This window comes from Fonsecaea erecta (assembly GCF_001651985.1).
Source record: "Fonsecaea erecta strain CBS 125763 chromosome Unknown Scaff12, whole genome shotgun sequence".
Taxonomy (NCBI): Eukaryota; Fungi; Ascomycota; class Eurotiomycetes; order Chaetothyriales; family Herpotrichiellaceae; genus Fonsecaea; species Fonsecaea erecta.
In genome coordinates this window covers 1-1,013,449 of record NW_017387255.1, presented here as the reverse complement: position 1 = coordinate 1,013,449, position 1,013,449 = coordinate 1, and the positions used below count along the sequence as shown (strand labels likewise).

General features: G+C 53.2%; 360 protein-coding genes across 360 annotated transcripts; 182 read left to right on the top strand and 178 right to left on the bottom strand.

Moving 5' to 3' along the window:
• Positions 1–143: 143 nt before the first annotated feature.
• Positions 144–2,234, bottom strand: AYL99_10928 (hypothetical protein; the record flags this gene model as incomplete). The annotated part of the gene is given in 5 exon segments (XM_018842434.1): positions 144–282; positions 296–841; positions 895–1,709; positions 1,772–2,115; positions 2,174–2,234. 5 exon segments carry the CDS (start codon positions 2,232–2,234, stop codon positions 144–146), a joined length of 1,905 nt encoding a protein of 634 aa, XP_018688595.1.
• Positions 2,235–3,379: 1,145 nt separating this feature from the next.
• AYL99_10927 (hypothetical protein) lies at positions 3,380–7,615 on the bottom strand (the record flags this gene model as incomplete). The annotated part of the gene is made up of 1 exon (XM_018842433.1): positions 3,380–7,615. The coding sequence occupies one exon, from the start codon at positions 7,613–7,615 to the stop codon at positions 3,380–3,382; it is 4,236 nt and encodes a 1,411-aa protein (XP_018688594.1).
• A 342-nt stretch (positions 7,616–7,957) lies between these two features.
• AYL99_10926 (hypothetical protein) lies at positions 7,958–10,075 on the top strand (the record flags this gene model as incomplete). The annotated part of the gene is made up of 1 exon (XM_018842432.1): positions 7,958–10,075. One exon carries the CDS (start codon positions 7,958–7,960, stop codon positions 10,073–10,075), a length of 2,118 nt encoding a protein of 705 aa, XP_018688593.1.
• A 3,933-nt stretch (positions 10,076–14,008) lies between these two features.
• On the top strand, positions 14,009–15,579 carry AYL99_10925 (hypothetical protein; the record flags this gene model as incomplete). The annotated part of the gene is made up of 2 exons (XM_018842431.1): positions 14,009–15,295; positions 15,349–15,579. The coding sequence occupies 2 exons, from the start codon at positions 14,009–14,011 to the stop codon at positions 15,577–15,579; spliced, it is 1,518 nt and encodes a 505-aa protein (XP_018688592.1).
• A 2,403-nt stretch (positions 15,580–17,982) lies between these two features.
• On the top strand, positions 17,983–18,848 carry AYL99_10924 (hypothetical protein; the record flags this gene model as incomplete). The annotated part of the gene is made up of 4 exons (XM_018842430.1): positions 17,983–18,124; positions 18,217–18,417; positions 18,621–18,746; positions 18,796–18,848. The coding sequence occupies 4 exons, from the start codon at positions 17,983–17,985 to the stop codon at positions 18,846–18,848; spliced, it is 522 nt and encodes a 173-aa protein (XP_018688591.1).
• Positions 18,849–20,783: 1,935 nt separating this feature from the next.
• On the top strand, positions 20,784–22,769 carry AYL99_10923 (hypothetical protein; the record flags this gene model as incomplete). The annotated part of the gene is made up of 5 exons (XM_018842429.1): positions 20,784–20,846; positions 20,923–21,362; positions 21,419–22,323; positions 22,375–22,714; positions 22,763–22,769. 5 exons carry the CDS (start codon positions 20,784–20,786, stop codon positions 22,767–22,769), a joined length of 1,755 nt encoding a protein of 584 aa, XP_018688590.1.
• Positions 22,770–23,785: 1,016 nt separating this feature from the next.
• Positions 23,786–25,300, top strand: AYL99_10922 (hypothetical protein; the record flags this gene model as incomplete). Its single annotated transcript, XM_018842428.1, has 1 exon — positions 23,786–25,300. One exon carries the CDS (start codon positions 23,786–23,788, stop codon positions 25,298–25,300), a length of 1,515 nt encoding a protein of 504 aa, XP_018688589.1.
• A 1,506-nt stretch (positions 25,301–26,806) lies between these two features.
• Positions 26,807–29,194, bottom strand: AYL99_10921 (6-phosphofructokinase; the record flags this gene model as incomplete). The annotated part of the gene is made up of 1 exon (XM_018842427.1): positions 26,807–29,194. The coding sequence occupies one exon, from the start codon at positions 29,192–29,194 to the stop codon at positions 26,807–26,809; it is 2,388 nt and encodes a 795-aa protein (XP_018688588.1).
• Positions 29,195–29,881: 687 nt separating this feature from the next.
• On the top strand, positions 29,882–31,854 carry AYL99_10920 (hypothetical protein; the record flags this gene model as incomplete). The annotated part of the gene is made up of 2 exons (XM_018842426.1): positions 29,882–30,156; positions 30,204–31,854. The coding sequence occupies 2 exons, from the start codon at positions 29,882–29,884 to the stop codon at positions 31,852–31,854; spliced, it is 1,926 nt and encodes a 641-aa protein (XP_018688587.1).
• A 1,386-nt stretch (positions 31,855–33,240) lies between these two features.
• On the top strand, positions 33,241–34,742 carry AYL99_10919 (hypothetical protein; the record flags this gene model as incomplete). The annotated part of the gene is made up of 2 exons (XM_018842425.1): positions 33,241–33,596; positions 33,662–34,742. The coding sequence occupies 2 exons, from the start codon at positions 33,241–33,243 to the stop codon at positions 34,740–34,742; spliced, it is 1,437 nt and encodes a 478-aa protein (XP_018688586.1).
• Positions 34,743–35,157: 415 nt separating this feature from the next.
• Positions 35,158–36,273, top strand: AYL99_10918 (hypothetical protein; the record flags this gene model as incomplete). The annotated part of the gene is made up of 1 exon (XM_018842424.1): positions 35,158–36,273. One exon carries the CDS (start codon positions 35,158–35,160, stop codon positions 36,271–36,273), a length of 1,116 nt encoding a protein of 371 aa, XP_018688585.1.
• Positions 36,274–37,048: 775 nt separating this feature from the next.
• On the top strand, positions 37,049–38,263 carry AYL99_10917 (hypothetical protein; the record flags this gene model as incomplete). The annotated part of the gene is made up of 2 exons (XM_018842423.1): positions 37,049–37,118; positions 37,170–38,263. 2 exons carry the CDS (start codon positions 37,049–37,051, stop codon positions 38,261–38,263), a joined length of 1,164 nt encoding a protein of 387 aa, XP_018688584.1.
• A 612-nt stretch (positions 38,264–38,875) lies between these two features.
• AYL99_10916 (hypothetical protein) lies at positions 38,876–41,808 on the top strand (the record flags this gene model as incomplete). Its single annotated transcript, XM_018842422.1, has 3 exons — positions 38,876–39,662; positions 39,716–41,661; positions 41,725–41,808. The coding sequence occupies 3 exons, from the start codon at positions 38,876–38,878 to the stop codon at positions 41,806–41,808; spliced, it is 2,817 nt and encodes a 938-aa protein (XP_018688583.1).
• Positions 41,809–42,066: 258 nt separating this feature from the next.
• On the bottom strand, positions 42,067–43,062 carry AYL99_10915 (YggS family pyridoxal phosphate enzyme; the record flags this gene model as incomplete). Its single annotated transcript, XM_018842421.1, has 1 exon — positions 42,067–43,062. The coding sequence occupies one exon, from the start codon at positions 43,060–43,062 to the stop codon at positions 42,067–42,069; it is 996 nt and encodes a 331-aa protein (XP_018688582.1).
• A 485-nt stretch (positions 43,063–43,547) lies between these two features.
• AYL99_10914 (hypothetical protein) lies at positions 43,548–46,927 on the bottom strand (the record flags this gene model as incomplete). The annotated part of the gene is made up of 2 exons (XM_018842420.1): positions 43,548–43,608; positions 43,668–46,927. The coding sequence occupies 2 exons, from the start codon at positions 46,925–46,927 to the stop codon at positions 43,548–43,550; spliced, it is 3,321 nt and encodes a 1,106-aa protein (XP_018688581.1).
• An 821-nt stretch (positions 46,928–47,748) lies between these two features.
• Positions 47,749–49,443, bottom strand: AYL99_10913 (isocitrate lyase; the record flags this gene model as incomplete). Its single annotated transcript, XM_018842419.1, has 1 exon — positions 47,749–49,443. The coding sequence occupies one exon, from the start codon at positions 49,441–49,443 to the stop codon at positions 47,749–47,751; it is 1,695 nt and encodes a 564-aa protein (XP_018688580.1).
• A 731-nt stretch (positions 49,444–50,174) lies between these two features.
• On the top strand, positions 50,175–51,581 carry AYL99_10912 (2-methylcitrate synthase, mitochondrial; the record flags this gene model as incomplete). The annotated part of the gene is made up of 1 exon (XM_018842418.1): positions 50,175–51,581. One exon carries the CDS (start codon positions 50,175–50,177, stop codon positions 51,579–51,581), a length of 1,407 nt encoding a protein of 468 aa, XP_018688579.1.
• Positions 51,582–51,972: 391 nt separating this feature from the next.
• On the bottom strand, positions 51,973–53,373 carry AYL99_10911 (hypothetical protein; the record flags this gene model as incomplete). The annotated part of the gene is made up of 1 exon (XM_018842417.1): positions 51,973–53,373. One exon carries the CDS (start codon positions 53,371–53,373, stop codon positions 51,973–51,975), a length of 1,401 nt encoding a protein of 466 aa, XP_018688578.1.
• A 1,275-nt stretch (positions 53,374–54,648) lies between these two features.
• On the top strand, positions 54,649–57,370 carry AYL99_10910 (hypothetical protein; the record flags this gene model as incomplete). The annotated part of the gene is made up of 3 exons (XM_018842416.1): positions 54,649–55,026; positions 55,075–55,596; positions 55,643–57,370. The coding sequence occupies 3 exons, from the start codon at positions 54,649–54,651 to the stop codon at positions 57,368–57,370; spliced, it is 2,628 nt and encodes an 875-aa protein (XP_018688577.1).
• A 430-nt stretch (positions 57,371–57,800) lies between these two features.
• On the bottom strand, positions 57,801–59,113 carry AYL99_10909 (hypothetical protein; the record flags this gene model as incomplete). The annotated part of the gene is made up of 5 exons (XM_018842415.1): positions 57,801–57,899; positions 57,973–58,341; positions 58,394–58,453; positions 58,507–58,905; positions 58,976–59,113. 5 exons carry the CDS (start codon positions 59,111–59,113, stop codon positions 57,801–57,803), a joined length of 1,065 nt encoding a protein of 354 aa, XP_018688576.1.
• A 955-nt stretch (positions 59,114–60,068) lies between these two features.
• Positions 60,069–61,058, top strand: AYL99_10908 (hypothetical protein; the record flags this gene model as incomplete). Its single annotated transcript, XM_018842414.1, has 2 exons — positions 60,069–60,206; positions 60,303–61,058. 2 exons carry the CDS (start codon positions 60,069–60,071, stop codon positions 61,056–61,058), a joined length of 894 nt encoding a protein of 297 aa, XP_018688575.1.
• A 1,384-nt stretch (positions 61,059–62,442) lies between these two features.
• On the top strand, positions 62,443–64,180 carry AYL99_10907 (hypothetical protein; the record flags this gene model as incomplete). The annotated part of the gene is made up of 3 exons (XM_018842413.1): positions 62,443–62,736; positions 62,811–63,775; positions 63,847–64,180. 3 exons carry the CDS (start codon positions 62,443–62,445, stop codon positions 64,178–64,180), a joined length of 1,593 nt encoding a protein of 530 aa, XP_018688574.1.
• A 641-nt stretch (positions 64,181–64,821) lies between these two features.
• Positions 64,822–66,720, bottom strand: AYL99_10906 (hypothetical protein; the record flags this gene model as incomplete). The annotated part of the gene is made up of 6 exons (XM_018842412.1): positions 64,822–65,207; positions 65,262–65,367; positions 65,415–65,607; positions 65,775–66,142; positions 66,196–66,491; positions 66,552–66,720. The coding sequence occupies 6 exons, from the start codon at positions 66,718–66,720 to the stop codon at positions 64,822–64,824; spliced, it is 1,518 nt and encodes a 505-aa protein (XP_018688573.1).
• Positions 66,721–67,072: 352 nt separating this feature from the next.
• On the top strand, positions 67,073–67,445 carry AYL99_10905 (hypothetical protein; the record flags this gene model as incomplete). Its single annotated transcript, XM_018842411.1, has 2 exons — positions 67,073–67,127; positions 67,186–67,445. 2 exons carry the CDS (start codon positions 67,073–67,075, stop codon positions 67,443–67,445), a joined length of 315 nt encoding a protein of 104 aa, XP_018688572.1.
• A 365-nt stretch (positions 67,446–67,810) lies between these two features.
• Positions 67,811–68,845, top strand: AYL99_10904 (hypothetical protein; the record flags this gene model as incomplete). Its single annotated transcript, XM_018842410.1, has 1 exon — positions 67,811–68,845. The coding sequence occupies one exon, from the start codon at positions 67,811–67,813 to the stop codon at positions 68,843–68,845; it is 1,035 nt and encodes a 344-aa protein (XP_018688571.1).
• Positions 68,846–69,138: 293 nt separating this feature from the next.
• On the top strand, positions 69,139–70,791 carry AYL99_10903 (hypothetical protein; the record flags this gene model as incomplete). Its single annotated transcript, XM_018842409.1, has 1 exon — positions 69,139–70,791. The coding sequence occupies one exon, from the start codon at positions 69,139–69,141 to the stop codon at positions 70,789–70,791; it is 1,653 nt and encodes a 550-aa protein (XP_018688570.1).
• An 880-nt stretch (positions 70,792–71,671) lies between these two features.
• On the top strand, positions 71,672–73,387 carry AYL99_10902 (hypothetical protein; the record flags this gene model as incomplete). The annotated part of the gene is made up of 1 exon (XM_018842408.1): positions 71,672–73,387. The coding sequence occupies one exon, from the start codon at positions 71,672–71,674 to the stop codon at positions 73,385–73,387; it is 1,716 nt and encodes a 571-aa protein (XP_018688569.1).
• A 1,472-nt stretch (positions 73,388–74,859) lies between these two features.
• Positions 74,860–77,422, top strand: AYL99_10901 (hypothetical protein; the record flags this gene model as incomplete). Its single annotated transcript, XM_018842407.1, has 7 exons — positions 74,860–75,031; positions 75,082–75,286; positions 75,348–75,454; positions 75,515–76,449; positions 76,500–76,591; positions 76,642–76,967; positions 77,058–77,422. The coding sequence occupies 7 exons, from the start codon at positions 74,860–74,862 to the stop codon at positions 77,420–77,422; spliced, it is 2,202 nt and encodes a 733-aa protein (XP_018688568.1).
• Positions 77,423–78,227: 805 nt separating this feature from the next.
• Positions 78,228–79,859, bottom strand: AYL99_10900 (hypothetical protein; the record flags this gene model as incomplete). Its single annotated transcript, XM_018842406.1, has 4 exons — positions 78,228–78,424; positions 78,477–78,578; positions 78,627–79,787; positions 79,835–79,859. The coding sequence occupies 4 exons, from the start codon at positions 79,857–79,859 to the stop codon at positions 78,228–78,230; spliced, it is 1,485 nt and encodes a 494-aa protein (XP_018688567.1).
• Positions 79,860–80,539: 680 nt separating this feature from the next.
• Positions 80,540–82,630, top strand: AYL99_10899 (hypothetical protein; the record flags this gene model as incomplete). The annotated part of the gene is made up of 1 exon (XM_018842405.1): positions 80,540–82,630. One exon carries the CDS (start codon positions 80,540–80,542, stop codon positions 82,628–82,630), a length of 2,091 nt encoding a protein of 696 aa, XP_018688566.1.
• A 152-nt stretch (positions 82,631–82,782) lies between these two features.
• Positions 82,783–84,083, bottom strand: AYL99_10898 (hypothetical protein; the record flags this gene model as incomplete). Its single annotated transcript, XM_018842404.1, has 4 exons — positions 82,783–82,893; positions 82,972–83,373; positions 83,447–83,684; positions 83,791–84,083. The coding sequence occupies 4 exons, from the start codon at positions 84,081–84,083 to the stop codon at positions 82,783–82,785; spliced, it is 1,044 nt and encodes a 347-aa protein (XP_018688565.1).
• Positions 84,084–85,747: 1,664 nt separating this feature from the next.
• AYL99_10897 (hypothetical protein) lies at positions 85,748–87,935 on the bottom strand (the record flags this gene model as incomplete). The annotated part of the gene is made up of 3 exons (XM_018842403.1): positions 85,748–85,904; positions 85,961–87,085; positions 87,148–87,935. 3 exons carry the CDS (start codon positions 87,933–87,935, stop codon positions 85,748–85,750), a joined length of 2,070 nt encoding a protein of 689 aa, XP_018688564.1.
• Positions 87,936–88,596: 661 nt separating this feature from the next.
• Positions 88,597–90,633, bottom strand: AYL99_10896 (hypothetical protein; the record flags this gene model as incomplete). Its single annotated transcript, XM_018842402.1, has 8 exons — positions 88,597–88,896; positions 88,947–89,315; positions 89,367–89,551; positions 89,612–89,685; positions 89,743–89,804; positions 89,858–90,187; positions 90,241–90,470; positions 90,525–90,633. 8 exons carry the CDS (start codon positions 90,631–90,633, stop codon positions 88,597–88,599), a joined length of 1,659 nt encoding a protein of 552 aa, XP_018688563.1.
• Positions 90,634–91,096: 463 nt separating this feature from the next.
• AYL99_10895 (hypothetical protein) lies at positions 91,097–93,053 on the top strand (the record flags this gene model as incomplete). The annotated part of the gene is made up of 5 exons (XM_018842401.1): positions 91,097–91,505; positions 91,557–92,421; positions 92,471–92,592; positions 92,642–92,790; positions 92,838–93,053. The coding sequence occupies 5 exons, from the start codon at positions 91,097–91,099 to the stop codon at positions 93,051–93,053; spliced, it is 1,761 nt and encodes a 586-aa protein (XP_018688562.1).
• Positions 93,054–93,148: 95 nt separating this feature from the next.
• AYL99_10894 (hypothetical protein) lies at positions 93,149–93,985 on the bottom strand (the record flags this gene model as incomplete). Its single annotated transcript, XM_018842400.1, has 3 exons — positions 93,149–93,613; positions 93,666–93,725; positions 93,788–93,985. 3 exons carry the CDS (start codon positions 93,983–93,985, stop codon positions 93,149–93,151), a joined length of 723 nt encoding a protein of 240 aa, XP_018688561.1.
• A 388-nt stretch (positions 93,986–94,373) lies between these two features.
• AYL99_10893 (hypothetical protein) lies at positions 94,374–96,526 on the top strand (the record flags this gene model as incomplete). Its single annotated transcript, XM_018842399.1, has 6 exons — positions 94,374–94,671; positions 94,726–95,426; positions 95,479–95,792; positions 95,845–96,163; positions 96,222–96,456; positions 96,519–96,526. 6 exons carry the CDS (start codon positions 94,374–94,376, stop codon positions 96,524–96,526), a joined length of 1,875 nt encoding a protein of 624 aa, XP_018688560.1.
• Positions 96,527–97,334: 808 nt separating this feature from the next.
• On the top strand, positions 97,335–99,107 carry AYL99_10892 (hypothetical protein; the record flags this gene model as incomplete). The annotated part of the gene is made up of 2 exons (XM_018842398.1): positions 97,335–98,012; positions 98,070–99,107. 2 exons carry the CDS (start codon positions 97,335–97,337, stop codon positions 99,105–99,107), a joined length of 1,716 nt encoding a protein of 571 aa, XP_018688559.1.
• A 4,027-nt stretch (positions 99,108–103,134) lies between these two features.
• AYL99_10891 (hypothetical protein) lies at positions 103,135–104,187 on the bottom strand (the record flags this gene model as incomplete). Its single annotated transcript, XM_018842397.1, has 3 exons — positions 103,135–103,397; positions 103,458–103,758; positions 103,813–104,187. 3 exons carry the CDS (start codon positions 104,185–104,187, stop codon positions 103,135–103,137), a joined length of 939 nt encoding a protein of 312 aa, XP_018688558.1.
• Positions 104,188–106,274: 2,087 nt separating this feature from the next.
• On the top strand, positions 106,275–106,931 carry AYL99_10890 (hypothetical protein; the record flags this gene model as incomplete). The annotated part of the gene is made up of 4 exons (XM_018842396.1): positions 106,275–106,550; positions 106,617–106,811; positions 106,863–106,871; positions 106,929–106,931. 4 exons carry the CDS (start codon positions 106,275–106,277, stop codon positions 106,929–106,931), a joined length of 483 nt encoding a protein of 160 aa, XP_018688557.1.
• Positions 106,932–116,294: 9,363 nt separating this feature from the next.
• On the bottom strand, positions 116,295–116,849 carry AYL99_10889 (hypothetical protein; the record flags this gene model as incomplete). The annotated part of the gene is made up of 1 exon (XM_018842395.1): positions 116,295–116,849. One exon carries the CDS (start codon positions 116,847–116,849, stop codon positions 116,295–116,297), a length of 555 nt encoding a protein of 184 aa, XP_018688556.1.
• Positions 116,850–120,592: 3,743 nt separating this feature from the next.
• AYL99_10888 (High-affinity glucose transporter) lies at positions 120,593–122,465 on the top strand (the record flags this gene model as incomplete). Its single annotated transcript, XM_018842394.1, has 4 exons — positions 120,593–120,859; positions 120,908–121,097; positions 121,154–121,732; positions 121,789–122,465. The coding sequence occupies 4 exons, from the start codon at positions 120,593–120,595 to the stop codon at positions 122,463–122,465; spliced, it is 1,713 nt and encodes a 570-aa protein (XP_018688555.1).
• A 1,958-nt stretch (positions 122,466–124,423) lies between these two features.
• On the top strand, positions 124,424–126,107 carry AYL99_10887 (hypothetical protein; the record flags this gene model as incomplete). The annotated part of the gene is made up of 2 exons (XM_018842393.1): positions 124,424–124,587; positions 124,643–126,107. 2 exons carry the CDS (start codon positions 124,424–124,426, stop codon positions 126,105–126,107), a joined length of 1,629 nt encoding a protein of 542 aa, XP_018688554.1.
• A 1,411-nt stretch (positions 126,108–127,518) lies between these two features.
• AYL99_10886 (hypothetical protein) lies at positions 127,519–128,985 on the top strand (the record flags this gene model as incomplete). The annotated part of the gene is made up of 1 exon (XM_018842392.1): positions 127,519–128,985. The coding sequence occupies one exon, from the start codon at positions 127,519–127,521 to the stop codon at positions 128,983–128,985; it is 1,467 nt and encodes a 488-aa protein (XP_018688553.1).
• A 5,556-nt stretch (positions 128,986–134,541) lies between these two features.
• On the bottom strand, positions 134,542–137,406 carry AYL99_10885 (hypothetical protein; the record flags this gene model as incomplete). The annotated part of the gene is made up of 3 exons (XM_018842391.1): positions 134,542–135,167; positions 135,235–137,012; positions 137,132–137,406. The coding sequence occupies 3 exons, from the start codon at positions 137,404–137,406 to the stop codon at positions 134,542–134,544; spliced, it is 2,679 nt and encodes an 892-aa protein (XP_018688552.1).
• A 1,576-nt stretch (positions 137,407–138,982) lies between these two features.
• On the bottom strand, positions 138,983–140,863 carry AYL99_10884 (hypothetical protein; the record flags this gene model as incomplete). The annotated part of the gene is made up of 1 exon (XM_018842390.1): positions 138,983–140,863. One exon carries the CDS (start codon positions 140,861–140,863, stop codon positions 138,983–138,985), a length of 1,881 nt encoding a protein of 626 aa, XP_018688551.1.
• An 823-nt stretch (positions 140,864–141,686) lies between these two features.
• AYL99_10883 (hypothetical protein) lies at positions 141,687–143,159 on the top strand (the record flags this gene model as incomplete). The annotated part of the gene is made up of 1 exon (XM_018842389.1): positions 141,687–143,159. The coding sequence occupies one exon, from the start codon at positions 141,687–141,689 to the stop codon at positions 143,157–143,159; it is 1,473 nt and encodes a 490-aa protein (XP_018688550.1).
• A 1,921-nt stretch (positions 143,160–145,080) lies between these two features.
• AYL99_10882 (hypothetical protein) lies at positions 145,081–146,694 on the top strand (the record flags this gene model as incomplete). The annotated part of the gene is made up of 2 exons (XM_018842388.1): positions 145,081–145,161; positions 145,240–146,694. 2 exons carry the CDS (start codon positions 145,081–145,083, stop codon positions 146,692–146,694), a joined length of 1,536 nt encoding a protein of 511 aa, XP_018688549.1.
• Positions 146,695–150,584: 3,890 nt separating this feature from the next.
• On the top strand, positions 150,585–152,789 carry AYL99_10881 (hypothetical protein; the record flags this gene model as incomplete). The annotated part of the gene is made up of 1 exon (XM_018842387.1): positions 150,585–152,789. The coding sequence occupies one exon, from the start codon at positions 150,585–150,587 to the stop codon at positions 152,787–152,789; it is 2,205 nt and encodes a 734-aa protein (XP_018688548.1).
• An 813-nt stretch (positions 152,790–153,602) lies between these two features.
• Positions 153,603–156,026, bottom strand: AYL99_10880 (hypothetical protein; the record flags this gene model as incomplete). Its single annotated transcript, XM_018842386.1, has 2 exons — positions 153,603–153,940; positions 153,992–156,026. 2 exons carry the CDS (start codon positions 156,024–156,026, stop codon positions 153,603–153,605), a joined length of 2,373 nt encoding a protein of 790 aa, XP_018688547.1.
• Positions 156,027–157,948: 1,922 nt separating this feature from the next.
• AYL99_10879 (succinate-semialdehyde dehydrogenase) lies at positions 157,949–159,442 on the bottom strand (the record flags this gene model as incomplete). The annotated part of the gene is made up of 1 exon (XM_018842385.1): positions 157,949–159,442. The coding sequence occupies one exon, from the start codon at positions 159,440–159,442 to the stop codon at positions 157,949–157,951; it is 1,494 nt and encodes a 497-aa protein (XP_018688546.1).
• Positions 159,443–160,005: 563 nt separating this feature from the next.
• On the top strand, positions 160,006–160,630 carry AYL99_10878 (hypothetical protein; the record flags this gene model as incomplete). The annotated part of the gene is made up of 2 exons (XM_018842384.1): positions 160,006–160,535; positions 160,627–160,630. 2 exons carry the CDS (start codon positions 160,006–160,008, stop codon positions 160,628–160,630), a joined length of 534 nt encoding a protein of 177 aa, XP_018688545.1.
• Positions 160,631–160,705: 75 nt separating this feature from the next.
• On the bottom strand, positions 160,706–161,957 carry AYL99_10877 (hypothetical protein; the record flags this gene model as incomplete). The annotated part of the gene is made up of 2 exons (XM_018842383.1): positions 160,706–160,944; positions 160,991–161,957. 2 exons carry the CDS (start codon positions 161,955–161,957, stop codon positions 160,706–160,708), a joined length of 1,206 nt encoding a protein of 401 aa, XP_018688544.1.
• A 254-nt stretch (positions 161,958–162,211) lies between these two features.
• AYL99_10876 (hypothetical protein) lies at positions 162,212–164,227 on the top strand (the record flags this gene model as incomplete). The annotated part of the gene is made up of 1 exon (XM_018842382.1): positions 162,212–164,227. One exon carries the CDS (start codon positions 162,212–162,214, stop codon positions 164,225–164,227), a length of 2,016 nt encoding a protein of 671 aa, XP_018688543.1.
• A 336-nt stretch (positions 164,228–164,563) lies between these two features.
• On the top strand, positions 164,564–166,767 carry AYL99_10875 (hypothetical protein; the record flags this gene model as incomplete). Its single annotated transcript, XM_018842381.1, has 2 exons — positions 164,564–164,635; positions 164,698–166,767. The coding sequence occupies 2 exons, from the start codon at positions 164,564–164,566 to the stop codon at positions 166,765–166,767; spliced, it is 2,142 nt and encodes a 713-aa protein (XP_018688542.1).
• A 919-nt stretch (positions 166,768–167,686) lies between these two features.
• On the bottom strand, positions 167,687–171,769 carry AYL99_10874 (hypothetical protein; the record flags this gene model as incomplete). The annotated part of the gene is made up of 1 exon (XM_018842380.1): positions 167,687–171,769. One exon carries the CDS (start codon positions 171,767–171,769, stop codon positions 167,687–167,689), a length of 4,083 nt encoding a protein of 1,360 aa, XP_018688541.1.
• Positions 171,770–172,679: 910 nt separating this feature from the next.
• AYL99_10873 (hypothetical protein) lies at positions 172,680–173,864 on the bottom strand (the record flags this gene model as incomplete). Its single annotated transcript, XM_018842379.1, has 1 exon — positions 172,680–173,864. One exon carries the CDS (start codon positions 173,862–173,864, stop codon positions 172,680–172,682), a length of 1,185 nt encoding a protein of 394 aa, XP_018688540.1.
• A 381-nt stretch (positions 173,865–174,245) lies between these two features.
• Positions 174,246–176,297, top strand: AYL99_10872 (hypothetical protein; the record flags this gene model as incomplete). The annotated part of the gene is made up of 1 exon (XM_018842378.1): positions 174,246–176,297. The coding sequence occupies one exon, from the start codon at positions 174,246–174,248 to the stop codon at positions 176,295–176,297; it is 2,052 nt and encodes a 683-aa protein (XP_018688539.1).
• A 1,135-nt stretch (positions 176,298–177,432) lies between these two features.
• AYL99_10871 (hypothetical protein) lies at positions 177,433–180,363 on the top strand (the record flags this gene model as incomplete). The annotated part of the gene is made up of 2 exons (XM_018842377.1): positions 177,433–177,507; positions 177,661–180,363. The coding sequence occupies 2 exons, from the start codon at positions 177,433–177,435 to the stop codon at positions 180,361–180,363; spliced, it is 2,778 nt and encodes a 925-aa protein (XP_018688538.1).
• Positions 180,364–182,052: 1,689 nt separating this feature from the next.
• Positions 182,053–182,686, bottom strand: AYL99_10870 (hypothetical protein; the record flags this gene model as incomplete). Its single annotated transcript, XM_018842376.1, has 2 exons — positions 182,053–182,122; positions 182,358–182,686. 2 exons carry the CDS (start codon positions 182,684–182,686, stop codon positions 182,053–182,055), a joined length of 399 nt encoding a protein of 132 aa, XP_018688537.1.
• A 1,024-nt stretch (positions 182,687–183,710) lies between these two features.
• On the bottom strand, positions 183,711–185,840 carry AYL99_10869 (hypothetical protein; the record flags this gene model as incomplete). The annotated part of the gene is made up of 1 exon (XM_018842375.1): positions 183,711–185,840. One exon carries the CDS (start codon positions 185,838–185,840, stop codon positions 183,711–183,713), a length of 2,130 nt encoding a protein of 709 aa, XP_018688536.1.
• Positions 185,841–191,326: 5,486 nt separating this feature from the next.
• Positions 191,327–193,653, top strand: AYL99_10868 (hypothetical protein; the record flags this gene model as incomplete). Its single annotated transcript, XM_018842374.1, has 2 exons — positions 191,327–191,389; positions 191,455–193,653. The coding sequence occupies 2 exons, from the start codon at positions 191,327–191,329 to the stop codon at positions 193,651–193,653; spliced, it is 2,262 nt and encodes a 753-aa protein (XP_018688535.1).
• A 583-nt stretch (positions 193,654–194,236) lies between these two features.
• On the top strand, positions 194,237–195,724 carry AYL99_10867 (hypothetical protein; the record flags this gene model as incomplete). Its single annotated transcript, XM_018842373.1, has 2 exons — positions 194,237–194,536; positions 194,588–195,724. The coding sequence occupies 2 exons, from the start codon at positions 194,237–194,239 to the stop codon at positions 195,722–195,724; spliced, it is 1,437 nt and encodes a 478-aa protein (XP_018688534.1).
• A 638-nt stretch (positions 195,725–196,362) lies between these two features.
• Positions 196,363–198,185, top strand: AYL99_10866 (hypothetical protein; the record flags this gene model as incomplete). Its single annotated transcript, XM_018842372.1, has 3 exons — positions 196,363–196,486; positions 196,846–197,192; positions 197,256–198,185. 3 exons carry the CDS (start codon positions 196,363–196,365, stop codon positions 198,183–198,185), a joined length of 1,401 nt encoding a protein of 466 aa, XP_018688533.1.
• Positions 198,186–199,432: 1,247 nt separating this feature from the next.
• AYL99_10865 (hypothetical protein) lies at positions 199,433–203,674 on the bottom strand (the record flags this gene model as incomplete). The annotated part of the gene is made up of 1 exon (XM_018842371.1): positions 199,433–203,674. One exon carries the CDS (start codon positions 203,672–203,674, stop codon positions 199,433–199,435), a length of 4,242 nt encoding a protein of 1,413 aa, XP_018688532.1.
• Positions 203,675–204,163: 489 nt separating this feature from the next.
• On the bottom strand, positions 204,164–205,017 carry AYL99_10864 (hypothetical protein; the record flags this gene model as incomplete). Its single annotated transcript, XM_018842370.1, has 3 exons — positions 204,164–204,472; positions 204,521–204,766; positions 204,826–205,017. The coding sequence occupies 3 exons, from the start codon at positions 205,015–205,017 to the stop codon at positions 204,164–204,166; spliced, it is 747 nt and encodes a 248-aa protein (XP_018688531.1).
• Positions 205,018–209,081: 4,064 nt separating this feature from the next.
• AYL99_10863 (hypothetical protein) lies at positions 209,082–211,538 on the bottom strand (the record flags this gene model as incomplete). The annotated part of the gene is made up of 1 exon (XM_018842369.1): positions 209,082–211,538. The coding sequence occupies one exon, from the start codon at positions 211,536–211,538 to the stop codon at positions 209,082–209,084; it is 2,457 nt and encodes an 818-aa protein (XP_018688530.1).
• A 598-nt stretch (positions 211,539–212,136) lies between these two features.
• Positions 212,137–213,330, top strand: AYL99_10862 (hypothetical protein; the record flags this gene model as incomplete). The annotated part of the gene is made up of 1 exon (XM_018842368.1): positions 212,137–213,330. The coding sequence occupies one exon, from the start codon at positions 212,137–212,139 to the stop codon at positions 213,328–213,330; it is 1,194 nt and encodes a 397-aa protein (XP_018688529.1).
• A 915-nt stretch (positions 213,331–214,245) lies between these two features.
• AYL99_10861 (hypothetical protein) lies at positions 214,246–215,355 on the top strand (the record flags this gene model as incomplete). The annotated part of the gene is made up of 1 exon (XM_018842367.1): positions 214,246–215,355. One exon carries the CDS (start codon positions 214,246–214,248, stop codon positions 215,353–215,355), a length of 1,110 nt encoding a protein of 369 aa, XP_018688528.1.
• Positions 215,356–215,860: 505 nt separating this feature from the next.
• Positions 215,861–219,709, top strand: AYL99_10860 (hypothetical protein; the record flags this gene model as incomplete). Its single annotated transcript, XM_018842366.1, has 3 exons — positions 215,861–216,344; positions 216,445–217,528; positions 217,582–219,709. The coding sequence occupies 3 exons, from the start codon at positions 215,861–215,863 to the stop codon at positions 219,707–219,709; spliced, it is 3,696 nt and encodes a 1,231-aa protein (XP_018688527.1).
• A 293-nt stretch (positions 219,710–220,002) lies between these two features.
• Positions 220,003–221,263, top strand: AYL99_10859 (hypothetical protein; the record flags this gene model as incomplete). Its single annotated transcript, XM_018842365.1, has 2 exons — positions 220,003–220,581; positions 220,643–221,263. The coding sequence occupies 2 exons, from the start codon at positions 220,003–220,005 to the stop codon at positions 221,261–221,263; spliced, it is 1,200 nt and encodes a 399-aa protein (XP_018688526.1).
• A 67-nt stretch (positions 221,264–221,330) lies between these two features.
• Positions 221,331–222,137, bottom strand: AYL99_10858 (hypothetical protein; the record flags this gene model as incomplete). Its single annotated transcript, XM_018842364.1, has 3 exons — positions 221,331–221,656; positions 221,721–221,997; positions 222,051–222,137. 3 exons carry the CDS (start codon positions 222,135–222,137, stop codon positions 221,331–221,333), a joined length of 690 nt encoding a protein of 229 aa, XP_018688525.1.
• A 946-nt stretch (positions 222,138–223,083) lies between these two features.
• Positions 223,084–224,618, top strand: AYL99_10857 (hypothetical protein; the record flags this gene model as incomplete). The annotated part of the gene is made up of 3 exons (XM_018842363.1): positions 223,084–223,961; positions 224,117–224,244; positions 224,386–224,618. The coding sequence occupies 3 exons, from the start codon at positions 223,084–223,086 to the stop codon at positions 224,616–224,618; spliced, it is 1,239 nt and encodes a 412-aa protein (XP_018688524.1).
• Positions 224,619–224,867: 249 nt separating this feature from the next.
• AYL99_10856 (hypothetical protein) lies at positions 224,868–225,953 on the bottom strand (the record flags this gene model as incomplete). The annotated part of the gene is made up of 1 exon (XM_018842362.1): positions 224,868–225,953. The coding sequence occupies one exon, from the start codon at positions 225,951–225,953 to the stop codon at positions 224,868–224,870; it is 1,086 nt and encodes a 361-aa protein (XP_018688523.1).
• A 1,237-nt stretch (positions 225,954–227,190) lies between these two features.
• Positions 227,191–228,465, top strand: AYL99_10855 (hypothetical protein; the record flags this gene model as incomplete). The annotated part of the gene is made up of 2 exons (XM_018842361.1): positions 227,191–227,463; positions 227,518–228,465. 2 exons carry the CDS (start codon positions 227,191–227,193, stop codon positions 228,463–228,465), a joined length of 1,221 nt encoding a protein of 406 aa, XP_018688522.1.
• A 928-nt stretch (positions 228,466–229,393) lies between these two features.
• On the top strand, positions 229,394–230,731 carry AYL99_10854 (hypothetical protein; the record flags this gene model as incomplete). The annotated part of the gene is made up of 2 exons (XM_018842360.1): positions 229,394–229,536; positions 229,588–230,731. The coding sequence occupies 2 exons, from the start codon at positions 229,394–229,396 to the stop codon at positions 230,729–230,731; spliced, it is 1,287 nt and encodes a 428-aa protein (XP_018688521.1).
• Positions 230,732–231,311: 580 nt separating this feature from the next.
• AYL99_10853 (hypothetical protein) lies at positions 231,312–232,070 on the top strand (the record flags this gene model as incomplete). The annotated part of the gene is made up of 1 exon (XM_018842359.1): positions 231,312–232,070. One exon carries the CDS (start codon positions 231,312–231,314, stop codon positions 232,068–232,070), a length of 759 nt encoding a protein of 252 aa, XP_018688520.1.
• Positions 232,071–232,296: 226 nt separating this feature from the next.
• Positions 232,297–232,608, bottom strand: AYL99_10852 (hypothetical protein; the record flags this gene model as incomplete). The annotated part of the gene is made up of 1 exon (XM_018842358.1): positions 232,297–232,608. One exon carries the CDS (start codon positions 232,606–232,608, stop codon positions 232,297–232,299), a length of 312 nt encoding a protein of 103 aa, XP_018688519.1.
• Positions 232,609–232,931: 323 nt separating this feature from the next.
• AYL99_10851 (hypothetical protein) lies at positions 232,932–234,889 on the bottom strand (the record flags this gene model as incomplete). Its single annotated transcript, XM_018842357.1, has 3 exons — positions 232,932–233,036; positions 233,096–233,718; positions 233,770–234,889. 3 exons carry the CDS (start codon positions 234,887–234,889, stop codon positions 232,932–232,934), a joined length of 1,848 nt encoding a protein of 615 aa, XP_018688518.1.
• Positions 234,890–239,453: 4,564 nt separating this feature from the next.
• AYL99_10850 (hypothetical protein) lies at positions 239,454–240,329 on the top strand (the record flags this gene model as incomplete). The annotated part of the gene is made up of 1 exon (XM_018842356.1): positions 239,454–240,329. The coding sequence occupies one exon, from the start codon at positions 239,454–239,456 to the stop codon at positions 240,327–240,329; it is 876 nt and encodes a 291-aa protein (XP_018688517.1).
• A 491-nt stretch (positions 240,330–240,820) lies between these two features.
• AYL99_10849 (hypothetical protein) lies at positions 240,821–241,869 on the bottom strand (the record flags this gene model as incomplete). The annotated part of the gene is made up of 3 exons (XM_018842355.1): positions 240,821–241,181; positions 241,264–241,509; positions 241,562–241,869. 3 exons carry the CDS (start codon positions 241,867–241,869, stop codon positions 240,821–240,823), a joined length of 915 nt encoding a protein of 304 aa, XP_018688516.1.
• Positions 241,870–242,866: 997 nt separating this feature from the next.
• Positions 242,867–245,548, top strand: AYL99_10848 (hypothetical protein; the record flags this gene model as incomplete). Its single annotated transcript, XM_018842354.1, has 6 exons — positions 242,867–242,959; positions 243,064–243,748; positions 243,811–244,009; positions 244,069–244,588; positions 244,657–245,128; positions 245,226–245,548. The coding sequence occupies 6 exons, from the start codon at positions 242,867–242,869 to the stop codon at positions 245,546–245,548; spliced, it is 2,292 nt and encodes a 763-aa protein (XP_018688515.1).
• Positions 245,549–245,989: 441 nt separating this feature from the next.
• On the bottom strand, positions 245,990–246,639 carry AYL99_10847 (hypothetical protein; the record flags this gene model as incomplete). The annotated part of the gene is made up of 2 exons (XM_018842353.1): positions 245,990–246,436; positions 246,598–246,639. 2 exons carry the CDS (start codon positions 246,637–246,639, stop codon positions 245,990–245,992), a joined length of 489 nt encoding a protein of 162 aa, XP_018688514.1.
• Positions 246,640–247,432: 793 nt separating this feature from the next.
• Positions 247,433–248,809, bottom strand: AYL99_10846 (hypothetical protein; the record flags this gene model as incomplete). Its single annotated transcript, XM_018842352.1, has 1 exon — positions 247,433–248,809. The coding sequence occupies one exon, from the start codon at positions 248,807–248,809 to the stop codon at positions 247,433–247,435; it is 1,377 nt and encodes a 458-aa protein (XP_018688513.1).
• A 646-nt stretch (positions 248,810–249,455) lies between these two features.
• AYL99_10845 (hypothetical protein) lies at positions 249,456–250,097 on the bottom strand (the record flags this gene model as incomplete). The annotated part of the gene is made up of 1 exon (XM_018842351.1): positions 249,456–250,097. One exon carries the CDS (start codon positions 250,095–250,097, stop codon positions 249,456–249,458), a length of 642 nt encoding a protein of 213 aa, XP_018688512.1.
• Positions 250,098–250,963: 866 nt separating this feature from the next.
• Positions 250,964–254,116, bottom strand: AYL99_10844 (hypothetical protein; the record flags this gene model as incomplete). The annotated part of the gene is made up of 1 exon (XM_018842350.1): positions 250,964–254,116. The coding sequence occupies one exon, from the start codon at positions 254,114–254,116 to the stop codon at positions 250,964–250,966; it is 3,153 nt and encodes a 1,050-aa protein (XP_018688511.1).
• A 525-nt stretch (positions 254,117–254,641) lies between these two features.
• On the bottom strand, positions 254,642–255,547 carry AYL99_10843 (hypothetical protein; the record flags this gene model as incomplete). Its single annotated transcript, XM_018842349.1, has 1 exon — positions 254,642–255,547. One exon carries the CDS (start codon positions 255,545–255,547, stop codon positions 254,642–254,644), a length of 906 nt encoding a protein of 301 aa, XP_018688510.1.
• Positions 255,548–256,761: 1,214 nt separating this feature from the next.
• Positions 256,762–258,252, bottom strand: AYL99_10842 (hypothetical protein; the record flags this gene model as incomplete). Its single annotated transcript, XM_018842348.1, has 1 exon — positions 256,762–258,252. The coding sequence occupies one exon, from the start codon at positions 258,250–258,252 to the stop codon at positions 256,762–256,764; it is 1,491 nt and encodes a 496-aa protein (XP_018688509.1).
• A 750-nt stretch (positions 258,253–259,002) lies between these two features.
• Positions 259,003–260,091, bottom strand: AYL99_10841 (hypothetical protein; the record flags this gene model as incomplete). Its single annotated transcript, XM_018842347.1, has 1 exon — positions 259,003–260,091. One exon carries the CDS (start codon positions 260,089–260,091, stop codon positions 259,003–259,005), a length of 1,089 nt encoding a protein of 362 aa, XP_018688508.1.
• A 213-nt stretch (positions 260,092–260,304) lies between these two features.
• Positions 260,305–260,940, top strand: AYL99_10840 (hypothetical protein; the record flags this gene model as incomplete). Its single annotated transcript, XM_018842346.1, has 1 exon — positions 260,305–260,940. The coding sequence occupies one exon, from the start codon at positions 260,305–260,307 to the stop codon at positions 260,938–260,940; it is 636 nt and encodes a 211-aa protein (XP_018688507.1).
• A 2,190-nt stretch (positions 260,941–263,130) lies between these two features.
• On the top strand, positions 263,131–265,085 carry AYL99_10839 (hypothetical protein; the record flags this gene model as incomplete). The annotated part of the gene is made up of 7 exons (XM_018842345.1): positions 263,131–263,356; positions 263,410–263,633; positions 263,684–263,723; positions 263,782–263,813; positions 263,874–264,223; positions 264,280–264,750; positions 264,818–265,085. The coding sequence occupies 7 exons, from the start codon at positions 263,131–263,133 to the stop codon at positions 265,083–265,085; spliced, it is 1,611 nt and encodes a 536-aa protein (XP_018688506.1).
• Positions 265,086–265,665: 580 nt separating this feature from the next.
• AYL99_10838 (hypothetical protein) lies at positions 265,666–266,509 on the top strand (the record flags this gene model as incomplete). Its single annotated transcript, XM_018842344.1, has 2 exons — positions 265,666–266,211; positions 266,267–266,509. 2 exons carry the CDS (start codon positions 265,666–265,668, stop codon positions 266,507–266,509), a joined length of 789 nt encoding a protein of 262 aa, XP_018688505.1.
• A 1,028-nt stretch (positions 266,510–267,537) lies between these two features.
• Positions 267,538–268,608, top strand: AYL99_10837 (hypothetical protein; the record flags this gene model as incomplete). Its single annotated transcript, XM_018842343.1, has 1 exon — positions 267,538–268,608. One exon carries the CDS (start codon positions 267,538–267,540, stop codon positions 268,606–268,608), a length of 1,071 nt encoding a protein of 356 aa, XP_018688504.1.
• Positions 268,609–276,008: 7,400 nt separating this feature from the next.
• Positions 276,009–276,894, bottom strand: AYL99_10836 (hypothetical protein; the record flags this gene model as incomplete). Its single annotated transcript, XM_018842342.1, has 2 exons — positions 276,009–276,816; positions 276,866–276,894. The coding sequence occupies 2 exons, from the start codon at positions 276,892–276,894 to the stop codon at positions 276,009–276,011; spliced, it is 837 nt and encodes a 278-aa protein (XP_018688503.1).
• A 4,371-nt stretch (positions 276,895–281,265) lies between these two features.
• Positions 281,266–282,273, top strand: AYL99_10835 (hypothetical protein; the record flags this gene model as incomplete). Its single annotated transcript, XM_018842341.1, has 2 exons — positions 281,266–281,385; positions 281,452–282,273. The coding sequence occupies 2 exons, from the start codon at positions 281,266–281,268 to the stop codon at positions 282,271–282,273; spliced, it is 942 nt and encodes a 313-aa protein (XP_018688502.1).
• A 351-nt stretch (positions 282,274–282,624) lies between these two features.
• AYL99_10834 (hypothetical protein) lies at positions 282,625–284,290 on the top strand (the record flags this gene model as incomplete). Its single annotated transcript, XM_018842340.1, has 2 exons — positions 282,625–282,662; positions 282,721–284,290. 2 exons carry the CDS (start codon positions 282,625–282,627, stop codon positions 284,288–284,290), a joined length of 1,608 nt encoding a protein of 535 aa, XP_018688501.1.
• Positions 284,291–285,989: 1,699 nt separating this feature from the next.
• AYL99_10833 (hypothetical protein) lies at positions 285,990–288,094 on the bottom strand (the record flags this gene model as incomplete). The annotated part of the gene is made up of 10 exons (XM_018842339.1): positions 285,990–286,182; positions 286,262–286,367; positions 286,427–286,608; positions 286,654–286,721; positions 286,767–287,161; positions 287,215–287,319; positions 287,423–287,444; positions 287,526–287,563; positions 287,616–287,807; positions 287,863–288,094. The coding sequence occupies 10 exons, from the start codon at positions 288,092–288,094 to the stop codon at positions 285,990–285,992; spliced, it is 1,533 nt and encodes a 510-aa protein (XP_018688500.1).
• A 584-nt stretch (positions 288,095–288,678) lies between these two features.
• Positions 288,679–293,446, top strand: AYL99_10832 (hypothetical protein; the record flags this gene model as incomplete). The annotated part of the gene is made up of 9 exons (XM_018842338.1): positions 288,679–288,771; positions 288,825–289,202; positions 289,275–289,768; positions 289,815–290,740; positions 291,084–291,094; positions 291,373–292,301; positions 292,352–292,429; positions 292,480–292,726; positions 292,772–293,446. The coding sequence occupies 9 exons, from the start codon at positions 288,679–288,681 to the stop codon at positions 293,444–293,446; spliced, it is 3,831 nt and encodes a 1,276-aa protein (XP_018688499.1).
• Positions 293,447–293,859: 413 nt separating this feature from the next.
• AYL99_10831 (hypothetical protein) lies at positions 293,860–295,271 on the top strand (the record flags this gene model as incomplete). The annotated part of the gene is made up of 2 exons (XM_018842337.1): positions 293,860–294,718; positions 294,796–295,271. 2 exons carry the CDS (start codon positions 293,860–293,862, stop codon positions 295,269–295,271), a joined length of 1,335 nt encoding a protein of 444 aa, XP_018688498.1.
• Positions 295,272–295,808: 537 nt separating this feature from the next.
• On the top strand, positions 295,809–296,342 carry AYL99_10830 (hypothetical protein; the record flags this gene model as incomplete). The annotated part of the gene is made up of 1 exon (XM_018842336.1): positions 295,809–296,342. One exon carries the CDS (start codon positions 295,809–295,811, stop codon positions 296,340–296,342), a length of 534 nt encoding a protein of 177 aa, XP_018688497.1.
• A 1,192-nt stretch (positions 296,343–297,534) lies between these two features.
• AYL99_10829 (hypothetical protein) lies at positions 297,535–298,412 on the top strand (the record flags this gene model as incomplete). Its single annotated transcript, XM_018842335.1, has 2 exons — positions 297,535–297,694; positions 297,745–298,412. 2 exons carry the CDS (start codon positions 297,535–297,537, stop codon positions 298,410–298,412), a joined length of 828 nt encoding a protein of 275 aa, XP_018688496.1.
• Positions 298,413–298,901: 489 nt separating this feature from the next.
• On the top strand, positions 298,902–300,461 carry AYL99_10828 (hypothetical protein; the record flags this gene model as incomplete). Its single annotated transcript, XM_018842334.1, has 2 exons — positions 298,902–299,018; positions 299,076–300,461. The coding sequence occupies 2 exons, from the start codon at positions 298,902–298,904 to the stop codon at positions 300,459–300,461; spliced, it is 1,503 nt and encodes a 500-aa protein (XP_018688495.1).
• Positions 300,462–301,579: 1,118 nt separating this feature from the next.
• On the bottom strand, positions 301,580–303,553 carry AYL99_10827 (hypothetical protein; the record flags this gene model as incomplete). The annotated part of the gene is made up of 3 exons (XM_018842333.1): positions 301,580–302,694; positions 302,746–302,792; positions 302,850–303,553. 3 exons carry the CDS (start codon positions 303,551–303,553, stop codon positions 301,580–301,582), a joined length of 1,866 nt encoding a protein of 621 aa, XP_018688494.1.
• Positions 303,554–304,158: 605 nt separating this feature from the next.
• On the bottom strand, positions 304,159–305,970 carry AYL99_10826 (hypothetical protein; the record flags this gene model as incomplete). Its single annotated transcript, XM_018842332.1, has 1 exon — positions 304,159–305,970. One exon carries the CDS (start codon positions 305,968–305,970, stop codon positions 304,159–304,161), a length of 1,812 nt encoding a protein of 603 aa, XP_018688493.1.
• Positions 305,971–306,816: 846 nt separating this feature from the next.
• AYL99_10825 (hypothetical protein) lies at positions 306,817–307,606 on the bottom strand (the record flags this gene model as incomplete). The annotated part of the gene is made up of 2 exons (XM_018842331.1): positions 306,817–307,232; positions 307,285–307,606. The coding sequence occupies 2 exons, from the start codon at positions 307,604–307,606 to the stop codon at positions 306,817–306,819; spliced, it is 738 nt and encodes a 245-aa protein (XP_018688492.1).
• A 1,385-nt stretch (positions 307,607–308,991) lies between these two features.
• Positions 308,992–310,902, bottom strand: AYL99_10824 (hypothetical protein; the record flags this gene model as incomplete). Its single annotated transcript, XM_018842330.1, has 2 exons — positions 308,992–309,465; positions 309,556–310,902. 2 exons carry the CDS (start codon positions 310,900–310,902, stop codon positions 308,992–308,994), a joined length of 1,821 nt encoding a protein of 606 aa, XP_018688491.1.
• Positions 310,903–311,518: 616 nt separating this feature from the next.
• On the top strand, positions 311,519–313,060 carry AYL99_10823 (hypothetical protein; the record flags this gene model as incomplete). The annotated part of the gene is made up of 2 exons (XM_018842329.1): positions 311,519–311,977; positions 312,035–313,060. 2 exons carry the CDS (start codon positions 311,519–311,521, stop codon positions 313,058–313,060), a joined length of 1,485 nt encoding a protein of 494 aa, XP_018688490.1.
• A 659-nt stretch (positions 313,061–313,719) lies between these two features.
• AYL99_10822 (hypothetical protein) lies at positions 313,720–315,810 on the top strand (the record flags this gene model as incomplete). The annotated part of the gene is made up of 1 exon (XM_018842328.1): positions 313,720–315,810. The coding sequence occupies one exon, from the start codon at positions 313,720–313,722 to the stop codon at positions 315,808–315,810; it is 2,091 nt and encodes a 696-aa protein (XP_018688489.1).
• Positions 315,811–316,043: 233 nt separating this feature from the next.
• On the bottom strand, positions 316,044–316,560 carry AYL99_10821 (hypothetical protein; the record flags this gene model as incomplete). Its single annotated transcript, XM_018842327.1, has 2 exons — positions 316,044–316,466; positions 316,525–316,560. The coding sequence occupies 2 exons, from the start codon at positions 316,558–316,560 to the stop codon at positions 316,044–316,046; spliced, it is 459 nt and encodes a 152-aa protein (XP_018688488.1).
• Positions 316,561–317,205: 645 nt separating this feature from the next.
• Positions 317,206–317,718, top strand: AYL99_10820 (hypothetical protein; the record flags this gene model as incomplete). The annotated part of the gene is made up of 1 exon (XM_018842326.1): positions 317,206–317,718. The coding sequence occupies one exon, from the start codon at positions 317,206–317,208 to the stop codon at positions 317,716–317,718; it is 513 nt and encodes a 170-aa protein (XP_018688487.1).
• Positions 317,719–319,529: 1,811 nt separating this feature from the next.
• AYL99_10819 (hypothetical protein) lies at positions 319,530–323,059 on the bottom strand (the record flags this gene model as incomplete). The annotated part of the gene is made up of 2 exons (XM_018842325.1): positions 319,530–322,851; positions 322,920–323,059. The coding sequence occupies 2 exons, from the start codon at positions 323,057–323,059 to the stop codon at positions 319,530–319,532; spliced, it is 3,462 nt and encodes a 1,153-aa protein (XP_018688486.1).
• Positions 323,060–323,767: 708 nt separating this feature from the next.
• On the bottom strand, positions 323,768–326,207 carry AYL99_10818 (hypothetical protein; the record flags this gene model as incomplete). Its single annotated transcript, XM_018842324.1, has 2 exons — positions 323,768–324,403; positions 324,459–326,207. 2 exons carry the CDS (start codon positions 326,205–326,207, stop codon positions 323,768–323,770), a joined length of 2,385 nt encoding a protein of 794 aa, XP_018688485.1.
• Positions 326,208–326,697: 490 nt separating this feature from the next.
• AYL99_10817 (hypothetical protein) lies at positions 326,698–328,725 on the bottom strand (the record flags this gene model as incomplete). The annotated part of the gene is made up of 1 exon (XM_018842323.1): positions 326,698–328,725. One exon carries the CDS (start codon positions 328,723–328,725, stop codon positions 326,698–326,700), a length of 2,028 nt encoding a protein of 675 aa, XP_018688484.1.
• A 1,587-nt stretch (positions 328,726–330,312) lies between these two features.
• AYL99_10816 (hypothetical protein) lies at positions 330,313–331,717 on the bottom strand (the record flags this gene model as incomplete). The annotated part of the gene is made up of 2 exons (XM_018842322.1): positions 330,313–331,375; positions 331,467–331,717. The coding sequence occupies 2 exons, from the start codon at positions 331,715–331,717 to the stop codon at positions 330,313–330,315; spliced, it is 1,314 nt and encodes a 437-aa protein (XP_018688483.1).
• Positions 331,718–332,182: 465 nt separating this feature from the next.
• On the bottom strand, positions 332,183–333,881 carry AYL99_10815 (hypothetical protein; the record flags this gene model as incomplete). The annotated part of the gene is made up of 3 exons (XM_018842321.1): positions 332,183–332,706; positions 332,761–333,049; positions 333,099–333,881. The coding sequence occupies 3 exons, from the start codon at positions 333,879–333,881 to the stop codon at positions 332,183–332,185; spliced, it is 1,596 nt and encodes a 531-aa protein (XP_018688482.1).
• A 903-nt stretch (positions 333,882–334,784) lies between these two features.
• Positions 334,785–336,026, bottom strand: AYL99_10814 (aryl-alcohol dehydrogenase; the record flags this gene model as incomplete). Its single annotated transcript, XM_018842320.1, has 3 exons — positions 334,785–334,931; positions 334,990–335,786; positions 335,837–336,026. The coding sequence occupies 3 exons, from the start codon at positions 336,024–336,026 to the stop codon at positions 334,785–334,787; spliced, it is 1,134 nt and encodes a 377-aa protein (XP_018688481.1).
• A 2,315-nt stretch (positions 336,027–338,341) lies between these two features.
• AYL99_10813 (hypothetical protein) lies at positions 338,342–339,505 on the top strand (the record flags this gene model as incomplete). Its single annotated transcript, XM_018842319.1, has 3 exons — positions 338,342–338,555; positions 338,605–339,380; positions 339,461–339,505. The coding sequence occupies 3 exons, from the start codon at positions 338,342–338,344 to the stop codon at positions 339,503–339,505; spliced, it is 1,035 nt and encodes a 344-aa protein (XP_018688480.1).
• A 678-nt stretch (positions 339,506–340,183) lies between these two features.
• AYL99_10812 (hypothetical protein) lies at positions 340,184–340,837 on the bottom strand (the record flags this gene model as incomplete). The annotated part of the gene is made up of 1 exon (XM_018842318.1): positions 340,184–340,837. One exon carries the CDS (start codon positions 340,835–340,837, stop codon positions 340,184–340,186), a length of 654 nt encoding a protein of 217 aa, XP_018688479.1.
• A 1,285-nt stretch (positions 340,838–342,122) lies between these two features.
• On the bottom strand, positions 342,123–343,300 carry AYL99_10811 (hypothetical protein; the record flags this gene model as incomplete). The annotated part of the gene is made up of 3 exons (XM_018842317.1): positions 342,123–342,509; positions 342,567–342,771; positions 342,822–343,300. 3 exons carry the CDS (start codon positions 343,298–343,300, stop codon positions 342,123–342,125), a joined length of 1,071 nt encoding a protein of 356 aa, XP_018688478.1.
• Positions 343,301–344,225: 925 nt separating this feature from the next.
• On the top strand, positions 344,226–344,849 carry AYL99_10810 (hypothetical protein; the record flags this gene model as incomplete). The annotated part of the gene is made up of 1 exon (XM_018842316.1): positions 344,226–344,849. One exon carries the CDS (start codon positions 344,226–344,228, stop codon positions 344,847–344,849), a length of 624 nt encoding a protein of 207 aa, XP_018688477.1.
• A 493-nt stretch (positions 344,850–345,342) lies between these two features.
• Positions 345,343–346,591, top strand: AYL99_10809 (1-aminocyclopropane-1-carboxylate deaminase; the record flags this gene model as incomplete). Its single annotated transcript, XM_018842315.1, has 2 exons — positions 345,343–345,852; positions 346,025–346,591. The coding sequence occupies 2 exons, from the start codon at positions 345,343–345,345 to the stop codon at positions 346,589–346,591; spliced, it is 1,077 nt and encodes a 358-aa protein (XP_018688476.1).
• A 616-nt stretch (positions 346,592–347,207) lies between these two features.
• On the bottom strand, positions 347,208–347,951 carry AYL99_10808 (hypothetical protein; the record flags this gene model as incomplete). The annotated part of the gene is made up of 1 exon (XM_018842314.1): positions 347,208–347,951. The coding sequence occupies one exon, from the start codon at positions 347,949–347,951 to the stop codon at positions 347,208–347,210; it is 744 nt and encodes a 247-aa protein (XP_018688475.1).
• Positions 347,952–348,598: 647 nt separating this feature from the next.
• On the bottom strand, positions 348,599–351,389 carry AYL99_10807 (hypothetical protein; the record flags this gene model as incomplete). Its single annotated transcript, XM_018842313.1, has 4 exons — positions 348,599–349,767; positions 349,828–351,173; positions 351,239–351,265; positions 351,322–351,389. 4 exons carry the CDS (start codon positions 351,387–351,389, stop codon positions 348,599–348,601), a joined length of 2,610 nt encoding a protein of 869 aa, XP_018688474.1.
• Positions 351,390–352,536: 1,147 nt separating this feature from the next.
• AYL99_10806 (hypothetical protein) lies at positions 352,537–353,301 on the top strand (the record flags this gene model as incomplete). The annotated part of the gene is made up of 1 exon (XM_018842312.1): positions 352,537–353,301. One exon carries the CDS (start codon positions 352,537–352,539, stop codon positions 353,299–353,301), a length of 765 nt encoding a protein of 254 aa, XP_018688473.1.
• A 2,095-nt stretch (positions 353,302–355,396) lies between these two features.
• AYL99_10805 (hypothetical protein) lies at positions 355,397–356,449 on the top strand (the record flags this gene model as incomplete). Its single annotated transcript, XM_018842311.1, has 1 exon — positions 355,397–356,449. The coding sequence occupies one exon, from the start codon at positions 355,397–355,399 to the stop codon at positions 356,447–356,449; it is 1,053 nt and encodes a 350-aa protein (XP_018688472.1).
• Positions 356,450–357,752: 1,303 nt separating this feature from the next.
• On the bottom strand, positions 357,753–359,411 carry AYL99_10804 (hypothetical protein; the record flags this gene model as incomplete). The annotated part of the gene is made up of 2 exons (XM_018842310.1): positions 357,753–358,796; positions 358,854–359,411. The coding sequence occupies 2 exons, from the start codon at positions 359,409–359,411 to the stop codon at positions 357,753–357,755; spliced, it is 1,602 nt and encodes a 533-aa protein (XP_018688471.1).
• A 1,972-nt stretch (positions 359,412–361,383) lies between these two features.
• AYL99_10803 (hypothetical protein) lies at positions 361,384–362,433 on the bottom strand (the record flags this gene model as incomplete). The annotated part of the gene is made up of 1 exon (XM_018842309.1): positions 361,384–362,433. The coding sequence occupies one exon, from the start codon at positions 362,431–362,433 to the stop codon at positions 361,384–361,386; it is 1,050 nt and encodes a 349-aa protein (XP_018688470.1).
• A 1,486-nt stretch (positions 362,434–363,919) lies between these two features.
• On the top strand, positions 363,920–365,876 carry AYL99_10802 (bifunctional purine biosynthesis protein ADE17; the record flags this gene model as incomplete). Its single annotated transcript, XM_018842308.1, has 3 exons — positions 363,920–363,956; positions 363,998–364,124; positions 364,178–365,876. 3 exons carry the CDS (start codon positions 363,920–363,922, stop codon positions 365,874–365,876), a joined length of 1,863 nt encoding a protein of 620 aa, XP_018688469.1.
• A 749-nt stretch (positions 365,877–366,625) lies between these two features.
• AYL99_10801 (hypothetical protein) lies at positions 366,626–368,203 on the top strand (the record flags this gene model as incomplete). Its single annotated transcript, XM_018842307.1, has 1 exon — positions 366,626–368,203. One exon carries the CDS (start codon positions 366,626–366,628, stop codon positions 368,201–368,203), a length of 1,578 nt encoding a protein of 525 aa, XP_018688468.1.
• A 313-nt stretch (positions 368,204–368,516) lies between these two features.
• AYL99_10800 (hypothetical protein) lies at positions 368,517–369,913 on the bottom strand (the record flags this gene model as incomplete). The annotated part of the gene is made up of 2 exons (XM_018842306.1): positions 368,517–369,282; positions 369,471–369,913. The coding sequence occupies 2 exons, from the start codon at positions 369,911–369,913 to the stop codon at positions 368,517–368,519; spliced, it is 1,209 nt and encodes a 402-aa protein (XP_018688467.1).
• A 513-nt stretch (positions 369,914–370,426) lies between these two features.
• Positions 370,427–371,866, bottom strand: AYL99_10799 (mevalonate kinase; the record flags this gene model as incomplete). The annotated part of the gene is made up of 1 exon (XM_018842305.1): positions 370,427–371,866. One exon carries the CDS (start codon positions 371,864–371,866, stop codon positions 370,427–370,429), a length of 1,440 nt encoding a protein of 479 aa, XP_018688466.1.
• Positions 371,867–372,369: 503 nt separating this feature from the next.
• Positions 372,370–373,731, bottom strand: AYL99_10798 (hypothetical protein; the record flags this gene model as incomplete). The annotated part of the gene is made up of 1 exon (XM_018842304.1): positions 372,370–373,731. One exon carries the CDS (start codon positions 373,729–373,731, stop codon positions 372,370–372,372), a length of 1,362 nt encoding a protein of 453 aa, XP_018688465.1.
• Positions 373,732–374,197: 466 nt separating this feature from the next.
• AYL99_10797 (hypothetical protein) lies at positions 374,198–378,523 on the top strand (the record flags this gene model as incomplete). The annotated part of the gene is made up of 1 exon (XM_018842303.1): positions 374,198–378,523. One exon carries the CDS (start codon positions 374,198–374,200, stop codon positions 378,521–378,523), a length of 4,326 nt encoding a protein of 1,441 aa, XP_018688464.1.
• Positions 378,524–379,089: 566 nt separating this feature from the next.
• AYL99_10796 (hypothetical protein) lies at positions 379,090–380,036 on the top strand (the record flags this gene model as incomplete). The annotated part of the gene is made up of 4 exons (XM_018842302.1): positions 379,090–379,162; positions 379,385–379,457; positions 379,645–379,803; positions 379,895–380,036. The coding sequence occupies 4 exons, from the start codon at positions 379,090–379,092 to the stop codon at positions 380,034–380,036; spliced, it is 447 nt and encodes a 148-aa protein (XP_018688463.1).
• Positions 380,037–381,427: 1,391 nt separating this feature from the next.
• AYL99_10795 (hypothetical protein) lies at positions 381,428–381,934 on the bottom strand (the record flags this gene model as incomplete). Its single annotated transcript, XM_018842301.1, has 2 exons — positions 381,428–381,574; positions 381,788–381,934. The coding sequence occupies 2 exons, from the start codon at positions 381,932–381,934 to the stop codon at positions 381,428–381,430; spliced, it is 294 nt and encodes a 97-aa protein (XP_018688462.1).
• A 1,459-nt stretch (positions 381,935–383,393) lies between these two features.
• On the bottom strand, positions 383,394–387,307 carry AYL99_10794 (pyruvate carboxylase; the record flags this gene model as incomplete). Its single annotated transcript, XM_018842300.1, has 3 exons — positions 383,394–384,794; positions 385,045–385,100; positions 385,153–387,307. 3 exons carry the CDS (start codon positions 387,305–387,307, stop codon positions 383,394–383,396), a joined length of 3,612 nt encoding a protein of 1,203 aa, XP_018688461.1.
• Positions 387,308–388,844: 1,537 nt separating this feature from the next.
• Positions 388,845–394,357, bottom strand: AYL99_10793 (hypothetical protein; the record flags this gene model as incomplete). The annotated part of the gene is made up of 6 exons (XM_018842299.1): positions 388,845–389,201; positions 389,253–391,267; positions 391,459–394,042; positions 394,097–394,123; positions 394,249–394,269; positions 394,322–394,357. 6 exons carry the CDS (start codon positions 394,355–394,357, stop codon positions 388,845–388,847), a joined length of 5,040 nt encoding a protein of 1,679 aa, XP_018688460.1.
• An 894-nt stretch (positions 394,358–395,251) lies between these two features.
• Positions 395,252–395,944, top strand: AYL99_10792 (hypothetical protein; the record flags this gene model as incomplete). The annotated part of the gene is made up of 1 exon (XM_018842298.1): positions 395,252–395,944. The coding sequence occupies one exon, from the start codon at positions 395,252–395,254 to the stop codon at positions 395,942–395,944; it is 693 nt and encodes a 230-aa protein (XP_018688459.1).
• Positions 395,945–396,121: 177 nt separating this feature from the next.
• AYL99_10791 (hypothetical protein) lies at positions 396,122–397,657 on the bottom strand (the record flags this gene model as incomplete). The annotated part of the gene is made up of 1 exon (XM_018842297.1): positions 396,122–397,657. One exon carries the CDS (start codon positions 397,655–397,657, stop codon positions 396,122–396,124), a length of 1,536 nt encoding a protein of 511 aa, XP_018688458.1.
• Positions 397,658–398,339: 682 nt separating this feature from the next.
• AYL99_10790 (hypothetical protein) lies at positions 398,340–402,713 on the top strand (the record flags this gene model as incomplete). The annotated part of the gene is made up of 3 exons (XM_018842296.1): positions 398,340–398,380; positions 398,460–398,579; positions 398,675–402,713. 3 exons carry the CDS (start codon positions 398,340–398,342, stop codon positions 402,711–402,713), a joined length of 4,200 nt encoding a protein of 1,399 aa, XP_018688457.1.
• Positions 402,714–403,340: 627 nt separating this feature from the next.
• AYL99_10789 (hypothetical protein) lies at positions 403,341–404,854 on the bottom strand (the record flags this gene model as incomplete). The annotated part of the gene is made up of 2 exons (XM_018842295.1): positions 403,341–404,530; positions 404,593–404,854. 2 exons carry the CDS (start codon positions 404,852–404,854, stop codon positions 403,341–403,343), a joined length of 1,452 nt encoding a protein of 483 aa, XP_018688456.1.
• A 431-nt stretch (positions 404,855–405,285) lies between these two features.
• AYL99_10788 (hypothetical protein) lies at positions 405,286–406,200 on the bottom strand (the record flags this gene model as incomplete). Its single annotated transcript, XM_018842294.1, has 3 exons — positions 405,286–405,829; positions 405,879–406,125; positions 406,179–406,200. 3 exons carry the CDS (start codon positions 406,198–406,200, stop codon positions 405,286–405,288), a joined length of 813 nt encoding a protein of 270 aa, XP_018688455.1.
• A 353-nt stretch (positions 406,201–406,553) lies between these two features.
• Positions 406,554–408,302, top strand: AYL99_10787 (hypothetical protein; the record flags this gene model as incomplete). The annotated part of the gene is made up of 1 exon (XM_018842293.1): positions 406,554–408,302. One exon carries the CDS (start codon positions 406,554–406,556, stop codon positions 408,300–408,302), a length of 1,749 nt encoding a protein of 582 aa, XP_018688454.1.
• Positions 408,303–409,174: 872 nt separating this feature from the next.
• On the top strand, positions 409,175–410,911 carry AYL99_10786 (hypothetical protein; the record flags this gene model as incomplete). The annotated part of the gene is made up of 2 exons (XM_018842292.1): positions 409,175–410,140; positions 410,195–410,911. 2 exons carry the CDS (start codon positions 409,175–409,177, stop codon positions 410,909–410,911), a joined length of 1,683 nt encoding a protein of 560 aa, XP_018688453.1.
• A 1,539-nt stretch (positions 410,912–412,450) lies between these two features.
• On the top strand, positions 412,451–413,179 carry AYL99_10785 (hypothetical protein; the record flags this gene model as incomplete). The annotated part of the gene is made up of 1 exon (XM_018842291.1): positions 412,451–413,179. The coding sequence occupies one exon, from the start codon at positions 412,451–412,453 to the stop codon at positions 413,177–413,179; it is 729 nt and encodes a 242-aa protein (XP_018688452.1).
• A 711-nt stretch (positions 413,180–413,890) lies between these two features.
• AYL99_10784 (hypothetical protein) lies at positions 413,891–416,242 on the top strand (the record flags this gene model as incomplete). Its single annotated transcript, XM_018842290.1, has 1 exon — positions 413,891–416,242. The coding sequence occupies one exon, from the start codon at positions 413,891–413,893 to the stop codon at positions 416,240–416,242; it is 2,352 nt and encodes a 783-aa protein (XP_018688451.1).
• Positions 416,243–416,937: 695 nt separating this feature from the next.
• On the top strand, positions 416,938–418,582 carry AYL99_10783 (hypothetical protein; the record flags this gene model as incomplete). Its single annotated transcript, XM_018842289.1, has 2 exons — positions 416,938–418,246; positions 418,461–418,582. 2 exons carry the CDS (start codon positions 416,938–416,940, stop codon positions 418,580–418,582), a joined length of 1,431 nt encoding a protein of 476 aa, XP_018688450.1.
• A 1,441-nt stretch (positions 418,583–420,023) lies between these two features.
• AYL99_10782 (hypothetical protein) lies at positions 420,024–421,046 on the bottom strand (the record flags this gene model as incomplete). Its single annotated transcript, XM_018842288.1, has 2 exons — positions 420,024–420,422; positions 420,462–421,046. 2 exons carry the CDS (start codon positions 421,044–421,046, stop codon positions 420,024–420,026), a joined length of 984 nt encoding a protein of 327 aa, XP_018688449.1.
• Positions 421,047–421,466: 420 nt separating this feature from the next.
• On the top strand, positions 421,467–422,066 carry AYL99_10781 (hypothetical protein; the record flags this gene model as incomplete). The annotated part of the gene is made up of 1 exon (XM_018842287.1): positions 421,467–422,066. The coding sequence occupies one exon, from the start codon at positions 421,467–421,469 to the stop codon at positions 422,064–422,066; it is 600 nt and encodes a 199-aa protein (XP_018688448.1).
• Positions 422,067–422,994: 928 nt separating this feature from the next.
• On the bottom strand, positions 422,995–423,828 carry AYL99_10780 (hypothetical protein; the record flags this gene model as incomplete). Its single annotated transcript, XM_018842286.1, has 1 exon — positions 422,995–423,828. The coding sequence occupies one exon, from the start codon at positions 423,826–423,828 to the stop codon at positions 422,995–422,997; it is 834 nt and encodes a 277-aa protein (XP_018688447.1).
• A 522-nt stretch (positions 423,829–424,350) lies between these two features.
• On the top strand, positions 424,351–425,322 carry AYL99_10779 (hypothetical protein; the record flags this gene model as incomplete). The annotated part of the gene is made up of 1 exon (XM_018842285.1): positions 424,351–425,322. One exon carries the CDS (start codon positions 424,351–424,353, stop codon positions 425,320–425,322), a length of 972 nt encoding a protein of 323 aa, XP_018688446.1.
• A 513-nt stretch (positions 425,323–425,835) lies between these two features.
• Positions 425,836–426,584, bottom strand: AYL99_10778 (ER membrane protein SH3; the record flags this gene model as incomplete). The annotated part of the gene is made up of 2 exons (XM_018842284.1): positions 425,836–426,479; positions 426,545–426,584. The coding sequence occupies 2 exons, from the start codon at positions 426,582–426,584 to the stop codon at positions 425,836–425,838; spliced, it is 684 nt and encodes a 227-aa protein (XP_018688445.1).
• Positions 426,585–429,392: 2,808 nt separating this feature from the next.
• On the top strand, positions 429,393–429,914 carry AYL99_10777 (hypothetical protein; the record flags this gene model as incomplete). The annotated part of the gene is made up of 1 exon (XM_018842283.1): positions 429,393–429,914. One exon carries the CDS (start codon positions 429,393–429,395, stop codon positions 429,912–429,914), a length of 522 nt encoding a protein of 173 aa, XP_018688444.1.
• Positions 429,915–433,743: 3,829 nt separating this feature from the next.
• Positions 433,744–434,565, bottom strand: AYL99_10776 (hypothetical protein; the record flags this gene model as incomplete). The annotated part of the gene is made up of 1 exon (XM_018842282.1): positions 433,744–434,565. One exon carries the CDS (start codon positions 434,563–434,565, stop codon positions 433,744–433,746), a length of 822 nt encoding a protein of 273 aa, XP_018688443.1.
• A 4,073-nt stretch (positions 434,566–438,638) lies between these two features.
• On the top strand, positions 438,639–439,915 carry AYL99_10775 (biotin synthase; the record flags this gene model as incomplete). The annotated part of the gene is made up of 2 exons (XM_018842281.1): positions 438,639–438,878; positions 438,935–439,915. 2 exons carry the CDS (start codon positions 438,639–438,641, stop codon positions 439,913–439,915), a joined length of 1,221 nt encoding a protein of 406 aa, XP_018688442.1.
• Positions 439,916–440,299: 384 nt separating this feature from the next.
• On the bottom strand, positions 440,300–440,803 carry AYL99_10774 (hypothetical protein; the record flags this gene model as incomplete). The annotated part of the gene is made up of 2 exons (XM_018842280.1): positions 440,300–440,664; positions 440,761–440,803. 2 exons carry the CDS (start codon positions 440,801–440,803, stop codon positions 440,300–440,302), a joined length of 408 nt encoding a protein of 135 aa, XP_018688441.1.
• A 294-nt stretch (positions 440,804–441,097) lies between these two features.
• Positions 441,098–442,701, top strand: AYL99_10773 (hypothetical protein; the record flags this gene model as incomplete). The annotated part of the gene is made up of 4 exons (XM_018842279.1): positions 441,098–441,136; positions 441,213–441,395; positions 441,458–442,204; positions 442,252–442,701. 4 exons carry the CDS (start codon positions 441,098–441,100, stop codon positions 442,699–442,701), a joined length of 1,419 nt encoding a protein of 472 aa, XP_018688440.1.
• Positions 442,702–443,850: 1,149 nt separating this feature from the next.
• On the top strand, positions 443,851–444,792 carry AYL99_10772 (hypothetical protein; the record flags this gene model as incomplete). The annotated part of the gene is made up of 2 exons (XM_018842278.1): positions 443,851–444,677; positions 444,735–444,792. 2 exons carry the CDS (start codon positions 443,851–443,853, stop codon positions 444,790–444,792), a joined length of 885 nt encoding a protein of 294 aa, XP_018688439.1.
• Positions 444,793–445,884: 1,092 nt separating this feature from the next.
• Positions 445,885–447,693, top strand: AYL99_10771 (hypothetical protein; the record flags this gene model as incomplete). Its single annotated transcript, XM_018842277.1, has 1 exon — positions 445,885–447,693. The coding sequence occupies one exon, from the start codon at positions 445,885–445,887 to the stop codon at positions 447,691–447,693; it is 1,809 nt and encodes a 602-aa protein (XP_018688438.1).
• Positions 447,694–448,396: 703 nt separating this feature from the next.
• Positions 448,397–449,428, top strand: AYL99_10770 (hypothetical protein; the record flags this gene model as incomplete). The annotated part of the gene is made up of 2 exons (XM_018842276.1): positions 448,397–449,072; positions 449,400–449,428. 2 exons carry the CDS (start codon positions 448,397–448,399, stop codon positions 449,426–449,428), a joined length of 705 nt encoding a protein of 234 aa, XP_018688437.1.
• A 971-nt stretch (positions 449,429–450,399) lies between these two features.
• On the bottom strand, positions 450,400–452,628 carry AYL99_10769 (hypothetical protein; the record flags this gene model as incomplete). The annotated part of the gene is made up of 1 exon (XM_018842275.1): positions 450,400–452,628. One exon carries the CDS (start codon positions 452,626–452,628, stop codon positions 450,400–450,402), a length of 2,229 nt encoding a protein of 742 aa, XP_018688436.1.
• Positions 452,629–453,952: 1,324 nt separating this feature from the next.
• Positions 453,953–455,300, bottom strand: AYL99_10768 (hypothetical protein; the record flags this gene model as incomplete). The annotated part of the gene is made up of 8 exons (XM_018842274.1): positions 453,953–454,009; positions 454,070–454,203; positions 454,254–454,381; positions 454,434–454,722; positions 454,772–454,923; positions 454,985–455,050; positions 455,104–455,152; positions 455,210–455,300. The coding sequence occupies 8 exons, from the start codon at positions 455,298–455,300 to the stop codon at positions 453,953–453,955; spliced, it is 966 nt and encodes a 321-aa protein (XP_018688435.1).
• A 1,024-nt stretch (positions 455,301–456,324) lies between these two features.
• Positions 456,325–457,119, top strand: AYL99_10767 (hypothetical protein; the record flags this gene model as incomplete). The annotated part of the gene is made up of 1 exon (XM_018842273.1): positions 456,325–457,119. One exon carries the CDS (start codon positions 456,325–456,327, stop codon positions 457,117–457,119), a length of 795 nt encoding a protein of 264 aa, XP_018688434.1.
• A 282-nt stretch (positions 457,120–457,401) lies between these two features.
• Positions 457,402–458,426, bottom strand: AYL99_10766 (hypothetical protein; the record flags this gene model as incomplete). Its single annotated transcript, XM_018842272.1, has 4 exons — positions 457,402–457,764; positions 457,889–458,041; positions 458,212–458,225; positions 458,339–458,426. The coding sequence occupies 4 exons, from the start codon at positions 458,424–458,426 to the stop codon at positions 457,402–457,404; spliced, it is 618 nt and encodes a 205-aa protein (XP_018688433.1).
• A 958-nt stretch (positions 458,427–459,384) lies between these two features.
• On the bottom strand, positions 459,385–461,518 carry AYL99_10765 (hypothetical protein; the record flags this gene model as incomplete). Its single annotated transcript, XM_018842271.1, has 2 exons — positions 459,385–461,039; positions 461,104–461,518. The coding sequence occupies 2 exons, from the start codon at positions 461,516–461,518 to the stop codon at positions 459,385–459,387; spliced, it is 2,070 nt and encodes a 689-aa protein (XP_018688432.1).
• Positions 461,519–462,170: 652 nt separating this feature from the next.
• AYL99_10764 (hypothetical protein) lies at positions 462,171–464,003 on the bottom strand (the record flags this gene model as incomplete). The annotated part of the gene is made up of 3 exons (XM_018842270.1): positions 462,171–463,148; positions 463,270–463,773; positions 463,830–464,003. 3 exons carry the CDS (start codon positions 464,001–464,003, stop codon positions 462,171–462,173), a joined length of 1,656 nt encoding a protein of 551 aa, XP_018688431.1.
• Positions 464,004–465,908: 1,905 nt separating this feature from the next.
• On the bottom strand, positions 465,909–466,265 carry AYL99_10763 (hypothetical protein; the record flags this gene model as incomplete). The annotated part of the gene is made up of 1 exon (XM_018842269.1): positions 465,909–466,265. The coding sequence occupies one exon, from the start codon at positions 466,263–466,265 to the stop codon at positions 465,909–465,911; it is 357 nt and encodes a 118-aa protein (XP_018688430.1).
• Positions 466,266–467,280: 1,015 nt separating this feature from the next.
• Positions 467,281–468,444, bottom strand: AYL99_10762 (14-3-3 family protein epsilon; the record flags this gene model as incomplete). The annotated part of the gene is made up of 6 exons (XM_018842268.1): positions 467,281–467,643; positions 467,699–467,786; positions 467,842–468,116; positions 468,176–468,254; positions 468,308–468,315; positions 468,433–468,444. The coding sequence occupies 6 exons, from the start codon at positions 468,442–468,444 to the stop codon at positions 467,281–467,283; spliced, it is 825 nt and encodes a 274-aa protein (XP_018688429.1).
• Positions 468,445–469,471: 1,027 nt separating this feature from the next.
• Positions 469,472–472,665, top strand: AYL99_10761 (calcium-translocating P-type ATPase, SERCA-type; the record flags this gene model as incomplete). The annotated part of the gene is made up of 3 exons (XM_018842267.1): positions 469,472–469,589; positions 469,650–469,807; positions 469,858–472,665. 3 exons carry the CDS (start codon positions 469,472–469,474, stop codon positions 472,663–472,665), a joined length of 3,084 nt encoding a protein of 1,027 aa, XP_018688428.1.
• A 1,130-nt stretch (positions 472,666–473,795) lies between these two features.
• AYL99_10760 (hypothetical protein) lies at positions 473,796–476,107 on the bottom strand (the record flags this gene model as incomplete). The annotated part of the gene is made up of 3 exons (XM_018842266.1): positions 473,796–474,295; positions 474,350–474,956; positions 475,025–476,107. The coding sequence occupies 3 exons, from the start codon at positions 476,105–476,107 to the stop codon at positions 473,796–473,798; spliced, it is 2,190 nt and encodes a 729-aa protein (XP_018688427.1).
• A 436-nt stretch (positions 476,108–476,543) lies between these two features.
• Positions 476,544–477,887, top strand: AYL99_10759 (hypothetical protein; the record flags this gene model as incomplete). Its single annotated transcript, XM_018842265.1, has 1 exon — positions 476,544–477,887. The coding sequence occupies one exon, from the start codon at positions 476,544–476,546 to the stop codon at positions 477,885–477,887; it is 1,344 nt and encodes a 447-aa protein (XP_018688426.1).
• A 544-nt stretch (positions 477,888–478,431) lies between these two features.
• AYL99_10758 (hypothetical protein) lies at positions 478,432–482,005 on the bottom strand (the record flags this gene model as incomplete). The annotated part of the gene is made up of 5 exons (XM_018842264.1): positions 478,432–479,620; positions 479,653–480,069; positions 480,924–481,500; positions 481,559–481,844; positions 481,898–482,005. The coding sequence occupies 5 exons, from the start codon at positions 482,003–482,005 to the stop codon at positions 478,432–478,434; spliced, it is 2,577 nt and encodes an 858-aa protein (XP_018688425.1).
• Positions 482,006–484,281: 2,276 nt separating this feature from the next.
• Positions 484,282–486,375, top strand: AYL99_10757 (hypothetical protein; the record flags this gene model as incomplete). Its single annotated transcript, XM_018842263.1, has 2 exons — positions 484,282–485,447; positions 485,499–486,375. The coding sequence occupies 2 exons, from the start codon at positions 484,282–484,284 to the stop codon at positions 486,373–486,375; spliced, it is 2,043 nt and encodes a 680-aa protein (XP_018688424.1).
• An 866-nt stretch (positions 486,376–487,241) lies between these two features.
• AYL99_10756 (hypothetical protein) lies at positions 487,242–488,033 on the bottom strand (the record flags this gene model as incomplete). The annotated part of the gene is made up of 2 exons (XM_018842262.1): positions 487,242–487,872; positions 487,945–488,033. 2 exons carry the CDS (start codon positions 488,031–488,033, stop codon positions 487,242–487,244), a joined length of 720 nt encoding a protein of 239 aa, XP_018688423.1.
• A 1,412-nt stretch (positions 488,034–489,445) lies between these two features.
• AYL99_10755 (hypothetical protein) lies at positions 489,446–490,705 on the top strand (the record flags this gene model as incomplete). The annotated part of the gene is made up of 2 exons (XM_018842261.1): positions 489,446–489,857; positions 489,906–490,705. 2 exons carry the CDS (start codon positions 489,446–489,448, stop codon positions 490,703–490,705), a joined length of 1,212 nt encoding a protein of 403 aa, XP_018688422.1.
• Positions 490,706–492,580: 1,875 nt separating this feature from the next.
• AYL99_10754 (hypothetical protein) lies at positions 492,581–493,259 on the bottom strand (the record flags this gene model as incomplete). The annotated part of the gene is made up of 2 exons (XM_018842260.1): positions 492,581–492,849; positions 492,965–493,259. The coding sequence occupies 2 exons, from the start codon at positions 493,257–493,259 to the stop codon at positions 492,581–492,583; spliced, it is 564 nt and encodes a 187-aa protein (XP_018688421.1).
• A 974-nt stretch (positions 493,260–494,233) lies between these two features.
• Positions 494,234–494,728, top strand: AYL99_10753 (hypothetical protein; the record flags this gene model as incomplete). Its single annotated transcript, XM_018842259.1, has 3 exons — positions 494,234–494,538; positions 494,600–494,651; positions 494,705–494,728. The coding sequence occupies 3 exons, from the start codon at positions 494,234–494,236 to the stop codon at positions 494,726–494,728; spliced, it is 381 nt and encodes a 126-aa protein (XP_018688420.1).
• A 4,370-nt stretch (positions 494,729–499,098) lies between these two features.
• AYL99_10752 (hypothetical protein) lies at positions 499,099–499,480 on the top strand (the record flags this gene model as incomplete). Its single annotated transcript, XM_018842258.1, has 2 exons — positions 499,099–499,312; positions 499,371–499,480. The coding sequence occupies 2 exons, from the start codon at positions 499,099–499,101 to the stop codon at positions 499,478–499,480; spliced, it is 324 nt and encodes a 107-aa protein (XP_018688419.1).
• A 1,021-nt stretch (positions 499,481–500,501) lies between these two features.
• On the bottom strand, positions 500,502–501,287 carry AYL99_10751 (hypothetical protein; the record flags this gene model as incomplete). The annotated part of the gene is made up of 1 exon (XM_018842257.1): positions 500,502–501,287. The coding sequence occupies one exon, from the start codon at positions 501,285–501,287 to the stop codon at positions 500,502–500,504; it is 786 nt and encodes a 261-aa protein (XP_018688418.1).
• A 674-nt stretch (positions 501,288–501,961) lies between these two features.
• AYL99_10750 (hypothetical protein) lies at positions 501,962–503,945 on the top strand (the record flags this gene model as incomplete). Its single annotated transcript, XM_018842256.1, has 5 exons — positions 501,962–502,394; positions 502,454–502,767; positions 502,829–502,909; positions 502,966–503,609; positions 503,714–503,945. 5 exons carry the CDS (start codon positions 501,962–501,964, stop codon positions 503,943–503,945), a joined length of 1,704 nt encoding a protein of 567 aa, XP_018688417.1.
• Positions 503,946–504,062: 117 nt separating this feature from the next.
• Positions 504,063–504,596, top strand: AYL99_10749 (hypothetical protein; the record flags this gene model as incomplete). Its single annotated transcript, XM_018842255.1, has 1 exon — positions 504,063–504,596. One exon carries the CDS (start codon positions 504,063–504,065, stop codon positions 504,594–504,596), a length of 534 nt encoding a protein of 177 aa, XP_018688416.1.
• A 1,275-nt stretch (positions 504,597–505,871) lies between these two features.
• Positions 505,872–507,412, top strand: AYL99_10748 (hypothetical protein; the record flags this gene model as incomplete). The annotated part of the gene is made up of 3 exons (XM_018842254.1): positions 505,872–506,179; positions 506,242–506,860; positions 506,912–507,412. The coding sequence occupies 3 exons, from the start codon at positions 505,872–505,874 to the stop codon at positions 507,410–507,412; spliced, it is 1,428 nt and encodes a 475-aa protein (XP_018688415.1).
• Positions 507,413–508,374: 962 nt separating this feature from the next.
• On the top strand, positions 508,375–509,340 carry AYL99_10747 (hypothetical protein; the record flags this gene model as incomplete). The annotated part of the gene is made up of 2 exons (XM_018842253.1): positions 508,375–508,384; positions 508,694–509,340. 2 exons carry the CDS (start codon positions 508,375–508,377, stop codon positions 509,338–509,340), a joined length of 657 nt encoding a protein of 218 aa, XP_018688414.1.
• A 979-nt stretch (positions 509,341–510,319) lies between these two features.
• On the bottom strand, positions 510,320–511,999 carry AYL99_10746 (hypothetical protein; the record flags this gene model as incomplete). Its single annotated transcript, XM_018842252.1, has 1 exon — positions 510,320–511,999. One exon carries the CDS (start codon positions 511,997–511,999, stop codon positions 510,320–510,322), a length of 1,680 nt encoding a protein of 559 aa, XP_018688413.1.
• Positions 512,000–512,785: 786 nt separating this feature from the next.
• On the bottom strand, positions 512,786–513,787 carry AYL99_10745 (hypothetical protein; the record flags this gene model as incomplete). The annotated part of the gene is made up of 5 exons (XM_018842251.1): positions 512,786–512,956; positions 513,024–513,122; positions 513,220–513,542; positions 513,598–513,673; positions 513,722–513,787. The coding sequence occupies 5 exons, from the start codon at positions 513,785–513,787 to the stop codon at positions 512,786–512,788; spliced, it is 735 nt and encodes a 244-aa protein (XP_018688412.1).
• Positions 513,788–514,358: 571 nt separating this feature from the next.
• On the bottom strand, positions 514,359–514,833 carry AYL99_10744 (hypothetical protein; the record flags this gene model as incomplete). The annotated part of the gene is made up of 5 exons (XM_018842250.1): positions 514,359–514,379; positions 514,433–514,449; positions 514,505–514,582; positions 514,633–514,714; positions 514,771–514,833. The coding sequence occupies 5 exons, from the start codon at positions 514,831–514,833 to the stop codon at positions 514,359–514,361; spliced, it is 261 nt and encodes an 86-aa protein (XP_018688411.1).
• Positions 514,834–515,518: 685 nt separating this feature from the next.
• On the top strand, positions 515,519–519,322 carry AYL99_10743 (hypothetical protein; the record flags this gene model as incomplete). Its single annotated transcript, XM_018842249.1, has 1 exon — positions 515,519–519,322. One exon carries the CDS (start codon positions 515,519–515,521, stop codon positions 519,320–519,322), a length of 3,804 nt encoding a protein of 1,267 aa, XP_018688410.1.
• A 1,045-nt stretch (positions 519,323–520,367) lies between these two features.
• Positions 520,368–521,818, top strand: AYL99_10742 (hypothetical protein; the record flags this gene model as incomplete). The annotated part of the gene is made up of 4 exons (XM_018842248.1): positions 520,368–520,518; positions 520,588–520,849; positions 521,047–521,480; positions 521,580–521,818. The coding sequence occupies 4 exons, from the start codon at positions 520,368–520,370 to the stop codon at positions 521,816–521,818; spliced, it is 1,086 nt and encodes a 361-aa protein (XP_018688409.1).
• Positions 521,819–523,616: 1,798 nt separating this feature from the next.
• Positions 523,617–524,612, bottom strand: AYL99_10741 (hypothetical protein; the record flags this gene model as incomplete). Its single annotated transcript, XM_018842247.1, has 3 exons — positions 523,617–524,167; positions 524,223–524,464; positions 524,542–524,612. 3 exons carry the CDS (start codon positions 524,610–524,612, stop codon positions 523,617–523,619), a joined length of 864 nt encoding a protein of 287 aa, XP_018688408.1.
• A 1,094-nt stretch (positions 524,613–525,706) lies between these two features.
• Positions 525,707–527,333, bottom strand: AYL99_10740 (hypothetical protein; the record flags this gene model as incomplete). The annotated part of the gene is made up of 3 exons (XM_018842246.1): positions 525,707–526,342; positions 526,391–526,857; positions 526,910–527,333. 3 exons carry the CDS (start codon positions 527,331–527,333, stop codon positions 525,707–525,709), a joined length of 1,527 nt encoding a protein of 508 aa, XP_018688407.1.
• Positions 527,334–528,577: 1,244 nt separating this feature from the next.
• On the bottom strand, positions 528,578–529,909 carry AYL99_10739 (hypothetical protein; the record flags this gene model as incomplete). Its single annotated transcript, XM_018842245.1, has 3 exons — positions 528,578–529,299; positions 529,356–529,653; positions 529,709–529,909. The coding sequence occupies 3 exons, from the start codon at positions 529,907–529,909 to the stop codon at positions 528,578–528,580; spliced, it is 1,221 nt and encodes a 406-aa protein (XP_018688406.1).
• A 592-nt stretch (positions 529,910–530,501) lies between these two features.
• Positions 530,502–531,843, bottom strand: AYL99_10738 (pyruvate dehydrogenase complex dihydrolipoamide acetyltransferase; the record flags this gene model as incomplete). The annotated part of the gene is made up of 2 exons (XM_018842244.1): positions 530,502–531,614; positions 531,667–531,843. The coding sequence occupies 2 exons, from the start codon at positions 531,841–531,843 to the stop codon at positions 530,502–530,504; spliced, it is 1,290 nt and encodes a 429-aa protein (XP_018688405.1).
• Positions 531,844–532,845: 1,002 nt separating this feature from the next.
• Positions 532,846–538,999, top strand: AYL99_10737 (hypothetical protein; the record flags this gene model as incomplete). Its single annotated transcript, XM_018842243.1, has 2 exons — positions 532,846–538,523; positions 538,579–538,999. The coding sequence occupies 2 exons, from the start codon at positions 532,846–532,848 to the stop codon at positions 538,997–538,999; spliced, it is 6,099 nt and encodes a 2,032-aa protein (XP_018688404.1).
• An 802-nt stretch (positions 539,000–539,801) lies between these two features.
• AYL99_10736 (hypothetical protein) lies at positions 539,802–542,069 on the bottom strand (the record flags this gene model as incomplete). Its single annotated transcript, XM_018842242.1, has 6 exons — positions 539,802–540,756; positions 540,895–541,104; positions 541,298–541,407; positions 541,551–541,626; positions 541,748–541,795; positions 541,990–542,069. 6 exons carry the CDS (start codon positions 542,067–542,069, stop codon positions 539,802–539,804), a joined length of 1,479 nt encoding a protein of 492 aa, XP_018688403.1.
• A 1,343-nt stretch (positions 542,070–543,412) lies between these two features.
• Positions 543,413–544,932, bottom strand: AYL99_10735 (hypothetical protein; the record flags this gene model as incomplete). Its single annotated transcript, XM_018842241.1, has 4 exons — positions 543,413–543,852; positions 543,913–544,023; positions 544,089–544,429; positions 544,502–544,932. The coding sequence occupies 4 exons, from the start codon at positions 544,930–544,932 to the stop codon at positions 543,413–543,415; spliced, it is 1,323 nt and encodes a 440-aa protein (XP_018688402.1).
• A 674-nt stretch (positions 544,933–545,606) lies between these two features.
• On the bottom strand, positions 545,607–546,814 carry AYL99_10734 (hypothetical protein; the record flags this gene model as incomplete). The annotated part of the gene is made up of 3 exons (XM_018842240.1): positions 545,607–546,342; positions 546,403–546,645; positions 546,738–546,814. 3 exons carry the CDS (start codon positions 546,812–546,814, stop codon positions 545,607–545,609), a joined length of 1,056 nt encoding a protein of 351 aa, XP_018688401.1.
• Positions 546,815–547,947: 1,133 nt separating this feature from the next.
• AYL99_10733 (hypothetical protein) lies at positions 547,948–549,036 on the top strand (the record flags this gene model as incomplete). Its single annotated transcript, XM_018842239.1, has 1 exon — positions 547,948–549,036. The coding sequence occupies one exon, from the start codon at positions 547,948–547,950 to the stop codon at positions 549,034–549,036; it is 1,089 nt and encodes a 362-aa protein (XP_018688400.1).
• Positions 549,037–550,284: 1,248 nt separating this feature from the next.
• Positions 550,285–552,221, bottom strand: AYL99_10732 (hypothetical protein; the record flags this gene model as incomplete). The annotated part of the gene is made up of 6 exons (XM_018842238.1): positions 550,285–550,927; positions 551,001–551,577; positions 551,638–551,742; positions 551,808–551,940; positions 552,012–552,083; positions 552,138–552,221. The coding sequence occupies 6 exons, from the start codon at positions 552,219–552,221 to the stop codon at positions 550,285–550,287; spliced, it is 1,614 nt and encodes a 537-aa protein (XP_018688399.1).
• Positions 552,222–552,754: 533 nt separating this feature from the next.
• Positions 552,755–554,200, top strand: AYL99_10731 (hypothetical protein; the record flags this gene model as incomplete). The annotated part of the gene is made up of 1 exon (XM_018842237.1): positions 552,755–554,200. One exon carries the CDS (start codon positions 552,755–552,757, stop codon positions 554,198–554,200), a length of 1,446 nt encoding a protein of 481 aa, XP_018688398.1.
• A 6,431-nt stretch (positions 554,201–560,631) lies between these two features.
• Positions 560,632–562,287, bottom strand: AYL99_10730 (hypothetical protein; the record flags this gene model as incomplete). The annotated part of the gene is made up of 2 exons (XM_018842236.1): positions 560,632–560,666; positions 560,721–562,287. 2 exons carry the CDS (start codon positions 562,285–562,287, stop codon positions 560,632–560,634), a joined length of 1,602 nt encoding a protein of 533 aa, XP_018688397.1.
• Positions 562,288–562,808: 521 nt separating this feature from the next.
• AYL99_10729 (hypothetical protein) lies at positions 562,809–563,646 on the top strand (the record flags this gene model as incomplete). Its single annotated transcript, XM_018842235.1, has 2 exons — positions 562,809–562,904; positions 562,972–563,646. The coding sequence occupies 2 exons, from the start codon at positions 562,809–562,811 to the stop codon at positions 563,644–563,646; spliced, it is 771 nt and encodes a 256-aa protein (XP_018688396.1).
• A 633-nt stretch (positions 563,647–564,279) lies between these two features.
• Positions 564,280–566,918, top strand: AYL99_10728 (hypothetical protein; the record flags this gene model as incomplete). The annotated part of the gene is made up of 3 exons (XM_018842234.1): positions 564,280–564,307; positions 564,366–565,083; positions 565,139–566,918. 3 exons carry the CDS (start codon positions 564,280–564,282, stop codon positions 566,916–566,918), a joined length of 2,526 nt encoding a protein of 841 aa, XP_018688395.1.
• A 999-nt stretch (positions 566,919–567,917) lies between these two features.
• Positions 567,918–570,992, bottom strand: AYL99_10727 (hypothetical protein; the record flags this gene model as incomplete). The annotated part of the gene is made up of 1 exon (XM_018842233.1): positions 567,918–570,992. The coding sequence occupies one exon, from the start codon at positions 570,990–570,992 to the stop codon at positions 567,918–567,920; it is 3,075 nt and encodes a 1,024-aa protein (XP_018688394.1).
• Positions 570,993–571,782: 790 nt separating this feature from the next.
• Positions 571,783–572,721, bottom strand: AYL99_10726 (hypothetical protein; the record flags this gene model as incomplete). The annotated part of the gene is made up of 1 exon (XM_018842232.1): positions 571,783–572,721. The coding sequence occupies one exon, from the start codon at positions 572,719–572,721 to the stop codon at positions 571,783–571,785; it is 939 nt and encodes a 312-aa protein (XP_018688393.1).
• A 1,636-nt stretch (positions 572,722–574,357) lies between these two features.
• On the bottom strand, positions 574,358–577,024 carry AYL99_10725 (hypothetical protein; the record flags this gene model as incomplete). The annotated part of the gene is made up of 2 exons (XM_018842231.1): positions 574,358–575,037; positions 575,086–577,024. The coding sequence occupies 2 exons, from the start codon at positions 577,022–577,024 to the stop codon at positions 574,358–574,360; spliced, it is 2,619 nt and encodes an 872-aa protein (XP_018688392.1).
• A 2,258-nt stretch (positions 577,025–579,282) lies between these two features.
• On the top strand, positions 579,283–579,715 carry AYL99_10724 (hypothetical protein; the record flags this gene model as incomplete). Its single annotated transcript, XM_018842230.1, has 2 exons — positions 579,283–579,631; positions 579,690–579,715. 2 exons carry the CDS (start codon positions 579,283–579,285, stop codon positions 579,713–579,715), a joined length of 375 nt encoding a protein of 124 aa, XP_018688391.1.
• A 339-nt stretch (positions 579,716–580,054) lies between these two features.
• AYL99_10723 (hypothetical protein) lies at positions 580,055–581,275 on the bottom strand (the record flags this gene model as incomplete). The annotated part of the gene is made up of 1 exon (XM_018842229.1): positions 580,055–581,275. The coding sequence occupies one exon, from the start codon at positions 581,273–581,275 to the stop codon at positions 580,055–580,057; it is 1,221 nt and encodes a 406-aa protein (XP_018688390.1).
• A 1,118-nt stretch (positions 581,276–582,393) lies between these two features.
• AYL99_10722 (hypothetical protein) lies at positions 582,394–585,214 on the top strand (the record flags this gene model as incomplete). The annotated part of the gene is made up of 2 exons (XM_018842228.1): positions 582,394–583,972; positions 584,004–585,214. The coding sequence occupies 2 exons, from the start codon at positions 582,394–582,396 to the stop codon at positions 585,212–585,214; spliced, it is 2,790 nt and encodes a 929-aa protein (XP_018688389.1).
• A 984-nt stretch (positions 585,215–586,198) lies between these two features.
• AYL99_10721 (hypothetical protein) lies at positions 586,199–589,500 on the top strand (the record flags this gene model as incomplete). The annotated part of the gene is made up of 7 exons (XM_018842227.1): positions 586,199–586,247; positions 586,342–586,398; positions 586,455–586,642; positions 586,697–589,059; positions 589,115–589,161; positions 589,215–589,298; positions 589,349–589,500. 7 exons carry the CDS (start codon positions 586,199–586,201, stop codon positions 589,498–589,500), a joined length of 2,940 nt encoding a protein of 979 aa, XP_018688388.1.
• A 295-nt stretch (positions 589,501–589,795) lies between these two features.
• AYL99_10720 (hypothetical protein) lies at positions 589,796–590,989 on the bottom strand (the record flags this gene model as incomplete). Its single annotated transcript, XM_018842226.1, has 1 exon — positions 589,796–590,989. One exon carries the CDS (start codon positions 590,987–590,989, stop codon positions 589,796–589,798), a length of 1,194 nt encoding a protein of 397 aa, XP_018688387.1.
• Positions 590,990–591,457: 468 nt separating this feature from the next.
• AYL99_10719 (hypothetical protein) lies at positions 591,458–592,454 on the top strand (the record flags this gene model as incomplete). The annotated part of the gene is made up of 2 exons (XM_018842225.1): positions 591,458–591,637; positions 591,699–592,454. The coding sequence occupies 2 exons, from the start codon at positions 591,458–591,460 to the stop codon at positions 592,452–592,454; spliced, it is 936 nt and encodes a 311-aa protein (XP_018688386.1).
• A 930-nt stretch (positions 592,455–593,384) lies between these two features.
• On the top strand, positions 593,385–595,461 carry AYL99_10718 (dihydroxy-acid dehydratase; the record flags this gene model as incomplete). The annotated part of the gene is made up of 3 exons (XM_018842224.1): positions 593,385–593,960; positions 594,019–594,173; positions 594,225–595,461. The coding sequence occupies 3 exons, from the start codon at positions 593,385–593,387 to the stop codon at positions 595,459–595,461; spliced, it is 1,968 nt and encodes a 655-aa protein (XP_018688385.1).
• A 111-nt stretch (positions 595,462–595,572) lies between these two features.
• On the bottom strand, positions 595,573–596,253 carry AYL99_10717 (hypothetical protein; the record flags this gene model as incomplete). Its single annotated transcript, XM_018842223.1, has 1 exon — positions 595,573–596,253. The coding sequence occupies one exon, from the start codon at positions 596,251–596,253 to the stop codon at positions 595,573–595,575; it is 681 nt and encodes a 226-aa protein (XP_018688384.1).
• A 998-nt stretch (positions 596,254–597,251) lies between these two features.
• Positions 597,252–598,256, top strand: AYL99_10716 (hypothetical protein; the record flags this gene model as incomplete). The annotated part of the gene is made up of 2 exons (XM_018842222.1): positions 597,252–597,302; positions 597,387–598,256. The coding sequence occupies 2 exons, from the start codon at positions 597,252–597,254 to the stop codon at positions 598,254–598,256; spliced, it is 921 nt and encodes a 306-aa protein (XP_018688383.1).
• A 536-nt stretch (positions 598,257–598,792) lies between these two features.
• AYL99_10715 (hypothetical protein) lies at positions 598,793–601,334 on the bottom strand (the record flags this gene model as incomplete). Its single annotated transcript, XM_018842221.1, has 10 exons — positions 598,793–598,923; positions 599,044–599,272; positions 599,343–599,593; positions 599,718–599,756; positions 599,835–599,903; positions 599,980–600,076; positions 600,151–600,327; positions 600,410–600,513; positions 600,572–600,592; positions 600,656–601,334. The coding sequence occupies 10 exons, from the start codon at positions 601,332–601,334 to the stop codon at positions 598,793–598,795; spliced, it is 1,797 nt and encodes a 598-aa protein (XP_018688382.1).
• A 659-nt stretch (positions 601,335–601,993) lies between these two features.
• Positions 601,994–604,021, top strand: AYL99_10714 (hypothetical protein; the record flags this gene model as incomplete). Its single annotated transcript, XM_018842220.1, has 9 exons — positions 601,994–602,182; positions 602,253–602,393; positions 602,471–602,716; positions 602,791–602,819; positions 602,881–602,959; positions 603,032–603,357; positions 603,423–603,676; positions 603,738–603,817; positions 603,881–604,021. 9 exons carry the CDS (start codon positions 601,994–601,996, stop codon positions 604,019–604,021), a joined length of 1,485 nt encoding a protein of 494 aa, XP_018688381.1.
• Positions 604,022–604,543: 522 nt separating this feature from the next.
• On the bottom strand, positions 604,544–605,760 carry AYL99_10713 (hypothetical protein; the record flags this gene model as incomplete). The annotated part of the gene is made up of 4 exons (XM_018842219.1): positions 604,544–604,819; positions 604,945–605,056; positions 605,112–605,343; positions 605,484–605,760. 4 exons carry the CDS (start codon positions 605,758–605,760, stop codon positions 604,544–604,546), a joined length of 897 nt encoding a protein of 298 aa, XP_018688380.1.
• A 637-nt stretch (positions 605,761–606,397) lies between these two features.
• Positions 606,398–611,087, top strand: AYL99_10712 (hypothetical protein; the record flags this gene model as incomplete). Its single annotated transcript, XM_018842218.1, has 5 exons — positions 606,398–607,835; positions 608,670–608,745; positions 608,799–609,054; positions 609,126–609,733; positions 609,809–611,087. The coding sequence occupies 5 exons, from the start codon at positions 606,398–606,400 to the stop codon at positions 611,085–611,087; spliced, it is 3,657 nt and encodes a 1,218-aa protein (XP_018688379.1).
• Positions 611,088–611,567: 480 nt separating this feature from the next.
• AYL99_10711 (hypothetical protein) lies at positions 611,568–612,344 on the bottom strand (the record flags this gene model as incomplete). Its single annotated transcript, XM_018842217.1, has 1 exon — positions 611,568–612,344. The coding sequence occupies one exon, from the start codon at positions 612,342–612,344 to the stop codon at positions 611,568–611,570; it is 777 nt and encodes a 258-aa protein (XP_018688378.1).
• Positions 612,345–613,251: 907 nt separating this feature from the next.
• AYL99_10710 (eukaryotic translation initiation factor 2 subunit gamma) lies at positions 613,252–614,793 on the top strand (the record flags this gene model as incomplete). The annotated part of the gene is made up of 1 exon (XM_018842216.1): positions 613,252–614,793. The coding sequence occupies one exon, from the start codon at positions 613,252–613,254 to the stop codon at positions 614,791–614,793; it is 1,542 nt and encodes a 513-aa protein (XP_018688377.1).
• Positions 614,794–616,245: 1,452 nt separating this feature from the next.
• Positions 616,246–619,656, bottom strand: AYL99_10709 (hypothetical protein; the record flags this gene model as incomplete). The annotated part of the gene is made up of 2 exons (XM_018842215.1): positions 616,246–619,414; positions 619,469–619,656. The coding sequence occupies 2 exons, from the start codon at positions 619,654–619,656 to the stop codon at positions 616,246–616,248; spliced, it is 3,357 nt and encodes a 1,118-aa protein (XP_018688376.1).
• Positions 619,657–619,963: 307 nt separating this feature from the next.
• AYL99_10708 (hypothetical protein) lies at positions 619,964–621,817 on the bottom strand (the record flags this gene model as incomplete). Its single annotated transcript, XM_018842214.1, has 1 exon — positions 619,964–621,817. The coding sequence occupies one exon, from the start codon at positions 621,815–621,817 to the stop codon at positions 619,964–619,966; it is 1,854 nt and encodes a 617-aa protein (XP_018688375.1).
• Positions 621,818–622,469: 652 nt separating this feature from the next.
• On the top strand, positions 622,470–623,501 carry AYL99_10707 (hypothetical protein; the record flags this gene model as incomplete). Its single annotated transcript, XM_018842213.1, has 3 exons — positions 622,470–623,000; positions 623,107–623,197; positions 623,287–623,501. 3 exons carry the CDS (start codon positions 622,470–622,472, stop codon positions 623,499–623,501), a joined length of 837 nt encoding a protein of 278 aa, XP_018688374.1.
• Positions 623,502–623,736: 235 nt separating this feature from the next.
• AYL99_10706 (hypothetical protein) lies at positions 623,737–628,077 on the bottom strand (the record flags this gene model as incomplete). The annotated part of the gene is made up of 3 exons (XM_018842212.1): positions 623,737–626,811; positions 626,859–627,063; positions 627,176–628,077. The coding sequence occupies 3 exons, from the start codon at positions 628,075–628,077 to the stop codon at positions 623,737–623,739; spliced, it is 4,182 nt and encodes a 1,393-aa protein (XP_018688373.1).
• A 356-nt stretch (positions 628,078–628,433) lies between these two features.
• Positions 628,434–628,904, bottom strand: AYL99_10705 (hypothetical protein; the record flags this gene model as incomplete). The annotated part of the gene is made up of 1 exon (XM_018842211.1): positions 628,434–628,904. One exon carries the CDS (start codon positions 628,902–628,904, stop codon positions 628,434–628,436), a length of 471 nt encoding a protein of 156 aa, XP_018688372.1.
• Positions 628,905–629,601: 697 nt separating this feature from the next.
• On the top strand, positions 629,602–631,995 carry AYL99_10704 (hypothetical protein; the record flags this gene model as incomplete). Its single annotated transcript, XM_018842210.1, has 1 exon — positions 629,602–631,995. The coding sequence occupies one exon, from the start codon at positions 629,602–629,604 to the stop codon at positions 631,993–631,995; it is 2,394 nt and encodes a 797-aa protein (XP_018688371.1).
• Positions 631,996–633,098: 1,103 nt separating this feature from the next.
• Positions 633,099–634,493, top strand: AYL99_10703 (hypothetical protein; the record flags this gene model as incomplete). Its single annotated transcript, XM_018842209.1, has 2 exons — positions 633,099–633,591; positions 633,649–634,493. The coding sequence occupies 2 exons, from the start codon at positions 633,099–633,101 to the stop codon at positions 634,491–634,493; spliced, it is 1,338 nt and encodes a 445-aa protein (XP_018688370.1).
• A 329-nt stretch (positions 634,494–634,822) lies between these two features.
• AYL99_10702 (hypothetical protein) lies at positions 634,823–637,132 on the bottom strand (the record flags this gene model as incomplete). The annotated part of the gene is made up of 4 exons (XM_018842208.1): positions 634,823–635,227; positions 635,347–636,263; positions 636,324–636,973; positions 637,077–637,132. 4 exons carry the CDS (start codon positions 637,130–637,132, stop codon positions 634,823–634,825), a joined length of 2,028 nt encoding a protein of 675 aa, XP_018688369.1.
• A 304-nt stretch (positions 637,133–637,436) lies between these two features.
• Positions 637,437–639,107, bottom strand: AYL99_10701 (hypothetical protein; the record flags this gene model as incomplete). Its single annotated transcript, XM_018842207.1, has 2 exons — positions 637,437–638,047; positions 638,099–639,107. The coding sequence occupies 2 exons, from the start codon at positions 639,105–639,107 to the stop codon at positions 637,437–637,439; spliced, it is 1,620 nt and encodes a 539-aa protein (XP_018688368.1).
• Positions 639,108–639,555: 448 nt separating this feature from the next.
• AYL99_10700 (hypothetical protein) lies at positions 639,556–641,588 on the top strand (the record flags this gene model as incomplete). The annotated part of the gene is made up of 4 exons (XM_018842206.1): positions 639,556–640,213; positions 640,267–640,306; positions 640,363–641,072; positions 641,164–641,588. 4 exons carry the CDS (start codon positions 639,556–639,558, stop codon positions 641,586–641,588), a joined length of 1,833 nt encoding a protein of 610 aa, XP_018688367.1.
• Positions 641,589–642,666: 1,078 nt separating this feature from the next.
• On the top strand, positions 642,667–644,532 carry AYL99_10699 (hypothetical protein; the record flags this gene model as incomplete). The annotated part of the gene is made up of 1 exon (XM_018842205.1): positions 642,667–644,532. One exon carries the CDS (start codon positions 642,667–642,669, stop codon positions 644,530–644,532), a length of 1,866 nt encoding a protein of 621 aa, XP_018688366.1.
• Positions 644,533–645,130: 598 nt separating this feature from the next.
• Positions 645,131–646,219, top strand: AYL99_10698 (hypothetical protein; the record flags this gene model as incomplete). The annotated part of the gene is made up of 2 exons (XM_018842204.1): positions 645,131–645,874; positions 645,932–646,219. 2 exons carry the CDS (start codon positions 645,131–645,133, stop codon positions 646,217–646,219), a joined length of 1,032 nt encoding a protein of 343 aa, XP_018688365.1.
• Positions 646,220–646,278: 59 nt separating this feature from the next.
• AYL99_10697 (hypothetical protein) lies at positions 646,279–646,836 on the bottom strand (the record flags this gene model as incomplete). Its single annotated transcript, XM_018842203.1, has 1 exon — positions 646,279–646,836. One exon carries the CDS (start codon positions 646,834–646,836, stop codon positions 646,279–646,281), a length of 558 nt encoding a protein of 185 aa, XP_018688364.1.
• A 968-nt stretch (positions 646,837–647,804) lies between these two features.
• AYL99_10696 (hypothetical protein) lies at positions 647,805–649,606 on the top strand (the record flags this gene model as incomplete). Its single annotated transcript, XM_018842202.1, has 3 exons — positions 647,805–647,825; positions 647,884–648,006; positions 648,110–649,606. The coding sequence occupies 3 exons, from the start codon at positions 647,805–647,807 to the stop codon at positions 649,604–649,606; spliced, it is 1,641 nt and encodes a 546-aa protein (XP_018688363.1).
• A 1,087-nt stretch (positions 649,607–650,693) lies between these two features.
• Positions 650,694–654,266, top strand: AYL99_10695 (hypothetical protein; the record flags this gene model as incomplete). The annotated part of the gene is made up of 1 exon (XM_018842201.1): positions 650,694–654,266. The coding sequence occupies one exon, from the start codon at positions 650,694–650,696 to the stop codon at positions 654,264–654,266; it is 3,573 nt and encodes a 1,190-aa protein (XP_018688362.1).
• A 925-nt stretch (positions 654,267–655,191) lies between these two features.
• AYL99_10694 (T-complex protein 1 subunit beta) lies at positions 655,192–656,787 on the bottom strand (the record flags this gene model as incomplete). The annotated part of the gene is made up of 1 exon (XM_018842200.1): positions 655,192–656,787. The coding sequence occupies one exon, from the start codon at positions 656,785–656,787 to the stop codon at positions 655,192–655,194; it is 1,596 nt and encodes a 531-aa protein (XP_018688361.1).
• Positions 656,788–658,677: 1,890 nt separating this feature from the next.
• On the top strand, positions 658,678–661,200 carry AYL99_10693 (hypothetical protein; the record flags this gene model as incomplete). Its single annotated transcript, XM_018842199.1, has 4 exons — positions 658,678–658,713; positions 658,842–659,207; positions 659,265–659,491; positions 659,538–661,200. The coding sequence occupies 4 exons, from the start codon at positions 658,678–658,680 to the stop codon at positions 661,198–661,200; spliced, it is 2,292 nt and encodes a 763-aa protein (XP_018688360.1).
• A 295-nt stretch (positions 661,201–661,495) lies between these two features.
• AYL99_10692 (hypothetical protein) lies at positions 661,496–663,238 on the top strand (the record flags this gene model as incomplete). Its single annotated transcript, XM_018842198.1, has 1 exon — positions 661,496–663,238. The coding sequence occupies one exon, from the start codon at positions 661,496–661,498 to the stop codon at positions 663,236–663,238; it is 1,743 nt and encodes a 580-aa protein (XP_018688359.1).
• Positions 663,239–663,501: 263 nt separating this feature from the next.
• Positions 663,502–664,854, top strand: AYL99_10691 (hypothetical protein; the record flags this gene model as incomplete). Its single annotated transcript, XM_018842197.1, has 1 exon — positions 663,502–664,854. The coding sequence occupies one exon, from the start codon at positions 663,502–663,504 to the stop codon at positions 664,852–664,854; it is 1,353 nt and encodes a 450-aa protein (XP_018688358.1).
• Positions 664,855–665,182: 328 nt separating this feature from the next.
• Positions 665,183–666,013, top strand: AYL99_10690 (60S ribosomal protein L36; the record flags this gene model as incomplete). The annotated part of the gene is made up of 3 exons (XM_018842196.1): positions 665,183–665,239; positions 665,496–665,678; positions 665,930–666,013. The coding sequence occupies 3 exons, from the start codon at positions 665,183–665,185 to the stop codon at positions 666,011–666,013; spliced, it is 324 nt and encodes a 107-aa protein (XP_018688357.1).
• A 1,313-nt stretch (positions 666,014–667,326) lies between these two features.
• On the bottom strand, positions 667,327–668,880 carry AYL99_10689 (hypothetical protein; the record flags this gene model as incomplete). The annotated part of the gene is made up of 1 exon (XM_018842195.1): positions 667,327–668,880. The coding sequence occupies one exon, from the start codon at positions 668,878–668,880 to the stop codon at positions 667,327–667,329; it is 1,554 nt and encodes a 517-aa protein (XP_018688356.1).
• Positions 668,881–669,583: 703 nt separating this feature from the next.
• Positions 669,584–670,900, top strand: AYL99_10688 (hypothetical protein; the record flags this gene model as incomplete). Its single annotated transcript, XM_018842194.1, has 1 exon — positions 669,584–670,900. One exon carries the CDS (start codon positions 669,584–669,586, stop codon positions 670,898–670,900), a length of 1,317 nt encoding a protein of 438 aa, XP_018688355.1.
• Positions 670,901–670,944: 44 nt separating this feature from the next.
• AYL99_10687 (hypothetical protein) lies at positions 670,945–671,706 on the bottom strand (the record flags this gene model as incomplete). The annotated part of the gene is made up of 1 exon (XM_018842193.1): positions 670,945–671,706. One exon carries the CDS (start codon positions 671,704–671,706, stop codon positions 670,945–670,947), a length of 762 nt encoding a protein of 253 aa, XP_018688354.1.
• A 1,375-nt stretch (positions 671,707–673,081) lies between these two features.
• Positions 673,082–673,719, top strand: AYL99_10686 (hypothetical protein; the record flags this gene model as incomplete). Its single annotated transcript, XM_018842192.1, has 2 exons — positions 673,082–673,528; positions 673,618–673,719. 2 exons carry the CDS (start codon positions 673,082–673,084, stop codon positions 673,717–673,719), a joined length of 549 nt encoding a protein of 182 aa, XP_018688353.1.
• Positions 673,720–674,555: 836 nt separating this feature from the next.
• Positions 674,556–676,257, bottom strand: AYL99_10685 (hypothetical protein; the record flags this gene model as incomplete). The annotated part of the gene is made up of 4 exons (XM_018842191.1): positions 674,556–674,675; positions 674,730–675,698; positions 675,775–675,971; positions 676,035–676,257. The coding sequence occupies 4 exons, from the start codon at positions 676,255–676,257 to the stop codon at positions 674,556–674,558; spliced, it is 1,509 nt and encodes a 502-aa protein (XP_018688352.1).
• Positions 676,258–677,439: 1,182 nt separating this feature from the next.
• Positions 677,440–678,591, top strand: AYL99_10684 (hypothetical protein; the record flags this gene model as incomplete). The annotated part of the gene is made up of 3 exons (XM_018842190.1): positions 677,440–677,710; positions 677,768–678,509; positions 678,561–678,591. 3 exons carry the CDS (start codon positions 677,440–677,442, stop codon positions 678,589–678,591), a joined length of 1,044 nt encoding a protein of 347 aa, XP_018688351.1.
• Positions 678,592–679,074: 483 nt separating this feature from the next.
• On the top strand, positions 679,075–679,425 carry AYL99_10683 (U6 snRNA-associated Sm-like protein LSm6; the record flags this gene model as incomplete). The annotated part of the gene is made up of 1 exon (XM_018842189.1): positions 679,075–679,425. One exon carries the CDS (start codon positions 679,075–679,077, stop codon positions 679,423–679,425), a length of 351 nt encoding a protein of 116 aa, XP_018688350.1.
• Positions 679,426–679,797: 372 nt separating this feature from the next.
• On the bottom strand, positions 679,798–680,843 carry AYL99_10682 (hypothetical protein; the record flags this gene model as incomplete). The annotated part of the gene is made up of 4 exons (XM_018842188.1): positions 679,798–680,228; positions 680,284–680,369; positions 680,428–680,438; positions 680,490–680,843. 4 exons carry the CDS (start codon positions 680,841–680,843, stop codon positions 679,798–679,800), a joined length of 882 nt encoding a protein of 293 aa, XP_018688349.1.
• A 277-nt stretch (positions 680,844–681,120) lies between these two features.
• Positions 681,121–682,366, top strand: AYL99_10681 (S-methyl-5-thioribose-1-phosphate isomerase; the record flags this gene model as incomplete). The annotated part of the gene is made up of 2 exons (XM_018842187.1): positions 681,121–681,683; positions 681,742–682,366. 2 exons carry the CDS (start codon positions 681,121–681,123, stop codon positions 682,364–682,366), a joined length of 1,188 nt encoding a protein of 395 aa, XP_018688348.1.
• Positions 682,367–682,601: 235 nt separating this feature from the next.
• On the bottom strand, positions 682,602–682,996 carry AYL99_10680 (hypothetical protein; the record flags this gene model as incomplete). Its single annotated transcript, XM_018842186.1, has 3 exons — positions 682,602–682,740; positions 682,792–682,811; positions 682,892–682,996. 3 exons carry the CDS (start codon positions 682,994–682,996, stop codon positions 682,602–682,604), a joined length of 264 nt encoding a protein of 87 aa, XP_018688347.1.
• A 3,671-nt stretch (positions 682,997–686,667) lies between these two features.
• Positions 686,668–688,460, top strand: AYL99_10679 (hypothetical protein; the record flags this gene model as incomplete). Its single annotated transcript, XM_018842185.1, has 3 exons — positions 686,668–686,783; positions 686,839–686,872; positions 686,931–688,460. 3 exons carry the CDS (start codon positions 686,668–686,670, stop codon positions 688,458–688,460), a joined length of 1,680 nt encoding a protein of 559 aa, XP_018688346.1.
• A 1,088-nt stretch (positions 688,461–689,548) lies between these two features.
• Positions 689,549–689,953, bottom strand: AYL99_10678 (hypothetical protein; the record flags this gene model as incomplete). Its single annotated transcript, XM_018842184.1, has 1 exon — positions 689,549–689,953. The coding sequence occupies one exon, from the start codon at positions 689,951–689,953 to the stop codon at positions 689,549–689,551; it is 405 nt and encodes a 134-aa protein (XP_018688345.1).
• Positions 689,954–690,212: 259 nt separating this feature from the next.
• On the top strand, positions 690,213–691,581 carry AYL99_10677 (hypothetical protein; the record flags this gene model as incomplete). Its single annotated transcript, XM_018842183.1, has 4 exons — positions 690,213–690,532; positions 690,593–690,876; positions 690,924–691,388; positions 691,451–691,581. The coding sequence occupies 4 exons, from the start codon at positions 690,213–690,215 to the stop codon at positions 691,579–691,581; spliced, it is 1,200 nt and encodes a 399-aa protein (XP_018688344.1).
• Positions 691,582–692,106: 525 nt separating this feature from the next.
• AYL99_10676 (hypothetical protein) lies at positions 692,107–693,605 on the top strand (the record flags this gene model as incomplete). The annotated part of the gene is made up of 2 exons (XM_018842182.1): positions 692,107–692,525; positions 692,576–693,605. 2 exons carry the CDS (start codon positions 692,107–692,109, stop codon positions 693,603–693,605), a joined length of 1,449 nt encoding a protein of 482 aa, XP_018688343.1.
• A 536-nt stretch (positions 693,606–694,141) lies between these two features.
• Positions 694,142–694,651, top strand: AYL99_10675 (hypothetical protein; the record flags this gene model as incomplete). Its single annotated transcript, XM_018842181.1, has 2 exons — positions 694,142–694,297; positions 694,535–694,651. The coding sequence occupies 2 exons, from the start codon at positions 694,142–694,144 to the stop codon at positions 694,649–694,651; spliced, it is 273 nt and encodes a 90-aa protein (XP_018688342.1).
• A 315-nt stretch (positions 694,652–694,966) lies between these two features.
• On the bottom strand, positions 694,967–695,913 carry AYL99_10674 (hypothetical protein; the record flags this gene model as incomplete). Its single annotated transcript, XM_018842180.1, has 2 exons — positions 694,967–695,564; positions 695,741–695,913. 2 exons carry the CDS (start codon positions 695,911–695,913, stop codon positions 694,967–694,969), a joined length of 771 nt encoding a protein of 256 aa, XP_018688341.1.
• A 265-nt stretch (positions 695,914–696,178) lies between these two features.
• Positions 696,179–700,222, top strand: AYL99_10673 (hypothetical protein; the record flags this gene model as incomplete). Its single annotated transcript, XM_018842179.1, has 1 exon — positions 696,179–700,222. The coding sequence occupies one exon, from the start codon at positions 696,179–696,181 to the stop codon at positions 700,220–700,222; it is 4,044 nt and encodes a 1,347-aa protein (XP_018688340.1).
• A 1,088-nt stretch (positions 700,223–701,310) lies between these two features.
• On the bottom strand, positions 701,311–703,358 carry AYL99_10672 (hypothetical protein; the record flags this gene model as incomplete). The annotated part of the gene is made up of 4 exons (XM_018842178.1): positions 701,311–702,184; positions 702,251–702,616; positions 702,692–702,908; positions 702,989–703,358. The coding sequence occupies 4 exons, from the start codon at positions 703,356–703,358 to the stop codon at positions 701,311–701,313; spliced, it is 1,827 nt and encodes a 608-aa protein (XP_018688339.1).
• A 750-nt stretch (positions 703,359–704,108) lies between these two features.
• On the top strand, positions 704,109–705,135 carry AYL99_10671 (thioredoxin; the record flags this gene model as incomplete). The annotated part of the gene is made up of 2 exons (XM_018842177.1): positions 704,109–704,622; positions 704,690–705,135. 2 exons carry the CDS (start codon positions 704,109–704,111, stop codon positions 705,133–705,135), a joined length of 960 nt encoding a protein of 319 aa, XP_018688338.1.
• A 7,781-nt stretch (positions 705,136–712,916) lies between these two features.
• AYL99_10670 (hypothetical protein) lies at positions 712,917–714,749 on the top strand (the record flags this gene model as incomplete). Its single annotated transcript, XM_018842176.1, has 2 exons — positions 712,917–713,454; positions 713,524–714,749. The coding sequence occupies 2 exons, from the start codon at positions 712,917–712,919 to the stop codon at positions 714,747–714,749; spliced, it is 1,764 nt and encodes a 587-aa protein (XP_018688337.1).
• Positions 714,750–719,751: 5,002 nt separating this feature from the next.
• On the bottom strand, positions 719,752–722,364 carry AYL99_10669 (hypothetical protein; the record flags this gene model as incomplete). Its single annotated transcript, XM_018842175.1, has 1 exon — positions 719,752–722,364. The coding sequence occupies one exon, from the start codon at positions 722,362–722,364 to the stop codon at positions 719,752–719,754; it is 2,613 nt and encodes an 870-aa protein (XP_018688336.1).
• A 422-nt stretch (positions 722,365–722,786) lies between these two features.
• Positions 722,787–723,925, bottom strand: AYL99_10668 (acyl-CoA thioesterase II; the record flags this gene model as incomplete). The annotated part of the gene is made up of 3 exons (XM_018842174.1): positions 722,787–722,825; positions 722,886–723,785; positions 723,851–723,925. 3 exons carry the CDS (start codon positions 723,923–723,925, stop codon positions 722,787–722,789), a joined length of 1,014 nt encoding a protein of 337 aa, XP_018688335.1.
• A 1,281-nt stretch (positions 723,926–725,206) lies between these two features.
• AYL99_10667 (hypothetical protein) lies at positions 725,207–726,532 on the bottom strand (the record flags this gene model as incomplete). Its single annotated transcript, XM_018842173.1, has 1 exon — positions 725,207–726,532. The coding sequence occupies one exon, from the start codon at positions 726,530–726,532 to the stop codon at positions 725,207–725,209; it is 1,326 nt and encodes a 441-aa protein (XP_018688334.1).
• Positions 726,533–727,630: 1,098 nt separating this feature from the next.
• AYL99_10666 (hypothetical protein) lies at positions 727,631–728,895 on the top strand (the record flags this gene model as incomplete). The annotated part of the gene is made up of 4 exons (XM_018842172.1): positions 727,631–727,685; positions 727,770–728,017; positions 728,165–728,445; positions 728,601–728,895. The coding sequence occupies 4 exons, from the start codon at positions 727,631–727,633 to the stop codon at positions 728,893–728,895; spliced, it is 879 nt and encodes a 292-aa protein (XP_018688333.1).
• Positions 728,896–729,241: 346 nt separating this feature from the next.
• On the bottom strand, positions 729,242–730,590 carry AYL99_10665 (hypothetical protein; the record flags this gene model as incomplete). Its single annotated transcript, XM_018842171.1, has 3 exons — positions 729,242–729,398; positions 729,498–730,251; positions 730,422–730,590. The coding sequence occupies 3 exons, from the start codon at positions 730,588–730,590 to the stop codon at positions 729,242–729,244; spliced, it is 1,080 nt and encodes a 359-aa protein (XP_018688332.1).
• A 618-nt stretch (positions 730,591–731,208) lies between these two features.
• AYL99_10664 (hypothetical protein) lies at positions 731,209–732,242 on the top strand (the record flags this gene model as incomplete). The annotated part of the gene is made up of 4 exons (XM_018842170.1): positions 731,209–731,225; positions 731,272–731,663; positions 731,724–731,793; positions 731,894–732,242. 4 exons carry the CDS (start codon positions 731,209–731,211, stop codon positions 732,240–732,242), a joined length of 828 nt encoding a protein of 275 aa, XP_018688331.1.
• A 1,001-nt stretch (positions 732,243–733,243) lies between these two features.
• Positions 733,244–733,618, top strand: AYL99_10663 (hypothetical protein; the record flags this gene model as incomplete). The annotated part of the gene is made up of 2 exons (XM_018842169.1): positions 733,244–733,436; positions 733,515–733,618. 2 exons carry the CDS (start codon positions 733,244–733,246, stop codon positions 733,616–733,618), a joined length of 297 nt encoding a protein of 98 aa, XP_018688330.1.
• A 1,361-nt stretch (positions 733,619–734,979) lies between these two features.
• On the top strand, positions 734,980–736,137 carry AYL99_10662 (hypothetical protein; the record flags this gene model as incomplete). The annotated part of the gene is made up of 3 exons (XM_018842168.1): positions 734,980–735,025; positions 735,112–735,452; positions 735,517–736,137. 3 exons carry the CDS (start codon positions 734,980–734,982, stop codon positions 736,135–736,137), a joined length of 1,008 nt encoding a protein of 335 aa, XP_018688329.1.
• Positions 736,138–736,939: 802 nt separating this feature from the next.
• AYL99_10661 (hypothetical protein) lies at positions 736,940–738,469 on the top strand (the record flags this gene model as incomplete). The annotated part of the gene is made up of 1 exon (XM_018842167.1): positions 736,940–738,469. One exon carries the CDS (start codon positions 736,940–736,942, stop codon positions 738,467–738,469), a length of 1,530 nt encoding a protein of 509 aa, XP_018688328.1.
• Positions 738,470–738,930: 461 nt separating this feature from the next.
• On the top strand, positions 738,931–741,202 carry AYL99_10660 (hypothetical protein; the record flags this gene model as incomplete). The annotated part of the gene is made up of 6 exons (XM_018842166.1): positions 738,931–739,001; positions 739,054–739,361; positions 739,414–739,814; positions 739,878–740,488; positions 740,546–741,067; positions 741,127–741,202. 6 exons carry the CDS (start codon positions 738,931–738,933, stop codon positions 741,200–741,202), a joined length of 1,989 nt encoding a protein of 662 aa, XP_018688327.1.
• A 120-nt stretch (positions 741,203–741,322) lies between these two features.
• Positions 741,323–742,153, bottom strand: AYL99_10659 (hypothetical protein; the record flags this gene model as incomplete). The annotated part of the gene is made up of 2 exons (XM_018842165.1): positions 741,323–741,930; positions 741,979–742,153. 2 exons carry the CDS (start codon positions 742,151–742,153, stop codon positions 741,323–741,325), a joined length of 783 nt encoding a protein of 260 aa, XP_018688326.1.
• A 943-nt stretch (positions 742,154–743,096) lies between these two features.
• Positions 743,097–744,948, top strand: AYL99_10658 (hypothetical protein; the record flags this gene model as incomplete). The annotated part of the gene is made up of 5 exons (XM_018842164.1): positions 743,097–743,231; positions 743,296–743,442; positions 743,507–743,717; positions 743,798–744,307; positions 744,383–744,948. 5 exons carry the CDS (start codon positions 743,097–743,099, stop codon positions 744,946–744,948), a joined length of 1,569 nt encoding a protein of 522 aa, XP_018688325.1.
• Positions 744,949–745,801: 853 nt separating this feature from the next.
• Positions 745,802–746,922, top strand: AYL99_10657 (hypothetical protein; the record flags this gene model as incomplete). The annotated part of the gene is made up of 2 exons (XM_018842163.1): positions 745,802–746,162; positions 746,381–746,922. The coding sequence occupies 2 exons, from the start codon at positions 745,802–745,804 to the stop codon at positions 746,920–746,922; spliced, it is 903 nt and encodes a 300-aa protein (XP_018688324.1).
• A 1,228-nt stretch (positions 746,923–748,150) lies between these two features.
• Positions 748,151–750,341, bottom strand: AYL99_10656 (hypothetical protein; the record flags this gene model as incomplete). Its single annotated transcript, XM_018842162.1, has 6 exons — positions 748,151–748,481; positions 748,601–748,851; positions 748,939–749,148; positions 749,258–749,503; positions 749,604–750,074; positions 750,138–750,341. 6 exons carry the CDS (start codon positions 750,339–750,341, stop codon positions 748,151–748,153), a joined length of 1,713 nt encoding a protein of 570 aa, XP_018688323.1.
• Positions 750,342–753,224: 2,883 nt separating this feature from the next.
• AYL99_10655 (hypothetical protein) lies at positions 753,225–754,051 on the bottom strand (the record flags this gene model as incomplete). Its single annotated transcript, XM_018842161.1, has 3 exons — positions 753,225–753,353; positions 753,418–753,624; positions 753,701–754,051. The coding sequence occupies 3 exons, from the start codon at positions 754,049–754,051 to the stop codon at positions 753,225–753,227; spliced, it is 687 nt and encodes a 228-aa protein (XP_018688322.1).
• A 760-nt stretch (positions 754,052–754,811) lies between these two features.
• Positions 754,812–756,170, top strand: AYL99_10654 (hypothetical protein; the record flags this gene model as incomplete). The annotated part of the gene is made up of 1 exon (XM_018842160.1): positions 754,812–756,170. One exon carries the CDS (start codon positions 754,812–754,814, stop codon positions 756,168–756,170), a length of 1,359 nt encoding a protein of 452 aa, XP_018688321.1.
• A 40-nt stretch (positions 756,171–756,210) lies between these two features.
• Positions 756,211–759,029, bottom strand: AYL99_10653 (hypothetical protein; the record flags this gene model as incomplete). The annotated part of the gene is made up of 3 exons (XM_018842159.1): positions 756,211–757,083; positions 757,232–757,795; positions 758,949–759,029. The coding sequence occupies 3 exons, from the start codon at positions 759,027–759,029 to the stop codon at positions 756,211–756,213; spliced, it is 1,518 nt and encodes a 505-aa protein (XP_018688320.1).
• An 816-nt stretch (positions 759,030–759,845) lies between these two features.
• On the bottom strand, positions 759,846–761,316 carry AYL99_10652 (hypothetical protein; the record flags this gene model as incomplete). The annotated part of the gene is made up of 3 exons (XM_018842158.1): positions 759,846–760,061; positions 760,119–761,216; positions 761,266–761,316. 3 exons carry the CDS (start codon positions 761,314–761,316, stop codon positions 759,846–759,848), a joined length of 1,365 nt encoding a protein of 454 aa, XP_018688319.1.
• Positions 761,317–766,480: 5,164 nt separating this feature from the next.
• AYL99_10651 (hypothetical protein) lies at positions 766,481–768,271 on the top strand (the record flags this gene model as incomplete). Its single annotated transcript, XM_018842157.1, has 1 exon — positions 766,481–768,271. One exon carries the CDS (start codon positions 766,481–766,483, stop codon positions 768,269–768,271), a length of 1,791 nt encoding a protein of 596 aa, XP_018688318.1.
• A 626-nt stretch (positions 768,272–768,897) lies between these two features.
• AYL99_10650 (putative membrane protein) lies at positions 768,898–769,725 on the bottom strand (the record flags this gene model as incomplete). The annotated part of the gene is made up of 4 exons (XM_018842156.1): positions 768,898–769,071; positions 769,129–769,284; positions 769,335–769,529; positions 769,582–769,725. The coding sequence occupies 4 exons, from the start codon at positions 769,723–769,725 to the stop codon at positions 768,898–768,900; spliced, it is 669 nt and encodes a 222-aa protein (XP_018688317.1).
• Positions 769,726–771,424: 1,699 nt separating this feature from the next.
• Positions 771,425–772,761, top strand: AYL99_10649 (hypothetical protein; the record flags this gene model as incomplete). The annotated part of the gene is made up of 4 exons (XM_018842155.1): positions 771,425–771,585; positions 771,682–771,880; positions 772,054–772,359; positions 772,522–772,761. 4 exons carry the CDS (start codon positions 771,425–771,427, stop codon positions 772,759–772,761), a joined length of 906 nt encoding a protein of 301 aa, XP_018688316.1.
• A 1,218-nt stretch (positions 772,762–773,979) lies between these two features.
• On the bottom strand, positions 773,980–775,677 carry AYL99_10648 (hypothetical protein; the record flags this gene model as incomplete). Its single annotated transcript, XM_018842154.1, has 1 exon — positions 773,980–775,677. The coding sequence occupies one exon, from the start codon at positions 775,675–775,677 to the stop codon at positions 773,980–773,982; it is 1,698 nt and encodes a 565-aa protein (XP_018688315.1).
• Positions 775,678–776,967: 1,290 nt separating this feature from the next.
• On the bottom strand, positions 776,968–778,962 carry AYL99_10647 (hypothetical protein; the record flags this gene model as incomplete). The annotated part of the gene is made up of 2 exons (XM_018842153.1): positions 776,968–778,853; positions 778,908–778,962. 2 exons carry the CDS (start codon positions 778,960–778,962, stop codon positions 776,968–776,970), a joined length of 1,941 nt encoding a protein of 646 aa, XP_018688314.1.
• Positions 778,963–779,944: 982 nt separating this feature from the next.
• Positions 779,945–780,904, bottom strand: AYL99_10646 (hypothetical protein; the record flags this gene model as incomplete). Its single annotated transcript, XM_018842152.1, has 1 exon — positions 779,945–780,904. The coding sequence occupies one exon, from the start codon at positions 780,902–780,904 to the stop codon at positions 779,945–779,947; it is 960 nt and encodes a 319-aa protein (XP_018688313.1).
• A 705-nt stretch (positions 780,905–781,609) lies between these two features.
• AYL99_10645 (diphthamide biosynthesis protein 2) lies at positions 781,610–783,346 on the bottom strand (the record flags this gene model as incomplete). The annotated part of the gene is made up of 1 exon (XM_018842151.1): positions 781,610–783,346. The coding sequence occupies one exon, from the start codon at positions 783,344–783,346 to the stop codon at positions 781,610–781,612; it is 1,737 nt and encodes a 578-aa protein (XP_018688312.1).
• Positions 783,347–783,843: 497 nt separating this feature from the next.
• On the top strand, positions 783,844–784,371 carry AYL99_10644 (hypothetical protein; the record flags this gene model as incomplete). Its single annotated transcript, XM_018842150.1, has 2 exons — positions 783,844–784,035; positions 784,093–784,371. The coding sequence occupies 2 exons, from the start codon at positions 783,844–783,846 to the stop codon at positions 784,369–784,371; spliced, it is 471 nt and encodes a 156-aa protein (XP_018688311.1).
• Positions 784,372–784,758: 387 nt separating this feature from the next.
• Positions 784,759–785,856, top strand: AYL99_10643 (hypothetical protein; the record flags this gene model as incomplete). The annotated part of the gene is made up of 1 exon (XM_018842149.1): positions 784,759–785,856. The coding sequence occupies one exon, from the start codon at positions 784,759–784,761 to the stop codon at positions 785,854–785,856; it is 1,098 nt and encodes a 365-aa protein (XP_018688310.1).
• A 367-nt stretch (positions 785,857–786,223) lies between these two features.
• Positions 786,224–787,993, bottom strand: AYL99_10642 (hypothetical protein; the record flags this gene model as incomplete). The annotated part of the gene is made up of 5 exons (XM_018842148.1): positions 786,224–786,982; positions 787,047–787,195; positions 787,259–787,368; positions 787,431–787,627; positions 787,688–787,993. 5 exons carry the CDS (start codon positions 787,991–787,993, stop codon positions 786,224–786,226), a joined length of 1,521 nt encoding a protein of 506 aa, XP_018688309.1.
• Positions 787,994–788,454: 461 nt separating this feature from the next.
• On the top strand, positions 788,455–789,789 carry AYL99_10641 (hypothetical protein; the record flags this gene model as incomplete). Its single annotated transcript, XM_018842147.1, has 1 exon — positions 788,455–789,789. The coding sequence occupies one exon, from the start codon at positions 788,455–788,457 to the stop codon at positions 789,787–789,789; it is 1,335 nt and encodes a 444-aa protein (XP_018688308.1).
• Positions 789,790–790,369: 580 nt separating this feature from the next.
• On the top strand, positions 790,370–791,554 carry AYL99_10640 (hypothetical protein; the record flags this gene model as incomplete). The annotated part of the gene is made up of 1 exon (XM_018842146.1): positions 790,370–791,554. The coding sequence occupies one exon, from the start codon at positions 790,370–790,372 to the stop codon at positions 791,552–791,554; it is 1,185 nt and encodes a 394-aa protein (XP_018688307.1).
• A 519-nt stretch (positions 791,555–792,073) lies between these two features.
• AYL99_10639 (hypothetical protein) lies at positions 792,074–792,445 on the bottom strand (the record flags this gene model as incomplete). The annotated part of the gene is made up of 2 exons (XM_018842145.1): positions 792,074–792,378; positions 792,415–792,445. The coding sequence occupies 2 exons, from the start codon at positions 792,443–792,445 to the stop codon at positions 792,074–792,076; spliced, it is 336 nt and encodes a 111-aa protein (XP_018688306.1).
• Positions 792,446–796,369: 3,924 nt separating this feature from the next.
• AYL99_10638 (hypothetical protein) lies at positions 796,370–798,560 on the bottom strand (the record flags this gene model as incomplete). The annotated part of the gene is made up of 3 exons (XM_018842144.1): positions 796,370–798,132; positions 798,195–798,401; positions 798,470–798,560. The coding sequence occupies 3 exons, from the start codon at positions 798,558–798,560 to the stop codon at positions 796,370–796,372; spliced, it is 2,061 nt and encodes a 686-aa protein (XP_018688305.1).
• A 5,038-nt stretch (positions 798,561–803,598) lies between these two features.
• On the top strand, positions 803,599–805,692 carry AYL99_10637 (hypothetical protein; the record flags this gene model as incomplete). The annotated part of the gene is made up of 1 exon (XM_018842143.1): positions 803,599–805,692. The coding sequence occupies one exon, from the start codon at positions 803,599–803,601 to the stop codon at positions 805,690–805,692; it is 2,094 nt and encodes a 697-aa protein (XP_018688304.1).
• Positions 805,693–808,639: 2,947 nt separating this feature from the next.
• Positions 808,640–809,455, top strand: AYL99_10636 (hypothetical protein; the record flags this gene model as incomplete). The annotated part of the gene is made up of 1 exon (XM_018842142.1): positions 808,640–809,455. One exon carries the CDS (start codon positions 808,640–808,642, stop codon positions 809,453–809,455), a length of 816 nt encoding a protein of 271 aa, XP_018688303.1.
• A 602-nt stretch (positions 809,456–810,057) lies between these two features.
• On the bottom strand, positions 810,058–811,071 carry AYL99_10635 (hypothetical protein; the record flags this gene model as incomplete). The annotated part of the gene is made up of 1 exon (XM_018842141.1): positions 810,058–811,071. One exon carries the CDS (start codon positions 811,069–811,071, stop codon positions 810,058–810,060), a length of 1,014 nt encoding a protein of 337 aa, XP_018688302.1.
• A 985-nt stretch (positions 811,072–812,056) lies between these two features.
• Positions 812,057–813,862, bottom strand: AYL99_10634 (hypothetical protein; the record flags this gene model as incomplete). The annotated part of the gene is made up of 1 exon (XM_018842140.1): positions 812,057–813,862. One exon carries the CDS (start codon positions 813,860–813,862, stop codon positions 812,057–812,059), a length of 1,806 nt encoding a protein of 601 aa, XP_018688301.1.
• Positions 813,863–814,356: 494 nt separating this feature from the next.
• Positions 814,357–814,982, top strand: AYL99_10633 (hypothetical protein; the record flags this gene model as incomplete). Its single annotated transcript, XM_018842139.1, has 2 exons — positions 814,357–814,703; positions 814,781–814,982. The coding sequence occupies 2 exons, from the start codon at positions 814,357–814,359 to the stop codon at positions 814,980–814,982; spliced, it is 549 nt and encodes a 182-aa protein (XP_018688300.1).
• A 394-nt stretch (positions 814,983–815,376) lies between these two features.
• AYL99_10632 (hypothetical protein) lies at positions 815,377–816,844 on the bottom strand (the record flags this gene model as incomplete). The annotated part of the gene is made up of 2 exons (XM_018842138.1): positions 815,377–815,581; positions 815,643–816,844. 2 exons carry the CDS (start codon positions 816,842–816,844, stop codon positions 815,377–815,379), a joined length of 1,407 nt encoding a protein of 468 aa, XP_018688299.1.
• Positions 816,845–817,246: 402 nt separating this feature from the next.
• Positions 817,247–818,711, top strand: AYL99_10631 (hypothetical protein; the record flags this gene model as incomplete). The annotated part of the gene is made up of 2 exons (XM_018842137.1): positions 817,247–818,261; positions 818,356–818,711. The coding sequence occupies 2 exons, from the start codon at positions 817,247–817,249 to the stop codon at positions 818,709–818,711; spliced, it is 1,371 nt and encodes a 456-aa protein (XP_018688298.1).
• Positions 818,712–818,799: 88 nt separating this feature from the next.
• AYL99_10630 (hypothetical protein) lies at positions 818,800–821,793 on the bottom strand (the record flags this gene model as incomplete). The annotated part of the gene is made up of 1 exon (XM_018842136.1): positions 818,800–821,793. One exon carries the CDS (start codon positions 821,791–821,793, stop codon positions 818,800–818,802), a length of 2,994 nt encoding a protein of 997 aa, XP_018688297.1.
• A 1,562-nt stretch (positions 821,794–823,355) lies between these two features.
• On the bottom strand, positions 823,356–825,095 carry AYL99_10629 (hypothetical protein; the record flags this gene model as incomplete). The annotated part of the gene is made up of 2 exons (XM_018842135.1): positions 823,356–823,844; positions 823,899–825,095. 2 exons carry the CDS (start codon positions 825,093–825,095, stop codon positions 823,356–823,358), a joined length of 1,686 nt encoding a protein of 561 aa, XP_018688296.1.
• A 1,052-nt stretch (positions 825,096–826,147) lies between these two features.
• On the bottom strand, positions 826,148–828,247 carry AYL99_10628 (hypothetical protein; the record flags this gene model as incomplete). The annotated part of the gene is made up of 6 exons (XM_018842134.1): positions 826,148–826,701; positions 826,773–826,869; positions 826,947–827,263; positions 827,333–827,685; positions 827,826–827,967; positions 828,031–828,247. The coding sequence occupies 6 exons, from the start codon at positions 828,245–828,247 to the stop codon at positions 826,148–826,150; spliced, it is 1,680 nt and encodes a 559-aa protein (XP_018688295.1).
• Positions 828,248–829,047: 800 nt separating this feature from the next.
• On the bottom strand, positions 829,048–830,918 carry AYL99_10627 (hypothetical protein; the record flags this gene model as incomplete). Its single annotated transcript, XM_018842133.1, has 7 exons — positions 829,048–829,342; positions 829,410–829,655; positions 829,710–830,083; positions 830,133–830,267; positions 830,321–830,427; positions 830,464–830,625; positions 830,693–830,918. 7 exons carry the CDS (start codon positions 830,916–830,918, stop codon positions 829,048–829,050), a joined length of 1,545 nt encoding a protein of 514 aa, XP_018688294.1.
• A 444-nt stretch (positions 830,919–831,362) lies between these two features.
• On the top strand, positions 831,363–832,889 carry AYL99_10626 (hypothetical protein; the record flags this gene model as incomplete). Its single annotated transcript, XM_018842132.1, has 1 exon — positions 831,363–832,889. The coding sequence occupies one exon, from the start codon at positions 831,363–831,365 to the stop codon at positions 832,887–832,889; it is 1,527 nt and encodes a 508-aa protein (XP_018688293.1).
• Positions 832,890–835,158: 2,269 nt separating this feature from the next.
• Positions 835,159–836,313, bottom strand: AYL99_10625 (hypothetical protein; the record flags this gene model as incomplete). Its single annotated transcript, XM_018842131.1, has 5 exons — positions 835,159–835,454; positions 835,541–835,682; positions 835,736–835,814; positions 835,938–836,216; positions 836,297–836,313. The coding sequence occupies 5 exons, from the start codon at positions 836,311–836,313 to the stop codon at positions 835,159–835,161; spliced, it is 813 nt and encodes a 270-aa protein (XP_018688292.1).
• A 1,275-nt stretch (positions 836,314–837,588) lies between these two features.
• AYL99_10624 (hypothetical protein) lies at positions 837,589–839,078 on the bottom strand (the record flags this gene model as incomplete). Its single annotated transcript, XM_018842130.1, has 2 exons — positions 837,589–838,492; positions 838,609–839,078. The coding sequence occupies 2 exons, from the start codon at positions 839,076–839,078 to the stop codon at positions 837,589–837,591; spliced, it is 1,374 nt and encodes a 457-aa protein (XP_018688291.1).
• Positions 839,079–839,984: 906 nt separating this feature from the next.
• On the bottom strand, positions 839,985–841,883 carry AYL99_10623 (hypothetical protein; the record flags this gene model as incomplete). The annotated part of the gene is made up of 3 exons (XM_018842129.1): positions 839,985–840,869; positions 840,950–841,034; positions 841,090–841,883. 3 exons carry the CDS (start codon positions 841,881–841,883, stop codon positions 839,985–839,987), a joined length of 1,764 nt encoding a protein of 587 aa, XP_018688290.1.
• A 1,682-nt stretch (positions 841,884–843,565) lies between these two features.
• On the top strand, positions 843,566–844,045 carry AYL99_10622 (hypothetical protein; the record flags this gene model as incomplete). The annotated part of the gene is made up of 3 exons (XM_018842128.1): positions 843,566–843,568; positions 843,678–843,807; positions 843,930–844,045. 3 exons carry the CDS (start codon positions 843,566–843,568, stop codon positions 844,043–844,045), a joined length of 249 nt encoding a protein of 82 aa, XP_018688289.1.
• Positions 844,046–844,412: 367 nt separating this feature from the next.
• Positions 844,413–850,337, bottom strand: AYL99_10621 (hypothetical protein; the record flags this gene model as incomplete). The annotated part of the gene is made up of 2 exons (XM_018842127.1): positions 844,413–850,272; positions 850,330–850,337. 2 exons carry the CDS (start codon positions 850,335–850,337, stop codon positions 844,413–844,415), a joined length of 5,868 nt encoding a protein of 1,955 aa, XP_018688288.1.
• A 959-nt stretch (positions 850,338–851,296) lies between these two features.
• Positions 851,297–855,284, top strand: AYL99_10620 (hypothetical protein; the record flags this gene model as incomplete). Its single annotated transcript, XM_018842126.1, has 10 exons — positions 851,297–851,730; positions 851,789–853,049; positions 853,100–853,114; positions 853,165–853,338; positions 853,402–853,807; positions 853,855–854,072; positions 854,131–854,176; positions 854,236–854,732; positions 854,795–854,906; positions 854,980–855,284. 10 exons carry the CDS (start codon positions 851,297–851,299, stop codon positions 855,282–855,284), a joined length of 3,468 nt encoding a protein of 1,155 aa, XP_018688287.1.
• A 747-nt stretch (positions 855,285–856,031) lies between these two features.
• Positions 856,032–858,602, bottom strand: AYL99_10619 (3-O-alpha-D-mannopyranosyl-alpha-D- mannopyranose xylosylphosphotransferase; the record flags this gene model as incomplete). Its single annotated transcript, XM_018842125.1, has 4 exons — positions 856,032–857,000; positions 857,067–857,222; positions 857,297–857,694; positions 857,792–858,602. The coding sequence occupies 4 exons, from the start codon at positions 858,600–858,602 to the stop codon at positions 856,032–856,034; spliced, it is 2,334 nt and encodes a 777-aa protein (XP_018688286.1).
• A 1,291-nt stretch (positions 858,603–859,893) lies between these two features.
• On the top strand, positions 859,894–861,137 carry AYL99_10618 (hypothetical protein; the record flags this gene model as incomplete). The annotated part of the gene is made up of 3 exons (XM_018842124.1): positions 859,894–859,981; positions 860,046–860,250; positions 860,333–861,137. The coding sequence occupies 3 exons, from the start codon at positions 859,894–859,896 to the stop codon at positions 861,135–861,137; spliced, it is 1,098 nt and encodes a 365-aa protein (XP_018688285.1).
• A 570-nt stretch (positions 861,138–861,707) lies between these two features.
• AYL99_10617 (hypothetical protein) lies at positions 861,708–862,884 on the bottom strand (the record flags this gene model as incomplete). Its single annotated transcript, XM_018842123.1, has 2 exons — positions 861,708–861,916; positions 861,981–862,884. 2 exons carry the CDS (start codon positions 862,882–862,884, stop codon positions 861,708–861,710), a joined length of 1,113 nt encoding a protein of 370 aa, XP_018688284.1.
• Positions 862,885–864,150: 1,266 nt separating this feature from the next.
• On the top strand, positions 864,151–865,460 carry AYL99_10616 (hypothetical protein; the record flags this gene model as incomplete). Its single annotated transcript, XM_018842122.1, has 2 exons — positions 864,151–864,540; positions 864,609–865,460. 2 exons carry the CDS (start codon positions 864,151–864,153, stop codon positions 865,458–865,460), a joined length of 1,242 nt encoding a protein of 413 aa, XP_018688283.1.
• Positions 865,461–867,186: 1,726 nt separating this feature from the next.
• Positions 867,187–868,180, bottom strand: AYL99_10615 (hypothetical protein; the record flags this gene model as incomplete). The annotated part of the gene is made up of 2 exons (XM_018842121.1): positions 867,187–867,581; positions 867,646–868,180. 2 exons carry the CDS (start codon positions 868,178–868,180, stop codon positions 867,187–867,189), a joined length of 930 nt encoding a protein of 309 aa, XP_018688282.1.
• Positions 868,181–871,335: 3,155 nt separating this feature from the next.
• Positions 871,336–874,689, top strand: AYL99_10614 (hypothetical protein; the record flags this gene model as incomplete). The annotated part of the gene is made up of 4 exons (XM_018842120.1): positions 871,336–871,462; positions 872,374–872,543; positions 872,595–873,891; positions 873,941–874,689. 4 exons carry the CDS (start codon positions 871,336–871,338, stop codon positions 874,687–874,689), a joined length of 2,343 nt encoding a protein of 780 aa, XP_018688281.1.
• An 814-nt stretch (positions 874,690–875,503) lies between these two features.
• On the bottom strand, positions 875,504–877,231 carry AYL99_10613 (hypothetical protein; the record flags this gene model as incomplete). Its single annotated transcript, XM_018842119.1, has 2 exons — positions 875,504–877,077; positions 877,147–877,231. 2 exons carry the CDS (start codon positions 877,229–877,231, stop codon positions 875,504–875,506), a joined length of 1,659 nt encoding a protein of 552 aa, XP_018688280.1.
• Positions 877,232–878,961: 1,730 nt separating this feature from the next.
• AYL99_10612 (hypothetical protein) lies at positions 878,962–880,700 on the top strand (the record flags this gene model as incomplete). The annotated part of the gene is made up of 2 exons (XM_018842118.1): positions 878,962–879,129; positions 879,189–880,700. 2 exons carry the CDS (start codon positions 878,962–878,964, stop codon positions 880,698–880,700), a joined length of 1,680 nt encoding a protein of 559 aa, XP_018688279.1.
• A 1,384-nt stretch (positions 880,701–882,084) lies between these two features.
• Positions 882,085–883,650, bottom strand: AYL99_10611 (hypothetical protein; the record flags this gene model as incomplete). Its single annotated transcript, XM_018842117.1, has 1 exon — positions 882,085–883,650. The coding sequence occupies one exon, from the start codon at positions 883,648–883,650 to the stop codon at positions 882,085–882,087; it is 1,566 nt and encodes a 521-aa protein (XP_018688278.1).
• A 2,663-nt stretch (positions 883,651–886,313) lies between these two features.
• Positions 886,314–887,405, bottom strand: AYL99_10610 (hypothetical protein; the record flags this gene model as incomplete). Its single annotated transcript, XM_018842116.1, has 2 exons — positions 886,314–887,274; positions 887,383–887,405. 2 exons carry the CDS (start codon positions 887,403–887,405, stop codon positions 886,314–886,316), a joined length of 984 nt encoding a protein of 327 aa, XP_018688277.1.
• Positions 887,406–888,263: 858 nt separating this feature from the next.
• AYL99_10609 (hypothetical protein) lies at positions 888,264–889,975 on the top strand (the record flags this gene model as incomplete). Its single annotated transcript, XM_018842115.1, has 3 exons — positions 888,264–889,121; positions 889,183–889,380; positions 889,493–889,975. 3 exons carry the CDS (start codon positions 888,264–888,266, stop codon positions 889,973–889,975), a joined length of 1,539 nt encoding a protein of 512 aa, XP_018688276.1.
• Positions 889,976–891,154: 1,179 nt separating this feature from the next.
• AYL99_10608 (hypothetical protein) lies at positions 891,155–893,044 on the top strand (the record flags this gene model as incomplete). The annotated part of the gene is made up of 2 exons (XM_018842114.1): positions 891,155–891,661; positions 891,746–893,044. The coding sequence occupies 2 exons, from the start codon at positions 891,155–891,157 to the stop codon at positions 893,042–893,044; spliced, it is 1,806 nt and encodes a 601-aa protein (XP_018688275.1).
• Positions 893,045–893,692: 648 nt separating this feature from the next.
• On the top strand, positions 893,693–894,277 carry AYL99_10607 (hypothetical protein; the record flags this gene model as incomplete). The annotated part of the gene is made up of 1 exon (XM_018842113.1): positions 893,693–894,277. The coding sequence occupies one exon, from the start codon at positions 893,693–893,695 to the stop codon at positions 894,275–894,277; it is 585 nt and encodes a 194-aa protein (XP_018688274.1).
• Positions 894,278–894,535: 258 nt separating this feature from the next.
• AYL99_10606 (hypothetical protein) lies at positions 894,536–895,321 on the bottom strand (the record flags this gene model as incomplete). The annotated part of the gene is made up of 1 exon (XM_018842112.1): positions 894,536–895,321. The coding sequence occupies one exon, from the start codon at positions 895,319–895,321 to the stop codon at positions 894,536–894,538; it is 786 nt and encodes a 261-aa protein (XP_018688273.1).
• Positions 895,322–895,945: 624 nt separating this feature from the next.
• AYL99_10605 (hypothetical protein) lies at positions 895,946–897,457 on the top strand (the record flags this gene model as incomplete). Its single annotated transcript, XM_018842111.1, has 1 exon — positions 895,946–897,457. One exon carries the CDS (start codon positions 895,946–895,948, stop codon positions 897,455–897,457), a length of 1,512 nt encoding a protein of 503 aa, XP_018688272.1.
• Positions 897,458–898,094: 637 nt separating this feature from the next.
• On the top strand, positions 898,095–899,149 carry AYL99_10604 (hypothetical protein; the record flags this gene model as incomplete). Its single annotated transcript, XM_018842110.1, has 2 exons — positions 898,095–899,014; positions 899,074–899,149. The coding sequence occupies 2 exons, from the start codon at positions 898,095–898,097 to the stop codon at positions 899,147–899,149; spliced, it is 996 nt and encodes a 331-aa protein (XP_018688271.1).
• Positions 899,150–900,252: 1,103 nt separating this feature from the next.
• Positions 900,253–901,047, bottom strand: AYL99_10603 (hypothetical protein; the record flags this gene model as incomplete). Its single annotated transcript, XM_018842109.1, has 3 exons — positions 900,253–900,305; positions 900,607–900,735; positions 900,984–901,047. The coding sequence occupies 3 exons, from the start codon at positions 901,045–901,047 to the stop codon at positions 900,253–900,255; spliced, it is 246 nt and encodes an 81-aa protein (XP_018688270.1).
• A 416-nt stretch (positions 901,048–901,463) lies between these two features.
• On the bottom strand, positions 901,464–903,014 carry AYL99_10602 (hypothetical protein; the record flags this gene model as incomplete). The annotated part of the gene is made up of 2 exons (XM_018842108.1): positions 901,464–902,820; positions 902,878–903,014. The coding sequence occupies 2 exons, from the start codon at positions 903,012–903,014 to the stop codon at positions 901,464–901,466; spliced, it is 1,494 nt and encodes a 497-aa protein (XP_018688269.1).
• Positions 903,015–903,591: 577 nt separating this feature from the next.
• Positions 903,592–904,443, top strand: AYL99_10601 (proteasome subunit beta type-3; the record flags this gene model as incomplete). The annotated part of the gene is made up of 4 exons (XM_018842107.1): positions 903,592–903,594; positions 903,654–903,672; positions 903,728–904,182; positions 904,300–904,443. 4 exons carry the CDS (start codon positions 903,592–903,594, stop codon positions 904,441–904,443), a joined length of 621 nt encoding a protein of 206 aa, XP_018688268.1.
• Positions 904,444–905,053: 610 nt separating this feature from the next.
• AYL99_10600 (hypothetical protein) lies at positions 905,054–908,144 on the bottom strand (the record flags this gene model as incomplete). Its single annotated transcript, XM_018842106.1, has 5 exons — positions 905,054–906,968; positions 907,020–907,342; positions 907,396–907,572; positions 907,684–907,959; positions 908,013–908,144. 5 exons carry the CDS (start codon positions 908,142–908,144, stop codon positions 905,054–905,056), a joined length of 2,823 nt encoding a protein of 940 aa, XP_018688267.1.
• A 390-nt stretch (positions 908,145–908,534) lies between these two features.
• Positions 908,535–909,048, bottom strand: AYL99_10599 (hypothetical protein; the record flags this gene model as incomplete). Its single annotated transcript, XM_018842105.1, has 4 exons — positions 908,535–908,576; positions 908,630–908,657; positions 908,791–908,898; positions 908,960–909,048. 4 exons carry the CDS (start codon positions 909,046–909,048, stop codon positions 908,535–908,537), a joined length of 267 nt encoding a protein of 88 aa, XP_018688266.1.
• Positions 909,049–911,123: 2,075 nt separating this feature from the next.
• AYL99_10598 (hypothetical protein) lies at positions 911,124–912,459 on the top strand (the record flags this gene model as incomplete). Its single annotated transcript, XM_018842104.1, has 3 exons — positions 911,124–911,494; positions 911,579–911,942; positions 912,028–912,459. 3 exons carry the CDS (start codon positions 911,124–911,126, stop codon positions 912,457–912,459), a joined length of 1,167 nt encoding a protein of 388 aa, XP_018688265.1.
• A 1,324-nt stretch (positions 912,460–913,783) lies between these two features.
• Positions 913,784–917,707, bottom strand: AYL99_10597 (hypothetical protein; the record flags this gene model as incomplete). The annotated part of the gene is made up of 1 exon (XM_018842103.1): positions 913,784–917,707. One exon carries the CDS (start codon positions 917,705–917,707, stop codon positions 913,784–913,786), a length of 3,924 nt encoding a protein of 1,307 aa, XP_018688264.1.
• Positions 917,708–917,975: 268 nt separating this feature from the next.
• AYL99_10596 (hypothetical protein) lies at positions 917,976–919,352 on the bottom strand (the record flags this gene model as incomplete). The annotated part of the gene is made up of 5 exons (XM_018842102.1): positions 917,976–918,090; positions 918,152–918,766; positions 918,828–919,060; positions 919,139–919,149; positions 919,214–919,352. The coding sequence occupies 5 exons, from the start codon at positions 919,350–919,352 to the stop codon at positions 917,976–917,978; spliced, it is 1,113 nt and encodes a 370-aa protein (XP_018688263.1).
• A 1,021-nt stretch (positions 919,353–920,373) lies between these two features.
• Positions 920,374–921,213, bottom strand: AYL99_10595 (hypothetical protein; the record flags this gene model as incomplete). The annotated part of the gene is made up of 1 exon (XM_018842101.1): positions 920,374–921,213. The coding sequence occupies one exon, from the start codon at positions 921,211–921,213 to the stop codon at positions 920,374–920,376; it is 840 nt and encodes a 279-aa protein (XP_018688262.1).
• Positions 921,214–925,726: 4,513 nt separating this feature from the next.
• On the top strand, positions 925,727–926,083 carry AYL99_10594 (hypothetical protein; the record flags this gene model as incomplete). Its single annotated transcript, XM_018842100.1, has 1 exon — positions 925,727–926,083. The coding sequence occupies one exon, from the start codon at positions 925,727–925,729 to the stop codon at positions 926,081–926,083; it is 357 nt and encodes a 118-aa protein (XP_018688261.1).
• A 1,846-nt stretch (positions 926,084–927,929) lies between these two features.
• AYL99_10593 (hypothetical protein) lies at positions 927,930–928,607 on the top strand (the record flags this gene model as incomplete). Its single annotated transcript, XM_018842099.1, has 2 exons — positions 927,930–928,004; positions 928,080–928,607. The coding sequence occupies 2 exons, from the start codon at positions 927,930–927,932 to the stop codon at positions 928,605–928,607; spliced, it is 603 nt and encodes a 200-aa protein (XP_018688260.1).
• Positions 928,608–929,518: 911 nt separating this feature from the next.
• AYL99_10592 (hypothetical protein) lies at positions 929,519–931,540 on the bottom strand (the record flags this gene model as incomplete). The annotated part of the gene is made up of 5 exons (XM_018842098.1): positions 929,519–929,676; positions 929,844–930,880; positions 930,937–931,024; positions 931,080–931,259; positions 931,318–931,540. 5 exons carry the CDS (start codon positions 931,538–931,540, stop codon positions 929,519–929,521), a joined length of 1,686 nt encoding a protein of 561 aa, XP_018688259.1.
• A 1,694-nt stretch (positions 931,541–933,234) lies between these two features.
• Positions 933,235–935,724, top strand: AYL99_10591 (hypothetical protein; the record flags this gene model as incomplete). The annotated part of the gene is made up of 1 exon (XM_018842097.1): positions 933,235–935,724. One exon carries the CDS (start codon positions 933,235–933,237, stop codon positions 935,722–935,724), a length of 2,490 nt encoding a protein of 829 aa, XP_018688258.1.
• Positions 935,725–939,612: 3,888 nt separating this feature from the next.
• Positions 939,613–941,523, top strand: AYL99_10590 (hypothetical protein; the record flags this gene model as incomplete). The annotated part of the gene is made up of 1 exon (XM_018842096.1): positions 939,613–941,523. One exon carries the CDS (start codon positions 939,613–939,615, stop codon positions 941,521–941,523), a length of 1,911 nt encoding a protein of 636 aa, XP_018688257.1.
• An 866-nt stretch (positions 941,524–942,389) lies between these two features.
• AYL99_10589 (hypothetical protein) lies at positions 942,390–943,421 on the bottom strand (the record flags this gene model as incomplete). The annotated part of the gene is made up of 3 exons (XM_018842095.1): positions 942,390–942,625; positions 942,704–942,759; positions 942,868–943,421. 3 exons carry the CDS (start codon positions 943,419–943,421, stop codon positions 942,390–942,392), a joined length of 846 nt encoding a protein of 281 aa, XP_018688256.1.
• A 1,489-nt stretch (positions 943,422–944,910) lies between these two features.
• On the top strand, positions 944,911–946,170 carry AYL99_10588 (hypothetical protein; the record flags this gene model as incomplete). Its single annotated transcript, XM_018842094.1, has 1 exon — positions 944,911–946,170. The coding sequence occupies one exon, from the start codon at positions 944,911–944,913 to the stop codon at positions 946,168–946,170; it is 1,260 nt and encodes a 419-aa protein (XP_018688255.1).
• Positions 946,171–947,626: 1,456 nt separating this feature from the next.
• On the bottom strand, positions 947,627–948,334 carry AYL99_10587 (hypothetical protein; the record flags this gene model as incomplete). Its single annotated transcript, XM_018842093.1, has 1 exon — positions 947,627–948,334. One exon carries the CDS (start codon positions 948,332–948,334, stop codon positions 947,627–947,629), a length of 708 nt encoding a protein of 235 aa, XP_018688254.1.
• A 3,115-nt stretch (positions 948,335–951,449) lies between these two features.
• AYL99_10586 (hypothetical protein) lies at positions 951,450–953,199 on the top strand (the record flags this gene model as incomplete). The annotated part of the gene is made up of 4 exons (XM_018842092.1): positions 951,450–951,578; positions 951,634–951,704; positions 951,759–952,333; positions 952,400–953,199. 4 exons carry the CDS (start codon positions 951,450–951,452, stop codon positions 953,197–953,199), a joined length of 1,575 nt encoding a protein of 524 aa, XP_018688253.1.
• Positions 953,200–953,815: 616 nt separating this feature from the next.
• AYL99_10585 (hypothetical protein) lies at positions 953,816–954,664 on the top strand (the record flags this gene model as incomplete). Its single annotated transcript, XM_018842091.1, has 1 exon — positions 953,816–954,664. The coding sequence occupies one exon, from the start codon at positions 953,816–953,818 to the stop codon at positions 954,662–954,664; it is 849 nt and encodes a 282-aa protein (XP_018688252.1).
• Positions 954,665–955,623: 959 nt separating this feature from the next.
• Positions 955,624–957,876, bottom strand: AYL99_10584 (hypothetical protein; the record flags this gene model as incomplete). Its single annotated transcript, XM_018842090.1, has 1 exon — positions 955,624–957,876. The coding sequence occupies one exon, from the start codon at positions 957,874–957,876 to the stop codon at positions 955,624–955,626; it is 2,253 nt and encodes a 750-aa protein (XP_018688251.1).
• A 1,463-nt stretch (positions 957,877–959,339) lies between these two features.
• On the top strand, positions 959,340–963,816 carry AYL99_10583 (hypothetical protein; the record flags this gene model as incomplete). Its single annotated transcript, XM_018842089.1, has 3 exons — positions 959,340–960,302; positions 960,354–960,867; positions 960,917–963,816. The coding sequence occupies 3 exons, from the start codon at positions 959,340–959,342 to the stop codon at positions 963,814–963,816; spliced, it is 4,377 nt and encodes a 1,458-aa protein (XP_018688250.1).
• Positions 963,817–965,101: 1,285 nt separating this feature from the next.
• On the top strand, positions 965,102–966,151 carry AYL99_10582 (hypothetical protein; the record flags this gene model as incomplete). Its single annotated transcript, XM_018842088.1, has 1 exon — positions 965,102–966,151. One exon carries the CDS (start codon positions 965,102–965,104, stop codon positions 966,149–966,151), a length of 1,050 nt encoding a protein of 349 aa, XP_018688249.1.
• Positions 966,152–966,376: 225 nt separating this feature from the next.
• Positions 966,377–971,210, bottom strand: AYL99_10581 (hypothetical protein; the record flags this gene model as incomplete). Its single annotated transcript, XM_018842087.1, has 7 exons — positions 966,377–966,694; positions 966,742–970,165; positions 970,216–970,452; positions 970,498–970,571; positions 970,669–970,812; positions 970,863–971,067; positions 971,125–971,210. 7 exons carry the CDS (start codon positions 971,208–971,210, stop codon positions 966,377–966,379), a joined length of 4,488 nt encoding a protein of 1,495 aa, XP_018688248.1.
• Positions 971,211–971,468: 258 nt separating this feature from the next.
• AYL99_10580 (hypothetical protein) lies at positions 971,469–972,584 on the bottom strand (the record flags this gene model as incomplete). Its single annotated transcript, XM_018842086.1, has 1 exon — positions 971,469–972,584. One exon carries the CDS (start codon positions 972,582–972,584, stop codon positions 971,469–971,471), a length of 1,116 nt encoding a protein of 371 aa, XP_018688247.1.
• Positions 972,585–973,017: 433 nt separating this feature from the next.
• AYL99_10579 (succinate dehydrogenase [ubiquinone] iron-sulfur subunit, mitochondrial) lies at positions 973,018–974,018 on the bottom strand (the record flags this gene model as incomplete). Its single annotated transcript, XM_018842085.1, has 3 exons — positions 973,018–973,341; positions 973,393–973,544; positions 973,601–974,018. The coding sequence occupies 3 exons, from the start codon at positions 974,016–974,018 to the stop codon at positions 973,018–973,020; spliced, it is 894 nt and encodes a 297-aa protein (XP_018688246.1).
• A 735-nt stretch (positions 974,019–974,753) lies between these two features.
• Positions 974,754–975,635, top strand: AYL99_10578 (hypothetical protein; the record flags this gene model as incomplete). Its single annotated transcript, XM_018842084.1, has 1 exon — positions 974,754–975,635. The coding sequence occupies one exon, from the start codon at positions 974,754–974,756 to the stop codon at positions 975,633–975,635; it is 882 nt and encodes a 293-aa protein (XP_018688245.1).
• A 2,157-nt stretch (positions 975,636–977,792) lies between these two features.
• On the top strand, positions 977,793–982,262 carry AYL99_10577 (hypothetical protein; the record flags this gene model as incomplete). Its single annotated transcript, XM_018842083.1, has 1 exon — positions 977,793–982,262. The coding sequence occupies one exon, from the start codon at positions 977,793–977,795 to the stop codon at positions 982,260–982,262; it is 4,470 nt and encodes a 1,489-aa protein (XP_018688244.1).
• Positions 982,263–983,116: 854 nt separating this feature from the next.
• AYL99_10576 (hypothetical protein) lies at positions 983,117–987,624 on the bottom strand (the record flags this gene model as incomplete). The annotated part of the gene is made up of 8 exons (XM_018842082.1): positions 983,117–983,361; positions 983,422–983,517; positions 983,578–984,152; positions 984,239–984,464; positions 984,530–984,944; positions 985,005–985,570; positions 985,627–987,347; positions 987,458–987,624. The coding sequence occupies 8 exons, from the start codon at positions 987,622–987,624 to the stop codon at positions 983,117–983,119; spliced, it is 4,011 nt and encodes a 1,336-aa protein (XP_018688243.1).
• Positions 987,625–989,174: 1,550 nt separating this feature from the next.
• On the bottom strand, positions 989,175–989,383 carry AYL99_10575 (hypothetical protein; the record flags this gene model as incomplete). Its single annotated transcript, XM_018842081.1, has 2 exons — positions 989,175–989,305; positions 989,353–989,383. The coding sequence occupies 2 exons, from the start codon at positions 989,381–989,383 to the stop codon at positions 989,175–989,177; spliced, it is 162 nt and encodes a 53-aa protein (XP_018688242.1).
• Positions 989,384–994,427: 5,044 nt separating this feature from the next.
• On the top strand, positions 994,428–994,898 carry AYL99_10574 (hypothetical protein; the record flags this gene model as incomplete). Its single annotated transcript, XM_018842080.1, has 1 exon — positions 994,428–994,898. The coding sequence occupies one exon, from the start codon at positions 994,428–994,430 to the stop codon at positions 994,896–994,898; it is 471 nt and encodes a 156-aa protein (XP_018688241.1).
• A 482-nt stretch (positions 994,899–995,380) lies between these two features.
• AYL99_10573 (hypothetical protein) lies at positions 995,381–996,783 on the bottom strand (the record flags this gene model as incomplete). The annotated part of the gene is made up of 2 exons (XM_018842079.1): positions 995,381–996,259; positions 996,595–996,783. The coding sequence occupies 2 exons, from the start codon at positions 996,781–996,783 to the stop codon at positions 995,381–995,383; spliced, it is 1,068 nt and encodes a 355-aa protein (XP_018688240.1).
• A 1,027-nt stretch (positions 996,784–997,810) lies between these two features.
• AYL99_10572 (isocitrate dehydrogenase [NAD] subunit 1, mitochondrial) lies at positions 997,811–999,239 on the bottom strand (the record flags this gene model as incomplete). The annotated part of the gene is made up of 5 exons (XM_018842078.1): positions 997,811–997,898; positions 997,950–998,853; positions 998,924–998,998; positions 999,064–999,127; positions 999,207–999,239. The coding sequence occupies 5 exons, from the start codon at positions 999,237–999,239 to the stop codon at positions 997,811–997,813; spliced, it is 1,164 nt and encodes a 387-aa protein (XP_018688239.1).
• A 409-nt stretch (positions 999,240–999,648) lies between these two features.
• On the bottom strand, positions 999,649–1,001,455 carry AYL99_10571 (hypothetical protein; the record flags this gene model as incomplete). Its single annotated transcript, XM_018842077.1, has 4 exons — positions 999,649–999,808; positions 999,861–1,000,308; positions 1,000,358–1,000,950; positions 1,001,004–1,001,455. 4 exons carry the CDS (start codon positions 1,001,453–1,001,455, stop codon positions 999,649–999,651), a joined length of 1,653 nt encoding a protein of 550 aa, XP_018688238.1.
• A 2,324-nt stretch (positions 1,001,456–1,003,779) lies between these two features.
• AYL99_10570 (hypothetical protein) lies at positions 1,003,780–1,007,835 on the bottom strand (the record flags this gene model as incomplete). Its single annotated transcript, XM_018842076.1, has 1 exon — positions 1,003,780–1,007,835. The coding sequence occupies one exon, from the start codon at positions 1,007,833–1,007,835 to the stop codon at positions 1,003,780–1,003,782; it is 4,056 nt and encodes a 1,351-aa protein (XP_018688237.1).
• A 1,719-nt stretch (positions 1,007,836–1,009,554) lies between these two features.
• On the bottom strand, positions 1,009,555–1,010,322 carry AYL99_10569 (hypothetical protein; the record flags this gene model as incomplete). The annotated part of the gene is made up of 1 exon (XM_018842075.1): positions 1,009,555–1,010,322. One exon carries the CDS (start codon positions 1,010,320–1,010,322, stop codon positions 1,009,555–1,009,557), a length of 768 nt encoding a protein of 255 aa, XP_018688236.1.
• Positions 1,010,323–1,013,449: the final 3,127 nt, after the last annotated feature.

Sequence of the window (1,013,449 nt, the reverse complement as noted above, 5' to 3'; positions counted from 1 at the left end):
GATTATAAGCTAGAGTCTTTCTACGGGAAATACGTCGAAATATTCGGCTAGAATTCGTACTAAGATTGATCCCGTAACCTTAATTTTATATATGTTTCGGTCAGAATTCACCGGAATATAGTAGCTAGAGATAGATAGATAGATTAGCATTCTCTATCTTTGCCTTCTGACCTATATTTAGAGCCGAGAAATATTAAGGTTCTCTCCTGAGTATCTTGTAGCTTCCCGCCCCTTCGACTTCCCACCAAGACCCAATTCCCGAATGAATATATCCGCTGCTTTCTCCCTTACTAACAGAGCGGTATTATTCGTATTTGCACCAACGTTCTCAGGGACGATACTCAGATCCGCCAGCTTCAAACCCTTTATGCCGTACACACTCAGGTTGGCATCCACAACACCTTTCTCCTCTCTTGGTGCCATCTTACATGTTCCTAACGAGTGCCAGGTAGTAGTGACGATCTTTCTGACATTCTCTTCAATAGCCTTATCATCCTCGGGCGTGTACTCGATACGTTTTGCGTCGTCAGCGACAGGGCCGTCCGCCTTTTCAACAATGGCGGCCTTCGAGCCTGGAGGGAACTTGGGGTGATCTGCTGCCAGCTCGCCACGGAAGATGTTCATGCGACGAAAGATCTCGCGTTGGGTTTTGTATGCCCAGATATGTTTCTTGACGTCAATGTTGTTGGGGTCTTTCAAATAGCCCACGTCGAAGTCAATAGGATCGGAGATGTTCGGCCCTGTGATGTGGATGTGCCCGCGCGAATATGGATAAGCCGTCCAATTAGCAATGGAAACATACTCGGAGTTATCTGGCAATGTAGCGTGATCGCCAAAGAAGCTATACCTGTGTCAGTACGATAGCCAAAAACGGTAGCGGACAGTCCCTCTTACCTCAAGTACATGGCAATAATCATTAGGGGCCTGTCAGGCGCATTCTTGAAATCTCGATCCCAGGCTCTCTTGAAGTCGGGTCCAAGAGCTTCAACTTCAGCCTCGGTGGGACGGAATTTGCCTGAAGCATCCATGGAGTTCCAACCCAGCTGCTTATTGTTTTTCCTGATCTCCTCTTGCACATTTAGTCGCCCATCCGCAAAGGCATTAATAGTCTCGTTCGGTGTCAGGCTGGTTCGATATGTGTACAGTGTGAGGTGATGGTCCTGGTAATCATTCCCCACACCGGGCAAGTCTTCGACGACTGGGACTCCGGCGCGTTTAAGAATTTTCGGGTCGCCAATCCCCGATCTCTCCAGAATCTGTGGTGTAGCATTCGCGCCGGCCGAGACAACGACCAATTTCGACGCGCGAGCGGTAAGTAGAGACTTCCCACGTGCAGCGGCTTGAAATTTGGGATTCGGCCGGTACTGGACCCCAACGGCTCTTTTATTATCATCAAGTAGGACTCTCACAACCTGGTTTTCCGTCAGGACATGCAGATTCGGATAGTGCCCGCTCTGAAGTTTCGGGTGAAGGAACCTGTGGGCGGCATCCTGGCGTCGTCCATCGGGGCCAACGTAGCGCAACCAACGCTCGGTACCGTTGTTAGAGTCAAGGTTTTGTAAATCTTTCAGTTCGTGGTAGCCAATTTTAGCGGCGGCTTCAATGAAATCATTTTCGGCGCGGGTTGCTCGGAAGGTGCCGCTGGAGATATTGACAGGGCCATTGTCGCCATGCAGCTCCTTTTCGCCTCGGCCATGATAGGTTTCAAACTGTGTGGGTTCTACAAGTTAGCTTAGATTCTGGAAAAGGATCGGGCCAGGGCGTTTCCTACCTTCTTCAAGAACGGCAATAGTTCTTTGGACGACCACCCTGGCGTCTTCCATGACTCAAGGTCAGATCGTTGAGCGCGGGTGTATACCATCCAATTAATACTACTTCCACCGCCCAAAGTGCCACCACTGGGAACGACAGGCTCCCTGTCCGCAAGCTGTGGTGCCCTGTTGCCTTTCCAGAAGAGTGTATATTTACTGTCAAGATTAAGATTCAGTGGGAAGAGAGCGGGTTGTACAATTTGAGGCACATTGTAGTTGTTCATGCCCTGCTCGATAACGAGAATCGACAATTTCGGATCTGCTTCTGCGAGACGAGAAGCAACCACGCACCCAGCCGTCCCTCCTGTTAGGCGGATTCGGTCAGCCAGTGTATTGTATCGTTATGATCTGGACGTGCTTACCCCCGGCCACGATTACGTCCACCTCCCGGAATTCTTCTGGTAATTCTGTAAACAAGCCCATGATGAGATGAACCCTTGGGGCTTCTGTTGGAATTTGCGTGAAAGCTTTTGTACTCGAAAATTTAACGGTGTGCAAACAAAGACCAGCGTTGCTGCGAGTGCGGTCTCACAGAAAGCAGAGGACAAGCGTTCCGCTGCTCTCCTCGAATATAAATATCTCACACTCCTCCCCTCTCTGTACCCCGCGCAGAAGGGGGACGAACCTCGGCGAGGAGAAAGAGCATTCCAATCACTCTGAGAGGCAACTTCGACATCGAATGGAGTTTCTTCACCAATAACCCCATAGCTGAGTTGTTGCCTTCCGTTACGCTCAGGGATCGACAGATAGAGGCTTGAAGAGGAGAAGGGCGACGTAAAGGTCCTCGACCCCGCGTCTCATAAGACCGCCGGCTGTACTCCGTATCCACCTCTGCTCATTTGGAGGACCAGGGGCGGGTCTTAGGCCAGTGAAATGGCGTACTAGTCTTGTTATGTGTAGATTGGTATGAGGAGATGCAGGCCCTAAACAATTTGGAGAGGGACTGTGAGCTGTCCCAGATCCTTGTTGATCTCGGCCTTCCGGGGCTGAATTAACGACTATGGTGGGATTGTCAGGTAAGCAAAGCTAAGGGTCGAACTGTCGCGGAGCAGACCCGAGCTGGAAGCTGGGCGGGTACAAACGAGTCTAGAATCTGAGGGCAGAGCTGGGTCTGGCTGGTAACAGACCAGCAACCCAAAAACTTCCCTTCCCCAATTCCTTGCATGAGGAAATGAACAGCCCCGGCCGGCATAGCTGTGGCCCTGCAGGCCTTTGGATCGAGTAAATGATGATCCTGTCCGTTGGAGAATTGACCATGACGTTCACAGATGGTTTTCGAGAGTCGGGGCTTTCCCATTTTCGGCAGCAACTAGCCAATGAGAAGCCACTTATCGGATGTAGGGAGAAGGAAGACAACCGAAGTCCTCCTTACGTGGAGTCGCCTTTCCAATGAGTGGCATAGTCTGACCCGGTTAGAGCCCTGTGATATTTACTCCAACCTCTCGGCTTAGATGCTTGTCATTTCCAACGGTGATTAGGCCACCCGCGGCCAAAGTCGTATTCCTGTTCTTGTTGTAGCATAACCACTGGGTATCTTGGGTCTCTCCGCCCCAACAGCTCCCTGACATTTAGACAATCTCATGCAACGGGTCCTCTTCTCCAACATCGGCGCCGAAACCCTCCGTCTCCTCGGCTGCATAGCCATCTTGCTCATCCTCCTCCATGTGCATTTTGACTAGTCCACCCAAAGCCTTGACTTTTGCCTGGGTCATTTCATATACATATTGGCCAAGGTGCTCTACACCTTCCATTTCCGATGTATTTTCTACTTCCTCCTCGAGTAGGCGAGTAGTGGGAAACATCTCCCCAGTCGTGACAACCAATTTATGCGGTCTTTCCGATAAGATAGTCATGGCAGGCCTCATCTCAAAGCAACTTGCAAAGAGCTCCTTTCGGCCGAGAATATACAATCCGAGTCTTGCACGCGACAGGGTGACCGTTAATCTCCTGATATCTCGGAGGTAACCCGGCGTCCGCGTCCTTGTCATGCTTACAATGACGTAGTCATTCTGCTCACCTTGGTACTTATCGACCGTAGTCACGGTCTTCGGCATTCCGAAAAGTGCGTTGTTTTTGCACCTGTGCTCCAGAACGTCACGGATCAACGCTCTTTGGCCAGCGTAGGTGGCGAGGATCGAGATGCTGTTAGGCGGGTATCCAAGGAGGCGCATGTACTGGTACAACGCCACTGCGTATTCAGCCTCGCCGAGATTCTGAACGAAATGTGGCGTGGGTTCACGTTCACCGGTCCCTTGATAGTCTGCGACATCAATGAACTGATAGTCATAGCGGAAGCCCGCGTTGGCGCGAGAAAATTCTGGCTTTGAGATGAGGTAAGGCAAATTCCCCAAATTATTGTAGCGCCATTTGAAGAGACTGGCAATCGAGGGGCGGCAACGACCTTGTTGGTCTAAATGGATCGTGGGCACACCAAGGCGGACGAGACGTAGAAAAAGGGATTGTTCGAAGTTGGCGTACTGGCGCAAAGCCAAGTTCTGGATGACGGGGGAGTTCTGAAGATGATCTCCTATGAGAATAATTCGCTTCAAGGGTACATCGCCAGTCTCAAGGTCCGCGTTTTGCATCGCGCATGGAATGAAGGTTTCGACTTCGGTGATTTGCGCCGCCTCTTCCATAATCAATGTATCGTAATGAAAGCCTAGTTCGGCAATTTCGGATCTCCTCATGGCCGCATGCGTTGATGTCATGGCAATGATTCGTGCCTCATTGACCAAGAGGTGGTTTGCTTGATCGCGACCAGCACGCAGGATCTCGAAAGGCCGGATCGATTCCAGCTCGGAGAAGATCTTATCAATATGATACTGACAGCCAGACGCGACTTCCCGTGCTTCCTCCATCGTAGCGCCGTGAGGAAACAGCGTCGCAACTGGCGCGTTGCTGAAGAATTTGTAAAAGGGGAACGAGCCGAGGACGGACTCGACAGTGGCATTTTCTGCGTTGGCGATATCCCAGAATCGTTGCCAAGCGGGTCTAATGAAAACCTGATTGAAATAGTCGGCAGTCTCGCACGAAGCGCCATGTGCTCCTTCGGCGCCAATTGAAGCTGCAAGACGACTCACTTCGGATAGATAGGACTGGCGATTCTCTAGGAAAGACTCCACTCGACCGTATTTACCGTAGGAAGCCTCTGACTCCAGGTCTTCCTCGCCATGACCCAATCGTAACAGATGGCGAGGGTCGATATCGAGGGCAATAATTTTCTGGAAAAGCTGGTTGAGTGCTTGATTGCTGTGAGCAACAAGTAAAATTCGTTCCGACGGAAAGTTGTGGTAAAGCAAATTAATGGTTTGTGTTGCAACGTCAGTCTTGCCCGTCCCAGGGGGCCCAACCACTATAGTAAGCCCAGGTTGCGTTCCAGATACAATTGCTTCTACCTGCTTTGCCGTGAAGCGGATTGCATTCTTCCGAGGAGCATCCATTGGATATGGTCCGGTGTTGCGGGGTTTGTAGGTCAATACTTTGACCGTAGATGAATCTTGCTCCATTTGATCGCGACGTCTCTTTTTGGGGTTCGCTGGGGGCTCGGCCATAGTGTTCATGGTGCGTTGAAGGACATAAGGCGGTTCGAGAGGAGTGGACCGACCAGCGGCGCCGGTTTCGATAGTCGTCCCCGGAAAACTGTCCAACAGATGCTGCCAATCAAGGAATGTATCCAAGTAGTCTATGGAGTCGATGTGGTTTGACAGCGACGGAAATGAAGCACTTCGTGGATCACCATACCCTAGGTATACTTCATGCAGCCATGAGGGGAGCACAGTTTCGGAGGAGACCAGAGCTTGGATAGTCTCCAGCACAGGTTTGAAGTTGTTTTCTCGCCCTTGTCTGCGAGCGATCACATTCATAGACGCGATTTCTGACACAACCTGGCCTGATTTCTGCTTGTCGATAGCGTAGGCGCTTGCGTCCAAGTCAAGCAGCAGACGCCTCCGTCTAGGCCTTGAAGTATATCCGTTTGTCTGCGAGTCTCTGAGAGCTCGCCCGTCATCGTCCAAGACCTGAACGACTTCAGCCGCTCTAAGACCGGTGAACAATATTTGTTGACCATCTTGGTCGCCAGTATGACCATTCGTAAGAAGTCGAGAATCGTTTCGAGCGTTAACCGCTAGGAGAAATACAACGTCATGGGGTTTAAGACTGTCCCATTCTCTTCTGATGCCGTCCGTGAGGCGGCTCACGTCCAATATCACTTCCACTCGCACAAAGCTGGGCTCGGGATGCCCAACTTTTGGAGCACCAACCTCAATGACAGCAGGCTCTGCAATCGGAAGAGACATTTTTGAGAACCCTTCAAATATTGTGCTGTTCCGTTCTCGGCCCATTTTCGGCTTCATTCGTTTCACAATGCTTTCCATGTCTTTTCTTATACCATAAAATGCTTCAGCCTGATAGAGCTGGAATGAGCGCCACATGAAGTCGCTAATGGTGAGATATTGCAGGTTCAACTTAGGAATCCCAAGTGGCCGGGAGCCATCATAGTGTTCGCTCCTCATCAAGGCTGGGTCATATAGTGAGGTTGCGGTAGGCAGTACGGCTAACTGGGTGACGACCTCTCGGAAATCTCTAGGCTTGGAGAAGGATGACAAGAGCATCTCCATCATAATTGCACGGGTCGCGACGATTCCGGCAACCGAGGGATAGCTAATTCGAAACCCAAGCTGCATACATAGGTCCTGCAATTCGCCGTCCGTTAACGTAGAAAAGTGAGACTGTAACTCGCTTCTTTTGTCGATGGACCCGAAGTTCGACAGTGCCAGGACTTTCAGCTTGTCCCCAAAGTGTTGGAGGGCCACTCGTTGCAGCTTCTCCAATGATTGATAATGTGCCCTACGCGAGCCATCATGTCTTTCTTCCGTGCCGCCCAGCTCGTCGATCGCAAAACTCTGAAAATGTTCGAGAAGACTGGTCAAGTCATGCAAGAGCACAGCATCCTCTCTTTCAAACAGTTTCGACGTTCGAATCACGGGGATGATGTTGACATCTTTCAACAGAGCGTTCGTGTACCGTCTGGTGGGCAATTGACTGGTCAGATCGATCAAGAATTCCAAAAACCGTTCACAATAGACCATCTCTTGAGAATGTGTCAACTTCGATGCGTTGAGTCTTCCAATGAAATCGATCAGCATCGTATACAGCCATGCTCGATCAAAGCGTAAGCGACTTTGAGTTTCGAGATCAGCTGCATCATATCTTCGCGCAGCTGCCCTCCATGCTTTCTTCCGCGCCGGATTTGCTTCGAGAAGTCTTTCCCTTGTTCTTTCGTCATGTATATTGTACCATATTGCGATCGACACAAGCGGGGCGCACTCTTTGCGGACCAGATCATTTTCGAGAGACTGAAATGCACCGAGCACAAAATGAAGCAGGGACAAGCGAGAAAACGCGGATAGAGAAGAGTCGAGGTTCAAGGAGAGGACTCGACGAAGCAGGTTCGAGAACTCTGCAGGCCGGCTGGTGAAGAGAAACCAGTCATGGAGTCGAGCCCGTTGCTTCACATTGAAGAAGACCGCGATGAGCAGGACATGGTGGTTGGAAGAGTCTGATGAAAAGGTCGGCCAAAGAAATCTTTCGAGAATCTGGTAATTCTCAAGAGTGGCGAGGGAGTGGAAGGCAAAGGAGTCTTGCTCGAGAGGATCCCAAATAGCTGACTTGATCACTTCTGGCTTGACCTTTGTAGGCGCATTGTCCCTGTCCCACCAGTACTTTTTAGCCAGCTCTTCCCACGGATTGATACAGTCTTCAGCCTGGATGCTGATGTCAGCTTGCACATCGAGGGCTAGAGCCATCGCCGGCCGCAGTTGAAGGCCCATTGACTGCGAAAACAACCGTGTTGTGGGAGCAAGAGAATGGTAAGGCCAAGTCCAACTGCGATTCCTGCGGAGTTTGCAACTGCGCCCAGACAAAATTAATTTCTCCGCAGAGCCGCAGCGCCTGACGCTTCAACCCGGCGCAGTAACAACATCACATTCCCACCGCTAATGCTTTCATGAAATTGACTTTCTAGTTTATTGACATACAAGCTCTTCCTCCGTTGAGGTCAGCGCCTTGGTGGCTTGCTTTCGATGTAAGCGATCAGGAGCGGTAACTCTCACTCCATCCTCTCACTCCTCCCTCTGCTCTGCGACAACATGGCTGCAACAAGCGTTTCCTCCGTCACGACATACAAATCCATGATTGAATCATGTATCAACAATCTTACTGGAGCGCGGATAGACGGTGATATAGACACGTACGTCCTCGAAACCGACTGTGCGGAGCTGCTGAACCAAATAAATGCGGTGCGCAAAGCGACCCTGCCCGAAGCGCTTCAGATACACAATGCTGCAGTCGAGACGGTCTGCCGCGACATCATCGTCGACACCGTCGCCACAGCCGACATCTCAGAACCAGCGTTCGCCCAGGTCTGGGTCCTCCTTGACGTTATTACCATCCTGTCTGACAACGAACTATGCGAACCTACTTTGGGTTTCTGGCTCGTCGAGGAGCTACTGGACAGTCAGACCATTGAGGGCTGCAGAAAAGTCTTTGACTATCTAGAATCACGCAGAGACAGGATGACGGCGAAACATTTCAAACAGAAGAACTTGGTCATTCTAAGATGTTGCAATGAGTTGCTCAGGAGGCTGTCGCGAGCTGAGGACACCGTCTTTTGCGGCCGCGTCTTCATCTTCCTCTTCCAGAGCTTTCCTCTCGGGGACAAGAGCTCGGTCAATTTACGTGGTGAATTCCACGTGGAGAATATCACTACCTTCGATCCGATGCCTGTCAAGTCAGAAGATGCTATTAAGCCGATGGAACTTGACACTGACACGCCACAAGCTACTTCTGGTGCCCATACCCCTGCCTCGAGTGCCCAGGTTCAGGATCCCGAGAAAGCAGCAAGAAGTACACCAGTCCATAAGACTTCCAAATCTGAATCTAAAGAGCAGCCCCCGGACCTCGACGCTTTATATCCCAAGTTCTGGTCTCTCCAATCCTTTTTTTCGTCCCCAACGAAGCTTTTCGACCCTGCCAACATGACTGCTTTCAAAGACGGCATAGCTCAGACGCTCTCCTGCTTCAAGTCAGTCTCGAATAGTTCCGGTTCTTCTACAAATCCTGCCGACTTGAAACGCGGTGTGAAGCGCAAGCGCCATGATGTTGATATGTCGTCCGCCTTGACTTCGACGTTTAATCCCAAATACCTGACAAACAGAGATTTGTTCGATCTCGAAATCCATGACATTGCTTTCCGGAGACACATCCTCGTACAAGCACTGATTATGCTCGACTTCCTGCTCAGCCTCTCGCCAGTCGCCAAAGCAAAATTCGAAGGGCTTACCAACAAGTCCGTGCTATACTCCTTCATCCTCTCCGAAGAAGATATCAAATGGGCATACTCAACTCGCTCTCAGATAGCTGCTTACCTACAACAAGGCGGAAACGGCAATGAAGGGAAATTCTACTACCGCATGGTTGACACGGTCTTGTCGCGAGACAAAAATTGGGTGCGATGGAAAGCTGAGAATTGTCCATCGATATCGCGTGACAGTGTCTCACCGCAGATCTATCTCGAATCGCGCGACACGCTAATGAAACTGACCGAGTCCGCGCGAACACCACTGGTCAACCCGCCTGGGGCAACCGACTTAGCATTCCTCTCGCGAATCGAACCTCTCGAGGCGCTCAAACATCCTTCAAAACGCCATCAGGTACCAAGTTTAGAGGAATATTATCGGGGCATTGAAAGGGATGACCTAGATATGGATTTCGCAATGACAGACGAGGAAAGGAAGGAAATTGAGGAGAGGAAAGCCGGGAAGGTCTGGAGGGCATTACGAGCCAGCAAGAATCGTTTCGTCATGTGCGAGAAAGTGCAGTACGGAAGCGACTTGAAGGCTTTGTTGACGGCAGACAACCTCGACGACCAAGGTGAAAAAGGTGGGGAGGTCGAAACGGAGGCGGTACCGAAGGAGAATGGAACTGTAGAGGGAACAGGCATTGGTGATGACCGTGCGGACACACAGTCACTACACGCCGAAGAGACAGACGCAGTGCCCGACATATCGCAGTCCACGAATCAGCCAGCAGCAGATCTACCAGAAGAAGTCACAGTGTCCAAAACCGAGGATGCGGAAATGATGGATATGCCTGACCCGGCCTCTGTCTCTGACACAACTGGCGAAACGGAGAAGGGGAGGAATGATATCGCCTCAGGCGATTTAGGTGGCGATGGTAGCGAGACGCATGAAGTGACGTCATTATAATCTAGAGGAAACTTGAAGTGCCCCGGAGTTCTTGCTCTGACATGGAAAAAGATACAACGAGATCTTCAGAAAAGATCGGCGGTCATTCCAAACGAGAATCATATCGAACCTTGCTTCATTGAGTAATAAGACTACAGTTCAGTCGCACCTAAGTGGTGATCGCTACCCAGTAAACTAGACTTGCCTGTTGTTCCACGCTTACGTCCCGCCGTGCACGCAGAACGCCTAATGAATAGTCTCAAACGCTCATAACGGTGCATGCACTGTCAACTCCATGCGAGAACCCAGTGGAAAACAGCTCTCCATCCACCAACATGCCCTAGAACACAAATTCAAAGCCATATGGAATCACTTTCGTCGGGGAGAAACTTCGTGCCTCATACCGATAGAAGCTTGGCGAAAGTTGTAGTCTCGAGCACCCTCTTCCAGCGCATAATAAAGAGCCACGGTCGCAGTCACATTTCCAAGCAGCAATTTGTGGCCCGTGAAATCCCAACACACCCTCAATCGTGAAGATACATTTCTTGGTAGGTCAGGAAGTTCACTTCATCTTCCCATATACCTCTCGCGTCCAGCTCTCCCCAGCCTTCTCCACAGATTCGTTGCCGGACATGCTCGCGAAGTTGGTCATGTTACCAAATCCTGAGTAAGGAGTGGTTGTCGGACGAAGGCAGTCATACCATTTGCCCTTTGGGTAGCAGATTGATGAGACTTGGTGGGGAGAGGGTTCAGGGATGGACGACGCGGTGCCGTTTGAGGAGACGGATGTGCGGCTTGCAGTAGACATTTCGTTGGTGTTGGTTGTGTAGGGTTTGCGGAGACCTTTCGAGCAATGTGAAGTGTAGCTTCTCAGATGTTCGTATACTGGGATCTATAACCAAGGTTTGGATTGGAATGCTTGTTCAATGCTTGTTTGGTGTGAAAGACCAGCCCCAGGTTCCCACACGGACTGGGTCCTCTTTATAACCAAGAAATCCGGGGTAAGGGGGGTCGATTCACAGGGCAGTGCGGCAAAAATTTCAGCTTGATCAGGCGAGCAGAAGGGTTTCTCAACTGTGCGATTGGTAAAGACGCAACGCCGCAGGCGCCATGGCGCCCCATGGCCTCATTGTACACCGCAGGGGTGACATCAGAGTTGATGAACTTAGGCAGTTGCATCAGTTTCCTCCATGATCACGAGCAACTGAAAATTCTGAAGGCGCTGAAACCTCGAGAGAGAATGCTAGAAGGCGTCAAAAAGATTGGATGTTGTCGCCAGGAAAGAATCAACTATGTGTCATGGAATGGTCGAAGGAGGAATGAATTACGTAGGAGAAAACAATGGCCGGAGAAAGGCAGAGAATTTTGCAAAAAGGCTGTGCCGCAGCCCTGCCGACGAGCCGTGGAAGTGCGGAGAAGGAGAATCTATTTTCCTGAACATGCCAGCAAAAAATTTTCACGCAGCAGATGTAACGTGACCTTCAACCGAAATTCCGCGCATTGATGGGATATTCGCTTCGGAGGCCGCCAAATTCCCACGAATGATGGCTTCACGTCGACCGGTCTGCGCGCAGTGTGAGTGCGGGGTAAGGCTATCCCCAGTACAGGAAAGGCGGGAGGAAGGGAGAGAAGGTGGCAGCTGGGGCATTGGGGCCTAATCTCCCGCCAGCAGGGAGTAACTCTTCCGGATCAGTACGGACACCAGCTCAATCTCACGCCCCGGGCTGACGATGGCGCCTCGTGTCGGTCTAAATACTGTGATTGTGATTGTAACGGTAGCTGCGGGTTTGTTTTCTTGACTTTCCGATAACGCGACAACTGTGCCGAGATCAAAAAGGGAAGGTGCGATAGGTCTACGCAGTACATAGTCGATTTCCGGCATGTGGCTGGGGGTTCCGGTATCAGTGTTGAGAAGCGAAACCCTGTGGAGCTCGACAGGTGAACCGAGGTCGCGGCCATTTGGGTTATGATCCCTTGCTTAGACACTTGTCAGACACGTGAAAACAGACCGGGAGGAATTCAAAGCCATCGTGAACCTCCTATTTCGAGAGCCTTCAGATTCGTTGATGTGGTCATACCGAGACACCCACACAATCTATGGAGAAGTGCTCCGCAGACCAGGGTTTGGGATCGTTGAGTCTGACCAACTCATGCGCGGCCCATCCAGGACACGGAAAAATTCTACGTGCAGAAGGCGTACTCAGTTCCAGGGCTGGGCAGTAGGGCCCAGGAATCAGCCATGGTTATCGAGCTGGGGCAAGGCTTCGAGCCTTGTCTGGGCAGGCTGAAATCCGGGGCGACTGTGAAAGAATACCAGGCTGACCAGAGGGAAAACTTGGAGATTGTGGAAGACATCAATCATTAAGTACCCATACGCGAAAGCACAGGTCGTCTATACAGTGGCCTTGGTGGTGGTGAGGCGGACGCGAGATGTAACGGTGAGTGGTGGCCAGCAGTTTTCGGAAGCCCGAGTTCGTAATCTGTGATCGATGGATGGCGACCTCAAATCCCTTTAATCTTCGTGTCCGTTTGGTAGCATTTGGTGCTGATGGGCTGATGAGCTGATGGATTGGCTTGTCCTCTTGTAGGGGGGCAATGACTTCGTTCGCCGTCGCCATTGGTCTCCCACTTAACCTTCTCGGAGGCAATATCTTTTGTGGGAAGGCCGTGCTTTAGCCTGGCCACTCAGTGGTGGCCTCCCTGGCCATTCTCCAAAGCCTTGTCCTGTCAGGGCCTGTCACGGCGCAACTCCCTTGGATGGTGTCTCGGTGTGTTGGGCTGCGCCCCCTCTTTTCTTTGCCGTGCAGTGGCACTGACTACTGGGTTGGCTTTCGCACCACACCTTGTCGTGCAGCCTCGGTAGATCTCTGCCCATTTGGATTCGAAGAGGCATGTTGCCATTTGGGCCTTGCCACTACTCGAGAGGTTGTGCAAATCTGTGGATGATAAGGGTGGCCGCCACTGTGGTTGATTTTTGCCCACAACGGCGGCGGGTTAGATTCGAGTTTTGGCTGTTAGAGGATAAGGTGATGGATGGATGGATTGCTGCAATCGCCAGGTGACTAGGGTAAACACGGAGAGAAAGACAGACATGGTGCATTGACACGTGCTTGCGAGCTTGGAGAAGGAGAAAAAAAGGTTGCTTTGGGGGGTCGTCGACGGGAGAGTCAGGCCCAGCCTGTAGTGACAATCCTGGGTGCTTCTTAGGTCTTTTACGAAGCCTGACTCGATAATGAACCAAGAGCCTGACCGAATGCCTGAGGCTGATTGCGAATGCGCGACGGCCACCTGCCCCCCCCTCTCCAAGGTGTCGAGTTACAGCGCCTCGTTCAGTGAAAAAGGGTCCCTCCGCAGCCTTATTTCAGGCTAAAGCCTTGTCCAGTTCCTAGCCTCCTCCCCCTCTACTATCTCATTTGCACACCTACTGCAGCATCCCCTCTCCGTTCGAATTCCTCTCACCCTCCCACCTTTTTTCTCTTCCTCTTTTCCCTACCAGAAACTGTTTGACTCTTATCGGTCACTTCACCCGGCGCAAATTCATCACATTTTTCACAACTCACCCCTGAAAAGAACCTCTTTCGCGCGAATTCTACTTCTCCATTTCCCTTTTTCCATCCTTCCTTCACCCACCGTCTTCTTGGCGCCCTCGCCACATTTTTTTGCAAGCTCGTATCTGATCCGAGCTTTGTCGGTCGCGGTACTGTCCATCTGCTGGAAATTTATCGAGGCATTCATCGATTTCATTGTCGCGCTCGACTGTGTCCGCCGTCGATCTCTGTCTTTGTCCGTCAGAAGATGTTCCACGCCGATTGAAACGCCACGGTGACCCGAGTCCCGGAAGCCTCGTCCCCTCGCGCCTTGTTGCCACGCCTCGTCGGTTGACTCGCTCAACTCCGCTTCTCAACCTCTCCAAGCTCACCCACCGAGAGTCACTCGGCAATTTTCCCATCCATCATGGCTACCGATGCAAACATCAATATCACCTCTGCGTCTCTGCGTGGAAGCCCGTCCGATCGCATTATCAAACCACGTCCCCGGAAGGACTCTTTACAGTCGATTTCGGGTTCAGATACTCACCCAGGGCGCGTAGTGAAGCCTCGTGCGCGCAAATCGCCAGGTTCTGGAGCTAAGAGGTCCGAACCAGCGAAGCGCAAATTTATCTGCTCGTTCTCCCACTACGGCTGCGACGTCGCTTTGAGCTCCAAGAACGAGTGGAAGCGGCATGTCTCCATTCAGCACCTTCAGCTGGGATTCTATCGCTGTGACGTCGGCTCATGCAACCCCGACCTGAACACCAATGTTCCCAATCACAAGCGAGTCTACAATGACTTCAACCGTAAGGATCTTTTCACCCAGCATCATCGACGCATGCACAAGCCAGAGACTGGCCCAGGCTCAGGCCCCATTGTACCCGGTAACGCCGGCGACAAGGACTGGAGAGCCTTCGAAGATAGCCTTGAAGAGGTCCGCAATCGCTGCTGGATGGAGAAGAGAAAACCTCCGCAGCGTAGTACCTGCGGCTTCTGTGGCAGGGTCTTTGAAGGCGACGGCAGTTGGAATGAGCGTATGGAGCACGTCGGAGGCCATTTCTCCCGTGACATTGTCGAAGCCAAGGAAGAACGAGAAGACGAAGATTTGACCAACTGGGCCCTTCAAGAGGGGATCATCAAAGACGCGGGTAATGGTCGCCATGTTCTTGTCGATCAGCCTCCCACCATCAGCGATAGACCTTACTCGTCCAGGGACCGGGATGTCGCCATGACGGACGCTCCGAGCTCCGATGGCCTCTCCCGCGATCCTGAACATTCCCCTTCGCTAAGTGCCTCGTCCCGAAGGCCAGAATCAGAAAGCAACTATCCCAAGCTCGATAGCCCCCGCGAAGCTCGACGACTAAGCAATACTATGAGCCCCAACGGAACACCTCGCGCCCCTTCCGTGCCATTGCTCCAGCCCGCACCTGGAAGCTCAGCTGCTGGACAAGCAATCGCTCCTGCGCTTGCAGCCGCCGCCCTTGGATCTGCCACAGTACCTGATTCGCCCGAGAGCAAGCTCCAACCTCCTCCAACACCCCCCGAACGACGTGGTTATAATCTCGCACCCCCCCCGCTGCAAGGAGCAAAAGGGGCCTCCGGCACTGTTGCTCAAGGTGATTCGGGGAGTGGGGATCGACTAGAAGATCTTATCAATCAGCTGATCAGACCCAAGCCTCCCAAGACGCATCGCCGCCTTACGTGGAAATGTGTGAGTCCGGCAATCATGAGCCCTTAGGCACTTGTACTAATCAAATTTGGCAGGATTGTAATTTGGAAATGTCGGTTGACATTGACGACGCAGACCGACAAGCCATTGAAAGCCTCCAAGACATCAGCATCATCTGCAGCAAAACATCGAATCCGTATCTGAAGGTCGCAAAGACTGGAAAGTATCACGTGGTTGCGTGCGACGAGCTTGCTGGATACATTTGGAAAAACTCGAAGCAGTCAGTCGAGCAACACAACCGTCCCAGCGAAGTCCCTGTCAGCTAGCGGAATATCCTTGCAGGCGCCTTTTTATTCGATACGGAATGGGACTCTATGCTGATATAGAAAACATGGGAAGCAAGATACGTTCTGTCGAGAGTTTACCAATTGCTGGACCACTCCTTGCGCAGGTCCCTTGACGTTTTCAGCATTGATTCCTCCTCCATAGGCGTCAACAACACGTCTTGTTCTACACAAAACACTGACATGTTGCACATTGAGGATCGGTTTATTGATGTGCAATTGGTCACGGGACTGAGATGGGCGCAGAGAGAATCGCCTCAAGGCTTTCCAACGCGAATATTACATACAGGTTTTATGTCTCTGGCACGAACTGGCGGAACAGTATGGATCTCTTTCTTTTGTGCACTTTGAGCAAAACAAGCTTACTAAGAGTGCCGGTACCCAGGATCACTTTCACTTCGTTTCCATATCCCAGGAGACCTGCTGAGCGTGCGTACTATCTTGCCACCAAGACACGAATGAATTGTTACGTTGCTTCAGATCCTGGTAAAGCATTTACCGTCTGTGATCGGCGAATGACTGTCGCCATCTTCTTTTGTGCCCTTCTGAGCCCTGACAAACCTCTTTGCGAGTCAACCTTATGATCCTCGTTCCATACAGCTCGGTTTCCATGACACAAACCACGAGCACCGGTGACGACGGGGGCGGCCGAGTATGTCGAAGTTGCTCCGATTTGGTGTTATGACGGATCTGGAGTTTGCAATGATAAGTTCAGTAGCCAGCTATTGAACTCCTCGAGCTATTCCATTCTGTTTCTGGCAAGGAGGAAGTGATATTTTGTGTGTTGTGCGAGGCAGGTGTAAGTGAAGATACGTAGACGACGAGCTGGGCTGAGAAACATCCTCATACATTATACTCGAGTATTAGCTGACTTTTCAAGATATAGCTATGGTATAAATTACATGGTAGAGGGCAGCTATTTTTCAAACTTGGCGAAATACATACCATCAGTAAAATGTCAGCCCTTGACCCTATAAACAACTATAGTGGGAACTCGCTACATTGCTGTCAATAACGACCAGCCAGACACCATAACAATCTCCTAAAGCGGCTCGATAAGCAGTGGATGCGAATGGCGAGGAGGGGTACGTATCGCCGCTCGACTTGCTCCAAGAGTCTGTCTCTCCCCGGGAAGTGTCGCCGCTTCACTCTCATAGGGCATTCTACAGTCCAAGCACAAAGCGTCAGAAAACCACCTGGTCAAATAACTCGCCGCAGAAGCATGACAGACTCCCAATACGTTCAAATGGAGACTAGAAAAACAACCGAACGGGGGCGGTAGACGTGCATTGGACGGGCCTGCGACTCGGGTGATGGGGAGAAGCCCAGGTCCCTTTTTCCATCTCGAGCTTTTCTAGCCACACGCTCAACCACGTTCCTTGTTCCTCCAAGATGCCACTCGGCATCCTCATACCTTTGCAACCCACTCATTATTCTGCCATTGCCTCTCCGGACAAATCGCAGTCAACAGATGCCACCATGCCCACAAGCACCCAGCAGCTCCCAGGCTGCGGACGAAGACTCCCTTCCGCAAAATGGCCTGCTCGAGCTCATTTCTCCCTCAGGAGATATCTTATCCCTCCCGATTTGCCATCTGAAGCCTCTTCCCAAATCTCACTTCTGAATAATGGCTCCAAATGAGACTTTCCTTTGTCTGCAAATATTCAGCGCAACACGCAACCCTGCACAGCGTCTCCTCCAGGCGGCACTCATCCTGAGCTAATCGAATTTAGCTACCTATGTGGTCGATCCCTATTCCGACTGGCAGTTGACCTGATCCAGCTCTGAGAACAGAACCTTTGCTCGGGACTGGCAGTTCAAGGCCCTGTCAGTGGGACCGGACCGGCGGCAATGTCCAGCCAGTCCAACTTCCTCGACACCACTGACTGGCCCCTACAAAAATCACCTCGACAGGATAGTATAACGTCGTTGGACTCCCCTTCAGATACTGCCAGTGTACATTTCCCAAATTTCAACCTGCCGCCCACCCCAGCGCTCTCAGGTCATGGTGATAGAAGTCGACAGTCAAGCTGTTCTTCAGAACAGATAGTTTACGTCCCGTTGAACAAGCCGGTCAATATGTATGTCCTCCTCCAACACTCGACCCATCAATGTGCGCCCTCCTTTACCCGTGCCTCTCTTTACTCTTATTGTGAAGCATTTGCTGACATATTTGTATCTTATCGATCAGCTCCTTCAGCAAGGGCAGCAAATTGTTCAAGATAAGATATTTGCAAATTCAACTTCGCAGAGATGTGACAGGTCACCTCAAGCAGATCGAGCTTAGTGACCCGGCTGGCCTCCAAACCACCTTTATGCACTCCTGTTAGTTGAACCTACCCTGCAAAGACTCAGTGCTGATAGTGGTTAGTCCCTGGCACAAAGATGCCCATTCCTCATCTCGAGACTCCCGTGACATCAAGCACCAGCCACATCTCCCGGGTATCATTTCTCGAGGAACAGAACGTGCGGATGGCGTCAACTTTGTTCCAAGCGCAGCCTTCGTATACATTCGAGACATGGGAGGGTACGTTGACACTTTTGGCTTCTTTTCGCGCCGTCTTGACTAGCTTGGTCAGAGTTCGAGTTGAATTGGGATGATTGCTGACCACTAATCAGACTGCATACGTTTTCAGGAAGCGCTGCTCAGCCAGACTGTTATCTTCACTGCGGGTATTGCAGAGGCAAAATCCAAAGGGAGAGGCGAAGAATGTATCAGCCAGAACCTGCGCATTCTCCGTTCGCGGACGGGGAGGCAGGTCATTCTCTTCTTTGCTAATTCACAGCGAAAAGAAAAGAAGCGGTACATCACTATTCCCCGTGAGTTAGCACCGAGCAGCCACTAAGTTGGAAGGGCCACCGGCACTGATGATCGCCTGCCTGATGAAGAGGACAAGTCAATTGACCATTGTGGTCATGGTTGATTGCCCACCCTCGATTCTGTCAGAGCCCTTGGAATTCTGCGAACCCAATTTTTGGGGCGCTCTACTTTATGATTGTTAAGTAGACTGACCAGTGGACAGTTGACTGCATCGATCAGATTGAACAGAGCAAAAAATCAGGCCGTCCGATGACTATTTCGTTACGACCGAATTTCGACTTGTTGACGCAGTTGAAGGCGCTCCACATTACCTTCCTTGATGATAACGGTATGAAGTTCTGTCTGTCCTTCCGTAACCTGACTAATGGCTCTTCTAGACCAAAAGAAGTTCTTCGGCCTGCTATGCCATGGTGTAGGCTTCCAGGGATGATAAGAGCGCCATCTAGACATGATGATGCACGAATTTACGTTATGAGAGAGTACGAGCGATCACGAAGATACCCGGTAATTACCTATACTTTGGGACGATTCGCTGTCCCAGCTGGATTATATAGATTGACATTGGCACCAACAACATGAAGACGTTGACAATAATACGGCGAGCATGGAAGTAGGAGTTTTGATTTAAAGGCTGAAGGCTTTGAAGGTTGTCCTACACCACGAGCGCTCGTACTACTACTGATATGGTGCCATTTTTAAATCAGAGACCTGGTGGGTAGCGTGGTAGACGAGTGGGTTTCCAAGTGTAAGCTGAGACCTGCGCTGATGGTAAGCTTCGGGCTGTTTTTCTGTCGACAAAGAGGGAGTCTGGCCTACTACCGCTACTCTTTTGCCAGGATGGAATCGGTGATCTTTGATGATTTGGATGTAAGCCAAACACTTTGCACTTACCGAGTCTCGAAACAGACAAGACGTGTAGTCTCTTATGCTTATTTGTACGGAGAAGACGGGGGACTCTACCGAGTACACGGAGAAGCAAATGTAGGACTACTGTCACCTTTCACGGAGCTTTCCCTTTTCGATATGCCTATGTCTGGTGCCTTATGGTTGTTGATAGATAAAAGGTGGACCTGCATCCCCAACACTGCATGCTTTTGTACCATTGGTGGTCCTTTGATAGAGCGGCTATCTCGTTTTCACTGTGTTCTCCTCGCTCGCTTTGCGCCAGGCTATAACATTGCTTTAGAACTTGGCTCGATGGACAACGGACCGGGGTGGATTAGACTCCGATTCTCCTAAAGCAGAACCTATTTGTCGACAAACGGAGGCGAGAAGTTCGGCGTGGGGGTTGGGACTAGTTCTGGGTTAATGGGTCGCGCAATTCCACTGAAAAAGGCGGGTTGGGAGAGGTGCATGATGCTGAGACTGGACAGTGTCAGGAGAGAGAGGATGGATTGTATTTTGGTGACCAAAGAAGAGAGGAGTCAGTGGAGGGGTCATGGCATCTGACGATCGAGTGACTCTAGGCCGTCGACCCCGGCTTGACCACATCCCACGTGCGTGAGGCTGTGGACGCTGAATGGGCCACAGTGCGGACGTCCAGATTGCGGCCCGTGATAGCACCTCGCCAAGGGTCCCCAAGGGTCAAAGGACCCAGAGCTACTGTCGACTCGCTCATCTTCTCGCTGTACGGCCTCTCCACCAATGCTCACCCCTCCAGCCATCTCCCCTTCACCAGTCACTTCCAGCTCTTATGGGATGATAGGATCTAGGTAGGGCTGCCTCCAAGCCTTCGGCAGAGACAATGCCGGCGGCCATGGGCTGCTGGTGCGTGGTAGCAACTTCGGATCTCTTTGGTGGCAGCCATCGATAATCCCTCTCCCCAGCAAGCTAGTGACTGATGGATTGAGCAAGTGGACATCACCTGGGCGTGGTAACTAGGGGAAGAGAGCTGTTTCTGTCTCCTGCATAAAGCATGGAGTGTTTCGTGTGTTCTGTGGTTCCACGCCCTGCACATTGCCCAATCTGAGAAGCACGTGAGGGAGAAAATTCACATCCCAGTACTACGAGTACAACTACTTACACGGGGCGTCCTAGGCTTCCCTGGCACACTAACTGGTGCCCATTTTGCTTGAGGTACTTCATATCCGGGTCCTCCTTGTTAGCAGTCAGAAGAAACTTCAGATATCCGTCTGCGCCATCCTTCTGGCAAATCCCTAACGGCTTCCCATTCCTTCCCTCCCCAAACAATCTTCCCTCTTAACCTTCTCATACTGCAACGGTGACCTCTTATAAACACGGATTTGCTGCTGCTAACCGTTCATACGGTCCTCGAATCATCTTCTGCGCCATGGACGGTTGACCCTCCCTCTTGACCCCCCGCTTTTAGCCCCATTCTGCTGCTAGAGCAAAGAAAAGCCTCACAATGGGACGCTGGCGTGGACGTCTCTATGCGACCGATCGCGCAAGAGACTTTGATCATGAGCGAGTACGTCTCACTTTGGCAAGGCCATGCGTTGACTTTGTGTGGAGAGGTATAGCCTGACATTTTCTTCGCCTTCTAGGACCGCCATGTCCGTGTACGCCAGATCTACGAGACCATCGACCGACAGCCTTTTCAATGGATTGTGGTCCTCGTGGCAGGAGTTGGCTTCTTGCTCGATGGTTTCTCCCTCTTTGCCGGAAACATCGCCCTTCCAATGATCTCCTATGTCTACTGGAATCAAGAAGTCTCGACCTACCGGTTGACCTGTATCAACATCGTCACCCTCGCCGGGACACTCATCGGTCAAGCGACATTTGGCTTCCTCGCCGATAAAAAAGGCCGAAAGACGATGTACGGTATTGAGTTGCTCCTGCTCATCGGTTCAACCTTGGGTGTGGTCATGAGCTCCGAAGGCTACAACGGAAGCATGAGCGTCTACGGTTGGTTAATCTGGTGGAGGCTCATGGTCGGAATAGGCGTGGGAGCGGATTATCCGCTCAGCGCAGTCATAACTGCAGAGTCAGTCGCCTTATCATTTTTACACCACAGCTTCAAGTCCAGCTGACATCTCTTAGGTTTGCCCCCACCAAACACCGAGCACGGATGATGGCTGGCGTCTTCTTCATGCAGCCACTTGGACAGATCATGGGCAATCTTATCTCACTGATCGTGGTCGCCATCTCCCGCCACTCGAAGAGGGACAATCTCCAGCGCTCCGTAGATATTATGTGGAGGTGGATTATTGGCATTGGCGTTGTACCAGGAGTGATCGCTCTCCTCTTCCGTTTCGCTATCCCGGAAACCCCGAGATTCCTGCTCGATATTGAGGACGACCCTGTCAAGGCTGAGTTTGACGCAACCCAGCTGTTCGGGGAAACATCCACGAACAACGAGCTGGAGATTGGGATGTGGTGCGATTCTCTCGAAGAGTCAAACCTATCACATCGGTCACTCGATGAACGTTCGGACGCCAGACCCTCGTTTGCTGTGACTCCGGCGCCTCTGGCCACCTTGAATTCATCCTGGAAGATTTCCAAGGCAGACATCAAGCAGTATTTCTGGACCGAAGGCAATTGGCGTACCTTGATGGCTGTATCAGTGTGCTGGCTTCTGTTGGACTTTGGATACTATGGCATTGGCCTTTCGAACCCCCAGTTTCTCGCGAAAACCTGGGGCAGTCTGCACATTGCCAGTGCCCAGCCCATCTGGAAAACAAACGATGACCCTAATACCGATATCTACGATATGTTCATGAAGACCTCGGTACAAGCACTTGTCGTCTTGAATATTGGAAGCTTTGCTGGAGGAATTCTGTGGATTCTTTCGGCGCCTCGGCTGAACAGGGTGTCTCTGCAAAAATACGGTTTCTTGGCTCTCGCGGCATTGTTTATTGCCTTGGGCACTGAATTCATTGTGGTCCAGCAAGAAGGGGCTTTGGCAATAACGCTGTACGTGATTGGACAATTCCTCTTCAATTTCGGTAAGCTACGCACAACGTCATCCCCAGCGCTGTGGCTGACGCTTTGAACAGGCCCGAACTCAACAACATACATCATCCCCGCCGAGCTGTTCCCGACTCGTTATCGATGTACTTGCCACGGTATTGCAGCGGCCTCTGGGAAACTCGGATCTATTTTGGTGCAGGTGTTCTCTTTTTACTATAAGTTTGGCTCCTCCTCACCTGGTGACAACCAAACGAAACGCTACGGCACGATTCTCGTAGTCTTCAGCGCATGTATGATTCTGGGGGCGGTGGTTACACATTTCTTCATCCCTGAGGTACAAGAAAAAGCAAAACGGGGCTCGATTTGGTCTGGAAGGAGTAAAACACTGGAAGAACTTGCACTCGGCCGCTGGGGAGAACACAGTGAGTCAGTGATTCGTTCCCGCCCCACGAGGAGTATTGATGGGCTATGAAGTTATTGACGTTGTTAATATTTTGTCTGTGTACAAATTGTGTGCCATGGCAATATTGGAGTTTGACGAGGTAATACGTGGTGACGTGCGGGTTTCACTATGCGACAGGACAACCTTGCATGAGGCATCTCGGGAAGCAAGCGAAGCAACTTTGGAAAGCAGCGTGCTCAATTGAGGAGCAGAGTGAATGTATTATATGTAGAAAATTATAGCATAGAAGAGAACGATATGGTCTAGATGAAAGATTCTTCTCTACAAATGCTTCCGCCTCTACTACAAACCCCTTACTCTCCCGGGCGGAGCGCATTTAGTCGAGGCAGTTGTCCCATCCATTCCTGCCTTTGGGATCTCTCTATTCTCGAGTTCCCGGGTTGTCCTTTAGCATCTCAGAAAATTTCTGAGTGAGCATTCTTGTGAAATGCAGAGACTGGTTCTCGAGGGACATTGCCAACCCCTAACGGAATGGGCTGTGGAGTTGATGGATAGCCGCTCATCAGGCCTCCTACCCAGTATGCTACTGCGTCAGCCGCATTCCGGGTTTGATGGGTCCGCACAGCTAACCCGTGCGAACAACGGCCATTGCCAACGACCTCTGTACACGCCTCAAAGAATACAGCTTATGACCTGCAGCCGTGTCAAATTCAGAGATGCCCAGTCTCGACTAGTATGAGGCTCGAGGAAGGCGGCTGAAGACGCACTTCCGGGTTGACAAAATTTCTCTCGTGTGATGTGTGGCAGAAAGTACCGGCCCCAAACTCTTAGACGAGGCTGTGCACGTCCCCTTGTCCGAGTTTCGTGTGAGTCACAAACAATGTCGAGATGGAACTAACTGCTGTATATCTAGAGGACCTTGTTAAGAAGAGCCGCATTCGGATTACCTTAATATCCAATTTCAACTCTTCCTTCTTTCTGTTCAAGGTGGCCTCCTAGAAGGGCTTCAATTCGCAGGACTTCGCATGCGTCGCCTACCGACAGAATATTGACGGATCTTCGGTAATTTGTGCCAATATCCCTGCTACAACGAGATGGGCGGCTCCGTCTTCAAACCCGAGGGTCTATCCACGCCACGCATGCCTCCCACAGTCTACAACTCGGTTCTCTCCCGCGCCGAGGAGCTCCTCCGGGTACACTTCAAGCTCGTGGGCCATGCGATCGAAGCCCCTGCCAAGTCCTCTTACGGAGATATCGACATCCTCGTGGCAGAGCCTTTCGTTCGAAATGTGACTGCTGGGCGTGAAGTTGGGCATTTCCTGGCAAATCTTCTGGGGGCCGAGAAATGGAAGAAAATGAGCGGTACATCCGCGTATCATTTTGCGCTGAAGTGGCCAGAGGAATTCGAAGATCTGCTCATGACCGAGGAACGAACGGTGCAAGTCCCTGGCGACAATGAACATCGTCCAAGAGAAGCCGGTGCGCAATTATCTGAACAGGAGGAGCAAGAGACAGCCTTTAAGGGAGACAAAGCCGACACCAACAACGTCGCTGCCAGTGTAGCTGCTACATCGCCCACTACAGTTGATAGTTGCACGGTCTCATCCTTACCCATGCGCCTTGGATCTACTCAAAAACATATCCAACTCGACGTCAGCATCATGCCTACCTCCGAATACTTCCGCTGGCACAGTTTCCTCCAAGCACACGGCGATCTCTGGCAAATGCTTGGAGGAGTCCTCCGGCGGTTCGGCATTACCCCTACCACAAGGGGACTATTTTTGCGGATAAAAGAAGTGGAAATGCATAACAAGGAGCAAGCGAGAGTCCTCATGAGCAATGACCCAGCTACGGTCCTGGAATTCTTGGGATTGGATAGAGAAAGGTATTGGCAAATGTTTGGGAGTTGGGAGGAATTAATGGACTACGTGGCAAGTTGCAGGTTTCATGACCCGGCACGCTGGAAAGATTGGCCCAAACATGACCAGAGATCAGAAGGTGAAACTAAAGAAGAAATTGACACAACGGCCGTGCTTCTGAAAGCAAATGACCGTCAGCGCGCCGCCAAACGACCGCTTTTCGCGTACTGGATCAAAGAATATCTTCCTGCTCACATCGACGAGCCACCAGGCAAGTCTGCACTCCTGACGAGGGAAGACGTCGTCGAAGACGCCAAGAATTATTTTGGTGTCGAATTTGCGAACAGGTTTGAAGCAAGGAAGAAGAAAATGGTCCGCCAGATCAAGGTGGACAAGTTGTGGGCTGATATAAGGAAGAGCTTGCCCGTGGAAGGGCCAGAGATTGGGTATGTCATGAAAGGGATGAAGAGAGAAATTGTGGGACATCGCGAAGAGCAACCGGCGGAGCTGGAAAAGCTTGAAGGGTCAGACGAAGTGAGGATGGCATATGAAGCAGGCAGATTTGATGATGTCCTGAAATGGGCAACGCTCAACTGGAACGAGCTTGGTCAGAGGCAGAAGAGGCTGGACCTGGAAATGAGCCGGGTCCATCTTTTGGAGAAACTCAATAGCGGTGGGCAGCAGAGGAAGGGGAATGGTAGGAAGATAGCACAGCAGGAAGCGTTATCTCCTTCATCTGCGCCTACATAGCATAGCCAATACCGTCAGGGTTGATTACCGCAAGGTCAACTCTTTTGCTATGTGTGACCGGGGAGGGCCAGGTACAACTACAGGTTGTTAGAGAAGTTGTTTGGCATCGTGTTCGATAGTAAAGTTTCTTTCCTCCGCCACAGAATGAGATGTGATAACAGGAACTTAACGTAAAAGGAAAACGGAAGTGGTTCTGAGGTGAAACATATCATGATATGGTCCGATGACATCTTGTAGCTATGTCGTCATTTGCCCGTGTGTTCTTTCTCTTCCAAAAGTACATTATTCTCTGACGCCGGTTGTGACTCGTATCTCTCGAAAGTTCTTATGCCGATTCCCCTGCCTCCAGCGGCAATGTCGATGTAGTAATTCATCCACGCTCACCAAAAAAGATGGCGAGTATTGTCCACGTGTGCGTTTAAAAACCACCTCATCTGTTTCTCTTCTTCTTTTTTTTTTGGTACATTCGAACTATGTCACAATAGGGTGAGCCGCTATGCCTTGGTTGTAAAGTCTGTCTCCGTCGGCAGTAGCCCCCCGTCTGCGGCCTTCTCACATGTGCAGCTTCCCGAACTCCTCTGGCCACACGCACATGTGGCGCCCGCGGGAGTGGCATTTTCAGTGGCAGCCCGGTCACAGGTACATTGGCCGGCAGGGCGGGCTCCTATGGATCAGAGAAAGCAGAATATATTAGTTCCCTTGTTGATGCGACAGATGCGAATTACGAACGCGGGTGATGGAGGGCAGACATACTGCATGAGCATCGAGGTCCCTGCAAGGTGTTCTCTTGATCCTTCTTTTCGCAGGTGCAGTGCATAGCGGAGGTTTTGCCGCACGAGCAGGTAGCCTTCTGAGCACAAACGCATTCGGCACTGCGGCCACAGCACGAGGTTGGTTTGACCATGGTTGTAAATCGGGGGTTTTATTTGTTGCGTTCGACAGGTTGTATGCTGGTTCACAGAAGCCGTTGCTACTGGATAGCAGGATGAACAGTCGCAGTCGCTGAGACAGGTGTACAGGTGATAGCTGTTCGAAACTCTTTCAGACCGCAGGTGGTCTTAGAGGGGTTTATATCTCTCGATGAATGACGTACCAAGACCAGGGATGACAATCGCTTGAGTAATGATTGGTGGGCCTTGCCCTTCGTGGGGCTATGTCAACCATTCACGGTCATTCCATTTGCAAAGCACGCCTTCGGTTTATCCATTTTCACGCATATCAAGCGAGACGCAGTGGGTGGTATGATCTTCCCGGTGATGGCCCATTCAGACGACCTACGGTAGAGTCCGTAAATAGCGTGGATACCGTGTCCCTTACCCAACTCGCCAAATCTTGCAATGTAAATATGGGTCATCTATTGATATTGTCTTAGCAGAGGCTCGCCACCGCCAGCCTCCTCGCGCAGGTACCAATCCATCAATCTAGCCCCCCGGAACCACCCATCTGTAGACCGCACTCATTCCCAGAAGACGTATGCTTTTGACGACCTCTCTTTGCTCCTTCCCATTAGACCTGCTTCGACAAAGTACGTTTCAGAGTCTCACCAGACAACGGCTTCCCACACTCCTCACAGCAGTCCGATAGCTTAGGTCGCCCACTGAGGATATCCACCGTCTCCTTCATAGATAGCCAGAATTCATCCCGAGGTCTTCTATCCACCCAATCGGTTCCTGTGGCCTCGAGTCCTGTTGCGCCCCCCATCGGGGTGAAGACAACTTCAGATCCTTGAATACCAATAACTGCTGCCGACAACGGATCATTTGCGATCCAGTCCCTTGACTTGCCGGTGAATCGGTCTTCGATATGCTGCATACACTTGATAGCCATTCGGAGGGCACGGATTCGATCCATAGGCGAAGGCTTGCCACCCTGCTGATAATGGCCAGGTACGGCTGCTCGAGATTCGAACCGACCTCGAGCTTCCTCTTTGATCATATCGGCAATGACTTGTGTCGTGTATGTGGTGCTAGCCCTCTCATTTCGAAGAATGATTTTACCTGCTCTCGATGCCCCTTGATCATTCTTGAAGTTCTCGCGCAGGAACTCGATGTCCCTGGCAATCATGTGAATATTGATCCCCTCTTCGGGGATGTATACCGCAAGTGCACCAACCGAGAGGCCTGCCATCGTGGCCAGATAGCCCGATCGGCCGCCTTGAGTCTCTATGACGAATACCCGCCGTCTCGAAGACGAAGCAGATTGCCGAATGGCGTCGCAGAATTGGATCAGTGTATTCAAGCATGTGTCGCTGCCGATGGAATATTCAGTACCTGGGACGTTGTTTGACACGGTCGCCGGCAGCACAACCAGAGGGATCTTGAAGACGTCATATTGGTCTCGTGCCTTTCTCAACTCACTTGCTGCCGTAAAAGCTTCAAACCCGCCAATGAGAAACAGTGCGTCAAATTTGTACAGCTCGAAACATTCTGCGGTTTTCTTCATATCCGCGCTTGGTAGACCACGGTTGGTGCCAATCTCAGAGCCACCCTCGTTAACCCAAGGGTCCACATCGAGCCACTTGCACTCACGGACGGACCCAAGCGGCTTGTCGTCATGGTGGCGTTGTAGACCTGGGAAGCCATTGTGTATCGCGATCGGAGTATGGCCTCGGGTCAAACAGTATGCAACAGCAGCGCGGGTTGCTGGGTTCATACCCCCGGCCGGAGCTCCGACGTGGATGATTGCGATTCTCAGCCTCTTCTCTTTAGGGAGGCGTAGGGCAGGGTGGTCAGTGGAAGTAGTGATAATATAACTGTTGTAATACTCCTTGAATTCGACGTCTCGAAGTTGCATGGCCTTGTCAAAGTCTTTAGCCGCGATAGCAGTACTGACCGACTTGGTCAAGGCCACTGTTTCCATCAGATTGGACCGCTCAATCTTGTTCTCTCGGATAGTTATGACCGGACTGGGTGTGTCTGGTGTAGCATCTAGAACAGCTTTCACCGCTTCCACGCCTTGTAGTGTCGACAGCCAACGGTCATAGAAACATGCATGGCCACCTCGTTGTGTGTGTCCAAGAACGGTGACGCGTGTGTCTAGCTTGAGCTTTTGGGTTAGAAGATCTTTGACTTGATTCGCGGTGATCCTGTTTAATTCCCGGTCGTGCGCACCCTCTGCAATGATCACAATTGACCTTCTCTTGCCTCTCCGTCTGTGAGTAGCGATGATATCACACATCTGATCTTCCCAACCGACACGGGGAGGTTTCTCTGGAATGAACACGTAGTCGGCCCCTGTGGCTATAGAAGCCATAAGTGCCAGCCAGCCACAATGGCGGCCCATGACTTCGATAACAAACCCGCGTTGATGGGAAGCGGCGGTGTCGAAAACGTCGTCGACCGCTGAGCAGATCCGCTCGAGTGAGGAGTAACATCCAATGGTGGCATCGGTGCCAGACATGTCGTTGTCAATGGAGCCAACTAGACCAACAATATTCAGGTGCTGGTAGGGATCAACTTCTCCCTGGGTCAGCTCCCCAGTTTCCACCAGCTCTTTGAGAAGACTCGGCCATTCTGCTCTGAATTTGTCAGCGCCAGTTAAGCTACCGTCACCACCGCAGATGACCAGGGCATCAATGCCTCGCTCGACCATATTCTTGGCAGCTTTCAAACGACCCCATCTCTCCATAAACGGCATGCACCTTGCAGTGCCAATGAGCGTTCCCCCTCGAGACAAGTATCCTCTCACATCTTCCCAGTGCATCTCTTTGATTAGATCTCCACCTTGGACCAACCCTTCGTAGCCTTCATAGATCGCATAGGACTCGCAGCCCATGTGAATAGACATTCGAACAACAGCTCGCACAGCACCGTTCATGCCAGGGGAGTCGCCTCCGCTGGTCATAACACCAATTCTGCGCTTCCTAGGAGGAGCTGGCACACCGGTGGCGGCCATTCTGCAGGCGATCGTAGGCAGTCAACACGATAGACTGGATGGTTGGGGTTCCAGACAGGGCTCGCGGGGGTCCGGTGAAAATTGATTGAGAGTTGCTTGAGGGAGGGGCAGAGTCACTTTAGGGTGCGGTTAAATGGGCTTGAGGAGGAAAAAGAAACTCGAGGGAATAAGGAAATCGTAGAGGTAATGATGAATTTGGAGATAATGCAGGAGTCTATCAGTAGATAGCACACGAAGTCTGTTGTGCCGAGCAGCAACTACAGCTGAGGTCGCAGAACGTCATTCGTGTATCACCAATGTTGCGCAGGCAAAACTAAGTCGGGCGGTGGGTGCCCGCAACGCCTAGCGCCCAAGGCTTCAGAAACCCCCACCGTGGCCGGATGAGCCGATAGGTTTTGAGGCATCGTCCTGGCGACGATAGTGGGGGGCAGAAGAAATGTTAGGTAAGGCCAGTCGCGCCCCAACTTTTCTCTAGGCTCCCTCAGGGTTTTGGACTTCCTTTTATTACAGCGACCCTGGGTTCACCATGCAGGATTTTCACCAATCAAACCACGCTTCTGCCACGCAACCCATAGATTCCTGTCATTTGATTCAGTAACGCCCTAGGCCTCATTTGCGAGTTTTCTCTGAACAACATCTAGTCGCAAGCTGCGAATGCTCGCCGTAGTTGACGCGGCATCAAGTGTAATGTCTGATTCGAACTCCATCAGCCTTTTGATCCCTCCCGAGTCCTCACCAAGACCTCAAAATCTGCAAACTCAGATCCAACAGATCATCGCACAAAAAGGGCATTTCCGCCATGTCACTGAACGTTCTCTTCTCGCCGAGATCCAGGGCAAAGCCGCTGTGCCAGACGCAACCCAAGCTGGCGAGGAACACGGGTCTCAAGGCGAAGAAGATTCTCCTGAGAAGCGCCAGGAGCGCGTTTGGAAGCGCAGGGATGAGATGCTGGAGCGTCTAAAGTAAGTCTCCTTGTAGTCTCTGCCTCTTCAGCATCTAAGCGCTACAGCTACGCACAAAACGAAGTCTTGTGCGCCCTGGACTTTGTGTCTTTCCTGATTTCTCAGCAGTCAGTTCCCGCTCAACATTCCATGTCGCCTGCTCTTCAACAAGCCGTTCCTGTGGGAACATTGGCCTCCCGAGTTCTCAAGGACAAGCCCGTGCCTGCTTCTACGAAACGGCGGCTGGCCTCTGTCTCTCAGGGTTGGAGGTCTGAGGGCTTCCAGTCCGCCTCGAAGAAGCTTGCCGCAGCTTCTGTTCGCCTTCAGAAAGAGGCAGAGCGCGAGGCAGAGTATTGGCACCAGGTTGCCGATCTGACTAGCAAAGGATGGCCGGTTTCGCGACTTCCGCGAGACCGGAAGGCCATTGGCGTACATTTCGGATTTGTCGAATCTGCGCCCCAATTCCGTGATCGAGGCTTTGCTCTTCTTCGCCAGGCAGATGATGGCTCGATCGTTCTGGACCGACAGATTGGACTCAAGCAGCGCAGGCGGCTGGGCGTATATGTCGTCCGAAACGGCGTTAAAACAGGCGTTTTCGACTTTCAACCCCATGGTCCGGTCAATGTGACAGAACTCAATCGAGACCTCAACAGCTACCGCAACGCCATTTTCGAAGAAGAGTTATTCTACGAGATATACCGCGAAGCCCGGCTTGTGGCCAACCAGGGTATTACTACGCGTTCGCAGAGCGTTGAGATTGACGTTGGTGGCAAATACCATTTGTTACTCGTGTCCTCCACTCAAACAGAGGATGTGCCATCTGCTAATGCTGAAGACAATTTGATAGCTCAACTTGTGGCAGTGTCTCTGCGTTTGTTGTTGGCTGCTGCCCATGAGCAGAACCTCACCAAGCGATCGCAAAAGTCGCTGCCAATGACCCTCAAAGCACGGCCGACCCCTGAGTACGCGCTGCTCCGACCTGTTTTAGCGCATCTGCGGCATCGTGCAGAAGCGGGGGCGTTTTGGGATAAGTGCAAAACATTACTCGGCGCCTTCAAACGAGCAAATCTACCGAATTCGGTGTCTGTGGAAGCCTCAAACACTGCCGTGTTCCAAGCCCTGAAGATTGACACGCCGAACACCATACTTTCAGACCTGATGTTGCCCGTGAAAACCTGCTTCAGAATACACATGACAGCAGGGCGAAGCTTGCAGATTGGGCTGGCCACGTTCCTTGGGCCACCTTTGTTTGGATCTCGCTATGAGATATCGTCGATCGATTTTGGATTTGTCACTATACCATTATCTCGGCACGAAACTAGCGATGAGGCGTTGCTATTTGTGAGACGCGTGTTGTCATTGGATCTCGTTGCGCACAGTGAGACACTGATCGTGGCGAAGCAATCCGTGACACGCTTGGAGTCGAACCAGAGCAAGCGAATAGGATGGACTGTCTCACATCCGCACAACGGCGAGCTGAGCCTGTATGATGCTCATGAAGCCATTGAGAAGCTACAGGTTACGGTGCAACCAGAAGTTATCGGCGTGAAACTGAGCCCAGCGAGAAGGAGAAGCAGATTTCAGAATATGGTGTGGTCCTGGACATCTACAGGATGTTCCAAGACAGAGGGGGCTGTAACCAACGTGGAATTGGATGTCACCTTTGACGGAGCCATAAAGGAAGCAATGAAGAGCAGCAGCCAAAGAACCGGGATCTAGTCCGCCCTCAACAGGCTGTGCCGTCGTTTAAGGCTTCGAGGAACTCCGCGTGCCAGACAAATGTATATTAGAGAGTTCCATTCAACGAAGGGCCCCAGGAACCCCATCGTGTGGGTCTGTAGCAGAAGACATGTTGACATGCAATGTTATGTATTCCGCTGGCTGCTTCGGAATGCGCCCGCCAACTGTCTCATTCCTGCACGTTCCCAGCTGCTACGCCTCCCTGACCATATCCAATATCACATCAATGTCCTTGTCTCCCTTCGCAAAGTTCACATGCTTTTCTTTGATCCTTAAAGCGAAGGGTGGTGCTGATATGGCAGACCAATCAAACTAAAGACCCCAGACAACCATAATTCGTTTATACAGCTCTCGTTCGCACTGTTCGGACCCGAGACTCAGCAAGGCGGAGATAACAACGGTTCTATTTCTGTAAACCCATACCCCGACAACAACTCCGTACTCCGTACTCCGCCAAATTTCTACTATCACGGAGTTGGCACATTTGTGAGCTCGTAATACGCTGGTAACTACCCCTGTCTTTTCGATATTCCCTCCTCAATGAATGACGATGTTCTTCCAAGTCCGCGGAAGCGACGACGGGTCGCCCGATCCTGCCAGGAATGCATACGAAGGAAAGTAAAATGTAACCGCTTGAAGCCGTGTGGTCATTGTGTTGTCTCCAAGAAACAATGTCGGTACGGTCACGAACTGGCTTTAACCAGCGCAATTGACAACGGGCACATTTTCGCCGGTCAAGATGACCATGGACGCGCTTCCATCTTACATGAACACGCAGCTTATTCTACTCCGCCCCAGGCTTCTGTTACTGCGATAGAAACCGCTCCCGTCTCCGACACATCTCGTCTGGCTGGGCGTTCGTGAGACGAACAACTCAATGCTCAGCTCCTTCGGGGTATTACAACGCCTTTCGACTTCAGCTCAACCATCCACGCCGGACTCGACGGCAATGTAACCGGTCCACGGGACGAAAGGATTTCCTTAAATAAATGCAGAGTATTTGGCCGGAGCCACTGGACAACCTCCACTCTTGAGGTACGTCGTTACACACCAGGCGCCCACCTACACATCGAGAACGATGGGCTAACATCCATTAAGCTTCAAAAGACAGCGGCTGTTCTGAATTCTGAAGTTGGAAATCCCTCGGACAATGAAATCCTTGCACGGCTAAAATGGGAGATTGGTTCTCTCCTTCAAAAATGCAAAGTCCTATCCAAAAGTATCAAATCCTCTCAACCAAGCAGGCGCCCCTCATTTATACAAGTGTATCCCCCGATCGCAAAAGAGTTCGCCGATCAGATGGTACACTTGTATATCACTCGATTTGAGTCTGTGTTTCGCATATTACATATTCCCTCATTTAGGATGGAATATGAGAAGTTTTGGAGCGACCCAGAAAATGTCGAAACCGTGCTTCGACAAAAGGTCCAGCTCGTTATCGCCATTGGAACGTCCATTCACCGAGGTACTATTAACAGAACAGATACCTGCTCAATGGTGCGTCAGTGGCTATACACCGCGCAGGAATGGCTGTCTGGGCCTCTGAAAAAGGATCGGATCAGCATCGCCAGTCTACAGGTGCAGTGTCTACTGATCCTGGCTCGACAGGTTCTTGCCGTGGGCGGGGATATCGTCTGGATATCGATGGGGACAGTTGTTCGGATGGCCATGCAAATGGGCCTTCACCGTGACCCGAAGCATTTCAAGGGGATGGGTATTCTGTAAGCTTTGGTGAAGTTGGACAGCGTATATTCCCATGACTGACTGGTATTGTTTCCTAAACCAGTGACGGAGAAGTTCGTCGAAGGCTCTGGGCCACCATCTTGGAACTGAATATCCAAGCGGCTTTGGATGCCGGAGTGCCACCTACTCTATCCTTAGGTGACTTTGATACCGAGGCTCCTTCCAACGTCAACGACAAGGACATTAATGAGCAGACTGAGACCCTCCTGGAGCGTCCCACAACGGCAACGGATTCATCCCTTCAGCGTTTCTTGTTTCAGTCTCTGCGCCCAAGGTTGGAAATCGCCCGTCGCCTGAACGGTATTACATACGCCCTGTCAGAAACATCATACAACGAGCTCGTCGCTCTGACCACCTCAATTACTAGAATTTGCCGAAACTGCGGTGCTCTTATCCCCAGAAATAACGATCCCGACATTGTCTCCTTCCACAGCAACTTTGCAGATCTTCTTCTCCGGCGCTTTCTACTTCACCTCCATCGGCCCCTTGCTGGCCGGGCCCGAAGTAATCCAATATATTATTTCTCCAGAAAGCTGAGCCTCGATGCCGCCATGGCCATACTGTCGCCAGTCTCCAAGAATGCGGAGTTCGCGCATCTCGTGCTCCAAGGAGCCGGGATATTCAAGAACCGAATGATCCACGCGTCCCTGGCTGTAGCGTCGGAGTTACTGATGGAAGTGGAAGAGCAAGGGCCGGGAGAGTACCACTTGTCTTCGCAGGAACCTTCTGGTTACAGAACGATGTTGATGGACGCGTTGAGAGAGGCGCTTCGGCAGTCCACCGAGCGGATCCGACTTGGAGAGACGAATGTCAAGCTCCATATGAAGTTGAGTATGGCTTTTCGTCAGACAGAAGTGGCAGGCGAGAATTCATCATTCATTCAACAGTTGGCCCAGAGCGCCAAAGAGAGCCTGGAAGCCTCCTACTCAATTATTCAGGAGCGAGCAACTTCTAACGGAGTTGACATGGAGTCTAGGGGAAACCCGGAAATGTCTGACGTCTTCGATCCCAATGACTTCGACCCAACGAACTTGACCTTTGGCTCCAATTTTAGCCTTGATGACCTATTTTTCATTCCCGCCGATTTTGATCTGGATGGCGTGGCTAGATCTGCTCATGTTTAAGGAGAAGGCAGTAGAACAGAAATAATGTCTTCATTTGCTATTCTGTCACACAGCTGTCCAGGATAGATAGTACTGAGTCTCCACTTCTATCTCAGTCCTGATCTTAGTCACTATGAGCATAACCCACATCGTTAGCACCAGTAGATCCGTTGGGGACTCGATGAATTCAAACATCAGATGATCCTGGCTTTGACTCAAATCCGCATCCCGCATTCAGACGCAGTTGCGCGGCGCGGATTTCGGTCGTAAGGCACATGTAAGTTTCCGGCACGTGGCGGTCATTGAATACGTGTGTATGTGTATGCTGTGCATAAGAAGCCATGAAGCACCAGCTTTTCCGGCCAGGATATTTCAATCAGCTTGCAAACAAGATACAATTCATTGCTCATCTCTCTACCAACGACCCTAATCAACGATGGCATCATCAGCCCTGCCCACCCATCACCGGGCCCTTGTGCTCGAAACCCTCGAAGGAGGCTTCTCGGTCAAAACCGTATCCACTCCCCAGCCTGATCCCGGTAGCGCCATCGTACGCATCCTCGAAGCTGGAGTGATCTCGTACCATCGCGAAATCTACAATGGAGAGCGTCACTATGATTTCCCAAAGCCGATCGTTGGGGGATCGAGTGCCATCGCCCGTATCGTCGCTGTAGGTCCAGATGCCGTGGTCCTGCAACCTGGTCAGCTCGTCTGGATGGACTGTGTGATTCGCGCTCGAGATAATCCGGACTCTCTATTTCTCACGGCTATTCATGAGGGTATGGACGCCGGAAGTCGGAAATTGAGCAGCGCTGTTTGGCGGGACGGAGCATTCGCCGAATATATGAAGGTACCGCTGGAAAACTGTATCCGGCTGGATGAAAATAGGCTGTGTGGAGAGCTGGGATACACCACCCGCGAGCTGATGTACATGATCTACTTGCTGGTGCCGTTCGGTGGACTTAGAGACATCCGGCTCGAGCCTGGCGAGACAGTCGTTGTGTGCCCTGCAACTGGAGGATTTGGGGGCGCGGGTGTGCAAGTCGCCATAACAATGGGTGCAAGGGTCATCGCCATGGGGAGGAATGAACAAGAGTTGGCCAGGTTGAAAGAGCATATCAAGAAAAGGAGCCCTGCGGCGAGCATTGAAACAGTCACGATGACAGGTGACTATGAAACCGACGTAGCTACGCTACAAGCTTTCGGGACCATCGACGCCGTGATCGACTTCACACCTCCTTTTGCGTGTAAGTCTTCCCATCTGAAAAGCGCGATTCGCTCGTTGCGGCGCGGGGGACGGTGCAGCATGATGGGCTATGTTGAAGATGTGATCAATTGGAACGTCATGGCTCTGAACATCACGATAAAGGGCAAGCTGATGTATGAGAGGGAGGACATGGTTTTGTTTGTGAAAATGTTGGAGCGAGGCTTGTTTCCTCGTGGAAAGGAGCTCGTAGACCCTAAGGTGTTCAAGATGGAAGAATGGAAGGAAGCGCTTGACGTCGCAGCGCAGTGGACAGGAATTGGCAAGACAGTTATGATTGAGCCTTGAGAGGTCGTAGGCTGGGTAGGCAGCGAAATCATCTTCATATGTATCACGGAGGAGTGATGTTCATCCTCAAATGCCTTTCCGTTGCTACTCGTGTGCAGTTATAGTATGTACCTTGTACAAGCAGTATATTTAATAGTAGAGAACCATATTAGGCAAGCTAGGGCGGCATCATTCTTGGCCAAATTTGGGCCGGGCCGACCGCCTGATCTACCGCTTGGCAGAAAATCAAACGTGACGTGCAACACGGTCAGTCTGTCAGCTGGTAACGGCCCCGACGTGTCCTATCAACGTCTATCACGGTTTCACCCAGTTTAATCCAACAGCATCTCTCTACACCCTTCCCCTTCAACCGTGATACTTCGGGCAGCCTGCAAACCGACAGGATGACAACCCGGTATCGAGTCGAGTGTTCGTCACCAATCTCATCTATCACGCAGCTGTCCCAAACACTTGCTAATAATGGGTAGATGCGCTGAAGGCAAGTCAAGCCCCTTTCTGCTCGACAGACTACGATCGTGCTGACTTTCCTACGACTGAAGACCCATCGCAGAGACCAACTGGTGCGTAAGTGACATTGTTGGATTTAGCCAGTTGCTGATTTCGAGCGGCTAGATTGAATGGATCAAGGTGAGCCAGCAATCGACAATTAGCGCACTCAGTGCACTCAGCATAATTCTCAACGCGTTTCTCCTAGGGTCTTCTTGCTGTTCCGTTCGTCCTCAACTCACAGCCAGCCGTCGAGTATGATGGCACCAATGGACAGAGCTTGGATACGATGGCGAGGTCAGCACAGCAACGATATGCCGAGATTTTTAGAGACGTCGAGGATTTGATACTCGATCATAGTTCGTTGCGAGCCTGGCAGACGAAAATGTTGACGAACTAACTCGGTGCAGTCAATCAGCAAGCTGTGTCGAATCCAAGGTCTAAACTGAATATGCTGGTGCCGACCATCTCTGCCTTTTTTACACCTCTTGCTCTAGAAGATGCTTTCCGCTATCAAGATGCGAAGCGCGCCATCTCGTCACGTCGTTTTGTCGCGCCTTCGTTCAATGACATCCGGCTGATCCTCAACACCGCCCAAGTGATGGCGATGATCCGGCCAAAGCCATACAGGCAATTGAAAACCAAGCTGAACCCCGGCCTCAAGCTTCTGACCTTCGATGGTGATGTCACATTGTATGAGGACGGTGCTTCTCTACATTCACCTGAGGCGAATCCCGTCATCTTACGACTCCTTCACTTTCTGGCCGAGGACGTCAAAATTGGGATCGTGACAGCCGCTGGATACATGCAACCCGAGCACTATTTCAATCGACTGTCTGGCCTCCTGCTAGCTGTCAAAGCTTCAACTAATCTTAGCGCTGCCCAAAAGTCCAATTTAATCATCATGGGCGGTGAATCGAATTTCCTCTTCGTGTTCGATGAAAAGGAGGAGCACTGCTTGCGGTATATCCATCGGCGAGAATGGATCTTGGATACTATGAAACATTGGTCGGAATCAGCCATCCAAGAACTTCTGAACGATGGCGAGTCTGCGTTCCAGTCGTGCATTCGCACGCTTCGTTTGCAGGCAAAGGTACTCCGGAAAGAACGAGCGGTTGGAATCTATGCAGCTGACCAGTCCAAAAAGCTCACCCGTGAACAACTTGAAGAGACTGTTCTGGTGGTTCAGCAGGTAGTGGAGACCTCGATCATCACAGCTAACTCTGCAAAACCGGCCCCTTATGCGGATATCCCTTTTACCGTCTTCAATGGAGGTGCCGACGTTTTCCTGGACATTGGGGACAAGTCACTGGGGGTACAATCATGTCAGAAATGGTTTGGAGGTATTCCACCGTCTAGCACGCTGCATGTCGGTGACCAGTTTCTGAGTGGAGGTGGCAATGACTTCAAGGCCAGAAGTGCATGCTGTTGTGCGTGGATTGCCAGTCCGGCAGAGACCGTGGCACTCTTGGACGAAATGATAGCTCTGGGAAAGGGCGAATAGGCGGTCTCTATTGGAGGTGGATGGTATGTTTTGAAACAGAGGCCGGGGTGGACAGGATGGAACATCGACTTGTTAGTCCTGAATGCATAGTAACTACCAATGTATGTGTGATGCGAATGATCACGCTGATCGGAGCGAAACCCCTCAAAAGCCCGACCACATTGACTATTAATGTGACAGACGGTGGCGGGCGAAGTGGTGGTAAGGGTGTTCAAGGTGAGGCTATTATTGATGGTGCTGCTGGCACCAACCCAGCACTTGGCGCTACTAAATTCGATCTGCGCAAGGGTTGTGGGTTCTTTTGAGGGGGCCAACTGCGGGTATAGCGGACGTGGACAACTTCTCATCCGCCATCTCAACACGAGGCTGTCTTTGCTCAGCAGTCTTATTCTCTTTGAAGACGGAGCATCATGAATGCTGACCCTACGTTCCTTTGACTACTGTGGATGATCACTGTGAAATGTGATCCCCTCCCTGAACAATGACCTGTTGATCAGACGGTTGCCCTCCGAAGTGACCCCCTGCGACCCTACCCTCCCGCAATCCCCTGCTGTATCCGGCGCATAGCCCTTGCGGCTTGCCTTGGATGCCGTCCATTTCTGACCCGTCATCATGTCGTCCATGCGAGGTCTTGTCCAGTTCATAGCCGACCTCCGAAACGCCCGGGCGAGAGAGCTGGAGGAGAAGCGAATCAACAAAGAGCTCGCCAACATCCGCCAGAAATTCAAGAGCGAGAAATTGGATGGCTATCAAAAGAAGAAATATGTCTGCAAGTTGCTTTACATCTACATCCAAGGATACAATGTCGACTTTGGGCACCTTGAAGCCGTCAACTTGATCTCCGCAACCAAATACTCCGAAAAGCAGATTGGGTATCTGGCCGTCACCCTATTTCTCCATGAACAGCACGAACTCCTACATTTGGTGGTCAATAGCATTCGTAAAGACCTGCTGGACTACAACGAGCTCAACAACTGCCTGGCCTTGCATGCTGTGGCCAATGTTGGCGGTCGAGAAATGGGCGAGGCCCTCAGCGCGGACGTCCATCGGCTATTGATCTCCCCAACCTCCAAATCCTTTGTCAAGAAGAAGGCAGCGTTGACACTGCTCCGTCTCTACCGCAAACACCCGGCCATAATACAGAGAGAGTGGGCAGAAAGAATAATATCGTTGATGGACGACCCTGACATGGGTGTGGTGCTTTCTGTTACTTCTCTCATCATGGCTCTGATCCAGGACAACCCGGAGGCGTATAAAGGGAGTTATGTGAAAGCTGCTCAGAGGTTGAGAAAGATCGTCATTGAGAACGACATCTCACCGGACTATCTGTACTACAAGGTTCCTTGTCCGTGGATTCAAGTCAAATTTTTGAAGTTGCTGCAATACTATCCTCGTTCTGGTGAGTACGACCGCATTTTCCCTGCTCATTGACCGCTCCTAACTTTAGAGCAGAAGATTCTCACGTCCGCGACATCATCCGCGAATCACTTCAGGCGGTCATGCAAGCAGCCACAGAGACGCCCAAGAATGTACAACAGAACAATGCTCAGAATGCCGTACTGTTTGAGGCCATCAACCTCCTCATCCACCTCGACACTGAGCACCAGCTCATGATGAATATTTCGTCCAAGCTGGGGAGATTTATCCAGTCACGCGAAACTAATGTGCGGTACTTGGGTCTGGATGCCATGACCCATTTTGCGGCCAGGACCGACACGCTCGATCCCATCAAACGACATCAAAGTATCATTATCGGTTCTTTACGAGATCGAGACATCAGCGTCCGCAGGAAGGGCTTGGATTTGTTGTACAGCATGTGCGACACTACCAATGCTCAACCCATTGTCAACGAACTGTTAAAGTACTTACAAACAGCGGACTTCTCGATACGCGAAGAGATGACTCTCAAAATCGCGATTCTGACGGAAAAGTACGCAACCGATGCTCAGTGGTACATTGATATCTCACTGAGACTGCTCGCTATGGCAGGCGATCATGTCAGCGACGAAGTCTGGCAACGCGTGGTCCAAATTGTCACCAATAACGAAGAACTGCAGCCCTATGCAGCACAACACATTTTTGACTATTTGAAAACCGACAATTGCCACGACACGCTTGTCAAGATTGGCGGTTACATCCTTGGAGAGTTTGGCCACCTAATAGCTGACAATAAAGGATGCAGCCCAATTGAGCAATTGATGGTGCTGCAAACAAAGATGATATCAGCACCCGACCCTACGAGGGCGTTGCTGTTGTCCACGTTCGTCAAATTCGTCAACCTTTTCCCGGAGATCAAGCCGCAGTTACTGCAGATGTTCCGATTCTATAGCCATTCGCCAGATTCAGAGCTGCAGCAGAGGGCATGCGAGTACCTGACAATTGCAACATTGCCAACGGACGACTTGCTGCGAACGATTTGTGACGAAATGCCCCCATTCTCTGAACGGGCCTCTATCCTCTTACAAAGACTGCACAAGAAGAGTGCAGGAATAAGTGAAAGAAGAACTTGGGTAGTTGGCGGCAAAGACGCCAATACCGACGAAAAGGAAGTTCTGCTGGCTCAACAAACGGGACTGAAGCGATCCTTTACCACCATTCTCAACGGGATGCCTTCGAATACCAATGGTGCTGCAGCCACACCGGCTCAGAATGGGACGAGCAGTGCAGCAAAGGACCTGGAAGGACTGGATATGAACGGCCACGGCAACGACGCGACGACTCCCATCCTCACCAGCGCGGCTCATCTTTCTCCAGATTGGGAGAAGGGTTATGACAGAATGTTTTTTGAAGACGAAGGTGTCTTGTACGAGGATCCACAGATTCAAGTCGGCATGAGGGGAGAATATCGTGGCCACCTTGGGGTGATCAAACTCTACTTTACTAATAAAGCCTCATTCCCAATTGGCTCCTTCACAACAACTCTGGACAACAAATCCGACCCCGGCCTCAAAATCGACATCAAAAGCCTCCCAGATACATCAGTCGGCGCAGACTCGCAAGTCCAACAGACCATGGTGTGTAATTCAATTGCCCCATTCTCCGAGGCACCCACGATCCGCATCTCGTATCTTGCTGGGGCCTTGCAGGGATATACTCTAAGACTGCCAATTCTGCCCCACCGATTCATGGATCCATCGGAGCTCTCGGCGGAGGATTTCTTCAAACGTTGGCGGCAAATTGGTGCCGGCCCCCTTGAGGCGCAAAGCACATTCGGTTTCCGCGATCCTTCCATGACGGTGATGGACAAGTATGTCCGCGAGGCTGTTGTAGGGTTCCGGTGGCGCCTCTTGGACAATGTTGATCCAAACCCCAAAAATATTGTGGGATGTGCGGTTCTGCAGCTGGAAAAGGGAAAGGTCGGATGTCTCCTCAGATTAGAGCCCAATCATCAGCAGAATGTATGATCCCCGGGTGGCCCCTCTCTTTGCGCATACAGAATCGAGACTGACCTATTCTCTTAGATGTTCCGCGCTACGATTCGTGCAACGCAGGAAAAGGTTCCTGAGATCCTATTGAACCTTTTGCGGGAACGGTTGAAATGTTAGAAAGGGCCACGGCTCATATCACCAACATCAGCATTACCAGGTATGGACACTCTGTCCTTTTGAGTACATGTCGCATGGTGTTCCGCGGCTTTGGCGGAGTGGACATGGCATGCATTATCCTTAAGGGGTGACATATAATCTGAGCATCTTCTTCCTGCCATCACATATCACGATGCCGTTCGTCCCCTTCCCGATGTGGCCATGAGTACACGCCCCTGTCCACAATGTTATGAGATTAAGCTCTCATATGATGTAATTTCACCTCTTTTCTTGTTCCGTCTGCTCTAGCACTTTAGCATCTTTTTTTGGCGGCCGCTCCCCAAATATCGTACTCCCTACCCTCACCTCACGACTCCCCAGTCTCACCGCGCTCTCAAAGTCTTCCGACATGCCCATACTGAGCTCTAGCTCATCTTTGTGTTGTAGACCAAGATCTGCGGCAAGTCGATCGCGGGCGGAGCGCAGCGTAATGAAATCCTCGTTTTCCGTTTCTGGGGTAGTCGCTTTCGACCGAGCGATAGCACCGATGGTCATGAGTCCTTGGAGGTGCAGGTTCGGACATCGCCCATCATCACGGATGAGTTTGGCCAGAGACAACAGCTCTGGCGAGTCTGGATCCAGCCCGCTCTTGGACTCTTCGCCGGATGTATTGACTTGTATGAAGACCCTCAACTTTTCCTCTAGGCCATTCTCGTCCACGATCTGTTGCCAGCGATCCCCATGTTCCTTCTTCAGTCTCTCATTCCTCTCCGCCCGGCCCTTGTTCAACAGATTCGCTTTCTTCTCGCTGTCCACGCTCTCTACCGCCCACAGGTTGTCCACGTCCCTCGCCACTGGCACGCACTTGTTCGATTGCAGCCCGCCAATGAAATGCCATCTGATCGTCTTGGGCAACAGTTTTGATTTCTCTACTAATTCTTGCACGTAGTTCTCTCCGAAATGGGCATGCGCTGCTGCTGGAGGGTTGGAGGAATCGCTAGATGTCTCGCTTGTGAGGGGCACGCCATCGTCGGACGCTGCTGGGCAGTGTAGGGCGAGAATATCCGAGGCCGGCTTCAGCTTCGACACGGCCACGATCCGGACGGGCACAGTAGCAGGCGCGGAGGGGCTTGTGTCTGGCGGGAAGGAGGAGCACCACGCCCCATGGACGCGTTGTCGGACGGAGGAGAGATTTTGTAAGAGGACGGATGCACGTTGCGGGTTTACGGTGATTTTCATGTCGGGTGGAACTGCCGTGCCGTTTGGGGAGCTCATGGTCGCATATACCAGGTTGCTTCAGTGTCTGTAGTGGTCAGCGTGGTGTAAAGGATCGCGCACAGGCTCTTTAGAAGGTGGGTCGGATAAGTCCATGACCATAATATAAATTTTGTTGTCTATACCGAATTCGACGTCATTGCTCCGATTGGGAGGGCGGGACTTGCACAAGCCATTCTGCGAAATATGAGCTTATTTTGCTATGAGGAACCTGTAATCAAAAGCGCTCGTTCATTAAAAAAAAAGGGTATCCTCGCTTGGTGCAGTCCCCTCTACCAACGTGATAAACCCATCTTTGCCGAGAGCGCCAACATATACAAAATCCAGGTCAACTTTGTAAATGCTACTTGGGTCGGAGTCTCTAGCCCAGTTTCCCACATGCCCAGTCTATCGTCTATCACCCATGAACGCGGACACACCCATAATATGTTCGAAAGTCGCATGAAATAACACCAACGCTATGAATCTCATCCGTCTCGTCACTCTTATTCGTCATCCGAGTCAGGTGGGTGAGGAGTCCCGGGAGGCTTGTTGAGCCATTCGATGCTTGAGGCAGGATAGTTAGCATGGATCACGATTCCGGGTTGTGCAGGGTCATAACTTACTGTCTCAGCCTTCTTCTCACCTCTCTCTCCTTCAATTGGGCCCTTGTCATCTTCTTTTTCTTCTTTGCCTTGAACTTCATCTCACTGTTGTCCTCTACTCCCGAGTTGACCGCGGAAGCGGTGGCACTGGATACCGCCGAGGAGCTGACATTGCTGGACCCTGGACGCGAGTCTTCGAATCGATTCAGGTCAATAGCAAGGTGGCCTTTGTGCGTCACTTTTCCATTGGCCACATGCCATTGTTCCGGACACAACGCTCCAACAAATTCCTCATTGTGACTGATCATAACAACGCCGCCCTTGTAATCACGAATAGCCACAGCTAGGCCTCCCAGTGAATCTCTATCCAAGAAATTGGTCGGTTCGTCGAGGACCAATAAGTGAGGGTTGTTCCACATGGCACCAGCCAGCACAACCTTGACCTTTTGGCCACCACTCAAACCCGAAATCTGGTTGTGATTTGCGATCTCGGGGTCTAATCCAACATCCTCAAAGTGCTTTGCAATCACCTTGGGTTCCAGGATGCGATAACCGAGGCCTTCCCGGGACGCCTCGTGATCATCAAACTCTTGAACCAGTTTCTGGAAGCCCCAGTCCAGCAGCGTCTCTCTCGAGACTTGTGTGTTAAATTTTGGGAGCATACCTCGCCATTTCACCTCGTATTGGAATGTCTTCTTGTATTTTTGTCGGCCAATCAAATTCTCGATCTGTCTGCCGCCCTTTCCATCCCCGAGGTCGATCCATTTGTCCATCTGCGCCTTATCCTCGTCAGTGAGCTGCCGTGTGGCTTTCATCAATACCTCTCGATCATCTCCATTGGCATATCTCCACTGTAGGTACTGATTTGGCGTTTTCTCCAAATGCATCTCGACGTGCTCTAAAGCATGTTGCTTAATGTATCCAATTCGCAAATTGGGATGCTTTTCCACCTTGCCCGTCTGGGGGATGGTTTCTCCCGTCAACAGCTTGATCAGGGTAGATTTTCCCGCACCGTTGGCACCGATAATGGCCACTCGAGATGACAGACTTAGTTGGCATGAAACGTCGGTCAAGCTAGGCTTTGACGCACCGGGATAAGTATAGCTAACGTTTGTCATTCGGATTATGGATCGAGTGGAGGACTTGACGCCGCTGAGGATGCCCGGAGGAGGGAATTTGAATTGCACCTGCGTGGCCGATAGTGTGTAGTAACTCTTGCCTTCGGGTTTGACCTTGACGAATGCGGCGAGATTGCCAGGATAATGGACCAACTTCTTGTTCTCGTAGTGGTAAATGTCCGTGCATACTGCGTCGAGGAAGCCAGAGTCATGGGAGACGATTAGAGAAGTGATTTCCGTGTGCTTCTGTAGATATTCCTCGAGCCACTTGACATTGGCCACATCCAGGTGATTGGTCGGTTCGTCGAGCAGGAGAACATCGGCTCGCATCAGCATAGCCCTTGCCAAAGCCAGCTTCATCTTCCAGCCTCCAGACAGAGAGCCCACCTTATGGGACTGTCGGCCCTCTGGACCAGCTGTAAAGCCAACTTCGCTCAGGACCTCTGAGATCCGCGCTTGCCCTTCCTTGGCTAATTCGGGATCCTTCGACACATACTCAAGAATGCTGATATCGGCATCTTCGCCTTGATTGTGCTCCACAAAGCATGTCTTGAGGACTTCCTTAGGTGGAAAGCCTTCCAGCTTCCCTTCTGCGATGCTCCGCATGAGTGTCGATTTTCCCGCGCCGTTTCGGCCGCATAGACCGTAGCGGTGCCCTTTCAAAAGTCGGAGGTTGGTGTGGGACAGCAATAGCATTCCACCATAAGCGAGAGAGAATTCTGCATTGACGATCTCAACCTCGTTTGGATCCTCCACAACAGGGGCGCCAAATTTCTTGTGGTCCTCCTGAACAAAATGCTTCTGCACAGCTTCGGCAACGGCTGTGCAAAGCTCATCTGGCAGCATGTACTTGAGATATGGACCTACTCGAGAAGGAATCCGCGAGAAGACGCGAGCGTTGACATCTTCTCTGACCATCTCCGAGACATAAGTCTGCCCGTATTTCCAGATTTGCATATCCTCCTTGGGCAGGCCACCTTGGGCGCGAATCTGGCTGTCAAGGACTTTGAGGACATCGTCTGTAGTGGTTCTGGCAATCTGGCCGTTGGCCACACCATCTTTGTCGTCGCCCATGGCCTTCTTCATGACATTCACGGCCCTAGTGGCCAATTCGCGGACCTCGGGAAGTGATGCATTGTCTTTAACTCTCTGCACGCCGGGCTGCAGCTTGGGTAGAAAAGTTCTAGCCTCCACTGGATCGTGCACGAGTTTGGTGAGATTCTCCACCACAACCACTGTCTGGCGAAGAACCTCCTGCGAGGTGCTTGGAGTATTCAGGGATCTCTCCAGCAGAGGGGTTAAGAGAGCGAGGACGGGTGAAGTGACGATGGCGACGAAGGTGGTCTGGGAAAGAGCGTGAATGGCTTTCTGAAGGGTCTGAGCAGACGGATTCTTCATAGTGTCGATGAGCAAGGGTATCCGAGGGGCCACATCGTCGTTCTGAAGCAAAGTCGTGAGCAAGGTCATGGTCTTTGTGGCGGCTTTGGCGACTTCAGCTTTGAGGTCGTGCATTCCACCCTCCACGATCGGAATGAGCTCCTTGAGCGTTTTACCCATGGACTCCCGCAGAACATCTTTGGCTTGTTCCTCCTCTTTCGTGCCTGTTCCGATCTGGGCCTTATCGGCCATCTTTCCCAGGAGAGTGTATGCGCCCACGGTGCCTTGCCATTTTCCGGTTGGTTTAGACAGATAAGATTGCAAAACTGGGAGGAGACCAGTAACCATAGCCTCCGGCGCGAGATTCTTGAACAGTTCATCGACAGCGTATTGGGCGGATTCGCGGACGGAAGAACCTTTGTCAGCCAAGCCATCAAGGACTAGGTTGAAGATGCCACCATCATGAACCAGAAAGACCACTTCGCTCAGCGGTTGCTCGCGGGGAAATCGCTCGAACATGGCCCCGAGGATGAACATGGCACTTTCCCGCTTGGCGCCATTCTTTTTGTCCGCAGCAGCCTTTTTTATCTCTGGAATGAGGTTGTATGAGAGCAGTCCTCGGATTCCCACGGACTGAATAAGGAGGTTTGTGAGCGCATAGGCCGCGTCGAGCGAAGTCTGTGCCGAGTTGGTGTCCACAATGGTCTTCAAAATGCTGTTGACTTCTTCAGGCGCTGGCGCGACTCCGGAAAAGTTCGACTTCGAGGGGACGATGGTCGTCGCCATTGCAGGAGACAAGGGAGGGCTTTCAAGGTGTGGCATTACTCTAAAGCCGAAATTCCGTGCAAGGCGGAACTCCAAATCTCACGAAGACAAAGAGAAAAAAAGACAGAGATCTCGAGTGTCGAAGAATTGACCGGTAAAAAGACGAGGGTGCCACTCCCTACTCTGCCGCAGCCCGAGAAGGTGTGGAGAGTGAATCATAGAGGAAATACACAAAACAAAAAAATCACATATCGCAAAATGATGAGGGGTCCGTTGGCGGAGGGCGCCAGCCTATGGGAGAAATCTGATCCAGCCTGCGCCCACCAGCCGCTGACTTCACTGGCTGCTTGGGAGGGCGAGAGGCAATTTTTCTTCAGCCTTATGGAAATTTTTCGGGGCACCAGAGGGGTTGCTAATCGATAAGCAATGGGCATCTGGGCGCCACTGGCATAGCTGAGAACCGCCTCCGTGACCAGTCTAACTCCGGGCGAGTGGATGACTAAGCAGGGCAATGGTTTATATGCTCGATGGGTGATACCTGGGAGAGACTGTCGTTGCCACTTGCACAAAAAATGATCTCAATTCCTCACGACACCTAGATGATAGCTTTTTGACTAGCATATATTTACAGTTGGAACGCCCTTTCCCCCCCATGAAAAAACATTTTGCTATCCAGATTCATGTCATCATGTGGCATTGTGGGACTTTTGGGTCGCAATCATTCAACGGGTGATCGTTGGCCGTCCTCGATGGGGAAATTGGCTGCTTCGTAAGCAGTGCTCGGTGGGACAAAGTATTCAAGGCAGATCGTGTTTCCTATCAGAGGATCAGGTCCCTGGAATTTAAAAACCCGCCTCCGTGTTGCCTTCGCCCATACTCCTGCTGGAACTGCTGCCACTTTGAATGGCACCGATAATCCCATCGATATATGGCGCTCCGCTCCACTTCTGGTGGGTGAGAACGTCAACACCAAGCTCCTTCTCCCGGCTCTGGACTAGCTTGACATATGCAAGCATTCCTTCTTCCTTGAAGCCTCGTGACAGCTCCGCGGTGATTGTGGCTGTGGAGTGGAGTCCGGCAAGGGATATCAGTTGAAGCACAAAGCCTTCCTTGGCAAGATCCCAGACGAATGACCTCAGCGAAGCATCGTCGAAGCCTTGACCCATCCAGTTGAACGACGGGCTCAAATTGTAGACGAGTTTCTTTCCAGGGTGCGCCTCACGGATCTCTCTGGCAAAACCGGCAGCTTTTGCCACGCTGGGGTCCGCTGTCTCCAGCCATAGAAGGTCTGCATAAGGAGCAAATTCAATGGCACGCTTGGTTGCTGCGGGGATGCCGGCTCGGTAATGGTAAAACCCTTCTCGAGTGCGAGGGACGTCGCAGGACCAAACCACGGGAGATTTGGTGTATTGAGACGCAAGTTTGCGGCGGGACGAGAGAGACATGTTGCGATCCGCCTTGGTTTTGGCGAGATACTCGGAGGCATCTCCACCCTCGGCTTTGATGTGAGCTTCAACCGCTTCATCAAAAGTGACAAGCTTATGTTTTTTGACCCAATCAGCCTCAAACTTGTCCACTACTGGTCCATCTGCGCCGTTGAGCTCCATCTCTTGAAGAACTTCGGCCAAAGGCTCCGTGTCCTCAGTCACGCCCAGGATATACTCGTGGTCTCGAACGTCAATGGCACTGGAGAGTAGTTTGCCGCTTTCTGAATCAGTTCGTGCAATGACGAGGTTCTCGCTGCCCATCATGTCCCACTGGAATCTTGCTGCGACGAGGCGGTTGATATGATCGCCCACAGGCACCAGCACTTTGCCGGCCAGATGGCCACATTTCTTGCCTCCATGAAGCTGATCCTCAAAATGCACTGCGGCAGCACCATTCTCAGCGAATAGCTTGGCCAGTTTGATGACGGCGGATAAACCGCCATGTCCGGTGTCACCGTCTGCGACAATTGGTCTCATGTAATCGATATAAGGCGTATTTTTTCGTTCTTCGGCAGTCATCTTCTGCCGCGTATCGAAGTGTTTCCGATCGTGAAGCTGTTGAGCTTTGAACAGTCTCTGAACTTGATTGGGAACCGTATTGTACGGATAATCGCCAAAGTCGGCGGACACTTCGTTGGTGGTGGTCAGGACGGATGAACAAGCCCAGCCCGATACATACAGGATCTCTTGGTTGGGCGCCTGCTGCGTCATCTGAACAGGATCAATTGCGCCCATTGTATGAACTGGCTTGCCCTCCGCTGCTCGCTCGGACAGCAAATTAAAGAGTTTCCTCGCCATGAGCGAGCTGGGATACACTTGTTGTAGCGTTCCTCGTTTGCTCACGACATCCTCCGGTCTGTATGGCCTCTTGATGCCTTTATATCTCGGCGATGCCCACCATGCTTTTACATCCTCCACTTGTTGTTTGAACAGGATATCCTCTGCGTCGCCGGCTTTGTCCTCCGTCGAGAGAAGTTGAAACGAGTCGGAGGGCAACGAAGTGGACACGGGCGGTTCGACAGAGGGCAAGGAGGACAAATATCGAGGCATAGCTGTAAAAAGAGGTCTCGATGCTGCTGTTCTTATCGTGGGTCCGGCTGCGAGCCGATCAAGGCTCCTGGGAAGTCGTCGAAGCATAGTTCTGTCGTTGTTTAATGACCTCTTCGAAACATTCCAAGATGTTGTGTAGAGGAGACGGCAAGCTGCGCTCCCATGAGTTATAGCATTAGAAAAGGCGCACCTCTATGAGCCCCACGGACACCAGCCCGAATTTGGTTTGTCAGGAACAATGCATCGATGGGTGTAGAAAGAATGATGTCGAGGGCTTTCAGAATATGGAGACAGGTAGCCTCTTGCGACTTCGGGCCGTCAAGCGAAGGGCTCCGGCAGGGAGCGTGGGTAGCTGTCGAGGAGAAATGGAAGGCTAGACAACTGGCACTAGCAACAGCCTCGGGAGTCGGTTAGGCTCGGAGCTTTTGCTGTTGCTGAGAAGCAGCTCACCGAAAATGCGCCTTTCGCTAGGACTCTAAAGTCTTGTCCTAACAACTGATTCGGACTTGACATTTTTGGTTCGAAGCTCAAAGCTCGTGCATGCCGCACTCTGGTCGACACTGATATCTTTCCACCTTCACATTCAGCGGCAGTCTGTGTTCACTGCTTCCCTCCGGCGTTGATATCTTTCCCCCCTTTGTCCATTGAAGTCGACGGACCCCGCACAGGCAGCCCGGTCTAAGCAACAAAAAAAAGAGACAGAACTGTGAACAAGAGGTTCATCCATCACAATGGCTACCACAACTAGGACAACCCAGCATGCCCTGAGAAGCCTTCGTGCTGCCTCTTCAACCCGCCCGTATGCGTCCTTCACCCTGCGTACGTACGCCTCCGCCGCCGAGCCCGACCTGAAGGCCACGCTCCTGTCCGTGATTCCCGAGAAGAGAGAATTGCTCAAGCAGGTCAAGAGCCACTCCGACAAGAAGATTGGCGACATCACCGTCGGCCAAGTCATCGGTGGGATGAGAACAATGAAGTCCATGGTTTGGGAGGGTAGCGTGTTGGATGCCAATGAAGGGATTCGTTTCCACGGCCGAACAATCGCCGATTGCCAGAAAGAGCTCCCCAAAGGTACCTCTGGCACCGAGATGCTGCCTGAAGCCATGTTCTGGCTCCTCTTGACCGGCAAAGTTCCTTCCACCTCTCAGGTCCGAGCTCTGTCGCGCGAATTGGCCCAAAAATCAGACCTCCCACCCCATGTCGTCTCCATGCTTCGCTCGTTCGACAAGAATGTTCATCCAATGACGCAGCTGTCATGCGCCGTTGCCGCTCTGAATACCGAGTCCAAATTTGCGAAGAAGTATGCCGAGGGTATGAACAAGGCGGACTACTGGGAGCCTACGTTCGATGACAGCATCAGCCTCCTTGCCAAGCTGCCTCGTGTGGCTGCGGCCATCTTTGACAAATCCGCTCTCGACATGCCCTTGGACATTGAGCAAGACTGGGCCTACAACTTCGCCAAACTTCTCGGGAAGGCTGGGAAGGAAAATGAAGGGTTCCAGGATTTGCTTCGTCTCTACCTTGCCCTTCACGGAGACCACGAGGGCGGCAATGTCTCGGCTCACGCCACTCACCTAGTTGGCTCCGCTCTTTCTGATCCGTTCTTGTCGTACTCTGCTGGCCTGCTAGGCCTTGCGGGACCTCTGCATGGACTAGCTGCCCAAGAGGTGCTCCGCTGGATTTTGAAGATGCAATCGCAAATCGGCGAGAATTTCTCTGACAAAGACGTCAAAGACTACCTCTGGGCTACCCTTCGTTCCGGTCAGGTTGTTCCGGGTTACGGTCACGGTGTGCTCCGGAAGCCTGATCCACGATTCAAGGCCTTGATCGACTTCGGCGACGCCCGTGAGGATATTGCAAACAACCCCGTGTATCGGCTGGTCAAGAAGAACAGCGAGATTGCCCCCGGCGTCCTCACTGAGCACGGCAAGACCAAGAACCCTCATCCCAATGTGGACAGTGCCTCAGGTGTCCTCTTCCACCATTATGGCTTCCAGGATCCCTTGTACTATACTGTCACCTTCGGAGTTAGTCGAGGCCTGGGTCCTTTGGCACAACTGATTTGGGATCGCGCCCTGGGCATGCCGATTGAACGACCGAAGAGTATTAATCTCGAAGGTCTCATGAAATTGGTGTAACTTTGTCTGTCTAGCAGGAGTCATTGTACATAAACTTACCTTGTCTACGTGGATGGATCGGCGTCCTCAGTCTGTACTATTCAGACAGCAGGGCGCTTCTCAAAATCATAGTAAAATTCTATATCAAATGCCTCGAACTGCCGTGTAACATTTTACTCTGGTGATGATCTTTTGGCGGAACAGTCTAACCTGGTTCCGGCATGCGTGTCCTGGACGACAACTCACTGGTCAAACTGCTGGTACTTCGAGCGATATGAAACGATCCACCTCAATGCCGCGAATAGCCACCAGACCACGACATTTCAATCTTTTTAAGGAAACTATCAACCAGCGAGATCCCATCCCAGTATCCGAACGTGTCCGTGACCTTCCCAGAGACTCTGGAACCCCGTCACTGACAACCATTATATCCCTGCTGCTGCCACATTTTCACACTCTTGACAGTCATTTCACCGCCGTTCTTCCAAGTTGGATACCACGCGTTGCGCGCATTCCAGAAATCCCTCTTCGCAGTCTGACCAGCGTCGACCCAGGGTTTGCCGTTTCTACCGTCTTCGAACCACCCGTTCGTACCGCCTACGGCGACGTTTAGAATGAGATAAAAGTCTTGGTCGAATGGTGTCGATGCACGATTGTATTTGGACCACGGATCCACAATGCGAGTACCGTTTTCGTCAGCCTGGGGGAAGTGGCCACGGCCCCAAAGTGGCTTGTCGAAGTTGGTGTACAGTACTTGCAGCAGACGCGTGTCGATGTAGGTGAAGATATATTTTTCAGACCATTCGAGTCCGAATGTGTGGAACTTTTTCGCGAAGGTCGTGTGCAAGGCGTTCCTCTTGACATTAGTCCGCCACCATGCATCATTGGCAGCGTCTGGGCCCCAATGCAGAGAGCTCGAAACGATGTTGTTGCCTCCTTGCGGATAAGTGTGGTTGTTGCCCCGAGACTCGACGATATCGATCTCTCCGGATTGCGGCCACAAACCATACGTGTCGTCGACAGGGAGCAACCATATTGCGGGCCATAACCAGTCGCCTTGGGGCAGCTTGGCTTCGACCTCAACTCGACCATATCTGATTGCTGCGCCTTTCTTGGTGTTGATCCGCCCAGACTTGACGGGGTTGACGATAGTGCCATTGGTGGTATTTGTGCCTGTGATGCAATTGCTCCAGACTGGCGAGGTGCATATACCACCAACCCGCAGATCAATCACGTTATTGGTCTCGATCAATCTGGGATCCTGCAGCGTCGGCTTGATGTAGAGCATCCCGTCTTTCACATACACATTCTCCTCTGTGACGGTGGTCTCCTCGAACTGGCCATTGCCGAAGCCCCCAACCTCAGCTTCTTTAGTCCAAATTTTGGAGTCAAATCCATTCGAGAAGTCTTCCACATACACTGGACAATACTTGTGATTGACCACGGTTTGGAGACCATCCCAGATGAGAAGGCCCGCAAGACCCAAGCCGATCGCAAGTCCAATTAGAGGGATGATTGTCACCCACTTCTCCCGAGGATCTTTGACCTTTGTCCACGGCCGCTCCACCTCTCCCTTCTTTACTCTCCGAGAGTGGAAGTATCTCTGATTCAGCGTGGATTGAGGGAGAGCTGCCGATGATGCCGCCCTTGAGGGGTCTCCAGAGGCATACGGGGTGAGAAAAGGATTGATGGCCTTCTCCTGTTGAGATCCACCGCTCGCAGTCGCCGATTCTGGGGAACCAGCCCGAGGCGTTGCATCGATGCTCGTCGCCGAGTCCGCTCGATAATAGCTTGGACGAGAGAAATGTGTCATGGTGAGAATGAAAAGCTTTGAGTTTGCGGTATTGGTCAGGTAAGAAGGTCGAGGTGAAGCTTTTGCGCTTTCTGGCGACGCAAAAGAGAACTGAAAGACTTAACGTATTGGAAGGTGTCATGCACAGAACTGTGCCATAAGAACAGATTTACCATCGATATTCTCATTTTGCAATGCTGATGAACGCGCGCTTCACGTCGGCGCAGAAAAAAATGGATCTGTCTCGGCTCTATTTGTTATATGTCTCACGAGTACCAACTACGATCGAACAGCGGATCAAGCATGTCGCTTCTTACCAGTCTCCCAATCTCTTGGATTGGACAGGAGCACTCCACCTTCTTATTACACAGCTATTTCTTCTCCACAGGATCGAAGGAGAGCTGTGCTTGTCGCCAACAAGGTAGAAATCAAGAAGCATAAACCTAATTCAGCAGTCTGCAGTCGGCGACAGGGATAGCCACTTCGTGTAGCAGGGTAACCCTCTATAATTACCGTCAAATGTCCCCTGCCCTGTCGGAAATGACACCATGCATAGGCTCTGGTCTGGCCAAATCCAGTCACGGAAGCGTGGTTTGCTGTTGGAGATGAGGCTGACTTAGACCGAAATAGGCATAGTGATCAGGGTCACTGTCTGAGGGACTTTGTCTGGGAATATGATCCATCAAGTTCCCCTGGACAACATCCCTTCCATTCTATTTCTCCCTGTTCACGATATTCCCAACTGTCTACCACCTGGATTGGTTAAGCATGATCCACGTCAGGGTTGTTCCCTTTCTGATTCTCTGGAGCTCCCCTATTTTGGGCGCCGGAAGATCCTATCTCGCTACCAAATATCGACCGGGCTAGTGACTGCTGTGCTGCGTATGCTTTTGATCATGTCTCATCGATATGACATGGCCCCAGTGGAAAAGCACCCAGGTAGGATCAGGATAGACAAGGGCTGTGGTGCGTCGAAAGCCAAATGTAGGTCTTTTCGCGTATGGCACCCTAAATTGTCCTTTCGATTTCTGCCGCCACTGTCTCTGCTGCGCTCATTTAGATATCACTATTTATGGTTGGCCCATCTCTGCGGACCCTATATGGTCCATCAAAATGCTTCACGGGAAGAAGGGACATACTTAAGACCCAGATTTATATTCAGCCTCTTTCTACTTACAAGTAAAGTTCATCTCAGCTCTGTCTGGCTCTCTACCTTAACACACCGCTCTCAGATCGGCAGTCTTCCTGATCCGAACGCTTATAGAAGAGCGTAGCTTTGCGGTTGGTGCCATGAATATGAATCAGAGATCAACGCAATGGACTATCTCCCCTCCATCAATCACCCGGCAAACCACTTCCGCCTCTATATCGCCTCCGACGGCTGGCTCCCCGATACCGGGCTTTCTTCGTTCTAATGACTCGCCTTCGCAAAGCGATGCCGCATCCATCGGCGGCAGGTCGACACGCAGTGTACGAAGCGCCCTCGAGGACATCAAACATGAGGTTATGGTGAACCATCTCTACCAGCAACAGTGTTCGCGCCTATGGGTCAGCGATGGAAGTGGAGAAATCGAAGGGGTAGTGCTTCGAAAATCTCGCGGCGTCTACCTTTCATGCCCCGCGGCCCTTCGAGATTCACACTTTGGAGAAGTTTGTGCCGAGCTCAATGTGCAGGTAGGATACGTCGCCTGGGCCCGTACAGTCTACTGATTTGAAAACCAGGTTGCCATGACGGTTAATTCGAGAGTCATCAAAACTTTCTTGGCTTGGGCTCCTGATGCTACAGACGTTCCTCTTACGAACGGCCTCCGAGTCCAGATCTTACCCACGATTGCCCACCTGCCTCGTGCACGGAAGTATCAATTCGCTGCATTCATCGCCGCCGACTCCTTGTTGGTTGTATGGGACGATGACCCTTCGAATATAATGAAGAGAGCGGCCTCGATCGAGTCAGAGTTGATGGAACTTGTGTGGCACACCGGCGAGGCGAGGGATGAGGAGGAAGTCACCAACGAAAAGAACCGGGCTTCTATCGCCTCTGTCGATTCCGAATCTGGGGAGCTACCACCCCAGGAACGTCCTACCAACTTGATGAACACAATACTAGTCGCATTTACTCTAATCATTGTTGTCACATTGCTTGGTTTAGCATGTCGGTCTTTGGCAACGGAAATCGCCGTGGATGGCTCATACATCCGTCTGGCTTTTGTCTCCTTGGTCCCTGTGCAGATATTCTTTACTTTGGTAAGTGATCATTCTTGGTTAAGCGGGATTACTGATAATTCCCTAGTTCTTCGCTCAGGTTATCGTCGGCTGCGTTGCACAATGCCTTGGACCTATACAACAAATGCAACTCAATTCAAAATACTTCTCAGCAAAATGCTCTCCTCGCCTACGTACGCAAATCTTGCCGCATGTGACTATTCAGTGTCCGGTTTACAAGGAAGGACTTGCCTCCGTGATTGCGCCGACGGTTAAGTCTATCAAGCAAGCTATCTCGACGTACGAGTTACAGGGGGGGACCGCAAACATGTTCATCAACGATGACGGCTTGCAGCTCATTGACGAAGAGCAACGGAAGGCACGGATTGACTTCTACCAAGACCACAATATCGGCTGGACTGCTCGTCCAAAACATGGCAGTGAAGGTTTCGTTCGCAAGGGCAAATTCAAAAAAGCCTCCAATATGAACTACGGGTTGATGCTGTCCTGCAAAGTCGAGGACAAGCTTCAAAGGTATCACCGCAATTCTGCCTGGACTCCGAACGACGAGTCCGAAGCTTACGATGAATGCCTGCGAGAGGTTCTCGATGAGACCCCACGCGCTTGGGCTGACGGTAACATTCGGATCGGAGACTACATCTTATTGATTGACAGCGACACCCGAGTGCCAGTAGACTGCTTATTGGATGCCGTGAGTGAGATGGAACAATCTCTGAATGTTGGGATCATGCAATTTGCATCCGGCGTCATGCAGGTTGTGCATACCTTCTTCGAGAATGGCATCACCTTCTTTACCAACCTCATCTACACGGCCATCGAATACACTGTTGCTAACGGCGACGTTGCACCTTTTGTGGGCCACAATGCTATCCTCCGTTGGAGCGCCATCCAGCAAGTCTCATACACGGATGAAGACGGCTACGAGAAATTTTGGTCCGAATCACATGTCAGCGAGGACTTCGATATGTCCTTGCGGCTTCAATGCGACGGTTATATCATCAGGCTGGCGTCCTGGGCCCATGGAGGCTTCAAGGAGGGTGTAAGTTTGACCGTGTATGACGAACTTGCTCGATGGGAAAAGTACGCATACGGTTGCAACGAGCTTCTCTTCCATCCGATGAGGAAGTGGATCTACAAAGGACCCTTCACAGAACTTTTCCGACGGTTTCTCTTCTCCAATATACGGTTCACCTCCAAGGTCACCATCATCAGTTATATTGGCACATACTACGCCATTGGTGCTGCGTGGATCATGACACTAGCCAACTACTTTGCCATCGGCTGGTTCAATGGCTACTTGGACAAATACTACATTGACAGTTGGAAAGTGTGGTTCAGCATCGTGATTGTCTTCAACGGCCTAGGGAATATCGCTCTTGCCGTTATGCGGTACCGCATCGGCCAGAAACCATTCATACCAGCTTTGCTGGAGAACTTCAAATGGATCATCATGCTCTCCATCTTCCTTGGGGGGCTTTCGCTCCACGTCTCCCAGGCTCTGCTGGCGCACATGTTCGAGGTCGACATGACATGGGGCGCCACCTCCAAAGAAGCGGAGTTTTCAAATTTCTTCATCGAGGTCCCCAAAGTGGTGAGAAAGTTCAAATTCAGCATTGCCTTTGCGCTCATCGGAATCGTCGGCATGGCCATCTTGGCCACGAATCCAGGGGGGTACATTCCGTTTGACTGGGTGATCGACGATTTCATTGCCATTTTGCCCATGAGTACGGTTACCGCGAGCCATCTCCTGTTGCCGATTGTATTGAATCCAGCGTTGATGACGTTCTCGTGGTGAGATAAAACGATCCAGGATTCTACAGGATTCTCCACGAGGCATTTGATCGCCCAAACGGTGGTTGTGATTTAAGGCATGTATTCTTGGGTTGGGCGGACAGATCGGACAATTGGGAAGGATAAGAAAGCTAAAACAACCCGGCTCCTTCGGGAATTAGCCAGGTTTTGGGCACCACTGCTATCTTCCTCGTATGACTAGACGGTCTTTGCCACACAGGATCTATTCATCATGCACTTAGCATTCGATATAGTCAGAGATCAAGGACAACATGTGACACCCCGACGTACCACATGACATCCCCTCCACATCCGCCACTTGAGAGAAATGCACGGCAGAGAAGGACGGTTTCCAGCTAATCAGGAGTGAGTTGGTGCATATATTTGGATTTTTAAATACTGCATCGAGGGGGCTAATCTTGATAGATCGCCTGTCACGAAACCTTGAGCACTGCCCTGCCGGCAAGCTTGCCAGCGACCATGAGGTCGATGTACTTGTCCAAATCCTCCAGGGTTCCCTTGGTCAGGATCGGCTGAAGAGAGAGAGACAGGAGTTAGTAAGATATGGACTCGACACTGCGGTAAGGTGGGTTCTTTTGGACTTACGCGAACCAAACCCCGAGCAGTGAAGTCCAGCGCTTCCTCAACATCCTTCAATGTACCCACGACGCTACCCACGATATTCAATTTCCTTAGGCACAACATTAGAGGAGGTGCTCCCGCGAGGACTGTAGGATCCTTGGGCAGGCCAACAGCAACCACGGTGCCGCCTGGGCGAAGCAGTCCGGGTGCAGAGGCGTACGCTTCCTTCGTAGCCGCAGTGACAATGACACCGTGGGCACCATACTTGGTAATCCTCATAACCTCCGCAGTAATGTCCTGGGTCTTTGTGAAGTCAATAAATTCCTCGGCACCCAGTCGTTTGCAAAGCTCGCGTTTCTCGTCCCCGCCATCAATTGCGATGATTCTCATGCCCTATATAACGTTGTGAGTCCCAGTGTGCGGATTACCATGTCCAAGATCATACCATAGCTTTGGCGTATTGTACTGCGAAATGGCCAAGACCGCCACCGGCTCCTGGAAGGACCTATATCGGGCTGGTGAGCAAGTTTTCAGATACTCCAACTGCTCAACACCTACTATCCACTGCCCGGGCTTCACGGCGCTTCGCTTGCAAGCCGTGTATGCCGTAACTCCGCCACACATGATAGGCCCGGCCTCCTCATCGGACACGCCTTCTGGAATGCGAGTGGTGTATCGTCCATCGCTGAGCGCGTATTGTTGGAATGTTCCAGCCTGGCTGAAACCAGAGTTTTTCTGATTCGGACAATGGAGCTCATCGACGCCGTTTGTGCAGAATTCGCATTCGCCACAAGTGCTCCAAACCCACTTGATACCGGCGCGATCTCCTACCTTCCATCGATGGTGCATGTCGTCGCCAACCGCAACGACAACGCCGGCTCCCTCGTGGCCGGCAATGCCTTTTGTGGCTGGCTGCATTGACACGCCAAATGTGGCCCATTCATCCTTGATCAAGGACTTGTCCGAAGCACAAAGACCAGTCCTACTTTCTTGTCAGACACGGAAAATTTGTTTGTGTAGGAAGAACCTGCCAGTTGATCTTGACTAGGATTTCTCCCGGTCCTGGCGTTGGCACTTCGACTTCTTTGACAGGAGCTTTCGAATCAGCTCCCTCGCCGACTTTGACCGCAGCCTTTTGTTGTTTGGGGATCGATACTGTCGTCATGGTGGTTGTTGCTCGCCGTCAATGATTCAAAGCAGGGGATCAGAGTGAGACTAAAGCACAGTCGAGGTTGATTTGCTGCTAGGGAAGAAGGCTGAGGGGAAGAACAAGGCAGCCTGAGGGGGAAGAAGATCAATTGAGGTCTTATAGCATCAAGCAAGCCTGCGATACATGTGATACAAGCGCCATCCTTTAGGCCTCGGGATGGTCCTCTGGCAGCTCGACTCGATGGGATAGAGTCACGCCCCGCAGATGCGGAAGCGCCTTCATTCGGTCGAGGCTTTTCAAAGGCGGGGTACACAGGCGGAGAACCTGATGAAAGAAAATGGCAATAGCGCTGGACTAACGCGTCGTCGACGGGTCTCACAGGGGCAGCATTTCGTAGCTCCCTTGTCCGAAGGAACCGAATGTCTTCCTAGTCATTGGCATGTAAACATCGCTTGCCGGCTACAGGAGCCGAATTGATATCTATGGGCTGCACTAGGCATAGAGCCCACTGTCAGAGGATGAAAGCGATTTGGACGCGGTAGTGGCTTGACCTTTTCGGAACGACAACCACTTCAATAGCATGGGGAGAGGTTGGTGCGATGTGGGGGATATAGCAATGTCCGCAGTTCAGAGAGGGGTGCAAGTGGGCGCAGTCGGGCGCAGGCTGCAAGGACTCCCAACCAGGCAAGTCAGCCGCGCGAGATGCGACTCTCCGCCAACGGAACATCACCGCGCTCTGAAACCACGTCACTAAACATCTAATGGACCGGCCACTGATTATTTCCTCTTTCCCCATCTCTGTCGGTTGAACGGGCGAACGGAGGACATATCGCTGCTGTGACAGCCCACCCTCCCAGATATCCTGCGTCCTGCTTTGCTCTGCTTCTTAGTTACCACCCAAAACCGAAGAGGGAAAGCCACTCATCACGCCACCCACCATGGTGCTCGCCGTAGGGATCCATGTTTCCCAATGTCGTCCGAAGTCTCCGGGTTGGCTGACGCGCTTGCTGCCCAGGCTGTTGGCCAGATCTGCTCGAATGCATCTATGTCCCATAACCTCGCACAATGCCAGAAGCTCGTGCAGAAAGCCGTGGCGGCCGGAGCAAAGGTAGGTGGGATGATCATCATTCTCGTCCAGGGCTTTTGGCTCTCCATCTCAACGGGGCCATCGACCTGATCCTTACCAGTGAAACGTTCTTTCTAGGCACTCTTCCTCCCTGAAGCCTCTGATTACATCGCCTCCTCTGCCGCTGAGTCGGTAGAGCTTTGTCAAGATGTCTCTCATAGCTCATTTGTTCGCGGTCTTCAACAAGCAGCTAGAGCTCATTCCTTACCTATCAATGTCGGAATCCACGAACCAACAGACCCACCTTCTAAAAGGATCCGTAACACCTTGATCTGGATCGATAAAGAGGGGGATATCGTACACAGATACCAGAAACTACACCTTTTTGACCTTGATCTTCGTCCAAGCGGACCGAGGCTGAAGGAGAGTGACTCGACAGAGCCCGGCCATGAGATTGTTTCACCATATGCTACATCAGTGGGCAAAATTGGTAGCTTGATTTGCTTTGACCTGCGATTCCCCGAGCCTGCACTCAGATTGCGTAGGGAGGGTGCCGATATATTGCTCTATCCGTCCGCATTCACCGTGCCAACCGGCAAACTCCACTGGGAGATCCTGCTGAGATGCCGAGCCATCGAGACTCAGAGCTGGGTTGTGGCTTCGGCGCAATGTGGTAGACACAACGGGAAGCGTGTGAGCTATGGTGATACTATCGTTGTTTCACCGAATGGCCAGGTTGCTGGGCGGCTGGACCACGTGGATGACATAGATAAGGAGGAGGAGCAGGCCCGGGAGCCAGATATCCTCACAGTTGACATTGATCTTGATACACTGAGAGACGTCAGACGAAGTATCCCTTTGCTTAGAAGGACTGACGTCTACCCGGAGATCTAGCAAGGTCGAATGCGATGCACATCTTAAATACTGAAGGAACTTGCCTCTGCCACCGAAAGTCCGGGTGTTGCGTCTGGAACCAGAGCCCGGCCACCAGACCTCCAAGCACATATCCCAGGGTTCATTCCCATCCTTATATACTACAACATCCTTGGGGCAGCCGAGGATAGGGCGAAAGGCCTTTATCTGCCGTCTGTTTTTGCCCCGCATTGCGAAGCGGTAATTTGTGTGCAAGACAACCAAGACAGGTAGGATTCAGGCATGTTGATACTTTTGCATCCGGCGCCAAACAATGGCATAGACACAAAGAATGACTTTGGCCACTATTCGAGGCAGCAAATGCCGCAGAGCATCGGTTTCCCTTGCTCAACCCGACACGTCGACGCTTCGTACCTGCAGCATTACCCATTTCCTTTTCTCTTGTTGGGATAATGGCTTCTGCTCGCGCTTGCTGTAGGCATCTTTTTTTGTAGCGTATAGAATACCTTCTCCTGGTGCCTATATACGCGTACATGAGTTATAAGCCCACACCATGAAGACGGAGATAGTGCCTCGAGGGTGCGTTGTACGTTGTACGTCGGGCGTCCCTCGGAGATTTCGTACAAAGATCTCAAATGCCCCTGCTAGCCACCGCACTCCTACATCATTCCTGCCTATCGTCGTTGGCTTGCGCAAAAGGTCACGAACACGTTGACTGCTGACGACGACACCTTGGTGGAAAAGTAGACGGGGAAATTCTGCTACCATGCCGGTTTCTCCGCGCGAATTGCAGCCCCAAACTACAACCACGAAGATGCGCCGAAATCACGCCCCGAAGACTCGCACAACTTGATCGACAGGATCTGGCTGGGCTTGCTGAAAGAGGAAACCATGGACCCCCGGTTCGAGACAGATTCAGTCATCTTGACCAGGGAAAACGACCGGATGCCGCCAAAGGAGGCATAAATGCCACTCGGGTAAGTGGCTTCTATCTTGATAACGAAAGCATCTCAGGGCTGAGAGAGACTCTGGTCGATTTTGCGCCAGTTGTTTCCTACAGAAGGCTCACAACCCTGCACAGAAGGCTGGAGCGCTAATTTACCCTTTTCGACAAATGGATTCCCACGATGGACCCTTTCTGCAGGAAGTTATCACATTTCTGGACGTCTCCAATGGTTGACCCCATTCATGAGTCCTCGTACATACCTCTTATTTGCCGTATTTCCGACAACGGAGCCTTTTAAATCCAGCGCCATGCGGCCGCTTGTTACCAAGCCAATATTTTTCTGGCACAATGTCCATTCTTGTCACTGTTCATGGTATTATAACAGTGTTCTGATGTCGATGTTCATCATGGTGGTGACCATCGTGCATACGACTTGACATTGGCGAAAGTTGTGACGAAATGGAAGGACACGAACGAGGAGCCATCCAAGCAGCGTTTGCCTCGGCTTCTTCGTCCACGCTTGACGACACTCTAGATATGGAAAAGCCATCGCTGCCTTTCGAGGCAAGGTCCGACGTACTGTCGCTTAAGGAACTCGACGAAGACAAACAGGTCGTTGTTCCAGAACATGCTAATTCAACTTCTGGGCCTCGCAATGACCTCGTCGACTTCGATGGCCCTAACGATCCAGAAAACCCCAAGAATTGGTCAAAGGCAAAACGATGGGGTATCACTATTTCAATGGGTCTTATGGTATGTTTACTGGACTTCCAACCGCAATGAATCCTTCTTCTGCGGAGATCGGATTGCTGATATGTTTGTGCAAGACTTTTGTGGTCACATTTGCAAGCTCGATCTATTCTGTTGCTATTCGTCCTGTCGCCGAAGAATACCACATAGGCGAAGTTCCGTCTACTCTCGGGGTATCCCTCTTCCTTCTTGGTTTCGTGTTTGGCCCCATCCTCTTTGGGCCATTGTCGGAAGTCTTTGGGCGCCGGGTACCTCTCTTTGTCGGATACCTCGTCTTCGCAGTCTTCCAGATTCCGGTGGCTGTTGCCCAGAACGTGGAAACGATCATGCTCGGTCGTTTCTTTGGGGGATTTGCCGCTGCAGCTCCATTGGCAGTCGTTGGAGGTGCCATGGCTGATATCTGGGGACCCATCGAAAGAGCGTATGGCATTTGCGTGTTTGCAGCCTCAGCCTTCACAGGACCCGTTGCTGGGCCCATCATTGGCGGCTTTGTTACACAGTCTTATCTCGGCTGGCGATGGACCGCTTGGATCACCTTGATTATGACCGCACTATTTGGGTGTATCGGCCTGGCCTTGATTCCCGAGACTTCCGCCTCGAGGATCCTACAGATGAAAGCTAAGCGACTGCGATACGAAACACAAAACTGGGCACTGCACGCCAAAGCGGACGAGAGTCGGGTGAATATAAAAACACTGACGACTATATATCTCGTTCGGCCTTTCGTCATGTTTGCCCAAGAACCGATCCTGGCCCTTATTACTGCCTACATGAGCTTCATCTACGGCATCTTGTATCTCCTCTTCGAGGCCTACCCCATCTCGTTCCAGGAACAACGAGGCTGGAATTCTGGAGTCGGGTCTCTTCCATTTGCCGCGTTTATTGTCGGCATTGCGATGGGGACAGGCATGATCGCCTACTCCACAAGGACCAACTTCACGAGCGCCTTCAAGAAACATGGCAAAGTCATTCCTGAAGAGCGGCTGCCGCCAATGATTATCGGAGCCGCGGTTCTTCCGATCGGTCTATTTTTATTTGCTTGGTAAGTAGCTGCCTCGCACTGTTTCTGCAATCAATATCCTGGTAAGCACATTGTTCGCTGATCTATGGCAGGACGTCTAATCCACACATCACCTGGGTTCCCCAAGTAATTGCTACAGCGCTTCTGGGCATGGGGTGCCTGGCGACTTTCTGGCAAGGCACCAACTTTATCATTGATTGCTACGGGTTCTATTCCAACAGTGCCATTGCCGTCAACACTTTCGTCAGGTCTATAGCCGGCGCAGGCTTTCCCCTGTTCGCCCCAGCCATGTACCACAATCTGGGGGTGCCTTGGGCAACTTCACTTTTGGCATTTCTCTGTGTCCTCTTCTTTCCGGTGCCGGTTCTCTTCTATATATACGGGGCTAAGATCAGGGAACGATCGAGGTTCAGGCCGGTCGGTTGATACTCAACTAAATCCATACACAATTCCTTTCTCTAGGAGGGGCGAACAACCAAAAAGTCTACGGTGGAGACAGCCTCACCACGCGATAACAAGAATTTCCCCGGTGATTCTCCAGAGCACGGACGATTCTGTCAAAGAAAGAGGCTCAGGGTAGGCAAAATGTGGGAGCGACACGGCCATTACAGCGCAATCCAGAGGATGCGGCGCTGGTCGTCTTGTATTACCAAGAAGGAATTGATGCAGAACGGGTCTAGCGTGCGAGTAGAGTACCCACGAATAGAGGTAATCGTCACTCAAGTTCGAGTAGCAACAGTGGCGAGCATGAGACACGGCGGCAAGATATAGATAGACTTAATTATGATGGGACAAACGTCGTACATATAATACAGGATTGCTCGATACTAATTTAATGGCAGTCATATTCGAAATTGGTGTCGAGTTGTGCTTAACAAGCCGTTACTCCTGGCCAACTGACCGTGAGCGATCAGCTCTATCGAACAGCTACAACGATTTCTCGCAATCCACCGCTTTCCTAGTCTCCAGTGTCCAGACCAGGGCAGATACTAAGAATAACTACAATACCTCGCCCTTACGGGCCTGAGGTTCTCTGGTCCATTATTGTTGCACCATGTTCCGCCCTTTCAAGCTTTAATCTCCATCTCGACGACTTCTGCATTCACCAGAGTCTTGTCAAGCCTGGCTCTCTCTTCGGCCGAGAGATGAGTGAGGTCGACAGCGATCTCATCGCCGAATTTCTTCCCGATTTCCTCCAGGGCGAGGCCTTTGGTCTCGGGATAGAACAGCGCCATGATTGTGGCTCCGAGCAACGGCACGATGATGAAGATTAGGTAGTATTTCCAGCCAATGTTGTTGAACGCGACAGGGGCACACATGGTGTAGATCAAGCTGAAAGCAAACAAGCCTGAGACGCTGAACCCGGCGCCCTGGGCACGGATTGAGGTCGGGAAGATCTCGGAAGAGTAAACGTAAGATGAGGCGTCCATTGAGCCACCGAAGAACGTTACAACTGGTTTGGAGTTAGTAGTCGAGGAGCAGGAATCACATTTTGAGGTAGACATACACAGGTAGAGGAAGAAGACGCCGAACCCATTCCCCACTCGGTTGTCGGTACCGCCATATCTTGCGAGGCAAGCAGTAAACCCAGCAACGGAGATGGCGCATCCGATCTAAAACATCAGTATCTGTTGTAGGGAAGGGATCACAAGTGGCAAACCTGTCCAACAACCATGATCGGGATCCGGCCGACCTTGTCAAGTAGAAGCGAATTGATAAAGTTCATGAAGGCTGCCCAGGTGTCCCAGAGAGCGTACAGCATAAGGGGCATTGCCCCGTACAGACTGAGCCCGTTGTAAAGAAGGACTTGGTAGTTGTTGATGACCAAACATCCCGTACTCTGGACCAGGCCACTGCTCAGTGTCAGCTATTGCCTCAGGTTCGAAGGCTGCAATTCACGAGAGATACTCGGCAAGGAGGCCAAATGCAATGAATGCGAACGACATCCATTTAATGTCAGGGTGATCTCGCAATAACCGATAGCGAACATGGGAAAGAAAACTTGTGCGAGAGTACTCACAGAAGGAGAAATCCAAAGAGCAGACGCTTTCGGTAAGATTTCCTGGAAAACAAGAGAATCCAGCCTTGGATCCAGCCTTGTCTCCAACCTTCGCGCTTCTCCAGATCCAATTGTTGACGGATTTGATACAGCTCTTCTCGGGCAATGGTGTCATCCTCATCTTCGGGGTGGTGGTGTAATCGTTTAAGGATTTCGAAACCTTGTTCTTGCATGTCGTTTGCGACCAGATATCGAGGCGACTCGGGAAGCCATGGAGACCCAAGTAGAAGGCAGAGTGGCGGAACAATTTGCAGTGCAAGGCAGAGACGCCACTGAGCCACTTGATTCTTCAAGAAATAACAACCGTAACCCGTCCATCCAGCTAGTCCCTGTGCCGTATGTGAGAAAGCGGTCTGAGAAAGGAATAGGCAAGAAGACTTACGTATCCGACGCAGAGAATGAACCCATGGCTGCCCACCATTCGCCCGCGGGAGTGGGCAGGAGACACCTCTGATTGATAGAGAGGAGTGATCACGTTGACCAAGCCCACGCCCACGCCCATCATGAAGCGGGCCACCAGGAACATAGCAATGTGAATAGATCCCGCCTGAAGGGCACCTGCAACAATACAAATACAGGCAGTGATTTGGATGGACCTCTTCCTGCCCACCCTGTCAGCCAGCCAGGTGATCAGATAGCAGCCTATGAATCCACCCCCTGCGAAGAGTCCATTGGTTGCTGCCAACAACAAGTCAGTCACATTTTGTAAAAGTCCATTTTGTTTTGCAAACTCCTCACCTCCAGTGATTCGGGAGCCTCCGCTTGACTTGATGTCGATGTTGAAGTACTGAAAGAAGGATGGCAGGCCGATGACGGCCCCAATGATTGCAGAGTTGTACCCATATGTCAGAGACCCGAAGGTCACGAAGAAGACAACGAGAAAATTGTACTTGTTTGCTGCACCCATTTTGAGAGTTCGCAAAACTGTTAATAGCTCTCCAGGCGAGTGTTCTGGGGTTTCATGCCGGGCTGCGGTCTTTATGCCAGCTTCTGCAGGGGCATGAGTGTGACTTCTGCAAACAGCTGTGGCTGCCCCGGGCTTCTCCAAGCAACGGCAGTTTTATAGCGCCTCATTTACCCCGAGGGAAAGGGGTATATTCGAAAAGACGACATTGGCAAGACATTTCACGAGGTTGGGGTATATGTGACCAGGATGTAATCCTGCAGCATTGTGACGCTTGATAAATAGTCATCCAAATCCGGGTCTTCAAATCCATCCGCTCCCTCTGTGCGATCCCACCTTACCTGGATTCCCCACAATGCCACACCTCCGCAAAGTTGGGGAAGGCGACGAAGAGAACTTTGGAATTGGAGGTGATAAGCTGGTATGTGCTCCGTACTCCATTCTTGGTCATAGTATGACTCTTGTTAGCGTTGGTAGGGGATCTGGGGATCCTGAGGTTCTTCATACAAATCGGCAGCGGCTCCAAAGGGCTGGCCCGGCAGATGTTCAATCACACCACATTGGTGTCTAAGCAGTTCGACACGTTCTTGAGTCTGACGAAGTACACCGAATGGGTCAGGCCAGGATCTGGGGAAGCTGCCTGGATTGTCAACAGCACGGAGCTCCTTAGGCTAGTGGGCTTGATCTGGGCTGGGCGAACTAAGGGTAGCATGCCGCCGGATGCCTGAGCTCGGGATTTTTGCGGGGCTACCTCAGACCGAGCACGCACAGGGTAAGCTCTCTTCAGCAATCCCCAAATAGAGCACGAGGGGTCGTCAAGGGAGAGGTTGAGGTGACAGGAGTGTCGAAATCGAGGTTGAGATTGAGTGTGGCTTAGTTGTAGCTCAAATACGATGATTGAACTTCAGGGCCCAACAGGTCACACAGTGCAGACTGGCCGTTGCCGCCTTGCCGCCCGAGCCGTCGAGTGTGACGTAATCAAGAGTGCGTGGTGCTTATGCGGTGTCTGATATCATTGAATTGCGGCCAGATGAGGGAGCGAATTTGATGGCTGCTTGTTGATGGCAGATGGGCGGTGGGTTAAAGAGCAGCAATGACGATCCATAAACATAATCCATGGGAGGAAGACACCAGCATCTCAGCCCTGGTATCTCTACCCTCGAGGGATCTGTCTCTGTTCGCTCGTGCTTCCGGCCCGGCTCGTCGTCCCGGCGACCCCGTAGCCATCCTCTTCACGGGCGCAGGCGGACCTCTTGCAATTTATGTCAAGGTTGAACAACATCTGTGTACGTTTGTCAGGACGCTCTTCTACGATAGGGCAGGCTATGACCTTAGCACGCTACCCTCCAATGTCGAGACTTTGACGGCCGAAGACGGGGCCAGGGACCTCGATGCGCTCCTCGACAAAATCGGCGTGCATCCACCGTATCTTCTCATCGGACATTCATACGGGGGAATCCCACTGCGAGAGTTCCTGCACCATCAACTGATCAAATATCGCCCAGCGAGAGCTACAGATGTCATTTCTGGAGCCGTGCTATATGACACCGGCAGCGAGCTAGAATGGGCATTGTTCCCGCGCATACCGAGTGCCGACCTTGTCACTGTGTCTCAGGACGTGGACTGGGAGAAGCTCACAAATCTCAGGGCCGAATCTGGCATGACCGACGAGGAATGGAATGCTGCGATCCAAGCGAGTATGCGGACAATAAAGGGCATTAGGAGGGAAGACACCCATGCGAGTGCAAGGACGTTGGCAGAGAAGCTGCAGTTGGAAAAGCACCCCTATGATGGGGGGATCTTGGCCGTGATCAGGTGTAATTCAGCGAGAGACTACGAAAAGATGTATGACGAGGGGGTGAGGTTGGGGGGTGGGACGCAGCAGGAGCGCCGCGGAGCGAGGCAGTTTATCGAGGAGTGGAAAATGTTTAACTATCAGATGGTGAAGGCACAGGTTGATCTGGTTGGGAGCACCATCAACGGCGGCATCTTGTTCAGGGAGCTGATGGACTGGGGGCATGACAGTCCCTTGAGGAAGCCTGAATTAGTGGGTGACGCTGTGCGATGGGTTCTTGCAGAGCTGAAGGGAAAGGGGATCGTAACAGTCGGCCCTGCACCTCTGAGATGAAGTTGAGAAAAGCTGCGTCTGCTGTCCACGTAAGCGTCGAGGCGTCTATCTGAGGAGTATTAGATCGTCATCCAATTGCATCCGATGCCCTAGTGGACCGAGGTTGAGTTAACGCCAATCAGTGTGCATAAGCTCAATCACTCAGGCACCCGCCAGATAAGATCCCAACAACGCACTCTGGCCCACTGATATTGATACATGTCGAAGACCATGAGTGTAATCAGGCGCCGGTCCATCTTCCTCGAAACCCAGTTCAGTGTCGTCTCGTTCGCCTTCGCTCAACAGTTGAACAAATGTGGCCTTTGCGGCCACTCCTTGTCCTGGCCCTGCTCATCCTCCCACGAGCCGCACAAACAATAGCATTGCCTGCCCACCAGCCGGTCGACGGCGACGATGACCAAGTCCGCAATGCAAACCATGTGTTCAACGCCATCCATTCTTCTATGCGACAATGGGGATCATCGATCCATCACAACGGCATGTCGTTTTTCCCAGCCCTAATTCCAGCTGGAACGCAGTTCTACCATGGCAACCCCAACAGGGAACCCGTTCAAGGGCTAGAATGGCTTGCATTCGAGCCCGAACATGCGATCAATTTTGCAAGAAGATTGTATTTGCCGCATGAGCCGGTGCACCCACAGGAGGGTAGAGAGGCAGAGTATGCCATCCTGCCCGATCCGCCTCTTGCAAAGCACGAAATTAGTTCCTATACGCTGAGGGAAGCACAGAACATACTGTCTCACAGGAGCCGGAGTCATGAACGCAAGCCCGAGAGGCCTCATGTCGAACCAGGCTGGCTCCACACTTATCGAACCAAAGAGATAACTCCGCTGCTCTACATCGACGGCACATCAGCCGGTAAATGTGATAAGGGCACCCTGGACTCGCAAGACATTCTGCTTCTCAATACTACGTCTGACGGTGGCGGCATGAGAGGGGAGAAACAACGAGCGCACGACCTTTGCAAACTAGCTCACGAGCGTTGGGAGGGCAAGATCAAGGGGTTCATTCGCATGGAGGCTGGTTTCGAGATCATCATGTGCTCCTTCTCTGCCACCTTGGATTTCGTGCAATCGGTGAGGGCCGGTCCATTTTCACCCGATTCAGGTACCGACGACAAAAGCTTCGGTTGGCAAGTGTGGAAATGGATCAAATTTGTTGCCGCTCGTTATGACGGCATTGGTGGTGGCAGAGTGAGACTAGACTATGACTATTTCGTGACGGCATACGCCTATGATCTCGATCTGTTCGATCGAGAGACCGACTTGCCAAGGTTGAAGGGCCTTTCAACCGCAGCTCTGGACCGAGTTCGACAAGATGTTGACAGTATGATAGAGCTATGGGATCCTCTCAGCACCCTCGATGACAAGATGTCTGTCGACTGGCAAAGTATTGCAGATATGGTGGTTGAGCGTTATGCAGGGCTTCTGGAGTATCTGCTGAGAGGCAGTTGGACAAGTGCCGAAGACCTTTTTGACGAGCTGAAGCTGATTTTGCGCGTGTTTGTTGACTCAGATGCGCGAAACACAACAGCGGAGGTGAATCGTTGTGTGGCCCAGTTCAACCCGGACGCTGATGCCTCTACCTCGATTGCGGGCCGCTCGATCCGGGCTGTGACGAAGAAGATCTGCGAGACTCTATTCGCAGCGCTCAACACGAACGTCACGCTATCGCAGTCCATGGAAAAATTGCGGTCGCTCACCGATTATCTCGACTGGTCGGTCTGGAAAAGGTGTCCTCACTGCGCGTTCAACGAGGTCTGTTTCATACCAATGTGGCCATTTGGCGCTGCGGAAGATCGGGAGCATCCACGTTGTAGGAATTCCAGTGAGCTGAGCGGAAGAACAGGTTACTGGGGGGATCCTCATTTCCACGAGATGGACGTTGAGATGAGACATCCCGCTGGGGCTTCAAATGAATTGGACAATTACTATCATGAATTGTAGTCCAAGCATGAACTTCTCGATGGCAACTACAATAGCGTATGTAAAAGGAGTCCCAGATTAGACAAGCACAGGGAAGCAGGTGTGCCTCAAATGCACGAGACAATGCTGAAGCATGGTAGTCGTAGCGGGGGAAGAAGTTGCATACTCCCTATCTATCTAGACCTGGATTAAAACCAACGTCGATTTCCTTTTATCAATTGGACGTAGACACATTCCCAAACGTCGAGAGGGTCTTCTTCATCTCTTCCCGGACGACTGATTCGGTGACATGACCATGGCAAAGTTCTTTTTAATGATTCGACGACCATCCCTGATAGAAGAGAAATTGTACCTGCCGACCTTGTTGTAAACGTTTGTGCGCCACCCGTAGACTCACTCATGTACTGTCCTGTCCGACCAGTTATTCTGGAAAGTCGCAGAGCTCGTTGAAGCTTTCATTAACCGCAGGTTCAGAAGGCACCCCGAGCTCAATTGGACAGGTAGCGAGTCAGAAGGACTTCGACCGAGGAGGGGATTTCGCGACGCTGGAGAGGTCAAGGGAGACGGTGGTAACAGAGGAGGCTTATGGAATGAGTGCAGGAGGAGCTGCGCAGCAGATAATGTGGTCAAGGAACAGATCGATGTCGACTGAGGTGCTCTATCCCAGGATGGGTTCGACACTGATGAACCAGGTTACAGGGCGAAGGAATGCCTGCGATTCACGTGCAACTGCAATTCGACGATGTCCAGGCACAGCCAATTGAGTGTTGAGTCGATGACTCCGTCCGCAATAACGCTTTTCCGAGCGAACCCCGCCAGCCATCTCGTGCTTGCGGTTCCTTGTCACTTCGTAACATCTGACCACTCGTAAAACAAATCACATTGACGTATTCTGGACGAGATGGCGGGTGATCGCTTTCAAGACGATATTCCAAGGGCTTCAGACTCGTATTTCAACCTGGGGTCGTTCACTCGACCCGTAAGCACAAACAACAAAGAAGTCCAAGTATGGTTTGACCGTGGTCTGGTTTGGAGCTACGCCTTCAACCACGAGGAATCCGCAGAATGCTTTCGAAAGGCTATCGCCCTGGATACAGGATGTGCCATGGCTTACTGGGGTCTGGCATACGCTCTGGGTCCTAACTACAATAAACCATGGCAATTTTTTGACGGAGAAGAGCTCGAGTCAACTGTGACTCAGACTCATACTGCTGTTCAGAAAGCGAAAGCCGAAGTCATCAACGGCACGGCGGTCGAAAAAGCCCTTATTGATGCCCTCGAATTCCGATATCCACGTGCGCAAGCAGCTGCTGATTGTTCTATCTGGAATCAACCGTACGCCGATGCCATGCAATCAGTGTATGAAGCATTCCCCGACGACCTTGATGTAGCAACGCTCTACGCCGACGCCTTGATGAATCTCACCCCTTGGAGACTCTGGGACTTATCCACCGGACGCCCAGCCACTGGAGCAAGGACGATAGAAGCTAAAGCCGTCCTTGATCACGCCTTAGCCTTGCAGGGTGGAATTCAACATCCCGGCGTGTTACACCTATACATACATCTGATGGAAATGTCCGGCAGCCCTGAGCTTGCTATGCCCGTAGCAGACCATTTGAGAGGGTTGATACCTGATGCCGGCCATCTACAGCATATGCCTACCCACCTTGACATACTTTGTGGCGACTATCGCCGAGCGATCGCTTCGAATACAGATGCAATCCGCGCGGATGAGAGATTTTTGGCTCGTGCCGGGGCGCTGAACTTCTACACCCTCTATCGATGCCATGATTATCATTTTCGCCTTTATGCTGCAATGTTTGCGGGCCAGTCAAAAATCGCATTACAAACTGCCGACTGGCTCGAAGCAACGGTCCCAGAAGAACTCCTTCGCGTCAAGTCCCCACCCATGGCCGATTGGCTCGAGGCCTTCCATGGGATGCGTGTTCACGCCTTAATTCGCTTCGGCTTGTGGCAAGAAATTCTTGAACTCTCTCTGCCCGACGATCAAGAGCTTTACTGCGTTACAACAGCCTTGATTCACTACGCAAAAGGTGTCGCCTTGGCGGCTACCGGAAACGTGGAGGAAGCAGAGAAGCAACGCGTCATCTTCGAAGAAGCAGTTTCGCGGGTGAAATCCAGTCGAACACTTTTCAACAATAACTGTCTCGACATTCTTGCAATTGCCCGATCAATGCTGGATGGTGAATTGGAATATAGACGGCGCAACTTCCATGCAGCGTTCCAACATCTCCGTAAATCTATTGCTCTCGATGACGCACTTCCGTACGATGAGCCTTGGGGGTGGATGCAGCCACCTCGACATGCTTATGGTGCTCTCTTGCTGGAACAAGGTCACCCTGAACTCGCCGTAGCGGTTTACAGTGCTGATCTGGGGTTTGACGACACGCTCCCACGCGCTCTTCGCCATCCGAACAATGTTTGGGCGCTCCGTGGATACTACGAATGTCTGATGAAGCTGGGCCGTATAGCAGAAGCTCGACTTATCAGACCCCAACTGACGCATGCCACAGCCATGGCAGATGTACCCATCAAATTTTCATGTTTCTGCCGGACAGACCATGCGGATGGGCCGGCGCAAGATCCTCCTGCCTGATCGAACGATAAAATCGGGCATATCCATTCAACCTGTTGGCGGGTTCTTCGCTTTCATTATGTTGATTCAGTTGCCCTAGAAAGCGCCAGAGAAAAATCGTACAACAACTCAATACGTCTCCCAAAATTTCACCTAACCCTCCCGAGATCATCTTTGGGCGCCGGGGTTTGGTCTCTGTATCCGAGCGGAAACGGAAATGTCAGGATATATGTTGCGGATTGCCGAGGACAAACGATGGAAAGAGGTTCCCTTTGTTTGCACTAGAATATGAATTTCCTCCCACTCATGTCTTCAGGGTCTACCTTCAGAAGCACGAGACCAGCCTCTGGTTACGTACAACGAGTTGTCGGACTATTGACCGGGCTGCTCTTTTGATTGAAATGGCTGTGGACTAATATCTCACCTGCGGCCCTTTAGGCCACGATCGAATACCTTTGGCGGGCAGCAGCCGATAACCGGCTTCGCCCGACAAAGATATAGAGCTCTGCTCGACTTCACCAAGCCCTGTGCTAACGCATCGACAACCCCAGGCTCTATCCTATTGACTCAACCAAGACTTGAAATGGGAGCAACCCAACTCCAGCGATGCCACGCTAGGTGTATTGTTGTATAAAGTCATGCGCATGACAGAGCATTGTGCCGACATTATGACTTCAGCACTTCTGAGAGACACGGTCTCCATGACACAGTGGTTCCACTAATATAACCGGATTTTATACAAACATTAGTAGTTCAACTGATAAAATTATCGAGTAAATCGAGGCTGAAATCTCGTCAGTTTGGTGAGGTTTCCATACAAATTGATTGCCAAGAAAAAAGGTGCCAAACGGACCGAAGGCGAGATAACCCGGAGAGAATCATTGGTCAGCGTTTGGGACGTCTTTTGCGCTTCATTTCTACATCTTTGAAGTGGGTTAGCACCTCCCTCCACGTTGAATAGTGCGAGATCTGTCTTACTCGTGTCGATGGATACAGATCGAAGCAATTCGTGGTGTAATTGCTGCATCCCTTTGTCGTCGACATGGGCTCATTTAATAACGGGGAACCTAGGTAATACCCAAGTACATAATCTTATGTTCGGGCTGGGGGTATTTCCGAAAGGGCTACCATATTCATGTCACTCACGAACATTGGGGCAACGGAGGATTGCCATTCGGTGCGGCGCCAGTGCTCTCCGCACCATCAGTCACCCGCCAGGAAGGGAAGGTCCTGATCAGTGAGCATTATGGGGGCAGCTGACGCCCACAAAATTCTCGTGGGGGCCCTTCTCCGCATCCCGCCCCTGACTGAGCGGGTTCCCATTTGCTAACTACTAATATCCCTACCAGTAAGGGTTCCCCGTCATTGGGGCTGGTGCTGTGTGTCGCCGCCGCTGCCGCCGCACTTATCTAAGCCGTCAACCCCTCCTAAATAACATTCCATAATTCTCTCCCAACGCTGAAACTCGCAGCATTTTGGCTGCGGTTACAACCATGGAAAACTTCCACGATTTGATCAGAAACCAGGCGCTCCTGTCTTCAGCCTGTATGAAGCAATCAGCAACTCCTACCGGCGCGTCTGGCACTCCAGAGAAGCGCTATCGTTGCAAGGACTGCGGCCAAAGCTTCTCTCGTGCTGAACACCTGAAGCGCCATCAAACCCGACGTGAGTTGCGACACAGAGGCTGCGCAACGCCGCTAACGTTTCTCGTCAAGATACCGGAGCGAAACCATTCTCCTGTGTCTTCTGCTCTCGAGACTTCTCGCGCAAGTACGATATTCGTGACTTCTGTATACCTCAAAGTCTTGCTGCTGACGCCGGAGAAGGGATCGCCTTCAAACGCATTACAGCCACTGTCAACGGCGTGGGGACAGAGATGTTCCCAACTCGATTCCTAAAGGCCGACGACCGCATGCCTGTGTGACGGTGACTACACTGGAAATAGCACCCAAATCATGCAATCGAGCTGACCTCTTGCAAGTGCATTTCCTCTAAAATCCGGTGTGACGGAGGCAGCCCTTGTGCACCGTGTAAGAAGAAACAAGTACAATGTCGCCAAAAACATACTGTGCGAGAAAAGTCGAGTAGGTACCCCGGCCTCCCGCATACGGAATACCCGGTTGGCGATGATGCTGATTATCCATGCAGTAGCAGAAAGACTGGGTCCCCTAGGCGACCGCGTGTCCATCCAAGCGCTCCTGAACGGCGGCACCGACACATTCACAGAGACCTTCAATCTGCCGCCCTGCGACGATCGGCAAAGAGGTTTGCAGTTCCATCAACAAAATGAGGAAGGGGAGGATGAGGAAAATGATGATGTTGAGCCAAAATCAGAAGACGAAAGTCCAGCTGCTTTCGACTTCTCCGGGATGTTTCAGACACCTATGGGGATTGACGATCAGTATCTGGATTTTTGGACAGGGCCTTTCGGAATGATTCACTCCCCCTCATATACTGATTTGCAGCTGGAACTTTACGACCCGGCGATGATATCGCCCGAGGCTCAGATTGGCTCCACACCCTCCAGCTCGACACAGCAGCCTTTGGATCAGGCGCAGTATATTTCAGCACTGAATATGGCCATCTACAACAAGCTATGGTGCCTTGCCTTGGATGAAAAGTCTCGTCAGGAACTGACCGCGTGCCTGAATTTCCTTTTGACCTCGGAGAAGATCCGCAAGTTCATCTCGCTTTACTTCCGTAATTGGCACCTGAACTGCCCCATCATTCATCGGCCGTCCTTTGATCCTTCCAAAGTCCCAGTTGGCTTGGTCATCAGCGTGGTCTTTATTGGGGCCATGTATTCAAAAGATCAGACAGAAAGGCTTGCCGCAAAGAGACTAGTCGATGTTGCGGAATTGGTGGTGTTCGATTCGGAAATTTTCTCCTCCGAGATTGAAGTCACTCGATCTATCCAAGGCGACTCGCTGCCGACACCTTCAGACTCGCTTCAACAGGACCGTGACTGGGAGATTTTCCAAGAGCTTCAGGCTGGCTATTTGATGGTCGTTGCCCAGTATTGGGGCGGCTCACGAGGGTCTAAACGAAGAGCCATGCAATCCCGGCTCGGAGATGTCATCAATGTTCGAAAATTCCTACCTGTGCTTAGATTGTTGCTTACCAGTATCTTCAGGTTGCACGGAGCATGCAGCTGCACCATGCACGTCATCGGCCGTCCGATCGCATCTCAGAAGTTGCTTGGCTACAAAAGGAGACGAAGATCCGGTATGTGGCTCAGCTTTGTCGCGGGTCTTTGCTGACTCCATCCACTGCAGAACAATATCAGTCATTGCATTACTTGACTGCGCTATGAGAATTTATTCAAACTATCCTTGCCGCATAACCCTCGGCGAGCTTGACAATGACCTTCCCTGCAAAGAAGCCATCTTCAGCTCACGGCACCCCTTTATGCAGGACGATTCTATCTTTGCACCAAGGTTGACAATGTCTCAAGCCTTTGCTCTCCTCTTTGATGGAAAAGCAAAGACTTCTGACTCAACGACCGCGTCACAGACAGATCCATCTGAAAATGGAACGTCCTTGGAAGAGACAGATGGCAGTTGCGATCTCACTATATTTGATTTGTTCATTCTCATCCACTGTAGGTCCTTCATCCGTTCTGTCCACCGTCCTGTCCTTCCTATCATTTGCGAGTACTGGTAAAGTAGCGGCAGGCTCACCTTTTTCGCAGTTCTGTACACATACGTACATTCCTGTGTAATGACGATGTCACTCAACCTACCTACGACAAACTTCGGTCGCCGGATCAACGGGGGAAAGTCTTCTAGTTTTGCAATGGGCCCAATGGCCCAAGAGATCAAGGGCGCTCTGGAAAGGTGGCGCCAACTGTGGGAAGTCATTCGCTCACAAACTTCAGATAAATCCCTGAAAGCTGAGGGCATGTACAGAAATGCGCTTCATTTCTGGGTCGTCCTTCAATTCATCATGGCCAAAGAGGAAGCAGTCGATGTTATCACCAGCATGGAAGTCAACTGCGATGACGCGCTAACGAAGCTCAAAGTCCTTTTTCAGAACGATAACGAGCAAGAACTGTAAAGAGAAGAATAATGTGAAATTACTATCAGAAATTATGGCCCGCTTAATGAGTCTCTTCTTGAAGTGATCGTCTGACATTACAAGTATTTGCCGTGTCACTCACCTCAACTTCTCTTAGGCAAGGCTTCAGGTGTATGACCTCCGCATATACCTGTGCCATTGGGCTGGGACAGACTCTTTCTAGGGCGCTACAACCTCAATGGGTTTGCTCTGCCGGTCGCCTGCGCAGTAGAGTATAGCTCTGTTTTAATCTCTTGCAAAAGTTCTGTGGTTGGCAATGGGGACCCTGACGCGAATAGAGGAACTCAGTGGGCCCATATGATGCAGCTATTACAGTCTTCACCCGGGAGAAACAAGGTATTTGATAGGTGCAGAGCCGCGGAGCCACCATCCAGTTGTCTGCTCTCGATAGCGAACTTCCACAACGTCTCGAGGGCAGGAAATGGGTGCTGTTGTTCTCTGTGTGGATACAGACAGTAATAGGAGGCGTTTCATTGGATATCGTTAAAGGTTTCAATATCGATGGTAAGTTTGGATTTACTATTGGCTGACTGTCGAGTGAGTGAGGTATCAGTTCACGTGACGCGAGCTATACCAAATGAGAGATGTACTTACCATAATTAGTCTAGTGGTAAGTACTAGTTTCCTCAGGACAACGACAACCGAAAATCAAACACTAGAAAATGGGATATTCCGAAAGAGATCCAGAAGAAGAGATATGAATTGAACAAGCATCGACTACAATTGTCATCCAGCAGTATGTCCGTTCCTAGAGGCATGGGGCCACTAGCAACTGCGTTCAGTCTCAGACCTTCTCGGCATGAACGGTAATACCACTCTTGGTGACTTGATCGAGCTCCTTCCCCGCGATCTCGCGCGCCCTTTCTGACGAGACGCATTGATATGTCTTGAATTGACCGCGTGGGACCTTGTTGACGAACATCTCGTCAATTTCTTCTAAGGAGCGTCCTTTTGTCTCCGGGATTAGGAAAAAGAAAAAGGCTGCGATCCGAAGTTAGCGCGAAGATTTCTCAAGAAGTTGAGAAATACCCACCAAATGCAATCGCGTTTGATCCGGCCCAGATATACCCGTACTTGGCGCCCCAGTTGAGATTGTTTGCATTCAGGAAATATGGTGTGCAGTACGAGATCAGCCCTGCAGAATATTCAGTCTCAGCTCGACGGTGGTTCCTGCCATACTCACAGTTGAAGAAATAGTTGATTCCAGTGCCCAGGCCGACGCTGAAAATTCGCAGACGTGAACTGACGAGCTCTCCCGCGATCGGCCAGGTAATCGTGCCGGTGAAGCCGTTGTAGAAGAAGCTGAACATCAATGCAAAGCCCACTAGGGCTTGACCAGCACTCTTCGAATGTCCAGCAAGGCTCAATAAGCCAATGACCAACATACAAATGCAGCATCCGGAAGCTCCAATCAAAAGCATGGTGCGGCGGCCAAACACTTTGTGCATGAGAAACATGCCGCACATTGCACCAATCAATCCGAGGCAATTCTGCAGAATGGTCGCTTGGAATGGCTTGTCAATGCCGGCCATTTGGTAGAAGAACGTGCTGTACGAAATGGTGAACCAGACTCCTGACGCTGCATGCGATACGATGGCTCCTGCTGCCAGGATAGTCCGTCGGCGATCGGTGCCCTTGAACATGTCTAAGGCCGATGTTGCTGATGCCAGCTCCTTTTCTTGGTCAATACCTCTTTGCATCTCGATGAACTCTTCGTTCAAGAGCTCAACTTTGAGTGATTTCCCTCTGAGACTCTCCAATGCTTTGCGCGCTTCTTCTGGCCTGTTGTGCAAAAGGAGCCACCGAGGCGACTCCGGTACAAAGAACATGAAGATGCTGAGCAAAAATGGGATGGCGAATAATGAAGCCAGTGGGATCCGATACGCCAATCTACTATGCAAGTTCTTGCTATAGTTGTCGGCAACGGCCCCGAGAATACTGCCGAGATTCACCCAAAATCCGAAGAACGACGCCAGGAATGCTCGATGCTGTGGAGGTGCCACCTCGACGGTATAGGTGTTGCTGTAGAGTATGAAAAACCCGTTTCCCAATCCAAGGAGAATCCTTCCGGCGTATAGACCTGCAAGACTGTTGACTCCGACCTGGACGCCGCATGCTACCATCGATACGACGGCCGCGACCCATATTGCCGGTTTGCGACCGAACCGATGGGAGAAGGGACCACCAAGAAGCACCGCGACAATAGTACCGACGTTAAGGAAGCTTGAAATCAGCTGCTGAGGCTTGGTGTTGATGTTCCATCCCGACTTGACCTTGGGGTCTTTGTAGCCAAAAACTTCGAGGAATCCAATCATGGCCTGGAAACCGGCGACGGCGGCAGTATCTGCGAAGTGGTCAGCGTCGTCCAGTGCCTTCTGGTGAAACACCCACCAAAGCCATATTGGCAATTTGCCATGCTGACCGCACAACAAATGAGCAGACATTTCCAATTGTCGATCAGATGGTTGTTTCTTCCTTCGCTGATCATCTTGACTTGGGGGACTGCAGTCCTCGCGGTATGACAAGATAGTATGCAAGACTTGGTGAATTCAGATGGCTTCCATTCGCTGAATATATTGATCCAACAGTCTGGAGCCATCAATCCGGGGTAAGATCGGACGCCAGGGGCATCGTCCCAGCCGCTTGAATTCCGAAGAGCATGGTCCGGAATCTCGCCGGTGGCTTCCATCTCGCCAATGGCACGACTTCTAAACAAAAACATCTCGCCTAGTGGCATTCTACCCTTCCTCCACTACGCGGACAGTCTCTAAACCGTGGGGCTTCTGGACCTCCATGCCTCCAACTTTCGCGGTTCCAGTGTGCTGGGTTCCAGGGGAGTCGTTGGAAGCGATTCTCATTCATGTGGGTTCAGCACCATTGAGCATTTCGGCAGTTGTACCGGGTCGCGGGGCATCTCGAATGCTTTCGGTAGTGCTGGGTTGAGGGATTGGAGTACGCAGGGGGTACAACGGCGCCTTATCCACCAACTGTATTGTGAGTCGCAGGTTGATATTTCGAGTTTACACCATTTTTGTCCGGCCACAACTCCTGCAACTGAAACTATCGAACCTCTTTGGTCATATCTCGAAAGCAACCATGGACCAGACCAGCCGACGGCCGATGAGTGCGTGCCAGAAAATACTGGTTCACCATGCACTCGGCCTTGAGACTCCGTACGTGGAACCGGGGACAGTCATTCGGGTTGCGCCAGATTGGTTTCTGGCATCTGAAGTTGCTTGGTTTGGCATGAACAAGAACTATGAGCGGATGGGACGACCTGGCATTCGCCGTAAAGACAGGTTCTGGCTAGCGGGAGACCATGTCGTGGATCCACGAGTCAATCACAGAGCTTACGAGAAGTCTCTCATTGAGGCCTGTGATCGGATTGCGGAAGAAATGGACCTTGGGGACAACTATGCCGGACATAACACCACGATCATGCATACCGAATACTATCGTTCCCGATGTCAACCGGGTATGCTTGTCGTCGGTGCCGACTCCCACACCTCTTCTGCTGGCGCGCTTGGGAGTCTCGCAATTGGCGTAGGGGCTACCGATATGATCTTGCAGCTCGTCACTGGTGAGACATATCTCGAGGTTCCAGAGATTGTCCGCATCAACTTCATCAACAGGCCACCTCTTGGGACCAGCGGTAAAGACGTTATCCTGGGAGTAATGCGTAAGCTCCGAAGGAACACTGTCGCAGCAGGTCGACTCGTCGAATACACAGGTGAAGGACTTCAGTATCTATCGTGCGATGCAAGATTTGCCATCGCAAACATGACGACCGAATTTGGCGGCATTGGTGCTTGTGTTGTCCCAGACGGGGTAACTATGCAATATATCCAACGTCGGAAGGATCCGCGACATAAATCAGACAGTTTGTATTTCCGGCCAGACGATGACGCGCAGTATGCTGAAACATTCGATGTGGATCTATCAGAATTGGAACACTTTATTGCGCTTTACCCATCTCCAGACAACGTCGTCCCTGTCTCAGAAGCAAAGGACCAGCTTCAAAACCTGCAAGGTGTCTTCATTGGAGCATGCACCACCACTGAAGAAGAGTTGATCCTGGCAGCATTAGTGTTAAAGGAGGCGATGTCTCAAGGCTTAAAACCCGAGGCGCCGGGCCTGCGCCGAGTGACTCCTGGATCCAACTCTATTATCAACAGGCTGAAAGAATTAAACCATCTCGAAGTTTATGAACAGGCCGGATTTGAGATTGGCGCGCCTGGATGTAGCTATTGCGTGGGTATGGGAGTCGACAAAGCTGGCAAAGGAGAGGTTTGGCTGTCCTCCCAGAACAGAAACTACCGTGATCGAATGGGCCCCGGGTCAATCGCCAATATTACTTCTGCAGCAACGGTAGCCGTCTCCAGCTTTTCGATGTCGCTGCAAAGCCCCACAGATATCCTTGGGAAGATCAATATGGCCGAGTTCGATGCCATGAGGAGATACGGCCCACAGGAAGCACGAAAATCGCCAGAATATGTCGAACCGGAGCTTCTCGCTTCCATCCCAGCGAAGGAGGATGCAGACCTCCCATCGAGAGAAGAGAAGCCGCCGCCATCGCTTCCCGAATCGATTCGAGGACGAGTACAGCGGTTTGGAGACAACGTTGACACCGACAGTATCATTCCGACAGACAAATGCCATTCGCACCTCACGCAAGAAGAGGTGGCTCGTGGTGCTTTTTGCTACACTCGACCAGAATTCTATGATCGTGCACAGGCCGGTGCCTCGATCGTCGTTGCCGAGAAGAGCTTCGGTTGTGGGTCTTCTCGAGAACAGGCTCCGAAGGCCTTGATGTGGTCAGGCATCAAAGCAGTGATTGCAAAGTCGTACGCCTTCATCTACCAGCGGAATCAAGTCAACAACGGCTTGATGGGAATCAAGCTCCAGGACGATGAGTTCTATCTGCTCGCTCAAGAAGGGGAGGAGGTAGAGATTGATGTTAAAAACCGACAAATCCATTGTAAAGGCCGGATCTGGAACTTCAGACTCGATCGTATTCAGGAACAACTGCTCGCCGAAGGTGGACTTATCAGTACATATGAGAGATATGGACCCAGCTTGTTCTCCAAGCTGCAGAGTCTGGATCAGAAGAGTGGCAAGTCTTCGCGAAATGCTCCCGAGGCTGGGCTTGTTGAGGAATCATCTAAATCTAGGTCACTTGAATGGTGAGGGACTGAAATAGAAGCATATCAACCCTCGCAAGAACACTACTCACAGTAGAGTACCCACGAATACATGTATATTCTTGTTACAACGTTACCAAGGGTGTTACAAGCCTGAAGCAAGCGCTGTCGTGGTCAAACAATCGACCCCGGGACGATTTAAGACGGATAATACTCAAGACCATACTCATTGGTCCCCTCTAGCGTGTGAATAGGCATCCCGGCCTTCTTCAAGCGCTCCAACTCTTGTCTCTTCATTTCCTCTTGCATCTGCATTGCAGTCGAATGTGTTAGTATGGTCTTGAATTGATGTTAAGACTACCATGAAAATACCCGAGGAGAGCGTACCTTTATCCTGCCGCCGGCACTGGGGAGCAGCTCTCTGGGTCCCGTGATCTTCCACTCCGGCAGTCCTTCTGGCCGACCAAGCTCCTTCAATGTTTTGGCTTCGACAAGGCTGTAGTCTCCGTCTGGACGGTTATAGTTGAATGGCTCTTTCAAGGCCACAGGGGGGTTTGTGATGATTCGGACGCTTCGAAGTAAATTCTTCGACGCCGAGTGCAGCATAAACGGATGTAAGAAATAAACGTCGCCCACTTGACCTGTGGCTTCGTGGAACGACTCGTCACGGCAGAGGCTAGGATCCTGTACCCAGGAGTTCCAGAGCTGGCGACGCAATGGGTTGGATTTGGGGATTTCAGGCGTGCCTCGAGGCGCCAGGTACGGTGTGGCCCCTTGTGGCAGCGAATACTACAACTCAAAGCTGTAAGAGGAACGCACAGAGTCCGAGAGGCCACCAAAGAATAAGAAACAGTACACATACCAATTTTTCCGCCACCAACTTGATCCCGTCCGTGCAGATGACGGTGCCTCCGCCTTTGGGCTTAATCTCGGTGAGCAGGGGAATCACCAAAAGGGCTTGCTCCGGGGAGTCGAGGAAGTGAGTGAACCAGTCTCCGTCGCAGTGCCAGTTGTCCAGTGATCTCATGTCCAGAGGATCAGTTTCTTTGTATTCGGGTTTGCCCAGGTTGGGAATGAAACCATCTTTCCAGAACTTGCACCTGTGGAAATATGAGCAAGTCAATTTAGGATTGTACATATGCTTCCTCGGCGTGTAGACCCTCGTTAACCTGGTCCGTCAGGCGGCTACCTGAGTGGAATACATACCAGTCAGCGACTCGATCCTCTCCGCCAACCAACTCACACATTGCTGCGTATGCTTTGGGCGCATGCTCCTTGACCGATATGACCGTGTGGCCGGGCATATTCAACTTCTCTGTTGGCCACGTCGACTTGTCGTCCGGAGATGCGCCGAGTCTCGTCCAAATGGAACTCGTCCACTTCTCTGCGAGTTCTTGGCTAAAACAGTTCTCAACCTTGATGAATCCATGTTCCATCCAATGCTGCTTCTGCTCCTCCGTCAAGGAGTAGTCAGTCCAATCACTGATCTTTCCAGGCATAGTTGCTTCGCTTTGGATTTGGAAAAAAGAGTCGATGCAGGAGTGTAATGCTTAAACAGACGTTCCAGTACCCAGTTATCTCGCCGGTGGAGATTGCCCATGGCAGATATATACGCTGGACGCCCTTCCTCGACTGAAGAGGACAAAGGCTATTACAAGCCGCCCGGGAATTAGCCTAATAAGCGGGCACGGGCAACCATGAGAACGAATGGTTTCTATTGTCTCGATGGATGTGTTCCCAACCGGCTTTCCTCGGGCTTACGGTCCATTGGCAGATGCTGTTTAATTTGCCGTCGGGACTAACATAATCCAATCAGTTGTTAACCGAGAGGTTCCTCTGACGAATGAGTATGGAGTACGGAGTACTAGGTATATATTCTTTCATCGCAGAAACTACTTGCAACATTCTCCTCGTGCCGCTCTCTGTCACGCAACCAACTTTCGGGGAACGAGGGCTACGTCTCCCCCCTCCGCTCTGGAGCCCGTCACTCGGAAGCATGTACTCTTCGGTCAACAAGCCGTATTCCTCTCGCAATGCCTATCGCTTAGTAGGCATGGTGCTCATGCGCCTTTATGTTTCGCTCCACCCATCCTTCAATCGACAAGTTCATTATCATGGCGCTGCGTACAATGATCCTCCTGGCTTTCATCAGAGTATATATAGCATCTGAGGTTCTCCGCGGATATTCGCAGTTTTTTAGGGGTGCATAAGGGCGTTGAAGCTGTCGCATGCTGGAGTAGATCGTTGTCCCTGTAACCGTTGACTTGTGACCAGCAGCAGGGGCCATTCCGGTGTGCTGACGACGGTGGTCTCTCCTTGCATTCATGCATTGATCACAATTTACACATGCATTTGCGCCCCTCCCCGAACGTATCGTCCACTTTTTTGATCTGAAGCAGTGAACTTCATCTATCTCGGGAAGTCGTTCTCTCTTATGGCCCCTCATTGTTTCCCAGGCTCCGTGTTGGCGTGTTCAGCTTCCGATTCGAGGATATTTTCTCTTCGGAGCTGATTCCGCTTCCCCAGGATGCGAAGAGTGCGTTCCCGCTCCAATTCAGTCATCTCGGCCCAATTATGGATCCTTGATAGCGTACCATCCGAGTTTATGACAAGTGGTCCCAGCGCATCAAGTTTGAATGTCTGTGATTGTTCTGTCGTAGATGAACTCCCTACATCTTGCGGGCCTGGTAGTGCAAGTGGTGTTGAAGAAATGTGACCTTCGTCCTTTTCTTTCGCAGATTGATTCTCTAAATGCTGTGGCTGATTCGATGTCATGGTTTAGCGGTCCAAGGGCCTTGTAATGAAGTTGTCTCTTTGGAGAAGAATGGAAAATTTGAGATGATTGTGATCGATGTAGCTTGACACGGAACTGGGTTCGTTTCACGTTTTCGACGAATATTATATGCAAGTCTTGGGCATTGCTATCGCCCCTGGTAGAAGCTTCCAGGCTCCACACGGGTCACTTTTGGAATATTCTCCAACTTTACCTCCGACACCGTGGATTTCAACCTGACGTAGGCGGCTAGGCAAGACACTACCTGGTTGGATGCCTAGTATTTATTAGGTTGCCAATCGGAGCTGATCCAGCCGTGACAGAGATAACATACGTCCAGTGCTTCAATCTATTCCCACCATGTGCCGTCTGGCATGCCACCCTCGATATCTATAATTTCGCCAAGATCTTCCCTGCATCACCGCTTTCCATAACAATCTCGTCGGTCTTGTAGTCAGGGTTAAATGTCTCCCTGTTCAAGGGATTCAGAACGTGGGCGCGATAGAAGAGGTCTTCATAGACTTTGCCATCGTGCCGCCCCAGTGCACTACAGCATGTTAGCGTGATTTCTAGGATCGTGGCAAGGAGGCTGGATTTACTGACCTGTCAAGCAAATAGTCCGGGATGGCCCACGCATCTACAAGCCGAACAGCGTGTGGCCTGATCCTTTCCATCAGCCCAAGCACTTTCGCAGGCAATTCATTTAATTCCTCTGAAGAGACTGCACCAGAGTTCTGAAACTCTCGAGCATCCGAATCCATGGTATGAAGGGCGAACAGTCGGAAGAGGTCCAGGAGAACAGAGCGTGTTGCCGAATCCAGAACGATATCTTTGTTGTGGCCGGCTACCGCTTGGTAGAAGTTCGATACCAGCATTGCCTGAGAGTGAGCCCGGCTCAGTTTGTGGAATTCGATGAGTAGGCTGTTCCAGGATCTCTTCTGTACCTCTCGGGCATCATATGCCCGGTATGCCATGCAGGACATGCGCCAATTGAAAGCATCCACAATGGACTGGTCGCTCTCCAGAACGTCGAGTTTCCGCGTGGGGGATTGGGCGGACAGATAAGTTTTGATATGCTCCTCAGTTTGACCCGACGGCTTGTCCTTCGGTGCGTGTATCTGCTCCTTTACTTTCTTGATGAGGTACCGTGCAACTTGCTGTGTGATCATCCAATTATCACCTTCCACCGTTGGCTTGGACAAATAGTCCGCGTTCAGCTGTACCAGGCCAGTACCTCCACCGAACCCGTGGCCACCCATTGAGCGTCGACAGACCTCAATTCCATCCGCCGCGAGTGTCGTGGCTAGGCTCTTGAGCCCGGCCGACGTACTGTGCAGCTCGGAGAGAGCGGCATGATCGATCGTGTCAATTGTGGTGTCATCTTTGCGTGTACGTTCGTACAGCTGCCGCATATAAGCACCTGAATAATGAAGGGCAAATGTTGTTGCTAACAGAGGCAGAATGCGTATTTGCACGGTGGTGTAATCGAGGACAGATGTCTCCAGTGGCTGAGTTGGCTTATCTTGGTCACGGAATTGGCGTCGAATCGACAGGTAGCGTACCGCCACCGTCACGGCTCGAGCCAGCACCAGACGCGCATTCATAACAATGACTGAACGTCCTCGAGTAAGCTGTCCATAAACCGAGGACGGATTCTTCGGCTTGGTGTATATGCCTGTTTGAGGGTCGAGGCGAGAGTGCCTGGACAACATGGCACTGTGCGGAATACTATTCACCTTGATTAGCCAGAGGTGCTTTGTTGAGACTCGAAATAGGGAAGTCTCTCCTACCGATGCTGGTTAAATAGGCAATATGCGTTGTCCATGGGAGCATATCCGTACTTTGGACCTATATCGCCGACAACGATACTATGAGGTGGCTGATGCGTCTTCAGATCGCGGATCTGAACAATGAAAGGATGCGGCCCGTATGACTTGTAGATCCCATTTTCGGGTAACATCAACTGAGCAACGACGACCGCATAATTGGCTGTGCGGCCGAGCGTACCGTTCCACCACTTGCTTGCTGTAATTGTGGGACTATGCAGGATGAACTCTTTCGTAGCCGAATCCCACCGTGCTTCAGTCTCTATCCCCCGAACATTGCTGCCATGGCCGAGTTCCGTCTGGGCATAGGCACCGATAATTTCCCATGCTGCTATCTTGGGCATCCAGTACGCCCTCTGCTCGTCGCTTGCCTGTTCGCGGACCGCAGCAGTGAAAAGCGATATATGAAGATGATATGGCTGGATGTCGTCCACGAGGTACTCCGCCATAAGGAAATCATCATCGTCCCAGCCGTGCTTGTCTTGGAGCTGTCTCATACGCTTTCCGCGGGCAAGCCCGAGCTTGTACCTGTCCGGTCGGGAAAGGTTTGCCTGGATTGACTTGGAAAATATCTTCTCTTTACCCAAGATGGTCAACACTCGTCCTTGGCGCTCGAGATATTCAGGCCCCATCAAATGCTCCGAGAGCTGCTGGATGTTAACGTTCGAGCGCTGGCGCTCGCTGTGAATGATCGTAGCGCCATCAGGGGCGGCGGGCTTGAGTCCAGCGCTGAAGTCACTAGGGGAATCCATGACCGGTCAAAAGTCTGTACGAAGTTGGAACTCTCCTTGTATTGTACTGAGAAAAAAAGGACTTTATCTTGACAAAAGTTTTCTGACCTGAAGGGAGCGACACCAATAGTAATATTGCAACGAAATTTATTGAACGCTCGTCGGACTCACCTGATACTGAGTATTGACTGTCTTTGTGGAGGTCCTGTCATGCCATGAGTATGGCAACCACCTGAGCAGAATACTATCTTCCGCTTTAGCAAAGGATTTCGCCGTGGGGTAATTACTTGAAGGCAATTTCACAAAAAGGGTAATGTCCGAGCCCAACGGGGTCAACGGCGCTAGGAATATCGCCTAGTCATCCAGGATAACGTGTGTCTTGTGATGCAGGGAAACGTCCAGTATGTGATCCATGTCATCAATGGGTAAGTTTTAGAATGGAGACCCTTGACACCGTCTCCAGGATTCCCCAAAGGTCGGCATTTGCTAAATTACTAGAATAGGCAGACTCCAACATTCGTCTGACTGCCGCATCTCTCAACGTTCCGGAGAATGACACTGTGTATTTATACAGCAGTGTCAATGCAAGCGTTCTCACAAGCTCCCTAGTTCCAGAGGGCGAAGGTTGTTACCTTCCAAACCTACTGTCGTGCTGCGCATGTAACTGAGGACGGGCGTATTTCTAAGCCTTTGCATCAGGAATCTCTTCAATGTGGCGGGGATCTTCCAGATCTAGAGCGCGTTTTTCTTCCAATGCTTTCTGTTCATGAAGACGAGCGAGATTGGCAGCTGAGATAGTACTGTGCTCTGCATCCTCGATGGCTCGTAGAGGCATAGCATGCCCCGTCTTTGTCTTGCGTCGTTTCGCCTCCCAGAGTAGCCACAGCGGTAAGCTTGCAAAGCTGATGATGGTAAAGGCTATGGTGGAGGATGCAGCGGCAAAGCCTGGCAAATACCAAGGAGCGTCCGTGCTCGGGAAAATCTGCGAGAGTTAGCACCCTTACCAGTGTTTTGACAGTGATTGCTCCTCACCTGAGGGCCGATAATACTTGCGATGGATAGCGAAGCTATGGCTGTAGCTCCACCAATAGCTTGCTCAGCTGCTCCGTATAAAGTTGACGTTCGGTACGCCAGGGCAGCGGGCTGCGCAATTGAGACCATATTTCCGAGGTACGCCAACCCATAAAGCTGGATCGGTGTCATGTCACCGAAGCTCTTTTGCGTTGCCACGTGGGTCCAGATGGCGAAGCACGGAATGGCCATGGCGGCTGGGATGATATAATGCCAGATTCTCTCACGCGTCCAGTCAGAGTGCCAGCTCCAGAAGGCATATACGACAATTGCCACGAAATACACCGACGAGCTGTATTCGTTGGCTTTCGTGCTGCTGAATTTGGCAAACTGTGACACTTAGCGAGAAGCTCTTGTGAAGCGGGATAGACAATTGTTTACCACTTTCAGGATCGTGGGCAAGAAGGTCCCAAGTGCCACCGCGACGATCAGTAAGCAAAGGTACGACACGAAGAAAACATAGGTCGACGGTCGAGACATGACGTTGAAGAAGGCGGGCCAGTCCCATGTAACGTCCGTCTTTCGCGTCGCCCCACGCCCGAAGCGATTGACAGCAATATAACGTTCTTGAAGTTGATGAATTGTTAACAAGCTATCTCCCATTAGATAGCCAGATCACAGCTTACCTCGCTCAGTCAGTGATTTCGAGTCTTCCGGAAAAGTAAGTAGTAGGAAGTGAATGGGTACTGCGCAGACAATGCTTCGCAACAGTCAGTATTGAGGCCGAAAGAGCCGAGTTTGGGGAATGAAAACTCACGGCATGGCTCCCTCGATTATGAATAACCAGCGCCAACTCTCCAGTCCGGCTTTTCCATTCAGCTTTTTTTAATCAGCTCTGCGTCTCGTAGCATGAACATATCTTAGTGACCTACGTGGTCAATGGCAACGGCCAGGAATCCTCCCACCCCAGAGGCAAGTGAGTTTGCAGCATGGAAGATACCAATCCGCCACGCTCGCTCATGGGGCTTGTACCAAAAAGAGAAGTACATGATCGAGGCTGGCACAACGCCAGACTCAGGAACTCCCAGGAAGAAGCGGGCGGCAAGCAAACCCGCTTTGCTGTGAACTGCGCCGATGCACATAACAATGGTGCCCCAGAGGATCATGATCACCGGAAAATAATACTTCCCAGAGAACCTCTTCATCAATAGATTCGATGGGATCAAGAGGACGGTGACCATGAAATAAGTGACAGATACGGCCTGCGTGTTTATCAGTGTCCATAAAGCTCGGAGATTATGTTGCAAATTCTTACCCAATTGAAATCTGCGCCCTCGAGATGCAGGGTCTCTTCAAAACTACTGGGTTTGCCAGCTTGGAGCACGTTGACGAATCCCATGTTCGCTCGATCGAGGTACGCGAGGAAGTAGATGATGCAGCAAGGGAACAGGACTCTGGCGTCAAGCTTTCTCACCAGCTTCCGCTCTTCGTCCTCGTCCCAGTCCTGGATCGCTGCGACATGCTCGATCCTATCTTGACTGCTTGCTATTAAGTGTTCGTTTCACTTTATCAACAGTCACGCGTTGCGAAGAGACCAACCGTGGCGGCCACCAGCGCGTTTGGGCCAGATAGCATTCCGCAGGCCCCAGCCTCCAATGTAGATGCCCTCAGCCTCGACGGCTGCCTTCGCAGCTTGCCAGCCAAGCATTGTCACAATGCTATTTGCGTCCGCGGTTTCTGTGCAACGAGAGGGAGTTTTGTTTCAGGTGACAATTGGGCAACAGTCGGTCAACCCCCTCATATAAGGTCCGGGGGCACATGGTGGATATACTATTCTCGTAGTCTCCATACGGGGCCCCAGATGCGCCGGATTTAGGAGAAACGCTGACGGGGTTTGACCGATTCGTAATTGTCTCCCCAACCTTGATGCAGGCCGGGGATTTCGTCTCGGGAATTTCCTGTCTAGGAGATTACAGTATCTCCAAGATAAATCGGCCCCTCATGAGGACGAACGACTTTGACATTGTTCTACGCCACAAGGCTGAAGATCGGAAGAAGGGCGAAAACCAAATGTTTCCTCGTTGATTATACCAAATTCCGAGACTACTTTTGATTTGTTCTCTGTACAAGTTCAACACTGACTGAAGACAGATTGGCACCACATCACGGTCATGTCAATACGTTCAGATGTTCTGGCAGAGTTATCCTCGGATGGTCGTTCAGCGGTCATTGTTGATCGTGCCAATTATCCGGATGATCGATCACAATGGGTACCAAAGCACCAAGGTCCAAATGTCTTTCCCAACTTCTTCCTGTTTGGCCGACTGTTGCGTTGGGCTTACAGACCCCATCTCGTTGCCGTGAAGGATATCACGTTCGGGTATACAGCCGACTACACTCAACTCTTGACGGATGTCCTCCATCTTCGAAATGTGTTGAGACAGACGCTGCCGGGTGATGTTGTCCAGAAGATCGATAGAGATGAAGAGGTCTTCATTAACCTCCTTGGTCCGGGCGGCTATGAATTTGTGGTGGGCTTTTTTGCCTTGATGGCGCTGGGTGCCGTCATAGTACCCATTTGTGAGTGATTTCCCAGGAACCTTGGCACCTGTATTGGCTAAAGAAATGTAGCCCCTGATCTTCCGACCAAGGAAGCAACATACTATGCTATCAAAGCAAGGTCTTCAGCAGTCCTTGTTGCACAGCGTAGCGTGCAGCTGGCCAAAGACCTCGAATCCGCGGTTCGCAAGCAGCAGAATGATGGTTTTTGCGCCATTCAGATCACTCCCCATATCATGCAGAAGCCTTTGGACCCAAGCCAAATTCAAATCTCTTCTGATCTATATTTTGACCTGAACAAGTCAGGCTTGGTTATTTTCACGTCGGGTACCAGCGGGCCCCCTAAAGGCGGGGTCAAGCGAAGAGGGTTCTTCTACGACGTGGCGGCTTCTTTCAGTGACCAACATGGTATCAAGGAAGGGGATATGGTATTACATGTGCTGCCTGTACATCACGCGACGGGAGTGACTGTTACTTTGATTCCCTTCCTATACTGTGGAGGGTGTATTGAGTTCCGAAGCGGTGGGTTCAACGTCGAATGGACGTGGGAGCGGATTCGGCAAGGGGGTCTAGCCTTCTTCTCGGGAGTGCCGACCATCTACATGCGCTTGATGGCATACTATGAACAGCGACTGTTAAAACTACCACCACAGCATTTGGAGGAATACGTTCAAGGCGTGAACGAAATCAGGGCTCTGCTGTGCGGCACTTCGGCATTGCCACGACCATTACAGCAGAAGTGGACGAAATTGAGAGGAGGGAGAGCGATATTAACACGCTATGGAGGTACAGAATTCGGAAATGCCTTTACGGTAACGCCGCGATCAGAAGGCGTACCAGATGGCTCTGTAGGAGAGAAGGCGCCCGGAGTTGACCTTAAACTTTCCAACGGTGACGAAGGAGAAGTGCTCATGCGAAGCCCAATCCTCTTTTCAAAGTACGCATTCTGTGCCGGCTCACATTTACCGGATCGCTGACGGATGCAGGTACTTGTTTGACAGGGAAGCGACGAGAAACGCTTTGGATGCTGATGGGTATTTCAAGACTGGCGACATCGCCCGCCGGGAAGGGAAGTACTACTTCATCCTGGGTCGAGCTTCCATCGACAGTAAGCAATCGTTTGAGATCCTCGCTACTACCACTGACTGGGCTCATAGTCATCAAAAGTGGTGGCTACAAAATCTCCGCCTTAGATATCGAACGAGAACTTCTAGGTCTTGATTACGTTGCCGAAGCAATGGTAGTCGGAGTTGAAGATGAGGAGTTTGGTCAAAGGGTTGCTGCCGCCCTAGTCCTGCAGCCAGATGTAAGTGCAGCCTTCTGAACTGTGCTCCAAAAGGCTGACCAGCGGAGGCACCCCGGAACTTGACCTTAGAAAGGGTTAGGCACGACTTGAGAGACACGCTGGCTGGATACAAGATGCCAACACTCCTGCGCGTCGTGGACGAGCTCAAGAAAAACGCTACAGGAAAGGTTATCAAGAAAGTGCTTGTCAAAGAACTGTTTCCTGCAGAAGGACATCCCAACATACAACGCTGGGACTCCAGAAAGCGGGAGAGCAAGATTTGAGCGGCCATACCTTCTCCGGGTTGGGCGAAATAAATTGGAGCAAGGTCCAATCGACGAGTTCAATCTCGTGAATGTGAACGTCGTTTGAGGGTTTTCTACAACTTTACTTTTGGCTCTCTAGATGTTTGCCTGGAATGGACATAGCTCACTGTTTGATAAGCAGAATGAGCTTGACCCCAAAGTTCGTTCCTCAGGAGCCCATAAACCCCCATTTTCGCCTTGACTTTCCATTTCTCGGCGATCTTGATCGCCTCGTCAAGCATCTTATCTGGCGGAGCAATCACATCCACAATCCCATCCTCAAATGCTTCCTTTCCAGTATACCTGTGTGCCTCCAGCAACACCTTTCTCGCAACCTTAGGTGCGAGTTTCAGCCGAATCAGTGAACCCATGCCGTCATGGTGCAGACCAGCATTCACAGGAGGCATTTGCCAAAACCCGCGCTGTGAGTTCATCACTCGGTAGTCATGAGCAAGAGTCAGAAGGCAAGCACCGCCCATAACGTGACCTGTTATGCACGCTACTGTCGGAAATGGAAAGTCGAGTATCGTGGCCAGAAGCTGGTTTTTGCGTTAGAAGCTTAGCTCCTGGACGACGCGAGCCTTCACTTACGGGATAAAAGCCGTCGCTTGACGCAAACATGTTGCCTTCTCGTTCGTCCAAGTCAAGTCCCTAGGACAATGTTAGAGCTTTGCAAGGTTTGAGCATATGTTGCTTTGTCCAGATTCGCTGACCGTGGTGAAGAATTTGGCGTCACTGCCCGTCAGTACCACCGCCCCTTCAGCATCCTGGCCTAGCTCCTTCTGAATCGAGTGGTATGCTCTGATAAGTTCTTGACAGCACGGAACATTGAGGCGGTTCTCAGGAGGTTTTCTTAACGTGATTATGAAGACGTCGCCTTGGCGCTCAACCGTGAGATACTGGTAGCCCATACTCTCGCAGCCTGGAAATTTCTGAAGACTCAAGTTATCTTCTTGGCTCCATATAGCTTTTGTAGTGTTTCTTTACGAAACCAATGGATGGTCTGCTAAAAGCCCACAGGAAGACAGGTTACCCAGTATCCCTCTTGTCGGTCCTTCGCTGTCGTGCGGAGAAGGTGAACACCGAAGCTGGAAAACGCCGGACGAGCCTGGAGATTACCATGCTTGGAAATTCCCGGCGCATGCGGAGAGAACGACTTGGTGACAAGACTCCATCTCACTAACCCAAAAGGTGAATATGACTTTCAAGTATAATACAACGCAACCAAGCGGATGAATTACATATTATCTTGATTTGGTGTCTGTGTAACCGGCAGTCCGAATTTAATCAGGCGCCAATATGTCTCGAAATATTCCAGTCCAGCCTAAAGATTCGGATTTCACATTATTCCTCTGGGGAGGCGAAGAAAAGCTAGAGAGAAGGAAAGCATTGCTAAATTTATTGATTGGCAATCCCATATTTGACAAGAAGCTTGTCACACCTCCATCGCTGGCACGCAAAGATGCGTGGACCCGTGCGGCGCTGCAGAGTCGTGAACTTATCAGACTCAAGTTCGAGAACAATTGGCCCCATCGCCATTTCATGGAAGCCATCAAAATGACAGACAACATGCTGCCCGTCCAGCCACAGTTTAGAAGTATATCCAGCGCTCTGGGCTCATATATCCTGGAAGATTAATGTGTGGCGTTAGTATTCATGTCAAACCTGGAGCGACAAATGTCGGACGAACAAAAGAAAATTTGGATCCCAAAAGCGGAGCGGTTCGAAATATTTGGCTCGTACTGTCAGACAGAGCTGGGCCATGGATCAAATGTCAAAGGCATTGAAACCACCGCTACTCTTGACCTTGAGACCGACGAATTCTTAATCAACTCGCCTACGATTAGTAGCACCAAATATTGGATCGGTGCCACCGGGGTTTGGGCTACTCACGGGATTGTTGTGGCTCGCCTGATCATCAGAGGAAAGGACTATGGCAATCATCTTTTCTTGGTTCAATTGCGCAATCTTGATACTCAGGAACTCATGCCTGGCTGTGAAATTTATGAGCTGGGCCCAAAGGCATTCCAGGGTATGCTGGGGACTGATAATGGTGCACTTCGATTTCACAATGTGCGCATTCCCCGGTCTCAAATGTTGGCAAGAAATGCGCAAGTGCTCAGGGACGGCTCGTACGTTCCTCCCAAGAATCTCAAGCACTCCTACGGATCGATGGTGACGGTACGTGCTCTCATGGCGGAGATCACTGGCTGGGACTTGCTGAAAGCCGTTGCTGTCGCCTATCACTACACCACTTTCAGGAAACAATTCTCGAAGAGCGGAAATGGGAGTGAAACTCCCGTCTTCGACTATGCGAGTGTGCGATATAGGTTGCTTCCACTTCTTGCCAAGGTAATGCCTGTTACCAACGAATGACAGTGTTTGATTGCTGACGCGCCTCAAGGCCACTGCACTTGTGGTTGTCGGGCAAGCTATCAAGCGCGCATACGATGACTATACCGCAAACTACTTAAGAACCGACGACACGTCTCAGCTAGAAGACCTCCATCTCCAAACTGTTGGTGCCAAAGTGTATTCCACTGAAATCACAGGTTACGGCGTGGAAACATGTCGAGTTGCTTGTGGCGGTCACGGTTACAGTGCTCTATCAGGGTTTGGCCGGATGTATGCCAATTCCATCAACGCGGTGACCTATGAGGGCGATAACTACGTTGTGGCACAACAAGTACCTAGGGCGATTCTAAAACATTTCAAGGCGTATTATGCTCTCTTTTGCGCCCTTCGAAGATTTGTTCTGACGGACCTACAGTGGAACCGAATCCTCCCTTCCATCGCTCTCATACCTTTCTTTTCTGCGCAGCAGCTCAACACCACAGCCACTGGGTGTCAAGTCGCCTTCACAGTGGCTCGAGCGTGATGCACAGAGATTTATTCTCGAACAGCGTCTCGTTGTGCTTGTACAGCAACACATCGAGGACACGAAGGCAGACCGGGATACCAGCTATGCATGCCATGCGCTGACAATGGCGCATGGTGATTTCGTATACTGGAAGGCATTCTGGCAAGTTGTTGATGCCATACCGAATGATGCAACATACAAGGAGCCGATGACAGCGTTGGCTCAACTGGTATGTTTATACTTTGTAAAAGATCCTAGAGTGATGCTAATTATCTACCCGCCACCAGTATTCCCTTTCTATCATGACATCGGCTCACACAGTGCTGTGTCCGCCCCTGTCTTTAACAGCGGATCAGCGGTCCTCACTGCGTTTGGCTTACGACACAATTATTATTGAAGTGGCAGAAAAGCACGCGCGAAATATCATGGACGCGTACGGCTTCACAGAGTTTGAGCTTGACAGTGCTCTAGCAAGAAGCGACCAGAATCCGTACGAGGCATTGCTGGACGGTGCCCGAAAAAGTGAGATGAATCATATGCAACATCTCTGGCCCATGATGGTGAATACTAGGCAAATGTGGAAGCAGTTTAAGCAGAGCACTGAGAGAGACGGAGCCAAGGCAAAACTGTAAGGATATTTGTTCTTTTAAAATTGCACTGTTAGTCGAGCTCATATGTAGGCACGCTTTGGGCATATTTTCCTGTCGCAAAGTGTTCGTGTGCGGTTTGATAGTAACAACTGCTTCGATATGAGATGAAGGCCAGAAAGATCGGGCGGATCGTCATGGTGTACCGAGTACCTCGTACATGCTCCACCCGAGGCTGCACCAATCCGCTTTTCTCCGCATTTTTACTTAGCTGAGATCCATTGTCATTCAAGTCTTATCTTTCTTTACATCTGTTTCCTATTTCCGCCGAGCACAAAGAAAATCGCGCCGCGATGATTCAGGTCAGTCTGTGAGACATGGCTACATTCAAAAGCTACGATCCGAGCTGTATAAGTACTCGTCCCCAACATGCCCGGGCATGTGAAGCCTGCTATGCTCGAAAAGGTGTAAAAAATTCCAACATGTCGAGCTTGGAGAAGTGCTGACGGCTCATAGTACGCTGTGATCTAAACGGCACCTCTGTTTCATGTTCAAACTGTGCTGAGCATGATATCCCTTGCAAGTAAGTGCCACATTGTTGTCCAGATAGACCAGAAATGAACCTCTCTTAGACCCCGTCTACGGCGGCGGAAAGAACACAGTCAGCAGCGACCACAAGCGGAGAAAAGAGCCAGAACCGAGAGCCATGCCTCGAGGTCAATATCAACTGCTGCTGATCGACAGACCAGTCGCCCAACACAAGACTGGAAGATATCCGCCTCGTCGCCACTACAGGACCGGGCTGACGCCGTCATGGCACCGCTTCTCTTCGTACATCATCGTGTCGCCGCCCCGAGCCCGACAGATCTAGTGGCAGCGGCTTCTTCCCCAAGAGTCGATGAATTCTACAACTCATCGTACCTGTCTCGGCGCGCGGTCCTGGGAGACGATTTTCCTGGGATCGATCATTCTCATGGAGGTCGCCATCTACACGAGCACACTCTAACCGACACCGACATGAAAGTCCTTGAGCTCTATAATGCCTTTGAACTTCCACCAATCCCTGTCCGTCAAACATTGTTCGAAGTATTCTACGACAGGTGCTGGACTTGGATGCCGGTTATTGATGATGGAATTGTCTCCGTCGACGCTTCTTCGAGAGTGACTTCGTTGCTGGTTCTGCAGGCGGTTCTGCTGGCTGCTGCCACAACCAAGCCTAAAAGTGATACTACCCTTCCTGCTCATCCACAATACCGCCGCATTAAAGCTATAATTGACACCGGTGCCGAGCGAAACCCACTCAATCTGCTTGCAGCATTATGCTTGGTGCAATTCTACGCGCCAGCCGCTCCGAAAGATATCTCCACCGACCATCCAAGATTTTGGGGCAACTATGCTCTTGGCCTTGCCCAGCAGATGGGCCTAAACATGAAGTCAACTCGGCGCAATAGTCAAGAGAGGCTCAGAAGAAGAATTTGGTGGACTTTATACGTACGTATCACGGACATATGAGCATGTTAAGTAACTAACACAAACTGTCTTGTATAGTCGAGAGACAGTATCATGTCATCTGCACATGGCCGCCCACGAATCATCAACCCCACAGACTGCGGGATTGAGCCCCCATCTATATACGACTTTCCGGACCCTAGTGATATTCGCGCGCAGATCTTTGTTTCTTATGTTGCTATCACGGAAATCCTATGTGATCTCTGCCAGTTGCTGACTCGGCAGAACGATCCCCCACCAGCAGAAAAGAACAAAGTAGGCCTTCGACTCCTGGAGTTTGTTCGATCGTTGCCCCTTGTCCTCCGACTTATCCAAGCAGATGGAACTGCAAAGCCATACCATTTCGACTTGGCTCAGTTACACGTGCACTTACTCACCACCATCATTATCCTCTACCGCCCGCGATCTATATTTCACATCGAACCAGCTAGCTCACCTGCTATCGTGGCATCAAATCTCAGCTTCCGCATCTTTGAGGCGATGGAGCTGCGGGGCCATACGTGTTCCCTGAGTTCTGGTTTTGCATGGCATTTACTTGTCACCGCCATTCCGCAACTCTCTTGTCTCGGAATTCCATCACTGCGGGAAGAATGCAAGGTTCACCTTGACACTCTTGAAGGCTGTCTTCGGACGCTAGCGTCTACCAGGCCCTCTGCAGCAAACAACTTACGCAATATCCAAGAAATTCGCAGGGTACTCGAAACCAGAGAACCACCTCCCATGCCGCGGCTCAGCACCAGCACATCGCTGGATACTTTGTCCTTCTCTCCTCTTGGACTGTTCGATCCTTATGGAGCGGACGTTCCAGAAAACTATCACCGTATTACTGCCGCGCTTGAACCCTCTGCAAGCAACATTTTGCGGAGTGGTCGCATAGCCGAAAGTGTACATTCTTCAGACCAAAACATGCCACATATGGTTTATGATCAAGCACAATCATTTACACCAACACCAAGCAACCTTGGTCCCGCAAACATAATGGACGACGTTCCGGACTTTGAACTGCTTGGTAGCAGTTTCCCCGAAGACGGCTGGATGCGGAATTGGGTCAATGAATTGCAATTCTTTAACGAATGAATCTGAAGACCCGTGGAAGAGAGAAATTAGTCACAGAACACCTAGGCGATATCTGAGATTATCTGGACTAACAATACAAGATTTTCATACTCGCTGCCTCTTCGCTTGCAAAGAAACGAATGCTGGTAACGACCATATGCCGCAATGACCGAAATTAAACATCTCGAGATAACACCGCAAGAGGTTTTACGGTTCATCAGGTAAAGCATCCATGCCCTGGACACTTGCTCCAAGTTCTTTACCGCCAACTACAGGCTTTCGGAGTCAATATGCAGGTTCACGTGGATGGTCTCCAACCCGTAGCAACTCTGACGACTCTGACGACTTTGGCGAGTCTGAAGACCCTGGAGAGTGTGACAAGTGTGACAATTGTGGTGACCATGACGAGTTTGGCGGACGAGGCAGTGTGTCTGTCAGAGATTGGTGATCGGGAATGGTTTCGCAGCTCTCGGGGACGTAGGGGACCCCACAGTAAGCGAGTTCAAGGGGATCAGGAGCCTACTCGGAACGCTGGATAATGCGCATCAGTTCGTCTTCCGTGGGATCAGGTGGATGAGATGCATGCTCGGGGTTCTCGGCTGGCCCAGTCGTCTGAGATCGTTTCCTATTCATCCCCCTCCAATTCCGCCTTGCATGGTGCAATCGATTTTTGATGAGGGCCTCCTGCTGTGTCTGGTCCAATGAGTGTCGCTCAAAGATGACCTTCGCTCGCTCCCGCATCTCGTTGTGTGCTAATACCATCTCATCCTCAGGGATCCCCGGCCAGTCGATTTGAGGGTCCGCCCAAAGTCTGTTTTTTTGGCACATCTGCTTGTTTACTTGCCTTGCGAAGGTCTACAAAATACGATTAGTGCAATCTCCTAGAGCCGCATGAGGCAGGGTGGTGCCAACGGTAAGATTGTTAAGTTCCTGCTCTGAAAGACCAGAGATACTTCGTATATCTTTGATTAATGTTTGTATGTTTATTGAGCGTGTCGCCATTGCACGGGCGGCGTCGAGATGTCGCCGTATGGGTGCTGTAAGGAAGGAAAGTTTTCGTGTCGTTGAAAGAACCGTGCCTAAGGCGGTGGAGACGGTTAAAAGTCGGTGACTAGAGTATGCAAGTGTGAAGTGTTTTCCTGTTCAGAACCTCCCTGCTGCCCAATGTGAGCAAAGGCTCAGCGAATGCTTGTGGCCAATCTTATTGTATCTAGCGACGTCTATGATTGGCCCCGTCCTCCTCGCAGCGACTGTATGTCTCTCACGCCAGCTGTCTTTCGCAGCGACCGTCTCTCCCATCCACCGCGTCTCGCACCGACTGCCTCTCATGTCTCTTACACTGAGAGGACGTGCTCGAATCCGTAATCCGGCTTCGCAGAAACATGGATTGTGCACAAAAATTGCTCGTCAGTACAGAGAGATCTTCCAGCAGATCTTCCAGCAGACGTATCCACTTCCATCATATTACCGACGATGAAGGGTTCCAGGATTTTAGAACCTACACACATGATGCATCTGCATCTGTTCAAAAACGTCGTGTTTTCTTTCATTATTTGGAAGCTTCCGTTGGTCCCGTCTCAGCTTCATTAACTGCTGGTTGTGGCCGTGGTAGAGGGCCTATTCTCATCCTCTGCCTATGTGAATTCATCTGGAAAACACTCAATCGATATAAACGTTCTAGTTTAACGACCCCTCAACCCGCTCCTTTGGCTTTCCTAATGCACCCGGAAGGCGTTTGTGACTGGTTGTGGAATCATATATCTTTGAGCATCGACTCCAGCCTCGTGCACATCGTTCGTCAGGTTGCCGGCCTGGCTGCTCGAAACACTGCTCGGAATAGCTAGCCCTTATCTCCGTGTACTTTCAAAATTTTCCATGACGAAAATTTCACCCGGTTACAGCTCTGTCCCCAGAGAACTCCTGAAGGGTTCTCCGCACTAATTGAGCGTGAGTGATTGCAGTGACGGCGGCAAAAATATAATAAGCTCTCCGTCGCACCAGTAACTCGATCACTAGCAGAACAGCTGATCCAAAATTACTATCAGCCTACTTCATCACAAGGGAAGGATGAAGAGCTGTGTGCGAATCGGTCAGCGAAACATACTGCAACGACGGCAACTGCCACATCAGCCACAAAGCCATATGCACCTGCCGATGGAGTCGAGTTGTCGCGCTCGCTAGGTCGGAGAGCGGCTCAAAGATGAGTTCTCGACTGCTCCCGCCGAAGACGGGTTGAGCAGCGATAACTTACGCATATCACAAGTCCATGAAGTGGATTCAAAAGCTTGGAGCGATGATTGGGAGCGGAGTATATGGGGAAATGGCGATTGTAGGGTAGTAGTGATCCTGAATGTTCTCTATGCTCAAAGTCTTTAGATTTCCAGCGTCAGGGCGATTAAGACTAAGTGTTCAAACGCACGAGGTGATAAAAGTTGTCGAGAAACATGATGCGGAGTTGTTCGACCCAAGGTGTTCTAGGAATCAAGGTAAGAGCTTTGTTTGTTTCGATAGGTCTACGTCGGAGTCATTGTTAACCCGCGAATGACATATAGCAACGATTGACCTCTGCATGAGGCGAAGTCCGGGGGTCGTCGACGGTCCTGGGACGTCGGATGCCAGTGCGGCCCAAACTGAACGTGCACAGCCTGCACCGATCACGATAATACGCAGCTGCGTCTCATGATTCAAGCAACATGGATGGTTCCAAATCTGGCCACGGTGCTGCGGAAAGCATTGGAGCATTTCCCAAGTCGAGCGAGCAATTCCACATCAAAGAGCTTAGACTGGCAGACGCTTCGTGATATATGTACGTAGAGCCATCCTGCTGCTACTGGCCCTTTTCGGGTGGTCGCTGGTCCGCACGAGGGGGTCTCGGCTAGTGGCAAATTTGGCGGGACTGGCCTCGCAGCGGGGCTTCCGGGTCACCAGAGACGCGGTCAGCAAACGCCTGTCTGTCCCTTTGATGTAGCTCTCTTACTTAGTTGCGAAGGGATCCAATAGGCTTGACTGAAGGTTACGAGTAACTCTCTTTTATTCAATCATTTGACTTGCTTGAGTGATTGGGACGTTCTACGGCCATTTAATCCAGCAGATTCTCGTCATTTAGCTGAAAGATCTAGATCCATCATTTTCTCGCTCCAGCCTCGAGCAAGACAAGATCTGGGGTGCTCCTCTGCATTGTTTGGGCCACTGTCGCTGCCATTGCGTGTTAAGACCACACTGCAAGGAAACATTGATTGATCGAATCCATGCTTCCATCGGCGTGTTCCCAAAAGAGCATGGATATGGGTTTTGCCCGTCGTAGCCTTGGAATGCCCTAGAGCAGCCGCAAAGTGCTAGGCTCGAAGGTTGAAGACTATCCCACAAGATACACAGATCCTGCCTTTTTCACTTGTAAATTTCATTCACCATGTGCATTACTCGTACCATTCTAGCTGGGGTCTCGTTTACTCAACACATTATCATAGCCTGGCCACACCAACACCGCTTAACTGACGTCCTGGTTTGACCGATGGGGTTAGTGATATACTCCTCCTTCTGGGGCCCCAGGTCAAAAAATGGAGGGGCTGACCCGACGGATGTCCGCCGGACAGGATCGGATAAATACGAAGAATCACCCGCTTGCCTCACATGTGCTCGCGAAGTTGCCTTTGAGGAGGTAGCCCGCAGAGGCTTCACATAATCAGGAAAGATCCCTGCATGACAACAACGGCTGCTATATTCGACAGTCGGTCTAGAAAAGGGAAACCAGCGAAGAATCGGAGAGAACGCAAAACTGCTAGCTAAGTTTCTGAAAGGATGTAAGTTTTTCAAGTAAGTTTTATGTTTAGTGATAGGTACTTCCCGTTCCTCATTCAACCCTCGTCCGCTGTGCTGTTCCATTAACATTGCGCCTATTTGCCCTCGTCCCTGCGCCAGATGATCTCATCGGCTTTTTAGAGCCTTGTATGTGTGTTTCATTTATGTTTTTGATCTGATTTGACCCTTCAGCACCGCTGCCCAATGTCTCCACCTCTCTGTCTGCGTGACCTGGAGGCTCTCTCAGCGTTCAGAGGTCTGGCAACGCAACGTTTGGTCGAGAGGTTGTCTTGGTCGGGGTAATAACCTGAGTCTCCAAGTCATCATAATCTTGACCAGGGTTGGCTGTTTTCCAGTCGAAGACTTCAAGAAGGAAGAAGAATGCTGCCGACAGTAAGGAGCCGAGAAACGGACCAATCCAGTAGATCCACTGGTAGTGCGGGAAGCTATGTGTGATAACATCGGGACCAAAAGCCCGAGCAGGGTTGATGCCAGCACCGGTATAGTAGATACCTGGCAGAAGTCAGCCACGTTGATCTTACTATTGTCACAAGAGGCAGGGCGCAGACTGACTGAAAAGATGGCCAATAAATAGAGCTATGCCAATGCCGATGGGGGCGAGGTAAGTTGCCTTGTGCTTGACGGCGGCGAGCATGATGACAGCAAAGTTGAGCTGGGTCGTTGCGAACATCTCGATGAACAGGCCCCGGGCAACGCTGGTGTCTCCCCCAAGTCTCACGTTCACCGCCATCGGTCCAGGCAATGTTGCAGATACAGCACCAGCTGCAGCGATTCCGCCTATAATTTGGGCAGGGAAGACCACCACGCAGCGTGAGGTAGGCACGGCACGAATGAGCCAAAGCGTCAAAGTCACCTGGCGGATTAGCCACAGCTATTGGAAGTATTTTGTTCGTATTTGCAAACCTACAGCCGGATTGAACATGCCGCCACTGACTCTGTAGAACAGCCAGACGTTAACAGCGAGGGATGACCCGAAGCCAAGGGCAATGAATACGATGGCCAAAAGGTTTGGCTCAGAGTTGGCATCCGCAGGTGGCGGAGTATTTGCAACCTGGGCGATGCCAAAGGCGAAAAAGAGGAAGAGAAAGGTTCCTGCGAGCTCTGACAAGAAGGCGGTAGTGTGATTTCTATGGGCATCACGTAGGAAGCCCATAGCTACGCCATTACTAGGCCTTCGAAAATGAGCCTTGAAGGACATGATGGTGAGGTCGAAAGATGTAGATTGTCGAGATAATGTCGGATGCATGGGTATCTGCGAGACAAGCTGCATTTGTAGGCTCATGTTTCGACTCTGTTGTCCTCCCCTCATCTCTTCTTTCCTGTCATGGCTCCCTACGTGTCGTCATTCGAGGAATATGCTTTAGGGAAGAACCAAAGCCGATCATGCGTTCTCTCACACCAAAAAGTATGCTTCACACATGTAGTCCTCCCAGTTGACATTGCTGACAGGATCCAGGAGGATCGAAGTATTGAGTTTACACCTAGCTCGGTCTTTCCCGGAACGAGCTTCTCGGCGCAGAATGCTGGCCATGAGAAGCCGTGACCGGCTGGCTGGTTGACATATCCCCACAGTGGCGAACCCGGTATCCAGACAGACATACCACACTTCTCAACTGGACAGTCTGATAATAATATGGCCAAGAGAGTGAAGAAACTTTACTGTCACAACATATCGGAATCCCCGGCACCAATACTTACATGCTCGAGCTCGGACCATCGCGAGACGAAAGTGAGCATGACCCAATTACCCGTGACTAAAAGTCCAGGTTGAGTAGGGCTGTTGGGCCAAAGTACGGAGTATTGTCTCCCAGTGAGATAACAGAGCTCTCGAGGGGACTAACGTAAAACTGAGACAGCTTTAGACAAGCTTTGAGGTAGCATTGATGAAGGCTGCGAAAAACATAGTATGACAGACCAGAGTGAACGTCTCGATTTACGCCCTCTAATCACATACATGTGCAGTCTCTGGTTTTGCCAGATTGCAGCTCGAGGCTGAAGCAAACTTCGTACGGCAGACCGGACAAGAAACTGGAATCCGGTTGAATGGTAGAGCCAACTGACCGCCAGATGTTGCTCCAGCCTTGAATTTCCCTTGAGCCTGCAGTTCTCTTCGGATCCATTCGTCGCAGCAGTTTTGGTGGAAGAAATGTGTACAACGTCGTAGTGTCCTTATGGAATCATCCAATTGAATTGTGTCAAGGCATATTGCGCTGTGGAAATAAGATCGTCATTAGCAATTTGTAACGGACACCAGTTCAATGCATTGCCTCTGAAAGACTCACCAGATTATCTCTTCTTCCGAGATTGATGAACAATCTGATCCAAGGACAGGAGCACTGACGAGGCCTTTCGAAGCCCGATACTCTCTCAGGCTAAGGGCACACGGCAGAGTAGCGAGAAATTCATCTTCCCATTCTTTCCGCTTTGTGAGTAGCTGGTTACGCTGCCGATTTTCCCGTCTGATTCTCAAGTACTCCCTCACACTGGACGCAGTCAGCCATGAATCCACACAGCGGTAGACAGATATCCGGATCGAGCCCTGGTGCGCTCGATATCTCACAGAACAGAGCAAATGCTTTTCGCTGAGCTTACCCAAGGCATAATAATATTACAACCAGAGTGATGGTGACGTATACTGGGACCAGGTTGCCTACGTGAGGGGCATCTCCTGAAGAGTCGTCCGTTGCGTTCATACTGTTCAGACCACCGCCCACATCTCCTCGTCTTGTGTGAATTCCGTACTTCAGAAAGTCGATGGGCGCCATTGTAGATCACTATAGGTTCCGGTAGATACATATCCTACTTCTGTGGTCTTCACAGCAGCTTCTAATACCTTTTCATTAATGGGAGACCGCAAGGGTCTCTGGTACAGCCTTTCGATAGCCACATTACAACCCTGGAGTGTGTCACCCACTTACGGCCACTCCAGGTCTCGATCAACTTCTTTTCCTCCATTTGCTATATTTGGCTCCTGTTCCCCGGATCTAGACGGGGTCGCCTACATAATTGAAACTCATTTGGTGTCTGTGCGCCGCAGAACTTCAGGAAAGCTACGTGATATTTAACTTTCGAGTGACTCGGACTGAGGCGGCAGAGCATTCGTGTTAGAGTACAGTGACTTTGAGCAACGTGGCCTCCCTCTTATTTTTCGTATAGCTTGTCAACGAGTATCGTATTATCTTTGCGATAGACTGGCTTTCGCATAAGATACCTCTCCTACCTTTTGCTCAGACAAAAGATCAAACAATTGCTTCTCGGCCTCGACCTCCCTTCCTGGCTCGGATTGCAATCTACTTTCCAGACCTTGAAATAACAAGGGCGATCATTCGTTCTTAAATAAGATAGTACGAGTACTCGACTCACTACATCATGGGTACAGGATCCCAGGTCGCTTCATTCTGTCTTCGCATCTGCGAAGTTGTCAGTGCCGCAATTGTTGCCGGTATACTCGGCTTCTACTTGCACCTTCTTGACGATGCTCACGCTCACGCGAATGGCCGAATCGTGTATACCATGGTGATTGCGGGTATCAGCATACTTGCAGCTCTGCTGTTGATGCCTCCCTTGAAATACTCTTTCTGGGCATTCCCACTCGACTTCGCATTGTTCATATGCTGGATCGTTTCCTTTGGATTGCTGGTCAATGTGAGTCTCTACTATGTGCTAATTGGTTGTGGCCAGTCGATCTGTTGTGCTCATACGTCTCAATAGCTCACATCGTCCGGAGGGTGCAATTCTCGGTGGTATTGGTCCAACTGGGGATACTACTGGGGACACTGGTACCGCGTAGTTCCCATTACTGGTACAAACGAAACTCTTGTTGGCACAGTCCACTGTGGCACGTGGAGGACCAGCAACGCTTTTATCTTCATAGGAGCTTTCCTTTGGCTGGGAAGTGGCCTTTGCGTATGTTATCGTTTCCCCATGCGCGCAAAGAATACTCTGACAGATTAACAGGGGCTCTACGTATGTACAAAGGATCGACCTGCCCACAGGGAAGAAGCTACAAGGCCCGAAATGCAGTGAGTGCCCAATTGCGATTGATAATACAGGTATCTTCCGCTTATTTGCTTGTAGGGACAAGACAACCGAAGCCTGAGACCAAACACGACTGAGAATCTCTTCTCAGCCTTTATGGCTCAAAATATTCTTGGACCTATACCATCTCATCCGCTGAAATAATGATTCAGTATTGGAGGGGAACCTTTAAGTCTCGTGTTTAAGTAACGAAATAACTTGTGTTGCACCTGGATCAGAGATGAGCTATTGCTTGTCCTAGTTCTTCGGAAACATAATTGAAAAGGAATCCATAGCAGTTTCAGCTGAAAGTCTTTCTGCATGCGAATTATTGTCACTCTTGGGCACAATAGACTAGAATGCTTCCTTGCCTGAGTCGCGTCCTCGAGTGTTAGCCTCAACATAAAATGTGCATGACGCCTGTCAGGTTTTTTTTTTTTAAAAAAAAAAAAATACTTTTGTGCTATCGACATATATAGTCTATCTGTTGGGCTGTTCCACGGTATTTGCGGCCGGAAAAGCGAGTGGCTCAAGGCTATGATGAACGGAATTTGCGGTGATCAATACGGGTATGATTTGGCCCGAAGGGTATGTCGAATATTGCTGATGAAAAGAATCTCTTCTAGCATAGATTTCTGGTGGTCGAGGAATGTGAAGGGCTGGCTTGGGCTCGGCGGATAGCAGCTCCTCACCAGTTTCGTCAAGTCTCATGGTAAGATCGTTGTCCCATGAAGGCTCTGTGTCCGAATGACTTGACAGAGTAGGCGGCGCATGGTGAGGAGTATTGTGGAGTTCAAAGAATGGAGAGAGGTGATCACCGTTTGGCGGAAATAAGATCCTATCTGTCGCTGGGGGTGCAAAAGTCTGATAGCACGGTCCGTCTTCAAACGGAACAACGTGATTGTCAAGGGGAGTTATTCTTGGGGAGTATGACGCTCTCTCGTACATGTCGCCTGGCTTTTCGTAGATATGCTGTCTGAAAGGCGCTACTAGGCCGGGATGGGGAGGGGAATAACTGTGACTCTCTTCCAGCACACCCAGCTGCTCCAAAATGTTATGGACTGAAGGAAGTCCATTCTGCGCATCAGGAGGAGAGTCGCTCGAAGGCCCACAGGCGAGCTGAGTACGCCTATAGAGCTCAAGAAGGCCGGACACAAGCCATTCCTGCTGTTGCAAGAGCATTTCCACGGAGCTGTGGTTTATCAGTCAAGCTCTCATCTACTGCAAAGATGACAGACCCTTTCGGATGCACGACGTTGCGATACTTCTTTGGCATGGCAAATGAGCAGACCGTGTCTTCGGCTTCACACCGGCTGCACGGTCTTCTCCCATCACACTGTGTCAAATGTCAGTTGAAGTAGAATCTGCAAATAGTCGTTGTCAAACCTTAGTCTTCTTCAACCTACACCTGTCACATGCTTTGAGTACGCGATTGGGGGATGTCTGCGAATGCTTCGGGTACCCCGGCGAGTAAGGAAGTCTCGACTTTCCATTCATCATAAGGGATCGAACCTGAACAGACAGAGGTTGCAGCACCGAATTCAAGTATTGAAGAAATGGAAGAACAATGGCGAGGTCGATCAATCGAGGGCTTAGCGCTCAAGGATAAGTAGGACAACACCTTTCAAGGATGCACGCCACCTTCGCAGGCCTAGACCAGGTGTGGGAGGGGTTGAGCCTCCAATCCCTCCAAAGATAAGAAGGAAAGAGCACAGCCTGCTCGTAATTATCCGAATTCCACCCAATTCGATACGGACGGCGACTGTGCCTCCCATCCTTTGCTTTGAGCCTAACCCGATGTACACCATGCTACCTGATAAGAGACTACGGAAGCTTGATCTGGACAGTACAGCATACCCACTGGGATCTAGAAGATAAGTGTACAATATACCGCCAGCAAATCGATAGGTACGTACCATTTCTCTTGAATCAGCTATGATCAGCGACTGTCTTGGAAAGCCTGTCTCCAAATCCAATGGATCCGGAGGAGTCTTCTCGTAGCCGCTCAGCGCAAGGCAAAAGTATATTTCATGGTGCATGTAATGCCAACCCTTGCCTGGCTTGGTGTGCTCATGGGGTCGACCAACGACAACTGGCGTAGCAGTTTTCAAGACGCCCTCCCTCAGACTTGGCTTCTTGTGGTGACATGACAACTGCCAGGCACCCTTTCGGCCGTGAACGCCTACACCTGCCCGTCGCTTCGACTCCGCTAGTCTGAGGCTATCCATCTGGGCTGACACCCAACGGGAAAGTAAGGTACAGCCGAACATCGCATACATCCCTGTGACGGCATTGGTCCAGCCAAAGTTTATTTTGGTAGCGCAATTGTCTGAAGCGGGGTTTCTGCGAATCTCTCATCCTGGCGGCCCGATTTGCCGTGGCTTCTTGCTTGGGAGTTTTATTGTGACGCCTCTTCTAGCGAAAGTTGCATCGCAACAAATGCTTGATCTATCACGTTGAATTATAGAGGTGGCGAAGAGAGGCGGATCATTTTTCCCTTATGATCTGTTTAGAGTTCTCACTACGAGATTGCTCATCGAACTGGCGTTCTCCGGCGCCTTCCTCCCTTGCACGGGCCACTTTCTGCATGGATCGGTACGTAATGACCGTATGATTGCGTGTCAGAGATCCTGGGATACCTATTGGTTCCTGTCCATGAATACTATCGATTCCCCTTCTTCAAGGTTGCTGCGTGTAGGTCACTTGCCGACAGGCGAGGCTCCTATCCTTTTATGTAAAATGGATCTTCGGAGCAGGGGTTCGGTCCACTATCCGCCTATAGTATAGAAGTTTGTGGACCCTCTAGGCGAGAAATCCTTCCACATCAGGCATATTCTGACCCATTCGAACAAATCATGTTCCCCATTCACGATTTTTGCGAGAAAGTAGCGCATTGGCTCGCATGCAGGCACCGCAAACCAATTCCCTTCCAGATCGATGGGCATGCTTTCTGTGAGCCTTTCCAGCGGTCTAATATGTGTAAAGATCAACTGTGTGTTTGATAGCATGGGAGATATCACCCACGATATTTGATTTCGAGGAGCATCTTTGGAAAGAGTTTCGTAGTGTTTTGAAATATTCAAGTCAGCTGATATTAGATTATTTTTGGCTTCTTAAAGCAAATTGTGTTTGAAGAATCGTACTTCTGAAAATGGTGGTTGAGGCACGTTAACCAAGTTCCGCTCAGTGCACGTCAAATGGAGACTTCCCCCTCAGCCATCAAACACCAGATCCAGCAGGTGTCAGCTCCAATAGGTCCTCTTGTCGTAAGAAAACGATCTTCACTGCCGGCTGATTCTGTCCGGCTTGAAGAACGAAAGATGAGCGGGTTTTTTGTCAAGAGGGGTACTTCATTTGGTCCAACAGCCAGAGGGAACAAAGTCTAGAGGTCACTCAGCTCCTCATTCAACAAACGGGAAGGATACCGGACTCCACACAGAGCCATGCAAGCGGTCGATGACTCGTCCCTTGCTTTCCAATCCCGCCTCATCCAGTACCCGAGCCCACAGTCCGATTTTGGTGGTGAGGGCTGCAACCACCGGGGCTACAGGTACGTAGCAAGACGTTATGCTGAAGTCATGCATTGCGTCGCAGATACCTAGATAAGATCGAGGTAGCGGGCTATAATTTTCAACATCACTAGATATCAAAAATGCCGTACGAGCTCTCGCGCAACAGAGATCACCAACACTGATAAACGAACGGGAATGTCGAGTAGGCCAATGCGTCCTCTTTCGAGTTGAGCTTATGTCTTCCAACCACGACAAATGTTTTTCAGCCAGCCACTGGCCTTCCGAGCTAACCGACCATGAGTTATACTTGACCGCAGTTTGCGAGAATAGCGCTCTCTATGTACTCCCGGATGGAGCATCAAGTCATCTCCCTGGCGATGTATCCGGATATCCATTCAGAAAACACGGCTTGCATCCACAGGGAATACAACAATAACGGGTAGATTTTTGAAACAGCACGATCTGTCTACCTTCGGAGTGTGGCAATATGGACCATGATGCCTGGCCTTTCCAGAAAACAGGCATTCATGGTCACAAAAGAGAGACCACTCCTGTCTACATGGCTTTGCGCCGCCAGTTACACCTCGAATGCTCAGGGTCTAAAGCACGCACCCAAATGACAGGAACCTGTGGCTCCATGACAATGATCCCAAAGAAGAAAGGGGCCAAGGATAACAGACAAGCGCACTCTCTCGTCGAACGAAGATATCGTAACCGAGTAAATAACAAGCTAAAGGAGCTCTATCACACCTTACACCAGGCGAATTCTCACCTGAACTTGCAAACCATGGCCTCGGAATGTCGTATCACAAGTGAGCCATCCGCCGGCATGAAAAAGTTCGAGGTGATCAACGATGTAATCGCCTATATTCACGAATCACAGATCAACTTTCGGCATATGGCCGACGAAATCCGCAGTCTCAGAAGCCAGCTTGGTCATTTGGAGGACAAGGGTACAGGTTGAACTATCATGGTACGTCTGCGATAGCATTCATTCGACAGGTTCACACAATTCGTACCTTGGCAGTCCCGGTTCTGTAGGTTGTATTCTTACAACCATCTCTGCTACGGTGACATTGTTGAATGTGGTGCCCGTCGTTGATAATCTCCCTGTTGATCACCCTTTTCAGATGCACCAAACGTACCGATCTCAATGTCAGTATCAGGCTCGCAAGCTGATTAGAGCAGCAGGGTTCCAGTTCAATACACATTGGAGAGGAAATCCCAGGGTTAGGGCTTATGATTCGTCCGTGCATCGCATTTACTGAACCACTTCCTGCCAATGCACCTACACCACCACAGAGCTTGACTGCTTACCCTGGCGGGGTATCATACGTTCGGCTCTTGCTTTCCGCGGAATGTCGAATGTCTAGACCTCTGCGAAGTGCGAGGGGATCTCTCTTATCTGGCGCAAATCTTTTCGCACGTGTGGATGGGAAAATGGCTCCCTTTGTAAATACTCGAAGCAACTCGGCTGCAGGCTTTTTTTCGTTGGCTGACGCCTAACATAGTTTCTCGAATTGCGCAACAGTCGCGGACGAAACGGGCGTGCATATTCTCTTCCTCATGCCTAACATGTTGCAACAGTGGGTTCGTGAATCTTTGATTATCAGCTAGCTGCTGGCTTGCATCGAAGAGAATCCAATCAGATCGTAATATCGACTCTTCGTTTTAAGCGAAGGATTGTTCCTGCTGAGCATTAGGAAGATCCGGCACTCGCCGATCGGACTGCCTCCACAACGCCCAACCCCTTGGTGGTTGGTTGGCCCGTCTTCTTATCCGTGCCAAAAAGGCGATCATCACAGCCTCCAGAGCTGAGTTGGTGGCACCCCTCCACAGCCCAAAGCATCCACTCACACTCCGTACATACCCCGCTCTCTGTTATGATTCACTAATGCAAGGCGGAGGTGGCGGAATATCACTCAAGAGGAGTAGCAGCCTTGGCCTCGCATGGATCATCTGCTTTGGCTTGGCAAATTCTGCTTCTCTTTCATGCGGAAGTGAGGAATCAGGTATTGTTTTTCACAGGTAGAGAGTATATGGGGGAGTTTTTTCCCTTACTTGGCCCTCGTGAATTCTAAAGAAGCGCAATATAGTCATGTTATAGCTGCATCATATCCCCCGTCGAGCAAGCTGAACACGGCCCGGAATCCCTCTGGGGTGCTGGTGGGCCAGCAAGCTCAGCTGCTCCATCACAGCTGCTCCTGTGGATATCAACAGGAACTCTACTTGGGTCGCCTAGCATGGACCATGAAGCTGTCGACAATGATTGGCAGACCGTTTGGGATGGAAATGGCAAAAGATGAGGTATTTGATCAACACTCGTCGGTTTCTTCGGCTCTTCACATGCCTCATAGCTCAATCCGTGCATGACCAACAGGATCAGTGGCCCGCGCGAAAGGTCATAACTGTGCTCGCTTCAGATTTGCCGTAGGCCATTCACCGGATAACCTCGGACACGACTTAACCTATATCAAGGCACTCACAATGGCGGTTTGCATTTCAGGGTCAGTAGGGGCTGAAGCTCTGCGGCAAATCCCGTTGCAGCATGTCCATGGTATGGTTCTCGTGCTGGGTGCATTCTAGAATTGCCATTCTGTAGGATGTGGTCTCCTTTGTTGACGCTGGGACGGAACTTCTTCGTCGCTTCAGAAGTCATGCACACAGCACGATAAAGTAGAGGTAGCACAGCCTTATTTTCCAGGCTGCTTTGTTGGTGGTGGGTAAGACGAAGGCAGTAAGGTGCCTTGACTGTTGGCACTGGAAGGTAATTATCGAGTTGAGGTTGTCAGTAGCATGTGCCAATTCGTTCTTGTAGTCCGGTCCCCGTCCCGGTCCCGTCTGCCGTCCAATAACATGCCCGAGAAAAAAGGAAGTTGTTGAACAGCATGCCGGCAATAGTTCTTTGCGACATTATTTTGATATGAAATGCCATGAGCAAGCAAGATGGAATACATAAATATGGTGTGTATACCATCTAAGTTGTACCTCAGTATCATCGTACATAGTTATATTTATCTCAACGATTCGCTTATGGGTAGCTGGACTCACATTTTCACTCACATTTAATCGAAAGCTCACCTTGTTCATGGACACATCTGGGAGAAGTGTACACAGCCAACCCCTGTTGCGGTCAACATAAATGAGATAGTCTGACCTCTCGAAATCTCGAGGATGTGGCCGAACTGTTTGATGAGTTCGGGGCGTTGCTTATTGTTTCCCTTTGTCTATGGCTTATGCGATAGCCAGAATTTTCTTGTCTCAGAGAGCATTCCGTTATGGCTTGAGCCCGGAGATGTTCTTATTCAACTGCCGAAGATCGCTTTGTGCCGGTCAGTCTACCGTGATCGAAAATCGTGACAATTCGAACACGCCGGCACTTGTTCACATAAGTGGTGATCAATATTCGAGCTTCGGAGATTTCCCTCGATCCAGTTCTTTCATGTACTCAGCGCGGTATGTATACTTGGGCTATTTGCGAAAATTTCTTCTAGGAGCATGAGAAACATGGTAGAAGTCGGATCACTGTTCGAGAGTCAGTTGCATATTACATAAGGCCAGCAATAGACGATAAATCCTTGCTCAAAAAGTGTATGCCGGCAAAACAGACTGGATGAGGCTATAGATCCAGTTGATCTGCCGCAGTAACCATGCGCTGGATGAAAACAAGGCAGAAATATCTTTAGTTGCAGAATCGCCTGCTTTTCACCGTGGTTTGGCTGCTTGTTTGCCTCAAACTTGGGACACTGAGAGCGACCACTCCCTGTCTAAGACCCCATGGGCATTGATTTCGCAAATGTAATCTTCCCTGGGATGGCGGGAACCCGTTGACTATAACGTCCCAGCTTTATCGCGACCAAGGCTAAGCAAGTCCTACTAAATTGCAGGTGTGACCGCTGATCGTGCAATCGCTTTATAGCCCAGGTAGTTGAGCTGTCAAAAAAATGGTAATGATGAGCTGCTGGCACCTGATGTCTGCTCGACGAAGAATGTCGCTTTTCGAGAGACTGTATTGGAGAAGGATGATAGTCCTGCTTCTGTAAACTTGGAGTCTCTAGTGGAAGCTCCGCCAGGCCTTACCATGAGATACGACCCCACCGATCGAAGAGTGCCATAGTACAGATGAAGACCAAAGTTCTTGGTGCTCTCAAGGAAGTTCGCCACAGATCACGTCGACCGTCACATCACCCCAGTCAATTACGCTAAAGATAAGAACGAAGGAGTCGAACTTATACCGTCTTAGATACTTTATTGAATGAGTTACCCCATTCTTCGCATCTCGAACTGAAGACTCGTTAGGCATAAGAGCGTCTGGGATTGTGACTGCACTGTGAGTCTTCGTCGGGTCCCAGACAATCCGAAAGATCTTATGTTTTGATCGCACGGCGTTGGCCAAAAGGCCGGCGATTGCTGATCAATCCCGTGAGCTCAACAGAGCTTTGAACATGCAGAGGAACAAGAATCACTGGTAGGGTCGAGAATATGGCATCCACAAATGGTGCACTAAAAGGCCGAGACCTCCGAGGAAGTGGAACGGGTTCACCATGTAGTCGACATAGCATATTCTTCCGGAGGGCATACCAGTACATCCTGCAAGCCAATCGAGAGTTCCTGTGAAATAGTCGCTGTGGGAAAAAGGAAGTCGCTTGGTGATATCTCGGTCCGCTGAGAAGGAACTAGAGTTGCGTCGAACGCCGAGACTTCTGCGAGACTTCTCCCCCCCCCCCCCCCCCCTGGTTTGGAACACGCTTCTGTAGGTCTTTATGAGGAACCAGCATTACCGCCAATACTCTGGGACGACTTTTAACTTGTTCGTAAGACCGTGTTATCGCCGCCATTGACGAGAAGTATTGTCACAGTCGAGGCGAGCTTAGAGTGGCAACATGATGGCATTTTGTTCTTGTGCTTGGATGGGACCGTAGTGCAGTGAACTGATAAGGAGCCGTTGAAAACGTCGAACTGGGCTGTTGAACTGGGTAGCAGTAGACACCTGGATGTAGCCATTCGCTTCCGTGGTTATGCTTTGCTACCGTGCAGGAGCATATTGGACAAGAAATATCGGAGTTGAGGTGTCAAGGCGAACGCAGGACAAGATATGCATCCAACTTGAGCAAGGAAAGAGCACTTGACACCTCGACGTTTGGCATGCTTTGTATTGGTGACCTTGCCGACTTGATATTCCGAGTCTCGCGCTGTCTTGCTATCTCATATCCTTTTGAATTTCTCGTTGTTTTCTTTTCATGTTCTTGACCATCGAGTAATCGGGAATCGAGACGGCAGTCTCGAATTGAGAGCAGGTATAAGGAAACGAGGATCAATCGAGGTTTGTCCCTGGAAGACTTAAGTGTCGCACATTGGGAGACGGTATCAATGAATTCACTGGTGAGAACGGTTGTGTAATACAAACAAAAGTCGTGATACTCTTGAAGTAAAGAGAGCACCGCTGGATGAAGTAGACTGCACAATTGTTTTCAAGCCAACCAGGCGGACAGCCATGTTGTGAGTGATGACTGCGCCGCAGGATACACGTCAATCTTCGCAACGGCCGGCACCCAGGTGGCCGGCACCGGTCGGCTTACCTAACGAGAGAAATTATCGCCGTCTGACTGGTTAAATGACACGCATCGTGTTTGGTGCGATATCCTTCTCGCCTTCTCGCCTTATCGAGGGCGAGCTTGTGAAGATCAAACAAACATATACGCGTATAGAACTACCGCCATTTACGGATGATCAGGACATGAAATGCTCTCTATATCCATCCCAAGACATGTCCCTGTCGGCCTGAGGAGTGTTTTCCGTCCCCAGATGTTTTCGAGGAAAGGCTATGGTGATTCTAAATTCTAAATGGCCCGTGGGGGTTCTATATTTTCTGCGGTCTCGGATCAATAAATAGAGACTTCGCGCCTGCAAGGAGTTTACCCTGACCATCCTCGATCCTGGCCTTAACCCATGTTTTCCTTCCCTGTCGCTCGACCGCCCACGAGCGGCAGAGCACCACAGAGGGTGTATCAATCGGTGCTTTATAGTCCACTGTCATGGTGGCTGTTGCGGGTGCAAAGCTCCCCGACACCATTGACGCCACAGTGCCTGTTATCTGATCTAAGATCAATGCGTTGAATCCTCCGTGCGCGCGACCTGACTTGCCGTCGATTCCAGAGCCCACAGACATGAGATAGCAGAATTCCCACGGAGTAATGGCGTCTGGTTCAGCCGTATGTCGTTTGAAATTGATCTGGGCGCGGATGGCGTCGGCCGTATAGAGGGTCTTTCTGAACATACTGTTGGAGACATCTTTGTTCAGGGGAATGTCGTTGCGTGATGGGTGCTGAAAAGGTACTTCGACAATAGAGATATCGGAGCTTAGAAGGCTCTTGCACCAGGGGATGTCAAAGTCGGGGTGAATTTCAGATATCATGATGCCGAATGTATCTTTTTCAAGCGTGTTCCAGTCTCGAGTCGAAGTTGTTCAGAGAAGTGATCCCGACTGTTGCCGAGACACCAGCAATTCCCTCTATTCCTAGGTACGCATTGCTGTAAAGCTAGGGCAGATATAAGGACAACTCGAAGCCCTGCCAGAGACTCAGACTTCGCCCAGCACGTTCTTGAATAACAAACAAGAAATAAAAAGCGATGGGAAGAGGACAGTACTTCTCAAGATACCGGATAACCGTCTCACAGCCCATCGACTACATTGAGCCTCGGTATTGTTGTGAGACCACAGCCCATTCCGCCTTGGCAGGTTTGCCATAGTTGTCCAATCTTTCCACAACCTCTCCTTCACTTGCCTACCACTTCACTGTTCACCAAGGCAAGCAGGAGGAAACATGAGCCTTGCAGCCCTTGGCACGATGAAATGGCTGCAATCAGCTCGCGAAACACCACTGAATCCGAGGAGTGTTCTACCTGCTGTGGGAGAGAGGATGGATGGCGGTTTCCTTTGTTTCCTGCTCAATGTTCTCACAAAAGGTAGCGATCCCTTGGCAAGCTTAAAAAGGAAGAGCAGAGAGAAAAGGAGCGTGCCTGAGTTTTGATCCTCAAACTGATATATGTCTACTTTGCACAGCAACTCATAGAAGCTCACTCAGAGCTGCCTGAGTTGGACGCGCAATGCCGAACGAAGGCACATCCACTCGGAGTCGGGTTATTTTCGACTGAGTTCGGCTTTCGAAAATCTCCCTGATAACTTTAGGGCAACTGCGCGGATAATGGAGCTACAATATTCAGAGCGACTGATGATTTACTGCACCGAAAGACAAGCGCATAAGTCGAACACCGCAGATCTCGCGCAGTTTGAATCAACAGGGGGAATAATTTCTGCTCCAAGACGGCACATGGGTATCCGAAGCTATGGGTACCGGCGTGAATATCTATCTATGTTGAAGTATAAAAGCTCTGTGAGTCAACGCAACTGCTTCACTCCACACGCTTGGATTCCCGCACCGAAGAGTGTCCTCGTCGCAGATCCCTGCCCACTCGCTTTACCTACAGGTAAACCACCGAGGCCCACTCCAAAGATCGAGTCCAGTCCGTCTAAGAGAAAGTCGCTGGCGCTGAAAGGATGAATGGCCTCGACTCGGCAATCGTGGAGACACGGCTGAGCCGCTGCCATCTTCCAAGAGCTGGAATGATGCCAAAAATAAGGTTCAGGACTTCGACACTGATGAGAGAGGTTCATCAGGGGCAATAAACTGAAAGCCATCACAGTCTAGTGACAAAACGCAGGCGGACTTCAGCGTCAATTGAGAAATGAGATCGCCGCTCTCCTCTTGTGTATTCATAAACAACACCGATTATACTGCGCTATTCGCCCCTTGTTTCATCGAGGTACGGTGTGGTTCTTGTGCTGATGCTTCTCGGCACGAGATTCTATCCTCATTTGGTTTATTCCAGTGATAGCACTGACCTCAGCACTCTCGTTCCATTCTTTGAAGTCTCTTCAAGAGATGGCAAAGGCAATCCTTGAACTCCGAGCCAGATTCAAGCTGAGTGCGAGTCAACCCACCACAACTCAGAGCCTTAGCCAAAGCGCGGCCGTGTCCAATCGAAGATATCCGATCATAAGCGAAAGTCTCACGCAACCCATCTACTACGCCTCCAATGGATTGAGCACAGTCTGTTATCCCTTGACTGCGGGTCGTCGGAGGTGTAGGCCGGGACAGAGAGATACTTTCTGCATCGAGGTCTCTACTACGATGATCGTTGAAGTCCATGCGAAATCCGCGACAGAATAGCGCCGAACCCTCCAGCAAGTCAGGGTCGAGCGTTCAATCTCATAAACAGCTCGGTGGATCGGATCAAAAGGCACTTGATTAAGGTATAGAGATGCGGAGACCTGAGGAACACCGTCAAAAATATCAGCAAGGCGTAGTGACAAAGGAGAACGGGACAGTGCGTCCAGGAGTCAGTGGGTGCCAACCACAATGCAGAAATCCGCCTCCCCTCTGCCACAGCTTCTCCAGAGGAAGCGACTGCCAACGCGTGGACGCTTGAACAGCTCACGTAACGCAAACAAACTGGGACACGGCTCTTCCCAACTCAGCCCCAGAGCCAAACGCCTACGTTTTCGGACATTGGTGTCCCTACGACCTTCTAGCCGCCGACCGGTTACCCTGGGTATCCATGAGCGGCCCTATCTGCTGCTAGACCTAAGATATCTATGAAGACATCCCTTTCAAACGCGTCGGCTAGGCGACTTCTTCGGAGCTCACCCATGAGAGAGCCCAGAGATGACGAGAAAAATGACCGAGGAAGGAGAAAACGTCTTTGGCCTAGACACCGAGCGAAGCAGGGGCTAGAAAATATGGCTTGCCCTATTAAACTAAAGATCTATGCTGTCCTTGTCGCTAGAAGATGAGAAACTCGACTAAAGGCACCGTCTCCAAGATTCGTCTTGGAGTTTTCATTCCTCTTGGACCGTTTGGATAAAAGCATCAATGAAGCCCACTCCAACTTTGGAGTAAACTTTCTCCCAGGAATCGCAAAATGCTCTGTTCCGCCGTATCAGGGATCGTGATGACAATTTTCAGTGCTTAAGCTCTCGCTGGCAACCGCTGAAGACGTATGTTGCTACTGTTGATCTCGGTATATTTTGCCCAGAAGAAGCCTAGTGGTGTTTGTTCATCAGTTTCTGGGGCCTCCTCAAATGACTCGTCGTCAATTCTGGAGAAATCAGCGGCATGTGTCCTGAGTGAACGGAGACACAACTGAGGCAGTGAGTTCTGTTCAGATTTTTTATAGCCTCCATCAGTCCCGAGTAATACGCTACTCTTAGCTGGTTCAAAGGTGAGGCCAATAAAGCATTACTGCGTCCTGCAGGCAGACTGAAATCTCCTCAATCAGACTTTCTGCAGGTTGTGGAATCCGAGCACCTGTAAGCACCAGGCCGGCAAAGGAAGCCTGCTAACCTAATTCCTGAGATTCCCGGTGATCACCACCAGCGATTCACATGCCGACCTTGAACACTATTAGATTATATATCATATTACCGTGTCGTTGGTGGCGAAAAACGAACCCCTTGGCTCGGAAGTTCTTGCCCAAAACTATATCGAGGACCTCGCGACCTCAGCAAAACAGGCAGCCACAGTGTTCAGACGATGACCCTGATTTGCCATGCGGCTTGCTAGGACACCATATCATCTTTGGTGGCGTGCTGCGTAATCTCCCGGACCATACGCGGAGTTTGAAGATAAGGAAGATAATTTCATCCACTGATTTGTTGTTGCCATAAGTCACGAATCCAAGTTTCTTGGGGAAGCTTCTTGGAGCTTGTTTGGGATTGTCATGGATACTGCGCACAATGGGACCTTCTAAGACATCGCCTAGATCTTCCCAAGATAGGGGGTGGGCACTAAGCACATGGTAGTTTTGGTGGGAGCCCCGCAATCGCCGTGGGGGCGCTAACATACCCCGGAAATTTTCCGGGGTATGAGATCCACCTTCCCCAGGTCATGCGTTTCGGTTTACTGATAATGAGCAGGCGTGGGCAGGTACAAGTAACACTTTGCATCGGCTCGATTTCGACAATCTTTCGGCTAGCACTAGACTAAACCAAGGCCCGAGGTAATGGTTCAAGCGGGGTTGAAATCATCCAAATATCCTTTGGTATCCCTTTGATTTCACGTCACAGTTCTGCTTGGCTGTTTCCCAACCATCACAACAATGGCGATCCGCAACACAACTTATGCCAGGGAAGTTCGGGCTGGCAAGGGGTTTGGACAGGACCGGCAATGGAACTGGAGGAACTTCTTGATCTGTTTCGCCATCGCTGGCTTTGGCCAGCTGGCGTTTGGATACCCTGCCTCGATCATTGGCGTCACTCTTGCCCAGCCGTCGTTCCTGACCTATATGAAGCTCATCGACGCAGAGACCGGAGAGTTGGCTCACGACGCCAACTCCCTGATCGGTGCCATGTCTGGCGTCTTCCAGGTGAGAAGCTCGCGATATCTTCAAGCATGGCTTCGCTGACACTTACAGGCCGGAGCCTTCCTGGGCATCATCATCGGAAGTTTCATCATGGACAAATGGGGACGTAAGGCAGGAACGGTTTTTTGCGCGATCATGAGTCTCATCGGCGGCGCCGGTCTGACTGGATCTGTCAACACGACCATGTTCATTATATTCCGCTTGATCGCCGGGGCTGGATCATGGGGATTCCTCGCGCTGAGTACGTTGTCCAAAACCATTCCCGGCTGGGTGCGTGCCACGCTCACTGCTCTCTAGCACCTGTCTATACGGCCGAACTGGCACCACCTAAGCTACGAGGGTTCTTTGTCGGCATGAACGGTATGGGCATTACCATAGGCTATTCGCTTGCCTCATACATGGGCCTGGCTTTCTACTACGTTCAGAATGACCCAGACGCGCAATGGCGAGGACCTCTTGGTCTGGCGCTCATTTTCCCGGCTCTCCAGCTGCTTGTCATTCTATGGGCACCAGAGTCTCCACGATATCTGTTGATGAAAGGCCGAGTCGAAGAGGCCCGCAAGATCGTCATGGATCTGCACCAAGTGCCCGGCGACCCAGACCAGGAATATGCTCGCGGCGAGTTCTACCAGATGCAGAAACAGGCAGAGTTCGATCGAACCCTCACCCCTACGTACCGTGCCATGTTCTTCAAAAAGTCATACCGGAAGCGCACGATCTTGGCTTGTGGCTTTGCTTTCATCGGACAGTCTACCGCTGTCCTGGTTATCAACAACTATGGTCCTACCCTGTACGCTGCTCTTGGATACGACACTCTGGATCAATTGAAGCTCCAGTGCGGATGGATCACGATGGGCACACCTGCCAATCTTCTCGGTAAGAGCAACGTGGAAGTCAATCAAGCCACATTCAAAACTAATCGCTTGCCACAGGTGCGGTAATCATGGACCGGGTGGGCCGCCGTGTTCTCATGCTAACGGGCGTGTTCGGTTGTTGTGCTTGTCTGATCATAGAGGCGGCTATCATTGCCACGTTCGCTAGCCCGATTCCCGCAACGCCCAATCTTCCCGCGCTGCGGGCAGGTGTCGCTATGTTCTACATATTCCTCTTGTTCTACGGATGCGGCATTGATGTTGCGGGCGTTGTCTTCTACAGCGAAATCTTCCCGAACCATCTCCGGGCCAAGGGTGTGGCAATGTCTATTGCTGCCGTTGCCCTGACCGATCTCGTCTACCTCCAAGTGACGGCGACGGCATTCGCGAACATTGGCTGGAAGTTCTTCCTCGTCTTCATCATCATCTCAGGCCTCGGTGGCATCGCCGCCTTCCTCCTGCTCCCCGAGACCAAGGGAGTGCCTCTGGAGGAAATAGCAGCTGTCTTTGGTGATACTGAGGAGGTGATGGTCTACTCAGAGGATATCCATATCGATCATCGCACGCACGACCTGGTTGTGGATGTACACACTGGCAACACGGTTGAGGGAGGTGGCGAAGAAACACTCCACAAGGTAGCGACAGAAGCAGGGGTGCCAGCCGGTACTACTAAACACGAGGCAGCGCATGTTGAGGGCTCTGAAGTGGTGACCCCGGTCGCTGAAAAGGAAGCCTAGCCAGATCCCCAGTCCCCAATGCGCGTCCCGGTGTAAGACAATTCTTGGTCAATCATGTGTATATACCACTCAAAACAATGGACTCACCCGTCCTGAAATTTGAACCTCCCAGAAAGCCCGCTTTCCGTTCCCCATTCTGAGAACCCGCAATTACACCCCCAACAGTGACTAAAGGTGGTGTTCGCTTCTGTGGCGGAAGTCCTGACTCCGGGGCGTGCCTTAGGGACCTAACCAACAGCTGTGAACCCCCACGATGGAGCCCCAGGTTTCAGCTTCCAGTCCACATCGCTCCAGACGGGCCCAGACCTGGAGCTAGTACTGTAGGCCGCCCTTCCAGTGGTCGCTGATGTTCAAGTCGCCTGACGAAGCGCTCATGGCAGCCACGGTGGCCACTATGCTGGATGCGAGAGAGTGTGATCCGAGGTTAAACGAATTCATAACATCCGAGCGAAAGCGTTAGTGAGTTCGCCGAGACCATCCTTTCCAGAGAGAGGCGATTTCAAGTACGAATACGGCGATGAATGATAACCGTCTCGCCCAAAGTTCTGGTTTCTGGCTTAAAGTTTGTACAGCGCCACGAAGCCGGACTATCTCCGCTAGTACTTTTGTCGTCGAGTCAGTCGTGAACTCCAAGGAAGTGTCGCGGCCGGCCAATGGATTTACATAACAACGACTGGGAATTCCGTCTAAGTGCTAGGTCATCAGTTGGATGGGTGGTATGGAAGAGTACATTATCTAATATCTCTCTTCTGGCAAAATCCACCGTTTATCAGACAGCAGACGAGATAAGGTGATAGAAAGTGGGCTCAGTTTGAGCTATCAGAGGGGTTTCTCCAGTGCTACCTCCTCGATGCGGGAGGTTTCCGCCCACTGGTTTCTCGAGGCTCAATGGTTTGCTTCTTCAGAGTTTACAAGCGTCGGGGAGGCTCGAAGTGATTCGAGTCATTCGTGGGGACGGGACCGCCGTCTTCGTGCATTGCTCTCACCCTATCTATCGACCTCCTTGTTCTTGGGACATCTTTTTCTTGTCCTTGTCTCCCTGACAGAGAGTCAATTCGAAGTTGGTGATAAGGTGGCGTTGGCCCTGGCCGGTGATGAAAAACATCAATCCTTCCCCTCTCTGAAGGCCAGCCACAAGAGTCACCTTCGTCCAAATTATTGACAGTAGCCACTTGTAGCCATTCTTTGGAGCAAACCTTCTTACATATTCTCCTCTTATGACAGAGGCTTATCCGTACACTCAGAAACGAGAGACACGCGCAGCAAGGTCTGTCAGCGCCATGCGAGAACCCCGTAGCTTGCTTGGCCAAAGTACATATTAATAGAAGAGGCCGAAAGGAGCTGCATATCGAGGATTTCATTTTCTTCTCCTTCTATTGAAGTCGTCATAGGCTGCAGGCACACCTAGGATGTTCGGAATCTCCATCTCTGTGACAGGATCGGACAACACTATACAAATGGTTACGAGGTTATCGAGAACGCAGATCCTTCTGCCATCTTGGAGCTGTAAATGCCATATCCTATGTCGGAAGCATTGTTTAAGAAGGCGTCCGGCCAGACGCCTACAAATTCGACAGACAATTCTCAACATGTGAGTGGGAACTGAGTAGGTGGGTGCCCGATTACCGGTACGACCCTGAACCTCAGAATTTCAACAAATATTGAATCATGAAGTTGCCTCAAGAAGAATTTCTCTCATAGCACCAGTCGACTGATCATGTGCACGATATCTTGACATCTCCTGACGACTCCGCGCATATCTTATCGCTGGACTCTCCTCACTCCGCACCACCAAAACACGCTATGGAGAATAGAGAGCCTCGGCAGGTGTATCTTGTGCGCGGAGAAGTGCGGTATTAATATGGCAACAATCATGACCCTTGCCGTCCTCTTCATCGCCAGTGCACTGATTCCCTCAACCATCGGGTGCAACATCGAAAACGATCAACCGGATCAACATGGGTGAACTGGACTCTTCCAACATGGCCACAGAACTCGACTTCGACGTGCTGATCATAGGCGCCGGGCTGAGTGGGATATACTCCCTGTACCGAATGCGGGAGCTGGGGTTGAAAACCAGAGTCCTCGAGGCTGGTACAGGTGAGGGAGGGACGTGGTATTGGTTCGTATTACCGGATGAAAGTCAGGGAGAGGGTAGAGGTTAACGATGTCCGCAGGAATCGATATCCTGGTGCACGCTTCGATTCTGAAAGTTATTCTTACAGTTACTCCTTCTCACAGGAGGTGCTCGAAGAATGGAGCTGGACAGAGCATTTCGCCCCTCAACCCGAGACGTTGCGGTATATTCAATTCGTGACGGACAAATTCGACCTGCGACGAGATATGCAGTTCAACACCGAAATCAAATCAGCCCATTACCACGACAGCAGCCGATCATGGGAACTGACGGATGATAAGGGTAACCGATACACCTCGAGATTCCTGATCACTGCAATGGGCATCTTGAATAAGCCCACCCTCCCTAACATTCCCGGCGTCGGTGACTTCAAGGGAGAAGCCTTCCACACCGCCCGTTGGCCTCGAAAACCAGTAAATCTCCAAGGCAAACGGGTGGGGATAATAGGTACAGGAGCCACAGGTATACAAATCATCCAAGAGATTGTAAAAACCGTGGGTCATTTGACGGTATTTCAACGAACAGCGAATTGGTCCGCTCCACTCCGTAACGCCAAAATCACCCCAGCAGAGATGGACGAAATCCGCAAGCAATATCCTGAGATTTTCAAAAAGTGTAAAGAGTCAGCCACCTGCTTTCTACACCCAGCGGAGCCAAGGAAGTCGACCGAAGTATCCGAGGCAGACAGACTAGCACACTGGGAAGACATATATTCGCGACCAGGGTTTGCCAAATGGGTCAGCAATTTTCCGGACATTGCATATGACCGGGAGGCAAATGCTATTTGCAGCGAATTCTTTGCAAACAAAATTCGAGAAAGGGTTAAAGACCCCGTGACGGCAGAGAAGCTCATTCCCAAAGACCATGGCTGGGGAACACGGCGGATACCGATGGAGACTAATTATTTCGAAGCGTATAACCAAGATAATGTCCGGCTGGTCGACCTCCGAGAGGATCCAATCGAGCGGGTGACAGAGAAAGGGGTGAAGACGCGCAGCGAAGAATTCGAGCTCGATATCCTGATATACGCCACTGGATTTGACGCTGTGACGGGATGTTTCACGGCCGTCGACTTTCAGGGGGTTGACAACACGAAACTGAACGACGTCTGGAGCGAGGGCCCTCGTACGCAGCTGGGTCTGTTCGTTCATGGTTTTCCTAACATGATGATGGTCATGGGACCTCATCAGATGTTTGGCAATATACCTCGAAGCATTGAATTTGCGGTCGGTTGGATCGCTGACTGCATACGTTATTGCCGAGAAAACAATATTACGCGAATCGAAGCCACTGAAAGAGGTGTAGAAGAGTGGACCGAGCACGTCCACCAATGCTCCGTGGGCCTTCTGACGAATGAGGTCGACTCTTGGATGACAGGAATCAACAAGAATCTTGCTCATAAGCAGAAGAGGACCATTGCACGATATATGGGACCTGCTCCGGGTTACAGGAAGAGGTGTGACGAGGTTGCTGCGAGGAAGTACTCAGATCTTGACTTGTCTTGATCATCTCGATGGGTGTTGCCAAAATAGAAATCATCAACTTCCGGGTCGACAGTAGTCAAACTTGTGGTGAGTTGATGGACGAGCTGAATAAGACGCATCGATTCTCGCCCATTGTAAAAACCCCCTCCAGATCCAGCCTCGCAGAGTGCAAGGAGAGCAGATCTGATGGACCAGTGAAGACAAGGCCTCAAATATCACTTCGGAAGCCCGCAATGGGGGAGATATCGGTCTTGGCCAATGTGTTTGAGCTTGTTGAGAAAAGCTAACGGATTTTTTTTGGTGAACGAGAATCTCACCAGCACTTCCAATAAGAATATGTATTGTTGAATCCGCTCCTCACATTGATCAGAGTGCAGGATCCGATGCCACTATTTCAACCGTCGACAAGTGTCCGCTCTGCAGAAATGTATCACGGGCTTCATTAGATGTTTTGAGAGTAAGTGAAGATGGAGGCATCTGGAGAAGAGACGCACGGCGGGACAGGCAGCTGGAGGACATACAGTAGCTCTGTAGATATTGCGAGTAGCAGAAGTGTCTCACCCAGAGCGAATGTCAATGCCCATCTAACGGCGAGCTTTGCTTGTCAGTCATGAGAGCGCCAGGCTCCTCGGGTCACCACCAGAATGCACGGAGAGCATGTAGTCCAGGCGTGAGCCAAGGTCAAATTTTACTCTGCTCGCAAGCTCATGGTATTTCCAGCTCTTACAAGACCTCGGTTTGAGCCAAGCAGCTGTCTTGGGCAGCACAGGCCCTAAAACGGCAGATTTTTCGAGGTCATCAATGACGACTCCCAAATCAGAGGTTCTCGTGAAGGGTAAGAGGAGCGCCTCGGCCGATTTTGTGATCCTAGACTTCTATCCCAATCCGAAGCTCGACTTTACACAGCCTAAGTTTCTGATGGTCTAGTTAAGCTCAATAGCCTAGTAGCCTACTGAGCCTCGCTAGCCTCGCTAGCCCCTACCCGCGGGTAATAAGTACCCGGGCGCCAAACTTCCTTGTTACCCAAGGCAGCATTACGGCCAACCTTTCATTTCATTTCGACTCTCGACTCTCGCCTCAGGGCTACTTCGCACCGCATCTGGCATTCTGGTACCTAATGAATATGTATTGCGCCAACACAGTGCACTCAAGGCATCAAACACTTACCAGCTCCTGGAGTAAATCATCAGTTCCGTTCCCCTCACCGGACAACCACCCTCCGTCCTCTGAGGAGAATGCGCTCCGCTTGGAGATTCGTTGCGTCGACGACCTCGGTACTTAGTTGTTCCTGCGGAGTGTTGACGTCCGTGGTCAATATCGACGGGATACAAGTAGACCATCTAGCACCACCGCTGTTAGATTTTCTGAAGGCGCCTCATATAGCCTGAGATTTATCGTTCCAACTGCACCGATCTACTAGACTACAGTAAGGATGGTCCGGGAATATCAGCTCTACATCAACGGCAAAGAATGCCCTGGCGGCCTGCCAAGTGAGAACACCATCAATCCGTACACCAATGAGCCATGGGCGAAGGTAGCACAGGCATCTGTCCAAGATGTGCAGGCCGCAGTTCGCGCCGCTGAGGTGGCCTTCGAAAGCTGGGGCAAAGTCCCTGGGGGCCAGAGGGCCAAGTTACTGAACAAGCTGGCCGATCTGATTGAGGAGGAAGCCGAGGAAATGTCCGTGATCGAGACGTCCGACAATGGCAAGATTCGACGCGAGACAAAGAGCCAGATGTTCTTTTCAGCCAGAAACTACCGATTCTTTGCTGGAATGGCTGACAAGTTAACCGGCGAGGTGAAGCCAATGGACAACCCACAGATTTTCGACTATACCATGCGCGAGCCTTATGGCGTCTGCGCTTTGATCACTCCGTGGAACAGTCCCATTGCTATTCTTGCCAACAAATTGGCCCCGTGCTTGGCAGCAGGAAACACGTGTGTTGTCAAGCCTTCAGAATATACATCAGTGAGTACGCTTTGCTTTGCAAAGCTTGTGGAGAAGGCAGGATTCCCGCCCGGTGTATTCAATGTCGTGGTCGGCAAGGCAGAAGTGGGCAGAGCACTGGTGACGAATCCCGCTATTGGCCGCATAAGCTTTACAGGCAGCGTCGATATTGGGCGCATAGTCGCTCAGCAAGGCGCACAAAATATTGTTCCTGTGACACTCGAACTCGGAGGAAAATCGGCTAACATCATCTTGGATGATGCTGAGCTGGACCGGGCTATCCCGGGAAGTGTTGCGGGCATTTTTGCTGCATCGGGTCAGACGTGTATCGCGGGTTCACGTCTACTTGTTCATCGCTCAGTGTACGATACTGTGGTCCAGGGCATATTGGAGAGGATCAAAACGATCAGATTCGGCGATCCGCAGGACATGAACACGGACATTGGACCGGCTGCACATGCCGCACAATGGGAATCAATACATCGGCACATTGAAAAAGCCGAGAAGGATGGAGCCAAGTTGCTGGCTGGAGGAAGAGAAGCAAGCAAAAAGATTGGAGGGCTTTTCGTCGCTCCTACGGTCTTTGGGGGTGTCGACTCGGACAGCGACCTCGCTCAAAAAGAAATCTTCGGTCCCGTCCTTGCTGTAATCCCCTTTGATTCCGATGAGGAGGCGCTCAAGATTGCAAATGGCACCATCTTTGGTCTCGCCGCCGGCATATGGACGATGAATCTCAGACGTGCCCACAAGATGGCTAGTCAACTTAAGGCAGGTCAAATCTGGATCAACACCTACCGCGCAGGTGCCGCCATGGCCCCTTTCGGCGGATACGGGCAGAGCGGATATGGCAAGGAGCGTGGCACGGAAGCGCTGTTGGAATATACGCGGCTCAAGAACGTCATGGTTGACCTAAGCGACGAGGTCCGGGATCCATTTACTATCAAGGTCTAAGACAACAGACAACTGCTAGACCAGCCAACAGATTAGAAGTGGACTGTTCGATGTTGACTGCCTACCTAGCTTGTGACGAAAGCTCATGCCCCCGGGTGACAAGTACTCCGTGTGCACTGGCACTGCCTTCGCTGTACTCTCACCAGGTTATATATCTACACTACCAGGCAATGCTGCCGATGGTGGGCACGTGGAGGATTCTTTTCAAGCAATGACGTGGTAATGCTTCTCAACTGCGCTTTCCGGTCTGAAATCCTAGCCTGGTCGTGTCACAATCCAAATTGGTTTCGACTTCTCGCAACACCCGCACCGAGAGCAGCATTCGATGCCTGCTGGACTTGCACGGCTGACGATCAGGAGCCAGAAGGAAGGAGAGTGTTGCACTTGTCTACAAATGCGGGTTGTCGTCAGCTTAGTTCCATGTGAACCAGGGCAACTATCGCGACATAATGCCGCCGAAAGCCTAAGCCATTTCCGAGAACGTCGACGGTCAAAACGTGCCTCACGAGTCAGTCAATGCCGGAGTCGAATCTTAAAAGCGCTTCAAGTTCTCCTGCGGAATTATCATGAATTGATTCAACTGTTCCAGCACTCTGTCCCAGCAGATGAGAAGACAAGGACCCCAAAAAAAACCCATCACAACAATAATCTTTTCAATGGCAAAGTAGGAAGACGAACGCCTATTATACCAGCAACGTGTTCCAATAGCTCAACAAATAATTTTCAATATCATCCCTGGGTGCTCCGAATTCCCCGTCACATGCCCCCCAACAAGGCCACTTGTCAGCACTATCGACCGGTGGTATTCGAAGAGCTTGACTGTGTTTCCAACTTGGTTGTTTGTCGCTTGATCGTTCCGTTACAACATTCCACATAACAACGTATCTTTCGTCGAGACCTGCAGTCCAACGGTTGCCACATCGGACATCTTGTTGATCTTTCGCTCATGCCCTGTACAGTCTGGAAATCATTGTCTCACACCTTGTCCTAGCTCAGAGGTCGCCTGATCGCCAATGAGTCTCACACCGACGACAGCCTAAGGTCTGGCAAAAGTTGTCCTTGGTGACATTGACTTCTAGAGAGACCCCTATAGCTGGATAACCGGGAGGCGTACTCCACGGAAAGAGGTGCCGCGGCCTTCTTTGGGGCTCAACCGAACTGACGTCCGCCTACTTTGCAACTCAACAATGTCTCGTCGAAGCTGTTCTGCAATCTCCAGTGCTTTGATCATGATTTGCGGGTATTGGTTGCCCTCAGACTGCCATCTCTTGATCTTCTCTTCTTCTCTCTTCAGCCTTCTTGACTTGACCGCGATCTGTTTGCATATCGTACAGGATTCGTTGTTCTTTTTAACAAGATTTGTGTGGTCAAGGAGAGTGGCAGGGCATCTCTCTCCAATGCGTTGCTGTCGTGCGCAACGGAATCTCATATTTCCCCAACGAAAGTCTCCGCATTGGAAGTCAGTCCTTTCAAAGTGGCACATATTGCTAGGTCAAATCCGGGGTGCACAACGTTGTAAAAGTTTCCCGAATCTGTAGCTGGGATCATTCGATCACGACAGATACTCTGCATGCAAACGATCTCTGTTTCTGGCCGTAATGAACGCTCAATTAATACGGTGAGCTATGAGGAGTAGCATACAAGAGGTAGATAGAGCCCCCAGGTGGCGACGACATGAAATAAGAGTCCTCGCTGGGATTGTGACGTCTGTCTCCTCCAGCAAGCTGAACATCCCGATGGTGGCGCCAACGACAGCTTCACGCTATGCAGATGAATGATGGAAGATTCCTGTGGTAGTTGTGGGCTTCGAGGCTATTGGAGGCAAGGCTCTGGTGAGCTATGCAGAACGAGCAGACAGAGGTATCTTCAATGCAAGGATTGGAGCGGCCTGTCCGGTCTATCCAGCTGTGACACCAAAAGAAACTCACGGACACCCCAGCGCTCGCTAAGCCTTAGTGTTCGCCCAGAAACATGGATGGTCCGTTGTGCTTAAGGTTTGCGGGACCCCTTTCCGAGCTTCTCTTGCAGTGCCCTAACTATTGTGACCGAAAATGAGCCCTGCCAATCTGGCGAGCTGAATTGGGATAGGGCTTCGACTGCAGTATACAACCTGCCACAACCAGTGTCTGTCGCACCCTGGTGACATTCCCAGCGACCGTCTGGTTATCACTACTGCATGTCGACTGGACTGAGAGCAGTTGGAGATAGTTGGAGCCCACTGAGAGGTCCGTAGGAGTGACTTTGAGGCATCCAGGGTTCGAGGTGATCGATCTTGATCATGACCAGCAGTCCGGTGCCCACAAGGACTGATGGCTCCAGGGGCAAGGCATGAGGGGTCTAGGTCGTCAGGATAGGTAAGTGAACTAATTTTGGCTGAGGACGCAGCGGAGGGAAAGGTCGTCTCCTGCGGTGACACTGAGGATTCAGGGTAATGAATGACGATTGAGCAGTGACTGGTCGGCGTTGGGTGCAGGCTGCTTGCTAGCGGGCTTGGCGCAGAATGCAGCTGCAGCAAAGACTCGCATTTGGAAGAAACTAAAATGAATCAACCCCCAATCCATCAATGTTCAGGCCCCTTTAGCCGATGGAATTCCGTCTGCAAGTCAGTTGTCTACTGACACTACCACGGGAAGAACAGCATCCTTGTCGAATCTAAGATCTTGTCCATGTGCTCCTAGCAGCCCTCCTACAGCTCCTCCCTCTCCATCTCAGAACCAACGGGTATCCTGAAGAATTGGTATGGCCTATCACAAATGGCGTGGCTTGGCTGGAAGGTGCTCACTGGCCTGTTCACCTCCTCTCGTCCTGCGGATCCCGTTTCGGCCTGCAACGAGGACTTTCACAAAGCTCGAGTCACTGAAAGCTGGGACTGCGTGTACCGGCTGCTGCAGGTAACAAGGCAGAAATGGGGATGGAACGAGTTCCGAAGCGCAGAGGCTATCCAGGGAAAAGGAGCAGAGGAGTTCGCATCTTGCCACACAGAGAACTCACCTTGGAGCAGAATCTCTGAGCTGACGTCGACGGCAGGCCCCCCCATTAAGATTCCCGCTATTTTTCTACCGGCATTGAACTTGGCAAGCCAAAGATGAGAGGCAAATTGTCGCTAGGAGGCTTGCGGGGTAATGCGATAGGACTCAGTCTGGATTGACAGTTCGAATTTACACCCATTCGACAACCCCCTGCCACGATAGCAGTTACGATGCCTTTTGATGAGGTTTGTGAACGTGTGGGACGGGCATCTGTTGCGCCCCGTCTGTCGCCCAAAATAAATTTCTGAAGGCCGGCAGTCGGTGCCAGATTCGCGTGCTTGGAGCGCCCTGGATTGCTGGCTTTGGGGCGCCTCGAAGCTAGGAGACTGCAGTGCCTGTTGGTTGTGCCTGCAAAGGCGGGTTGAGACCCATCAACCCAACCTACCATTTGTGCCAGGGCTGCTGGCGCTAAGAGCTGGGGAGGCTCACTAGAAACATTACCGCGTGATACCGTGCAGAAGTTGCCTCACTCCAGAATTAGGTAATGGGAGGGTCGATCAAGACGGGCTATGGGCGGAATTACAAAGTTTTGCTATCTGTTCATGGCACTTGGCGATCACATCTCGGTACGTCAAACCCGCCTAGCGGCAAGTGTCCGATTGCTACCTACTTGTGATCGTTGAAGACGAAGTTGGGGTGTGCAGGTCGGAGGGACAGGGCTTCACCATCTAGTTGTTCCAGCCCAACTCCATCAATTGAATCTCACGTAAAATAGATTTGTGTGCATACTCTTCGGCGCCTTCAGCAGACAACGACTGAATATTATGGTAAGGGATCCTGCCAGTGAGGCTAAGGATCGGGCATACGGGACATCGGGACGGTGCCGTCCGACAAGAAGTCTCAATCTTCGCTGCCACAATGATTGGCGGGGATGTTGACTTCCTTTCAGAGGCACAAACATCTCTGCGCACGGCAGTTCGTTCAGGGCATTATTTGGCCGCGGAGTTTGGCAAAGAGAGCTTCGATAAGAGTTTCAACGGCCTTGTGACACGGGAAATCGTACAGGGGGTCGTCCATGCTCGGTTCTTGCTTTCGACGGAGACGGCGGGTCATAGGCAATAGACTGTCGAGTTCGCCATCTCAAAATGTCTAACGACCTTTCAGTGCCATTCCGGTGAAACGGGCGATAGGTTCTCGTACTGTCCCACCACGCGCACCTTTGCCACAACTCTTAGATGTATTACACTTTTGGTCTCAACAATGCGTCGGTACAGTATAACGCACATGGTATTTTAGCCTGGGGGGACCACGCCACGCGCCCATCTTTCTAACTTTTGGTCTTTAGAACTCTCAGGACCCCTTCTTCTGATTTAGGTTGCCAATTGTGACGGACCCAAAGCTGCGGGCTGGTATTAGTTTTCTGTCTCTAGTGCTATGCAGGTTATTGTTTCGCCACTTGGAAGCGCTGAGGTGGTCGCGTGCTCTACTGCCCGAATCGGAAAAAAGTTGACTTTGACCGCCACTCAATGGGCTGGACAATTTGCTATGTTGTTGGAGTCATTTAGACCATGTCGTCCTTTGCTGGGAGACAAAGTCGCGCCTTAGCGTGTGGCGATGTCAACGCTGGCGGTGTTAGGTATAAGGACATTGGAGAGAATGGCTTGGTGTCTGACTGACCCTCATACTGGAAGTATGGTGCACTCGTCCGTGAATGGATAGTTGAGGCAGATTCCATAGCTGCAAATACATATTCTGTTCTACTTTGGCAGGGTTAGAATATACTCAGACCGTCGTAGTACCAGTATCAAGAGCCACAGGCGACTCGGAAATTTTGCTTACAGTAGTGGCTCAATATGGAGATGCTACAAGGATAGCTGTGGACTATTTTGCCATCAGTTAACCACAGATTACAGGCCTTCAGTGTCGGGCTCAAGCGGCGACAGAGCGAAGTTCCCAAGAGTCAAAGCCGTGCCATAGGCTACTGTAACGAGCTTAGTATCACCCAAATACGTAGTTTTTGAGGTGTCGGTATCTTCGTGCTATAGATAGACTCGCTGAAGCTTCGTTAGTAGCTAACGTATGGGCTTCCTAGTAGGTATCTTGATTATGGTACACGAGAATGTTGACTTTGTGAGAATTTAGTCCCAAATGGCGGCAGAATCCTCTCTGATCGGAAAAGAATACCGCCGATCGGATGGGGCGCGTGTCACAGGAGTTGATGATGTATGGTGTGTCCAACTTTCTCATCCAGCTGGCTACGGAATGTGAAGTCGGTTGTGTAGAGAGTTTTATAGAAGACCCAAGCCACCTGAAGACTTTTGAGCTTGTCGGATGTTCTGTTATTGCAAAGAATAAGTTCTTCTGTAAGGGAAACAATGCATTAAGCTCCAAGAACTATAGTTTTACATCTGACAGATCTACATAGAGTCTTAGATACAGGCCAAAGCCAGAAGTTTATGGCCTGTGATACCGTTCTTTATCAATACTCCCGAAACCCACCCCCCAGACAATTTTCCACGATGTTGATTCGGGGAAGAGAGTTGACGCGCAAATGGTTCTTTCCATAGCGGACTAGTCAACCAATCTGTCAGCCCATGCGAAAGGTGTCGTAATCCATGTCCAGGGTGCTGAAGCCGCCACCAGCAAAAATATCCGACGTTGGGTACGGTTGGCCCATGGCTGAATACTCAACACCAAGAGATCCCATTGGCTGGTCACCAAACCCGTCGAGACCTTCCATAAAGAACAGATCCCCCTGAAGTGGCATCTCAGGCAGGGGATGAGGAGCTCCAGAAGGCGGCGCACTACTTCCAGCGTCGACTGCGTCGTTGGAGTGACCGTTATAAAACGAACGGGACCCATTGAGTGTGCCCTGGGCGCCTTGATTTCTGTGGGAATTCGGCGGTTGTTGGCGGGAAAGAACATTACCGGCAGCACGGGTCGCAGCTGTAGATGCGCCCTCCGCGTCCTGGGAGCCTCGTGACACGCTTATCCGATAACCCTCTTGTGCAACTGTATCTTCGAAGAGCTGTTGCAGATTCTCAGCGTACCGGTGGATCATGGAGCTCCTCCTACCGATCTCGCGGAGGAGACTGATGCCAAGTTTGATGCTTTTATCCTCGGCGTCAGGGTTGTCGGAGCCACAGATAGCAATCCGTCTCTCGCTTTCCATGGCTCGGCAGCCGACAAGGGCGGCGACGGACATGTAAAGGTCTGCATCCAATGTCAGTACAGAATCTCCCAAAAAGAGAGGGAAAACAGTGTAGGAATCTCCACTCACACTGCGCATCGGTCCACCACATATTGACCGTTTTGCTTTTCTGCAAGCCGTCAAGGAAATTGATCAGCTCACGAGCATTATTCATACATTGACGGACACTCGAGATGATCAGAGCTTGCTGGAAGTGCTCTTCGGGTGGGTTGTGTCGGAAGGCCACGAATGATTTTCGATGCAGCATTACTCGGATCGTGACGTACTTGGTGTATAGAATGTTGGCTTGTCTTTGGAGCTTCCAGTCGGCGTTGTTAGCATCCGGCCGTAGATGAGCTGGTAGATTCTGATGCCAGTCTACCAGGCCACAGTCCAAGCGAACGACGGTCGAGAGAAATCTTCCATCAGATCGAAGTTTGCTCGAGTCATCGCCACCATTGTTCACAATATGTGTGCCATTGCTTGGGTAGCATTCAAGATAGAGCTCCCGTACGATGGCTGCAATATTGCGCGAAAGGCTGATGTCGACCAGTAGACTGTGGCAGCGGGCTGGCCGCCCTTCGGGCTGGCGAGATTCCGCTGCGTTATCTCGCAGGTACTCTCCGTCGATGAGCTCTGGAAGCCGCACGTCCGATGTTTTGTCCAAATCTGATGGCGGTCGGCCATAGCGTAGACTCAACATGCAATCAACCACATAGCAACCCCACCACAGCCGCCGGCGAAATTCTTGCTCGACATGGCTGATATGCCACCGGGATGGGTCTAGATGGAGACCCATACCGTGCGCCAGGCGGATACAAAGGCCTACTACACTCCAGCATTTATTGAGGTTGTTTGTCCCTTGTAGATAGTGGCTTGTCAGAAGAAGGGTCTGAATGGTTTCCAGATTAGCGGAATGGAAGACTTGGGAGAAGAGTATCGTTGTTGAGCGTTTGAAGAATCGCGAGCTGGACAGGCAGCCAGGGCCACGCTGGCTGCTGTCAGCATATTCGCTGCCGAAAGCAAATACCAAGTTGAGCAAAGCAAGCCACGATAGGTCTCGCACATCTTCTGATCCAGCATTCTCCGCGTAAGGCTGCCAAGTGCGATCGTACTTGGCCCTGAAGCTGGGTTCGTGGATAAAGGGGAGGATGGTGTCGATATAGGTGAAGTATGCATTAACCAGACGATCAGCAACATATCGCTGGGGAAGTGCCAAACAGTCGTCCAGTTCTCGTCCACTGACATACCTCGCCAGTCTTTGTACCGAGGAGACGGGCGGACTGCCATCTGATGGTCTGTACGACCGAACCGACGGCGACGCACGGTTTCCCGACTCATTGGATCGGACTGTCGACATGAAGGCGACCATAGATGACTCGCCGAAATATCCTGGATGTGTGGTCGACCCGGACTCGCCTATATCTCGTTCATCCTTGACTTCATCGCTCACGTTTCCGCTGTCGTCGTTTTCGACCCACCCACTGGGCGGGTTCTCTTCGAGTGTGTCATGAGCAAGTTGACTCGGCAACGTGGAATCGGTTCCAGCAGTATTGGCAGCTTCAACAACAGCACGCGAGGAAGCTACTTCCAACACACCCGCTGCTGCTGCAGTGCCAGGATCACTACTTCCCACAGGCTGAGACGGAATCGAGTTCTGGACAGGATGGTTTTCTTCGCGACCTCTTTGCGAAATGGGAGGGCCACGATCGGGAAAGACCGGTTGATTGACTGATGCTGCAGAGAGAGGTTCGCCCGTCGCGTCGACCTTACTCTGGCTCACATCTTGTGAGGGATTCTGGCCACCAAGGAATGACTGTAAATTTCTTTCCAGGTCGCGATTTCTGCCCTCGAGTTGTTCAATATATCTTTTATGCACAGACACTGGTTAGCCATCATTGTCTTGAATTTGGACAAGAATTGGGTTGCGCGGCTCGAAAAGCATCTCATCTATTCTTCCGTCCACTCTCAGCAGGGCAATACTCACTCTTTGGCAACACTTGCGCGAGCTCTCCATGGCACGTAGAAACACTCCGTCCGACGATCTCGACATCCACTGCAAGGTGGTTTGGAGCCATCACAGCGGCTCTTGCGTAGTCGACAGGCTTCACAAGCCAGACGCACCCTCTTTCGTGCTGTGTGAGCACCATCCCACGATGACTGTCTACGCTGCGGGTAGACGTTGTTGTCGACCGTTTCCGGCGACAGGGCGCCCTGACTGTCTCTCCCACCAGCAACATTCGTGCTCTGCATGTTCTCCATTACTGTGTAGGTGAGAGATGATCCGCGGAACAACTGAGGAGAACGACGGCTAAAGAGCCGTCTCGGTTCGGGCGAAATGCCGCAGTAGCGTCTTCAATACCGGGGCAAGTTCCTAGTGGCAATGCAACCTTATTAGGCCAGAGACGGAACACCAGAAATGAATCACCTGGCTTGTCTCGTTTTTCTACAAGCCGAGCCATGGGGATAAACATGTGCGATTTCACCTTGGAAGAGAAATAGAAGCGAAGTTGCTCTTCCTTGCAGCAAGGGACACGGTGGAGTTCAGTATAGGCAACCAATGGTGATATAGCCCAGCCCTCCCCGCACTGTATGCCCAGTTTCTGCTGTGTGTCGGTGGGGATATAACCGAGGGCTCCCAGAGGGCTGGATTAGCCTCCCAGAGGGATGTTATGCGAACAGCAGTGTCGGCCTTTAGAACGGACGAAGACAACAGCTCACCGCAATTTCCAGGCTGCAACCAACCTGTGCACACGATAGCAAGATAACTCCAGATAAGATTTTCTCCAAATCGTTGGATCAACGTTAAGTTTAGCGTCCTTCAGGTAAACCAAATAGTTGTAACCGCCGTTGTGAAAATTCGTTGATGAGATGGTAGAGTGAAATCCTGATGCTACTCAAGGCAACATAGTTGAAGCTGGATAAGGACTCTGTCTCCTTTGCCACAACTCGTCATGGCAGGCCCAGGAGCACGATCGCAAGCTCGATCTTTTTCGAAAATCAAAACTTGTGTTACCAGTCTGGCCAGGAAATTGGTCTGCTTCAGTCAATTCTGGTGAAATGAAACTAGCAGATATAACGGCTTCCGTGGTTACGAAAGAGCTTCGAACATACCCGACCTGTTGAGACCCGCTGTTCAGTTGAAGGGCAGCCCGATCGTGAACCACAGCTCAAGGCCACTATTCACTGTTGTAGAAAACTTAGGGCGCCCGCGAGGGACAAACTCTGACAATAAGGCAAAAGGGATTCCATTTCCGTAAATCCATCGGAGCTGGGGTGCTAAAAACGTTTGTCAGGGACTCGGTTGCGGGCCAGGCTGAGAAGAGCCTCGTGGTTTCCTCGATTGCGGGCATTACCAAGAAGCCAGACTGCCATTTAGACACCTCTGTGGCTGTCTTAAAAGCTTTTTTACGGAATGGAGCCACCAGCGTTGCACCGGAAGCGACTATCCTGCCTATCGAGCGATGTTCCTGATTCCCCAAGTTCCACCTAAGAGGGTGAGATAGCCCTCTCTGGCTTTGCGCCCTGCCATGTCTCTTGGTTTTAACAAAGTCTCAAATTTTCTTGGATCGCTTCGATGGATCGCTTCGAATATAAGTCCGCTCCGCGAAGATGTAATACTAGACTTCACGTATGTCATGCATGGAGGTCACCCATGAAACAACTCCATTCACACAGAACATATTTTAACTTGTAAATAACTGTCGCGTGTTCCTTATTTAGATGATAGTATATCTGCTCAGCTGCATGGAGCCATGATGATCCGCCGGGACCCCTTCCCCTTTCTCTTTAAAAAGATTTAATCTCACTCTGCTGCGAACGAGAACGCAGTCAGATCTCATCTTGCCTTCTCCAGAGCACTACTATAACCATCAGGGAGGATTGCAATATCTATAACGACGGAATGTCCTTCTTGGGCCAACTTGACAGCCTTGGCCATCATTCCTGGCAAATCTTTGCGGTCGGTCACACATGGGCCAGGCACAGTCAAACCCAACGACTTGGCAAATGTGTTGAGATCAGGGGTGGGATCCGTGATCTGTTGGCCGATGCCCTTGTTCTGCCACGGCCGATCGCGAGCTCGGGCAACGCGCTCTTGGTGGACTTCGTCGTTGTAGAAGCTGCGGTTGTTGGCGACTAGGATAAGGCATGGAAGGCGGCAGTGAGCAGCCGTCCAGAGGGCGTTGCCTCCCATGAGGAAGTCGCCATCACCGAGGATCGATACGGCAAGTCTCCCAGAGTCTTTCAAGGCCAATGCCGAGCCAACTGTCTGGCCTGGCCCTGATCCGATGCCGGCACCGCCGTCCAATCCAAGGAAAGACAAGGGCCCAGTCGCGTTGAGGTCGTAGCCTCGCCATCCATAGGGCAATCGAATCAGGCAGTATTCCTGGTTTGCGTTGCCGAGTGCCTCAAAGAGGTTAGAAGCAAGATGGCCCATGAGGATCTTATCCTCCGGGACGTCAGGCATACTCGGTGGTGGTAATCTCTTCGTGGCTTCGACATCGCTCCAGGCCTTCGGTTGGATCTTGGCAGATTTAATGCCAGCGAGTAAAGCGCTCAGTGTCCTATCCGGGTCGGCGAACACTGGAACATCCGTAGGAGGGACGGCGAAGTGATCCTTGCACCAGCCGTTGTAAAGTATCGAATCCATAGATATATGTACCACTTTGGTGTTCGTCAACGGCGTCCCTGCTGCTTTCAGGGTGCCGGCAAGATCTACCCAGTCGAACGAGATCAGCAAGTCCGCCGCGTTAATCAACTCAATGTTTTGAGGAGTTGTGAAAACGGCAGGGGCGGCTGGGTGTAGAGGGTGGCGCGATGGAAAGGCTGCTCCTTGTTTAAGGTCGGTCATAGCATAAGCGCCGACTGTCTCAGCGAGCTCAACACGCTCGTCCCACGATTTTTGCGAGCGGTTAACTCGGCCGAACATCAAGAGCGGTCGCTTAGACTCAGCCAATAGCGCAACCACTTCATCTACCACGTCTGGAGCGGGTGCTTGTGGTGGGAGTGGCTTCATGCGTTCAAGGTCTGGAAATTCCGCCTTGGAGGCGTCGAATTTGTCTTCTTGTAAACAAACGTCGAGACATAGATAGCTGGGCGCGCAGGGTTTGGTGGCCGACACTTGATAGCACCGAGCCAAAGCCTTGGTGGCGGCATTGACTGAGTACGGCTGTTCATCGAACTTGAGACTCGGTCGGACAATGGCTGCTTGATCTGTACAGGTGTGAATCCAATCGATCCACGGCCTTTTTCTCTCCGAGTCTAGAGGTCCAGTGGCTCCTAGAATCACGACAGGGACTCTGTCGCAGAAGGCATTGTAGATGGCCATCGAAGCGTGCTGTAGCCCGACATTTGCGTGCACCGCGGCCAGCATTGGCTTCTCGGTGACTTTGGAATACCCATGGGCTACTGCCACCGTATGTTCTTCGTGCAAACAGACAATCATCTGTGGGGTGTTGCCATTGTAGTTGACCAAACTGTCGTGAAGTCCTCGATAACTGGATCCTGGGGAGAGCGCGATGTACGGAATGTCCAACCGTGCAATCTGTTCAGCGATGGCATCGCTACCCCATCCGATAGCATGGGTCTTCTCGTTGAGACCAACTGGTTCGTCAATAGCAATCGGGCGTTTTCTCTTGGTCACAACGCCGTTCGTGCCATTCGTGCTGCTCACGGTGTGGTCACCGTTGGTAACTTTCTCTGGACCAGGGTCTCCCATTTTCACCAATGTCTTTCGTCCGGTTTCGAGATGCAAGTGATAGGAGAGTAAGTGTTCGAGATCTATTGAAAGAAAGTACTCGAACTAAGACAACAATGTAGATATTTGGACGTTTTATGTACGATTCTCTGCCTCCGACGAAGATCTCCGCCAGTCTAGCTGGCGCGAGACTCTGAATGCTGCCATGGGAACTCTCGCCGGACGCACTGACGGGATTCATCCAGCGCGAGAGCAGAGTCGAGCCGGATGGGGCCCACATTTAAAGCGGAAAGGGAGAGCTTATAATTGGTTCCCGGCTTATGTCCCGGAGGCGGGGCGAGGCTGGCTTGATACGACTAGTCTCAATATTTCCTCAACTTGGAGTCCGGGAACGAGAGACATCACATAGAGGAAAGTTTCCTTTCCCGGTTGCCCTGCCTGTGGGGTCTATTGGACTATAGCGCCTCGCCACTCCATACTTGATCATCCCCGCCACCTCCACCATCACAATCCCGCCATAATCCTGCTACGAGCACTCGCTGAACACAAGTACCGAGCAGACAGAGTAGCCCCTAGGGATCCATCAATGCTTCAAATGCGGGGTAAAGGGTTGCATGCATGGATCATCACGACGGGTTATCGCCCGCGGAACAGAGACCGTCTGAGCAGGTCTCCTCATTGCACAAAGTAAAAGTCTCCAACACGTCCAGCTACCAGCCAAAAGCTTCGAGCCGCAGAGATGCAAATATCACCATCAATGTTCAAATACTCGCCGGTCTGGAAAAGACCTCTTCGACGTCCAGGCACTTATCGAGTCTTGCAGCAACAGAAGCGTCTTCACACAATGGTCGATCTCCCAGAACACCTAGCCAAAGTGCTGCCCAAGCAGCGGGACCTTTACTACGCGGGAAAGTTCCAAGCGCCTGAGTCACCCAAGAACTATGTCGAAACATTCAATCCAGCCACTGGCAAGGCCATCACCAAGGTCGCACAGGCCACCACCGCCGACACCGAAGCAGCCATCAAAGCTGCGCATGAAGCCTTTCCTGCATGGCGTGATACTCACCCGGAAAAGAGAAGAGAATACCTACAGAAAGCTGCATCGATCGTGCGAGCACATGCAAGGCAACTCGCCTTGATCGACTCCATCAACACGGGAAACCCTTTCAAAGAGATGATCCCAGATGCCATCACCGCCGCCGACGCTCTGGACTATTTTGCCGGGCTGATTCCCATGGTCAAGGGTGAAACTGTGCCCATGGGGACCGAAGGGTTCCATTATACCTTGCGCGAGCCACTGGGTGTGGTGGCGAGGATTGTGGCGTACAATCATCCCATCATGTTCTGTGCGCAGAAGATGGCCGCTCCGCTGGCGGCAGGAAACACAGTCATTATGAAGCCTGCCGAACAAGCACCCCTCTCTGCTCTGTATCTGGCTGAACTGCTCCACGGCGTTTTCCCACCTGGCGTGGTCTCTATTGTCAATGGTGGTCTTGACAGTGGAGTTACTTTATCCACACATCCCTTGGTCAAAATGATCACTCTTATTGGCAGCGTACCGACCGGCAAGGCTATTTACAAGAGTGCCTCGGGCACACTGAAGCCTCTACTTTTCGAACTCGGCGGCAAGAACGCCCTTGTTGCCTACCCGGATGCAGATATCGACAAGCTTGTCGACGGCATCACTCGGGGAATGAACTATCTGTGGGCAGGCCAGTCTTGTGGCTCCACCTCGCGTGTTTTCCTCCACGAGTCCGTCCACGACAAAGTGCTAGAACAGGTAGTCGAGAGAGTCAAGAAGTCCTTTGTTCCTGGCGACCCGACGGACGAAAAGACCACCATGGGCCCACTGATTTCGGCCGCCGCGCTGGAACGGGTCAAAGGCTTCTGCAAGGATGCCGTCGCTGAAGGCGCTCGGCTTGTCCTCGGTGGCAAGCAGCCGGAGTCGATGAAAGAGGGCAATTTCTTTGAGCCGACAATCTTCGCCGACGTCACACCCGAAATGCGGGTCGCCAAGGAGGAGGTGTTTGGTCCGATCCAAAGCATCTTCAAGTGGACGGACGAGGAGGACGTGTGGAAGATCGTCAACAGCACCAACTATGGTCTCACGGGGGCCGTGTACACTCGCGACCTGAAGACGGCACAGAGAGCAGTCAATCGGTTTGAGACGGGCTATGTTTGGGTGAACAACGTTGCGAAGCACTATCTGAACATGCCGTTCGGAGGACAAAAGAACTCGGGCCTGGGTAGAGAGGAGTGCTTTGATGAGCTCATCGCTTTCACCCAGCAGAAGGCTGTCAACGTGTCATTGACCTGATGGACGCTATAGGACATGTTTAGGAAAGGGAGCTACGGTACTGAAATTGGAACTTGCTTTTGACATCACTGTAGCCATAAAAGTCGAGGTGATAGTGTTCTATCTGAAATATGTCAATGTACGAATTGCGCTTTCCATATTCTCTCTGCTCGTTTCGATGCATATGCGTGAGAGACCCCGGATTTAGCGGTCTGGCCGTCGTCCAAAGCAAGAGACGGCACAGATAGACATGCCTAGCCCCTTTCTTCCGACTGCAGAGCGAACGGCAGTAAACGCCTCCACGTTTCCTGCGGAGTTGTCAGTCTTTACTTCTTCATAGGTATGCTCGAGGCCTTAGAGGATCGGCGATAACAGAGATGGAGGTATGTCCAGGCCAAGTCAGCACTCTTCTGGGTTGCAGAGGAAAACATCCATCCGATAAATGAGGTTCGGCTTCTTCATCGTAAGTGGCGGAGGTTCGCCGTGTAGCCGAGAAAGTGGATACGCTGTCGTCGGAAGGTGAACCCTAAATCCTGAGTCGCGTGCGGGTTGTGTTCCTGCGTCCCCATCGGCCACGTTCCTTGCATGGAGAACTTATTGGGGCAGGCTCTTGTCCCGGTGTAACCCACCAAGGACGAGGAATTGAGCTTTGTGCAGTAGGGCGCTGCACCCCTGTACCCTGATTCCACATGGTTTGTGTACGGATCATCGTCGCTGACAAGGCCGAACTGCGGATAGTTATTGACTCACATCGACATGGGACGTTGTCAAGACCTGTCTATATCAACTCTGTGGGAAGCCGGCTCATCTCCCATCTCATTCTTCAAGTTCATTCCCTTGTCAGTCGTCCCTGTTCGCCAAATTTGGGCTTCTGCTAGCTACCGCTAGGTCATCAAACCACGACACCCTATGCGACACACAATCCATCTCAGATAAGTCCTGAGGACTGCATCCAAAGAGGTTTGGACTCTCTTCGGGCCAGTGCGCCTATGCCAAATTCGTGACACGCACTCCAGGGTACCTAGTCAAGGTATCCGCGCCCATCGACTGACGGATCGAACCCGGCGTGGTCGGCTGTCATTCCACGTAAAAAAGAGGACAACATGGGGAGTTGAGCATCAGAATGACTTGACTCGACCCGGGTAACTTTGCGGGGGGAATTTATGAGACCGCACAGGTTACACGATATTATCGTCCTTCTCCTTGGTGGCTCATAGTCAACAGCTGGAGGATAGGTGTTACTTGCAGATTCATACTGAATGCATTCCGTACAAGAAAGCTGAAGAAACGCGTTGATTTTTTTTTATTTTTCTCCAGAAGTTATAGCTGTAGCAATAGCTGCACAATCATAGCACCGCTGCGTCCTGGGTGCCCTTCGATAGTAACGGCAACCAGGCGCCGGAATAGGTGCCAGGGCGGCGTAGTGGCCTGTAATCCGGGGCTAGGGTTACCCGAGGGGAAGCCAGCCGGAGAAAAAGGGGGCCCCGGATATCTGTGGGCGGTTAAGGCTCCCTGGACACTTTACCTGGGACCCCCTAGTAGGTGGTCCCAGGTAAGTCCAGGTGGTGTGAGGGCCCGGATCCTAGGCTGCGTAGGTTGCCATCCCGCTCTGGGGACCCCGCAAAGAGCACCATCCGCGCCACCATTAGGGCCTCGTGGTCGCTGTGCCGAGTCCTCCAGGCCATTATCACGCCCAGCCTACTTCTAGTCTCCGGCTGGGTCGCGGCTCGCACCTCACACAGTCAGATGGCCACTTAATATAAGAAGCCGCAGCATTCCTGACCCGGCACACGGTCCCCTTCCTGCGCCATCCCATGCTCTTGTGATATTCATATTGTATATACAGCAACTCGACCATCTCAGGCCACTCTCGAGTTCCCAGTTCCCTGTTCGACTTCAATTTCGTCCAGTACAACGAAAGGGTCGGCAGTGTGGAGTGACAATGTGGAATCCACTTGGCAAAATCGAGGGCAAGCCTTTGCTTCTGCTCATCACCGTGGCTGCCTCATCGGGATTCATCCTGGTAAGACTTGGGATACCAATGAAATTAAATTGGTAGACTTGCTCTGCGATCAAAGGCTAATAAGCCTTTCCATCATAGTTTGGTTATGACAACGCCGTCTTTGGAGGAATCATCGTTCTGCCGTGGTTCTTGGAACAGTACCATCACCCTGGATCTGATATCCTTGGAACCGTCTCCTCCCTTTACAATGTCGGCTGCGCAGGAGGGTCAATCCTAGCCTTCTTCTTCGGAGGACAGCTAGGCCGCCGGAAGAGCATCCTCAGTGGCAGCGCCATTGCCGCCGTTGGGGTCGTCATTCAATGCACTTCCGAAAAGCTCTCCCAGCTCCTGGTTGGCCGCATTGTCACCGGTGTGGGTGTGGGCGTCTTGACCTCGACTGTTGGCTTGTGGCAGGCAGAGACGACGCCGCCTAGGATCCGTGGCATGTTCATGTGCCTTGAACTCATGCTGGGGGGATGTGGACTGGTCATTGCCTTCTACACGAACTATGGCTTCCACAACGACACCTCCCGCACCGCCTTTGTCTTCCCTTTGGCGCTTCAGATTGTTTTCATTGCCATTATCGGCGTGCTGGTCGCCATGCTCCCGGAGTCTCCCCACTGGCTATTCAAGAATGATCGCCCTGAAGAGGCCCTGCAGGTCATCTTACGTTTGGAGGGCCACGGTGCCACTCGAGACCATCCGCGCGTCAGGCAGCAACTCCTCGAGATCTCCGAGGCCAGACAGCTTGAAGGCACGGAAGGTGGCTTCTTCACCGGTATCTTCGTCAACGGCCCAACCCAGAACTTCAAGCGTATTTGTTTCGGCACCGGCATCATGGTCATGCACCAGCTGAACGGGATCAACAGCGTCACATACTACGTCCCGACTTTAGTGACCACCTTTATCCATGCGTCCCATTCGACCGCGCTCTGGGTCAGCGGTCTCTTCGGCGTGGTCTGCGTGGTCTTCTGCATTCCTCCCGTCTTGTGGGTCGACAAGGTCGGTCGACGCCCGTTCCTTTGGATCGGCAGCGTGGGCCAATGCATCTGCTTTGCCATCATCGCAGCACTCTTTGCCACGGCTCCTAAAGGAGGCAGCTCGACCTACGGTATCGTGACGCTAGCCTTCCTCTTCTTGTACTACGCCATCAACATCACCTCGTGGTTTCCCATTACGTGGCTCTATCCGGCAGAGCTGATGCCTCTGAAGATCCGCGAGAAGGGAATGGGGATTGCCGTCTTCTTCTACTGGATGTTCCAGTTTATGATCGTCGAAGTCACCCCTATCGCCCTCACAAACATTAGCTACCGATTCTACATCATTCTCTGCATTTTCAATGCGGTCATTGCGGCAATTGTTTTCTTCCTGTATCCCGAGACCAAGTTGAAGTCTTTGGAAGAGATTGATTTCTTTTTCGCAAAGACAGAGATCCCGGTTGATATTGACAAGACCGGGATTGAGGGTGAGATGGCTCCAAAGAGATATGCTGAGATTCATTTGGAGGATGTTCGTCCTGGTAGCGAGCCCGCAGCGTCGGCTGCAACCAGCTAGGTGATGGGATCCGTACTCGGGTCTTCTCTTCCCAGGATGAACATATCGGCGGACACCAGTAACAAATCAGGGGAATATTGACAGCTTGAAATGCAAGCAAGATCATTTTGATCATAAAGGCTAGCAAGTTATCTTTTACTCCATCATTCTGTCGCTCTCCTTATATACAGGCGACCCCCTTCAAAGAACTCAAAGCGGGTAGATAACTGCACGCAAGTGCCTCATAGACTTCGTCGGACGCGACACTTCGGTCAAAGCAAATGACAATGTATGTCACATATCGATGGCCATCGTGCCAACCAAATTCGCGTCTGGGGCGTCATGTTGCTTGACCCTCCATTTGCACGATTTTGACTATTTCGCAGCGACCTCTAGTTAATCCTGGTCAGGTTGAAGAAACTTAAAACCCGGCGACACTTGGTCCGCACTGTACGAGGCGGCTCTCGAGGTACTGGGCGACATATTGTGAAGGTATGACGTCGTGGCCTGGCCGTACGATCGACGAACCGTACCGCTGGCATTGAGTTCTATTGCCACCTGGTCTAGAGCTTAGGCAGGAAGTCAGTGCTTCTATGCTCTGACACGGAACAATTGTCGTCTAGCAGCTGATCGACAGTTTGAACTCCGCTCAGTCCGGTCAGAGTGTTAGTTCTAAGCATACGGCTGAATATATCACCGAGCATTGTGTGGTATATTAGCCACGTAGACGGCGCTAGCTATAGGTTTGTTAGGGTCGTGTTCCGCTGCCGTTGTCCGCTGGTGTCTGTGCTTGGATCTCTAGACGAATACGAGCAAATCGACGACCGTATCCCCATGATGGCACGCGGCGGGGACTTCCACATCGACTGCTTGGCCAAGTACATGGACTACGTGCACCCCCCATCTGTTCTCATTCTATCATCCACACCTTCATGAGACCGGGCGTAACTAGATGCTGGCGCTTCTGAGACGCAGCAGGCTTGCATTTCATTCCGCAATGAGCCTGATTGCGTATTTCTTCATATTCACGTTGATCGATGCATACTCAGGCCGACGCGGAGCGTGCAAGAGGCAGCTCTGGGAGAAAATTAGCAGGCAGACGGATATGTGCTTAATGATCCCAGAACGACATCCACGAGCTCAGGCTTCGTCGGCCCCAATCGAAGCTCATTGACAGACCACGGGTGATGGAGAGCATGACTTAGTTCTTGATTTTCGAGGTGGCCTTGGGCAGGTCCGCCAACTGGAATTTGCAGCTTTCGCCGACTCCCGCACTCTTTGAAGAAATATGGCAGAGCAGCAGCACGACAGTGCCTGAAGCTAAGCTGCTCGTCGCTTTGTTTTCAATAACCTTGCCACTTCAACGCTCCACTTCGGCCTCGACCCTGGCAGCGGCTACCTGTGGAGCCTCGAGCAGGCTGGATTTCACTTCTTCACCGGTCTCTTGGTCTTCACCGATATCATTGTTAGCACGGCCCTGGAGCAGCCGCCTCATGTGCTCGAGTGTCATCCACATCTTCTCGACGCTCAATACTACGGGGAGCCTGATTCAGGCACGTTTCCACTCCGGTTGTCACGCCTCGTGGGCTGTCAAGACTGGGTGCTGCTCGTGTTCAGCCAACTAACTGTTCTGGATGTCTGGAAAAAGGAGGCTGAACTGGCTGAGCGAGGAAACCGGGTATCTCGTATGCTGAATGATGGGATCTCACGCCTCGACAAATCAGGTTCAGGCCCGAAAAGGGACACTTTTCTCAACTTTCGGGCCTGCTTAACGGTGGTCTAGCAATGTCCCCGAAGCCATCTACCGCCACTACACGCATCTGGGCCTGCGCTGCTCGAGTATACCTCGCAGGTGTTGTTTCCGGATCGGCAGCCACCGCGCGGCACTCCATGAGCGGTTAGTGTAAGGATGGTACTAGCCCAAATAGGTTAGCACGTTTGGAGCAAGCAGCCCTGCATCATTTCTTGCAAGTCTATAGCACAGGTACAGCCCTTGGTAGCACTCCTTGAGGGCAAGGGTTCAGTCAGGCGGCAGTGTGACTGCATGTCCTCTTGCGTATGCTCTCAAAGCTGACAAATAGAGCCTCCACCGCGATCATTTTGAAAGACAGAATGACCGACCATTCCAGACCGCAACAACGAGAGGTGTCTTCGGCAATTTTCCCATCAGAAGATACCAGGCAGTCCTCACTGGCCATTCCAGGAGTCCATTTCATCAGGAAGCCAGAATCTAGCCTACACTTACAGTGTCGGCCTTGGGTGAGACAACATGAGAGATTCATCTTGCCGTAGTTACTTCCCAGGGCTGAGATCGTTCGGAAGAGGCAAACAAGGAGACACTGCTCTCACAAATATGTTCAGAGTGTACAAGGAAGGCTTAGTAGAAAAGTACAGTCATTGAAGGCTTGGCCGCTGTGGCGCAAGTGGATCAAAGGTGAGCAAAGCAAAATAGCACCGGAAGAGACACAACAAGCTCCGAAACCCTGAGAAGTCAGTGAAAGATAAGATAGCTCCGATTTCTGAGGAAGCTACGAGGCGGAAATCCTATTGCAGATACACGTCTTAAAGGCCGAGCTCAGTGCCAGACTTCAAGCTGAGAGCCAGCAAGTGGGAATGACTTGAGGCAGCTCAGTTGCATTTGTCACTATCACTCTATTAAGGGCCACATTTTTGCCGAATTAAGTGTTGGACAGCCTCTCTTTTCCCATTAGGAAGACGCGGACTCCCTGGTATGTAGATAGTCAGCCATATATGAAATACATTGGAATTTCGTTCGATATAACCCGGTTGAACGTCATCTAGGCAGATTGATCTTTCTAGCCCGTTGATGTCGATTCAGGGTCGCGTCTGACCCTGAATCGACTATATCTGCCACTTTCCCACCTCATAATACTCTGTGGATGACCATTGCAGTAATGTAATGTGAGCCGTGACAGACAGTCTATTTGTATGCCCCTCACCCCGGTCAGCCCGCGGACACTCCGAGAATATCGACGGAGAGCGAGTTTTCTGAATGACCAAGTGTTCTGCCGGGGATTACACCGGTGGCCCTGCGAAGGAAAAGCAATTTCAGCCACAGAGAAGCCACCATAAGGGTTGATCTTATTGCGCCCGAGCTCTAGGGGTCGAGATGCATTCGAAAGCCAATCTGTATAGCTGTAGGCATGATTCCCAGTAGAAGGACTTTCTGAACATACGAGATTATCACAATAGTCTTTCTCAATCTGCTCACGAACCTTCATTCAGCGGCATCACGATCTACGGCATCATGATGTACGTTCCATGCCCTAGCTCCATCTCGTAGACGTTACGATGCGGGCACCGATACAGTCATAGCCATAATTGATTCTTGAGCTCTAAAGATATCATTAATTGGATGTAACAACAATCAGGTGCTTCAAAGAAAATCGCCATCATCATGGGATCCAAAACCATTATCTAGGAACACATCAAGAGTCGTTTCGGAGGGCAATTCATCGGCTGAATTCTGCGCAATCTCGGAAATGCTTCTGTCTCCGTCGCCTCGGATTCAGAAAGGCCAATCCTGGTCTTGTTCGTCCAGTCAATTGTGAGATCCCAGTCTTCGACAGAACCTGGCGGGTATTCACAGTGGCCAGGCACCTCCCAGAGGCTGACTTGCTCAAAAGATGTGGTTCCCGATGACAGAGATACGAAAGCTTGCTCCTTTGTGGCGCTCGCTTAGTTTGGGGGCGAAACTCTAGATCGACTTTCGGGGTGGAATGGTGCTGCCTAGACGTCGGCTAGAATTATTATCGGTGCCTGGCCTGAGCCCGGCTGTGTTCAGCTTTGGTATATGTGATATATTATCTCTGGCATTCAATGCTAATCTCAAGAACCTTCGCCCAGGGTCCTCTGCAAAGAACCAGCAACATCTTTTTATTGACACGACAATGAATGAAGAACCGCCACCATATCACGTCCATGATCCCAGTCCGGATGTCAGACTAACCGCAGCCCCAGTCTACGAATTGACTGCCCCCATCAATTCGCAGCCACACAGCGTGCATGGCACCACCATCCCATCATCACGAGAATCTGACCTGCGTAATATTCGCCGTCAGGCAATTGAGCATTCGGGATTCATCTCGGCAACGCCGTACTTTGAACTTCGTCCACCCAGCCATCCACGACCCCATGACTTCTTCGTCCATACTATTGTGGTCAATCCGGATACTGGCCCAGAGACAACACCATACCCGTCGCGTAACTCCCTGTTCCAGCTGCGCGAGGTCGACGAATATGACTGGACGACATTCGTGAATCACCTGTTTCCTCCAGTGTACCGGGCGGGTTCGTCCGGATCCAACCAAACAACAAGGCCAAGCCCGACGGCCACAAGACGACATTTTTCATCCAGCAGGACGGTCGACAACGCAAAATCAAGGCCTGAAGAGCTCACAGAATTGGTGGACAGGCTGTCTCTTCCACCCACCAAGCGATCCACGCCGGGGGGCCTTCCTCCTCCCGCAGACCCTTCACGTCTGCGGAGGTTTCGAATTGAAGCCGTCGTCGAACAGTGGAACGCCGGTTTTTTTGGACCTCGAGGCTTGAAAGTCATCCTTCTGTTTCTCGAAGACTCCTCGCAATGGGGAGGAGAGGACACTCCACTTCTCAAAGCAGTTGCCAGAGGTAGAGAGTCCGAAGTCCGCCTTCTCCTCGAGCACGGTTCACAGTCCATCGAAGCACGAAACAAGAAAGGCGAGACTGCCCTCTACCGGGCAGTCTCTCAAGGAGACAAGTCGGTTGTCAAACTATTGCTAGAAAACAATGCCGATCCCGAGGCTCGACCGCCAGGGGCTAATAGCCCCCTACACATGGCGGTAATGAACGACCGTTCGACCATTCTCAAGATGCTGATTGAGAGATCAACGCAGGGTCTTGAAGAAGTGACTTCAGCAGGGGAAACCCCTCTCTACCTCGCTGTCTCCCGCGGGCAAACAAAGAACGTCACATCGCTCCTGGAGGCAGGTTCCAATCCTCACGCAAGACCCATTGGGAAGGACACGATGCTGGATCTCGCAATTAACAGGCGTGATTCTTCCATCGTAGAACTGTTATTGAAAGCGGGCGTCGATCCGAACCAGAGGAATAGAGACGGAGACACGCCACTCAGCCGTTTTGTAGCGGTGGGCAGCACAAACCTGGTCAAAACCCTCCTCGAATACGGAGCGAACCCCAAAGCGAAAAATCGAAAAGGAGAGACCCCTTTGTCGGTGGCCGTCAGCCAGGGCCACTCGTCCATCGTCGCTCTCCTGCTCGCGAGAGAGGACGTCGACATCGATGCCGAAAACAGCAAAGGCGAGACCCCGGTCTACACAGCCATTTCGAAAGGTCACAGCTCCATCATCGAACTCCTGCTGAAGCACGGCGCCGACACCAACAAACGCCCTGCTAAGGGAGAGACGGCGCTCAATCTCGCCGTCTCCCACGGGAACAGCACGCTGGTGAGCCAGCTACTCGACCGCGGGGTGGACGTCAACATCGCGAACAAATCTGGAGACAGTCCCCTTTCTCAAGCGGTGTCACGCTCCGACCACTTCATCATCGGCCTGTTGCTGAGCGCTGGCGCGGAGGTCAATGTCGTCAACACCGCTGCAGATCCAATCATCTATCGGGCAGTCAACAATGGTAACGCGACAATCACCTCACTTCTGCTGGCTCACGGTGCCAAAGCGAATGTGCAGAACCACAGCGGTGAGCCGGCCCTGTATCGGGCAGTTTACAGGGGCGATGCATCGACCAGTGCGCTGCTCCTCTGCTATGGGGCTGATCCCAGGGGTACAAGTCCCACAGGAGAACCATGTCTATATCGAGCGGTTCATCTGGGAAACACCCAGCTGGTCTCGCTACTACTTGGACACGGAGCAAGTCCTGACGACGACGTCAATCCCAACGGAGAGACGCCACTCTATCGCGCTGTGTACAGAGGTGACGTGTCTATTGCGACGATGTTGCTCGGGAAAGGTGCCAATCCGACCACACCCAGTGTCAACAGCGAGTCTCCATTGCAGTACGCGATCAGAAAGAACAACAAGTCCATGGTGGAGATATTGAAAAATGCCTCGCTGCAATTTTCGGATGTAAAAAGGGGGTGAATAGAATATGACGAGGTATGATGAAGCTTGCAGGGCAGGATTACTCTCGACATAAAACATAAACGCGTGCGAGCGAGTCAAAGAGGCGTTGCCGTATCTCATAGAGAGGATCCGGAGAGCTGAAGGCGTAATGAAGACTGCGGCTACTATGTACATCTCCCAGTCGAACGATCATGTGAGCAAGGGAATCGCTATGATGGATTGGAAAGGAAAACAAAATCCAGGAGAACACGAGACTCTGCTCAATTTTCTGCAGTCCACTACTGACTGGGTGACTTACTCCTTGCCAGTGATGGCTTCGTACGTGCTCTGCGCTCGCACCGACCATGTTCACGATTTCCACGTGGAATTGACTTCAAGTCGCATACGTTTCCACTGAGGACCTCTTTTCCTGACGAAGGGTTCTGGTCGACCAGGATATTAACGGGCTGGAGTGGGCTGGTCGGGAAAGGAACTCATACCGTTGTCGGGAGTCAAGATAGGTGCTGAGTGTTCGGTGCTGACTACGTAAAATGGAACAGCAACGCAGAATATAAAACAAGTTGGTGCATTTTTTCATTGTGAACCTCACTTGGGTCTTTCTAAGTACTTGGCGACTGAGCAAGCTCGCTTCTTGCACTAAAGTAGCTTCATCCTCTGAGCCAAATGCAACAGCCTGCTCGACGCGTTGTCAGATTTCCATTTCATCATAGCTCATATTCCACAGCTCTGGGTGACAATGAGTTTGATAGTAAAGCTCAGTGACTGGGCGGAATATGTATCGAACGCCCTGCCTCTGGTAGCACCCCTCTCTCGAGTCTCGATGTGCGATCCTCAGCCATAGCGCTCCCTAGCCATTGCTCGTGCAGTTTCAGCCAAGTCATCCACCTCCTCTAGCTGCTTGATCACTTTCGTCAGAACAAACTCGCACACTTCTCCGTAATCTGGATCGACCTTGAACAACTTCTGATTTTCGATTGAGGGCTGAATAGCTTCCAGATCAGATTCGACGGCCTCGATTTCTCTTTCCAATGCTATCTTGAGCTTGCCTAACACATTGTCGACGGCGCCTCGAAACTCGTCGAAGAGGTGAGTCCTGAAAGCATCGACAAATTGCCCACTACCGACCCGGCTTTGCAGAATCGTAAGGCGTTTCCTCACTGAGCCGGAACCTATCCGTGGTTAGTTCTCAGTAATCGGAAGAGTTTGGGAAGAGACAGTACCTGAAACTCTTCGAGCGTCCTGATACGTGTCAAGCATACAATCCATAATATAAGAGTCCTGGTGCCCTCCATTTGCATGGAATCTTATCTTTCCCACGACAGAGAGATATCGTTTTTTTTCTGTTTCAAACGTGCTTTTCAAAACGTCCAGCCTTGCGGTAAGTGAGTTCTGGAAATTGGCAGGGGCCTGTAAATCAGAACATTGCTTTGCGTACACCTCAAAGAATGCAATGATGTTCCCGAATTCGTTTAGAAGCGAATCAGTTGCGACTTCAAAGTGGTGCCAGCTTTGTCCCATAACCAGCTCGTTGAAGATTAGACCCAGTTCGTTGTTCCAATTCCTGGAGCCCATTATCCCTCCCGTAGAGATTCCATCATTCCTGAAGCACAAGTTTACTGAGCCAGAGGGCCATTTTTCCCAGTCCTGGGAGACTTTGAGACAGGCTGCGCTGATCAATTCCGAGGATTCTCTCAATGGCGTGTCGAAACATTCTTCGAAGACCCCAAACATCTTAGTTGCCCAATCCCGGAGTGTGCCCAGACACTGCCGCAGCTTACGTGCTTCGGGAAGCTGTGGACGGTCTTCAAGCTCAAGGTCGATTCTGCAGCTGTCCACCCAATTACCGTAGGATGAGACAAGTGCAGGAATCTTTTTAGCCAGAAAAAGATCTGTTGCTTTAAATAAGGACTCTGCCGGGAGATCCGCTAGGTATTGTCGGAGAGCCGGAATGCCACTCAGCTCTCGTTCTTCGTCTGTCGTGGCATCCCAATACATGGGGTTATCAACGCAGAATACTTTGACCCCACCCTTCACGTATGTGCCGTATTTTTTCTGCAAATCTTTCGTCACCTTCTCATTCCGAGCAGTGATGAAAAGAGCCTGCATTCCGGCCGCCGCACTTTTCTTCGCTGTCTCGTCTCCCTTTCTGGCTTTTCTCACCTGGATTTTGGCAAACTCGAGCTTGAGTGGGTTGACCAGTTTCTGCACAGTCCGATTTCTTTCCAGATCTGCGGCCGACTTGGTACATATGATTATGGCAGGTGTCGTAGACTTCTGGGCCTCCGCCTTGGCCCTGAGCAGTTCCAATTGTTGTGGAACGATGGGTACGTCGCAAACTCGAGACATCTCCGCAATGATACAAGTATCATCGCATTTTGACTGAGCCTTTCTTGCGGCCCTGATCCTGGCGAGGTTAGTATCATTAAATCCTGGTAGGTCAACGGATGTGAGCCCATGCCTAAGCATGGCAATATCGGCGAAGATGGAAAGACTTTTCACCAGGGGCCAGAGACCACGGTCCTGGAGTAGTGCTTGGTAATCTTCGCATCCGTCTACATCTTGTGATTCTTCCACCCACCTGCCCTCTCGATTCATGTTGTCGGGAAACTGCAATTCGCTGCACAATTCCCTCAAATAGCTTTTGGCGTCGCCTAAGTCTTCGCAGTTGAGCCGCTCTTTATCGAAATTGTCCATTCCTCCGAGGATTGCCTCAAAGGTGTCACTTGCTGCTTTACCATTCTCATAGATTTTCTCATTGCTCTCCTCGGATTCTGTTTTGTCGAACGATGAAGCGCGCCGGAAGTCACTCAGGAGATCGCCCATATATTGTCCCAGCTCGTGTCCGACCATCAACGTGCTGTCCAATGTGAAGGGGGCACCCTGCCCTGGTTGACGAAACCGAAATTCAGTGGCGAAAGCGGTCACTGCAGAGCCGCATGCACCAGTCCTGGCAAGGCCATCCTGATCGAAAAGAGAGTTGAGAGTACTGCTTTTCCCGGCGCCAGAATTCCCAATAAAGCCAATGAGTCGCTCGTGCGGCATCTGGTACTCTGCATATCGCTTGGCCTCTGCAAGCAGGCGGGATTGAGGATCTCGTGGGGAGCGTTCCAATATGGAAACAATCATTTTGGCAATGTTGGTGCTTTGGACAACGGCCACTTCGTACGATGGTTCCCGATAAGGAGGATATTCAAGCTGGGTGTGCGTCACGGCCGTGGAGCCTCCAGAGGATGCTTCATCTGGTGGAGGCGACATTTTGACTCCGGTTTGACTTGGACTGGAACGTGGTTCAGGTATAGGGTCTTTGAGAGAGAGGTGGGTATCTGACAGGATCCCAACAGAAATGGAAAGCGATGCAAGTCAGCAGGATTCAGGGATAGTCGGTGGAACTGAATTTGACTCAGTTTCGTCTGCCAATTGATCTCACGACTTATAGCAGATGCTGACGTTGCAGTGACAGTGCTCAGATTAGGTGGAGAGTTGAAGAGCAGATGCTGACGTTGCAGTGACAGTGCTCAAATTAGGTGGAGAGTTGAAGAGCCGTGTTAGATGAATAATGTGCTAGATAATCTAACCAGGAGAAAGGATGAGGCTCAATGAAGGAAGCGTATCGCTGGAGGGAAGCACAGAGAGAGGTTGACATGAGCAAAATAGAGATGTGATGAAGTCGACGGAGCGAGGTCAAGGAGTCTTTGAGGTTGAGTGATGTGAGAAATGACAGAATCGTTAGAAGAGTGAAGGGAATTTGAAAGCAAGATTCTCAAGGGTAGAAGTCACTGCCTCGACAGAGGAAGGTTGGGAGAGTGACAGCATTATCGGGCGCGTACGTGTCCGGATTGACAACAAGGAAGGCACCCAAGTCGATGACCAACGCAACTGCTCCCAGAAATTACTTGGTTCTGAGATAGATGACAATGCTGCGTTAAATTGATCGTTCGACACAGCATGAGGCCTGCCCTTCTGATGGCGTACTTTCGAAGGCACAGAGGGAGCCATTAGATATTCTCTCCCGACACATGTAAGGAGCCATCACCGCCTCATCATCCCCCCTGCTGGTGAGGGATGTGTCCTTAAGAATGTCACAAAGATTCCTTGTAATAGCTGTAATATATACACAATTCTCTTCACTGTTACGGACCAACCTGCATCCCTTAGGACGCTAGTCCTATTAGGGATCATATCTCTTGGCAGCAATGCCACTTGGGATATCGGCCGCGCACAGAAGCTTTCACTCTTGAGACAGTCCTTCGTACTGCAATTTCATCAATTCACTGCCTGTTGAGGCTGTTCACATCGACCGGATCTGTGGCCATGATATATACAAACCCGTCGAAAAGAACCAGCGTTGTCGTAAATAGCCCCAGTGACTGAGGCCAGGTTCTCATCCCTGCAAAAGGAAAATGTGAGTTCTTATGGGACCATACACTGCACAGTAGCTGCCGTTTGGGGGTCATTTAAATGCATTGCCTCTCCGTGATATCATATATAGCAAGAAACAATCACGGCATAATTTTTTTCACATATGGTACAATGCCATCGATCCTGACAGCGTTGTGTTGCTAGCTTTGGACAGCCTTTATGAGAGTGGAGGGGGAGGGAGGTGGGGTTGTGGAAATATTCAGCGAGCAGATCTCAGAACCAAAAAGCACAGTCCAACACCAGGTGGTTAACTGCAATCAGGCAACCGTCAGACCAAAGCCAGCTGATATTTAGTGGATGAGTATATGTACACCGCCATATCTAATGATAGATAGAGCCCCTTGGGAAGTGAAGACAGCCTGCTACCTAATGGCGAACCATACCCTCTTCTTATTAGCCCTGTGTCCCTTTCCGACGGAGCGTTATGGTACCCGCCCTCCCTGGTCTCGACCCATATGCTTGCTAGCTTTCCGTTGCTTCTGGGTCAGGCGGAGATCCAGAGGAATACAGAGCTATGGATTATACCGTATTCGCGGCATATACCGTTGTATGTCAAGAGCGGGAGAGTGGATGGCTACAAGGGCACTTTTCTACAAGTTCGAGAAAGGACTTTTGCATCAACAGCCATCCCCTTTCGCAGCTGTGGATTAGGATGAAATCCCGGTATCCTTCCCGTTTCGCCTCCTCTTTTTGCTGTTGTACAAGCCGAATGAGGCGCCCATTTGGGTATCTGGCAGCATCAAGTTATCATCCTCCCTTCACTCCTGCAAATCATTGCTGATACCTCCGACGGTCACGCTCTTGATGACAACATACTCGTCAACACCGTACTTGCTGCCTTCCCGTCCAAACCCGCTCTGTTTCACACCACCGAAAGGCGAGGCACCATCGGAGATCAACCCTGTGTTGACGCCAATCATGCCCACCTCCAACGCTTCAGCAACACGGTAAACGCGTCCAATGTCGCGAGAGTAGAAATATCCCGCCAATCCCACCTCGGTATCATTAGCCAGCGCGATAACCTCCTTTTCTGTCTTGAATGGAAACAGCCCGGCTACAGGGCCGAACGTCTCTTCATGGGCGATGGCCATTTCGTTGGTTGCACCCGCAATAACTGTCGGGGCATAAAAGTGGGATCCCAAATCGGTCAGTTTGTTCCCGCCGCAGAGAACTTTCCCACCCTTCTTCGTTGCGTCTTGCACATGCGATTCCACTTTGGCGACTGCCCGATCGTGGATCACAGGGCCGTGGGTCACGCCGTCGTCGAAACCATAACCGACTTTAAAATTTTTGACTTTTTCGGTGAATTTCTGAGCAAAGGCGTCGTAGATGCCTTCTTGCACGTAAATCCGGTTCGCGCACACGCATGTCTGGCCTGAGGACCGGAATTTACACGCGATCGCTCCCGCCACTGCGGCGTCCAGGTCGGGAACATCGTCGAAGACGATAAAGGGGGCATTACCGCCGAGTTCGAATGACAGCTTTTTCAGTGTGGACGAGGACTGTTTCATGAGAAGCTTGCCCACGTTCGTGGATCCTGTAAAAGAGACCTTTTTGACACGCGGGTCGGTGGTGAGAACCATGCCGACTTCAGCCGTGTTTTTCATAGCGGTAACGATGTTAACAACGCCTGGAGGGACACCTGCTCGACGGGACAACTCGGCGATGGCGTTGGCCGTGAACGGCGTTTCGCCTGGCGTTTTCGCGACAACCGTACACCCAGCAGCGAGGGCAGGACCGATCTTTCGCGTGATCATCGCGGCAGGGAAGTTCCAAGGTGTGATGAGACCACAGACACCGACGGGCTGTTTCCAAGTCATAATTCTATTGCCCGGAACAGTGGCTCCGATGGTATCGCCATAAATCCGAGGCGCCTCTTCGCTAAACCATTGGAAGAAGTTGGCGGCGTAGACCACTTCGCCCTTGGCGTCGTTGAAGGGTTTGCCATTCTCCCAGGTTATCAGTGTAGCCAAATCATCAGCATTCTCCATCATCAGGTCATACCACTTTCTCAGCATAGTCGCTCTCTCCCGAGGGAGAGTCTTGCGAAAGGAAGCGAAAGCATCTGACGCTGCGGCGATGGCTTTGTTGGTATCCTCCTTGTTAAGCTCTGCGCATGACCCAATCTTCTTGCCAGTACCAGGATCAATGACATCAAAGGTCTCGGAGGACGCAGCGTCGATAAATTTGCCGTTGATGTAGGCTTGGGAGATGAGGAGGGAGGGGTCTTTGAGTTTGGGAGCGGAGTGCATTTTGGCAACAGATACTATTCGATATGAAGGATGGGTTGTTCTAGTGAAGGTTGAAGGCAGACGAGGTCGCGAAGAGGACAGGAGGGAGCGTATATATAAGGAAGCCATGGTAAGAGGAAGAGCGCTGTCGAGCAGCGAAGGTAGAGGAGAATCTGCTAGTATTCGTCGTGTGATCCTCCTTGACCTCCTCAATTAAGTCATGGCCAATAGTATGGGCGCAGTGGCATCGAGAATCTCAACAAGGGCATCCGCTTCGGGCAGGAGTTGAAGGTTTTTTCACTGGCTCGAATCCGTATATCACAATTACTTCATGGAATTGAAGCTCGACAGGCGAAAATGTGTGTATTGCGGAGATCCGCGTGATGTCATAGTGGTACGGTGGAGCATAGAGATGCGACAGCGAGGTTCCTTCGCGTCTGCGCCTGCGAAGCCACCGCATCAGATACGGCGCACCAAGTAGCATTCTAACGTTACGATATTTCTTCGGAGAACGTGTCTGAACCCACCACCAACATCGAGCCAGGGTTGTTTACGAATCAGCACCACTGGCAACAACACCCAATATGGGAGACACGCAGCACCATGAGCCGCAGATGTCGAACAATAAGTCTCAACACCGGGCAATTGCGGAGGGGAAACTGGTCGAAACAGTGAACGCCCTTTCAGGGGCCGACTTTTTCGCGAAGTATGCACCACAGGAATCGTTGACCGAATTGGGAATCTCTTGCCTCGGTGTGGAGTTGTCAAGACTTCCGGTGGACTCTGCAAATTTGCCCAGTCAATGGTTGGATGCATGCCTAAAGCTGATCGAGGAGACCAGTGCTCGGGACTACCAAAACTCGGAAAAGAAGTGGTCAAACTCCAAGAAGAGGAGGGAGATGAAGTCGCCAGACATGAAATACATCATTCTATTTCATGGTACCTCGCAGCTTGCCGGCTTCATCTCTTTTATGATCACCTACGAGGACGGTTACGAAGTCCTCTACATCTACGAAATTCATTTTACCCCTCAATGGCAGGGCAAGGGACTGGGCAAAAAATTGATGAATATCGTCGAAGTCATTGGCCAGAACGTCGGCATCACGAAAATCATGTTGACTGTTTTTAGAGCAAACAAACGAGCTGTCACATGGTATGGTCAACTGGGTTATGAGGAAGACAGTTTTTCTCCAGAACCACGCAAGATGAGAAATGGTACCGTCAAAGAACCGAGTTACATTATTCTCTCGAAGCAAGTGAAACGATAATCCCATCGATAGCTTTTCATATCTGGCGTACGCTTTTGCCCTTCATTTCGGGTCTCTCCATCTCCCATTCATCACGCATCACAGCGAACAAGGTGTCTCCAACAAGAATGGTCAATCCCAAACTCCAGACCAGCGTAATTGCATAGAAGAAGTTGGCATTGCCAGAGCCCGCGTAGATCCACAAGTAGTGGAAGGCAGGTCCCAACAGGGTCGAATAAAGCAGCACCGATGCTGCTATAAAAGTGTATCGAGTTACTGCCATTGTCAGCAAGACATGTCGGGCTTATCGGAATATACTCACATGGAAGCACATGTTGGTACATTGGGAGAAATCCAAGATACAGCGAGACATCTGTGATACTCGGGTAGGGCTTGAAGATCGCAAATAGGCCCAGAAGGCTGGTGATGACAAAAAGCGGTTGGTTCTGAAGTCGAAGAGTCATGCCTCCTACGTATCCCACCAAGTGCAACCAGAAGACGCCAATGAAAAAGTCCCGGAAGGAATCGAATATCTCGATGAAGAAGTACCACCACAACCCAACGTTCGGTGTAAGGTCGGGAACCGTTAGTTGAACGCCGTAGCATGAGGCCAGGAAGTCCCAGAACTCGCTGGTCAAGATCGGCGTCGTAGCTAGGAGGGCAGCAAGTCCTGCGGCATACGAAATGATAGGAGTGGTGGGAGACTTGGACTGACTGCTCTTATAGATCATGAGCAGGGTAGGTGGAAGAAGCAAAGCCGGATACATTGACAGATAGGTTCCAGTCGCAAGGGCAAACATCGCCCGAATTGCATTTCCCGACTGACCGTTCAAGACAGCTTGGATGATGGCGGCATTGGTAAAGATGCTGGTGCTCCTCCCAAGACACGACAAGATGGTGAATGGATTGAAGAGATAAGATGCGGCAATCAAGGACCCGTCCAAGGGTTGAAAGCGAGATGTGGGAATGCGTAGTTCGTCTGCGATGATTTGTAAGGATGCTGCATTCAGGACATCGAGCCCAACGAAGACCAGCGTGGGCGGCAGTATCTCGAAGATGACCAGTAACAGCGGAGCTTGGTGGAATACACCACCATCATACGGTGACAATCCATGTTGATAGAGAAAGAGGCCTTCTTGAAGTCTCTGGAAGCTCGAAATCGGTGTCGATATTTCCACCCTTGTGGTCAGGAGATCGGGAATATCAGGAAAGGCGAGGAAGATGACAAGACGCAGCACGATCGCGCCGGCATATATCGCGACCGTCTTGCGGTCCAGCGATATTACCATTGTTGTTATAATATGCACGCTCTCGTCGACCACATTGACCTGTTGGCTTGTTGGCGCGTCAGAGTAGGAAAAGGAGGTCGAGGCTGATGTGAAGTTAGTTACAAACTGGCCGCAGCTAGGATGTGGATCTCGGCAAAACCGCGGCTCTGCATCTCCACATCTTGAACTTTTTTCCTCGTGCGCCTTCAAAGTCTCTCAATCTCTGCATTTTGCACCTGCGCCGACACCAATTGCCCTTCTGACAGAACTTCAAGATGGCGAAGCAAAAGAAGAAAGGCCAGTCCGGCCAAGCGAAGAACTATATCACTAGAACACAAGCTGTGCGCAAACTGCAGATCTCCCTTCCCGATTTTCGACGGCTCAGTATTTTCAAGGGCATCTACCCTCGCGAACCCCGAAATATCAAGAAAGCAAGCAAATCCGCTACCCACTCGACCACCTTCTACTACACCAAAGACATCCAGTACCTCCTACACGAACCATTACTAGCCAAGTTTCGTGAACAAAAAGCCCTTGAGAAGAAGATTGCGAGATCTCTCGGTCGCAATGAAGTGCAAGATGCGGTACGGCTGCAGAAGCATGGCATGCCCAAAATAAAACTGGATCACATTGTGCGAGAACGGTACCCGACGTTTGTTGATGCTCTTCGAGACCTGGACGATGCGCTGTCGCTATTGTCTCTGTTCGCAAACCTTCCGTCGACCACCGAAGTGCCCGCCAAGGTCATTTCGCGCTGTCAACGCCTCTGTCACGAATTCGAACATTATCTGATTGCAACCAACTCTCTGCGAAAGTCCTTCTTGTCTATCAAAGGCATCTACTACCAAGCAACAATTCAGGGCCAGGATATAATGTGGCTGGTGCCCTACAAATTTGTGCAGCGTGTAACACAAGATGTGGATTACAGGATCATGGGCACCTTTGTGGAATTCTATTGCACACTTCTAGGTTTCGTCAACTACAGGCTCTACACTTCTATTGGCCTCGTGTACCCACCCAAATTCGACGTGGTGTCGGACGAGCGAGGAGCCGAGCTAGCGGCCTTCACCCTTGAGGGGCGTGGGATTGTTGGGGGAATTGATCAACAAGACCAACAAAAGCTTTTGAGCAACGGTCATGCCCAAACTGAGAATACAGAGGCGGTGCAGGCTCAAATAGACAAGATTGCCCAAGAAACTCCTGCTCAAGAAGACGACAAGCAAGATGAGCCAGCCGAAGAGCAAGCACAAACCGATGCCATTGACACCTTTACTCCCGCAGCACCAGAAGGTGATACCCTCCCACAACCTGACCTGACCGGTGATCAAGCAGCGCACTTATTCTCAGACTTCACATTTTTTATTTCCCGCGAAGCCCCTCGTCATCCCATCGAGTTCTTGCTGAGAGCATTTGGCTGCAAACGGGTGGGGTGGGATGCCGTTCTGGGCGAAGGTGCATTTACTCACGATGAAAGAGATCCCAGGATCACCCATCAAATCGTGGACAGGCCTGCACCGTCGCAGCCACTTCTCTCGGTCCAGGATCGGGGAGGCTCGAAAGACCAAAGCCTTCAGACTGTCAAGCCCGGGTATATCATGCCTGGCAGAATATATATCCAACCACAATGGATCTGGGATTGCATCAACGAGGGTAAGTTACTGCGCACTGACCTGTACGCGCCTGGGGAAACACTGCCTCCTCACTTGAGCCCATGGGTCAAGCCCATCGGAGGTCAATATGATCCAAGGGCGACGTTAGAGGAGCAAGAGCCCGAAGGCGAGGCTGATGCAGCCAGTGCTGGCGAGAGTCAAGATGACGATGTGCAAGAAGAGACGACTCAACATCCTGTTCAGGCCCAAGAGGCGGAGGAAGAGGACGACGACGATGCTGATGAAGTAGATGCACGTGACATGGATGTCGCGCTCTCAGATGATGAGTCGGAAGAGCAAGATGAAGACGAGGCAGATACTTTCGGTGGCTTCGACGATGCTGTTTCCGAAGAGTCTGACCTGGATGAGGACGCTCAACACCAGAAAGAACTTGAGGCGGAAGCAGCCGGACGACCTGTCAAGTCGATCTCAAATGGTGCAGACCACAAGGCCAAGGCCATCAAGGCACGGCAGACCGAACGTTCAAGAAAAGACGAGGAGATTGAACGTCAAAAGATGATGATGAGTAATAAGAAGCGCAAGCTGTACGAGAAGATGCAATACTCCAACAACAAACGGGATGAAGAGGCTGAGAAACTGCGAAAAAAGCGGAGGAAGCTTGAAAAGGCCGGCAAAAGATGAGGCTACAGGCCCAACACTGCCTTGATAGCTTATTACTGTTGTCCTGTTAGCGCGGTGTTGTGGCCCTAGAATACAGAACAAAATAAAATGAGAAGGTAGAGGCTTGGATGAGAGGTCCGGTCCATTCGTCAATATCAAATACAAGGACACAAGGCTGCAATCAAGGGGCTTTGCATTCTAAGCCGGTCACGTGCCTCGCTGTCATCCTTATTTGTAAAAGCGGCGGCACCCGAGCTTGGAGATCAATTGGAGCTTCGCAATAAAACTTCACAACCACCAACTTTGTATTCTACACTCGTTTTTGAAAAGGGCCCGGACAGGGCGGCGCAGTCGAGAATGCTGCGTTTAGCAAGGCCTGTTGGCGCCTCTGTGCGCCGGCAATTACTTGCCCAAACTGCTTTGTCTCAGGTATGTCTGGAAGTCATCGAAGATAATTATGAGAGCTCGCGCGACTTACATCAGTTTCATAGAGGAGGGCATTTGCAGACAGGAAAGATTCAATCCTGAGCTCGGATCCGGCGTTCTTGCCAGGCAGTCAATCTAGCGCCGCTCCGGTCAAGACAGAAGTTCCCTTGGGCCCCGGAGGGCCTGGAAGTCCAGCTCCGCAAACAGCCAGCACGACCTCTCCTACGCCCTCTTCACCTTCGAGCTCTACCATTCCTCCCCAGAATGTCCCGCTCGCACCCCCGAGCCCCGGAAAGACTCAGACAGCTCCTCCTACGACTCCTTCGTCTGTAAGTCCAGCCGAGCCTCCTCCACCTCCGCCGCCTGCTCCCCAAAAGCCACCAACTCCCCGGAAGAGATTTTCTCGATTTCGCCTGCTGCTCTACCTGATCACCTTGAGCGCCCTGTCATACGGAGGGGCTGTCTTCTACGCATTGAGAAACGACAACTTCCACGATTTTTTCACCGAATTCATCCCCTTTGGAGAGGATGCAGTCCTATACTTCGAAGAGAAGTCTTTTCAGAAGAGATTTCCGCATGCAAGACATAACGTCACAAGGCCTCCTCGATCTGACGCAAGGCCGGATGACGCCAAGGTAACCACGATTCCGCAGAAGTCTGGGCTCTCATGGCGACCTGTCGAGGAACCGGAACAAAAGGGGAGCGATGTCACACAAAAGGGCAAGCACATGAGTGCCTTGGATGCTAATCCGGCGGTGACACCAAAGGATGCTGCAGATGCTAAACAAGATCCTCACGGTGCAACACCGAAGGAGAGAAGTGTCTCGGTAGATACAGCAAAGAAGGGCGCAGCAGCAAAACAAGAAGGGAAACCGACAGAGTCCGCGTCTCCACCAGCTGTGCAAGATGCTTCTGCTACGCCATCCCATGACCCAGGTCCGGCAGCGTCTTCCAGTTCATCGACGAGTGATTCACGACCGCCTGCTATCCCACCAGTGACACACATCTCTCCAGTCACAGTGCCCAACGCCGAAGAGCCCGTGGTACAAGAACTGGTCAAAATCATCAATGACCTTATCACGGTCGTGAACTCCGATTCTCCCGATGCTGCCAACAAGTACTCTGCACCTATGGCCAAGGCTAAAGAATCACTCGAACAGGTCGCCAGCAAGATCACAACGCTGCGTGACGCAGAACGCAAGGCGGCTGAGGAGCGAATTGCACAAGCACATAGAGAGTTCGAGGAAGGAGCCAAACAACTCCTGAAGAGGATCGAGACGGCACAGGCAGAGGATGACGCTCGCTATCGGGAAGAGTTCGAGACGGAACGAGCCCGTCTCGCTCAGCTATACGAAGAGAAGGTGAAGACCGAGGTCCAACGGAGCACCGAGCTCGCGGAGCAGCGACTCAAGAATGAACTCGCGGAGCAAGCAATCCAACTGAAGCGTGATTTCGTGGCCCAAATCAAAGATCTGGTGGAGTCCGAGCGACAAGGAAGATTAAGCAAGCTGTCTGATCTTAGCACCAACATCGACAATTTGACGGAACTCACATCGAATTGGAACGGCGTCATCGATTCCAACCTTGCAACCCAGAAGCTGCAGGTCGCCGTGGATGCTGTCCGTTCGGCCCTTGACGCAAGCGCTGCTTCGGATGCGAAACCTCGCGCGTTTGTACGCGAACTGGCCGCTCTCAAACTCTGCGCCGACGGTGATCCTATTGTCGATGCAGCTATCGCGTCCATCAACCCCGCCTCATATCAGAAAGGCATCCCCTCTCAGCCGCAATTGATCGACCGCTTCCGTCGCGTTGCGCACGAAGTCAGGAAAGCATCACTCCTCCCGGAGAACGCGGGTATCGCGTCGCACGCCGCCTCATTAGTCCTGTCGAATGTGCTTTTCAAAAAGCACGGACAACCCACGGGCAACGACGTGGAGAGTATCCTCACACGAACAGAGACGTTGTTAGAAGAAGGCGACCTCGATGGCGCCGCGAGGGAGATGAACTCTCTCACAGGGTGGGCGAAGGTGTTGAGCCGGGATTGGTTGGGAGATGTGAGGAAGGTGCTTGAAGTGAGACAAGCGCTAGATGTCATCGAGACGGAAGCCCGGTTGCAGTGCTTGAGGGTTGGATAATCATTTGATTATTGGACGTCCTTGTAAGGATGATAGACAGAACCCTGAGGGGTCCCTTACAGGGCATGGAAAGGCGAGAGCGACCGGCCGAAAAGAAAGGACTTGAGTACCGAGTAGTCAGAGGCGTGTTTGTGTATACATATGTATTTCGCAGCTACAAGGAATGGACATGCAATGGCCCTATTCCTGTCGTTCCTGTTGTTGTTGTCGTTGTTGTCGTTGTCGTTGCGTAGAAGGAAGGTCTTCCATCTACAATGGCATAACCTCCTGGAGAAATCTTTGCGCCTCACTTTTCAATGAGATGTTCGTTCGCCAAGCATTGGATATCAGATTGCAGAAAAGGACTCACGAGGATCTTGCGAGGTGCACTCTTATACCTATCTACGTACATTTCTCCACCTCTTCTCTCCTTTTCTCCTTCTCACGAGATATTGATTCAGCGCGTGGATCTCAGGGAAAAACAAGAACGGAACGAGCTGAATGGGCTCTCTTGTAATGTTTCAATATGAATCACTATAAAACGCCCATGGTATTCCTTTTCGCTTCCGCCGATTCCGTCGATTAAACCATGTACAATTTGAAGAATGCTGTCTCATGTGAGAGCTAAGAAAAGGAAAATAGTCCCAGTGTCTAACAAGTAATTGATATGGTGTTCATGAGTCATGTCTCTGTGTGAGCCCAAAGACGCCGATAGATCTCTCGATGCCACGACCAAGACAAAGACGATGCAACCGGTCCCGCAACGCCTCGCTATTTTCAACGAAATGGAAACATTATCCAACGAAAAGACCAGCGCGGAGGCTCTTATGTCTCGCATCTCGGACTTCTCGTCAGTTCATCAACAGCAAACCCACTTGCGCCCCCAAAGGGGGTATTGGCTGCGCATTTCGACGTGGCTGGCCTCCGAGATTCCAGCCGATCAATCGATCCAAAGCAACCATCTCACTCCCTTGATCACACACCTACCTATGCCCAAAGCAAATCTAACCACCGAAACAACAGCCCAGATGAGCCAAAGTAACCCAACAACGGTCCATTCGATGCCCGCAAACCACAGTTTGCGAAACAACCTGATCGGACCCCTCCGCTTCCTGCGAAAGGCGACTTCGATGGAGTCGTTGAGTTCCTTGACGGCAAGTGTACTAGTAGTGGATAGTTTCATGCTCAGCTCACCAGCTGAATCCGTTGTTAATCGTACTTGCGGAGTCATGTTGTTTTCTACCTGATCTTCGAGGATCTGGAGTTGGCTGTGTAGAGCAGGTATGAGCGACGTGGTGAATGAATGTAGTTTCTTATTGAAAGTCGAGGAATGGCCTTCCAGTGTCTTCATGATGTTCTGTGCTGCAATAATATGTCGTTCCCGTTTCTTGACACGCAAAGGATTCGCGGAATGTAAGGCTTTGCTCTCCGGGGTAAGGCTCTCCAGAAGAAATGGTGGCATTTCCTCGCTTGAGTCTTCTGCCCGACGTCCAATTTCTCGGGCCTTGACAGTTGAAGTATAGAGGAGGACCTGAGCACGTTCAATATCGCGCCATGTCACGTCTGCAGGTTCGCCATCTTCTTGACCCAGTTCTGACCCGCCCATCTTCGAAAGATCGCCGGTAGATTTGGCAGTGCGGAGACCGCTCAATCCAGTTACGGGACCGATGACAGAGTTCAGTTGATCGGATGCATCTCGCGATCTGCTGAGGTCCAGCGCTGCGCCGAATCCGTAACTCTTCTGCCGGCTCACCTCGTTAGGCGTAGTGGGCGCTCCTGTATCAAGCTTGGGTAGCGCAGCAAGTCGTGGCGAATGTGAGGCCGAGCGATGTTGAGCAGCAAGACGAGAGATGTGATCCGTGGAATCACCCCGTATAACAGCATCATCTGGAGCCAGAAACCCTTCCTTTTTCTCTTGACGTTCGCGATCTTTTTGAAAAGGGGAGGTGAAGCTAGGCAGGTTAGGATTGTTATATCTGGGCCGGTCATTTCCCAAGTTACTTGTCTTCGTGACAACAGGCGAGACCTGGTCGCTTTTGGTACTTGAGATGGTGGAAGACCTTGAGCGTGCAGGTTGTGGAGGGGTTTTAAGAATGGTCCCGTTTTGTTGCTGCGGCTGCTGCTGCTGCTGATGGTGTTGGTGGTGGTGGCGATGCTGCTGCTGCTCCTTCTCTGAATCTGACCCCTCGTAAGATCGAATGCTGCCTTCGGAAGCCGAGCCTCTGTGTTTATATATCATCGGGATGTCACGCTTCCAGATGAAGTCTCCAACGCGAGAAACTTCATTTCCGACAATTTCTGCAATGCGACCCCCTTTGAAGATCGCGCGGATCCTTGAATGGTCATTTCCCGCATTGGTAGTTGACCGCGTACTGGCTTTGCTCGCCGTACTGTGTCTGTGTTCAATGGATGATTGTGGAGCCATGTCGTCGACCTCTGTCGAGTTCGTCTGATTTTTGGTCAGCGAACTGAGGTCCCTGGACATGGGACTCTGACCACGAGAATCCGGGCTGCCAAAGTGTTGGTCCTTTTCATGTTCGTGGACGGAGTGCACTGGTGGAACATGTGCGAAGTCCGTTGTGCTAACCTGGTTCTGACCCTTGTGAGATTTGCGGTGAAAGGGATGCAAGATAGTGGACAACGGTTTCTTGGATGGCGAACTCGGTCTACTCGGAGGCGGAGAAAGGTTGATGGCGATACTAGGCCATTCAACTCCGTTGGGTGAATTAGGGGCGGTAGTAGTATCATATTCTGTAGATGCGCGAGGCTGATGTTCATGTTCAAGGCTTGATCGAACGGGGATCTGAACAGATTGAGGCCGAGAGGAATCCTGCCTATTTCGTGATCGAGTTAGGGGCGTAGCCTTCTTCAAACTGTCCACTCGGAAGAGTTTATTGAGTCCGGTGTGATCTATTGAGGCTCTTTTCGACGTCGGGGCAGAGGAACCTTGGCTAGAGTCGCCGTGACCGTGCCCAAGCGCCTGTGGTGGCTGTTTTGACTGCGAATGACTCCCGCGCTGCTCTAGACTATTGTGGACAGGGCTTTCGTGCCGCTTCCGCCGAATTCGTCTACGACCACGTTCAATCCCTGGACCGTCGGAAGACATCGAGGCTGAATAGTCTGAATCGCTGCTGTCGTGAAACAGCTTCTTGCGTATTCGAGAGCGTTCCCTGGAGCTGCTGCCACTCTTGCCGTGAACAGAGTCTCTGATGATATCTCTGCGGCGGCTATGGCGCCTAGTCTTCTGTGCATGATGAGCCGACTTAAATGTCGGCAGTTCAGGCAGAGCTGATGAAGGGGTTTCTTCGAATGAGTCATCATGGGCTTCGGGAACTGGAGAGGCTTGCTGCAACCCGCTTGGGATATTGACAGGTGTTTGGTTGCGCCAACCCGAGAATGTGAAATGAGTATGTGGTGGATAAATCAGATTGTTGTCTCGGTCTTGGATCTTGGTCTTGTTCAAGCCTTGTTCCAACCAATATGCATCAGCTATCATGTCAGCTGGATGAGTGACCCAGTCAGATCGTGGACGGGTGGGCTTGGGATGAAGTTGGTCTGGCACTCGGGGTAGCACTGCGCTCTTTGGCTCATCTGGCGAGTCGTCTGTATCTTCGTGATCATTATCCGCACTCCGCAGGTCTAGTGGAGGTAAACGGACACACTCCAGAGGATCATGCTGGGTTTCTGGGTGGCTTAAAGACACGGCATCAACCCATGCTCTGACCTTCTGAACATCATACCATCCCTCTGCCTCGCTATTGATCGGTGTCTTTTCCCAGATGCGGAGCTTACGATTTCGGACATATTGTAAAGGGTTGTATGCCTTTTGCATTGCTTCTGGCCCTGTAGATCGAACCTGAGTACCCGGCTTTCGTATTGGGGGAAGATGCGGGAGCAGGCGTCGATGCTCGTGGGCGAGTTCAAAATAAACCTTTGCTTTCTCGACCCGGGCTGCGGTCGCCGGCGAGAGTTGAGCCACGAAAACAGGATCGACGTCAAGATTGAGGGCGTCTGCAGTAGTAGCTACGTCGACAGACGGAGGCGTCGTTGGTCCGTTCGAGTCCCGGTGTTTAGTCGAAGCGTTACGTTTAGGAGAGCCACTCTGCGATGACTTGCGATTTGTCGCCAGAAAGGGGGCGATGCTTCGTCTCCGGACGGTGTTGCTTGGATTTACGGTTGAAGCCGTGGAAACGACGCGGCGCTCTCCCTGTTCGGTCGAGACATATCTCCTTCCCGAAGCGAGACGCCGTCGACCTTCACTTAGACTCAAAGCCATATTGACGATATGTGCAGGATCATTATCAAAGCCGACCTTGGCACCGGGCGTTGTCTGCATTTCGACGTGACGTGAAGTCGATGCCGGAACGCCCGCAAACTGAGAGCCATTGTGCGAGGAAGACAGCGACCGTCGAACGTCGGTGCCAGGAACAAGCTGATCCGAGCTGGGATAGCCATGTGTGGCGGAATCCTGTTTGACCTCGCTCGCCAACGGAGAACTTTTGAACGATGAGCTGGAGTGGCCATTTGGTTTGTGTCTTCTCTTCACAAGCGTCAACTCAGAGTCACCGCTGTTCCGTATCCCTTCAGAATCTTTTCGAGCAGGAGGGGCGGGCGACCCGCGAGACAGCCGCTTGGAGTTTGAGACGGGCTCGAGAAGAAAGCCACCAGAACGTCGAGAGACGTTGTGTAGGGGAGCATCGTTCTCCTTTGTCTTTTCCTTTTCCTTCTCCTTCTCCTTCTCTTTGCTCTTGGAGTCTCCGTCGCTTCGAGTATTGCTGCCAACAAAGGAAAGGTGTTCTAACAATCGGGAAGACTGAGAGTCGGGGTTGCGACTCCTACTTCGACGACCGGCAGAACCTGAAGCACTCGACTCTGTCCTTGCACCTCGACCCTCTCGTTCGTTGGAAGAGTCGCGGACGGAGTGGAAAGTAGGCAGCGACAGGTGAGCAGGATCCGGAAGCTCAGGTCCGGCTTCGACATGGTCGCTGGCAGCTCGGCCATTCGGAGGTGTAGAAGTCGACATTCAGTCACCTGCCCATAGAGCGCAGGCGCACTGGAGGGACTATCGCAGCTTCCTGCGCGCAGGAGGCGACGGGATCATTGCAGCCGCAACACCATCCAAAGAGCGAGGCGGCAATGGCCCAGGCAAAGTCGTGGTTAGCTTGGTGCCTGATGGGTGAATGTTGGGACTGCGGACGAAGGAGTGCACTGAGTGAGTGAGTGAGTGCTCTTGCTTGGTACAGAGAGGCCGCAATAGCGGATCGCCGAGTCGGCAAAAGATTCTGGATGGTGGCCGGCCACTTGGCTAGAACAACCGTCTCAAAAGTCATTTAACTGGATGTAGCAATTCCCCCTCAAAACTCAGTCAATAGTCTCAGCCAGCAGTGGTGCCATCATCCAAGCCCCCCAGTCCGTGCCATTCCTGTAACAGTGGTAGGCGTGACGGGAGGTGGCAGGGTGGGTATCGGCTGAGCGGCCGACTGCCCAGGGGGTCTAGTTGCAGACAATGGAATTTGAGGATTTAATTGTTAGCAGCCCAAATATCAGTACGAGGTAGCCAGTAAAGTACTGGGTGGTTTTGTGCTCTATATTGAACTGCGAGGCAAATTACAATGTCTCTTTGTTACACCAAAGATCTCTATGTGGTCACAACACAAACGCTTCCAAGTCCATGCCTCCCATTCCTCTTCACACCAATATCAGGCTGTCACATTCAATGCCGCTCAAGGGAGAAGAGAACAGGCCAAAGGACCTCGTATCTCGCGTCATCCAAATCCTGAATCTGACCGTGGACCCCTTGTGGGCGTCAACAAGAAGATCTCCAGGGCAGCTCAACATCCTCCGCCCGCTTAACCCCTGTCAGCAGCACGGCCACCTCAGGCTCACCAGGCTGGACTCCCGGGCTTGAGCTTCCATCTCTTCTAACAGCTCGTCTATTCGCCTTCTATCAGCCGCAATATCGCCAGTCGGACCTGTTCGCTTGTTTGGATTCTGTTATGTCCTCCATGCCGAACTCTTTCCCAGCGCAGATGTTTTCTGCCATCTACACTCTTCCATTCTTCTCGATCAAAGTTGCGAGGGAAATCGACCTTCCCATCAGTTGCAGCCTCTAACAAAAAATCCCAGTTGGCCCACCCCTCTCGCCACGGGATTTCGTAGTCGTTGCGAGCATGTAGCATAACAAGGTTGAGTTGGATCTCCGGCGTCTTTGCCAATTCCACCAACCTAGAGCTCGCGTCCCATTTGTCTTGAATTTGGGAGCGCAACCATTCTTGCAGTCGAGGATATGCCATCAAGGGGGACAGAATTGGAGGAGTAAGGCCCTTGAACGAGTAAGTCTCGAGCAAGTTGGGCAATGAAGTGAAGCTGGCGATTAGCACCAAACCTTTGAATGGTGCTCTGCCGAGTTTTGCCACCCACTCGTGATAAAACGCTGTTGAAATAAACGTGCCCATGGACTGTCCCACCAAGACTACCTGGGCCGGGTCCACATACTGGTGTCCTTCGTTGCGTCGACGCTTGCCGTCGTTGGACTCTCCGGTGAGAGCCGACAACAAAGATACTGCGTCTTCAATCACACCCTGCTCTGTGGGACTACCAGTGCTCAGACCGAATCCGCGGTAGTCGAAAGCGATAACATGGACAGGTTTCTCTGGAGTCGACACACCTAGGATCTGCTGATATGCGGAAGGACGGTAATTGGAGGCGAGATGGCCAGCGTTTCCATGGAAAGCTACTATGATCTTGGCTTTAGGGTCATTGAGAAGGAGTTGAAGGCCGATGCTTTTGGAAGCAATCTCAAAAGGCTTCAGGCCAAAGTCTGTTTGCTTGGTCAAGGCTTCCTCATGCTTGTAGTACAGATGGGTCGGCAGAATGTGCCAGGCAAATAGAGTCACATTGTCTGGAGTGACAACTGTAAAGGGCTGGATTTGATGGTGGAGGAAGCCAAACTGCTCAGTATTGTTCAGATCTTGGAAGTAAGTGGGATTGATATTGTGGACGTATGTGGCATTGCGCTGGACAACCGGGAACGTCAAAGAACCCAAAGCCAATGCATAGATCAATCCACATCCAGCCAGAGCCCAGAAGGCTTTATGGAAGAACTTGTCGAAAGCCATCACAATACCAAGCCCAGGTGTCGGCTGCCGGTTGCTGTTCACCGGGAACAAGAAAGCCTTGGTACAAGGCAGGGCAAATTCACAGGTCCATCGTAAGAAATGCAGATTCTGGATATGTACAAGAAGACAAACCCTGCTGTGGTCAACCGAGTAAGTAGATGATAGACACACTTACATATCAATAACTGTGCCTCGCGGTGTGATGATGATGATGAGGAGGAGGATCCGGCCAACCTTCCAGAGAAAGTCGCAGTGTTGCCGCATTGCGGCGAAATTATCCAACATCACCTCCGATATTCACCTCTTAACATTACCCTCATTGTGTGACCATCGAGGCTTGTAACAGGACTTATCCAGCTCCTGGCCGTCCTCGACGCGATCATGGCCGAGACAACGCCTCAGAAACGGGTCCTTCCAGCCCGCGACAGACGAGATCCTGCATCGAAGCGAAAAGCATCCTCACCGGCGCATCCTGCTACACCTGCGTCCGCTTCCACTCCTGCTGTCCGTAGGCAAGCCTCCGCTGTCTCCTCAGAGCCTCGCCAGAAGCGTCCATACAAGAAACGGGCTAGTCTTGTCCGAGTTCAAACTCCTGTCTCGGCCTCGCGTTCTTCGCCGTCGATTTCTGTGGGCGAAGATGTCTTGCCGACGCGTCTTGTCGCCAACCAGCCGCTACCTACGACCAAACAGAAACAACCGTCGGACCTGCCCGTGCGTGAATACCAGTCAATAGCGGAGAGCGCAGTCCTTGCTGCGTCTCTCCACCGCTCTCGTATGCAGTGGCTATACCATGGCATCTTTGAAAAGTACTGGGTCAAGCCCGTAAAGAGAAAAGGCATTATCGAAGCTCCTCCCAACAACCCCGATGCCAAATCGATGCAAAGGCTTGGTGCCGCCACTATGACAATCGAACCTCATACCTTTGATGTGATTTTCTACACGGTTCGTGATCAAACAGCGCCTCCACAGTACCAACGCCATCCAAATCAACACACCATAAAGAACGTGGCTGCTCAGCCGCCGCCGCCGCCGCCGACCTCATATGCCACTCATCCCCCTGTCAGTCCATACCATCATGCTCAACCGATGCACCCACCACCGTCTGTATCACCATCACCTGCGACACCAGCTGCACCCCAGACTTCCCACCCTCCTGCACCAATTAAAGATGCCCCGCCCTCAGCAGCTCCGTCTCCCTCGCAGGGCGGACCTCCTCAGATCCAGATCAAACACGAAAATGATTCAGAGCCCAGTCTCGCCGCGCTTGCCTCGAAAAATCCCCCTGTCGTATCCCACCCCGAACAGTCTCTGACCCCGCGTCCGGAGTCGAAGCCCAACCCACCGCCAGGGGCAAGGGGAAGCACGACAGATCCAGTCATCCAGATGTTGGCCGCGCGGGCAGCATCTGATCCTCAATTGAAGGAATTGATGAAGATTGTGGCAACCTCGAGGGCGTCAAATGAGCAGTTAAAAGAGTTCCAAGCACATATCGACGAATTTAATGAAGTGATCAGGCGACAGGAAGTCGAGCGCCTTGCGAAAAGCGAACCGCGGCCACCAAGCCAGCAGCCACTTGCAAAGCCACCAGTTGCGGAAACGTCGACAAAGTCGCCTCTCGAGTCTAAACCCGCCGTCCCGAGTCCCATTCCGCCAGGACCACCATCGAATCCACCGATTCCTTCTCATGTGGCAGTCTCCGGACGATCGTCGACGTTAACTCCTCCACAACCGCCGCCACGTCAGCATCCGAACCCTGCTCCTCCTGGTCTTCCCCCAGCAGGTCCACCACCGGGACCAGGGGCATTACCTGGAGTGATGCACACGTTTCCACATGCGCCTCCACCACCTGGACGTGGAGGCCCAATGGGAAATTACTTTGGGTATCATTCTCTGCCGCAGCCTCCACCAGCTCGACCAGATGCCTTCATCAAGCACATTGTAATGGAGATTACAAGCGTACCATCTGGAACTCAGTCTGCCTGTCCAGACAGATGGCTCTTTCCAGAATATGCGGTCTTGGAAATCCGTCCGGGAGGATTGGAGATGATTTGTTCGTTCCTTGTGGAACGCAAAGGTGCGCAGATCATGGCTGGCGGTGAACCCGCTGCTGAAAAAGTCGAAGTCGAGGGCAAATGGCAAGCGGAGCAAGAGTACTATCAGCCAGTGACCATGAGCATCAAGGCCTTGAATCACCGCACGATAGAGACCATCGCCAAAGCAGCAAAGATACTGCCGGTCGTGCAGGAACACATGAAGGAAGTGATGAGCGAAAAGCGACGGGCACCGGTGGAATATCTGGTACACCACCTACCACGCGAACCTAGCCATGTGGGCGCTGAAGGCGCCGAGACTGGGTTCGTGGACAGCGGCGTGGATCTTGGCAGTGATTCAGCATCTGAAGACGACGAATTGATGGATGTATACGGAATCTGAGGCGTCGGGTTAGTAGACGAGATGACCGGGGGACGGGTCGTCATCAGTCAGTTTGATTCGATAGGGCGATATCCGGTACAAGCACTCCGATAGCTACAGTAGAACCGAGTCCTCTCAGGCTAGAACGGCACATGTACTGCTACCCGACCGGAGCCTGCTGGGGCGATGGATTCAGAGCAGTCACTAAGATCAGACCACGACAGAAGCGAACGCTGGTTTGACTTTTGTCCCAATGCACTTATCAAGGGTGTACCTGTAGGGATATACAAGGACTGGTGAATTAGGTACCTGGGGCGCTGTGTGCTCCGTACCAACAGATTCCACAGCATGTGCAGCGTCTGACGACACGTGACCCCCACAGACTCCCCCAAAAGTCGCTGTTCATCTTCCAAAATCTTGGACCATCTTTACTCAACAACTCAACAACCCTGCCAACGTCCTTTCCTTCGCCCCAGGACAAACAGAAATTTCTAGACCTCTCAGGGACCACTTCGGAGAGAGAACTCCACGACCCACGATCCACGATCCACCCCCCAACGCTCAGACTCGAATCAAAGGCCCTCCCTCTCCCATCCCCAGCTCCATCTGCTCAGGAAACAAATACCCCTGCCGACACTGTGGGACGGAATTGACAGCCGTGAAAAGAAGCTGCGAGAATATGTCATGGTGCGTTTGAATAGTGGGATGGGACTTTCTGGGGAGTTCATCACCACCTTCGACGACCACCACCGGCCCCTTGCTGGGTCTTGTATCGCCCCCCTCGTCTAACCAACCACAACGGTTTGGCACCGAACTCTGGGTCCCATCAAGCTCTGTGGCGCACTTCTGGGTACCCGGCTCGCTATCCACGGCTTACGCCATCATTGGTCCCTCTTCTGGTGCTACCATTTCCGACAAGGTCATCACAGTTGGAACCCCCGACCCTGTATCGCTTTCCCCTCGACCATAGCCGCTTCTTCGTCGCTGTATCTCCCAAGACGCCACTGGGACACACTGGATTATCATTTCCGAGTCCTGCTATGCATCTTGTCTTCACAGGTCGCTCTCAAATCTCGCCATTCCCCCTTCCTCTCCCTCCCACGCCTCTCCTCCCCCTCCGAAGCCGACCCAGATAAAGTTCTATCGTCCTGCACAAATGGCCCTTTTCGCCAAATTGGCAACCTATCCTCCACTGGCCCAAGTCACGGTCGTTCCTCCCACAAGAGACAAAGTAAGTTCCCTGTCCATCTCGCATGGCCGTTTCGCACTGTAGGAGCGCTTACGGCCATTGTTCAACGGTCGCATGATCCGCTGTGTGACAATGACGTCTCATTGACACATTCGTCCCTCCACTTCCGATTTGTCCCATTGACGTTCCCTGTAGTTCAACTTTACAGTCGTCCTTGAGTCCTCGAAATCTTTGCCGGAGAGGCCGTGGGAGGTCTCGATATGGTACGATCACGCAAGCTACTCTGGGACCAAGGCTCCATGGCATGCACTCGACCTCACTTTAGTCGACACCACGCCTGCGGTTCTGTATGACGATACTCGAACAGATAATTACCGCTACACCTTTTCTGGAGACCTCGAAAGCCCGTTTATATCGACCGACAAAACTTACAAGGGTCGGAGAGTCCCCTTCACCGTCCGCTATCGAGTAGACCCCAATTCGGAATGGTCCTGGGTCTATCACAACTTTGGTATCCGCGATGGTGAACTTGTCCTCCAACCCCCCGTCGACCCCAATTTCCTGGGCGCATCACCAGTTGAAGTCTGTGAAGGCTGGACCCTCAGGAAGACTCCAAGCGATGCGCCAGAAGCACGTCTCTACACTATCGAATCAGCTCACCCGATCCCTTCCGCAAGTCAAGGAAATGCCAAAGTCGAATCGCTTGTTCTGGGCAGAGTGACTCAACTTTGTCGATGGTTTGCGTTGGTACGGATATGGGAGCCGTGGTTTGCCCCTCGACATGGCGAGCATCAGCTGCAGTTATCGGAACCAGCAATATTACTATCTTTTCTCAGATCTGATGGCCTACATGTTGTGGTCCTGGCCATTAACGGAATTGACGACGTCCTCACTCAGTTCGGGTCAACGCACGAAGGCGAGATTGTGGTTCAGGCCAGAAACGACTCTGCGCGGGATCGCAAGTTCAAGGTCTTGGCTGCTTCGGCTTGGAAGTTCGAAATCGCAAATGCTGCCGTTATGTACGAGATGCGAAAGCTGGTCCGACAGTCCGCGGCCTACCAGCAAAACCTCGAACGTCTAGAGCAGCTACCGAAGAGCATCAGGTCGGAATCCCTTGACTCGGACACCGTTTTGATCAACCACGGCAAGCCCTCGTCCGATCTACCCACGCTCAATCCACAGTGGTTGGCAAGTTGGTATGACAGCCTGGCTTACTGCACATGGAATTCTCTCGGGCAAGACCTCAATGCCGAGAAGATCATGGCAGGGTTGGATTCACTCGCAAAACATCAGATTTATATCTCGACCTTGATCATTGACGACAATTGGCAGTCTCTTGACGGCACACAAGGAGCCACGAACCAATTCCATCGTGGGTGGAAAGATTTCGAAGCCAACCCTCTGGGGTTCCCTGACGGACTTAAGGCTTCAATAGACAAGATCAAAGAGGCTCACCCCAAGATACGTGACGTTGCTGTTTGGCACGCCTTGATGGGGTACTGGGGCGGCATCTCCCCAGAGGGCGATATTGCGAAGAAGTACAAAACACTCGAGGTCACATTCCGTGATGGAACACCCATGGCTGGACGAAAGCTCACTATCCACCCGGACGATATCCATAGAATGTACGACGACTTCTACCGCTTCCTGTCGAATGCGGGCGTGACTGGCGTCAAGACTGATGTCCAATTTTCGCTTGATCTCCTGGCGAACACGTCTGACCGGCGGTCATTTACCAATACCTATCAATCCGCGTGGACGCAGGCACATCTACGCCATCTCTCTGGAAAGGCCATCTCGTGCATGTCGATGATTCCACAAATCCTCTTCCACAGCTTCCTGCCCACGACGACGCCGAGAATTCTCCTCCGCAACAGTGATGATTTCTTTCCTGATGTTCCGACTTCTCATGCCTGGCACGTCTTCGTCAATGCGCACAACGCGTTGTTCACCCAACACCTAAACATACTTCCTGACTGGGACATGTTCCAATCAAGTCACCCGTACAGCGGATTCCACGCTGCGGCACGTTGTGTGTCCGGTGGACCTATCTATATTACGGATACCCCCGGAGAGCACGACGTGGACTTGATCCATCAGATGATAGCTCTGAATCCGAGAGGGCAGACCGTCATCCTGCGTCCCAGTTGTGTTGGCAAGACCATGGGCGTCTATGACAAGTACGACGAGAAAGGGGTTCTAAAGATTGGCGTCTACGATGGGAAGTCAGATGTTGGGTCGGGGATGCTTGGGGTGTTTAATATCGCTGAATCAGAGATCAGCTTCATCATGCCAATCACAAAATTTCCTGGCGTTAATGCACCGGCCTCGACGGACGGAGCAACCCAAGTTTCAAGTCGGAAGTGGATTGTCCGCTCGCATATGTCGAAACGTATCACATCTCCAATCCACCCATCCGATCCGATCCGAGCAGATAGCTTGCTTCAATGCACGCTCCCGCCACGAGGGTACGATGTTTGGACGTCCCTCCCTGTGCACACATTCCACCTCCCAGTCTCGAACTTGGAAGTTGACATCGCTGTGCTGGGTCTCCTTGGTAAATTCACCGGCGCATGTGCGATTGTGGAATCGAGCTTCAACCATACTGAAGTAGGTTCTGAATCTGTTCCTCAACGACTCAAGATACATGTTCAATTGAAGGCCTTCGGCATACTCGGCATCTGGATTTCAGACGTCCAGTTTCAGCAGCGCAAAGTGGAAGATATTATGGTCATCATCCAAGGAAAAGCTGTGCCACAACATGTCATTGGATTTAATGCAGAACATGGACCTAAAGGAAGTGGTGTTCTCGAGATCGACGTGGCCTCGGCCTGGGAGGAGATGGAACTGGAGCCCGGATGGAGCAACGAGGTCGGCGTCGACGTCTTTCTCAAGTGACCGAGGACCTTATCATGACCTTGGGGAGGGAAGGAACTGGAACTGGCGGAGAAGAAAATTACAATCCGCAAATGGAACGAACAAGTCGACAACTGTTTTCCCACCCACCAAGCTCAAAATCAGCAGTTCAGCATCAAATTGTTGAACCATGCATCGCCAGTGCTTTTAAGGTGTACAGGACGACCTGCAGCCTTTCTGGCGGACGCGGACACCACTCCATTGTTTATTCTTTCTCACCTAGCATCTGAACACTATAGGGGGTGTTTTGCCAGCGACACTCACACATTATCGACATATATTCTGAAACGACTAGAATTCTGTACGGACATGGCTTACATGCAAGGAACCATACTCCGCTTCCATTTGTACAATGACAAAAGCGTGCAACAGCATGGTATCATGGATTCGTTCGAGGAAACGCTCTGAATGTCAAGGAAATAGACACCCCAGGCCAACAACACATGGTTACGTGGAAGAGGACACATGTTGCATATAATGATCACAGCTGCGGACAGGGGAAAATCATATCACATGAGATATATAGAATGAATGAAGCTACGTATCTATGAATGGGGCAAAGGAACGCTATTTGGATGAACAGCACCGTTTCCACCACCACTACTCAACATGCCCCCTTCTTGATAGAATGCCCACAAAAAGAATAGAGAGCATGGGTAGAATCAATGCTATAGCGGTTACAATGATTGGCGAGCCACGTGAGGAACGATCCATGCCCAGCCCAAGGAAGGAGATATTAATTACTCTTTATCACGAAATAGTGGTGGGTTTCGGAGAGGTAGAAGGAGGAACGAAAAAAGCAAACGACATAACTATATATATTGAAGGATAGATCATTATTGTTGATGTTGTTGTTATCATGATCATCATCACCCACCATTGACAATCGCTGCTCGACGTCTTGACTTACCGTGTCTCAAGTAATAGCTCGAGAGCCACATCAGTCAGTCACGTACAGGAAAGGTCAGTCAATGGTCAATGCTAATGAGTGAGCTATGTACATTCACCGGAGGAGGCATTAATTAATGTGCGCAGCTTCCATGTCGGCCCAATACGGGAGGCCAAATCAATTGGTAATAATAATATTTAATAATAATACCACTGGCGCTCCGTTCTGGTCTGTTTTGCTGCAATCCACAAGTCCTTTCGCGGTCCGGGGTCACCACTTAATAGTAGTATTACATCCTGATCATTTGTACAGTCATGGCAATTTGCAGTATATGTTTTGGTCTAAAGTCTCAACTGTTCCCTTCTTGCCCGCCCCTTCTAGGGTGGCCCATCAAAGTTCAAGATCCTCCGACAGAGATAAGGAGTTCTAGCCATAGTAGAGTCCATGCAAGAAGCATGTTGAGAGTAGGTATCTAGAGCAGGCCACAACATGTCAACGAGCCACCCTCAAAGCCTGCAACTTTGATGCTGCTTCTTGCTCCCCTCTTCCCTTCCCTCTCCCATCCGTTTGCTCATTTGATGACCTGAAGCCAAGCTTGCTTGGGCTGCGAGGAGAGGCCGGCCTGCTTCTATCGAGCCACATCTCTCCGTGAAAGGCAAAAGGACTCCATAAAACGCCATGATCGCGGATTTGGACAAGCCTTCCAAGCGCGACGTAAACCCATTCATGACTGAACGATCCCACAATTCAGCAACAAAAGCAGGAGCTCTAGGCCCGCTGGTTTATTTGTCGTCATAGAACCCTTCTTTTTCCAGTCTTCGTCGCGCCTCTTCCAGAGCCCAGGTTTGTATCCTGGAACGGCCACGTCAGCAGGTCGGATTCTCCATTGTGATGAAGAGAGAATTATGTGCAAATAATGAGCGAGAAAGGAGGAACAGAGACAAAAGAGCTTCTTGTCCTCGGACCTGCGAACTGCCAATCTTCATTCCGCACTCCTTCACTCTGGACCGCTTCCATGTCCAAGATAGAAGAAAAGATAGAGGGCAAAACCGAAGAATTCAGCATTCTTGGAAAGGGCAAAACATACGAAGTGTCCTCCTTCATAGTATAGGCAGCGACCGCCACGATCCAGCTCGCCACGAACACCCAGGCGAGGCCCTCCCATCCTTCCTTTTCGTATTTCTCGCCCGGTCTTTGGCCCCACAGCCACCCTCCCGGAGGATCGAAGTGGTCGTCGTGGCCATGTGCGTCTCCGTGGTGGCCGGCGTGGGCGTCTTGCCCGCGGTGCTCATTATGAGCGGTGGTCGCAGTGCGGATCGAGGGGCGGGTGAGGGCGAAGCGGGACGACGAGGAGGCGGTGGAGGACAGAAGCGACGCCGAGGGGCGCGCCAGGCGGGAGGGTAAGCGATGCAACATGTTTCCCTTAGGTCGTTGAGTGATGTAGTCGCAGGCTGAGAGCTGGCGTGGTCGAGGAGAGAGGTGCCGAGAGGTCGCAGCAGGACACGGCAATCGTGGGAGAGGTCAGTCCGACAGTGATAGAGCTGCTCCGGGTATCGTCTCGGTGTCTCTCAACGTCAACGAGAGCAGAGAGACTGGAGCGGAAGATGGATGTGGGTTCAATGGGGGAGCTGGAACGCGATCGAGGTCCTTGTGGTGGGTGAGGGTTGAGGTTGAGACCTTCTGCCATGCCAAGCCTTTTGGAGCTCCAAAGTTGGAGAGTGAAATCTCGGCACTATTCACTATTACGGCACCGACCCTCGACTTCCCCCTTTCGCCTAGGAATATAATTACGGAGTTTACTTCGTAGAGTGATATACAGCTGTCCACGCTCGTTTTACTCCCTATTGTGTGGCCCCCAAGGATGCTACCTTACAATGGAAGATGATATACGCTGACGAACAAGCAAAGTTGTCCAATTCGGCCATCCCAAGACCTAAACAAACGACCCACTACTAACCATCATTGCTTTGCTCGTTGCCTCTTTGCTGTTCGTGTCTTTGTTTTGCTTTTTTTCTGGTTGCATTCAATGCTTTGTGCATGGAAACGGAGAACTGGAATATGGGCCAGCTGACTCCCCACAGGACTTTTGCATAGGAGATCGCTGTGATAAGTCAAACTCCACCATGAGAATCGTGAGAAGAAAAAACAAGCCGTCAACAATGCGTATCCATCACAATGTCAATGCCCAAGTTCGTGCAGTGCACGTTCCCCTCCTTCCAGTTATTACAAAAACCCTCGGTCTTGCTCTTGTCCTTTGCCGTGGCCCGTCCTACTTTTGCTTTTTTGGTTTCCAATGCCCCAACCCGAATGCTGATAACGACATATGCGCCGTTTCCATGCATCCAATCCAATAGACCGAGCTTGATCATAAACGCCGTGCCGTCGTACTGTACAAATGCTGCACAAGGAAACTTAGGAAACCTGATTTCGTTTCCTAACTTCAGTTAGCTTCCACAACCGTGGTGAATTTCAATGGCTGTTGAATCTCGCAATCTCCCGATGCGTCCAGTGTGTCGAGGTAGCTGTTTGCGCTTCTGCTCTTCGGGAGGCCGGGCTTCCTCGATTCTGGACTGGGTGACGAGTTTGGTGGTTCAAATATCTGCCGGAATACCGGCTCCTGGAACTTCTGCGCTGGCCGTTCGGGGCTCAGCGACACGCCTTCTGCTTTCCGCACAATCTCTTTCAGTGCCCTCGTGATCACGCCTGCCCTCACCACCAGGTCCCTCAAGTCCTGCGTGTCAAAGGGAAGCTTATCACGATCACGGCCACGACCACGAAGAGATCCTGCGGCAGGTGAGGTTTCGACTTCTCTTCTATTCTGGTGGATAGCCTGCAGAAAATTCTTCGCCTGGACGCTTTCGCCGCGTGGGCGCCCATGCGGAGGTGTGGCTGGGCTCGAGATGGATCTCCGGCTCGCTATCCGTCCCTCTTCCTCCTCGAAAGTCCGTTTGGGTGGAGGAGTTTCGTCTCCAAATATATCTGATGACACCGGTGAAGGTGCCCGCGGGAGAGCATCATCATCCTCATTCACTGTGGCCAAATCAATGATGCTTCCTGCATCCTCCCACAGCTGTCGCGAATGGCTTTCCAGCAGCCCTAGGGTGGCACCGCGAAGGCGCAGTCTCTTCAGCTCTTCAACTAGCAGCATGAAGTCTCGAACTTGGCCAAATTGTACATGGACGCTTTGCTGCCGATCCATGATAGATTGTGGAACCTTGACGCTCCGGATCGACTCCCGGTTCGTGGCTTTGCTCTCCTCTGCCGTTCCCGGGGCTTCCTCAACCACATCACCGTCATCAAACTCAAAGTCATCGCTCCATTCTTCGCTGACAGGCTTGCTGCCCAGAGCCCACGTACCAAACTTAGTGGCCGACGATGGTGTGTCGGTTTCCGCGACACTGTCACGGTTGACGACTGGGACGCTCTGACTGCGAAGGTGCATGGCTGCGTTGCCTTTCCGTCCAGAAGGCCGGCTCCTGCCAACATGACTCCCCTGCTTACCGTGCACGGTTTGTGGTCGAGGGCTGATTCCATTTGACTGGTCACTGCCGAATTTTGAGTATTCCGACCAGTCGAAAATGGAAGATTTCTTTGTCGATTGTTGTTCATCAAAATCATCTTCCGACAACTGCTCGAATCGAGTTTGGATTGGACTTGACGGCATCTCCATCACTGTCGTCCGGTTTGTATCATTTGCAGATTTGGGAGACCAGTCGATGTCGTCTTCATCATCGACATCCATCATAGGGGGAAGTTCCGGTTCCACGTCCCGAGGTGGTGGAAAGAGCTGCGTCGAAGGAGAAGAGCTCAATACGATAGCTTGACGATATTGTCTTTTCGGAACAGGCGTTAAAACGAAATCGTCCACATCTACTATGGGGCTTTTGACTGGAGTGGTTGCTTGGTCTGGACTGAGATTTTGTATTTCGCCGTTGGCTTCTTCAAGCCCACTGATGCCGATGCCGATGCTGGCAGATTGCCCATAGCTCGACTCCCGTCGGATGGACCTTGCATCATCTAACGTGGCCCGTTGCATTAAATCCTCAAGGGCGGATGACTCCGCTGCCGGCTGGTGAACCGAGCTCTCATCAAAAATGGTTTCTATTTTCGGTTGACGGAAACCTGAATGGCTGCTGGCTGTTGCTCGAGTAGCCAGTGAGTCGTATGCAGTGTCGCTTTGGAAGTCCATTGAGTCGTCATCAGTAAACACTCGTGTATCATTGTCCGAGCTGGCTGTGGTTGGATCCGAAGGAGCGACGGAAATACGTTTGGTTATAGTAAAACGGTTTTGAGGGGGGCCATAGGATGGAGGGCTCGAAGTGAAGACTGGGGTACCGTGAGGCAAGTCAACTTCAAAAGTGGAAACATTCGACATTGGCGACAGATTGGAGAAAGCAGCTGAGGGAACAATGCTGCCGTAGGCTTCATCTTTGTTGAGCCTGACGATTGGGTCGGTGAAGTGGCGTGCTGGAATGTCTTTTCGCACAGACCCAAACGTCCGGCGGATCTTATGCCGCCGGATTGGTGGGGGCGCCTGGGCGTCGAACGGCTGTGACATTCGATCATCCATGTCTGTTAAATCTCGAGGTTCTACGGTTCCTCCCAGAAGAAGGGTAGGAGGGCAACCTTGAGATGTTGAAACAGTCCGAGCACCGGCTTCTCGGGCTATCCCAGACGAATGCCTTTTCCTCGACTGGCTCGGCTCGAAGAAAGGTCGCCAGGTGGGCTCGTTAGTAATATAACCTGGGGACTCGAGACATGTAGATTGCGTCGTCAGAGGTCTGGTGTACGGTATTCCAGAAAGCGTTGCCGATCTTTGGTGGCTCGTAGCTGGACGTCTCAAAAGGGCCGGAGTTGCTCCGTCACTGGTAAGCATTTGCTTTGAGGACGACCGCTTGACAAGCTTATTGGGCTGGTCAAGGTCGTTGATAGAAGGACGTGATGGGTTCGGGGAATCATCCAGTCTTGAGGAAGATGAGGTAGGGCTGCCTCGATTATGACGAGACAGACTCGAGATTCGTCTCAACCAAGTACCCGGAGGTTTCTGTTCCCTCCCGTCTGCGGACGCCTCTCTCTCAGATGTCCAGGGTCTTAATATCCCATGTCTGCTAATCGAGCTCTCCCGAGAGTCTGTGCCTGTACTTTCTGTTGCTGCGGAAGGGGTAGGGACCCGGACAGTCTTCCTCCTCAGGATAGACGTAGACAGTCGACGTTCCAGCCTCTCAGACAATGCTGGGAGGGAAGTAGTAGGCTGGGAGGTATGAGGACGCGTGGGATGTTGTTGTTCAGGAGGAATTGGAGAGTGGATGACTGCATGGGAGCCGGGAGCCTTCCTCTTGCCCGGCTTAATCAAGTATGAATCCCCTTCGGACGTACCCAGTGCCAGTCCTGCAGCGGCAACGCCAAGTGTGCCGACAGCACAGAGCTGTATGAAGGGGTCAGCAAGCGTGAGCGGTATGGGATATGTTGTATCATAGGGTCTGCCTACCGTGGCAACGTGCTCTTGTCTGGACTCCATCATGCTTGAGAGGCCCATTGCCCTCGAGGCACCACAACCCAGACGCTCTGGAGGCCGCTGGAGTGAACCGTCCTCATGGCGGGTTGACCATCAGCAGTAGGAGGAGAAGGACGAAGGCAGTTCTGGGTGGAAGAGCGTTCGTGGATTGGTTGGCTGTTTCTAGAAGAACGTGTAGACGCAAGGGATATGGGTCTCCGATATACGCGGGCCAGGAAATTGGCGAGGACACACGCGACTGGTTTGGAATGGGCCGGGCCAGGATGCAAAGGGAGGCTGATACCGGTTGATTAAGACGTTGCAGGAGCAATAGCTTAGACACAGGAGACGCAAGACACGAACAAAAGCACAAAAGAAAAGAGACTAGAGGGACGAAGAATGAGGCGTGGTGGGAGGTGTGAAGGGACGAGGTGCGATTGAAGGAGAGGAGGATTTGAGGAATCTCAGCTGGTAAGCCAGTTTTAGCGGGTGGAGGGGCGTGCAAGGACTTTCCAGGCGTGCGAGGGCGTTCACTGGCGTTTATGGGTAACAACCGGCAGGGCCCATGGGTAAGGCTGGTGCGGTGGTCTTGGCCCGTGTGGGTTTGGTTTTTAACTAGCTTGTTGATCTCTCAGTGGCCCATCAGCCCGATGGGGCAGCGATGCAGTCACTTGCAAATGAAAAAGCCAGCCTTCGAATTGAGTCTGTCCCGTATTGAAGTATCAATCATAACCGTCAGACACGTTTTCCGCAACCTTTGCTTGCAATATATCGGCAGCCGTGGTGACCTGGCGGGGTCTTGAGTAGGGAGGGGTGCGTTCAAGCTGCGCCTGTCGAGGGCAAGCCACTCCGATGTCCGCCGTTCTGGTGATCCTGTCATGAGGGCCTCAAGAAGCCGATGTTTTTCGCAGAGGGGGAATCCCAGCCGGGACCGTGAAGGGAAGTCTGGAGCGCAAGCAAAAGCACTGGGCAACATCCACTCACGGCGTCTAAACGGCCCTGGGCGCTCCCGGTGCGTCAAATTCACGGCCTAGAGCGAATTCCATTGCTGGACTGTCCGTACGACCATACCACTCCTGCATTCTTTTGCACACAAATCATTCTGCGGTCAGCTACAGGCGTTGTAACCACATTGCTACATTATGAAGGCGGTATTGTTGCTCAGCCACTGCTCAACAAGACGTGGTGCTACAATTGTCTACTTTCAACAGTCTCGATGGGATGGGCGTTGTGGAAGCCGGCATCAACATGGCAGCAGTCGGGCGCAAAATCTTCTCCTTTTGCAGACGTGTTGGGTTGACAGCGGCATTGATGGCTTTCTTCTCGAACCCAGCCAACAGCAACGCTGGAATAGATGAACCCCAAGGCACGGGACGAGGCCGTTGAGCGTTTGAAATGGAAACCTCGCAACAAGAGCGATGGAAATAGAGTCCGGTCATGTCACAATACTGGCTGTGATGTTGGCACAAAAGAGCGCTCTGGTTTCTGACGATCGCATTTGCCGGCGTAGAACTCTACTTGAATGACCAGGTTATTCCCAGCGAACCGCGCATCCCTGATCCAGCAACGGCCACGGGATGGGACAGGACCCTGTAATTCTCTGACCTCGTAAGTTCATTGAACTGCCCTTTTCGGCGGAAAGGCGACCCGTTGAAGTAACAGCCGTCATCCTAGTCCATTGATCCCTGGAGGGCTCTTGTAGTTTAGGAAAACTCAGTTGGGAGCTGGCAAAACAATGAGCAGCTTGAGTGCAACATTGTTAGTGCGCCCAGCCGACTTTGTGTCTCCATGCATGTAGCAGAAGACGTAAAAAGGCTGGGTATCGGTCAAGAAAGCAAGCTTTGAGAAGCTGAAAAGGGCCACCAGCGGGACGCGTGCGTGTGTGGGAAAGAGGCCAAACCGAGCGAGTAGGCATGGGTCAGCTGCGTTAGCGACCTTGCAGAGCATGAAACGCGATGGTAAAGCTGGAAGCCCAAGACCAGGATGTACGTAAATGGCTGGTCAATCGGACGACAAAGTATCCAGGTGGATGGAGTGGGCTTGATATGCCATCCCGGATGACTCGCTAGCCACGCATTGGACAACTACTATTGCTGAACTCAAGCAGTCACCGCTCGCATGGCACATGCGGCTAAGCCAACAGTCTGCTCAGAAACCAAATCGAAAAACAAGTTTGCAAACCCCGAACGGGAACGTCGTTTGTTTGTTGTTCGGTTGCGTAAGGCCGATCGCGCGGCCAGGGCGGAGTCGAGAAGGAGCTCGTCAGAGAATCTAGACAGCCGAGTGGTCCCCAAACGACATGGAAGGGCCTGCCTCTCGTTTACGAGTCAACAGGGGACCCTGACTCGTCCGGGTGGAGGTCCGCTAGCTGGTTCCTCACAACAGGGAACCATTCGGCGTCATGATAGGCTAGGATCCAAGATGACGAGATGCGGGTGTTGATACGCCCAAAGTCAGATCTCGCGTCGCGTGCCAGTGAGCCTAGCTCAATTCAGTTGTGATGACACACAATTGGTGAAGCTAGCCCGCTGGCTCTTCCCTGCAAAACCCGTGTTTTTTTAGCGGACTGGTGGGATCCTGAAGCGCTTTACAGTTGTCACACATCAGCCTCGGATGACGTGACACTTGTCAGACAATGCCATTCAGTGCTGAGGGTGAAGAGAGAAGGGATGTGTTTCTGAAAGAAGGGGGCCGCTGATTGACCGTTCACGTTAGGTAGAGGCGGTCCGAGAGTGTCTGGTTGAGATCTTTTCCGCCTCAGAACTTTCTATTAGGGATACCCAGCCGCTCCCAAGATTACAATACTGGGCCAGCGGGGTCTGAAGAACGACTTGCTCCCCGACTCGGCACTAGCTGATGAATGCAATGTTGACGTCTGTGTCGATAAAAGCGTCACATGCTGTACATAATAGCGATACGGTAGCTTGCCCCCAACTGCAGGTAGGCAATCAACCTTATGCAAGCGCTGATAAGTTGCGGGGCATCAACAAGCCAATGCTCCAAAGGTCCGCTTGACATCAGACTTTGCAAGGAGGAATAAGAGGTGGAATGACGGACGGTCCATGCGTCGATGATCTGGAAGCCCAGGTCCGAACAGGGCAGAAACTCCCCCACAGCGGCAGTCGTTTCATGCATAAACGGGACCATGTGTAGAAAGTCCGACACTGGAGGGACCTCTGCTGGAAAATTTCTCTCTAACTAGGGATCCAGCATATTGCGGAACGTTGTTTCTGAACCCATCAGCTTCAAGGAAGAGCAACTTGATCTTTCGGTAAATGGCAGGGTCCACGGAGGGGTATAGAAGCGCTGAAAATAGAACTGACGGCCAAATATTGATCTCGATGGATGCACATGTCCTTTTATGCCTCGAATCTTTTGGAATGCCATCGTTGCCTGCGGATAATGGCACTGCGGGCTCCGTACCTGCTCGGCCGTCGAACCTTGTTGCTTCTCTTTTGTCACAGGTAGTAAAACTTGCCCAGAGGATGCCAGCAGCCGTACCGTAATGTAGCAATTGATGCCGGTCATCCGCGCTACTGGCTACTGCAAGACGCTGGTGATTTTAGCGAGGCATTCCCTGTTGCAGTGTGAGTGCCAATGGCCTTTGTTGGGCGTCTTTTCCGGGCTCGTGGGGCATAGTAGGTGCCGTCTTGCTTTCGGGGTTCTCGCTAGGCGCTTGAAGGTTCCCCGCTCTTTCCAAACCCAAAAACTATCTCCACGGCGGACACGAGACAAGCATGAAGCGTAGCTCTCTTCAGACAGAGGTCTGGCCGGTATATGGCAGCCCATTCACGGGAAAGTTCAGTGAGGATGTTGTCGTGAAAGAAGAAGAGAGAGGTGCTTCGTACAGGTTTCCAGACTGCGCTCAAACGCGTGGGTAGAGATGGGGAGCTGAGACTAAGCTGTATTTGGTATAGGCTGCCAAGGTAGTGGAAATTTCGGATTTAACAGTTTTCTGCTTGTTCACAGTTGACACGGAGCACCACGTTGAAATTTTGTTACACCTCACGTAGCGATCGTCCTTTTGCTCTTTCGGTCCAAGCTGAGACTTTTGGAGAAGCTCCATCGTCCTTCAAGGCCCCAAGGTCCATCCTGAGGAGTCTGCAGCAACACCCTGGCATTGCCTAGTCTCGCAATCCATCCGGCATTTGACCTGGTTTCGTGTTCCCAAGATTCCGGCTTGTTTTAAGGCCCTCAAGAAGGCGACCAGAAACAGTGCGGAGAGAGAGACGTGACAAAGGGTTCCGCCAACGCCACAAAGACCCGCCTATCGCCTCCCTTCAATCCCTTGCAATTTTAGCTACGCCTCAACCACACCACGAACTGCCTTTTCTTTCCTGTCCGCTCCGCATTCAGCTTTTGGAACTGGTCCTTGCTCCCATACCCGAAACAACCAGTCACACACCTTCAGCTGACGTCTTTCGCGGGCTGTCTTTGAGACCGCCGTCAGTGTGCACCTGAAATTACGCAAACAACCCGCCTCCCGGTTGCCCTTATCGACGCTATCGGCCCTGCTATTATTGTAAAAGCTTCGGCCTTTCTTGTCGGCGATCCTTGCCATTATGGAAGCTGAGATTCAGGCTCAGATCCCCAATATCGACCATGTGCTCTCGGAATACTCCGTTGTGAGTCGTGGAACACGAATTCCAGCCTTGTTGCACTCATTTTGTGTCACTGACCAGGCTCCCAGGGCTATCTCAATCATGCGTCCAAACTCTATTTCTCAGAAGATGATCCCTCTGCCCAGTCTCCACTCGCTGAAGCTCTTGATACAGTGACCTCTCTACTTGTGTCTGCGTCAGGAAACTTTTCTGAGCAGAATGAAGCTGCCATTCGGAACCTGGTCGAGAGATTCATTGCCAGGCTGAGCGAGGCAAATGGCGTTGACCCCGAGCGACGGCAGATGCCGTTCATGGCCAAAAAGCTCGAGCAGACCATTCAAGTCAGCTCGCAGAGAAACATTTCATCTACGTTAGGCCTGACGAGTGCAGGCGTAGATCTCGAGGCCACCAATACCCGCAAAGTAGAATCAAAGGTCGACAGGAAGAAACTTGAAAAGGCCGAGCGGAAGATTCGAGCCAAGCAGGACAAGAAGGTCATGAAGAATGTCGAGTACGAGGCCTCAAGATTGCTGAACCAACCAGATCCGGCTCAGTCATATGAAGAGTTCTTCATGGCGGTGAACCCTCTCCAACTTGGTGCTGATGCTCAATCTAAAAGCAAAGACATCAAGGTGGATGGGATCGATGTGTCGATTTCGGGAAAACGTATCTTGACCGACACGTCCTTGACGTTGGCGTACGGACGGAGGTATGGCCTGGTCGGTCAGAACGGTATTGGTAAATCCACGCTTCTGCGCGCCCTGAGCAGGCGTGAAGTCGCCATTCCGACCCACATATCTATCCTTCACGTCGAGCAGGAGATCACCGGAGATGATACTCCTGCTCTTCAGGCCGTGCTTGACGCTGATGTCTGGCGGAAACACCTGCTCGCTGAGCAGGAAAAGATCACCAAGCAACTCGCAGCTCTCGAGGCCGAGCGGTCGAAGATGGCCGACACCTCAAAGGATGCCGGGCGTCTAGACAAAGAAAAAGATGGCCTGGACACTACCTTGGGTGACATCCAGGCCAAATTGGCCGAGATGGAATCTGACAAGGCCGAATCTCGAGCCGCTAGCATTCTTGCAGGTCTAGGGTTTTCGCCGGAACGACAACAGTTCGCAACCAAGACATTCTCAGGCGGTTGGCGGATGAGGCTGGCTCTTGCCCGAGCACTGTTCTGCGAGCCAGATTTATTGCTGCTCGACGAACCTTCCAACATGTTGGACGTCCCATCGATCACGTTCCTGTCAAATTATCTGCAGACATACCCCAGCACCGTTTTGGTGGTCTCACACGACCGTGCATTCCTGAACGAAGTAGCCACCGATATCATCCATCAGCATTCAGAGAGACTGGACTACTACAAGGGGGCCAACTTCGATTCTTTCTATGCTACCAAGGAGGAACGGAGAAAGAACGCCAAGCGCGAATACGAGAATCAAATGGCGCAGCGGGCACATCTGCAAGCCTTCATCGACAAATTCCGCTACAACGCTGCGAAGTCATCCGAGGCGCAGTCTCGTATCAAGAAGCTTGAAAGGATGCCTGTTCTGGAGCCTCCCGAAGCGGAATATACGGTCCATTTCCGGTTCCCAGACGTGGAGAAGCTTTCGCCACCAATCATTCAAATGACGAATGTATCATTCGGCTATACCAAGGAAAATCCGCTGCTCCGTGGCGTGGATTTGGACGTTCAACTCGACTCCAGAATTGGCATCGTGGGCCCCAACGGAGCTGGCAAAACCACTGTCCTGAAGTTGTTGATCGGACAGTTGCAGCCCACTACTGGACTGATATCGCAGAATCCCCGTCTTCGCATCGGATATTTCGCACAACACCATGTCGACGCCTTGGACATGAATACATCTGCGGTTGGGTTCATGCAGAAGACATACCCTGGCAAGACGGACGAAGAGTACCGGCGACATCTGGGAGCATTTGGTATCACAGGCATGACGGGATTACAGAAACTCGAACTGCTGTCCGGGGGCCAAAAGTCCCGTGTTGCATTTGCTTGTTTGTCTCTGACCAACCCTCATATCCTGGTGCTGGACGAACCGTCGAATCACCTGGACATTGAGGCAATGGACGCTCTTTCTGTGGCGTTGCAACAGTTCCAGGGGGGTGTCCTGATGGTCAGTCACGACGTGACGATGCTTCAAAATGTCTGCACCAGTCTGTGGGTTTGTGACAAGGGCACTGTCGAGAAGTTCCCCGGAGACATCAACGCCTACAAGAAAAAGATCAGTGCGCAAGCGAATGAGGCCGGAGTTGTTCAAGCACATTAAAGGACATGCGCACAATACGAGAGACATAGAAACGGCGATGAAACACAAACCGGGTGAATTCCGCGAATAGATCTATATCAACAGTCTTCCTCGTGACGCGTCTCTGTGGCTTTGTATACCTAGAGGCCCGTGGTAGCCAGTTCAAGAGTAGTGTTGTGACACGGAATTTGCACTTGAACGACATCAAGCCCTGTGATGCTCCTCTATTGATGTACGGGGCTGATAGTCATTTAGTTTGTGGTAGGCTATCAGAGCATGAAGGGGGTGGATGAAATAGGAGGTCATTCGGGATGCGTCGGCATTGATTCCCGACACGTCAATGGCGCCCACCTTCCGGGCGTCACCAGGCGCCAAGACGCAGCAATGAGATCATCGACATCCTGCGCAACAGAACCTGGCGACAAGCTCCTTCCTGCATATAGGTCCAAGGCAGGACCTGCGCCGTTATCATGGATCCTGTTCTCGCAGCATTTCTCGGGAGGAGTCTCTTCCTTTCCCACTCCTCTACACACTCCTTGAATTCTTGTTTGACGGCCTATCCACAGTGTTATCTATCTTTACCTCGCCATCCACATTGAAGATCATGAAGACATTCTTCGCGGCAGCGGTGATGCTGTTCGCCGTTCCCTTCGCCGTCGGGCAATCCTCGTCAACGTGTGGTCCTGCGCCATCAGGCTCGATCCAAGTCTCGCTTGCCTCTGGCTATCGTATGCAAGTCGTTGCGACCGGACTGTCCAAACCGCGTGGGATTCTCCTCGACAACGCTGGTAATTTGCTAGTTGTCGAGCAAGGAAGAGGAGTCATATCGGCACATACCTTGAATGAAGACAATGCAGGTTGTATCACAGTGACATCGACAGAGGACGTAACGTCGGCATTAGATGTAAGAGCATTCGGTCCTGCATGGTGGTCGAAGGGAGCTGACACACGGTAGCTGAACCATGGCATAGAGCTGTCCAGCGATGGGAAGACTCTCTATGCCTCTTCGTCGGACCAGGTGTTTTCCTGGCAATACTCTCAGTCGTCAAGAACCGTGTCAAATCGCACCATACTCGTCAACAATATGGCTGGCACAGACCACACCACTCGAACCTTATTGCTCTCCAAGAAGGCCCCTGGCCTACTTGTGGTGACCAGAGGAAGCACCTCCAACATCGATTTTGCTGCAGCAAGTTTGAGCTCCGGGCACTCTCAGATCAAAGCATTCAACTTGACCAATCAGACCGGCACTCCCTACAATTTTGACACAGCTGGGCTCCGTTTGGGCTGGGGGTTGAGGAACGATGTAGGAATCGCGGAGCACCCTGTTTCAGGAGGGCTTTACTCGGTCGAAAATTCTGCTGATCAAATCACTCGAATGGGCGTGGACGTACACCAGGATAACCCTGCCGAAGAAATGAACTTTCTGGGATATCTGAATGGAACCAAGTACGCTCCTCAAGGTGGCAACTTTGGATATCCATGGTGCTTCTCAGCGTGGGGTGTTCAAGACCTTCCCGACAACAGCAACTTGACGGTTGGCAGTCAGTTTGCCATAGACGCCAGTGCTGACTCCAACAACGAGAATCGAACCGATGCTTACTGTGCGGAGCAATTACCCGCACGCTTGGTCTTCCAGGCTCACATGGCTCCTCTCGATATCAAATTCAACAACAGTGGCACAGAAGCTTGGATCACTTTCCACGGAAGTTGGGACAGAGACATGCCCACTGGATATAAACTGAGTGTTGTGGCATTCCACAAGGATGGCGAGCCTGTCGATGATCTTCAGAGTACCACGGCTGCTCGCGATATCTTCGCCAACGCAGACAACTCGAAGTGCCCAGACGACTGTTTCCGACCCGTGGGCATGGCGATCGACGATCGCGGTCGAATCTTCGTGTCCTCGGATGCCTCTGGCGAGGTCTATCTTGTTTCAAAGGTCTCAGAAGGCAATGCCACGCCCTCTACTACATCGGGATCGCCTTCTCCCACCTCAAGTTCATCAGCTGCTGTCTTCAACAAGCCGTCCTTCCTGTTACCTGTTGCGGTGCTTTTGAGCGTTAGCATCCTGAATGCCCTAATGATATGAGGAGTAACATGAATTTTCAAGAGCCCTAAAATAGAAAACATGTGACACTGAACACCTCCCGCAGATATTCACTTTCACTTTCCTCTCTCACCCTAACTTCATGCCCTCATCCCTAGTTTGTTGGCATCTCCTCCCTCCCCTACTCAGCTGTCAGCAGCTCCCGTCACTGTGTTGTGGCTGCTAGTGTTGGAGAGGTTTATTCGGTCAACCTTGATGTTCCTCGGCGGAACCTTTGACTCCCTCTCCATAACGACACCGTACTCTCTGATCCACCCACCGATCTTGACGATATGGACCTTGCAAGGGGGCAGAAACTTCGTTCATGCCTTTCCGACTGCACAATTACTGATCCCTTCGATCTCGAGGAGGGCTGGTGTCTGTCGGTCAGAGTATCTCCTCACCCCCTCAGTAACTTCGAAGGTGTACCGACTGAAGTCAGTTCTGAATGACTTGAGTTGACTCTACCTCTAACCGTCTAGCAGATTCTCAACAAGATCGTATCCTTCCTATCCAATGATCGGGATCTCTTGAATTTGATGTGCACATGCAAGACCTTCTCTCAGTCTTTGAATACTTCTCAATCGGCAATCTGGCGTCAGCGATTCGAATCTATTTTCGATTGGCCACTCATCAAAGACATGACAGAATTTGCGTCCGCGTACCAGCTACGGAAATTCGTGCTGAAGCATTTCGTGGGCTTTACCGACCCAAATGACAAGAGATTACAGATTCAGCTCGAAACTTTGAGGGATATGGTCTTGGGTAAGTCCGATGAGAAGGATATACAATGCCACGTAGCTAATATTCGGACGGAGAGACCTACAATCAACCGCCAAAGTGCCTTCCTGCGCGATCGACTTCGACATCTCTCAATCTTGCAGCATTCGCATCTGAGAATTCACCATGGATACGAGTGTTTCTGTCGTGCCCTTTCTTCCCAAGCCGTAGCGAGCGATACGGCCAACGACACTCACTTTTTGAAACGCTTCAACTCGGGTTATCTTTTCTTCTTTTATCGCCGGCATCTCGGATGGCCTATGCTGTGAGGTCCTCGAGAACAAACTATGATCTAGCCATTGTGTACAATTGGGGTAACTCCTCCTCTCTTTTATATCGCACAGTGGCAGACAAACCCTCGGTCATGAGTCGCAAGCCGATCCAGGAGCTTGACACTTATACCCTTCTTCATGTCCGCAACTTCTGGCACCGCCACCTCATCGAGACAGTTGGAGGAGCAAGTTCAACGGACATTGCAGAGAATACTTATGCGAAAATGGCAAAGGAGTTAATGCGCCATGGGATCACTCCGAAACACTGGGACAGGCCGCTCACGGAAGATTCATTACTACATATTCCCACCGAATGGTACGGGCACTACTCTACGTTGGCTGGCAATTGGCCTAAGAAGCGACAAGTGTTGGAAGAAGCACAAAGCCTGGCCGAAGACTGGCAGGAGGTTGATCCACTGGTAAGTGAGAGGGCTGGTGAGGCCAGGATCGGCTCTATGAAAGCGCACTAATCGCGGCTCTAGAAACTCGATTTTGCAATCTCGAGAGACAACAGTGTTGATGGCTTCTGGCCACCTATCTTTGAAAGCATCCCAGCATTCCAAAAGACAATTCCCGAGTCTTCCCAGCGAGTTTTCATTCGGGGTATCGCGACATTTATCCAATTATCATCTAGAAATCCTAGACGAGAAACTGATCAAGTGTCACAAGCTACACTTACAATACCTACCGAGCCACGACTATGCAAGTACCACAACTACTTGGCTCTTCGCCTTCGAGGGGTCATTCACTCCATACCCGCCCAGCCACAGCCAAATGACTCGAACAGTATCCCAGGGTTTAACCGTATTGTGATGATCCTCTATAAACCCACAAAACGATACCTCATCCAGGTCCTCGAACATGCTGAGGAGGAGTACGGCGACACCTTCACTACTGCGCTGACGACGCAGATATTTCAGAATAACGACACAGGAACCCTCGACCCTGCCGAATTCTACGCCCGACTCGATGAGTATCTCCGAGCCAAACTTCTCTCAAACCCTCTGTGGCGTGATGGCTCCCAGCTCGACAAGGACGCGGTCGAGGAGATGGAAGAGAAGTTTCGAATCAGCGAGTATCTGGACTGGACACACATCGAGTACGCCTACGCTTATGAAGGTGTTGTGATCCCTGGTGGAATTATGATGGGGCGCTGGTGGCGCCTATCCATGTTGGGCGATGGGGATAGTCTCGAGTGGAGCGATAGCTTGGGGGTGTTGGACGAGGAGGATGACGATGACGATCATGCGAACGCAGATACAGATCCCATGGACCTGGACGCCGACACAGGAAGCGGCGCAACAGGGCAGAACAACGAAGATGAGAATGGGAATTCGGGACCCGAGACGGCGAGGGGTGCGACTCGGCACAAGAAGCGTGAGCGGGGCCCGTTCATCTTCTGGTGTCGATGATTGACGGTTCAGGAAGAAGGGGCTCACGGCGACTTTATACCGCGGTGAGATGCTTGCTTCGCGAGGTCCATATTTCGGCATCAAAGCGACAGGAACAGGAGGAGACCATGGCTGGTTGACGACGAACGCGGCGACAGGAGCAAGAAAGAGAAATACTCGACCAACGGTGAACATTGAGCGTGGAACATGACGCTGACCTGTGGACGCGGAGCGAGCACACATGGGAGGGGTCTTTGAAGCCAGCGAGCGAGCAGCCACCCTGTCAGCCAGCGAGGCTCTCGCCACTTACTTACTCCTCAGGAGGACTCAGTGAGCTTAGCTTGGACATGCCATATGATCACGACGAGTCCATCGAACTACACTGGAATTGATCTGAGGTAGAAATCCGAGGGAATTGGAGCAAGAAAGCTTTCTTGACTCTTAAGACCTCGAATGGGGATCCGATTCGATCCGTGGAAATACTGTAGACTCGTTAATCAAGCTTGGATCTAAATAGATCCATACCCATCTCCTCTGCATGGAGAGATGACTTGATGATGATGATCACAGTCTTGTCTTTTCCCGCTTGGGTCAATATCAAAGTGTAATAGTGGTCTCTTTCAGGTCTATAAGCGGAGGCTGAATAGGAAGTCTGCTAATGTGTTGCCCGTCTCGCGCGCGGGATAGAGACACTTCGGAGGATATATGTCCTCTAGGTATGTATGCAGCAGTCAAAGTGTAACCTGTCCGATTTTTCCCTTCTCGTGGCCTGGGTCGAGGGGAGCCGGCCGTCTGGACAGAGCACGATAATATTCTGGAACGTACGACTGTTGTCTAAAGACTCGTTTCGAGCCCGTATATTCAGGACTACAGATTCTGAGAGAGGCTTCGTGCCCGGCCAGCAGTGAGAGAACAGGAAAACTTATCAAATCTCCCATGCGGCGATGGGTACTGAGGCTCCCCTCTCTTTCAACAACGAAAAACTTCAGATACACCTTTACTTGGAGCCACTCCCATATCCGCTGGAGGGCAAGACGCGCGACAGCCTCCGAATGACCCAGCATGCCCAAACAGCTCAATGGCTGGATGATGATCACGATAAACCTAACCTTGATGGAGGAGTGAGGGCATCAGTTCTACGCAGATGCTTTGTCCACCCTTGGCAGTGTCACCTGCAAGTCTCATCTGTAGTCCGCGATGCCTGTGGATGTCCGTATTGGAACCGATCAAAGAGTGATGCCATATGAACCCTCTCTCACCTTGACCTCTTAACTTGGCTCGGCCCTCCTTTCTGCGGCCTCCGCCCTCAAAAACCTCGCCACTTCGGCGTTTGCCGGCTGACTTTCAGCCAATGCGCCCAGGGCCATCTCGTCACGTCGTCTGGCGCGTCCGAACAAACACGACCACAAATCTTCCTTATCGACCATTTCCCCGCCCGACTTGCCTGCAGCAAGTAAGCGACTGAGGTCTGCAGCTTGCAATTCCATGGAATTGGCAGCATCGATTGCATTTTCTTGGAGAGTGTTTATGATGCGAGGAGTATTCTTGCCTGACTGAGAGACTGAAGATGCGGCAGTGCCGCTTCCGCCATTGTTATTGTTACTTTTCATGTGCGCCAGCCGCCGCGTCACACTGATATCGTAAATGGATTCCTCGACCGTGTCGGCGATGAGATACATCCACACCGTTGTCGGTCGATGCTGTCCGATACGGTGGACTCGCGCAATGGCTTGCAGTTCGATGGCCGTGTTAATGAGTGGTTCGCAGAGAAAGACATGGCTTGCAACTACAAGATTCAAGCCCGCGGAATGTGCCTTCGCATGAAGCAGAAAACACTCGATGGCTGGATCAGATTTGAACTTTTCAGTCCCGTTCTTCACGTCGATACGAGCCGATGAAATTTTATAGGTTGAGAATGCCCGGGCCAGCACGTCGATAAATTCGCGATATTGCGAGAAGATGATGGACTTTGAGCCCGGGTCGTATTCGCGGAGCCATAGAAGGTGGCGACAGAGGAAATCAATCTTGCTGCCAAAACTGGGACCCCGGATATCAATGTTCTTGATTTGGTTCAACATCGTCGTGCTGATATCCGAGTAGATCGACTGGTTATGATGATGGTCTGTGCTTGAAGATGTGGATGGCGAGGCAGAGTTGGAAGGAGACTCTGCCTGCACGGCTATCTCGGCGGGTTTGTACGTAATGTCGTGGAAGCTGTTGAGAAGGAGCCTGGTTTTGCATACAGGGCAATTGTGGTGCTGACTGACCCAGAGCATCAAACAGTTTTTGCATGTTAGATGACCACAATTGGTCATGGCGCCCACCTCAAAGCTATCGGTGCAAATAACACAGATTCTAGGGCCTGCGGACGTCGACTCTGTCTTCATGTGCATCAAATATCGAAGCTTGGCAGAACCAGCGGTAATCTTCTGCTGGAGTTTGGCTTCCTCGTCCTCAAACTCTCCGTAGTCTTCTTCAGAGAGGGGATTTCCCACATTCTCCTCCTGATATGGTGCGACCGTGTCAGAAATCTTCTGAAGCGCGCGGTAATATTCGAGTCGACTGTTCATCGTATCGCGGAAATGGTTCACCTCTTGCTCGAGATTGGTGAGAGCTTTCGTCTGTGCCGCGTTAAGCTGTTGAACGTGTTGCAAGACGCGCTCCAGGATCGCCAGCTCTTGACCTGCACGGGTCTGGTTGTTCCCTTCGTGCCATTGCAAAGACGACGCCATCTGTCTGATTTCGGCCAGGATACCGCGGAGACAACCCAGGGTACTGACTTTCACACGCTTTTCCTCACGTTCAGCAAGCAATTGGAGCATCAAGGCAGGCGCAGGACCCTCTCCTTCCTTGGCAACCCGAAGGAATTGCTTCATTTCCTGCTTAATGAGCAGGTTTTCTTGACCATTGATGGCTTCGGAGCGGTCCGCAAATAGGGCTCGCAGAGCTTCCATGTATGCGTACATCTCATCTTGATGCTTGGTTGAGCTCTCATACTCATCACCTTGGAGTTCGATGCCTTCGTCCTCGTCAATAAGAGCTTGGCTCAAGAAGTCCGCCATCTTCTGCCGCAGCTCATGGAACTGCTCGGCTTGCACATTCATCGCCTGGCAGTAGTGGTGAAGTTTCTCAAAGATCTTCCTACTTTCAATCCCGCCATAACCCGAAGGTTCCGTCATTGTTGGAATCTGTGTCACCCCACTGGCTAAGTTAGTCCTGACTGCGGTTATCATCTTGTTCACATGACCAGTGGCCTCTCTCAGCAGTTCTCCACGGATTGACTTTGCTTCTTCGTATGCCGCCGTCTCTTTTTTCTCCAACTGCTGATATTCTTCACTTTCTGGAAGGTGTGCGGATTTGAGTTGAAAGTACGCATTCGCCATGAAGAAAATGGCAATATGCTGCACTTCCCAAGCAGATCGCAATCGCGCCTTCAACGTGGTGAGTCGTGGGTTCGACTCTTCGTCGTCCTGTAACTCCTTCTTGGCATCTGTGGACTGTCGCTCGTCGTCGTATTGCTTTCGGCACTCCCTTACAATTTCGGCAGATTCGTCATAGGCCCCTTTCCAGATCCGAAGAGCCTCAGCAGTATCTTTCGCATTCTCTTTCAACTGCCCTCTCCGGATCTGCGCAATCAGTCGATTCCGCTGTGCGGTACGCAGCTGGCTTTCGTGTTGGTCGATCATCACATCAAGCACTTGCTCGACCGTCCGGAGAGGACCATTTGCGTTTCGACCCAACGCACGTCTATTACGACCTCCGACTTCAGGATGAAGGCACGTCTGCCGTAGACGAGTAAGCCAAGTCCGCATCTTCTCCACCATCGGAGGGGAGTCTGGGTCCCAGTCGTCCTCCAAAGGAGCACCAGTCCGATCGAGGCCGCACTCTTCACAGAATTCCTGAAAGAGCTCGGCGTAATGTTGTTCCTCGATAGCGGTAAAGGGGATCGTGATGGTGTGTCGGCTTTGGGGTGGTAGTCGCAGGTCCTCACGCACATATTCCTTCGAATGTCTCATGGCAATCTCTCCGAGCATTGCTCGAAACTGAGGGCGATGGTAGCTAATGAGATAGTCCCACAGCCGCGGTGACCGGCTCCATGGCTCATAGCGGAGGAAGAGCAGGAGGCCGAACAAGTCTCGATGTCCTTTCCGAAGCGGAGTACCCGTGACTGCCCAAGCGTTGCTACGCGGAATCAGGCAGGCTACGGTAGCTGCCGAGGATACACCACTTTCAACCATCTGAGCCTCGTCTAGGCAGACACGCCACCACGAGATCTGAGTCAACGGGCTTTTCGGCGGTTCCTCACGTTTGTGGCGCAGGTTCCGATCCGGTTTCTCTGCCACATAGTGCACTTCCCTTGCTATGACAGTGTATGTTGTCAGCACCACGTCTTGGCTGAGAAGGTGTTCGATGAGGTGTTCTCCAGATTTCCTGTAGCTGTTAACCCCTTGATAATGGAAAACACTTAGCGCCGGAGCGTGTTGTTGGAGTTCATCCTTCCACTGCTCAAGAATTGATGGGGGTGTGATGATCAGGGTGGCAGCGGCCGGTTTCAAACCTGGGAGCTGAGGTGTCCAGGAGGTTCTTGAATGCATGCAGATGAGCGCAATAATTTCTAACGTCTTCCCCAAACCCATCTCATCCGCTAGTATCCCACCCGATACCGACGCGAAATACTCTTTGACCGCAGACAGATTTGTTGTTGCAACCCCCAGTGCAGGATTGACATAGCAAGTTCCATTGCACGGTGTCTCAACCTTTCGAAATCCCCTCGGAAGCTGACTCCTGGGGGCCTCGGCGAGTGACTCGAGTTCTCCGTTTTGTTGCACACCCATACCTTCTCGGGAGAGAAGCCATCGGACAGCACGTCTCTGAAACGGGTACAATTTTGACTCGAGATGCGGGATGTCCAGGTCTGCGGAGTTGGCCTCTGTTTTCTCGGGAACATGAACATTGTCATAGAACTCGCGTGGGTTCCAGGATTCAAACGTAGGCACGATGGGCTCTGCATGCGGCAGATAACGTCCTAGCATATCAAGTAGGATCGGATCGACTTTATCTCGGCATCCAGCATTATTTTCCCACAGAATGCAAAGTTGTAGGCTGACCTCATGAGCCACACGTTGCACCACGGCATACGCACAGGCGAGGGGCAGCGCCGCAGGAGGTTTGTATCTCGCCGCCGAATCCAACTTTTGAGCATCTTCCAGGATCTGCAAATCACGAGGTGACAGACGGTCGGTCGAGATGTGCTTGCTACTTCTGCTTCGCCCGACGGAGAATCGAATCTTGTGGCATCTCTTCGACTTTATCACCTCCTGCAGCGTAACTTCCAGCGCAGCATCACCGCGAGACTCGAGGAAAAGGTCGGGGTCGGCCTCAGAGGCTCTCAGGCGCGTGTGAGCGACTACAATGTACTCAGAAAACGGGGCAGCGGGGCAAATAGACGGCGAGTCGAGCTCCGGGGTAATCTTGCGTCTCTTTGGAGCTGGCCCGTCGAGCGTCTCCATTGTCAAGTACACGAAGAACGAAAATGAAACGACGCCAAAACAAAAACGAAAGTGGAGGATGAATGAAGGCTGCAGCGTGAAGGATGAAAGAGGCAACAAAGTGAAAACGGCAACTCGAGAACAACTGCGGCAAAGCGCGAAATGACGAGTTCGGCCCTTCGCGTTATCGATAAGGGGTCACGTGGGTGGGAGTGGGTGACTAAGCAGGGGGCTGTCCACTAGCTCCGATTTCTCGGGGACAGCGAGCTGCGCCCCTTGATCCATAAGCATGGCCTTTAACCCATTCAATTCCATTTACCAGAGATTTTGCCACTCGGTGTTTCCAGGCAGAATTCTATGTCATGTCAATTCGTGAACTATTGCCCTGAGATGAGCTGGAACGAAGAGCTGTCTTCGTCAGCTACGCTGCCTGATTCAGCCTCAGGCTGCAACGCGGTAGCCTGCCGTGTCCACCGTGTTGTGTCGTACTCGCGACCAATCGCAAGACAATCAATCAGGAAGCGACGGTTGCCGTTGAAGGATGTTTTCTTCTTCCGCCTCTGGATCCGCGTCGGTCGTCCCACCATCCTTGTCCTTGCTCTCAAGCGTTTCAATATGCTTCAGGAGCGATTGGTTGAAGTCTCTGAGCATCACAATCTCATCGGATTGCGATTTGACCTTTGCCCTCAGCTGATCCAGCTTTGCCTCGCTGCGCAGACGGTGGTTTCGTTGCGCTTTTCGGTTCTGTTCTTTCCGCCTCTGCACAATGAGCTGGCTTAGCCGAATGAGCCTCGTTGAGAACACAGGGAGGAACGTGGACTGGGAGTGCGAGTAGTTTCCACACTACTGACAACCATCGATACTGACCTCCTTCTTCATTTCACAGATCTTGCAAGGAAGCTGCTGGCTGTTACATCGTCCCTGCCCCGAACACTCCGCCTCTGCATCCAGGCTCCCTTGGGCACCCGAGTTGGTCCGCGCCAGCTGCAAAGAGTCCCCAGGACTGCCGAAAGACTCTGGTGCGAAATCGAGGGGAGAGTCAAGCGGCGTAAGGTCGTCTGCGAGGTTGAAGGATCTGTTGTTCGACGCAAACGAAGGAGTTATTTGACCGAGCTGTGAGCTGCGTCAGGAACGGGCCCTGGTTGTAGGCTCGATTCTGCAATCCACCTTACATCAGAAAAGTCGGTGCATATGTCCATGGCCATGTCGTAGTAGTCCAAAGACTCCCAGTACTGTCCGGGTACGTAGAAATATGAATTGCTTGCCGGCCGTTGCGAGGGCTGGTGTGATTGCGCTTGGGGCTGTGACGGAGTTTGGGGCGTATCTGGACTGCTAGCATGAAAGACGGATATGAAGTTCTCCATGTTGGGAGCACCACGAGGAGCTTGCGCCCGTGAACTAGCTGTTTTGTCTCTCATGGTCGTGGACAGGCCACTGTGAGCTGATCAGTGTTAGCAGCGGAAGTAGTTTGGAAGGATCAAGAATATATACACAACCACCACGATATATTGTGACGCGCGTTAACGATGCCCGCACGCGCACAAGCACCGAGCCCTGTCTGGAGTTTATCTCGAGAAACCTTGTGACGAAGGAGATGAAGCAATTTGAAAGGTTCCGCTGCCAGATCTGAGAAGATCAGATCAACACACCAGTAAAGAGAGAGAGAAAAAAATAAACGAAAAGGATGGTGATAATCTCGTGTAGCTTGGGTCTCAGGCCTTGTTGCCTCAGCCTCCTATGCTTAGATGGCAGGCGTCTCCATAGGAAGGCAGACGGCAACGGACAGGCTATCTCGAAAAGGAAATGGGATATGATGAGGTTCGAAAACGTATCTTTCCCAGGGGACGTTGAAATGCGACCCTACTTCTTGTGACAAACTGATTAACTAAGACATGCAGCAGTGACCCGTGAAGTAAGAGCTTATAGCCTCTACAAACACTCCTCACCCCTCCTGCAAGGCAAGAGGCATGCTTTCTCACCGGAGCTGCCCACTGAGAGGCATTCGCGCCTTTGAAACCTTTGGGGCCAAAGGTCGAGATTGGGTGGAGTGGAGCCACGTGGATGGGTCGTCCGCCGTATACAGAGTAAACGGTGGCCTTCCTCTGCTTAATGGTTGCAGACTTCCAGGGCTGAGAGGGGGGAGTGCTTATCTGGAGTGCTTCGGACTCTCTCACCAGCATATGGATTGGGCAAGGGCTACAAATTCAAACGGTCAACGGAGGCCACCTATTGGATCAGGCGTCCTGTCCCAGAATTATTTTCCCGTTCCTCGAACTTTAGCCAGAAGCCGGTGATAACCCGGGGAGGGATGGAGGGAGGGAGGGAAGTGCATTACAGAGAGGGCCGTTCTGGAGCTTGGCTGGCTCTGGACAATCATCGTGGTGGAGGGTAGCTCCATTGTCCCTTGTTGATATGCAAGGATGAGAACCCCAGTACGTCGCTTAACGTGGGGCTCAATGTACGGATAGGCTCCACCAGGTAGTACTTCATTGGTCTGGCTATAGATTAGTGCAAAGCTGTGGGTCTTCGGCCCTATCACAACACGTCGAATCAAAGGTGGCGGTCAGGCCAGAAGCAGCGTGCTGCAATTTCTTCTGCTACCAGTACGCAACGGACATATATTCGCAGACGAAACGCGGCACCCAGGGTCAGTGAGGGGAGTCGTCCCTGATTCTAACGCAAAAAAGGGCCGTTTGAAAACGACTAAAATATGTAGGTGTGCCTGACATGATCACCGGCGTCTGGCTCCTGAAGAGCAGGGATTTTCCACGACTGATCGCCGAACACGAAATGAAAGCCGCATACGCATTTTCCATGGAATCTTCAAACGATACGGGACAACGAGAGGGTTAGATCGACACGTCTTCAAGGCAATCGCAACTCGCAAACCCCATGCCGTCTTCATTTGGCGCGATGATATCATGACTTTCCCCTCGCACCACTCGGGAAATCTGCTCAATGATACCTCGTACTCGGACGTATTGCGAGATGGTTCGTGCTTGTGATTGCTCGGGGTTTTCGAGAAGGTGCTTCTCCTGAATGAGTCAGCCAGTCGCTTAGGATAAGTCAGCAAAGTGCCGACCGCCTCTTGGGTGCCTCCCTTTTTATACAAAGAACAAAATCAATGTCACGTGGCAGCCATTGTGAGCACAGCAATAGGGGTTCTTTCCTTCGTTTGTGGTGAACGAAGAGAAATGGTTACAAACGTTGTGATGTTGGTACTAATGATGCGGGAATTGAGTGTGAATTGACTTGTCAACAAAACTCGTGGAGACTGCTCTCTGTTCTCTATCCAGACAGAGTGAGAGATCAAGTATGTCGGATTGAAGCCAATGAATTGCTCCCAAGTAGGAGCGGAAAGGTGATTAGAATGCCTGCCTCGTCCCAATCCCGCTTGTTGCTGAGCAGGTGCCAGTGTGGAAAGGAAGAACCAAGACCCTGTCTGCAAAAGTTCCACTTCACAGGACCGGCGGTGCCAGGGTGTGTATCCTAGAATACGTTCGACAAGGTTGGAATACGTTTGCGGTGTTGCCGCCTGTTCCACCCCCGGCGAGGCATAGCTGTCATCGTGCGCAGGCCGAAAGTCATCTGCCCATAGGCAGTTCGTCTCGACACGGTGCAGCTTTGTTGTGAAATGCAAAGCTGTGAGGCGGCAAGAGGCATTGGTTGGACCGAGGAGATAACGCCAGGGATCATTGCGTCGTGAAATGTCGTGCTCAGCCCGTGTCAATCGAATTCACAGGCACCACACGCCCTGCGTCTGTCACGACCCGACGCTAGTGAGAACCATGACCGCACGCCCTGTCTAGGATTAGCATGGAAGGTGGCCGCCGCGCATGCTCGAGACACCCATGGGGAACGATCATCCTGGGCAATGGAACATCTCTTGCCTACGTTTGGAATAGAATGTAAACTTGCTGAAGATTCATCGTCAGGAAATATCCGTGTAGCAGCACGTCCATGGCCTAGTCCCTGAGCAACCTGGAGCGATCATGACAAGCAAGTCTTGTGGACACGGGGTCAAATCTGTCTCGGGCAATGTAAGATCAGCGTGGAGTGACTCTGAGCTGCAGCAGCATGGCCATAGTCGTCTGCAGGCTTAGCATTCAAGCATGCTTCAACTCCACAGTGCCGGACACCAGCTTATCCTCGCATTCGTAATTGACTGGCACCGAAGCCGGTCTGGGGCCATCGACCCTCTCGCTTTACTTATTGGTGCCCCGGCGATTAGGCATCATATGAGTCGTTAGGGGGTGGCGAGATCGTTGTCGCTCTTCTGTGAGGACTGTCCTTGGGGTTGAAGCCTTAGGCGAGAACAGCAAGGAGGTGAATCGACGGCGATTGGCACCCGTGTGATGAGCGGCTGGTTGGAGACTCAGCAACTTGCAGTTTCATGTCCCGTGGAACTTTGGTGTCCACAGATCAAAAGCACAAACTTGGGTGTAACCATGCTGTTGGTGGTGATGGTCGGCAAGAGCGTATCTTAGCGACTGCTCTGACTCTGACGGTAGCTTCACATTGGACTGTGCGTAATAATCAAACCACAGTCTACCAACCTCATCCGGCGTTCTTAGCCATAGAGTCGCATCCTGAAATTGCTTTCGAAGTTTTCTTCGCAAGACTGGCTCGTTTGGTGGTTGTTCCCCTTGGGTCCTTTCGCACTGGTCATACCAGCGGTCGACTTGTACACGCTCATGAGAGTTTATTCAGCCGAACAAGACCAGAACAACACGATAATCAGTAATCGACGCAGCATTCGAGGCCTTCAAAGATGCAAATAGATTTTCCTCGATTGCAGAGTCGATGGCGAGTGTTACCCTCGTCGACCTTTGAAGTTGAATTAGTAATGCCGACGTAGGGCTGGGCATAGCCTCCTTTTGGTCTTGAGCCAACCAAGGACATTCTTTGCACATTCTCTGTGCTACACGGGATTCATAATCACTACTTCAAGAAAAAGTGAGATTTGCCATCGTAGAACGGAGCAGAGATCGTCCGTGGTGCTGAATTCCATATTATGGTAGATCATGGAGGACGAAGAACATTGTTGTTGCCTGTCTATCCGGACTTTGACGGTTCCGAACGACTCGTTTTTGCCACGCTGAACCTTTCAAGAGAACCAGGCGAGCAGAGGAACTAAACTCAGCCCCCGGAATAGCTGTTTACCACGTCCGTTTACGGCCGAGGGGCGGCAATGTTGAGCGAAGATCCCAAAGTACGTTCGCTACAGCTTCTCGAGTTCAATAGCTTTCTGCTACATCGCGTCGTCATCCGAAGAACGTCGCTTTCAGCCGCATAAGCGCAATTTACAGGCGACAGCCAAAAGTCCTGAGACGAGTTTGGAGGCCAGAAACACTCCCAGGTCTTACATGACGCTTCCGCAGAAGCCGCAGAAGAGAGTCGTCAGAAGATGGGCTGCCAGAAAGGCCGATCAGTCCATATCCATGTCACTCTCCTCGCCCTCGCCCTCGCCCTCTGCATCGGCATGGGAATCGTCATCGTCCATATCATCGTCGCTTCGCTCGGCAAGCAGATCTTGGGTGATTTCGTCGTTGAGATCTCTCCCTCCAGTTCGGGTAGTCTGCGCAGACCTTCCCATTTCAGGAAGAGGCCGGTGTGCCGGAGACTCACGCTTGCGTCGCTTCTTGCGTGTGCCATTTGTGAGTGGTCGAGAGCGGGCTGCCGTGAGATTGTCTTCGACGGCCTGGTGGCGTTGGAATCGGGCATGGTAAACCGCCAGATCACGGTCTCCACCCCAGACTTCCAGGCGCCTCCCTGTCTTCCTCAGAACCTTGGTCCATGTTTCCGCTTCCTCGCCGTGATCATCGGGTTCGTACCCAACAGGAATCTGTCCTGGCTCGGGTTCGTCGCCATACCATCTGCGGCCAAGCACACCGGCGAAGCCACTGCCGCCTGTCTCTTCTTCCTCTTCACTGTCATACGTCGGAGGAAGCTCGCTGACTCGTCTGGCTGCTTGGAGGAGCCATCTGCACCCTTCCCTCAACTGCCGTGCTTCTTGATGGGCCTGCCTACGACGTCTCCGGAGGGCCCACTCGACCCGACGCTGTCTGTGCTCCTCTAGTTCGCGCTGGTACCCCGTCCTGGCCCTGGCCTTGGTGCTGGTGCCACCAGCTGCTGGCTCAGGTCGGCCCCCTATCACGTCAGTCTCGTTCTTGCCTCGGTGTGTATCAAACTGACCGATGACTGGATGGTTACCAATACCAGGGTGTCCAGGTTGAGGCGTCCCTCGGTACCGCTCCATCGTGTCCGGAGTACTAGCATTGCGACCTGATTTGAGCAAGCTCCTTGGCCCATCACTCTGCCTAGCACCCCCCCTGCTTCGGGTTGGCGTGTTCTTTCCCCTGACACGCTTGTACCGTCCTCGTCCAGGGTGCGGGTCGACTGCCTCCCAATCGTCATCCAAGCTGTCGGCTTGACCCCCCAGAGCGCTGCTCATAACGTGTCCATGGTGGCCAAGAGATTCTGGCGCTGGGGAGCGTCCTACACCGGGACTTGCCCGTGAATCCGCATCAGAGATAAGGGAGTCATCGTCCCCGTATGCGGCGTTTTTCTTGAGACGTTTCAGGGCTTTATGGTCCGGGTTTCCTGGGTCAGCCATGACCAATGGCGGTTCATTTGCATTCTCCAGCATGATCCTCCGCCGTTCCTGTGTCATTTTTTCTGCAAAGGCAACTTCCTCCGGCGGGTCGACATTCTCAGCATCACCTTCTTCTTCCGTGATGGTTGTCAATTTCGGTACCAGGAGTGGTATCGCATCGGGATCATTCGGATCTTGGTCTTCTTTATACTCTCCAGGACCGTATGGATTCCGCAGTGCGTCTTCCTTCGTGAAGTTGGATTCGAGATACCACCACATGAGCCACAAAAATGCTCTGGCCCGGGTCCCAGATGAGATGGTTGGTCGCATGGCAAGGTCAAAGAAATCAACTTTATCGGTAAAGTGCATTTCACTAATCTTGGGCGCAAACTGCGAGAGGACGAATATCAGATTGACTGGATTCGTCCTCGGGATTGGTTTAGCTTTGATGGCCGTCAATGTACGAGGTTCATCCGTGTCCTCACTTGCGCCCTTGAGGATACTTTTCAACCTTGGAGCGTCCTGTAATGACTTGTAGTCCCTTTGACTTTTGTACGCTTGCAAAGATGGAATGGAATGGTAGGTTCTCAGCTGCGCTCTCATCTCCGGGAAAAAGTTCAGTGTCGTGTTCATGCGGCCCACGTTGACAAGAAGACAGATCATGGCCATATTATGTGCAGCTTGTCGGTCAACCTGAAGCCTGTCCTTGAGGATCTTACTGGTCTTGGAACTTCGTGCCATGCAGTCAACATATATGTCGGAGAAAAAACAATCGGGTTTGCCGTCACTGACTCGCGTGAACACTGGCTTCGTGTCCTCGATCACAATCCGCAAAAATTCGTACTGGATCTCCTTGCGCCACAGGGGTGTGCCATCGGGCTTCTTGATGTGTCTGACCTTGCTTCCAGAGTAGACCGAGCCAACAGTGCCATTAGCCTGTCTCCTCGTGCCCACCGCAGTTCCGATTGTTCTCGGCTCCGACTCAGGAGTGGCCTCTGACTTTTTGGTGCGTGAAAGAGGTGCAGAAGCCACGCTACCCTCATCTTCAGTGCCCTCGTGAGGTTGTTCATGGATCCAGATTGCACCTTTCCGAGCTTTTGATTTTTTGGCGGATGTGCCTTTGTGTCGAGGCGCTCGACGACCGCTCGTAGGGGTAGGCTCAGGAGGGGGATCTTCCATAGTTTCGACCTGCTCTTGATCAAGTTCTGTAAGGTCAGGCTTCGTGTCATCCATCTGATCGTCGATGGTGTCGCCCTCTGAGGGTGCCGCAGATGGCTCCCGTGAAGTCATTTTGTCGCAGAGGTCAGCGCTGCAGATTAGAGGTAAAGGTTGATCAATAAGAATTGACCATCATGTTGAATAGTTGCAGCTGAAGTAAGGAAAATTGGTTGGTTTAACTGTCAAGGAGACAAGGATCTAGAGGCATCGCCCGCGACTGTCCCGAAAGGATCACACGCTAACACGTGACGCCAGATCTTGGCTGCGCTACGCGAGAAGTTCTCCAGCTTCGATCACTATCTTGCTTCCACCCACACTCCACGCCCGCTCTGATAATTCATATATGGGGCCAGATAACTGACATATGGACGATCTTCCCTTGCTCCCACGTTGAGTTTTCCCGCTCTCGCACTTCCGTTCATGGCGCTTGATGCTGGAGCCGCCCGGTGGTGCTGCGTAAGGGTAAAGCCTCGAGACTTGACCAATCAAAGCATGCCAAACTTTAGATTGTCATGAGAAGGGCGTGGCAATAGTAGCAATACGAGCTAGATACGAGTCGTCAAGCAAGAACTGCGATGAAAAGACTTCGAGCAGCTCATAAAGCTCACAAAGCAGTGTCCCAAGGTTTGGATTTTCTTGACTTTTGACGCTGCCTCCCGGTCTCAAACCAATGGCTTTCCTCCCGTCACTACCAGATCCTCAAGACTACGATGTTGATTCCGTACTGGGCTTCGTGGCTCCGAAGCCGACAGAGCTGCCAGGATACTATGCACCTTGGTGCGAGCTCATCTCTGACCTGCCACGTCTGCTTCAGGCGAAGACCCTCCAGACGCGAGTCAACGATCTCGAAATCCTCACCACTGACCATCTGACGACCCATGCGCACTGGCAGCGGGCATACGTTGTCCTGGGCTACTTGACCCAAGCCTTCATCTGGCAGGACAAAAGCAAGCCATCAGAAGTCATTCCCGCTAGTCTCGCCGAGCCCTTTCTCGATGTCTGCCACTATCTCGGAATGAAACCAGTTCTCGCTTATGCTGGACTCTGTCTATGGAACTGGGTGCAAACAGATCAAGATACATGCTTACACCCGTCGCAGGCTCTGGCCAATTTTCAGGTTATCAGGTCATTTGCTTCCTTTACACACACGAGGGACGAGGACGCGTTCAATCTAGTGCCAGTAATGGTCGAGGTTCAGGGGGCCAAACTCCTCAAGCTGATGCTCGATACAATAGCCGCAGTCCAGAATGGCGAAATACTAGACTTGGTGTCGGTCTTCGATGTTTGTGCAACAACACTGACTGCCATGGGGGAAACCTTGTCTGTCTTACACCGAAATTGTGAGCCGATGCTCTTTTTTCAACAGATACGCCCGATGCTCGGAGGTAGCGCGGGTGCAGAAGAAAAAGGACTACCGAATGGCGTTGCGCTCGAACGAAGCGATGGATCTCGAGTTCTCATCAAATGCGCTGGGGGCAGTGCAGGACAGAGCTCTCTTTTCCAGCTTCTCGACCGCATGTTTGGGGTTCGCCACGAATCCAGAATGTTGCTTGAGATGAGGGCCTATATGCCAAAGAAGCACAGGGACTTCCTCGAGGCAGTTGAACTTATGCCTTCGTTGCGAGACATCATTGAGCGACATCCGGAAGACAACAGCCTGCGCTGTGCCTTCCAGGGCGCCATCGAAGCGTTCCAGAAATGGAGAACGAAACATGTCATCATCGTGTCGAGGTTTATCGTCCGGCCCGCAGCGGCTGAGGTGACAGACAAGTCCGTGACTCAGCAGAGAGGCACAGCTGGCTCGCTGCCCATCCCATTTTTGAAAAAATATAGGGACGAAACCATCTTCACGCCTCAATATTGATAGCACCTCTAGAGAACAATTTCAGCAGAAGCCCCCTGCTCTTTAGATGCAGACACGCGGCTCATATCACCCTTTAGCAGAGACCACCATGATATCTGTCACAGGGACTTCTTGACTTCCAAGACACCTGAAGCCATTGGGTTGGAATGCTTGCCACCAAACACTATCATTTTCTGTAATAAGAATGATGCGTTCACTTCACAACAGCTGTCGACCCGACCGTTGTGGGTCAAACTGGGACAGATTGAACGTGTTTTAGGCTCCGGACTTAAGCCCAATCGCGACTCCACCGGCATGCACGATTCGCTCTCCTATTCGTCAACCAAGATGGTTGATGGACTTAAGCGGCTGCCTAGATACATGTGTGGTACAGAGTACCGAATGTCCTTCCAGTCTTCTCCTGGAGCATATCTATGAAAGGATCACTCTTGTCGGAGTCTTGTACCAAGGCGATCAAAGGTCGGTTGCTTTGTTTCACTACCTCATGAAGAATCCTAGTGGTGGTTGTCGTACCTGCAAAATACGGCGCATCAAGGCAAGAAAACCCCGTTGCGATATTATTGGGCTGGAAGCTGACACTTGTTCCTTTCATAGTGCGACGAGACACGCCCAACATGTCAGAGATGTGTCAAGTCTCGTCGAATATGCATCAGAGCAACTCCTTCAAGGTCGGACTTCCTGATTCACATAGAAAACCGCTATGCCAGCGGTGAAACAAAGCGACCGAGGGGGCCTCGCTCAAGCCTGACTCCAGCGCTTCATCCAGACCTGCGAACCCGTGCTGTCGTCTACTATCTGAACTACTACTTACGAATGCCAACTCATGTGCAGCACCCTCCGGGAAGCGTTGCAGACTGCATTGTTGAACGGATTTCGGAAATAACGCTTCCAATCCTTGATTTGGCTATCTCGTCCATGGCTCTCGTGCTCTTTTCGCGGACACAGCGACATCCAATGGCCGCGGCCGAAGCCTGCGAACAGTACGACAAGCTACTGCGGCACGCACACCTGACGTTGTCCAGTCTGGTCGAAACAAACATCGATGCTGCCTTGCTGACCGTCTTTCTCATGGGCCGCTATGAAGACTCGGCGCACGGCGTCGGGGATTTCCTGTCCAGTTCTCTCTTCAGCAGCTACTTGCATCATGATGGTGCAACCGCGATCTTGCAAATTTGGAAACACCGCGATCCAGGAGAGAAGCAGCCGGCAACTTCTACTATCAAATATTCTCGGCGGGGCATAATTCGATCTGCTCTTCTGCGATTCCTGGCAGTGCCAGCATGGCTTGAAGATGGCCGCTTTTTTGGCGAGTGTGGACGAGATCTCGAGTACGACCGCATCGTGGTACAAATTGCGAACCTGCGTAATCAACTCAGGGTCTTCCAATACCATAATCTCCAGCTGGAAACTATCGGCCCTGGGCTGTTTCAAACGGCCCAGAAACTGCAGAATGAAGCAGAGAGATTGGACAACGCATTGCTGAATTGGGCATCTCAAGTTCCAACCTCCTGGTATCCGTGCCGGCATCTTATACCCACGACCTTATCTGGCTCCACCCGGGACTTCTTCTCCCCCGAGGTCTACAATTATCCCAGTACTGTGTCTGCCGCTCTGTGGCTAAACTACTCCGCTACAAAGTTGCTGCTCAATCAAGCGTGGCTGAAGATCCTTGAGATCGTCCAGTCGTGGTCGGACGACTCTGCTTGCAGCCAGCAAGTGGAGCAGTGTCGCTCACGCATCGTGGCTACGGCCAGTGATGTGTCCTCGGGTGTACCATTTGTACTTGGAAGATTCCATGCCACAAATGTGGGCGAAAATCAAACAGTGATCACACTCAGCACAGATGCTGAGATCAACCCGTACCTAGCAAGCCTTACTGCCTGGCCTCTCAGCATTGCTTCATGTATTGGAAGCCTGGATGTAGAGCACAAACAGTGGTTTGGGGCACAGTTGGCGTTTATTGGGAAGATTCTTGGATCTGGAATTCTAGAACATGTTGGCACTGATGAACTACTTGAGCTGTGATTCCTGGCCATGTCGAAAGTGTGTATACTACTCTTACGGATCCAAGCGAAGCTGCGCCTGGGCTGAGGCCAGGTGCAGTCGAAGGACAAGCACTCCGTCACGGGGATCTTCCTCATACTGCCCGGCGTTTTCACCTTCACAGGTTAGCCGCAAAATGACGAAGGCACGTGGCACTTGACTATCATAAGGCGTTTTCCAACATCTAGACGACCAAGCTTCCAGCTGTGGCGTCGACCAAATGATAAGTACGAGACGGCGTCCGTCGCTTCGTACCCAACCACAGCCTGTCTTCTTAGCTTCACCAGCCTCACCAGCCTAATCGCAGCGCGGCTGAAGACAAGATAAATGGCACGTTCGGCTGAGACAACGAGTTCCCAATCTGCGCTGTTTCAACTTGAATATTGAACTGCAGGAGCCGAGTAGGATACCACAATCGCCAAAGCTGCCAAATATGCCGTTCCGTTCGCTTTCTTACAATGACTATTTTGTTGCGTGTATTTGTCCAATGGGCAAAGAGCAAGCTCCGGTCCTAGCAATGTTGGACGAGAGGCACCCTCCCCTTCCAACGAAACGTGCGCAGAACTGCTACACACTTGGGCGAATCGGGCAACATAACGTGGTGATCACTACATTACCAGAAATCGGGACCAACCGAGCCACCAACGTCGCCACGCAGTTGATGAACGACTTTCCGTCGCTGAGGTTTGGCTTACTCGTGGGCATAGGAGGAGGGATACCGGACCGGGAAGGCAAATTAGATATTCGACTCGGCGACATTGTCGTGAGCACGCCCACAGCTACAAATGGTGGTGTCATACAATACGACATGGGAAAATCCACTCAATATGGCGGATTCCATCGGACAGGGTCGTTGAACAAGCCTCCTCCTGTCTTGCTGACGGCGGTGGAAAGCCTGAAGGCCGAATATTCTCTGCGGCAGGTTCAAATGGATGAGCATTTGTCAAAAATCAGCGACGAAATCTCAGATTGTAGGTATCCGGGCGCGCAACGGGACCTGTTATTCAAGCCAACGTATCCGCATCGAAGTGCGAGTTCATGCAAATAATGTGACCGTTCTAAGCTCGTGAGACGCCAGCCTCGACCAAATTTCCGGCCTGTCATTCACTACGGCACAATTGGATCTGGAAATTCCGTGGTTAAAGACGCCCACGAGCGCGAGAAGTTACGAAAAGATGGAATTATCTGCGGGACTGATGGACACATTTCCGTGCCTTGTTATACGAGGCATCTGTGACTATGCGGATTCGCATAAGAACAAAGTCTGGCAGCCTTACGCGGCGGCAACGGCGGCAGCATACATGAAGGACTTGCTGATGGTGGTCCCTCCTCAAAGTATACAAAATGAGCTGAGGGTGATTGAAGTTGTGGACGCCCATCAAATTACTGAGATGATTTACGCTGGGAAACAGTCGGATATGGTAGCCTGGTTGTCAAGGTTCAATTTCTGGGTCAAACAAGAAAGCATCCTTCAACGGGCCCAGGAAGGCACTGGACAATGGATCCTTCGACATCCATCATTCATATCGTGGGTCACGCGGGAGTCGGGGCTACTGTGGTGCCACGGAGAGCCAGGTGTAGGCAAGACGATTCTCACATCAATCATCATCAAACATTTGGCAGAATCAAAGAAGGAGGACGAGGTGCTTGCCTGGATATACGCCGATTATCGCGAGCACAGCAACCTGACTATCGAGAATCTGCTCTCAAACATCCTTGCTCAGCTACTCCAACAGCGTGGTGAGATTTCACAATCGATGATGAAGTCCCTGGGTGTCAGTTGGCGAGAAGCGAAGCCGACCTTGGTACAATATCGAATCTGGCTGCAAGACGAGCTTCGGAAATGTCGCCGAACAACCGTCATAATCGACGCTCTGGATGAGCTGCCAAAACGAGAACTCTGCGAGCGCTTCATTGATGAGTTGCGACGACTTCGGCCACCCATTCGTCTTCTCGTGACCTCAAGACCATACGCGGCAATGAGAAAAATCTTCCACGATGCAAGCACTCTTGAGATACAACCTCAAAAAGAAGACGTGATCCTTTTTGTCAAGAGCAGGCTAGAGTCGAGCGTTAACCTGAGCGGACATATTGACCGAAATGCTTCGCTCTCTGACCTGCTGATCAAAACTTTAAGTCAAGCGAATGAGAAGATGTAGGAGCCTTTCGCACTTTCAATCTACTGTATCGTGGCTAAGTCTTGAGCAGGTTTTTGAAAGCTCAACTGGTCCTGAACGTCCTTGAGAACATCAAGAATGTTGGAGATATCGAGGTAGCTCTAAAGTCCTTACCACCTGATTATAATGGGTGCTACGACTTCAGCCTTAAACAGATTGAGATGCAGGCCCCCGCCCAACGGGAAAAGGCCTTCAAGATTTTAGCTTGGCTGTCTCATGCCATAGATCCGCTAAGCGTCGAAGCTTTGCAGCAAGGACTTTTGGTTCAGCCCGGAGACGATACACTCGACAATGACCTCCAGACCCCTGAAGAAGAATTGATATCTGTCTGTCACGGTCTTGTGATTCCTGAGATTGACAAGATCGACAATGTCCCAACCCGGTCTCTCAAACTGCTGCACGAAACTGCCAATGCTTATCTTAAGCAAGTCCAATCCGCCCAACTCCCGGCCGGTCATGAAATTATTCTGAGGGCTTGTTTAGCTTACATGTCTCTGTCAAGCTTCTCGAATCTGCGTATTCACCAAATACAGGCTGATGCGAGAGCTAGGGAGTTTCCATTTTACAACTATGCAGCCCGGAATTGGCCGAAGCATGCCATTCAAGGCAATCTTGAAGGTGCCTTTCGAGAACAGATTGTCAATTTCCTAGAAAGTTCTCATCGTCATAGTGCAGACGAGGTGGTGGCAACACACCGACAGAGTGCATGGGGCTGCGAGTATGCCAATCCGTGGACAGACTGGAACAAACACTCAATTGAGAGAAGAGACTCCCCGGTGCATGCCGCTGCGGGTTACGGGTTGAGCAAGACACTCAGCTTCCTGTTGGACCACAAAGGCTACCAGAAAGACATGACCAACAACTTCGGGGAGACGCCCCTACACCGAGCAGCACAGCTTGGTGAAACCGGGTGTATTGACGTCCTTCTGGCGCATGGCGCAGATATCGCAGCTAAAGTCAAGCATCATTATCTCAACGATACCAACTCCCTCATGCTGGCGACTCAGTGCCAGCAAGCTGATGCAGCCCGTATCTTCCTCAACCACGGACTCGGTGTGGACACATTTGACCCGACATACGGAACTTCTCCGTTGCATCTTGCCGCGAGCATGAATACCAAAATGACTCGGTTCTTCCTCGATCATGGTGCGAAAGTTGATTTCCCGGGGAAGTCACCCGTGTATCCTGAAACATTTATGACCAGTCTTCACTTTGCCGTATTCAATGCGCACGTGTTTCTAGACGCTGTTGAGAGGGTCAGACTGCTTCTAGATAGGGGCGCCAACATCAACATGCAATCACTCATGACAGGTAACACTCCTTTACACATGGCTGCTCTCGGCGGACGTGAAGAGTTGATCGTCCTTCTCCTACAAAGGGGGGCGGACATGGAAGTGCGCAACAAAGCAGGAAAATCTGCCCTCCAAATTATCCGAGAAAAGGGCTTTTTCTGTGCCGAACAAGCTGGTGTACCTGTTGAAGCTATTTTCAAACTGGAAGATATTCCAGATCTACACCACGCGGCATGGTCCCGAAATTACGAGCGGGTTCTTGAACTGTTGGCACAGGGGAGCAAGTTGGAAGACAAAGATCCAGACGGAAGCACTCTATGGGACTACTGTGTCGCCGCGGCGGATATGGTACTGGCAGAGAAATTGGTCAACTACATGGACAAGAGCCAACTGCCCAATCGCAATGACATCGGCAACGAAGCATGCGATGCCTCCCTCAAAGCCATGACGGCGTTTGACTACACAGACGACAAGACCTGGGAGACTGGTGTAAAAATATGTCGCCTCCTCCTCAAGTATCGCAAGGAGTGTGATCCTGGCCTGGAATTTGCCCGAGCCAGGAGCCCAATCTCGGGATACAACAAAACCTATCTCATCTGGGCAGCGGAGCAGAGGAGGATATCACAGGTCCAGTTTCTGCTGGACTGTGGAGCAGATGTCAACGCCGCCGACGTGTTTGGATCCACTGGATTGCACCATGCGACGCATTCGCAGAACTACGACATGATTCGCCTTTTGTTAGAAAATGGTGCCGACTTGCTGCTCAAAGATCATCACGGTCGCACTGTGCTTGATACTGCCGAGAGGATAGACGGCCAGCTTATATATAACGAACTGAAGCTGCATATCGCGAAGCAGTCGAGATAAGCCAAGGGGCCAAGTTGTGAGGCTTGAGGCATTTTCAATCTGACAGGGATGCGAGAAAGAGCTGGATATGGTTGAAGAGGTCCTCCTGGTAATGTAGACTATGTATACAAGGCACACGATAATAATAAGATGATATGAAGTAGGGATACCCCGACCCAGTTGGCGCCGCGGGGGTTCGGGCGATCGATCAATTGGCGGACGCCAATACCCAAACCACGCTTCCCTCACCGTCTCGTCAATGTTCTTCTTCTCTTGCCTATCTACTCAACAACCTTCTCCTGGAGTCCAGCAAAATGGTCAACTGGATCCTCGGCGACAAGTTCTACGAGAGATACCCTCATCTGGATGGGGTCAAGGCTCTGTGGGAAACCAAATGGAAGTTTCCCTGCAGTTTGGGGGTGTATCCTTTTCACGACGGCAAGCTCGAAGACTTCCAACCCATCTTCGAGAACCTTATCCGAGATAACGTGAACGATGCCTATACGGATATGTACACAGAGTATTTTCTGCCCACGGCCGAAAAACTCACTGATGCAGCCATGTCAGCCCAAGCCTCCGACCGCGCCAAAGCTGCCGCCCTGTTCAAGCGCGCCGCCTGCGTCTATCGGATATCTCGATTTCCTTCCCTCGAGGCTGGCTCTGGGTTGAAGAGAAAGGCGTTTGAGCTTCAGAAACAAGTGTATTTACGGGGTGCAAGCCTGTGGGACACTCCCATGAAAGAGGTCAAGATCCCGCACACTGCAGCTGAAGGCGAAGACGGCAGCGAAGTGCCGTTGTTTGTGAGGCTTCCCCGTGGAGCGAGCAGTGAGAAGAGATGTCCGGTGGTGCTGCTGATAACGGGACTGGACGGACATCGACCGGACAACACAGAGGTAGGTCAATCAGCACAGGAGACGCACCATATCACGGCTCAGGCTGACAGCGCCGTCACAGCGAACAGACGAGTTTCTCGATCGCGGCTGGGGCTGTGTGATCACCGAAATCCCCGGGACAGCTGATTGCCCTGCGGCTCGTCGTGATCCGAAGTCTCATGAACGACTGTTCACTTCGATCCTTGAGTGGATGGACAAGCAGCCGGCCTTCAACATGCGAAAATGCATGGCTTGGGGTCTTTCTGCTGGAGGATACTGCGCCATTCGACTAGCGCACACTCACCACTCGAGGCTTGCTGGAGTGGTGGCCCAAGGTGCCGGTTGCCATCTGTTCCTGAGTCGAGAGTGGCTTGAACACGTCGACGACCACGAATACCCCTTTGTTCTCAGCGAGGCATATGTGGCCAAATACGGATACCGGGACTGGGAAGAGATGAAGGAAAAGGCGCAAAAGGACTTCAGTCTGGTTGAAAATGGCATCGTCAATGGACCCAGCTGCAGACTGCTCCTCATCAACGGGACACACGATGGACTGGTTCCCATCGAGGACAATATCCTCCTCATGAACTACGGCCGCCCCAAAGAAGCTCGGTTCTACGACAAGATGCTGCACATGGGCTACCCACCTGCAAATGAGAGCATATGGCCCTGGATGGAATCCATCATGGCGTCCGCGTCATAAGCATATTACCTGGACGTGAGCTTCCAACCCGACTACTACTCGTCTTCCCCACTGCGGTCACGTATGTTCAAAAGCCTTGCGAATAAATCAACTCCCAGCCTCTCACGATGAATGACTTGCTGTCCTTGATATGCTTTATCGTCCAAGGCGTGTCGTTGGCAGCATCTGCCTCCTTCCCGATGAATCCTCGCAAATCATCCGTCTCATGGACGGCCAGATATTTTGGAGGTTCGCCTTTGGTGATCGGCAGCTTCGGGCCAATGACATACCTGGTCGATCGTCGATACCCAGGTAACTTGTGCAGCATGTCGAGATGCTCTTCGCGGTACCACTTGTCAAAGTCGGGTTCGTCGATGGGGTCCATCTCGACGGTCACGCAGAACGGAGGGGCCGCTTTACAAGACTGGTATCAGCAACAGGCGGTCTTTTCCACATGGCCATGGTCCTAGATACTCACTGTTCCCCTTTCCGTCGGGGTCGTACTCCTGGATCAGCTTATAGTTCCTCGCGTTGAAATCTCCCACCTCCTGTGTCGGCTTATTGTCAGGCCACATCACACTGGAGTGTCGCACGCCTTCCAAGTACTCTTTGGAACTCAGCGGCTCTTCAAATTCTGATTGGTACAAGACCAAGTACTTGCGCGGGCTCGTCTCTTTTGGTGCAAGGGTGAAGTCGAAACTCTCGCGAAACATGGCTGCGCGCACGGCGGTCTTGCTGTTCACCAAGTCCGGGACCTGCAATTGATGAGTACGGTGAAGCCGAAGAGAGACGGCCACACGATACGAACATGTTCTTCGATATACCATTTTTCCCACTGTTTCTCGTCCACCAGTACCGGTCGTGAGTTGACCCAGAGAAGATATGGTGGAGCCATCCTGACTGCGTCGCTTGTTGGAGGTTATCTCGCGCCCTTATGACGGCTCTGTCGGATCTGTGACCGTTGGTTGAGCGTTGGACTGTGGTCACCCAAACATTAGACGTTCCACAACATCCAACGTGGCAGCCTTCGAATTGTCTTCGTACGTACATCTTCCTCCCTTTCACAGGTCTCTGTACCCCGCACTCAAAACTATCAAGATCCCATCCGAGGCTATCGCCGGTCAGCTTTCCGGACGAAAATTGACTTTGTCTGACAAATTCCCTATCCTCGGCGACCGCTGGAGGGACCTCTCTGGACGTGGAGTTATCTTGTCTTGGAGATGGCGATACCCTGGCTCTCAATAGTACAAGATAATAACTCTTGGAGCGAACGCCAATTGCTCGTTTTGGATGGTTAGACTGAAACTAAGCTTCGACTTGAGTCGCCAGCCGATCGCGGTCTAGCCCTGGAATCCGGGAAAGATATCCTCTCACCTGTTCCTGGCTTGCTCTCTCAATAGCGAGGCTGACAGCTTATTGGTGACGGCACAGCATTCTCTGGTAGGTCAATAACTTCCCGTCCGACGTCGACTGGGTTATATATACATAGCTGGACAAGAAGAGACATTTCACTGGAGGTGGTGCCCACCGTCTGCTGATTTCGTGAAACCCTCCGACCTTAGAGTTTCTTCCTCAGCTGGCATCGTGCGGCTGATTGTGTTCTCTTGTCTCACTTGTCCTTCTTGCCCTTCTCTCGGCAACTTTCTTCTTGAAGTTTTGTCTTCCTTCTAATCCTTGATTGTAATGGCGATTGGCCTATAAAAGGAAGAAGAGGGAAAAAGGACTCCAACCCCAGTTCCCTGTTTCTTCCCCTCAATCTTCTTCCTTTCGCGAAAAGTAGGGTTAATAGTTGGAATTCCTCGACCCAACAACAACAACAACCACCCCCGTCCTCCTTCGCTATGGCTGGGCCGGGAGACGCCAAGGTGGCACAGTCCTTGAAGGTGGCGCTCAACGCTATCGACGCCGCGGAGCCGCAGCTGAGGGAGCTCAACCAAACCATCCACGAGCACCCAGAACTGGCGTACCAGGAATTCTTCGCTGTCAAGACCATTTCTGAGTTTCTGAAAACCGAGGGTTTCACCGTCACGGACAAGGCCTACGGCCTCGAAACGTCCTTCACCAGCGAGGTCGGCAGCGGGGGTCCCCTGGTGATCTTCTGCGCCGAGTACGATGCCCTGCCCGGCATCGGCCACGCGTGCGGCCACAATCTGATCGCCACGTCGTCCATCGCCGCCTTCCTCGGCGCCGCAGCCGCTCTCAAGGCCTCGGGCATCCCCGGACGACTACGTCTGCTGGGCACACCGGCCGAGGAGGGCGGTGGGGGTAAGTGCAAGCTGATCGACGCGGGGGCGTTTCGGGACGACCACGGCGTCGCCGCCGCGATCATGGCGCACCCGGTGACGGGCCACCAGTTCCGGGGCGGGTACACGGGGCTCGCGGGGCTGAAGTTCATCGCGTCGCACAAGTTCCGGGTCGAATACCGCGGCCGCCAGGCGCATGCGGCGGGCGAGCCGTGGAACGGGGTCAATGCACTGGACGCCGCCGTTGCAGCCTACAACAATGTCTCGCTGCTGCGCCAGCGCATGCGGCCCGATGAGCGCGTCCACGGTGTCGTCGAGGATGGAGGGACCGTTCCAAATGTCATACCTGCCTATACGCGCATGAACTGGTACGTGCGCGCCCCCAGTATGGACGGGGCCGACAAGCTGCTCGACAAGGTCCACAAGTGCTGCGAGGCCGCGGCGGCCGCCACAGGCTGTGAGATCAAATATATTCGGTGAGTCTGACTATAGCCATTTTGCCCCTCCCTCTCCCTTTCTCGGGAAAAAAAGAAAGTGCTGTGATGGTGTAATTGGTCTGCTATTGGCAAGGAGTTCCTTTATTTCTTTGTATGCTGATCTGGCTGATCTGGCTGACCTCCACTCCAAAAAGCGCCCCAACGTACAAGAACCTGCGGGTCAATCTGCCCCTGTGCAAGCAATACGTCGAGGACATGGCGACGATCGGGGAGAAGATCATGGTCAAGAACGACGAGTCATACACGGCGTCGACGGACATGGGTAAGTGAAAATAAGGGGCTCAATCAAGCAAGCAAGCCCCCTACCTGCCAATTCACGTTCATCATCACTACCATTATCGCCTTCCTCTTCCTCTTCCTCTCAACCATCCACTAACCAAAGTGTTCCACACGACACACACAGGAAACGTCTCGTTCGAAGTGCCCAGCTTCCACGGTGCCTTCCCCATTCCTACGGAGCCAGGCGTGTCGATGCACCACCCGGGCTTCGCGGGCCACGCGGCGACGGATGAGGCGCATCGCGCGGCGATCCAGTGCGCCAAGGGCATGTCGATGCTGGCGCTACGCGTGCTCACGGACCCGCAGCTTGCGGAGGCGGCAAGGAAGGACTTTGAGGATTTTGAGGACGAACATTGAATGTTGAATGCATGTTGAATTAAATCTGTAGTGGTTTGAGATGTTGATGTGACGGACGGATTGAGATGCGGAGGGAAATGAGATTGACTGAGCCAGTTATATCATTACAGTACAAATATGAGAAGAACAACGAAACCACATAACCTGCGTGTGCTGGAGATCTGTGCGAAACCCCCCTGTCCTCGACCTGACACCGTATCTGCTCCTAGAAATATCCAATAAGCCGACAGTATTGATGTTCTGCCAGTTTCAGATATCTAACGCGGCGAGCGTGGCAGGACTCTCAAGCATAATCAACGTCCCAGCCAGGACATTCTCTTTGGTGGGCGCGCCTTCCTCGTCGGCCACGACAGCAATGATGACTCCCACCGGGTCGATCTGTGCTGGGATTACCGCCGAGTAGTCCGTGGTGTTGAAAGGGACCGAGATGTTGTAGACACCGTGGAAGAAGACGGCGTAGTAGTCCCTGCCCGAGGTGAACCGGGGCTGGTTGTCGGGTTGGGAGAAGTTGAACACGACGGTCGAACCCGGTGCAATCGACGTTGTGTTCTCCGCGAGCGATATTTGGGGCAGATTCTGGCGCGGTGACGGGTAGATTGGGTTCTCGGCCGGGCAGGAGCCGTTGACGATCCACTCATTGGTAAAATCGAGGATCTGGTTCGCGTAGGGGTACACGGTGTCTGCCGGGCCGGCGAAGGGATTGGATTTGAAGTTGTCGATGAGCGACCAGGTATTGTGGCGCGATTCCGTCGCGGCGATGGCGACCAGAGCTGCCTTGGACAACGTGAGCGTGGCCTGCAGCTCGAGACCGGTGAGGAAAGCCATGCTGGAGACCTCAATGATGGTCTGAAGCGCAATGTAGCTGACTGGGTCGTCGAAGGGGAACACGTATTGACATGGCCCCGGCTTCACCGAGTTGGTGGAGATCTGATCCTGAAAGATACGCAGGTGACCGGCTTCGTTGTCACGGATCTGCTGAATACGCTCGTAGGTGGTGTTGGGGAAGCCGGCTTCGACGAACGCAGTGCTGTTGAATAGCTCGACTCCTTGTTGGTAGAAGGAGAAGATGACCCACTCCGCAGACAGCAGGTTCTGGAAGAGGAGGTCGTCAGCGCCAGGGGGTCCGGAGGTAGTGTTGACGATGGCACCGGTGATGTTGCCGGGGAACGGTGGTGCTGTGCCGTTGTATGTGCTGTACAACGAGGACTGGCCCGGAATTGGACCATAGGAAGGGTCGGCCAGTTCGGAGAGGAGCGGCTCTGGTACGGGAATAGAGTGTACCACGCCAGATAGTGCCAGGACGGCAGCAAGGGGAGTCAAGCGCAGGATTGCCATGATGATTAAGGGGTGGTGTTGTTGTTGTTCTTGTGTGGAGTGTCTGAAGATTGTGTCCGATCAAGACTCAAGGACATAGTCTTCATGGCTCTTATATACCCTCGCTGGGGGAGGCCTGTACATTCTGATGCTGGGTTCGTCATGGCTGGACCGCCACAGGAAGCCCATGCAGTATATTACCTGGTAGAGGCCAATCGAGAAATCCTCCTCAACGGGAATAGAGTCAGGCGGCGAGGCTGATTTCTTGCTGATTGAGGGCAAGGCCTGAACGAGCGAGTTGAATACTCAGGTCAGTACCACCGTGTTTCACCAATGACGACGACGGCTGAAGAAGTGAGGGCCTTGTAAGAAGGGAGATGCGCTGGTTGGGCGCCGGCGAGGTTCAGCACCGTGCAGCCAATAAGGATTAACGGGCCCGCTTCCCAAAACGGTCATATTTTCGATTGGTTCGTTTGCGAAGTTGCCGATCCACCAGCAGCTTCATCGAAGTCTCTTTATCAAGTCTGAGCCACCAACAGACACCAAAGACTCAGCCTCATCGACTCGTCTATGCCGTCATGGCTGTTTCTCAGCTGTCTCAATCCATGCACTTCTCCCCGTCTTGCCTTCCCGTTGAGTCTACTTTCCTCCTCTAGGCTACATAGATCATCACTTTGTATTCAGGCAAACAACGCTACAGCAATGCGTGTGCGGAGATCGACGCCCGAGGACAAGGACAAAGTCGACAATATCTCCCATGAATCCGATCTTGGAGGTCTCTAAAAGATCTGCCAGTTAATTTTCTTGGAGAGCGAACCTCGCCACCGCCTGCTCCTCGGTGTCCTCCCCTGCATAAATCAGTAACGATGGTTGGCCGTGGTGGGTGGGTCAACCGTGCTCTTTCAACAACTGTCTGAATCACGACCATCTTGCTAACGATCGTCTGTAGGAGGTCAAAAGCATGCTTTACCTGTCGCCGAAGACGTCTCAAGTGTGGTAAGCTGGCCGTCAGCGCTGGCTGTTGTTCGTTTTCGTTGACGCGTCCTGACCAATCCCAGACGAGACCAAGCCGAAATGCGTCCGATGCCAAAGAAGCGAGCTTGAATGCACAGGTTACCCAAAAGAACTGGCATTCATCGACGACAATCCAGCATTTCGTCGGCGAAAAATAGGCCAGCCTCGAAAAGATGCCTCACTACGACTGCCAGGACCGAAGACGAGCCTGAGCATTCTGGGGGATGACCTATATTTTTCTTTCATGAATCAAGAACTACAGGATGGGAATGTTTTCCTCGACGACCGTTGGCCAGGCTTCCAGGCTCTTCGTATGGATGACTGCCTTCCTCGGCGATGCATGAAATCATTTGCCGCGTCATTCTTCGGCCGCAGGGTCAACGTCAAACAGGCACAACGGGAGGGAATGGACCTCTATGTACGATCGCTCCGGGAGCTGAACGATCAACTTTCTCGACCTACCCGATCGTCGGCGGGCCAGACTGTCCTGTCAATAGCAATCCTCACAATGTGCGAAGTAGGTGTTCTCGTTGTTCTTCCAACTAGCCCCAGGAGCTGACTGAACACCAAGTATCTCACAGCAACAAGCGGCACTGCGTGGATTCAGCATATGTTGGGCATGACTGAATACTTCCGAATCCAGGGCTTCGAGATCTTCGAACAGCCATACACCATGTGGGCCTTTCAGACCGATCGATATTCCATGATCCTCGCGGCCGTCGCGGCCCGTTGTCCAACCTGTCTCGCCTCCGAAGAGTGGAAGACTCTTCCCTGGGCAGTCTCTCAAACGCCAAAGAGTCCAGTAGGGTATCTGGTCGACCTCGCCTCTGAGCTTCCTGGCTTGTATGTGAAGTTCGTCCGTTACCTGAAAACAGCGGATGCGTGCGCACAGGCAGAACTGAACCTCAGCCTCGAGGCAGATTTTGCGGACCTTCTCGAACGTATGCGAAACTGGCACATTCAGTGGGAGCGTGAGGCCAAACCTCAAGCTGAAGAGGTCCCTCTGTCGCAGGGGGAGCAGCAAAGATTTGGCTTTACATCCAAATTAGTCTTCGAGGATATCGCCGACTCAGGTTACACCTTCATCGTGTACAACGCCACGGTGATTATCCTTCTGGAACTTTGGAAAACGCTCCGGAAAACCCGGATTGCCCTTTCCACAAGCCCGAAGGCCACCATCGAAGGGGACCCAACCCGACTACCAAATCTTTGCGAAAACGAATTGGGCGGAGACGCCAACGACGGACTCTCCAGAATATCCAGTGCCTCTCTAGTGTACCAAGCCCGAAAGGCGGCTCTTGACATCTGTCGGACAATCCCGTTGTATTTGATGCCATCGGGTTCCTGGACACATGGCGTTCAGATGGCCATCGCTATTCGCATGGCACTCATTGTGTTTCGCCAGGAGGTTGGCTCCCCACAAGCCGCATGGCTGGAAGACTGTATGCAGCAGCTTGGCAAGTCGCAGCGAGGGTGGGACATTGGGAGGTACGCCATGCAGTCGTACAGCTATTCATGATCACCATGCACGTCAAGATGTGAGGTTCTGCATGAGAAAGCTGTAACCGCGTGAGAATGGACCCTACGAATCGAGATCAAAAATCAATAGCACGGCCTTGAACAAGATTATCGCGTAAGTATAGGGCTCGATAGTGACGAGGGGGAGTGCTATATCGGACAAAGTTAACATTTCTCAATAGATATGGAGCCACTATAACCCAAGGTTATACCAATACGGTTATTCGCGAACATTGTCCACTAGCTATCTGTCAGAGGAGCTGGCGGCTGTAACGGCCTTACGGATCGAGTTGGATCTGCCCACTTCGGTGATAATGGACAAACTACAAGCAGTGGCCGGCCGGCGCCGGGGCCACACCTATGTACCGTGGTTTACTCTTCTGGAAACACGGATCCATTTTCGGAGGCCAGGTCCATCGTTGGCTGTGGAGAATTCAGACCAGAGTCACCATATCATACAGAATACCAGAGATCTAACAACGGGAGAGACAACCTAGCGAAGTGAACTGCGACTCATGTAGCAGTGGTCAGTCACTTGGGGAGAGTTCAAGACACCTACCTACCTTACTAATAACACTTCTATCCAACTCGTACAGCGACAGCTCCGACTTGAGTTTCCGATAACATTTGCATACCTTTTTCTACATCCTGGACCTACAGGTCCACTCACGGTCAATTGAGACTGGCCTTACCGACAATGGAATCACTGTGAATGACATGTGCTCCTCGCACGCTTCGTCTGCTTATACCACTAATCACTGGTGATTCATCACTTTTGACTCAGCCTCCTGCTCATCACAGGCACTTCGGGCTCGTCGTCTACCTTCCAGACACTCGCAATCCTTATCTTTTTCCTCTCACTTCTACTCATCACAAGTACTAGACGTTCTGACTGCAGCCACATCTACCAGAACTGTACTCCATCCAGTATGCCGAAGCGAAAACGGCCTCGAGTGAAGTTGAGCGACTGGGTGTCGGCGGGCATGATCCCTACCCCACCGAGACTTGAGTATGATGCCAGCACCGTCGAGCTGCGCGAGCCCGGGAAAGGATGGAGAGACGAAGTAGCAGGGTAAGTCGTCGACTCCATCACCCCGAGAACAACTTACTAATAGTTTTACAGGTATCCAGGCCCAGTCATAATCCTGAGGAAGAAAGACACGGATATAAATGAAGCCGCACTGTTCATGGGAAGAAGAGGCGACGAATTCGTATGGGCGTATGATGGATCTCCTTCACGGCCTAATTATCCTTTACGGCCTCAAACAAAGTGGTCGTGGCTGACTTGCTTTGGCGGGAAATGCGGCATCGGGAGTAACATCGTGTCGAGAAAGGCCTGGACCTTTTCTTCTTACGTAGGGCCACGGTGGGAAGCCATGGTGGCGATGAGCACGATTGTGCTGTACGCCACAGATGCGGCCATGTACGAGGACAGAGGAGCACGCAGAAAACTCAGTCATTTGGCGTTTGAATCCCGCCAAGATTGGTCAGTCTTTGAATGCATTGTCGCACCGCGCTTCTACAGATGGCCAACCCAAAAGGAGGGCCAGGCTCTTCATGACGACGGGGATTCGGTTAGTGCAAGCGGTTGCATTCAAGCCAATGCCTCACAAGAAGATGATGCAGAGAATCAGGACTTGAGTGGTTGGTTTACTTTCTTGAGAGACTTCACATGCGCCCCTGCCAGTGTCATCGACGATACAGCGCTGCTGGCCGAGCTCAAGGTTTTTCTGGACGCCTGGACTTCCACTGAGATCACGACATCTGATATTCTCGAGAAGAGGAAATGCTGGACTTCGATTTACGTTGATTTGGGCGAGATTCTGCCTAACCATTCCAGTGCTTGGTGGGGCCAACTTGGAGCGTGTGAACTTGGATGGTTCTTGGTCTGGGACGATCACGGTGCAGAGATGATCGTTTCAGTACTGACTAAGAAAAATCGCCTGAAGCGAGGTCCAAAGGTCCAAGTCCCGGTGCGCGCAAAGCCCCGGCCTCTCGCATCGGAACTCACGGATCTCCAGAAATACACCAAGGATTTCACCAAGGATTTCACCAAGAAGATCGTGAGGGAGGCCATCATGGAGAGACTTGACGAGGTGCTGGATTCTCTGTGGGGAACCCACGGCCCAGTGAACATATCCTCCGACCAGAGGGGAGTGATACGCAGTACTCGATACTCGGTGCAGAACGAAGCAAGGTCAGCCGGTGCGACGACATCAGAAGGCCTAGATATGGATGCTAACGAGCTGGGGATTTGCATTTACTGAGAAGCTTCGGGCCCGAGGGTGAATGCAAGCAAATCAGCAAACAAAAACGGTCGCAGCCAACGAATCTGGGGATGGATGGGGGATATTCCGACCCTGATGGATGTTTCGGTCCACATGGGCACAAGTCGGGGGAAAATAGCATCATTCAAGACGAGCAAAAGGCTTGGTGCTTGGTGCTTAGCTGGATGATATGCGTCAGTAGTGTCCTACTTGGCGCTGGGAGACCCGAGGCTGAGCGGGAGTCGAATTCATAGCTGCATACAGAACTCGTATTATCCTTCATGATATCCGCCCCCACGGGTTGTTCGTTATTGATAACCGAAGCACCCCTACCTCCCACTTTTCCAATCACATTCATCCTCTATGAGGGTCCTATGACTCACAGGCTCTGGGCAAGAGACGAATTCGGGAACGGGATGTTTTCGTTCTCAAGGTGAAGAATGGACAGGGAGGCAGGCATCCCCCCCTTTTCCCCGGATAGAGAACCTATCTCTGCTGCTCCTCTCCTACATTCCTCCAGTACAAACAACACTCTGTGAGATACACATTTGAGTGGACTTCTCCCACCTAGGAAACCAAAATGGCCATGTCAACGTCGTGCTGCCTGAAGAGCTTCGCGTGGGAAGGCACACCCAGCGGACGGGTCGACAAGCTCGGCGCCATCGATTGCTACGTGGCCGGCGGCGACAACCACGACAAGCCAGCGATCCTCTTCATCCACGACGCACTGGGATGGACGTTCCCCAACGCACGGCTGCTGGCGGACCACTACGCCCACGAGGCCGACGCCACCGTGTACGTGCCGGACTTCTTCGGGGGAGAGGCGCTGCCCTTCGAGCCGATCCTGGCGGGACGGTTCCACGAGGTGGACTTTGCGGGATTCCTGGGCCGCAACACGCGCGAGATTCGCGAGCCCGAGATCTTCGACGCCGCACGCCTGCTGCGCGAGCGCCACAAGAATGTCGGCGCCGTCGGGTTCTGCTACGGCGGCTGGGCGTGTCTGCGCCTGGGCGCGAAGCAGCACAATCAGCACCGGCTGGTGGACTGTGTCTCGATTGGCCACCCGAGCCTCCTCACCAAGAGGGACATCGACGAGGTCGCCGTGCCCGTGCAGATGTTGGCGCCCGAACACGACCCGGTATACACGGCCGAGCTGAAGATGCATACCTTCCAGACACTTCCCAATGCGGGCGTCTACTTCGACTACCTCCACCTGCCGGGCATGGAGCATGGGTGTCTGGTGCGAGGAGACCCCAAGGTGCTCGGGGAGAGGGAGGCCATGGCCCGGGCTAAGAACGCCGCCGTGGGCTGGTTCAGGATGTTCTTGCATGAGAATTGAGAAGGGGAAGAGAGAAGGGGAGGGAGAGGAGACACGAGTAGCATCTGGAGAGCACATACAAATGCTGGATTAAAGTGATTCAATTCAATTGTCCTCAATATAAGCAACTTCCGTCCGTTTATATATTCAATAGAGCACAACTTTTCCACCCAACCAACCATCCACCCTCATCCGTGGTTCGACGCCGCCCTTCGTTGTTGGTCGTAGAGAGACAGAGCCGTGAGTCTTAGTCTTCTTTGGCGTGATTTTCCATTTCCACCAACACCACCAACACCACCAACAACACCACCACCACACCGGTGATGACCAACACACCCGCCGCCGCCGCACCACCACCACCACCATCATCATCATCATCACCACCCACAGCTCGCTTAATCACCCCTCTGTCCCCAGCGTGATCCAACAGTGCCAGTCTTAGACGAGGCAGAGTCGGTCGACCAGCAACGGCAGCCCGTAGGTGCCGTCGGGCAGAGGGGTATTCGTTCGCGAAGGCGAGTAGGCCGTCGACGTATGTGTACGTCTTCATGAAGAGCATGAAGGAACTATATTAATATATGGCACAGGATCACAATTGAGTTAGCTTTTCGAGGGACGGATACGGAGGGCTGAGAGTTACACCGCGAGTTGGTGAAGGATAGTCAAGCGCGAAGAGGTTGGAAAGGTATAGGAAGTGAGCACCATCGCAGTGATTTGGAGTTCGGTGAGACCAAACAACACTGCTGGTGACTTTGAGCCGAATGCTGTGCTGTACCGTTCACTGTTATTTGGAAATGAAGTCGGCCGAGAAGTGGCTTGTCAATCGAAATGACTTCCACTGCATGAGGTCAATGAAGATAGCGTTTCTTGCGATCTTATGTTTTATAATGCAGCATTCTCGTCTTCGTCCTTTTGGTCAAGCCTGCGACTCCCCTCTGGTGGAAAACGAGCAAACAGCAGGACTCCGAACCCGATCAGTGCAACCGCCTGGGAAGCGGTGTCAGCAGCGTCACCCAGAATAATTCCGGTGCAGCAGGAGCACTTACCGCGTTGCAGGTGAAAACGAGCTCCGTTCTTCCAATGCTCGCAAACGCCGCAAAGATAACACCAAAGACAAATGTCGTCGCCAGCCGAGCCATGTTTTCGACCAGAGACACCCCGGCCAGGGCATCTGTTCGCTCGCTGCTGGAGACAGAGCTTCCCACCATCTGAAGGACTGTCCCTTTCGCTGCGGACCCAGTCCCGGCGGCAAACGGCAGAATGACTGCAACAAGATACATTTGCCAGCCTTGGCGGACGAACGAGCAAAGCAGTGTTAGAAGCCCGTCGGCAAGCAGCGAAAATCTCGTGTACGTCAAATCAAAAGCAAACGTTTGCTCCGTGAGGGGTTCTTTGTCCTTGGAATTGTGCACGTTGTTGGCGTCTGCTTGATCTCGGGATTCTGCCAATAGCGGTGCGCGCTCCGATGGTGTGGGTTCTCCTGTATCTGCCCTGTGCTGCTTCTCTCTCTTCAGCATCCACTTCCTCCCAACAGCGATGAACTTTGGAAACGCAAATGTCAAGAAGACGCCCCTCAGCATAGAGTACATGAAAATGAGTCCACCGTTCTGCTGTGTCCCGAAATTGAAGACGTCGGTGGAATAAAGTTGTAGCAGCGTGGGCAGATAGCCTTGTATACTATGTTAGCTGGCGATAACTTCACCGCAGCCAAAATCCTCACCTGTAGCTAGTATTCCCAGAAAGACTCCCCACGCCAGCAAGAATGCCCCATACTCTGTTCTGACAATGCCCTCCCTTGTGACAAACTTCCGGGGTGCAAACACCATCAAAGGACCGAAGAACTTGGTGAAGGTCGAAGTCGTCTTTGTCTTTTTGGCCTTGGTTGAATCCGGGTCCACTTCTTTTGGCTGTGGCGGGATATGTGGCAGGAAGATGAACACATAGGCACAGGAAGTCAAAAAGAGCATCAAGGTTAAACGGAAGGGGGCCTTGATATCGAAGGCCTCGGCGACAACACCACCCAACAAAAAACCCAGGGCAGAGCCAAACATCATGCTTCCGGTCAGTCTGCCCAGAGCCGCCGTCCGGCCCTCATGCTCCACAACGTCGGTAACAAAGGTGTTCAGTGCTAGCATATATCCACTGGGTCCCCCGACGATGGTGACGATCTGCGAGCACTGAATGATAATGATTCCTGCAGTGCCCCAGACCTCGACACCCACATTTTGTATCAGTAACCGGAGGGCGGGAAAGAACACCTGGGTCATCAACGTCGGCTTGACCCCGATGCGCTTGATCAAGCTGCCGGTCAGGAACAGGTTCAATGTGCCGAAAACGAGGGTGCTGGCACCCAGCAACGACACTGACAGGGCCGTTGCGCTTTCGATTGGATGAATGGAACATCGATCGGACCCGTTTCCAGTGTCTGGACTGGCCGAGTAGACCGAGGGTACCAGTGCTGCGGACAGAACCGATGTCCATATTCCCGTCGTGGACGACCGCTCAACGCCGTGCACAACTCCAGAAGGATGATCTTCGTAGTACGCATCACAAGTCATGAGCCTGAAGACGTATAGCAGCGGCACTTGAGTGACGCCGAAGCTCAGGCTGGTCAGGAAAGCACAAATCAAGACCAGATATCTCACCGACTGCGGCCATGTAGCCGGTGCCACATCCGGCGTCTCATCCCCGGTCAAAACTTCCTGGACGGCCACACTCTCGACAACACTGAATTCCTGCGAGCCCGTGCGATCAAGCAGATGTGGGGCTGTTTCCTCTAGATCTTCGCGGTGCACGGACGAGGGCCGTCGACGACTTGAGTGGCGCGAGTTGTTACCCATCATTGGCAGATCTGGAGTAGAAATAGTGAACGCGACGAACGCCAAGTTTGGTGACAGCAACTGGCGACTCCAGTTCCGCTGATCATGCTTTGAGAACGGATGTTATCAAAATGGAGGCGGTCTACTCGATTCGACGTGGGCCATCCAATGGACGATGATGATACAATGGAAAATGCGCAATAGGAAGAGATTGGAAGCGTCTCACGATGCGGTCAAACGTCAAATCTCAAAATGTCACCACTGTCGGCTCAGATGCCGACTTCTTATCGTGCCGATAGCCGCTACTCCACTTCTGGAAGGTGCCGACGGGCGTAACGCGGATGGCCGCCACCATCGTCGATCCCGGCGAAGCCACCGGTGAATGAGAGTAGAAAGAATTGAACCAGCGCCGGTTCTCTACCTGGGGAAGGGTTGACATGATAGAAGCATGAGATCGCGTGGGTATGATTGTCTGTCTGGGTGCCTGTCTAGTAAAAGGAAAAGAAGACCCTCCGTTCGGTCGTCCTGGCTTGTGCTGAGCAGCACTGACCAATCAGGCTATCTGATTAAGGTAATGGACCTCTTCAATCGGGTTTTAGTGTGGGCTCCATGGTGCTCTGATCGACAAGGAGATGCTGAGGGCCAGGAGAGCTACCAGAGTCTCACTGCCAGAGCACTGAAGGGAGACTCCGGCACTGAACTGCAATCCTGCATAGATGGATGTAATGTGGTGGATGTCGGTACTGAACATGAATTAGTCGGGCGTGATGACAAAAGACAGAGGCAGAAACGGGAGAAGGAGTGAAACTGACTGCTGACGATTTGAGTATCCGTGTTGTATGTAGATCACGAACAGAATCGAAGTTCAGAGGAACAGTCGACGTCGACACTACGGCCGCGTCAACATCGTGCGTCAGTTAAATTCCAAGGGGGTGTCGGATTCCACCTTTTCCTTCACGACCGGATCTTCTTGCCTAAGCTGGGGGACGTAGAGTTGGTGTAGCATTGGATTGCATATCACAGCACGACAAACGCGCGGTGAACGTTCTTGGTCATCGCCATGCCCCATCGAATCTGGCCGGGCTGCTCTTTTCGGAATGACTGGGGGAAGTATTTGCTCCAATCCCTGGTGATCTTGTATATCTGTGCAAGACAGATTGGCTTTGGGCAGGATGGGCTTGTTTGACCTGGCACTCCCCGGAAGATTCCTCAAGCATGAGTCGTTTAGGTCGAGTTTGTCTGCGACGTCGACGTCGGACACTCGCGTCTAGCTCTCGCTCGTGTCTTCACCGTTCCAGATGTGTTGGAACCAGAATTGAACTCTGAACTTCTGTGCGTCCTCTCCCATGCAAAATTTTAACTATGACGAGGTCCATGTATATGCCCGCGCAAGTCCAAGACGTTGAAAGAATGGGTTGACGATGCCGCTGCAGACCAGGAAGTCATAAGGCGATTACAACTTCACATCTTAGGAGATACGTTATCTTCCATGGGGCTTGCCATCGCAGAGCGTTGATTTGACAGCTTGGAGCCAATGCTGCCAACTGGTGAAGACGTGTTTTGAGAGAAGGACGTATGCACCCTCTAGTTCTGTGAGCAACATGGCACTAAGAATGACGTTTGGGTACATAGCCGTGAGTCATTCTATATATCGTGTGATCCCAGCCAGGATTTCTCAGACGGCTAGGGTTTCTCAAAGAGGATTCTCTGATTTTGGACTGACATGGATGAAAGACGATGCAGTTTTTATATCTGTAGACGGCAGCACAAAGCAGAACTGCGTGATCGTCGCGTTGCAGGAGTGACAGACCTGGAGAAAACGGCGGACCTAGCGAAGGCTGTCTGCGGAACGTCAGCTTCAGCGTATTGAAGTGACAAGACAGTCGAAAGCGCGAGAGATGCATCACAGTGTGACATTGATGGTTCCGCCCTTCGTGTCAATCACCTGTGCAGACAACTAGAATCTGGGTCTCGAAGAGACCAGTACCGTTTGAGGTGGAAAGTGCACATCACACTGGAGGTTAATGGCAGAAGGTAGGGCTTGTGTCTGCGTCCAACTGGTGACAGTCGGCACGATTCCTGGAGCATGATGTTCGTGTATTCAGGCATTGCCTCCCTAGAAATGCTCTCCTTATCCTTCTTCGCTCATCTCCTGAATCCCCTGCACTTGAAATGAGGCCCGCCATAAGTCGACTCCGCGTCAATGTGACCATCACTGGTGACAGAACACGGCGCTGGGGGATAGGAGGAAACGGGTTTGGTGCATCCACTTGGCAAGCGTTCCTCGATACGAAATCGGCTCCGAGTATAACAACTTCAGAGGTCTCTTTCCACTACAGCATGAGTGCAACGTCTTGTTGTCAAGCATAAAGGAAGTAGTTTCTCTCGTAAATCTGAGAGACCTGGAGACTGCGCCGTGGCTGCATCAGCTCTCCAAGATCAAGAATCAGTGGATGCCAGTAAGATCGAGGCCGACGGAGAGTACGGAGCGGTCGACGCGCTTCAACGGACTTTCGAAAACGCCTCCCGTCTAAATAGTAGACCAGGAGTAACCTAAGCCCGATCAAATGGTCCGACTGCTTGTACCGAGTAGATGTTAGTTCCCTAGCCATAGTACGGCGGCGGTCAACAAAGCAAGAACGGAGAAATAATGGTATCAAGAGATTTCCTTCCCTGTGAGGGCTTCAGGGGGAAATGACAAGGCGTTGGGCGGACAAAGACCGCGCGCAGCCTCAAAATCGCGTCATCAGTCTAGCCATGCGCCACAGGCAGACAGATGTGAGTCTCTCCCACGGCGTCAACGATAATCGGCCTGGCGCGGACTGCAGAGTCATCCTCCGTTCGCGTTGTGGCACAGGCAAGATGCATCCCTCCTGACATGCTGGGCTGCTGAGCCGCTGGTGGGCACAGAGATAAGAGAGGCTTGCATGTTGAGGTAAATAGAAGCATGATGAGGAAAGAGAGTTTGGAGTGAACATGGAACCGGCTCTGCTAATACTGCTGAACAACGGAAGCTCTACCGCGGAAGAGAGAGCAGCAATCACGTCCGTGACGGGCCAGCGAGTGTCATGCCTGGACATCGTTGTGATCCGTTGCAGTAGTTGGTTGTGCTGGGTGAATCTGTGCAGGTAGGAAAATCTCATGGAAATGAGTTGACACGAATACGAGGAGGCATCCCATACCCCCTGTGTTGACCTGCTATTCAGGCGGTGAACCATCCCCGCTCGGGCGGTTACCCCCAAATGAAAGAGCGTTGGGAAAAGCGTTGCCAGGTTATACTCCGGACTGTTGGGCTGGCGTGACGGCTGCAGTCTCGCGTGGTACAGTATGAGCAGGCAGATCAGCGGTGGCCACATGGAATGATGTTGTCCAGGGGGTAGAGAAAAAGCACAATGAGCCAAGAGCACCGAATCTGGAAACCTGCTTGGTGTGAAGCGGCCCCCAATTACAGTTAGCGCGTCTAACTTCCCCGTTTCGCCACTCCCATTGGCCCCCTTTATATAGCTCAGACTAGCGCACAACCTTAAATCCACTATCGATACGGCCGCCAAATTGAGCTTCATTTCGGGATCGTCGCGTATAGGCTGCGTCCGCCTCGTGGCGGAGAGTAGTCCTCTTGGCAATGCAACGCCTCCCCGACCTGTGGACAGGCTCTCATCTCTACTAATCTGCTTCTCAATTTTTCTTGCTTTTGGCCCTTCCGCCCTACTGGCCTTTGTTCCGCTTCGACACAACGGCTTTGCTTCGCCTCTCCACTTGGGTCTCTCGTTTCCCCACGGTTGCAGGGGAACGTGCTCAATGATGCCCAATCCAAACAGTGTGATTGAGGTTTCCCCCTGGATAGAGATTGCCGGTGTGGAAAAAGGAACAGAAACCGGAGACCTGGGGCTTCTTCATGGGCAGCACTGTCCATGCCAAGTTCACGGGCGGTTGTAGACAGCATACCGGTTGTTATTGTATCCACCAGTGTGTCCACAACGGGCAAATCAGCTATGGCTTGCTTTTCCACTATGCAATCACCTCGTCTTCCTGGAAATCAAGTCGGTTTTCCCCAAGCAAGAAGACCAATGACGTTCCACCGCTTCTTTCACAGAGCATACCGCGCTGAGCCCTCGATGAGAGTCTGGCCCCCCCCGTCCGGTCCACTCGCAACTGATCCACGACCATCTCCGGTTCCAAGGCTGATTTCTCCTATGGCTGAAGTCGATTTGTTTCTGTGAGTCAAAGTTTACTGGTCCCCATCCTCTAACGAAGAAGTGGTGCCTTCTGGCTGCTGGAATAGCCGACTCCAACTTCCCTGGTGAAATTGCCATGGGAACTTTTTGCTGGACGGGAAAGCTGAATGGCGCTGCGGCTGCACGCCTCCCCACAGCCATCTGGATACTCCAGCCGCCCCTTTTGGGCCATACTGTGCCTTGAGGCTTTCGAGTACTGTCTATATCTTGCGAACCCCCCTCGACGGATTCTTCTTTTTTCTTTTCTCCAAGCGCGTCAAGTTCACCTCAGTCATTCGTTTCTTGCCTTTGCTCTTTGCTCCAACTACCAAAACCAACTTCCGTCACTCGTTTCAACCGAAGTTCTCAAGATGAAGACTGCTGTCGTTGCCACCCTTGTCGGCTCTGCCTTTGGCTCTGCCATCTCCTCCCCATGGTTGGACTGGACCTCGTCGACCACGACGACCACCACCACGACCGACCCATGGGCCGACTGGAGCACCACCACCACGACCACGACCACCACGAAGCCGGCGACCACCCCCTACTGCCCAGTCACCACCACCTCGACCGTGTCCTGCGGTGTTGGTGGCAAGTCCGACTCGTGCGTCACCAAGCCCGTTACCATCTATCCCACCGACTCTGCCTGCGCGGCTGAGTGGGAGGACTGGTCGACCACGACTTCTACCACCACCACGACCACCACCAAGCCTGCTACCTGCACTTCCACCATCACCACCTCTGTCTCGTGCGCTACCAGCCACAAGAAGGAGTCCTGCACCACCAGCACCCTGACCCTCTGGGACACGAAGCTCTGCAGCGGATGGGAAGACTGGACCACCACGACGACGACCACGACCGACCCATGGGCCGACTGGAGCGCCACGACCACCACAACCAGCAAGCCCGTCTCCATCAGCACTACCACCACCTGCGGCCCGACCACCAGCACTTCTGTCACCTGCTCGACCAGCGGCTGGAGCACCGGCTGTGCCACCAGCACCATCACCATTGTTCCCTCGTGCTCCGCTGTCACCTGGGCCGACTGGTCCTCCACGACCGTCACCCCCGTTGCCGCCGTCAGCACCACCAGCACCCCCGTGGCTGCTGCCTCGACCAGCTGGGGCTATGCTCCTTACAGCAGCAGCGGCGCGCCCGTCGCCCCGGCCAAGTACACCGGCGCCGCCTCGCTTCCCAAGGTCGAGCTCGGTGTCCTTGCCCTCGTGGGTCTCGCTGCTGCGTTGTAAATTCCCTCTGGGAATGGCTTTCTAGTTTTCCTATTGGCTTCTACCTGGCAAAGTTGGACAATTACTACTACTATTACTAGCGCCAACGTGGTAACGACGGAGATGGTCCTATGAAAAACAGGGAAGGAAAAAAACCTCGACATGGTTTTTTTGCGCACACAGCTTTTTTCTCTTCGATAGTCGATAGCATAATTTTGTCAATGGAGCCTGGTTGATCAATCTCTGTGTTTGTCAGCTAGGACTTTTTTTTCCTTTGTCTCTCATTTCTTTCAAATAATGTGCTTTCTGTGACTTGCTGCCCTTCTATAGTCTAGTCTCTCCATTAATACTGCATGTCCTCTCGTAGCTCATTCCTTCCCATCTCGCACGCATTGTGTGGGTGATGAGTAGAATTATATTAGGAGGCAGTCGCTGTCTCGGTTGCCCTCACTCGCTCACTCAACCTGCACGGCGCCACCTCTTTTTGACCCGAACGCAAATTTCCCGGTCATTTATTCGCGACTTTCATTCTCCCAAAAGACCAGGCACCGGACCTCGACGCTGTTCCTCGAGTCGCCGTAATCCTCGTCCGAGTAAAACGACGAGTGCGGCACCCGACGGGCGCGGCCATCCTTTTTCGAGTCGAAGATCTTGAGCAGCAGCACGTCCTGTGGCGTCATGTGGCTCTTGTAGTACCAGCGGTGCGCGGGGTTCACCTTGACGGACCAGGTCTCAAAGTGTCGCCCCGTTGAGACGCTTTCGCACGAGCCCGTCTGCGGGGCCAGCGTGTGCGCGCTCACGCCGACGAGGTCCGACTCTTCCACCGAACGTGCGTCGCAGACAGCCAGAGGATCGCGCGTGACCTCGCGGATGCTGTTTGAGCAAGTCAATTCCGCTTTCTCCTTTCTCTCACAATTTTCAATGACATAGGGCGTGGGTGGTCGGTTGCACTTACGGACGCCAGACATTGATGATGGCCCATCGTGTCTTGGTGAGTCGGTCGCGCTCCTCTTCATCCGGCATGTTGTCGCGGAGGATCTGCTCGGCGCCGTCGTAGGAGTGATCGACGTGGACGAAGCGCGCCGGAACCTTCTTGCGGACGACTTCGTGGTCTTCCTTCCCCTCCAAGGCGCTCTGGGCAGCTTCCCACCGTTCGCGACGGACTAGGTGGGAGTATGGGCGGACTTGAGTGGCGCCGGTCCTGTGTGTGCTCCGTCAGCCATCCACCCAACATGCGGACTGAGATGTCATACACTCCCTGCAACAGTTTGGCAACTTCAGCAAAGATACGGTTCTTGACCTGCTCATCGTCGGTGAAATCCTTCTCTTCACTCTCGTGCTGCACCACCGCAAAGCCATGCTTGTCGAGGCTGAATTCTTTCTCGATGCCTCGTATATCCGCGACTTGGACAGGGTGGGGATCGTATTTCCGCCGAAAATATCCAGCCGTCTGTGGGTAGAAGTCTGTGAACCCACCTTTTGAGGGATCCAGGTAGTAGTTCATCGTACCTTGGACGACGTGATCCGTGCCGTTGGCCAGGAATGAGTCTTTGATAGCCATCTCGACGGACCAAAATTGGATTTCAACGAGGAAGATCCTTTGCAGGAAAGGATTTCTCGATGTAGTCTTGAATGTGGACAGCCCTCAATGGCACAACTGCGCGTATATATAACATCGCAGACACGGTTGAATGGGCGTGTCATCCCAAACGAGGACTCCACAGTCCAGGTATCTGGATATGGTTCTGACACATAGCCCCCCATCGGGCTATTGCATTATTGCAGATTGTTGCAGCAATCCTCTCATCCTGATGTGTCCCACCGCCGTCGCTGACCCTTGACTGGGCTTATACTCAGTATCTGAGGTGGTTAAGTGGTAAGCCTCCACGAATCTCTCGTGAGCCGAGTTACTCTTATTGGAGATGTTCCTTTGCTGCTCTGCGACAGGGCAGCGTACCCTCCAGTTTCCAGTAGTTGTGGAGAAGGATGACCGCACCTTGGCTGAGTGTTCTGCCTGGTCAGGGAGACCATTTGAGGACTCCTGATAGGTGAGCCTCATCAGGATAATCGACTCCTTGAGAACGAAAGAGCACGCGTCACCAGGCACCCACCAGGTGACTGTGTTAGAATGAGTAATCAAAGCGTGGAGCTTTTCAGGCTCCACGAAATCGAAATCCAGATTGATGCGAGCAACCTGAAGGACCCGGACGAAACATCCCCGGTTTCTATTCAGTGGTTGGCCATAATATCTTGCTCTTGGGGTTTCACTCTTACCAAAGTCCTTTTTCCCCACGAATGCCCGGAACTGGCGGAACTGGCGGCTACGACGGATCAACCGGCAAGTTGGGAACACGACACGATGAAGACATGGGACTGCAATGGCAGCAAGAGGTGCAACTCAACTGGACGTCTATGTGATGGTCAGACGCTGCCATTATATCATCGGCCCTTTTACAGCAAATTCTAGCACGAGGCCGGGAATCGTGGTTGTTCCCATTTGACAGCCTTCTTTGTTACCACGCGGCTGATCAGACACATCTCAAGCCGATAGCATCCTCATGGCCGACGTGATCAAACAGAACAACAAGGAGGGACTGAAACGAAGACGTGTCACCCGCGCCTGTGACAGTTGTCGAGTCCTCAAGTCCAAGGTGGGAGATCCCAGCTTTGTTTTCACAGCGCTCTGTTTATGCTGCTGGTGTTTGGTACCTAAGCAACAGAAACACAAGGAGATCTAATTTTCGGCATTGCGTAGTGCGATGGCCAACACCCCGTCTGCGGACGGTGCGCGGGCTATGGATATTCCTGTCGCTGGAACGTCCCTTCGACGCGACGGCGACAGTCCGAGACCCGCCAGACGCAGCTGAGCCTGCTGTCGGCCAACGACGAGATCCAGAAGTTGAGGCAAGCCGTTCGGCGATACGATTTCCTCATCCAGGGCCTGCGCAATAGTCTCCCGGAGGACGATCGCAAGGCCATCGACTTGGGCGTGTCAGCCATCCAACTTCCGTCCTTGTCGCCCGAACCAACCAACCCGGCCACCACCACTCAGTCGACTTCTAGTCAGGCGTCACCGGAGCAAGACGCGGCTTCTGCCCTGTCACGCCGTTTCCTGGGTGAGGCCAGCGACATCGCCTTCTTCAACACGATGAAACAGGCGCTCACCCTGCGCCCCGAGGCCGAACCGTCTGAAGGTGACACGTCAACGGTCCAGCTGGACAGTTACGAGCAAGACGGAGCCCTGCGCACGGCCTGTGTCGACAGTGCCGCCGAATCTCTGCCACCCCGGGCTGTGGCGGACAAATTTCTGGAGATCTACTTCTCTACTATCCACTTGGCCTACCCGTTCATCTGGGAGCCTGTCTTCCGGCAGAAGTACGAGGCGTTCTGGGGCTCCGATTCCCTGCAGAGCTTCCGTGGACCCTGGCTATCTGTGCTTCGTAGGTGTCACACCACATCCCCAATATGTCTGTATGGGGGACTGAACTCACCAGCGTCACAGTGACCATCTTCGCCATTGGGGCGTGCTATGAAACATTTGCCGATACGTGTGAGCGAGGGGCCAGGATTCATCACCACCACCTGTGGTTCGATCAGGCTGTCTCTATTTCACAATCCAACGAAAAAGAACAGGGCATGGACTACATTGCGGCCCTTCTAGCGCAGTGCTTCTACCTACTGGCGACCTGTCAGACCGATCGGTGAGTTTGACGCTGCAGGAACTGCCGGTATATATACTCACCGTCCCATCACATATAAGGGCGTGGACAACTCTGGGCAAAGCCGTCAGAAGCTCTCAGAGTATTGGACTCCACACGGAGGACGTGAAGCGACCGACATCGGATAGCCTGGAACGAGTGTCGATGGTCGAGAACCGCCGGCGGCTGTGGTACTCTCTCTACGTCCTCGACCGGTTACTCTCGCTGCAACTCGGACGACCTCCGGCGATCCACGACGAGGACTTCAAGGTCGCATACCCGTCCAAGGCCTCGGATATTTCGATATCGAACGGCACCGCCGAATCCCGGCGGAACCTCTCCCCCAAGGATCAGGAGTGCGCCGACGGTGAGTACTTCGTGGCCATGATCCAGTTCTCGGGCATCATCGGCCGCGTCTTCTCTCTGCTCTATGGGCCCAACCGGACCGAAAACGCGGCGCTGGCGCTCTCGACCGTCCAGAGTCTGGACCAGGACCTGCAGCAGTGGCGGGCGAGTCTGCCGCGTGCGCTGCGGTTTGACCTCGCCCACATTTTCCAAAAGTCGACGAAACTGAAACGACAGGTGAGTTTTCTGTCCGACATCCAGGGAGGTGGAGGACTAATAGACTCATTAATGGCCTGGTCCGATAGAGGAACATGCTGGCCATCAAGTTCTACAACCTGCAAGCCTTGATCCACCGCCCACTGCTGTCGCCGTCGCGGTTCCTGCGCTCGTGCCCGGACCCGCTTGCGTTCTACCAGGCGGAGCGGGCGCGGATCGTGCAGTCGAAGAAGCGGTGCGTGGTGGCGGCGCAGCACACGGCGCGGCTGCTGCACAACGTGGCGGACAAGCGCCAGCTGATCTACGACTTTCCCTGGTGGCAGATGATCTCGTGCCTGATCTGCGCCACGTCGATCCTGCTGGTCGCGAGCCTCTGCATTGTGGGCAGCGGCGGGGGCGACGAGGCCGAGGTCGAGGTCGAGGACATCGACTGGCTCGCCGTCGACGAGGACGCCGACGTCTGTCTCACCGTGTTTCGCGAGCTGAGCACCAACTCCAACGCCGCCCGTCTGGCTGAGAAGATGATGCAGGGGCTCAAGGAGACGCGGCTCAATCCTCAGGGTACGTCACTGTCATTCCTGGTTGTGGACACATACCTACCCGTACCGTGGAGATTTATTGATTGATATTAACTCTCTCCACGTGGTCGTCAAAACAGGTCGTCCATCATACTTCCCCGGAGAAATGCCCACCAGCGTGATGCCCGCTGGGGCCCAGGCAGTGAGCGGCAACAACAGCATCCCGAACGTGGCCCCAGCGCCGCCCTCGCCCTCGTCGCCGCCGCTGTCGTCGTCGCAGTGGTATCCGATGTCGATGGACACGATGGACATGACGACGCTGACGTTGTTCGACCAACACACGGGCGCATCGCGGATGCCGCTGAACCTATCGGAGCCGGTCATCTGGTCGTCGCAGTTCGTCAATGCGCAGTATAACCCCTTCTTCGACAATGCCACCGCCGCGGAGTTGGATGATTTGTGAGTTTGTGTTGCGTGTGTGTGTATGTATGTATGTATGTACAAATATATGGATAGATATATTCGAGGATAGGGGATCTGCATGGGGGAAAAAAGGAAGAGAGGTCGACAACAACAAGATTGTCGCCGTCGTCTGCGAAATGAGTCATGAGACGACAACGACAGATGACCCAGGAAACGGAAATCTCAACATTGTACTGCATCCAAGATCCAAGATCCAAGATCAGAGCAGAAATTATGATTGCATACGTATTACTGACTCCCGACCTACTATAGGCGTGTGCAGCAGTCTCTCCTGTCTCGGCTCACTTCTTTCCCTTCCCTTCAGTCAACACGACCGCATCCCAGATTACAGGTACGTAGGTACATGAAGGACTTCCCGCAGCACTCCTAAGAAAAGCCCATCAAGTATCTTCCCTCGAGCCCTACCACCTCTGAGCCTCTCTCACTGGGTAGTAGTGGCCTTCTCCTTTCCCTCGCCCGTGCCCGTAATGCCATGCCAGAACCTATGCTTGGGCTCCTCTCCCGCCGTGACGACGACATCTTGTTCGGGCGGACCGAGATTGGGATTGGGACTGGGACTGTGATTGACCTTGTTGGCGTCCCCTTCCGCACCATCCTTCACGTTATGGCCCTGATCAGTCGCGGCAGAGCGTCGACGCAGCAGGGTGTTGAGGACAGAAGACCTGCGCCGTCGCGGAGGCTGTGTTGTCACGGTAGCATCTTGTTGCGCTGCATCTGGCGGAGCAGGCTCTATACGATCCCCGTTGGTGTCCACAGTAGAAGCTGTAGCAGTAGCAGCAGAACGGGGGGAAGCAGCAGCAGCAGCTGCTGGTGCTGGTAGTGTCAGATCCGCCGGACTGGTTGCGATTTCTTCAGCAGGTCCGTGTTTCTGGGTGGTTCGTCAGTCAGTCAGTTCGAGGTGTGTGTCTTGGAATAGGAGCGTGTAGCTCTGGTTTGAGCAAATGAAGAAACAAGCGAAGAGGAACTGCAATCAGGGTATTGCTGTCCAATATTTTCTCTTCTTTCCTGCCTGCTTTAAATATTACTTACTTTGCTTTCCGACTTGTTATTGTGGAACAGCCTATCCAGCATGATTGCCAGGGGTTCGTTTTATTTCCCTTCTTCCCAGAAGTATATTGTCAAATGTTGATAAGTAAGCAAGATAGATATATAACTTTCTGTCAATCTACAAGACCTACGATTGTACCAGGGCACCAAGCATCTATTTATACTAGAAAAAAACACTCACGCCTTGGTCTTGCCATGCCTTGCATGACTCCTCGAAGAAGAAGAAGCAGCCGACCTGTGAAATAACGTCGGGTGACTCTCTGCATGGGAAATGCTCCATTCCCATATGCATCCGTTAATGTCACAAGTAAGCCACCAACTGCACCCTCCATCAGCCGCCCGGGCCGTGGTTGCCCCTGGCCTGACCATCACAGCATTACCCCGGGTCGTTGTTCCTCGAGATGCGAGGCTTAGCCGTCTTCTCGGGCACAGGAAAATCTTCCCTTCAGTCATCATGATACCACTGTATCTGGGTCTGGGTCTGGGTTTCTCCGGTCATGATGCCGGAAGTCAAGGGGTGGATTTGTGGTTGGTTGGTAAATTGGTCAACTGGCCTGGCTCGTGTGTTGTGGCCTCCTCACGGTAGTGTAGGTAGAGCGAACAATCTTTAGAGAGAAAAAAGACCTATACGTGATCGAAATGGATGCGGGGCCCGCGTATGTGCTGGCTGGGCATGAGACATAGCTTCTCATTAAGTAAATATTGCCCTTAGTGAAGGCAGTAGATAGACACCTGTTCTCGAGCAAGAACGCCTCCCAGCAACCGCTACCAGGCTCAGGAGTGAACCACGTCCGTCATCCGAGCGACAACACCATCATCAGGCTCTGTATTGTGGAGGCGGCTCTTCTAATAAGATATTGGCCACATCGTCGTCGGTGCTCAAATTCTCCCCTGGCGAAAACACCATCCATCCCTCTCGCAGGTCACTCTCGCTGACCGACACATTCGTGAGTTGTGTGTCCAGTGTTGGGCCCTCCTGGGGGACACATTTTGCCGGAAGGAGTCTGATCGGGATGTTCCCTGGGCAGAACTTGAACTTCTTGTTCAGGTACTGCATTTTGAATGTCATCTCCAGCGAGTGGGATCGGGCGATGTTGTAGGTCGAAAAGTCTGGGGTCAGGATTGCAGTCGGGAGAGACAGGTCTACCATGTCTGACAGGCTTGTGGCGGTGACTGAGCTGCCAGATTGAGCCTCGGATTGTCCCTCCTGCCACGAGCCTAGCGACGGGGTCTCGGAGACGACCAAATGCGAAGATGATTTCCGAACGAAGACGCGTCGGGTCGAGGAGGCGTGATGTCGACCTGCACGGACATGCGTATGTTGCCAAAATGACATCTTGAACTGTGTGATCGTGAGCTGATTGCCCAATGACACATTCTCAGGCTGAGAGCCCTTTGTGATTGAGCAGGCAGACGCTGATACAATCAGAGAGAGAGGCTGTTCCGTCAGGAGGACCCGTTTGGGGACCCGAACTGAAATGCATATTTCGAGTCTTTTGCGATCGTCCGATTTTTTGCCCCAGAAACCATGGCTGACATGAGATAAAAGCCCCCGTGGAGAGGGGCTTTCCGACACATCCTTCATTATGTACTGTAGCCTGTGCCGATAGTTGGAATATGGCCAGTCGCCTTCGCTGTCCCAATCTACCTGACTGGGCAATGGCTGGACTCTCACTTCTTTGCTGGCGGTCAACGTCTTGCTTGAGGAGAGGGGCGTCCGGGCCGGCTGGGCCAGCGTCGCCTCCAGTGTATAGTTGATGGAGCAGTGAAAGCGACCCCCGTGGCTCATACTTGGGGGCAGTGGGTGCGATCCCAGAGGACGATCATTCTTCCACGGATGCTCTGCATGAAAGAAATCCGTCGAGTTGGGGGCTACCGCTCGAGGTGCGGCAGCGAGAGGGATGCAGAAGGCGAACGGCCACATGTAACTGCCCTTCCGATGCGTGTATTTTCCTCGGTACAGGTTGAGATGCTGTGAGAAGAGATAGCCGACCGACTGGTAGTCCTTCCGTGACGTCGTCATGTCGCCATATGAATGGATCAAGAGGACGGAAGCACGCCCCCGGAAAGTGATGGATAGCTCGCCAATGGGTTGGTCATCGTAGGTAACAAGCTTGACGACTCCCAGCACGGGCGAGCCAGGGAGGAAGCAGGGTTTTCCGTCGTCGTTGGATATTGATATTGACAGCGACATTGTGGGACGCTCTCAGGCTGCGGAGACCGTGGCCGTTTCACATGTCGCTTGCGAGGTATGCTTCTGAGGCGCAGAGCTATGAAATGGTTCATGCCTCGCCAGCAAGCTCCGTATAAAGATGTTGCTAAAGGAGCCTTGCCGTGTCGATGAAGTCGTCGAGGTGACAGTCCACCAAGAAACGGCCGCCACGGTGAGCGACCGACTTCATGGCTTTCTCTTATGAAGAGCCTGAGCTCAGCTCAGCTCCTCGGAAGCATTGATTGCTTTCATGTGACGACCGCATATCGAGTCGCACCTCGTGCGAAAACATCGAGCCGTCCGGGCCGGTGGAGCCGGCTTCCCGTAGCCACGAGGTTGAGCATCTCCAGAGAGGGACGGGCCCGCAATGTGGTCATTTTGTCGTCAGTCTATGCTGCGAAAGGCGGCACGGACGGCTTGTCGTGCGAGAAGGAGAAAACCCAAAGATCGACGTGGGTGCGTGGTGCGAGAAAGAGAGTCTGGCCCGGACAAGAATATCGTGGGGAAAGTGACCATCTATATTTTGGTATGGTATAGTAACTAGAGCATATAGACGGAATAGCTAGCTGTAAGCAACTACCTAATACCCTCCTGGGTGCCTCCATCATGCGACCCTTTGATACACCGTCTACCATCCTATTGGCGGCCCGTCTCCCAAGGACGGGTATTTCTGTTGGCCGTCGTCGTAGTACCCTCCACCCTCAGGGTTGTATCTAGCCGATTTGCTGTCGATGACCTTGCCGGTGTTGTCTGCATCGAAGATCCCATACTCCCTCAGATGCTGCATGTAGGCGAAGAAGACACCTTCACTCTCGGGCCGCCAGCGCTTGCACTCCGTCTTGCCAGTGTTGTACTCGTCCACACTCTGTAAAACAATCTCACGGCGGTGGCCCTTCTTGGCCGTCTTGGGATTCCATCGCCACTCCCACGCCGTCTTCCCGATTTGAACCTCCTTGCTGGTGCGGACTGGGGGATAGTCCTTGTACTTTTCGTCGTTGGTGTCGACCCATTTGCCGCAGCAGCGTTCAATATTCGGGGCCCGTGTCCAACACTTGGTGGGCGGGATGCCGGGCCCGTCGCAGTGCTGGCGCCAGTTCGCCAATGCAACAAGAGCCTCGCGAACGCATGTGTGTTCCGGCTTTGCAATAGGGGAATTGGATTCAGCCGTCACGTTGTTATTGTCAGTCGGGCTGTTTAAGATCGACCTTGCGATAAAAGACAGTCCGGTTGGTGCTGATGCTGGTGCCACTCGGGTGACAAGGGATGCCATTGTTGCTCTTGGATTTCCTTCGGGGATTGGGTTGGCATGGACACAGAGAGCTGCAATGGATAGCAAGCTGCCCATAAGAAAGGATTTAATGGCCATGGTGAGGCTCATGAGGTTGGTGATTCTGGATGAAGGTTTGTCTTCTTCGCTACCTCGATGGTGATATGGAGTAGTGGGCAAGGGCCTGCAAGAGGTGTGCAAGTCAAGATCAAGGTGTTATGGAGTTTCGTGAAGATGAGCGTTCTGCGTTGGGCCTTTATGGCGTTGACCAGAAGCCAAAGATCCTCAGCAGAGGACCTATAGAGGGAGGACGAAAAGGACTTCGACTACCGTCCAAGGTTTGAGCCTGAAGCTGGTTCGAGCTTCCTACCAACCACGTCTCAGAACCAAACGTTTTGCGCTTAGTGAACCAGTATTTGGACGTGTTAGACTCGAAACATTGTCGAGGACGATCTTGGAGTCCGCCATAACGTACAATGAGGGAAAGTTGGTTACGAACGGGAGGCACATGGGTGCCACTGGGCGGCTGGAGGTTCTCTCCCTTGATTTCCTGTGTGCCTGATGTTTGATGCTCACCTGAGGTCCTCCACATTGCCTCGTTACTAGCTGCTCGTCTCGGTTGCGGGTTGGGAGAAGCTGGAGACTGGAAAACCGAGCTTGAAGAATTGGTGAAAGTCATTTCGTATCATTGCCATCAAACAGGAGAAATAGCAGGTCCTCAAAACCAGGTCCAGTTCGACTCCTGTCCATCCATTGTGCCCAATCTAAACTCCATCCTTTTGGCCCCTGTTGTAACGTATCAAGCCAAGTAATCCTAGCATCGTGTAATGCTTTTCTCTCCGCTATGCAACCTTGTTCGCCTGACGTCATTATTCTGTGCTTGAATCCCTCTCCTCGAGATTTCCATCATCTTCATCCTCTACTTCTGCCTCTTCGCGCACTTCCGCTGGTCCAGCAGGGACGACTCCGTTCTCAAGCACACCTTGGGTCTGGTGCCCAGCCTGTCCGAGTGTGGTTTGAGGGCTATTGACATTGCCGTTCTCGATCGGCGGCAAAGGGATCGGAGCCAGCGTGATGGGTGCAGTGTGAGCGTGAGGATCAGCTAGGTGTGCTGCCATCTGGAGTAGCAGCGGTGGGTACGTCGTCACTTGGGCGGCGTCGCTCGCTGTGCGTGCGATCCTGACAGCAACCTCTGCCTCGTCTTCCAATCGGATATCTGGCAGCGCCAGAGCGGCCAAAGACCCAGGGGGAAATTGTTCTCTCAACCGCTGGATTCGGCGGATCAAATCTCGAGCCAGGGCGCCCATGTCTTCCAACTCTTGGATCTCCTGCCGGTTGCTACCGCCCTCTATTTGGCCCCCATTGTCCGACCGCGACGGTCCGCTCGCTTCGGTTTGGTCATGGCTCGCACCAGGATACTGAGTGTTTAGGCTCGTGAAAAATTCCACTAGCCCATCAATCGCCTCTTCTGTACTGGAGGGATTTCCTCCTGATCCAAGGCTCGTCCGTCGGGCTTCGAGAGGTTTACGTATCTTGTCCTTCCGCTTCTTCTGCTTCTTGCCACGCCATGCACGGGCAGCCACAAAGAGAGGCGCCTTCAGTCTGCATTTTCCTGTAAGCATTCTCTCCAACCGGCAGTTGGGGCAGTAAAACGGAGGTGTTTCGGTCGACGCGGTGTTCGGCGGGAGGTTTGTAGATACGGAGCTGTCCCCTTCTGTCTGTGGAGGCCGACACCCCTTACAAGGACACGGAGGTTCGAAGTTGTTTGCACAGTCACCACAAACGTAAACTTTGCATTCCATGCAAGGCTTGATGACCGCTGTACACCGTCGCCTGTGGTCGCCGGGAGCGGAACGTGACGCCGGGCAGAAAACTGTTTGACACCCTTGCCAACTAGGGCTTGGGTCGATTTGAGGGGGCCCTCGGCGGCTCGCCTTGGGCGTCGCGGGTAGTGAATGTGCGGACGGCGAGGGGGACGTGGATCGAGACGGGGGTCCGGTGCTGTTTGAAGCTGGTGACAAGGGACGCTGGAGTCGATCAACTTCTGCCAGTGGGGTTCGCAGCGATCTCGAAACACTTCCAAACTCAGCGTCGACGGAAGCTTCTTGGGCTGAGGTACCTGCTACTGACAAGGAGGAGAGCGGAGTGAAGGGCGGACCCGACTTGAGGGCACTTCTCCCAGCTTTTGGTGTGCTGACGGTCATCCCAACCTCAGCGTTCTCCTCTTGTTCTGCTGCCATTTCCTTCTCTCTTCGGTGTCGCATCAAGGTGGCCAGCAACTTCGTAGCCTTCTGTCGCGACTTATACTCTTGCTTTTCGATGGTCAGTTCTTTGTAGCCGCAAAGCCTAGCTCGGGCACGCTCGCCAATATCATGCTTGATACAAATCGGCGTCGAACAAGCCTTGCATTTGACCTTCCAGCTTTCGGAGGCATAGCACTCGTCGCACAAAACCCGGGGCACCGACGAGGCGGGATGGTCTCCGCCGCTCACATATGTAGCAGTGTGAAATAAAACATTGATGGACGTCCAACGGCCTGCGGGACCATCTTTAGCTGTAGCATCTGCTGTATATTTAGCAAGATGGGGAGGATCATTTAAGAACTCGGGGTCATCCCATCCCTGTCCAGTTGGGAGCGGTGCCGCACGGATACGATCACTGTCTCGATTCGCACTGTTCATGAAGGTAATGCCACCGCCACCTGAGAACACTGGCTCTGTACAGCACCATTTGAACTTGATGCTGGGAAGAGTGTTTGTGTTCAGGTTTTGGTTGCCGTTGACAGCTCCATCGGGAGGCAGATCCTGATCCTGCATGGAACAAGGCGAGACGGCACATCCGGGAGCCCACCAGAATTTGTTTCTCTCTTCCTCCGGAGCATTTTTGTTTCGCAAGTAAGGTCGGTCAAAGGCGCAACTGGCACATAGTGTCTTTCTACACCCGACACAGTGCATCATGACCGAGCACTGTTCACACCGCTCCAGGATCTCCGCCGAACAGTTGTGGCAAGTGATGTTTTCGACAAATTTTCGATGAGACTCTCGTAGATGCGCCGGCGTTGACTTGCCCTCGGGGCCTGTACCAATAGCTTCACCGTTCATGCCTTCCTCGTCAACTTCCCAACTCCTGCAGTCGCGTTTTCGCTTCTTATTCAAAACAGGGTTTTTGGTCTGGTCAACCGGACCCAGCCAGTTTCGACTTCTCCACAAGCGATCGTAGACCACCCAGACCTCCCTGGGATCCTGGGGCATGCGCAGTTTCACATATCCTCTCCGACGATAGCACCTGGCTCCAGGTGTGGTACACCAGGCTGTATCCGTCCAGATACCCAGTTTGTGACATGTCAAGACCAGTTCATGAGTAGGTTCACTATCGCTCTCTTTGCGTGCGAGACTACTGGGCAGATACGGCCTTCTCCTATGATGGCGGCATCGATAGGTGTATAGACTCTTCAAAGCCAATGTTTCGAACCCGGGGGGGCCTCTGGCATCTGGAGACTCGCGAGCTAACGCATGCATTTGTAACCAAGGGTTGATGTGATATTTTAAAGAGACGTTCTTGCACCCACGCACCGACACATGGCGAAGAGTCTCTCTCCTCAAGATCAACACGGTGGATGTCAAGGTTGTCCCACTAACGGCAGTATTGTCTAGCTCTAGGCTGACGAGTCTCGTGCTGAATGGGTTTATGACTGTAAGGATGATTTGATCAAGGGCGTAGTTGCTCGATTGCCTGGGTCCAGTTCCAATGACGTTGGCGACGACGCCGGCCGTGGCCGTGACCGCGGGTTGATTCAGACGCCATGAGATATATCGCCAGGAGGTGGGAGATCTCGAAAAGAAGTCTCGTAGGTAAGAAGAGGTCTGGTAGAGCCTGAAGATGGTCTCAGTCGGCAGTTGAGAGAGGAGTGATTCGAGGATGGGGGGGTTGCAAGTGATCAGGAGTTCGAATGATGAGATGGTCTTTCGGACAGACCCAAGTACTGTCGAGGGGGACTGTAGTGGTTCTGCTGTAACGGCCATCGTGAGCAATGGGTTAATGGTGCTGAGAGTAGCGATGACTCTCCGAACACATTATTTTCGTTCTTCGATGGAACAAGATAAAACACGGTCAACGTGCTTGAGGGAAAGATGTGCAGTATATTCCATGCACCATCATGCCCGCGACATTGATTTGCAATAAGATGATCAGAACAGGTTGAAGTCGAATCGGGCGTTGAAGTGAGAAGACGAGGCGAGCGCTGATTAGAGAAGGGCGCAGGTCAGGCTGGAACGTCGGCTGCCCCCCACGTGACGAGGAGGCGTTGGGGGCCCCTTGGTCAAGGGGCGGCCCACCGCCTAGACCTCACCAGCCTCGGGGCGCCTCTGCCCCCTAAGAACCCCTAGTTAAGCCTTTCGAATGACGTCGAGCCATCGAATAACCGCCCTCGCCGCGTGCCTATGTACCTAGGTAACTTAGAAATACTCGGGCCATCCTACGAGGTAAGCAATCTTGCGGTTTCTGAGCCTCATTTCTCCCCGGCGACTGCTCTATAGGTAGTAGAAACTTCATCTGTCAAGTGGCTCGAGCGTAGTCGGATCCATTCCCACGGTCTCCGCTGGAAACCGCAGCAAGGCTCGAACCCTTGCATCTTGATCATGCATCAGGAATGTAGTGATGGCGATGCATTCGTTTTCACATCTCACACTGCACCACCACTGCTCTACACCAATCATCAATGCCAACCAATGTGCCAGGATCAACAGTGCTCGCTTCTCCCTGCGGAGCAGCAATTGAAGGAAGTCGCCTGCAACCGACGCGACGAACGTGACCAGCTTGTTGAACGTATTCATCCCGGGTTTCAGTTGCCGTAGGAAGAGGAGATACTCCAGCGCTTCGTAGTAAGGGTTGTTGTCGGTCGACGATGCCGCAGTGATGTCGCACAGGTCAATAAACAAGGCGTGGGTTTCATCGCCTGCTTCTGCTGTCATCACCGCGGACGCAAGGTCCTTGAATTCCGAATCCATGAGAACCGGGTGCCAGACCGATCCCCAGATGACTTCACCCAATTCGGCATACAGAGCGTTGAACCCATGCTGTATCGTTAACCATCTCAGATACTCCCGCCGATGCTCTACCGGTGTGTACACGAAACTCTTCCCAGGATCCGGTTCGGGTTGGGTGAGCATAAATTGATGGACGCAGATAAGCATCACAGTTGACAGCATTGCATTCATGTTATCCTTTGTGACGCCGGCGGACAACTCATCACGAAAAAGCTGCAAGGCTCTCTGAAAGTGGAACAGGTTGGCAAGCTGACTCTGGTTATGTTGGACTGGGTGTCGAGAAGCGGGAAGAAGATGGCAGAGGTGTGCGGCCGACACGCCATTGATCGCATGCATGAGGTAGGGCTTTTCGAGAGCCAGTTGGAAAGCAGTGGCCCGGATGATCTTTTGCCCCATATCAGATCCCATGGAGGTGTATGTGATCGTGCCGAAATGGTTCAACGTATGTACCACGGGGGTCATCTGGCTCGGGCCTTCGAGCGTGATAGGAGTGGACGGATTGCGAACCAGTCTTAGGGAAGCGAAATACTTCGAGCTGGAGTCTTGCTTGTTGGCTGTTACCCGAATGCACGACCCGTTGTCACTCGAGCAGGAAGATGTGGCAGGACTATGTCTCTGCTCTCTGGGCAAAATGACATATGTTTTGCCATGCAGCTGCGTTCCTTTGCTGTAGTCACAGGAAATCCCATGGCCTTGACAGTTGAGACATCCGCCTTCTCGGTTCTCATCACACTAGTTCCAATGCATTAGACCTGCCTCAGGGTCTTTGTGGAAGAAAGTTCGTGAATGAGAACTACCTTGATTCGTCGCTGTTTGCAGTTCTTGCAACCCTGTCGCGACTTCTTGTGGGACCTCCTCGTATGGATTTTCTTCTCTGACATAGACGACTTGACATGCCTCGAAGGAGATCCAGAACTGACCCTGAACACAGACTGCATCATCTTTTGTTGATTCGAGCTCCTGGGCTGCCCTGGGCCAATGGGTAGGTTCCGTGCCATGGTCAAACCCGCTCGTTTGGCAGGTTGGCGCCCACGGTGTCGATGCGTCGCTCCGAGCGAGTTTCGAGAGAACAAGAAGAGGAGGAGGGCTCAATACGATATCTGCCCGTCTCGAAATTAGGCTGCCGCGTTAACCTGGGACAGTGGTGTTTCCTTCCGCCCACATCGTACATAAGAGAAAATAAAGTAGTCTGACAGGATATACAAATGGATTGATATTACTTCCCCAGCAGAAGTTTCTCCAACGCCAGGCGTCAGACTCGACCTCATTCCGACTTGACTCCAAGCCGTAGAGTTCCCAACAAGGAGATCGTCGTATTCGGCTTTGGAGGTCGAATCGAGCCTGGACTTGGGACTAGTGAGGCTTCAACTTCGCATCCGGAATGTTCACGCCAACTCACAGACCTGACTCCATATCGGAGGCATGCTGAGATCATGCCTAGATACACTATTCCCACGCATGCTATTCTGTTGACTTAGATACACAGACATTTCTCTCTGTACTCCATATATGCATCCAAGTTCAACGGGCCCAACACCAACCCAAATTGCAAGCCAGTCCAGGGCCAATGCATTGCTGACAACGGCCGCGCTATGCTTCAGGCGCCAAGTAGTGTCAAAGTATCAACCCAAGCAACACCCATCGCTCGCCCTGGTGAATGCTCCCTGGAAGAAGTCTAACATAGCAAAATAATGAAAGATAATGCCTAGGACCACGGCAACATGCCAGATGTTGTGGCTGCAGCCAATGTAATCGAATGACCCAGGCCACCACTTTTCAGGCACTTGACTCGCATAGATGAGAGCTCCCGTGAAGTAGACCATGATGCTTTTCGCAACGGGTGCGTAGAAGTAGAAGGTCCAAGCCGCTCCTCGCGTATAGTTCAGTTGCAGAACCGGTGCAAAGCCCACCACGACAAAGGTCACGAAGAATGTCACGCGGAACCAAGCCATATCGGCTCGATTAAAACTCTCCCGCCACGGCAGAATCGCGCCGGCTATTCCCAGGGCCGTCGTCAAAGTCATATAGACCGCCCTCGAGATGGGTTCACAGTAAAAAGCTGTCCACTCGGTGCTGAGGATGCTTGCTGCCACCAAAAGGGAAATGCCAGTATAGTCCACGCAGGCGAATCTATCGAACAATCGTTTGTCCGAAATGCTGTTCATGGTGTGCCACATTGTGGAACAGATCATGCACTTGCAGGCGGCGGCGAAGAAACAGGCGGCTATCAGGACATCCATCTTGGTTGAGAGGGGAAATGTCGATGAGGACGGATAGTAGTAAAAAGCGACAGTCAGAACAATTAGCAAGCCGATGGTGTGGGACCAAATATTCACCATCTCGTTGTGTGCGTGAAACATGGTGGAGAGGCATTCGAGCTGTGTCTTGTTGAACCGGTAGCCCTTGAGAATATGCGGGTTGTTCCTCCAGGGCGTGGGTAGATCTTCGTAATGAATCAACCTTGTCTCCGCAGCACGAGTCAGAGCGTGAGAGACGGATTCGGCGAGCAAGTCTCTCGCCCGCAGCGCTTTGTCGAGGCCGTCTTCTAGCATCTCTCGGGTAGCATTGAGCGAGTCGTCAACTTTCCTCCATCCTGAATCAATTAACTGTTTCTTCCTCTCAAGCATCCGTGACTCCAGCTCCACAAGAAAGGAGTCCATCACACGCATGCCTTCTTGTGCTTTGTGCTCTAGAGTTTCCCTTGACGGCATGATGTCGTTGTACCGGGTCTCCAGAGTATCCACCAGGATGAGAGCCCGGTGTCTCGCTGCACCCCACAGCAGTTCACCGGAAAGAGTAGGTGCGCATGAGTCTCGTACGTCGCTCAGAACTTGGTATGCTCGCTCCAATTGAGCATCAAAGTGTAGAAGACTGTCTTGCCGGTATTTTTCCAGCCTGTCAAGCCTACTCTTCAGCTCACTCAAGAACAGATCGACCCGTACAAAAATCGCATCGGCGTTGCAGATGCTCGACTGCCGTCTTCGAGGAAGAGTGTTGTAAGAATGGCGGCGGCCTCGGGGTAAGAGCCGGGTGCGTTCATCGTCTCTCACAGGACTGGATTGACGGCTGGAAGAAGCGGATTCGAGGGTGACTGTTTGTGTTGCACACGACATTTTCTTGAGGTCGGCGTCATTCGGCAGCTTGGGGAGACGGCGGAGAGCGATGGGGACAAGGAGAAGGAAAAAGGCTTAATATGAGGCGTCTTCGGCGTCCAACGGCCAGTAGTTAAGTCGCGTAGGGAACGTGTCGCTTGCGCCAATAGCAGTGATGTAGGAAGAGAGGAAACAATCTGATCAAGAGGAACAAGGTAGAGGACGGTAACGACTGACGCTGAAAGGGAAAGAATGAACACTATGACTATTTAGATATCATGCCGATGTCGAGGTGGGGATTGGTGAGAGAAGGTTGAGAGGGTGGCAACAGTGAGGAAGAGCTGCGGAAAAGGCGAGGCGCAGGATGACGGATCTGGTCATTTGATCCCATGCGGAAGTATTTTTAGGGTCCGTTCGCTGGAAAGCCACTGAAGTCATCTCGGGTTCCATTCAAATGACCAGTTTGACGTATGTCTTCTAATTTCCGAGCTCTGAGTTCCTCACCGCAATGCAAATCTTCACATGTAATGCTCGTCCTTGGCCAATTGGTGGTTGTGCTCTCCCATCCGCTGCCGTTCTGAATGTACACTGGCTGACTTTTGGTTTGAACCGATACATTCCGTTCCTGAGCATGTGCCTCGTTGTTTGGCACCGGTGCGACATGGTTCCTCCCCGGCTGCCTTTTCCACTGCAATCCTCCAGTCACGCCGACTCATTCATATTGCGGATTGGTCGACCGACGACTTGGCCTTACTGTGTATCATATGTCCCCTATCTGTTTCTGTGAGGTGGCGGTTCCAGACTAGCGTTAAACGCTGCACATGCTGTGGTGTCACTATAATTCTTCTTTCGAAACCGCCCTTGGATCCAGCACCGGTACATTTTGATACGCCGTTGTCGGTTGACGATCAGCCGGCGATCCACATCCAGATTGCAGATGTCGAATGCCCCTCTCCAGATCGTTTCCAGTTCTTCCTTTTCGAAGAAGTATACTCTGGTGCCGTCTCCACGAACATAGAAATTATCTTCCATCCATCGCCCGGCCTTGAAGCGTACTTGTGCGAGATCCCCTCGGCCGTAATCTCGGAACAATACTTCCCCACCCGGTTTGAGGACTCGCTGAATATTTAGCAGAGCCTGTTGCCACTGCTTCGGATTCAGTGCCGAGAAGATAAAGATCATGATCACAATGTCCACGCTCCCTTCATCGACATTGGGTGGCAGGGTTTCTCCGGCCACGTCCCAGACTTCGGCTGTCATAACACCCTTCGACTCCGCGTAATCCTGTGCATTTCTCATTGTTTCAACCGCCTTTTTGCTGAAGTCTACCGCAAACAGCTTCAGCTCTGGATTCTCATTCAATCTCAAGATTGGGAACGCCGTGTTTCCAGCTCCTGCACCGATTTCGAGGACTACCTTCTTACCGGCGTCGGGCCTCGTGACCTCGCTTAGCACAGGAAACTCTTGAATAAGCCACTTTCGGTCCTTGAAAAATGTACTTGTCTTTTGCTTGTAGAACAGGTCCCACCATTTCTCGGGATGTTCGTTAAAGCGCGTCCTGTCGAAGTCGGAGACAGGAGAAGCACGCTGCGCCGCATATTGGGTCTCGCAGTATTCGTGATGTGCCGTATCTGGCTCTACGTGATCCCATGCGTTGTAGGCGAAGACATCATCATCTTCTGACAGAAATCGCTGTCCAAATTGAAACGGGTCTGATTGTTTCGTATTGGTGGCAGGGTCGTGCGACAAGTGAGGCGGAATTGTCTCTGTTGCAGTTTTCTTCTCGGTCACAAGCTCATCATGTTGGGTTCCAAGATTGAGCAAGGCGGTCGCCTCTTCGATTCCTCTGTCCGGAGCCATTCTTTGGGGTTGATGAGTGGGAAGAGATTGTGTTGCGGTCGTTGTCAAAAAATATTCAACCCTTGCAGTGCGGTGAGATTTCCACTCCGATTGGCTGGGCAATTCACCTAGCACAACATCCGTGATAACTTCAACTGCGCTTTACTTTTACATAGTCTCCTTTGCACGATCTCTTCTGTTTCATCTAGCAAATAACTGACCGCAGTTGCCAAAATGGCCATTGACGATCTCATAACAGACTCGGCCCTGCGCCCGCTTCTCCAAACGTCCCACGCGACTCTGGCACAGACACTTTCTGTTTTGAAATGGCTGGAAGAACACGCAACGACCTCAACCCCCACACTTGAGCAAAAGCTGGAGCTAGCACAACAACACAAGATTCTGAACGCGTACCTGGCCAAGCTGCGAGGCCAACATCGACAGGCGGCCTTCGGAGCGCGGACAACCAAGCAGGAGACAGCAGAGGCACGGCAAGAGGTTGATCGGCTGCTATTACAGCTGCAGAATTTGTACTACGAACAGAGACACCTACTTGGCGAGATTGGAACTTGCGAGGCGTACGACCATCTCTATATGCACCTGCCACTCCATCCCTTGGATGAATACATCGCCATGTTCCCGGATCAGGCAGATTTGCCAGAACAGGAGCTAATGCCGTTGAGGATCGAATATGAGAGGCAGGAGCGGGAGAAAATGGAGCAGCAGAGATTAGAGCTGGTCAAGATCAAGGATGCCCTGGTGAAGGAGAACACCAGGAAAAAAGACGAGTTGAAGAAGATGGACGAGAAATTGGAGGTAATGATCGACGGGCTCAAGCCTCTGGGGGAAGCGCTGCAGAAAGAACTGTAAAGCATGGTGATACTCTTCCCCGCGCCGGTGGGCTAGACGCTCGCAATTCACGTTGAGATTGCAAGGATTTCAACTCTTTGACGACAGACACCAAGCCACGTGGTCCGGGCCGGTGCCAGGACAACCCCTACCGAAGGCTCATTCGTGGTTGTGGGTAAGCTCGACATTATTCTGCCAGTTGCAGATCCATTCGAGTAAGGGCTTGCCAGCTACTTGTGTATCTGTCCGCTAGGCCACAATTACAGACCCTTCGGCGTCTTCAGGGCATGAGCTAGGTTTCGATCTGCTACCTCTATGGCTTAGCTCCAGACACCTCTTGCGCAAGTGTGACTCAACCATGAAAGTGGTATGTTGCTGCTCATACGGGTACAGACTCGACCATAAGCACCAGATATCGAGACACTATCATCATCAAAATTCTTTGAGACTGCTCGCACAGGTGTACGGCAAAATCTCCCACCAGCCTCCGACTAAACGAGACGCCGGTGCCTGTGGCCGATATCCGCATGGCTATGATGGAAACAATCACGACGTGACTATTCCTCCTGCCAAATCTGATGCAGAAGCGTCTGAGAAGAGTCCCGACTCTACAATTTATGTGAACCAAGCGATCAGCTTCCGCAGGATCGTACGTGGTCCACCCCGACGTTGTCGCAATTCGATAAGTTCGAAGTGCCATCAAAACAACAATAGCTGGCTGAGGAACCGTTGGGTCCACCTGGGAGGCTGTCTTTCCAGTTCCAATCTGTACTTCGAGAAGGTGCAGGACTCAGCATCAGACAGCTCAGACGCATAAGGCGGATCTATGACCAAGGTTCTTCCTTCACCCGCTCCAACCATGTATCCAAGAGACCATGCCAATCTCATGGACGGCTGAGCTCGCAATACACGAGCAGTACAGAGTGATACTAGCCGTGACAGTTGATTGCAGGAAGCTTCTCGATTGACAGGGCGGGATTTACTTGGCAATAATAGCGCTACGAAAATGGTAATGCGCTGCTTTATCATCACTCACCACTGAACCTCAGCTCTTCAACCTCTTCTTACCTTCCTCCCACCTTTCATTCACCTTCTCTTCTACTCTCACCACGTTGGCATCACAGCCCCGTTTTCGTGCAATCCCATTGTGTATAACGAGTATTATATGCGTCCTCTCCATGACCCCAATGGGCATTGATCGGCGTATACCATTTCTGGGAACCCGGGCGGTCCACTTTCCCCAGGCTACAAGGGTGACAGCCCCTTCTCCTCCACCTCGAAATCTGCCTTTGAGGTGCTTCTATCCCCCCTCTACGATGCATATTACAGCCGAGCTGCGGAACCGACGCTGTGGGCTACGAAATTCCCTCTCTAGTGTTACGCCTACGCCCCGCCCTGTTCAGCTACTGTGGGCACCCCGATCCTCTCGACGTCTTCTATCATGGGCAGGTGGGCCGCTACCACGGACGGACCATCGACTTGAGCAAAGGTGAATCGATATCAGGAGAGGGTTTGTACAGAAGAGAACCGGATCACCCACAATAGGAAGTACCGAGCATGTCTCCAAGACAAGAGGACGCTCACGACTGACCTCCACGACACCACATCCAGTAAGTTCTCTCGCGTGGCCGCGTCAACCTTCAGCAGTGGACGTTCAGCACCGGTACCCTAAGCTCCAGGATACCCGAGGTTAAGTGAAGTTGAATCGGCATTGGCCATGATTCTTTCTCAGGTATCGATCGGAGTTCTAGTTTTAAACTAATTCAATGGCGCACGGCGCATCGCCGACGTGGGGAGCTCCGGGTCTCCAACACCATTCCCCAAGTCCCTAGGGGGGAATTCCCCCACAAACTCGTGTCTCCCGTGTCTCCTTGCTTATCACGACATCATGTCTTGGCCGGCGGTCCTGAAACCGCGAAGTGACCAGGCTGTACGCCATGGCTCACGGATTCTCACCGCCAGTGCACCGTGTTCTCCAACACAATTACCGACAGAGAAATGTCGCGAAATGATTTCCGCGAGGATCGTCTCCAAGTGCCTGGCCTTGGTCGACTCCAAGGAGAATCCACTTTCACCTCGTGGCTGCTGCATGGTGGACAATGCAGAGGGAATATAAACCCCTGATCGGCCCTACGAGTTCAATTGCACCTTTCTTTGATCTCCACCCTTTGTGTCTGTAGTCACCACTCGAGCCTCCCATCGTCCTTCATCATGGGCTTGTTCAAGCGTGGCACTGGGAACGCGGCAGACGCCTCGCACTCCGCCAAGGCGAACACGTACAACTTTTCTGTGGTCTTCTTCAGTGCCTTAGGGTCATTTACGTATGGATACAATTCATCCATTATCGGTTCCGTCTTTGGCTTGCCCGCATTCTGGGCCTATTTTAATATTTCTCTGACTGGACCGAATGCTAAGCAAGGAAACGATATCATTGGCGGTAAGAAGCGAACGGGTTCACGGGGACTGCAGATGTCTGACAATGAGAACTAGCTGCCAATGGTCTATTCGCTGGGGGAGGCATCATTGGTGCTCTCATTGTCAACTGGATACTCAACAGACTCGGGCGTTGCAGGTCCATTCAGATAGTCTGTGCCCTCTGCGTTATCTCGGCCGCGATCCAAGGGGGTGCGGTTCACATTGCCATGTTTCTGGTCGGACGCTTTCTGAATGGTGTGGGTGTCGGGATGATGCAAGTCACCGTGCCTGCGTACATGGTCAGTCGATGGGTGATTTTCGAGGCGCAACCTGCTGACGTGGGGAGTAGTCGGAGTTGTCACCTGCAAAGCAACGAGGTCGAATGACGGGTAACCAGCCTTTTCCAAGTCCCTCTCTGCTTCGATGTCGTGCTGACTTTTGGACAAGGCTCACATGGGGTTCTGATTGTCTGCGGCTACGTGAGTCCCTTGCAACTGCCACCCATTCCTATGTGGTTTGATCTGACTTGGGATCTTCAGGGATCCGCCGCATTCACCGGTCTGGGCTGCTATTTTGCAGCGCCAGAAGTGCAGTGGCGACTATGCCTCAGTCTGCAGGTTGTAGCGCCTCTGATCCTCCTCTCCGGCTCGCCTTGGTTGCCCGAATCTCCTCGTTGGCTCATTTCAAAGAGCAAAGAGAGGCAGGCGCTCGAAATTCTCCAAAAACTTCACTCTCGACCAGATGATCCGGCAGGTCTCGCAGCCAAAGAGGAATTCTACCAGATCTCCAAGCAGATCGAGCTGGAGAACGCAACTGGTGTTCACGGAATCTGGGGCATGCTCAAGCGCGCTTCGTATCGCAAGCGAATATACTCAGGCCTGCTGGTGCAGTACGTCTCGAATTCGTCGGTCATCAAGTGTGGATTCCTGCTAACGCGCCCAACAGATGCGCAGCCCAGAGCACCGGCGTCTTAGTCATCAACAACTACCAAGTCCTCCTGTACAACAATCTCGGCCTGTACGGCTGGCTTCCTCTGCTCCTTTATGCTATATATACATCGTGGGCTGCATTTATGAACTGGATCAATGCCATGCTCCTCGACCGACTTGGCCGCATTCCCATCATCACCTTTGGGCTGACTGGCTGCATTTGCATGATGATCGTCGAGACTGCTATGGTGGCGACTTATGCGGGAACGCCAAACAAGGGCGGCAACGCCGTGGGTGTCTTGTTCTTGTTTCTGTTCGTGACGTTCTATGGAGGCAGCCAGGACGCCAGCAGCTACGTGTACTGCAGCGAAATCTTCCCAACCGGCGTACGAGCCCACGGACTAGGCACCTCGATTGCAGGCCTTTTTGCATCGACATTGCTCTACACCGAGGTCGCACCAACCGCATTTGCCGACATTGGCTGGAAGTAAGTGTCTAATCCTTGCTATTATCCTCTGCAACGCCTTTGCTGTGACTGTGCTAACCAATCGTAGGTACTACCTCGTCTTTATCATCGTTCCCGCGGCCTGCCTTCCATTCTTGTGGCGTCTGCCAGAAACCAATGGGCTCTCGCTTGAGGAGATTGCTGCAAAATTTGGGGACGAGGTTGCCGTTGACCTCTCACATCTGGACGAGGAGCGCCGGCGCGCTCTTGACGAACGCCTCATGGCAGTTGGGGTCGATATTACTGGGTCACCACCAAACGGGGGCGAGGTCGAGACTAAAGAGACTGTCATGGCCAAGCATCACGAGGCTGCGTGAAGTGACGGCTCGCATATAGTTCAAGGCCAGAATACACCACAACCAAGATCGCTAGAGCGAGTAAACGTTTTCCCGTCTACGATAAGAGTCTACATCAGCATGTGCTTCTCCAGCACCGTACTAGATCTTGGATGCAAAGCTTTGAATCCAGATCCAGCAGTACCTTGACATGCTGAGAACGACTTATTGGGGCAGAATAGTGCTGTGGGAGGCCGAACGATGCGACCGCTACTGTGGACTAAATTCCAGTCCTAATCTAGCATGCTACTCCTAGGATCTCGTATTCGTAGACAATGTGATAATTCAAAGGTGATTCCTCGTACTCATAACGGTAATACGCTGCTCGGTTGGTGTGAAGAAAGCAGTGGTGGAAGTGGTTGTGGTGGTGGTTGTGGCTGTGTCAACTTGTCTCACATTTGTTCGTCATTTCAAAGCCTGGTTGCCTTGGCTGACACCCTGATGCCTGCTGAGGCTTACGACAATTCAATCACCTGCGCCAGACTCCTCTGCCATGTCGTCAATGTCAGGTTCTGTCAGTGCAACAGTTTGAGTCGTCGTTTAAATACAAACGAACGGGTCCATGGCGATTCTTGCGTCTTTGTTGTCCTGCTGCACCTCCAGCAACCGTCCAGGCAAACTTGAGGCACAAACCCGCCATGCCCGCATCATCGCCATTACCAATGCCCAGCCCGACCGCTGGAGATGTCCCATTGTGCAGCCAGAGAGCTACCACCACGACAACCCTCCTCCACGATATGACGAGATAGCACAATATCCTTTGACGGCCACAGACGAGAAATCTATTCCTGTGGCCTTCCAAGTAACCGTGGAAGAAGACGAGGCTCCGCCCCCGCCAGCGTCGCCTCGCTCTTCCGTTGTCTCGATACCCTCGACCCGACTGACGGACCTGACTACGGCACGAACCGGCGAAACAACGCACCGGAGTGGGCGAGAAAGTCTCGAGCGCGTGTGGACTCGGTCCAGCTTGCCTGCGTACTCGGACAGGAGTTCAAGCCCGGTGGCATCTTTGTCCGTCGCAGGAAGAGACGGTGATAGAGATCCAGTCTGGCAACATCCGGTTATGACGAACGATTGGCTCGAGGTGCTGCAGCAAGAAACGCAGATTGTACAGAGTAGGAGCAACAACGGACAGAACAGTGGAAACAGAACGAGGCGTCCAGGACTCGGCTGATACAACGCGCTGGTTGGTCATCAACGTCTCTGACGATGACCTCGAAAGATATACCATCATATCACAGTCTACGGTCCAGTCGAGGGCGATGCTCTTGGGCAGAACCGATATGCACCTTGAGGCACTGGGCTTACGGTTTCCCGATCTCCGCAGCAAGAGGAAGAAGATCTATCCGAGGCATTTCCCTGGACGAGCCACCGACCGGACGACTAGCAACTATCTTGCGCCTTGAGATGCACACACAGCTTGAGGTAGGCCGGTAAAAAAACGGAAGTGGGATGACCGATGGGAGGTCTCATCACTAGAGCGTCATTTTTATGCATTGCGGACGATGGAGACGGGCGCAATTGTGAATAGGGAGAACAAGCACCGTCAAAAGAAGTGTCAGCTTCAGCAGGTCACGCACCGATCTGAAAGGCAAAGGCAGCAACCAAGGCCACGATTATTCGAGGTGACGACGCGACCCTGACTAACACCGGCTATCTCAGACGCAGCCCAATTCGCATGCACATAACAGGGTGGAAGTGCACATAACATGACGGAAACATGTGTAGAAGAGAGGAAGAAGACCCCTACGATCGCCACCCTTGTCATCTCTTTTATAGAATATATATATTTTACCTTGACACCAAACATCAAAATAGTGAACAGTCTTGCACATATCGAGGATCAGACATCTACAGGGTGCCGCATAGTCAAGATGTCCCACTCCCACAAACCTCCTGCACATTGCCGATCGACAGATCCGCAAATCCAGCAGACTGGACCTCTACCAGTCAACAGCTAACGGTGGTGACGGCCGAAGCTTGTATCGGGCAACCATCAGGAAGCTCTGGAGAATGACGTAGGGCGCCTCGATCGATGGTCAATTCCATGGGCTCGCCACGCATCGGCGGCACAAGCCAAGCGACGTTGAGTTCGACAACCGGCAGTCAAACGATCCAATAAGCAAGCGTGCACTCACCGTTCCCCAAAGGAATTTCCGCCCGAAAAGCCTTCGCGGGGCCCAGCATGATCGACATTGGAGTTGGCCGTTCGTCGCAGTTTTCAGGCATTGTTGGTTTCCTCTCTCAGAATGAGGATTCAAGCATCCAACCGTCTTCGTCAGCAGAATCCTTGCAGACTGCGTCGAAGCTGTGCCCTTGGATGGATCAGTGACGGTTGGATAACAAACTCGCTCACACTGAACGAATTTCCGATCTCTATGGGGTGGAAAACTCGAGGCAGTGTTTGCCCGGGATTGAAGACTTTGCTGCGAGAATGGCGTCCAATTCCAGCGCGTCGTCGAGCTCTTTTTCGTCCGCAGCCGAAGGCATTACTGGTGGATACACTGGCGACAGCCTCACGATCAAGGTCATGATCGCGTTCTTCCTCGGCCTGTCGCTGTACAACGCTATCGAGCTGCAAGTTCTCATCTTTGGGACCTTCAAAAAGTTCAAGGGCCTGTACTTCTGGAGCTTGCTCGTTTCCAGCATTGGCATTGTGCCGTACTCAATTGGATTTCTTTTCAAATACTTTTCGATTCTCACGAGCCAAAAATGGTTCTCTCTGCTGCTCCTGAGCATTGGCTGGTATCCCATGATTACGGGCCAAGCAGTGGTCCTGTACTCAAGACTCCACCTCTTGTTGACGGGAGACAGGCGGGACAAGATTCTCCGGTGGACGAAGTGGATGATCATTGTCGACGCGATTGTTTTGCACATACCGACGACGGTCCTGACGATCGGATCAAACATTGATCCGCACACCCAGGCGTTCGTGGACGGCTACAACGTCATGGAGAAGGTCCAGATGTGTGGCTTCTTTCTTCAAGAAGTTATTCTGTCGTCGATCTATATCATCGAGGCCATTCGCATCCTCCGCTCTTCGGTGCAAACGAATACCAAGAGACTGATGTATCAACTGTTGGCCATCAACGTCTTGATCATCACGCTAGATCTGGGGCTGCTCGGGTTGGAATGCGCCTCACTCTACATCCTCGAAACGATCACCAAACCGGCCTTTTACTCGATCAAACTCAAGCTCGAATTCGCCATTCTCGGGAAATTGGTTGATTTTGTTGAGGGAAGGAATTCGTCGCTTCCGTTTGCGCCAGATGAGAAGCGGAGCTCATCTGCTCTGAACGGAGCGGCCGATATCTCCGAGTTTGTGGATCTCACGAAGGTCTACACGGATGTGACCAGGGCGTCTCAACGACGACGGCCCAACACTGCAAGCAAGCCCGATTCTCAGGATCCAGACCTCGACTTGGAGATCGCTAGACTGGAGCACGTGGAGACACTTCCGTCAGAGGCAAAAGTACCCCGCGGAGAGCATGTGGCCACCAGGTAGCAGAAGATCGCGACTTTGAGCGATGTGGCAGTGATTATGCACCACGGTCGCTGGTCCTTGCTATCGAGACAGACCACAGGTTCTGTCTGAGGTGCCTCAACCCACCACTCAGATCCTTTGCTCGACGGGTTGTTGCTATTTGGGGGCCCTACACCCGCCCCCAGGAACTGGGCTGAGATCAAATGAACATCTGCGAGTATGACCTTGGGCGGCGATGGCACTCATCATGAGAAGGTGGTGATCGGCTAGGCTCAATGCTTCCGTGGCAGACGGGGGATTGCTTTGACCCTCCAATTATTACATGATGTCGTTGAAACGGACTTGAAGCGTGTCTCACGACGTGCAATCTGATTTCTCATCCGGATATTCGTGTGCCAGATACAAATCTGAAAGCCAAAACCCGAGGTCAGGCCTTGCTCGCCCTCCTCTTCATGAAGTAATCCCTCAAGGAAGCGATGCTGCCCCTACGACTGGTCTCGCCACTCGACGGCATGAAACTGGCCAGACTTTGTCTTCGCTGACTCACACTTGCGAGACTCTGCCGTCGCATGTGCTCGTTATTCAGTCGCGCCTCCTGGTCTTCCAGGTCAGTGTTGGTGTATTTATTTGCGGCGCCACCTGTTTGCGTTTCATTAGCCCTCTGCTCGTCGGATGGACACGCCACCAACGTCGAGGTGCGATATATGGGAGAGAGATGTACCTCGTCCTGTGTGATAGCCGCCTTCGACCAGCACAATTCCAGGCGCTTGCCTGTCGTATAACAGCCGTGTCATCTCCTCATCGACCTCCGATCTGTCTTGGACTCTACTTGCGAAAGATATGTTTCCTGACCCACCGATTCCCGTCGAGAAACGTCTCCCTGCGTGGGATCCTCCGTGGCCCGTGCTCGTGGACGGCGATTGAGAGTCGGCGAACCAAGAGGGACGGCGAATTTGTTGGGTTGTCGAGGGGGCGATGTTGCCTTGTTGCGTTTGTTAGTGTTGTTTCGTGGTGCTGACGAAGACGAAGACGAAAAAGAAGAAGAAAGGAAGAGAGAGAGGCAGGGCAGGGCAGGGAGGGGAAGGGGTGGTAGGACCTGCGCCGCCGCGTCCGAAATGGACGTATCGGTCTTTAGACTGAGCTGCTGTCATGGTCATGGTCGTGGCTCTTAATCTGTGACGATGGTTGCAGTTGACGAGGTATATCAATGACACCACAGCAAGCGGCGTTTCTTCAAATCTGGACGAAGCGCATCAACTTCTTACAGACGAAGAGGCAAGAGTGACGAAATCCACAGCACAGCACAGCACAGCACAGCACAGCACAGCACAGCACAGCACGCCTGTTAAGTAAAAGACCCCGAAAGAAGGTCCTGATTGCGCCCTGTCTCCCCCTCAAGAGGCCGCGCACGATGGACCGAACCAGAGATAAGGGACATTTCCATTTTCCCCCAGACATGGAACAGGACGGCGAGAACCAATGAGGACAGGGAGATATATCTTGCGGGGGAAGTAGAGATGCACTGCATCCGGCGATGACGTTCCAGGCCAACATGGCGCGGATGGGGATTTTTTATTCGCAAGAGGCGGGTTGAGTTGGGTTACAACAGCTTGCTTGCTCGCCTTATTCTTCTTGTTCTTACCAGAGACAGCGCCCAGGTGTAATGAAGAACCAGACACTTAAGAGGATGTGTTCTTACAAGACCTTTCGTCTGGGTCCGGGAATTCTGGGTCGCTACTAGGTACATGTCCTTAGGTAGGTACCCCAGATTTCTAGGCGCACTCTCGGGCGAGCAGCACCTTCGTTAAGGGCAACGCAACCTGCCTAAGAGGAAGCTTGTTGCTCCTCAGGTGGGTGTCTAATTGGTGCTGGTACTCTTAGGCGGTGCTTGGGGGGTAACGGGAGCGGCGGGGGCAGACTGATAAGCATTGCGGGGAGGGGAAGGAGGGTTTTCAATTGGTTAGTTCGAGAGCCAATGTGTCTGTCGGTCAGGCTGGCAGGCTTCTTTGAGGTACAGTACTCAATACTACGCAGTATAACTTATCATATCTCAAGTAGATACTGTACCTACGTGCCTACTGTAACTACCCGGGTATCTACAATAAAGCACATACTGTACATACACCCCGGGTACAGTGCACAAAGGTATATCACTTGAACAAAACAGCTTGTCCAAGGCCCGGGGAGATGGGCATTGGATCGTCGTGCAGCAATATCCAATACTGCATACATGTACTTGATATGTTTCAGTGTGCCCCCTACTGGCTGACATGAAGCTTGGAAGAGCTGCTGTCTCCCAGTCGCCCAGCCCAGCCAGCCGCGGAGCTTACTATCTTCAAGGTAGGAACATCAGTTAGTTGTTATTTCCCCGTCCCTCCTGTCGGGCCCTCGTCGGTCCGCTCGCTGCGCCCACTGCATGGAATGAATCGAGGAACGCGACATTGCGATGTCCACGGAGCCCATTCCTATGTTCCGTGTGTTCAAGGAGGAAGAGGCGGTAATAGTCATGGTGCAAGGCAAAAGAGCATCACACCCTTTGGCGCTCTCTTCCTGTGACAACTGACACGGGGGAAGGGGGCCCTGAGTTGCACAACGTTGGTGACCTGACGTGAATGACATGACATGGGATAGGGTAGGATAGGATAGGGAAGAAACAATCGCAATCACCACCCCCTGTGGCACCCCCGGCTGGACCGAAGCTGGATGGCTACACCATTGCCCACCTGGCTCGCACCATTATCATCACCGGTGAGAGAAACAGGGAGAGGAGGAAGAGGAAGACGTCCGGACGAGAAACAACAAGACGCTGCTGGGGAGAGAAAGTACGAGGTCCAAGAACGAGATGCTCCCTCCCCTCTCTCCATGCTTCCATTTCCTCCTCAAGTTTTCCTGTATCATCTACTCGGCACAGATACGAGGGAGGGGGAAAGAAAGAGGTCGTGGTGTGCATTGCCCATTCCTCCTCCGTAACCTCCCTCCCTCGTTCTCACGTCCTTATCGGGGAGGGGACATAGTTGCGCGTGACCTGCACGCGACGTGCTCTATTCCCCATGCGTTGAGATGCATACCGTACATGCATGCAGCAGCCCTTGCTTGGGACCAGAGAGCGGGCGCCGCCGCCGTTTAAACCCGTTTGGCTCTAACAGGGGTAGCGCAGAACTTCGAACCACTAGCTAGCCAGGAGGGGCCCTTCAGGGCGTGGCATGGCATGGCAGTCATCCTTGATGACTACTAACACTATTACCAGGTATCTGGCTGGGTGGGATGGCGCGTTTGCCGAGGCGGACTTGCATTTTCCGCACGTCCCCCTGGCACCGGTGCAGCATTATCGCCATATCACACACGGTCGGCGTCGTGGCGGTGGTGGAGGCGGCGCCCTTGAGTGAGTGCCGTCGTCGGCTGGCTGGCTGGCTGGCTGGCGATGTACCCGCCGTGTGCTCCATACCGATCCTGACGGGGATGGATGGATGGATGGATGGATGGATGAATGAATGAATGAATGATTACCAATGAACTTTGCACGCGGTTCGAAGAAACCGGCTGGATGTCCATTCATTATTATCCAAGATGGGTTCGACGCATACGAGCGGTAACAAAACCTATCCCAGCTCCCAAGGGTGGTGAATGAATGTCCTTTTGCAGAAGTTCGCAATCATGCACGCACGCACGCATGCCCACCCACCCATCTACCCACCCACACGCACATGTGGAGGATAGATGATGATAGTCCACTACGGACCTCCTTGGGCACTTCACGGCGCACTCTGGTCAATTTCCATGCCCACTGGGGTCTCGGCGTCACTATCACGCCAGTAGATGTAGAGAGTAATGCTACTGCTGCCGCCGCCGCTTTGTTACTCATTCCTCACAGGAGAAGGAGGGACTCGAAGTCGGAGGGGGGTTTCTCCTAGTTTCCCCGTCATCACACTACATCTTATCCGATGCGTGTCAGATATGGACTGGTTTCCGAGCCCAGATCACCGTCTATTTGTTTGTTTGTTTGTTTGTTTGTTCGTTTATGCATGTACTGGGAATAAAGGGGGCCAATATCAAGGTATCTACGGTAGGTTGGCTAAACCACGGCTATTCGTTTCGTGGGGCGGGTCGTGGCCAAACCTGTCTCTCTCTCTCTCTCTCTCTCTCTCGCTCTGTTGGTTCTCGTACTGTGCGCACTAACCAGCGAGCTCGGTTACCTTATCTCAGTAGTCGCGACCGTTGAACGATACTACCAGGGACTGCCGCAAGAGCTAGGCCGCCTTCTTTCTCCGGATAAATCAAGATATCATGGTCCTCATAGCATTCACTCATTCCTGTGTGCCAGGATTTTCGAATACTACCGCTGCTTGAACAAGAAATACTAATCATCCGTGGGTTGGCTGGGCTCGTTTATTGGACGAACGAACGGCAACTCGCCGCCGCGGCTCGGTCGTTTGGTCGTTTGGTCGTTTCTTCAGTTCGCCCACGTGCCCACCACCGCTTCAGGAAATTAAATATCGTGAAAACCGATCGACAGTCATCTTCGAAAAATCAAACAATGCTGGAATCCGATCTTCCAACCAGTCACGGCCGCCGCACGAGATACCGAATCGGGATTGGTGAGAGAGAGAGAGACGAGGGGAAGAGGTTCTTTTGCGATGCCCTGTAGGGCGTGGGCGTACCTTGGGAGGGGACTCATGTTGCTGAGGGTCTGTACCAAGTACAGAGTCTGTCTCTGGTTTTTTTACTCGTTCGACGAAGCAAGTAGATAGGTCTATCTGCCTGCCCGCCCGCCTGGTATTATCGTAACCGACGACAACCACGGGCACAGTGAGTGACTGAGTGAGTGAGTGGGTAAGCAAGGCAGCAACATATCTACAGTACGTACTAAGTATCTGTGACAACCAAGTTCCAAGTCCTTACCGTGCTTACCTCGTACTGTACTCACTGTACTCGCTTACTTTTTGTAGGTACCTACCTACCCACCTATCTACTCCGTACATACACGCAGAAGTTGTTGTTGTTGGGTGTGATTATTCGCTTTTCGCTTTTCGCTTTTCGAACGGCACTAGGAACGATTCCTTGCGGCGTCTCACCAGTACTAACATTACTACTGGACTACTGCATAGCCCTACCGAATGTACCGAGTGATTACAGTACCGAGTACATGCCTACCCAAGGTATGGAGCCACAACCACAACCACAGCCTCAGCTTCACTAGCCACAGCCTGCCTGATCAGTGTTAGAAGCCGAAGAGGGGAGAGGGGGGTTGGGGGAAACAACGGTCGAAAGAAAAAACCAGGGGTCGGTAGCCTGCCCTCTCCCCCTCTCCCCATCAAAAATTGCCCTGCTGAAAAGAGTTGCATGTACTCAGCCTTGGTACTGTAGGTAATACGCATGAGTACGAGGTACTCGGTACAGTACCTAGGCCGAGTGGTAGCAGCAGCAGCAGCAGCAGCAGCAGTAGTAGTGGTAGTAAGTATGTATTTATGTACTTGGTACCTTGATCCCTTGTGTGATAGAACAGGGGTGGTTTGTAATTTCTCTTGCATTCTCCCCTACTCACACCCTCGGATCCCAGTCCTGAAAGGCTTAGTTTCTAGGTACAAAGACCGACCCGACCGACCGACTGACTGTTCTTCCTTCCTGATGCGTAGGAACCAACTTACGACGACGACGGCGATTCATCATCATCACCACCACCACCATCATCGGGATTAGTTAGGGGCTGCCTGCCTTAGCAAAACCGCCCAATCACAGGAACAACAGCGTGGAACCTCGCTCGCTCGCTTGCTCGTCCGGTCCGGCTCGTTGAAACGGTGTCCGTAGGTAGTTTTGAGTGAGTGAGGAGTGGATGTGATGATAACGATAAATGATCATGTTATTGGTGTTTGGATATTATTGTCCAATTTTATCATTAACACAATGAGGCGGTGCGACATAAGTAGTAGTAAGGACTCGCCGGTCCCCCACGTGTACTGCCTCCCTGTTCGTTATGTGACAAGTCCTTCTAACCGACGGGTAACGTCTCGTTCTCGGTTGTTCCATCTCCATCTCCATCTCCGTCTCAGGTACGGATACCTAGCTGTAAGCTCGTTCGCAACGCCGGCGAGACGAGGCGTTGGGCTGTCAACCAGGCCGGCGGCCACGGATATCCGATTGGGTTGTTCCTGAGTTTCGATACGTGCGACGAGTACTGGAAAATCAGTGAACCACTCACTCCCTCCCTCACCCCCTCACTCTCATCAGCCATAGGGGCTCGAAACGGCCCTGGCTGCCACGCTCCCTAAACTGTCGGCGTGGGCCCGGTCGATCTCCCTTCGAAACGAACAGTAAGCACTGTGAACTCGGTCGCCCACACACTATGCCATATTACTCCCTACAGAAAAGGAATCAGGTCCGCCCCGGTTTCCCTAGTGTGACGGGACGGCGGCTCCGGAGATGAACATCCACCCTTGCCATGACGTTGGAAATCCTCGCTTATCCCTAACACTCAGGGCTGATTCAGTGTCTTTCCCATTCACCGTCGCTTGCCTCTTCCCCCTAGGGTTCCTGCCTTATAGGGAAATCGGCCTGGGGAAACCCACCCTGGAAAGCCGATGTTGCCCAAGATCAGATGTCGTGCGGGTCGGAACTTGGCCGTCGAGCATCTGTGCGTGACCATGAGTAATTACTCCTCTGTGACTGCGGAGATGGAGGCACGGTCAGGAAATTGGCGGCGGCCGCCCATCTCGAAAACAGTGTCATCATCATCCATCTCTTCATTGAGCGGCGAGACTCCATGCTCGATATGTATATAGGTATAGCGGGGTATATTTGCACAACACACACACACAGACGTTCCCCCAAACTGGCTTCGGTGGACCTTGAGTTGACCGACGGGCCTCCTCTCTCTCATCCTTCCTTCGCTCAGCCTCTTTCCACGATCCCCCGCCGTGCACATGTTTGACTCTTTCCATAGCTCGTCAAAATAACCCGAGGTTTTCCATTATCCCCCTAACAAACAATAAAAAAGGAGATGGTTGAATGGGAAGGTCCTTCCAGCGCCGTCGCTAAAAAAAACGTCTCAGTTCCCGGAACCCGCAGCACACAATCCTTTTGGTTCTAACTCCATGCAAGACATTTTGGCGGTCAGACCATGAACGGTATTTACTGGTATTCAACGCCGGCAATACGAAAACCAGGCATGCTGAACGCACGATGCAAGCAACCAAAACAAATCAACTCCACTGTGACAACCTTTTTCGGCCAAGGGTCGGCGATCCGCGGTGCTGTTGGTCCCGCTGAGAGGGTGGGAGTTCGTGCATTCGAAACAACGTCTGACTAGGATGATCAAGGCTTCAAAAGATGATACGCGCCGTAGAGCCAAGAAGAGGGCTCGTCGAGGCAAGTCAATGACCTCGATGCTGCGTGGGGTTCGTGAGTGTATATCGACATCGCCGACGTCATGCGGTTGTCTGGTAGTTTGTTTCGTTCGCCCAAGGCGAGTATCCTATCGTCCTCGGGCTCTGCGCCAAGTTGAGAAGCAGATGGCCCTCTTTCTCGAACTGCTCCGTCTCTCGTGCCTCTCGCAACGAACGACGTCTCTGACAAGATCGCGCTCTCCGCATTCTCACGCCCCGGCGTGTCCGAGTGGCTTCTCCTTTGCCGAGTATATGGCCTGCTCGGGGATATCTGAGAGAATGGGGCCGAAGAAGGGAATCATCGTCGCCGTCGTCGTCCGTTCTTCGTTCGACCTCATCATCGTCGGCAAGGATCCTTGGCAGCAGATCGTCGGATAATTTCCTCTTCAGACTTGCGGGCGTCAGTGGCACGGGATTCATAAGCTCCTTTAGATCTAACGGTGACCGTGAAATTCGTTCCAGCTCCGTCACGGGCGAAGGGGTCGATGGTTCGGAATCAAGCTCGTCGGTGATATCAAGCGGCGGCAAGGGCTGGTAATGGTGCGCCGATTGCCGGAAATCTGGCAGATTCTCTCCGTGAGGCGAGGTCGGGCGACAGGATTCATGCGTGGAGTGGGTGGCGAAGTGATGATTGAGCTGCTCAAGGGCATCCTGCATCAAAGTAATGTGTTGGTGTTCGAAACCGACACTCTTGATCCCGAGTTGAGAAATGGCAAATTGCCGCTCGTGTGCCAGTCCCAGCATGGGTGAGTCTAAAGCCCGTCTATGTTGGGTTGGACCGTGCTCGACATAGTAGTAGATGTTTTCCTCGTTCAGTTCGACCCGCCAGTCAGGTTCGTGTGCGCTGAAGCTGGTGAGCATCAATGAGTGACGTTGAACGGAGGAAAGAGGGAAGTTACCTCGTGTTAAAGGCGGCCCATGGGATCATGGTTTCGTCGGCTCAAGATCGACTCATATAGCTTGGTGGTCGGATTTTGTTGACACTCCAAGTAACGAGCGAGAAGTCGACCGATATAAGGCACTGGCATCAGGCTGACGTATGATAGGGTTCAAAAGCAACCACAGAAATAAGGCACGTCAAAGCTAAGGCAGTTGGAGGTCAGGGGGGGCACTTTGCAGCACACGGTGATATGCCTGTCAGCCCTACCGACACTTAAGAGGGACCCGATGTTTTAGGTGATTTGACAATCTGTCGCGAGGGTCCGGGGATGAATGAGCTGACACGAGCACCTTTTCGAATCTTCGCAACCATTCAACGCTCGGACGCAAGTGGCCGTGAATTATTCACCTTGCGACCTGGGAGCAGGACGTTTCGATTGTGGAGCGGGAGTGACAAGTGACGGATGGGTCGGGTGGAAGGCAATCCGATGTCGAGTTTTGTGGAACCGCCCAAAGCTGACGAGAACGACAGGGCCACCGGTTGTCAAGTGTTGCGCCTGAGAGAGTGAGAAGCGTCTGGGGGGAGTCTACCTTGTCGTTCAGCAGCAAGAAAATATGCGAGGTTGTCCTCCGTCGGCGGGGCGAGGTATACAGCAGTTATAAATGAGCTGAGGGACGAATATCGTTGGGGGGTCGAGAACGTGTTGGTGGAGCTGTGGGACACCTATATTGCTCCGGCGAATAACTGAAAGAGCAGGTCAACACGAAGAAATTGTCCGAGCTGGATGAAGCGATCAAGTACAGTCAAGAAGGCAAAAGCTCTCTGCCTGATCGGCGCGTCCTGGTCTGATAGTTGACGCGAGAGAAACAGGAACTCGGTTCGAGAAGACAGGGTTCAGGTGGAATGAACAGGGTCGAAGTGGTTTTGAACACACGCGGGATGGGATACCCTTCGCTTTTTTGGACAGAGGACCACGAAACTTCAATGCCGGGCCGTAGTCGTACATGTAGGATTGGAGATTTTCGAGCTGAGAGGACGGGGACAGGTTCAACGGATTCCAGGCTCATGGGCATACCTGTGCTTTTCTCTGGGGAGGGATGGGCCAGGGTCAGGGCCAGGGGGTCGATGTGTGCGATGGGTTCGATAGGTCAACAGGTGCGCGCAAGTCTGGGGGGGGTGCCTCTCTTTTGGTGCCAGACTACCTCTGAGCCGTGGGCAACGTCCCAAATCGCCCATAATGAAATCCGATGGCCATTGGGTGGCCAAGCCGAGCCAGGTCCCGAAAAGACCAAGGGGGGAGGGTGGCAGCCCATGGCCTGGCTGCCAGAGGGTTGTGTTCTTGTGCCAGACGCACCCGTCCTTCTGGATCGCCATTGAAATTCGGAGATGGGCACTGCTGATGGAGTTTGGCTTCTAGGCCCGGCAAACCTTGGAGCTGCGGTGGTTCGTTTTAGCCATGCTAGCCCGATGGCGCCAGCCATCCATAAAGCTCCCAGCAGCACCCGAGGGGCCACTGGGGGTCGTTTTCATGCGAGGAAGGGTCTCCGCGGCCGGCAAGGGTGTACCAGGCTGGCAGGGTTGCATGGCAGCTCCAAGTCGTGATTCAAGCCTGGAGGTCCCTGCACATGCTCTTCGTTAGCCTTTCAGCGCGGCTCATTTTGACTCGTACTAGGGCGCAAGTTCCAACTCTTTCCCCAGGCTCGTGGCTTCAACGTAACCTTTCGATAGCTTTAGAGTGGAAGATGGCCCCGCCCTTTTTAGGTGTTTGAATTTAGGCTCATGCAGGGCTTTCGAGCTATGGACTGTGTCCTCGTCGACAGAGTGAAAAGGACGGCGCTCCTGTGCATGTTAGCTTCAACGCGGGCTCTATCAATGGGAGGAGGGACGGCGCCCCCGAGTCCACCGTGACATTGCTCCCCCGCCAATAGCACTCAGCTTGTCGATCTGATCTGAGCGGAAAATAGACCGTTCTTTAGCGAAGAAAAGCACTCCTTCTCGACGTCACCACTGGGTGCACAGAGCTCAGCACGGTTTCTCGCGTGGCCAGCCCAGGGCACCCACAGGGAGTTTGATTCCTTCGGGGGGATCGGCGATGGATTCGGAAGGGACGGCTTGTCCCATGGCCCAGGTGGAAAGGGATGAACTAGTTGGGCGGGAACAAAAGCTGAACAGGGCAGGAGGGTGACGTTTCCACACCAAAGAACGAGACGATACCGGAAGGGAACGGACAGTATGCGTGCAAGTTTACGGGTGCCGGGGAGGAATCAGATGACAGGCCAGGGTAAGACCACCAGAGAAAGAGGGAGAGGGGGTCAGAAATTTCATTCCTGCTGCTAACACCACTACCCAGACTTGATGGGCAGCGATGTGGAAGACGTCTCCGAGGCTTGGGGGTTTAGCGAACTCCGCCCGCTCTAGGGCTCGAATGGGCTCTAGGGGTTACCGCCGGTAGACTTTCAGTGGTTTTCTTCCCTGGCCCACCACGGCGCGAACAGGGCACGAGCCTAGTTTTAGTTAAACCCCTTAAAAGTAAAATTGTCATTGGTACGGGGAACCCAGGGGAGGGCTACAGCGGACACCGAGAGGCGCTGAATCAGTTCCCGGTGAAAGCTGAGTCCAGACCTCCACTTCTTCACGCCTGGAAAAACTGTCTGGCATACCTCCACATTCCACCATCCTTAGTCTTCCCGTTCTCCATCTGTGGTAACCCGTCACGCCCCCATCAACTATCATCATTTCGAGCCTTGATAGACCATCTGTTGATCCATGCAAACAAAGAAGGGGGAAACAAAAAGGAGCTCAGAAAAAGAAACATGCGTAGCATTCACTCCAAGGCGCACACACGACACGACGATCCTCTCTCTCCTTTCCTCCAGCACTGCCTCGCCGGCGTTCTTGAAAGGGGTGCCCCATCGGTCCTTTGCTCTCTAATCCATGCATAGCCAGCGAATGGCGATCACTTCTTCTCTCTGACAGTAGACGAGCGAAAGCCACCAGAAAGAGCTCTGCCGCAGACTGCTGCGCTGCGTTGCAACACGCCTACGAGAAAAAGAAACAACGGAGACGAACGCCAACAACTCGGGCCAGCCTATGGGTGAGGCTGGCCGCTGATGCCACGCAGGGCCCCCGCAAATTGGAAGAGCTGCCCATTGGGTACAAATCCCGCCTTGGTCAAATGCAGCCTTCTGGAGCCGCTGGGAATGCCAAACCCCTCTTCACAAATATGACACGTTCGATTTTGCGTGATCGGTGGCTTCTTCTATACAAAGTACACGGCCGGAAGCGACCCCAACGGAAGGCCTCGAGTCTGTGTGCACACCATGCAGCAGCCGGACACAGTGACGGATACCGGCCAATTTCTGAGCAAAGACGCAGAGGTATCGTCAGCCCTAAATTAAAACTAACCCGACGGCAAACTGGTCTCCGAGTGCTGCCGTGACCGTTGACACGTTCTCCTCTTTATGTACAATGCCCCCCTCTGTTGACAATAATATTGCAGAGTCTGAACACAATTCTAACTATGGTGGTCCCTGGTATACCTCATGGATTGTCCCGAAGGCCGAGAAGAAGAAAAGGAAGCAGAGAGCTCCACTGTGTTCCTGTTCCGCGCTGCTGTGTTACGTACCCAAACAGAGCCAAAGTAGACTATTTATCGGGTTGTTCCAGTCTCTGGGGTTTCTGCAGGGGAACTTCCGTCGTGCCCAAATCAGCCGCGCGGTTGGATTACCTCGTAATCACTCCGTCTTCCATCCGTATGCCTCTCCCGGTATAGCCAAGAGGTCGAGAATGGTGGAAGCTTGCCAGCCACCATCTTCATTTGGGATCCCATATCACAATTAATTGAGTGACGGCAACCTCCCTCGACACTACTCCGTAGAGGCACAATATTTCTGTTTAGTTGCAGTCAGGAAGGGTGCCTTTTCTATTATCGTCGTTGTGGGCTCACTAGGCTGCACTGATGTCCCTGCGATTCTCCGGTCAGCCCTATCGCGACCTGAAACCTGGCCCAGGCACAAACCCAACAACCTCGTGGCCCCCATCATACCCTTTTGATTTGTTTCTTTTTTTTCCCTTAGAGTTCTGCTGATATTGGTTCGCGCAAATTCGCAGCACAAAGGAGTCAGAAGCGCCCCGTGCTGCATTGTCTCGCTCGCTTAATTCCAACATCACCACCGGAACAAAAGACACCAGCACCTGGTCCAGCGACATCAAATCTGCCTGGTTCGGAAAGTGGATAGATAACCACTCTGATCCGGGCTTCCGTCTCATTAACTGCCGGCCGATCCATCGCGGCCTGTTTCAAGAGCGAATCCCTGTCCAACTCCCTCCCTCTCCGCTCGCCAATTCCTCCTGCATGTGGCACTCAGGCTAGCGACATCATCCGAAACCATCCCACTTACACCGCACCATCTCGAATCAATGGCCCAGGACGAGGCTGTACAGTCCCTCCAGCGTACCATCTGGCAAGCTCGACTGCCTCTGGAGATTCGACTAGCCGCTTCAGAATGTCGTACCTTTGACGGCGCCGACCCCTACCTGGTGAGAGCCCTTGAACTGTGCACTCGGCCGTCCCGAAGGCTGTAACTAACTCCAATATGCTTGCAGATTGCTTTTCCTCGCTTGTCGTATCTTCCACTCCTTCTGCCGCGCCTTCACGCTTTCTTTTCGCCGTCGTTGATCGCCGATCCCGAGACAATATCACCCTACACTGGGTATTTCACATTTGACCGTGTTCCCTTGAAATGGCATCTGCCGCTGGGGCTGCTCTACGATGTCTACGTGGTGTCGACTCAAGATGCCCGACCGGATCCTTCGTCTGCCGACCCTCTACCCTTCAAGCTAACGCTACATTTTACGGCCGACCCAGACAAGCCGATGCTGCCAGATGCCAGCCCCGTCGTGCTGCATGACTCCTTCATCAACTCGGTCAAGGAGGCGGACTTTTTGAGATCTGGCACCGGGAAACCCATCATGACCTTGTCGGCTCAGGAGAGCAAGGCTCTGTGGACCTCGACCCAGGACAACGATTTGCCGACCTTTGCTAGGATTCATGGCTCTCTGGTGCCAGCACCAGGCCAGATGAGACATATCCCGCTACGCCTGTACTTGCCGTCTGCACCGGACCAAGACCCGAGTAGAGCTCAAATCAAAGTGCTGCAGTCACACATATCGCCCACCGTCGCGGCAGCCGGAAACCAGACTTTACCTACCGCAGCGCGAGGAGTCCCGGTAGGACAACCTCAAACGCTGGGCACGGCCTTGCATCAGCTTGTGCCCGGCCTGTTTCCATCTCGGAGGACGCCCATCCTAGCCACACCGCTTCTGCATGGTGCACCCGTTCCTATGAGTGCCCAGCTGGAGGAGCTGGCCCGATGGGGCTGCTATGCAGACGGCTGGTTGTCGGTGGTGATAGCCATGCGTGGATAAGCTGGGGGAACTGTATGTACCGAGTACTGGCGACAAGAAAAGGCTTAATATGGGTGTGCTCTATTAGACCTTCTTTGTTTCGAATACTTGTCGACGTCATCTGTGGCTGACTATCCCCAGCTCAGCCACACTGACTGGTCACAACTCCCACCCACTTTCATCTCAGCCATGAATCACGTCGCAATAGCCGCCCGCCTGCAGACCTGATGAAGGTGACTTGGTAGAACAATTGAGTCTGCACTACACTCTTCGCCCAGGTGATGTTTGAAACTCCTAGACACCTCCCTGTTGTCCTGCTTCATTGGACAACACGTTGACTAACCGTGACCGTCTGGCTGCGCATCATTCACCATGCCTCCATTTCCAGGCGAGGAGACTCTAGCCACTGTGTAAGTAAGGTGTCATTCGATGTCTGTGATGACCTCTGACTCTGATTGCGCTCCTTAGTTATGTCGACCTCCACTCCTACTTCACGGCGCCCTCGCCGCGGCCGGCTCTCCATCGCTTCGATAAAGCCTGCTACTTCTACCTCTACTACAACTCCACGAGACAGACGAGTCGCATCGAGGCCGCGATCAATCCTGGCACAGCGGAACAGACAGCCTTCCATGGCTTTCTTGACGGTGCCAAGGTGATCAACTCTCACCGATTTCCGACACGAGTGACATTCGTCGTCGACGCACTCGATGCGCCGGCCGCTTCCCCGTCGTCGCCCCGTTCAGGGAGAGATCCAGACGAATGGCGTCTCGCCAGTTCGGATCCTCGAGATCCCGGCACGTCCAAATACCGAATCCACACGATCGACGCCTATTTCTGGAATCAGGACGATTCCAAGTTGGTCTTGGACATTTTCAAGAGGTTACTATTACCCCGCCAGTTGGACATTGATGATGATGTGCACGAGGAACCGGATCACCATGACATGGTCAGCCCGGTGGTTCAAAACCTGGAACATGTGGCCATTTCAGATCCAGCATACAAGGAGCTGCACCATGATTCTCCAGCGGCCCAGCATAGCCATCCTGTCCAGCTGCCCACTGTTCCCCCGCCTCCAGCTGTCTCTCGCGCTTCCCCAGGCGGTCCGGCGACATCAACCTCGCCAAACTCAGTCACTGCCAGCATGGGTGGAAGATCGTCCGTGAAAGACTCGAAACCGGCCACAGACTACACTCCCCTCGCGTACAACCCGGCGGCGCCAGCGGCACCAGAACCGATCGCCCACAGAGAGGACACCCCTCCTCCGATCGACGCCGTTGACGGGACGGGGCTTGCTGCGGCAGCAAGACATGACATCCCCTACGCCCCTCAGCAGCGCCCTCAACCATTTGCCGGCGCTCGCACGGCTCAGCCTGGCGCGTACGGACCCTACGGCGCCGCACCGCAACCATCATTTGCACCACATGCCACGGTCTCGCCTGTGCCATCGTTTGGACCTCAAGCAGCGGCGACGGTGCCACCGTCATTTGGGCCGCACGCGGCTTCACCTCCAATCCAGACCTCTCCACGGACATCAGTAGCAACCAGTTTTGGGCCGCCGCCCACCAGTACGACCGGTTCCGACACTAGTCGTCACCCTTCGGTAGCTGCTCAGTCGTATGTGCCTCAGGGGCAAGATCCAAATGCGCATATTTTTGGCCAACAAAATGTGCAAACACCAGGCACGCAGTTCTACCAGTCGATCAACGGCCAACCCCATAAACCGCTGCAGCATGTACAGCCTCAGTACCCAGACTACCTCGCCGCTGGCCAAGCTCCACCTCCACCCCCCGCCCCCGGTCCAGCTCCGCCTCTTGGAGGGTACTCGACCTACAACTATGCACAGGCACAGCAAGCACAGCCTGCTGCCGGCGCCTATGACATCCACTCTCAAGTCTATCGGCCGACCGAGGCGGAGCACCATTCACACCACCACAAACCGTCAAAGAGCTCAGGCTCCCAGCATAAGCCGTCACACACAGAGAAGATTGAGAAGGGGGTGGGCAAGTGGATAAAGAAGATTGAGAAGAATTTTGGGTGAGGGCGAAGTAAAACAGAGATGGATTTGAGTTGGCACCATTGTAATATGGCTCTTGTGTTTCCTGGTGAGTTTTGTGACATTAGCAAGCGTGACGGGACTCAAATGATATTTCTGTCTTTTCATATCCCCTTGACTTGAACCAGCGCACGTTTCCTTTTTATGGTTGATTCCCGAGTGGTTTGGCATTTTTGTTTGCGGTCCGGGGGACCGACCACGAGGTTTCAGATCTCCCGTTTTTTTCATCCTACTATCCTTCCCTGATTTCCACTCAATATTTACATACCCTTCTCCGGAACGAGGGCGATCCTGCTCTTAATTATTCCAGTGTCCAAATCCTTCAGAATCCCGGGCACATCGGCTATGCTCCCCGTCTCCACCTTGGGGCGTGATGTGACAGCATGGGAAATCAAGCCCAATACACGCCACGAGGTCGGCGATCATGCTGCCGCCGTACACGCACAGGATATAGAGTTTTTTGCGGGTCGCAACGGCCGACGGCAGGGTCAGTTCGCGCTGGAGCAGGCCCACGAGCACGACGGTTCCGGCCATGCGGACTGGAGATGGGTAGATGAGTGACTGCTGCTTGCTGCTACTGCTGCTCGGGAGGACAAGATGCTGAGGAGTTCCGTTCGAACTTTACCCCTCTCGATGGCCGTCTTGAACGTCTCCGGCACTCCGAAAATAAATCGATCACCGAGTCCACCACCTGCGCACTCTTCGCCACCTATTCACTCACCCACTCACACTCACAGTGCCGCCAGGGAAGACAAGACGAGACGAGACGATGCGCGGGTGTATGTGTGCGTCCCTCCTCGATAATGCTGCGAAACGGGAGGAAAGGGCGGGCTGGTCCTTCAGGCAGCTTGCTTGCTCTCTTGCTCTCTTTCTTACTGACCTACCATGGTAAACCTGTAACGAAATAAAGGCGGCTTCCGGGCCATATTGAGACTACGTGAGGTCACCATAACAGACTGTTTACCTGCCAACCAACCTATCAACTCAGTTGGAGGCCGCCAGCGTGCCCATCCATCCATCCATCTTCTTGACGCTCTTGACGAACGGAAACTCCCATGTCCCCCACCCCCACCCCCTTTCGAGATGGATAGACAGAGCCAGCAAGCAAGGAAAAGAAAGGGAAGGGAAGAGAAGGGGCCTTTACTTTTTTCTTCTTTCCTCGTCTCCCACAACGTGGATCTTGGCCAGCAGCTCATCCTCAGCCGGCGCGGGCACGGGCACGGACCCTTCGTCGCGGCCTTGTTGAAGAATGCTCGCTAGGACTTGGCAAAGCAGGATCTGTCAATATGGCCAATATTGCAATATCTTGTAGACATGATGATCGACTGGCATAATGATTTCTTTCCTTGGGAAAGGGGAAGAGGATGTCGAACTCAAGGACAGGGAGGACACGATAAGTAACAACCAAGGAAGCACCATGGGGAGTTAGTTAGTTGTGTTGTGCGGACGTACGTGACGCCATCAATCACCCATACATACATCCCGTTGCTGACATTGGAAAGACTACATATGTAGAACTCTGGCGCTCGCGTTTCAGCAAGCAGGCCAGGCCAAAGCGAAGTACAGTCCACGCTAATATTGATAGATGCAGTGAAGGGTTGCAACATGATAGACAACACGATGCATATTTTGACCACGGCCCCAGCGATTGAATTACCTGCCAACGAGGGAGAGAGACACGCCTTCACAGACCGTAAATAAAAGTATACTTCTTGTCGGCATATCTCCGAGGGTTAGTTCTCTCGTCTTCGAGCTCTTCGGGACTCATGGAAGCCAACTTGGCTTGTCGTCGCCGATTGACCGCGGCCAACGTGAACCGGTATGCGAGGTAGCCCGCCAACGCGACCGCGATGAATCCCAGGGTCACATAAAAGGGTCTGCTCAAAGGTCAGCAAGCCCGTCCAACCCTTAACCTTCAAGGGCAGCATGCTGCGCTGTGCCACAAAATGCGCTTACATCAGGTATTTTGGCGCATATGATGCACGGAAGAGTTGGGAGCCGATGACTCCAGACAGATTTCCAAACCCATTCACGCCCAAGACGAGGGCTCTCTTGCCCGGTTCTGTGGGCCTCGAGCATTAGCAAGAATTTCTCAAGAGCCTTGGGAGCGTATAAACTTACCCGGAGTGTTCCCGCTCAGCCAGGCCACGGTCAACGGTGCGGAAACATAACTGCCAAACAACAAGATGCACAGGCCAGCGTACTTGCCGCCGTTTCCTTGGACCGTCACAGTGATGATGAGCCCGACGAGTGCGATGACCAGACTAACAAAGATGTGATAACCACGTTCCTTCCTAAAAGTACTGGCGTTGGCAGGTCGTTAGACACATAGCGGCGGAATCCCTTACCTTCGATCAGAACTGATGGCGAAGATGTACAGCCCAACTGCTCCACATACATACGGCGGCACAGACATCTGCTCACATTAGTGTCTTGCACGTGCAGGGCATGGGCCACTTACCAAGTTCGCCTCGATGGAGGAATATCCCAGCCCGGCAACGACAAGGGGCAGAAACACAGAGAACGCTTGACCGGGAACACTCGCAAGTATGTTGAACACCAGGACGTACCAAAGCTTCCAATCATATGCTGTTTCCAATACATCACGTCTCGTCAACCTCTCTTTCTCGAGTCCACTATCGCCATAGGTGTGCTGCGCATACATCGCATTGTCGAGACGGATACGCTCTACCGCGTATGCTCGATCCTTCTCTTTCAGAAACCATGCACTCCCCGGCCCCAGAGGCAACCAGAACCAGGCAATGATCGCGATCAGGCAAGTGAATCCGCCCTCAATGATAAACAAGTATTGCCAGTTTTTGAGCGAACCAGTTTTGATATGGAAAATGCCGTACGCTGTAGCTCGTCAGCGTCCTCGCCATTTGTTAACAGCGGTGCCATCGACTCACCAATGCAGCCAGAGAACGCGCCTGCGACAGCATATTGAGCGTAAAACACGGCAACGCGAACAGCCAGGTCGAATCGTGTATAGAAAGTCGACAAGTAGAAAACACCTGGTGTAACGTGTAAAGTCAGGGTTCAAGAAACATCATCTATACATGCTCGGGGTACCGCTTCTGTGCTGACAGGATCTCCAGTTGAACGGGAGAGACTTACAGCAAGGATAGAAGCCTGCCTCCTGCGCCGTCGTTAGCACTCTCTAGAAAGACCACTCTTGGAGTTTCCAGCACCAGTCCAGGGCAAAACAAGGAAGACTTACAAAAGCACCAATGAGCAGTCGCGTAGCAATCAGGGTGGCTGGAAACAAGTCAACATTTTTTCTCGGCGGCAACAGATCGCTCCTCCAAACCTCGTCCTTTAATAAAAGCCTGGCAAATGGTGAGGATGCCCCAGCAGACCATGATGATAGGCACCCAGTTCTTCGCTCCAAGGTATCTTCCCACCGCAGCGGAAGGAGGTTGGAACAGGACAAAAGTGATAAAGAACAAGCTCACCGCCAGGTTGAGATCGTCTGGCTGGGCCCCAATGTCCTTGGTGAAGCCTAAAATGACAGGTTGAGAAGGAGTGCGCCGCGACTGTAGGCGAGATCGACTCACCTTGTGTTTCAGCATTTCCCACGTTGCCCCGATCGAGGCCATTGAAAAGGTATAGGAAAGCTAGAAATGGAAGAAGCGCCCTATCGAACTTTCGGTTCAACGCCTTACTCAATGCTTTCTCTTCACTCGTCACAGGGATATGGCCAGCAGGCACATTGGCACCCGCCCTAGAGTCCGTCTCGACGGGAGACCAACCAGCTTCAACATGGTCCAAATGTTGCTTTTCAGACATCAGGGTCGACAAGGGAGATGTGTTCAAAACCACGGACCGCCTAGGACTATGATCTGACACCTTTCGGATACACTCAAGAGAAGTCATCCCCCCCGCGCCTCACCTCAAGCCAGCAACCCAGCTTTTATAACACGCTCGTAGGCATGATGGTGAAGTTCCGTGTACGGGTACAGTAGCCGCGTGTATGCACCTTATTTCCTAGCGACGATCAAAACGTGGAGGGGCCAGGATGGGGAGGGTGATGTCAAAAGCCGTCTCGCCGTGCTGGTGGGCGAGGGAAACATCCAGGAACCCCGGACACGATCAGCCATCTCGTTTCGACAAGGTTTCAGTGCGGGGGTTGTAGTGTGCTTGGAGCGCGTGGCGAAATGAGAAAGCCAAGTCAGCTTCGTTGAACACGCGGGTAGAGTACCCGTCATTGTGCATGTTAAGGGACGGCATATGTCCCACGATAGGAATAGTTCAGAGACGCTCTATTCTGCAACATCCCCTCCATAAATATCAAGGGGTTCCGGCTGCCGGAGGATCAGAGCCGATTCAAGTTCCTGACACGGAGTCTTCTGGCGAAATAGAGGTTGACCACGATGGCATTTGACCACGGGGATACCGCGAAGCGGTTAAAGACTCTCGACATAGGTTTTAATGGTGTTTCGGTGTCGACTGACTTTCAGGGAACGGTATTAATCGCTTTGGCGGTGTCAAAAGGACGGGACGCTGACAAAGACGACAGATCCTGCAAATAAGCACATTCCATCCGAAGCATGGCATTGTTCTCGCCGAGCCCTATGAGCAGTTCGATGGAACCAGGTTCAGGGACACTCCGTATGTACGGGAGTACCGAGCCCGAATGCTGAGGTCCATCAAGACGGGCAAGCCAGGCTTTGGATTGCGTTTTGATGTCGAGTCCCAAGACGCCCAGATAACCCTAGATGGGTTGGGACGAGCAACAATATCTTTCTGTACAGCTGACGGCCTTTCGATTACGACATCTTTGCGCGTCACTGAGGATGGAGAGGTCATTCAATATTCCGAGGTGAGGTCTTCTTGCAACTCAACTTCCCAGTTGAAGTACACAATGGATTGTGGTATCAGTGTCAACCGGGCATCGGTAAGTCTATCGTGTCGAAATATGTCGATATAACAGAAGCCCTCCAGCTCTTCAACGCTAACGCTGAATCAGTATGGACAACTCACTGAAGGGGGACCGATTCCCATCCCCAAGTCAGAGAATAAATTCAGCTTCGCCGATGGTGGCCGGGGGTTTTTGATCACCAACGCCCCCCTTGGTGCACAACTTCAAGGACATATGGAAAGCAACGGTCAGCCGGTCGACATGCACGAGGCTATCCAAGAGAAGACATTTGTGGACTGCCCCGTAAAAGGAGCATATTCTCAGACACTGGAAATCCCGCCACGGGCATCATGGACACTGACAGCAAAGTTCAACTTGCGACCGGCAATAAGTTCTCAGACGTCTCGCCGTCCGGACACCTCACCTGCAGTTGGACTGCCGCTGCTCTGGCGAGACCAAGAGACGACCAGCAAATTGATCGTCCGCCGGAATCTTGAGTACATCCTCGGTAATTGCGCGGTCCCGTTGTCGCCTTCTCAGGATGCCGTTTGCCTCCTCACAGATCACGTTGCTTTACCGCTCGGTTGGATGAGAGACAACTAGTAAGCATCAAGAAGTCTTTTATGGGTTGCCGCTGACTCCAAAAAGTTGGCAGATTCAATTCTTAATCCAGGTATATCGGAACCTAGGTAGATTATCAGAGGGGGCCACTTGTGCGGCTTACTCTGAAGTGATCAAGGCCACAGTGAAGGGCCATCTGACCTGGATTTTCCGATATGCACAACGACCCCATAAATTCTGGCATCGATCATATCTGACGACAGGTCGGCCCAAAGATGGGGCCGTTTTCCAGCTAGACCAACAGTGCTATCCGCTACTGGAGATCTGTGACTTCTGGGAGACCTTTCCAGGGGAGCAGACGTTTGTGGAGGAAATCTTGAAGTCGGACGCTGTGGCTCAAGTCTTGGACCTCATCGAATCGAAGAAAGACCCGTCCACGGGACTCTTCCCGACCGATGAAACTCCAGGCGATGATCTAGTGGAATATCCGTTCCACTTCTCGAGTCACGTCTTGCTATGGCATGCGTTGTCTAGGCTTGCGAAAGTGATGACGCAGGTGACGGGTTCTCCGTTGGGGAAGCGAATGGCAGCCTTCGCCGAAGATGTGCGTACTGCAACATTGAAGCACTTCCTATGTTTTGATCCAATGCGAGGTTCGTCCACTTTCTCGTACCTCGTGGATGGGTTTGGTCACCGGACATTTTACCACGATGCCAATGACCTGCCAACCCTCTTTGCTCCCTTGTGGGGCTTCATCAGGACCAGCAACGAGAAACAAGCTTGGCACAGCACTATGGAATTTGCCTTCACGGATGCGAATGAGGGAGGATACTATGGAGATGGGCCCTTTGGAGGTCTAGGGAGCGTTCATACGCCCGGACCGTGGACACTGGGCTACTTCCAGCAGTGGAAGTATGCTCAGATGACTGGCAATACCCAGGAAGAAGCTGTCGCATGGAAGAAGATCTGTGGTGTGATGTTCTGGGATGGGACGTTTTCAGAAGCAGTAAAAGGTGAGTCCGGAGAGTGTACGAGTAAGGCCTGGTTTAGCTGGCCGGGGTCGATGATTGGGAGCGGGTTGCTCCAGCCGGGAGTCAGAGAGAGGTACCTCTAGCCCTTACCTCGAGGAGAGTGTCCAGGTTCAAGGCATACAGGATGAATGGGTAGATATGGAGTGCTCAATACTGGATACACAGACAAAGCAGCGAGGAAATCAAAGAGCTCGGCAAACCTTCTCCACAAACACATATATCGTCGAGGGCGTCGCTTCGTAGCTGCAGCTTTTCTTTCTTCAGTACATAGTTGGCACCACCAAGCCTCGTCGTTTTTCTCTCACCTTCTAATCATCGCATGCAGGGAAGTCGAAGGTGAGTTCAGGTGGCTGTGTGCTATGGATCATGGATCGCCTGCCAGTCAACCCGAGGCGGAATAGAATTGCACCGGAGCTACGGAAGAGAGTGGCACAAGCGTAGGATCTCCCCCCCTGCCTCTTGCATTGCTTGCTTGCCTGCCTGGAACTTACTCTCCGCTTCTCGAATCAAGATGCAATAATTGCAATGTCAAACGCGCCAAATGCTCCGGCGGCCAGCCATGCGAACGATGCCGCAAGTCTTCGCGCGAGTGTTTGTATCCTGAAGTCGTGCAGACCGTCTCGATCCCACGTCGGGAGCACGACGCGCTCAAAGCCAGGTGTGCGTTGCTGGAACAGGCACTCGCAGAAGCCATCCCTTCGCAACGTGAGAGGGACAAGTTGATGCAACATATCCAAGCAAAGCACAGTTCGCCTGACGGATCACGTGGCCAACATTTGAGTCGAGATATCGCCGAAGACACCCAACATCTTCGCGAAGGGCGAATCCTTCAAGATCCAGATGGCACAATGCGCTATCTCGGTGAATCTTCAGGAGCCACTTTTCTCAATCACCTGCGAGAATACATGGCGACGGTCTTCCCACAGGCGTTTGGAGCTGCTTGGGCGGGCGCCCCGAATCCGGATGCGACGGCTTTCATCTCAGCACTAGGGAAATACCAAACCCACGATAGCAGGCCTCTGCTAACTTCTACGGTCGACCCTCACATATCGGCGACAAAGGAACAAGCTGCCACGATGCTCTCGGAATTTCAACACTCCGCCCAGGATGGTGAAGGGACTTTCGCTTCTGGTGGCATCTATTATTGGATCAATGCCCGAGCTGCTCTGGACGAATATCGAGGTTATGTCGACGGTGTGAGGTCCATTGAAGCCAGTCCCAATGTCGTGACCGCCAATGCCGCGTTTGCCGTTGCTTGCCAGTTCAATTCAAAGTGCGCACCGCCTTGGGAAACTGGATTTGGACAGACCTTCTTCGCGAGAGCAAAAGGCCTGCTGGGAAATCCCCTTGACCACTCAGTCATCAACGATGCAACCGTCCTGGCTCTTCTAGGGTTCTACCTGCTCAATAGTAATCGTCGTGATGCTGCATACATCTACGTCAGCATCGCAATGCATATTCTTATCGTCCACGGAGTCCACCGAGCCTGGATGGTCGACGAACAAGGCAAACGACTGTTTTGGACTGTTTATGTCCTGGACCGGTAAGTCCGGAGCTCGATCGTTGGCCTTCAGACTGACTGACAAGTCCCAGTTGGCTGAGTTGTTTGATGGGCAGACCGGCTCTCATTTCCGACGACGCGATCAAGTTAGACCTGCCGCGCGACTCAAGGTACATCTAGTTTCGTCAAGCTGTGTACGCGATGGGCTGACCAATGAAAGTGGCCTGCCTCCTCCAGATGGTCTTCGTGCTCATATTGAGCTTGCCAGAGTCTCAAACTACATAGTCTCGAATGTGTATGATGTTGCACGGCAGAGCGAGGAACCCCTGATGACAACCTTGTGCATTCAAAAGTCTCTGAGACTATTGTCATCCTGGTCCGAAAATCTCTCTGTCACAGTGATAGGTACAGAGGAAAACTTGAGCCGGGACCGAGCTGTTGGGGAACTGCACATGGCGCACAATCAGGTGAGGTGATTGAAACGCCCAGGGACCATTCGGCTGACGTCGTAGCTTATCATTCTGACTGTCCGACCTTTACTGTTCATCAACGTCAAGCGAGTCACAGCAGACATGCTTTTGAACGGCCGCACAACAGGTCATGAGATAACGCACAAGACTGAACTCGATCTGTGTGCTGATGCTGCGAGAACAAATGTCCGTCTGTGGCATCGACTTTTGAACCTGCAACGACCTGCAAGGCTGTCGGCTTCTAGCGTGCATTACCTGTTCAACGCTGCTCTCGCGTTGCAGCTTTACCAGCTTCTGGGCCACGGCGAGGCACAGGACTATGAAGATGTGGGTTTCGTCATTTCCATCCTCGATATGGACCACAGCAGCAACAAAGAGTACGCAGCCGATTGTGCGGGGGTTCTCACCGACTTCAACTCGTTGACGGCCAAACTACGCAACGTCGATCTGTTGAGGGCGGTCTCCCGAACTGAGAATGTGCGCGAACGTCCCCATGGCCTGCCATCTAACTCTTCAATCATACTCTCTCCGAACAGCGAGACCAGTCAAACAAGTTACACGGAATCTCACAATCAATACCGATCTGATTCTAGCGAACTCAAAGTCGACCGCCCAGACTTGCCCCCTTACAATCATCAAACTTACAATGAGCTGCTTTCTTGGTTACAAAGTGATACTCTCCAGCAGAAGTTTGACTTCCCGCATCGCTTTGGTTGAGCTCGTGCTCTGACAACTGGATGTTTTGAGAAACGTCCGTCCTAAAAACCCCAATGGCTCTGGATAACATTGGATTGAACCGTACACGAGGTTTGACATGTGGATCACGCCATGTCACACAGGTAATAGGTATTGCCTGGCTGATTTTTCAACGCAACCACTTGCCAACCCGATACTGGCTTATGCGGACGAAATGGCTGAGGTCACGTGCTATCAGCCAGCCATGACTTTACATAATGTCCCCTGCCATTGATTATTGGCTTATGCTTCGCGCCTATCACCCTATACCTCAACTGGCAGGGAGCCAATGAGCACAGACATCAATATCGTGCCTCGTCTCCAGGATATATACTGTCCTCGTCTCCTCCAGCTCGCAGATGCCAAACAGCTTCGTAAATTCAACCGCTTCCACGATGGCTTCTCCTCACAGCCCCGTTGATCGGTTTCTGCAGGGCATCAACACGGCAAATCTCGAACTCATGTTGAGTGCCTTTGCACCGGATGCTGAGGTCATCGACGATGGAAAGAGTTTTACTGGAGATTCGATTACCATGCTGTGCGAGCATGGAATCATAGGTCACCAGGCAAGAGTCAACATACTCGAACGGGCGGTTCAAAATGACGACAAGACGCGCACCCACATCATGATGGAGGGAGACTTTGGCAAGGAATTCGGCATCCACGAACCTTTCGACTTGTTTCTTGTGGCCACGGTCAAGGACGGCAAGATCACACACCTTGATATGGGCGATGTGGATCCTGAGAAACCGACAATGCGGGCAGTCTATGCCTCAGTGGCGAGCCCTCAGGACCCATTGTCATCAGTCCGGGTGGGCCAAAGGCATCTCCCAGAGCCGAAGGAAGGGTGGGTCCGGGTGAAGATGCAGGCGGTGGGACTGAATTTCCACGACATTTTCACGTTGCGAGGGCTGCTCATGCATGAGGTCCGCTACCCAATGATCTTGGGTAATGAAGGGGCCGGGGTCCTTGACGATGGAACTGAGGTTGCCATCTATCCAAACATGGGTGATCCTGAATGGAAAGGGAATGAGACCATCGATCCTAAAAGGCATGTCTTCGGCGAACTTGTCCAAGGGAACCTGGCTGAGTATGCCATGATTCCCAAAAGAAATGCTGTGCCCAGGCCAAAAGGGCTGGATGCGAAGTCTGCCAGCGTTATGGGGATCGCCTGGCTGACAGCTTACCGCATGTTGTTCACCCAGTCACGCCTCAGAGCCGGACAGACCATGCTGGTACAAGGATCATCCGGTGGTAAGCACCCAACCCAGCGATATGGATTTACTAGGCGATATCCTGCGTGGTGGTAGCTGACGTATTGCGATATGCAGGTGTGACGACGGCGCTCATCCAGATGGGTTCTGCCGCTGGTTTTCGTGTATGGACAACAGGCCGAACAAAAGCGAAACGCGACCTCGCAATCTCGCTTGGTGCACAAAAGACTTTCGAGCCTGGCGCAAAGTTGCCGTATCTCGTGGATGCTGTGTTCGACACTTCGGGGGCATCGACAATTTCACACTCTCTAGCCTCTGTCAAACCAGGAGGGACGATCGTGTCGTGCGGAATTCATTCAGAGGGCGCTTCGCCAAATGTCACGATCGACTTGTTGCATCTTCTGGCAAACCAGATCACTTTGACAGGGGTCTACACGGGGACGCGCGACGAATTCGTCAACCTGCTAGATTTTGTGACCACGGCCGGGATCAAGCCGTACATTGGGAAAGTCCTACCTTTAGCCAAGGCGACTGAGGGACTGAAGGACATCTGGGAAGGTAGAACAAATGGGAAAATCGTAATTGAGATTTGAGGAAGTGGGAAAGCGAGATGAGCAAACACGCGAAGGCGGATCCTGCCGGGTCTAACAGTCACTAGAATATAATAGGTATAGCAGCTGAGCTCATCGCTTATCTACAACACGTCTTCACCGACCTCGTCTGCTGTTCGAAGATCTAGGCCCAAGAGCTTGCAGCTCATGCATAAGGATAAAGAGAGAAGCTCATTACAGTGGTGTCCCGCACTCACTCAACCTGTCATGGTATTCAGTCTGCTTCCTATTTCTTCTGAGCTCTCTCGATCGTCGAGAGAAGGACTACTCCTATGGCTCTATGGACCGGATTTCCCGCTGGCACGGGGCTGAAGCCAAAGGAGATAAGTCTAGAGCCCCGGAGGCCACTCAAATGCAAAGCAAAGAGTCGTGACTTCGAAAGAAAACTCTCGTGCAGGTTCATCATTCCCGAGGAGGTACAGTAGGGGTCTCCATTACGTCCTGTGGCAGAGAATCTGACGTCGGCAGATCCTCGACAATTTGGACTCACAGTACAAAGGGCCATCTGTTCTCTTGACGATGCCTTATGAGATTCTTCTCGTTATCTACGAAAGTCTGGGGCACGCCCCCTCTCAGGTTGCCCTGGCGCTGTCCTGTAAACGGATGGCGATTGTGGCTCGAGACGTCCAGCTGTCCCTCTCGCCCACGTCGCCAAAATATGCAGGCTTCCTCCCCCGGACCGTCTTTGATGTCCCGGAGCTCATGACTCAATTGAAGCCATGGATGCCCAGTGACTTGCGCTTATGCAACCACTGCCTCACCAATAGACCTCGGCGCGAGGAGTATTGGGACACCATCATGGGCTGCGAAATCAGCAACTTCTGGGTCCAGAAGACCGGGTGGAACTTCCACAACGCGAGCTGGCACAAGCACGTCCACGACATCTGCCCCGCGTGCCATGCTTCTTGTACCCTGAGCGACTACGTTGATTGTGACGGTTGTCGCGCCCTCGGACGCCTTGGCGACGTCGACTGGACGAGAGTATCTGACTCCTGGCGAAGGAGGACAGAAGAAGAACTTCGAGCCGGACACTTTGCAACTGGCCCTGGGTGAAGAAGTTTCAAGTCATGAAAGCTAAAGGACAGGCCCAAGGACTTCAGTCGGATGCCACTTTGCTGTTCGCCTTGTTCTCAAGGGGCCAGCCGACTTTGGATACGTCCCAAATCCTTATTTGATTGATCAGATCAATGCTCAGGGTCGAGATGATCTATTCCACCACATGACCGCCCTGCTTAAGCTTCGGAGGACTCCCCATTCTCGTGAAGGTCTAGTTGACAAGGTTCCTTGGCCAAGAAAGAGTGTAGGGGGAGACATTCAAAGAAACAAAACGAAGACATCCTTCAGACAATTCCCCGCCGAGGTCTATTCGTTTTCGATATTGTTTGCTCAATTGCCGGACCTTTTGGACGCGTTCCAGGGCGGTGCAGGAGGGCGTTGACGACCTGCCATCGAAAATCGTTGGGGCGGCATTCCAGTAAGAGTAGTGCCTTACCTGTGCTCAATTTCTAAGCATTGGGCTGTGCTCGACTCGCCCCGAGGGTCCAAAGCGAGATCAGTAACGCAACACTTCGGTGGCTTTACTGTGCAATGTGGTCCCGTTGGAAAAGAGGTAATAAGAGACCGTCACTCGAGCATACCCATTCACCCACAATTGCAAGAAGCTGCTTGGGGGCGATACAAAGGATAGCCATGGATTGACGAATGCATGTCTTTCGAGCGTTTCTTTGGCTCCTGGGCGATCAGGGGTAAGAATTCGACCTGCCTTGAGTAACACTGGCAATTTCGGCCCCTTTCAAGGCCCACCACCTGGCTTGGTCAAGGCTGCGACAAGCGAATGATTGTTGAGATGACCCGCCAACTGACTAACGAGGTTATCTCGTGCAGAGCTTCCCCATTGAGGTTGTTCTTCGGACTAGCTCTGTGGAGGATGGGGGCCGTGTTCCCATATTCGGAATCTGCCTCATTCACAGGACTTTTTTGTCAGCAACACAAACGGTTTCACGCACCTGACTAGATGATTGACGTCCTCCTGAATACACTACTTGTCGGTGCTGGACGACTTTAGATCGAGCCCAGGGCAGAAACGAATCACCCACCCGGCTCAATGCTGGGTTCCTTGGCCGACACAATGACGGCCCACAGGAGATGAGTACTTAAGCCGAAGGTATGGTCCTGGATCGTGTCGGTGAACAGCTCAAATCGCACTTTTCTTGAGAGTCTGCCACACCCAGAATCCCTGTTCAATATGAAATACTTCTCGGTTTTTGCTGTGCCTACCTTGGCTGCACTTGTCAGTGCTCAATCTGCCCCAAACTTCCCTGTCCAGGTCAACAGCAACCTGCGCGTCGACTTCCTCAATAGTTCGACAAGCGTTAGCCCACCCGGTATCCTGCTGCCCAGAGATGGTACGGACGTTTCCCAGACTAGACATGATATCCGTTGCTGATATATGCAGACGTACTCGATGGCCCGACCGTGTATGGGCCAGAGAACGCTACACAAGAAGCCACCTATATACTCTTCATGGTGGATGAGGACGTCAATACAGGAAACGGTCCGCGAGTGCAACTGCTCCACTTCTTCCAGCCCAACCTTGTCGGCATCAACCATGCATTATCGGTTCAGCCTCATGCACAAAATTCCACAACGGCGGTTGGCGCCGACTATGTGACTCCCTCACCGCCCGCTGGAGATGGACCGCATAGATACACACTGCTGCTTTACCCTCAACCAGAAGGCTTCACCGTACCACAGGCATATCTCTCTTTCAGTCCACCCGCCGACGTGAATGCGAGATATCCTTTCAACATGTCGGGTTTTGCTGAGGCTGCCGGTCTAGGACAACCTATTGCGGCCAACTGGTTCCGGGTTGTGAACGACACTACCAGTACAACATCCTCTACTTCAAGCGCTACCAGCACGGTTACGGGGACTTCTGTCGCAACATCGGCCGGGACGAGCACGGTCTCTTCAACTTCGGCTGCTTCCAGCGCAAGTGCAAGTGCAAGTGCTAGTGCTGCAGCCAATTCCGCCGCAGCTCGAGATGAAGTGCGCGGGAGTGCGAGAGAGTTGATTGTGCGACTTGCCATGGGCATTGCTGGCGCATGGTTGTGGATACTGTGATTTGGGTCAGAGATCGGGTATTTGGCTTGTCTGAATTGGTCCTGCGACAATACATGTATAGGTGAACAGCGTGATATATTGGGACGGGAACAGGATTTCTAGTGTTATTATACAGTATTTGGGAGGCACAATGCTATCAGATAATAGTACTCGGTACAGAATAGTCTTCGGGAGTCCTTCCTCATCAGGCCAGATCGGGCAACCTGCCTGTCTTGTCCATACCCACGGCTAAACGATTTTCCGCAGCATCGGTTTCCCCTCGAACCTCGGCTTTCAAAATCCTCGATGGCGATTCTTGGAATTGCTCATCAGCCAAACAACTACTACCACCGTACTTATTACCTACGTCGTCAAAGGCTCGAACTGCGGCCGAGAGCGATAAAATCCCGACTTTTATCCTGCCTTCCTTATCCGTTTTTATTTAGACATGCCCTGCACAAGGCGAACTGGTCTCACTCCTTGACCACACCACCACCCCGCCTGGCAACGATGGCGGATGCTCTCTGCGGGCCTTCGAACCCGCTACAGACGTTGCAAAAACATACACAGGCCGATCGAACGCTGCAGCAAGACCGTCTTGTCGGAAACAGACAGTCGCCTGGACAGGTGAGTCGACCAGGCCCTTCTTGTCTGCTATCGGCCGTTGACCTGTGACTTTGGTAGGGCTTCCGCACCGCCGACCCTCGAGCCGGCGCCCTAGACGCAGACTTCCACGCCTTCGAGACCTCTGCACCGCACCCGTTCCAGTTCCAGCAACCCGAGCTGTTCCATCCTCAGAACCATGCCCCATCTGCTCCAGCAGGGTGGGCCGCCGATTTCCAACGGCTCTCTATATCCCAACCGCAGCCTTTGCCCGCAGGACAGTTTCGCACCGAAGCGCCGCTGATCAAGTCCACAACCTTTGGCGGATGGCAACATGAATTCATGCGACAGAGGTCGGGGTCAGGCACACCGGTTTCGCAGGGGAAGCAGGCAGTACGGGATGTCCCACAGTTGACCAATGCCGGCATGTTTCAACAGTCGTCGATGATGGACTACTCCCAGCCCATGTACCAGTCATACTCTGGGGGTCTGCAGCAACAGCCGCAAATGCCGCAGACGGCGATGATGTCTATGGAGCAAAAGGTCCAAATTTCCGACGTGGATTTCGAAGCCGCCTTCGCGGACGCGTTCGCCCACGCTCAAGAGATGGACCAACAACGCGCATTACAAGTTGCTTCGGACCCGGATGCCATGATCTCCGAGACGGATATACACCGACCCGACGAAACGGAGACTGTGCGGATAGGCAGCGACGCCATTCATTACCGCGAGAAGGCAGACCGTACGGCAGATCAAGACACGCGGGACGCTGATGAACTAGCCCGCACCGCCGGGCAGCTTCTCACAAGCGTATCACACGACAACAGCGAAAAGTTCCAGAACAGCCAGTTTCTGCAGCTGATGCGGAAAATCAGGGATCGCGAGGTCGAGGTACAGGGGGACGAATTGCAAGAAACCGGCAGGTCGACGTCAACACCGCTATCAGCACAAGAGAATCGACAAGCTGACAAAGGGACGACGAATCAGCAGTCGTCGCATTTTGAATTCCCCGACATGGACGCCGTGTATGCGCCTACCAACACGAGCGACGCCTGGGCAGAGCCGGAATTGGACCAGAACGCGCAGCACCGCTACGCTGGGTCGTGGGACTATCCCCCCGCCAGCGCCCCCGAGTGGAAAGCTGCTCCAGACGTGACGGCGCACGACCCCCAGGTGCTCCAACGGTCGCCTTACACGACTTATGGGTTCGATGACGACCAGTACCCCGCCGCGCAACCGCAATCGCAGTATGAGGCGCTCCACCCGGGCGGGAAACTGTATCCCGACCAGTCGCCGCGTCTCCAACGCGCAGCCGTGGACGCTGCAGTCGCTGGTGACGCTGAGATGAGCGGAGCCGTCCCGCCTCCTGTCGACGGAGGTGCGCAAGACGGTGCTCCTCTGGACAAGCGCATCTCGGCAAGCGACTTTGACTACCTGGATTCGACCTGGTTCAACTTCCACCGATAAATTTGATTTCGTCAGTTTGGAGTCCCCACCTTTACGACCCAGATGCCGAGAGAGGGGGAGAGGTCTGCGTGCCGGTGTCCTGATCCTCTTCGCCACACGAGACTGGGCAATTGCAGCAACCTGTTGGCTCGTGATTAGACGTGGGCGTGCATGGCTGACTGGGATTCTGAAAGCGTATTGTTCGTGTCCGTGGTGACTGACGTGTCCGTCTGACTACGACTGACTACACGACTACATGACTACGTACTTACACAACACATGGAGGTGCCTGCTTTGTACAGATTAATGGCCCTTTATCAGGATTAGATGGTTGGCACGTTGGTTGGTTGGATCAGAGGGGCGAGAAGGAGGGAGAGGGAGGGAGAGGGAGAGGGAGAGAGATTATTATCATTTACTATCATCATCAGGGTCACTCACTCACTCCCCTGCTAATAACTAACTCACTCGCTCACTCACTCACCTAACCACCCATCACTCCCGTACGTACTTGGTCCGCCCACTGCTACTACTACTACTACGACGGGCTGGCTGGGAAATCGAGACTTCGGATGCAAAATAGCGTCGACTAATTATTGGAGTCATGAATGAATGTATGATTGAGAGAGAACGACGAACGAGGAACAATGAAAAAGAACTAACTAACTAACTCCTCCGGACTAGATGGATAGATGGTAGGTAGTTGAGTAAGTATATACCGTGAAGGAAAGAAAAGACTGTTGCATCTCATCTCATTTCGTTTCGTTTCATTGACCGCGTTTCGTTCTTTCTCGTAGTCTAACTAATAGATCACCTGAAGTCCTGGGAATGTGAGGTATCCTGATACCCAATCCAATTCAATCCAACGCAATCAATCAATCATTCAATCAATCATTTACTGAACTCATCACTGCTCCTTTCGCCTTTCCCTACAAGCATCGAGTGAGTCAAGGGAGTCAAATGACGAGGACTACCTGTACAAACACCCCCAGTGGTCTCGTCGCCTTCCACTCCCAACCAATGAAACATGATCGAGACCAGACCAAACGACTTGCTCACCCTATGGACATACATACGTGAATGATAGGTCTCTTGTCAAGATCCAAAAATCTCAATATACCGCGTAGATATTGAACCCAACTTCAACCACCCATCGCCGCCGCCGCGGCAGCTCCCGCGTCCCCTTCGGTAATGACCCAGAGCAACGACCAGTTCATGACGGCGATGCTCGCCATCACCCACCACACGGCACCGACGCAGTTTCCCCCGAGTCCCAGCCCCAACCCCCATCCTCCGAGGGTCGGTCCCAGGGTTCGGGCTCCCGAAGAGACGCTCTGCGCAAAGCCGTGGATGGTGCCTAGCACGCTCGGATGCGGCGTACAGTTGTTGATAAGAATCGTGGAGCCGGGGAGGGCAAATGTGCGGGCGATGACTTGGAAGGCCAAGACCACGGTAAGTGTAGGCCAAACCAGGTATGCTTTATTAGGGAGCAAGGCCAAATACGGCATCGTGGCGTATGCGAGGACGGAGAAGGGAAGAAACCACCTGTAACTCGGCAAGGTGCCTAGTTTCGAGTTGAGGGACGGATAGAGCAGAATCTGGAGCGGAAAGCCGATGATGCCGATGATGGCGGTGGCGAGCCCGACACGGTCGGAGCTGAGGCCGAGGCCGCCGGTGAAGAGGAATGGTAATCTCGCATGGGCGTTGGTGGACCGGGGTGCCGGGAGAAACAGGAATACCAGAGCGTTGAACGCCGACACATGCATTGCAAGGAAGTAGTGGTTAAGCAGAGTGAGGATGACGTTCTTAGTGAAGATCTGTCGGAATGATAAATTTGGTTTCCATGAAGCGGGTTTGGTGTTCGTGGGTGTTGTGGCCGGAGTCCTTGATGACTCGGGATCTCGGTCTTGATCGTCGTCGTCGATATCCTGCAACTCAACCTGGTTGCCAATTTCAGAGTATTCGTATTCCTGCTTGCCCCGGCGGAAAAGAGTCCGGGCCAGATACTTGCCCAACCTTCGCCCGTAGTCCGGTCGGTCCTTCAATGCCACGTGGGTTTCGTCCAAACCCAGCACGAGGAGCAGAGCAGATGCCAGAATGAACATTGAGCTCACCACGTTTGGGAGAGCGTAGGGGAAGGAGGTCATCCAGCCAACTCCATCCTTCCCGCCTATCAAAGAGCCTGGGCCGAAGACAGAAGGGAACGAGGTTATCGGGTCTGCCAGGAAGCCACCGAGGATAGGGCCAATGACCACACCTGTGAGTCGGTCAGTTCGACGCCAATATAGAGCGTGCTCTCATGACTTACCAATGTTGAAGCACATGGGCAACAGAAGGAATGCCCTCGACTGGTATCTGTTGGGCTAGTTAGATCATACAGTCATGGTGGGAAGTCGAAGGCGGAAAGACTACTTTTTCTCTTTGATAATTTCGCTGATCATGGTTCTCATGACGCCCACGTTTCCATTGAGACAGCCAGCACATGCTCGGAAGAACAGTGCTTGGGCAAAGGACTTCGAGAAGCCGACTCCAATGCAACTGATACAGGTCCCGAACAAACCCACCAGCAAGACTCTTTTGCGACCGATCCAGGGCGTATCCGCCGCTCGTCCCCACCAGACTGCTGTTACGAACTGAGCGGCGGCAAAGGAGGCGGTAAGCATCCCACCCTGACTGGCAATCGTGCTATCCGGAAGGCTTGGATCAAAGGACCGAAGCTGGTAGAACAAGTATGCCGCAAGAGACCGTTCCGTCAGAGGCTCGGAGAGTCGAGCAAAGGTCAGAACGGCCAATTGTCCCTTCTTAGGCAAGGACATCCATGTCACCGGTGCTTCTTTGTCCGACTTGTCAGGCTGTCCGTCAGCATTGGCCTCGGTCGCTATGGGGTCTTCCTCTTCGTCTATGAACGAAGGCCGACGGGCCCGCGAGGAGATACCGGGGCCCAGGCTCGGTCTGACTGGGTGTTTCGTGACATTCTTGCCGTCGAGTTTCTCAAAATACTCTGTGCTCGAAGTGGCGCCGTCGAGCGCCAACGACACATCTGAAAAGCGGGTACTGGTGCCCTCTACATCTTGCCTGCCTGGGTCGTCAGGAATGCTCAACGGCGGTGAGGGCATTCGTTGGGGTCAACTTCGGAGGTTATCATGTGGAGCACACAGACTCGCCAATCTGGGTAACGTGGTACAAAAAGGCTAAGAGATAAGTTGGCAGAGCAATAGTCAGCAACAAGATATGGAGTGAGCAAGTGAGGATGCAGCATCAACTCATAACAAAACAAGAAACGTGAGGGAAGAAAGCTTGTAGAGATGACGAAGGCAAGACGCAACGACGGCGACAAATGGCGTGCAAGAGCGAGTCACTTTTTTTTTGCCATGTTTTCCATGCCGCTTCACCCGGCGGAATTCGGCCGGACAAGACTAACATCAATAGGGCTAAGCAATCGACGAGGTACATGTAATACCTCTCCGCGACAACAGATGCTGGGCTGTCCAAAGGTCTTCCATTCAACAGAGCATCTAACGAGGGTGTTTGATACATCAGGATATCGAGCGAGGCTATCCAAGTCACGTAAGTTTTCCCACACCATATTGTCTGTCTCGTGAAAATTCCCACCAAATGGCCCGTCGCCACACACCCTTTCCAAACAACAAGCGATTGCCCATAGTGTTCGTCCTCCAGTCGTCACAATAAGTATCCCCCATATCATCCACAAAGTCACCAGTCATATGTCATGATACGTGCTGTTCTCTCGTTTCTCATCAACTTCTTCCGGCCTGTCATCCTTGTATCTCTCAAACCTCTGTTGCCAATATTCACCATCCTCCGAGCTCATGCTCAAAAATCTCCCACAGAACTCACTCATGCTCCTGCAGGGCCATTGGGTGTTTGTCGTCGAGTTCAGAGAATATTTGTTGCCTTCCTTTTCTGCGAACGAGCTCCGTTGGTCCCCTCCGATTGGATTTGGAGGATGGCGGTCTGTTGTCCCATATGCATTCTTTTCCGCCACACGTACAATTCTTTCCAAAAGCGTCACCCATCTACTCAACTCAGGGGCATCCAACGTGCACGCGTGCTGCCGAAATTCGACTGTCGGCTTGATCTGCTTCCAACTCGTTTTATTACGTGCTAAATTGACCAGATTCGCAAAATTGTACATATATCCCCGATGTGGATTGCCATGTGCATCGCTATGTTGTAATAAAGCCACCAGGTCAAAGATGTTGTCGTCGGGATTGAAGATGGCGTCCCTGATCCTTTTGGTTGAGGGTTGTATGGCTCGCTGTGATAGTTGCTTTCTTAGAAACCGCGCGTTGGAGCTGACATTATCGGCTCCAGTGTACTGGGCCTCGAAAGCGAGAACCACTCGTTCGTTCTCCGCCTCTAACTCTTCGTCGGTTGGCTCGGGCGGTGGTTCGTAGGGACCGTGGGGGTCGAACTCTTCATCTGCGTATTCGTCTTCGACTTCCACTTCTTCGGAAGTCGGCTTCGAAAGTCGGATGCCACAGCGACTTCGAGGGTGGCATCTCGACAGGAGATCTTCGTGGAGGATGAGGATATATGCCAAGTGCTGAAGCAACAATATAGGTATATCTTCCGGTTTCGAAAAATTGAATCCAATGTGCACATGCGCACCAGCCCAGATAGATTCGAGAGTCGAAGTTTCCTTTGAGACGAGAGCTCGTAAATATTTTCCAACTTGTGAAAAAGCTTCCGTCTGTCTCGCCAGTTCAAAAACTGGCGATATCAACTCTATTCCATAGCTATCCCACTTCGGAACATCATCCTCCGCCACTCCCTGAGTAAGCAAGTGTTCTCGGAGCTGACTTCGAAGCGCTCCAACAACCGTATGATCATTTGTCATAGTCCATTCTGTGTAGTCGATCAGACTCTTTCGAAGTACAGCTCCTTCGTCGGCGTGATGGTGTTTCGTCAGAGGAATCTTTGCGGCCTCATGAGAATCTCGACAGTGGGGATCGGGTTCGAGCCATCCCACAACGCTGGAGTGTAGGCCTTGTCTGTCAAAGCAGTTTCGAGCAATGAGAAGGGGTTCCGCAACATATCGTCGCACCCATTGCTTTCTATTGTCTATTCTGTTGAAAAACATGCCCTTGTGGAGCTTGGATGTGCACGCCATGTCCGTCTCCGGGACATGTAGTGCCCACGACGGGTACCTCCATCGACAATCGTAGGCAGGATTTGGGTTAACATCGTGTTCGATAAGAGAGCGATGTTCATAGGCTGTAAGCTTTTTAATGATAGTAGCGTCTAGATCGTATTCCGATATGACAGATTTCAAGAGATCCTCCTTGAAAGCTAGAACAAATTCAAGCTCGATTCCAAAATGTGTAGCACAGATCGCTGTGTCTGCGCCAGTCGCACAGATGCCAATAGATCTCGAGTTTTCAGAGGATGCCGGAGGCGTTATGTGGCTGCTTTGTACCCGCTCAACTGTCGGGTCGAAGGATTTGCTTGGATGTCGTGATTCATTGGGGTTTGTTGAGCTAGCCATGTCGTATTCTAGATTGTGAACCATGGTCTAATAGTCAGGTAGAGACGGCCTTATCAGACTAGAAGCTCGACACCTGTAAAAGAATGTCCTCTCGAGTTGAGTGGCCTTAAGGACTTTCTGGCGGAAGGCGAAATCACGATCTCGACTGCATGGTTGGTTTCAGCGGAGCCTCTTTTGACACACTGGGCGTTTTCGATGTGTGAAGCACGACCGCTGGCTGTTTGCGGTGGTGCCACGGTTCTGGACCCACAATGAGAGCGGCCCGTGCGAGTATACGCTGAACCAGAAAAAGGAGGAAGTATACCACAAACCAAACATGCCGTATCCGGTCAAGCTTTGTTTTGGTAGAGTCAAATTCCTCGCGTTGGTGCGCTATGACCATAGAGTCAGCTCTGCACTCTAATTCCACGGTGACTGGGCAGCGATCGAATCCTGCAGAAGCCCGATCACCAATCTGCCTTTCTCACAGTACTGGGTCAAGATCCATCATTCATACCATAGTAACTGGGACGGGGCTAACTGACGGACTTTTTCTGGATATTATGCCACGCCGAAGAGGTGACGCGATGCCATGCATGGTGCGAGCTGAAGTACATTCGCGAGTCGAACACGAGAAAACGTTGGTTGTCGATCATGACAAATGTCATGTCAATCTCCAGCAGGTTTGAAAACCAGGACTTCGGCGGCTTACATGGTAATACCGCATCCATAGAAATTTTCAAGTTCCAGGGTCGAACAGGTGTAATTTTTACAACTTGCCGTATCGTGAGAGGTGGAGAAAACATATTTCTGAGGGCTGCTGCACAGGTCAAAAGGAGAGTCAACCTGGCTCACGCGCAGTTACAACCCATTTCAACTAGAGGCGCACGCTCAGGGGCAACCATCCTCGGTCTCGCCAGCTGAATGCGAGGTGGACATGGCCGGCGGGAACCATGCCATTGCTTCGTTGACTAGACCAAGTCCCATCACCGAAGGGCCACGGTCCACAAAACCTGACTTTTGGTACATCGGTCGACCTTGGTGGCTTGCCACAAGAATGATGGGTAAATTGTCCTCGGCCGCAATGTTCTGCAGCCACTTGATCATTGCAGATCCGATGCCTTTCCTTTGATAGGCCGGGTCGACGGATACGTGGTCTACGTGCCAATATTCTTTGATGTTTGCAAAAGGTCGAGTGTCATGGGGACCGTTTACGAACTGTGCCCATGCTTTTCGCGAGAGTGATTGATCGGCGTGAGTGTACCATGCGAAGAGGTCCTCCAGACGTAGGAGTCGGAGCTCCAGCTCTGAACCTGTCGTCAGCCAAAGGATTTTCGAGGGGAGAAATGTCTCGGATACCGTTCCAGGAAAATGGCAGCCATGGTTTCTTCTCCGTCTCTGTGTCCATTTTCTTCTGCTTAGTAGAGCTGGCCGATAGATGGCCGACCACCCTCTCTACGCCGTCCCACCAAATGTCATTCTCATCCGACACAGCAGCAAGGACGACGTGTCCATCGTAGAAGCGCTTCTTTAAACGTCTGAGAATCCCCTGGCGGAGACATTCTGGATGTCGGTGACGATGAGGGGCTAGGACCACGGTCAGCTCGTCATAATACATGGCGTCTCTAGCGATGGTAGCCAGGTCTGCAAGATCGGTCGCATGGGCAGGTCGGACATGCATTTTCTAGGCGAGGTTGAGGATTGTGGGTTGAACGCAACGAGGTGCAGAGGCTTCTGAGTCAGAATCAGGGTTGTTACTGAAAGTTTCCAAGACTTCATATAACATTCGCGACCTCTTTTTCACTAATATTTCGATTCTTTCAAGAGGCGCTAAAAGATAAGCTTATTAGCGTTTTTATATTAAGCCAGCTATCTACACTACTTTTCTATGATAGCTACACGCTAGTTCCTTAGCGTACTTTATTAGCGTGCTGGGTGCCGCAAACCTACGTTGGCTCGCTCGGCCAACTTGCCGCTTTTCGCAGCTTGATCTGGCCCTTATTACCACCACCTGCCTCGCCGGCTTGCTGAGATTAGAAGGCTGGCGGACGTAAGGGAAACCGGTACCGATGAGATGGACAAAAGGTATGCTGAGATTTCGCCGTTATGGCTCCAAAAAAATCCCATCAACCAGGCTAAGCTGTGCTATTGTCCCGTGTACGGAGTAATCAGACATCCCCGTCAACGGACGTGTCCAATGTCTTCAGCTTACCATACTGCTAGATGAGACCTATGTCTTGTGCTTTGAGAGTGCTTCAATGTCTTGATCACCATTCGCCTTTCGTCAAAAGGAACTTTGGGTACCTTTCTCTACCCCGATCTAGTCACACTTCTCAACCATGGCCCCCAAAGGCAAGTACAGTGCCTACATCAAGTTTTTGTATCAAAAGTGTCAAGAGTGATGAAGACTCCGACCCATTTCGATACTCTAGAGGTAGATAGCTACGCAACGATGCAGCACACCAAGAAGCCCCTCACATTTCTTTTTTAACTTTGACGCGCTCTGCCGACGCGTGGTCCAGTCCTGTCCTGGCGCCGATTCCATCTCGACTTTCGAAAAGGAGGGAGGCGGCTTCAGTCGGGCTTTCATTTTCACAACAAATAACGACAGAGTGGTCATCGCAAAAATACCCTTTGCCAATGCAGGACCTCGTCACCTAACCACAAATCGAAGCTTGCCACGATTGAATTTTGTTAGTAGCATTGAATTCTACCAATGCAATACCTCTGATCTGACTATGCCACTTGCAGTGAGAAAGCATTCAAGAATACCCGTACCAACCAATTACGACTGGGATGGTGATCAAACCAACGAGATCGGAAGCGAGTATATTATAATGGAGCATTCTCCTGGCGTTTCGCTGCACTCTGTATGGCCCGAGATGACTATTGACCAGCGAGTTCAATGTATCGAGAACATTTATGAACTGCTATGCCCGGTCGATGACATCCATTTTCCAGCTTACGGAAGTTTGTACACAACATAGCAGCACCTCGAGTTCGCGATAGCATTACAGAACAGACAGAACAGCATCAATAATACTAGATATAGGTCTCCTACCAGCTTTATTCACCCCTCCCCTCCACCTGCGGCAGAGCGATGACTTCCCCCTTCGAATTCGTCGTGTTGAGGTTCATCCTGGCGTCCATGGCACTCTTGTCATTGGGCAGAACGAGGTTCAGGAAAACGCCAATCACCGCGGCAATGATGAACGGCGTCTCGACGATCAGGTTGAGGCCCTGCTCGAAGCCCTGGAGGTGGACGTTGGAGCCGCTGTAGTTCAAAATCTGGTCGAACCAGGTGGGCGTGACGATGTCGACGAACCCGATGCCGAGCGCGACGGTCAAGATGAAGCGGTTGCGTCGGGTGAACGGGACCATGCCCAGAACGCGAATTCCGGCTACGGCGATGGTGCCGTACAGGAAGACCTGCATGCCCCCGAGCACGGAGGGCGGCATGGCGCTGAAGACGGCGCCGAATTTGCCGAAGAAGCCCATGAGGATCAGGAAGACGGAAGCCGCCCAGCCTGCTCGTCGAGACTTTGTGGGAAAGATTCGTTAGTCAACAATCACGCAAAGAAAGAATCCACACTCATTAAACTTTGGTGGAAGAAGGAGAATAAAACTCACAGCACAACCGGTTAGCACGATGGTGCCGTTGTTACCGGCTTGGGAAACCATAGGAAGACCCGTGCCCAAGGTACTCATGAGGCTACCGAGGCCATCGCACAGAATGCCGCCTTGGATGCGGCTGTTGAATTCGCTGCCTTCGACGTCGACGCCGGAGATTTCGGCCGTGGCCAGGATGTCGGGCATGCAGCTGACACCTTCACAGATGAACATGATGAGTAAGGGCAGGATCAAGGCCCCGTCCACCGACAGCTTGAAGGTGTGAACCCAAAGAAAAGTGACGACAGGAGCGTTGTCAATGTTCTCGCTCGACCAGTAGCCCGTGGCGCCGGAGACGATGCAGCCCACGATCAAGCCGATCAGCACTGCGGCCGACTTCATCATGGGCGAGCCAAACTGCTCCACCACCACGATGCTCACAAAGACACTGAAGCCGAGGCCAATGAGCTTCGGGTCCGCCCACGGCAGCGGCTTCGGACTGGAGATGTTTGGACACAGCGCGTAGAAACCGGTGCCGTTGTTGCAGTTGGAGGACCCGGCCCAATTCTGCATGCCGCTGTTGATCAGGTACACGCCGACTAGCAGCAGCAGCGACCCCGTGACGACTTTGGGGAAGATCCTGTTCAGAAAGCGCGGCGGGATCATGGACATCAGGATCTGGATCCACACAGTCACGAGCATCGACCCGAGAAGGGCGCCGTACGCGTCGGGACAGGGAAGCTGAGTGCCGTCCGCGGCCACCGGGCAGGTGCCGTTCTTATATCGCATGCCCGTGTAGGTGAAGGCGACGGCGATGATGTCGAACGTATTGGACACGACAGACAAGAGACCTGTCCCAATGAAAAAGGGAGTGCCCCGGACATGGATCCGAGTCACCTGCAGCGCCGTCGCGATTCCCGTGGTGATGAATGCCACCGAAACGAGGTACGAGACCTGGTTGGTCGGCAAATTGAAGGCGCCTGCCGCGACGGCCAGTGGAGGCGTCACGATGGACCCGATCAGGGTCAGGGCGTGCTGCAGGCCGAGCAGGATGGTCAGGAATATGGGCACCTCGTCATTCAGGCCGTAGAACGGGATGGACTTGTCTTTGTATTTGCGGTTGAAAGGCGGGATGTTGGGCGTGACCAGGTACAAGTAGTCGTAGTTGCCGAACCACGCTTCTGTGGTGCACAAGTATGACCAGATTCGACCTGCTCTCCGGCGCAAATCGAGCTTCGAAATCGTTTCTCCACGAGCGACATCGCCATCGGCCGCAGACGGAGCCTCGTACGATGATGAGACCGAAGAGTCCGCGAAACCATAAGCCGTAGTCGTCTCTTCCTTCATGGTCTTGGTCGCAAGGTCCATCTCAGTCTTGTGGGCGGCGCAATTGTAGGATGTGTGCTTTTGTGAACTAAACACTCGGTAGAGACTCCAGAGATTTGAGAAACGTCCTGTAAGTTGGGATTCGTGCCGTGGCTTCCACCGTCCCTTATATGCTCCGACAGAGGCAGATAGATCAATTGATTGATAATGATGTTCAGCATCTTTCACAGAGCTTTCGTACCGAGCTGTTGGATGAGATGATATACACTGTTCTGGAGCCGGGGAGATGTCGTTCCAGATTGATAGATACGGAGCATATCGTGTGGGGCGCGACCCTGATACGAATTCGATAAAGGAGCCCGGTTTTCGTACGAGACCTAGCCAGCGATAACCAACAGTTCGATCGCCATCTCGAGCCTTGTTTGTACCTCTGGTGCGACGAGAGTCCGATTCGTCTTTGGCGACTAGTGGGTGGTACGCACTAGGATTCTTGCTGAAAGTTCTAGATCGCAATCGCTTCAAACGAATCTCCTCTGTACGATGACTTGTGCAAAATGGTGAGGAGAGCTGCGACATATCCCGGGACCCACCAACGATATAAAATATGCATGAAGCGTCCACTGTCTGGTTGAAAGGTCCCTCCCTGTTCAATCCGAAGATGAAGACCAGATCGACGTTGTTCATTCACGCTACCATCATCACCGTCGACCCTCAAAATACCATATGGCTGGATGGTGCGGTGTGGGTTAACGCTGAGCGGATCGTGGCTATCGACAAAAGTGCAGAGTTACTGAGTCGAGTCCCTCCCGAGGTCAAGATCGTCGACGTCTCGGGGCGCATTGTCCTACCTGGTTTGATCAATACCCATGCTCACCTGACTCAGTCCCTGCTGCGAGGGCTGGCCGAGAACGTGTCGTTGCATTCCTGGCTGTGCGATGCCATCTGGCCTCTTGAGGCCAACTATGAAGGGGAGGATGGCTACGTGGCCGCCAGATTGACCATCGCTGAAATGTTGAAGAGTGGCACGACCTGTTTTTTGGAAGCCATGTTGACCCACCGGAGTGGGTTCGACAATGTGGTTCGTGCCGTGGAGGAGATGGGTATAAGGGGTTGTTTGGTACGCCATCCTCTACGATATCTTGAAAACCCTACGGCTCTGAATTAACAGTGTTAGGCCAAACTCGTCAAGGTGGGAACACCTGGCATGCTGGTAGATGCACGCGACAAAGACCTCTCTGGCATGTCCATCGAAAGCGCCTTGGTCGCACACGACAGATACGACGGGTCCTATGGCGGACGGATCCGCGTCTGGATGGCTGCCAGCACCCCCAGAGGCTCAGATGAAAGCTCCCACAAGGCCATTGGGGACGCCTGTGCGCGACACGACATTTCGCTGACCATGCACTGTGCAGAAGCACCAGCAGATCTTGGGATTTATCGCGACAGCTACCACTGTTCCCCGGTCGAGTTCTGCGAACGCACCAACATGATCGGCGGCGAGGGCGAGAGCCGGAAGACCGTACTGGCGCACATGGTGAATTTGGATCTGGAAAGGGACTTGCCAATTTTGCGGCGACATCAACAACACGGCCAATCCTCGCGAGACGATGGCCATATGTGCCGTCCCTCGGTGTCGGTCGCTCACAACCCCAGCAGCAACTGCAAGCTTGCATCGGGCATTGCCCCCGTGCCAGAGTTGCTTGCTGCCGGGATTAACGTCAGCCTGGGCACCGACGGGGCACCCTGTGCCAACACATACGACATGATCCAGGAGATGAGAACGGCGGCCCTGATCCAGCGAGGCAGCCGGAATGATGCCTCGCTCATGGATGCGGAGCAAGTGATCCGGATGGCCACCATCGACGGAGCCAGAGCGTTGGGTTTGGAAAAGGAAGTGGGAAGTCTGGAGGTGGGCAAAAAGGCAGACCTTGTCGTGCTCGACCCATCGGGCCTACAGTGTTGTCCCTTTGACCGGGACCAGATCCTGGGTGGCGGGGTTGATCCTTTGACCACCGTCGTCTACTCTTGCACGGGAGCCAATGTTCAGACCGTAGTGGTTGATGGGCAGGTCCTGGTGGACGACGGCCGACTCGCCGTGGCAGATGAAAGTCAGATCAAGGAAGCCGCACGGAAAGCGGTCAGACAGATCCAGGAGAAGTCGAGCATAGCCAGGTTGACGCCAGAAAGGAAATATCGATGAACTGTATATCGGTTGATCAAAAGAGCAAAAAGCAACAGAATGCAATGACCTAGATTCAGCCAGCCTGGGAGGACAGTCATCACTTGTGTATGACTTGTTCACTTGAGAAGCCTCCATGCCATCCTTGCATCTGTACAATGTCGTGGTCATTTGGCCATAGCAGCCTGGCACTTGGTCTCTGAATCAACAATAAACGGTGTGCAAATTGAGGATTTTCTCGGATCGTACGAGAATAGTAGGTAATAAATAGTATGGTTGGGGCCCGTTAGAGCTTGGCACCCAATGGTGAGTGTCTGATTGCGCACGGCTTCATTTCGTACAGGATCTACATACTGTACATATCTCGGTAGATAGGCGAGCCTAGGATCTACTGTTAAGGAACCCCCCTTGACGAGTGAGGCTCACCAGGCTGCATACTGCTTGTCTCCAGGTATCCTCTAGGCGACGACCGACCCACGGCTCGGTGTCCTCCCCCACCGAATCCCCCCCAAAACCCCCTAAACGCACCCACCCACCTACTTGTCTTCCACCTACAATAATATCTTTATTTCTTGCTTGCTCCGCTTTTCATCTTGTACGTTACGTTTCGCACAGCGCAGCAATCAACCTCACTTGTCCCTCCTCATAGTTGAACTGTTCTCATTGGCCCTTGTTACGAAATGCCGCCACGTCCAAGATACACCTGCACGGCATGCTCGCTGCGCCGGCAGAAATGCGACCGGCAGCTGCCCTGTGAACGCTGCGTCAAACGAGGCGAGCCTGACCGGTGCACTCGTCAGTGGCCCGACGACAAGTACGATCCATCCGTCCATCGGGTTTACCCACGAGCACGATCACGGGCTTATAAGAAGCGGAGGAGCACAGGACATGCTTCCGCCCTTCCTCCATCTTCCGTGACTGACGAACCCGATTCTGCTCCCCTCGAAGGCATAGAAACGGCTGCGGCAGAGCGAGAACCGGAACCAGAATCGGAACCAGACCGTGCGGGCATCGGTTGGACAGGTTGGGACGGAGCGAACGGTTCACCTCGTCTGCAGTATTCCTTCCGGCCATATAGACCCAAAACCTTACGATGGCCTGTTGCTTCTCAAGATAGGGAACATGCCACCTCCCAAAGTCAATGGGTTTCGACGGCAAAAATCGGGTTCAGCTCGGCGGCCGACGCTCAGGAGGCATTCCTCCAAATGCTTCTTCCTGATATCGACATCATCTGGAAACTGGTCGACTACCACGAATTGTCCCTGCTCTGGTACCACGGATGTTATCACGGCCCAACATTACGGTGGGAGCTACACAGCCTTTTGAGCTCACAGGAACCATCCGACTCGCTTGTGATCAAAGGATTGGACCTTCAATGGCTAGCTTTGCTGTTCGCTATCATGGCCGGCAGCTTAACGTGTGCAACGTCGCTCCAACGTGAGCAATGGGGCTTCTCCAGAATGGAGGCGATCACGCTGAAAAGCCAGTGGTATCAAGCGACCATTACATGTTTAAATCAGGCCAAATATACCAGCAACCACAGTGTCTATTCGTTACACGCCATCACAACGCTCACCATGTCCGCCCATTGCAACGAGCGGCCTTCCGAACTGTCGGTCCTGTTAGGGAGTGCCCTCAAGATCGCCCAAAGTTTAGGGTTGGACCAGCTCTGCCGCAATCCGACATTGGAGCAGATTTTGCCGACAACGTCCGAAGAGAAACGACATGCCTTGTTGCGCATCGAGGTAGGTCGGAGACTATGGTCGCACCTATGCATCCAGGATTGGATGTCGTTGCCGTTCACCGAAAGCCACTGCATCAACCCGTTGCATTTCACCACCACCAAACCGTCCAGTCGCAGCCATTTGACCATGGATCCCATCCCGGCGACGTTTCCGACGTACATCAGTTATGGCAATTATCTGTTTGAGATTGCCAAACTCATGGTCGCCCACCACGAGGCCATGCTGCGGGCGACGACGCCCTTCACCAAATACGAACATGTTTTGGACTTTGACCAAAGGATGCGCACGCTGGCCACCCAAGGCATGCCCCGGTATTTCCATGTCGTCGAACCCATCGACCCGGCCTGGCCCGAGTGGGTACCCTGGGCCCGCCGCAGCTTGACCGTCTGCTTTGCCCACAAGATCATCATGATCCATCGACAATTCATTCGGCACAGCTTCACCAACCCGGCTTACTCCATCACCCGCGTGACGTGCGTTGCTGCGGCCAAAACAATACTGAACGAAGCAAAACAAACGGACGACAAGGACGGTCCCCTCATCTGGGTGGACAAGGCATTCTGCGTGGTGGCCGCAATCATCTTGTGTTTGGACATGTTTCAACGTCGATCGCCGTCAGACCCCGAATACCAAACCCACTTTGGTTTGGTGGAAGAATGCATCACCCTCTTGATGGGAGATGGCTACAGCATCGTCCACTCTGCCGGTATGAGGCTGTTGTGCGCCCTACTGAAGGAACTCGAACTGAAGCCATCAACCCCACTCTGGCCTCCGCGAATCGTCAAAATGTCCGACATTTTCAAAGGCATCGTCTGCGGCCGGGAATATCCGACGGTTGCGCGGGAAATGGACGCGCGAGACGATAGGATGCCAATCATGCCGGAAATTTTGCCGCCTCAAGCGGGCTTTTGCAATCGCTTCTTGCTGAAGGAGCTGCTTGAGCCTTTGGTTTTCGTCACCCGGCCTGCTACGGCAGAGATAGGTGCGGAAACATATGCTGACGGCGAGGGAACGCACTTTGTATAGCGTGTGGTGTTTGCTGAAATTGCTTTCTTTTCTATTGTAGCGTGAAGATGGCCATATCTGAGACATTCTGTAGGAGGAGTTGTCGTGCTTTTTTTTTGTGATATGATAAACAAGATCCATCTATATTCCATTCTCGACGATAGATTTAGTGGGCAGATTGGTGAACCAGAAGGTTGCTGCGAGTTCTCAATCTGACTTGGACCTGGCAAGTTCGAAGGAAGCCTCCTTTGTGGTCAGAAAGTAGCTGAATCCAGAACCGCTGACAGTTCCTCACTGGTCTGGAAGGCACCTTTCGACGAGCACTTCTCGATGATCGATCCGAGCCAAATATCCCGTGTGGTGGGAAGATGCTCCCGTCTCGGCCAAACTGCACCAGCTGGACCTGATGGGACATCCTTGAAGAGGTCGAAGTCGCACTTTTGACCGATGTCCGTGTACATGGAGTAGCCGTTGTCATCGGCCTGCTGCATGTCGCAGTCGCGGTCCAGGAGCGTCGATTCGATCAAGTCGGAGAACTTGACGACGGACGCGCCTTTGGCCACGAGGATGTTTCGAGCAGTGATATCGGCCGCGATCACGTACCGCTCGTGGATGGCAGTGAGGTCCGGGTAAGTTGACGGAGCCACGACAGCTGGAGCGATGTCTACACACAACCGCTATGTTGTTCAAGGTAGTCATGTTGGTTCCCATTCTCCATCCAGACCATATTGATACCGGGTCCGGAGAGGTCGAGGCATGGGACTGCTCCATTTTATCTGTCAAGACGGCGGTAGACCTCTTTTTCTCGCTCGATTATCGCATCCTCGTTGTCGTCTCGATCGCAGAGGGCAGCATTGTGGTGGAGGACAACGACTCCCAAGCCACCATTTCCAAGAATGCGGCAAGAAGCTCCACCAAGCTTTAACGCCATCGTATAGATGAATACATGAGGTATACAGGTGTTGTGCCCCTACCAGCTGGAGTGTGAGGTCTCTGTTTACCCCCAGCCCAGCCAGCCTTGTGGGAATGAATATCCGACGCCGCTTTTTGATTGGCTTGATTGAGAGCATGACTCGCGCAAAGCTAATAGGGCTAACAGTAGGGCGGCATCGATGTTAACCGGATTCGGCGTGAGCGGCCAGCAGTTTTTCCAGAAGTCGACATTGGCTTCCGCAACTGACTGCACTTTGTCGTCGGACATTTCATCCTCTCCTACGCTCCTTTTGTCTTCAGCGTTCTTGCTTTTAGTTCTAAGAGGACGACAACCGTATTACTGTGACACAGTCAACAGCAGCGAGCACACCTGGGCTGACGGACCGAGCACCGCCCTCATTTGTCTTCTCAATCTACAGAACATCCTCCTCCCGATTTTCCTCTACAGATCTGCAGCACAACAGCAACCCCTGCCTCCCAAAAATGTCCCTTGTCCACCTTGCAAACACCTGCTCTCACATGCAGAACGCCTCGCGCGCACGACTCGGTCTGACATCGATCCCAGACACCAAATTCCACCTGAAACTGATGCTCGCCCTCCAAAACTCGGGTTTCCTGTCGACCGTCGTGCGCGGCGGTCCCACGCCACCCCCGGCACACAACCTGCTCTCACATCCTTCCTCGTCTGATCCGGCACACCCGATCGAACCCGTCACGCGGCACAACGTGGCCTCGCGTCGCCTCTGGCTCGGCCTGAAATACTGGAACTCCGAACCGGTGATCGAGAAGATGGAGCTTGTCTCGAAGCCGACAAGGCGGATATGGATGGACGTGGCGGGCTTGCGGAGGCTCGTACTGGGCCAGAAGAGTGGCTATGTCAAGGGAATGACGCGGCCCGGGGAGTGCATGTATGTCAGTACGGACGTGGGGATTCTGGAGGCACGAGAGTGTGTGGAGCGGAAGATTGGGGGGATGTTGGTCTGTCGAGTGCGGTAACCAAGGAGGAAAAACCAAAAGGTGTGGATTATGGGAAGGAAGAGATGGGCGCTGGAGATGGACACAATAGCTTGCTGGGACGAGGGCGGCGCGGAAATATCCAGACCAGAGAGCTCTTTCTCCCATATGCCAAGGGAAGCAACTGTGCCTTTGCCAAATTCAAAGGCACCCAGCCATCATTCTCACCCGGGTCTTTGAGCACACATGTTCAACATCGCGGCGGATGGCCGGAGGAGGGGATCCTGGGGAACATGGCATGCTCATCGGAGTTGCAGGCGTTCGACCTCGAACTTGACATGGTTGTGGAAGGAAGGAAGAGAACACTCTGAGCTTGGACAAGCATCAACGAGAACCAGGACAGGCAGGAAACAAGAACTGCGGTATTCTTTGACCTTCTCAGGAAGCGAGGGACCGAGAATCAACAATGACCGATCATGGGAAACCCTCATCCATCGTCCCTCAAACAAAAGCCCGACCAACACGACGAGGTTCACGAGTAGGAACAACCATGTATGTATATCGACTCAATCGAACCTCATCCGGAGCTCACCCGGTGACCGCCACCATTCGGACAGGGACACTGCGCGCCTCTCTCTCCTGGCTCTCTCCCCTCATGCTCATGCTCATGCTCACGCTCACGCTCACGCCTCTGGTCTGGCCTCCTTTTACAATCTTCTTACCAACCACACACACACAGACACCCACTCACCACTTCGCCCTCCGCACCACGCACCACGCCTTGTTCGCATATATACTACACAGATACCACACGCATGTCGCCCTCATGAAGCCTGCCTACCTACTCACCTAGTTAGTTACTGTCTGTCTGTCTGTCTGTACATACATACATACATACATCTCTGTATCAAAAGCACTCACAGTTGGCTCGCCTCCCCTCCCCTCCCCCACATATTTATTACTCTTCTCGCTTCGGGCGTCGGGAGGCAGGAGCATCGGATATCGACCTACCGAGCACATAGATGTTCGGATACATACACCACTGGGCTGGGCTGGGCTGGGCAGTAAATATACATATTTGTGTGTGTCTATATGCCCCAGAAGTTAGTTCCTTCTCTGCTCAACGTTGTGCCCCCGTCCCTCCCCTGCCTTTTTCTCCATGTATTCTATACTACAATACAGTCCAGTCCAGTCCAGTCCAGTATGATCAATGCGCGTGAGGTTCTATTGTCCGTTGGGACAGGCAAGGTACCGAGTCCAGGGACAAGGACACGTAGAGTAGAGTAGAGTATCGTGCTCCTGCTATCGCTCCTGCTACTGCTACTGCTACAAGAAGGAAAGGGAAGGGAAGGGAAGGGGAAATATGAACTACTTGTAACTCTCATCGGTGACCATTGGTACTGGTGTTGGTATTGGTACCGATCGGTGGGTAGTTTTTCTTCTTTTGCGATTTGCGATTTACGATTGTTGTGGTACAGCGACAAAAGCAGGATGAATACGAGGTAATTACTCGGTACATCTCTCTGTGACGAATACATACTTAAGTGCTCTCTCTCTCTCTCTCTCTCTCACACACACACACACACACAGCCCCCTTTCCCTGGAGGATGCTGTTGTTGTTGGTGCTTTGCTGTTCACCACTTCCTACCGCTGTAGCTGAAGTTGTGTTGGTGCAACGCATATAAGACAAGACGAGTTTGCCCTTTCTGTCCCTTTCTGTCCCTTTTGTCTTCGAGCTCCGAGGATAATGGAAGAAGAAAAAAATAAAGGAGCTCCAACCTGGTTGGTCCCTAATTCCTGGATGGTTGAAATTACAGCACAACCCCTCCCTCTATCGACAACGACTCGACTCCTTATTGTTCGTCCTCCCAATCAGTCTCATAGTCAAACGGCGCCGGTAGAGGTGCATCCTCCACACCCTCTTCATCCTCATCGATTGCTGTCAACACACCTGCCGCCGCCGCAGCACCAGCACCCACACTCGACGCTGCTGCGGCCTCCTGTCCCGTCCTCTGGCCAGCTGGCGTCTGGGGAAGCTGGACCCCTTCACCGAGAGTACGCCCTGGCTGTCTCGTGATGGGAGGTTCAACTTGGCTGACCTTCAAGAGAATCACTTCTTTGTCCTTCTCCGGCTCGGTATCAAGCACAACCATCACACCCCCGGTGGGCCGCTTGACAGGCTGATATCGCTGATCCGGGAAGGTCAGGTATTTCAACTGTGCGGGCAACACCCGGGACATGTTGCCGATATCATAGCCAATCTTCTCCTTTTCTGCTTTCTTCTTCCCCTCACCATGAGTCTCAGGCTCCTTTTTGTCCGCGTCTTCCTTGGATTTGTCTTTTTCTTTGCCTTCAGCCTCATTCTTAACGGCGGAAGTCGCCCCAACCTCATCAGTATCCATCTTGTCCCCTTTCTCAATCTTGGGCGTTACGGGCGTCACTGTATCGACATCCATGCTATCCCTTCGTTGTCGTCTTTCCTTCCTCGCCGCTCGTCTCTTGGCTTGTGCTGTGGTACTCAGCACGGCCGTTTTGACCTTCTCAGGCGCCTCATCAGTTTTGGATTGTTGTTCGGGAGGGTAGTCGAAGAGGCTGGGTCTGGTGTTGCAGTGAAAGTTGAAGACTGGAGCTTTCAAGTTTTGATCCACGGCAATGACCGCAGTTGGCGTCAACGACAGCGAGAAGAAATGTGCCAATGGAAACCAGTACCAATACTGGGTGAAGACCACGGCGCCAACAATTCCCATCATGTTCAAGTTACCCGTTTGAGTTTGGAGGCTGATGGTGCAGTTTCGCCCACCGGCATCGAGAATGCCCATGGCGATCGCACAGCCAAACTTGCACATTGCGTCCTCATGTCGGTCGCCAACAATCTTGAGCATCGCTTTGCGGATGCTGCCAACCTTGGGGTTAAGTGCGTCATTCTGCTGGATCAAAACCATGGCGAGGGCGATGAGGGCCCCCTGTCGTACGAAGTCAGTTGGATCCTTCAGCATCGGCTCAAGCAAGTCAATAGCTTCCGCAAGACCTGTGCCTGCACACGAGATACCCAGTGCCATGGCAGCGCCGTACCGGACGTGAGGGTTGTAGGACTCGGCGAGCAGCTCCACCATTCGAGGCACACTGCTGTACTTCCGGAACAGAATGAAGCCCAAGCTGAGGACGGCGATTCGTCGAACATCGTCGCTGACATCGCTGACAGCCACATGGAGCAGTTTTCGAACAGCCTTGTTGCTACCTGTGCCGACGTAGGCCATGGCAATGGTCAAGATGCCACCGTATCTCATGGTCGGATCGGTGTCGTTGAGCAGGCCCTGAATGAGCTCATCGGCGCCTTCTTGCCGGCCGTACATGATCAACGCCATGCCGACGGCGAGACCTCGCACAATTTTCTCGTGTTGGGTGTCGTGAGCGTGCTGAATCATATCTGACAAGACTTTGGTATTGCCCGAGCCCAGCATGACGAGGCCCATGGCCAAACCTACAGCCTCGCCATTGATGGCAGAATCGGCCCACAACACATTTCGCAGATCCTCGAAGATGCTTTCGTCGCCGGAAGCCATGCCTGCAACACCGAGACCGAGAGCGCCACCATGTTGCACAATCTCCTCAGAGGCCTCCTTGAACTTCGCTCGGATAAAGTTGACCGCATCTCCTTTGTGATTGGCACATAACAGTCCATAAGCATACAGCGAACCACCTTGGCTGTATGGGGAATCGTGAGCGGCGGTGCTTCCAGGAGGCTTGGGCAGGTATGGGCTCAGCAAACGAAACGCTTGGTTGATATTGCCTTGGTGGATAACACCAAAGACTGCCGTGGCGGTAAACTTTGACCAGTTGGTGGCCTTGCCCAGCCACTCCAAGTTGTTGCGGAAAAAGGTGTCGTTTGCAGTTTTGGCATGCATCAATCCAGCACAGAGAGTGACGGCGGTGTGATAAATGGAATAGCGGGCTTCGAGGCTATCTTTGATTTTATTCAGTATCGACAGATCGACCCTATTCGATTTGTGCAGGAATTCGATGTTCAGATGTATTGATGTGAGGCCATCCAAGATATTTCGGATGTTCTTGACTGCTTCTCGCTGCTCGGGTTTCGACAGCTTCGGCTCTTCAGGGGGAGCGGGTGCACCGGCAGAACTTTGCAGTTCTTGTTGCAACTGCTCTTCCGTGCGGGCCTGCGTATCGGTTTCCATCTTGTCACCATCTCGGGGCTCTGCTGGCTCTTCCTTGGGAAGCATTTCGGCGAGTTCTTCTCGGACCTTTCGGAGGAATTCCTGTGTGCTGTTGTCGTAGAGATCAAAGGAGATCTGGTATGCCACGGCGAGAGAGCGAGCGTCGCCCTTTTCGATCAATTGTCTCAGGATGTTGGATGCCATAGAGTGCTGGTCGAGGTAGACCACACATTTTGCGATGGCGAAGTAGTCGGGTGAGGGAATTTCGTTGAGCAGTTCCAAGATGACCTTGAGGATCTCATTCCGCAGGCCTCGTTCTTGGACCACGCTCATACAAATATCCAGCACGTATTCCATAAGCTCTTCGCCCTTCTTGGTGGCTTCGCCGTTTTCTTTTCGCTCGTCCTCAGCCGCTCGTTTGATTACGCGCCGCAAAATGTCCAGGTTGCGTCCTTCCAAAGCAATCCCCACGACCTGCCGGTATCTCTTTTCTCGGAAGCATTTCTCGAACAGAGACTCGATAACACGAGTAAGAGGTTTCTGAAGACCGCGCTCTTGGATAATCCGCTCAGGTGAGCCGATCTCGCCGAGCTCGACGCCGGCCTGAGTGGGATCGAAAGTTATCGTGTTCTGCCTGGACAAGAGGGACTTGGACGGAAGGACGGACTGGGAGAATGGCGTGACGGGGGATGTTAAGCTGGCGGACATGCTGGCGGCGCCGTCTCCTCCTTGACTGAACGCCGTGTCAAGTTGGGGCTGGCTGGCAGCGTTGGCGGCCGCGAGGGTCGGATCTCGACTGGCGGACAGAGCGATGAAGGTGTCTACACACTTGGAGATTATGGTATCTTCAAATTCACCAGGGTCGTCCAGTCTGAAGTACTTTCCGGCGCCGAGGGCAAAAGCCATGGACTCGTTATATTCTTGCAGGTGGTAATACACTTTGGATGCGACGATAGCGGCGAGCTCGCGCTCCGGAAAGGAATCATCCTCGTACAGTTCCTCGCTAAAAACCGCAAGATTAGCTTTTCTCTCACACTGATGAACAAGGGAGATTGTAGATCGCCGACATACATCTGGCCCACGGAGTCGGCGAGCTCGGTCCATAACAGATCAACCTGGCTGTCGAGCTGCTTGAGAGCAAAGCTTCTCAGCTCCGGATCAGGCTCTGACAGGAAGCCGACGAGACCAGCAGCAGACACCAAGCCAACCATGTTTGTGGAAGGACTTGTTGCTGAGCCCAGACAGAGACAAGATGTGGTGTCCGGACAACTGTTGATTTGGCGAGGGCGAAGGGGTAAAGGTCCGCAACACAACGGGAACGCGGAGTGGAGGAATCGAAGGAGTGAAGACGGGTCAGGGAGAAGAAAGTCTAGTGTACAGGAGCAGGAGATAAAAGAGAGATCAGACGACGATGGGTGGATGTTGAGCGAGAGCAAAGGGCAGGGAAAAGGATTCGCGCAGATGCAATTGACGTGTCTGCGCAGTTTGCATCACCCTTCTGCAGCCTGGAGTTTGGCTGAGCTTGTATTGCGCTTAGTCACTTCCAGATCACGTGCATTCCGTGGAAACAGTCCCACGCAAAGAGTTTGAGTACATCACGTGAGACCAAGGCAGGCTGGTCCTACGTAGGAAGATGACAGTGCGTGTGAGGCCAAAGCAGCTCTTGAAAGGCTCAAGCATAACACTTTTTATCCTAGATAGGCCTAGCAATTAGGATTGGGCGCCACTGGCTGCCTCCGACTACCTAGCCTCAGGACATACCAGGAGGAAACCATTCATGGCAGCAAGGCAACTACATAGGAATTGTGTACTTGGTATTACAAGGGTATCAAAAGGAGAAGGAAACCACCATGTTTCTCATGTCAACTCTCAGAATCCTCCGGAGCATGGAGCCAGCTTGGACTGTTTTGACCCCCTCCCTACCCTGACTTGGGCGGTCTTGGAAGAGTCCCTTTCCGACACAAGACCCTAACGTTATCAATGAAACCTTTCACTAGTTTCACATAGTTGTTAGGTCGCTGCGCATCGACACCGGCCAGCTCAATGCGGACCTGATCCATGTTAATCTCCACCTCCAACTCGTGCTCTTTCACAGCGGAGTCGGGATAGGTGACTTGAGTCAGGTCGATCTGGTAAGCCGAGTACCTATAGCTCATCCTGTCCTTCTTTCTGTCGCGACCGCCTTCGTTCACTTCAGTCAGCCAATTCGGATCTCCATCCCAGGGACTTTCAATCGAAATCGAGATACGGTAGTCGAAATCATACTCAGGGTTGTACACTTCCAGATCGGCAATCCGGGTTTTGATGATCTGTGCCTTGACGGTGTTCGTTTTCTCGTCGATCGTGCGCCGCACTCGTGGTGTGTGTCGAGTCTTCATCCATTTAACTATCGATGATGGCAGGTTTTTCAATCCCTCGTCTGTCAGTTCGTAGAATTCATCGTACTCGTAAGGATGAACGTAATCAACCCTCGGTGGCTCCCCGGTCCCCTCGGACGCGCGGTATGACTCGAAGACGAGCTCGTTGAGCATTTTGTTCATGGCCATGTGCTGAGCCTTGGTTCACCGTTAGTTACGGACAGTGCAGGAAAATAAGAATAGAAATACGCACCACATTCATCGAACTCTTGAAGCTCGTCCTTCCCCTAAAATTTTCTCTGTCGAACACCGTCTCCGTCTGCACAGGCAGATGCAGCCGAAAGCCCGCCTGCTCGTCAGAGATCATGCCAATTTTGGCTTCAATCTCAAAAAAGGCTCCGCCGGCGAGGTCCCCCGCGTTGCCGATAGTATCATAGATCCACTCACAGACATGGTGGGCAAGTTCATCATATGCTATTTCACCAGTGACCGAAGGCTCCCATAGAGGCTCGCTTGACGGTGTTACTGTGCGACGAAATTGCCCGTTGACAGCCTGTGAAGCCACGGATTCCTTCTTCGCGGGGACGACGTCGTATTTGGGCGTTCCAGGGGTCTTGGGTGTGACGGCCTGCCGTGGTGGACTCCAATTTGCCGGCGGACCAAATGTCAAAGGCAAGTTATGACGTGCGCTCCGGGCCCAGATGGGGATCTCTTCTCGCCGTGGTCTCTTCTTGGGGGGCAATGGCGTCGCCGCCACATCCGACAAATGACTCGCAGTGCGCTTCAACGAAGGCTGAGGTTGGGGAGGCACTGGAGGACTCTGTGTCGCGGGCAGAGATGAATGTGTCGGCTGAGGCGTTGAGTTGTAATGGTTCGGCGCACCTGGTCCAGGACTTGGGCGGGAAGAATCTTGATATGGTGGTGCGGGTCGGGGCTCGGTAGACGCGGAAAAGGACTTGGGCGTCGTCTCATGACTGTGATTCTCGACATTCCGATCCGGGGTGGTGTGAAATTGGGCATGTGGGATGGCCGCCCGGTTCGGATGCGCGTTGGGGTCGGCCATGAGCTCCTGGTAACGCCCAACACTCTGCTGACGACCCGGGGCAGGCTTGGGAATTGTCTTGGGGCTGACGCTCTCGATGCTCCGTTCGCGCTCCCGCAGGTCCCCAGAATAAGTCCTTTGTATGCTCCCACTGGCGCGTCTCGAATGTTCCGCTTGCGGATAAGCCTGGTTATATTCCCTGCTCTGCACTGAACCAACCGAGCCGACAGACGATCTTCTCACACTCTCGTGGCCATGGGACGTCGGACGATGGGGGTGAGGCGATGGGCGAGGGTAGGCAACGGGCGGACCGAGGGGGGTGACCGGTGGAGCGTGGAACTGCGCCTGGGGTGAAACGTGTCTCTGCTGTGCATGGGCAAGCCCGTTCGCAGAAATGTAGTCGTCTCTCATAGTGGGAGACGGGGCATTCAAGGAAGGATGTGCGCTGGAGTGATGATACGTGGTGGCAGAGGAAGGCGTAACGGTCTGATAGTGGTTGGCAGATCCTGGAGTCGGAGGGTAAGGCCCAGACGGTGACGGTGAAGGAACAAAGGGAGAGTGATACGGATGTGAAGGTGGAATGCCTTCACGCGGCGTGTGTATCTGTCCATGCGGTCCGGGACTCTGCGCATAAAAAGATTGCCCGGTTGCACCTGGCGTCGACCCCGAGGCAGAGGCCGAATGTTGTGGTTGTTGTTGTGGTGACTGGACAGCAAAATAGGAGCCGTTGGCAGAGGTGCGGTATTCATTTGAGGGCGGCGGCTGCGGCTGCGGCTGATGATACGAAGAGGCCGACGATGGCAATGGAGGGCGCTCGAGGGGAGGATGGGACTCGTACGACGGGGTGTGTTCGTAGGATGACTGTGGTGTGTGAAGTCGCGGCGGAGGGTGCGGTTGAGGTGGATGGTGGTGGTGGTGTCGCTGTGTCGAAGAATCGTTTAGCATCGACTTCAGATCCATGACTGCTCCCAATATTGCTTCTGGCGTGAAGCTGTGTAACAGCGCGTGGATTTGGCCATCAATTAATCAGTTGTCCATGGGTGGACTCGTCGTTTGTCGCTGGCGCAGGATGTGTGCAGTGCCAGCGGGTATGGAAGAGGGAGGTCAGGATTTCTGGCCTGTCTGCGGCGCGCGACTGGCCGCATGCCAATGCCACCTTCCAACAACTCTTGACTGTTCCTGGGTGAATCTCCGCAATGCTCCCAGCAATGACAACCACCCATCCGTTTCTCCTGCACAATTGTTACACACTGTTGAATGCAAGGTTGGGCCTGGGGTTTCACATGATTGATTTCTTATGCTATGCTATGCTTCGTCTCTAATCCTACAGGTCCTTCAAGCATACAACACCAAGGGGGTATCATGGTCGCAAAAATACATCGTCGATTTGACGCCATCCACCACCCACCATCCACCATCTAGCCGTGCCCATGTGGGACGTGTTTGCTCTCTAAAAGGGGGCTCTTCGCCTGCTAATGTTTGATATTTCCACAGGATGACCATCTGTTCCGGATTCATCAAGTGTGTTGGAGTTTGTGCGTGTCATGCCTAGACCTTCCACCAAAAGATCCGGATCGACGCCCACCTGAGGAGACAAATATGGCGTCGTGCGCGGCGTCGTGATGGAGAAATTTGGTCTCACCGAGATGTTCCCCAGGCTCACATTACGCCGGACTTTCAGAGGCTGTGGCAGCGCCAGTGCGTTGTCATTGCTCGTGGGCGAGTCGATGCTGAGGCTGCGCCTTCGCAAGAAAGACGGGCGAGCTGAACGACCACGGCCTGGCCGGCCTTTGCTACTGGATCTTCTCTGCTCGCGAGCGGCTCGGGCCTCGGGCCCAAAATTCACTCTATCCCGCAGAGTGTGGATGGCCTGGATCAGAGCCAGCTCGATCGCAACACAGTTCTTGATGCGGCACATGCGAGGCCACGTCGCACGTTCTCCAGCCACTGTCGCTTCTATCATAAACTCCGGGGTAGGATTCATCATCATGTTGAGGTACTCTGTTGGTTTGATCTCTGGCAAGACGTTGATGTCCCCGGTATATTGTTGGTTGAAGAGGGACGCCCATCTGTAAAACCCCTGAGGGAAACCCAGATCTGAGAGTTGCTGGGCGCGATGTATGATCTCCTCCCGGAGCAACTCCTTGGCTGCTTGAAGAGGATTCCGACCGGGGACAGACGCTCTGGGTTGTTTGCCGCGAAAGATCTCCTCTTGATCCAGAAAGACCCGGACATGTGGGTTGACTTGTGAGACAATGAAGAAATTGACGTTGAACATCTCGGAAAGTTTCCTCATGGGGATGTCGTGGTCCAGAGACCCATCCACAAACGTCTGCTGAGCATTTTGCATCCACAGCTTTTCCTCCTTGGTGATGGGGTCTTTCTCGTAGATGTTGGCAGGTGGGAAGACATTGGGCACGGCACAAGAGGCACAGACGGCAGACCAGATGAAAACGTCGGGAGCAGTCACGAAGTTCAAGAGTCGTGGCTCGGCGTTGCCCGCGCTGGACACACAGATGTTGAGGATTCGTCCCGTCTTGTAGCGTGCTTCTCGAAAGGTAATGTCGCCCAGCCATGACTTCATGACTCGCTTCAAGTTGTCCATTTCAAAGAAGGCCCCGGTTCGCAGAAAAGTGCGAATGCGTTGGACCAGCCAGCCCACCCTGCCAGTCCCCGGAGGATCAAAGACGGCCAGGTCAGAGAATGGGAAATGATCGAGCACTTCCGCCATGCGCTCATCATTGCTGCTGCCCACAATGCCGGCCACAATGCTCCCTGCTGAGGCGCCGGAGATGATCTCAGGTAATAACTCTGCTTCCCAGAGCGTCTTGACGACGCCAATATGCTTCATGCCCAACAGCGCTCCGCCCGAGAGAGTCAGTGCCGAACGCCCAAAGAACTTTAACGCGTCTTCTAACGATTGCTGGTGTTGTCGTATTTCTGCCGTGGGGATGTCACTGTGAATGCTGGTCTCGGTAAAGGTCTCGATGGTTTCTAAAACGGTGTTGATGTAGTCGTCTATCAGGGACTTGGTGCCGAACCAAGAATGCTTGTAGAGCCGCAACATGTTCATGCCACCCAGGTCACGACTGAGCCCCGTTCTCAGCAGGTGCTGCATGGCATTCAGGTCCTGGTCGGCCACGGCCTTCTTGAATCGGATGACTTGGCTCTCGATCACGTCGGGGTTGTAGCCGGGCTCAATGGACTCTTTCTCTTTCTTCCACACCTCGTGCCCTTGCAGATTGTCCAGGTCGATCGTGCAGGTCTCGTACTCGGCCAAACTGTCGGCTTCGTTCATCCGTCTCAACAGGGCTTGTTCATGTGTCTCGGGAGGTCTTCGGCTGTACCTGGCTATCTCTTCGGCCAATCTCTGCAGCCTCTTGCTCGGCGAGAGCAGCTTGACCGCGTCGGCGTACAGGCCGACACATGACCAGAAGATCGGAGTGCGTGTAGGGACGACGGAGAGGAGGATGGCCATGTCGACGGTGGTGAGATCGTGGCCATTTGACCACCGAGGGGCGTTGCTAGGTCAGAGCTCGAAGGAGGAAATATGAATGCAGTCTGCAGTCTAGGTGAGTGAATTCGGGTAAAAAGCAAACGACGGCGATGACAGGCCAGCAGGCGGAATGGTCGGTCCTACTCGATGGAATCAGAGGGAGGGCTGTGTCATCCAGGATGGAGGCGTGTGGCCACTTCCATATTGGGGAGCGGGCGGGCTGAAGAGACGGCCAAAACAAGGCATTTACGAGAGGAGCCCAACAACAGGGCTCAAGATTCAAGAGGTGGCAGATGATACGATGGATTGCGATTTCAGGCCCCGGCAGAAGACCGAAAGAAATGTCGGTAGCCGAGTGAGGTCAGGACTCAGGGAGCCAGACGACAGCGACAATCCACAGAAAAATGCGAGAAAGCGAATGACACGATGGCACAGGGGACAAAGAACGGAGTCGTGGCATCAATACTCCGTCAGGTACTCTAGATACAAACTATCCACGGTTCACGGTCCACGAGAGAGAGGGAGATGGCAGTGGTGGTTGGTCGGTGGGGCGAACCATGACATCGACAACCGCAGGCGAGGATGGAAACTCGCGGATGCTGTCCAGGTACTAACTGCTAAAACTGTATGGAGAGGTAATATGTATGCACCCAGTATGTACATTACTCGGTACAGCGAGCGTATCGTACGAGGGAGATTTACTCATCCATCGAAAGTGAAATTACATACTTCAACCCCATCTCATGATCCGTGACTCTCCCACCTTTTTTCTCCCCGTCATCCTCAATTTTCCCACATTCTCGTCAACTTCAACTTCCTGGGGAAGATCAAATGACCTGGAGAAACAGCTGGTCACGCCCTCATCCTTCAGCTCGCTGAGGTGTCATGCTTCTTTTTTGTTTGTCAAGTTGTGCGCGTGATGTACCCCCTGTCACCCTCGTCGAATGAGAAGGCTATGTGAGAGAAACTAGCATTGATCCCAGTTGCAAGTTGCAAGGCACCAAGCACGATCGCGATCACATGCAAATTCCCGCATCTTTGTCTTGGATGCTTTTGGGGTTCCTGACGAGCACAGCAGTCCCTGCGTTGGCACCTGGCACGCGTCCCCTGCCGTTCTCGGTCCTCTCGATTCTAGCCGTCACCGCCACCATGTCCCCTTCCGGCCAGTGTCCAAGCTCAAACAGCGGTCTGGTGTCCAGTGGCCCCCCTCACGCACCAGATGCACGGCATGAGGCTGGCTAGTGCTGCACGATCGGCTGCAACCGAACCGCACGACCACCTGAGAAAAGATGCGAACGAGCATGTGCTTCCAAACTGCACCGTCCACCGACTGCACATGCGTCTCGCAACAATCTGCCGGCTTTTCCCCAACTGCCGCACGGGCGCTTAGTTCGGGCCATCTTTGTCTGCCACTTGATAATAGGAAAAAGAGAAGTTCCAAGGATCTAGACTCCAAGCGGCCGTCTTTGATTGGAGGCCGAACTTCTCTCGACTGAGCCCCTCCGACGTCACCAGGAGAATTTCGAGATTACTCGGGCGCACCGTCCGTTCCCATTGATATGGTTCTCCTCATCCTGCTGCAAGGTCGGCAGCTGTGACTTCGGGGGCTCTTGGCCGCGGTCTCGGGGTACTTGTGGGGGTTTCGACGGTCTCCCCGGACCCGACCTGGTCTGAAGGGAGACCGAGTTGTGCCACGATCTCCAGGAATTCCGCGAGACCTTGGCGAAGTCGAACGATGCCCTCTGCTTCATGCCAGAAGTGGCCCGTGTCTGCACTGACCGTGACCAACCGCGAGCCCGGCTGCGATTGTAGATCTTGAGCCCACCGTTCCAACTTGGCCGCAGAGGTGAAGCCGTCGCGTGTCCCGTAGCAGCAACAACACGGACGCACCATCAGCTCGTGGAACTCTCTTTTTGGAGAAGAAGAGGGAATCTCGCGGTCCTTCCGAGTAAATCTCAACTTTGAGAACATCGTCGTGAACCCGGCCGCCATGGACAATATGGGGGATACGATGACATAGGCGACCTCTGGCTGTACCAGGGCAGACTCCACAGCTGCATCCTTCGTTGCCTGTGCACTCGGGCTGCTGGGCTGGGAGATGATCTTACGGCGAATCCTGTCCAAGCTCTGCCTGATCCTCTCCCCGTCCACGCTTCTCCCCGAGTTTTCTCGACTGACTCGTCGTCGACTGGCGGCGTCCGACTCGTAGCCCCCCATGATGACACCGGGACTGTGCTTCTTGCCCGGTTCTCCTACTGCGGCACTGCTGCCACGAACCCGCGGCGTCGTCAGCGTCGGCGACCCCGAATGCATGTCCAGGTAGGCTCGTGCGTATTGCGCCAGGTCCGTCGCTCGGCGTCTGATCTCGCTCTCTGCCGAACCAGGCGCTGGCGAGCGGAACAGATCAATGACGAGGTCCACCGCCGGCAGATGAGACGCGATCATCGCCCCGTACGAATACCCTCCCAGAATCAAAACCGGTGGTTTGTTAGCCGGAGGGGCGTCATTTTCGCCAGGCAGCCGTCGGAAAATGGCGTCGATGTAGCACACCATGAACCCGTAGACCGACACGTAGTCGGCCAGCTCTGGCTTGCCGGTCCACGACGTCCTCCCCGCCGATCCGGAAGCGCCTCTAAGTCACCACCACGTCAGTTCAGGAGCGCGAGAATATACATATGTGGATGGGCAGCGGCGTAACAGCAGGTCCGCTCCGCTCCGCGTACCTGAAGTTGAACGTCGTCAGAAAATAGCCGCCTTGGAGCAGGACGCCCCCAGCGAGCGCGACCACGGGGTCATCATAGCACCCGCCCAGCGGCGCGTAGGGGTGCGCAAAGACGGCGAACCCTCGCCCAAACACGCGCGAGCCCGAGCTCCTCTCCGGGCGTCGCGGGTAGTAGATCCGGCAGTCGAGCTCGACGTCGTCGTGGATGCTGGGGATAGTGAAGGAACAGTGTGGTGGTCGTGGAAGAGACATGGTCATGGTCGGTGAAAAATGGGATTCCGGCCTGCCTAATAGTCCCACGGTCCTAGGGGGCGCCAATTCAGTATTTGTGGGGAGATACAGGGAGTATACATGTATATGTGTATGTCCTCCAAATCTTGGCTCTATATCGGATTATATCTATCCATGGATAAATCGAGGTGCTCGAAATATTACTGGGATGGAAGTGAAGTCGGAGGCGCAGATGCTGCCAAGCCACATCATCACATCGTGTTCGATCGCTGTTGATGAGGCTGTGCAAACGTCCCTCCGTAAACACCACCACACAAATCTGCAGCGACAATACCACTATTAATCCATGTTGTTGTGCAAAACCAGCATATGTGGCGACGCATGCTCAGGGGATGGGTGGATGGGACAAAGTCGTGGATCAGGATTAATTAGACCTAGGATAGCGATCTAGAAACCCCCCCCCCTCCCCTCCTCTCGAGATTTCCGTTACAGCTCGTCCCTCTTTCTGACCTTCTTCTCATGCGTCGCATCCCACTCATCCAACCAGCCCGTCACTTGCCTCAGCTCCCATTCATGCGCCGCTTTGATGAAGTCCGGCTCCGCGCTGATGTTCAGGATCCCCGAGCTGTCCCAGTGGTGGCCGCCGCCGGTGATGAGCATCTGGTTCGCCCCGTACCGCGTGCTGGCGTTGCGGCCGTGGTAGCATACGTCCCGCCACACGTCGCTTCCACCGTCGATCAGCGCCAGTCTCGGCGCCGAGAGATTGAAGTCGCCGTAATGGTTGTACCACGTCAGGTTGGGGCCGTCCGGAGCCGGCACAGCTTGAGGCGACAGTGGACCCGGCGGGAATGCCCACGTGCACCATTGCTGGGTGTAGTCGAGGCCAATGACCCGGGAGAGAAGAGACGGTTTCCCGTACGGCTGCGGGAGTTGGTAGGCGCCTTGCTCTATACATGTACTGTAGAGATAGGAGCGAGAAGCTGAATTGGTCGGATCGGCGTAGAAAGTTGCTGCTCGAACGTCAGTCGTTGCTCAAGAAGAAAGACTTCGGTCTCTGAGCCTACCGTTTTGAGTGGAGAAGCATTCAGTCGTGTCAATCAGGTCTGGACTGTCACAGGTCGAGACAATCACTTCTTTGACATAGTTCGCATACGCTCCCAGTCCAGTCCAGGCCGAGCCATTGGTGTAGTTCGCCAACTGCGTGTCCACTGAGGTGATGCTTGCTGGGGCGTCCATGTTGGTGATGTTGTTGCAAAACAAGAAGAAGTCTGGGCTGTCATAGGCTGGATACCAGTTGAGCTCTTGCCAGGTGTTGGTAGGGTAATTCATCGGTCCGCCCAAGGGGAATGCAATCTGAGGGATTGAGTGGTGGTCCCGACGGAAAAGCAGGGGCTTCACTTACAGTCATTGCGAAATCTCTGAGATCACTCAAAGTTCCGAGTCCAAAGATATCCTTCAACTGCTGAATAGCTTTCGTGTTATTCTGTTGGATTAGGTAGTCCATTTTATCGATGATGTTGTTGATTCGGGAGATGCAATCCTGGGGCCCATTCTCCTGTATGGGATCATACCATTCAGGATATCCCAGAACGGCGTGGATCACGCCCGAAGCAGCAATGCCTCCCCAAAGAAGTCCTTCATACGCTACGAGAGAAAAGGCTGTCTGTGCACCGGCGAGACTGCCCCCATACAAGATCCACGGGTGGCCTGGAGCCGTGAGGTTGTTCCCACCGGTGACGTTAGGGAATGTAGCATGTTGAGCGAAATACGCATTGTCGGCAATAGTCTGCTCGGTGGTGAGGAATCGCAGATTGTCAGTTGTAGAATTCGGAAACGGATAGCTTTCACCATAGTATCTGTTCTCAAGGATGACACCTAATCCGCCCGTCGCATTCATCAAGATCTGGATGATCCCGGTCTGAAGATTCGAAAAGCGTGATGGTCCGCTGGTCTCGCCACTGATGTAGAGGAAGACCGGGCCTCCCGGCTTGTAGTACGTGTCGTCGAAATAGTACCTTTGCTTGAAAGTGGCATTTGTGTTGGGCGCATACCGAGAGCTGGTCTGGAAATGATCGATGGGCTGGTCGAAGTAGTTTGCGGTATAGGTTGTTGGCCTTCCATCCGTGCCCAGAGGGCCAACTTGAGCCGCAACGATGCCGATGCCGGCTGTGAGGGCCAGGAGCATGCTTTTGAAGGACCTCATCATGAATTTATGGACTCCAACGCAGCAAGAGCAGATCAAACAGACAGAGGGACAAGCTGGGGAGAGGTGAGCTTGAACATTGACGCTCAACCAAGCAGCTCGAGAAGGTTACCTTGGAGCTTGCCACAGTCGATGTCGTGCTACGCACGGATGCATGGTGGTACGTTACGTCAAGGGCCACTCACGTTGATTACAGCACCGAGTACGGAGTCCAGGAGCTCTGCGGAAGTATGCACGAGCTTGCCAGGAACTCTTTGGGACTGGGAGGAAGGAATAGTCACCAGTATCAGTGACGCTCAAGTGGTGTGATTGGCTTGACCAGGATCTCAACCAGGTTGTGGGATGTCGACATGGTCGATCTATCCCCCGACAGGCAGGTTAGAGCTTCTGCCAGGTTGCATTGTGGAGGGGCAACTTGATCCCATAGACAGTAATCCCTCACACGATAAGTCGGCAGCGTTTCCTTCGGAAGGTTCGGCACTGGCCGGCAACTGGTTTCAAGCATGATGCCGGACGAGCTTCCACGTTTTGTACCACGAACAAGTCAGTGTGAGGAGGGGCATTGATGGTGCCATGCATATCTGTAACTTGTATGTACTCGGTAAAGAGAAACTCAGGCACAAAGCCACAGCCTAGCTGTTCATGCCAAGGCAGTAAACCGCTTATAATTTCTCTGCACGGAACGACAAAGTATCACTTCTTCCACCCGATTGGCGTCTTGTGTCTTGGAATCTTGGACATCTCCAGCTATGGTAAGAATTAACTCGTATACACCTCGTATACAACTGGGGCGACAGCTATACAGATCCGATGCCAAGCATAGGGAGGAAACATCAAGTACCTTCGTCCTGGCACCTACTTTTCTCGTCTCTCAAGGTGGGACCATTAATCCCAGAGAAGAACTGGTTTTAGGACTTTGCCGTCAAGCATATCCTGGCACGCCTGGTTGATCTCCTCAGCCCTGTACGTTTTTTGCAGCTTTTGCAGAGGAAATTGGCCCCTTGCGTATAAGTCGGCAAGCCAGGGGATATACTGTATTGCAGAAGTCAGGACAAAGCAACTGGGAAAGGAAGGGCTCGACGACACGTACAGTCTTTGAAAAGGCATTCCCTTGATGGCATCCACTGTAAGTCTTACTTTTGATGATCATGCCAAAGACATCCACAGAAGCTTTGATTCCTGGTGGTGGACCGCCGACCGACACTGCTATGCCTCCCGGCCCAACCAAGGCTATCATCTCGTTGATGACAGCAAGCACGCCAGTACAATCGACGGCGGCGTCGAGGCCCTCGTTATTGGTGATCTCCATAATGGCCTCTCGAGCGGTTCCCTGTCTTGAGTTGATGACTCTGGTCGCGCCAAGCTCTTTCGCAAGTTCTAAACGTGAATCATTGATATCTATTGCGATGATTTCGAAAGCGGGTGCCGCGCTGGATGATGTCGCCAGATGAGATGCTGCCATGATAGCAGCACAGCCGACTGCCCCAACCCCAAAGATCGCAATGTGCCGGATATTCCTTTGCTGAGGGTCCACCACGTTATATACTGCCCCAGTTCCCGTCTGGAACCCGCAGCCAAGTGCACAGATGACTTTCAGCGGAAGGCTCTTGTCTACCTTCACGCACGACGCTTCCTGGACAATCGCGGGGCTGCAAAAAGACGATTGGCCAAAGAAACAGGTGCGTATTGTTTCCGAGTCTGAGGTGACGGTTTGAGATCCATCCGGCCGCGAGCCACCAAAGTTCATGCTCTCAGCATTGTCGCACTGGTATGGCTTTTCGCCTTTACAGCTTCTGCAGGTGCCGCAAGAGTTATACGACAGAACAACGTGGTCGCCTGGCTGGACGTCCTTCACTTCTGACCCGACCATACGGACCACACCTGCCCCTTTGCAATACTTCAGCATTTGTGTCTTCCGTGGACGACGTCGACAGTACCTTCGTGGCCAAGAATGCCGGGCAACCGCATTGGAAGTTTCCCCTGTTGGACTGCAATGTCGGTGTGGCAGATACCTGTGGCTTTGATATCAACCAAGACTTCATGTGGCCTTACTTCGTCAAGTTCCACAGATCGACACTCGAATGGCGCTCCCGGCTTGGGGGCGACGAAAGCAATTGCGGAAACCATGATTGAAGTGACAGAATATAGAATTCGTACAGTTGTGTCGCCTAGATCTTCACTCTGGGTGCTGCTGGGTGTCTTCTGGGGAAACGATATATCTATAGAAGCCACATTATACTCTTCTCCCGGCTACAAAAACTTCTCAGCTGCACATCAATTTCGCATTTGCTTGCCTACTTGCCGCCATCTCAGCGGGTAACGTTTCCGGCAACACATAACTTTGATACTTGTGGGGTCAAGCAACACGGGAGCCCATCCCGAGACTTCGGTACACTCACTAAACACCATTGAGCAGACCTCTCCGGAATGGAGTCCGATCAAGAGTCGCCCGGCCGATGAGGTTATCGGCATTTATTGGGTGATAGCACTGAGCCGTGTCTGGGTATAACAAGGCCGCCACAACTAGCCTTTTACAAGACTATGCCTCATACATCCTGTTGAGACTACGACCGTCTGCAAAACTCTTGTCCAGATGACATTTTCACGACTTCATTCGCTTCCGAGGCGACGATTCCAATGTCTACTTTGGAGAAACAGAGATCAATGGTGCGGACGAGCTGCTGCAGGAATTGGAATCCACGTCAATGTTCGCCTCTGTCCCCAAATGCTCCAGTCCATTTGATCTTTCCTCCAGCTCTGGCGAGCTCAAAAAGGTCGAGGAAATCCTCCCCACCCTCTTTCCCAGCGACGGACCCATCATCCGATGCATTGGCCTGAACTGCACTAAACACAGTCGTCTGCCTTGGACGCTGTGGCATCTAAGACGATAGCTAAACTGTGTCAAGTCCAGGAGGGCGGCCGCAGCGACGATCTGCGGGCCCAGGGTTTCGGGCGAGGAGAAGAAAAAAGACGACAGCACGCGTGTGGCGACGAATCCTCCAAATCTGGATGTGACAGCTGCCCAGATCGAGAACGTGGCGGCTCCCAGCGTGGCGATTAAAAACGAAACCCTGATACCGAATACATTGACCAAGGGAACCCAGAACAGGCACTTGGAATTGGTGGTTAGTACGCGACCAGCAATACCATCTTGATGTACATGACACTACTCCGGAACCGTAGGCCAGTGAAGGGCCGTTGATAGTGTCCGAGAGCGCAGAGAAGCTCACATAGAAGTCATCGGCAAAGTCGAAGAAAAAGGGCCCCTGCAGAGTCACTGCCAGTCTCACTCTCCCAACATTCACCTTCCTTCACACATACCACAATGATCAAGTTCAAAGTCCCGATGAATAACCAATACGACAGCACGGACGTGAGACTCCGTTTCTGCCGAGTCGCAAAGTTCAAGGGTCATGGGCGTCCGGTAGAAGGCTTGGGATCCCGGGGATTGGTTGCCGTTGCGGTCATACTAGATGGGCAGAGGCGGTCCAGTGTCTGGAAACTTACTGTCGGAGTCTGAGGGAAGGCTGAATTCTTGGATGCAATCAGCAAACACGACTGGCATCGATGTGGAGATGGATAGATGGGTGATAGCCAGCCATGGTCTTACCATTCTTGACGTCCACGCCACCGCGATTCTCCCGCTCGGCGGGACCCAACTCAACGGATACTATGGTCAGTTAGTTGCTCGTTCGGAGATCTTGCAAAGCAGGGTTGTCTCTCCTGATGACTGTCTGCTGCACCTCTGCCCTGCCATATATTTATACGCACAGGCAGCTCTTGACTCTATCTTTGACCCGATTGATCTAAGTTCGATCTCGGGGCAGACTCCCGAGTGGCGGTCAAGGAGGATGAACCAGAGTTGCGCCCCACGAGCCCCGAATCAGTCTCCAAGACAGCTTTGTGGAGAAGAGTCTGGCCTGAGTGGCGTAACAGGAGCGCGGACAGTTCTGCTAACATCGATTATTGTTAACACGGGCATATTCGATGACATATCGACGAACACAGGAGACGTCTACCTCGAAGCGAATCTTCGAGATATCTCTCCACTATGGGAAAACGAACATTCGACATCATCATCATCGGAGCTGGGATCGCAGGACTTGCAGCGTCAACTACTCTTGCAGAAAAAGGCAACCATGTCACCGTCCTCGAAGGTGCCCCAAAGGTTGTTTCTGTGCCAGGCCATGCTGGTCACCCACTCTGGCTAATCGATTGACATCAGCTCTCGGCCGTGGGTGCTGGGATCCAGCTTCCTCCAAATTCGATGCACGTGTTGAAAAGACTGGGAGTCCACGACGAGGCGAGTATTTGTCACCCTTCTCGAAGGATGCGGGAAATGCATCGCCTAATCCGGTGGTGGGAAATAGATTGCGAGTCTCTCCTGCTGGCCCAAGTCGATCTATTTGAAACGGTGGAAAGATGGCAGCACGATTGTCCAGATGCCCTTGCTGCCGGACGTCCAACAACGATATGGAGAGCCGTATTTGGTAATTCATCGCGCGGATCTCCACAAGGTCCTTCTCGATAGAGCATATAAGGCCGGAGTCAAAATCATCCTGGACACGTTCGTTTCCATCATCAACGAGGCCGAGCCATCCGTCATCCTTGGGGATGGCACGAAGTTGACGGCGGATTTGATCATCGGAGCGGACGGTAAGGTGTCGTCTCTTTTCTTGATGATAGTTTCTCATTTACTCGACAGGGCTCAAATCGCACGCGCGCAAAGCCGTCTTGAACGGCCAGGACGTCAACATCCGCTTCTCGCCTAGCTGCGTGTATCGTACGCTGATTCCGGCGGCGTCGTTACGAAGCAACCCGGACCTGGAGCCGCTCATTGACCATGCCAACGCAATCTACTGGGTCGGACCCCAAGCGCACGTCGTCGCGTACCCGATCAGCAACAGCACCATGTACAACTTTGTGCTGTGCGACTCCAGCACGCCGTCCGTGGGGCTGGTGGCGAAAGTGGTGCCGCTGAGCGAACTGCAGACTCGATTCGGCGACTGGGACCCCCTCGTGCGCCAGCTGATCGACCTGGTCCCGGAGCCGCTCAAGTGGCAGCTCGCCGAGATCGAGGAGTCGCCGACGTGGGTGTCGACATCCGGCAGGCTGGTCGTGATCGGCGACGCCAGCCACGCAATGGTGCCGCATCTCGCCCAGGGGGCTGCCATGGCGCTCGAGGACGCCGCCGCCCTGGCCGAGTGTGTGGACAGAGCTGCTGACCGCACGGACCTTCCTGTCCTGATGGGACATTTTCAGGACATTCGGAGAGACCGCTGCTATCGCATCCAACGAGAGGCGCGCGAGCTGGGTGAGATGTGGCATATCCCCGATGGGCCGGAGCAGGAGAGACGAGACCAGGACATGCGCCAGGCCAGTCTGGAAGACTCCTGGTCTGTGGCTACGAGTGACAACCCGAATCGCTGGGGCGACGCAAAGTTCCAGCCCTATCTCTTCGGCTACGATGCTTTCCAGGAGGTGAGTCCCCTCGACCACAGAATCTTGGTATGGGGGTTGGTTGTCATGTGGAGCATTTCTGACTGTGTTCAATCCTGCAGGCGATAACACACCTTGATACACACTATAAACAACCACAGAGATGATATTAAAATCAAGACTTTAGGCGCGTGTCTTTGGTCTTTTCTCTAAAAGATATAAAATGCGTCCAGTTTACCACTGCTGGTGAAAGCGAATAGTTAAGAGATCTTGTACCCGAAGTTTCTTCTTACTGTACACTTTCCCCTTACCATATCTCGTAGAGAGGGGCGGGCCACCTCATCCAGCCGCTTTCGGTGGGCGTCGTCGTCCGGGATCTAGCGACGTAGCTTCGCCTCGAGCTCGTTGACATGGCTACACCACTCAATGAATTAGATCTGATGGGCAAGGGATCTAGTGCAGCACGGCCTTGCTCCTGCGAACACTTGGTTCGCTGGTATATGAGCGGCACACGTCTGGTGAGTTGGAAATGTACTCATCTACGCAGCCAGCCGGCGGAAATAGAGAATAAAAAGTGCCACGTAATATATATTTTACGTAGCAATAGATTAGTCCATTTTAAATGGCAGGAGATGCAGATACAACATGACAATGAGCCCACCCACCCAGCCCGACAACACCTGTGCAAACCCCCAACGACAACTCCCTTCTCGTTTAATACTCCCACCACACCAAAGCCCAACCAACCATTCCAACCCACAAAGGAAATGTATTATTCCAAGAAAAATAGAACAGCTATATTTCCTCTTTTCCTTCCCGGTCGAGCCGACAGCCAACGCCGTCTTCTACCATTTCCGAGTCGGGATGTTGGCGAGACAGACGCCGACTTGGTCATTGACGCAGGACCCCGGCCCATTGTTGACCCGCACGGCGAGGTCGTAGTTGGTGTCGGCGGTGCCGCCGATCGGAAGCTCGTTGTACATGTAGCATCGCTGCTCCTCGACATTGACGACGACGCTCAGGCAGAGGTAGTCGACGTCGCACTGCTCCGAGCAGTAGTCCATGTGGTTGTCGGTGAGAGAACCCAGCGAGTAGATGCCCAGCAGGATGGTGCTATCGTCGTAGATGGGGTGGGTGCCGCACGTCATCGAGTACGAGCAGCCGCAGTAGTTGTCGGCCTGGTAGCTTTCGTTGTTGATGCAGTCGCTGGTGGGCGTGGCCGCGGCGAGTGCGGCGGAACTGCTGCTGCTGGTGCTGGTCGTGGAAGTGGTCGTAGTGGTGCTGGTCGAAGTCGTCGTGGTCCACGAGGTGGTCCATGAGTTGGACCAAGAGGTCGACCAGGACGTCGAGCATGATGTTGACCAAGAGGTCGGTGATGGATCGAGGGATAGTGTGGGAGACGTCATCATATCGCTCGACCACGAACTGCTGGTATAAGCATTCGTAATGTCAAGTGACAGCGCCAGAAGGGCAAAGCTGAAGACTGAAGATGACGGCATTTCCAAGGACGATGCAGGACGACGTGTAAGAGAGACGAACTGATACAGGAGCTGCAGGCGCTGGTATGTCTTTCTGATCGAGCGTCCCGTCGAGCATTATATAGGCCTGCAGGGCGACGAACCAAAAGGCAACCTACCTCCTGAAGCACTCGTGTTGTGAACCGCCAGAGCAGTCAACAGACCTGCACATCCTATCAGGGGAACTTACAGTCCTTCGTCCACGGCAACCAAGCAATGGCATCTTCGACAGCTCGTGTACTCGATGCGGGAAAACCGCACATCCCCAACCTCGGCCGCGCCAGACGAGGCTCTCCCACAGCGGTCGGTTTCCCATCTCTCGCACAGACCAAGCCACCAGTGCTTCACGGGTTGAAGTCAATGCAGAGTTTCAATAGCCGAGACAATGGTTGACTGAGGGCGAAAGCATTGCAAGCAGCGGAAAAGGTTTCCCCAGGAGACAATCGATAATGGTCGTTAGATCGTTGCGTTGGGTTTTCAGAGCCAAGCCCAGATCCCGGTATGCTCGCCGATCACAACATTTTCTTCGAGAGATCCTGTGGAAGGTTAAATGGAGCGGTGATGTTTGGTGCAGATGGAGGTGAAGTGCAGATGAAGCGGGTAGAGGCCTAGGGAAGCTTTGGACAAAGTTCAATACAGTTAAACGGCGCCACCCCCGGAAATTAATGTTTGGACGCAAAAGGGTATATTGCCTTGCGAGTTTGTCTCTATTCTTACCTCAGGGAAACACAACAGATATGCCGGGGCCAAATCACGGATGAAGATCTGGAGACGGACCGTCGACTAGGAGGCGACTTGACAAGGATTGATTGCTTGGTCTGTTGACACTAGCCGAATCGAGTATATTTGTGGAGGCGGCCTTCATATTGTCCGGAATGGGAGCTATGCAGAGGGCCGAGCATTACTCGAACTTGCATCCACGGTATTAGGACTATGGACATCGCAATCTTGTATCATCTTTACCTGGTGATCGCCTCTAGAGGGTTGTCTGCTGTAAGGGGGCAGCATCTCAGGTATTAACATTCTTCGTCTTCTTGGCCACATACAGACGTAGAGCCGTCGTTCTATAAGTCCATCGTCAACCAGTACCCAAGTCTTCATATCACAGCAAGATCCAGTTCCCAGGTGGAAAAAAAAATTCAAACACCCTGCTCGAAAACCAAGCTAACTTGATTGCTGCTTCGTACATGCACATAGGTCAGCCAGAACGTGCGCCTCATGCTTCGTCAATATCACCATCACATTTTTTCCCGCCATAATCTCACATCTAGTCGGCATTCTTCTTTCGTCGTATTCCTCTAACCTCGCGGAGGCGTCTTTGGTGTTCTGAATCGACTTGGTTTCTCTCTGGATCACTGTCCAGGTCTCTTCCCTTTGCGCTCCTGCTCCGGCTTCTATCTGCGTGGCTGGTTTCGGGCTCTACTGGCCGGATTTCGTCTGTCGCCCTATGTTTGCCTTTAGAAGACGAGTGCTGCCGTGATGTGGGTGGTCTGCCGCCACTAGTCTCTGTCATCTCAGGGAGATCCCGGTGTTTTCGTTGAGAAGATATCCTCTTTGATCTTCTGTCGTGCTTGTTGGAGGAAGCTGCGAGGCCGCCACCTCCCATTATGGCCGGATCATTGTGGTATTCCCAACCTTTTGTATAGTGCATATGCTTGGCCAACAGATCAGCATCGTTGCTGCACCAAATACTCGCCACGTTTGGACCTACCTGATGCGGACCCCAAATATCCGGAGTTGCTGCACGAGCTCCTCCTCTGTGCTCATCGTCCCTTGGGAACCCCGAAGTCACCGCTCTCCTCTCTTCGATCTTCCTCTGTTGTCGCCGCTTGAACCAGATGGCGAGCCAGATAAGAAACGCAAACCCCACGACGAGAATTCCGAGCATGAGGATCCAACGCCAATGACCATCGATCCTGTAAATTTTGTCAACATCTCAGTGAAGAATCTCCCATAACGGACCTACCATGACTGGTGTGAAGGAGGAGCAGGCGCCGACGCGCTGCCCGTCCCTGTGTTTGTAGCTGTCGGAGGAGGTGTAGAGTAACTTGTGATGGTCACCACTGTTGTCGAGCTTGGTTGGAAAGTGGAGGTCGTGGTCTCTAATGGGTCGATACCGCTACCAACCTTTTGACAGAAGCCCGTGAACCATGTTTGCAGCAGTGCTCTGTCAGACTCGCTCGTGCATTCGGCGGTGCAGATGGCGTCAGGAGTGCTGTACAATGCTTGCAGGAAGCTGCTCTGACAGAAGCAATTCTCGTATGTGATCTGATTTGTGGCTGGCTGGGCTGGGGGCACACAAGCCGTCTGCGCCTGCAGTAGCACCGCACAATTGACAGCGCAGCTAGGGAATTGGTCGGAGGGCGACGTGGGAACAATGTTCTGAGCCGACACGAATCGCAAGAGGCCTAGGAGGAGAGGAGAGGACTTCAAGAGGGAGCGCATTCTGAACACGATTGACCTGTGTCGCGCACACTTTGGTCGAGTTCACAGGGTGCTGGTAGAGGCGAATTCGCGTGCGCATTGACGGTCGTCGAAGGGAGCGAACATGGGTCGGACTGTTGAAGTAGAGGGCCGGTGATGACGACTAGGAAAAGCAAACGGCGGACATGGTGAGTCGCCGCATCTACCAGCAATTCAAACGAGTGCGATGCTGCTAACTCGGAGGCGGGCAACAGCAGAGAGCAGAAACAAGGCGAATGGCAAGGGAGTGGAATCAGGAACTTAAAGGGACATGCTAGCATAGTAGGCGGGGATCTGATAGGCATTTTATTCAATGGGCATTTCCGGTTCCAGAAAGGCAAATGAACGAGCCGGTAAAAAGAGCAGAGTAGGATCGAGGCAACATGCATAACGCAGGTTCGCGCGGAGCGAAAAAGGGAGGACGGGATGGGACGGTTGGTGGAGGGGATTGCGATGCATAAAGTGACAGGTAGAGCCAGCGACAATTGGCCAGTCGACGGCGAGCTCTCCACCGGGGCAGCTGGCAGCTGTCAAATCAGTGCTTGGGGGTTCACCGGGGTTCCGTAGAGGGACGCAGGATAGGCCATCTAGGCCTCCTAGGGGCAGATGAGCTCATTTGCGGGCGGACCTCTCTGCACGCTGCAAGCAGAGTTTAGGCGGGCTGCGCCTAGGGGGCAATAGAGAGCCGGCCTTGGCCACTTTCGGGGGGGAGAAGGGGGGGCCGCCTCGGCTACTGAGTACCGGCTCGTACTGAGTAATAGACATGGCTGGGAGAAGGTGGGGACGCACCTCAGGTACACACTCACACACTCCATGTTCTGTACACAAACTCACGTCCACCACGACCCACGACGCACGGCTTCATGCCTGGCTTCAACCGTGCCGTCCAAACCATCATCTGCCCATCATGTCAAAAGCCATCTCATCCTCCTCCACTCTCCTCACACATCTCTTCCAAGACCTCGCCGGCACCTGGCTGCTCCACCGTAAGTTACAAAGCGGCAACCCTTCGGAACCATCGGGGCGCTGCTCAGGCACGGCGACATTCACAAAAACCCCTTCTCCGTCACCTGTGCTCGACGCCGATGGGAAACTTAACATTGCCGATGCAGAGCTCCTGTACCATGAGCAAGGCGACTTTGAGATGATGAAGGCCGTTGGCAACAATTTGGCCAGTGTGCCCACCTTCACCTTCTCGAGGAAATACATCTGGCGTCTGTCAAGGGCTGAGAATGCCTACACCATCAGCATCTGGTTTACCAAGCCAGGCACCGAGACCATTGACTATCTCTTCCACAAGATAGACCTTCCTCTCGACCACGACCCAGATGCGCAGTCGGAACTGAGGCTGGTCCTCAACGGTACAGGAGGCCATCTCTGCGTGGAGGATTTTTACACCAGCTCGTACTCGTTCACGATGAAACGCCCTGATGCGACTTCGCCGTTTTCTCTGTTCTCCTGGACGACCCTCCATGAAGTGCTCGGTCCCAAGAAAGATCAACACATTGAGACGACTTTCGTCAGACCCTGATTAAACTCGGTTCAAGAGCGTTGAAGGTTATCCCTCTTCAACTTTTCCAGCCATCCATCGAGGACTATTGATAGTGGTTGACTAGAAGAGCTTGATTGGCCTGCATCTCACGAGATACACCTTATAAAAGAACAGGAATGAAACACATATCAGCAGAACGCGCCCTCGGCGTCAGGGCCCTGGACTAATCAACCCCCGAGTCTCCCGACTGTCCCCAGCTGCCATACCGAACAACACGCCGTGACCGCGATTTCAATAGCCTTGCTCCGGCTTTGAGAAGACAACGGACAACACCCCCTCGCCATTCGAACTGCATTGAGGTGCCAAGTCCATTGTCCGTCGGTGAAATGACATTGCTATTGGCCGTAGCGAACCTCAGGCGATATTTCTTCGTCTACAAAATGCACTCAACCCCCCAATACGAGTGTCATCTTCAGTGACCGTAATTTGGGCATAGGACACTGAGCAGGAGAACGCACAGATCGACCCCGACATGGCAGCAACCAGCTTGAAGACGGAAGACATTCCCCTTCCCGAAACCTTTGGCTCCATCCCCCGATACCCCCTCACTCTAGGACCATCCCCCATCCATGCTCTTCCAAACATAACCGCTGCCCTAGGGGGCAAGGTCGGTGTGTATGCTAAGCGAGAAGACCTCAACTCGGCCCTCGCATTTGGTGGCAACAAGACCCGCAAACTCGAGTATCTGGTCCCCGACGCTCTCTCCCAGAAATGCGACACATTGGTCTCCATCGGTGGATACCAGTCGAATCATACTCGTCAGGTTGCTGCCGCTGCCGCCAAGTTGGGGTTGAAGTGCAAGCTTGTGCAAGAGAAATGGGTGGATCACGAGGACGTTGGGTATGATAAGGTGGGAAACATCCAGTTGTCGAGACTTATGAGCGCAGATGTGAGGCTTGATCAGTCAGGGTTTGGCATTGAGCACAAGCAGACACTGAAAGGTTTGGAGGAGGAAGTCATTGCCCAGGGAGGGAAACCTTATGTAAGTTTTATCTCCCCCTCTCTCTCTGCTCGTTGCAAGTCGGTGTCGGATGCCGATGACTTGGCTCGGATCATAAGTGCATCCCACGGGCAGCGATTGACGTCGAGCTCCTACTGCCCTCCCTCTGTCCATGTTCCAGCCGTGGATACTGACTTCTGGTCTTCGATATTAGTATATCCCCGCCGGAGCCTCAGATCATCCTCTGGGCGGTCTCGGTTTCGCCCGGTGGGCCTTCGAGGTGCACGCCCAAGAAGAGCAGCTGGGTCAGTTCTTCGACACGATCATCGTCTGTGCCGTCACCGGCTCCACGTTCGCGGGCATGGTGGCCGGCTTCAAACTCCTTGAAAGCCTCCATCCACGGCCTGACGAGAAGAAGAGAAAGATCATCGGCATCGACGCCAGCGCAAAGCCCAAGGAGACATTCGACCAAGTCTTGCGGATTGCTCGACAGACCGCCTCCAAGATCGGGCTGAACGAATCAGACATCGCCGTGAGCGACATCATTCTCGACACGCGGTACCACGCGGGCACGTACGGGTTAGCCGACGAAGCAACCCTCGAGGCGATCCGGTTCGGGGCCAGGACAGAAGCGTTCATCACGGATCCCGTGTACGAGGGCAAGAGTCTCGCAGGCATGATTGACATGATCAGGAAGGGCGAGATTGCGGCAGGAAGCAATGTGCTCTACGCCCACTTGGGCGGTCAGTTGGCGCTGAATGCGTATTCGGAGATTCAGTGAGACGGTACTGGTACTGGAGTATCCGGGCAAGTGATTGTCTGTGAATATACATATTTCAGTGTTGCGCGAGACACTAGATCCATGTTTCCTTGTTTGAGAGAAGCCCACCGACCCCTGATACGATCCCACAGGCACCTATGCAGAGAGACTTGTCTCACAGCTCACAGCCCAAAGGGGATAGATAGCCGTGTCTGTTAGACGCTCACTTATCCAGAAGCGTGATGACGGGGAGCAGCACAGACACACCGCCTGTAGAACTCCTCCTTCTGTCAACCATCGCTGAAGACTAGCCAACAAACCAAGCAAACACCCAGATGAATTGATTGCACTCCAACATGCCAATCCCGTTACCACCTCGCCGGAGCCCCCCCTTTCCTTGCCCCCCTTCCAGAACACGCCAGAAGTCCACCATACAGGGGAGAGGAGAGGAGAAGGGGCGTGCGTCTAATCCCCTTCTTTCCTTTCGCAGACTTATATCAGAGCCCGCACCAAGGCAAACCCCACAAGAAATTCAAAATCAGAATTTTCCCTGTCCTTCGCCTGAGAAATGCATTTCTCGCCACTTTCTTTCTTCCCTTCTGCCCCGTCCTTTCCTTTCGTACCCCCAGATCTAAAATTAATTCTTCAACCTGCCCGGCTTCTCCGTCCCGGCCTTCTGCGACCCATTGAGCAGCGCATAGATGCGCTTCAAGACGACCGTGTTCCCCGCCATGACGACGGCGCTCAGGCCGAACAGGGCGACGCGCTGGGTCTGGTCCAGCAGGGCGAAGAGCGGGTACGGGTAGAAGCCGTTGTAGGAGTAGCACAGCTCGATCCAGAACCAGTAGAGGAAGGCGATGGCGGTGCTGAGCACGACGGCGGGCACGGCGGTGATGGTCCACGGCGGGCTGAAGAGCAGCAGGTCGACGAGCAGCAGGGCCGACGGCGTGGCGTGGAAGCTGACGTCCGTCGGGAGCGGCAGCTCCAGCTCCTTGGGCACCACCAGCTGCGGGTCGATCGCGCGCAGGCCCCAGTACAGCGTGCTGACCAGCACCTCCATCGGCGCCGAGCACATGCTCAGCACGTTCTTCGCGGCGAACAGCCGCCGGGACAGCGTCAGGTCGGCCAGCAGGCCCAGCACGAAGGTGACGGTGGCGAGCGTCAGCCCGATGATGGTCAGGTACTGGAAGTGCCACCCGTACGCGCTGTTGATGTGGTTGGGGTGCGTGCTCAGCCAGTGGAAGCTGTAGGCGAAGCTGGCAAGACCGGCTGAGTGAAGGAGGGCTGAGACGCCTCGCGAGGGCGACTGGAGCTTTTGCAGCGGGTGGCGTTGGATGAGTTTGTCCATACCAAGTGTCTCCGACGGTGATTCAGAGGCCATATTTTATGTGAGAGAGAAAGAGCTCAACAAAGTGGACGACCGGGGATGACTAGCTCCTCAGCTAAAGCCGAAAATTCAAAGGAATAGAATCAGGTCAAAGAGAATGAGCTACCAGTAAGTGAGGGTGTCCCCCGGTGTGTACTCAATGCGTCCGATCGGCCTATAACACCTTCAAAGCGACAGAGGGGAAGAAAAGAAGAGAGAAGTGATGCTGAAGAACGACGACGGTGACGAAGTGAGATGGAAGATCAAAGATGGAAGATCCCAGCTGACGTAAATTGGTGGCATTTTATTTCCGAGCCTCGTGAGGCTAGTGAGGCCTTGCAATAGAACCGAAGTATCTCCAGTGCTTCGCAGAGCTATCGCTATGTACCTTTAACTGGGCAAGTCCAGCTCGTAAGACAATATCCAAAGATTGCTTCGAATTGCCCCCCCATTGATACCTATAAATATGTACCCATATATGTAATGGCAGTCTGGGTATTTGGACGACGCCCGCAACTCCCACGCTAAAGAAAAGAAACAACAAACAGTATTCCATAAACATCACGAGGGAGACATCGAACCGATCGGTCCCCTTTCCTCCCCGCAAAGATACACACTTCTTCAACTCTCTTCTTTCATATCAAGGGTAGAGAGACAGGTTTTCAGCCAAAGAACTCGCCAGTTACCAGGCATTCCCAACTGAGCCCGGTCCTCCACACTTCTTCCATGATCCGACGGGCCCGACTGACTTGACACATTCCAAGTCCCTCGGCGCCTTTGATTCGACTCAATACTTCAGCACGATCCAAGGCGTCTTCTGCTTCAACTCCCGCGGTGAACATGGGGAAGAGCAAACATGCTTCGGCACTTCCGCCGGCTCGGATCTGCTGGAGGACCTTGACAATTTCGTGGACGGCCATCTGCACCTCCTGGTCCCCACGCGGGAGGTTATGGATCCGTCGCAAGAGATGGACCAGCCCAGCCCAGTGAAAGGCCGAATTTGTCGCCAGAGATTCTTCAACGTCCTTTTCCGACATCTCGGCATAAGCCGAATTGCGACGCGTGCCGTGCGTTCCGCAGAGGGATGCTTTGGTGATCTGGGGACTGTGGTGAGCGCACTGGATCTGCTCATGGTTGCGAGCTCGTTCGAGATCCTGACGCAGTTTCTCTGCCCTCTTGAGCATGTCCATGGAAGGCTTCCAGTCTTCGTTGATCTGTCCTGTGTCCGGGTCAATTCGGCCTGCCGTTTCACATTCTCTCGCCAAAAGAGCCACCTGGGCTAGGATTTGCACACATCTGGTTGTGAATCCGAGGAGACAGTCGATCGTATAGTCGTCTTCATCATCGCCATCGTCATCGGTCAACGACAACTCTTTGGCCGAGGTGCTGTCCTCGTGCGAGCTGGACCAGTAGTTGCCCGCATAGAGGGGCTCCTCATTACGCCTCCCCGAAAGCGAACCCATCACGTCGAGATACGCCAGCCATCTCGTCAAGAAGTACATGACAGGGTCTTTGCGTGAAATGGAGTGCGGACCGGTGCGAGCGCGGATAATGCTCCGAGCAATGCTGAGATGATTTTGCCATGGGATCGACACCCCAAAACTGGAAGGTGAGATGATTTCCAGCGACGCAAGCATGATCGCCGTCGCCAGATTCGCGTTCGATACCTCGGTATTCGACACGTTATCTAGAGTCTGCCGCAGGGAAGGGAACACATCCCGGACCCAGTGCGCTATGCGGTTCGCAGGTTCCGGGTGATTCAAAAGCCGGGCTCGGTGGCACGCCGAGTACGCTAGCAGCAGGTTCAGCAGGTTCTGATTTTCGACGGCCACTATTTAAGGTCAGAACAGGAATCCCAGTTATGAAGTAGAGGAGGATCTTGCAGACATACTCTTTGGTAGTATCGTTTTGAATGGGTTTTCGGGACAATCGTGAGGAACAAGAATTCTGGCCGTGTGGTTAAGGAAGTGATGGAAGTATAGAAGGTTCATCGGATTCTCCGACAGAGCACGGGGCAATGGCTCCAGCTTCCGAGGGATCTTGATGGGCACCGGCGCGGCATAGTATCCTCCGCTGGCAAATACCGTCTCTCGACTGACCAGACCGAAGCCAAACTCCGGGACACCTAAATCTGTGTCATTCAACCAAGACTCGAAGTCGCTGTGTTCCGATGGTGACATTCCAGAGATGGCCATGGTATCGTTGTTCCGGGGAACGTCAAGATCGACATTACCACGATCTTGGCCGTAAGTCTCCGTTTCCGAGTACGATATCATCCGCTGGTGTAAAGAGCCCCGTCGCGGAATCTGTTCGTCGAATGTCCCGTTCTGATCATCTTGCCTGGAATCTCGGCGATCCTCCGGCTCCGGGTCTTCAGAGAGCAGCGAGCTTACGGAGATCCGTCTGTCCTCGTTGTCTTGTGTCTGAGAGGTGGCCGAGGTCGCCGGTGTCAAGGGATTGCTAAGGTAGGAGGGAAAGAAAGTGGGTGTGTGCGGGTTGAACTGGACACGCGGGCCGACCTCTTCAGTATCGTTGGGACCATAAGATCCTGCTCGTTGATAGCTGGGCGCAGTCCTCCCGAAACTGTCTGTTCTCGGACTCAATTTCATCCTCTTGTTCGGGTTGTAGGGCGAATTGGCGGATTCTTGGTATGTCATTGGATTAGACGTGTGCATCGGCGGAGGCATCTGCATAGAATAACCGTTAAAATTGTTCATTCCGTTGCCGAGGTTCGGACTGCCAAAGCCGGATTCTGACGGAGAAGGATAGGGTGGCAGAGACAGCGGATGTCGTACAGAGGGCGGGATGAGGGTAGGGTCGGGGACAGAGGGAGGGTTCACATTGGCGCTGTCACCCCACTGGGGCGTTCTCAGTATCGGCGGAGGTGGAAGGATCGCAGGATTGAAGTCGGTCGTCGCCGGGACAGAGAGATTGTTGGAGAAAGGGTTGATCGAAGGCAATCCAGCGTCCACCGAAGGCTGGTCGACTGCGTAGTCAGGTACTTGGATGGTGACTGGAGGGGCTAGGATCTGGTCGTTGATGTTGGGGCTCTGGTCGAGACTGCCGTTGGTGTATCCATTCGAGGGTTGAGGAGTGCCAAACGACAGAATCTGCGCGCCAGGCTTTCCGTTCCCTTCCTCTTTCTTTTTGTTCCGACCATCCCAGTTCAGTCGAATACTGTAATCGCATGTTTCGCCTTGTCGCTGGCAGTTGGCGCAGGTCGGCTTCTCCTCCCCGCTGAAAAGCACATTGTCAGCATCTACCCAGCCAGTTCACATGCGGAGCGGAAAAGGACCACTTACCATTTGACCTTCCTCGACTTGCAAGGCCTGCGGAAGGGAAGATAAGTTATTGAGCTCGCCACTTGGAAGATGTCTAGACCAACCAGCAACCATTCCTGGACCGCTTCTTGACCTCTTTCCCATCCTGGTCGGGTCTCTTTGGGCGCGGCATGGCGTCGGCGGAGACTTGTCACCGGTGAAGGTCGTGGGACAGCGACATCAGCGTCTGAGTGGAGATGGAATCGGGTCTGGCGTGGGATGAAGGGGTCATCTCAGAGTCAATCCCGACGAGAGGTTGATAAGTTTTGTGGAAAGAATCGAGAGGACTAGTTGAACTCGAAAAGCGCCGACGCGGCACACACACTCACTTAAAAGACAGGCGAGATGCTGGCACGGGCTTCAGGTGCGAAAGCGGCATAGGCGGGGAGAATACTGCACAGGGTGTGCCATAACCATACAATCTCCAACTCAATGGGACTCTAGGATAAGAAAGGGGATGGAATTGACACTGATAGGTCTGTCGGACTGTGGAAGGTTAACCAAAAGAGGAGCAGTGTTGAGCCTTTCCCAGGCGGTGCAGGCGAGGGCTATGGGCGAGGAAAAGGCAACAGATAGGCTCGACAAGGCCTCTCGCCAGTCTCTTTTTTGCCCGGGGTGGATAGTGCAATGGCGCACAAGGGTGAGCCGGGTGCCGGGCGTGAGCTTCCGAAAAAGGTCGAGGGCTAGACCACTGGTCGTAGAAGCTGCCTCGAAGACTTCCTGAGGGGTCCATTATTACCCGAGCTGAACTGAGAACATCTTCCTGCAGAGTGCACGGGCCACAAAAACGACCAACCAGTTTATGCTGACTTTGGCACTGGGTACCGGGTACTAGGCACTGGCACTGGGCACCCTCCGATGCGACGAGCATGGCCTGAACAGTGAAGTGCTAGCTAGAGGGGTGCCCGTGGCGCCCGAGCAAAGGCACTGGGCACTTTAGTGAGGGACTTTGGGGCGGGCTCTCTCTTCGGCACGTGTTCGGCACAAAGGGATTCGACCACACCACCGAAGCTGCGCTCCGTCTCAGATCAGCTACGACTCCAAATAATCGCAAAGCGGCTGTGTGCTCTCATAAATTCATCCTCGATTGGTGAACAGCAGCCGGCCAGCGGTTTCTATTGGTCATTTCTGGTAAACGGCCTGGATCTTGACCAGTCTGTTTCTGGTTTTCGATCTGATAAACTGGACTGAGACATCAGGGCTCCCTACCGTCACCTGTTGGGTCCAAAAACTTTTGTTCAATTCTCTACCATCAGCAACCAGCTGGAATCCGATTCAGAATGTCCACCAGGGCTGCGAGGTTGGGTCTACAGCTGATCCAGACTCGTCCGCTCATAGCCCCGACGAAAAAGGCGTTGCCGACCTCACGACGCGAAATATCGTCGGCAACTCTCGTTGCGCAGAGCCGTCACCGAGTCTCAGCATCGAAATTCACACCTCTGGCTGCGAATCCGCCCTCCTCAAGCTCGACGCCTTCCTCATTCTTCACTCCCTCTCTGTGTCGGTCGAGAAATGCATCGACAGCTTCCGCCTCCACAACCTCCACAACACCGCCGTCCGCCTCCTCTCCCACTGCCCTAGATTGGAACACCTTCTTCCGCCTACGAACTGTACGGCGCCGCTACGCCCTCACTTCCTCGATCATTACATCTTTTGCTTCGACAACCGGAGCATTGGTCGCATTTTCCGAAATCCCAGCCCTTGCTGATAATATCACCAAAGTCATTCCCACCGATCCTGTCATTGGTATCGGGATTGCAACATTTGGAGCCACCTTCTTTGGCTGGCTGATTGGCCCTGCTTTTGGAAACACCCTTTGGAGACTGTTGCATCGGAGCCGTCTGCCAGAGTTCAACAAAAAAGAGCGAGAATTTTTTGAGCGGATCAAAAAACACAGAGTCAACCCAACTGGTGCGAGCACCAACAATCCAGTGCCTGATTTCTACGGCGAGAAAGTGGGAAGTGTGGCCGGCTATCGACGGTGGCTAAAAGATCAGCGTGCTTTTAACAGGAAGCGGGGAGGAAACTATCCCCCGACGATGTGAGCAGAGGTGTTTGAGCCTCTGAACCAGTTCGCTGCGGAACGCCTCTCGCAAGGGATTCAAAGTATGGCAAAGAGCGAGTTCTCTCTGATGAGGAGGAGGAGGTCACCATTCACAGCTGGGCGTTAGGACAAGGCAGTGTGGGGGGTGTACGTTGTCAGCTGTGCAGATGAATGTTCGAAAGAGCCATCGTTTTCGTGTAATAACACTTCAGTTATCACCCTCGTTGTACAACACCCGACACTCCGATATGACAAGACCCAACAAGATTCCAAATGATACCCTTGTACCCAAGCTTTGGTACTGCGTTTCCTCCGTTTGCTCTACATGATGATGCAGGTTCCCGTGGCAGAGTGAGGTCTTGTACCAGACCGCCCCTGCTCAGACTAAATAAATGTCTGCCGTGTTCTTTTGCCTATTTTGCAGTGTTGGCCACCTTTTAATCCATCTTATTGCCTTCTCCCCTTACCCCTCAGTCGAATATAGACTCACACTTGCCATCACCATCACGGAGACACCATCCCAGCAATTCTCGGATATGGTTCAATCCACCTCTCGCAGATATGTGGTTATGTGATTGTGCTCCAACAGCACTTACGACGTGATCGAATGGCATCGACGAAGAAATAGCGTCATGACTCTTCTTGCAGGGTGAAGACCCTCGCCGTCGGGTCGTGAGGTGACCTCGAGATTGCTATGTGGGCTGCGCCTTTGACGTCGTCTCTCAAAACAGAAGTACAGGACGAGCAAGTTAGTCCTAGTGTTCTGATCTCGGTCAGGGTTGCCCATCCCGTATGCACGCCCTACGTATGCCAATGGAGGAAAAAAGGGTACGGTCTGTTTACCGTCGACCACTAATCTCGTCCATAGGTCGCCGGCGAGGCTTCGGGCGCCACTCAGCTTTCCGCGGAAAAGTCTCGGGCATCGGCGTGACTCAGCGAAAGGCGTCGTGAGATTGGATGGAAGTCATCGGAACACATGTGCAAGGGCCTTCGACCAATCATGCCGCTGCCAATGGAGGCCAAAATGATCATCCCCGGACAAAGTGCCGCAATGATTAACGCATGGATGCGAATCCTCTCGACTCTCGAAAATCACAGTGCTCCATGGAAATCCAGAAAAAAAAGGACAACATGCGTGATTTGATGGCCATCACATGGCTGCAGTGCACAGGACTCTGGACTTCGGAGTAAAACCGGCCAGCAGGTAATGATAAAACAGCGAGACCGTGATGTCCTTATATCAAGAGCAGCTCTTCTGGTGACCTTCCCCTACGCCTGGCATCACTCTTCCAGCTTCCACATCCGGTTATTCCCAAGCCATTTTATTCTATCCTCGTTTGACGAATCAATTGTCCCATCTGATTCTCATCTCCATCTGTTTTGATTACTTGTCACTGCTACACTAGCCGGGGCCCTCACCTGGCTTCAACTTACCCTACAGCCACTAAGCATACGAGAAAGGTCCAATTGGGCAGCGGCTAGGCTTTCGCTGCTCTTCGGGTCCCTGTACATTAGTCGAATCCGTACAGGTTCTGACCTAAGTTAGGCGCGCAGGCCTCCAAATAGTCAGGCGTTCTATACGACCAAAGACGATATCAACAAATAAACCAAGTCTCAGACACGAACGAGGTATCGGTCTGTATCCGAGACTCCAGCTTATTTAAAGGCAACACCCATTACTCCATCGAGACCTGATATCGAAGGAGGTTATATCTCTCATCCGGCCGTATCAGTGATTCTCACCGATCAACCTCAGATCACTCATCCTTACCACTGTTGTCAGGGGCATCAGCCTTACAGTCATCAGCATCAGCAGTCCCATTTCGGCAGGATTGTAGCCCCGGATTCGCCCACAGAGCTATCCGACTACAACATTTTATAATCAATTTTTCGAGATCTGGGGAATAAGAAGCCTGGGTTCATTCCCTTGCGTGGATTGTGGTTTTCTTTCCCCATTGTGGGATTTTGGGGTTTTTGTTCTTTTACCTTTTCAGGGCACTTTTGCATATTGAACGAGAACCTGAGATCAACTTTGTCAAGCGCGATAAAGGTGGCTTTTCTCATTTTCTGAGGACATCGACAACAGGACAAGCAAAATGTCGCAGATCACAGTATTAGGCTTCTTGCCATCGCGGTCAGCCGACCAAGGAGTCAGTGCCATTCACTGGGCAATCCTGCTCACACCAATCACCGAAGCCCAACAGCAGCAGCGGCAGCAGGACCCGTCTGCACCCAGGCCCAAAGCCAAGTCTCTCTTCTCCAGCTCCCGGCTTCTGTCGAAGTCGGGCAGTAATACCCCTCCTCCGCTCGAAACGGTGCTTTATGACATGCACCGTCACCAACTTCGCCAGCAGGCGTTCCCTGTCCCGATCCCGGTCAGAGCGGCTGCCGCCGAGCAGTCGAAACCATCACCAGAAGCAGACGTTGCCGCAGAGACTCCCCAGGAGACGACGACAGACATCAGCTCGGACATTCCCAACCAACCATTCCGCCTGGCTCTCCGGATCCTGCTGAGTACGCATCATCTACCTGTCACCAAACTCGCCTCTAGAGTCTCGACCTTGCTCTACCGAACTCCAACCTATGGGCCCGAAGAGGATTGGCTCCTTGCTGCACTTGATATGTTGGTGGGGTCGGGCATCCTCGAGCCAGCTCAGAACTTCGATGCGGAGGGTGTGCTGGCGTTTGCCGGAGAGAGCGCTAAAGAGTACCTTCTCCAGGTCGACCAAGGGCTCCAGCGGGAGCCGGAAGTGCTAGAGCTGGACTACGCGAGCCACATGCGGAACATGGAACAGGTCAAAGCCATGTTTGGACATCGGACACAACACGTAACGCCACCTTACACGCCCTCGCAGACGCCCTCTCCTCCATCCGTCTCGCCCACGAGGGGAGTTGCAGCAGCAGACGCAGAGCGGAGGCGTTCCAGCACGAAATCCCTTTTCCACCACCACCACTCCTCGAAGCCTCGGTCGTCGTCGTCGTCGTTGACCAGCCCGAGCGACGGGCCGGGCAAGGCACACAAGTTCCTGGGTTTCCGTGTCTCGCCGTCGCCGACGTCGTACGCGCCGCGGCAGCGATGGGCATCCGGTGAAGGTATGAGGCGCGCATTCTATGAGAGGCAGGATGATCCGTACGGCGGGCTGATGTGAGGTGTTGGTTTTTCTTTCTTTTCGGTTTGTTTTTAGGGATGACGAGCAAGAGCAATAACGTCTTCTACGAAAATGTCAAACGCATCGACCGGGGTGTAACAACCACGACGGAGGCGCATCTTCTCGTCAATATGACCGCCGCAACCGCCACGAGGCCGCGGCACAGGACCTGGGATTGGGATAGGAATTGGGAACAAGCCAGCATGGCCAGCTGGAGGTGCGTAATATCAAGTGCGGTCAAACTTGTTCGACCATTCACTATTTCCATCGATTCCGCTCCCGTGTACACATACACATACATATACACATACAGCCCCTGCAAAATCCTGTCGTGTTCCTTCCACCCACACTCTCAGTACCCAGCCAGCCAGCCCCTCCAAACCGCGCCCCTTCTCCCCCTCCCTTCCCAAACGGTGATAAGATAGACCGACCCTCTGTCCTTCTTTCTTTCTTGAGACCCAAGAATCCCGGTCCGGATTCGATATAATTACCCCCAAGTGGATCTAATTCACTCACTCACTCACTCGCTTACTCGCTAACTCGTCGTGCGAACTGTCACAGCCAAATGCCCATTTGAAAAGAAATCGCACTTTCCGGCGGGCCGCGTCTAGGTAACACGAGTGTGACAGATAAACCACGGCCACGGTAAGAAGATTTAAGAATAGACACGGATAATAAGAGCGAGCGAAGGGTCAAGAAGGGGGTAAGAAGGGGTTAGGAGGGAGAGGAGGGATACGAGCCCATGATACTATGGACGTGCAGGAAAGGGGTAAATAAGGGAGAAGCAATAGATTCCTCTTTTATTTCTTAGATGGGATTTGGAACCTCGATCATCAGAGAGAGGGTGGTAGGTCAGGCAGGAAGGCAGGCAGGTAAGCTAGTTAGTTAGGTACAGTATCTCTCGGTCAATTGAGCATAGTAGGTACGTACATACACTACATACACTACATACATCAGATGTCCATGAACCCCCGCCCCCGCCCAAAAAAAAAGAATGAGGTGGACGAATTTCTTGATATATATAAAAAAAGGAAAAGAGAAAAGAAAATGGTTGAGACTTGATAGACAAAGTCTTTGGTGGTGGTTGTGGTTGGTCCTGCCCTTACACCTTTGCTTTCCTCATCCTTGATTCCCTTCTGATATAGCCCTAAAAGGCCTGGCCTGTAAGGCTTGGAGGTAAATTGCAAAAGAACGCTCATGATATTTCATCCCGCATACATCCTGCTCCAGGCACCCCCCACTGTATTAGGTTGTGTACAATTAACGCGATCCACATCTCATCTTGGTTTTCTATTTTTCGGTTTTAATACGCCTGCCCGGGCTGCCCTTGGTTGTGACTGGGCGGCACGTAGTTCGCCCCGGGAATAGGGACGGCTTCGTACTGTTGTTCGCCGGGCGCCGCGGCCATGTGTTCGTGTATCCGATCTTCCGGCGGAGGGGACATGGGCGGTTGAGGAGGCGGTGACGATGAGTATAGTCTCGGCGAGCTGATGCCCTCCGTCGCAGTGGAGGTGGGAGTGGCTCTCGTTAACCGGATGGGTGGTGCTTGGAGTTTGAAGGGTGATGCAGTGGTATTGCTGTGGGGCGAGGCAAATTGTACTGGCGAGGTGCCTTGCTCTGCGGCCGCGTACATGTCTCGCGGGCTCTTCAAGGCAGAAGGGAATCCAGGAGTCCTGGGCGTCTGTGCAAAGCCCGGTGTGTTCGGGGCAGACTGTGTCCGCAACTGGGCGAGGTAAAGATCGGTGCGGGCGCGATCGCGCGCGTCCATGGATTTCCTGAGTCGGTTCTTGCTCCAGAATCTGTAGAAGACAATGCCGTAGATGGCGATGACGATCACCTCGACCACGACCTCAATGATGCAGCAGATCAAGGACCAATCCTGCAGGCGACACACCAGGGCGTAATGGATGTCGTCTTGGAAGAGTTGGCGGCGTTTGTTGTCCTTGCAGGACCAGCCCCACAGATCCTGACCGTTGCCGCTGGCTTTGCTCCCATGCAAGATGCCCGCGCCGACAAGCCACATGACAGTGCTGAACATGAACCACCCGACCGCAAACATGGTGTAATACACCGCGACCTTCTCCGCACGCTTGTGTCCACCGCGGCAGTACGCCAGAATAACAATGACGGAGAAGAGGAGGGAAACACAAGCAATGGACAACACGACGATCTGCGGCCAAGTCTTTTGGCCGGCGGCCCACGGCGGCAGGTTGTTTCGCGCCGGGAGGGATTTGGTGGCGTGGAAAATGGTCAACACGGTCGAAAGCATGGCGAGAACGATGAGGGAGCAAGAGAAGTTGACGCCTCGGAGCACCATTTTGGCCATGCGCACGCGGGTTTTGACTTTCTACGTGATCGGTTAGCAAGCGAGCGATCGTGAGGGGAGCAGCGGGAGCAGCCTTACCAGATCTTTCGCCTGTTGAAGCTCGGTCTTCATTTCCTCCTTCTCGAGGAGCTGTTCTTCTCGGAACGTGGGCGAGAGAGGGTTCAACATTCTGGATGCGGTCCCCGGTGTCTTCAAGGCGGATTTGAGGGGCTGTCCAGCGGAGCCATTGGGATCAGCTCGGATATAGACCGTCTGCTCGACGGGCTGGTTGTCTGCGATGTAGCCGAATCCCACGTCGGATGGTTTGGCAGCTGCAGAGCTGCCGAAGCCGTTCTCCATCTTGCCGCTGGCAGGAGGATCGGCGAAGGGTGACTGACTCTCACCAGGACCGGAGGCGGGCGAGAAGACAGACGTCGCTTCGGCAAAGCGAGCCCGCCTCGCGCGTTTGTTGCCGCCACCGATGGACGAACGTGAAGAGGCCGTGGAATTGGTTCGGATCGAGCGAGTGGTCGCTTTGATATCTGACTTTTCGTCCAGATCTGGGTCGTTGGCAAAACGTCCAGTGCGGTGGGAGCGGGCTTGGGAGTCGACAGTGAGGTCGATGGGAGACACAGGCTCGAAGTTTGACGGAGACATGGTGGAGAGGGGAAGGGAACCAGTTCTTTATCGGAGAGGCGATAAATTCAGCCCAGTCTTGGGTAGCGTAGGACAGGGATTCCCCAGGGCGCAGGTGGCAGTTGATCGGAGCAGGCCTTGCTGCTGTTTGACGGGCAGTTTGGCCGATGCTGACGTGAGACGGGAACTGATATAGCAAGCGGGAGGGCGTTATGCTTTCGACCACCGGAGGGAGTGTGGTTCGATAATGTCGGTTTTGTTATATTGTCGAGAACCAGCTCAGATCTAGGGCAAGCAAAGAAAAAGACAGAAAGGTGGTGAGGTGGTGAGATGGTTGAGGGAAGGGTGTGAGAAGGACACAAGAGGCTGATGGGCGAACAGGTCGAGTATTAGGTTGGACGACCCGAGGCGCTTCGCGGGGGCCTGGGTGTGACTTGTTCAACTGGTGCAGTGGACAAGGGAGTAGTCTGCAGAGAGGCTCCAAAGACTGCCAGGGAAATCCAGGGTGGAACAAGCGTGGTCGCAATTGGCGCTTTGAGGTCGGTCAACCGGTCTCTTGGTTTTCTTTAATTCTCCTCCTCTGGGGGAGTTGCGGTAAGGCGGGCAATGCAGGGCGGTGCTTGGGAGGGGCAACGGGCCAAGAAGCAAAGAAAAGACACAACGACTCAGCGAAGCCTGCGCGAGCTGTGGAAAAAGGGAATATAAAGGGCGAAGGATCGAGGCTGGAGGATGAGGTGAAGGTGAGAAGGGAGGAGAGGGTGGAGGAAGAGCAACCAGGACGTGGACGAGGCCGGCTTTGAGTAGTAAATGAAGCTTCTGGAGCGTCTGGGGGGAGGTTTACCTATTCTTGTTTCCTATAAGGTGACTGACTTTGACATTTCTTTTCCGAGATGGGGAGAGGGGGATTGAGTTGGGCGCTTGAGGAAGCTGGGAGAACGACAGGCAGAGGACGATGGGATGGATTGGGATGGATGAGGAGCCGAGAGGCACTGAGAATGCAGCCAGGAGGGGCATCGACGGTGATGAAGGCGAACAATACCGGGCTGATTGGACCTGAGGCGTTGAGGAAGCGCCGAGTCGTGGCGAATGAGCAGTGAGAGAACTGGGCCATCACATTGTCGGCCACTTAGTACTGGGGGATCAAGTGATGTGCTGCACCGGCTGCATTGGTGCCAGTGGGTTGCTAATATTATTCGTTAAGATCGGGTAGCGGATGCATGTACCGAGTACTGTAAGTCCACACATACCGTACTAATAGGTAGCCTCACTAGCCACCACCCACACGACGCAGGACCTTGATTACCCAGTACGTTAGAATGCTTAGGGGCCTCCATAAAGCACCCGGGTGGCATATTAATAAGTAATGGCGGGGGTTGCCAGTAACTGGGGCCCTGGGTTCTGGGCTGCAGGCTCACTAGGCTGCAGGCTGCGGCAGGTTCTAGGCCGGTCAAGCTGCAGTGGGGATCCTCTCCTCGGCGCCCATCAGGTCATTCGGCCCATTGACTATTTTTATTTTCATTCTTCGTCCGCTCAAGCTGCCACCTGCAGCCGCCGAGTGGTGATGATCTTCATCCTTAGAAATTTCTATGTTTAGAGCACTGCACTGGAGCTATGTATGTATCGACTCGGTACTGCTCCTGCCCATCGCTATCCTTTGATGTCCCCATAATACTAATCTGTGATTGACCGTGATGCTCCATCCGTTCCTAGGCATATCATGAGCACTGCATTGTGTTGCTCTTTTTGTCTTCCCTGTGAACAGTGCTCACCTGTCCCCTGGCCTCCATGAAAGGTCATCACGTTACTCTGAACTCCACTCGTGGCTTGCTCGAGCCGCCTTGTGCCACAACTGCCTTCAATAATGCTGTTTGATCATAGCTTTCCCGATTATCTTCCCCCGCTCCCATAGTCTGAGCACCGGTGGATCGCAACGCCCTCAACGCCTTCAACAGATCGGTCTCTCGCCCACCCCCAGCGCCAAGTCATACCACGTTCAACAGTATGCCACGGGAGGTTGTGCCACCGCATATTGCTCCAGTCCTTTGCTCTTCACCACTTTCTTGTTGGCCATATTCACCTTGGAAGAATTTCCGCCCGGCGAAAAGTTGATCCTCAAGACCTTGGTCGCTTTACGTTTGGATTCCTCCAACCGCTTCCTCTCCATCTCCGCCTTGAGCCTCTCATCTCGTCGTCTCGCCTTTCTCCCGTCTGCACTCATCATCCTATTCTGCAACTCTTTGGCCGTCGCGGCCACCTTGACCGGATGGAACCGCTCGTGATTCAAGGTGAAGTCCACGCGATGTAGGCCATCCCCGGCGAGTTCAAGAAAAGGACGAGCCCATTTCTCAGAGACATCAAGTCGGCACGGCCAGTCAAAGAATGTGACATCAAGGGTCAGGTGTCGCAGTGCAGTCACCTGATCCTGGATCTGTCGTAAAGCCATTGCCCATTTCGCATCGTGTCTCAATTTCCACCGGCGGTCCGCCATCCATTGGGGTTCCGCGTACCCGACGTGGGTGATCTCCAAGGCCCGGATGTTCTCACGAGCTGGTTGAGGAATAGTCTTGAGGAAATTGCGCAATACAACGATCCGGTCGAAGCAGAACGTGGTTCGGGAATAGATGAACTTGACGGCCTCCTGGTTCATCTGACGACAGCTCCAAAGAAGGGCAGCCTCGGTTGGGTTTCCGGTGAACCGGCCAAGTAGACGGTGAGGTGGTGGTTTGTGTTTCTTGGAGGGTTCTCTTTGCCTCATCAACTCAAGTTCCTTCTGGGGATGATTTGCCGAGATCATGACTCGAGCTTCGGGTACGATCAGATCATAGATCCGGTTCCTGATTTCACCAGGTAGCTTGAAGAAGGGGAACGGTTTCGCGAATCGGGGCCGCGCAGCCCTGGGGGCTTCGGCGGTCGGTCCAGGCAGTGGATGACGCCTCTCTGCCTGCGGCCGAGGAGCAGATGGGCCTTGGTGCTGGGGGATCGAACGAAGGACATGCTGCCGATTGCGGTAAGGAAGCGTGCGATTACGCTTCGATGAAGACATTGTGATTCTTTATTATACTTTGCACCACCAGCATGCGACGGGTGGGGGGATGATACAGGAAATGCTGTGAACCAGGCCCTAAACTGCGCGGAAGAGAGATATTTGAGCACGAGAAGCAGTAAGAGAACCTTTGGAAATGAGGACTAGGGAAGAGAACCAAAGTCGGTTCTGAAAAGGGGTTCGTATGAGAAGACCTGGCAGTAACGCAGAAAAAGTGAATGAGCTTCAGTGATATTGAGTTTGAATCAACCAGGCAGTCAGCCGACGGGTGAGTCACATGATCTGGTAAGTTGAACGAGTCTGAAGCAGGACGTGAATGGCGCCTGGCAGAAGGTAGCTGGTAAGTGACAGTGACATGTCTGAATCACTAACGACAATAGCGAGCTGGCATTACAGGTGGCACTGAGGTGAGGTGGAAGTGAAGGTGGCACTGGGAAAACGGCTTCCCGGAAGGTGGAGCTCGAGCCGCAACTCTCCTGGTGTTGTTATCTTGAGATCGACAAACACGTCCGAACACAAGGACATTCCACATCATTGCTCTTCTCGTCGTGCAGATTGCAGCTGGCTGTGCACCCTCAAGAGGAGGTGTAGTCCCCTGTTATGGTGAGCGATGTAGAGGGTAAGGGCACGGGTTTGCGGAGTATCACTGATTGTCGGAGCATAGTCCTACATAGCTCGCTAAGTGGGCAGGTATATGTTCTTTCCACTCCCGGTATAGAGTATAGAAAGGACATGTATTCTTGGGGTTCTCGTTATGGACGTCTGTGTCACCATATTATCTCGCACAAAGCGGATGGACAGAGCCGAATTCGGAAAAATCTTCCGCCGGGTCCGGGTTCCTACAGCGCTGGTTGCTCGGTCCGCCTCCGAGTACGAAGGGCATAAGGGGAAACAGGTGGCCCCTGGTCTGCTATCATGTTGCTTTCGTTGAGCTGTACATTGACCAGGCCATTCTCGGACCATATCCTTATGTCTTTGATCCCTGCAAACTTTTACGTCGTCTGTTTCGACACCATTGTGTTTCTCTGAGCACATTGGCCCGAGCTTGTTCAGATGGGTTATATACGCTCAGGAGGACGCTCATTTTCTTCACGCGCTCGCTCCCTGACACAAACGCCATCGCCGTCAAAGGCGGCTCGGCGGTGCAGGGCATGTCGTCGTGCTGCCGAGATGTCGAGATGTGGAGATGACTCTTGCTGTGTCGAGCCCCAAACTACTCCCCCGTAGAGCTTGGCACTACGTCGAGCATGTAGACCATCAGGTGCAATATTGAAATTTCTTGTCTGCTTCCGATCGCATGTTTTGCATTTTCGGGAATTGGAGGAACAAAGTTATCGGTCTGAAGTTCTTTTGGCAATAACTCCTGAAGAACTTACTCCCACACCATCACCCAATGTGGATTGCTCTGTAGACGATTCATCCACCGACGCAGGCAGTCTCCCGTCCAAAATCTCGAAACCCCCAGCACCGAGTGGTATTCAATACGATGGCTTCCCAGAAGATAGGCATGTCACCTTCGCCACGTGGGCTCCCCACTGTTCACACCCCGTTCTAACGCCGTTAGCCATTCTGTCGGTCTACGACAAAACTGGCCTACTTGATCTCGCGAAAGGATTGATCAAGCAGAATGTTCGCCTTCTCGCCTCTGGTGGGACGGCGAGAATGATCCGAGAGGCTGGTTTTGATGTCGAGTGCGGGATTTCCTGCCTGTTCCAAACACTCCAGATCTGCTAATGCTCTTTAGAGATGTCTCTGCTATCACAAAGGCCCCCGAAATGCTCTCTGGTCGCGTCAAGACCCTTCATCCAGCCGTTCACGCAGGAATCTTGGCTAGAGATCTCGCCTCGGACGAGAAAGATCTCGCGGACCAGAACATCAATAAAGTCGACTACGTCGTCTGCAACCTGTACCCATTCAAGGACACTGTTGCTAAGATCAACGTGACCATTCCTGAGGCCGTGGAAGAAATCGACATTGGAGGAGTCACTCTCATCAGAGCAGCAGCCAAGAACCACGCTCGGGTAACCATTCTCAGTGATCCCGAAGATTATCACCACTTTCTGAAGGAGCTGGAGAAAGGCGACATCCCGGAGGAGAGTCGCCAGAGATATGCTCTGAAAGCTTTCGAACATACCGCCGATTACGATGCCGCCATCGCGGACTTTTTTCGCAAACAATATGCCGGGAATGGGGTGCAACAGATCTCCCTTCGATATGGCGCGAACCCCCACCAGAAGCCTGCCGCTGCATTCGTGCGCAGTGGGAAATTGCCCTTCAAAGTTTTGGGTGGCTCGCCTGGTTACATCAATCTTCTCGATTGTCTAAATGCCTGGCCCCTGGTGAACGAGCTCAAGCAAGCGCTAGGACTACCAGCTGCTGCAAGTTTCAAGCATGTCTCTCCTGCAGGCGCCGCTATCGCGGTACCGTTGAATGAAAAGGAGCGACGGGTCTACATGGTCGACGACATCGACGGGATCGAGAGCTCGGGTTTGGCGCAAGCATACGCTCGCGCGCGGGGAGCGGATCGAATGTCGAGCTTTGGCGACGTGATTGCTCTATCCGACAAATGCGACGTCCCCACGGCGAAGATCATCTCTCGAGAAGTTTCCGACGGCGTCATTGCCCCAGACTATGAGCCGGCAGCCCTCGAGATCCTCAAGAAGAAGAAGGGAGGAAAATATCTGGTACTCCAAATGGACGAGAGTTACGAGCCTCCTGCACAAGAAACACGCACTGTGTACGGTGTCCAATTAACACAGGGACGGAACGACGTCAAAATCTCGCCCTTTGAGACATTTAACTCCATTATCCGGCCGAAACATTCTCCGAAACTGTCGAGCTCGGCGCTGCGCGACCTGACAGTCGCGACCATCGCGGTGAAATACACCCAGTCGAACTCTGTCTGTTACGCATTGAACGGACAAGTCATTGGTCTCGGCGCCGGACAGCAGAGTCGCATTCACTGCACACGGCTCGCAGGCGACAAGGCCGACAACTGGTGGATGCGATTCCACGAACGCACGCTGTCGATCGAGTGGGCCAAAGGTGTCAAGCGGTCGGAAAAATCCAATGCGATTGACATGCTGTGTTCCGGCCAGGTACCACCACAGAGCGAGTTCGAGACGAAGGATTATGAAAGCAATTTTGCTGAAGGGTGCGTGCCGAAGCCCTTCTCCCCTGAAGAGCGACGGGAGTGGTTAGACAAACTCGGCGAGGTCGCGGTCTCAAGTGATGCCTTTGTGAGTGCTGTTTTCCCCATCATTATATTCTTCACTAATAAGAACCAGTTCCCCTTCGTGGATAACGTATACCGGGCTGCTCGAAGCGGCGTGAAATACATTGCTGCCCCAACTGGCTCGCAAAACGATGGCGCTGTATTTGACACGGCGGAAAATCTGGGGATAACTTTCATTGAGCAGAGCACGAGACTGTTTCATCACTGAACGCACACCTTCAACCTACCTGTGAGAAACAGTGGGAGGGAGGAGAACTCGATAGGGGACACCGATGATGGCCTCAACGCCATGTGACGACGACGCAGCACGACCGACACGTCGAAGGAGATGCTTCAGGAGCAGAAGATCTCGACTCATGATGGATACCCCGCCCCCTAAAAACACCATAGACATGCATGAATACTACACAATCAGTTGAACTATTCACACTGAGACCAAATCTCGTGAATCTCCGCCGATCAGGTCTTACATCTAGCGTATTGTCAATCTCCTCCTTTCCTTTTCCGGTAGCTGGGCAGGCTGTTGAAACTCGCCTGCCGGTGTTTGCTCCGGTGTCCGCAACCCGTCGACCGTGGATCGTCTTACATATGATATGCATGGCCAACGGGTATTGCGAACGCCATAGTGACCCCTACGTCTTGCAAATGTCAGGTATTTTTGTGTATTTTGCAAGCGGAGGTCTGGGCAATCCACACCAGGGACCACTTGGGACGATACCGAAAATATGTTGTAATGACGGCTTATCTTTGGGTGCCCACTGCCGACTGCCGATTGACGGCGCCTGCGCCCCCCGGCCCTTTCAACCCCTTTTCTTTTGGACCCCAAGTCCGCAGGGCCATGAATACATGAGCAGACCGCCCTCTCCCAGTGCTGGGTTCAGAGAGAAACTCGTCTTCGAGCACTGGGAGCAGGTCATCTCTCTCCCTGAAACCCACACTCAAAACCCAGCTCCCACGATGGTGTCGCCACAAGACCTCAGCTTCGGCCTGGCCACGACATGGCTGGCTCTGCTGGGCTACCTGATCCTGGCCAAGGTCGGCTATGACCTCGTCCTGGCAGTCTACAGGATCAACTTCCACCCTCTTCGGCGGTTCCCGGGCTCCAAACTGGCCGTCGCCTCATACTGGTATGAGACGTACTACGACGTCTTCAAGGGCCATCAGTACGTGTGGAGGATCAAGGAAATGCACGAAAAGTACGGCCCGGTCATTCGCACCAACCCGGACGACGTGCACATTCACGACCCGGACTTCTTCGACACCTTGTACGGTTTGAAACTGGACAAGTGGGCGTGGTGGACGCGAGGCTTTGCCGTGCCCACGGCTGGAGGTATGACCGTTGAGCACGAGATCCACCGCAAGCGACGAGGGGCGTTGAACCCCTTCTTCTCCAAGGCCAGCATCGTTGCGAACATGCCCGTCATCCAAGAGAAGTTGGCCGTCATGTGCGAACGACTGGACAGGATCAAGGGGAGTCGGGAGGTGCTTGACCTGGAGTCTGTGTATCTGGCCCTGACCACCGATGTCCTCACGCAGTGTTCCTACGGCTGGACGTACGACTACATCCATAATCCGGAATGGGCCATGACCTGGAAGCTGGTCAACACCGGCGGACGCGCCTCGGCGGCCATTGTGCGTTCGTTCCCCTTGATCGGCGCCATCGTTCGCTCCATGCCCTTGTCCGTGGCCATCAAGCTCGTCCCACCGGTCGGATTCATGAAATCCTGGATGCAGCGTGTCGGGGTCCAAGTGAAGAAGATCAAATCCGACCCGGAGACCATGCAGGCCATCAAGACCGAGAAGAGGCGCAAGGACACCATCTTCGCGCAGATTCTGTCGAGCGACCTCCCCGAGGAGGAATTGAGCGATGAACGACTGATTGACGAGGGCGTCTTGATTGCCACGGCGGGCTCGGAGACCACCGCCTGGGCTATCACCATCACCACGTACCACATCATGAAGAACCCGGACGTGCTGGCCAAGATGCGCGCGGAGCTGGCCAAGGTCGAGATCCCGCCCGGTGATCCCGTGGCGCCTTGGACGTCGCTCGAAAAGATGCCGTACTTGACCGCGGTCATCAAAGAGGGCGTGCGCATGGCCGGTGGAATGCTGTCTCGTCTGCCACGCATCTACGACAAGTCCATCCAGTACAAAGAGTGGACCATCCCCGCCGGCACGCCCGTGGCCATGACACCCCACCTGGTCCTCATCGACGAGAACATCTTCCCGCAACCCCGGAAATTCGATCCCGAGCGGTGGCTCGATGACAACGCCCTCACCGAGGGGAAGACCACCAGCCGGCTGGACAAGTATATTGTGGCGTTCGGCAAGGGTTCCCGCAACTGCATCGGCATGCACTTGGCGTACGCTCAGCTGTACATGTCCGTGGCCGCCGTGGTGATGAGGTATAATTTGGAAATGTACCAGACGGACGACAGCGACGCCACGCCCACGAGGGATCTCTTCACGGCCGGAGTGAAGCTGGACAGTCAAGGGATCAGGGTCATTATACATGATAAGGATGAGAAGATGTAAGAAGATGTCAGAAAGCGGGAAAACAAAGAGACCTGCTCTTAAGTGGCTTTGATTCGAGCATCATCATCAGCATGCATTGATTGATTGACCTGTTGGTCCTTCAAAACACCTTCGACCCTATTTTGAGGCGTTGATTGTATCGCCTAGAGCTGAGACAATAGATAATAATGGCAGAAGACTCCACGACGGTTCTTTGTGAGAAAGCTTTGCTCGCGTTTCATCGACCCAATTCCATCACCGTTCCCCGGCCCCTTTTCTTCAGCATCTTCCTTTGTTCCCGCGTGTGTCGACTGTCGATTTATCTCGACTCAACTCAACCAACCAGCTGCTTGGCCCTCCAATCCCAGTACTTCCTGCGGATGGGATCCCACTTGGCGGCCAGGGCCTCGAGACAGGCCCGGCTGCGCTCGACCTTGCCGTCCAGGCGATAGATGTCGGCCAACCAGTCGATGGCGTGGCTGCTGGTGACGCCGTCGCCCATGAGGTCCGCGTCTTTGCCGCCGCCGACGAAGCCCTCGCAGAAGACTTGCAGGTCGGTGACGGGGATGCCGGCGCGCCGGAGCACCCCGCGCAGGTAGTTCCACGGCGACGGGTTCTGCGGCGCCCACGCGATGTGGTCCTTGGCGTAGTTGATCTCGCGCTCGACCACGTCCTCGTCGACCACCGGCAGCAGCGTGCCGCCGGCGAGGACGTCTTTGCGGATCACATTCGGCCGCCGCCCGCCGCCGTGGTGGTGGCCTTGACCTGCCTCCTCCTCCTTCTCCTCCTCCTGACCCCGACCCCCTCCCACCGTCGTCGCCGCCTTCGGTTCCATGGCTGCCAGCTCCTCGGCCCCGAAGCACACAAAGTAGCGGTGGTTCCAGGCCGAGTTGTTGCGCACGTCGTCGCGGATCAGCGCGTCCACGGCGCGCAGCTCCTGGTCCGTCGTCAGCAGCGGGTCCGCGAACCGCCGGCACAGCCACTGCCGGTACGTCCACACGTGGTAGTTCTTGGCGTCGAACGAGAGCATGTGCGTGATGAAGTCGGCTTCGGTGGCCGGCAGCCGCGGCAGGAGGGACATCAGCTGTTGGCGGTGGTGCCTGTGCGTGTGTGGCGAAGAAGAGAAGTCAGAGGCTGTCTTAGGTCGGTCATGAAAACATGACATCCATGTGTTTGTACTAGTATCACCACCAGCGATGGAAAGGAAATAACCATCCTTCCTCTTCCTCGTCCCTTTAGAAAGGGGGAGGGGGGAGGGAAGGGGATTTGTTTTTAATACAAGACTCACCAGATCTGATAGTTCTTCAAATTCCGCTCGCTGACGCCCTCCAACCAGTCCAACTCGGCCCCGACGCCGTCCTCGACGCTCACGCCCTCCTTCTTCCACAGCGCCTTGAGGATCTTGGCGCGGTACAGCCACACAGTGTAGTGGGCCGGGTTCATGCCGATGATGTCCTCGGTCAGGTCGAGCGCGCGCCGGCTAAGCTCGTTCATCGCCATCACGGCCCGCAGGTACGACATGGCCTCGCTGTACCGCACCGAGTAGGCGATGGTGGCAAGCGCGGGGCCGGGATCATCGTCCCTTTGGCCGCTGCCGGGTGGTGGTCGGGGTGGGCCGTCAATGAGGGGGATGGGCACGACGTCTTTCCATCGGGGCGACACGGCGTAGAACGGCTCCTTGGACTTGGTCTTGGGACGTCTGGGTATCGTGCTCGAAGTACTCTCAGCCATGTTTTGTGCGGGGATTGTTGCTTGGAAGAAAGGCGTCAGCGAAGGGGGAGGGGCATGTGCAAGCGACGAGGAACCCTCATACACGCTGGTCGGGGTGAGATCAGGTGGCCCGGTCAAATATGCGGTGGCCTCGCACCCATGTCACGCAGTCGTTTTTACCAGACGGATCTGACAGCGAGCTCGAAGGGACAGGCAGAGACAGGCACACTCACATCAGGGTATTCAGTCTCCCTTGGAATGAAGAGAAATATTAATAACAAATAATACGAAGATGCGGGCGGCGTCGGAGAAACCGGGGGGAATTGTTCCGGCCGCGCTGCACGTGATTATCAATACACAATCAAAACATCGTCTCTTTGCATGCTGGAATCTCGTCGTCGACACAGTGATAATACATAAAGCGCGAGAACTTTTGCTCCCTCATTAAATTAGAGCGCCCTTCCACCTGATCTTTGATGCGTTGCGCCTTCGCTAATAAAACACCAAGGAACGGGTCCGCTGGGGGAGGGGCCACTACCTCCAGAACTTCCACTCGGGCCGTCTTTCATCAAGGCCAACACCCACCAGGGCCTCAATTCCCTCTTCACCGTCGGCGTTGAGGAACTTCTGTTGGTCAATTTCGTCGCCTCCTTCTTCTTCTGTGCCGTTATGCAAGACTGCCGGGTAGAGCATGCCGACGCCATTGCCCCCCAGCGTCGTCGTGTATTCCTCAAACCCTGCAGCCTCAAACTTTCGCTTCAGGTCGACAATCGCATCTGGGTCGACGCCTCGCTTGAGTAACGTGATGGCACATCCACCGCCCCCGGCACCTGTGAGCTTGGTCCAGCCAATGTCGGCGTAGTCCACCAACTCCCGAATGTGTTCCAATTTGGGATGGGAGACTCCGAGCGACACCAGCAGGCCGTGGTTGATGCGGAACAAGTCACCCAGATGCTCGATGTTTTGCTCGGACGCTGGATCGAAGTCGTCCGAGGTGATAAGAGCGTGTGCTGACATGGTGACTCGGTCAATGCTGTCCAAAGTCGCCTCGGTCACAGCCGGGTATTTCTTCTTGAGCGCGGCCACCTTGGCGACCTCCGCCGCGGTCGTGCGGGGCTGTTTCGTGTTGACCAACATCAAAGGAAGTTCGGGGAAATCTTTCAGTGGCGTGGCGCTTGGGGGCTTCGAATAGTCCAGTCTCTTGAACAACACGGCCCTTCCATGTGTGGCGACCGTATTGTCCACTCCGCTGGGATTGCCATGAATGCATAATTCTCCCACAAAGGCCCATTTGTTTATCCTCTCAAGTTGCATCTGGATTTCGTCCTCCGGTTGGTCGTGATGTGGTCCGGACAAGACATGGATCTGTTTGAGGAGGGCAGCGCTGATGCAAACGCAAATGCTGGCGCTCGACCCCAGGCCTGCGCTAACCGGTAGCGTAGACCGCAGGGTATAAATACAGGCCTGCGCAGCAGGCGTCTGAAGACACAAAAATAGATACAAGAATGCAGAGGCAGCATTTTGATGGATCCTTCTCTTGTCTGCACTCAGATGGGTGGACACCGTTTCGATATGCGGCTTCATGGCAGCAACCAGCTCGGGGTCCAGCGACGTCACCATGTCGTAGTATCGAGGTTTCCTCGTCGTCTTCGTGAAAACATGCCAAGGCAAGTCGTCGATGTTCCAGGTGTGGTCGAGCCCGATATCTGGGAACACGAGCTGGATTGTCCGATGCGATTTCGACAGCGCCGTGACGAGGAGGTAGGATCGAAGGGAGACGGCGGCAGCCATTGCCGCTTTGCCGTGGACAACGGCGTGCTCTCCAAAGACAATGACTTTCCCTGGGGCCGAAGTCATGAAAGCGGGAGCCATTGGGGACGACGACTTGCGGGATGAGAGGGATCGTCCCAGCAGGCCATTCTTCGAGTGGCCGTTGGCCCCGTTGACCCCGTTGACTTTGGGAGTGCCATTCATCGCTAACTCGACACGATGGACCATTGCCAGTGATAAGAAAGGTGACCAAGGGCGCTCGAGAGCGCAACCCCTCCTGCAAAGAAGGGTGTGTGGTGGAGGTGGTCGAGGGCGGGAAGGTGAGGTGATGAAGAAGACGGGGGGAGAGCAGCACTGTTTTGGGTGAGGATAATTTTTGCCAGCGCAGCCAGGGATCCAGCCAGTTAAGCTTATCGTTTAAGGCACTTAAGGGCACCAAGGGGGCCACTAATTGTGAGTTTATGCAGGAACGGGCCACTCTTTAACCGGGTGAGGCCCGCTTTCCGGGTGGGCAGCCCCCGCTGACATCCTTATCCGAGTGGCGCCAGCGACAACAGGCGGGCGTGGTGAGGTGATGTACGAACAAGTACGGAGTACGATTGTGCAGGGTAGAGCACATGGCTGGAGGATCGATCATTGACGTTGTCCCCTGTGCTCAACGCAAAGAAGACAGCAGACAACTACGAGTTCTAGAGCAAACAGGCCCATCACTCTGAATCCGAATCGCTGAGCTCCTCAAACCTGCCTTCATCGTGTGCTACCTCCACCGGGTTCTTGACATTCACCACCCCGGTGTTTTTGAGTCGCTCAAACAATACAAACATTCTTTCGGCTTCCCGTTCCTTTTCTTCCCGTGTCATTTCAGGCAGTTCAATTGGTTGCTCCTTGTCGAGCCTTTGTCCGGTGATGGGGTTGATGGGGACTTCGTTGGAAGACTCGCCCGGAATATGTGACTTCTTCGCACTTTCCGGGATAGGGATCTTGTGGGTCATCAAATATCCTGCAGCATAGCCGTATCCCACATTCTTAACATATTGATTGGCGTCCTTGTCGGAAAGCTCAAACATAAGCCCAGAGATGGCTTCTGACAAGTTCAACATCCCCGAAGACGTAGTCAGGCGCAGAAGCTGCGATGCGAATGAGGATGATTTTCCTAAGGGTTGGTCCCTTTCCATGTCGTCGGGCAAGAGCCGTGCCTTCATCTTCTCACGGAGGCGGGGATCTGCAGCTTCGTTAATGTTTCTCAGGACGGTCAATAGTGGAATCGCAACTGTGTCTAGTTCTGTCGACGAGTGCTGTTGAATGGTCTTTTCCAGGACCGTCATCAGCTTGTCCGTGGCAGCTTGCATCTCGCTGGCCTTTGCCATCTCGGGGTCAATGTCCAGGTTGGCCAAAGCGTTTATGACCAAGCTTATCGGCGGCTGGAGTGCTGGCGACGGGATATCTGAGCAAATAAGGAGGCGGAAGAGCTGGATGACAGCGGGTTGAAACTTGTGACCTTCATCGGTCTTGATACTCGTGGCATTGAAAAGAAGTTTGAGGGTTTCCATCAGTGCCATATTGCCCTGGCTAACCGTGTTCTTCGGCGACGACTTCTCCACCTCATCTGCGTGACGCGAAAGATGCTTCACAATGACATCCGCCAGATTGTGATCCGCTATCAAGGACTTCATGTCAATGTCAGGGTCGTAAGTCAGCAGGAACAGTATCCTCGATAGGAGAAATTCGTCATCGTGGTTTGCGTCGTGTAATGCATCTGTTGCTTTCTTGTCGAGCTTGAGATCGAGTGAGGCCTTGCGAGTGGCAGGGATCAAGAGAAGTGCATTTGCTATGCATCTCAGGGCTTCCTGGCGGACCGAATGGGGGAAGTTGCCAAATGCATAGCTCCCCAGCGTCCTGATACCCTCGTCGTTGTAGATTCTGGCTACATTATCGACATTGCGCCCCAAGACTTTCAGCTGGACCAAGGTCTCTTCGAGTCGTTTCGGGTCGAGGGATTTGACGTCCAAGTCCTTCGCCAGTAGTGCAAGCAAGGCTCTGGCCTCACTCTGTTGGGTCTGATTTGCCATGGTACATGTCCAGCACAAACCAAAAGGGACTGACTGCTATGTTTGTTCATGAATGGCCGTTCCACGGCCGTTGTGGTGGTGACAGATGATATAGCAGTACCGTTGATGCCGTGGAAGTGTCGACAATCTTCCATCGCCAGGAATGGCGGCTTAAGTGGCATGAATGGAGCTAGCCCAGTTAGGTAAGCTCGTGCTGGCGAGGCTGGGCAAGGCCACCAATCAGCAGCCTCCATTAAAACACGAGATCCGCGTGTCGACGCGTCCCGCGAAGGCTGGGAGAGACTGGCGTGTTCACGGCGCTCCTCAACTCTTTATCTTCCCGGGCTTCCAATGCTTCTTAACATCTCCCTTGAGACTAGCTACCAATGTTTGCACTATGGATGACTGCAGGCGGTCTTTAGTACCTTGACGTTGTTTGTTTTGTTGACTCCAGTGTCCTCGCATGTCGTGCTGGCTCGTTGCCAACATGTCCATTCCTGATGTTCTTCCTTTGAGTCCACCCTCTACGTCTTCACGCCGCAAAGTCTTTTTTCCAAACGCATCAGCCGACCGTACGAGTACTCCAGACTCGCCTGCATCGTTTCCAGGCTCATCGAACGCCGCAACTCGAAAACGCGTGGGGTTCTCTATTGATACACACGCCCAACCGCCTTCCTCCGCAAGCCAACCGCCCTCCGGTGCTACGAAACGATTACCTCCTTCTACAGCCCCTCAATCAACCCTGAAGTCCATCCTCAAACCCTGCGTCGCCGACGGACACACTGCCCAAGCTGTGGACGGGTCACAAGATGCCAAACGCACAATGGGCGAAATGATGGAGAGCATCGTGCAACAACTGGCGCTTGATGACAGATCGGTCTCGATAGACGCATACCAGACCCTTTCTTCGGTCATCCGGGAGTATGATGATATACCCGAGGAGGATGTGCTGAAAGCCAGGATCAGCACAATTACGAAATACATCAGACGCGACCTGCAGAAACAACCAAATCCCGATGAGCCGCCCATTGCGGATACGAACCTGGTGACTCAAGCCTTGAAGGTGCTTGTCATTTTGGTCTGGAATCGCGACTTTTCCTCTTTGTTAACGGACGAGTATCGTATTTTCGTCCTCGATCGATCGATCCAGGTCATCGCCGAACAGACTGCGCCCAAGGGTGTCATCATTCACTACCTCCACCTTCTAGCAACCCAGAATTTCCGTCCAATCCTTGTCAATAGCCACCGTGTTACGCGCCTGCTGGAGGCGCTTAAGGCTCTAACCGAGCACGTGAAAGGCAATGGCGTGATCTCGGAAAGGCTACTGGTTTACCAGAAGCTCCTCGATCAGGCCAGGCCTACGATGAAAGCCAGGGCCAATCTATGGGTCGAGGAGTTGTTGACGGGCATGACCAATGCGCTCAAAGACGTGAGGACGAAGGCGATCGCTATGGGGCTGAAAGCATGCTCGGTTTTTACGGGATCTTCTTCCATTTCAACCACGATCAAGTCTATTCTCGGCGAAGAGCTTGCACCCGGAAAGACGCTCAGCTCTGCTATGTGTCGCAAGCTGGAGAAGATGATCACGGTCAAAGCAGAAGGGATCCAGGTTCCACAAATATGGACTATCATCCTCATGCTCAGCAACGGCGTTGAGGACCGCGATCCCAGCGGCCCTTGGCCCCGTTTTGACAAATGGCCACAGTTTATGGATTGGTTGAAAGTGATCCAGACGTGCTTCAACTGCAGCGAACCTACCATCAAACAACAGGCCTACATGGCCTGGGATCGGTTCATTCACATCATCCAACCCCACCAAACATCCGACACTCTGTTGGCATTACTGGCAAAGCCCCTTACCGCTCAAATGGAGCGTCAGTCTGCCGAACAGTCAACCAAGGGCACCCGCCCAACCGCTGTTTCCAGCTATTGCACCTTACTCTATTACGCCTTTAGACCAGCGGCCACGCACAAGCAATACACACGAGTCTGGAATGAATACATTGTCAAGGTAATGAAGAGCTCTTTTTTTGAGAAAAGCAGTGCCAATGCCGACATCGCAAGTCGCATTTTCATGGCCCTGTTCTGGAACTCCAGAAAGAGCCCGAAGCTCTGGAACGAGAAGCGAGCCCTCGAAAACACACGAGTTGAGCCAGAGGAACTCCCCACGATTGACTGCAAATGGATTCGGGCAAAGTCCAAAGCGATTCTCGACATGTTTGAAGTATTGATGCGATACAGCTCCTGGGGCGCCTCGGGTCAATCTGACAGAGCTTTTATTGCCATTGCCTGGTCACACTTTTTGAAAGCCTTGCGAGAGGCCAGCAGCAAAGAAATCAAACCTTCACCTGAAACGGTCGATGCCATGACAAATGTGATCAGCTGCTTGGCATCTCTTTTTGAGGCCTGTTCAGAACATGGGCCTGCAGACCGAGTAGACGGCATCCATGGAGTCAGTGTTGCTCAGGTGCGACATTTGACGCTTGCCGCTGTCACCGAACTTGGGAATGATCTGATCAAGACTGGAATCGAGACCAATTGCGAAATCAAGAAGATGCTTGTCATCCATGATACACTGGACTCTGTTATGCGAGAACTGACGAGGAATGAAGAGGACTGCCACAGTCGCGTCCAATCCGAGGAGTTGAGAAGCGAAATCCGATCATTGTTGTGTCACTGCGAGGAACTTCTTGACATCCTCAACGCCCGGCTCCTTCGAGATTTCAAGTCAGAACAATTTGACGATCAAAAGTCGTTGGTAATGTCCGGGATTAGGGAGCTGGATCAGAATTTTGAGACTATGTCTCAAGAATACGGCGTCCGCCTAATGAGATTGCTTCAGCCGACACTTTCCGTGTTGCTCAAATATGAGGAGCGTGAGAGCGAGGCTGCTCCAGACGGGTGCTATTCGGAGATCGTCACCTGCATTGTGAACATCCTTTTCCGATATCCCACTGGAATCATCGAAGAATTTGATGCCGTGTTTGCTGCTCCATTCGAAAGTCCCAACACTTTTGTGCAGGATGAGGCCGTCACAGCGTGGAATATGCGCTTCAGCCAACTAGATTCAGTCACTTTTGGCCCACGACTCTCCGAAGCCTTGCTCAGGTTACGAAATGCCGGCATTGACGTCCATATCCCTGGTGATCTCCTACCATCTAAAGAATTGATCACACACGACACCACATTGCCGTCTGCAGCCGAGGATGCGAATACTCCTACCTCCCGGCAAACATCATCAAGTCCCAGCAAGCACTTACGCGGAGCTTCGCCCTCCCCAGAACTAGGAACCCAGCACTCCGGGGATGGTGCAGCCAGACGACACGAGCCGGTTTTCCCGAGTCCCAAAAGACGAAGTTTACGAACCAGGCCGAGATATGATGACTCTCAGATTCAGGATATACAGATTGATTCGTCCCCTGGAAGTGAACCTGATTCAGACTCGCAGTGCCTGACAGAACACCAAAAAGAAGTTCGGGATAAACAACGATCTGAACCTGCCGTTGTGTTTCCCGATCTTCGATCTAGTCCCCGACCACATAGCAGAACCCACAGTGTCAGCAACTGTGGGATTGCACGTAAAGCAGCTGCTCTGCCACAGCAGCCGTCAACGCCCACTCTGCCGGCAGGTCATGATCAACAAGAGCCTGAAATGCCAGCATCTCCAACCCCTCGAGCACGGCACGTTGCGGATCGGATAGCGGAGATCGATGTACCTTCGTCACCACCGTCTATTCCAGGTCATCGTGATAGAGGGGAGATTACATCTTCTCCACCACAAGCGGTTGCCGAGGATAGACAAGATCGAATTGTGCTTGCCATTGTGCCGCCGCAGGCCGCGTGCAAGCAGATTGCAGTCCAGGCAAATGACCTTTCACCAACCGAAGAATTGAACGGACCATTTCCCGCGGAGGTTGAACGGGAGCCCATGAACGCACAGAGGGGTGTCCACATGCCAGACCAAAGAAGTGAGGATCCAAGGCATCTTTCGACAACCACAAATGTGCCGGTGACGACTGCAGGCACAAGAAGTGACAGCGACGAGATCGACATATTGAGTGCCTCACAATTATCCCATGACCTTGACCAACACCTTAGTCAGGTGGTCGGGGATGGGGGGTCGCATACTCTTGGGGAGGAGCAGGAACACAACAGCCAGCCCAATCCTCATGTGCGACGAGGCCGCAAGCGCAAGTCTAGCAGCCTCAAATTCACCTCGAGAAAGCGGAAAAGGTCAGAACCTTCCACAGAGACATCCTCTCAATCAAACGCCACGAACAGCTCCTCGTACGCTGAGCCACTAGAAATGCTGGACTGTATCCCGATTGCTCCGCCGAGGGCGGTTGAAGCGATGGCCGCCGAGGAACTGGCGCATACAACTCGATCGACGGCCAGTGAGGCGACGAGTGCTCCTAAACGTCGGAGAGGCCGACAACGGCGGAGAACAGAGATTGTCAGTTCAGCTTCTCACTCGCCGGTTGATCGCCATGGCACGATCGAGGTTATCGTGCCCGGAGCTTTGCGCCCCGAGGAAGTGAACTCACGAGAAAGTGTGGCATTGACTTCGGCGTTGAGCAGCGAAGATGCAGTAGTGGGGGATGATCAGCCAAACTCAGGTGCCGATGAGGCAGTAGACTCTGATGAGGGCGCCAAAACAGGAGGCGCTCGCCCCAGCATCAATTCTATGTTGCAAGATGTCCTGGACCGGCTCAAATCAGCTGAGCCTGGAGATGTGGACTTACGGGCTTTGGATGACCTCTGCTTCCAAATTCGTTTCCAGGCTCAAGTGATGGCTCAAGGGGCAGGATGCTAGGCAGTGAGCAAGGAGAATGCGGATACAAGATAGTGAGATTATCGTATGGCGTATTGAGATTAGCTTGGAGATGATGACGAGTTCACCATGCAATGCAAATAAATATCTTTTTCCTGTTGCTACGAGAATACTCTACCGTCTACTCGGTATCTCGTACTCTGTTCCTGTGCTCTGGGAATACTATACCCGTGGTTGGAGTTCGGCTGAACGTTTGTCCATGGGAGGGCGGTCCACGTGACATAGTTGCGGAGATTCTGCTAAAGGCCGATCGATTATTATTATTCTTATCCATTGATTGACTCCTTGTTCACCCCGAACTTGAACTACCCCGAAGCCCGAGATCGCAGCTCTCTCTCCCTCTGACTCAACCAACCACCACCATCGTCACCTCTCCCTCTTCCTCCTCCTTCTCTTCCATACCCTGCATCGGCCTCGATCCTCCTGTCTGCTCTCCCTTTGTCCTTGCGCCAGTCGTTCTCTTCGGGTGTTTCGTGCAGGATCTCAAGAGGAAGCCATAGAAACGGGGAGCAAGGAAAAAAAGAAGTGTGTGTGTGAGTGCCACAGCCATGGCCGCGACCATCAAAGCCATCAACGCGCGGATTCGCTCCAACAAGGTCCTCGATTATTTTTGCTCGACACGTACGTTGACCCCCCGGCGTGTCCTTTTTCCAAAGCAGCACACATTATTCTTCGCGAAAGACCAATCAATATCCTGTTCCCCCCTGTCGGCGCATCAATGCTTTTGCGGCCGGGGGAAAAGTGTTGAGACGCGCAGAAAGAAGATGGAAACAAGACGAAGCAGGCGCACAACGCAAGCATATCAAGTCTGAGGTATGTGGTGCTGACTGAGGTGTCGAACAGATTTCTGGGGACCAGCTTCGAATTTCGGTATCCCCATTGCCGCCGTGTTGGATACACAGAAGGATCCTGAGATGTACGTTCAATCCCCTGTCCCTTCCATCGGTAACTTCCATTGGCATCTGCAGGCACAGAAACTCGGGGACACACCGTTCTTGTCTGCTCCCTTCTGATGCCTCAGCCTACTTTCCTTCCTCTACCCCCGCTTTCAGAATCTCCGAAGACAATGGAAGAGAGGAGACTAATGCTGTCTTTACCTACAGCATCTCGGGACAATTCACAGCCGCCCTCACGGTATACTCAGGGACCTTCATGCGATATGCCCTTGCTGTAACGCCCAAGAACTACTTGCTGTTCGCGTGCCACTTTGTGAACTTCAACGCGCAGCTTACGCAGGGTTACCGGTGGTATGATTACTGGTAGTAAGTACAACCCCTCTCTATATCCCCATGTGTCAGAAGAGAATGTGTATGGAACATATAAATTAACCCACGTGTGTTTGCCACTGTATAGTGGCTCCGGTAAAGAACGCTGGGAGAAGATCCGCGCCGAGAAGGCCAAGGCGGAACTTGAAGGCACGGTTGACTCCATTGCCAGCCAGACAAAGGACAAGGTCCAGGGCGCCGTGGAGGAGGTGAAGAAGACGGTGTCGTGAGTGAGCCGGGCAGTGTGAACGCGGGGAGTGGAGGAACAGGATCTTGCCTCATGCGCCGTTGGTACTCGGTACGCAAATTGAGGCCCGTGTTCTTGGTCACCGGGACGACCAAGGGAAAGGGACATTTGCTCCCTTCTGGGGAGGCCCGGTTGTTTCGAATTACAAACTTGTTGGTACACGCTGAGCTAGCTATCTTTCTCTTCCGGCAGCGCACTGGCCTTGGATTCGATTGGGAACGAACGGGAGAAAGAGGTACAAAAGAAATTCGTTTCGGGCCTTTTTTTTTCTTACCAAATCGTTCCCTTCTTCTTCTGCTTCTTCTGCTTCTTCTTCTTCTTCTGCTGGACCAAGGATACTGTTTTTCGCCCATGCATGCACGTACAGCAGGTTCTGCATACACACGACACAGTATATATATATGGTATGCACTCAGTCCTGGACGATCCAGTCTTTGTCATGGACGGGAATTAAAAAGTAGTAAGTACAGTACGAATTGTGTCGACTTGTACATACAGACAAAACGTGCAGGATAGAAAATATATATATACCTAGCATGCGAGTAGATAGATAGATAGATAGATATTCCTTGCTGCTTACTTTGCTTTGTCGTTTGCTTGCTTGTTTCCCCTTTTCATTAATCTTCTCTTCTCTTTTTTTTTATTCCTCTTCCCGTTCTGCACTCCCTTGCTCCCTCCCATTCCACCCTGCCCTCGTGGAAGTACATATGTACGTAGCCCATACATAATATGGCCAGCCAGTCAGTCAGCCAGTCCGTCAGCAGGGAGACTCAGGCCCTTGTCCACTTTTCCATGTGTCGCAAGTGAGTCACGGGTTTGGCATAGAGTCGGTCGGAGAGGGGGAGGGGGGTATATATAATAAATACCTCGTACAGATAAGATATGTAACAGACTACATGACTACATAGCTGGCTTCGTGCTCCATCCATCACCTGTCATTGTTGGTTGGTTTTTTCATTTTATTCCTCCCTCCCTCCTTTCGCATTTTGAGAAGAGAACCTGGGTTTCCCTCCCTCCCCCCTTCATTCCTCTGGTTGGCCTTCCCAGATACACTTAGCAATCAAACTCATCCGTCCCGTCGTCAAATCGCACAGCAGTAGATAGGTAACCAGTTTTGCTCAATGTTTGCTTAATCAAGCACCCTTCCTTCCCTCCTTACGTAGGTAGGTACGTGATGTAACCTGACATACCACACAGCCACATGCTCTCTCTCTCTCTCTCTCTCTCTCTCGTGTCTCCTCTTTTCCTGACACTCGAAACCACCATGTTGAACAGCATCAATCTCTCCCGGCCACCACCACCACTACTCCCACCGTTACCCCCATGACTTCCCACGACTCCCAACCTCAAAACAGAGACAGAGCTCTTAGCGCTCTAAGACCCCTTGGTGAAGTTCTGCCACATGCCGCCCAGGATGCCGGGCTGGCCGGGCTTCTGGTCGTTCCAGCTGGCCTTGCGGTCGTCCTGGCTGGCGCGCTTCTGGCCCGTGAGGCCGGCGAACTTTTCGGCCGACGCGGAAGACTTTGGAGGGGAAGAGGGAGGGGAGGTCAGGTGTCAGTTTTCAGTTCAATTCAGTTCAGTTCAATTCAACTCAATTCAATGCATAATCGGGATCCAATTCAAGGGTCCCAAGTACTTATAGTGAATGGGTGGACGGGTAAGTCGGGTCATGATGACAATAAAACAATAATGGGAAATCACAACTCCAACTCAACTCGACTCAATTCGACTCACCCGTCTTCGCCCTGCAATGGCAGCGCTGGCGGCCGGACCTGTAGTGGTGGTGGCCTTGGTGTCGTCCTTGGGCGGGCTGCCGGCAGCGGAGCCCTGCGAGGACTGGCTGTTGCTGCGCGGCTTGTAGTTGTACTGCTTGAAGAACATGGTTTCTTCGGGTTGTCGATGTCGATGTCGTGTGGTTCCGGGTCAAGGGAAGGGCTGGACGTACTGTAGAATAATACCTCGTCCAAGAGAAAGGCTCGATGAGAGGGAAAGAAGACGGGATGTCGTAGGTAGGAAAGATAAAATTTCGCGCCGGACTTTTTGTCTGAGAAAATGGAGACACAAGGCACAGTATTTATCTACTTGTGTCAATCACTGGTATGTTTGTTTGCTTTGTAACAATGTTAATGGTGACGATGCTGCCGCGTGGGATGGGTTTGAAAGATGGATATGGTGACGTAGACGACGGGCGCGAGGATGGATGGATGATGAAGGTTCCAAAAAAGGCGGAAACTCTGCGCAAGCTGGTGATGTACGAGGATGGTGATGATGTTGCCGAGCAGATGGGAATGTCACTCAGACGGTGGCCCTAAAGGCTTCTTGTGATGATGTGATGCTGGTCGAGATGTAGGAGGGAATCGTGATATGGCAGCTGTGCATGAGAATATGAAGATGAAGCCGAGATTGCCAACAGTCCCAAGCAGGGAGGGAGGGGAGGAGGGGTCGAGGAGGGCACGAGCCCATATATGTATGTATGTAAGGAAGAATGTGTGTATGTACTTTACCCAACGCGTGACTCTTCTTCTTTGACGTCCCTTATTCATCGTTATTACCCCTCGTCTATCATCAAGAAAAGAGCTCTACCCGGATCCAGCTCGGCCAACCAGCCAGCCAGCAGCTGTGTCTCGGCCGATCGAACCACCTGAGCGGTGGTAAAGCAGGGACCCTCGCCCGACTCGCGTGCCATGTTCCTAGCTTTGGCGGGCACCCTCCCCTCCCCTTTTCCCCCAGAGAGAACAAATAGAAACAAGAGGTCACTCGTTCAGAGACGCAGTGCTAGGGCACTAGGTCTCCTGGGGCAGCATGTTGTTCAAAGAGCCATCCTGGTGGCCAAGCTAGCCTAGTAGCCTCACTAGCCATGCTATATCTCCCAATAGAAGCACTGGAATTGCAATCTGGGGGCCTTGGTGGAGGATTGTACCCCGCGCACAATCATGCAGCCGAGTGGATTCAACCTGAACATGGTCAGCACCCGTCGAGGCCCGGAGCCCTGTCGTGGCCGCTTGAGGTCATGGTACAAACCTATTGCGACAGAGCTACGAGAGGGCAAAAAGACCCGACTGCCAGGCATCAGACCAAGACCAAAGGAATACGTCTGGTTGGTGCAGCTCTTTCACATGCTCTCTCACATCTCACAAAAGACCAAAACCTTACCGGTATCGGTATCAGTATACCTCCTCAATTCATAGGCAACTAGGGAATCATAATAATAATACGGCCCAATTCAGCCTTCGTCTGAGGCGACCAGGAGGGATACTGTCCAGTCTGATCCTCCCTTCTCCCGTATCATAAGCCCCATGGGCAATCCCCCTGTGCAATTTAGTCCCCATCACAAGCCATTTCACGCCTTTGCAATCTTGCAGATCAAATCCGACCCAGCAACCGAATCCCCTTCTTTGACCAGGATTTCCCCAACCTTGCCAGAATGTGGAGCGCTGATAACCATTTCCATCTTCATGGCGCTCAGCACAGCGATCGGGTCGCCCTTCTTGATGTCGTGTCCTTCCTTGGCTCGAACCTCCACCACCACCCCTGACATGGGAGCGCCCACCTGGCTGCTGTCGCCAGGATCAGCCTTGGGCCGGCTCGTGTTCTCCACCGCAGCCTTGTTGTCGTCGATCGTCACCTGTCGAACTTCGCCATTCACCTCGTAGAACACCTCACGTTGGCCGGTAGCTTCCGACAATGGTCCGACAGCCAGTAGCTTCATGATCAGAACCTTGCCCTTTTCAAGCTCCACGTGGAACTCTTCGCCAATCTCTGGCTTGTTCAGGAAGTATTTGGTCGGGAGCACCGACAGATCGCCGTATTTGTCCACAAACTTGCGATAGTCTTCGAACACCTTGGGGTACATCACGTAGCTGGCGATATCCGTCTCAGCAGTCGTGTTGAACTTCTCCTTGAGCTCCTTCTTGACCTTAGCAAAATCAACAGGCTCGAGATACAGCCCGGGTCTCTTGTCCATCTTTCGTCGACCGCGGAGGACGTCGCTGCGCAGGGGCTCGGGGAATCCACCGTATGGTTGACCCATGTATCCCTCGAAGAATTCCAGCACGGATTCTGGGAAATCCAACTCCTTGGCTTTGGCTTTGACGCCTTCATAGTCCAGCTTATTGGACACCATGAACTGCGCCAAGTCACCCACCACCTTCGAGGTGGGAGTGACTTTGACAATGTCTCCCAGGAGATCATTTGCCTGTTCGTAAGCCTTCTTCGTCTCCAGCCATTGTGCGCCCAACCCAAGTTGGGAGGCTTGGAAAATCAAGTTCGTGAGTTGTCCCCCAGGAATCTCATGTTCGTACACTTCGGGGTCGGGCCCAGTTAATCCAGCTTCGAACGGAGAGTAGAGCAGTCTCAGCTGGGACCAATATTGGTCCAGTGCTCGCACATTGCGCCCATTGAGTCCCGGGTCGTAGTCCGTGCCTTCAAGAGACGCAAGAAGCGCTCCAACACTTGGCTGAGACGTCATGCCTGACATAGAATCCGACGCCGTGTCGACGGCGTCAGCGCCAGCTTCCGCGCAAGCAACGTACGTTGCAACTCCAGTGCCGGCCGAATCGTGAGTATGGACATGGATCGGAAGGTCAGGGTATTTCTTGCGAATGGTCCCGACAAGAAGACGAGCGGCTTTGGGCTTCAGAACACCCGCCATGTCTTTGATTCCGAGAATGTGGGTTCCAATCTTGACAATCTTCTCCACCAAGGACATATAATAATCCAAGTTGTACTTTTTCTTGGGGTTCTATGGAGAAAGTTAGTCAATACCGAAGTCACCCCAGCCAAAAGGATGCAAGTGCAGTAAGAGCAGAAAAGGACAGTCAAGGGACACGTCAGGATGTTTAGGGACTCAAGTCGTTGGCGGCGCAGTACATCTTCCTGTAGAAGATGAGCGCCTAAGAGCTCCAAGCTGCGACTTTGTCGTTGTCTCCTGAGTATAAGAATGATACACCAGGCGGAATTCAACGACGTCGATGGTCGTAGATGCCACATACGACAGATGGAAAGAAGGATAAAGAGTGGGATAGAAGCACGGATAAACTTACGAGCACTATCAAATTGGTCAGTATTGAATCACAATGGGCGAGATGGGGGACTCGTACTGTCACCTGAGTAGCAGATAGCGGCTTCCACAACACCACCAGCTTCTTGTACAGCTCTCATGCCCACCTCCAGTTGGTCAATGTCGTTGAGAGCGTCAAACACTCTGAAGATATCCATGCCGTTCTTCTTGGCCTGCTTGCAGAAATGATAAATAGCGTTGTCAGGGAGCGACTTGTAGGCAACACCGTTGGCTCCACGGAGCAACATCTGGAATGGGATATTGGGCACCAGCTTTCTCATTTTGCGCAGTCGGTCCCATGGGTCCTCATACAAGAATCGCATGGCAACGTCGAACGTGGCTCCACCCCAGCACTCCAATGCCCACGCGTTGTTGAGAGCATGGCTGGTGTGTTTGGCAATGTTGCACAGGTCAACGGTGCGAACTCGTGTGGCCAACAGAGATTGGTGAGCGTCACGCCAGGTAGTGTCCATGAGGAGACATCCCTTGTTCGCTCGAACTGCCTTGGCAAACGCGTCAGGTCCGTCTTTGTCGATGATGGATTTCCACCCCTTTGTGCATGGCTCTTCCACGTTGATCTCTTTGCCTTGCTCGTCAAGGAGCGTGGGCATGATGATGTCGCCCTTGAATTTTGACTCCCCAATCTGGCCCTTGATGCTGCTCCCATTGACCGCAAGATCGCCGAGATACTGAAGGAGCTTCTGAGCCCGATTCTGGCTGCCGATAAGTTTGAACAGCTCGGGAGTGTCGTCAATGAAGGTGGTCCAGCACGTGCCTTCAACGAACGTAGGGTGAGTCAATAGCGAGGCCAGGAAGGGGATGTTGGTCTTCACGCCGCGAATCCGGAATTCGACCAGTGCTCGCAGCATTTTTCGGCGAACGATCTCGTAGGTGGAACCGTGGCAAGTGCATTTGACCAACATGGAATCGTAGTGAGGAGTGATAATCGCTCCAGCAAATCCATTGCCACCGTCGAGACGAACGCCGTTGCCTCCGGCCGATCGGTAGACTTCGATTTTGCCAGTATCCGGAGAGAACCCATGGGAAGGGTCTTCGGTGGTGATACGGCACTGGATGGCGAAGCCGCGGGTTGAAATACGGTCTTGAGTCAAGCCCAGCTGCTCGAGGGATGCACCAGCAGCGATTTGGATCTGAGCAGCGACGATATCAATGCCCGTGATCTCTTCGGTGATGGTGTGTTCGACTTGGATTCTGGGGTTGATTTCGATGAAGTAATATCTGTTTTGCTGATCTACCAAGAACTCTGCAGTGCCTGCATTGCGATAGTTGACGGATTTGGCCAGTTTGACGGCGTCGTTGAGAATGGCGTCCCGGACCTCGGACGGAAGATCTTTGGCCGGAGCCAGTTCCACGACCTTTTGGTGCCGTCTTTGGACGCTGCAGTCTCGCTCGTACAAATGAACAACATTCCCGTGGTTGTCGCCGAGCAGTTGGACTTCAATGTGCTTGGGCTTGTCCAAAAAGCGCTCGACAAAAACTGTACCGTTGCCGAAGGCAGATTTGGCCTCAGAGGTAGCTCGCTCAAACGAATCCTTGAGGCTTTCCTGGTCTCTGACGACTCTCATGCCACGGCCGCCACCACCAAAAGCGGCTTTGATGATGATTGGGAAGCCATACTTGTCGGTAAATGCTTTGACCTCTTCATATTTGGCGACTGGGCCTTCGGTTCCGGGGACGCAGGGTACGTCACATTTCATGGCCAGCCTCCGAGCCGAGACTTTGTCGCCAAGGGCTTCAATGACTTGGTAAGAAGGGCCGACGAAGATAATGCCAGCCTCCTCGACCTTTCGAGCAAACTCGGAGTTCTCGGACAAGAAACCATAGCCTGGGTGAATCATCTGAACGCCGTGGGCAAGAGCGATCTTGATAATCTCCTCTCCGGCCAGGTAGGCACCCACGGGAGTGTACTGTCCCCGCTTGCCTATCATGTATGCTTCGTCCGCCTTTTGTCTGTGCATGCCCAGTCTGTCCTCGTAGCTATAGACAGCCACGGTCTGGAGGGAGAGTTCGTGAGCAGTTCGAAAGATTCTGATAGGAATCTCGCCTCGGTTGGCCACCAGAATCTTCTTGAGCTGCATGATGGACGAGTTGGCCCTCAGCCGCTGGTGGACCGAGTGCTCAAGGTGGTGGGATTGACCATCTTCGTGGTCTGCGTCGGTGCCAGTGGTCGCCATGGTGAAGGGCTGGAGGTTGAAGCCTAGCTGCTGGCAAAGGCCGCTGCTGGCAATGGAGCTCCTTGGAGCTCGAAAGGGACAACAAGAGAGTGGAGGAGAAGCCTGTGGTCGAAAAATCTCAGGAAGGGAGGGGGGTTTCAAATAGTCAATGCAGGGAAGCTGGGGTAGGTAGCTCTAGGAGGGATGTTGTTTTTTTGTTGAATGAAGCGGCGTGGAGCCGGATGACGGGAGTAAAACAATAATTGTTACGTCGATGCCCAGGAGGGAAAGATATGGTTAGGTTCGACCAGTGAATGAGGATCGAAGAGCTCTGGTTTGGCAACCCAGTAGAGATGGTGGTGGGTAGATAAGCAGTTGGAGGGATTGGTGGGATGATTGGAAGAATTGCGGGATGGTTGGAAGAATTGGCAGTGGGGGACAGGGAGGAGTGACTCAAGCTGCAGCAGAAGCACCAGCAGCTTCCTTCCTTTCTTCTTGTTCTTCTTTTTCTTCTCGGTGCCAGCTGACTCTAAGCCGGAAATTTTACTTGTTCGAGCTCGGGCGGGGCAGCAAGAAGCAAGAAGGGGAGAGCTTTATGCCTCCCCGAAGAGCCTCGGATTCCCTGGTTGATGGAGGGGCGGGGAGGGAAGCCACGGTGTAGTTTCGGGTCCCAAGACAACCGATGCTGGCCGATACGGGCAACGGGCTACGGGCACCGGGAGCCGGGGGCGTCTTCAGGCTAGCTAGGCTAGCTGACACTGCCCGCCGCCCCCTAGGCGGCCATTATTCAACCAGATCCCAGCTTGTTGATGTGGGCGATCGTGTGGGGTGGTGATGGCAAAGAGTCACTCACCATCTCGGTCATTTTCTGGCCATCCGCTGAACCAAGGCATCGTCGGACATCTTTCCCTCGTCTACCCAGTCCCTTGGTAAAGCTATGACCGGTCACAAATCCAGTGGTGTCTTCGGTCTGTGTCTTGAAAGGCGGGTCGTCACGGCATCACGTCACGAACACCTTGAGATCGAGCATCGCAGATAAGGCTTTGCTGAACAGCCCACACGAGCCTCACTCTCCCCACATTGCCAAATTCCACTGCAGATAAAGTCGAGAGAAATGAGGACACCAAGGACAGGAATGGACTTAGTCATTGTTGCTCGCTTATCTTCTCCTGCCCATGATCAAACAGAATCCCATTCCTTTTTCCCTCTCCCCAGGATCAATCTCCGGCAACAGTATTCGCACCGCTTTCCGATTTCCGGAGAGTAGGAAAGCAGCCCCGAGCGACACTCTACCTCACTAGCTACATCATACAACATAGAGAACCATAGCCTCGGAAAAGACGTTACAGTAACCTTTCTCCGGCAAACTCACACATTATTTTTAAGTCTGTCTTTTTCTCTCCTTTAGGAACTCGTCTCCGTGCTGAATTCCATACAGGGCTCTTGTCGAGTCCCGATTTCTCCCTGACCTCGGGTGCCCCCTTCATCGCACTCATCTGACCCGGCTGTTCCCGGACCTTTGTCAACTTTCGCCGTTCCAATTCACAAGGCTGCGTCGCTAGAATGCCCGAGGGAACCCGGTTGGTTGAGGCGTGATGCCATTAGTGTGACCATACCCCGTGGGTTGCGGTGCAACGGCCGCGGGCCCTTGCGTCAGCATGAGACGACTCCCGATGATCGGGGTATTGTCGTCGGTCTTTTGTTGACTGGCTTCGCGGGCCTTCCGTTCTTCATTGTCCTTTCGCAACTGCTCAATGGTGGCGGCTTGCTGGCTCATGTAGCTAATCATGAAGGGCATGGTGAAATCGTTAAGTCCATGCCGCCAGGAGATCTCCATCACTGTGTGAAGCGGAATCAGATCGTAGCAGGCATAGAGCATGCCCACGTAACACTCGCGGCTGCCAATGTCGACAAACTAGGACAACGTCAGTATAATGCGTTCTCATCCGGAAGTAGTTCAACTTACGTATCTCAGAAGGTCTTCTACAACTTCAGGCTTGCCAGAAATCGCTGCTGTCTCGATCGCGTCGCGGAACAGCTTGTCTTGTTTGGACAGTGCAATTGACTTCTCCCATCGTTTGTTCTTGCGGTAGATTTGCGCCGCGATTTGTCGGAAGAACACCAAGTCGTGCTTCTCGAGGCGCTGTGCAAGTTCCACCGCGTCATAGTTGTCGTAGTTCTCCACCGAGTCTTTCAAAGTCTTGTAATCCTCTTCTTCGATGAGGAGATCATGGATGGCGTTGTTGACGACGCGCTTGTTCTGGCCTTGTACATTGAGCAAGAAGGGTTTGATGATGGGGATGTTATCCGACTTCTCAAACATACGCACCACCCGGTTGACGTCGATGCGCGGTGTCAGGGCTTGCAACAAATCGGTCAACAAGAGCGGCTGCTCCTGTAGGTAATGGTTCAGAGCGCGATAGTAGATTTCCAAGTTGGCCACTTTCACAATGATGTCCTTGAAGGAGTGATGCTCCCAGGCATCAGCAGCACGCTCCATCATGGCCAATGCAGCGTTGTCCCACTCGTCATAATGGCAGTACAAGAAGATCAGCTCAGGCCAAAGATGCGCCTCTTCGCAGGCTCGAATCATCTTGGGGATATTGATGCGAGACCAGAAGAGCTTGAGATGTTCCATCACTCGATCCGGATGATACTTCGATAGGGCGATGCCCAGCTCGGTGAACATGCCCATATGTGCCCGTTCCAGGCCAAGGCCGGCTTCCAATAAGGAAATGAGTTCCTCAAAGTAACCTTCGCGCTCGTATTGTTTGACAAGATCCTGCAGTTCTTCGGCGTGAACAATGAGGTTGAGGCCACAGATCTGGGCAAGGCGGAATTCCTTCTTGGCGACGCATGCTTCGTTCACTTGCTTCCATACCTTTACACTGTTTGCACGTCGAGCACAATCAACAGCGTTTTGGTATTCACCCAAGTGTACAAGAGTAGTGGCAAGTTTGGCCCAGTTGGAAACACTGGTGAAGAAGATTTTGGCAGCTTGGTGGTAGCCTTCTTCATAAGCTTTGTCTCCAGATGCTTCCACATCGGCCACGTTAGCAGTACGCAAGAAGTCTTCGAGTTCGGACAGTTGATCGAGACGAGCATAGCAAAAGGCGAGGGCAGTATCGATTGCTGGTTCGCGCATCGTCTTCCTGGCCATTTTCAGGAATTTGACGAGATCTTCATCCTTGCCGGCATGAGTAGCGGTCTCAATGACCTCGTTGTAGTTGCTAGGATCTTGAGCTTTAATGTACGACTCGATGGCATCGCTGACTCTCAAGCCGTCCAGTTCGGCTTTGGCAACCTTGCTCCAGACCTCAGGCAGATCCACCTTCTCTGCATATTCTTGAGCGCGGTCGATACTAACGATGTGATCGACAAGAACATTAGCAGCCGAGATGTGGTCGTTCGTCTTCACGTATATCTCTAGAGCTTCCTCGTAAAGACCTTGCTGGATACACATATTGGCTATTTCTTCAGTGTTGAATTCATTCAGGCGCTGAATGTAGTCCATAAGGCGACCCTTGTCCGCCTTCGCAGCTGTGAGCATCAGCAAGTTCTGTAGACTGCTGTTCTCGCTGAAAGGCGAAGGCTCGAGAATGATCTTTTCGAGCAGTTCGATGAGTTCAGCAGGCAGGTCGGCGTCCAAGAAAGCTTTCACTGCAACAGATACCTTGTCAGGTTCTGAGCTCTCCGGCACGGCCGTGGCGATGACCTGGTCGATGAGGGATCTCCGATGGGCGTTATTTTGCGCCAGAACGAAACCCCATATCTCAGGATCGGCGCGCTCTAGAAGATAACGCGCTTGAGCTCGGAACATCGAGTTCTCGTTGGTGATGTTGATGAGCTCAATGTCATTCTGGCCCTTGCGGTACGCAATATATGCCAAGTTGGGATCCCGCTTCTCGCAGTATTTACCGACTGTCAGAGTGTCGTACAGGTCATTTTCCTTGAGGAACTTCTCAGGGTTATTGTTGCTGTCTATTCAACGTGTTAGCAAAGGTACCACCAATGAGACACGAAACGAAGGAGGTTTACGGCGCCAAAGCAGCTGAGCTGGCCACTTTGGCCTTGGAGACATGCTTCTCCGGATGCCTGTGCCTGTCGAGGGCGGAACTCCGTGGACCAAATATCGGCAAAGGGTGTTGAAGAAAGTAAAAGTGGCAACTGACCTATGTAGATTTTCGCCAGGGCGTTATAAAGAGCTGGTTGCTGAATGCCCGCTGCCAATGTGGATTCAAGGAAAGGCAGCAAAATCTTCAGACGATTCTGAGTCTCGACTTCGCTGACTAACTCGTCGATGGGGACAGCCGAAGGGTCGACCGATGACAACAAGCTCTTGATGACCGATTCTTCACAATCAAGGGCAAGCAATGCTCCGACAACTGCCGGGGTCCGTGCGGGATTGACTCGTTGAACATACACTTCGATGGACTTGTATTGCTGATTCCGGTAAAGGTAGTTGACCAGATCCTTGACGAAGTTGAACCGATCGCAGACGATAATCAGGGGAAGCTGCTCAGCTAACCGAGCCTCGATGAGATAATTCTTTACACGTTCCGGATTGTAATGATTGTTCTCCCGGCATATTCTTTCGACTTCCTGGAATTGGCCCATAGTAACGGCGGCCTCGAGGTACTTGTACACTACTTCTCCGTCGTCGCTCAGATTGACGATGCTGCCGAGATAGTAGTAGAGACCTTCGGCAGTGCGGTGCTTTTCGAACAATGCAATCAAGCGGCTCGCTCCGAGAAGGTCGGAGAACTTGGTAGCAATTTGGATCACGGCCGCCAAGTTTTGTCGAATGTTGGCCTTGAGCATCTCATCCATGCAGTCCAGCGACTGTTCGACTGACATGCGGCCGAAATATTGTTGAAGCCATTCAGGATTGAGCTTATCGGTTTGGACAATTATTCGCTTGATGGAAGCTGGGTCGTCTGTATTTTCAAGGGCGCGTTGCAACAGACCTGCCTGTTCGCAAAGTCGGGCAATTCTGGGTTTGTCATAGTAGGAGAACATCTCGTTGCCAAGGATAGCATCTGCAACCTGTGGGGCGTTGAGGAGATTCATTTCCAATAGTCGAGTCTGCAAGTGGCCTTGTTCGGGACGGTTCTCTTTTAGAGCGTCGAGCAGGAACGCGGTCGCTTGCTGAACCATATTCTGGGACATGAAAATGTCAACAACTCTGTCGATATCGACCAGCGGGCCAGCCTCGTTATTGGCGAGTTGAGTAGCAAACTCGGCACCTTTCTCCGGGTTTGCACGAACGATGTGTTGCAACAAGCTGGTGAAGTCTGGTTGGTATCCGACCTCACGTGCATAGGGAAGGATCTCCTCGAATCGGCCGGTTTCTGCCAACGCTGCAACAACCTTTGGCGGAACATTAGACTCGCGATAGATCCTCAGAGCAAGTTCAAGATCGTGCAGTCGGACGATATCACCAAGCTCTTCTGAGGACTCTAATTTTCCCTCACTCATCCACTTGTCGAGGAGGTTCTTACGGTTTTGTGCAAGAACCGGCTTTATCAGTTCTACGCTCTCGTACTTGTTCAGCTTGCCTTTGTCGAGGAGTTTGCCAAAGTACTGCAAAATGACAGAAAGCTGCCCGGCTTGCTGAGGCGCACTCTTGAACCGATTGATCGTCTCCGGCGTCCTCAAAAACCCACGTGGAGAGTTCGCCGCAACTTCGGCAGCTTCCGAGTAGTTGCCCTGGGCAAAGAGAGTTTCGAATTGCTGCTGGTAAAGGTTGTCGGCACCTGGCAAGCCAGCTCTCGCGGCTAGCTTCACAGCCAGGCCCGCATTGGCAGGGTTCTGGAGCAGATATGGGATGATTGTGTTCTCGTCAACGCTAACCGAGAGAACCTGACCTTTTCGGTTGATTCCAACAATGCCGGCGGATTCAGAGTCGGGCGTTGTGATGAAGATTGTCTCACTCGAAATACGATTCATGAAGATGCACGTGGCTGTTTCAAGATCGTACAAATGAATGAAGCCGTACTTGGTGACCATGTATATGATGCTGTACTTCTCGGAGATTTGCATGGCAACAGGGAAGTCGTTGACAGCCTCGTCGGGGAAGTAGACATCGACTGCCTTCTTCACCCATCGCGCGTTGTTCTCGTTGTGATCGATCTCCACAACATGGAGCTTGCCTTGGCCAGCAGCATTTCGGACCGCGAAGGTGAAAAGTTTGTAAGGGGCAGGATTGCCCTCTGCATGGAAGGTGCCAAAGGCAGCAGCATGACCCTCGATAGGTTGCGAGATCCCACGATTACGCGAGTACAGCTGCATTGTACCGGCAACTCGTCCCTCTCTTTGTGAAATACCAACTATCACCATCCATTGTTCATCATCGTTGACGCGATAGTTGATGATCTGGCATCCACTCAGGTTGGCATTTCGCTCGAACATTTTCACGGGAGCAGACTGGGTAGGGTCGAACACGTCCCAGTGGTAGACGGAGGTATCGGTAACCAATCCCAGGCTTCTTTCGCTGTACCACTTCCAGAAAACAACATCCTCGTTCATGATTGTAGATTTCAGCTTGGCCTTGGCCGCGAGGTCGAAGACTTGGATTGTTCTGCCCTGCGCTTTGAGGGCAAGGATCTCGCGGTTGAAGTGCATGATGGCGCTGTCGGCGCTGATGGCGCGTTTGATGACTTCATTGTTGTTCTTGAGATTTACAATTATGACTTGAGGTTTGTCCTGCTCATTAACTTTCTGCCGTACGCAGACATAGTGATCGGATTCTAGTGTCTAGGAAGACATGTCAGCACCGGCTTGAGTGGAAAGATTGGGGCATATACTCACACAGGTATTGAAGGATATAGAGGTTGGCTGGAAGGTGAGAAGATATGTCAGTAGATGTTCTACATGTGAGGAAGGAGAAATGATCGATCAGGTCGCGCATATGCCGGCACTCAGGTCGAACTGCGCCTACGACTCAAGGAGCGTGCCCTTACCGCGATGTCAAGATTCGTCAACTATGAGAAGTCAGCCAGGGATTAGCACCAGTTTCAAATGCTAACAACAGACCTGAACCAGTTCAGTGAACCGAATGGGAAGCGCCATGATTGCGACCGGCCTCCTTGCGGCCTCATGCACTTTTGGGGGAAGTAATTGATCGCTCGCTGGATGGCCGACAAAGTGATTGCAAAATCCACGAACTCAAAGGAGTGTAGAAAGAAGAGGTTAGAGGGATGAGGATGGGAACAAGACCACGAGAAATGTGGCGTGGAGGGTGGAAGAAGGAAACTGAAGGGCAATTGATTCAATTGTTGATGAGCTCCTGGAAAGTAGAGACACCTTTTGAGAAAGTGAGCGGATCTTCTGGAGTCGCAAGCCAGAAGCAGAAAGGTCCGAGCTGGTGGCTTGGGCCAGTTGTTGATTCGTCAAACGGCAGGGTGCCTGCCGGCGTGTAACCTTAGGGGCGCCTTTATCACGTGGCAACGCCTAATTGTGAGCTGCTGCACATGGCGCATGCCCATGCTTGACCACCCAAACGCGCTTTCGTCATTACCCAGGTCTTCACGATTAACTATTTTCCCTGAGCTCTGAACCTTCGTTCACTGCAGCGTCGCTCCCAGCTCCAGATCCTCCTTTGTCCACCACATTCATCCCTAAGGAATGATCTCACGTACACTGAATACTTCCCTGACCAGACATCTATTGTCGCCGCCTTTTGGTGTCCGATATTTAATACCCTGCGTCCGTTACTATTCAGCGACGCCACCACCACCCACATCCACCGTCAAACCCGCCTCAACACCAAGCCCCGTGAGCAAACATCGACCAGGCGGCCAAGGCGACAGACTACGATTCTTCCCCTTCCTCATCTTATTCCTTGCTAGCAGCGGTTCCTACGTTCTGTTGGTCAAAAAGCGAACAGAGTCTCAGACGAACGTCTCCAGCGAGTCCCGACGGAAAGCACACACCGAGCGGTAGTGACCGAAGAGCTACTTTCCAATGGCAACGCCTGCTATAGATCCTACGTCTGGGACTTCCCCTCTTGCGCAACCGGAAGCGCCACTTGCCTCAGTCAACACCTCCCCAGCATTTGATCCGCAGAAGGTCACCGTGGTCTATGTACTCGGAGGTCCTGGATCTGGCAAGGGTACACAGTCCGCCAATCTAGTCCGCGATTACGGTTTCGTACATCTCTCTGCAGGCGATTTGCTGCGAGAAGAGCAGAATACTGAGGGCAGTCAATATGGCCAATTGATTAAAGATTACATCAAAGACGGCCTAATTGTTCCAATGGAGATCACGGTCAAGCTCCTTGAAAATGCTATGCGCTCAAAACTGGGGAACGATGGGACCGGGAAATTCTTGATCGATGGGTTTCCTCGGAAAATGGACCAAGCTATCTTTTTCGAAGAGTCTGTCTGTCCCTCGAAATGCACACTGTTTCTCGACTGCCCCGAGGAGGTCATGAGAGAACGCTTATTGAACAGGGGAAAGACGAGTGGGCGGGCAGACGACAATGAAGAGAGCATAGTCAAGAGATTCCGGACGTTCGTCGAAACGAGTATGCCGGTTGTGGACATGTTCGAAAAGGAGGGCAGAGTCGTTCGAGTCTCGTCGGTTGGCATGGTCAAAGACGTCTATGAGAATGTGGTGAAAGGGTTAGCAAAGATGGGAATACATCCTTCGAAATGAGCCACCCCTCACTTCCCAGCCTGCATTTAACTTTTTCCTCGATCCTGCAGACCAACTTGCATGCGTTTGCACGAAATATACTGTTCTTACGAGAGCGATCAGGAATACATTGGCTGGAGACAAGATGTTTTTCTACAACAATTGGCTCGATGATTCTCCTAACCACTTACTTCATTATCAATCTTCTTCGCTACTGCTATCACTCTGCTCGCTATCTCCTTGCCCATCGAACCCTAGGAATTCCTCGTCCTCTCCGAGTTCATCCTCATCATCAAACTCCGCAGGAGGCAACATGACGAAGGCCTTCAGGCAGGTGATCCTGTTGCCAGTCTCGTACGTCCCGATAATTGTTCCGGTCTGAACCGGTCTCTTGCTCTTCAAGATGGCCAAAACCTCAGACATTAACAGGAGTATGATACGGATCGTCCCATCACTGCTCGCTGTAACGACGGCAATGTCTTTTTGGCCGTGGGCATTAGGGGGCAGGAAGAGAAGCTCAAAGTCCTTGATACGCGTCGTGATCCCTGCAGTTTTCCCGCCCACTGTTGCGACAAGAGCGGCGTCCGGAATGGATGCTGTAGTGGTCGTGTCATTGTTGTTTGTCCCATTGGACGAATGCGATGAGATTGCGTCTGTGTCATAAACGAGTATCCGACCATCTTCTGTCGAGAGAGCAAGAAGTGTAATGGGCGCCTCCTCGCCTGAGTCCGAAAGGATAGTATGATAGCAAATCTGATGTAGCTTGGTAAGGGGTTCTGGTAGAGCCCTGCATTTGGGTTTCGAGTCTTCCCCGAACACAACCACTCCACGCTCGAACGCAACGGCAAATTCACTGCCGTTGGGATTCCACCGGATTCGTCTGCCCTCGCCACTGCTATACTTGCCTTCGCGCACACTCTGCAAGATCTCGCGGCCGAAGTTGAGAACCCCGGCTTTCTTTCCAGTCACCAGGTTCCACAGCCTCATACATCTCTCGCCTCGACCGACGCTCAACATGAGCTTCATGCTGGAGTGTACAGAGAAGTCATTGATTCCCGCAGGTGTGGCGCCTGGTGGTGCGGTGTCTCCGCTGGGCTGGCCTTGGGCCTTGGGTCGTGGTGCTTTGATTGTTGATACCACCGTTAAGTCCCTCAGACGGGTAATGGCGATGGTGTTGTCTTCTGACCCGGAGAGCAGTTTTGATCGCGTGGGAAAGTGCAAGGCCGTGATGTGTGAGGAGTGGTGAAGGAGAGTGCCGAGCTCTCTATTCCTCGGGTTTTCTGAGATCGCGTTCTTACCCAGAGAGGGCATGGGCGGCAGTCTCTCCGTGTCGGCGACTGGCGAGGCTGAAAGGCTGAAGACATTGACCTTTTCATCTGAGCCGCCGGTAGCCAGATATACGCCCTGGCTTTCAGAAGAATCGGGTTCCGGCAAGGGTGATAGTGCGATACATTTGATCGCGGATGCATGTGCATTGAATAGGAAGGTGTCCGCAAACTGCACGGACGGGGGAACCTCTGGTGACGACAGGTGCGAGATCGATGCGGTAATACCATGCAGAACCCGCTCATACGAGCCGACAACAATTTGGATGACGGATGAAGTGGTCTTGACATCCACATGACCGTTGGTTTTGTTGACCTTGGTCGCAGTGTCCGTGTCACTTGTAGAGTTGATTGTTCCGTTGGAAGTGCTGGCGGCACTGGTGCCGTTTTCTCGTTTTCTTTTGGCCATAGGAGGGACTTTTAAGTGAAATAATTCGCAAAATCGGAGAAGTCCAGGACGTGGGAGACGGCTGTGGCTTGAGCAACACTACACAAGAACACAGCACAAGTTTGGGTGTCTCAGGACTGTGAAGATCCCTCTAGCAAAGATATCCACGGTAAGACAATAAGATCTAGACTCCAATATCGCATTATACTCGGGTCTGTAAATCTGCTGTGCGATAACAAAGACCAACAATGTGAAAGGGAAGGGGAAATTTTACTAGCGTGGTGTTAGCAAACAGCTGCGCCTAGTGGCCCCCAAAATCTAAGAGAAAATTGGCGGTGGTGGAAATGGGTGGTGATGGGTGGTCTCCCCCTCTCGCCGAACCCCCCCTGCCTGAAAGAGAATCAATCCTAGGAGGTGGAATAGGCTGCTTTCTCCTCCCTCCGTGCACTCCCCCCCGCCTGAGGAAGCCTAACAAATTGCTACGCCCTGTGCCTCCAACTCTGCACAGAACACCAAATCCAGAGGCCACATCCTCTACCAGTCGACCAACTTCAAGAGGCTCAAATCATCATAACCCGCCCAAATAATTCATTCTGGGCTCTTTGGCCATCTCCGCACATCTGTTTCTGCATTCTGGAGAATTTTCAGCAATTGATTCGGATGGTTTCTCGTCCTTCTCATCGACCTCGCCGATGCCGATGAGATGCCCGTCGAGCACTTGCGCTCGAAGAGGTCTCAAGCACAGTAAGTAATACTCTCTACAGCCCTCAAACACCCTCATCATCCCTTACGCAATATACTGACGAAATATCATGAATTATAGGAGCCTGGTGCTGTCAAGAAAGCGCAAATTAAGCGAACTCTTCTCTATCGTTGTCTCGGTCGAAGACCCGACCTACAAGCAGAAACTACAGGCCTTTCATGATGCGAATGACCTAGAAAAGTACGGACCCCCTGTCGCTGCCTTCTATCTACCATGATTGCAAATTTCATGGATTATGAGGCCTGCTTGGTTTAGTTGTGCTCATTCTTCCGCAGAGGGCGTCGCTTTGACGAAACCACACTCCCACCCATTATCCATATAACTCTTCCACCTCGAAAACATGATTCCGCCCAAGCTCGTACAGCAACTCAGTCGCCCCCTGTCGCTGTCCAGCAAACGTTAGACGTACCAAATGTCACTTCGCCCTCGTCTCCGGGTGTCAAACCTGCGCCGAAACAGAAACATCCAGGACAAACGGCGCCTGCGCAGACGTTAGTTGATGAAAACAAGGGCAATGAAGGCGGCGCAGTTGTAACTGGCGCGGGGAGCGAGGAGGGTCGTCAGGGAACGACTACAACGGTGGTTGACGCGCTCAACGGCAAGGCCACCACGTTCTCTGGTCTTTCCAACGCCGACATTGAACTGAGCTCTCCAGTACCCCAGTCTGCAAATGGACCATCAGTTGGGCAATCAACAGGTGCTGAGCCTGGACCTGCCGGCGCGTCAAAAGACATTCCCGTTCTGTCAGATGATACTACGGAGTTACGTCCATCTGTCACCACCGACCGCCAACCAAGCCGAAGTCCCCCTCTTCCAGTTCCAGACTTAGCAGCGGCCGAACCGCAGTCCTCGCCAGCCTCTACAAATGGGCCGGACTCATCCCACACCCCAGCGCCAACTGCCGGCTCTCCAGGAACGAGCCCCGGTGTCGATATTCCGCTTAATACAACCGATATCGCCCTCGAGGGAAAGCCTTCAGATGCTGCCACTGCTGCTTTGGTGCAATCGCTCCCCTCACCAGGAGCGACCGTCCAGCCAAGCGCCAGTAAGGGTCATGCTGCCTCTGATGATGTCGAGATGACCGGGACGGTCAACGTGAGATACACGGCTTCAGCTTCTGACAGTCATAGCACGCTCGCTATCGAGCCACCCAATCCATCACAAATCCAGCGACCCACGATGCGGATAGACACACAAGCAGAGACTGACTCATATTTCAAAGCACGGCCGGGGGGTGGATTTGTTGAGAGTCCAGCTCCGATAACAGGTACGACTCCAAAAAAGAATGTGCCCACGACGCCATCATCTCAAGAGCCGCCGAAACGCGCAACCAGGATCTCCTCTGGTGTGTTGCAGAAGAAATCGGTCTCTGAAATCCTTGGAGAGACGCCAAAGACCTCAACCCCACCGGCTGACTCTCCATCATCAGCATCCATCCGCGATGCCTTTGGTGGCGCGACTCCTCAGGGCCGAGCGACGGACCGCGACCGCCGCGACAAGGAACGCAGTAGGTTGTCTACAGTGGTCTTTGCCAAGCCGCAGAAATCTACGGTTGACGAGGAGAGTCTCGAGTTGACACGCATTGGTGATGGCAACGCCCAGCGCACAGGGCCTGGTGAGAGAGACTACCTCTACACTTTGTTTGAGAACAAGGCACATTCCATGTCACGGCAAAGCACAATATCTTACCTCATTCAAAATGCCCACAAGACGCTATCCACTTCGGATCATCTCATAGAGTATGAACTATCGGCGGAGTGCAGGATACTGAAACGGCTCTACCAACTGCAGGAGAGGCAACGCTGGCCTCTGAGGCAATACAGACGTGCTGACGAAGCACCGAGACCCACCACCCATTGGGACTTCTTGCTTGATCATATGAAGTGGATGCGTACCGACTTCAGAGAAGAGCGAAAATGGAAACTGGCAGCTGCAAGAGGACTTGCAGAATGCTGTGCAGAGTGGGTCGCAAGCTCTGCTGAAGAAAGAAGACGTCTACAGGTGCGCGTTCAATCACCAAGACTTCTACCCGACCCAGCCAATTCTCAAGATGTGGCCATGGAAAATGGTCCTGGACCAACTCTTTCGTCACACCCCACTCCCGAATTGGTGCCTTCTAATGAAGACGATTCCGCGAGTGATGATATCGCAGACCCTCGAGAAGTGCAAATGTCCAATGCTCCGGCTGCAATATTCTCACTGGGCGCTTCTGAATTCAATTTTGCCGTTGACAAAACACCTGCCCTGGACAAGCTGTTGAACGAGTTACCACTCTACGAGCCTTCCGTCGTGGAGCTAGATAGTTCCACTTCTAGCTTGGGAGAACGGCTCGATGCGAAGTGGAAGACAGACATCGTGCCTGTTTCAAGGTGGGCTACCGAGAAGCTATTCGTGAAAGAGTACAAGCCTCCAATGAAACGCAGCCGATACGACTACGAGCCTGAGCCTTCGCCGAAGAAGAAGTCAGAGCCGCTTCCACCGGAAGACACCACGGTTGCACTGTTCATGCCTGAGAATAAAGCCATTCGAGACAGGATCCACCCTGGCCATTCTTTCCGCCCCCCGTCCGAGCATCCAATGCCTACACAAGCCTTCTTCGAGACGCGGTCGTCGTCGCAGTGGACACCTGCAGAAGACGACGAACTCAAAAAGCTTGTCAAGGATTATTCCTACAATTGGTCCCTTATCTCCAGCTGCCTTACTCCCCCAAGCTTGTATGTGTCGGGTGCTGATAGACGGACGCCTTGGGAATGCTTTGAAAGGTGGATCGGGTTGGAGGGCCTACCTGCGGATATGTCAAAGACCGCCTACTTCAAGACGTATTCTGGCAGAATCGAGGCAGCAGGAAGACACGTGGCTGCTCAGATTGAGGAGGCTCAAAGAAGAGCCGGTGCCAATATTCAGATCTCGACACGCAAGAGGACAACACAGCCCGTTAGAGTCGAACGGAAAAGGACCCAACGACATCTGGCTATGCTTGATGTCATGCGGAAGCTGGCCAAAAAGCGAGAGACGGCTCTTCAGAAACAACAACATCAAGCCGATCTCGCCGCCTTGCGCAAAGTCAACGACACAAACATCCCCAAACCCCCCTTAAAGACCCCAGCAGAGTTCTCGCAGCTCAAATTTGAACGAGATCAGAAACTCGCAGAACGTCAGGAGATATATCGGCAGCAACTTATCGCACACCAACGTGCCACGGCGCAGCAACAACGTGTTCCAAATGGTCAACCCAATATATTGCCAAACGGCATGCCTGCTGTTGGACCCGTTATGCGTGCTCCGTCCTCCGCCGGCATGCCAGCATTGCCAAATGGTAACATCCAAATACCCAATGGTCATCCTCGTCATCCGACTATGATGGCCGCGATGCAAGGGAATATGCAGCTACCTCCGGGTATGATGGCTCCCAAAATAACGCCACAGATGCAGGCACAGATGCAAGCACAACTCGCCGCCCGAGGTGGGATAACGTCGCCACAGCAGATGCGAATGCTCCAGGAAGCAACCAGAGCCCAACAAGAACAGCTTCTGCGAAATGCTCAAGCTCAGAATGGTCCTCATTCTTCTCCGAACAACCCTAATGCTGCACTGGCAAATGGCCAAGGCATGAGTAACGCTGCTTACAGGGCTGCAATGGCCGCTGCTACCGCGAATGGGAACGCATCGCCTTCTGGCCATATGAATGGAAGCTCACCCCGCCCCAATACCGCTAATTCCGGCCAGGCTTTGTCCAGTGGACATGTTCCTATTCTGACCCAGATCGCTAATAAAGTCCGAGAGCATCACCCCAACTTGACCGATGAGGAGGTACAAAGGCTTGCGTCGCAGCAGCTCCAAACATATCAACACCAAGCGACGGCAGCAGCTGCAGGGCAGAATCAGAAACGACCTCAGGCTCACAATCAGGCGGCGTTGAATGCTGCTCTCGGCGCTGTGAATGCTGGGAACAATGCGTCCGCCGCCGCTGCTGCGGCTGCGGCTGCCGCACAAATGGGTCATCCAAACATGATGACCAACGAGCAATTACAACAGTATAACCAGCGCATCAGAATGCAGCAGCAAGCTCAGCAACACGCGGCCCGAAATTTGCAAGCGATGCAGATGCAGCAGATGGCCGGCCTGCCAAATGGGATGGCAAACTCGCCGGTAATGAATATGGCCCGGCCAGTGAGCCAACACGGAAACCAGGGGCAGATGAGTCGCAGCGCTACCCCGAGAGACCAGCGGAGCTCGAGCCAGAGCAATGTTAATGGCAATGGACCTGGGCAACAGGGCAGCCCCCGACAGGCGCCACAGAGCATGCAGACATGAATCAATGGAGCTCTCCCTCTCATTGCATATTTTGTATAAAGAGATTCGTCTTCTATCAATTTGGTACTTGAAATTTTGTAGTGGATTCAATCAGGGACGGCCATCGAAGCCGCGTGTCACTACTGGGGGGTTCGTGGTGCTCAGCTTATGTTCTGTCTGTTACGATGTCATACATTACGCTGGGATGGCAATGGAAATGACTGTGCGACAAGCCCCGTCTCTCAGGCTGGGGGGTTCTTGTAGAGGAGAATCTGCAGACTGAGGACGGACCCAGCGTCGACCCTGTTAGCAACATGAGATATTATTTGCGGAGAGCAATGATGATAGCAGATTTAAGGAATGCTCGATCAAGTCAGAGCAGTGTTTCTAATTCAAAGCTATTTTATGCGTTGCGCATATCAAGTACATCAAGTTTCTTGGGTAAGGTCCATGTCAAAGCCTCCCTCACTCTGAGGCAGGTTTTGGTTCGATGCGTGTTCCGTTCATTTCCACACACGCACACTCTCTCCCTCTCTCGAGACTCTTCTCTCTCACTCAAGTCGCTCTGTTGGCCTCGAGACGCTGCAACAGAGCATCCAAGAAGGCATCGACTCTCACCACCGATCGCCCTGGGCGGCGAGAAGACTCCTAATCTCCCCCTCCCACCTCAATCTCTCGAGGCCCTTGCTGTTGCTGCTGCTGATCGCCCCTGTCGCGACGCGGTCCGCGGCCACCCCCACCGCCGCCCTGTCTTCTCTGCTGCTGACGTTCCCCTCCAGTTCTCTGACCCTCTCCATCTCCGTAGCCGTTGACGCCCGTGTCTCCGTTGGTCGTCGGCCCTTCTCTCAAGAACTTCTCCCTTTCGGCCCGGACGACATTCAACACACTCTCCAGACTTCGTCGCCAAACCATCAGGCGCCCCTGGATCTCGGCCCACTGCTTCTCCCCGAACACGCGGTAGGTGGCTCTCTGGACCAAGAACTCCTGCTTCAGTTGTGAGAGTTTGCCCTCGACAAGACCAGCCCGGATGGTGTCGATGACCCACATCTCCACGTCTTCAGAAGGGATCTGGAGAGCCGATGCAATGGTACTGTAAGGGACAGAGCGGGTGGTTGAGGATGCAGCAATCGTAGCCAGTGTCAGGAGGCGGATCTTGTGGCTCAGCGTCTCAGCTGCAGAGTCGGGGACGCCCAAGTCTGCCAGATTGTTCGTTTCAAGGAAGTCAGCGTATGACGAATAGTCATCCGAGGAGAAGATCTCTAAAAGGTCAAAGAGGTTGCCATCGGAGCGCCGCAAAGCAACAACAGCGTCGCTTGTGGTCAAGGGCGTAAAGTCCGTAATTGAGGGGTTTGTCAGAGCCACGCGCACCGCACGTCGTGCGAGTTCTGCACTCTCCGTTTCGGACGCCGATTCAGGAGGAATTGTCTGCAGGGCAGACAGGAGATATGTGTAATGGAGGTCTTCGTTTCCGATGGCGGAGGCCACATCGGCAACCCCGACGTAGAGATTGCGAGCGTCTTCGTCGTCGAGTTCCCAGGCGGACAGCCAATTAGGGATGTTCGTCTCGAGTTGAGGGATGAGCGCCTCGAAAGCCTGAGTGGACGACATCTGGCGCATGACTTTGAGGATGGCAAGAAAGACATGGTAGCGGGATTCACTCGTAGGAGTCAGAACGTTGAATATCGTCGTGAGGGATTGCAGGGCGAGGCTGCTACCGTAGGTGGGGGAGGAGGTAACGGGTTGCTCGGACAGATACGTGCATATTCTGGAAAACAGGCCGTCGGCGATGGAGGATTGGGAAGAAAGGCTGATGAGGAGATTGTATGCTGCTGAGAATTCTGCGCAACCGATGTCAGTATTTCACCTCAGCACACACCGTGACTTCTGTAGGCTGTCGTACCTCTCTCAGGGGCGCTGTTGAGCACTGATGCTTTGGTCACGATCTTTTTCAACACTTCATTTTTCTGGTTCTGGACTGCGGCCTCATCGACTGACTCTTGCGACTGCTCGGACTCTCTGAGGGTGCTGAGGAGTGGTTCAATCTCTGCTCGGACTCCGGCGCCTTCTTCTGATTTGGCGAGTGTATCGATGTACTGGGCGAGTTCTTCTGCAAGTTCGGTGAACGTCCCTTCGATCAGAAGGGTGTTTGTGGGTGCGGGCATTGGTGGCGGTGTTTGGCAGAGGTCTGAATTGGAGGAAACAAAGAGGCACAGGAGAAGTAGAACAGACGAGGAAACACTAATGCCGACACAGACTGTCCCAGGTCAACCAGGACTACAGATATTGCGATTGCTGAAAGCCACAGTGCCAGATGGTGGCTTCTGCTACACAACCGCCAATGCCAAGATTTCCACCACGGAGGGCAACAGTTTTCGCGAAATCGACGCTTTGGGACTAGCGTCTTGGCAGAGTGACCGCGGCGTCACCAGCGTTGACTGTCATATGCCACAACTCAGAGGACAGAAGCATTCAAAGGGACTGTCGAGTTCATTCGAGCAAATGTCCTATACCTCCAAAGTATTATATGTAGATGATGGGCTGAGATTCTTCCCCGAGATTGCTGCGTCTATCGAAACCCCTTCTTCCTGGCTGTTCAAAACACGTCGTCTGTGCTCTTGACCTCTGTGGTGCCTGGCACAGGAACGGCTGTGTTGTCCTTCGCCGCCATCTCATCCTGAATGAAAACCCCCAGTCCCGCGAATGCCCGGAGAAGACACTCATCCATGTATTGCCCAAAGTCGTAACCTGCCGCCAGCATGGCCTCCGCAGGCTTCCCCCTCGCACGAGCAATGTAGCTCTCTTTGACTTCGTAATAATCTCTATTGCGTGACATTCCCATAAAGGGGTCGTATGGAGCCACAGCCACTGGAATGACTCTTTTCTTCAGACCCTTGATCAGACCACTTGGATCTGCGATAGTTGGATCAACGTCCTTCTTCTTCAAGGGTTTGGACCCCGCTTCGGTCGTTTCGTTTGCATCCACTTTGAGACCGTTTGCGATGGCATACTCCTTCAGTTTGCGATTTGTTGCTGCCACATCCGTTCGCAGGACCAGGTTCATTATAATTTCTTCTCGGAGCTCCAGAAAGTCGTCGTAATCACGTTTCGACTCAAATTCTTCCTCCCGTCGATCAAGGCTGATTGATGTCAGGTCGAAATGTACGAAGAGGGATGACAATGACCTACATTTTATTCACCTTTTTCCGAATCTCCACCTCGCGTTCGATCTTCAAATCTTCAAATGTTTGGGTCCGCCACTCTCGTTTCCAGAGACTGACATGGCACCCTCCAACCGGACATTCGGCTTTGCCGCTGGAGAAGTTCCGGTCCACGCAACCTTCGCAGATTCGATGATAGCATTTCGTATTGATCTTGAAGCGAAGTCCTGGATGTGTCCGAGGATCACTGCCGCAGACAGGGCACTTGTTTGGAGCTGAGTGATATATGTCAGCATGTTTCCCTGTCTCGTCTATGCGGAAGTCCTACGGGTCAATTCATCGTCGTCCATGATGCTTTCCCTTCATCGAAGGCGGTCACCTTCAACCTGTTCGACGTTCAAAATCCCCGATATCTGTCAACGCTGCAAGATGTGTCATCTCGAAAGATACAAAGCTGCCGGCTCGAGAGTAATGATCATGGAAGTGAGGAGAGATCACGGGCATCAAGTGGGAGCAAGAAGTGAAATGACCACGGCACCGGGCAACGATTTGTAATGACAAATCGGTCTCCTCGGGTGGCGCTTCCCAAGTACCAGGCGGCGAGGCTTCTTTCTCTCCAATATTTTTCTCCCAAAAACTCACACCTTTCCTTTCACTTTACCTTCTCTTCTCAATCTTCGGTTTATGTTGACCGGCGAGGGCGATGGATGACTCTGCACTCGCCCGCGTTGAATTGCAGCGGGTCGAGCTCGAGAATAACATTGCGAAACTCCGCAAATCACTGCGACACTGGCAGACTCTTGAGATCGACTACGAGGGACTTAAAGAAGAATTCCTGGGCGTCTCTGAGAATGCCTCTGCCGATGAATGCCTTGAAGCAGCAAGAGATTTTAAGCCAGAGGTGATCGACGAAAAAGAGCTGCAGGAACTGCTAAGGGATAGAAACTCCCGACCTCGCCAACCGCCTCAGCTTGTGGATTTGTTATCAAAGCGTATAGACTATGTCATCCGGAATATTGAGACAATACGGAAGCAGCTCTCTGACGCAGAAAAGAAACGAAATGCTCTGCTTCTTGCAGAGGAGCCTGATCATCGAGATGAGGCTGGCCTTCCTCTAGCCGAAATTACTGAGGAGCTCGATGATTCTGGACGGGTCATATCCAGCAAAGTAGAGACGCCAGGAGCGGATGCTCCGCAGCTAATAGACGTATTGAAGAGGGCAGGCGTGCAAGATCTGCAGGAGACGAACGGTACCATCACAAAAGCCAAGCCTCCACCAATAGATGTGGAGGTGCCCGCGTCGTACCATGAGGAAGACGGCGAGGAGAAGAGTTATCCCAACAACAGACCAATGACTGGTACAGCTCACGAGGCGAAACCTCCAACAGACATCTTCCCGACAAATCCGACCGACACGGAGGCTGAGGCTCAGTTACGCCGAGAAATGCTCGAATACTCGCGGGGCTTGGACGAAGTCGGGGCGATTGTAGCCGAACTTGAGCTGGAAGAAAATGCTTCAGACCTGTCTTACGACGAAAATGAAGACGACTTGACCTTTGACTCCGAGATGGATCTGGACGAAGATCTCGAGGAAGACGAGTCGGAAGATGAGTCCGGCAAGAGCAAACATCCTCTGTCTTTGCCACGTGGCTATCAGAAGAAAATGGAGGAGCTGCAGGAGAAGCTGGGGCTGAAGAACATTGGCCCTCAACCAGAAATTGAAGCAACAATTGAGCAAGTCCAGCATGCGGAACGGCCACCAGCAGCTGAAGCTGCCCGGAAGGCAGCTATTGCAAGACACGATAGATCTAAGAAGGGCAATTTGAAGCCTGCCTTGAGCAAGTCTGCTGAAGTCGACAACTCCATCAAAGAGAAGCGTCACAAGAAGAAGGTGGCATTCTCCACAGACCTGGATATTGCTCCTGAGAAGCCTGCTGCAAGCGAAACTCTTATGCCTGGCCAACCACCCCTAAACAACACCCAAAAACCAAAATTGCGCCCTATCAAAGATTCGGTCATCGAGCGAGTGACTGAAGACGAACAAGAGCTTGCTGCCCCGGCACCTCCAGCTCCGAAGGCCGCCAAACAGTCGAGGTTCAAGGCCGCCCGGGGATCGCTACCACAGACGCCCAAGATCGCTTCTCCAATGACATTTCCTACGGACAGTATCACAGACGAAGACTCCTCCCCTCACCCTTCGTCCACAATAGTCTCTGCGCAACTGGTAGAGCGCCCGTCTCCCAAAGTACCAAAAGCTCCTGCCCCGAATGACTTTTCTGTGGAGGACCACCGGCGGGAGATCGCAATGGAATACCAACAACACAGGATGAAACGCATACACTCTCAAGATGGTGGGTTTCTAGGCAACAGTGAAGACGGTGAGATAACCCCTTTGGAAGATGAGAACGGGCGGAGAGTCAGCAGATTCAAGGCTGCAGCGATAAAACGATGAGGGTTTGATGAGAGTGCCTCCCCAAGTACTCTCTGTTCAATCATAACACTTGCACAACCTCACGGAGACGCTCATATTTCAAGGCCTTGAGTGTTGTCTCAGTATGCCCCTTACCAACCCCTAGGGCTATGTCTATCCTCTTGTGATTGTGTTTTGTTTTCTCCGGAGCCGTCAAGAAACTCTATCCATGCTACGCAGAATTTGTAGAATCAATCTACCTATTCTCATATGACGGAGCTCCCAGATCGAATGATGGAAGCTGGGCTCTCTGACGCCTGATCCTGCCGTTGATGGATATGGCGATTCGTTTCACCCAGTACATGTATAGCTTATATATCCATAATGGGTGACCATTCCCGCCACCAGCCGCATCTCGAAGGATGAGCCAGGCAGCGGCAACAGTCCGTCTCCACACCCGTCGATCCATGACGGATTGTTATTTGCCTCCAAACGCACAAAGGCACCACAAAGGTTTTCAGATTACGAGAAGTTAACTCGTACTCCAACATTGGGTGCGGACTTCGGCTCAACTCACAAGGATGATGGTTCCGCTCCTACAGACCTCACCCTGATGTTCAGTAGTCCTAAGACTTGGATTCCCACCGCCCTTTGATCGACTTAGCTAGATCGACTCTAGTAGGGTTGCCCCGGGTATACATATACTTATAGAGGCCGAAACCCACTCCCTCTATGCTCCCGTTCTGCTAGGCTCTTGGGAACCCCGACACCCCCTACTTAGTTTTTCCAACTTCTCGCCGCCCTCCATTAGCCCTCACAACTTGTACCAATTCTGACCCAATTCTTTCTCTTGTCGTGGTATATATCTGGCAAGCAAGTAGGCAGACGATCCCGCTTGGGAACAGACGCCCCTCATGGACACAAAGGAAGTCCAAGAGGTCGACATCATCGGTCCAGCCCAGCGAATGCAAAATCTGTCAATCGACGATGTACCTATCGAACCTCTCTCTGAACTGGCCGAGCCGACTGAGCAGGTGCAGCCTCGCAGTAAATTTCGCCTCACCATGATTCTGATTGCTCTCTACCTGTCACTGTTCGTGGCTGCCCTTGACGCCACCATTGTCGCTACTGCCGTTCCCAAAATCACCGCCGAGCTTCATTCGGCAGCCGGGTACATCTGGATTGGCGGTGCCTATCTCATAGCCAATGCTGCAGCTGCTCCCATCTGGGTCAAATTCTCCGACATCTGGGGTCGCAAGCCCATCTTCCTCGTCGCTGTGGTGGTCTTCTTCGCCAGTTCTGTCGTATGTGCAGCCGCCGTCGACATGCAGATGCTTATTGTGGGCCGCAGCATCCAGGGTGCCGCCGGAGGTGGTCTCATCTGCATGGTCAATGTCGGTATCTCCGATCTCTTCAGTGTCCGCGAGAGGAGCTTGTGGCTCGGCCTGTGTGAAGGAATCTGGGCTCTCAGCGGAGCCGTGGGTCCTCTCTTGGGAGGTGCCTTTGCCCAAAAGGCCAGCTGGCGATGGTGCTTTTACTGCAACTTACCCATCGCTGGTACAGCTTTCCTTCTGCTGTTGCCATTTCTCAACGTCCACAACCCTCGAACACCAGTCCTAGATGGTGTCAAAGCCATTGATTGGTTCGGCTGCGTCTCAATTGTTGGTGTAACGGTGATGCTGCTCTTGGGACTTGACCTAGGTGGATCTGTGTACCCTTGGGGCTCAGCCAAAGTCATCTGCCTCATTGTATTCGGCGCCCTGATGGTCCTTGTCTTCATCTACAGCGAAAAAAAGCTGGCGAAGTACCCTGTGATCCCGCTGTCCCTTTTCGGAACGAGGAACATTGCAACTATGCTGGTGACTTTCTGTCATGGAATGGTAAGGAGCTTGCAATGGCCCACGTATCAAAACTTGTGCTGAAACTCGACACAGGTCTTTATTGCCGCCGAATATTACTTGCCCTTATATTTCCAAAGTGTCCAAGAAGCTTCACCTCTTCGATCAGGGGTGCTTCTCGTTCCGCTTATCGTCGCCACGGCAGGCACCGGAGTCATCAATGGCGTGATTATACATCGTACAGGCCAGTACCGACCGTCCATGTGGGTTGGAACTATCCTGATGACCCTGGGAACCGGACTCTTCGTCTTAATGAATGCGCACACCTCGACGGGCACCATCATCGGATTTGAGATCGTCGAAGGTGTTGGTTCGGGATTGCTATTTGAGCCTCCCCTCATCGCAATTCAACAAGGTGTTCACCAGGACGATGTTGGCACTGCGACGTCGACACAAGCCTTCATTAGAAGCCTGGCACTGTCGTTGGGCGTCATTATAGGCGGCATCGTGTTTCAGCAGAGCATGGATCTTCGGCGCTCATCATTACAACAAATCGGCTTGCCGCCGTCGGTCTTGGAACAACTGTCGGGCAAAAACGCAGGCGCCAACGTCATGGTGGCACACACCCTTCCGCCCGCCCAAGAACTTGCAGTCAAGGAAGCGTTCGCTTGGAGCATCAGAAACATGTTCATCATGTTCACGGTTCTGGGCGCTTTCGGTGTTCTTGCGAGCTTGTTTGTTGTGAAGACAAAGCTGTCGAAAGAACACAAGGAGACAATTACTGGTCTCAAGAAAGAAGAACCTACGCTTTAAGGTACAGGGCCTGGCCCTCGATTGTTCGGTGTCTGTCGTCCTGATGCGACAACGATAAAATTCGACCTGCGCAGATTCGTCGTGCGACCTGTTCAACCGAAAAGCCACAACTGCAAGAGCATCAAGGAGCGACAAGATGCTTCAACAGCAAGACACCGAGCAGAGTCTGGGAAACACCCGCACACCTCTTTTCGTCCAACGCCGCAACACATGTGACCCCATCGGGGATGCTTCAGCCCCGTTAACAACAGCACTCCCTCCTTTGTTGGAATCCCTGAGGTCGGGTATATCAACTGGTGGCACCTCAACGCTGTTATCAGAAGTAAACCCGTCAACTCACACTCTACTCCTTTCAGCAAACGACGTGCGTGCCTACATATTGGTACGTTGGAACCTACGGTGAGCTTTTCCACCGCCACAAAAACAGCAGATCTTGTCAGATAGTCCACGTTAGTCAGTTCCAGCCGTCCTCATCGGGTCCGCTGGGTCTGCGGTGAGCTACGCACCGTCAACAACAGCAACGCATACACCTACATGGTTGATGCTCAATCCAAGTGCTTGATATATATGTACCGGTGAGCTACGCACCGTTATCAACAGCACAGATTAAAATGGGGTGCCCGCCGGTGACATGCTTGAAGATGTCATGTGTGCAGTTGTGTTTTACTGATTTTGGCAGACTTCGATGAGCGCTCCAAGCTCTGTGGCCCTCTTGATGCACAAGCCGTGCTCTTAAGGTACTCAAGGTAAAGAGTGATATTGCTTGACCTTCGCTCGGTCTTAGCGACGATCAATCGTGCTTCAACCCGCTTCGACAGTTGAACAGATCTTCAATCTGAAGTCCACGTAGATGTCAGTAGTTGTTCGAAGATTGAGTAGGGCATCACAGGCAGACGTCGTTAGATATACATACCATCGACAATAATCTGTAGGGTGTGTGTTCAGCAAACAGACCTCGATTCAATTCCAATTCCCAGCCATGCCAGACTTGAGTCCTAGATGCTGTGATAGTATGGGCATGACGATGAAACCACTCGCCTTGGCTGACGCCGTAACGACGGATCGGCCCTCGAAGGCACATAATCGCCTAATCTAAAGTTCCACCAAAAGCCGGTAGGCTCTGTTTCCTCCCTACCGAACTGTCTAACTAGGGAGGGCAAACGCTGCGTTCCACCTCTACTGAGACCTGTAGCAGGAGGCGTGTTCCACCTGTGTCCGCCGCAATTGAAACCGACAGTGCTCTTTCCTTTCAATTCTTAGAGGCGGATTAGGCAGTCCAGGCGTCACCGGGGGCGAGCTCACACAGCCTAGTGAGCCTCAAAGTCGTGCAGAACAACGCCGTACTGCCGCATACGTCGAAAAAAGCCTCCCAGAGGAAGTACAACCAGAAATCTGCTTTCGACGCCTCAGTTTGCAGTCTGCAGGTCAGGAGAATGAATTCGGCCAGTCCCAATGCGACCAGGTCAGCAGGTATTAGCGCCCATTCTATCGATGGTCCTCTCGTGCAGGTGCTTACGGCGATGATACAAAGCAGCAGACATGCACCAGGAGATCGGCCCTCCAGTCCCTTCTTGTGCTCCCGGTCTCCCGCCATCCCGTGTCACTTTGACCGGTACCACAGTGGTGGTTGAGCCATTGAAACACTCTCACGCCCACGACCTCTACGACATTGTGAAAGGCGACAACAACCTTCGGCTGTGGACCTACCTCTTCGACAACCCCTATGACTCCCCAGAGTTCGAAGAAGCGGTGACGGCCAAGTCTCAGTCGGAGGACCCGATGTTCTTCGCCGTCGTAGAGAAGAAAACCGCCAAACCCATCGGCTGGCTGAGCCTGATGCGCATCGACGCCCGCCACCGCGTCGTGGAGGTCGGCAACATCCTCTTCTCTCCGCGGCTGCAGCGGACCCAGGCCGCCACCGAGACCATGTACCTGGTCGCCCGGTACGTGTTTGAGACGCTGCATTACCGCCGCTACGAGTGGAAGTGCGACAATCTCAACGGCCCGTCGAAGAGAGCGGCGATCCGGTTTGGGTTCACGTTTGAGGGCATCTTCCGAAAGCACATGGTCTACAAGGGACGGTCGAGGGACACGTGCTGGTTTGCCATGGTCGACGACGACTGGTTCCAGGAGGGAGGGGTGAAGCAGGGGTTTGAGGACTGGTTGGACGAGGGGAATTTCAAGGAAGACGGCACGCAGAGGAGGAGACTGGAGGATGTGAGAGGGGAGCTGAAGGGGCAGAAGGGACCGGTGGTGTTGAGCTTGTGAGTTACATAGATGGGATAATAGTCAACTACATAGATGAATACACCAGTGGTCAGGGTGTGGCAGCTCCTATTGATGAAGGCGTGTGCCATTGAATAGGGAGTGAGGATTCACTGGTGAGGCCGTGCACACAATAGCAACACGGCCCGTCGAAGCGGGTGATGAGAAGGACCAGACCGTCAATAAAGAATAGTAGCACATTGATTGTAATATCGATGTGTCTTCTTGACCAGGTGAATGAATCCATAGCAACGTCGGCTTGGAAATCAGTGGGTTGGGCCTGGGATTTCGGAGATTCTGTCTGTGATGCCGGCGAGACGATCGGTTGCCCTTTTCTCCTTGTCAGCTCCCACGATACGATACGATACGATACTCCTTGCTCTCTCCCTCTATCTCTTCTTCTTCTTCTTCTTTCTGCCTCACGACGAGGCCAGGCGCTTGCAGCCCCAACACCAACAGGCGTGGCCCGGACACGACAACATTCGACACTAAGCCTGTTTGGGAAGGAACCCACACCAAGATTTGAGCCACCTTCTCGTCCTTCTCGTCCCTGTCCTTCGCGACGAGGACCTTCACCTTCTCCCTCGACACCAACGTTGCCCTGCTTCGGGCTCCTTCAGCGCCCATCCCCCATCTCGTTCTCGTCGACAAGCAGCCACGTCTGCTTCGTCGCCTCTGCCTGCCCCCGCCGTGGCCTCGGGTGGTCAAACGGCCATGGTCCTGAGCAAACTCGCCCAGCTTCCGACGCTTCCTTCCCTTCGACTCACCACCACCCAGCGTCAAACTCGCTCCAGAGCGTCTACTTCTGCTTCTCTCACTGACTCGGCCACTCCCAGTCCCACCCAGTCAAGCCTTGACACCAGCACGTCTGCTGGCGGTGCCACGTCGGTGAGCGACCCGGGTGATCACGCTGACACCCTGGCCACCAACACCAACCCCGTGTCATCAGCCACCATGAAGCCCAAAGCCACCACCAGCAACAAGCACAGCCCGTCTTCGACCGGTCGTCGCTTTCAACCCAAAGTGATCGATCTTCGTGACCGACGAGCGTCTAGTCGCGTTCGCAAACCGACGGCCAAAGCTCAAGCTCTGGGTTCCAGACGGTACGCCTCGCCGCCGCCGTTGTTGGATACTATTATAATTGAGCACACGCCACCAAATTTTGACCTATCTCCCCTCAAGGCACCTTCAACGACATCTACTCTGCCCAAGGACGCACCTGAGGCAGCGTACCCGACTCTCGAGGTACCGTCAAATCCACCGACAGCAGATCCCAAACCAGCCAAACCCCCGTCTTCTCCTCCGCCTCAAGTGGGAGGAGAAGAGGCACCACACGATGTTCCTGAGACGCCTTCTCGAAGAACCTCTCGGAGAGAACGGAAACCCACTGCAAAGCTATTATCCGATTCTGGAACCGCTCAGAAGCGTCCCGCCACCGAGGATGTCCCAGACGCTGCTCCTCCCCGCAAATCCGCGAGACTCTCCTACTCGGCTGCTCGAATCCCATCAAAGCTCCGGTACTCTATCTCCGCGAATAACAGTGAAGCGGATGATGCTGCTGCTGAGGCGGAGAAGCCTCCGTCACCCGCAGTTCCATCCCCCAAGAAATCCAAGGTGATTGTCTTGAAGTCCAAGCGACTGGCCGAAGTGTTTGGGCCGCCAAAGCCACGGCAGGAGAACAAGTCTCCTGGGTCCAAAGGGAAATCGAAACGGAGATCCCACCCCAGCGCTGTCAATACCAAAGGAAGCACGACACAGCCTCATGCTGCTCCTGTTGACATACCCGGTTCATGCAATCTGTTGTGCCTCTCAACGTCGTCCCGACTACTTGCCTTTGCACGAATTGCCCGGGAGATGCCCAATGCGGAAGACGAGAATGAAGAGACTATTCCAGGCAGCGTGTATGACTGGCGTATGTACACGCAGGTGTGGTGCCAGTGTGCCCAATTCGAGCAGCCCAAGCCTGGCGGCACAGATCCAGTGGAGCTCGAACGAGCATTGATGCCGAACCCTGTCTCTGAAGGCACAAACTACGATTCCATTGATTTGACCACGGAGAGAACGCCCGACGCTGAGCTGTTGTCTGTGCCGGTCAACACGATCCTCCGTGCATCTGATTCGCAACAGCTCTCACAGCTGTACACCGGATCTCCGAGTCAGAGCGCGGACCAGATACCACTCAACGGCACCCCAGCAACAAATGGCATGAGGACGGAGGATTCCCACCGGCATGCAGAGACCCATGGACCATTCTGTGACGAACCGAGTCGCAACAACACACTGTACTCCAGAACCCCGTCCATAGCCACGATACCGACATATGAGGAGCGCCTTCGCGATGACCACACGGCTCTGACCGAAATCCGCCAGATGGCAACGGCGCGCAGGTTATCGTGGAGTTTTAATATGACATTTGACGAAATTCAGGCGATGGTCAGGGAGGCTGAAGACCGAGAACAACAAGCACGCCAGCCAACACTATATCGTCAGATTGCGAGTCGGCCACAGAATGGAATTGCCCGCGCGAATGGACACTCAGAACCACACAGTCGCCTTCGATCCACTGGGTTTGGAGTGCTCTTGCCGCCTCAAGCATCGCATCAGGCACGAAGAGTTGCCAGTGGCCGCAATTGGCTCAAGGCCGGTCTCACGCCACCCGCTGTCGTCAATGGAGAGGGCGACGCAGCCCAAGAACGTGTCACCTCCAACCCTACGCCCCCCACCCCAGGCAGTGTTGAGGAAAGCACGCCAGCGAAGCCTTGTGGAATATATCGAACTTCGTCATCACTCCGGCCCAAAAGTTCGCGGTTCAGAGTGGATCCGAGGGGATTGCGAGGGGAGTCTCCTGGACCAGGAACCATCATCAACATGAAGGGGCCGGGAGGGGCCGCGGCCGAAGCCAAGAGGGCGACAGAGGGGCATGCGAACACTGGGAAATCGACGAAGGAGTTTGAAGAACACCAGGAGCGCGAGGATGGTGAGAAACAGAAGCGACGGCACCGAAAGGAGCAAGAGGGTCACAAACTGAACGGACACGGACATGGACACGGGCACGGACAGCCTTGAACGCGGGCGGAATGCATTGGGCTCGACAGTCGCCACGTACATTGAGCAGGTTGCTGGGTATCACTGACATGGGAGCATAGCGATGGACGGCATCAAGTGCTGATGGCTGCTGATTTCGAACAGATCATGTACACAAGCATATCATTCCCTTTCTTTTTCTTTCTCTCGGGTTCTTTGTTCGACAGGGACATGAAAGCATTCATAGGCAGATAATCACCTATTGAGGAGTTTACAGGTATTGGAAAAAGCCCACTGGGCTATTAGACTATATCAATCAATCAATCAACCTTTGGTTTTTAGTCCATCAGACATTGTCTCCGAGACATGCACACACTGAGATAGCACCATATGCAGATGGAGGGTGACTGAGCCCCGACACTGAGCGAGAGACGTTTCTTCCATTACATACAGATATGTGTACCGAGTACCCAGTATTCTGCCACGCCCGACGTTTGGTCTTGGAGTTATTGGCGGCCTAGGGTAGTAACCCCTGAGGCAACCTCGCGGGCGCGCCCCCACTCATAGCGCGTCTTGGGGAGCGCGTCCTGGGCGTGTTAATATCCTGGACAGTACCGAGTCCTTGTCATCAGGACGTATGCGCTCCTCTTCTGGAAGATTCCTGTGGCTGGTGTGATACCAGGGATAGGAACAAAGCAGAGCAGAGCAGAGCAGAGCACAGCACAGCACAGCAAGGAATGGCCGAGGTGGTGGTGACGACGAAGAAACGGGGTCGCCCGCCCAAGAATCAACAACACGTCGAGACAGATGGCGACCTTGTTGCGGCCCCGAAGTCACGAGGCAGGCCAGCGTCATCAGCTTCGGGGGTGTCTGTGGCGTCAACGACCAGGTCGGGCAAAGCTGCCAAACAGATTATTGTTGAGGAATTGGAGGAGGCGGTGGTGGTGGTGGATGATGGAGAGAAGAAGCCCAAAGCATCCGGAGTGGTCAAGAGGAAAGCAGCAGCACCAGCACCAGCAGCATCATCAGCATCAGCAGTAGCCGTCGCCAGCAAGACTCCAGACGCGACAAAGTCTCGCAAGTCTCCTCGTCCCACAACAACAACAGCACCAACAACAACAACAACAACAACGTCCCTCGCCACCCAGCACGAGCACGACGTATCTGCCCTTGTAAAGACGGAGAGGAAGACAAAGGCAGCAAAATCTGTAGCGAAGAACACGGAGGTCTCTCGCTCGGCTCAGAAAATCTCCCAGCCACGAACAACGACAACGACAACGACAACGCCGGCAGCAGCTGATATTGACGATCCTCGACTCTCCATCTCCACCATTCTGGGCCACGCCAAAGCATTCTCAAAGCAGTCGGACCAGCTGCAGTGGGATATCCTCCAGCTCATCAGGCAGAAAGAAGAAGCTGTGTTGTCGCAGCAGCTATCCCTGCCGCACGCTGAATCCGAGACACAGCTGCAAACACCACCAACACAAACATCACAGATCCCTTTGGCAATAGACGCCATTCCCGTGCCGCCGGCGTATGAGCCGTCCTCAACAATGCCTCCTCCGGTCAGAGGAGCAGTGAGCACGGCACCGGCACCACGGACAGCATCGGACACCCCAAGCCACAACCCGCCGGCCTTGACCAGCGAACCGGCCCATCCATTCTCGACACAGACACTCGCATCAGCTCTCAGCGCACAGCAAGCCCATGTGCCGCCCTCGTCGCTGCTGTCCTCTCCCCTCGGCTCCGCCCAAGGACCCCAGCACCAAGTGCGTCCGTTCTCGTCGACCAAAGCGCTGCCCATGTCGACCACGATTGCCCTGGCTGCCCGGTCATCCTCTTCGGCGGGATCCAGACCCTCGATGCCCCCGCGGCCACCCACCGTCCCGTCCGAAGGGCCCCCCGGAGGCGCACCAAAACTGTCCGATCTGCCGCTCGAACAGCTCAAGAAGGACCCCCGGTACCGCAAGGCGTCGACGCGCTACACGACCTTTGTCGTGGCGCTGCCCTTTGCCATTGTGAGCAGTTACTTCTTGTGGGAGAGGTGTAAGTATTCATTGATCTATGCGTCCTTTCGTCCATCTGCTCTATCTATTGAGGCCGTGTGTGTGCTTGAAGGCTTTAGCTTCAAGATCTAAGACTTGTCCTGTCCCTCCCTGCCCTGTCCCTGTCCGTTGTACAGCCTGAACTCTCCCCCCTCCTCCAGAAACTGCACTCGGTACAGGGAATTTGCTAACATCCATCCATCCACCCGGAACAGACCGTGAACACCAGGCGTACTTGCAGAAAGTCCGCGATGCCCGAGCCAAGGGACCGGGGTCAGATGATCTGGCTTCGACGACGGCAGCCTCAGTGCCCGGACAGCATAACGATCGCGAATAAAAATGGAAAACTTTCAGAAGCGCCGGACCGAGACAAGAATGGATACGGATGACTTGGAAGGTCAGATGAGACGACATATCTGAACCAACGTGAATGATCAAAGGGGACAGGACACGCTTTCCGACGCCTGGGTGGACGGGACATGTTTTCTCGTGCTCGTTGCGAGCCTCCAACCTCGGGGGCATGAACATCGACATCGCACACGGAACGAAAACCGGCCTCCCTGTTCGAGTCCTTTCCAGATAATCTGCCCCATATGCATATTCATACTCCATGTCCATCCCAATGCCCACAAACAGCAACCCCTATGAAAAGACGCGAAATAAATGACTTCCTTGTTCGGCATGGATTGGGAATGAGTGGAGGGAGGGAGAAAGCCGATGGTGAATGAGTGGGAAGGGAATGGAACCCCCCTTCCCCCCAAGGGGAACAGGAATACAGAGGGATCTATGTATGTATCTACGGTAAATACATAGCGCATTGTGGCCATGATTTTCAACCGACAGACCTTCTCTGCTCCCTCAGTACATACATACATACCTACAAATCTCATTTCTCATGGGGCATATCTTATATCTCTCGTGTCTCGTAGCGTATATCCCATGTCTCTCTCGTAGCGTGTATCCCATGTCTCTCTCGCAGGGTATATCTCATATCTCATATCTCATATCTCATCACGGCTCATGGCCTACCTACCTAACGTCACGTACCTGTAGCTCCAGGAGCCCGCTATGGGCTCGTCTCCTCACGTCACGTCACGACGAGGGCGGAGCAGAGCAGAGCAGACCCATTCCATTTACGCATTTACTTGTTTACTTACTGACTTACTGGGTGAGTAAGTGAGTGAAGTTATCCACGACCGCTACCACGACCACAACAATGACAACGACAATGACAATGACAACGGCCGAATACGTATGTACGTTTGCGTGCCTTTCCTTCAACGGGGAAAGAAAGAAAATTCTATTCTGCGCCACACCACACCGCACCGCACCACACCACTAGCTACCTCCCCCTACCGACCTCCCTCCGTACCTACCTACATACCTGCATACCTGCATACCTGCATACCTGCATACCTGCATACCTGCATACCTGCATACCTGCATACCTGCATACCTGCATACCTGCATACCTGCATACCTGCATAAGGAGGAGGAGGAGGAGGAGGAGGAGGAGGAGAGGCTGATTCTTCTTCTGCTGCTGCTGCTACTAAGTGCGAGCATACTCATGCTCATGCTCATGCTCATGACCCTGGGGTGCTTGCTATGCTTCGTCGTCGTATTGCGTCCCTTTTTTTTTAATCTTCACGTCATGCCATGCCATGCCATGTTTTCTTCTCCGGAGCTGGTTTGCTCATTTGATCATTTCAACAACCCCCCCGCTCGCCCGCTCTCTCTCTCTGTCTCTCTCTCCACCTCCCGTAAGAGTACCCACTCCCTCAGAGCTTGCTCTCATACGAGCAGGCGCCCTCCCACGCGTCACCCGCCTCGAGCTTCGTCCACGAGCTCACGGTGCCCGGCTCGATGCAGAGGTACCTCGTCCACCCGTCCTTGGGCTCGAAGTCGCCCATGCCCTTGATCTTGTCTTCCCACCCGTTCCACACCGTCACGTCCGGCAGCGCGTCCCGAGTGACCACGAAGCTGTCCTGGCCGTTCTCTGTCACGATCAACGGCACAAGCGTGTTGTTGGCCTTGGGATCCGTGGGAGGCGTGTAGACGCGGTCGGTCTCGCCGGTGAAGGAGAGTGAGGAGGACTCTTCCGTGAAGGTCTGCGCGGACCGGACTTTGTCGACGTACGGCGAGGACTGGAGGCCTCGGACGGCAGTTTTGTGGATATCCTGTGTGCGACAGTTAGTCTAAATGAATGTGCTCTCGACCTTGCCGCGATCACTTGCCTTGACGGCCAGGTACGTGTGGAACAAGCACTGGAACTCAAATGACTGGTCGCCCTTGTTCTGCACGTGCATCTGGCACTCCAGCTTGCCCTTGCCCAGGGTCACGCTGTAGACCAGGCCAAACTCGTACGGCCACTTCTTTCGCACACTCTCGTCGAGCATGGACGAACTCAACCCAAAGTCCAACTTGACACTGTCGTCCGCCTTACGTCCCAGAGACTCGCTGCTGCTCTTGCCCAGAAACTCCCAGTAGCTGTTCCTCGCAAACCCATGTTGAGGCAGCTGGCCCGTGGCGTGGGATTTCGGAGGAGGCCCAAAAACGGGGAAGACGAGTGGGATGCCGCCGCGGATGGGCTTTGAACCGTCCAGGGCAGCGGCCGAAGAGAGGAAGAGTTGTTCGGCGCCGTTGGACGTCTTCCAGGACGTCACGGTCGCCCCGTAGAGGTAGACGGTCACGGAGTCGCCGCTGGGTAGCCGCGCCGTGAGCACATTGTCCGAGAGGTCGACAATGGGCTGGGCCATTTGGGGAGAGACGGGGATAGAGGTGGGCTTGTGTTTGCGTTCCATGACTGAAGAGGCGGTGGGGGGGGGGGGGGCAGTGTTTATAAGGAAGAGAAAGCAACAGAGTCTTGGAGGTCCTGTTGGCTCAGTCTAAGGACAAGAGATGCAGTGTTATGTCACCGTCTATGGCTGAGAGAGACAGAGAAGAGAAATTCAGCCAAAGAGGAAAACGCATCCAGACTTGTGACTTGGTGTCTCGCCCGCATTGACCGCGAGATGGAAAAAGATGCTCGTGATGTGAGTTTCAATTGGTTGGTCGAATGTCGACTGGGCTATGACGCATTCAGCATTGCGATACATATTAATATTAATTAAATAATAATTGCAGTGGAGACTCGTCGAGACGTCCATTTCAAGAAGGTAAAGTCATTGTTAACGCAGATACATAATTCTTGCAATTGATTCCCTGAGTCTTCGTCGGTACAGATGGGCTCCTCAGCTTCCAAGGTCGCTGGCCGCGCTGGAGGAGCTGCCGCTCGCCGTCAATACCCCTCGACGTCGTCCATTGTCAACTCCGCACCCTCACCCTCATCCTCAGCCTCCGATGCAGCAGTCAAACCCACGCCCGCAGCTGAAGTCCGTCCCAGTCCAGCTGTTGCTCCTCCCGCAGGTGAAAAGTCGGAACACGTCGAGCTTGATGCCCGAGATCCACAATTTGGCTCTGCGTTGCGCCGGGTCGGGGCAGCCAGACCTGTGACGGAGCGGAAACCCGACGAAGACACCTTCCCAACCTCGAGCCAGCCTATGCATTCCGGCCAGAACATCTTCCCCTCTGACGCGAACAATCCGGCCATGATGCTCGTGCAGGCCAGAAAAAGAACAGCGGCTCAATGGGAGTCCGACCTCGAAACCCAAGGCCGACCGAACTTTGGAGGCAGGACGTTGTTGAGCGTAAAAGATATCAAAGAGGCATTGACACTGAGAGATGAGTTGGGCAAGTCTCCCCAAGAGATAGAGAGACAGATGAGACTGAAACCAGGAGTGCTGGACCAGCTGGTGGCGAAGGGTGTTGTGGCCAATGTTTGAACGATGGAGGAGAGGAGATGAGAGAGCCGCAGTCTTTGTACTGCAATACACATGTCTCGACTTCAAGCAGAGAAGGCACGGATATCCGAACTTCAACAACGGTTTGAGCTCTGCATAGTTACTTGACTCCAAGGACAAGATTGAACTAGGGCTTCCTCGGAGAAATAGTGGCATGAGCTTGCATCAACCGCTCATCCGCATTCAGGGCGACGAGTCCAAGGCATGAAATCAGACGGGAAGATCACGGTGCTCCGCAGCCCTTCCAACGCCTGATGTTGATCCCAATTACCACCGGCACGGGGTTCAGTCGAGCACATTACTTTACTCGAATATGTCACTGAGACAACTGTTGTTTCTCACTGAGCAGAAGCTTCAGATGGCAGACGGTACAACAGTGCGGGAATGTCGCAATACAGGAAACAGGGGACTCCACCGGTGAGGTGTTCCAAGAATACCCCAACCAAAACGGGCCGTTGACTGGCGAGACGAACCTTTCAATCTATGTGTGCGGACATAGCAACAGCTCTAGCATTAAATGCTGCACAGGGCAAACTGGCGGGAAATCTGAACCCCGTGGGTGCTTCAAAAGCTTATTGACCTTTGACGGCGGTGTCAGGAAGCTTGGATGGTCGCTGAGGTGTTGAGCAGATTCAAGCGCATGCAAAATTAGAAGAAACAGTGGCACGACCGACGAACGATGAACGTCGAAGAATCTGATATCAAAATTATAAGATTCGAGCTATGCAGAGAGCCCTTCCTTCGGTTACGTTCTCCAGATTTTTCGTCTCTCAAGTCGATATGATATATGTATGTCTCATCGCGGATGCCCTGGTTTGGTCTCACAGAACTCACCCCAGAAGACACACCTCCATTCTCGTTGGGGCCTGATCTTCAAACCATCATTCGTGGCTCTTCCGATCTTACAATTTCACAACTTCCCACCCATGGCTCTCTTCCCAATCCCCAGCTTCCCCTGGCCCCGGGCAACACCCTCAATCTCGATCTCGCTCGTGCACAGGATGAACGTGTCCTCCAACGCCGGGACGCGGTACTTCAAGTTGACGGCCTGATAGTCCTGCGAGGCCAGCATGTCGGCGAAGTGCATGATCGAGGGATAGCTCGCCAGAGCGAACTCGTCCCACTTGCCGCCCGACTGCTCCGGCGGCGTCTGCTGCGTGATGTTGCCGACCAGCTTGGCGATGCCGCCGCGGCGGGCGCCGATGGACTCGGCGAACGCGGCGCCGTACTTGAGGTACGACGGCTTCATGTCCGGCTTGAACGCCAGCAGGTTGAGCATCGACAGGGGCGACTGGCCTGCGGTGGTGCCCGAGAACTGCCGGATCCAGGACTGCAGGTCCGTGCTGAGTTCGAGGGTCTGCGACGACTCGCCCAGGAGTGGCTTGTTCAACGAGCCGGTCAGAGCGGGCACCTCCGACGCCGGCGGGTGCAGGAGTCTGTCGTTCCTGGTGGCGAAGTCGTTCGTCAAGCGGCTGGGAATCCCCGTCGCGCAGGACCAGTGACCGACGATCTTCTCCCGCACCGACGGGGGGAGGGGGTCAGTGCCCAGCACGATGAGGAGGACATCCCACGGCTTTTTCGGGTGGAGGAGGGGCTCTGCGTCGATCTTGGTGGGCGTGATGATCCAGCGGATCACCTTCGAGATGACCAGGGGTTTGAGAGACGAGGATTTGACCGCCTCGAGGAAATCAGGGAGCGTGGTTGAAGGAGAGAGCGAGAGCAGGTGGATTGTCGCGAGAGGCATCTTTCAGACAAACCCAACTTCGTGCGGCCTGGATAGACACAGCGGACGAAGGTGTAGAGAATAAACCGTTGACAGCGAATGGAGGTTTGGCGACGGGACTGGGACAAGCAAAGGCCTTTTATTCCATGGTATCCGTTAGAAACTTGTCTCGAAGAAGCACGATTACTGAATCATAGAAAGTCTACTTGTTCAATGAAGAAAACAGCCTCGGTCCACGGAGACAGACAGCCAGATTTGGAGAAGCGGATGAGGAAGTCCGGAGTATACAAGTGGAGCCGCCCCAATCTAGTCTAATCTAATCTAATCTTATCTGAGAATCTTTTCTCCCATTTTCTCTTCGAACCTGAACTCGTTCTGGCCGAATTCTCCTTGTACAACACCAATTATTCTATTCCCCAGTCCCTTGCCTCGGGCATGAGTTGGATATCCATCTGAAGCCTTATATTCAGCTCTAGCTTTCAGCTCTGCGAAGCTCATCGCCTGCCTGGGACACAATAGCATCTAATACGTTCGGTCACAACCATGGCCTCCTCAGCAGGCCTGGTGCCTCTACCTACCTCCGTGCACCATTCCACCACCCGCCTCACCCATTTCCAAGCGCACACCTTTCTCTCCGCCTTCCTTGACCGAGCAGAAAATGACGCCGCATACAGACCGGACAGCACACTGACGGAGCGCGGACCGCAGGCTCTGTCCAGCGGATCGACGCCCAATTTGACGCTCACTCATTTGAAGAGGATTTTGAGCGGGATAGAGGGCAAACGTATCGGTGGAAGCCTTGGGCTAGGAGAGAGAGTGAACGGAGAGGGCGAGAATACCTCGAATGGAGAGCTTGAAGGCTCAGACGAGGGACAGATGCCGCGGAAGCAGGGCAGCCAGAAACGCGCCCTGAACGAAGATGAGCAAACCAACACGGTCAAGAAACAGAAACGCAAGATCGTCTACTCGGTCAATGCGGAAGGCGTCGAGGACCCGCAAGTAGGCGCTGACGTCGAAGCCGAGACGCCGGGTCAAGCTCGCGGGGACGACGATTGGCAAGACGCCGAGACCTATGCGCTGGCCCAGACCGAGTTGAACGACGACGACGCGGCCGGGGGCGAAGACGCCCTTGATTTCGAGGGCGACGACGAAGACGACGACGAACGGGAATGGGAGGAACGAGAAGCTACAGACGAACTCGACGACGATTCCGACGCATCCGAGGCCCAGCGCCAGACAACAACAATAAGAAAACGCAAGCAACGAGGCGGTGACCAAGATGCAGACGGAGCAGGGGGAGAGCAGAAGACGAAGAAAAAGAAAGCGGCCAACACCGACACCGACACCGTCCCCGTCCCCGCCACGGCCCAGAGATCGACGATGAACGGCGCTCAGGTAGTGAGTAAAGATAAAGACGAGCGGAGGAAATTGAAGAAGATGCGGCGGAAGGACGAAAAGAGGGAGAGACAACGGGAGAGGGAACAAAAGAAGAAGAAGAAGCAGAAGAACCAGTAGAGACGGTAAAATCAGTTTGAGACAAACGACAAGGTCCAACAAGGGGAAACCCTAGCTAGGTCTTGCTGGCAGATACGGGCCTGGAAGGAGATCGAAGAACGGACGAGGCTAGGGGCGTTTGCTCTCGAGGATTCGAGGATTCTCATCCCTCGTTGTCCCCCCCTCGCCACGAACCGGTTGTTCAAACAAGGCCATCTGTATATGTTGTAGGAGCGCATGCACATCTAGAAATGCAACAGGAGGTTCCCTCCTCCTCCTCCAACCTCTCGTAATGGCGGGATACGACGCGGAACCAATGGGAATGACAATTTATTGACATTGTGACTGACTGACCATCGCTTTTTGAGCTCACATTCCCCCCGAAAGCACTTTGACTGACTCACAGAAATATCCAGGCAGTCGCAGCAAAAGTTTACAAGAATGTCACAGCGCCCATGGACAGGCGGAACATCGTTCCCCATACTCACGCACATACAGAGTCCAGGCAGCTCATACCAACACACTCACTCCTTTTCACCTGGTCTTCTTCCCCTCCCTCCCACTACTCTGTCGTTTTACCGTGGGGGAGGAAGCTTCGTTCTCTTTCTTCTCGCGCTCCGCCTTCTCCTTGGCCTCAAACTCTCTCAGAGCATTTTCATCCGCCCTGTCCGCGTACCATTGGCCGACCTGTAACACCAGCACGCCGACAAGCACCAGCGCCAAAATGGTATTGCTGGCAGCCAAGACCTTCAGGTTGTCCTCGCGCCCGAGCACGCTGTCTCCCGTGTTGACATCGTAACCACGCGAATTCACCTCGTCGAGCTCATCCTGCGTCAATTTCTCCATGCCCATTCCGTAGGTGCCGTCATTCACGATCCTCAATCCCTTGACGATGTTGGCGATATACACGACCACGGCGACCATGTACAGCACCAAACTGCCACCGTCGAAGAGCAGGTTCGACTCGCTGGGCTTATAGAGTTTAATCACAAGACCCAAGATGCCCACACCGAGCATCATGTGTAGGATGCGCACAATGAGATTCGGCGCATTGTGGAGTAGTTTGAGGTGTGCTTCGATGGCGTCAAAGTGAGAGGGTGGTGTGGGTAGCGAGGACCACAGAAGCGGGTAGTCGTAAGGGAAGAGAGAGAAGAGGATGCCCAGGAAGAAGGAGACAGCTACACCACGAACATTGTCAGCACACTCAGAGGGGATCTGCACCCGGACAGCAGGTCATTCTTACGGCAGATGATGAGGAAAGTCGCAAACGAGACTGAAGGCATCTCGATTGAACTGACGGTCGCAGACTCGGACCACTCGCACGGTAGATGAGGGCGAAGGAGGACTTGAGATTGGGATACAGTTCGTAAATTGGGACAGCCAGCCACCACTCCTGGAGGCACTTCGCGGCGGAACGTGCGTGAGGATGGATGTGTTTGGAGCTGAGTTGTCGCAGCGGTTCCAAAGGTAGAAAATCTGAATAGTCGCGCTTTCACAGTGCGGATTGGCCCCAATTTTATGCTGAGATTGTCAAACGGAGAGCAGCGGCGGCGGGCTTAGGAATCGAGCGCACAGGTGGCACAGGAAATGCTCGACGATCGAATCTGCTGCAGGATGATGTTGCATTTGCTGTTCTCGACAAACCGGGGCGGGCGATAACGATAAGGATGCCAAGCCGGAAGGTGTGTTTGTCCGAGATCCGCGCGGACTCCCTCCTACTGTACTACTCGGCGAGTCGGTACTCCCCTGCGACGTTCCTTTGAGATAGGTGGTGACTACGGCTTGTATCTGGACTGGATGCGGTGAGCCTTGCCTATGCCTTGGAGTGCCTGCATGGTAAGGAGTTTCTGATCGTGATTCGCTTCAACCACCAATGGGAAAGTTCCACGGAGCAAAGTGCAAGGCTGTGCAAATGGGCGTGGCACACGGCATACCCTTGGGCTGCCCGCGCTCCTTAACGGTAAAAAGACACGGAGGCTGAGATAGGTCAAGTGCAATTTGTCGTGTCAGCTTGATCCAATGTTCTTTCTTCTTTGCCCCTCTTTTCTCTTTCTCTCTCTCTCATATTGCAGCCATACGTGTTTTCTTTCAGCGATCAAAGTCAATATGGAAGCCTGTAGGATTCGCTGCATCCCTGCTGACTCTCTTGTCTACGGCAATTGAGGTCTCCAAGGTCATCAGAGAACTGAGACGGAACTATGGCGAATGCCCACCAGCCCTGTCAAACTTGGCGTCTGCTGTATCGGAACTCGAACGTCTCACTACTTTTGTGAAGAGTCGCGACGAGGCACGCCTCAAGGAACATGGCGACCTTGATAGGAGACTATTTGAAGATCGCAACGCATTGGTTGAGAAATGCACACAGGATCTATTTAAAATCCAGCAATAGTTGGAGCAACTCCGACGTCCTGCAGAAAAAGGTTTCCGATCGAAACTGAGAAAAGCCCTGGAGAGACGAAACCATGACCGTGACATTGACGTCTTGTGGAATCAAGTCTTGCAGTATAACCAACATTTCTCCGCCCTCCTGACCAGAATTGGGATGTATGACTGCAAGCCGAACGAGTTAAATGACAGGCTCTAATCCATGCGGTAGGAACGAAAGTCGCCTGAACTCGAATGGACGTATTGCACTACTAGAAGATGCCGCAATGCTACAGTTTGGTTGAGTTTCTTCGCAGCTAAACGACGTCCAGTCGTCCACAACATTACTGCCATCAATGCACATGGACCTCCGTCTTCAAAGCACAACTGCGGATCGAATGACACTGACCCAAGAAGAAGAAGGCTGAAATATCCGTGGCATTCAGCAGGTTCTATCGCAGCATGTTCTCGACGCCGAGCAGCATCGGCAAGTCACACTTTCAGCATTTTCAGGTATTCGCTCGACACTCGATGATCTGCGGGGAAACATAGCTCAAACATCGCGCCTATCACAACAGGAACAAGATATATTGATCGAGCTTTGTGCAGGTATGAAGGAGCTCCAAGTGAACGTGGACGCTCTTAATAGGAGGGTCTCGAGAAACGAGAATACCAGACTCAAAACTTCAATGCAACAAGCCACGTGCTCACTACTGGGGATAAACGACTCGTTTGCAGCCAGCTTCCTGCGTCTACTCCAACTGAGCGAGAGATCCATGACTCAAGTGTCGTCAACCTTGCTGAAGTCGACCATCAAAGATTTAGTTCGGATCCTGGATTCCATGAAAACATTGATAGAAACGACCCTCTCCTCTTCGTGGTTGCTTTCACCGGGATTGGACCAAGATGACTTTGAACGGGTACGAAGTGGTTTTCAGCTGACCCAGAGCCTGGTGCTTGCGAATCCTCATGGTTAGTCCACCATATGCCCGTGACCCTCAAATATCCAGGTGGTCAGCCGAGTCACTAATGTGGCGTAGGACCAAGTGGAAATTTCCCACACGGCTTTGAGGACAATGTCCCTCGAAATCGGAGTCAGTCAGCACAAAATTTGCGACGGTGACCACATCACTAGGGCGTATTGATCTACTTCTCAAAATGCCTGAATCCAATCCGGTTGATCGTGACCGCTCTGGGAATGCCTCTGAAAGCCAGCTTCTGGCCAAGGTGTCGCTTCTACCAGGAGCAAATCTTGCGCAGAAGACTCGCGTCACATTTCAGTGCGAGCAGCTGCGTTGCCTCGGAGGAAGCATTTTGAAACGGACGAGCTTGTCTTTCAAAGCAATCAGAGAAAATGACTGCGAAGTATTCGACGTCGCAACTCACGGCTCTGTAAATGCCATGACAAAACTCTTCGCGAATCGGAAAGCTTTTTGTTCACCTGGCTCCTTTTGTCCCTGTGTTCTCTCCGAAATTCGCTTTGAGAACGACATGTCGATAGTGTGACTGTAGCTATGCAGGCCTGTTTTCCCGCAGCTCACTACTCTTCGAACTGGAATCATGGCTTATATGAGGCTATAAAGGTTATGGCGCAAGCCGGGGCCGAGTTCGATGCCTCCTTTGTTGGTAATACGAAAAAATCCTTTGCATTGTGCTCACTGGTGGGTCAAGCGAAATTCTTACGCATGGCACAGAGCTCAGAGTGAACGCTGACTCCGAGTTACCAAATGTTTCGGGCAGTCTTCGACAACGCTGAGTCTTTTAAGACCTTCAAATCGGTAATGAACTCATCGCGCCACCTCTTGGAAATTTTGGTAACACGCCTCGACGAGATGTATGCCTTCGAAATACCCTCCAAAATCGCGTTCTTGATTTCAAGAGGGGCTGATCCGTGCTTCCGCGACGAACATTCAGAAACCTACCTCCATAGGGTTCTGAAAAGGGCTAGACGCGATCACCATCGCTTGATGGACGAGAACCTTGTCACCAGTACACACCATGGAGAGTTGAAAGACATTCTCGTGCTCTTTGTTACTGCTGGCGCAAATGTCTGTGCGGTCAATGATCGCGGAGAGAGCGTCTCAGACGTTGCAATAAAGTCTGGCTTCAGGTTAGAGTGGGAGGAAACTCTGGAGGAGTGCGGATACAATGTATTCGACGTCTTCAACCACGATTATGAGCAGGACGACATCCATTGTCGGGAGAGACAGCGGCCTTTACTGACATTCACGGAGTATCTCGAGGTGTGAAAGTCAAGGCTCCTTAATTTTAAGGCAGAGGAAAACGAAAGACCAGTGTTTGTCTACGAAGATTATTATGCAGCGGCTGTACCGAAAGATCTGCGCATTTTTCAGTGATACACAGCAGTGGAAATGGTCATTCAAGAGACTTGAACGAGTGGAGCATTGGTTAGAGGGGGTGTAAAGTGTACTTGTGACTGATTCAAACCGATGAGAAGATCACAGGCCAAACTTGCTCTTCTCACTTTCAAGCGGCTGTCGAGGTTCTTCCTCAATGCAACCATCAGTCACCACAGGGGCCAGCGCACGATATTGAGGAAGGACTATTCTCAAGTCCCAGATAAAGAACATTCGACAGACATATCGTCCATAAGGCCGTCAATCAGTCCATTGAAGACGTACATCACAGCCTCCGCCTCTGTGGAAAGAGGGCCTCTTTCGCGCCAATCACGGCAGAAGGCGGTGCCTGTGCCTATGGAAAAGGTGTTGTGGCCATTGCCGACAAGCTATGTACTTCGCTCTCTGCCTGTGTTGGCTGTGCAGTCTCAAGCCGGAGCGACAGCCGTCCTCGACGTCACCACCGCCAAAACCGGATAAAACAACCTTCCAAGGCGCGGCTCGGGAAAAGAAATGTTGCTCATGCATACTATGTCCCGGTGGTCACACTCTGTTGCACTTTCCGCAAGTTCATCACAGCGGCGGGGAGCCAGGTCGGGGAATGCAAAATAGTGGATTCTAGTACGCGAAGATCTCGGCATCGGGCTGCGCTGGTCGACTCGAGCCTCCCAGGTCACCAGGTGTACCTACCTCGCTACGTCCCTACCTACATATCTAACTACCCACGAGCGTCGGTTGGGGAATCGGGTCATTCGGGCACCCCCAGAGGGGGCTGCGAGCTATTAATGGGCATGGCTCGCCGAAATGCACAGCTAAAAACACACACGTACATTGAGGCCAGGCCTGAAGCGGTATTTGCGATATGCGAAGCTGGCTGAGAACCCTGCTGGCCAACCTTTTCGGGTGGTCATGGTCGTGTAAGCGCGCTTCAACCGACTTTTGATATGCATCGGAGAGTGTTGGAGGGAAGGGGGGGAGAAGAGAGGGGGATTGTGCTTCGCATGCAGAATATCGATAGTTCGGCCGATCTGGCAGCTGGGCACGAGAGAGGACAGCCACCCTAGACCGCAGATAGATTAATGCCCAGAACATAGGTGAGGGTGTGGAAGTTGCGTCGAGATTGGTCACCCTCCAAAATGCCCCATTTGACTACATGCATGCGCATGCATGTAACACATCCGTAAATAATACCCCCAACAACACCCCTCTCACCCTTAGCATTCGCAGGGTGCTGGAAAGGGGAAACACAAGAAGGAAGAAGAAACGAGCCGGAGGCCGCCGGGGGGAGGGGGGTACGAGAGCTGCATACTCAGCGCTGCGTAGGTGGGTAGTTACAAGGAATAGTGAGTGGTAGTAGTTGTAGTATTTAGTCGTAGTAGTAGAAGTCAGAAACAGGAGTCGTAATTGGTGGTCGCCCAATGCGGCACACCCTTCCATCCATCCATCCATATTCATTCGCACTCGTACATGCAGATGCATCTGGCACAGCCAGACCCAAGAGAGGAGAGGAGAGGAGAGGGAGAAAGAGACCATTGGAAGGGGCACGGTTGGAGGGGGGAAAGCCTATGATCATCATCATGAGTTCCTTACTCGCTCTTCTTCTTCTTCTTGTTCTTGTTAGGGCTGACATTAATTTCAGGGCGTTGCACTGTGACTAGCTGCTACTACTGCTGCTACTGCTTCTACTGCTAGAGATGCTGGGGAGAGCTCGTGCTCGTTCTTGTTCTTGATCTCGGTACTTGCCTACTGTACGGAGTGCGCAGGTTGAGCTTGTGCGTCCTCAGGTCCCTGTCCCTGTCCCGGTACTTGCCCACGCCGTAGATGAAGGGGCGTGCGCAATAACGGGCACAAAACAATAATCAATTACAGAGAGTCATCAATGGGGGGAAGTGGGAAAGAACGAGTTAAGCGCCCGGCCCCCTTTCTCTCCAAAGCCCAACTGAGGCTCTGTCCCACACAGAGGAGGATCCATTGGTTGCGGTGCATCCTGTAGTAAGGGCACCAAAACTAAAAATAACGTCAAGTTCCTTCTCTCAGCTCAGCCAATCGTGGCACGCCAGCACCCCAACCGGCGTACTCTACAAAACAGGCTCCAGCCCTCATTCCAAACGACTGGCCACGGGTGTTCGAGTAGGCGCCGGACCCAGACAGCTAGAGATCGCTCCACGCTCTCCCTTATGGCCAATCAATAATTCTCCTGCTCCTAGCGCAGTTCCAGCGTTGCGGTACAGCGGGGCGTCCGCCCTCCTCCCGTGTCTCACCATCCAATCGACGCCGGCTCGAAGCACGCTAGAAGGGGCGTCGGTGTCTGGCAATGGGTGGTCGTTAGGCTCGTTGATCCCGAGACCAGTGCGTTGGCAATTTTGGGCTTTCAGGCGAGACAGAAGGAAAAAAGGAGGGAGGGAAGCACCCAGGACGGAGAGGGGGTGATGTCAGCGCCGCAAATAATCAGTCAGCCCCTTTCTCGCTGCTTTTACGCCCCTCTCCCTCTCACCCTTCCTCAAGATTTCAGGAGAGAGGCAAGAATCTCGACTACTTCGACCCGGTGCCCCGTCGCTTCGACTACTGTACCATTCCGCTGTGACATCTGCGGGCACGGTACTCCTGTCAACAGCCCCTGCGTCAAACCAAAGTCCCAAGGCGGCATAAACCTTTGAACCATCGCACTCCTACACGGTTGGCTTGCCCCCTGAGAACCCGGTGCACCTCGAGACCTTCGGCATATGAGGATTCGAATTGTCTTGCTCACTCTGAACTCTGAATTCCTTGCCCAGGGGGGGTACTCTACTCACAGAAGTACAGAAGCTAAAAAGCCCGGTGCTCACGCGCCCCGACTGGACTGGCAGAACTATCGATTGAGGCACGCGGCTATCCTGCCAATGGGGATATGGAAATGGTCTTTCTGGCTGACCGTGGGAATCCACGGATGTTATACATAGTATGTTCGTACAGAGCTCTCTGAGCCTCTACCTGCGTAATCGGGCAACCACCCTCCACGAATCGAATACCTCCCGCTGACATACCGCCCAAGTGGATCGGTGATCGAGCAGCAGTCGTGGTCCACTCATATTGCGCGCTCCTGGTCCTGACTGGCGGCTGGAGATCCTCCTGCCACGTTTTTCTTGAAGCCTATTCTGCAGCCACAGGACCAGAGGGCCGTGATACAGGACGCGCACTGGCTGACAACACGGGCGTCGGTCTTGTAAACTTTTTCAACATAGTTTCATTTATTGGTTGGTTCTGCGTCTTGCTTTCCAAGTGTGCGGGAAAGGACATGGTCTTGCTCGGATTCCGTTCAGAATCTGCACCATCTGGGAACCCGTTTGCCCTGCTCTGACCGCAGGATCCGGCTGCGGAGTCAAAAAATGGGTGCACCTCCAAAATCTTCAGTGCTTTTCACAGTATCTGCCCCATGGCCACCCTCCCGAATCGAAGACATCTCGTTAAATAATCCAAAATAGCCAGCCATATCCCTTTCATGCAATGTTTGAAGATGTCAAATGCGTGCTTCAGTTTTCAATTCGGGTCGTTGGTTGCTGTTTCTTGACGCCGAGCTCCTTCGCAGAAACATGTAGTGTGGTATCACTTGTAAATAAAATCCAATAGTAAATTATGTCGTAAATCCCATGACGTTCCATTTTCACAGTGGAACAGAGAGTGGGCATCATCTGCGAAAATCACATTAAAAGTGCCCTCATCTCGTGGCGATGTGGATGATCCCTCATATAACTGCAGTCGGAGGAGGAGTGACCACTGGTGGACTGAGGTTGGCCGACGCAGTAGGCGAACTCGTGACAGGTGTTGGTGGCTCGATCAGTGTAGACGGAAAATCAGCCGCTTTGATGCCGGCAAAGTCTTTCGACACCGCCGGCGGCGGCATCTCCGCTGGGCTGGTTTTGCGTTTCTTGCCTTTGGGCGCTGGGTCGAGGGGCGGCGAACGCTTATACGTCACCGTCCTCGTCACAACGGATCGAACATTGACAGACTTCGAGCACGCGCTCCTGGGCGCTTCGAAATATCGGCGAGTTGCACTCTCGCAGTTCCAGTCTGCCGGCGAGAACGGAGAGTAGATGCCGCCAGTGCTCATCCCACTCATAGCAGTCCGCGGAGAGGGTCCCGAGGTAGCTGGAGAGAACGCTGGCGAATGTGGTATCCGCAGCCGCCTCAAGTGAGTGGGAGTCCGACGAGCGTGCGGTGTTGGTGGGACGGAACTGGACGGTGACTTGTGGCTTTCGCTTCTGCCGGAGGATAGACTAGAGGACGTGGATGCATTGGAGATCAAAGAGTGTCGTGTGCATGTCGATTCATCCGACAATGATCTCTGAAGTCCGCTGCTCACGGGAGGACTAGCCAGGACAGGAGTCAAAGCCTTGAGGAACTCGGTGTAGGCCACTGGAGGTGTAATAGGAGTGCTTAGATTCGCATTCTCTTGCTTGATGACGGCCGACACGCATGATATCGGGGTTGCGACGATCTCGGAGGGGAACGAGGCGTTCTTGGGGGTCTGGAGGGGAGGGAGGACTGGCCTGGTCACTGCGGGCATCTTGACGTCGACAACGAGAGAGTCGGTCGGTCTGGGAAGGGCCTTGCTGATTGATGTTGAGATGCAACGAAAAGGCAGCTGATGGTCGAGGGCCTGACGGACACCAGCGAAGGGAGGAGAGGATCGTGCCGTGAGGAAGAAAAGGGAGGGAGAGAGGTGGACGGGACAGGCAGGGCAGGCCACAGGGAGAAAAGTGCAATCTATTTCTGGGAGTGTAGCAAGCGTGCACAGCAGCGCCAACTCCTCTTTGCACTGGTACACAAATCTTGACCAGGATGAGACCAGCTCTGTCACCGGATTGTGTGCCAGGTGCAGTAGTTCTGTCGTCGGTGGGATGGTAGCAGGGGAGCTTCGACTGGAGGTGCTCGTTGGCGCGTAACAGAAGGATATCCGGTGAGAGGGACTGGCGCGCGGGGGGGGTGTGCGAGGGTTGGGGTGTTTGCAAGGAGAGTGGATGACTGAGGCGCCCGATGACAAAGTTACGATTGACCCGACTCCAGGTGGGCCGTCGCAAAGAGATGGAATGGTTGGATAGAGACAGGTTGAATGCTGAGCGAAGGGAAAGAGATGGGAAGCCCGTCAGTGGGTAGAAAGTTGGATATGGGCGCTCGTTAAAACAGCGAGGGAAGGGGCCTGTTGCCGCCGGGCGGCAAAAAGTGGATCCGGTGCCGGTGGAGCCTCCGGAACAACAAAGGGAGGCGGAGCCAGTGGAAGCGTGTCAGGGGCCGTTGATTGGCTCTCGCCGTACCCTCCTCTCTTTTCGACGACGTATGCTGATTCGACGAAGGTCCCTGTAGCTGTGACTTGCAAGCAAGACTGCAGCCGACCCAGCTGGATGCTGAATCTCGTTTCCTCTCTTGTGTGCGCTCGTGTCCGTGATTCTAGTGGTCGGCGTTGCGGTCAGCTGGCTGGGCTGTGCCTTGATAGGATCAAGCTGAAGGTCCAGATGGTCTGGGGGCTTGCCGTACTCCGGTGAGAGAAGTTTGTTTTCGATGGTGGTGCTGCAGGCTGAGCCAGTTCGGAGACGCCGTCCGCGAGCTGGGGAATGGAGATGTCGACAACCGAGTGAGTAAAGATGGAAGGAGAACCAGAGCTGTTGCACGGAGCGTCGTTTTTATCTATCACCCTGGCAAGCCGCTGACCACCTGGCCGTCCCAGTTGCTCGGGACTGTTGCTGCGCTCGCTGGCTGCTCTACCCTTTCGGTCATGTTTATGATTCGTTCCAGCTGCAATGTACACAAGAAGGCTGACTGGTCAGCTTTGGGAGCCTTGAGCGCGCGGCATCTCCCAAGGATGATCATGTTTTTGACCTCGATTGGGCGCCATGCCTTGTCCACTCACTGACTGGACAAACAAAATTCTTCAGTCCCGTTCCCCCTCGACGGCTTCGTACTCGAGCGCGCGCAATATTCTTGGGATCCAATGGCTCCAATCTGATTATTGCGCGTTGAAGCAAGTTGCACTTGTCTCAGATGGTCATGATCCTTTCGTCCAATCAGCCTGCTGCCTGGCTGGAGAAGGGTTCTCTTTTCGTGGAGGAGCCGCTCCAGATCTGTGATGGAGTTCAAGAACTGAACATCAAAAAATCTTGATTTGTGCGTTTCGGTTGAAGGAAGATGTCATCATACTCGTTCCATTGGGGTACGAGGCCGGGTGGACTTCCTCAACACTTGTCACCGACACCCACTCGGCTGGCCCGATGAACCATGAGTTCGTTACCCTGGTCTCGGGAGGAGCGGCGTTGGAACTGAACCAATCGCCATGGATATCTGCCACCTACTCGAACAGCCCTCGCGTGGAGCGCAGCGCTCTAGATGTGGAGAGCTGAGCCCATGACTTGCAGATGCCAACATGTGGATATCATGCAGAGATTCTGAAGTCCCATCGAGGTATGTCATTGGTATGCCTCTCCAAGCCATGTTGTGAAGGTTATACAAAACCCGCCTCGCTGCCTTTACGTCAGCGAACCTCCAACGGCTGACCCCGGAAAGTCTATACCGGAGACGACATCATCGCGCAGTCAAATCCATCAGGAAGGGTGCCTGATTAGGCTCTCGGTCTCTGACGGTCTAGACCTTTCCTTTCGCTCCAACATGCTCACGGATGCCGAGCGAATCCATTCATGATCCGTGACACTTTCAGTTGAGGTTGATTCAGTTCTTTCGGCGCAAGGAGTAAGGATTCTTAGCCGCCCGCTCGGCATTACACGTGGACATCCTTACGTTTTGCTCTTTCTGCTTGTTGGTCAGACCGGACCAGGCGGCCCCAGATCAAGGCTGATTACAGTCTGACGATGTTCAACGCGACATTTCCAAGGAAATTGGTACCTCTTTCAGCGGCAATATCTCTTTCAGCCTTTGCATCTCCGCAAGCGCCGTTATCAAGCTGCTGCATACATTGCAAGCTAATACAACTCCACGGGTTCGACGACGTCAGTATGATATCTCACGGGGCGATACCCTTGGACTCCCTGATTGGATACTCCTTTGTGACTTTCACGGCAGAATGAGGCCTGCTGGCGCTTACATGTGACGAGGCTGGGTTTGTTGGCCTCGGAGAAAGGAGTATTCTTACTCTTTCCGGGCAGAGTTAGGACATACGTGCACGGCAATAAGTCGAGCCGCCTTGGGGAAGTTTGACAGCATTCAAGCAATTTATTCCTCGAGTACCGAATCTCATTCGACTCCAGATCCCTTGTCCTTGAGACATGGCCCAGGCACCGCCTGGAGAACGAGCCAAGCAAGCAAGCTCAGATGTCGCCAACTGTCGGCAAGTGTGATCTACTTTCGAAGATTTTGACAGAAGTATCTAATGTGAACCCTGCGAATTGACATTCAGCGAAGCACCAAGCTGCACGAACGAGCTGTTCCTCTATTTGTGCCGAACACGGAGACAGTCCGAAGAAGAGATCCTTGCACGGCTGCCTCTCCTTTGGTCAAAGAAAGAACGCTCTAAAGAGCCTATCAGCAAGATCAAGGCCTCGCCGACCACGGTCCTTGCCTGAACAGTTCAGGGCGCAATCAGATAGTAAGGCTCCGATTCAAGCACACTATCAGGCGTCCACATGCCTAGGAGGGGTATGTTGACCAATGAAAGCTAAACTGCCTAGGGAGTCCGCGGCTGGCAGTTGATGAGACGGATTACAGTACGTTCCCTATGGCAAGCCACGAAGACACAGAAGCACTGCGGGAGTAGCAGCATTACAACTTTGGAAACCACTGTCAGCACCTTCTGAAAAATAGGTGAGCTGAAGGGTTCTCACAGCTTTGCCACAGCAAACAACCTGACCGTGAAAACAAACTGGACTCTTTTTTGGATGTGTTCCCAATGGAGATGCTGTTTTCTCAATATTGTTCTCAGTCCAGCCGAAGCCCAATTGACTACCCTTGAATTTGTGAAATGACGGAGGTATGCTACGAGTACGACTTTGTTGAGGAACAAGGCAGCCCCCTCCATTCACTCAATCTTCTTCTCCAAGTCGGCTTCGTATCACTTGATATTCAGATGAGGACCTGCCGTGAGGAAGGGCAAGCGCTTGGCCACTGCCTTGGAGAGATGTGCGGCCATAATCAGGTTGTAGACCAGATATCACTCAGTTGATCCAAAAAGAAAAAGGATGCTCGATTCTTTGAGCCCTTCCAGAACATGGGCCCTCTTCATTGTATTATCTACAGTTTATCTACGTCTCTACCAGACCGTTGGTCTTGTAGCTGGCGTCATTCATACGTTGCTTGCTGATGCCTTTTCGTTTGGAGTAGGAAAGGAAAGATCAATCTGGATCCAATCCCGCCACTAATACTAGGAGATGGGCAATATTTCGACGCTGTTTACTCGATACCTCGCACTCATCTCCGAAGGACGGGATCGGGCAGGGCTGAAGCGGGCCCTTTAGGGGTTGTTGAATCCCGAACCGAACCAATTCCACCGACGACGCCCCCTCCCCCACCACCAATCAGCCCGTTCTCAATCGCTCCTACTTCGGGCGAGTTTGCTATTGACCCTCCTCAACAACCCGACAGAAACGCTCCAACTTCTTTTCCAGCTTCATTCACCCCAGGATGGAGCTGGCAACAATGAGTCGATGCGTGGCTCGCAAAGCTACGAGGAAAGCTGCCTCCGTCCGCTTCTACAGCATTGTGCACGATGTTCCTCGAGTCGCTGCCAGCCTCAATCAAAGTGTTCCCCCACCACAGCCTCGAGGGCAGTCGGTGTTCGAGCAAGCTGTCAATGCCACCGGGCCGCGTACCAACTGGACCAAAGAAGAAATTTCTCAGATTCACCAGATTCCTCTGATGGAACTGGCCTTCGCTGCAGTAAATGCACCGACCTCACCGCCTGTCAAGAATGGCAATGCTAAGAACTTTTGTAGGGCACTGTCCACCGTCGATTCCACAAACCCTCGGCCGTCCAACTATGTACCCTCATGAATATAAAGACTGGTGGATGCACGGAAGACTGCTCATACTGCGCCCAGTCATCCCGCTACAAGACAAACCTCCAAGCTACCAAACTCTCCACGGTGGATTCCGTCATTGAGGCCGCAAAAATTGCCAAGGCGAATGGTTCCAACAGATTCTGTATGGGTGCAGCCTGGCGCGACATGCGTGGCCGGACGCGGGGATTGAAGAATATCGTGGAAATGGTCAAAGGTGTCCGAGCATTGGGTATGGAGGCCTGCGTCACCCTGGGCATGCTTGACAAGCAACAAGCTCGGGAATTGAAAGAGGCCGGCTTGACGGCATACAACCATAACCTGGACACCTCGCGAGAACATTATCCCAACGTCATCACCACACGGTCCTACGACGAACGGTTACAAACACTTGAGAATGTGCGGGAAGCGGGCATCCACGTCTGCAGTGGTGGCATCCTCGGTCTCGGAGAGACGCCTGCAACTGACCATGTTGGCTTGATCTACACTCTCGCCACTCTGCCAGAACACCCTGAGTCTTTCCCTGTGAACAAACTTGTCCCCATCAAAGGAACGCCCATGTTCGGCCAAGAACCAGTCAAGTTGGAAGACATGGTCCGTTGCATTGCCACTGCGCGGCTGGTTATGCCGAGAACCATTATTCGTATTGCAGCCGGAAGGGTCAGCATGCCTGAGAGCGAGCAGATGTTGTGTTTCATGGCTGGTGCGAACGCGATCTTTACGGGCGAGAAGATGTTGACAACAGATTGCAACGGATGGGAGCAGGACAAGGATATGTTTGACCGGTGGGGATTGTCGCCAATGCAGACTGAGGCAAGCAAATTGGTCGAGGTTGCAGAGGAGCCCAAGTTTGAGGCAAGCAGTTTCGTGCATTTAAAGGGCGGAAGCACGCCGGCCGAAAGGGGAGCTGAGGCATGAACATAGAATCTGACATAGAATAGACTGTCCATATATGGGCGTAGTATAAGGGTTTGCGCCCAGGACCCATACTCCATAGTCCATGAGTTGAGCGGTTGCTTGTGGAGCTCTCCCAGCATGGTTTTCACTTCGCTGCCTTATATACATACTGATCAACAGGTACATGAGCGGAGCAGCAGACCAAACTCCAAATCAAGCAGAAAACGTCCGTTGCAAGCTGCTAATGTCCAGGACAACCCATCATTGGAATCTCTCCCTCTCTCCTTCCGCATGCCTCCCATTCTGGTTCTTGTCGCCCCAGAACATGCTCGTCTATACGACTTCTGCATACAGAACTGGGAGTTTCACCAAGTCAGATCATTCCTCCTCTTCAGCTTCCGCCGCTTAAGAACCTCCTGGCCACCCTTTGATTTTAGCCGCGTGAGATAGCCGTGTCGCCGTTTCTGGACTCGTCTTGAGGGACTGTATGTATCCATTCTCCTCCGATAACCGAGCAGTGTTGGTGTCGTAGAGAAAGAACGGCATGACATCCTCGACAGCTGCGACTGTAGGGGTGATGAGAACGATGACGGAGCTAGTAACGGCGATGTAGTAGTTGGTCTTAGAGTCGACACACTTGGGGTGCGAAGCGAAAGATTGCTGAATGCACGGGTGATTAGAGATGTTGAGCCCGCCGTGTAAGTGGCTCCGGAGAAGCTTGACGCTGGCCGGACGGGTATCCGCCTGATCGTAGTAAACGCTCTTCAAGACTGCCAGTCAGTGCTCTGCCAGAGAGAGGATGCCCGGGTCCTATTGAGCTTACCGTCGACTCGGCACACGGTGAATCTTCACCCTCGAAGGCATACTGTCAAAGATGCATTTGACCACGCGGCCACAAAGTCGGCACATGATGGCCACGGCCAGAGGTCTGCAAGGGCGATAGGGAGTTGGTTTGGGCCGTGGAGGTCGAGTTGCTACAGTCAAAGAGCACTCTGTATGAGGGTAGTTTCTGCACGCAGCCTCATTGAACGTCGTGATTTGCGTCGAACGCTCGCCGCACTTTCCCGATTCAGCCGAGCCAACGACGGCCGCGCTGAAGACACATGGTCCTGCGGCCTGCATGCCAACTCGCATTCGATATAACATCGAATCGCATTTCATGCATTCGTCTCTCATTACCCCGGACTAAACCGTAGGAGGACCATGGCTTCTCTCCTGCAAAGTCTCGGCGACTTCCCTCGTGTTCGTCTTTCCAATCCCCCTGACTCCCTCCCCCATATCATACTCTTCCCCTCACTGACCGTTGTGTTATCTACAGCGTCTTGCGGCGTTTCTTGACCGCCCCGGCTTCCCGTGGAAGAAGTTGATTCTGGGATTCTCCCTGGGTCAGTATGTGCTCGAAGGTCTCCTCTCCTTGAGGCAGTATAAAGTGCTACAAAAGAAGAAGCCGCCGAAGACGCTGGAAGACGAAATCTCTCAGGATGTCTTCGACCAAAGTCAAGTACGTGCGCATTCGTGGCTGATGCAGCTCATGTAGCACAGCTCACTGACTGTTGTCGCCAGGCGTATGGTCGTGCAAAGGCCAAGTTCGGCTTCGTCTCCGGCCTCTACTCCCAGATCCAAAACGTCCTCTTCATTCAATACGATGTCTTACCTAAGCTCTGGTCACTGACGGGTCTCTGGCTGGCCCGTTACTTTCCCAGTCGATTCTCCGGCGAGATTTCCCACTCGGTGCTCTTCTTCTTCACCTTCAGTCTCATTTCCCAGGTCCTGGCGCTTCCTCCTTCCTACTATGGCACCTTCGTTCTGGAAGAGAAATTCGGGTTCAACAAGCAAACCGTCAAGCTGTGGATCACGGATATGCTCAAGAGCCAGGCGTTGATGGTGGCGTTGGGAACGCCGTTGCTGAGTGCGTTTCTCAAGATCATCCAAGTGACGGGCACACGGTTCTTCTACTATCTCTGGCTCTTTGGAATCGTTGTGCAACTCTTTGCCATCACCATTTATCCGATCTTCATCCTGCCTCTGTTTAACAAGCTCTCCCCTCTCGAACCTGGAGAACTTAAGTCTGGAGTGGAGGCTTTGGCACAAAGGCTCAAATTCCCCCTGAAATCGCTATACGTTATCGATGGCAGCAAACGCAGTGCGCATAGCAATGCGTACTTCTTCGGGCTCCCGTGGAAGAAACACATTGTCATCTACGACACTTTGATCGAAAAGAGCGAACCCCAGGAAGTGGTGGCGGTACTGGGTCATGAGCTAGGACATTGGAGTCTGTCGCATACCACAAAACTGTTCGCAATCGCCCAGGTAAGAGTGACGATTCCTCCCCAAGCTCTATGCTGACCAGTTTGAAGTTTCACATGTTCTATATCTTCGCACTCTTCAGCATCTTCATAGACAACCACTCCCTGTACTCCTCTTTTGGCTTTCACAACTCGCACCCCATCATTATCGGCTTCATCTTGTTCTCGGACGCCCTGGCTCCCATGGACGCCGTGGTGAAGCTCTTGATGAACGTGCTCTCCCGAAAATTCGAATTTGAAGCCGATGCATTCGCCACCAATCTCGGGTACAAGAAGGAGCTAGCAAGGAGTCTGATCAAGTTGCAAGTGCAGAATTTGAGTACGATGGACGCTGACTGGATGTATGCGAGCTATCACTACAGTCATCCCATTCTGGCGGAGAGACTGGCTGCTTTGGGATGGAAGAGTTCCAAGTCATCCCCGGCAAATGGCAAGATTGTCGAGCTGGACGAGAAAGTTGCCGACTCGGATGTGGTGAAGGCGAGCCAGAGGGAGCTGTGATGAGCTTGGGTTGCTCCATTGTGATGGCGTACCTCGTTCGTTGACCGGGCATGCCTGCCCCATAGACACTCGGCGACTTCCAACCTGAAGTACGGCCTTGAAGCAGCTGGAATGTGGGAGGTTGCGTACGGTGGAGAAATCAACCCTGGCCCATTGTTTGTTCCGAGAAAGGTACACGGAAACTGACAAGGGAGTGAACTTGCTAGATTGCGCAGGGCACGGAATGTTGGCTCGCTTTTGGTCTGGGTTCGATGGGCGAATCTGTGTCTGTGAATGCACTCAACAGAGCCGAACAGCAGCGTCGATTCGAGTCACTGAGGAGGTTAATGTCCACATGTCATCCTAATCTAAGACCGAGGAGGGAGAGGTGAACAGGAGGCACATATCAGACACCATACTATGGTCTTTAGCCATTCTTGGTCACAGCAGAAACGCAACAAAGACGTGGCGTTGATCCTGAGGCAGTAACCTCAAAAATTGAATACGCGAGGAGGGCTTCGTTGCCAGACCCAACTGCTGAAATCAATAAGCTCCAGACTGGCAGGTCAGTCCTTAATAGCAGGGGCAACTGGAGATGCTTCTACAGTGTGCTCAAGGTCCAGTTGAGTCTCCTACGCAGGCTGTACATCACTTCGACTGTCAAGTGTATTCATGGAATTCTCAGAACTTGCGGAGTTGAGTGAATGAACGAGGGTGCTTTCTTTGTTTAGGTCGTGTCTAAGGCTATCATGCTCAACTCGGCGTGCAAAGGCAGGCTCAATGGACTATATTCTTCAGAGGGTGTAATATCTCTCCTGGACCTTACCGCAGTCAACGAGGGTAGACTCGGGACCATATACGAAGGCAAAGAACAGGCAAAGAACATGCACGCAGGATAGACGATAGACTGAGGGCAGTTGGCGGTTTTCTATCGCGCGAATTCTCCCGAATCAGACAGCATATGATTGGCTGAACATTTCCCGCGCCAGGCTGCCTCTCATCACATTGCCATACAAAATCCCGTCAGCTGCAATGCCTCTTGCCCCCTCTTGCCCAAGGCATATGTCGACAACGTCTTTCTATCCTTCACCAAGGCTTTTTTTGGTCCGAGATAAACTGTCTTGACACCCACGGCCCACCAGCTGGGGACTGCCAATCTTCATGCCCTCCATGGCGGGTTCGAAGCCTGTGACTGAACTCCCACGATTCTTGCGCCTGAGTTGGACCTCTGCCTCCCGCATCCAGGCAGCGCCCCATGCCGTCTCTAAACGACCTGGTGTGACCCAAGCGCTGAAGGCCCCGTCCTTCAAGTCTGTGTCGAAACCTAGGGCGTTACAAACCAGTACTGCTCAGAGTCTGGCCGTGAGGAATGCTTCTTCCCCATCACGGAAGCGACCCCGGACCTATGTTCAGTCACTCCCCGCAAACTCAGCTCCCATCCGGCATAATGGAGTCTACGCAGCCGCGTTTAAACCAGCCCGTCGAGCGTTCTCGACGACACCGGTGCACTACAAGGCTCACCACTTCGACACGCTGAGATTCGTGCAAAGACTGAAAGATGAAGGGTTTACAGAAGAGCAGGCAGTGGCGATGATGCGCGTCCTAAACGACGTAATAGAAGAGTCGATTCAGAATCTCACTCGAACTATGGTCCTGAAGGAGGACGCGGAGAGAAGCACGTATACGCAAAAGGTCGACTTCGCCAAACTGCGGAGCGAACTCTCCAATGCAGACAGCACCGAAGCACAACTAACACGATCTAGCCACGATCGTCTAACCAGTGACCTGGCGAAGTTGAACTCGAGACTACGGGATGAGATCAGTCGGACGCAGGCCAGTGTTCGCCTGGATCTGAACCTGGAAAAGGGCAGGATACGAGAAGAGGCCAACGGACAAGAGATGCGCATCAAGGAGACGGAAGCTCGAATTGAACAGGAGGTGGCCAGTCTCCGCGAACGAGTCGAAGCTGTCAAGTTCTCGACCCTCCAGTGGCTCATGTAAGTATCAGGCTTCATCCCAAGGCTGTCGAAAATTGATACTGACTGGCATGACAGGGGCGTCTGCACAGGTACAGCAGCACTTATTTTGGGTGCCTGGCGCCTTCTCATGTAAAACTACCCAACATATTTGTGCTATGTGGCCTTTCATCGCAGAAAACATGTCGCCTTTGTCGGACGATGCCTCAGTGCGCCCATCCTGCCTGGTTAGGGCGGATTGTCGACACCAGATCCCCGAGACGCCCTTGCAGAGTTCGAAGTCGCATTGGAGGCACTCAGATTGTGCCGAGAGAAGAGTGGAGATCGCTCCTCTTTGTTTCAAAGTACCGTTGCCTCAGATCTCGACTGTTTCTTGAATCGCTCCTCTTCGAGCCACACCGACTATGTATAAAAAACACCAGAGTACGAACCACGGTCACTGCTGTGACTGTTTCCATCCCAAAATTGTCTAGAAGACGAAGAGGAAGGACTTACCTATGAGCACCTGCCACCGAAGATGTCACCACAAGCACGCTTGCAGGCTGACTGGGCGGGACAGAGCGCGTTGGTCTTGTAACACACTACGTGACCATTTCAGGAGACAAACCTCTTATGCAGCTATCACTGACGTACCCTAGCTTGAATATCTGGGTATGGAAAAGCTCTCTGCGATATGCTGGAAGCGAGGGAGGAGCGGCTGAATGAGACGGCAAGCCTGGATCAAGCACTCGGAGAAACGAGGTTATGATGAATCCTCACCGAGCACATGTCCAAGCTGTATATACTAAATTTACAAAGATCCTCGAAAATGTATGCCTGCTCACCTGAATAGTCGGAGTTGAATTGTGAGCGTGAACTGTGCTATTCTTTTGTGTCTGTACCTGGCACTACTATATGAGTAACCCGGTCACAGGTAGGTAGGTAGGCAACAGCCCTCGCTGTCGTGGCGGTGAATCAGAATCACAACCAGATGGCCGAATGGGTCAACTTCGGCAGATCGCCGCGCGACCGGTGACTTGGTTCCTGGAATTCTGGGTGTCGGTCCTTGCACACATGATCGTGTCACGCTGTCGCTGTCGTGGTTGTGCAAACAGAAGACCATTGTGTGTCTGCCTGAATGCCGAAGACTTCTTTCCCTCCGTTATGTGCAATGCTGTAAAGCAATAACGACAGTGTCTCTCCAGCTCCCCTCGTCTCTTGCGACTGCGGATCTCTCCCTTGTCGAACCATGAGGAAGTCCTTCATTGAACGCATCTTTCCGCACCCGCCAGGAAGTACAAGCTCACTTCCTCAGTATGAAGATGACGTCTCAGTCTCGTCCTCACGGTCTGAGGTGACCCGTCCTCGCATTCTCCTACGAGATGCAGCAACTCCCTCCTCATCGCCCGACCGCCGACGAAATGCGTCGATCTCCCCGACGTCGCAAGGACCCCAGAAACTAAGCTCGTCCTTGGTGCGCCACAATGACCCCTTCCTCCCCGTGGAGAGAGCAGCCAAATCCCTCGAACGCACTTTTCAGAGCCTCCTCGATGCGCAGTCAGAAGGGCTCAGCGCTGGTAATATTGCGACGGCGGAGGTGGACGACTCGTCTTCCGTGGGAAGTCCCACGCCGACTCCGTCTGTTCTCTCGACGTCTACAAAACCAGGAGCAGAAACGGGCCCACGAACCATACCAATCCGCCAACCAAAGCCCAAGAAGATCACGCTCCGAGGCGCTCGACGTGGGTTAGAGAAGTCCATGAAGGAATTCGCAGCTCTCCGCGAGTGGGAGTTGTCCGTGATCGACCGAGAGATTGTGGCCCGAGATAATGCCCTGAAACAGGCTTCTGACCTGGGGAACCGAAGAAAGCTCCTCGAGGATGAGATACACAAGATCAAAACGGAGGTTGGGCCTGTCGGGTTGCGTTCTGAAATCCAAGCTGTGGAGCTGGAGATTCAACACTTGGAGACGGCGTTGCTGGAACTCAGGTCGAAGCACAGAGTCCTGGTGAACCAGCTCCGCGAGAATGAGAGCTCACGGGACTCGGAGTTGAGCTCTTACATGGAATCGTTGGCTCTGAGCGAGAACCAGGTCAAGTCGTTCCTGCGCCGACCGCCCATTCACCAGAGTCTGACTTCCGGACAAGATCCGGGAATGTACGCCTTGAAGCCAGAGAGGCGGACGCTGCAAATGGCGCAGGAGCAGTGGACGAGCGAAGTGGAGATGTTGGCCCAAAGAAAGGCGAGTGCGGAGAGTGAGAGGAGTGCCCTGGAAGAGGGATCAAGACTTTGGCGTGATGTTGTGAGGCGCATCGGCGAGTTTGAGAAGGAATTGAAGACGCAGACGCGTGAGCTTTCTCAGTCGCATCTCCAATGGCCGGCTGTGAACGGAGTAGATGGTCTTGAAGGTGCGCCAGCGGCAGCTGCTGAAGATATATCCATTCATCTGGTTCTGACAAGACTCTCCACGTTGATTGCATCGCTAGAGGAGGATCTTGAAGTTGCCGAATCCAGGAACTGGAATCTCCTCACCTGCGCCATCGGTGCTGAGCTCGCGGCTTTTCAGCAGGCACGGGACCTGCTTGAGCGCACCACCAACGCATCATCCACGACAACCAATGGTTGGTTGAGCGATGGTGACAGTATCAATGGATTTGAGGATCGGAATCGGCGTGCAGACCACGAGGACAAGGACGAGGCACAGAGTCAGAATCAACCCCCGGATCTGGTCAGGGATGACATGCTTGTGGCCAGCAGAACAGGAAGTCCAGGCGAAAGCAGCAACCAGAGCCTGGAAGATACGTTACGTCAATTCGGCAACCCTCTCGACAAGGGCAAGCAGAAGGAAGAGGACGATTCTTTCGGCGCTCCCAGACGGTCACGGCCGCGGGCTCCCTCGGCTTCTGATCTCGATGCTCTTGGGGGAGGGATGGACTACGTCCCAAACTCACCACCCGTGCCAATGACGAGCGTTCGACCAAAGCCTCCAGATCGGACGACTACATCTGAAAGCGAGGACGACGAGCCAGGGCCCGAGTTTCTCCTTTCCCATGCTTGATTTTGTACCAACGGACCCGGAATTGTATGATAGAAGGTTTGTGTGGCGGCAGAGCCGGTTGCTTGGTGAGCATTGTATTAAAATCAGCACTGTTCCACACCTGTTTAATGCGGCTGGCTGGGTTTGTCTCATGGAGCGGGCGGTTTGAGACCTGATCAGTACTTTCTGTCTGCATACGTGAGTATGTGTATCGCGGGTACTATGCACCCGTGAAGGGGCATTGCCCGATGAAATAGATGTCTGGCCCCACGCGCCGTGTCTCATCACTGGACACCACAGGGGAGGCTTTTGTTGGCAGGCTTTGTTTACACACGGTGTCTCTGAACGATGTCCCCGTCCGTGTCTGGGATGTGTCAATGAGAAAGGATTCTGCTCCCGGACGACTCAATAGCCTCAATGAGTATTTCGAAACAATTTGCCTCGACGGTTTCACTTCTGCTGTTCCCCCCTTTCACGCCCTCACGCACAGGTCTATCTATCTATATATTGTCTACCTTGGCCATGAATAGCAAGAGAGTTGCTCAAGCAGCACACACACACACACACACACACACACCCACCTCTTCTTACAACTACACCTTTCACTATCACATCTCCAACACCAATCTCTACATCATCCTTGCCCTTCGCTGCCAACTACTAATACTCCTCCTCTTCCTCTTCCTCGCCCACCACAACTCCTCTCCAACGATACCCAACAAAAATGCTCTCACAACTCTGGTCCCGCATCAACCAGGACAACATCCCGTGCCACTACCGCGCCGACCCTGCCTGGCGGTGCGAGACATGGCTGTACCACTGCTGCCGGCACTACACGAACCCGAACTGCTGGCACTACTGGTACCCGGACATGTTTGGCGCCTGGGACGACTGCGAGTTCGTCACGCCTGAGGCATACTACTTCTTCGTTACGAATGGCCCCGACCGCGTCATGCTGCCGCTTCCCCCGGCCTCGCCTCCTTCTTCTCCCGGTCGCTCGGTGCGGCTCGCGTGCTGGCGCGCTCTCACGGGCATAGGCCGGTCGGCGGTCAGGACGGCCCGTGTGTACTACTTGGGACGGGAGGTGGTCGAGCGACGGGAACGAGAAGCCAAGACTTGTGCACGGCGGCGCCAGATTTCGGAGGACGAGGAACTGGTCAAGCGGATGGTGGAGCTGGGATTCTTGGGCTTGGGACTGTGGCGTCGCCGGTTGGAGGATGAAGACGAAGAATATGAGGGAGAATACGAGGATGGAACGGGAATTAGCGAGGACGACGACGACCAGGACGACGAGAGTGACAATGTCGATGTTGGTCAAGTATTTCTGAACGAGAGAAAAAGTGTCATGTCTTCGGTGATGGAGGTGATGGCCAGGGACGATGCAGAACAAAACTCCGAACGTACGTCTCAATTGGGAAAGAGGAAACGCGCGGAATGCATGAATCTGTGGAGGGAAGAGAGAGAGAGAGAGAGATTGTAGGGCTCAAGGAACGCGACTGCTCAACGTATTCAACAGAGAGACATCGGGACCAGAAAGTGTATAATAAATCTGGATTGGATAGGGATGGCTCCTCCTCGTCGAAGGGAAAAGAAAAAAGTCTATGGCTCTGACGTGAATAACTAAGCGAGATCGGATAGACAGACATTTCGGACTCCTCAGGAGCCTGGGTATAGCCGTCCCATACGGATGGATGGCTGGATGTCTGGCTAACTACTGACGTGTAAAGACTTTGTCGAAGAAATTTTGACACTGTAGGAGGAAATATTATGGGAAAAACAAAGGCCTTCCATCAATCCTTCGACCCTTCCTTGGGTAACTATGGAACCAAGAGAATATAAAAACTAGAAATAAATCTAGATAGATACATAGAAGATTCGTGTCGTGTCGTGCCGTGCCGTGCCCGTTCCATGGTTCCATGCGGTGGGTGGGTTGCCTTGTGTAGAGGTTATAAATCCTAATACATCCGTAAACAGATCTATCTGCTCAATGGATGGATGGATGTAAATACGTGTAATGGGCGAGTTAGAGTGTGGATGAGAGAGAGTGAATGAAAAAAAGAAGCCAACTGTCGACTAGACTGAACCGAACGGACACTGTACATAACCGTCACTTCCACCGATCGTGGTTGCTTCTCGTCGTCGTCGTCGTCGTCGAAGAATGATGAATGATGACGACGATGGATGTTGGCGCCGCCCCGTCCGATTCGATCCTGTCTGTCTGTCTGAGCCAGCCCATAGATATGAGATACCCGTTCGTCGGGTTTGAATCATTCTTCCCTTCCTTGCTCGGAAACCTCTCCTTCCCCAATCCATCCATCCATAGGAACAAACGAAAGGAAAAAAAAAGGCTCAAGCCCAGGCAGTCGTGTTCGGGTTCTGGCTCTGGTTCTGCAACCTTTGGCATGTCCGCCTCCCGTCCTGATCTCTTCGACCCTGGCCCTTCGCCCGCCTGCTATAAACGCCCCCGTTCCTCAAAGTCTGGCAGTCTCGATGTTGGTTCCTTTCGTGTTGTTTCGAATAGGTAGGTAGGTCGACAGGCGATCGTTCTGCCTGTAGAGTACTTTCTGGAGTCCGGCAATCTTCGTGATTGTTCTGTTCTTGTGGTCTTCTTTGGAAAAATTGTCCTCCGGCCACATATTTGTGGTGTCATCATATAGACAGCCATAGTGGTAACAGACGGTGTAGTGAGTGGTGACAGACGACGTCCTCCCATCATCATCATCATCATCATCCCCAGAGTTCCTCCTGGGGCGGTACCAGGTCCGGGCCCTGGTACATCTTCTGCTCCCCCTTCGCGGGCTCGCTTTTCAGCTTGTGGTACTCGCGCTCCTTCTCCTTCTTGATCAGGTGGACGATGTTCATGGCCGCCGAACCGGAAGAGGCCTGTGGCTCGGACGCTGCCGCCGCCATCTCGGCCTCGACGTCCCGCGCGATCAGCTTGTAGTCCTGGACGACGTCCCCGTAGAAGCCGCGGCTGGCGCTGCCCGTCACCGCGGCGCCGTTCCAGCCCTTGCGCGACTCGAAGTACATCTCGTCCGTCTCGGTCTCGATGTCGGTCGCCTCGTCCGGCGTCAGCGGGTCTTCTGCGGCTGGAGACATCGACTCCGTCGCGCTGTCTGGGTCGGTTCGATCACGGTCCCAGTCCCTGTCTCTGTCTCTGTCCTTGTCCCTCCCCTTGTCCGCCGCAGATCCGATGACCGGCGTGGCGCGCCGCGAGGTGATGTCTTCTCGGGGGCTGGCATGGCGCGCAAAGATGTCGTCGTCGCGAGGGCTGGCATGGCGCGAGATGACGTCCGTTCGAGGGCTGGTGTGCCGCACGATGGGGTCGACGGACACGGCCCGCTGAGACAAGTCGGTCGAGACGCGACGCCGCGTGTATGGCTCGCGAGAGATGGCTCGACGGCGGAAGCCCGGTGGGGATGCGTCGCGGCGGACAGACGAGTCTCGGGAGTGTGCTCGCCGGGTGCTGCTGGGGCCGGGAGACTCGGCGCGAGGGCGGACCGGTCGATCGTCGGAGAAGACGCGGGCAGAGGAGCCCTCGGGTGAGGTGGCAGGCCCGCGAACGCCCAGTCCACGAGACAGCGCTCGGCGGGTTTTGGGCTCTGGGGAATCCGCACGCCGGACCGCGGGCTCGCGGGACAGAGCGCGACGGCTGACAGCCGGAGGAGACTCCGCGCGTGATCGAGACGCATCTCGAGAGATAGAGCGGCCGGGAAGGGGGTCACACGACGCGTTGCGGCGACCAGTCGACGCGTGGGAGAAAGAGTGGCCGCTCGCGCCTCGCAGGGGCGAATCTGCTCGTCGGCGGACGGGTTCCCTCGACAGCGCCCTCTGTCGTAGCGGTTCCACCGAGCCAGCACGCCGCTCAGCAGGTTCTCGCGAAGCAGACCGTCGCCCGCCACTGTTCTCTGTGGCTCCCCGGGACGACGCTCGCATGTAAGCCACTTCGCCGATGCCGGGGCCTCGTGAGGACGGCCGGGACGGGATCTTGGCGGTGCTGCGAGAGTCTGGTCTCTCGACCCCCGTGTCAGGGCCCTCATCCGCACCGGGTGTGTGAGAGGACGGTGCAATTGGCGGTGTCGTGCCGGTGGAGTGGGTTTCCAACCGGCCCACCAACTCCGCCATGTCGACCTGCCCATCACCGCCAAGAGGAAGAAGGGCAGACTCGATGTGCCGGGCGATGGGGGTGTTGTCCATCGGGGTGGCGTTGTTGCTCTCCGAGAGCCCGTTGTACTTCTCGGCCACGGGGCTCAGGATGGAGACGGCCGACGCCGGCTGGCTCTTGTTGGGCGGCACCGAGGTCTGAATCTGTGGCAGCCGCGTGGGGCCAGGGTGTTTCTCGGGGAAGACGGCCCGCGTGAAGAACGTGCTGACGTCGTCGTAGACCGGTGACTGAGTGTGGACGATGGGCGAGTCTGCCCGGAAGGTGTCGCTGGCTGGTCTGGATTCCGCCACGATGACTTGGTCAATGTTGCTGATGATCGTCGGGCGGGTAGGTCGTGATTCCGCTGTGACCACCTTCTCCGACGTTGCCGGAGCCGCCTGGGCTTGTGGTTGTTGTTGCTGTTGTTGGTAGTGTTGGCTGCTCGCCGAGGATGATCTTCGATGGGACTTCCGGCTCCATGGTAAGGGGATGGTGATGGTGATTGCACTCCGATCCTTCTGGATGAGCGGCGGCGTGCCCTGTCGAAGGGCCTCGACGCTGACCTTGTCGATCTCGTCCTTGAAGCTCAGGTCGGGGGAATTGTTGACGAGGGTCTTCTGCGAGTCCGGGCTGCCGTGGGCCTGGTAGGTGACGTTGTTCAGGTCGTCATCGAGGTAATGCTGGATCCATCCGCTGTTGGGAGCCGTGATAGCCACGTCGCCCCATCGAGCGTGGAGTTGCTTCGCCGACTCTGACCGAGACCGGGACGGTCGGCGCCGGGATGAGATCAATCCCTCGAGCACCCCAGCCATGTCGATTGATCGTAACAACAGAAAGAATGTGAGAGGGTCGAGAGGGTCGATGTTCGACTGTGACCTTGGGGCGGTGCAGGAGCAAACGCCTGTATCAAAAGGAAAGCCGCTGAGCCGAATGCACTGGGTATCGTTGGCCCTGGAACCGTCTTTGTCTGATACTGTTGCAATGGACGGCCGCACCAGGCGCCTATCCCGAAAAATATGAAACCCACACACAAGAGAAAACGACAACAGGACAAACCCTTCTCCTCTTTTGGGGATTATCCCTTCGAGATTATGACACCTGATGAAACTCAAAGTAGCTCGTGGGTGAGGAAAGAGGGAGAGAGAATGTGTGTGTTACAAGAGGGACACCGGGCAGTAGAAATAAGGGCAGGGCAACGACCAAGTCCCTCGTACTCACGGGTGGTTATTTTTGCATTTTGGGTGAATGGTGCTTGTCCCAAAAAGGAGCGGCTGCAGGCTTTGATGCGTGTGTGTGTGTGGTACAACAACAACCATAACCACAACAATAATAGAAAGGAGAGGCTCTAGACCTGGGACTTGACTTTTCCTCTTGTCGCCTGATGCGTTCGTCGTCAAGCCCATCCGAACGCCCCTCGAGGTTAGCGAAACCAGATACAGGCGTGCCAAATGCAAGGGACCCGCCAGTCCAGTGTTCCCTGTTCCCCAGGCGAAGAAGGACGTCACGGGTAGCTGGCCGCCATTGGGGTCGTTGGCTCTGCGAGCGTTACGAAGCGAACGAGGATTGGACGACGGGAAAAGATGAGACAGATCGGACGCAGGGGGGTTGTGGGCGAATAGACCACGTCGACAGCGTCTAAGCGCCCAGATGTGGAGGTTAGTGGCAAGATAGTGGAGATGATATTGCCCTGTACAGGTGTGGGCTCGGCGCTTCTATTGGTGGATGGCTATTTATATTCAGCCCAATCACAGTGTTCAATCGCTCGCCCCACCAGCAGCAGAGGATCCACAGCCTTGCGAGCTGCTAACCAACCTGCGAGCAACTCACACTCTTGTTCCCTACGGCTCATCCAGAACAAAGCCTTTGTATGAACGGTGGTCAAGGCGGAAAGACCGTTATCCGGCCCGGACACCCTTTGGCGCCGAATGACACCATCAGAGCTGCACGTCACCCGCTGAACTATCCCCAATACGGGTCACATATAATGGTGAGAGGGTTGGAAGAGGCCGACATTATACTTTTTTGCAACAAACGAGGATGTCACTTTCGCTTTTGATTGGAGCTATGGCACACCTCGGTGTGTAGATGGTATAAATCCTCGGGTGATCCTTCAGCTCGCCCAGCTCGCATGGTTGCTCAATTTGTCGCCGACGCTGACCATTGAGTTTTCGTTTTCTGCTTGTCAGGATCGAGCTGGAAAACAGTGACATCAGACTTTCTCTTCGAGATTCTTGGAAACGGCATATGACTTACACGAGAGCGATGGTCGCTTCCACTGGCTGAGCTCTGGAGCTGCTCCAACAACGTGCCCTCAGGATAGTCGTCGTAATCGATATCCACATATCCACGAGGCGCCCAAATTCGGGGAAGGATTGCGAATGCTCGACCTAGACCGGTCTGTCAGTACTCTATTCCGAGGAGCTTTCCGGTTGATTACCATTGATGGTGGCATCGGACACGATTCTCAACGCGCACTGGCCAGCGTCTTCGACCTTGGCAAACTCGGTGTTCGACTTCTTCAGATGCTCGATGGCGGCCTTGCTCAAAATCTTGGTTTCGACAAACCTGGATCGGCCCAGTCAGTATGGATGCAACTCGACCACACAGAGTTACATACCAAGGACCAATATATGCCACGCGAATGTTGTGTTGGTACTCCGTCCGGCGAAGGGACCTCATCATCCCGCGAAGGCCAAATTTCGACGCAATGTATTGGACAGCCCCCGGTAAGTCGAGATAGCCTGCCAGACTGCCTTGCAGGATGAGCACTTGATCAAGGGGAGCACCCTTATTCGCGGCATTCTGTCGGCGAAAGTAATGCAGTGCCAACTTGACCGTGTACATGACTCCGTTGAGATTCACATTGAGGATGTTCAGTTTTGGCTCCTCAGGTTCCTCGGCTTCGACTGGACAAGTGGTCAGCTGGTATTTGACCCATTCACCATTTTTACCCACTATTGTTGAAGAAGACCGAATCAGCTCCGCTGATGCCAGCATTTGCAAAGACATAGTCCACTCTGCCGGAGGGCGAAGACGAAAGTGCCGTCTTGAAGACGGCCAGCTGATCAGCCCAGACGGTGACATTGCACTTGACGAATTTGACCGCACTGTGGACGGTTGGTCAATCGGATTATCGACAGAACGAGAGGGGTGGCTTTGTGTGCTGACCTGCCCAATTCTTTCTCCAGCCTCGCGCCTTCTTCTTCGTCGAGATCGGCAATCACGACAAAAGCACTGCATTTCCATCAAACTCACGCCCCTTGGAGTGGTAAAGGACTCGGTCATACCCGGCGCCCGTCAAAGCACGAACATATGCTTCACCGATGCCGTTGGCTCCTAAGCAAGCACATGAGCAAAATTCTCAGTGTAGAGTCTCTGTCACCTCAAGCATACCGCCAGTAATGATGGCAGTCTTGCCCTTGACACTGCTCGCGTCAATATCGACGTCACAGTTGACTGCTCCGGTATTTGTGTATGGCTGCATGGCGACAGGGCTGGCCGTGCGGTTCAAGGTTCAAGTGATAAAGTATGTCTGAGGATCTAGAAACGTGGGGAGCAACGTCGAAGCCACTACAATCAACAGGATTAGGATCAACGGAAGGATTGCAAATGTTCCGACCCGGCCTCTCAGATCTATATATCTCTTTTTCTACCGCGAAAGACTGTGGTCAGCTTACCAAAGGGAGCGTATATTAACCTCGGTAGATGTCCGTCAATGAAGCAACAAGCTTTGCTCGAGGCCGTCGAGTCGAACAGCCAGACTTGCTGCGACACTTGAGTACATGGTGTTTAGGGCCGGTCTACATAGCGGGGAAGGCACCACATGTTCACAGCCCCCAGTGGGTCGGCTATGAGTGTCGTGATCGAATTGTGTGGTGGTTCCTTTAGTCATAGCCCTGGCTCACGCCCGAAACAAGAAAGTTGCCGCGGACCATTGGGGTGGGAGGCATTCTTGGGTCTGCCCCCAGCGCGTGCAAAGGGGCAATAACTCTGTCTGGCAACTGCTGCGACCATCGTGGCGGAAAGAGACAAGTGGTCCAGTCCGGCTCGAGCTCTTATAGTAGATGGTGTGCTGGATTGTGCTGTGAGGTGCTGCGCCCTTAGGGGAGATGTGGGGAACACAAGAGCTGCTCACATGGCCGCGTATAGGACTATCTGCTTTTGGACGCGACTTGCTGACACGAAGAAGCAGACCCATGTCAATGTGGCTCATAAGAAGTACCTCGTACAGTAAGTAGGTGTTGAAGGAGAAGAACAGCAAAGAAGCCACAGCTGGACGGAAGATGGAATCTCCGCAGCCGAATCTCCAACTTCGCACACATACACACACACGGTATCATACACATACACATCTTCCCCGAACCACTATTATGTATTACTGTTACTCCGTATGCCAAACAAACCACCACCACATGGACAATTGAACTCAACCATTGCTGTTTGTCATCAACTACCTTGACCCGAACGACCTTACCCACCTCTCCTAGAAATCGAGGGCGAAAAAAACAATGCCCTTCCTGTCCTCCAAGCTCCTCCTGCGCACCTACTCCCTGGCCCTCCTCTCCTGCGCCTACTACCTCCTGACCGCGCCCACCCAACTCCTGTCGTCAAGCCCGATATGGCTGCTGGGGGAGAGCATGAGCGTGCGGCCTGCGGGCTACGCGCCGGAAATGATGTCCCGTCACGGAGCAGCGGGCGGCGGCGGCAGCAGCAGCAGCAGCACGAATTTGAAAAGGGGCCTGATGGCGGGATCGGGGCTGGCACAGGCACAGGGAGAAGGACCGGCTGAGAGGGAACTCTTCGCGCTGTTGGGGTTGGTGGTGTTGGTGTACGCCGCCACGCAGTTCTTCTTCGCTGGGGATTTGTCCATGATCAAGGGGACGCGGCCAACCGCTGCTGCTGCTGCATCGTCGTCGTCCTCGAGCAGCGCCGCCCGCCACGGTTTCTCCTCCGCCGCAAAGTCGTCCTCGCGCTACGCCGAAGAGCTGCACACCCTGCTGACCGCCCAGTCCCGCTGGCTCACACTCTCGGCATTACACGTCCTGGCTTCGTCCACTCTGGTGTTTTGGATCTACATGTTCCACTCCCACTCTTCCCCCGAGCCGCAGTCTTCCACAGGTTCTGCTGAAAGCGGGACGTCGCTGCTGTCGGGACTGAATCTGTTGGCGAACCGGGTGGTCTTTACGGTCGGGCTGGCGGATATGCTGTTCTGGGGATACTTGTGGACGGTTCTGAAGGACGAAGGACGGGATGTTGCCAAGTTTGTGGCCATGCGCAGGGAGGCTGAAGACGACGATGAATGAGACACCGTCGAGAGATGAGAGGTGTAATGAATGAGGGCACGAAAACATAGATTAAGCCTGTACAGCCCCCGAGAGACAAAGAACAAGTTTCTCTCCCACCTGCGTGGTGGTCATGCTAATGAAATGCTTGTAGATTCTCCTGTATCAATTATGGTAGATAAAAAGCAGATTACCTTTCGCATCTGGCCGCATTATATCGTGGGAATATTTCCATCCATCTTTTGATTCCACCCTCTTTCTCCAGCCAGCATGCGCCACTCACATCACATTCGGGATCCTCACCTACAACACGGCCGCCAGACCCAACATGCCAGCCCCGACAGCACCAAGCCCGATCGCCAACTGATTGCCGGCACCCGTGGGGCTCGCCGACGCCGACGTCGACGAGGCAACTTGGCTAACACTGCCTGTTGCGGACGAGAGGGACGCACTGGCGCTGGAGGCAGCGGACTTGGCGGACTCAGAAGCGCTGCTGAGCGCGGAGGAAATGCTGGCGCTGGCACTGGAGGCGGCGACCGAGGCGGAGGAGGCCACGCTGGAGTTGATGGTGGTGGTGGTCGATCCGCTACCGGAGCCAGAGCCAGATCCAGCAGCCGACGAGGTTGCGCTGCTGCTCGAGGTCGACGTGCAGGTTGCCGACGCGGGCTGTAGAGAAACGGGAGAATTCAGTCAGACACATTACCAGCATGGATGGGCAGCGGGCCTCGTATGTGAAAGACAACCGAGTGTATAATTGGAAAGGAAAGGAAAGGAAATGCAATAAACGTACCAAAAGCGAAGAAGCACCGACGGGGTCACAAATGCTGTGCGCGTAGTCTAGGGCAGCCGTTTGATCTGCGGGATCACAGGCCTTGAAGACGCAGCAGGCGATGCCATCGAGGAAAGAACTGGTGTTACAAATGCCTATTTGTTCGACGGACGGCTTGTGTGAGCCACTGAGTCTTTACTTTTCACTTTTTTTTCTCTCTTCCTTCTCCTTCTCCTTGTCCGTTGCAGCGTCGACGACGTGACCAGTCCGTCAGAAGGGGGGGAGCAGAGGGGGAACTAACATGTTGGATTGCCGTTGCAGCTGGCGGGGAGGAGACTGCTTACGCAGCTGGTGGCACCTGCAGATCCAATGGTCAGTCAACAAACAAGCATTCAACACGGTGCGCTCTTTGCACGGCCGGATGGGTGTGCCCTTCGCGCATCATTGTTTCTCGGGAAGAGACACACGTACAGCTGGGGAGAGTCGGGGCCTGCTGTGCAGAGACGATACCCACCAGCAGGGTGGAGGCGGTCAGGATGCTGCAGAGCTGACGAAGCATGGTGTAGCTTTCCCCGCGGTGGCAAATAACTGGGGTTGAAGGAAGCTGTTGATAAGGTAATAGATGAGACAGCAACAGGAAGCGGGCAGATCAGAGATCAGATGATGATAACGAATGGCGGACGGATCTGAAAGGATGGGAAGAAACAGAAGGGAATGAACGGGAGAAGAGAGAAATAGTCATAGAAATATGCCAGTCGCACGGACGCATGGCTCTTCTCTACCCGGTACTGCAGTAATACATAATATTAATGGTATTGCCCTGCTTTCTCTAGTCTCGGATCGATCTGGACCAGGGTTTGGGGTCGGGGGAAAATGGCCTGGCGAACGTGCGCAACTGTCTGTCTCCAAAAAGGGAAGTGTTCGAAGAATCTCTATCAGTTAATTCTGGTCTATCGCGCCTCTTCCATCATCACCGTCGTTACATATGTCACCCTGGAGGCTTGGATTGGAAAGGGAGATCCAGAACACGGGGTTTCCAGGCCTTTGCCATTGGTGCAATATAGATCGATCGAGTAACGGCCGGGGTAGGGGATGGAGGAGCATCACGTATGTACCACGATAGAATACCAAGCCCTCCTCATATCACTATTACTTCGTTACATTTCAAACATTATGACCACCGTCTCGATACACTCATTCCACACACACACACACATGCACACACATAGCTTGACCTGTACAGCCTTTCGCCTTCGCACACTGTCTGTGCAATTCGGAACGGAACAAAGCAAATCAATCCCTAGGTACATCCTCCCCATAAATACCGACACCATCAATCGTCCAATGTACCCATCCACGTTCTTATCCCGTATCGTGCTTGCTCTCCGGAAATTCCATCACATCAGGACATATATACATCGCTCTTCTTCGAGACATCGCTGTGCTTTTTCCCCCTTCCCCCAATCCCTGTAACTCCACCATCCACAAACCACACATCCGCCCCTCTCCTGAGGTCTTCAGATGATATTAATCGTATAAGTATAGTCACTTGCAAACCAATACCCGTTCATGTGGTCCAGCCTCTCCACGTAATTGTTCATCTCCGCCTCGCCTTTCATGACGCTGCGGAACCGGTCCCAGTTGGCCTGGTCATAACGACTCACGTCAAAGGCTCCAATCCTCCGGAACTCGCCCTTTTTCATCGTCGCGCAGAGGAGCAATCCCTCCACCCGATCCACCACGTCGATGACCGGTAAGAGGTAGATCTCGAGCATCTCACAGAGCATTCCACTGCCAGCGTCGGAGAGTTTCGGCAGCCGATCGTCGAATGCCGCTTTCTCAAGTTCAACCTGGGCTTTGGTACATTGGATCACGCAGGGCGTCGCGCCCCAGTAGTCACGCGTTCGTTTCAATAGCCCTCTCGCCATGAATCCGCGCACCTTCATTCTGCCGCCGGTCACGAAGCCGAAGTTGTCGCCGGGCGGGTTGTATTTCATGTCAAGCTCAATGATCTCAATACAAGTCTCTCGCGCCGAAGATGCCGGTTCGGGGTATCTGACTTCGCCGTCGATCGACGCCCAGGTCCACGTTGGGGCTCTATATTTCGTCGGCCGCCTCCCGCCCTCGACTCGCCAGAGGAGCGCATGTGGTAGCTGCGGCTTCCATAGGCCGACGAGGTAGTCGTCGGCGTGTAATCGGTTCTTTGCCATGTACTGTTTCGCGAGCCCTTCGATGGCCAAGAGCTTGTCGCTCGAGTACGTCAATTTCTTGGGGGAATACATCTTCACCAGCTGATGCCAATTCCCATGCCGCTGGTGATGGACCTTCTTGCTGAAGAACTCCACACTCTCCCGAGACGAAGGCGGGCCCATTGTGGCGGGAAGACCCTTCGGAAACACTTCTGAACAACACATCTGTTGGCATTCCCAAAAGAGTTCATTGCGAGTAAAGTGCAATGTTCGTTTCGCGAGGCAGCGTTCTTGAAAAGCCCACGCTCGCTTGTTCAGAGGGGACGAGTCGACCAGGTCGTGCCATAACGTGGAGCGTAGTATTTTGTACATCCCTTCGTCGATGCCCAGACCAAAGGGGACGGAGACGATGCAGGGCTGCAGTGCTGAAACATTGCGACTGTAGATCAATCCGCTCGCATCGTCCCTCGAGGATGTGGCGGCGATGTTGAGTGTCGCTTCTGAATAGACACGGTGCATCTGTGACACCTCCGCCAACACGTCTGTTTCGCTATCGTGTCGGATACACAGCGCATCGATCCAAAGGTATCGGAAGCCCAGGCGGTCTGTCACGAGAGCGGCTTCGGCGAATGTCTTTGGTAGGTTCGCCACACTGACACCCTGCCTTAACGCGGCGAGCGTCCCTTTGTGCAAACGGATCGTCTTGGATTTACCCCAGCAATGGCTGAGCGTGACGTACTCGCTCAAAGGATCCACGAACATGCCGTCCACAAGTTTCACCCCGCGAGCGCCCTTAGGACCTCGGATCGAAACGTCCAGCAGATGTGTCGGTTTCCACGTCGTGTCGGCGGCAGAAGTCACGGAACATTTCATGTGGTTGAAGGTACAGTCTTGAATCCACTGTTTGGCGAGATCGAGACTTTCTACCGACGCTGTGCTCACAGACCGCGGGTCGATGGTTCGCACTCCGGGTTCAACGGCAACTGAGACAACAGCAAGTTAGCATCCTTTATCGAGGGTTCCTAAGGACGAATATCGAGCACCTACATCTTGGATGCATCAGAATCAATTCGACCACCAAGCCCGCCGCATCGTCCCAATTCAATGACATGCTCGCCTTCGAGCCGCTACTGCTCGGAGTCGGTCCCCGGTTCTCCTTGTCCGCCTCCGACTTGGTAGGCTTCACGTATCGGAATTTGAGCCTTGCTTGGTCCCTGGCAATGGGCGATATCCAGGCGAACCCAACGGAGTCGACTGCCAGCCCACTATTCCGGAAGTTTTTATAGGCGTCAGGGTCGATGGACATGAACACGGTCAAACACAGATGACAGTTGCTAGCCCGGGATGCGAGTTCTTCCAAGCCATGATGCGGGATCTCGCCTGTTTCCTCCGATTTCTGCGTGTCTGGCCCAAAGATGGACTGGCACGCGGTGCAGAGCGTGCTGGGCGTCAATTCTGACATTGTTGCAACGTTGCGGTGCGATGATTGTGGTGCCGTTTCCCGCTTCTACCCCCCGGCATCTCGATGTTGACGTTTCGGTCTCGAAGTCTCTCAACAGTAGCAATCACTGTCCATATCCTTCGGTCGCACAAATCGATTTTCTGGACAACCGGTCGACAGTCTGGTTCAAAATTCGGCGGTCCGTCAAAGAAAATTGTGGTGAAGTCGTGTTTCTCCTGAGATCGACGCCGCTCGAACCGAGCACCAACCTCTTAATTTCCGAAAGCGGGCGGAACTCAACGCCACGCGAACCAAGTTCGTTTCAAATGATAGTGACGCGGTTCAGAGTGATTCGCGCCATTGGGAATTGCATGATATCATCATCCAGTGAGAGTCCGATTCTCGCCTGACCTTGGCTGGGTGCGTGGCAAAGGAACAGGGAGAGGCCGCTCTGGACTTGTCAGCCAGTGATGTCTTCTCTCCCGCTTTCGGAACAGCCACATCTCAGGAGGGAAATGCCCCTGACTTCTACGAGGACAAGGCCCGTGTTAGCGAAAAGTGGAGGCGGAGATTTTCATCCCTTTCTCTGACATAAGGAAAATCCTTGCGGGCTGGACACGCGGCTGAGTGATATAAGTTTGACTATACGTTCTATATGGAAAACACCATCATATTATCGGAGCTTCGTTATCTTCAAGAGATCGTGCCGGTGGAAAAACTCCCGGTTCTTCTTGCCAAAGATATACATGGGAACACTCAGCACACAGATGGCAATCTCGATGCTCCCAAATATAATAAATAAATGGTTGATGCGGATCGCAAATACCCAATTGAAGGCATGGTATGCCAGGATGAAGGAGAAGATATTCTTGAAAATAATCAGGTTCGTGAACGCCTCGACTGCGATGTCGCGATGGGCGTCCAGGAGGTACTGAGCCGAGGCGATGGAGCCCATGACCATGCTGATGATAATGAATGCGAGGAATACCTCGGGGACGATCCAGCCATAGCGGGCCACATCGTTCGCTGTGATGCCGAACCCGTAGAGACCGATGCAAGAGAACATGAGCGTCGGGATGACAAGGAGTATACGAAACTCGGGTTCGTATCTGCCCTTATTGAGTTTGATCATGAATCGCGTAGTGAGCTCGCTGTACAGACCGGCGCCGAGCAGCCCAATGATGCTGCCGATGAACGCGCTGGTGTACATCTTGCCGGCCCTCTCTTCGTTAAAGAAGAGAGGCGGGCCCAGGAAGATCAGAGAGAGTATAACTCCGACCATGACAGTCCAGCCGATGATCACACCTTGCATCAAGCAGGCCCAGAGGACTGCAGGATGCAGGAACAGCGGAAATGGGCGCAAGAGTAGCTTCAAGAAGGACTCCTCGGTTTTTCGACCGTTGAACGGCATCAGTCGTTGCCAGTAGGAATGCTTTGGGTGCGACGTTTCCACGACTGTAGAAGAGTGGAGAGGCTTTCCCTCCGCATCTTTTGCAGTTGCCATCTCAGGTCTTCCAATTGTCTCTTTCGACGAGTCCTCTTCTGCAAGAAGATCAAGGTTGAGAGAATGTGCTCGTCGATAAGCCGTCTCAGGCACGAAGAAAAATAGGAGGAAGAATCCCAAAGCCATGAAGATCGAAAGGAAGAAGAACTGTGTAATGTTAGGTTAGCACAACATCCATGCAAGGATTAACATGTCCGGACGACTGCGGTTTGCTTGAGGGCACAAGACTATCCGTGACAACGCAATGACGAGGGCGACAAAAACTTACACTCCATTGCCAGCCCATGTGAGCAGTGATCATGCCCACGAAGACTGGTGTCAGAAAAGCTCCTCCAAAAAGACATGTGTTTGTGATCGCCATTCGAACTCCACGCTCATGGACATAGTATAGATCGCCGACACAAGCATTGACCAGTGCCTCGAAAGGTGCCAATGCGACGCCTTGGAAGACGCGACTCCACAATAGACTAGCATAATCGTGACCGATATGTGTAGAACCGCCCCAGGCAGAACTCGCGACCATGAGCAAGGCTCCTAGGAGAAACAGGTGTCTCTTACCCCAGACTCTTGCGGATGCAACGAATAACCATCCCGCCACGCAAACACCGCAGAGATGGTAGGCCGTGAGAAGGGCAGCATCTTGAAAGGTTCGCTTGAAGACGATTGCGAGAGTCGTTGAATCGGCGGCAAGGAGAGGAGAGGCTGTTGTGGCAAGGCAGGACACAAAGCAGAGGATTCCAAGAATGAGATCGCGTTGCCAGATGGGCCAATTCTACGACGTCAGTTAGTTTTGCTGTTCACCGAGTGCTTTGCGAGAGAACCGCGAACCAAAGGATCATTTGGATCATCTGAGGGTTGAGGGACGAGAATGACCCGGCCCGTCTTGTCCTTCTTCAGATGCTGGGCATTCTCCAAAAGCTCAGCAAGTCGCTGTTCTGTCTCATAGACATACACCGTCCCCGGGACATGCTCGACACTTGGCTCAAGAATCCCCAGAGCCATTGTTAAGCTAAGGACGCTGGCGTTGGTGGAGCAGATGAGATGGTGGAAAGCGGGCCTCGCCGAGGTTATCTCGATGCAAGGCTCATGGTCAATAGCATATATAACTCATGCCACGAGTTTGACGCTTCAATCGTCGTCGGTTAGATGCCCAAGGCAGTTATGGTCGAAGGGAACATGACTCTGGAGATGGACCGCAGCCGAAGATTGCGCGGCGCAAGCCACAGAGATGAATGCAAGCGGCAGCTCCCCGCCTTGGGTCTGGACCTAAGCAAAAATACCGTAGTAGGGTGATGATGGCTACCCCAAGGCAACCTGTCGTGAGAGCGCGAAAACACTAGTTAACCTAACTGCCTAGGCCCTAGATGCTCTAATGATGGACTCTAGGCGCCGGTGGAGGTGAACTCTAGGGACTCTAGTGGTTGACTCCAAGCGCCCGTAGTGGTAGACTCTATAGGTTAGACATTAGTAGACTAGGCAAAATATGACTAAGCGAAAAGTCTAATGTCACGTGACGTTGCAAAGAAAACCAATTAGATGGAAATACTCTTCGGACCAATCAGATCCAAGACTTTTTTGACAAAGTTACCTACTGTTACAGTATCTACCGTGCATTAAGGCTCCAAATTTTCGTTTTTTTCCGATTGGACAACCTCGCCAACCGTCAATGCCCAGACAGTGTAAAATTATTGCAGGGAAATCAGCTGCTGCTTTAGCGCATGATATTGGTACTCATTAATCGTGATTCGTGATCTGTTAGTATAATTTGATTCGTGCTCTTTGAACACTTGTATTCGACTTTCAATCTCAAGCGTCTCCTCTTCCTCATGCAGGCATAACGGCAACCGTCTTCAAGCCGATATGAGTTCTCAACATTTCCTTCTTCACTGTTAAAGCAGCACGATGAGGAGGTCGAATATCTAGTTGTTGTAAGACAGCATTTATTTGCCGTCCGTCCATTTCCCCCAGTGCTTGTGATGTAGCAGGGAATTCAGGAATAGCGGCACCATTGGAGGGGTTAAGGAATGGCAAAAGAACGTCCGTTGGAGTTGTCGCGTGGGCATTCTGAACTCGAGCTGTATTATTATGATTACTATAGAATTAGGAAAGTAATATAAGAATAAAGAAGAGTGATATACACGACATAGACATCATACTCAGAATGTCTCGACGAGTGGCTGTGAGTTCTTGACGTATGGCTCGAAGCTCGATTAGAATTTCTCGACCGTTGGTGATTGCTGGTAGATTTTGTGCCTTTTTGTTCTCATCACCAATGAGATTGAAATCTGGCTGCGGACCGAGAAGGGTTTGGTCAGCCATCGTCGCCGCGGCTGTAGTGGTGACAGTGGTGGCGAGGGAGTTTGTTGTTGTTCACGAAATTGTAGAGGGGGAGAAAACTAACAAGGATGGCATGCGCGTTCACTGTTGTTTATTATTACTCGTGTCGAGGCAGGAACGCCTCTAAAAGCGGCTGTATTGACCACCAAATTTGGGCCAGAAGTTGCAGGGGGGTGAGACCAAGGTGCGGTGGTTAAAAGCGGCGATGCCAAAAATTCCCCTGCAACCTGCGTTTGAACTGTAATGAAGTCTAGCGAGCCCTTCTGCCCTCAACAACCTTGCTGCCAGCTTGATCTGATCTGGAAGTTGAAGCCATCTTATCAACCGAGTTCAGGTCGGACCTAGTGAAGAATTCGTTATAAGAAATTCTGTCGGCCTTGACCTGATTTCGGGCTGGCCATGGGACGAATATTAATATGTACGACAATACGCAGTGTCGACCAAATGCCGTCAATGGATGAATGTTGTCCTGTTGGATATGCATTGCCCTGCTTTTGATCTCTTGTCCCTTTTGTGGGTTTAACTCCGTAAAATCATGTTCGATCCAATTAAAGTGACAATCTGACTCTCTCATTTGCCCTTCTCACTTCCATACATTGTCTTGTTCCACCATTTCCCAGGCAGCATGGGTTCATTCGGCCGCTGGTCGTTTCCAAACCCTTCTCGCTGGAACCCCTTGGGGTTACTTGTGGCCGAGCCCTCTCTCATCGGTGCATCTTCTTTCTGTCCCTGAATTGTGCCACCGTACGCCTTGGTATGTGTGGAGGTGGCACCGCCATTCGCATAAGCTTTCTCTATGTTCTGCACGCTGGGGGTTTTGAAGGTGGCGACGGGGGTACCAGGGACTCCGGGCGAGGCTTGCGGCCAGAAATACAATGCTGCGCCAACGGCCAGGCCGCCAACGACCATGCGGCGGCCAAGAGACATGTTGTTTTTGTTCACTTGGAATTCGGTGGGAAGGAGGACGAGAGCTCGTTCAATGACGTCTAGTTGTGCTGAGACAATACTCCAGTATTCAGGAAAATAGCTTCGCCAGTAAGATAATCGAGAGCAGAGTGTCTGCAAAGGTGTTGTCACCAAGTCTCCAATAGGTTGAAGACCTCTCACTTCGTCGAGGAGGCTTTACTACCATACCATCTCCAAAGCTGAAGGTGGAAGAACATTGTGGTAACGATAGCTATTGACACATGACGAAACGGAGTGGTTGGGGCCCGAGATCTGAAAGCAAGCGTCAAGTCAGGCTTGTTCTGTTCCTAGTACGATCTGGATTGAGCCGTCATCACGTTGAGTCTGCAAGGGCAGGACACTGAGATGAGGTCATGACTTTTGCGCGGCATCACCGCATCAAAGAGTGAATACATAATGCAGGCTTGTGTGGATTTAATCGTGCTGCCAAGGAATATGAGGTCAGGGTCACATGTCTGCCCGAGCGTGAAACCAGTACGCGGCGCAGAAGGCAGACAGGACCGGTATCAAAGATTGAGAGCTAGAAAGAGATGAGACGGAAAAAACCGACCAAAGACAACGGGTTGCAGATGTCAAAGTGTGATTCTGGACCTTTCCGCGACGCGCTTGCTAACTCCATTCATCAATCCACCTGAGCTAAAAGCTATGTGGTATCGTAGGAGACAATAAAACGAAGAAATCAGTATTGCCTGGGGATTGCATTCGACATGGTTGGGGGGAATAGTTTGGGGTAGTAGTCTGCCCGGATCTGGGAGTCTTGGTAGTTCTCTCTCTGTGTGCCTGTATCTGGGCCCATTTGAACAAATCACTGCACACGCCTTCAGCGCAATACCTAGAATCCGAGCTCATCACAAAGAGGCCGGTGCGAGTGCTGCCATTTTGAGCAATAACCCTGCCCGAAAATCGTAGAAAGTTGTTGTAAGCTAGAGTCACCAAAAGGCGGGAAAGCATGCACAGTTGCCTGTTGGCAATCCCTCTAGGACGCTGGAGCATCCTCTGTCTTTGGTGTCGGGTCGGCAGCGGCACCGGTGTCAGCGGGCTTCTCCTCCTTGGTTGCTGGTTCGCCTGTTGGGCCAGCTTCACCTTCACCACCATCGGACGATGTCCACAGCGTCAGGTTGTCTCGGAGCAACTGCATGATAAGCGTACTGTCGCGGTACGACTCCTCGGACAGCGAGTCGAGCTCGGCAATGGCATCATCGAAGGCTTGCTTGGCAAGGTGGCAGGCACGGTCGGGGGAGTTGAGGATTTCGTAGTAGAAGACGCTGAAGTTGAGGGCAAGGCCGAGACGGATGGGGTGGGTTGGGGTGAGTTCGGTCTGTGCTACATCGGTAGCGTTCTGCAAGCCGGGGGGTCAGTGATGTTTGGGATTTTCTGGAGGGCAACTGTCATACCTTATAGGCCTCATGAGCAGCAGTGGCCGCAACCTTGCGCTTCTCCCCGGAAGCGAATTCAGCCAGGTATCGGTGGTAGTCTCCCTTCCTGTTCACCACGTTAGTGGCGCCTCGAGCATTTTCTGAGCCAGGAGATGACGTACATCTTGTGATAGAAGACCTTGGACTCTCCAGATTCGGCCTTGGGAATGAGGGCTTTGTCGAGGACGTCGAGAACATCCTGGCAGACCTTCTCAAGTTCGCTCTCGATCTTTTGGCGGTATTCGCGAATGGTGGCAACGTGTTTGTCAGACCCTTTGGATTCCTCCTTTTGCTCAATGGAAGAAATGATGCGCCAGGAGGCACGCCTGGTTCCGACGACGTTCTTGTAGGCAACGGAGAGGAGATTTCTCTCGTCGACAGACAACTCGCCGCCCATCTAGCATGAGTCAGCCTAGGTAGTCCACAATGACATGTCCAAAGGGTTTTTAGACGTACGTTGGCCACCTCTTTCATGTAGTTGACCATTTCATCGTAGCGCTCAGCCTGCTCACAGAGCCTCGCAAGGAATGTTTTACTGGAAAGGCGTCAGTGAATCGATGACTCGAGAGGGACACGAGGCAATGATACCTTTCGCGCTGCAAATCGCATTCAAGTCAGCACAATGTCTTATCAATGACAAGATTGGGAAGACTCGGGTTGGACAGTGACGACCAGCTGAGACTGACTTGGAGGCGGGGGGATGCAGCACTTACGTCGGTAGCCATGGTAAAGAGTCGCAAGGGTGGATGACAAGACGAGGAAGTTGTCGAAAGGTTATGCGGATGTGGTCGAGAAAAGGGATTGGGAGATGGGGGATGAAAATCGAAGGACGAGTTGAATATCTGGTGATGGGAAACGGGGCCTGGGGTTGCAGATTGATGGTTTGTGAGTGATGGCTCATAAGGCAGTTTGATGCTTAAAGGACTAGAGCATCACTAAGTCACCCAGGCACTTGCTGGCGCTAACCACTCTGGGAGCCCAGCCAAAGGGCTAAGTGAGGCCTACCACTGGGAGGTGACAAACAACTGATTTTGTTTGACGCCAGCGCCTGAAACCTGTCACCAAGGGTTTCAGGATTCACCACTCTGTGCCTCTCCTACCTCTTAACCGCATCAAAGAGCCCACAGAGGGATAGAGGCACCCAAAAACAGCTGCTGTGCTTTCTACTACTCTAACCCGACTCGCCGAGTGCCTCATCCAGAGTTCTGACTTTCACGTGCTTGACTTCCCTCCCTATAAACATAAACATGCTCGTTGTCCGCACTCCGTAGTCCCTGCGGGCCTTGCAAGTCGTCGGCACAGCAACTTCGCCTATTTCAAGTAGTTCCTACCCGTTGTGTTGTACTGAGTACATAGGACAAATTGAGTTGTCGAACAACCACTCTGAATGAGCTCTGCAGGCGCTACTGATTCCTTGGGCTTTGTACCCCAAAACGCCTCCAAACAGGCTCGTATTTTCGCCTTAGGCGGCGCATTTTTTCCGCGCGTCTGGAATTTTCGATGGTTGAACTGTTGACTGTGTCCACCGTGTCCAGTTCACCACGTGGGGCATCGATTTCTATCGAAGTCACTGCCAAAGTCGCTCTTTTCGCCATAGACTTGATAAATAGATGCGACCCCTCTTTGTTATTTGCAGTGTCTAGTGAGGTTTGTTTAGACGGTTTGGTGATGCATGGATCTTCCTAGGAAGTTTCACAGCAACCTCGTTTCTTTTTATCTCTCATAGTCGTTCAATCTCCGAACCATTGCGACATGGAGCAAGCATACGTGCGCTCAACGTCAGAGGTGCTGAGTCACTTCCACGTTACTGAAGCAGCCGGGCTGTCGTCTGCGCAAGTCGCGGAGTCCAGAAAACGATATGGAAGCAACTGTGAGCGCAATTGCTAACCGCCACAAAGGTCCAGCGTTGAAAGCTAACAAAGTCCAACAGCTCTCCCGGAAGACCCTCCTACACCCTTATGGCAACTCGTTCTCGAACAATTCAAAGACCAGTTGGTCCTCATACTGCTAGGCTCAGCGGCTATATCTTTTGTCCTGGCCCTGTTTGAAGAGTCGGATGACTGGACTGCGTTTGTCGACCCTGTGGTGGTAAGTTGAAAGAATCACCCAGGAGTTGGCCAAAACTAATCTGTGTCTAGATCTTGACAATCCTCATCCTGAATGCAATCGTCGGTGTGACGCAAGAGAGCAGCGCCGAAAAGGCCATTGCAGCCTTGCAAGAGTATTCCGCAAACGAAGCGAAGGTGATTCGGGATGGATACGTCCAGAAGATCAAGGCAGATGAACTTGTGCCAGGAGACATTGTTACTATCGCCATTGGAGATCGGATACCGGCAGACTGTCGACTGTTGTCCATCCAAAGCAACAGCTTCGCAGTCGACCAGGCAATTTTGACGGGCGAGAGTGAGAGTGTGAGCAAGGAGTGCAAAGCCATAGACGATGTGCAGGCTGTCAAACAAGATCAGGTCAACATGCTCTTCTCTGGTACAACAGTTGTGACTGGACACGCTACCGCAATCGTCGTTCTTACGGGTAGTTCTACCGCGATTGGCGACATCCACGAGAGCATCACTTCGCAAATTTCGGAACCCACGCCACTCAAAGAGAAACTGAACGATTTTGGTGACACTCTGGCCAAAGTCATCACAGTAATCTGTATCCTGGTGTGGTTGATTAACATCCAGCATTTCAATGATCCCTCGCACGGCGGAAGCTGGGCCAAGGGGGCCATTTACTATCTGAAAATCGCCGTGTCATTGGGAGTTGCCGCAATTCCAGAAGGTCTCGCCGTGGTCATCACAACATGTCTTGCCTTGGGGACGAGGAGAATGGCGGCCAAGAACGCTATTGTTCGGAGTTTACCTTCAGTCGAGACCCTCGGTAGCTGCAGTGTGATATGCTCCGACAAAACCGGCACTCTCACGACCAACCAGATGAGTGTTGAGAAGATTGTCCATCTCAGCGAATCTGGTGATGAGTTGGAGGAAATCGAGGTCACAGGCACCACCTTTGCCCCGGCCGGAGACCTCATCCGTAATGGCAAGAAGCTCGAGAATCCCGCAGCAAGCTCAGACACCATAAAGCAAATGTCAGAAGTCCTGGCGCTCTGCAACGAGGCCCATCTGTCATATGACACAAAGAACGACACCTATGCAAGCATCGGAGAACCTACCGAGGGAGCTCTCCGCGTCTTGGTTGAGAAGATTGGCACCGACAATGTGGCTCTGAACGAAACTCGGGCCAGTCTGTCCAGCTCTGAGCGAGTCAACTTCGCCAGCAGGTACTACGAGGACAAACTTCCTCTACAGGCGATGTATGAGTTTTCGAGAGACCGGAAAAGCATGTCGGTCCTAGCTGGAAGTGGTCAGGCCCAAAAGCTTCTTGTCAAGGGTGCCCCTGAATCAATCATCGAGCGCTGCTCTCACGTCATCTTAGGGACAAACGGCACGAAAGCTCCCATCAACAAGCGGCACCAGGCCCTGCTCGCTCAGGAGCTCGTTGCATATGGACGACGTGGCCTTCGCGTGCTGGCGCTGGCTAGCGTGGAAAACGTCAGCGGCAACAAGCTCCTGCACACTGCGAAGAGCAACCGGGCGTATGCTGAGCTGGAACAGAACATGACCTTGATCGGGCTCGTCGGCATGCTCGACCCGCCTCGCCCAGAAGTGGCCAAGTCGATTATGAAGTGCAGAGAAGCTGGGATTCGCGTGATTGTCATAACGGGTGACAACCAGAATACTGCCGAGACAATCTGCAAGCAGATTGGCGTATTCCAGCAAGACGAAGATTTGATCGGCAAAAGCTTCACCGGCCGGCAGTTCGACTCCCTCACGGAGAGCGAAAAGCTCGAAGCTGCGAAGACAGCATCTCTATTCTCGCGCGTCGAGCCCAGTCACAAGTCGAAACTTGTTGATCTCTTGCAGGAAGCCGGCGAGGTGGTGGCCATGACAGGCGACGGCGTGAATGACGCCCCAGCATTGAAGAAGTCTGACATTGGAGTGGCCATGGGCTCCGGCACCGATGTCGCTAAATTGGCCGCCGACATGGTGCTGGCGGATGATAACTTTGCCACGATCGAAATCGCCATTGAGGAAGGCCGCACCATCTACAGCAACACCCAGCAGTTCATCCGGTATCTTATCTCGTCTAACATTGGAGAAGTGGTCTCGATATTCCTGACCGCAGCCCTGGGCTTACCGGAAGCATTGATCCCCGTTCAACTTCTCTGGGTGAATCTGGTCACGGACGGTCTTCCGGCCACGGCCCTCTCTTTCAATCCGGCTGACCACGATGTGATGCGTCGAACCCCGCGAAAACGCGATGAGCCCCTCGTCTCGGGGTGGCTGTTCTTCCGATACATGGTTATTGGCACGTATGTGGGCGCCGCCACTGTCTTTGGCTATGTGTGGTGGTTTATGCTCTATCCTTCCGGTCCGCAAATCAGCTTCACGCAGCTCCGGAGCTTCCATAAATGCTCGCCAACAAACCCTCTCTTCGAGAACGTCAACTGCGACATTTTTTCTGCCTCATCGATCCCGACACGCACGGCCTCGACTGTCTCCCTCTCCATTTTGGTTGTGATCGAGATGTTCAACGCAATGAACGCCCTCAGCTCCTCGGAAAGCTTGCTGCAGCTTCCGCTCTGGAAGAACATGAAACTGATCTACGCGATTTGTCTCTCGATGATTCTACACTTTGGCATCCTCTATACACCCATTTTACAGGGCGTCTTCTCCATTGAGGCTCTGGGGTGGGATGAGTGGATGGCCGTGCTGTGGATCTCGGCCCCGGTCATCTTGATAGACGAGGTCCTCAAGGCGATCGAGAGAGCCGTCTACGTCAATTCCAAGTCGGAGCGGCGGAGGCGAGCTAGTATCTCGGGAGGTAGTGGTTTGAAAGGGGAAGGGAACGGGGCCGTGGCCAACGGCAAGATAAAGGCGAATTGAGAGGGGGAGAGTGACAGAGAGAGCAAAAGGCTCGCCAAAGCCCCTTGCTTCATGTGACATTAGCTATTCCCATACATTGACTTGGATGTCGAAGAGAATGGCACATTAAGGGCGGCTTGTTGTCTGTTTGTCTTTCTGTCTGTCTGTTTGCTCAATTGCTTGTTTCTTCATTGCATGGACGCAGGATGCATAGACGGATGGATGGGCTGGTTTGGCATTTTGCATACGATCTAGACAAATGTATAGAGCAAGAGAAAAGGAAGAGGGAAAAAAACGAAATAACCGAGTCTCAGAGACACCAACCACCTTTTGCAATAAGTAACAGTGCATGCAGCACACACACACACACTTGCACACACACGTACGTCCTCGTTCCCTACCTTTCTTTTGTTTTCAACCTGGGAACGGGTGGGATTAGTTGGAGAGGGGAAGACACAGCGACGAAGAAAGCGGTAGATAGATAGAAATATAGATAGGTAGGTAGACAGACATAAGAGAGAAAAAGAGCGAGTGTTCTCACCTCACCTCCGTCACCTTGTCCATGCCACCCAATATAATGTCCGCCTAGCTATATCCTCATCCCGTCCTCCATGGAAGCCTTAGGTAAAAGCAGGTAGGTAGATAGGTAGGTAGGTAGGTACCTACTTACTATACATCTATGAATGTCGCGTCCATCAAGGGATAGATGGACACCAGGACCTCGCCCCTTGCGAAGCTCATATCTGGTTCGAGCACAACACTCACGAGGGACCACGTCTCTCTCTCCCCCCCCCTCTCTCTATATCGCGATCGCTATCATGCAAGTTCCGTTTCGAAAAGTTGGTCTTGGGAGTCTTTTTCAAAACAAAACAAAAAAACACCACTTTTCAATTTAGACTTCAACACGTCGATCGTCCTTTGGTCCGCACTGGGACTTTCTCGTCGCATTTCACTCAAATGGGCGGCATAGTCGTCCTCTCCTAATACCTGTAAATCTGTAGCTGAACCATCTCATCATGTCCCGTCTCCTCCACATCCCAGCACATGATATCCTCGGCTCGTTCCCTTCTGAGACGCGTATCCGTCCATGTGTATGCTTCCAAGAACCCCCCGATTTCGCATATAGCCTCATGAAGAAGGGAAATCATTCATCATAACTGCACGCCCCAAAATCCTTTACCACCGCAGACCCCTAGTGTTCCCGCCGTCGGAGCCCAACTCAGATTGCTCACCTCATACTTACATTCCCAGACGGCCGAAGGGCCTCTTTCTTGTCCCTGTCCCCCGCTAGTATTGTTCGTTACCCCGCCTGGCACGACGTTTTGTCCAGTCGACGCACTCGAGCCCATCAGGTCCCAGAGCAGCACACAGCAGTCGTCAGCGCCGGAAGCCAGTACACCGCGCTGTGAATTACTCCAGTCGATGCAGTTGACGGCGGCCGCGTGTCCTTTCAATTCAAGTAAAGCCTGGCCGGGTTGTCGAACGTCCAGAACACGTATAATGTTGGAGTCTTGGCTAAATGTGGCGAGTAGGTGAGCGTCATGGGGAGAAGCCGCGATGCGAAGTAAAGGAGGTGGGAAAGGCAGCGTTGATATCCCGCCGGAACCAGAGGCCCGAGTCGGCGAAGCAGAGAGAGCGTCGGCAAGCTGTGCTTTGCGGATGTTAGCGTGACCAAGGCACAGGTTATTCAACGATCAAAACCTACAGTTCTTCTCCTGCTGCTGCTGCTTCTCTGACGGCTCATAGATAATGGTGCTGTGTTCGAGACTTCTGAGATCGAACATCCTCACACTTCCATCCGCACCACACGAAACAAACACATCCACGCTGTTGGCGCAAAAACGCACATCGTAGACTTCTTTGTCGTGCGCAATGAGCTGTGTCTTGGCCGTAAGCGTGGGGATGTCCCAGATGGTGCAGGTCGTGTCGATTGACGAGGTGATAATCAGCGAGGGCTGGACCACGTTCCAATCCAGCGACGTGATGGGGGCAGTGTGTTCGGGTGATTTCGAGTTGGAAAGTAAGGCAAGGGGTGACAACTTTTGTAGTGGAGGGGTCGTGTTGGTCGATGAGCGTGTGACTGAGTTCGACTGATACGCGTGTTGGTCATTCGGCAGCGACCACAGTCGAAGATGGTCGCCGGAGGTTGCTAATAGATCGGTCGTCTGCTTATTCGATGAAGGTGGTTCCCATAATATCCTTGTCACGGGATACGCATGTGTAGCTTCCGCGGTTTTGATAAACTCCAACCCTCGCTCACCGTGCGGGTTGTCTGGGTCTATTTGCGATCTTTGAGTGTCCAATATTTGAATCTGCCCACACGATGTCAGCTTCATATTCCCGATCTCTGTCGATTTGTCCAGCTATGGCCAACACTCACATAATTGTGATTGTCTTCCAGATAGCTGCCAATGGCTACTTTACCCGCCGAACCGTTGCTGGACCGCGGAGGCCATTTACACCAATCAACCGCATAAATGGGCCAAGGCGCGGTATAATTGCTATTCTGGGGATACTGTACAATGTCGTTCTCCTGAGCCACTCCCGGACTGAAAGGTATATCTGCGAAAGTCGGGTCTGTCCTCGTTCTGATGTCCGCCAGGCCGAGAGGAGAATATGAGGGTGGCCCTTGTGGAGTCTGTGGGACGTATGAGTTTGCGCCGGACGGATATTTGCTCTGATCAGGAGTATCCGAGAAAGGCTTGTATTTGGGTTGGTCCATGGCGCCGGGGCTGGACCGTGAGTATGAGTGAGTGTGGTTGAGCGTTGTTGGTCTTGCGGAAAGAGGAGGCTGTGGTTGTTGTTGTTGTTGTTGTTGATGTTGTTGATGTTGTTGTTGTTGTTGCTGCTGCTGCTGCTGCATCTGAGTGGATATCTGAGGTAAAGTAGGTAGACTTGGGGCGGTGTTGCTGGCCGCTAGAGTCGCAGGTCTGGTCGCAAGACCTGGTTGCAGTGTGCCCGGGACAGACTGACTGGCGACGCTGCTGGGGTGTTGAGGCGTGGAGGGCTCGATTTTGATAGATAGTCCTTCTCCTGTATAAGCTGGCGGTGCACCATAGTGGTGGACGTCGCTCATCGCCGTTCCCTGCTGATTCAAATGCAGCTCGTCGGCCTGTTGGCGACCGATCGTCAGAGACCGCCTCAGCCCTGGCTGGTATTGGCCAGGCTGGGCCTCTTGCACACTCGTATACGCGGACGGAGGAGGACCGGGGCGGTATGGGATCACGGTACCATTGCCATTGGTGTTTGGCTGGGACTGGGGGAGGTAGGATCTGGATTCGGGAGCCGTGGTGGGCGGATTGGGGTGGTTTTCCACGTAGTGAGGGTTGGGGGCACCAGCAGAGGTCACAGTCTGGCCAGCAGAGTAGATGGCATTGACGGCGCTGTAGTAGTTGTCGTGGGTGAACTGAGGGTCGGAGACGTGGTGCTGGTGGTGAGGGAAGTGAGGGAAGTGGAATGGCATAATAATAATAGTTAGGGGGGAACAGCGAAGAAAGGCTATCAGCACATGCGGACCGAATTTGTGTTTCTGCGTGTGCACACGGTGAGAGTCAGTCCATACGACGGGCGTAAGGGCGGCAGCGTGTCTTTGTCCGAGCCCGGGCTTGGTTCGGGGCTGCCTGCCCCCTTGTCAGCCGCTTAAGCGCCTGGAGGGGCGGGAAGGGCTTAGGCGGCGGAGGGGGGAGGGGAGAGAGGAGAGGGGGACCGGCTGGTGACTGTCTGGATAGCTTATTGGATGGGAGACAACCTCAAGTGATGAACTCACCTCGGTATATCCCTGAAGTTGACCAGGGAATGGAGATGATGCTATAAGACGAAGAAGAAGACATCTTGCACAGAACAATCTCTTGTCATCACTGTCTTTTCTCTCCTCTTTCAGTCCTCTGGGTCTTTGAACCATGGCGCAGGGCATCTCTCTCCTTCTCCTGCCTGCCCTGGCATCTTCTTCTCCGCCATCTTCATTCAGGTCGGCATACAAGGTCACATTTGAGTCTCTACTCCCTAAGCTCGTCCCTACCGACAAAGACTCCATCTCTCGTCTGGACATCGGTCTGGTCTTGTCTCCTTCTTACCCCCTAAGCACTAAAACTTCACGCGCCTCCATATTTCCCCTCGTCCAAAACCTCTTGAAGAAGACGTACAGCCTTATTTGCTCCGTCGCCGCTCAAAAAGAGGTCGATCTCGACTTCCCTGGCGGGATCGATGTGAGGATCTTCATCTTAGAAGCTCGGCTGGACGATCTCCCTCAGAACATCGTCGGCAAGCAATATCTCGCCGGACCAATAGTCGACATCAAGACATTTGCTCTCTCCGACCGATCCTATACGGCTCTTTACTCTGTTGAAGGCGAGACCCAGGAGGCTTCCCTCCAGCAATTGATCAGAATATGGAACTCCAAATCCAGCCCTCCGCCACTGCCCCCCATTCACCGCCTCCAGAGTGGCCCTGCGATCGTTCATCCTGAGAATTCCTCCCGAGATCCCGCAGAATCGAACATCGAGGATGGACCACTTATAATCCACCGTTCTGTCGCTGTAGGGGGTACATTTGACCACTTGCACATTGGACACAAACTCCTCCTGACTGCCACAATCCTGACCGCTGAGCCAGCTCAATCCTCTAAACCCACCGCACAAGAATCTCGATTGATTACCGTGGGTATCACTGGAGACGAGCTGCTCGTCAACAAAAAGTACGGCTCTCTAGTCGAACATTGGGATGTCCGACAACGACGTACTGCCCAGTTCATCGACTCCATTCTGGCATTCTACCCTCGCAAGTCAAGTACGAACCCAGCCACAGTCACCGACGCTCCCTCAACTGCCGATTATATCGACGAACCCGGCCCAAATGGCAAAGTTGTCCGTGTCAAATACCAGTTCCCCAACACCCCAGGTATAAGTGCAAGCGACAACAGGGCTGACATAACGATAAATTATACCCAAATCTCCGACCCGTTCGGGCCAACTATCACAGACCCTGACATTACGGCACTGGTGATTTCCGCCGAGACGCGCAGTGGTGGGAAAGCCGTCAACGACAAAAGGAAAGAAAAAGGCTGGAAAGCGCTGGAAGTTTTCGAGGTCGATGTCTTAGACTCGGGTGTTGGGTTGGACGATGACGGAGAACTAGCCGAGGATGCGGGAGGGAAGGAGGAGCAAAAGAAGAGCTTCGAGACGAAAATAAGCAGTACCGAGATTAGGAGAAGGCTACAGGAGAGGGAGCCGGCAAAAAATCAGTAGAGCATGCATGACGCTGGACGGAAAAGTCTTGGACAATGTGGCATCCCTGGTTGGAGCACACTCGGACATCCTTGATAACAGAAGCTGTGTCCCCATATCAAGGAATATACAGGTTCGATAGGACCGCAGCACTGTCAATAAAGCCATGTTCCATTAGTGCAGTATAAAATTGACTTAGCTGACATTGTGTATCTAAAAAAGTACCCCCAGCGGCTGCAGACTCACTGGAAATCCATACTGCCGCTGCACATAGGAAACTCATGCACCGTCAAGAGTCTTGCCGTCCAATATCTCATAGGTCCCCTATCTCCTGTGCCACCATCTTCTGAACTCCCATTGACATAGTTTGTGCCCCAAAGCAATTGATACGCGAGATTCGGTAGAGCTTCCAAGAGAGTGTGGGCCATTTCGTGGTACCTATGCCGCATATATTCTGCTTCGCTGACTGAGTTGGTGGCACCAAAAGAAGACCAAGATCATTTTCTGTGGATTTTGCGGCAGGCTGTTGCGTACCCTGGGGAAAGATGGTCCTATTTGCTTTTCGCTAGACTTCGGTGCCATTTGAAGCCCCCGCGCTTGCCAGTGGCATCGACTTCTCCTTGGCCAGAACATGTTGTTGCTCGCTTTCCAAGTGTGGCAACGCCGCTGCCAGAGGATTCTTGGTCGTCACAAAGGGGTCTTCGCCTGGTGATCCGCCCGGAAACAGGGAAAAGAAATTGCCAAGAGGAGAGTCGGATGGAGGGAGTCCAGAGTCGGTCGGCGGTCGGATGGGAGATTTCCAAGCCAGAGGGTTTGCACCTCCGCGGAAGCCGACTGAAGAGGCAGCCAACGGGAGCATATTCTCATGTTCAAATTGTGTTTCATAGAATGCCTGATACTCTTGGACTACAGGTCGGTAGGATGTATAAGGGTCAGTCAATTGTAGAGCCGATTGATACTGTGGTTGAAGCCAGGATGTGGAAACCTTGGGCAATTGCTGGAAGGCGGCATTAGCGTAGCCTCGAGGTCCAGGTTGAAGAGGGTTTCGATTTCCGTTCCTTGACATGCTTCCATGATAGGTTGGGCTTCCGTCGGCGAAGACCTCGAACGGAGGTGGCCGTTTGCGAGACGCGAATGCCTGAACGGGCGGTTTGACATCCTCCTCATCATCTTCCGTCGGGAGATAGCGAGAACCTAACCCATAAGATTCACCAGTGGATGAACTGGGCAGGTATGGAAGGGGAGGTAGGCCCTGAGCGAACGGGAGATCAGCATATCTCTTTGGGACACCGGTTTTGACCTTGCGTTTCACCAAGCGAGGAGCATTAGCGTCTTTCTCTGCGAGTGGTCTTCGCTTGCGGGGTCGAAGAGGTTGTTTGGCTTTTGGAATGGGAGTCTCTCCTTCCACCAAACTGCTTTCATCCTCAAGGTCATCAATGTGTCTCGCTTTCAGGATATTGGTGCCGCGAGGCGAATACACGACCTCGGTGGGCTCAACCAAGGCAGCAAGTTTCTCCATACGTCTCAAGACGGAGGCATCCTTCTTCTGATTTCTTTTCTGCTGCATCTCCTGTGTGGCGGCATCGAAGAGGTCCATACCTGGCCAAACGGTTCCCTTCAGCTTCATATGCTCTGGTGTGGCGAGAATCCGACCTGGCCGATCGTCTTCAAGTGGACAGTCATCGCGGAAGGGATCGTCAGGGGACAGAGACCGCTTGACAGGAGAGTAGGCTTGAGGTCGACTTGCCTTGCGTCTGGTGTACTTGGTTAGTGGCTGCGTGAACACATTTGCTGGGCAGGAACCTGCCTGGAAGGTTTGACCGGGCTGAAATCCGAATCCGTATCATCGACCGCTCGTCTTGCTTGTTTACCTCGAGTGCTTCTCCTCTGGGGTTGGTTCTGAGTCTGGGTCTGGGTTTGAGCCTGATTTTTTGGTCTCCCTTGACGTCTTGGAGGTAGAGGTGGATTTAACTGTGCATTGTCAAAGAATCCTGGCTGTGGTCCGCAAGCGTTCCGTGCAGCAACAGAAACTCTCCTCTTTTTAGCTTGTTTATTCTCCTTCATTTGCATTCTCTCCGAGAGCAGTCGGTCGATATCATGCTGCTGATACCAGTGGCTGTACGTGGCCAGTTCCACCCCGGCGGCAATATCCTGGTAGCTCCGTACCTGGAGTTTGTGAAACTCGGATAGGTGTCCTTTGGAACTGATGTGAGTGAGTAGGTGGGAGGTGTCACTGAAAGAGGGCTGGCCTGGGCAGATGCTGCAATTCAGCAAGGCCACGGCCATGATGGAGCATGTGGCTATTGGGGGACGAGCGAGGAGGAACTCAGGGAAGCCGTGCAGCTAATATAAAGCGACAGGAACAAACTTGCACAAGCCTCGAGAAACGCACGAAATGCGGGGAAAGGAATCTTCTTCCTGAACTTCAAAGAGACTGAACAGAGGAGCAAGAAGGAGAAGGGAGCACGTTGCTTGGAGAGGAGTTACCCAGCAAGGGAGTGGTGGAGGCGTGAAGAAGCAAGACGTGTAAGGTGCATTGAACAGAGAGGGGAGGAGGAGGAGGAGGAGGAGGACGAGGAAAGAGACAGGGTGAAGTTCATGCAGCACATCTTGGAAAGAGGAAACTCCAACCAGCCACCCACCATTTCATCGCCTCGTCAGAAAGGCAGGAGCCTCCAACTACAGTAGCGAGCATCTTGGCAAGCTGGCGGCGATACTTGGAGGATAACAACCTGACAGGAATTTCCATCTGCATGGCGACCCTGATGATAAGAATACCCTAATATTGTGCCACCAGGTCTATCCTTCCTCTAGAGCAAGGACAGTAGAGTGATGAAGCGGATATAGGCCGTGGTGAACCTTTGCTCTTCTCTTGCCTTGTATCCCATCTTTCAAGTGCCAACTCAAGTGGGTTATTAGATTGCAAGAGGCATGTCCTGAGCGACATTGTGGTTGTCATTTTTGCCAATATGGCAGGGCCTTGGTGACTGCCCGCGGCATACAGCTGAAAGAGGTCAATGGATCTGGTATAGGAGAAAGCTCTCTCTGAGGACTTACTAGACGGGGTCGACCTCGACGAGGCCCGGACAGCCCAGCAAGCTCAATCCTGCCAGGCCGAACACTGTATGGAACACATCCACCATATCGCCAGGTCTGTCTGCAAACCCCCCATGGTCGACGTCTTGACATCTCAGAATAAACTGAGTCAATTCTGTAGCATCGATCCAGTGCAGTTTCCCCAACATTGCAATGCTGCTCAGAACCCACCAGCTATAGCAGACATCTTCAAGTTTTTCCGGACGGCCGTTCAGCCCCCCATTGGGAAGTTGTCTTTCACTTAACCAGGCCGCAAGCCGATCCTGGTCCACAATATCCAGACGGCGAGCAATGGTCAACGCCCCAAGGCAAGTGAAGATCTGGCCGGAATGCGACTCGGCGCCTGGCGAGCGGCCGAACCCTCCATCAAAATTTGCACAGGCCCCAATGTGGGCGACAGCCTTGTCCACATCCACGAGGTGCATCATGTCTAGGATGGACAGGGCGTTAAAGGCACAGTATAGGAAGCGCGTGTCTGTCTCACCCCACTCGTCTCCGGCAAAAGTACCCGTGTCGGAGTTCTGAAGGTTTGCAATATCTGCGAAGGGGCTATCAGCAATTCCAATCCCGAGGTTTTAGGTTGCGACGTGGCTTACATTTTGCTGTCCGTTCCTTTCCTCCTCTTTCCGGTTCTTCCAGCTCGTCCAGCGCATTGATTGTGGCAAGTATCTGCACCGCGCTGACGGTGTACAACATATGGGAATCATGGCCAGGAGCAGCGCCAAAACCCCCATCCGGATTTTGACAGGCGAAGACGAACTGCAAGGTTTCATCACGAGGTAAAGCATCAGGGTGGCCCAGGAGATGAAGTGCAGTCAGACCCCAGTATACCCCATTCAATCTGAGATGTTCGGTCAACCAGTAGTCGAGCTCATCTTTTCGCTGGCACACAGTATCAACATCTTGTGCAGTGTAAAGCACTCACATGAACGCACAGTGTCCAGGAGTTGGATGTATTTGACATGCTTTTCCACCACCAGGCAGAGGTCTGTTGGCAAGACTGAGTGTGCTCCTCCTACCCCAGGTCCTGCAACGAGTGACATTTTTCGGGAGCGGACCAAAAGGATATTGTTGTTGTGGAGGTGGAGAATGGGGCAAAGCCTGAACGAGATGGTTGAATTAGTTGTTGGTGATCGCGACAGATGATGAAGTAGCAAGGGGTTTCAATAGGATTATTATTAGGGGAGGGCGCATGCAGCCTGCGCTTCAACTGCTGATCTGCTTGGCGTTGCCAGGCGTAAACTTTTCATCTCAGGTACCATTATTGACCGTGTCGCTGGCTGTACGAGGTATCTCGTACCTTGCCTTGGGCGAAGCACCCGTGTGTGTTAACAGCTCACAGAATGATTGCGAGTGACTTCACACAATCCTAGATACCAGAGGCCACCAACGAACAAGCAGAAGACGAGCAAATTCCTTGCTTTCTGCTGAGGTCATTTTTCGCCCTCTTCTCTTCGTGTTGATTCGCAGTTAGACTAGATCTCACACATTGCAAGCCCTGTTGTCGGATTTCCTCTTTGTTCCTGCACACTTAGCTTCCGGGCTTTACCTAATTGACTTGGGGTGCCCCCCGGCTCCAGCCGCCTGCATGTCTCTGTGCCCCTGGCCACTGTCGGGTGCCTGTGAGGGGCAACTCAAGGGGGCTTCCACTTTGAAGGGCTAGGCCATCAGGACCTCACTAGTGGGATCCTCTAACAGGGCCCACCTGCAAGTAACTTCGCCGGTGAAACCCAGATGGTGGGCACCGAACCTCAGTTTATCGGCGCCAAAGCTGCCAAAACATGGCGCCCCAGGCGAGTGCCTGCTTCACCACCACCTGACGCCGTGTTTGAAGTCGCCATCTGTCCCCATCGTGTCCCGTAAACTCCGTGTGAGAGGATGAAGCTTGGGCATCAGCTGCTCATCCCCCCACACACATGCTTGCGTTATGCAGACGCTAGCTAACTAATTCAATTCTACTCGGTACACCAAGTGCAAAAAACAAGCATGCAGGAGCAGGGCAACCGCGAAAATCATTACCTGCCGCGCTAGAAGATGGTCATGCAGAGGGTTGACGAATCCTTCTGACAACGGTGGTGCAGGGCGGCGCGGGATCTTGGTGGTGTTGGCAGTGTCGTCGACCTTTCTGTGCCCATCCATGGACCAAACCATGCAGCCTATGTAGTAATAGCCCGTTGACCAACACCAGCACCAACACCAGCACCAAACACTCCCCAAGCAGATTATTAGATTACTAGGCAGTCACTAGCTATTTCGCCTGCTGCGACACCTCCAACCTCAAGAGAGAAGGAAAAAAAAAAAGAAAACCAGGCAGTCAGGCAGGGCCTTCCACCCCCCTTGACCTCCGATTCCTGTTCCTGGCCCCTCAGTCGTGCTCTAAGCCTACAAGCCCGGTCCCCTCATTCCCTCTCACCGCTTGGTTCCGTCTGTCCTCCACCCACCATTGGCACCAGTCCAGTCGTGTCGTGTCGTGCGTTCGTCGGCCCTTGCTTTTTTGTCTGCACACCACCATCATCCATCCCACACAACCGCCAGACCACCATACCTCCTTAAACCGTACCAACTCTACACTCTTATACGCCTATAGCCTGTTGGTCGAACTTCTTTGGGGGCTTGGTCTTCGTGCTTTCTAGTCCTTTAGTTTTGTCCTGTGCTCATCTTGATCCTTCACTGCCGTCGCTCCTTGGATCCTCCTCGACGTCCTCCTTTGTTAGCCGCCCTCAACGCAGGCCACCCAGCGATATTGGCAGTCAGCCCGTCCGTCACACGAGCACGTCTGGCAATGAAGAGCTGTCCGATGAGGAGCGTGTCCCCCAGTTGAGCCAAACCCTTGAACGCGGCTGCAGAGTCTTCCTGCACCCAGCATCTCTTTCCCAACTACCATTGGAATTCTACAAATCAACGACCAGCCCTCTGTTACGAAATATTTGTTGGATAGCGGGCAGAATACTTGACATCCCGGGTCCGCAAAACACAAATTGTTTGCCGACACCTGGCTCCAAGCCCACAGCAATCAATTAGAGTACGTGGCATTTCATCGATCGCGCGAACCGCCTTGTCAAAACTAGCAGCCTCTGCGCGATACCACGTCTTTCACGCTTGCACGTCGATTCATCTAGTGTGTCTTGTCAAGGCCCTTCCATAACCTTCAGAGGGCTATCTGTCATTGCAGAAGAGGTGGTACGGAGAGGCAACATATCCGACGGAGAACATAGCAGGTCCCGGTGATCTGGCGCCAGCTGCTGCTTTGTCCAACTTCAAAAACACGGCCGGTTACTTGCAGTGGGCCCTGTGAATGACATTCTAGGGAGCTGCAGATATGCCAAAAGCGCCGACTCTGCCCCATCTCAACTTGGCTCCCGACAACAATGACGATATTAATGGTCTGTCCCCTGCGACACTGAGCCCTCGCTCGACGGGCTCTCCTCACACTCCACGATCGGCCCCGACCTCCCCATATTTGCAGGGCCCTCCACCCTCTTTCATGTCGCATCAAGTGTCTGTATCTCAAGACGATGGAAACGATGGCTCGCGTACAGGACCCAGGTCTCCGCGTATAACAGCAATGCCCGAATTGCCTCCCTCACCAGCTCCTCAGTCACCAAAACATGCCCGAGATCCCTCCAAGGGTTTCTTTTCCAACCTAATGGCTTCGAAATCCTCCCACAGACTGCATGCTTCGGAGACTAGCATTCCAGAGAACGGAGAGAAACCAAACACAAGGAGCCGGGCTAGTTCAAAAGAGAGGTCCCTACATTCGGTTAAAAAGCAAGAATCAACCCCAGAGTTGCCGAAGGTTGCATCAAGCAATAGTCCCAGCAATGAGATTGAGCTCCCAGCTTCGGCGGAATCAATCCCTTTCCAGCCCGCTCTAGAGCCACCACCGGCGACCAAAAAGACGAAATCCAAGTTTGGCGGCATTCTCGCAAGGACCAAGACCGTGAAACTGGAGGAAACAGCACCCAAACAGAAGCACCCGCCGCCAAGTCATCTGCAGCTGGACACCTCTAATTCCGGCAATGACCACATTGAGACATCTCCAAGGACTGCACCCATCAAGTTCGACCACCGAGAGAGGGCATTTGGCCTTGAGAGTGGTGCAACCGTGCGAAATCGCTCAGTAGATCGACAGACCCGCGACGACTCGCAGTCAATGAAGAGAGATCGGCCGACGGCGGGTATACCTGTGTCCCATTCCTTCCGAGATGGGACAACGCTTCAAATCTTATCGAACCTTGGGCAGACTGGCAAAGGCATGGGAGACCGCATCGGCAAGGCTGGGAAGGGCTTTTTTGGCAAGATCACACGGAGTGGGAGCAGTAATGAACGCGAAACTCTGATGGTCACGGATGACAATTACGTATGCACAACAATCAACCTGCCACTTGTTAAGCAAACCCGGAAAACCAGGATAGCACGACGTCTGGAGTCATCCAAGGATAAGACCGAATTCTGGATGCCGGCCTTGCCATGGCGTTGCATTGAGTATGTTGATTTCTCTCCGTCTTCTATTGCTTGTACTAATCATTTGTCCAGTTACCTCAATATGAATGGCGCCGAAGAAGAAGGCCTGTATCGGATCCCTGGCAGCAACAGAGATGTGAAACACTGGCAGCGGCGCTTTGACACCGAGTACGATATCAACCTCTTTGACGAACCCGAACTGTATGATATCAACACCATCGGCTCAATGTTTAAATCCTGGTTGCGAGAGTTGCCTGACGAGATCCTTCCCAAAGCGATCCAAAACAAGATTGCTACCCAGTGCGCCGGGGCCACTTCAGCGCCTCAATTGTTGAAAGACGAACTATCGCGTTTGCCGCCATTCAACTACTACCTGCTATTCGCCATCACATGCCACCTCAGTCTACTCAACAGCTATGCTGAGAGGAACAAAATGGACTATCGAAATTTGTGCATCTGCTTTCAGCCTTGCCTGAAGATCGATGCCTTTTGCTTTCAATTTCTCGTCATGGATTGGAAGAATTGCTGGCAAGGCTGCTGGACTGAAAAGGAGTACCTGGAAGAAGAATATCGGTACCAGCGGGAAGGCTCGATCAACGAAAGCGAGGACCTGGCGATCGATGAGAGAGCCATCTCTTCCAGCGGCAGCAGTCAGCAACAGCAACAACCGCCGTGTCAGCCGCCACCATCAAATTCTCAGCAGGCATCTGCGCAGCAGCCCGTCCCTCCTCGAACCGCAGATGCCGCGGCACATCGCAAGTCAACGGCTCCCAGGACAAAGCAGCGGAGCCTGTCTCAGGGTGGAAGTGCCAGGGACAGATCCAACAGTGCACATACGCCTAGCCAGTCGGTGCCCGCTGTACCCCGAATGGTGACGCCAGAGCCCCCCAAAATGTCGCTTGATCAAAAATTGCCAGAGCTGACAGGGCTCTCTCCCATTAGAATGTGATGCCTGGGGATACCTGTTGTTGACCTGGTGAGCTTTCACCCGAGCATTCTTGTTTGTGTGGTGACGCGTTATGGACCAAAGCATGTCCCTTTTCATTTTGATGCCCTTCTTGGATACGCCTACCTACGACGATTGTTTGGCATTGGACGGCTCTAGGACATATCTTGTATTATCTATCTACTTGATTTCTACTTAGCATTGCTTTTTTTTTGTGGTTGCATTGCGCTGTGGCTTTCTTGTGGCTTTCGCCTCGAAACAATGATGAAGATTCATGAGGGGAATGGTATAAACCAGCCAGAGACTACGCAAGAGAACGGTGCAGAGCCAAGCTCTGCTTGTATGACTAGGCGGATGTAAGATTTGGGACTGGACGTGGCGGGCAGCGCCGGTGGGGTTGAATAGGAGGAGACGAAGTGACATTTAAGACCATAGATTTGTGAGGCCCTCGAGTCGAACGCAGAGGGCGGCTTCCGATGATGTCTACCATCGGATTTTTTCAAAGCCCATCATTTCGAATATCCTTTCACCATCTGCGCAACAAGTTCCTGCCCACGCCGGCATGCAGCTGACCTTTTGCAAACATATTTCCTTCAGCGAGCACAGAGCCGTGTGAGATCGTCTTGCCTCGGTCCACTTGGTCGACTCGACTATATCGAGATCCCCAGTACTGCAAGCATGTATCTCTGCCGCAGGCTGAGGACCGGGAGAAGCACCGCTTTCTGCCGTTTCAGAAGCCGGTTGGTGCAGCTATTCTTTAGCTGGCTTGCTGGACAATGGACGCAGTCCCGAGGCGGCCAGGCGTGGAATTCCCATACCAAGTCATATCGCATCTGGGCATCCGTCAATGTTCGTGTTACTGTACACGCTCATCCCATGCTTCCACCTTTTCTACCTCTCCGCTCATTGTTCCTCTGCCGCCTTTCTTGCCTCTTGATCCGCTCCTTTCTCTCCCTCCTCCCTTCCCCTCTGACGGTCCTGCCCTCGCCACTGTCACCACCAGCTTTCTCCTTCCTCACGGCGTCGTCGTCCAACTCGACCAACCACTCTGATTCGTCCTTCTTGTTCCGTCCCCGGTACCCCCATTTCTTGACCCACTCGCCGCTCTCTTCGTCGTAGATCAGGTTTTTCCGCCTCTCCTCCTGCGCGGCCCCGCCTTTCAGATTGCCCCCGAATTTGCCGATGCCTTTCTTGCGGGCGAACAGTTCCCACTTCGTCGGCGGCTTCGGCTTCGGCAGCGGCTTCCATCGCGGGAGGTAATGTTGCGGCACCGGCAAGGTCATGAAGAGACCCTCCGGCGTCGACTGAATCGGGCAGGTCGTGAGTAGGGTGTTGAGGAGCGACTGGGCGCCGTCGCGGGCGATGTGTCGGAGCCCCTCATTCCGCTCGGCGAGGGACTGAGAGAGCAGGTGTGAAGTGGCGGGGAGAGGGTTTGGGTCGATTGCTGTCAGATAGCCGAGCTCATATATGTACGGAGTAGGTTTCTCCACGGTCGTCGGTCTGGCGTGAACAAGTGTCAGTGCAGGTGAACTATTGAGGTTGCGCTGTGGGAGGCAACGGCAAAAGACGTACAGTTTTCCTGCTTTTGTTTGTGCCTGGTCTGGGACATTTGAGGCTGGGATCAACACGTGCGTCCCCGCATCTCCCATGTTTGTGTCCATGGTTGTATCTCTGGCTGTCCCTTCTGCCAGGAATGAGTCGGCTGGTCTATATGGTGTGCTAACAAAAAATTAATGCAGCGGTGGAAAACAATGCAGCCCACAAACTCCATCTTCTCCGCACCAGAAACTGTGACGAGACTGCGCTAGTACTATTATGTATGATCTCTTGGCGGCCGGGGAATTTTAAACCTCTTTGGTTCTCGGTTTGTTGCAATAAATAAAAATATAATATATATTCTTCACTCTCCTTCACACTTGTGCTCGCACAAGCTGATGATTTGGATACTGCACCTGCAGAGACCAGGACACTCTGTCCTGGGTCGCTGATATTCCTCCCAATACAACCTTTTGCGCCTGTGCAGGAAGCGATGAAAAACGGCTGTTGGCCCTTCTCAGAACTCCCTGAGCCAGCGTCTCGGCTTGAAGACATCTGGCTCCAGACACCGAGGCCAAAGTATCATGGCCATAGATGTACTGGATGGCCCTTGGATCACGGTTTAACCAGGGGGTCTAGGACGATAGGGACAACCGGATTCCTCTGTGTGCTTCTTGAAGAGTAATAGCCGGAAATATTAATGGATCTCTATAACAACGGGATGATCCGAGAGTCCTTGGGAGAATAATGAAATAGATTTGTCGACCAGGTTGCGGGAACTGTGAACAGCACCAGTGCTAGTATTGATGGTTCTGGCAAGTGCGGACTTGCTCTTGGGCTGCAGTGTCAAAGTGAGTAAGCTCATACAGCAGCCGAGTGTCTGCCATCTAGGTTTCATGTGTTCCATCGCCTTTGAATCCAATGGCAGCCTCCTGATCACGATGACGACAAGCAGTGGATATAGTGGTATGAGTTACATGTGCCTCCCAAGCAAGAGCCAATCGCAAGAAAATTGCCAAATCCGGCCAGCAGCAAAGGGATCCATCCAATCACATTCTGGAGACCAGGTATTGCCCCAACTTGTCTTGCCAGCCAAAAAAACCCCAAAGAGCCCAATCCCTTTTTACTTCTTGACGGGCGAAGAATTAACAAAAGCACATGTCTTCCCGGCCAATGGGCCAAGGCGGCTCCTCTTGGAAGGAGAATTGCAGTGGGGCTAGCCGGGTTAGTGGCCGCCCAAACGCGGGGAGACTTTACAGCTCTCACGAAGACCCCTCAACACTTGCAACAACACCGCGTTCAACTTCTAATTTGGTCCGTGGAAACACGTATTTTCCGCCCCCTCCCAATCCCCAATGGAGATACATTGGCGGAGACTCTTATTTGGTGAAGCTCGAGCTCGAGCTGATCCAATCACAGATCATGAATCAAGGACCGTGTCTGCCTGGGCAGAGCATGTCTCACATCCCATGTCAATACCACCATCACTCCTTGGACCGTCTCCTACCTAGCCTCGCCGAACCTGCGGACTTCCACCATGACGAACCCTCCCGACGAAAGAGTGGTCTACCTTGCTCTAAGAAACACCTTTAAAGGTGCCGATGCGCAGGTGCGCAGACCGAAGAAGGTCCGCGAACTCGTCCAGAAGGTGCAGAAAAGAAGTGACGTGAGAGATCTCATAAGAGAGCATAACATCGACAACGTGTGCAATGTGGCGCGATCTCTCCTTGAGCAGCAGATCTTCGAATCGACACTGAAAGCAAAAATTCGATTTCCAGAGGTGTTCCAAGTCTCACCAGCCCAAACCGCCGAACGTTCAGCCTCAGAAGCAGAAGCTGCAAGGAGCGAAGCCAACGCCATCAGAATACTGACAGAGGGCGAGAGATCCAACGACACCATCCCACAAAGCCAAGATCTTCTTCCAGCCCAGAATGCTCCTCTAGACTCTGGTACGTCTGGGCCTCGCGTCTAGACTTCACTGCTAATATCCGTTACAGTACCTCACGAGTTGCCTGGACCCTCTGGCAAGCGCCCTTCCTGTTACCCGGTCGCTAATGTCCCTTCACTGTATCCTGTTTACCTGCCTTTCCAGACACAGCACCAATTGCTCGTCAAAGTACAGGGCATTCTGGAACGGGCATGTCACGAATTTGGGATGCGAGCGATAAAAGAGGCTGTGGAGCGGGAGGGATGGGACTGTCCAGAGTCTGCGGAGCTGAATAGGTGGCCACGAGTCCTCCTCCTTCATAAAGATAATTTTTTGCAGGGAGACCTAGAGGCACTTGGGAAACCATTGGAACAAGTGCTCGATTCCATTACCCAGCTCCGGCACACTGCCGTACACAGACTGCGGGTCAGTGCAAATCGCCTCGAGCAGTTCATGGTGGATGCAGAGGCCCTAGCTCGACTCCTTCAACATGACTCTTGTACCCGGCAGCTTAGCCGCCTTCGCCTCGATACTCAACTCACACTTGGCGAGTTGAAGCGGTACAAAGACCTTCTCGAGTCGAACGTCACGTCGAAATTAAGAGACATCGCCACTCAAAGAGCGGAGTTAGATCGCCTGGAAGAAGAGGCCGTGCAGGACATGTTGAGAGAGGACAAGGAATATCAACGTCTGGCAGGTATGAGCCTGAACCAAGCCATGGAAACTCCGGATACAGTTCTACACAGTCAGGCGCCGACAGAGCTGGACACGAAATCCGATTGCGATCCCGACACCGATCTGGAGCGCATCAGTTCTAATGAACAAGATACTGATTACAGGGGAGGTTCTTCGTCCAAGGCTGCTGGATGAAAAAGGCGTGTCTGTCATCTGTCCCATCTAGGCAAATGGCTATGGTATAAAGGAGTGTAGGATGCGAGTAAGTCAGCATAGATCAGGTGCAGCAAATTTGTGCTCGGAGCAATGGTCACTCGACAATGACACCAAGAGCCAGCGCCCACGCTGCCGGGGCTTGTCAATGCCGCCAATCATTGCCGCAGTGGCAAGGACGGTGTCGATTCTGGCATATCTGATTTACCAGGCCATGAGACCCAGATGGCGTGAAGCAACAAGATCTGGGACTGCCAGGTTTGGGGCCGCCGTGGTAAGGCGCAAAGTCGCTTCTGGATGCGAATGGAGGATATACGTATGGGTCAACCCCTGGGTACGCCCATTTGTTCTGTGTTAGGATGCTGCGAACTTGTCTGCGGGAACGGTACAACAGCTACAACAGCGACTCCCGCCCAGATGTGAGACTAATGCCTTGCTTTGTGGCACGGGTCGGCCGGGCTCAGTGTTCGATGAGCCGGGACACTCTTTGTTTATTTTGACCCCAGTTTACTTCTGGGGTGACTCGCTCGAGCTATTTCTCCACCCAGCAGTGGTAGTACTGGGGTCTTCCAGCATTATACATTGGTAAGGCCAATATTCAACCTTTTCCAAGCACACAGCGTTCACCCTTTACCTCTGGAGTGCGGTGTACCCCTGGGCTGGGGATGTCTATATGCCTTTCATCGAAACGACAGCCTTTCTTAATGTTTTTATTCTCCCCCGTCAGCGACCTGGTGTATGTCTCTTCTTTCTTGGAATGCCACCTGCTCTCTCTGTCTTCTCCCCCCATGGACGAAATCAGAGGCAAGACCTTGCTCGGCGCGTTCTTTTGCCGCGGGTCAGCGCTCGACCCGCTGCCGCGGCCGCAAAAGCGACAATCCTCGTGGCTGGACATTAATCGGTGGCCCGCAGACGAAGGATTCCTGTCAGATCACAGGGGGTCCCATGGCTGAAGGAGCAAGAGAAATGCTCGACCATCGTGGTGTCAGCAATCAAGCATCATCATCGTCACCCAATCTCACCGTTGCAGTGGGCCAGCTATCACTATAAGCCTCGTCAAGCTTCGCACCAAGCCTTCTGTGGGCTCGCCCCCAAACCAAACCTCTCTCGGCTAGGGGCCGCTTATATGTGTGGACCTGTGCCAGTACGAACGAAGTAAGAGCGGTATACACAACTTACATACCTAGATAGGCTATGATTAAGATTACTTGCGTCTCGGCTGCGCCGCGACTCCCACACAGAAAGGACAGAACGATCAGTCTCACCGCGCCTCGTTATAGAACGCCCGTCCAGCTGTGGCATTGGTTCCATCTCTCTCTCTCGCATACACACACATCAATCAACCCCCTGCGCGCTCAGCCGCATTTCCTCAGCTCCTCCTCGCCACGGGCCCTCCGACTGACCGGATCGTAGCTCAAGCGGGCCTGCAAGGAGTCCCGACCGGCACGGGGCCTCGTTTCCTTCCGTTTCTGGACAGAGAGATCTGAAATGTCTCCCGCCGATGGTTGGAGGAGCATTAGGCACTGTTAGTAGACTGGCATAGGCGTGTGTGTCTCCTCAGGAGATTTCTGGAGAGATGCACAAGCATGCACACAAACACACACGCGCGCGCGTGCGCTCTCTGTGCAAGCAATTTTGAATTCCCTTTCTGTAGACAAGCACCCGTGGGAACAACTATTTGAGTGACGATATACATCAGAAGACATAAACTCGGGCTAAACCACAAGGAACCGCAATGCTGAATTGTTTACCACCCCGCTCTAGAAGAATTTGGTTCCGTGCCGGTGATATCGGGCGATTCCTGCTCCAAAGTGACAAGTTACAGGGATCCCCGTTCTGGTCCCCTTACTGGAGAGCCTAGCAGCCTTCTTCTCCTTCACCTTCCTCCCCTTCGCCTTCGCCTTCCTCCCCACCGTGGGCTCCCATGCCGCCATGGCCCATCTGGCTTGGGTCGGCGCCCATGCCCGCGCCCGCGCCCGCGCCCGCACCCATACCCATGCCCATGCCCATGCCCATACTTTGAGCGTCATGGCCGGCCGTCATGCCGACTTTCTTCGCCAGCCGAGCGAGCAGCAAAAGCCCAACGTGGATCATGCTTTCTAGGTGGGCCTCGTGGATCGGTTCGGCTATCATCGGGTCTCGTCAGCCAAAAATATCGAGAAGGGGAGCAGAGAAACGAAAAAGGGATCTCCAGCCAAATACAGAAGCTGTAAGGGGGGGGGGGGGGATAGAGATACTCACAAGCAATCTTGTCTAGCAGCATCATCGCTTCAGCGTGATGAGGGTCCTGCGCGAATCTCGAGTGTGCGTGCTGCGGCTTGGGGACGTGCGACGGGCCCGGTTGCGGCTCCATGATCAGTTTGACCACCAGGTGCGTCAGGTGTGCCACGTCGGGGTCCTGTCCTTCTTGCCCTTCGAGGCCCATTCCCAGGTGGCCAGCCATGCCCTGGCCGTCGTCTTCGCCTTGCCCTTCTTGGTAGTCGTATCCGTCGTGTTCTTCACCGCCATCATGGCCGTACTCGTCGTGGCCGTTCATGATAATGATTTATGATGGATGTCTGGTGTCCTTCTTCGGTATGCGGATAGAAAACGCGATTTGATGTCTTGGACGACAATAAGTGACCGCTGGATGGCAAATCAAACGCTTCTGATATGCGGGTGGTCCGTTCTTATATGTCTGTAGAGCCATATGACTGTCGATGTCTCGTCCCCAAACCTAAAAATGACTACAAGCATGGGCTGTGTCATCACCGTCTGATAAAGGTCGGATCGAGGCAGCAGAAACCCCCGCCACAAGCCCACCCGACCTGTGCCAGATCCTAGAGGAGCCTGAAGTACTATTCCTGACGATAATCTGCTGACCCCACCCGAAACCTATTGGCGGTATAGAACAGCCCTGTGGGGGCCGTGACTTGTATTCCAGGCCACCAATGGCAGTCCCATCGCACAGCCATTGAGGGGCGGTGTGGGAAAGACGCTTGTACACGCATGGTTAAGGAGGCGGCTTACTCTTTAGCACCTTCATATTAACTCCGATCAGCTGGTGGTTCTCGAGGTAATACAGTCAGCTTATGACTCGCCCTTTTCCCCTAAAAGCGTTCAGGATTCAGTCCGTTGTGCAGAGAGCATACCCCGATCGGGATTTCCTCCCTAAAGATGGTACCTTTGGGATTCGGAATAGCCCCCTTGTCCATGGGGCAAGGGGAGTGAATGCTTCGCCAGCCGCTGGCGGCTGTTAGGCACTATAGTAGATAAAGATAGATCTCTGTCAGGTGGGGAGCGTCTCGACATCTAGACCTTTATGACGGCAACCAGGATAGTTCATGGGGGTCTCCCTCTCGATATATTGACCGGATCGACCTCCTGCGACTCAGATGGATACGGGATTTCTGAAATCGTCATCAGCGCCTCAGAGTCATATACGATATACGACACCAACCCTTCTTCTGGCACTTACGAAAAAATAAACACTTCCATATTGCGTTCCGTCACCAAGAAAGAAGAGGAAAAATGGCACAAGCAGTGGCTGATCTAGCTGAGGGCGCAGTCCAAGTGGGCATCGCAATTTTCGGCGCAATCTTCAACTCGGGCGCAGACAAGGATTTTCGAAGCTCTTGGACACAAGTTCAAATCGGAGACATGTCGTCCAAGAACCCCGGGAAGAACGTCATGTGCGTCTTCACCAAGCACGACGCATCCAAGCTCGTCAACAGCACAATGACCATTCGAGAATGCACGTGTCCCAACAGCGGTTCGGTTTTGACGTATTCTTGCTATGTCTTCGATTCAGGCCCGTTTGTGTTGCAGGGGGACGGGTGAGTGCTCAATTGACACGACCCAAAAAGCCTCCCCGCCAGACTGACGTTTTTTTGGCAGAGGATACCTGAACTGGTGTTTTGCTGGCAACTTCACCCGCGACGGCGGCAATGTGAGCACAGACGAGAGCCTTCAGTGAGACATGACTGACTTTGTATGTGATAGGTGACTTTCAATCCGTTGAGTTAATAGGTAAAATGCGGGTAAAATGTCCAGTAAATGTCAGACAACCGGAACATGAACCTCTGAGTGAGGTATCTCCAGTTCAGTGACAGAGGTGTGACGGAAGGTTATATACTACCATAGCGAGCGGGTTGAATCAATGTCATTTCTGAAAGACGAACTGGTTCTCAGCCACTTGTCGGTCTGGTCGGCGCTGGATTGGCGTTCACTCGTGAAAAGAAGTGCAGGTAGCTTGCTTGGGGTTTCCTGCTGTGGGTTCGAGCCCAATATGTTTGTAAGAATGGTGTTCTGCTACGGTTCTGGTCAGACGGTGTATGACCGTGTCCTCACGAAACCTTTGGATAGCGAGAATGCTGTCAGCTTTCCTTTGGAGATAGCAGCCATGTGTTGCATAAGCTTGAGCATGACAAGCCTCTTGCTTGCTGGCTAGAGGGCCTTTGGGCAATGCATCTGATGGAGATCTTGGGACAACAGGCTCCTCCACACTTGATGTGCGGATCAGTCAAGATCTGCTGCAGGCCGCGAACAGTAACGGCTTTCTAACCCCAGAATTTCACAACGATGCTCCTAGGCCCCTTTTCCGGGCAGCCAGGGTGCTGAATGATATAATATATGATTACTCCGTCCCCTATTGGGGTCCAAGTTGGGTTGCGCCTTGTCCCCCCCAGTCGATCCGCTTTTACGTGCTGACTGGCGAACCACCGTCTGCCACTCCAACCATGATCCCAAGCTCTTCGCGCTGGTGGCGACAGACCCTTACTCCTTCCGCCCTGAGCGATGGATTCTTACTTCCGGGGCTACCGAGAGGCTCAAAGAAATGGAATGCAACTTAATGACACAGAGCATGCCGTCTTTCACGCTTTACGCTTGAACGCCGAATAATTAGAGCATAATACTTACGAAGATTTCAAAAACCTGAAATTAGTGACACAAATTTCCGTCCGCTCTCAGTTTTGGTAAAGTGCTAATACTTGAGCCAGTGTGTCCCAGCACCCCTACCTCCAAGGCGTCAGGGATTAAGACTTACGGAGCATGGCTGTGGGCAGCCAGCATCTTCCTTATTGTCTGGATCACTCCACCACGGCCTCCCGCTGATGGTGCAGAATTGGTTTTGTTCACCCGTTGGGCAATATGAATGTTAAGCGTCACCCTCTGGACAGAGTCAGGAGCAGAAATCTGACCCAACGGAAGATGTGGAGGTTCTGGCCATTTCCTGGAATGAAGGGGGCTGAAAATGGCCTTAGGAAATATGCACCCTCTTGCAGTGACAACGGTCAATGTCAACTTGGCTGATGGCAGAGAGATTCCAAGGGCATTGATTCAACATGGGCCAGAGGCTGAGGCCATACCCTCCAGCACCTCTATGTATTTGTCGCCTCCGCCCTACTCGGATAGTCTTTTCTCTTTCAACATCTCTGCCACCTATACAAAATCCCAAACATCGAGATTCCGGCACCGCACCGGGCATCGATCCCAGGGATATCTCCATTCGGTACTGAGGCACAGCACATGGAGTAGATGCAACAGGTGAAGAGGACTGCACCACCCCAAAGTTTGACATTCATAGCGCCATGGCTGGCTACTTGAGTATTGATCTAAGATCTGGAATCTCCGCGATTCGCCCAACTGTCCTGCGATTTACCACGTCGACTATCACCGGATGGATGATCTGAACCAACACCCTGCCAGCAAAGAATTTCCGATGATTCTATTCTATGCGGGCTACCTTGATCTCAAGTACGATCAAGGCCTTTCATGGCTTGCATTTCTCGTTGACCTAGAACGATCCGAGAGACCAGTACGGCTCTCCCGAGATATGTATGGTTTTGGATGGACGAAGTTTGACTCTGCAGCCGCTCGGGAACATTATGATGATCCAATCGCCCGAGAAAGTGATCGAAAACACGTCCCTTGGTATGGACGAGTGTAATCCTGAGCATTTAATAGAAGTGATAGACTTCTTGGAGCGTCTACAAGAGAATGACACCGATCTCATCAAGCTTTTATCTTCCATTCGTAAAAAGAACCACGCCAACTTGGATGGAGCGACACTCAAGCGATATCTCTTCGACGACAACAGGCTTCATCGCCTTGGCATAAACCCTTTTGGATGAGGAGGATGTTTGGTTTGGGAATGAAGAGCGCAATCAGTCCATTCAAGGCTCTGCGGTCCTGGCTTGTGATTTATATCCAGTGCCTCTAACCCTAGGCAGCCCTCTCAAAACACTGGGAAGGAGAGTGAATGGAACAGTCTGTAAAGAATAAGAAACAGGTGGTTGCGCACGGCCTGGACGAGTGTCCTGTGAGCAACTGCCTCCGGGAGGTGAATTGCCCGGTTTTTCTCCCAGGAGTTCAACGTGACCTGACTTAGCTACTGATGAAAGGCCACCTGAATCCCTGATAATACCAAAGGCCGGGCAGGAAGCGATCGTCTTAAAGCGGCGCAAGTATAGCGTGATGGATATGTGTGAGGCGCCTCGGCGCTACCTAGTGGGACATAGAAACTGCTCGCCGCTTTAAACGAGCGTCTTCTTTCTCGACGTCCCTTTTGCTCGCAGCCTTGCGATGATCCTTACTGCCTGGCTGGCTCAGGGGCCCTTGCATCTTTCAACTTCCTTGAAACCTAACATTTTCTTTCTCTCATCTACGACAAGCGGCAAACACAAGTATCTTAGCTGCATTTTCTCACACAAGGACGTTTGACCCTGAAATGCTGGGTGCGCCAGTTGAGACCTCCAGCATTTTTGGCCCATGGAAAACAAAGCAATTTGCCCGTCAAAACATCCCCTGTACCACTAGAGCTGTGCTTTCTCATTGGCTTCTGGCCAGGGCAGAGCACCAAGTGCGCTTCTTGTGATGGCCACTGACTCGGGATCAGAATGATGGCTTCTCTGGCGCTTTTTGCTAGGTCTCGGTTTGTGGAAGCCAACTCTCAAACGAACTGGGATCAACGCAAAATAATGTCTCTGTTGCTTTGGTTTCCTCCTTTCAAGCATGGAATGCACGATTGTTTGATATTGATATTATCTTATTTCGGAAGTCGCTATGTCTTGCATGAGCTGGACAAAGGGGTAAAGGGTGGGAATGAGCTTTCCAGAGCGTGAAAAGGGACCCGTGTCTTTCACGATGGGTGAAGGTCTTCTAAGCTGCTGCGAAGGTAGTACTCGAGATCCTGACCAGTGCTGAGCGCTACACTAAACAGTGACGTATTGCAAAAGAGCTCTTCCTTCGATGCCAGGGAGCAGGGGAAAAAAGGGAGGATGGCGTCAGAAATCCAGCCCTTCAACCCGCCCTGTACCAGAAAAGGTCTTAAACCCGACAGCTCCCACTTTTTCAAGGCCTACAAGCACATGTTCTAGGATGCAGTCGCACTCGAGGAGGAGCTCCACGATGAGACGCCCGAGTACTGCCAGTTTATTCTCGTTCGAAGCCTCTTTCTCGATACAATCTCGTGGAGAGATGGAAGTCCCACTTCGACAAAGTTGAGCCTGGAGAAGACGAGAATAATGAGTCTCGAGTGTGCCATCACTATGATGAATTAACATTAACGTTCAAAGTGGACCCAAAAAAAGGGGGGTCTTTAGAATAGCTAGGACACAGCCAAAAAAGAGCAAAAGATCGAGCCAAAGAAACAGCCAAAGCACCGGTACAAAAGAAAGGAATAGAGCTCGATGGAGGCTGCACTTGCTCCGAGGGGCTATTACATGTCCTTCCCGACATGGTCACCAAGCAACGATCAAGCACTCATGATCAAGTCGAGGAAGAAATCGTCACAGGCACTGTACTGTACCTTGTGCATCTACGTCGTCCTCAACGCAGTGATGACTTGTCACCACCAGTGATCACCGGCGAGTCGAGACGGAAGGCCGCTCCAGAGCAAAACGACCTGCCATAGGCGCACCGCGACCTATCGGGCGGAGAGACTGGGAGAAAACTGGACTTGCGTGAAACCACGGGAACAAATGAACAAAAAATTACGACGCCTAGCGCTTGCTCTGCAGACATCCGATCTCCCTCACGTCTACTACTTGCGTCATATGTACCGACAACAAGGCCTGGTGCCGAGGAGGACTGGGGAGAGATCCTCTACTCGAACGATCTGGCGCCTGCGAGCTTGGTCGGACATTGTAGCTGTGGGAAAGAAAAAGGCAAGGCCCTCTTCTCGGCCATCAGATACAAAAAGGGCCGACAGATCACGTCGAAAACAACCTCTCGGAGCAAAGGTCATTAGGGATGCAAATCCTTTGACTTCTTCTCTGGAAGCGTTTTTCCCAAGCCCTGCCATTTCTAAACCGTCTCCCTTTCTCCCTCCCTCCCGCAGCACCTCCCTTTCTCTCCCATAAACACCTCGTCGAGTGGCGCCGCTACTTGCTGCCATGGCATCAGGAACCCACGCCGACGGAGAAATTGGCCTGTCATTGGCCTCGAGCCTCCAGGGCCGTGGTCAAGACCAAACTGACCTCTTTCATCTCTGCGGGAAACTCTACCACAAACGAGGCCGCCCACCGGGATCGCCATCACCGACGGTGAGCTTCGAGTTGGGCCCGAAAGAAGCCATCCAACTCAGCAGCGTGAGCGAGCTTGATCTTGGTACGTGGAATACCTGCATTTTGCCTCCACGAGAAATCGGCTAGTCATACTTTGACAGCACACGTGGGATCTCAGTTCGGCATTGCCAGGAGCGTGCCCACGCCGGGCATCTGCTCGTGTGCGACGAGCCACAAAAGCAAAGCTTCATGGATGGCCGCCAAACTATGAGGACCAGAGATGCAGGCGTGCTGGGTCAACCGCAGCCGAAATCAGCTTCTCGAAGAAGATAAAGAAGAAAGGGGAAAAGAACACCGAAAAGAGAAATCGGACAGTCACGTTCTGGTCGGGCACATCTTTCGGTATTCAGGCCATTCTCAGATTTTCCCATTGCTCGTGGTACCTGCAATACGCATACCTTCTGACCAGCCAAGAATACACACTTTCGCATTTGTCCTTCCACGATCATTGCAATCCATATGTTTGAGCCGTCTTGTGTCACTGCGCCATTTCCATGGGGTTGTGAGAGTATGGTCACACAGACTGACCAACTTTACCCATAAAGTTCTGCGATCGTTCCCTGACACCTACCACACTCCCAAACAAGACAAGTGCCATATCTAGTTGCGCTGGGGGTCGCACAAAATCCTGTGGGACGTCACAGCCTCCCTGGTCAATGCTTCAAGTAGGAGACTTGTGTCGAGGACGATCTTCTTATAATATCTTTGAGCCCGGCCAGCCTTTCTTCAGCCGATCTGGGCTTCTCCGCCGTCCACAACATCGTGCCTATAGAAACGAACGAAATCTGTCGACAGGCATAGCGAGGGGAGAGTGATCCCAGCGCTCCAAAAACACTGCATCCGAGTCGGTGGCCACCCCTCGAAATCTGTGGGCGAGTCTTGTCATGACATGTGACACAAGACGGCACCCGACGACCAATAGACTTGCCGCCGCCGCCGCCGCCGCCACTGCCGCCGAGGACCATGTGGGTTGGAAATGCTCAACTCCTAAGGATCCGTGCACCAATACATATCAGATCGACCGTCACCATCTCAGGGTGCGACAAGTCCGAGAACGAAGACCGGGGATTGCGTGAACTCGAGGGCTGTTGCATCTGCTCCAAGGAATTCATTCGGTTGCTGGTCACGCCGTGCAAGGAAATTGAGATGTGATTGCCCGTCGTTCAATCGGAACCCGATCCTGGAGGAAGGCCGCCAGGCAAACGGAACTTGTGGACTGAGAGGAACAGAAATCAAGCTCGAATAGCCACCACGAACAGGCGCGGATAGCGCAAGCACACCTTGCCGTCGACAAGGAGGGGATACGTTTCCTCTATTCGTTTGAAATATCCAGCGAGGAAGGCTTCTCTGTCGGGGGCCGATAGAGGATCCACGTAAGGTCTCAGACCGGTTCCTTTCACCCACTCTACGATGGCATTGTGGTCTTGCAGGATGTGGTAGTATTGCGTATGCCAGATGTTGATATCTGAACAAAAGGGTTTCAAATGATCGTAGAGCTCTTGAGGTGACTGAAATGGTTTGCGAGCTGGCTGGAGGCGCCTGAGAGTGTCAGACCACGGACCATGGTCGGCGACCTCGCGCATGGCAACATGGGAGGGCTCTGAAAAGTTGTCCGGTACTTGGAAGGCGAAGACGCCGCCGGGCTTCAGGGTTTTGATCAGGTCGATGAATGTTGGGATTCGCTTGTCGTGCGGAAGCCACTGATACACGGCATTGGAGTAAAGCAAGTCGGCGGATTCCGCCTGCTTGAATGAACTCACGTCGCCTAAGATAAATTCGAGATCAGGCAGTCTCTTTCGGGCCTTTTCAACCATGTCGGGGGACGAGTCGAGACCGACGACGTGAGCCTGGGGGAATTGCTTCCAGAGCACCTCTGTCGAATTACCAGGCCCACAACCCAGGTCGACGACCCGATTGGGGTTCGTCAGGGGCACCTGGGCAAGGAGGTCCCTGGCCGGTCGAGTTCGCTCGGCTTCAAACTTCAGATATTGGGCTGCGCTCCAGTCTTTCTTCTCCATCGCGACTCCTGACATATGAAACGATCGACGACCGGGATGTTGAAGCAGCTTGACGAGCTGTTGCGGGCGGTGTGTGATTCGAAGTGGTCTGTACAGTTCGTGTATTGAAGTCGTGGCTTGCGACCAACGAGACCTGCAGACAGCGCTCATACTCGCAGGAGGGTGTTGCTCTCGGTGTCGCTCCTCGTCACGCGGGATATGGGATTCGTCATTGTAATGGCCTTGAGGGAATTGCGAGTTTTATGTATATGTTGTCGACCGCCGATGTCGGTGGAGAAGGATGGGTGGTGTATTAATTACGAGGTACAGTATGTACAGCAAGTACAGTAAATACAGTACAGTACATACATACAGGACTTGGTAGAGCGCGGGGCGCTTACATCACCGTCCTGCGCTTATGTCTGCGTCGACTGCCTCTCTATTACACAACTGCCACCTAATTGCCTCAACTCTGCTCTGCTGACTCTGACGGGCAAACTCCGCTTCATCCACGCCCCTTGCTGGCCTTGCCTTGCTATATCCTCGGCTCAGGGTACGGCGCTTGAGGGTCATCTAAGCGGCCTCCTAGCCATATAACCGAGAATGTCTCCCCGGTATTTGTCGCCATTCCCCGCATGCTAGACACGGCCTTGTTGACAATTTGCCCAGCTTCCCCAGACTGACGACGTTCTCGGATGTCTACTGCAATCACATCCGACGGCCGACCTGGCAAGAAGCGACGCGCTCCGATCGCTTGCACCGCGTGCCATGCTCGAAAAGTCCGCTGCAACGTGGTCCTTGTTGGCCAGCCCTGCTCCAACTGCCAGCAAGACCAGACTGAATGTGCTTTGCACGTCTCTGCCAGAGGTAAACACAAGCGACGAAAGCTGAAAAGTAACACCCACGTCCGTGCAGTCACGCCGGCTTCATTATCTTCAGCTGGGCCATCTGCGGATGCTCTAAACCCCCCCACGGCTACCACGGATCTCACGGACTCGAACCGCCCGATCTGTCTGCCCTCAGAACCTCCATCACGAGACGAATATGAGTCCAAGGCCAACGTGGAAGCCTATAGGAACATTGTCGATGCTGTTCAGACGAGCGGCGCTAAGGTCCCCCTGTACGTTGGTAGGTTTGCAACTGGCCATGCTTCGCACGAGTGAGAACAGCTGAGCAGCAAGTTTCAGGCGAGCTTCAATCGCTTCGATTCATTTTCCATGTCGCCAGAGACAAGAGCATCGCCTCCAAGGCTCATTACCTGGTTCCTCCACCAAAGAGGCGTCAGCTATCACCAGAAGAATACGCGTGCCTACAAGCCAAGGGGGCTTTTTCCACCGAGTCGGATGACTTGAGGGACGAGCTCCTGGGCTTGTTTTTCGACTATGTCTACCCGATCCTGCCGATTGTTGACCCTTATGATTTTCGTCGTCGGTACGAGGCGGGCGGTGTTCAGAGCCTCAGCCCGCTCTTGCTTCAGAGCATGTTTCTTGCTGCAAGCAACGTAAGCACCTACCCTAACCTGTGTATTATACATCAACACGTCCTCAGTTCAAGGTCTTTAGTTTATCTCGACAGACGGGTTGAAAAGGTCAGGCTGGCCGTCGCTGATGCATATGAAGAGAAAATTCTACGAGAGGGCCAAGGTGATTGAGTATCCTGTCCCATGGCTAAGGCACTGGAGCTGATCTGCTACTGGCAGGCCCTGTACGACTTCGAATACGAAACTGATAAGATATGCTTGATCCAGTCAGTCCTGTTGCTCGGCTACTGGTTGGGACAAGCTCACGACCGGACCGACAGCTGGCACTGGGTCGGCGTAGCAATCAGCCTGAGCCAGAGCGTCGGCCTCCACCGTGATCCAGGCAGCTCGGACGTGCCTCCGTTGCAGCGCAGCCTGTGGAGACGGATCTGGTGGTGTTGCTACTACCGGGACCGATGCATCGCGTTGGGGATGGGACGGGCATTCCGCATCAACGCCAAAGACTGTGACGTGAAGGAGCTTACACTTGAAGACCTGGTGCACACCGCGGCCGACTCCCCTACGTCGTCGTCCCACTCAAACCTGAATGAGGAAAGCGCGGCCATTGTGGCCAAGTGCAACAGCTACGCCCCCATATTTCTGGAGATTGTCAAATTGAGCCAGATTTTGGGCGAAGTGCTTGCCTCTGTATACAGACCACGGCAAGAGCCGATTTCCTGGAGTGCGGTCGAGCTCCTGGAAGACAAACTCGCTCGCTGGCAAGTGGCTCTCGACCCACGGTGTCGAGTCGACACGCCGCTTACCGCTTTGAATGAGCCCATCGCCATGACGTTGCACAAATACTACATCCAGATCCTCCATCAGTGAGTGTGGTCCCTTGTATCTCTCTCCCCCATCCCCATCCTGCCTCCTCTGATCTGGCACCACGGAAAGCTCACTGCCTTCTTCATCTTGTCCCTGTGTCCAGTGTCACGGTGGTCACCATGTACAAACCCTTCGTCTTCCAAGACGGCTTACTCCCCACCCGGCCTGAAAGCGACATCCGCGCACGGATCGCGTGGGAAGGATGCCAGCTGTCGGCATTCGCAGCGACAGACGGCTTCCGAAAGCTCAGTGAGCTCGAGCTCGTCCGGTTCCTACCTCCTGAAAGGCAAGGCAACACAACTTTCTTTCTCTTCCTCCGCCGCTTTCTCATCTAACCTCGTGGATCTGCCTCTCAATGGGTTGGCGATATTGACGACCTCCTGTAACATTCTCTATGTCAAGAACAAAAAGAAGACGAATGCTGACGATGCTGCCACCCTATCAGTGTAACGATGCTCATCTCTGTCGTCGCGATTCTCTTCGTGGCAAAATGCCTATCGACGGGCATGAAATGGCACCTAGCGAGCCAGAACCTCGACCTCGCCATGCTGGTAGTGCAGCAGTTACAGGAGAAGTACCTGGCCGCTAGGTTCATCTTCGCATACTATACAGCAGCGTTTGAAAAGGTGGCACCGTCCCAAAGACCGCTGCTGGATGCCGGGTCGGCGCCGGCACCGGCACCGGCATCGACAGCTTCCACCTTGCCGACAGGTTCCTGCTCCAATACATTTCCGAACCTGGCAGCAACCTCTACCTCCACCAATACGGCCAATTTTGAAAATACCCCGAGGATTTATGAGAGAGGCGTCGAGGCCCGTGGTGGGCCCAGCACCACCAGTCCCTTCCATGCCGTCGAGTCCTTCTCCTCGGGGCAGGAGGATCATCTGGGCACATGGGCAGAGTGTTTCCCAGCGAGCATGGCCGCGGATTTTGACATCTTGTTCGGGGCGGAGGGCATCATGAGAGGGTTTGAGGAGCTGGTTTGAGAGGAGCACGTAAAGGGTGGTGTGCAAAATGTGGCAGCTTGATAGCCCATGACTCCCCGATACCCATCCATACACATCTGCTCGCACGAGCCCTGTCAAGGTTATATACATAGGCAGGTATGTATATGTGTGTGTGTGTGCCGGACCTAGGCATCTCGCAAAGAACTATTCCGTGTGTACATAGGTCTGCCTACCGACGTGGGACGTGTGGAGGCAACAGTATCCTTGGTATCCAGGCGCGGATTCCCTTGTATTGTCTGTATCCGCTGTATATACATACCTCGCACGCAGACATGTACAAGGTAGTGAGCGAGCGAGTGACGGGTCTCTGCTCCGGGTCCATGTCTCCATCCGCGTATGGAATATTATGTATTTACTGTAATAATCAATATTAGACATCCCACCCACGCATTGGGACCCTGTGCTTTCACTAGCTCCTCCTACATACTGTCCTGTGTATGCATAGAGGTAGTTAAGGTTCATTGACAACTTCTCGGTAACTCGCTCATGCTCCAGACCTCGTCACTCAGACCACTCACTGCTTGCTTGCTTGCTTGCTTGCAGCTTATGTCTTCTTGGGCCTCGGCAGAATCCAAAGCCACCCCAAATATACCATGGCAGGGGCTAGTGAGGCTTTGATGACGATCCCCCGCCCTCTCCCAAAGTCCTCCTTCTAGCCGACTCCCATGATTCATTCGATCGTGGGTGTCTTGCACACCAGCCGCGGCTATAAGGCGGTTGTTCCCACCCTTGGGGGGATCGTCGTGTCACCACCACCATCAGCGGATGTTGCTTAGTGTCCAGCGAGAATACGTTCTGAGAAGAGGGGAGAGCAAAATGGGTCGGTCGGGCCGGGCTCATTGAACGGGTCTGAAGTATTTCTCGGTGGCTTGAGACCAAGAGGCCACTCATCGAGGCGTGGGTATATATAAAACAGGTGCCCCTTGCAGACCATCCCATGCCTCATTCTGTTCGCGTCTTCCCTGAACAACGCCCGGCAAAGAGTCAGTGCAGGAAGGTTGAAACTCGACTAGGTTTGATAAATCTCCCCTTTTCTCAGTCCTTGATGGAGGAGACTCTGATATGCTATACTCTCTCCACATAGGGTCATCTGTAACTTGATTGGTTGCTATCCGCATTCGACTTCCTGGCTTTCACAGTCCGGGGGAAGACGAGCTCTATACTAAATCACCTGAGGCGACCATTTCTTCGAGAAAAGTGTTCGCAAACAAGCAATCCTTTTCATCAACCAGTTCGTTTACACCGTCACCCAAGATGGTATCAAACAAACTACGCGTCGGGGTCTGCGGAGGCGGCATGGGAGGCTTGACCGCAGCAATTGCATGTGCCCGAGCAGGAGCCAAAGTGACACTGCTCGAGGCGGCGCGGGAGTTGGGTGAGATTGGAGCGGGCATCCAGATGTTCTCCAACGTGTCCCGGATTCTCATTCGGTGGGACGTGGACAAGATCATCGGCGACGATTTGGTTGCCGTGGATGAAATCAACACTTGGGGGTTGGACGACGAGTTGCTGGCTCGCTTCGATCCGAAGGAAGGCCGCAAGCTCACCGGGTTCCCGCACTGGTTCGTCTGTCCTCTCCGGCATGTTGTTTGGGTTGCCCACGTACTAACAGTCTCTGTTGTAGGGTCGTCCGTAGAGACCACCTCCACGCAGGGCTGACCGAGTGTGCTCGACGGAACGGTGTCGACCTGATCGTCGGATCCCGCGTCCAATCTCTCCAGTCCTCCGAGGAAGGAGTCAAAGTCACGACAGTCCATGGTGTTGAGCATACCTTTGACCTGCTCATCGGGTCTGATGGCATCAGGTCGACCATCCGTCAGAATTTGTTTCCAGAAGCGGTCCCCACAGCTGCGTCCACCGTTGCGGCTTTCCGTGGAGTTCTTTCTTACGAAGAGGTTTTTGCCCAAGTGCCCGAGGCGCGAATGTGGCTGCGAAATACGGCCGACGCTTGGATCGGGCCACGAGGCTATATCCTCCTCTATCCCCTCTCGGCGGGCCGAGAACTGAACGTGGTGGCCATGTTCCAGATGGACCGCGTCGTCACAAAGGCTGAGGAGATGGACCTTGGAGAGTTCCGCGACCTGTACAAGGATTGGAGTCCATTTGCGCGCAAAGTCCTGGGGCTTCTCAAGAGTACCCAGATCTGGCCGTTACTAGTACTGCCACCCATGAAGTCGTGGTCCAACGAGCACAAGAACGTGGTCCTCCTCGGGGACGCCGCTCACTGCATGCAAAATCACATGGTATGTACCTATCATCCGTTGAGGGCGCAGTTGCTGATGGAGCATTCCTAGGCTCAAGGTGCCGCCACTGCCATGGAAGACGGGGTGTTCCTGGGGACCGTCGTCGCCGAAGTGGTTCGAGGGACCATTAGCCTTCCCACAGCCATCGAGCTATACGAGAAGAAGCGCATGCCCCGTGTGTGGACTAAACAGCAGATCTCTTTTGTCAACGGGACATTCAACATGGCCGGGGGAGAGGCGGCGAAGAAACGGAACAAGGCTTCTCGACCTGAAATTGCCTGTTTAGATCGGAATATCATCCAACCCAACAAATCGCTGCCGCCGACATATCGAACCTGGCAACTAGCCTTCAGCCCAGTAAGCGTCCCAGGTATCATGTACTTTGACGCCGAGGGAGATGCAGACAACGCAGTGTGCGAGTATTTGCAGGAGACCACGCCGATGGACGAGAAGACTCTGGTGACGAAGGGCCTCTGGGACAAGTGGTGGGGGATCATCGACAACAATGGTGTCGAGGATGGTTCTGACAAGGTCAACGGCGTTTCATCCTGACTAGGTAGCTATGTACATACCTGGATGGAAGGGGTGATGATAGTCGAACAAAAGCATTGAGTGGTGACCAGGGATGAGGTATTGATTTGGTTTTAGCCTGGCTCCTGTTTGGCGTGTTTGGTTCCGGGGGAGCCTGTGGGCGCCGTGTACCGGGTAGTGGGTGTCAATGTGGGCGCTCACGCCCAGCCAGTAGTTGGGTTAGTTAAGCCCCATTCAACTTAGGGCCCGTTTTTAGGCAGCTCAACAAGTTCAACAACCCCCGATGCCTACCTAGTTGTAGATTGACCTTCGCAAGCCCCCGGTGGCCCCCCGAGTTTAGTCGTATCTGGACTCCCCACGCTTGGTGCAAAATCTCATCAACCACCATCTACCTGCGTCCATCTTCAGCATCAGCCACCAATCAATCAATCTCTCCCACCCCAATCCATCTTTATCCACCGCAATGGGAACCGAAGATCTCAAGTTGAAAAATCCCCCATCTACTCAGAAAAATCTCCCATGGCACCCCCAAGGGCACCCAGTCCTCCGTCCCCTGAGCTGCTGTTGTCACGCTCCTCCTCGCCATGGTCCTGAAAAGCCGTCCTCCAGCGTCTCTCCCACTGCGACGTCTCACCATCTCTCCCAATTTCGTTTCCAATCAGCAACCGCGACTCCTGCAGGCGTGGGACTATGCCCAGCCACGGACACGCCCAGGACCGAAAAAGAACTTCCGAGATTTCCACCTGCAGCGTAGATCCGTCGCCGGTTTCTCGTCTGCTGCTTTCCCACCATCTCCCGCCCCGTCTCCATCACTATCACCAATACAACCACCACCACCGCCTGCATTCTTAATCCCCCTTCTTCCCTCCGCGTCTTGCCGGCCATCTTCTTTCTCTGCATCTGTTCGACGATATTGTTCGACGCACTCCCACAAAAACCCGTTTGACCTTGAAGAAGACGAAGACGAGGAAAATCCAAGCACCATGCCTACAGGTGGGTATCCTCCTGCTCCCGGTTCCACCTGCTCGAGGCGTGAAGAGCATGTCAACGGCCTCCCATCACAAAGAACAGACTCGGGGTTTGAGGCCTCTAATATGCCCACAAGGCACAATTTTATTACCTCTCTCCTCTCTCAGGAGCGAAAAGGGCTGTGCCTCGCCGTGTCATGGCCTTGCAATCAATCTGCCCATCCTCAACACTTTCTTCCCGTCGAACCCGACGTCACGTGCAATATCCTCCCCATACGTCACCGTGTATCATTTTGAACACCGAGAAACAGCCGCTGACGACCAAATCCCATAGTAACAGACACGAACAGCGACGCCTACCACAAAGCCTTCAACAACAATAGCTTATGGCGACGCTCTCTGGCTGAAACCGACCCGGAGCTCTTTGAGCAGATGGCCAAAGGCCAGTCACCTCAGATTCTCTGGATTGGGTGTGCCGACTCGCGCTGCCCCGAGACCACCATCCTGGGTCTGAAGCCCGGCGAAATATTTTGCCACCGCAACATTGCCAACATCCTGGTCAACACCGACATCAACTCCCTCTCGGTCATTCAATATGCCGTCCAATACCTGAAGGTCAAGCACATCATCATCTGCGGCCACACCTCGTGCGGGGGTATCGCGGCCGCCTTGGGCAACAAGAAACTCGGCCTAATCGACACCTGGCTCATGCCTCTGCGAGCCATTCGCCAAGAGAACCTGTCCCTCTTGAACAGCTTAGACGAAACCGCGCGGGGCTTGAAAATGGTGGAATTGAACGTCCGGGCGGGCGTCAAAGTGCTCCTCACCAACCCCATCGTCCTGGACGCCATGGACGAACGCGGCCTCCAAGTCCACGCCCTCATCTACAACGTCGGCACTGGCGAGTTGCGAGAGCTGGATATCGAGGAGGATGAAGAAGTCGTCAAGAGCCGGGTCACCGCGTTCAAGACGGAGGATTAAGACCCAGGAGCGGGTGACAGCGTGGCCGGGGGATTTCGAGGGAACGGACTGAACCTTTTTCGTAGAACTGTATTTTTTCGACCACCTATGTCGTAGCCAACAGCACCAGGCTGCGTTAGGGCATTGCCTTCAACCATGGAAGTGAAGTGGCAGTAATGTATGTAGAGGTGTAGAGGTGCTCGCTGTCCGTCAGTCAGGTCAGCTTGGCTGGGGGAACTTTGCCGCCCGTCCCATGCTTTGGCGTCCGTCCCTCGTACTGTGTGCCTTCCATTCTCACTCTCTCGTTCTCTCGCTCTCTCGCTCTCACGCGTGAGATCCCTCTCCCAGCCGGACAAGGCAGCTATCCTCCCCTCCCCTGCCCTCCTCCAGTAATATGGCCTTTTCCCTTGTAGGTTGTATAGATCTCGATCCCCACAAGACTCTAAGACCCGGGGTATAGGGAACGAGGTCAAGTCGCTTTATTGGGTGGGAATGTGTGTGTGTATTACAATCTCTCTCTCTCTCTCGCGGCCAGCATCGGCAAGGTAGGGCAAGGTACGGGACTGTACTCAACCAGGATAAATAGCACCCTCTTCTCTATTATAGGATCTCGAAGAAAGAAACCACAGGTGTAGATTAGAGTCTTGCGACGACAGCAGCGTGGTTTACATCTATCTTGTGCCAAAATCCCCCCTTCCCCCCGGGGCGGACGATAGAACAAGTGGCATATCTTTATTCCCGTCTGGGTGCCGTCCACCACACCTGGCGCCTGCAAATACAACAAACCAACAACAAACCAACAGAACCAACATCAACAAAGCGAATGGACTTGCGAAACAAAGGCACCGGTCTACCGCCCAGGACACATGCTGCGCTGTGTGTGTCTGTCGAATGTGGTGCCGACGTGTTTCCCTTCAGCCCACCCACGCTGCTGCGCTCTTGCGGGAGATAAAAACGATTGGACATGTCGCTTCCCTCCAGTTTTGTCGCCGCCTGTCGTTCAACTCGCGGTAACATAGCCGTTATTTGCATGGGGGAGACGGTAATAGCCCTCCTTTCTCTCTGCTTCTTCCCGCCGTTCCTGGGCCTCTCGTTGAAATTTGCTCTGGGCTACCGAACTTGACAACTGCTCCGCGAACATCTTTAACCGTGCCAGAATGATATTCACTCCTGACGTCCCTGGATAGTCGGTTCGCAGAAATAGCAGGTCCTTCTCCGAAATAGTCACATGTTGCCGGTGCCGTATCAGATTGATTTTCGCGCTTCGAAGGTGTTCCAGCACTTCTGGAATTGGCATGTGAAGCTGTGGAATGAAGCTCTTTGTTCGTACCAGGATATTATCGGGATGGAGAAGGTTGTACACGTAGCCCTTTTCTTCGATTTTCTTCTCAATATAGTTCTCCGCTGATCGAACAAGGTCCAAATACTGGTTTCCTTCCTTCTCGGCTTTTTCAAGGACCTTAACGCACGCTTGGATTTCACTTATCAGATCGAGAATTCGAAGATCCACGAGGCGAATTAGGTTCGTAAACATGACCTGGAATCGACTTGTCCGGCGCCATGACCAAATCGGAGACAAACGGGAAATGCGCTCTAGCTCTCTCTCTGCCTCCTGGAGGTGCAAATGCATGAGCATGACGGTGCTCTCGGTTTGGAGAACGGTTGTGAAAATGTGATGGCCCCCCTCAAGCAATAATTCGCTATATATGTCCATGCTATTGGCAAGCGCATGCTTGTCGGGGAAGTCCACGCGGCTGTGTCTGACCACGAGTGAGTACTTACCAACCGCTATGTTTGCCATGCTCAGGTAGTTTGAATGGGGTAAAACGAGGCCAGAGATGTTGACCCAGTGTCCGACTTCGATAGTAGTCATGTTGAGGGTGTCAAAAAAGTTCTCGCTCGAGCCTTCCGGAAGCTCGCACGGATAACCTAGCCAGCTGACCGTCTTCGCACCCGCAGGACTAAGGCATAGGATACCTTGGGCAGCTGAGCCTGTTGCACCGAGCGCGCTCACGAAGCGATTTCCTGAATCCACTGCGAAGCTCTGGACGCTAGCAAGACGGTTGTACCCGGCTGCTGTCGCCGAAATTGTCGACAAATAGACCTTGTGAGCCAAGCTACTTCCATTGGTGTAGCCGTCCTTGAAAGAGGTCACCAGGAGATGGACAATCAGGCCGGTTTTGAGACAAATTGCAAGGATGAACAGGCATAGAATTATCGGTCCCAGGTATGCGCTCGTTGCAAGATTCGTAGCGGCGGCGATAGGAACATTGAGAAGCCTACTCAGAAGCTCAAAGCATGAAACGGCACCGCCTCGGAGATTGTTGAAGAAGCGTTCGAAGATGGACCACCGGGGAGTCGCGAGAAGTCCTTGTTGAGAACCAACGTTGACCACCTCGGAAACACAGTTTCGACTTGCGGATACAGACTGTCTTCTGAAAAACGCAGCTCGGGTTTTGGCGCGAGCCCTCAAGGACCTTGATGACCTCCGGCGAATGATGGACCTTCTGCGTGCAATTTTGACATGCGAGACCGCGTTAGGTTGATCATTTTCAGGACGTGAAGAATGCAGATCCTGTTCACATGCTTCTGACGAGCGTCGCGGCCTGGTAGATGGGGAGTTCTGCTGCTGATCTGAATCCCTCCTGGCCGAGATGTCAGCGAGAGTGCTGGTCTCCATTTCCATTTCCATTTCCCAATTGGAAAAGTTCTGGGTATTGGCGACGATTGACAAGATGGGCGCGAGATAGAGAATGGAAAATGAACCACAGGTTTGGAGACGAGAGAATGGAGCCTGAGGTCAGGAACATGTTAGGACTGCACGCTGTTTGCCTATTTATGTCACAAAGAAAGGCCAAGGGGAGTCGATGCCAGAAGCCGCAAATTGTTCCTTGTCGTGTAACTTGGTGCATTCTTTGTCCAGACCCTTGAACCACGTTACAGTCAGACATCTCGTTTTCGCCTTCTTCAGATGCTGAAAGGCCAGGCCTAGCCGCATCCATACCTGCCTTTACTAGAGATGTCGCAAAGAGATTTGCTCTTAGAGACTGGGGTGAGAAGGTGAAGAGGTCTCAAAAAACCCGGCAAGGGAGTAGTAGTAGTAGATGGGGGTTTATCTTCGCTCGTGCGGTAGGGGTTCCTGCATATTTTTACTCCTTCTTGGTTTGTTGTTCTGATCTCTCCACGTAAACAGAGACAAGTTCTGCTCATTCGAGTCGACGATTGAGATCACGCCATTTTGCTAGTCGGAGGTGGGCTTCATGACTCCTGGGGTCTGCCAAAAACCAAAACAAAACAAAGAAACAACTTCATCAATCAATCAAAATTGGTGGTCTACTTTGCGCCCCTGGTTCCGTTCTGGATGGTTTGCTTTGGGCAGTTTTCAGGAGACGACCAGTGAATGTTGTTATTGTTTTATTATTCTCGCGAGTGACAACTGGTCCAGTCCAGCAGAGGAAGTTCATTCTCACTCGCGGAAAGTTCTGAATGCTTCTCCCACGGTCATGCCTCCCAGCACGGCCTCTTTGACCTTGTCATCAGAGGCAACAAGCTTCGGCATCAGTGACAGGGTTTCGTCGAGCAGGTCCTGAGGGATAACCACCACCCCTTCCAGTGGATCACAGAACACGATGTCGCCCTGACATCATCGAGTCAATAAAGGCAGGAAGAATTGATTTTGGCCGATGGAACATCTCGTTACTTACCGGGGAAACATCGACGCCGCTTATGGATACGCGGACGTTGCGAGCATATGCTGTTGCCTCAGCCCCTATCCCAACCGTGGATTTGCCCAGGGCAAATATCTGACCGATCAGCAAGGCTCAGGGAGGGAGGGGAACATCCTCAGGCTGCAAGAGAAGAGAAAGGCCGTTGACACGAATGTCCAAAGGGATCACCCACCGGCAACTGAGCATCCTTCAGCTCTGCCAAATCTCTGACACGGCCGCCGACGACGCAACCGGCCACCCCTCTAATCTTCATCCTCTGTGCCATGATGCCTCCCACCGCCGCACATTTCTGGCCTTGTGGCTGATCAATGACAACAATGGTTCCAGGTTCTGTCAGGTCTACCCAGTGACTCCCTTTGGGGATGGCATTTTCGACTGGAGGATCTGAATCTGGCGTGGCAGTCTTCGACACCAGCTTCAGGGTACATGCCGGTGCGATTACTTTTTGTAGAGTCTCTCCAGGGTCTCCGTTTGATGGTAGTAGGGCAATAGGCACTGGTTCTGGTCAACTAACAGGGCCTGCCATGAGACCTTCCAGGAGGTAGCACACAAATATCAGCGAGATGGCCTGCCCTCGGAACCTCTCCTGGCTTTGTTTTCTGCAGCTTCAGAAGCGCATCCGATACCTTGTCCTATCAGATTGACTGACAAGATTACACAGCTACCGTACCTACATCACAGGGGGAATATTCATGGAGGCGGCGTAGCTTTTCTTGGAGGTCGGTAGGCCCAGTCGTCATGATGGAGGACTGATACGAATGATCTTTGGCGGAGAAAATGGAAGATGCTACACTGGGCTGCTTGCTGTAACGACCAAAGGATATTCTCGATATGTGAGGATGAGTACACTCCGACACGATCAATACATCGGGGAAGAAAGAGAGAGAGAGGGTGGTGTCTTTATTTGACGGAATGGCACACGTCGGTGTTTGCCCGCTCCGAATTCGGAGTTCAGGTCTCCAGCTCAAATGTGGCTGCAACTACAGCGACAGCGACAGCGACAGTCAGTCCAGCGTGATATGTTGAACCGCAGCTGAAACTCGTATGTATTCCCGAGCCGCAGAACGCCAGATACGATCTGCAGATGACCCAAAGACATCCAAGAAATGCCTCTGTGTGGGTTGCTTCATGAAGAGGTTGTGCATATATCGCTGCCCGATTGCCCCAACTGATTTCACATAGTGCGCCGGAAGCGAGCAACTAATGGCAAAGAACTTGAGTTTTGTCGTGCGTATCCGCATTGCCCGATAGGCGGAATATGTACAATGTCTGGTTCCAGGTGGACTCAATATGGACGACTGTCCCGAAGTCTTAAGTAATGCGAGGTTCGGCCTAGAGCAGGGGTCAGTGATATCAGTCAAGCTTCGTGCCATTGCTTGACCAACCTTCCACCTGCTATTCACTGTATATTTTCGTTAGCATTCATCCAGTATGATGGGCACCGAATATTGACGAACCTTCGAAGCCAACGGGAGCCACCACAGCGTCCGACTGTCCTCTTATTTTCCCGGTCAATCGGTGATCTCTTTCCATCACTGCAACAGTGAGTAATATGTCGGTGAGCTTCTTTCTTTTCTGCACCCACTTTGCCTGTCCCACACGTCTAGTTGTCTCCTTGGCTGCTTGAAGTCGTTTGCGTAGTACTTGATCGAGGCGAGGCCAGCACCCTAATGGACGGCTCAGTTTGGGAAGATCTTTTGTTCATTGAAAGGGGATGCGGTACTGTAACACCGAACATGCCAACCATGATCGCATATGGCAGAAGAGCTTCGAAAGGAACCCCCATGGCTACGAGCTATACCATCGACTGCGAAAAGGTAGATTGCCAGTTGCCAGGCGCGAGAAAGAGAGGTGCGGAGTTTGCGGTTGCAAGCGTCACAAACGAGAGCTGTCCCTGGCGTGTGCGAGTACACGGGGTGTCTTTATTCCTTGTCGTGAGGGTTATTGCGGACAGCTGGTGAGCTGGATGTCGAGCGCAGGTCAAAGAGGTGTCGAGAGGCGCCTTACCTTATTCGGACATGATTGGGCGCTGCTTTACAGACCATGTCGATGAGGGTTGGATGCGCTCGCCCATCGCAGCGCGTCTCTCCAGCGTCCAGCACGAGCCTCAAATTATGATAACACTATTGAAAGCGTCCGTTTGACGTGTAGCAGCTATCTCGAACCCCGATCAAGCCGACGGATCAAAGGCCCCTACGGTGTTGAGCTCATCCTCACGCGTCGAACAAATATTCAGCGACCAGCCCGCCCCTCCATTCTCACAACCTCTGTTTGCGCCCAAGTGCCGATTGTGGCTGGGAGATCAAAAATGCTGTGTCGCGTTGTGGTTTCAGTGGCGTGAATGTAAAGAGTCGGACGTGGCGTTGGCGACGACAAGAAGAAGAACAATACATCTCCCGCGTGATGGTCATTATCCCGACAGACGACAGACGCAAGCACCGCACTACATATTACAATCCTTGACTGCGTCCATGTCGCCCCTAACCTCTGTAGAGCTGGACGAACCGACCAGCGCATATGAAGAGACGTCCGATGATGAACAGTCACCAGCGCGGTTTTCAGCAGACCGGTCTCCCAGACATACCAGTGGCGAGAACGGAGAGGTGTCAGAAGGCGAGCAAAATGCTTCAAACGAGGACCGAAAGAGGAGAGCAGCGGCAGAGCTAGTTAACGTCCATGATCCCAACTCGGAAGACAGCGCCCTGGGTGAACAGCTACAAAGATCGGCGGAGGAAAGCCTCAGCGACAATGAAGCCAAGGTTGAAGCCGATGCCGATGCCGCCTCCACGTCTGCTCCGCAAACGGAGGCGAAAGAAGATGTCTCTATGGTTGACGCCGACGCCGAAAGCGAGCAGGCAGCTGACGATGAGGGCGATGAAGAGGAAGTTACAGACGAAGACAAACAGGCTGTAGACGGAGACGACGGGGAAGAAAACCCCCAAGAGGGGACAAAGAGCCAGGGTGACAGCGAAGTCAGCTCAGAAAGCAGCCAGGACGAAGGTGAATCATCTGCCTCAGCATCGGGCTCCGATTCTGCATCCGAATCGGGTGCGGAGTCGGAATTGCAGTCAGAAGCAGAGTCCAGTGAAGAAGACAACACGAGCGAGGCCATCGACTCGAAACAAAACTGTGTGTTTTGTAACCAGACTGTAGCCGCCGACAGCGACGACGGCGAGTCGGGGTTGAGATGCCCTGCCTGCGACAACCACGCACATCGGAAATGCGCTCGAGAGCGCGGCTCACTACAGACAGGCGAGGCTTCCCCATGGCAATGTCCGCAGTGTGCTGGCGACAAAACGGCGCCATCAGTGTCACCAAAAGCCCGAAGCACACGATCCAAGAATTCGGCGCCCAGGCTTGTTAGGGACTTGTTGCCTGTGACGCGCGGCTTACAAAAGCCGTATTCGCATTCAATCTTTGCCCAACCGGTGATTGGGGATGGTGACGACGGAGGGCGCGCTCTGAGGAAGAGGAAATCACCGACTCAGGAACCTCCCCCCGTCGAGAAGAGACGACGGAAAGCAACAGACCGAGCATTAGCAGCGGCTGCGACAACCAAAGAGTTGACAGAGAAGAAGGCAGCCATTGCGCACTCGACGAGAAGATCGAGCCAAATGAAAATCACAAAACCTACCGCGCGGATACTGCAACATCGACCGTTCAACAAGCCGCCCCCTCACAAGTTCATCCTGGCTTTTCGTTTAGAACAAGACAAGATTGAGGCAATTTTGAGCAAACCCCCTCGACCCGGCCGGAGAAGAGAAAGACGGACTCAGCCTAAGAAGCCTCCCAAAATACCGCCCCCGGCAGCGGTCTACCAACCTCCTGTTCCCAAGTTCCCTGCTCTGCCAACACAACACCTGATTTTCCCCTCAGCGTTTACCGACCGAGAAGCTGAACTCAACGCCAAACCGTACGGCGGCATCCTTTCCGAAGTGGATGCAGATACAAGCCGTTCACTGCCTCAACTCCGAGACCGCGAAATTTTCGAGATCGCAAGAAAAGAAGCGGAGGAAGAACGTCGCCGAGCATCAGCAGCAGCCGAGGCGGAGATCAACGGCGGAGCAGGGGACGCTACAGCAGCCTCGACCTCGACCTCGACCACGAAACCCAGCCGGTCCACAGTGTCGGGGCCCCCAAGCAAGATCAAATGCATCCAATTTGGGAAACATGTCATCGACACCTTCTACGCCGCCCCGTACCCGGAAGAATATTCACACGAAACCCGGTTGTTTATCTGTGAATTCTGCTTGAAATACCTACCCTCGGAATTCGTGGCATACAGGCACAAGCTGAAGTGTCCAGCGAAACACCCGCCTGGAGACGAGATATATCGTGATGGCACGGTCTCAGTCTGGGAAGTTGACGGAAGGAAGAAGACGGAGTATTGCCAGTGTCTCTGTCTTATGGCCAAGATGTTCCTGGGTTCAAAGACGCTGTACTATGATGTGGAACCCTTTTTGTTCTACATCTTAACTGAGTACGATGAACTGGGGTATCATTTCGTAGGGTATTTCAGCAAGGAGAAGCGGCCAGCAAGTCAGAACAACGTTAGTTGCATCCTGGTGATGCCCATCCATCAGCGCAAGGGTTATGCAACCTTCCTCATCGACTTCTCCTACCTTCTCACCAGAATAGAGGGAAAGGAGGGATCTCCAGAAAAGCCTCTCTCGGATATGGGCCTAACCGCCTACCGCTCGTACTGGGACCTCACCATCTCGCGTCATCTGCTCGATCTGGGCCTCAAACCGTTCTCCACCAAGACCCTCATGGCTCGAACTGGCATGACAGCTGACGACGTGATCCATTCCCTCGAGCGCCTGTACGCGTTCATCAAGGACCCAGTGACCAAAACCTACGCAGTGAGGTATGACAGGAAGCTGTACCAGAAATTCGTCGATGACTATGAGGCCAAAAAACATCGAAAGTTGAAGCCAAGCAGTCTGATGTGGACGCCCTATATTATGGGCCGCAGTGATCAGGCCACATTAGACGGACAGCCTCTGCAAGCTCTGGCGCCCAGGGATGAGGAAGATGGAGACGAGGAAGACGTAGAATTGGGCCGGGAGGGGGATGTGGACAGTGAGGTGGTGATGTCAACTGCCGCCAAGTCTGTGGGTGGTGGTGACTTGCCAGAGACTGAAGTGGATACAGAACGTCTTTCCACACGGTCAAAATCAAAGTCCACAAGAGCAATGTCGCGGCCAGAATCGGTCGGGTTGCAGGAAGAGGATATGGATGTCAAGGACCCCGCCCTCGTCGATGCGCAGGGCCATGTGGCACCCGGGCCACCTCCGACGGCGCCGCTGAGCGCCGCTGGTGCCCTGCCACTGGGTACTGCTCGTCCAGATATCAAGGTCAATGGGATTGTCAATGGCACTCCTCATGCTCAAGGCGAGAATGGAGAGGAGGAGAGCGGCGGCAGCGAAGATCGTCCCGGAGCAGGAGAGAAAGACCAGCCAAAGGAGGCTGGTAAGGAACAAGAACCTCTACTCTCAGGCTATGCCCTTGCTTTCCGCCAACATTCGATCCCGCCTACACGTTTCCAAATCGATCCGCCAATCCCACCATCAATGCTGCGACAGAGGAGCACGAAGAAACGCAGCGCTGCTGCCGCCTTTGGATCGCCAAGCACCTCACAGACGAAGGGCTTCGGCAAAGGAGAATTTGCTGCGTCCACCGCTGGAGCTTCCATAGTCGCAGTGAGGAGCTCGCCGAGAAACGCCAATAACAGCAATAATGCAGGGTTGAGTTTGTCGGGGCCTACGCTTTCTGCCAATGGCAGCAGTGTCGCCAGCACCGGCAGCGTATCTCCGAAGGTACCCGGGACTCCTGTCAGGCGAAGCGGGCGGAGAAGTGGGCTTTCGACAATGACAGTACCGGCGTCAGACGTGTCAGTCACGAACGGCGATGAGGACGATGCGCCTGGAGAGGAAGATGAGGATGCAGCACATATGGAAGGTAAACTAGGCGATGAAGAAGAAGGGGAGGAGGAGGAGGATGAGGAAGAGGACCGATCCTCTTCCTCGAGCGTTGATGAGGAGGACGACGACGAACAAGGAGCATCAGTGGCCACGGAGGATGAAGAGAGCGAAGAAGAGGAAGAAGAGGAAGACGGCGATGATCCCAACGATGAGGACGCAGTTCTGGATGACGAAGACGACTCCGAGGATGAAGATGATGATGACGACGACGACCGAGACCCCGAGGCTGAGGTGGATTTGCCCGACGACGAGGACGGGGACGAGGACGAGGAACCAGAGGATGAAGACTGAATGGAGCCTCTGTCAAGCCCCTCTTCCTTATGCATCTCGCGAAGACCTGGCGGGGGGATCTTCATTGGGATGGACCGCTCTTTTCCCGTTTGTGTCTTCTTCTCACCGATTGTAACGTCCAGAGACGGCGGGTGTTTCGCGGGATTCCGGACTAGTCTGCGCTGTGTGGGCCGAATGAGTATGCATTATTCATTATTCATTATCCATGCGTTTGCAGACAACGAGAGAGATCACGGTCTCGCTGGGTAGCTGGGTAGCTAGGTGGTTTGCTGATTAGTTGGATGGGCGGGTCGGTAGGGGAGAGGATCAACAACTACGGTGGCTGGTTGAAGTATTGCGTATATTTGTGTACTTGGTTACCCAACAACCGTTCTATTTGGCTTAAAACTTGCTTGGGGCTTGTGTTGCAGCAGCGCACTGCACAGTGTTGCTATCGAATTATATAGCAAGAGGCTGTATACCGTTGAAGGTGGTGGTGGTGGTGGTGGTAGCAACTAGAATCAATCCCTCGCTCTCTCCCGCCCATCCATTTCGCCTCGTTCAGTTGGATGGATTATCGGTTCTGCCACCTCGGTACTGTGTGTTTGTGTGTGTGTGTGTGTGTGAGAGAGAGAGAGAGAGAGAGAGAGAGAGTTCACCCCCCACACCGGTAGGTATGCCATATGGCGAATTGCCCCCTTCTTCGGAGAATCAATTCCAGGAAAAAAGCTTGTGTATATATATACCGGGTTTCTCACTCACTCACTTATATGTAACCAGAAATCTCATCAGCCTCGGGTAGAGAGCAGTGAGTGACAACAACAACCCCTCTCCTAGTCATTGCTGCTGAAGAGAGAGGGTTTGATTTGATTGATATATACATATACATTATACACACATACCTACTTACATACATACACATCTACTCAGTACCCACGGGCAGATCCAGGAAGGGGGTTTGGCTTGCTTTCTATTTTTCTATACTATACTGTACTAAACTATTCTACTCTACTCAACTCTGCTCTACATTGTCGTGGTCATCATCGTTACCACCACCACCACCACAATGTCGTATCTATTTCGGCCCGACGTCAACGACGCCGCGGACCACAACGAGATCACCTTTGCGATACCGAAAGAGTGCAAGGCCGGCGTCGTGGTCAATGAAGGCCCCAATTTCCACATCGAGGTGCAGATGGTGCCGGTCCCGGAGCCAGGTAGGTCAGATGTCTCGCAAACACGGTGAAATACAACACAAAATCAATCCTAATCATGGCTCTCCTCAGGGCCCGACGAAGTCTTGATCAAGCTCAACGTGACGGGCATCTGCTTTTCCGACGTTCATTTCGCCATGGGCGACCTGGGCGCGCCGCCCATGTCCACGTTCGGCGTGCGGTCTCCGGGCCACGAGGGCGCCGGCGTGGTGGTCAAAGTCGGCGCGGACGTGAAGAACTGGAAGGTGGGCGACCGCGCCGGCATGAAGCCGCGATGGTCCGTCTGTGGCGACTGCGACCTCTGCCTGGACGACAAGGAGGCGTATTGCCGCAAGTCGGTGCTCTGTGGTCTTCATAAGACAGGGCGAGTGTACCCACCCTTGCCTCAGCCTGTGCTCAAAGATGAAGGCAATGCTGACGACGATGACGATGACGATCGTGCTCAATAGGACGTATCAACAGTATATCTACTCGCATCTCGGAAGCTGTGGCGTCAAAAGACCTGCTGATCTCTCTCTCTCGCTAACATAGATACGTCACGTCCCCGGCGCATTACACGCAACGAATCCCCGACGGCGTGGACGACTACGCCGCGGCGCCCATCATGTGCTCCGCGGGGACCATGTATCGTGCCTTGCGTCTGGCGGCGCTCAAGCCGAACAACTGGGCGGTTTTCCTCGGCGGCGGGGGCGGCGTGGGCATCCAAGGCGTGCAGTTGGCGGCGGCGATGGGGCTGCGGCCGATCGTGGTGGACACGGGCGACGAGAAGGAGAAGCTCGCCCTGCGTCGCGGCGCGAAGGCGTTTGTCGACTTCAGGCGTGTCGACGATCCGATCGCTGAGGCCGTCAAGATCGCGGACGGGGTCGGCGCACACGGCGTATTCGTCACGGCTGGCAATTCCTACCCATCCGCCATCCCGTACACGGGCACACGTGCCGGTGCTGTTGTGACGTGTATAGGGCTCCGTGAGTTTCTACTTGTTCTTCCTCCTCCATGGGCCCCCATCTCCCCTTTCGCGTCTTCTTCGAAGAAACGAGAGCTAAACCCGCAAAATTCATAAACAGCGCACAACAAGGAGCTCACCATCGGAGCTCCGCCGACCAAGTTCATCACCCAAGGCCTGACGGTGCGCGGGTCGATCGTGGGCAGTCGCGCCGACATTGCCACGACCCTGCAATACGCCGCGGCCGGCAAGATCTCGGGCGACCACACGGTCTATCCCATCGACCGGCTCCCCGAAGCGGTGGAACGGATCCGAAAGGGTGAAGCGGCGGGGCGAGGCGTGGTGGATTTCAACCTGTAGTTAGTTGGTGATATGCAAACCTGTACCTATGTGGGTGAGTGGACGGGACGTGCAAAACAAACGTGGTTTACAACGCAGAAAAAGGTGTGTAAAAGGAAGAAGTAGAAGACGACGACGACGACGACTGGTGGGCGACTGGATTGAGGAAGATATCCACATCATTAGGTCCTACAGGGAGCTTCGTTTACTCTGAAACCTGTATCTGTGAGGGGGTGTGCCTGTTGATGGCAGCAGAGTATCTGTCTCTGCACCCGCGAAATCAATACGTAGTGGCAAAGAACCGTTGTTGGCGATGCTGCCGATGCTGACGGGGCTTGTTCGTATTCAAAACAATGTTAAAAAAAAAGAATGAATTTGAGCCTTTCGTCCTTTCTTTCTTTTTGGTCGAGCTACTCGTTCCTGCAGTGCCGTTTACAAGGCTCGCCATTAATTAATTAATAGGGTCCCATTATTTGCAAGTTTGTTTTTTGGGGGGAGGGGCCGGGGAAGGTAGATAGAGCCTTACAACTAACAATACAACAATATCAATAATGATATTAATACATACATATGTAGCGAGGACAAACATACACACATACATACTACTCGGAGTAGAAAGTCCGAGATATATACCGAGAACCAACCTGCTCGGGGAATCTTCTCCGACGACCCGGCGACATACACACCCACATATAGTGGTGATTAGCCTCACTAGCCCAATCATACAGTATATGTCCATAGGTACCGAGTTACCTCATCCAACAGGGTCCAGCATGGATGATTATAAAATGCCTGTATGTACTAACTTAGGACAGAGAAAGGGCTCAAGACAGAAAATGAAAACTCGAGAGATAATAGTATGTATGTATGTTATTACCGACCCCTCTCGGCGGGACTGATCTTTCTCTGGTCGGGGCCCCCTGCTTGGGTTCTCCTGTACCTCGTCTTCGCATTCGTCTCGTCACACAGAAGCTTGCATGACCACAAGCGGGCAGCGAGGGAGGTGAGTCCCTCCCTTCTTTGCCATCACCATCACCACACATACTCTCCGTATTTCGAATGCTCATGGGCCACCTATAGTAGTACTAGTAGTAAGCTTGATTCTCTTCGTCCTGCGCGTCGAGCGAAGAGAACGAACCAAGGGCAGACCGAAAGACTGAGGAAGTATTCCAAGGGCCAGTCATGTGGTTCCTGGTTCTCGGGTATGGGGAAGAGCAATCCTGAAAGCAACCACCCGAGTCACCAGACAACATAGAGCGAGGGACAAAGCGACAATGGTTGCCAGCTCATACGCATCATACGCCTCACGCCTGTCTGTATCTAGCCTAGCTACATATGGATGCCTTTCAATCAGAGCCCAGGAAAGAACAAGAATCGGCGAAAACAGTTACTCCTTTAATCATCCATTGTGCTGTGCAGTAAAGCCAGCCGCGGGGAATCCTGAGCAACTCCCTGGGACAGGTCGTTTTGGACTTGTCGCTTAGGCACTGCTGCACATTTCCTCGCCTGCATCACACATCTCCCGCATCATGCACACCTCCTCGCATGCCATCCCAATCCTATCCCGGCTCCCACTGCGGCGGAGGTTGATCCCTCAGATCTTCTATCGTTCCTTTGCAGAGCCCACTGACCAATTTGACAAAGGGCCCCGAGTCAGTCTCAACGTGCTCGAAAATTCCGACGTAGGCGCGCCGCCCCACCCACAACTTCAATGTTTCTGCAATGCCAAGGGACGATAAATTGCCCCCTGGTTCTCTGCCTCCCCGTACCTATGTTATCAAAGTGAGCGAAATCGACTTGGCGCGTCGAGGAATCTGCTCTATTGAGGCTTCTTTTGAGGGGTCTGGGCTCCCATGTACTTGCGCAGATCGGTGGCCTCGACTGTCTGGCGCAGAAGCCCTTTGATGGTTTCCCAAGCTTGTCGAAATGCAGGAGGGACATTGGGATTTTGGACTTGCTGGTCGATTCTGGCGCCCATCTGGGCGAAAGCTCCCTGCACAAATTGGCTTTGGGAGTATCGGGCCCTCAAGAATACGGTGTATATGCTCAGCAGGATCCAGGAGCCCTTGCTGAACGTCAATGCGGACAGCAACAAGCGGAGCCAGAGGAAAATCTCAAGGAATGCAACCAACATCATGGAGCTGTCGTAGTATTCTTTGACAAACCGACCAATGGAATTTGCGAGAGGAGACTGAGGAGGCTTGGAAGCGCTTGGTGAAGCAGGGGTGCTTGCAGGAGCGGCTTTGGGCGTCTGGAAGGTGGGAATAATGATGGTGCGCGTGTAGGTCGCAACGTGGAAGACCGAGTAGACAGTGAAGGGCAGCAGGGCCAATGGCACCTGTCTCGCGTACAGCCAGACCAAACTGATGACTGCCCGTTACGTTAGAGCCTTGGATGATCGACTGGTCCTGAGAACCGAACTCACGCAGATATTGGACATTTTCATCCGACAGCAAGAGGTAGCCCGTCGAGGCAATCGTAGCGCCAGGCTTCTTCACGCGAGCACGATAAGCCTTGAAAACAACAATACCGTAGGTGGCCACGGCCGAGATGAAAGCCAGGCGATATGTGAACTGGGCCCATCTGGAGTAATAGTTGAACGTGAGGTACGAGAGGCCATATCGGAAAACCGACAAGAGGAGGGTAAAGTGGCCGCAGAACCAAGCACTGGACAAGCCCGTGTTAGCAAAGGAATTCCAGACTCTTTTCCGCCCTTCAGAAAGTGAAGCTTCAGGTTATCTCACAATTGAAGTGTTGTAGCGACCTGTGCCAGGCGCTCACCCAAGGGAGCAGTAGCAGGAGGTGGGGGTGCCATGTTCTTCAGTCTTGCAAACTCAAATTCCCAGCTGATAGAGGGGCGGTCAAGCTCTGGGGAGTGCAGCGCTCGTGCGTGATCTTCGTCGCACAGAGGATCCGAGGTACAGAGAGGGAGGAATGCGAGGAGGAGCTGGATAAGGGGAAAAGATTCGAGGTAGGAGGCCGACACCGGTGGGAGGAGGTGGCTGTGGTCTGGAGAAGAGTCAATGGACAGAGCAAGAAGTTGGCGAGGATGTAGCCTTGATGTGTACAGAGTAGCAGAGGAGCAGAGGTGGCTTCTCTGGGCGCTTTTCGGTTGTGTGGGTTTTGCAGATGATGTCAAGCCCCGAATCCTCGCCAGCTGCAAGCGCCACACACACCACTTCGCAGCTACAGGTGACATCGGCAATCCATCCATCCTTGCCCTACCACTACTAAGCTCTGCCATGCCTCGTCCTATGTATACAGGCACTCTCTCACATCTGGTTGTATACCCCAAACTCTGCCATCGTCCTCAAATCAACACTTTTTTGTTAGAGCTAGTGACAACTACATAAGTACAGAGGGAGCTCGCCATTCGGAAAAGGGAAAGAATGAAATTGGAGAAAGTCGTCCCAGCTGGCGAAGAAACCCACTGCCCTCCCTCCCGCTCAACTATCTCCCCGTTCCCAAACAAGACACGAAGGTGCTAAGGAAATATACATGACCGTCAGGCAGGTCCAGGGCCCGTAATTCCCTGTCCCGGCCCAACCAAATTCGGGATTTTCTGTCCATCTTGGGTCCTGGATGCTGTGCTGTGATGGAGCCAGTGTATTAAGCACAATCCAGGACGTTGTCTCATCTCTCCCACACGCACTCTCCCTCCCATCCCCCCTTCCAGCTTCTTTCTCACCGGCACATCATGTCTGCAATGTCTTGATTAGAACGCCACAACAGCCCCAGTCTGTTGCTTGCTGGAGAACAATATCAAACAAGTTCGTTCTCGAAAAAAAGAAAGAAGGTTGGTCGGAATAGAGGATATCGCCATCATCGTGTTCGTCGCTGAGTGGAACTGAAAACGCCAGGGAAGGAAGCAGAAGCTGGATGAGATGACCGGCACTTCGCTGGCGACGTCTATCGAAGCGAGAAGCCCTTCCGCTTGCCTTCTTTCTCAATCGGCCGGCCCTGCTCGATCCGAACCTTCTTCTCCTCGAGCTCCGCTCGTTGTCGTTCCAGTTGTTCCTTCATTTCGCGGTGGCGGGCGAACAACTCCTCTTCGCTCTGTTGGAGTTTGCTCTCCTTCTCCTGTACCTTCTGCTGGAACACCATCTTCATTTCGGCTTCCATCTTGGCAAGCTTCTGCTCGTGGAGCGTTCTCTCCTCTTCCTGTTTCACTGCAGGGTTGACCTCTTTGAACACACTAGGATCCTGAGAGACACCCATCTGAATGAGTTTATCCGACCGGTAGTTCTCGTAGAGCGCATTGTTAGTGTGCTCCTTGAGTTCTTCCATATGTGTTCGGATCAACATCTGTCGCAACTTGACAAAGTCACAATGTTCTTCGTTGTCCACCTCAATTATACCCCAGGGGTAGCGTCGACCGCGCACTTTGCGGCCTTCGGGGTTGGTAACCTCATAGTTGGCACCGACGACGGCAAAAGGCACTTTCGACATGATCTCCTGGTTCTCGGCGATGGTCTCCTCGTCATCGAGTTCGTAGCGCGGGCCTTCGAAGATTTGGATGGAGTGGTGTTGGATATCGGCGAGGATCTGTGTGGGTCAGTGGGCAGGCCTCGATCTCGGATGATGGCCACTTACTCTTTGCTTGAACGCTGCGACTTCCTCATCGGTCAGCGTATCGGCTTTGGCGATGACGGGAATGAGGTTGACTTTGGTATGCAGGCGACGCATGACTTCAATGTCCAGAGGCTTCAGTGAGTGGCCGGTGGGTTGGATGAAGTAGACGCAGGCATGGACTCTGTTGTCCACAATGTTCATGCGATTAACCTTGTTCTCGGCCTCGAGATATGCATCAAATCGCTGCTCAATGTTCTCCACAATCGGTCTCCACGAGTCATCGTTGTTGACGAAATCTCCAAAGCCAGGGGTGTCAACCACTGTCAAACGCAGACGGACCCCATTTTCTTCGATATCGGCGCTGATAGACTGAATAGAGACGGTCTTTGGGATGATGTCCAAGCTGGGTCCTTTACGTTCGCGTGGAGGGTAAAGAGAAGTATTGAACAAAGTGTTGACCAAGGTGGATTTTCCCAGTCCGGACTCGCCTGCAGATTGTGAGTATAGGAAGTATGTGCATGAGATACCCATTATACTTACCCACAACCATTACGTTGAAATTGAAGCCTTTCCTCACACTCTTACGGTGCCATTGATTGGGCAAGTTTGCAAACCCGACATAGCCTGTCAACTTTCTTCTGACCACGTTTCGCATATCATTTGCTGCTGCAGCCGCAGCCTTCGGGTCTTTGGAGCTGACGGTCTGGGCAGCATTGGCACCCATTGGATTGCTCTCCTTCACGAAAGGGGACGCAGGTTTTCCGTTGGGGATGTTGGGAGACGGGGACGACCGGACGCCATTTGCAACGGCAGCTGGATTTTGATTCAAGTCAGTCATGCTGGACGGCTGCATATCATCAGGTGCACGTTGAGTGTCAAGGGGTTGGCCTTCTCCATCTTCTTGGGGTTCATGTCCAGGAATGTTGAGGGCCGCGCTTGGACCAAGACTGCTCTTGACGTCCATTTCCATCACGCTTTATCCTCGGATTGTAGCAGGGGCACATGGAACGGAAGACGCGCTGTGGTACAGAGAAAAGAGGGTGCTGGTGCAAGATTTGTGCGAATATGTGAAAGGATCAGGACGGTGACGAATGCTCACCCATGTTTGGTCAGACGACGTGGTTTGTGCAGGGGACACGGAGCACAACTGAACAAAGAGAACTGCAAGTGATGTTCTGTCAGCACGCGCCCAGGATAAAAAGTCAGAATGATCGCAGCTTGTATGAGGGAACTTGGATGGAGGGAATCACAGTGGGTTGCCTGCGCCCAGGGGAATCGAGCGCCGCGAAGAATTCGGGGTGTATAAAAAAAATAATGCTAAACTTACCTGATCAATGGCAGGTCGCTATCACAATGTCCGTGGAGGGTTCCAAGCGAGCGTAAGAAAGTGAATTTGATGCGCAAGAATAAGAAAAAAGAAGCCAAAAGGATGGGTGCACGAGAAAGAAGAGATAGAAACGTCGTGTGAAGTTGGACTGCAGCGAGTGTGGCCTCTCAATCAATTCCAGGTGGAAACCGTGAACCAGGGGACAAGGTCAAGTGGGAAAAAAGGAGACACGACTGCCATGGCCTCTCGTACTGTTCGAGGCTTGAGCACTGGAGCACCAGTGGCTGCAGTGGCCGTAGTGGAGAAGCTTGCCAAGCTGCCCACGGAAGGAGCCTGGCGCGAGTTTGATTGGAGATCAGCAACAAGGGCCCCGGAACATTTAGCAGCCCAGTCCCTACGCTGGGAGCGCCCATTGGTGGCTAGCCCTGCTGCTTGTCCCTACCCCTGGATCTTCCCCGGCTTGGGTCTGGTGTCACCAGCGTTGAAGGCCTGCATACAGGCCATAACCAAAGCATGACACCCCCAACTTCTCTGTGGTACACTTTGGTGACACTATCCGGGGACTATTATTGTTCCGGACGGGTTAAGTTAGGCTGTTCACAGTATTATTTTACCCCAAGACATACGAGGTATTTACTTGTGCACGTTCATGCCACAGAGTTGAAATATGACTTTGTTAGTGTACAATCTATCTTCCAGCCGCTTTTCTATTCCTTCAAAGGGGGGGTATTCCTGGCCATCCGAGCCTTGTACAGTGGCTGTGGCACGTTATCTCAAACGCCTGCAAATGCCAGATCTTCAATCCGTCCATCCATCCATCCCTCTCTTCGGCCAATCAATCATGGCCTGTATAATCACAAATGATCTGTACAAAGACCTATTCAGATCACTCCTGCTCCTTCTTGAGACTGAAACCGCTCCATTTGCTTCAATAAGTACTGGTACAGGACAAGCATCGTTCCGCTCTGTACACTCGTCCAAACAAATCTGGGTCCTACCCCACGAAACATGCCCGCAACACCCTCGGTTTTGTAGATCATGCGCAGCCCTTCTATCACAGACGAGGTGTCGAGTGTGGGAGTAGAATGAGGCACCGTTCGAGGTCCCGAATGGATCAATCTTGTCTGCGTCTGCTTGTTGGCGCACGATTTCTGGCTGCTCTTGACTGTCTTCTCCAGATGTGAAGTCTGGCTGTTTTTCGCGCCGTTGGGATTGATCTGAGTTTGAGTCCTCGTTTTCACAACATCAAGTGGGCAGGTTATGACTCCTGCCGCGCCACCCGCCGAGGCTGCAGTGAAGATTTCCAGGCTGAGTCCAATGTCTTGAGTATCCATGAAACTCTGAGCAAATCTGCGTTCTTCCTCGTAAAATGCAAACTGCAGTGCTGAGAACGGAAGGTCCCGGACGATGGTGGCTTTGTATCCGGAATACAACGCTCCAAACCCTTCTCTCCTAGCGATTGTCCGGGCTGCATCCCACGTTGACTTGTAGTTGTATCCAGAATTGAAAAAAGGGTTGTTATAGCGACCTTGCAGCTGCAATCGAGTCTTCAGCACCTCGGATGGAACGTACACAATGGATGCCGCAAGGTCGGCGAGAAAACCTAGGGTGGCACATTAGCACGTGCGCAACGAGGCAGGCGAAGAGGGGTGTGCTTACCACTTGCGAGATATGATATGGATGGATTAATCCCACGATCTAGCATATGTCGCTTGCAGTATTCATATGACCCAAAAAATATAACCGTGCCGGGGAAAGACCCCAACATGGCCGCTGTAAAGCCTCCATACAGCCCTCTTCTCACCCCCTCTTGCCGGAATATCTTGACGTAGGAATCGGACAATGAGGTATATTTCGGTGGGAAATGAGGATCTCCTTGTTGTCTTGTCTTCACGGTGTCCAGTGAATGCATGAGAATATCGCCGCTCGTGCCGCCTATTCCACCGGCAAGCATCGACTGTCATTCTAGATCAGCCAAAGCTAAGTTGCGTTTGGGTATTTGCAGAACATACGTGGGTGTAGGGGGGTCTCTTCAGCTCCAGATCGGCTTCCTCCTTCTCCAATCTCTCCATTGTTCGCAGCCGCTTATTCTGTCGTGCGCCGTCGAGATCAAAGTCCGGTTCCGAGTAGGCATTGCGCTGGGCCTCGATGGCAGTATTTCCGACAGAGCTGTCTGAAAAGAACCAGTTCGATAGGCGTGAAGTTAGGCTCATGGAGGGCTCTGTAGCCCGTTATACACTGTCTCAGGTGAAAGGAATTGTTCTATTGGAACCCAAGCTGAGTGATCAAGAAGAGGAAGCGGGTTTCTTCGCCGCAACGCACTCACTCTCACCAAAAAGTTTGGCGGTCTCAACTTCGGCCTTGATCGGGACTTGGCGAGCCTTGCTCGGCCGATGAACGTTGATTCCTCCGATTGGACAGCCGTGCAGAGCAAAAACTTCAACCGTATTGGGTAGTTATTGGGGAGTTCAAAATCTAGATCAAGGTTCAACAAGAATGCCATACCATGTACTCGCGTCGGTACCATCCTGCTACCTTGACTACGATGTACACATTCTCGATAACCTGGTCAGGATGGCGAGGACAAAGAAGACCCTCCAGTCGTTTTCCATGCAAGGCTATATCTCCGGACCCTACTCATTATGACAAAAGGCATTCACCGCATTGACCGAAGCTCAATTAAGTAGCATTGAAGGACAAGGCAAATGCAGGCGCAACTTTTGCCCAAGAAGTAAGCGAGAAGAATTTTGTACACGCCATTCCTGCATCCGCCTCGCTAAATCCAGCCAAACCCGACAAGCACTCTCACAGCATCATCTCCAGGGGGTTCTCCACCACCTTCTTCAATTCCTTGATCCATTCGGCTCCCACAGCCCCGTCCACCACTTTGTGGTCGAAGCTGCCAGTCACAATGATTTGATCATCCCATTCAGTAACCGTGCCTTCTTCAGTCTCGACCGGGACGGCAACCTTGCGAGTGGTGCCAACGGCGAGAATTGCGGCCTGTGGCGGGTTGATCACCGCGGTGAATCTTTCCACCGCGTGGTTCATGCCCATGTTACTGATTGTAAATGTGCCGCCTTGGTACTCTTCTGGCTTAAGCTTGCCATCTCGGGCTCGCTTTCCGAGGTCCTTGACGGAGTTTGAAATAGCAGAGAGACCGATGCTGTCAGCATTCTTGACAATAGGAGTCATCAAGCCAATAGGCGTGGCGACGGCGACGCTCACATCCACTGTGTTGTGTTGACGAATGATCGCCTGGCCACCATCTTCTCTCCAACTGGAGTTCACAGCAGGCACTTTCTTGCAGGCGATTGCGCAGGCTTTGATCAGGAAATCGTTGACTGACAGTTTGTACTTGCCGTCAGATGCGGCATTCAGTGCTTCTCTTAGCTTGAGTAACTTTGTTACCGAGAGCGTCGTCGAGACAAAGTAGTGGGGATTCTGGTTCATAGATTCGCGGAGTCGCGTAGCAATGGTCTTGCGCATCGAGCTTGCGGGAATGTCCTCATAAGATGGGCCGGCGGTGGCAGCACCGGGTGCAGCTCCCGCCGCAGGTTTATACTTCTCAATGTCGGAAAGGGTGATCCGTCCTCCTGGACCAGTGCCCTTGACCGACTTGATTGGGACACCCTTTTCAAGAGCCAGCTTCTTGACAGCAGGGCTGATGACAGGCTCCCTGTCTAGCACTGGCTGAAGCCTCTCGCCTGTGGTGTCAGCTTCGACAGCTTCCGGCTTAGATTCTTTGCCTCCAGCAGGAGGTGCAGTGCCTGACCCTGAATCTGGCTTCTCCGAAGCTTCGGATGTTTCTTCTGCCGGCTTCTCCTGTGGAGGTGCCTTCTCACCACCGGCGTCTTCGAGAGTAAAGGATTCGAAGGCTGAGACATCTGTGCCTTCTTCGACCATGACTGCAATCGGCTGATGCTGGGTTAGTACGTACGGAGCGCGGTTGGGATTTCAGTGGACTTACGTTTCCGACTGGGACATCCTTCTCGCCTGTTTCTTTCAGGATTTTGGCGAGCACGCCTTCCTCTTGAAACTCAAAATCCATTTGAGCTTTGTCCGTTTCAATCTCCACCAGGACATCTCCAGGAGCCAATGTGTCTCCAACCTTCTTCTGCCATGCGCCAATGTTGCCGGCGGACATGGTGGGTGAGAGTGCGGGCATACTGATCACAGTGTGAGGTGGGAATGCTGTGGGATACCTTGTCAGTCATGTCCACGCTGCGCCGGGAGAGTTGTAGGATCGAGGCGCACATTTCGAGGCATAGTAACGGCTAAGCACTGAGAGGCAGGGCAAAGATTGGGGCCTGTACACATGGGTTAGCATATGGGTGCGCTTCTTCGGGGCGTAGTTTGTACACTGCTGACTTTTGTAGTCTTTGCAACACATTTCTGCTAAGTCTTGAGCTCGCGGAGGATTGAAGCAGGATGCGTGACCCTGACCGGGACAGCAGCGTTGAGGTCGCCATTGGGAAGCACCAGGAGCGGCGAAAAGGAGGTATACGGGCCGCAGTCTTGGGGGCTCAATGAGGGCAAAGGAGCGACAACGAAAGGAAAAAGGACAGAGGAGAACCCGGGTAGATGACAGTCCCTCTGGCAATGAAGGTTGCGAGATATAAGGGATTGTTGGAGTGTTGGTGACAGCTAAGAAAATGGGTTGAGCACAGAGTCAACTCCACTCCGGTTTCCGAAATGGCAGGGAGAGACAAGGCGGGCGACAGCTTTTTTGGGGGGCGCTCCTTAGGCTGGTAAGGCCTAGTGAGCCCAACGATTGGAGCTCCGGAGAGCAAAAAGCTCCAGCTCGATCTCTTCACTTAGGCATCGAGTGCCCGTCCGTTGCAACCACGTAAGCTGCGGCATTGGTCTCTCTACCTAAACGCAGAACACCCTGTCCCCCAAGGGGCGGACCCTGGGTGGTGTACGCTATTACACCCTGACTCTCCGCAGGCATTTGACAGATGTGAGCAGGCACTGATAATTCCTGGCAGCACGGAAACGAACATCTGGACAGATCGAATTCGCGACTCCTCACTCCCTAATACCTGCGCCGACTCAACGATTGCAATGTGTCCGACATTCCCTACCGACCTCAGGTGATCTTGAATCCTCCATCTGCCCCGTAATCCTCCTTTCCGCGCCCGGCCAAATGTCTGGCGTCGAGAGTGAGCCGCCGCAGATCGATGCCAACCCAGACCACGACTTACAATCAGAGCCTCTCTCAGAAGACGAGTCTGAGGCTCCTGTGCCCGGACATGAAGTGGCATCCACCGACGACATCGGCCACAGTGACCCATCAAGTCATGGAGTGACAATAACTATCGAGGATGCGGATGCGGAAGATGGATCACCGGAGGAGGATGCGGGCGAGGTTGTCTCCGAAGACGATATCTCAGTGGTGATGGACTCTCAGCAGGACTCTGTGAAGGGTGCCGAACCTGGGGAAGAGATGGCAGACGCTCCGCGATCCGGTGGTGTCGAGAATGCGCCAACGGATGCTGGGGATAACAATTCGACGAGGGTGGAAGAGCGCCCGCACCTGGACAAGGATGATCCTGAGCCCAGAGAGATGCCAGCTGCAGCTGCGTCGGAGGTTCAGTCAGATATGCCAGAACGAAGGCCTACAACGACACCAACACGCCCTTTGCAAGTTACCTCTACCGTCTTCGTTGTCAGTGCTCTAGAAACCATTGGAGCAGCCAAGGAAGTTCGCAGGAACAAGGAATTTGCAGATGCTGTCCAGGCTGCTTTGTCGAACATCAAGAACACGGAACAGGCAGTCAATCCAGAAATCATATTTCGCCCATTGCAAATGGCAACCAAATCGTTCACCATCCCTCTGCAGGTGACGGCGCTGGATTGTATTGGAAAGTTGATCAGCTATTCATACTTTGCATTTCCAGTGGTTGCAACTAACCAAGGCGGCTCAGCGGACACTCCACCTCTCATTGAAAGGGCGATTGAGGCCATCTGCGACTGCTTCGAAAATGAAGCCACTGCGGTGGAAATTCAGCAACAAATCATCAAGTCATTGCTCGCGGCTGTCCTTGATGACAAGATCGTCGTGCATGGCGCGGGCCTTTTGAAAGCCGTCCGCCAAATCTACAACATCTTCATATATTCCAAATCGAGCCAAAATCAGCAAGTTGCCCAGGGATCATTGCTTCAGATGATTGCCACGGTCTTCGAAAGGGTCAGAGTCCGGTTAGACATGAAGGAGGCACGCCTGAGAGAGTCCAACGAAGCGAAAACCGACGAAGGGTTGACGGCGGAGACACCTATACTCGGCCACGCAGGTGTGAACGGCATGAACGGACATGTGGACACACCAGACCACGAGACTCCTCCCCAGCTCACGGACGGTTTGGCTTCTGGCCAGGAGAAACTAACTTTGCAAAGCTTCGAAAATAACAAGAACCTCGACGACGCAATTGTCGCAGACAGTGCTCCTACAACAGTCACCCGCGTCAGGCGGGAGCGCAAGAATACGCGAACTAGCTCCGCACCGGTTTCTCGGTCCAGCTTGCAAGAAGAACGAGACGAGGCGGAACTGTCCCCGGAGGACGAAGACGATGTCTACATCAAAGATGCTTTCTTGGTGTTCCGTTCGCTATGTAAATTGAGTCAAAAAGTCTTGAGTTATGATCAGCAGCAGGATCTTCGGAGTCAAAACATGCGTTCCAAGCTCTTGTCCCTGCATTTGATTTACCATGTCATCAACAACTATACCACGGTTTTCACATCTTCATTCTCGAATATTAAGAGTGGCAACAATGCTGAACCTACACCATTCTTGCAAGTTGCCAAACCTCATTTGTGCCTCAGTCTTTCTAGGAATGCCGCGAGTTCGGTCCCGCGGGTTTATGAAGTATGTTGCGAGATATTCTGGCTTTCGCTGAAACATATGCGCGTTCTGCTGAAAAAGGAACTTGAGGTTTTCCTAAAAGAAGTCTATCTTGCTGTTTTGGAACGGCGAAACGCACCACTTTTCCAGAAACAAATGTTCATGGATGTTTTGGAGAGACTTTCGGGCGATCCTCGTGCTCTGGTCGAGATCTACCTCAACTACGACTGCGACCGAACGGCGCTGGACAACATGTACCAAGAAATCATTGAACACTTATCTCGGATCTGCAGCACACCCGTCGCAGTCACTGCTGTTCAGCAACACCAATACCAAGAACAACAGACAAAACCGACGACCCCTGTCTCTGAATGGCATTCACGAGGCGCACTACTTCCTGGGCTGTCGACAGCAAGCTTGAGTCAGCACCCGCCCCCCCCTCCACCGATCCCCGTTGAGTATTCTCTGAAGCAGCAATCATTGCGTTGTCTTGTTGAAATTCTTCATTCGCTGGATAATTGGTCCAGCCAAGGAAGCCCCGAACAGGTCAATGGATCTCGATATCCCGCGTCAAGAGGGTCATATGACGACTCCAGGGAGTCACTCGACTTCAGCGAAAAGCCACCCCCGTCGCCTCGCGCTCCAGGCTTAGGGAGTGAATCAGGGATCTCCACGCCTGTGGCGGAAGATGATCCGACCGAAGTTGAGAAAGTGAGAATGCGGAAATTCGCTCTGAACGAGGCTATCCGACAATTTAATTTCAAGCCCAAACGCGGGATCAAGGCTCTCTTGGCCGATGGCTTCATTCGCAGTGAAAGCCCCCAGGATATTGCCAAGTTTTTATATGCAAATGACAGACTGGACAAAGCCATGCTCGGAGAATATCTCGGCGAAGGCGACGAGAAGAACGTTGCCATTATGCATGCTTTTGTGGACATGATGGACTTTAGCAAGAGACGTTTTGTTGACGCCCTGAGGCAGTTCCTTCAGAGTTTCCGCCTGCCCGGGGAAGCGCAGAAGATCGATCGGTTCATGCTCAAATTCGCCGAGCGATATCTCAGTGGCAATCCAAATGCATTCGCCAATGCCGACACCGCTTATGTACTGGCATATTCGGTCATCATGCTGAATACTGATCAACACAGTTCCAAGCTAAAAGGTGCTCGCATGACGGTGGAGGATTTCATCAAGAACAACAGGGGGATCAATGACGGCCAAGATTTGCCCTCAGAGTATTTAAGCGGCATCTTCGAGGAAATCTCCAATAATGAAATTGTCCTAGCCTCTGAGCGGGAACATGCTGCCGAATTGGGGATCGCTACTGTTACGAGTGCCGGCTTCGCCTCCAGGGCTGGACAAGCCCTTGCCAACGTCGGCAGAGATCTGCAAAAGGAGAAATACACCCAGGCGTCCGAGGAAATGGCAAACAAGACGGAACAGTTATATCGAAGTCTCATCAGGGCACAGAAGCGTTCCGCCGTCAGAGAGGCACTGTCACGATTCATCCCGGCGACCTCGATCAAGCATGTTGGCCCTATGTTCAATGTGACGTGGATGTCATTCCTTTCGGCATTCTCCAGTCAAATGCAGGACGCGCAAAACCTCGACCTAATCAGGCAGTGCCTGGAGGGCTTGAGGTTGGCTATTCGAATAGCCTGCAGGTTTGACTTGGAGACACCCAGAGTAGCATTTGTCACGGCGCTTGCCAAATTCACGAACCTGGGCAATCTCAAGGAAATGATGGCCAAGAACTTGGAGGCGTTGAAGGTGCTCATTGAGGTTGCTCTGACAGAAGGAGATGTCTTGAAATCCTCCTGGCGGGAGGTTCTGATGTGCATCAGCCAGCTCGACAGATTACAGCTTCTTTCGACTGGAATCGATGAAGGGGTAATACCAGATGTTACAAGGGCCAACATTTCCACACCCAGCACCCCGAGGGACGGGACCAGGAGCCGCCGGTCGATGCAAGCTTCCAAAAGACCGAGGCCGAGATCTGCACACAGCTTTCGGCCAGAGGTTGCAGATGAGACCAAGTCTACAGATATGGTCCGCGGAGTGGACAGGATATTCACCAATACGGCCAAGCTCTCGTCTGAGGCGATTGTCGACTTTGTCCAGGCCCTGAGCGACGTCAGTTGGCAAGAGATCCAATCCTCCGGGAACAGCGAATCTCCGCGGATGTACAGTCTACAAAAACTCGTGGAGATCAGCTACTACAACATGACGAGAGTCAGGATAGAATGGACTCGAATCTGGGAGGTGCTCGGCGAGCACTTCAACCAGGTCGGCTGTCATAACAACACCGCCGTAGTGTTCTTTGCCCTGGATTCGCTTCGCCAGCTCTCGATGAGGTTTATGGAAATTGAAGAGTTGCCCGGATTTAAATTCCAAAAAGACTTTTTGAAGCCGTTTGAGCATGTGATGGCGAACAGCACCGTTGTCACCGTAAAGGACATGGTCTTGAGATGTCTAATCCAGATGATCCAAGCCCGTGGGGACAATATCAGGTCGGGGTGGAAAACCATGTTCGGTGTCTTTTCCGTCGCTGCCCGAGAACAGTATGAAGCAATCGTCAACATCGCCTTTGACTATACCAACCAGATCTACAATACTCGGTTTGGCGTGGTCATCTCTCAAGGCTCGTTTCCAGACCTCATTGTCTGTCTGACCGAGTTCTCCAAGAACCTCAAGTTCCAGAAGAAATCCCTGCAGGCGATCGAGCTGCTCAAGTCCACGGTGCCAAAGATGCTGAAGACGCCAGAATGCCCGCTTTCAAGACGTCACGGCAAGGTTCTCGAGTCCGAAGGCTCTGGCGTGGTGGCCGGCGTCAAGCAACCCACTTCGCAGACGGAAGAGGAGCAGTTCTGGTACCCGGTGCTGATCGCCTACCAGGATGTGTTGATGACGGGGGAGGATCTGGAAGTCCGGTCCCGAGCTCTCACCTATCTTTTTGAAACTTTGATCAGATATGGTGGTGATTTCCCCACCGAGTTCTGGGATGTCCTTTGGCGCCAATTGCTGTACCCGATATTCGTCGTCTTGCAAAGCAAGTCGGAGATGTCCAAGGCTCCCAACCACGAGGAACTGTCCGTGTGGTTGTCGACGACAATGATCCAAGCCCTCCGAAACATGATCACGCTCTTCACACATTACTTTGATTCGCTGGAACATATGCTTGACCGCTTCTTGGATCTTCTCACCTTGTGCATTTGTCAAGAAAATGACACTATAGCCCGCATCGGGAGCAACTGTCTCCAGCAGCTGATCCTCCAGAACGTCACCAAATTCTCTCCGGAGCACTGGTCCAGGATTGTCACGGCATTCGTGGAGCTCTTCAACAGGACGACAGCGTACGAACTGTTCTCGGCCGCGGCAACCATGTCGGATGCTCGACCTTCCCCAGGCCACGATGGATCCGATGGTCTATCTATCTCTGGAACCGCGATTGTCGAGACTCCAACAACAAACGGGGCACCAGCGTCCTTCCACGGCGCAACCCCTTCGTTGGAATCACAAGCAAGCTCGGCCGCCGCTATTGGAGAAATCCCTCCAACCCAGAGCACTCAGGAGTTGGAGGACTATCGTCCACATTCAGACATGCAAGCACCTGCGCCGGTGGTGACGGCCGCACGCCGACGCTTTTTCAACAAGATCATCACCAACTGCGTTCTTCAGCTGCTCATGATCGAGACCGTGGCAGAACTCTTCTCCAACGACTCGGTCTATGCGCAAATCCCCTCGTCCGAGCTGCTCCGCCTGATGGCACTCCTGAAGAAGTCGTATCAGTTCGCCAAGAAGTTTAACGGCGACAAAGAGCTCCGCATGGCCCTTTGGCGACAAGGATTCATGCGACAACCACCGAACCTGTTGAAGCAAGAATCCGGATCAGCGAATACATACGTGAGCATCTTGCTCAGGATGTATCATGACGAAGGGGAGGAGCGGAGGTCAAGTCGTGATCAAACAGAAGGCGCCCTAATTCCGTAAGTATCTGTGTTCTCTCCGTGAAAGTTGTTGCTAATTCCATGGCGTCTCCAGTTTGTGCGCCGACATCATCCGCTCCTTCATTCTCCTCGACGAGGAAACCCAACAACGAAACATCGTCGCATGGAGGCCGGTTGTCATTGACGTCCTTGAGGGCTACACGAACTTTCCCAAGGAGAGCTTCGAGAAGCACCTCGACACCTTCTACCCTCTTGCCGTGGGCCTGCTGGAGAAAGACGTCGGCTCCGATCTGCGCAACGCACTGTGGGGCATGTACCGCCGCGTGGGGGAAGTCAAGTTTGGCATGCCTGAACTAGTACTTATGAGGGGACGAGATGGCAGTATGAGCTCGACGCGGAATGGCAGCGTGGGCGGTGCGCCCACCAGTCCCGGCCAATCGAGCCGAGGATTCGAATTCTCACACGGCGGCGGCGGCAGGAGGGAGAGCCGAGTGAGTAGGACGGGCACTGCGTAAAAGAGAGGGAATGGGATAGAAGGGAGCAGGAGCAGGAGCAGGCAGATATAATATATTCATGCTTGTTGTGCCTGGGCCAGCTTCCTTTATTTCCGAGATGTTTTTTGTTTAGACTTGTGTGGTCAAGATGCCCTTTCCGGCATTTCTGTGTGCATGCCAGACAACCCCAGGCTGTCCGCGCCAGCAGACAAACGGAGTCGCTTCCCTTCCCTCTCCCACATCTGTGTGTATCAAAGGCAGGAAAATATTGGAGGTGAGTATGTACTGATCTTACATAGCATGGCGCTCACAAACCATGGCCTATCGAGCTGGATTGACGGCAGGCGGGCAGAGGGATGATCTGTGGCTGAACCAAACAAGCAAGCAATCAAACTGGTCCTGGTCCGATGCTGTCTGTGGATTGCTGTGTTGTTCTCTCGGTGCCTCATCATTCATCGACTTCATGGACTTGTCCGACAGCGGCCCAGTCGCCTCGTCAACTCAACTCGTTTGTTTTGATTTCCTGAGTGCCGGTTTGCTTGCCTTGCCATCCCAATCAATCACCAAGCAAACCAAGCAAGCGCCCAAAACTCAGCAGGTGGCCCGTATCGAGCCAAGGTCATTGCCCCCTTTCTTTCATACTTCTTTTGCCCCCTTCTTTCTCGCTTTCCTCCTTCGCTCTTCGCTTTTCCCTACCTTTCCCATTCATCCGTGGGGGAAAAAAGGGTAAAAAGCAAAAAAAGCTGAGTGGAGAAGTCACGTCGACAACGACATCAACATCCACGGCAACCAACGAGGAGAAGGATAACGACCATGATCGTGGTCATGGTAGTGATGACATCGCCGCCGCCACAATCTTCCGCTTCAGCCAGCCGCAGAAACTCTCGAAGAGGACCGGGTCCGGGCCCTGGAGATGGCGCATGTGGATCCGCGCCGTCGGTGCCGTGCCGGTCGTCGTTGTGGTGGAAGAAGAGGGAGAGGGAGAGGGAGAGGGCGTGATGGAGATCCGGACGACGAGGGCTGGTTCGGGTTCGTCGTCTGACGACAAGTTGGAGTTGGTGCCGTCGTCGTCGTCTTTCATATCCGTGTCTGTATCTCGTTTGTTTCCTCCGCCCGTCTCCTTCGCGTGAGACGCGCGATTGCGTCCAGCAGCAGGTTCACGCCCGACGGCCATTTTCCTCCTCCTCGCCTTGCGGCTCCACACGTCGCCGTCCCGGGACATGAACATGCCGACGCCCCTGGCGCGGTCCCCCTTCCAGCGCACACCGTCCAGGCCCTGGATGATCTCCGATGCGATCATATCTAGCACGCCTTCCACACCGGCGTCGCGCACGGCCGCTTCAAACTCCACCTCCGTGATCGCGGGCAACAGCTTCTTCTCGACGCCGCTGCCGCCGCCGAGCGACCGCGCCACGTCGTTAGCCGGTCTGTAGCCCATCCAGCTCCAGGCGACGCACCACCGCCGCGTGCGCTGGCCTTGCACGAACTCGGCCACCGCGAAGTTCCCGCACCGCTGCTCCCGGAGCCGCTCCACCACCGCGCCCACGCTCGACAGCTTACCCAGCATGGCGCTGAACCACTGGATCTTGCTCCGGTTCGCGGGCCGGCGCGACTCGTCGACGAGTTTGGCGACGAAGCCCACCTCCCCGCCCGGTGTGATCATCTCCACCGCGGCGCCGGTGCAGCTGGAATTCGGGGGACGGGATTTTTGCCGTGCGGATTCGTCGAGGGATTGCGTTGAGGGATAGAATGGTGGGTTGGTGATGAGGATGTCGATCCTGGAACGGGGGAGAGCCAAATATCATCGAGTCTTAGCCAAAAAAAGAAATTCAGACGACTAGATACTTGTCTCTCTCCTCGCTTCTGTCTGCTCTAGATGATGGAAGGAATTTTGGGCTGAATGGGTCCCCACGTACCGATCAAATCTCTCAAGCTGATCCGTCGGGATCAACCGGTCTCCTTTCTCATCCGTGTCGATCAATCTGATGCGCGACTGTAATGCGTTGGCGAGGATATTTCTCTGCGCGTACTCGCGGTTCTTCTCGTCGATCTCGGTCGCCAGGAAGCGCCATTGAGGGCGCTGTCGGCAGGCAAGGAGCGGGTAGATGGCAGACGCGCCCGTGCCACTTTTTGGTCCACGACGCACATCGGGAAAGGGTTAGCATGGATCAACAGAAGGAAAAGACAGCCCCTCCTGTTTCCAAGCTCGGAACGTAGAAATCGAGAGCGAACTCTTTTAACTCGCAGGGAAAACATTTAATCGAAGGGGGATCGAAGGGGCAGAATAGAGCGGAGAACGGGGAAGAAACACACACGTACATATCAAGGCCAATCACCTGCCTGTCGGGATCGAACCCTTGGTGGAAGGAGGGGGAGGTGCTGTCCAGCAGGCGCTGGATGAAGAGGATGTAATTGAACCGGTTCGGCACCTGGATAGTTTTGACCGGCGTCAATGAGACGTTCATAATATCAATATCGTCAAGAGGTTGGTTGTAAATGTACATGGGGGATCAACAGGGGTACTGTGAGGTCCTGCTTGCCTCGAAAGAAAAAGGGGACAACACCGACGTACAGGCGGACACAGCCTATCTTCGGGCAGGTCGACGGTGAGGTCAAAGTCTCGATGGAGAAGGCATTTGGTCAATTGTCTGGATAGGCATCGCCAGAGTTAGAGGGGAGGGGAAGATAAAGCGCTCAATGGGCGTCGACCCAAGGGGAGCTGGGTAAAGTATGGATGGCTTTGAGCGATCAAGACATATTCTGTCATACCTGACGCTCTCGGGATCGGAGAAGTCGAGTTGGCGGTTGGGTTTGAGTCTGGAAATCGAGAGCATTGTCGTTAGCTGGGTAATCAGTACTCTTGTTCTTTCGTTTTCAAAGGGTTTGACTGCCTGACGACGGCGGTGGGAAGAGAGAGAGTGTGTGTGTATGTATGTGTGTGTGTAAGTAACACAGTGGAGACGAAATCCTTCTCCGTTCCATCTCGTTATACGTTGGGATCTGGACCTCACCTTTTTGCAAAGTCGGGATATTGCAGCGCCAGCGTCGTAAAGTCCACATCGTTCTGGTAGATGTTGTCGGGGGCTGGCATCTTCTCTATTTTTTTTGGTTTTGGTTTCGTGCGTGATGTACCTTGGATGCCAGCGAATGGTGATCAGCCCATCCAAAGTGCCCAGATTGCTCGTGGTATTATATCAATATCACAATAAGGTGTATCTAGTCACCTGGGGAGTGGGTAGACGACACAAGGGAGTTTCGTCAGTGGGACATTTGGTGCAAACCGAGACGAAGCTGTGTGTCTTCGTCGTATATAAATAATATCTCGCAGCCTTTTGCAAGGTTTCCAAGAGCACCCCGGATCGGGACGAGGGTGATGCCGCCCTGGGGTATCCGGTCGTTGCTCGACTTGGATTCATGTAAGTGGGGAAGCATGTGGTCTCTGTAATTGGTCCTTTACCTTCACAGTCGTCAGCTCGTCCAATCGAATGGGAGGGCCGTTCAAAAGCGGCGTTACGGATTCTACGCTTTGAGGCTAGCATTTAGTTCTCAGACAGAACGTCCATCACAGTCGGCGAGCGCCGGCTCTCTCACCAACGAGTCCTCGTCGCAACGACGCCCGCTTGCTATGAAGTGGACAGGAGATCAATTGACAAGAAAGGCCGCTCGCTAATTTCGCCCTTTTCCACAGATTCAGGAACAAGAATGCCCCAGGAAACACGAGCATGGCCGTCATTGAACACTTGCCATCGATAGGCATCATGGCGTAGGCCACGCATTGCCGAGACCTGCGGGACGCCGTCACTCACTGCTTGCTCACACAAATCCTGGGAGTGAGCATGTCTCTGAGACGGGCATGCTCGCTCGCAGGAGAGTTCGTCTTTGGGGACAGGGCGACCGGCACAGCCCAACATCAGAAGTCCAATGGATCAGATGTGGACTCAAAGTGGGCAGCTGTATCACTCCAAACCGGAGAGATATAGCTGATAAACGAAGCACATGCACCAGCACTGCGTGGGCTCGTCAACTGCCGCTTGTCCCACCCACGAATCTTCCAAGAATTGAGATGAGAAAGAGTGGTGACTAACCGTGGACCAGTGGACACCAAAAGCCCCCGGTCACTGCGGCGGATGACCTTGGACAAAAGAAAAGGTGAGATTTATTATTGCAATGGTGCGATCAACTCGATGGATCTGTCCGAACCGCCAAAACCGGGTCTCCACCATCACATGCACAGGTTGTTGTTGCAGTGAACAGTGCTCCCTCCGTCCTCGACGTTCATGTCCAATCTATATCGCAATATCCATACCAGGTAATCATCACTTACTCCCCCCCCGAAAAGAGTCCACTCAATACAACACGACCTCAAAGCTCAACCCGGCACCCGTTTCCCGTCCGTCAAATAATCTATATCCTACGTATCATCACCACCCTCCCTCAGTGAAGAACAACCGCTTGCTGGATTTCCTGGATGCCCGACACGGAGATCCGATAGTTCTTCCTCTTGGTTCGATCCCACCGCATGACGGCCACCAGCTCATTGCGTTCCAGGATGACGTGCACGGCGAGCCCCTCCCGGGTGTCCAGCAGCTCTGGGTTCAGGGGGAACCAGATCCGCGACCGCTCGAACTCTGTCAGGATCTCCAGCTCAGGAAGCAGGAAGCAGTCGAGATGCGCGTCCGGATGGGCGCCAAAGGTGTCTCTGATCAAGTCGTGGAGTCGTGTCTGCAGCGTCTGCAGCGTTTTGTGGTTGACGGTCCGTCTGATCACGGGACTGAGTGTCTCGTAGAGGTCCTTCCATCCGTGGTCACGGGCAATGTCCAACGGTGTACTGTGTTCGCTCGAGTCTTTCGTCGCTCGCGCGGTCCTCACGAGACCTGGGCATAGAGCTTAGCTGGTACCGACAACACACCCACGGAGAACGACTCGCCACTCACGCCAGGCTCCCTCTTTCAACAGAGACTCCACAGCCGACTTGTCACCGTGCCAGGCGGCTTGGTGGAGGGGCCGAAATCCACTGGTGATGGTGCGTTTGTCGGTCGCTTTGTCTAGGAAGATAGTCAATCCGAGCCCAGGATGAGAAATGTGTGGAACGTGTAGATCCAACACTTACATATTGGGGTGCAGTTGATCCAATTCTGCCTGTACTCTTTGTGGGCTTTCCGCAGCAGTTCGGTGACGCCGTGCCAGTTGCCAGCCCAAGCCCGGTCCGCCAGCAGGTGTCGGTCTCGGAAGTAGGGCATCGTGAGATCCTGTCCCGGCTTGCAACGGAACTGCCCGTACCAAGCAATGCCCTCGGCTTTGTAGGGCGAGTAGACGCCGTTGTCGTCGAATCGCGCCTTTGCATGCCTGTCTGTATCCAACTTCAGGGTCATGGACACGACCAGTTCCAGGATCTTGGAGACTTGTTCGGAGCTGTGCGAGAGTTGTTGGTGGTGTTCAAACAGGTACTCACTGGAGACGCCCGTCAGTTTTCTTCCTGTTCCCGACAACTCGACGACGGGGAAGAGGTGGCCTCCTCCTTACTTGACGAGCCGCTTCGATATCCATTCCGTCTGTTCGTGCAGCTTCCTCACCTTGTCTTCGATGACATCTTTCTTCCGGAGCCACCACCACCGGTCGGCAAGCTTCATCTTCTCAACCCCTCCTCCTTCTCCTCCTCCGGCCCGGTCCTTGGTGCCGCCGGGCTTCCTGCCAGACGTGAGGTCGTCGAGATCCTTGAGCAGATCTCTCCAATCCGCCGTGCTCACTTGTTTGTCGAGGACATCTCGCTGCTCCTGGGGAAGCGCCCTCTGGAAGATCAACAGCCGGTCTAGCAGCGCCCGGAGCTTTTCGGTCTCGTTGATCACGCGAGCCAGACCCTCGGGAGCGTCGTGCATGGTCTGGCCAGCTTCGATGAGACGCTTTACCACCGCGCCCACGATCTCCAGCGCCGAGATGACCGTACCAGGATCCATGGGAGCGGCCTATGCCTTAGTAAAGGTGTCGTTTCTCTTCGTAGGTCTCTGCTCTATTTGCAGGCTTAGGATCTATGTCCTTCCCGTTGGTTCTAAGCCGAGTCGTAGGGGGCTGTCTAAGGTTCTGAATCGCACAGACGGCAAAAGACACGGCCGAAGCTGGAACGAAGATTATTTTGGCACCGTGGTCATCGTGCTGGTATTGTATTGCCGTCACAGCGCCATGTTGCAGGCTCTGCGGGGCAGCCACCTACGAGACACGAGACACATATCTTGGTGTATTTGCCGAGGGGCAGGCCTGAGAGTGCATCTCGTGCTACACTGGGTGTCGTAAACACACGTTTGATATTGGACGGCTGGATTTGTATCTAAATAAGGACATGAACCTTTCCGACCCGGTGCACGCATCTGACATGCACCGGCCCATAGACGTCGCCATGGGTAGACTCAACTCATGGAGATGGCCATGCGAAGGTATATAAGCCAACAGGAATCCCCAGCGCCGTCAATGGTCAACCAACAAGAATCGTAACTCGTATCATCCCGTGTTCCCAAATTGACCGAATTAACCCCCCAGCCCGAAGCAACTGTACATATGCAGACCCCCACCCTCCCTCCCACCCCCCCGGCAGAACCCAAGTGTTTCTGTCCGTTCTTATCGCCTCCAGGGCTGCCTACTTCTTCAACACAGCTTCATACAAGCTCACTGCCGCTCCCAGACCTGAACTGACCAGCACGGCAAAGTAGCCGCCGGGAATGCTCTCGTTGACGGTGGCGATGGTGTAGTTGTTGTAGATTCCACCCGGCGAGTAGTGATAGGCATACACCAGGTACACGACCAAGCCCTTGGCGAGACTGAAAATGAAGGGATCGAATTGCATTTGCGCATTCGCCTTGAGTGCAGCTTGGCGCGTCGAATAGCTGTGACTGGGATGGGTTTTCAGCGGCAGGTTGATGAAGTACGAGATGGTAGCCGGCAGAATCAGCGAGGTCAACGCCCACAGCGAGAAGGGCGACCAGAATTTGGAGTCCAGTAACAGGAAAAGATCTGGCACCACGATGGGCGTCTTGGTCGACTTGATGTACGGGATCGCGGGGATGTCGGTCAACAGCTTGTTGGGCAAGATTTGGGCCCGGAGGCCGTACGCCTCGAGAAGGATGGCGAGCACAATGACCGTCATAGGTGACGATAGAATATCGCGCGCGGCATCGGCAAACTCATGGACCTGGGTTTGCTCGTAAGCATGGGAGATGGAGGTCCGAATGCGACGCGTCTGGTGATCAATGGCATCAGTGACGACCGCCGGCGAGGGCGGTATGGGAATCTGTGAGGCGAGGATCGAGGTCCGACGGGCCACCTCTTTGGCTGGGGTTTTGATCAGCGCATTGACCGTTGGTTGTGTGTCCTCCCTGTTGTGGAACTGTCATCAGCGACGGCGCAAAGCAAACGGCCGGAGACGCGATACATACGTTTCTTGAGTGGTTGAGGTTGTCTTCCGTCGCGGTTTCTTTGCGGGCGCAGGAGCGTCATCGTCGGTTTTGATAAGGTCCACGACCTTCTCACCCGTCGTCCTCTTGGTAGGCGATCTCGAGCTGCTCGCCAGGCGCTTGTAGTATTCACTCAACGAAGGATCCTTGCCGTAGGTGGTCGAATTGGAGCGCAAGTGTTCGTCGAGGGCGACTTCGAGCTCGGCTTTCTTCAAATGAGCGTAGCTGCGGTCGCATACAAGTCAGCAAGCATGCGCCAGGTTATGCGACTCGGAAAATGACGCGTTGGACCCAGACACGAGGGGGGAAGAACGTACTCGGGCAAATTGCTGGTCTCGGCGAACCCGGTGAGCTCGCTCTTGCGCAGTTTCTGGAGATATGGTAGACCGGACATGATGGCCGCCGACGCACAGTGTGGACCAAGTGCACTTTCGAGTTGTCGTGGGTTGCGCGATGCAAGTGCGTGTGAGAGATGTTTGCAGTGGTAAGGAATGCGACGGCGAGATCAGTGGATGGGTGTGAGGACGTGCGATGATGGAGGAGGCTGGGGGGGGAGGATGGCGGACGTTGGACGGGCAGCCAGCACAAAAGCGGGTAGAAATCCAAGTGGCTGGGGGGAGAGCGACGGTGATGCGACCCTCACACTCCCCCAAGTATGTAAACAACCTAAACAACCTAAACAACCAGCTCCCGATCTGGTGTTAGTGGCTGGCCACGCTCACCAATTTGGGGATGGAGGATGTGATTGGACGTGGGGTGTCGATGCTGTTCTCGTCTGAGTTCCTTCGTCGTGGTGGTTCTGACTCGGGAGTTGTTGTTTGACTTGGACGCGTTAATTTCGAGAGAAGAGGGAGTAAGTCACGGCGACAGACACACACACAGGTCTTCCAATTCCCAGTCCTGCTGCCTGGAGCCTGGAGCGAGCCACCAAAAGAGGCATGGCCGAGTGACGTACAGTATGACAGAGAGGTGGAGCAGCTGCTCGTGCTGCTCGGGCTGCTCTACGGAGTACTTCAGTAGGTACTCTTCCGGGGGCCTCTCTGGCGCCCCAAAGGGCTAGTGAGGCTAGTGAGGCCTATTACCAGCCAGGCATTCCATTCCAGGCCTCTGTTTTTCAGACCCTGTGACGCAGTCTCGCCCCCCTTCTAAGCTGGCTGTACTCGGTACCTTTCCCCCACCGTCGTCATATCTGCTTAAACAACTCAGTCTGTCTTTGAGCATTTTATCCTCCCGTAGCTAACCCCAGCACTGCCAGTCTAGAGTATTTCCGGGGGGCAAATGCACCTGGGACGTTGGCTCTACAGGAGGTACCATGTACTGCGTCTGCCCTCCCGCCAAGCATCTCGTCCAGTCAGCTGCTCGCCATCCCATCCCCCCCCCATTTCCTTAACTATTTACATGATCGTCTTGCACTGCGTGGTATGACCACCACCCGCGTAATCGCTCGCATCGCACAAGGACATCCTTTCGACATACTAATATCGTTCCATTCCTTTGCTGCCTTGGAGTTTTCTCTCTTGTGTTGAGATGGCTCCTCCAGACCTAAACTCTCTTCCTCCCTCCAGATCGACGTCGTCCTCGCCCATGCAGCCCCGCTCCATGCAGACCACGAACATCCCTCCCAACCGCCAACAAACCCCCTCTCCTCGAAGTTCCTCGATATCTCTCGCTGCCACCGCCGTCACTAATGCCGCCAACGAATCTAGAAGGTCTTCTTTGAGTAACAGAGGATCTCCACGCTTGGGTCGGATGCCTAGTGATCGCCGTCGCTCGCAAGTTGCCATCAACCTCAACCTCAATGACCCGACCATTCCCAGCCCGGGCGAACTGTCCAGCAGCGATCCGAGAACTGGGTTCGGTCATAGCTATGCCTCAGCGAGTCCGCCCACCATCGGTGGCAGGTCTGCCATTGCCACGGGTGACCCGCACCACCAGCGTCAACCCAGTCTCGGAGAAATCCATAATGAGCTGGAACAGGAGCAAGAGGCACAAGTGAACCGAATGTTGCAGATGATCCGAGAGCAGCAGCTACAACTGGACGCTCTCCGAAACAGTCAAGGCCAGAATGGTCATCACTCTCGACACTCCTCTCAGCCCAACTCGGCTCTGGCAGGTAACAGCACCGCAGTGGTCGACGATGAAACACCTGCCTCCGAACGCTCCATCACCTTTCCATCGGTACACCCTGCAGTCCCCACGGTCCCTCCACTGACAAGACGGATCTCGCGTGGACCTTCGAGCGCAAGCCGTTCGCCAGCCTTGAGACCACTGCCTGGCCAGGAGTTAAACATTGGTAATACTGCCAGTGGTGAATGGCCCCCGTCACCTCTCGAATCGCCCAGCACGGCACGCAGAAACAGCTTCCGCGACGAAACCGCCTTCTACCAGGCCGAGACAGCCAACTTGACTCGCGAAAACCAGATGCTGAGAATGCGTATTCGCGAACTGGAGAAGCAGATTAGTGAACTGACTGCCTCCCCTGCAAATACGCCCGCAATACCCTCGAATCTGGTCAGCAATCCGCCGGTCAATAATGTACCAGTGAGAGTGGCTCAAGAGGAGGCCACGGCGGCCGCCGAGGTGGCAAGGGTCACCGTCGAGCCAGACAAGGCATGAGCCTTCGACGTGACGAGATGAGTCAACGCAGAACATGGAGCAAAATCATTCATTGCATTCGCTTGGGAGTTTTCAGCCGGAGGAATGGGGACAAGGGAATAGCCATTGCTAAGACAATGTTGCGGTTGAAAAAGGATTGTCGGAAACGGTCTACTAGGGCAGGGGTTCAGGCGGGTTAATACTGTGGCAACGGATATCACGGGAAGGGCTCTTTCGGTACAACATGGTCACATCAGGGCGTTCGACCCCGGGGAGGGGGGAAAGTGATGGCATTACCTGCTCACATTAGTAAATTCCCATTCACCATTGTTATTACTAGCTTCATCCGTTATGTGTTGTGCTCGAGCTTCTCTCTCCCCCTTTCACACCAACTCTAGTTCACTGTCACTTGGGGGTCTGATTTCTTCATTCAAGGTCAATGGGAGGGCTAATAATTCATTCATGGTTCAAGGAGGCAGGCGGGATCAATTGACTGAATGGGAGACTTCGCGATAGGGGGCCTACGAGGCTGACAGGCCGTCGCTGGACAACCGGGCGAAAAAACCAGGCTTCCTGAGGGAAGGATTGGGGTTTCGGGACCACGGTCGGTCTTCGAAATACATACACACACATACATTCCTACAAACTCACTCACTCACTCTCTCACTTACGTGCGTACCCTGCAGGGTATGATATGGGCGTGGTGTTTGCGGTGTGTACCCAGTACAGGGTACAGAGAACAGGAGCGGGGACAGGGTTATCATGGGCAGGGAGGACCTGAAATAAAATGACTGGATGAGACGGCCCGAGCCCTTTTCTTTCCTCGTACCTTTTATTTGCCTGGGGTTTTCATCCATGCCTGAAGAACCCTCTGAGTGCGTCACGCTTGGTACATATGTAAGTAGGTAGATAGGAGGTAGGAGATAGACACAAAACTACTGCAGTCAACGCAGATATGTGTCGAACCACATGAGTTCTACATATATCCATCCATATGAAAGAACGTCTCCCTACTTACGAAATAATAGGACACTGGAATACAATGCCCTGTAGAAAAAACCCTTTCCATTGCTCGTACTAGATTCTGTAATCCAAATGTCATCCGTTCCGTCTCTATATCCATGCCAATATCTGTGCGGAAAGGTACGAGCCACACATCCCCAGCACCTGAGGAGGCAGCTTGGGCGGGAAGCGAATAGCGTGGTCTATAGAAATGTCTTATAGAGGAAACATGCAACGTAAATAGAAAGCCTCTGCCCGGGGAATTGGTCAGGCCACTCTTTCATGGTCCGATCTTCTGCTGACCTTGCCCTCTTTCCCTTTGGCCTTGTGAACTTCGTTCTCGTGCCAGATGCTCCACAAACAGCACAGCACACCAAGCACTGAGGCACCAAAAGTCACCCAGTATGCCGATTTATAACATTCCTTCCCGACGAGACACTCCATATGTCCCTCATCTTCATTCCGGACCGAATGGGCGTCGTAGATCTTCCCGTATAGAATGTTGAAGACGTTGCCAGAGATAACAGGCGCCAGGGTCATGGTTCCCCAATTTTGCGAGAGCCCATGGACACCGAAGCAATGTGCGACAAGGCTCGGGTACACCCCAAACAGCATCCCATAAGCCAGACCTGTGAAGCCGGACACGAACATGAGATAATGGGGATCAGACACGGCCGTGGCCACCACTTGTGCCAGACAAAACGTCAGCGCGGACGCAAACAGGCACCAAAACCGGGACCTGTTCAGTTTTGCCACAAGAATATCGGAGCCGATGCCTGAGAGGAGGCGGCCGCTGAAGCTGCAGAAGGAAAGAATGGAAACGTGCATCGCCTGGCGACTTTCAATGAAGGACACAGAAGTGGAGGGGTCATAGTGCTTCCAAAGCGCTTGGGCGTCGTTGCCGATATTGCTGGAAAGGCGATATATCAGCACAGCTCTCCTTTCTAGCCATGGTCGATGAGGGAACCCAAGGACTGACTTACTTGATCGTCATAAGACCGATACCCGTCATCAGCCCAAGCATTAGGAACAATTGCCAAAACTCTGCATGGGGCAAGAGAGCGAAGCCTCGGATGTCTAGATGCGGAGATTCATGAATCCTGTCAGACTCGATGTGCTTTGAACTTTCAAGGTCTTCGGCGTCTTGTTCTTGACTGGAAGTTTTGGAGAGCAAGGAAGATTCCTCGTCCCCATTGCTGGCTTCGTGGTCATGGGGCTGGTCGACACCGCCAACTGAAGACTGGGCCTTGGAGCTTCGTGTGTGGGGCGCACCTGGTTCGTCCAGAGAAGGAAGATGGCGACTCCCTGAAGATCTCGTCCGGTGCAGGACTTGTCGTTCATGCTGAGGGAGGTGATGGTAGTTGTGAGGAAGTATAACACGCATGAAGGGAAAGCAAAGCAAAGGAAGTAGAACCGTCCCCGTAGCAAGAAGGATGAGAAAGTTATATGTCCCGCCAGGCAGTAACTGTGCGATAGCAGCGAAGAACAAAGCGCTCAGCCCGAACGCCGCGAGCGGGAATGCTGTTGCAGATCCTCGAGACTCGGGATAGTTTAAGGCAGCTTCTCAGGGTCAGCTAAAAAAACCCAGAGCATCGACAAATCCCGGGGGTTGTGCATTACCTGCTTTGATGGATGCAGTAAAGGCCGAGCAGCTTCCCGCGCCGGTGAAGAACGAGAACAAACAGATCAGTGCCACGCTGTAGTGTCCGGGGCCAGCATCGTATGCTAGAAGGCCGTCAGCTATGTCTCTCGACGCCGCATTCGGACACGGAGAACTCCGGGAGCCGCACCTTTGGCAATTGGATAGTAACCGGCAGCGAACAGTACAATGCCCAAAGCGACTCCCCATCGTGGCCCTTTGGCATCGACCATCATACCGGAGGGGATGCCAAATGCATACATCCCTAAGTTGCCCACGGTTCCCTGCGTCATCCCAGAGGATCAGTCAACGTTCCCTCTCTTAGAACATGTTTGTGTGGGGGGCATTTGCGTACGATAAGATTGCTGTCCGTGGCCGTCAACTTGAGGCGAGACGCGAAACTGGGACCCCAGATGGAGTAGCCATACTAGCAAAGTGGTCAGTCGTGGTCTCATGGTGGGGGAGGAGGGAGCCTGCGCACATTGGAACCGCAAGCCAATGCAGTGACAGTACACGCAACCACGGTGATGATCCGGGCTTTCTTGTGGTCTGATGTGCGGATCATCTTGGGGAAGCTCTGGCGGGAGACCACAATGATCAGCCCGTCATGATCGATACAAAGGTATCTCAGACTCTCCAGAATCCTGGAAGGTGAGATGTGAGGGAAGAGAGGTGAGGGCGCAGGGAGCACAGATAAAAGAAGGCCGACGTTGGGACGCCAGAAAGTCGTCAATCGGCAATAGACCCGACGCCGCAGTCCCAGAACGTCAAAGCGTCAACCAATGGGAAGAATGGGTCACTCGCGTCACTCGGCTGACCTGCCATTGGAGGTGCCGCTTTCCCGGCCGGCTCTGACCTCACTCCCTCAGTAGTAGTTGGCGCCTGCGCTTCATCGCTCTCCCCCATCTCTTCCACCAACATCTACCGCCGATCAATACAGCATCGTATTGTATGTAACCGAGTAACGATAGGGAGCATCTCGCTGGCTTTCTCGCTGCTTGATCACACCAACTCCTACCCCCTCGATATCCGCCGCCGAAAACACATTGCCCACCTCTTGAAGCACGGCACCTTCACGACCCCTCTTCACTCTCCAACATGGGCGCCGTCCTCGCTATCCCAGCCCTGGTCCTTCCTTCTGCAGCGACGTTGTGGTCGGTGGCGGCCTCGTGCTGCGGCGCAGCGTCATGTTCTATGCTCTGTGGGCCTTGCGGCATGTCCAAATTCCGGTCATCAATTGCCACAAGAATTGCATATGCCATGATTCTGCTGGTCAACAGCATTTTAGCCTGGATAATGCTCACACCTTGGGCTATCAAGAAGCTGGAACATCTCACCCTCAATTACATGACCTTTAAGTGCGGCTCGTCGGAATGTTACGGCTATTTTGCAGTCCAGCGCATCAATTTCGCCTTGGGCATGTTCCACTTGATTCTTTCCATTCTGCTCATTGGAGTTCGAAGCACCAAAGACACTCGAGCAGGTTTACAGAATGGCTTCTGGGGCCCGAAACTGTTGGTTTGGATCGGCTTTATCGTCATCTCCTTTCTCATTCCGGAAGGCTTCTTCCTCTTCTGGGGCAATTATGTCGCATATGTCGGGGCTATGCTCTTTGTGCTGCTGGGTCTTATCCTCCTGGTCGACCTCGCGCACACATGGGCTGAACTCTGCCAGGACAAGATTGACGAAGGCGATGGCCCGAACTACCGGCTGTGGCAAGTTCTACTTATGGGGTCGAGCTTGGGCATGTATTTGGCTGCGTTCGCCATGACCATCGTCATGTACATCTTCTTCGCCAGCAGTGGCTGCAGCATGAACATTGCCGCCATCACCATCAACTTGATCCTCCTCTTTTTCGTCACCTTCCTTAGCGTTCAGCCGACTATTCAAGACGCCAATCCGAAGGCAGGTCTGGCGCAATCGGCGATGGTGGCAGTCTACTGCACCTACCTCACATTCTCGGCGGTCGCCATGGAGCCTGATGACAAACACTGCAATCCTCTCATCCGGGCCCGAGGCGCTCGGACGACTACTGTCGTGTTGGGTGCGATTGTCACGATGCTCACCATTGCTTACACCACCACTCGAGCCGCTACACAGGGCTTCGCTATGGGGTCCAACACTGGAAAGAATCGATATGCCCAGCTCACCCAAGACGAGAACGAACACGGGCTGGTGTCTCAGCAGCCCGCATCCCGTCGCGAGATCATGAGAGCGGCGGTGGAAAGTGGAGCGCTCCCGGCCTCCGCATTGGATGAGGACTCTGACGATGAAGATGCGACCGACGTCAGCTCCAAGGACGACGAACGCCAAGGGACGCAATACAACTACAGCTTGTTCCACATCATCTTCCTCATGGCGACGTGCTGGGTGGCGACACTTTTGACGCAGAAAATGGACCCGGAGGCTGCGAGCGACTTTACACCGGTGGGACGAACATACTGGGCAAGTTGGATCAAGATCATCAGTGCATGGCTATGCTATGGTATCTACAGCTGGACTCTGGCTGCGCCGATCGTACTTGAGGGGCGAGATTTCTCATGATGACGGGTTGGACGAACGGTCTTGGTTGGCGGCTGGCAATGTCTTGTCCGTTGGGAGCGTCCAAAAGCCTGGATCATTTTGGCTGAGCACGGTGATTATTGTATAGAAATGGTACCCATATGAACGATCGGCTGGTCGGGTCCGGCTGTGGATTTTGCAGCTGCATTTCACTCCTTTTCTTTCCTTTCCCTTTTCAAACGCCCACGGCTTTGAAAGCAGATTGTTTGGATCTTCTGGCAGATACCATCTGGCACTTGTCTATTGCGTTATTACTAAATTTCGTACTGCATGCGAGCTTACCTGTGCCACGCCCCGCCCAAATGGATGGCCGAAGCCTGTTCCAAGGTCTACCTGACGAGGCTGCTTGAGGCTGTTACAACGACATCGAGCTACAAAGAAGGGGTTGAGCTCAATATCGGATGCCGGGGACACCTTCATATGACTAGGATCGATCCGAGAGAGGACAACAAACCGATGGATGGATGAGCTCTCGTGTGCCCGGATTGGGACGCTGCTTATCCTCCTCTCCTTTTGTCCCGTCGGACTGTTTGCCATGGCCATGTGCCGTCCTCGTTTGTGGGCTGAACTAGATTGGACCCCGATGCTGCAGAGGTATTCCACGACGGAAGGGGGCTCTCCGACGGCCAAGGGGCCGGACTAAGAGGGAAACTGCTCATCACCCGGCATCGGTGTAGTGTACTCCCTCCGTTCGGTCCCACGATAGTTAGTTAGTCGTGACGAGGTCGTGGATGGGCCATGAGGGCGGCACGGCGGTAATGGGATGGTGACGGTGGTGATGGCCCAATACCACCACCAGCCAATCAATCCGCCGGGCACAGGTATTATGTTCCAGAAATCCCATCACAGTTTGCATCCCGTGCCGCTCGAGAGGAACCATGATCCTGAACCCGATCCCGACAGGGCCGGGGGCACCAGTTTGTTCTCCCCCCACTGGGACCTGTTCTTTTTTTTCCCTAATCCGTTGAACATAGGGTCATTCATATCATCGGGCAAGTCAGTCACCGGTGTTGTTGTCGATTGGTTTTCCACCCTTGCCTGTTCTCGTCCTAGGGCACTCCGAAGAGTTTCGGACCTTTGCAAATCCGCGATGATGGAGTGACTACCAGCTACGGAGTAGTATGTATTCGTTTGTCGTTAGTTTTGCTGGGCATCATCCCTCGCTCCCCATTAGCTCGATGGCCCCAACCCAACCACTTTTGCAGATCGATGACCCCGTCGCTCGATCGCTCGCTCGCTAGTCTGGGGGACCCATATTCAGCTGTCCAAGGCACCGCTGCAACACACGGGATAGTAGTCGTGAGTTAAGTGGCGAGCGAGAGCAGGACGAATGCTCGTGACTTCTAACACCGTAACAACGATCGTAACGCTGACGCGTCCGGGAGAGAGGAGGAGGAGGACCGTGGCAAGAAGGATACGAGCTAGTTAGAGTGGAGATTCGTTTATTCTCATCTCAGTCCACGTTCAGCCACGTCTTCCTCGATCCGGACTTTTGCAGCGCGGAAGTACCTACCGTCCGAACTCTACTACGCAGTATCTAGGTATCTACATGATGGGGGAGGAGGAAAACTTATGGGGTGCAAAGTTCATCTTCCACTCATTCCAAATGGATGGGATGGGATGGGATAGTCGGCCATGCTGCATATGCAGGCGTGGTCCATAAGGGAGGTCGATCTCTCTCCCTGTCTGTCTCTCTCCTCTGGCTGCCATAACGTACCTAGGGCAGCAAGTAATGTACTGTATGACGACACGGTCGACACGACTCGTAACAAATCCCCACGACGCAGCAGTGTTTGTGTTTGTCTGTGTGTGCCACAAGAGCATATGCATGCATGCTGTGTATGTACTCGATACGAGATGCGAGCGAACTTCATGCAACCCACATCACCGTCAAACTAAGCTAAAATACGCATAGCAAATCAGGTACCTCCCAGTAAGTACTATTAGCTTCTTAACCTGCACAAGCTGTATACTCGGCTCAGGGTACACAAAGTCATGACATACATCCCTGCCATTTGTCTCGTGCTCTTGGTTCTTCTGTCCGTCCCTTGGCGATCTTCGACGTTTCCAAGAACGCCTTTCTCTCCTCCCTCTCCTCTTCCGTTGTCTTCTTCGTTTGATCTCCTCTTCACCGGCAACTTACCTACCCACCCATCCACCCATCCACCCATACTTACACCATTACCGTTTGATGGTGGGTGGTGGCGCCTCACACAATCTGCAGGCATCTCGGGGATCCCGGAGATGCGCCTCATATTCCAAAGTCAATTCGCCTATTAACTGTCCGCATCTGCGACATGCCAGTGGAACCTCACCCAGCCTCGAAGGAGAGACAGCCACAGAGAGAGAGAGAGAAGGAGGCGGAATCATCTTCCACCTCCCCTGTCTCTCACCAATCAACGCTCACGCTTCCCCCTTGCTTGATGCCGGAGGCGGGAGGCAGGAGTGTGGCATCTGGGGCTAACCATTCTCATATCAGCAGCCTCTAGAGACCCGGCGGCCTGGTTGCTCCGAGTTTCTCGCGGCTCTGTGTCACCCACACACGGCACCAGAGGGCGTCACTGGCAGGGGGTTATCTGGACGTGTAGGTATGTGCATGTGCATATGCCCCCGTTGTGGAAAGTTGTCCCAACGCGGCGTACCCAGGTCAGCAGCGAGCAGATGATCGACGCCGCACTACCCCTTACGCCCATTTGCTTTCTCTTCTCCTGGGCGTCCTCGTCTCTCCCTTCTCGCCTCTCTGTCTTTGACCTTTCGCCCGCGGAGAAGAAGAGGAATATGCAGGTAAGGAAGCAAGCCAGCAAGCCAGCCAGCAAGCCAGCCATGGCGCACGCACTCGAAGAAAGGAGGTGAGGGAACAAGGTCGGTTCCGCGTGAGCACCCACTGACCGCCGTTCTGCACTTCTTGCACTCTTTCTGGGCTGTCTGGTCTGATATCGAGACTGCCTGGGGTGGAGGGAGCAACAGTTGAACGGGAGAAGACAGCAGTAGGGGGGGGATCGGAGAGGAGAACATCAGAAGCAAAGGTCAACCGGAAGAAGAGAATCATGACCCCTCCAGGGGGGAAGGAGTTGTTTCCATCGCCCGTTTTAGCCCTTTCAAAGCAGCGGGATGAGCATGCTCGCGCTGTTGCTTGACGTTTGCGTGCCCCTTGTGTTTTATGTGTTTCTCTCAGGTTCTTGATCGCTTGCCCGTCGACAAGGAGAGGTATCCCTGCCACACAACCCACTGTGTGAACTTTCATGGCTCGATTGTTCTGTCCGAGCCTTTGCAGAGACTTGCTTGCCTTGCAACGATTGTGTGTCAGAAAGCATACTTCACAGATGGTTGATGGAGACCGGTATTCCCGGTATTCCGGACCTTGGATAAGGTCGTCCAAGGCTGTCAAGTGGCTGCAGGGCCAGCAGATATTTATGTATTACAAGAAGCGGTTCAGATAACTGCCAATCGGCACTACAAAGGACGACGAGACCGTCGTCCCTTGGGGTCATGACAATACCATTGACTCAAGCATGTCGTTGTGTTCGTGCTTCCCCCACGGAATCCCCTCTGAAGCATCAGTTTTCACTTCCCATGACCTGAATGATCTGAGCCTGAGCTGAACCGCTCACAATGTTGTCTGTCAGAGCTCTCGCTCGCACGCAGTGCCTCCCCAGCAACCCACAGGCAGCACGCAGCTCTCATTTGTGTCTTTGAAGTCAACCTGCCTGCACGGTGTGCCAGCAACTGTATTCAAGTCCCCGAAATAGTGGTCCCGAAGAAAAAAGGTCCACCACCAAGCCCAATTGGCCCGATCGATCGATCGATCGATCGAGACAGTAGGGAGATTGTGGAACGAGAGGTAATCTCACAAGCACCCCAACAAGACATGTTCAAGTCTGTGGCCATCAATGGTGGTGCACCGCAGTCGTCGCCGATCCGCAACCATCGACTTGATATGTCTTCTTCTTGCTTTCCCTCACCGACCATGAGTGCGACTGCTAGAAGGCACCATGACACCGGTACGTTGGCTGCTGTAGTTGGCGCAGCTCGGGCACAGATTGTGGCCACAGAGCCGGCACTGATGGATTGTCGAGTGGGCCTGCGTGCATTTCTGACAATGCCAAACTATAGAAGAATCCCTCGGAGATGAGATCTTGACATATTCATGCCCAGGGCATTGCGGATAAGTGTATCGGAAGTTCAACCTAGTGTTGGCCGGCTACAGATGCATGCCTCGAGAGTCAGCGATATCCCACAGTCCAGCAGCGCTGTGCAACAAAAGTCAGGACTCACGCCAGTGTTGGTCTTCATCTTCGCTTGATCTTTTCGTATCTTATTTTTAGACGCAATCAATGGATGGATAGGGTGTTCGTCGTCAGGGCTTCTTTGGGGTAAATGGTTAGACCAATGGTCAGCGAGAGGAAGAGATCGAGCGATACTTATAGCAGCCGTTTGTCGTTCATACAGGTAAGGCCCGGGGGAGAACAGCATGGTGATTCAACAAGCTTCGGTGCATCAGCTGGGCGCGAACGGACCGTGATGGACAAACAGATCAAGCACACACGATGCTTCCATCACTTGGCGTCGAGAACGTCAGGAGCGATTGTGGCTGTCGGTTTTGCAGAGATGGGCCAGAGAAGGAGAAAATCACATTTTCCGCGTGGAAATCCTCTGACAAGAAAGAACCCGTTCACCAGCGTTTCTGACTACCCTTAACGGGATGGCTCCAGCGACCCAGGCTCACGCTTTGGTGAGCGACTGAGCGAATCGACGCTGGGTCGGTAAGTTGGCATTGCACCTAACCCATCCAAAAGAAAGTTTTAAGTCTCTCTCATAGCTCAACGGGAACACATTCCCCCCGTTAGCCTAAAAACCTCAGCCCGAGCTGCCTCTCGAGAGAGTCCCTCACCTGCCCATACCAGCTGGTATGGAACCTCATGAGTATCGTGCGTCGACGACTTAACCCCTTTCCCCAGTCGTGAACCAAAATTAGAGTTTTCCTGGATTTAGAGAGGGTGCTAGATGACATAGTCGTCCCTGGTTGACCAGGCTTTGGAAGGCAACGACAGGCTGAAAAGAGCCATGCCATGGTCGAACCGGTGTGGATTGAGCATGGGAGGGTTTGTGGGCCGAGCAGGGCGTCGGACCAAAGCCCAGGCCCATGCAAAGTTCGATAGTCGGTGCTTCAGTATCAATGCAACCTGGTGGCTTTTCCAGACTCTTCAAGACAAGGCCTCAGTAAAGCGCCAGAGGATAGATAGCCGGGTGACCCCCACAGCGGCGCTGTCATCGTATGGACCAAGCTACGCACGCAATGGTGAAGCGCGAACCGAAGTGCAAGCCACAAGTCCCGGGGCAATGGCCTAGCGACACCAGCCCAGTGGTTCTCGCGGTGTAGTCCGATCGTCCTTTAACGAGGCGTAGTGTCGATCCTTTTTTACCCGAGAGATTGCCAGCCCGCAAGATCCCCCTCCCAAGACTTTCCAGCGACAGATTTCACAGAGGTCGCCCACACAACTCCCCCACAGCCCCCCAAGACCGGATCCGCGCATCTGCTAAACAGTTGGTCCTGGCTGACGACTCGCTCTTGAAGATTGTGCTAGCTGCTCCCCTAGACAAGCCCCGCAGCTGCAACGCAACGCGTGCTGTGATCCTCAGTGGACAGAAGAGATGCATTTCGTCTCGATCTGGCTTGCACGGTCTTCTGGTTCAGCTCCCCACCCTCCAAGCTCTACACGACAGTCCGCTGGAGTGAGTGAAATGAAAAAGGATAATGCCTTCTAATAATCCTTCATGGTAAAACACCGAGTTCCAAGCGGTGTTCATGGAGAGAGTCCTCCTATTGGCGGGCGAAGGAAAAACAAAAGACGGGTTAGAGCCGTCATGCATCCCCATGAGCACATGTTCCCAGCATTGGAGGCAGGGACGGACTATTCTGTCGGGTTGATCCCGTGTCGTCGAAAGAAAACTCTTGGGTAAGTTCAATGCCGGCACTGATTGGAGAGACCGAAAAACAATACCGGCGCCCTATGCCCGTGCTGGATACGAAAGTGGCTTAGAAAAATCCGAAAAATTGTTGTAACACAACAGCACATGCCCTTGCCCACCGGCCGGGACTTGACACCATCATGGCGTTGGCAACGTCTGGCACGGGCCGCTAAGATTTCGAGCTCCTGGGGTGCGCCATGGCGGCAGATCCGTGAGCTCATGAGTAGCGGAACTTTTGTTTCCTGTGTTACAGGGGTAGTAGCATTGAAGGTCTGAATTACGTACTTTGAAGCACTTGTAGGCCGCGAAGCTGATAAGTGATTGGTCGTGCCATTCTATGAATAAGACAATTCGAGGGTTCACGACGCTTGGTCGAGCGCATGATAGGCGTAATCTGACAAGGAAGTTTGACTGGAGACCAGGGCTGAGAGAGCTGGTCATTCTCACGCATTCAACTGGAACAGCGTCGACATATCCTCTGCGACATGATCGAGTCAGCTGCGGATGGTCCATATCGGGAGTTTGCACTTACCTCCGTGGTGATTGCGTCGGATGGCCTCCGCGAGGAGATTGGAGAGATCGATCATGATGAGCTTCTTCGAAGCACGGATCCGCTCAGGCGGCACGGGAAAGGTATTTGTCACGACGATATAGTCAATGTAGTCGCATGCTTCTAACTCCTCCAAGGAGCTCTCGCCAAACAGTCCATGGATTGCGATGCAATAAACTTTTCTGGCATGGCCGATCTTGACACAGGTTTCCGCCGCCGCAATCCACGAACCAGACCGATCAATAATGTCGTCCATAAGGAGGACAGTCCGGTCCTTGACGTTTCCTACGAGGGTGATGGTGTGTTCAAGGTCAGGATTCTTGATACCCTCCTCTTCTTCATCCGACGTTGCGGCCGCGTCGAAGGTTCCTCCGAGCGCATGTTCCGGTTGAAAGGACGATGCATTGGATACAAAGGACGAAGTCATAGGATCATTGGTGGGGTTATCTGTTCCGTCTTGGAGAGGTCGCTCGCCAGCAAGGTTCGCCAGGGAAGCAGACATGCTAGACATTGCTGAAGAGGGACGGTCGTCGTCCACCAAGTGGCCTTGGATCAGCCGGCCCACGACCACATCTCTTGCCCGCTGATCATTCTGCGCTTCACTAGCTTCGTATTCAGAGGGTCGGCGTGCGCTGGGAATCGGCTCGAGGCGGGACGAGGGATTGGGCGAAGCAGGAGGAGAAGGCGTTTCCACTCTCGCCGCCTGGACCAAGGGGCTCGCTGCTATCGTCACTGCCTTGGGCCTGCCAATGCCAGGGCGGCTGACACCATTTAGCGTGGGACCCCTGGCACGCAAAGGAAAAGTGCGGTGGTGTGACCTTTCGGATTCGTTGTCGGCATCGTCGGCCTCATCAACATCCAGAAGGTGGTCGCGATAACGCATGGACTGTGGCTCAATGGCATCAAAAAAAACCATGCTGTCCGCTAGGTTGTTGTGGTGGTGTGAATGCCGTGAACGATCCTTGTCGGTGGACACGAGAGCGAAGCTGAGCTTGAGGGCATCGGCCAGGGAAGTGACTCGCTTCGTACCACCCACATTTTTGCTCACCACGACTGCTTCGCCCCAGCGGGGGACGTTGGCTTTGATCCACCGGGCAATGATCGGTTCCGCGAATAGGTTGTCGACGGGCTTCCCGAAGAACCCTTGCATCTGTGAGGCATGCAGGTCGACCGTGATGATATGGTCCACGCCGGCCACCACCATGAGATTAGCAAGCATCTTTGCCGTGACTGCACCTCGGTGACTCTTCTTCTTGGATTGGCGGGAGTAAGGGAAGTAAGGAATCACAGCCGTGATGGACTTGGCCGAGCCACCCTTGCATGCAGCAATCATGATGAGCATCTCCATCACACTGTCGTTGATGCGAGGGCTGCCACTCTGCACGATGAAGACATCTTCGTTTCTAACAGAGACGCCTATCTGGACGCTGATTTCCCCGTTGGCGAAGTTGCCCAGTTCGCATTTGGCTGGTGAAGACCCCAGTCGCTCACAGATAGACTCGACGAGGGCAGGGTGAGATCTGCCGGAGAAGACTTGGACGCCACGCATGTTGGCCGAGGTGAAGAGGTGCTCGAGGTTGAAGCAAAACAAAGAGGATAGGAAGAGCCCAACAACTCCAGCAACAAGTAGTGTAGCCTCTGTCTCTCGACTTAACACGATGTCATGGCCTCCAGGTAAGTTTCATTCATGGATCTTTCATTGTTCGGAAGGTTACACAAGAACATGGAACAGCCAGGACGAAGCAGCCGTGGGAGGTGGAAGTGACTTTTTTCTGAACGGTGCAGAGCCATTCGACCAATCACAAAGCTCTTGAGGAAGAGCACGTGACAACACAGCAGAGCAGCTGAATGAGTGCTGTCAGACCATGCCAAAGGCCTCCTCAGACGCGTCAAAGATGCCCTCTGAACCACTGTCAGACATACCAATAAACTTTTTTTGGGAGCGGCCCTTTTCTTATCCGCCTCGTGGCATTCCACATCATCCGTTATGAAGTCAGCCGACCACAACATCCCTTTCACGGTCACGGCTGACTCCATGGCATTGCTTGACCATATCACTATGCGCTCATCATGCCTTCTAAATTTCCAGAGATCCAGGGCGGAGGCTCCCTGATTCTCGCATGGCAGATCAAAGGCAAGGAAGTGCTCGTGATCGGTGGTGGTGAGGTTTGTTTTTGACTGAGACGCCCTCTTGTGAAAACAACACAACACTGACTGACGCGTTGCGGTCTAGGTCGCGGCCGGCCGAATCGTCAATCTGCTCAATGCTGACGCCAAAGTGACGGTCGTTTGTCCGCGTGCGGGCCTAAATGAAGAGGTGGCGTATCGCGTAGACCAAGGGCAGGTCAAACATGTCGACCGAGTATTCCTCCCTCTCGATCTCGAGCCGGAAAAGAATGTCGCCATGGTCCTCAGTGCCATCGATGATCCGGAGGCATCCACGCGCATATGGAAGTACTGCAAGAAATTGAAAGTGCCCGCCAACATTGCCGACGTGCCGCCCGAATGCGACTTCTACTTTGGCAGCGTCCACCGGGATGGTCCCCTCCAGATCATGGTCTCTACCAACGGAAATGGACCCAGGATGGCAGCGGCTATCCGGCGACAGATTGGCGAGATGCTGCCCACCGGCACAGGAGACAGTATCAAGAAGGTTGGGCAACTGAGGAGAATGCTCCGAAAAATTGCCCCTGGCAAAACTACGCGTGACATCAGCAAGAGAATGGGGTGGATGAGCGAGGTCTGTGACAAATGGACTACCGAAGAATTCAATGCGATGGACGAAGAAGATATGGACACACTGGTGCAATACTACGACAGAGGCATTGTGCCGAGTTTCGAGGAGATTCGGCTTGGATATCAGGAAGACGTGGTCTGGGAATTTGACGGGTCATTTGGGTGGATGTAGATGAATGGATTCTATTTGCAACATTACCCTATTGCGTGGGTGACATTCTTCGGTCGGCTGAATGCTTGGGGCAGCACTCGAGAGCTGAATCGAAACCTAATAGGCGGGGGCCAGCACTGACACGGATGGCGGCATACCTAGCGAGCTAGTTGATGGATGCCTGGGGGGGAGGGGCCCGGGGAGGGGGGGCTTTTGGTTGTTGCTGAGGGGAGGATTATTAGGAGAAGCAACACACGGCGGGAGAAGCCAAGCCCGCGAATGACGTAGTGTGTTGGTTCTGCCACTTGCGAGCTGAACATCTGACCCTCTTACTTGACAATTACTTGACACTGCGACAGGATGCGCCCACCACTTTGCATGGGTTTGACCAAGGTCAACGGAGTCCACAAAGTATATTCCCACATCTTATCGTTACGAGTTCTGTTCGTTTGTCTTTCATTCACTCCCATATTATTCCTCTGCTTCGCTTCGGCTCTGTTGACCAGAGAATCGTTGCATTCTTGAGCACACACGCGCACTGCGCATTACACCAACACACTCGTACCGCCGTGGATCGCGCCTGGACACGCTAAGATTACATTTCTGCTGCGGGTGGTAGGTAAGCGAGAGCCGGAGCAAAGCAAATCGACCAGGATGCAAGCTCTTCGCGAAAAGCTCAAAGGTCAGCCTCATCAATCCCTCCATCCCTCGGACAGGTAGATGATTATTCCCCCTTTCAGATTCCAAGCTGCACGATGCCAAAGTCGAGGCGATCCACTTGAAGCACAAGATTGGCAAGCTCAAGAACCTGGTCAACCGGAACCATCGCCACGACGAGGCGCATGAACAAGCGACGGACCGCAAGAGAACAGGCATCTGCGAGTCGCATCGTTTCGAGTCCTTCTTCCCCGAGCGCGACAACAACCGCATCAAGTGGTATGTCGACGGCCGTGACTATTTCTGGGCCGTTTCGGTGGGCCTCGAAAATGCCAAAGAGACCATCTACATTGCCGACTGGTGGCTCTCGCCCGAACTATTCTTGCGCCGCCCTCCCTTTTTCAACCAGGAATGGCGTCTAGATCAAATTATCAAGCGTGCTGCCGAACGTGGGGTGCAAGTCTACGTGATCGTCTACAAAGAAGTCCAGCAAGCCTTGACCTGTAATTCCGCGCATACCAAGCATGCCTTACGAGCACTTTGTCCTCCGGGCAGCCCTGGCCACGGCAACATCCACGTCCTGCGCCACCCAGACCACAACGTCTTCGAGAACCTTGGTGACATGACATTCTACTGGGCGCATCATGAGAAGTTCATTGTTATTGACTATCACCTCGCATTCATCGGAGGCCTAGATCTTTGCTATGGGAGGTGGGACGTCCGTCAGCACCTCCTGGCGGATGTCCACCCTTCGGGAGTGGTCAATGAAATCTTCCCGGGACAAGACTTCAATAATAACAGGTAAAGCGCGACACATTCAAAAAAAAAGGACCAGGCTGATTAAGGATCCGTCTAGAATCATGGACTTCCAAACAGTGGAGGATTGGTCGAATAACGAACTGAACAAGACCGAGTACGGACGGATGCCGTGGCATGATGTCGCAATGGCGGTGATTGGCGAATCTGTATTAGATATTGCCGAACATTTCGTGCTGAGATGGAACTTTATCAAACGAGACAAATACAAGCGCGACGAGGGTGTCGACTATCTGTGTATGACGACTCGGTCGAGGGCAGATGGCTCTAATCCAGATGAAGACCTCATCGCAATCCAGAGACCAAAACATCCCGTGGGGAAGTATATCGAACATCCCCTCAGCCCTCTCGAGGGCAAAGGACTTCAGAACGCCGGCACGGTCCATGCGCAGGTGGTTCGTAGCAGCGACGACTGGAGCAGTGGTATCCTCCTCGATCACAGTATCCAAACTGCCTATGCAGAAGTGATTGAGAGTGCCCAGCACTATGTCTACATTGAAAACCAGTTCTTCATCACGGCCACCGGCGAGCATCAGGCGCCAATCCACAACCAGATCGGCCGAGCCATAGTCAACGCCTGTGTCCGTGCTGCCAAGGAAGATCGCAAGTTCAGGGTCATCATCCTCATCCCTGCCATCCCAGGCTTTGCGGGCGATCTTCGCAGCGATGCCGCCAATGGCACGCGGGCCATCATGGATTACCAGTACAAGAGCATCAATCGAGGTGAACACTCGATCTATGGCCAGCTCAAAGCCGCTGGGGTGGACCCCACCAAGTACATCTTTGTTTTCAACCTGCGCGCTTACGACCGCATTGATAGGACCCCATCACTCATCCAGCAGGAGAAAGAGTCTGGAGTTTCCTATCAACAGCTCCAGCGCGCCGAAGCAGAGGAGATCATGGGCAGTGGCATCCACGGTTACGAAGGCGAAAAGGGCGAGAAAGACTCTCGTGGGACGGGCGCCCAGACCAGCGAAGATGAACAACACGCCATCGTCGACCGGAAGCGTCGATTCGAGGCCGCACGCAAGAAACTCGACGTTAAAGACCCCGTCACTTCCGCCGAATCTATTGCCGAAGACGCCATGGCTCGTGGCGGGCTCGTCAGTGAAGAAGTGTGGGAAGGCGAGCCGGAGGCTGAAAAGGAGAACTTCGTGCAAGAAGAACTCTATATCCACGCCAAACTGCTGATTGTAGACGACAAGACGGTGATATGCGGGTCGAGTAACATCAACGATCGCTCCATGTTGGGTGCGCACGACTCGGAACTTTCGATCGTCATGACCGATACCAAAGTCCTCGAATCGACCATGGACGGCAAGCCCTATCAAGCAGGCTTCCACGCTGCCACCCTCCGCCGCCACATCTGGCGTGAACACCTGGGTCTGATCGAGGCGCAGTCTGTTGACGCCTCGAATGACCCAAACGCTCAACCGCCCACCGTCTGCATGAACGACGAGTACTCGGGCGAAGAGTGGGAGTTCGTCGCCGACCCCTTGTCCGATGCTTTGTGGGAAAAATGGACGACCCAAGCCACGACGAACACGGACATCTACCGGTACCTGTTCCGCGCCGATCCCGATAACCATATCAAGACGTGGAAGGACTACGATGACTTTGCACCCCGCAAGACGATCAAACAGGGCCACTTGCACGACCCCCATATGCCAGCTGAGCTGGTCAGGAAAGAAATGGACAAGATCAGGGGACATCTCGTCTGGATGCCCTTGGATTTCCTGTGCGAGGAGGAGATGGCTGAGCGAAATATGCAGGTGAATTCTTACACCGAGGTGAGTGGTCTATCATCACGACCCCAGTAGGCCTAACAATGGCAACATTGACTAATCATGGTGATATTTCGCAGAGTGTGTACACTTGATTCAAAATGGGGTGCCTTCACGACCAGACGTACGGACTCTGGGATCCAGGGGGGATCCAAGGGTATACTTGCAGGATTCTGGTCCAAATACTCGGTTGATGGTGAGTTGGAAGCACGCTCAAAGTGCACGCATAATGTGCACGGAGTGGGAAACCGATCCAGGGGCTCCTGAAGATGGGCGTTTTGCCCCAATACTCCAGTACTTCAATGTATGCCGCTGGTGTTGCTATCTCCAGTGGCGAAACCTGGGAACTCGCCAAAACCATGATGGTGTCCGAGGGCCAGGGCGGCGCAAGGTTGAGTTAGAATCACGAATCAATATGTCATAACGCATCGGGTTTTGATGCATCAGAGCTTTAGTTCCTCCTTGTGTGTCTTCTTCCTCTGTCTCTCTCTCTCCCACCTCCCCTACCACAGTGATTGGACAGGGCAGGTCCAAAAGACCCCGAATATCAGAGAGAGGCTCACTAGGCTCGCCCGGGCTGGGGCGGGGGTCGTCGAGTCGCTCTGGCTGGCTGGCTGGCTGGCTTGTTTCTTTGCTTTGCTGGTGGTAGTGACGGTGGTGGTGGTAGATTGATGGATTTTATTTGCTGGCCTGCTGGTTTTCTGCTGAGTGAATGAGTGAGTGAGTCGTCCACAGCGGTGACCGGTTGACTTGACTTGACTTGACTTGACTTGACGTGACCGTATTGCAAACCGTGGGTTTTTTCTTCTTCTTCTTTTCTCTCCATTTTTCTTCTTCGCCTTCTCTCCTCGTCTCTCAAATGTATGCGTTGTCACTTATTCATTCCCACGTCTCCTCTCGGCCACAGATGGATCGGGACATGGATATCATGTATTATCCGTGTTTTCCCAAGAAGACTCTTGACCGATGTATGTACCGAAACAGCCCATCCATCCATCCACCCATCTGTCTCCCAGTTTTTCATGACCGCCGCCCTCACGCAGCACCGGCAGCGGCGTCGGCATCCACCTCGCGCGCCGCGGCCTTCAGCCTCGCCCAGTCCTCGTCCCCTCGTTCCTCCCAGGCCTTCGCGCGGCCGAGGACCCTCCGCGCCGCGCTCCGGGCCTTGAAGCGCCACTTGGCCTCGACGGGCCCGCCGGTGCGCTCGCGCGGCAGCGGTCCCAGCTCGCGGTACCGCGCCATCATCCACACGGTCTTGTCGACGACCTGGCGCCAGCGCTCGGGGGCCACGTGGTCGAAAGTCGTGTCCTCGCCGGACGACACCGCCGCCGACGACCCCGGCTCCAGCACCGCGCGCCACGACTTCTCGCTCCACTGCAGCGCCGCGTGAGGCCGGCGCCGCCACTGCGCGACCCGGGATAAAAGCGTCCACAGCGGTGCCGATGACGTCGCCAGCGGGCTGATTTGTCGGTCGATGAGGGCCAGGAACGCGCGGGGGATGTAGGGCAGTTTCCCGCCTTGCGTTGCGGTCGTCGTCGTCGTCGTCGTCGTCGTCGTCGTCGGTGTCGGTGTTGGTATCCCCTCGTCCTTCCCGCTCTGCCCGTCCTGCGCCGCGGTGGCGGTGGCGGCAAAGTCTTCGTCCTGCAGGTCGTCGTCTTCTCCATCCCCGTCCTTCTCCTCTTCTCTCGAGGGATACGTCCAGGTCCCCGTGACGTAGTCGGTGAGGACGGCCAAGATCTTCAGATCAATGCACTTCTCGCCTTCTCGCTGGCGTCGCAGCTCCACCACGCGCTGCATGGCCTGGATGACTTCCCCCCACGGCGTATTCGCCGACGGCGGGATGCTCGCCGCGACCGTGAGGTAGTTGTCCCAGATGCGGGCGTCGTCTCTTTTCAAGGTCGCCGCGCGCCGCAGCGCCCGCAGCGCGTCCCGCAGGTGCCGGTACGGGTCGGTTTTCTGCGTGGGAGGTGTTGTTGTTTCGTCACCGTCGACCGTCTCGGCAGCGCTGGTCGTGGCTGTAATAGCGGCCTCGCGATCTGGTTCTGGGCGCACATCCACGGTCCCCTCCACGGGTTTGTCGAGCCTCAGCAACGCCACGGCCAGATTCGACCAGCTCTCCGCATCCCGGTCGTCCAACTGTACGCAGCGAGTAAAGCTCTCGACAGCGGACATCCACTCCTCCTGCTCCAGCTGCAGACAGCCCAGCGCGAACCAGCTCGCTCGGTCCAGGCGAGAAATCCTCAGCGCGAGGGTGTATGCTTCTGCGGCGCGCGGGAAGTCGCGCTTCTTGGTGTGGTACCGGCCGAGCGACCGCTGTGCGCGGGCGTATCGGTTGGAGGAGACGGTCCAGGCCAGGGAATAGTAGGAGGGCTGATCGGTGATGTCGCCTAGTATACAAAGAAGGCGGGGGGTGTCCGCAGGTGGAGGTGAGCGAAGCTGTCTGTCCGTACTATCTGCAGCCTGCGATTCTCCAAACAGCAAGTCCTTGAGCAACTCGACAGCCTTGGCTTCTTGGTTCGTTGCTGCGAGACATAGCGCCACTTCCGCGTACATCTGCAGACGGGTGTAGATGTCCAGCGCGGTTTTGAGGCCGCCCATCTGAGTCCAGCGCTGCGCAAGCTCGGCTTCGAGCTCCCACCGCAGCGGTGGCGAAAGCTGGTATACGTATTTGAGACGTTCGGCGACGGAGGCGGACTCAGAGGGGGTTGCCTTGGGCAGGAATGTGGTTGCACCTGTTGTCGACGGGCCTGCTGGTTCTGTGGTGGATGTCGTTGGGTCCTTCACATCTGATGCTGACGATGTAGGTTCCGGTGTCGTTTCGACAATTACCTGATCAACCAGGGCCTGCAGCTGCAGCAGGCCTCGCTCAGCGGTACGGGCTCGATAACCCTCGATTCTACTCCGGACCAGCAGGGCTTGGGTGTATACCTGCCAGTTGGATGAACCTCCGTCCAGGACTCGCGTCGCGTAAGGCAAGGTCTCTTCCCTCACCAGCCCGTCGTCCGGAGAGGTGTTGGTGATACTGCTCGCGGTGGCAAGCAGGATGATACTGTCGATGGGGAAGAGGAGCGGCTGATTTGCCGGATCGAGAGATGCGAGTTGTGGTGGGATGTCCGAATTGGGGGACGCAACGTGTGTCATTGTGTCTTCTGATACGGGTGCTTCTGGGGTCGGAGATTGGAACTGGATGTGCTCGAGAAGGGTGTCGTCGTTAAGCAGAAGGCTCTCAGGCTTTGTCGCCGTGGCTTTCGGCGTCGCAACAGCTTCATCACGGGCAGGTTCCACCATGGCCTCGCTAGATTTTGCGCCCTCGACCCGACTCCCTTTGCGACTGCTGTAAGGTTCTGGTTCTCGATCTCGGCTCTTCGCCAGGACGACCAGTTGGCTGATATCTCGGTCCTGGAACTTCGTCCTTTTGCCCAACGCGCCCGTCAGCACAAATTGAAACTGACGCGTCGTGGCAGCCTTGGCCAGGTCCGCCCTCGCCAGCGCATCATCGCCGTAGTGTGTCCGAATTACGGCTCGCTCGATGAGGAAGCCGACGAAGTGTTCTTCGGCACCTGCTCCGCCAAATGCCAAGCGAGAAGTAAGTTGGTGCTCGAGAACGTCGGCGTCGGCATAGATGGTATCACGGAGGGAAGGGGACTCCTCCAACAGGAGTTTCTGGTGCCAGAAGTTGACCCGCAAGCGTGCCCTCCGGCCATTGAACCCAGCTTCCGCCAGTGTCGGATTGGACAGAATGACTTTGGCGAGCCAGAAGAGCTCCAGGTGCGGCGTCAATGGATACGGGCGAGAGCCATCGACGGAAAGGTCCTCAAACAGTGCCTGTCTCAGGGCCTCGAGACCCTGGTTTCGGTATATCTCTGGAAAGATGACCTCGTCGGCGTTGAAGTCCAGGGGTGGCCCCGTACAGTTTGCCTGCAAGAACGCCTCGAGCGCCGTATAACCAATCTTGAGGAACGACAGCTGTTGCATGGCATCGTTCAGCAAGAACTTCAGCCGCGATGTGACTCCACTGATGAATGGTATCGGTTCGGCGTGGACGGCCTCAAACCCCAGCAGCTTGCGAGTCAACGAGTCCTGCAGGATTTCGAGGAAGGACGTTCCCATCTTGGGGTAGGGGTAGAGGTGCTCCATGCCTACCACTAATTCACCAGGGCTTCGCGGTGGTAGCGCGCGGCCAGGGGAGAAGAGCCTCAATTTCGTGGGTGAAGACCCCCACCAGAATATCACCCAGTTCGAAATCAGGTCTGATGGCAATGTAAATTTTGCTTTTGGGAGGGTTCACAGGAAAAAAGATGCGACTGCACCGCACAAACCTGCCGGGAACAGAAACGAGCGCTCCCCGAAAGAGGCTCTGTTACATTCATAGTCTGGTGACCGTGAAAGATAGAATCAACACAAAAAAAGAACGGAGCATTGTGGCGAATAAGTAAGCGTGGGATGTGGGATGACGACCTCGTCCTCGTCGTCGTTGTCGTTCTCGTCGCCTACAAGGAAGGACAAAGCAGCGGGGGAAAATTCAACAGTAAAATAATAATAGTAATAGAGTTATTAGTGGAAGAAGTTTCTGTTGACGTGGTCACGTGCTCAAGTCACTTCACTTTCGCTTCGTTTCATTTCATTTCATTTCATTTCGTATACAAAACTTCATTCGTCTCTCTTCGTCCATTTCCCCCTTCCCGACCTTGATTCTGCACTGACTGCTTGCGGTTGTTGGTGGTACAAAATTCCATTTGTGAATCATATCGTCCACAGTTCAAAAATTGAGGGTATCTCACGCATGAAGGAGGGAAGTATCACTCCTTCTCCTCCCTCTCGGTCGGTGGCCGAAAAAGCTATAAAAAAAAGACAATCGGATCCGACAATCTTTCTCAACAAAGGCTTTCTTTTCTTTTGTCTATATCCTCTTGCCCGTTCGACCGGCGCGAGCCGCCTTTCTCTTTCTATACACACTTCTATATTGAATGCGACCGATGGTGCCCAGCCCATACGCCAGCAGGAACAGGAATGTCCAGGAGCAGGTCACGATCAGCCCCGTGGGGAAAATGCCCAGCTTCGTACCGGGCAGGACGAAAGGCACCGCCGCGGTGATGGCGGCGGCGGCGACGGACGGGCTGACAAGGCCGTTTTTGAATTCGTCCTTGAAGGCCCCAACCACGAACCAGGCGCCGTCGGCGGCACTGACGTTGGCCATAATGGGCGTCTGGGAGTTGGTGGCCGCGTTCAGTTTGATGTCCGGCAGCATCAGCGACATGACTTGGGTGTCGTTCAGTTTGGCGACATCGAGGTTCTTCTCAATCGTGCCGAAGAGGGTGTACTGTTGCACTTCGACCATGCTGCTGTTGCTGCTCTGTCGCGCCTCCACATCTCGCTTCCGCCGCTTGGTCAACGACTGGAACGTGGTGCTGGTGGGGTAGGTCAAACTGATCATGATGTCGTTGATGGGCACATTCTGGAAGTTGCCCGTCGGTTGGAACATCTGGTACAGCCGGAGATCGGCCTCGAAGGCGCCTTGCTTGCTGTCGTATTGCATGATGTTGTAGCACGCGGCGAGGCCCGCGGCGTTTTCGACCGAGGTGAGTGACTGGAGACTGCTGACGCAAGCCGCCGCAATAGTTTCGTTCAACGCTCCCGTTGGGGCCGCCACCGAAAGGGGCCCGGTTGAGGATTGCGGTTCCCGGCGGAGAATTCGATCGCCCTCTCTCCCCATCATCCCTTCGTCCCAGGCACTTCTCCTTCGGATGGCGTTGGGCAGATGCACAATGGCTTTGGCCGAGATCATGTCGGCTTCGGCCAAGAGCAACAATGCCGAGGCAACGACGGTTGTCAAATGCATGATTGGGTGTTGCGATATTGCTGTTTGTTGTTTGGGGGTGGTAGTGATCGTTTGAGTATCTCTTCAAAAACAAGTGGTCGTCGAGACCGGTGATGGAGACCAAGCACAGCTTGCTGAAAAATGAATGTAGGCACGGCCAGCGACTGCCAGGAAGAAAGAAAAAAAGAATGAGGAGTGCTCACAGAAAATGGGAGAGGAACCTGCCCACGAGCATGTAAGGGAAAAGAAAAAAGAGACAGAGGCAGGAGCAAAAAGGAGAGTTGTTGCTGGGCCTGTGCAAAACGAGTGGTCTGAGGAGTGTAACAACGGCCAGGGAGGAGGAGTAAGGGCCCAGGATCAATATAAAACATTTACTGTAGCGGAAACTCCTCGGCCAAGGAGGGTTGACACATGGTCGGTGGGTTGAGATGGGGACCTGGTCCGTGTGGACGTCGGTTCGCGGTTCGCCCATCGAGGGGATAGCACACGAGTTAGAACAGGTCGAGGAAAGAAGAAGTGGAGGCTGGTATGAAACAACGCAAGCAGATCGACGGCGCAGCACGAAACGCGAAAGTGGGATGTTGCAACAGAGGTCGCATGGTGTCAAGGGAGAGCGAATCGCTGCACAGACTGCTATACTTGGCGAGGCCAGGGGAGGAGGGGTTCGGTACTTCTAGGTACTCCTAGCCAAGACTCAAGAGAGCTCCAGGCGGAGCAAGCCCATCCACTACGAGGTACTATGGACATACTCCTCGGTCGTAGCACTCGTCGTCTCCAAATGCCACTGATGTCGGTGGTGTCGGTGGCCCAGGAGAAGGGGGCGGGTGATCCCAGCAAATTCGACACAATGGCTTGCAGCCAACCGGAGACAGGGGCAGGGGATCATTGGGCAGGAGGCGTGCCGGGCGGGGCCTGGGCGGGGCGGAGGGGAAAGGAGGCGTCCCCGCCTATCGTCTGAGAATCGGCCATCTTTGAAACAACGACGCCCATCGGCTGAGCTCTTATCCATTGGTCACTCTCGCTCGTCCCTAAACCGACCCCCTTTTATCCATTCGCTGCCCACGTCTGGAATTTTTCCCTCTCGTCCAACGTCCCCCGTCCGTGCCCGTCCCAACCTGTTTCGAGGCCCGACCTTTCGGTGGCTCTCGTCCAACCATTGCCACAATGGCAAACAGAAACCGGGAACGGACAGGTTCATTGCAACCCAAATTTATTCTTGATTAACCGCGCGGACGAGAGGCTGGCATTGTGCCTCGTACATATACAGTAAAGGAACTTTGTTATTGTTGTTATTATTGTCAACGAGGCTGCCTGTTTGGTTTCATGTGCCCTCCTCGGTTTGCGCCCCTTGCTGGGACGCAGTAATACTCGTGATATCCTAACATTGGCTGGCTAGTAGACATTGCAGCGTATCCTTCCGTCGAATCAACATTTGTTGCCCAGCTGCCTTTCCCCCCGGGCCACGACAGATTATGTGCAAAAGCATTCACATAATTGGCCACACAGATCAAGTGCAATGTTAATAAGATGAGCACTTTGATGGCCGCGTGCCAAGTGGAAAACACACGCACCCCCATGCTTGACTCGATAATGACACTTCTCGTCGCCTTGTGCCCCAATGATCTCTCGTCAATCACGTTGGTGCCGGGCACATGACCTAGTTCCCGGACCCTTGAACCATCCTCAAAAAGTCCCGAACTCGTCCTAGCTGCGAATTGTTGCTCATCTCCTTCTGTTCACTGATCACTGCCTGCACGAGACCATCCAGCAAGCTATCAACCTTATCTTCATCCGCGCCAGTACACAGGCTCACAATCTTCTTGTACCGCGCTTCCAGCTCCACACTGTGGGCTTTGAGTACCTTGGCCATCTGCTCCAGTTGTTGGTTGTGTCGCTGATACACCTGGACACGTCCAGACACCACCTCTGCTCTTTCCAAGCTTCCCAAGAGGTGGAGTTGCTCCTGGTTCAATGTCATGAGCCCAGCATCTATCTCGCCATCAGGGAAGAACTGTGCCACCAAGGGCAGTTGTCCCTCGAGGTCGAGACCTCGGTCTGCTTCTCCCACCGTGACGTTGTCTTGTATCGTGTTGAGCGGGTTCGATTCGCTCAACTCGGCGCGAAGTTTGGCCGCCGCTCGACGTAAGTTGCTGATTTTCTGCTCGAGTTCGTCCTTTTCTCGGACTTTGGCTCGATTCTCTTCCAGTCGCCGCCGTTCCTCTGCTAGCGAAGTACCGGACTCCTTCAATGCTGCGTTGGTCTTGTCCAGGATTTCCTTTCTTTCTTTCATCTCGGCGGCAAAGTCGGCCTCGGACTGAGACAGGACTTCGCGTATTGCTGCAGTCATTAGCATCGACAGAATATCCGTGGGACGGCATCACTTACAGGCCATGAATCCTTCTTGAGCCTCTTCAAAAGACTTCTGGGTTGATCCGTTCGCCACTGACGGTTGATCGAACGCTGCAAATGTTTGATCGAACATGCGATTGTTGACCGGTCCGCCGCCCACCCCGAAATCTGCTGGAGACAAGCCGCCGCGGTTGCTGATGTGCGGATCTGCGCCGACCTCGACCAACTGATCAATGATGGTAGTCGTGCTTGTTCTTGCGGCCAAATTCAAAGCGGTATCTCCTGTTTTGTCTTGAGCATTGACAATCTCCGACATAAATCTAGCCAGGGTCATAGGATTATTTGTCTGGTTCAGGCTGCTGTTCAGTCCGCCCATGGTATCAAACTGGGTGCTTGATCTTGATGAAGTCCCTTGTCGAATCACGTACTCAAGCAGAGACTCGAGGTAGTACTTTCCGACCGCCGCTCTCCCCTTGATCGCAGAGGCGACGGCGATGTGGTGGAGCATGGTTCGCCCACGTCCATCTCTGACCTCGATGCTGGGACCGAGAAGCTCCAACAGAGCAGGAAAGGAATTTTGGTCGAGATTGTTTCTTGCTTGACATGCGGCGATCAATGCTGTCTCACCACCACTGTTTGCTCGCCTCATGTTAAATCCCTTCTCGAGCAACTTTCGAACGAGAGCGATGCGACCCAACGTGGCCGCCCAGTGCAACGCCGTGTTAGACGAGCCATCGATGGGCACTTCATACTCATCGCCGCTCAAGCGCAGAAAAGCGGGATGGTCGTCAAAATCGGTCCGTGACGGGTCGATGAAGAGGTCGAGTAGAAGTTCCTTCTTTTGCTCCTCCAAGGGGCCCGACGGATGAGGGAGTGGTTCCATCCCATAGGGCAGCGGATCCGCAGACATAAAAGCCTGGCCAGATTGAGAAAGGAATGAGACATTCGGCTCGGTAGGGGCGCCGTCTTGCATGCCGAGGTCTATTGCACCATCATAAAGGAACGACGACTGCGGCGAAGGTCGAACGCGTTTGCGCGGCGGTTCTTGCGCATCAGTCGTGGGGAAATCGACGAAGCTCGCACCCTGGCTTATGATCCCACCATTTGTGCCGAAGCTGTCTTGACTGGTCATGCTGGGCATACTCTGCTGGCTGGCGTACACAACCTCCTGGCTGTAACCAAACGATTGAGACTGCTTTCTGGGTCCGATGGAGCGTCGCCCTTCCATATTTGGCGAGTCGAGCCTCGTTCGATTCAAGGCATGAATAGCATTCGCCGCGGTGCTGGACATACTTTTGAAAAAAGTACCTCCGGTCGGCTGCCCAGCCAGTCGGCCGTCACCACCATACATTCTCTTTCTCTGGGCTGCCATGGCCTGCTCCTTTGTGGGGGTCTCGATGCCTTGAGAGACACCCGACATCCCATCCGAATTGATGTCGTACTCCAACAGCGGTAGGAGCAGCTGCTCGACACCGTATTGTCTGCAAAACTCTCGACCGCGCTGGTAGTTGACCCAAGTGCCCTGATACTTCCCGTAACCCCCTTGGACCTTTTCATGCTCGCCGGTGATTTCCTTTTCGAGCACCTTTGTTCTCTTGCCCTTGTCCACTCCCGCCACTTTGAGGATCTGGGTGGCGTTCAGCCAAGAGTCGGCTCGGCGGCGCATGACAGCTATACCGTTAACTTCCATCTCGAAAACAGACACGTTGGAATAGACGGCCGTGTATATTTGCGGCTTGAGCCCGTTCGCATAATAGTCAGGTTGAGCGAACGCATTTGTCTCGGCGTAGCCACCAAAGCTGTTGGGCGGCGCCATCATACCTCCATTCGACATGGAGGCTGTTCCATTCATGTTATACACCATCTGTTGCTGTGCCGATAAGGCTTGCTGTGGTTGGTGCTGAGACGCCGGTCTGGGAGGGGGAGGGGTGGGCGCTGGCGTAGAAGCGATCGACTGGCTCTCAAAAGCGGCCATGGGGGGAGGTTGTTGCGGAAAAGTTGGGTTCATGGAAGTGGAATGGCCGTGCTGAGGGAAAGGCGGAGGGGGTTGCGCATAGACACCTGAATGGATGCCTCCCGATGCCATCATTATCAACGAGCCCGGTGACTTGGTCGAGAAGAAGTATGTGCACCTTATGTCAGGACATTTCGGGGGCGCACGCAGCGCTATCCAACCTATTGCCGGGATTGTTCTTCCTTCTTAGTGATAAAAGGGGACCTTTCACCATGAAGCTTTCCTCTCACGTCTTTCTCCTTCCGACTGGACAGTACGATGGACCAACTCGCCAGAGAGATCTAAACCCAGTCAAGCGCGACCCCGGGGGGTCAAGACAGGAAGTAGAGCTATGGGAACGGTGTCGGGTTGAATTCTCAAATTCAAGATCGGTGAGGCTATTGTGTAGCACACGGAGAGAATTGTTGAAGGGCGGTATCTCGGCGTTGACCTAGATGGGAATTTTCGAGTGAATAGCCTCTGGCTGTGAGTTGTCAGTCGCAACTTGTGGTCAAAGCCGTCAAGGCTGCTTGCGCGGGTTGTCTGTCGTCAGTTCTGTGCGCCAGGACAATGGGCGCAGTTGAAATTGAATCACGTCTCGGGGCAGCAAGTAGCAAGTAATAGTGTGTGGAGCGGGGGAATTGGCCGCTGCTTCGGCCTCGATTTGTCGCGTCGCCCTTAGCGCGTTTTACACGCACCGCCCAAAAACTCACAGTGACTTGGACATTTCACTTCTCCTGACATGCTCCGAAGTACCTCGCACCCTCCCACCAATAAGGGGCTCACTGGAATTGTTTTCAAGGTTACTTCCAAGTAAGCCAGTCTATGCCTGGTGGAGAGGAGAGACACAATTGACTGTTCGTCAGGGGCTGGCCTAGAGATGGCCCTCTTAGACCGGTTCACACAGCATGCCTGCGCACTGCACAGCTCTCTGCATACCAAATGATACGCTCAAGCCCTTCTTCCCTGCTGAGAATGGGTACCCCTGATCTCTGCGAGGATAGATCGAGCAACCCAACAACAAGGTCTGCCGCCAAATCAAGCCCGAGGCCAATGCCAGCTCCGAAAACCGCTACTGCACACCCTCCCTCTGATACTATTGGCACGACCTGATCATGGAGCCTTTTGAAGAAGGAGTATTCACGACCGCCGCCGCTGGCGAAATTTTCAGTCTACCGTGGCTGCAGGACCAGCAATAGGCGCATTCGTCTATGATGAGCGAATTGCACTTGGGCGATGGTCCTGGTGGAAGGTGCCACCTCTCTCTGGAGAGAGGTTTCACAAGCCGGAGACGAGGGTTGGTTTGCCTCGTGGAAAGGAGAAAGATTAGCGGATTAGGACGGCCGGAGCACTGACACGTGCTGAAATACACACATACCACAGCTACACCATTCCTCGCCGTTACGCTACCCCGATTCAGGACCAGTATCAAGGCAATCTTGCATCCACAGCCTTCAGGTTGGTCTTCAAGGTATCGCAGCTGATGCGGTGGCTATTGTTGCTTTCCACTTCTTTATTTGCCGGCAAGCCGCATGCATTCCATTGTCAATCACACTCTGGCCCGAGTTTTTCCCACAGGCAAGCAAAACGAACAAAAACTAATGTGCAGCGGCCGTCTATACCAGGATTCATCAGAGAATGGCCTAGAACCCACGTGTATGCTGCAGTACAAAGAGTCAGTGAGCGCAACTGGGCAAACTCTCCGCGGAAGGGTTGTGCGGGAGGGCCCTTGCAGGAGAAACAAAGTCGCCCAATATCCTCAGTCAAGGATACCGGCGTGCTACTGACACCCAGACCGCACTCATTATGCTGATGCGTCAGCGTCGGGGTCTATCTGCCCCCATTTTCTCTGCAGGAAGCCTCCCAGATTTGCTTCCAACTGCCTGATGACTTTCACAAAGCGATTGTTTGCTGGTCTTGTTTGGACCGTGGAAGCAGGGTTAAAGGTGATCAACAAGACACCATGTTGAGGACAGGCTTTGAAAAGAGCCAGAAAGATATAAGAAGCGAGTGATGAAACTCCTGAAGTATCCCTCAATTTCTTCACTTAATAAGTTTTCCTTCAACATCTTCAAGACTTTGCCGTTGCTTGGAAACAGAACCCTTCCCCCCGGACCTCGATTTCAAAGCTTTACATGAAAATGGCTCAACTCATTCGAAACCGCTGCCTTTTTTGTGCTCACGCCAACACGAATACCGCAACATCATGCGAAATGTGCAATGCCTTGACTTTGCCGACGATGACACTCCAACTCGACGCAATAGAGTGGGCTCTTTTTGCCTTTGGCAGCAAGACTCTTCCCTCAAACAGACGCGTGTCAGCCACGTTCGACATCGCATATGAATCCCTCAAAGATTTCAACAGAGCGGCAATTTTCGTCTGCGGTGATGAACAAAAAGCCATGGTCATCAAGCGCCCTCATCCAGATAACGAAGGACAGACAGAAACCCTAGCATGCGTCTCACGAGTGCAGCTGCCACTAAACGGCCCGCAGCCAATGCAGGTGGACAATTTTACCGGTGCGACTGAGTTCTTGGAGGCGGCACGGCGAGCTTTGCCCAGTGACAATAAGGTAACCGCTAAAACCGGTATGTATCATCTCGGGAAGCCATTTTGATTGCATCATTGCTAATCCTGGGTCCGCAGGCTCTCTCGCCTGGCGTATGTTTTGAAGGCTGGGACAAGCTGGATATTCTCTTCAATGACGAACTTTACAACCCAAGGATTGAGAGATGTGGAATGCGGCATTGACTTTCTAACAGGTTTACATGTTCAAACATGCAAGACGCGCGAAGGGAGATAACGATTGCCGGGCATGAGGGTCTCAGGGAAACCAGAGCAGGTAAAGAGGATCAGTGTTCTGCGAAAATGTATCGAGTCAAATCAAAACGTTTGCAAAGCTTTCAAACTCCTACAGTCCCTCCCCTTGCCCTTGCGGCTGAGAGAAGAGGCCGCGAGATCATCTTCCTCTTCCCACCAAACCACAGATTACATCCCGCCGTCTTCGACCATCAACCCATAATTATAAATTCGGAATTGCTTGCCCAGGTGGAAGGCCTTTTCAGGCCACTCCTCCAATCCCACAACTTGTGCTCCGGCTTGTCTCCGCGAGCTGCAGGTCGAATCGTCTGACCGTGGGGCCGGCATTTGCAGAAGGGTGCACGATATAGTGGCTGCACATGTGGTTCATGTTTAACGACGAAAGGGACCATGGCTTCTCTGACCGCAGCCACTTTCTGCACCACGGCTCTCCAGGCAGGGGTTTCGCCTAACTCCGGATCAACCCTCTCCCAGACGCCTTCAAAAAGATCCTGCTGGTCTTCTATCCTAGCGTAGGCTTTGCACGCATACTTCTCCGCCCACCAAGGGTAGTACCCAGCTGACTCCCAGTCGAGGATGGCGACAATTTTGTCATCCTTGACCATGATATTTCTGAGGGCTAAATCCCCATGGGTCAGTACATATGGCTCTCCGCTTGGAAAGTTGTCTTTTATCTTTTGAAGTCTCTCTTCAACGACCTTTTCGTCTGAGGTTTTGAGTCTGTCAGCCAGCCCAGCGCGGAGTGTTTCTGAAAGGTCCTCCAACCACTCGTCCACTGTATGTCCGACCTTGAAACAAGTCGGCGAACTGCGCCTGTGGCAGATTCCCATGATAGTATCATCAAGTTTGTCCCCATTGACCTTTTGGGGGAAAGGCGCTGTGAACTGTCGCAGTTGTTTGAGTATATGCACCATCTGATCTCGGTAGCCGGCTTTTTGTTCGGGAGACAGCTTAGGCCAGATGGCGGACAGCATCTTGCCCTGGGCCCGAGAGATGAGCGTGAATTGTAGTGTCTCCTGAGGGTCGCTCAGTGGGATCATCTCCTTCACCAAAGGGATGTCTAGACCCGGTTGTTCTTTGAGAAATTTCCAAGTTATATGCTCATTCCCGCGATACTCGTCGTTTGGCTCATCCTTGATCAGCCACTTGGATCCAATTGACCACAAACCCGAGTTATTGCGAGCATGCACGATTTTGATCCGTGGAGAATAGCCAGAGGTGTATTGGTCGTACGTCGTCCAACCACAGGCCCAACATAGCTCAATCGGGCCCTCCTCCGGGGGGAAAACTTGGTACCCAGCTTCTCGCCATTCTGTGAGGATGTGGTCGGCAATGTTGTCACAGTGGCGTTCTGGATGGGTATAGTCGTGTTCGACTGGTTCGAACCCGTCTTCATCAAAAAAATCAATCATCGTGAAAGCTATGCGGAGCAAAGATCAGAAGTGGTAGCTTCGAGCAGGGGAGGAAAAGAGTGCGGGAAACCTAAAGGTGGTGCCAGACTTGCAAAGAGCTTGTGGCCTCTCTATATAGGAAAAGGTTGCAAAAAGAGAATCTCGGATCCGAGGAAAGGCCAGGAACAAGTTCCTGCAAGCAGCAGGTCGCTATTATTTCCCCAAGCATCTCTTCTTTGATTGAGAGACAATGCAGTATCGCGTCCATCTTTGAACAGATTAGCGGCCCGATTTTCCTGTCTGCAGACGGGTGGGTCGATGGGCGCAAACGTCCATGTATGAACGCAGTCGAGTTCAGTCACAAATACACTTGGCGAAGCCGGTACAAGCAAGACACCGGAATGAACATTAATGGGACGTACCATTGTTGAGGTATTTGCTTTGACCATGGTAAGCCCTTGCCGGAAGCGGACACTTTGTCTAGGCTCTTGGCTGTGAACCCTGCTCTATTCCGCACACGGCCACCACATGACGGTAGAAAGATACGAATATGGCAGAGTACCTTTGTCTGATACGCCGAGGCTCTATGTCGAAGCAAAGGTCTAGGTGTCCGTCGTCAGTCTGTCGTCGAACGCCATCATCTGTGCGCAAGGGTCACAGGATGCGAACAGACAAAATGCGTATGGCACCATTCGCATAGCTCGACCGAGAGATCCTCGGCAGGAGCCTGGAGCCACGTCGTCTCAAACGGCGGGGTATATGCTTTATCTGCACTCAGGGAAAGGGGATAGCTCAAGTGGACGACCTCGACTACTGGGCCCAACAGTCTTCAGATAGCTTCAATCGTCTAGTACTTGATTGGGGAGCATTCCAACGGTTGTAGGAGATGTTTCTCAGCGCAATTTCTATCCCTCGTGAATGGAGGGGAATATGAAGGAGTGAAAGACTCAACAATGGCTCGCGTCGGTGATGGATGGCGGAGATCTTCTGTAGCTTGCAGCCTTGCGAGCGGATGGTCGCCAAGAGCTGTTATCCCCGAAATAAATTTGTTATCGCCGTACGCAGGACCATATTTTCCTGCACACAACCCTAGAACGCCATCAATCTTGGAGATTCAACTATTCAACGTCTGCAGCACTATGCCTCGCCAGGCGCACGGTAGACCACTCCACGGGCCCAGATCAAATATCGCCGCCAAGAAAAAACCCTCCAAGAACCGCAGACTGAACGCCCTCGAGATTGCGGAGCGTGAACATCCCGATGAGATTAAAATTCGACAGCACCGCCTTGGGCAGGTCGACGATGAGTCTGAAGGCCCGCGCAGCAGGTCAGACATAGACGAGCGGTCGTCGAAGAGGAGGAAGCTTACCACCGCCGCTACAGATGAGGTTGATGAGGAAGGTTCGGACCTCGAGGGCAACCGATGGCATCTCGGCGTAAATGAGGAGGATGAAGATAGCGACATTGACAGCGAAGACGCCTTTGGCGCAAGTGATGAAGAACGATTTGCGGACTTCACATTTCGTGGAAGCGCTAGAACATCCTCGCAGCCCAAGCATCGCGGCAGTGCTTCGTCCGTCAACCCAGATGTAGACCTCGATGAAGAGGCTGAGGCTGGCGAAGAAAGCGGAAACACCGATGACGACCAAGACGATGACTTCGGGGACGAGGCTGTGGATTTAGCCACGGCTTGGGATATGGATGACCAGGAACAAGAGGAAGTCCCAAAAAGGCATCAAAAAACACCCATGCGGCCAACACACGACGATCATGATGTCGACGAAGGTTCCCTGTCAGAGCTCGACGATGACGAAGAATCAGATGAGGAACTCTCTCAAGCGGAGGATGAAGCCATGTCTGAATTGTCCGTCTCAGAGGACGAAGGCGATCATTCAAGGCTCCAGAATTTTGTCGAAGGGCTAGCAGGCGGCGACAAGAGCCAGACGGCCATCGAACGAAGAACCCCCCAAATGCTGCCCAATAAGCCTTCGCAGTTCGGTCTCAGCTCCGAGAAGATCTCAGCCAGTGATGTTTTACAATATATCAAAGACCCTAACCAGAGACGGGCTTTGAAAATCTTGCAGAGCAGCGCCAGCAAGGCTGACGAAATCTATAGAGGTGGCATTCCAGGCAGACTTGCCCCTCCTCTGGCAAAAAGGCAGCAAGATCGTCTTGATCGTTCTGCGGCATATGAGGAGACCAAAAAGGAACTGAGCAAGTGGATCGAAACGGTCAAGCAGAATCGCCGTGCGGAACACCTTTCATTTCCCCTCGTTGATGCTGCAGAAGCTGGTATGCTGAGCAATAAGCAACTTGGACCGACCTCTAGTGCGGAGCCTATGACTTCACTGGAGTCCACGATCCACAATATCATGATGGAAAGTGGAATGCTGCCGAGTAATAGTAGGTCCCAGGAAGCTCAAGAGCATGCCTTCGAGGAGCTGCACGAGAAGAAAATGCCACTGGCGGAAGTGCAAGCCCGCAGAGCAGAGCTGCGGCGGACACGGGATCTGATGTTTCGCGAAGAAATCCGTGCTCGGCGCCTCAAGAAGATCAAAAGCAAGGCATATCGTCGTGTCCACCGAAAAGAACGCGAGAATTTGATCCGAGAAAATCGAAGTCTGCTGGCTGCGCAGGGCTTGATCGATTCAGACGAAGAGAGGGAGAAGAACGAGCGCCGGCGTGCTGAGGAACGGATGGGCGCGCGTCACAGGGAGAGTAAATGGGCCAAAAAGTGTCAAAACCACAGGCAGAGCCGCCTGGGATGAGGACACCCGACATGGAGTAACGGATCTGGCAAGGCGAGATGAAGAACTCCGCAGGCGGATTGAGGGCAAGACCACTGCTGACTCGGACGGGTCCGATTCAGAATCTTCCGATTTCGATGGCTTCTCTGGTTCCGAAGACGAGAGACAAAAGCTAGAGACTAAACTGGACGACATCGAACGTAACGAAGTCGATACCTTCGAGACGAGGCTTGGCTCAATGGCATTCATGAGAAAAGCAGAAGCGGCGAGGAAAGCTGCCAACGAGGAAGAGATCCGCAACATACGGCGCAGTCTCCACAGTGATGACTTGCAATCGGTCGCGGAGGGTGATTACGAGCATGACAACTCAGCGGGACGTCAAAAGTTTGGCCTGGTCAACAGAGATCTTCCTGTGAAGCCTCAAACTCACGTTTCCAAGAGCGAGTTCGAGGAACGCGATTCGGAGGCCGAGCCTGAAGATACAGATCCTCGAGACCAAACGGAAGGGTTAGGTGGCGATGCACCAATAGCTATTGCGCCCATAAACAAGGAAATCACCTCAAAATCGTCGTTGAAAGGCCCAGGCGCAGCGAAGCAGAGGGCAAAATCCCACCTCAATGATGACCTGCCAAGCAAGAATCCTCTACCCGGCCGTGTCAAAGACGGTGGAGAGTCAAATAAACGGCTGATCAGGGTGCCACAAAGCGCCCTCGAAGATGATGCTGTTCCATCTGAGTCTGAGAATGAGCAAGATGATAGAGTCGCACTCGCACATGCGATCTTCACGGGTTCGGAGGACATTCGGCGGGAGTTTGCAAAAGAAAAGAGAGAAACCGTGGAGGAGGAAGGAGATCAAGTCATTGACAACGGCCTTCCGGGGTGGGGGAGTTGGACAGGCGAAGGTATCAGCAAGAAGGCTCACAACAGGGCCAAGGGACGGTTTTTGACAATGGTCAAGGGAGTCGCGGAAGACAAGCGACAAGACTCCAGACTGGAAAAAGTTATCATCAACGAAAAGCGTGTCAAGAAGAACGGCAAATATCTGGCCAGCGAGCTACCCCATCCATTCGAGTCACGACAACAGTATGAGCGGTCGCTTCGCCTGCCTTTGGGGCCTGAATGGACGACAAAGACAACATTCCAGGACAGCACGAAGCCACGCGTGTTGGTCAAGCAGGGCATCATTCGGCCCATGGCACGACCTCTGGCATAGGGACATCGAGATACATTGCGAGTAGCATCAACGAAAGCGGAATCCAGAAGAAGAATCCACCTCATGTCGAGTCAGTGCCTCGAGTCACAAGAGAAGACGAACTCCTTGTTTGCAGAGCAGATGTTAGAACTGTTGTGCCGGACTTGACCGGCTTATCCCCGGAGAAACCCCCGGTGACTGATCTTGGCATCCGGTACGTGATCGCATCTATAACATCGTCTACAGACGACTCCTTTTTCTCCATCAACTTGGAACAACACCCCAGCACCACTTGCCGTCGGTGTCGCTGCCCTCGCCCTTTCCATATTGCCGCAACTATCTACGTACAGAGCTCTCCCAGATCTTTGCTTCCATGCAGGAAGTAACGATGAAAGGCATCTCAAAAGGTCAAGGCATCATGTGTCTCTCCCCCAACTTCGTCCTGGACCATGCTATCTCCCTACTCTTTCTTAAACCCTGATCCACCTATACGTCTTCTCAGCCCTCATTCCTAGCTATAATTTATTCTTTTGCCGCGTTTTCGTATTCATTTCCTCTGCAAAAAAAACCCCCTGCAGCCGTCTCGTCTCGCCCTGAAGACCAAGCAGCTGCACAGATCGCCTACTTCGCCGTGCATGTCCGCGCGAAATCCCACGAATCTTGCCCTGGTATGTTGGACCCCCGTTTCCCGCTCCCCTACGTGCTGTCTCGATGGGGAAAAGTGTTTTGTTCGCCATGTTCCCTCTTCCCCTTGGCCTTGTCCTATAGCTGCCCTGTCTCCTGTTTGTTGAAGAGCAGGGCTACTGTTATTCTGCTATATCCCATAATTTATGAACATCAAAAGTATAGGAGCACACTCATTGATCAACAGGCACACGATCCTTGCTCTTTTACAACACATCTGCATCCAACAATTCGTTCTTTACTGGCATACCCATTGAGCAGGATACGATTTTTCTTTCCTCTATCGTAATACTCACTAGCTATGGTCCATATCTGCTGACAATGGTTCAGGTGCTGTTCGCTACGGCCCTTCCTGTTCTTCGATTTGTCGGTCCGTCGAGATCCCTGGAACAACCTGAACGCGATCAAGGTGGTTAAGATATCTACAGTGGCGGATAACTAACGTCATCCTCCTATTATCCCAGGTGCTGATGCAACTCTTACCACTGGCAAATTACCTCAATACACGCCTTCGATACGAGGTCTCCTTCTTTTTCGCTCGGCAAGGAATATTCACGGTGTTGACATAGCGTTCTAGGTGACGCTTCCGATTCCCACAATGTACTCGCCGCCTATGGCGCAGCCGTCCAATCACAAAACTATTCGTCTGCGATTACCTTTGGCGATCCGCATCTAAGTATCCAGACCATCACCATCACTGCATTGCCTTCCTCCCAAGTTCCAACAACGACTTCTGCGAGCCAAAGCTTTCCAGACACAACCGGAGTGGGTTTTGTGGCCTTTTCTACCTCCATTTCTTCAGATTGCTAATTGGTTTAGTCATTGATCACGACTCTCGAAACCGAGGGAAATCCTCCTGTACTGCCTTTCCCCACAAGTGTGCAGACTGTTGCATCGCCTACATTGCAACCTTTGAATGGCACTGCTCCTTTTGGCAATTCAACAGTGATTAGTGCACAGAGCACCGTGACCGAGACCATCACATTGCCATTGACAACTTTCGAAAGCCTCTCGACTACGCAGACCGTGGCAACACTGGCCGTTGAGACGACTGCAGTCATAACCGCTGTCACGGTGCTCAATACCACTATTACCGCCGATGGGTCAATCATAGCAACATCATCAGCGGGCACAACGGTCTTTACCACAACTGGGACGGCACTCGTCGTGACCACTTTGGCTGCGTCGTCAACCGTGACGGGGACGGTAGCCACTACCTTGACAGCGGCTCTCGGTTCCATCTCAAGTTTCCCCACGGCCAGTTCGACCTGCTTGGTGAGCATGGGTTGCTCTGGACAGGACATATTTCAGCCGGTTGAACTGGGGCAACCTCCCAACAATATCGAACAAAGAGGTGGGCATCCCGTTCCGCGGCTTGGGATTGTTGATATTGGCGGCCCTATCGAGACAAACAAATTCTACGAAAACTTCGTGCTGGGTTCCCAAGGTTCTCCCAGCTTTGTGATGCCATACTCCCTATCTTGGAGCAAGGGTAGCGGGAATGCCTTGAGTTGGGGAATGGCGATTTCGCATCTTGACGACAGTCAGAAGAATTTTGGGCCGAATAATACTGCTATCCCTGGTGCACCGGCCTCCTACTACATTAATGGGCTCGGGATTCAGTCGATGATCCTATCCGCCGTCGAACTTGGTTCAAATACAGTTCTGACCTCGGATTCCTTGTTGGCGTTCTCTGCAAATATCCACCTTCAGCCGTCAGCAGGCTCACCGTCAGTGCTTACCATGCCAGTGGTCCAGGGCATGGCATTTGTCACTGGGCAGTACGTCGATCTGCAGCCAGCAATCCAAAGCAGTGTTTTTTTCCGCAGTGTTGCCGCAGCGGGCGAGCCGAAACCGGGTGTTTTCAAATACAGAGTGACTCTAGAGGACGGCAAATTGTGGCTGATATATGCCATTCCAGCCAACGGACTCACCCCCAATTTCCAGCTCATCTCAAGTACGTTACTCCGAGGCTTGCCAAATTGGTACGGAGATATACAAGTTGCGAAGCTCTCTAATAGTAGTTTGGAGTCTATCTATGATGATGCGGCCGGCGCCTATCCTACAGCTGGGCATATCTCGGGCTTCGCACAGAACACGACTGCTCAGTACAGTCTGTCCTGGTCCAAGGGCGGGGCTTTTTCAAGCAACACGACTCTTCTCATGTTTGCGCTGCCACATCACCGTGAGTCCTTTGACTCCTTTACCCAATGCAATATCACGGCCGTTGAGCTGGCCACCACAACCAAGGGCAACGCAACAGCTGTTGTGGGCGACTATTGGATATTAGAAGAGCGCAACCTACCAGTCTCTCTGGGATTTGCGCCCTGGCGACCATGTCACGCAACGAGCTCCCAAGGCATGGGTTCCCTCTCACCTGCGGCGCTTTCCGTCATACAAAATGTCTCTGCAACTGAAGCCTCTCAGAATATGTCAATCCAAACAAACCTCAACAGTATGTATTACAGCGGAAAAGCTCTGAGCAAATTCGCCCAGCTTGTCTATACCATGCATGATCTCGCAAATCAGCAAGATCTGGCAAACGCTGCGTTACTTGAGCTTGAAAGCTGCTACGAGGTTTTCGCAAATAACCAACAACAGTATCCATTGATCTACGACACCGACTGGAAGGGCCTTGTTTCCTCAGCAAGTTATGTAACGGGCGACCCCGGTGTAGACTTTGGGAACTCGTACTACAACGATCACCATTTTCACTATGGCTATTTCCTCCATGCCGCTGCTGTCATCGGTTATCTCGATCCCGCATGGCTCAATCAAAACAAGGACTATGTGAACGCCTTGGTTCGCGACGTCTCCAATCCGAGCGCTCTGGATCAGTATTTCCCGGTCTTCCGATCTTTTGATTGGTATCATGGACATTCTTGGGCGAAAGGGCTTTTTGAATCTGGGGATGGTAAGGATGAAGAATCTTCTTCTGAGGATGCTATGTTTGCATACGGGCTGAAAATGTGGGGCAAGACGGTGGGCGATGCCTCGATGGAAGCCCGTGGCAATCTGATGCTCGCTGTTCTGGCACGGAGTCTGCACAACTATTTCCTAATGACATCGGACAATACCAACCAGCCTGCGTGTTTCATTGGCAACAAGGTCACGGGCATTCTGTTCGAGAACAAGGCAGACCATGTCACCTACTTCGGCACTGATCTGAGCTATGTTCAAGGGTATGTCACCCTGTTTGCTTCATTTCCTGCTGGCCACATTGCTGAAGACTTGCAGCATCCACATGATTCCTCTCATGCCTTTCTCGACATTGACTCGGACAGGTTAGTGCTTCGACCAACCGAAGCCGCGCAACAAACTGACTGGTCCGTGACAGAGCAATTCGTAACAGAGGAATGGATCACATATTTTGCAGACGGCGCCGTGCGACAAGCTACAGACATTGCTGGTGGCTGGAAAGGTGAGCCGGACTTGGACTATCGAACGGCGTGCGATACTAACGACCCTCAGGCATCGTATACGCGAATTTAGCGATCATTAACCCCACAGCAGCGTACAATTTCTTCACTCAGCCTAATTTTGACATGGGTTGGATCGACGGCGGAGCGTCCCTCACGTGGTACATCGCACTAAGTGCTTTATTAGGAGGTGCGTCGTCATAGATCGGGCTGCAATGGGAAAGAGTTCGACCGCGGTCTGCGGTTGGAAAGGGAGCACCACGGAGGCGGCCAACACCAAAGTGTGTCAAAGATGGCAATGGCCAGAGGTAGGGCTGGGAAACAGTAGCGGCACTGCGTCAGGACTCATGCGAGGATCTGAGTTACGCACAGGTTGAGGTCTGTATGACGAGTGTCTTGCTGCTGCAAGCTGATCAGTAGCCCTCTTGCCTTCAGTCCAACTGTCTCCATTCGTCTTACTCATTGTCTGTCGCGCAAGTGCCGTCTCTCAGATCTCTCCTCAGGAACCAAACAAAAGCCTCGCTTGCCTCTCTTTCAAGGATTCCGACATCTTCTGCTCACTTTTCTCCATCTCAAGCCGCGACATACCGTCGTCCCAGTAAAAGACTAATCCAGAGTTCGCAGCTGCCTTGGTACCGGGAGTCGTAATCTTCACAAAGGGGGTCTGTTTCAATATCACGCGGGAGAGTAACCTCCGGAGAAGTCGAGGCGTGATCTCATGAGGACGACCGTGGCGCCAATCCGTGAGGCGGGGGCCCGGCCGTGGACCTTCCAATATCAGGCGGGATGAACTGTCGAGTGCACTTTGCGCCATGTCCTCGGGCGAGATTTGTGCCGGAGTCCGGCGCGGGATAAACGGTTCCATCTCCCGCCGCCCGCTCACAAGATCATGAAGCTCTCGGTACTCATCTTCCGGCAGCGGAGGCATCGCGGCCTTGATGTTGTGGTTGTACCATTTTACACGCAGATTTTTGTACCGCGATTGGGGGAGCGGTTGCCCCCATATGGTTGTCTTGGGTGGGTTGAATCTTGCCTTGGCTTTGAGATGCGCCCCAACGCGCGTGAAGTAGACTTGTTCGCTGGCTTGAGACGTGACCAGGGCGAGGAGGCGTGGGGGAAGCTCGAGTTTCCATTTTTCTCGAGGCGGATCTCGCTTCTCGGGAGGAACAGGAGCGGCAGCGGGGGCGGCGGACACGGAGGTAGTGCCTCCCGTTTTTGCGACTGTAGGCTGTAAGGACGGGTATAATGTGTGCTCTCCTGTGCTGATCCCGGTGGATTGCTCGTCTGCGTCGTCCCTCCGTATTTCATCGAGGGCTGGATCAGAGCCAGTGGGAGAGATAGCACCTGCCAACGGCTGTCCCCCGTCGGCGATATCTTGGGCGTTCGTGACTTTTGAGTGCCGTACTTCACCTTCAGAGGCTGAGGACACGGGGTGTAGGAAGTCTGCCAGAAGCTCATATTTCCTCGGTCCCTTTCTTCCATAGGTCATGCGCAGAATGTTCTCCAGCGGAGTAATATATCCTTGATTCGCATGGCGCAGCGTCGAGGCCAGCTTCCTCGCCTGGTGGAGCAATCGAGTCACTTTCTCAGGGGCCACGTCTCGGCCACCGTGGGGTTTGCGACTTCTGCCTCCACCACTAGGATGTGCCCGGGGTATCCAGCGACGGAAACCGTCCACGGCGAACTTTCTCATGTAGGCCCGACATCGTGGGAGTGGCAGGTAGGAGCATTCTCGCAGGCAAGCGCGGTAGATGTGGAGGGGGTTGGTTTCGGGGGGAGGCATTCACATGGTCAGTAGAGGAGAAGGAAAAAAGGAGTGGATGGACGTTGCTGATACAAAAGATGAGCTTGGTGAACTACAACAGTCAGGTTGAATATAACATAAACTGAAATAGGTGAAATAATAATAATATAATATGAGCGGATGAAGTCCAAATGGAATGGAAAATATTGACCAATGAGCGGTCACGATGTACGGAGTCGAAAACGCACGCGCCGTTGAGACTGTTAAGGCGGCATGACACTCGTCCCAAAACGACAATTGGTTTTTCGGATTCTCGTTCTTCTCCTCTGCTCTTCCGTTGCACTTCAGCATTGCAGGGAGCCCATGACCTTATAGCCTGGGGAAAGCAAAGGGCGCCAGGACCCTCCGACAGTCGCCATGGTCAAGCCTTCGCCTCAATTATGCGCCCGCCTGCGCTTCACCACTAAGCAGGTTGGCCGTGGATTCTACCGGGGAAATCGAGCTGGTGCAATGGGTGCTCACACCGAATACGGTCGGTATGTGATTGACTGGCGGAAGACGGTGCATTATAACATGCCCGAGATGAAAGACTTTCCAGTAAGCTCCTGGCGGCAACATCCTGCGAGATTCAGTCACTAATTGTTGGCCGCCCAACTAGCTTACACCCTTCGTGACGATGGAGATGGAACCGAAAAGCAGAGCCGAAGATCGCCCCGACGGGACGACGTACGTACCGGATCGGGTCGATGCGCTGGAATTTCTGCGAACGTGGAAAAAAATTAATCCTCTCGAGTACGACGGCATTGTCGCTCATCAAGAAGAAGAGCGCCGACGCTTTGCGGCCGCAACAATTGAGCAAAACCGCGAGGAGGCGCAGGAGCAGGCCCGGCAGGAGGCTCAGCAGGAGGCCCAACAGTGGGCCCGAGAACAAGGTCAACAGCAGACCAAGAAGCAGATTCAGAAGCAAGTACAACAGCAGACACGATCTCTCCACACCTCCAGGCGATTGCGGACGCCGGCCCAGGCCCCTGTGGCCCCAGAACAGCCCGACCAACCCGTAAAGGAGTGGAGTCAAATGTCCAGGGCGGAAAAGAAGGGCCTGGTCAATCAAGCTACCACATCGGAATTACGCCAGCTCAAAAGAGAGCGCAAGGGCCACAAGATCACCCAACAGGAGAAAAAGGAAACAAAGAAAGACATCAAAGGGCGGCTACGACGAGAACTCATCGGCGAAGGTATATTCCAGGACGAGAAGGAGCTTCAAAAACTTCTGACCGAAGAAGGCCGGCGGAGGAAGCGAGCCGGGCTGCCTCGTGCGACGGACGAAGAGAAGAGTCGGTTTCTAGAAGGTTTACAGCGCAAGCCCGAGTCAAGAGGGTTGTTCGACAGGATATTTGGTGGAGGAAAGCAGTGAGCAGCGACTTCCAGCGCCATGTCCAGATCGGTCAACTGTGTTAGGGTACATGCGAATGCCTATACCTGTTCAATGAAGAATCCAGGATATGGACCCAGCATGCATTGAGCCTCTCCCGCTGCCGCCGAGTGGTTCCAACGGAGGAACGGTCTGAGTCGTTGCCCACACACCAGACATACTTGCCTGAAGGCCTCCAAATGTGAAGCCTGTGGTCCGCTTCAACGAAAGACCGAACCCGGGCAACAATCCGAAGGAAGAGACTTTTGCGATTCGAACACTGTGTCTCAGGGGTAGGTGAGCCTGGAGTGCACCGTATCCCTATGTATTATATGGCTGGTGGGATGTGTGGTGGAATAGGTTCAACCACTGTAGGTTGCTTCTTTATGGTGGTGCTCGCGATATAAAAAGCATCGCCAGGACTTTTGTTATCCCGGTGCCGAAACTACGCTTCTTCACCCATGTTTTCGTACATAACGGAGCTATGCTATCCCACAATTTACCAAAAGTGAACTACCTGTCTACTCGTCCGTTCTTGAGGGTCCCGGCCATCGGACCGTCCACATCGCTAATTGAACCTTCAGACAAGACTGAACGATATCGCAGCGCTAAATGAATCATCGAAGCTTTCATCCCCCGTCTGGCATGGGCTAGCTTTCTCAGGCAGCGGAAATGTCACCCCTACCTCCTCGGCGCACATATGGAAACCAGATCCGGGGGTCCATGGATCAGGGGCCGTGATACAAAGTGCGGAATTTGAGCCATCTTCCTGGGCGTCTGACAGCGCTCCCTACCGGCAGTTGACTGCCCAAAACCGTTCGGGTTTTGTTCGAGGTTTAAAGCTTCCTCACGAGGCCATGGTCATGGAATCAGGGCATGTGTGCTTGTACCAGCACACTGACCATTTGAGCCAAGCTTGTCTATACTGGGGAAATGACCGAGTCGTGCCAGAATGAGTGCAGTCAGCCCTGCACCGGGCAAAATGATACACCGGATATTGAAGACTTCCGGACAGAAATCAAGTCACTGAAGCAACGAAACGAAGAATTGGTACAGAAACTTTCCGACCTTGCGTGTACTAGGAGGACCGCCTCCTCATCTCGACCTTTGCGTTCCGAAAACTGGTTCTCCAACGACGGAGAGCCAGCCCTCAGTACTCTGTATGCAGACCGATATCTGAACTTCGGGTTGACTACCGAGGAGCTGATGTCCAAGAAACCCGTCATTGGAATCGCCCAGTCAGGATCTGACTTGTCGCCTTGCAATCGATATCACGTCCAGACGGCCAAGAGGGTGCGTGAAGGCATCATCGCCGCTGGAGCGATCCCACTCGAGTTTCCGACCCACCCGATTCAAGAGAGCTCAAGAAGGCCGACGGCGACGCTGGATAGGAATCTCGCGTATCTTGCGCTGGTGGAGATTCTCCATTCCTACCCTCTGGACGGCGTCGTCTTGTTGACTGGCTGTGATAAAACCACGCCGGCTTGTTTAATGGCCGCTGCCACAGTGGTGGGTTTCCCAGCATTTCTGACAAAAAATACAAGTCTCATCTGTTTACCCCCATTAGAATATTCCTGCCATCTGCCTGAATGTCGGGCCAATGCTCAATGGGAGGAGGAATACGGATCTCATTGGCACTGGGACCATTCTGTGGCGGGCGAGAGAGCTGAAAGCAGAAGGCATCATCGACGATGCGGAATTCTTCGACATGGTGACTTCGGGGTGAGCTTGTCAGTCCAACCGGCGAGAAACCTCGCTAACGAGCTTCTTCAGAACTCCATCCGCGGGACATTGCAATACGATGGGTACAGCTTCGTCCATGAACGCGCTGGCCGAGGCGCTGGGGATGGCGTTGCCCGGGTCAGCGGCCATCCCGGCAGTCTACCGCGAGAGACTTCAGTGTGCGTACAAAACAGGCCAGCAAATTGTCGAAATGGTCCATTCGAACCGCAAGCCGAGTGATATCATGACGCGCGAGGCGTTTGAAAATGCCATCGTGGTCAATAGTGCGATCGGCGGGAGCTCCAACTGCCCAATCCACCTGATCGCTATTGCCCGACATATGGGCATAACTCTGGATCTGGACGACTGGGACCGCGTGGGGTATCCTATCCCTCTTCTCGTCAATGTCCAACCAGCCGGCGAGATGTTGTGTGAGGAATATCACCACGCTGGGGGACTTCCCGCAGTTATGGCCGAACTGTTGGACGCGGGAAAACTCCACGCAAACGCATTGAGTTGTACCGGTCGCACGGTGGGAGAAATCGTGAAGGGGAAATTCTCCTGGGATCGGAAGACCATTCGACCCTATGGCGATCCGTTGAAGAAGAACGCCGGCTTCCTCCACCTGAAAGGCACGTTATTTGACTCGGCTATCATGAAGACGTCGGTCATCTCGGAGGAATTCGAGGCCAAATTTCTCCGGAACCCCTCACATCAGCCCGGCACATTTGCCGCGTTCGAATGTCACGCCCGCGTGTTCGATGGGCCTGAGGACTACAACGAGCACTTGGAGGACGACGACGACGACGACGGCTCCATGGATGATCGGACGGTGCTCGTGATGCGCGGGGCTGGCCCGATTGGCTACCCCGGCGCGCCGGAGGTGGTCAACATGCACGCCCCCGGACGACTGCTGCAATCCGGGGTGCGGTTCCTGCCATGCATTGGCGACGGGAGGCAGTCAGGAACGTCGGGTTCTCCGTCCATCTTACACGCCTCCCCGGAGGCGGCTGTCGGAGGGAATCTGGCGATCCTGCGCACGGGAGACACGTTACGCATCGATCTGGAGGCCCGGCGGGTGGATCTGATGCTGTCCGACGAGGAGATCCGGAGCAGAAGAGCCACGATGGCGGGCAAGATGGAGGAGCTGACGGCGCCCAGCCAGACCCCATGGCAGGACATCTTTCGGCGTGAGGTCGGCCAGTTGAGTGACGGCATGGTCCTCGAGAGTGCCGTCAGCCATCAGAGAGTAGCGGATCACTTTGCTGTGCCTCGACATAATCACTAGACACCGGAGTCCCAGTCTGGTCCTATCATCAAGGAAGACGTCTTACAATTCCAGAAGTACCGACATGTCCTGACATGGGCCTGTTACTTGATCTATTCTTTTTTTTTTGTTCTACTTGAGGCCCCCCGTGAGCAGAATATTCTGGCCCGTCAGGTATCCCGTCGTACAAATCATCTCGACCACGTTGGCACATTCCTGCGGCGTGCCTAACCTGCCCACGGGGATGTTCTTGACGTCGCCGGGCGTGCCTTTCAACATGCTCTCATCCGGGATCAGGCCCGTGCCCCCGATCACGGCGGGCGCGAGGCTGTTGACCGTGATGCCGTGTCTGGCGTGCTTGGTTGCAAGGTTTCTCATCATGCCGTTCATACCGGCCTTGGACGCGGCGTAGTGGCACCCGTTGATGCCCCCTCCTTCGGCGGCGATGCTCGACACAAACACGATGCGCCCCCAGCCCTGCTCCATCATCGCCGGCAGCGCCAACTTGACCAGCAGGAATGTCGCTCGCAGGTTGACGGCGATGGTCCGGTCGAACTCCTCCAGCGACACGTCCGCGATGTTGGGGATCACCTTGGCGTATCCGGCGTTGGCGACGAGGACGTCTGGCCGCTTGCCGTGGACGTGCTGGATCTCGACGAAGAGCCGGTCGATTTCGTCCGTGGACTCTAGGTTGACTTGGTGCGCCGAGATCTGCCGTCTTCCTGCTCCTGGAGGAAGGTCCTGGGATTCCAGCTCCCGCGTCAATTCGTCCAGACTGGCTTTCCCCGTCGAGAAGGTCAGGGCGAGAGCCATCCCGCGGGCCCAAAGAGCGCGTGCACAGCTCGAGCCGATCCTGTGTCCCAAACATCAGATCCTCATTGAACTATTCTTCCGACGAGAAGATAAAAAACGTGGACGAGAGAGGGAGGCTGGTTGGGCTCAATGACTAACCCCCCAGAAGCACCAGTGATCAGGGCGAGCCGATGCTCCAGACGATTGTCGACTGTCATGTTTTGGCTGTGGTCTCTGATTTGGGATTTCGTCCTCCTCTGTGAGTGTGAGTACTTGGTCACCGATTTCCTTCTACGATGCCGAGGGGAGGTCCTGTGTGTGTGTCAAGCACTCGAGCAGATTTCAAGTCACAGTTTTGGCGAAGAGATGGAACTATCAGCACCGTGATATAAAGGCGCCATTATTGCATTGCCACGGGACATGCGTACGGGACGGAAAGCGACGGCTCATTCATTCATAGGCCGTGTGTCTACTCTCGCTCTCGCTCCGTGAACCAGCCTGACGGGGGCGGAACAAAGTTTTGATAGAACGAGACATCTCTGTTGACGTTGCAGGTGAAGATAAGCGAAAGTTGGGCTTTTCCAACTCCGTTAACGGCCCGAGAACCATGGAAAAATGCTCTCGGTAGCTTTTGGTTCCGGATGGGATGGTCTCCGCTCCGCCAGAACGAATCCCCGGTCTTTCCACCGGAGTGGTTCCTTGCGACCTCATCCGCGGAGTGTCCGCGAAGGTAAAGAACTTCGCTACACTGCACACCATGGCTGCGAGCTGAGACTGTTTTGGCGTCGGTCGCTCCGTGGTCGCATCAGGTCCCCTCGACGCCATGCAAGGAGAAAACAGCGAGGCTTGGTTGGCTGTGCAAAAATAGGGCGTGTGTGGCAGCGTATGTGTACCACCTATGGCAGCCAACTTATCACCCCCCTTGTGCCTGTTATCTTCCTGTCTGTATGTCGAGCCATAGCAAGAACCTCCCGACCGTTCAATAATATCTCGCTCTCGCTCTCGCGTGGCGGTCAAGCATGGCGTCGACGACGGTCGTGGCCTGGATTGGCCTGGGAAACATGGGCTCGGTGAGCAGAACACATTCCCCTCTCTCTGTGTGTGGGCACGATGCAACTGGGGTCCACTAATTTTCAGCGTCATCGCTTTCATAGGGGATGTGTAAGAACATTGCAGAAAAGGCCAATCTGTCACACCCTCTCTTGATCTACGACATCGTGGAGGAGAGGACACGCGGCATCCACGAACGACTCGGGCCGCAGCGCACGACCATCGCGCAGTCCATCGCCGACGCCACCTCCCAGGCCGACGTCGTCTTCTTCTCGGTCCCCAACGACGACGCGGTCCGGGCGGTGATGGACCAGATCCTGGCGGCCGGCGTCGCGGGCAAGGTCGTGGTCAACTGCAGCACCGTGCATCCGGACACAAGCACACAGGAGGCCGCCGCCGTGCGCGCGGCTGGGGGCAGCTTCGTCGCGTGCCCGGTGTTTGGCAGCGCCAAAATGGCCGAGGCGGGACAGATCGTCGCCGTGCTGGCGAGCGACGCCCCCGACGCCCTGGACAAGATCAAGCCCCTGTGCAAGGGCGTCATTGCGAGAGATGCGATCGACGTGTCCTCCGCCCGAGAGGGTCCCCTGCTCAAGATCATCGGCAACATGTTCGCGCTGAACGTGGTGACCGCGCTGGCGGAGGGCCACGTCCTGGCCGAAAAGGCCGGGCTGGCACCCGCGCAGTTCCACCGCTTCGTCCAGACGCTGTTCCCGGGCCCGTGCGCCGCGTACTCCGAGGCCATGCTGAACGGTAGCTACCATCGCAACGAGAAGCCCCAGGCCCCGGCCCTCCTGGCCAAGAAGGACGCCGGCTACGCCCAGCGCCTGGCTACTGAAGCAAGTGTCCGCCTGCGCACGCTCGAGGTCGCTCAGCATTACGTCGACGCCGTGTTGCGCCAGAAAGGGGACGACGGGGAGATGGCTGGCGTGTATGGCGCCGCGCGACTGGAGGCTGGGCTGCTGTATGAAAATTGATAATGGTATTTTGATTAGGCTCATAGCAGTTAGAAATCAAAGGCTACGAACAGCATTGAAACAGTGGACAAAGGCACCGTTCGATTTCTCTCCAGCCCGGCTAGTTAACGCGAGACATCTCGAACTATATGGGCCCGTTGATAGGTACAACAGCAAGGTCAACATACAACAATATCTGGCAAGGCCCATGCCCGACAACACCCGGATCCTCGAGGAGGTTCCCAGCACCGTCCTTGAGGGCAGTTCCTCTATCTACCCTACGTCGAGCCGATATTTCCACACGTTCATGAATTGTTTGTATATGTATTGGAACGATTGTGACTCTATCGACTATCCACCAACTCTGCTGTTTTACAAGAAGATGTAAGCCCCTGTGTATTCGAATTTCCTCCGAGTGCGGACCGCAATCCTACCTAGCGTCAATACATTAGACACAGAGAGCCCTTTCGACCACGTTGATTTAGCTCTTTGAGGTTGAGCCCGCGGGTCCCTCCGGCCCTGGCCGCCACACAAATTCCCACACAACACAGCGAGGATCAGCACGAGATGCTGTCCTTGTAGATAGGCAACGGCGTGCCCAGGACGGCAGCCTTGACCTGCAGCGCGACGAAGCGTGAGTAGTGTCGCGAGTGACCACACCCGCCGCCGATGTACCACAGTCTCGGATCTGAAGCAACAACCCGCAAAAGGTCAGTTCGTGTCGATTTGTGTCAGAAAGGAGGAGAAGAAGAACGATGCTTGGGACCATAACGGCATGGGGAATGTGATGAGGTAGACATGTACTCACGTCCCGACGGCTTGAACGCCCCCAACAGCTCCCCTTCGTGGTTCAGGCCCCAGAAGTCCTCGACCTGGTCGGCCACCTCGGCGCCCAGCGTCTCGTACACGGTCTGTCGGATGTTGCCCACGAAGCCGGTCGCGTAGACGATCACGTCGGCGTGCAATTCGCTCCCGTCGCTGAACTTTAGGCCATCCTGCGTGTAACAGACTGGGAGGGCGTCGGATTTGATCTTGATCTATTTTCGGGCAGTCAGGACGTGGAAGAGACAGAGAGTAAGTCAGTGAGAGACTGGATGGTCGACGTACCAGACCCTTGGCAATCTTGGCCGACGCGCCCACGTCGACGTAGTGACCTCCCTGCCGCTCGTTGAGGTGGTGGTGCATGTCGCCAAAGCGCTCGACCTTGAATCCTGCGCGTTCCAGCGCGTCGAAGCGTTCGGGCTCGGCCGCCGCCAGGGGGTGCAGCGTCCTTTGGGCGATCTGGCGCGCCACCGACAGGGGGTTGGAGAACTGTATCCGGTCTGCTAGGTCGATGTCGAACGTCTCGTTGTAGAGCCCTTTTGTTGAACAAGTTGATTAGTTAATGAGTTACATTGCTGTCGATCGAGCTTTTGTAGTATGCGATGCTGGCGGTAAAATATATGCTAGGTAGTTGGACGTTTCTGGAGAGAACAAACTCACTGTCTTGGATGAATTTGAAGTACTCGGCAGGGAATACGACTGGGTATTGTATACTCGTGTCAGTGAAGCTTCGTGAAAAGGTGGTTTTTGATAGAAAGTAGACACATTGGGACTTACAAGTTCGACTGCGTTGGATCATCGTCACGGACAGACCGTGAGCGAGCATGTCTTCGGCCATATCATGGGCTTTTCCACATCATCAGCTCTCTCTCTCTCTCTTCCACATAGAGATATATGGGACTGCACGGGAATAGATACTCACCTGTGTTCGCCGTCCCCACGACGATCCCTCTTTTGCCTGTCCAAGCTGCAGCCGATGTATACTCGGACGAGTGGATCACATGGCCTTTGTAATTTTCCTGCAGTGAAAGAGTCAATCTTCGAATTCTCCAAGAAGAGATCCCCCCTATTAAAGGGTGTAACGAGCACGTACTATACCTGGGTAGCGCGGCATGGACGGCACTTGACCCCCCGCGCCCACCGCGAAGATAATGTGGCTCGCCGTGACCTCGACCTCTTCGCCGCCGCCGTTTCGCAGCAGCTTGATTTTCCACCTGTTCTGTGCGGCGTCCCATGAGCCGGAGTGCATCTTCGTCGAGAGCCAGATGTTCTGCACGGTTTCGACGTTGGCAAAGTCAGTGTATATTGCAAATTGTATTGAGGCAGGAGAAGGGACGGAGTATCTTGCTCACAATGCCGTATTTGGATGCCCATTGCTGGTATCCTCTCGCGAGGTCGAACTTGGTCAGGTATAACGGGTATGTCTCGTCGAAGGTCCGTTCGAACGGGAGGTGGACTGTGGTGAGGAGTGAGTGAATGAATATCTTCAAGCAACGGGGCAGGGGGATGTGTACGATAGTGCTTCGTGTTGTGTACTAAGACAGCATATATGTTAGATTCTGTCTCCCGGAAGTCCCAGCAATTTGTTCGAGACTTACGCTTCACCGCATCGTACCGGGTCATCCAGCTGTCTCCCACGCTCCGGTGCTTTTCGACGACAAGGTATTTCACGCCTAGAGCCTGCAGCCGACCGGCCGTAGAGAGTCCGGATTGGCCGCCGCCGACAATGAGGCAGTCGAAGTCGTAGTCGTTGTGTTCTGGTGGTGAGGGTTGATGGCTGCTCTGAGGCGTGGGCGCCTTATCGACGTCTCCATGCCCGCTCAATTGCTCGATGATCGTTCGCAGAACCCAGATCCTCCAGCCAGACTCCGCATCGTGCACCAGGGATATAAAGCCTGAGCACGACGTTGCCGGTTCGCCGTGGGTGTCGAAGGTGAAGCGTGCCTCAACCCAAGACGTCTCGGGATCGAGCTGGACCACCCGCGCCGAGTCTTCGACCAGAGCAAAGTTGCCTGCTTTCAATGCTGTGGTCGTGTCTGCCCAAGCGGCCTCAATTGCCTGCGCAGAGAAGATGGTTCTCAAACTGCCTGTGAGGGCGAGCATGTCGCGCCACAGCGCATCTGGCGTCAAGTGCTCGGCCCGGAGCCTGTCCAGGAACTTCACACATGCTGTCGCCACCGCGAGAGGGTTGACGTCTCTTGGGACATTTCCTGAGGGAAGCGAGCCAGGGAGTTTGGGGAGGACGTTCGTGACGACGTTGGGATACTTGATGGCCATGGCTGAAAGCGGTCTCTGGGCGATGTCCTATGTTCTCCAGCTGCATGTGGTTTCAGAGGCATCCATTATCAACTTTTCGGTCTCGTCTGGTAAGTCTGAAAGTCGGGCTGACAATGGTTGGCCATCCCGAAGACGTGTCGTCGCTCTGGAGACCAACCGGAGGAGCATGCCCGGAGCCAGAGTCCATCCCTCCGGGGGTCCGCGGAAGCCAGGCAATTTGCAAGGCAGGTAGGCTTCGTCTGGTCCTCCGGTCCTCCTTTGACATCCATCTCCCACGGACACCCCCGACATACGAATCGACCCAGGCCTAGAAGCTATATTCTCTTTCCACTGAGATATACACGGCTACTGTCGGCCGCTGTGGAACTCTGGGCACCAACGGCGTCTTTCAAACTTCCTGGCTATCTCTTGACTAGCCCCTTCGCCCAGTCCGGGGCCCCGCCAGCTTCAAGCAATCCCCAGGAAGCAATTCCGCTCAGCAAGCTGGAAGTGTTGACACAAGCGAGGTGCTGGTGAATAGCTTGGCTGGTATTGATTCCATATATGTCGAGGACGGTTTGCCTCCCTTTCCTCGACACAGGCCCTGCTTCTCTTGTGGCAAAGTTTTCCAGAAATTGAGAACCATCCTTTACCCATTCAGTCTCCCGACCAGGCTCACGATGGCTCTTTCAGACAAAGATGCCGCCCAACGCATCAGCACCGAGTTCAAGGCTGATCCTGAGATAGCCCACAAGGCTCCGACAACGGCGGTCCACGAGGAGTATCTCATCGAACGGCATGGGACGTGTGAGCTGGATCCGCTGCCCTCGGCGGACCCCAATGACCCTTTGAATCTGCCGTCGTGGAGAGTATGTTCATGATCATCATCGGAGAACTTTTCCACAAACCAGCTCTGGCTGACCGAGTGATGACCTATAGAAACATGTCCATCTCATGCTCATGGCCTTTCATGGCTTATTCTGCACCTCTAATGCTGGCTCAGTCGTGACGGCCTGCGTGCAATGGGCCGAGCTCTACCACGTCAGCATCCCTGCTTCCACTTACATTGCAACCAGCCAGGTGAGTATCTTGTTTGTCTTTGACATTGGTGCCCCATAAGTGCTAAGACACAATGTCTCTAACACGTGAACGAACAGTTGATTGCACTCGCCGTTGCTCCTCTGGTCTGGATTCCCATTGTCAACCGATGGGGCCGCCTGCCAGCCTTCTTGGTCTCTGCCCTGGGCGCGTCCATGTTCAACATCGCCTGTGCCCAGAGCGGCAGCTATGCGTCCCACATGGTATACCGCATTCTGGTCGGCTTTTTCATTTCCCCGGGCATTACGTTTCCCCAGGGCGTGGTGGTGGAGATGTTCTTTGCCAAACAACGAGCCCAGAAAATGGTCAGTCCCAATCAGTAACTCCTACGTTCCTCTCATAAGGCTTGCGGTGATGCTGAAGATGGTGATGTCCGCAGGGAATCTGGGTGCTCTTTGCAAACTCAGGGTAAGCTGAAGCAATCAACACTGACACGGATCCATTCCTCTGATGCTGACTGTCCTTGTAGCGCGTCCGTAGGTCCCGCGTTGATGGGCTTCCTCATCAAATCCCAGGGCTGGAGATGGGTGTACCGAGTATTCGCCATTGTATGTTCGACATGTCCCGAGCCCTGCTCATCCTCAAAGGAGTCAACAACTAACAAGTTTCTGTAACCAAAGTTGGAATTTACGCTGTTTGCCCTCTATTACCTCTTCAGTCCGGAGACGCTCTACCGGCCCAATGTCAACAACTCCCCGTCACCGCAGCGGAGTTGGTGGCTGAGATTCGCCCGGCGGATCGACCCGACTCCGATCCGGATGTTCGAATTCATTGAGCCACTCTGGCTCTTGAGACACTGGAATATCCTGGTGGTGAACATCGCGTACTCGGTGGCTCACAATTTCGTCCTGACGCTCCTCCTTGTGGAAATGTCCACCTTGTACGAGCCACTCTTCAATCTGGGCCCTCAGCAGGCTGGATTGAACTACTTCGCATTGCTTGTTGGGTGAGTCGAAATCCGCGTCCCCCAGCTTCGTGCTGATACTGATGCTGATGCTCTCGCGATGACAGTTCGCTCCTTGGTGAACAGCTCGGGGGTCCGTTCAGTGACTGGCTCCGTAACCGTCAGCTCCGACGAACCAAGCGGAACGTCCCTGAGGACAGGCTCTGGGTGTCTCACCTGGGCATCCAGTTGATCATTGTCGGCATCGTGGTGTTCTTCGTCGAGATCGCCAACGCTTCCGGCCACTGGAACATCAGACCGGATATTGGCGTGGGCATTGCAGCATTCGGAGTCCAGATCGTCGCCACCGTCCTCGTTACATGTGAGTGTGATTTTCCACCATCTGGTCTGGATAATGTACCACTGACACCGACCGACGACAGATTGTTCCGATAGTTTGCCGCGCCACGAATCCGCCTCGTTGGGTGTCGTGATCAATTTCACCAAACTGGTCTGGGGCTTTGTATGTTCACCTCCATTGGACCTGACCACATCTCGAGCATGATAGCTGACCTGCTGAAAACAGGCAAGTCCCTTCTGGTACCCCGTCATGATCGACTCCGTTGGTCTGAAGGGGTCTGCCGGTGTCGTCACGGGTGTCACTGTTGCTTTCGCCATGCTTCCGCTCGTGGCTCTCCAGATCTGGGGACGATACAAGAGGAACTAGGCCCGTATTGCCTTTTGAAGCGAACAGATAACGCTCGCGGGGGCTTAAGCATCTGGGGACGGAAATAGGAAATGGACGATTACAGGGGTCCTTGAATTGGATAACCAGAAGAAGATATTGAAGATTCGGGGGAGACACTAGTAAGTCAAAATGGGTGACAATTGTAGGCTCGAGAGTGGACATTTCTAGACGTCTAGGAACAAAATTAAACCGCTCAAACTGTCGATTCCAGTTGATACCATTTAGAGATGATGGCCTACGTGCAAATATCGGGGCATTTTCATCACTGGGAGAGTTTGAGGAATCAAGTCTTTCACCTCTCTCTCACATAGTTGTTAGATAGGGTCCGCTCGAGGAGCTGTTACGAAGAATCTGCCCCCTAGAGCTTGCACTTACGGCCTCTGCCTTAAGGGAGATGTCAAGGTCGAAGAAAGGCATTAAAATGTCTTGGATTTGACCCCCTATAGCAGTTCACGATGACATGACATTGACCCTCAATATCTCTTCCCGAGTCTAGTTTTGTCACTCATACTTGATGCCATGGACCAACGTCCCAATCGGCCCGAACGAGATCTCTATTCTGTCTCCCGTCTTCAAATGCTGCGGTGGCTTCATGGCGAACCCGACCCCCGAACATGTCCCGGTCAGGATGATGCTCCCCGCCTGGAGCGTGTTGCCTTGGCTCAAGAAGGCGATGAGCTGCGGCACGTTGAAGACGAAGTCGTCGGTGTTGCCGTTCTGGCGAAGCTCGCCGTTCACGTAAGTTTTGAGCGGCAGTGCGTGCGGGTTGGGAATCACCTGTGGGGACAATGGTCAGACAAGAAAGGCACTTAGATATGCTCGTGGGATGCTCTATAAACGATCGAGGATCAGGGAGAGAGGAGGACGCAAGGGGAGAAGAGTAATAATATATCGTCAATCACCTTGGTCGAAGCGATACACGGGCCCATGGGACAAAACCCGTCGAAGCTCTTCGCAAAGGTCATCTGCGGCGGTGGCCACGTTCCCACCAGGTCAGGATCCGATTGCCATTTCCTGGGTAGTCCACAGTCAGCACAGCACAGATCGGAATGAGTGTTTCCAGACTCACCTCGCCGACATGTCGTCCGCCGCCGTGTAGCCCAGGACATAGTCCATGGCGTCTTCGACCCTGATGTCCTTGCCCTCTTTGCCAATCACAATTGCCAGCTCGGCCTCGTAGTCGGCTTGCCCGTCCTGGATCAGCTTCGGGATGGGGATGTCGTCGCCGTAGCCAGCCACGGCGTTGGGGAACTTGGCGAAGAGCAGCGGGTTTCGGGGGATTTCCATCTTCATTTCCTTGACTTTGTGACAGTCACGCCCACGTCGGTCAGCGCCAATACCCGCACTGCGGCCTATGAAAGGGGATGGGACAGGGATAAAGGAGGCGACGAAGGAAAAGGCAAGGCAAGGCAAAGCCTCTTCTCTTCTGTTTGTGTCTTACGATGCGATCGGTAATTCCCGCCAATGCACCTCAACGCCGGCACCATGTCTCTTGTCAATGGCCCCAGTAGCTTCTTTACTTTTACCACTTTGTCAGTGACTTTGCAGTCGGGGGACAATGGGTTTCCCTCAATGAGCTTTGCGGTCAGACTCTGGGCATTCTTGGGGTCTCCAACGTCAAAATCCGCTGAAGGAACCACTGCGTCGCCAAAATGGATGTCATCGTCTTCGGCGCTGACGAACCGGATCAGCCGCGACCAGGGGACTTCGACGGGCATTTTCTCTCTCTTTTGTAAGACTGGCCGGTCAATAGACACTCAAAGTTGTTGTGATATACCAAGAATGTTCACGGTGGAGGGCCTTTATTTCCTGGTGAAGGGTTGTTCGGAGTCAACATATTGCAATCAATCCAAGGTAATGGGGTGGTTCGCGTCCGGCATAATCCCACATGGTCAGCATTGGAGCTCCCGCCCGTCACGCCCATCCAGAGATACATTCTCCAAGCTCCAAACGTTGGTGGCAAAGAGACCGAGCAGTGCGTTGAATCTCGTCCCGAGGATCTTGGAAGGGATTGAGTTGGAGGTTGATGGCTTCGGACGTTTTAACGTATCGTCCGCGGACCCGTTGCAAAAGCACGGCGTGGAAGATGCGCTCCGATTCGCCATCTTTTGTCCTTGTAGAAATCAGTCTATATCTCCGGTTACCGCGGAGGAAGTTAGTGTTTCTCAACGGCCCACGACATCTCCCATAGAAGGTTGGGAGCGGAAAATAACCCGTCTACAGATCCAGCGTTGTCCCCTGGAATGTCGTCCCTGGAAGTCTAATTTCCAGATGGTAGTGTAGACGAAGAGCTATTACTATGCAGAAGAGATACAATTTCAGAAATTAAGGAGACCCCAAATAGACCATTTGGAGATGGGATCAATGCTTGAAGATTTGAGCAAGCCCATTGATGTCATTGTTGTTGGATCCGGGGTTGCTGGCGTCTCGGCCGCCATCGAGGCAGCAGTCCAAGGGTCAGAGGTGGTCGTTCTCGAGGCTCAAAGCAATCTGGGAGGAGCTTCCATAATCAGTGGAGGAGCATGCTGTTTTGTTGGCACCTCGCTCCAACAGGAACAGAAAGTCCAAGATTCCGTCGAGCTGGCACTTTCCGACTGGGTCACGTTCGGAGGCCCGACCGCAGACATTGCCTGGGCACGCAAATACCTCGAACACAGCCGCGTCGACGTGTGCGAATGGCTGGAGAATATGGGCGTGCGCTGGACAACGCTGATGCAGCCCGAAGGCAACAGCGTGCCACGGTGGCATCTCCCTGAGGGCTGGGGCCGGGCGATCATGTCAAGGTTGATCGAACGGGCAAAGGCTCTCGGGGTCAATTTCAAGACTCGTGCTTGTGTGAGACGGTTGATCGTCGAGAACGAGACCGTGAATGGGGTCGACGTTCTATTCAATGGTGCTCTGCACACGCTCCTTGCGGCAAATGTCATTGTAACCACAGGAGGCTTCTCGGGGAACATGGCCAAAGTGATGGATTGGGCTCCCTGCTTGCGAAGCGTCTCACGAGTTCTCAGTGGAGGCTCCGTCGCGGCCAAAGGGCTGGGACATGACATGCTCTTCAGAGATGCTGGAGCCGATCTGGTCTGCTTAGATCATATCTGGGTGTATCCGGTCGGTACACCAGACCCGACTGACCCCGAAGGGAAGCGGGGGCTGGGAGTGCGAGGTTTTCGAACGGACATTTGGCTGAATAGCGAGGGGCGGCGATTCCACAACGAACATCTCAAGGGACCTCGCTCGGGAACGCCAGCCTTGCTATCCCAGCCCGATCAGACATTGTGGGCGATTTTCCCGCAATCCGATATCGACAACCTAGAAATCATCAACAATCCGGAATTCTTTCCACCACCTCTTGCTGGACACACGCCCGCAGCGGTGAAGAGTTTCTGGGCCGATTCAGCACACGCCTGGCTGGCCAAGGATATTGGTGAATTGTGCCAGGCTACTGGACTACCAGTCGACAATGCGCGCGAAGCCATTGATGCGTTCAATGCCGATATCATTGCCGGTCGATCGCAGGATTCCCGATTCGGTCGTCCTCTCGCTGGTCTCGTACCTCTGACAGAGAATCTTGCAGCTATCCAGCTATACCCGATGGCGCAAAAGACTTTTGGCGGCGTGCGCACGGATCTGGAGTGCCGAGTGCTCAACCAGTCGAACAGGCCGATATCCGGACTTTACGCTGCGGGGGAAGTAGCAGGGATGGCGGGAGGATGCATCAATGGACGGGCTGCGCTTGAGGGGACAATGTACGGACCCTGCGTCTACTCGGGCCGAGTTGCTGGGAAAGCTATAGGTCCGAGGTATGATCAACTGAATTCAAGTACTAGGGGTTCTACGTGAACAAATGGGGGGCACCTCGGTGAGCTTTGTTGTCACGTCCGCGGAGGTCCGCGGAGGTCTCGAAATTTAGGTTCAAGCCGTCTCTCCTACGAGTTTATAGCCCAAGCTAGTGAATGAGGACCCGCGATATCGTCTATGATGAGATTGTCACTGATGGTCTAGGTCGGTCAGCAGAAGAACAGAAGAGAAGGAGGAGTGCAGCCAAACAGCATCTTCACCTGTCCAAGTATGACAAGGCTCACATGGCTACTTCGGGACTGCCCAATCGGGTTAGCAGCACCCGAGGCTCCACCACAGTATCCAGTATGTATGGGGTAACTGGGGCCCCTCGCACTAATCCTACCACACTTCCTCCTGTCTCGCGTAAAAGAGGGTCTACCCCGCGCTCTTTGGCCCTGTTGTGATGGTCGCACGGTTGCTGCCACAGTCGGTCGCCTCCACAGGGTGTTCTTCTAGATTTTTTACTTAAGCCTTCATTCTATGAAATTCACGCTCCTCAGCGGCCCAATGCCACAGCGATGAAGAGGACATGGGAGGCTTCTGGTCATCAGAGACCGAAAGCTTCTCGTCGACAAGATCCAGTGTCGTGCCAGTTTTGTCGGAGCAAGAAGCTGAGATGTGATCGACTGACGCCTTGCTCTAATTGTTCCTCGAGACACATTCCGTGTGTCTCAGCTCTCGAAGGTCAGTACAATTTCATTGCAATCGAGTCAAGCCCGTCAAGGGTGGTGCGGGCACAGTCTGCTTTCAACACGCTTTCTCCCTTCTGGTCTGACACTGCGAGTAGGCTCCCTCCGTACAGCGACGCAGCCAGAAAGTACGATCGAAAGACCGCCCTCGGACGGTGGTGCTCTGCCTTCCAGGTGTGTTGTCCCTGGCGTTAGAGAGTGTGCCTTTGCTAAAGTTCTGAGGGCAGTGAGCATGACCTTGCTGAGCGCGTACGGAGGCTCGAACAAGCTCTGCTAGCAAGGGGAGATCAAGCGCCGCCCCGTCAAGACAGTGCGACTCGACGAAGCGACTGGGAATCGTCTACCTCAGACGGTCGAAATCCCGTTCGAGTGCAGGACCAAACAAACCATGAGGCTGACCTTCAGCAAGACCAGGAGATCGTTGAACATCCTGCGTCTGGCACAGAGGTCAGGCTTCAGGCTCAGGAATTGCTTGTGAACTCGGTATAGCTTCTCATCATTGTTTACAGTAGAGACTGCACATCAATCACTGATTCATTTATCGCGGGAAGTAGAACGAATACTTACTCCTGGGCACTGCACCTCAGTACGAACCATTACCTGTCGCAGAGCTGGTTCAAATTTTGCCCAATCGCACCAACGCGAGAAGACTCTTTGGATTCTACGTGGACAACATAAACTGGGACCAACACATCATTCATGTCCCTACCACATCCCGCCACCTAGAGCTCATATACGATCAGCTCTCTGAGGGCATAAAACCGGAGGGCGTTCGGGTAGCTCTCATTGCAGCAATATTTGCAGTGGCGGCATATTTCTGGCCCGATTCACCCCCTTCAGAACCAACATTACATGATGCGAAGAGTTGTTGCCGGAAGTGGATTCTCCTGATCCAGCATGTCCTAGTCGAGTCCAACCATCTGAGCTTCCCCACGCTCGAAACACTCCAAGCAAAGATGCTTCTCACGCACTTTCTGCCGATATTTCCGCTCACGACCGGACGCAGAAGCCAACAAACCCAGCTGGTCAATGCGGCACACATGCTTCAAATTCATCTCGTTGACTCTCCTCGTGAGCGAGCCCTTCGTGGGAAGGGTACCCAGGACCTGATCGATCTGGAGGTCAAGCGAAGGGTGTGGTGGAATATCGTGGCGGGCGACTGGTACATATGAACACCTCTCCCCAGGAAACACAGTGTAATAGCCTTTTCCGGAGGCTTTTTGACTGACAATGCTAGGATGTTGTCATTCATGACCGGGCCTCAGCAAGGCACGTACATCGTACACCCCGATCAGATGAACGTCGAGTTTCCGAGCAATGTCGACGACAAAGATATCACGGCTGAGGGGAACTACGACGAACCCGTCCTCGGCTCGCCGACCGAAATGACTTTCACCATCGCGAAGATCCGCGTCAGCACCGTAATCCGTGAGCTCATAGATACGGCTAATAAAGCCAAGGTGAACGTTGACGAGCTCGACTATGAGCAGATTTTGGTGTTTGACAAGAAGTTGAACGACGTCTATGACTCGCTGCCACCGTATTTCCGATACGAGGACGCAAGTCGACCGTACGTCCAGGAGATCTACAACGCGCGCCCGTATCTCGAACGACAGCGAAACTTTCTGTTGTTTGGACTCTACATCCGGCTTTCGCTGCTCCATCGTCCGTTCCTGACCCGCTCCTACAAGGAGCCGCGGTACCGCTATAGCCGGATGGTGTGTCTCCGGTCGGCACGCATTGTGATCGACCTCCACAAAGCCATGAGAGAAGTCAGTTCCGGACGCATGTGGCTCGTCATGTACCATGTTTTCGTCGCCACCACCACGTTGGTCATGGACTATGCCTGCCAACGAGACGACCCACAAGCGGCGACGGAACGCAAGCAGGAAATCCTCAATTGTTACCGGATCCTCGAGGCGGGAGAGGAGCGAGATCCGGAAGTGAAGGAAGGCCTGGCTACGCTCAAGCGTATCACCAACGAGTGGAGGATGAGGAGTGATTCGGCGCTATATGCCTCAATGGCGAGAAGGCTGCCGGACGAGGTGCCTCTTATGGCCTCGACTCAACCCCGACCGAGACCAGAAATACACCCGCAGTCTCAACCTCACACACAGGGTCATTCCCACCACCCAACCCATTCAGCAAGCCTGACGCTGAGCGGCAAAAGAACGACAGCGGCAACGGCAACACCTACGATGAGACCGCCGACCACTACCACCACGACGCGCGACCCATATCTTTTCGGAGCATCCGACGCAACACATAACACCGATATGACGACCCTGCTCTCCGACCGGTCCACGTGGTCCATCGACACGACGCCGCCACGCTATATCGGGCCCGAAGCCCCTCAGAACGGGACGGAAATAGAAGCCGGCCTGGGGTCCGGGTGTCCACCTATCCCGGACCTGTGGTTCCCACACTTTGACGCGGACTTGGACCCGACGAACAATCTGCAGTGGGAATCGCTGTTCCGGGACCTGGACAATCAACAGACCCGGCTCGGTCTTTGATGGAGTCTTGGGGGTATATGTAATGGTACTGGCACAGACGAGGAAAGAAGCAGAAGACTCCAATATCCCGTGGCAGGCAGGTATAGTTACGGGACGAAGACGGTGTGGGGGCCGATGGTGATATCTGCGAACATGTACCACTATGATACACAACGGTTTTCAGAGTTGTCACGATGGTAGTGCAATAAAAACACCTAGTTTCTCGGTATGCCTTATTCGCAGTTTACTATGCCTTAGAGGGACCTAGTACAACCCGAGAGACATCGACAATGTCCTCCGTCCAATAGGGAGAAAAGGCGTGACCGAGAAGAATACGGTAGCTCATTCTATTCGCTATGTAACGCAGAGCATACCTGTTCCGGGGTTCATTATCCTTTCCACGACGAGGCCGTGAACCTTTGAACGTGATGTGGAGAGAAAATACTTCCAAAGAGTGCGGACAGAAGGTGGAGAGGTGCTGATTGGCAGATGTCTGACGTTTCATACCGCCTTCACCACACCGCCATCGATCCTCACTGCCGAGCCGGTCATCCAGCGCGCGGTCGGCGACAGTAAATAGGCGACGAGCTCGGCGATTTCTTCAGGCTTGCCGAATCGGGGGATGCCCATGGACTTGAGCAGGTTCGCCTTGGCCTCCTCCAAGGGGATGTCCTTTTGGCGAGCAAATTCCGTGGCCATGGTCACCAGCCGCTCGGTCTCGACAGGCCCGGGCAGGATGGTGTTGACTTGCACGCCGTCCTCGAGGCCGCGGTCGGCAAACGCCTTCGACAGCGCATTGACCGCGGAATTGACCACCGCAACCGCCGCGTTGCCTGCCTTGGGCGCCTCGGCCGCCACGCCGGACATGAAGAGCACCGCGCCCTTAGCGGCCTTCAGGTGCGGCCACGCCTCGAGGGTCAGGCGCCGCGCGCCGTGCAGCTTCAGGTTAAACCCGTCGTCCCACTGCTCGTCGGTCAATTTGAACAGGTCGATCGGCTTGACGGAGCCGGCGTTGTTGAAGAGCGCATCGATGCGCCCAAACTTGTCGATCGTGGCTGCCACCACGGCCTTCGCCGACGCTGCCACAGAGAGGTCCGCTGGGATGGTGAGGGTCTTCGCCCCTGCGGCTTCCACCTTCGCCGCGACCTCTGCTAGCAGCGACTCGTTGCGGGCAACCAGGACGATGGTTGAGTATATCTGGGCGAGCCGGATCGCAGACGCCGCACCTAGGCCCTGGCTCGCGCCAGTTATGATGGCCACGGTCTGAGCTTGAGCCATTGTTCAAGGGGTCAGAAAAGAACCTCCTTTTAGGGGGTCAGTAAAGAAAGCTTATCAAAGTTGGGAGAGTAGCCGGATTGCAAGATGCCTCTGTCAGAGGTCGGCAGGCAGGAGAACAAGAAGGATATCACTATGATAAGAACAAAGAACGAGGAGGGGCAGAATGAGAAGGAGGAGGAGGTGATGGTGGTGGTGTTTGTTCAGACACCTCTTATGTCGTCTGGATGCTCGGCAAATGACAAGTCGGTGCTCCCCGGCTTTTCCCCGTTCGTCGTGTCATCAATAGCCAATGATACCATTGCAGGAAGATGCAATGATATGCTCGGCTGTTAGGCACTGGACCGTCGGAGTTGGCCAGTGCTCGATACAGCAGCTCGTTACTCGTAGCGAGAACTCGTTCGAGATGACAGGCATCCTACCATTGTAAAGGGGGTGAAGCCATTACGTAGAGCGGCTAGATATGGGATGGCAAGGCTGTCGCGCATCTATCAGGCTGCACCGAATTCGAAGGGTTTCAGGGACATTCTGTAATAAGCATTCCTGAAAGATTGTCGGCACTACGATCGTGTATGTATTTCGTGCTTGGTGTCTACCAGATCTTTTGAGAATTGAAAGATATGCTTGAGGTGCCGGGGGTGCCAGAGAGCATAGGGCGGCGTCACCCTCGTCCCAAAGCGGAGTGCAACTCTTGGCATCAGGAACTGAATTTTGTTGTGTATTTCTCGCCCTCGTCGTCACCCCGCAGTGTCAACTGAGTCACACCAGTCGCCTCCCAGATCTATCCTGAGAAACTAGAAGACTCCCTCAGATCTTCGTAATTGAACACAGCTTTGTGTCGACAAGTCATCAGCGCCACCTTTTTGACAGAAATTCTGAGACCCAACAGACTACTCACTCCACCGCAATCATGGCTACCAACGGCGACTTGCCCTCCGACGACGAGTTTTCCCAGCCTGGCACACCTCCTGGTGATGAGAACGATGTCGACGACATTGAGGAGACCAACCAGCCACCCAAATCTGCCCTGAAAAAGAGCACCACTGCAGCGATCCCCGAACCACAAGTTCCTCGCCCCGTCCTGCCTGAACAACCCGATCCGAAAGACCTCGATGTCTCGACACTTACTCCTCTATCGCCCGAAATCATTTGCCGGCAAGCCACCATCAATATTGGCACGATAGGCCATGTGGCTCACGGCAAGTCGACCGTCGTCAAAGCCATCTCGGGCGTCCAGACTGTCCGATTTAAAAATGAATTAGAACGAAACATCACCATCAAGTTGGGTTATGCCAACGCCAAGATCTACAAGTGCGACAATCCCGAGTGTCCCAGACCGACATGCTACAAATCCTACAAGTCCGAAAAGGAGATCGACCCTCCGTGTGAAAGAGAAGGCTGCGGTGGCACATACCGACTTCTCCGGCACGTTTCGTTTGTCGATTGCCCCGGGCACGATATTCTCATGAGCACCATGTTATCAGGCGCCGCCGTCATGGACGCTGCATTGCTTCTGATAGCAGGAAACGAAAGCTGTCCCCAGCCACAGACCTCGGAACATCTTGCCGCCATCGAGATCATGAAACTCAACCACATCATCATTCTCCAGAACAAGGTCGACCTGATGCGAGAAGAGGGCGCACAAGCACATTACGAGTCGATTCTGAAATTCATCAAAGGTACTGTTGCGGACGGGTCCCCGATCATCCCGATCTCGGCACAGTTGAAATACAACATCGACGCCATCAATGAGTATCTTGTCACCAAAATCCCGGTCCCTGTGCGAAACTTCAGCGCGGCGCCACACATGATTGTCATTCGATCATTCGATGTGAACAAGCCCGGTGCTGAGATTGAGGATCTCAAGGGTGGTGTTGCGGGTGGTTCCATTCTCACTGGCGTCCTCAAACTCGGCGACGAAATTGAGATCCGTCCAGGCATTATCACGAAGGATGCGACGGGCCAAACTGTCTGCCGCCCTATCATGTCCCGCGTGGTGAGCTTGTTCGCCGAACACAATGATCTCAAATTCGCCGTGCCTGGAGGCCTCATCGGTGTGGGCACACGGGTTGACCCGACACTGTGCAGAGCAGACCGTCTTGTCGGCCACGTGCTGGGTTTGAAGGGTCAGCTTCCAGAAATCTACATGGAACTGGAGGTTAACTACTTCTTGCTCCGGCGTCTGTTGGGTGTCAAGACTGCGGACGGCAAGCAAGCTAAGGTGGCCAAGCTGGCAAAGAACGAAGTACTGATGGTGAACATCGGGTCGACGGCGACGGGTGCCAAGGTCATGGGCGTGAAGGCTGATGCGGCCAAGCTGACTTTGACTAATCCAGCCTGTACGGCCATCGGGGAAAAGATTGCGCTGAGTCGGAGAATCGAGAAGCACTGGCGATTGATTGGATGGGCAAATATCGTGGCAGGGAATACCATCGAACCGGAGTCCTCTTAGGATGAGACTCTAAGGTGAGATTACCACCATGTGAGGGCGGAGAGATGTGCGAGAAGGGCTCAGTACGGGGAAAGACGAGGCAGGTCTAGGGACAGACGAAATCATCTCCCACTCTCTGGGGAACGGGATCAGACTGCAGCCACAAACAAGGCTTGGGTACAGGCGGGACAAATTTGAAGCTTGACATGTTGGACGGCAGTTGCTCTGATACGAATGAGATGGAACGGCACAACGACCGCAGATATTGATGAACCTGAACGACACACCTGCGAGAAGCAGAGGGCTGGGTCTTTGGTGTTTCTCACGTCCCCTCTGGCCGGGGCCACACAGGCATGATATGATGTCTTGTACGATGAAACGATCCGTCATCAACAATGCATCGGAAGCAAATGACAGAGGTGACACAAAGACAAGATGCGTGACGAAGAGATATTCCGAAGAATAAAAGCGACAAACCCCCTCCCTTTATCATGGTCCCTTCCACCAAAGTGCCAGTCAGTGTCCGGGTCCATACCAGCCAGCCAGCCCTTGCAGATGTCCTACTGCTGGTGGAAAGGATCGACCCAGGTGTCATCAAAGGCCACCGAGGGCTATATAATCTTCGCTCGAGAATGCTGTTTTTACTCTCTTTCTTTCTTTCCTTCCTTTCCCTCCCTGCTTGCTTGAACCGGACGCGGGGCCAGCGATGGAAGGAAATTCGAGGGACGGGAACGGGAACGGGGAGCCGAATGAATCGCATCGAAATAAATCGACACGTGGACTTGGTTGGGACTGGAGACTGGGAACCTGGCATCTGGCATCTGGCATCTGGCCCCGGGGGTGAAGACGTGCGTCTCTCATGCAAGTGGAAGTGGACGGTGGCTAGAATTCGAATTCAAATTGAATTGAGTAACGACGACGGCGCATTCATTACGTACCTTATGTATGTATTTAGGGAAACAGCAACGAGCAAGAGAGAGAGAAAAAGAGAGAGAAATAGAAATAGAAATATGAAAACCACCAAACCTTCATACAGTAGGTATCCATAAGAGGACCAGAATATTACGGTAGCGGGTCACTTGTAGTGCCGTAAGATCGACCAACACAACTCTCTCTCTCTCTCTCGTTCACCACAACTGGGGGGAGTGGAAGGGAAACCGAGTCTCCACGACATAGATGGAGGAAGACGCAGAAGGGAGAGGACGGATAGGCTGTAAAGATAGAAAAGGGGGAAAAAAAGACGATTTTTGTATATATATGTACACAGCTCAGCTCAACTCAACTTAACTCAACTAAGCTTCTTTCCATAATGATATTCCAACTACGCACCGGAGGGGACTGACTGTGCGCGTCGAACAAGACGCTGTCCAGTTCCAGTCTCGAGTTCAGCAAATTTCCTCGACCAAGATGCTCGCTGCTCGCGATGCCAGGCACAAGTGCTCCACCAGCCCAAAGCCTTCAGCATATTCGAATCTACAATTCGTCATCCTCACCACTGTCTTCCCTGCTGTCACTGTTATCGTCATCGTCATCGTCCTCGCTCTCATGCCGCTTCCTGGCACCAGGTCGACCCAACAGCAATCCCTTCGTATGACTCGTTCTGTTCCCGCTGGTGGCTTTCTTTCCTACTTCCTCTGACGACGCCGACGAGGTCGAGGGCTCATCATCGGCAATTTTCTTCTTGCTATCGTCCGGACCAGTCTTGCGGGTCCCTGCAACGACCTTGACCTCTTCTTCTTCGTCGTCGTCTTCGCTTTCGTCGCTCTCCTCGTCATCCTCGTCATCATCGACATTGAACACGGACGGCCCCTGCTTTTGCTTCGCCGCGTTTACATGAGAGAGCACGCTGTTCGGTGCAGCCTTGTTTGCTTGGTTCGCGCTGCGGACTACCTCACGGAGATCGACCAAGCGCTTAACCGTTTCTAGCGTAGGTTTTCGCGGTTGAGGAGTTTTGGCCGGTGTCTTTCCTACCTTCGAGTCGGTCTTTGCGCTCGGTGCTGGTGTAGACCTCCTCGTCACAGAGCTCGTGGTTTTCTCTGTCGATTGCGGGGGGCCACTTTGTTTGGGCGTCTTACCGACCGCTGACGATTTTACAGAAGGGCTTTTTGCGGGTGTTTTGGCAGGCGTCTTTGGCGCCACTTTGGATTCTGCGATTTGCACTTTGGAAAAGTTCGTGCTCGAGGAGTCTCGCCGTGCCGAGTCTGCTTTCCCTGAGCCAGGCTGTTTTGTCCCGTGTTTCGGCTCTTCTCTCGTGGTTGTGTCTGTTCCTGTTGTCGTGTGAGCCACAGCCGGTGAGTTATCGCCAGTGGAAGGCCTTTTAGGCGTCTTGCTTTTCGTCAAGGCGACAGTACGTTTCGGTTCAGGGGTGTCGGAGCTCCGTGGATCTGCATTTCTGTCGGCCGACGACTTGTCCGTGTTAGGTTTCTTCTTCGCAGCGGCCTCTTGCTTCCTCTGACCTTCGGCATTCTTTTTCGCCTCGAGTTGTCGCCGCCTCTTCTCTGCTTCATACTGTTCTTTCGTCATGCCTTTGCGGCTTTCCATGATCTTGATCTCCTCGGGGGTTAACCCTGGATGTGCGAACGAGTTTCCCTCTAAGTCGGCCTGTTTGTCATTTCTTTCTCTATCCACTGTGACAGATATTGAAGGCATCGGGTTGTCAGCAGTAGCGATCTCAGAGCCCCAGTTCGGCAGAGTCTTCATAGGTAAGTTGGCACTCCCATAGTCTGGCTGCGAGGCACGAAGAATGGTGGTGGGCGAAGAGTCGGTTGCAACTATCCCTGGACGTGCCGTCGCCACTGCTGGCTTCTCTTGCGACCTTTTGTTCTGGACCCGCTCCGAAGGCGTCGTGGATGTGGCATCTTTCTTTGATGTTGTCGAGCGTGACAACACAGACCCTGGCCCCTCGGAATCTTTCCCTGGCTTATGTACCTTACTCTTTTTCGCTGGTGTTGCCAACGCAGTTTTCTGTTGTGCCCCTGCGACCCTCTTGTTCGCAATGTCCAGGGGTGGCTGGCTCGCTGTCGACTCCCGAAGATTCTGAGATAACTGCTCCCCTGGACTGTCAAGAGTGGGCGTCCCCTGCGATTTCTTAACTCTCTGGCTAGTTTTGGGGGCCTTTTTCGCTGGTTTGTCTGCCTCAACCTTAGCAGAGTGCTCGGCCCTCTGGTTAGGGCCTAGCTGGCTGCCATCCGCGTTGAAGGCGTCTGATTTGCGTTTTCGAACCCTCTTTGCTGCAGGTCGACTCTCGTGAGCCTGTAAATCCTTGGACAAACCCTTAGATTTGGCACTGGAACCATCGCCCTGCGTTCCTGATGTGGCATCTTTGGCATGCGTAGTCTTCGCAACATCCTTGCGGGACGGGGTAGATGTCGCGGCCAACGGTCCATTTTCTTTGTCTTCCCCGTCCATCTGCTCGGGATCTGCGGCACCGTTACCTTCTGTTTCTTTGTACATATTCGGATCTGTCACGCTCGAGGGTTGAGCGTCTCCCGTCTCAGCGTCTTCATAGATACTGTTTTCGAAGTCGACAGGTGAACCAATGTTCATGTTGCCAGAGACAGGCTCAGGTGCTGACGCGGACGGAATCATGGAGTGGCTGTCCCCCAAGATAGACTCAACATCCAAAGCATCGATGGCTTGACTGATGCTGAACCCGGTGTCGCCTTCCTCGTGCTCCCGCGGAGACTGCAGGCTCTCAATATGTGTCAATCTGCCCTTTGACCCTCGATTGCTCAGTTGTGCTTGCCGTGACCGCGGGGACATTTGTGAATCATCGATTTCCGACTCTGGGTAGGCGTATATGTCCCGTCTCTTAAACTTGCTAGCTGATGCAGTTGCCGGCTGCGCAGTGGAATTGGCGGCCTCTTCCGAGCGGCGGATCTGGCGGCTCGTAGAACCTGAAAGTCTTCTGGACGTCTCTGAAGGGGGTGTGATAGGTCCTTGCGAGCGTTTCTGCAGCCGTCCGACGGGATCGATCGATGGCAGGAGACCATTCGATTCACGAGAGTCGCGAGGGCGGGTCAAGCCATTCCTCTGTCTCTTCTTGGACCCAAAGATTGGAGGGCGCTCTGCCAACTCTTCCAGCTCGTCAAGAATCGCTGGAGTGACATTCTGCAGCAGCCTCCGCAGTTCGGGAGACTCTTGTTTAGGCTGGAGGAGCTTCTGCCGCCCTCCCAAGTCTTGGTCTGGATTTGTAAACTGTGTGCCCTCCACTAGTTCAAGTGACCCTTGAACGTCCTCGTGTTCAATCGATGAGATGGGAGTCGGATGCTCTTCCTGCGTGTATGGTATCTCGACTTGTCTGGGTCTCTTGCTCGCAGTCGCCGTCGAAGCGGGCTCATCACTGGCAGGAAACGCACGTTTGCCTAACGAGGAAGGCAGAGCAGGAAATGTGGGAACGGGTGGACGCGAGCTCTCCTCTAGTTGGATGTGGTATACGGGATGGTCCAATTGACTACCGATCGCGACAGATCCTTCGCGCAGGCCCCGACCTTGCTCGAGGATGACCTTGATGGTGACGCGCTGGTCTGAGGCATCGGTACGCGCTTTGCCTTCGTCAAGGAGGAGGTCCGACACGTATGCTCGGGGGTCCAGATCGCAGTCGTCTTCGTTGTCTTTGAGGTATTTGATGGTCGGGAGCTCGCTGTTCCTTGAGTCAGAAGCTGCCGGGCAACATCCAGCAGTGAAATGGACTTACACTTGGTAGCAGCTTTTGTACGCTCTCTGCACCTCGAGAGCTAGAGTTCCGATCTGCCATTTGTACGGTTCGCGCACCACCACGACCAGCCGCTTCTCACCTTTGACGGGTAAATTGGCGGATCCCTGCAGACTTTGGAGGTAGGCGTCTTCTGAGAGGATCCTCGCGGCAACGCGTAACTTGACCATGGCGAAGGCAATGCCCTGCCTGAGCGCATCCAAGGGATCAAGTAGTATGTACCGGCGGAAAAATAAAATGTTTCGTGATGTGAGGAGAGACTGGAAATGCGGAGAAGGCGCCGTCGTCGATCGCGCGATGGGAAGACGCGACCGGCTTCACGGCTTTCTGGCAGGGTCCCTACTATTTGAGTAGATAATGAATGATACGGGGTCGGCGATGGTCATCTGGTCATCTGCTACGTATCTGATAAAGGTCGGGAAGGGGTTCACTTCACGCTCCATCCACTCTGCATTCACATTGTGTTCACTAGTGCCCTCAACTGATGGAGATATTCACTATCTTAATGTCGTCCTCTGGCTTCTCCTTTCGGACTCTGGTGTTTTCAATCTGATGAATCACGTCCAACCCTTTGTACGCCCGTCCAAAAATCGTGTGCTTATTGTCCAGCCAAGGTGTTTTCTCCGTGGTGATGAAGAACTGTGACCCATTTGTGTTTGGTCCAGCATTAGCCATACTCACGGTATATGGCTTGTCGTGCTTGAGGTCGGAAAATTCGTCCTCGAATTCTTTTCCCCAGATGCTTTCACCGCCGGTGCCATCGCCCAGTGGATCTCCGCCTTGGATCATGAATTTTCTGATCACTCGGTGGAAGATTGTGTTGTTGTAATAGCCATTCCTGGCATGGGTGACAAAGTTCTCCACGGTCTTTGGAGCCTTCTCGGGAAACAATCTGATATGGATGTCGCCGTAGGTGGTATGCAGGACTGCAGATGTGCCTGATTGTGCTTTCTTCTCTTCCTTCTTCTTTCCGGAGATGACTCGCGGTTTCTCGTTCTGCACATCGCGAGTCGCCTTGGTAATCTCTTCGTCGTTTGTGAACATGTAAAACCGGACTTTACCATAAGCCGTCGCAAACAGCATAGGGTCCCGGGCCTCGGCTTCGTTGAGCAGGGGATTGGCACTGGCGGCCATCGACACCGTCACCACCTCCTTCTTCTGGGGAGCGCCCTGATACAAAGCCACGTTCAGAGCTCGAAATGGTTCGTCCTTGCCATACGCTTTCATCACTCGATTAGTGAGGGTGTTGACCACCTTGATACCCAGGAGCGACCCGTACGCGATGAAATGGCCTGATTCGTCAAAAGCGATGTTGATTCTCGACCTGACGGTCGGATTGTCGAGGTCGCGCTCAACTGCCATCCTTCGTCCGAATTCAACCTCATCGAGCTTCTGGAGTGCAGTCCCTGCTTGTTGCATCGAGGTTATGGTCTCCAGCGATTCGTCGTATGACCGATATAGCTTGCCGGAGGCAAAGTCAAAGACTCGAATCTTCCGATCTGGAAATGATATTGTTGCAAACTGGTGGCCCGAGGGCGATATCGTGATACAGCAAGGCGCAGATTTTGCCTTTTTGAAGTCGAAAAGATTGGTCATTGACTTCATCTTGAACACGCTGTTGGGCTTTTCGTAGTTGTCGCCTGGTTGCCAATATTCGATCATGCCGGTTGAGTCAGCCGACACGACGCAGTCAAAGGCCGGATTGTACGCCATGGCAACCACCGGGGCTCTGTGGAGGGAAGACAAAGTCTGCACGGGCGTCTGTGAGTTTCCGGGGTCATCGTAGATCTGTATCTCTTTGCCTCTGGCGACAGCTAACACTGGCGAAGCTCCCCTCCGATGTACCCAACATATACAAGAAGCTGGGCTCTCGAGATTCAAAATAGACAGAAGATCGAAGGTAATGACATCGAAAATCTTGATGGTGCTGTCCTCTTCATCGCCGGCTGTGGCGAAGAAGGCCCCATCAACGCTGACCGAGGAGCTCACTATGCGTCCTTCATGTGCCCGATACTCTTTGGCGAATTCGATCCCGACTGCAATTTTCTTCCAGAACTTGACCACGCCATCGATGGAGGTGGTGATGATGAAATCCGCGGGCGACGGGGCTATCGTCACGGCAAGCAGCTGGTCCTTGTGCATCAACGACTTGGAGTACCTCAGCCCTTTCGGTAAGGCGTCCACGTACAGAGATTCGTACGGGAGCTTCCGCTTCTTTTTCGGGGGGACTGAAGATGGCAAGGCTGGCCCAAAGTCATCGTCGGAGGACTCGCTGTCGGAGTTGGCGCCATCGGCTGACCTGGGGCGTTTGCGGGACTGCGTGTCTGCCATGACTGCCCCTTAGCTGGTTGGGTTGTTCGATAATGTCGTCGTCGCCTTGAGTGAAAATAAGAAAAAACACGTACTTCGGATAAACCTCGTCAATATCCCGGCACTAAGTCTAAAATAGGTATAGCCCCACACATCTCAGGTATGATTGGTCCTATCCTTCGTCCCCAATTGGAAACGATTGTCTACCAGATGTGCACTCGTTATGCTTCTTCTCCTTGACTATTCGCACCTACTCATGGTTAGACTTCTCAGTACTATTCGAAAGAGCGCTGTGCGGCAAAACAATCGCGACAACTTGCGACCCTCGTGGTCGGTGCGATTCCGCTGCTGACTCTCGATGTCCCCAGCAATAACGTCGAACCAACTCATCACCATGCCCCGAATGCTAGCTAACCTGCCGTTTACTCTCAATAAGTCTTTTATTGTGTGGTAAGGATGCAAGGAATCCTGTCCATGGATGCTTTCAACCGGCTCAACGGGCTGCTTGTCCCACCTTTCTTTGTTCCTTTGTCTGACATTTTCATTGCTCGCCGTGTCTGGAGGCCACAGTCGCTCCCAAACCGAACTCGACCTCCAGGGTTCGCTGACTGTCATCATATATCTTTGCTGTTGCAGTGTGCGGTGATCCTAAGGGTCGTTCTATGATAACGAGATGCCTTCACCTCTTCGGTTCCGCTCACCACATCGCCGCGAGAAGGACGCCCCCGTCATTCCGCGGACACCCAAGTCACCTCGTGGGGAATACACTGGGGAACCTGTACCGGAAGAAGGCTCAACCGCTAAGCGCCACCGCTTGAAAACTGTCTTCAGCGTCCTCCTTCTGGCGGCTGCCCTCTCGTGGGCTCTCTTCAGCTATCGGCAGAAGCTCCTCCCCGCATTCCCGTCCCCAGACTGGAAGACCACCAGCACTGGGCGTGTGAACAATTTCAAACCCAAGACATTCGCGCCGCCCTTCGGCGAGGCCCCTTCAGTGTTTACGGATCAATATGAATTCCAGCTCCAAGGGGCCCGAGGCGATCGCGCGTGGCTGCGCATGTTTCCGAAGGGAGACGGAAGAATATCTGTCCGTTATCCGAGGAAGTATGGACTGCCGTCGAGTGCGGCTGCGGTCGATGGAGATGGCCACTCAATTTCGGATACCGAGATATATGATGTCGCTATCGTGAGGCAATTGGAGTGCCTGGTAAGTAGGCTCCCTCGACCGACACCGACATCACCCCGGCTAGAAAGAGGCTGTGCCGTTTGTATCGGATTTGATTGGGCTAACCTCGAATGCTGTGCGTTCTCAGGCATTTATCCGCCAGATATTGATTGACTACGACCACGAACAACACCCTCACGTCCATGAGAGAGCACAAGTCTTTCACTGCCTTGACCACGGTAAGCAATCTCCTCTCTCCACTCCTCCCTCCTCACACCCTTCTTCTGCTCTGTGGCATTTGACTAACGCCGTCCTTCCCCCAAAATAGTCCGACAAGCCCTCCTCTGCGCCGCCGACACGACGCCGGAACCCACGCGTGACGGCGGTGTGGTTTCGTCCCCGAACAGCCCGCATCACTACGTCGGACATCAGAAGACGGTGGGCAATCGCAGCGGGGAGTCCCAGAGCGCGTTGCACTCGTGCAAGAACTGGACGGCGGTGAGGACTTGGATTGAGGAGAACAGAGTGGCGGGAGTTGAATGATAGATTGGGAATCCGGAGGACGGTTAGAATCCTACACTTCAGGATATAGAGGTGGAGTTGGGCACGTCGTGGGGGTTGGCAGAGACCACTTTGAATCATTGAAAAGATCGTCTGCACTGTAAAGTGAGAGTAGCAACGAACAGTCCAAATATCCTTATCGGACTGACGAGAGTACTGTAGATATCTCTTCCCATCGAAAGGTTAGCCTCCCTGCCCACTTACGCATCAAGCCCGTCTAACTCGCGTCATCATCTCCAGCATTCAGTAGCGCCCACAATTTCCCTCCCTTCCTCCTGCTCATCAACTCCGGAAAAGAGCCCTGTTCTACCGCACTCCCCTCCTCCATGACCACGACATGATCCGCGATCTCCATCATCTCCCGCGCATGCGTGACCACGACGACGGTCAACTTGCCTCTTTTCTCCCGAGCCAGTCTCGCGACACTCTCACGGATGGCCGCCGCGCTTTCCCGGTCCAAGGCACTGGTCGCCTCGTCGAGGATGAGGACCTTGGGGTCGCGGAGGAGCGCGCGCGATATGACGATGCGTTGTGCTTGCCCGCCCGAAACGCCGAGGCCGCCGTCTCCGACGACGGTGGCGTAGCCCTGCGGGAGGGATTGGATGAATTCGTGGATCTCGGCGCCGCGGGCAGCGGATTCGATGCGAGTTGCAGACGCCCAAGGGGAGTCAGGGGGGAGGCCGTATGTGATGTTCTCTCGCACGGTTGCCGGAAGGAGCACAGGAAACTGGGGGACGGCGGCGATCAGGGACCGGAGGGACGAGAGGTCCAGTGATCGGATATCGCGGCCGGACAGCGTGAGAGACGCCGGGCCTTCCCAGGGGTTTGAAGGGGACAGGGCGAGATGATCAGCCGTGGGGGGGTAGAGACCCAGAAGGAGAGACACAACGGTCGATTTTCCCGAGCCCGAGGCCCCTACTATCGCGGTGGTTCTCCCCGAGGGAATGGTGAGATTCAGCCTGCGAAGTGCCGCTACCTCTGGTCGGGTCGGGTAGAAGAACGTCAGATTGATGAAGTGGATTGGGCCCGAAAGAGTGGTTGGGTCGTCTCTGTCGAGTTGAACTTTCCCAACTTCTTCGTGAGAGTTGACCTGCATAAAGGCAAGCCGAATAAGGCGACTGGCGGTATCGGCTGCTGAGCCGGTCTGAGGTATGTACGTGAGCACTGCAGTTGCATTGGCAGTACAAAATAAAAGGAGCCCGAATACAGCAAATATAGAGTTGACCGGATATTCGTAATCTTTCGCGAGGCGAGCGCCGTACCAGAGAATCATGGGCGTGAAAAAGGCGATGGCGCAGTCGGAGAGGCCGAAGAAGAAGCCGCTGAAAATAGCCCGTTGAACGCCTGTGGAAAAGGCTTCACGGGTGGCGTTGCGATACTTCATGTGAAAGTACGATTCCAGAGTGAGTGATCGAACTGTCTTGATGTCTGCGAAACATTCGGCGAATACTTCATTGACCCCGTCACTAGCTGAGCTCGTTCGTGATTCCCACGTAGCAGAGACAATTGCAAAACACTTTGCCAGAACATAGAGCGCCGGGGAGGCCGCAAGACTGACCAATGTGATCTTCCAGCAGGAGAACATCGACCATATGACGGCCACAGTCATCATAACCGCAACGACGAGGAGCTGGGCCGCAAATCGTTCCACAAGGTCCTTAACCTCTTCCGCATTCTTATCAAGTGACGCTACGAGAGCTGCAGGATTGTTATGGTCTTCGTCGAACCAGGCTTTAGGTTGACGTAGAATGCGTTGCACTGCCTGGATTCTGAGCGCATCCACCCATGATTGACTTGCAGAATCGAGAAGATATTGCATGAAGAAACACGCTAGGCCATCGGCGATGGCGATTCCAACGACGACCATCGAGTAGACCAAGGTTTTCCTCTCGTAGCCTGTCGGCAAGTAATACGTATCAAAAACTTGCACGAGGGAGTAAGAGAACGCTGGAGTGGCTCCTGCATGAATCAGCGTTGCCAGGAATCCAAGAAGCAGTTTGGATCGCCTAGCATTATCGAGGCTGGGCCATAGTGTAAGCAATACTGTGAAGATTGAAGCGGTTGGTTGGCGTTTTTCTTCCGCTGCTTCGCCAGGGGTTGTGTTCATGACATCGCGGTCTGCACTTCTGCTTTCAACGGTGAATCTCAGAGGTGGTATAGGCAACGGTTTGTTCCAGGTCCTCGGGGTCTTCGGAGTGGCTGGCAGGGAAGTGGATTTGCGCACAGTGACTCCGGTGCTGGCGGGAGTTATGGATGGCAGAATCGCTGGGTCATGTCGAGTCGTCTTTCTTTGATCCAGATTGTACATAACTTTTGCACGAGCCATCGATCGTCGTTTGAGAAGATTCAGTGCAGCCCCAGTACTTGAAGAGAGACCTTGCCTCAGCCGATGTCCAAGTAGCCCTCCATCTCGAGAGTACTCAACATTTCCGAAGTTGTTGCTGTGTGGGCTTGTTACGGTCTCGAAGTCGAACGAGTCGCTTCTGTGGGGCGATTTTGGAATGGTCGACTTTAGTGAGTCCGCCAGACTAGGATGTGATGTGGCTTGGCTAGGACTATTGACTCGTCCGATTGTCAGCTGCTTTGCGTGAGCTCCCTGATCAGTCATGGCACTTTTGAAACCGGTGAGGCTCCCACGACGACCTTCCTGAACGACCCGACCGCTTTCCATGACGTACACAAAATCGCTCTCTTGTATCTGACTCATATCATGTGTAATAATGATGGTGGTTTTTCCACGTCGCCACTCTAGAATGGATTTCATGACGGTTGTCTTGTTCAAGTTGTCCAGAGCACTTGTTGCCTCGTCCAGTATCATTATCGGTGTGTCTCTCAGACAAGCACGTGCAATAGCAATCCGCTGCTTTTGTCCTCCGGAGAGAGATGAGCCACCTGTACCAACTCTCGTATGAATGCCTTCAGGAAGTTGCCCCACGGTCTGGTCCAAAGCTGCCATTCTAAGGCATTCATTTACTCGAGCCTCTGTAACTCGATCGACATCGCGTTGCCCAAGAGCAACGTTTCTGAAAATCGTGTCATTGAAAAGCATACAATCTTGCTGCACAAGAGTGATATTGTTTCTGAGCCAAGTTGTGTCAATGTCTCCCAAAGCATTGTCGTCGATGAATATGGCTCCGGCATGGGGATGATAGAATCTCATCAGCATACTACTAAGTGTGCTCTTCCCAGACCCGCTCTTGCCCACGATGAATGTGGTGTGCCCCGCAGGAAAATAGAATGTGCAGTGGTCCAGAGCGAGGGACGTTGGTCTCGAAGGGTAAGCAAAGGAGACCTTCTCAGAGTTAGAGAACTAACTTGCGAAATAGATTGGACACATACCGCCCGGATTTCGATGTTCCCTTCGCAAAATCGCGGCGATAATCCACCCAAGTGTCGTAATTGTCGCTGCCCGTCATTGACTTTATCCATCATTGCTTCCAAAGCCAGGGCTGACGAATGGCTCCGCTGAATGATGATACAATGCGGCAACATGTCCTCGAGCGCCTTCGTGGCTATGAGACAGGCCCAAAATGTCGTAATCACCCTGCCGGCAGTAGTAGCACCCGAATGGACCTGCGTACCACCATACCAGAACCCTGCACACATTTATGAGATTTGATCTATGGTCAGGCGCGAGGAACTTGCCCTGTACGAACATTGTGGTCGTAGTAAAACGCACAAACCCAGTTTGTAACGCCGTAGAAAAGGCCTGCTTCAAGGAGAACACGCCAGCTGCCCCGACGGCGGAAGCGTAGTCATTTCCTTCTTGGCCTTGGGTGTTGAAACACTTCACGGTCACAATGTTTGTGACACACTTGTTGGCCAAGCTGGTTGCGATGGTTAACTTTTCTTCCTGGTGGTCGATGTTTGCCTGTACACGTCGAGAAATGATGGTGCTGCCAACAGCAATGATAGGTATAGCTGAGAGCACAACCAAAGTCAACTTCCAGTTTGTGACCATAGCGAGGATAAGTCCAGCCAATGCCTGAACCATGCATACGATGATGAACCCCAAAGGTTGAGAGGTCCCTAGCTGCAGTTCACGGATCTGTCTGATATCATTAGAGAAAGGGCCGATCACGTTCGGCACGCCGTACCTCTGAAACCTGGTCAAGTACGTCCCTACTCCGGCTGTTCGTGCATCGTACCAGCCTATTTCACGATCGAGCAGAGACTGGAAGAGCAACTCACGAATGCTCCTTGCTTGCATCTCGCCGAATACCAGCCAGAGGCTAAAAAGGATGCACTTGAAGAGAAACGTGGCGCCTGCCACTCCCAGGAGCGCATACAGACTGCCTAGAGAGCGATTCATGAAGATTGAGCCGTCAGCTTTCCCTGCGGCAAAGTCCGAGAAAGTGTCGAAGAATTGTCCAAAAAAGAATGCCATTGCTGGTTGTAGACATCCTGCAGCGGCTGAGAGGATGAGGGCCGGCAATAGAACGGGCAGATGCGCTTTTGTTGTGAAGTTGAAAATGCTCCTCGGACGACCGAAGAAGCCATGCTTCTGTGACGCTTGGTTAGACTCAATTTGACGGTCATATTGTGCACTAGTGGTCATGTCGCGAAGGTAGAAGTGTGACGAGACATGATCGACATGGACCAAAGTTTCAATGTCGGGAACCGATTGCAGCGGGATAAGAGATCAAGAATCAGCAACTTGCGCAAACAAAGTCAGTAATATTGAAAACAATGTTCATTCCTCGATTTGAATGTTGAACGCCAAGCCCATCAACGGCACTCCTTGATATTGTTCTTGCGGAATGTGCAGGAATGCCCGTGGGGTCCCGGCTCTGAGATATTCCGGGAGTCGGTGCGCTTGAAGGGCAAAGTTCTGGCGTTGTATCGTGCTGTTATAAACGTCCCGGCAATGTCTCTGGTTGTCCAGTTTGCGGTTGGCGTGCCTGTTTCCCCCTTCTATGATTTCTTCTCCTGCTTCTGAGCGTTTTCATAAATCCAGTCGTTCAGCCCAGCCCTGTTCCTAGCTATCTCGATCGCGTAGAATTGTACCCGAATTACGAAAATCGTTTCCTTTTCGCCGTACTCGGTCTTGGGGCTCTTCCTCAACATGGTGCCGAAGTTGTAGTCTTCAATTTTCTTCTCGCCTTTTTCGTACTCCTTGGCGAAATTGCGCCACTTCTCTTTGCCCTCTTTGCTCTTCATGGCATCCTCATCAATCTCTTGAGCAGGGTCGAAGTCTGGAAATTCACGCTTAAAGTGCTCTAAGATTTCGTCGTCAAGCCGGGTCAGGCGAAGTTTTGAGCCAGGCAACTTTTCGAGTATCCCCCAATAGACAGTCATTTGCTGCACTGCCCTCACGGCGAACTGCTTCTCCATGTCCTCATAATTGGGGGCATTATCCGGGTCGATGACGCTGGTGAGGGACATCTTCGCAACCCGATGGTTTTGATATCTGAGGTTTTGGCACCCTGCAAGGTCGACTTCCGTAGCCTGCGGGCCCGAGATATTAAAATGTTCAGAAAACGATTCTGACAGAGATGGCTTTGTGGATTTCACAGATGAAGGCCTATCCTTCAACGAAGTCTTTCACAAAAATGAGTCTGGAAACTTAGAGATCGATAATGCGCCCAAAGAGGTTAGCGGGCTTGGCAAGCACGTGATGCTCATGCGGTGAAGCATTTTGAGCGGGAAATGCAGGGGCGTTGAACTTGGTGACGAGCGACATCGACTGTTTGTCCACTCCAACTACCTCTCACTCTTCATGATCTGCTGCAATCTTTCTTCAGACGGGCAGAGGGACCGGTCTTTCCAATATTTCCGCCAAGTTTCTGCTGCTTTCAAGAAGCCCGGCTTAGTCAAACATGCAGGGTGTGAGATCAGCCGGCCCTCGTCGCGCGGCCCGCCTTCTCCGCCCACCAGGGAACGGTATACCGCATGCCTCGGCAGGGTACCTGGCGGAATTGCGCAGGTGGTTCGGCCCAAGAGGAGTTTGAGATCATGCCCGGGAATCCAGGGGTCCTGAAGACCCTACTATTTCTCCTACGTATATCGACCATAAGGTGCAGCCCAAGGCCTCAAGGGAGCAAATCATTTCAGAACTTCAGCCACCAAATAAACCATCACAATGAGGCAGTATCACGGTAATAAGCTGGACTTAGACCAAACATCCGCAACGTCGCAACGATTACCTCTCTTCGTCGCCCAGTTACCCCCAAGCAGCCATGGCAGAAGGCGGATTCAGAGGGTGCTGATCGCGAATAGAGGCGAAATTGCATGTCGAATCATCGCGACTTGTCGGAGACTAGATCTGACATCGGTAGCCATCTATGCACAAGAAGACTCGTCTTCGCGCCACGTTAGCGAGGCAGATGAAGCAGTCAATCTGGGAAGCATCAACCAGCCCGGAGGAAATCCATTCCTGAACATCCAGCTTCTTGTTGATGTTGCGCGATCGAGGGGCGCTGATGCCATACATCCAGGTTATGGCTACCTCAGCGAAAACAAAGATTTTGCGGACGCTGTACGTCAAGCTGGGCTGATCTTTATTGGACCAAGTTCCCAAGCAATGTCAACACTGGGCGACAAGCGCAATTCAAAGGACTACCTGAGGAAACATGCGCCGAGTGTTCCGCTCATTCCAGGATTCACGGGCTCGAGCCAGAATGTCCAAGAGTTGGAATCCGCAGCAGAAAATGTAGGGTTCCCGGTGATGTTAAAAGCATCGGCTGGGGGCGGGGGTCGCGGGATGCGGATCGTGCGAGAGCGCTCGCAACTTGCGGGTGAGCTTGCTCGTGCACAGTCGGAGGCTCAGCGTTCTTTTGGATCGAGCGATTGTATTCTCGAGAAGTACATCGAAGCAGCAAAACATGTCGAGGTCCAGATCATTGGTGACAGCCATGGCAAAGTGCTCTCCTTGTGGGAGAGAGAGTGCTCGGTTCAGCGACGGCACCAGAAGATCATCGAAGAGACACCATCCCCGTTCTTAAATCCCGAACAAAGGCAGCGAATGTGCGCAGTTGCTGTGCAAATAGGCGAGCTCATTGGGTACGAGGGTGCCGGTACTGTCGAATTTGTCGTGGACGTTAGAGATGGAAGTTTCTATTTCCTCGAAGTCAATACCCGCCTGCAAGTTGAGCACCCCATCACGGAAGAGGTGACAGGCCTTGATATTGTTTCATTGCAACTTTTTGTGGCCGCCGGAGGATCACTCGCCAGCCTTGCCATCCTACAGGACATCCCACAGAAGGGCCATGCTATCGAGTGCCGGCTCTGCGCGGAGGATCCAAGCAGCGATTTTATGCCTCAGAATGGTACAATTCGACTGTGGCGCGAGTCAGACCACTATCTGGGGTCTAGAGACGTACGGTACGAGACCTCTGTGCAAACCGGGTCCAGTATTTCCATCTACTTCGATTCGATGATCGCCAAAATCGTGGTGTGGGCACCAACAAGAGCCATGGCAATCTCGAAAATGGTCAAGGTGTTGGCGAATACTGTATGCGCGGGAGTGAAGACCAACCAACTTTTCCTCCAAGCCTGCCTCTTACACAACAGCTTTCGTGATCCTGCATACACGACCTCGCTGATCCCGACACATGTGCAGAGTCTGCTGCAGGATCCCCACGCGGAATCTGCGCAAGATATGATCTCTATGCTTTCTCTTGTTCCGGGTCTCGTGTTGAGGGATGAAGCGTCTCGGTCGACCGATGCGAGACCTTTCAAGCACGTCTCTCGGGGTTTCAGGAATCAATACTTTGATCCCGTCAATCGCAGCACAACTATCATTGTCCCTTCAGAGCCGTCATCCGCCCAAACACCGATCTTGACAACCTGGACCACCGATGCGCGCGACGACAGTGCCCGCTCCAAATACCAAGTCACATTAGTCCCCATCCCGGCCGAAGAAGACGGTAGTGCCAAAGACACCGCAACCCGCAATTCTGAGGCGTACCAAATATCTCGGCGGTACCACTCCATCAGCCACAAGCTCCGAGATCCATCTCTCGCCAAAGTCCCGCAATACACTGTCGAATTTACAAAGTGGAGAGACATACCACATACCATCACCGGTGACAACGCCTGGCGAACAGCATCAGTAGCCATATCCATCAACCAGTCCATAATCCATGCCCACATCGCCACAGACACGCCCTCCAACCTGGCTTCCTCTACCGGCTCGTATCAGACCGTCCTGTGCCACTTCCGCGCTCTGGGTACGTGGATGGAATGCAAATGCTACAGCGTCCTCAACTACATGGAGAGTCTTCGGCAGATCGGCGGCGGTGGCGGTGTTTCGGCATCGTCAAGTTCCAAGGTCATCAAATCCCCCATGCCCTGCAAAGTCCTGTCGGTGCTCAGGTCCAACGGCGACCAGGTCAAGGCCGGCGAGGTCGTCATGGTCATTGAGAGTATGAAGATGGAGACGAACATCTGCATCAACGTGGACGGCAAGTTCATGACCGGAGTCAAGAATGGGGATGCCGTGAATGATGGCGCCGTGTTGTGCTGGGTGGAATAGAGTGAGTGAGTGGTATGTTTTTAGCCAAGTACTACTGTATATAGATACAGTGTATATAACTATAGAGAATTCTCATTTTCTTTGAGGATTTTCATCGGTCGAATTCTCTATATGGTGATGCTGCTGCATGTAGATAGATAGTCCCTGCCGTCTCTGAGTGCCAGAGCTCATTCTCTTCCCTCAAGTGGACAGTATACAAAATTCAAGCCACAACCCGTGTCTCTCTATTCCTCTCACCCTCTAAGTCAAGTCGGCTTGTCCACCACCAGCGTCCCCCTGCACTCTCCGGGGTCGCCCCGAGCATAGTCATCTACGACAAATGCTACCGAGGATTGTGCCATCCATCCATCGCTGTCGATCCTTCCATACTATATCAAGCCCCTCCGTGTTTGTACCCGCCTAACCCAACCCAACCCGGCCCGCCCACGGCCAAGGCCACGCTACGCCATTCCCGACCCGGAATCGGGCGTTCGCTGCGCCCTAGTGCCCCACCGAGGCTCTACGAACCGGCACTCACCTCATCCGTATTGTAGTCGCATCAGCCTCGATCGTGAAAGGAGGACGAGGTACGAGGTTCGAGGCAAGGGAAGAGAAGCTCCTTCGGCTTGTAAGACGGAATAAGCATGCACAACGTATGTAAATTGTGACCCGTGTGACCGATATACTAGGTGGACATGCGGGTGAGCAACCACTCTGCGCGTGCGTCTTCATACGTAAGATGCGGGTGGGTAGCCAGTCACTGTCGTACTCCCTCAGTTCCGCCTCGGCTCCTGAGGCGAATATGTCCCTCCCCCATTGCAGGGGGGTTGGGCTGAGTGGGTTCAAAGGGGTCGGCCGCAGAGATGGAGGTCCCCGTGTCTGTCTGTCCAGGCTGGGCTGTCTTTCGGCTTGAAATCGGTATTGAGAGGATAAAAGAATCTAGACTTGGTGGACCTCTGTCCGACAGACGCCGAGACAGTATTTGCTGCGAAATAAGAGGCATTGATACTAAAGCATTTTTCAGGACCGACCTACACAGCAGAAGAGAAGGGAAAAAGCATCTCTCTGTTCTCGGTCTTTCGTCTTTGATTTTTCTTTTTTGGAACCTTAGACGTCTTCCCACAATGGCTCTCTCCGTCTCCCTGGCACCTTATGCCGACCCGCCCTGGCTCTCGCGCGACGTGAGCCCCTACTACACTGCGAGCCACCGGCGGCTCCAGGCCGAAGCGCGCGAATACGTCTCGACGCACATCACGCCGTTCTGCGAGGACTGGGAGCGACAGGGCTCTGTACCCCAGGATGTCATCCTCAACCACGCGCGGCTGGGATACATGGCCGTCTCGATATACCCGCTGGCCGTGGCGCAGATCAAGGCCCTGGGCCAAAGACTGCCGGGAGATGTCGACCCGGAGGAGTGGGATGGATTCCACGATCTGATCGTGATCGACGAGGTTGCCAGGTGTGGCTACCTGGGCGTGATCTGGGCGTTGAGTTGCGGGAATTCGATCGGCGCTCCGCCTCTCATAAATTTCGGAAGCGAGGAGCAGAAGGCGAAATTCTTGCCGGACGTAATAACGGGCAAGTCGCGATTTTGTCTGGGTGTCACCGAGCCAGATGGTAATTGCCTCCCCGAAACCTCTTTTGATTCTGTGCCATGTTTCTAACTCGACATAGCTGGGTCTGACGTAGCGGGTATCACAACGACAGCCGAGCGTCGTGGCGATGTGTTTCTCGTGAACGGCGCGAAGAAATGGATTACAAACGCCATATTCGCCGACTACTGCACCGCCGCGGTCCGGACAGGTGGACCAGGCCGCGGGGGAGTATCTGCCCTGATAATACCGCTCAAGTCTCCCGGTGTGAAGTGCAGCAAAATCGAAAACTCGGGTGTCAATGCCAGCGGCTCGACATATATCGAGTTTGACGATGTTCAGGTGCCGGTGTCGAATCTCCTGGGAGCAGAAAACCGTGGGTTCGATATCATAATGTCGAATTTCAACCACGAGAGACTCTGGCTGGCATGTACATCTCTTCGCATGGCGCGCGTCTGCATCGAAGACGCCTATGCGCATGCACTCAGAAGAGAAACTTTCGGGAAGCCTCTGATTGCGAACCAAGTGATCTCGGCCAAGTTTGCGGACTTTGCTCGTGATGTTGAACCGGTATATGCGTACCTGGAGTCAATCGTGTACTTGACGGAGCATGAGCGAAAGCGAAAGGCTCGAAGTCGCCTGGGTGACCCGGCTGCATCTCGGGGAGACCTTAACATTGGAGGAATGATCGCCACTTTGAAAACCAGCGCTGGAAGGGTCCTAGAGCGCGTCAACCGGGACGCGCAGCAAATCATGGGCGGAGCGGGCTATTCCAGGACTGGGAAGGGTGCCAGGATCGAGCAGATCAGTCGAGATGTCCGGGTCATGGTGGTGGGTGGAGGTAGCGACGAGATATTGAGCGACCTCGCTGTCAAGCTGGAGACAAAGGAACTGCAAAGGTTAGCTCGTCTATCGAGCAAGTTGTGATTTGAGTTGTTGAACAATCTAGATGGCGGTGGGACATCGGCAGCTGGTGAAGGGACCCGTGAAGACAAATGATCACCGACATGTGGAATCAAGAAGTAAAGTCGGGAGTGAAACGACGATAATGGCAGGGTAGTCGTTATCAAAGTTGAATTGTTCTGAACAATCTTTCTCGACTCCAAGTCACTCTGACATATGGGGGCTGGAGTATGATCGTTCTTTTTTCGCACATCAAGGAACTCGGCAACCAGAAAGTGCTTCCATTTCCTGAGCCAGCTTCCACAAAGAAAGCAGTGAACACGCGCGTCCCGTCCGGAAAGACCCATGGAACATCAAAGGGCAGCTGAAGGTCTGTCAGAAAACATTGGTCGCACAAACCCTTGCAAGCGGTTGTCACCCATGGCTTCTGACAATATATCGCCCATGTCTTCTCCCAACATACGAGCGTACGTTGGGGGCAGTACGCCAGTTCCATTAAACGGCCCTCCTGGGGGATTTGCGCCATTGGAAGCCAAAGTCTCGGTCATATTTGACTGGAGGTGTCCTGTTCCGGGCAATAGGTCTGCCACAGACGACTTATTCTCGCCAGGGTGGATGTTACGGGGTAACCAAGCGTAATCAAGGAGCTGCCATAGCATATTTCCGAGTGGCACAGTCACCTTCTGTGCTAGGCTCACGGGATTTGTGAGAACCCTTGCAACCGCGGGATCCAGCTTGAACGACCGGAGGAGGGTGCCCTTGAAACAAATCAGTACACAGTCCTAAATCTGTTTACCTTGTAGGACACGTTCATCGGGTATTACGATAAGATGATATGCAAAGCGCTCGATACACGTAGGAGATCTGTATTACTTACCATGTGGTTCACATGGCCCCATCGCACTGGTTCGCGTTGTAGAAAATTTAACGCAGCCTGAAGGTGTTTCCTCGAAGTCTGTGCGACTTCTGCGTCATCGCTTTTTTCATATATGCTGTGTATCACCCCTGCAGCCATTGCACAATACCCATAGAAGCTCGGATGGCTGAGAGGGCCATACGACTCCAGGTCGGCTAGCAGCTCGAGGAGGTTGGTGGCGTGTTTTCGGCATCTTTGTAGCGCTTCCTGCACGAAACTTAGAGGGACAGGCGCTGTATAGGCCTGGAAAAAGCGGTATAATATGAATGGATGATTGAGAAGACAATTGTTGAGGTGATAGAGGGCATGGGCGTAGACAATGTGACTGACTTGTGACGGGGATGCAGATTCGATGAATGAAGGTTGTCGATTCAGCGCCTCTGAAATGCTGCTCAAGGCACATAGCGAATGGGCTTCGTAGTACAACAAAATGCTATGTACCTCATAATACTTGGAACGTGGGTCCCAGAGGACATGAGTCGTATTCAGGGTGCGCTTCAAGCTGAACCGTATAAACCGACCTAATGCTGATGCCATGATTACGGTCATGGCAAAAGGATCCAGATTCTGATGGTTGGAGCCTGACGGGTTTTCGACAACAGTGGTCAGATTTGGCACAGGGCCACCGTCGAGTCCATCCCTGAAAAGACCTTCGTGGCACGGAAGACGGACGGTGCAGTCTTCATCGAGAAGTGAAGGAGGCCGGTTGGGTCCGACTGACATTATGATATCGAGGAGATAAACGGACCAGAATATTCGACGCCGCTCTTCTTGTTCGTGGACAGGAAGCTGTGAGTCGGGCTCTTCGTTGAGCCGCAGGGCATGTGCGAACCGACACGACAGAGCCAACTTCACCCAGCCAATCTTCGGACGTCCAGCTGCAGTCGATGCTGAGTCAGTCCTCGCCTGCCTAGAGACAAACCTCTGGCCGGACTCACCTGCGAAGTCCACAACGGCTAAAATGGCTAGAGCCACCACCATCCATGGCTCTAAACTCTCCGCGTCTGAGAACGAATGTTCGAAGATCTGCCCAAAGGAGACCTGGGCATAGGTGTCAATTGCTTCGGCACGACGCTGTTGATAGAACTCGTGGTCGGAGAAGCGACAGGCAGCCGCAGCAAAGGCGTAGAGTAAATATTCTGGCAATGATCCAGATTCATAGTCATGGCGAAACATCTCTTCGTGGAAGAAGGCATAAGGCTGGTTGTGACAACGATCGAAATAGACCTGGACGAGAGATCGAAAGATGGCGGGGTCTGGAAGAGAGGTGAAATCGCTATTTGTGCGGGCGATCTCGTCGACCACAGGAGGCTGGTCCGCAGGCTGATTACTGGTTGGCTGCGGTGACACGGAGGCGAATAGGTTGAAAGCACTGTCCGCGTCCAGAAAGCTCAGCCGAGACTCCAGCAAAGCGACTCTTGCAGCAAGACTGGCGTTTTGTGCGGCTATGCCTGAGGAGAATGAAGCTCGGCCCGTGTCCGTGAGTCGGTCAGGCGAGACCTCTTCGTCGCCATCCCACGTACAGCGCTGGTTGAGGCGGGCACAGAATGCGCACACTGGCTTCTCCCCGGAGCAGCGTGTCTTCTTTCTGCCAATCATTGTCAGCCCATGCTGACCAATGCTCGAGATACCATGTCGAAAGCATTATCCCCAAGATCGCGTCAGGATTACCACAGCTTCCTTCCACTCACCTCCTGCAGTTGAGACACGCCTGGCGTGCTCTTTTGGCTTCGCGCCTATCATCCATGAATGCTGGCAGATAGTGGACGCTCAACAATTGGATTTTAAAAGAGAGGCGGCATCTCCAGAGTGGCTGATGCAGAAGGAGGTGGCAGGTAAAACCAAGGCAAGTGAGATATTGAGATATTGAGATATTGTCGGTTACAAGGAACGGCGCGTCTGACAGAAAGAAGCCCCACCATGAATGTGGTAGTGTGGCTATCGACAGAGAAATCCCTCTGTCAGACCAAAATGATTGTTATGGACAGCTCTTCAACTTCTCTCCACCCACTTTTTCTTCATTCCATTCTCATTGCCATGATCACATCACATCATATCCTTGCCAACGCCCGGTGTCCCTCGCTCCCTTGCACTGGCGGCGTTTGCACGATTTCTAGACACATTGCAAGCACGTCGCGAGTATCTCGAGGATCAATCACTCCATCATCAAGCATGTACGCGCTTGTCCGGTACGCACTGCTATCCCGCTGGACCTCCTTCTGCAGCCGCTGCACTCTGGCTTCCACTTCCTCGGGCTTGAGAACCACTCCTTTGCTTCGGGCACTGTTGGCTTCGACCTGGGCCATAACTCCAGACAGCTGCTCTGGTCCCATAACGCTGCACCGTCCAGTTGGCCAGGTAAACAGAAAGCGTGGTTTATATGCTCTTCCACACATGGCATAATTGCCTGCTCCATATGACGCTCCCAAGATGATGGAAATATGTGGAACTCTTGAACAGCTCACCGCGGATACAAACTGGGCGCCCTTCTTGATGATGCCGGCGTGCTCAGCCTTCGAGCCGACCATAAACCCTGTCACATTGTGAAGAAAGACAATCGGGGTGTTTTGTTGGTTACATAGGCGAATGAACTGCGTGCCTTTCGACGCTTCGTCTGGGTTGATGATGGGTGTCTGGTTTGCAATTATTCCCAGACGCATCCCTGTTCCACTTTAGCACTTGTTTCCGGTCGGAAGTCCGATGCAGAACTTACCCATGATATAGGCCCATCCTGTCAATAGATTGCTGCCATACTCTGGCTTGAACACGGCCAACCGGGACTCGTCAACCAACCGAAGGACCACCTCTCTCATATCGAAAGGTTTCCGGACGTCAGGATTGACTATGGAAAATATGTCCTCAATCGGATAACGCGGCGCAAGCGGTGGGCGCAAAGGCTGCACTGGTTGATTCCGGGGTGATAGCGTGCTGACCCATTCGCGAGCCTTCCGAACCGCATCAAATTCGTCAAAGGCAATCTGATCTGCGAGGCCGGTAACAGTCCCGTGAACTCGCGCGCCTCCTAGCTCCTCAGCGCCAATATTTTCGCCGGTGGCCATTTTGACCAAAGGGGGCCCTGCGAGGAACACTTGCGCTTGATTTTCCACGAAGATGGTATAATCTGAGAGGCCCGGGTGATAGGCGCCACCTGCGGTTGACGAGCCGAAGACAATCGCACAGGAAGCCTGTCCATTCTGGGTTCGCATAGCGAGATCACGAAAGATCTGGCCGCCTTTGTGGAAAACACGAAACTGCTGAGGAAGAAAGACTCCTGCCGACTGGACCAGGGCAACGAGCGGTAGGTCATTTTCGTTGGCGATTTCTGTCACTCTGTTTTGTTTGATTACCGTCAACTCGTTCCACGCGCCGCCACTTTGTGTTGCGATGTGTGCAAGTATGAGGCAGATGCGACCGCTGATGCTTCCAATGCCGGCCAAGAGGCTCGCACAGGGGCTGGAGTCTTCCAAGTCGAACCCGGTAAAAGAGCCCAGTTCAAGAAATGACGAGTCGGGATCTAACAGCAGGGATATCCTGTCTCTTGCCAGCAACTGCCCTCTCTTCTCATGCCTATTGATAGTTTGAGGATTGCCTTCGGACGTTACTCCCTTCAGATTTTGGGAGAACTCCTCCATCACCGGCTTCCATGCTTCTCGATTCGATTTATATGGTTCCCTTGTCACATCGAGATGCGACTCCACCACGGGGAAACCAGCGTGCGACATGTTGAAATGGTGTTTTGAAGTAGAAGAAAGCTGACCTGAAGGTGAACCTGATGAAATGAGCTTCGGACTTCACTGTGATATGAAAGTCTGCGATGTCGACCGGCGCAATCCCTGGACATAGCCATAGACGGTTGGGCCGAGGCTGCCCCGGCCGACGGTGATGCGGACTTCCAGGGCCACTCTGCAAGGCGGGCCGCTATGGCGGAACGGGCTCCACATTTACCGCGAGGCGCAACAGCGCTGGAGACATGTATACCTTGATGCTGACTATGCTCGAGTCTTATGGTTCCGTGCTTAGTTACCAGTTTTGGGACAGTTCTCACTCATATACTTGGGCTGGAGCAACATCACCAGGACTGTGACCGGGGCTCTGGAAAGTACATACATTGCGAAGTACATAATGTCAACTATTGAACCTGCAACCCGTTCGACAGCACCACCAACAGCAATGTCGCCCACTGCCTCTTTCGTTTCAGGCCCGCGGACGCCGCCTTTGTGGGAAGAGACTCTGGGAGAACTTGTGAATCGGCATGCTGCTCAATATGGAACTCACAAAGCAGCCTCCTTTCCCTGGCAACATCAGACGCTCTCGTACAATGACCTCGCAAGTCGAAGCGAAGCAATTGCAAAGTCGATGTTGGCGAGAGGGTTGAGGCATGGAGACAACGTTGCGATCATGGCCGGAAATTGCTATCAGTACCTCGAAACGTTCGTCGCTGCTGCCAGAATAGGCTGCCCTTTCGTCGTCCTAAACAACACTTACACTCCAAAAGAGATGGTGTCTGCGTTGAGCGTGTCCTGCAAGTTTCCTCCTTTGAGTCTTTCAGAAGCTGGGCTGACTCGAATTACAGCTTGCAAACTTCTCTTCATCGCTGCGAGAATCCGGTTGAAAGACCTATCCACCCATATCGAAGCGGTGGCAAGGGAACTGAGTACTCTGCCGTGCGTTTCCCTGTCTGCAGGTGACAATGCAGCGCATAAGTCCTTGAGGCTATGCACCTATTCGTCTTTCGTCTTGGAAGGACGAAACATCGACCAGGTAGCACTGAAGCGAGTAGAGAGCCGTGTCCGGTGCAATGATGTTCTGAACCTCCAATTTACTTCTGGTACGTCAAATTATCTCCCTGCGCAATTTCACAGCTCAAGCTGACTCGAATAGGAACCACGGGTGCTCCCAAAGCAGCGATGCTGACTCACAAGTAAACACTACTTCCGTCCGGCTGAGATCAATTCATCGTTCTAACCAGGTGTCCAGGAACCTAATCAACAATGCTCGTCTCGTCGGAACGAACATGCACTTGAACTCCTCTGACATCATTTGTTGTCCCCCACCGCTGTTCCACTGTTTCGGCCTTGTGATGGGCTTCCTAGCGTCAATCACCCATGGCAGCAGAGTTGTGTTCCCTTGCGATCAGTTTGATCCTGATTTGGTCCTCGATGCATTGAACGAAGAGAAATGTACTGCACTCCTCGGCGTGCCAACCATGTTTATCGCCGAGATCGAAGCCAACAAAGTAAAGAAATACAAAATCTCATCCGTCAAGACGGGCCTTGTTGCAGGGTCATCGGTTCCGCCGGCATTGGTGAAGCAATTAGACCAAGAGTTTGGTATCAAGGGAATGCTCATCCCGTATGGAATGACCGAGACTAGTCCAGTTACGTTCATGACTACGTTTGATGACACGGAAGAAAGACGAACCAAGACCGTTGGGAGAGTGCTACCACATACGATGGCCAAGATTGTCGACCGCACGGGTAAGATAGTACCGCGTGGTGTGCGAGGAGAGCTCTGCGTAAGCGGATACGCATTGCAGAAGGGGTACTACAATAATCCAGCAAAGACCGCTGAAGCCATGAAGAGGGACGAAAATGGTATTCTGTGGATGTACACTGGAGATGAATGTGTCATCGACGAGGATGGTTACTGTTCTGTAACTGGCCGGATCAAGGATATCATCATTCGCGGTAAGTCCAGAGTTCAACACTCGTCCAATTTGTCGCCTTGTACATTTTCATCTCTGGCGTGATCATTACTGACCTCTGAGGGCATGACTAGGCGGTGAGAACATCTTCCCCAGCGAAATTGAAAGTTGCCTCGCCGAACATCCCTCCATCGCGGAGGCCAGCTGTGTTGCCATCAAAGATGCCCGGTATGGAGAAGTCGTCGGTGCTTTCCTCCGCGCACAACCCCGACCTGGCTGCCTCGACCTCGACCTCAAGGAGGGGAACAGAACGCGGCTCATGCGGCCGAGTTGGAAGGAAATCAACAACTGGGTGCGCAAGTCGCTGGGCAGCCACAAAGCGCCCAAGTATGTGTTCTGGATCGGGGATGACGGCGTGGGCAACGAGTTTCCTAAGACGGGCAGTGGCAAGATCATGAAGCACCTCCTCCGCGACGTTGGGGAGAAGCTTGTGCAAATGGGCAGAGGGATGGAAGAGAAAGGAGTGGAGAAGGTGGGAGCAGTGAGAGCCAGGCTGTGAGTCGTCGTTGCGAACACCAAACAGCGTTGGGCGTATAGGGGTCAATAGAACGATAGACTATACAGGAAGAGGTCCATCCTTGTTCGTGCTGACTATCTACAAAAGGAGTACAGAACCACCCTTTCTCTCCAATGAGTCCCTACTCCGTTAACCCAGGCGGGATTAGGTCTTGTCTGACAATTCCCACGTTCGCTATTGTTCCACCTAAAGTCTACTCACCCAGGTGTGCTAATTAAATAGCTATTCCGTGCATTGCTGTGCTTACTCGTACAGTTCTCGGTCTTACCTGACGCATTAGCACTGTGGAGGGCGCACCACCTACCCCTTCTGTTTTACACGGCGGTACGCAGGGCGTATGTCGTATACCCATGTAAACGTGATGGTGGGCAATACGGCGTATTAAGTCAGACAACTTGCAGGGCTGGCTGAGTTGGTGGCAGGTTGCGAGTCGGGATGGGCGCCTCGGCCGCCTCTCCCGAGTCCCTGAAGGACGGCTCGATCCGTCTGTTGATTGGCACGGGCTCGAGCCCGTTTGGAGCCGTTGTGCATGCCGTGCCCACCCACAACTCCAGAGTACCTACAGGTATTCACTGCGTAGGATACTCCACTCCGCCACCCGGGCCTGGGGAACCCCGATGAGCGGTAGCAACACTAGCTAGTAGCAACAAGGCTCCGAGGTTATTTTTTGGAGGGAAGAAATTGAAACCTCCGGTCTGGCTTTGCTCGGTCGGAACCTTCAGGCACGTCAGGAACAGAGAGCACGGCTTGCTTGTCATCACGGTCGGATCTCGCGATTTTCCATCGTTGAATTTCACTCGCCTTTGCGGGCCATGATAAGAGTACCTACCGCAGGTGACGGACGGGTGAATAACCGATGAGTCTTCCTCTTCTTTATCTTTGGCGCGGGTGTTTTTCTCGCTGTGGTCGCCCGTCCTCGCTTGCCCGGGAGTGCAAACGGTCGATTTCGATATATGATCGTTACTGTAATTATTACTACCCCAACAACCGCGCCGCGAGATGGAGGGTTGTCTCTGCACCACTTAGTTCGCTCGGTGAATATACGTCATTTGGAAGCAGCATGGCTCGAGGCATGGCCACTGCCAGCAACATGAGTACGACGACCGCGAGAAGGGACGTCCGCATCGTCGAGGTGGGACCCCGCGACGGACTGCAGAACGTCAAGACGGCAATCCCCACGGCGACCAAGTTGGAGCTCATCGCCCGTCTACGTGCCACAGGCTTGGACACCATCGAGATCACCTCCGTGGTCTCCCCGCGTGCGATTCCACAGTTGGCCGACTGTCGACAGGTGCTCGCAGACCAGAGCATCAAGTCGTTGTTGCCCGATGGCAACCTCCGTCTTCCCGTCTTGATCCCGAACTTGAAGGGCCTGCAGATTGCCATGGAAAACTCGGTGCGCGAGGTGGCGGTGTTTGTGAGCGCCACCGAGGGCTTTAGCAGAGCCAACATCAACGCGACTGTGGACGAGGGCCTGGCAAGAGCGAGGCAGGTGGCCGAGAAAGCGACCGCGGCGGGTCTGGCGGTTAGAGGATACATCTCGTGCATCTTTGCTGATCCGTTCGACGGACCTACGCCGCACGCAGCTGTGCTCAAAGCTGTCCACGAACTGCTGGACATGGGCTGCTATGAAGTCAGTCTGGGCGACACACTGGGCATCGGCACAGCAGCCGACGTCAGAAGCTTGCTACTGTACCTTGGGAATAACGGAGTTTCGCCCTCACAGCTGGCGGGGCATTTCCACGACACGTATGGCCAGGCAGTCAGCAACGTGTGGCAGGCTTATCAGTGCGGTCTCCGTGTCTTCGACAGCAGCGTTGGGGGATTGGGAGGGTGTCCATTCGCGCCTGGGGCAAAGGGGAATGCTGCCACGGAAGATCTGGTGTTCTTGTTCCAGCAAGCTGGAGTCGAGACCGGGGTTGACCTCTCCAAGTTGGTGGAGGTTGGGAGCTGGATATCTGACCAACTGAGGAAACCAAACGAGAGCCGCGCCGGAGTTGCTCTGCTGGCCAAACGCGCCCTCGTTCAGTCTAAAGAGCCAGTACAGCAAAAGAGTCAAGCTGGCCCTGAATCCACTTGGATGTTGGTCACTGAAACAGAAAGCATCAGACTATACCGATCTGGAGTTAACCTCAAGGTGGTTCTCAATCAGCCAAAGAAGGGCAATGCTCTGACCACGCCAATGATCAGCGAGCTGACAGACGTGTTTCGTCGGACACGCGACGACCGCACCATTTCACGAATAGTCATAACTGGAGAAGGGAAGTACTTCTGCGCTGGCATGGACCTTGGAAAGGGGACCTCGCCGGTCGCCCAATCGAGTGAGGTCAGCGACGCACAATATGAGCGCCTCACACGGCTTTTTGAGGTAATTGATCAGGCGCCTCAAGTGACGATAGCGGGTATCAATGGTTCAGCATTTGGTGGCGGCGTCGGACTCGCCTTTGCGTGCGACATCAGGATTGCGGTAAAACCTGCCACGTTTACTCTGAGCGAGGCCAAACTCGGGCTGTGTCCCGCAACGATCTCGAAATATGTGATCAGGGAATGCGGATTCGCCTTCACCCGCGAGGCCATGCTCTCTGCTCGTCCGATCTCAATGGAAGAACTGCGTTCCCTCGGCATGATCGCCAATGTTGTGGAGGAGCCTGGGCAGCTGGCGACAGAGTTGGATCAGTACCTTGCGCGCCTGAAGGTGGCAGGGCCAGAGGCATCGACCATGTGCAAAGAGTTGATCAGGCTGGGCTGGCTTCATGCCGGAAGTGAACAGCAGGCAAAGGGCATCAAGCAACTCTTCGACAAGATGATGCGCCCTGACGGCGAAGCAGCCATTGGATTGAGAGCGTTTCAGGCCACCAAGAAGGCACTGGACTGGGATGAGATCATCCTGACACGGTCAGCGGCAGCCGCGAAGCCCAAATTATAGATGTTAGGAATGAATGAACAGCCATTTACCCTATTACCCAGGAGTGCCAGGCGAGGAAGGGGGGGGAGGGTGAATTGATGTTGCACATGATCGGCAGTATCTACACGGCGGACCATTCAGTGCCTTTGACGCAGCTCCGCATGGTCGGCCGTAGTAGCACCAGCAGTAGTTAGGCGTGTGAGGCCAGTAATAGTGGCCTCAGTGGATGCCTAAGCTCCCAACTCACCCACTTCGGCAAGGTGTTGTTTTTTGTTGCAGCGTTGCGTGACCTTTTGGGCACATCCCCGACATCGACCTGCATATGGACATGTGAAAAGAAGAAAATACAGAACCTTTTCCCTTACCACCACTCTCAGCCCATGTGCGCTGTCATAGCAGCGGACCTGACGACTCCGCTCCCCATCTACTTGGATCTACTCTGAGGCTGACATCTGTCCCTTCATGATCATGATTGAATTATAATACTTCGACTTCTTCCCATTTGCATTGACGGTCGCACGAGTCACACTGAAGTTGATCTGCCACCTATACTCACCCTCATTTCGTGTTCCTTGTTCGTGCCACTAGCGTTCAACGCACAAGACCTCCTCTCGTCATTATGGAGATGCCTCAAGTCTATCGTCCGGTCCCTCGACGAACCTTCGAGCTCACACCTGCGTCGACCGATTCATCTCACCCCCCTTCACCTGCTGAGGCTACAAACCCCGAACTGCTTAACCTCCAGAAGCCTGACCTCCCCCCGAGTCGCACGCGATCAATCCTCAACTTGACTTCATCCACTTTGCTGGGCATTTACTCTCCTCTCACCTCTGAAGGGACGCGGGATGAAACTTCCACGCCTTGGGGCACCGGCGCCCAGACACCCAGCAAAAGACCGAGTGTCGACGACTACAACTACCAAGCAACCGGGGTTCCAGTGAGCTGGAACGGAGAGGCCACAAAACCTACACTAAAAGTGAAGAGGAAAGGCTTTCGCGGCTACCTCGTGCCTCTGTTTTTGCAGACCTCACTACTATTTGGCTGTGGCATTGGCTATGGGACTATCATCACACATCTCCACAAGACGCAACGTATAACGCCCGTGCCGGTACCTGACATTGACCGGAGCTCCTTGTACTATCAGGTCTCTTGGGGAATCTTTGGTATCCTGCTCGGGAATGCACTCCCTCTAGTCGATTCCTTCTGGCAGAGATCCATGTCGTCTCAGACCAAGTCGACGAAGAGTTCGACGCTCCAACCAGAAGCTGCCAGTTCTGCCTCGTCCTCAGACAGTGGAATGGGCCCATTGTGGTACTCCGCCGTTCGCAGCATGGGGGTGTTCGTCGGGGTCGCATTTGCAGTGGTAAGCCATTGTGCCTTTCTCCCATAATCGTTCTTACATTTTAACTGATTGTGTCAGCGACGGATTCCCTGGCAATCGACGCTGCAAGTTGCCTTGACGTTAGCCCTGGCCAACCCTGTGCTGTGGTATCTTATCGACCGGTCCTTGCCCGGCTTCGCCTTCTCAGCAGCCGTAAGCACCATCGGCACTTTGGTTATGTTGGTGGTGGACCCCAATTTTGTGCCCGTTCCAGCGATTCACCAACCGATGGCGTCTGAAAAGTTTGGTGTCTATACATGGTTGGCTAGCATTCTCTTCTGCACGTGCCTCTGCTTTGGGGCCGTTGGAAGGAGGCTACGATTGTAACCGACGTTTCCCCAACGTCACTTTCTATTCAAGAGTTTATCTAGAATTTGTAATGCTCTTCAAAATGCTCGATTGACACCCGTCCAGTCGGGGTTCTCCAGGTGTGACCTGTAGAGGTTGTTTGGCCATGAAGCTGCGGGGGCCTTTGCGGGATTCTGAACAGCTTGTTGAACGACGGCGTCCCCCAAGACTTTCTCAATCTCCAGCCGGGGCAGTTTGGCCTCGATGGTTTCTGCATACGTCCCTGCTTCTAGCTGCGCCTTGATGGCCGGACGGAAATCAATGAGAACGCCCAACCTCACCAGCCTGGCCAATGGTGTAATGCGTTCTGCTATGCCGGGCGAGGTATGTAAAGCGATCGCCGTCCAGACTTCGTGTGCCTCAGCTTCCGACCTCGAATGCCTGCGTAAGAGGTTGGCGGCAGCATCGGCACCCTCCACCTCGAATCGCTGCGGGCCATTGTGCGCTTGGGAGGCACCGATGTCATGGCACACACATGCCACGAACAGGAGATCACTGCCCGCCCACTCACTCTTCTCGCGCTCAGCCAACCAGTTCGCCAACAAGTAGACCCGCAGTGAGTGATGCACGATCGTCAGCGGCAGGCTGGCGGACATCACCAGGTCGAACGCAGAGGCGCAAAGGGGGGAAGCGGGGACGAAAGCTTGCAATGATTGTGCTCCCTTTGCCGCATCGTTATCAGAGGAATGGGCGTGTGAGAGAGTGGTTTCAGGTGTCACGGCCAGGGAGGCTTCTGCGCCGGGCGCTGCGGAACGGCCACACATTGGCTGCTTGGTGAAGGGGGGGAAGGGCGGGTGGTACGAGGGCGCACGGACTGGCAGTGGGAATGTTGCGTGTTGACGTAGCCCGTGTTTACCACAGGACCCCTTCGACGCCCTCAGGTGTTTGTTATGGGAATGCAAAATTCTTGAATAGATGGTGCACAACAATCAGGTTTTGATCCCCCAGGTGTTCGTGGACCATCATGCGCTCCATGACATGCCCTGCATGGTGCTTTGCAGCAGGTCAGACCAGATGACCACTGAACGCGCCTACGCGGGACCTGAGTGGTCAGGCGCGACGCGGTTGGGGGGACGAGGGAGGTCTCAAACATGGGCTCACTAGGCTTGCCAGTGCTTGGGTGCCCCTGGATTAAATCATCATGGGGCGTCTGATAGGCGTCGGGAGGGCGGGCAATGGCGTGGGACTAACAGTAAAGCGGTAAGGTGGGAGGCCACTAGACCTGCTTCAGGTGACGAATGTTGGCTCCAAATATAAAAAATTGTGCCAAGCGAAGGGGGCCGCTATCAACAAGAGGGAAATGCGTGCTGCGAACACCCTGCTTTTGGCCCTGTTGCGACGCCCTCACGCATACTCTACCCCTCTGACACAGACGACATTCTCTCCTGTCATTATTTGACGCCCTTTTACACTCTTTCGCCCGTTCCCGCTCGAGAGCTGGCTCTTGTGCGACCCTCGACTGTTGGTGCCCAACCGGCCCGCTCCTTTCCACAGGCTTTTTTGTTCATTGACTCGTGGCCCTGAACTTGGGGACTGCCTCACCATTCACGCAAGAACACGCAAGATGGTTTCTTTTCAATGCGAGGTCAGCACCATGCGCCGCGGATCATCGCCCTTAGCGGTTCTAACAATCCCATCTACAGGGCTGTGGCGACGTCTTGACCAAGAAGAAGCTCGATCCACACCGCAATCAATGTCGGGGCGCTATGTTTACCTGTATCGACTGCATGACGACGTTTCAAGGCACAAGTTATCGAGCACATACAGTATGTGAACCCACCGATGCACTCTCCCTCCATCAGGGGACACCCTTCGATACACTGCGCCCGACTACACAGGAGACTTTTGGTACTGACGGACGGGAAACAGTCATGCATCACGGAAGATCAGAAATACCAGGGCGCCCTATATCGCGAGAAGCCTTCCAAGGCCGCGAAGAGAAAGTCCGTCTCCATCGTCGAGCCAGAGTACGAAAAAGCTCTCGTCCCTCGTCAAGCATACGTTGAAGACGACCTGGAAACGGATGCCCCTCCACACGTCCCTACTCCTCCTCCCGCCGTGCCAGATTCAAATCGTGACAGTGTGTTTGATTATATGGTCGATGAAGGCAGCCAAACAGGCACACCCCAGATAAGTTTTACAAAGGACAAGGAAGAAATGTCTATGAAGCAGACTGCTCCGTCCATCTTCTCCAGCAGCCGGCCGTCCAGCCAGAATGGGTATCACAACGCGGACGAGGAGGAGCAGCATAGCAAAGAGTACGAAGAAAATGGCTTCACTTGGGGCGCGGCACCGGTCAAGCCTCGAGGAGGGCTGGACATGAACAACAGTACCCTGTCGCTCGAATTTATGACTCCGGCAGCGAAAGAGATGAAATCCAAACTAGACAAGAAAGAGAGACCACGCGCACATAGTCGGACGAACAGCGGTAGTGAGAAGAAACGAAAACGACCCACAGACGATCAAGTGCACGAGTTGGAAGGGGACACTTTGATGGCCGACACGGTCAAGATGGACACGCCGGTGATCATACACTCGGGGCTCACGGGTGGACTCAGCCGAATGATGTCTCAAGACGAGTCGTACCCGTTCCGCCGGTCTCCCGATCCCAACGACAAACGCGTGATTGTCCACAAGGAGCGTTCAGCTCGTCGAAGTGTGAAAGCGGAAGACCCCACCTCTCCGTTGAAACGCACTCGACACACCAAGGAAGATTCCAATGGCCTTGGCATCTCGATCAAAGGTCGAGCAGTTAAAGCGCTTTCGTTGGTGGGTGGAGCACTTCTTCCTGGTCAGGTCGAGAGCCACATGGCCAACACCAAAACGCGGAGGAGAGCCAGCTCGTCGGACCAGGGGAACAGCCTGTCTCGAATCCGAGACGGCGAGAAGCGAGAGAGGAAGAAGCACAAGGTTCACCGACACAATGGTACTTCTTCCGCCAATATTCGCCATGAGCACCGTTCACGCCGCCGGTACAGCGACGAGTCGCCCTCGCGATCACCGGGTGAAGGCACCACTCGCAAACTCAAAGCCATCGAGTACCACAAGCACGACGACTCAGCCTCTGACACGGACTCTGATCCCATGCAGCAACACAGCAATGGTGCAAGCAAACGCAAAAGCACCAACGGTGCAATGGTCGTGTTCGGCGCAGAGGAAAAGACCAAGCGTGCTTGCCGCAGTTTCCTGGCCAATGCACCGGGACTAGACTCGGACAAAGGCTATTCCATTCACAAGATGCTCAAGCGATGGCATAAGCATAACGACGTCCGAAGCAGCACCATGAAGATGGAGGAGGAGCAGGACCTGTGGAGGGCGTTGCGAATAAGACGAAACGAGAAGGGCGAATATGTGGTCTTTTTCTGAGCGAGCGCAATGCAGCACTCTTTTTTCTTGAATGTCTTGCTATTTCCCTAGGATATACGATGTATTAATGGTTTGGGTGCTCGCACTTACACTCTCCTCCTGTGTCACCGCCAACGTCCCGTGCCGAGGAAGGGAGGGAGATTGGGATTCAATGACTGTACAAAATGGCTCGATAGAGAAGCCGTAGTTACTGTCTTTTCTTAGCCGCTGGTCTGGGATGGCAGCAGAGCATGAGAATACTGTATCGAGACTGAAATCTTTGCCAGAGCTCTGGGACTGTCCAAGTACAAAGAGAGGGATAATGCTTGTCGGTTACCGAACACTCAATGTTGATCTACAGTCCGTGACCGCCGCCATGTAAAGGGGAGAACAGACCGTCGGATGATCTTTGATGTTAAAAGCCCACCAGCTATCGCAAGGCCCGTCACCTCACCGACCTGTCAGTGTCAATCGTATGCGGTCTTCAGGAGAAGCAGCAAAGGGTTTGGTAAACTATTCGTTGTGTTCAACCCTCTGATGGGGAATCGCTTCAGCCTGAAACACACGTATGGGCTCCCTGGAGACTGTTTCGGGCTTAGATCGTCCGTGGAACGGGGCGCAGAGCGAAAGCCAGAGAATCCAATGGTTCGTTGGCCACTGTCAGGGGGAGGATCCGGTGAGGGCGTCCGGGGCTGGACACGGACGGTTATTGAACCGGAGGGCTAATTAGTGGGCATTGGCTGGTGACATTCTAGGCCTCACCAGCCATTCACTGGGGCCTATTGGGGGGTCACCGGGGGTGCCGAGCATGACTTTGGGCGCAAGGGCAATAAGGGCAAGTAAGGGCTGCTCGCAAGCCATGCGGGTGGTTGTCTGCCCACCGAGCACTACCGAGTGCTGGGATCTTCGCCTTTCGTTGTTCCAACTTGGATATCCGTAAGCTGACCGAAACCTCCCACTTTTCTAAAACTCACTCGCACCACCGCCAGCCCTCGTTTCTCCTTATAATTTCATCTCCCATACCAGACAATCAGATATCATGTCGTCCACAATATAAATCCAATTCACCGCCCGTCCTCTTTAACACTGGAGTCCCTTGTCCTCGATCATGGCCAAACCTCCGCTTCGGCCTCCCAAGGGCCGGCGTGGAGGATCCAAACCGAAGACCATGTTGACTTGGGCCATTTTCCTCATCCTCATAGCTGCCGCTCACCCTCAATCACTCCCTCCGTCCGATGCTCCTCCGCGATTGGTGGCCTCGACCCAGAGACTGCGCTCAGCATCGAGTCGACCGTCTGCTCCGGCTGGCCGCAGTCCAGCAGAGATTCCGCTTCTCAAGAACGACATCACTACTGTCAAATTTCGAAGCACCGATGAAAACCCCGAAAACCACAAGCTCCGTGCCTTGGCTCCAGCCCACGACTCCTCGAGTGGTGGTGCTGTCAGAGCACCTCTTGCACAGTCTGACGAGTCCTTGTCCCAGGGACTCTCTGCGCTTTCCTCAGCGCGGCTGCTGCAAGATTGGGAGGTGGAGAACATTGTCCTACTAGCCACCATCGATGGCACCATACATGCCCGTGACAGGAAGACCGGCAACGAGAGGTGGTCACTGGGTATTCCGGACAGTCCCATGATCCAGACCATCCACCACAAATTGAACCGGAGTGATCCGGAGGTGGACGGCTCTCAGTACGAGGACGACTACATGTTCATTGTCGAGCCGAGTAAAGATGGCAACCTCTACATTCAACATCGAGACCCCAGGATAGGTCTCCAACGATTGGGTATCACCGTCAGATCCCTTGCAGCTGAAACGCCGCAGTTTGTCGATGACCCACCACTCGTGACTATCTCCTCTCAGGAGACTACTGCATACGTTGTAGATGCAGCCACTGGCCGCATTCTACAACAATTTGACAAATACCGGGGCTTCTCCAATGACGACCAGGGCCGCAGCTGTCGGCGACTGAGTGGTTTCGAACTGGATGACCCAGCGTGCGATCCCATTGGAACTATTAACCTGGGAAGAGTCGAGTACACCATTGAGATATCCCACAAGATTACAACCCAACCCCTCTGCACGATCAAGTTCGCTGAATGGGTTCCAAACAAGGGGGATAGCGATCTACAAGACCAATATGTCGCTCCCTTGGACAACTACCAAATTCAAAGCTACTACAACGGCCGAATCATCGGCATCGACAGCGCCGCCGATTCTGGCAAGGTTCCGAGATTCACCCATATGTTCGACACTCCGGTAGCGCGAGTGTTTGACGTCGTTCGTCCCCTCGACAATCGAGATGAATCTGCCAAGCTAGTCTTACTAGCACGGCCGACAGATTCTCCTCTCCTCTCCTCTCCCGAGATCTGGCGGAATGAAATGCAGCGAGCTGAGAGGGTTTTCGTGAACAAAACCGAGTCCGGGGTGTGGTTCGCGATGTCCGAGTTGTCATACCCCGGCGTAACCAGCGGCGCATCACCCGCAAGCTCAAACTGGAACTACGACAGTCAGCCGTTGGATTTTGACAGCAACTTGGAAGAAATTGTCGGTGTGCACGTGCTTTCTACGGAACCGAACCTCACTCCCCTTAGATTGACGATTTCTGGCCCTCCCCCAGTGACGGATTTGGCGGAGGAGGCAGAGAAGGCAATGGCAGCATTGGAGGCCAAGATCCCGCCATCTTTGATCCCTGTGATCAACCATCCTTTGCTGTCTGTTTTCAATATTATCTGCGCCAGCATCATCTTGTTTGTGGTCGGCCTGCAGATGAGGATCCCAATTATGTTGAAGATGCAACGCCTCCTTCGAAAGGCAGGCGTGGAGGTCGCGGTCGAGAAGATCCGGACTCCAGTGGCTCCTGAACCTGTTCCAGCCACGACGGACAAGCAAGAAGATCGTGTAGCTGAGATTACAGGGGACAAGGATACCGCTGAAGTTGTTGCTGAGATACTGGAGGACGTCGTCAAAACACCCGTCAGGAGCCGGGCTCAAAGTGCAGCGCTCTCGGTTGCCAGCCCTGCTAAGACTGTCAAAGTGTTCGAACCGAACGATGAGAGTTCAGAGGGCGAATCAGAAGACGAGAAGAACAAGGAAGAGTCCAACTCTAACGAAAACGCGGAGAATGGTGGACAGCCTCGCCGTCGTCATGCCAAGAGAGGGAAGCGAGGCGGAAAGAGGAATAAAAAGGGCAAGAAGACAATGGATCCGGACGTCATGGATGAGAAGGAACAACTCGTGGCCGAGGTTCCCACCAAGGACGGTCTTCTCCAGGTTGGCAAGCTCCGAATCGACACCAGGGAAGATCGATGTCTCGGGCGTGGAAGCAATGGTACAGCGGTGTTCCCTGGCTCACTGGACGGCAGAGAAGTCGCGGTCAAGCGCTTGATTCGCTCCTCAAATAGCCTGGCCGCCAAAGAGATCAAGCATCTGCTGTCTAGTGACGAGAACCCGCACGTCATCCGGTACTTCGGAAAGGAAGAGTCGCAACACTTCACCTACATTGCGCTTGAGCGCTTTACCACTTCTTTGGATCAGTTCATCGAGCGCCCCCTTCAATATCCCGAATTGGTGAAGCTGCCCGAAGGGTTTGATGTCAAGGACACGCTACGGCAAATTACGGATGGCGTCCAACACCTGCATTCTCTCAAGCTGGTACATCGAGATATCAAGCCTCAGAACGTCCTGGTCAAGGCTGTTAAAAGCAATCGTCCTACCAACGGGATGCCGAAACTGCAGTTTGTCATTTCCGACTTTGGCTTATGCAAACCTCTCGAGGAAGGCCCAGAATCAACTTTCGCTCCAACTGCGAACCATACAGCCGCCGGCACTACCGGCTGGAGAGCACCAGAGTTGCTCGTCGGCTCCAGGTCGGCTGTTGCGCCGAATTCTAGCTCGACTTCGACTTCCAAATCCACCACCCACTCTAGCGAAGGCACTGTCATTGATCGTCCATCAGGCCGTCGTGCAACCAAGGCAATAGATATCTTCTCCTTGGGATGTGTCTTCTATTATGTCATGACTCAGGGTCGTCACCCCTTCGATGTCGGAGGAACCAGCCTCGGGCGGGACCTGAACATCAAGGAGAACAAGTTCAGCACAGAAGATTTACGTCTGTACGACTACCAATTCGATGCCGATGACCTTGTCATGCAAATGCTCAAACACAACCCCAAAGAGCGTCCTGACACAAGCCAGATACTTCGTCACCCCTATTTCTGGGACGTGGCCGATAAGCTGGAATTCCTCTGCGATGTGTCGGATTGCTACGAGCGGGAGAAGAATTCGATCAACAACATCTTCGACGAGAGTGCGATACGCACACCCGCGGAGAAGGAATCTCTTGCTGAGCTCGCTGCCCTAGAATCCCTTGCGCCCAACGTCATCGGACCATCTAAGGACTGGCTCCGCGCACTTCCAAAGACCTTCCTCACAGAAATGGGCAAACAGCGCAAATACAGCGGTTCCAAAATGATCGATCTGTTGAGAGTGATCCGCAACAAGAAGAACCACTTCCATGACTTGCCGCAGGACGTGAAAGAGCAGATGCTGGGCGGTAGTGCGAAGGGATACTATGAATTCTGGGCAAAGAGGTTCCCGAGCCTGTTGATCAACTGCCACTGCCTTATCATGGAGCGCGGGTTGGTTGAGCGGTTCCGGATGGAGAGGTGGTTTGTTGAGTGAGGGGACGTCAATTTGAGAAAGATATATATGAATGACATAAAATACGAAATCTAAGTCTTATCATTCAATGCTTGTCGTCATCTTGTTCTATTTTTTGTTCTTTTCTGGCGTGTTTATCTGACTAAGAAAGGTCCTTTCGTTCGAATCGCCCCTTGAAGGTCGTCAGTCCTTGTGACATGTGCCGTGGCACGGGCGTAGCAAGTAAGGCATCACCTTGCCGTACCAAGTCACTGTCACTCAACACGAGCTCTTTCGTCCAGCAGCCTCGGTATGTATGTATGTATGTATATGAGTTTGCGTCCACGCAGGTGCGTACTCGGACGGTCTGAGACATTCATGACCCACGCGCCTCGCTCGCCTGCCTGCCTGCTTAGCCCAACATACATGCTTGTTCCCAGCCAGCCAGCCAGCCCGCCCCTTGCAACGCACGGCATGTGGACTCGACATGATCTGACCAGAGTTGGTGTGTGGTGCAAGACGATATGATATCCAAACCAGCCAGCCAGCCAGCCAGCCAGCCAATAGCTCGACCAGCCAGCCTATTGGTTCGCGGGGCCCAGGTCGGTCCCCTTTCGATGCAAGGACGGAGTAAAAAAGGAGCATAGGGACGAGCGGATAGGCAGGCAGGCGGCTAGACAGATAGATGGACGGAAGAGTAGCTTGGCCGCCGAGCATGGCTAAGAAGGGTGTGTGGTCTCGATCGGTGCACTGTTGTCGAAAGCTGGCGTCGAACATATATGGCTGTTTGTTTCTCAGATTTCGTATGGCCATGGCAGCAGGCCTTTTCATTCTTCATTTCCTCTTTGGAAGCAGGGTGGTCGATAAACCAGACTCACGCGTAACGCTGCAGAAGCAGAGAGAGGGATCCCCCGTGCGTCCATCCCCGTTGCCCTCGTCATCTGCCATCTGCAGCATCAACTCATCCTTACATCCGCTCCCTCCTCCTGGGGGCTGCCCGAATGATATCATCTACTCGCAACAACAGCTCCGCTGCCTCGCTCGCGCTCCCGACCACCGCTTTCTTCAACTTGTAACTCTCGATCACGCCCAGCTCGCGCATGTCGGCGATGCCACCCCCTGGAGTCAGAAGATCCAAGCCGGAACTCGTCATACCTCGATAAACCTCGCTTCTCAACTCGGACACCAGGGCAGAAGAGTCGAGACCAGCATTGTCTGCAAGGATGGTAGGAAGTTGACGTAGGGCGGTCGAGAATGAGTCGACTGCCAGGCGCTTTTTACCGGGGATCTTCTGCGCCAGAAAGTCCACGGCCTTCGCCATGACCATTTCAGAACAGCCGCCGCCCAGGACGACGCGGGGTTCTTTGATGGTCTGTGACAATACGGCAAGAGCGTCATGTAGACTTCGCTCCGCCTCGTCCAGCAGTTGTTCCGTCGCACCCCTGAGCACGATGGTACAGGCCTGACCAGCTGCCACGCCGGAGAATTTGATCAGCGTATCCTCGCCAATGATGATCTCCTCGATCAAGTCGCAGTGCCCGAGCTTAACAGATTCGGGGTGGTCGAAAGTGCTTGCGATCTCTCCCCCCGTGACCAAGGCGAGACGTTCCACGCCGTCGAAATCGGCATGTTCGATGGACATTATGCCTGCTTCCGTAAACAATTGTTCCGGCCAGTTATAGATCAGTTGTCTGTTGATGAAGCAGTTGATCCCATGTGCCTTGATCCGTTCAACCTTGGAACGCATTCTCTCTCGCTCAGCCTTTTCCAACTCGGCCAGTTCTTTTGTTGAACCGACCTTCATGCGGGCTGCCCAAATTTTCACTTTATCCGTATCCATGGCAGTATTCGCCACGAGTATTTTGGCATTTTCCAATCTCTTCGGTTGGTTCACGCCGATACGCTTGTCGAGGATGAATCCCTCGTCAAGGTAAGAGTCGGACAGTTTCCCTCCTGATTTCTTGATGATTTGGATGTGGTTCAGATCGATCGACCCTTTTAGTCGAAGGACAGCGTCGACTGCCAAATTGGCGAACTGATCACGATCCTGAGACAGGACCTTTGAGGATAGGGTTGTGCGGGCGATGGCTAGGAGGTCTTTTCGGAATTGCTCGGCGTGTTTCGAGTTGTCGACGGCGGACTTTTCAAGTGCCTGCAAAGCGGCTTGTGTGGCTAGACGGTAGCCTTCAATGATGGTTTGGGGATGGATGTGACGGCTGACTAGTTGTTCTGCCTCTCGTAGCAATTCTGCTGCCAGCACGGTGACGGAAGTTGTGCCATCTCCCACCTCATCGTCTTGAACTTTGGAGATATTGACGAGGACTTTTGCGGCGGCGTTGTCGAGGGCGATGGATTTGAGGATCGTGGCACCGTCATTGGTTACCATTATCTGCCCCGTTGAGGCCGATTGAAGAATCTTGTCCATACCCTTAGGTCCAAGCGTGGACTTCACGAGGTCGCCAACTGCGATCGCACCAACGAAGGCAGAGAGACGCGCATTTTCGCCTTTTTCTTCTTGCACGTCGTCGGCAAAGATCTGGGTTGGATTGCTGTATGCTGCCATGGTGTCTTTGCCTGGTCTCCTCTTCTTCTGGTGCTGTTACTGGGGAAGAAAGAAGATTGTAACAGGGGAAATTGGTCCTGCGCAGAAAAGGCAGATATCACGAACCCAAAATTTGAAGACTGCGGGGAGAAGAAGCGACAAGGCTGCGGCCGGTAGGCTTGGCAAGGCTGACATGCCAGTTGCTTCCCTATCATTGCCACCATCAATCATCCTTGCTTACCCTTCTCGTGTGTCAGTGAGCAAAGCCCTGGATGCTGTCGCCTCCTTTCTCAGATACACAAGAATGTCATCACTACAAATATTCGTGGAACAGCGTCGCCGACGTGTAACAGGACCTACCAACATCTCATCATGAGCAATCTTACAATTGACTTACCTCTCCTCCAGGCCTATAACAGAAGGAGTTATCTTCGTCGCCGTTCGAGCGCAGAACTTGTCGATAGCTCACTGCGACTACACAGAAAATCGACAGACAAATGCCCTCGCTCTACGCCTCATCAGGTGATCCCGTCTTTCCTCGTCAACAGACCTCTTAGGCTTCTATCTGCAGCTTCCTCTCCCAACGCACCAGACTCCAATAACTTAAAGACATGGGTAATTGCATGTCACTTGGTCCAAACGAGGAAGATGTGCGCATAGCACGTTGTTACTCCCACGCCCAGAGACATCAACAACCATTTCACTTCAGCCATGGCCCTGCCATAAGCGAAACAACGTACCGCTCTCACGATGCATATACTCCATCCTCCAAGACCGACCAATCTAGGCATCGGAGTTGCACAGCTCCGCCGCAACGACGCCGTTAGTCCTGGTGCTGCGACGCAATTGGTGCCGCGAAGGAAGATGGACAGCGTCAGACTTTTCTACAGGGCTTATCCGGGCGACAGAAAGCAAACGGTCTCAAGCATGGCCATTGAATGGGAAGAATAGTGTCCGAGAGAGGTGCCTTGCCTACTGCCAGCATCCATCTCTACTTTCCATGGTGTAAATGTCGGTTTACCCCATTCACTCAGCATACCCCCTTGTGTTGCAATCTTTGTAGCATTCAGGAACACCCAAGCTGACAAATTGGGTCCTTCGGAGAAGCAGAGGTCGTGAGCCAATGTGGACATGCAGCCTGCAACGAAGCTCTTCATCTCGCGATATGAAGACCCCGTGTGTGCCCCTGGCCGAAACTCTACACATGGGGTCTGAAGTACCTCGTACAAGCTTCGTGTATTGATTATATGAGGATACGACTCGGTGCCAGGGGCGTGGAAAACGATCCTATGGAGTGGAAGGCGGCTGGGCCGAATGTATATCGAATCAGACTATCCCTCTTGCCCGTGATTTGCGTGGCTGGGTCGCTGCAAACTGTCTCTTCTCCGCGTGAATGGGACCACCATGACTCTGGGAGTAGCGTCCTCTGAATCAATAGCTAGTTGATAGAGAGGTGTTCTATGAACCCGTGAATCTCGAGATGCATGTTTCAACGTAACGGCCTCCGGAGATGTCCCCATGAATCTCGATCTGATGCAAATAGTTTGACCTCGAAAGTTGACTTGTTCTGCGAGCCAAAAGGGGGTTCAGCATAGAGCAGCGTGGAAACTGGTCCTAAAAGAGAGAAAATCTGGCGCCATATTACCACGTCTTGGCGCCCTCATCCTCAGCTCAGCCTTCCGCCAACCCTCCTTCCTGAAGTATCATCAGCCACAAATATCTATTCAGAGCCAGACTTGACGCTCAAGGTCTCCTCCTGTGGAAAATGTACGATCTGATGCCCTCGACGGGGCCGCCTGCATAGTCCCGAGGGTGAAAACGATGTTTGAACGCCCACTCTCTACGACCACGACCACTGACGACTGATGCATTCCATCCCGATGCCCTAGTTCATTCTCGAACCAATCAGGAATGGGTCGACATTCTCATATTGCGCGGCTCGCCTTGGTGAGATATATTGTTCCTATACAAGCTCCGCCCCCATGAAGAACTCCTTCATCAAACACTTGGACCACTTTTCGTGCCCGTAAACCAAGCGGCTGCATCGACATCGAGTCACTGACAATTGATTTTAGGGAAGGTCGCCATTTGGTCCCCCACTGGAAGACGAGAATGGAGAGTTTATCCTGGGACCGAATGTGCAACGCCGAACAGACCATAACTATATTCAGCAGTTCGACGATCGAGGTCATCCAAGAAATCTTGCTTCTGAGACGTTGAGGAGGCGACTGCTCCGGGCTCAAAATGAAGCTCTGTCCACAGTCGGTGTCGTTGTTCGCAAAGCACAAATGCAACGGTCCTGGTGGCAGTCCATGAATGACATGCAGAGATACCGACTTCTCCTGGATGAACATGCTACTGGTGCTTATTGCGAGATCGTGGAGACTATCACTCAAAATGTGGCCACTCACTGGATTGTCAACTTCCGCCGACGTCTTCTGGTAAGGAGGAGGAGCACCTGCCCTTTTTTATGCTTCTGCAGCAGCTGATACGCGCAGACCTTCAAGTCCTACTTGGGATTGCCAATTCCTCAGATGCTGTTTTCTGAGTGGAATATCATGGGTCCGAGTGCTTTCCTATTTGCTGGCTTGCTCCCTGGCACAATTGCGAGGATCAGTCAACTACTCAGGGTCGCGATACTAGAAGATGAAAGACTTTCAAAGTCAATGCACCCGGCTAAGCTTTTCAGCCTCTCGAATATTGGCAGGTTGATTCGCTGGTCAAGGTGAGCAATACTGTGTCGTTGGAGAGATCTCACTAACTCTAGGTAGCCTGCAAATCCTATGGTTTACCTTCGAATACCCATTCCACGCCTATTCCGCCTTACAATCGCTTTACTTCATCCCCATCCACCCAACGCCCTCTTTGTCTGCCATGATACCATTCAGCAGCCATTCCCCCGTTCAAATGTCTCTGGGCGTATCAAAATGGTCTTGGGGAGCCTTGATCCCGTTACTAGGAAACACAATGTCCAGTCCCTTTGCGTTGGCATTCATCAGAGACCTGGTTGGCAACTACCTCTTTAAAAAGGTCTACGTGATAGTCCGTCAAATGGTCGCTAAGCCCGACCGTCCGGATCGGATATCGCTACAGAGTGCCAGAAATCTGAACGCATCTCTCGAACTGGAAGAGGCGATTTTCGGTGAATCGGGTGAAGTGGGCCCACGGTCCCTGAAAGAAACTATCCAATCCATAATTCCAGCCTCGTTATGGTTTTGGGTCCGGATAATTCAAACACAAAGGGTTCCCCTGGCAGTCGAGCTAAGTCCGAATATTGAAATCGAGTTGCTCGGACGGAGCGCCATGCATTACCGAGTATTCTATCGACAAAATCGTGAGCTTGATCTCAGACGAGCGTCGAGAACACTTCGGGTCATGGCTATCCGTGCTGCCTTTCACGACTTCAATTTAGATCCGGACCATTCGATGATTGACATATTCGAGCTCGCGGACGATGTGAGCTTTTTGGCGTCGAGTTCGGCATCTACATCAACGCCAGACCCACAGGACCTCTCACTCTTGACGGAAGAGGCCACCGGCGCCGGCATTGCGAGCGATTCTCAAGCCGATGCTGAACCTGAGATGCCGCAAGGAGACCGCCAAGCAGGGGGGGATCAAGTTGCAGATAATGTCAATGATGAAGATCTCCTGGTCGGGATCGGCTCGCACGAAGAAACGGGCGACACCGTTGGCCCACTCCCAATTTCAGGCAGTCCGGCCGTGGATAGAGAAAGTGCCCAGCCTACCGTTCCGCTGGAAACCCTTCTTGAGCCTGGCCTAGCTGATCACGCAGAATCAGGAGAGTTGCGAGCAGCTAGTCCGGTGCCGACTACTCCGAATCGGGAGCCTCATATCATTCCGAATCCATTCCAAGTCTCTCCTCGACCGCGGACGCCGTCTCCTATTTCCCCCATCCCCGGCATATCTCGCGCGGCGAGTCTACCGCACACAACACCCAGGCCCGTGCGCCGCCCGACAGTCATAGAACAAGACGTACCAGCAATGGGAGACGAGATGCTGCAACGGCGCCAAACGCAATCGAGAGATCCGCGTAATGCAGACGAGAGTCTCTATCGTGTGACTGTCCTTTCAAACCACCCAGCCGAAGCATTCGCACATTATACTACCTCAATCATCGAGTCTATTGTCCTGCTCCCGCTTGATATTATGTTCTTACGGTCACTGGCTCGAGGCTTCGTCTCCCAGAATTCTGCTGGTCTACAAATGGCCGGGGCGTCCTCACTGCTTAGCGATGTATGGCCGCTCACCTCGGGGCTAAGACTGCGGGGCATTTCTATGGGGCAAAGCTTGCAGTTCTGGGGTAATTTCTTCCTCACGATTGGGATGCAAGGCATAGTAAATCTTGTGATATGGGGTGTCGGGACACGGGTCACAATGAAACTGGGCGAGAGATTTGGTTGGGGGAAAGTATGAGGTCTCCTGAATTGACCTGGTAGAAAAGGTGGGAAGTATTTTGTGCAGTGTTATTAAATAGATACCCGGCCGTTCGGTCATGCAAAAAGTTCGTTTCAGAGAACCAAAAAGAAACGATTTCCTGAGGTCATGTTCGCTTCTCCGTTGTTTTATGTCTCATCTTACAAGACGGCAAGGCTGAGATGCGGCCAATCAGCTGTCAGAAGGCTTCTCCGCATCGAATTCTCGCGCAGTCACAATTTTCCCGATCATTTGAACGGCGAAGCCTCGAGGCTCTGCATTTTACGCGTTGACAATGTCGAAACGAAAGTCGGAAGAGCCCCTGGAGGGCTTGTTTGCCCAGGCATCCCCAGCAAGCAAGAAAGTGCGCATTGAAGATGTACTTGAGGAAGAGACCCGCACCCACGGTGGTCTTGATACGTCCCAGGCCCCAAACTCTCTGCCTACAAATGGCGCAAGTGTTTCGGAGAGGTTGTTAGAGGAGCAGTCAGAGGAGGAGGAAGAAGTCGAATCAGACGTCGAGGGTGACCGGCTACCAGCTGCGCCACTGCGACAAAAAGCTCCCACAGAAGGTTACGATGATCTTTACCTTGACACCATCAACCGGGCCTTGCTCGATTTCGACTTCGAGAAACTCTGCTCCGTTACCCTCTCGAACATCAATGTCTATGCCTGTCTGGTTTGTGGCAAATACTTCCAAGGACGAGGTCCAAAGTCACACGCATATCTCCACGCCCTCGAGGTCGATCATCATGTCTTCATCAACATGGAGACCAAGAGAGTCTATGTCCTCCCCGAAGGCTATGAGGTGCACAATAAGAGCCTGGACGATATCAAATACGTGGTGGATCCCAAATACACGGAAGAGGAGGTCAAAAGGCTGGACAAGGACCCGAAAGAGTCAATCGACCTTGCGCACAAGAGATACCGGCCCGGGTTTATGGGAATGAACAACATTAAAGCGAACGACTACCTCAATGTGGTGGTGCAGGCATTGGCGCATATTTCGCCCTTGAGAGATTTCTTCCTGCTGCACGAGTTTCCTCACACGGCGTCGCAGTTGCCAGTGCGCTTCAGCACGCTGGTCCGCAAACTGTGGAACCCCAGAGCGTTTCGATCTCACGTCTCGCCACATGAACTGTTGCAAGAGATTGCCCTGCGTTCGTCCAAGCGATTTACTTTGACACGGCAATCGGACCCTGTGGATTTGCTCGCCTGGCTCCTCAACAACCTACACAGCACGTTAGGAGGATCTCGCAAGCCGCTCTCGTCTCCCATATACAGGTGTTTCCAGGGAAAATTGCGGGTGGAATCACAAGAAATCACCGCGAAATCTGATGCGACGGGTGATCGGCTCAGGTTCGAGGAATCATCCAACATCAAGACGGACATGCACCCATTCCTCATCCTGACGCTGGATCTCCCTCCTGTGCCTCTCTTTCGAGATGCGATCGAATCGAAAAATATCATCCCCCAAGTTCCACTCAACAACCTCCTACAGAAGTATAACGGGCTGAATGCGATGGAGAGAGCGGCTCACCGACTGCGACATCGACTTCTACATCCGCTGCCGCCCTACCTTTTGTTTCACACCAAACGGTTCAGCCACAACAAATTCGTTTCCGAGAGAAATCCAACTATTGTGACGTTTCCTTCGCCTCGGGGCCTAGACATGTCGCCCTACGTTGAACCTAATCCGGCGATCCACCCACCCGGTGAGCCGATCCTCTACGACATGGTTGCGAATATCATCTTGGACACGACCTCGATCGCTAGTGCCGGCGGCGAAGACACGAATGCCGCCGACGCTGCGAACAAAGCCGTTGGTGCAGAGGGTCAAAAGGTGGCTTGGAAGGTTCAACTTCGCGACAAGGCTGTTGCGTATACTCAGCGCACCGATCTCCCGGAATGGCTGGAGATCCAAGATCTCTGGGTCGAACGTGCAGAGCCCGAGACGCTTTTCACCAGAGAGGGCTACCTGATGGTGTGGGAGCGGAGGAGAGAAAAGAAGAAAGCAAAGCAAACGAACGGAGCCTGAATAGTGCCTCAAAATCATATTAGTTCCGTGTCTGATCTCGTGCAAAGGAGAAAGACATTGTCGAAATAGCAAGAGCCCATGGCTTGTTTCTTACAAGTGGGATCCGCACGGTGGTGATCTGTTGTGGAGCTTGTCCAACGGAGATCCTCTCCAGCTCTTATCATGCTGTGTTTCCAAACTATTGTCCACTCCAGCATAGCATTTTAACCTCGTCAATGCATCCCCTGTACTTATAACTTTGGCTGTCGACGTGGTGGACAATCATGAAGCTAGTCCAAAGCTTTGCAATTGCATTGCTCCCAGTCTATGCGCTGCTCTCCCATGCTTTCGTCACCGTGGGGGCCAATGAAGAGCTGGTACAGCAGCAGCAGCAGCACACTCTCAGCCATGGAAAGCTCTCCGACGTGATAGCCGCATCACCATTGTTGTCGCTGCATCGTGCCATCTGCGAGGTCGAATCGATAACCGATAACGAAGCCGCGGTGGGGAAGCTGCTCGTCTCGATTCTCGAGGCGCACAATTTCACGGTGCTTACAGAGAGTGTCCCGCCGCCGACCGTGGGGTCGGCAAGCAATGCAAAGGAAAGATTCAATATCTATGCGTACCCGGACGTCTCAAAGTATGAAGGCCCTGTCCCTGCGACGTCTGACGCAAGTCGGAGCCAGCCAAAGGTACTCTTGACCTCGCACATTGACACGGTCCCCCCACATATCCCGTACTCGTTGTCTCTTCCTACCAAGAGAATCGATTCCTTTCCTGCGACACCGTTCTCGCGCAAGGACATACTCATTTCCGGCCGCGGGACGGTCGACGACAAGGCTTGCGTGGCGGTGCAAGTCCAAACGGCGTTGGACCTGCTGTCCACTACTGTGTCCCCTTCGGACATTGCGCTACTGTTCGTGGTGGGCGAGGAAAAGAGGGGCGACGGCATGCGCCATTTCTCCTCGTCGCAGGTCTACAACCACACGCGCAACAACTACAAGGCCATCCTCTTCGGCGAACCGACAGAGGGCAAATTAGCGACGGGCCACAAGGGGATTGAGATGCTCTCGCTGCGGGCCCGGGGCAAGGCGGCGCACAGCGGCTATCCATGGCTCGGAAGGAGCGCCAATAGCATGATCTTGCCCGCGCTGGTGGTGTTGGATAAACTGGGCGACACGCCCGAGGAGGAGGGCGGACTGCCCCGGAGCGACAAGTACGGGAAATCTACAGTGAACGTCGGGTTCATGCAGGGAGGCGTGGCGGCCAACGTGGTGCCCGAGTTTGCCATGGCCGACGTGACCTTCCGGCTCGCCGGGGGAACCGTCGCGGATGTTCGGAAGATTGTCACGGACGCGGTGCGCAAGGTCGACCCGGAGGGACTGCTGGATTTGCAGTTCTCTCAAGGCTACGGGCCCGTGCCGCTGGACGCGGACGTGGAGGGATTTGAGACCATCACGGTGAACTACGGGACGGACGTGCCGAATCTGGACGTTGGAGAAGGGGTCAAGAAGTATCTGTACGGGCCCGGGAGTATTCTCGTTGCACATGGAAAGGACGAAGGTCTTACAGTTGGGGATATGGAGGAGGCCTTGGAAGGGTACAAGAGGTTGGTGATGCATGCGTTGAAACTGTAACTGTTTACAACGGTCATTTGAGAGATCTGGGTTTGCCCCCTTCAATGGGACCTTATGAATTGACATAGAGATATATTCAAGTCCAAATAGACGGACACATTGGTCCCTCGAGTACTGTGGACGCCAACTTGAAAGGAACATCGCAGAGCCTTAAATGCCAAGACCTCACAGCGCCATGCCTAATTCGGAGCCCACAATTCGGCAAACTTTCCGCCCTCTTCGAATGCGAAAAGTTGCAACGACTGCGCCGGGACACCAGACCAATTTGCACAAACCCACGAACGAACCCTCACTGCTCTCGCCAATTTCTTCCCGGACACCGTTCAAGATGGCGAAGGAACGCACTGAGAAGACCGGCATCATCGTCGGCTTGAACAAAGGCCATGTGAGTATCCTTTTTTTCCCCGAACATCGAACTTGCCTTCCCTTCATTTTCCCTCCTCCTCCTCCTCCACCTCCTCCTCCTCGGCCACTCGAAAAAATTGTAGTACACGGTTGTTTTCGACAGATGGCGACGAGGAGGAGGACGAAGAACTGGACGGAGAGGATCCGTTCCTGAATTTTTTCACCTTCCCTACCGTGCCTCCGTCCGCAAGGTCAAGGTAGAAACTAACAAGCCCATTTCTGTTTTCCCTCTCTAGAAAGTCACACCCCTCGACACCAAGCCCCGAGTCTCCCGGCGCAAGGGCGCACTCAGCAAACGCACCGCCTTCGTCCGCGAAATCGTCAAGGAAGTCGCCGGCCTGGCACCGTACGAGCGCCGCGTGATCGAATTGTTGAGGAACAGCAAGGACAAGCGTGCGAGGAAGTTGGCCAAGAAGCGGGTACGAATTTTTTTCCTCTTGTTTTTCGACATACCTGCTCCTGGTCATGCACACGAAACTACTACTCCTACTCTGGCTCTTGCTTTGGGGTTCTAGACTTGCGCTACGGATCTCCCGGCCAGAGCGTTGGACATGGAGTTTATTGTGCGTGGGGAACGCTCAAGGGCGAACAAACCCCTCAGAGGAGGTCCCGGTTCATCATCATCATATCACACACAGAAAGCTAACATATGGTCTCCATCAAAATATAGCTCGGTACTTTCGGCCGTGCCAAGAGAAAGGTCGACGAGTTGCAGCGCGTCATCGCTGAGGCCAGAAGAACTGGTGCCCATTAAACAAACAAAACCTCCACCTTTCTTATCACCACCCCGGGTTTCCCTTATGGGGGGAGTGGGGCATCAACATATGCATGCTCTGCGATGATGACGGAGACGAGAGAGACTTGTAAAGGGGATTTGAGCGAGCGAGTGGGTGGAATAGAGCTGCACGGGGACGGACAACGGGGGTTTTGATGGGAGAAAGAAGTGCTTTTTTCGAAACGAGGGTGAAGAAGACATGTAAGAGAGAGAGGGTGTGTGCGTGATTGTTCCCCCCCTCTCTTCTCATGACCTCTCAAGTTCGAAGCGAACAGTGAATGATATTGATTGATTGGGGGGACTGATGCATGGTCGGTTGTGCAACCCACCCAGCGACCAGCAATGCCCAACGAAGGAAGGAAAAAAAAAAGGCATAGGCATCTTACCTACGACGGCGGCGCTACTGTTGAAAGAAGAAACAAAAACGTGGAAATCTGTCTGTCTCTGTCCCTGTCCCTGTCCCTGTCCCTGTCTCCGTCTCTGTGTGTGTCTCTCTCTCACCCAAAAGTGTGATCGAAAAGGAAAGGAAAAGAAAATGAAAAGAAAGAAAAAAGGAATATTACTCACTTTGCTGCTCGCTGCTCTGCTCTGCTCTGCTCTGCTCTGCTCTGCTCTGCTCTGCTCTGTCTGTCTGTCATTTTGGGAAAAGATCTTTGCCCTGTGGCCCCCTTGTGCCTAGCTAACCTACTGCACGTGGCTGCTGGCCGGCCTGCCTGCCTGCCTGCCTTTCTTGTTTGCTTGCTTGCCAGCTTGCCAGCCATATACATCAATCAGCCCGAGTGTGTGTGCGCGTGTGCGACCCCCTCCCTATCCTCTTGGAACAGCGAAAGGACATCAGCCAACCCACCACCGACCAGCCCAGTGGAGAAACAAGGAAAACCAATTCAGCAGAAACCCCCTGACTGTACCAGGCCAACAAGCCCCAATGCCCAAGCCCAATGCCTTTTCAAACGCTTTTTCCTTTCATTCCTTATGTCGTTGGCGTCGTCGTCAGCGCCCGCCGGAGCCACCCACTCCCTGCTAGACCGGGCTGGGCTCCCTCGCTACCTTGCTGGTTCGCATTATTGATCGTGATATCTGGGGGTGTATATCTTAGCCTCGCCTCGCCTCGACAACTCCTCATCGGGGCCCGGGTGATCTCTTTCTCGCTCACTCTGTCTGTTGATTCTTTTTCGTTTCTCGTTCAAACCCCAGCTCCTCCGCATTACTCAGTTGCCAGCCGTTCCAGTGGAGAGATCCCGGAACGGTGTGCCATGTTCGACTCTATCTCTGTCCTTGTGTTGTGCTCCAGCTCAACGTTCTGTTTGGTTAAGCAGCCAGTCAAACTGATTGCTCGCTGAACGGATGCTAACGTCGACTTGCTCGTCGTGTTCCAGCCCCACTTGCTCGACCGTCTTGTCTTCGTCCAGCCTTATGCCGTCGAAAATCAACCACGGCGTCCGCCGCTCCCGGTCCAATTGGTTCTCCTTCGCGTACGCGCGCATGATCTCGCGCATGGTCGTGTGCGGCTGCACTTGGAGGACCACCTCCGGCATATCGCGGTTTACCAGACGGATCATGATCTCGCCTTCTCTGTCGCTGTCGGCGGCTGCCTTCTCGATTGGATGAGGCTCTTGGTCGTGCAATTTTTGGTCCTTAATCTGCGTCACGGCTTCGAGCGTCAGACACACTACATCCGGATCCTGAGCGCTGCCGGGGGTGGATCCATGTTCGTCCTCGACGTCCACGCCCAAATGTCGCTGCCGGGATTGCTGATCCTTGAAACGTTGTTGATCTCTCCTTGCATAGTGGATGAAATTACGCGTCGTCGTCGTGTCGAACACTGGCGTCCCCCTGAAGAGGAAGAAGACCTGCCTGGCAACGGATTCCTCCAGATTGTTTCTCTGGCACCAATACTCTTTGACTTGTTTCAGAGGCTGCGACGCCTTGCGCGTAACGATGAGGGGCTTGGTATTGGGGATCTCGGAAGTGATCAGAAGCTTGACCGTGTGATCGATTTCTTGTCTGTGTGACACACCAAGATCTGGGACAAAGTTGGGAGGAGATGGCCGATGGTCATGCTGTGGGTCGGTGTTCTCAAGGGTCGTGGTCGAAGGCTCTTCGGCAGACGGTATGCCCGGTCTCGAAACGGATTGAGTGCGCTGCCGCTCCAGCTGAGCCTCTTCGCGTGCCTTCTGCTTCAACGAGCGGATGTATTCATCATCCTCCTCTTCCGATTCAATTTCAGCCAGAAGGGCATCTAATTGTGAGATGTCCGGACCTGCTTCGCTCGACTTTGTAGGCGTGACGATAATCACCTCGTCGTCGTCGCTGACCCCGGACACGGCCTCGGACTTCCCACCACCGTGAGATTTCCTGTGGTGGTGACTCTTCCTATGCGATCTGCGCCGGGAAGACGACGACTTGGTTTTCGAGGACGAGTGCACCACATCCTTCGAGGACTTCCGTTTCGTTGGTGTGCTGCTCGGCGCAGGTTGATCGTCTCGCGCTTTGCCCTTGTCCTTGGTCTCCTTCTTCACCGCCGCCTTCTTCTTGTTCAAGTTGTGCTCCACCTCGTCACTGTCCAGCTCAGTCGCCCCCTTCGATTCCTGTCCTGAGCTCCGGGGTCTCTTCGCGTCGGGCGACTGGCTGTGGTGCCCAGTCGCTTGGGCCTCGCGGCGGGCTTTGGCCTTCGCGGCCCTCCTCTCGCGCTGCGCCCTTTCTGCCCGAAAGATGTCCTCGATCTCGACATTGCGCCCGAAGATATTTCCGCCCACGGGGCTCAAGGGGGATTCGGCCTCCTCCGGTGGAAGCCATGGCGTGTTGGTGAAGAGGGACTGTTTCGCGGGGGGGCTAGAGCTAGACATTGCTTAGAAGGTGGTCGGGGGGGGTTGGTGAGCAAGACGCCGCTATGATCGAGTCTGTTCACGCGAAAACTGGTGAGCGGATCCCTTGATCGCTCAAAGAGGTGCGCGCCTGACCAGGCCGCTTTAGTTCTAGTTGCGGGGTAATAGCTTAAGGCTACAATAAGCTTTTCGTAAGCTTAACTGTATGCGGTGGAGCCCCAAGCAGTAAATTGTTCGCACCTCCATCTATCTCGCGAATTGACCATTTTAGTGAGCCTACAAACAGTACAAATCAGAAAAGTAATTCTCGACTCGGTTTTTTGTATTGCTGAGACTACCCAGCATCATCCGTCAAAGCCCTCATACTCCCTGTTTTGCGGCAGCCTCTCTCGTCTTTCATCCTGGGTCTCGTAGGGCTGAACTAGGTGTCGTTGGGGGACCTCAACGTATGCGGGGTTTTCGGTCGAACGCCCTTCTACCGAGAAACAACTCCATAGGGAACCACTGATCATGCCGATCGAAACTCAAACCATAAGCACTGTTCTCCAAGTCGGCTGCATCTCCCCCTGAGGATAATACGGGCTCTCTCCAACGGGAATCCGGATGGAGTGCAGGGAGGCGTAATCCCCTCTAGTTTCCATGGTCCAAGGCCAAATTTGCATTCGTTCTGATGCCTACTTCTCTTACCACATTTCACAGCTTTGATAGTGGACAACGGATAACAATGGCAGGGTCACAGGCCAATGGCACGTCCAGCCCCGCGCGTCGCAGACCCAAACACATCGTCATCGTGGGCGGTTCCCTGGGCGGCCTCTTCACGGGCGTGGCGCTCAAGCAGCATGGCTACGACACGACAATCCTTGAACGTAACCCGACCAATCTGCTGGAGAATCAAGGAGCTGGCCTCGTTGCGGGCGGTGATACCATGACCTGGTTCGATCGTTATGACCGATGTAAGCGGCCCGTCGCGGTAACGTCTCAGAAGCGCATGTACCTCGACCAGTCGGGCAAGATTGTCCATGAGGAGGTCATGAAGCAGACCATGACGAGCTGGGACTTGTGCTATTACCTGCTCCGGGCCAATTATGACCATCAGCAAAGTGGATACTGCGATGTGCCCGGACCCCGGCCTGGTGATGGCAAGATCGACTACAGGTATGGCTGTACGGTGACGAGTTTCCAGGAGGAAGGTGATCAAATAAGGGTGTTTTTCGACAAGAGCGACGGCGGAAAAGAGTCGGTCTTAGGAGATATGCTCGTCGGGGCGGACGGGCCGAGCTCAACGGTGCGCAAGATCCTCTGCCCGGAGGTTGAGAGAAAATATGCGGGCTATTGCGTAATCAGAGGCACGGTACCGGAGGATGAAGCGTCCGAGGAAGCCAGGAAGGCGTTCGTGGAGAGGTTCACCTTCTTTCACGCGCCGGGGATCCAAAATCTGACGTACACCATCCCCGGGATCAACGGGGCAATGGAGCCAGGGAAACGGCTGCTGAATTTTGTCTGGTACACGAATTTTCCCGAAGGCGAGGAGGAGCTCGAAAAGCTGATGACCGACAAGGAGGGCAAGAGGAGGCGACTCACCATTCCGCCTGGGATGATGCGGCCCGAGGCGTGGGAGATGGTCAAGCAACGCGGTCGAGACCGACTGCCACCACAGATGTCCGAGATGGTCGAAAAGACGAAGAACCCTTTTGTGCAGTGCATCACCGACGTGATCACCCCGACCAATGACTTCCACGGCGGCAAAGTTGTGCTTATTGGGGACGCACTGGCCGGGTTCAGGCCGCACACCGTCGCCAGCACAAGTCAAGCTGCGTTCGACGTCCTCATGCTGGTGGAGTATCTTCAGACCGGCGATCACGCCGAGTTCGTGCGAAGGACCATGGAGTTTGCACGCTTGATCCAGAAGAGAGGCATGTACATCGGGAACAGAAGCCAATTCGACAAACTACCGTTGAGGGAGTACATCGAGGATCGGAATATGATGTCGATAAAGAGGGAAGACTTGGAATTTCCGGAGTGGACGCAGGTTAGAGTGTAGGAGTGCTTAGAGGCTGATGTTGGGCAAAGGAATCAGCTGGGGGATCAGTTTCGTGGCCGTAGTCCAGTACGTCGAGGCTGTCTAGGTTCGGTCGTTGGGAGAGACTGCGTAACGAGTACATCTTCCGATGCCGCCTTTTGCCTCGTTGTGGATTTCTTCGCGGCCGTCTTCCTTACGCCTTGCCTTTGTTTGTTCTTAGGCAGCGTCTGGGGCTCTGCTGCTCGGCCGGGCACATTTCCCCCCGCCAGCATCTGGACGATTGCCTCGATCCGCTTCGGCCGATTTTGAGCAGAAGCCGTCTGGACGCGCCAGAGCACGGCATAGCGGTCTGGCTTGCTCAGGGTTTCGAAGAATGAGGAGGCCACCGGCACGGCAGCGAGGGCAGCGGCAAGATCATCGGACAAGGCCATCGTCGCTGGGCCATCGTACGCACGGTCCCAACGACCATCTGCTTTGGCAGCATCAACCGCAGCCACGCCTGCCGGACGCATTCTCCCTTCCTGGACCAGCCTCGCCACAGTGTTCACGTTCTTCCGGGACCATACGCTTTTGGCCCGGCGTGGGGTGTATCGGGCCAACCACCATTTCTCGTCGATACCATTCGCTCGACCATCAATCCACCCAAAACACAGCGCGACCTCGACCGCCTCGGCGGCCGAGATCGAAGCCACACCAGCCGATTTCTTGGCGAGCTTAACATAGCATCCTGGCGCGGTGGTATGCTCACGGTCGAGGAAAGCCTCGAACTCTTGGGCGGACCGAAAGGTGTGGATGGGGAGGTCTGTGGGGAGCGGTTTGGATGACATGGGGTCTTCGGGCCTTTGGGTCGCAGACTGTCAAGGGTCTTCCAAGCTGTAACCAATGAAAATACCATCAGTCTCTCCTGGTGGCAAGGCGAGGAATTGCGAGCGTGTACCGAGCTCTGGGACGCGTTTCCCACCCGGTTTCAACGGATCCTGTCAGCTAATTAAAGCGTAGTCCGTGAGAAACACCGGGTGTATCTCCCTTGTCATGCACGGGCACGGAACTAATTGCGTATCTGGACAGTTTGGTGGTGGTGGTGGTGGTGGTCTTGGTCGTGATGGTGGCTCCTTTGGATCAGCTTCTCGGCGCCCGCCAAGACAAAGAGAGACAACTCCTCGGTATAGAGTAATTAATACGAGGGACAGCTACTAGACCTCACGTGGTCCCTTGGCACTGACTATAGATAATCTCTCCATAATAGCGACGAATAATCAGTGCCTCGTGTTCCTTATGGCAACGCACAGGTGAACTACCGCCAGTCCTCGTCATGGCACCTCCAATCTCAAAGGGCGGAATTGGGACGAGGTCGAGGCTGAGGCTGAGGCTGACAAACCTTCATATCCAGCACTCGACCATATATACATTCATACTTTGTCCAAATTAGTTAATAAGCACCACCCCGTGTCAGACACCTTAGTCTCTGCCACCACCGACATTCTACGCAAGACCCGGTATATAAGATCTCGAGCGGTGGGGACCGACGAGATATAGAGGACCCGTGGGGAGCCTTACCTCCCCCTCGGTACCAAGTGGGAAATGGGATACTCCATTGGGACCCGTCATAATGCCCCCGGCGCTATCCAGATTGGGGACTCTACGCCTCTATGGTTCACATTTTGCTTAGCGGGATGGGCTGGCACCCGGTGAGTTCGTCCAAGTGGCCCCCGCCCTGTACGGCATTTGGTAGGCGGTAGGCCAGTGGTCAGCCTTTTCTGGGTACGAGCCCGGCCGTGGAGGGTAAGCACACACATACAATTCATGGCCGTCAGCAGGCGGCCAGAACCTACGTGAACCTGACTGGGCATGAACGACGATTGGACTCGGATTCATTCAGAGAACAAAGTCATGTACCGTATCGACGACGAGAGACGCTCAGCTCAGCCACAGGGCAACCGTCCCCATGGAGAACAATCACCGTACCCATCATCCACAACTATAAGATGGCAGCCCTACGGCTCTCTCGAGACATGTCAACTTCTCCTTTCAATCAGATCTCTTCGCTCTATACACGTTTCTCTTTGATTCAAGGATTCATATCTATTATCTGTCTGTCCCAACAAGTTTCACTGTCCGGGCGACCATCAACAACTCGGATTTCGTGTGTTCTCCTCCTCTCTAGTACACTACTACAACCGGGCAGCACAGTAAGCCAGCAGCATGTCTTTCCTCAGAAAGAACAAGAAGCAGCCTCAGCGACCGCCGAGTATGCTGGGTGGCATGGAGGACGAAGAAGATCCGTTCCACGCGCCCGACGTCCAGATGGTATCACATCCAGTTCAAGCTGTTGGTCCTAGCCACTTTCCGCCAGCTCCGGTTCAACATGCGCCTGCTGCTGTTCCGGCCCAACGCGCGCCTGCTGCTCCCGCTCCACATATGCCTCCTGCTGCTCCTCCGGCAGGCGCTTCAACCACGCCACCCCAGCGCATATCGATTCCGGCAGACGCGGCCTTCGGCTGGAGCATGCGCATGCCGGGAATCACCCGCCAGGCCCACCCCCTATGGCCCCTGAGCCCGCGCCCGTTCAGCCCGCGCCCGTTCAGCCCGTGCACGGGCCAACGCTCCAGGACGTCCAGAACGCCGTTGGCCAGCACGCGCAGCTGGTGGGTGAGTATGGAGACGAAGAAGAAGAAGGAGAGGAAGGAGAGGAAGGGGAGGAAGGGGAGGGGAGCTGGGAGGAAGGAGGACACCAAGAGTGGCCAGATGAAGGTGAGGAAGAGCCCTACCATGACACCCTCGCGGCGTACCATGGAGGCAACGAAATGGAGGACGATGGGCAGGAAGTCCATGCATATTAGAGCGAGCGAGTGTGCAAGTGGCCGCGGGTCAACTGAAGCGCGACGGTGCACATCAGTCTTTCGTGATCTCTCTCTCTCTTTCTCACTCTCGTTCTTGGTCTGGTTGGTGTCTGTCTCTCTTTCATTTAATCTTGTTAGTGGATTGGCACGTGGACCGGAGCTGGGTATGTATGCAATGATACAATAGTATGGCTTTCCTCCCTAAATTCTTCATACAAACGTTTCTGCGGGTACCAGTACAGAGGTAGAAACTCTCGGATGCAATGGCCTTCACAACTGTGGGCGAGTGAGAAAGTGTTCAGCTTCCGTAGCGTATGGTGTCCTGCTGACAGACCATATTAATCAGTGGGGAAGACGAGCCGCCTTAGCTGAGTAGAGTCTTTGAAAAAAGTAAAAAGAAAGAAAAATAAGAAGAATGGGGGCCGAATATGAAGAGAGTCGAATCAGGTATCATAAGAAGCAGCATGGGCTCGGTGACACGTTGACCCTGCTCGGTGTTTGCAGAGGTAGTTCTCGAGAGGTGTCACAACCAGTAGAGACTTCGAATACACCTGTCTGTGAAGAAAGCATTGGAAAACGACTGTTGAAGCTAACTGATCTGCGGAAGGGTCAACCCATTCTCATGTCCAGCCAAATCTGTGCAAGCTTCTCTCTGACATGTCTCTTGCGCGGTGCGTATTGACTGGACAAATTCTGGTCAGAACGTGGGCGCTGACCGCATCCTGATCACGTTTAGCCATGGCAACAATGTTCGCGCGTCATGCTGCAGTTGATGCCTTCAGAAACCCAAAAACGACCTTCGACACAAGCTACATTGCACCGCCCACCTCGTCATGTTATTGAATCTGGCGGGGCGTCGCAACCAGCATCATGTTCTCCTGCACCCAGATGCCATGGGCGACGGTCGAAGCACCCTTGATTGGGTCCACGAGGGCCCAATCGAAGTTGCGAAGCAGCTAGATGCAGCTGTTAGAACAACGCAAAAACCATAAACATCAGTACCAGCTCACCTCGACGAAAGCCTTGTGCAACTCCATCAGGGCAATGTTCTTGCCTAGACACGAGAATCGTCCGCTCCCGAACATCAGCTCCGCCGTCCTCAAGTACTTGGTCCTCACTTCTGGATCGGGATGCAGCCATCTATCGGGTCGATACAAGTCTGCGTCCTCTCCGAAGATGTCAGTTCTCCGCCCAACCCCTTCACAGCAAAAGGCCACTTCAGTCCCCGGCGGGTAGAAGACCCCATTGATCGTCTCGCCCTCGGGAGGAGCGAGTTTGCTCTGAAGGCCAAACAGAGGTGGGAACAGTCTGATACCCTCCCAGATGCAAGCCGACAAATACTCGAGCTCGGCAGCCTCACTATACCTGACAATCGGATAGGAGATCTTGCCGTCCGCGACGGCTTGGTCGATCTCGGCGACGAGCTTCCGGTACGCCACTGGGCTGCCGGTCAACATCATCATCGTTATACGCAGAGCCGATGACGTCGAATCGGAGCCGGCGATGATCTGCAGGTGCGACTCGGCCTCGGCCTGGGTCTGACTGAGCCCTTTTGCAATAAAGTGCCCAAGCATATCTCTTTTGACCTTTGCATCGGGGCGATATCGTTCAGCGACTGCCTTTTGCGCGATCCCAATAATGCGGCCTTGACCAAATTCGTCCGTGCCTTTGGGGGCCAAGAGCTTCTGCATCGGCTTGCTTTGGATGAATCTGCGTAGAGTTTCGTGGTTGACGATCAATTCTATCACCTTGAAGAATTGACTTGCAATCTTGTTGAAGTTGTAGAGGTCTTCATTGGCTTCGAGGAAGCCAAAGGCATCCCCAAATGCGATTTTGCTCAGCACATCGAGGGTGAAAAAGGATGCCAGAAGCGACATGTCAAGGGGCTTGCCGTTGTACTCCCGTCTGATCAAATCTAGCAATCTCTGAAGATTCTCGTCGATATCGGACTCCAAAGTGTCGACCTCTTTCCCAGAATACTTCACCAGTCAGCAAAATCAAGCCCCCAGGGAGCACCCAGGGTCCAGGGTACAGGTCCAGCGCTGATGAACTTACTGCCCCAATCATTTTGGATCTCATATCTGCATGCCGCCGTTCGTCGCGCTCAGAGAAGATGTTGTTCACTCTGGGGTCCAGCTTCATGCCATCGTACCACGAACTCCGCGTCCATTTGGACCTAGGAGCACTCATATGTCTCAGAAGCTCCGGATCATCGGTGACCAGCAACCTGGGACCTATCCGTGCTGGTGACCCTGTAGCATACAAGTCAATCCCGACGTCATTGTTTGTTTTTGGCCGACGGAGCTGACTCTCACCATATTGTTTAAGAGCCTCTTTTTGGGCAAGATACGTGCGCGCTTTGAGCGCCTGGGAAGCGAGCCACAGGCTGGTGAAGGCAGCCAGAGGGGGACCTTTGAAGTGACTAAGCTTTCGATAATTGCGATATACCCCCACGAGATAGCTGATCACACAACCAACGACAACGAGAGGGATGAGTGTTAGAGCAACCGAGCTCTGAACCACTGATGAGCTCAACATGACGACCGGTCCCTCGACCAACAAACTGGCTTTGAAAGATAAATCGTGGGGGAGCAGTGATGGATTTTGTCAACAATACATAGAATGACACAGAACCTGTTATAGGCCAGTCATTAACGAGCACGGCAATCAGTGCTGAGATTGTTCAACAGCTGAGGTCGATACGAGGTACACAAGGTGGGATGGAGCACAAAGCCGAATCGGCAGCAAGGTTCATCCTGGGAGCCACTCGTTTCTGCGAACGGGTGCCATCGATCGCCCTTTCAGTGCTGCTGCAGGAGTGGGCGCTCCGAGGCACTCTCGTTGATCGCCAGGAAGTGACACCTGGTGGCCCTAAAGCAGCTGTTGCAGCTATGGTCTTCGTTTACAAGCGACTGGGGGCTCACTAGGACTGGTGCTTCGCCCCTGTCGACCACGTTTCCTAGAGGATCTTGTTAACACCCCGGGGCTGCACGGATGGATTACTCCTAGAGATCGTTCAAGATGAGGGGCGACGTTTGCATAGTCGATGATGCCGACAACAGCCAGGCCAGCAGAGGAAAAACGATCCTGTGCATCGAGCCAGGAGTATAGTCGCTTTCGAACATGCAGGCGCTAGATGCTCGTGGCTTCTCTGTCTGCCCACGACGCCCGCTAGAGTGTGAGAGGGAAGAGGGTAGAGCAATGCCACGCTGTTGTTGCTCTTCGGGCGCTACTTATGTACCTAGGGCACTCTACCCACGCCTAGAGCAACTAAGTCGGGGAGCTCCGGCAACACCAGCACCAAGCTCCCTAAGTCCTGTCAGTCCCTACGCAGCAAGTGACTTGGCGACCCATACCTAAGGACACTAGGAATACAAGAGTTGCCAATCGGACCGACAACGGGTGGAAGGGATCCAACCGACAACCCCCACTGCCGCTGCCACTGCTGAGAAAAAGGCTGCTTGGGGGGAGGCCTCGAGGCCCATGGCGCGACCTACCCGACAAAGAAATCCCGTCGTGGAATGGCGGCAGTTCAAATACTTATGTTTCGTCATAGAGCGCCTGGGAGAAGCAAGTTGATCCCACAAAAATGTCATGAACTTGAAAGTCAAGGCGATTGATCGTCCGTTAAGGCTGTGCTGAAGGCTTCGTCGTTGCTATACGTTGCCCTAGTTCACCATGTTTCCCTGACGGGTTGGTTGCCTGAATACATAGTCCACCATGTCAGGTTCCAACAGCAACCCTGGAAGCGGACAGGCACCCCCAGAGTCGGGAGCAGCGGCTACCGTGCCTGCTGCCCTGCCGATAGAATCGATCGAGCAGTCATTCAGTGACACCGACTCTGGATACGAAGAAGGCAGCTTGTCGACAGCATCTGTGACTTCCAGTATCTACGCATTTGAGCAGGAAAATGGCAGGACGTACCATTCATACAAGGCTGACAAAAAGTACGTTATGCCGAACGATGAGGCTGAAAGGGACCGAATGGACAGTAAGTCCTCCCTTGAGACGACCTGGTAGGTTAGGGTTACTGATATTTGAGGGCCAGTCCACTACCACAGCCTTCGCTACGCGATGAGAGATAAACTCTTCTATGCCCCCATAGAACACCCGACGTCGGTCTTTGACGTGGGGACAGGCACTGGTATCTGGGCCATGGATGTGGCAGACGCATATCCGGGAGCACAGGTGCTGGGCATAGACTTGTCTCCTATCCAGCCAAACTGGGTGGCCCCGAACCTCTCATTCCAGGTATTCGATCTGGAGGAGCCATGGGACATGCCAGGGCGTTTTGACCTAGTGCACAGCCGCGAGATGAATGGGTTTTCGATCAAGAACTGGCCCAAATTCTTCGAACAGGCGTTCGCGTCCTTGAGGCCAGGAGGGTGGGTGGAGTGCCAGGAATTTGACCTGGATATTACTTCCGACGACAATACCATCCCCGCAAACAGTGCAGTGATAAGATGGCAAAATCTTTGGGAACAAGGTGTCCAACGAGGTGGCATGACAGGTCGATGCTACCCACTCCAAATGGCGGAACAGATGCGGGAGGTAGGCTTCATCAATGTCCAAATCTTACCCTTCAAGATGCCAATTGGACCCTGGGCCAAAGACCCAATGCTGCGACAATCAGGACTGTGTACGCTTGTTGGCCTGTTGGATGGCGTATTCGGACTGAGTGTCAGAGTGTACACTCAGCACCTTGGCTGGTCCGTCGAAGAGCTGGAAGCGCTCCTGGTGCAGGTACGACAGGAATGGAGGAGCAAGAGGATTCACAGCTATTTCCCAATGTGAGTGAGATGCTTGTCGATGGTGTGCACTTACTAACCAGCACATGGTAGATACGTTGTCTACGGCCAGAAGCCACCGTGAGGAGTAAGGCAGATGCTGAGATGATACGTTATATTTATTCTCGACGCATACACACAGTACGTGTCCCCGGAGGTGATGAACAGTACTCCGGAGGAGAGATGGCGAGAGAAATTGATCAGGGCCGCTATTCGCACTGACTTTGTAGAGCCGAGACAAATTCTCGAGTTCTTCGATGCCTCGGTGTCTTCGAGCAAGGGGTTGAGAGGCGCGTAGGTATGGACGAACAGAGATGTACGGAGTAATAAATGAAGTTGAGAAGTATCATAAGTAGATGACAGGTCCCGATGCGCCAAGGAATTGTGCCGTGGACTCTCCCGCGCCGCTCGCCTGCCATCCAGATCAATTGACCTTCCAACCCACCATATCATCCTGATTGCGAGACGCTCCGACATTGCAACCAGTGCAATCATCTCGATTACTACCACTGTCTCCCTTTCTCTCTCACCTTTTCCCTCGTTCGACCCCCCTCGATTCCCATCGAAGATGGAAAACCACAATTCGCCCGCTGGCGCACCCTCAAGCTCGGACCCCAAAGATCCGGCCTCCTTCCTGTCCTCGATTATCGGTGTGCCCGTGACCGTCAAGCTCAACTCGGGCGTGGTCTACAAGGGCGAGCTGCAGAGCGTGGACGGGTACATGAATATTGCCCTGGAGAAGTGCAGTGAATTCGTGGACGGGAAACTGCGACGCAAGTATGGGGATGCTTTCGTTCGAGGGAATAACGGTATGTTCTTCTACCCGCTGCTCAATACTACTGGTGCAGAAGGTGGGAGTTGGAGTTTGTGGATGAAGGAAATGGGTGCAGAAGAGAGGTCTTTGAAGAGAATCTACTGACGCAGTGGTGTGGTGATGCAGTGCTCTATATTTCCAGCGACTGAGAGGGTACGGGGATTTGGAGAGAAGGGAACAATCACACTTGTGCCCATCCAAAGTGCATAGTCCGACAACGACCGAGAAGAGAGCGCCCTGGATCATACAGCACCTGGGGCATTCAGGGCTTGGTTCATCTCTTGGATCAATACTCTAAGGTGGCGTGGAATCCGGCCGCCGTTAACTATGCAGAAGGGAGTGATGATGGGCAGGAAGAGGAGTAAACCCGAATTAAGAACGCTGGCCCATACAAGACAGAGCCTCAAGAGACATTGAGAAGGCATCCGCGAACGACAGAAAGCATCGTCGATAACATCATGTTTGGTACCGACAAAGCTAGCCACTGCGCTTCAGCGGCTCAGCAGGAATTTTGCTCGTCCAGAAGAATACAGTTCTGCCATGGACGGCCACCAAGCCGTCCTGATTGATTTCGGTCCCTTCCGACCTCAGACTCTCCTCGAACGTATTCCTCACTTTCTCCAGTTCTTCACCCTTCAATATCGCAAGCTGACTCAACGTCCTCAGTCTGCCCCAGAGATCTTCCTTCGGCAGCCACGAGGTGAACCCAACTCTCCCTTCACCTAAGGGCAGCCCAAACAACGGATCGGTGAAATTCACGCTCAATGGGTTACTCGCAGTTTGGTCTTCAAATACCTGTCGCCACTTCTCGTGTCGAAAGCGTGGTGAGCCGTCTTCAAACGTCCAAATCACGTCGCGCATCGCTTGCTCCCAGCCAGGGTGGATTTTCCAGGATTTGGGCGAATTGTCTGTATTGTGGCTTGTGAGCTTTCCGCCCTTCTCGATCGCGGGAACCAACCGTACAATCATCAATATTCCAGATCATTCCAAACACGCCTGCTGGCTGCAGTGTCCGGGCGATCTCTTTCAACGCGTCTATGTTGGCAAACCTTTGAAGAGCCATCAGAATATCGGATGATTCATTGTGGGATGCTTAGACATACGTACCAATGGAACGACTACGGGCGAATTAGAAAAATTCGGCCCTGTCAAACACCCTCTGGACTCACCTGTGATGCTATGAGACACGCAAGAGACTCATCAGCTACACCTGGCATATTATCGGCAGTGCCTTTCAAGACCCGAACCCGGGGAAGGTTCTTCTGCTCCAGCTGCGCTCGCATGCCATCATGAGGCTCTATGGCAACGATATCATACTCCTCAGTTCTTCTCGCCAGAATCTCGGTGAATTTCCCCGTGCCGGCGGCGAGATCTGCAATCTTTGCGCCCTTGACACCGGCAACTTCGCAGGCTTCGAGGAGACGTTGGACTGCTTCTTCAGGATAGGATGGTCGGTGGGCATCGTAAGCTGCAGCTGGAGCGAACCCGCTCTGGGCTGGCTCAGCGATTCCTGATCCTTTCATACTTGAATGTCGAGTGATAGAGGGCAGATTGAAAACTGCCGAAAGGAACGTTGGGCTGTGTGGAAAACGTTCCAGACAATTTGCCTGTAGCAGCGGCACGTGGGCTTAACGCGGCGAGGGGCAACGAATCATCGTGACCCCGCAGTAATACAATACAGTAATACCGCCAGGTGAAAAAAAAGGTTGGTGGCGGTATATAAGAATCTGAAACCAATTCCCTAGCGACAGTATCCCAACAGTTCGCAAGTCTTCGCTCATTTTTTAGACCTCCTCCGTCATGGTGCTGCAGGCGATTCAGTATGAACAGGCTTCGGCCAACGCACCCCCCTCATTGCAAATCCTCGATCAGCTCATCTTACCACATCGAACGTCCTATGTTCCGATCAGAGATTGCGAAGAGGCCCATGCTGCCATCAAACAGATGAAAGTCCGGGGGGCGCCAGCTATTGCCATTGTAGCTGCTCTGGCTCTGGCTGTCGAGGTGGGAGGCGAAATCAAATCCGGGAAACTACCCGCCTCTCCCGACGAAGTGAAGGACAGCATCGGTCAACGACTGGACTTTCTCAAGACGAGCAGGCCGACGGCGGTGAATCTGGGGGATGCGGTTGGCAAGCTCAAGATTGTGGCTAAGAAAGCCACACTGCAGCCTGGGGCATCTGCCGAATCTGTTGCCCGAGCCTATGTTGCTGCTGCAGAGCAGATGCTGGTGGACGATGTGTCCGACAACAAGGCTATCGGAAACCATGGAGCGCGCTGGATTGAGGAGAACACTGCCGCAGGGAAGAAAAGGAAAGCAGACAGAAGTCAGGAGATTGCAATCCTAACACATTGCAACACTGGGTAAGAGCAGAAAGGCAGCCATGCCAGCAAGACTTCAGGGCAGCTAACGTCTGGACAGCTCTCTGGCAACTGCAGGGTATGGCACGGCGCTTGGTGTCATCAGATCTCTGAGGGCTGCTGACATGCTCACCCGGGCATACTGCTCAGAGACTCGGCCGTACAACCAAGGGTCGCGCCTGACAGCATATGAACTCGTCCACGACGAGATCCCGGCCACTCTCATAACGGACTCGATGGCTTGTGCACTGATGACAAGGGAAGGAGATCGCCTGGCGGCCATCGTCGTTGGAGCTGACCGAGTTGCGGCAAACGGCGACACCGCCAACAAAATCGGAACGCATTCTCTTGCCGTGCTTGCCCGCCATCACGGGATCAAGTTCCTAGTTGCCGCCCCCAGGACAACTATCGATCGAGACACGATTTCGGGCAAGGACATTGTCATCGAGGAAAGAGCACCGGAAGAGGTGACGAGGATCAAGGGGCCCAGAGTTACAGCGGACGGAAAGTTACTTCTGGACGAGGGTTCAGAGGTGGTGAGCACCGCTGCAGTTGGAATTGATGTATGGAATCCTGCCTTTGATGTGACCCCCGCAGAGCTCATTGACGGAGTCATTACCGAAGTCGGAGTTGTCGAGAAGATAGATGGGAAGTTCAATTTCGGTCCCATTTTTCCACAGCCCTGAGATGGGAAGCACTGTCGGGATCACGATTCCCTGGTCCAGGTCCAGGACACCCATCATCGAGGGTCGAGAGAATTGTGGAAAACCCAAATGGAGATACTGAAGCGACCTGCATTGGCGTTGATGGGCGTTGACGCGGGCTTCACCTTAGTTCCCGATTGGCTCTCGCGCGTCTGGACATGTGATAGTTGGGATAGGCCCACGTGTCTTACAAGGAGAAGCACGCCGGCTAAAACGCTTACTTCGAGTTGGAGGGGCTTGAGGAGGGTTTCTGCGGGTTGGACTGAGGAAGCTCCTCAAAGCTGGCCAGGAGTTGATCGAGATGTTTGTGGATGCCGTCGAGCTTGGTCTCGAGAGCTGAAGCCGTGGTCTCCGCCCTGCACAACTGGTCAGCAAGCACATTTCATGCGGGCCATTGTAGGGCATACTGTGCAAGTTCCTGGAATGCCTTTTTTCCGGCACAGATTATTCGGATAGTCAGCGGAATTGAGCGGGAATCTCAAGCGGCTCGACGACCGGTTCTCATACCTTTGCCATCTCAGAAGTCAGGAGCTGAGGGTTGTCAATGTTCAGGTCATCGTCCGGTTGAGCCTGTTCCTCCACTTTGTGGGAGTTCGACTTCCGTTGCGCCATCTCGGATAGACCGGGGTTTGAGACAGTAAGCTTGCCAAAGTTCAGAGTTTGCTCTCGAAATGAATCCGGTTGTCGGTGAGAGCCCCGACGCTTGGTGTACCAGATTGAGGAAGGACTCGCTTGAGGACCACCTCGTATTCTTCCCCGAAACGACTCAGACACGGCAGGGTGGCTAGAGCTCAGGAGGAGGAGCAGGAGGAGGAGGAGGAGGAGCCATGGAAGATTGTAGACGGCGATGGAAGCAGGTCTGCGTCGGGCGAAAGAAATGAGTTCTGCGAAGCGAGGGCTGGTGAGGGCAAAAAGCGGGCCAAGGGACGGGTTGTGGAGGGTGTGCGGTCGTGTACAGTAGGTGTAGGACGGCGCAGGCTGTTATCGATAACGCTCGGTGTGGCTGTATCGAGCTTAGCGTCATATGCAAACCACGCGGCGAACAAGACGGCGCCAAGAACGTCACCCACTCGGCCCCACGCATCTATTTCTTATTTTCTACCTACTCGGTGTCTACTGACCTTCCTTCTGTCATGGTCAACTAGTCTCCAGATCTGGTACCGAGAGCATATTTTCCCCAATATGTTATTCGGAAGAATTCCTGCAGCTGGAAGCTCCTACCAATAAAGCCCTTCGGGCTTCCGAGATCAGCTCTTTCAACACGACCTTCACTCTCGACAGAACCAAGGAGGTAAGAAATCCAGAAGAGGCGCGGTTGGTTCAAATGGAGCTGCTTCGTTTTCGAGGTCCCGGTGAGCGGACCCCCAAGGACTTTGTCGGGGAGATGTAACCCGTTTAGACACTGATCTACTACGAAGAACCCACCAAATCCCCAATCGACCAAAGCATTTGGCCTGAATCAGGCTTCCCTATTATCTCATGGCCCGTATTTCCTGAAAGAGTTTATATTATTCACTCCAAAGACCCTGATTCGTTACGTCAAAAGAATGCTCAATCAGGGGACATGTCTCCACGGTATATCCCGTTCAACCAGTATCGGATTTCAAACTAAATAATGCCGCGCTTATTGACGCTGCCGAGTGCCGGTGTTTGGTCTCAGTTTGACATCAGCATCTTTTATGAACGAAGGGCAGCGGCTCTCGCATACGGAAGGGAGAATCACCAGAACAATGGGTTAAGGGGGCAAATATAGCGTTTGTGGGGACTGTCGACGCCTTCTCCGGGTGGTATAGGCCCTTATGGTATACTTCCTGCGAGCCGTAGTCGGTGCTCTCGTTTTCGGCACCGGATATCCGACCGATCATTACTGAATCTCGACATTGAAATTTCCGGCTAAGCGCATGGCACCCGGCTACCCCTCAGCCGCTGGAACAGACGAAGGGCGGCTCCAGGGCTCCAGGGCTCCAAGGGACTGCTGACCAGTCAGTCCCAGATCCAAGACGCATCGAAAACAGGAATTTAATCTTGTGTTCAACACCAATCCACCGTTGCAAATCCGAACGAAAACCATTCAAGATTTTCGCCACAAGGGATTTGGACGTGGAGACCCTGGATACGCCGGAGCTTTGGCTCAGATCCAGGCTAGGCTTAGGTCAACCAAGGCTGTCGCTCGGAATCGAGCATTTGCTGGACCATCTCACCTAACCATCACCTCTGCCCCCTGTTCTTGCCGATGGGGGCCGCCTGGGGGCGCCTCGGGGCACTTGGTACCCAGATCGCACTTTTCGACTACAATCGGTCTTCTTGGACACCTGGTGCGCGAACCTGCATCCACATCTGGGTTGCATCTGCTCGCACATCCGTGGATTCTTTTCCTGTACCACGGACCCTTTCATGGGCGTGGACGAGCTGAGACTCCTAGCTCCTGCCCTCACCTACTGTACCAACTTAAACTGAACGCCAGATCGACCGGCTGCATTCCTGTCACGTTCACCAGGCCTCCGCTTCCGTGCAGGTTGTCGATCTTCAGTAGACCTTATCGGCGCCAAGTTCGCAGGGTTATGGACTGTGAGAGCCGACTTAGCATTGACGAAGAGCCTTGCACCCCATCACAACGGTCGACCCTTGCTGCACTTTGCTCCAGGGCCAGCGCTACTCGGAGCAAGCAATGACCTTGACCATTCTCAGGCGGTGTGTTGAGAGCAGCTTTTTCAGGAATTCGCCGCACCTCAAATCGACGTCCTGGCGCCGTGTACCGAATGGTGCTTTTCACCGGAAGAACCACCATCCTCTCAACAGACCACCCCCATCTTTATATCTATTTTATCTCTATAGTGATAGGAATCGGGGGCATATGCTCCCCCCGGCCCATGGCCCTTGGGACAGACCCCCGCGAGGAATGATACAGACGCATCGTCCCGATGTTGTCATCAGGCATTTCCATTCGGAGGTCCACGCAGGTACCACTGGTGCGTGTAGACGAATGCCTCCCCACAATACCGCTTGGTCGAGCTGTTGTTGGTTGGCGGGGAGTGGGCGGGCGAAGAGGCTACAGAACTAAAGCCAAAGCACCACCCTTCGCTCTCAATAATCCACCCCCTCTCCTGGAGAGCTCTGACAGCTCGGTTACGGGTACGGAGCTAAAGGGGAAGAGGCTGCGAGCTGCGCGAACCTTACAACGCAAGCAGCTTGCCCCCCCAATATCATCCCCTTCCCACCACGGCTCTTTTTGCCCTTTGGTGTCCTTATTCCTGCATCGCTAGTCGGCGAATGGCGGCACAGCACGCGGACGCTTCCCTCGTTGCATCATCTGATTCTCGGTTGCTCCACGGCCTCACACACAGCGAAATTTTTACTTGGCTTCTTTTCACCACACATCACTCCTTATCCAGATCGATGAACAGCCTATAGATTGATTTGCCGGGCCTCTACCCACCTATTCTCCTTTCTATCCGTACACCGGCGCCAGTCGCCTCGTTTTTCTTTGTCAGATCATATTCATAGGTATTGGCGGGGGTTCTCTCTCGTGAGTCTATTTCGGTCGCTCGGTTCGTCGCCTTCTATCTCAGCAGAAAGCCATCTTGGGAGACGTATGGTGTGCCACCTTGCCGCCATCGGAAACACATTTTTCCCTGTCCCAAGATCTGAATATCCCGTTCGAGGTCCTTGTCAGTCCGAGCTCGATCCGAGTTAGAGCCTCACAGCCCAGGTTCCCGTCACCAGGGTCTAGCAACTGGCCATCTCTCGTGTCTCAACCCCACTACATGCCACCGGGGACTGTGTGGTATTTGAGGCTGATCACTCGAGACCCTGAATGACTTTGACCCTGCTCGTTGCCATCATTGTCTCGGTCATCAATCTCTCCGGTCAACCAGGTCCGGAGAGAAGCTGTCCCTCCTCGAGCGGCATCTGGAGTCCTGCATTGGAACACCCAGCTGCGCACAAACATATTGCACTGCAGCCCGATATCAAAAGTTCATCATCAAATCGCCATTCAAAATATTTGTGGGCGGGAGATCTGGCCCAACGCATTGATTCTAGACTCATCCGATCATTGAGAAGTATCGCCCCAATCCTGTTCGAGCGGGTTGCCACACCCGTCACGGTTGAGATCTGCGTTGCCTTCTACGAAAATTCCACATGAGAAACGAGTCAGCGTGTACCGCGATTCATCGTACAGCTTGCGAGGCGTATCGCCCTGACTGACTGCCTCGTCGGTTGAGCACCCGCTCGCCCCAACCCTGCAACAACCTTGGTGTCAATGAAATACCACCTGTGCTTGAATGACCGATCTCGCACCCCATCTCGAGCGCCTTGGCCTTGAGCAGTACCTCGACGCTTTCATCGGCGAAGGATTCGACACCTGGGAGACTTTGACAGATATTCAAGAGAGTGACTTGTGAGTTTGTCAAACATACACATCACGGCGACCGGGAATACTTACTCTGTCCTAGTGACGCTCTCAATGTCAAACTCGGCCATCGCAGGGTGAGTCTGTTCCCGAAGGTACTCTAGGTGAACATGTCCACTAACACTTTGGTTAAAGAAGCTTCAGCGGGCCATCGCTGACTATCGAGGCGTCTCGTACGAACGTCTCTTTGGCTCTCCTGCTCAGGAAGGGCTCTCGGAAAGCAGCAGAGGGTTTGATGCCGTCGCGGGTCCTCCCGCGGGACCTGAACGGCCGTCGGTCCCCCCTCCCGAGACAAAGCGGAAATACCGACGACATCCCAAACCCGACGAGAATGCTCCCGAACGGCCCCCTTCCGCCTATGTGATTTTTTCGAACAAAGTAAGGGAGGAGGTCAAAGACCAAAACCTGTCCTTTACGCAAATAGCCAAGCTCGTCGGTGACCGATGGCAAAAATTGGATCCTGCTGGCAAAGAGCCTTTCGAGGCCCAGGCAAGCGCCGCCAAAGAGAAATACAACGTCCAGCTGTCGGCGTATCGCAAGACCGAAGAGTACAAGGACTATATGGCGTATCTTTCAGAGTTTAAAGCCAGGCATGGGCCGTCGTCCGAGGCCAAACGGCCCAAGCTGGAGCAGGAATCCAGTGGGAGTATCATCTCTACAAAGTCGCTGGAGGCGAACCCAGAAGGAACGGCGCAGGCGTCTGGTCATTTCCGCGGGGGCTCAATGGGCTCCTCTGCATCTTCACCATTTATTGGTGGGACAATACATCCCAGTGGTTCGGCAGGGACTATGCAACGACCACAACTGCCCTCGTCTAGGAGCGGGACTCCTCCCTTGGTGCAGCAGAGTCGTGAGTACTTTCGTCCGGGCTTACTCTCCAGTCACAGTTCGGTCTCGGATGAATCCTCGACCGTCCGGAGTGAAGTACCTGAGCCACTGATGCGGGCAGCTGGTCTATCGTTGGGTGTCGGGTCAGGTACGCCTCCTCTACCGGCACTGCCACCGAGTGCCTCGTCAGTGGAGTCTACAGGGTCCCCTGACCCCCTTGCAAGGTCAAGACTGTCGTATTTCGTACAGCAACAACAGCAACACCAACCACAACAACAAACGCCGCCACCGCCCCCGCCGGCAGCGATCCCTCCTCCGCCGCCTTTTGGGAGTGTCCCGCACGGACCGACCCCCCTTCCCTACCACTCGACTCTTCCGTCGCCAACAATGCAGGAGTCGTCGTCGAGAAATCGTCCCGTGGACTTTCGAGCGTACCAAGATACCCCAAGGGCTTCCCACGCTTCCATACATCTCCCCAGCCCCGGCCGAGAACAGTTGAGCCCGACTCAGCTTCCCCCAATATTGTCCCACGAACGACCCCCCGAATTTCCTCAAGGGCCGGGCGCAAGAAGTTTACCGTTTCCTCCTCGAACAGGCGGGATGGGCACCACTACCCTTCCGCATCTCGGCCGTGCCATGGACCAACCTCGACCTGTGGCCACCAATCCTCTCCAAATACGTCAGCCAGGGCACGACGACGGCCGGCCCGGCTTCAACCGGTCCGAGAGCGACGCGGCTACCACGTTAGCTGGACTGGCGACCGGAGTCCCTCGCCCTGATATCACCAGGCCTGGCACCCACCCACCGCTTCCACGACCTCCGCGACGATCTCCATAGGCAACTGGCATTCTGCTCTGAAGGGCGCCTCTTCCGTGGACATGGTGAGCCCTGGTGATGACGGAGCACGAAGCATGGTGCATTCACGTGATTTTTTAAGACCTACCAGGGCGTATTGTGAAGGCGATCATACAACGTTTACACCTGGGCATGGTTATGATGAAAAGAAAACATAAATGAAAGTTTAATACATCCCAGCTCGTCTCGGTGTGGAGGACTTGGTGCGGTACACGTCGGAACCTCATTGGCTCCGTCCACGCAGTACTCGCCACTGTTTACGGCTCAAGATTGTTCTTTTGCCATGCCGTGCCATGCCATCCCATCGTCCAAGCTTAGAGGATCGAGCGAGCATCTTCAGCTGTGGCATTTTGGCAGCAGCCGATGGGCTTTTTGTTTTTCATAGGAGGTTGTTCTGCTTGTATTTCCTGAACGCAATCTTATAGAAACCAACCGACCCACAGCCGTATCCTCGTAAGTTGTTGAGAAGAGACCCAGAGAGGTTCAGAAGTACCCGACATGCACTGGAAGCTAGACATGATAGGTACGTTGGTACATTGGACGAGGGTAGGAACCGTAGAGTGGCTCACGCATCTGGCATGAGGTGCGTTGAATGTTTGTCGCCTTTCCAGATTGAGAGCCACATCCGCTCTGATCTGCACCCATACTAACAGGGGACCCTTTCCGCCCGTGTCAGGTCGTATTGAACAAAGATCATTGGACGTTCGCCAGGGAAGAAGGCTCTGGTAGACTTTTGCGTGGGGGGAGGGAGCGGGACTTTCGGGGGCGTTTGCTTAGCAACGTTGCCGGCGGGCATTCATTTCGACAAAGGACGAATGGAGATGCGAGATCAGCAACAAGGCAGGGCTAGTCGGCACTGCTGCAGAATGAATAGGAATGAAGGTTGGAGGAGCGTTGAAACAGCTTGGCCAGGGACTCCGGGGGATGGTTTGCTGGAGCGTGTGTCCGTCGAGCAGAATGCGTCGGGCATGCACTGCTAGCGCAGCTGGACGCACAGCCAATTAGCGGCCGCCGTGGCACTTTCTTCTTCCAACCTCATCTTAAACGTCCCATCGACCTCACTCGCTTCATCACCACAAGCTCTGCACCAGGAACAGGATTTGCTTCTGCTCAAACTGGCCGTCTCCCATGCTCCAGAGAGTGTCTTCATGTTTCACAAACCTCGCTCTCAATCTCCAAGGCGCTAAGCTAAGACAGTATCGACTCCTTCCACAGCCTGCCGTGATGACTTGCAGGCCAATCGTGCCTCTCGACAGCCTTTCCTCGCCAGATTGGGGTCCGTCGAAGCTTCGATGCCGTGCTTGATATGCTCGACCGTCTTCTCGAATCATGGCGGCGTTCAACGCCGGCTCTCCAGGATCTGGGCCTCGGGTGCCTTTGCGACCTTCTCGAAATGTGCTTCCCTCCGTGATGCACGTCCGCTCCATGGTCCTTCCAATATCGACGATCCTCGTATGCTGGCTCCAGAGTGCCATTGTGATGTGCCTATCTCACTTTCTAGCCAGAATCTATCATGAGTAAGGCACTGGCATGGGATCCGCTGTGGATTGGTGATGTTTGCTGCGTGCGTATGTGTACTTTGTGAACTCCACCTGCAGACATATAAGTTCTCGTTGACAAGCCCATATCTCGAACTGCTCTCTACCAAGTCAGTCTCTCTCTTCGGCCCAGCAAGACGTCCATTCATTTGCCCGTTTCTATTTGAACCTTGTCTCTCTTTTACTTTATTCGAAGATGCTTTCTTTTACAGTTTTGCTGGCGGCTTCCGCCTTGACGAGCGTGACGCTTGCAAAGCCCATTCCTGTCCCGCAGGTCGAGACCAAGAAGGGTTTCACCCTGGTGCAAAGTGTTGCAAAACCATTCCAGGCCGGTCCTGTGGTGTTGCAGAAGACCTACCTCAAATACAACAGTGCCGTGCCGAGCGATGTCCAAGCTGCTGCCGAAGCTGGCTCGGTCACTGCCACTCCGGAGCAGTACGACGCCGAATACCTTTGCCCTGTCAGCATTGGGGGCGAAACATTGAACCTGGATTTCGACACCGGATCTTCAGATCTGTAACAGAACTCCCCTGGATTCCCCTTGTATTGGTGGTAGTGATCGCTAATTTTCTCCAGGTGGGTCTTCTCGTCCGAGTTGTCCAGCTCGGAGCGCTCTGGACACAGCATCTACGATCCGTCCAAGTCGCCGACGGCCAAGCAGCTCAGCGGAGCCACCTGGAAGATCTCCTATGGTGATGGATCGAGCGCGAGTGGCAATGTCTACACTGACACGGTCAACGTGGGTGGCACCACCGTCACTGGACAAGCGGTGGAACTTGCCGAACAGATCAGTTCACAGTTCCAACAAGACACTGACAGCGACGGTCTGCTTGGCCTGGCGTTCAGCTCCATCAACACCGGTCAGTGAAGGCGGAGCTTCTTATATTCGCTGCTAACGTTCGTCCAGTCACACCCAAGCAACAAACCACCTTCTTTGAAACTGCCATTAATCAAGGAGTTCTGGAGCAAAACGTCTTCACGGCGGACCTGAAGAAGGGCGCCCCTGGCTCATACGACTTTGGCTTCATCGACAGCACCAAATACACGGGCGACATCACCTATACACCAGTAGACAATTCGCAGGGCTTCTGGGAATTCACCGGTACAGGCTACCAGGTTGGCAATGGCAAATTCCAGTCGGCGAGCATTGACGCCATTGCTGACACCGGCACTACCCTCCTACTCATGGATGATGACATTGTTTCCGACTACTACGACCAAGTTGATGGCGCCCAGTACGACAATTCCCAGGGCGGTTATACTTTCCCGTGTTCTGCTGATCTACCCGACTTCGCTGTCGGTATTGGCAGCTATCACGCTGTCATTCCAGGGTCGTTCATGAACTTCTCTCCCGTGTCCGCCGGTTCTTCCTGTAAGTTGACTGCCTCCAAATACATGTTTGATCTCAGCGTAATGACAAATACTCTGCTGCAGCATGCTTTGGTGGTCTTCAGAGCAACGAGGGTATCGGCCAGTCTATCTATGGCGATATTTTCCTCAAGGCCGTGTTCGCTGTTTTCGACAACGACAACCTGCAATTTGGCGTTGCGGCGAAGGACTTGTAGAAAAGAGTCGTTTGATGGGTCCAGGCCCGGTGTGAAAACGCCATGGCTTGGTGTCAGGATCCAGAGAACAAGCAGGCTTATTTTATGATGTGTTGGAAATTCCAGATACGAGGGGCTTCGAAGAGAGCTGTACATACACAAGGGTGGCGGTGTCTGGGGCATAGGCTCTATACTATACTCGATACCTGGGGTGCAGGATATTTATGCATTGATGTCTTTTTGCTATGTTTTATTAATGTCTTATGGTGCGGTCAGTGTTGGCAATTGACGTCACCAGCGCCCGGACCTAGCCTCCTATCTTGGGGCCCCAATCATGTCATGGCCGCGTTTGCATTGACTATGTATTTTATGTCCTCCCACATTGTTTCTTCCCGCAGGCTCCTGGGGTCGCTCTTTGTGCTTACATGTGGATTGGGACCTCTGCACATGTGTTGATTGATGCTTCAACGAGGCCATTCGGACTTTGCCTGGTTTCGTGAACGTGCTCAATCGCTTCACAGCGATTCACTCTCGGCCTACACCGAAATGGCTGCGACCGCAGTTGAGGGACACCGACACCTGAACTCAGAGCCGTCCCAGCCAGGAGAACGTGCCGAGCACGACCTGCCGCCGAAGTCCTACGCAGCTGCCGTTACGAATGGCGCAAATGGCCAGCTCGGATCTGAGGGAGACGAACACTCTGCGCTGAATGGCTCAGCGCAACCTCCGACAGTCCATGGCCAAAACGGCCGACAGCCACTCGACGATCAGAAAATCCTTTACGAGAAGCATGTGAATCATACTGGAGAGATCTTGACAAGCATCAAGCCCAGCGACGGCTATGAAGATTCTCTTAAACACAATGGAATAACCGCGCCACGGGAGAAGAAACGCAATCGACCACCCAAGCGGCAGGATGAGCTTGCAAGTGGCCGAAGAGCTGGTGCCGGTTGGCAGACTTCTGCGTACGCACCTTCTCAGATTCCAGCAATTGTGGCTAACTGTCTCTCTCTAGGATACGGTGGGCACCTCTGAACGTGCCGCTGCAGCGGAGGCTTCAAACCCTCGCCGTCCTGTGGCATACCACCACCATCCCTCTGTTCCTCTCCCTATTCTTCCTCCTCTGCGCCATCCCTCTTACCTGGCCCCTCCTGATCCCCTACCTCATCTACACTCTCATCATCAGTGAAGAAGCCACCAACGGCACCCTCTCACGAAGATCACAATGGATGCGCGGCTCGAAATTCTGGTCGCTATTCGCATCCTACTTCCCCGCTCGCTTGCACCGCACCGTCGAGCTCGAGCCGACAAGGAAATACATTTTTGGATACCATCCGCACGGGATCATCTCCCACGGCGCATTTGCTGCGTTTGCCACTGAGGCCTTGGGATTTTCCGATCTGTACCCGGGCATCACGAATACCCTGTTGACCCTTGACACAAATTTCCGAGTTCCGTTCTATCGCGACTATGCCTTGGCCATGGGCCTAGCTTCAGTATCGCGCGAGTCCATCGAGAACATCCTGTGCAAAGGAGGATTGAATGGCGAGGGCATGGGTCGGGCAGTAACAATTGTCATCGGTGGTGCCCGCGAATCTCTCGACGCAAAGCCTCACTCGCTCCGTCTGGTCCTGAAAAGCAGAAAGGGATTCATCAAACTCGCAATACGTACTGGTGCCGATCTTGTCCCTGTCCTCGCCTTTGGCGAAAATGAACTTTACGATCAAATTGACAGCGTCGAACACCCGTGGATCCACAAGTTCCAAATGCTGGTCAAAAAGTTCATGGGGTTCACCATCCCACTCTTCCACGCGCGAGGCATATTCAACTACGACGTAGGATTACTGCCCTACAGGAGGGCGGTCAATGTTGTAGTGGGAAGACCGATCCGTATCGTGCAACAAGGGACCAAGGATAATAATGTCGATGAGAAATATCTGGATCAGGTACACAAGGAGTATGTGGCAGAGTTGATCAGGCTTTGGGATGGATACAAAGACCTTTTTGCACAAGACCGGCAAGGTGAGTTGGAAATTGTGGGCTAGAGGGAATCAAGTCCAAGGGGCAGGGCGGACTTGTGATGAGCAGTATGATGTGCTGCAGGACGGAAAACCCACGATGTTACGTCTGGGGGCAATCGTTATCCATGGAGTGACGAATCTTTTATCGTGTATCTTTACCAGTAGCTCGAAAAGGGTCAAAAAGACAGAGCGGCGGTCATTCGGGTGAATGACAGTGTACAAAATTGACTTATAAGAAGGATTGACGCTCGCTTTGGTATCAATCAGTAGCATTGTCTTGCCATTGAGCACTATCTGACGAACTCTGTCGATAGGCTGTTGCCTCCCTTTTGCCATGCTCGTGCTGTATCCTTGCACGACGACATCTCGGTGCCATTCCCATTCCAACACCTTCTCTCTGCGACTCGTCACCTCCCAAGGCCATCAACCAACCCAACCACTCGAGCCGAATTGGGCAGGGTGCACACTGCCTCCTGGCTGCTCCATCTCTCATTCTACCACCACAACACTCCTCAACGCACCCTTGATCGTTCTCTCACATCAATCACCACTCGACCACAATGTCTTCGAAGCGCACCAAGAGGCACTCGGCACCGGCTCATTTCAGCAGGGACGAGGACAGTGAGGGAGAAGAAGTCTCCAGGATGGAGATCGACAGCACGAGTCATCAGCTGAGGAGGAACGAGGACAGTCTGAGGAAGAGCATGACCATCGATGTGAGAAATTTTTGTTTTCATTCTCGAGTTCGTGGTCCCGGCTGCTGGGCCTTTTTTGAAGCCTGCTCGTTTGTCTTGTCTCCCAACGCACTTTTTTAGGCAGCATTCCACTGCAGAGGAAAGTCACTACCCTTTTCCATTTCCTCTTCCTCCTCGATACCATTGTATGCATCTTCCGGCCTGCGCACGAAAGACTCCGCCGGTGCCTTGAACCAATACTAACTCCCCTGCCGTCAGGTCGGTCTCCGCAAAGGGCAAAGACAGCAACGTCTGGAGGAGGAGTTTGAGATCCAGTTTCGGGAGCTCGAGGCGCAGGTGGATGACAGGGCAGAGAGGCACCAGGAAGATATGTGAGTTGGCTCGACATCCTGTTTCTCCTCTCGGGGGCGGGTTTCGTTACGGGTACCTTCGATTGACCTGGCTTCGTGCCCTCAGGAGACGATATCGAGACGACGTTCTGACCAGACTGCTCGCCTTGACTGAGAGAAAGGCACATGTTGAAAAAAGGATTATTCAAGCGGTCCAAGAGCTCGGCAGGGCACATGAAAGGATCAAGCAAGAGTTTGAAGCCATTGTGCAAGGTCGCTCAGCGGATATTCGGGAGGCTATGAACGCCCTGCACGAAGACGAAAGGGCGAGTGCCAGGCGAGATTGAGAAGACCATCCATGTCATGCCTCTTCTAGAGCAAACAAGACCTTGATGAAGAGACTACATCCTCGACAACCGACATAGATCTCCCCTTGCTGCGCCTCTTTCTCGAGATCAGACTCGGTCACAGTATAGCCTTGTTCGTCACCACAGCGGCAGCTCTTGGACCAGACCGCCTGAGACTCGTCGAATCTTAGGTCTTCGAGGTCATAGATCTCTACTCCAATGTGGGTGCCTTTCTCTCCGCCCTTGTCTTTCTCGCCAAAACTGACTGCGCGGTCTAGGATGCGATCATAATCCGCGCGTCGCTTAGGGTCAGATAGGACCTCGTATGCAACAATAATCTCATCGATGGAGTAGATGGGCGTCGGCGCCAAAGCGCCATTGTTCTGCTGAGGCTTTAGGGAGGCGTTCTTCGTGCTGCTGGGAGCTTTGTCTGGGTGGTGTATGAGTAATGCACGCCGATACGCGGCCTTGATGTCGTCCTTTGACAGACGATCGAGCTGTTCGGGACGGCGAGGGAGTTGAAGGACATCGTAGTGGGTATCTGTTCTTGATCTCACGGGACCTGCACCTGTGCTGGACATCAAGAACCTCTCTTCCCAGAGATGCAGCGCCCTGTGATAGCCCAGTCAGTTGGTGATGAGAGAGAATCCTGCATGCAGATCCCCGCAACGCCACTCAGCCCACTAGCCCACTGGCGGGCGATCATCCTCCTCCCTCTGTCGTTCCCCGTTCACCTGCCTCTGGATTGTCCTTCCTTGTTTCTCGGTTCTGCTGCGTCTGTTGCTGACCTTGCAGCCAGGCCGCAAGACAGAACAAGCATAGGGCCAGGTTCTGCTGGCAGATCATCCGTCGCCCTGAACCATTTCAGATGGTGGAGGGACTCCTTCAGATGCGCTGTTTGGGTTCGCTTACTGAACTCAGTGTCTTGTTGCTGGTCTGCCGCGTGGAGTTGCGACGTCATTGTGTGCTTCCTCCGGCTTCGTTTCACCTCTTTTTCTCCAATGCCTTGGAATCATGGTTTCGTTCGTTCGTTCGTTCGCAGCATTTGTGGAGTGAGATGATGTGAAGTATTTTACAGATATCTATTGTTTTGGTTTCTTGGTGACTGAGACTGGTTCTCAATACACCTTGCCCCATCAACCTTCAGGTAGGCCAAGTCCTTTTGTATTCCATGTAGTTATCGTCGACAAGACCTCCCTACCTGTGCGTCTCTCTTATGGGCAAATATGTCCTCGACGGACGAATTCGACCCAGAGTCTCAGCGGAGAACCTACCAGGCGCCACACTCTGCCCGCCATCCTATTCCTACCATCCAGAAATACAGGGCCGAGCGGAGCGAGTTGAACAACCAGCAGCAACAAGCTGAACAGGCCCAGCATGAGGAGACGGACGATTCCACCGTCAAAAGAGCATACCATGCCGCAAAAGGCATCTTAAAGGGCGAGGATGAAGGCCCCAGATCGACGCACGACCCCTACCGGTCTCAAAATCGGAATATTCAGAACCCTCCTGGACAGCCAGGTGGAAGAGATGAGCAAGGAGAAGAACAGGATCAAAAGGAGGAGGACCAGGGTCAGCAACAACCACAACCAAAACCACAAGACCGGGATGCAGGGGATATTAAGACAGACGAACCAGGTCAATCGGCTACCGAGGCCGTGGCGGGTCACCATGACCCTCGCCAAAAGAGAAAGGACATGAAACACAAGAAGCGCAGTGATGGGGGTCGAGAAGTCACAGATCCGGTGACTCACCTGCCCATCATCATTCGAGACTCGACGCACAAGGATCTCAAGGCTGTCGAACAGAATATCCCCTCGACAGGGACAGATTTCCGCACCAAAACAGGAGTCAGCGGCGCCAGGAAATCGAGCCAAGAGCTCGAAAAGGAGCGCGAGGAGGCCCAGGACAGCCTCGACGGCATACAAAAGTTGTTCCCACCTCCGAAGTTTGATGACTTGAAGAATGAGCTGGCGAGGACGTATGAGCGTGCAGTCACGATAGGCCTTATCAGCGCCGTAGGGCTGCTATTGCTGGGGGAGGTCGCCGCTCGAGTATCTGGGGTAAGCCTCTACGATAAAGGTTCACCCTGGCGGTCGAGACTCTCTGCTGCCGTGGTTGCCATCTTCATCCCGGGTGTCATTGCGGCGGCCGTGATCTTCGTGGTCAGGGACTGGCTCGGGAAGAAGGTGGAAGCCATCTGCAAAGATGAGATTTGGGATGCCGCACGTCAGGAGGAACTTCACACCACGCAGGCTGAACATGCCATCCCAGAATCAGTCGCTTGGTTAAACAACCTCTTGTCCGCCGTTTGGCCCCTCGTCAATCCGGATCTGTTCACTTCGATCTCAGATATGTTGGAGGACGTCATGCAGGCATCTCTTCCAAAAGTGGTGCGAATGGTGAGCGTCGACGATCTGGGCCAAGGGAGTGAGGCCTTTCGCATTCTCGGAATCAATTGGTTACCCACAGGTGCGGCAAGTCGATCTGTCGGCGCGGACGGTCGAATTCAGAAAGCTGGAAACGATGGGGATAACGATCGGACGGCGTCCAATGAGGGAGAGATTGAGAATAGCGCCGGCGGCGAGGACAAGAGCACGTCGGATGACAGCGCCCAGAACAAGCAGCAAAAGCAGGAGGATGAGCAAGCGATCCGAGAAGGTATGGAGGCCGAACAGGGCGACTTTGTCAACATGGAGCTCGCATTCGCCTATCGAGCCCGATCTTCCGGCAAGTCTTTGCAGGCAAAAGCAAAGAACGCCCATATCTACCTCAAATTCTACCTGCCAGGAGGCATCGCCGTCCCGGTCTGGGTGGAACTGCGCGGGATTATTGGCACAATGCGACTTCGACTCCAGCTCACTCCTGACCCTCCGTTCTTCAGCCTCTGCACTCTGTCCTTCATGGGACAACCGCAGGCGGATCTGTCCTGTGTGCCGTTATCACGGCACGCACTCAACCTCATGGATGTGCCGCTCATTTCGTCGTTTGTTCAGTCGTCGATTGACGCGGCTTTGGCTGAGTACGTGGCGCCAAAGAGTCTGACGCTCGATCTCAAAGACATGCTTGTGGGTGACGATTTCAAAAAGGACACAGTCACTCGAGGAGTCGTCATGATCTTTATCGAGTCTGCCTCGGGTTTCAAGGAAGGGGATGGAGGCATCGGTCCGATGAAAGGGTCGAGCGACGCATATGTCACCGTGTCTTGGGGCAAATTTGGCAAGCCTGTTGCCTCGACGAGGATCATTGTCGACGATCAAGCGCCGAATTGGTCAGAGTGGTCGCACATTCTGGTCACGCCTGAAGAGCTCAACGCCGACGAAAAGCTGCGACTTCAGCTCTGGGATTCCGACAGATATACGGCAGACGATGACCTTGGTCGCGTTGAGGTGGACCTTCGCGAGCTCATGCACAGCTCCAAGACAAAGAACAGGATGTGTGATCGTGAAGATCGCTTTGTGGGTGAAGAGCCCGAAGAGAAGATGCCTGGTACCCTTCGATGGCGTGTGGGCTACTTCACCAAAACCAAGATCACAGAGGAGCAACTTGCGAAACAGACTGCTGATCCCAACGTCCGCACAATAGGGGACCTGAGGAAGCAAGTCGGCGAGACGGCAGAGCGCAAGTTGCGGGAGGCCACGGCGCATGACGAAAGCAAGGAAATCAAGCAGCAGAAAGAAGAGGATTTCAAGGAGCGCGAAGACGCCTTGATCATCTCCAGTCCCCCACCGGATGACTATGTCAGCGGGATATTCAGCATCCAAATCCACAACATCACCGGACTGGAGGTTGAGTCTCTGCAGAAGCGAGAGAAAAACACCGGCAACGATAACCGCGAAGACGAGGCCGAGCAAAATGACGACCTTCCCAGTAGCTACGCGACCATTATTCTGAATCATCAGAAGATCTACCGGACGAGAACCAAGCCGAAGAATGCGAAGCCATTTTTCAATGCTGGCACCGAACGATTCGTCCCCAACTGGAAGACTGCGGAGGTGATGATTTCCGTTCGCGATGATCGTGAGCGCGAAGATGATGCTCTGCTGGGCATAATCTACCTCCCTTTACAGAAGGTCTTTGAGGAAAGGAGCCAAGTGATGCAGACCTACCCGCTGGTTGGTGGTATTGGGTACGGTCGGGCCCGCATCAGCATGGTTTGGCGCAGTCTTGACTTGAAGTTGCCGAAAGAATTACTCGGATGGAATGTCGGAACACTGGAGGTCAAATGCCCCGTCAGAGCAAAAGGGGGAAGAGGGAACACGACGGAGCACGGATCATTCACCCAGCAACGAATCAAGCTGAGAACCAACCTGATGAAGGCTAAGATGCACCCCAGCGACTCGGATCAGGGTTGTGAATGGAGATCCAAAGGCGACAAAGAATCCGTTTTCCTTGCAGTGCGCAAGCGCTATTCAAGCTCGTTGACTATTGAATTCCGCAAGTCTCGCCTTGGCCCTGACGCTACCCCTGCTTTGGGCGTCTTCTGGCTCAAAGACATCCCAGACGACGAGGAGACAACCATCGTTGTAAAGCTTTGGAAGGGCAGCAAAGAGGCCATGCATCGCGCCACCACGAGTTACGGGTATTCGGGGCTGGAAGAAAACGAGCAACCGATTGGCGAGCTTGAGCTCACTGTGAAGTTCTGGAGAGGGCTCAGCGGATACCACAAGAGTTATGCCAACAAAGCTCGCAATGCGGATTTGAGGCAGGTGATGGAGGTGTTGGACACGGCGAATGACGAAGGACAGGTCGATCAATACGAGGATGAATCCAAGGGGGCTGGAGAAATTGATGAGGACGGGGACAGCGATAGCACGGACGACGACGCTCAGGGCAACAACGGCGACGTGCCATCGGGCAAAAAGGACAAATCTCGGCGCAAGCTGCGCACTCACACCAACGACGACTCCTCCGACTCGGACTCGGACTCTGGCACGACGTCCGCATCGTCCAAGAACCTGCTCAACGGGCCTGCGCGCCTCGTGTCCAAGCCCCTCGGCGCGGTGGGCGCCACAGCCGCCAATCTCCTCGACGTCAACGGACATAATGACCCCGGCGACGGCTCACGGGGGTTGCGGGCGCAGGTGAGGGACTACAAGGACCACCACCGGGAGCTGCACCGGAAGCACCGGGGGGTCATGCAGTGGCGAGGAGCGAGGACGGTGGACTGGATGGTCGGAAAGGCCAAGCGGGTGGAGGGAGGAGTGGAGAGAGTCTTCGAGAGGGATAAAGACGGGCGTGGCGGCAACGGTGTGGAAACGGAGGTATGATTTTGGTGTGTTTCTGTATTTTTTGGAGCGGCACGATGCACCACACACACACACACACACGACACAACGAGTCTGGGAAATCATATTAATGGGGGACAAAAAAAGGAAAGGGACCACCTGAATGGTAGCCAGCCAGGAGATTGAGTGGGTTTAGTGGTGAGAATCCGCGATTCTCTCCTGGCCTGCTTATCCTGCTTGCCTGTTCTGTTCTATTGTAGTGTTTCTCACTGTGTTTGTGACGGGGCATGTCTCTCGACTCAGGGAGCATATATATACATGTAGGAAATCTGCATATATGTATGTACGTGGGAAAATACTTAGGAGGGAAAGGGAAAGGGGGACAACAATAACAACAACAAATTCAAAACGAGGGTAACTATGTCATTATCAATTGCACACGAGGGGTTGAGGGAAGTGATTGCACACAAAGCTCAACCCAAAAAGTTCTGTTGAACTATTAATACAGTAGTAGTTAGTACCAAGTCCAAGTAGGTTGTGGAATATTAGTCAATAAAACAAACAGGTCGACAGTCCTGCAATGAGAATATAAAACTATGCATAGTTATATGTAATGTATGCTGCATGTATACTGCATATACATTTGAATATACTATAATAGTTAATAGCTATACGTATTTGGACTTCAACTCTAATTAATTACTCAATCGCGCAACACCACACAGACACAGACACACACTCACACTCACACACATTTGTATATACATATATATACACATGAGAAGATTGCTGGCTTTTCCGTCGATAGAAACCCTCCCTTCCGTCTCCCCCACGGTGTCAAGAGCACATGTTGATGTTACCACCGCCACCACCACTACCGCGAGTTGCGACTGTAAAGGAGACGAAGCAGAAGAAACGAAGCACTCGTCGTGTGTCTATGTATTTGCAGAAAAGTGGCTTATGTTGGACTAACTAACCCATGATACTTATTATCCATTGCGTGAATGCCCCATTGCGCTATGTCACCTTTTTTTCCTTGTACATAGTCTACCTTGAACCCGGGAACAGAGAGGGACAAAAATTGACAACAGGCCGCCCGAAGAGATGCCCAGCTCGCCCAGCTCGCCCAGCTAGCTCATCGCGCGAAACTGCGTATTGTCGCACGCTTCCTCCCAGAACGCTCGGCCCAGACCGTCACATTCAGGGCCGTCGAACCAGAGGAAGTGGCGACAGATGTCTCTTACCGCCGCCCACAACGCGCCCGACTCCCCCGGAGTGCCGGCCTCGCTTGACGGGGTTGAATGATAACTCGAATGCCGACTCCTGCTTTGACCCCTCGAGTCTGTGAGTGCCAGATCTGGGATTTTTGTCCTCGCTTGCCTGATCATCTCGGCGAACCATGGCCTCAGGCTCGTATCCTTGGCGACCAAACCCCCCAAGACTGTACTCCAGAGTAACAGTTGAGGATGCGTGGTCCAGAGTTCCAACACCGTGCAGTCGTCCAGTGCGAGCATAAGCTCCCGCGTCAGTTTCTGATGAATATCTGCAGTGCAGCGGACGGGAAAGAGCACCAGAAGTGTATATGCCATAGTCGAGAGACGGACAAGGTTGTATAGTGAGTGGAGTGGCGAGCTGTGGGTCATGACGTCCGACGTGCTGCTGTCATGCCGTTGTGCAGAAAGAGAGCCCTTGGAGGGAAGGGAGAGCAGGTCGTGCGTCATGAAGTTTCTGGCCCAGACTATTTGGTTGAGAGACGGCGCCGAAGGGTTTCCAGATAGATATGCGTCAAATCCAATCGTGATCAGGCGAACGTAGTGGATAACTTGCAACAACGGAGCCAAGCCGATAACATCCCCAAGATCTTCGAAACCACTTGCCAAGGTCTGGAGAGACGGGACCAGAGCCGCGGGAGTCTCAGGCCATGACGACATAACCAGGCTTGTTGGCGCCAGCAGTGGGAATGCAGGCACACACATATCTTGAAAAGCATAGAATATATCGGCCCTATTTGGGGTTTTAGGGTTAGCTCACGGTGAATCGCGAGGGGATGTCTGGGAAGCAAAGACATACAAAGCCAGGGCATTTGCCAGTCCGGGCATTTTCACGGTATGCAGACCTCCTTTCTGATAAATCAGATGACAGATCGCGTTCAGATGTGCCGCTTCCTTTTGCATGCGGGCGTAGTATTGAAAACTCTGGACCGACTGCAATGCGCTCAGGCTCTCCTCTTGCGAGGGGGGCCTTAATTGCTCGCCGGACCCGTGAGCCGCCAGCGTGACAATGGCAAGAAGGAGCTCGTCGGAAGCTGGGCCTTGCAGCTCTTGGATCTCCCGATTCAGTTCCCTGATGGCTTGAGTCTTGTATGATAGGCGTAGCGCTCGGTTACGACTCGGGGTGTCTGCTTCGCCCTGGAGATAGGCATTGTGGGTTGCGCCTCTGCCCTCTATTTAGCGTCCAAAAAAAGCCTGGACAGATCACAGAGGTTGTCGCCTGACAAGGGGTACGGCTTACGCAAATATGATTGACCAAAATGCGGCGGGAGACTGCATCGCACATGCCAGCACAGCATTCTTGATACTCCCCTCTGAAAGGACGCTTCTGGAGGAGCCGAGTATTCTCCATTGCTGCGTAGCTGCGAGCGATTGGCTGGGCGAGGCATTCACGCCTTCCTGTGAGACTGGATAGTGCGCTAGACAAAGTGCGATACCAGATTCGAGAATGGACCGGCCTATGACGCTTAGTGACGGATCTCGTCTCCAAACTCTCCAGAACAACGTATTGGAGAAGGTGTGTACGCCACAGGCTTACCATAGTCTAGAATTTCAAGCGCATACGAAGGGACACCGCTGGGAACACTGGCATTGAAGGGGTCAAATATTCCCGTCCCGACATCAAACACGGCAAATGTCCTGTTGAGGTCCCTGTCACTGGGGAAACTCTGGTTTCGGTGCAGCGGCGGTCGAGAAGGGACATCAGGCGGAGGATCTTCACTAGAGCTGCGTGCATCGCGGTTATGTATGGCGTTTAGTTTAGCGAGACGTTCCAGCTTGGCCTTTCGATGGTATTCGCGAGCAGCATGCTTCTGCTGGGACATGGCAGGTTCACCCGAGGACGGCTTTGGCGATCTGGAATTGGGCCTGTACGGCACGAAGAAGACATTGGTGCGTCCAGCGGCCATTGCGTTGTCGACATCTGCAGAGGAGAAAAGGGAAGATGACTGACTGACCTTGGAGCAGAAACCTCCCACGAGGAGGAGATACGTCTTTAAGCAAGAAGGACTCTCGCCCGCCTCGCCTGGAATAGAACCATCATCGAAATTCTTGAAGCCCCTACCGAGGGCACAAGGCACAGGGACACCAGGCTACTATAGGCTGGATCAACCTAGTGTATATGCGCGGACGATTCAGCTCGAGGCTCGAATGCGTCACACTGCAGCACCAAGCGAATCCAGGCAAGTGAGATAACTGTGTAGGTTATTGAATGGCCTGGAGCGGCTGAAGGTAGGTAGGAAGCCAGGGCATCTTGGGCCGTGAGCGGGCTGGCGGGATCGAGAGGTGGACATTGGATGAAAGAAGAGGGAAGAGAGGCATCGAGAAGTTGATGCAAGGCGGAGAAAAGGCGCAGTTGTGATTCGGTGAAAAGAAATCCCGGCCCGCGATGGGCTGAAGACGGCGGGGCTGAAGCTCAACGCAGCCAGCAGCCACCGCAGCTTAGTGAGCCCAAAGGCCCAATAACGACCTCCTCCAACTTGCCGGTAGCCAGTCACGGTTTCCGTATTCTGCTGATTTCGAACGGTTGCCCTTGTGGGATAGCTCGTCGATAAAGCATTAGTCTGGTACCGTGACTAATTCGTGGCCCGTGACGCCTGCCTTTTGATACTCGAACAAGAACGCAACACAACCCGCTCCTCAGAGAGAAAGCCAGCACCATGTCCAATTTAGTCCACATCGAGTCAACCGACCAGTTCTCAGCCCTGCTCTCCTCGTCACAGATTGTCGTGGCCGACTTTTATGCCGACTGGTGCGGCCCATGCAGACAAATCGCCCCCATCTTTGAGCAACTTTCAGCGCAACTCTCTCGACCAAACAAGATCACCTTCGCAAAGATTGACACCGACAAACAGCAGGACATTTCACGATCCTATGGCATCCGAGCCCTGCCCACATTCATGGTCTTCAAGAACGCGAGGCCGGTCAGGACCATTCAAGGCGCAGACCGGGAGGCGCTGTCCAACGCGGTGAAAGAGCTGGCGAGCGCGGCGGACAAGATGGGGACAGGTGAGGATGATGGGAACTCGAGTGGCGACACGTGGCTCGGTGCAGACCTACCAAGAGGATACGACGACGTGACTTCTCAGGTTGATGTCTTAGGTTTGGAGCTGCTGAACTGGGACTCTGAGCATGGCAACGCAAGAACGTTGATCAGTGGCACCAAGCCCAAAGGTAAGCTCCTTTTGCTGGCCCCCTCCATCTGCGTGCGGAAGGTGTCCTGACGCACAACGACCCTTAGGACAAGCAGAGGCCAAGTCAGATTGGGTTGAAAGCGACACGGACGAACAACTCATGCTCTACCTCCCTTTCATGTCGACGCTGAAGATTCACTCGTTACACCTCACATCCCTCCCCGACAACACAGATGACGATGAATCCCCGAGCCGGCCAAAGCAGGTGAAGATCTACACCAACAGACCTCGCATCCTTGGTTTTGACGAGGCCGAAGATACACAACCGGCACAAGAGGTCACACTATCGGAGAAAGACTGGGATTCAAAGACAGGGACTGCTAAGATTGAACTACGCATTGTCAAATTCCAGAATGTGTCCAGCCTGGTTGTCTTCGTGGTGCAGAGTGAAGGCGACAACGAGAAGGTCCGGATTGATCGCATCAGGGTCATTGGTGAAACAGGAGCGAAGAGAGACGGCAAAATCGAAAAGATTGCAGGAGACGATGATTGAGGTGCAGAAAGACAATGGAGCTCAGAGACTCTTGAGCACGCGATATGAGAGACGACCGCATCAAGGCTAGAGACAAAAGCACGCATCATACATTGGGGGCAAGCAACGTCGCAGACAAAAGAGCATAGAACGCTGGACGAAGTTTCCGTCCATCTGTAGGCAGATGAAGACCAAGTCTTGTTTGGTAGCCTATGACTTTGTTGCCGCCACGCTCCATACACTCCTGCTGTAGTGGCCAGTCCTCCACCGTAGATTGATCAATATCTCAGGGATTTAAGGACGAGACTCAAGTCAATCTCGTTGTCCTCAACCAACCCTCCTTACGGGACGCATGGTATGTCCGACCCCACGCATAGACAAGCGCAGGAACACTCAACGAGCCCAAACTCATCAGCCACTCAAAAATGGGTTTCTTCATCCAACTCGTCGAGGAGATCGGTAATTGCAATTATGGTTCGCTCTGAGCTGCCACTGACACTTGGACTCGTTATGGAGTATTGTAGAACATGGGCCAAGCAACACAGGGGTGATTTATAGTGGCAGCGCTGCACGATATAGGGAAAAAAGAGAAAGAGAAGAGAAGAAGCACGAAAATCTCGACTTTGAAGTTTGCGATCACAGCTAGTGGAGTGGGGTCTAGCCCTCTCTGGGCTAGTGCAATATCATGTCTTGGCGACAACAATGGGTTGAATTTTTCGCCTTGGGCTTGGTCGAGTTTTGAACTCAGCATGGCTTGTGATGAACTGCAACAGAAATTTATTGATAGGAAGAGAATGATTGTTTGCTACTCCATCTGGACCTCGTCTGGACGGTGGAAGTGAGCATGATCTCAAATATTGACTGATATTCTGAAGCCAACCATGATGTTTCTCCCCAGCCCCCCGGTTGTGGTGGTCGCTTCCATTTTCATTCCTCTTTCTGCGACGATATAGGAGAGCCTCGCAGGTAATATTACTCAGTCTGTCAAGTGGGGTTCTCGTTGGGATGAGACCGCCTCGACAGTTGCAGGACAGAACGGTGTTTGCTGAGCGAAGCCTCAACGATATCTGTTTGCAGTGCTCGGGCGTTCGTTCCCTCGAGCTATGGCTGGGCGATCTTGAGCCTAATGACAAGTTTCTGAATCCCTGTGCGGGTGACTGTTCGTGCTCATCACCTGTTTGTGGCACGAGATTTGTTCGGGTGAAGTCGTGGCTCGAGTGTGCGGCTCGAGTGTGCAGCCCGACCTCCTGCCATTTCACGCTGGTCGTCGGAACAAGGTGTTCCACTATGACCAAGAAGAAGGCACAAATGTATTCACAACAGCATTTAGCATCCGGACTCTACGACGCCTGAAATGACTGCAAGACTTCGCATCGTCACACTGTCGAGGCTTGGCCATTCATCCACTCGCCAACCACACGCTCAACATCGTGCCCGAGGGAAAAGGGGGACCCTGCACGGACACTTTTTGGCCTTGATATCGACGATCATTTTCAGTGCGTCATCGTTGCTACCCAAACCTCGGATCATTGCTCCAAGGGTTCGGGTATGGGGAATGTGTTATCAAGAAATCCCATCGCTTTTTGCGGGTAAGTTATAGGAGGACCCTGAGGTGTTTCAGCAAAGCTCCGCCGCGTCGATCTTGTAGTCCCTGAATACAAGCATTTTGCGGGAGGAAGCTAGAGCTTGCGAGGACGGCACGCAGGTAAGCTCGAGTGAAGGTATGCATCAGGTGGTGGCTGTAATTCCGAAGATATACCTCGTAGAATGATCCAGCCTCGTCTTTCACTGTGCTTCGGTCACCCCAGAGTTCGCGTCTCTGCAAGTGGCACCATGGTGTGATCACCCCTGCCATCTTCTTTGTTGATCGTGAGCCTGGAGGCATCGAGGACGTCATGATCTGGGAGGAGTCTCCATGAGCTGGACAAGTCTTCGACAGCCACATCCCGGCCCAGTTCGCGTCAGGTGCATCCGATCAACAATGTTTAGCTTCCGAACATGCGTCCGGCAGTTGGTAGCAGGGTGGAATGCTCGAGTCATCGGATCGACATGTAATGATGCACCAAAGGGTGAGGAGCCAAGCTCAAGGTTCCTCGATCATGCTCCCTGCTGGTTTCAAGGATTGTGAGCGAGATCACAGTTTGACGAGCACAGGAGACTGCGGCACGCACGTGGACAAGGCAGGGTACCTCTGCCCATGTTTGATTGCTTCTCTGCACAGCCTCGTTTTCTGGCGAGTTTTTTACGCCCTCTGATGGGGTCCATCTTGCACGATGCAAGCATTTTCACCACATTTTCTATTATTATCGGCAGCAAGTTCGGCCACCTTACGCGTACCTAGAGTGATGATCTCCCATGAACATGGTTCCAGGGTCGATTATTTCGACCCTGTCTCTCCAGGCCTGGGACGCTGGATTGTAAGTTCACCATGTCTACCGAGTATTCTTCAAGATAATCGAAAGGTGGCGTCGCCAGATCGACGAGCTCTAGGACGAACTTGTCACGAAATTCCCCGATCAACGCCAGTCAGGAGGGACGGGAAAGGCCCATTGCTTGGGACTTCCCACCTTGGCCTTTTGACAAAAAGGACTTTGGTGGCTGTTCGGCTCCCGAAGTGCGTGACGAGCAGGATGGTATGAGAAATAGCCCGGCACTGTCTACCTACTGTGTCCGGCAAGAATAGACACTGAAAAGGTGTCCAACAGTTGGCAAACGCTTGTCTGTCTCATGATCTTAGAACTTACCACAGTCTGAATACCAGCGGTATTTACCCACGGCAGGAGAAGTGTTGCTCGCAGGCCGACTCTCCCGGCTGGACAGTGCTATGGATCGAGGCAAGATTTGTGAGCTTGCGTTTCGGGCTTGACGTGAAAGCCGAAGAGAGGGCCAGAGCAAATGTCCCGACCTTTTTTGACCGCAACCGGCATAGGGTGGCTGGAAGCGTTGAAGAGGCGAAATTTAGACCAGCCAGAACCACGGCGAAGAGAGGCCACATTCATGCGCAACGGCAGCCACCGAACAGACCAGGCCCGTGGACTCTACAGGCAGGTGAAAAAAGGCGGCCAGAGATGGCAAGGTGGTGATTGGGAAACCATTAAACGAGACTAAGCTGGAGGCTCACTGCTCCTTCCCCGACACCATCATTGATAAGAAGATAGAGGAGTGGATATCCAATTTCCCCGGAAGCACTATCTCTTCCCTCCGCACAAAGTCTGATGAGGGTTTCCGCCACCCACAGTCCAAAGCGAAATCCCCTCTGGCCTGAGGAATTGCAAGTGATCCCTGGTATGCTGTATCCGAGAGAGGCCAAAATTCTAGGTCGGCCGTACGGGCCGCTGAGTTCATCCAGCACCAAATTTGGAGGATTATCCAAGCCAACAGGCCTAGCGTCCAGATAACGAATCGAACTTACCTAGAAGCGACCAAGAACGTGGTAGAACTAGCTCTGTGCAGGGGAAAAAAAAAAAAGAAAAAATCGCTATACCAGGTAACATGAAACAGTCTCGCATGGGAGGTTACAACATGGACGTGTTGGGAGAAGGATCGAGCCGGCAGCGTAGGAGTGATGAGCACATGGCATTGCCGTATCGCCTCGAATCTGAAACGCGGCTGCAGGTCTTCGGGCGAACAGAAGAGGAGAGATCTGACACTTGATGGACAGAGAGGCAAAAAGGTGCCTTGGTACCTGCATGAAGTCGAGAGCTGCAATTGGGCATCGACAAAAGTCGAGCACATCGTGCATGAAAAGTCCGAATGTTCCTGCATTAGGGCCCTTCTCGAGGGCGGGTCTCGCAGTGCTTCTGGCGGCCTTCGTTGGGCAAAGAGAGGCGTCGACTTGCCACGCTCTTCTTCAGACCCTTGGACCTTGGTGGCCCAAGACCGCGGTCCTCAGTGGAATCGAATCAGCAGAGAGCATTCTGGAAGGGCCCTAGACCTATTCAGTGCAAGATGGGAGAGCCACCAATGACGCGGACCACCACCCATCGAAGGAACCGCGCGCGCGAAGGACGGCGCCTGCAGCTTGGTGCCTGGGGCCGTCGGCTTGAGGCAGGGGCAAGGGCCAAAAGCTAGCTGCCCACAGTGGTGGATGTGTGGATGTACCCGCGTCGCGGATGTATGAAAAGGCCTCAGGCCAAACTGGGTCCTGGGGCAAGTGGGTTTGCTCGGGTACCTGAAGGAAGTTGATGGTTCCTGAGAGGAGAGACCGTTGGGATCTACCTTCTCTAGTCCTTTGGCTGTCCTCAACCCCCAAGCGATGGCTTGAGTAGAGCACATCCACCATTGGCCAGCCGTCGAGACCGTTTCCTTAGAGCACTGGTGGAAGTGCCGCTTTTTACATCCCAGGTGTCCTTCGGCTCGAGCGACCGTGTTCAATTCAGGTCAGTGGAAGGTGTGATGTGGATGGCGACTGATAGCTGTGACAAGTGACACTGATTCTTTTGCCACTGGAAATTCTGTGATAGTGAAGGTATGCACACAACAAGAGGGAGAGGGAGAAGAAGTACACAACAAAAGGGAAGACCAGACCCTGCACCCACTGTCGGCTGACGACGACCCCAGCGGCAGACACCAAGAAAGAGTCCTCTCCTGACGAGAAGCCTCCCCATATTTGTACAGAGACTTTCTGCCAGTCCGTGTTGTTGTACTCCGTACAGTTTACTGCGTACCCGAAGACAGCTGATGGACACCGTGGTCAGCGATGCCTCCCCCAGCCAAAAGAAACAACTCTGTTCTCCACGGGCTTCCCGATCCCAACCTCGCAGGGCCGTGACCCAGACAGACATTGACTAAAGAAATGCCTATCGATACGCGTCCGCTAGAGAACGAAAAACGTCACCCCACCGAGTGGAAGCATCCAGTCTTGATTCTTGAGTGCTCCACGTCTTTCCAGGCCTTTTGTTTCGGGCTCTTGAAACCCTGGGATCAGCTTTGCCATCGTCCTAGGTTGTTGGACTCCACCACATAGTACTACATACTACGTACTTTAGAGTACCCAGGGTCGTCATAACCTGTTGGATGGCCACTAGCTATACTGCAGGTGGATCGTCGATGACTCGATGCAACAGAAGACGGAATTGAGCTACGAATTGGAACGGAACAGCCAGCAGGGAGCGGGTGGTAGTAGTGGTTCTGGTGGTAGCAGTCCGCTCAATGCGCCGTACGGGTCGACGACAGAGGGTGCTGACGGGAGCTGTAGGTCCGTAGGTGGTAAAAGGCCACCAAAGCTTCGTCTCTGCAGCTGGAAGAGATGAAACACGCGATTACCTGTCTATACTCGCGGGTGCAGCGGGGAAAAGCAAGTGGTCTGGTCCGGCAGGCGAATACCGGGCCCAGGTGGTGCTTGAGAGGCGATGGCTTTTCTCTCAGAGGCAACATCCCTTTATCAGTGCTTGACTGGGTCGCTGGCTATGGGTAGCGAATGGCTCTCGTTTTCTCTGATGATCCAATGCATTTTTGCATGTGAATTGCTCGCCAGGAAAGCCAATCAAGCCGTCATGTGTTCTCATCATTTGGCCTGCCGGGTAATGTGAGCAGCAAACCCATCCGGTAAAGCAAACCATGGCATGTCAAAGACAACTGCTTGCCTCTCTACGGGGTGGAGGCACACACGCACCTCTCACCACTCACCTCCCAAGACTGGAGAGTTGTCTTGTCGTACCTGCATATGTCGGGACGGGTGTGGCTCTCGCAGAGTCTGAGACACGCAAGCCCTTCTGCACAACCTTGACAACCTTATGATTTTGTACGCTCTTCCGAACAGGCCACTTGCCACCACCTTCCGATTGTGATTCCCATCCCGGCCAAAGGCTAAACGCCCAAACCGGGAAAGGACAGGAGAAGCACCGTAGGGTAGGTAGGGTGACGCTGTGCATGCCTGGCGCGCTGGGCGCAGTGACGGCTACGAATTTCCACCATCCAATCCATTCTGCACGAACACCGAATATCCCAGCTGTGGGCGTTTACGAGATTTAACGGGCTTCAATAGTTGTCTATTGCTGACCGATGTTGAGGATTCCCATGGGTGTTTGGCTATAGGCAAGATGATGGGCTTTTTGGGCGAGGCCACCATCCAAGAATAGGTCAGCTTTCAGCCCAGCAGCCCAGCGATTCGCTCCAGGGGACCCGAAGATGCAGCTTATCACCAGCTGCTCTTCCACATCGCGCTCATGATTGGCGTTGACGTGCCCAGCGACTCGCCCAGTTATGATGCATGGACCGTACCGGGCTGGAGCATCACACGCTCTGTTTCTTCGGTACGGGCGATATGCAGACCACCAAACACGTCCCCATTGGAACTCGAGGCGTTGATTCGAGCCCGATTCTACATTTTGGTGAACAACAAACCGTCAGACACAACCCATCGAGGCACGTCATTTGCCCACCACCACCTACCTCGACAGTCTTCGGGTACACGTCGCAAGCGAATGATCTCACTCAGGTCACGTTGGAATGATTTCACCAGCAGGATTTGGTGTTGGATATGCTTTCTGTGCCCCGAGGGTCGTCGACCATACGAACGGAGTAGACAATCCAGCCAAGATGGTATACGCTCTCGTACGCTCTTTTCCACCACTCGCCCGGTCAAGGTCAAGCGCTGCTTTGTGATAGATGTGTCGGAGTCCTCCAATGGCGCAGTCAAGGTCGTCATTCTGGTCATTTCCCTTTCTTCATAGGATGACTTGCAGAGGCAATAGTCGCAATGTCTCGAACAACTCTTATTCCCATGGCCACCCTGAAGGTCACTGTGCGTCATGGACAATGGGGCCTTCCCCTCCTCGGAAGAAAAAAGGTGTGCTGAGCAAAGTGCAATTTCCCATGCATACGGATACTGCGTGATAGTCCTTCTTCGGGCGCGGCGCTCAGCACAGCCCAGCTAGCTTGGAGTTTGCCAGGCACACACCACACACTCCACGGCGGGCGAAATCCAGGAACCAAGTCGCTGCTCTAAGACTGCGGCTGGCTCGAGTGGAACCATTTTAGTGGGTGATAGTCTTTGAGACGGACTGGGGGGTTGGTGAGACCATGACCTCCACCCTCCATCAAAGTCACTGACCAGGGTTCGAACACGACGGTCCCGAACGCCAGTGCCCGGTCCTGCAGCCCATCAGACTATACTCGATCGAGGTGCTGGCCCAAGGCCCTGGTGGCCGCCGACTTCAAGAAACCCTCGCCTCGGGGTATCCATCGAGCCAGCTCTTATCCTCTCCTCTCGTTCCCTCATATCGAGGACAATTCGTTCATTTATCTCCCCCACGATCTACACCTTCTTTTACTTCTGTTATATCCTCTCCTTTGACCAGGCCTTTCCGGATCCTTGTTCAATATACCTGTACAACACTCAGCTGTGTACCTCTATTGAACAATATCCAGTCCTTCCTTTAACAAGAGCCTGTACCAACATCACCTTGTATCATATCCTCTAATCCCTTGCCCTGCCTTTGTGACAAGAGACGTCTTCTCCCACCATCGACCAGACGCCAACACACTTGACCTGACGGTTACCAGCATATCCTGCAACTTTTACATGTACAGCTTAAGCTCGTGACCCAGAGACAGAAAGGGATCTCCCAGAGACGACCAAACGACACAGCCATTCATTGGACACACAAACCCATTTTCTTTGTACCAACCTGTACTACGAGCAACTCGACCATTGTGCCATCAACAACTTCTGATATTTTGCTTCAAGGCTTCAGCCAGTGACAGAAAGCCAAGGAACGAAAGAAAAAAAGAAAAATACCAAACAGGACAGGAAACAAGTTTTTTGTATTCCAGATCCCAGAAACAACATATCATTCGAAATGGAGGGACCTTATGCATTGGTAACTCCACCGATGCAATTCTACCAATACCGGCCAGACTCGGACGCACGGCATAACGCTGTGTTCACTCCGATGCCGACAGAGCAGCCAACTTATAGCCCCATGACTGGGTATCCTCAGCAACAGCAGTCGGCAGCACCACAGTATCTGGTCCAGCAGTACTGGCAAGGGCATGCTGCTCACTTTCCCCGAGGACACCCTCACGCCCACTATGTGCCTCAGCAGGTTCTGACTCCCAGGGCCTCACCACCATTGACGCTAGCCATGCCCATGGCTATGCCCAAGATGATGCTCGACAGCAATGGCCATATGGAGCATGGACACTTTCTGGAGAGCCGGCACTCTTCCCCTCCGACTCCATGTCTCTCGGCCTGCCCCAGCACAGCCAGCAGCCCGCCCGCCAGCAGTGTGAACCAGACGCCCGTGCACAGCGCTGGCTACTTCAACTTGCCCATTGAAGCTTCCAAGGAGGAGATGCAGCCTCTGACATATCTTGACGAGTGGTCGGAAAGCGGACGTAAGTACTATCCGGTTTCAAAGTGAGAGAAATGTGTTTTTGAAACAGTCAATTAACGAGGTCGCGCAGAAGTGCACATTTTCCCGCATCCCGGTGATGCCAAGGCCGCACTCGTGCCCAGCAACGGCACCGACTCTTTTCACTCCACCATCAATGCCAGCAGCTGCCCTTCACCTTCTTTGGCCCCTGCTTCACCTCAATCTCAAGTCTCTCCCTCGGCCTATCCCGTAGCTGAGTTTGTCAACCTACGAGATTTGACCTCGACTTCACTCGAGCCTGCCGTGTCTGCGCCCGTCCGGACGTTCCCTCCCTTGCCTACTTTGTCCGCCGAAGACGACGAGCACAAGTTTGCTCTCGGCAACCAAGCGTTCCCCATCACGCCCGAGCATGAAACTGCCGATCCTTTCAGTCTCGTCGAGAACCCTTCGTTTGACACTTCTTTCTGCACTGAGTTCGACTCGGAGGACGAGTTCAGCTTCGTCAACTTCACCGACCCCGAGATTGCCTACAACGGTGACAAGAGACTGAAGTTGTCGGTTGGTGAAGAGGAGGACTTCCTCAGTGTCCACAGCTTCGGCAGCTTTGATGAGGACGACCACGCCGCTCACGCTGGTCTGCTCTCCCCCCCAGCCTCTTCTTTCTCCGATTCGGGCTCGTGCTGTGCCTCCAAGAAGAAGAACCACACTCAACGCAAGATGAAGCGCAACAGCTCCACGGACAGTGATGTGGAGTTTCAAAACTTCACCCAGTCCGATGCCCACATCAACAGCCACGCAGATGGCCAAAGTACCTCTGATGCCACTCCTCAGGAACAGTCCAACGCCAACGAGGACAACACCGGCTCCAGCAACGCTGATGGATCGAATCCCTTGACAGCTCCTGCCAACCGCCGCGGGCGAAAGCAGTCCTTGACCGAGGACCCCTCCAAGACATTTGTCTGCACCCTATGCTCACGTCGCTTCCGTCGCCAGGAGCACCTCAAGCGCCACTACCGCTCTCTGCACACCCAGGACAAGCCATTCGAGTGCAACGAGTGTGGCAAGAAATTCTCGCGCTCGGACAATCTGGCCCAGCATGCCCGCACCCACGGCAGCGGTGCCATCGTCATGGGTGTCCTCGAGAACGGTGAGCTCCAGCCTCATCAGCCATATGATGAGGAAATGGGCCACGCTCTGTACGAGGCGGCGCAACGAGCGGCGTTGGCCACCTCGTCGAGCAGCAGTGGCTCCGAGGCGTCGTCCTCCGGCGAAAGCAAGCGTGCTCTCAAGAAGAGAAAGCGAGATGAATCCCTGTAAATATACCAGATGTGACCTCACGAATGACCCAAGAATCAACATGAAAACCCGAAATAACAACACAAACACAACAAAACAACCACGACCGCAATGATCCTTATGATGTGATTCAGGACCGATACAGGAATATTTCTCAGGGATTCCCTCGCTAAAGCGCAACCGCAACAGGGGCCACCAAACCGGAGTCGACGAGACGGGAAAAAACAAACCAACGCGCAGGAGCTCAAGAAACTGTATGCCTACGGGAAGAAAAGTGCTTTAGAACCTTTTAACTATCTTCAACTGTCTTTTCCAGACTACTTCATTGTACTCTATGGCCTTTTCTAGGTGGGATGGCTGTGCGGTGGTTTAGGAGGACTTGTTGGAGGAGACGGAGCTGTGTGTGGGATGGGAAGAGGGAAAGGGAGTTGGGAGGTCGACGACGACCCGATTTTTTATTCTTTTCTTTCCTTGAGATCAAATTTTTTTATTGCTTTTTGGATTTCTCACCACCATCCTTTTTCCTTATTTATCTTGTGTGAGGATGGAGATGGAGAAGAGAGGAGAGAGATATGAGCGCAGACTCCCGATGGCAGTATTATTGACAGCCCTCTTTTTCCAGAGCGTCCTGTATGTACCCGCAGACTACCTCGAACCATTTGTACTATTAGGATTTGAAAGCACTTGACATTATTTTGGCCTTTTTCTTCTCTACCTCGTAGGTGTTGCTGCTGTGATCACTGATAGGGGTCCCTTCGTCTTTGGCTACAAGCTACGTAACTAGGTATGTGTGTACGTATACCACCCATGACCATGGTCTTTTGACTTCTCCTCAAGTCAGATCATGATTATGGATGTATGTGTAGACTACTGAATGTGTGTCCCAATGCCAAAAAAAAGTGTGCACAACGTAATTACAAAGTGCTTGCAGCTTCAGCCTATCTGTCTACCCGTCTATCTGTCCAGCGACCCGACCCTATCGACCCTATCGATAGCAGATAACGCCAGAAAAATGAGAGAACTTTCTCTAAGTTCAGGGTCTGGCTGGCAGTGGGTAGGCGTTGATGGAGAATGCATCCATGGACCATGGGGCCTGCCCCCCTGGACCACACCTGGGCAGCTGGGTCTTGTGCCTACTGAGCCTGGATGATGGGTAGGTAATTAATTTTCTGAGATTCAAAACAAATCCCCATGGCTAGTACCTAATACCTATCTTTGAGTACTGATGTACGTTCCGCGTACGTAGGGACGTATTTCCTGGTGCTAATGCTGTACTACCGCTTTGTTTTCATTTCCCTGACGGCATGTTTTCTATGCTCTCTGCCTTGGCTGTCCTTTCCTCTCATCTCATCTCTCCCCTCCTCTTCGGTGTTACAGGATCTCCTGAGCGTGGGAGGATCGAAGGGGCGGTCGTTACGGGTAAATTCCGACATGGTAACAACACAACACATGCATGCAAGCACGCGATGCGATGCGAAGGTTCCCCTCCCATCTCCCTTTCTTCCCCCCCTTTTTTTTCTTTGCGTGGTGCTGTGTAGGCACGTGTCTGGTCCATGCGATTGGATCACGAGAAACCACCTGGGCACGCCATCCATGCATGCATGCACGGCAAGGTGAGGTGAGGTGAGGGGATCACGACCCGAGTAACTTAGGTTTCGCGTACGAATATCACCGTGAGGGAGGGAAGGGAAGCGAAGGAGACGGAATGGAATGCAGGGAAGGGAGGGGAGAGGCGCGCATCATGGCAACGAAACGCAAAGGCGCAGCGAGGGAGGTCGATAGGGTAGGGCAATGCGCCGCTCGCGAGGTGAAACGCGACTAGGCACGTATGAGGTATCTACCTATCTCTGTAGGAGGAATGTGGGGATTGGAGAATATGCAGGTACCGCAGGGCATGGCGGGGAGGATACGAAGTGGATGAGTGAGCCAGTTATGTACAGTACGTTCTCGTTGGAGGAGGAAGGACAGGTGAAAAATTCTCGTCAATGCGAGGAGGAAACATGTGAAAGAAGGGATCTGTCATTGGGGGGGAGTTGCCTACACACATAAGCCCAGGGGGTTGGTGCCCATTCACTTGAAACGAGGCTAGTGCAAGGGGTTGCAGAGAGGCGATCATGTAAGGGAAAATACCGTGGGCGAAAGAGCAGGACGGCGGAGAGGAGAAAAATGATGATGATGATGATGACGGAGGGAGGATCTCCGGTACAATGTCTGCAGGAAAGACGTAGCGATTTGTGGCATATTCCTGTAAAATCAGAAAGGGGCGGGGATGCATACTTGCATTCACGCGAGCATTTGCGCAATGCGGGAAGATGTGTGCATAAATTGTCAATACAACATATTTGCTGGGCAGATATGCATGCAGTATGACACTCAGATAATAGATAACTCAAGTTGCAGCCGCCCAAGCGAGGTTGGACCTCTTCTGCCTACAGTACTGGTGCTACTACCTACCAAGAAAGGATAAGCACTGCAGTCGTAATATTATGAGATGGCCAGACAGACGCATGGAGAAAGAACCAATCATCGAACCACTGAGCAAAACGCGTGGTGCGCGAACTGAGCGCGAAAAAAAGACAAACGTGGGCGCGTCGCGGAATGACAATAATAGACTTTGTGCGGAGCGTGTGAGCCTATCGATTTAACCTGCCGCGGCATCCAGGGCAGATAACTCAGGATGCCAACCACTGGCCGTAGTGTACCCAGATGCGGAGTATGGAGTATGGCGGGAGGGACATGAAGGAGAGAAAACCTACCTACCTACAGTACGTAAAGAGTGCGTGTCACTCGGTACCTTGAAGAGATGGAACCTCCACACCCTCTTCAACTCCGGGAACAGGCACGGCCACGGGCACGGGTACGGAGAATAACTACCGAGTAACTACCCAGCCACGCCAGCAACTCGTGAGCCACCCACACACACACACTGTGTGGCTCTCTCTTTGGGTGGATGGTTGTCGGCTGGGCAGGTCAGAGAAGTATAATAGGGCTGATCATTACGCAGTATAGGCGCGGGTAATTCCATAGGTGTCGATAGGCACGAGCACCACCACCTACTGTACCGTAGGGGCCCCTAAGATACGGGTAGTTGGTAGTGCAGGTACCGAGTACAGCGTGCAGCTTAAGCCCCGCTAGGCTTCAACGTATGTACCGAGTACCTACGACTGCTCCGAAGCCACCCAGCCAACCTTCTGCCAACCTTCTCAACTCTCTCAGCCATGTGCGGAGTAAAAGTCAATGACTTCGGTTGTTTCGTTGCCTCACTCAGTCGATTGATCAGTCAGGCGATCAATTACCAAGGTTGACAGCCGGCAGGCCGACATCATCTACCCAGAGAAGCTTCTGCTCCCACTTCCCCAGATCAGACAGAGGGAAAAACTCGGATGGCGCTGGCTCACCCACTCACGACGGCGAATTGCTGGAGGCAGGTATCTTGACGGTGTGTCTCTAACTCTGAGTTCCTCTCCCAGACCTCTCTCAGCACCCTCACCTGTCCACACACGCAACAATGACCCGCGGTTCATGCAGGTTTTTTTTTTTGAAACAGCTCCTCTCTTTTCCCCGCCCTGTCTATCCATCAGCGGCGTTTTTCGTGTCTCTCTCTTCGGACTTTCCCATATCTTTCCTTCTGACAATAGACTTTTCTTTGCGTTCAACCCGCTCGCTCCATCTTGCCCATCTGCCTACATGGGTCAGGTACTCAGCTAGCCACCTATTGCAGCTACCTACTCAGCCAGCTAAGAAAATTTTCCTCCTCCCCTTCACCCCCACCCCACACCAACACGACCAGCCGGACGATTCGGAATCGTCATCGTGCCTGTTGTTGTCTCACTCGCGCGCGCGTGCTTTTTGGGTTTGTCGATGCCCTGGATGGCTGGCTGTCTTGGAGGGATGCACGCATATATGCACGAGTAGGTTTCGTCGTGGGTCGTGGCATGCAGCGCGGTGGAGGATGAAGATGTTGCTGTTTTAATGCCTGCTCCGTGCGCTACGTTACGTTTGTTGGTCTTGTATCCTGTGGAGCGGGACGGATTGGCTTCGTGTGCATGTGAGGCATTGCTCGATCTGTGTGGAGGCGAGGAGATGCATGGCTGGCGCGGTGAGTGATCATATGGCACGCCATGGCAAGTGAACTGGGCGTTTGGGGAAGAAAACGACGGACACAAACACACGATGCGTGGTGTGAGCAGAGCCAGCGGGCGGCTCCTTTGACGCCGAATGATTGCGCACAGGGCCGCAGGCGCTGGTGACTGGACATACTAACTTACTACGACCCATTGACTGACTGATTTACTCACAGATGAATTTGTCAGGTCCGTGGCGCTTTCGGCCTGCCTCTTGGAGGTTATGCATCGCATGCATCCTCCTTTATGCGTTAACTCAGTACCTTTGCCGAAACCGAGATACTACCATCATTCTGGCTGTGCTCTTCCCAGGCGGCATTGAAGAGGCGACCGGTCTGCCAGGCGGATACATTCAAGGCTGAATGCTGGCTACTGGACGCATACCGGGGGATGGGCGCATAGCCATCGCCTTCTGAGGAGCGAATGTGGAGTAGCTAACCATCACCGCAGTCTGGAAACGAACCCTCGCCCGTCAACGACCAGATCATCTCCTGAACACGGAGACAAAGCCTTACCATCTCTCTCGATTGCCGCCGTCGAACGACTCACACTACGCCTCGGCGCTTGTACCTGTCCGGCGGCTCGACACAGCACCAAAAGTTCCAGCTGACCTCTGATGGAACATACTCGAACGTGATTCGCTGGGGACGCACTTCAGCCTCGAGACGCCCCGGCGCGTAATATCAGAACAAAGACAAACATTGGCTCTGTTGGGTCTGCTGTGAGTCAATATATTCGAGTCGTCTGCCCAAGGATGTGTGTTTTGAAAGGCGCTTCTTCTGCTGTCGCTTGCAGAATCAGCCGCACATTGTCTGCCGAGATGGTATTTTTGGAAATCCATCCGTCCAAAGATCGATTGGGCATGCAGCTGAGAAAGTGCGCAACCGCCCTGATCTCGGCTACCTCGAGTTCTGGTCGATGCGCATGACCATTGCGACAGCAAGTGGAGAACAGGATGCCGCTGTTCCTTCGATGTCTTCGTCAAGCAACAGCGACTCATCACCATTCCCAGGGCCGGCATAGGGAGCAATCCCAGAGCTTCCAAACAAGGAGTTGCACGGGATGACTGCCAAGTCCTTGAAGAGGCGCCCTTCACTTATTCGAGCCCACCCTTCCTGATCTTGCAGCGCGACGAAGGCGGTGCCGTGCACCACTTCTGCTGCTGCCGCCATTTCATGACCATTGTCCGCCTGAATCAGGTCGAGGACCTCGGTCTCCACGCGTACGCTATCCACAGCACTGAGCCCAGACCCTGCACCTCGACGAACCAGCACCGTGACTAAGTGAATGTTTGTGCCTGCTTTCCCATGTGGCGGAAGGACCGTGAGTTTGATGAGAGACACCCAGGCATGTTCTCTGCGAACCACCGAGACTCGCGGCCTTGATGCTGGCCTTCGGGGTAAATTCGTGATTCCCATGCTCCACCATTCAACCGGTGCATTTCGAGGCAGGGAGACAACCTCTGCGGCGATAAAGGGCGGAAGAAACGTAAATGAGGTGCTATCGTCTAGCAACACACCCGGGTGTGGGAGCAGATGAAGATGTTGGCCCACAGTCACCTGGGCAGTGGCTGCCTGGTACGTCGCAGCGCGGTTATGTTGCAAGTCCCACGCATCCAGCCCTCCGTCCTCCTCGTCACCTTCCTCGTCGGCAACAACCTTTGTCAGTCTAGTCCCAGTCAGGTGAGTCTGTCGCCATATTCTGCACGAATACTTTGTCCGGGCAGGAGTATCCGTGCAGCTTTCCAAGAATGCTATTCCCCAGGGCCACATGTCGACACCTCGCTCTTGTCCAACGCGCCACATATGCTGCAGGCTCAGCACTGCCTGCTCGGGAAATCCAGCGTGCGAAAGCTCCATCGTGTGCGGAACGAGAGGGATTTGTCCAGCCATGTGAACCACCTCCACCAATCCTGTATCATGGACGTTGACCCGCGATTCACTTTGTTTGTTCACTGGCACACAGATGGCTTGACTGTATGGTCCGATATTCGCTGGCGCCCAGTAGCTGCGACTCTGCACGTGCAGCCCGCGTCGTAGCTCACGAGGCCCCAAGTCGAGTAATACACTCAAGCTCACTTCAATATGCTCTGGTAGCGAGCATGCCACTGTAACGCGTGCCGGAGGATTAGGTTCACCCGCGCGGAAAAGCGAGGCATATATCGGATTGACCGCCCCGAAGTTCGACATGTTTTTTAATAACAAGGTTGTAGAGACAATATTGGAAGGCGTTAGCCCAGTCGGCAGATTGAGAAAGCTTGACTTGGACTCGAGGAAGGACTTCAATTGATCACATATGCCTTGCATTTGACCGGCAGCGTTGTTTGGACGTCCATCACCGCTCGGGTCGCACCATGTGATGTTACATATCGACAGATGCCCCGAAGCCAGACAGTCGGCAGGTCGTAAGGAGTAGTTCAAACCATGCTGTGGCCACCTGGGATCTTTTTCGTCGAGCCTGTCCGCGTGTCTGCCAGCATTCAGCGTCTCTTGAGTTTCGACCATATTCAGAACAGTCTGAAATTGAGGATCAAACGCCTGAGGAAGTCGAAGACATTCATCGCGAGCCTCAGAAGCGTCTTCATGGTTGGACTCGGTTCCGGGTCTCGCCAGCCGGAGATAGCTCACGCCGCCTTCCCCAGTAAATGTAGATTGATTTTCCGGTGCGATGACGATTCTTCTCTTCCACAGCCTTCTCGGCCCGTTGACAGCCAGCGTCTCGTACTCTCCACCTTCTCCCAGAACGGCTCCGCGGAGCCAAAACTCGTGGTCGGGAAAGAAAGGGCGCAGACCGTTCACGAGCCTCTGCTGGGTTCGGGGGTCTGCCACGTTGGCCCACAGCAGACTCTCCTTGATCCCGCCGCTGGCAATCTTGATGATTCGGGCATCACAGCCCGCCACGCTCATGTCATCCAGTAATCCGGTCAGGGACTCGCCCCGTCCCCTGGGGGGAGGAAGAGCAGGATATTGCCAGAGGTATGCCAGCGGCGTCAAGCCGAGCCGCACCGCCACAGACTCGACCCTGGTGCGTTGATAGGTCGAGAGGATGGCGCCGGAGCAGAGAGCGTTGGCTTCGGGATGAGCCTGCATGGCTTCCCTCAACAGGGGCACCAAGTCTTCTGTCTCATCGAGCAGCGACGAATCCAGCACGCTGGCATCATAGTAGCGGCCCATCTGCACCGCCGAGCCTGTGATTTCTCGCCGGTACAGCGGAATGCCGAGACACTCTGCGTAGAGGGGGATAACCGAGTGCCCGACCGTCTGGTACATGAAGCTGTTCAGATCCTCTCCCTCAGGTTCATCAGATTCGTCCTCTCGGCGAAGGCCGGTGGTGGGGGAGGAGGATGATGAGGCGTCATCTCCTCCTTGTCCATGGGTCATAGATGATCTCGCTCCCGGGTAGAGGTTGGCGAGCGCCACGACCTTGTGCCCGTTGTCGAGGCAGTGCAGGATGCTGAACAGCGAGTCCTTGCCGCCTGAGATGAGGGCGATGACGTTGAGCGAGGCGGACATGTCTCCAACTCGAGGCGAGAGGGAGTTCGTGCGTCAGGTTGACTTCATCTGCAATCCTGATACGATTTACCGCATGGCGGTGGAATTGCCAACGCAGACGCAGACTGAGTAAGACCTTTTAGGCCATAGAGTTTCGAAAGGCAGTGCCATCTGCAGCCAATACTCGGGCCTGGAGATGAAGTTTTCGAGATTGGATATTGGAATAGCGCTGCTGATTCTATGCTCCGCTGGGCGAATTTGTCCGGTGAAGTATTAAACGCGTGACACGCCATGTTTTCTCTATGAGCACCATCAGGCAATCTACATCCTTTCTCTCTCGTATGCCGTGGGCCCCTGTGGTTCCAACTCTGCAGAAATCATGCTTCTAGACTGTGTCTCATTATCCTTTCCCTTGCACTTGGTCTTCGTGGCGGGATTGCTCGTCAGAGCTTCGCACCGGCATCTTTGAAGACATAAAACGCCTGTTCGCCGTTGTCAGCTTGCGGACGAGGATCAGGACTCAAAGTCGATCGCCCACATACCTCCTGTACGACAGTGGCAATCAGCATGCCCTGCTTGCTGAAAATCCGCGAGTTGATCATGGCTCGCCCGTCCTTCGCCCATGGGGACGTGACCTCGATGTACATCACCTCGTCGGCCCGGAAGCCGTTGTGGGTGTGAAAGTGTATCGTGTGGTTCAGGCTGGTCATGATCTTCATGGCAGACGGAATCGGTGTCTTGCTCTGGTCTCCGATTGCCCACGACCCGTGTGCGATGCCGTGGATGGACAGCGGACAGTCCATGACGTGGTAGTCGGAGACGTGGACGACGGCGAGAACGTGCGCCGCCGTGCCCCGGGGCGACGATATGGCCGGCGCGATCTGCGCGAGCGTCGGGGCGATCGTGGTGGCGGGGCTTTTGGGAGCTGAAAAAGGAGATAAGAAAAGCATGTGAGTATCATAGTATATTTCCTTCGCACGGGCTTGCTGGAAGGGAACCAACCAACCTTGGTGTACGTGCGGGAGCCTCTCGAACTTCATAAACGGCCCTCGCTCCGTCCGCCCAAATTCGAAATCATCCAGTGTGATCTCCCGCCTGCGCCGGTCAATCCTCATCGGCACGGCATGCGTCATGGCGCGCCCGGACCACGGCGCGGCATCGTTGACGAAACTCGTGGTTATCGTCACGCAGATCTTGTCGTCCTGGGAGATGTTCACAATGCGCACTGCGAACCGTCGGCCATTGCCGATCCGCTGCACGTGGTACTTCAAAGGCTTTGCTGGGCTCGGTGCCAGCATGAAGTGCGTCTGCAGCGAGTCCAGCATGAATCCGTCCGGCACCGTCTTCCACGCCGCCGCGGCCGCCTGGGCCATCATCAACGGGCCGGGATACGTGTGTGTGACATGGAACACCCATGGCTCATGGGCGTTTGTGAAGACATCCTGATTGATGGATGGTGATGTTAGATTTTCCCAGGGGACCCCGTAATCCCTGCTTTGTTACTTACCGGCGCGGTCTGCTTCAACTCCAGATGTGTTTCGAAATCGAGTTGTTTGGACGCCGATTCTTCGCTCGGAGCCATATCTGAAGCTCTTCTAACCGCAGGAACTTGCTGTGTCCCTGAAAAGCCTGGTCGTATATCTTGCGTCTAGCTATCTGATCTATACAACGAGGCACCTCGCAGCACTGAAGAACAGCCCCAGGTGCGGCCAGTGAGGTTATTGATGGCAAGCTAAGCGTGCTAAGGTAACGTTATGTGCAACCATGATTACTACTTCCTCCGTGCGCCAACGTACATAATATGCTCCAAATGCCGACATCAATTTGGGGTAATTTTGTACCGAGGCAAATGCTTGCTACACCCTACTATGGCGGCCCCTTGACACAAGAGAATAGAAACGTCCTGGTACGAAGCGGTTCTACCAAGGAAAATCCACCTAACTACTCAGAACCAGCAAGGGCTGGGTTGAATCTGCCTACTCGTCGCTATATAATGCTTCCACTCCACAGCAGTCGTGGGCGCTGTGCCTCAACCTGGTTTGTTTGACTCCCATCTATACCTGTCTATCTGTCAACCCCGTTGAAAGCGCATCAATGTTTCTTCGCCTTTTCTCTTCAGGTATACACATGGAATCTAATGGCAAGTACTATACGATGAGAAGAGGCCTTGTATCTCCCCATGCGATGCACTCCAGCCTCTAAGCCCCTCAAGCCTCTCAACCAACCCAACTCTTCCAATAGATACCCTTCCCAAATCCCTTTCATCATGACCTGTCATCTGAAATAGCTTCGTTGTCCAGATAGGGCCATCTATGCAAAGCCATCTTCCGTTGAGGAGTCCAGGCTCATTCACTCCAACTTAGACACGACCGCCCAGCTCCAAGTCAGCCTCAGTCTACCATATTGTCGTTCTTCGACTTCAACGTCCCGACAAGGTAGAAATCTTCTCAGCCGGGTGAACGTATTCGGTGTTGTACTCCAGATTTTGTTTCTGGCAGGACCGGGAAGGGGTGGCAAAGCAGTACTCCTGTGCGTCATATCCTCTGATGAGTGTAGATTTCTTCGAGCTCATACCAGGTCATCCAGACTTGAGGTGAGTGGCCTCAACCTCTGGGCGCTGGGCACATCAAGGAACTGCACATTGCTTATAATGAACGTTCCCGTCCTCAACGGGTATGAAATATTGCTGCAATCTTAAACCGTCTCCATTCGGATAGGCTGCATTGACCTAGTTCGCCCAATATCTGTACCACCAAGTTGGGCAGGTAAACAAAGGGCGACCCCTCGATCTCAATCGATGTCTGAAAGTAAGCAGCAGACTCCATTTGTTAATGCAACGGCAGTAGCGGGACAACCCGACCCTCTACGCTGTGCCCAGAGATGTGTGTTTCGACGTCGTGCTAGACGCCGGACGCACTTGCGGCGAAGGTGTTTTGGCTTCGTGGTCCTTCCGGAAAGCGTCTCCAGCCGCTTGGAGCGCCCGGAGGCGATCTTCGTAATTCCGGATCTCGCGTAGGTTCGGCACCCGGCCAAATATGTCCTTCTTCCTCTCATAATCGCTCCAGAACTCTTTGTTGGCCCGGTTAGCCGCCAGGTTCCACTGCTCCAGACACCCTTCCTCTTCCTTGGTGAGGTCCAGAAAGGCGTACATATCGGCGCGCCTCGCTTTGACCTCTTCCGGCGGAATGTCCGTTATCTCTGCCCGCAGCCGGGTTCCAATATGCGTGTCGTCGCAGCCGAAGCCCTGCACGATCAGGAAGGTGGGCACCACGATGATCACCACCGTGATGAGCTGGCTGACCAGATCCGACATGCCGATGGTGATAACGTGGGCGCCGAACGCGAGCCAGCAGATCCAACGCACAATTTCATAGATCAGGAAGTCCGGCTGGCTCGACTGTTTTCTCCTGTTCTCGTCTCTCTGGCGGACGGGCCACGTCCCGACTCTCTTGGTCTCATCCATCGTGCCTGGTGGTTTCGGGTTGTAGACGAAGATCTCACGCACCAAGCAGTCGGGGATGAAAAGCACGGCGGCTCTGGCGTCTGGCAAGACCACAATGAGTTTTGCTTCTGGCAGCCTTTCGAGTTTCTCCTTGTCGAAAACCGTGCTGTTCACGTTGGGCTGCCGTTTGGTGGATGCGAGAGACTCAGGTTCGCCGAGCGCTTTCCGTATCCCTGCCACAATGGTACCATCGAGCCAGGTAGTGTTGCGATTTACCAGATACGCCCTTCCGACGGTGGATATCACCATTGACATGGCGTTTGCGAAGCCCCACCTGTCTCCCATGAGAACGGTGATTACGATGAATCCACCCTGGACGATGACCCCAGCGAGCAGGGATTTCCAGATGTCGAGAGCGAAGGAATGAGCCTTTGCATTGACTCTCCACTCCACACACGTCCCCGACGTCTCAAAATCCTGTTCGTCGAGCCAGCGGCTGAACCATCCCGCCAGGCTGGGCGTATATATGTTCGCGGTGAAGTTGAATAGCTGAAAGCCAGCTTGTTTGTCCGTGAACTCGTCACTGGCAATGACATAGGCTCCGAGGAGCGGCATGTATTCCAGCCATCGGCTTCTGACCAGCTTGCCCACATGTTGGTTGACCTGTTCCGCACCCAGGAGCGTTACGATACCCAGGGCGTCGAGTCGAAACGGCTGGAAGTTCCGCAAGTAGCCCAGTAAAACCATGCTGGCGTATTGGTACTCCTTACGAGGATCCTGTCGTACCGGAATTGGTCCCGTAGGAGCGGAGATCGGTTTGCGAGTGAGGTAGGGAGCCCGTGCATGGCTTAATCCACTCCAGGTTCTTCGACAGACTGTTCTAAGACAGTCTCAGGTGTGAGGCAGCTGTGCCAAATCCGTCCCTGGCACAGTTACGCGAGGTGCCCCTTCAGCCCAGCAGCTTGTAAGCGACACCCGTCAAGCGAGGACCCTGCAGGGGTGTTCTGTTCACCACTCCCAAGACTCACTTCGTTCCAGCCTGAGACAACACCATGTCCAGTTTCTGAACGAGGGCAAGGCCACAGCGACTGCCTGGGGTAGAATGACAGCAGTCCCGGCGATGGTTGCTTACCGGGTCGACTTGTCCATCAATTAAAGAAAAATCAAGAGAAATCTGAGGAGGAAGAGCTGGCATTCATGTTGGCGAGGCTATCCCTGGATGGGTGTAGCGGGCTGTTGGGCTCTTATCGATCCCTAGACCAAACACATCGCAGCCCATTGAGCTCGGCGTGGCGGCGTCAATCCTTTGCCCCAGTGTCGATGCTTCTTACTCTTGGTACTTTTGTGCAATTCCCCTTGACAGCAAGGCTGATTGATCTCCATCTCGATCCAGCCGACCCATTTCCCACTCATTTGACAGTTCTTTCCATGCCAGGCTCTAAAGCCGGTTTTCTCAGCGTCTCAGGCAGCCTGATCGGCTCGTTTCGGGCAATTGGTGAGCGTTTCCCACGCATGTATGGGGGGGTTTATGCACTCCTCGAACTCCAGGATCCTGCGGGGAAGCCAGATATATCCATCCATACCGACCCCTTTTGAGCGCGACCAAGATACGACTGCTCTCCAAGAAGGCTTACCTCCAACCACCATGTTGACACCTTGCCGAGGCCCGAAAGATGCATCTCCGGATGAGCCACTCCGCAGTTGTTGCCCAATATATCGAATGCTGTATCAGTCGAGACGAACGCCCAAGACCGGACAAATGCACTACGTGTAAATCCATAACGGGATTCTCTCTATCTCTTACAGCATAATCTCTCTCAAACCTTGCACTTGATTTTGTTTGACATGCCTGGGTTAAACCTCCAGGGTGCTTCGGCCATTGTCACGGGGGCAGGCTCCGGTAAGGAAGATACCATATTGAGTGTTTCTCAGTCTTTGCCCATTTGCCGGTCACACTCACTTACAATGTGACTGCCCGCTTCAGGCATCAACTTGGCCTTTGCACGGGCCCTTTTTGAGAAAGGCTGCAATGTCGTGATCGCAGATATCAGCCTGCGACCCGAGGCACAAGCGTTCGTCGACTCCGCCGCAAAGAAAGGCGGCCCCAAGGTTGTCTTCCAGCCGACAGATGTCACGGACTGGGCTCAGCTGGAAAGGACGTTCGAGGTTGCGAAGAAAGAGTTTGGCGCCGTGCCGGACCTGGTGTGTCCCGGGGCTGGAATCTATGAGCCCGTATGTACGAGAGACGAGCAACTAATCTATTTCTCGCTCTGTGTCACTCAACTTCCCTCCTTTTTGCCTTGAGCGGAAATGTTACTCATGCGGTGCTCTGAGGCCTGGAAGACACATCAATAGCTGACCTCGACTGAACATTAATAGCCGGAGTCCGGGTTCTGGGGGGACGTTGACTCGCCCTCCCACTACAAGCTCTTCGACATCAACATCGTGCACCCGATCAAGATGACGCGAATGGCGATCCGGCACCTGATGCGTGCAAAGAAGACGGGAACCGTGGTCTGCATCGCCAGCGTCGCGGCCGAAACCGTCAGCGTCATTACGCCCCTGTACCAGGCCTCGAAGCACGCTGTTGGCAGCTTCATCATGGGCATGGGTGCTGCAGAGAAGTTCAGCGGCGTCCGCGTCGTCGGAGTTGCTCCCGGGTACGTATATGCGCCTTTCACTGTATTTCCCGTTTCCATCGGAGAGCTCAGGGCTGGAACATGCCGGTGACCGTGGGAAATGCCTCGAAACTGCCACAGTCAAAAGAATACTCGATGACTTTACCGAGACTGATCATGGAACCCACCTCGTCTAGGGCCATCGCGACGCCTCTACTCCTGGAAGACCCGGGCGTCAAAGGCTGGGTGGACCCCACCAAGGACAAGATGCTCGATCCCAGCGTGATTGCTGACGCCATGGTCGCGCTGGCCGAGAACCCCAACGACCGGTATCCCGCGGGCACGCTGCTGGAGGTGGTTGACGAGGCTGTCGACACCTGGCGCAGCATCCCCGTCTTCAATAACCCGGGGCCCCCGAGGTTGAACTTGGTCAGCAACAAGGACAGCGCACTCGTGAAGATTCAGAAGATCTTGAAGGAGGAGGCCGAGTGATGTGGACTAGCGTACGCATATATTCGAATGAGTAATTCGTGGACGATGTCACAAGTGGATGTCAGACGGCCTCGTCTGGAGGATCGAGCTGTTCTTGTTCTTTTTATTTAGTCTTCTATGGTCTCTACTTCTGAGTCGAACGTCTACTGCTTGCCACAAACTGCAGTCCTAAGGTCAAACCTGGGAGTCATGGTGCCTTCAACGTCCGAAGTCCTCATCGAGTAGGTTTCTGGACGCCCTCGGAATTGGCGCCATATGCTCGGGAAAGCAGAACACAGACCGGGTTCTATTTCCCGACAGCTTCCTTGTCTCTGTAGCTCTGTGATGCTCGAGCCGGTTGTGCTCGTCATAGTTCGACCTTGGTTGAGCTCTCGCCGTCATCTGAAAGACACCACTGGATGCCCTCGACAATCACTTCATCCCATCGTGCACTGGCCTTCAGGGTCTCGAATCGTCTGAAGCCATGAGGCAGTCCAGGAAAGACATGTACTTTCGTCGGGACCCTGGAGACGGGTGTTAGTCGTCAGTATTCTCTCCCAGTATATACCCCAGCCTTTATAACCATAGCTCAAGCGACATGCGAAAAAAGGAGAGCCACTTACCCATTCTTCTTCAGCTTGTCCGCGTACAGGAGCGCTTCATCCCGCAACGGGTCCATGCCCGCCGCCACGACGACCGACTTGGGCATGCCCTTGACCGTCTCATCCGGGGCCAGCGGCGGGTTGAGCAGGATGTCCGTGGGATCGGTGTCGGGCCCGTCAAAGACGTCGATGAACAGGTTGATCTGCGAGTGCGGGAGGACCGGGGCGTGCTCGTTCTGCACGAAGCTGGACCGCTCTTTCGAGGCTAGCAGGTCGTACGGGTAAGCCTTCGGGTGGATGATCCACGGGATGAGGAGCAGTTGGCCGACGATTTTCAAGTTGTTACTGACAGCTTCTTGTTGCTGTGCTTGGAGAACGACCGCCGCGGCGAGGCCGCCCCCGGCAGAGATGCCGCCCACGACCACCTTCTGGGGATCGCCGCCGAGGGAGGCGATGTTCTGTCCGAGCCACACAACCGCGTCCCACGCGTCGTTGTGCTGCGTCGGGTGTTTGAAGTCCGGCGTGTGGCGGTAGTTGACGTGCACGACCATGACGGGCGTCGGGGACATGGCAATCACTCTCGCGCAGGCGGCATCTTCCGTGTCCAGGCTGCCGAACAGGTAGCCGCCGCCGTGGAAGAAGAGGTAGACGGGAAGAGGTGGTCCTGTCGTCGTCGTTTCACTGATACCCTTGGGTTTGTAGACCCGCGCCGGGACCGAAGAATTGTCCCGTGTGGGAATGGCCACGTCGTGCCAGCTCACTTTGTCCAGGAGGCCTATGAAGGGCAAAAGAGGGTGTTAGCCATTCATGGAGCAAGTCGGCAGCATAATAGATCGGTCCTCGAGGAGCCCCCCCTTATTCAACAATGAACGTCGCATGAGATGCACGACGTGCTGAAAGCCTCTGCTCGCCCTCCCGCCATGGAAAATGCTGGGGAATACCTACCTGACGCCTGAAGAGCTGTTTTGGACACCGTCTCGCGCAGAGCGTTCGTTACATTTCTGAGGTCTGTCGGCGTTTGCCCCGGTGCCAATCCAGCAGGCGGGATCGGAGTCACTCGAACGAATTCCTCCCACTCGGGGTTCGGGCCCTGATATTGCGAATAGTCTGCCATGGGCTGGTCTGCTCAAAAAGTAAAATCCGGATAACGTTCTGTAGAAGGTCAAGTTATCGATATCGGTGCGATCAGAGGCCACAGCTACCAGCAATATACTGGTGCCATATCATAACCGGAGATCAGATCTGCGCGGCCTCGGGTTGGAGAAGTCCGGTTGTTCGCCAGATGAACTTCTTTCTCCGGAAAACGGATTGGAAGTTTCCTCTCAACCCCAAAAACCCAACGTCGACCAAGTAGCCACCCGGATTCGGTTGCTGCTCGACACAACCCCTCTCCACGTATCACTCCCCGCACGAATCCGGCTATTGGCAGCCACGGAATCAACCTGTGTTCAGGCTTCTCATATTATGGGAGCCGTCGTCCAGCCTGCTGGCTCTCGTCGGGGGGCTGGGCTTGGAGATTCCAGCAAGAATCAGGAGAGGTAAACAATACGCCCTCTAGAGTCGACGGAGCAATAGGAGCCCTTGAGACCTTCAAGAGTCGGCAATATGTCGTACAAGGGGGAAACAGCTTTCCTAACAGGCATGGACGCCACATTGGCTCCTTCGACGTTGCATCTGGGCTGATATGTGCGTGGTAGGTGGTGCCAGCGGCATCGGACGAGCAGTTACCAAGATGCTCGTGGAGAAAGGGTGGGTGGGACCGTCTTTTCTATATCCAGTCTCCTGCTGCCACCAGAGTCGTGGACCACCCGCTCATCGTGATCAATGGCAGGATCAAAGTCTATGTGGCAGACAGGGACATAAAGGGCGCCCAAGCCGTGGCCGATGAGCTGAACAAGAACGGCAGCAAGGCTGTCTGGACGGTACAGGCCGACGTTGCAGACTGGGACTCGCAACGCAGCGCGTGGGAAGCCGCCGAGGCCGAATTCAAGCGGATTGACTACGTCTTCCCCATTGCCGGCATCGGCGAGACCCGTACGTTTCCCAACCGGCCGAACTCGACAGGGTACGAGAAGCCGGACCTGCGTGTGCTCGAAGTCGACTGCATCGCCGTCATCTACACCATTTCCCTGGCAGTTCAGCATTTCCGCCGCCAAAAGCCCAATAAATATGGCTTCCGGGGAAAAAGTAAGCCTTCTACCTCGTACATATTTGAGATGGTCCTTGCTGAAACTAAATCCATTCTAGTCATGCCGGTGGCCTCTGTCTGTGGATTCTACATCCACCAAACCGTGCCTATATATACAGCGGCCAAGCAGTACGTTCTTCCCCCACTTTCCTGAAGGGAAGCAGTACCAATTTTCTTTCCCATGAGTGTCCATTCCCCGAAAAAGCTGACAAGACCTCCTCTCGATCAGTGCTATCGTGGGCCTCGTCCGCTCGTACGGCAAGATCCTAGCCGAGGAGCACATCACGCTCAACGCCGTGTGCCCGAACAAAATCCGGACGGGCATCTCGACGGCGGCAGTGTACGACAAGGCCGAGAAGCTGGGGGTGCTGGTGCCCATGGAGAAACTCCTCGAGGCGTTCGAGTCGTTGCTGGGCGCCAACACCATCTCTGGAGAGTGCCTCGAGGTCGCGCCCAAGCTCGGCGTCCGACTCGTGCAGTTCGTGCCCTTTATCAACGAGGAGTCCAAGCTCAGCGCCGACATGACCTATGACCGCTCGCATTACCTTCACGAGCCGGTTGCAGATGACAAAGTTTGAGAAGGGAGGAAAATTCTCCGGGCTGCCCTGGAGCATCGGGCGAATCCGAGATTTGTCTTTGTCTTTCTTCGATCGTGCTTCCGGAAGCTACAAATGGAAGCGGGTGATCTACCCAGCATCCGCACTTTCCTCCCAAGATCTCGACTCGATTCAGGAACCAGTATCAACCGTTTGATTCGCGGTATCGAGGAATCAGCGGCAGCTAGCAAACTGGCTTCGGACACTTTTGGTTCCCCCGTCTTGTCCAGCCTTGCCCTAGCTTATATCCAGATGTTCGGAGCAGAACAAGATTACTCTCGATCCTTCACTCCCTTTCTGTGCCCGTGTTAGAGCCATATATACCAGACCCTTCATCGCTGCCGGAGTCATGTCGACCGGGAACGAGACAGCACCTCTCAATGTGTCTCTCAGTGTTCCACCATCCTTCGTGTCGGGTAAGTAGAGCCGCGGCATCATTGGATGGTGGAAAGTAATTCCTTTCCGGGCATTCAGCTGGACAGGGGTCTCTCTCCAGCTGGTCGGCTATGCTATAGTGAAAAGATGCGTGCTGCTGTGTGACTCGCATCGACATGCTCAAACCGCGTGCCAAGCCAGACCCATGCCATGCTTATCTGTGAAAAAGCAAACTGGGATCCACATTGACAACCAATAATGCTCTCCATATGGAGTGCTAAGCCTCGGACAAGCGAAGCTTGGGGTGCTTGTGTGATGCGATCTGCAGGGGAACCTGACCACTCAGCGAACGCGGGGCCCTACGCAGCCACGTCACCGGGCAAGGAAATCAGGGCGCATTGAAGCACAGAGATAACGCAAGGGATGCGGGACAGGAAAAGCATCTGCATGCTGGACCAAGCTGAAGGTCCCGTTGGGCTATAAAGATCATTGAATTTCCTCCTCGCCCAGCATCCCCTGGCATCTTCTCTGACCAGGCACCACGACCAAACAATCCTTCTACCACCACCACCGTTCAATTCACCAACTCAACAACTCCCAAGCCAAAGATGGAAAACCTCCTCAAAGAAGGCGAGCAATTCCTCCAGAGCCAACAAGGGGGCAATGACAACCAAGGCAACGACCAACAGTCCCAGCAGCAGCAGGGCCAACAGAGCCAGCAGCAACAAGGAGGCGGCAGCAGTGGCGGCGGCATGATGAAGAGCTTCGAGCAGAACGCCGGCGACTCGTATGTCAATCAAGGTATGATCTATGACTTACATCCGACTGCTCGACCAACCATTTTATGCAACTCGATGCTGACTGGTATTCGATGCACAGAAGTAAACAATTTCCTGAACAACGAGGGCGTCCCGTCGGCCCTAGACGGCGCGATCGATGGGGCCATCGACACCGAGGTCAACAACCTCGAGAAGAACTTCTAGATTTCTACCTCCCTCTGTCCCCTGTCACCACTGTTCTGTGATTTGAGTTCGGCCTGATGAATGATGAGTTCGAGTGTGAGAGATATCTCATATGGGGCGGGCAACAGCAGCTACAAGGGGAATTGTCTGTGTTAGATGCTATATCAGAAGATAACAGAATCGAAATACTAAACATTCAAATTGATTGAGCAGCACTCGAGTCCTCCTTCTTTCAAGGTCCTCAATAAACGCTTGCGTCTGAGCTGTTTTCATCAACTGTCCCCGCCCCGCCATGCACGCCTCTCCCCACCTCGCTTATGGGCGTCTCCAAGACAGGCACAGACCGGTAAGCCTAGGGGACATGCTTAGCGCCCTCGTGCCTTCAGATAGGCGAGTGCCGGCTGCTCTCTCTGTAGATAGAGGTAGGGTAAGCATCCACACAGTTGTTCTGCATCCTTCCCAGGCTCACCAAGCGAATAATACCGTGTCCAAGCCCTTGGACAGTAGGCTCCCGAATACCACATTTTCATCTCATATTCGCTCCTGACAGCGCAAAACGGCTTGATTTTTACATTCCTGAGCGTGCTCATGGCTCACTGGTGTTCTTTCGTCTTGGGCACTACTAGGTTTACGCATGCTCGTTCTTCCGTGGTCAACATGCACGCAGGATATTGGCGACCTTCTATCTCTAGCAGGCCCTGAGCCATGAGTAACTGGTTCGGTTGGGAACTACGCAGACCGTAGGTGATGGGTCTGACAGGTGTATCTACCGACAGTCTGCGACAAAGCCAAAAGTGTCCATCGATTTCGCCCAAATGCATTGTGACATTGCGAATAGTAATACTGTCGGGGTAGATGCCTGCTGCCTGATGGTCGCGGGATGGACCAGATGGCAGAATCCATCTGCTACACAGCCGTGGATCCCTGTTTTGAGCTGTCCAGGAGTCTCAAGTGTAAAATCAGGACAGGCATTGTCTATTTGGTCAGTGAGTATCATAAAGCCAGAGCTTCTAACCCATCGCAGTCACACCTGGGCCTCAATTAATCCTGTGAGAGACGGAAGATCGATATCTGGGAAGCTACGACCGAAGGACAGCCACAAAAGGAGTTGTGTGCAAAGTGGAAGGACAGGGGTGAGTCACGACCAGCCTGGACTAAAAAACAAGTTGTTCTGTGCTTTTACGAGCGAATATGAGATGAAGACGTGGGATCCGGGAGCCACAGGGGATAGGTCCCTAAGAGACACGGCCCAGGGCTTAGACGCAGCACTCGCCTGGTGATTAAACAACCAAGGATAGCCACCTAACGTCACTCGTGTCACCGAATGTTTCCCCTCGTGACTCATACCCGGGTGGTGTCGGAGCTTCTCGCTCTGGCTGGGGATGCCCAACTCTAACTTAATCAGGATTAGGGGCCTATTGGATAAATGTAAGTCTAATATTACTCCCTTCCCATCGCTCATCCAAGTATATTGAGCTGAATATATATTCCTGGAGTCTCTGATATCTTGACAGCAAGTGACACAACCAACATCCAGCGCGACACAGGCATTACGAACCAGATGGAGAATGACAACTCGGAGACCATTCTCCTGCCAGACGGACGGAAGCTTGGATATGCACAGTTCGGCTCTCCCACAGGACGTGCAGTCTTCTTCGTGCATGGTCATCCAGGATCCCGCCTCGAGGGTGCCCATCTCCACGACGTTGGCCTCAAACTGGGGGCCCGCATCATTTGCGCCGACAGGCCAGGAACTGGGCTGAGCTCGCCTCAGCCCGGCAGGACACTGCTCGACCACCCAAAGGATCTAGAACACCTGGCAGATCACCTCAAGCTGGAAAGATATGGTGTTCTGGTACGTGTAGCCTGAATTCTTATCCCTCCTGAAGACAGCGGCACTAAAGATAATGGTGGCACAGGGAGTGTCTGGCGGTGGACCGTATGCCCTCGCCTGTGCTTACGCACTACCCCGCGACAAGCTCAAATGTGTTTCGATCGTATGCGGCCTCGGGCCCGTCTATGAAATTGGCATGAAAGGCGCGCGGTGGGTGAACTGGCTCGGCTTCGCGTTTGGATATCGATATTGCCCGCGCATCCTTAATCGGTGGTTTTGGCAGTCGCAAACGTGCGGACGCTTGGACCTCAGTGACGAGCAGCGCCTGCAGCTTCACATGAAGGAATTCTCAAACCCTAAGTCGGTGGCTGAGCGGAAAGACTTTGACGCCATGACGAATGAAGTCAACGCCCGACGCTTCATGCGGGCGTCTCGCGCGGCCTTCGCACAAGGGTACGATGGTTGTCTGCAGGACGGGAAGATCCTAAGCTCGCCCCTTGGCTTTCGCATCGAGGACATCCGCCCGGACCTGCCGGTGCAGCTGTGGTACGGGAAAATGGATGTCAACGTCCCTCTCAATCACGGGGAAACAGTAGCCAAGCGTCTGGGTGACCGGGCAGTTCTTCGAGTGGAGGACGAGACACATGCCAGCATCTTTTTCAATTGGCGAGAACAGTTCCTTGGAGATCTGGTGAGGGCCATTTGACATGCTGACCTGACCTGATCTGTCCTGAGATCTGTGTAATAGTACGGCCTAGGGACTCGCACCTCAGTCGGACTAGTATTGAAACTAGTCATTGTATAACACATCGCAGCTCTCGAGATAGCGAATGACATGATGAGCCATGACAATTGGGAACCGCGCTCTTCGCGTACGGGAAGACCCAATACTCAATGCAGGCGCCGAGGCAACCCAAGAGCCTCAATCTGCTGGGCTTTCCCATTAACACACTTCATAAGACTACGAGATCGGGATGCTGCTCACCACCCTATCCGACCCCCCACCTCTACGTGTTCGCACCAGCAGAAAACTCATTGTGACACCAAGGAGCCCGTCCGGCTGTACCAGAATTGACGGACCCAGCGGAAAATCACACCGCAGCTTCCATCCGAGCAACCATGACATTGTCAGGGCCGAGAAAAGAGGAGATAGCGCGGAGAACATGGCCCACTTTGACCCGTCCTGACACGAATCTGAGCAGCATTAGCAGAGGCGGGGTAAGTGGGAGATGGCTACCTCAAGCCCAGTCAAGATGGACATGCACAGCCTCTGTCAGGAGACAAACACTTGAAGCATATCGTTCGCCAAGGCCCGTTGCAGCAGGGTGTCCAATCGGCATCTCGCTACAGCGCCGAAACACCGAAAGTCCGCTCCGAGTCGACGGCATCCGCCAATCAGAACGCATCTTCGGGTGGATCTCCACTTCTTAATACTTCCCATATCTACTCAGGCGCTGGCCGCTCTTCCCTTTGCACAGGGGATTACTGTACCTATCAGGCCTTCGAAAATGGGCTCTCTTCCTCTCTCCGAGCTGCCTCAGAAGAAGCACTACGCCAGTTTGCGAGACTTCTTGGCCGCCCTGGCCAGTCTGGGCGACGTCGCTGAGATCACGCGAGAGGTCGACACTCACCTCGAGATTGGTGCCATTATCCGACGTAGCCATGAAAACTTCGCTCCCGTCCCAGTCTTCAGCAACATACGAGATCACCCTGGATACCGCGTGGTGGGAGCGCCCCTGTCCTACAGCTCCCTTCCCAAGGCCCGAATGGCACGCATCGCCATGACGCTGGGACTGGACCCCGCCACGCCGGGCACGGAAATCGTGCAGATTCTGGCGAAGACGACGAAGCTGCCGCCCATTCCTCCGGTCATCGTCGAAGACGGTCCCGTCCATGAAAATGTACTGCTGGGTGACGAGGTGGATCTGCTCAAGTTCCCCACGCCGTTGATACACTTTGGAGATGGTGGCCGTTTCTTCAACACCCTTGGGTTCTGGGTGGTGCGCAGCCCCGATGGGAAATGGACGAACTGGTCGATCGCCCGTGCCATGATCCTTGACGAGAAACACCTGACAGGAGTCATCGCCCCGTACCAGCACAACGGGAAGATCTTTGGGATGTGGCGCAAGATCGGGAAACCCATGCCTTTCGCGCTGGTGCAAGGGGCGGAACCCGCGTCCCTCTTCGCCGGCGGAATGCCCCTTTCGGACGGCGTGGATGAGGCTGGATATCTGGGCTGCCTTTTCAACGAGCCGCTCCAGCTGGTCCGGTGCAAGACCGTCGCACTTGAAGTGCCGGCGCAGGCGGAGATTGTGGTCGAGGGCCATGTTTCGCTGACACGTCGTGCCCCGGAGGGGCCGATGGGCGAATTCCATGGATACATCTCAGACCGCATCCGAGAGAAGCCTGTGTATGAGGTCAGCGCCATCACTCACCGCAACAACCCGCTGTTACCGGTCACGTCTGCGGGGAAGCCGGTGGATGAGGACCACACCATCACTGGGGTGTCGGCCTCAGCCATGGTGTTGGAGGCGCTGCGAGACCACGGATTGCCAGTCACGTCGACCTGGGCACCGCCCGAAGCCGCGCAACAGCTTCTCACCGTGTCTGTTCCTCGAGACTGGTACCAGAAAGTCGACCTGTCCGCGGAGGACTTTGTGCGCAAGATCGCCGTGACGGCCAAGTCGATTCACGGCACGCAGCGGTACACACGCGTCCTGGTGTGCGACGATGACATCGAACTGTCCAACCACCGGGACCTGATCTGGGCGTGGAACACGCGGTGTCATCCGGCCACCGGCCGCATCAGGTTGGACGACCAGCCAATCAATCCCGCCATCCCATTCTATCCCGAGATCGAAGACCAGCTGAAAAGGTTCCTCGCTGACCCGGAACATGCGTCGTGGAAATTCTCCGGCACGATCGAGGCGCTCAATTGTCTCCGTCCGGCAGGCTGGGATCCCACGAGCCTGTCGGACTTTGCCAACAACTTTCCTGAAGACGTGAAGAGGAAGGTTATTGATAACTGGGTGGAATAAGAGGACTGCTTTTGAGGGGGAGGTGGTGTACCGTAAAGAATTAGTTAAAGCTCCCCCCTTCCATAAAGTTAGTGCCAACCAAACTCTTGCCGGTTTGTTTGAAATACCAATATCATAGTCTTGCATAATCCAGATCCCCCTTAATCTTGAATTATGTATGGAGAGCCGAGTGTTGGCTCAAGGGAAGGCTGGGGCTGTACGTCTAGCCATAGCCAGTTCTCATATGTATTCGACCGAGGGCCGGTTTGTTGGCCCGAATGTCCCCCGCTTCTGTGCAGTCAACCATGCTTTAGGTTGAATGCATTCCCAGTCTCAGAACCCTCGACGGGAGCTGCAACTACAACGGCAGGCGTACATCAAAGAGCAGGATGTCATCCGCAGGAGTGAGCCCCCATGGGCAATACTCCATCAGGGCATGTCGGGGCTGCCACCGACGCAAGATCAAGTGCAACGCATCCACCATGGGTCTGCCCTGTGGGAACTGCATACGCAGTGGTCTCAACTGCGAAGTTGTGCCGCGAAAGAAGTACTCGTGACGGCTCCCAACATCTGATACGGTGCCAGGACGGACTGACGTTCTTCAGACGCAGGAAGACAGCGGGCCTAGCACGGACAGCTCACACCGCGCCCAGCACAGAGATTTCCGGTCACCGAACTCTGCAGCTCGCCCAAAATGAAGAGCCCGATGGTTTTGCACCTCTCCATGGAAGCACCAGCGACTCGTTCCAGTCTGAAAGCTACCGACTTCCGCGGCCACCGACGGATGCCAGTCTTCAGGATGAGTCCAGCAACCGAGACACCGAACACGACGGGGGCTATGGCACTGTTGCCCTGGACACGGCGATGGACACACAGACGTCCTTAGGGGAAAACACCATCCCGTTCTACTTCGGTGAGAGACTCCATGAACTATTGTGGTTGCATTGATAACGGTTGCTTTGCAGGCGACGCACAAAACGGCAGCCATTTCACCTTTGAGCTCTGCTTGTCCAACTTCTCATCATGCCCCAAAATCTACTTTATCCCTCATAACAGCACGCCCCGAGTACTGGCACCCGAAGATCTCGAATATCTGGAGCGAAAGGGAGCGTTGTCCCTGCCAGCCGACCACATTTGCGACCAGTTACTTCGCTCATACTTCCAACATGTGCAGCCGCTTACCCCGATCTTGGACACCAGGTCGTTCTTGGACCAGTACGTATCTGGGAACCCGCAGAGACCCGGTGTGCTCTTGATGTATAGCATCTTTTTCGCGGCGGCGAACTTTGCGGATCCATCGACCCTGGATGCAGCGGGCTTCCCATCGCGGAAGGCACTGAAGAGAGCAATGTACCAGCGAGCGAAGGTCTCACTGAATCCCCTTTGCCCATCGCTTGTTGGATTCTCAGCTAACTTTGGTCATGGGCAGGCCTTGTGGGACATCGAATACGAGGATGACAAGATCACCTTGATCCAGTCCGCCATTCTCCTCAGCTTCTGGTACGCGGACTCCACAGACCGCGCGGGACCGTGGCATTGGGCCGGCGTGGCGATCAGTATGTGTCAAGGCCTGGGCTTCCACCGTTCCCTGGAGCTGGTCGTGCCAGATTCCTGCAAGATCATTGGGTATAGTCGCTTGTTCCGCCGACTTTGGTGGAGTTGCTTCGTGCGAGATCGTTGGTTGTCCGTGACGCTCGGTCGTCCCATGCGGATTCACCTGGATGACTGCGACGTGCCGATGACCACTGTGGACGACATCACGCACGAATGGGCCGACATCCCTCTTGCCCTCAAAGACAGGTATTTCCCATCTGATTACCATCTCCTCGCGCACTGCTGGGTCCATTTTGTGAAGTTGACCGTGGTCCTCGGCAAAGTCATCGCCGTGCACTATTCGCCCAACAAGCCGCGCCCCGGTCGAGCCTCGTTGGAAATGTGTGAAGACGAACTTCGGCGGTGCGGTCAGGATCTACATGCGATGGAGGAACGGCCGGATTGGAATTTCCGGCTCTACCGGCACCATCTACAGCTGTTTCATGAGTATTCCATCCAAGTTGCGGACGACATGGGTGCTAGATGAGCTGACATTGGGGGCAGAGCCACGACGATCATCTTATACCGGCGGTATATTCGGGCGGTGCCCTCCAACTTCCCGCCCGAGGACCGCGAGTGGTTCCAAACGAAGGCACGGCAGAAGTGCCGCTCCGCCGCCGACCGGGCCACCTCGGTGGTCGAGGATCTCATCGAATTGGGAATGATACACTATTTGAAGCCGATGGGCACGAGCACCATTGTATCGGCCATGGGGATCCATCTGTTGGAGTGGATGTCGGCGCAGAGCTCCTTGTCTAAACGCCTCGGCCACGCCCGGCTGGAGATCTGCGTTGAGGCGTTGTCAAAACTCAGGAGTACCTATTGGGGTGCGACGTATGCGTGTCTGCTCTTTGAGAAGGCGAAGGCGAGAATCCTGGAGAAGACACTCTTGACACCCAATTCTGCTGTGGACGAGTCTGCCGTGGTGGCAGCAGTGCCGGATGAGACGCGCGCGCTGGATGAAGCACGGTCGGACGTCCTTCCGCCGTTGATGTCGACCCCTGACTGGAACGGATTGGTGGGGAGGTCAGTGAAGACGCTTTCTACCTGGTGAGAGATCCGCTTATGGCTAACGGAAGCATTAGTCAAGCCATGGACGTGGAATTCCCTATGGACCTAGGCCTGTTATTGACCTCTGAAGGGTTACAGGATCTTTTCTAGGGATGAGGCTTTGTTTCCTACGCCGCAAAGCAATTATCCGACAAGAGCAGTAAACCAGTTCTAATACCACGGCGAAAAAGCTTCCCACCCGACTATCGTATCCGGGGGTTTGACTCAAAATCAGTCTTTCCGAAACCCGGTCCACCGTTCGAAGCCGTCAGTACGAATATGGAATACATCCAGCATCCTCCCGACGCTCTGGTCGATGACCTCTTCCAGGTTCTTTGGCCGGGTATAGAACGCGGGCACCGGAGGAAAAATGACGGCACCAGCCCTCCGGAGAAACAACATATTGTCGAGGTGGACGTCGCTCAGGGGCGTCTCACGCACGGCGAGAAGGAGCTTGCGGCTCTCTTTCAAGGTGACGTCAGCCGCCCGCGAGATCAGGTCGTCCGAATAGCCGATGCGGATCGCCGCCAACGTCTTCATGCTGCACGGCACCACGAGCATGCCGTCGTGCTGGAAGGAGCCACTCGAGATCGACGCCGACAGGTCCTTCGCCGTGTAGTTGTACGTCGCGAGGCCGCGTAACTCCATTTCCGAGAGTGGCGTCTCGTATTTCATCGTGGCTAGAGCCCATTTACTCACTACCAAGTGCGTCTCGACCTCGAGCGCACGCAGAATCTGGAGGATCCGTACCGCGAAGACCACGCCCGTGGCCCCCGTTATGCCGACCACCAGTCGTTTGCGGGATGGACGTGGCGGGAGAGGGTCAGGATTGGGCGTGTCTGCGTGTGTCCACGAGCGAGGGCTGGTGTGTAAACGCCTGCACGAACCATTCGATGCTTTGCTGGGTCGGAGAGACTCCAAAGAGAACGTCGAGTATCGAGCGAGTCTCCCTGGGGTCCAGAATATTGGAATCTCAGTTTCGCGGCTGCCACGCAAACGACGGCGAAGGAAGTGCTGTGTCCATTCCCTATTGAATGATGTCGGCCAGCGAGAAGAACCCATGGTGCATTGCAGCCGATTTTCCACCTGGGGAGATTGGTCTGGGTAGAGACCTTGGCAGTATAGAATCAGTAAATCTTGGGGGAAGAAACGACCAAGAAATTCCAAGAGACGGTGTGCTCTGTCTGCTCGGGCGGGTTTCTTCTTCTGCTTCACTTGTTCAATCCGCGTAGCCTGTAAATTATCCTGTTCTCGCGTCGAAGGAGGCACGCTGGCTGACTGTCTATTTGCTCATTAGCGAAACTCCGAAACCCCGTAGTCACCGAGTCAAGGTCTGCTTGTTCTGATGTTCACCCTCGCTTCTAGCCACTCCAGCAACCCGCCCAGCACATACTGCCCGCAGCTAGAGACCGGAGGTACATCTGGCTCCCGGCCTCGGGGTACTGAGACAGAGCTTGATGGACCTATTTTATTGGCGCTGTGAGCCAAGGCCACAAAACATACCAAGACGCTCTTTGTCCGAGTAGTGAATCAAGCGAAACTCCGTGCCCGGAATCTGTCAAGGTCCCACAATTTTCAGCCCAGTCTAGCCTCATTGAAGTCCTTACAAGGCTGTGGCATAGCCGTCGTCTTTCGAGGAAACCATGTCGAACTCGGCGCTTCATTAGGTTCGGTCTTTCGCCTATTCCTCTCTTTCGATGAGGCGCCGAGTTATACCCACACCCACCACGGTACTTTCGGTCTGCCATGCCCATACGCCGCCCGAATGTCCGTGGGAAAGAGGGGGGAAAGAGCGGACAGCACTGGACCACGCCCCGGCGTATTCTTCAGGGATTCCGGCTCGATTCGACCCCGGGTTTGATGTACTTCCCCGGATCACCATCTGTGTGGGAGGGCTGTTCCGGGGTATATAGAAGGGCCGTGCTCTTCCACGGACTGTTCTCGGTCGCTCAAAAAATCAAAGCCATATCCCCATCATCCACCACTCTCCTCACCTCTCGTGGCCATGGACAAGATCGAATCAATGGTATCCCACAGCGAGGGAGACGTCGGTCTCGTATCCGAGCCATATCTGCCTAAGACAAACAAGAAGGGGTTGGTGTTGGTGCCGCAGCCCACCGATGACCCTCAAGACCCGTTGGTGAGAAAGAAAACATCTCGGGTATCGCGAAATAAGAGAGATCTACTGACTGCAAACACGACAGAACTGGCCAGCATCCAAGAAAGTGGTGACCCTGGCCCTGGTCTCACTGGTGTCCTTCTCCACCTCTCTCCAGGCCGTGGCGAACAACTCGGGCTTCTTCGTGCAGGGAGAGGTCTACCATAAGACGGGAGTCCAGCTCTCATACAGTGTACGTATCTCCTTCATGGTCCCTTTTTCCGGGGGAACAGCCTGTTAGCTCACAATTGTTTTAGGCTTCTTCTGCCATCGCCGGACTGGCTGTCGGACCATTCATTTGGAACCCTCTAGCGAAGCGTTTCGGGACCAGTCGGTGCATCGTGATCAGTATCTGCCTGACGATATGCATGAACATCTGGTCCGCATGCATGACCAAATCTAACCAGTACGACGCCTTTGTCGTATCCAGACTGCTGGCGACCATTGCTTGTGCTGCTCCTACTACTGGTGAGCTCCAAGTTCCGTGTCAGGTCAAGATATCTTCACAGATCATTGCCCGCTAACATTACCCGTGTGGCGCTCTGTAGTGGGATCGAACATCATCTTGGAGACATTTTTCCTGCACGACCGGGGCAAATGCTTCTCCATTTACACATCAATGAATCTCCTCGGTATCATTGCCACGAGCACCTTGTCCGGGTTCATTGTGCAGAACGTCAGCTGGACCGTCCAGTATTGGTACAACGTCGGCTTCGAAGTGTTCCTCGCCGTATGCTGCGTTCTGTGGCTGGATGAAACGGCCTATCCCAGGAGCGACAATCCGCAGCAGCCGCTTCTCCCGCGGGACTACGTTCAGCGCAAGCTCGCAATCTACGGATGCACACAGAGGATAACGCCCCCGCAAACGGGTCGTCAACTCGCCTTCACCACGGTGCTGCCCGTGCTCATCGGCGTCTCACCCGTGGGTATGCTGGTTGGGCTCTTTCTCATTGCCATGTTCAGCTGGGCTGTGGTCATAGCCACCGACACATCCGTGTACTTGCAGACACCGGTCGAGGAAGGGGGCTATGGATTCACCCCGTATCAAAATGCTTACTGTATGTATCCGCCGTGTCCATTCCCAAGCTCCGTACGCATTGTGTGCAACGGATCTAACAAGGTCTTCTGGGCAGTTTCCTTCACATCCTGGATCGGTGTCTTCGCCTCCCAGGCGTATTGCCACCTCGTCAACGACCGGCTGGCGCTGAAGATATGTGCCCGCCGCGGCGGCATGTGGAAGCCCGAATACCGGCTTCACGCGCTGTGGTTCCCAAGCCTCTTCCTGTACCCGGTCTCGCTGGGCCTGGTGGGTGCGACGCTGTACTACCACCTGCACTTCATGGTGCTTGCCTTCGCGGTGTTCCTGACGGCCATCGCCTCCATCTCGGGCGTTTCAGTGGTTCTTTCGTATCTTGTCGAATGCTTCACCGACCACCCCAACGAAGTCGCCGTGGTGGTCAATCTGTACCGTCTCGTGTTCGGCATTGCCGTCACGTTCTTCGTCTTTCCCTGGTCGGACGCCGTGGGCATCAATTGGGCGTACGGCATGATGGCCTTCTTCACGGCAGGTGGGTTCATCCCCATTGCGGTCCTGATGCTGTGGGGTCCCGGTATCCGTGCCAGAAGCCTGGTCGCGGCGAAGAGCGATGATGGCGTGAAGGTGTCTGCTGACCAGAGCCATGATGCTATCAAAGCATGATGATGGCACAAGAGGGTGGAATGGGGTATTCGCACCCAAGGGTCCCCAGCTTTTGTGATCGGTTGGGCGATACTGAGCTTGGTTCCATCAGAAGCAGTCCGATGCTCGAACGTGGAAAATATAAGGATGGATCCCGACATTATCGAGTGCTCGTTTGAAAAAACAATAACTTTCTCTCCTCTTCTTTTTAAGCATGTCCAGTAGCTGCTGTCCGTAAGTTATGGACAAGGTCTTCCATCCCCTTCAGTCTCAGCCTCGTGGGCGCGAGGGTAGACTTCAAACTTCCCTCTAGCCGGACGTAATTCGGCATTTTTGGATACCTGCCTTCGCCTGTTACCACTTGGTCTCTTCAAAGCGTGTGTTCCATGGCCACCGGCCCCCTCATGGTGGCACATGATCGAAGGGTACGATCTATGTCCCTGCTTCATCTACGTTGGGCGTATCTCAAGACCTTCCACATGGCCTGGCCTCAGTCTGTCCGTCTTGAGTCAGCGGGCTGACCGAAAGAGGCCAAGTAACCCCGTTTAGGAAGGGGAGTTCTTGGGCGATGATTGGTGGATGGAGTACCAACGCCCCAAGTCCAGAGCAACAGAGTGGATATGTCTTATCAAGGGCGCGCTGAATTGCTTTGTTGTCCAAGAGATATATATACATGATTAATGAGAATTAAACGGATCTCTGCGTCGAAGTTGGACAAAAAGGACCACCAGAGATAGAGCATCCGACCAGACAACGGCAACAATCCTCGCCGCCAACCGCCCATATCCCCTGCGAGAATCCTTGGACAAAGGTACAGCCCAGGCGACAACTGCAGGCCCTGGCACCAGTCCACCCATCCCCGGAGAGGAGAATCATGCATTCCCTCCCATCCTCCCCCGAGACTCTCACACTACACCTCGCAATCTTAATCTGCGAGGTCCTCCCGCCGGTGGTCTCCTGCCTGCGCGGTCCCTTTGACCAGATCTTCCAAAACTTTTTCGATCGTGGCGCGAAACGGCTCTCGAATGGTAACAACAACGATTACAATGACGAACAACAGTGGCCCGGACTCAGAAAGCAGATCAAAGTCAAAACTACGCCGTACAACGCCACAGCCTTCCAGCTGCCGGACGCCGAGGCTTTGGAGGGGCTCGATGCCCTGGTCGTCACGGGGAGCTCGGCGGGGGCGTATGAGGATATCGAATGGGTGAAGCATCTTCAAAGGTTCTTGCAAGGTCAGTGAATGGACATTTTTGAGCCTGTGTCGTGGAGATTCACCTGGCCTGTCACACGGTCAGCAAGTGGAGAATTCATCAGGCTGTTTCTCTTTTTGAGATGGAGGCTTCTCCTATTCTGCATGTTGACATCTTTGTTCTCGCTTCCTTGAGTCGTTACTCGGCTCATGAAATTCCTCACAACAGAATCAAGGCTGACACAGTATTTCTCCTTGCAGATACATACCAGCACCACCCCAAGGTAAAAATCTTCGGAACCTGTTTCGGCCACCAAATCATCAACCAATCTCTGTTCGCACACACCGGCGGACTTCACGTCATGAAGAATCCACGGGGCTGGGAACTCGGGGTGTACGAAATCACCATCAACCCAAAGTTCGCCAGCTGCTTTCCCCGGCAGCTGAAGTCTGCTGCTGCTGCCCGAGCCGCGTCGTCGTCGGAGCGAATCCAGCTCCAGCTCTCGCACCAGGACACGGTCGTCGTCACCCAGAGTGCACAGTTGCCTCCTGAATGTGTGGAGGTGGGATTCACGGACCTCTGCGGCATGCAGGGGATGTACGTGCCCGGTCGGGTGCTGACGCTGCAGGCGCATCCGGAGTTCGATCGCGAGGTGAACGGCGCGTGTATCCGTGAGATTGTCGGGGCGGGTTGGCCCATAGAGGAGACCAGGGAATACTTGCGTTTGACAGACAAGGACGACGACGCCGCCCTGATGGAAGAGGTGGTGATGGAGTTTTTGCTTCAGGGCTCCAAAGCTTGAGGAACACGTGTGGATAGAGAAATAAAGGCCGACTTCGTCCTTATAAAGTAGACCCACATTGATCTTGACCTGGCATGGTTGGTGTAGCCGGAACAGGATGCGATGTGGAAGAGTTTCCTAGATCGGTAGTACCCAAACAGGGCATCGGCCGAGTCAATCCACGACTGTCGGCTCTTTTGTCATGGGAAATCCAGGGACAAAAAGAACAAGTCACGAAGTCTGATAAATGCAGAGGTTTTCTTGTATCAATGGAACAAGGATCCGGAACATAGTCCCTTTTGCCGTGTCCCTTTGGACTTGCCTATGCCCATTCCACCCGTCCAGGAACAGATGATTCAAGACCCATTCCTCTCGCCTTACCAGCCGTCCGGCTCCTGTGGTCCGGACGTCGGATACGAAGGGACGTCCTCTGCAAGAGATGAAGCCTTTGCTTCTCCCGTTAAAGGCCCGCGTGGAAGTGTTGCGCTTTTGGATCTCTGTGAAGCATTCCGCCCCGAGTGAGCGTCTTTTCAGGCCTTTCTATGCGTCTTCCTCCGTTCCTCTAACTTTCGGGGTCTTCTGATGCCTTCGGATCGAGGCAGCCTTCTTGCAGTTTGTCGCCCGGGGGATGGGCGGGGAGGGAAGGGAGTGGGGGCCCTCTTCATATCTTACTGGCAGGACTGAATTAACACATCAAATTAGAGTGTGAGGCATTCATAGACACCGGCGATATTCAGAACTTATCTTCGCTGAGAAGACCGTACAACTGGCCGCAAGCGCTGTTCTACACGTCTCGGCATGGCAGGGCATGGCAGGCATGGTACTGTAAGTATCTGCAGTTTCACAAGAGGGTCACTTTCCTCTACACTGACCCATCATGTACAACAACGTGAATGCGATGCTGCTTTGGTGCCTGTACGGGAGGCAGAGCAGATTTACAATGAGGACAGGGGTCCAATATCTTAATCTTCAGGCAGGACAGGGAAGGTTGTCTCCGGAGACGCACTGAGCAAAAGCAATCGTACGTCCGCCCTCACATTATGTGAATGTATTCCCTGTCCCTGAGGCTGGTCGTTCATAAATCTGGAATGTGATTGCGAACTGATCAGCATCTAAAGGAAAGCAGATCTCAGGGAGCAAAAAATATCTTCAATACAACAAGCGGCAACCCGTCTTACTTTCGCCAGCGACAAGCCTAAGAAGGAAAAGTAGAAGAACAACCAAATTGGTTTCCTGAAACCACGCTCGTTCATGCCAGGCTGAAGCCGCTATATCCATCCCTCCTCACTTGTTCGAGCGTCTTCTTGTACCGAGGGATGCCGCCAGCGTAGTTCAAGTGCTCGCGTGGCTTACCCGGGATGTTGGCCCCATTGTACCAGGAGTCGACTTTCCCACGGGGCGTGTCGTTGATTAGTTCGAACACCAGTTTTCGCCATTCCTCTTCGGCCGAGCGGTCCGCGTCAATCTTCTTGAGTCCCTTTTCGCGCATATCTTCCAGAACTGAGGTGATCCAGTCGCCTTGGATTTCGATGCATGACGGTCCGTTCGAGAAGGCTGTCGGTGCTTGCGGACCGTACGTACTAAAACATGGCAGACCAGATCAGACATATTGATCACCTTGGTTTCACGGGAGGGGAAGGGGAAGGAGGCAAGGGTTCAGGTATTGGACTAGGTCCTGCACTTGTCATGTTCCACTTACAAGAAGAAATTGGGAAAGTGGGCGGTCGAAATGCCCAGATAGGTCCAGGTGCCCATGGCCCATTTGTCGGTCAGGACCTCGCCATCAACGCCGGTGATCTTCATGTCCTTCAGGCCACCAGTGATGGAATCAAAGCCCGTCGCTAGCGCGATAACGTCGAGTTTGTGGTATGTACCGTCCTCCTGGACGACACCGTCGGCGACGAATCGCTTAATGGGGTTGTTTCGAACATCGATCACGTCGACGTTGGGCTAGACCCGGGGAGACAAAAGTCAGTACCATGATCGTAGACAAGAAACAAAAGCAGGGTCTAAACATGCACGTGGTCAGATGTTTACCTTGTTAAAATGATCATAAAAGTCCTGCTCGAGGGAGAGGCGTTTACCACCAAACAGATGGGGACGCTCCCATGGAGCAAGAAGCTCCTGCTTTCGCGGATCCTTAACACGTTCTCGTACACGATCCCGCCAGAATTCGTACGCCTCCTGGTTCGGCTTATCCGAGCGGGTCATGTCGTAGTAGTTGTTCATGAGGAAACGGAAACCGCCCTAGAAACAAAATCGGACAAGTATCAATCAGCGTGAGTCTTTAGATTTTGACCAGGCCAGGACTGGTGGAGGAGGGAAGAATAGGAAGCGTCGATTGGGGCGGTCTCACCATTTTCCACAACATCTCGTAGAACTCCTTTCTTTCCTCTTTGGTGTGATCGAAAGTCAGATTGTCGCGCCACTGGTAGAGAAAGCCGTTGTAATAGTTGTTTCGCTCCTCGAATCTCTCGGCCAGACCGTCGACTAGTTTGGCTTGTTCTTCCTTGGTCATGTACACCTGGTTCATGGGACACGCCAGGTTTGGCGTCCGCTGGAACATTTTCAGGTCACCGTCTTCTCCGATTTCTCTGGCCCACTAATAACAAAAATAAAGATATATATGTCAGCCCACTCGGTCAGAGTGTCTTCCTACTTCAGGGTGTGTCAATGGACTCTCAAGGCATCGGGGAACGAACCTCTTGGGTGATTTGCACGCCAGTGGCACCTGTTCCAATCACAGCCACTCGCTTCCCTTTCACGTCGACACCTTCCTTGGGCCAGAAGCTGGAATGATGAATCTCGCCTTTGAATTCTTCCATGCCTTCCCAGTCGGGGAAGTACCGCTTTGCTGCGAACCCGGTACACGCGGTCCAGTATTTGGTGCGGAACGTCTGGCCGGTCTCGGTTCGGATCGTCCACAGGCACGTCTTATCGTCCCACGTCGCCTCGGTGACTTTGCTGTTGAAGACGCAGTCTTTCTTGATGTTGAGGCAGTCCTCGACGTGCTTGAAGTACTCGCGAAGCTCCGCGTGGTCGGGATAGTGCGACGACCAAGTCCAGTCGCGATACACTTCGGGTATGGACAGCGCGTAGACCGGATACTGACTGTCCACCCGGGCGCCGGGGTACCTGTTCCAATACCAGATTCCTCCAAGATCGGACCCGGCCTTGAGAGTCCCCCAGATTAGTATATAGCTGTTGGATAATGGCTGGGGGAAGGAAACAAATACCTCGATGATTTTGGACTTGAAGCCTCGTTTCCTCAGTTGATACATCAAATAGATGCCCGCGAATCCGGCACCCACGATGACCATATCCAGTATCTCACCGTCGCCGTTGACATGGTTTCCGTTCTGGACGACTTCTTCCGCGGCCGGCTCGACTGAACCGTTGGCCGCGGGTGTCGTGTGGCCAATATCTCGCTTTATCGGCATGGCTGGTAGGTTTGGGATGACTTAGGCGTTACCAGGATGAGATCGATATAAGTAATCCAGCCGCAGATCTCGCCTGAAATATTAGTCTACTTGCTCTACCTGCAATGCGAATGATATCTAGACGATGAGAGGGATATTTGAATTTAAAAAAACAAGATACGACCAATGCGGAGATGACTTGATAGATGGTAGGAACTCCAGCGATAGTACCACGAACCTCAATCCGAAAGATGCGGAGACCTCGGCCCCTCAGGTTGCGTCTATGGGGTTTATCGGCTATGGCAATGCTGATGGAGACAAAGGGCTGGTGTCGAGGACCGCCTCGAGCCTATCATGTCTAGGGAAGGGACCAAGACGTTCTATTTCTTCTCGGACCTGATTTTCCGGACTCTTGGAGCAAAGCTTTTGGTCCCCCTCATTGCCTCCCCCCCGACTTTTGAAGCGAGGCGGAGATTTTTGGAGTTACAGATATAGAGCCTTTTTGACTTCAGCCTCGGGTCATACATGCGATGCTGTAGTCACGACGATGAAGAGGAAGACAGGGCTCGTTCGGGACTCCGAAAGGACGTTTTTCCCTCGGACATGGAAAGATACTTCGTTCGGCCAGCCGGAGAATGATTCACAGGTCGCTCTTTCCATATTCCGGAGTAAAAGCCTCGTTCGGAGTGCTCTCTCCCTCCCCAGCAGCTTCTCCCACCGGCGGGTTAGATACTCGTATAATTCCCCTCCATTCAATGAAGCTTGAACTATTTATGCTATCTTGACCAGCACCCCGCTCGGAGGCTGCAAGGAGGATAGAGCCTTTGTCCTGGTTCATCAGTCAACGTAAAATCGCGTGAGAACGAGCCCACTAAGGTCTTCGCTGGGGCCTTCACTGAGGAAGGAAACCATCTTCCGCTCATGTCCATACGAAGTCCGGACTATTATTCTTGTCATCGCTGCCAATACTCTCAGCACTGTGTCTTTTTCCTAAGGCCCGGGGCAGTTGACACAGATGGCTCTACCAGGTGCTGAAAGTACTAACCCGCGAGTTCAGTCGGCAGAGGCATTAATGTACGTTCGCGTATATAGGATCTTGAAGGCTGTGGACCATCCCCAGGTCTACCCTTCAAGAGGAATAGTGGTGGAGAATGAGAGTCGGTCGAATCCCCTCTCTAGGAGCATTTAACTAGGTGTTCTACAGTATGTCGCTAGAGCCCTGGGTTAGTGAGGCGTCCTAACCAACGATCATTTTCTCCACTAGGGCGGTATGTTGGGCTAGTGAGGCTGCTAGGCTGAGCTGAGAGTCCGCTCCCTGTCTAGCCCTGATCCCCGTCTTCAAAGAGAGTCAGCTCAGCATCTCAGCATCACCATCTTGAGTACAGGTGACCACCAAGCTGCCACACAGCCCTGCCATCAACGCCTTGGTTGGCCCTCTGTGGCTTGCGCCGTGGCTGCTTCCATGGCGGAAAACCACCCTCTTATAAGACGATCACACCAGTCACAAACTTGGCAGCAGTCGATACTGTCTTCCGGAAAAGCTTGACTCACAATGGAAACCATGATCTAATGATGCCGATTAAGAGGTGAGCCTAATGCAAGATGCGGCACCCACAAAGGACTATCTGGATGGGCGGTATCAAGATCTTACGTACAGATATGCTCTGAGAATTTGCACGATGATGCGAAGACGAGGAAGAGCTTCAACTTCAATGTCAGTAAAACGAAATGGGAGCGCACAGCAAATGCAAAGACTTAGAGGAGGCAAAAAGTGTTTTGTCTTCGGGCAAGAGACTTCTGGCCCTGGCTAGCGGGATCAAACATACGACAGCCTACGTCGACAAAAGCCAGAACTGGCCATGAACTACGACAAGGTGCGCTGGATTTCTTCATTTCGCAGTCCCGCCAAAAGCACGCCATCTTATTTGTTGGTTCTCCAGATACTCCTCCGGACGGCATTGTCGCACACGCGGCCAGCTGCACTAGGGAGAAGGGTGTTGCCCAGACGCTTCTGGCCTTCAAGGCTGATCCGAACGTAGCTGACGTCGAGCTCAAGACAGCCCTACACGCGACCCTGGAATTCACGAGCACTTATTCTGATACTCGTGGTATTGTCGAATACCTCCTCGAAGCAAGTGCTAATGTCACGGCGAGAACTGCGGAGGGAAAGACGCCTCTTCAACTCGCTATGGAGGCAGTACAACCTCCACACATCATACAGCTCCTCCTACACTATGGTCCGACATCATCAACTCTGGAACAATAGAATGCAGCGTGTTACATCTACTGATCCCGTTCAGTCGAAGGGGTGGATGACTACAACACGTGCAAAGAAGAGCTGATGAGATTTCTCCTAGGTCGGGAGCTGACATGGAAAATAAGACAGAGAGAAGATGGCTATACACCTCTACCAAAAGTTGTCTATGAGGGATATATCCGTGCGACGAGGCTTCTCATTGAACGGGTTGCAACTGCGGAAGCGACGGACAACAGCCATCAGAATGCGCTCTATATATCTCCCTGGTTACGGGACACAATGACATCGTGTTCATGTCCAAGAGCAAGTGGAAGACTTCCCAGCGCGAATCCCATACTTGATCTACCGATTTCACGCCCTCGAGGGTCTGGGTTATACGTTTCTACGACATTCCCATGAGGTCGTCCATCAGATGCTGATTTGCTGATATACCAAAAGGATACCTAGGGAAAAGCCAAGGATCCTGACCGCTGAAACATTCCAGAGAAGAGATAGAATCACAAGACCAATCATGTACACTGGCTGAGGGTAACTGGAAGCGAATATCTGTCAAAAGACACGGTGATGGGGTTGAGCTTCCGAATCACTAGGAATACAGAGAGACTTTGTAATGGTCAGACTGGGAGGAGTGACAAGACACGCCACCATCATCGTTTCTCTGCCACGATAGTGGTATATTCCCCTTGGCTCCTGGCCTTTCGCAACTGGAATCCGAACAAGCTCAAATTCAGCACCTCCAACGCAGCAACCACGACCGCGATATAAAAACAGTAATTCTGGGGACAAGTGTCAGCAATAGAGGACTCAGAACCCGTTTCTTAGCGTGGTGAATGGACATACCAGTTCGACGCACATGGCCGCGAACGACATCTTCCCATTGATCAGATCCTTATGCGAGCACGACCAGGACCAGAGCGTCCAGTTCCTTTCCCTCTTGTTGTCTTGGAGTTTGAAGTACACCGCTGCGACGACCCAGATCGCGATCCCCACCATGGAAGTAAAGAATAACCCTGCAGTGTGCCAGGCAGATTCGCGGAGACGGTAACCCTGGAGCCAATGGCAGACAATATCAGCGAGTACCCGGACAGAAGTAAAGGCAGAGGAAAGCGGTAGGCCAACGTACTCCTCGAAGCAATGTGAGAAGCGCAAATATCTGCACGACAATGGCAATCACCGCCACCGCCAACATGATCCACGTGGGAACCAGATCCATCTGCGCCGGCCAGCCTCGCATGCGGATGCCGTGCGGCTGCATGAGAACGTCGTCCCGCGTCGTGTACCAGACCACCGCTGCATGAGCCAGGACGCCTACGATGGATGCTCCGACGGTGAGTGTGATGAGCCTGACTACCACACGCAGGCGGTTCAGACGAGCGAGGGCCGTTTTCTTCGCATTGCGTACTTGATCGTAACTTGTGCTCACACTGGCGAAGTGGGACTGGCCGTGAGTATTGTGGCTTCGCAGCGGTTCCATTGATATCCTGATAGTCTGGTATGGCCCAGATGGTGTTTGAAGGTAGGTGTAAGATAGTCAGGGGCTTTTAGACGAGGAGCACTCGAAGTCGGCGGACTGCTAGTGATGACGGTGCTAGTTCCCAGCACCTGTTTGATATATACATTACAGACTGACTGCCAAGTCTAGGGGGCTTGTGTGCCCTTTTCATCGGTCCCTTTTGTTTCCCTGCTGCGGAATAGTGCGATATGCTCCCCGGTCAATAGCTCCAGCCGTCGTCGCTGAGTAAATTCGCCATGGCGCGTCTCTACCAAACGCCGGACAAAGTCTTGGTTGCCCCTGCTAAATCCGACTCGCGCTGCATTGGGCCAATCGACAGCCGGAGCCAAGGTTGTGAGGCTAGTGAGGCTGAGAAACGAAGGCCCTAGTCAGCCTTGTATCGGCTAGTCGTAACAAATGCACTTCCGCATTGAGAACTGTGCTATTTTTTGGCACATATTATATGTTCTCGGGCCAACGTGTATTACAAAACCATCACCATGTGGTTATGAAGGGAAAGCCCGGAACGCCCAGGCAGGAAGCCCGCTCATATTCGACTTTTGAGATGTCGTGGCGGCTGAGGCGAGCGGCCTACCTGAGGCGTACGGATGGGGAAGATATCTGTCTCAGGAGAGTTGTATAAATAGGTCCATGCGGCAGACAGCCAGATACTCGAGTTTCTTTTTGCCCTAGTAGACGTCTCCCCTACACTATCAATACCCTTACAGGGTTTTTCCCAACCATGTTTCTTTCATCTGTACTCAGTTCTCTCTTCCTCTTGTCATTTGCCGCCGCCCAAAACCACACCGGCGCCCAGCAACTCTTCCCGCGCCAGGAGCTCTGCAACCCTGCCGACCAACAGGTCAAAGCGTGCGGGGCGGCAGACCTGTCCACGTCGAACTGGGCGGCGTTCCGGATCGACGATTTTTTGTCTAGCTTTGTCCTGACGTTCGGCGCCGGGACGTCTACCGATCTCGGGTTCCCGGGATACTTCGTCAGACAGAACCTCTTGCCCGGCGAGTCTTTCCTGTTTGATTGCTCCATCGTCGGTTCCGACCTGTGCAAACACCCCGTCGGGGTCAACCCTGCCGTCGGGACGGACTGCGCCTTCAAAGATATCCCCAACGTCGGTAACGAAGCGTGCGGCGGGTACATCTCACCCCAGGCCGGGTTCGTGGTGGAGAACTTCATCCGCTTCCACCAGGCGGTGTCGAACAACTTCTTCGCCATCGAGGACGCCGGATCGGCGATCTTGAACTCCAACTTCATCGATGAAGTGGTCGACGGCCTCTCCGAGGAGCAAGGCAACATTCTGGAAGCCGTGTTCGAGGCGATCGCGGGATTCGTGCTGGGCATTCTTCCCTTCGGCAGGGCCTTTACCCTCGGTGTCCAGCTGTTCAAAAACCTCGACCGCATCTACTCCCTGGCCGGCGATGACAAGGCTCTGAGCGGGTCGTTGGACGTGGTGCGCACGATCGCGGCGAACGAGGCGATCCGAGACCTCGCGGAGCGCACCAAGGACCAGCTGCGACGCCAGGTACAGGAGATCGTCGACAGCTCGCAGCGGCGCATGCAGGAGTCGATCGACATCGTGTTCGGGACGGGGCCCAACTCGGCGTTCGGCCAGCCCGGGGGCAGCGAGGCCCAGGACAATTTCGCGTTCAGCCTGGCGCAGAGCGGCGCGTTCCTGGATGCCGTGCCCGCGCGTACGGACCTCGCCGCCATCATGGAGACGAATCTGAAGAACTGGATCGTCAGCTCCACCATGGCTGGCATGGAGTGGAACATCGTGCTCGATCCGACGGAGTACGAAGACGACCCAGCCGACCCAGGGGGCGTGTGCCGGAAGGCGATGAAGGGCGTTCCGTTCATCCTGGGCACTCAGTGCGCCGAGTTTCGTAGGGGAGGCTTCGACAGCCCCAAGCCCGAGAATCCCGCCGTGCTCGAGTCGTTGATCGATGTCGCAGAGGCTATCCGCAATGCCCAGGAATGTAATGGAGGAAGTCCCAACTGGCAGTCCGTCGTCGATGGAACCGACAACTCGGCGACCTCGCTACCTCGGTGTTTGTATACCTTTCCCGTTATCAGTGGTCGCCAATAGGGTCTCGGACGGCGTTTGATAGATAGATGTTCGTTCAATTCTAAATTGGTTTGTTTTTCCAAACATCGTGCGTGCCTGAATTTAATTGGGACGATACATCTTGTCCCGCGACAGTGAATTTTCCGGACAAGAGCGCTGGTAAATCATCCCATTCACACCGACACAATATCTTGCCAAAGGGAAACCCGCGGCGGTCGAGCTCCTCAAAGATCCCCTTGCACCAGTGCTCCTGCTCCCCTTGCCCCATACTTGTGAAGACGTGCATTGCCGTACGCAGGGCGAAAAAGACCTTCTGCGGTCCGAGAATGTGCATATCTTCCGAGAGGAGATACTCCATGGACTGGGCGATCATTCTCGCCAGCTCCAGCGCTCGTCTGGGAATTTCGAATACATTTTCCACAGATGTGGCGCCGACGATACGGCTCAAAGAAGTCGGATTTACGCTACCCAGAGACGGCGAGGACGGAGGGATGGTTAGGACGCAACTGTAGAGCAAGAGGAGGATGGTCCAGTAAGAGAGGTGAAGCCGTGCGATTTCGAACTTCGGGAAGTGGAGAGACGTCGGGAAGACGGATGCAGCAGCAAATTGAGAAAGAAAACGTGCTGACGACGGCCGCTCGTGATAGAGTGGTCCAGCTTGGTGGTGCTTTCTTAGGAATCCCTGGTACCAGTCCTCAAGTCGGGAATGAAATTCCCACCCATGTTGGAAAAGTTCTATCCTCTGTGCATGGGGGATGTTGTTGAACGTCGTGCTGGCGTTGAACCGCGACGCATCCTCGAGAAGGATGGCCATTTGAGCCATGATATCCAGCAGCTGGTCAAAGTCCGACTTCGCGTGTTCCTTCCACGGCACCGTCAGCCAGTCCTGTTGTGCCAGGTAGGTCGATCTGCGGGTGGCCAAGGCCAGGACGATCTGCTCTCGAGGTGTGAGCAGCTGCTGCTCAGGCAAACTGTAGAACATCCACGACTTACACTAGTCGATCTGAAGCCCAAGAAGAGACGATGGCTTAATCCAACAACATGTAACTCTGGACCTCGAAGCTGAATTAACCGTGCAATACCTTCCACGTGGCTGACCCATCCGCCAGTGTTCTCCCCTGACGCTTCGAGTAGCTGCTTACTCGGTCAACCAGAGTCCTATACACGTACTCCGAGGAAGGGGCGCTTGCCTCAAAGGTGGACAGTGCCATACAGCTAGCAAGAGTCTGCTCCTCGAAAAGCAGACTGTGGTGTGAGAGAATGTCTTGTAGTCGGCGCAACGCTCTGCCGTAGTTTGCTGTGCCTTCATGCCGGAGCCTCTCATCGCCATATTTGCGACCCAGGCAGACCAGACTCAACGCCAGGATTGCGAGATCAAGGGAGTCGTCGTTTACTCGGGAGGGGTCAATAGCTTGCAGCCAGGAAACTGGGACCTTGTGCCCATTCTGAAGTTTGGCTTCTTCCTGGGGGATGTAATTGTCGAGGAAGTTCGCGAACAGCTCCGCTAGACTGGGCTTGTCTCTGGGACTTTGAAGCTTCTGGTCTGTGGATGTTGCCCCGTCGTCCGTTTCAGGGGTGCTGCAGGGCGTCAAGTCGGCAGGTGAGCGGGTGTTGATGGTGTGCAAGTCTGTCAGCGAAGTCAAAGGCTGAGTTCGAGTCAACAAGGAATCTCGATCCAAGGCGCTCAGATTCTTGAAATGTCGTTCACGCTGATATCCTCCGCATATCCGATTAGTCTTCGTACATCGAGCACAGGAGGGCCTGCATCCATCACACTACCACCGACTTTAGCCTTTATGCCACAAGTTTGAAAGGAGACAGCAACACGGATCTCGATACTTACGTGGATCTTTCGCTTCCTACAGGTGTTGCAACCCTTGGATTTTCCCGCCACACCCACCATTGCGGTGATACACGAAAAGCCCAATGCAGGCTTTGATCTTTGCTCACATGAGCGTTGGACCAGTTTCGACGGTGTAGTGATGCTGACGGAGCGTGAAGTATACAGGACAGGATCTTCCGGAAGCAATTTATGCTGGTGCCTAGGGAGCGTTCCGCTGTGAAAAGCCTTCCAGTCTGCCATCTTTTCCCTAAGTGGAGTCTTCGACCAACTAGGGGACGATAATCGGAAACGGAGTGCCTCGATCCACCTCCCGAGTACGAATAGTTGGAGATTCGGACAGCAATTTTTGAAGCTTTATCGAGTAATTGGTATGTAGTTCCCCTGGTTTCAGGCATTCCACCTTCGAATATGCCAAGGTGTGGTTGAACTGCTCGCGACCCCCGCCCTTGCTCGCCCTCGCCCCACCGGCTGTAGGGGCTGAATTTTGGCAGGACGCCAGAGCCACTGGGGCTTCAGTGGTGCACCGCTGACCGCTAAGTTGGTGGGCGGCACAACCCCTAAATCCCTCCTTGATTGGGCTGCCCACCCGAGGCGCCAGGCTTCACCAGAGGTGATGGTAGGGTGCTCTGAGAGTGTATCGAGAGTGACTTTGAGATAAGCCTGATAGGTGCTGTAATTAAAGGCTCATTCTGTCGTATTGTGCTTGCGCCAGGCGATAGCGGGCTGGAAAGTATGTTGCTCGGTATCAATTCAAAGTAGGCAGTCTCTTTCGACAACGCCAGAGCGTATTGATTTCACAGCGGAGGGCAAATCTGATTTGTCGTCCAGAACTGTTATTTCGCGAAGGAGCCTCAAAAAATCGCCTGTTCCGGCGAGTAGTTCTTCATCACAGCAACTTGCAAAACGTGGAGTTGAGATTCGCTGAACCAGCTGCCCGACGGGTGTATTCTTTTTACCTGGGCAATGAAGTTCTCAGGCACTCCCAGTGGTACCTTGTTGGTCTTGTCGCAGTAGAAGGCTGGAGCAGTCCGTGCCATGTTGTATTTTCCCACCAGGGCTCGCTGGCCTTCTTAAGACATGTGTCCACTAGTATCTTGATTGCTTCGCCATGCAGACTGCCATAGTACGACGCCGCTGTCACGTCTTGCTTGATGAAGCCATCGACACAACTGGCGCAAGTCTTGCGAGCATATTCAGAATTATCAAACTTGGCTTCATGGGGAAATGTGACCTTACTTAACCAGTCCATGATCTGGAGTCATCGGCCCATGCTCCTTGAGTCCATTGTGGAGCATGGTTGTGCGTATCGACGGAGCCTGGTAACAAAACTCACCTCGTGTGAGGAACCGAATAGGCTCGTCAGAAATGTTAGGGAAGCCCGGAAGAAACCTCAACAACTTCTTCACGTCAGGCTCTGGCACATTGCGGCGCAAGAAGATGATCTTCTCTTGCTGAGAAACCACAAGGAGTCCACTAAGGAAGATGTCAACTTCCCTGGGACTTGCCCAGTGACGTTGTTCAGGATGCGGAAGCAAACATGGCGTGAAGGGTCGAGAGATATTTGCTGGACGGACCAAGATATGGTAAATTCATGCCAAGTTCACCAGGCCATCAAGTGCATTTTGAGAATAGCAGCATAGACAATGGGTTAGGGCAGTTTTGAAGAGGGGTGAGGCGGCTGATAAGGCTTGATAGAACTGGATCACCATTCGTTCTTTGACGGAACTCTCAATTCCGATGATCAACTTCGGTCCTGCCTATCGCAATGAACCCCAGCCCGCCAGTCCGCATTCCGCTGTCAAACACTGCGATTCCTCATAGTCACCAGGTTTCAGGCTAGGCACATTGTATACTTATAAATGATTGGTGAACTTGTAGCCACCCCAGACCTGACTCAGCCAGGTAAAGACGCTGATATAGACTTGCGCCTCCGCACCAATCGATGTGTGCTCGCCGGCGCCTAAGGATGTGAGGAACTCATGATAGTATGTCAGATTGCCACCATTTGGACGCCCTTGGACGAGATACTGTCTCGCTAATTCAGGCTCGTTCCCAGTGGAGAGATCATCCTAATCAAGGTAAATCAGTTCTCGCTTTCGTCTCAAAAAAAGAGAGAGTAAACATACCTGGCCTTTTGCAACATATACGGGAAGATTCCCGATCTCACCCGCAGTCGTGGCGTTCCAGCTGAAATCACCAAGACGCGTCCAGGCTTCGTATGGGGACTCGGTTTTCATGGACCAAAGGCTGTATATCCAGACAAACTTGTATGATGTAGGCGCCTCATCACTTTCCAAAGCCTCGTTCACGGCAGCGTTGAACTCGTCTTCTTTGCCCGAGTCATAGAGAGTGAGGACATCCTCCGGAAACTGCTCCTCCAAGACTTGCCGGAAGTTGGGAAGGCCATCGAGCAGCACCATCGCCGACAAGCGATGCTCCCTGGAAGCTGCAAGTGGGGCAAGAAGGCCACCGAAGGAGTCCCCCAAAAGCACAATTTTGTCGACATCGACATCGACTCTCGTGTGAAGATAGTCGACGATAGGAGTTATGACGGACCACCAATCTGGAATGAAGCCAAGACCGGCCCGGCGAGGCGTTGCTTGTCCCGGGCCTTCGTACAACAGACAGTTGACGCCACGTTTGAGGATTTCGGAGCACGATAAATGGTACATGTCTTGCATGGGCTCATCGTATCCAGTGCCGACAATGACAGTGGGCAACGATTCATTGCTGGCAGAAGCCTTGAAGAAGTACGCTGGAATGTCGAAAGCACCAATGCTGGAGTTGGGGGCTTTGATGGTAACAGGCACACCAGGAGCTGGTTTGAGCAGGGCAATGGCCGTGGCGAACTGCTCCAGCATTGGCGTCCACGCCTCATAGAGTCTGGGGTCACTCGCGTTGCCTACAAGAAGTGCGACGCTGGCGCGATTGTAAGACGCAGCATGAAAGGATGCTTCACGAGCCCCAACCGGGTCGACTTCTGGATCTATGCTTTCCGCCAGGGTTGTCATTTGCTCCGCGAACCAGTGGTATGGCGCATACGAGCCATTGAGGTCGCCAGGAACTAGCTGAGTTGCGATACGTAAGACCTCGCCAGAGCTGGTACCTTCTGCGATTGTTGTTGCCAGGACAGCCTCCACGAGGAAGGCCAAGTACGGGTCAGATGATAGCTGGAAAAGGGTGGCATTTGTCGGATCGTAAGTATAGTTGTATAGTTGAGCTGTCTAACGGTAGTTCAGTATGATGTAGTATGAAGCCACAGCCAGCACTCACAGACTGCAGAGCCAGGGGTGCCAGAGGCAGGATCGTAAGCGCTATCCTCATTCTGAGAATGTAGGGCAAGCAAATTTTTCTCCTTTCTGTGATATATCTTGAAAGGTACTTGAATTGGCATGAGATATGTAGAAACCCCCAGAGTCGAGAACGGTCTTATATATCAATGAGTTGATCAATATCCGACAACCGCTACACGTAGTAGTCAAGTTTTCTCATCGGGACGGCACAGTACTATCCTCGAATCAGGCGAAGTGGTGCAGCGGACGACAACCTGAAAGGTACAAACTCTCGAGAAGCAAAACTTTTGGTCATCCGGAGAATGGCAGCTCGAGAACTGCCGAGGTGGGCACGAGTTCAGAACAAGGAACAATTAAACGGATGGAGCCAATATTCTGCTCGTTAGATCTCAAACATTTGAGATGAGCGCCCCCTTCGATGACTACCGTGCTAGGTTAGTATGAAGGAATACTGAGATGGAGTACCGAAGGCTATTACTTAGCTTTGCTCAAGTTCCGACTCTTCCCTGTCGCCTATGAGGACGCAAGGATAAAACGGCCACGTTCTAGACAGCATTGGATGCCTGACTGACTAGTGTGGTATTGATACAAAAGCCCAGACTGCTGTAGTTGGTGTCATTGGAAGAGCGTTACGAGTTGGGATTAGGACGAAGGTAGTGGCCACTGATATGCCCAAATTGATAGTCATTCTTCGTTCTTTAGCCACATTCAAATTTAGGCGCGTCAGCCAACAAAGCGCAATATCTTACAAGACTACACTTGTTCTTACTCTAAGTGCAACCGTGAAAGATTTGCGAGGATGTCATATAGCAGGGAAAAGTGCACTTCCTCATATCATTGCAATACCCTAATACAGAGCTTGCTTCCTGCCGTATCGTCGCAGTCTATTATAATCCTGGTTGCTGTGCTTCGTGGGAGCAAGATGTAACGCTGATGGGTCGAGTGGTCGCAGCCGTCGAAAAGATAAATATATCTATCGGTGTCTAAAGAATGGATGTCGGGGTGTAACCACGGAAGCATGCCTGACCGCCATGCGACCTGCATTCACACCGCACTATCACTATGCGGATTCGTCTCTACCGCAGTTTTGTGTCACTCAATGGTTCCGAGGATAAAGCTCCGAACTCTCCAATTACCGATCTGACAAGTCCAATTACCACCACTCAGCTTTGTAGTATCGGTGGCCACTGGCTAAATTTATATGGCCTGCACCTGACTCTGAGGAAAGTAGAGTCGTTTGGACTTCTCAAGCTCCAAGATAGGCAATCCCAAACTCTTTTCAAGGTACTTCAGCCTGCTTTAGGATTCCATTGGCAGCGACCAGTTCATCTTCATTTGGCATATTGATGATGGGCGATTACAACACATGCTATGGTGTCGGTCAGCAGTTTTCACGGGCAATGCGCACTCCAAGAGAATTTACATGCTGAAATAATCGTTGGGAACCATATCTGATCAACCCAGGCCCAAGCGGGCAAGCATTAAATGATTATGCTAAGCCCTTTCCAGCACCAGATTGTGTCTTGTGAGCACTATACGTTCTTTCGTCCAATGCGGCAGTGTTGGATGGTGTTGTCCACGACCACCACCAACGTGCGCAGAGGATATGATGCTGCCAACAAACACCCTACGCTGAGCGGGTAGTCGCTGACGACGCGACGGATCTGATTCCCATCTGTGACGAGTGAAATAGATGACGCAGTGTTGGAAGGGTGGTTAGGGTGTGCGTATGTCGATCCAAAGACTAGCTTTGGCCCGTTCTCAACTTGACTGCCAGGATTCACTCCAGCATCATCGGCTCGAGCTCTTCAGTCGAAGTAGTAAGCTATGAGACCTTTATTCTTCTTGACTTCTCCTAAAAGTTTTTTGCCCAGTGGAGCGATCGTTGGCCAAACTATCAACCTCAGGGAAGATGAGTGGCGCAGTCTCAGAGAATACAATCCCGACTTTGTTTCCCATAGACGGTCTGAAAATGTTCTTGATCTTCTCCAACAGCCCGTCAGCCGGCTGTAGACTATCAATGATTATCTGATTCAAGTCCACGTCAATGCCCCTTTCACTGGATTCGGGGTTCCGGGTTGGGACCAGAGCATAGAGGCCGCGAGGGCGAAAAAAGTCCTCATTGGACTGACGAAGTATGTATTCGTGCCTATGTTAACTCTGCATATTCTTCGCAATATCGACAGAATCACGATGGCGATCGACAGGGCCTGGAAAATATCTGTCGGTAACGTAACAAAAGCAAACGATGCGAGATTGATGGCATCGAGTCATGGGGGAGGTTAAAGTTGCGTGATTAAACGTTTCAACAAATTCCAGGAATATCTCTTAGTCAATATCACAGTCCTGCAGTTCAGGAGTATAGGCTTTGATGAAGCCTCGAGTTCGTGCTTTAGGTCTTCGTTGAGGCAATACCACTGGTAGTGAGAGCCCTGCATCCTCAAAAGCACTGGTAGGAGGGTGATCTTCTGTGAATCGCTTCACAATCTCTTTGGTGTCGAGACCAATCTTTGTCAGCTCGCCTTGCACTTCATCGAGCTTCCACTATTCTTCATCGTCAACGTACTTGGCACTGCGTCTATGGACAAATAACGCTCTTGCGCATGTACAGTGTCTGATTTCTGAGTGTTGTGGCCCGCAGTAGCTGCATCATCTGATTCGATGTTTTCATCTGCTGTGGCAGCTTTTTTAGCTTCTTTCCTCTCATGATGGTGTTGCAAGTATTCAGATGTGAGACCGATTCCAGCAGCACACTTCTGGCGATCGAACCCATATGGTGCTATTCAACAGAAATTCGTGATACTCAGTGAAGATGCAGTGAGAGAAAACAGTCGGCTTCCTGAAAATGATCGACTGCTTCGGAACCGCCAGTGGACACTGTCTGGTGCCTTGCTCGCAATCCCAGACGTGAATAGGGTGGATCCTTGGTATAGGCCGTGACAACTCCACTCCCCGGGGGAGCCCTAAGCTAGCTCATTTTTAAGCTTTTTGAAATTTCCTGAACAGGTAGTGGTTAGTGGATCCTAGCTTGCATGCAGTCCGCTATACCGAGTATATATCCACTCTGTGTGCTTCACCATTTTATGTATTATCGTCTCAGTCAGCAAAAACTGCAGGGTTGAGGAGGGCATCTCGTACTTCGAACCGAATCAGATGGGACATTCACTCAAAAACCTTCAAGCAAGGGCTCTTTGAGTTCGAAATTGGGTCTACCTAAGAGCAGAGCGAGTGGCATATTCACACGAAGACTAGATTTACTCTACTAGCAGCAGCCCAGGTACAGGTCAGATGGTGTGAAGTGATATACGAATACGAAGATATAGGCTCTGCACCAGTGGTAGGAAACTCAAAGAATCCGAAAGCGGAAATTGACAGGTGAATCGTCCAACGTTCGATCAGGGTCGGGATTGATATGAGACTGAGTCTGGGAAATGGCTACAAAAGCATGGCCGAGAACCATGTAACCGGACAGCCTGCCACCACAAAAGCCATCTAGCTATCTTGATTTTCTGGTGCAATCCCGGTTTTTGAGCTCATTACCGTAACGCTCTCGGGCACATCAGACCTTTACATTGTCGAGTTGACTCTGTATCTACTCATTGAACCATTTGTGTTGTACCTCGTCTTTAAACATGGCTCTGCTGGGGTGTTGGGATATCCCTGAGCGCGGCCTGCGCCGTCCGAATCGCCGAGGACATCATGTCTCTACTTTCTACAAACCGAGATGCTACTCATCCAAAGATGGCCTTGGCTATTCTCGCATCGACCCGTCTCTTCCCTCACCTTCTAGCCCTCGGAGGCTTCCTGCATGAGGTCCGTCTTCACCTACTTGAGGAGAATTCGACAGCAGGACGCATGAAGAAAACAAGACGCCGACTCCTCATGGCACAATTAAAAATTCATGGGTCATCGGCAATATCAAGCTCCTGTCATCCAATAACCATCCGTCGCCCACCGAGATCAGCACCGACGAGAAGCGATAAAGTTCTGGATCAGCTATATTGCTTGCGCTCTGGCTCTGTTTGACCTTATATGTGCTGAACCTGCTTTACCTTACACACCACCATCAAGCAGGCACTTACAGGACCATCAACTTACAGAAGATAGCGAGGTGGATCGTTTTTGCCATGCCATTCGCTGGCCTTCGATGCATGTCCTCAGGCTTGTACGCAATCGGCCACAAGAGTTCGAAAGTCAATCCTTCACAGGAGTGCTATGGGTGAGGGCCGTCCTAGTTATGCTGGCTTCCCCGAATTCGTCATATGCCTGAGCATTAGTGGTTGGCTGAGTTGGAATTTCCAACGTGTTCGGTGCTTACGGAATCAACAGGTCGTAGAAGAGACCTAGTACCACGATGTTCAATTGAGTCCCAAATATTGATCATGGCTCGTTAAGGTCATGTTCAGAATAGTTATTCGAAGAATTCGACTTCGAGGCTTAGCCCAATGTCGTCACACAAACGACAGGCTTTCGTGATTGTCGTTCGTCCTATAGTCAAATACGATGCAAGCCCCAGTCCGTGCACTATTGAACTGGGGTGCGACTTCAAGGCCGTTTGGAATCAACTCGTACGGCGGTAGGATACTTGACAGATGGCTTGATTATTGTTCTGTGCCATGTTATCGGCAGACAAAAGAAATAGTAACTGCAAAGACCTCAGCCTTACGCTAAAACCCCAGCTAATCAGAGAGCAATATTCCCATCCGGTACAATGTACGAGGTACAGGCACCTGACTCAGCCTTGTCAGGCAGCAATGGTCAACAGGTTATAGCATTGGTTGTTGAGTGCGTTGGCTAACAGCGACTAAAAGTGCCTGTTTATACCAAAAACATGCGTGTCAATACCAAAACGTAACCATCGGGCTGCGTAGGAGAGGATCTACACGTGATAACCGCACCCTGGTCGGCTCAATCAATGACCCTTTGACTAATTGCGCTGGCGCTGACGCCGACGCAATGTACAACTCGTCCATCCTTGATCGGACACCTGCCTAAATGCCTTGCATTTTTCCGGATCACGGCAATCGCAACAGGCCCTCGAACAATGTTCTGTACCTTTTACACTCGCCAACCAGGGTTGGAATCACATTTGACATACAGAATATGCTGGATTGAATTCACAATAATGACTCTTCCAAACGCTTAGCTACGTTCGCCTGTTATCCTGCCCTGGTCAAGCGTCGACGGCAGGCGAAATGGCAACATTATTATGGGTTACCAAGAGTGCTCAATCCCAATCCTTGTCACAGTCTGAAGGTCAGGAGCGCCTTGACATTTTCTCACAGGCTCAAGCTGTAAGCCGACACCAAAAAGCAGCGAGCCGGAAACAAGCAACAACGACATTGTACAGAGTAAACACTGCCGTTACGACCGGACGCAAACATGTCTTCAAGCTTAAGAATTTTCAGGCTACACGTGGGAGCAGACATCCCGGGCTGGGCCACGCCAATCCTGATCACCGATACTGCGCCTGCACCTCTCCCTGGTTGCCATTAACGCCCAGCTATCCGATACAGAGAAATCATGACTGGACCGTCCACGAAAGACGCAGTGCTTCGTACTTCCAAGAAGTCGCAGTCAATAAAATTCTTACAGTGCAACGACACAGAGAATTCTGGAAAGGCATTGTTCCTTGTTTGGTAGAATCCGAACCCGGCATTCGACATCTTGTGGTCGCCATCGCAGCAACATATGAGTTCTTGCAAAGGCCACGGGCCGTCCCGCTCGACCACTTTGCCTTGACACAATGCAACAAAGCGCTTCGGACCATATTGTCTGGGGAAACGAATCGGCAATCACTGATAACATCCTCGATTCTCGTCGCGACCTACCATCTTCTCCGAGCGGAAAACGAAGCTGCTGATCGGGCCATCGATTCTGGTCTTAAGATGCTTCAGCTGGACAATGGCACGGACAGTGGTGGCGGTCTTGAGCAGCTGTCCAGTGTACTCATGTCTATCGGTCAGCAGCATGGCTATAAACTCTGGGCCGCTGACGTTGCCTTTCTATTTGAGAAAACAGTCGCAAACTGCGAAGACATCAGACTTGTCCAACACTTTCCGAGCGGTCCATTCACAAATGGTGAACAGGTATTGTCTTCATTTAAGGCTATGATGATGGAAGTCATTGCACGAGTAATGCGCAATATCACTCTAGGGGCTTACGTTGATCCGGACTGCTCTTTTGCTTGTGATGTAGGTCAACACTTCTCTACGATCCTGTTCCATTGGGACATGCTTTACCGCAGCTTGCCCGCAAACTCTGCTACTGAGAAGCTACAACTAGTGCAAGTGAAGGTCGGACTACTACTTGCTCGCCTTTTATTTCACGCTAAGCTCCTCGCGGCGGACGAGCTTCGGGTTGATGCATATGCTGGAACGTTCGCAGAAATTTGTCGGCTCGGCAAAGAGGTCATTGCCTCCCGTCATGCAGGGCGCCCAGTTGTATATGTCGACCGCTTCGTCAACGGCACATTTTTCACGTGTGCTATGCTCTGTCGTGACCCTCAAATCAGGCGTGATTTCATTTCTTTATTGAAGAGTCAACTCGGGTACCAGGACGGCCTCGTCAACTATGCCCGAGGGCATGTAGCGATGATCATGGCAGATATTGAAGAGCACGGGCTCGTGGTAGATAGCTGCCACGACATTCCGGAGACCAAACGAATTGGGGTTTGCGAATTGTCTTGTTCAGAGGACAGAGTCCTGCGCCTGGGCTATATGGCAGCGACGTGGACTGAGAGAACCTCCTTAAATCATCATTTTTCACGAATACCTGCAGAACTCAATGATTACACCCATCAAGAGATCAACGAATGCTTGAAAGGTATGATGGGAGCATACGCGATGTACAGAAAGCTGGACCTGTTTCGGGCCCCGAATGGGTATCTACGGAAAATGTACTACGGCGAGCTTCTTGTGAGAGTCATATTTAGACCTGGCATAGTGGTCAACACGGGAGAAGCGCTGGATTGTAGCAACCTCTGAGCTCATGCCTCAAAGGTGGTGTCGCCCGCAAACATATTTCGCGACTGACATCGGAGCGGAAGGGAATCGTGGGACCACTTAACTGGATGATGATAGATCCGTCCTTCTCAGGGACTTTGTTGTTGTACACCATCCAGCCGGCGACGAACTCTCATCAAGAAAGGCGATTTCGCATGTGCAATAGGAACTCAAGAACGAAAAGACATGCTTCCGGCCCCTGCTTTCTCCCACCTAGTGCGCTCTTCGATGTCGAGTGATTGTGCCGTGGCAAGGCAGTTATGGAGCAGTTCGACCGTTGCTTGTGCTGCCAAGGACAAGAGTGGTTGGCTTTTCCACTACATCCACCCGGGTGGCTGAACGACAGTACCGACAGAACCGGTTAAGAAATCGTGACGCATTCTTGACCGTGCCTCAAAGGTTGATGGTTTTGCGCTGTGCCGACACGCAGAATCACCACCGGACGCAAGAGACACAAATGTTGAGGATGCAATGCACTTGATCGTACAAACAGGTACTTTCTAAATAACATTGAAAGGTATAAAATTATGGTAATAGTTTCACCTTGCTCGAGCCCATGCTCGTAACTTCTTCCACATGCTCCTTGTGACGCTGAAGGATGTTCAGACTCAGTCCAAGTCTTTCCTGTTTTTCGTCACTCCCTCCCTCCTCTGTGCCCATTCCTGTATAGCAACCAGCACACAACACCACGCCATCAGAACAGTCGTTATGCTCATAATGACCGTGGCGACGAGCATCGCGTTCAGATCGTTCTCAATCATCGCATCGACCGTGTCACTGTTCTGTATTCCTCGTCAGCACCGACCGTCACCACAGCAGGTCTTTTCATGGCTCCTTACACTGGCCATGAGCATCAGACCTCCCGACATCAGACAGAAAGACGTGACAAGCTCAGATGGAGGCCGGGACGGTAGCAGAGATCTTGCTGGTGCAATGTAGAGCACCAGGTACGTGAGACTCCTTGTAATCGATGCTGCTGCGAGAAAATTACCGATCTGCGAAGTGTTAGTCACCGTGGCGAAGCACAAACGTGTGAAGAGGTTACCCATTTGTGCATCATTGAAGACTCCGTTGTGCTTTGATGGTGGCCACTGAGTATTGTGCCTAGTAGAAACATAATCATGGCTGGTACGGGGTTGGGCGAGTATCCGGGTATCAACGTCCGGCTTTCGCCTAATGTGAGAGAGGCTTCCGACGCCTGCCTTGTTGACAATACCCGGGACTCGACCATCATACCGCACTATGGCGCAGTCAATATCTCGCGCAGCAATCAAAGACCGAGCGAAACGCACCAAACCACCGCCCATGAACAAGAGCGTGATGGCGACATGTTCAAGATCCTGTGCCGTCCACGCCTCCCCCCAACCTGAGACATGTTCAAGGAAAACATTGGTGATTCCATAAATGAAGATTAGCAAGCATTCAACACCCTCCATGGTGACAGAGCAACTCCACTTCCGAGACGGATATCCTGTTGAGGATTTGAGATTCCACGCCCAGCCAAGCCCAGAAAAGCAGCCAATGCAACGGAGCAAAGTGATGACGCCGACGAAGAAGAAAACCCCCCCTTTGATAAAATGGGCTAAGCCATTGAAGATTCGATCTCCATGCTGAGCGTTGTTAACGGATATCCAAGTATGGTAAACGGAGACTCCTCACAAATATTCCAGCCATAGAAACTATTCCAGTGCAGAAAGAAACAAACGCTAGAATTATCATCACCATGACGACAAAGCGAGATGTGAACGTCGCATTAGGGACGAAGCGCCCCTTTGAAATCCTTGTGGACCAGGAGAAGGGCCGTGTATACCATCCTTCGATTGCGGCACGAGAAGGAAGGAAAGCAAAGTTGAACCGAGTGTGGGAATCGGTTCTCGTGGAATTCATTCGACTTGTTCGGCTCGCACTCCAGGATGGGTCTATAGCGTGTATTTGGTCATCACCACGGGACTCCTCGGTTTCTTGAAACAGCCTGGAAGACGAAACAAGCGGCCGCCGTTCGTGACTCGTATCATAGGTAGCTTTGATCGAGCGGGACCGCGACAAGCTTCTCGTGATGCTTAGGATTGATTCCAGAATCGCAACTGCGGACAACGTCCAGGCAAGCGAATGATGTGAGCTATTGCGATATAAGTCGGGTGTTTTGGAGTTGTATGCTAGACCAAAGACGGTTCCGAGGGCATGCAGCCCGACAAGGAGTATTCTGGCCGGATATGCAAGGCTCGAGCGGGCGATGTCCAACGACGCAACTGGACATGTCAGCGTTTGGTTCTTGGTTGGAGGGGGGCTACTTGCGGAGGGGAAGAGATCCTATCCAAGCCAACATCATGAACCCAATATGTAAATATAAAATGCTTGACGATGTAGGTTCTCTGAAGTAGTTCTCTGCAGGTAAAGAAAGGGACATGGTTGCATTGTCTTCGTTCACACGGGCTTGGAGATGCTGTGCCATGACAGTCATGCTGAGGTAAACACGTTGGTGCAAACGCCTTTTGGGTGCAGAGCACAAGATGAGAATCTTTATATTGGAAAATGGGAAATGCAGATGTCGTTCCGCTGTAGAGCAATGTCTCGAAGCATGCTTCTATATCTTTCGGAGATCATGCAAGAATCCATTGCAGTCATACGGGACCCTGGGTGCTGATGACGCTCAGGCAACATCGATATTGATAGACGATCTAAAGCCTTGCGAGTTCGCATTTTGTAACCCTGGAAGGATACAACACCGGGCAGTCTTGGATACTGGATACTTCGGGACGGAAACATGTGGAGCGTGCCAAGGCCGAAGCGTGCGTGGCATAAGGCTGTGACTGTACTAAGCTGGGAAGGGCAGCATGTTGCGAAGTGGTTCTATCCATTGAGGCGTGCTGCAGGTGGTCGTGTATGATCCGTTGAATTTGCATGAAAAGTCGGCGCTTGAACGAGGGTGTAATACCTCGTACTCTGTCGTGATTTGGCTGAGCTCGGACTCGGTTTACCTTCTTCTCTTGGGAGTTTGGAGAAGCAAGGCTGAGCGAAGCTGGCGAGGCTGAGGCTACGTATATGTCTCCTCATTAATTATTTCGAGTGTCATGTTCCCATTGAAACTTCCGTGATCCCACTGCGAACATCGTGCCAATCTTCTCGGCCACAATAATGCGTCTACTTTCATTTCTCCCCCAGGCTCTGCTCCTCTGCTCTACACTAGGTTCATCATCATCAGCAGCAGCAGCCTCTACGTGGACGTTCACCGACGCCTCTCTCAGCGTGACCAGCAAAGGGTCCGCAGCCGGGAAGGATGGAGGAATTAAAGAGAAGTACGTCCTATTCTGCGACTGATGATTTCATGTACAACTTTCGATATACGTGGAAGAGCTCAAGTAACTGACTGCTATCTCGTTCCCACTCGTTAGACTTACCCCCTCTCAACCGCTCCCCAAACCCATCCTGCTCGGTGGCTCCGACACTTTGAAGATCACGCTCACAACGCAAGAAGGGAAAAGTGCCAAAAGACCGCACCAGGCGTTTCTGCTGCTCCAAGACCAAGAAGGGAAACTCGACGTTTCGTATCCGTTCAGTGTGAAGGAGTCGGGCAAGGCGAAGGTCGAACTGGTATGTGTGATCTATCCAGTGCTGAGGATGAAAGCAGGAAAGAGAGGGAGAGCAAAGGCGGGAATAGTCACATACAGGCTGTGCACCGAGGACTGCCTCATCCGGCCTGCTGCGTCCTCGCCAGAGTTAGTCAATGGGAATGAGAAAAGACTAATAGTTTGGTGCACGGACAGACACACAAAGATCTCCCGGTCCAATTCCTCACTTCCGCTCTCGCGACGAACAATACATCGGGATTGAGCGCATCCATCATCATCGCCTCCTTCAGCACCACCCCAGGCTACAACTCCCCGGCCTTCACCCTCCAAGTCAAGACAGATTCAAATACTCCCATACCCGTCGCAGAGAAACCCCTCCGATACGGCAAACTTTCAGAAATCCACCACATCTTCCGCTCTGACCCAAGGTCTCCGCCCGCGATCATCAGTCTGGTGTTTTTGGCCGCTGTGGTGGGAACCCTGCCGCTGTTGGCAGGTGCCGTACGTTGCTCTTTGTCCCCTGTCCCCTCTTCTCTATCGCACGCCTTTATAGCCCCTGTCCCATTTTCTGTCACATTACTTCCACCACCACTCACCACCTCAACCACCATATCGCCCGAGAAGAAACAGTGCTAACCTCTTCGCCCCTTCCTGTCCCGATAGTGGCTCGCCCTCGGAATCAACCTGTCCTCCCTGCCCAAGGCCTTCTCCGCCGCGCCGATCTCGCACGCCTGCTTCGTGTCCTCGATCGCGGGGATTGAGTTCGTCTTCTTCCTGTACTACACGAGCTGGAATCTGTTCCAGACACTCCCCGTCCTCGGCGTGTTGGGCGTCACGGCATTCCTGAGCGGCAGTCGTGCCCTGACGGAGGTCCAGGAGCGGAGGTTGGCGGGGACCAGATAAATATGGTGGGAGATGGTGTGTGCTCTCAGCTGGATATCACTCATCCATTCACCATCCTCCCCTCCCTTCAAGGGACACAGATGGGAAATATGATCGGGAATAGATGGATGCATGCATGCACGGGAAAAGCAGGAATATAAAAGCGTGAAGGAACTCTTGAAACAAAACTGAACACGGCGCAAGCAAGCAAGCAAGGTTAGAAATAACCCTGGGATAACCAATTCTATGTCCAAGGTTCCAATATATCCAATCGATCTCTCCTTGCAGGAAACGTCGTCGCCGCCCGAGCGCGAGAGCTAACCAGGTGGCGAGGAAGACAGGAAGGGACAGATGAAGGAAGTGTCTTTCTTGTGCCTCATACCTCGTCCTGCATGCCCTCTATATTCCATCATCGATCGACCTATGTATGTACGCCATACACACACAGCCCAGCCCAGCCCAGCCCAGTCCAGGCTAGCCCGCCGAGACAGCCCTCGAACACATGATAGTATATAGAGACTCGTATTACTCAGTTGAACAGCAGTGACTGGTGGTGACGGCCCCTGAAACTTAAACTCTTATCTGCGCGGCACTCGTACCCTCTCTGGTATTACCAGCATTAGCATTAGCATTCTGCTCCGTTTTGTTCTACCCTTCTTTGCCTAGACTTGGGTAGGCAGGTAATTCATTAATTAGTATATACCCACTCTCTACTGCGTAGGAGTTACAGAGACAAGTCCGGTTCGGTCGGGTGGGTGAATGGAACACACCGCGTCCCCCATTTTGGGGTACGTGCATGCGGCATTCTCACATCCTCCCTCCTCCCTTTCCTCAGTAGCGATACGCTGGCACATATACTACTGCCCTGTAAGGCTGCTTGTGCGGATAAAACAAAAGATGCAGATTGCCTTCTACCCCTCTTCTCAAAGATCTTCGTCGGCGGCTTTCGGTTATGAGTGTTTCCTATATTATCGACTAGACTACCAATTTTCTGAGTATTCATCATACATAAACGCCCTCATAGAATTCGATCCTCGGGTGCTGCTGAACGTGGCAGTGATAACCCATATGCTGGAATGGCGATGTTGGACAATACACTGTCCTGTATGTCATAATTCGTTTCCTGCTGCGGCTGAATTCCAACATCCAACGCTTGCGATAACATGCTGATACTCGATCTCTGATGGTGGAACACCAACGCTCAACACTTTTGAAAAATTCGCATCTTCGAAATGTCTCTCAAGATCCTTGCGTCGACATGATCTCTCTCGCAATTCTACTGCGCGCACGAATCTTCTCACCGTTGAAGAGCAGCACCCAGGGCACCAACGTCAACAGAGCGGCAATGCCTCCCAACAGACTGGCAGCGGGTGGGTAATCCAGATTGGTGAACATCTGGTTCGTGAAGAGCGGGAAGACCGCCGCAAAGATATTTCGCATGAAGCTCTGGGCCGCCAGTGCCGACGACGCGTAACGGTGGTAGACGTCGGCCAGATAGTTGAAGACCGCGAGGTAAATGACAAAGATACCCATCTGTGCACACCCAATGGCGAGGACTGGTGATATCCAAGGGATAGAGGAATACGTCGTCCATCCGAACCAGAACAGGCCAATCGGCAGAAGCGCCCCCTCAAGACAGGGGAAGTACAGTCTTCCTTCCGGACTGCTGTTGAGTTTGGGCCATCTCCTCTTTGCCAGCTTCTCCTGGTATATCGACAACACGGTCGCCAGGACGGACCCAATGGAAATGGCAGCAAAGACTCCTCCACTCTGCTCGACGTTGAAATTGTGGCGGGTTTGAAACACCAAGGGGATAACAGAGAATGTCATGTACAGCAGGGCCCAGGCAAAGGCGACCCACAGTGAAAAGAAGAACACGACGGGTTCTGTGGTGAGCAGCTTGAAAGGGATGGTCAGTGACAGGTACAACATGCGGCCAATCGAGGTTCGACTCTCATCCGCTGCAACTCTGTAACGGACGCGGACTCGGTCGCTTTGCTTCTCATCAGACGTGTTGGCCGACTCATTTTCGATCTCATCGAGGTACGCATTCAATACCTTGGCCCGGCGGCTGAGCAGCACTGAACCGCGCGTCTCCTTGAAGAAAAGATACACCACGACCAGCATGATCGCCAGTGATATGATCTGGTGATAATAGACCCAGCGAAAGCTGGCGCGACCAACAATAAAACCGGATAGGAGCGGCCCCATACCAGTGCCTGCGAGTGCGGCGCCACTGTATATGGCCATTGGCGTGTTCCGATGTTCAGCATGGTACAAGTCAGACATGACACCCCCAACCATAGTCGCAAAGGTGCTGGCCCCGGCCCCGACGAAGAATCGAGCCACCAGCATGCCACTGAAAGACGGGGTGGTCGCACAAGCAATCAGTCCCGCCAGGAACATGACCGCGGAACCAATGAAGACAGGCCGCCGACCATTGATTTCTGAAAATGGCGCAAGAAACATTGGAGACACCGCGAAGCCTGTCGCCCATGTCGTGACACCGGTTTCGAAGGCGACCCCAGACAGGTGCCATTTCTCGCGCTGAGGCCCCGCAGCAATCGAATAGGAACCCGCACTGTACGCAGCAAGAAAGGTACAGCCACATGACAATATCAAGATAATGGTCTTATGCGTGGCGGACCAGGTGAGTGGTGATTCATATTTTTTGAGATTTGGCGGAGGTATTGAGGACGTGCCAGACGAGAACTCATCGAATGGGATGTGAGTGTCAAAGGTCAGGTAAACATATGTGGTGCCATCCTCAGTGTGTGCATCGGGAGGACTCGCGCTCGAGTGACGAGGAGCAGGTTCTAAGATCGGAACGGGTGCTTCGGACGACACTTGGCTGTCGGTGTCTGCAATGTTGTCGACCTTATCGCTGGCTCCCAGTGGCGGTAAGGGCCTGGATGCTTGGACGATTACTTCCCCCATGTGTGTCTCATATGGATCAAGAACGACTTGAACGATTCATCCTCATTGTTTTGACTCTCTCTCTGACTTATGACTCGGCGGTGTTGGGGGTCCAGAGGTGTACGCTGAGGGGGAGGTCAATGACAAACCACGGCGTACAGTATGTGGAGGGTGTAAAGAGCCCCCATTCGCTCGAGACTCCTTTGGCTCCAACGGGACATCGCCTCTTGCCCATGGTGCTAGGTGTGCCCAGGTCAATGACCGGATAACGGCAGCGGCTACTGCCCACCGCGGAGCGCGATGTGTTTCCGAGACTGATGATGGAAGCATATTCAAGGCGCATCTTGTCCTCAGAGGATCAAAGCAAAAAGTTTTTTTACTCCTGGGTCCTTCCGAACCACTCACAGAGCTTGGTGGGCAGCGGAGGGTTGACCGGACTGCCACATGAGTTCGGTCCAGGGCGCGAATCTGCGTAATTGGGCCTCGCTTCTGTATTTCGGCTGCATCATTTGCCAGTCAGATGGGCCTTTTGCCCCCTGGATCGTCACGCTGATCGGTTCATGTTTCGGTACGTGGGATGAATGGGCGTGGGATGATGGATCGCCCGAGATACGACCGGGGCTTGTCGACTCCAAAAAGGCTGTATTCCCATGTCATTGCCTCCCCACGCTCAGAGGTCAGAGGGGCTGTAATACTTGCCTTGGGAACAGTGATAGAAAGAGCTGCAGCGTAAAGGGAGATTATTAATGCTAGGTAACGACATCAGCAGCATTACGAAGGCCAGGTCATGTGAAGGTGAGATGCAGCTTGTGCGGGATGCGGTGGTGGTGAATGGTGAGAGGTGAGGATGAGGACCGTGAAGGGGCCGCAGGTGGCATGAGCTTCTCTCCACACAGCATCAGCCTTGTCCATTTCTGGGTCACGGTCACCTCAACGCGCCCTTCAATGATGCTATTTCGTTTAGCTCCTCACCAAGTCGCCACACATGAACCCAGCAGGGTGCCAAGTGCACCTCGTACAAATTTGCGCCTCGGTGTTATCACAAAAGAACAAGGATTTTGCCACGCTGGATTCTCAGCCTCGATTGCTCCGAATTATATGGCGAAGGATCATCATCCACGAACAAATCGCTGCCCACATCGCTTTATGCACCCGACCCATCATATGCAGGATCATGCCCCTCGTGAATACCACTTTTGTATGTATCCTGAACCTGGACCGCCTACCCAAAAAAAGATGCTGGTCCCATCCTTCAATTCCAATATGTGCCGAGCAGGGTCATCGCCCCGAGCTTGTAAAAATCCGAAAAAATTATAGAGAATGATAGCCCAGCGCTGCTGCAGCTATGGCAATAGCCCACCTAGGAAGGAGCTTAGAGCCTCCGCTCTGCAGGTTCACCTCCTGGAGAACCGGCTCTGGCGCGTAATCGACGGGCTGCGTCGAATTGAGCGAGCCGTCCCAGCAGAAGTGGCTGAAGCAGCTCGTGCACGCCGCAGGGACGTCGGTGTTTGTGCGTTCCAAACTGCGGCTCAAGATTGCGCATGCCACGCAGGTGGGCCAGGTTGCGTCCCGTGTGCCGTTGGCCATCGTGGCAGCATTCAGCCCGTTTAATATGATAGCATCCCGTTGGGTGTCGTTGGTCGACAGCTGGAAGGTTGAGATGTTACTGAATGTCACGTACGGCGAGTTCGGAATGTAGACGACCAAAGGCGGAATGGTGGTGCCGCCAGTGAAATTGGACGTATCGCAGCCAAAGAAAGTTGGACGTGAGTTGAGGCCCAAGTTGACGAAGGTGTTGACGTCGGGAACACTTGGGAAGATTGTGCCGTTGGCTATGGCGCTCAGTGACCGTTCGTAGGTGGCCACCATAGAGGTTCCATTTGGCCAATTGAAGTCGGTGTCGGCCGATGAGTCGACCGCAAAGATGACGTCGACGTGACGGGCGGGTTGGATCAGGGGGTGAAGAGGGATGTTTTGCAAATCTTCACCGCCATCGACCAGAGTGAGCTGCGGAGAATTGGCACCCGGATTGGTTTGCGGGTTATATTTGAAGAACGGGTTGGGTGTGTAATCCGCAATGTCATTGTCGTCGTCACCCAAATCCGTCAGGATCGTTGCAACGAGATTCCGCAGAGAGTCCGGGACACCTGATGAATTGAGATTCAGAATGAGTTGGTTGAACAATGTAGATGAAGTTCCCATGAGGAACCCAGCATTGTCGAAGCCCACCACGCATTTTTCATGGGCCGGTACTCGGCCGGCTGTCCAATTGGTGCCCAAATGATTCATTGGCACGAAGCCAAAGGAAGTGGGATCCCAGGAGCCCATCTCATAGGGATTAAACTCGTAGATGGTCGTGTTGCCCGGAATCAGTATTTCCCCGGGTGCACGTGAGTCGGCGATGATAATAGGATACGGGCTGTCAGCATTCAAAAAGGGTGCCGAAATGCCAATAGAGGACCAGGTAAAAGCCGAACCACCTTCAGTGGCATTAATCAGTTGGTACGAAAGCCCACGGCCCCAAAGGTCGGTCAAAGACGTATCGAACCCGGCATCTGACTTTCCTTCGACGTCGCTCACCAGGTTGGCGTAATATTCGGCCGTGTTGAAGATTTGGAGTCCGCTTTTCTCAGGACCCTCAATGACACTGTTGCCAAATTCCCAAACTGAGCCACTCGTTTCCGCCTGTAATGCCCCGACCGTCGTAAAATTGTTCATGAAAAGGGAGCCGACTAACCATGACCCTCCACTCAAACCCGACAAATATGTCGCAGACTGGAGCAGACCGCCGAGCTTGCCCTTGTCAGTGTTACCGACGGTGCGAGAATCGAACGCCTTCAAAACACCGGCACCGTTCATGAGTGCTCGCCAACCGCCTCCCGACACGGCGATGCCGATATTAGGTAGCGCAGAGACATTGTTGGCCACACGATCAATATATTGCGCCGCATCAAAGCCTTGGATGTTCAGCCGACTCAGTAAATCACGCATTGGCGCAACTGTGTTATTCCTCCGCTTTTCCAACCACTGCGTCTCGTTCGGCGAGAGGGAAGCAGCACTTCGGACCACAGGGGCATTTTGAGGGCAATCTTGAAAGGTCGGAGTGTATCCTTTGGGAGAGTTCGGCAGAGACCGGCGCAGGTTCTCGACAGTGACTAAGGCGTCAACGTAGGCATCTTCGAGAGGGATGGCATTTGCTGTGTCGACTGTTAGACCTCGAACACAAGACTCGAACGAACCATTGTACTCACCATCCACACCGGCCGCTACAGTGCTGGCAATGACAGCTAGCAAAGCAAACTTCATAATGATGAATGGTCCACGTTTAAGTGGCAGGCGATACACCACAGACAGGGAAAATAGAAAGGGGGAAGGACAGGAGAGGCAGCCTATTTCACCTTCACAGAGCCAGTCACCCGGGGGGATGGTGATGGTCTGAGTATTATCATACCGTATCGCGACCCGGTTCGGAAGGATGAATAGTGAAATATTAGTAGTATGCTACTCGAAGTGAGCAATAATGGCGAGCTGAAGCATTTCCACATTTTTGCATGGCGGGAAGTTTGGAGTGTGTTCGTGTCTCGGAGGCAATCAGGCCCATGATGTCAAGGATCCAGACCAAGTCGCGCACTTCACTGCCACACGGATCGTAGGATTGACGGCTAATACGACCAGTCAACTTTCTCAGCCAAGGGCAAGGCCAAGTGCTGAGCTCCTGTGCCATCCGGCTGATCCGTTTTGCAGACCGGTTGATGTTGGTTTTGGGGGCGGTGTTGCACGGGGAAGTTAACATAATACCCTTTTCAGTACCTCGAAAGAAAAAGGACGAACAGGGAGCCATCACGAACAATACAATGAGTACGAGGTACGTGGCCGCCACACCAGAAACGGGCAGTGTGGTGGCTGACTGACCAAGCCTAACTGGCTTAATGGTTGGTGCCTGTGGGCGGCAAGGCACCAAAACAAGGGGCAAGACGCACCCACCATAGGGGCGTCGATAAACTTAATAATAGGCTCTCTTTAGCGGCTGACTCCCAAGATCCTTTGGCCGCTGGAGTCCCCGAGGCGATGTCGAAGGACTGGTGGGAATGATCCTAGTCGGAGATAGCACTCGATCAGGCACTGCCGATAATAACGCAATTTGCATTATGCTACTACTTGTACCCCGTACATATCTTGTCGCACAAACTGATTCGGTACAGAGGACCGCAGTGCTGTTGCATTCGTCAACACCTCTTGCATATCTCGTACATTCCTGCGGGTGCCTGTCAACTGCCCCCCTCATTACTCATTCTCTGTAGCTCACAATCTTGCCAAATGTGTCGGCCATGCCCCAAATACCCGAGCGCAGACAGGTTAACTGCACAATCTGCGAGTGGTCCACAAACAGGTTGACGTCGATGCCAAATTCGCGGACATACCAGTTGAAGACTGGAGGATCCGCCGCCTCAAACATGACCTTCTCCTGAGGTAGGTCCCGCAAGATTGACTGGATCACGTCCGTCCGCCAGCTCTTGACGTTCTCGGTGATCCCTTCGCTCTCAATCATCATCCTTTCAACGCCGGCTTCGATGAACTTCTTACCGAGATTGATCACCTTGCTGGGGTCGGATGTACCGGTGGCTTCGAGATCCTCTGCTGCTGTATCACCACCCGCACCGAACTGGATGCCTAACTCGGGTTTCGCCTTCATTCCCATGCTGTGCACCTTGTCCACCAATCGCAACCAGTCGTCTGGCGGGAAAGATAGGAACCCTGACGAGATCTCAATCACGTCGAATCCTAGGTCCTTGCACTTCCGCAAGTACTTCTCTACCGTGGTATTGGAGTCGGGTTGAGTCAAGATGTGTTCCATCCACCCTCCTGTACTCACATACACGTCATGTTCGTGAGCTAGGTCAATCAGCTCTCGGACTCGCTCTTCGGGCATCATCGAGAAGCTGCCTCCAGCGAATTTGAGTCCGTCAACGTGGTACCCCATGGTTTCCAACACGTCCTGAAGGTGACGCTTTCCATACGATGAGTAGTAGGGGCCTCGGATCTCAGTCACACCCTTTGTGCGAGGCTTAGGCGTGCGGGGGTTGTGTCGAATAAATCCAAATCCATTCTCTTTATCCTGGAGAAGTGTCTGCACATGATTCTGAACAGGGCTCGTTGACAACAAGCGGTGGGTTCGTGGTGCTTGGGGCAGTAACGGTGTCGGCCTGGTAGCGTTGGTGAACAATCTGGCCACACCCTTCGTTGCCATTGTGGGAGTCAGAATAATATTTCACTCAAGTCTCCTACCGAAACATGTAACTCTCTACCATGGGAAAGAGTTAACCGATTGCAGAAGGTGAAGGGAGTTAAGTACCCTTTCACCTCTACCCTGAGTGAAACCATTTGGCGGGAAACTTGCAAGTCCCTTGACATCAGTGCCATGTCGATCACAGTGACTGCCACGCAACTCTCACATTTTGGAGACCGATGTCAGCCCATCGAAGATACCACGCGAACGCGTCAGTATGAGCATCGTTTCCCAAATGAGGTGGAGGCCATTCCCCGGAAGTGATATCCGGTCGCCATGACGCAAAGCTTGTCTTGAACAGCAAGTTGATATTTCGATCGAGCAACACGTAAGATAGCATTCTCCCTGTAAGCAGCAAATTGACAGGGTAAGGTGGAAAGGATGACTTCAAATTGTTTCACGGATCTGAAGAAGAGTAACGACGACACGTGAGCATAAAGATCGGGCATTAGATCCCATCAAAGCTCCCATCCCGGATGAGAGCATGCTGACTCTGCCCTTGGATATTTTACATTGCTGCATGGGTAGCTTTGTCAAAGTAGAAAGAGTGCATGGAGGGAGTGGAGGGGCATGTAGAGGCTTAGGGGAGAAAAGACAATGTTGGGACAGAGGCTGAATTGAACATAGGGGTTATGGCCTTAGTTCCCGAATAGGCGGACACACACTTCAACTTCTCTCAAGATCTTCTCCAACCGTATACCCTCTCGCAACACCTGTCCTTCCTTCCTCAATCACACTACCGGGCTCTACTTCATCTTCCTCGTATTTGACCTCAAAATCGCTGCCCAAGCCGCGCCAAGACCGCTTTTGCGCAAGGTATTCAGCAGCCGGGGATGCAACACCGCCGACGGTGATCATGGTGCCGTTTGATCGTTTGGTCAATGCAGTCGAAGACCGCAAAGCACCGCTGGAATTGGAGTCCGGTGTGGACAGCGACGCAACGGGCTGTCGAGATCTCTGCATCGGCCGTGTACGCGAGACATATCTGCCCGTCCGAAGGTCAAACTCGGGCGGCTCAGATTCTGACTCCGAGTCTAGGTCAACATCGCCTCCGCGGTTCTCGTCCATGTCAGTATATCCATTCGACGCTCCAGCCTGATCGTCTCCATTCTTATTTCGTCTCTCTGCATCTTCTAACACGCCCTGAAAATCTCCTCGCCATTGGCCCGTCCACACCCTCTGGTGGTCTCCCTGGAGAACCATCTCCAACTCGAATGGGGTGATAATTGGTCTGTAAAACTCTTTACTGTCGACCAAAGAACTCTCCCAGCATCCAATCACCACCCACCCCCCAATCTCAGAGAAATTTGCCAGTTTTGCAGGGTTGAGTTTCCCAACAACAAAGAGGTATGACTTTTTCCCCGCGCTAGAGATTAGCGATTGGACGTGTGATAGAATCGACAGGTAGTTCTTGACAGAGAGCGTGTTGACCAGGATACCCCAGACTGGGACGGTAGTGAGAGAAGTCACCAGGCCGTAACGCCTGCGAAGGAGTTGAGCCGTAGAGGTCTCCAGAGCCGACGACTCGGTCGTAGAATGCGACAGGTGGTGCGGCTCGTTGGTAGGATAGACCCGTATGCTGGCCATACGGGACTGGAGTGTCAACAGCAGGGACGTAGGTGGGTCGGAGATATGGAACAGATTCCATTCTGATAAGGACGAAGGATCTTCTATAACTAGAGGGGGGACGGTCCGATTCGGAATCGATGAAGACGGATCGTGGACAATTGACGCAGCGAACAGATTTGAGTAGCCCACATTTTTTAGCATCTGGGATAGTGGCAGTACATGCGCAGCGTAAGGGACGTCAGCTGTTAGGACCACCTTCGCACCGAGATCTGGAAACGCCGTTTGAAAAGCGTTGACCACGTGGGTTGCCTCCAGGTCCATCGTAGTGAAGATGTGTAATACAGGCAATCTTGAAGTTGGGGATAAGCAAGCCCTACCATAGTGGACCACTGCGTCTGCGTTGACGTGCTCAGCAGCGATCTCATCCACACAGCAGGAGCCGTACGAGGTGTCGCCCAGTATGGTTAGCATAATTGGCTTCGTGTCCTCGATAGAAAGCTCAGATACATCAAGATCCTCCGAACCCGGATCTCCACAGCCTGTGCCATTCGTGCCCGTTCCAATCGTCGCCTTTGCTTGCTCTTGCAAACCCCTAGCCAAAAGTTGATAGACTCTGGCAGAATGAGCAAGCATGTGGTCGGGAAACTGCAGGGCCACTCGCTTCCATCTTCGCTGCTTGATTTCTTCGACCGTTCTCGTTATCTCATACCTTGTTTTGATTTGCTCATCGGACAAGATTTCTGGCTGATGCCGCGTAGCCCCCGGAAGAGTCTCGTCTAATATATGTGTGTCTGGGGTGGATAGCACAGGCGGCGCCGAAAGTTCTTCCGTCATTATAGCGGACGGCAAACTGAGTTGCTTTGCTGCTGCTCTCGCAAGGATACCGAAAGAGAACTTAGAGGCAAGCAGTAGGAAGAGTAATAAAGGCAGTGGTCACCCGGGAGGGCGCAAGAGAAAAACCTCGACGAGGAAACGAGGCTAGCTTTCTGTGAGGTGTGGCGATGGTGCCGCTTTAATGGTCGTTAGGGGTGATGAAACAGGGTAGACAACCTCGTTAAAGCCATATTCTTTACCATGGGCTGTAGATCCTGAAGTACAAGACTGTCAACAGGTACCAGACACAGTCAAAGACTACTTTGAGATTTCTCCGCTCAACTAGTATGGACTATATCCAGCGTGATCTTCCCTGTAAACGATCTTGGCATCAGTGACTGCTTAGTCAGCCACCCTATGACGGAAGCGTCTTTTGCAGCTCTGGTCGCCTCTCTTGGTCTCGTCGACAAAACCCTCATCGCATCGATCTTTGCCATCTCACTAGCCCCCATTCAATCATGTCTTTCGTCCTTGAAATATACCATGCTGTTCAAGCCTGTGGCAGCGTCTACCTGGCGTTACTATCAGCCATGGCAATATACAACCTCCGTCAGTGGGAACCAGAAACTGAAAGCGCATCACGCTATTCGAACACAGCTGCACGGCAGCTTCACAAAACTAGAACAACACAAACCAGTGGTGTTCTGGCTGTAAGCATCTAGAAGATCCACTCTCTGTCGTATCAGATACTGATAGTGATGGATCAGACTCTGGCCTCCCTTGTTTCGTCGATAATCCTCGTGGTCGCCGTCTCGTCCGGTCGTAACACCATGCCATTCTTGCTGAGTGCCGCCAATGCTGGTGGTCTTGTCCTAGCATACAACCACATTTCAAATTTCTGGCGTAGCCGAGCAACTGTACCTCTAGCCTCGACGTACAATGAGGGCGTCAGATCCACGAAACAAATGCTACAAGCTTTGGGTTGGTTGGCGATGAGCTGGGCGGCCGCCACGGTGATATACCTGTTCCGGGCGATTCTGTACTGACGGAAGCATGTCCCGGGGGAGGGTTTGTCAGCTTTATGAAACATCTGTCAAGCAACATCGGAAGATGCCCTGAGGCGGAATTTCTCCTCGTCCCTCTGGGCTTTTTTAGGCGGTGGGGTATTCGACTAGCGGGGACTTAGAGCCCAGCAGTTTGGGTGCATCTGCCGGCAAAGCCCCCCATGGGGCTCTCGAACCAACAATCCCTTTTCCGACGCCCATGAACCACGGTTGATTCCGTCACGCTCATCACACCAAATGCCTGCGGGGTCTTAAAACAATACACTCACCACAGCTCCCATCTACTGGATTTTCCCTTCTCTTTCCACTACTCTCATGCGAGCTTCGCGCATAATCCGACCCTACGGCCTTTCGGTGTCCAAAACCACAATGAACCATCTCTCACTGGGATCTTTCACGTACAATGCCAACCCGGCCCGCGTGGTCTTCGGGCAAGGCAGTATCCAACAGCTTCCGCATGAAATCAGACGTCTAGGCTTCAAATCACCCCTCATCCTCTCTACTCCTCAGCAAGTCAGCCATGCGGAAGACCTGGCTAAAATCCTCACCGCCGCGTCAATTGAGCCAGCCGGCACCTATACGAACGCTACCATGCACACTCCCTCGCATATCACCGAAGAAGCCATGGCTTTCATTCAATCCAAATCCGCAGACTGTGTGGTCTCAATAGGAGGGGGTTCAACAACGGGACTGGGCAAAGCAATTTCAGTTCGTACTGGTCTACACCACATATGCATTCCCACCACCTATGCCGGAAGTGAGATGACGCCTATCCTAGGCGAAACACAAGATGGTCGCAAAACCACGCGGACTGATCCCAAGATTCTTCCGGGTACGGTCATCTATGATGTCGACCTCACCATGACCCTTCCCACATCTCTCAGTGCAACGTCAGGTGTAAACGCCATTGCCCACGCCGTGGAAGCGCTCTACGCGACGAACACAAATCCGATCATCGGCCTCCTGGCCCGCGAGGCTACCATGGCCCTCGCCCACTCCCTTCCGGAGATCATTCAGAGCCCCCAGTCCCAGCGCGCTCGCGAAATGGCTCAATATGGCGCATGGCTATGCGGCATCTGTCTCGGCTCAACTTCGATGGGCTTACACCATAAACTGTGCCACACGCTGGGCGGCTCATTCAACCTCCCCCACGCCGAAACTCACACGATCGTCCTTCCCCATGCCCTTTCCTACAACGCTCCTGAAATCCCCATTGTGATGGCTCAGCTTGCAGACTCTCTCCCCGGCAGCGAAGGCGATGCCATCAACGGACTGAACATACTGCTCGAGAAGTTGCAAGTGAAGCGCGCCTTGAAGGACTACGGCATGAAGGAGGAGGATATCGACAAAGCCGCCGACATTGCGGTGAGCAACCAATATCCCAACCCAAGGAAGGTAGAAAGGGGGCCTATTCGAGAGCTGATCAGAAGAGCATGGGCGGGGGAGCCGGCCAGGGCGGATCTATAGACCGTGACAAATTTGTGGTATCCGCTGCTGCGGTTCAGAAGAGCAGCTGTCTGAGAACGATGATATAGAGCCACATACTGTAACCCAGCCTCTGTGTGCACTCATTCAAGTTTTTTCCACACCTCGGAATTTTCCGAGCGCCAAAAATCTATTCGCTGTCTACTCAAACTGTACTCGTGACTTTGTCTCAGCTGAGATGTCTTTACGCCTCTTCAACAATCTCCATGTAGCAATGTACCGTTTTGTCTATTCCCTCGCGCCAAATGGACAACTCCAGCGCAATGCGTCGGGGCCTACCCTCATCCACGTGAACCCCGGGTGATCTTGAGGCCTCTGTTTGGCTCCTCCTCAATTATATCCATACCGCTCACTCCTCCGCCGCTCCATTGGCGATTCCATTGCCTGTTCCGTGAGCATTGACCGGCTTGGGTGTCCCCTCCCCTTTCCCGGGCTCGGGGATCCAGCGGCTGATGAGCGTGAACCCCAGCGCCAACACGACCATCAAGATCCAAATCACATGTCCACCGAGGACACGACTCCGTACGCTAGTGGCGAATAAGCTGGCAAATAGGGCTGGCGAGAAGGCCCTTATGCCGCTCACCAGGGTTAGCGCCACGGCGTTCAGTGTGCCGAGTACCTCCGGGCCGGGCGAGACGTCGTTCAAGACGAGCTGGATGGCGGTGAAGGACATGGAAACGCCGCTTCCGACCACCAGTGAAATGGGGGCGACGGTCCAGAACGCCGCTGTCACGTGGTATCGTAGCAGCAGGTTGCAGACGGGATACAGGGCGAAGAAGACCGGGTAGGCGGTCGCGCAGAGCACCATAACGCTCTTGGTGCCCCAGCGGGCCTGGAGCCAGGGGAACGCGATCAGGAGCCACAGCGACTGGGAGAGGCCACCCAGTCCCATGAAGAGCGAGATGAGGAAGGGGGAAAACCCGAAGCCGCCGAGGTGGACCGGGGTAAAGAAGAAGACCGGCGCGATGGCCGTGTAGGAGAAGGCCAGGAGCATGATATGCGCGTATATATACAGGGTGATCGGGACATTAGGAGAGCGGAGGAGAGCGAGTATGGACATCTCTTTCTGGGAGCCAGTGGACGACTTCTTCGGAGAGCGGACAAGTGTCTGAGCCAAAACAGGGCTTGGGTCAGTTTCCACCATACCGGGGAAATGGAATAGGTATCCTCACTTCTTTGAGACCAATCGCGCTGGTGATGGTTGCAATCACACCGATCGAGCCAGTCACAAACGTAGGTAGCGCATAGGGGTATTCGTGGAAGAACTTGATATGTCCAAACACAGACGGGTATACCTTCGCTGGATTTGCGAGCGCGCCCCCTATGTAGAGATGTCAGCATTCCCGCGACCGGGATGGTCTTTCCTACGACGAGGACACCATACCAAGCAAAGGACCTAGGAAAATACCCAGATTCCCCGTGAAGGCGAAGAAGCTGAATGCTCTGGCCTGGGTCTTGTGCGTGCTGTTTTCGGTGATCATTGTGCGGATAGTCCTGCACCGCCTTGTCAGCGAGATGCGCTCACTCTCTTCTAGAGATGATGGCAATGGACGTACACAATTGTGCCGGCAAAGATCCCTGCAAAGCATCGAAACAAGACCATCTGCCATATTGTCTTGCTCAGTCCGAAGGTGGCAGTTGCTATTGCCACGCCACCCAGCGAGCTGACGAGGACAGGTTTTCTTCCAAAGTGGTCGGCGGCTTTGCCCCAGGGAATCATGAGCACCATTTGCGTCAATGAGAACAATGACTCCTACGCCCACGGTCAATGGGTGTCACCAGGAGGGGTGATGCAGGAAGCAATGTGACCTACGATCAATCCGCTGTAAAATCCAACGTCCGTCTCCGCCACTTCCCCAGTCTCCCATATCATCTGATTGACGAAAGGGAAGATGCAGAAGAAAGCGACGGGTTCAATCAGGCGGGCAAAGCAGAGAAGGAAGATCTGGTCCTTGGGCAACGGCTTGTCTTCTCCCTTGCCATTGGCGCCGTTGGGGACTTGGTTCTCGTGGTCACCATCTTCAGGAGTGGTGGGTTGATCCGCGGACGGAGCAAGGAGGGCGGTTGTTTCGTCGACTCGAGCGTCGGTGTTATCTTGAGTGACATCTGCTGCTGGCATAGTGAAGGTATGGGACGCCCATAAAATGGTACATATGTTGGAATATCCTTGACGATCAGCCTGGCAAGAAATGCAATGCTGTACAATTAGCTATTCAGGCGGTTGCTTTTATATCGAAATGTTCTTGTGTGCTGATTGATTGGTGTTTGACAGCAGGCACGAGATGGTTAGGCGTCATTGGCGTCCACATGGGGTACGTGAGCCCGGAAGCCTAGGGTTACACGCTGTTTAATTAGAGTTCTCGGTAGCCCATGCCCTAAGGCTTCTCTTCCCAGAGGCCCCTAAAATCCTCCAATGGCCCAAGCCGGTCCTCCGGAAGATTTTCCCTTCCAAGCCCACACAGCTCTCTCCAACTTTTCAGTCTCCAATTCAAACGCTGTTTGTTGATTCATCGCTCGCATCGTTGCACCACCAGCACAAGGAAATCCCTTCCAGACCATGCCTTGATCTTCCCTCAAATCATGTTCGACACCATCTGCACCCTCCCCGTCCAATCCGACATCTTTGCCCAGGTCATCCACCCTACGCAACCACTGTTCGCAATCGGCTTGTCTTCAGGCCATGTGCACACTTACAAGCTACCCTCTGACTCCGAGGTCATTGCAGATACCTCTGAAGACAGCGCTTCACCGCCTCTGAAACCTACGAACTCCGTCAATGGCTCAATAGTACCTTCACTGCGCAGAGCTTCCACTGCCAGTCTCTCCGAGAGTGGGCTTGGCTCACTCGATACATTGTGGACTACCAGGAGACACAAAGGATCATGTCGATGTCTTGCATTCAGTCACGAGGGGGACATATGCTATTCCGCAGGGACGGACGGTTTGGTAAAAGCTTTTCACACGGACACCGGCAAGGTTGTCAGCAAAATTGTAATACCTCAAAGTGTGGGATCGAGAAAGGCGGACGGGCCAACGGTCCTGCACGCCCTGTCACCGCAAGCTCTGCTGCTGGGCACTGACTCTGGAAAATTACATTTACAAGACCTGAGGGAGGGCGGAAAAGAAATTGTGGCCAAGTGCAGTCAAACATGGACACCTCATGGCGAGGAACATATCAATTCCCTCGTTCCGCTCCCCGCGAGCGAGGCCAGCACAAGTGGATTCCCCAAGCAGTGGGTCAGCGTAGGTGGCACCACGCTGGCAGTGACAGATGTTCGGAAGGGCACTGTCGCCATAAGTGAAGACCAGGAGATCGAATTGACGAGTTTGGCCATGGTCCAGGGCCTCAAGAAAGGAGGGACCAGCGTGGGACAGAAAATCCTCGTTGGCCAAAGTGACGGAGTGGTGAGTTTGTGGGAGAGGGGTGTGTGGAGTGATCTTGACGAAAGAATCGTCGTCGAACGAGGTGGTCTCGGCGTGGACAGCCTGGCTGAAGTGCCTTTCGGCTTTGGAGGCGGGAAACTAAAAATGAACGAAAAGCTTGTCGCTGCCGGGCTTGAGGACGGCAGAGTCCGCTTCATCAGAGTCGGGCGAAACGGGGTCCTGAACGACATGGACGCTAAACACGACGAGATCGACGGCGTTGTGGCCATTGGTTTCGACATCGAGGGGCGGATGATTACAAGCGGAGGCCAAACCGTTAAAGTATGGATGGAGGCTAAAGGCCTTCCGGGTGGTGGACGGGCCGCTGCGACCAAACATGACATGTCCTCGTCTGAGGAGGACGACGTCGATGAGTCTGACGTGGATGAAAGCAGCGACGGGGATGGTCAGTCAAAGCCAAAGCGGAAGAAGAGGAAGAGGAACAAGGGAAAGGATAAATCCGGAGGCAAGGCGCTGGACTTCTTGCTATGAAGGGAGGATTGGGTCAACCAAAAGTGTGGGCAAAGGGCGTTTGGAAAAAGTTTGTGGTGATACCCCAAGTTATGGCACCCAAGTTATGGCACTCACAGGCCCAAGGAGGAATGCTTTTGCTCTCAATATTCATAGCTGTTTGCTGGAACAAGCAATAGCATGTATCCATGGTACCGAGCTCGGTATGGGTCAGAAATATAGTGACTGGCCTTGACGTCTCAACGGTTGGCTATCTTAAGTAATGTCATCTTAGGATCAAGATGAGCTCTACCTGTGTAGGGCTGGAACATGAGATAACGACCTAACTCCTTGAATGAACTAGCATAGATGAAGTTATTCAGCCCAGCTCGAGAGGATATACTCGGTACTGTAAGAGCTAGCCCAATCGGGCCATTCAGCCTCATCGTGCCGGAGCCGAGGCAGAATTCTGATTCGTCATCAATTGGGCACGTTTTGCTCGATAAAGGATCGCGCTTTCGTCCGGACTAATTAATCAATGGAAGATTTTCCTTTCAGCTTCTTGAGGACAACTCCGTCTGTCTGTCTGACTTCCAACCAGTACCTGCCACACGTCGCCCGGATGGCATTCAGGTCGTCTTCCCTCTTAGGGCCTCTCGACTGGAGGCTGGTGCTGGCCGGTACCTGCTTGTTCTCAGTCGGAGTGGTTGCCGGAGGGCTTTGGAACAAGAAAAAGCCGTCAATCGCGCGATCCCCCAGAGTCACGGTGCTGCCGAAGTTGTCCCCAGAGGAGATTGCTGCGCTGCCCTATCCTCCAGATGTGCTCCCCGGGGCACGCGACGTCGATACCCCTTTTGGCTCGATAAGAGTGTACGAGTTCGGTCCGGAAGACGGCCGAAAAGTCCTCCTGGTGCATGGCATCAGCACTCCGGCGATTGCGTTGGGGGCTGTTGCCCACGCCCTGGTGGACAATGGATGTCGTGTCATGCTCTTCGATCTCTTTGGGCGAGGCTACTCAGACAACCCTGCCGACCTTGTTCATGACATCCGACTGTTCACAACTCAGATCCTTCTGGTCCTGGCCTCGTCTCCTCTATCATGGACGGGCAAGGACTCTGGAAAATTCTCTCTGATCGGCTACTCTCTTGGTGGCGGGATTGCGGCGACGTTTGCGTCCTACTTCCCCAACTTAATCGACACTTTGATTCTTTTTGCACCCGCGGGGATCTTGAGGCCACATCATATCAGCAGGTCCAGCCACATCATCTATTCGGAAGGCCTGATCCCAGAGTCTCTGCTGCAGCGTTTGGTCAGAAAGCGACTGCGAAGTCCACTAGCTGCACCACTCAAGAAGCCAGTAGACAAGGATAATACGGTTGACGCAACAGAGGCGGTGGCCGCCGAAATCAACCTCGAAGCCAATTCCCAAGCCCTTCTTTCCAAGATCCGCCCACACGTGACAGTCGAGAAGACAGTGCAATATCAATTAGACAACTACCCGGAATTTGTCGCCGCATTCATGTCCAGCATTCGCTACGGCCCGGTGCGGTATCAGCATGACCGTTGGCGAGTCTTTGGAGAGCACCTGAACCGCCTCAATGAGGAGAAAGGCGCCCAGAAGAAGGTGCTGATTGTTTTGGGGGCCAATGATCCCATCATCATCCGGAAAGAGGTCGAAGAGGATGCGACGGAAGTGCTCTCGGGCAACGTGGAATTTGACGTCTATGATGCAGGACACGAAGTGCCGGTCACGAAAGGCGACCAAATCGTCGCCAAGATCCTGGACTTTTGGAAGAGAACAGATTGAAAGAGAGCCCCATGAGCAAGGTTTGTGGCGTCTTACATTGCATTACAACGCATCGAATATCCGATAGATTGGGCGTCGTGGCAATGTTACAGGAGAAGACGAGAGCTGATAAATTTAGAACTGCGGGAAGATTTGTCATAGACGTTAGATATTGTTGCCTTGGACGGAAGGTAGATAGTTCCATCGATCCTTTTGATCCCAGCCCATTTCGCCAAAGGGGAAACAACAAAAGAAGCCACAGTCCCATCCCCGTTGTTGCCCGGTTTGTTAAGAGGAGCCTCGCTCAGCCTCGTCAGTGGATGGAAAGCACCTCCGACACCACCCGCTCCTACCCACTATATCTGTTTTGAGGTACCTTGCAGATGTTAGCCCTCTATGATGCATGCGGCCCTAAACGTGCAGTCAAGTTTCATCCACCCATCTCTTCCTCCCTCCTTGGGGCCCCCCTGCAGACCGGTGAACTTTTACTGTCCTGTCCTTCCTCCCACCACTCAGTTTCTTCCTCTTCGTTGTCTCCAACTACTCGCAACCAACCAGCGTCATCCGGAATACCTCCGCCTCCCGAACTATCTTTGCATCTGTGATCTCATCCATGTATCTCACGAGGGCGACCATTGAATCTTCGGGGTTGTCGAAGCGCCCGATATTCTCGCCAAATGTGGTCTTCTTGGCTGGGATCCTTCTGAGGACGGCCTGTACTCCAGAGCTGCGACCGAGCAAAATGAAGTCCATGACGGTGCTGGAGGCCCCGTAGAGAAACACGTTGAGCATGCCAATCTCTTGGGCCTTTCCAAAGAAGGAGGTCTTCGGGTTGATCTGGTTGACTCTGGATCATGTTAGTCCTCGGTGAGTCTGTCTACTGTCTCGAGCTTGCCTAATTGTTTGAGCCATGATGATGAACAGAGGGGTCGATCTGCGCAAAGCTGGTGCGGGAGTCAAGTACCAAAGCTGGATATCACTGGTGTGTGCGTGTTACATGTCAAGCACAGTATATGGCGTTCTCCAAGACCAGGAACTCTCGTTCCTCACCTACCCAGATATTTATGTGTTTCCGGGTTCTACAGGCTTCGTCTTACTCGCAATAAACATTTCAGCAGCCCGCTCCTCCTCTTCGAGGGGCTTGCATCATGCGCGAGGGCAACCTTCTGGCATACAAAGGGCCAGATTTTGGTGCAAAGGGGCACAGGAACCCTTCCCGGTGACCTGTCGAAAGCCACCCCACGCAAGGTGGGCAACTGGTGGGTGTTGAGTGGGCAAAGCAAGGCTGGCAAATCGCTTCAACTGCATCGGCCCTCATTCGTCAGGGGTAGACAATGGCATTGCATGAACACAAGCTTGCTCGAAGTCATGCGACAGCCGGGGTAGACACCCTGCAGGACAAAATGTTACATCTGAGAGTCAAGCAGATGTTTTACGAGGTATCATCGCGCAAGGCCAGCGCAAAGGAATCTTGAATGACGCTGTTACAGGGGCCCCGGCGTTGGCCGGTAGTCCACGATATGACTCAGTCAGAGTCCTGGAACGCGGGTCAACTCTAGGCGGAGCAGGGACGGCTGCGCCTTTGGGCTGATTGCTGATGTGAATGAAGCTCCAGTGCTCCATCGCTGTTTAGCTCCCGACAATGTGCTTTTCATTCTAAGCCGTGCAACCATCTGATCGGTGTTCCTGCTGTGCAATCCCAAGCACGATCGAGTGTCACCGATCCTGACGAAACATGCCGGGCGCTGCTCGTGGTCGACCACAGCAGGGTCGAGCGAGCCCTCCAGAGTCAAGGGTATCCTGTTCAGCCCCGGATATGCCCCAGAATCCCAAATACTACCCCGGACCAGTTTAGTCGGAATGCAGAAAAGGCGCGTGCTCAAGCCGACTTCTCCCGACTGTCGTCCAATCAGCCCGTAAACCCTGGAGTGACGCAGCAAAGACTAGCGAAAGTTGGACGCAAGGTATCTTTCGTTGCAGACCCCCCTTTTGCTGGTCTGATTGGAAAACAAGTCCAGGGGGCCTTGAAGGATACTGGATGGGCCCCTTAGGCAGAACGACTTGTCAGTGACTGGGGGGACTGGGAACCGAGGATGTCAGGAATCACCATCATACGAGGCGAAGTCAAACCCCCACATACTGGACACGGCACGCAACCTATGTTCCATGGCAGCATAAATCACCCCCACGAACTGCCCAAAGCATATCAAACGTGGGAGACGTGGCTCGATTTCTACAAGCGCACATCGGCCCGCCACATGTATTGAGTTGGCCAAGAGGGATCAAACATGAACTTGCGACGGGTCATCCAGCTCGCTGATGGAGACTTCGCAGGATGACTGCTGATTTAGTGGGCAATTTCTGAAGAGGGACAACCAAATGCAGGACGGCGCTCGTATTCAGACAAGACAGGGTTCGGGGCGCCAGCCTCACTCTTTTGATAGGCGAGCGCACACCCTCCCAGCGAGCGAGGCCGAGAGCTGACGCACCCAGTAGAAGCCTGGTCTAACCTTTGCATAGCCCCTCTTCCTCAGGGATTTCCTTGAAAGCATGAAAGCATGCTCGAATGTCGCACGCCCTCTCCCTCCGGGGCCGGGCGAACACTGGAGCGCTCAATCTACCGAAGCCATCCTCCAGGACCCCTCAAGCTTACGTTGATAATTGGTTATCATCGGAGAATATATATTCCGGATACCAGATCCACTATTCTATACACGGAAAGGTGTGCCTTTCGGGAATGGATCCTCGGACAAACTGTCTCTGTAAGGGCCCCTACGTCCTCATCCTTTGTTTGATATGTCCTCTGTCTCCAGCAGCAGCTCTAGCGTCCATAGCATTTTGCCTAGCCCTCGCATGGTCTTCGCTTGCGTTGCCCTACAAGTCTCGAGTACACAGCCCCGGTATTCGCCTTGGTCATTCTGATGGGGAGAACAAGGGGTTCGAAGAAAAAGATGCATGGAAGTTTGACCTTTTTTAGGGGGCTTAATATCTCTGTCTCTGTCTCTCTCTCCCCCTGTATGTGTGAGCATGTCTTTCCGTCTTCTTGGGGGGCATCTCTGCGTCTTCATACGTGATCCAATATTCGTCTATCTACATCCCATTCTTCCCATCTGTCCATCAATGCATGCACCCATACATGCATCCATACGCACACATGCAAACCAAAAACGCCATGGTACGCCTTCTTGTCTTGTCTCGTCTCGTCTTCACGTCACATCACGCCCTGCCCTGCTCTCAGTCCCGTGATTTGGCTGCTTTGCGTTGCACGTCTCTAGCAACGTCGTTGGCTCTTTGGTTCCGGGGGTCGTTTTCCTGATGGGCCGTCCTGTGGTGTTCCCGGAGCATCGATACCGCACACCGCCTCCCTGTCTGCTGTGCCTGGAGTGTCTCTCTGGGGTATCGCATCTCCAACACGCGTCTCGCATGAGCGCATTTCTCCGGTGGAGTTTTCCGTCAGGTCTGGATTTTGCATGGAAGGTCTGTACATTGCATCTGAGTCTTCTCGGCTTTGACTCTTCGCGATGTAGTGTCTTGGCCCGTCCTTTCCCTTTCTCGTCTCCTTTTTGCAATGCCAGCCGGACAGCGGGCAAGGGGCGCCGTCTCCGCGTCTCCGCGTCACACCCAACTTTCCTTCCACCCGTGTATTCAACAGCTTTGGGATACCAACCCCTCCCCCCCCCCCAGAACCTGCCACCATGCCACCATGCCACCATGCGCCTCACCCCTTTCCCTAGAACAACACCAAAACTCCCCTTCGGGGTTAAAAAGCCCAAAGCAAAACAAAACCCAAAGCTTCGAAGAAAACAGGAGCGGCGAAAAAGAGACTCGTCGGAAAATAAGATTCGGTGGAGGCTTTAGCAGCAACTCCACGAAACGGGTGGGGGGTATCATAAGCCAGTAAGTAGTAAGTATGGTTAGTTTTTTAATAATAAAAGAAAGACCCCAGCCCTCCTTCTCCCTCAGGAGGTGAAGGTGTTCGAACCCCTTTTTCTCTTACTCCCTCTGCGGGTGCCTCTGTGAGACCGAGAGCGTGGGCATCTTCCGTGCCTGTCCTGAATAGAGGAAAAAACATCAACGACACCGCAAAACGTGAGTTCTGTGGAGCGTGATGTGTGTGGTAATGATGTAGTATGCTGGCCGTTAGATCTGCTGTTGGTGTGTGTGTCTGTAGAGGTACTGATGCCTTGTTTTCCTGCCCTGTTCCCCCTCCGTGTACATACAACATGCCATGTAAAAAGGGGTTTCGGAAAAAAAGGGATTACTGGTACCTCTGCGCCCTGCGCCGCCCGCAGCCTGTGTAACCCGTCCATACCGGAGCCAGAGAACCCGTCAGAAATGAATGGAGTCTTTCTTCTTCTTCTGCTTCTTCTTCTTCTTCTTCTTCTTGGAAACGCCGCGTTGACATCTTTTTCGTTCGTTGTTGATTGCCCGAGGAAATGCAAAAATAACTTTTTGATGTCGGCCATTTTGCCCAGACCAGGATGCAGAAATATGGGGAGTTGTGTAATATTAATCCTTTGCCAGAAAAGATTAGATGGGAGATTCGAGTCTCTTCCCTGCCCAAGATGATGGGACAGCCGGTAAAAATAATGAGTGGAAGAAATTAGTTGTCGCTTGATAAAGGACAATTAACGTCGGTATCTTTTTTGGTGAAATGAATGTCGTCTTCTTGATATGAGCAGCCCCTTTCCCCTTCGTTCCGTGCCCAGGAGCATGTATGTGCACCTCGGCAGAGGAGCCCGGCCATCAAGACCGGGCGAGACCTCTGCACCATCAAGAGCTGCGCAGAATACTCTCTGTCAATGGACTTGGGCAAAAGGAGAAAACGGGGGCTGCTCAGATCAGAAGAAAGTCCCATTTGTTTTCCTGCATCACGTCCCGCCAGTGGACGTTCTGGTTCCTCGGTACTGCTGTTGTCGCTGTCGTTGTCGAAGAAGAAGAGTTGGCTCCTGCTAGGTTTCCGGCTCCGGTGGCTATCGTGGCGGCGGCGATGGGCGTCGAGATCGATCCTCCAGGGCTTCCAGCTGTCACGGGGGTGGCTTCACAGACTCCGGCAGAAATCACTATGTCGTCATTGCGTCTCCAGACCTCGTGCAACAGGCGCACCATCCGCCCAAAGGATCCGTGGTCGGCGGCTTCGCCAAGCAGGTCGCACCGTTCCGAGAGGACTCGGCGAAACGGAGACGCCGGGATGGAGTTCGCGCCGCAGATGAGCATGGGCCAGACGAGGCATCGATCGAAGCCGGTGGGACCAGAAGGGATGAATTGGAGGAGGTCGGCCATCTGCGAAACCAGGTTGACGGTCGCAGTCTGGTAGCGGTTGTACTCCGGGACCAGCGAACAGAGATAGACACGGGCGGCCTTGCGGAAGATAGCGGTGATGTTCTTGGTCAGCTGCTTCGGTCGCAGGACGCCGGCCTTGTTGAAGGGAAGTTGCAGAGGTTCCTGTGGCTCGATCGAATCTAGCGTGCCCGCCAGCGAAGTGATGTGGCTACACATTCCGAAGTCGTCCAGTTTACCCTCGACCTTGAGCGAGTCGAGACACGCGACTTCCGACAGAAGGTACATGACATAGTCGTTGCAGCCCATCAATCTCTCGAGTCCCGTCGACGCGCCAGCGAAGAACATGTTGCGATAAGTGTGAGAAAATCGTGGGGCCTTGCCGAGCATCGTCGCGCCGAGGATGTCAATCCATGCTGTCAGACTCATGTTAAACGGGGGGTAACCTCCTGCCGGGGCATTGCTCTCCAAGTCCTGGGGGAGGTTGAGCTTTTGGACAATGTCTGCGGCGGCCTGGAAGTGCTGGTGCCAAGGGATCAGCTCCTTCTCAAGCTCTAGAGCCGAGCCGACACAGCCTTGCATCGAAATCATGCCGAGTAGAGCATCCAGCATCTCGCTATGCTGGCTATCACTATTGAGGGCATCGACCACGATTGTCACGAAGGCAAGTTTGTGACGCATCGCATCGTCATCCGCGGTATTGCTCAAGAATTGCCTGTTGCCCTTCATGTGAGTGGCTGCCGCCAGAAGGCAGGAATGTAGGTATGCCTTATTGTTTTCGAGCGAAGGCAGGATCACATTTGAGCGGACCGATCCGTGTTGGTAGGCCTCGAGGACGGGGAACAGCAGTGGCAGCACGTTTTGCAGCAAGTGTTCGAATAGTGGTTGGTCGCAATCCTCGAGTTGGACCAGGGAGCATTGAGGCTCGAATTCATGCGCAATGTGGGGTACCTCAAGGTTATTGAAGTCGTAATCCCCCTCGGTCCAAGAGTTTTGTCGGCTCTCAAAGATGTCTTGCTGTACCCAGTCATCTCCAGTATACGACGGCAAAGTCGCATGAGCAGGTGGTGGGTAGAAGGTGCTAAAGGTTGATATCGACGAGTCGCGGCGAGTGAGTTCGTCGTTAACATAAGTGTGGCGCTCCGTCTTGACATCCACCTCCCAGGGGATCGCCTGCCCGTACGGGTCGGGAGCCATGTAGATGTTGGGACCATACGGGTCAAAAAGGCCTGGGGTGGTCGCGAAGGAGGGGTCGAAGGCGGTGTCGTATTCGTCTTGCGAGTCCTCCGAGAAAGATTGTGCGGCATTGTTCTGAGCATCTGTGCATGGGGTTAGCTAGGTCTTCCAAGAAGGCGCTCCATAAGGTTGTGGTATGATATACATTGACTTTGAGCACTCGAATTCTTTTCGGTTGACTTCGTTCTTTTGATGATGGTCTTGATGTGCTCTTTCTGTTTCCTCCTTGTCTCGTTGTTGCTCCACCAGTGGGGCCGCTTGTATTCGCAGTCAAGGCCCAAGTGTCTACATGCCTTGCATTTCGGCTTCCCTTCGTCACACTTCTTGCGTCGCAGACGACAGGTGAAGCAGCCTGAAGTTCATATTAGTATTCAATCATGACTCAAATGGGACTTTTTGCGGTCTGCGACAAGGGCTCACCTGATCTCGACCGTCTATGCATCTTGGAGGATTTTGTGGAGGGCGAGTCCTTGGTCGTCGGAGCGGCCTTTTTCTCGTTTCCAGAGGCCATTGTTGACAGTGCTGGGGACAGGTGTTTTGGTGTATACTCTTCTTTCGGCGCACACAAAGACAACGACTAGATGGAGATATTGAGGACGGCAATGACAGGATGAGAGCCGGTGAACCGCGCTGTTGTTGATTATTACGAGGGAATGGTCGCGAACACTGTCCAGCAGTATCCGCAGGGTCTAACGGGGGGTGTCGACGAGGTAGAGGGACAACAGCGAGGGCAACGGTCTGCCTTGGAGGAAGTCACGGCGACATTGGCCGAGGATGGTGTATATGAGAGACTTGAAGAACTCGCAAAAGGTGGAGAGTGCTATATTTGGATCGAGGAGGGGGAGGAATCATGCATTACATGAGGCTCCAAGCAGGTCGAGGAAGGAACCGGTTGTAAGAAACAACTTCTCTTCATGGAGGACGAATGAGAGAGAGGGGCGGTACATGTTGGAGGAGGTGTGTCTATGAATATCGCGTCTGCGCCTGGAGACGCCCATCCAGCATTGGTGGTTGGGATGGCGGAGGAGGGGAACCTCATTGATTGAACAATGAAAGAGTTGGTCGAATGGGTCATTGTCGAGGTGTGTCAACAATACTCGGTTGATTCGGTCGCTCGATAGTCTGCAGCAAGCATGAGGAATCAGCATGAAGTGTGGGAGCTATCTGTAGTGATTGGCTGTCGGGGGGTGGAGGGCGCTTCGAAGCTAAGATTAGACCATGAGAGCTTCGACGAGTCCCCATGAACCAGTCTCTTAGCGCCTCTGGGTCTAGGCCAGCATCAAGACCCTGGCTCGTCCACACCTCCCTGGTCAAGGCCCATTTTTTTGATGTCCAAATCTGTAATCGGAGAGCCAGCTGCCTCAAGACAAGCCATTTGCCGGGCAATTGAACCCCCGAAGAGACAGTCGAGCCACTGAGAGCAATAGCCCACCAAGTCGGGAAAAAAAGGCGAAAGGGCCATCAGGTGTTTGATGCGTGCCATGGCCCAGACCCGCACGCAACGGGTCATGCGGAACTGCACAGGCGAGATACATCAGGATTCTGCTGGGAGAAGGCGAATGATGCCCGTACGCCCAAGGTACCAATCTCTGGGGTGAACCACGACAAGTCACTCTCAAAACCAAGGACACGGTTACCGCAATGACGCTGCTATGCAGCTGGCCATGGAATCGGCATGCTGAGTTTCTTGGGACAACAGCGGTGCGGTGCTGGTTTCCTGCAGAAACAGAAAATGGGGAGAATTTACCCCAAGCGAGTAGTTGCACACATCATGCCGGTCGAGGACCACACGGGTAGATGCAGTGCTAACGCTCTCCTCTTCAAAACAGTACCTGGAGATATCTCCGGAAGCACCCCAATACGACAGCACTTTTGCCCATGCCTGTAGAGACGTTGGGCCGGAGAAGGAAACCTTCTCTTAACACGTGCACTGCCTATTATTTCTCCGTGACGTTGACTTTGTACCACGCCCTCGAGAAGGTTTGCACAGACTTTCGTACGCCGTTTCACCATACGAAGGTGTGCACGCAGAGTTTCGGTAGCACGTTGATCGGCTCTGGATCGGCTTGATCTTCAGGGCAACCAAGCACACACTGAAGGGCTCGAGAAGGGGGGTCAGCCGGGTAGACAGAGGGCAGTCTGGGCTGGTCAGGTGAGGAAAGGTAGCAAGAAAAGAGCCGATGGTGTGCAGGAAAAGCTGGGATACGGACCAGTGATTGGGTAAGAGAAGCCAAACCAAGGTTGAAGGCTGGGGTCTAGTGCTGGAGCTATCCTTGCTGAAGGATGGGAGTCTTCCCTGCTGAGGTGAAGTTCAATCTGGGTGTTGAAGGTCGCGGGAACGACGGGAGCCAACCGTGATGCCAAGACAGCTCTCGTGCATTAGACTTGCATTAGCCCAATCAGCTAGGGTAGTGGATCATTAGTGGATCATTAGTGGGACTATAGTGGGGATATACGTACCAGGAACTGGCCAGTGGCCCATAGAGAAGAGCTGTATGTGAGGCCGGGCAGGGAAGTCGGTGGTGACACTAGCGACTTCTTCCTGCAAGCTCTTGCGACTTTCAGAGCTCGGACCAGCTTTTGGAGTAATACTCTGCTCGATCGCTCGACTCGCTTGTTGGCAGTCTGTTTATCCATTCGAGCTTGGGCTCGTTTGTGCTCTTCTTCCCCTCAAATCTACCCTCGCTTCTTTCGCTTTGCATACCAGGCACTATACTTCGTCATGGTGGTCTTATTTTTAGAACTTTTATGCGTCTCATTCTTTGCGTGGGCTTGCTCGAAACGACCGTTTATTGTTTGCGTTCATAGAAAGCACGCAACTTATCGGAAGTAGGGCTGGAGAGCATGGTGTTCTTGGATACTTCCCCTTTCGAGTTCATGCTTCTATTCCGAGGGCAGCGAAGGAGGTTGAGTTTGGTCGGTAACCATCAAAAATGATGTAGATTATTTTTGTGTTTGTGCGAGGCTCGTCGTACGCCTCACAGGACAGAGAGATTTAGAAAGGTCTTCCGGCCTCGCATATGCATGTGGTCTTTCTTGCTTCCTCGAGATTTCCATGCTTTGTATGCAATGGTACAACCTGGTCCGTGACGCAGAACTGTTTACTGCGTGATCGCACACAAAGACTTCGCTCCCGTGTTACCTCAGTACCACAAGAAGGCTTTACCCCTCCATTCACGTGGAAAGCATGGAGAACGCTGGCTTCCATGCACAACATCCAACTCTCATCAACACTACCCGAAACCTTCCAGACCCTTTTACGAACTTATTTGCGCGACCAGAAGCCTTACCTTCACTTATCAAGAATACAAACGTGGGAGGTCGTTGTCGGTCTAGAGTGGTCGAAATCCGTCCCACGCCCGTCGAAATCCAGGTCCACTATCACACCTCGGTAACTTGGCCCAGAGGAATAGCAAGCAACGGTCTTCGCGTACGACGATGCAGGCGAAGCTGCAAGTCGCCGAAGGGGAACGCTCGGCTCCATGCTCTCCACCACCTCTAGAGGTTCTTTTTGCCCTCGTTGGAGCCCAACGTGCAGTTTTGGCTAAGCTTCATACAGAACATCTGTCGCGGAAAGCGTTCGCTCTCTAGTCGGGAGGCACAGTGCAAGCTTGATCATGCCAGGTGCCGGGTGACCCAGTGACGACATTTAGGGAAGTCTTCCGCCCTGGAAGTCTCCAGGTGCATCTCAAGTACCATGTAACGTCGTGCTACGGAGAATGTACCACGGTCAGGTCACCCGGTGTCCTCGTGCCATACTGTTGGCAAGTAGCGGTGGGCTCACCGCTGCCAAGTTGTGGCTGCCATGTGCGGAACGATACCTGGCCATGAAGACGGGGGTCAATCGCTCCAATTCCATGTGCCCGAGGGAATCTTTGGAGATTTTCGTCACCACCCAGCGCAACGTGCTCAGACGCCCGGGGAGGTAGGCGAACTCTCGCCCAGGGATAGTGGCCGCTCATGTAAGTACAGTGCTAAATATTTTTTTCAAAGAATGTTGTTTGCAGCTGCACTAAGCAATGAATATCACATTCGAGCTATGGGATCAATAATTGACTCTTTGGCGAGAGCGTTCCCTTCGCGAGCTACGAGAAGCTGCAGAAGTGGCGGGAGAAGTTCCCTAAAGTGTCACGGGGTGGGATCCTCCCCACGCCAGCCTTGGTTTGACTTTGAGAGTCCAGCCAATCTGCCATTGCATTGATGGGAAGACCTCTTATCGCGGAAAGGGCCGAATTGGCCGTCACGAGCGTTCTATCCCTCCTCTGGAAAGTCCGATTTCCTATCGGACCCTCCCTGTTCAACCCAGGATCTTAGAGGACAGGAGGGGTAGGCACACAAAGTCAACTGGGCAGTCCAGATGTTAAGTGTCCAGGGCCTAGATCCAAGGGTCTTCGAACCCTGAATCGACTTGGACGGACGAAACTTCCATCATGAATGCCGTGGCCGTAGAACATACTCTGCTTTGAGAACTCCTCTTCCAGAAACGAGACACGGAGTACAAGTTGATACATTGTGGAAAGTGTACGACGTGCTGGGCAGACTGGGTCGATTTTTGGTCTGCTGCTACCCTGTGACTCTCTTGGAGAAGATGATGCTTGGGCACCGTTAGCTCCAACCGTTTGCCGAGAGATCAGCAGGTAAAACTCTCGCAACTCGAGAAAGTTTATTGAGGAAGGATGGAGAGGCAGGTTGTATTTCATGGAGCGAGTGACCAATCACAAAATTCAATTCCGGTAAAGGGGGGACCAAATGGTGAGGAGGTTGGGAATTCGTAAAGTGTAGACGGGGGACATCTGGTAAAGGGGAATTTAGCGGTCCGGCGCGCAGAGGAAAAGGCACGAAAAGGGAAGAGCCTAGGGGATCTTCGGTAGGAAAACGGGTTGAGCCAGGGGAGATGCTCGGGCTACAGCGAGTGAGAAGCGCCAGATGCTATTCCAGGGAACAGACTATGAAAGGCTATACCAGAGGCGGGAAGGTGGGGGATTTACAAGTGGAAGGGTATTTTTGGAAAAATTCCACGGACTACACCGATTGGCTGCATGGTGGAGGATAATCAACCAGCAGGACGTGCTTGGCCCCCGCCTTCTCGTCCTCATCACGCTCTTTTGCCCGCCTATTGGTCGGGCCGGACTGCGGGATAGTGGGGGCGGCCAGACCCTGACCGGGACGGCTCCAGCGCGTACTTTTCATAGATGCCCCTCCATTGGTGAACAGACTTCTTTTCCTCTCCATCTCCCTCTTACCGCCAGCCTATGCCAGCCCACAGCAGTTTGCTTTTCGCTGAGTGGCTGCCTTTGTGTCGTTTCACATCTATCGCACGCATAACCACTGCAGTAGCGATTCAATATCATGCACCCATTTCTGCAAGTATCCTGGCCTTGCATCTCCACTCGTCACATTGCTCGAGGCTTCTAACCGCCCACGTCCACCACAATGGTCGTCTATACATACATACCTGAACCCCTTCATGAGCTTCCATCTCCACCATGATTCAATCTTCCAAGATTGACCTTCAAGTGTAAACAAGACTGTTCATCATAGGTAGCACCATGGAATGGTCGACATCCTACTCACCCCTTCAACTGCTGCAGCCGGTTGAGATGCTGCAAAAGACCCCAGACCTCTCCTTCCTCGGGCGACGGACAATGGCGCCTCGGCCTCTGTCAGAAGCCACCGAGATCTTTGACACTGACAACGAGGACGACGAATCCGGCTCACTACCAAAACCTTGGGACTCACAAGATGATGACAGTGAATCGACTCTATCGTCCAGCCGGGATGAGCTCCCAACCCCACCTCATAGCGGTGGCCTTGGCGGCTTCGAGTTCCATTTCGATGACCGGGCAGTGCTGGGCCCCCAAGGGCCTCACTTATTCAGAGGCACTCCGGAGATCTTAACGAATCCCGACGACGACGTCTTCCTCAACATGTCCCCGGTTGTCGAGCCCAAGACCCCAGCAAAGCCCATCAACGCTCTTAACACTGCAGTCGCAGAACTCGACGAGTCCCAGGTTCGAACATGGACTCCTCGACAAGTGGCTGACTGGATGGCCGAGGCGGGCTTCGAGCAGACGGTCGTGGAAAAGTTCCTCATCCACGACATCTCCGGCAGTGTCTTGATCGACTTGCAATTCGAGGATCTCAAGGAACTCGACATCAGCTCCTTTGGAAAATGCCATAGAGTCATGAGCTCCATCCACCAACTCCGCAACAGCAGCATGATTTCCCTAGAAACGCCCCTCTCACGGACGCCTTCGAGAAACACCAGAAGTCCCAGAGCTGTGCAACGGGCTGCACGCCCAGAAGAATGCCACGTCGTCGTCGATCGGTCTCGGTCCCGGAGACGGGCTCGCCAGCCCGATGTCGTCACCCCGGCAGAATCCGTCTCCATTGTTGGCATTGAACAGGTACTCCCCAAAGAGCACAAGTGCTCCAAAGGCGAAGACTGCCCCAAGTGGCAGAAACAACAACGGAGGATTCTTCGTATGCAGCGTGCATGGGAAGATGACGCACGCCGGCCTGTGTCTGAGGCCCGATCCGAAGCCTTGCCGTCGGTCGTGGGTTCGTCGGACGTCCTTGGACCCTCTTCTGTGAAGATCACCGCCGAGACACTAAGCGGCGTCCAGCCCCGCGATCCGCAAGAGAGCGTCCGACAATTCCTCAACTTCCAACATGTCCACAGCCCATCGCACTCGAGTAACCCGTCGCCGCCTCCTGCCGCCTCCGCTTCATTTGCCGTCAAGTCCGCTCACCTCGCCGAGCACCTGCGGGGGCTCCCCAAGCTCACGATCCCTGTGGGACAAGCTCAAGACGAACTTCCGTCGAGGACTCCCATCTCCGCCCTCCAACAACCCACTCAGATCCAAGCTCAACTCAAGGCTCAGTTGCAGCGAGATCCATACCACTATGGCGGGGTTGCGTCCCCAGCTGACATCTACCGTATCGACACCCCTATGTCGGCAACGGATATTCCCGTTACTGCCATGGCTGCGGATCCTTGCCAACGTGACGTCTCCCAATCCGTGCCCCCTGAGATGCGATATGGCGCTGGTGCCGTGACAATCAGCCCGCCCGAACCTATCCAGCGCTGCATGTCAACTCAACCTGTCCCTCGGCGCCACCATCGCCAGCAGTCTTTCACGCCCTCCGTGGCTCCCGTCAAGGAGAACGATACACTTGTGCCTCGCCCCTCCGTCCGACGGACCGAGATTGAACTCGCCCACCACCAAGGCTGGATGCGGAAGCGCAAGACCACCCGCATGCTCCGGCACGAGTGGCAAGACAACTACTGTACGCTGGTCGGCAACAAGTTAACGATGCACGACACCCACTACGCCAACGCCAATGCTCTAGAGGACATTGACGTGGACGAGTACACCCTGCACGCCTATGCTCAAGCCTCGAGTTCGAAGCTCAGCGCTGCCTTCAAGAAGAGCCTCCTCGGTCAGGGCAGGAGCCCTGCGGGCGACCAAACTTTCGCCTTCTCCCTGATCCCGGACAACGAAAAGGTAAACAGGAGGATTTTCGACAAAGGCCAGAAGTCTCACCACTTTGCCGTCGACAGCTCCAAAGAGCGCATCGAGTGGATGAGAAAGCTGATGCTGGCCAAAGCCATGAAGAAGAACGATACCTGCCGGATCTGAATCTTCGGCCGAATATCTACTACGATTCTCCCCTTCCTTTGCCAAATCAAACTCTCTGTGAATACCTCATGACTGACGACTCTCATACCAAGATGTTGCCTCGCGGCAATTCTCCTTTCTCAAAATCATCCATCATTCACCACTTGTTGCACTACTACCTACATACAAACTATACCACCTTGCATCAGCCCTGGGAGCATCAATCATCATCATCACCACCAGCCTTTGTTCTGCATTTAGCGACCGGAGCATTTGACCTTCTTGACCTACAACTACTACATCATCTGACTGAAGTCAGGGATGACGACATGATCACCAGTTCAGGGTGTTTTTTTCTTCTTTCGGGTTTGTCTGTTGTTTTCTGGAACTACTATTGTTGACCGAGCGAGAAGATACCCCCAACGTCATCCACTACTATCATCGACTTCGCTGCTGTCTCCAGCGGAATTCTCCTTTGTTGCGACACCTCACATACTATTATACCTCACTGCCTTCGAGCAGTTGTCCCAGACCTTCCGAGGAAGGCTGGGCTCTTTGAGCCGTGGACAAGAGTCCTCGTGCATCCATCTCTATATAGCTATTAGCCTAGTCAAATCAAATCCCTCTGAGAGGTGATGGGGGCTGTCTCCATCGCCTTCTCCAATGAGAAAAAAGGTCCTTAAAAACCAGACTGCTCTCCTTTCCACAAATAGTGCGTACAATACATACGCATATATACACAATGTACGTGGCATCTTCTCTACATGATGGCGCCGGGCAGTGGTCTTATGCCCTTCTCTCTAGCCTTTCAATACCGATGCTGTATAAGGATCCGCCCAAGACATCGAGGGATTAAAAATACTTCTCTCCCCGAGGACCACCAGCAACCCAGTCACAAGTGGGTTGCTATTATCGAGTTCTACAGGGACGATGATTCAAAAGGAAGAGACCGACCCTATGGACTTCAAGGCGAGAGCTGTGACCAGATTCCTTTGCCGTAGGCGACTTCCGGCAATCTGAACGGCCCATTGTCACTGGCATCGACCGCGGTGGGACGTCGACTCGCTTGCAGGGTTGGTAAAATACGTGAAATCTATTCTCAGACGTAAGAATGAACGTATTGGTACCCGAAATTTTGTCAATGTGACGAACGTTCGCGGCCCCTAACGCGCTCAAAATGAACGCTAAAATACTAGCGGCTCGCAATTTGTATGGGAAACATAACTAGTCGTAGGCGCTAAAAGCACCTTATTTCTCTCATATAACGCGAGTTTACCACGCTATACGAATATAACTACGACGCGTAAACTCGACCATATCTAACACCTTCACAACTAGAGTATCTACTATAAAGGCCGACTCAGTTACATCAACTAGTGGTTGTGAGCGCTCAGGGCACTCAGGGCACTCAGGGCACTTGGCGCTAGACACTAGGCACTAGGTACTCAGCAGTGGTAGATTATGTTAGGCATTAATCTAGACGGTAACGCTGAGTCATTGAATATAGTCTCAGTCAAAATCTGGCTCTCTTGAGGAGAATCGATCGACTAATTTATTAGAGAAACGCTAGAAAACTAGTCGCTTGGCGCCCTCAGGAAGAATCGAATCTTTTAAGAAGATTAACGTTCTTTACGGGTCCGGAATGTTTCATGAATTCTTCGAAACTTTCAGTCACAACCCTGCTCGCTTGTGCTCGATACGCTGATGGGGTGTTGATGCTGTACGCATGCGGTATCGAACATGTACAGTTGGCCACTATAGTATTCATTCTCGTACCGGGTCATTGACAGTCGGGTTCTGCCTTTGAAGCTTCTTCGGCCCGTGAGCACCCTTGCCCTGGCTCAATGCGAGCGGCGTCCCGAACCAGTCTCGAATTTCATCAAGTCTTTTTCCCTTTCTCGCGTGAGATATTTCATTTCGCCCAGACGACCGAAGCAAGGCACCCTTTCCGTCGTTTGGAGGAAAGCAACACGCTGGGCGCAGCGACAAAGCTACAGCAGCAAGGGCTAGAGGCAGTCCGCACGCTTTTCGCATGCGACTTCAGCTGCCAAGACACATCAGGCCGTATGAAGAAAAGGTAGGGGGGCAGATAACCATCAAGTAGGAGTTGGCACCCTGACCTTCGCGCACTCTTCATGTTGGAAGAGCGCAAAGAAGTACCCAATCGCTGTAGCATACTATGTAGCATCTTTGAAGAATGTCTTCTGTGCCAATACTCACTCCCAAAGCATCTCTTCGCCAGGACGTGGTGCTTGTAAGTACCGGACTGAGAGTCATAGCGCGTTCTGAACCATCTCGGACCAAATCAGACTCGTAAATCCTAGACCGACCTGAATCGCCTCTGATGCAGAATTCATGTCAGGTAACAATGTTCCCTCCCTCTCAGTCACTTCGTTTGGGTCCTGTTTGGGAGGGGGGCTTCCCGATGGTGAGGTTACCCCATTATACACAGAGAGATAGATGGTACTAGAGTACTAGTGGTATGTAGTATATTCTGCTTACTCCTATCAGTCTCTTACAAGCCCTCTCTGTAAGCCAACAACTTGTTGGTACTATAGTATACTACAAGAACTCTGAGGGAACTGGGGTGTGCGTGTGTGGGAAGTAGGACGACGGATGGCTTCGACCTCGACTTAGGTCAGTCCGGATGGTGGGTGCAAAGTGCTCTCGACAAAAGGCATCACAAATTTCGCTCAAGGGGGACTAGCCGGCCTTGGAGAGAACCCCGAAATTGTACTAGTGTCTATTCGTACGAAATTTATTGGCTCGTGAATCTCAGCAATTACAACCTATTTGGTACACAGGAATCACGGGCGCCTATTACCACTGCAACGACAACCTCAACTTTACTCAACGCCTACTACTATAGATCTCAAACGGGCTCAGATACCACTACCTTAAGTTCTGAGCTAGGCCCAAGGTCAGCCTCGAACAGGAGGCAAATCCAGTTTTGACAACTGATCGAACCATGGCGAGCGACTCTAAAACGACCCTCTTCTACGTTTCATTCAATCGCAACGCCGGTCCTAGCATCATCTTTTTGCATGGCCTTTGCTCCAACCTCAACGAGTTCACGTACGTATTCGAACACTCGAGCCTTCACGGCTATCACGTCCTCGCCGTTGACCTCCCAGGCCACTCGGAGTCATCTCACATCCTGCCATTCACACTTGCGAACGCCGCCAACCACGTCGCTCAAGTGATACGAGAGCAGGCTCGACATCGCCGTGCCCACGTGGTGGGCGCGTCCGTCGGCGGGTTCGTCGCTCTGGAGCTGGCGAAGCGACACCCCTTGGTGGTCGAAAGCCTGTTCGTCACTGGCGCGGCCCCATTCGCTGGGTACCGGAAATGGTTCGCCGAGCACCCGACCACCTTGTACTGCCTCCAAGCCCCAATTTCCAAGTACAACTGGGTCGACAGGGCGATCTGTCGGTGGCTCGGGGTGCACAAGCCCGACGGGTTGCGGGAGCAGGAGAAGAGCAACTTCAGCAGACAGCTCCTGACGGACGGGTTCAGAAGCATCGCCGAATTCTCCGAGAGAGATCTGGCCCTGGTGCGCGTGCGAACTTTGACCGTGGCCGGTCAAGTCCACGACGACGTGCAGGCGACGCGCAGGATGGCCGAGCTGCTGAGAGAAGGATGTCCCGAGAGCAAGGCGGCCATGATCCGCGGGGGCGTTCACACTTGGCATCTGCAGTTTCCGCAACTGTTCGCACAGGCGGTCACAGCTTGGATTGAGAACCGTCATCTCCCAGATGGCTCAGTGCTTCTACTGCGAAGTTAGTGCCAGCATATATGGGTCTTCTGGTGGCCAAAAAAGAGAGAAAAGAAAGAGCGGTCAAGAAGTATTGATTTCAGTGGTCCTTTTTCTGCGGTGTCACTGGGAAACAAAGCAGAGGTGTGCAACAGTACCCTGACGGCGCAACATGTGTGGGCTCAGACTTTGTTCGGTCTTGGTGTATACAGTGTTTGAGTATCATCATCATGAGACGACGAGGCAATCCGGCAGATCCAGGGAGGATTTGTTTTTTCAAGCAAATGTTAATTGATTCGAGGCAAATGACTTCGACGACCCTCACAGCAAAAAGCACTGCATTCTTCAGCTGCACACTACATACACAGTGTGAGTGTGACCACCACGACCGCAACAGCCACTCTTGAATGCCCTGTATGCCCATGCCCACTCCCCCGTCCCATAAAACCACCCCAGCCGCGTTGAATGGTCAGTATTCAGTGCGACGCCGTCCATACATTGCAATATGTCCCGGATAAACAAGAGACGTGCTTCCCCCCCCTCAACCCACGACAGAGTCCCTCCACGCACCCAGCAGAGATATCTTGCCACCCTCTCCTTCAAGTGTGTGTCGTTCCTCCTCCTCACCAGCATCACAGCACGAACGCTAGACATCCCATCACAACAGCGAACACTCCAGAAACAGTATAGCCCAATCTATCGGCAGAACCTGTAAACTTAGCATTGTTGGCGCCCGCGCCGGAGGCACCGCCGGGGACAACAGGCGTGATGGGAGGTGAAATGGAGCTGTTACTGCCAGTGCCATTGCTGTACATGGTGCCACTGTTGATTCCACCAGATCCAGCTTCCGCGGTGGCGGCGGCACTGGCAGCTGCGCTTGCGGCAGCACTGGCTTCAGCTTCGGATCCGTTATTACCGGCACCAGCAGCAGCGTTGGCGCCTGAAGCAGAATTTGCACCGGCCGCAGAGTTGCCAGAGGAAGCCTCAGCGTTGGCACTTGCACCGGCGGCAGCATTTGCAATGGCACCTCCCGAGCCACCAGCCCCAGCCTCCGCGTTAGCTCCTGCACTTGCTTCCGCTTGTGCTTGAGCAGCGGCACCGCCGGTAGGACCAATAACAGGGGTCTGAGTGGCATACGGACCGGTTGAGCATGGTGTAGTGATAGTCATGGTGGTGGCTCCGCCATTGTGGCAAACATCGCAAGACATGACGGTAGTAGTGAAGCCTTCGGGAATGGAGGTTGGGTTCCTGGTCGCTTCACAAGGACAGGCCTCTGTGATGGTGTAAGTGGCTTGTCCAATTGACTGGCCGCTGCTGCAAATCTGGTGGTAGATCGTGAGGTACTCGTGGATCTCCTCGACGTCCCCATTCGGAAGAGTGGTAGTGTAAGAAAGGATTTCAGTGCCTGATGGGCCAGTGGGAGGAGGCGTGATCACAGCACCACCGCCGTTGCAGTTGGGACCCGGGCAGAAAGTGATAGTGCTGGACAAGGTCGTGGTGGTGGTCAAGGCAGTTGGACAGACAGAATAGTATACGGTAGTCGCAGCAGTGTCCGCAGCGTCATTGACCACTGTGGTTGTCTGCGCGTTGGCTGCGGCAAGCAGGAGTGCCGCCAACGTCATGTAGGTGCGCGTCGATCGCTTCATTTCGGGCAGTTTGCGATGGATGGATTTGTTGGTTGTAGAATCTGCGTGCCACGATCGAGCGAAGGCAAGAAGTTGAAAAATCAATGTTCCAAATGAGTGACGATGAGAGAAACAAATAAGACACTTTCAAACGAGTGTAATGAATCTCGGAAAAGGAAACGAGGCTGTCGAGGAGAAAAGGAAACCAGAAGAGAACGTTGTACTATTGCGCATGATATTTACCTTGAGCAGGATCACCGTGCGGCGAGGGCAGTGTGGTCCACATAACGATGTCTCTGGAATGCAAAACAACCGGTCCAACAACAAATCACCTCATTCGCAGAGAAGGAGGGAATGTAGCGCACGCTCCATGACATTTCTCGAGAATTCAGGCCTGAAATTGCAAAATTCTTGTGGCCTGCACATGATATGTGATTCTGGTTGCTACGAGCACCAAGAGCAGCTGCGGAGGGGGCTGGAATCATTCAAAGCTCAGAAATGTCCAGCTTGAGCCACTCCTGACTGTGCAGTCTGGATTCGATCAAATCATTCAAGTGGCGACCTTACCCTGTCAGGGCAGATCAGGAATTGGAGGAGGGGTCATATGGGAAAGATGTTTCCTATCAAGTCGACATTTCAAACTCATCGCCCTCACCGAAGAGGACCCAACGAGAAGGAAACTTCCTACAAGGAAAAGAGATTATTCTCCAGAGCCATCGAGCTTACGAAGAGCTCATGGCAACACATCGCTGTAGAATAGGACGAAACGACGGTCGTGGCTGGCTCTGTTGCTTTTTTTGATCTGAAGAGAGAAGAAAGAAAAAGACCAAAATGTGAAAGTCGACGTGAAGAATTTGTAGCGTGGCCCGTGCCAAGATACAGTCACGTGGACCCGCACCTCGTCTCCTTTCAGACTTGATAATGGTTATTACGAGGACGACTATGGATTGATTGACCTGGCCGAAGGTGTCTGCTATCGACAGCTGAGCTCTTGCCTTTATTCTGACTACTTCAACCTCACCGGTACTTCGAACACTATGGCGCCATTTCGCCCTTCACGCAGTTTCTTCCACCGCCCCAGTCTCATCTCCTTGCCAGTTCCAGCCACGATGCACAGACCCTGACAGTCACCTTCCTTCTTGCCTCCGAATTCGTTGGTGATCAGTCTTCTTCGCTCAAATACCGCCAAAGAATTGATAAAGCCACGCACTGGGCCCGATGATGCAGGCACTGATACAGGCCCTCCATGCTCGGCCGTGTCGGTGCCGCCGTTCACTTGCCCGTGCCCATGGTCTGACTCCCCGTTGACCACCCCATTTCGCTTCTCGGCCGTCTCTTCGGCCTTCCCCACGGTCCCAAGAGGTAAAAGTGCTTTTTTGTCATCACTCAATTTCCATGCACGAATCCAACCATCCCAACTCCCACTGAAAACCACATCAGTGCCAGGCAAAGCAGCCAAAGCAGTGATACCCCGGGGTATTGGTCGTCGCTTATCATCCTTTTTCAATGCCTCGATGACCTTCGGGTCTGCTTCGGAGGTCACCTCTTCAAGTGGCGGCGGCTCTTCAACACCATGTGCGGTCTGGATGGTGAAAACAGCCTTCTTTTTGTGAATATTCCAGAGACTGATGGTGCCCGCGTCAGAACCAGTCACAAAGTTCTGTGGTGGTAAGGCAGCCACGCAATCCAGACTACCAATCTGATAGTTGTCGTTTCTGGAACTGTCGCCCAAAAACTTAGTGAGGGATTCATCCACAACCTTCCACCACATGGCCTTTCGATCTCGAGCGCCCACTGTCACGCACTGATCGACAGACACGGCGGAGACATCGACAATATGGTCTTGGTGGCCGAACAGTGTTTCCACGTAGGCAAGACTATGCTCACCAGCCAAGCTGTAGGTTTTCAAGGAGCGATCCATGCTTGCACTGAACAGTTGTTGGCCGAAGCCGCCTCCACCAGCCGAGTTTGGTGCAAATGCGAGTCCGGTCACTCCGTCTCTGTGCGTAGTGAATGTCTTCAACGGCCGCAGGTCTTCTGCTGACCAAATTATGAGTTTCTTATCCGCTCCTCCCGTAGCCACGAATTTCCCGTCTGGCGAGGCTGCGACCGAGAGAATCCGTGCGGTATGGCCATGCTGCTGAGACGCCAATGCCCTGATTTTAATGCCTCGAACAAATGCCAATTGTTTCGGCCGTCGTCGAACTCCAGCTCTTGATTTTGGCCCATCTGAGGTGCTCGGTTCTTGAAGTTGCCATTTGATCAGCGTCTTGTCCTTGCTCACGGTGTACACGTAAGGTTGGCAAACTGCCACGCCAGTTGTTGATTCGGTGTCCGCACGAAATGCCGTGTGAGTAGCATTCGCAAAATCCAGATTCTGGGCAATCAGCCGATATTGTCTACCCTTTGCCTCGTCAACGTCCTCTTTCAGCCGTTTCGCGATCAAGTCCTTGTCAAGATCTTCGGCATCAAATCCATTTTCGTCTATTTCTTGCCTAATGTTGTCCAGGTATCGTTGTGCAAGCCTAACTCGTCGTTCGGCGGCAGTCTCTTCCTCTTCAGAAGTCCCTTCTGACTCTTCCACATCACTTTCTGGTTGAATCTCGTCTTCAGACTCGCTCCCAGATATTGACTCGTCTCGCTGTCGATCTCGATCTCGAGGGTTTCTCCCTTTCCGACGAGGTTGGTCGTCTGGCTGCTCTGGTACTCGGTCGGCATTTTCGACTTCTCGCCTTTTCCTCGCTTTGCCCCCGACAGGATTGTCTCGTTTTCGCTTCCGCTGAGATGCAGGAAGCGTGAAGAAGGAAGACATTTGGGGGTGTCTTCGCAACTTGATTGTCACCAGAGTAGGCTGGCAATCAATTGCAGCGAGATATTGTCTCCAAAAACTTTTTTGAGATGCGGGCAAATCTGCAGTTTCCTAGCGCAGCCTTGTCGGAAAATTTCATTCGCCGCACCTTCCTAAGAGAGACGACAAGCCCAGCCTTGTGTCCTCAAGGCAGAGCTTCGCGTGCGTGTTCGAGCAATTGACCTCGTACTCCCAATTTCAGTCCGCAATCGAGTCACCGAGAACAGCCTACTAATACTGAGCACCACCCTGAAAACACAGGGTTCTGAGGAGTGTTGATTCGAGGTCCTCTGTCGCTACATACTGCCACTCTTACCACCTCAATTCTGCAATCAAAATGTGAGGCCATGTTCACCCCGGCAGCATTCAAGCCAAGTATCTAACAACACTTCTTCAGGGAGGTTCTCATCGGTCTCACCGGCCGGGACTTCACCATCATCGCCGCATCCAAAGCTGCCATGCGCGGCGCCACGATCCTCAAGTCTAGCGACGACAAAACACGCCAACTCAACAAACACACCCTTCTGGCCTTCTCTGGCGAAGCGGGGGACACTGTACAGTTCGCAGAATTCATCCAAGCGAATGTTGCACTCTACTCAATGCGCAATGAGACGGATCTAGGTCCTTCCGCGGTGGCCAGCTTTGTGAGAGGAGAGTTGGCGCGGAGTTTGAGGAGCAGGAAACCATACACGGTGAACTTGTTACTCGGGGGTGTCGACCCGATCACGAGAGAGCCAAGTCTTTATTGGTTGGATTACCTTGCGAGTAGTGTGAAGGTGCCGTACGCGTGTCACGGATATGCCCAGTGAGTTGCCCTTTAGCGATTCTTGATGTCATGGATCATGGAGAGCGAACCGATCGAACTGACAAAGGTGATTCAAGGTATTACTGCCTCTCCATTCTCGACAAACACCACCACCCAGACATTTCCTTCGAACAAGGCATGAAGATCCTGCGCATGTGCACGGACGAACTACAGCGACGTCTACCCATCGACTTCAAGGGCATGACGGTGAAAGTGGTGAAGAAAGACGGCATTGTGGATATGGAGTATGACACTAGCAAACAGGTTCTCGCTGCTTGAATGTGCAACAGGGGAGAATGAAAGGGGCAACTCAATTGATTATTACCTTGTGCATAGCGTCGGCGTAGAAAGGATTTTTTATTCAACCGGCTCGAAGCGCAGAAGATTGGGTTCTTTTCATTCAAACGGCATTGAAAAGTGCATTGTAGCACGTTCTACTGTCGAAATGCGCCGGCCACTCATGGGATACACATCTCGCTGGTTCACATACCAGTCCCGTCTGCCTGTTTCCCATACCTGTGACAACGAAACGGCGGTCGCCCGGAATTTCTAACCATCCCACACAAAAACCACACAAAAAGCCCTTTTTCTTGCAAGACGCCATGCTGGAATCGATTGTTCAGACCGCGTCGCCGGCCACCGAAACTCAAATCTTGTCACAGAGGGTGGGTTATCATGTCTCCGACTGGTATTCGCCGACCAAGCCCCAGTCTTCCGAAAGGTTGCAGGTAGCCGTTCGGTCGTCCTGAGGTGCGATTTTGAGGCATGTTGCTTCTTGGACGTGTGCGAAAGTGTTGCCGGACTGGGCTAGTTTGTCTTTGGTCTCCCACCATGTAGGGTTGATGGCTATGGCCGCCGGTTCGTCGTGCGCGCTGACTCTGCAAGTGTTGTCTCCGTCGAACCGATGGCTGGGGTGGCCGTACATCCGAATCTTCCGACTCGGAGTGATCCTGACTGGCCTCAGTTTCCGAGTGTTCTGATGGAAACTGTTCGTCAAGCTCGTCTTCCTCATCTTCATCATCTCCATCATCTCCATCCTCAGGTTCCTGATCAGCAACATCCCGTCCCTCTTCTTCCACATCCTCATCATCATCGTCGTCACTCAAGACAATCCGCGCTGCTCTTGGTCTTCGCCAATTTGGTGGTGTCTCGGCGGGCTCGTCGTCAGAGGCCTCTGTCACTTCATCGTAGTTCGTCTCAGCGTCGGACATTGCCCAAGGACCACTTTCTGCACGCCGAACAACGTCCGGATATCTCACACCGTGATGATTATCATCACCAGCAGACTGTTCACTTGCAGTATCGAGCGCACTCGCAAGTCTTGCATCTCCTGCCCATTGTCGGTTGTAGATAGTCATTGTAGACTGACTACTTGCGTCATCGTGATCCTCGTCGGCTTCATCGTCGATGAATCCATCCATGTCATCATCCTCGCCATAGTCTTCCTCCTCGTCAATTTCACTTGACGGGAGTTCGCTCTCGATATCATCATAATCCATTAGATTCGAACGCACGAGCCGTAGGTATTGGGTATCCGCCGAATCGTAGTCCGAAGCAGATAACATATCCGTGCCGACATCGGACTCGAATGGGCTAGCCGAATTATACATGTCTTCAAGGAAGCCACAGCGTCCGCATTCACCATTTTCGAGTTCCCAGTGACAATCAGGGCAACGGACGACATTGTCTTCTTCATCTCTAAGACCTCGAGCCCAAATGCCTGCGCGCTGTTCTTTCTTCTCGAAAATGCCTTTGAAAATGCCAGGTCCCTTCCGATCTGCTGCGAGGGAAGCCGCCTCTTCTTCCTTGGCTAGCTGGTGGTCCTGTACACTCTCATCTTCAGGTAGCAAGTCGGCTCGGCTAATCAACATGTGGACAAGATCTCGGAGGAGGTAATTGGGAGACGGTTGTACTCTGATTTTGGTCCTGCAGTCTGGGCAGTTTCTCTTGTTGCCTTGGCCCTTCCTGACGAGCTTTTCACCAAACCAGCTGGTAAGGCACGTGTAGCAGTACGTGTGACCACATGAGAGAATAAACGGCTCGTAGAGGGATCTCATGCAGATCTTGCACACCGAGAGACTGCGTATATCCTCCATTTGCTTGAGAAGCGCAGCAGTGGTGGATCCGTCGGACTCCGCCATCTTGGTTTGAAGCCACGCGAGAAGGGTTGACGTTGAAAGTTGAGCGGCGGCGCTCAACAGCTTTTGTGAAGGTGGGGAAACATGAATCAGCAGAACGCGCGTGGAACGAGCGACCGGTGAGGCAAACTGCGGAGGGTAGTTGAATGTGTCCAGTCGACTTTGGTCAGATGCAGTTTGGCAAGAAAAGTCCTGCCCACGCGTCCTTCAAAACAAGCACAAGGGCAAGTCGAGAGACGGGATCGCCCTGGCCGTCACCGCAGCCTGTGGAACCTGATATAGAGGTCTTGGCAGTTCAAGGGTATGAGGAAGGTTTGCCGAGGCACTTCCCCAGACCTCGAACTTCTGCGGTGTTGTCGCCTGAAGGAAGGTTGGCCAAGTTTTTACGTCCTCAATCCTGCGGCGATGTCGAAGCCAATCTCCTTCGGCTTTGGCAAGCCAAAACCTGCCGCAGATTCCCCTGTGGTAGGAACCACTTCCCTCAAATCCTCCGTGGCGTCGAAGAGCCGGCCCTCGCGAACCGCTCTCCATCACGACTCGGACAACGAAGATGAAGATGAGCCAAGACACGAGTCAGTCTCTGGCTTCTCGTCAAATGGTGCTATTCTAAGTCAACCCTTACAGGACTCACAAGTGAAGGTGATAGCGAATGCCGGGAATGCCGACTGGCGCAGACATGGGCGAAAAAATTTACTTCCTGCGGAAGTCCAAGCACAACAGCAGAATGGTGGCGCTGTCATGGTAGAGCGAGACGAAGTCAGCACAGCTAGTGGGCTCCAGTTCGCAAGCAAGAACGAGGAGGATAGAGGATACCAGACGAATGGCCATCAGCAGGCGCAGGAGCAACATCCAGCTGAACAGCCGAAGCAACTCACAGCGGATGAGGAAGCCTTGCAGGCACTATTAGACGATGGTTCCGGCAAACCGAGGTCAAATGCTGTCATATCAATACAGCAAAACATGCGGCTTTCACCCCAAGACGAGACACAAGATTTCAGGGACGATGTCGCTTCTAGGCCGGATTCAAGCACCCTCGAAGAGTACGCCGCCATGCCCGTAGAGGAGTTTGGCATGGCTATGCTGAGAGGCATGGGCCAAAAACGCCGTGCCAACGGAGAGCTTATTGACCTGACTTCGAAAAATGATAACAATCCACGGAAACTCCGCAAACAGGAAGGCTTCTTGGGAATTGGCGCAAAGGCAGCCCCTGGATCTGATATCGAATTAGGCGCATGGGGTAAAGCTGACATGCGTAAGAATACAAAAGGAGAGGGATTCTTCACGCCTCTGATGCGAGAGAATAAGGCCACCGGTGAACGCATCTCGGAGGACGAGTTCCAGAAAAGGTTAAAAGAGTCGCGGAATGCCAAACAGGAGGAAGATTGGAAACAGCGCAGAGATCGCAATCTGGAGATTAGTGGTCGGGATCGACATCGAGACAAGGACTCGCAGAGAAATGGAGATGACGACTTCCGAGAGCAGATGAATTCATTCTCTCGCCCCAACTCTTCCAGGCGAGGCCGAGACGGGCGCGAAGATTCCCGTTCGAATAGGGACAGAGATGACAGAAATTATGAAAGCGTGCGACCAAGACGTGATGAAGACAGGTCACGGGACCGAAGGCAAGACAAGGAGGATCCAGATGAGCACGATAGTCGACGGCGAGCCAAACATCAGGAGCGTCATCGAGACGAAGATAGATACGATTCCAGTTCGTCCCATCGAAGTCATGGGGACCGGGACCGTGACCGTGACCGGGATAGGGACAGAGATAAAGACAGAGATAGGTACAGGGAAAGACATAGCGATCGCCGCCATCGGAACAGATGATTTCGGAAAGGAAATGGGAGGGAAGAGCAACCAGTCATAGGTTGACGAACCGACATAAAATAGTTGTCCGTAAATGACCTTTTCCCTCAAACGTACGAACAATCAAACAACTACATGGTCCTCTCGAATCATACCATGACAATATCTCCATCTATTCCCTTCCCCTGCACCTCGTCGTGCCCGTTGGTGAGTAGCGACCCATTCAGTGCACCACCACCCGCGGCCGAGACGCCAGCAACCTCATCCATCTCCCGGAGCGTGTACTCGATCAGGTAGCTCTCGTCGACCAACTCCTCCATCCTCTTGTAATGTCTTTCCGTGTAGACCTCTAGGGCTCTCAAGAGCTCCTTCATGCCGCCAGCGCCTCTCCCGGCTTTTCGTCCACGGACGTCGCTGCTCAGGACGGCGGCGGCGCCGAGCTGCTTCTTCTTGTCCCGGGCCATCGCGACGAACACGTCTCTCGGGTACGACCGTAGCAGGCAGTTGAGGATCCGCTGCGCGACGGGGGCCGTGCGTGCATTGGTGTTCCAGTCGCGCACGTGCTCCAGTAACTGCCACAGTTGCGTCCGGTCGAGGGAGGCGAGGACCTCGTCCACCGCCTTCGAGCCCGTTATGCTACTCCCGGTGCTGTTATCGTCACGTTCATTCTCGGCGCTTTCCTTCCGGGACTCGGAGGAATTGACGACATCCTCAAAAACACGCAGCAGGCGACCTGGGTGGCCCAGCGCCAGAGACAGGGTGATGGCCTCACGGTAGTTCTTGCCGAGGATGTGGTTCTGGAGGAGTTGGTCTTGTTCGATCCGCTCGGTTGCGCGTTGAGACGCCTGTAATGTGGTTTGCAGGGTGGTGTCGCGCCAGAATGTTAAGGTTGCGTCGCCGGCGCCCGATATCAGTGAGTAGGGATAGGGTTGACGCTGCGACTTGCGCTGCTTTTTGCTCGAAGAGGACGATGTATGCGGATACGAGTTTGGCGCGACAAGGGCCCACACGCGGTCGGTGTGGTTGTCGAGGGTAGTCAGGAGATGGTCGGAGTCGGCGGCCGAGTATGGGGACCAGATTTTGACCAGCGTGTCAGAGGACGCGGATGCGACCAGAGGCGGATTGTTTGACTGTGTTTGAGAAGGACGGGCATCTTCTTCAGCGTCGTCATCGTTGCTTTTGGGATCAGTGGGTGGGATCCAAACAACCTTCAACACGGAATTGCTGTGCCCCTCGAACGTTTGGAGACAGGTATAAGTCGAAAGGGACCATACTTTGACTGTTCGGTCGCCTGAGCCGCTCACCAGCAGTCCGCGCGCACCACTTGATCCTCCGTCTGGCAGAGAAAGTGGAGGAGTTCCCGCCGGAGAGAAGCGGACAGACCAGACGCCTCGCTTGTGGCCGCGCAGGACGGCCGTCACCGAGCCATCTTCCAAAGACCACACCTTGATGGTGCGATCTTGAGATGCTGACGCAAACAGTGGTGCGATGGGCGATACATCCATTGCATTGATGTCCTTGTCGTGCGCAACTCGAGTGAACAGGGCTTTTGTGCCGGTTTGTGGTTCTGTTGCTGCCTGGTCGTACTTCAGTCTCCCTGTGTCCCATCGTTTGATGGTCTTGTCTTGCGAACCCGTCAACAGGAATGCAGGCGGGTGTAATGCTGGATTCTTCAAGGCTGGGCCATCCGTCGGTGGGCTTCTGGGGAGGGCGATGGCCCCCAAGGACTCTGCATGTCCAGCGAAGACTGCAAAGCATTCATAAGATGATGAAGCAGGGTCTAATCGCCACAACCTTGCGGTGTTATCCTTCGCACCAGTCGCTACCCAATGGCCTGACCAATCGACATCCAAGCAGATGATGATGTCTTCATGGCCCTCAAGCAATGCAACATCGTTTCCGAAAGACTCGATGCCTTCTAGAGACTTAGAGTTCGTTGATTTACCATTCTCTCGAATCGAGATCAGTTTGAGACTCTCCGTGTTGGTGGCAAGTGCCAACAGTGTCCTGTCAGGGCCGACACAGGCCATGTCGATGACTTCATCGTAGTTTCCAGAGATTGTCCGAAGCAGCGGTAAAGCCCCCAGCGACTCAGACGTTTGGAGACTGCGCAGAGCAGAAATGCCCTGCAACCTCATGGTTTGATCTTGATGGATAGACAGAAGGGCGTCATCCTCGACTATTGGGACAATGGCAGTGATAGCGTCATTCTCAAGTCCGGGTTTCTGCTTGGAAGTGACTTCGCGGCCTGTGGTGGTGTTCCAGATTCTAACAGCTCCGTGTTCCCCTCCAGCGTAGCAAAATCGACCTTCCAGCAGAAAACCGGCAGTTTCCAGCACTTCCAAGGCTGGAATAACTCTTTGCTGCCCCCACGTCCGGCCGTCCCAGAGAATTATTGTCCGGTCACGGCTCGCCGACAAGAGCAACTGTTGCTCTTTGGAATATTTCAGGCTTCGCACGACACTGACGTGGGAGTCAAGAGTCGCGATAGATTTTCGTGTAGCTAAATTCCATATGCGGATTTTCCCATCTTCGCCTCCAGACACAAGGTAGATGGATCGAGACGGAGCATGATCATCGACCTCCATTTGGTCTTCTCCACGGCTCTTACGCTTGCGGCTCGTCTTGATTTCTGATGGGCTTGGTGACTCTGATTGGAAGAATTGAAGAGCAGAGACAACACCGCCGTGGCCATGAAATGTGTGCGAGACATAACCTCCTCGGAGATCCCATACCTTCACCGTTCCTTCGGCACCGCCCGTTGCGAGCAGTGATCCCGTGGCATCGATGACCGATGACACAACCGGAGTGGCGTGCGCCTTCAACGTGCGTGTGAGCTCGGCAGTGATTGAGTTTGATCCTTCGAGCGGTTTGAGCGAGAAGATCCGTAACGAAAGCGACCGCGAAGCGATCACCAAATGGTACAAATCGGGAGCCAGACACAGACTCGTCACAGCTTCTCCATCTCCCTCAATACGACAGAACACCTTGCCCGTCTGTACATTGACAATCAAAACATCTTCGTCAACGCAGGTCGCGATGAAGGAACCGCTTGCATTGTGCGAAACATCGCCGCCTGTGAAAATCGGCTCAATAGTTTTGGCAGCCTCAAAGGTTGTTTTCTGCTGAATTTTGGTAGCCATCGTCGCCGATTGTTTGCATCTTTAGAACCACACCATGGATAGAAACGCCCTCGGGAACAGGTTTTGTGGCGACAGCGACATATCAAAGACTGCGACATAAAAGACTGAGGCCGTTGAGATGCTTTTCTGAAATTTCACGGGAAAAAAGTTGGAGATCGACATTCAGCCAATTGCGTGAAGCAACTATTTTAAGGTTTGAGTTAGTGCTTGGCGACACAGCCTCGTCGGCAAAACATCGGCAAAACAAGCAAACATTTTGCCAGGCGACAGCCATTTCACTATTAAAGGCATGAAGCACACCAACTACTATTATATGCTTCGAAGATATCTACCTAAATATATATATATATATAATCCCCGAACACTCGTCCTTCGCACCCATTCGGCTGACTCATCCCCCGCCGCTTTGCTCCCTCGTCTACTCTCTTCTACTCCCTTCCTCTCTTTCGCGCTCCCCTTCCACTCCCTTCTGCTCTCTTACGGCTCTAGCCCCCTCCTGCCGTACTCCCTTACGTATCGGCGAGGCGCTCGTTCGGGCTCTAGTCTTGTAGGCGCTAACATCGCGTATATGCCAGCCTCGTGGTAACTTCACTCAATTATATGGGAATGGCTCGGGGTGGTGTGTGACAAAGGGGATGGATGGTCCTCGAGAGCTCTACGGCGCCTTATACGCGATTTCTGACATGTATAAGACGTCGACGACGATCGCCGAGAGGCCTGCTCATCAACTACGCTGAACATATGACATCGAGCTGGCTATAGCCGGGAGTCTAACGGTTTGAAGGGCTCCGTGACTGGGATTGACGAAAGATACATGTCCTGTCACGCAGCGTGTCAGAGGGTCGAGCACGTGGTGCAACAGCTCAGTGGCGGCAGAACGGCAGAGAGGTAATCGAAGAACTAACTAATCGACGCTCTTTCTACGAGTATACTTGTACATGGTAGCTTCAATGATCTGCCTGGTCGTGCCAAGATTTGGGACGGTCGATACTCGAGGCCGGAAGTGCGGATGCACTAAGTGACGACGATAGTTCTTGTACAAGTACAATTGATGATATGTTGTCGGGCGCTTTGCATACCACGTGTAGTGTGATTCGCAAATTCTCGCATTCACCTCGTGATACACCAGTGCTGCGGAGATGGTAGACATCCGAACTGATTGCAGTCATACCTAGAGATGGTTTACTCATGTCTCTCTCAATGACAGTCTCGGAAGATTAGAGAGACAGACCCGTATTGATACACTGGTTGCTACTGAGAGCTGGTGATGCTGGCCATTTCGAAGATGCCGTGTCCAGAAACGTAGAGAAAGACCAAACTGTCCTCGTTCCGTTGTTGCGGCAGGACGGCAGCGAGCCCGTCCTTTCGGATGACAGTCCCTTCAACAGACAGCTAGCTAGGACGAGTCGGTAGTGAAAGGCGCACACCCGATCAAGGAGCCTTCAAAGCTGGCACAAAACCCCTGCAGGAGGTGTCGTGGCAAGCCAAAACATATTGTGATCTAACAGCTGTGACTTCAATTCGACGAGGGTGGAAATTGTCCGTCAGAGGATGCAGAGCGATCACCATTGATCATTCGCCAGCATTTGGTAGATAAACTGGCTGTTACCCCAGTCACCCCAAGGTTCGTGTGAGAATCCCAGGTCTGGCGATTGTAGATCATAGCCAAAGCCTTCCAGATCAGTTTGAAAAGCATCAAAGTCAGTCCGGACACCCCTGTCGTTGGCCACGCCCGAAATTCGGGCAGGTAGCTGAAGGGCCTCGTTCGGCAGTGCAAGATTGGCGCCAGTACTGTCAGGTACATGTGTTTCGCTTGGGGTACTCTGGCTGCCCTGAAATTCCCTCCGCTGAGCTTCCGAGGTTTGTGGCAGGATCAAGGCCTCACTGTGATCAGTTTGACCCACTTCTTTGGCGTAGCTATGTCTTGATAGCACACGACGCGAAACGTCCGCCATGGATTTATTTTCGAGGCCTGCCTCATCGGGCTCGGGGCTTGCTGAAGAGGACCTGTTGCTGAAGCCGCGCTGTAAAAGAGTGTCTAGGTCCTTTTGCTTCAAGGGGACGTCAGTCAATAAACCGTATCAACGTCCTTTGGGTAAACTTACAATTGATAAAACAGCAGCCGTCGGACGGCTTAGTGCCGCCACGGCTTTAGCACACGAATTTACCTGCTTCGTGATGTGCTCAACATCGATATCTGACGGAAGCGCATTTGTTCGGAAGAGGTAGAACAAGATCCTGGCGCATTGGTAGACTGACACGATAAAGTCGAGATCCATTGAAGGTAGACCCGTCTTCAGAGACATGACCGAATTGTAAATTTCTACCATGGCTTCTGCATGTTGAAAACACTTTTCTCGACATAATGAAAGAAAAGCGGGTGACATGCACTCCAGCACTGACTGTGGCAGAGCTTCGTGGAGGCCTGCAAGCGAAAGGCGGTAGAGGTCACAATGGCACTGATGCCGCAGAATGTGGATCATGATGAAGGGCGCCAGTCTTGGGCTGTAGGCACACAACTGGAGGTTGATCCGGGAATAGGCAAAGCAAGACGGTAGGCGCGCGACGAACGCGTCAAGTTCCGCCTGGAGCGTGTACACCTCCCGTTGAATCCGTTCGGCGTCATGGGTCTGCGACATGGCCAATGTTTTCAAAAAGTGAAGAATCCTGTATCGCAACGACGAGATGCGAATGTTTAATGCCAGAAGTCCGATGTCATCAGGAGGCGATCCATCCTCGGGCGGCTGCAACATTTCCGTCTTCCGAGCCAGGTTGAGTTCGAAGTGTCGCTCGTCGCAGGGAAGTTGAACGTGAATAGACCCAGGGCGAAAAAGCTGGAAGTCTGTGAGACCCGAAGCAAGGCTCCCGTCGAGCAGAAACAACGACCACATCAGCCTTCGCCGCGATTCTTGGGCCAGGAAGCACAATCGCGGGTTTTCGAAGTTGAGGCGGACGCCGTAGGCCATTCGAGCAGCGAGGGACAGTAGCATGAATGCCCTCACAAATTGTCGAGACATCATCCGGTACTTGATGACCAATACCAGGGCCTGAATGTTGATGACGGACTGCTGGTCAAGGTCGCTCAGAATCAGTTGCTGGCACAGATCAATGCACTTGGAGCCATAGCCTTCCATTCCCATACCGACGTCGGAGAGCAAGGTTGTTATACCGACAAGCGCGTACAACAAGGGCCGATCCATCAGTCCTGCGTGGTACCTCTGGATCACCGTTGCTTTGTGGAGAAATGAGTAGACAGGGCTTGGGCTTAGGTCGGTGAAATACGCGTTGAATATACGAAGCATGGTGGCCTCCGAAGGAAGCTGTCTGGGTTGGACTTAGCGATCGATATTCCAAAGGGCAGCCAAAAGCACGTGGGAGACGTACAAATCGATGCATGCATCGTTGAATCTATCAGGTCCTGCTGCGCTATCAACTTGGGGAGAAATTGCGTTCCCGGGAGAGGGCATAGGTCCCTGTGCCTCAGCCGACACATTGACCACAGTGTCTGCGCCCACGCACGATCCAGATTCCAATTGCAGGGATGAAGGGGGATTCTCTGCATCAGTCGAACTTAGTCCATATCGCCTACTAGGCTGGTAGATACATGGACGACTCCGACGGCGACATCTCTCGCAACTGGGTTTTCCTCCATCGCATCGAGTCTTCCGAGAGCGGCAATAGACACACGCCCGGGAAACCCTGCGTCTGTCGAGAAAAGAGCTGCGAGGTTGTTCTGTGGCCGTGATTGCTTGGCTGTCCTCCGAAAAGGAACACAAGAGTCTCAGTCTCGCGCAGTTACCACAGGTACCGCCGTCGTAGCCGTTGTCGTCGCATCGAACTTTGCGTGCGCGGCACATCGAGCAGGTACGCTTAGTCGGCCTCACGACACTGGGCGACTCCTCCATGATGCCGAAGAAAACGGGGCAGATTCTCCACTGCGCGTGCTAGCTGCGCGGCCGTGCCAGGGTGCACGAGCGGAACTCTGGTGGGTGGCGCGAGTGTGCCTATCCGGAAGAATCAATCAATGTCAATGGCCCTGGAAAGGGTGCAGGAAAAGTGAATAGAGAGTAACATTTCGTGTTCAAAGATAACGGTCTGGAAGGAGCATGGCTCGTTCTTCGAGCCTTCTGAGTGTCTAATACTATGGACTCACTGGGATTGTACAGAAGGTGTCGTCTGGGCGGACGGAGAGCCAGTGGCAGGTCGCCGGCTGTCGGTGTCGGTGTCGGCGTCGGCGTCGGCGTCGGATCTCGGGAGACCCGCTGGCCCCGGCACGGCTGTCGAAGTGGAAAAGACGCTCCCCGCCACCTTCACAACTATATTGAATGCAGGAGCATCATTAGCGATAGCGCATCTAGGCTTTGGTCACCGCAAACGTCGGAGTTTGGATCATGCCAGTCTCGGCGAAGTACACCTCCCAATGGTCGACCAGCCTCTTGAGCACCTCGGGCTCTGATTCCGATAGGTCGTGCAGCTCTGCAGGATCTTCGGCAATGTTGTAAAGTTCCCAGTCGTCCTTTCCGCGAGGCTTGTTGATCCAGACGGCTTTCCAGGTTCCTTCTCGTATAGCCCGTTGGCCGAACAACTCCCAGCCGTGGACGTGGGTCTCTTCACCATGGACGCTACCGGTGGCGAGGCCAGATGCAGAGCTCAGATACGAGACCCATGACTTCCCCCGCGGAAGCACGACCTCGCGACCTCGAAATTTGGTACCTGGGTGCGGGACTTGAGCGAGCTCGAGGATCGTGGGTAAAATATCCATGACCGTGGTAAATGCATGCGTGATGGCGGCATCTTGGGCTCTGAAAGGGGGGTAGCGGACCAGACAAGGACAGCGGATTCCGCCTTCTGTGATCATGCATTTAGATCCTCGCGAAGGGGCTGTAGCGGCGCATGCCCATCTTGGCCCTAACGGATTGCCGGTCAGGAGAGAATCCATGTGATGCATTTGATGGAAGACATGGTCTGCTTTGACTCACCGTACCAAACGAACGAAGTCTTGTCTCCGATATTTCCAAGACGATTGTCATAGTACTTTTGAATGATGCCACCCATTGTTTTGGGTCCGCCCATCATCTGTGACGGCATAGAGAGTCTGCAGTTAGCAGAGTCTTTTGGGAATCACGGTTTAACGAAAGAGGGGGTCATATTACCGGAAGAGCTTCCAGCATGGCCCCTTCGGCCCCGTTGTCCGACATGAAAAGAACAAAGGTGTCATCCAGCTCGCCGGAGGACTTGAGGTAGTCGAGCATCTTCCCCACGTTCTGATCAATTACGTCCACCATTGCCGCAAAGACCTCCATCTTCCGAGCAGAGATTGTCTGCTCCTCACGGGTCATGTCCGTCCATTCCTTCCCTAGGGTGCCGACCGGAGCGGCGACCTCGACGCCTTCCTCGACCAAACCAAGTTTGATCATTTTTTCCACTCTCCTCTTGGTCAATTCGTCTGGCCCGTCGTCGTACATCCCAGCTGTATACATCAGTTCAGCTTCACAGGTGCATACACACCGCAAACCCGACTAGGAGACATCACACTTACCATACTTTTCAATGACGTCTCGGGGCGCCTGGAGTGGCCAATGTGGTGCTGTGAACGTGAGACATGAGAAAAAGGGTTTGGCTTTTTCTTCCGAGTCTCGCTCGTCGAGGAATTTGATCAGCTTGTCGGTGAATGATGTTGTTGAGTAAAAGTCTGCAGGAAGTTCGGTTTTGCGGTCAATGAAACGACCGCCCTCCATCCAAAAGCCATCAGTATTGAGACAAGGAATCTTAATCTCGCCATCCTCGAGCTGGGGCTCGTAGCCGTAGTGGTTGCCTGATCCAGGCAAAAAAGCAAAACTCTTGCTGAAGCCCCGTGAGCACGGCGCCAAATCTTTAGGTAGCCCGAGATGCCTAGAGCGCAAAAGTTCAGAATCAAATTCATCCCCAGGGATAAGTAGAAAGACAGCAAAGCAAGCAGAGGGGATGATTAATCGAAAGCCATGAGTAGCCTATTGATTGAACCCCATCTGCCCCTGGCAAAGTTGGCTTACCATTTCCCAGACAAGACGGTGAAATACCCTTGGTCCTGCAAGATCTCAGGCAGAGCAGCAACTCGCCAATTCAGGTAGCCTTCATACCCTGGCTTCCCTTTAAAATAGTCACCAAAAGCACGCATGTGCTCTGACATCTGCCCTTTTTCCATCAAAGTAGGAGTCAGCCTTGCCTACCACAAGGGCAAATCATGGCGAGACCTACCTAAGCCAGCGATGTGATTGTCGGTTCCCGAAAAGAGCATCGCTCTAGTGGGCGAGCAGGCCGAAGCCGTATGAAAGTTCGTCATTCGAATACCGTCTTTGGCCATTCTTTCGAGATTGGGCGTCTGGATTTCACCCCCGTACGGGGCAATGTCGCTGAATCCAAGGTCATCTGCGACGATGACGAGGAAGTTTGGCCGTTTTCCAGCTGAGCCCATGTTCGTTGCTACAAGAAAGCGATCGGAATTAAAATGGGAAGGTGCTTAATTCAAATTCACAACTCGTCGACAAAAGCCAACTTTCACCTCGATGTTATAAAGGCCGTGGTAGACACAATAGGGCTGTAGTACAAGAGAGAAGCATAGTGGGCTCGCGATGTACCGCCCGACAGCCGCTTCCGACGAAGTGGCCACCGAAAGCCGACGCCCTAAACACGGACGAAACAGACTCGTATCCCCCTTTCTTTAGAATCACCCTACAACATTCTCCATTATAAGGTGATACAGAGACCGACTACATGGGACTGCCAAAGCCCAGTATGAACTGGGAGAACCTCCACCCAACGAAGAACAGATCCGTTTAATCGCACAATTTGTACCTACTCAAGATGTACGGAGTCGCCTTGGCTTTAGGTTGATGCCTGGTTTTGCTGACAATTGCTTTCCCTTGCTGCGTGAGCGGATCCTGTTGTAGGGGCAGTGGGTACGAGGCGACCAAGGCTTGACTTGGTAAGGGAATCGCAATTGAGCTGTTGATGTAGGAACAACACAAGGTGCAACACTTCCCGACGTCTGTGAACAGCAATAGACAACACGCATAGGAGCAAAGTCCAGTAACAATCTCCAGTGTCTGCAAGATAGAATCTTCGCCTTGTCATTTGCTTCCGGTCAGGCTAATCATCCATGTCGCTGTACATCACTCCGAGATCCTGCTCTCTCTATCCCCAACATCCCAGAAGTAAAGCCACAGTAGCGCAGCTGTACTTGACATTGTCTGCGTGAGTGCAAACACATTTCCCTCACCTCTCCCGCTCTTCGACATGGGTAACGTCTCCGCTCTTGGCGGCCAGCTCGGTTACATAACTTTCCTCGGTAACATCTGCGATATTGTACTTTCCAAATTGCCTTATGGAGATGCCTTCGTGGAACATGCGATCAATCTGCTCCATCGATTTACCTTTGCATTCGGGAACCATGAAATAGACAAAGACAAGGGCGATGAAGCATATCGGGGCAAATACCCAGCCGATCTGGAGATGGAGGTTTGCGTAAGGCGCGTTCAGAAGATACGGAAGGGAGAAGCCGACCGCAAAGCTAGAAAATTATCGCAGTCAGCGATGATTGTGTCGGGGAGGCAAATGAACTCGCTGAAGGGACTCACTTTGCAATCACGTTCATGGTGCAGGCAAGCAGTTGCGTGCGGTCTCGAAGACGCAAAGCAACAATTTCCGTCGTGACCACATTAGTCAGAGGCGCAAATCCGATCGAAAATCCGGCGGTCTGCAATACTAGCATAACAATGCTAACGGGCTGGTAGCGTTTGGCAAGTGGCCATCCGGTATGACCAATGCCACCTAGAATGAGCAGAGCTGTCATCTGTTGTGCAGCACTGAGCATGAGGAGAGGTCTATAATAGCCATGTTAGCCTGGTTCTGCTTGAAGCGGCGAAGAATTGGCTCACCGTCGACCTATTTTATCGTTGGTCAGCATTCCCGTGAAGACGAACACAAGGTTGGTGATGGCAAAGACAACCGTCATGACAAAAGGGCTGATGGTGTGCAGGCTCTTGACAATCAAGCTGCCAAATTTGGACACGATGTCCTGTCCGCACAGGTTCTGTAGGAAGTGGACGCCAGCTGCAATGAAGGTTCTCTTGCGGTTAACCCCCTGGAAGAGTTCTGTGAATGATCCCTGCTCTGGCTCTGCTATTAATCCGAGCCGAATGGCCTCGAACTCTCTCTCAATCTCCTGTTGGGAGAACGCGCCTTTTCGAAGCCTGGTCAGGCTTTGGAGAGCCTCTTCCTCGCGTCCTTTGATCAGGAGCCAACGCGGTGACTGAGTACGCAGTCAGATACATCACCACAACCACAACTCGTGCGCCTACCTCTGGAATGGTAAATATGCTCGCCATGATGATGGAGGGGATGATATAGAACAGGCCCAACGGGATCCTCCACGCTCTGTTGTCGCTGATTGAACTTGTCCCCAGACAAATGCAATTCATAACAAGCCCACCGAACTGAATATAAGACTCAGCCATTTGCCTAGCTCGAGGAGAGGTAGACAACATACAATCAAACTGAATTGGTAGGTGCTAACAGCAAGACCTCGCACCGGAGTTGGGACGATCTCGGACTGGAACACTGGCACCACTGCCAATTCCATGCCGATGTAGACATCTGGAATTTGTTATTCGAGCCCTTTTATGACATGACCATTGAACGTAGACTTGCAGTTAAGCACCCTCCCTGCGAGGATTTGTTCCCGTGTCTGAGATGTCACGATGATCGTGGCCGTAATGATCTCGTAGGTGCTCAAAATAAACATGGTTCTGCGACGGCCGACCCAAGCGTTCAGAGAGCTCCCCAGAATGATACCTGGGCGACATGACCGTCAGCTTGATAAACGCCACACCACGATGCCGGGGTCAGTGGGGAAGCATACCAGCACTGAACCCGATGTAGATCAGACTGCTGAAAAGTGATAGCCACACGTTGTTGAGCTCGTATTTGCCCGTCTTGTGGTTCTTGTCGCCAAACTGCCGAGTGAAAGAATCCATGGCCTGGGCGGTGGCGAAGCCTTGGTTGTCGAAGCCATAGTTGAAGGTCGACAGACTGATCAGCAGAACTGCACCAGTCAACGACCTGTTGAAGTTCTTGAGGACCGACATTTTGCTTGCCGGCCAATATGACAATCTGTGTGGGATCTCCCCAGAGAATGGAAGATGGGGCGTCCCCAGGTAATTGAAATAGTCGCAGGTCCCCAGTGTCTGATGGCTCATGCGGGCAGTCGTGATCTGGTTGGCGTGCTGACCCGGTATTTCGCCTGCAACCATTGGCTGTCGGTTCGGAATCACGGGTCGACAGCCGCTGCTAACTGACCGACATCCGTCAATACCATGGATTGCCGACTGCCCACGTCGGGCCGTCGCCGACCACGTATCGTTGCCACATATTGTGAGCACGGATGGTAGACGATCCCTCTGCCGTACAACCAAGACCATAAAACCCGGCTGCATTGCCGCTCCTTGCCAGTGTTTGATGTATCTTTGTAATTGGAACGAGAGCCGTCCCCGAGTTAGACTACTGCTACTACCATTCCCTTTTCAATCACCATGTCGACCAGCCATCATAATGTGGTCCTGTTCATTGCGGACGACCTCGGCTTGTATCTGGGGTGCTATGGCACTCGGGGAATCCAAACCCCTTCCATAGACAAGCTCTCATCCCAAGGCACACGCTTCACCAATGCGTTTGCCAGTACGGCCTCGTGCAGCGGTAGCAGATCGACAATATATACTGGTCTCCATACCCACCAGAACGGCCAGTATGGCCTGGCTCACGGCTGGAATCATTTCCAAACGCACGAGCACATCGAGACTCTACCCCAAATCTTCGCGTCTCTTGGTTATCAGACCGGTATCATTGGCAAGGTGCACGTCGGGCCTCACTCGGTATATCCTTGGGAGGTCTTCGAACCCAGTCACAGTCGCGACGTAACCTGGAACGCCAGCCAAGCCCGTGTTTTCTTCGACAAAGCCAAAGAGACGGATCGCCCGTTTCATCTGACCGTGGCATTCAGAGATCCGCACCGGGACAACACACGAGATGGGTTCGGCAATGACGCTGAAGAGCTCGCCAACTCTACCATCCCAGAGACCAAGTACTCGACAGAGGACGTCGAGATTCAGCCATACATCTCTGATTTCCCAGAGGTCCGGGCTGAGTTGGTTCAGTACTACGAATCCATCAGCCGCATGGACCACGGGGTAGGCCTGATACTACAGGAACTAGGGCAACGCGGCCTGAGCGAGAACACGTTGATTATCTTTGTCAGCGACAACGGCGCTCCGTTCCTAAACTCCAAAACCACCCTGTACGATGCGGGTGTGAGACTACCTCTGATTATTAAGAACCCTCAGGCTAAAGGGGGAGTGGTTAACCCGAATCTAGTCTCGTTCCTAGATATTCTCCCCACGTGCATTGACTGGGCTGGCGTGGCAGACAAGGATATCAAGACTAGCAACACAGGGAAATCACCATCTCGCTTGGGAACTTCCTTGCTGCCAATCCTGGATTTCAGCGACCTCCTCCCGGAAGACCAATGGAAGCAACACGTTTTTGGCTCGCACACCTTTCACGAGATCCAGAATTACTGGCCCACCCGCTTTCTACGCACCCACAGATATAAATACCATCGAAACATCGCCTGGCAGCTTGATTTTCCCTTTGGCACCGACCTCTATGGAAGTCTGTCGTGGGAAGGGATTCGGAACGGCAAGCAGCCTATCATGATAGGCCAGCGGCCTCTGGTCAAGTACCTTTCACGAGGACCAGAAGAACTGTTCGACCTCGAAAACGACCCGGCAGAGGTCCACAACCTGGCCAAATACGAGAACTTCGCGTCGATTCTCCAGGAGTGTCGAAAGCAAGTGGAGGCGTGGCAATATCAGACCGAGGACGTCTGGTTGTTCAAGGACGGCATCTCTGCCATCACCTCGAAGAAGCACCAGAAGCTAGGCTTGAAGTTGCCAGACCGATTTGATTTCGACATTGCCAACCCTGGGAACAAAGACGGACCTCACTGGAGCCCTCCAACGGAAAATTTTAATGGAGAATCGACGACCGTCTTCTCTGGGTAAGCGATTTAGACGCGATCTATGGCAATGGCCGGTGCATAGTATGGTATGACCCGGCCACCTTTTGCAAGGTTGCAGTATCACGCTACTGCTGCTGAGTTTACTCCAGAGCGCCTTGGTGGTTCATACTATGACATGCATAGGTTATTGGGACCCTCACAGACCCTCGCCGCTGCTGCCACCGAGGCTCAGAGTCTCGGAGAGGTCTAGATAATGTCCACGGAATAGGAAAACATCAAACAGGGACTGCTCCACTTCGAGGGATATCTCCATGCTTTTGTTCTCTGAACGGCTAGAGCGCCTGTACGGGTTTTGTACACTGTTCAAACCCCGAGATCCCGTGGTCCAGGGACAACGGGCCCAGGACAGATTCAAGCTCAGACTCGTGACTCCGTTCCTTTCTTTCCCCTTTCGAGTGCCATCCTTTTCCGTCTTCGACCTCCCTCCCCAGTTTTTCTTCAGTCCGGCTGGCCTTGTAGCCGGTAATGTGAAGCGGAGCGTAATTTTTGGCTGAATGACTCGCAATCGAATGCGCGGGCTGCTCTTTGGCTGGTCCCCGCCGTCTTGATGTCCAGCTTGCTGCTTCTCTGGCATGTGTTCGGGAATTTGGCTAGAGGGTTCCATATCGGATGCCTCCCTAGCGAGCTCAGGAAGTGTCCATCCGAGACCCAAAAGAGACCCCTGAGCCCGAACTGGCTTCTGCGAACGGGCATCAGGCAGCGCTCCCTGTGGCTCGCCAGTGCTCGAGGGACGCTTCCCCGTACTACTCTGCCGTAGCTCCCCCCGGGCTTGGCCGGGCCTCCTCGATGCTCCGTCACGTGCCAAATTAAAGCGGCCTCGCTCCCTTTCCTGAACAAAAATGGTTAGGGACAAAGCACGGTTCGGGGCATATATAATGTATATATATATATATATATATATATCGGCTCAAGGCTCAAGGCCGGCGCTATAAATAGTCGTCAGGTCCGAAGCCTCAGTGGTTGTAAGTCCCTGAGGACATGCAGAAGCAACTTTGGCGGCCTCCTGTTGCAACTTGTCGTTCGTGTGATGAGTGCTCGGATACTCCGCTTCACCGAGAGTATTAGGGATGGGCCAGGCATTGGTCAATGGGCGGCTTGTATATGCTACGTGCTGGCTGGTCCGGCAGGGAGAGACAACTCAGTGCCACTGAGAATGTCGTCGAAAGATCAGTCGCCTTTGTGTGACTCTTGAACATCGTTTCAGCCTTCTACACCTGCGCCTTGCCTACATGGCCGACGTCAACGAATGCCTAGAGTAGATGCTCGATGCTGGTCTCCAAGGCAACCTCGACCGTACCCTACATGGAAGCGAACTTCGTCTCTGCCTCTCCAGGCCACCCAGGAACACCGATACTAGATGGTCATCAAACGGAAACCTCTCTTCGCTCCTCTTTCCGCTCTGACGTCCCCTTTGACAACGCCTACTGGACACAACAGTACCAAGCCCGGAGTTTCGAAAAGATTCAACCTCACAGTTGCTCACCCTAGACGACGAAACATGTGAAAACGACATTGTAGCCATCTTATGACCAGACAAGAGATGGTCGGCCACCAGACTTCTGCATCAGCACGTGGATTGAGTTTGTGGAGTCAGCAGGAGGTAATGCACCGGGAGAAACGGTTGGGGGACACAGGTGGCGTCCACGATGTGCAGGAGGAAGATCATATAGACTTTACCGAAGAGGAAAAGGGTTCTGGTGGTATCGGAGTCGGCCATCGCAGACCTAATTGCAGGGTGGAATGATTCTTCAAAGTGAGGCAATGTGGCTCAGCACTTTGCGATCTGTCTGAGGACCTACCTATCGACGATATCCAGACAAGAAGGCGTCCCGGAGGGAGCGGCGGCTACGACATCAGGGGTGAACCAGGCACTAGGTAATAACTCTCCTACGATGTCACCAAGGATGGGACCATCATTGAGAATGCTGCCAGACACGAAAGCGATTTGGAGAAACGAGCCGATGGTTGCTACTCCTGCACCCATATACGTGGGCCACGCAAGCATTGTGCATTGGAGTTCTCCTGAACGCCACGTGCGAATGAAGCACCGTGCAGATATTTGAAGCGTCTAACCTATAGGGGCTGATTGCAAAAAGATTGGAATAGTGGTATTGTCGATTTCAAGACAGCATGTTGACACCAATGAGCCACTGGCTTACACACTGATGGACTCCACGAGCATACACAGATTTTTCTGTTGGGACTTATCTTGCCCAGGACCCTTGCGGATGAGCCCCTCAAACACCCACCCATCAGCCTGCAATGAACCCCCCGTCGACGTTCAGAAAACTGCCCGTCATCCAACTCGCAGCGTCCCCAGCCAGCACGAGGACGGCCTTTGCAACATCTTCCGGGGTTCCGAGATGAGGCCAGGGGCTTTGTTGGTGGAGCCTTTCATGCGTTTCCTTATCCTCCAAGAAGGGCCTGACCATCGCTGTGGCCAGGTAGCCGGGGCAGACCGCATTCACATGGATTTTGTGCGGCGCATAGTCCACCGCCACTTGACGCGTGAGGTTGACGACTGCTCCTTTGCTGGCACAGTACGCGGCTTTTATCGAACAGAAATCATCAGCATTTTTCTTCGTTTCGAGGGATTCTGATGGTTCATCGGTTCACAAGGTAGGCCACACTCACGTTCCAAGGCGAGACCGACTTGGCCCCCGATCGAGGCGATATTGATGATCCATCCACGCTCTCCTGACGGTAGAGGGTCTTGCTTCATCATCTGGGTAATGGCAAACTTCATCCCGAGGTACACCCCTCTGGCGTTCACGGCCTGGGCGCAAGATCAAAATCACGCCGTTGCTAGAAGGGTGCGTGTCCACCTACCATTGTCTTGTCGTAATTGCTGACGGGTTCATCGACAATATTAAACAGGCCTGTAAAAATGCCAGCGTTGTTGACCATGCTGGCCAGGGTTGTCAGTTGGGATATATTCTTACAAGACGTGCATTCGGAAATCAACAGATCGCGGGCACGACGGACGATCCAGAAAGAGACGACCGAAGAAAAGCGGAGAAGAGCAGCTTACATATCGAGCCTGCCGTACGTCTTGACGGCGACATCGACCAGGAGTCTGACATCGTCTTCCGAACTGGCGTCTGCCCGGTGAAAGATAGCCCTGCCTTGCCCGTGGGTTTGGATGATCAGGTCGTGGGTCGGCGTCAAGTCTTTCTCGAAGCCCCCGGCTCGAATTTCGGTGGTCAGGTCGCTGCAGACGATGGAGGCGCCTTCTGAGGCCAGCGCCAGCGCTATGGCCCTGCCGTTTCCGGACGAGGAGCCCGTCACGATGGCGATGCGTCCGGGGATGCTGGCATGTCGAATCAGCCACTCTTTTTCTCCTTTCACCACCACCGCCACCGTCGACGCATCCAATGTGTGTATACAGACCTGAGGATATTGGGCATGTTGAAACTCGGACGGGAGAATTGGTGTGTGTGTGTGTGTCGGCGAATGTTTCAACTGCCACGCCTGTATCTATCTGCTCGTTACTCGTTTATTTGTCTCGCACTTCGCATGGGCATCTCTTGCCAGAGCGAGAGTCCGTGGAAATAAATAAATCCATTGGACCGTTACCCGGGGAAAGGGTTTGCGCGTGGTGACGCCAGCCTCAACTCGGTGTGGATTGAAAAGAGCGGTGCCGCTTCAGACCTCCTCCGTTCTGTGCCATTTCACGGTGACTAAGTTCGCCTCCTCCTCTGTGCAGTGTGTGCCAATAGAACTGAGCGCAAAAACCAAGGAAGATGGCTCCCGAGGCCTTCGTGTGTATACCCCAGCTGGAGTGACGGAGCGGGGGTTTATGAAAAGGGGGGCCGAGGGCCGGGGGAGGGTATACGAGGTTGAGATGTGTACTCAACCAGAAATACCCCAGGAAACTGGGTATGTTGTCGTTGGATCTTGTCCGGGGTATTCATCCCTCGCTCTCCGGTCCCCCACACCTTACCAAGCATACGTAAGACCCCGGAACCGGTGTCCTCGCATGGAACGTGGGAGATGGTGCGTCAGAGATCTGATACTTGCGGGATAAGGAAGCTCACGAAACATGTTGGACGGGGCCGAACAAGGGTCTCGAGATACCCGCCTCGGGTGCTAATGCCACCGTCTATTTATCAGCTCGAGTCCAAAGGGGTACGTTGTCTCCCGGCTAGGACGTCAGTCTCAGGACTTGGCCTTGGACGGACATAGTCCAGCAGACTCACGGCCCGGGTGATCTGCCTAACTTGCCAATATCGATATCATGCTAGTCCCTGATCCATCACGGACACCGCGTATTGCAGACAACATCAATACATTGCGCGATTTTCCACGTGGCCCTCGGGCGCACCGAGAGCTGGATAGACAGACCATTGTATATACCGAAAGTCATGCAATATGTGCGTTCCCCCTTAGCTGGGTCCGAATGGATTGGATCGCTGGCCGGACTGTAACGACTCCGATTCGGTCTACCCTTGCATATCTACTTGTTTTTTGCCCATCGCAACAGAATAGTCATCCAGGAACACCCAGTTCGACGGATCACGCTCTCCTTCAAGATTCAAGAACCAGGACGACAGGTCTGTGACCTACACACGATTACCATCTCAGAGGGTTTATCGCATGACTCCTCTCCGGAGTACCATTCACTAGTAGTAGCACCTATTCACCCTCCTTGTACCTTATTTTCTCCTCCCCGGATCGATGACTTATAACCCCTTGGCCAGCACAGACACATCAGCGACCCCCTGAAGCGCCCACGCCGCGTCGCTCGCCTTCTTCGCGCCCTCAGGCCCCAGCACGGGCGTGACCTGGTCGACGAACTTGTCGAGCAACTGGGCGTCGGTCATGGGCACCTCGAGGCTGCCGACGGCGTGCTTGACGTGTTTCGTGAGCGTGGTGGCACCGGTGTCGAACTCGACGACGATCACGGCCTCGTCGGCGCCCAGGCCCGCGTCCGCCGTGGCGTCGATCCGGTCCCGGACCGCGACGATCTCGTTGCTCGTGACCACACGGTCGTCGTACTGCGCGGGCCCCGCCTTGCCCAGCACAAGCCCGACCGCGCCACCGTGGTAGACGCTGAACTTGGCCTGCAGGCCGTCCTGCGGGGTCTTTTTGCCCGTCAGCTCCAGCACGAGCGGGTGCACCGTGCACTGGACGTGCTTGATCTGCGTGGCCGCCAGCCCCTGCCGCTGCATGTCGGCGTGCAGCTGGATGCACGCGTCGATGATCGGGTGCACGACGATGCCGCAGGGGAAGGGCTTGAACGAGTTCTTGGCTGTCTCCCACACGCCACCGTCTCGGCTGCCCAGCGTGGCCATCTGGCCGTCCAGGTCCTGCGTCGTGCTCACCACCTTGGCCCAGCCGCGCTTCGCCTCCAGCGCCGTGGGCGACGACGTGTACCCCTTCTGCGCGAGCACGGCGGCCATCAGCCCGTTCTGCGCGGCCCGCCCGACGTGGAACGACTTGGTGTCCGACCCGAACATCTCGCGCAGCCCGGTCACCTGCGTGGCGGCGATGCCGATGGCGTGGGCCATCTGCTCCGTCGTCAGGGTGAGCAGTTTGCCCACGGCCACCGCGGCGCCAATCGAGCCGGTGGTGGATGTGATGTGCCTGTAGAGGGTGAATGAGCTGTCAGTTTGAGGAGTCCTCCTTCTCTCACTCGCTCACTCACTCATGGAGAAGAGAGAGAGAGAGAAAAAAAAAGGAAAAGGAAAAGGAAAACTCACCAGCCGATATCATAATGGTCCGGCCACACCGCCAATCCGACTTTACACTCGGCCTCGATGCCTGCCACCAAAGCCAGGATGAAGTCGTCCCCCGCCACGGGCTTGCCCAGCGCCTCGGCCTGGGCCAGCAGCGCGCTCGCCACGGGCCCCGTCGGGTGGATGATGGTCTCGAGGTGTGTGTCGTCGTAGTCGTGGACGTGCGAGGCGATGCCGTTGATGAGGGCGGCGTGCGAGGCATCGGCACTGCCAACGTCCGTGTCCGTGTTCGTGTGGCCCAGGATGCTCGACGTGGGTTTGCCGAAGAAGGGCGCCAGCGCGTGCAGCGCCGTCGTGGTCGTCCGGTGGTGCGACCCGCCCAGCGCGCAGCCCGTCCAGTTGTAGAAGCTGCGCACGGCGGCCTGGACCACGGGCGCGGGTAGGTCGTGCAGTCGGAGAGACGTGGCCCACGCGGCGAGGCGCTGGGTCGCCATTGTTGCTGCTGCTATTTGTTATTGGTCTTATCTAGTTGGTTGCTGCTTGTTGTTCTTTGCTTCCTCTGTCGCGAGGTTCTGGGCTGCGTGAAGGACCGTGGAGATCCTCTATCTCGCTCTCTCTCTTGCTCTCTCTGTGCCTCTCTCTAGTTTTGATATCAATCGAGCCCCGATTTGTGCACCTGCACCGTGTGTGATAATAATATCATGAAAATGGGTTCAGTTCAGTCCAGTTAGACAATCTCAATATATCGTGTCTCGTATAATACACATATATGGCATTCATACATATATATACACACACCTGTCCTTACCGGCAAATGATCCATTTCAACCGCGACGACGGCTTTCCCCACGGCGAAAGTCCGCTCCGCTCTGCTGCAACGCAACGGGTGAGGATGCTGGGAACGGGGGAGGAATGACGATGGGATGAACGACAGGATGGGGGCCACTTACAGTATTACATACTATTAGCCCACTCATTTCAACCCAACGATGCCCCTCACACCGGGGATTGGGCCGATATCGCAGGAGGGCAACACACCACCACTGCTGTTGGTTTTTCTCCAACGGGGGCAAAATTTGGTGGAGGTAGGGAGATGGCGGGGGGAGAGAGAGAGAAGGAAAGAAAGAAAGACTACGCGTTTTCATACTCACAGCGCCGGCATGAATGAACATAAGACTTCAGGATGTAATCAATGCCCCTCCATAAAACATGGACGCAAGATAAAGACAGGTTGGTTCTCGCTTGAAATTAACTCCTTCACAATTACTTTTAACCCCCCGAAAGGCCTGATTATCTACCCTGCCACCTGCTGAACAACCCTGGTTTGTAACAACTTCCACAACTCTCTCAAGTCGCTCGTCACACCCACCCCCTCCCTCCATGGCGAACGTCGTCGCCCGTCAATTGAACTCGGCGATTGGCGGACCCGCCCATGTCGTCGACGGCCTCAGCGAGGTCAGCGCCGACATACCCATACCCATGCCCGTGGGGAACGAAACCGCACTCGCTCTCCTGGCCTTGCCGTTGTAGGCTTTCCGGATCTCTCGTTCTGCCTGCACCAGCCCTTCCCACTCCATCATGCCTTGTTTGAAAATGCCGGTGCTGGGAAACAAGGCGACCCCGGGGTACACCAGTTCGTTTTCCGCGGCATCTGGACTCGCCGTCGGGTCGCGCTTGCGGTACAGTCTCGGAACCACGCACACGGGCTCAAAAGGTTTTTCTCTAAAGACCACTGGAGGCGGGTTGGGAGCTTCCTCGATATCGAACCCCTCGCTGAACTCCTTCCACCCTTTACCGCTGTCCGCCGAGGGATTGATGTCGAAACAGACCGGGGATCGATCACGCCGCGCTTCCTGGCTGAGCTCCATGGCCCGGGCGAAGATGTTCTTTAGTTCGTTCCCGAAATCGGTCTTTCGTTCACCCAACAGCGGTTCGAGGATCTGGACGACGTGCAGCTCGATCGCGAGGCCGATCTTGTCGCCGACGTCCACGCCATTGTCCATTCGATCCAGAACCTTCAGGGTCGACACTTTCCAGTCATTCTGGATCTCCTCGCCGTCGCTGGCTAGCCGCAGGTAGATGTCGTAGATGAGGGATCGGTCCTTTTTGTTTTTCCAGAGGCTCCGAGAGAAGAACGGCGGCCACACGGTCTCGCGGATCGCGTTGAAAATAATGTTTTGCACAATGCCCAGTCGAAGAACCCGAGCACATTCGGACTGGGTAATGGGGACCGGGTCAAAGGTGCTCCGTTTCTTTCTGAGTTGTTTATATGTGTACGTCGGATCCTAGATGAAGCCACGCATGAGAACGACCACAAGCAGAGTGCGGCATCAGGAACATCGGGATCAGACTGGACAGCACTTACATCTAACGCTTCTTCCGGTAGCTCGGAGAAATATTCGTGGGTAAGCTTAGCCACCGAGTCAACCAGAGCTGTGTATCGCTGCGCGCTGCGGGTGATGAGTTAACTCGGGCAATGGAGCGAGAAAGGGGACGATATCTTACTAGTGTTCCACGGGCAGTCTCTGCACTTCATACTTGCCCTTCACGCTCGCGAGAGCCTTTTGGAGATCTTGAATTTCGGCGTCGGCTTTGCTCTGCATCGTTGCGCGGAGTTCCTTTTCCTCGTTGTGCATCTTGATCTTCTCCTCGAGCTGTTGCTCGGTCGCCGTCAGCTTCTCCTCAAGTGCCTTGTTTTCTGCTTCCAGCTTGGCAACGCGGTCCGCGTTCTCCTGCTCCACCTGTTTTTTCTTTGTCTCGAGGTCATCCCGTGCATCCTTCAGGGCGCTCTCGTGCTCCTTCTTCAAGTCCAGAATCATTGCCTCATATTTTTCCTTTTCCCGTTGTCCTGACTTTGCCTGTTCTTTGAGGCCTGAGATTTCTTTCTCATGTTGTTTTAGTTCGTTCCGTAGCTGCACTTTGTGACTCTGCTTCACCTGCTGCATTTTCCTGTCGAGAAATTCGTACTGTTGCTCCAGTTCCTGAATCTGTAGCTCAAGATCTTGACCTGAACGGTATCTTTCGTCTACCGTCTTGACCATTTCTCCATATTGGTTGAATGTCACGGCGAGTTGATCCACCGCGGTCTTCACAACAGATAACCCTTTATTCAGATTGTTCACCTGTTGATGAACCTCGTTGTTAAACAGACCAAAATCCACGTTGTCAATCTGCGTGTTCTCCTGGTCATTGTTGTCGACTCCGTTCGGCAACCCGTCAGACACCTTCTCCGCATTCACGTTGGTTATTGCGTGCATGCCGGCCTCGGACATAGGATTTGGGCGGACCTTGGTTTTCATAGTGGCCTTGAGTATGTTGCGCGAGGACACGAAAACGAATGTATAACACACTCACCGGGAGCTTGACTCTTCTTCTGGCGATGGAACGGACAGGGTGAAGAATCCTGTCCACATATGCCTCGGTGCTCGAGATCTCGCGGTCCAGGTACAGGGAAAATCTGAGGTTAGGAGCTTTGCGGGACATAAGAGCACAGCCGGGGGCATCGTCAATGAATAAACTGCTTTGGAGAGAGGACGGTTGATGCAGAGGGACTGAGCTATATTTTTCTGGACCAGTCTCCTGAGATGCACTCTGACTGTCGCGTTCATAATCACATGTAACTCGTAATTGTTCGACTGCCTGCTCAAGGATATCTTCCACGTGTCGGCCAGTGAGTGAAGGAACAACGCCCAGATTTCAGCCAATGTCATGGCGGGTGCCCGTAGTGGTACGATGATGTGCAGGGTTCCTTCACATTATTGCACCCTGCGCACCTGAGATTTTTGTCATTGGACACATCTGCCCAAATTGTGAGGCGTAGTCGAGAACACATGGTCCGTGCGAATCAAGGGAGATGCCCCATGGACCTATCAGCACTTGAGGCAGACCAACTTTTGTTCCCTGCTGCAGCCTTGAACCCCCACGTCTAGAGGTCAGAGGTTCTCTGCACGGATGTGTTGTCATGGTCGAAGAGCCAAAGCGAGAACATCTCGAGCACAGGATGCCGCATGAATGGTTATGTGGAAGAGAGAGGGTTCAATGGGATTGGTGATGGAAGACGAGGCGTCTTAGCTAGAAGCTGGTCAGTTTCCGAACCGCCCGCAGACACATACTTAGTAGTGTTCACTGGGGGCCAGAAGGCGTCGCCCGGAACACGGCATGGCGTCCGCGGAACGGACCGCCAGCGCACCAAAGATAGATTGTAAAGAGCCACAGGCGTCGAGCCAAGTACCACGTATGGTTATGAGGCTACAGGAGGAGCCGATAAAAAAGTTGGCACATCCAGAAAGTATACGTCGATTCGAGCTCAGATTCGATTATTTGTAGGGATGACAGAGGGCGTTATAGAGAGCAGTGAGTAGTACTGTAGTGATGACTCGGGCCAAGTACCACCTACTGTGCTCTCCTCTGGATCCCATCAAACGACGCCAGGACCACAACAGAGCCTGACTGCCGGATTCTAGTTCGAGAACGATGGAAGAAGGATTCTGGTGATGAAACCAAAGGCCTGGAAGCGCATGATCCTCTCAGTGCCTCTCGTGCTCCGGGAAACCGATAAGGGGCCTTATCTCCACGTGACAGAGGCCTTGGCATCGTGACACGCTGTTCGAACTTCGCAAAAGGGGCTGAAGAGAGCAGAGAGAAGGAGAGAGAGAACATCGAGGCTATCATCCAATCCTTCCATCCATCATAATATCTGTCAACATCTCACTCCCTATCTTCTCATCTAGAATCCAGGTCTCACTATAACAGATACCACATACAGACGATACCGGAACGAGTGACTTGAGGACCTTACCTTGACAGGAATTGTGGCACGCGACGAACCAGTCTTTTCACCATCTGAACATCTATCTCTACCATTTTCCATCTCCTACGGACATTCAAATCTCGGTGACTGGTCCAATAGGCCGCCATCTTACACAACTCTTTCGCCTTCCCTAACAACCTAAGTAAACAACACTTTCCCCCTATATTAAACATGGTCAGTTTTTTCTCCCCCTCACGCCATCCAATTCAGTTCCACACCATTCAACCGAATGCAAACCCCTAGAGTCCACGACCGCTCACATATATTGCTTCCATCATCATAGGCCCAGACTCCCGCACAGCGCCGCGCCAACGAGAAGCACGCCAAGGGCGTCGAGAAGCGCATGGGCAAACCCGAGGCAGCGTACAAGAAGAAAGAAACCAAGAAGTCGCCCGTGGGCGTCGCAGCTGTTGGTTCGTGCTTACTGTTTCCTTTTGTTTCCTTTTTCCTTATCTATGCCAATTCCCTCTTATACTTTTGTGCAAAAAGTGCCCTGGACGGGACTGAGCTTGACTGACCGACACCAAAAAACCAGTGCTCCTGATTTTCGTCGTCGTCGCCCCCCTGCTCATCGAACAACTAAAGCTGATCCCTTATCTCTGGGGTCTCCTGCTGGATCTGCTGGCCAAGATTGGGCTGGTATCGAAATAGTAGTACGAAATTTCTTTGGATTCGTCATTTTGTTTTCCCTCAATTAAAGTTTTCCGACTGCTGCTGCTTTTACCCTGTGGAACGGAAGAAAGTGTCATACGCAGCAGGCCAAGGAAGTCTCGGAGGACAGGCAGGCAAGGAGTGAATGATGGGGTCGATGGGCTGGATGGGGCGGTCACCCCTTGTTCTGGTCAGATGAGCTCAGCTGCTTGTGGCGAGGAATAGTAGAACTGGAACGAGGAAAAGTTCCTGATTACATTACCAGCTGTGCTGCTAGAGGTTTCCCTGTACTGTGCACATTGACACTCTCTATGTGGACGCTCCCGGTAATAATAGTTCGCGCAAAACCCAAGCTCACGCACTAAATCTAGTACGGGATCCCGTTGGTGATTAACTGAAATTCATCGTACACTTTGGTGGTCACATTTGCTGCGCTCTTCTTGATGCAACCCACCATAAACTCGGCTGCCTCCCTCTCGCTCTTCTCCAGCACGAACCTCTGTTTGAAGTTCCTCATCGTCTCGGGCTTGAAACACGGCAGCCCGGAATCCAACATCAAGCTCACCAGATGACTGAGCTTGTCGCAATAGGGCCTGCTGGCAAGGAAGGCTTTGACGGTCAGCTCTTCGAACCAGCGGAATGGTTGACTCGTATGAGGATCATCTCCGCCCATGACGGCAATCATTTCCGGCGTCAATTTGAAGGGGGCCCGTTCAAATTTGACCCCCCCCGGTGCGATGTCGAAGCAGAACCCAAAGTCAATGTGGAGGATGTGGCCCTTGTCGTCAATCATGATGTTTCCATTGTGGCGATCCTTGAATTGTAAGAGGTACGTGATGACAGAATATGCGGCCATGCTCTTCACGAATTCACTGCGAGCTTCTTGGTAGCGCACGGAATGTTCACCGCCATATTTGGTAATGAAGTAGTCGTGCAGACCATTCACCGCTTCTCGGCCCAACATATCGCGACTGATGGAATTTGGAAGAACGTCGATGACCCCACAACCAGGCGCCGTTGCGGTGACACGATACGGAAAGACGTAGACGTCCAGACCGATAGAGTTGAAGATGCCGCGGAAGGCCGCAATCATCTGCAACGCGAGGACATCTTGACGACAATCATCGCCAACTTTGAAGATGGCGCTCTGCCAGACCTCGTAGGTTGCCAAATTCCCATCATTCAGTTCAACGTTGGAAATGTCGCTTGTGTTTCTGCGGCTGTGACTTATTCTGGGGTGGCCGACTTGAGTCTTCGGCGCCGACTCGATCAGCTCGCTCGTCTCCTCATTGGAGGCGTCCTTCTTTTTACGGATCCGGAAAGTCGCCATGTACGGGGCCTTAGCATGAGACTGCAACGGCTTCCCGGATTTCCGATCAATACCAACCACAACGCCATCCGGATTGCTGGGAAGGTAAACTCCAACGTCGACCTTGATTTTCCGAAGCTCTTCTTCGATCTTGGCTTTCTTTTCCGGCTTAGGCCTTTTGATGAAGGGCTTGAGCTTGCCCGAGATGTCGGTCACTTCACTAAAGAAAGAAAACTCCCGTTCGTAGAAATTCTTGTCTTCGCCGGAGAAACTTGAAATCAGACTGTTCATGACTTTATCCAGTGTAGGCTTGACGGGATCCGGCACTTGTGAGTCCTCGTCCTTGTATGCGTTGGCTTTCATGTTCCAAATGATCTGGTGGGCAAATAGCTGTGAGAACTTGCCAGTCTCTATGATGTACCGCTCGACGTATCCCAGCGTATCATATCGCAGGCTCTGTACAATTTGCGGAACATAGAAAAACGTAACATCGACAGAGTGGCTCTCCACAGCCCTCATCGCATACTGGATGACGAATGGATGATTGCCAAAAGCAGGCATGAAGTACGTCACAGCCTGAACGGGATTGACCGGCCGCCAGTATAGCAAATACTTCAGCTGGAAGGACAGGTCTGACGACAAGGTATCCCCAAGCAACAAATCGACGGCCTTGGCTTCGTGCAAGGCTTTCTCCGGCTGGTTCATAAGCAGAAATCGAACGTCGCGGCGAAGCTGGTCATTGTTGAAACGTGCGAGAAGCTGTACGGCAAGCGCGGGATCCTCTGCCCATGCTGTTCGAACAAAGCCGGCAACTTGAGAGTCAGGCTGAATTTGGTGGCCCGAATGGCCAAGAGGCGATAGCCAAACGTTCAGCCGGTTGATTTCGTTCAGGAGAAGGGCTTCCAACAGCTCCTGTCTCTGTTGCGGGTCTTTCCTGGTCGCCGATGCCGGGAAGATAGGTGTTCGGGTACCTTGCAACAAGACTAGAACCTCTTGCATAACTTGAACTTCAGCGAGCAATTGTAACCGATTACCCCCAAAAGACCAAAATGGCTGCTTGGCAAACCACTGCAGACCGACGGACAGAATAAGATCTTTCAGTTTCCACATCGACAGCTTATTGAGGACTGTACTATTTTTCACGACTCGGAGAGCAAAAAGGACCACGTGGAACTGTATGTCGCGCAGAAGAGGATGTCCCTTGATGTGGATAAAGCCAAGAAGAGTCCGCTCAAGCAGTCGAATGAACGTCCGTTGAGTATTGGCGCTTCCAAGTCTGATGGCATTGAAGTGACTTTCAAAAAATTGTATTAACCGGAAATGGGGAGCAATGGTGTTGTGCGCTACTTGCGCTTCTTTGTGCAGGGCAGCTCTGTCGGATGGGGCGAACTCTTCTTTGACATAAAATGGATCGGGCTGCTCGAATTTGGGACTGAAAATGCCGACTTTTCGATCAATCGTCTTTTCCCAGGCCTGCGCAACCTCGGTCAGGATTCGGGCTTCCATTCTGGTGTTCTCATGAATGACCCCCAGCCACAAGGAAATACCAAGTTTAATGGATTCTTTCGTGAAAATGGCGAAAGGAATATTGACCAGATGGTGCACGATAGCCGTCTGCGACTTCTTGCTCTGGCAGAGGAGGGCGGCTGCACGTCGAAGCACGTCCTTAACTTCGAAAGCTTTGACGTGGATCTTCTGACTTGTTCTTTGGTGAAGATCGAGAAGCGCATCTTGTAAAACAGGCATTGGATCAGTGTTGGGTCTCTGCAAGGAAGACCTTCGCCCAGTCGTGTCGTCCATGTAGATATTGTCGCGGTGGTGGTCTGGAATGCCAGTGAATCGATATTCTTGCCGAGCAGTGTATTGGGCTACAAAATCGGATGCCATATTAATTTCTGTCGAGTCGTTTCTTCGGTCAATAGCGTTGAGCCTGCGATCTGTCGGAGGAATCATCGAGCCCATCTCTACAGCGAACGATCTGCCCAATGAGATGTGGCCGTATGCCCCGGTATCGTCGAACTCAGATAGGTATGTTTGGAGGAGGCCCTTGACATCCAACGGCGCCACCCCCATCACCATCGTCACCCATTTTCTGGCATCACTATGCAAGATTTGAAGAGTGCGCTTACGGAACGCGTAATCGTCAGACAGTTCAACTGTGATCTTGCCTCTCGCAGAGGTGAGGGTCGACCGCCATTCGTACTCATCGGTATCTGCATCGAGACAACTGGACCACATTAAAGAGAGTAGCTCCAGTAAAGCGAACAACGCAGATTTCTGGCACAAAGCAGAAGGGACGAAACTGATGATATGGTTGGCTGCCGCCCTTGCAACCTCTTGCATCTTGCTGCTACGGTGGCAGCACCCACTTAGAATTCGAGCGAGTTGTCGAGACACATAGGGAGCGCTGAAGTCGTCGTCCTTCCCAGCCACAGCTTTCAAAGTATATCTTTTGACAACCTCGTTCGCAATCGAGCCAAGACATGACCCCATATGGCTTGTTTGTGTCGTCGGGTCCGAGAAATAGTCTAGAATCTCAGCACAGCTGCCAGATACAGCCCGGAGACTTTCGACCAGAAATACAGCGTTCAAAAACACCACCTTCTGGTAACTCAACTTGCCGATGTCAGACTCACGATCGGGAATAGCAAAGATCAGAGCCTTCTTTTGGTCATTCATGTGATGTGAGTTCATTCCTCTTCGCAGGACAGTGTTGATCTCCACGTCTGATTCTAACAGCTCGGCACGGTCGTCATCCACGAGAGGCATCGAGTTCATCGCCAATACCCGCAAGTCATGGTAATGTTGCTGGCCGATCCGAGACTGGAGAGTGATTCCGTGCACGGCCACGTTATACCATACCTCTCTAACCATGCTTAACACGTCGCCGTCTTCGGCGAGCGTGCTCTCGATCGTCAGTGCGGGTTTTCGAGAAGCGAGAATAGATAGGGGCTTGAGAAGAGGCGCGATCTCTTTCGCAGCCTGTTCGACTTCTGCGGACTGCTTGAACTCTCCTTCGACGACATCCCCCTTACTGAGGACTCGTTCCAGCAGCTGCATCGCGTAGATTTTAAATAGTGGTGATCGATTGTCCAGATTGGTTGCCAAGTATTCTTGCCCATTGCGGACAGCTTGTGAAATGGTGGCATTCTCTTGGACGACAGCCTCGTGATGCAGTCGAGTGTAAAGTCTGAGCAAAGCCTTGAATTCGTTCTCCTTGCCAATAGTGGCAAGCTTTGCGGCTTCTTCAATGATACGAGCGTCAACCACGACGCTGATTCTCCCCACTTTCTGCAGCATCATCATCTGTGCCAGAGCAATTATTTTGTTGTCGTTGCATTCGGTGGCCAAGACAACAATCGCGTCTGCGACGTTTCCACAGACAAGGGACGTCTCTTCGTCGCCACTCAAGGAGAGCGATATCACACTTCCAGTTCGGAGTCTCGTTGTCGATGACATGGAACCATTTTGGCCAGTGATGTCCAACATGCCATGGGCCTGGTGAACCTTTTCAGCTCCTGTCTGTGAACTGAGAACATTTCCCAGTGAATATATTGTTGTGATGACCGCATCGTGCGACAACATCCTCAAGATATGTGACAGGCTTTGCGCAGCGATGGCAACTGCTGGTGGTCTCGAGGTGCCTCGGACTATGAACCTTAAGAGGATCCGGGCGTAGTTGTTGGCGCCCTCAGGGATGTGTTTGGCCACCACGGCCATGCTTTTCAGTACTATGTCCGCGAGGTCAATGTCTGCCATCTGGACTTGGTTGGCAATCGAGTCTTCAAGCCATCCGGCCAGGTCCTCGGCATCGGCAATTTCGTCGTCAAGAACCAAACAATGCAGGTATGCCTCCACGGCGTATGCTTTGACGGAAAAGGCGAGACGCTGTTGCCAGACGGAGCTGAGCTGTAGGTAATCTGAACCATCCTCCAGCACGCTCATTTGCTCACTGACAATGTCCACCAAGTATTCGACCATGTCATCTGTGATGCCGTCATCTTTGACTCGGTTTAGGTGACTGCCGGCGATGTACTGATCGAGGATGTCTCCGCACTCTACTGTATGCTCATCACATAACATTCGGGCTGTACACGCAAGGACCAATTTCATGAATCCTTTTTGTAATAGCATTGCTCCGACAGGGAGCCCTTGTGCGGCGAACCTCTTCAAGTATTTTCTCCAATCTCGTTCGGCGGGATCGGGGGATGTAGAATTTCGGATAGCCGACGAGGCAGTCTCCACGGCTATCAAGAAACGCTCTGACAAAGCATCTTTCAAGCAGCGAATGAGTTCGACTGTCTCATAGGGGGACCAGAAGTTCCCATGGGCGGCCGCCGCGTCAAGGAACCCTATCAACGATACCGTAATCGCTGCAATCTCCTGAGTTTCGTCCTCGTCTGGACTTTGCTCGCCAACCCCCACAGCGGCCAATGCGGAAGCGGACTGAGACCAATTCTGCGTATACGTCTTGATACTGTATGCGACTGCGTCTTTCAAGGAGGGAAACCTGATTCCGAGGACGAGGAGTGCCTTTGTGAGTTGGAACGTGAGGGCCGTCCATGGCGCGGGTCTTATTTCTTGGATGAAGGGTGAAGAGGAGAATACCTGCAAGTGTGACTCGGGCAGGTAAGCAGTCAATTGTCTGACTAGGCGGTCGGCATGAGACAGCTCGTGCAAGTCATGTGCACTCGTGCATAACGCGAGCAGGACATCGAGCTCGCGTGGGGACATGGGTACCCGTGAAGTGGGTGCGATAGCTCGGAGGACTCCATCGAGAACACTGCCGTTCCCCTGGGACTTTGTGGGAGGCGCCGACGAGGTGAGTCGCTTGAATTCTGCTTCGCGGGTAGAAGATCGCAATGAGGAGAGGGCCGCGAGTTTGGAGAAAGCCTGGCGACGCAGGCCTCCATGGCCGCTGGGGAAACGTCAGTCGAAACACAAAACACAGATAATAGGAGAATGGGAAGTATACAGGTCCATCTGGCCCGAGACTGAGGCACTGTCGCGGGGATTTGGAGGACAATCCGCCCTGGGCTGCTGAGAGACTGCGGCATTGACCTGAAGTCCCAAGTTCGGAACAGGAAGTATGATGATGCCAGAAGCTTGGCGGAACACGTGCTATTCCTACAGGGGAACAGGTACTTGGGTGGTACTCGGTGCATACTGTACAGTATTCAGTACTCCGTACGGAGTACTAATCTACCCTTTTGCTCACCCTCGCTCACCCTTTGGAAGACATCCAAAATGAGCAGCATGCTAGTCTATTTCCCCCGTGACGCTTTTCAACTTCAGTCCAGGGTTATACGCCTCAAGCGTCCGACACTCCATCATCCATGCTCCCGCTTCTTACAAATAAGTATCAGCCTTCTCTGCTCTGCTGGGCTACGAGCTCTCCTCCCCTAGATTACAGCCTAGTAGCCTTCTTACGATGACCCCCTAGAGCCCCACAACTTCCACTACCCAACAGGCTTGCGAAGTTGTCAGGTGTCACGGACCATCGCAAACACTACTACAGTAGGAGGATAGCAAAACACACAACATCAGACGAGACATAGTTCGCTGACTGCCACTGCTTGCTGCCTTATTCCCTGTGACAACAAGTATTACAACGGCTCAATGGTTCTGGAAGTGAGCCATTTGAGGTGCCTTTTTACTGTCTCTAACGGGTGCTCCCAGGGCCTAGGGCTCGCCTGATTGGTTACGGTGAATCTCGGTGCTGTGGCAGCTTCGAGTACTGCGTGTTGCTACCACGCCTTCGACAGCCTTATTGCGCATTGATTCAGCCAGCCACGATCCGAACGAGCAGCGGGGTCAAGAACCCCGCCTATGAGCTCTCGTATATATATATCTCTAACTCATTCATCATTCTCGCATCAAGCTATCTGTCACCTGAAGCCCCAACATTCGATATCGATCAGCCAAACCTCCCAATCATTGCGATGGATTCGTTGTCGGCACTAGGCCTAGTTAGCAATATTGTACAATTCATTGACTTTTGTGAAAAGTCGGTCAGCTCCATACGCGCCCGACCCCCAGGTCTGAACGCGGCCGCGGCCGAAGTCCAAGCTGAACTAGCTGACTCCCTACGAAATTATGCGTTCCAGCTTGAGTTACAGCTGCTCCGATCAGGCCCGATTGTTGACGACCGCATTGGCCCCATTGCGGAATTGACGAAGGAATGCAAAGATCTCTGTCTCGCCATCGTGAAAGTTTTGCAGAATGACGCCGACCTTGGGAGAAAATCCAAACTTCGGTTGGCCCTCAGAGACACATTCAGAGACAAAAGTCATCAACGAGAGTTGGACGAAATTGGTGGCCGACTCAGGAAGGTCAAAACCGTTCTCACTGTGATGTTGGAGACTTGGATAAATGAGTACGGAGATGAGATCCATTACTCTCTATGTTGCGATCCTTCATAACAATTGTCACAGGGCACAATCAACCACGAACCAGCAGTCTGAAGCGTTGCAGAGCTCTGTTGTCGCTCCAAGGCTGGTCAGATCTCTCACATTGCATGAAGCAGCAGAAAAAGGGCTCAGGGTCATTGTGGAAGTCTTGCTCGAACTTCCTCAGCTACAAGTCAATGAACAAGATCCGGATGGGAGAACTGCATTGCACCTAGCCGCGAAGAATGGTCACGCAGACATAGTTCGATTGCTCTTGAAATACAAGGCAAAGGTCGACGATACAGATCGAGAGGGAAGGACTCCTCTCTACTTGGCCGTGGCAGGCCGCCACAAGGATGTAATCTCCATCCTCCTCGCTAACGACGCGGACGTCAACAGAGTCGACAAGGTTGGGAAAACCATTCTCGCCACGGCGATCGGTGAGGACGAATGTCTCGACATAATAGAAATGCTCCTAGAGAAAACCGCATCTCCGATTTTCAGGTGTCCTGAGAATGTCATCAGCCTCATTTCGGCCGCAGCTGGCGGACACGAGGGAGAGGTACGGCGTTTACTTGATCAAGACATCATCGTCGATAGTCCAGACGGATTCGGCTATACGGCGTTGTATGAGGCTTCCAGATTCGGCCACACCGGGATCGTCAAGCTTTTGATCGACGCAGGAGCAAAGATAAATGCCAAAGTTGGACTTGGGGGGGATACGGCGCTCCACGCGGTCGTAGACAGAGGTCAAAAATATGCTGCTCTTCTGAGGAAGCTGGGTGATAACGTTCGTCAGGAGATTCCGTCTCTCGGACGACAGCATGAAGCCGTCACTGAGAAGCTTTTACAATGTGGCGCGGACCCAAATCTCAAGAGATGGGACGGATTGACCGTGCAGGACATGGCCGCGAAAATTATGGATGGTTTGTCCCCTAATGATGTCCAAAGGGGACCTCTCAGAGCGTTTCTGGTGAAACTAGAAAACCCTCCTCCTGTGGAGCTGACGGCTCCGAGAAACTGGAAATCTTCTCCACCAAGCTTGGACGCTGACATGATGAAAATTTGCGACCATTTCAAGGCGCGAATTCAATATCACATTGGGGCTTCGGGCCGTCAACGTGACACACGAAAAGCCCTCAGCTATCGCATGGCGCCCGTTGGCAGCCTGATCTATGGACAAGAAGAAGGGAACAGCGAACGAGCAAAGATTACGGAACTCGAAAATTGGGCCAAGGAGGGTGTCGGTGAACCCGGACGCCGCGATTTACATTATTGGAGATGGGTACATCTACCTTCGAACAATGTAAGATTGCGTAAGCCTACTCGGGGAGCCACTGAGCTGACACGTAGCAGAAGCTGTGGGTGAAGGTCAGGTTGTTCGCTCTCTGCACATTGCTTCATACTGAAATCTTGAAAAGCATGTCATCCGCAGATTGCACCAATCTGTCGTGCTTTCTACAGATCCGAGGCAGCTTGAAGCCTTCATCGATGATAGCTATGACGAATTCAGAGGGTCGGCACCGCACGCACGCTACCGCAGGCCTGGCTTCAGCAAGCTCGTGGGGAATACGGGTGATGTTTGGTCCCTCGTTGTATGTACTCGGTACACAAATCTTTCGTCCATCGAAGCTTCTCTAACCAAGATCAACTAACAGATTCCATTCTTCGACATGGAGACAGAGATGTTTCTAGACCGGAAGAACTATATCAAGGAAGATACACATTGTGCGATGAAGCAAGAACTGGAAAACTTTTACCGACGTGGCGGCGAAGATGTTGAGGATTTGCACCTCTCCTGCACTCTGGACCAGACATACTACATGTCGATTAATGACACAGTTGATATCAGGGATCAAGTCGTATACCGATACACAAACAACCTGGTGCTCGCGGCAGCAAATAAAAGTGCATCACCAAAGTCTTCCTCAAATGGCGGCGCGCTTTCAGAACCAAAAGATACCACTACCGTTCAAATTGCACAGGATGAAATCTCCCCAAAAAGTCTGCGGAGAGCCAAGATTGTCATGGTGAACCAGCTTTGGCTTTGGAAGGTTGACTCAAGTATGTGGCCTTGTCATTGGAAGACGGCGACTAATCGATGGATCAAGATACTATTATCACGGCGTTTCCGGACCGCTGGCACCAAGGACAAGAAGATGATCTTTTGACTTACCTCTCACGAATGTTCCTCAAACATCCTCCCTACAGCATGCAATCTATGATCAAATGGATACTATGCAATTGCACTGCATTCATTGATGCGCCCTGCAATGCTGGTTTGGATGAGAATTGTTTCGAAATCTTCGAGCAGAGTATTGCAACAGTTGTGAGTTATCCTAGACAAGGAGGCTTCGCCGACTAAATTGACAACGTGAACGCAACAGTCCAGCAGACAGACCGCCAGGTACCGGAGTTTTTACTCTCTTATTAGTAAGAATACTCCACTGTCTTGCAGTCCCACCCCATGACTAACACTACTGCGTACATAGAGAGTGGATATGTGCGAGAGCAATCTGATAATACAGCAGACAATGCATATGCCCGAGAGATTAGAGATATCACGGTAGAGGTCGAATGTCTGAAGGAAATCAAGGACATCAGAGATGAGCTTAAAATGATTCAACGGGTCCTTGAAGACCAGAGGAGGGTGATTACCAGCTATTGTCAGAAAACGAGGGAAAACGTTGACGATGATAAATGGAGCCTGTTGACGTACCGTGTGAGGAAGGCTGAATGGCTCGTGAAGGAGGCTGAGGCTGTGGAAGCGTCGGTAAGCAATCGTCTTTTCGCAAACGACCACGCCGGCCCGGCTCTCAAAACTGACGTCTACAAGCTCAATCACCTTCTGGACCTTAAACAAAAGCAAGGAAACCTCGATGAAGCAACGGACACCCGCAGACTGGCTAAATTGGCTGACGAACGAGCAAGAGCCGGCGAGACTCAGTCGCAGCTGCTCTTCATCTTCACCGTCGTCACCGTCATCTTCGTACGTGGATCTTTTCTGTCACATTCGTTGCCAGGGGATGAAGTGATCTGATTTGATAGCAGACACCTTTGTCCTTCACATCTGGCTTCTTTGCAATCCCCAGTCACGACTTCCCACAGATCAACGGAGGAGGCGGCATTAACTGGCGATGGTGGCAGATCTTCGTGGCCCTACGTAAGAATGCCCTGCTCTGCTAGTTGTATACTTCTTCCCTTCATGAGACTAACCCAGCCGGTGATTGACCCAGTGGTCACTGAGGCGGTGACATTGGTGGTGATCTTTTTCTTTTGGTTGCGGAGGGACGATGTCCAGCAATCGTCTACAGCTTCATTACAAGCCACCAAGCCTTTGCCGATCGGGCAATCCAGCAACCTTCAGGCGGTCCCGCGAACAAATTCCAGTCTACTTGGAGATGGCAGCAAGAAGGCCGTCGCTCGGCCTGCTCTCCGCGAGAAAGTATTGTCGAAACCGCCTCCAACGGCGTCGACACCATCTCCACAAATAAACAAGACACCGACTCGACCTGTGTCTTCTCCAGAAGACAATGTTTGACATCGTTTCATTCTTGACTAGGTTAAGAGAATGATTCTATTTTGGGACTATATTTGACATCGATCACATACCAGCAAGTCTCAAGGCCCCGAAGCGGCTCGGTGAGATGACAGGAAGGTGTTTGGCAAGTCCCATTCCATGACCACCATTTCCCAGCACACTTCCAGTGTTGCCTATTGTCGACGGACTTGGGGGACAAATTATACATGACATGACAGCTTCTGACTCTCAAAGCTTTGCCAGCCGCGTGCTGTGCTTCGGAGGGAAGAAAGGTCCAAGGCTTGCAATTGGCATTTACATGGAAAAGATATACACTACGCTGGATATCTTGGTGATGACTGCAAGGTAAGAACTTTTGTTGACGCAGAGTCTTCTCAATCAGGGATATTTAAAATCATCATTTGCCATTTCCTTCGATTGAGGGTCACTGTAACCGTGTCTATGTCCAGCGCCGGATTTCCTGCACTGGTAAGCGCATTGCAAAAGAGTATTTTTTGCAACGCCAGACATGACGTGTCATGTTCAAGGGCAAGGCAATGGCACCAATGGTGTCGTCCTCGATGGGACAAAAATGAACTGAAGCAAAATATGGCCGTCCATCAAGAAGGCTGGACAGAGAAATATCACCATCAACTCCACCAAACACCACCTCAACACCGCCATAGAACACCATCAAACACCAGAAGAAGAAAACTCCTCAAAAGTCTTTCATGACACACATCTACATCTGAACTTTTTTTTCACCATTTACAACTCCGCCCTGCTCTGGGCGGGGAATAATCCCGCCAGCGTCTCCCTCATGGCGTGCTGGATGTCCTCCAGCTCCTGCTCGTCGGTCGTAATGACGTCGTCGTTGAGGCACATCTGACCCGGTAGCTGCTTACGTTCCTTGACGTAGTGGCGGTACAAGGTGCTGTCGATCTGGTCGGCGTCGGTGACCATGACGAACAGCGTGTCCGACGGGTCGACCTCGATGAACTTGTAGCGCATGGCGCCCTTGACCACGAGCGCGCGGTCGGCTGCCTGGGTCTCCGCGTCCGGCAGCAGCGGGCTCAGACCCACCGGCGTCTGCTGCAGCAGGCCCTTCAGCAGGCAGTCGCCGCAATGGGGATTCTGGCGGGCGAGACGATCGAAAATCACGGCGGCGCTGAAAGTCGGGTTCGTACGTGACGTGGCCGAGTCGTCGGTCACGAACCCGGGCGCCAGGCAGTCGTCGATGGAGAACTCGGAGCAGTCGGCGCTGCGGATGGCGTGGGGCCCGTCCAGCGACGTCCACAGCGAGTTGGTGTTGACCTGGGGCGCGCGCAGGCCGGCTTCCTCCAGCATCGAGGGCACATGGTAGAAGATTTTGCGCCGGAATGACGCCTTTTCGGCGTTCTTGGCTCCGCGCTCCAGGTCGGCCAGGATCGTCTGCCGCTCGTCCCACGACAGGATACCGTCGCGGTCCACGTCGCTACGCAGCATGATGTAACTCCACAGCAGCAGCTCGCGGTGCCGCTCGATCACGTAGTGGTTGGTCACGTACCACGAGTACAGCTGGAAGCCCGGCTCGCCCCGAAACCGCTTGCAGGCGCTCTGGATCTCGGAGCGCGGGAACGCCTCGATCGCCTCCCGCATGATGCTGCGTGACAGCGAGTGCCCGAAGTGGCTCTGCCCCTTGCGTTTGCGCACTCCAAACCGACGATTAAGGAGCCACGAGGTGTAGATCAGATACGGCTGTGAAGAACAAACGTCAGACACACTCCTCCCTGTGAAGAAGGGTTGAAAAGGCCGGAAACATACCTTTTCGCCGAAGCGTTGTGCGTCGGCCTCGGTTGGTGCAGACGTGGTGCTGTAGCCGTTGGTCTTGAAGCTCATCACCGCTCCAAATAGTGGCGAGTAAATGTCCGCGGGGGCATGCTCCCGGGTCAGCAACATGTCATCGGACATGGCGAAGAACTGGGATATACAGCGTCAGTGTCGACAGTCTATGGAAACCCAAGCCTCTGGGCCAGCTGTTACGTCTTACGTACCTGGTCAATGTCTGATTCCGTGTTGAAGATCTGGTTCTCGATTGTCAGAGAGTTGAATGCAGGCAAGCACACTTTCTTGTCGTCCTCGAACATCTCTTCCTGGGATATGATCTGGACCATTTGGGAGACCTCCGGGTCGTCCACGGCGAGCCAGGTGGGCGTCTGTTTGCGGACCGGGGCGCCGTTCTTATAGATGGAGTTGACCAGGACTTTGATGGTATTCATGAAATAGCCGGCGTTCTTCTCAATGCTGCGGAAGGAGTAGCGCAGCTCGTCCCAGTCGCGGTATCGGTTCACCCCATGGGAGCTGATCCATTCCCCCTCGGCGTCGTTCAGGATCGACCTCTCTTCCCACGGCCGGATGGTCTGCTGAAAGTCCTCTTCTGATCCATTGACCCCTGTACGTCTCGTCAGCACGGAAAACGCCCCTCGAAAAACAGAAGCTGATTGACAAAGCCACTCCACATCGGTATATGTGGATGCAGGAATACCTACATAGATAAACAAAATCGATCTTGGGTTCCTCCAACGGCCCCCATTTCTCGAAATCGTACGTCCCCGAACTCACCCACTCGTCTTCCCAGCCCCGGAGGACCTCGTCCTTGACGGTCTCTTCAAAGGGCACCCAGATGAATTCCGGCAGTGACTCTGCCCTCTTCTCCAGTGACAAATGCTGTTGCGACTCGTTGGATTCGTCCTCGACCAGCGGATCTTTCGGTTCATCTTTCGACGAAGTGTCTGGCACAACAGGAGGAGGAGGCACTTCTATTTCAGTGTTCGCAGGATCCGGCGCGGGGCCTGGGCTGGGCTCCTCGTCGACTGAGATGTCGTCGATTGACGGCGGTGGCGGCGGGGGTTCAGGAATGGCATCTTTGATTGCTTCTGCGGGTTGTTGTTTGTTCTTTGCGGGTGGTGAGGCTTTTGGTTTCTCTAATTTGCTGTCTGCTTTGTTGTCCGTTTTGCTGTCTGTTTTGTTGTCCGCTTGGTTTTCGGCTTCGATGGATACGCTGGTCTCATGATCCTGCGAGACCGAGTCCTTCGAGGTACCATTGACGGCGATCGCCGCTTGTTGCACATGCTTGTTCTGCTTCGGCGTTCCCAGTCTACTCTGGAGACTGGCTTTGTAGCTATGATTATGTCGAAAGTCGGTCGTGGCTGGTATCGTCGCCAGGAAAATCGTGGCCCCCATGAGGACGGCGAACAACAACAGGATCGTCGACCGGCAGCCTTTCCTCCGCCATACTGGCCGTTTGATCGTGTTCCAGAGCGGTGCTCTGTGGTCACTGACCGCGTAATAATCATACATTTTGACTCGAGCCAACGAATTATCGTGCCAATTTTGCTGTCGAGCCTCGATTCCTCCTCCCGCGACTTCCACCATAACCCGGGGGCCGATGAATCCCAAATCAAAACTCAAGAACGCGCACCTAGGGATTCGGAGGTATTGAAGGCATCCAGACAAGCTCACCAGGAGGGAAAAAGCTGAGCTGGACGTATGTCGACAGATGCCGTGGTAACTCCGTCGATGGCCAGGTCTGGATGTGCTGAAGTCCAAAGTGTGCATACGATGTACCTGACAAGGAGCACGCGACCAAGTATACATACATGAGAAGGCCGATTGCCTAAATGAATAATATTCCGACAAGCCATCGATCCCGAGAACTAAATTGGTTGATGGTGAAACTGGCCGTACTTTTGGGTTGCGTGGTGGGGGGGAGACGGCAGAGAAGGAAGATAGGGGTGGGAAAAAGAGAGCTCACCTGTATTGCCAAGTCTGTTGTAATGATCTGAAGACGATTCAGTCTGTCTGCCGCCTCAAAAGAAACAAAGCAACCCCTCTCTGTCGCCGTGTTCCGAAGTGCAGATTGAACGTGGCAGAAGAAAACAAACGGGGCGTGGGCACGAACAGCAACAGCCTCGTCCTCGTTTGAGGGATCATCGCGACAAACCCCTCGACTCTCCTTTAGCGAGGATTGACAGCACTTATGCAGGTACGCAGAAAGTCTGTGGTGCTTTAGCTGCCGAGAGGATGATCGACGTACGAATGCAGGAAAGTCCATCCCCGGTTGTTTGGCTTCCGATGTTTCTTATATGGGTTGCTCCACTATCTCGGAAGTTTCCCTTTGCGGAATGCATCGTGTTCATCTCTGAGCGCGTCAAATCACGCTACTCGTCAAAGGCGTTTGGTTCAGAGAGAACGAGCACGATACCAGTCTCACTTCAACCTTTGCTATTGGTTCCTAGAGAGTATGGTTTGGACAAGTGCTGGTCTTGTCGAGGTTGGCTCGCTGGCGGTTCACGGAAGGGTTCAGGAGTCATGCTTCAGTTGACACCATCCCAAAATCTATCCAACCCTTTTTCCTAGAGATTGTCTCATCGGATCACGGTAAGGACGCTGAAAGGAATTCACTTCCTTGTGCAAGGCTCGCGAAACTCGCTGGGTCTGGACTCTCAACCGCTACGAATCCCAAAATGTCCTGGGGGAGATTAGCACTGAGCAACCTCATATACCTATGCTCTGGCCGTTCACCATTTGTCGAAGGGGTCCTCTACTTTGCTTGGTCTGGATGCTGTTGCCTCAGTGTGAGATACTGACTATGGCCTCGAACTTATACAACGTACCATTGTCGGAACCTTTCTCGATAGGTGTTGTGCATTGTCATCCCCGCGGACCCTTCGACACAGGTAAGTGTACAGCTGACATCAAGTCATGGCACCAAATAGCCGGTAGCTAATGAGCATTTTCCAGCCAAGAGTGACATGGACCAACACTACCTGGAAAAACAAGCCGTGATCGAAGAGGGGTCGTACGATAAAGCAAAGATTCCTCGATGGGCCATCAGAAGTTCGAAGACACTCTTTGGGTTCCATGTTAGCGAGAAAGACGCCGTCAACCTGCTCTGCGTCCTGCTCAACACCGTGTCGACGGTGTCCATTGTCTTTGCGAACAAGATGTAAGGTTTTGCCGCAGAATACCGAGAGAGCCTTGCCACAGGAGACGTAGCGGGAAGGCTGACCCTGACATCTACTCACCAGAGTCTTTACCGATCCGCAATTCCGAAAGTTCCAGCTCGGCACGGCCGCCTGGCACTTTACGGCGACCACGGTGCTGCTATACCTCGCGACCTTGAGACCATTCAACTTCTTCAAGCCCGTGCGGCTGGCGGTGCGGGACGTCTTACCCCTGTCGACTCTGTTCGTCGGCTTCCTGGTGCTGGGAAACCTGTCGCTGGCCCTCAACACAGTCTCGTTATACCAGCTAGCCAAGATCATGACCACACCAACCGTCGTGGCCATCAACTTTGTGCTCTTCCGCAAGCGCCTCCCGAACCCGCTGCTGGTGGCCATCTTGGTGTCCTGTCTAGGCGTGGCCATGACGAATGTCGCAATGGTCACGTCCAATCCAACGGGCACGCTGATCGCCGTCGCGGCCTTCGTCACCACGGCCTTCTACCAGATCTGGATCGGCAAGAAGGTGCAGGAACTCGACGTCAGCGCCCCCGCGCTGCTGCTGAACCAAGCGCCCATCTCGGTGGTCATGCTGCTGTGCCTGCTCCCGTTCACCGACACGATCCCGGACTTCCGCGCCGTCGACCCCCTGATTCTGGCCACCTTCCTGTTCTCGGGCGTCCTGGCCGCCGGCCTCAACCTGAGCCAGTTCCTGATCATCGGCCGCGTGTCCGCCCTCGCCTTCAACGTCGTGTCCAATGCCAAGAACGTCATCATCATCGCCCTCGGCTGGTACATGGCCGGACAGTCTCCCGGGATGAAGGACATCCTGGGCGTCACCCTCGCCCTGGGTGGCGCGGGGGCGTATTCGTGGTTGCAGCGGAGATTATGATCTCTGTGAAGGTTGCGTGATTACGCCCGCGGTGAGATTTATTGATTGACGTTAATGGAGAGCAGTCCATGCAGGAAACATCCAAAAAAAAAAGGGTATGATATGTGAAAGGATATTTCGTGGCCTAACGGGCTGGTTCGAGTTAATATGTTTCTTCGCCTCTTTTGGGGCCTGATGAGGAGTTTCGAAGCGAATCTAATACAGTCAAAGGGGGATGTGGATATGCGTTACTGGTGTGAGCGTCTTTGGATATAGTTCAGACGCAGTATCAAATGTCAGGGAAGTTTGCCTCGATCCCTGTGCCTTTCAGCAACGAATAAAAATAGACGGAATATCTCGCCCTTTATTGGCAGATTGAAATGGGCAAATTAAAATTGTATTCATATGACACCAAAACTTTAGACTTGAAATTTGTCCAGATTCAAGGTGAATCGAGACTATGCCCATGCTGAAGGATTTTCCACAAACCATTATTGTGCCAGAGGGAGCAAAATCCCTCCGCGATCCTGAACGCGCCCCTGTATCCTGCACCTGTCGGTGCGTTGTTGAAATCCCACACGCCCTTCCAATCTAAGTATAAACATCTCCGTCAATACTTTCCCTGGCTTGGCTTTGTCGACTGCTATACGACTCCCAGAATTGGGATATTTCCGTGAGCAGCTCAGGCATCTGGTCGACCTCCTTGACCCAGTCGGACGAGTCCTTTTCGTACGCTTCGACGAAGGTGATAATTCTCTGGACCTTGGTGGCGCCAGACCCCGCGAAATGCAGCAGAAGATCTAAGAACCGTCAGTTTTTCAAACCCTGGGAAAGCCAATGCCATGGGGAGGACTATTTGCTTACCGCCCGGCCGCACGCCGTTGGGATGCTGCTTCTTTCTGGGAAGTGCCCTTCCGTGGTCGTCTCGTGCCCCCATGTACGCGTTCAACCACCGCTGCGGGATCTCGGCATAGCCGTCAAGATAAGTCGTACCGTCCCACGGGCGGAAGACTCCTCCCTCGTGCACCACGTGCTCGATGGCCGATTGCTCCGAGTAGCGCAGGTCCACGGTCGGTCGAAAGGTCTCGACGCTAAGTGACGAGGCCAGCAGGTGGACGGAATAGTCGTTGATCCGGAGCAGGAAGGCGCCGTCGTTGAGCCCGTTATGGTCGTTCCCGCAGAGGAAGTTGACCCCTTCCACGCCCGGGGGTGGAAGATAGATATCCAAAGGGATCTTGGGGTTCAGGAGAAATGTGTCGGCGTCGAACCAGAATAGCCACTCGAGCCGCTCTTCCGGAGGTTTGGCCAGCTCGTTGAGCACCACGGCCAACAGCCAGGCAGGTTTGGTCCATAGGCGTCCAAGAATTTTCTGACGCAGCACGAATAGAGGATAGCCGTGCATGTCGGCGTGGAGGGAGTGGGATTCCAGGGCTCGCTCGTAGGCCTCACTATACGTGTCGCCGTAGAGCATGGTGACTTTGGCGATTTTGGGCCGTGGCTGGAGGTTGTTGTTCTCATCGAGAATGGGCGTATCGAGGTCGAGCTCGTCATCTTGTTGTTGAATGACCAAGTCCTCCAGCTCTCCTAAGTCTTGTTCCGGAGTTATTGGCGCCTGTTCGACGATCTGTCTGGAGGAGTACGTGCGGAAGGACGACAGGTCTACCCATTTGGCCTGAGGGTCGTCGGACTGACCGAGATGCGAGAGACATAACTGAAGGACAACAAAACCAAACAGTATCGCCAGCACAAGCTGGACCTTCCTCGCCATGTAGGCAGGCTAGCGGACCGTGTATAGGATAGTTCTGATAGCTTCGAGGAGAATAGTCGACGAAAATCGGGCCTGCTTATCGTTCGTTGGGAGGGAAGGCTCGAACAATAAGTTGCCAAGTCTCAAGCACAGTTCGATCCCTCGATTCCCCCGTGGTAACTCTAGAGACTACCGAATTGGACGCAACACGTATTCAAGCTTTGCGTGGCACTGCCTCCGCGTCGTGGGCGCTCCCGAGCTGGTCAGTCGGGATGAGTGAAGGCCCTCAGACCAGCCAATACAATGAACAGGGAGACATGAGATCCGGGTCTCCACAATGGATTTGGTGTGTCGACAGGCCCATTGAGCTAGAGGATGGGTTGCTCGAAGGAAGCTTAGGAGATCAAGGGGAATGAGGCGCTTGATACTGTCAATGTTGCAGCAGTCATGACAGAGGTCAATTGGAAATGGAGGGTGCAGACTTACATGCACATTACACCAGTCATAGGAAGCGATATCCACATGTTGTAATGACGACTGATCTCTTCGGTATCTGTCCCTTGTACGGAGAGAGGGTGGAAGTGGCGGGGGAGAGGGGGGAGAGGGATGAGCCGACGGCGAGAGTGTATTTCGGCGAAGATGGCACCAATCATGGTGGGTAGTGACTACATCATGAGTCTCCACTTCTATAGATCGCCAGCCACCTTCCCCAGTCTGGATAAAGACCTCCTTTTCCCCTGCAGCTATGGCCGTATGGTTTGCACCGGCCCCTTTTAGCCAAAGTTCAATAACTGCACGCCCTCACCTCATTCGAACGGACCGTCAATCCGTGCCAATTTCCGAAGAAGGCCGCATGATTCTTCGAATGCTTGTGTACGGAGTATATCCTCCCCTCTTGCCCCTGGGCGTTTCTTGAAGAGCTTGGCTATGCTTAGAAGAGGGACGATGAGGTGCGGACCGGCGGCCACGAGATTTGCACTAAACCCATCTCGCAGCAGAATATATGAATATCACACCTTGCGGGGGGGTTTCCCGTGTGTCGGCAGGCCTCTTGTCTGCACAGCGTCCCCCGGTCGTTGCCGACACCAATCGGCTGTTTCTCGATAGTCAGGGGTCACCGCTGATTTTGTCGCGTGCTCGGTTTCATGCTCCGGAGCCTTGATATGGTGCTGGTCTTGCTTCGTTCGTCTTATCACTCGGGAACATTATCTTTAGTGTGCTGCCTATTGCATCGCTTTTTTGTGCCCTGCGGCAGCTTGCGAATCTTTGCCTTGAAGTGCTGCGTGGATGGCCGACAAAACGGCGTCAAAGACTCAGCTTCCTGTCTGGGAGTCCCGGTCGTCACAGATGCCCGAGCTGCCGTCGTTAAGCGTACTCATATTGAGCTCCGGCAGGCGGAAGTCGCTGGTTCGGACAGTGTTGTGTGCAACCCTCTTGATCTTGTTCTTGCACCTCTCCAGGTCACCTTCAGTAACTGGTCGGTACACACGTGGAAGCAATCAGATCGACCACGTCTACAACACTACACTGGGATTTCAGAGAATCTTCGCCATCAATCTCCCGCAGCGGACTGACAAGAGGGATCTGAACACCATCGCCGCCTCGTTCGCGGGCTTTCAGGTCGATTATCTTCCCGGCGTCAAGGTCGAGGAAGTCATCGAGAAAGCTGCGCCGTGGGTATGTAACAATGATCGCTCACTTCCGCCATATATCGCGGATCGAGAAAGCTGACTCTTGGGCTTCAGAATTGGGATTATGATGTGCAGACGCCAGGCGCTCTCGGATGCTGGAGAGCACACATGAATGTTCTCCAGAAGATCGTCGCCGAGCGGATCCAGACGGCCATGATCCTCGAAGACGACGCAGACTGGTCTCCGTTCATCAAGGACCAATTATTCGAGCTTGCAACTGGGGCTCGTGCGTTGCAGGAATCCTCAGATTCGGCACCGTCACCGTACGGGCATGACTGGGACTTGCTCTGGCTGGGGCACAACCGGATTGGGCCCACTAACGACGAACAAAACATCTGGGTCATTGATCACGACTTCACGGTCCCCCCTCTGCAACACCGCAACTCCCGATGGCGGCAGTCACACGTTCCCGAAGACGCGCTGCGCAACGACACGCGGCTGTTCTTCAAGGCCTATGCTGGCATGTGCTTGTATGGGTACGCCGTCACCTACGAGGGTGCGCGCAAAATGTTATCGTCGATGTCGGCGCAGCCTCGCAACCAGCCGGTGGACCAGAGCGTGTCGGACATGTGCCGCGGCAAGATGGCCAAGGGCTTCGATTGTTACGGCGTCTGGCCGCCCTTGATCTCGACACATCGCTCGGCAGGATACAAGTCCCAGGATTCCGACATCAACGTCAATGCGAGGATTGGCTGGCACCAGGAATATACCTTCGACATTCCCTTCAGCACCATGATTAATATTCCTCGGCTAGCCAATGGTGCTGCCTCCGTCGTATCACAGTGGCCCGACACAGAAATCCAGGAAGCCCCGTTCAACCCGGCCTTTAGACGTCCATCTCATGGCTATCTCAAGAATATCAACTTTGGGGCTCTTCCTATGCGGGACGCATCCATCACGATATGAAAAGAAACCAGTTGTGTGGAAATGCACTGAGTGAGTTTGAAGTCACTTAACTTGCACAAGTGCGTCGTGCAGCCGCCAGTATCATTGTGAGAGGAGACAAATCTTTCTGGGGTAATTCGCAGCATTCACTTTGAAACACGAGGTTTGCGATACTCCCTGTATGTGTCAGTCTCGACCCATCCTGATTGAACCAAGGATGACGAGCATCGAATATCATGTAGTTATTTTTTAGCGCTTTCCCATAGGCTTATCAATTGAATATCCTTCTCGCTCCTCCTTCAGATCTGTGGTGTTATCAGAGCGTCGTTTGGGATGGCCTCCTTCGGCCGCAACTCCGAGACCAGGAATACGGAGGAGCTGACATATGCGCACCCGAACAGAAGTCAGATAGACACTGTCCTGGGGGGTGTCTCCCGGCCGGTGTGTTCTTCCCTCGCGGTCGATGCCTGGCAAGTAAGCAACGCGTTCAGGCCACGGCGCCCGCCTGCAATTACAAACTCGCTTGACCCCGGCTTGTATTTACGTGAAAGCTGTCCGCCATGAGCAACTATTTGCAAAAACCATCAGCCATAATCGCAGAACGTGTGGCCAGTCACAGCGCAGGTTCCGCATCGCAGGGCTCAAATTCGGCTTTCGTCGATAGTGTGGTCCTGGGACGAGGAGAAGGAGTTGAAGGATCCAGAGGAAGGTGAGGCGCACTCCAAGACAGGAGGATGAATTAGAATTCGGTACACCACATCCGTGATTGCGTGCCTTTGACCTCGCTTGTCGGCGGCAGGCCCCTTTAGAGTGGGTGGGTTCAACAAAAGGAGTGGAAATAGTAACAACAATACTCCGTACGGGATAATCACAGACCCTGTGCGAGGTAAAGGGGGGTGGCTAACACGGACTCGGTACTCGGTGGTGTGTGGCTGGCCCCATGGGCCTGGGGCTTGGCAATCACGTTTAGGGCTACTAGTGCCCAAACCTTAATCCAACTCTAAAATAAGTTTACCTCTACGAACTAATAATGGTGCTGCTCGACGCGACAACAATAACTCAGTTTGTTGTCCAGCCTCTTCACGAGATGTTTGTTTGGACTTGGTCTCGACCATTGCTGGAGCTAGCCATGTCAAGCGCAACAGTGATGATGGCTGTAGTTGTCCAAGTATTAAGTCTACCATGTCCTGTGAATGGTTGCCTGCTGCGCCGTGGCTTGCGACAACCAGCATTTTCGTGACGATTCGAGACTCGTGGAGGCACATGAATGTGGAAAGGGAGGGCAAAGTGATCGACCATTGAGCCAAGCCAGTGTTATGCAGAACATCAAAACTAAAGCCACGAGATTTGAGGCTTCTATTGGGAAAGCTTGACGCGCCAGCTGGAATCAAAGACACGAAAACACACAGAGCCTAGGCCCTGTCTGTCGCTTGCAGCGAGAACACACATAGACCAAAGCACACACACGGGAGAAGTTGGAGTGATTGAATTGTTTACCATTAAAAATAATTCTAAATATGGTATGTAAACGCACCTTGGTAAGAAGGAGCTTTTGAGTAAGCCGAGAAAAGAAAATTGTAGGAGAGGCCGTAGATGAGAACCCATTCTGGCTGGACCATCGCGGGGTTCAAGGCAGGATTCCGTCCGATACAGTCCTCCATAGGTCGAAGTGGAATAGTAGAAGAATAATCGTCAACGTCGTTCGTGGAAGGAAAATGATCTTTGCGCCGCCCGAAGTCCTCATCCTTTACTCCACAATGTCGCCGTCCATGTCGAATTCGAAGGATCGCTTCTCCAAGAAGGGGTTGGGCGCGTCGTTGTCACTGGAGGGATTAGGTTGGTTGGGGCGTGTGCGAGTAGGTCCCCCAGGGCCATTGCCTGCTCGTCCGTTCCCTCCTCGTCCGCCGGCTCCTCGACCACCACCGCCTCGACCACCACCGCCTCGACCACCACCTCCACGCCCGCCGCCTCCGCGCCCACCGCCACCTCTCTGCGGGCTTCTTGCCTGGAGTTGGTGTGCGAACCATGTCGGCAGACTGCTAGGAGTGGCGGTGGTAGTCATTGTCGGGATCGCAGATTGTTGAGGCTGGTTCCCAGATTTGTGTTGACGGGGTGGTACCGATCTAGGGGCGGGGCCGGTTTCTGGTTTCTTAAGTTAGGAACATTGTTTGTGGGAGGAGAAGGCAAGGTAAATCTGAATACTCACGCTCTCTTGGTGACAACCCAATGTCTTGACACGCGAACGGGGGCTTTCCATTACCCTGGAGGAAGAGGGATCCATCCTCGCTCTGGCAGAAGACTGCTTGGCTCCCCTCGCCGTAAGAGATCCCTTCTCCTTGAACATGGAGCCAGCCGTCCTGGCCGTACAAGAAGGTGTAATCTCCTGAGCTGGGGCGGTCGTCGAGCTGGACCACCGCATATCCATTGCTGAAGTCCAGATGAACAAACTGGTTGCCCACCCCCAGTTGTCCTCCCCATATCCAGAACTTGGCAGCGTCTGCCATGGATTCAGTGACGTATCCGTCGCCCCCAGTGAACGAAACGAAGCTGGGCTTGGTCTTGTGATATTTTTGATTCACAACAAACGACTGCAGGTAGTACGAGGTGTCGTTGGAGTCACCAGCCGTGAGCGCTGAATTTCCATCCGGAGGGAGGGCTGCGGCGGAAGCCCTAACAGTGAAGTGTGACAGGACACCCAGAAGGGTGACCATAAGGCCGGCGTCCAAGCCGAAACAAACCATGTTGTCGCTGAGGTAGCTGTGCGATCAGTTCTTGAGCGGATCCAAGGTGTATTCAAGGTCGACAGCAATCGGGTAACTGTTGAAAAGTACTCTGAACAGCAACGACAAAAACAACAACATAAACGAGTGTGATAAATGAGTGTGATGAAGATAATTAAGTAGCTAAACAAAAAGAATGTCGTTGTGCAAGTCGGTTTTAAAGGGAGGCTGGTGGTTCTTAAGAAGACATACCAGCCTTGAGATCAATAACTGCTGCAATTTCCATTAGGCTTGCTAGCCAAATTGCCCACCTCGCCCAACGCCGAGCAGATAGATCTAGCAAACATATGGCAGGCCCCAGCTCTACTTCTGGGAGGGGTTGGAAAAGACTGGAGCGACTCGACCATTGAAGGAAGATCGGACGCGAATTGGCGCGAGCTCACGCGACCACACAGAGCGGAAATCAAACGCGATCTTATTGAGGAAACAGTAAACGTGATCGTGATCCTCGATAGGGTAAGGCAATTTCGTATTGTGGTTCTCGAGAGACTGGGCAAGGAATTTACCAAGATTCCGGGGTTGATTTCGAGTAGCGATCGTGCCGCCTATTAGCCTTACGAGAATGTGGCTCAGGTAATCCTGGTCCAGCTCCCCTTGTCGGCAGTCGAGCGATCCATAACATCGGCTATTGGATGAAATAAGCTCGTGGCAGCCGCCCTGTGGGCTTGATCTCCGAATTGCTCGTCAGGGGCTAACATACCATCGGCACACGAACAGAGAAGAAATAGCAACCGTTTCAGGCCTCGAGACTCGAAATCGAATGCACAAGAGATCTCAGGACAAGAGGATTCCCCAGCCTTCCCAAGTCAGGTGCACTCGATCGAGTACTCAGACGCGCTCGTGATAGAAGGGCCACGGTCAAGAACCCCTGCCACACAAGAATAGAAGATCGTCGTCGTTAACTTCTGTAGTGGTGCCAGCTGTGAAATAACCTCCGGTCCCGAGAACGCCTCGCTCGCATCGGCCCACTGTGATAGGCGAACAACCAGCCTCGCGTCCGACATTGGAGGCCCTGATTCGTTGTGTCGGTGCTCGTGTGCTAAGATTCCCAATCAAGGACTTGACGAATATCACGGCGTGTTATGGTTTCAGCCATGGGATAACGATAGGGCAATCCGAAGTTGGCTTTCCACAGAAGGAGGAGGGATCGACGTGGATCGACATCATAGTCATTACACGTCGATCATTTGCCCTGTACCAGAAACGGCAAAATCAGGAGCGGTACGAAGAACTGGCTTCAGCGCTAACGGCCCGTTCCGCAGCTTGCTGTGGCACCCTTAACGCATCTGTTGTGTAACATAGGGAGAATTCGTCGTTGGCAACACACAACGCCCTCCATCCCCGGAGGATTTTGTTATCATCCCTTTAACGTCTTGTCGCTATGAGGAGTGAAAATGTTGGGAGTCGTTCCAGTATGAGATTCAAAAAGATACTGAATTGGCTGGGCTCTTTCATGCACTCAAGAGGTGTTCTTGCGCGCACACGTCTGTCGCTCTTGTCTTTCCGCGAGGGTTTGTGCCCGTCGCCGTCCACGCTCCCAAACCTCTCGGCTTGGTCCGCTTTACTTTCCACAGCCACCATTTTTCGCCTTAAATTCCAAGACTCACAGGTAGGAAGCACACTAATTGGCCTGGCTAGATTACCGTCGGTGATCTTCTCGTCCATCGTACCGAAAGTAGGGTTTGCGGTATAGTTCAACCAGTGAACCTAAGAACCATAGGCTGGAAAAGTTTCCAGAGAGGTACCAGGCTACTGGTAGATTCAGCCACTCACATCACAATGCTGGAGAACTGACGGTTGGCCCGAGGGTGGCGAGTATTACAGTTAGCCTCGAAGTCTGGGTGGCAGGGACAGAGACTGATCTCGAGCGTCTCGACAAGAATGATGATCGTTACGAGGAAATCACGCGAATCGCTCCACGATAGGACGAGAAGATCTCCCAGGCACGGGAATCTTTGACTCACTTCCTCTAGTCGTGGTGGCCGAGACGGCTGGAGCCTGGCCACCTGCATTCGCCGCCACCTGAATTCCCTTGAACATCCTCGGGCCGCCGAGAGAATATGTCCCTAAGCACCAGAGATCATGAGAGCTCTTCTCGCCCTTGATGACCGGTTTGCAGGAGCGTCTGGTCTTCCAGGGAGCGGCTAGATGCGGATCGGGAAGCGAGCGGACCGAGGAAGATGTAGATAGAGATCTTGAAGGCGAGGGGTAATCTGTATCGGTATCCTGCGTGGTGGGATCAACGACTTTCCGATTTCGCTTCCAACCTTGGTATCATGTTGTCCAACTATCGCCAGACCAATGGTTGAAGTCGTAGACGTCCTGATCAAGCAAACGCCTGGGGAATTCACATATGTCAATGGGCCCGACATCTCGAGCATCGGCAGTAGTTTGATCGTTAGCCTTGTTGCAGATGGTTTCCGATATTGTGCCCTGATTGAGGTGATCAAGAACGCGGCAATTCCGAAGCCATATGGAGAGGAAGTCTCAACTGAAGTCTCCAACTATGTGAGTTCGGCCATCGAACCGAGACTGGATCTTACCTTCTTAGACTCCTTAAGGAAGACCTAGGTAGAAAAGGTTGGTTGATACTCGGCGATTTGGTTGGGATTGGCCAGGCGGAATCCACATTCTGTCCACTACGCTTCCCGTTCCCCTTTTCGTCCTAATCTATTAGCTCGAAGGGCGGCCTGACTCGAATCTCCTCATTAACCTCACACCACCGGCTGTTCAACCATTTGTTACTTGAGGTCCTAATCTGTTCGAAATTCGGTCCCTTCTGGACGTGATTTCAGATTTCCCATCTGGGAAAATCAAGATTGAACGGCTCGGCCGTAGTTTTGGGGGCCACCATCAATCCGAAGTCGAGGTTCCGAGGACTAATCAGGAGACGAGAACAACCCTTCGATCACAAATTGTAGGTTACACCAGGACATTGCACGGTTCCCGAGATGAGATCTCGAAGATTGACAGCCGGGACGACTCTGCCTCTGCGAGTGGATCTTATGAATGTCCACAGCGCCATATGAAGGGCAAAAGGAACTGCAGGGGGCGATGGTCGCGGCACAGCGGTACAGGCACTGAAGTTCAGCGTCTGTTTCGATAACAGAGGCACGATGGAATGGAAGGGTGCAGAAAGCGACATCAAGGTCGATGACTCGTCGGCGATCAGTGGACTGGAGTTCGACAGTCTCATTCAGAACAGCTTTAGAGCAGCTGATGCAGCTCTTGCTTCTGCATTAGGTACGTTTTCGCTGGAGGGTGGATTTGCGAGCAGCCAAGCGAACGGTACCAAAGCGAAGAGAGAGGGGAGGCACGGCCAGGAGCTCCTTGTTCGATTTTCCGCTGGCAGCAGCAACGAGCCCGATTTTGATTTTTTTTGACATATCTTGTGAGTGGTGGGAGGAAGGGCCATCCGAGCACCGGAATGGTTATTGGCAGATGAATCAGAGGAGGCACAAGCAAAGGCACCAAAAGAGAACCTGTCTCGCACAATAGCTGGGCTCTTTCCATCTTTGTTGAAGCGAACAGAAGATGTTCTGGACGTTAAGGAGATGAGAGGAAATCCTGAAAACCCCCCGTTAGCTGACACCATCCAAAGGACATCTTGCTATAGGCAACTTCTAATGAGAGCCCACGACACGGCAGGGAGGCCGGACGAGGGCGGGGAGAACACATCCAGTGCATATGTGGCTGCTCGCAAAGCAGGGTGGGAAGCTCATCGTCGGAGTGTCTTCTGTGGACAATCACACCGGTCGATTCCTGAGGTTGAACTGATGTTTACTCTGCGCGTCATCAGGTCCAGCAGTTGGGGCAGGGTCCTGAATCTCGAATCTCGATGTCTCAGCCGAAGTGTCCGAAGCGAGTGGCGTCGATGACTGGACTGCCAGCACCCCACTGCTGTTGTTATCGCACCAAATGCGCACGTCTGGTTCGCATGCGACGCACCTGGCGCAGGCAGATCAGGCAAACATGGAGCAAACCTGCCAATCCCCAGCCCCCATTGCACGTGATGTCGCTGGTGGCCCAATTGCAGCTCCACTTTGAGCACGTCTGTCTACTGGGTCTTCAGTGAGCCGTGCCTTGTACTCGGTACATTGTATCTACCCTCAATTGCACTTTTTTATTTTATCTTAATGTATGACACCATATAGTCTCTCTTCAACTGAACCCCTCGCTCTACACCGATCATAAGCCGTCCACTCTGCCATTCTTGTCACCGAACGGAAACCTTCCAGTCGTTACAAGCGGGCTGATCTCCGTCGGCGTTTCTGTGGGGGTGATGGGTCCCAGGAAAGAGAAGAGCAGTTTGAAGAGAAATCGGGTGAGAATGTAGCATTCTGTGTTGTCGGCATTGGATCTGACCGCCGCACAGCATAGCACTGGCGAGGACCAGGAGATCAAGAAACCTCGGAGATCTCAGAGGATTTCTTCGCAGTCTCAACAAGATCCTCACCACACGCCCATCAAAAACCAATATCTTCCCTCTCCTCTAACGAACCATGAGTCCACTGTTACCGAAACATTCAAGGAACATACGGCTACCCCTCCAGAAGGCCGCCCCAGCCAGATTCGCCATGTTACGCCCGTAGCCTCGCCGCCACTTCTCCCACAATCCTCACCTCCTCAAGACACACAGCCTCTATCCCAATTCATCTACCCCCCTCGAGACATCGAACCTGACCTGAATGATGACGACGGAACGTGGGGTTACCTGTTTCCAATGACCGGGAATGGTCATAGACTGCAGATGAAACGGCGAGCATTTTGTCCTGCTCCCGCCAAGCCGCTCGAGGTGTCGAGGCAGACTGTTAAGAGCAAAAAGCGAGGGAAGAAGGAGTTGATTGAAGCTGAAGCCGAATACGAGCATGAGAAAACGGATAAAGGCTTTCCAGCGAGCGGATACCTGATCGGGAGACACCCTGAATGTGACATGATTCTTGACATCCCAACAGTGTCGAACCGACATTGCTTGATCTTTAACGAAACACGAAATGGCGACTCGGTCGCCATTCTCGAGGACTTGTCCAGCAACGGCACCTTTGTCAACGAAGCATTCTTGGGCCGCAACAAGCGAAGACAGCTAGAAGATGGGGATGAGATCACTATCTTAGATGAGGCACGATTTGTCTTTCGCTACCCAAGAAGCCGAGACTCGAGTGCTTTCAATTCGCGTTATCGCATCCTCCAGCAGTTGGGAAAGGGCCATTTTGCTACGGTATACCTCTGTGTAGAAAGATCAACGGGCTTCAAGTTTGCCGTCAAGAAGTTCGAGCGTCGCATGGGAGAGTCTCAACGATCGCAGACGGAAGGATTGGAACAGGAAATCGCTGTGCTGATGAGCGTCAGTCATCCCAATGTCCTTTGCCTGAAGGAGACGTTCGATGAGCCGGACGGAGTTTACCTGGTCTTGGAGCTCGCCGCTGAAGGCGAATTGTTCAACTTGATTGTGACGAAACAGAAGTTGACGGAGGCCGAGACCCGGAAAATCTTCATCCAATTATTTCAGGGGACTAAGTATCTGCACGAACGCAATATCGTCCATCGCGACATCAAACCAGAGAACATCTTACTGACCGACAAGAATTTGTCGGTCAAGTTGGCAGATTTCGGCCTGGCTAAGATCATTGGCGAGGAGTCGTTCACAACTACGTTATGTGGTACACCAAGCTGTAAGTGCTGACCTCGTCTTCTCGAATTATTGTGCCTAACGGTGTGCAGATGTTGCACCCGAAATACTGGAGAACACACGGCATCGAAGATATACCAGAGCAGTTGATGTTTGGTCCCTGGGTGTGGTCTTGTACATTTGTCTATGCGGGTTCCCACCATTTTCCGATGAGCTTTACTCGCGCGAGAATCCATATACCCTCGCTCAACAGATCAAAATGGGCCGGTTTGACTATCCGTCACCGTATTGGGACTCGATTGGGGACCCTGCACTCGATCTTATCGACCGCATGCTCACAGTCGACGTGGAGAAGCGAATTACTATCGATCAGTGCCTCGAACATCCCTGGACAAGAAACTTGGGCTACATCAATCCAGCTGATTCGCTTGACGGCCTCACCGGGCAAATGAGTGCCTTTGACTTCTCCAAACGAAAAGTCCAACGGGAACGCACTTTGTTAGCCAACATCAACGACGTCAAAGTGAGCAAAGTAGTAGACCTCAATGGAGGCCAGCAGATCCAAGGTCAGACCCCCCACATCCCCGGCTCACCAGCACATGTGAAGATATGGGACAAGAACCCGAGCGGCAAGAATACCAGAATGAGCCCACCCAGGGACAACAACAAGGGGAAGAAGCAGAAGTATAAGGAGAATGGTAACAAGGAGGAACATCCCGCGGCGAATCGACAGCAAGACGAGTTTATGCAAATGGGCGGTAAAGGCGACATGCGTTTATTTGAAGATGATGTTTCCTCGAGGTATTTGCCAGAAGAAGTGCCCAAGGGGAGAAAAAAGTGAACAGTGAGAGACGGCGATCAACACATGTTAACGACCTTGGCAACAGACTTGCTTGGATTATGTGCATCGGAATGACGCTGTTGGTGTGCCGCTGTTTTCAATCATTGCGCTTGAGGTTGGGTTGGATGATATTCGACTTTGTTGTGTGATTTTGCTTCAACTCCCGGTCTCCAACACCGGCGAATGACCACAGAACGACTGGACGAGATGATGTGAGATTGAGCACGGGGCAAAAGCGAAGCCGAACGACACGACACGACACGAAACAACCAATACTGCAACATATTGGAAAACCGCATTTTCTATTGTCCTTGGTACGAGCGCCCATGTGGATGGGTCAGCTGGGCGAGTCATTGTGCTCCATGTACAAGTACAAGTACATGTCCATGGTTCCGACCTGCCTTCTTAACTGGGTGTTTATACGACGAGTATTGTCACGCGGCTTCTTGGCTTGTGCATGTTGTGCGTGGTGCCGGTAGGCTGACTGGCCATGGGCTATGGGATATCACGTCGTCCGCATGTTGTGCATCTTTTCAAAGGCCGGAAAAAGTATTTGTTATCGGGTTTCGTGGGTGGTCGGTCGCCTATAGCTTGCGTTGGGTCGGTATCAGGTTGGTCCGGTATTGGGATAGTGAAAACAGCCGTGTAGCTTGTAATAGGAAATGAGAAAGTGTATCGTCATGAAGCGTCTGCGCTGACTCCAGCGGATTCTGCGATTGAAGATTGTTGAATTATTCTAACAACTTAACGCGCCAACACGAAACACCCATGCATGATGCTTTTTTCTTGTGAAGACAATAACAGGTAATACATGTCAGGGGATCTTATTCCCTGGCCACCAGTCCTGCTGCTGCTGCTGATGATGATGATTCTGGTGGCGCCGCAGACGCCGTTCGATGTCTCGGGCCAGTTTGACCGAGGGAACATCGATGGTCCTCCAGAACAGGTCGGCCACGCACAGAAAGAACGGCAGCATCAGGACATAGCCGAACAACCAGATGAACATGAACTGCGCCAGTGAAGTGTCCTCGCGGACGTAGGCCCCCGTCAGAGACCGCAGACGCCCGATGACCACATAGCCCAACGACCGGATCAACATGCCATGCGTGAGGTAGAGGGCAAAGGAGATTCGGCCCAGATATTGGGCGACTTCGTTGTTGAAGATGGGCGAGACAATGTCCGAGTTGATGCACGCCCACGTCGTTACCACCGCACCGAACAGTCGGATCAGCCGGTTCTTTTCGACAATGTACGTTGGGAGAAGACGGGCCAGGAACGCATATGACGGGGTCGTGACGGGCTCGACGAGGGGGATGGAGAGGATATACAGGCCGACAACAAAACAGAGGCCCCAAGCTGCCGACACCACATCCGGTTGCCGGAGCCACTCTAAATTCTTGTTGGGCAGCGGCGACGGCGACAGTGACTGGTCATTTCCGATGATGGGGCCCCGTGCTGGGCGTCCAGAATGCTTTCGAACCAGGTCAAGCTCGGCGATGATCATGCCACCAACGAACAGACAGATACTCCGATATTCCTGCGTGGCACAGAACAGTGCGATGGCCCCGTGGAAGAAGAGCCGCCATCTGCTGGTGAGCATTGATGTTCCCACCATGAGCATAAAAATGGCCATGCTCGACTTTAGTTCGACGGGAATGGTCCAGACGTGCGCGTCATAGACAAAGTAGTCATGTTGACTCGGCTCTCCAGGCACTGAACCTCTGGCGAGCATGTAGACCTCGGTACCGACATCTGAGACCTGTGCAAAGAAGGTCTCGGAAAGTGGTGGAGGTTCTTCTCGCATGAGACGAGGCTGAGGGTCCACATCCAGGATGCCGGCCTCGATCATTTGAGTCACGTTGTTCTGTGCGTCAAACGCCTCGATCTGCGCCGCGTTGAGGTCGTTGCATACGTACCTTGCCGGTTCGAAAGCTCGCATCTGCGTCAAGGTGGCAATCATCACTACCGCCGCCACGGTGGGAAGCATGAGGCGGAAGGCCCGGCGAAAACTTGAGGATGCGATACATTCGTACATCATTTGAGGGCCGGAGGAATACAGCAATCCCAGCGGTTTGCAGGAAAGCACATAGCCTGATATCACGAAGAACAGGTTGACCATGGCCTCTCCGCCCCACAAGAGGATAACGAAAGGTTTCCACATGAAGCCAGTGGCGAGGTCGGGCATAGCATACGGTCGCCAGGGATCATCGACGGCACACGTCCAGTGTTCGTGGAGGACGATAAGACATGCAATACCTCGAAGGCCATCGAGCGCGGATATCTTGTCAGACGAGCTCGATGTCGATGTCTTCGCGGCTCTCGCTCTCGAGGCAAAACTCGGGGTTAGCCATAGCAGGAGCCTACGAAGGGTCATGGTGAATGGTTGAGCTGCAATATACGGGACAAATCATCAGCACCCAGCCAGCCCAATGATGTATTCGACAGGCCTGTTCTTACCGCCATTCCCGAGGACTGCAAAGTCGAACCTTCTGTTATTTATCGACCGAGCCCTTGAAAAGCCCTTGCCGCCGCCTTCAGTCATGATGTCGGAGAGCGGCGTCTACAAAACTAGACTTCTGAAGTCGTCAGCGATTGAGTAAATCCAGCATAGCGTGGGGGATCGGGCACCCACGAACCCCTGAAAATTATTTGCCTGCTTTACCATTGTTTGTGTGTTTGGGCCGAGATTTGACTTGGCTGAGGGGAGGAACCCTTGGACAAGACGGAGAACAACTCCCCCTCCTGGCTCCAATCTGTTGTTCTGTCGATGATGGTCAAAAGGCCAAAGGGACGAGAAACCCCTGTATGTACGAGGTAGGCTGTCCGTATCTGTTGGGTCCGGGCTCCGTCACCGCTGACGCCGATGTGCTATCACGATCGTCAGGTACCCGAGGGTAGAGGGTAGACAAGGGCCACTGGACGAATCAAAGAGCAAACACCAGAAGGCCTAAGGAGCCCGGCAAACACCGCAACAACCCCTGTACATATGGGCCACGGAGGATTGTTGTTTCAACCGCCAATCGCCTGTCGAGGTCAATACACGGTCGCGGGAGGCATGGGTGGCGTTCCTTCAAGAAACTTTGAAAGAGCATGCAGACGTTTTATTACGGCCGCCCCGACAGGGTTAGTATTATCGTTCATGTGGAATAATACAGTACGTCTTGGATTGCACCTGCCCATGTTCCAGGCCAGACAGTGAACGTTCTGGCAGTGACAACTCAACCGTATCCACTATTCTATTGCGATGTTTGTTCATGCTGCTTACGCAAGGCCTAATTTCCTACTGAGGTAGTTGGCTTGATGGACGTACCAGCAGAGGGAGCCTGAGGATCCCGGTCACCGGTGCAGGGAGCTCAGTCTCATAGCAGGCACTGGTGTGTCTAAGGGATCACAGCTGATAAAATGATACAACCACCTCGTATACCACTGCGGATGTGACAGTGCCCGAGGTGATGTCATGACTGGTGATTTAACCTGCTCGTCTCGTATATTCGCTATATGTACTCGGTACCGCGTCCCGAGTAGAGACCATGGACAATGTCCTCTCTCACCCGTCTTGGCTTTGGCACCAGCAAACACTTCAGAGGTGCCCATGGCGGCAGAAGAAAACGGCTTTAGCCCATTTAGTCCCTACACTTTTTTTGATGGCGTCGCCCATGTCGCCATAATTTAGTGGCTGATGGATGCAGGTACCTGGCGGGCCCTGAAGTGGATTTCCCTCCAAGCCCTCCAAGCCTCGGCTCTTAAGCCTTTTAAGCCCCTGAAAAATACTTTGATACACGTACATGTACATACGGACAGAGACACAGGGACTCCCGCTACCGTCGATCCGAAATTGCAACACCCTAGCTCGCCTGGCCAACACCCCTATTCCGAAAAAGATTTGTCCCCCAGGGTCGGTCTCCGGTCACGAATTCGATCGACGGGGCGCTTCAAGACGCTCACGGCCAAAGCTGACTGGTCTCCGTGGAGACATGGATGGGCAGAACGGAGTACCTCGTACTGCTGGCTGCAGGTCAAACCGACTCACAGGCTCTTATCGTCTCGCCCATATCTCAACAGATCCGACCGTGTGCGGATCTGGCTGTTAGCTCTTGTGGTGGGCTGTCGGTCACCTCAGGGGGGAAAGTGTCTCAAGTGGCATTTGCCTTTTTGTTTATCCCGCCATGTCCTGAGGATTTTGCGTTGGACGACAGTTCCTCCCACTGCTTTCCATAACTAATTACACTTGGGCCATGCTGCGGATATGAGGTTGGGAGTCAAGGTTTCAACATGCAATCCCCATCCTCGTCGGTAAAGATGAAGCTCGAAATCCTGCAGCAGTATGCGATGCCTGGGAATATCCCATGGACGAGTCGCAAGATCAGAATCGTCGCAGTTCTGTGTGGGATTCTGTGTCTACGGTTCTTTCTCGGGGCCCTCGACGTGAAGCCCCTCCAGGTATGCAGCATCTAAACCAGGTGACTCGAGGTTCTCTAGCTGACAAAGTTGTCCACCAGACCCGATTGCCTCATGCGCTCCGGCAGCAAACCTCTCTCGACCAGGAAGGCTTTCAGTCGATACCCATCACCGGCTTCGTCAACACTGGGGACCTCACAAGCCGCACATGTGAAGATTTGAGACACGAAGGCGAGCTGCGGGTGCACAAGAGTCTGTACCTCGAAGATGACCTGGAGCACATTGCACGATCGTTGGCAGGCCACCCGATGATCGACTATTCCCAGCAGGAGAAGGGCTTGACATTTCGACAAATGGTGGCCAAGACGTGGGCCAGGCTGTCCGGGTCGAGTGTCTGGATCGAGAAGTTCAAGGTCTATTTGACCGTCACGAGAGTCATCTTCTACGACAACGGCCTCCGACACAAGCCCGTCATCAGTTTTCTGGCGGGCCAACTCCATGACGAAAACTGGAACGAGCTGAAGAACCACACCATCCAGTGGCAGAGCGAAGAGATCAAATTCCCCACCGTGTTCAACATCCCCGCCCCGTTCAAGCAGGGCGACCGCTACTTTGGGCCAGAAGACCCTCGTGTGATTCTCGAAGAGGGAGTCGAAGATGCGGAGCCCATCGTGACCTTCAACATGCTGTACGACTTGAAGACCGGAGATCGGGCTATGTACATCTTCCGGCCCTTTTCTAACGACACGACCGTCTTGACCATCACGGGCCAGACGGAGAGGGCGCACGCCGAAAAGAACTGGGCTCCCTTCTTCATCAACGAGCACGAGCCCATCTCGCCGGGACACTATAAGTGGCCCAGCCACTACATCCATTTCATCTACGACTTCAACCCGCTGCGGGTGCTCAAATGCCACACCCTCAACGGATGGTGCCATTTCGTGTACGAGCAGAAAGTGCCCGACGAGCTGAGAGGTTCTGGCCTCAGCGCGAACGGGCGCATGACGGGCGGAACCAACATGGTGCCCTTGCAGCTGGAAACACATTCCGACCTCAACGCCTGGGTCGGGTTTCCCCGGTCCCACATCAACATCGGGTGCACCGACGACCTGGCCATGTACCGGCCCGAGTTGATGATCATGACGGCGCACGGCGACCACTTCTACCTCAGCTTCATGTCGGGCCCGATCGACTTCGGCACGGCCGCCATGTCGCCCGAAGCCATCAACGACCCGTGCGGCGAGGGCAAGATCGTGATCGCTAACAGCATCGCGAAGTGGGACCGGCGGCCTAAGCACGACGTCCTGACGCTGACGCTCTCGGTCGCCGACTCGACCGTGCAGATCATGCAGCTGGCGAGTCTCTCCAAGTTCGTGAGCCAGCTGCCCCATGTCGCCCACCTGGACGGCGCCTTTCTGGGTGGCATGTCCAGCCGGAACAAGACCGAGTGGGATCTACGGTACACGGCCGTGAGCAAAGACGTCTTGGACTGTACGATGGAGGTCGCCTCGTACTACTCGGAAATTATCGCCGCGCCTTTCAAGGGCCTGTCCAAGGAAGAGCTCTCCTACGAAAATGGAAGGTGGGATTGGAAGGCCGGAGCGGTCCTATGAGGGTATGGAATGGAGGAGCCTTCTTTCTTTCTCCTGAGCTGGACCAGTTGGTCCAAAGCTAAAAGAGAAGGGGGGATGAACAGATGGCACACAGCAAGATACGAACTCCCGCCAGCTGCACGAAGAACGGCATACCGACACCATTTTGAGACCAGTCCTGCTCGAACAACTATACAGACAGCACTGACTGGGGTACACTGGTGTTGACTTTGTTCGAAAGGTGCTCTCCCGGATTGAACAAGGAGGATGATTTGGCCACAAGTCTGGGGAATGAATTTGGCAAAACCTTTTTACCTTTTTGATTTATTGCGAAATAAGGGTCAGAAGCAAGCCCAGAAGCATTCATCCAGGCGCGCCCACGGTACGCCCAGGAGTCGGGAAAAAATGGTGATACGGTCACGGTCATGGTCATTGTCTCGTGTCGTGACGATTCTTCCGGTGTCGTTGCGCTACGATCTACAAGCAGATTTGATGATGATGACATGGATGGGACTCATTTCATTGATGATGGGGGCCCAGTCGGTTTTCCTGGCAAGGGGAAGCAGCGATAAGCTGGCGCGCCGGAGCAAAGGTCGGTCTTGTCGACAGAAGAAGTCAAGATCGACGGTCGCTAGAGGCCGTGCACACGGAGTGAGTGAGATAGGCAGGCGGGTGGGCGAGGATCCTCGACTGCATACATACTTACAAGTGCCGTGTGGATGTGCCAAAAGCCCCTGAATATCATTAGCAGTCAGATACGCATGGAGACATACTGTAGATAGAGAGAGGAGTTCTATGTAGGGGGACAACAACAACAACAGCAGACATCATCACGAGAGCTGAACGAAGAAGTCCTTACTGTTTGGTAATTGTGACCTCCTAGCATAATGTATATAATGTCCCCTTTTCATTTGCGGATATCCTTGCGAGCGGACTTTCATAGACCCTTTCCTTCCTTCCTGCGTCTCTCTCTCTTTCTTCTTTCTCTACTATGCCATCCCTATCTATGTACTCTAATCGGCTCTAGAGGAGAGAGGGAAAAAAAGCAACTGTTTCACCGGAAAGAAAAAAAGAATAAGAATAACGGTGGAGTAGGTAGGTTGGTTAGAAGCCAGAAAAAAGAAGACGACAAAGGAATTATATGTATTTCGTAGCCATCCATGATGATATAACAAACCAATAAAAACTCCCGCAGACAGTTCCATGGCATGGAGTCTTCTCTTCTTTTTTCCCTCAGTCGACAAAAAATAGACATTGACCTGGCCTGGCCTGACCTGGAAGGCCCATCCCCATATATCAAAATGCCCAACGCCCAACGCCCAACATACAACATACAAATCTAATGTCCAATTTCCATTGGATGCCTTGCCCACCCAGCATAAACCAAAAAAAAAATAATTGGGACTCAAGTATTCATTTCGATCTTCTTTCTCGTCCAGGCATAGCGGATGTGCTCGGCCTCGGTGATGATGGAGTGCAACCGGTCCAGAAACTCGCGGCTCAGGGGCCGCCAGCGCGTCTCGTCGTGCTGGGGGCAGCCGCGGGCGTCCTGGGTCCAGTCGCGCCAGTTCCAGGCGGCCTGGGTGGCGAGCACCTCGGACTCGTGCTCGGGGCGGGACAGGGTGACGTTGCTGCCGCGGTCGACGGGCTCCTCGGTGAGGTTGGCGGCCGCGGTGGTCAGGATGGTCTGGGCGATGGGCGCGCCCAGGTACCAGTGGGTCCAGTTGGCGAAGCCCAGCGACTTGTCCTCCTTGTTCTGCCAGATGCCCATGTTGGTCCAGAAGGGCTCGTCGTCCAGCGCGTCCGAGTGCGCCATGTGCGGCGAGCAGATGCGCGGCGTCTTGAACACCTCAGCCTCGGGCGTGCTCAGCGCCTCCGAGAACCGCGCCGCCTGCCACGGCTCGAACGCGTACGGCACCCCCGTCAGCTCCGCCGCCAGCCAGTACGACTCCTTGTCCCCCCAGAACGTGTCCCACGTGATGGCGTCGCGCACGTCCTGCACGTTCATCCACGCCGCGAACAAGCCCGTCACGTACAGCTCCGGCCGCGACTTGTCGAAGTACACCACCGCCGAGTCGGCCTCCTCGCCGATGTAGCCCTTGTAGAACAGCGAACTGCTGTTGAGCCGGTGCGAGGGCTGTCGGCCGGTCTTGACCAGCTGCTCCGCCACGAACTTGCGGCGGTTCTCGCTCCGGTCCATGGTCACGGCGCGGTCGTGAAAGAACAGCGTGCCGGTTTCCCGCAGGCCCTCGTACTCGGTCCAGGCCCGCTCGGGGTGGGAGAAGAAGACGGCGTCGGCGTCCACGAGAATCGTCTGGGGAAATCGACTGGCGATGAGGGCGAACGGTTTGGTGGCCCAGCCTTTGAGGTCAATTAGGGAGTTGTCAAAGATTTTGGTGAGGTCGAGGAATTGGATGTCTTTGCTGGTGGCACGGAGAAAGGTGCGGGTATGGGGAGACAGGTCGGAATCGCCCGCGTAGGCGATTTCGATGGGGAGTTCATTCTTGAGGACTTTTTTCAGGTTGGTGATCAAAAAGAGAGCGTCTTCGACGTTGCCGTCCCCGACACAGACGACGATGCCCGTCTTCAGCTCCGGCTTCTCCTTGGACCAGGGTTTCTGCCTCTTCTGGTGTTTCCACGGCACGTAGGCCAGTTTGTCTTCGTTCCACCAGGGGAACAGGTGAGCGAGGGAGTCTTTCAGCCGGCTGCGGTCGAGCGTCTGTTCTCGCATATACAGCCCCGCGAGCTGTGACAGCGCCGCCACTTGGTTGGCCACCGAGGCGAAGTCCGGGAGGGCGACATCGAGAGGGTACTCGGCCACGTAGGTGTGTAGGTCGGTGACGAGCTGCTCGGTCTTGTGTTGCTCCACGACAACATAGCGAAAATAAAAGAGTGTGATCAACGGCAACAAAAGAATGACAAGAATGCTGGACGGCCTCTTGCGGACAGTGGTCGTCAGCATCGAAAACATGATTATGGTCAGTGGTTACCAACGTCGGACACACGTCACTCACGTGCGCGCGCAGACGAGGCACAAATGCCTCGATCTGAGCTTGAGCCTGTGTATATGTATATTGGTAGAAAAGATACGGGACGTGGGGGCCCTTCCGGGTGCGGTAGACCCCCCCATTTTCTCCCAGCGGTGGCCAGCAGGGAGTCTGGACAGGGAAAAGGACGACAGTGGAACCAGAGAGTTCCGAAGCGCCAGCGGTGCCCCGTTCTGATCTGGATCGAGTATCAGGGGGAAGGAGAAAAGGCTCCCCGTTAGTTTAGCGAATTCTATGTCAAGTGGATAGCGCCACGGAGTCCAAAAGCAGCTTGAGGCTTTCAATGACTGTGAGAACTCTTTCCCAATGTGAGAGCCGGGGATTGGGCTGGGACGAGTAGGTACGCAAGACTCGTGTCTTTGAACCTAAAGCACACGCGTTAAGGAGACAGATAATGAACTCATCAAACCGTTTGCTCCGCTGGCTGCATCCGGGAAAGGCAATCAACTCGCCCCAAAGCCACACCCATGTCAACTGTAATGTTTGGCTTGGGGATATCTTGGGTATTCTTGGACTGTATCATGCCTCGTAGGACTTTTGCTGCAGCATGCCCTTTCAGTGTTTCCTTTTTGCAACTGGGGGGAGTAAACAGTGCAGCAGAAACTGAACGGAACTAACCCTGTGCGGAAACCCGGGCCATACCATGTGGGTCCCTATCAGGGGACGCTTCTGCAGGTACAGCATGGTCTGGAACTTGGAAGAAGAGAGACTCAGTTTGATTGACTGATTGATTGACAGACTGATCGTCGTCTCGTCCAGGTCCTAGCTGAGAAGACCTCATCGCTCGGCGGTTTTGCAACATGAGTGTCGTTGATCCTGCCAATGTTGCATCCCCTAATGAGTTTGATTTGTCTCCCCAAGGAGATTATTCTGGTCTCATGAAAGAAAAACTTTAACCTGCTGAACGTGTCCGTTAGTCAATAGGGCTGCAGATGGGCTTCTCAGGAGTGCAGCTGTTCGTCACCAATCAACGTTCTTAGGTGTCTTGGTAGGCGTCGGCTGATGATGAGACGTTGCCCGGGCCTGGGCTCTCTTCGGCACGATCGGGCTCTCCTGACCGACACAGCATATTCCGCACTCAAAGTCGTGCCATAGAGGTAGCTGAGCTGGCTCGACGCCACGACAGGGTTTAGCGAGGTGGGTCAAAGAAATAAGACTGAGCTTATACATACCGGTGCAAGCCCAAGCTGCATGGGGTCTGGACTGGTGCCTCATCCACTCGGAGGGACGAGAATGAGCGCCGCAAAGTTCCACACTACGAAACCTGTCACCGTTGTAACCGTAAGTACTGATACAAAGTGCCGTGGTCAATATTCTCGCGTAAATCGTGGGGCCTCCCATCCAATAAGCAGAAGAACAAGTAGAAATGTCCCTCGAAGCATGTGCGGCTCTACCCTTGGTCGCAGGCCCATCGGTGTTTCAGGTTGTCACCGATAAGGAAGGCGTCGATTTTTCTAGCTGAGTTGAGTACAAGGTGTTTCTTTGTGGCAGTTGTTGAGGACGCCACGGCGTCCTCAGCTGCGCCGATGGCGCTGGGGGCGGTGACTACCACTCCATGGACTGACGCGTCGAAACAAAGGTGCGTTGACATAGATACGCAGCACTCGATTCCACATATCCTCGGGTTCTCGTATGCATGTGTGTCGACGTAATTGGGTGGCTGAATGAGGGTTCATTCCATGGACCGTTAGAAATGGACACAATCATGAACTCTTTTCCGCTAGCCTCCTCTACAGGAAGGATATAGCCTCTGCATGGATCATCATTGAGCACATGGAAAATTCCAATAATCAGCAATGAATCATCGGCGTTATCTCAGATCTTATCCAGACCAGGACCAGGGGGGTTTCGTCCAGTCGGGTCCGAAATCTCGGTGCTCCACCCTGTTCAGGACGATGACTGACTCCTGAATGTCCAGCAAGTGGATTGACAAATTTTACCTCGCATGGTTGTGCGATTGGATCGACAGACAACCATGGGGTGAAACCGTCGGGTGGTGATGATATAATGTTGGATGTATTGGCCGGGACTGTCCGTACGAGTCTCCGTATGGAGTTCGGAGTATTCTGGATGGAGTCAGTCCAATAGTCGACATGTGGTTCTGACAGGAGCAGCTGGAAAAGATATCTCCCTATCTTGAACGCGAATAATCCACGACGTGACGCGCCATCTTGTCGCGCAATGCCATCACATCACTGGGTTCGAGGATGACCTGATCGACCTGATGATCGGCCCTTTGACGTCTCCTCCTGCTGTTGCTCGTATATCGATAGTGGCTTGGTGATAAGCACGATCATCTGCCTTGGGTAATTGGACACTCCTGACTCAGGGTGACGGACATCGAGGACGGAGAGGTCCATGTCGTTCAGCCCTGGCTGACTGTGGTTCTAGGACGAATGGCGGTCTGGTGAATTGAACTCCCACGCTCTCCTCGATGCCGACAGCGAGAAGAATGTCTAGTCAAGAGAATTAAATGCAATGAATGCTGGGTAAGATTGTCTACCGTAGAAACGCCTCTAGATCTACTATGGGACACTGATACCACCATTGCTAAAACGCTCAGAGTACTCGGTAGCTTGTCAGAAATTCATCTCATGAAGATCTCGTCCAGTCCCTTCATGTCTGCCAACACCATCTTCTTGGCCTGGATGTTTCGTCCTCTAAGCAAGTGTCGGCCAGTTTGCATCACTGTGGCGCTCGGTTTCTTTGATGCTGCCGCCGCAGTCGATACTGGCGACTTCCCTTCGTCGACGTCCGCATTGTGCTTCGAAGACTTGTGCTTGCGTCTCTTGTCGCTCTGGTCTGGTCTTTGCGCCTTTTCCGCTTCGTCGTCTGATGGCGCAGACGACACGGGCTCATCAGGTGGTTGAGTCACAGGAGACTTGTGGACCGGGATGGCTTGAACGTCGTCTTGGGCGGTTTTCGCAGCCCTCCTCTGCGCCTTTTCTTCTCTGCGGATCCTCCTCTCTTCTTTTCGTCGTCTCTTTTCTTCTTTCCGTTTCCGTCGCTCTTCATTTCCCGCTTCTTCTCGCTCTTGCGACGATGACTCGGCCGGAGGTTGATCGTCCTCCGCCAGAAGAGAGTTCTCTGCGTTGTCTTTCTCCCGTGGCTTCTCGTCAAGGGTTCCAACTAAAACTCCACCCCTCACAAAGATCATGCCACCCCATCTGCCGCGAGCATACATTTCCAACTTGCGGTCCTCGATCTTCTTCTCCTCTTGTTTCAGCACCTCCTCACTCTTCCCATTGAGTCGGCCCAACAGGCCCTGGAACGCATCCAGCCCAACCTTCTGGTTCTCCACGGCCTCCTTCCCACTCCTCTTTTTGGCGCCCAGACCGAGATTGTCATCTTTGAAGAGCACCCCCACCTGGGCGGCCGCGAGGCGTTCGGCATCGCTGGGTGCACCGTATCGAGAGGATGTGGTGCGCTTGCCGAGGGCTTGCCCTTGCGACCACCCTTGCTGGGTCATAAGGCGGTGGCCATAGGACGTGGCAGAGGACTGAGACGACCATGCGAGATTCCGGGGATCATGGGAGAGTTTTTGCCTCCTGTCGACCACACGGTTAGTCTTGACAGAAACAATGAACGCAGCTTTTCGGTGTCGGTCAACCCAGATGTGGCATTAGGCCTCCTGGTTGCGAATGGAACAAACGTACTTTCTCGGCTCAGCTAAGCCCATCTTGAACCTCACCTTCCAGGTGTGCGTCTCCTCGGGCTGGGCGTTTGAGTTGTGAATGGGAAATCACCAGTCAAGCACTCCGATGTAATTGGGATTTCGAAAAATTTACCGTTTGCACTTGGGTGGCTTCAGGTTCCACCGTAGCAGGGTTTCTGATATACGGCAGAGCATAGAAGGGTTCATGCGCCATTCCACGGTGAAGCATAGAGCGCCTTGACGCAATACTTTCCCTTTGTGCTGGCGGCGTCAAGCAGGACTCAGTCTTCTAACTACTCGGTACATGTACTCGGTACGTACATATGTATGGCAGCATCTTTTGCCCCCACACCATTCGTGGATAACGAGTCTGCATACAGAATGTTCCGAGTACTCGGTATTGTTCTCATTATTCAATCGGATTCCGCGTAGCCAACTCGCTACCCCTGCTCTCCTCCTCCCTTAGCGCCGGCTGCTCCAATATCACTATCGCGACTGTGGGACCCGCCTAGTACTCTTCGAGACAAAGGGCTTGAGCCAACAAAAGGGGTTCCTGCAGCATCTTTGCAACGGGCCCTAGGGCCTAGAAACAGCCCTGCAACGTCGAGATTGCTGAAATGACATGTCCGACTTTTCACCATGTGTCTCTATCAAAGCCGTGCTCCAGCAACAAAGGCCGGTTGCGGTGGCGGTGCATCCCAGTAGTTGAGCCATTGCCCAGGTATTCATCTATCTGGCCGATCTGATCTGCTTGTACCGAAACAGCAGCCAGCAACGGCGTCGCAAGTCAGGCGGCCCCGTTGTGTGTCCCACCATCCTCCGGCGTCAATTCCTTCTGCCAGTCACCACCACTGCTGCTCCGTGTCAAAGGATCGGTCAACCATGGCTCTTCCTTTTGGGTTGTTTGCGCGAGGCATAGACAGGTCGTTCTTGGCTCTTTTGGTCGTGTGCGTTCTGTTCGTGACCTACCTTGGCGGGCCGTTCTCGTCGTATTACCAGCCCAAAGTCGCCGCGGTGGAACAGTTGGTCTACCACCGAGGAGCCGGGCAGCCCCTCAACGAGAGCCTCGTTCGCTCCTCGGATCTCGAGGTCGTCAGCGACGATGTCGTTGACGAGGCCGACAACAGTCCCACGCACGGGCTCTTCAACTTCTACTCGGAACCGTGGGACCCGCCGGGGGTGGCCGATCTGGACGAGAACAGGATGAGGATCATCGAGCCGTACATCAAAGCCATCACCGACCCCAGCGACCGACGGTTCCCCCGACTCCGCTGCCCGCTGCCGATGAAAGAGCGATACGGGATCTTGCGCCGCCGGAGGAGCTTTGCGACGCGATGGGACTCACCACCACGACGGTGGTTCTTCGCACTCAACCTGCATCAGTGCGCGCCCGTGCTGCCGCGTCTGCTGGCGTCGGTCGTCGAGACCATCCGCTTTTTGCGGCCGCAGGACTGCGTCTTGTCCATCGTGGCGCGCTCGTCTAACGACGGCACGCTGGAAATTCTGGAGAACATTCGCGAGGAGATGGCGACGCTCAACGTCACATACTACTTCAGCACGAGCGACATAGACCCGTTCAAGGAGGGCAAGGACTACATCACCGAATGGGCCGCATTGCGGAATCTGGCGCTGGATCCGCTGGTGCGACAGCCGGAGCTCTACGACCCGGATACGACGGTGATCTTTTTGAACGACGGGGCGATTTGCACGGACGACATTCTGGAACTCATTTACCAAAAGGTGAGTCGTCGGTCAATGATGTATGGCTCGGTTGATGGTAACTGACGCAATCCGCAACTAGGTTTATCAAAGGGCCGACATGACCTGTGGCATGGATTGGGCCAACCACGGCGAGACCTTCGTCGACGTTGGGGCGTCCCGAGGCATGACAGGCGACAAGTTTGTCTACGCCGAGGACAGCAGCATCGACCCCAACAACACCTTTTTCCGCCACGACCCCAAAACAAAGACGCGTTTTGAAGCGCGGGTGCCTTTCCAAGTGAGTCGAAGCCGCTCTCGCCGCCGTCGCACGTAGTTCCACCCACTTCCCCACATCGACATAGATGTATCTCGAGGCTGCCACCGATACTGACACCATGCGCTCCCGACAGGTCTATTCGTGCTGGAACGGCGGCGCGGTGTTCACGGCGCAGCCCCTGCTGCGGCACAATGTCACGTTCCGGGTGTCGCGGGGCGACGAGTGCCACATGGGCGAGCCGCTGCTGCTGTGCAAGGACTTCTGGAAGTACGGGTACGGGCGGATCGCGGTGGTGCCGAGCGTGAACATCGGGTACAACGACGACGAGGCGCGGCAGACCAAGAAGCGCTACGGCTTTGCGACCGAGATCGTGCAGCGCGTCGAGCAGGACGACCTGGAGGACGTCGGCGGCGCCATCCGCCACAGCAAGATCCGGTGGCAGACAGCGCCGCCCAAGACGGTCAAGTGCGAGTCGGACACGTCGCACCCAGCCGAGGAGGAGCTGGACGAGGCCAAGAAGGCTGCTGCCGACGCCGGCTCTGGTGATGGTGGTGCAGACAAGGAGCCGCCGCAGAAGAACATCGTCTACGAGGACGGCGGGGGTCCGGACCTGTGAGAACGAGTGGTCTGGAAGGCAGCAAGTCGGTTAATGATGCAGTCATGGAACGCGGTGGCACAGGCCTGTCTCGGGATAAATTTCGTTGTGGATGGCATGTTTTGTTTGGATGAATGGATCCTCGATGCTTCTTGGGAAGCGAGTGGGGGAAAAGGCGTTTCTGGGAGGAATGTGGTTATGTGCGAGAGGGATATATATATCGTGACTGTGTATATTTTATACATACAGTAAGTATATCGAACTAAACTACAGCCAGCAGCACACGAGGGATGAATGAATAGAATCCCAGAAGGTTGATGACAATACGTTCGAATTCGATCGGGCACAAAGGGCATGCATGCACCCCTCTCCATTTCCTGTTATTTTCTGCCCGAGCATTATTACTACTATGCAAGGGATGGGTAGGTGGGTTGGTTGGTTGGTTGACCACTCTCTCTGTCTGTCTGTGTGCGGCAGGGGACAAATGTCTCACACATACACACACACACACACACACAAAACAATCCACGCCGGGACAAAAGAGCGTGCAGTGCAGTGCAGTGCAGTGCAGCAAGCAAGCAAGCATATATATATTGCCGTGGTAAGTATGTACCGTAGGTATTAATAGCGAAAACGACGACTCCGACGTTCTTTGGAGGTGGGTCGGCCAGTTCAATGTAAAGACGAAATAAAGGGTCATGTCATACGTACATACCGGCACCACGGTACATTCATTCATCGCTGCTGATGCTTGATTGTGGCCCTCGTCCTCGACATAGAAGGCAAGGGAGGAGGGTTTGTTCTCGGCTGGCTGATCGAGGAGTTCACGATGGCTGGCTCTGCTTTGCTTCTTCGCCCAACCGTGCCGTGCCATGCCATGCCACGCCCCGTGCGCACGAGGCAATGAAGGGGGGTGTTTTGGGGGGGGGTCTGGGTCGAGCTCCTCCGAAAGAAAGGGCGGGAAGAGGGTGCTTGATACATTCCAGCGCGCCGCCAGGGACGCGGCGTGAAGGAGGCTGCGTCTCTCATCCCTCCCTTTCCCCCCTCCCTCTCTCATTCTCTCTCTATGTGTGTGTCTCTCTCTCTTCTTCCCTTGATAACATCTACTTTTGACAATTGCTCTCCAAAGAAGCGACGACAGGACGCAAAAGGGGAGCGAAGCATCAGCTTCCTTTCCCGTCTCTGTCCAAAGAGCCAGCCATGTTCCCACGGTTCAAAATCGCCGGCTTCGCCATCACGTTGACGGTGGTGTTCCTGATCGGGGCGCGATTCAAGCCGTCGTTCCCGGACTTCGACTCGTCAGTGACGGTTCTCGGATTCGGCAGCGACGTCGACGATGGCCGGGGCCGGACAGCCGCAGCACTCGCCCTGGGAAGGTTTCGCGGCCGTGGCGGTGCGAGCAGCAGCAGCAGCAGCCAGTTTGACGACGACGACGACGTGCAGGACCCCAACCCTTTCGAGAACGTGCGAGTCGGAGACGTATTCTTCGACGACGACGGGCTGCCCGAGGGGGGAGGCCTGCCCGGCTTCAATATCAACGACGCCAGGAACTCGACGCTGGGCTTCGCCAAGGTCTTTGTCATCTCCATGCCCGAGAGGAGTGACAAGCGCGACGCCTTCAGTCTGCAGGCCCGGCTGTCCAACATCACGTTTGAAGTCCGGGACGGGGTCGCGGGGGCGGACGTGTCGGCGAAGGCTCTTCCTCATGTGAGACACCATCCTCCTTGACCATTGTGCTGCGATGAGCAAGCAGAAATAAACAAACTAACATGTCTCGGTGTTTCTCGACAGAGCTTTGCCCAGGACGCCGGTGCCACGGGGTGTTGGCGGGCGCATTTGAACGTCATGCAAGAGATGGTCCGGGACAACATCCAATCGGCCATGGTGTTCGAGGACGACGCCGACTGGGACCTGGCCATCAAGTACCAGATGATGCAGGCCGCCAAGGCGACGCGGTTCCTGACCGCACAGCCCGACGACGAGAAGCCCCTGTCGCCGTACGGCAACTACTGGGACATCATCTGGTTCGGGCACTGCGCGGCGCAGACCGACCCGGCCAACGACAGGAGGTTTGTAGTAACAGACGACCCGACGGTCCTGCCGCCGTGGTCGCGTTCGGAGTTCGTGCATCCCGACATGTCCATCTGGGAAGAGGACTCGGACGACTACCTGAACTTCCAGACCCGCATCTACTTCCGGTCGAGCTGGAACTCGTGCACGGCCGCGTACGCCATCTCGCTCCGGGGCGCCGAGAAGGTGGTCTTCACGGAGAGCATGGTGCCCTTCAACGACCCCGTGGACAACGGCATGGGGGCCATGTGCAACCAACACGCCCTCGACTTCACCTGCATCGCCCCGTTCCCCACGGTGGTGGGCGTGTCGAAACCGGCGGGCGCGTCCAACCGCGGCAGCGACATTCGCGGGCTGGACAACGAGGACGTCGTCGAGGAGGGCCGGAGTGAGAAGATCATGTACTCGACACGGCAGAACATCCCTCGCATCCTGACCGGGGAGGACGAGTTTCTCAGCGTCTTCCCCAGCGACCAAGTGCCGCCGTTGCCGATCAAGGAAATCGGGCGCGGCCTGGGTCACCCTGAATGGGTGTGGAAAGGCACCCGATTTTTCGACGAGGATGAATACATGCAAGCGCGCACCAACGAGCCACAAGAGCCTGAGGGCGGTAACGGGGAAGACGACCACGAGTCGCAGGGCGAGGAGTGGACGAGTCCGATGGAGGAGGAGCCCGAGCACGATTCCGAGCAAGAGGAGGAGGAGGAGAGACAGAAGAAAGAACAAGAAGAACAAGAAGAGAAGGAAAGGGAAAGGGAAAAGGAAAAGGAAAAAGAGGCTGCAGTATCCAGAGACAAGCAGCACAAGGAGAAGGAGTCACAACAACATCGAGGAGAGTCACATCGATACCGGAAAGGAGGCAAAAAGAAGGACCAGGACCAGGACCAGGACAAGGACGAGGAGAGAGACCATGATCATGCCAGCGAAGAAAAGGAGGAGGACAAATCCGATACAAATGAAGCACCGCTCGAGCCGCCAGCACCACGGCCACACCGGTACAGAGGGTCGAAGCATTCATGAAGCCTTTGTTACAAACCAATCACTTGATCAATCAATCAATCAACCAGTCTGTACAGGGGGAGAGAGAGAGAGCAAAGCCGCCGACATTCGCGCCGGGGGCCCGATCTTCGGAACCATTGGCGTTGGATGATCGATGATGGAAGGGATGAGGAACAACGATTGCGCCGAGAGAAGGACGGAATCATATGTTATTGTTGGTGTTGGTGTTGGTGTTGGTTATCTGTCTCAATCTAGCATCTAATATCTATTTCTTTTCTTACCTCGTTCCGCGTATCAATCTGCCGAGGTAAATTAATGAGACGACTCTCTCTCTCTCTCTCTCTCTCTCTTTCAGCGTCTTCTCTATCGGCTTCACTCAATCTATCATGTATCTCCTCTGCTTGTGTCCTGCTTGCTAGTCACGACAAGATTCATTGTTGTTGTTGTTTTGGTTGTTGATGTTATTGTTGAACGATACAAAATACCATTTCCCAAGCTGGGACAAGATACCGAGGTGGACCAAATGACCAGTGCCGAACCAATCTCGCATCGGAGGATGAAGTCGTGAGAGGCTGCGGCTTGCCATTGCTACAAAGTACAGTACGACCACGACCACGACCACGACCAAGACCAGGTACCAGTCCCCAGCCCATTTCGGCCAGCAGCACCATGAGCTCCACAAACAAACACGATCCGACGCCCCAGTCGACGCTGGACCACTTCAACGCGATCCCGTGGTGCCGCCCACACCTGGCCGACGGGGCGTTTCGGCGGGTGAGCATGTCGCGCACGCTGACGCAGCCGGGCCACGGGCACTCGCTGATGGCCGAGACGTGGAACACGGACAAGACCATCACGTACTTGCTGTCGATGTACCGACGGCCGGCGGCGGCGGGAACAGACCCAGACCCAGACCCAGACCGGCGAGGCGAGGTGCGGCGCTTCTACACCTTCGGCACCGGCATGAACGCCCACCCGGACACGCTGCACGGCGGCGTCATCGCCACCATCCTGGACAGCACCATGGGCAACGTCATCGGCCAGCAGCTGCGGCACCGCGCGGCGACATTTACCGTCGCCCTGAATGTGACGTACCGCAAACCCGTCCGAACCCCGGGCACCATCATGGCCCGGTCGTGGATCACCAAGGTCGACGGGAGGAAGGTCTGGGTCCACGGTGTCATCGAGGATGGCCACGGGAATGTCCATGCCGAGGCGGATGGCATGTGGTTAGGGCCCAAGGCGAAGCTGTAGACGAGTTGGGTAGAGAGGCACAGGTGCAGAGGGAGAGGGTTGGAAATCCAATTCAATGGTAGAGGTCGATTTTTTTGTTAGTATCCGGTTTTGCTCTTCTAGAAATAAAGACACCATCCGGGGTTCGAGACGTAACCTGTCCCTGAATTCCCAGCTGATCCTTCTGGCTCCCTTCAAGACTCCTTCACGTACAGCTTCTCACCCAGAAAAAAGGCCCAGCTCGCCCAATCCCACCGACAAAATGCCCCCATGTGGCCTTCACTCCGGCAGGTGCCCCCACGCCATGTCCTGGTCCCACTTGATGTTGTATCTCGGCCCACCATGCCCCAGTAGATCCGCGTCGTCGACGTCCCAGGACGCCAGGTTCTGCATAAAGTACTGGAACGTCGCCTCGTCTTCCGCCATCCACGTGCGACAGTAGCCGTTGTCGATGTTGAACTCCCACGCGTGGGGCTTGAGCACACGGCGCATCTCTTCTCCCTCTTCGATCTTGTTCTCCACCACACTGAGATCGGGCAGGATCGCCGTGGGATAGTCTTTGTAGTACGGATCCTTGACGCTCACCCACTGACCGCAGCACCGCTCGATGCTGGGGGCGTCCATGGTCGCGTCCATAGGCTCTGATCCCGTGCCGCACCAGTCCAGGGGTTCCATGTAGAAAGGGGGGTCGAGACGGCAGTATTTTCGCCAGTTGGCCGCCGCCACCACCGCGTGTCGGGGGCAGGTGTGCTCGAATCTGGGCATGCCCGCGTCGACAAACACCCAGTCATGCGGGCACCGGAGATTGTTGCACCCGACCCGGACTCTGAAGAGATCGATGGCTTTCGGAATTCCACCCTTAGTGCCAGGCGGACACTCGATCGGGTCGAGCTCCAGGTCCGGGTTAGGACAGACCCAGGGCTGAGGGATCGTGACGTTGTGGGTTGGCGGATTCACCGGGTGGTGGTTGATGTCCCAGGCGGTGAATATGCGGCGTGGAAGAGCCATCGCCTGGAGCATAACGGTAGCTGCCACGGCGACAGCCGAGAGGATTCGGAGAGCCATTGATGGTGTTGATAGGGGAGGAATTCTTGTGAAGGTGAGAGATATGTTGTCCACGGCAAATTTGGAGTGTTCGAGGTGTTGTGAACAGATGTGGTGAATGATCACTTAGAAGAAGAGGGAACGTGGACGACTTATATAGATTCCTGAAAGGACTGGCAAAGCCTTGAGGTCCGCCATGTCCTCGTCGAACTCACCTGGAGCTTCAACCTGTCCGAGCAAAAAAAAAGATACCTGCATCGAGAACCACCGGTGAAGGGCCTCAGACTTCAAGTGCAGTAGGGTCGAACGGGGCACACGCTTGATGAGCCGCTGGGAACACGGGTCTCCTACAAACGAGATGCTAGAACCGACATGTCGACAAAGACAAAAATCCATTCATACTTTGGAACAGGCTGGTTGACCCTGAAGTGTAATATTGTATGGACGGACCGTGAGGACCAAAGGCTTTATATGGCGTCTTGGGTACGGCGGAGTAATTGGCGCAGTCGCGAACTGGTTAATTGCGACGCGCTTTCACTTTGACGCGTTCTCACAGAACACTAGAACAGCGACCACATTCTCAAGCCACGCCCAACACATGTATTTGCAGCCGTTCCAACGCAATTTCGAAAGGTCACTCTCAGTATGGCTCCTCTAAAGAGCCTCCTCCGCCCCTGGCACAAGGATGACAAGTATGACGAGAGACGAAGAGCCCCCTCCTCCTACAATCCCCTCTATTCCTTCCGACTGTCGCGCGGAAACACTAAACAATACCACCAGCAATTCGGCGACATGTACTTTCTGCGTCTGGCCAAGCTGAAGCCGGTGGTCGAGAGGATCGCCGCAGAAGACTGGGCCGACTTTGAGATCGCCGGAGAGAAAGCACAGAGGGTGGATCGAGTGCTGGACGTCCGGCAAGGTCAGTTGTGCTGGGTCGTCGGGACAATCTACATGGACATGCCGTTGAAACCGAATATCTTGGAGGATATATCAAAAGAGCACTGGGTTGCAGGCGCTCCGCCACGACAGTCCTACCTGACTGCGGACGGGGAAACGCAGGTTATGCTGGAGGATGAATCGGGTCGGCTTCGACTCGCGGGAGCAACGTTGAAGAGCAACCTGCTGGTCACCGGCGTCATTGTCGCCGTGCTGGGTACCGAAACCGCCAATGGAGACTTTGATGTGCTGGACCTACACATCCCCGATTTACCACGACAACCAAGGAGGTGGGAAAGGGACGACGAGGAAGACACAAAAATGGACGTTGATCAACAACGGAAGAAGATCGCCCTGATCAGCGGACTCGACTTCTCAGAAACGGAAGCCGACACCCTGAATGCTTCACTTCTCTCGGAGTTCTTACTCGCAGAGGCCTTGGACGAAGACGACCGCGAAGCAGCCAGCAAAATCTCTCGCCTTATCATCGTGGGCAATTCTATCGCCGCCGATTTACTCCCGGGCCATCAAACGTCGATCGAAGACGGCAAAAAACCCGGCAATCGCAAATACGGCTACGATGCGGCAGGCTACAATCCCACGCCGACGGCCCATCTCGACCAGTTCTTGGCCGATCTCCTCCCCAGCATCCCGATCACAATCATGGCCGGCGAACAAGATCCGGCAAATGCAAGCCTGCCACAGCAGCCCATTCATCCCGCCATGCTGCCGCACTCTCGCGCCTACGCTGCCAGCAATGTCGCCGACCCCGAAGAAGAAGAGCCCGGGTGGCTTGACAGTGTGACAAACCCGTGGGACGGTGATGTGGAGGGATGGCGGTTCATGGGCAACAGCGGTCAACCGGTCGACGACATCCTGAAATACGTCGACTTCGGAGGCCCGGACGGAAAAGGCGCCGACGGGAGATTGGAAGTCATGGCCAGCATGCTGCGTTGGCGATGCGGCGCCCCAACCGCTCCCGATACACTATGGTGCTATCCATTCCAGGATCGCGATCAATTTGTCATTGAAGAGTGTCCGCACGTGTTCTTCGTGGGGAACCAGCCGAGATTCGACACGACGGTGATCGATGGTCCCGACGGGCAGCAAGTCCGACTCATTGCGGTCCCGCGGTTTCACGAAACGGGCGAGCTTGTCCTGGTCGATGCCGAGACGCTGGAAGTGGAGGTGGTTAGGTTTGAAGTTCACGACCCGGCTTAGTTTTTTCCCTTTTTTTTCGAATATCGTGGCGAGGCTGTAATACTATTACTTCCCGCTTTGCCCTCGGAAAGTTTTCCGCCTCCCAAAGTCGCAAAATTTACCCAAACAACAATTAAATCTTGTACAGTACTGTGTGATGATGATTATGATGATGGTGATGATACGGCCACTACTACTCGGAATTAATTAAAAACATGATGGCCATGATGAACAGATCTAGATCGATCCCCTAGAGACAATGCGGATCAACGAGCACACTTGTGAGTAGAGTCCCTCCCTTGTACGGACAGATCACTCCTTCTCGATCCTTGCATCCATCCATCCACCACCACCACCACCATGTCTGTGAGTGAGTGTGTATGTGTACACCCATGTGTGGATGACCCCTTTTCCGGCCGTGTTCTAATCAATCACCCATGTTCAATTTGAAAACCCCAGACGTCTCCACGACGAAAGTGGTCTTGGTGCCCTACTCGACACACCACGTGCCCAAATACCATGGCTGGATGAAAGATCCTGTACGTGTTTTGTTTTTGTTTCTTACAACAAATAAAATGAAATAAAGATCTCTTTCAGAGGAGAGAGCTGGGGAGGCGGGGGGCTCTCAACTCCCACTTCCATCTTCAATTTCAACGCCATGGACGGAGGGTTGAGTACGGCGGCTGTCATCGTTTTGGTTTTGGTTTTGATTCTGTCTCTGACCTTTTTCTTTCTTCTGCCTCGTCGGAAACTACAGGAGATCCAGGAAGCGACGGCCTCCGAGCCGCTCACGTTGGAGGAGGAATATGCCATGCAGCGCAGCTGGCGTGACGACGGGGATAAATTGACCTTTATTGTCTGTCGGCCACATCAACACCACCACCACCACCACCACCGTCACGATGATGAAAGAGGGAATGGTTGTTCCGTGCGAGAAGAAGGGGAGCTACAGACGCCCCGTGAAGGAAGAGGAGGAGGAGGAGAAGGGGAAGAAGAAGAAGCAGAAGAACCGTTCGATCTTCATCTCCAGCGCGAGGTGGACGCCATGGTCGGCGACGTCAACCTCTTCATCTCGACCGCCTCCACCGCCGAAGATGGATCCGAAGACGAAAACGAACACCATCCCGGTTTCGGGCAGCACGTCGTCGTCGGAGAACTCGAGCTCATGATCGCCGAAGCCGCACACCAGGGCAGGGGCTATGGTCGGGCGGCGGTGCTGGCGTTTCTGGAGTACATCGCGCGCCACGAGGATCAGATCCTGGCCGAGTTCCAGCGAGAAGCGGTGGACGAAGATGATGACCACCACCACCAGCATGACTCTATTGCTCCCTCTCCTTCTCCCTCCACGGCCCCTGGCACACTACAACTCCGTCATTTCGACCACATCTGCGTCAAAATCGGCGGCACGAACCTCCGCAGCATGGCGCTCTTCGAGAGCCTCGCGTTCCGCAAGACAAGCGACGGCCCCAGCTACTTCGGAGAGTACGAGCTGCGGCTGTCGCGCGCAGGGCTGGAGGATGTGCTTCTCGCCGCATCGCACAACGACGGGGGGTTGCTCGAGGGGTATTGCGAGGCTGGGTACGCGTGTCAACAACAGGAACAACAGCAACAGCCCCAGTAGTAATACTAATAATAAGAGCGGAATGCGGACGGACAGGAAACTATTACATTGTTGCCGCCGATCCTTTTGAGATCACCGGCAAAGCTACTTGAGACTGGTCAACGACAGTTGGGGATAAAGACCAGGGAGCGCTCTTTGTGATGGTGGAGGGCGACCTCGACACCGGCCATGGTTAAGACGTTATGGTTGTGGTGCACGCGTTCCTCGAGAAGACCGACCTCTTTAACGTTCATGGACCCCGTCTACTGCTAACGGCGACGGCGACGGCACCGAGACCGACACTAACTCGTGCGATGAGCCATGGCTCGTCCGAACAATCAGTCTGGGTACCGGAACTCGTGTCGCCGCCTTTACCGAAGCCGTTCGGTCGGTCGCGAGATCATCAATGTTATTCATCCGGAGAGATCGTACCTACATTTTCAGATGGAGATGCCGACTGGGTTGGCTTTCAGGCAGCGCATATTTCCCGGATCGCCCTCGAACACCACTGGATCGAGCAGAACTACGGTCGATGGATTACAATTCAACCGAGAGTAGGGAGATCTAGCGACTCGGTACAGAATGGAATATTACTCCGCTCTGATATGCATCAGCGCTTCGATTCATACACTGTCTCGATTAATCCAGGTGATAACTATCAATCAGGTTGTAGCCTTTTCCCCTACACCGGCAGATCTTGCAGGCAAGCATCTCGACTGGGAGCTACTTGCCCTCATGCGCCTACTGATCAGCTTCTACGATGGCACTTCAGACAGGCTGTCTTAGCGAATATGAAAGGTACTGGAGAGCCACAGTTCGAACATGACTTTCCGCCTGGTTCTAATATCGTTGGTCACAAGCTCCGGGGTTCAAAGGCAGGTGCAAGAATGGAGTCTGAGCTATTCAGCCGCCACGGCGCTCAAATGGACTTGTTTCCGTTGGCACGTGAACATTAGGGGGCATAGAAGCTTTAGAAGCTTACTTCTCTACGCTGTATCAGTGCTGTAGCAGAAGTACAATGAATCATTTCTGTTTGGTTTTGCGTCCTGGCAATCCGAGCCCACAGGAAAAAACAAACACCAGTACTTTTCTACCGGCTTCCTGACCGTGGTTGTCCGTCGACAGGTCCCTCATCTTCCACCACTCCCGAGGCCAATTGACGCGCGATTCTGGGTCGTGAACGAACGAACGAACGAACGAACGAGAGAGACTTTTTTCAGTTCTTCTTGGGCTTCTTGTTCTTCTTGCCGATCTCGGTAAAGGGCATCGCTGCAGAGTGAGAAAGATATTGTGTTAGCCAGTAATTCAATGTCCACGGATGCTGCTGCTGTCTGGGTCGCTGCGTGTGGAGAGGATCATTTCCCCCCCAATGGCTTCGAATCTTTCGATTTCGGCCGATTCATGATGTTCGGTGCTCCGCCAACTTTTCCATCCCTCAATTTTGCCGGTTACTACTTCTTTTCGATTGCCTCCTCTTCTTCTCATCCAATCACGCCAACTGCGTTTCAGATCCCCCCTCTCCCCCCAGACAAAACCTCCAACCGCTCAGACGGGACATGGCCAAACTTACTAGGTGGCAGACTCTGCTTGATCTTGTCGGCCTTGTCCGAGTCCTTCAGGATCAAGGTGTACAAGTACCGCTTGCATCGGATCTTCATCTTGATGTCCTTGGATTTGGGAGATTTCTTGAGGCGGGCACCTATACACATGTCGCAAGATTCGAGTTAGCATATGACCGAGGCATTTTCTCTTCCTGCACAGCAAACATGCATGCTGTTGTGCTTGTGCTTGCGAATGTGTCCTTTTTAGGGGCATTTTAGATCGCCGCGGCAGAGCGGTCAGGGAATGGGGGAGAAAGGCGACACGGTGCGCATCTTGGAGGGGGGCAACAACACACCCAGCGAAGCAAAGCAGCTTCTTCTAGGGCGGGCGGGTTGGGTTTCGCACCTTTGGCATCCTTTCTGCGGGCAATTTCGAGGAACTGCTTGATATCGGTGACTTCGGAAGGCATCTTGAAGGAAGAGACTCAAGTGTATGGTCGGGTTTGAGAGGGAATACAGACGTCAAAGGGAGGGAACTGGAGCGGCGTTGTCGACGTGAAACTCGGTAAAGACGATTCCCAGCTCGCAGTTTCGCGCGGGCTTTGGCTTGTCGAAACTGAAAATGCGATTGTGGGCGGGGGATCCTCGGCGGCGGGCTAGCGCCGGTGTTTGTCGGAGATAAAACTCACGGGTGACAAGGCTGAAAGCCCACATGCCACTCCTCGCCAGGTTGGAGGCAACAATGCTGTGATGATTCGGAAACATCTATCCCTTTTCACGTGTCGCACTCAGGGCTACCCGCTCATGAAAGCTAGCATGTCGCAGCAAATGCATATCAACCCTTCAGAATCCTCACCCGGGCACTGATGCGAGCACCCCGGGCACACTATTTCTTGCTCAAGCCCTTCAACCACTTAGGCAACTTCTTCTTACCCTCTCCGCTCCCTTCGCTTGTCTCCTTCGTCGTCAAATTGACCTTGACGCCCGGATCCTCATCGCCCTCGACATCCACAGTGGGTAGATCCTGCACCTTCACTTCCTGAGCCTGTTCCCTCAACTCCACCCTCAGCACAGACTTGACACTTCTCGCTTGAACGCTGGCTTTGTGGTCATCCCATTGGAATGTGACAAGGACTCGTCCTTTAAGCTGGAGATCTCTGATCAATTTCTTCCCACTGTCGTCTGGAATGACTTCGTTTTTCCCTCTGATACCGGGATTTCGAAGCATGAAAGCCTCTGATCGGTAGTGCTCTTCTAGACACTCTCGCACAAAATTGTACAGATCTGCCGCAGTATCGGCTGGCTCGAATCTGGCGCTGACCGCGCTCTGATCGGGAAAGCGAACCTTGATCTCGACGTCCTTCACGGCGGCCCATTTGGCCGCTTCTTCTTCGGCTTGAGCCGCAAGCTCGGCTTCTGTCGGTAATCGGACGTTTCTTGAATTCTGTTGTAATAGTTTTTGGTGGACCTGGGCGTGTTCAACGGTGGGCGTATAATCCGCATCATTGTGAGATATGAGGGCGGCAGACGGAGTAGAGGAGCTCGGCGGCCGGAACACAGAGACCGGGCGACTTGTTGATGAAGTCACCGTTTCAGGTTGAGAGGGCACTGATATAGATGTTTCTTCTTGAGGAGGCTGTGAAGGCCTCTCATCGTTCCATTCTGGTTGTGTCTCCGATGACCCGGTCGGTGGCTCGCTCGTGGATAGAACCTCTTGTTGGCGCGGCGGTTGCACAGATGGTCCCTCGACCGAATCGAAATAACTTTGTATCTGAGCCATGGCCTCTTCTAACGGGGTTTCGGTCGGCCGGAAACTCAACCTCAACAGAGCTGAACCGCTGTTGAGACCCAACTGTGCCAAGGACTTCTGTAAGTCCGTAAACGACGCCAATTCCCTACTCATGATCTGTATCACCGGCTGTTCATAGTACAGTCTGCCCGCACCGGCACTGCCCTGGCTCACGGACGGTATCCCTCTGGCTGTGAAATTCCGGGTAACCGTAGCACCTCCACCCGCGACGCCGGCCTCGAACTTTCTGAGCACCAGCCATAACGTCGTCGAGCTAGGGAACTTGTCTGTGAGTCTCGCGTTGGGGACTCCTCTTGCTTCTGATTCCGGTAGTTGGAGGGCTATTGTGACGACCCCGGCGGATTTGGAGAGTTGAACCAGTTCTAGTTTTGCGCCTGAGGACAGACCTGAGAGGCGAATGGTTCTGGAGAGATCGACAGGCTTGTTATTATGTCTGCACAACAACCGTCAGTAAGCTGTGTTGTGCGTGGCGTGATGAGAGGGAACATACTTCAGTCCATATTGAGCGGCGTTGCCCCCCAACTTCGCGCACGCCTCTTCCAAAACCTCACTGAGGGTCTTGCTGGGGGTAGTCTTGACCGTGGCTCTTCGAGCCGTCGAGTCGATCACCACTACGTGAGAAGCCATGGTCGATCGTTAGGCGACAGCCTGGTGGGGTTATGTGGAAGAGTTGTCTCTTATGTTTGGTAGACAGTGGAGAGTTTGGACGAGATTGTAATGGTATGGGGTTGAGAATTGAACAGTATGTCCAATAGAAGTGTCTAGAAGTATTGCAGTCGCCCAGACTGATTAGGTCGTAGACGTGATATTCATATTCTAGAATGAGTTGGAGACTGCCACAGGCTTTACTAACCACTCCGCAGTGACCGATGAGCATCGCGGGCGTACGCAGGCAAAGAAGGTCGGCGTCACCAGGCGTCATGGCGGAAGGATTAGCTAAGGTGGCCGCCTATTGGCCCCTGGAGCTTCTAGCGCCAGCTTCCCCGATTTGAGCCTCACTAGCCTCAGCCGAGCATTAGCCTTGCGCCTGCGGAAACGCGTTTGCATTTTGTGCCTGCGCATCCCTCTACATACTACCGACTGATTCTCGAGATCCATATCCCAGGTCTTGTCAATCACATCCACCATTTCGACCTGACACTCTATTGACTCATCCTTCTCGTTCTCCTGCTTGTACTCTGACCCAGTTTGTCGTTTCAACAAGATGGTAAGCAGGCTTCAGCATCAAAGTGCAACTGCAATCCGATGCTAACCAATCGACGACAGAGCTCTCCGTTCGACATCAGTACTCTCTCCCCCTGTCTTCCTGCTCCTACACCCTCTAATGTATTATCATTCAGATGGCGGTGCCTGCGTTGCAATGGTCGGCAAGGACTGCGTGGCCATAGCTTGCGACTTGCGACTGGGCATGCAAGCGTTGACGGTGTCCAACAACTTTCCCAAGATCTTCAACTATGCCCCTAGTGTCTTCCTCGGGTTGACGGGTCTGGCGACCGACGTACAGACAGTCAGCGACACCTTCCGATATAAGGTCAACATGTATCGACTCCGCGAAGAACGCAACATTTCCCCTCAGACACTGGCCAACCTCGTCAGCAGTTCGCTGTACGAGAGGCGGTTTGGGCCGTGGTTTGTGAGCCCGGTGCTGGCAGGGATAAATCACACGACGGGCAAACCGTTCATCTGCGGGTTCGACAGTATAGGCTGTATTGATTTTGCGAAAGATTTCATCGTGGCGGGCACTGCGAGTGACCAACTGTTCGGGACGTGTGAAGGGCTCTGGGAGCCGGATCTGGTGAGATACATCCACACCCCATTGCCCTAATGGCTCTATGTCACGGCTATGGGACGGCATACTGTATATTCCTCCGCGGTTTTTAGGATCCCAACTCTGACAAATACTTCTTACTAGGAACCCGAGGACCTCTTCGAAACAATTTCCCAAGCCCTGCTTAACGCTGTGGACAGAGATGCTCTGTCAGGCTGGGGTGCTCACGTCTACATCATCGAGAAGGACAAGGTGACCAAGAGGCTCCTCAAGGGACGGCAAGACTAGAATAGACCAGACTACCGGATTCTCGAGTCTGTTGTAGTATGTTGAAGACACATACTAGCAGATGCTGGATGGATGGATGGATGGATGGTCGGGGGCACGTGCACGTGGGCGAACAGCATATGGCATATGGAAAATGGCAAGCGGCAAATGGCGTTCCTACGGCTCTTCCTGTATGGAAAAACTCTGGGGCGTTGCGATCTCTCTGTCTCTTTCTGTTTCTGTTCCCGTTCCCATTTCCATTCCCCCCTGTTCTCCTCCTCCAGTTTCCTTCCTGCTATATGCACGCCTTGGAGATTATGTGAAGTGAAGTGAAGTGAAATAAGTAGCAGCACCCAGTTGCTGTTTCTGTGCGGATAGAGACACACCATTCATCCATCTGGCATCGTTTCCCATTACGGAGTAACAGGCTACAAATAGAAGCACTCGGTCGGTATTCCGTACAGAGTACACAGAACAAGTTACTTACATACGTAACCTGTTATTCCGTGGCCGATGACTGCTCCTCCTCCTCCTCTTTTCCTCGTCTCTCTCTCTGACCATCCATGCATCCATTCATCCCGGCTTCTTTTTTCTTCTTCTCTCCGTCTCGCCCCCATCTAACATCCCCGATTTACTTTCCAAGGCGAATTTTCCCCTTCCCACTCAGAACTCCGTCGAGGGCGTCGTTCCAGCTGTCCTTGATGTCCCCGCAGATCATCTCCATAGTCACTTCGTCACAGAGACTCTCGGTCAGAGCCTCCCATTTCTCACCACCGGCGAGATCGCCGCCTCCCGCAGCAGGATCCTCACCAGCCCCTGCTCCGTCCGTGCCGCTGCCGCTGCCGTGTCGCGCCATGCCCAGGTCCACAAGTCGACCCAGCACGCCGGGCTCGTTGATGGCTGATTTCACCTCCCGGGCGTCCGCGAGAATCCGGGCCTCGAGGTCCGTCACGAGCGACTGTATCTCGGAGACGGTCTCCTTGGAGACCGATCCTAAAGCGGCCTTCGTAGACTTGGCTGGCTTTTGCGCCTTCTTGGACACGAGGGACGTGAGGTTGGCCAGGACCTGCAGCGTCTCGAGTTGTGTGAAGCTCCCGTGCAGATCTGCCCACGTTGGCGCCCGGATCCCGACGACGTTCGATCCAGCGGGGCTGTCCCTGCGGCTCGTGAGGGCAGATGTGAGCCAGGTTTTGAGATCCGAGAAGAGATCCGGCAGGGTTTTGGTGTTGGAGTCCTGTTGAGATGTCGATGCAGGAGCCGTCCCAATGCTCCCTTCTTTGAACAGCGTTATCGCCTGGGCCAGAATCTGGTGGCACTCCAGATTGATCACTTCGGTCCCTGTCATTTCCTTCAATAGATCGTCCGTAGCGGGCCAAGATACACGTTGTTGCGCCTGTTTCAGATTCTCGTACGCCGTGGCTGCCAGGGAAGTCTGCGACGTCATTTCTGCCTTCAGATAGGTGGCTATGCTGTCGAACAGCGCCATGGCGTGAATCCAATTTTCTTTCGGGAGGGCGCCGCATCGAAAGCTCGCCAGCAGTTGTCCATCGTCGTTGCGATAGCCCGGCATGTACCCATAATCTCGCTTATCGACCAGCGGTTTCGAGGAATCTGTCAACGGCAAGACCGTATGGTCGTCAGGCTCTCCCCGCCATCGACGGATTTTGCGTTCCTCGATGGCATAGATTTGCTTGTTCACGCTCCTCTCGATCTCGGACCGCATCTTGACGCTGTTGTAGATGTTGGAGTAGCTGTTGCATCGCAATCCTTCGCGGATGCCTCGCACCAGAGCACCATCCGCATTCTCAAGAACTGTGAGTCCTGTTTCCAGCGCCAAAAGTGGCTCAAAATCTTGCTCTAGTTCAACAGCGTAGGCTGGATGCAACGACGATATCCTGGTGAGAATCAAATGTCCAACCGTTTCCCACTGGAGGTTCTTGACGCTGAGTTTCACAAAGCTTTCCATGCCAAGAGAGAGTTGTCCGAGATAAGACTGGAGCTGAACAAGTAGAATTGTTAGAATGTAATAGTCTTCAAACTTTGAGCGGGTGATCTGAAGAAGTATGACAGCAAAGAGGACCATGGAAGGCGAGCTTTGGCCATTGGCGAGTCGGAGGATTGCCAACACAGCGAGAAGAGCTGCCTCCGGGCACGCAGGGCTCTCGGACAGGGACGACTGATATAATTTCAACGCCCCGTATGCGAAATCGAGAAGATCTGATCCGGCGGCATTGGGTGGGAGTGTGATGTATGCCAGCTTAAGGTCGAACAGTCGTGCTAGATTCCCCTCGTGGCCAGAGACTAGTTGCTTGAACCGGTCGAAATGAGGCTTGTCAAGCCGTTGAAGAGGACCCTTCAGATCATCGAAACAGAACCCTTTGGACGAAAACGCTTCAAAATACGCCTTGCAAGTTTCAAGCAGACCGTCCTGCTCAGGTTCAGCGTCCTGGCCTTGCTGAAGATTCAGCTTTGCGAGGAAGGCCGCGCGGACAATTGGTCTCCCGGTGCAAACAGATTCAAGCACCTTCATGGACTCTGTTTCAGGCCTATATCAATGTCAGCGCCAACCATTCAGTGAGGTCTTCTGGCTGTCTGACCCCTTGTCTCCCGACAACTTCGATCGTGCCTTGAGCCAGAGGTTCCATATTCGGTCATCTGACTGATGGTCGGACTTGGACAGCAGATCCTGGCACGCCTTGAAAGTCTCGTCCCATTGTTCCGAAGCTTCCAAAGATTCAAGCAACAGAGAGAGAACCAACTGAGGGTCCAGTTTGCCGACTGGAGATTCCATGTTCAGCGACGGTCCCTGCAACAGCTTGACGGTCTCTCCCACATGGCCTGTGGAGTTGAAGACCTGTGCCAACAACGCGATCTCCTCGGGTTCCGAGATTGCCTTTCCGGAAGCCGATGCTCGCTCGTGCTATTGGAAATTCAGCCTCTGAACGGTTCGAGCAGGGACTGTCCCAGACTCACCTCGTTCTTAGGTATCGACTCGGCGGCTTTCGATATCATGCGATAGGCAAGCGTCCCGAACAAGGTGCGCTCCTTGTCAGGGAGGTCTTGTTGCATATATATCAGATAGCACATGAGGATGTTCCAGAACTCGTAGTCTCTTTCCTTGGAGAAGGAATTTCGCAAACCCATGGTGGCCTGTCGGAGGGGCCCCCATGTCAGCCAGTCCCTTTCTTTTGGTGTTTTGTGGTGGATGGTCTCAAATGTCACGATTTTTTATTTTCTATTTTGGCTTTCTGGTCTTCACACCTTTTGAGCACTCTTCCAGTTGTTGTCGGCAACTGCTTGATTGAGCCATCTCATATACAAGTCTTTGTCCTCCTTCCTGGCACTGAGGGCTCTTTCCCAGAGCTTGGGGCTCTCTTCGTCGTGTATCGACAGCGCTCTGAGCGCATGCTGTAGTTGGTAGATGGCTTCTGGTTCGGTGATGGGAGGAGTACGCTTGCAGAGGTCAAAGACCTCCTCTTGGCCTCGGTCATGTTGGGTCTTGTCCTGTTGGTTGACCAGGACGAAGGCTTTCAAGGCCTGTCACGGTCAGAGACAAGGGTCACTTTTCGAACGTGAGAATGAATGCTCACCAGGAACCGGTCAGATCGTTCGCCTTTCTTGAACCATTTGTCGCAGAGTTGTAGTGCCTGCTTCCAGTTTGCACTCGCAATGGCGTCTTGAATCGGCCTTATTCTGCGCTCGCTAACACTCGGGTCGGACATATTCGTGGGAGGACTGGCCCATGCCTCGAGAAGAAATTACGAGGGCGAAGTTTACGATGCGGGGGAAATATGTGGACGAGGCTGAAATGCAATATTGCGGAACCAGGTTTCACGTGTTGACAACCACCAAGTCAGGCCTGCTCCGCGCAGTCACTGACCTAGGAGTATTCAAGGAGACGGTGGATATATCTTACAGCGCTTACACCTATCCTTACAATACCGTCGGCCACGGGTCAGCCCTCATACCGTGTAGAGCTAGTCATCCTTTTCTTTTGGCCCTGATTTTTACTCCCACGCTATGCTTTCGACAGAGGGTATCAATTCTGCTTTTAGTACAGTCCTCCCATTCCCTCCGAGAGTACCCAAAGATGCTCAAGGAAGCAGTGGTGCTCAACCGAACCACGAACCTGATTCAGCTCTCCGTTTTGCCGTCTGATCGCGTAGTCAGTATTTCTTCTGAAGCAGCGGGATCCGCGTCGTCATACCCATTCTTTCTTGCAGTCGCGGTAAGCTCTGTACATGTAGCCTTGTCGTCAGCATGATTCTGTACCGCTGTTCGCGATCGATGCAGTTGGAATGAAGTTGGACATGTCATGGTCTCGGGGGGGTTGTGTGTGGTCCGCTGCTGTTGACCGGGAACACGCACTTGAAGTAGTCCTGGCACATCTCCCTGTCTCCTTTGTTTCTGTGCATGCATTTGATACTCCTGTTCGCAAACTCCTGGCAGGGGTCGTAGTACTCGGAACTCCGTTTCCTAAACCATCGGTTAGTTCGTTTTCGTGTCATTGAATGCACCATGGCGGAAGTGCGCATACGATTGGAACGTGGCTTTTGACTTCTCCCACGCATCGGCCTGTGGCTCTGAAGAAGCAGCAGCCTGATCAGACTGCGCAGAAGTGGCCATGTCGGTTGTCTGGGTGAATGAAGGGGTGGTTGCTGGAAATAGCTGCAGGTGCTTGATGCAAAGCGGCGATCAGTGATGGTTGTTGGGTGCCTGCGACACCAACTGGGCTACAGGCGACACTAGCCTCATGTCGCCTGACACGGAAGCTCTTGCCGGGCTGCGTTATCGATAAGACGCCCTCCAAAAATTTATTTTCTACCCCTCCAGCACGCTCCTGGCGCAGTCTACTCGGTATTGCGGGCTCGACAGCTGCGTACTCGACTTGTCCGCCAGCCCCAGTAAGCCTCATGCTGGCTGTCTGACCCGATATTTCATGGTTCTACCCATCTCTGGGTCGTGGAGCTTCTCTGCTCGGCTTGATCACATCCACGGGTTGACCATCGCCCAATCAACGAAGAACCTCGTTTCCAATCACCAAATGACACTGACCGGTCCCAGTCTCCCATCGAATAGTACAGGATGCAGAAGGGAAGACGTCTTGACTGCTCTGGTTGGCTCCTTTCCCGTCCGCCCCCATTCGTCATATTCATCAATGCTGAGCATACGAAACAAAGGACATCTTGACGTCGATCCCTCGATCCCTCAATCAAATGATAACAACGTGCAACCAATGCTGCTGGACTTCGATGCCTCGTGATGGCTGAATTCCGTTATCTAGAACATCGCAATGATCAGCAACAATGCTTTCAAGGTCAAGGTAGCTCCCAGAAGTGGACTCTGATGACGGGCCAAACAGATCCCAAACAGCCTTCAAGGATAGCTCCATGCCCATCCCGACGCGATGCCATTTCTGGTCAACAGATCCATCCACCACCTTTCGGCGGGGTATGTCCAGAGCCATCAGCAAGTTCAATAAGCGATGATGCATTGTCGGACCCTGCGTGCACTGTTGGCTACGGCATCAATAAGGGGAACCCTGTTACGGACGTTCACGAGTCACACCGACATCCAACTCGGCCGCCTCACCAGACGTATTGGCGGTTATGGTCCCATAAATTGACACCTATCCGCCTTCTGCTTCACCTTGGTGGTCCACGAAACACGTCGCCAAGGGTGATTGACCATGTCAGATGCATTATTTATTCACACCGTCCCCGGGACTGTTGGGCGGAGGAACATCCGGAGTCGCCTCGCTGCGGCTGGGGAGAAAAATCAATAGCCGTACGTCCACACATGTGAAAGTTGACAGGATTTAGGACCTTCCGCCGTGATTGCAGGAGAAAAATGGAGAAAGCAACGGAGCAGTGATTTTAGTCCAAACAAAGCAACAATTTCCATTCATGAACAAAACAGCGTGTCGTCCGTGGTGATGGCGTCCTGACGATCTCCACAAGCTGTTTCGCGGACATCCCCCAGCTTTCGCCAAAGGACGCCTTTCATAGCCTGGCCGATGCAAGCCATCCACGGTCCACAGATGCTGAGCAACTCGAGGTCAAACCTTGCCGATAGGCAGATAGATGATAAGGAGCAGTTGGCCGTCTTATCAGCCGGCCAACTCGTGAGCGAATTGTGACGCCGTGGACAGTTGTTGACTTGCAGTTGGATGGATGTCTTGGATTCCCCCCTCTCAATCCAGAAACAGTGTCTTCCCGTCATTGCCCTATCTGGTGGTGGAGTATTCATGGGTTCTGTACCTACCTACTTGCAGATTTCGGTCCCTTGGGCTAGCAATTGACTGTGTGGAAGGATTTCCTCTCTTCTTCCCTCCTCCGGACACGCCATGGTCGCATCTGACGTTGGCTTGGTCTATTTGGAAGTCGCTGGGAAGCCACATAGACCTTACCCAGGAGGGTGGTGGTTTGCTGAAAAGTGACTTGAGGAGGGCTTTGATATAAGTTTGTTCCTTGTTTGCCATGGGTACACACATCCCACGATCATTGAAGTGTTTTGGTGACCGACCGAACATTGTCTTTTTCTTCACGGGACGGTTATCATTTCATCCGCTCGCATTGCCTTGCCTTGCCTAGCCCGCTTGCTCCAGTTATCACTGTACAGTCAGTCTTCACCGCACGTCTTTCGTTTGCTGTTGGTCTTTTTTTCACCTCACAGAGTATATAATCGACAACAACCGTGCAATGGCTTCAGTGGACGTTCTCGCTCCTGAATCATCCGCTGCCTTTGGGACCGTGAAGAGAAAAAGGTCAAGCTCGTACCTCAACAGCAGCAGCAGCAACAACAACAAGATGGCACACAAAACCCCGAACGGACCGACTTTTGACCCAGAGACGCATCTCAACTTCCAACCCCCAAGCAAGATCTGGACCATGAAGGAGATGGGATTTGCGGAGCAGGGAGTCTCGCCGAATGCCGTCTCGGAGCCCTTTCCTCTCTTCACCGCAGACGCCATTCAGCAGATGAGAGCTGAAGTCCTCAGCAAGCCAGTCTGGGACAACTGCAAGTACTCCAGCGAGCTTGCCCATTGCCAGCTGCGAGGATTTGCCCCCGAGTGAGTCTCATGCCTGTGATGTGGGCCTTGTTACTGGCTTCTCTGGCAGGCATCAGTACTGATGAGTGGAAAAAACAAAAACAGATATGCACCATTTGTGTACGATGCGTGGCGAAGCCCGGCGGTCCTCTCCATCGTGTCCAAGATCGCTGGCGTCGAACTGGTCCCGGCCATGGACCTGGAGATCGCCCATATCAACATCTCCAGCAACACCAAGGAACAAATCGAAGCGGTCAAGCAGGCTCTGGAAGAGAAATCTCACCGCGAGGCGGACGAAGGCGTTTCGGGGTGTCCATACGAAGACGACCAGCCCATTGTCGATTGGCACACCGACAGCTACCCCTTTGTGTGTGTGACAATGCTCAGTGACTGCACCAACATGATCGGTGGGGAGACAGCATTGAGGATGGGGACCGGGGAGATCATGAAAGTCCGTGGACCTGCCATGGTAAGTCCAACGCAGTCCGACCAGATCCAGCGTTCTGTCTTGTTCATCGTCGTTGTCGACTGACTGGGTGGGTATCATGATGTAGGGTAACGCCATTGTCCTCCAAGGCCGATACATCGAGCACCAAGCGTTGCGTGCGCTGGGGACCACGGAACGCATCTCGATGGTGACGTCGTTCCGGCCCAAGTCGGCCTTCATCAAGGACGACACGGTGCTGACGACGGTGCGGCCCATCTCCGACCTGCGGGAGCTGTACTCGCAGTACGCCGAGTACCGGTTCGAGATGCTGGAGGAGCGGGTGCGCGCGCATCTGAAGGTGATCCGGGACGGCAAGCGAGCGCGCCGCTTCGACACCAAGGCCACCAAGGCCTTCATCCGGGAACAGCGAAGCTTCTTGGACTCGATGCTGCGGGAGCTGGTGGACGATGACATGGTGACGGCCGGCATGCTGGGCGGGGCAAACCACCTATTTAGCGACGAGTTGATTTCGGAATACCGCAAGAAGCCCCGGCTGTAGGGAGGGGGAGCGTCATCGTCATCAGACAGGTGTTGTCGATGGATTCCGAGGATGGATGGATGGATGGATGGGTGGACCGGATACGAGTTTCTTTTCTTTTCTTCTCTTTTTTCTTTCTGCGAAAGACTGTACGTATGGAAGGCAAGTGAGCTGGCTGCGAAGCTTGGACTTGGTGGTGGGACAATGTACTGTGTTCACATGAGAAGGGCCAACGGTGTTGCTGTCGTATGTGCTGGCAAGGCGAGATTCACGCCAGGTACCTACCGACCACATGACCGACCGACCGCCCTTATGAAGAGCCAAACAACTCGCACAAGACCCAGAAATACAGCCGCTGCCGACCTGCCCCTGCAACAAGCTATCTACATACTGTAGGTATGAAATGATTTACTTACTTGCCTTTGCTCGACGACAGCCTCGAAATTCAAAGGAAATCGTACCCTTTTGTGGACCACCCACGAGAAGTATTACAGTACCCTACCCACCCATTCGTCCACTCGATGGAGACCCGAACAGAACATGACCCATCTTTCCAAAAACCCAAGGTATTTTTCTTCCTTCCCTATGAAGGTATTATAGTCGATCGTCAACCGTGCAACCGTCAATCAACGTAGCTAGGCTGAATTTGGCACATTGATGTGGTTGAAAGAGAGATTGAGATCGGGCTGTGGACCGTGACCGTGTTGAAAATGCTATGCGGTGTGGTAATATATAAATATGAAACTGAACCTGAAAGTGGTTAGTGTTTGTTTAGGGAACGAAGATCTGTGGTGGTCTGTGCACCAAGCACACGCTGATACTAATGACGTATTTACCATGAGGCAGGGAGGCAGGCAGGCAGCCAACCAGTCCCTTGTAAAAGCGCGAAAACAAAAATTAATCGGACTTCCTAGACTCTGGATACTCTAGTCGTGAGGGACTGCAGGTATCCGTCCATGGTGGCAGGCTCTTAAGGTGTTCTAGTGAAGGACTATGGGCATCCGCAGCGGTCGATTTACGGTGTCCTCCCCCTTCCCCAGTTAATTATCTCTAAAACCTATCGACGTTGCTAACCGAAGCAGTCATCGGACGCTAGCATAAATTGGCCAATCGCCTACGTTAATTCTCCTCAACCAACCAAATCCGCCACTTTTTGGGAATTCTTGCCGCGTATCCCTCGACTTATACCTATACTGTTTCGCTTCGCTCAATGGGATAACAGAACTTGCCTTCAAGGGCCGTGCTTTGATACATACAGGTCCATGTCCCAATATCCATTCTCCAACTCCGCGCAAAAGTACCACTTCTGTAGAGATATCGGAACAAACATTCTCACTCAAGCTCGTCATCCAACCTCATTCGCCCCATTAGCATTCCGCATCTTCGCCGCCTCCAAGGCCTTCTTGATCCTTTCCTGGTGTGCTGGATCATCCCCAATTCGGTCGATTAAGCCGCGGATCAAAGAGAGGCCATCCTGTGGTCCCCTGGTGACGCTGCTGATTCGCGCATTCATCTCTTCAATGAGCTTCGCGTCCTCTTTGGCCTTTTCACTCTCCAGGGTCGCATATGTCGGTTTGTCTGCGTTGGCTACCCGCGCCTCCGCGACCGACACATTGTAGTCGGCGTCGTTGAGCAAGAGGTCTGCCTCGTTCGAGAGTGCCAGGAGCCGCCGCGAATCAGCCATGACGGTGTCCAGGGCGTTTTGAGCAAGTGACAGCGTATCCCGCGCACCGTCCGCTTCGAACAACTTCTCTTTCTCGTTCTGGATTGCTCCCGCGTCGATCGCCCTCTTGACATCCTGAAGTTTGCTCAAGACCTCGTCCGTGAAGACCTGATTGTCGCCCAGCCCGCGGACGGTGGCCCGATCGAACGAATCCATTAGTTTGTTCGCCCTGTTATCTCGGCCCCGCGCTTCGTGCAGGACGGCCATCTTCTCCGCCACGGCAAATTCTTTTTCCAATTTCTTCACGCCTTGCACGTCGCCGTTGGTGTATAGCACAGTGAGTTCGAGGTGTTTGCGACGCCTCTCGCGCTCCACGTGTGCCTCGGCCACTTTGGTATGTCGGATTTCGATCTTGTTAAACAAGGTGAGGACGTACGACATGACTTCGGTCATCCTCACCGCAGTCGTCCTGTCGTTGGCCTTGAAGCACCGCGACACCGCCAAACTGTCGATGTCGAGGAGGTCAATCGCCATCGTGTACGCCGTCATCAGCTCCGTAATTTCTTTCTGCAATCGCTCCGTCACAACCACGAAAACTTGGCTCGTAAAGCTTTCCAGCTCAGCTTGATCCTCGTCGAACCTTCTCTCCGCCTCCTTGAGCTTGAATTCCGCCTCCAACTCTCCAATATCCGCGTATCCAATTTCGTTGTCATTGAAGAGGGCGTCAATGTGGCCCTCAGACTCTTCTTGGCGGGCCTGTCGTTCAGATTCTTGTTCTTTGCGGACAAGTCGATTGGTGCGGTCCCATTCCACGACGGTGTCGTGGATGAAGGAGAAACCGTCGGGGATGGAGTCGATCTTGGACTTGATGAGTTTGAGTTTCGGATGTTCAGGAATGGCTTCTATTGGGGAGAATATGTCCGTGGCGGGCGGCAACAGGGAACGCAGTGCGGCCACTGCGGCTTTGAGGGGATCCATTGGCCCCCGTGGTTGCTGAATCGGCGCTGTGGCGGGTGTCCCAGCGCGCATGATCAGGGGCGGCTCAGGCCGAGGAGAGGGAGTGGCGCGATTGGGTTCGTTGCCGGGCCTGATTCCGGGGGGCGGTAGTCCTGGGCCCGATCCCAGATTCTTCTGTCTCACAGCCATGCTCTGCTTTCTAATTAAGCCAATGAACGCCTCTTCGTGTTCCTTTTTGCCGCTGGTGGAGGACGGTCTTACAGGCGCCAGTAGTGTCGTGTCCTGGGCCATCAAGCGACCTGAATCGGCCACCGAGTTTCGCAACGAGGAATACGCCTGGTCTGCTGGTTTGAGGGTCTTGCTCTTCTCTTCTTGGACGCCGACACTGTAGCGGAATGGCGTGTATGCAGGACGAGAAGGCTCGAATTTGATGGGCACGACCGGCTTGCTGCCGTTGCCTTGAGAAGGTCGTGCCGCCGAAGCCTGGGTCTGCGGAGCCTCAGGAATGACGACTATTGGAGCGTTCATGCTTGGTGAAGCTGGTTCAGGGGTTGCATAGTCTTCGATGACCATTGGAGCGTCATTGCTCGGCGATAACATGTCTTCTGATCGTTGAGGATGTTGCGCTTGGACAACCGTGCTAATTGAAGGAGGTTTCGTCGACGAGGTCGCAACGGATTTGGCAGCGATTGGACGACCACCGGGGCTGTAGGATTGCTCCTCACCTCCATCCGCGGCTTTTGTCATCAGTGGCCGTCCCCCAGGGCTATAAGCTTCGTCATGGCCTGCCACCGGAATCACAACGTGAGGGCCATCCTTCGACTTCGGGCCGGTCTCGACGACTGCTTGAGCTGACGACTCTGGGACAGCAGCAGCAACAGCCTCTGTAGGCTTGGGAATGTCGAGCTTCGGCTGCTCTTGTTGTACACCCATCGCTGGGGCGGGTGCTGGCGCCGCGTTGATCGACAGTTGTGCTTGTGATTGCTGAGGTGGCGACGGAGCTGGTACCGGCGCAGAGGGTCTACCGACCGACTCACCCGCTTGATCAGGATCCTTACTTGTCTCGCTCGGGCGAAAGCTGGAGTTCGGTAAAATGGCCTGGATATCTGCCAAGCTAGCCGCCTTCTTGACCTCAACCGCTTCCTTTTTCAGTTCGACTCCGTAAAGCAGACTCCTCAACCTCAGCTCTTTGGTGATAAAGCTCTGGAAAATGTCGAATTTCTCGTCATCGGTCTCAGCTTCCGCCTCTTTTCGCAGCATCGCCGCATATCTTTTCAGCGAGGCTTTGAATTCCGGTTCCAGATCAGCATAGGGATCAATCACTTTGACGCTGATTGGAGAGAGGCCCGACTCCGGAGACGTCGCCCGTGGCGCAGACGCCCGGGATTCGGGTCTTGGTGTCGGGTATTGAGCAGACCGGACATTCAAGGGAGCATTCCAGGCTTGAATGACACTGTCGATCCCCGACCCATTGTCAGAACGAGCGGAAACATCACTCTTCTGTTGGCCAGCAGTCGAAGGTCTTTCATCGTCAGGTTGCGAGGGCGGGGATGGAACGTTATCGAACACGGAAGGTGGTTGAGTTCGCGAGTCCCTTCGGGGCGTCACTGGACTGGTAAGGCCAATCTCCACGGCATGAGTCGGCAGAACAGGCTCTGGTTTCGGAGTGTGATAGGTCGCAGGGAGGGCTTCGTGTGTCTGAGGAGGGGAAATAGGGCCTTGATATAGGGGATTGGATGGAGGGCTTGTCGGTGTTTGATCTGGCGGAGGCGCATTAGGATCGTAATGTTCCCAATCAGACGGTCCACCGAAGCCCAACGCCTGAGAAAATGCAGGCTTGAAGTCTGGAGTCTGGATCGCGGCAGGAGGATTATAGTGATTGAGAGCCTGGCTTGTACTCGAATGCGACTGGACACCGCTGCCCCAGTAACCACTCGTGGAATCTATGGGCGACACCAACGGACCGTCTAACACCCCCGACGTCTGTGGCAGAGGAGGGGGTGTTGGGTGATATGGCAGTGCCGTCGGCTGTCCATGTTGTGTGTTCCATGCGTTTTGCTGCACTACGGGAGGGTCGTAGTGATGTGTGGGAGGCTGGAAAGAGTATTCTTGATGGGGGGTTCCAGTCCGATTATGGTGGGCGGCCTGGATCTGGGCCTGATACTCGGCCGGTCGGGGGGGTGGAGGAGGTGGTACGGTCGTGCTCGTGTGATAGGGATCGTTCCACGATGCCGAATACTGCTGTTGTGACGATGCCGGCGGAGGCTGTTGCGAATATCCTGTTTGATGGGCCTGCGGGCTTATCCTGCCCGTGGCAGAGGAAGGACGTGGCGGCAACGCAGGTTTGGGCTCCTGAGCACCCAGGCCCTGGTTATATCTGACTCCCCACTGATGTGTATCAAACTGCGACGGCGGCGGCGGCGGCGGAGGAGGAGGTGCTGGTGGGACAGGAGATCCGAACGCATTCGACGAGGGTCCGGCGGCATAATAGGGAGACGCTGGAGACTGTGGTTGCTGCGGTTGTTGCGGCTGTGCGTGAAGCCTGGGGTCTCCCCATCCTTGTCGTCGCGGAGGTGCTTGCCACGGCGGTTGTGGCGGGCCTGGTGTCTGTTGCGGAAGCCCGTATGGCTGTTGATGGTATGGATTCATGGCCTCGAACTGCCACTATTGTTCGGGTCGGGAGGAAAGGAAGAATGTGACAACAAGTAGGCGGGTCGGGAAACAGTGCATGTCCTATATCTATCTTTTTTTGGCGGCGCAGTTGTAGTTTCTTGGGGGCGCAGGCGCATAACCGGCCTCGCACAAGACAGTCTCAGCCGCACAGCACAACGACTACGAAACACTCTTAGAAGCCACCTACAAAGGCCGTGGAGAGCTGCATTTTGTTCCTATGTGACATATTGATGTATTCCCTGAATCACCCGCTCAGGTCGAGGACCACTCTCCCCTGTAACTCGCCCTTGTCCATCCTCTCAAAGGTCTCGGTCAGCTTGCTCATCGGCTGGACCTCGAAATGTGTTTTGACAATCCCCCTGGTTCTCAGTGTCAGCAAACATGATGCGTATTGATGTCGAACAAGGGCATAAGACTCACCTCGACGCCAATTCCAGGGTCTCCATCGCCTCTTTTCTGTTGCCAACCGCGCTGCCCACGATCTTGATTTCCCCAACCAAGATTGTTGCTGGGTTCGCTGTAGCAATCGGCACTGCCTCGCCCTCGGGCACACCCACGCACACCAACGTGCCTCTGAACTTGAGGAAACTCACGCCTTGGGCATAAGCGACGTTGCTCGCTGTGCAGACCACCACGCCCGCAGCACCACCGCCCGTCGCAGTCTTGACGTCTTCGACCAATTTCTTGGTCCCTTCGTCGTCCCGACTGTATTTAGACAAGTCGAGGAACACTTCAGCGCCGCAGTCCTTGACCAGCTTCTCTTTTCCGCCCATGTCGATACCGATCATCCGGAATCCCATGCCTCGAGAGCCGATCTGTAGGGCCAGGTGACCAAGCCCGCCCCCGCCGCCAGGGATGACCACCCAGTCTCCAGGACGCACCCCTTGGTCTATCAACTTCTTCAGAGCCGCGTACACAGTGACACCACCGCACAGCATGGGGGCTGCCATATCGCTCGGGAGTGCGTCTGGGATGGGGGTAACATAATGGGCAGGGGCAATGGCATACTGCTGGAATGTGCCAGGAAAATAGTACCTGGTCCGGAGAGTCAGTACCGTGGTGCTCTCATGTGCCGGCGTACAATGCACAAACGTACCCGGAGATCTTCGCTGAGGTGCAGGAGGCATCTGCGCCCACGAGACAAGGGATGCAGTTCCCGCAAGCAGAGGCAATCCATTTGATACCCACACGGTCGCCAATCTTCACACCCGAAGTTTCGGTGCCAGGTCCCATGGCGGCGACGGTGCCGACGCCTTCATGGCCACCCACCTGACCTTTCTGTGTGGGAGCAGGAAGCCATGCCCATGCATTGCACATCACACCCATGTCCTGTATGGCAAAAGGAAGGTGTCAGGCTCAAACATGGTTCTCGTTCGTCTGTTTGGTTCACCAACACCGAGCGCTTACCGAGTGGCAGACTATGTGGCTGAGTCAGTGCTGTGGTTCTCCCTGGTATCCACGAGGATCAGAGCAGAAGCGTACCTCCTGAGTGCGTTAGGTTCACCAGAACCTCACCAACACCAGGTTTGGGGGTCTCGATCTCCTCGATCTTGGTGGAAATGCTGCCCGGGTTGTCATACACACAGGCCTTGTGCCTGGCTGGTACCTGAACACTCGCCATTTGGAAAAGTGGCACACAGAGTATAACTTGCTGGGAAGGGATTGAAGAGAAGGATCCAAGAGAAGTCAGTTGACACAGACGCGCAGGAAGAAAATAGATAGGGTTTCAGCGGCGGTCATGGCCCAGGATTTTATAAAGGCCTGAGCGGACGCATCTTCTGAAGAGGGGTAACAGCATGCATGCATGCATGCATTCTCAGTGTCTGGACCATCTTCCTTCACTGAAGCCATGCCCCTGCGGGGCTTATCGAGGCAGATCCTCCCTCTCTCACGCACTTGTCCTTGTCCCTCTTATTCCGAACCGTGGTCGACTTGATTGTTCATCTTCGACGCGGTCGAGTCAGTGGGTGTCGTTCCCCTCGACCCAGCTTGCCACATTCGCCCCGGACTCGTTGTCTCGACGTCGCGATAATCCTACGGAATATTCCTAAAGAACTCCAAGCTCGACGCTCCACGCCCCGACCGAGGGATAGAAGCCTCGGAATTATGTGGGGGTAAGATTTCCCCCCTCCCTCCCTGTATACCCCTGGGACCCCTGTATGGTGTATGGGATAGCCAGGTGGATTGTAAGAATACCTACCCCGCGATCGATGACGAGTACAAAAGCACGACTCAGTCCGGGGCGAACATAGGCCGAGCCAGTGGCAAAAATGCAAAGAGACGTCGTGTCAGCAGCTGTCCCTCGTAGCATGCTACCCATTCTTTGCACCAAATATCCAATCGACCGCTTTACCGCGCAGGCATACTCGGCCTTATAACTCTATTAAAAGGCAGGGGACTGAAACCAAGCACCACCATATCAACAACATTACTGCATTAGTGCCAACAAGCAAGACAAGCAAGACAAAGAACGCTGGATAAAGAGTTCACACGCATACCCACTCCATCCACAATTAGTAACGGGGCATAACACGAGGGAGGCATGGGAATCGAGAATCTCGTCCCTTCCACCGGAACCAATCTCAGGCGCACCATCCCTTGCGAGCCGAGGTGAGGCAGCTTCACAGAGATTCCCTAGCTTCCTAGCCTGCAAGAAGGGCCTGTAACCTGGTTTGGTAATCGTGTGGAGCAACCTTGTCGTGCAGGACCGTGTTGATCTTGGACAATTGGGCCTTCGCCTCACGGGTCGTCAACGCTCTTGGCCACTTTTCCGCAATAACATCTAGGGCATCAAGCATGAAATCTTTCGAGACATCCTGGATCAGGCCACGATACAGAGTCGGCACCACTTCAGCACCCGCACCGGCCTCTTCTGTGGACAGGCGTGCGCTGCGTCGAGCGGGCTCAACGTCGTCGTCCCGGTCGCAGACCTTTCCCAACACTTCGAGCAGCAGCATGGTGATGTTGTATCGGCCCGCCTCTATGGTGGCAACACGTGCAAGTGCATGAAGGTGGCTGCAGATCTCAGCAATCTCTGTACGTAGTTCTGCCGCTGTCATACGGCTGGCAGCGTGCTCTTTGTCGGGGTGCACTTTGGTATCATACCGATCGAACTGCTCGTTGAATCGCCTCTGTAGCTTTTGTATAAACAGAAGGGCCCGGTCCCTGGGAGCAATTCTACGCAGCAGTGTCCACGCAGTCTCGTCGTGACACCCCCATTGCATCAGAGTCGCATGAAAGTCATCTCGTATGGTCCACTCAGTGGGCGACCTTTTGGCTTGCGCCTCGGTTATTCTCTCGTAGACGTCGGGTTTGAATTCTTCCGGCAGGACGTGAGAGTCGAACGATGAGATGATATCCCTGACGATGATCTTCCTCTCCTCGAGGGTCGTGTTGTCGAACCCCATCTCCTCTAGCAGCCTTGGGGTGGGACTGTCGTCGGTAAAAGCCAGATGTGAAAACTGTTCGGTAGGGATAGACATTTTGGAGAGAAGAAGCTGAAGACCACAGTCGGTGACCTTGACCTTAAGAGCAAGTCTGTTCCATATATGACGATGGTCGCATTGGGCGCAAGTGGATGGACCGGCAGGTCACACAAGGGCTCAGAGGTCATTAGCGACTGCTGAACTATTGCCTTGATGATAAGAAACAGGCACTGCCATCGATGGACGAACACAAATGACGTTGGAATACTGTGTACGTCCCGATGCGGCCGTTTGATGCTCCGCCATGGAGGAAGGCAAACTTCTTGGTTTGTCTAACCACCCCCAAGCAAGGCCACTTACCACTGCCCGAGCCACAAGCAAACCTTCAAAGCTGCTCTAGTGTACTGACTGTTCTCCAGTGACCCTGGATCCCATGATTGGGGGTGTCAGTGTACCCAAGAGCGGAGGGACTGGAAAAGGGCCAGGGAGGGCGACGAAGTCACGTGACGACCTTGCCCGGCGCTTCTGTCGGCTACCCATTGGACACAGACCGGTGTGCCGCAAGGTCATCGAGAGGTTTAGCGAAGTGGTCCATGCCCGGAATCAGTCGTTGTCAAGCCTAGGTGCAGGGAGTTAATGGGTCAAGTTTGCGGTTGCAGATGATATTGGCTGGCCACCTCTGGATTGGCGATGCCTGAAGGGAAGGCCCGCCGCAGAACGCCTCAGTGACCACTTCCGGAACCACCCTCCTCAGACATTAGGCATTTTGCCAATAGCAAGGCAGACTCAGTGGAGGGGAGCAGTGGATATAGTCCGAGAGATGGTCCCAGAGTCATGAACCAAAGCGGAAGAGGTGATGGATTTCGATCCATGTTCCCCAAGAACGTTGATAGAGAGTGATCGAGGGGATTGCAGCGACTTCCCAACACCTTTCCCGGGGATTTTGCGCTCTGTAGCGTGGATAGGCATCGTTAGTTCCGTCTTCCCCAGCATCATAGAGGGTGCACCTGACGACATAGTGCGAACATGTTCACTCTATTAGGGTTGCAGTTGCTCCATCCGGCACGAGCGGGCATCTAGCCCCCATGCCTCCGTCTGGTTCTCAGAGTACATTGGCCTGGGGTGGTGTGGAATCATAGAGCCAAGCGGAATCCCACTTATGCACGTTGTTGCCGCAAACTCTGTATCGCATCCACATCGAAAGGGTGTCGTCCTGCGGGAGGCCTTTCAGGAAATCATAGTCACGCGCTGTGCAGCCGCACTCTCTTTCGGTCGACATACCTGCGAGCCGGTCGGCCTTCCGCAACCGCATAGTTCAGTAGCTCAGTTATAGAGTCGTGTGATTTGTGGAAAGAGCAATAGCTGGAAATCCCGTGCTTCCGCTATCACGCTCGCAGACATCACGATCCAGAAAGGGGCCGTGGCTCTGATGAGGCACCAAGTAGGTCTTTGTGGTTCCGGCGTCGGATACCATGTCTGGTCTATGGCGGAAACCCTTACCGACAGGCTCATCTCTTCTAGACCACTGCACACAGATCTGAACCTCTCGTCATCGAGCAGACTGCCTAGGCGGGCCTTCCGAATGGAGCATCGATCTTGATCCTGGTTTCTATCAACCTTTGTCAATGCTTATAGCCAGCGTCAAGAGAAAAGTGCCGAACAGGACCTGAACCATGTCAGCAGAGGGGAACGTGTTTAGGTGACGAAAATTGTACTTACAAGAGTGGTCAGCGTGCCGATACACGTCATTTCCCACCCACCGGACAGAGCATACCCACGAGCCATCGCCTTTTGATATCGGATAAATCGGAGTGCTCCCAGACCAGATACCAGAATGGCACAGACATGGAAAACGCAGGATAACGGTACACCGACGACAAAGAAACCCAAATGCGGGTTCGGGTGGAGGCTGTGGTTCAGCCGAAAGACCTGGGCCATGACCACTCCTACCATGGCAAATGCCTGCGCTGTTCGCAAGTACCCAAGAAACGTCCTTTCGTTTGCTATTACAAGTGGGTTAGTCGTGACAGTCGGACGAGGTCATGGGAGGCGTCTGATCTCGGCGGTCGCATCAAGCATATATCCTTACCCAAATGGTCACGACAGGTAACATGAGGGACGCTCATAGAGATATGCCTCCTCCACCATCGATATGCACTTGAGGTGCTCTTGTTTGTGGTTGTTACGGTCAGCCTTGAGCCTAGCTCCAAGGCTTCTTGATCAGAGGGGGTCGCAAGCACCTCTCTCGCGGTTGGAAGATCATTCCGCTGTTGATCACCGTCTGCCTCCTTCGCCTCGTTCGCCATTTGTGTAACTGGACTTTGCACCGAATTTTACAATAGACTCAAATCCAACACTCGGACTAGGATGAACATATGCAAGGATTGAGTGGTATGCGAGGCTCAGGTGCGGGAGAAGTAGGAAGGAAGTCTTGGGACGATGGTGAGGACGTTGACGATCATCGCATCCACGAGCCAGAATGGAGAGCAGCAGGTGCTGGTGGTGCTGTCAGGACGTACGAATGTACGACTTGGAAACAGACATGGGTCTGATAAGTGTCGATCAGGTTTGGGGCATCTCAATACAGCCGTTCTCGAAACCGGCTTCCCTTTTTTCACAAATCTCTTCGTCTTTCTCCAAGAACCGATGTGGAGAGCATTTCTTCAAGTAGTCTAGCAAACGTTTATTAGCAGCCAATTATCGATGAGTAGCACCGTAAATTACGGTACAACTAATCGTATTATAACTGGAATTTATTTATTGGGACGAAGTCTACCTCGTACTTTTCGTTACATACACCGGGAGGCTCAAATTTCAGAGCAGCACAAAAATTCGTCACCTCGGTTTATCGCCGGTCTAGAGTGTAGAAGAGGTCCTAAGACCAAGCGAACCCGGGGCTTTAAGGAATGCTGCTCAATGCACTGCGAGTCGATACTCCAGAAATTTGCCCGCATTGCTACAGCCATATCATGGAGCGCCTTCTGAGCGCCTGGCACCTATAGTTCTTCATCAAGTTTTGCGTCAGCGGTTGGTCGATTCGAAGAAGAATCTCTCAGTCGGCGGCTTAACGGCGACAGTAGCCGAATAGGATCCGTTCAGCAGAGTAAGCACCACCGCTAGTCAAGAATGCCCTACTGGTGATCACGACAGCCACGCGGAATGCGGGAGGCTTAGGCTAAGATCTGTGGTGATGTTTGCGAATGGGCGACGCACCCAGCCGAATTAGGCGTCGATCCGCCAACTCCTGTCAGGGGCGAGGCGCAAGCTGCAGCCCCGCCAACAACAGGCGCAGCGCAGCCAGCTATGCAGCAATAATGGGCTTTTGAAAAGATCTTGCCCTTTTTTCTCCTTTTCTCACTGGAAAGCACCAATCCCTGGTCTCGATCGTCGCCAAACCAAGATACTCGAAGCCACCGTCTACCTAGATGACCTTAGGATGGATAGCATTGGCGCAGAGTCGCGTATCGAAGGAGGCGTACACGCGCCGCTCTGGGGCCACCTTCCTGACCACGCCAGCTTTTTCACGAAAGCTGGTTGAAGTGCGAGATGACACAGGAGGATGAAATACAATGCTCACAGCAGATTTGCATGTTGTCATGCAATATGCTGACGGATATGCCGTTCAATCGCCATGCGGCTCTGCCGTATTAATGAAAGAAGGGCGGAAGAGAGTGAGTACAGGAACGCAATGCGAAAACGGACGATAAGGATCCGGTCCAACGATTGAGAGTACGATAGCTACTTAAGCCCAGCTCCTATAGCAAGACATGTGTGTGCACACACTGTTTGAGATAATGGGTGATGGTAGCCATGCTGGAAGATGGGCGTCGACGAAGATGCTCAGCCAGCAGGCAATTTCCCATTGGCGTTGAAGAAGGGTTCGGGACTTATTTATCGTTTCACCCCGTCGCACCTCACGAAGCACCACAATCGGGTTTTATGGTCACGGCTTTGTCCTCCGGTTTTGATGGCCAGCCCTCCATGTTGTACTCGAGGGAGCTGAAAAGATGCCCTCTTGATGTGCGCGCCCTGAAGATTGACACCTTTACGGCGGAGCTTTCGAAGTTCCCTTTTCTATCCGAAGAGGAGAAGGAGGATCCTCTCACGCCTCAGATATGGGAGAAGCTTCGTACTCCCAGACTTAGACGCTATCCAACATGTCAAAATGTGCGCCTCGAGGAACTTCTCGATGATCATGGAATGGAAGGCTACGTTTTTAAGGTAACCGTAAATGGACGTGGGCCGTTCGTATTGAAAGTGGTACGTTCCTCTTCTAGATATTTTTGGATGAATAGGCTGACACGGTTGAGTTCGTTAGTTCAAACAAGTTTACCGACCCGCTAAGCCTTATATCTGGCCTTTTCTTAGAGAATGTCTATATTACTCAAGAGCAGAAGCCGTAAATGCAGGCGTGTTATCCGGTAAACCGCTGCCACGAGAGCGCGCTCCGGAATCTTATACCTAACGGGACATGATTCGATTTCTACGATCATTCTCTTCCGACCACGATGCTTGGACGCTGGGAAATGAAGACCAGAACAATATTCAAGTCCGTCAGACCCTTTCCGAGATGGATGGTAGTCTAGGTTGGATCAGGCTGGATCGTAAAGACATGAACAAGGTTATCCGTATATGGGGACTGGACGTTAGTTACACGATGAACGGTATTAGGTTCCAGGACAACCCCTTCGGGATCATAAAGAAATTGGTCACACCGGACACGCCGTTAGACAATGGCAAAATGCAGCAGTGGATGCACCTGGCTCATTATATGGGATATAGCCTTCGTGCATTTGAGCGGCGAAACTGGATCGGCCCAGGGATTCTTGTGGATGGTGGTGATGTGCTAACGTTACCGTTCCAAGGGACGTGGCAGACGGCTGCTCAGGCTTACAAAAGGTTCCTTTTAGAGCAAGATTATGAGTAGATGGCGACTGAACACTTAAATCCGTGAGCGTATCACCTCAGCATCAACACATTCGACTTATTTAGGTTCAAGTTTCCTCCGCTTACCACGCTTGTTGTCTTGTACCAACCCAGCTATAGATTCACCTTCGACCGCAAAAAATTTTCCGTGTCTTCGACCAACGCAGGCGGATCGGCAGTCGACCCTGAGATATCGTACAGAAGACTGTTCGGTTGAAGATGCTCGCATACTCGGCCAGTCGAGTTGTGACGAAAGATCTTCCCTTCCAACGACCAAAAATCGAGTGGAGGACAACTAGTCTGAACGAACTTTGGGCCCCTAGGTGCGCCGGCAAGCATGAAGAGCATAAAGAGGGCTTTCTTGACGTTTAGGCCCTTATTACCTTCCCGCCACGAGATGAACTTGGCCTTGATCGGCTGATATTCCACATTTGGGGGTTCATCTTGATAGCTGTGGGTGGTAATCTATAATGGAGCTATCATTGAACTGAGATCAGTGTCGTCAGAGGCGATACGTGCATGGCCCGGAGTTGCAGCGGGGGTTCGTGGGTGTCTTGATGTCGAAAGACCGGGCCCAATAGAATCTCTAGTGGTCAAAAAGTCGGTTACTCCATCCTCAGTAATGACCCAACCATATTATGACTGCTATCAAGACTTGGATTCTTTCGTTCGAGAAACTCTTCGATCGTGACCATGTCTGGTTTGAGATTGGTTTTCCACATGCGTCAGCACCCTAGGAGACTATTGATTAAGAGAATCGAGGGTGGGAGAAGCAGCTTAATCGACTCATTGACTTTTGGAATGAACTGCCAATCTGTTCGAGGATCGAAGACTGTCATGGTGGCGGCTTCGATCTTGCACCTGCGATATTCTGTCCAGCTTCTAACTGCATTATTTCCGATGGCCTGAGTGATGTGGCGCTGCATCCTGTCGATGGTACGAGTAAGTGACCCCAGTCCGTGCCGCCCTTAGACCTCTCGTTGAATACGGTATGGGATCGTATTGAAAGCTTTCATGACTGAATCTATTTGAACAAGCCCACGTAATTGGATAACGACATTCCAATATCACCTATCGATAATTGGCTATTCATGTGCGCAAAGCTATATCTCTTTAGGAAAGGTGGCTACTCCGGTCCTTAGTTTTTCCGTTGGAGAAACACTTGATATGTTTGTGAAGGGAAGCCGGTTTCGAGACCGACTGTACAAGAAATCGTGGGAAAGCAGCATGAAGCCAGCAAAAAGAAACTTGGGGGGGAAAGGGCTAGTGAGGCACCAACCGCAGACAGAAGTACAGCGTAAGTTGCCGAAGTCCATCTGCACCAATTGCGCATGTGCGATGACGATGGGTGACTGCATAGCCGGGAAGGCTCCAGCCCACCAGCCGTAGTGCGCCCAATGCCCAGCCACTGCCATTCTGACTCCCTGTGGAGTGATAATAATTAAAGGACGCCCCGCCTAAACGCCTTCACCATGTCCTCGTTGCCGGATCTTTTTGACCTTGACGACCGATTACGAGGTACTCGTCCCAGCCTCCTCTTTCCCTGCTCCTCCCATCTATCCCAGACACCCATCCTCTCGCATTTCTCCAAAGCATTTCTTTCGTACTCTGTTCTGTGTACCTCGTATATCCTATCCGGAGCTGGAAATCTCGTCCACGAAATCCTGCTTTTGCGCGAATCGCATCTTCTTGCGCTCTCCAATCAGCGTGACCCCGCACCCATTGGATAAATATATTGGGTGACGAAGGCAGGACCGTCTGCGTTGTCCGTTGAGACCTTCACTGTCGCAAAGTCGACCACCATCTACGACGTCGGTGTTTGATCTAATACAATATCGTGAGACAAGATGCTCGGCGGGTTACTCTTCGGCTTTTGGAGGTTCGTGGAGATTGTCACATTAATACCTGTCATTGGCATGCTGGTACGACCCCTTCTTCTCCCCAAGGTACCTGAGTGCCACGTCAAGGTAGACATCTAACTGACAACCGCACTCCAGGCCTGGTTTGTCGATGGCTTCGACGACAACAACCAACTGACGCCATCCTTCATCCTGACCTTGTTCATCGTCTCGGTGCTCGCCTGCGCTTGGGCCCTGGTGACCCTCCTCCGCCTCGGCTCGACCCGCAGATCTGCCCTGTTCGTCGCATTCGTCGACCTCTGCTTCGTGGGCGCTTTCATTGCCGCCGATGTCGAGCTCAGAGGCATCGACGACGCTAACTGCGCCAACTTCACTTCCGGATCCATCTTCATCAACCTCGGTCCCTTTGGCTATTACGGTCTGAACAGCGGGTCGTCATGGGCGTTCCATCTCAACAAGAACTGCGCGATGCTGAAGGCATCCTGGGCCTTGGGGATAATGAATACCATCCTCTTCTTTTTCACCTTCGTTCTGGCCCTCTTTCTCCACCGGCACGAGAGAGTGGTCGTCACAAAGGAGGTCCGGCGGACGCGACACAGCAGCCGGCGGGGTCACTCTCGTTCTGGATCGAGAAGGAGCAGCAGCCGCCACCGATACGTCGTTTAGGTGGGATGAACACTCTGCAAGAGATAGGGACGGGGTGCTATTTCTCCAAGAGGTGGACTGGCTGCAAAACCAGACCTCACGAATTTTCTTTATTTGTGGCGAATATAGGCCGGGAGCGGCTCGGTCTCTTGGGCGACTTGACTGTATTAGCGACGCAGAGGGTTGATTTTGCAAGTGGATCGCTTGGATGCTCGGATGACGCTGTTCACGAGGATATTGATGACGATTTTGGGAGAGCGTATGAGGGACAGGAAAGTGTACAGCATTTCTCTCTCACGAGGCGGAATGGTTGCAAGTCAGACCAAAAAAATTAAAAAAATAAAAATGACGAATCCGTTATATCGGGTGCTTCCTCCCTACGTCGTTCATCCAGCTATTGAGCCCGTATGCTCTGCGATCCTACCCTGGACAGACCGTCAGTGTGGCCATCCTCCTCCTAGGATACAACTCATGATGTTATTGCATGGCATACTCAGTACATTTCGCGCGGGACACTCCGGAGCAGGTGCTATGGTACACAGATAGAGAACGGCGATCGAGTGAGTATTTCGACCTCTATCTCTGTGGGTCTGTCTGTCTGTCTGCTCGCTCTGACAAGCTCCCTTCACAACCGCCATCCCGGATACACAAGTGTCCTCGCGCACACACACACACACATACCGACACACATACGTGTATGAACTCCCAGACCGCATCGACCCTCGGGGCATGTCGTTATTGTAACCTCTCCTTTCTTACTCCCCACGCGCCTCGCCGTACGTTGTGTGCTGTTCTGATTGTTGTTTATCCCCCCACGAGGAGGATCCCTCGCTCTCGCTTCGCCAGCCCAAGGCTGACTGCCACACGATATGGGTGGGTGGGTGACTGACTGGCTGGCTGAGTGTGTGAGGAAACTTGGCTGGCCGCCTCTATTACACCTTGCTCGGCTTTTCGGCGATGGCCTCGACGACCTCGGCGTGTCCGATCTCAGCGTGCTTCGAGTCTAGCGCCACAGGGTCCATGTCTTCATGGTGCACCACCTTCTCGACGGCCATGACGGCTTGGTCGGCCAGAGCTTTGTCCTCGAACACTGTTGGACGAATGTTAGCGGGTACAACGCGGTGATGATCTAGGGCAACGCTCGAAATGGAGGAGAGGAAGAGGAGGAGGAAGAGGGAGGGGGGCAGGGCAGCAAAGAGAAAGGGGAGATCAGTTCAGTTTTGAAAACCCGAGGGCGTTGCAGTGGGCGACACTTACAAAAGGCCAACTCCTCCAGCGTCCGGCCGGCCGTCTCGGGGAAGAAGAACCACACGAAGCAGATCTCAAAAGCCAGCCAACAACAATACGTAATCAGCCATTTCCAGCTGATGTTTTTCAGGCCGATGGGGTTCACGAACGTGGTGAAAAACCCGGCCAGCCTGCCGAACAGTTGGAACACAGAGATGCCGCGAGACCGTTCCGCGTACGGCCACAGCTCCACGAGGTACGTGTACGTCAGGGCGTTGTAGCCGATGTTGTAGCACGGCGCGTAGAGGAAGATGAAGAAGATGGTCGCGGTGCCCGCCGCCGTGTTTGTCCGGCCGGACTCGACGGCCGCGATGGATTGCTGCATGGTCACGGTCCAGCAGATGTAGACGACGAGCAGGCTGCAAGTGCACGCGAGATACATGGTGCGGCGCTTGAACCGGGTCACCAGCATCGCGGCCGTGAACGCACACACGAGCGACCAGCACGAGTTGCCGAGATTGATTTTCTGTTTGAAGATGCTGTCCGTGTGGCCGATCATGGCCAGCAAGTCGCCGAGGTAGTACGAGATCAAGGTGTTGCCCGACCACTGGGTGAAGAGTCCGAGGAAAGACGAGATGAACACACGTCGGCGCATGCCTGCGGACTGCACAACCGACAGCCAAGATTTCCTCGACGCTTCCAGCTCCAGACGGATCGTGGTCTGCATCTGAGCCATTTCGGCGCGTACAAAGTCAGAGTCCCGGTCACCTTCGGCGTGATATTTCACGAGGATGTCGTACGCCTCCTCGGTGCGGTCCTTGGTGAGCAACCAACGGGGGCTCTCGGGCAAAAAGTAGACGCAGCAGATCTGTAACATTGACGGGGCCATTTGCAGCAGAGATGGAATGCGCCAGGCCCAGTTGCTCGCGATGCTGTTCGTTCCGAAAGTGATGCCAGCGGCAGCGATTTGACCTGCCGTTTTCGGCCTGTTAGCAGTGCGAACGGACGACGAAGACTTCCGCTTGGTGGCCACGACCAGAATATTCTCAGCTGGAGAAGAGACTTGCCTATGAAATAGGACACGTTGAATAGAGAGGTCAACACAGGGCGTTCCTTGGGATACCCGAGTTCACCAATCAGAGCAGAGCCAGACACAATGCAAGTCGGTATCCCAAAGCCCAGAATCAGACGGGCGGCGATGTACATGCCAACTGAAGCTCATGTTAGCATGCAAATCACCTAGCAGTACCACAGAACAGAACAGACCATTGCGGGCAAATCCTTGAATGATGGCACCGACGACCATGATGAGGGAGCCGAGGAAGATCGATCCCCGTCTTCCCAGCCTTTCATTGACAATCGGAATAAAAGGGAGAGAGCAGATGGCTCCAAGCGAATATGCAGCGGCAATGATGCCTTTCAATGAGCCTTCGGGGTCACCAAAATCTGCGATCGAACAGATTAGTGTGTTTCTCGTTGCGTACCAGCCGGACAGGAGGTGTACATTCAATCCAAGATGGCACAATCTGGAGGGCATTGATCATTTGTGAATCGAAGCCGGAAGTCAACTCGATGCCCATACATGTCGGAAAGAGCATGAAGTAGAGATATCGCAAGTTCCGCTTCCGATACCAGGGCACCTTGTCTTCCTGGGCAATGCGAGTGAGAATGGGATCGGAAGCCCCTACCTCATGGGTGGCGGGCTTGAATATCTTGGTAGTAGCCATGATGAATACGAGGGGAATCTCAACAGTACTGGGGGCAAGAACAGAAAATTCTTTCCCCAAAGGTGGCCGAGGGGCTCGTAGCTCTTATTTCTATTCTTTGGAGGCAAACTCCAGAAAACAGCCGCCGCCACGACATGGTGAAGGCAAATTTATCCTCGCTTGAAACTTATATCACCCGAGTTGGAGACCGCAAGAAAGAGAGCAATACCTGGCAATGGCACAAGAGGACCAATATGTCTGGGCGGTGGAGCTCTCAAGGTGGAGAATTGGGAATCTGGGGTTTATCGTGGAGGGTTTAGACACGGCAGTGGTCGTCGATCGTCGACGTTATCCGATGATTTTGGTTACATCCACCAGCGACAGCCTCGCACAGGAGCTTTTCCAAAGGTCGACAGTCAGCCCGGAAGCCCTTGGCTCATCCTGTGGTCGAATGACGGCCGACGGTGACCTAGGAACTTCAAGCCACATGTTTCCAGTGTCCAACCAGAATAGACCGAGGGGTCGATCATGAACCTGCATACTTTCCGGTTGCATGATCTGGACTGGCGATGGAGGTTCAAACAAAGGACCATTTAGCCTCAATGTCCAAGCCAAGCAGGGTAAAAGACGAGCCAAGGAAGGCTTTGTGAAGCTCCGTGCTGGAAGCGGATAGCGTCGGCAGGGCAGGATCTCCAAATGCCGTGCATTCAACATCTTGAACGCTTTAAAATCACCTGCGCCGAGCATTATGCCATCCTTTGTCGCGGAGTTTCGGTAGAAGATGGGAACAGGTGAGATACCCTGAAGGCAAGAAATGGCGGATGTTGAAGACGAAGGGACGACTTGGGTAAAGCCAAGCCTCATACCCAGATCTGGACTAGCTCGGCCTGTTCACCCAGGGCCCGAGCACGATTCCAACAGAGTCAACAGAGTGCCATTGCATCCAGGAACTCTGAGCCTGTATCTGGAAGCATAAACGCTGCCATCTTCATGTGCGCAAAGGTACAGAAGGGGGTCTTCCTCTCTGAGGCGCCATATTCTGCATCATGGTGAGATCAGTCAATCGAACGGCGGTGTGGCATCTAAGCTCTGCCCGCACAGATGCGGTAGTGGTTGGCTGCACTGAAGCTCGCTGCTCTAAATCCGGTGCTGAACATGTTTTGACTAAATCCCGTCCAACATTGTCCCGAAGTCGAAGAGTTATCCTATCCCCCGCTGGATTTCCAATAAGTGTGACCGAAAAGGCGACTCGGGATAGGCTGAGAAGAGCATTCCGTCGTCGTCTGCAATATCTCACCAGCTTTGCACCGCCGTCGACGGCTGTATAGAGTTCTTCCTGGCTGACGCTGACTTGAGTCGATGTATGACATTCACGCATTATCGACAGGAAGAGGATAAAAGTGACACATTCAAGATGAGATAAGGGCGGGACTCCGCACCAATCAGAAGATAGTCACGTGACAGGTCTCTCGGTCATCGGAGAAGGCCGAATTCGCCCTCCTCTTCATGACTTTCTCTGTCGTCTTCATCCTCCACCGCTGACCATTTCATCTCGTACTCGTACATCTACAGTTTCTTTTCCTGCCTTTGACTGCCTCGCCATCTCTGAGAAGACAGCACGGATATATTCGACTCTCATTCTGTCTTCTCTAGAGATCAATGGGCGGTGCCGCTACGCCGACTTCAGCCCGTCGATATCGGCAGGTATTTCAGCGATGGCCACCATGATGGACGTTGTGAAAGTGCCTTCTTCTTTGGGAGGGACGCAAGTTCAAGCGGAAATCAACCCAGAAACGGGCTATGTCACGAATATTGACGATATCAGAGAGGCAGAATACCCCCAGCTAAGAGATACGACTTATCTCGACCATGCAGGGACAACGCCGTATGCAAAGTCCTTGATCCAGAAATACGCCGAGGATCTGACAGGGAGCTTGTTCGGCAATCCACATTCCGCCTCAGCGTCGTCTCAACTGTCCTCTCGTCGCATCGACGATGCTCGCCTCCAGGTCTTGCGCTTCTTCAACGCCGATCCCAACAAATTCGACCTGGTCTTCGTTGCTAATGCGACGGCAGCCATCAAGCTTGTTGGGGAGTCTTTCCGAGACCATGCTCCCGGCTTCAGTTATTGTTATCATTCGGAGGCCCATACTAGTCTTGTGGGCGTGAGGGAGCTGGCGACAGGGGAGACGAACTGCTTTGCCGATGACGGAGAAGTGGAGGCGTGGCTGGAAGGGATGGAAAATAAATCATCCACCGTGAAGGCGGATCTGTCACTTTTTGCCTATCCCGCTCAATCAAACATGACCGGCCGCCGGTTGCCCCTGAAATGGACTCAAAGGATACGCGACGCCACACAGTCTCCAGACCAAACCGTTTATACTCTTCTCGATGCTGCCGCCCTGGTATCAACGGCTCCACTCGACCTTTCAGATGACACAACAGCACCGGACTTCACGGCATTGAGCTTCTACAAGATCTTCGGCTTTCCGGACCTAGGGGCGTTGATAGTGCGGAAGTCCTCTGGCGACATCCTCCGACGACGCAGGTACTTTGGCGGAGGAACGGTAGACTCAGTCGCAATGTTAGGCGAAAGCTGGCATGCGAAGAAGATCCCGGCGTTGCACAGCAGTCTCGAGGACGGGACTGTGGCCTTCCACAGCATCCTTGCCTTGCAGACGGCTCTGGACGTGCATAGGAGACTGTACGGGTCAATGGAGAATGTCTCGAGGCATGCCAATTTCCTGGCTTCTATGCTTGAAGATCAGCTCCGCAACCTCCACCACGCCAACGGAAGCAAGGTCTGTGTCATCTACTCTGATGAGCCAGTGCTTTCTTCTGCGCAAGGACCGACGATTGCGTTGAATCTGATGGACAGCCACGGCCGATACATAAGTAACTCGGAGGTAGAGAAACTTGGCATTGTGAAGAACATACAGTTTAGAACCGGCGGTCTCTGCAATCCTGGCGGCATCGCACGCGACCTGGGGCTTTCCACCGACGAGCTGCGGCAGAATTACGCCGAAGGCCAACGTTGTGGGGATGAGAACGACATCATCAATGGCAAACCAACGGGTGCAATTCGGCTGAGTCTGGGTGCGATGAGCAATCTAAAAGATGTGGTGGCTTTTATCGATTTTATCAAAGAGTTCTACGTGCACCACGGCAGACCAGTACAGCCAGTAAGACATTCCTCAGTGGCTGGTCCGACTCCGACGCAGCAGGGTTTTGTGGTAGAGAGCCTCTCGGTCTTTCCCATCAAAAGTTGTGCGGCATATAGAGTCCCTAGCGATGTCCTGTGGGGAGTGGGTCCAAAAGGACTTGCTTGGGATCGAGAATGGTGTTTGGTACACGAGGGCACTAACGTTGCGCTGAGTCAGAAGCGCTTCCCAAGGATGGCGCTCATTCAACCCGAGATCGATCTCCAAAGGAGCGTCCTTCGGATCTCGTTCGTACCCGAGTCGTCGCAAAACAAGAAAACGCTGGACCTTAGTCTGGACTCGCGTCCTGTACGCGCGGGCACCATTTCTACATGCGAACGCACCACCAACAGGTCATCCAATGTATGTGGCGAGAATGTTGAAGTTCACGTGTACACTTCTCCCGAAGTGGTGGAATTCTTCACCGAAGCGTTAGGGGTCCCCTGCACCCTTGCGAGGTTTCCAAACAATGGCACCATCAGACAGGCGAGAGTGCGAGTGCCCGGGATGCATCGTGGGAAACAAGCCACCGAGGTTGGAAAATCAATCGCCTTGTCCAATGAAAGCCCCATCTTGCTTGTTTCTCGTTCCAGTGTGAACCGCCTCAATGAGCAGATCAAGCAGAACGGTGGCGTCGGCAAGGCTGTCACAGCCGACTCTTTCCGTGGCAATGTGGTCATTGCTGAAGAACTTGAACGGGGACAGATGGAGACGCCATACATTGAGGATGAGTGGACAGGCGTACGGATTGGAGAGAATCCCGCGAACGTTTTTGAAGTTCTGGGGCCATGCCAACGTTGTCAAATGGTCTGTGTAGACCAGAAAAACGCACAACGGAGGCAAGAGCCTTTTAGTACCCTGGCGAAGACGAGACGAAAGGAAGGCCGAGTTTGGTTTGGCATGCACATGTGTCTGAAACCGTGTGGCGCGATAGAGGATTTGTCTCACTGCCCGCCTGTTCGCATCAAGGTTGGAGATCGAATTACGCCATGGACAACAAGCTGAACTGGGGTCCAATATGAGGAAGTGTTCGGCAGTGTGGCACTCAAAAAAGTCTGGATTGAGACCCCCTGTCCGAAGTGGTCTGGGGAAGAAAATGTATTTCAGATGTCGTCTTGCCAAACTCGAACGGTCTAACCCTCCGGAGGTTTTGGAAGAATCATCACAGTAGCAGCGATGGAGGACTGGACCGACGTACCAGAAAAGAGTGGATCAAGACCGGCGTATCTGCCGTTTCTGGCCGAAGCGCACAATCTGGAGGATTTGGGCGTGCTGTGGAACAGACAAGGGCTCACTTATTACCTTTTGCCAAACGACATATCTGACATAATAGCGTTAGAGGTTAGGATGAATACCCAGTGCCTCCGTTAAGAACCTCTCAGCAGTTCAATGTGATAATATACCACGGGAATGGCAGCTGAGGCCGATTGAAGATCTGCAGTGACTACCGAAACGTTGTTCTGTGGGAAGTCCGTTGGACAATGCAATTGTCGTTAATCTGGCTAACGCGTTCGGTGCTTGTCGTCTGGTGGTAATCGGCGAGTTCGGGATTTAGATGAAACCGGCAGCTTCCACTGGCTCATGTGTCGAAGGAAGCCCAGCAAGCATGGGGAGGTTGGAGAGCTAACAAGCCACCAGACTACCTAGGAGAGAATGACTGCGGGCGCGGCGGGGATATGCCCTGTTCCGCTCGCTCGTTCGGCAAATTGTCAGGGCTCAAGAGCCTGCATGCGAATATTCGCACGAGGACTTCACGACATGGGTTGCGGCCACGCTCGGTGGTCTTGAAGGTGTCTCACCGAGTACCTCGTATTGGGTGTTTAACACAGGTGACCTTATTCTGAGAAAATGAAAGGCGAGGCCTGTGTGCGGTCGACACCGCCTTTGGGAGGAGGCCGAAAAGCATTCACCCCAAATGGCTCTGTGACGTCCGGCTTGCTTCTTCGCGTCATATGCGTGCGCAGGTGTGTGTGTCTCATTATTATTCACGTTGAACCCTGGGGGACTGCGTACAGTACTCGTGAAGGACAGATTCACTCACGAGTAATCAATGGGTTTGTCCGCTAAGAGGGGCGAAGATCACAACAAGAGGGGAGATCGGGGAATTTTCGTGAGACTGGCGACTCGAACGCAAGCTGAGCGTTAGCATGTCAGCCACGGTACCTGAAAGCCTTGTCCTCCTATTATTTGTTTCCAGTCATGAGGTGTGGAGGAGGCCTTTTCCGGCGTAGTGGACGCCACCAGGACCCAAGGACGACTGAGGATTTATGGAGTCGAGTCGACAACCTGGCCGAAACAGGACGGCACCTTGACGATTTGGGAGGCACCATTCGAAGCAGAAAATGGAGCAGAGCTGGACTCTAACCAACAGCGACCAAGAGCGTGTGACATTGGTTGCGAGGGTTCACCAAGGGCTCACTCACACAAGGTTGATTAGTGGTATTGGTGGTGGTGGTGGTGGGTTGCGGTGGACGTGCTGTCCCGAGTACGAGGTAGTTGGAGCTGAATGAGGACGATTGGTGGAAAGAAGCACCAGTGCCAGCGGCACTACGCTGGCTGGCTGGGCACTTACCAGCCACCAAGGCAGCCACCGATGCCATGGCGTCATTCGGAAGCTGGGATCCAAGGAGGATGTATGTCAATCGGTATGCCAGCAGAGAGGAGAGAAAAGGTGAGGGTGAAGTGCGAGCAAGGAACGAACACCCATAATACAAGTACTGAGCTGGGTGTGCACTATGCCTAAGTAAGTGTGAAGGTAGCGAGGTAGGTACCGTACCTCCCGGGCCCCGGGGGCCCAGGGACAAGAAACCTAGGGAGCCTTTTATGGGCAGTGTAGATAGGTACTTTGTACGAGGTGCTGGAGGCAAGTTGTCATGAAGCGGCCCCCAAAACAAACAGGCTGCCACAAGCCTCCTCAAACCTGCAGCGGGCGCCCGTTCCTGGGGCCGAGGCGCGTCATAGGGCAGCGTCACTGGCTGAAGCTCCTCATCACTGCCACACTGCCACTCTGCCACTCTGCCACCTCTGCCACACTTTGCTCTTCGCAGGGACGTTTGTCAATCAATCCTCTTATTCACGAATCATCTCTTCTCGTCCCAAAACTTTGAGGGCTGATCTTTCTCCTCCCATCGGCCACATCTAAACCGTCCAAAGTCAATCAAAAGGATCCCACCGTCAATCAGTGGCTCAAAGCCCGAAGCGACACAGGGGTGGTGGTGTTACGGGGTAGTCCTGCTCCCCTGCACTACTTACTCCTCGTCCTTGACGCCACCTGTTTATCTTTTTTGCGTTACGATCTTCGAGCCGCTTGTGGCCACCCCGGCTAAAGAGAGACAAGTTAAAACGAATCCACGTCCAGCTTCCTGCAGCTCTTAGCTGCCAGGGCCTCTTGAACCTGCCTCTTTTTCTTCCCCCCAGTCTCCGATCCCACTTGCGTACCACGATTCGGTTTGCCTGCGCCTCTTTTCCTTTTTCATCATCCCCCTGCTCTCCATCTTTCCGTCGAACCAGACAACACACTGGTTCCGGAGCATCCTTTTGAACAAGTCAAAGTCCAGTCAAAGTCCCACCAGCTAAAGCCCCAACCCATTCCAAGCAGAATCCACCAGCCAGGGTGTACCCAAGAGCCAGGACCCTTTTATTAGTTCGTTCAGCACGGGCCTGCCTGCCTGAGCCACTCGACCTCTCCTCGTCGCAGCTCCACCCGAATACCGTCACCACTTCCATCCGCCGCCCTCGACCACTGGGCCGGTTCACAACCACACGAGCCCGTCACTCATCTTTCTATTCCTTTCCCACTCGGCTGGTCGCGAGCCGTTGGGTTAGGAAACCATTGCGATCAAAAGTCAAAAAATCTGACGATCTGACACCAAAGAGCCTCTCATATTCTCGAAATTTGACCCCCGCTCCCCATCGCGATTCATCAGATTGCAGTCAACCAAACAGTCAACGATCCTCGTCATTTCAATTCGGCTATCCCGTTGAGAGAGATCCCACCTGCTGCCAACCATTCCAAAGCATTTACTCCGTCCAGCGCTCACCTCGCTTCGGCCAAACAAGTACCTGGCTACCAGTTATTCCACTGCCCTCGTCGCCTCAGTCCCTCTCTTCGCCCTTTCCCGTATACGACTTCAGCAGCTGCGAAAACCAGAACGACCTCTCCTGCGCCGCAGATCGGCCATATTTCTGTCGCATCCAGTGGCGCGCAATTCCTTGACCATTTCCCCTCACCGTCGAAAACCGACCTTCTGCTCCTGTCGCCTTTTCGCACTTTCGTTCTCTTCCTCACTTGGTCCCTTGGAACTCGGTCGAAGCCGCTCATTGAATTGAGGTCGAAGCTGTCCATTTTCCCCAACGCCTAAGAGCACGCATATTTCGAAACGTCTCAGCCTCGCCTTTCGAATCCAGTTCGCACTTGAACCCTACCAAACCGCCGAGAAACTGGCCAACCACAGGCATTGCGCCTCCATAACATGCTGCGCATCGCTTTTTGCCTGGTGTATAAGAGATAGGGAGAAGAAAAAGAAAGAGATTCGTCGGCGTCTGCTTGCCGACCTGTCAATCCGTACAATAAGACAGCCTGCTCTGCCGTGAGGCTGAAAACTGCCTCGTGCTCAGCCCACCTTTTTGTTCCAGCTCGGGCAGTCCAGCACGGTCCAACCTATGCGCCCTGCAAAAGGTATGCCATCCTCAAGCGTCAGTAATCATGTCGCAACTCCCATTGCTCTCCCTTCAAGCCTCTGAATAGTCCATGGCCGCCTGTTCCCAGTCTCTATGTCTCGAAGCATTGCCTGACACGACAAGAGATGTGGAATGCACAACCTTGGGCTCAAGAACCTTCGCGCTGACTATTTATGTAGGCTACGGTGAATCTTGTGGCTTTAGATCTTGTTGATGGCTGAATCCAGCCCAGATCCGCAAATATCCCCAGAGCATTCTGCTCCTACATCCCCCACGTTCGTTAGACCACCTAGCTCAGCGCAACGCTTCTCAAAAGCCCGGGCCAGCTCGCGCGACGACTTTGAAGAGTCGTCGAGACCTGGCAAGAGACCCAAGCTCGAAAGCCCTCTCATGACCGCCGCAGCCGCTTTCGCTGAGGCACAACAGCATACATCTCCATCTAAGCTTCCGCCGACATCTGGGACAAGTCCGAACCCGCCTCACGAAGCCCGAAACGCGCTCATGGGCGCAAATCAGAATGTGACGAGCAAAGCCCCCGAGCCGATGTCTGACATCCCTTCCGATCCCGCAACCACCGTCAGCGAACCACTAGCCATCGTTGCAGAAAATATTCAGCAACCGACTGGGTCTGTTCCGGAAGGCTCTGTTTCTGGAGACAACCATGCAGCGCTAACCAGCCCCACGAGTATGTCGAGTGGCGGGACGCTGGGAACCCTAGAAGGCATGCCAGCCGTCTCGGGAATGACCACCACAGTGGGTAGTCCGCTTGCGCTCGAAGAAACAGTCCGTCAGGTCGTGAATGCAGAGGCAGGCTCTACCTCTCCCGGCGGTGTTGCAAAGTTGGGGGCGCTCTCGTATCCGACCCCATTCTTACAACCACAAGGAGCGGAAAACGCTGCTAGACGAGGGATGAGCTTGCCTCATTCCGGTACACGACAAGGTACAAAATCTCCTTCCAGCAAAAAGCACAGATGCCCCTACTGCGCGACCGAATTTACTCGTCATCACAATCTGAAGAGCCATCTGTTAACACATAGCCAAGAAAAACCCTACGTCTGCTCGACCTGCTCCTCGCGCTTCCGGCGACTCCACGACCTCAAGCGACACACCAAGCTTCACACCGGCGAAAGACCCCATATTTGCCCCAAATGTGGCCGCAAGTTTGCCCGGGGCGATGCTTTGGCCCGCCATAACAAAGGGCCGGGAGGTTGTGCCGGACGGAGATCCAGCATGGGCAGTTTTGGTGGGGAGGAAGAGGCTGACGCGGACGAATCGATGGAGGGCGTGGTGTACGGCGAACCTGAACCTCTCGAGGATGAAGAGGGCAATGACAAACGACCGGGTATCCGCCGACAAGCACCCTCGGGAGACGACACGCTGGACGACCCTGCTCATACATCTCGCATTCCGAGTACATATCCTCCGATACAGGGCCGCCCTCCTGGAGGGATCGCCAGTGGTCAGTATCCCCCTCGGTCTGGGTTCAACCAACAAGGTGCGGGTCCCAGCAATGCCCCCGTGCCTTCACCTGCAGCAATGCCATTCCCCCCCATGTCTGGGTCATCCTCCAGCTCGCGGCCCTCGGCTCCAGGCACCGTCTACCCGCAGAATCCCATGACAGAGAGCCCAAAGCCGCTTTCGCCTGGTCAAATGCAGAGGGGTGGCCAGGTTTCTGGAGGTGATGGCAGCATCGGTCGGAACCGTTCGCCCAGCACGACCTTTTATCCACAACCGCACGCCCGGTCTGGCGGAGGTTCGGGTTCCTCTCTGGGTGTCCCTTCGAGCGGTCCACAGTTACCACCTCCCCATGTGCTGAACCCGCCGGATGCGAGGTATACGCTGCCCAGTCAAGGTGGGCCGGCGCATCCTCCTACTCAGCCTAGCGGACCGCCTACCCACATGAGTGGCAGTGGTCCTTTATCGTCACACAGCAACAGTCTATCGAGTCACGGTCATTCCGGACATGGCAGTGGAGAAACGTCCAAGGCCATGTTTGCGCAAGAGGAACGGCTCTGGGCATACGTGACGAGCCTCGAGCAACGGATCAACAACATGCAGGAGGAGATTAATTCATTGAAGCAACAATTGGCCAGCGCCACACAGCAACAACAGCAACGGGTTTGAAACGTCTTTCAAAATGATACAGAGCACTCTTAAGCAACAACGATTTTGCTCGCCAACCAAGCCAGCCGGAACGGGAAAAGTGAATATGACCTTACAGATATTGCCCGGGCTCGATGTGGAGTTCGAATACGAAAAGTGAAAACATGGCACAGTCAAAAAAGCATTAGGGAATGCTGCCGGGGTTTTATCCGATTCTAACATTTTTGCTTGGGCATGTTACAGATACCCCTCGTGTTGCATCTTTATTCTTTCCCTCTCTCTTTTTAGCTCATTTTATTCGACGGAGCATCGCGGGTTCAAAGAACAGGCGTTCTCTGCGTGTGCACGGTCTTTGGCGTTGAGGCAAGACGGCGGGTTGGAAGGGGCTGTCGACACATAGGCACAGAGCAATGTGACGGCACCATGATGATCCCAGTGCTCGCGACGGGGAAAACAGGCAAGGACAAAAACTGGTTAGGGACGGGGCGGGAATGAGTTCATTGAATGATGGGCCAGATGATTGTGTTTGTTGTGCAACTTGTTCTACACCATTGTGTATATGTACATTACGGATCTCTTTTTACACCCCCAACAACCAAAGAGTGGCCAAAGGACCGCACGGAACCTGGATTCATGCTTGCCACGGGAGGGCAGTTGCATCAGGAGAGGACACGGGGCACCTGGAGCAGGGAATACAACTGTTTAGACACAGGAAGTATGTGCATCATGTTCGTTTAGCAAATAGGACCCTTGGAATGCACCACCCTGGAGTCCTCCTACGGGCCTCGAGGAGCTGTGCCGAGCATCCATCCCTCTCATCAAATCTAGTGCAGCTATAATAAGACAGGGTGGTTCGGTGTGCCTTGCTTGTGATGTCTCCCAAGCTATTAGGGCGCGACATAGCCGTCCACATCCGTCGAATTACTGAGTGCTGCATACTTGGTGTAGTTCTGTTCGTATTGGTCCAGCTTGTTCATGACGGCCTTGTAGGCGTCGGTCCCGATGACGACACGTAACGGCGGGTTGGCCATGATGGCCAACTCGTACATGGCCTTTGCACCCTTCTTGGGATCTCCTGCCTGGGTACCATGGCGGGCAGTCATGTGTTTCTCGGCGTTGAGATCTGTGGTCATCGTGAGTGATGGGTAACGGAGGACGAGCAAAATCAGACAGAGCAGGGACAAGATGAGCAGAGACGTACGGTCATAGGCAGGGTGGCGGGTGGCGAAGGTCATTGAGCGGCCAGCCCAGTCTGTCCTGGAGGGCATGTTAGCATCCGCACATATAATGTCATTCCATGTATTGAGAGGCTTCACGTAGAGAACCCGCGAATACCACGGCAGCGAGGACGACGTCAAAACGTACCTGAACCCGCCTGGCTCAATCAGCGTGAATTTGATCCCCCACTCGGGCTTCACCTCGTGGCTGAGCGCCTCGGTGAAGCCCTCGACAGCCCACTTGCTGGCACAGTAGATGCTGAAGAACGGCACGCCCCTCTGTCCGCCGATGCTGGTGATCTGCTGAATCAGGCCGCCCTGGGGAGTCTGCCTGTCTCTCATGGTCTCCAAGGCCTCGCGCGTGACGTCCAGCACGCCGAAGAAATTGATCTCCATCTGCCGCCGGATCTGCTCGTCGGTGCACTCCTCGAAACAGCCCGCGAGGCCGTACCCGGCGTTGTTGACCACGACGTCGACGCGGCCGAATTTCTGCAGCGTCGCGGCGAAGGCCTGCTTGATCGACGCCTTGTCCGTGACGTCGAGGCGCAGTGCCAGGTACGTCTCGGGCGTCGTGTTGGCGAAGGAGAGCTGCGACGGGTCGCGCGCCGTGGCAGCGACAATGTCGCCGCGGTCCAGCACTTCCTGGGCGTAGTCGTGGCCGAAGCCGGTTGACGTGCCGGTGATGAGGAAGACTCGAGGCATCTTTTTCCCCAGGTCGCAGATCTTGTCCACTTGGTTTGTTAGGTTGGATTGTGCCGTGGCACGGAGGTCACTGATTGATTGATTGATCGATTGTCAGGCCTCCGATGACACCACGGACGAGATCAAACAGTGGACGCAGAGGTGTGTGTTATATCGACGACGTCACCAGACTTGTGGCTCTTCTCGACGTCGTTGGAGTCACTTGATGTTGGTGGCCTCTTACCTCCAGAAAGAAAACAATCTTCTTTCCTCCAATCCTTGCTATAAAAAGGCCGTGGAGCAGGACGTGTCTTCCTCTTCTTGTCACTTATCTATTGCACAAACCAGGAACCAGGAACCAGGGGGTGACGTGCAGCTAGCTGGACGTCCTCGATATCTTTTATCGCGGGAAATCCTCGACAAGAGGTCCACCGGTCCACCGAAGTCTTGGTTCGACCCTATCAACGGAGTCATTGTGATCTCGATACCCGACAGACCGGATTTGGGTTTTTTCTGGGTGTTTTACGGGAGAAGCTCGCCGGAGCTAGCCCCCAACAACCGCTGCAGAACGACGCCGTACAATACACCACGCAGCCCTGCGTAACGACGACTGTCCATCTTACAGGGAAGAAGAGCCAGAGGGTTTCTTTCTTGGAGAAAGGAAGAAGGATAAGAAGGACAAGGACAGAGACGTTTCAGCAACCGAGTCGCTGTACGTAATTCTTGTGGACCGCCTCCGATCGCCAGTGACCCCCTTTGTGTCCCACCCGTGCGCCAAAGAAACGCCCTGTTCCGCGGCTCCTGGGCCGCAAATCTCGGGTGCCCTGTAGAGAACTGGTGAGGCGAGCTGAAGGCCCGATATCCGATTGATACGGACGACTTCGAACGGGGCCTGGATACAGGTACGGAGTACTCGGTACTGAACACCTCGTATCACGTACTTCCCATATCATCCTCGTATTTCGAGGTCCGGGGCTCGTTCCACCTCCTCATCCGGAGCATCAGGCATCCCGCAAGGCCCAGAGCTTCTCTTTGTCCCTTCCTCCATCTCAACGTCTCGTATACAACCAAACAATTTCCGTCACCATTCCTGGGGTCTTGTCGCTTGGTCCGCTAACTGTCTGTTGACCTACCTGTTCTTACCCTTTGGTTTTCTGGCTTCTCAAATCTCGGTAAAGCTCCACTCGGCCGGGGGCAGACCGCGCGTCTCTGGGCGCTGTCGCGAAGCATCGAATCCTGACAAGAAAGAGGGTCGAATCAACGGCAACTCTTGGTGTAACAGCAGCACCTCGGATAAGATCTCTTTTACTTCTGCATCTCTTTTAGTAGATGCATCCAGGACAAGGCTGTTGCGCAGGTTGATCACATCGAACACGCGAGTTCTTTGGCATCTAGAGCCCTGCTATCGGCTCTCAGCCTTGCAGACCATCTCTCCAGCATGTGGAATAATTCACCACATTATTACCCTCACCAGGGCCCTCCGGGACCTTACATTCATCGTCAATCCACCATGAGTGACCAGCTGTCCGTCTCTTCCGGGACCACAGGGGTGATGAGCCAAGGGAGTCATCCCCATCCCCAGAACTACAACATCCAACAAACCAGCCCCCATGCCTACAACAACACCACTACGACCCCCACCTACTTCTACCCAAGCAGCCACGTACACAATCCGCCTTCTCACCTTCTGGCCCAGAACCATCCGTACATCTCGTCACCGCCCATCACAACAGGCCCTCCCCCGTCACTCACCACGATCCTCCTGACGTCCGCCCCGCAACAGTTCGCCCAGGCCACAGAACATCCGTTCCTCCGTCTGGCAGGGCAAGGTGCTCTTCCCAAACACACTTTGTCGCGCTGGCTCTCTCAAGACCGGCTGTACGCGCAGGCCTACATTGGCTTCATCGGCTCTCTCATCGCCCGTGTTGACTTGCCCTACGTCAACGTCCCGGACAAATCGACGTCTCTGCGCTGGCGCATCGTGAACTGCCTGACGGGCGCCCTGCAGAACATCCACACCGAGCTGAAATTCTTCGGCAACACCGCGGCCAAGTACGGCCTGGAGTTAGACGCGCCCACACGCGCTGACGGGATGTTCACCGCCGAGCAGGCCACAAAGCAATACATCGACCTGTTTCGCGCCTTTTGGACCGACCCCAGCATGAGCTTGCTTGAGGGCATGGTGGTGCTGTGGGCGACCGAGACGGTGTACCTGAGCGCGTGGAGCTACGCCAGGTCTTTTGGAGAGGAGAAGCCTTCTGTTGCCACTACTGACGTAGCCAGAGGAGATACACAGGAGGTAACGACGACGACAACCAAATCAGAAGGCGTCATGTCGGAACTAGAAGGGAGCGAGGTCAACACATTGCACAACAACGACAACGACAACGAGACGACGACCACCGGCGGCGGCGGGTGGCACGCAAAAACCGACGAACAAAGCCACGTCCCCGACGACGACGACGAGGGCAATAACAACGAATCCACAACCCGCCGCAACGAGCCTTCCGCTCACGCGAGCGACCTGGACGGCGGCGCCCTCCGTGACGCATTCATCCCCAACTGGACGAGCAGCGCGTTCGAGGCCTTTGTCGCCGAGATCGCCGAGCTGACCGACCTGCTGGCCGAGCGCGAGGACGCCGTCGCCCGCAAGCTGGACGTGTACCGCGCCGTGTGGAAGCACATCTTGGACGTCGAGAGGCGCTTCTGGCCCGACGTGAGCGGCCTTGGTGGTGGTGGCGGCGGCGGCGGCGGTGTTCCGGGTTCGTGAGGTGAGTAAGAGGCCCTCACCTCCAGACAAGGGGAGGGCAAGGGTGTAGTTTGCCTGCATTGACAGGACAACGAACGTTGGGAATAATAAAGTTCGAGATCCTTACCGGACGGACATGAAGATCAGAGCCCCAAATAATTCTAACGCAAAAACTTGCAAACCGAGCTCTGTGCGAGGGAGGTGGAGGCAATTGCTTTAAAGGATGGGGGTATTGAATGGAAAACGTCCTCCATAAGGAACGCGAGAGGAGGCGAAGGGGGAGCGAGATCGAGAGCGTGGAGCAGAGCAATGTGTGCGAAAAGAAAAGGAATAATAAGGGGATACGATCTCCTTGTAATCACAGATGGATTCTTCCAGGTTGTTGTGTTTTCCTTCCTTCCTTTCTTCCTTGTGTTTCTACTAGTAGGTACTTAAGTTCACCATCGTGTTGGTGAAGGGGGGGGTGGTTAGTTGGTCGGTCAGTTGGGTTTGATCTTTCTTTGGCCATTGCTATGGTTATGACTATGGCTGTTATTACGTGGTATATCTGCCCGAGTCTGGAGATACGTAATGTATTATTACTCGACACATCGACTATATATATATACATATATATCTCTCTCACCTGCTGGGATATATCTATCTATACCTATATCTATCACGCATTTGGAATGGATCAATCGATCGATGTTGAATTCCGGTATCTGGGACCATTGTCATTCTTCGTCATTCTCATTATGTGAATTCTAGCTTCTCGCGTGCACGCGTGCGTACATAGACTGATAACTCCTGGTATCTGGTGCCTCCAATTCTCCTCCGCCCGATGGAAGAAGCTCAACGCTCGGCGGCGCGGATCCCATGGCTGTATGAACCCTCAAGCTTCGTAGTCGTACTGCATCCCAGCCCTTGATTCCTGGAGCCCGGAATGCCTTTTCGTCATCAGAAGCTCCCGTATGGCAGAGACCGCAGCTTCCCGCAACCAAGGGACGGTCAGAGTCCAACGATAAAGGAGCAGCGCCGAGCGTCGAAGCTGCAGCTCGTGTGGGCATATCGACTGTGATCCAATCTTGAGCATCTCGAGCATCTCTGCTAGGCTCGGCTGGGTCGCAATTCATCGCGGGAGATGCTCCATCAAAATCTAGCATCTGCATAGCCCTAACCGGTTCTCAGAGATCGCAAATTGTGATTCTTTCAGGTTGACTGAATTCCACGCCAATTCCCCACGTCGGTCATACTTTTCTCCATGGTGCTCCTGGAGGATTCGTCTATTGGCCAGCAGACTCGGTGCCGTTGACTCCAATAGACGGGATTTGACTCCTAATTTCCTTCAGCCCCGTCCCGTCCTGTACAGGGCGTGGGGTGGTGTCTGGCATGGCTGTAGGTTCTAGTCATACCCGGAGCTTGAGCTGATGTGTCCACGTGTGACGACATAGCGATCGATACTGGGCGAGGTAGAATCTCGATCCAGCTCTTCTCACTACACCGGCCGAACATTGTCAGCGTGCCAGAACCCCATCACCGCACCGGTCTCCGTAACCCAATCTCGAGTAGCATGAACGGCGGCCTTGGCCATCCCAGTATTCTTCCTTCTGTGACCCTTCTTGAAGCCAACACCCTCTCTTTCGCCCGTGGCATACTCAGAGCCCATGCTTGGCAGCACATTCTCTCCGGCACTGAGGCTGACGAAGAGTGCAAAAGGGACCAACCACACACACAGCCCAAAGTAGGATGCAATCTCGGTGAATGTGGGTTGATCATATGAGGGGGGCGTCGAATACCAGTCTCTCCTGCTGCTCGGTGGTGCACCCCGATATGGCCCTCCTCTTGTTGTTGCGTCGCTAAAGTGTCGGAACCATAGCCAGTGGTTCAGGATGACCAAGGCACAGCTGCCCAGAAAGAAAGGATCGGACAATTTCACGATGGGGAAATGCCGCAGGTTCGTCGCGTAGACACCGTGACTGGCCACGCCCAACAAGGTGAGATACCAGGGAAATCCATCGACGAGCCAGAGTAGTAACTGTGCAACAACCACGGCATAAATAAGGCGCCTGAGGAGTTTCGCACTGAGAACGGTGTGCTCTTCGACGAGCTCGGAGAGGTAATAGAGACCCGAGGCGATGGAGAGAGTGAGGAATCCGAACCCTAATATGAGGCCGGTGTACCCCACAAGGGGAAGAATCCACATGGTTCGTCTATCTGAGTGCGCGGAACCGATGTCAGAAGTCGGCGATGAGGCTCGCCGGAATTGCAGAGATGAACGTGAAGATGGGAAAGGCCATTGAGGGGGGGGAAGAGGAGAGAGGATGAGGCCAGGCTGGTCAATGCCGGTTGACTGAGAGGGGTGAAAAGGATACTTTGCTAAAGAATGAGAAGACGCAAAGCCTGCGCATGTGACGTCGATTCAACCTCGAAAAGCGTTCTTGGCAGCTAAAGACGCTCACGTGCGATTCACACCGACCGTGCCGCTTTTATAACGACTCTGCCTGTGCCCGTCGTCGCGGACTATAGCACGGAGAATCATTATGGAAAGCCTTTACTGTCGCCGGGTGACACCTTCACGAAACGATTAACACCTAAACTGGCAGAACATCAAAAGGGCTATTGCCGAGGGATGGTTTGCAAAGGTACTGTACAGCTCGGCGTGCAGTGACCCAGAGAGTGATCGCGAAATCTTGTTCCTTCAACATTTCCCCTTCAGTGCAAACTTTGTGCGTGCGATTCGGTGTTGTAGACTTGTCGGCAGTAGAACGAGGTACAGGTAACTCTCATGGCGCCGAACCTTGCAGCCTCGCAACACGCCCTCAGCCAGGATATGCTTGCCGATGGGGGCTTCAAAGCCAGGCAGATTGCAGAGAGAGTATCCCGTGCAGCACACAGACCATCAGAGCGCACCAGGCGAACCTTTATCGATTCGGTTCCACCACTGCACTCCGCAATCGTGGTGGGTGTTGGCGGTCAATCACTCCTTCCATGCTGGAGGCATTGTTCGACCTTCTCGATGAGATAGCGGAGTTCCTGCTAGCAACCTCGATTTTGATACGGGAATGTGAGTGAACCTGGACTTCGCTGAAGTTAAGTTTACCCTCACACTTGGAATGCAGAGAATATTTTGCTATTTCGGAACCACATTCAGCACATGCCTTCAGATTTATTGAAGAATACTGCAAGGCCTGAAATCTGTTGCACGAATGTACTATTGTTCTTGTCATCGTCATATCTCTCATCACTCACGACAGACTCCCTCTGCAGCTTCTTGAATGGCCGTCGGACGTTGAAGTAGCCGACAGCCGAAGCAGTGGCCCAGACCAATGTCCGTGATCAGTGTACCATGATGGGCTGCACGTTGGATGCAGTGGCTCTTTATTGTGCAGTGCCTTCTTCAATCCTGCGGTACCGTGCAACGTGGTAGGAGCACAATTAACGGGCATTCGAGACGCTTTGGAAATCAAAAGTCAAAAGTACGGCGCTCTTATTTCCGGGATTAGAAAGAACTGCCCACGCATTGCAGCCTTCTGGCTGGGCATTATTGCAACAGCGTAGGCACGAGAGATTCTCAACTATGCCCTCTCGCCAATACCACCGGTCAATCTCGTGGTAGGGCCCTGAACGAGGCTAGTGCAGTCCTTTTTGCAAGTTCAGTATGACAGTCTCATCAACGCAAATCAAACGATCAGTCCGAAAGTGACAAAGAGCAAAAGTCGTCAAGGTCCGTGACAGACTTTACGAAGATCGCCGCGTGGTGCGACGGAGTCTCTTAAGACATGAGGGTCGGGTTATCGAGAAAGAATACATTCAAGCAACAGCTTCATTCGTATGGAGACACAAAAACCAGGAGTCAAAGGATACTTCCTTCTCTCACACCGCTCCGTCGCCTCCTAGCGGGTGCCTTGCACAAGTGAACAGAGCTTTTCTCACCCGCGTGCTTTTCGCGCCTTTTACAAACTCGATGATGAAGTTGCAAGTCTAATTCTCGAGGTAGGGAAGTCCAAACTCCAGCACACCTAAAGGTTATACAAGGGAGTTATTGGCACGAGGCTAACGGAACAGGACGGGCGCAGTCGAGAATGCCGTGGGTAGGGCCCTCGAAGGATTGACCCCTGGGCACTCGTAATGTTACTCTCGTCGATGGTAGCGTCGTTGATAAAGCCTAGGTCGCAGCAAGCCGCAGGATTGCCATGCATGCGTGTCTTGTCGCAGGAATTTGGCTTCTGCAACACAGGAGTGCCATTCCCCATCACTTCTGATGGGCAACAAGTATCTCGTATAGCTGTTCGAGCATTCTGACATAGGTGCAAGACAGAAATCCCCTTATCGTGTCCTGGAAGAGATGGACAAGCAGCCAATCTTGAACGTGAGTTGAGCGAGAGCTTGAGGGGTTGCAACGCTAACAGATCTTGGCAGTGCCTTTATCTATACTCAATGCGGTATAACGAGAGTTTATAGTCAACGATCGACGCCTTCGGGGAACAACAATCCGTCTCCACTATTTTAACTATCTCGGCCCGCCCCATATTCCGGCTTTTATCCCCCGCTCCGAGTTCGTCTGCTTCTCGAGCCTGTCGATATCTCTGCTTCGACTTATGCACGTTGATGGGTACTGTCGAACCACTCGCATACGCCAATAGCATCCTACACGATGAGCTCCTTCGCAGTGCCCTTATCTTGCTTGTCTTGGGCCTCTCAGGCACCTTGTACAGTATTGGAATCCATGCTCACGCGATGCATGTCAACCTCTCCTCTCGGTCGCCATTCCGCTAAGGGCTCGCTCTCCGTTGACACGCTCATTCTTGGCGAAATGACGGGCTCAGGGATATACCTACAGGTACATGCTGTGGGAACCATTGGCCGTCACCGGAGCCGTCAGCAACGAAGCCAGTCTTACAGCCATGTGCCTCGACAATGCCCTGCTCGTCCTGCGTAAGTGTCAGGGATCCTCTATAGCTCGCTTCGCGGTCTGTTTCGCCTCCAGCACTCTTTGCGTGATTGATGGGATTTCCCCAGACGCCTCCGTCCCTCCTCCGACCGAGCTTTCGTGGTCGACGTGAGGCATGAGCCGATCAAGAACTTCTGTTTTCAGTCCCCTTATCACCCTTGCTTTTCTTCGATTTATTCTTTCTGCCCGTTTTCATGCTTGCTTTTCCATCGGGTGGGCTAGACCCAGTGTCGGCAGACTACCCATCTTTTTTTTCAAAGAAACTGCCCGTCGTTGAACTTCTCTTTTCTTCACGGTTTTTCTCTCATCTTTCCCTGCCTCTTCCTGTGGCCCTCTCTCAGACTTCCCTGTGACTATCCTCACCAGGATGGAGTCTCACGAGATGTTCTCGGTCAAGACTCCTCAAGTCAACGTTCAAGACGAGAAGAGAGAGCAAGCGCCGTATTATGGCGGTCAAAGGACCGAGGGAACTAAGAACACATCGACAAGAGTTCGAGTGAGTACACGCCACTTTTCAAGATGTGGCTGCACAACACTAAGACGGCCTACAGAGGATCTTCAGCTTCGCTCAGATTTTCTTCTTCGCGCTCAGCTACATGTCGTCTTGGGAGGCCATTGCATCGTGCGGCTGACGTCTCCCCTGCTGGCCATCCCGCCGCAAGCTAATAGCAGATAGAAACATCGCATACTTCTTCTGGAATGGCGGACCTCGCTCTCTTTCGTTGGGCTATTTGGTCGTCATCTCCGGTGTGCTGTGCCAGGTCGCATCCATGGCTGAAATGGCTTCGGTCCAGCCCATTGCAGGTGCGCAGTACCATTGGACTCACTACCTCGCGCCTCCGACCCAGCGACGCTTCATCACCTGGATGCAAGGCTGGATTACCTGGTTCTCGTGGATCTCGCTCCTGGCTGGCGTAGCCAACATCGCTGCTCTCATGATCCAGGCACTGGTCATTGCCAACTATCCAACGTACATTCCACACGGATGGCATGTGACCTTGATCATCTACGCCTTGCTCCTTGTCCAAGGATTGATGAATCAGTACGCTTTCTGGACCATTCCCTGGATCGAGCTGCTCTCTGGTCTCCTGCACGTCATCATGTGGGTGGTCTTCGTTGCCGTGTTGGTCACGTTCGCCTCTCGCCACTCGGCCGAGTTTGTCTTCCTGGAGAAGTCGGCGCTCTCCGGCTGGAACAACGAGTATGTCTCGTTCAACCTCGGTATGCTTACTGCCACCTGGGGGTTCGTGGGTAAGTTGTACACATCCTACACAGCGGCGTGTTTTTGCTTGCCCGCTGCTGATTAGTCGGTTGCAGGGTTCGATGGAGCAGTCCATATGTCTGAAGAAGTGCGAAAGGCGCGACATGCGGTGCCGAGAGCCATGTTCTGGAGTATTGTCATGAACGGGGCGCTCGCGTACGGAATGGTGATCGTCTTCCTCTTCTGCGCCGGAGACGTCGACGATCTTCTCTCCTCGGGCTATCCTCTGCTGCTCATCTGCATCAACGCGACGCAGTCCACAAGGGCCGGCTCGGCAATGGTGGGTCTGTCGATGATCGTCACTCTGGCCTGCTGTCTGGGCAGTATCGCGTCCGCATCCCGATTGACGTGGGCCTGGTCTCGCGATGGAGCACTGCCTGCCTATTTCTCATACATCGACCCGAAGCACCGCATCCCCGTCCGCTCGGTCTGGCTGCCCATCTTCATCGTCATGCTGCTGGCGCTCCTCAACGTCGGTAGCAGCATTGCCTTCAACGTTATCGTGGCGCTGTCGACCCTCGGCCTGTACCAATCCTACCTCATGGCGATTGCCTGCATGATATGGGCCCGATATCGGGGGAGGGTGGAGCCCCCGGGCTGGTCTCTGGGACGTTGGGGTGTCTACATCAACGTCTTTGCCGTCGTCTACTCGGCATACATCATGGTCTTCCTCTGTTTTCCGTCCTTCCTCCCTATCAACGGCTCAGATATGAACTATGCTCTCCCAATCAACGCCTTTGTCCAGCTCGTTGCGTTGGCTCTGTGGTTCTTATGGGGCAAGCGGAACTGGAAAGGTCTCAACAAGGACGTCGTCGATGCTGTGGTGGCCGACTCGGATCGGAATACTAAGGATTAGACACAAGGCCGTCGAGAGCGGCGCTGAGAATATGCATGGATACTCATTCACTTTGGGTGTTCCGGGAAATTTACATGATATTTCGATTGCCCACTTTGGCACGAAACTGCATCATATCGCTTTTAGGAATCCCTAGCAAACATAAGGACTGGTGGCCCGCCAGGCGGTTCGATATACTCGGTTATTTCGCAATAGAAAAGGCCCAACATGCGGACATACAATATACGAAAACGATCCGCTCTTTCCTTGATGCCCTCTATGTCTCGGCATGAAGTAGACTGTGTACCAAACAAGACCCCAAATTAAAGAGTTGAAGTGATCCCTCATGCTGTATTGTTGTCTAGGTATTATGTGAATAGCCCCCATATGGAAAATGCCCCCCACACAAAGTCCACCATCACATCACTGCGGAGTTCCCAATTTGTTTCTCCACCAGAAATTTATTTTTCTATTGTTCGTGCGCTTCCCACCGCAACCAACGACGCTGCGACATGTACTACCCTTGAGTACCTGTGTCTGTGCCTATGGCGCCTTGAACAAATACATCAACGACACTGTAACGAAGCGCCCTTTTTCCCCTCCCCCATCTCTCCTCGCCCGCAGACTCGGCGCTACCATGTCTCGCCCCGAAGACCTTCTCCCTCCGGACCTGTACTACAACGACACCGCATCGGCCAAATACACGACGTCGTCGCGGATCCAGTCGATCCAGGCGTCCATGACCCACCGGGCCCTGGAGCTCCTCGACCTCGACTCCCCCTCCTTGATCCTTGACGTTGGCTGCGGGTCGGGCCTGTCGGGCGAGATCCTGTCGGAGGAAGGACACATCTGGGTGGGCATGGACATTTCGCCGAGCATGCTGGACATCGCGCTGCAGCGGGAGACCGTCGAGGGCGACCTGTTCCTGGCGGACATGGGCCAGGGCGTGCCCTTCCGCGCGGGGGCGTTCGACGCCGCCATCAGCATCTCGGCCGTGCAGTGGCTGTGCAACGCCGAGACCAGCGGCGTGTCGCCCGAGGGCCGGCTGCGGCGCTTCTTTGACGGCCTGTACGCGTCGCTGCGCCGCGGCGCCCGCGCCGTGCTGCAGTTCTACCCCAAGAACGACGCCCAGCGCGCCATGATCTCCCAGGCGGCCGTGCGCGCGGGCTTCGGCGCCGGCATCCTCGAGGACGACGGCGGCACCAAGAACGTCAAGACGTACCTCGTCCTCAGCGTCGGCGGGGGCGACATCACCGACCGCGTCAGGAACATGGACAACGTGGACATCGAGGACGGCCGCCGGATCCGGGAGGCCAAGATGACCACGACTTCCCACAAGGGCGGGGCGGGCAGGCGGGGGCCATTGGGTGATGTCAAGGGCAGCAAGGCGTGGGTCATGAAGAAGAAGGAGAAGATGAGGAACAAGGGCAAAGTGGTCAAGACGGACTCGAAGTACACCGCGCGCAGCAGAGGGCCCAAGTTTTGAATGGTGGCCAAAGAATCACCAACCCCGACTACGGTTCTTACGAAATTCCACGAGTGAATGAGTGAATAATAATACATCGGACGGGCGTGGAATGAGGAGCCACGAATGACGAAAGAAAACCAACGCTGACGAGCTACGAAGTTATGCCCTGACCAACGCAACAAACACCCTGAGAGATCATGATGCATCCCGGGAAGGCTGAGTCGAGACAAACGAAAGTGAGGACTCTTGTCCAAGTCCACTATGCCGAGAACCAGGAGGCCCAGGGGATGGTGAAAACCGTCGTCTCGTCCAAGAAGGTTGGGATGGGATGGATGGGAGATGAGGCGATCAGACCCTGTCCTTATTCATTACGAGTGCGATCACGTACATACGTACGCCAGGCCGAGTCCTCATCACGCCACGCAAACAAGAGCTCTTCAGTCAACCTGCGCGGGCGACGAACGAAGCTTTCTTCTGTGTTGTACTCGACCAACCCCTAGGGATGGTGGTTCGGCCGCAAAAGTCGCAAATGGATAAACAAGGCTGTGATAAAGGCGCTGTGCTCCTCCTTCCGGCGAACGAGAGATTTCGAACGATCAAAGCAGAATAAAAAAAGGGGGAAAGTGTATGGTGGATTGTCAATTCAACATCCCAAAGCCGAAAGATCGTTAATTCGGATATTGCCAAACGCCTGCTTCTATTCCATCCACGGTTGCTTTTTTGTTTTCCAAACCGCCATCCCGCAAATGCTCCTATTCCACTGAGACCCAATAGTGGAAAAAACCCACAATGGCAACGAACAGCCTTTGTTTTCCATGCAACCACAACCAGGTTTTTGGTACAGCGCCGCGCCCCCTTAAAGCATCAAGACAGGTGGAGCCAATGACTATTGTCACAGTCTATCCAAGCAAAATGATAGATGTTACCAATCTTCCCAACCAAAGAGCATAAAGAATCGATTCCTCTCAGAGTCCACCTTAATCGCTTTCCGCTTTGCCAATACCCTCATCTTGGTCAGGAGGGCGATTTTCCAAGTTCGCGTCACCTGAAGTCCCCCGGGCAGACAGATCTTGAGCAGGATCATGCTCATTTTCGGTAGCAGCGGCGGGGATTTGTTTCTCTCCCACTTCTGCGTTAGAGAGGATGCTGTTTCCATTCTCATCGACACGCACGCCACTGCCAACACGAACACCCTTGAGCTGCGTAAAGTCATCTGCGACCATACCACCCTCGTATTTCTGCTCGGCGGCCGGTTCTTTGCTCCTGCGCCAGCCTGTCGTAAAGACCTTGCTTCCTGATATGTCGAACTTGGGCAGTGGATGAGCCTCCGTGTTGAAGACAACGCTGTCAAGAGGGAAGAAATCGTCATCTGAAAACAACAAATAGAAATACTTGAGTGTCTCAGCCAGCCAGAAACTTTCCATGTTATCACGTCGTTTCCTCTCTCGAACGGGGTTCTCCATCACCGTATCCAGAGAGGTGTAGGCGTACACCTTGCCTGTCATCTCATCGACGACCTTGGTGTGCTCGCGGAAGGCTTCGAACATTTCCCACCCCCACTGCCGGTATTTCCTGTCCTTGGTGATGCGGTACATGTAGAAGAGCGATTCGATAGTCTCGGGTCGCTGGAGATTGTGCACATCGTTCGAGTGAATGTCGTAGTCAGAGCGCCAGTCTGCATCGACATCGTCAGAGAGCTCAGCAGCGTGTGGTGGTTTCCACGTTGGGTCAACATGCCCTCGCCATTGTGGAGCGGGATTGTCTGTATGGAAATAGCAGATCTCGGGGGCGAGGCCGGTCGGAGTGACCTTGTACATCCCCCAGCACGTCTTCATCAATTCCTCGGCGAGATTGAGGTTCTCGTCATGTTTCTTCGTCCACTTGCTCCCCAGTCTGGCTTTGGCTTGCTCGACCGTCTGTCCTTCGGTTACTGCTAGGGCTATAGTCCCAGGCATGAAACACGCCAGATGATCCATCTTGGCAGTCAGAGGGGCGCTGAGTCCATTTTGCCTTTCGGCAAGGATGGTTAATGATGCATGCTCAGAATAAGTGATCAAGTGTTTCTTGACACCCTCAAGTGCCTCGTCCCACATATCCAAGTACACCTCCTCAACCCCGCCCGTTTGTAAGTACTGTTTGATCAAATATTCGTAATAGCTGTCCCCTCGAGATCCCAACCGTATATTTTCGCCTCGAAATTCGCCCGTTGCGGGGTATATGTAGATTGGTAAGAGGCCATCTTCGCGTTTTTGGGATTCGATCACCTCAATGACGTGCTCAGCCTTCGTCCAGTAGATTGGCTCCCCTGTGATTTTGGCAAGGTACTTCATTTCGAGTTGTAGAGTCGCCGCTTCAGCGGTAGAGGATGCACCTCCGTCGACATGTGAACCGACTCCTTGGGTCGTGTTCAAGTTCACTGAGGCATACGGAATCCCCGAAGGTGAATCGTAGGCCCCGAGGAGACGGTCTGCAAGATCTGTCGCCTTCTCAATGTATAGGTCTTCTCCCGGTTGGTTGACGTCGTCGTCCCGTTGCGGTGCAAGGTGTGGGAAGGTTGTTGATAGGTAGTATGCTGACAACAAGCCCCCCAGCATGCGGATAGTCGTCTCAAAGGTATTGACTTCGTGATGGGCGGTGTAAGACAGCGACGTAGATATCCATTCTCTTGCTTTGGCAACATGCGAGGTCAAATTCATCATCATGGCAGTATCCAATGCGTCCACAATGATCCAGCCCATGCCACCTTCAACCATATTCTTTCCCTTCCTCGAGAGAGGGTGGTATTCGTCCATTCCCCAAGCATACTTCTCGTAACCTTCCCAAGATATCTTGAATACCTCTTTCACGGCCTCTCTCTGCTCTGACCAGTCTTCGGCGTGGAAGAAAGAATGCTGATGGGCTGCTGGATCATAGAATTGACGGGAGCCCCAGGGTAACCATCCGGCCCACCAGAGGAACATTAGTGAGGCAGAACCAATCAAGGCCAGCACACTTTTCTGCCGCCAGAACCCTCGCCCTCTCCGCCGACTCGAGGGGAAATGTGGCTTGTCTTTGTACATGGGCAGGTCCTTGTCCTCGCCGAAGATGTCGTTGATTTTGGATGTGATTGCACCAGCAGGTCCTCCTTTTGCATGTCCATTACTAGTGTGCTTCTGCCGCCAGTAGGCATCTTCATACGTGCGCTGTGAGCTGGTGAACGAAGGGGCATTCTGGGGCACCTGGAAGGACATTGGAGGGCGAATCGGACCGGCCGAGTTGGTTCATGTGAGTCGTGGGTGGGTCGATAGAGGCTGTTGAGTGGGATGAAGAGCCCAGAAATAAAGGACAAGGATACCAAAAGACAATGAAACGGTCTATTATACAAGTCGCAGGTTGCACAGAGTGTCAGGTGGCCTTCTTGGAAGGCGATGAAGTGGCTCGTTCAGACACGGCTTGGGAAAATCCTTGGCTACCCGATGTTTACGCCGGCTGCTTGTATTATTGACAACGCCTACCGCCTTGGCTGAAATCTACACCGAGATGACCTTCCTCACCCTCACTCACCCTTACAACCACCACCCTCACTCAACTCAATACCACTTCGAGACCCTCTCTAGACCGGATCCTTAAAATGCTGCGTTAAGCTTTCGGCCCTAGACAAAGCAGCATTCTCCAACGAGTTATATGTTCTCCACAGAATATCTCTCCATAGGTGCCCGTGGTGGTGAACTTTAGGTAATCCCGTGATGGACTTTAGGTGCCCGTGGTGGTGAACTCTAGGTAATCCCGTGATGGACTCTAGGTGCCCGTCGTGGTGAACTCTAGGTGGTAGTTCTTGTTAAGGTATGTCATCTCTGATTCAAGGCGTGCGAATTTCAAATCTGATTTTGACTCCTTCGTCTGTGGACTTTGAACGAGGCGTGTTACTTCTGATTTCGTCGCCGTTCACTTTTTATTAAAGTAGTTAAGCTTGTCATCGAGAGATCGGCTAGATTGAGAGGTAGAGTCGGTACCCTTATTACTGTTATAAAGCGAACCCCTAGGCATGCTAATCTTGTCACCTACGTGCCTGTTGAGCGAAGTGAGACCGTAAATAGTAGGTAACTTTGCCGAATAAAAAGGCGCGGATCTAATTGGTCCGGAAGAGTATTCGTATCCGAATAGCTCTTCTTCAGCAGGGCAGAAGCACTCAGTCCTTGTTCCCTGGCTCAGTCCTTGCCCAGAGAACAAGTACTGTGCCTTGAAATCATTGCATTCTATTCCATTGGCTTTGAGCCCACTAGCCGCAGTGGGATGTCAGTGTCAAAAGCGACTGTGCAGAGCGGCCCCCCGCCTACCATCTGCTACTACGAAAGCATTTTCCTGGCTGATTTCTCGCCTGCTTCATCGAGCCTAGGTAGGTTTCATCAGTGCCCGGGAGGTATAACCGGGGCCGGCTCTGATAAGGAGCGACAGAAGTACCCATGGGATCGACAGAAGAGATCAATGCACCGTCAGAGCCAGGGCACTTCGGCGATCTGCCACTAGATGCTTGAATCAACCCCGACCCTCTGCCCAGTGCCAGCAGGTAGCCTATTTGTGAGAACTATGCAGATCACCCTCAGGATCTTCCCCGAAGAACATTGCTGCCTTGTTTTCCGGTCGCTCTTGATGTTAATGCTATCCAGCATGTATCTCTCTTCGCCTCATACAGACTGAGGGATGAAATTCGACAATGGCAAGCTGCGAATCCTGGGCGGACAATACATTTGGCCCAGTGGTGGCCTCTTGTGCTCGATCCTTTGACTTCACTCTCCTCTTCGAGCAAAGCATCCTCTCCATTGTTCCCAATACTATCTTCCTGCTTTTTGCGGCCTCGCGCCTATGGGTTCTACTTCATGTACCAGCTCGTACCACCAAGTATGGATGGGCTTCTATTACCAAAGTCACAATCGCTTGTTTCCTGGCCGTCATTCAACTGGTCCTCCTGCTGCTGTATACTGCGGCAACGTCCACTGAAAACACCACGTCCCTTTCTGCGACTGTGCTGGCAATGTGCGTGGCGATATTCATTGCTCCTCTGTCATACCTCGAACATCATCGTTCTGTTCGACCTTCGACCCTTCTCAACTCCTACCTTGCCCTCTCAATCATTCTTGACATCCCTCAAACCCGCACACTATACCTGTTACATGGTTATGGTGATCTTGCAGGAGTATTTTCCGCAGCGCTTGGAGTCAAAGCTCTCATGCTCTTACTTGAAGCGCGGAGCAAGAGAAGCTTTCTCGAAGTGCAGTATCAAGCGCTGTCAGTGGAAACCACCAGCAGTATTTTGAGTCGTGGGCTGTTCGTCTGGATGAATAGTTTGTTCATTCAAGGGTTTAAGAAAGTGATTTCTTTTGAAGATCTCGGTGTAATTGACAACAAGCTCAACTCTACAACTATTCACCGACGAATACACGATGAGTGGTCGAAGCAAGACCACCAAGTTAGATGGCCTCTTCTGCGGACACTATGGAGAGCACTTCGGTGGTCTATCTTGTCCACAATACCAGCTCGGCTCAGCTACAGCGGATTCCTGTTCGCCCAGCCGTTCCTCATTCGTCGAGCCACTGATTACCTAGCTCAGCCACGGTCAGAAAATGATATCGGTTACGGTCTCATAGCAGCTACTGGTTGTATTTACGTTGGAATAGCGGTACAGAGCCTGAACCTGATGATGGATTGTGGGCTAATCCGGGGCTGTTAGATATCGACCGCTCTCTACAAGCATCAGCTCTACCGGCATATTACCTTAGCCAGAGGCGCCCTGGTCGCGCTCATATACTCTGAAACACTCTCCAGCGACCGGTCTCTGGATGATCCCTCCGCCGTCCTGACGCTTATGAGCACCGACGTCGACCGGATCTGCCAAAGCTTAGCTGTGCTTCCTGATCTTTGGTCTCGACCCCTGGAACTCGTCGCTGGGACTATTCTGCTCGCATTGCAGTTGGGGTGGGTGTCTGTCATGCCGCTAATTGTTGTTCTCTTCAGCATCACTGCCGATTCTAGAGTCACCGTGACGATAGGCGGAAAAGTCAAGGTATGGAACGATGCGGTCCAACAAAGAATCTCCTTAACGGCAGACGTATTGGGGTCTTTGAAAATCGTCAAAACCTTGGGTTTCACCCGACCCATACATTTGATGCTGCAAAGCGAAAGACTGCGCGAATTGCGCTTCCAGGTGAAATTTCGTCATGCGACTATTTGGCTGAATACCCTGGGTGGGTGCACCATTATCTACGCGCAATCGAAATGTCTGACTTTTGACAGGAAACGTACCACCCGCTCTCGCTGCTGTCGTAACCTTCATTGCATATGCCATCAAGGCTAGAATTGAGGGTTCTGCCTCACTGAACGCCTCTGACGCCTTCACAAGTCTTGCTCTCATCTCTTTGGTTACAACTCCTGCCGCCGAGATCCTGACAGCTTATCCCGCTGGAGCTGCATGTATTGGCTGTCTCAGCAGGATCGAGGCACATCTACTGAAATCACAAGCTGATACACCAAGTCGAGACAGTACTGAACTGGGTGGTCTATCGGATCAGCCAAAATCTGACGACTCATGTATATCTCCTTCCGGCCTCAGAATGCTAGATGGTTCTCATGATATACTTCGAAATCTGGATTCAATTCTCTATCCCGGAAGCATCACGTTCATCCTTGGGCCGAGCGGCTCAGCTAGATCCATATTTTTGCGAGCTGTGATGAGTGAGATTAATCACTCTGAACCAATACAGTCAAGGGGTGGAATTATCTTGTGCGAAAAAACTCCATGGCTCTTTACGGGTACTGTGCGGGAGAATATTTGCGGCAAAAATATTGAGTCTTGTGATGAGGACTGGTATCAGACTATCCTTGTGGCATGTGCTCTCCACAACGAATTACTATCGCTGCCACGCGGCGATTTGACGCATATTGACGGGCAAGGTTCCATTCTCAATGGAGGCCAAAAACAGCGTATCGTGCTCGCTCGTGCTCTGTACCAGCGGCCTCAGTTGATTGTGCTTGACAATTTATTCAGTGCTTCCGGCCTCCAGACGCAACGAGTAGTGATGAAGCGATTATTGGGCCAGGATGGGCTGCTCCGAAAACTCCATGCAACTGGGATTATTGTTGCCCAGACTGCACGCTATGCAGAGATTGCGGACAGTCTGATCACGATTGATCGCGACAGAAATGTCAGTTTGATTCAGAAAACAGCCAAACTGCACGATGGAATTTTCGAGGCCGATACGGATGAACCCGAACACATCACAGAATTGAACACAACCGACGCTATCGAAAAAGACAAAACCTTCAAAGTTGTTCCCAAGTCCGTCATGGTCGAGAAACTTGGCCGCAATGAGAGTGACTTCTCGGACTACGTTTATTATTTCAAAAGCATGAACTGGGTGTGGGTGGTTTTGTTTTTCCTGTCGGCCACCGTACAGACAGTGTGCTATTACATGTCCCAGGTCATCTTGCAGTGGTGGACCGCCGACGGTGGCCTTGATTTTGCGAAGTGGACGCCCCCTTATCTCATTCTGGCATGTGGCAATGCCGTATTTTACGGTGTCACTACCTGGGCAATGTTCCTCAAGCTGGTGCCGGAATCTGCGGCAAACTTGCATCGAATACTCCTCGATACTGTCACGAACGCGACTTATTTGTTTCTTGCAAAGGCGGACGTCGGCGTGTTGCTCAACAGGTTCAGTCAGGATATGACTCTGATTGAGTCCCAGCTGCCCACTGGCGTGCTCTGCACCACCATCTATCTCTTTTGGACCGTTGGATCTTTGGCACTGATATGCAATGGATCAAGATGGATGGCTCTGACTGTTCCCGCGGTCCTGCTTGCGCTGTTCCTTATTCAGTGGGTCTATCTTCGAACGTCTCGTCGACTCCGGGTTATTGAGCTGGAACTGAGAAGCCCGCTGTATTCCCATTTCCTCGAAACAATCAAAGGGATCAGCAGTATCCGGAGCCTTCACTGGGAGCGACAATTTACGGAGACCATGATCAAGAAGCTCGACGACTCGCAAATCCCCTACTACTTGCTCTACTGCGCACAAAGGTGGCTCCAACTGGTGCTAGACCTGGTCATCGCCGCTCTGGCTTTGATCGTGATGACTCTGGCCGTCAGCCTGCGGACATCCACTAATCCGGGTTCTTTAGGTCTATCTCTTAACAACATCCTTAGCTTCAATGAGATTTTGTCTACTCTGCTTCAGTACTGGACACTCTTGGAGATATCACTAGGGTCGATATCGCGCATTCGAGAGTTTGCAACCGATACACCAGAAGAGAAGACACCAACAGCAAGCGCCCAAATCCGGCCTACTTGGCCGAGCCACGGCAGTATCGAGCTCCATAACATTACTGCGGGTTACAGTACGGCCAACAATGCGCTCATCAACATCACAATGTCAATTCGTCCAGGTGAAATGATAGCGGTCTGCGGGCGTCCGGGGAGTGGCAAGACTTCCCTTCTTCTGACCATATCGAGACTGTTGGATTTATCACAAGGCTTGATCAGTATCGACGGCATAGATGTCAGCACCATCGCTCACGCGATGATCCAAGAACGTATCACCACCGTTCCCAGAGACACCTTTCTCGTCCAGCAGAGAACTATACGGTTCAATGTGGATCCCAGTGGCGAGCATAATGACGCACAAATCATCTCAGCATTGGCCAAATTCTTTCTGTGGCCCACGCTCGAAAAGAAAGGCGGACTAGATGCGATGGTCACTTCCGAGTTGTTGTCCCAGAGCGAGAAGCAGCTCTTCAGCCTGGCTCGGGCCATCCTCCGCAAGAGCAAACACGACAACGCCGGCAACAACAGCAACAATCGAGAAAAGCAGAAACACCCCGAACCCAAAGGCGTGCTGCTCCTCGATGAGCCGACAAGCCACTTGAGCCCGGCCCGCGCGAAGGCAGTGTGGCGTGCGATCCGGGACGAGTTTTCCGGGTACACGATCGTGGCCGTTGCGGGACCGCATCAGCGGCTCGACGCTGTGCTGAACAGTGACCGCGTCGCCGTCCTGGAGGGCGGACGGCTGGTGGAGTTTGATTGCCCTGGCGCCCTATTCGCGCAGCCTTCGGCGCTGAGGAGGCTGTATGAGACGGGTGCGAGGGAAGAAGAAGAAGAAGAAGAAGAAGAGGGGGAGGTGGAGGTGGAGGAGCTGTGAGACTGATTGCATTGCCAATACCTACTTATAGTATCTGATCGTGCTGTCGGCGATGCTGAGTTGGCTACGTGGATAGGGGCGACGAGTCACCGCGCCCCTGGCGACTGGGTTCCGAGCGAGTATGGAGATCTCGAAGACACTGTTCGTGGTCCATATGCAATTTTTGAGAAGGCGAGGGGTGGAGAGTTTTTTCGAAGGAGCATGATGTAGCATGCGATTCCTCAAACGATGGTATGGTAGAGGTACTGCTCCCACTTCCAACTAGATTCATCAAGATAGGCTCTGTAACATATGCCCTTCCCTCACACGCATACCACGCGAGCCCTAGAACTGACGAGAACTTCCTGCCTCCCCTGCCTGTGCAAATTGGTAGTTGAGATCACTACCGTAGCGCTCGAAAACCCCCTTCCATCGCTCCAACACTTGCTGTGATCCTGAGACGCATTGCTCATGAACATGTGGTAGTTGCTGCCTGTCCTCTTCTGCCAGCAAGTGAAGGTAAAGTGAAGCTATGCATATGTCTTGGCACCTCCAGACCCGTGGAGAGGCTAGAGCGCGTCATGACTTGGCAAAAGCTTAGCCCCCCTGCGACTAATGACGTAACTGGATCCTTCCCACCACCAGCCGCCTGCTTCCACTGGTGCCACCATCACACCCACCACACCCACCACACCCACCACACCCACACCACCTTTTTCCCGAAATCCCCCTGCAGAGCTGATTGACCGATTACGTGGCACAGAGATCGCAGGATACCACAGACAAGATCTGTGACAATGCACCGGCATCTTATTCCCAGTTCGAGTGTCACGACGTCCTCGAAGCGGAAAGGTCAAAACATGTACACGCAGCTGGGAGAGCAGAAATGTGAGTCCGTGGGGAAACTTGTAAGCAGGAAGGAGCTGGCGGTGCTGGTGTTGGTTCTCAGCTCCTCTATGTACCTCGTATCCTCCTTCGGGCTTCCTTTTTTTCCTTTTTTCCTGTTTCTTTTACCCATTCAATCCTTCAACGTCCTCTCTCGCCAAATAAATATTTGGGGGCTCGCAATAAACTGCCATCCTCCACTCCTGCCTGAGATATCTGCCGTCCTGTAAGTGTGTGTGTGGCCTGACCACCACATTTGTACGGGAAATACTTTCAGATTCAATTGTCCTTTTCGTTTTGTACATGAAGGCAGTATTCGTGTAAACTCTGTATTGCTCATAGCTACAACAAGAACCAAAGAGAAAAATCAAACAAGAGCAAAGAGGTATTTCCAAAGAAAAGTCAAAGACATACGTACAACATGTGTCGGTGGTTCGCCTACATCTCGCCCGACGAGGAATGCCTACTTGAGGACGTCCTCATCACTCCTGAACACGGCATCGCCAAACAAGTCCATGACCACTACTTGCCAAAGCTCTTCTCGCACGTCCCTGGTGAGCAGACGTCCAAGCTCGAGATCACCCTGCGTAACCGCCTCAACAACGTCGACGGCTTCGGACTCGTATGGTACACGCCCGTCCGCTCCTCGTTCATCAACAGCATTGATGGAAGCCGGCCTGCCACATACAAAAATGCCACACCGCCAAACAACGACGCCAACTTCCACAGTATCTGCGCCGGCACGTCTACGACTGCTGTATTCGCCCACATCCGTGCCGCAACGGGCACCTCGGTGGCGGCGATCAACAACCACCCCTTCGTCTTTGGCCGGCACACAATCATGCACAACGGCTTGATCTCGCACTTCGCAGACATCCGCCGGCCGATGCTCAGTCTGATGGAGAAGTCGGCTTACGAGAACATCCACGGCACCACCGACTCGGAGCACCTGGCGGCGCTGTACATGACCAACCTGACCAAGGCCGCCGGCCCAGGCCCGGACAGCTGGGAGCGTCAATATACGCCGCGAGAAATGATTGACGCACTAACTGCTGCCTTCCACACCGTCGTTCGACTGCAACAGGAGACGCTGGGCGCGGAGAACGTCCAGGCCTGTTCGTTAAACGTGTGCTGCACTGACGGCGAGCAGCTGATCGCCGTGCGTCTACGCAACCACGCCATCGAGAACCCACCGAGCTTGTACTACAGCACCAAGGCCGGCGTGACTTTGAACAGGAAATATCCGGACAATGCCTCAGGCACAAAGAACCCCAACGCCACCCTCAAGCCTGAGGACCACGGCAAGCACGTCATTGTGGCCAGCGAGCCCACAACTTACAAGATCGAGGAATGGAAGGTGATTGAAAAGAACCATGGCGTCTTGGTCGACAAGGAAGGGAATTGTACGGAGGAGAAGATCGATATGCCTGAGGAATTCCTGGCTCAGGCGGCTACAGGACGGCATTTCTGATGACCAAGACGATACTCTTTGGTCCAAAAAGTCTAGGGCTCTGGGGAAGATGGATGCTTTTGTCGTTTCAGTATGGCCTCCGCTTATATGCATTTGAACATATGTCTTTTGTGTGGATCCGTCCATGTTCGACATCAGATCATCTCCTACAAACATACAGTGATAAAACCACATTTTTCCACAATGAATATGGTCGAACTAACTCCCAATTCCCCACCCGACAGCTCAGCCTCTCTTCCGCAACTTTTCAATCTTCCTGACAAGGTTGTCCCTCTTCTCCTGTACCTTCCCCGTCAACTCCTGATCATACACCGTCTCCTTCCACGCACCACCAGATTTCTCTTCGTCTTTCACGAGCTGCAGCGCCGACGTGAGGACACCGTTCTCTGCTTCCAACACATCCACCAGGATGCGGCGCTCGTGGTCCAGACGATGGTCCCATGTGTCGGTGAGCGTGTGCACGACTTTATTCCCTCCACGGTCATACTCGTCGACTTTGGCGTGGATGGCGTCTTCTTCCGCGCCGAACCGGAACAGAACATCCTACGCAAGCGTCAGCGTGGGCCCCGAGGCATCGGCGACAAACTCACATTGGTTATATTAATAATTGCATCTAAAATTTCCTGTTGAGATTCGCGGGCAGATATGACACCCACCATCGAGTCGCCTCCTCTGACATCTTTCGTTTTGGGCAAGGGGGATGTGATCTCAGAGCTATCATCTCTAGACTCGGATGGTTGTCTCCGTCCTAGCCTGGGTCCTTGGCCCGAACGATCTCTCAAGCCCGTTTCGTCCCCGTCCACAAGGGTCAAGCTGCCATTACCGATTTTTCGATCCGTCTCTTCGCCATTCGTCTTCTTCAAGCTTTCGCTGTCTGGAAGAGGCAAATGCAGGTTGAGACGTGAAGAGAAAGAGACAGGCGTTGCGGGAGATAGCTCGGGTTCGAGCATAGGCTGATGACTTGCAAGAGGCAGACTCAGGTTTTTTTTCACTCGGACAGGCCCGGTGGCGAGGGGCTTGTGCGTTTCATCCACGGCCTTCTCAAGCAGGGCCGGCTTTCTATCCGCCTGTGCTGCAGGCCAGGATTTGCGGAGAGGATAATGCTGCTTGTTTGACCTCAACGGCGCGGTCGGTGGCGGAGGCAGGCCCATTGGCTCGGCCGCACAGTGCTTGAGGGACGCAGAAGACTCGCGTTCGCTCTGTGGAGTGGCCCGTAGATGTTCCTGCCTTGGTGAAATAGTTTTGTAATAAGTATTGTCCTCACCCACAGCTACAGCTCGCAAGACAGGAACCGGGACGATGTCAACTGCAGTATTGTCGATACGGACCATATCCGCATCGTCTGACACAAGTATCGGCTCGGACTTTCTAGACCCTATGACTTTCTTAGGGGCCACCTTGGGCGTAGCGTGGCTTCTGCTGACTTCTTTGATTGCCATTGCTCGGTGACTGGCATGGAGTTTGCTGGCTTTGATGACCTTTTCAGTCTGGGGATATAAATGATCCATGAGGGAGCTGACTCCGATGGACTGGCGCGTCGGCTCTGGAGAAATGTGAGGTTGCTTGGCTCCAGCAGTGTCGCAAGGTAATTCTGCGTCAGAGACAGGAGGCATTCGCAGCTTCGTTCGCTGTGTATCGGTCTTGTGCGAGCTACGAGAGTCGGGTATATGGAAAGAGTCTTCGCTTACCGCTTCCTCAAGCCCCGAGACAATATACTCAGAAGCTTCCTGGTCGCAAGAGATATCTGTTCTCCATTCGCCATAAAGTTCGATGGCTTGTTCGTCAGCGTTGTCAGCGTGTGTATTCATATCCATATCTCGGCCTCCAGCAGACCGCTCTGACATATCAATGCCATGACGCATGGAGGAGGCCTCTTCCAGTTCCACTGCCCTCGGCATGGGCTCTGGGGTGTGGTCTAGAACACGCTCGTCGACGTCTTCCGCAGGTTCACTCTGAATTCGTGCTGGATGTTCTGGCCTCCGACTGGTCTCATTTATTGTTTCGGGGTCGATCGGCGCTAAGCGGGTCTTTTGAAGGACAGCCTGATTTTCAGGGCCCTGCGGTCTAAAGTGGACGATTCTAGTCTTTCGGAGTAGCTTCTCACTCACAGGAGGTATGGAATTTTCACTCAGTCGTTTCTGACCGTGCCGAGGGGTGGATTTCTGCTGGCTAATTCTCTTTGGATCGTGGTTATCTTCGGAGACAGCCACTGCGAATGGAGGGTCCAATACATGCTTCCTGCTTGCTGGACTCTGTTTATGACTGGTGGATGGAATCACAGAGTTGCGACTTGGTGCAACTTGCTCATCTGGAGAGTCTCGCGCAGGTGATACTTCCGTGGGCACATCGTCCATGTCAGTGTTGTCTCCGTCAATGATCTCTTCAATATTCGATTCGGAACTGTGTTGTGAGGCTTTAAGAGCAATTTCTAGCGCTCCTTTGGTCAGTGGAAGCGAATCCTCTGCACACTCAATGTTGTCGCGGATTCCATGGTTCGCCGGCTCCTCCTCCTCTTCTTCAGCATCTCCTGCACCACCCTCGCCACCCTCGTCAGATAGCTCGATGTATTTTGGTGTTATGGCCGCTCGCCTGGCCCTCGTTGAGGCGGCCGTCGCCCGAGTCTTTTTCTCTGGAGCTTTGGTCAACTTCTTCCCAATTGCCTTGTGCTTGTGCCGTTTTGGTGAAACTGCAGCTTGAGCATTGCGAGCGCGCCCGTTTGTCCCTGCAGTTTCCTTCGCAGAGGCCTTGGTCGGAGCCTTAGGATTATTCGTCCTTGCTTTCTTTGTGGGACGGGTCCCCTCCTCAACGAAAGTCGGAAGGTCAAATTCAGCTGCGTCTGAAGCGGATTTAGATGGCTTCTGCGGCTGTGGTTTTTGGGGAGCTGTAGAGTTTTTGACCGACCTCCGCTTAAGACCAGCTTTGGCTGAACTTTTGCTAGCTTGAGAATGGCCTCCTGGATCAAGTTGGATGCCAACCAAGTTGGCCATAGGAACATCGTGTCTGGGGTTTTTAGGGGTAGATTCAAGTATTTGGTTAATACCCCAGTGTCTGTGATCAACGCCAGAGAACCCGAGGCCGTCTCTCGACGAAGTGGCAGTTGTTTTTTTCACCACCTCAGCGTTATACCTGTGATCCGATTTATTGGCAAGGGAGTGTCGATCTGGATCAAGTGGTTCAGCTTGAGGAGCTGGTTCGGTTGCGTCAGAAGGCGGATACGGCGATGGTTTCTTTCCCAGAGCGCCTTGCGCGACGTCGGCATCCAAATTCTTGTGACCCAGCTGCGGCTGTGCTGGGCTTACTTTGTCTTTTGACTGCACACCTTTTGGACCTTCCTGCGAAGCACGTAGTCGTTCAATCAGAGGCTCGGTTTCTGGGAGACGCCTCGAGGCCGGTGTATCCTCAGCCGACTTATCACTGGAACTCGCGGAAGATTCGAACTTCGAAGCATGATCTTGCCTCGTAGATGTAGCTGTCAAGTCCTGTTTTTGTTGTGCACGCAATGAAATATTGTGAAGAGGGGAAGAAGCATCAGCCTCAGGGATTGTCGAAGCGTTCCATCTTGCACGCTTTTCATGATTTCCGCCTGTAGAAGCTGATCCCAGCTCAATAAAAGCAACAGAGTGCCTTTTAGGACTTCTCGGAACACTTGGCAAGCCAAGCAGCGTATTGTCACACCGCTGCTCCTCAATCATTTGGATAAAGTCTTCCACTGTATCCTTATCACACAGAGTAATAGTGAGGCTGTTTATCGCACCTTTGGATCCATTTATGTGCTTGTCTCCTTCGATCCCAGGGTATCTGATTTCAAGGACCGTCGATGATTCGGACTCTGATGTTTGGTGATTGAGGGAGATATTTTTCGACACAGGGACTGAAAACAATGTGAGCATGTCCTGCCCGTTGGGTACTAGTAATGAGATATCGTGCGACACGGTTGCGATGAAGGGGGAGGGACAGTCGAAATACTCGTTTCCGTCACATTCGAGGCGTTGTACCCGGAATATGCGCTCAGATCTGCAGAAGATTAGCTGAAACATCGCACCAAGCGTAAACGATCTCCGTACCGTCCGACAGATGCTCTTGCAACATCATGTGCACTGAGGTGATCAACAATTTTGCTCAACCACATAGAATCGCCGTTCTTTGAAAGGGGGAAATCATCCACAATACTACGTCGGTTGCATGATTTCTTAAGAGGCTCTCTTTCTGCACCATTGAAGAGTAGCTCTCGGACCACGTCGGCTATCAGTATGCGAAGGAAATAGCTCTCTCCTGTTGCGAGAATGGTTTCCAAGTACGGGCTGCCCTCAAGTTAGTGATGAAATCATTAGCAAGCTTCCGAGTACCTTTCATCAGTTTCCATGATCTGGTTTGCCACGACCGAACTGGAGCGAAGCAAGACGGAGAGGAATTGCGCCAGCTATGCACTGTCAGCTTGGTACAACACTCCGGAGGCTAGATGATAGAGTGGAAGCTCGTACCCTCCAGCGATGCTGTGGTATTTTCTCACTACTGACCAGATGGCGCAGTATGCAAGTGCCCAGCTTCCTTCCAATATAGTCACCCTGTTCTTTGGCTTCTGCGGGAGAAATAGTGGTTGCGCGGGCCAGGGACAAGACTGGAGCGAGAGTATGCTCATCTTTGTATCGTCGGATAGTGTCCTGACTGAATGAGTCTAGCCCGATTCCAGCAGACACGGAAACCCACGAACCATGAAAAGATATAGCAACTTGCTCTGTGTTTCTGAATAGGGGAATTGAAGAACGACCGAGGTGACGACGTAGAAAGACTGTGAATCAAGACGGTTGATATTCTTGGGCTGCCCGTTCTCCAAAGCCTTCTGTAGATCGCGAAGTGAAGAGCTTTCAGTTGGAGTGAAGGGTTGCCTGAAGGGCTTGACGATGTCGGCTGGTAGGCTGTAGGGAAGATCTGATCAGCTTCTCCGTATGTAATGCTCAATGGCGGAGACTGACCTCACGATTCCCCCTTTCTGGAAGCCCTGTTGGAGACATTTCACAAGAGCAGAAAACGAGGCCTGGAACTGAGACTGCTTGTCCATTGTGGGAGATGGCATCGGGTCACGAGCAATGAAATGAGGGAACGAGTCGTAATTCTGAGGACTGGGGATGAGTGAAGCAGGAAGAGCAGATGACCGAGTTAAATCGGTCGTTGCAAGTGGCCACTGATGTGAAAGAGCACAAATTCTTGGTTCAACTCACCGAATACTCAAAACACTGGTCATACTTCAAATCAAGCAGAAATCAATCCAAAGCAGTCTATCAAAAACATCCTTCTTGAGCTTTTCATACACTCATCTTCATACGATTCGTTCCACCGTACTCACTGCCCCGTATTTATGTTGAAATCGTTCAATCAATGGCTCTTTCTCGTCCAGCACGAAATCACTCCTCCTATATTCGATATCATTATCATGATTTTCATCCTTCTGCCCTATCGTCCTCTCGCCATCTCCAAAAATCTCCTTGAAGAAGTGGTCGTAGCTAGCCCAACATGCCTCAAACATAGCATTCAAGAACTTGGCAAACCACTTCGGATACGTTCCGTCTGGTCTCAGGAATACTGCAGCGGCTCCACCCATAAAGAACAAGAAGAAAGGAGACCACACGCTGAGAAAGATGAATGAGCCCAGTTTCTGCTTCGTGGTTGTCATGTGAAATGTTCGAATCTGATGGAGGAAGGCTTGATATTCGAGAGGCAACCCGTGCTCTTCGGCGCCATCTGTTATCAGTTTGAGATATCTCGGACTTGGTTGCGCGTAGGAAGGGTCTGGTCGATTTGTCTTGTTGGGTGCGAAGAGCGTATGTGCTTTGAAAGGTTGCCCTGACGGCATCAGAGGAACATCCTCCGTTGGACCTCCATTGAGCGCGTAGCAATCAACGAGTACGTCGTGATACCCTGCACCCCCTCCTTCTGTAGCAATTATGTGCACAAAGTCGGACTTGGTCACTTCGTAGACCACGCCAACCAGACCTTTTCGCCAATGATCTTTGTGGTAGTCTTTCGATATCGCGTTGTCTCCGTCTTCCTGAGGTGTCACCTCTCTGTAGCGTACATTTGCAAAGCACGGTTCAGAATATGGTATTCCCGGTAGATCAAAGGTCAAAGATAGGCTCGGTACGAGAACGTTGACTTGCGATACCGGACGTATACCTCTCTTCCCTCTGAACGTCTCGGCGCTCAGGTTAGACCCATATCCCAGATACAAGACCGTCTCCTCATCGCCATCACCCGCAGTGGAAGTCTTATGGATGGAGGGAAGCTGATCGAAGACCCTATCGGAGAAGGACTGTTGCTGTCTTGCCTGCGACGTGGTCGGGACGCACTCCGCCGAACGCGTTCTCCGGCCGGTGGAGGGCTTGAGGGAATCGATCCATAGCTGTAAGCTGCCGAGAGCTCGACACGAGGTCTCCATTGTATACATATGTATTTGCTCTCAGACCTGCTGGAGACAGAATCGCAATACCTAGGCTGAATTGCGCGATTGTTATGGGTTTGCATTTCTAATTAACGCATTGGGACTACGGAAACCTTTTCGGCCGAGTGCGTTAGCGCATTCCGCATGTTCATAAGGCAGGAGAATGCCCGCCAATAGTGATGACGCCGTGATCCTGCTCGGTGCTCCGTACTTGTAGTTGTGCAAGGGCATAGGCTGTGTCTCTCGCATTTGTAGGTATTATGAACATGAGAAGCTCGGCTATTGTCAAGTCATCAAATATCATGCACTGCATTTATATGTACAGCATTTTGCTATCTGAGCGGACCAAATTGCGTGGTTGATGGACCTCAATAACACCGAACAGCCACGATAGTCCATTCCTAACCTGAATTCTGTCGCTTCACACAAACTAAGCAAATGACATGCTCTTCTTGATCTCTGCAATTGCCTTGGCAGGGTTGAGGCCCTTCGGGCAGGTCCTTGAGCAGTTCAAAATGGTGTGGCAACGGTACAAGCTCATGCTGTTGTCCAGTGCTTCCTTGCGCTCGGCCTTGCGTTCATCACGAGAGTCAGCTAGCCAGCGGTAGGATTGAAGGAGGATGGCAGGGCCCAGATATTGGTCACTGTTCCACCAATAAGATGGGCATGAGGTCGAGCAGCAAGCGCAGAGGATGCATTCGTATAGTCCATCCAACTTCTTCCGTTCGGCCGGCGACTGTCGGTTTTCCTTGCCCTGGGATGCTATCAGTATATAAATCTTCTTGAACACAACCAGAAAACCCACATCCGGTGACTTTGTGTCTCGTTGCAAGAAAGGCTTGATAGATTTGTATTGCTTGTAAAATTGCGTCAGGTCAGGGACCAAGTCTTTGACCACGTAGGTGTGCGGCAAGGGGTAGATTCGGGAATCCTTGGATGTATCCGTGGGGATTCGGCCTGTAACGCATTGTCAATTCGAGATGTATACACCAGGAACGGGTCACAAATCTTACACAGGCACGCAAGGGTGTTCACTCCATCAATGTTCATGGCGCAGCTGCCGCAGATACCCTCTCGACAGCTGCGACGGAAGGTGAGTGTCGGGTCCACCTCATTCTTGATCCGAATCAGCGCATCCAGCATCATGGGGCCAGTCTTGTTCAAATCCAGAGTGTATGTCTGCATCCTAGGTTTCGACGTCGGCTCGTCTGGGTTCCACCTGTAGATGTGGAAGGTCTTGATCTTTGCATCTTTGTCTGGTCTTGGTTCTTGCACCGTGCTGGTCTTCGACGGAGGGACCGGAGGTCGGCTGGCGGACAGATCATAGGCACTGTCCTTGGTGACGGTGGCGTATGATCTCGCAGCGTAGGAAGATCGGATGGTAGCTCGGGCGGGCGCCACGAGGCGCGATGCTGTGCGTAGAGCTGCCATGGCCAATGTTAAAGCTTGCCAGGTACAGCACTGATGGCACAGAGCCGGAAATAGTCTGATGGATGGGAGCGGAGAGTAGCTGTGAAGGTGATTGAGATTGGATTGAAGAGGAGGGCAAGTGGCGTGCAGTGCTGCCAACTGGACGACCAATCACATTGCGGCTAAATAATACTGCACCTTTTCCACATCCGATCCAATTCCGAGGCAGTTCCAGGCCTATGTCCCTACGTCCCTGGTTTATTAGAGAACGTATGTCGACGGCTCAAAGATACCCAGGCTTTTGATGTGATCGTCTAGCAGGAGTGCGATGCTGCACACATCTCCCTTTTCTTTGCAGTCCGCCTTGTCGTACTAATCAACACCACACCCAGAGCAGCAGCGGAGGTAACACGGACACAAGTTGAATCAGGTCGAGTCAGCGGCTTGCAGAGCCGACTAATACTCTACTGGCTCGCGCAGACTTGTGATGTAGAGTTGTAGAGTCGATCAATCACAGAGCTGACAAGTACACAGAAGGTAAGTTTCTGATCAGAGTACATCAAGGCTCCAGCAAGTCAGCATTCACAGACTTGCATGCAAACTCCGTGTGTATGTCCGATACCTTCATTTCTCAACGCTACACGGGCACCAACTTGTACAAAAACTTCATCGTTTGCTGCCTTCTCTCAAATCTGAGAGTCGATTGCATTCTCTTTCCAAGCGCAACCATCGGTTCACTGCACTCTTCGCACAAAAATGTCCAGCAGTGCAAAACCACCAGTTTGGTTTATCACCGGATCGTCAGCAGGCTTGGGACTTGCTTTGACTCGATATGCCATTGCGAAGGGCCACATTGTCATCGCGTCATCGCGCAACCCTTCAAAGACGCCAGACTTGGTGTCGGAGGTTGAGGATTGCGGCGGGAAATGGCTCATGCTCGATGTGACACAGCCAGAAGGCGAAATCAACAAGACAATGCAAATTGCAGAGCCCCTCTTCGGCGGCATTGACATACTCGTCAACAATGCGGGCATAAGCGTTCTGGGCGCTTTGGAAGATATACCTGACGCCGACACTGTCCACCAGATGTTGGTCAATTTTCTTGGACCATTGAGGATCATGCAGGCTGTTCTTCCTGGGATGAGAAAACGAAGATCTGGGGTGATCATGAATGTCTCCAGCACACAGGGCATCGCCCCAGGCCTTGCGTGCGGCGTCTATGCAGCAAGCAAGGCTGCACTTGAAGCTGCATCCGAGTCTTGCAGCCAGGAAGTTGCACAATTTGGGGTTAGGGTTCTCATCATTGAACCAGGTGCATACAGGACGGAGTTTGGCGGTTCGAGTACTGGCAAACACATTGAACCGTCACTGGAATATCGCGGTGATCACCCGGTGACTCAAAGACTTCAACTCATTTCAACGTTGCCGAAAGTCGCAATGGGAGACCCTAGCAAGGCTGCTCAAGTCATGTTCCAAGCTGCAACAGGAGAAGGCGAAGCAGGGGAGCTAATCAGGAGAGAAAACCTGTTGAGAGTGATCATTGGCCCAGATTCCTGGAAAGGGATCGACAAAAAGGTCACTGAATTGCGACGGACCACAGATATCCTCACAGAGGTCGCAGCGAGCACAAACTTTTAGGAACTTGGGGAGCCGGTGTCGGGGCCGACTCATCATCAAACGTGCGTTCTCGAGGGAGCCTTGTAGCATAGCTTACCCGCCCGAAGGACCATCTTCAGCATGAGACTCCCAGTGGTTTGGATCAACTGCCCCTTTGGTGGAGGCACAATGTTCTCTGTAGCTCTTCGGGGCCGATCAGCCATTTGACGACCGTGACGACGAGAGTGGAAAGCAGAGGTGTAGGCGCTGCATAGAGTGATTGCTGTGTAGCCTGTTTTGATTTCTCTCCGAGTTCTTCAAATCAGGCTCCTGTCCGGTATGTCAGGTTCATATCTATGTCCGAGCGTACTGCTCAACGGACCGGTTCCGGAAGTTGGCGCAGACAGGGCCGGGGAAGAGGAACAGAAATGCTGGACAATTGATACATAGGCACCTAGGTAGGTAGACAAGCATTGGGTAGTACAAACTCGGGCACCCAAGACGACTTACCGGTACCCCAGCGAGCTATCGTAGGTACTCGTCCTTAGGCGCGGGCGTCCGCCAGATGTCCCTATCTACAGTATTCTTTCGGGTAACGGCGTTGAGCGGTAATATCTGTCCCGCCAGTCTCGCAGCGCATTGTAGGTAATGGCTTCGCTAGAGACCGGCCAATGACAAAGCGCACAAATAATATCTTAGCTGTTTGCCGAAGGAAGTCGTTCTTCAGCACTTTTTTTGAAGCTCCTTTCCCCGGCGCCGTCCCTCCTCCTTGATTCAGGCATTGCTCATGGACAACACCAAAGGACATTCGTAAGCCAGCGGGCCGATTTGCCGGTGGGGTGTCTGCTATCGTCCTCATTCGGGTTCTCAAGCCAGAATAGACGCCACAATGTTTGCCTCCACATTCTCATTCGGAAGGTGCTGAAAGCATCTCGGCGCCGAAATTATAGGCGTCAGGACCGCAGTCAAGACAACGTTCCGGACGTCAATAAAAGGCCCTTCTCGATGTTTTTCACTCCTGCCGGCACGTCTTACCCAGCTAGGTATGTGTAGCGAGGTTCAAGGAGTCATCTGCCGGGGCAAAAAGGATTCCAGGCTGCAGTGGGGTTAAGCAGCCGGTCTTCAGGCAGTCATGCATAATGTCCGCAGCTTCTCGTGGTTTGTCTCTACCGCTGAATGGCCGCCCTGTAGCACACAGTGTCAGGAATTTCTCGGTGGACGAAATGGCGGTCTCTGCCTGCACAAGAATCTATGTTTGGGCGTATGTAGTGCTCGCTCCGATAAACGTGGAGAGTTTCGAGCCAGCCTTGAGGTGGCGGGGGGTTCTAGGCAGCCAGGTACCGGGATCACGATAATGATGCTGGCCACCCCCTCGGTGGTGAGATCATTCCAGCATGAATAGACGGTCGCTGGTGATTGTTAATCGCTGCCTGCAGACTGCAGCAGCGGAGGCAAAAAAAGGAACATCCACTTTGTGAGGCCGCTCCCCCACCCACATTCCACCAACAGCGGCAACAAAGTGAATAGTTGTTCCATTTCAACCATCAAAGAAAAGCCATGATTCATTTATGAATTTTGCGGGGATCTGAAGATTGCCCGCTCGGGGCGTTTGGATTGCTAAGCTCCAGTGGCAGCATCACCGGCACCGCCAGTATCGTCCCACTTGACTCTGTTGGGGCAACCGGACACATACAAGCTTCGTCTCGCGTGCGCCAATTGGGGATGTCCAGATTTTCAACACCCGCCCACCGAGTCTGTGTGCGTCCGTCCTGCTAGGCTCGAAAGAATGCAAGCCCAAAGCCGCCCAATCCACATGGCTCGAATTCCCGTTTCTTGTGCCCACCATCTGCATCATGAGAAGCCTGCCGGCCAGCTTCTCTGCTTGCCATTAGCTCGAAGACAGAGGAACGTCTCCGCTCGCTCAACACCTTTCCTTTCGGTTGTGGCCGCTTTGCCGTAAAGGTGCTGCTCGACCTTGCATTACGACAACACCGAGGATGTTTTGCGCCTGATCCTGGTCCCCTCCCTAGTCATCAACCGCCCGGTTCTCATTCCTCCCGTCACCGATTCTTCGGACGTGACACTACATAATATTGTCTCCCCCTCCCCGCCTGGAGAGTGACTCCGTCATGGACTGCTCGACGGACTCCGCAACCTTTCACTCGTTGTTGACAGTCCCCTAGACAGGAACCGGCCGCTATGGCGCAGACTGATGACGAGAAAGAAGTCGAGCGCGCCCTCTCCCGGAACGACGTCGAAGAGCAGGATCTGGAGAAGAGAGATGAGCGAGTACAATATTTGGAAGTCCCCAGGGACACGAGAAGAGAAGGGCGAGGCAGGAGCCAAGACAGTACACGGTTAGAAAAGGTCGAGTCGACCGTGACCGAAGCAACTGAAGCTAGCACTCCGGCCTATGTACCCCAGAGCAAGCCACAGAAATTACCATGGCGTTACAGGATAAATCCCCTCCGCCGAAACCCTCCACCTGTACCGGAGGAGAGGACAGTATGTCGAGAATACAACGCGAGCTTCCTCAGTCTCCTGCTGTTCCAATGGATGAATCCTCTCATGACCACGGGCTACAAGCGGCCCATCGAGTTGAACGACATTTGGCTTGTCAACCCCGATAGAAGCGCCACAACCATGAGGGACAAGCTGTCGGCTTCTTTCAAACGTCGTGTTGCTCGAGGAGAACGCAACCCTCTGATGTTTGCCCTGTTCGACACCTTTCGAGGCGAGTTTCTGCTCGGTGCCATGTGTGCCTTGTTCTCTGCCCTGTTCCAGGTCTTTTCCCCCTTCACCACCCGATACCTGATTCAGTTTGCTACGGATGCCTGGGTCGCCGACAAGTTCGGTGGTAAAGCTCCCAGCATTGGCCATGGCATTGGCTTGGTCATTGGTATCACGTTTATGCAAATGTGTCAGTCGATGGCCACCAATCATTTCATCTACCGTGGTATGATGGTCGGAGGAGAGTGCAGGGCAGTGTTGATCAACGCCATTTTTGAGAAATCTCTGGTCATCTCCGGACGGGCAAAAGCTGGCGGAAAAGCAATCAAAGCTGAGGGGGCGCCCGAGACGGCAGTACAGACAGAAGACGAGAAGCACGAGGCTAGATCAAGCCTTGCCCGAGTACTATCTAAGCGACTTACTCCCAAAGGAGGACCCAAAGTCACCCCTGACAAAGCGGCCGGCATTGCGGGAGACGGCGTTGGTTGGAACAATGGCAGGATTGTCAACTTGATGAGTGTTGATACGTATCGTATTGATCAAGCTTCCGGCCTGTTCCATATCATGTGGACGTCACCCATCCAGATCGTCGTCGTCCTGGTCGTGCTCTGCATCAACATTGGTTACAGTGCTCTGTCTGGCTACGCTCTACTGGTCATTGTCCTGCCCGTCCTGACTAAGGCTATTAAGTCTCTCTTAGCCAGGAGAAAGAAGATCAACAAAGTCACGGATCAGCGTGTGGGCCTGACGCAGGAAATTCTGGGCTCCGTACGATTTGTCAAATTCTTTGGATGGGAGTCAAGCTTTCTGGACCGGCTGAAGGAAATCCGCAAGAGAGAGATCAGAGCTGTCCAGATCCTGCTATCAATCAGAAATGCCATCAACGCCGTCGCCATGTCCATGCCAGTGTTCGCGGCAATGCTGGCCTTCATTACGTATTCTCTGTCTGACCACGGTCTTGCTCCCGCGCGGATATTCTCGTCCTTGGCCCTCTTCAACTCCTTACGGATGCCGCTCAATTTGCTTCCTCTGGTTCTGGGGCAGGTTACTGATGCCCAGACTGCGCTGCAACGTATCCAAGAGTTTCTACTGTGCGAGGAACAGCAAGACGAGATCATCTGGGATGAGGACATGGATCCTGCGGTAGAGGTGCAACATGCTTCCTTCACTTGGGAACGGACTGCCAATCAAGACATGGAGAGGGCTGGCACGTTCCAGACGAGAGGCGAGCTCATGGCTGCCAAAAAGGCCGCGAAGGAACGGAAGAAAGCTCAAAAGAAGGCCGAAAAAGCAGCCAAGAAGAACAAGAAATCCCCTGGAGCATCCAATGAAGACATTGCAAGTGAGACGACCGAGGTCGAACCCTTCAAACTGCATGACATGGATTTCACAGTGGGCCGAAATGAGCTGATCGCTGTTATTGGGACGGTCGGTTCTGGCAAGACTTCACTTCTGGCCGCTCTGGCGGGAGACATGCGCAAAACAGACGGCAAAATCAAGATGGCCTCTTCTCGTGCATTCTGTCCGCAGTATGCCTGGATTCAGAATGCCACTTTGAAGGATAATATCCTCTTCGGCAAGCCGTACAAATCCAAATGGTACAGGGATGTAATCGATGCCTGCGCCTTGAAACCTGACCTAGACATCCTGCCTGCAGGGGATCAGACCGAGATCGGCGAGCGAGGGATCACTCTCTCAGGCGGTCAGAAACAGAGGTTGAACATTGCGCGGGCGATCTATTTTGATGCGGACATCATCTTGATGGATGATCCACTCTCTGCCGTGGATGCTCATGTTGGCCGTCATATCATGGACAAGGCAATCTGTGGGCTGATGAAGGACAAATGCCGGATCTTAGCAACCCACCAGCTTCACGTTCTTTCCAGGTGTGACCGGATTATCTGGATGGAAGACGGTCATATTCAGGCCATCGACACCTTTGATAACTTGATGAGCAACAGCGTGGATTTTCAAAAATTGATGGCTACGACTGCTCAAGAGGACGAAAGCGCAATGGCGAAAGCCCAAGATGGAAAAGCCGAGAAGCAGAAGCCTGATAAGAAGACCAAGAAGGGTAAACCTGCGGCCCTGATGCAGCAAGAAGAGCGCGCTGTCAAATCGGTGAGCTGGTCCGTCTGGGGAGCTTATATTCGTGCATCAGGATCTCCGATCCTCTGGCCGCTCATCTTCATCTCCCTGGTTTTATCCCAGGGAGCCAACATCGTGACCAGCTTGTGGCTCAGTTGGTGGACGAGTGACAAGTTCGGGTTCTCGGAAGGCGTCTACATTGCCGCATACGCATGTCTCGGGCTGTCGCAAGCGTTGCTCATGTTCACGTTTTCGACTCTGCTTTCCACGAGCGGCACCAATGCTAGCAGGGTCATGCTGCAAAAAGCGATGACACGAGTTCTCCGCGCCCCCATGTCCTTCTTCGACACTACTCCTCTCGGCCGGATTACCAACCGATTTTCCAAGGATGTCGACTCGATGGACAACAGTTTGACCGACGCTATGAGGATGTACTTCCTCACCTTGGCCATGATCACTTCGGTCTTTGCCCTCATCATCGCATACTTCCACTTCTTTGCGGTGGCCTTAGGGCCCCTTTTCATCTTATTCCTGTTTGCGTCGAGTTATTACAGAGCATCAGCACGGGAAATGAAACGACATGAAGCGGTTCTCCGGTCCACAGTGTTTGCACGATTTTCGGAGTCTATTTCAGGAGTGGCATCTATTCGAGCCTACGGGTTGCAAAACTATTTCACGACACGCTTGCGGGACGCCCTTGATCAGATGAACTCGGCATACTACCTGACGTTTGCAAACCAGCGATGGTTATCTACCCGACTTGACGCCATTGGAAATATGCTTGTCTTTGTAACTGGCATCTTGGTGGTGACAGATCGTTTTGATGTTAATCCCAGCATAGCGGGTTTGGTGTTGTCATATGTTTTAGCTATTGTACAGATGATCCAGTTTACTGTTCGTCAATTGGCTGAAGTGGAAAACAACATGAACGCAACGGAGCGTCTGCACTACTATGGCACTCAGCTGGAGGAAGAGGCACCGCTGAAAGGTGCCGAGGTACCCGACAACTGGCCTCAAGCGGGAGCAATCACCTTCAGCAAAGTTGAAATGAGGTATCGACCAGGCCTGCCGCTTGTTCTCCACGGGTTGGACTTTCAAGTCCGAGGTGGGGAGCGGGTTGGTATTGTCGGTCGTACCGGGGCTGGCAAGTCGTCGATCATGTCAGCGCTTTTCCGATTGACAGAACTCACGTCGGGACAGATCAAGATTGACGACATTGACATTTCAACTGTTGGATTATACGATCTGCGGTCACGACTAGCCATCATCCCGCAGGATCCGACGCTGTTCCGAGGCACTATCCGGTCTAATCTTGATCCTTTCAACGAGCATTCAGATTTGGAACTCTGGGCAGCACTGCGCAAGGCGGATCTCGTGGGAGATGAGATGGTCACCACAGAGAAAGCTGATCGTCCTGATACCGCCCAAACCGCAGCCACATCTACGTCGAACGTCAACGCACCAGCGGGAGCCAGCCGAATCCATCTCGATAGTCCCGTGGATGAAGAAGGCTTGAATTATTCGCTAGGCCAGCGGCAATTGATGGCGTTGGCCAGAGCACTGGTCCGCAACTCGCAGATTATCGTCTGTGACGAAGCGACCTCCTCGGTCGACTTTGAGACCGACGAGAAGATTCAGCGAACCATGCGAACTGGTTTTGCCGGAAAGACGGTGTTATGCATTGCTCACCGACTGAAGACCATTATCAACTATGACCGCATCTGCGTGATGGATCAAGGAAGGATTGCGGAACTGGATACTCCCATCAATCTGTTTGAGGCAGGCGGCATCTTCCGGGGCATGTGCGACAAGAGCCATATTGTGCGAGAAGATTTCTTCAGAGAGTCATAGCATTGTGGGTATCCTTTGGCATTGGATGGTGTTACAGTACATACATGTTCGCGAGATACCTTGATAGGGTTAGCCTTACGTTCTCCAAAAGCTATTTAGTGTGTTCCCTATCCAGATCAAGCACCCATTTCGCCTTCCATCGCAGAGAGTCCGTCTGTCTGCCAGATATCCGAGCACTACCGAGGGATTCCACACCTAGGTTAATGACAACAAGAGAGTCTGGATAAACGCAGGGTTCTGTTCTGTACCTTCCGTTCCTTCCTAGGGAGATGCTTGCCGTAAGCCTCGGTTGTGTTGGATCGGGGATAGTTGAGTATGCAATGAAGCAGCCCTTCCCGCTGAGGATATGGGCCATATGGCGCATAATGCCGTAGGATTCTATAGGATGGAATAGGGTGACAGCCTCGTGCCGTTCCCGCTGACAGCGACCTGGCTTGTGCTCCTCTCCCCCCTCACTTGGAATTGTGGGCTTGCGAAATCCACTCCGTGGTGGGTATCCGTATATGCACACAGGTTTCTAAGGCATTAACGTTTAGGTTCAAAGGTCCGTGCGACAGGGGCTAGAAGAGACAAGTGGAATGAAAGCTGCAGATAGACTATGTGACTATATGGAGCTCATCACATATTCAGCGTCACCGGCCCGCAGGCTTGGCATCGACCTGAACTTGGCAACAGCGAAGCCATCGACCTCAATACCGACGACATCAGACACCTCACCCAGGTTGCTCAACCTCAAAGGCATCGACGTGCCCAAAAGTGAGCAAATGCCCAAGTCTCACGCTGTCTTTCTTCCTCCATCTCCGATCACCCAGTCATTTTCTGTCCTGGCGTCGGTCTGGATTGACACGAGGCGTCTATTCACTGCGTTCTTCCCTCGCTCTTTTTGCAACCCGTGAACCCTCTAGACGACCGTCCACCCTAGCCCTGAGCGAGCCCTGGATAGTGTGAAGAATAGTCTTTCCCAAGAGCTTGCTGATTATTGGAGGCAAAGCCGCCCATACATCTTGATATTGCCTCGGTGTGGACTGGTAGAAGACAAAATCATCAGGGAAACCTTGGAGTCGAGCCAACTCCCGCACAGTGAGAAGGTCTTTGCGTCCTGTGAGATGCAATGTTAGTCCACAGGAGAGTTTGAGAAGGGTCTTCTGAGGTCTCTTACCGGGATGCATCCGTGGCAGAGGGTTGCAGGAGAGGGCGACGAGGCTGTCAGTGTCCCACTGCAGAGAGATGTTGCAAGATGGTGGTACCTGCCGCCCTGTTTGATGGTTGTAGACATGCCCTGGGCATGCATTGCGACTGCGATCTTCGTGCTCACCTTCGAGAGGCGGTGAACACACAAATGCCCGCTCTTGCTCGGCTCCCATGCGAGAGTTGTCAAAATCAAGGTCAGCAATCAGATCACGGAGCGTGATGGGTGGTGGTGTACGTAGGGAGGGCCAATGCAGATACCAGGGAAGTGGCGCGCAAAATGGAGAAGCTACCAAGAGGAGGACGCTCCGTGCTTGCGGAAGCCCGTACGCTTGGAGATGGCAGAGCCTCATGTGGACGGACCGTCTGTGCTCAAGAAGGTTGATTATGGTCGCCAAAAATCGCGATACTACTGATCCATGGAGCACAGCCGGTGAGCTCAGCATCACCAGAAAGTCTGGCTTACCCGGGCTCTCAACAGCGATATTGACAAGGTCAAGCGTGGAGACAAACTGCTCAGTGGATGGCATAGCATCATTTTCATCATTCAGGCGAAAAGGTGCGTTTCCTCCAGCAATCAGTGCAATATTCGGCGGCGCAGGGTTCGGCGTCGACGGGGGCCGTAGTTGCTCAGAATAGATGTCGTCGAGGACTTTTTTCGGTGGCCCATCAAACACTTGGCTCCCCGCGTGTCGTATCTGGCTAATAGGTCAATGAGAGAATCGGATCTGCAGAGCTAGATTATGCATGCCTTCCATGATAAATGGCGCTCCTGGTCAAAACCTAACGCAGCTTGAATATCAAAGCCAGCTTGCGAAAATCCCTCGGCCGGACCCAGGATACCCGGCGTGAAGTCGACGACGGAAGGCCTCGAGGCATTGATGAACTGTGGCGCCGGCCAGCGATCACGCCGCTGCAGCAGGTGAGACGCCAGGGGCGTCCAACAAGCCACTGGCTCGTCTGACGTCGCCCCTCGGACCGCAAAACGACAGAACACAGTGTTATCCTCCGCGGCTGAATAAGAAGATTCGTACCGTCAGCCGTCCATCAGAGCCATGTCGAGAGTATTCTTTGCTTACCTGAAGGCGGTTGGAGGACATGCTCTACGCCACCGGGACCAGTCTTGGAGCAAGCCATCAGATCAGCCGCATAGACAATATCGTCCAACCGAATGACCTCGGCGTCATCCCGCATGCCCATTTTGTTGAAGTCTGCGAAATGAAGCAACAGTTCTAGCTGATCTGCGACCACATTGCCACTGTCCAAACCGGGAGGCTGAAGATCGGCATGGAACGACCAGAATTTCGAATATTTGGTGACCAGAAGGTATGCGGTGGCGGTTTCATGTCCTTCTTCGCAGAAAGAGATCTCGTGAATGAATATGACATACTCCGAGGAACCGTCACCGCCGAGACGGATGAGGGCGTATTCGTCTTTCACGAAATGAAAGTCCAAGTGGGCGCACTCAAGGCTCGCCACTGGGTAAAACGTCGGCTGTCGCAAATCCAAGATCAGTCTGTCGTTCAGCTCACGGCCGCAGGAAGCTCGACGTACTGTGTGATGCTTTTCTCGAGGTGCCAGGAGTTTTGAAAACGCGCCTGCCAAATCCTCAGTGTGCCACCGTTGCCACTCAGCCTCATCTTTTCTGAACGCTTCTTGACCATTCAAAACCTTCCAGCCAACCGCTACGCCTTTCCAGAAGAGTGGCCTCCGCGATTGTTGGCCTGATGCTTTGAGATCACTGCTGGTGACTCGATTACTGCTGTCTGGAATATCTTCGTTGAGCCCTTCGAGTCTTGGACTGACTGTATCCTGGTCCCGACCCCGCTGGGCCCCTTCGCCACCGTTGACGCCACTAGTTGCCACATGAGGGCTCTCTGTAACACCTGGATGCAGGGGAAGCCCTCGAAATGTCGCTGATCTTGACGCCAGCGCGAAAAACGACCTGCTTTCCTCACGCGCAACCATCGCGATATAGAACTTGCCGGGGTCTAAACCGGTGAAAGTGGCTCGTGATAGAGTCCTGGGAACAATCTGGAACGGGCAGTCGCAATCTGTGGTGATGTCTGAGCAAATGGGCAACGCATGTGGTGAGGGATGGTCATCGGACGAGGGGTTGTCTGTCTTCGCGTGAGCATCACGTCAAGCACACAAAGCGACATCAACCTATACACACCGCTCTCAAGACCATGCACCGTCCGATATCCCCTGAACAGACACGAGCTTTCCCGGTGGAGGGTGACATAGTAGCAGATATTCCTGTTGCAGGTCGCCGACACAAGACCGCCTTCGTTGGAGAGCCAGCGCACCTCGAGTTCATTCGTTGCACCAGTTGGTGTGGCACGGACGATCCGAGGCATGAATGCGAGCTGTTCACGTATGGCTTGTCGCAGACGTCTATGGCCTAGGGTGGTGATTCCTAGGGAGGTGCCCGTCATGGAAAGGAGACACTCGAAAAGGTCTTCTGCAGCATGGTCACAAAAGAATGCCTCTTGGCCAGTATACCGGCCGTTTGTCAACCGCAAAGCCTCACACAAGCCATTCATGTGGACCTTTTCAAAATTGAACCATTTGCCGTGGATTTGTACCCAATTCGCCTCTTTGTTATAAGCCAGGTCGACATCCGTCCCCCCACCGTCAACAAATAGAAGTCGCAAGTCGTTCAGCTTTGGATGTAAAGTCAATGACGCTAGGAGGGCTCGGAGCACGTTGGCACCGAAAGGTGTGCTATCGGCCTTTATCGGGTTTGACCACTTAAACAAGCGGAGGCGTTCTTCGTAAGGCGTCCGAACGAGCAAAAACTTTCTCAATAAGGCCCATAAGGCACGCGAAACCACGACGGCCTTTTTGCGGATTTCGGTTGAGATCAGGGCAATCTTGCCGGCATCATCATCAGGTCTGGATGTGTCTTCTGAAGGATCAACCTCGCAGTAAAAGAAGGCATCAGGCTCCATTATCCTCAGTCGCTTCCAAACCACACACGCCGACGACTGTGAAAGTCTATCACTGGCCAAAGCAACTTCGGGGCATTTCTTCTGCTCCCACAGAAGTTTGATGTAGGTGTCGATCACATCAGGCCGTCGAGCCAGGATGGCCTGCTCCCAAATATCGCCGAGGATCTGGGTCTCCTCCGACTGTTTGCTCATGTGGGTTCGATCACGGCCAACGGATCCACGTGCGAAGTTATACCCAAATACATAATCAATAGAATGTCCCTCGATCTTCAAGCCCTTGAGGTAGATGTGCCCTGCAAAGCGGGTGTCGAGGATCAGATCGCCGGAGGGAGTCTGGACGATGTCAGCGGGCAAGGGCGGGTTGAGATCGATCGAGACTGTCAGCCACGAACGAAAATCATTTTCTGAGACTGGGCGTCCAGAACTGTTTTTGCCCTTGCCGATTCTCACGGACACATCCTCCCAGATATTCGATGTAAGAGCCCTCTTGAAGTTCGGCTTCGCACGCTGAACTGCGTAGTACAACTTCTTTTTCTCGATCCTTTCGGCCTTGGCCAATGTCAACCGACAGTAAAGATTCGTGCGGTAGCGTCCACTCAGCCCAAAGCTCCAATAGTACTCACTGGCAGCAAATCGAACAGAATGCCCCTCGCGCCGCAACACCACAGCGGCCACTTTGAACCCCTCACCATGGCACCCGGCAAGCTCGTCGCGATCCCGTTTACAAGACCTGCCTAAGCCCAAGTCGTTGCGCTGCATTCGCGCTTGGAAGTTGGTCAGTTCAACAAACCCAGCCTTGCGGTTGTAGCGGATGAATCCCAGAAGCTCTGAAGACGGTCCAGTCTCTCTGCGGATAGTTATGTGAATCTCTGTACGGGTTTCTCCAAAGACTGGCCGAAAAGACCTTGGGTCAAGCTCAAACGATGCAATTATGGCGTCCTTCCTAGCGGAATGGAACGTCAGCAAGGGGCAGCAAGAGCCAGGATCATGAAGCAGTACCAGTTTTGATATAGTTCTCGAAAAGCCTCCCGGCAAGTCCAAGAAGGGACATACGACGTCGTCAATCCCGTATGTACCACACCTGCCCGGAGCTCCTCCTCGTCATCATCATCATTCAACAGGCGGTCGAGATCAAACAGCTCAGGGTCCCAACTATCCTCACCAGCCGGATCGTCCCCTGAAGGCCGCCTGCGTGGGTCGACGGACGAAGTTGTACTCATTTCGAGGCGAAAGTGATCTCACACGATTCCCTTTGGAAAAATCGCGGTATCGTCCCAGCCAAACATGCTCCGGGGAAGGAGTGAAGGGGGCCCCAAGGGTCGAAATGGATGTCAATGCTCACACTACAAGCAAGAAGTGTGTAGCAATCGGGACCTTACAAAATTGACGCCAGAGAAAGCCGAATCACCAGAGAATGATTCTGGGCATCATCAGGCTGGACACGAGGGGGGAGGGCCTGCTCTCATATACCCTTGTGGGGCCTCACCTCTAGTGTAGGGCCTGTCGCTGGAGGAGAAAAAGAAAAGATTCAAAGGAACAGCCACTGGTGCTTCTCTTTCCCCCTCTGTGGACTAAAACCGGTCACAAAGGACATTGCCAGCTACAACCCTGCCAAGCGTGGTGACAACACTGGGGTACGTGCATGCTGTCACGACGGAACCCGCTTCCCCCGGTGCGGATCATGTCGTCTTGAACGTTCGCGGCGTTCTCGTGGCGTTCCGCGTGCCATACAAACCCTGTAAAACCCCAGTCTCGGCCCCAGGGGAGGTCGGATGGCAGCCTGCCGGCTCTAACCGCTTGAGGACGAGGGACAGGGGTTGGTTTCGACCTACCCAACCTACGAAGTCGAGGTCTCTATGTACAGCCCGCGTCTTATCTCGCCCTGTCCTGTCGTGGGAAGTCCCGCACCGGACACACGCCGTCCGCCTGCCGCATTTCATGCATATCCGCGTTTCGCGTACGGATGGACTTCTGGAATTTCGACACGACTGAGCGTCTCCCCGGGAGCACGACAAGCGGTGTGGTCTCGAGCACATGCTTGCCATCTCAATTCCTTGCTCTGTCGGAATAATACGAGGATGGCACAGACGAGGCTGAGGGAGGGTCAACAAACAAAACAGGAAGAGGTTGGGCCAATAGGTAAGTAGTAAGGCTGAACGAACGTTCTCGACGCGGCTGCTGGATGCTGGATGGGCCCTGGAATGCTTTGTCAGTTTGTGGCGCTCCTGCTAACGTAGACCCACCATAACAACACCTGGGCTAGATGAGGCAGAGCACTGCCCGGCAACCGCTATGTGTGGATGGAAAACTCTTCCCACCAAGAGCAAGAAAAACTAACAGATTCGCCAGAGTCCAACGTCGCTGGCAGAGAGAGGGTGGAGAGCTTCTTTGGCCAGCAATCAACAGCTTGCCAGGGTCTGTCATAACCGCTCCTTCCGTAAGACAACATTTGCCAGGATTCAATCCCCGCCAACAGTCCCGTCCTGCTCTAGACCCTATTGCGGTAGTCTCCCAGGAAGCGATCATACTGAAGTGGATCCCCCCGCATAGATACGGCCAAGCACGATCCAATCAGAGAAAGCTGCTTATATAGACCCGACCCCCATACGAATTTAACCCCCCATCCCTTTCATGAAGGACATTGGACAGCCACCAGTACCGTCGCACTCCCTTAGATCACGACCCGATGTCCTGTGCTTGCCTCTGCAACATGGCTCTGTTGACCCAGCTCTCCTAACAAGGTACTCTGCATCTGGTGCAGAGAGCCCCTTCAAAGGCTACGAATGTCCCATGCCACTGCAAATGTCTGTTCTGATGTTGGTATAGTAAAGGCATTGGCATGCACAATGACCGTGGCGGTTGTACCAGGGACATTGTCCCAGATGACCTTTTCGACGTTGTCTGCACCTCAGTTAGCACCTGGTGCATGATGCAACAGTATGTCTTACTGGTATGATCAACTCCGTCAACACTACTCATGTTACCATGTCTCTCAACACCATCGGCACGCACGATAAGGCTCACATCTTTCTACAGAAGAGCACTGGGCGGATCAGGATATGTCATAGTCACGACAGGTGATCCTTGTCTTATTGGGCATAATCTCCAGGTCATTTACGCTGACTCCCGCCGCCTGTGTCACGGACGAGGCCAAGGCTGCCGAGGTCATATTGGGGACATTATGGAGTATTTGATTCACCTCATAACTTGTCCGGTCGGCCTCTCTCTGCATAATGTCTTTCAACGAATTGGTCGCCTTGAGTTGTGCATGGTAGCTGTCGATCATTGATTAGCCCTCCGAGCTTGTATAGAATCGATCCACTCCGAGGCAACCTCTGGAGAGCCTACATATCGGTAGTCCAAAGGAACGGCAAAGAACGCAACGTCTGGAGATCTTCCGGCTTGTATCGACAAACATACGTGCACTCAGCAACGTACTCTTGGATCAAGACGCCCTTCTGCTGTAGTATTTGCTTCTCATCAATAGAAAGAACATATTGACCCTGTATCAGGATGAAGTTCGAGTCCCTTACATGCGTGATGCATCGTGTGCTACCGATAATATTGCCATTGACCGTAATAGACGCCACGTTTTGAGCTCATCGAGATATCCAGTCGATTGCCTGCGTCAGTATGGTCATAGTCAAATAGCTGGACGACGAAGGGAAAAAAGATATAATCCAGACTCGAGGACGTCAAGGACCCCTCGGAAGATGGGTAGTAGCAGCTTCCTCAGCTGAGATTTTGTGGCTGAAATTCTGCTGCCGTTTCGGTTCTACACTACTGTGCTCGTCTTCAGTCGGTCCACGTTTGGAGGAGAAAAGTCGAGCCTGTAGAACGCACCACCCGCTCTGTGCAGGTGCGCGATACACCCAACGATGAAGACTGTTAGTCCGATGTTTTAGCTCGCTTGTAAAGCAAGGGCAGTGCTGCCGAGAGGTGAAACGAAAACGGTGGGCGGCGCTATCCATGCATAACAGCAGCATACACGAGGTGAATACAAACGTACGCCTCAGTAATTTAGACCCATCCCTGAACTTGGAACTACGACAGAAAGACAGCATTGTTCAGTTTCGACACGGAAGATTACCCGGGGTCACTCTCGGGGAACGATCTGGTGTGGCATGAGATGGCCGCAAGATACACTGAGTAATTTGGGGGCGCATTCATGTAAAAGTGGACTCGAGATGAGATCTTACTATGGCCTCTACATGACCCCATCCTGCACGACATCGACCATTTCGCTCCATTGTCCAGCCCTTTGAACTACGGCCATACCTGAGTGTTCGCCTGCGTGGCGTCCGCGAGATTGGAAACACGACTGTGTCAAGTTAGGTCCTCACCCCGGTATTCCAGGTCTTACCACCTTGCTTCAGCTGAATGAGATCTATGCATTTATCGACGGCGTCACGACACCCAATGAGGCCATTGAATTGATCCAGATTGCTCAAATTTGTCGGACTCGGGATCGGTACATTGGAATGATCATAGAGTGAGTGCAGGTCGTCGTTCTGCCTGTTGTACACGTGAAAACTTTCGACAGCACCCCATCGATCGGCAATCCCTGGTTGAAACCGAAGTGGCTCTGACGAATGTGTTAGACCAGTAACCTGTGGCTCATATGATTTTCACTTACTGCCGGATGCTCTGTTTTGTGGATTCAACAGAGTGCGTCTTGTGTGCGCCAAGGCATACGAGTTCTGAATGAAGTGGAATATGCTACCCAGTGCTCACCGCTGGATATCTACACCAGTGAATGTAGACTCACGGGCGAATAGATAGCTCAGTGGTTTCCAATTAGGCGGCGAGGAAAAATCTGGACAGAACTCGCTGAGACCTGTGGCGCTGACAATGGTGTCGGGAGTAATACCGTCCTCTCCATTGGCGAGCTTCCACAAAACTTCAAGCCATTTCATGAACATGGCTTTGTTTCTGTAGGAAGCTCTCCAGGCGTAGATGCCATACAATGAAGGAATTGAAGATCTCCCGGATGAGAACGGCCTGTTGGATTTTTCATTTTTTGGGAATCATTATTTGCCCACTGCGATGCTCCCTGTTTGTACTTCCAACCCCATTCGAGTCCTGTTGAGTACTCATGATTCTCATTAGAACTGTCATTGAAGAGCAGAAAATTACACTGTTCCCAAGTATACTCCCCAATCACTGTTACTGGCACTGAACAAGGTAGTCCCTTGAGTCACATTGTACCTGCTGATGATCAGAGCAGCTAGTGTGAGAGTCTCATGAACAGGAGTATGGATGTGTCCTCCCGGCCCCCCTGCAATTGCAGATTCCGGGACAACGTCGTTGCCTTCTGAGATTTTATCGGCTGGTACTTCTAACATGATGGATCTCTAGTCAGGACTGAAGTGTTCAAAGATAATGTTCGACCCGCTGGCGAAAGTGGCCCTTTTGTTACGAGATCAATTCAAGCTGGACGCAGGATGCCACGACTGAGTTGTTCGATTTGGAAGGGGAATCTAGGTCGGTATGTCTAAATAGGTTCCTTGACCAATGCCACTGATGGCTACTGGTTGATAGTGATGAACACGTGGCCGATGGTCTGGCCTATATCTCATCCGCAGACAATTCACCGCTTATGTCGTATTGGCACCATTAGTTCAGACCTGCAGACCTGCCATACTGGGCCAGAAGGGTGTGAGTGAGTACGTGGCCTGCTTGGTAGCATGTGATCCAATACAGAGTGCCATCGTTTCGACTGTCACGAGTGGATGCCTTCTCGCATATGTCATTGACACACTGCGTCTACAATTCATCGGGAGAGATTCCAGTTTCGAGATATCCAGCTGCTGCTCAACGAGAAGGTGATGTCCTAGAGCAGCCGGACGAACGAGGAGAAAGCGATGAACATGATGTCGCATAAAAAGCATAAGAAGGTTGTGCTCAACCACTTCCAATCTTCCAATCCATCTTCAACCTCGCAACATATCGAGTTCCAGACATCACTGTTACTGGATACGACTTTCACCATGGCCGAGATCTCCAACGATCAGGACCTAAGGGACCCCACAGGGCGACTTTGAGGGGTGAACCGCGAAGAAGTCTGACAATGGCAAGACGTTTTACTATAGAGCCGTAGACTTGAATGGGACGACTGAGAACGAAGGGGGATGTGTTCATGATGTCGAGGCCAGCGGACCGTCTTTCAAGGGCGTACAGTGCAACTGGATTGCGGGAGCTTCAGACAAGACAAGTGCCGACTTTGGCAAAATAACAGGTATCACCTGGTACAGATTGGAGTAGATCATCGGATGGACCTATCAGTTGACATTCAATTACACGGACACTTATGACTACACTTTTCATGCGCCGAATGACAGCTACACAATCAGTGTTTGGCAGACAAGGACAACCCACCAGGTTACATACACCACTGATAATCCTACTGTGACTTCCGTCGACGGAAATTGAACGCTCTTTCTCTTTGTCAAAGAGTTTGATGGGGGGCAGAAACGGTGGAAGAGGCACGGTGGTCGAAGGGCAAGATTCGTTGTTGCATAGTGACCTGTGGATGTGGATTCTGTAAAGCTGGTTGAACCCTTCATGTGCATCTGAATCAACTAGGGGCAGCACTTCGTATGAGATAACAGAGGCAGAACTTCTTTGCAGGATAAAACAACATTACCAAGAACCTGTCTGGGACCAGATACGTGATGTGAACAGAGTTTGTGCCTAGAATCCGCCAAGTCGGGGCTTGTTTAGAAACAAAGACCGAAGCCACGCCAAGCGAACTGAAATCTATGCAACGATACTGTACTGACAAGGTACACCGGTCAATCTCTTGCACTTCGAGATACACTTATGACCTTGCTACATACGATGTCATGGACGAGGTGGCGAGCATCTTGGCATAGGGCATGGCTGAGGGAATCGTGTAAGAGCGAGGCAACAGCAAACAACAACTCTTCTCACGTTCTTGGGCATTACCTTGGCGAGTGCACCCTCACAATATCCGTGTAATCTCAGCATCCTTTGGCAGTGGTGATAGGACGGGCTTTCCCAGCCTCACTAGCCTCAACTGTAGCCTTATCAGTTCATCCGTTTCCTGATCTATGCGTTGCTGAATTGCATGCTAAAGAGCTACCTCTTCTGGCAACACCTTGGCTCCTGGCCATGTCCCTCTCTGGACTGACTGTAATCGTGCCTTCCACCAACTCAGACGTCATTCAAGAAAAGGAGGCAGACCATTCACGTGACCTGAGTCGGTGGACGACTCAACATAGTTAGAGCGAAACACCCTTTTGAGTCGGAACGGAGGCTAGCACCACTAGCGACATGGGGCCGCCGCTAGTGTCAACGGGGAACAGCTTGTGGCGCGTCTTTTGTTGATCTCCGGTACCAGCCCTCTTCCATGTTGTCCAGTCAAAGCGGTACGCAGCCTAGACACCTTTGATTGCACTGGGCTTCGGCTCCAATCGGTGGGCTGACGAAGCAAACACCACATCCGGGACCAGAATCATGGATCATGGCGCCCCAAATATATTATTATTGCCCCCGTAGGTTTCCCCATGCGGCCCATGTGAAAGGTGAAAAGTGAATCCCCAGAACCAGCCTCTCTCCCACTCCCTCTCTCTCCTCGACGCCTCCGACTCGTACGACTTCCCAGTTCTCAGCCGGCCGTACGCGTGTCCTTCAACGGTGGCAGTATCTTGACATGACCCTGCCCTGCTGAACTGACCCAACCAGACCTCCCCTGCAACCGCTCCTGCCTTTCCTCGAGGATCCAGCTTGACAGATTGGCACCTGACACCTGAACCTGCCTCTACCACCAAACGACCAAACGCAGACACCAAACACACCCTTCCTCCCAACGTCCCGAGACAACACCCTCATCGACTTGACGCTTTCGGTTCAACATGGGCTTCTGAAACCCTCATCTTCGCCCTTAGGCACTTTTACAGTTATTTCCCTTCAGGAGCATTGGCTTCAAAAGACCACATCTCTACCTTTCTGCACTTCTTCCGACTTGCATCAGTCTCTCCAGACTTGAACCAACGCCACGATGGCTCCCACCGTTGAAGGCACCGAGCTCACTGAGCAACAGCCCAAGTCAGAATTCGATCCCTGCTGCAATGCCAAAGTGACCTCCCCCTTCTACCTCTACAACCATGACTCCCCTCGACCGTCCTTTGACGTCAAAAAGCCCGGCAACCCCATCGAGGTCTCTATCCATGACCTCGAGTCTGGCACCTTCAACCTTTCACCGTCCATCACCCAAGAGAAGAAAGACGCACAGAACTCGGCGGCCAGAGATAGGTTCAAGTTTTGGAAGCGAGAGAAGCAGTGCATGACAAAACCGAAGCAGAGAGGATGCGTGTTGTTTGCCCGGTTGACTCCACGTCAGCGTCTGCTGGTCAAGATTGTCATTGGGTTGATCATCGTTGGAGCCGCCGTGGGAATTGCCGTCGGGATCAGTGTCAAGGTCCACGGGACCGTGTACAAGGGCAACAACACGACTTCGCAGATTGGTTGACCCAGCACTGCCGGACACCATTGCACAAGCAACGAGAACGATCCATCTTTACCAAGAACAGTCAATCGCTGTGTTCAATTGTATACGATACGAGAGCATAGATAAGGGGCACGGGGACTACAAAAGGCGAAACCAAACCAACACGGGCAACGGCAAGGTTGTTATGTCGACACAGGGTTACAGACGATGATGACGGCGTACATAGGGATTAGGAAGGATTGAGCGAGCTGTACGAGGTACTGTTTGGTAGCTAATGCGCATGAAGCATTTTCTTTCCACGACCATGGAAGCAGATACTGATAATGGTGAGCCCTCGATACTTCAAGTAGCCGATCTCCATCCCTCTTCCTGCCCAGACACCTCACTGCCACGGTAAGAGATCAGTCCATCCGTCCGCAGGCATGACATCGCTTTCACACGGCGGCAAAAGAAGTCCCCCAAGACGACCTCACCCACGCGTCCTCCTCATCACCCTGTCCAGATCACAATTTACTCCTCGGCCCGGCCTCGATATAGGTGCTGCCGAGCTTCAACATGTCCACGGCCTGGGTGACCATCTCCTCGACGATCTGGCGGGCGGGCTTGATGTCCTTGATGATGGCGCTGACCTGGCCCATCAGGAAGGGCACGTCGATGTCGGCCTCCCGCTCCAGGTCGTAGGCCATGGGCACGATGCCCTTGTCGGTGAGCTCGCGGATGCGCTCGGGCTGGGCCTCCCACTTGGCGACGTAGTCGTTGAGGCGCACGCGCAGGGGCCGGCCCGACACCACCAGCGTGCGCAGGGTGTCGGTGAAGCCCGCGCTGACCACGGCCTCCTTGTGCAGGCGGCTGGCACCGCTCTCCTCGGCGGCCACGAAGCGCGTGCCCACCCACACGCCCACGGCGCCCTGCATCAGCGAGCTGGCCAGGCTGCGGCCGTCGTAGATGCCGCCGGCGGCGACGACCAGGGCCGGCTCGCCCGTCAGCGGGGAGCGGTACTTCTTGGCCACGTCGCACACCGCGGGGATCAGGATGCTGTTGGCGATGTCGCCCGTGTGGCCGCCGCCCTCGGTGCCCTGGGCGCACACGATGTCGACGCCGGCCTGCAGCGCCTTCTCGGCGTGCTTGGGCGCCCCGACCATGTTCATCACCAGGATGCCCGCCTCGTGCAGCCGCTTGATCGTGCGCGCCGGCGGCACCCCGACCGCGCTCACGAAGATCTTGGCCCCGTTGCGGATCGTCACCTCGATCAGCTCGTCCAGCTGCCCGTGCGTGTAGTCGTGGTTGGTCTTGCGCGCGTTCCCGCCGACTTGCGGGAGGGCGAGGTCCACGCCGAAGGGGAGTGAGGGGTCGGTGAGGTTGGATTTGAGGTCGTCAATGATCTAGACCGGGAGGAAGGAGACGTGTCAGTCCAAATCCAAGGGGTACAGCAGAGCAGGAGAGCGTAGTCTTTGGGAGAGGATCCCATCTTCCATCTTCCATCCTCTTTTCCTTCATGCGCCATGCTCCATACGCCAGGGGTCTCTCTCCCCCTTTTCTTCTTCTTCATGCTCGATCTATAGTCCCCAGTCCACGCGGCGCCATCCTTGAACATTCTTTCATACTCTGTCTCCCGGCGCACAAAACACAGACACGGGCAAGAGTAAAATCAAGAGTTCAAGACTCACTCCATCAATCACTCAATCACTCAATCCAATCAAAAAAAAAGAGCACGTACCTCCTGCAACTGCTTCGGCGTATACCCCAGACCGCCAATGGTGCCGATGCCGCCGGCGTTCGAGACCGCGGCCGCCAGAGGCCCGCCCGACGTGCGCGCCATGCCCGCCAGCATGATCGGGTACTTGATGCCCAGGAGCTTGGTGAGGGGTGTGTTGAGCGCGGGGACGGAGGAGGATGAGGACGACATGTTTGTTGTATGGGGGGGTGGCGATGGATTTGTGACGAGGTGAGTAGTCGGTAGAATCAAGTGAGAGAGAAAGAGAGAGAGAGTGTGTGTGTGTGGTCGATGAAAAGTGAGAACAGATAAGCCTCCTCTCCCCTCTCTTCCTTATGTTGTATGTATGTATGTGTGTGTTCAGTATATGTGTGTGTATATTATGTCCAGCAAGTAAGTAGGAGGTAACTGTCTGTAATACCGTGTGTGTATAGCTCCAACACCACTCACTAGCAGACGTCTGAGACCAAAGCAGAAAGCAGAAACCCCCGGGTGAGCGAGCGGGCGGTGCTTTCGGTGTTTATATAAAAAAGACAATCAATCACTCAAGCAAGCGCCTCTGTCATCTCGTCTTACCCAGGATGAGATAGCTAGATGGCTCAAAAGTTGTTGACTGGTAAACACTGACATGGTCTTCTCCGCCCCCCCTAAAAGTGTGGGGTTGCGTTGTGGGTTGTCGGGTCGGTCGGTACAGACGTGCTGGACCGAGGTTTGGCATTCAGTGCTGGCATTGCCTTGGGACTTGCCGAGCTTAACATGATCAAAGACTCAAGAGACCACACCTCGACGCAGTAAGGCGCTGCTCGGCCCGATTGGAATTGTTCTGCATGTAATTACGGGGTACAAGTATATTGTGGTGTGTCTGGGCTGGTGGGATACATCATACTTACTACTCCTCCGGACAGACATCAACTGCTGGACCCCAGTGGATAAAGTGCCGACCGAGGAGGAATAGCAATGAGAGGGCAGGACAAGCAGATGACGGAACGCAAGGCGATGAACATGGAGATGGACGCATATATCACTGGTGCGTCTGTACGATATAGTTGGACGTTGCGGATCAGCAGGCAGACCCCCAGAAACCCATAAGGATTCCATCTCTAACTCAATGCTGGGCTATCAGTGTTAATCAAAGTAACAAGCAATTGCATGTGCACCCTCAGTCAGCCACGGTCGACGTGTTCAGAACCTCCATCACTCCCAGCTCGAATATCACATCTTACAGTTCGGCTTCCATCTTGTCCAGAATGGTCCGGACAAACTCATGCGTCGTAGCATCGCCGCCCATGTCCCGCGTGCGCACCTTGCTGTGAACGAATTAGTCTCTCACTCACCACCTCAGGGAGATCTACACTTACCCATCGGCAATCACATCGTACACCGCCCGTGAGATCCGGTTGGCATGCTCGTCAAGACCCAAATGTCTGAGAAGCATGGTGCCCGACAGCAGAAGGGCGGTGGGGTTAGCTTGGTCTTTACCCTGAATGTCGAGACCAACGTGTCGGCAGCCAGGCTCAAAGACCGCAACGTCTCGTCCCATGTTGCAACCAGGGACCACACCGGGCCCGCCCACCAGCGCCGCCGCGATGTTCGTAAGGATACCTCCGTACAGGTTGGGCATGACCATTACGTCAAACTGTTGCGGGCGCGACACAGCCTGCATCGAAGCGTTGTCGACAATCATATCGTTCACCTCCAAGCTAGGATAATCCTCCCCAACCTTCTTGACCGTGTTCCGGAACAGCCCATCGGCCAGTTTCATGATGTTGGCCTTGTGAATACACGTCACCTTCTTCCTGTTGTTGGCCAGCGCGAATGAGAAGGCAAATTTGGCAATCCGTTCCGACTTGGCCCGGGTGATGATTTTCAAGGACTCGACCACGCCTTGCACCGACTGATGCTCTAGACCCGAGTACTCGCCCTCAGTGTTCTCACGCACGATACACAGATCGACGTTCTTGTGCCGGGTCACCAGGCCGGGGATGTTCTTGACCAACACCACCGAAGCGTAGATGTCGAGCTCTTGTCGGAGTGCCACGTTGAAGGATTGGTGGCCGGATCTCTCGATCGGGGTGTGTAGGATACCCTTCAGCCCCAGCTTGTTCCGCCTCAACGACGCTATTGACTCCTTGAAGAGGTCCTCCGAGTGCTTATCGCCCGAGTCGACGCCCGATACGTCGACCTGTTCCCACTCAATGGGGACATTGTCGGCCTTGAAAATCGTCTTGACAGCTTCGGCAACTTCGGCACCGATACCGTCACCTGTTGCACGTTTCCACGCGTGAGCACGACCACCTCTCACCAACCGCGGAGCTCGAGGGCCAGCGCGTACCAGGAATCAATGTCACCGTGTATTTCCCTCCATATTTCGTAGGCTTGAAGATGTCGGATTCGACGGTTGCGTAGGCTAGAGGCGGGAACGAGGAGATTAGCATCGAAGGGACAGGGACCACGGTCGAGAGATATGCTCACATCGTGCGAGGAAGGGCGAACCAGCTTGGGGCCTGGCTGCCCGCTGAGCAGCACGGAACAGCACCTGTGGGAAGAAGCAAAAAAAGCCATGTTAGATCGCTAGCACTTGAGGGGAGCTTTGGGAGAGGGACCCCGGTTCTCACCTGAGCGCCACGAGTCGACCTGGCCAGCGACATTGCAGCGGAGTGTCAAACAACAACTAGACTTCGGGTTCGAGGACGTTCCTGGTCGTGGTGGGCGGAAAGTAAAGCAGAGAAAACTTATCGCAGGTGGAGGAGCTTTTGTTTCTGATGCAAAGGGCCATGAAGCTCCTGGCCAATCAGCGCCGCATCCCGGGCCGCAAATCAGGATGACGTCGGCCGGCCAATCCGGACTCGCCGGGTGATTAAGCGACGCTGTGAGGCATGTGGCACGAGGCATTTTCTTGGGATATGTGTGTTTGATGGGATGCACTCAGTAAATCTGTTAACTACGACAAAGCTAAATGCATGCAGTCTGCTATCCCTTCTTTTCCAACGTCGATCATAATCCCACCATATCATATCCACGGACCCTAATGCTTCGCCAGGTCCGCGTCTCCCGAACCTAGTAAGTCCTGAAGTTCAACGGTCCTTGTGCATGCCTCAACTTGGCTCCGAAGAATTGCAGGAACACGACCAAGAAGAAGGCGGCTCCCATGATGCCGCTCTGGATACCGTATTCCGTCTGTGTGCCCGCTTTGGTGGCCCAGTTGATCTGGATGTACCTGGATTGATGACATTAGCATGGGGATGGAATGTGAGAGTATCGACACATACCCGATGATGAATCCACCTAGTGTTCTGGCAAAGTTGAGCAGGGCAGCACACTCGCCGGCAGCCTCAGGGTAGCTGTCGAGCAAGTACGCACCCACCGCCGAAGTGGTGACAATCGTGGCGAAGTTGTGCATTCCCCATCCCACCACAAGGACCCAGTAAGACCACGCGGGCGCATGATGCAGGGTCGACCCGATCAGATTGTAGCCGATGAGCTTGAACGGCAACACAAGCCACAAAATGACCAGTCTGTTCTCGGGGGCGATGATCCCGTTATGGCGCTTCGCCCACATTCTGGCAATGAAGTCGAACATGAAGTGACCGATGACCAATCCGAGGATTGCGCCAATGACGGGTGCCGTGTAGACGGCCGCGAGGTTGCGGAAGTCAAAGTTGTATGCAGGAATAATGAAGACGGAAATAGTTGTGTTGTTTCCAATCGTCCATGGGACTGCATAAGGTTAGTCTGAGCTGTTAACACCGGAGAGAACGCCACTTACAGTCAAAAAAGTAGAAAAGACAGGTCAAAAACACTGGCAACTTGAGAACGGTGTAGCCCAGTCGGCTGCCCGCCTCGAGGAAAGTGTTGGTCGTGTACTTGGTCTTGTACTGCTCAATACCAACAACGCGGAGAAGACGGTTCTTGCGCTTGGGAACTCGGTCCGGCATCAGATGTCTTGGATAGAAGGTCTCGTCACCCAGAGTGACAGTCAAGGCCAATCCCAGCATGATGATGCCGAAGTTGAGCCACATGCCCGTCCTCCATGTGCTCACACTGAGAATGGCGGCCATGAACTGCGGACCCAGGAAGGGGGACAAGATGATGGCGGTACTCCAGATGTTGATCTTTCTGGCATGCTCGTGGAAGAACCAGACATCCTTGATCCACATGAGACCACCACCCGCACCTGCGACCGCGAACATGCCGTTCAAAATGCGGGACGCCATGTATGACTCAAAAGACTTCGCAGCGGCAGACCACGCCGCGGTACCGGCAGAAAGGCATCCGAACCAGAAGAGGACGGGAAGGCGACCAATCCAGGCCGAGAGCCAGACGGTCAGGATACCGCCGACACCCAGCATGAACGTGTTACTTTTGACATGTTAACGCAAAGTTTATGTGGGGCAGGGGACATTGAGACGTACCCGGCCGTGGCATGGTTGACTTCATTCGGGTTGATGCGCCACTGTGTCGCTTGAGGAATGAGAGCACTTGCGCCGGTGGCGGCAGAGTAATCCGAGGTCGCAGCGTTGACCGCAATCACCAGCAGGATGGCTGCCTTTTTCCAGCTGGGCCAGTTCAGGGGGTCTTCAGGATCCTCGGTAGGCTGGGGAATCAAGACCTTGCCGTCGCTGGACTTCTTGAGCGCCACATCGGGCGCAAGACCCAGCTTCTCGCGAATTTTGGCTTCGTCGAGCAGGTAGCCGTCGGTCTCACCGACCCGGTCGAGGTCGACAGCGGTGGTCGTGTGCGCAGCAGCCTTCTCATTGTTGTTCTCGCCACTAGAGATGGAAGGCGGTGACGAGGTGTCGGCTGCAGGCGCCTCAGTGGCCGTCGCCTGGGGCATGTCCTTGGGTGAAGAGGGTTCGTCTGCCATGACTAAACTGCGGTGCGGGAAGAAAGGTAGAAGAAAAGAGTGCGACCGAAGAAACACCAGGTGACCACGGTGGTAAAAAAGGAAGGGACAGGTAGTGAAGATGGAAGGACCGGACCTGGCAGAGGGCAGAGGACAGAGGGCAGGGGCTCGCGTGTCTTGAAATATTTTCTGTCGTTCGTCTCACATGTCGCTGCGGTCGAGTAAACAACGACCAGGATCCGAGCAGGGCTAGCAGGGGGAGGGGCTTGACTACTCTTTTTAGTAGCGAGTGTCAATCACAGAGCCCATTGGCACCCATTGGCTTTCCTTTGTCCTGCTCGATACTTCCGTAGCGCGACGTGCCATGCAATCGAAGTATAACACAGGGCCCCCCTGGACGAGGCTACCGGTAGATTCGCTTACGGCGGGTGGGGCCAGCCGTAGGTAGGTGGGAAAAAGTTGGGTCTAACAGCTGCACCCCATGAAGAAAGGATGATCCGACTAACCGCATTCTTGTTTTTGACACTTCTTTTGACAGTCCTTTTGGATCGGCGCAGTCGAGAGAGGCCCAACAGGTATGAGTTGGCATTTCCAATGCGGACATGGCGTTGAATCCATAATCCATTGAGGATGCAATGGACTGCCTGTCAAGTCCCGCCTTGTATCCCTTGCGCCGCCTGGGCTCCAGGAGTTGGACACACCGCTCAATGGGACGTGCAGGCCACCTGACTCACCACCAGGAGCCAAGAGACGAACAATTGCCCTCGGCGACTACGGGTCAGTCAGCCATGAGTTTCAAGAAGTCAGAGTGGCGGAGAGGGAGGGGCCTGATTCGACGGAGAACTCAAGCCCAAGCTAGGAAGGCAGTCGAAAAAGATTATTTTTTTTTGGTCAACACAGGACAGAAGCGACAAAAGATCAGGCTCAGCTACCAGAACCAGGTGGACAAAGAGACGAGGGAGGTTGAGGCTTGCTCCAGGAGACGACCAAGGCATCCTAGGAGGCTGCTGACTGGCGCGGGCTACGGACCCCGGCACCCACAAAGTACTATATTTTGACTAGCGCCGGCCGCCCGGTGGAGTCGGACCGCCGAAACAGGTCTGCATTGGCCAATGGGAGCTTGCAACGGAGTCCTAAGGGCCCGGGCGTTAATGCATAGGGCTGGTGAGGTTGGAGACAGCGGGCTGATTTTCAGGGGAGGAGCGAGGGGAAGAGCAAGGGGCTGGGATGATTCATTGGATTGGGAACTTGTCCTCCCAATGCAGCCAGAGTTGGGACGTTGAATGGAGTACGAGAAACAGTAGTTGCACAAATAATAGAAAGAACGTCCGCTCGACGATCTCAAAAATGCATGTGGCCGACCAGCCACCCACAGTACCTAGTACAGAACAGTTTCTCTCAGGTCTGCGAGACCGCACGTTGGTAGAAACTTGTAGAACCGGGTGCCTTATCCGATGCAATCAATAATACATAATAGTACGAGGCACATGGTGGCATCAAACTCGGGTGCTGGCCTTCTCTCCGCTGCCAGCCCCTTTTTTGGTTTCCTGGTCGCTTCAGTCAAATAATGATAATTACTGCTGACTTCGCTACCCCGGACCAATCCAGACTGACTAAGATCTTACTCGGGGCGGGCGAACCTAAATCACGATGGGCAGGTAAGAAAAGAATGGCCATGCTCGGCGAGGCCAGGGGCTATCATCAACGGGTCACTCCAAACTCTACCGAAAGAGAATTATATGGGGAGTCGCTGTGCTGCCGCGACGACGACCACTAGCGGTCACTCTGCTGATCGATCGATCGGCTTCTGTGAGTAAGGGATGAATTGTGAGACAGAGGATCGGAGCAGCCAGGTGGAAGAATCGCAAACAAGGGCAATGCGACCATGGTTCAGGTCGATGGATCTATGGACTGCTCATCTCTCAACTTCACGAGCCAAATCTCGCAGCCTGTTCAAAAACCCCGTGCTTGAGGTCATGATCTCCTCACCAGGTCCTGAATAACTAAAACGCTCTCACATTCGTGTCCCTTTCGTCCGTCCATCGCTCATGCCCCCCAAAATTTCATAGCGACTCAAAAGGCTCTCATTAAGTGACTGACATGATGGCGAAGAAGGTCCCCGCCCCCCTTCCACTCTTCGAGATAGTGCAAAACAGCTAGATTCGCTCAGATGCTCGTCCTAGGGCAGAAAGATTTTCCGGGAGAAAAACACCGCACGAAAATATTCCCGCCTGCAAAATGGGGTATTGGGAAATGAAAGACAACAATAACTATCCAGCAATGGTTGGAGAAGTGCTCATCACTCCTCCACCAGTTGAAACTTCGTCAAGTCAAGACATCTGCATTCACATGAACAGCATCGAGCTCTCGCGGCGTCGTGCCCTGACACTCGCTGCATTCTCCGGAGCCATCATATTGTTCGATCCCCCGTATTGACTGCTCCGTCCATGTTGGTTGGGGGGCTGTGGTGGTGGGTATCTGGGTGCGCTCATGGGCATCTCATGTAGAAACGACACATACTGTCGAGACTCGTACGACGGTTGGATCGGCGCGAATCCAAGATCGTTGGTGGCATCATGCGGATACTCGGGCCGTGCACTCGCTTGCATGCCACCTGGCGCCCGGGCATTGTGTGCAAAGCTGTCTTGATTGTACATGGGCGTCGGTAAGTCGGTAAACATCTGCCGCCGCGGCGATCGGATGTCTTCTGGCGTCAGGGTTCCCTCCCCACGCTCTATCTCCGTCGATCGAATGGACTCTCCGTCGGTGGGTTTGTCGAAGATCGATTCAAAATCAGTCAGGAACAAGGCGAACAGCGGCGCGGGGATGTTCAGAGTCGGAGAGAACACAATTCCGACGTTCTTAATCGTCATCTTGTTCCGCTCCGAGTTCTGCACCACCTCGAGCAGATACTGTGAGAGCGTCCGCAGCAGTGAGAAATTCGCCCCAGGCAGTTGGTGCACCAGATGGTTAAAGGTCACAATTTTTTGTGACTTCTCAGGCAGCTCGAGACCCTTCAGGAATTCGAGATGCAATTCGCGAGTCAAGATCGTCGACGGTAGCTCGCGTAAGTATGTTTTGAACAGCGACGCCACGGCGTGTACGTCGTAATCCTCGTCTTCGGTCAGCAGATCAACGTCTCCCTCCGTGTTGAACCGATCTTTAAGCAGTCGAATCACAATGTTCGACCCGCTAAGTCTGAACAAGCCTTCTTCATTCGAGGCGTTCTTGGCTCGGAGAAACTCGATGCAGCGATACACCACGGCTGGAAGATAGACCTCCACATCCACAGGTGAGTAGTACTCCACTGCCTCCTGGAGCTGCATTCCGAACACCGGTCTAACGTGCCCACCTCGGTGAACGTTGACGTCGGATTTCTTGGGATGTGATGGCTGCACAGGAGCAAGTTGCTCGTATGATGGCTTCCGGAAATGGAAGAGGTTGCGCTTCTTCTGCTCTCGCTCTTTACTGCCACTGTTACTGGCAGATTTATTGCCCCAGCTTCCAGCATCCGAAATGACAGCACCATTCATGGGACCCGAGATGTTGTACGGTTTGGAGGCCGCGACAGGTTCCTGAACGAGCTCCGGAGTCTGGCTAGACGCGATAGACGGAGAAGGCGTGTTGCTATGCGTTTGTGGGCTTCCGTTCGACTTAGACTCTGCGTCCTCGTGTCCCAGTCTTTGAGACGCCTTGACGTCCTTGGCGTGTGATGACTGAACACCCGCTCCGTACTGTGATCTGGGTTCCATCGGTCTCTCGTCGATATAATGTAGCAACGTCTCCACCCATTCGTCCCGCTCCGCATCGCTTTCCGCACAAAGCACATGTCGAACGTGGCTGTTCATGTCCTTGCGCTTGGGCTCTAGGATGAGAAAGGCGTGACGATACTGGTTTTCCGAGTCGACCTCTGCATTTGAAGGGTCCGATTGCGTTTGCCGGCCGATCCGGGCATTCAACAACTTGATCGTGCCGAGATGGGCTCCACCAGGGGCTTCGAAATACCTCAACTCAGGACTGTCGAGAACAAAATACCGAGACTTCCATCCTCCAAAATTCTTCCCCTTTTTGGTCAAGTATCCGGACTTGGTAGGAATGCCGGAATGCGACTGTGGTGTCTGTCTACTTTGTGCATCCTCAGTATTATGTGAGGGAACGGTGAGTTGTGGCTCCATCACGTCTGTCGACAAGAATCGGCATATGACGGCAGCTGCTTGTTCATCCATAGGAGTGTCGAGCAGGTCTTCGAAATAATCATTAATTGCATTTCTTCTCGCGTCAAGGACTGCAGGTGAATGACCTGAAAAGAGTTTTCGGTCAGGTAATCTTGGTAGGTCAGAACAGCGAGATCTCAGTTGCTGTTCGAGGGACGGAAGTGAAGTGGGAATTTTCTCCACGCGCCAAAGTTCAGATGACGTGGCACGCTCAAAAACCGACAGGCTGAAGACGGCATTTTCTTCTGGTATCCTCAGCCCGAGCATGCTATTTCTCGAGGGGCGCAAACGAGAGGAGGCGACCTTAACCTGAACAGAGGGCAAGGCATTTGGAGGAAGAAGCAGGTCAGGCCAGCTTGGATCGACAAGCCCACGGCTCACTGCTGGCACGTCACCCGGGCTCAGAGGAGAGTCGTAAATTTGACCCTTTTCCAACTCAGCGCCGGTAGCAGTGTTCATCTTCGAAAGCGACGAAGGACCGGTCTTCTTCTGTGATTCAGCTGCAGCTGCCTGTGCTTGTGCCAGCGCCTGGGGATTGGGTGCTTGCATGCCGGGTGTTGTTGGCATGGGTAAAGGCATCTTGGGCGCACGGGGTGAAAGCGGGAAGTTGCCTCCAGGAACGCGTGGTGACATGGGAAGCGCAGACCCCATCATGGGACGAGGGCTCATCGGAAGGCCGGGACTTCGCAAAGGGAGTGACAGTTGGGCTGAAGAGCCCACTGAGCCTGACGCTATCGAGGAAGGCGAGAGGTGATCCTGTCTCAAAGGTAGGGGTTGGTCGGCTTCAGCGACAGCCTGGCGAGGAGGCATTTGATCAAGAACTGCGGGTGTTTCTGCTTCGGGCTTCGCTTTCTTCTCCTTTTTGGATCGACTTCGCGCTTCTTGCTCTTTAAGGGCAAGAAGTTCGCGGTCTCGATCATCTTCTTCTCGGGTTTTCCGTCGCCCTCTTTGCACAGGTTCCCGCCCTTCCTCATCTTCGTCGCCGCTGACAATCGCCTCGGCCGGGACAACTACTTGATGAGCTGGCATTTCATCCTTCGCAGGGCGCAAATCAAGAGGTTTGGGCGGTGCTTTCCTGGAGGCTTGGAATGATTTCGGTGGCTTCTCGGTGAGCGGAGTCGCCTCGGTGAGGGCAAACGAGGGCTGTGCAAGCTGTGTCGCTAAGCTCTGCATCTTCGGTGCTTGTTGTTGTAGGTGCAGCGGCGACGGCATCATAGCGGCATCGACGGGCGAGCTGTGCACTTGCATACTGGTAAAGCCCTTGCTCGGCGTCAGGTCCTCTGTCCTCAAGCTTGCCCCCGGGTCAGGTAGCCGTGAGGCAAGGGACGCTTCCCCATCAGATTGAGGGGAGTTTCCTTCTTCCAGCCGGAGGCGGTCTCCCTGCGACGTCGAGGGTTGAGCCTGCAATTCCTTGACCTTTTTCCGGTATCTGTCCCTCTCTTTCGTCAAGCGCTCGAGGTCTTTGTTCAGACCCAGCAACAGCGCCCGCTGCTTATCAACAAGTTTCCACAGCTGGGCATTTTGAGCCGCCGCGTGAACTTTATCCTTCAAGAGGTGCTGGATCAGGTTCTCCGCAGAGCCCGCGGTGGCGATGAGATTGTGCACCTCTTCTCGTGTGGGCTCCTTGACCTCCCCCAAATGTTTTTGAGCATGCGAGACATTGGAAATATTAGAAATGGCGGAATCGATGGAGGATGTCCGCGGCATCTTGTTCGGGGGGTGCACGCTCGTCGACGGAGAGGCGTACGACTTGGGGGATTCAAAGACAGCTGTAACACCTTGGTCCTTCTGATTATGAGATCTAGATGACACGCTTGACGACTGGTCGGTGGGCGTCGCGGTGCTGCCGCGGCTCTTTTCTCGTGTCAGGGCAGCCTCACCCTCCGTTGTATTTTTACCGTGTCTCTTCCCAGAACCATCAGGTCTAAGCGGCGCCCCGTACAAGTCGTCGTCTTCTTCCTCGAACGGGCGCTGCTGGGTCGGGGGGGACCTCGAGCTGGATAACGAGCTCAGGTAGTCTCGAGGGATTAAACTACCCTGTAGCACGGCGGGACTTTGTGGTTTGCGGGAGGCTAGAATGTACGAATGGGGGCTGGCCAGCGAGGAGGTTGAAACAACAGCGGTTGTTTGAGCCAAACGATCCTGGGGAGACTGAGGGGGAAGTGTGTCGCCGGTCGACTGGGACATTTCGGGCAAATCGATCAGGCTGCATAGGGAATGGGGGGGTTGCTTCTTAGACTTTGGCCCATCATTGGCAAAGGGAACGGAGGAGAAACACTTGGAGACCGCTGACAGGCCAGCTGTGCGAAGCGGCGCAAGAACAAGGACGACGTCTCTCTCCGGAGGACGCAGAAGAGCCTAACGGAGGCAGCGTCGAAGTCGGGAGTCGATTTGTTCGTGCTGCTTCACAAAAGAACGAGTGACGGGTGCAGGAGAGGGCAAGCTTCAGGTGTGACCGTAAGCGCCGGGAGGCACGCCCAGAAGCAGGCGATTGGCCGTGAGGGAGGCCAACGTGGACAAAGTTGCCAGTTTCTGAGCCTTCCAGGATGGTAGACAATACGAAGAAGACGTGGAGGTGGAGAGGAGTTTTAGCTGCCTGCCAATCTGCCCACCGACGGCCACTGGCTGCCACCCGTTCCCACCAGTTCCCACTCGTTTGGCTGCACAACAGCCAAAGCAGCCAAAAGGACTGCAGCAGAGCCACTACCAAAGACGCAATCAGGCACCCAAAGATTGTCCCTCCACCCTCGCCTAATGAAATAATATCTCCATCCAGGATAGAGGTTGAAACAGTGAACTGGGTGATCTGCAGCCGTCATTTGTCGGTCAGAGCGTGTTCGATTGCAAGTTCCTCTCTTCCAAAGCTCGTGCACCACACTCACCAACGCTTGACCTCCTCCATTTACGCTGCCTGCTATGTACACCAGTGTGCAAGGACCGGAATCTGGGCAAATTGGTTTCAAACACTCGCGGGAACCTTGAAACAAACGTGCCCCGGGCCGCTTTCTGGAAACCAACCCTCTGACCAAGCTCAAAGAGACACCACCGACGCGGCCCTCCTCCTTGACAAAACCACGTCTACACTAACGGCCTAACGCTGCACCCTTCACGTATCATCAAGCTCTATTGTGGCCATCGTCCCGGCGCCGATCAGATTCTGGACCCTGAAAATCCGAGAAGCGAAGCGAAGGTTACCAGGGCCCCTGGCACAAGGCACGATGCCAATCGTGGAATTCTTACTCCTTTCCCCTGCTTCAACTACTCGTATTGCTGAGAAGAGGAGGGCAAGGTTCATCAAGGGGGGGGGACAGGACATCTCTCTGCTTGGACATCGCCAGAGTTCCCCCTCCACCTCGACCCGACGCTCGACGCTCGGATCGTTTCAGCTGCAGGAACCCGAGCACACCCAGTCCCTTCCATGTGATTGGCCTGGCCTAGGCTTCGCTTCAGTCCAATCACCTCCGCGTTTCAGGCACCTATGTGCAGCATCAACATCCTTTCACACCGACCAGATTCTTTGGTGGCCATTCAGCGGTTTGGAGTGAGCGTCTTCCACGTTTTTCAGAAAAAGCTTCTGCTCTCGCTGACCTCCTTGGGAGGCTAAAGCACATGCATGACCTCGGAGGCAACTGAGTTGGCAACACACATGATATCAGACCGCCCATGATTGGTCCTCCAACCCTCCTCTACCACCTGGAGGCGCCTGGGACTCATGACTACAACTGCTGGGAAAGCCCTGGGAGATGACAAACCCTCCGCATACGCCAGCGTATTGCTCCTTCAAAGCTGAGGTCCCGCCTTTGGAAGGATTGCCTCGTGATAACTTCTTTCTCAGGGTTGTTGCTGATCGATCCAGCTCCTGGGGTTTCCGACATTGCTCTAGAATGTAACAACAGCCCCTACAGGTTACCCAGGTCGTTTCCGTTTGCTGGCCGTTCCGGGAGTCGACTCTCTGCTGGATGTGCCAGACAGACCACCTGAGGTGAACTCGATCGTTCTCTTCCCAGCAGCTGATAGGCTTTTCTTGCTGTTGGATTCCTGCTCGCGTAAGGTTTGCTGACTTCGCAGTAGTTCCTCTTTGTATGCCACCGGAGGAAACCCCAAAGGATCCCAGACCTCCCGTGGCAGAGAAGTTCTGTACTGGTCATCGCCTTCCACTCCGGCTCGAGCCATCATCGTAGCCAGCAACCCGGGATTGCGAAACGTAGACTTATTCGCGAGGTCTTCATTGAAATGCACACCTTTGGCCTTGAGCTCCAAAAAGTGTTTGAATTTAGCATCGAGTGCCGGATCAGGCGATCCTGGGGGCGAGGGCGGAATAGCCGTCATGGGATGGGTGGCCTGTGTAAGCAAGTGAATAGTTTCGCGTTCGGACATGTGTTGTTGGGAGCCTTCTGCCGAGGGGTCCTGATGCTCAAGAATATCGTCGTCGTTGTGTATTTGAGCGGGCCTCGTGGGACCCAGCATTGGCCCATTGTCGACGTTTGTGATCCCATCTGCCCGCTCGCTTGATTTTAGAGTTGGCAATGCATTATTGATGCCGTTACTGGAGGGGTCATCAGCTGGAATTGCGGACTCGGGTGATTTTCCCTTGGATGGTATACTAGGTGTGGCTTTGGGGAGGATCTGCTCTTCTTCATCGCTACTGCTTTCGTAGCTGACAAGTCCACTCATCTTGATGTAGCCGCTACGTGGTGGACAGACTGAACGCACATCGCTGGGTACAAAAGCACAGAGAACTCGAAGCCCAGAGTCGGTTATGAATCAACCACCACGGAATGTGGCGTTCAGGTCGTGCTTGGCGGCTCAAGATGAGTAAAAACTTCGCGGAGCTCACGTGCGACTCACCCCGAGCGTGCCGCTTTTATAACGACTCGCCCTCTCCTCACTCGGCGCACTTACCTCTACTCACCTTCACACTCACCCTTCATCCTGACCCTGCTCCACCGCATACAGCGCCAGCTAGGAGCCCAAATTGGCGGCGCGCCGACCGTTTCCTCTTCTACGGCCTTTTCGACTTTCGACCACTTTCTTGTCCCCCTCCCTCGTTCGGACAGCGACTCTCCCTTCCTAACGATGGAGTACAAAACCCGCTTCCTACTCTTTCGGACTGCTAGCTTTCTTCCTCCTCCTCCAGAATACGGGCCCCTCGTGGGACGATCCTACTATTGTCGTTATTTCGACCCTCCCACCCCGAATTTATAAACTCTTATTACTTCCGCAGTCGCTATAAGCCACCTGAGCTAGTAGGAGCTCACGGCGGATAAACTACTACTTACTCGTGCTGAAGCTAACGGTTACTAGCGAGGAGCATATAGAGAGGCCGATAAAGTTTATGGCCGAGGTAAGTATATCGCGAAGACGAAGAAGAACTAGGATACTACCCTCCGACGCTATATCCTGTAAGACCTGCCCTTTCCTCATTTACGTTCTCCCTTTCACAGCCTTCGCAGCCCGGTTATGACTCGGCCCTAGGTGGCGTCTTCGTACCATAAGACAAGAATACGCCCAGAAAGGCCTATCTCCTCCCGATAAAGAGACGGCCCGCCGTCAATATCTAGGGTAGGATATAACTACTCCTAATCTTCCCACTGTCGAAGACTTTATTCGGTTCTATATCGCTATAAGTAAGCCTAAGCTTGACAAGAAAAAAATAAGACCGACCGCCGACTCGATCAATATCCTAGCGGAATGGTTCTTTGCCGGCTTTACCCGCCTTATAGGAACTAGTACTGATAAAGAAGAACGGAGTGAAGTATACAATATGAGATTGAGCCTACTGTCAGGGATAAGGACCGAGAAAAGACTCTGAAGGGCTTCAGAGGGCTTCGAACGTGTATAGGAGGCTTGAGAGTCCTGATATTGCTATCTTGATGCACGGTAGAGTACAAGACGAGAGACAAAGAGCTCGAAGGGAGATTCGGGCTCTTCTCGAGTTCTATATACCTTTCCGAGTGAAATATCCCCCCTTACTTAGTAGTCTAGGCTCCTCGATTGTCGCAAAGCAGCCTAGTATAATATAAGGGTGTTTCAATAGTCGGATGTAAGGACTTCGTAGACTGCAAGGGGTTCGATATTAGTGGGGTCGTCACGTGTCGGAGTTATAGTAAGGCTCTACCAGAGCCTTGCACCTGTTCTCTTGATGGTTGTGGAATCTGGCTAGATCTCTCCTGTTGTGAGATCTAGCCAGATCTTTCCTGTTCGGCGCAATCCGAGGGCTTCGGGGTGGTACCGTAACAGTACCCCCCGCCTAAGGCGGAGCTTCTGCGACGCGTTGGTTTCGAGACCTGGTAGCCGTATAGATTCGCGGCTGGTAGGGGTTCACACAGTATCTCCGGTTCTGGCAGGGCGCTTCATAAGGTCCTGGGCGGTCTAGATAGGCGTGATAGAACGCTATTATTGCGTTAGGTATATCTTGTTCAATAAGATACTAGGGTTCCTAGGTATCTTCCTAATCTCCAGTCTATTCTACGAGGTATTCGAGCTATTTACGACGGCTATTAATACGTGAGTCTTTAATCGATTCCCAGGACTAGAACGTTTCGCCCGTCTCGAGGTCTTCCTCGGGGTCTAGAGTGTCGGTTACCTAGCTAGGAAGAGGATCGGAGCCGGCTCTTTTTAGTAGGTTAACGTGGAAGACTGAGTAAATTCTAAGATTGTCCGGTAGGTCTAGTCGGACGATTAACGGGTTCGAGTTATAGATCTTCGATATATTATATAGCCCTATCGAAGCGTTACTAAGCTTTACCGAGGGTCGAGATATCTTGATATTCTCGGCGTCGAGGTACACTTTGTCGCCTACCTAGTATCGTTCGGTAGGTCGTCGGTGTCGGTTAGTCGTTTTCTCGTAGATAGCTTACGAGACTAGTATTGATTCGTAGAGGTACTTATTAAGCTCTTTCATTTTGCGTACAAGTTCGTCGACCTCCGGGACGGGGTCGGGGCCCTCGGACGGTTATTCGAACCCAATCCGAGAGTTCTAGCTATAATTGGCTAGAAATAGTGAGATCCCCGTCGTTACGGATTCGGCGTTATTCGCTATAAACTCGGTAGCTAGGAGATATTGAGCCTAGTCGTTCTATAGGTAATTGACGTAGGCCCGAAGGTAGTGGGCTAAGGACTGATTATTTCGTTCCGATTGTCTATTAGTCTCCGGGTAGTAGGCTATAGAGAGTCTCGAGTCGATTCCTAAACGTTAGTAGAGATATTTCTAGAATTCCGATAGTTATTGGGTGCCTCTATCGGACACCTATCGTTCCGGTGTTCCATAAAGTTTCCAAATATACTAATAAAAGGCATTAGTAGCTTCTTCGGTAGTCTATCTAATAGTAGGTAGGAAATGTCTTATCTTCGAGAGTCTATCGGTAACGACGAGTACATATCGATAGGTAATATCTAGAAATATACTCGGGGGGAGAGGCCCGATATAATCTATAGCGATATCGGTCTAGTATCGTTATAGAGGCTCTAGAGACTATAGCCAGCCCTAGTAAGCTTCGCGAGAGGGCTTCGATCTCTTATATATATCACAGTTCCTTACCTATCGGGCTATAAATCGGGGTAGCTCCGAAAACTAATAGCTTTAATAGACTAGAGCTATTATCTTAGTGCGTCCGGGATAGCCGACGGCTACGGTATTATATAGGGTTTAGTAGATCTTTACTCATAGACGGGTCGAGTTTAGGATATATCGTTTCCTATTAATATATAGATAGCTTTATCGTTCTTTATAGTTCGCTAGCTATACTTAGGGATATTAACGATCCCCTTTCCGTAAGGCTTCGAGCACTAACGGCTCGAA